The sequence below is a fragment of the Schistocerca nitens genome, chromosome 3, assembly GCF_023898315.1.
Source record: "Schistocerca nitens isolate TAMUIC-IGC-003100 chromosome 3, iqSchNite1.1, whole genome shotgun sequence".
Lineage (NCBI taxonomy): Eukaryota > Metazoa > Arthropoda > Insecta > Orthoptera > Acrididae > Schistocerca > Schistocerca nitens.
This window is the reverse complement of record NC_064616.1, coordinates 204,143,122-205,296,554: the sequence shown is the minus strand read 5'-3', so window position 1 is coordinate 205,296,554 and position 1,153,433 is coordinate 204,143,122. Positions and strand designations below refer to the sequence as shown.

Here is a 1,153,433-nt window from a genome sequence, read left to right as displayed (position 1 = left end):
TTCTTTCCCATTAGCACCATATATGGTGTCAGATGCTTCTGATTCAGCAATGTGAGAAGTAGTTATATGGTGACATGATTGAGTTAGTTTTGCTTCATCCATTTCTGTTGTGAAATCCACATCACGATGATCATCTTCATCCATTACAACAGATCCAACCATGCCATCCATATCCCTTTCAAGTTCCAGTGCTGATGGCACTAGGGTCTCTGATGCTTCACTCGATACTTCTATACTTGCCAAGTGACCGGAACTTTCAGAATCTAAAGACTTCATTGATTCCCTAGAACTAAGAGAACTAACTGCAGTATGGTATTCATGTGATGTGGCTGCAGAACGAGCAGAATATTCTGCTGATGTAAGAGCTGACTCATATTCAGAGGATCCAGTTGTTCCACTGCCAACACCAGCAATTAAAACTTCAACATCTGAGGAACAAGGTCTACTGTAGGTGCGACCACTTTCAGAAGTCTGCTCAAAAGACTGATAATGGCTCTCTCCTGAACTTGACCAAGCTTCAAAATCTGCTCCAGATCTCCTGTCTGCACGCAAAGTGACTCCTGTCACACACTCTGCAGGGTCTGATGACTCGTGTTGATGACGGCGCATTACTACTGGCGTTTCTACATCAGACTGTTCAGTTGAATAATCCCGTTCTTTACTGAAAGGTACTTCTGTTGGCGATTTTGTAGGTTCATCTTGTGTTGAAGAATGTTCCAGTTTTTCACTGTAACTAAATTCTGTCTGATCATGTGTAACCTGTTTTGACAACTCCGGCTGCACCTCAGCAGAATGTTCTGCCTGTATTGCCTCTGTTGTTCCACTTTCAGAGACATCTATGCCAGTTTTCAGTTCACTTTCACATGCCTCACTCTTATCTGAATGTAAATTAAACTCCACTGATGGCTTCTGTAATTCACTCACAGTAGCTTCTGGTTTACTAGTTTTTCTTGTCATATCAGGGTCTTCTGATCTACTCTCTTTGTCTGTATCACTTTCCATATCAGTTTGGAAAGATTGTGAGCTTGAAGTAGCTTCAAATACATATTCTTGAATCAAGTGTGAGGTAGACTGTTCTTCTGTAGTAACAGTTTTGGACTTAGCCTCACTGAGTGATTCAATGTGTTCTTCGAGCTTATGGTCCTTTTCCTTCCTTAAAACTGACATTTTTGCAAACATTTCTTCATCTCTGTCTCTTATTAAAACACCATCAGTTTCTTCTTCTCTCTGGCTGCTAGTATCAACTCTGTCCTTTGACACCTTATCTGTTTTTTCTGATTCCTTAACAGTTTTACTAGAAAATAAGTCTTTTTTTGATTTCAGCTCAGTCTCCTTGGTCTCACTTGTTAATTTCTGAGCCTCCTCATCTGAAAAGCTTGCAGAAATCTTTTTCCCTACTAATAAATGAGAATCATCCTTTTTGTAAATGGAAATGTCTTCTATTGTGGATTCCACAGTTCTGGTGTCTCTGATGTCTGAGGTTTCAGTTAGAGTTTTTTCCTGTTTTTCTGTACCATCCTTTGCAATAGTTGTTTCTTGTTTCTGTATTTTCTCAGCATCAGATTTTAAATCATATGATTCAGTTAATGCTATGTCAGTAGCTTGCATTTTCAGACTGCCATCTTCTTTTGCTTCCATATAATCAACTGAGGCACTAACTTGTTCAGAGTAGGATTCTTCAATTTGTTCATCAAATTTGTTTTCAAAGGTTAGCATTTTAAACTCAAATTCTGATGGTGATTTCTTCTTTTGCATCAAATCTTCTTTCTTCTTGTGCTCTTCAATCAACTCTTCTTGTGCCGCCTCCAAGGACTCACGCACTTCTGCTAATGTTTTTTCCACCGCTTCTGCAGCTTCCAGTTTAGCTAAATCGATAGAAGGCTCAAAGCTGTCATCCAGTGCCCCATCACAACTAGTGCTATCATGTGGAATTTCTTCTTTTGAAACTGTTGTATACTTGCCTAACTGACCTTCAACTGGTGATAAATCAGTATCAACTCCACTGCTTCGTAGATCTTCATCTGTAATTTCTATGCTTGACGTTGTGTCTGTCCTAGAGAACTTTTTTATTTGTTCTCTGTGTTTCCTGGCAAGAACAGATTCCACTAGCTGAACTTCCCTCGGCTCAAGCTGTTCTTTACCAGACAGATGTCGCAAGTACTCAGTAACTTGTGTCTCGGCAATTTCAGGAGGAGGGACTGGAGGTGATGTACTAGCCTCGCTTCGAAAACATAAATCATCACGTTTTGAAACTTCTTCTTCAATGCTATAAATAACTTCTTCTGCTAAAATTCTTGCCTGCTCTTTTGTGATTAGGCGAGGAGCACCATCTCCAATGTGCGTATGTTCTTCTGAATGTGTGGATGCTACTGGGATTTGTTTGATGACAGACATTTCTTGGGTCACTTCCTCTTGGATTATTTGTGGTTCTTCTTGCACTGGAACTTCCCACACTGTGTCATGTATGTGCTCTTCAGGCTGGTACAGTGGATGTTCTTCACCTCGTGCCTCTTCTGGTGTAACATCAGATTCTGATGCTGTGTCCTCACTTTCCCCTGGACTATCACTATCAGTTCTTTGCTTTCCTGAGTAAGTTACTCTAATTAAAGGTATTGGTTCTTCTTCAATGACAGTGGAGCTCTTATACTCATCCTGGGCTGATATCTTTCCTTCCTGAACTTCTAGTTCCTTAATTTCCTCTTCAATATCTTTTTCTGTTTCTTCTGTTTCACTTTTATCAACATGTACTTCTAAGGAATCTGATGGTTTTGAAATAGATTCCGTTTTATACTGCAGAACTTCATCTATTTTAAAACCTTGGTCTATATCAGAATCAGGAATAAGCTCAGACTGTTCCTTCTGACCAGATGTCAAATCTCCCATACCAATAGGAGCTTCAGGAGAGTAAATTTCCTGGAAAATTTCTGATGGCACTGTAGTCATTTCCTGATGTGTTTCAACAAATTCAGTCTCGAATTTCTGTGAAGTGATATGGCTAGCCTTTACTGACTGTGTTTCTTTACATGTATCTTTACTTTCAAAGACACTTCGTATGTCTTTTACACCCTTTTTATAACTGGTTGTATCAGTTTCTTCTGTAATCCATGGAGCATCTGTGTCTTCTGTATCCTTGAGTGCACTCAAATCCACATAATCAACTGTTTTGCCATCAAGCGATTTCACTGTAGCTTCTGCATGTGAAACTTCTGATTTTATATCAGGCATGAAGGACTTTTCAGCAAATGCTTCATGATCAGTATGCTTTTCACTTACATCGGGTGAATGGTGTATCGATTTATGTTCAGGCGAAGATTCCTCCTCTGGCTGTTTCATTAACTGCTCTACAACCATTTCTTTCTTTATATGAGCTTCAAAATACCTTTTTTTAGCCTGTACACTACTGCTGCGATCAAATGGGGTAATGTCTGTCATTGGTAGTGAGACTGACCTCTCGTATATTGATTTTCGAACGGGCAATATTCTGGTGCTGACTTCTGAAAGAGGCCCTATTTCAGCAGTGGCATGCGGTATCCTCTCAAAAACTTTGTCTTCAGAGATGCTGTGTCTCTGTTTTGAAATTTTACTCTCAATAAGCTTTGTTTGTGGCTCATGTTCAATATCAGTAGCTTTATAATCATTTTCTGAAGCATCTGGCTTCATTACACTTTCTTCCTCACCACCATCAACTTCTGGAATGACAGAGGAAATGTCAGTAGTAGGTTGACTAACAACAGTATCTATAACTTCTTTTTCTGAACCTTCCCTGTCTGCACTATCTAAAGAAGTGAAATGTAAGTGCTTGCTCTCCAGTGCTGTTTGATACATTTGTACTGTAGGATCACTTAAAGTTGTTTCTGAATCACATTTGGATTTGGATTTCGCACATGTCTCCAGCATAGCTGCATTTGGAGCACTCTGTGGTGGTAGCATTATTGAGCGAGGCTTTGGAATAGGCAATGGCCCACTATCTTGTTTAGCATCTTGTGTACTAGAGGATTTTGTATGACCAGTTGTCATCTGTTCCCAAAACTTCTTCCTTTCTGAGTAACTCTGCACATCTTCTATGACTTGATCTGGTTGTTTTTCACTGACTGGTTGTTCTGAAACACTTGTGACAGGAAGACTGCTTGACAATAAATTGGTAATGGGAATTGTGGGTACATCTTGGACAGAAGCAGGAGTAAGTCTTGGGCTTGGTTCTGGATGCATTATTAACAAGCTCTCCACTGCTTGCTGATGGTCCACTGTCTGTTTTAGCAGTCTGCTGCTTTCTAGAAGAGATTTCAAGAAGGTTAGTAGAAAGAATATGTACCAACCACTTTCTAACTTACAAATGTTTAAGTAAGTTTTGTTATGACAGGAATTATACAAACACTACATATATAAAAACCACATTCTTGCTTACATATAAATCAAAGAGATAAAGGTGTTAATATTACATTTACTTAATATCTTACTTACACACAGTATCATAGAATATTGCACAAAATATTCTTAATTTTTGTCTATGTACAGTAAACTGATGGAACTAGCACAACAGGAGGAGCGTCACGTACAAGAGTTTGTAAGCAATTAAATTACAACATTATAAATTACAGTATAAGTCATAATTTCTGCATCCTACATGCTACATGCATCCATTTTTCATTGTTCCTAAGGAGAACAGCTAGAATAACACATGATATTGGCAGTGTATAATATATCACAGGACACGTAAAAGAGTATTTGAAGGTAATACCCTCATGCTCCACTAATTTCAGGAAATTTAAATTAAATATTTAAAAATTAAGATTTTGCTAGAATAATCTGTGTTAATTCTGTAGTCTGAAATATGTAGGAATAAAGGAAACTATGGATGTAAATGATACACTCACTACAAAAGTCAGTGAAATGAACACTTAAAAAGCAATTTATTATTCTTTATTTTTTCAGAGAACTTGTGACAGGTATATATAGGTCAGGTCTGAGCAGTTAAAGAGAGAAAAGTTACTGAAATAGCCCTTGTCTCATTGACTTGTAATGATATGGAGACACCACAGAAATGTGAACTGATCATCTGAAAACTGCACAGTTCTCATAGGAAAAATAAATACCAATGAAGGTGAGATTAGTAAGCACAAATAGAAAGATTTATGTGTGGTGCAAATGACCATGTTTAATTTACATACAAAGAGCCAAAGAGGGAGATGGAGAGAGAGAGAGAGAGAGAGAGAGAGAGAGAGAGAGAGAGAGAGAGAGAGAGAGATGGATGGAGGGAGGGAGTGAGACATGAAGTGTGGTGGGGGGGCATTCAGTGGATAAATAATTATTTAATATCGCGAAGACAATGGAAATGATATTCTAGGCTTCAGAGAGGAATTATTGCTGAATAATATAAGATATTAACTTACATAATAATAATTACTTTTTGAAATCAGGGACCTTCAATTTTGTACCTACAGTTATTCTGCTAACTGACCCAAAGATGCTACACAGAATCTGTGGTGACTAGTTTATGTGTCATGTGACTCACAATGCACAAACTGAACATTTGTAATGTGTTCGAAAAACCTTTTTGAGTTTCCCTTTCTACCAGTATCGGTTCCAACATGATTAGTATGAATAGCTGATTTTTGAAGTCAGGAACATATTTCAGACTCACACTCCACAATGATGAACTGACTTTTTATTTCAGACATCAAAACCAGTTCTTTCTGTTTTAGATTATGAGAAGCACAAGACTTTATGCAGAAATGATTAAACAAGAAATACAACAAACTGGAATTCCGTGTTTAAGAGCTGAGGAAATACGAGGTAAGTCAGAACATCATATTGCAGTATACCATAAAGCAGTTAAATAAAGTATATAATTGAAGCGATGTTTAATAGAAAATAATATCAATATAAACAGTCCACAAATTTGAATAAATAAATTGTGATATAGTGCAAGAAATTAGATGCTGATGCTTGTATAAACAAATTATTATCAAACAATGGAAAATCCAGGATAGACTAATGACAGTATTATGAAAAGTATAGAGTGCCATGTCCGATATATCTTCCCACCACCACCTACTCCAGTCCGGTCACAAGCATCACCTATCCCATCAGAGGCAGTGCTATCTCTGAAACCAGTCTTGTGATCCACTAGCTAAGCTGCAACCACTGTGCTGTGTTCTTTATGGGTATGACAACCAACAAGCTGCCTGCCTGAGTGGCCACCGGCAAACTGTTGCCAAGAAATAGCTGGACCATCCAGTTGCTGAGCATGCTGCCTAACACAGTGTTCTTCATTTTAATGACTGCTTCACAGCCTTTGTCATCTGGATCCTTCATACCAACACCAGCTTTTCTGAACTGGGCAGGTGAGAACTCTCCCTGGAGTATATCCTACATTCCTATAACCCTCCTGCCCTCATCCTTCATTAGCCATTGTTCTACATCCACCTATCCCCTTCCCTGTTCCCACTCCAGCACTACATAGCCCTCTATTTCACAAACACACCCACAGTCTTTTTACTTCTCTACTTTTCCACTGCCCTCCCCCCCCCCCCCCCCCCCCCTGCACATAGCTGCCCTACCCTCTCACCATCTCATTCCTGTGAATTCTCCCACAAGGAGCACTTTACTGTCCCCCACTCCAACTCTGCTATCCCTCATCCTCCCCGCTCCAGCCTCCTGCTTACCTTCACCACCTAGAATGCTCCTCCCACCATGCACCGCGGCTGGCAGTCTGGCATCAGAAGCCAGAGACAGTGGTCATGTGTCTGATTGAGGTTCGTTTGTGTGTGTGTGTGTGTGTGTGTGTGTTTTTGTCCAATTCTGGTGAAGGTCTTTTTGGCTGAAAGCTTACTTGTTTGACAGTCTTTTTGTTGTGCATATCTGCAACTCAGCATCACCACTATATGGTGAGTAGCAATCTACCTTTTTCATAATTTGTCAAATTATTATCAAATGAAACCTATATCTTCACAGGAACTTCACATGATGTTCAGTTCAAATGACATTTAGTATTTCTCATAGAAAGTAGCACACGTAACAATTAAAGCCAAAGTAGATGACTGCCCACGAAACAGTGAAAATTAGTTGGCACATGGTATGTATTTTGTAACAGCAGGGTTCTGAATGTGCATCACACATTCAAAGCATTTGTTATTGTTTTTTGCCATTTCACTCTTTTACCATAGCGTATAATGCTTCACTGATACTGAGGTTATTAGAGACCTAAGCTCTTGCTCTATTTGGTTGAGAGCATGGGAAGTAACTGGCTATGGCAATATCTGGAAAGACTGATTTACATACACTGTACAAAAACAATACAAAATGCTTCAGTGACGATTTGAACCTGAGTTCTTTGAAACACAATATTAGTGTTTTGTCACTGCACTATCTTGTGTAGTTCATTCCATAACTACATTTTTCAGTGAATATGAAGCCCACAAGATACATGTACATCTCCAACATATATCTGACTCCCACCATCTTTACCAGAAATCAGGAGATAACAGTTTCACACTTGACCAACTTGTGTTATCTTCCTATTCCTCATTACTTTTTTCCTTATTTACCTTAGTACCTGCCCAATTTGAGCAACAAAGTACAAAGATATTAATCCATTTAACTTGCTTATTGTTCACATTGATATGAATCAGTTAATTCATCACCTTGTCTCCTCCTGTGAAGAAGGCACATTAATTAAAAATGTGTAATATGTTAGCAATCTATAACTGAAATTATTAATGTCAATAAATGAAAAAGAAATAAGAGTTTTTAAACAAGAGTTACTTGGTGTAATATTAAGGCAACTGATTTCAATATTACATGCTAACAGATCACTCTGTCTTCAGTTAGCAATGCAGCAAATGACAGTGAGAGAATAAATGGAATGGAGTCAAAAGAATGATGCCTTATATCTAATATGTGTTGTATTGCAGCTACAGTGCACAGTGTTGTGTGAAACTAGTACTAAAATAACTGCTAAAGAGTTTAGAGAGACATTCAGTTTCTTACAGACTAAATTGTTGGCTGGCCTGGAAATTGTATTCTGGTGGTGAGTGAAACATTCCATTCATTATAAACAAAGTTTGTCACACTTAATGTAATAGTTAAACTGGAGAAATGGTAATAGTTAAACTGGGCAAATGGATTTAAACTGGGGAATATATGTACATGCAAATTTCATTCATTCTGGGATACGCTTTTCCCCATATGGATATCAAAATATGTTTCCACCACAACGTTCTTTCTATGGACTTGTAACACACCAAGGAATTCAAGGCAGCTACACTTTCTCCTCTTGGTGAAGTGTTCAGAAGCCTGCATAATAAAGTAGATTGGGACAAAAGAATGCCTAAAAGCCCACCTAACTTTGGTGTGATATCAGGCCTATTTCAGGATGAGTTGCTCAAGGTATTTTACCCCATAACAGAGAAATCACATGAAATACAGACTTGGTTGGAAGATTCAGTCCAATTGTACTATAGGAGATGATTCACAGCCAATAAATTTTAAGACAAAGAATGCCATCTCAGATTTATTTGATGTCTCCACAACCAATCTTCAAGTCATTTTCATCTTTCCAACAGTGGCCCTACAATTCAAAAAGCTTTAGTTGGTATGAATTATTTTTTGTTGTTGTAAGTAGGACAATATTTCCATTCATTATGATTGTCATGTATATTAAACACCTGAACTGAAAGCTGCAAGGAGCTCAAAATCAGGAAGTTTGTTTTGGGACAGTATTAGGTAATACAAAAAGTATAAGGTGGCAAATGATCACGGGAAAAGAGGAACACCGCACAATAAAAACTACTTCTTTTATTGAGAGCTTAATTTGCTGTTTGCAAATGAAACTAATTAAATGCCATGCACATGACATTTACTCCAATTTTCAAATTACCTTCAGGTGAGACATTACAAAATAATGGTCTTATAACAATATAGTGTCATTCTTCTAAATATGCATATAATTAGTTCCATTTGACAAATATCCATGAGTTTACATGTACAAGGGTGTGCTGAAAAGTAGTGCCCTGATTTTTTTTTATTTTGTTCCCAATATTGGTTGAGGTATTACAAGTCATGCATATTACTTGGTTGACTTTCAAACTTCACTGACACAAGTTGCAACCCTCTGTCACAAGAGGGCTCCGAACTGTAGCACGTAACATCACAAAGTGTAATGTAATTATGCCAGTTTATGAGAAACAGTGCGCTGTAATCAAATTTCTAATCTCAGAAAACTTTGTCCACAAATGGAGCAACCTCTCCTTCAGCATGACAATGTGAGACCACACATGAGCACTGTGACATCTGCAACAATCCAATGCCTTGGTCCACTGTCACTGATCATCCTCCGAATAGTCCCAACTTCATCTAATCCAATTTTCATCTGTTTTCAAAACTTAACAAACACCTTTGAGGACTTCACTTGGATAGTTATGAAGCAGTGCAAGCAGAGGTGAGGTTGTGGCACTGTCAATGAAGTTAAACGTTCTAAAGTGGTCTCTCATTGAGAGAAATGTGTTCGTTGCCAGAATGACTATATTGAGAAATAAGTATGTAGATGTGAAGAATAAAGATTTAGAATGTTAATACATTTGTATTATTTTAAAGGTTTTAATGGTTTTCACATGAAAAATCTGGAGCTATACTCTTCAGCACGCCCTCATATATGTAATGTAAGCTTCATTGTAAATAGCAGGTGACTGCTATAGTTTTGATGATCTTGTTTCATGCTGCTGTGTTGATGAAGTTATAATTTACAAATTTCTAATACCATTTCTCATAAATACATTAATGAACTTGTCATTTTTGGTAATTTGTATCCCTGTAAAAGGCATGTGATATGGTGCATAATTTCAAAATTGAATTATTTCAGATATTTATATCAGTGATGCCATATTGGTTGGCCTGTGTTGCTGTAACACTATTGGGATATTGCTTCACTTTGTTAGTGGAGACAAACTTATTTGTGAAAGAGTTAACAGACCACAGTAAAATTAGGAAAAGAGCATAAATGTGTTGATATCAAAGACAAAAGAAGTAAATTTAGGAAACAATAATGACCAATATGCTAACGGATGCTCCAGATGGAGTTATTTTATGCCATATGTAGCTATTAGAGATCTTACTGAAGCTAAACTATCTGACTGAAAGTATCCCGACTATGGGTGTGTGCATCGTTTGCGATTATGATGACTTGAACTCTGCTGGGAACACTTTAAATGAGATGTCTGAATGTCTATGGAGGAAGGGTAGCCACTTCTTCCTCAAGAATTGAAACAATAAAAGATAGTGATGTTGGATGCTGGGGTCTGGAGTGAAGATGATGTTCTAACTCAACCCAAAAGTGTTCCATTGAATTCAGATCACAACTATGGTCAGGTCACTGCATTTCAAGGATGTTACTGTCCACAGACCATTGCCTCACAGATGCTGCTTTAGGACAAGATGCATTGTCATAATGATACAATCATCTTTTCTGAACTGTTCCTCTACTGTACACAGCACACAATGCTGTACAATGTGTACATATCCTTCCATATTTAGCATGTTCTTCAGTAGAATATGGGGGACATGCCCTAAACAGTGGAACACCTCATATCATAACACCGCCCCTTCAGTGCTTCACAGTGGATACATATGATGGCAGGTAACGTTCTCCATACACTGACCATATGCAAACCCTTCTATCAGATTGCCACAGGGTATAGCATGATTTATCATTCCAAATCACTTATTTCTAATCACCCACTGTCCAGAAGTGTTGCTGTTTACACCATTTCAAGCATCACTTAGCACTGACAACAGCAACTTGTGGCTTATGAGGAGCTACTCAAATATTCTACCACCATTCTTCTTAATTCCTGTGCACATTAATTGTGCTAGCTGGACTGCTGATAGTAGTCTGAAACTCAAGAGTAGTTACTTCTGATGATTTCATATGATTGTTTACTATCATCCTCCGCAATCCTCAGTGGTCCCTGTTGATCAGTACATGAGGTCTGCTTGGCCTTGATTTACCTGTGATTGTTCCTTCATGTTTCCACTTCACAATAACGTCACCAACAATCAACTTGGACAATTTTAGAAGGGCTGAAATGTCCATGATGGATCTGTTACTCAGTTGACATCCAATAGCTAGTCCACATTCAAAGTCACTAAGCTCTACTAATTGAGACCTGCTGTTACTGGTTCTCTACTGACAACAATTGCCTCTCCGCTTCTTTTGATACTGGCAGGTGTGCCTCTCATGACATCTGGTAGTCAATTTTGTATTACATAGGGGTTTCTCGGTACATTTGATCGTACATTTGATCAGATTGTGTGCATAGCAGATAAAAGTGGCTTCACTGAAGAATACGCTGAGAAATTTCTAGAGTGGTTCAAGAAAATCACACAAAGCCTAAGTTCTGATGTACATTCCTAGATTTACATCCGGCTTCTCTTCTGTATTAGAAAAAGGTTTTAGTGATGTGTCACAGTTCTCACTGAAGTTGCAGCTGCAACAATAAATGAAATGATGAAAATCTAATAACCAAAGAATACAGCAGAAATAAAAGAAAGATAGTGAAAGGAAAAGCCAATAAATAGGTAAGATGACAAAGTGATATAGGAAGCAATGAAAATTACTGAATAATGGAGAAGACTATGGAGGCCAAAAAGAAAAGAAAATGACAGAAAATATATTGAAAGTACACCAAGTCTCACTAAGTACCACGGAATGCAGGGAGGATGAACAAAATTTGAACACAAGCAAAGTTTCACTGATCAAGAAATAAAAAATGATCAAATGTCATTAATGTGATCGAGCCTCAAGTGGAAAGAGTGCAGAGATACGAGCTCTAAGTAACATAATACTGGAAAGCTGAGAGAGCTATACAAATAAAGCAAACATGTAACATTTGTGTTCTGTATTTGTTTTGCAGCATGCACATCCTTCCCATCTGGGATCACCAATCATTATTTATTTAGAAGCTAATACATCGTAATCAGGACAGACGCAATTAAGATCAATGATATTCTGTAGTGCAGCATCTGATACCGGTCTCCATACGAGGTAGATGCAGGCTCTACAGAGTACATAAAAAATAACATGAAAGTTCAATAACAATCTGTTCTACTACTTAAGACACTCGGCAATGTACTTAAGACACTCAGAAATGCATATTTTTTGTCTCAGTTGCTTTCTTTCTGACGGTTTCCCTACGTTCATATATAAACACCTTCTTCCTGACAAGAAATATAGTTAATAATAACACAATGTCTGTAAACTATGTAGCTCTATTTGCATACATTTTACACTGCAATTGTCTTATCAATGATTAAATTTCATCTGATGAGTGGGAGGCTGGCTTGGAGAGAGGCAGCTGGTGTGCTGGCTAGGAATGCAGGAGGGTGGGATAGTAGGTGCATGGGCAAGGCATGTGATGCACAGTTCTTGGAGCTGGTGGGGAGAGACACATGCTGAAGGTGACATCTGGACTTGAATTTTGGAAGGGGTGACAGGATAGAGGAAAGAGAAACTGTGGGTGGAGTGTGTGGGGACAGTGGGTTACCAGAGATTGAGGCCAGGATGATTATCGGAGTGCAGGCTGTGTTGCAAGGATAACTCCCATCATCATAGTTCAGAAGAGCTCGTGGTGGAGGGACGGATCCTGATGGCCCTGGTTGTGAAGCGACCACTGAAATCAAGCATGTTAAGCTCAGCTGCATGTTGTGCCACTGGATGATCAACTTTGTTATTGGTCCGGTTTGGCAGTGGTCATTCATCCTAGCGGACAGCTGAGTGGTAGTAATGCGAACAGTAAAATCAGGGCAGTGTTTGCAGCAGAGCTGGTATATGACATGGCTGCGTTCACAGGACACCCAGCCTCTGATGGAGTACTGTATGCCTGTGACAGCACTGGAGCAGGAAGTGATGGGTGTGTGGATAGGGCAGGTCTTGCACATTCGTCTTTCACAGGGTTATTTCCTGCGGCAAGGGGTTGGATATGCTTCAGTTTTTCTAGTTCCATGTAATATTGGGTGATAAGGGGGGCACTCCTTTGTAGCTGATTGTTGGGGTGGTGGTGTGTGTCATGGGGGTGGTGTGAGATTTGGGGCTGTGTGAAAATATGGCACAGAAAATCTCTTTGCGAACTAGGTTTGGAGGGTAGTGCCTGTCTGTGAAGATCTTCATGAAACCTTCAGCATACTGGACAATGGAGTTCTCGTCACTGCAGATACACCATCAATGCTTAGTCAGCCTGTGTGGGCAGGATATTTTGGTGTCAAATGGATGGTAGCTGTCAAAATGCTGGTGCTGTTGGTGGTTAGTGGGTTTAATGCGGACAGATGTGTGGATGGAGCCATCAGAGAGGTGGAGATCAACATCCAGAAAGATGGCACGGTGAGTTGAGGAGGACAAGGTGAAAGAAGGTGGGAGACAAGGTGTTGAGGTTGTGAAGGTATGAGGATAGAGTGTCTTCTCCAGCCCAGTTCATTATGATGTCATCAATTAACCTGAACCAGACTGGGGCATGGAATTTAGGAGGCTAGGAACGTTTCCTCTAGAAGACCCATAAATAGGTTGGCATAGGAGAATACCATTCAGTTGCCCATAGCTGTTTGTTTGCATACCTTAGCTTCAAAGGAAAATTAATTGTGTATCAGGATATAGTTGGTAAGGTGTATAAGGAATGGGGTGGTGTACTTGGAGTCTGAAGGATGATTGGAGAGGTATGGTTTGACTGCAGTAAGGCCACGGGTATGAAGGATGTTGGTATATAGGGGGAGGGGGGCAGGGGGGAGGGGTGGCGGCAGCATCAACAGATTAACAGTGACAAGTAGGGATCCAGGAGGTAATGCGGTGGGGATGGTGAAGAGTTACTGAAGGAAATGGTTAGTGTCTTTGATTTGAGAGGCTAGGTTTCAGGCAATTGGTTGGAGGTGTTGGTTATACAAGAGTGGAAATTCTTCCGTGGGAGCACAATAACCAACTACAATGGGGCATCCAGAGTTGTTGGGTTTGTGGATGTTGGGGAGTAGGTAGAAAGTGGATATGCAGGGTGTGGTTGGGGTTATGAGGGAGATGGACTTGGGGGAGAGGTTCTGGGAAAAGCCTATGGCTTTCAGTAGGTACTGGAGGTTATGTTGAACTTCCAGGTGGGATGATTATAGAAGAGCTTGTAGGTGGGGGAGTCAGAGAGTTGGCAGAGGCCTTCTGTCAGGTAGTGTCTGTGGCTCATCACAACACTGATGGAGTCATTGTCTGCAGGAAGGTTGATCAGGGCAGGATATGTTTTAAGACTGTGCACAGCTGTCCTTTGTTCTGCTGAAAGGTTAGCGTTCTTCGGAAGGACTTGGGGAAGATGGTGATGCCACTTTGGAGGTAAGGAATTTCTGGAAGGTGACCAGGGGTTGGTTAGATGGGAGGGGGGGGGGGGGGGGGGGAAGTATCAATATCAGATGGTGGTATGAACCAAGAGAGGCAAAGTTCAGCGTTGGGATTAGGTTGGCTTTGGTGGCAGGGATTGGTGGCAAAGAAGTGTTTCCATTGCACGAACTGGGAGAAGCAGAGTAGGTCTTTGACAAGTCCAACATGGTTAAACTTGGGTGTGGAGCTGAAGATGAGGCTTTGGACAGAACTGAAACTTATCTCGGCTTGAGGTTTTCGGACGCAAGGTTAACAAGAGTGTTTTGGGTTTGTTTGGGTTCTGGATTTTGTAGAGTGTTGGGAGGGAGATTTGGAAGATGTAAATTGAAAAGGTCAGGTAGGCAGGATCTGGATGCTGTGAGGGTTTGAGGAAGTGGTTCACTGTGAGTGAGATGGAACTGATGGATAGTTGTGCCCTGAGGTGGGAGTGAAATGTCAACAGGATGGGCAGTTTATAGATGTGATGTCAAGAATGCTCTTCCAGGTGTTGGTGCGCAAGGGTTTCAATTTTGGAGATGTGGTGTACGTAGTAACGATTTCACAGCAGCAGGATCTTGCAGAGGGAGCAGATGTTGTTCAAGGATGCCTGTGACAAGAAGAAGTGTTTCTGTAGTGCAGGGCAAGTGTTTTTGCAGTGCAGGGTATGAGGGACAGGGACTAGCAGAATCTGAAAAGGTGAAGGCTGTTCTGAAAGGAGGGGTGAGATCCAGAGAAGGGAATTTTTTATGGTTAGACATTTGGCAGGGGAGGAGGGGGCAGAAGAATTCCATGGCTTAGGCTGCATTTAAGGAACAGTATATGGGAATGGGTTTTAGTGAGGGAAAGGGATACTTTTCTGAAGTGGTGCAGATAGATGGAGCATGGGTCAATTGGGGTATGGATTGTGTTTTGAACATGGGACATGGAAAGCTGAAAGCTAGGTGGTTATATGGGGAAGTGAATAAAAGAGTGTGTGCTCAGAAAGCAAAAAGGAAGGAGGAAATTGTGCTGAAGACAATAAAATAGTTTTGTGACTTGAGGATATTTGATCATGCATAAGTTATTGTCAAATTTGAGAAAGAGAAAGGAAAGATGTAAAATTGTGACGGGAGCAATGTGTGGGGAGGTGTGGGTGGATTCAGAGGTGAAATGTAATAGTTAGAAGGCATTATAAGTGTGACCTGGTGGCCTGATGGTAGGTAGAACAGCATGCAAAGCAGTTGTAACAGCTGTGTCCAATGTTATAGGGTGTAACAAAATTGATGTGCAACCATGTTGGTCAGAACTGGCAAAACATGTGCACAATCAAGGCTAGACGGAAATTGTAGGAAAAGATGCAGATGGAAAATACAAGGAGAGAAAAAGTGACGTACATTAAGAGACAATAACAAAGGATGGATGACCAATCGAGCTGGTGTCATGCAGGAGCACAGACGTGTGTGTGTGTGTGTGGGTGGGTGTGTGGGTGGGTGGGTGAGTGGATGGGTCGATGTCTGTCTCTAGCTCATAAAAAGATTACTCCAAAACCCAGCAAATTTTCTTTCTTTTTGTGTGTGTTTGTCAACAACTCAATACTTCTGCTTTTCAGTGAGTGGTCTCCTTTAATCTAAAAATATTTACATTCTATAGGAAATAAGAGACATTTTTAAGCATTTCTTTGAAGTTCCCTCTTTCCTGATGAGGCAACTGTTTGTTGTGAAAGCTTGAATTTTGTGTGTATGTTTGTGTTCGTTTGTGTGTCTGTCGACCTGCCAGCACTTTCATTTGGTAAGTCACATGATCTTTGTTTTATATATATATATATATATATATATATATATATATATATATATATATATATATATAAAATTTAAGTGTGCTTGCCTTAATGTAAGTGTTATTTTTCTGTTATATAAACTGAAACAAAGTAAAAAGTGCACATTTCTCCTTGAACCAATTAATCAATAGAAGCCTCACCTTACACATAAAAAATAATAGCATTCTGTCATCTAATTTATATTTCATTTATTTTAACTGTTATAGTTTTATGAAACTGATTGACCATTTGCAACATGTTAAAGTGAGAATTATATCCAACAAAATTAGATTTTGGTTTCTCTGGGACAACTGTAGTGGAGAAAAGAACAGGGTGAGTATGGCATGAGGCAGCAAGAGAACATTTCCCTAGGTATAGTTCCAATGTGTAATGTTTAAAGCATACCAGTCTTCTTTTTTTTATTTTTTTATTAAAAAAAGGGGGTAGTTATTCCATGAAAACATAAGCAAAGAGCTAAGATGGAACTATATTTTCGAACATTTAAACTTCAGTTAATGAATAAGTGAGTCTCATATACACATATAGAGCATCAGGACAATAGCAAGAATTCTTGAAATAAATTTAGAGAAAAACAGCATACAAAATGAAGACGTCAGTTATGGGAGAAGTGTAGGCTAACAGTTACAGGAAAAATTGAAATGGAAGTAACCTGGCTAAGAACATAAAATATAATGTTAGGTGTGACCATTGAAAAATAATGACAGCTACTGAAAACACAAATTTAGGTTTTATGAAGCTCCTGTGTTGCCACAATCAGCCACGGTTTAACTCAAGTGTCAAATGGCAGAACACAGAACCAAAGGGACTCCTTCAGATGCTGGTAGGATCACTTATCAGGGGTGTTCCACATTGTACAGGGTTATTCGTAAGTACCTCTGTGGTTTTGGGGTGATAATTACAATATGTATAAAAATGACTCATATTGATGGACAGAGCATCTCACTGAGTTTCAAATCATTATACGCACTGCGATGTAGTTGCAGACCACACTACTAAGGAGTGGGCATGTGAAGACACTAGCCAAATCTTGGGATCCTTATTGCCACACAGAATTAGTTTGTGCCTGCAGATAGGCAACCCCATGAACAGATTTTGAAAGCAGGCTGTTGTTGTCATATCATGCCGGACAGATGCAGCAACATTTTCAGTGAAGTTCATGCCTGTATTGATGTTTTCACATCACATACAGTGCCTGTACTGAGCTCCGTAATGTCAGTTAAAAACTTGGAAAGATACTCTTTCCACTGATATGTATCTGTTTTCTGTACATCTTGTAGTTTTTGCACCTTCATCTTCTGAAACCCTGGAGGTATTTACAAATAACCCTGTACTATAAGGAGACATAGTTACTTTTAAAGGCCTAAATTCGAATAGGGAGGGTAAACACAAATCATTAGCTCTATTAGCAGAAACCATAACAGGGCCTACAATTACACAAAAACAAGTTTCTGCAACTATTATTATCAGAAGAGAAATCTTGTTTTAGACAAGTTTCAGAATCGAGACAACATACAAACAAGCAAAAGAAATCCATGAGAATCCCAAGTTCACCAAGAATGGAGAGAAAGGTGAAATTACCTTACTTCATTGCGTCGGGGCGGTGGTGGGGAAAGGGGGGGGGGGGGGAGTGAAAAAGATGTTTATTCGTTTAGAAAAACCTCAATATCTAGAAGCAAATTAATGTAATTTGTCTGTCTCAGACAAAAAAACCACTGGAATGAAAAGTCTAAATGTACATCATTACATACATTGAGTTCTAGTGTTGATAAAGAAACAGTCACTACATTAATTAAAAGCAGGAATATGGTCAACAGTATACAAATAAGTAGAGCCTGAATAAACCCTGGTGTCTGTTCTCTCGGACATGTATTCACACAGTCTCATTACATAACTTACTGGCATGTAGAGTATATAACCAATTAAAGACAATGGTGAATGCAGAAATGGCTGATTATGAAAAATTAATTGCAGACTTGAAAGAAAGCTTGAAAAACATTAAATGAAAGTGAAATTAAAACAATACCAGCTTTGAATTTAACATATTTTCAATAAATTTGTTTTAATTTTGGAGAACAAGTTTCTAGAAAATATAATTAAATATAACACTAGGAAATCATTAACGAAATCTTGAATCAACGAAAGTATAAAAATACCATCAGAACCAGCATCTACATAATAATGAATAAAATGAGCAACAACTCATAGTATTTACAAATTAAAAACAAAATTCTAAAATACAGTATAAAGGAAATTTGTAAAAATAGTTTCTAAACTTATGCAGATCTTGTATGAAATTACAATTTCAGGTTACAGCATCACTATGGAATATTGTTAAAAGAGAGAAAGGGAAAGAAGCTGTAGGATATGACACTATTTCTCTTAAAGAGAATGGGGACATTATTGAAGGTAGTTCATGCACAGCAAATAGTTTTAATAATTACCTTTTGGAGATAGATGAGGAAATTGGTACAAACAGTTCAACAGAGACAGCAAAACACAGAATGATGGAGAGAAAAATCAGAGAAATTAAAGAATCTTTTACATTCCCTACCAGAAAAGGAACATTATCCCTCAACAGCTAAAGTTCACAGGGATTGCTAACATTTACAACAGGTCACCATATCATTGTTGGCTTATAATATATAATGTCTATAGTCACATGTGTAGCACACAATTAATTTTGGGTAATCATGTGCACTTATAAAAAAATGTGATTTTCAGTCTTAGCTCTAAAGATGATTCCACAGATATCAGTAGTTATTAGCTAGTCACTATGTTTCTATGATTTTCTATGATTTTTGAGAGAAAGCAGTGTACTCAGGAGTTGTTATCCACTTGTGCCATAATGGGACCTAAGCTCAACACAAATGGTCTATTCTACTGAAACAGGATTCACACTATAAACTGTTTAAATGGTAAAATATCAACTTTTGTGATATTCTTAAATTTATACAAGGCATGTAATTGTGTCTCCCATAACTTACAAAGAGATAAGTTATACTTTTATGGTGTACACGGTTAAACACATGCCAGGTATAGGTCTTAAGAAACAGGATGCAAAAAATTACATTAGACTGTTCAGAAAATTCACAGAGCAATGCTGTATCATTGGCCTGGGTAAAGATTATAACAGTCAGTTCATACAGTTCAATGTAAGTTCAATGACTATTCTTGTTTTACATCAATCATCTACCACCATATTTGAACCAGGAAGCAGAATTAGTTCCTTTCATATATGGAACAAGTATTGCTGTAAAGTTAAGCAAAGAGGCATCAACAGAAAGAAAACAGAAACTTTCATTTTTTGTCAGAGTTCTTCCCCCTTCACCCTTGCATACATGGAATTATGGAATTACTTTAAACTTTGAAGGGGAAAAAAATCTTCAATTATTGCTGTGTATCACACATATCTGACCATTACTGCAATCAAATCATTTACATGATATATCTCAACAATAAAAGAAATTACTGGATGGAGCAATACATAAAAAAAGGGAAAAGATAGTATGAATGCTGTTTTCTATTATGTGTTTCAGTGCTCCACACATCAATCTGGTTCACTTGTGCAGTTACATGTTCTATCTTGTTTTAAATTGTTTCAGAAATTTTCTAATAAATGATATACTTATAGAAAAAACTATACTTTTGATATTGCATCTCTTTGTGAGAAGTAATTATCCTATGCAATCCACTAACAATAAATATTTAAAAGATGGGTAAATATGTTATTCAAATAATCTAATTCCTGCAAGAAAACCACTTCTGCACGCATAAAAAATCTGAAAATAAAGGTGCAAATAAACCAACAGCCTAAGGAAATTCTAAAATGGTTGTAGTGTTGGAGAATGAGCAAAACCAATGGTGAAGTGACTGAATAAAAATCATGGGGTGATACATACACAGATATAGAAAAATGTGACCTTTATGACAAAAAAATATGAGAAGAAAGAAATTTATGGAGAAACTTTGGGGACAGCTAGTAGAGCAGTACCACTGATGGTATTATTTGCAGTAGTACTAGCTGTAGTATCGGGAGAAACTGTTGGATTGTTTTTGCTATGTGCAGTAATGTAAATTAAATGAATTCAGTTCCAGTAACATATTGCAAAAAACCACTTAAATCAGGTAATCACTTTTATGTTGATAATGATATTAGTCATGAATTTTATTTAATGGTAATACTGACCCTAACAGTGTCACTCATGAAACACTTCAACACACAAGATCATTGACAATGGGTATGCAAAACATAAGAAAAGTAGTTATCTTTTCATTCTAAGGAATGCAAAGAGGACATTTGGACCTTTTTTCAATCCTTTTACTGTAGAGAGCTAGAAGAAATTGGACTATCAACTGAAAAAATACAGTGAGGCAGAAGTAAGAATTCAATCAAACAGATAATTTGCTAGTGAAATAGGGAGACAAATACCACTAACACTTGAACAAAACTAAAATATGAGAAAAATCTAAACACAGCAAAATTACTAAAAATAATAACAAAAAACATCATTGTTATAACACACTTGTGGATAATAACATCTGTTACCATGGCAATATGTCATTTCAAAGTGCCTTTCAGTTACGTTTAGTTCTCAAGATTTTGAGCTAGCTGAAAAAATGGGTTTTGTGATTCATTGCAGTGCTTTGTACCCTCATACACAAGAAGATATTTTCTCTGAGATTGCTAATGCCAACGCTTTCTAATTCTGTGAAAGTAATTCAAATTTTCCATTTTATACTCCCAGTCCCTTGGGCTGAAAAATAAATAATTTTAGCTACCGTATTTACTCGAATCTAAGCCGCACCTGAAAAATGAGACTCGAAATAAAGGGAAAAAAAAATCTCCTGAATCTAAGCCGCACCTGAAATTTGTGACTCGAAATTAAAGGGGAGAGAGAAGTTTTAGGCCGCACCTCCAAATCGAAACAAAGTTGGTCCATTGTAATATGAGACACAATTTAGGTCGAATGTATGACGATACAACCACAGTAGTTTGGCTCAAGTCGTAAGCTTAGCAGTTAAGCTTTACCAGGTAGCCATTGCTACACACCAGGCACTCCGTCCGTATTTATACGGGTACTCTTCCTTTTTCACGTGCTTCGTCTCGTTTGAATCGATTGCTTGTTTTGCTTTGATCTGATAAGTGCCATTTTCTTTGTTATAGGTGTTTACGTCACTCTAAGCTGAAAATGCATTACTGTACTGTGTCATGCATTGTTTGTCGCATTCTGATAGTGTGTGTTTACGGCCTATCGCCGCTCGCGGCATGGCTTGCTTTTGTGTGTGCTGCCGCCGCTTACAATTTAAAAAAAAGAAGAGAGGAATCGTCTTGTTAGTGAAACAATGGCAAGAGACTGTTATTTGTTGTTACTTACACTACTGCTTTCTTTGATAATGATCAACAAGAACCAAATAATAGACTGCGTATGATAGAACATGTTCTGAACAAGAGTTAGGCGAAAATTTTTCTGCGTTTGAAAATCTTTGCGGCCGCTTCTTTAGTACATCAAATTCTGCACAGAAATTTGAGTCATCTTAGATTTAAAAATCTAGTCAGTTGCCGTGCTTCATTTCTGACTGTATCACTATTAGGCATAAGAATAATACAAATATAAACATGACACGATACGTATATTCTTCCGCGTTTGCTGTTGTCTCACTCTAGTTTCGTAGTTTATTAGGCAGACAGGATTTAAATGAGATAGCAGCAAACACGAAAGAATACAGGGCAAAATGTTTATATTTGTATTATTCTTATGGTGAAGAGAATACTGCATGTGATTCACATTTCATCAGGTTCCTATTAGCAACCATCTCTTCTCACAGGTAGGAAAAAATTCAAAACGTAGAGTTGGCCATATTGGCAAACATCCCAAACAGTCTTGCCGGTCGGATTTTCGTAGTACATTGAAATTCTGCTACATTCGAAGATGAACAATACGGAATTTGTATTTACTTCATTGGATAATGTATGAAAATGCAGTGGTAGAAACTCGGGGCGAAGAAAAAAAGCTCGTCTTCCACCTTTTTTTTTGTTAAAATTTATTAACTGACGCAGAGGTTTTGGCGCCAGTATTATTTGTGCCTACAAAGCATGCCTGTGTAGCGCTACATATATTCGACGCCAGAAGTTAGTTGTGGCGGCACCTACTAACATTTTTCAGAACTTCCGCTTGCTTTACACTCGATTCTAAGCCGCAGGCAGTTTTTTGGATTACAAAAACCGGAAAAAAAGTGCGGCTTAGATACGAGTAAATACGGTAAGTTTACAATTATTAGTGTACTGAGACTTAAGACAAAGTGAGAGTGATGATGCTAATATATTTAGCATATCTTTAACTTACCATAAAACTACAAAAATACAAAAAGCTTGAAGAGTAATTTACGGAATATGCCAGGCTGCAGATATCCAGACATAGAAATAAATAATCAGCAAGTTGAAAAATGCATGTTAGAAATCTTGGAGCATAAGGACTTATGGGGAAGCTTCCATGCTTACAACTTAAACAGCACTGATGAACTATATATAAATTTCCAACAATGACACAAAAATCCATGTATACACTTGTACAAAATTGTCGGCCTTGTATGTACATATTTGACTAAAGAAAGCTGTTTTAATTATGTTACTTAGCATCTTATCATTTCAAATGGGTTTATCATTTCAAATGGGTACTGAAAATGAAGAAAAAATGTAAACTGCTCTGCTAACACATCTTCAGTTCCTCCCTCTCAGTGAAATACTTTCCTGTAACACGTGAACTTTTTTAAAAATAGACTGATATGGCCACCTTTCTCTAGGTCTGTGCTAAGTCTGCCACTACCTGGCCTAGGTTTCTAGGTTGACAATACTTCCCTCTGCCTTGTATGCAGGAAGTCTCTAGCTGGGACAGTGTTTATCTGGAAGTATGCACAGACGCTTTAGTGTCCCTGCCATCAGACGTCACAATGGAGGCAGACAAGCTGGGGTGGGTAGCACAGCAGGATAGTGCAAAAACCTCCCATGAAAAGTGCACATGACACATGGTATGGGCACAGGGCATACCCACTGGCAGAGGTGTTTACCCACAGGCAGCAGTGGAATGGGCGGGCCAATACTTACGCAGAGTTCAATCACAGCTGATCTCACCGAGCATACAGTGCCGTATGTTGTGCAGACTGACAAGCCATTAGGTGTCTGCAGCAGCCACGTGCTGAGTTCATCCCGTGCTCATCTTTACTTGGGTTTGGATTCTCTGCTTCACAAAAATTGACTCACATGGCTGGTTTGTTTCCTTCTCAGGGGGTTCTGCTCCCTGACTGTTATCGAGCCACTGTTGCCCTGTTAAGTATCCGTGACTACCATGCAGTGAAGTGGCATTGTCACACATGTGAAGATACTGAAGAGAACAAGTAAGAAAAATGGTAATGGAGCAAGCAGACGGCACAGTGCTGGTCAAAGATGGAAGCACAGCTGTGAGATGAAAGTTGGGCCTGTTTGTGTGTGGTTACTGTATGGTCATACAGCAGTGTTTGTGCACTGGCTTACATGAGCAGACTTGAGCTACTGGAACCTGTTATAGTGTGTCAAGGCTTCTGGTAGGTCAGAAATGCATGTGTTGTATATGTGGTTAGGTGTGTTAGCGAGCATTTTCTCCTGAACTGGTACTTTAATCTGCTTCTTGCTAAATTGGCATTTTCTGACAGCGATCCATGAATAGTACATTGCTAGACTGTGCTTGAACTGAGCACATTTGTCTGCCAACAGAGCATTATGTTGCTGTACACAGTACAGATTTCATTCTGTTGGTGCGTGATTAAGCGGACCCTTGCTTGGCTAGATATTTGGTACATTGTGATTAATGTGTTGTATGACTGGACATGGGCAATATATTTAGAACATGACTGTTAAGAGAATAAGAAAAGGTTGTTGCCTCTTTCTAACACTGAACTATTGCAGGTTAGTCTGGGGTATTTCCTTGCATCTGTATATGCTAAGGAGAAGTGATGTTCAAATACCAAGATACACATTATGGGAGAACGCAATGGCTGATGGCCATGGACACACATACGAAGCTACAGTTATATTGATCATTATAGTTCATATAAATTTAGATTTTGCTGAAGCTGCTTTCACCAATCTGCTGTTATTTTATTTATTAATTTATTTATTTTTTAATGGTGTTCCTTAATCATGTTTCTTTAAATTTATATAAATTGTAATGTATTAACTGATTGTCATTTCAGTGGAGTTGGTTATGGTATCTTTTAAAAATTTCATTTTTAAACTCAATATGAACTGGAAGTGTATTATTTCAATTTGTTTGCGGTTCTTTTATTATGGTACTCAATTGATTTAAATTTTGTTGGATTTCAGTTTTATTTACAATTCACTGCTGTGCTACATACAGTTATTTGGGCAGGTTTTTTCTTAAAATAAATCTGTATATTCTGCTCAAGTGGTCAATAAATGTATGTATGTGTTGTACTTTTAACCAGAACTCATTTAATCAGTTCCACCCTTTAATCCTGCATGTAAAATTTGGTAGCACGGGGTGGTTGATTAATTGTATTAGGGCAAAAATTTCTTGTTGGATTAAGGCAGTTTTCTGTTTACTTATGCTATTGATATTTTCCAGAATGCCAGCCTTTCTGAGGCAAAGAGATTTAATTTATGAATGAGGTAATGATGGAATCTAGAGCCTAAAGGGACTGTCCGTAAACTGATTGAACAACTACAACAGAATAATTATGCATCGATGGAGCAACAAATTACTGAGCCAAATGAGATAAGTTTGGCAGCTGCCACAACTTGTGCTGCATTTGAAGAAATGTTAAGAGGTCATGCAAAATGAGGAGTGTTGTACTCTTGGTCAGATACAGAGGTTGCAGGCCCATTTTAACCACCTTGTGGATGGAATGAATGACACAGTGGGTGTTGACAAGAACCAGGAACAGTGTTTAGAAATATGCAGTAGCTATTAATGAATGATTGCAGACCTGTAATAGAAAACTGAGTAACCTTGGTAGTGAATTTAAATCAGAGAGACTGCAATAGGGAGGCAAGGTGAACAATCTATGATACCTTGCTTGCTAGGTTGCAGAACCTGTCACAGGATTTTTGAATGAATGTTCTAATTTAGCTTTGAATTCAGTTACCATGTAGTCAAATTTTTGTATTTTATGGTGGAATTTCAAAACAGAGTATGCATCAAGGAAATGAGTGATTAGATGCCTTGAGATTTACTGTTGTAATGGTGAAAGATAATTTGCATGTAGAAGTATTGCAAACAACACAGAAAAATAATACATGGAGACAATTACTGGCTAGGATTTGCAGATTATTTCTGCACAGAGCTCTACAAGAGTTAATCTATTGTCAGTATAGTAGGGAACAGGGGATTCAGGAATCATTAATAAATTATGCATAGCAAGTTAAAAGAAGTGTTGTGGCCTTGTAATTGATGTATACTGAAGAACATGTAGTAAGTCATATTTATGGGGGGGGGGGGGGGGGCAGACAGAGAGTGATATTTTGTCAGGTCTTTTAAGACATTGGCTCAGTTAGATGACATAGTAAAGTAAATACTGGCAATGGAATATGTGGATTCATGCAGGCATAACTATGCCATGAGAAGAAGGGCTTGAAAGAGTAAAGATTTGGATGGGCAAAATATTTGTAGAAAGGCACACCAATCAAACAGTAATTCAATATGGCATATGGGAAGGGGGGCATCTAAGGTAATGTGTTGGAATGGTGGTAAGCCGGGACATGTAAGGAGGAAATGTATGTGGAACAAAAGTGAAGAGTTATGACAGTAACACCAAGGTAGGGTAGGTCAATCAGTGCCCTCAAGGATAACAGAAGGTGACATTTACCAGTTGTTTGCACGGTATAGAGTAATGGACCAATCTGCATATTGCTGGATTTAGACAGCATGATCTTCACTGTTGATATAGACAATTTTTGGAGCATCACGGAATCTGTAGGTGGGAAAGTTTGGTAGCAGATAAGTGGTAATATTCGACAGCAGTTAAATCAAGTTGTGAAAGGGTGTTTATGAATCAAGGTCTTGCTTGGTGAGTTTTCTAGCAAGGTTGGCTTGAAGGTCATAAAAAATTTGGCCATGAAGTGTATTTTGGGAGGGAATTTTATAGCCAATGTGAGTCAAATTCCTGTTTGGTCTGGACAACAATTTTATTTTAAGTCACAGATGTAGTTTCAGTTTTGCCAGCATGTGCAACAGGGGATTATGATGGTGGCCTGTGACAAACCGACACCCCTGGGATAACAAGGCCGTCCAGCAGTGTTAGTGACGCCACACTAAGCGGCCCATAGCCGACGCAGCAGTCCACGGACACCTCCGTACAGACGCGCCTGATGCTAACGATTTTCTGTTCGTCATACAGAAAGGAGCGAACTATAATTCGAACCAAAGACCAAATTATATATATTCTTGTAAACAGCATAAAGGTTCATAACGAAATACCGATTATATATACGGGCAGGAATAGGTTCTAGAACTCCTCTGAAAAGTGTTTATCTTCAGTACCAGAATGAACATCAGATTGTCAGGTTTTCTAAATAGAAAAGCACTTTGTTAGTAACAGACAGCAATAATGAGACTTGCAGTTGGTGATTTCTACGTGGAAAAGCTGTAGAGAGATTGAAAATGGTAAGTAAAGAGAGCCTCAGCCTTTTGCTCACATTCTTACATGTAATGCACTTGGTTGTTTTTCATTTCCTTACCTTTCATAACATTTTTAATATTGTTTCAAGAAGTGTATCTTCAATAGCAGAGTGAACTTCAAATTGTCAGGCTTTCCTTAAAGGAAAGAGCAGTCCCTTAGTATCACAGTGCAAGACAGAATCTTGTGTTCAGTGATGTCTATGTTAAAAGGAGAATATTTGATATCTATCTTTTGTTTCCATTCTTTATTACTGGGGATACACTTGTAAAAATTCTTGAAAAATGCTGTCACCATGAACATATGAGTAAATTCACAATAGTCATGTGTTTTATGAGATAAAGCGAACTCTTGTTACCTTATTGTAAACGAAAGTTGTGAGGGTTTTGCTATGTATGACAGTGTTTAAGATAATTTACTTTCAGTGTACTAGCTTGAAAATGTTAAGTCCTGCTGTCAGTTGGCATTTGTCACCACCTGTATGCGAGTTTTAAAGCTAAATAGTGTTCTGACAATTATAAAATAGTGGCAAAGTTCCTCAATCGATTAAACTTATTCCTGCCCGTATATGTAATCGGTATTTCGTTATGAACCTTTATGCTGTTTACAAGAATATATATAATTTGGTCTTTGGTTCGAATTATAGTTCGCTCCTTTCTGTATGACGGACAGAAGATCGTTAGCATCAGGCGCGTCTGTACGGAGGTGTCCGTGGACTGCTGCGTCGGCTATGGGCCGCTTGGTGTGACGTCACGAACACTGCTGGACGGCCTCGTTATTCCGGGGGTGTCAGACAAACCCTGTAAGGAAGCAGCTAGTGTGTGAAAGTCATATTCATTAGATGACCAGCTAGCTAATTTACGTCAGTTTCTGAAAAAATAAAAAAATAAGATTAAAGCTGCATGTACCGAATTCCCAGATGCCTTGTCTGAGGAAATGGGCGTGACCAGAGTGCTAGGACAGTGTATCTATTTTCACCATGGCCTGCACGATCGTGTAGGTTCAATATTAAATTTGTCCTGGCTTAATTACATCACTTTTCTGCATCAACCCAGACTGCAATGATTGTGTGAGTTCCTGGCTTCCATTGGCAACTCTTTTGTTTCATGTTGTGACTACCATAGTGTAACAAATCAGTTCAAACTTCCACAAGAAGACAAAGTCATGCGTCACCCAGATAAATACACCATGTTTTCCTACAGTTCATTAGTTTAAGGCAATTCCTGCATTATTTTACTGGGAATGTATCATTTAATGTACTTATGGTGTCTAAACACATGCATTAAGAGCCAGCTGGATTTTATACATGTAACTTCTTGAACAAACTATCACTGTATGAATTATTTCAGTATTTTTACCTGATTCTACAAGTCACAATGTATGGAAATTGGTATGTATTAGATGAGGGCTTCCAAGCATGTGGCCTGCAGACCACTAAGGGGTCCACCGGCTTTTTCTAGGGTGTCAATGGCCACCTTTGGCAAAAACTTGTAAAAGAATGAGTAAAATTATTAATTTAAAAATGTAAAATGCAAATTCATCAATATCGTATTTTTGTTTGTTTGAACAATACATGTATGTATACATCAGGCCACGTTCACAAGCAGTGGCTGCGGTTCCCAAGTGAGGACCCATATGTAGTTTAGTGCTAGTGGATGTGACCTCCCAGGTCAACTGTATCTGCAACACCCCAGATGACACATGTGCACAGCTCATGGCACTCGATGTGCAGAAATCTTATGTGCATGATATTCTGAAATGGTGCAAGCTTTGTCAACCAACCAGAGCACTCACTGGCACATATGCAGTCTGAAACATCATTCAATGTTAAACCTCCTTTGTGAGTGCACTACCTGCTCCATCATTTACTTTTTGTCCAGTTTATTACTTTCAACACGGATCGATGGCTGAAGCCTTGATCACTAAAGAAGTGAGCAGTTTCTCCATTTCCTTCATAGCAAGGAAAGCCCCCAGATGAAATTAATGAGGAGGGACAATGGCCAAAGGAAGAACAATCACGTGAAACACCACACTGGATATATTATGCAAAAACTCTCTGAACTTAGATCAAGAATTTATGTCACCACTGAGCAAGTTACACCTGTAATGCTACAGCAAGTTTGGGAAGAAATTGACTTCCAATGTGATGTGTGCAGGACAACCAACAGAAGCAACATACAACATCTTTAGTTTAAGGTAAAATAGCTTGATGTGTTTCCCTACAAAATAACACTAGACCCAGTTGTAAAGTTGTGAAAGTCCATTTTGAAACAACCCTTAGATGAATGTAGTGATGTTGTGGAGTTAGCAAGTTTATTGGCTTTTGTCCTTTATGAATATTTGCAATGTTTCAAGGAGAAACTCTTATTGTGCAAACCACCAGGTGCTGAAATATTTTGTTTGTTGGATGATTTTGTAAACATCAATGAAATTTTATGGTCTATCTACATTGATGTGTGGATAGATGGTGCAAAAGCTATGACTGGTCCAACGGTTGGAACAATAACTAAAATAAAAGAGAGCTCAAAGGACTGCAGCAGTAGCCATTGTGCTGTCCACTGACATGCTTCAGCTACAAAAAAAAAATGCCTGCTTCATTCAAGAAAGTTTTAAATGAATCTCTCCAAATTATTAATATAATAGAGGGAAACATTCCACAAGGGAAAAATATATCTAAAAACAAAGATGATGTGACTTACCGAACGAAAGCGCTGGCAAGTCGATAGACACACAAACAAACACAAACACACACACAAAATTCAAGCTTTCGCAGACTCCTTACCCTCTCCCCTAAAACCCACATCCTTTCGTCTTTCCCTCTCCTTCCCTCTTTCCTGATGAGGCAACAGTTTGTTGCGAAAGCTTGAATTTTGTGTGTGTGTTTGTGTTTGTTTGTGTGTCTATCGACCTGCCAGCGCTTTCGTTCGGTAAGTCACATCATCTTTGTTTTTAGATATATTTCTCCAAATTATTAATTACACAACCCCATGGCCATTGAAGTCAAGACATTTTACGATAATGTGTGAAGATATGGGAAGCTTTCATTATTATCTGCTTCTCCATACAGAAATGAGGTGGCTCTCACATGGGAATACACTCTCTCAATTATATGAATTACATTTAGAAGTCCTAGCTTTACTTTTAAACTATAATACAAAATTAGCAGACCTTATTAATGATGAAAGTTGGCAGTGTATACTTACTTATTTGGCAGATATTTTCTCAGAAACGAATGAAATGAATATTTCACTGCAAGGGAAAAGTATAACAATGGTCACTGCCAATGACAAAGTTCAGGTGTTCAAGACGAAAATCAATTTTTGGGCAGATAATGTTGAGACAGGGAGATCAAGTGTTTTCCTCTTTTCAACAATTTTCTGAAAGACAACACACAGGAGCTTGGGAACAATTTTTTTCATGAAATCCTCAAACATCTACAAAGCTTGACATAATCGTTGGAGCATTATTTCCCAACAGCTCAAGATGAGAAGCTGAAAGAATACAAATGGGTGGCCAACCCATTCACTGTATGCAAAAAGCTGACATTCTGTCATTGAATGAATATGAGTTCTTGATAGAAATGGCCACAGACTCAACCTTGAAATGTACTTTTGGTAGTGTGTTTATACTTTTGGATCTCTTTCGAAAAACATTCTACTCCCTTGTTGATAGAGCAAAACATGTCCTTACTTCCATTTGCCACAACATACATACATGAATCTAGATTATTCATCTATGCCACCAACAAAACTAAGTACTAAAGCTGTTCAGTGTTTTCTATCAATTACCTAATATTTAACTGAATTCTCTTGGTATTGATATTTTTGTTCCAAAATTAAAATGATATCCAACCAACATTACATTTCTTTGCAATATATTCTGCTTCACTCAATCAGAGATATGGCCTGCCTAGTTTGCTGAACAATGGAAGTAAATCCAACAGTAAGTATCTGAATAAAGTGAGAATTTAGACAAATGGGAACATCATTAGTTTTAATTTGTTTCCCTTCACTGTTAAACCAAAGACTATTGATCTGTCATGGGGACTGTGGAAAAATGGAAGTTTCATTAAGAATTTTTCAAATCCAAAGGGTTTTGTGCTGAATTTTAACAGCTATGTGCAAGTGACTGGCAAGGGGTCCACTGTGGATTTTTGCTAGAAGAACGGGTCCACCAGCTAAAAAGCTTGAGAAGTCCTGTACTAGATAAGGGGTTAAGTAATTTTCTCTCATGGCAGAAAGGGTATATAATTAACTGAAGAGGTTCCAGCCAAGAAGCCATCCTATAGATTATCACCACTGAGAATGAAACTATTAAGAGAACTTTTGGAAAGTGTAATTCAACCATAATTAGCACTGAGAATGAAAGTATTAAGAGAACATTTGGAAAGGATGTTAGAACTAAGTGTAATCCAACCATCTAAATCTCCATATACTGCTTCAATTATTTTGGTAACTAAATCGAAACGTGAACACCACCTGGTAGCGGAATCCATGAATTAAATAAAAAGGTAGTATTGAGATCAGTGCCAATGCCAGATATGTATTCATGTTTAAGGTGGATTCAGGGAGCACAGAAGTTCACGATGTCAGATCTTAATCAAGCATATAACCAGTTACACCAGGAGAAAGGCTCAAAACCAGTTATAGCAGCATGAAGGTCTGAAACTTATTTGAGTTTAATTGTATCCCTCTTGGAATGGCAACAGTTGATGCTGTCCTCATGCAGCTCAGAGATGCCATGTTCTCTAATATAAAATTTAAGTATGTTCACTATTACCTCCCCTCCCCCCCTCCCCCCAAGAACCATGAACCTTGCCATTGGTGGGAAGGCTTGTGTGCCTCAGCGATACAGACAGCCATACCATGGGTGTAACCACAACAGAGGGGTATGTGTTATGAGGTCAGACAAACATATGGTTCCTGAAGAGGGGCGTCAGCCTTTTCAGTAGTTGCTGGGGCAACAGTCTGGATGACTGCAAATGACTGAAAGCATAGCAAAACAATAACCATAATTTTTCCCAAGGAAATACAGCTTACTGTATGGTTAAATGATGATGGAATCCTCTTGTGTAAAATATTCTGGATGTAAAATAGTCCCCCAATCAGATCTCCAGGTGGGGACATCTCAAGAGGATTTCACCACAAGAAACAAAACTAGTATTCTGCATACAGGAGCATGGAATGTTAGAACCATTAATAGGACAGGTAGTTTAGAAAATTTAAAAAGGGAAATGGACAGGTTAAAGTTAGATACAGTGGGAATTATTGAAGTTCAGTAGCAGGAGGAATAAGACTTCTGGTGAGGTGAATACGGGGTTGTAAATAGAAAATCGAATAGGGGTAATACAGGAGTAGGTTTAATAATGAATAAGAAAATAGGGATGCACATAAATTACTATAGACAGCAAAGTGAATGGATTATTCTAGCCAAGCCAGACATGGAGCCCACACCCATCACAGAATTACAAGTTTATATGTCAATTAGCTCCAAAGGTGATGAAGAGATTGAAGAAATGTATGATGAAATCAAAGAAATTATTCAGATAGTTAAGGGAGACAAAAATTTAATAGTGATGAGAGACTGGAATTCGATGGTAGCAAAAGGAAGATAAGGAAGTATAGCAGTTGAATGAGGACTGGGAGGAGCAGCCTGGTAGAATTTTGCACAGAGCATGATTTAATCATCACTAACACTTTGTTTAAGAATCATGAAAGAAGGTTGTACATGTGGAAGAGACCTGGAGGCACCTGAAGGTTTCAGACCAATTATATAATCGTAAGGCAGAGCTTTTGGAACAAGATTTTAAATTGTAAGACATTTCCAAGGGAAATTGTAGATTAAAACTGAAGAAATTGCAAAAAAGTAGGAAATTAAGGAGATGGGACCTGGATAAGTAGAAAGAATCAGAGGTTGTTGATTTCAGGGGGAGCATTGGGCAATGCAAGAGCAAGGGAAAGGAATACAGTGGAACACAAACGAGTAGCTTTGAAAGACAAAATAATGAAGACCACTGAGGATCAAAGAGGTGAAAAGTCAAGGCCTAGTAGAAATCCTTGGACAACACAGGGGATATTGAATTTAATTGAAAGAAGAAAATATAAAAATGCAGTAAATAAAACAGGCAAAAGGAAACATAAGTGTCTAAAAAATGAGATTTACAGGAAGTGCAAAATGGTGAAGAAGGAATGGCTAGAGGATAAATGTAAGGATTCAGAAGTATATATCACTAGGGGAAACATAGCTCCACCTACAGGAAAATTAAAGAGACCATTGGAGAAAAGAGAAGAAGCTTTAGGAATATCAAGAGCTCAGATAAAAAACCAGTACTACACAAAGAAGGAAAAGCTGAAAAGTTGAAGGAGTATATAAAGCATGGGAGATGTACTTGAGTGCGATATTTTAGATATGGAAGAGGACATAGGTGAAGATGAGATGGGAGATATGATAATGTGAGAAGAGTTTGATAGAGCACTGAAAGACCTAAGACAAAATAAGGCCCCAGTAGTTGACAACATTCCATCAGAACTACTGATAGCCTTGGGAGAACCAGCCATGACAAAACTCTTCCATCTGATGCGCAAGATATATGAGACAGGCAAATACTCTCAGACTTCAGGAAGAATATAGCAATTCCAATTTCAAAGAAAGCAGGTGCTGCCAGGTGTGTGCATTAGTGAACTATCAGTTTAGTAAGTTATGGCTGCAAAATACTAACACGAATTCTTAAAAAAGACTGGAAAAACTGGTAGAAGCTGACATCTGGATTACAGAGAAATGCAGGAACATGCAAAGCTATACTGATGCTATGACATCTGTTAGAAGAGAGCTTAATGAAAGGCAAACCTATGTTTATAACATTTGCAGACTTAGAGAAAGCTTTTGACAGCAGAGATAAAATACCGGTAGCGAAAGGCTATTTACAACTCGTACAGAAACCAGACAGCAGTTATAAGAGTTGATGGCATGAAAGGAAAGCAACGGTTGAGAGGAGACAGGGTTGTAGCCCATCCCTGATATCATTCGGTCTGTATATTGAGAAAGCCAATATACCAAAGGAAACCAAATAAAAATGTGGAGTAGGAATTAAAGTCCAGGGAAAATAAATAAAAACTTTGAGGTTTGCTGATGACTTTGTAATTCTGTCAGAGACAGCAAAAAGACTTGGAAGAACAGCTGAATGGAATGGACAGTGTATTGAAAGGAGGATATAAGATGAACATCGACATTAGCAAAACAAGGATAATGGAACATAGTCAAATTAAACCAGGTGATGTGAAGGTAATTAGATTAGGAAATGAGGCCCTTAAACTAGTATATCAGTTTTGCTAGTTGGGCAGCAAAATAATTGATGATGCACAAAGTAGAGAAGATATAAACTGTAGACTGGTAAAGGCAAGAAAAGTGTTTCTGAAGAAGAGAAATTTGTTAATAATGAATATATATTTAAGTGTCAGGAAGTTTCTTCTGAAATGATTTGTATGGAGTGTAGCTATGTATGGAAGTGAAACATTGGATGATGAATAGTTTGGGCAAGAAGAGAAGAGAAGCTTTTGAAATGTGTTGTTACAGAAGATTGCTGAAGATTAGGTGGATAAGATCATGTAACTAATGAGAAGGTAATGAATAGAAATGGGAAGAAAATAAGTTTGTGGCACAGACCATCTAGAAGAAAGGATCTGTTGATAGGACACATTATAAGACATCAAGGGATCACCAATTTCATACTGGAGGGTAGTGTAGGGGTAAAAATCATAGAGGGAGTCAAAGGGATGAATATAGTAAGCAGATTAAGAAGGATATAGGTTGCAGCAGTTATTTGGAGATGGAGAGGCTTGCACAGGATAGACTAGCATGGACAGCTGCTTCAAACCAGTCTTCAGACTGAATACCACAACAAGAACAACAACCATTATCTTAACGGTCTTGGGTACAGTAGCTCAGTCCAAGAACATAGCATATGCAGGAGGTTTTTGAGTGATTAAGAAAAGCAGGGCTGACAGTCAATCCACAAGAAGTTATTTTTGCCTGTTCTATTAAGTTTCTTAGTGCACATAGTTTCATGTCAAGGAATGTATAGAGATTCAGAGAGAGTGGAAGCTATTAATCAATACCCAACTGCAGAATGTCAAGCAAGTTGCCAGATTTGTCAGCATGGAAATTTTTTTTACTAAGTTCATTATTGGTTTTGCAGAGAAGGCACTGCTGTTTAACAAGTTACACTGAAAGGGATGTAAATTTCTATGGAGGCCTTCACAGGAAGCCACAGTTTTGGCATTAAAGCAAGCACAGTGTCAGCCCTAGTATTAGAACTACCAGACTTCAATGTGAAATTCATTCTTTAGATGGACGTATCAGCTCTAGAGATAGGAGCAGTTCTGTTGCAAGAGCAAGATGGGAATAAGAAGACAGTTGCCTAAATGTCAAGGAGATTAAACAAACTAGAAAAAAAGTATTCTATTTATGAATTGGAAACTCTGGCACTTTTGTTTGGCATTGCGAAGTTTCGATACTATCTCAAACATTGGAAGTTCATCCTGGAAACTGACATAACAACACCTTATTATTCTAAGGCAATGCATTAATAGAAACCTTTAATTTGGCCCTGACAGCCTATCACAGCAATGACCAAAGTGTATGGGACTGCTAGCTCCCTTGGTTAATTATGGTGTCCAACACATCACATCATGGAAACCATCAGTTCACACCCAAGAGTCTGCTCCTGGTCTACTGTATAGAAACTCCACCATGCAACTTATATAAAGTCTACTGATGTTGCCTGAGAAGAGAGATGCTCATCAGGTGATTGCACAATGGAAGTTGGCTAAGAGAATATTCAGGAAGTTCATAAGAAGGAAGCCATGAGCTGCACTGGGGTGAGAAAAGTCATGCGATAGCGTTATGCATGTGCTGTTTGACAGGACATGGACAATAGATGCAGCATATGTCTGTTTAGAGAATAACAAAATTTGTTGTCTCTTTCTAATAATGAACTGTTTCAAGTTGATGGTCTGATGTTCAAGTACAAAGATATGTGTTATGGGAGAATGCAATGGCTGAGAGTGATGGGTTACACTAAGGATGCTACACTTGTTTTAATCATTATAGTTTACATACAGTCAGATTTTGATGAAGTTGCTTTCACCAACTTGTTTTGTCCATGGTGTTTCTTAATCGTGTTCATTTAAATTGTGGTTAATGTGAGTCTTCATTAAATAATTGACTGTCATTACAATGGATTTGGTTATAGTATCTTTTAAATACTTCATTTTTAAACTCAATATGAATTGGAAGTGGCTTGCTTCAACTTGTTTATGTTATTTTATTATGGTACTATATTCATTTACATTTTATTTGCTGTGCTACATTACAGTTGTTTTGATGGGTTGTCTGTTAAAATAAATCTGTAGTTTCTGCCCCAGTGGTCAATAAATGTATGTATTGTACTTTTAACCTGAACTCATTCAACCGATTCCAACCTTTAATCCTAAAGGCCCTACTGCACCTAATAGTACCAGAGATGCTTTAGCTTTATAGCAACAGACAGGTATATCGGAATGTATTTCACAATTTCAGTTTTTTTGTTAACTATTCTGCATATAACTTTTTAGTTTTTCTAATAATTTCAATACTCTTCATGGGAAATGTGTTGGTATTCATTTGACAAGTTTTGCAGGTTACTAAATGAGTGAATACCATCTATTATGTCAAATGCAAGAACACCTGAACATATAATTTATATATTAAATCACTGTTCTGTGTACGTAAAACATAAAAATGATTTATTTGTGCTCAAATTAATGCAAAGGGAAAGCAAATGAACAATATTTGTTGATATGCAGTATGTAAGAATAACTCTTGTTCCTTTACAAGAAGTCAGTGTTGAATTGATACAGAACAGAATATTATTCTACAGCAGTTCTAGGCACTGTTTACAAGCAATACTGACACTGTTTAGAATTCATGAAACCCAATAGCATGATGCATAGTGAAACACTATGGTATTCCAAACAACAATAAGATTGTGGAGAACTTTAGTTTTTAAAAGAAGAGTGTTTGTTTCATGGAATAAAAAATAAAAGCTAGCTAACTACTACATCTCTAATAAATAAACAAAATCAGTTAAACTTGGAAATGTTATCCTAAATTTTACAGCTAGAAAAGTAGAAGAGAGAGATAAAAAAGAAGAAAATGTGTTGTCTGAGGAAACTTTGATAACATTCAATTCCTTGTTCAAATTTTGTACACCTAAGTAAGCCATTCAAGTACATTTATTTCATCATCAACATCCACTAAACATGACACCTTCGTGAGGCCACTATTCTTTTCTGTCGCTTCAAAAGTGTATGTTATGGTGCAATTATATCTTTTGATGATGCTTTGCAGAAGGGATATTTTGGGTTTGTGTCTTGATTTCCTTTGAATATATATTGTATGAAACCATTATCCCAAATTAGATGTACATCAATCTAGGTTTTCTTTTTCATATGGTGTCAGTCAACAGCAGCTGCATATTAATTTCTTTCAGTTCTGGATGCTTGTGAGACTCTTTATTTTGTCCACAACTGTACTGCATCTAATTTTTCCTTTTTCCACAACCACAGCTTAAAACATTCCAAATTTGATAAATTTCTACAATTTTTGTATGTTGGTTATTAGATTTATTTTATTTTTGATGAGTTGTTTGATTGTTGTAATTCTTCTTTTAATACCCATCAGACTTCTGTTAACATTCAGTTACTGTACTAATCAAGCAAGATAATTTATTAACTTGCTTCAGAATAAAACATATTCTGTCTTTCTTTTATTCTCATCTCTGCTGTCAATACATCTATCTTGTTTTTGCCCTTTGCTTATGGGTGTCCACAAGGTCAGTCAAAATTATTTACACACATATCTAGTGATTTTCTGAATCTTCTAATATTTCTCATCAAATCTAATGGAAATTGCTTGTTAACTATCCGTTTTTATTGATTTCACATTGTTTATCATGGTTTCAATTGCACTTTCTATGAAAAACATATAGGGTCAAAGAGAGAACAACCTTATCTGACACCTCTTGTTGCCTTATTTTAACTATGATAATATTGATTTCTGTATTCTATCTTTTGTATAAACCAATCCCTCCAGTCTATTCCTATTTCTGTCAATGATCGAAGCTGTTTGTTGCAGCCCCCTCTACCAAAGCCTTTTCCAGCTGAATGCTGAATGAATATTACATATATATTATTTGTTCATTTTGACTCCTCCTTCTGAAATAAGCTGCAGTTATATTGGAGCTTTTCTTGTTTGATTTCTTTCCTAAATCGAAATTGGTCTTCATAAATTTTGCTTTTAACATTTCTTTAAGAATTTTTAGTAGAACTGCTGAAGCATGGGATAATAATTTTAAGAATTTAAAGTATTTTATTTCTTAAGCTAGATTAGTAGTAGCTTTACTATTTATAAATTCTACCAGTAACATTCTGAAGATGATGCAAACACACAAAACTTTCTACAGTTGTTAAGTTACATTTTCTCCAACATTTTTTAATAACTGATGTAGGATATTATCTGTTTCAACTGTTTTCTTATTATCCAAACTGTTTAAAGAGTTGGTGAACTCTGATCTGATAATTGGTAGTACTACAAATTCTTCTGACACTTATGTAATCTGAAGCTTATCTAACACCTTCTCATCAATTAGTTCCTCAATACATTCCCTATATTTGATATTACTTTTTCAGATTCAAAGCTAATGCTCTATTTCTTGCCCCTTATTATACTGTAACAAAGTCTACATAATTGTTAAAATTTATTTAACAAGGTTCTCCATTGGTGCTTGATAAAACACAACAATAATATCAAAAAGGGAACACTTTCCACATTTTCTGTAACTGTTAGTGATAATCAAACACATTCCTAACACATTTAACCTCAAAACCTTAAAATTCACTTCACAATGGAGGTGGGAAGCTTTTCTATAAATTTCTCAGAACTAAATATAGATATTAGCACAAAAATACTATTTTAGCATTTACAGAAAAAAAACAGTTCTTGATACTGTATTCCTTGCAAGCTCCCAATACCCACAAACTCATCAACATACACCTTGACATTCCATTGTGTGCCATCTTATTTCATTTCCACTGTCCTATGTGCTTTTAATTCAAATTACAGACAAACCGACTTATTACTCTCTGACTTAGTTGATAAATCTGATGAAAAAGGGAAACACATAAAATTATAGTACTTCTTTATGCTGGTACCAATATGAACTCATCAGCAATTGCAAAAACAGCTGCACTGTACCATATGTTGGCCAGATTTCAGATGGGCTTGCGAAAAGTTAAATTCACGCTATTACAGACTTCTGTTTTACAATGACAACATCACTAAATTGTATTCAATAGTAAAGATGCAATGAAATCTTAGACACAGTGTGGTGTGCATAAAATCAACTGTGAGCACAGTGGAAGTATGTAAAGTCAGATTCAGCCTTTGTGGAACATTTTTTAACAGAGACCACCCATACTTTGTACACTGTGTCATTTTACATATTGTCAAGAAAAGCAGAAAGATTATACTATTGAAATACTTGAAATCAAGAAACATATGACACAGAATGAGTTTTCTTTCTCCATTCTGCTAAATTGAGTTTCAGTTACATGAATGTTAGAGTAGTAAAATCAACTTCATGACTCATCTTTTATTAAATATAAAGATTTCAAGACAGTGTACAAAAATGTGACAGCTTTCTTTGCAAACATTCCGTATCTCATCATTTTATATATCTTGCCTAATAATTGTGTAAGCCATACAACATTCTTATCTGCTGTTGTGACATTCATTTGTCATCTTCTGATAGCTTAAGGTATCAAAAACTGGTTTGTTACCAAATACATAATAGTTGCAAAACATGGAAAGCATTTCATTTTTTGATACTGTAGTGATTTCATTTTAAGTATGTTTGTTTCTGCCAGGTCTTCTTCTTTCTTCCTAGTGATTTGTCTCATTTGCTTTTTTTTAATGTTATGTGGCTGTGTATTTTTATGCACTCTTAAATACAATTTTTTTCCTAATACTAAAGGAGGGAAACTATGAGAGCAATAGTTCCAATATTATGGTTACAGATGCTAAGGGTGGAAGATTTGCTTTTAACAGATTGGAGCATGATTTAAAGGTTCATATACTGTCAAAAGTTGGTTTTTGAATCTTCAGGATCTTCGGTATCAGAAACATGCATGCAACAGGGAATTATACACCCAAAAGACAACAAGAAATTATACACTCAAAAAACTTTATCAATATAATGATATCAGTATAAATAAACAAACCATTTAAGCAAAGAAAATTTAGAGCAAATGTATGACTTCCAACTTTATATTACATGGGTGATAATGAACACTAGGAGATAGTTTATAATGTTGAAATGCTGCTGTGCCAACATGTGATTACTAGTTTGTTATAAACATAAAATATACTCTGTTTTATCCACAAATAAATTACCTACTAGTATAAATTATTGTAAGGATAACATTTAAACTATATTTCTAAAACCATTATGTATTACTTTAAAACATGTAACCAATTTTTAAGTGTTTCTACCCTCCTTTATTAGCTCATAAAATTACAAGAGCAGTTTGTAAACAATGTTAAAAAGCATCTGATCAGTTTATGTAAGACATTTCAATGCTAAAATAAAATCAGCAATTTTTTCTTATGACAGAAGAAATGGACAAATATGTTTTATGAATACTGAACATATGGGAAATTTAAATGACAAGTTTATAGGTGGTATCACACATTATAATAGATGAAAGTCTTTAATGCAAAGTAGTCAAAAGCGAAAAGCTTCTGTAAATGCCATTGTTAATATTGTGCAGAGAGACTATTAAAATATTAAAAGTAATGATGGGAGTTTTCCACAGGCCACAGAAAAAATTGCTATATGGGACTATATTTTTATATTTATCAATCATACTGGCTCTCCATTTATAAATGAATTAAAATATGATGTTTGTCTCACCTGCTGGTTTATCTTGCTCTTGCTTTTTTCCCTGAGATACATCCCTTTTGTCTGAAACAGAATGAAAAGTCATATTAATTATCTTTTTAAATGAAAATATAAAATTAGCACAATAAATATGTTTTGTAAAAATTACAGTATTTACAATTTACATTTCAAATACAATTATATTTTTGTTAACACTGAATTTACAAAAGACCACAGTTTAAACATTCAAGCCATAACTAACTGTGTGTATAGCAATAATACTATAAAATAATGAAACAAGGAAGTATACCAATAGTCTTTATGGAGAATTTCACTTATAAATAACAAGGGAATTTACACCTATGATAAAGTATATCGAACAAGTGTGTGGCCTGCAGTATCAAGTGAATGTAGTGTGCTCTCTTTTCTCTCTTCATATATATATATATATATATATATATATATATATATATATATATATATATATATATATATATATATATATATATATATATATATATATGTGTGTGTGTGTGTGTTTGAATGCTGAATTAGAGTGCTCAACATTTTGTGGCTAGTCTTTTTTTAAAATGTTGATGTGAAGTTCAATTCCCTTACATCTAATGCACATGTAATAATTTTAATTGTTTTGTTTAATTGTTTCAGTTACAGTAACATTGTGATAGTTGAAATTTACACCATTTGATCACAAGCTTAGATTAACAATATGAAACAAATTTATGTTGTGTGGCAGTGAGTAATTTTTCTTGTCTCGCAAAACAAGTAATTTACTGATCTATAGACATTAGGAATGTGTAACATGCCCCTGCCAGTAAGTCTCTGCAGGAGCTGCTAATAAGTTATTACATTTGATTCCTACAGAAGATTGCATCAAATGTTCCTACATTCCTAACTTAAACCACTTAGTGATTGTGGAATGTATCTAACAGAGTTCTTGAATGTTTTGCAATTGTTTGTTATAATTTATCTTTAGAGTGTTATTCCATAGTTTTAAGTGACATTTTCAAAGCACTTCTTTTGCACCCTAATAATTTTATCTGTTTCCTTCTTACGAAACTGAGAGATTTTCCAATTACAGCATGTTTCCCTGTTATACCAGTTATTCCAAGCTTTCTATTTTGTCCAAGTTTTTACTTATTTAAAGAAATATTCAAAATTTAGATTTGAAAATTTGACCCTACTAAATTGTTTATGACTGACACATAATTAGAAAACACTCAATTTCTTCCTTGTAAAAAAATGTTGTATTCCCTGAAAAATGTACAGTCAAAAAGTTATCCGTATCACAAATTATTGAACTTGAGAAAATTGATAACTTAAAGCATCAACTGATCAAAATTACAGAGTTGTAGTATTGCAGCGCTGGTTTTCTGTTTCCAAAAATGTATACTTTTATGATAATAACATGTTAGTTAATGAGATATTTCAATTAGAAAATTTTAGTTTCCAGAAAATTCTTGGCAGGCTTTGTGAAAATCCAAGGTTAAAAGTGCACATCCAAAATTTTGCTTGTAAAATAAAAAAACCTGTTTATCATGATGTTTTGAGGATATTTGACCAATTGTTAATCAAAATTGTTTTGCTCCCTAATGTATGTATGTATGTCTACTTTTCACCATTGGTATCAACCATGCCAAGGTCTGAAGTCAGCACTGTGTGCAGTCAGTAGTAAAAACTCAGTCCATGCTGAGCTACCTTAGTATATAGTTACTTCTATTAGGCAGCTGTTCAGCATTGACAATATAGCATTGGTACTTGTTAAATTTTGTCATACTCCTCAAAGTCTTTGGGGTTTTCTGATCTGTTGTGTTATAAGTATGAAGTTTACTACACAAAATCTGACCACCAACAAATTGGGGCATTGGTAATAAATATGCATAAAAGTGAACATCTACTTTGATGGTGTCTCATAAAGTTATTTAAAAATTTCTCATAGCACCTAGCAGCCAACAACTGAACTTTAGAAGAAGAGGAGGACTTAATAGGTGTCCATCTATTCTGACAGGTCAGTAAACTTCCAAGTTGACTGGATACCATATAGACTTTCTTCTGTTATATTTCCCCGACAACAGATAACACAATGTTAGCTCTGTCAACTGCAAAAAGTCAGAAGTTGCAACTAATACTGTATGCCAGGTCAAGAGTAGTTTTATTATATCTCCATGAGGAACATCTGCAGTTGCTTCTATGCCTCAAGATGACTTTTCTTCTGAGATAACGGGCTTTATACTCATTTTAAAATCAACACACCACCCATAATTTAGGCTATAACTCTAATAAAAATGTGTTACCTGTATGTGGTACAGCATCAGGAGCAGTTTGACAGCCAAGGAAACTTCAAATACGTGCGGTTCCCACAACTTGTGTCTTTTAAAATATCACAAGTGAGGACCAAGAAATGGGTCTCATACAACCAGTTTTTGGAGTAAATTGTAATTGTCATGAAGAAGGAAAGTTATCATATAAATCAACTATTTCCATAACTATATAGAAGATAGAGCTCTTCAAGGACTTATCTTGCCCAATAAATTTAATAAAAATATGAAATGACTGCAGAAAATTTATTCAAAAATGGTACAGTACATTTTACCTGTGGATTTATTTTCTTAGCCTATGTCACAAAAACTGCCAAATCAGAGTGTTTTAATAATTAAGCAGTACTATCATAAAAGAAATACAGTAGCAGAAGAATGGGTAGCTCTGAGGGATGAAGTAGTGAAGGCAGCAGAGGATCAAGTAGGTAGAAAGACGAGGGCTAATAGAAATCCTTGGGTAACAGAAGAAATATTGAATTTAATTGATGAAAGGAGAAAATATAAAAATGCAGTAAATGAAGCAGGCAAAAAGGAATACAAACGTCTCAAAAATGAAATCGACAGGAAGTGCAAAATGGCTAAGCAGGGATGGCTAGAGGACAAATGTAAGGATGTAGAGGCTTGTCTCACTAGGGGTAAGATAGATACTGCCTACAGGAAAATTAAAGAGACCTTTGGAGAGAAGAGAACCACTTGTATGAATATCAAGAGCTCAGATGGCAACCCAGTTCTAAGCAAAGAAGGGAAGGCAGAAAGGTGGAATGAGTATATAGAGGGTTTATACAAGGGCAAAGTACTTGAGGACAATATTATGGAAATGGAAGAGGATGTAGATGAAGACGAAATGGGAGATAAGATACTGCGTGATGAGATTGACAGAGCACTGAAAGACCTGAGTTGAGACAAGGCCCTGGGAGTAGACAACATTCCATTAGAACTACTGATGGCCTTGGGAGAGCCAGTCATGACAAAACTCTACCATCTGGTGAGCAAGATGTATGAGACAGGCGAAATACCCTCAGACTTCAAGAAGAATGTAATAATTCCAATCCCAAAGAAAGCAGGTGTTCACAGATGTGAAAATTACCGAACTAGCAGTTTAATAAGTCACAGCTGCAAAATACTAATGCAAATTCTTTACAGATGAATGGAAAAACTGGTAGAAGCGGACCTCGGGGAAGATCAGTTTGGATTCCGTAGAAATGTTGGAACACGTGAGGCAATGCTAACCTTACGACTTATCTTAGAAGAAAGATTAAGAAAAGGCAAAACTACATTTCTAGCATTTGTAGACTTAGAGAAAGCTTTTGACAATGTTAACTGGAATACTCTCTTTCAAATTCTGAAGGTGGCAGGGGTAAAATACAGGGAGCGAAAGGATATTTACAATTTGTACAGAAACCAGATGGCAGTTATAAGAGTCGAGGGGCATGAAAGGGAAGCAGTGGTTGGGAAAGGAGTGAGACAGGGTTGTAGCCTCTCCCCGATGTTATTCAATCCATATATTGAGCAAGCAGTAAAGCAAACAAAAGAAAAATTTGGAGTAGGCATTAAAATTCATGGAGAAGAAGTAAAAACTTTGAGGTTCACCGATGACATTGTAATTCTGTCAGAGACAGCAAAGGACTTGGAAGAGCAGTTGAACGGAATGGACAGTGTCTTGAATGGAGGATATAAGATGAACATCAACAAAAGCAAAACGAGGATAATGGAATGTAGTCAAATTAAATCGGGTGATGCTGAGGGAATTAGATTAGGAAATGAGACATTTAAAGTAGTAAAGGAGTTTTGCTATTTAGGGAGTAAAATAACTGATGATGGTCGAAGTAGAGAGGATATAAAATGTAGATTGGCAATGGCAAGGAAATCGTTTCTGAAGAAGAGAAATTTGTTAACATCGAGTATAGATTTAAGTGTCAGGAAGTCGTTTCTGAAAGTATTTGTATGGAGTGTAGCCATGTATGGAAGTGAAACATGGACGATAACTAGTGTGGACAAGAAGAGAATAGAAGCTTTCGAAATGTGGTGCTACAGAAGAATGGTGAAGATAAGGTGGGTAGATCACGTAACTAATGAGGAGGTATTGAATAGGATTGGGGAGAAGAGAAGTTTGCAGCACAACTTGACTAGAAGAAGGGATCGGTTGGTAGGACATGTTTTGAGGCATCAAGGGATCACAAATTTAGCATTGAAGGGCAGCGTGGAGGGTAAAAATCATAGAGGGAGACCAAGAGATGAATACACTAAGCAGATTCAGAAGGATGTAGGTTGCAGTAGGTACTGGGAGATGAAGAAGCTTGCACAGGATAGAGTAGCATGGAGAGCTGCATCAAACCAGTCTCAGGACTGAAGACCACAACAACAACAATCATAATTTAGTGTAATGGGTAACAGTTAAGCTGAAAACAGGAAGTTAGGAGGGTTGAAGATGTTACACTGAACAGAAATTAAGAATATATTGGCTTTAAAATCATTTCAGTCTGTTTCAGTAATCAGAAAAAACACATCTATTTTTGGCATAATCAGAGTTGAAGGATACAGCATATTACATAAGGAGTACTGCACAGAACAAGAGAACCATGGGAAAAAAAACAAGATATGTGAGAAGACTTAGAATGAAGCAATGTGTTGGACGAGACCGAGGGTCATAACTGGGGATGGAGAATGAGGTAGGTAGTATAATCCAATACTCCTTCTCTTCATGGATTAGGCTTTAAGTGTGTTCCATCTACACAAATTATATGCCCATCTCTTCTGATGACTTCTCATATAACTTTTACCTGAAATGTTATAACCTAATGCTGAAGCATTGTGCTGTCCATCTTCTGCACATGTTCTTATGAGATATTGTGGAATTTACTCATCTATGTTACTTGATTCTACTTTCAACTAATGTAGCATCTCTTTATTTGTTGTGTGGTCGGTTCTTGAGCAGTAGCCAATTCATCTCAGAAACTTCAATTCTAGACATTGTAGACTACGTAAAGTACTTTTTGTACATATCCTGTATTATTTTTCATGAAATTTTTTTATAACATATTATTCTTGTTCCCTGTTTGGTCTTAGTTTATAATGTTTTATAAATGATATATATGATAGATCCCCAGTTATGACTCTTGGTCTCATACAACACATTGCTTCATTCTAAGTCTTCTCACATATCTTGTTTTTTTTCCCATGGTTCTCTTGTTCTGTGCAGTACTCCTTATGTAATATGCTGTATCCTTCAACTCTGATTATGCCAAAAATAGATGTGTTTTTTCTGATTACTGAAACAGACTGAAATGATTTTAAAGCCAATATATTCTTAATTTCTGTTCAGTGTAACATGTTCAACAATTGTAACTTCCAGTTTTCAGCTTAACTGTTACCCATGACACTAAATTATGATAGTACTGCTTAATTATTAAAACACATATCTCATCAAAGGCAGGGCTACCTATGAAACCAGTCATGTGATCTATAAGCTAAGCTGCAACCACTGTGATGCATTCTACGTGGGCATGACAACCAAGAAGCTGTCTGTACACATGAATGGCCACCAAAAAACTGTGGCCAAGAAACAGCTAGACCATCCTGTTACTGAACACACTGCCGAACACAACATCCTTCATTTCAATTACTGCTTCATAGCCAGTGCCATCTCGATCCTTCCCACCAACACCAACTTTCCTGAACTGCACAGGTGGGAACTCTCCCTGCAATATATCTATGACCCCATAACCATCCTGACCTAAACCTTTGTTAGTCATTGTCCTTACCCATCAGTCCTTCCCTGTTCCCATTCCAGCACTACACAGCCATCTATTCCATCTAAGCACACACAGTCTCTTTATTTCTCTAGTTTTCCAATACCTCAACTCACCCCGCACCATCCGTCTGACCACCCAACTGCAGCTAGCTGTCCTACCCTCTCTCCACCTCATCCCTGTATGCTCCCACAAGCAGCACTTTACCGTCCCCCACCCTTACCCTGTTATCTCTCTACCTGCTTGCCCCAGCCCCCTCCTTACCCTCACCAACCGGTTGCCTCTCCCATCAAGTGCTGCTGCTCGCACTGTGGCCGCAGCAGCTAAAGACTGTGATCATGCGTGTGTGAAATGAGTTTGTGTGTGTGTGTGTGTGTGTGTGTGTGTGTGTGTGTGTGTGTGTCTATTTCTGACAAAGGCCTTGTTGGCCAAAGGCTCACTTTCCGTCAGTCTTTTTGCTGTGCCTATAAATGACAGCATAATCTACAGACAAACTAAGAGGATGCTCAGATCGACCCCTAAATCATTTATATAAATTAATAATAGCAGAGTGCCTGTAACAGTTTCTTGGGGAACCTCCGATATCACTTGTTTCACTAGATGACTTTCTGCCAATTACTACAAACATTGACCCTTCTGAGAGGAAACCACAAATCCCATCACACAACTGAGATGATACTCCAAAAGCACTGCTTGTAAGGAAAAGTGTCAAAAGCCTTTCAGAAATCCAGAAATATGGAGCAATTTGAGATCCTCTCTCAACAACACTTATTACTTTGTATGAATATAGAGGCAGTTGTGTTTCACAAGAATGATATTTTCTGAATCCATGCCTTCTTATGTGTCAATATATCACTTTTTTCAAGGTATTTCACAGTTTTGAAATACAGTATATGTTTCAAAATCCTACTGTAAATCGATGTCACTACTGGAGGAAAAAAATATCAGTAAAGACGTTGCCATCAGTGACCAAGGTGATGCTTAGTATTTTTTGGGATGGACATGATGTTATGCTACCATATTATGCTTGAAAGGGGCAAACCATCATAGGAGTATACTACTATAATATCTTGATGAGGTTACTTGTGACAGAAAAGTCAGAGAGTCATAGAAAACTGTCCAATGGGGTATTTTTGCTCCACAATAATACCCTAGTATCTTCTGGGCAAGACACACTACGCCTCACCTCCACTCCGCCCAATTCTCCTGACATGGCACATAGTAACTAGTTCTTTTTCTTTTCTTGGATGAAGAAATCATTGTATGGTAGGCATTTCCAGAATGACAATGATGTGATTGTTGAGGTGGAACATTTTCTCAGTAGCCAAAGGTCTCCATCAAGTCATCCACAATTCAGAAGTATATATCACATTGAAGGGTGAATATGTAGAGCTGTACTGACACCATCACCAAGTTTCATGGTCATTTATTTTTTCATGGTGATAGTTAAAACTTTATGTTTACTCCTCATATGAAATAAAAGTTTTGTGTAATTACTACTGTTTCTGAAAGTCATATCAATAAAAGTACAGCTATTTTCAAAAAAAAAAAAAAAAAATGGTTCAAATGGCTCTGAGCACTATGGGACTTAACATCTGTGGTCATCAGTCCCCTAGAACTTAGAACTACTTAAACCTAACTAACCTAAGGACATCACACACATCCATGCCTGAGGCAGGATTCGAACCTGCGACTGTAGCAGTCGCGCGGTTCCCGGACTGCACGCCTAGAATCGCTAGACCACCGCGGCCGGCGAGCTAGTTTCATGCGGCAACAGCCTTGCTGCAGTGGATACACCGGTTCCCGTGAGATCACCGAATTTAAGCACTGTTGGGTATGGCCGGCACTTGGATGGGTGATCATCTGGGCTGCAATGCACTGTTCCCAATTTTCAGGGTGCACTCAGCCTTGTGATGTCAATTGAGGAGCTACTTGACCGAACAGTGGCTCCGGTCAAAGAAAACCATCATAACGACTGGGAGAGTGGTGTACTGACCACACGCCCCTCCTATCTGCATCCTCAACTGAGGATGACATGGTGGTTGGATGGTCCTGGTGGTCCACTTGTGGCCTGAAGACGGAGTGCTTTATTTTTTATGGGGAAGAAACAAATCCAGTGGAGGTGGGCATTACAAAACAATACTCTGCAATATCACCTTTCGTATATCTATAGGTGGCTAATCTTTTGATACTGAGGGCAATGAAGACCTAAAGATTACTGCAAACATAGTACTGGGATTTTGGGAAAATATACAATAAGAAAATAGATATCTCCAAAACAAATGTAATGGCTTCTGAAAGAAGATATAATTAAGCTGTAAATTAATAATGGAAATAACATCACAGAAAGATGTATTTATATATTTAGGGGATAATATCACCATGACTGGATACAACAAAGGATAATGATATCCCAATATAATGGTCTTCACCTTACGAAAAGACTTATAGAATCATATGTGTGAAATATGTAGAAGATCAGACTCCATGGTAGTATTTCTACAGTTTCAATGAAAATGCTACAGGAATGTGCGGGGTGGTGAAATGTCCGAAAACTCTTCTAATGTCTAATGGAAATGATGCACATACTAGAACCATTAAATATTCACTGTGAAATGTCTTTATTGTGATTTATTTAGTGACTACTGTGCAGCTTTTCCATGATGCCCTCAAAAAGACTAAAAAAGCTGGTTGAACAATTCAGTATTGAATTTCCTCTGACTGTCTGCTCTTTGTAGGAGATATGTGTAACAAAATGTGTCCCAGTATTATCTAAGTATTTGTGGCTTGTCACCTATCTTTCTTACAGTTAGCTTCAGGATATAATGCCTCCTTCACCTAATAAACTAGTATCCAAATGTTAAGCATAAACTGGGAAAAGGGAAACTGGAAACAAAAAATGAACAACCACTCTAAATAACAATCAAACCAAAAGGAAAAGAGTATTTTCTCCATTAGCTAGGCACGTGAGTCAATGATAACTTTCAAAACAGTGTATTAGTTCCATAATGTTTTAGTTACGTTTGCATTTCCATAATGAGCAGCTTGTAGTCTCTTTGTGACATTTCCAATGTAATGTGACAAATACACTATCTAGTTGTTCACAATGGATCCTTAGACTCCTTGAAATAGCCAGATATGGACAGCAGTCTTAGCAGTGTCACGCACCAGAGAGTGTACTTTAAGTGGAGAGTATGAAGTATCTGTAGAAGGCCATTAAAAAGTCAGCTAATCATTCCACAATAGGAAAAATATGTCATATTAACTGCATCGTGGAATCCCATGACGTTTGCGTCCTGACAAACCATATGTTAACCAGCTTATCCATGTGATAAACATCAAGCAGAGTGTGTCCTGCCGTGTGCCTCCTACAAGAGAGCAAGCTGCAACACACTTGTGTCCTGCTGGTGGCCACTCTTCAGGCACTGTTTGCCACAACAGGCACAAGTGCCTGCAAGCCAAACACTGATTTGCACTCATCTCGCAATTCTGGACAACAACAGCAACAGGCTGATTGTTTGTCCATGGAGTCTCTGGTAGCTGCCCCAAGTGATGCAGTCCACTGGCAGCAGAGTGCATTTTCACAACCACAGCATTGGGATCGTGAGCACTATTTTCCTACGGCATGTCACATGCTTGCCAGCAGCTTGTGCTGTATCCTTGCACTGCAACAGTATTTAAACTGGTGCTCAACCGTGGATTGGGAGTTTGGTCTCAGCTATGAGCTGCATCCACAGCCTATCAATCAGTGTTTTGCTACGAAATCACTGTCAGACAGTCACCACGCAATATTTATCTTTATCGAGCAATGCAGTGTTAAGCTTCTAATCCCTACCGAGCTTAGGGCTGTGACTTTACTTCATTAGACATCGACTATATGCCAGGTACTAATTGTGGTAGTAATGCCTGAACATTCTGAGTGAATCTGGACTTAAACTTTTTGATAACTCAGTTTGGCCTTCAGCCACTTAACAATTACTTGTCTTCTATTATTGGGTCTCAAAGTTACATCTTCTGTACCTTGGCCATCATCAGTTATTTTGCTGCTCAAATAGTAAAACTCATCTGTTACTTTTGGTGTCCTATTTCTTAACCTAATTCCTTCAGCATTAATTGATTTAATCTGACTACATTCCATTACCCTTATTTTACTTTTGTTGATGTTCATTCTATAATCACTTTTCAGGGCCCTATCCATTCTGTTCAACTGCTCTTCCAAGTCCTTTGCCATCTCTGACATAATTGCAATGCCCTCTCATTGAACTTCAATTCCCATTTCAAATTTATCTTTGGCTTCCTTCATGGCTTTCTCAATTTACAGATTGAATGACATTGGGGAAAGGCTACAACTCTGTCTCACGCCCTTCTCAACCACTGCTTCCCTTTCGTGTCTTTCAACTCTTACAACTGCATTCTCGGTTCTGTACAAGTTGTAAATAAACTTACGCTTCTGGTATTTTATACCTGCTCAATTCAGAATTTCAAAGAGTGTATTCCAGTCAACACTGCAACAGCTTTCTCTGCTTCTACAAAGCTATAAATATAGGTCTCACATTGTTCACCCTACCTTCTAGGATATGACGTAGGGTCAATATTGCCTTCCATATTCCTTCATTTCTAAGGAACCCAAATTGACCTTCCCCAAGGTCATCTTCTATCAATTTCTCCATTCTTTGGTAAGTGGTTGTGCCAATATTCTGCAATCATGACTTATTAAACTAAAGGTTTGGCAGTATCCACACCTGTCAGCACCTGCCTTCTTTGTAATTGGAATTATTACCTTCTCCCTGAAGTATGAGAGTATTTCTGATGTCTCATACATCATGCACACCATCTGCAATAGTTTTGTCACGGCTGGCTCTCCCACGGATGTCAACAGTAATGAGTGAACGTCACCTACTCCTGTCGCCTCATTACCATGTAGGTCTTTCAGTCAAATTTTCCTCACAGTATCATATCTCCCATCTCACCTCCATCTACTTTCTCTTTTCTTTCTACAATATTTTCCTCAAGTTTGGTTCCCTTATATAGAACCTCTATATATTCCTTCCACATTTCAGCTTTCTCCTTCTTCGCTTCCTATTGGCGTCCAGCCTAAGCACTTGATATTCGTACAGCAGTTGCTTCAACTTTCGTCAAAGGTCTCTTTAATTCTCCTGTAGGTACATCTATCTTTCCCCTAGTTATGCATGTTTCTACAGTCTTGTATTTGTGCTCTAGCCATTTCTACTTAGCCACTTTGCATTTCCTGTTAATCTCATTTTTAGATATTGTATTCCCTTTCGTATGTTTTATTTCTATTACTCCTGTTCTTTTACCTATTTCCCTCTGTTGCCTTCCTTATTTCATCCCTCAAAGTTACCCATTCATCTTCTACTGTATTGCTGCTTGCAACAGTGACTCAGTGACTGTGCAGGATGCTGCCCAGACACTGCAATCAGCTCCGATTGTGGTATTCCTGCCACATGTCTTCACCATACGGAGGGCCAGCACAACATCAACAGTCCCTGTGCTGAGCTCTTCACCAGCTCACTGTAGGTGAAAGAGCCCTCAACCCCACCTGTTACAAAGGTTCCCCCCATGGACGTGGATTCAGCTCCAAAAGGGCTGCCAGTACCAGCATCAGTGCAGTCAGCTTCCGTAGTTCCCTCACTACATCTATGCCCTCTGGGTTTTACCACCACCATCTGGGAGCAACACTCCACCCTGGAACTGAGCACAGGCTTTTCCTCAACCAATGCCTGCTGCCACCTCACTGCCTCCCCAACATCAGCCTGGCCCATTGTGCCAATTCCAGGGGAGAAGGGACCTCGTAATCCTACCGGATGTATTGACGGAAGATGTGGAGCTGTTGACACGAGTCATTATGCCTAAGTCCAGCGATGGAGCTGTCAGTGAGAAAAACACGGCATCTCTGGCCGAGCGAATGTGCGAGACCAGCTAGCTGGCCAATTTGAGTACGAGCATCCGTCAGCTTACTCTCATTCTTTGTGGGTCAACCAACACAAGTGTTCCAATCTTAACCTATACTTCTCTAAATAACAAAGCAATATTTATGGTCTCTGCCAGATAATGAATTGGACTGCTTTTTCTGTCAGTCAAGTCAACAACGCTTGTATGTGAGATAGTGAGGATGAAGTTACAACCATGAACCAGTGTACTTATTCAGCTGAGTGAACTAATTAGTGTTGGCACTATTGTCGCCTTGTGCAACTATCCAGCAACTAGTGCATGTCAATTTAATTTAGAGGCATAGTGAATTAGTGGTGCAAATTCTTTTAATTTTCTTGTGGCTCAGGAAAATTATTTCATTTTATTCTGAACTTATTGATCTTTTGTTTCATGTTTCAGTGTACTTAAGCAAGTGTAATAAATAACTGTTGCCATAGAAGAACAAGTCACAAAACAAAGCACATGGAAGTGACCCTTCCTTATCTGTGATCTGGAAACAACACAAGAAGAGTCTTTGCTGTGTACTTGACATACAAGTATTTCTTTATTTGCCTTAAAAACTCTGAGGACATGCAGAAGTTTCTGGGTACATAATGATTTATAATTATCTAAATAGGAATCCACATACAGAGATGTATTCTGACCATGTTATAGTAACTCACATGTAAAACAATGTGTCTCTTTTTGCCACATCAGTTGGGTAAATGCATGATAAATAATTATTATCACTTTGTCAATTACTACCTTTATAACAATCCAACTAATGCAATAACAATGATCAATGTTAACTGATCTTGTAGAAGTGAAGTGGGATTTGAATCATCAGTGGAATAACGGCACTGAGTGTATTATGTGATTTATTTGTTAACATGTAAAAATATATGCCATTTTAATAACATTTGATCCTAAGTACTGTATAATCTGTATGCCGCTTGGACTTTTCACTTTGTTTTGTTTTGCTGTTAATCTGAAAATGTTGTGTAAACTGGGTACATTTGCCTTACTTGTATACTGCAATAGCTATACACAAAAATACTGCAATTCATCCAGCTTCACATCATAGAAAATAGATTATGAAGTTCTGCTGAAGATGAAATTCCTCAAAATACAGAAGGAAGTAAGGATGATTAGAGGCTCCGTAAACTTTTCCGGCATAGTAATTGATGATATTCATATCAGGTCTCTTGCTGGAACGTAACAGCATCTTGCCACAATATTTTGGCAGTCCACCTGGCCACCATCTTCTGATGAGTTAGCTGTCACACTAACTTACCAGAACTGAAATCAAACCATATTGGTGACTCCCTTATACACTGCCTGTAGGTCCACCATGCGTGCGCAAACGTAACTGCCCTCTACTACCACAAAGCATGACAGTGCATCATTTGTAAAAACTCACAAAAACAATAAATTGATATCAAAGCCTGTTGACGACTGAAACAAAGACTATTGTTTTTTAATGTCAAACAAAACAGGGTCCAAATATTACTTAAAGAATAACCCTTATCTCTTAAACTTCCTGGCAGATTAAAACTGTGTGCCAGACCAAGACTCGAACTCGGGACCTTTGCCTTTCACAGACAAGTGCTCTACCAACTGAGCTACACCACCACGACTCACGACCCGCCCTCACAGCTTCAATTCTGCCAGTATCTCGTCTCCTACCTTCCAAACTTCACAGAAGCTCTTCTGCGAACCTTGCAGAACTAACATTCCTGGAAGAAAGGACTCGAACACTCAAGTGCCCGCGAAAGACAAAGGTCCTGAGTTCGAGTCTCAGTCCGGCACACAGTTTTAATCTGCCCGTAAGTTTCATATCAGCATACACTCCACTGCAGAGTGAAATCTCATTCTCGAAACATCCTCCAGGCTGTGGCTAAGCCGTGTCTCCACAATATCCTTTCTTCCAGGAGTGCTAGTTCTGCAAGATTTGCAGGAGAGCTTCTGTGAAGTTTGGAAGGTAGGAGACGAGATACTGGCAGAATTGAAGCTGTGAGGGTGGGTTGTGAGTAGTGCATGGGTAGCTCAGTTGGTAGAGAACTTGCCCATGAAAGGCAAAGGTCCCGAGTTCGAGTCTCGGTCTGGCACACAGTTTTAATCTGCCAAGAAGTTTCATATCAGTGCACACTCTGCTGCAGAGTGAATATCTCATTCTGGAACCCTTATCTCTGTTTATAATATTGACTGATAGCTAGATTTCAATAGTTTCTTTCATTCCACAGTCCCAATAACGCAATGCAGGGGCAACCACTTGTGTCTCATCATACAACATTTTATGTCCTTCAGTAAGACAATGTTCCACAACTGCGGATTTTTCTGGCTGAAATAAATGCATGTGGTGATAATGCTCCACACATCAATCCTGGACTGTACGAATCATTTATCTAATATAGGCTTTCCCATAATAGCAGGGAATTTTGTAGGCAAGGCTTCCTCAAACCCAAATCATCCTTCACAGAGCCAAACAGTGCTCTAGTCTCTGATGGCACATGGAATACATTCATCCATAACACGTGAGTGTTACAGAGATGTTTCGGGAACTCAAATGGGAATCTCTTGAGGAAAGGCGGTCTTCTTTTCAGGAAACACTATTGTAGCCCTGATTGTTCAGTTTTCAAAAATGCATACTTTCTCTGAAACAATTTGCTAGTTTGTTAATTATTCCAGTTAAGATATTTGATTTTCTAGCAATTTTAGTGAACTTTGGGAATCCTCTTTCACATCAAACTGTTCTGCAATAAAATAGTAATGATTATTTTGCCATTTTCTAATTATACAGCTATTAGCTAAACAAACTTACAGCTCTGCCTATTGTAGCTTTTTCTCTTTTAATTTTGCTACCTTTATGTTCACAAATAAAATGTAATAATCCACTATTTTCTCAGTTTATAGTTTGCTGTACTATGCACGTCTATAAATAGGCATTGCACACAAAGCTATACCATTCAGTGCTCGGGAATGAAAATGTAACCATTACGTAAGAGAGGAGCCCGACAAAGTAGAAGTACATCGCACAACTGATGGAAACGGAGGTGTTCAAGTTAATGCTTGTAAGAAATCATAGCCATCCAGTTTGAGCAGGTGGCTAGTAACCAACTGTGAGACAAATATTAATTACTATCAGTCTCCAACTTTACATCGGGATCAGTGAAAGAAACAGTACACAAGAAAAGAAAATAACAATATAGTATATTTTAAACTTAACAACTTAAAATTTCATTCTACAACCACAATCTATGTATTTTACACAGATACTAGTTTCTTCACATTAGATATTAAATACTGCATTTATGGACATAAATTCAAGAGTAATCGATATAAACAATTATAGATTCTCATATGGGTAATTAGGTTTTGCTATAGTCAACACTCAGAATCACGAGTACAAGAAATCTTTGCATTCCAATATCTTCCACTGAGGTCATATAAACCACTAAAAAATTTTACTTCATCGGCATACTGCGAAACATTTTTTGGAATAGGGAATGAAAGAAAAATAATTACTGTGGAATAAAAACAAAATAATAACTAAAATGAAGGCAGTCTGTTTGAAAGTGTACATCTTTGCACCTATTGCTAGGTAATGTTCAGCACTGTGGACCCTGTTCACCAAGCTATTTACAAGATGAGCGAGATGTTGCTGCTCGAGCTGGTCCCACCCGAAATGATGACAGCCCTCTTGCAATCACACAGTGTGTAAGAAGAGCTTTTGTGAGTTGCAACTGGACCCAAACATGCTCATTTCATATTAATAAAATTATTTAATTGAACAGACAAAAAATCTACTCACCTAGCAGTGGCAGAATACACACATAAAACAGTGTTGTAATTGGCAAGCTTTTGGAGCCAGTCGCTCCTTCTTCAAGCAGAAGGTTTGAAGGGGAAGGAAGAAAGGTGAAGGAAAAGGACTGGAGAGGTCTAGGAAAAGGGGTAGATTTTGGGAAAGTCGCTCAGAACATTGGGTCAGGCGATACTTGCCGTACAGGATGACAAGGAAAGACTGATTGTTGGGGACTCCATTGGATGAGATTTGAAAACATGAGAGCTTAAAGGTGGTAGACAGGGTAATATGCAAGGCAGAGATTACTACCAAAATATCGGGCATGGGTTAATAAGAGTGAGAAGCTAAGTGCATTGTGCATAACAGAGGTGGGAGGAGACGGTGAAAAATAGATGGGAAAGACAATGAAATATGTAGAAAACTAAAACGGAGTGAAGCAAAGAGTAGTTACAGTGAAGAAAAGCTGAGACAGAAGAACTTTACATAAATTAAGGCCAGCACCCACGAAAATTTCAGACACAATGGATCTCATTTTAGGGCATGATTTTAGGATTCATGGCCCTGGCGAGGTAGCTGATTTACACATTCCAGACCAGGAGAATACTGAGTCACCAATGGTGTGCTCTGAAACTGTTTTGAGGAGGGATCAGTAGTACCACAATTGGATGTAATGGCTCAGTAAATCTGCTTTTTAACTAGGCCGGTGTCGTAATTATGTGCAGTGAAGGCTGAGGTGAGAATGGTGATGTATTGCTGTAAAGAGTCTGCATCTGAACAAATATGCTTGCCTCAGATGCCAAGGCTGTATGGGAGAGAACATTTGACATGGAAAGAATGGCAACTGTCAAAATGTAAGTATTGTTGTTTGTTGGTAGGTTTAATGTGGACAGAAGTGTGTAGCTTGCCTCTGGTGAGGACGAGATCAATATCGAAGAAAGTGGCATGGGATTCAGAATGGGACCATGTGAAATTTAATTGGGAGAAGGTATTCAGAGAGTCCATGAATTTTAGCAGGTGAGTCTCACCATGAGTCCATATGGTAAAGATGTCATCGATGTATTTAAACCAAACCAGGGGCTGAAGACTTATGGATCCCAGGAAAGCCCCTTCCAAGCGACCCATGAAAAGTTTGGTGTAGGAAGGAGCCATCCTGGTTCCCATGGCCATACCCCTGTTCTGTTTGTATGTCGCCGCTCAAAGGTGAAGTAGCTGTTGGTAAGTATAAAGTTGATTAAAGTGAGTAGGAAAGATGACACAGGTTTCAAACCAGGTGGGAGCTGACTGAGGAAATGTTCAGCAGGAGACAGACCATGTACGTGGGGGATGTTGGTATAGAGGGATGTGGTATCAATGGTGACAGGCAAGGTGTGTGGTGGGATTGGAACTGGCACGGATTTTAGCCGATCTAGGAAATGTTTGGAATCTTTATTGTAGGAGGGGGAGTTTATGTACTATGAGTTGCAGGTGTTGATCAACTAAGGCAGATATATGTTTGTTGGGTTCTTTAAAGCCAGCAACTATAGGACGGCCAGGATGATTGGGTTTGTGGATCTTAGGAAGACGGTAAAAGGTGAGGGTGCTTGGTTTGGGTGGGGTGAGAAGTTCTGTGGATTGCGATGTTAGTCTTTGTGAGGGGCCTGAGGTTTTAAGGAGGGACTGCAGGTCAGTTTGAATCACAGGGATGGGATCTTGATGGCAGACACTGTATGTAGAGATATCAGACAGCTGACATAGACCTCCACTAACATACTCCTTTTGGTTAAGTACTGCAGTGGTAGATCCTCCGTCTGCTGGGAGGATAATGATGGAGTCATCAGCTGTTTGGGAATGTAGAGCCTGGAGTTCTGCAGAGGACAGGCACCAACCCTTTCGTGGGTCGATTGGAAGGGGCTTTCCTGGGATCCATAAGTCTTCAGCCCCTGATTTGGTTTAGACACATTGATGACATCTTTACCATATGGAATCACAGTGAGGCTGACGTGCTAAAGTTCCTGGAATCTCTGAATACCTTCTCCTGATTAAATTTCACATTGTCCTATTCTGAATCCTATGCCACATTCCTCGATGTTGATCTTGTTGACACCGGAGGCCAGCTACACACTTCGGTCCCCATTAAACCTACCAACAAACAATGGTACATACATTTTTACAGTTGTCAACCTTTCCATGTCAAATGTTCCCTCCCATACAGCCTTGGCATCTGAGGCAAACGTATTTGTTCGGATGCAGACTCTTTACAGCAATACACCGCCACTCTCACCTCAGCCTTCACTGCACATAATTACCCCACCAGCCTAGTTAAAAAGCAGATTCAATCTTGGTACTGCTGATGCCTCCACATAATAGCTTTGGAGTGCACCATTGGTGAACTCAGTATTATCCTGGTCTGGAATGTGTAAATCAGCTACTTCGACGGGCCATGACTTCCTAAAACCATGCCCTGAAATGAGATCCATTCTGTCTGAAATTTTGCCCACCACACCTAGAATAGCTTTCCATCGCCCTCCCAATCTCCACAATATTCTTGTCAGACCCTATGCTCCTTCTGCACCCATCTCCCTACTTATGGCTTCTACCCTGTGACCATTCTCGCTGCAAGACTTGCCCTATGCACCCTCCTACCACCACCTATAACAGCCCTGTAACTGGCAAAACATATACTATCAAAGGGAGAGCCACCTGCAAAATGACAGATTTCATTTACCAGCTATTATCTGAACACTGTTCAGCATTCTACAATGGCATGACTATCACCGAATTATCAATTAGGATGAATGGGCATAGGCAGAAGGTATATACTGTCAAACTGCAACATCCTGTTGCAGAGCATGCTCTACAACATGACAATTGTGACCTCAGCACCTGTTTCACCACACACGCCATCTGGATTGTTCACCCAGATACCAGTTTCTCAGAACTCCACAGGTGGGAACTAGCACTATAACATGTCCTTGGTTCTCACCACCCACCTGGCCTTAATTTACGTTAATTTCTTCCATCTCAGCTTTTCTTCACTGTAACTACTTTTTGATTCACTCTGTCTTATTTTTCTATGTCTTTCATTGTCTTTCCCATCTATTTTTCACTGCCCCCTCCCACCTGTGTTACGTACAATGCACTTACTTTCTCACCCTTATTAACTCGTGCACGATGTTTAAGTAGTAATTTCTGTCTTGCATATTACCCTGGCTTCCACCTTTAAGCTCTCAGGTTTTCAAATCTCGTCTAATGCAGTCCCCAAAAATTAGTCTTTCCTTCTCATCCTGTACGGTAAGATTGCCAATCACAACAGTCTTTTATGTGTGTTTTCTGCCGCCACTTGGTGAGTAGATTTTTTGTCTAGCCAATTACATAATTTCATCAGTAGTTGATTGTTTTCATTTCATATTGAGCCATTCCATTTGGCTCTGGAAAAAAGGTAATTCTGGTGTGGTAACGTATGAAATGATCCATTGTCAAAACACTTTTACAGAACTAGGCAACAGGTTGGAGGTTCCTGTCCCCAATACTGCACAGATGCCACATTACCAATAGGGTGACGAGGATGATTTGATAGATGATAGTAACCCAAAGCACAACCAGTCCACATCCCTGCCATACCTGTTGGGCTGCACCCCTGAGACATGCATCAGTATACAGTCTTCTCCAGGGTCTTCTTTGATGACTGTTGGACATGGTGCAAATGATACACTAGTCAATGAAGAGAATTTGTTTATTTTGTGAGGTCAGAATAATATTGAGAAAGAGGTTTGTGCTAAAAAAATGCTGCAAAACATTTTTGAGCTGTTTGTGTAATAGAAAGAGAAAACTATTTACAAATTTTTGCTCTCAGCAGTTTTATGGATTAAAATTCTGGGTGTCTTCTCACCTACCTTCTTCACACCTGAAAGTGTTTGCACTGCCATTCATAATGGATAGTGATCAGTTGATACTGCAAATATGGTCATGTACTATGTGAGTCAACAGGGCACTACCAACTGCCTCCAGAAAAGGAAGCACGCAGTTCTGTCTCATTCTCCTCAGAACTTCTACAAGTCACAGTTTGTAGGTAATGGTTGTCAACTGGTGTCACTGTTCCCAGGTGATCGTTGGGAGGCAGTTTGAAAAAAAAAATGTCTCATAGTAGCAGTTGACTGTTTGAATATCATTGCCTTAGCATCTGCTAATTCATGAGACAACTTCCTGATAGCCCTTCTTATCATAAAACGGTCTAAGCTCAAACTAACTCTTTCAGCCACACTGATAGTGTGAATGAGATGCTTTGTGTCATTCAGGATATGCTCTACTGAACTACATCAGTATCCAAGTTTGCTTTTACCTCCCTTTCACACAAGGCTGTATTTAGTGATTTTGTGTGGTTGAAAGAGTATTGAAAAAGAGATTTATCATTTCTTAAAAAAAAAGCAATTTATTTGACTCATGAGGATTGTTTGTATAATATAAAGAGAAAACCACTGACACATTTTTTGTTCTTGGCAGCTACATGGTATAAAATTCTAAAAGTAATATTCACGTAAAAGAAATAAATAGCTACCACATAAAACATAAGGAATACATTTAAAGATAACTTAAAGGAAAATTTCTGAAATCACTTTATCTCATACGAGAAATCATCCACGTGTGTACTAACACTTTACACAGTAAAATGATTTATTGCAGAAAGTGTATAGAGAAAATACACTGACAGAAAAAAAAAAAATCACAGCACTAAGAAGGAGCTCCACGACATAAACAAAAGTTGGTAGGTGTGTTTTTACTTCTGAAAGTGTCTATTCAAATTTCATACTACTCGCATAAGAGTGGCACTAGTAGCGCCTCTATAAGGGTGCAAGATTGGGTTTGCTTTAAACACATTTTGTAATGATCACGAGTATTAATTACCTACGAGATCGTACGGGTGAGTTGATGTTCATCAAGAATGCCTTTAAGGCAGAAAAGATGCCATTATCGACACCCCACAGAGTTTGAATGAGGTCGTGCAATAGGGCTACGAGAAGGTGGATGTTCCTTCTGCAATATTTCAGAAAGACTTGGAAGGAATGTACCCACTGTACACAGTCACTGGCAGCAGTGGTCACGAGAATGTACAAATGCAAGAAGACTTGTTTCCAGATGACCAAGTGGCACTACTGGCAAGGAAGACGATCGTGTTCATCATATGGTTCTGGCACATCGTACTGCATATGCAGCAGCTATGTGAGCAGCTGTTGCCACCACAGAGACACAACAAACTGTTACAAATTGGTTACTGCAAGGACAGCTCTGAGCAAGACTCCCTGTACCGTGCATTCCACTGACCCCAAACCACTGCCATTTGCAGCTTCAGTGATGACAAGCGAGAGCACATTGGAGGGCAGGCTGGAGGCCTGTTGTGTATTCTGATGAAAGCTGGTTCTGCCTCAGTGCCTGTGATGCTTGTGTGTCATATAGGAGGAAGCCAGTTGAGGGCATACCACCAACCTGTCCATAAGCTTGACACACTGGACCAACTTCTGAAGCTATGGTCTGGGATGTGATTTTGTATGATAGCAGGAGCACTCTCACAGTTATCCCGTGCACACTGACTGCAAATTTGTATGTCGATCTGGTGATTCGACCTGTTGTGCTGCCATTCGTGAACAACAATTCAGGGGGTATTTTACAGTAGGATAATGCTCACCCACATACTGCTGTTATAACTCAACACGCTCTACAGAGTGTCGAGATATTGTCTTGCCCTGCTCAGTCACCAGATCTGTCTCAAACTGAGCACATATGGGACATCATTGGACAACAACTCCAGCATCGTCTACAAACAGTATAACCATTCCTGTACTGACTGACCTAGTGCAACAGGCACGCAACTCCATCCTGAAAAATGACATTTGGCACCTGTACAACACAATGCACACACATTTGCGGTCTTGCATTCGACGTCCTGGTGGTTACACTGTTTATTAATGTACCAGCATTTCACATTTACAATGGTTTTTCTTTCACTTACATTAACCTGTGATCTTGGAATGTTAATTATTTAAAATGTTACCTAGACAAATCTATTCCTGAAATTTCATTACTCTACATTAATTATTTTCTGGCATTGTAATTTTTTTCGATCAGTGTATTCAAACTTGGTGACTCTACACAATAATCGAGGATTCGTGTGTTGCAGTATATACAGATTTTTTTGAGTCATCAGTCTTCTGACTAGTTTGGTGAGACCCGCCATCATCTCTTCCATGTGAAACTTTTTATTTGAGAGTATCAGTGGCAAGCTACAGCCTCAATTTATTCTCTGGCTGTATTCCAATCTCTGTCTTCCTCTACAGGTTTTACTCTCTACAGTTCTCTCTAGTACCATGGAAGATACTCCCTGATGTCTTAACAGATGTCCTAACATCATGTCCCTAGTTCTTGTCAGTATTTTCCACATATTCCTTTCCGTCAATTATGCAGATAACCTCCTCATTCCTTACCTTATCAGTCCACCTGATTTTCAATATTCTCCTGTAGCACCACATCTCAAATGCTTAGATTCTCTTCTATGCCGGTTTCCCGACACTCCATGTTTCACTGTCTACAATGTGCTCCAAACGTACATTCTCAGAAATTTCTTCCTCAAATTAAGGCCTATGTTTGATACTTGTAGATTCTCTTGTCCAGTGTTAGTCTGTTTATTATATCCTCTTTGCTCCATCCATCATGGGTTATTTTGCTCCCTAGTTAGCAAAAGTCCTTAACTTCATCTACTTCATGATCTCAAATTCTGATGTTAAGTTTCTCACTGTTCTCATTTCTGCCACTTCTCATTACTCTCTTCTTTCCTCAGTTTACTCTCAATCAGTATTCTGCACTCATTAGACTGTTAGTTCCATTCAACAGATTCTGTAATAATTCTTCTTCACTTTCACTGAGGATAGCAATATCATCAGTGAAACTTGTCGCTGACATCCATTCACCTTGAACTTTAATCCAACTCTCAAACCTTTCCTGTGTTTCCATCATTGCGTCTTCGATGTATAGATTGAATAGTTGGGGTGAAAGACTCCATTCCTATCTTGTACTCTTTTTAATCTGAGCACTTCATTCTTGGTTGTCCTGTTTTATTTTTCCCTCTTGGTACTTGTACATATTGTATATTATTCATCTTCCCTTATAGCTTACCCTTTTTTTCTCAGAATTTTGAACATCTTGCATCATTTGACACTGTCAAACGGTTTTTAAAGGTCAACAAATCCTATGGATGTGTCTTGATTTTTCTTCAGTCATGCTTCCATTATCAACAGCAATGTCAGAATTGCCTTTTCGTACCTTTACCTTTCCTAAAGCCAAACTGATCATCATCTACCAGATCCTCAATTTTTTTTCAATTCTTCTCATCATCAACTTGAATACTTGAATGCATCAACAGTTAAGGTGATTGTACATTAATTTTCACAGTTGTCGGATCTTGCTATCTTTGCAATTGTGGGATGATGTTTTTATGGAAGTGTGTAGCCAGTCTCTTAGATTCTGCACACCCACGTGAATAGTTGCTTCGATGCCACTTCCCCCTACAATTTTAGAAATTCTGATGAAATGTTGTCTATCCCTTCTACCTTATTTGATATTAAGTTGTACAAAGCTGATTGTAACACTGGATCCCCTGTCTATTTCCTGTCAACTCCTGTTTATTCTTCTGTCACATCATCAGATCAGACAAGTCTCCCCCCCCCCCCCTCCCTCACAGGGCTTTTAGTGGTCTCTTTCCAAGTATCTGCTCTCTCCTCTGCCTTTAATAGTGGAATTTCCATTGCACTCGTAATGTTATCATCCTCATTTTTAATTTCATCTGAGGTTGTTTTGACTTTTCTGTATCCTGAGTCAGTCCTTCTGACAATCATTTCTTTTTTTTATTTCTTCATAATTTTCATGCAGCCATTTCACCTTAGTTTCCCCAGACTTTGTATTTATTTCAGTCCTAAGCAACGTGTAATTTCTGTATTCCTGAATTTCCCTGAACATTTTTGTGCTTCCATCTTTCATCAATCAGCTGAAGTATTTCTTCCGTTACTCATGGTTGGTTGGTTGGTTGGTTTGAGGATGAAAGGGACCAAACTGCAGAGGTCATCGGTCCCTTGTTTCATAAACACATAGAGCACAGCGAAACCATCCATTAGTCATTCGAAGCACAAGATAAAAATTCCAGGGGAAGAAAATCCCCAAGGTCAATAATAAAGAAACATGGAAGACGGAGCACAGCAACAAAAACAACATAGAGAAGAAAGGCAGAAAGAGTTAAAACTGTACAGCAGAGGACTGTGGCTGGCTGATCACGAAAATAATAGGATGAACCAGCCACTCTGCAACACGGTAAAACCTCCAGCCTAAAAGATTAGAGTGGAGTCGAATTACAACACAAAACAAAGTAAAAGATACAGCACAAAAGAGGGTGACGCAATAAAATTAGAGGGACCTATAAAAGCCACTTGCTTGAATAAAACTTAAAACACGCTCTGCCATAGAGACATTGTCACCTAAAAGAGACGATAAATCACCCAGGAGATTTAAAGTTCGCCTGAGGGCGGTTAAAAGAGGACATTCCAACAATATATGGGCCACCGTCATGGTTTCACCACAGTGACAATGAGGGGGGGGGGGGGGGGTCCTCTCTACGCAGCAGATGACCATGCGTCAGCCAAGAGTGACCAATGCGGAGCCTACAGAGAATAACAGAATCCCTGCGAGAGCCCCGCATGGAGGAACCCCACACGGTTTACTCATGGTTTTTTTTTGCAGTTGCTTTCCTTGTAGGTACTTGTGTTTTCCTTTCCAAACTCCGTAAATGCCCCTTTTAGAGATGCCAATTCCTCTTCAACTGAATTGCCTACTGAGCTATTCATTATCACAGTATCCACATCCTCAGAGAACTTCAAGCGTATATTACCACTGTTTTATTATGGGTAAGGAGGTATAAGTTTACTGTTACTCAACAAGCAGTGTTATACAAATTCTACAATTATGTACACATTCTCATCTCTCTCTCTCTCTCTCTCTCTCTCTCTCTCTGTGTGTGTGTGTGTGTGTGTGTGTGTGTGTGTGTGTGTGTGTGTGTGTGTGTGCGTGTGTGTGTATGCGTGTGTGTTCTTTTCAAGAGGGAGTAATGTATTAACCTCATTTTAGCCAAATTAAATATAACTTTGTCCGGTCTTTAGTTTGAGACAGAAAACTGTATTTTTAATGTAGATAACACAAAATTCACATAGTCCTGTAGATTTCCAGAAATGAATGATAGAGATGGCTTTGCAAGAAAATTCCCTCAACTTGAGAAAGCACAACTGTTGGTTTAACTGGTTAATTTAACTCATTTGTGGTCTTCAAAAGTGAAGAAATACAACTGCAGTGAAGCACAAAAGAAATAAAACAATTTTCTTTATTTACTATACCTAGATAGGAGCAACTACCTTGAAATTAATAACATAAACTTTTATCATATTTATGTTAACACCATCAAAGTTTGTGTTTGTACTTGATTCTGTTCTATGGTCTACAGAACTTTGATGAATATACAAGGGTTGGAACTTAAATAGTGGCAACTATTTCTTCACAACCAATACAAGAGTTACATGTATGCCCCTGTTACTCTCCATAAAACTAGTCACCAGCGTTGTGTAAAACCAGTTGCCAGCAATGTGGAAGACGTAGTATACTGTCAGCATAGCCTGTTCTGTTGCTGGTGCAAATCGAGCAGTCTCTGGAACAGTTCTGAAGCAAATGCCATGAAATGGTTCCTTCATCTTTGGAATAAAATCAAAGTCACAAGGACTTAAGTCTGGGGAGTATGGTGGATGGTACAGTACTTCCCAGTCCCATCGACCGAACAGAGCACAGCCACAGCTTGCACTGTACGCGGCCATGCATTGTTGTGCGAAGTAATGGGTGGGTTGTGCAGAAAGTGTCGCTGCTTCTTTCATAAAGCCGGTCGCAGGTGATGCTCCAAGAACTAACAGTAATACTGTGCATTGACAGCCCACTGTGGAGTAACGTAATGCATTAGGATAACACCATCACAGTTGTACACACAAGAATCACCATAACTTTAGACCGTTCCATTCACACCATCAACAGAACAGGCTTTGCTAACAGTATGCTACGCCTTCCACATCACTGGCAACGGGTTCTACACAACACTGGTGACTACTTTGAAGGACAGTAACAGGTGCAAACATGTAAATCTTTTGTATCAGTTGTAAATAAATAGTTGCCACTATTTAAGTTCCAACCCTCATATTTTCAGTAAATGTAATATTTTTTTGCCATGGCTTATGACTGTAATGAACGAGAAACATAAAACCTGATGCCAACATCTAGCCTAAAACTGACCACTGCCATATTCCACAAAGATAGTTTGCAGCAACAAGCTTCAGTATTCCAAAATGTTTCTTTCAAGCATCTAAAGTACAATTTCAATTTTTAAACTCAAAAAATCCTTGTAAATAAATTATTTTTCCTTGCTATAACAAGAAGTTCAATGTCATATGCCTGAGAAGGTTTCTTGCTTGAGAAATTTATCTTTTACACAAATCAAATAGTTTGTTACTGACCACAATATACATTCTGTTAAAAAAAATTAACATAGTATAACGTACCACAACAGACTGGCAAACTACGTGCATACCATTAAAATGATATTTCAAAAAATATTTAATTTAATAATTAGAGACATATCCACCAATTTATGGCAATGTTTAAAAATTCAACAATGAGAAAAAATATAGTTTAAGATCTATAATTTATTTTTAATTATCACAAGCATGAGCATTGTATTTTTATTACAGTCTAGAGCAATAAAATCCAAATAACACAGCTGATGCAATGAAGATACTACTACAAGGAAAGTACAGGGAAAAAATAGAAGCATGCAAAGCAGTGTTGTGTTAGCAGTTGAGCAGTAATTTATTATTAATACTACAATAAGGAAATTAGTCACTTAAATGCAGGAAACGCTTGCATCACAAGCAGCACTAACAGCTTAAATACAAGATACACTGACAACACTACTACACATTCCACTTAAAAATCACAAAACCCATAAAAACAACTGAACATCTCACTTTTTTTTATACATGATGGTGAAGATGATTACTGATCTGGTATCAAGTATACATTAATAGACCATTTTCAGTTCTGGTTTGATCTTGAAGTTACGTATGATTGGAAGATAATGGTAGTATATTAATTAATGACCCATGCAGAAATACAAGATGTAAGATGGGGTATGTTTCTTTTGGATCTTCATCTGTAGATGGCTTTGATCTACACTTTCACCGGCACTTTACTAAACTCCCAACACCACACAGAAATAGCTTTATTATCTAGAAATGTAAGCAGCTGAACATAGTATGACTAACAAGAGAATTTTCCACCACAACCTTTTTGCAGCATACACTTCCACCAATTACAAATGAAAGGAACTTCTTATACCTGCACATAATTCCACACATTTCAATTCTGATGAAAGTAAACATGTGTAGCTGTCCCTCCTCTTCAGACTCATATTCGGCACATGAGAAGCATCTTCAACACACTGAAGTAATTTGGACGATTTTTCATGTGTGGTTGATCCTCTAATGTATGAAGTTTCTGGAACAGTTCTTATTGATGGATCATAATGACTATTAGAAATAATAAAATCTTCATCAGAAATCATCTTATTATTACAGAACAATGTATCTGATGTAACTGTGGAAACATCAGTTTTTGTAAGATGCTGCTGCCCCTTCTTCTTCTTGTCTATGCCTGAATGATTTGATGCAGGCTTAGGGTGCTTCAGTTGAAACAGATCATGAGCCCCATTTCTATTTTTACTATTCTGGTGAAGGGCAATGTCAGATATAGTGGAAAATATTTTGAATGCCGGAGAATCTTGAATCCGTGAAGGGTCGAGACGACACGGGCTTATGCTTCGATCTTTAAGACAAACTATGCGGACAGCAGGTTTAGAAGCAATGTTTTCTTTTGTGTTTGGAGGATATTTTTTAACGGAATTTTCCTTTGTTAAGAGCTCTCTCACATTTTCAGTTTTTATTTCCCCTCCTATTTGTGAAGATCTATGCTCACATATCAAACCATCTTCAGATGTACTTCTTGTTGACCTGTTGATCTGTACTGTTGTTCCAGTAGTCAAATTTAAATTTATGTGGGAGTCTTTCCTTGCAGACAAAATATTTTCAAACTTTGAAATCAGTTTAGAAACACTTCCAAATCTGCCACGAGCATATAATGGTGTAAAAGGTGTGTCACTGGAATTCCTTCCTCTTGTTGAGAGGCATGTAAAACTCTCTGAGAGAGTCCTCTTTTCAACACATTTTTTAGGGTTCCTTTTCCTAGAAATAGCTTCAGAATCTGTGGACTTCAAAAACTGTGTCAAATTTAAATTGAATGTAGCATTACTTACATCAGAATTTGCTATTGGTATTGTGTGTGTGCTCTTTTCTTCTGACATTACTTCTGCTGTTGCGAGGTAATCAACATAGTGCATTGTCCATGATTGCATGTATAACTTCAAGGCTGCCATAGTTAATACAGTTTGATATCCTTTAAGAGTCTTCCTTAAGGTAATAGCAAAGCAAACATCATCAGACAAACTACAAACATTGATTTTAGCAGACATAGCGTGTACAGCCTGATTAGCAGCATGAGAGGTATTAAAGGAACAAGAAATTGCAAAATTTTCAGTTCCACTATGATCTGTTTCCTTACGACAAAAACAGCTGAAAGCAGCCATTTTCTCATGATCTAAACATGTATTATACAAGCTTCTGTGAGACAAATATATACTACGCACAGAATGGGTAAATATTTTAAGGCGGTAATAAGGTGGTTTGATTTTCTTAATGTGAAGTAACGATACAGGGTATCTATCAGTTACAGCTAAGTAATCCATTTCTACAGATGATGTATTGTTCAAATGTAGGGCTGATGACAATTCTACATTTCGCATACCTTCAGCTTCTTCGCAGATATTCCAATCTGTCTGGTTGGGTACAGGCAGTGTAGAGTTCTCATTTTGCCACACCACTGTAAGTTCACCATGGAGTTTACCAACACAAACACAAACAGAATCATTCTCTAAACAATCTGTTCTTTTTGATGACACACATACACAAACATTTCTTTCTCCATCTAGTATGGTAACTTTATCTTCTGGATGTTCTGATCTATGGTACTCCTCCTCAGAAAATCCAAAATCTTCAACATCTGTTTGGGATTCTCGTAAATCAAATGAACCCTTAACATGTACAGCTTCTTGAGGAGCTTCTAAATCAAATTTTCGTGTGTGTTTATCATGAACAACAGAAGATGTCTGATCATCTAAATAACGGTGCATTTCCATTGGAGTCATAGTTTCAGCCCTCGAATATGAAGCTTCTTCATCTGCTGAAGCTACAACATCTTCAGTATCTGTGTGAGCACTATGGAATATATCTGAAGTAGGGGACATCATGCGAATCACAGGAATAACGGTGTCAGCTGAAGTAGAAATTTGCTCTCTTACTTCATGTGAAAATGGTCCATCACCTTCCTTTAATGTCACGGTTTGTAAACCATAGTCTCTCATTATATCTGGAGTGACAGACAAAGGTCGGTCATGAGTCATCACCTGGATCACTGTTCCATCTACTTCTCCATCTGACACTTCAATATCTTCAACATCTGTCTTTGTATCCAGTGTACTCATATCTGAAGGATAGGATTCTTGTATCATCTGTTGCGAGTTGGCAGTCAACAAGTCATCTTTGTCACTTAAAACAATTTCTTCTGTATCAGTTTCTGCACAGAAGTCAGAACCCATTGTACTATGTGACAGGAGATGTGACTTAGACTTTATGGCAACTGATTTTGTTCTTGCCTTTTTGTGTTTATTCAATGTGGACTCATCAGTTAGGAAGACTTCTTCAGTTTCTGTTAGTATTTCTGTATCTGTTGCATCTGCATGAAGTGTATTTATTTCCTTTTCTGCTTGAATTACATCTGAGGATCCTATAAAACAACCACCTGTGTACATCTGATCAGTGGCTCCCTCATTCTCATTAACAGTAGACTTAAATTCTTTATCAGTTTTCAAACAATAATCACATTTTAAATCGTGTACAGGGATTGGTGGAATTGAAAACTGTTTGTGATGTGGTTTCCCAAGATCAGTCGATTCAGAAACACTGATATATTTCATTTCACAATCTGTTTCTGAATCTGTTGCTATGGGAGCCACAACATTGAAGCTTTCATCTGATGCAGATGAAATGGTATCTTTCCTGCACAGATGGAGAGCTGTTTCACTGCTGCATCCTACACAGTCCAGCCCCTCTGCTAAATGTATTGCTTCTTCAGAGATAATTGTTGCTTTCTCTTGGCTATCATCATCACTTGCAACAATTACAGGCAGGTGCTCACCTGCAATGTCAAGGAACTTGATACCCACTACTTCATCACAGTCCTTCTGAACATGAGTATCTCCATCACTACCTTCACAATCATCTTCTTCTGTGCTACTTCCTTTGTCAGGAGACTGTTTCAGATTTTTTAATTTTCTCATTTTATGGTTATTGCCAGTATCAGGATCTTTATTAGAGCAGTAATCATCAAGTGTCCCTAGAAAATCTAAATATTGTTCTTTTTTAGGTATCTTTGCTATGACATGATGAGTTTCTGTAACAGATTCATAAGCGTTTGCCAGACTAAAGTGCTGGAATGAGACACATTCTTTGTCATCACACAAGATGCTATTATCTTCTGAATGTACTTCACATTCTTCACTGTCAGTTGCAGTTTCCTGGATGATTTTTATATCTGGAAATGGCCTCCCCTCCCTTGTTTTAAGATTTCCTTTCAACTTCTCACTTTTGAAGCTATTTTCTGTTTCAGTGAAGCAGTCTTCCTCTAGTAACTGCGTGTTTAACATGTAATGAACTGGTGCATTACTTGGTGCAACTCTCTTCTCAGTTCCTTCATAATCAGAAATTTCTATGTCTTCAACATCTGTTAGAAGACCAGTTTGGTGTTTCACACCGGGGGATTTCAGTCGGCGTCTTCGTAACTGATTGCTTTTTCCGTCTTTTGTAGCCACATCTGTGTCTGAGTCAGATGATAAAACTTCACCCTCACCAGCTATGTTCAGCGCTAATGGGAGAAAACTGCTCCCTAAATGTGTTTTAGAAGATGATTTTTGTTTTTGCTTTGAATACTGGTGCATTTTAGACAATGATTTTCCTTTCCGTAATTTGACTGATGCTTTTATGGGATATTCTGGCAGATTCTGTGGCTCAGGAGTTACTGCAGGTGATGTTGCAAGATCTGAGAGATGCTTAACTGTGTCTGAAATTTCTATAGAATCCCCTTCACTTATCAGTTGTGTCAGTGCACATGAACTTGCAAATTCTTCAGATTTGTCAGAAAGGATGTCATCATCAGATAACTGAACTTCTTCAAAATCAGTCAAGCCATTTTTTATCTGCTCATCTGATGTAGAGGCAGCAAATGTTAGTGCACTGTCTGACAATTTTTCAGTTACTCTGATACATTTCATACGAAGATCTTGATTGTCTCCAGCATATTTAACTAATTCTTCAATTGTTCCTTCAATTTCTAAAAACCGATCTATACTGGAAGCATAATTTTGATCTACAGATCCTCCAACATCCTCATCTGATATTTCAACTGATTCATCTTCTGTTACAGCAAGAATTTCATCACTATTTTTAGTAGTTAGAGACCTGTATTCTGCTGTGACAGGGAATTTAAAATCCTCTGTCTCACTTAATATGTCTTCCACATCTGTCAGATTCTCTGAAACTAATGAAGACTTATTCTCTTCTGTGTTCTGTAAACCATCACAGGAAGTCCTTAAATCACTATCAGATGTTACTGCAATAACTGGAAGTTTTTTCAGATCAGACTCCATACTGGAGCTTGTTGACAAAACTACAGTGTCAGAGTAATGTAATGAGTTACAAGAGCTAAATTGTTGTCCAATGTTGTAATCTTGCAGTGTGGAAATTGGAAAATCTTCTATATCATCGGTTTCAGTTTTGAGAGGAATATTATCCACTGGTATCAAGTCTTGATCTTCATCTGTGGCTGATTCCTCCTCAATCACAGCTAGTAAATTTGAAGACTCTAAAATAGCATAGTCAACGTCAGAACCAGATGTGGACAGAGTACAGATTTCATCATCATTTTCATCATGAAAGTCTTTTTCCTCTACTTCATATTCTGCTTTCTCTTGTTCTCTTTCTTCTTCACTAGCTGCTTGGTTGTTATTATTCAAATAAGCATATCTGACAAACTGTAATTCTTCATTTGAGTCAGTTGTTGTTTTATGCAGAGGAGAAGTGAAGCCTTGTTTCACAGCTATATCTTGATAACCAGCTGCAGGAACTTCCCTTTCCAAACGTCCCTTGGGATCCTGAATCTGGGAATCAATACCACAGTTTAAATACCTTGAAGAAACTTGGTTACTAGTACATGAAGATGAATCTCCTTGAAATATGCTATTTAAGGGTATGCTTTCTGTATGAAAAGCTAGGTCTGTGTGTTTGATAAAATCCTTAGAATTCTCCCCTTCAAATGACTTACCTTCATTATTATACCCTTTCACTACAAGAATATTTTCTACTGAATATTTAAGGAATTCAGTCTTATCCCATAAATCTGATATTTTAGGTAAAAGAGATTGCAAATTCAAGTCACAATCTGACACAGTATTAATGCGAAGCTCCTTTAACATTTCTTCTATTTCAGAAGCCATGCTCTGAATGAATGCAGCAACTGATGGCATCAGAATATTAGTGCTGGAGTAGGCGTGGAATGTGGGTACAAATATTTTACCTGGAGAGGAGAGGGATGCAGCTTCCGATGGTTCTTCCTCAGCAACATAGTGAAACTTGTGTTTCACTCTGGGAGGGGTTACAGCTCGAACATCCAGGATTGGGGAGAGCTGCTCCTCTGATATCTGTGAACGAGACTGAGAGACTGAAGGCTCTGCACGTCTCTTCACAGGGGATATTGTAGCACTGGAAGTGGTTTCATGTGGAAACAGACTCTCTGGCTTGTGGATGATACCAGAATCTTCATCTTTAGGGACTGTACACAATTCAGGTTCAAGATCTGACAAACGAATTCTCTGTCCTGCACCATCATGAATCATGTCAAGAGATCGGCGTGTTGGTTTAGGAGAAGCTGGTGAGCCGTGGAGGTCGTGATCAGAAGAAGACAGAGGAAGTGCAACAGAATCAGACAAGGAAGAGTCTGTAGTGTCTATCACTGACAGTTCTGCTTCAATGCTGCCTGTTTCATGAGATCCACGAACACTTGAAATAGCTGCAACACGACGTAGTGCCTCAGACGCCGTCGGCTGTCGATATATAACTTCAATAGACCCTGTTGTGTCAATGGTTCTTGTAAACACTTCAGATGTAAGAAGCTGTGTCACACGTGATGCACGGCCAGGGCTTGAAGGCACTGAAGGTGGACTTCGAGCAATTCGAACTGGTGATGCAGATGGTGACTGGCTTGGTTTGTCTGCAGTAAAGCGTTCCACTACTGACTGAACTGAGAGAGAGGGTTCTGGACTGGTTGATGATAACACACTTTGATGATCTTTAATGGATATACTTTCATCATATTCAGATGTTTGGTCAGAGCTATAACCTGTCTTGACAAATGAAGCTTTTGCATCTGGTACTGTCTTTTCTAGTGAGAAGTTACCAGTATCTCTTTTGTGTATGGCATGCCTGCCCTTTTGGTCAGTTTCTCTTTGTTGTTCGTATGTTTTCTGAACTTGAGAAGGTAATTTCTTTGACTTACCACCAACATTCCCAGCTTTTGATGTACTTTTTGAAGAATCTGTATCTATTGACTTTTTGCCTCTTCCAGCTGTTGTGTGCATCTCCACCTTTTTAGAAGCAGCCTGATGAAGTACTGATGAAGACATGCCTTCACGTCCAATAGATGGTTTCTTTTTATCAGAAACTACTTTTCTTGAGGTTGACACTCCAACTTGGTTTCCTTCATGATCTGATTTTTCTGCACTTGTTCTTTGTTTTGTACTCACTGTTCTGGTATCAGATATCTCATCTTTAACAGAAATCTTCATTGGTGATGATTTTGGAATAGCCCCTTTAGAATCTGTCACAATCGAAGTTTTTCTCTGTGAACTTTTTGGAGAGGATGCAGTAACTTCTTCCCTCTCTGCACTTCTCCTTCTAAATGAAGTTTCTCTGCTCAGACTGCTGAATCTATCAGTGGATGGGTGACCAACTTTCAAATCCCTTGACAGAGTGGATGCCATATAGCCATACACTCTATTATCATATTTTGATGATGGTTTGCTACTGCCCTCATCTAATTTTGTATCACTATCCTTACCCTTTCTAGAGATGTGCTCACGAGGCTGTTTCTTTGCAGTAAGTGTTCTCGTATCTGTTCCAGTATCACTTTCTTTAAATGGTTTGGCTCCATCCCACCTGTCATCAACTCTTTTCCTGCCAACGTATTTCTGTGTACTGGTATCTGGAAGAGAAATACCTTCTTTTGAATGTTTTGGGGTACTAGTTTTTCTTGTCATAGGTTTATGTGGGTCTGTGCCAAGCTCTTTCAACTGCTTGATCCCATCATATAATGAACTTTTTTCTTGATCTTTCCGTTTGACTTTTTGTTTTAAACCTGTATGATCAATATCATATTTTGAAGGCCTTCTACTGTGTGCATTTTCAGAATGTTTACCAGCAGCTTCCTCAGCAGCCTTCACTGAAGTTTTACTAGAAGACTGGGGAGCTTCAAGAACTACTGATTCACTAACAACAATATCGTCACAAATGCATATTGACTGTTTCCCATGAGACTCAATATTTACATATGACACACCAGAAGCAGTTTCAAGAAAAACTCCTGTTTTAGCCATTTCAGCCTTAATTTCTTCCTCACTGACAGTAACTTCCAGGAGATCATCCTTCATAACAATATCTTCTGAGCTGACATCAAATTTCAATTCTGGTTCTGGAGAAATAGAATGAACTGATTTTGTTTCGTCAAGAAGAGTTGTGGCTTCAACTATTCCCATGGCAGACACGGTTGGTGTTTCATCATAAGAGTGTGTTAACCCTTCTGATATTTCTTCAGAATGGTCATGGAAATGTTCAGCATCTGGTGATAACAGAAATTGTTTGTCTGGCATCGCTGTACCATGTACAGCAATCGTTTCATCATCAACTGCCATTTCTACATGATCTCTCTCATAGCCTTGTTCTGAAGTTGCAGAAGCTGTAATGTCTGTGGAAACACTGATGCTGTCATAAGATCTGTCTGCAGAGTCTACAAAATCAGAGGGTAACACAACAGATTTTGACAGAATTCTGTGTGAATCATCATAGCTTGTAGAAATTTCTTTTTTGAATGAAACATCATATTCAAGGCTTCCTATATCTGCTCTTGGAAGTTTTTCAGTTGTGGGTCTTATCAATCCAGGATAAGCAGAAGTTACAAAAGACATCGTTTGAGGTGGGAAGTGGGAATCAATATCCGGCGCAAGAGCAGACTGCTCTTCTGTTCCTGTTCCATTCGTTTCTTCCACATCATACTCCATACCACTGTAATCACCATGAAGTCCTACATCTTTTGCTACTGCTTCAGCTGGCAAAAGTTCCTCCTGGATGGAAACCAGTTCTGAAATTTCACTGGATTCTTTTGAATCTGGTAATGACAAAACAGTGTCTTTGCCTTCAGGGGTTGGTGTAAGATCTGGTTTCATCTCACGAACTTCTTCCTTTATTTTTCTTGTGGCTTCTTTCACACTGTGAATAATTTCCTGTACACTTTTCTTGTCAATTATTTCATGGGAGTGACCAGTGCTTTTCCCTCCTTCAACAGATGATGTTACAGCAGTGACATCAATTAATGATGACAGCATTAGCTTCTGAACTGAGGGCTTTTTAAGCGTTACATATTGAGACGGATATTTTATTTCACCACTTGTCATAGACTCAGCTGCTTTGTCGAACTCCTTGTCTGTCACAGCTAAATCTTTTTCAGTCTGATGTAAGGAGCTTTCTACACTAACTTCAGAATCATGAAGTATTAACTCAATGGTTTCTTTGGAAACTACTGCTGCATGACACAACAGGGCTCTATCCTGTCTTTCTTCCTCTTCTACAAATGATGTTTCCACTGTACTAAGTTCCTTAGGGAATATATCTGATGCCCTTTTGTCTAATGCCTTTGCTACATCTGTTACAGAAATCTTGGTTGAAACCACCCTGTAATCCTCTTCAACTGGTGGCTCTTCACGTTTCTCCTTCTCTTCCACAAATGCTCTAGTTGTACTACTTACTTCCAAAACTGGGGAAACAGTTAACTCTTCAAATATATCTTGCTCCTCTATCACAGTTGCCTCTTTAGTGATGGCTGCCAGTGATTCTTCCTCTTTACACATTTCCTGTATGGAAACTTCTGCCTCTCGCCCATCAGATTTATCACATGCAGGAAGATCTGTTAGTGGAGAAATTACATCCTTTTCGAAGACATCTTGAGCTTCACTTGTAACCAGCTCTGAGACAGTCTCACTCCTGGTTCTTGCCACTGGTGTTGTCACAGCTCTGTCAGCTGACTCAATAGACACCTCAGATTTAACCTCCTCAATAACAGCTTCCTCATCTAATGATTCTACCCTACTTCCATCAACATCCAATACCTGATCTAGAACTACATCTCTCACTGTGGAAATAACTTCATCTACAGTGATTTCCTGCAACTCTTTTACAGATGACACTATGGTAATTTCTTGCTCTTCCTCAACAACTGGTACTTTTACCACAGATGGTGCTTTTGTCTCATCCTCCTTGGCAGATATATCCCTAATAGGTGACACACCTGGTTCTTCTGTTATTTCTGGCATCTCTGTAACTTCTGCTTCAACAGAGAGATCGAGCATCTCTTCTACACCAGGTCCTACATCAACTGATGACACCGGCACTGTTTCACGCACATCCAGTTGCTCACTTACAGTAATTTCTTCAGTTGGAGAAACAATGTCTTTATCGGTTCTATCTAGAACATCTAATGGAGCAAATCTTACAGAGACTTCAGATTCAGTTATCAATGCAGGTGACACTACCTTCATCACTGTTTCTCTGATCTCTTCTTCAACTACCTGCTCTCTGACCATATCTATTACTACAGGTGCCACTATGTCTTTTACCATGGTGTCTTGTACATCTGACACAGGTGGTTCAACAGAAACGGCTGGTTCATAATCCTTAAGGGATAACAGCTCTGCTAAAGGTGCCATGTTCAAAGTCTCCTCATCTACCTTTGCACTATCAGGAACTGCCTTTTCTTGTGGTATAATGTGCTCTTCAGTGATTTCTTCCAAATCTGTGACCTGAGTTTCAATTGAGACCATGGGCCCCTCCTTCAACGCAGATCGTTCTGATACTGTTTCATCCAAAGAAACTTCCTCCTCGATATGCTCCTCTGTTACATCAACTTCTCTTACTATTGAAACAGCTTCCTCTTTTACAATGTCATGTACAACAGTTAATTCTTGCTCAACTGTGACCTCATATGCACCCTCAACAATAGTTATCTCCTTTGTGTCCAATTCCTTGTCTCTACCAGGTGCCATATCCAATGTTGTGTCTGCTGATATTACTTCAAGTGGGGATTTTACCTCACTTGCCGCTATTGCGGGCACAGCTATGTCAGCTACCTCAATGGACACTTCAGATTTAACCTCCTCAATAACACCTTGCACATCTAATGATTCTACCCTACTTCCAACCTCATCCAATATCTGATCTAGAACTACACCTCTCACTGTGGAAATAACTTCTTCTACAGTAATTTCCTGCAACTCTTTTACAGATGACACTATGGTAATTTCTTGCTCTTCCTCAACAACTGGTACTTTTACCACAGGTGGTGCTTTTGTCTCGTCCTCCTTGGCAGATATATCCATAATAGGTGACACAGCTGGCTCTTCTGTTGTTTCCAGCATCCCTCTTACCTCTGGTTCAATAGAGAGATCGAGCTTCTCTTCTACACCAGGCACTGTTTCACACACATCCAGTTGCTCACTTACAATAATTTCTTCAGTTGGAGAAACAAAGTCTTTACCGGTTCTATCTGGGACATCTAATGGAGCTAACCTTACAGAGATTTCAGGCACAGTTTTCAGTGCAGGTGACATTACCTCCATCACTGTTTTTCTGATCTCTTCTTCAACTACCTGCTCTCTGACCATATCTATTACTACATGTGCCACTATGTCTTTTACCATTGTGTCTTGTACATCTGACACAGGTGATTCTTCAGACATGTCTGCCTCATGGTCCTTAAGGGGTAATGGCTCTGCTGAAGGTGACATTTTCAAGGTCTCCTCATCTATCTTTGCACTATCAGGAGCTGCCTTTTCTTGTGGTATGCGTTCTTCAGTGACTTCTTCCAATTCTGTGACAGGAGCTTTGAGTGAGACAATGGGCTCCTCCTTTAAGGCAGATAGTTCTTCTACTGTCCCTTCCAATGTGACTTCTTCAGCCTGAAGCTCCCGTGTTACATCTATCTCTTTTACTATGGAAACAACTTCCTCCTTTTTAACGTCCTGCACAAACTCCCGTGTTACATCTACCTCTTTTACTATGGAAACAACTTCCTCCTTTTTAATGTCCTGCACAACTGTAAATGCTTGCTCAATAGGGATCTCATATGCACCCTCCACAATAGTTTCCTGCTTTGTGTCTAATTCTTTGTCTCTATCAGCTGCCAAATCCAATGTTGTGTCGACAGATATCACTTCAAGTGGGGATTTTACCTCACCTGCCACTATTGCTGGTACAGCTCTGTCAGCTACCTCAATAGACACTTCAGATTTGTCTTTCTCAATAACAGCTTCCTCATCTAATGATTCAACCCTACTTCCATCCTTATCCAATATCTGATCTAGAACTACATCTCTCACTGTGGAAATAACTTCATCTACAGTGATTTCCTGCAACTCTTTTACAGATGACACTACGGTAATTTCTTGCTCTGCCTCAACAACTGGTACTTTTACCACAGATGGTGCTTTTGTCACATCCTCCTTGGGAGATATATCCCTAATAGGTGACACACCTGGTTCTTCTGTTATTTCTGACATCTCTGTTACCTCTGGTTCAATAGAGAGATCGAGCTTCTCTTCTACACCAGGTCCTACATTAACTGATGACACCACCACTGTTTCACGCACATCCAGTTGCTCACATACAGTAATTTCTTCAGTTGGAGAAACAATGTCTTTATAGGTTCTATCTGGAACATCTAATGGAGCTAATCTTACAGAAATTTCAGGCTCAGTTATCAATGGAGGTGACACTACCTCCATCACTGTTTTTCTGACCTCTTCTTCAACTACCTGCTCTCTGACCATATCTATTACTGCAGGTGCCACTGTGTCTTTTACCATTGTGTCTTGTACATCTGACACAGGTGATTCTACAGACATGTCTGCCTCATGGTCCTTAAGGGGTAATGGCTCTGCTGAAGGTGACATTTTCAAGGTCACCTCATCTATCTTGGCACTATCAGGAGCTGCCTTTTCTTGAGGTACAATGTGTTCTTCAGTGACCTCTTCCAATTCTGTGACAGGAGTTTTGAGTGAGACCATGGGCTCCTCTTCTAAGGCAGATAGTTCTTCTACTGTCTCTTCCAATGTGACTTCTTCCTCCTCAAGCTCCCGTGTTAAGTCTACCTCTTTTACTATGGAAACAACTTCCTCCTTTTTAATGTCCAGCACAACTGTAAATGCTTGCTCAATAGGGACCTCATATGCACCCTCCACAATAGTTTCCTCCTTTGTGTCTAATTCTTTGTCTCTATCAGCTGCCATATCCAGTGTTGTGTCGACTGATATTACTTCAAGCGGGGATTTTACCTCACTTGCCACTATTGCTGGCACAGCTCTGTCAGGTACCTCAATAGACACTTCAGATTTGTCTTCCTCAATAACAGCTTCCTCATCTAATGATTCTACCCTTCTTCCATCCTCATCCAATATCTGATCTAGAACTACATCTCTCACTGTGGAAATAACTTCATCTACAGTGATTTCCTGCAACTCTTTTACAGATGACACTACGGTAATTTCTTGCTCTGCCTCAACAACTGGTACCTTTACCACAGATGGTGCTTTAGTCTCATCCTCCTTGGGAGATATATCCCTAATAGGTGACACACCTGGTTCTTCTGTTATTTCTGGGATCTCTGTTACCTCTGGTTCAATAGAGAGATCGAGCTTCTCTTCTACACCAGGTCCTACATTAACTGATGACACCGCCACTGTTTCACGCACATCCAGTTGCTCACATACAGTAATTTCTTCAGTTGGAGAAACAATGTCTTTATCGGTTCTATCTGGTACATGTAATGGAGCTAATCTTACAGAAATTTCAGGCTCAGTTATCAATGGAGGTGACACTACCTCCATCACTGTTTTTCTGATCTCTTCTTCAACTACCTGCTCTCTGAACATATCTATTACCACAGGTGCCACCATGTCTTTTACCATTGTGTCTTGTACATCTGACACAGGTGATTCTTCAGACATGTCTGCCTCATGGTCCTTAAGGGGTAATGGCTCTGATGAAGGTGGCATTTTCAAGATCTCCTCATCTATCTTTGCACTATCAGGAGCTGCCTTTTCTTGTGGTATGCGTTCTTCAGTGACTTCTTCCAATTCTGTGACAGGAGCTTTGAGTGAGACAATGGGCTCCTCCTCTAAGGCAGATACTTCTTCTACTGTCCCTCCCAATGTGACTTCTTCAGCCTGAAGCTCCCGTGTTACATCTATCTCTTTTACTATGGAAACAACTTCCTCATTTTTAACGTCCTGCACAAACTCCCGTGTTACATCTACCTCTTTTACTATGGAAACAACTTCCTCCTTTTTAATGTCCTGCACAACTGTAAATGCTTGCTCAATAGGGATCTCATATGCACCCTCCACAATAGTTTCCTGCTTTGTGTCTAATTCTTTGTCTCTATCAGCTGCCAAATCCAATGTTGTGTCGACAAATATTACTTCAAGTGGGGATTTTACCTCACTTGCCACTATTGCTGGTACAGCTGTGTCAGCTACCTCAATAGACACTTCAGATTTGTCTTTCTCAATAACAGCTTCCTCATCTAATGATTCTACCCTACTTCCATCCTTATCCAATATCTGATCTAGAACTACATCTCTCACTGTGGAAATAACTTCATCTACAGTGATTTCCGGCAACTGTTTTACAGATGACACTACGGTAATTTCTTGCTCTGCCTCAACAACTGGTACTTTTCCCACAGATGGTGCTTTTGTCACATCCTCCTTGGGAGATATATCCCTAATAGGTGACACACCTGGTTCTTCGGTTATTTCTGGCATCTCTGTTACCTCTGGTTCAATAGAGAGATCGAGCTTCTCTTCTACACCAGGTCCTACATCAACTGATGACACCGCCACTGTTTCACGCACATCCAGTTGCTCACATACAGTAATTTCTTCAGTTGGAGAAACAATGTCTTTATCGGTTCTATCTGGAACATCTAATGGAGCTAATCTTACAGAAATTTCAGGCTCAGTTATCAATGGAGGTGACACTACCTCCATCACTGTTTTTCTGACCTCTTCTTCAACTACCTGCTCTCTGACCATATCTATTACTACAGGTGCCACTGTGTCTTTTACCATTGTGTCTTGTACATCTGACACAGGTGATTCTACAGACATGTCTGCCTCATGGTCCTTAAGGGGTAATGGCTCTGCTGAAGGTGACATTTTCAAGGTCTCCTCATCTATCTTTGCACTATCAGGAGCTGCCTTTTCTTGAGGTACAATGTGTTCTTCAGTGACCTCATCCAATTCTGTGACAGGAGTTTTGAGTGAGACCATGGGCTCCTCCTCTAAGGCAGATAGTTCTTCTACTGTCTCTTCCAATGTGACTTCTTCCTCCTCAAGCTCCCGTGTCACGTCTACCTCTTTTACTATGGAAACAACTTCCTCCTTTTTAATGTCCTGCACAACTGTAAATGCTTGCTCAATAGGGACCTCATATGCACCCTCCACAATAGTTTCCTGCTTTGTGTCTAATTCTTTGTCTCTATCAGCTGCCATATCCAATGTTGTGTCGACTGATATTACTTCAAGCGGGGATTTTACCTCACTTGCCACTATTGCTGGCACAGCTCTGTCAGGTACCTCAATAGACACTTCAGATTTGTCTTCCTCAATAACAGCTTCCTCATCTAATGATTCTACCCTTCTTCCATCCTCATCGAATATCTGATCTAGAACTACATCTCTCACTGTGGAAATAACTTCATCTACAGTGATTTCCTGCAACTCTTTTACAGATGACACCACGGTAATTTCTTGCTCTGCCTCAACAACTGGTACTTTTACCACAGATGGTGCTTTAGTCTCATCCTCCTTGGGAGATATATCCCTAATAGGTGACACACCTGGTTCTTCAGTTATTTCTGGCATCTCTGTTACCTCTGGTTCAATAGAGAGATCGAGCTTCTCTTCTACACCAAGTCCTACGTCAACTGATGACACCGCCACTGTTTCACGCACATCCAGTTGCTCACATACAGTAATTTCTTCAGTTGGAGAGACAATGTCTTTATCGGTTCTATCTGGTACATCTAGTGGAGCTAATCTTACAGAAATTTCAGGCTCAGTTATCAATGGAGGTGACACTACCTCCATCACTGTTTTTCTGATGTCTTCTTCAACTACCTGCTCTCTGACCATATCTATCACTACAGGTGCCACTATGTCTTTTACCATTGTGTCTTGTACATCTGACACAGGTGATTCTACAGACATGTCTGCCTCATGGTCCTTAAGGGGTAATGGCTCTGCTGAAGGTGACATTTTCAAGGTCTCCTCATCTATCTTTGCACTATCAAGAGTTGCCTTATCTTGTGGTACAATGTGTTCTTCAGTGACTGCTTCCAATTCTGGGACAGGAGTTTTGATTGAGACAATGGGCTCCGTCTCTAAGGCAGATAGTTCTTCTACTGTCCCTTCCAATGTGACTTCTTCCTCCTCAAGCTCCCGTGTTACATCTATCTCTTTTACTATGGAAACAACTTCCTCCTTTTTAATGTCCTGCACAAACTCCCGTGTTACATCTACATCTTTTACTATGGAAACAACTTCCTCCTTTTTAATGTCCTGCACAACTGTAAATGCTTGCTCAATAGGGACCTCATATGCACCCTCCACAATAGTTTCCTGCTTTGTGTCTGATTCTTTGTCTCTATCAGCTGCCAAATCCAATGTGGTGTCGACAGATATTGCTTCAAGTGGGGATTTTACCTCACTTGCCACTATTGCTGGTACAGCTATGTCAGCTACCTCAATAGACACCTCAGATTTGTCTTCCTCGATAACAGCTTCCTCATCTAATGATTCTACCCTACTTCCATCCTCATCCAATATCTGATCTAGAACTACATCTCTCACAGTGGAAATAACTTCTTCTACAGTGATTTCCTGCGACTCTTTTACAGATGACACTCTGGTAATTTCTTGCTCTTCCTCAACAAATGGAACTTTTCCCAAAGAAGGTGCTTTTGTCACATCCTCCTTGGGAGATGTATCCCTAATAGGTGACACACCTGGTTCTTCTGTTATTTCTGGCATCTCTGTTACCTCTGGTTCAATAGAGAGATCGAGCTTCTCTTCTACACCAGATCCTACATCAACTGATGACACCGGCATTGTTTCACGCACATCCAGTTGCTCACTTACAGTAATTTCTTCAGCTGGAGAAACAATGTCTTTATCGGTTCTATCTGGTACATGTAATGGAGCTAATCTTACAGAAATTTCAGGCTCAGTTATCAATGGAGGTGACACTACCTCCATCACTGTTTTTCTGATCTCTTCTTCAACTACCTGCTCTCTGAACATATCTATTACCACAGGTGCCACCATGTCTTTACCCATTGTGTCTTGTACATCTGACACAGGTGATTCTACAGACATGTCTGCCTCATGGTCCTTAAGGGGTAATGGCTCTGCTGAAGGTGACATTTTCAAGGTCTCCTCATCTATCTTTGCACTACAGGGAGCTGCCTTTTCTTGTGGTACAATGTGTTCTTCAGTGACCTCTTCCAATTCTGTGACAGGAGTTTTGAGTGAGACCATGGGCTCCTCCTCTAAGGCAGATAGTTTTTCTACTGTCTCTTCCAATGTGACTTCTTCCTCCTCAAGCTCCCATGTTACGTCTACCGCTTTTACTATGGAAACAACTTCTTCCTTTTTAATGTCCTGCACAACTGTAAATGCTTGCTCAATAGGGACCTCATATGCACCCTCCACAATAGTTTCCTCCTTTGTGTCTAATTCTTTGTCTCTATCAGCTGCCATATCCAATGTTGTGTCGACTGATATTACTTCAAGCGGGGATTTTACCTCACTTGCCACTATTGCTGGCACAGCTCTGTCAGGTACCTCAATAGACACTTCAGATTTGTCTTTCTCAATAACAGCTTCCTCATCTAATGATTCTACCCTTCTTCCATCCTCATCCAATATCTGATCTAGAACTACATCTCTCACTGTGGAAATAACTTCATCTACAGTGATTTCCTGCAACTCTTTTACAGATGACACTAAGGTAATTTCTTGCTCTGCCTCAACAACTGGTACTTTTACGACAGATGGTGCTTTAGTCTCATCCTCCTTGGGAGATATATCCCTAATAGGTGACACACCTGGTTCTTCAGTTATTTCTGGCATTTCTGTTCCCTCTGGTTCAATAGAGAGAGCGAGCTTCTCTTCTACACCAAGTCCTACGTCAACTGATACCACCGCCACTGTTTCACGCACATCCAGTTGCTCACTTACAGTAATTTCTTCAGTTGGAGAGACAATGTCTTTATCGATTCTATCTGGTACATCTAATGGAGCTAATCTTACAGAAATTTCAGGCTCAGTTATCAATGGAGGTGACACTACCTCCATCACTGTTTTTCTGATGTCTTCTTCAACTACCTGCTCTCTGAACATATCTATTACTACAGGTGCCACTATGTCTTTTACCATTGTGTCTTGTACATCTGACACAGGTGATTCTACAGACATGTCTGCCTCATGGTCCTTAAGGGGTAATGGCTCTGCTGAAGGTGACATTTTCAAGGTCTCCTCATCTATCTTTGCACTATCAGGAGCTGCCTTTTCTTGTGGTACAATGTGTTCTTCAGTGACCTCTTCCAATTCTGTGACAGGAGTTTTGAGTGAGACCATGGGCTCCTCCTCTAAGGCAGATAGTTTTTCTACTGTCTCTTCCAATGTGACTTCTTCCTCCTCAAGCTCCTGTGTTACGTCTACCGCTTTTACTATGGAAACAACTTCCTCCTTTTTAATGTCCTGCACAACTGTAAATGCTTGCTCAATAGGGACCTCATATGCACCCTCCACAATAGTTTCCTCCTTTGTGTCTAATTCTTTGTCTCTATCAGCTGCCATATCCAGTGTTGTGTCGACTGATATTACTTCAAGCGGGGATTTTACCTCACTTGCCACTATTGCTGGCACAGCTCTGTCAGCTACCTCAATAGACACTTCAGATTTGTCTTCCTCAATAACAGCTTCCTCATCTAATGATTCTACCCTTCTTCCATCCTCATCCAATATCTGATCTAGAACTACATCTCTCACTGTGGAAATAACTTCATCTACAGTGATTTCCTGCAACTGTTTTACAGATGACACCACGGTAATTTCTTGCTCTGCCTCAAGAACTGGTACTTTTACGACAGATGGTGCTTTAGTCTCATCCTCCTTGGGAGATATATCCCTAATAGGTGACACACCTGGTTCTTCAGTTATTTCTGGCATTTCTGTTCCCTCTGGTTCAATAGAGAGAGCGAGCTTCGCTTCTACACCAAGTCCTACGTCAACTGATACCACCGCCACTGTTTCACGCACATCCAGTTGCTCACTTACAGTAATTTCTTCAGTTGGAGAGACAATGTCTTTATCGATTCTATCTGGTACATCTAATGGAGCTAATCTTACAGAAATTTCAGGCTCAGTTATCAATGGAGGTGACACTACCTCCATCACTGTTTTTCTGATCTCTTCTTCAACTACCTGCTCTCTGAACATATCTATTACTACAGGTGCCACTATGTCTTTTACCATTGTGTCTTGTACATCTGACACAGGTGATTCTACAGACATGTCTGCCTCATGGTCCTTAAGGGGTAATGGCTCTGCTGAAGGTGACATTTTCAAGGTCTCCTCATCTATCTTTGCACTATCAGGAGCTGCCTTTTCTTGTGGTACAATGTGTTCTTCAGTGACCTCTTCCAATTCTGTGACAGGAGTTTTGAGTGAGACCATGGGCTCCTCCTCTAAGGCAGATAGTTTTTCTACTGTCTCTTCCAATGTGACTTCTTCCTCCTCAAGCTCCCGTGTTACGTCTACCGCTTTTACTATGGAAACAACTTCCTCCTTTTTAATGTCCTGCACAACTGTAAATGCTTGCTCAATAGGGACCTCATATGCACCCTCCACAATAGTTTCCTCCTTTGTGTCTAATTCTTTGTCTCTATCAGCTGCCATATCCAGTGTTGTGTCGACTGATATTACTTCAAGCGGGGATTTTACCTCACTTGCCACTATTGCTGGCACAGCTCTGTCAGCTACCTCAATAGACACTTCAGATTTGTCTTCCTCAATAACAGCTTCCTCATCTAATGATTCTACCCTTCTTCCATCCTCATCCAATATCTGATCTAGAACTACATCTCTCACTGTGGAAATAACTTCATCTACAGTGATTTCCTGCAACTCTTTTACAGATGACACCACGGTAATTTCTTGCTCTGCCTCAACAACTGGTACTTTTACCACAGATGGTGCTTTAGTCTCATCCTCCTTGGGAGATATATCCCTAATAGGTGACACACCTGGTTCTTCAGTTATTTCTGGCATCTCTGTTACCTCTGGTTCAATAGAGAGATCGAGCTTCTCTTCTACACCAAGTCCTACGTCAACTGATGACACCGCCACTGTTTCACGCACATCCAGTTGCTCACTTACAGTAATTTCTTCAGTTGGAGAGACAATGTCTTTATCGGTTCTATCTGGTACATCTTGTGGAGCTAATCTTACAGAAATTTCAGGCTCAGTTATCAATGGAGGTGACACTACCTCCAACACTGTTTTTCTGATGTCTTCTTCAACTACTTGCTCTCTGACCATATCTATCACTACAGGTGCCACTATGTCTTTTACCATTGTGTCTTGTACATCTGACACAGGTGATTCTACAGACATGTCTGCCTCATGGTCCTTAAGGGGTAATGGCTCTGCTGAAGGTGACATTTTCAAGGTCTCCTCATCTATCTTTGCACTATCAGGAGCTGCCTTTTCTTGTGGTACAATGTGTTCTTCAGTGACCTCTTCCAATTCTGTGACAGGAGTTTTGAGTGAGACCATGGGCTCCTCCTCTAAGGCAGATAGTTTTTCTACTGTCTCTTCCAATGTGACTTCTTCCTCCTCAAGCTCCCGTGTTACGTCTACCGCTTTTACTATGGAAACAACTTCCTCCTTTTTAATGTCCTGCACAACTGTAAATGCTTGCTCAATAGGGACCTCATATGCACCCTCCACAATAGTTTCCTCCTTTGTGTCTAATTCTTTGTCTCTATCAGCTGCCATATCCAGTGTTGTGTCGACTGATATTACTTCAAGCGGGGATTTTACCTCACTTGCCACTATTGCTGGCACAGCTCTGTCAGCTACCTCAATAGACACTTCAGATTTGTCTTCCTCAATAACAGCTTCCTCATCTAATGATTCTACCCTTCTTCCATCCTCATCCAATATCTGATCTAGAACTACATCTCTCACTGTGGAAATAACTTCATCTACAGTGATTTCCTGCAACTCTTTTACAGATGACACTAAGGTAATTTCTTGCTCTGCCTCAACAACTGGTACTTTTACGACAGATGGTGCTTTAGTCTCATCCTCCTTGGGAGATATATCCCTAATAGGTGACACACCTGGTTCTTCAGTTATTTCTGGCATTTCTGTTCCCTCTGGTTCAATAGAGAGAGCGAGCTTCTCTTCTACACCAAGTCCTACGTCAACTGATACCACCGCCACTGTTTCACGCACATCCAGTTGCTCACTTACAGTAATTTCTTCAGTTGGAGAGACAATGTCTTTATCGATTCTATCTGGTACATCTAATGGAGCTAATCTTACAGAAATTTCAGGCTCAGTTATCAATGGAGGTGACACTACCTCCATCACTGTTTTTCTGACCTCTTCTTCAACTACCTGCTCTCTGAACATATCTATTACTACAGGTGCCACTACGTCTTTTACCATTGTGTCTTGTACATCTGACACAGGTGATTCTACAGACATGTCTGCCTCATGGTCCTTAAAGGGTAATGGCTCTGCTGAAGGTGACATTTTCAAGGTCTCCTCATCTATCTTTGCACTATTAGGAGCTGCCTTTTCTTGTGGTACAATGTGTTCTTCAGTGACCTCTTCCAATTCTGTGACAGGAGTTTTGAGTGAGACCATGGGCTCCTCCTCTAAGGCAGATAGTTTTTCTACTGTCTCTTCCAATGTGACTTCTTCCTCCTCAAGCTCCCGTGTTACGTCTACCGCTTTTACTATGGAAACAACTTCCTCCTTTTTAATGTCCTGCACAACTGTAAATGCTTGCTCAATAGGGACCTCATATGCACCCTCCACAATAGTTTCCTCCTTTGTGTCTAATTCTTTGTCTCTATCAGCTGCCATATCCAGTGTTGTGTCGACTGATATTACTTCAAGCGGGGATTTTACCTCACTTGCCACTATTGCTGGCACAGCTCTGTCAGCTACCTCAATAGACACTTCAGATTTGTCTTCCTCAATAACAGCTTCCTCATCTAATGATTCTACCCTTCTTCCATCCTCATCCAATATCTGATCTAGAACTACATCTCTCACTGTGGAAATAACTTCATCTACAGTGATTTCCTGCAACTCTTTTACAGATGACACCACGGTAATTTCTTGCTCTGCCTCAACAACTGGTACTTTTACCACAGATGGTGCTTTAGTCTCATCCTCCTTGGGAGATATATCCCTAATAGGTGACACACCTGGTTCTTCAGTTATTTCTGGCATCTCTGTTACCTCTGGTTCAATAGAGAGATCGAGCTTCTCTTCTACACCAAGTCCTACGTCAACTGATGACACCGCCACTGTTTCACGCACATCCAGTTGCTCACTTACAGTAATTTCTTCAGTTGGAGAGACAATGTCTTTATCGGTTCTATCTGGTACATCTTGTGGAGCTAATCTTACAGAAATTTCAGGCTCAGTTATCAATGGAGGTGACACTACCTCCATCACTGTTTTTCTGATGTCTTCTTCAACTACCTGCTCTCTGAACATATCTATCACTACAGGTGCCACTATGTCTTTTACCATTGTGTCTTGTACATCTGACACAGGTGATTCTACAGACATGTCTGCCTCATGGTCCTTAAGGGGTAATGGCTCTGCTGAAGGTGACATTTTCAAGGTCTCCTCATCTATCTTTGCACTATCAGGAGCTGCCTTTTCTTGTGGTACAATGTGTTCTTCAGTGACCTCTTCCAATTCTGTGACAGGAGTTTTGAGTGAGACCATGGGCTCCTCCTCTAAGGCAGATAGTTTTTCTACTGTCTCTTCCAATGTGACTTCTTCCTCCTCAAGCTCCCGTGTTACGTCTACCGCTTTTACTATGGAAACAACTTCCTCCTTTTTAATGTCCTGCACAACTGTAAATGCTTGCTCAATAGGGACCTCATATGCACCCTCCACAATAGTTTCCTCCTTTGTGTCTAATTCTTTGTCTCTATCAGCTGCCATATCCAGTGTTGTGTCGACTGATATTACTTCAAGCGGGGATTTTACCTCACTTGCCACTATTGCTGGTACAGCTCTGTCAGCTACCTCAATAGACACTTCAGATTTGTCTTCCTCAATAACAGCTTCCTCATCTAATGATTCTACCCTTCTTCCATCCTCATCCAATATCTGATCTAGAACTACATCTCTCACTGTGGAAATAACTTCATCTACAGTGATTTCCTGCAACTCTTTTACAGATGACACCACGGTAATTTCTTGCTCTGCCTCAACAACTGGTACTTTTACCACAGATGGTGCTTTAGTCTCATCCTCCTTGGGAGATATATCCCTAATAGGTGACACACCTGGTTCTTCAGTTATTTCTGGCATCTCTGTTACCTCTGGTTCAATAGAGAGATCGAGCTTCTCTTCTACACCAAGTCCTACGTCAACTGATGACACCGCCACTGTTTCACGCACATCCAGTTGCTCACTTACAGTAATTTCTTCAGTTGGAGAGACAATGTCTTTATCGGTTCTATCTGGTACATCTTGTGGAGCTAATCTTACAGAAATTTCAGGCTCAGTTATCAATGGAGGTGACACTACCTCCATCACTGTTTTTCTGATGTCTTCTTCAACTACCTGCTCTCTGACCATATCTATCACTACAGGTGCCACTATGTCTTTTACCATTGTGTCTTGTACATCTGACACAGGTGATTCTACAGACATGTCTGCCTCATGGTCCTTAAGGGGTAATGGCTCTGCTGAAGGTGACATTTTCAAGGTCTCCTCATCTATCTTTGCACTATCAAGAGTTGCCTTATCTTGTGGTACAATGTGTTCTTCAGTGACTTCTTCCAATTCTGGGACAGGAGTTTTGATTGAGACAATGGGCTCCGCCTCTAAGGCAGATAGTTCTTCTACTGTCCCTTCCAATGTGACTTCTTCCTCCTCAAGCTCCCGTGTTACATCTATCTCTTTTACTATGGAAACAACTTCCTCCTTTTTAATGTCCTGCACAAACTCCCGTGTTACATCTACCTCTTTTATTATGGAAACAACTTCCTCCTTTTTAATGTCCTGCACAACTGTAAATGCTTGCTCAATAGGGACCTCATATGCACCCTCCACAATAGTTTCCTGCTTTGTGTCTGATTCTTTGTCTCTATCAGCTGCCAAATCCAATGTGGTGTCGACAGATATTGCTTCAAGTGGGGATTTTACCTCACTTGCCACTATTGCTGGTACAGCTATGTCAGCTACCTCAATAGACACCTCAGATTTGTCTTCCTCGATAACAGCTTCCTCATCTAATGCTTCTACCCTACTTCCATCCTCATCCAATATCTGATCTAGAACTACATCTCTCACAGTGGAAATAACTTCTTCTACAGTGATTTCCTGCGACTCTTTTACAGATGACACTCTGGTAATTTCTTGCTCTTCCTCAACAAATGGAACTTTTCCCACAGAAGGTGCTTTTGTCACATCCTCCTTGGGAGATGTATCCCTAATAGGTGACACACCTGGTTCTTCTGTTATTTCTGGCATCTCTGTTACCTCTGGTTCAATAGAGAGATCGAGCTTCTCTTCTACACCAGATCCTACATCAACTGATGACACCGGCATTGTTTCACGCACATCCAGTTGCTCACTTACAGTAATTTCTTCAGCTGGAGAAACAATGTCTTTATCGGTTCTATCTGGTACATGTAATGGAGCTAATCTTACAGAAATTTCAGGCTCAGTTATCAATGGAGGTGACACTACCTCCATCACTGTTTTTCTGATCTCTTCTTCAACTACCTGCTCTCTGAACATATCTATTACCACAGGTGCCACCATGTCTTTTACCATTGTGTCTTGTACATCTGACACAGGTGATTCTTCAGGCATGTCTGCCTCATAGTCCTTACGGGGTAATGGCTCTGCTGAAGGTGACATTTTCAAGGTCTCCTCATCTATCTTTGCACTATCAGGAGCTGCCTTTTCTTGAGGTACAAGGTGTTCTTCAGTGACCTCATCCAGTTCTGTGACAGGAGTTTTGAGTGAGACTATGGGCTCCTCCTCTAAGGCAGATAGTTCTTCTACTGTCTCTTCCAATGTGACTTCTTCCTCCTCAAGCTCCCGTGTTACGTCTACCTCTTTTACTATGGAAACAACTTCCTCCTTTTTAATGTCCTGCACAACTGTAAATGCTTGCTCAATAGGGACCTCATATGCACCCTCCACAATAGTTTCCTCCTTTATGTCTAATTTTTTGTCTCTATCAGCTGCCATACCCAGTGTTGTGTCGACTGATATTACTTCAAGAGGGGATTTTACCTCACTTGCCACTATTGCTGGCACAGCTCTGTCAGGTACCTCAATAGACACTTCAGATTTATCTTCCTCAATAACAGCTTCCTCATCTAATGATTCTACCCTTCTTCCATCCTCATCCAATATCTGATCTAGAACTACATCTCTCACTGTGGAAATAACTTCATCTACAGTGATTTCCTGCAACTCTTTTACAGATGACACTACGGTAATTTCTTGCTCTGCCTCAACAACTGGTACTTTTACGACAGATGGTGCTTTAGTCTCATCCTCCTTGGGAGATATATCCCTAATAGGTGACACACCTGGTTCTTCAGTTATTTCTGGCATTTCTGTTCCCTCTGGTTCAATAGAGAGAGCGAGCTTCTCTTCTACACCAAGTCCTACGTCAACTGATACCACCGCCACTGTTTCACGCACATCCAGTTGCTCACTTACAGTAATTTCTTCAGTTGGAGAGACAATGTCTTTATCGATTCTATCTGGTACATCTAATGGAGCTAATCTTACAGAAATTTCAGGCTCAGTTATCAATGGAGGTGACACTACCTCCATCACTGTTTTTCTGATCTCTTCTTCAACTACCTGCTCTCTGACCATATCTATTACTACAGGTGCCACTATGTCTTTTACCATTGTGTCTTGTACATCTGACACAGGTGATTCTACAGACATGTCTGCCTCATGGTCCTTAAGGGGTAATGGCTCTGCTGAAGGTGACATTTTCAAGGTCTCCTCATCTATCTTTGCACTATCAGGAGCTGCCTTTTCTTGTGGTACAATGTGTTCTTCAGTGACTTCTTCCAATTCTGTGACAGGAGTTTTGATTGAGACAATGGGCTCCTCCTCTAAGGCAGATAGTTCTTCTACTGTCCCTTCCAATGTGACTTCTTCCTCCTCAAGCTCCTGTGTTACATCTATCTCTTTTACTATGGAAACAACTGCCTCCTTTTTAATGTCCTGCACAAGCTCCCGTGTTACATCTACATCTTTTACTATGGAAACAATTTCCTCCTTTTTAATGTCCTGCACAACAGTAAATGCTTGCTCAATAGGGACCTCATATGCACCCTCCACAATAGTTTCCTGCTTTGTGTCTGATTCTTTGTCTCTGTCAGCTGCCAAATCCAATGTTGTGTCGACTGATATTACTTCAAGTGGGGATTTTACCTCACTTGCCACTATTGCTGGTACAGCTCTGTCAGCTACCTCAATAGACACCTCAGATTTGTCTTTCTCAATAACAGCTTCCTCATCTAATGATTCTACCCTTCTTCCATCCTCATCCAATATCTGATCTAGAACTACATCTCTCACTGTGGAAATAACTTCATCTACAGTGATTTCCTGCAACTCTTTTACAGATGACACTATGGTAATTTCTTGCTCTTTCTCAAGAACTGGTACTTTTACCACAGATCGTGCTTTAGTCTCATTCTCCTTGGGAGATATATCCCTAATGAGTGACACACCTGGTTCTTCAGTTATTTCTGGCATGTCTGTTACCTCTGGTTCAATAGAGAGATCGAGCTTCTCTTCTAAAGCAGGACCTACATCAACTGATGACACCGCCAATGTTTCACGCACATCCAGTTGCTCACATACAGTAATTTCTTCAGTTGGAGAAACAATGTCTTTATCGGTTCTATCTGGTACGTCTAATGGAGCTAATCTTACAGAAATTTCAGGCTCAGTTATCAATGGTGGTGACAATACCTCCATCACTGTTTTTCTGATCTCTTCTTCAACTACCTGCTCTCTGAACATATCTATTACTACAGGTGCCACTATGTCTTTTACCATTGTGTCTTGTACATCTGACACAGGTGATTCTACAGACATGTCTGCCTCATGGTCCTTAAGGGGTAATGGCTCTGCTGAAGGTGACATTTTCAAGGTCTCCTCATCTATCTTTGCACTATCAGGAGCTGCCTTTTCTTGTGGTACAATGTGTCCTTCAGTGACTTCTTCCAATTCTGTGACAGGAGTTTTGAGTGAGACCATGGGCTCCTCCTCTAAGGCAGATAGTTGTTCTACTGTCTCATCCAATGCGACTTCTTCCTCCTCAAGCTCCCGTGTTACATCTACCACTTTTACTATGGAAACAATTTGCTCCTTTTTAATGTCCTGCACAAGTGTATATGCTTGCTCAATAGGGACCACATATGCACCCTCCACAATAGTTTCCTCCTTTGTGTCTAATTCTTTGTCTCTATCAGCTGCCATATCCAATGTTGTGTCGACTGATATTACTTCAAGTGGTGATTTTACCTCACTTGCCAATATTGCTGGCACAGCTCTGTCAGCTACCTCAATAGACACTTCAGATTTGTCTTCCTCAATAACTGCTTCCTCATCTAATGATTCTACCCTACTTCCATCTTCATCCAATATCTGATCTAGAACTACATCTCTCACTGTGGAAATAACTTCTTCTACAGTGATTTCCTGCAACTCTTTTACAGATGACACTATGGTAATTTCTTGCTCTTCCTCAAGAACTGGTACTTTTCCCACAGATGGTGCTTTAGTCTCATCCTCCTTGGGAGATATGTCCCTAATAAGTGACACACCTGGTTCTTCAGTTATTTCTGGCATGTCTGTTACCTCTGGTTCAATAGAGAGATCGAGCTTCTCTTCTACACCAGGTCCTATATCAACTGATGACACCGCCACTGTTTCACGCACTTCCAGTTGCTCACATACAGTAATTTCTTCAGTTGGAGAAACAATGTCTTTATCGGTTCTATCTGGTACATCTAATGGAGCTAATCTTACAGAAATTTCAGGCTCAGTTATCAATGGAGGTGACACTACCTCCATCACTGTTTTTCTGATCTCTTCTTCAACTACCTGCTCTCTGACCATATCTATTACTACAGGTGCCACTATGTCTTTTACCATTGTGTCTTGTACATCTGACACAGGTGATTCTACAGACATGTCTGCCTCATGGTCCTTAAGGGGTAATGGCTCTGTTGAAGGTGACATTTTCAAGGTCTCCTCATCTATCTTTGCACTATCAGGAGCTGCCTTTTCTTGTGGTACAATGTGTTCTTCAGTGACTTCTTCCAATTCTGTGACAGGAGTTTTGATTGAGACAATGGGCTCCTCCTCTAAGGCAGATAGTTCTTCTACTGTCTCTTCCAATGTGACTTCTTCCTCCTCAAGCTCCTGTGTTACATCTATCTCTTTTACTATGGAAACAACTTCCTCCTTTTTAATGTCCTGCACAAGCTCCCGTGTTACATCTACATCTTTTACTATGGAAACAATTTCCTCCTTTTTAATGTCCTGCACAACAGTAAATGCTTGCTCAATAGGGACCTCATATGCACCCTCCACAATAGTTTCCTGCTTTGTGTCTGATTCTTTGTCTCTGTCAGCTGCCAAATCCAATGTTGTGTCGACTGATATTACTTCAAGTGGGGATTTTACCTCACTTGCCACTATTGCTGGTACAGCTCTGTCAGCTACCTCAATAGACACCTCAGATTTGTCTTTCTCAATAACAGCTTCCTCATCTAATGATTCTACCCTTCTTCCATCCTCATCCAATATCTGATCTAGAACTACATCTCTCACTGTGGAAATAACTTCATCTACAGTGATTTCCTGCAACTCTTTTACAGATGACACTATGGTAATTTCTTGCTCTTTCTCAAGAACTGGTACTTTTACCACAGATCGTGCTTTAGTCTCATTCTCCTTGGGAGATATATCCCTAATGAGTGACACACCTGGTTCTTCAGTTATTTCTGGCATCTCTGTTACCTCTGGTTCAATAGAGAGATCGAGCTTCTCTTCTAAAGCAGGACCTACATCAACTGATGACACCGCCAATGTTTCACGCACATCCAGTTGCTCACATACAGTAATTTCTTCAGTTGGAGAAACAATGTCTTTATCGGTTCTATCTGGTACGTCTAATGGAGCTAATCTTACAGAAATTTCAGGCTCAGTTATCAATGGTGGTGACAATACCTCCATCACTGTTTTTCTGATCTCTTCTTCAACTACCTGCTCTCTGAACATATCTATTACTACAGGTGCCACTATGTCTTTTACCATTGTGTCTTGTACATCTGACACAGGTGATTCTACAGACATGTCTGCCTCATGGTCCTTAAGGGGTAATGGCTCTGCTGAAGGTGACATTTTCAAGGTCTCCTCATCTATCTTTGCACTATCAGGAGCTGCCTTTTCTTGTGGTACAATGTGTCCTTCAGTGACTTCTTCCAATTCTGTGACAGGAGTTTTGAGTGAGACTATGGGCTCCTCCTCTAAGGCAGATAGTTCTTCTACTGTCTCTTCCAATGTGACTTCTTCCTCCTCAAGCTCCCGTGTTACGTCTACCTCTTTTACTATGGAAACAACTTCCTCCTTTTTAATGTCCTGCACAACTGTAAATGCTTGCTCAATAGGGACCTCATATGCACCCTCCACAATAGTTTCCTGCTTTGTGTCTGATTCTTTGTCTCTGTCAGCTGCCAAATCCAATGTTGTGTCGACTGATATTACTTCAAGTGGGGATTTTACCTCACTTGCCACTATTGCTGGTACAGCTCTGTCAGCTACCTCAATAGACACCTCAGATTTGTCTTTCTCAATAACAGCTTCCTCATCTAATGATTCTACCCTTCTTCCATCCTCATCCAATATCTGATCTAGAACTACATCTCTCACTGTGGAAATAACTTCATCTACAGTGATTTCCTGCAACTCTTTCACAGATGACACTAAGGTAATTTCTTGCTCTGCCTCAACAACTGGTACTTTTACGACAGATGGTGCTTTAGTCTCATCCTCCTTGGGAGATATATCCCTAATAGGTGACACACCTGGTTCTTCAGTTATTTCTGGCATTTCTGTTCCCTCTGGTTCAATAGAGAGAGCGAGCTTCTCTTCTACACCAAGTCCTACGTCAACTGATACCACCGCCACTGTTTCACGCACATCCAGTTGCTCACTTACAGTAATTTCTTCAGTTGGAGAGACAATGTCTTTATCGATTCTATCTGGTACATCTAGTGGAGCTAATCTTACAGAAATTTCAGGCTCAGTTATCAATGGAGGTGACACTACCTCCATCACTGTTTTTCTGATGTCTTCTTCAACTACCTGCTCTCTGAACATATCTATTACTACAGGTGCCACTATGTCTTTTACCATTGTGTCTTGTACATCTGACACAGGTGATTCTACAGACATGTCTGCCTCATGGTCCTTAAAGGGTAATGGCTCTGCTGAAGGTGACATTTTCAAGGTCTCCTCATCTATCTTTGCACTATCAGGAGCTGCCTTTACTTGTGGTACAATGTGTTCTTCAGTGACCTCTTCCAATTCTGTGACAGGAGTTTTGAGTGAGACCATGGGCTCCTCCTCTAAGGCAGATAGTTTTTCTACTGTCTCTTCCAATGTGACTTCTTCCTCCTCAAGCTCCCGTGTTACGTCTACCGCTTTTACTATGGAAACAACTTCCTCCTTTTTAATGTCCTGCACAACTGTAAATGCTTGCTCAATAGGGACCTCATATGCACCCTCCACAATAGTTTCCTGCTTTGTGTCTAATTCTTTGTCTCTATCAGCTGCCATATCCAGTGTTGTGTCGACTGATATTACTTCAAGCGGGGATTTTACCTCACTTGCCACTATTGCTGGCACAGCTCTGTCAGCTACCTCAATAGACACTTCAGATTTGTCTTCCTCAATAACAGCTTCCTCATCTAATGATTCTACCCTTCTTCCATCCTCATCCAATATCTGATCTAGAACTACATCTCTCACTGTGGAAATAACTTCATCTACAGTGATTTCCTGCAACTCTTTTACAGATGACACCACGGTAATTTCTTGCTCTGCCTCAACAACTGGTACTTTTACCACAGATGGTGCTTTAGTCTCATCCTCCTTGGGAGATATATCCCTAATAGGTGACACACCTGGTTCTTCAGTTATTTCTGGCATCTCTGTTACCTCTGGTTCAATAGAGAGATCGAGCTTCTCTTCTACACCAAGTCCTACGTCAACTGATGACACCGCCACTGTTTCACGCACATCCAGTTGCTCACTTACAGTAATTTCTTCAGTTGGAGAGACAATGTCTTTATCGGTTCTATCTGGTACATCTTGTGGAGCTAATCTTACAGAAATTTCAGGCTCAGTTATCAATGGAGGTGACACTACCTCCATCACTGTTTTTCTGATGTCTTCTTCAACTACCTGCTCTCTGACCATATCTATCACTACAGGTGCCACTATGTCTTTTACCATTGTGTCTTGTACATCTGACACAGGTGATTCTACAGACATGTCTGCCTCATGGTCCTTAAGGGGTAATGGCTCTGCTGAAGGTGACATTTTCAAGGTCTCCTCATCTATCTTTGCACTATCAAGAGTTGCCTTATCTTGTGGTACAATGTGTTCTTCAGTGACTTCTTCCAATTCTGGGACAGGAGTTTTGATTGAGACAATGGGCTCCGCCTCTAAGGCAGATAGTTCTTCTACTGTCCCTTCCAATGTGACTTCTTCCTCCTCAAGCTCCCGTGTTACATCTATCTCTTTTACTATGGAAACAACTTCCTCCTTTTTAATGTCCTGCACAAACTCCCGTGTTACATCTACCTCTTTTATTATGGAAACAACTTCCTCCTTTTTAATGTCCTGCACAACTGTAAATGCTTGCTCAATAGGGACCTCATATGCACCCTCCACAATAGTTTCCTGCTTTGTGTCTGATTCTTTGTCTCTATCAGCTGCCAAATCCAACGTGGTGTCGACAGATATTGCTTCAAGTGGGGATTTTACCTCACTTGCCACTATTGCTGGTACAGCTATGTCAGCTACCTCAATAGACACCTCAGATTTGTCTTCCTCGATAACAGCTTCCTCATCTAATGCTTCTACCCTACTTCCATCCTCATCCAATATCTGATCTAGAACTACATCTCTCACAGTGGAAATAACTTCTTCTACAGTGATTTCCTGCGACTCTTTTACAGATGACACTCTGGTAATTTCTTGCTCTTCCTCAACAAATGGAACTTTTCCCACAGAAGGTGCTTTTGTCACATCCTCCTTGGGAGATGTATCCCTAATAGGTGACACACCTGGTTCTTCTGTTATTTCTGGCATCTCTGTTACCTCTGGTTCAATAGAGAGATCGAGCTTCTCTTCTACACCAGATCCTACATCAACTGATGACACCGGCATTGTTTCACGCACATCCAGTTGCTCACTTACAGTAATTTCTTCAGCTGGAGAAACAATGTCTTTATCGGTTCTATCTGGTACATGTAATGGAGCTAATCTTACAGAAATTTCAGGCTCAGTTATCAATGGAGGTGACACTACCTCCATCACTGTTTTTCTGATCTCTTCTTCAACTACCTGCTCTCTGAACATATCTATTACCACAGGTGCCACCATGTCTTTTACCATTGTGTCTTGTACATCTGACACAGGTGATTCTTCAGGCATGTCTGCCTCATAGTCCTTACGGGGTAATGGCTCTGCTGAAGGTGACATTTTCAAGGTCTCCTCATCTATCTTTGCACTATCAGGAGCTGCCTTTTCTTGAGGTACAAGGTGTTCTTCAGTGACCTCATCCAGTTCTGTGACAGGAGTTTTGAGTGAGACTATGGGCTCCTCCTCTAAGGCAGATAGTTTTTCTACTGTCTCTTCCAATGTGACTTCTTCCTCCTCAAGCTCCCGTGTTACGTCTACCTCTTTTACTATGGAAACAACTTCCTCCTTTTTAATGTCCTGCACAACTGTAAATGCTTGCTCAATAGGGACCTCATATGCACCCTCCACAATAGTTTCCTCCTTTATGTCTAATTTTTTGTCTCTATCAGCTGCCATACCCAGTGTTGTGTCGACTGATATTACTTCAAGAGGGGATTTTACCTCACTTGCCACTATTGCTGGCACAGCTCTGTCAGGTACCTCAATAGACACTTCAGATTTATCTTCCTCAATAACAGCTTCCTCATCTAATGATTCTACCCTTCTTCCATCCTCATCCAATATCTGATCTAGAACTACATCTCTCACTGTGGAAATAACTTCATCTACAGTGATTTCCTGCAACTCTTTTACAGATGACACTACGGTAATTTCTTGCTCTGCCTCAACAACTGGTACTTTTACGACAGATGGTGCTTTAGTCTCATCCTCCTTGGGAGATATATCCCTAATAGGTGACACACCTGGTTCTTCAGTTATTTCTGGCATTTCTGTTCCCTCTGGTTCAATAGAGAGAGCGAGCTTCTCTTCTACACCAAGTCCTACGTCAACTGATACCACCGCCACTGTTTCACGCACATCCAGTTGCTCACTTACAGTAATTTCTTCAGTTGGAGAGACAATGTCTTTATCGATTCTATCTGGTACATCTAATGGAGCTAATCTTACAGAAATTTCAGGCTCAGTTATCAATGGAGGTGACACTACCTCCATCACTGTTTTTCTGATCTCTTCTTCAACTACCTGCTCTCTGACCATATCTATTACTACAGGTGCCACTATGTCTTTTACCATTGTGTCTTGTACATCTGACACAGGTGATTCTACAGACATGTCTGCCTCATGGTCCTTAAGGGGTAATGGCTCTGCTGAAGGTGACATTTTCAAGGTCTCCTCATCTATCTTTGCACTATCAGGAGCTGCCTTTTCTTGTGGTACAATGTGTTCTTCAGTGACTTCTTCCAATTCTGTGACAGGAGTTTTGATTGAGACAATGGGCTCCTCCTCTAAGGCAGATAGTTCTTCTACTGTCCCTTCCAATGTGACTTCTTCCTCCTCAAGCTCCTGTGTTACATCTATCTCTTTTACTATGGAAACAACTGCCTCCTTTTTAATGTCCTGCACAAGCTCCCGTGTTACATCTACATCTTTTACTATGGAAACAATTTCCTCCTTTTTAATGTCCTGCACAACAGTAAATGCTTGCTCAATAGGGACCTCATATGCACCCTCCACAATAGTTTCCTGCTTTGTGTCTGATTCTTTGTCTCTGTCAGCTGCCAAATCCAATGTTGTGTCGACTGATATTACTTCAAGTGGGGATTTTACCTCACTTGCCACTATTGCTGGTACAGCTCTGTCAGCTACCTCAATAGACACCTCAGATTTGTCTTTCTCAATAACAGCTTCCTCATCTAATGATTCTACCCTTCTTCCATCCTCATCCAATATCTGATCTAGAACTACATCTCTCACTGTGGAAATAACTTCATCTACAGTGATTTCCTGCAACTCTTTTACAGATGACACTATGGTAATTTCTTGCTCTTTCTCAAGAACTGGTACTTTTACCACAGATCGTGCTTTAGTCTCATTCTCCTTGGGAGATATATCCCTAATGAGTGACACACCTGGTTCTTCAGTTATTTCTGGCATGTGTGTTACCTCTGGTTCAATAGAGAGATCGAGCTTCTCTTCTAAAGCAGGACCTACATCAACTGATGACACCGCCAATGTTTCACGCACATCCAGTTGCTCACATACAGTAATTTCTTCAGTTGGAGAAACAATGTCTTTATCGGTTCTATCTGGTACGTCTAATGGAGCTAATCTTACAGAAATTTCAGGCTCAGTTATCAATGGTGGTGACAATACCTCCATCACTGTTTTTCTGATCTCTTCTTCAACTACCTGCTCTCTGAACATATCTATTACTACAGGTGCCACTATGTCTTTTACCATTGTGTCTTGTACATCTGACACAGGTGATTCTACAGACATGTCTGCCTCATGGTCCTTAAGGGGTAATGGCTCTGCTGAAGGTGACATTTTCAAGGTCTCCTCATCTATCTTTGCACTATCAGGAGCTGCCTTTTCTTGTGGTACAATGTGTCCTTCAGTGACTTCTTCCAATTCTGTGACAGGAGTTTTGAGTGAGACCATGGGCTCCTCCTCTAAGGCAGATAGTTGTTCTACTGTCTCATCCAATGCGACTTCTTCCTCCTCAAGCTCCCGTGTTACATCTACCACTTTTACTATGGAAACAATTTGCTCCTTTTTAATGTCCTGCACAAGTGTATATGCTTGCTCAATAGGGACCACATATGCACCCTCCACAATAGTTTCCTCCTTTGTGTCTAATTCTTTGTCTCTATCAGCTGCCATATCCAATGTTGTGTCGACTGATATTACTTCAAGTGGTGATTTTACCTCACTTGCCAATATTGCTGGCACAGCTCTGTCAGCTACCTCAATAGACACTTCAGATTTGTCTTCCTCAATAACTGCTTCCTCATCTAATGATTCTACCCTACTTCCATCTTCATCCAATATCTGATCTAGAACTACATCTCTCACTGTGGAAATAACTTCTTCTACAGTGATTTCCTGCAACTCTTTTACAGATGACACTATGGTAATTTCTTGCTCTTCCTCAAGAACTGGTACTTTTCCCACAGATGGTGCTTTAGTCTCATCCTCCTTGGGAGATATGTCCCTAATAAGTGACACACCTGGTTCTTCAGTTATTTCTGGCATGTCTGTTACCTCTGGTTCAATAGAGAGATCGAGATTCTCTTCTACACCAGGTCCTATATCAACTGATGACACCGCCACTGTTTCACGCACTTCCAGTTGCTCACATACAGTAATTTCTTCAGTTGGAGAAACAATGTCTTTATCGGTTCTATCTGGTACATCTAATGGAGCTAATCTTACAGAAATTTCAGGCTCAGTTATCAATGGAGGTGACACTACCTCCATCACTGTTTTTCTGATCTCTTCTTCAACTACCTGCTCTCTGACCATATCTATTACTACAGGTGCCACTATGTCTTTTACCATTGTGTCTTGTACATCTGACACAGGTGATTCTACAGACATGTCTGCCTCATGGTCCTTAAGGGGTAATGGCTCTGTTGAAGGTGACATTTTCAAGGTCTCCTCATCTATCTTTGCACTATCAGGAGCTGCCTTTTCTTGTGGTACAATGTGTTCTTCAGTGACTTCTTCCAATTCTGTGACAGGAGTTTTGATTGAGACAATGGGCTCCTCCTCTAAGGCAGATAGTTCTTCTACTGTCTCTTCCAATGTGACTTCTTCCTCCTCAAGCTCCTGTGTTACATCTATCTCTTTTACTATGGAAACAACTTCCTCCTTTTTAATGTCCTGCACAAGCTCCCGTGTTACATCTACATCTTTTACTATGGAAACAATTTCCTCCTTTTTAATGTCCTGCACAACAGTAAATGCTTGCTCAATAGGGACCTCATATGCACCCTCCACAATAGTTTCCTGCTTTGTGTCTGATTCTTTGTCTCTGTCAGCTGCCAAATCCAATGTTGTGTCGACTGATATTACTTCAAGTGGGGATTTTACCTCACTTGCCACTATTGCTGGTACAGCTCTGTCAGCTACCTCAATAGACACCTCAGATTTGTCTTTCTCAATAACAGCTTCCTCATCTAATGATTCTACCCTTCTTCCATCCTCATCCAATATCTGATCTAGAACTACATCTCTCACTGTGGAAATAACTTCATCTACAGTGATTTCCTGCAACTCTTTTACAGATGACACTATGGTAATTTCTTGCTCTTTCTCAAGAACTGGTACTTTTACCACAGATCGTGCTTTAGTCTCATTCTCCTTGGGAGATATATCCCTAATGAGTGACACACCTGGTTCTTCAGTTATTTCTGGCATCTCTGTTACCTCTGGTTCAATAGAGAGATCGAGCTTCTCTTCTAAAGCAGGACCTACATCAACTGATGACACCGCCAATGTTTCACGCACATCCAGTTGCTCACATACAGTAATTTCTTCAGTTGGAGAAACAATGTCTTTATCGGTTCTATCTGGTACGTCTAATGGAGCTAATCTTACAGAAATTTCAGGCTCAGTTATCAATGGTGGTGACAATACCTCCATCACTGTTTTTCTGATCTCTTCTTCAACTACCTGCTCTCTGAACATATATATTACTACAGGTGCCACTATGTCTTTTACCATTGTGTCTTGTACATCTGACACAGGTGATTCTACAGACATGTCTGCCTCATGGTCCTTAAGGGGTAATGGCTCTGCTGAAGGTGACATTTTCAAGGTCTCCTCATCTATCTTTGCACTATCAGGAGCTGCCTTTTCTTGTGGTACAATGTGTCCTTCAGTGACTTCTTCCAATTCTGTGACAGGAGTTTTGAGTGAGACCATGGGCTCCTCCTCTAAGGCAGATAGTTCTTCTACTGTCTCTTCCAATGTGACTTCTTCCTCCTCAAGCTCCCGTGTTACGTCTACCTCTTTTACTATGGAAACAACTTCCTCATTTTTAATGTCCTGCACAACTGTAAATGCTTGCTCAATAGGGACCTCATATGCACCCTCCACAATAGTTTCCTCCTTTGTGTCTAATTCTTTGTCTCTATCAGCTGCCACATCCAATGTTGTGTCGACTGATATTACTTCAAGTGGGGATTTTACCTCACTTGCCACTATTGCTGGTACAGCTCTGTCAGCTACCTCAATGGACACTTCAGATTTGTCTTTCTCAATAACAGCTTCCTCATCTAATGATTCTACCCTTCTTCCATCCTCATCCAATATCTGATCTAGAACTACATCTCTCACTGTGGAAATAACTTCTTCTACAGTGATTTCCTGCAACTCTTTTACAGATGACACTCTGGTAATTTCTTGCTCTTCCTCAACAACTGGTACTTTTACCACAGATGGTGCTTTAGTCTCATCCTCCTTGGGAGATATATCCCTAATAGGTGACACACCTGGCTCTTCAGTTATTTCTGGAATGTCTGTTACCTCTGGTTCAATAGAGAGATCGAGCTTCTCTTCTACACCAAGTCCTACGTCAACTGATGACACCGGCACTGTTTCACGCACTTCCAGTTGCTCACATACAGTAATTTCTTCAGTTGGAGAAACAATGTCTTTATGGGTTCTATCTGGTACGTCTAATGGAGCTAATCTTACAGAAATTTCAGGCTCAGTTATCAATGGAGGTGACACTACCTCCATCACTGTTTTTCTGATCTCTTCTTCAACTACCTGCTCTCTGACCATATCTATTACTACAGGTGCCACTATGTCTTTTACCATTGTGTCTTGTACATCTGACACAGGTGATTCTACAGACATGTCTGCCTCATGGTCCTTAAGGGGTAATGGCTCTGCTGAAGGTGACATTTTCAAGGTCTCCTCATCTATCTTTGCACTATCAGGAGCTGCCTTTCCTTGTCGTACAATGTGTTCTTCAGTGACTTCTTCCAATTCTGGGACAGGAGTTTTGATTGAGACAATGGGCTCCTCCTCTAGGGCAGATAGTTCTTCTACTGTCTCTTCCAATGCGACTTCTTCCTCCTCAAGCTCCCGTGTTACATCTATCTCTTTTACTATGGAAACAACTTCCTCCTTTTTAATGTCCTGCACAAGCTCCCGTGTTACATCTACCTCTTTTACTATGGAAACAATTTCCTCCTTTTTAATGTCCTGCACAACTGTAAATGCTTGCTCAATAGGGACCTCATATGCACCCTCCACAATAGTTTCCTGCTTTGTGTCTGATTCTTTGTCTCTATCAGCTGCCAAATCCAATGTTGTGTCGACAGATATTACTTCAAGTGGGGATTTTACCTCAGTTGCCACTATTGCTGGTACAGCTCTGTCAGCTACCTCAATAGACACCTCAGATTTGTCTTCCTCAATAACAGCTTCCTCATCTAATGATTCTACCCTACTTCCATCCTCACCCATTATCTGATCTAGAACTACATCTCTCACTGTGGAAATAACTTCTTCTACAGTGATTTCCTGCGACTCTTTTACAGATGACACTCTGGTAATTTCTTCCTCTTCCGCAACAAATGGAACTTTTCCCACAGAAGGTGCTTTTGTCACATCCTCCTTGGGAGATGTATCCCTAATAGGTGACACACCTGGTTCTTCTGTTATTTCTGTCATGTCTGTTACCTCTGGTTCAATGGAGAGATCGAGCTTCTCTTCTAAAGCAGGACCTACATCAACTGATGACACCGGCACTGTTTCACGCACATCCAGTTGCTCACTTACAGTAATTTCTTCAGTTGGAGAAACAATACCTTTATCGAATCTATCTGTAACATCTAATGGAGCTATTCTTACAGAAATTTCAGGCTCAGTTGTCAATGCAGGTGACACTACCTTCACCACAGTTCTTCTGATCTCTTCGTCAACTGCCTGCTCTCTGAACATATCTATTACCACAGGTGCCACTATGTCTTTTGCCATTGTGTCTTGTACATCTGACACAGGTGATTCTACAGACATGTCTGCCTCATGGTCCTTAAGGGGTAATGGCTCTGCTGAAGGTGACATTTTGAAGGTCTCCTCATCTATCTTTGCACTATCAGGAGCTGCCTTTTCTTGTGGTACAATGTGTTCTTCAGTGACCTCTTCCAATTCTGTGACAGGAGATTTGAGTGAGACAATGGGCTCCTCCTTTAAGGCAGATAGTTCTTGTACTGTCTCTTCGAATGTGACTTCGTCCTCGTCAAACACCCGTGTTACATCTATCTCTTTTACTATGGAAGCAACTTCCTCCTTTATAATGTCCTGCACAAGCTCCCGTGTTACTTCTACCTCTTTTAGTATGGAAACAACTTCCTCCTTTTTAATGTCCTGCACAACTGTAAATGCTTGCTCAATAGGGACCTCATATGCACCCTCCACAATAGTTTCCTCCTTTGTGTCTAATTCTTTGTCTCTATCTGCTGCCATATCCAGTGTTGTGTCCACTAATATTACTTCAAGTGGGGATTTTACCTCACTTGCCACTTTTGCTGGGACAGCTCTTTCAGCTACCTCAATAGACACCTCAGATTTGCCTTCCTCAATAACAGCTTCCTCATCTAATGATTCTACCCGACTTCCATCCTCATCCAATATCTGATCTAGAACTACATCTCTCACTGTGGAAATAACTTCTTCTACAGTGATTTCCTGCGACTCTTTTACAGATGACACTCTAGTAATTTCTTGCTCTTCCTCAACAACTGGAACTTTTACCACAGAAGGTGCTTTTGTCACATCCTCCTTGGAAGATGTATCCCTAATAGGTGACACACCTGGTTCTTCTGTTATTTCTGCCATCTGTGTTACCTCTGGTTGAATAGAGAGATCGAGCTTCTCTTCTACACCAGGTCCTACATCAACTGATGAAACTGCCACTGTTTCACGCACATCCAGTTGTTCACATACAGCAATTTCTTCAGTTGGAGAAACAATGTCTTTATCGGTTCTATGTGGAACATCTAATGTAGCTAATCTTACAGAAATTTCAGGCTCAGTTATCAATGGAGGTGACACTACCTCCATCACTGTTTTTCTGACCTCTTCTTCAACTACCTGCTCTCTGACCATATCTATTACTACAGGTGCCACTGTGTCTTTTACCATTGTGTCTTGTACATCTGACACAGGTGATTCTACAGACATGTCTGCCTCATGGTCCTTAAGGGGTAATGGCTCTGCTGAAGGTGACATTTTCAAGGTCTCCTCATCTATCTTTGCACTATCAGGAGCTGCCTTTTCTTGAGGTACAATGTGTTCTTCAGTGACCTCATCCAATTCTGTGACAGGAGTTTTGAGTGAGACCATGGGCTCCTCCTCTAAGGCAGATAGTTCTTCTACTGTCTCTTCCAATGTGACTTCTTCCTCCTCAAGCTCCCGTGTCACGTCTACCTCTTTTACTATGGAAACAACTTCCTCCTTTTTAATGTCCTGCACAACTGTAAATGCTTGCTCAATAGGGACCTCATATGCACCCTCCACAATAGTTTCCTGCTTTGTGTCTAATTCTTTGTCTCTATCAGCTGCCATATCCAGTGTTGTATCGACTGGTATTACTTCAAGTGGGGATTTTACCTCACTTGCCACTTTTGCTGGGACAGCTCTTTCAGCTACCTCAATAGACACTTCAGATTTGTCTTTCTCAATAACAGCTTCCTCATCTAATGATTCTACCCTTCTTCCATCCTCATCCAATATCTGATCTAGAACTACATCTCTCACTGTGGAAATAACTTCTTCTACAGTGATTTCCTGCAACTCTTTTACAGATGACACTATGGTAATTTCTTGCTCTTCCTCAACAACTGGTACTTTTACCACAGAAGGTGCTTTTGTCACATCCTCCTTGGGAGATATATCCCTAATAGGTGACACACCTGGTTCTTCGGTTATTTCTGACATCTCTGTTACCTCTGGTTCAATAGAGAGATCGAGCTTCTCTTCTACACCAGGTCCTACATCAACTGATGACACCGCCTCTGTTTCACGCACATCCAGTTGCTCACTTACAGTAATTTCTAGAGGTCGAGAAACAATGTCTTTATGGGTTCTATCTGGAACATCTAATGGAGCTAATCTAACAGAGATTTCAGTTTCAGTTATCAATGCAGGTGACACTACCTCCATCACTGTTTTTCTGATCTCTTCTTCAACTACCTGCTCTCTGACCATATCTATTACTACAGGTGCCACTATGTCTTTTACCATTGTGTCTTGTACATCTGACACAGGTGATTCTACAGACATGTCTGCCTCATGGTCCTTAAGGGGTAATGGCTCTGCTGAAGGTGACATTTTCAAGGCCTTCTCATCTATCTTTGCACTATCTGGAGCTGCTTTTTCTTGTGGTACAATGCTTTCTTCAGTGACCTCTTCCAATTCTGTGACAGGAGTTTTGAGTGAGACCATGGGCTCCTCCTCTAAGGCAGATAGTTGTTCTACTGTCTCATCCAATGCGACTTCTTCCTCCTCAAGCTCCCGTGTTACATCTACCACTTTTACTATGGAAACAATTTGCTCCTTTTTAATGTCCTGCACAAGTGTATATGCTTGCTCAATAGGGACCACATATGCACCCTCCACAATAGTTTCCTCCTTTGTGTCTAATTCTTTGTCTCTATCAGCTGCCATATCCAATGTTGTGTCGACTGGTATTACTTCAAGTGGTGATTTTACCTCACTTGCCAATATTGCTGGCACAGCTCTGTCAGCTACCTCAATAGACACTTCAGATTTGTCTTCCTCAATAACTGCTTCCTCATCTAATGATTCTACCCTACTTCCATCTTCATCCAATATCTGATCTAGAACTACATCTCTCACTGTGGAAATAACTTCTTCTACAGTGATTTCCTGCAACTCTTTTACAGATGACACTATGGTAATTTCTTGCTCTTCCTCAAGAACTGGTACTTTTCCCACAGATGGTGCTTTAGTCTCATCCTCCTTGGGAGATATGTCCCTAATAAGTGACACACCTGGTTCTTCAGTTATTTCTGGCATGTCTGTTACCTCTGGTTCAATAGAGAGATCGAGCTTCTCTTCTACACCAGGTCCTATATCAACTGATGACACCGCCACTGTTTCACGCACTTCCAGTTGCTCACATACAGTAATTTCTTCAGTTGGAGAAACAATGTCTTTATCGGTTCTATCTGGTACATCTAATGGAGCTAATCTTACAGAAATTTCAGGCTCAGTTATCAATGGAGGTGACACTACCTCCATCACTGTTTTTCTGATCTCTTCTTCAACTACCTGCTCTCTGACCATATCTATTACTACAGGTGCCACTATGTCTTTTACCATTGTGTCTTGTACATCTGACACAGGTGATTCTACAGACATGTCTGCCTCATGGTCCTTAAGGGGTAATGGCTCTGTTGAAGGTGACATTTTCAAGGTCTCCTCATCTATCTTTGCACTATCAGGAGCTGCCTTTTCTTGTGGTACAATGTGTTCTTCAGTGACTTCTTCCAATTCTGGGACAGGAGTTTTGATTGAGACAATGGGCTCCTCCTCTAAGGCAGATAGTTCTTCTACTGTCTCTTCCAATGCGACTTCTTCCTCCTCAAGCTCCCGTGTTACATCTATCTCTTTTACTATGGAAACAACTTCCTCCTTTTTAATGTCCTGCACAAGCTCCCGTGTTACATCTACCTCTTTTACTATGGAAACAATTTCCTCCTTTTTAATGTCCTGCACAACTGTAAATGCTTGCTCAATAGGGACCTCATATGCACCCTCCACAATAGCTTCCTGCTTTGTGTCTGATTCTTTGTCTCTATCAGCTGCCAAATCCAATGTTGTGTCGACAGATATTACTTCAAGTGGGGATTTTACCTCAGTTGCCACTATTGCTGGTACAGCTCTGTCAGCTACCTCAATAGACACCTCAGATTTGTCTTCCTCAATAACAGCTTCCTCATCTAATGATTCTACCCTACTTCCATCCTCACCCATTATCTGATCTAGAACTACATCTCTCACTGTGGAAATAACTTCTTCTACAGTGATTTCCTGCGACTCTTTTACAGATGACACTCTGGTAATTTCTTCCTCTTCCGCAACAAATGGAACTTTTCCCACAGAAGGTGCTTTTGTCACATCCTCCTTGGGAGATGTATCCCTAATAGGTGACACACCTGGTTCTTCTGTTATTTCTGTCATGTCTGTTACCTCTGGTTCAATGGAGAGATCGAGCTTCTCTTCTACACCAGATCCTACATCAACTGATGACACCGGCACTGTTTCACGCACATCCAGTTGCTCACTTACAGTAATTTCTTCAGTTGGAGAAACAATACCTTTATCGAATCTATCTGTAACATCTAATGGAGCTATTCTTACAGAAATTTCAGGCTCAGTTGTCAATGCAGGTGACACTACCTTTACCACAGTTCTTCTGATCTCTTCGTCAACTGCCTGCTCTCTGAACATATCTATTTCCACAGGTGCCACTATGTCTTTTACCATTGTGTCTTGTACATCTGACACAGGTGATTCTACAGACATGTCTGCCTCATGGTCCTTAAGGGGTAATGGCTCTGCTGAAGGTGACATTTTCAAGGTCTCCTCATCTATCTTTGCACTATCAGGAGCTGCCTTTTCTTGTCGTACAATGTGTTCTTCAGTGACCTCTTCCAATTCTGTGACAGGAGATTTGAGTGAGACAATGGGCTCCTCCTTTAAGGCAGATAGTTCTTGTACTGTCTCTTCGAATGTGACTTCGTCCTCGTCAAACACCCGTGTTACATCTATCTCTTTTACTATGGAAGCAACTTCCTCCTTTATAATGTCCTGCACAAGCTCCCGTGTTACTTCTACCTCTTTTAGTATGGAAACAACTTCCTCCTTTTTAATGTCCTGCACAACTGTAAATGCTTGCTCAATAGGGACCTCATATGCACCCTCCACAATAGTTTCCTGCTTTGTGTCTAATTCTTTGTCTCTATCTGCTGCCATATCCAGTGTTGTGTCCACTAATATTACTTCAAGTGGGGATTTTACCTCACTTGCCACTTTTGCTGGGACAGCTCTTTCAGCTACCTCAATAGACACCTCAGATTTGCCTTCCTCAATAACAGCTTCCTCATCTAATGATTCTACCCGACTTCCATCCTCATCCAATATCTGATCTAGAACTACATCTCTCACTGTGGAAATAACTTTTTCTACAGTGATTTCCTGCGACTCTTTTACAGATGACACTCTGGTAATTTCTTGCTCTTCCTCAACAACTGGTACTTTTACCACAGAAGGTGCTTTTGTCACATCCTCCTTGGGAGATATATCCCTAATAGGTGACACACCTGGTTCTTCGGTTATTTCTGGCATCTCTGTTACCTCTGGTTCAATAGAGAGATCGAGCTTCTCTTCTACACCAGGTCCTACATCAACTGATGACACCGCCTCTGTTTCACGCACATCCAGTTGCTCACTTACAGTAATTTCTAGAGGTCGAGAAACAATGTCTTTATGGGTTCTATCTGGAACATCTAATGGAGCTAATCTAACAGAGATTTCAGTTTCAGTTATCAATGCAGGTGACACTACCTCCATCACTGTTTTTCTGATCTCTTCTTCAACTACCTGCTCTCTGACCATATCTATTACTACAGGTGCCACTATGTCTTTTACCATTGTGTCTTGTACATCTGACACAGGTGATTCTACAGACATGTCTGCCTCATGGTCCTTAAGGGGTAATGGCTCTGCTGAAGGTGACATTTTCAAGGCCTCCTCATCTATCTTTGCACTATCTGGAGCTGCTTTTTCTTGTGGTACAATGTGTTCTTCAGTGATCTCTTCCAATTCTGTGACATGAGTTTTGAGTGAGACAATGGGCTCCTCCTTTAAGGCAGATAGTTCTTCTACTTTCTCTTCCAATGTGACTTCTTCCTCCTCAAGCTCCCGTGTTACATCTACCTCTTTTACTATGGAAACAACTTCCCCCTTTTTAATGTCCTGCACAACTGTAAACGCATGGTCAATAGGGACCTCATATGCACCCTCCACAATAGTTTCCTCCTTTGTGTCTAATTCTTTATCTCTATCAGCTGCCATATCCAATATTGTGTCAACTGATATTACTTCAAGTGGGGATTTTACCTCACTTGCCACTATTGCTGGCACAGCTCTGTCAGCTACCTCAATAGACACCTCAGATTTGTCTTCCTCAATAACTGCTTCCTCATCTAATGATTCTACCCTACTTCCATCTTCATCCAATATCTGATCTAGAACTACATCTCTCACTGTGGAAATAACTTCATCTACAGTGATTTCCTGCAACTCTTTTACAGATGACACTATGGTAATTTCTTGCTCTTCCTCGACAACTGGAACTTTTACCACAGAAGGTGCTTTTGTCACATCCTCCTTGGCAGATACATCCCTAATAGGTGACACACCTGGTTCTTCAGTTATTTCTGGCATCTCTGTTACCTCTGGTTCAATAGAGAGATCGAGCTTCTCTTCCACACCAGGTCCAACATCAACTGATGGCACCGCCACTGTTTCACACACATCCAGTTGCTCACTTACAGAAATTTCTTCAGTTGGAGAAACAATATCTTTATGGGTTCTATCTGGAACATCTAATGGAGCTAATCTTACATAGTTTTCAGGCTCAGTTAGCAGCACAGGTGACACTACGTCCATCACTATTTCTCTGAACTCTTCTTTAATTACCTGCTCTCTGATCATATCTATTACTACAGGTACCACTATGTCTTTTACCATTGTGTCTTGTACATCTGACGCAGGTGATTCTAGAGACATGTCTGCCTCATGGTCCTTAAGGGTTAATGGCTCTGCTGAAGGTGACATTTTCAAGGTCTCATCATCTACCTTTGCACTATCGGGAACTGGCTTTTCTTGTTTTATAATGCGTTCTGGAGTGATTTCTTGCAAATCTGTCACCCGAGTTTCAATTGAGACCACGGGCTTCTCCTTCAATGCAGATTGCTCTGATTCTGTTTCCCCTAAAGTATCTTCCTCCTTGGCATGGTCTTCTGTTACGTCAACTTCTCTTACTATGGAAACCGCCTCCTCTTCTAGATTGTCATGTAAAACAGTTAATTCTTGGGTTGGAGAAACAATGTCTTTTTCGGTGATATCTGGTACATCAAATGCAGCTGATCTCTCAGAGACTTCTTGCTCACTTTTGAATTCAGGTGACTCTACCTCCATCAGTGTTTTCCTGACGTCTTCTTTTACTAACTGATCTTTGACCATATCTATTACAGGTGTCACTATGTCTTTTACCATGCTGTCTTGAACTTCTGACACAGGTGATTCTACAGAAACCCCTGCCTCAAGTTCCTTAAGGTGTACCTTCTCTGCTGGAGGCAGCATTTTTATGGCCTCCTCATCTATCTTTGCACTATCAGCCACTTGTTCCTGTGGTACAATATATTCTTCAGTGGTTTCATCAAACTCTGTGATCCTAGATTCAATTGAGGCTGAGAGCTTCTCCTTTAAGGCAGACGGCGCTGTTTCTTTTTCCTCTAATGTCACTTCTTCCTCCTGATGCTCCCCTGTTGAATAAACTTCTCTTCCTATGGAAAACACTTTCTCTTCTACAGTATCTTCCACAACAGTTATTGCTTGCTCAATAGAGATGTCATATGAACCCTCTGCGACAGGTTTCTCCTTTGTGTCCAATTCTTCATCTCTAGCAGCTGCCTCTTCCAATGTTGTGTCTGCTAATATTACTGTAAGTGGGGATTTTAGCACACTTTCCTTGACTGCTGGCTCGCTACCTTCATCCTCGTCCAATTTCTGCTCAAAAACTACTTCTCTCACAGGGACAATAACTTCATGTACAGTTATTTTCTGCAACTCTTTTGCAGATGACACTGTGGTAACTTCCTGGTCATCCTCAAAAACAGGAATCTTTATCAGTGCTGGTGCTTTTGTAACATCCTCATCGGTAGATGTATCTGCAAGAAGAGATACAACAGGTTTTTCTAATATTTCTGGCATATCTGTTACCTCAGGTTCAACAGACAGATCAAGCTTATCATCCAAAACAGGTGCTACCTCAACTGATGGTTTTATTATTGTTTCACACACATCCTGTCTCTCAATTACAGTCATTTCTGTAGTTGGAGTACCAACATCTTTTTCGGTGATATATAGCACGTCAAAGGCAGCTAAGCTTACAGAGACTGCAGGTTCTATTTTCAATTCAGGTGATTCTTCCTTTGTCACTGTTTCTTTGACTTCTTCTCCAACTAACTGCATTTTGACAATTTCTGTAGGTGGTGACACTCTGTCTTTTACAGTAATGTCTTGTATATCAGACACAGGTGATTCAACAGAGACCCCTGGCTTGTGCTCCTTAAGGGGTACCTGCTCAACTGAAGGTTCCATTTTCATGTCCTCATCTAATTCTGAACTGCCAGGAACTACTCGCTCTTGTCGTACAATATGTTCTTTAGTGATTTCTTCCAACTCTGTGACTTGAGATTGAATTGAGGCCATGGGCTCTTCCTTTAAGACAGGTGACACTTTTTTTGTCACTGTTTCTCTGACTTCTTCTTCTACTGTCTGCTCTTTCTCTGTATCTATAATAGGTGCCACAAGTTCTTTTACCAAGCTATCTTGCATATCTGACACTTGTGACTCAACAGATGCCCCGAGCTGATGCCTCTTAAGGGATACCTGCTCTAATGAAGGTGCCATTTCCACATCCTCCTCATCTGTCTTTGCAGTATCACGAGCTGCTTTCTCTTGTGGGACATGTTCTTCAATGGTTTCTTCCAACTCTGTCGCATGAGATTCAATTGAGACCATGGTTTCATCCTGTAAGGCAGAAGGCTCTTCTCCTTTGTCCTCTGAAGTCACGTCCTCCTCATGCACCTGTGTTACGTCCACTGCTCGTACTATGGAAACTGTTTCCTTTTGAATAATATCTTGCACATCTGTTTTTACCAGCTGAATAGATACCTCATGTGCCCTCTCTACAACAGGTTTCTCCTTTGTGTCCAATTCTTCATCTCTGCCTGCTGTGTCAACAAATTTTTTGTCTACTGGTCTTACTCCAATTGGGGATTTTAACTCATTTTCCATGATTGCTGGGACAGCTTCGTGAGTTATATCAGTAGACACCCTAGATTTATCCTCCTGGAGAAAAGCTTCCCCCTGTAATAGTTCTACTGTACTTTTATGCTCATCTGATTTCTCCCCCACAACAACCTCTCTGAATGGAGAAATAACTTCGCATACAGTGATTTCCTGCAACTCTTTTAGAGACGACACTACGGTGACTTCCTGTTCTGCTACGACTGCTGGTACTTTTCTATCTGCTGGTGCTTGTGTCACTCCTTCCTCAGCATATGCATCCTTAAGTGAAGAAACATCCTCTTTTACTACTGACATAATGAAAACTTCTGGCTCTCTCTCCAAAACTCGTTCCTTCCCTTGTGATGGTTTGACTAATACTTCAAGCTCATCTCCAAAACCTAAAATTGTTTCCTTGTATGGTTCTCCTATCTTTACCTTCTTGTCTAATTTAGCTGACTCAATAGAAATCATAATCTCATCTTCCAAAATTGGTGCCTCTTTCTTTGCTGGTGCTACTTTTATATCTGCCTGATGTGCTGTCTCCATTATAGTATCCTGTTTGAATGTTTCAATTATGGCCTGAGACTTACCCATTAAATCAGGTTCCTTCTCTTTTGTTGTGTCCAGAATAATTTCTTGCTTCTGATCTTTTTCTCCTACTGAAACCTCTCTGAGTGCACCAACAACCTTTTCTTTGGTGATTTCCTCAATTTCTAGTACACTTGTATCAATGGAAACCCCTGGTTCTGTTTCCAACACTGTCTCCTCATGTGACAACTTTCTTGCAACAACTTTTCTAATAGGGGAAACCAATTTCTCATAAGTTTCTTGCACAATGTCAACATCTTTGAGTGGAGAGACATGCTCTTTTTCAAAGGCTTCTTGCACCTCTGATAAAGCTAACTCTGTAGAAACCAGATGCTTCCTCTCTGGAACCAGTGCCTTCTCCTTTGTTGGTACTGTGGTCACTACTTTGTCATCAGGCCCCTTTTCCACTTCTAACTCAGTGTCTATTAATATTTCATGCACTGTGATAGATTTCTTACACTCATGTGGTGGTGGTTCTTTTTCTACTGGTTGTTGTATTAACTCTCCTACTCTTTCACTTAGATCATGGACCTCATTCACCTCAGCAGACGTTTCAGCTTCAACAATATCAATATCTTTTGCACTGTGAATTGTTGTTGTTTCCTGTATTCCATTAAGTTTTGATTTTTCTTCTACAATGTGAATTACTTCTGCAATCTTCTGAAGAACCTGTTTTTCTGCTTGGACAACCTGAGTTAACTTTTCTTCTACCATTGATGGCTTGTCTTCATATGAAATAATTGCCTTCTTGGCCTCATCTTTCATCACATCGAGGCCCTTATGGTCACTCAGTTTCATATGTTCTGGCTTGGTTGCCTTAGCTATGCGTTTTTCTATTTTTTCTATGACTTCAGAAATGTGGGGATAGCTTTCTTCAGCTGTCACCTCTTTAATTGTAGAAGCCTCATGGTCTTGGAGTTCATGGCTTTTCATAAGTTCACTTTTTGTTATTTCAACACCAAGGCCACTGATTTCACAAGTGTAGTCACTCAAAGACTTTTTCCTCTCTTTCTTGTCTAAATTATCATATATTAATTGAGATTTCTTTTCTATAATACCCATTTTGTTATCTTCATCATGAATATAAGGCAATCTTTTATCTAATTCTTCCTCCATAGATGACTGACTGAATATTTTCTGGAGTTCTTTAATTTTTGGACCAATATGTTTAGTGGAAAGAGATTTAGCAATTTTTTCATCAGTAAGAGAAACTGAAGTTAACTGTTCAGATTTATCACTATAAGAAACAGGTTTTTGAGTAAATTCATCGTACTCAGCCACTGATTTATCATGCCTAATACGTGTCTTTTCTTCTTTTAGTTTTGTAAATGTTTGAAAATCATCTCGAACTTTTATTTTCTCTTTTTGTACTGCTATTTCTACTCTCTCAGCTGGTCTCTGAAGATGAGCACCTTCCTCAAGAAACTTTATCATTGCTCTAACATCACCTGAATCTCGACGGGTTCTTACAATTTCACCTTCTGAAACTACATGTTTTCCCATACACTTCAAAGCATCACTAGGAAATGCTGCAGCTTCCTTCACTGGCTGCAACACTTCTTCGGAGTAAACCGGGCTGACACTAGCATCTTTTGTGTCCACCTTGTCTGTTAGTACACTAGCTTCTGATGTGTCAATCTGGAATGGGGACAAAGCTACTGATGTTGACTCTCCTTTGAAATAAACAGGGCTACTTGCTGTATCACAGTATTGTGAAAGAACAGCTTCATCTTCCATAAACAATTCTGTGCTTGGAACTCCTATGGCTATTTCATCAGCCTGAATAGGGCTTAAACCTGCATCTGTAAGCTCCGCTTCTTCTGCTCCTACATCTACAGCTGTGTCTGACAAAACTCCTCTCTCGTCAGTATAAAGATCTCCACGAGGAGGATGTGCAGAGCTTGTAATTGTATCTGTTGTTGTGCCCCTAGTCAGACTTATACCAGTATCTGTAATATGGTGAGATGCACTATCTTCTGTTGTAGGACTCTCAAATGCAGGTGAGCCTGTAGCTTCTACTGACTCATACCGATACACACTTTTCTTACCACTGAATATAACAGTGTCTTCACGTTTTTTCTCTTTATTTATGTCAGTAAAAGATGGTACATTTGTGTCTGCTACTGATGGCGGAGGAATGATATAAACTTCATGAGGAGTAGCAACTGTTTCACTAGTGACACCTGTATCATGTTCAGGAACAAGCTCCACTTTTCCACCAGTACCTGCCGTTGCTGTCATACCAACATCAACCCTTTCTGATGTTTCTTTCCCACTGGCTTCTCGTCTTGTAGTTGTTACACTGATATGAGACTGAGATCGTATAGAAATTTCAACATCGCGTGCCCCGTACAAAGTAAGACGACTTTCTGCACTTGCACTAGCTTCCCTTGTTCTTACCTCTTTTCTCCCAATGACTAACTCAAGTGTAGGTGGGGGGAAAGTTGACTTGCCGCCTGATGAATGACTTGGAGGAAGTTCGCTTGGATGTGGATTTGGGCTTATCATAATTTTGCCCTCAAGTGGACTAGTGCCACGATCAATATGTTTACCATCTTCTGTTGTGCTCTGTATGCCTTGACTTTCTGTTGGTTTCTCATACTGCTTCTTAATTCCCCTTACATTAATGCCTCTTTGGGCACCTTCCTCACGCCTTTTATCACTTCCCATGCTTTCTTGATTTGACAAGTCACTCTGTGTGTCTTCTCCACCTGTCTGGGAACTTCTGATATTTTCTTCTTCACCAACTTTGTCAGATGACTTCAAAACATTTTTGTCACTTAGTTTTCCAACTCCAACACCACCAGATAATCTTTCTACAGGTCTGAATGTTATTCGTCTACTTGTAGTCTCTAAAAAGAGTTTTTCTTGTGGTTTGCCACTAAAATCATCTTGCCTTTTCAAATTTTCTTGCTTCTTGGAGTCTTTTGAGCCTTTCTCTTCCTCTGGCGATTTTATACTTTTGATGTTTAGGTTTGCTGGTCGACCCCTATCAAACTCATGAGGCCGTTGTTTCAAAATGTGCTCAGCACTGTGATAGTCATATCTTTTCTCAAATCTAGAATCTTGTACTGGTTCAAATTCCTCTAACCTTTCTGCTTCATCCCCAAGTTCTGAGTCTTCACCTGAAGCTAATCCTCCCACTACTAGGTTTTCAGCTCTTGACTGAGCTGCCTTCTCCAAGACTTGCCTAACTGCTTTATATTCTGATGATACGTCTTTCTGCATAAATTTTTTTGAGGATTTTTCCCTGCTATCATCAATAGGTGGAGGCGTCTCCAAAAGAAACTGCTCTTGGAAGCCCTCTGTATCAAGAGAGTCATCGTCATCTTGAGGAGAAGTGGAAGCAACTGGGGTATGTCCGAGAAGGCATGAAATAAACAGGATAAACACAAATTAATGTGTTAGGCAAGAACAAAGAGAAACTGGTCTGTGGTGAAAGTAATTTTAATGATTTCAGAGTCTTATATATTAAGGACGCCAGAGGCCAGGACTTCTAGTGCCTAAACTGCTATTCTTCAGAAACATGGACAAGGGAATGATAAGCAAAAAATTAAAATATATAGTTTCCTCTCCCACTAAGGCAGTTATCATCCTAATAAATCTTTATACCCATCACATACCACTTAACTTCATCTAAGCATATTGTTTACTGTACATAAACTCTAAATACAGATAATGAAGCCAACACCATGAAAACAGGAATGAATACTGTAAGACAAGTGCATGAAAAATCAATGGAAGAAAAAACTGTAAACTGGATTTGAGTAATATGAATATTCATGGTGTTAACTTTCATGATATTCTTTCTTATATATAATTACTAACCTCCCCAGTCGATGATCTCCATCAGTCGATAGTTGATTCCTGAAATACAAACAGCCCAATCCACAGCTTTCTAGTAAATACTGACCAATTAACTGCAGTTGTATTATGGAGTGATCTATACTGAAATGATGTAAAGAAAAAGAACACAACTGCATAAATGAAGTATGTGTATTATGAATGTTTGTGAAGACAGCAATAGAGAGAGAGGGAGGAAGGCTTTTAATTACCTATTTGGATGAGCAGTTTTGTAATTGGGTATTTTAATACCTTAAACTGTCATAAAATTTAGACATCCCAACTAAAATTTAAATACATATTTTTAATGGGCCTCACTAATATCTTCAAGCATATGTTGTCTCTATACACCTTATTAATGATATTGCAATCATAGGTCACTCGTAGCATTTTTTTCTTTCATTTATTTTTAGTTTTATCTTAAGATATGCTTTCTGTGTCAAAATACCAAATTGTTCAATACTTTGGATGCCATATTATACTGTTTGTTTCCAAATAACTAGATGGGAAATAAGCCCACAATCATTCTCCAAGGGCAATGTCCATAAAGATTCTCTGGAAAACAATTGAATGGGGAGGATCTGACAAAGGTGGCTCAATGTTGGACCTTTTCAGTCTTACCCTTCTACAGGTATGAGAGAATTAGACATGTAGTACAGTCAGTCAAAACAGTGAGAACAGAATACTGCATCTGAGTTACTGTAACTGTAAAAGCATGCTTACATGAACTTTAGGTTAAAAAATAAAAGTTTAAAAGCCAAAACAGCAGACAGTTAATGTATCTTCTGAATTTTCTGCTCATGCCCTCTCTACTCCTGTATATAAGTGCTTGCTATTTTGCTTTGTCAGTTGACTCCATGAAAAACAAATACTGCTGTGGCTTGGGCGTATTTGTACCATATAGAAAACATCAAACATCATGCCCCTACACACAGTATACAAATATTACTGCTCATAACATGCCCAATAAAAGGAGGTGTTACTGCCACATGATTTCAGTATTTAGGTTCAGATCAATTGTTAAAAGAGGTCATAATCACACAAGTTATTATGGTTATTTAATTTTTGGGAGAACACTTGACATAAAATGACTAGGAATCAGTTACTGAGAATATGAATCAAATAAATTCTGTCAATACTCTGGGAAAGATTTTTTTCTTTTTCTACAAACCAGATACATGAAAACATGTGGCATTCACCCTTTCTCTCTGAGCACATTCAGTTGATACACAATCGCCATGCGGTGTATGTAACACAAATATTAGGTTTGGATAAAAAGGAACAGACAAAAGAGTGGCACATAAAATGAGGAAATAAATACAAATAATCACTGCCTGTAACATATAACATGAAGTAGCAATACAATACACTGTACATGAAACAATATGTGTCATTTACATCTCACTCATTCCATCACAATGTCTGCTCAGGTAACTGTGTAGACCCTATGGCTGATATGAATATATGAAGCAACATACATAAAATGTGGAAGATGCGACACTGACAGTAGAGCATGTGGTTATTTTCTAACAATTTTTAAATTACATTGGAAAATCAATCAAATGAACATATGTTAAATTCACCCTTTTTACTTGGTAATGACTATTTACTTTCTGCACAAAGAGTAAAACTATGAAACTAATCCATAAGGCAGAGGCAAATGGTGAGCTTGTTTGCGATGCTAAGAGGAGCACTGTGTTGCACTAATGCTCAGACATTTAAAGCAAAGAACATCTTATGTTCCAATAATTTCTGCTTTCAGAATGCCAAGATATATTTCAGGATCCAACAAATGTGTGAACAAGCAAAATGGCACATTGGTTAAGACACTAAACACACATTTTGAACGAATGGGCATTACATTCATGTCTAGCCATCCTAATCTAACTTTCTCACGGCTTCCCAAAACTGAATTAGATGAATGTCAAGGAAATTGGTTCAAAAAGGCTATGGCTGATTTTCTGCAACATCCTTATCAAATTGGAGTTTGTGGGTGATTGACAATGACCTCTTAATTGATGGGATTTTAAACATTATTTTCCTGCCTTCTTCCCTACCACAAGTGTCAAGGTTCTTGCAGCCTTCAGTAATACATACTTATTTTCTGTTTCCAGAACATATAATAGCTTCAAACTTAACCAATTTAGACAATTATAATTGCATATGGTCAAAATTCATCACAGATGCAATATTATTATTATTTAGAAAAACAGTTACATTCACCCTCTGTGCTGTTCTGTGGACAGGAAAATGGACAATGTCATGTGGAGCTATTTACTTTTTGAGAGCTGACACTCATATTTCATGTTATCCCCACCTTTCAGCAGAACCATAAAAGTTTTTACCTGTGCATTCTGTAAGTAGTGAGGTTCAAAATGCATGCTTTCATTCCTTTGCAGAGATTACATTAGAAACATATGGCATAAGTATTCTCTAGGAGGTATCTTGACATCTTAACTGTTGGGGACATTATATTACATAAAAGTAGAACATAAATTACACAACAGGGGCCTGTTTGAATGAATTTTTTTGACAAAGTATTCTCTATCTGTCACTACTCATAATTCATTGTGCAGCCACTCTATTATGGACACACCATTTATGCCGCCCCTAGTTTTATCATGATTCAAACAAGATAATGACATGTGTTCATTGCAGAGTCACAAGATGAATATAGCAAAATTCACTGATTGTGATTCATACATAGTTATACGAGTATGGTCACATCAATCAAGAACATGGTTCAATGAAAAATAAGGCAAAAGATTACAGAAAGGTGAAAAAAAAAGAAAAGAAAGAAAGAACTGAAGGAGGGAGAGTAATTCTAAGAATCTGGTGAAGTGGGCCAAACAATATAGTTACACTGGAACTTTACAACAAATTTAAATCCATTATAATTTGGATCAGATACTTCACAGTTTGTGTTTTAATCTTAAGATGCAGCTTCATTGAGTTTATTCTTCTCTTCTCCTACATAACTTCTAGATGAGACAAAGAATCCACTCCTCTTTGTCATTTTGTGCTTTTGTAACACATATCCAATTTTAAATTGTAAGATATTTCCAGGGTCAGATGGGGACTCTGGCCACAAATGATTGGTTATGAGAAATTGGAACATAGGTAGCAAATTAAGGAGAAGGGACCTGGATAACTTGAAAGAACCAGAGGTTGCTGAGAGTTTCAGAAGAAGCATTAGGCAATGGTTAACTAGAGCGGGCAAAATGAATACAGTAGAAGATGAATGGGTAGCTTTAAGAGTGAAATAGTGTTGACAGCAGAGGATCAAATAGGTAAAAAGAAAAAGCCTAGTAGAAATCCTTGGATAATACAAGAGATACTGAATTTAATTGATCAAAGAAGAAAATACAGAAATGCAGCAAATGAAGCAGGCAAATGGGAACACAAATGTTTAAAAATGGGACTAACAATGAGTGCAAAATGGCTAGAGGACAAGCATATTTCACTAGGGGAAAGATAGATAGTGCCTACAGGAAAATTAATGAGACCTTTGGGGAAAGGAGAACCACCATTATGAATATCAAGTGCTCAGAAGGAAAACAAGTCCTATGCAATGAAGAGAAAGGTTTAAGATGGAAGGAGTATATAGAGGGTTTTTACATGAGAAATAAACGTGAATGCAATATTATAAAAAAAAGTGAACACAGGTGAAGATGAGATGGGAGATGAATTGAGAAGAATTTGACAGAGCTCTGAAAGATCTAAGTCAAAACAAGATCCCAGGAGTAAATGATATTCTGTCAGGACTACTGATTGCCTTTGGAGAGCCAGCATGACAAAATTCTTCCATCTGGTGTGCAAGATGTATGACATAGGCAAAATACCCTCAGACTTTGAGAAGAATATAATAATTCCAATCGCAAAGAAAGCAATTGCTGAAATGTGTGAAAATTACTGAACTATCAGTTTAATGAGTCATGGCTGCAAAATACTAACATGAATTCTTTACAGAAGGATGGACAAAATGATAGAAGGCAACCTCAGGAAAAATCAGTTTGGATTTTGGAGAAATGTTGGAACACGTGAGGCAATACTGACCCTATGACTTATCTTCGAAGACAGATTAAGGGAAGGCAAACCTGCATTTCTAGCATTTATAGACTTAGAGAAAGCTTTTGACAATGTTGACTGGAGTACTCTCTTTCAAATTCTGAAGGTGACAGGGGTCAAATACAGAGAGCAAAAGGCTATCTACTGTGCAGATACCAGATGGCAGTTATAAGAGTTGAGGGGCATGAAAGGGAAGCAGTAGTTGGGAAGGGAGTGAGACAGGTTTGTAGCCTCTCCCTGATGTTATTCAATTTGTATATTGAGCAAGCAGTAAAGGAAACAAAAGAAAAATTGGGAGTAGGTATTAAAATCCATGGAGAAGAAATAAAAACTTTGTGGTTTACCTGTTACACTGTAACTCTGTTAGAGACAGCAAAGGACTTGGAAGAGCAGTTGTATGGAATGGACATTGTCTTGAAAGGAGGATATAATATGAATATCAACAAAAGCAAACAAGTAATGGAATGTAGTACATTAAATCAGGTGATGCTAAGGGAATTAGATTAGGCAACAAGACACTTACAGTAGCAGATGAGTTTTGCTATTTGGGCAGCACAATAACTGATGATGGCTGAAGTAGAGAGGGTATGGAATGCAGATTGGCAATGGCAGAAAAAGGATTTTTGAAGAAGAGAAATTTGTTAACATTAAGTATAGATTTAAGTGTTGGGATGTCTTTTTTTGAAATAATTTTTAGTGTATCCATGAATGGAAGGGAAACATGGATAATAAACTGTTCAGACAAGAAGGTAACAGAAGCTTTCAAAATGCGGTGCTAGAGAAGAATGTTGAAGATTAGATGGGTAGATCACGTAACCAATAAGGAGGTCCTGAATAGGATTGGGGAGACAAGAAATTTGTAGCACAGTTTGAACAAAGGAGGTGATTAGTGGATTGTGAGCATCAATTTAGTATTGGAGGAAAGTGTGGGGGATAAAATTGTAGAGAGAGAACAAGATGTGAATACAATAAGCAGATACAGAAGCATATATGTTGCTGTAGTTTTTCAGAGATGAAGAGACTTACACACTACAGAGTAGCATGCAGAGCTGTATCAAACCAGTCTTTGGACTGAAGACCACAACAACATCCCAATTCCATTTAAACATGTAATTTGTAGATTATTCTCTTCTGTCTACATATAGTTGCTGATATTTATTTTTTTAGTTGCTGATATTTGTTTTTTTTTTTTTTTAATTTGTTCTCCTAACTGAAGATGATTTGGTATTACTACATGGGTGACTTCTCAACATAATCAAATACACTATGTGATCAAAAGTATCTGGACACCACCAAATACATATGTTTTTCATATTAGGTGCATTGCACTGCCACCTACTGCTAGGTACTCCATATCAGTGACCTCAGTAGTCATTAGAGATCGTGAGAGAGCAGAATGGGGTGCTCCGCAGAACTCACGGACTTCGAACATAGTCAGGTGATTGGGTGTCACTTCTGTCATACGTCTGCACATGAGATTTCCACACTTCTAAACATCCCAAGGTCCACTATTTCTGATGTGATAGTGAAGTGGAAACATGAAGGGGCACGTACAGCACAAAAGCGTACAGGTCGACCTTGTCTGTTGACTGACAGAGACCGTCAACAGTTGAAGAGGGTCGTAATGTGTAATAGGCAGACATCTATCCAGACCATCACACAGGAATTCCAAACTGCATCACGATCCACTGCAAGTACTATGACAGTTAGGTAGGAGGTGAGAAAACTTGGATTTCATGGTGGAGTGGCATGTGGAGTGATGAATCATGGTACACAATGTGGCGATTCGATGGCAGGGTGTGGGTATGGCAAATGCCCAGTGAATGTCATCTGCCAGCATGTGTAGTGCCAACAGTAAAATTTGGAGGCGGTGGTGTTACAGTGTGGTCATGTTTTTCTTGGAGGGGACTTGCACCCCTTGATGTTTTGCATGGCACTATCACAGAACCTTCTTGCTTCCTACTGTTGAAGAGCAATTCGTGGATGGTGACTGCATCTTTCAACACGATCAAGCACCTGTTCATAATGTAAGGTCTGTGCCAGAGTGGTCACACGACAATTACATCCCTGTAATGGACAGGCCTGCACAGAGTCCTGACCTGAATCCTATAGAACACCTCTGGGATATTTTGGAACGCCGACTTCATGCCAGGCGTCACCGACTGACATCAGTACCTCTCCTCAATGCAGTACTCCGTGAAGAATGGGCTACCATACCCCAAGAAACCTTCCAGCACCTGATTGAACATATGCTTGCGAGAGTGGAAGCTGTCATCAAGGCTAAGGGTGGGCCAACACCACACTGAATTCCAGCATTACCAATGGAGGGTGCCAAGAACTTGTAAGTCATTTTCAGCCAGGTGTCCGGATACTTTTGATCACATAGTGTACTTGTGGGTACCCCTCTACCACAAATGGTTGATAACTTAATGTCTGTCCAAGAATAATGTTGAGCTGGAAGTTATTTTTAAGATCTTGTTTATGTTTACTTTAAACAGCATTGTTTATGTTTAGTTTAAACTCCAAGTTCAGATATGAAAGGCTGCATTTTTCATTTGGGAATGAAATTATTTAAGCAAATTATTACAGTCTGAGGTTTTTAATTAAACTTGTAATTCAAACCTCAGCAGATACTAAATATTTAAAGTGTGAGACTGGAGTAGAGTATTTAAAAAACATTAAATAACAAACCAACATAAAGTATGATCTTTAAATAGTTAAAAATGTAAACATGAATTAAAAATTTATGGAAAGGTCTTACTCTACAATCTAAGCAGAAAATTCCAGGTATGTTCATCAGCAAAAGATCCAAGATATTACCTTCACAAGTTGACTCTGTAAGTAATGGGCAAAGTTAGTTTTTTGATCCGAAATTCAGAACAATAATATCTCTACTAACCCATGTAGTCTCTCAGTCTACAACTGTTAAGATAAAGCCTCCATCAGCACTTGAGTATGATCAGAAAATTTACCATACTACATTATCAAAGCTTTCCCTGAAGTATTCAGTCACTGTAGTTCCAAAGATAAGAGGTTTATAGCACCATCCAATTGCTGTATTTGGCCAAACCTCTGAGATTACACGTTAGCAAGTTATTTCATATTAAGAATTTGTAATGATCACTGATAGATGTGCCCAAGGATTACAATACTGGATTTGCATTCAGAAGTTGGGTGATTCAAATCCCTGTCTGACTATCCAGTTTTTATTTTTGTGACATTTCCCTCAACTGTTTACAGAAAATGCTGGGATTCTTTCTTTGAAAAGGACACAGACAATTTCCTTCCCTATCCTTTTCCAATTCAAGAATATCATTGAAACACTTATACCAGGTGGAATTTAAAGTTTTTCAGCTATTCACTTTTGGTTTCAGCTGGATTTCTGTTCCTAGTACTTATGTGGAGATTAATGGCAATAATAAGTGAAACTAACAATGGGAATTTTTCATTGAAGCTTCTAAATTGATTAACCGCAGTGTAACACATCCTTCTGACATGTAAGAGCAAGTATTCCCTTTTGTAATGAATGCAACAGATCTATTCCCATCTCTGTATACAAGTAACTGTCAATGGGGCCTACAGTGGAGTTTTTCTAATCTTAAAAAGTAACATGTGCACACCACAATTCTACAAAATCTGAGCAGCTATGTGCACACCACAATTCTACAAAATATGAGCAGCTACTTTTTGTGTGGGGCACATGCTAAAGGTGGGCAAACTCATTCATTGATTTCATTTCTACTTAATCAAAAAAAAAAAAAAGTTCAAATGTGTGTGAAATCTTATGGGACTTAACTGCTAAGGTCATCAATCCCTAAGCTTACACACTACTTAACCTAAATTATCCTAAGGACAAGCACACACACCCATGCCCAAGGGAGGACTCGAACCTCCCCCGGGACCAGCCGCACAGTCCATGACTGCAGCGCCTTAGACTGCTCGGCTAATCCCGCGTGGCAATCCCCATTACTTTAATGCTGTGTGGGTTTTACAAATCTCAAAATGGAAAACTAGAAGTACTGTATCCAATAAGAAGAGTGTGCCCAGGATCCAGGATCCGAGTTTTAGGGGTGGGATTGGGATCACAGGGGGAAAAATGTATGTCATGCTGAATAATTTCTTCAGTTAAATTCATTTAATTTAATCTTTATATTTTATTTTTTAGGAACTCATAGACCATATCTGTACATACTTGAACATTGCCATTGATAAATATTATTTGTGCAAGCTAAGGTGGAAATTATGGCACTTTGCTTCCAAAAACACAGACTAGCATGCTGAAAAGCAAGTTCCAGTGAACTGAGACTTCTACAGCTATATCTATACACATACTCTGCAAGTCACCGTAGGGTGGATGGCACAGGGTACCCTGTCCCACTACTAGTCATTTTCTTTCCTGTTCCACTAGCAAACAAAGGGAAAAATGACTACCTATATGCCTGACAGAAGTCCTAATTTTTCCTATCTTCATGGTCTTTATGCAAAATGTATGTTGGTGGCAGCAGAATCGTTCTGCAGTCATCTTCAAAAGCCAGTGCTCTCAATTTTCTCAGTAGTGTTCCTCCAAAGGAATGTTGCCTTCCCTCCAAGGATTTCCATTTCAGTTCATGGAGCATCTCCATAATACTTGCATGTTGTTCGAACCTAATGGTAATAAATGAAGTAGCCTGTCTCTGAACTGCTTCAGTGTCTTCCTTTAATCTGACCTGATACGGATCCCAAACACTCAAGCAGTACTCAAGAATGGGCTGTCTTAATGTTCTATATGTGATCTCCTTTACAGATAAACCACGCTTTCCTAAAATTCTTCCAGTAAAGCTAAGTGAAACATCTGCCTTCTCTACAGCATTCCTTACATTCACATGCTGTTTCATACCATTTTGTAATGTTATGCATAGATATTTATTCAGAATACCTGTGTCAAGGAGCACACTATTAATGGTGCAGTCGAACATTACATATTTGTTTTTCCCACTCATCTGCATTAACCTACATTTTTCTACATTTAGTGCTAGCTGCCATTCATGCCACCAACTAGAAATTTTGTCTAGGTCCTCTTGTATCCTCCTACAGTCACTCAACAACAACACCTTCAATAACCCATAGCATCATCAGCAAATAATCACAAATTGCTTCTCACCCTGTCTGCCAGATAATTTATATGTATAGAAAATAACAGCAGTCCTGTAACACTTCCTGATGATGACTTTGTCTCTGATGGACACCCACCATCAAGGACAATGTACTAGGTTCTGCTACTCAACAAGTCTTTGAGCCACTCACATATCTGGGAACCTATTTCATATGCTCATACCTTTGTTAACAGTCTGCAGTGGTGCACCATGCAAATGCATTTCATAAATCTGGGAATATAGAATCTGCCAGTTGCCCATCATCCATAGTTCATATGATATTTATTTATTTATTTATTTATTCTTTGCCCATGGACTCCAGCTGAAAATCCAGCTGAGAGTATTGGGTGTGTCATACAATAGCCTATTAACATCAAATTTGATTTCATTATATATAAATGAAACAAATAATTAAACAGAAATAGTCCATAATCATACAAAGGTTTTACATGTTTCACATTATATGTACACACAAATCCAAACAACATACAGAAATGATAATTTTTAAAGGTACATTTCAGTAATGATATATTTCAACACCATCTTAGTATTCACTCAAACTGTATATACATTTCTCTGTGAGATATAGTTTCAAATGATTTTTAAAGCATTTGAGATCTGTTTCTTTTTTAATGATTTTGGGGAGTTTATTAAAAAACCTTTTGCCTGCTTCTTCTGGGGCAGTCATAGACAGTTTTAGATTTCTGTTTATCATGTAGTAATTTTCATTTCCTCTTGTACCGTGTTTGTGTACATCTTTATTTAGGAGGTGTTCATCACTTGACCTTACCACCATTATGCTTTGGTATATGTACAGTGATTATACTGTCATAATATTATAGTGTACAAAAGCTTGCCTACAGGTCTGTCTTGGTGGTATTTTTGCAATGCATCTCACTGCCCTTTTCTGAATTGTGAATATTCTTTTTAGGTAGCCAGCTTGTGCATTTCCCCATATATGAACTGAATAAGACAAATGTGGGAAGACAAGTCCATAATACATTGATCTGAGGACTTTATAATCCACAGTCTTAGCTGTTTTATGCATGATGAAGATCGGTTTGTTTATCTTTTTACACAGTGCCTCTATGTGCTCCCCCCATGCCAAATGTTTGTCTATTATAGTACCTAGAAAATTTGTGCTGGTTACTTCTTTAATAGTCTTTCCATTTATATTAACATTTATATTATAATTTTCACTATGCTTGGTCTGAAATACTACATTCATTGTTTTAGACTGATTCATAAACAGGTTGTTTTGTGATAATATTTATTTGCATTTTCAATAGTCAGGAGTGCTTCCTTCTCAAGCTACTCCTTTGTGTCAGCTGTGCAAATGATTGTTGTGTCATCAGTATACATTATAAGTTTCTGATTTATATAGCTAGGGAAGTCATTTACGTAGAGTATAAATAGTATTGGCCCAAGCACAGACCCTTGCGGCACACCATGTTGATGTGAGAAGAGGGTAAGCTGAGTTTTGCACAAGTGATGCTTTCTAAAGCCATGCTGATTCACAGACAGAAGCTTTTCCATCTCAAGGAAATTTATTATATAAGAACTGAGAATATGTTCAAGAATCTGCAGGCAAACTGATGTTAAGGATGTTGTTCTGTAATTTTGTAGATATGTTCTTTTACCCTTCTTAAATACAGGAGTCATCTGCTCTTTTTTCCAAGTACTTGGAGCTTCACATTTGGTGAGAGAGTCATGATAAATGCAAACTAAATACAGGGCTAATGCCATAGAGTACTCTTGGTAAAATCCAACTGGGATTTCATACAGACCTGGCAACTCACTTGCTTTCATCTCTTTCAGTTGTTTCTATATTCCAGAAATGCTTATTACTATGTCCTCCATGTGCCACGGTCAAATGACAGTATGTTTGTACAGTTCACCCATGTGAATAGCTACTTAAATGCAAAATTTAATACTTCGGCTTTCTTTTGCTATCTGTTACTGCCACACCAAATGGACTGACCCATTTAGCAATTTTACATAGGACCAGAATTTTCTTGGGCTCTCAGCAAGATGATGGTGATAGTTGTGTGCTTCACGCATAAATTTTTTACAGATGCACAAATTTCTATTAACTTTTGTCTGTCATCATTTACATGTTCTCTTTTGAACAAAGAGTGCAACAGCCTTTCCTTTCTCAGCATTTTCTGAATTTTGTTGTTAAACAACAGTGGGTCTTTTCTGTCCTCAATCCACTTACTTGACACATACTTCTCCAAAACATGGTTTACAATCAATTAAAACTTTCTCATAATTCCTCTATGCCCATCATACTGGAAGTAAATGATGATACATACGTGTACATAAAAAAGTTATAAATTACTAGTCATGGATGTTGAATGGCATACACAAATAACAAGAAGTCATGACTTCGAGAATGGTTTAAAGCTGAACAAGAATGTGTGAACTCAATGAACAAAAGAAACTAAAACTTGGTACTGAAAGAAGAATAGTGGAGCATGGAATGAGGGACCTCTTGAAAAATAATGAGACAGAGGTGGGAATGAGGAATGGCAGAACTGGAATGCGGAATGAATGACAACCAGAAAAAAAGAACAAGATCAACCGAGTGAGACAGAGGTGAGAAATACGATCTGGATCAAGGAATGAGTGACTGCCTGAAAAAGAACAAGACTAAATGAATGAGACCAAGGCAGGAGCGAGACCGAATGAATGAGACATAGGTGTGAATCAAGCCACCTGGATGGAAAGATGAATGACCATTACTTACAAGTTGTTCCCAGTCCTTCTGTTCAATTTAGTGAACCATTCCTCTTAACCCTTTACTTTGCAAATGAACCACCTCTAGCTAAGGCTTTTCCTATTAGAAGTGTCACTACAATTCTCCATCTGTAAGAGAAGTAAAAAATTATGCATCCATTGTTGTTGCATAATCATCTGAGCCACTGATGGAAATCTTCACATCTGACTGCAAACCAAAGGTGTTTGATTGGTTTTGGAAAGGTACTCCAAATTGCAAACTGTAGTTACACCATTTCTGTGAAACTAAACACAGACTAGCACATCAAAAAGCAAGTTCCAGTACCACCACTTCAGTCTCCTGTCTAATGGAGCAAGGTAAGGCATACTGGAAGATGTGGCTACATCAGGTGCACAGCCTTTGCCCCAAGTAGCTCAAGATTGCTACAGCCCATAATAACAGCCTAAAGTGTATCAAAACTGTACAACAGTCAGTGGATAAATTCCTTTCTCAGTGCTCTCTGAACAAATCCTAAATGGTTTTGTTGTTAGAGGATTTTAGTGAAAAGTCATTCCTTTGTTAGACACAGAATCACATGAAATGCAGGTGACAGTGGAACAAGATTCTGAATGTTTAAGAGGGCATGATGAGATGACAACTGTTTATTCCAGATGGCAGCTGAGCTGAATCCAGTTTTCACGAACTGCCCAGTGCAATTTCATTTTTGATGGACACCTACAAAACGTGAGACTGTTGATTAATTTAACACTTTCTGCTCAGTACTTAATAAAATTCAAGTGAGCACTGTCACTACAGGGTGTTCATTGAGTGAATCTTGTAGGTGCTAAAGAACTTAAATCTGTTGACATTAAATCACAAGAAGTAGTACAAGACTGACATGTCAAGATCCTGTACAGTTTCCCATCTACCACTAATGCTAGGGGATACAGATGTGCATAATCACAGTGGCTTCTTGTCTATGTTGAAGGAATAAATGAAACGTTTGATTTACATTTGTGACAGGAAATAATTATGTCATGTATTACAGGAGTCATCTATTTGTTGTGTGCCATGTACTGATCCTATTCAGTGCCCTATTTGAGACATCTTTTATAGACTGTTAGGTAAGGTTAGTAGATTGCATATCACTATGTCAGACAAAATAAAATTTACCTTTGACCCAAATCAACACATTCCTGTGCCAAAAAAGTATTTTCCACATGGGAGTTAAACTTTATAACAAACTTCTCAAAAATACAGGGTGTTACAAAAAGGTACGGCCAAACTTTCAGGAAACATTCCTCACACACAAATAAAGAAAAGATGTTATGTGGACATGTGTCCGGAAACGCTTAATTCCCATGTTAGAGCTCATTTTAGTTTCGTCCACCTATGCTCAATGGAGCACGTTATCATGATTTCTTACGGGATACTCTACAGGTGCTGCTAGAACATGTGCCTTTACAAGTACGACACAACATGTGGTTCATGCACGATGGAGCTCCTGCACATTTCAGTCGAACTGTTCGTACGCTTCTCAACAACAAATTCGGTGACCGATGGATTGGTAGAGGCTGACCAATTCCATGGCCTCCGCGCTCTCCTGACCTCAACCCTCTTGACTTTCATTTATGGGGGCATTTGAAAGCTCTTGTCTACGCAACCCCGGTACCAAATGTAGAGATTCGTCGTGCTCGTATTGTGGACGGCTGTGATACAATACGCCATTCTCCAGGGCTGCATCAGCACATCAGGGATTCCATGCGACGGAGGGTGGATGCATGTATCCTCGCTAACAGAGGACATTTTGAACATTTCCTGTAACAAAGTGTTTGAAGTCACGCTGGTACATTCTGTTGCTATGTGTTTCCATTCCATGATTAATGTGATTTGAAGAGAAGTATTAAAATGAGCTCTAACATGGAAAGTAAGCGTTTCCGGACCCATGTCCACATAACATATTTTCTTTCTTTGTGTGTGAGGAATGTTTCCTGAAAGTTTGGCCATACCTTTTTGTAACACCCTGTATAAAAGCAAATATTTAGTTCAAAACCTTTGGGTAACCCTTAAAGTCATATTTGTAATCTTCATCAAATCTACATAGATACTCCGCAAGAGACCATCATAGATCAAGGGAAAAATGACTCGTCTATATACCTTACATATGCTGGCATTCAGCTTCAAATGCTTGTTCTCTAAATTTTCTCAATACTGTTTCTTGAAAAGAAAGTCACCTTGTCACCTTCCCTTAAGGGATTCCCATTTGAGTTCCCAAAGCATCTCCATAACACTTACGTGTTGTTTGAACCTACCGGTAACAAATCTACCAGCTCACCTCTGAATTGCTTCGAAATCTCCCTTTAATTTGATCTGGCACAGATCCCAAACACTTGAGCAGTACTCAAGAACAGGTTGCACATGTGTCCTCCATGTGGTCTCCTTTACAGGTGAATCACTCTTTCGTAAAATTATCCCAATAAACTGAACCATTTACCTTCCCTACAACAGTTCTCACATACTTGTTGCATCTCACATCACTTTGCAACATTACGCCCAGATATTTAAATGACTTACTGTGTCAAGCAGGACTCTAGTAATACTGTATCTGATCATTACAGGTTTGATATTCCTAGTCATCCACATTTTTCCACATTTAGGGTTATCTGTAATTCATCACACCAACTGGAAATTTTGTCTAAGTCATCTTGTATCTTCCAACAGTCACTCAACTTTGACACATTACCATACACCATGGCATCATCGGCAAACAACTGCAGATTGCTGTCCATCTTGTCCGCCAAATCATTTACGTATATAGAGAACAACAGCAGTCCTATCACACTTTCATGGGGCAATCCTGACGATACCCTTGTCTCTGATGAACATTCACCATTGAGGACAACATACTGGGTTCTATTATTAAAGAAGTATTTGAGCCATTCAGATATCTGTGAACTTATTCCATATGCTCGTACCTTCATTAACAGCCTGCAATGAGGCCTGTAACAAATGTTATAGAAGAATGTAAGGATTGATACTATTAATTCAGTAACTCAGGGGGGATTCCAGTTAGCTTCACCTTCTTTCCCTACTGAGGCTGTTATCTACATCAACCACAAAGCCTTTTTGGTGGATGAGGCATTCCTCAATCCTAATCGAGACATAGAATGCAAACATTTTCAACTAAAAGGTGTAACCACATTGTATGAACTGCCTCTTCAACACCTTGAGAACAATGTTAGCACTAAAAAAACTATAGAGCAGCCTATATGATACGTTCCTCCAGTTTATATAGTGGTCTCAAAAACAGTAGAAATCTTACAGGAATTGACATTGTATAGTTGCGCACATTGTGCTTCTATGTATTTTTATATATTAGTTTCACAAATCTAGACTTTAACTGTTACATAAATGATTCAATGGAGGACTAATGTCAAGCACAGAGAGCTTTAATAGTTTATTAGATACCCAATCAGACATATTTGAGTCATTGCATTTCAGTGCATTGGCAATTAATTCGGTTTTCTTGTTGTTCACACACAAACCACTCATATGGGAAACCTGTAACAATGTTGTATTGCTGATGTTCTCAATGCAAAAGTAAAAAAAAAAAAAATCTTTGGTGGAGATACGTACTAAACTCACACTGACAATATCTAGGGACTTACTCAAGGTACAGAACAGATAATGTAGGGGTTATCTTTAAGGTGTCTGCTAAGTAGTGAGAGATAAACTACAGTAACTCTTGGAACAAGGAAGTTTCTTTGTAAGTTTCAGAACACTATCCTCAATGAGTCAGAAATCCTTCCCTTTAGCAACATGTTCCAAATTTTCTTGGTTGCAGAATGTACTGCACCGATTGACAGCCTGCTAGAGTGCTATGAGCCTTAGAAAATGTAGGTCCCAGCTCTCAAACAGAGGAAGAATATTTCCACAATCCAACATTAGTTAAACAATAGTCCCAACCCCATCTGTCTCCCATCTGGCAGTTACAGTAATTACAGAAAAACACTGCACTACAATTAGGGCAATGGGACCACAAATGTTTGGAAATACCACCAACCCCAGTACAGCAATCTGGCTTCCTAATATATATGAAAAATCATCTTCCTGGTTTCTCACACATTTACTGAACTTGGAAATCTTTTTAATTATTGGCCAGTCAACTGAGCACAATGTAGGGAGACAGGTATGTGCATGTGTGTGTGTGTGTGTGTGTGTGTGTGTGTGTGTGTGTGTGTGTGTGTGTGTGTGTTTGTGTGCACGTTTCTCCTACAGCTAGAAAAAGGACGTGCATTTCAAAAGCTAATCAAGCTCTGTACCTTTTGTTTGTGTGCCTTTTGATGACACAGTGCTTCTGACTTTCGGTTCTGTCTTTATTTCTAAATAGTTCGTAATTTTCAGCCATTAATGGAAACTGTTTTTGTAAGTTGAAAGCTGTAATCCTCTCTTTAATTACTGTGTGGCTATAACCACTGTCGCCTGCAAGTGTCTGGTTTGTAATGTACCTGATTATGACTGCAGTGTGGCAGTCTTTACTACATCATGGCACATGCCTTCTGCAGGTAGTGTGAGCACATTGTGACATGTATATTATCAGAGTGCAATTTTTCTGTTTGTGGTGGCACTCAAGAGTCCTTAATCTTGCCATAGCTTTCAAAATGCTGTCAATAGGCTGCTCAGCATGCAGGTTGTACCACAGAGCAAACTTTTTTTTCCCTATGGTGTGCCTTTTGTTTGGCAAGTGATCTGCTGGTGAAAATGACCACTTAAATCCAGGCCATTACCTACTTTACCAAGCAGAATTTGGGAGGAAATGAGAACAAAAAAACTGATCAGTGGCAGTAAATGACAGCATAGCAGTAGTGTGATCAACAGATAAGACCAAACAAAATTCAACTGTAGGAGACATTAAACAAATCAGCTCCTAGCAACAAAGTTCCACACATTTGCATCTATGGGACAACTTTGCAGCTCACACTTAAGTGCCTGGCAGAGGGTTCATCAAATCACTTTCACACTATTCCCCTACCATTCCACTCTCGAACAGCACACAGGCTAAACAAATGCTTAAATATTTCCTTGTGAGCTCTGTCTTACCTTATTTTATTATGATTATCTCGTTTCCCTGTGTGTCATCAAAATATTTTCCCATTTGCAGGAGAAAGCTGGTAACTGAAATTTTGGGAAAAGATCTCTACACAATGAAAAACACCTTTGTTTTAATGATTACCACCGCAAGTCACATATCATATCTGTGACACTCTGTCCCCTGTTTCACAATAGTACAAAACAAGCTGACCTTCTTTGAACTAGTTTAATGTCCTCCAGCAATCCTATCTGACAAGGATCTCATACTATACAGCATTATTCTAGCACAGGATGGGCAAACATAGGGCACGCAGTCAGTGGATTTGTTGCATCTTCTAAGTGTTCTGCCAATAAAATGCAGTCTTTGGATCACTTTACCCACATTGCATCATACAGATATCATGTCGAAATCATTTTAAACTTGGTTTTGATCTTCTGATGATTGAACTGGGCAGTAAATGACAGCATCATCTGGAAGTAATCTAAGATGGCTGTTCAGATAGTCTCCCAACTCATTTATATAGATTAGGAGCAGCAGAGGGCCTGCAACACTTCCTTGGAGAATGCCAGATATCATTTCAGTTTTATTCGATGACTTTCCATCAGTTACTACAAACTGTTTCTTTTCTGACAGAAAATCACAAATCCATTCGCACAACTGAGATGATAGTCAATGGGCACACAATTTGGTTAGAAGATATTGGTGAGCAATGGTATCAAAAGCCTTCAGAAAAAGCTAGAAATACACAGATGATTTGAGACACCTTGTCAACAGCACTCATTTCTCCATGAGGATAAACAGCTAGTTGTGTTATACACCAGCAATATTTTCTGAATCAGTGCTGAGTATGCTGAGTATGTGTCAGCAGATAACTTTATTTGAGGTAATTCATAACATTCTAACACAGTATATATTGCAAAATCCGGCTGCAAATGGATGTCACTGATATGGGTCTGTAATTGCAGGGATAACTGCTACATTCTTTCTTGTGTATTGGTGTGACTTGCACAACTTCCTAGTCTTTAGGCATGGAACTTTGGTCAAGCAAGCAGCTGTACATAACTGCTAAATATGGAACTATTACATCAGCAACTCTGAAAGGAACTTAACTCGTATTAAATCTGGACTGCAAGCTGTTTTTTAATTGCTTTGCTACACTGAGGATATCTACCTGTAAGTTACTCAAATTGACTGCTGTTCTTGGAATATTTACTTGATCCTGTTAGTTGAAGGAATTTTGGAAAACTGAATTCAGTAACTCTGCTTTTGTGGCACTGTCATCAGTCACACTGCCATCACTATTGCTCCATGAAGGTATTGAGTGTGTCTTGCTGCTGGTGTACTCTAAATATGATGAAGATTTCTATGGATTCTCTGCCAGATTTTGAGACTGACTCTCATTAAGGAAAATATTATGATACTGTTTCCTTGAAGTCAAGGCATATCCAGTGTACATATACACAGTTAGTTCAAAAGGTATGGAGACTATCTCTCAGCAAGGTGTCAAGTGAATTTTTATCTGCATCTGTAAATAGGTATATTCTACATTTATTTTTGGTGGGTCTGAAAGTTATTGGACTTGTTGTCACTAATCCCTGTAGCAATTGTGATGCTTTCTATTTGCTCAGGATTTGTTAAAAGATCAAGTATGTTCCTGAACTAATTGCTCAAAATAATTCTCGGAGAAAGCTTTTAGTACAGATTTGAAGTTTTATGCCTACCACTAGCACTGAACATGAATTTTTGCCACCATGACATAGATTGAAATCACTGAATGAGAGGGTAGATGATACTCAAATGTTTTCTTTGAATCTTTCAGCAACTGTATAATCTAATTCAGGGGTTCTGTAAAAGGAACCAATTATTACTTTATGTTGGTTGTCAAGTATAGCCTTTAACCATACTAACTCACAGGAATTACCTATTTCAGTTTCACTACAAGGTAAACTGCTTCTAACAGCAATAAACCTCCGTCACCAACTTTATTTAGTCTACCCTTTCTGAATACCATTAGGTCCTCTGCAAAGATTTTGGCTGAACTTATCTCTGACTTTAACCAGATTTCAGTACCTATAACAATTTGAGCCATAGTGCTTTCTATTGGTGCTTGGAGCTTTGGTTCTTTCCCAACACAGCTACAACAATTTGCAACTATAATATCTATGGTTCCTTGATCTACCATTGTCCTGTGTTTGATTTGCACCATTTGAGACAATAAATAAATAAATAAATAAATAAATAAATAAATAAAAAATAAAAATAAAAAATAAATAAATAAATAAATAAATAAAAAAGAATTACCATGACCATCCAGTCAATACAGTCCCTGCTGATACCCAACTGGACACCTCCTGTGTGTAATGGACTCCTAATCTACTAAGCAGAATGTGATACCCCAGCAGCACCCTATGGTGCAAGTCCAAGAATCTGCAGCCCACATAGTCACAGAACCGCATGATCTCTAAATTCAGACCCTCCACTTGTCTCTGCATCAAAGGTCCATAGTCTATCCTGTCAATGATGCCACAGATATTAAGCTCTCCCTTCTTCTTACAAGCAATATCGGCAGTCTTTACCTATTCAGACTTCACATATTATTCATTCATTGCTTTACTCTATTTGATAATATGTTTACCCTGCACTTCCCCTCTATTCCTTCTAGTCACTGGCTGATGTTATCTATAGATGGAAACCCAACCTAACACAAAAATAACTGATTTACTGACCACTTGGTTACAAAAACTGACTTTATTGATATGGATATTAAAGTGAAAAAAAAGTCTAAATACGGATTCAAATTTCTCATTAGGAAAGAAGGGTCAAAAAGAATTTTTTAAAAACTGATCCCCACCATCACCATAGCCAGCCAGCTCACACCTATTTGGTATTCTCATTGTAATCAATATCAAAAACACACAATTATATAATAATAATAATCATGAAAATCACTGCAGATTATTACAATAATACGGAGATGCTGCAATTCACCATTAAATCTAAAACTAGAAAAAGATTTAAAGTGCATCTGCACAGTACCATTTTCAGAATAACACCAAAAAATGTTCACAACTTTTAATTTTTAAATGTAATGTGGAAAGTTGTCAAGCTTTCTTTACAAAATTGGGTCGTTAAGTATCACTTTAATTTAGTTTCTTTGAAGAAAATGTTGTAATAACACTACTTTTCTGGGTATTGGCTGCTTTCTGTACCTTGTCTATGTCTTTAATTTGCTTCACTTCTTGTTCCCTAGCTTTCAAAGCTCTGTCCAACATTGCTTGGCTGACACTAAATTCCACCAAGTTCTTTTTATTTATTTCTTCTTTTAAGTACTTGTTTGCATCATACAGATATCTGTCAGCATTCAATATTCTCTCCTTTTATTCCTCTTTCATTGTCTTCACTGGCTATTCACCATATTCAACATTTATTTTTCCTTTCTGGAACTTACTGTCCAGACTTCCTTGACACTTTATCCTGTTCTTGTTTCCTCAATTTTCCCTCAGTCACTCTGTTCTCATCTTCACATTACTGCTTGTATCCGGTATGAGCTGTCGATGCAAATTAAAGAAGTTCCTGAGTGATAATCGCAAAGTGAACCTTAGCCTCAGACCCATTCACCACAGCATCTCTTGCTGTCAAATGAGGATCCATTGTTATTTCACACATATTTGTGGCATCTTCAACCAAGATGTTCCCCAACCATGAGAATCCCCTTTCTACATCTGTTTTTCAGATGGAAGATTAAGCGCAGCCTTCAGAATTTTCTTAACAGTAGGGTTTCTCCTCTCTCTAGTGGTATATGTCTTCTTTTTTTTTTTTTTTTTTTTTTTTTTTTTTTAAAAAAAAAAAGAAAAGAGAGAAGAAGTCAATAGTTTTTATTCATCATTCAGTGTATGTTCACTGTACTCAACTGGGAGAACTGAAACTAATTTCACTAAGTTTTTGTATGATCCTTCTTTCATCCTCTTTGCAGGATTTAAACATCGAAGATACCATGGCACAGGTTCATCCAAAGAAGACTTTCCTGAAATATGTATGCATGCAGACTCATTGCTTATGTGGAAATATAGCATCATTCTTGAGTTCTTAGCTCCTTGAAATATTCACTTTCCCTAGTGTCAAACACTATGTTTTTCAATGGCACGTAATACTTATCACAAAATACGTCCACACTAAATGGAGTGTCACTAAAACAAAATTGATTCATGAGGGTTCTGATGAAGTTTGTGAGCTCACTGTAGATCAGATGTACAACAGGATCTCTCTTCCAAAAGAAACCAGTGAATCTTGAACATGTATGAACACTTGCACAAGCAAACATAATTTCTGCTTTGATAGTTTTGTCTTTTCATAGTTCAACAATATTCCTGTATTCAAAATAATTCATCAACTTACTTTTGTGCTGGAAATGAACCAAAGAAGGTATTTTTTAACAGTGAACCATTGTTCTAAAAGTCTCTCTCCAGCTGGTTCTAATGTCAGCCATTTAGAGGATACATGTTTCATAAATCAGTGACCCGGAAGTTTCATACCTGATAGTATTTTTTCAAAATCTTCCCAACAAGATGTTTGGCCATAAAAAGATTATAGAGAAACAAGATTATGTCCAAAGCATTTTCACCAAAGTTTTGTTATCCTTTTTGGAATGCATCATGGATGATGTGTACAGTACACTTCTGAAAGCAACAGTAGGTAGAGGGTGAGATTTTGTAGTTGAAATCAAAAAATCAAAACCACAACTGAGACACAGACTGAAACACTAATGGGCAGTGCAGACACATCCACTATCATGTTTATAACCTTTCAGCAGTTAACATATTTCTTACTTTTTGGAAACTGTAATTACAATACATTTAATCATACTTGGACAATTTTATAACACACTTATTGTGACAAATTATTCAATATTTTTGTCTGAATTTGTTAACGTTGGATTATTTTACAATTTTGAACTCTCTGATATAAAAACGTGACCTTTTTATACGATTTATACATCTTTTTCTTTTGTAAAATTTCTGACTTATCTCGAGTTTATCTAATGTTTTGTTGTTTTCAATGACTTCATATCATTTACATAGCATTCCCCATACAGAAATTGGAAATTGGTGGTAAGGTACTATGGGACCAAACTGATGAGGCCATTGGTCCCTAGGCCTACACACTATGTAACGTAACTTAAACTAACTTACGCTAAGGACAACACACACACCCATGCCCGAGGGAGGACTCGAACCTCCGACAGGGGGAGCCGCGCGAACCGTGACAAGGTGCCCTAGACCATATGGCTACCCTGCATGGCCCCCATACAGAGGTCAAGAATCGCTCTCTGGTACCCAAAGTTGTTAACAAAGTTATAACTCAGAGCATTTTCAATGACATTTTCTAATTTTTCAACCCATCTGTCACATAAAACATTACTTTACCAGCCACAAACTGTTTTTTTCTCATATCACATAAATATTTTTTAAAAACCATAATATAAAACTGACTTCACAGACCAAAATTGAAAAACACAGACTAAAAATGATTAATCTCAAAAATACTGAATTTTACTTTCCATTAAAAACCCCTGCAACATTTGAACATTCTTCATTACTTCCTTTCCTTTGGTGTCTTTGTTAACGTTGCCTTTCCATTTATTTTGGGGCCTACCTCAGTTTTCTTGCCATTTAATGCTTTCCTGAATGTATATACCAGTAATGTTTCATTTTTCCTCAGTTGTGAGTACCACTATATCAACAGTTTTATTTTAATATTCACAGTTTTTTTAATTCCAAGGTTTTCTATAAGACCAAAAAATTATCATTGAAAAGTTACCATTGAATGCTGCTGGATTGCCTATTTTTATTTTTTACCTTACAGTCAATGTTTTGTATTTAAGAACTTAATAGTTGTAGAGAATAACCTAATTTTGAAGCTTTTTGTAGGTCTTCTGCCATATTAGTAGCTGATTGTGATGTCTAAAAATTAATTTATGAGCTATTGCAATCAAACAGGATTCTTTCCAGGTAGCGACATTAATTTTGAATTTTACGTCATCAGCTATTAAGAATTGGATTTTACAATCTTTCAGAAAGGAGACCATCTATTAGAGTCCCCCTCCCCTAATACATTTGCAATCCTACTTTTAGACTGAAGTATTCACTTATGAAGGCAACATGATTTGCATAAGAAGGCAGCTTGTGAGTTTGGAATTTGCTATCAAATATATTTCTACATTAAAGCACATTGAAAAAATATCTCCTTGTCTGAGACCAGCTTCCATCTTGAACAGACTAATTTTGGATATTGTTTGTTCTAACTACACTATGAGTAGATGAAGCAGTTTTGTAGCAGCTGATATTTCCCTTCTTGTGTAACTGCAAATTGCAGAGAGAAGCAAAGACGTAAACTGACACATTTTGCAATTTTTATTCAATACTAACCCAACATTCATTTTAGAAAGAAGGTTATCATTGTACAAAAATGTGCAGTAATAATAATGTATGGTGAACGCTCACAACCTCCTTTTATGAGTAGTACTAACTCCCAATCATCTTATAACACAAAACCGTTTAAGTAGCTAGAAGTTTTTATTACTGATTCACAATACATGTACTTTCTCATGAAATTTATTGTAACTACTCTGTTACATTTCTAAAAGAAGAATTATGTCCACAATTACTTCACTAGACAGAAAAGTGACCTTAATTTCCCTTAATTGAAATGGGTATAAGTTCAGAAGGGGTGGACGATTTCTTTGATCACACATATAATTACACAATGTGTATGAGAGATAATAAAGATAAATTCAAAAGCAAGCGATCAAGTTATCACCAACAAAGTGATGCTATGAACAGAATGAAAACGGGGCCTTAGGTTTTAATCAAGCTACTTGCTTGAAAGCTTGTATGATTAAGTGAACAATATTGTTGGTTCTGAGTCAAGTGGAAGGACAGAACCAGAGACTTCAAAGGTTCTTTGACAAGCCAGACTGCAACTTCCTGGACTTGTGCCATAGGTTTGGTAACCGTGGGGTTCCACTAAGTGGGTCAGGTGTGTATTACACATCATCAGAGGCTGCCATCCAGGTAGCTGAATGTGTGTGGTGTGCACCCAATGGTTCTTTAGATTAGGTGACTCTCCATCCAATCCAGATAACAACAGCTGGAGGAAACCCAGAAGTATCAGTGTAAGATCAAAAGAAATGCCTCCCACAGGTGAGAGTATTAAAATCTTAATGGTAAACTGCTGAAGCATTCAAAACAAAGTTCCAGAGTTGCTCATGAAAAGCACCAAAGCTCAGATAATACTAAGAACAGAAAGCTGGTTGAAATCTGAAATCGATAGCAGTGACACTTTTGAGAAACATTTTAGCATATATCAAAAGGACAGGAAAATGGAGGTCATGTATTTGTCACAGCAGACAAGAAACTCAAATCCACTGAGATACAAATTTACGCTGCATGTGAGATTGTTTGGGTAAGACTCAGTATCAAGGGTGGGTATAAAATGATAACTGTACCCTTCTATCGCCCACCAGACTCATCTCCTGATGTAACTGGAAACTTTAGGGAAAATTTCATTCAGTTCACTTGTACATAAGTTCCCCAATCATATTGTAATCACTGGTGGAGACTTTAATCATCCAGTAATTAATAGGGATAATTACAGTTTTGTTAGTAGCAGGCATGTAAGACACCCAGTGAAACATTACTAAATGCCTTCTCTCAAAACTACCTCGAACAGGTATGTATCCAGTACAACAGTGCATAATGGGAGGGACCCTCTGTAGTATACAGACACACTACAGAAACTTCAATAAAAACAGAGATTACTGCATAATAGGTGTAAAGCAAAGTGTAGGACTACAGAGAGTTGCTGAATGAAACATGTTTGGCTGTCAAGAGACAAATGCATGATGCCTTGATGACTACTGTAGCAGAATATTGTCAAATGATATTTCACAAAACACAAATAAAATCTGGTCATACACGAGGGCTGTTAGTGGCACCAAAATTAGCGTACAGTCCCTGGCAAATGAAACACTGAAATTGTGGGTAGCAAAACATCTGCAATGCTTAACTCAATTTTCAAATGTTCCTTTGCAAAGCAAAACTCAAAAGAATTGCCCCAATTTAATTCTTGTACCTCTGAAAATATGAATGAAATAAGTAATAGTGTCAGTGGTGTTGTAAAACAGCTAAAATTGCTAAAACTGAACAAAGCTCCAGAGCCCAATGGGATCATTATCAGGTTCTGTACTGAATTGTCAGCTGAGTTAGCCCCTCTTCTAATTAAAACCTATTGTAGATCCCTCGAAGAAAAAACCATGCTCAGTTCTTGGAAAAAAGGTCTGGTCATACCCCTCTACAAGAAGGGTGGTAGAAGTGGTCTACAAAGACATCAATTTGTTGCAGAATCTTAAACATATTCTGAGCTCAAACATAATGAGGTATCTTGAACAGAATGATGTCCTCAATGCTAACCAACATGGATTCTGGAAACATCGATCATGTGAAAACCAACTCGCACTTTTCTCACATGACACACTGAAAGCTTTGGATCAAAGCAGTCAGAAAGATGCAGTATTTCTTGATTTCCAAAAAGCGTTTGACTCAGAACAACACCTACACTTACTGTCTAAAGTATAATCATATGGTGTAACAAGTGAAATTGGTGACCGGATTCAGGACTTTTTGGTAGGGAGGTTGCAGCCTGTTATTTTGGATGGAGAGTCATCGTCAGATGTGTAAGTAGGACTGATGACCTCAGATGTTAAGTCCCATAGGGCTCAGAGCCATCTGAACAAGATGCGGAAGTAACTTTTTGTGTGCCCCAGGGAAGTGTTTTTTGGCCCTTGTTGTTCATATCTTATATTAATGACCTAGCAGGCAATATTAATAGTAACCTCAAACTTTTTTCAGATGATGCAGTTATCTATAATGAAGTACTATTTAAAGAAGCTGCATACATATTCAGTCATATCTTGATAGGATTTCAGCTTGGTGTAAAACTGGCAACTTGCTTTAAATACTGGTGAAATTCAATTAGTCTAAAAAGAAGATTGTTTACAAATCCTTGAGTGATCAGTTCTAGAGTATTGGTCAAGTGTGTGGGGTCCATACCAATGAGAACTAGCAGGGGATATTGAACATATACAGAGAAGGGCAGCATGAATGGTCACAGATTTGTCTGATCTGTGAGAGAGCGTCACAGAGATACTGAAGGAACTGAACCTGCAGACTCTTGAAGATAGACACAAATTATCCCAAGAAAGAATAATATGGGATGCTCACCCATGATCATCTTGTAGATATCTGTTTAAGGAGTTGGACATTCTGACTACTGCTTCACAGTACATTTATTCTCTCATGAAGTTTGCTGCAAATAATCTGCTACAGTTCAGAAGGAACAATGAGGTACATAATTACAATACTAGAAGAAAAAATGACATTCATTACTCAACATTAAGGTTCTCTTCAGCACAGAAAGGGGTGCACAACACAGCAACAAAAATTTTTGACCACTTACCCAGTGATATAAAATGCCTAACAGAGAGCAAGGTAAAATTTGAAAATAAGTTGAAGAAGTTTCGCCTTGACAGCTCCTTCCATTCTGTAGAAGAATTGATATGTTTGTAATGTGTAAAAGGTGATGGGTAGGAATTGCTAACTTGATCTGTATATCTTGTTTCCATTTTTGAGGAAATTATATGGTGATGTACAAATAGATGTACATATTAATTTGCAATATGAATGTAAAAAATGACTCGTTCCACATCATGAGGATTTATCGTGCAAAATGATCCATGGAACATGAAAGTAACTAACTAACTAACTAACTAATGCTAGAATAAGTGATGCGAGCTGATCAGGATCAGAAGAGCCCACTGTAATTTCTATAAGCTGTCTGTCTCCACAGACTTATAATGTTGAAGTATTTAGCACTAGCACTGAAAGTAATGCACCATGTAACAAATGTAACATCATGCTTCAGGACAAAAATCTCTACTTCAATGAATTCAACCAACATGTGACCTAAGCACAGAATAAGTGCCACTGATTTATATACTTGATGATAGAACAATTAATTTTTTTATTTTTACATAAGTAAGGGTTTCTTAAACCAAAATTCCTGTGGATTGTTTATATTTATGCCAGTGAGGTCTCTGAAGATGACGAAACAATCACTAAAATAGCTACAATGCAGTTTTCTGTCAATTGTGCAACTGCTTAGTAATTTAGACTTGAAAAATTTAGTGCAATAACGTAATGCTAATTGTTCTCTTAAAAATGATCCTTGAAGATTCAAGCAAAGTATGGGTACTGATGGAAAAAATTAAGGGAATTGGGGTTTAATATCTCATTGATGAAGAGGTTACTAAAGAAGAGCAAACCTTGGATGGGAAACAATAAAGAAGGATATAGACAGTGACCTTATCAAAGGAAATATCCCAAAATTTTCCTTAAGGAGTTTCAAGAAATTATGGAAAACCTGGATCTGAATGAATGGATGGGGATTTGAACCACCATTCTTTGAAATCTGAGTCTAGTGACTCACTCAGTAGTAATTATGTCCTTCAATGGTGTGATTTTGTAGATACTGCTTGTTCTCTTTTCACAATCATAGCAAAAATTCTGAAAACACACACGTTTATTGTATTAGTCTGCAGCATGATTATAAGCACTCGGTGAGAGATTGTGATTGCCAGAAAAGCAATAGCATTCCCACATACTCTATGCAAATTACAGAAGGTTGGATAGATAGTAGTGGTTGAGATGCTACAGAAATCAATATTCACTCTAGAAGTGCTAAGTAAGTCCAAGATAGCCATGCTTTATAACATGCTCTGAAGATAGTGCACGTTTCTCCACCACATCCATACATTTCATTACCAAATCATTTAACTTGGAGCTGTGGAATTTTTGTATTAGTTCTACAACTTCACTTTTGCCCTTTTGCAACAATGGGAGTAGCAGCAAGTAGTCGGGCAGGTGGTACGTCATAGGTGTCATACAAAGAGCTTAGGCATTTGTACACATAATACTATCAAAATATTAGTTGATTTGTCATTGCATCATATAGTTATTCTCGAATGAATATGTCAACTTACGAGCCCAATTTTCGCCATTTGCAGGAAGTTTTAATTTTCTACTTTAACATGACAAAAGTGTGTGGCTGAGGCTCATGAAGTGCTGAGTAAGATCTATGGTAAGACACCTATCAGTGAAAGAACATGAAAAAGAATGATTCCAACACTTCAAGAATGGTGATTTCGATGTCAAAGACGGGCATGGCAGTGGAAGGAGGTTTTCAAAGCTACTGAAACTGACAGAAACAGTCACAGATGGTGATTAATAAAAACAAATGATGCATTTGAGCTGAGCACTGAAAGAAAAAAGATCACAATACAGAGATAGATACGATTTCGCAGCATGACAACACTTCACTCGATGTCACAAAACCCATCACAACATACTTGGAACTCTGGAAATGAGAAATTATTCCCCTACCATATTCTCTGCACAATGCACCCTCTGACTACCACCTTTCCCAATCAGTGGCACACGTCCTGGCTGATCAGCATATGAACAAGTGCAAAACTGGATGGATTCAAGGATCTCCTCAAAAGATGTGCAGTTCTTCCACCGGTGAGATTCGTATATGGCCCGAAAGATGGGAGAAAGTAGTGGCCAGTAATGGCAAATACTTTGGATCATAAATGTTTTGTACATTTTTCACAATAAAGCCTCATACTTTGAAAAAATGGTGGAAAAAAATTTGTAGGCCTAACAGATGGTTGAAGATTCCCTACAATTCAGAAAACAAAGTCAATATTGCCTGCCATCCTGCTCTATGTAATGTAATAGCCCACCTCTGCATCTAAAAACAGCAGTTGTTGAAGTGAAGTATGTATTCAGTTTACATTGATACAAAATCAGCACTGCAATAATGCACTCACTGCTGGGTCTTGGGGCTGCCAAGCCAAAGCTCTGTTAATAGTGGCAAAGATCCCTGACTGATATTTTGTATAGCTTAATAAATGCTGTGTATATTATGAAGTTTACACAGAAATTCTACTTCAGTTATCTTTAGAGATTTAATGATCAATTCCTTAATGCATTCGTATAACATGAAAGAGTGCTACATTAGAAAACTTTATAATTTGCAGAAGAATATTTTTTGACACTTGTGGCTTATCATACTTTTTTTAAGTTTTATTTATTCACATGGAACACTTGCACTCCTTTGTTGAAGTTGTCATCCTTAAAACGTGAACAAGAGAAACAAAGCTAGGGCTTAGGCAGATAGTGTATATATAAAAATATTACGATTTTCGGAAGCACACCAATCAATTTGCTTTATCCTATATGTACCATAATGCTCTGTTATTTCATACACACAGTTTTCTTAATTTACCCAACAAGAGCACAAGACTTGGTAAACTCAACCTTCTCAATATACTGCCCTATGTGTGTCCAGAATTCATAATAATTTTTAAGGCTGATTTACTGTACTCCAGATGATTGTATACTTCCATTAGAGCCTCAGTTGCCATTACACTTCATAAACCACATTTGTCCATTGATTTGGTAAACTATTGCATAAAGCCAATGTTCACATGTACTGGTAGTGGATAAAAACATGGAAACACCACGAGAAATGCATGCCCGAACATAAATGTAGGTGCTAGCTGAGCCTGCAAGTTCCACTGTTATATGTGACCATGAACTGTACCTGTGCAATGTCCTTAATTGTTGAAAGTGAAAGTCATGGTTAGAACAGTATTCCATCCAACTGTGAATTATGTCAGAGCTCAGTGCAGTAGAATGTGTGAGAATTGTTTGTGTTCGTGTGTTGGATGCTTCCATAGTCAAGGTAGCCAAAGTATTTGATGCTTTAAGAGACACTGTATTGAAGATTTATAACCCATACAGTGAAAGAGGAAAAACATCATCTGCTAAGTCAATGCAGATGGAAGTGTTTGTTGAGTGATCATGTAAGATGTCATCAAAGAGGATAGTGATGAAAAATATGAAGATCACAGCTGCAGAATTCACTGCAGAACTGAATGTTGAACGCAATAAGCAGCAAATTACAGGGCATGCTGTAATTCTGAAACCATTCATCAGTGATGCTAATGCCCTTTACAGAAAAATGTGGTGCCAAAGCCATAAAATCTGGGCCATGGAGCCATGGAAGAAAGCTGTTTCGTCTGATGATCTTGTTTCACAGTGTTTCCCACTGCTGGCCAAGTATATGTCCCAACAGTGAAACATGGCACAGATTTCATGACAATATGGGCAGCCAGATAATGGTATTCCATTAACAGCTACTCCCAGACAGAGAGCTGCTATGTTATTGTAATATTGTGGTCTCTATCATGAAGACTGGAAGTTTACACATACTCTAGGTGTGCCTGTGCTTAGCTTCCAGCTGTTCATATTAATAAACACTGCAAAATATAACAATAATGGAAATTCCAGGATGGAAGAATACATAAAATAAGGGAAAGGAACTGCTACACACAGCAGTCTGCAGTACATAAGGGGTTGCCTTTCCCTTATTTCATGAATTAAACACTACTACAACAAATTTACTAGTAAATCAGTGTGTGATGAGTGAAAAGTTCGTTATTTGTGGTAGTGATTCAACACAGAAGAAATTTATTAATGGCATCAGGCCCAAAGTCTTACAGAAATCTTGTAAACAGGTATGAAAATTTAAAGTAACTGATCAATTTTACAAAACACTAGGGATAGGTTCTTTTATTAGGTGGCAACACAGGGGTGGAAAAAGGAGGTAAATATGGAAGATCAGACAAATATAGTCCCATGGCTTGAAATGATATTTTGAAGGAAAATAATGGAAGAAAGAAAGATGGAAATAAAGAGAGAAAAAAAGAAATCAAATGAAATAATTGTAAGAACTGGAGAACACTGTCTTCAAATACCATACTCATTATACCACATGATGCTGATCCATTCATAGTTTTATAAGAGGATAAAAATTTCAATTAAATTCAAGTCAGTCCAAGGAGAAATAACACGAATATTTTGTACCACCACTTACAGCCCTGATAATAGCATCACCAAGCTGAAGAAGAGAGTACATGAGTTTCTTTTGGTAGGGAATATTTAGCTGAAGACACTCATTGATGATTAGATCCCCTAGAGCTACCAAATTGTGGGGATGTTGACTGCTATGTTTCACTGTCTGTTCCAAATAGTCCCACACATACTATGGGATTAAGACAGGGGGATTTAAGATGCCAGTCAAGCTGCAATAGGTTGCCTGAGTGTTTGTCAAATATGGAATGTATGTGTGCAATCCTGAGAACACAGCTGTTGTCATCTTGGAAGATTGGAGTGTCCACAGTGTACTCATCATAAAGATGTGGAAGAAGAGCAACACTCAGTCACTGAGAATGTTGACATTAACATCCTGGCTCTTGCTAGTGGTAATCTGCACATATGGGCTCAAGTCCTGGTATGAAAAACGCCACAGAACCACCTTCAACCTGAAATACACCCTCCACTGTGGGTTAAATACCTCATTGGATCAACAGAGCACCCAATACCTTACATCATTTGCAAGAAACAAAAGAATGACTTGGAAAATTGCCCTGCAATGGCCTTGCCACAGTGGTAACACTGGTTTCTGTCAGATCGCCAAAGTTAAGCACTGTCGGGCTGGGCTAGCAGACCATCCGGTCTGCTGAGCGCCGTTGGAAAGCGGGATGCACTCAATCCTTGTGAGGCAAACTGAGGAGGTACTTGATTGAGAAGTAGCAGATCCGGTCTCATAAACTGATGTATGGCTAGGACAGCTGACCACATGCTCCTCCATATCAGCATTCAGTGATGCCTGTGACACCTATGGGCTGAGGACGACACAGCGGCCGGTAGGTACCATTGGGCCTCTGAGGTCTGTTTGAGCGGAGTTTAGTTTTTTAAACTGCACAGCATCACACTGTCCAGTTTCTGTGCTGTTCAGTCCATTGAAAATATGAAGGAATAGCTTTTCATATGAGATACCTGCCTCCAAATGTCTATTCCACACAGTTCCCTTAGCAATACTCACTGAGAAACTGGTTCATATGGACCCGCATTCACTGACAATTGCATTTTCTGTCTGGTTTATAACCTGTTGTCATTGACAAGGTGTCACACTCATCTCCAGTCCCTGTCAGTTAGATTCTTTTTATGGCCACTGTTCTTATGTTGTGTTATATGGCTGTACGTGATATACTATTCCTTGCTGACACATTGGATAGTCCACATTGGTACACCAACAAATTGGGCAACTTCATTTGAGATGTCACAAGCATGTCCAAACATGATAGCTTCTTTCTGCCATTCTGTCATGTGGACACATCTTACTGCACTGATTTGATAAAATTGACTTCCATGTACACACCACTTTTTTTATTTTTTGGCGCTGGAGAGTCATACTACCACCTGGTATCAGTTCTATATCATCTACAGCACTTCAAAGCAATCTGTGTGCTCTTTTGAGGGGGTGACTAATATACTGCAGAAGAAGGGGCAACACACAGACACCGAAAATGTCAACAAAAACAGCCCAGTTTGTGTTCACGGTAACCTGAACGTATGGGCTAGAACATGGTATGGCAAGATTACTTTACGTGTCCCACTCATAAAAACTTATGTAATAAATGTTTGATGCAGTTTCTCTTTATAGGCTCATTTGCTTTAGCATTTGAACCTCATCACTTCGCAAGAAGTAAGGAACAACACCCACACTGTTTTCATCTCATAGATCAAAATATTGTTTCACATGAAGCACAAGTATAGTGAAAAGTTTTATACAATTTATATACTACAGTGTTCTTTGAAATGGACAGAACATTATTTCTTTAAAAAATCCTGTAGAGAGGCACTGTTTTGAAACAGAAAGCATGTAAGCTTATGAAAATATGAGATTTCAATATAAAACCCTATAGATGTGTTTTACAGGTATTTTGCTATTAACACGTGATGTCACTGCAAGCAAGCAGAACAAATATGAAGTATCTGAGAGCAGATGGGAATGCTACTTCTGCTACAAATGAATGTCTCCCTAATTCTGTTGTTAAATAGATGCACATGCGTGTTAAAAAAACCAGAGATAGATCCCCATTCTAATGTTCCATTTTTAAAAGTACGTCCTCACCCTACTGTTAATGGTTTTCACTTAACTTATAGGCAACCCAAACAAAGATAATAATGAAAAAAGCTAATGGCAAATGACAAATCGATGCAAAGTATCCTACAAGGGACAGGCAACCACACACCTGTAGCAGATCGATGTGTGGAGCACAGAAACATGCAACAGAAAAAAGCATTTACACTAGTTTTTTTCTAGCAATAGCACACACATTTACACACATAACCACACAGACACCCAATCACACCCCTCTGTGGCCACAGTCCTGCCAAATGCTAGTGCTCGAAAGCTACTGTAAATGCTGTGTTCCGTTACCAGTGTCTATGATCCACGCATTGATCTGCTATAGGTAAGTGGCTGCTTTTCCCATATTTTGCATACTGCTCCATCCAGAAATTTCCATTATTGTTAAAACAATCAATTCAATAATTAAAATCACAAAAATATAGGCATTCTGGCAAGAACATACTTCCAGGAGACACAAGTCTCTGTTCTGATGATAGAAACACTTATAACAGAATACTGTACTGCTAGCTTTTGGAACAATAAGTTCTGTCCTCATTGAGTGAAGAGAAATTAGTTAGATGAAAGAACATGAGGAAGTACAGCAGGTAGTTTAGACTGTGAACATATTTATTTCCCCCTGTAATACAAAATAACAGTGACAAAGCTGAAAGAAAAAGCATTAAAAAGAGTAGGTGATCAAAATTAGTACATTAGTAATCACTCTGCTAGCTACAGTTTTCAGACAACAGAAGAGACAGAGTGAAAAGAGCAGATGCATAAGAAGAGGAAGAGAAAAAAAATGAGAGAATAGTGCACTTACAGAATAGAAGGGTTACACAGGAAGGCAAGTTTCCATCACAGGAGTCCAGGGAATCCAGTGCTGGGAGGAGGAACAAATGGTATTCAGGCCTCTGAGTATGCTCACAAATTAGGCTCTGGACCTGACAGATTCTGTGTGTCCATTCAACCATTCTGGTAGCCTGGTAGTATTCATCCCTATACAGAAAGCATGATTAGGCGCAGAAAAAGAGATTTGAGTGCCTTCTATAACACACAGGCTTTTACGATTTTCCCATTTAATTTCCCTGAGTTCAATGAATTCTGTGAACTTAACATCCAGTAGCCTAAATCTCACGTGCTGTTCCTATTTGGTGTTTGTTAGAATTCTATCTAACTCTCCCCCTCCCCAATTCAATTTCTACCTAAATATCCAACCTCCCACCTTCTCTTTCCCATTTTTAATTGGACTATTTTCTTCTTTTTTATTTTCTCTTTCTCTTTTAATACACATTTATTTTTTTCACTTCATCCATTCTGTTATATCTGAAATAAAGCTGACACAGGACTTATTAATATACTATCTTTGACATCTTACTCTGTCTCATGCAATTTCGCTTATTTTTTTCACTTCACCCATTCTGTTATATCTGAAATGAAGCTGACACAGGACTTATTAATATACTGTCTTTGACATCTTATTCTGTCTCATGTCTTTTTATTCTGTCTCATGTCTTTTCGCTTATCTTTGCCTCCATTCCTCCTCACAACAGGTGGGACCTCTCATCCTAGTGTCTGAGCAATCGGGCCCTCTTTCCAAACTACCCTAACAACTCTCTCTCTCCTTCCCAAAGAAAGAATGTATGATTCATGAAGGTAATAATATGATTTCTTACTTTAACTATTTCTGCTGTCTGTATTAACTGCAGTTGGTGAAGACAAGATGTGGCTAATCTTACTACTTCTTTGTAATTTTTAAAAATTCCTCAGATGTTTTTTTACAAAGAACATTTTTTAATTCAGAATTAGTTTCTGAATGCCAGTTTTACAGTATTTCAAACAAATTTCATAATTATTTAATTGGATGGATAAAATATCTCCTCACCAAGTGCCGGCAGAACACACACACAAAAGAGGATTGTAATTAGGCAAGCTTTCAGAGCCAGTGGCTCCTTCTTCAGGCAGGAGAGTTGAAGGGGAAGAAAGAGGGGTAAAGGAAAAGGACTGGAGAAGTCTAGGAAAAGGGGTAGATTTTGGGAAAGTCATTCAAAACTACAGGTCAGAGGGGACTTACTGTGCGGGATGAGAAGGAAAGACTGATTGTCGGAGACTGCATCAGACGAGATTTGAAAATATGAGAGATTAAAGTTGGAAGAAAGGGTAATATGCAAGACAGAGATTACTGCTTAAACATCATGTGTGAGTTAATAAGAGTTAAAAGCTATGTGCATGGTGTGTAACAGAGGTGAGAGGGGGCAGTGAAAAATAGATTGATAAGAAAATGGAAGATGTAGAAAACTAAAACAGAGTGAAGAAAAGAGTAGTTACAGTGAAGAAATGCTGAGATGGAAGTTATTAACATAAATTAATGCCAGGTGGGTGGCGCGACCTAAGGACATATTGTAGTGCTACTTCCCACCGGGCGGAGTTCTAAGAAACTGGTGTCCAGGGGAAGAATCCATTAGGTGTGTGTGGTGAAGCAGGCACCAAGTCACGATTGTCATATTGTAGAGCATGCTCTGCAACAGGATATTGTGTGTTGCCAGCACACCCGCTGCCTATGCCAATTTCATCCAAATTGATAATTTGGTGGTAGTCGTACCGATGCAAAAGGCCGAACATTTGCCTTGAATGCCAAGGCTGTATGGGAGGGAACATTTTACATGGAAAAGATGGCATCTGTCAAAATGTAAGTACTGTTGTTTGTTGGTAGGTTTGATGTGGACAGATGTGTGTAGATGGCCTTCGGTAAGGTTGAGATCAACATCAAGGAAAGTGGCATAGGATTCAGACTGGGACCGTGTAAAATTTAATTGGGAGAGGTATTCAGAGATTCCAGGAATATTCACAAGTCAGACTCACCATGAGTCCATATGGTAAATATGTCATCAATATATCTAAAACAAACCAGGGACTGAAGACTTATGGAGCCCAGGAAAGCCCCCCCCCCAAGCGACCCATGAAAAGGTTAGCATAGGAAGGAAACATCCTGCTTCCCATGGCCGTACCCCTGATCTGTCTGTAAGTCTGCCTCTTAAAGGTGAAGTAGTTGTTGGTAAGTAGTTGATTAAGGTGAGTAGGAAGGATGTCTTAGGTTTGGAATCAGGCGGGCGCTGAATGAGGAAATGTTCAGCAGCAGACAGACCATGTACATGGGGCATATTGGTATAGAGGGAGGTGGCATCAATGGTGACAAGAAAGGTGTGTGGTGGGAAAGGGACGGGCACAGATTTCATAAAATCTATGAAATGGCTGTTGTCTCTGATATAGGAGGGGAGTCTTTTAACTATGGGTTGCAGGTGATTATCAACTAAGGCAGCTCCTACAATTCATAGTACAAAGGCCCCCCTGCTATATCAAAGATACCAACCATTTCCTAGATCTCTGTCGGTCCAATATGGCCAGGGGACATCTGCTGATATGTATTTCTTGATTCAAAAAACTTTACCATCAGCCATATATTTGAGATATTTTATTTTTTATAACAAATGCTACCGGTTTTGGCGACTCAATATTGCCATCTTCAGGCCCCATACGTTTTTTTCGTATTAACAAACTTATCATATGGTGTCATAAAACTGGAACCGTAAATCTGAACCGTTATGCAACTGATTCATATGAGAGGGTGTGGACGCAGACTATTTACAGCAATACACTACCATTTTCACCTCAGCCTTCACTGCACATAATTACCCCAACAGCCTAGTTCAAAAGCAGATTTCACAAGCCATCACATTCAAAAAAACAACTTTGAAGCACACCACTGGTGACTAGAATGTATTAATCAGCTACTTTGAAAGGGCCATGACTTCCTAAAATCATTCCCTGAATTGAGATCCATTCTGTCTGAAATCTCGTCCACCACACGAGAATAGCTTTTGTCGCCCTCCCAATCTCTGCAATATTCTTGTCAGACTCTATGCGCCTCCTTCACCCATCTCCCTACCCTATGGCTCCTATCCCTGTGACCATCCCTGCTGCAAGACTAGCCCTATTCACCCTCCTACCACCACCTACAGCAGCCCTGTAACTGGCAAAACATATACTATCAAAGGGAGAGCTACCTGGGAAACGACACGTCATATACCAGCTGTTATGCAAACACTGTTTGGCATTTTATATCGGCGTGACTACCACCAAATTATCAATTAGGATGAATGGGCACAGGCATAGGGTGTATACTGGCAACACACAATATCATGTTGCAGAGCATGCTCTACAACATAACAATCATGACCTCAGTGCCTGCTTCACCACACACGCCATCTGGATTCTTCCCTCAGACACCAGTTTCTTAGAACTCCACAGGTGGGAAGTAGCATTACAACATGTCCTTGGTTCTCGCCACCCGCCTGGCCTTAATTTATGTTAATTTCTTCCATCTCAGCATTTCTTCACTGTAACTACTCTTTTCTTCACTCCGTTTTAGTTTTCTACACCTTTCATTGTCTTACCTGTCTATTTTTCACTACCCCCTTCCCACCTCTGTTATGCACAATGCACTTAGCTTTTCACTCTAATTAACTCATGCATGATGTTTAAGCAGTAATCTCTGTTTTGCATATTACCCTTTCTTCCACCTTTAAGCTCTCTGGTTTTCAAACCTCATCCCCTCCTTATGCCGTGCAGTAAGTCTCCCCTGACCTGCAGTTTTGGTGACTGTCCCAAAATTTACCCCTTTTCCTAGACCTCTCTAGTCCTTTTCCTTCACCCCTCTTCCTTCCCCTTCAACCCTTCTGCCTGAAGAAGGAGCCAGGGGTTCCAAAAGCTTGCCTAATTACAAACCTCTTTTATGTGTATGTTCTGCGTCGTTTGATGAGTAATTTTTTATTTATACAATTAAATTATTTTGTCAAAAATTGATTGTTTTCATGTTATATTTCATAATTATACAACTTTGAGTGATGCGAATTGGAAATATCCTGTGACTCTTACCGACAAATTTTAGAAAGAGATACAGTGGGTGTAAGACTCTGTGCCTCCCCCATTCTCCTTATAAGGGTGTGCCTTTAGTATCTACATTCTGCATGAACTCTCCTTGCACCCCAATTCCCATCACTTTCCTATCTCCCTCCATAAGTTCCTCTATCCTTTCTGAAGAAGGAACTTCTTTTTCCAAAATCTACAGGCACTGTGCTCTTTTTAAGTTTCTCCCAGAAACAGTTGGGGTTCTGCCTTCTGAAGATAAGAAATGCCCAGCTGTAATGTCCATCTGTGACTTTAATAGAGAGTGATTGCAACAGTCAAGCAAAATATGACAGAAATTGATGTCTCACGAAACTGTTTTAAAATGCTATAGTAATAATCAGTGGTGGTTATTAATGAGTGCATGGTGCACTCTCTATAAAGGATTTTATAGCCTTTTTTTACAGTTCATACATTAAGGCTATAGCTGAAACAGATCATATAGTAATATTAATTTTATAACTTGAAATGTGGTAATGTGGCACAGATGCACTTGCCCTGAAGTCATTCCTAACATCAATACTATTCTTTTCTTTTCCTTATCTCATCTACATACAATAGTTGTCTAAAATTTCAAATTTTTTAACAGTTTTATTTTTCTGATTATTATTTTATTTAAGAAATCTACTCACCAAGCAGTGGCAGGAGAACATACATATAAAAAAAGTTTTGAATATGCAAGTTTTCGGAGGCAGTGGTTCCTTCTTCTGGCAGAAGGGTTAACGGTGGCAAGTCATAAAATAAAAAATGTAGAGAACTAAAAGGAAGTGAATAAAGGAATAGTTACTGAGAAGAAATGTTGAGACCAAAAAAATTAATAAATATTGTGGCCGGGTAGGTGACGAGAACAAAGTACATGTTGTAATGCCAGTTTTCACCTATGAAGATCTGAGACACTAGAGTCTGTGGGAGAATTCCAATTTACAGTTGAGGTTGAACAAGCGCCGAGCTCACAACTGTCCTGATGTAGAGTATGCTATGCTACAGGATGCTGTGTGTTACCATTATACATCCTCCGCCTATGCAAATTCATCCTAACTGATAACTTGGTGGTTGTCATGCCTATGTTAAAGACAGCACAGTTTTTACATACCAGCTGATACATGAAGTGTCATTTCACGAGTGGTTCTCGCTTTGACAGTATATATTTTGCCAGTAGGTGGTGGTAGCTGGGTGCATATAGCAAATGATCAAAGGGTTAGAAGCCACAGGGCAGAGAAATGGGACATGCTGTGAGATAAGGATATTGTGAAGATTGGGAGGGTGATGAAAAATTATTCTAGGTATAGTGGACAAAGTGTCAGACAGAAGGGACCTCATTTCATGGCATGATTTTAGAAAGTCATGGGCTTGGTGAAGAAGCTGATTAACACATTCAAGACCAGGGTAATACTGAGTGACAAGAGATATACTCTTAAGTTGTTTTCTGGAATACCAGGATTGAATGTCATGGTCCAGTAAATTTGCTTTTGAACTGGGCTGGTGGGGTAATTACATCCAATGAAGGCTGAGGTGAGAATGGTGGTGTATTTCTGTAAAGAGTTTGCATCCAACAAATACATTTGCCTTGAATGCCAAGGCTGTATTTGGGGGAATGTTTGACATAGAAAGGATAGCAACTGACAGAATATAAGTAATGTTGCTTGTTAGTATGTTTAATGTGAACAGAAGCATGTAGCTGACTCTCGGTGAGGATGAGATCAACATCAAGGGAAGTGGCATGGCATTCATGTGAAATTTAATTTGGAGAATATATTTAGAGACGCCAATAATTTTAAAAGGCCAGTCTCACCATGAATCCATATGGCAAAAAGTCATCAATGTATCTAAACCAAACTAGGGTCTGAATACTTATGGATCCCAGGAAATACCCCTCCAAATGACCCATGAAGAGGTTGCCACAGAAAAAAGGCATCCTGGTTCCCATAGTTGTGCCCCTGATCTGTTTATACGTCTGTTGCTCAAAGGTAAAGTAATTGCTGCTGAGTACAAAGTTGATTAAGGTCAGCAGGAAGAATGTCACAGATTTGGAATCAGGTGGGCACTGACTGAGGAAATGTTCAGCAGCAGACAGACCATGAACGTGAGGGACGTTGGTGCAGACGTGGGTGGCATCAATGGTGACAAGCAAGATGTGTGGTGGGAATGGGATGGACACAGATTTCAGATAATCTAGGAAGTGGTTTGTGTCTTTAATATAGGAGGGAAGCCTTTGTACTATGGTTGAATGTTCACATGCTACTGTTGTGAGCATCTATGGATTGCTACCGTCGTGAGGATCTATGGAAAGAGGTAGGGTCGTGATACTACCACTAGGTGCAAAATGATTGTATGTCCACAGCTATTCATGTAATGAGGAGTTTGAAGGCTTGTCTTCTCAGTAATGTTGGATAGATGGTGAACTGTGGCATCTCTGCTGAACGAGAACAATGCTGGTGCACACGCATGTGTTTCCAAGCACACCATTCATCGTAATTTGCTGCATATGGAGTTTCGCAGCACACCACCCCTATCTGTTCACATGTTGACCCAACAACATCATCAATTGTGTTCACAGTGGGCATGGGACCATCAAGATTTGACTGTCAATCAATGGAAATCTGCTAGCTCTTTGGGTGAATCACATTTTTGCTACACTAGATTGATGGTTGTCTCCACAAACACCGTCATTGAAGTGAACAGTGGCTTGAAATGTGCAGCATGCCATGGATACAGGCTGGTGAGAGCAGGACTATGCTATGGTAAACATTTACCTGCACTTGCATGGGACCTGTGGTAGTAATCGAAGACACAATGACAGCTGCGAACCACTAACATTCCTTCATGCTTGAAGTCTTTCCCAATATGATGTCATCTTTCAGCAGTATAACTGTTCATGTCTCAAAGCCAGAACCAAGCTACAGTGGTTTGAGGGGCATAATACTGAACTCATGTTGACATCTTGGTGAGCAAATTTGCCTTGTGTAAATCCTATGGAACCCATCTGGGTCACTATCAGACACCATCATCATGTACGCAAATCAGAGGCCCTTCATTTATGCGAATTACATGACCTCTGCATAAACATCTAATGCCACATACCTCCACAAACCTACCAACAAACTGTTGGATCCCTGGCATGCAGAAGCAGTGATGTATTTCATTCCAAAGCTGGACAAACAAGCTGTTAAGCAGGTGGACTTAATGTTTTGGTTCATCAGTGTACGTTCGGCGGGTGCTTTGAAGCCAGCAACTATGTGATGGCCAGGGTGATTGGGTTTATCTATCTTTGGAAGAAGGTAAAAAACATGGGGTTCATGGTTTTGGTGGGATATGAAGTTCCATGGATTAAGGTGTTAGTCCTTGTAAGGGGCCTGAGGTTTTAAGGGGGCAACTGTAGGTCAGTTTGCACCACAGGGATGGGATCTCGATGGCAGATGTTATGTAAACACTGTTTGGCCTTTTACATTGGCACGACTACCAGCAAGTTATCAGCAGGAAGAATGGGCATAGGCAGAGGGTGCATACTGGTAACACACAATATCCTGTTACAGAGCACGCTCTACAACATGACAGTTGTGACCTCGGTGCCCGTTCCATCACATGTGACATCTGGATTCTTCTCCCAGACTCCAGTATCTCAGAACTCCACAGGTGGGAATGGGCATTACAACATGTCCTCAGTTCCCACCAACCACCTGGCCTTTATTCGAGTTAATTTTAATGAAATTATAAGCAACTAGTTCCATAAAAGAAACTTAATTTCTTTAGCAGTTTTGGTAACTTAGTGTCCTTTTTCAGGATGTTATACTTCTCATACTGTTTGTGAGTGTCAACAATAAGATGCATACAGCAAATGCCATGGCCATGTAGTTCATAGTGTATGTACAAAATTAGTATAAAGAAGTGAAACAACAAGTGCAGACATCATGACAGAAAGGAGCTAATAAGCTTCAGTCTCAGCATTTCTTCTCCATAACTATTCCTTTCTTCAGTCACTTTTAGTTATTTATACCTTTTATTTTCTGACAAGTCTATTTTTTCCCACTCCCTACCTCTATTATCTCATGCACAATGTACTGTGAGTAACCTCTGTCTTGCGTATTACCCTATCTTCCACCTTTAAGCTCTCATTAAATGTATCTGCAACTGCAAATAATGACAACCATCAGTTGTACAGTGGAAAGACAACAATGAAAATATGTGCTGGACTGGGATTCAAGCCCAGATTTCCCACTATATTTTCATTGTTGTCATTCTATTGTACTGCTGATGGTGTCATTATTCGCAATTGCAAATACATTTAATGCATTTCATAGCGGCTGTAGTTGCTGCAGTGCCTGTTCCTTTGGACATGCATGCATGTACAAAGGAACTTTGCATCATCATCAGAATAACACAGGCACTGCAGTATCGTATTTAAGCACTCAATCTTTTCTTCTCATCCCATCCAGTGAGTCTCCTCCGACCCGCGGTTCTAGGCAAGTTTTCGAAACACACCCCATTTCCTAAGCTTCACCAGTCCTTTTAATTCCCCCTTCTTCCTTTCTCTTCAATGCTTCTGCCAGAAGGAGGAGCCAGTGACTCCAAAAGCTTGCACATTTGAATAACTGTATACGGGTTGTGCTGCTGCTTGGTAAGTAGATTTTTTTAAAATATGTCCAATCACATTGTAAGTTACAGACCTGGTATTTTTGATGGATTCTGACTAGATTAAACCACCATTTCAGTGCAACTGCTGAAATAATTGACTCTCAAAAGTATTTTATGTATCTACAGGGTCAATTAGACTGCAGAATATTTCCAAACATCATTTACTATATAATCAATCGAGGCCAAAAGAGGATTTCAAATGAGATTTGTAGGGCAGTAGCTTCACAAACTATACAAAAATTGCCAAAATGTTTTGTCAATAAAGTGTAAAAAAAGATATAACAACAAATCATGATAAGGTTACCTTTCATTATGAACATAGGAGTCTTTATTGACTTGTCAAAAGCTTTTGACATGGTGGGCCATAAAATTCTGCTATCAAAGCTAGAAAGATATGGTATTCGAGGTCTGTCCAACAAGTGGATGAGTTCCTTCCTGACAAATCGTATGCAGGCAGTGTGCGTCAAGCACACAAATATTGAACTAAAAACTGTATCTAATCACTTATCTGACTATAAACAAATAAAATGTGGTGTACCCCAAGGATCCGTATTGGGACCCCTTCTGTTTCTTCTGTACATAAATGATCTAAGCTTAAATATTGATGCACACAAATCAATCATATTTGCAGATGACACCACGATTCTACTAAAAGGAGACAACGATGAACAGTTACAGCAGACAGTAAACACGGTCACGAAACAACTTAGCAGCTGGGCACAGAGTAATCAGCTTGTAATAAACAGTAAGAAAACCGTTGCTCTAAAATTCCACAATGTTCCTAATAAGGACATGTTTATCCCATCAGTCTCTATCAATGACGAACCAGTTGGTAACAGTACTGAAACCAAATTCTTAGGACTTTGGCTGCAGAGTAACATCAGATGGAATAAGCATATTGATTATCTCAATGCAGAACTGAGCAAAACATGTTATCTTCTTTGTTCATTAAAATCATGCTGTAGTGAGAAAACAGTATTGAATGCATATCATGCATACTTTGATTCTCGTCTTAGATATGGGGTCACCTTCTGGGGAAACCCTAAAATAGCTAATAGCACTTTTAAACTACAAAAAAGGGCCATTAGAATTTTGTTTGGGTGCAAGCCTAGAGACTCTTGTAAACCCCTGTTTAAGAAATCTGGTATTCCCCCATTACCGTGTGTATACATTATGGAAACCCTTTTGTTCTTTAAATTAAATGTAATAGGCAAGGACCAGAGACTACATAAAAACTGTGATATACATGAGCACTTTACCAGACAAAACAGAAACTTACATATGACTCAAATCAGCACAGCACTGTGCCAAAAAGGTACTTTTCACATGGGAGTTAAGCTTTATAACAAACTTCCTGAAAACATAAAAGCTATCACTGAGGTCAATACATTTGGAAAATCTCTAAAGTCATATTTACAGCATCACTGCTTTTACTCCATTGAAGAATATTTAAATTTATGAAATGTGCTATATAAATACTTACGTGTAAAGTGTATTATTGTAAGCTTAAATATGTATGTCTTGAAATTACTTTCAGCCTGTATATTTATAACTTGACTTGTCCAATGTCTTACACATAAGCTGCTATGTAGACAACAGGACCAATAAAATACAATCTACAACATGGGTGCACTTAATGACTGTGATATGACTTTCAAATGATAGAGCACAGCAATCAGTCATCCTTTTCTTGCAGGTTTTATTCACCAGATCTAGATTTCGGCTTGTGCCTAGCCATCATCAATGCACCATTTCATAGTATCAATGCATGTTTTAGTACGTCAGTCCCCTGTTGTTCAGGCTTCTGTCACAGTTCTTTCAATACTACTGTATAATGACAGTATGTATTAGTACAGTGTAATTAATCTAGCAATTGAAATAAAAATCCCTGACAACACACTTAATAAGGACAGCAGCCTACAGCTCAATGCAGAATGGATCCAGCAATCACAAGGTTGAAGTGGGTAATCTGAACACAGAGTCAATGTATGCCCATATATATGGAGATACCATTGACACCAGTGACATCAAAGCCTGCAGCTATATTATATAAGATAACACTGTAGCCCATCAGCAGTTTAGTTAATGATGGCTGGGGAGTACTGTCAGAAGCTTGTGGCATTTTCCTCAACTGATGTGGCTGGAAGCCTGAGAACATTTTATTCAGTTTTCTGCCACAAGACTGCATTCTTATGTCATAAACGGTTAGTGGTTACATGTCCATTTGAAGTTTCATCTTACAGTGAACTTATTTTGGATTCCCCTACATAGTTACTGAGAAGCTTTAGTTCACATGTCCTCACTAACAATAAAATAAGATCCCTACAACTGGGCAGAAAATGTATTTTATTATTTAGTTAAACAATGGAAACTCCAAGCTGGAATAACAACAATATTAGGAACGTAAAGATGACCTGTTGAACTGAAGATAGGCACAATGAAAAGATTGTTACACATTACAGCTTTTGGCCAAAGCCTTCTTCAGCAAAGAATACACACACACACACACACACACACACACACACACACATTCACACAAGCAAGCACACCTCATGCATACAAGACTGCTACTGCTACCGGAGCTGTCAGCGGTTGCAGTCAAGTGTGCATGAGGTGTGCTTGCTTGTGTGAATATATTTTTTGCTGAAGAAGGCTTTGGCCAAAAGCTATAATGTGTAATAGTCTTTTTTTGTGTGTCATCTGCAACTCAATGGGTCATCGTTATGGTGAGCAGCAATCTATCCTTTACCTAGTATTGTTATTATTTAGTTATATGCATACAGTTGCAAGAGGTGAGGCATTTTTAGCTAGGATACCTCACTAAGACAAAATGATTTAGAAGAGGTCAAGATAACTAAGTACCACACACAAACATAGTTTGTGATGTGAATAGCACTATGTTGAATGGGCATGTTTGATGGTGGTCAGGGGAACATTGTTACTTGCCATAGGTATGTACATGAGATACTCCAATCACATATTTTACTTTTGCAGTCTATACAGACTCCCTCTTTGTTAATGGTATCCCCCCTGCACATTAAAATGGTCTACTGGATAACTTTTGATAATGTGATATTTACTGCACTGAAGTGCAGACATGTCTTTGGATCGTAATTGTATAGTGCATGTCAGGGCTGCATTGGAGAGGAGGAGAGCAGTCTGTCTAATGCTGTCAAAGACTTTTTGATGCCTCTACATAGTTTTTTCTCAGTAATGGCAACACAGCCTTTGAAGCACTTCATTGAGAAGATGCCACAGTACTTGCAGGAATTTGCAGCAGATAATCATCTAATAACACTTTTGCTTTTGCAGAAGAGATTTTTGGAGTTTAGTTACTTTTTAAAAAGTGCATTTTCAAATTTATAACTCTTTACTACATCTGTATTCTTGACACCGTTGTATGCCAAATGTGTTGTGGTTAAGTTTTACTTTGTTCATACCATTCTAACATTTTAATTTCAAAACAATATTTCATTTCTTCATTATGCAAACTTTTGGATATTAATTTACTTAGAGTTGCTGAGTGAAATGGTAATGATTTTAGATTTTTCTTCTGAAGTTTGGGTGGAAAGCTTAAATGAAGAAATCATCATCTCTTACAGAAAGGGTAAGAAAAATGAGTAATTTGTCAGATGTAACTGTCCAAGATAAGGTAGTGTTAACTAATAACAGTACAGAAGTTTTGGATCACAATTTCAAAGTTTTCCTTCCTAACAATTACCCTACCCAAAGTCAAATACAGTTTCTCAGAATACCTGTAGCGCTGCAGGATATACGTCATCTTAGTATTTCTTTGAGGTGTCGGATATCTCTTAATAATTAAAGTTGCAATTTTAAAAATATGTCAATAATCCCATCATGTATTCACACACACACACACACACACACACACACACACACACACACACACACACACACCTTTTCTGTGTGTTTATCTGTTGCTCAACACCTAATCAGTGAATTCTGTATGTGTGTGTGTGTGTGTGTGTGATGTAAGTTTGCGATTGGTATGGTTTCAGAAAAGCATTGCAGAGTGGCCCACATTATTTTACTGGATCAAAACATTTTTCTTGCACTCAGTGTGTCTCTTGATCTTTCAAAGCTACTCAACAAAGCAGTTTTTTTTTTTTACATGGTTTCTGGAATCTGAGGACACTCATGTCTATATGAGCTCTAAGAGCTTTTCATTTTTAGGTGAATGCCTTTTGTACATATTTTAACTTGTGAAAAAAGAACGATTTGCATTAGACAATTCTGAAGAAGAAGGTAGGGATCTAGTGGGCTTCAGTGCCTATTGCAGGTAAGTAGTCATTAAACTTAATGATTGGTTTACTGGAATGTTGTTGTGTTTTAATCTTGGACAAAAGATTTCAATGCCTTTGTAGCTTGCAGCAAGTGTTGTTTGCAAACCACTCCTAAGTGACTATACTGAAATTTGAAATCTTCTTCACAGTGAAGAAAACATCCTATCTTCTCTTCTTGAGAGAATAAGATTTTTGAACAGCAACAGACACATCCTAATTGTTTAACATCTGTTTCTAATTTTGTAGCTTGGTTAGAATGTGATGATATTGATGTGAGATTTCATGTTTGGGAAAATGTTTCCACCCAGCAAGGTGTACTTTAAGGTATTTACCTGAGCCACAAAACATAGTGTGCAGACTGATTCTCTATCCAGTAAAGTGGTATCCACAAAGAATAAGGCTTTCATGATTACTGTTAACTGCAGATGGATATAGATCTAATGATTCCTTTAAATAGTGGTATGACACACACCAGCCTTTGTTCATGAATTTCCAAACTGCAGCAACATTTTCTTGAGCCTACTGTCAGCCCTCAAGAAAATCATGTTCTGTGCTCATAATCATAACAAGGGATGTCATCTGGAAACTCAAGTTACTACTCAGAACTGAAATGGAAATAATTCTCAGTATCCAGAATGAGATTTTCGCTCTGTAGCGGAGTGTGCGCTGATATGAAACTACCTGGCAGATTAAAACTGTGTGCCTGACCGAGACTCAAACTCGGGACCTTTGCCTTTCGCGGGCAAGTGCTCTACCAACTGAGCTACCGAAGCACGACTCACGCCCGGTACTCACAGCTTTACTTCTGCCAGTATCTCGTCTCCTACCTTCCAAGTTTGGAAGGTAGGAGACGAGATACTGGCAGAAGTAAAGCTGTGAGTACCGGGCGTGAGTCGTGCTTCGGTAGCTCAGTTGGTAGAGCACTTGCCCGCGAAAGGCAAAGGTCCCGAGTTCGAGTCTCGGTCGGGCACACAGTTTTAATCGGCCAGGAAGTTTTAATTCTCAGTATATTTTGTAAAATAATTTAATTACCATATTTCTTTCCTCTACAGTTAGGGCACCATGCATGACTTTCATCAGTGAAACTATACATGAAATATTCACAGTTCCAGAGCAGTCTTCCATTACTACTATACTATCAAGATAAGGAAGCTGTCCCCAAGTTTACTGTGTTTAAATTCACAAATGTCTCACAGAAGCTGACCTGTCAATTATGAAATAAAATATATGGTAATAACTGGAAGTCAGTGTAAACTGTTCAAATGACAGCCACTTTTTTCCTGCAGCTCACATACTTTTCAAGTGGGATGGATTAGTATGATCACAACAGGCCGCAAGAGAAAAATATGAGGAATATAATACTGAAATAAACAAACAAGTTTAAGTGTATATGCATAAGGACCTGTGTCAGTTTTCTCAACTTGTAAGACAAGAGTCATTCATACAGGAACTGTTTCTGTCCTGAACAATGATGCAAATTTCTGGTCCAACCCCAAGTAATTTACTTGTGAACCACATCTGATAGGATGTTGCCAATGAGGTAAGGCTCATCACAAATTGCATTGAGTAGCTGCCAAGCCTACCTGTAGATCAAAGAAGAAAGAGCACAATGCTTTGAGGAAAGACAAAGATCTAATTTTGTTCTTGACTGATAAGAGAAATGTCACCATTGCTCTTAACACTTCAAACTGTCATTGCTATTAGGGGGCAACATGTTAAGAGCTTTACACCTTGATATTACTCTATCATTTAACTGGAGAATGATGGGGGTTACTGAAGAATTAGCCTATTTGATGATATGGTACAGAATATAAGTGCCCCAGCTTCTAGACCTCCAGGTCAGACAGTTAGTCTTTTCTCCATAAATGGGATATTAGATTGAGCTCTTGCTGATGCAAACAACAATGAAAGTTGCCACATTGTGTGATTACTTGGCAACTTTGTATTATGCAAGCCAATGAATAACGATTTACACATCAGTATGCAGAGCTTTCATCACCCAGCCCTGAAGAGAGTTGTTGTAAACAAGTTGATTCACAGAGCTACAACAAATTATGAGAATCATGTACTGGATTCCAATATTAAACATTTGAAGTGCTTTATGAAAGAAAAGCTATTGTGAACAAGGTATTAAGCATATGATCTCTAATAAACAAAACCACAAAGGTATTAAACGATTACAAGATGGTTCACCCACTGCTCCTTTTTCTCTACCTAGCTATTTCTAGCAAGTTAGATAAGATGCTGGAGAGAGAAGGTGCTGGATGTGTTTTCAGACCACCTAGGAAGAGAAAGGAGATGCTGTTCCTCATAGTCTAGGGACGAAAGTGCATAGAATCTATACTATTCCTTGGGAGTGCAGCAACAACTTTATTGGCAAGCCCATATACGAGTATATAGTTTCAGAACATTGTGTAAAACATTAGTGGCATATTACAATTTGAAACTGGACTAATTCAGCTTTTGTTGAGTGCAAATTGACAAAGAGAATTCAGTTGTTGCTAAGTGCAACTTGACGAAGAAGATTTATTGAAACAAAATTTTTGTGTTGAGCATCAGCCTAGTGTGGTTCCATCATCAAAAAGGCATTTGAGTTCAGAATATGTACACAGAAACATCTTTAACAGAGACAGTCGCTACATTCTCAGTCATGAATATGGCCCATCAACACCAATTTGTTTCTTTCCATTGAGGGCTTTGTGCCAATTCCTTGAGTAATGCATGATATCATGGTAATGTAAGTCAACCAAACATAAACTAACTACTGATTATGAAAGGCCACCACAGTGGCTACTATGACAGTCATTTGCTCTTACATATGAAAATAGAGGCATTAATCAAAAGCTGAAATTCTTACTCAAAACTGTTTCAGAGAAAAGACTGGGAATATTTTATCCATACAGCAAAATTGCTTGGTGCTCTTCTGTTTTGTGATGAGTGACACTGATAAATGAACAGCTAGAGAAAATGTGGAGGTCAGGAATGTTTTTGAGGTGGAAGTTCCAATTTAATGGAGTTTTTAAAAGTTTTTACATGATAATAACTCATTTAGTAATGTGTAACTGTTACTCCATTTAAAGATACTTGCGAATTTTTGGTCTATAAATGATAAGTGTATTTTCACATGTTAATATATTTGTCCCAAAAATAATAAAATTGATATGAAAATGATTGACACTCATTTATGATTGGAGAAATTTAACAATGCTTCAAATAGTTCCAACTAGTCTAAGAAAAAAGAACTAAACTATTCATTGAGGGGTAATGGTTATACAATTTGTAAGGAGGAAAGATAAACTGATTGTCAAACAATAAAGTGAAAACATTAATATCTACAAGAGTAACCATTTGTAAAAGACACACAACTGTTCTTTGGTTATGGTTTCAGGTCCTATCAATAGCCAGGGCATTATAATGACTGAGTTTTGTAATAGCTGTGGTAGTATGGAAGAGACTTTATAAAACAATCAAGGCTTATCTAAGCAAAGTATTTCACTCAAAAACAAAGAGTGTCCTGTGTGACAGAGTAAGAACTTGATATCAAGAGTCTAGAAGATTCCTAACAAATGTGCAACAGAATTTGCAATCCTGGTATATAAAGGCATGAAAGAGCCTAAATTCAGTTACTGGATAACTTAGCTGCATGGCAAAGGAGTGTCCAGCATAATCAACTGTGTGTTGGATAAGGTTTTATATGCATATCTATGTGTTTTCACTACTAAATGGGAGATTTTATTCTCTGAGTGACTTTGAAATGTGTCATAGAATAGGTATCAGGAACAAAATTTCTCAGGATATATGTTGACACACAACTAAAGTGGAATGAGCATATTACTGCTCTCAGGAAGATAATAGCTTCAGCATGCTATGCACTTAGAATAATAAATTCAGTGTTTCATACCTGGTGCACTAGAGCAATATCTTTTTGTACACATTCATTCTATAATTAGTAACTGCATAACTTTCTGGGGAACAAATAAGCACAATACAAAAACAGTTTTTAAGCTACAAAAAAGGGTTGTACAAATTGCAACAAAAAGTAGCAAGAACATTCACTACATTGATTTGTTTAAATCTGTGGAAATCTTGACTGTTCCAAGTGAATATATTTTGTGAACAGAGATCCACATAAAGGTATCAATCAGTACCCAATGAAAAGGTCTTTACATGAACATGGCACCAGATCCAGCCACTACTTCCATCTCAGTCAGAAAAACAAAACAAAAACCCAAAATAGTGTGTTATATTGGAATTAAATTAAACAATAAACTTTCACAAGTGATGAAAGACAAAAGTAAAAGTACGCCTTTGGGAATACTCTAAAAGTTATCTACAAGAAAAATGTTTTTATATTGTCAATGATTACCTTGACTGATACATAAATTTTATGGACAATTATGTTAAGAGCTAATGGAGCTCTGATTAAGAGGCATTTTACAACATGTTCAATAGGATAGTGAAATATGATGTTCAAACACATAACATAGTAAAGCAAACAATGTATGTATCTCTTTGTATCTGTACTTGTATACATGTGTGTATTTGTGTCTGTATTGTAAATACTTATGTGCCGACAACATTCATACAATTTATATTGTCTGAGAATGGATAAATAAATAAATAAATAAATAAGTAAATGTTCCACCAGATGTTTGACTATAGAATTAAAGAGTTTAGGGCCAGTAACAGTAGATTCAAGCTTTTAATTATTCTGTACAATAAATGCTTCGCCACATATTTTGGTTACATAACTGAGTTGAGATTGGGCCAGTGACAATAGATTCAGGCTTTGAATTAACCGCCAGCTTGTAAGGCTCAGATGGTTACACACACACACACACACACACACACACACACACACACACAAGTTGGATTGAGTCGCACCCCACAAGATATTGTCATAATCTGTTAGAGAGTTTCACCTTCATATCATTATCAGTAAGACATGAAAACAGCCTGTAACCTGAATCAAAGTGAACAGACCAAGACATAAATGCCAATTCCTACAGCTATGAGACTAGAATTTTATTAATGCAGAACTACATCCAGAAGATGCCTCGCAAAATGTGAGCAAAAATGTAAAGTAGGAAGAACTGGGGATTGCAACTCAACTTTGGGTACATGGAGTGAATCTTTTGATTCATCAGAATAACTACTGTGTGAAGTCACACAGGAAGATGAAAACAAAATCAGATATGTAAATATATTTCTCAACATGACAGTAGAGTACAACAACATTAATTGCTGAATGCATAGTGATGATACCTTATGGCTATGGAACAAGAACTGAAAAATAATTATTCCAAAAGAAAATGGAAAGAAAGGTTTGCTGTGCATTACTCTGAGTGACAGTAACCAACAGAAACTCACAAAAAATAATTACACGACATATCAGAATTATATTTCAGCAGAATTATCTTTTGTCATCATCCACTTGTCTGAAAGACTGAATTAGCTAATATCATTTCCACTGATGCCAATCAACTGAATCTAACACCTCATATTGGTTCAGTGGAATTCATCAACAACAATCCAACAAGTCCCATAACAGATAATGTGAACAGGGCTGGGTGTATAGTAGATAGTCCATCAACAATAACAAGAGGGCAAAGTTGACACATGATGAATGTACACATATAACCTACAGCAAATGTAAGATGAAAATGAAACTCTACACTTAATTGTCTAGAATTGATTTTTATGTGAAGCTGAACAACTGGCACAAGGAATACACAAGCATGGAAATTATTCACTGTACATTCTAGGAATTACTGAGGAGATAAGCACCTGGAATGACAAGGTCTAACTAAAAGAATATGTAATTAATAAACAGGTGGTAAGGACTCCAACAAATGTGGAGTCATGCCACTACTAAATGAGGAGATTAAGCTAGTTATAATTAGCTGGAAGGCTGCAATACTCAACCAGGTAATAATCAATGCATGATAGAAGTTATAGCTGCTCAAACTTACATACTAACAAAACAGGAAAAAATTCAGATAATATGCATTCTGTGATCTGTGAACAATAAAATATGGTAATCTATAATGGTACCTGTGCACAAAGATCTCAACAGCAATTACTTGCAGAACATAATTAGACAGTATAAGTTTTTAGTGAAGGATATCAGTTTTTAATATTAATCGCCATAAATTGGTTTTACATAAAAATATTAACTTTGAATGCAAGAACACAAGAACACAAAAAAAAGGAAACCATGGCAGTCTCCAAGCAACACACTTGTGATTGAGAATGACTTTATTTGTGAAAGTCAGAATGCCACTCATTCTTACTAGACACAGATGCCTACTACTTAACAGACTTTTTTCAGGCCACTACCTTACACACCATGTTGATCAGTGCACTTATAGTGATCCCTGACCACAGTGAATTAGTTATGGAACTATATACAAAAAGAGATAAAAATAATCAACTGTTACACAGCATTCTAATTATGTATTCACAAAAAAATAAATAAACATTAAATGCTTTGAGACAGCAGTGTTTGCAGTAAAGTGGCAGCCTGGACTGGAGGAAATGGCAGTGACTAATGCATTGACAGAGATTTTTTCGAACCATCAAAGCCCAATTTGACTACATCTATCCACAGAAGAGCAAAAAATGTCCTGCAAGCATGTCACAACACAGCCACAGTGTGGAAGGAAAAAAATTAAAATGCACAGTACTGCTATTACATGATCACTACAAAACAGCAACAGATCCCAGTGTAAAGGAAGTGTTCTACAGCAGATATTTACAAGCAAAAAGACATTACAGAAAGAATGTGGAAGAAGCTGAAATGAAATGCAATGATAGGTTCATTGAAGGAGTTCACAACCCACACAAGGCAACCTGGGACCTGATCAATGAACATAGAAAGAAAACCACTTCTGCCTTAAGCTTGTGTAATCCAGATGACTTTAATAATTATTTTATTGACATTGTGGAAAACACTGTAAGTACAGTCCCAGACCTCAATATAGACCCTGCAGTTGCTGCAATAAATGACAAAAGATGCGTCATGATGAACTTGAGGGAATTGCAAAAAAAAAAAAAAAAATGGAATAATAAAAATTGTAAAATCTATAAACGTTCTGATAGTCAGGATATATACAGGATGTCTAATAATGTCCTCAAGATAATTATGAATGATGTTGCTGAACCATTCACTATGGTAATTAATAAGTGTTTCACTGCTGCTATATTTCCTGACCCTGAAATTTGCATGAACAGTGGCAGTTCATAAAAAGGGTGACAGAGTCATTGTAGCGAGCTTCAGACCAATCTCAATCATTCTAGTCTTCACTAAAGTGACTGCATTGACAGACCAAATATCAAATTACTTTGAAATTAATGAACTTTTCACAGATGTGCAACATGGTTTCTAAAAAGGTAAAATCACAACAACAGCAGCACTAGATTTGGTTACTAGGATAAAGCAGAGTTTTCAGAAAAAAGAATCTGTAGCACTGACACTTTGTGACCTTAGACGGCATTTGACGGAATTCCTAGTAAGATACCACTATACAAGCTCAGTAAATATGGAGTTGGAGGCATTGTTCCAGCAACCATCAAATTTTACTTTGATAACAGAAGCCAGATTTTATCAGTTCAAGGAGCACTATCATGTAAATTGAAGTTGGAATATGGTGTGCCACAGGGTTTGGTAATGACTCCCTCCCATTCATATTATTTGCAAATGATTTAAGCTCTCATGGACAGTACTTGCAATTCATAGGTGACACAAGTCTGTACTTGAAAGGCATTGATGCCAGCAAGGCTCAAGAAGAAGTAGATGCTTTGTTTGATTCTACAAAGGAATGGTTCATAATAAACAAAATAAAAATAAGTGAAGAAAAAAATGGGAAGTAGCCTCAGTGATAAGGTGCAGGAACTGTGAAGCTTCTGGGGCTCATGGTGGATAGTAAACTCATTTGGCAAGAATACAATGTGCATGTGTGTGACAAACTGTCATGAGTCATATACCTTCTGAGGAAACAGAACCTTTTGATAACTGATTCGTATCTGCTGATGGTATATTATTCACTGTTCCACAGCCATATCAGCTATGGTCCAGTACTATGGGATCACTCTACAGGATGCAAGAAAATTCTGTTACTACTACTACTACTACTACTACTACTACTCACACACAGACACACACACACACACACACACACACACACACACACACACACAAAACAATAGGGATAACAGCATCCAGTAGGAAACTGGACCATTGAAAACCTATCTTCACAAGTCTTGGAGTGATGACAATTTTCAGTCAATATATCTTTACCTGTCTCTTTTATGTGAAAGAAAATCATTAAAAATTCACCAACAGGAGTGACATCCACAATTATAACACATCCAACAAGAAAAAGCTGTTGACACTCTATGACATGGGACAGATTTTCAACAGTAGATATTAAAATGTTCTACCATCTAAATACAAAAATGCAGTCCTCTGAACTTGTTGAAATTTTGAGGAAAGGTGTCACAAAATCTACACCAAAGGCCAGTGTAGAGTTTAAATGAGTTCTTCAATAGTGAAACAGCAAACTAGACTCCCTAAACAGCGCAGTGCCATGTGAAATGAAGTGAATATATACTTCTTAAAAAGTTCTCGCCATATATGTCATTAAGTGTTATGATGCACTTAGGCAAATTTGTTCTGTATTATTGTGCATACTTATGCTTGTGTAATTTTAACGTGATACCACTGATACAGTCTATCCAGTGTTGACTAGCAAAGGATGTAGTTATGATAATAAACAGTAATGGTAATATATTGGTGACATTATTTTCAGTGGGTGATAATGGAAACTTAATGAAGCTGATGATATTCCAGAGCATGAAACTAAAAGTAGTCATTACTATAAAGGTAAAAATATAGTTTTTGAAAAGAAATATTGTGATAACCACTTCAGTGGCACATGAATATTCAGAAACTTAGTAAAGCACTTAAATGCTTTACAAAACCTCAATTCTTGGAGTCTTCTATTGAAACCACTTTACAAATTAAGACACACGAAAAGACAAGATTCAAAATATATCTTGGCAGTTGTAACTGAACACTCAATACAACTAGTCTGAACGTTTCATCACAGTACTGATAACTGTTATCCAAAGCAAAATTGTCAGCAGCTATATTTTCTTCATCTTTTGTCTTAGGCTTGAATTCTATTGACCTAGTAAATTTAATTTTTTTTCATTGATGCTATAACTATCTAGATTTTTTTTATTCGCATTTAATCTACCCTGTAAATAAAAAGGTGTTGTTTAAGTTTCTTACATATTTTGTAATCATTAATTAACTTTTCACTTGGCTGTACAATTGTTCTATTTTCATCTTCTTACATATCTCTTGCTTAACAGAGTTGATGTTTGAGGGTCACAACTAATGCCAGAACAAGAAGTATGCCCACTGCAAGGCAATATAGAATAGGCTATATCAAAGGGAAATACATTTCAGAAGAAGGAGTTGATTATAAGAATACAACAATGATGTAATTGACAATGGAGAGAACTAAAATACTCAGTTTCATGTTTAACATAAAAATATCGCACAGCGAAAAGAATTGTGGGATAATACAAATTGCTTAGCATAAAATTGGGCTCACTGTTTGCTTTTTCTAGTATTTAAGCAAGCGTCATGTTTGTAATCCCATATACAAACTGAAAGCATATTTCCCCTTCCCCAGGCAGCCATATTTAAATGATGTGAATCTTGCACTGACAATCAGGGTTTTGATATATGTGGAAATGTATCTTTTAAAATATCACCTTTTGGTATTTTTAATGTCTGTGTATGACAGGGTGAGTGATTTGAGGAAACTGAGAGTGAATTTATATAAATGGCATTTTTTTTAGATATTTAACTACATTTGTTTAATTATATTTTATTATGAAAACTGATGACAAAATAACCATGTGGGCTAGTAAAAAGCTAGCATATGTAGCCATTAATCAGTACACTGACAATATATGGTGAAAGAAAAACTGTATACTATGATGTTTCTTGTTTACAAAAAGTAACAGCTGCCTTTACAACAGTTGAATAGATCTGTTAACACTGAAGTGAACACTGATTCTTCAGAGTACAATAAATATTTTGTCATGAATGTAAGAAAGACTTAAAGATTTTACTTAGATCTACTTACAGCAGTATTCAGCCTTTAAATTCAAAATGATGAAAATCTGCAACAGAATACAAACACACCAGCTGTGCCTGCACTTTACAAACCACATCACTCATGTAGTAACTGTAACACACCACTAAGTAATCTACAAATATATCTCATCATCCCATTGTGTGAACACTAAAAAATCCCTTGATCAATTCTTTGTTCCCCTCTTTCTCAAAAACCTAGGAAGTCACCCATGAAAGTGATTAAAATAAACTGTTTTTCAGGATAGTACTCTCAGTTCAGCTTGCCTACTTTAGTTCAATACAATGTTTGATACAAATATACAAACAAAAGATTTGTGTTACTGTTTCACTGAGACCTTCTGTGCTACTACAGACCAGGCCGAAAAATGGCTCGCCTACTAATGAGGTTACTGGGATGCCACAGGAGAAGACTTTAAAATGCTTGGGAGGGATAAACATATGTATGGCTTTACAAATGGTGGCAGGAGGAGGGAAAACAGTAAAACATCCTGCAATGTGTAAACATTAAAGCATTTCCATATGGTAATAACATTGCTCATAATTGCTACATGTATTTGTTAGTAACTTAAATAATTCCTAACAACTCAAAGCACGAAGGAGCAGCGGTTAACCCTTTTATTGTTACACTGATATAGAAAGAGGAATGTGATGACACCTGTCACTGAAGTTATCTGTGATGTGCTCATGTAAATGTATTAACATAGTGTATTAATTATGTTTAGATAGTTACTAGTGCCAGAGAGAAGGCCTCCTTTATGTTGAATTAATCATTTGCATAGAAAGTATTAAGGGGTAAAGGAAACAAATTTTCAACATAGTAAATGATGAAAAATGTAGTAGTAAATTGAGCTTGAGGAACAAGTATAGTAAAGGATTCTGAGAAAAGAAAAATTAAACTCTTTGTCTGATTAGATTATTAGAGGATTGAAACTTATATTAATATGCAGTGACTGTATGCAGCAACACTGATGTTGAATAAAGAGTTTACAAAATTAGCAGACCACTGTTTTAGCAATTGGGGAGCAGGGAGAATTATATGTTGTCATTTTGGTGAAAAATAACAAGTTCATATGGATAAAATGTTTTTAAGCGGCTTTTGACATTGCATAACAATTTTGCACTAAAATTTATTATTTGTGGAAAATTTTAACACAAAAAGAGACTTTTAACTATCATAGGCAAAGAGGCACCATGGACGGCTAGCTTCATACCTATATTTTTTGAACCTAACCTATTAATCATGAATAAAGACTCCATTTTCACAATATCTTATTACAAATACCATTTTATTTGTTTTAAAAGCACTTGTTAACTGGATAACTTGTATACAGCATTGGCACAGATAATAATAGTGACCTGCTACCAGACACACAAGTTGACTTTTCTGAACGAATATACTTTCTGAAATGACAAACACATTTGTCATTGTTACCATGAATTGTGATTTACCTATTGCTTCTATGGCCTAACATGCTTACATAAAGTACAAAGTGCAATTAAAATTTCAAAATGCAGTTAGAGGTTATTGTGGCCTTAGTGTCACATCAGGTAAGAAGCAAACACTACATTCTAACCTATACATTTCACATTTATTTACTTCTTTGTATTTTATATATTTGTATTTCTCATTAAACTTCTCTTCAACAGCAGATAAATGTAAATAGTATGGTCAAAAGTTATAAATTACAAGCATTTGATGACAGTCAAATATTGACATGAACAGCAAATTGCATTTCTTTACTTCTTTTATTTCGTATTTGGTATTTGTATTTTCTCATTAAGTATTAACTTTTGTCAGCAACAGAGTGGTGTTAATACAACTGTCACAAACAATAAATGAGAAGTTTATGATTCCGTGCACAAGAACATTCGAAACGGTCAGTGAGAAGCTCCTCTCCAAAAGGATGGCTGCAGCTGAAACACCTGTTCAGCGAGAAAGGTGCATTCCCACAGATACCCTTATCACAACAACTATACTTATTCCAAATACGGTCATTATTTAAAACTATAAATGTGCAAAAGTTTCACATGACTTCCCTGGTTATTTATATTAATTTTCCTGTAAAAACTATGCATGGCAATGGAACCTTCAGAAACAACAGAATTTCATGTATGAATACAACCAATTAAGGCAATATTTACTATGCACAAAGGAATTCTCTGGAATGAATGATCAACTAATAGTAGTGAGCATTTGATAAGCTCACATCGAAGTGAAGGCTAGGTAAAAAATACAGCTATTTATGACTTTGCTACATGATAACCTTGCAGTGTCATGTAAAGATAGACAGAAGTATGTAAATGATCTCGTTTTTAAAAGTTTACCGCCCTCCAGCTATTAAAAAATTTGCTTTGTATGATATGTGTGGAATGAACACTTGTGAATAATCAATTCACTTGAATTAAATAAATCAGTATATGCAAATACAGAACATATTTATTTAAACTGTCAAAGAAATTGACTAAATGATAAATGACAACAACATGTATCAGAAATTTTAATAATCACCTCCTAACTGTAACAGGAAACACTGCAGTACCTAGCTCAAAGCAGGAAGCATCATTATAAAGACAGCTGTTGAATGAATATTCTCTCTGTTTGAGTTTACATAATGTTCTCTTGTAGAAGTCGACAAAATGATTAATCCCCTAAAAAGTGAAAACTACAATGAGATTTGGAACATTTACAAAGAACTGAACACCAAATTCTTCTTGTATCACCATTTTATACTATTTTTAGATGCCTATGAAGGTATGAAGACAAGTGGTACTATTTATTGGTTTCCTTATGAACATTTTTTAATATGCTTTGGAGATGATGATAATTGGATGTGATCAAAAAAATAAACCACACTTTGGATTAGTAAAAAAGCAACAACTGGTATGTGCATGATCCATTTAAGCACGTTATTGCATGAATCACAATATACTCTTGAACAAACTAAACTTTAGATCTTAAAGGTACTACTGGTAATTACTTCACTTCTCATTTAACAGGATAGATGGCAGGTATAATCAGTATTCATATATACACACAATAATATGGACCTCAGAAACTCAGTTACTTCTACTACATTTTAATTAGGAAGAATGCATTTGGTCGAAAGGCAAGTTGGTGAAGTTGAGAAATGAAATAAAATCAAATGGGATACAGAAGTGTTATTGCAAGTTCAGAGTAAAACTCAGATAGAATAAAAATCATGACATGTCTTAGAACAGAGGAACAGGGGAAAAATACAAGTGTAACTTTTTTCTAAACAAAGTTAATAAATAAATAAATAAAAATCAACATTATTGATACTTTAAAAACAAACAAAAGATATTCCCTCTAAATTAATGACATCTAAGCACCAAGATCTTCAAATACTGATAAGCCAGTAGAACACTGATACAAAACATTACAGTATCTGTTAAGTGACAGCAAAACCCACAACAAAGTGATAATCAGATAATTTAATGAGGATTCTCAATGGAGAAACATCAGATATTATAATAGAAATGGCAGAGGGCATAATAATAGTATAATTTACTGAGATGGACATGTTTGTCCTAGACACATTGTTACAGAAGAAAAGAAAAAAAAATTGAGCTTGCAAGGACCAGGTAGAATCAAAAATGAAAATGATTATATTTGATATAAAGAAAGAGAAAAAAGGAATTCCAACATGATGTGAGGGTCCTACACCATTACTGTATGGCTAGTGATCACTGACTCATAAGATACAGAGGGAAAATATATACTAAGCTATAAAGAGACAGGCATTGGGAACCGAAAGCTATTCGAGAGCTAGGAGGCATACCAGATTAAACTAAGCAAAATGTCCAGCATGTTAGAAAGTGAAGGTTAAACAGGCACAGATGAAAGGCACAATTACTTAATGAAGATACATATGCCAAAAGCAAAGGCTGTTACTGGTATGACGAGAGGAAAAGGAAATACTCTCTCAAATTGCACAATGCAGCTATCGAAGATACAGTAAGAATTTCAAGCAAAAAATAACAGGAAGGTTATAGAACACACTGAATTAATCATAAATATTCAGAAATGTCTTTGGGAGAATGTGAGAAAGTACAATTAATTATGATCAGGGGAACAATGAAATCAATAACAGCATGAAGTAAAAAAAAAGGTTCTGTTCGGCAGGCACCACATTTCGCAAGTTATGTCAGGTGGCACAATGAATAAGAGCAGACAGAAAATTGTACAAGAATTCCAAGACTTCTGTAAGTGTTTGTAAAGTTTAAGAAGTGAATCAGAAAGGAAGATACTCAATAATGAAAATAATAACATTCCAGAAATAGTGTGAGATGAAGTGGTAAAACAAATTCATTGTAAAATGATGGGTCAGGCACTAGAGGATAGTGATCTTTCACTAAAAATGGTCAAAGCAAGTGCTAAAAAAATACAAAAGGACTTACGAAAATTATTTACAGAATGTTCAAAGAGTAAGACTATTCTCCAAAACTGAAATAAAGCTGTAATTATTCAGTTTCACAAGAAAACAGACAGACAAGACATAAAAATTAGAGACCAATTACAATCATATCACAAATGTGCAAGATATTCATTAAAATTACCAATCATTACATAGGAAAAAATGATGGATTTTAATTAGGCAAGGTATGAAGTTGTCTTTAGAGGCACTACCACAATGGATCATTTGGATGTCAAGAATGACTTTACGGAATGTAGTAATGCATATGAATTACCACACTGTGTGGTATGACTGGCTTAAGGTTGCACATGGTCCAAGGACTGATAAATGAGTGGGCTCCCATTCAGCAATATGCAGTCAAATTTTTGCATGTAATATGTGAAGGTAGTGTTTAAAAATTACTTAACTAATTTAATCACTAATAGGTGCTATGCACCATGATTTTTGAACCATTATCTGATAAAGGTAATCAAAAGTGCGCAAGACACTAAAGCTACATGTACAACTGACTCTTGCAAAATCACTGTTTATGATAAAATGTTTGGACCAATAGCCATACATACACTGAACCTCATGTGCAGCAGACAGGTAGAAGCAATACATCTCGACTTCCTTAAAGCATTTGACTCGGTACTAGCCCGCTTGTTATCGAAAGTACAATCATGTGGGATACTGAGCAAAATTTGTGACTATATCCACAATTTCTTGGTAGGAATGATGCAGCATATTTTCTTGGATGGAGAGTCACTGTCAGATGTAGAAGTAACTTCAGGCATGAATGTTTTACAATTATAGTGTTACGTACATTATTAATAGTAACTTAAAATTTTATGCAGATGATACTGTTATCTATAATGAAGTGCTGTCAGGAAAAGCTGCACAAATATTCTGTCAGATCCTGATAATGATTCAAAGTATTGAAAAGATTGTCAAACTGCTCTGAATGTTCAGGAAAGTAAAGCTGCGCTCTTTAAAAAGTGAAACAATCTAGTAGCCTGTTACTATAATGTCAATTGGTCACAACTGTAGTCAGTCAGCTTATACAAATACCAGGATGTAACAATTTGTAGCCTATGAAAGTGAGCAATCACATTGGTTAATTTTTAGGTACAGCAGAAGGCAGACTTTGGTTAACTTTGAAAGATACAAGGAAAATGCATACACTATACAAAGGAGAGTGCTCACAAAACACTTGTGGGGCCTATACTACAACACTGCTCAAGTGTGTGGGGCTTGTACGAAATAGGACTAATGGGGAATGGAATATTGAAAGTATATAAAGCAGGTCAGCATGAATGGTCTTGGGTTTGTTGGACCCATGGAAAAGTATCACAGAGCTGCTGAATAACCTGAACTGGGAGACATCTGAAAGTAGATGCAAACACCCCATGAAAGCCTACTTACATAGTTTCAAGAATCACCTTTCAGTGATAAATCTAGAAATATTCAACAAGCAGCTGCATACTGCTCTCACAGGAATTGTGAAGACAAGATTAGTTTAATTACAGTGCACACAGAGGCATTTAAGCAATCATTCTTCACACATTGCATATTCTAATGAAATAGGACAAAGCCTTAATAAGTGACATAATGGGAAATATCCTCTGCCATGCAGTGCAGAGTATAGATGCATCAGTTATTGGGCCATTTCTGAACTGTCTTTGTTAGGTTGTTCACGTTTTACTGATTATCACTAGTGCACACACATACATGAACAGTGAATGGAAGAACTTAATAGAGTAAGCTTCAAGGTAGATCTGAAAACTGATTATACTAAGCCTAGAATGATGCATAACCCAAATACAAAAAAGTAGATAGTAAAATTACTGACAAGTCACAGAACAAGTTGTTGAGTTGTTCTATTTGGGATAGTTGAGAACAACTGGATGGACTGCATAATAAATAAACAGGAGACTAAAGGAGGCCTGTGGTACTTTTGAAACTTAAACACTGTTTCAGAACAATGCTTGTGATGTGTCTAATAAGGAGAGTTTACAAGCTGTGTATTTTACCAGCTACCACTCATGGAAGTGAGACTGCAGCCTTAAATGTGAAAATCATTCAAAAAGTGAAGGTTGCTTGCTTGACAACCAGTGGAGCAATGCATGTTGGAAATTACTACAAGAGAGACAAAAACAAATAAATTGTTGCCAAGTCTCTTGTGAAGATGTAATTATAACCACAATGAAAATCAAATGGAGGTGCACAAGATACATATCCAGACAAATGGATTTACATGCAGCAAGGAAGTTCTTCATTGGATTCTAAGAAATAAGGAAAAGGTAAGAAAAGACTGACTTGACAGATGGTGGACAGATGCAGTTGTTGTGGTCTTCAGGCTGAAGACTAGCTTACTGAAGCTCTCCATGCTATTCTATCCTGTTCAAGTATATTCATCCCTGCACAACTACCAGTTGGAATCTTCTGTGATCTGTCTAAAGTATTCGACTGTGTAGAACACAAAATTCTATGTACAAAGGCTGAGAACTATGGATTAAATGGTAAAGTAAGGATGTGGCTCAAGTCATATCTAGACAACAGAAGGCTGAAGGCAGTATTGAATAATTCTGCAATGGCACCTGCCTGCTCTGACTGGGGCACAGTAAAATGTAGAGTGCTACAGGGCTTGGTGCTTGGTCCCTTACTGTTCCATGCTGAATGACACAAAAAGCACACTTCACCTTGTTTGCTGATGACACAACCATTACGGTTGACAAAACACTCAACTGCAGTCTAGAGAAGACTGCAACCACTGTATTCAAAGAAGCTCTAGATTGGTTCACTTCAAATGGTCTGTCACTCAATGTTAACAAAACTCAGTTCATTCAGTTTCAAACAGCAAATAAAAAGAAACACGAAAATATTGAAATAAAATGTGGTGACAAGGAAATATTGACAGCTGAGTCTTCCAGATTCGTGCGATTACACGTAAACAACAATCTAAACTGCTCAGTTCACATCAATGACCTATGTAAGAGATTGAATTCAGCAGCATTTGCCATTTGCTCAATTTCATATATTTGTGATTTGTAAACAATTAAAACTGCATACCTAGGATATTTCCATTCACTCATGGCATATGGCATCATATTTTGGGGTAACCAGTCACGAGCAAACGAAGTCTTTATTGTACAGAAAAGAGTTATCAGAATTATGGCTAGAGTGCATCCCAGATGCTCTTGCAGAAACTTATTCAAAAAGCTCAAGCCCCTCACCATGCCATCTCAGTACATTTTTTCACTAACGTGCTTTCTGAGCAATAATCATACAATTTACAAAACAAACAGTGAATATCATGATAATGATACAAAAGTAAACATGATCTTCACAAATATATAAAAAATCTCAGCTTGGTTCAGAAAGCAATACACTATGCAAGCATAAAATTATACAATAAACTTCCATTTCATGTTATATCAGTCATTGGGGACACGACTAAATTCAAAAAACAACTGACACTTTATAATTTCAGTGGTCCTTTCTATTCTTTACAGGAATGTTTGGCATGTGTAACAATTAGTACAATCTGTTTTATTTTAAGTGTTCCTATAAGAACTGACTATGTAGCACTGGCATATCAACTGGTGACAGGACGCTTTTTATATGTATTAGAATGCAGGACTTATAATTTGTTTGTGTAATCATTATTACTACTATAATCAGTATTATTGTTTAAACACTTTGAACCTCATCTATCTGTTTATATATGATTTAGTTTGTAAGCCTCATGACCATTTATATATGGTTATTACTATAATAATCTGACACGTTCTACATGGTAGTGATATAGTTACATCAAGAATCTAAGGAACATGAAAATAGATAAATAAAAATAAAATAACTGCAACCTGTATAAATTTAAACCTGCTTACTGTAATAATGCCTCGGTCTACCTCTATAATTTTGACCCCTCACAATTCCCTGCATTACAAAACTGATGATGATTCCTTGATGCCTCAGGATGTAATCTATCAATCAATCTCTTCTTTTAGTCAGGTTGTGCCATAAATGTATTTTCCTCAATTCAATTCAGTCTCTCCTCCATTAGTTACCCAACAGACCCATCTAATCTTTAGCATTCTTCTGTAACAGCACATTTAAAAAACTTCTCTTCTCTTACTGCTTGAAATGTTTATTTTCCATTATTTCAATTCCATAAAAGGCTACATGTCACACAAATAACTCCCAAAAAGACTGTGTAACACTTTTATTTATATTAGATGTTAACAAATTCCCCATTTTTAGAAATACTATTCTAGCTATTGTCAACCTTGATATTATGTTCTCTCTACTTCCATCACGATCAGTTATTTTACTGCCCAAATAGCTAAACTCATCTCCTACTTTTAGTTTCTCATTTCCTAGTCCAGTTGCCTGTACATCTCCTCATTTATTTAATTTTTTTCCACTACTTTCATTTTACTTTTGTTGATGTTCATCTTATGACCACTTTACAAGACACTAAAGCACAGACTGAGTAAAAAGGGGGATGTGCTACACCCCTATCTTAGTTCTTTCTGAACCACTGCATCTCTCTCATTTCCTTCAGCTCTTACAACTCCAGTCTGATTTCTGTACACATTTTGAATAACCTCTTATTTCCGATATTTTACCACTGCTACTTTCTGAATTTCAAAGAGCGTATTCCGGTCAACATTATCAAAAGCTTTATCTAAATCTCCAAATGCTATAAACATACATGTTCCTTTCTTCATTATAAGATAAGTTGCATGGATAGTACTGTTTCACATGTACCTACATTTCTCCCAGAGCCAAACTGATATTCTCCAATGTTGGCCTCATCCAGTTTTTCCAATCTTCTGTAAATAATTAATATCCGTATTTTGCAACAATGGATTATTAAGCTGACAGTTCAGTAATTTTTGGAATTGGAATTCTTCTTAAGGTCTGAGGGTACATCAACTGTCTCAAATATCTAGCACACTATATGGAATAGTTCTGTCACAGTTGGCTCTGCAAAGGATCTCAATAATTCTGAGGAAATGTTGTCTACTCCAGGCACCTCATGTCGACTAAGTTGCTACACTGTTCTCTTAAATTTTTCACACTCTTTCACATAACCCAATTCATCTTCATTTACTTCCACTTCCTTTTCTATAATATTGCCTTCAAGTTCATTTTTCTTCTATATATTTCTTACACTTTACAGCTTCTACAGTCTCATCTGCACTTACTTCCTCTTCCTTTTCTAAAAATCTGTCTTCAGTGCCATTTCCCTTGTACAGTGCTTCTATACATTCCTTTCATTTTTCAGGTTTCACTTCTTTGCTTTTTAATGGTTTGCAATCTGAGCTCTTGGTATTCATACAGCTGCTCCTTTTTTCTCCAGAAGAGTCTTTTCCTACAGGCAGCATCTATCTTTTCCCTAACAATTAATGTTTCTGCAGTCCTTACAGTAGTCCTCTAGCTACAGCTGCTGATCTATTTAGCACTTTCTGTCAATCTCATTTTTTAATATGTTTGTGTTCCATCTTGCCAGAAGCATTTGTTGCATTTTTATATTTTTTCCCTTTCATCAATTAAATTCAATATATAACGTGTTAGCAAAGGATTTTTTGCCTATTTGACACTCTGCTGCCTTTGCTATTCATCTCTCAGAGTTACTCATTTGTCTGTATTGTGCTTGGTGAGTATAATTAAGCTCTCAAAATGCTGTAGAAATAACACCACTGGTTAGAATGACATCAGATTGCAATGGAATATTATCGGAGAAAGGGGAAAACATATGGCAGAAGAAAAAATAGTGTGAAAATTGATCATAGATGGCGCTGTATGTGTCAGGATATGAAAATGAAAACACCTGCCATGTGCACGACCCACTAAAGTTGGTATAAACATACCAGATACCCGGCTTTTCCTCCTTTCATGTCTGGGACGTTCGCCATCACTGTCTCAATGCTGTATCGAGCTCTGCTTGTAGAGCTGCATTACTAGAATGATGACTGTGCACATGTTGCTCTGAAGAAATTCTGGACTCTGAAGGGTTTGAAAGAAGGCGTTGATCCGATGGCTGCCGTGGGTCTGGAGAAAATGATTCAGAAATTCAAAAAGATGGGTTCTTGTGGTGTGAAACCAGGTAGAGGGAGCAAACGAATTGATTTGATGTCAGTGGAAGCAGTGGTGAGACGAGTGGTGATGTGCAAACGTGTAGTGCATGGAAAATTGCCTAAACATTTGAAATACCCATGAGCATGGTGCGCAAAATCCTATGAAACATACTCCTTTGCTATCTATTCAAAATTGTCCATGTGCACCAGTTGCTTCCTGTTAACCTGCCAGCAAGTGAGACCTTTGCTTTAGAATTTTTTGCTCACATGGAAGTGGACAATGATTGGCCATGGAATATTTTGTGGACAGACGAAGCCCACTTCCACCTGAAGGGATATGTCAATACACAGAATTGTCGAATATAGGTAATGGAAAATCCACACGCAAATCAACCAGTACCACTTCATCCTGAACAGGAAAGCTGTGTGAAGTGGGTTTATGGCATCATTTATCATAGGGCCATATTTTTTCAAAGAGACAGGTGCTTCGGTTCCTGTTACCTGTACTGTCACTGGTAAGTGCTATGAGTGCCTTCTGAACAACCAAGTCATCCCAACTCTCCAACAGCGGGGATGTGCAGATGGGATCATTTTTATGCAAGATGGCGCACCTCTGCACATTGCAAATCCTGTTAAGCAGCTGCTGAAGCACCATTTCAGAAATGCTAGAATTATCAGCCGCCATTTCCTTACAGCCTGGGCATGCCGATCACCTGACCTTAATATTTGTGACTTCTGGCTGTGGGGCTATCTGAAAGATGTTGTGTTCAGTGCTCCCACTGCAAACTTAGCTGAACTGAAGGCACGCATCGCACAACAAATTCTGAACATGACCCTGGAAACGCTTCGATCAGTTGTGGAACATGCTGTTTCTCGATTTCAACTTGTTGCAGAAAACAAGAATAGCATATTGAACATGTTTTGTGCCAGTCACATGGAAATTAATAATCTGATTTGATTTTGATTCATGCTTTTTATGTGGGTTTTGGTCTCAGGTCTATTAAAAACCAATGGGATTGATGCTTTTTATGTAGTTTTTGGTCTCAGGGCAATTAAAAACCGATGTGATTGATGCTTTTTATGCAGTTTTTAGTGTCAGATTTTTCCCATCTGATGTGATATAACCTTGCCGCGTGGATGGGCTTATGTAACTAATAATATCACACCATACACACATCCACACTGAATAGTACAGTTTGTTTAACGTCAAACATACACCTTAGGCATTGTTATACGATTAATTTGTCATTTGTAGTTGACCACTATTAAACTATGATGCCTACAGCACCATCTATTGCTACTTTTTGTAACTATTTATTTTTCTACTGCCGTACATTTTCCCCCTTCTCCAATAACTTTAATTATAATCACCCTGTATTTCTTTCCCCAGTTTCAGTCAATCATTGCCTAATCTTCCATTAGAAACTTTCAACAACATCTTATTCTTTCAATTTATTCAAATGCCATCTCCTTAATTTCCTACCTTTCTGCAGTTTCTTCAGTTTTAAGCTGTCGCTTGTAACTAATACATTATTGTCAGAGTATATATATCTGCCACAGGAAATGTTTTGCAGTTTAAAATCTAGTTTCAAAAACCTTACAGTGTATCCAGACCTCTTCTGCATATACAAATTTAATTCAGGATTCTTAGACCAAGTGTTTGCAATGATTAAATTATGCTCTATGTAAAATGCTACCATGTGGGTTCCTCTTTCAATAGTTTCCCAACCATCCTCGTTCTCCTACTATTTTTATGAGTGGTGTTCAATAAGTAATGTAACACTTTTTTCTTGGCCAATTTCAGTTGAAAAAATGCAAAATTTGTTGTGGGACATTGTGGAATATCCTGCTTCAGCACCTATAGTTTCAAGAAGTTCTGATAGGGGCAGGACTGAACGTGGCCTTCAAAATGGTAGTAAGTAACGGAGGTGCATTCTAAAGAGAGAGCTGCCATTGAGTTTGTTTTGGCAGAAAACCAGAGTATCACAGATATTCATAGTTGGTTGCAGAATGTCTACAGAGACCTGGTGATGAAAAAAAACATGTTGAGTCATTGGCACTTGCCATCATCGCAGTGAGGTTGTATAAACCTGTTCAATCTCTCACATTCTGGCTGTCCCACACAGCTGTGACTTCTGCAGTGTTGGAATGCACAGACTCTCTCATTTGAGGTGATCAACAGATGTAAATGAACTTCTCCTTCTCTATGACAATATAAGGCTGCACACAAGACTACACACCTGAGAGGAGCTCACAAAAGTTCACTAGACTGCTCTTCCTCATCCAACCTACAGCCCAGATCTCACACCTTCCAACTTCCATATGTTTGGCCCAATGCAGGATGCACTCTGTGGGAAGTAGTATGTGGATGATGGGAAGTTTATTGATGAAGCAAGACATTGTCTGCAGCACAGACCAGTAGAGTTGTGCTGTGCAGGCATACAGGGCCTCCCATTAGGGTGGTGTAAGGCTGTCTCATTGAGTGAAGATTATGTTGAAAAATAGGGTTTCGTAACCAAAAGAGTCGGGAATAATATGGCATATTGGATTCCTGAGTTAAAACTAACCTTCTTTCAGAAAAAGTGTTGCATTACTTACTGAGCGCCCCTCATACTTCTCTTCTATACTTCTCTTTCTTTTCCTACAATCAAATACCAGGTCCTCATAACAATTAAACTCTCATTTTTGTTTAACTATCTGAATAGCTTCTTTTATATTATCATACATTGTTTCAATCTCTTCACCATTTGTGGATTTTGTAGGCATATAAATTTGTTCTAGCATAGTGGGTTGACTTTGTGTGTTAACTTTGCTATGATAATGTTGTCACTATGCTGGTCATAGCATCTTACTTGCATTCCTATTTTCTTATTCACTTTTACACGTGCTTCTGTATTACCCCTATTTGATTTTGTATTAATAACTCTGTACACACAATACCATAAAAGCTGTTTTCCCTGCTACTGCACTTAACTAATTCCCACTATATCTGGCATGTAATGGTTCTGCTATATTTGGACACAACTTTTTTTTTAAAGAAGTTATCAAATATCGTGCAATGTTGGCAGTGAGTTCAAAGATGGATGCCGTCCAGTCTTTTATGCTGCACACAAAGAAATATTGCAGTTAGTGTCACTAAAATCAAAAAAAGAAGTCTTTTGTGAGTGGAAAGTCCACAGCTCGTGGTCATGCGGTAGCATTCTCGCTTCCCACGCCCGGGTTCCTGGGTTCGATTCCCGGCGGGGTCAAGGATTTTCTCTGCCTCGTGATGACTGGGTGTTGTGTGATGTCCTTAGGTTAGTTAGGTTTAAGTAGTTCTAAGTTCTAGGAGACTGATGACCGTAGCTGTTAAGTCCCATAGTGCTCAGAGCCATGTGAGTGGAAAATCTATGAAGCATATTCCAACTGAGATACCTTTCTTATATCATGTAAAGTCTTACACTATTAAATTTTCAACTAAATAACAGTGTAATGATTTATTATAGACAAAGATAATATTTTCATATTTTTTCTACAATTCTGAACTGTGCAAGATTTTAAAATATTAGCATAACAAATCAGGGTAAAGGACCACCAATGAGAGCATTTCTAGGTTGGTAGAGCAGAGTGGCGGAAGAGACACCCGAGTGGATCCTTTGTGACAAAAGCAGTCATAAGGTTGCCAGACGTGAAAGGTCACCACTGTGTGTAGGCAGGAAATGAGATGGCAGTAGCAGCCAGTTGGAAGTCTAATTCATTAGTTATTTAACCTCTTAACCAACGAAGTTCAGTTCCCATTGCTCTGTCTGCAATCAAATGATTTTGCTGACATACCAATCGAAATGTGGTTTTGCTTGATATATTGACGAACTGAGACATAAAACTGTGGGCAGTTTACACTCTCAAATACAAAGTAAAACATGTATTACAGAATATAATACATAAAATATGTGAAATATAACTTCATACTTCTAACAGACAATTCTTGAAACAATTAGCCATACAGATAGGGTCACAGTCAATGTAATCTCAAACAGAATTTTGAAACAACAGCAGCATTCACAATTATAAAATGAAAAGGAAAATATGGTCAGCATTTTTTTACCTTATTTTGGCATTAACATGTAGAAATTATGGTAACATAAAGCTATCTGTCAGTACTGTGAGTGAATTTTAAGTTCCTGACAGACAAAAGCTAATAATTTTAGAAATAAATTGCAATCATTTCTTTTAAAGAAACCCTTTAAACTTCAGAACACTTTAAGTACTACATTCCAGCCCCCTCCCTGTCCAAGGTGTAAGAACTAAGTGTGGCCTCATGCACACTTTCACAACAAGCACTCACCTCATACATCTACATCTGTTCTGCATGCCACATTACCTTGTGAGACCCAGGGTATTTCTAGTACCACAATTTTTTGCCCCTTCCCCTTTCCACTCAAGAAAGGCCCATGGGAAGAATTATTGTCAGTAAAGCTCCATATGAACTCTAATTTCTCTGATTTTCTCATTGTGGACGTTTCAAGAAACATATGTGGGAGGAACTAATGATGTCCAACTCTTCTCGGAATAAACACCCTTGAAATTCCAACAGTAAACCTCTCTGTGATACACAATGCATCTCTTGTGGCATCTGCCTGCGGAGTTCGTTGAACATCTGCATAATGCCCTTGCATCAAGTAAGCAATCCTGTGACGAAACATGTTACTTTTTGTTGGATCTTCTAACCTCTTCTGTTAATCTGAATTGGTGAGGGTCCCAGACTGATGAAGGACACATCAGAATTGGTGAACAATTGTTTTGTAAATCACTTCTTTTGTGGATGAATTACATTTCCTTAAGATTCTCCCAATGAACCTCTGCCTGGCATCTACCTTTTCTACTATTTTTAAACAAAGTAATGACCAGCTGACTGACATGAGACAGTATCACTGAGTTTCCATACTTGCAGTCTTACATTCATATTCGAAGTGGACCGGAAGCAATTCTCTCTCTCCCTGACACACACACACACACACACACACACACACACACACACACACATATGCGTGCGCATGCACACACCTTCAGAAACCGAGAATTGTAAACCTGCTGTCTGCTGTTCATAACTTCTGTGTTTAAAGTGAGTGAACATCTGCAATACCATTTGTTATTTTCATTGCAACCAGGTCACCCCTTTGCCACAATAATTAATAAATATAATCCTAAATTAAGTAAATTTATATACAATTCACAAGTCAGCATGTGTCACGAAGTGGGACAATGAATTATTTCTGCAAAGGGAGGGGCACAGTCCACATATCATTACTTTTTTAAATACAGTTTAAATCACTTTTCTTAATACCTGTTTTGTCTTAGGTTAATCATCTTCAGAAATATTAAATGTTACTGTATCAGTCAGTGTGGCACAAGACATCTGATTGTATCATACATTAAGTCATTCTGCTAAGTACTTTATGTAATTATACAGCCAGATATCAGACACTCGTCTGATTGACAAAATGATATATATGACGACTGAAGATGACTAACAAAAATAAAAACTGGAACTGTTAGTGCCGGAAGTAAGTGATTTGGACTACATTTATGTAAAATACTTTGTAACATCCAATTCCTAAAGTTCTTCCAGGCATGATGTCTAAACTTACTAGCATTCAACAAAATAATAAGTATCTGTGCATAATAACAAAAGAACATGCAGGTGACCAACTATCTGTTGCTAGCAATGTGCATTTTTTTGTACAGTGTATCAATGTAGAAGCATACACAATGGCTTCTATAACTTTTAGTCAAATAGAAAAGTAAAAATATGATGGTGAGGAGAAGCCTAATACATAGGACAATATATGCAACAGCACTCACTCTGTTGACAGAAACAATGAATGAAAAAAATTAGCACACAATATTTTCTTAGAACAACCTTATAAGAGGCAACTTTGTAAAGGGGTAACACTTTTCATGTGTAGGAACTGTGTCAACAATGTGGATTCTGTACTTGCATATTTGTTTTAAATAAAATATACCATGTAACACTGTTTCTCACCAATGCACATTGCATTATATCTAAGTAGTTTACTTGTGAATCCGCACAAGTGTGTAGCTGCTCACATTGTAAGTCACGACTTTGATCATCCTATTTAGTACTAATCCACACACAGCTGAACTTTACAGTCCATGTAATATCCTAATAAAATGCTCCAGTAGTTTTATTTACTGCATGGACGTTCGCAGTCTATGGTAATGAACACTGCAAGGTGGCACTGAATAAAGAAACATTTGAAAGTCAATATGTGCCATCTGTAGTGTCATGAAGTAACAATGCGTTGCTCAACAAAAACAGCCTTTGCCTTTCAGATTGAAACTGAAGATTCTCCTGTCTGAAATGTCACTTTGCTTTTATTACCTCCACTAGTGGTATTTATAGACATTTGTCACAGTTGTCCATTTGTCTCCCGAATCTATTTTAAAGGGTTGTAAATACAATATGCTCATTGTACATATTGTTACTGAAAATGAAAATTGGCTTTGTTATTCATCTCTTTAGACAAAATTTCACATTGTGTTCCAATAACAGTTGGTATACATGATCCTGAGCACAATCTTCCCTATGAGAAATTATGGTGAATATATGTTGAGAGTGTTGGACATAATTTTTGCCTTGAAATATTACTACTGATTCTGAGAACTACTGTACAACAACATTCTCACAAGACTTCAATCATATCAAAAAAATGATAATCATCTCTTCCAGCAGGGGAGGCAAAGTGGTTTATGGGCATTCAATGTTGAGGTTATCAGAAATTAGAAATCTAGTTACTACATAAAGTTATTATTGCTGTTATATTTCTGTCAAACAAAAATGTACAAAATTTTGACCATTATTGTGTAGTTTCCGTGTTCAATGGAAAATATAATTCACTTTCTGTGGTGTGCATTTCTTCCATCCAGAAATTCTATGCACAATACATTATTCCTATTTGGTTGTTCTCCTTGAATTGCAGTATACACTGTTGAGCCAAAACATTATAACCACGAATCTGAATGTCAAATGAACGCATTGTCAGCAGGTGACTCAGTGAGAAAAGTATACAGGGTGATTTTTTCCATGGTTTACAAACTCTAGGGGTTAATCGATGAGTGGATACCAATCAAAAAAGGTCTAAGGAACTTATGTCTGGAAATGCATGGTTTCCATGCTAGAGACCATTTATTCAATCATACATTGTTACAGAGACTGCAGTCTAATACACGCTGTACCATACAGCCACAGTTACATACATGTTGAAAATGGTTTCCACGTGCCTCAACTCATGCATGTATACACCATTGCATGTTCTGTCTCACATGTTCACATCGGTTATGCTGCATCTGAACAGTGCCAAAGGCAGCATGCTGCTCCAGTGTCCCCACATCTGGAATGGGCTCTGCATACATGATACTTTTGAGATGACCCCACAACCAGAAATCAAACAGTTTGAAATATCGTGAATGAGCAGGCCATGCAACTGGAATACCTCGTCTGATCCATCGACCAGGAAAGACATGATTGAGATGCATCTCGACGTTAACAGTAAAATGGGCTGAAGCACCATCATGTATCAGCCACATAACACTTTGAACCATCAATGGCACTTCTTCCAGCAGGGGAGGCAAAGTCACCCACAAGCAATGCCAGTAGTTTCAGCCTATTAGACAATGTAGAAGCAAGACTGGTTCCAAAATACGGTCATCAATTATCTCATCCGACACATTCTGGCTGCACCAATGATGATGATTTGCTGTCACCGTACCATTGGGGTTCTGCATACGCTCGTACAGATGACTGTTATGAAAGTTGAAAATACCACTCCACGTAAATGTGGCCTCATCTGTGAATAGAATGGATGACACAAATCCCAGAATCGTGGTTGCCTGGTGAAGAAACCAGTGACAAAACTGTTCCTGATGCAGAAAGTCTGTTGCAAGTAAGCCCTGCACATGCTGTAAGTGATAAGGGTAGTAACAACTGTCATGGAGAATGTTCCACACAGTCGTCTGGCTTACCCTATACTGGTGAGCCAACTGCCTGGTACTGACACCGTGGTCACCTTCCACAGTGTTAATCACATTTTCCGCCAAGTCTGGTGTCGAAACATTTCGGGTACGTCCTTCACGATTTCCTGCTTCCTGTTGCAAATATTGAATGCCACGGTTGTTGTCGGCAGGGATAGGTCTCCCGATACAACCTTGCCGCCCACTGTCATTTGCCTTTCTGTAAGTAAACACCATGTCGGCAAGCTCTCGATTCAAATACGGAACCATTGTGTACGACGCTGCATCACATCCACTGTAAGGTGAATCAATAAGAGAAGTGAATCAGACACAACATTACCAATTACTATGGGACAAGAGGGCAATAGAACATGACATATAAAGAACAGTACCACCCTCTAGAAGGAAGGAGACAGCAGTCTCTGTAACAAAGTATGACTGAATAAATGATCTCAAGCACGAAAACCGTGCATTTCTGGACATAATTTCATTAGAACTTTTTTGTTCTGTATCCTCTCATCGATCAATCCTGAGTTTGTACACGGTGGGAAAAATCACCCTGTATAAGCAGAGAAGAGATGAATGGGGTATCATTCTAGCAATGACACAGGTCCCAAAAGGGAAAACCCACTGGCATAGGCAACTTTGGCACAAAACAGATTGTTACGGCCCAGCACCTGCGAATGAGCATCTCGGAAACAGCAAAGCTGCTCGGCTGTTCATGTGCTACCATTATGAGCATCTACAGAAAGTAATTGAAGTATGGTGAAGCCTTAACTGGGCAACAAAGTGTTGGATTTCCATGCCGTATCAAGTAATGTCAAGGTTGTAGGCTTGTTCTGTGAAGCGAGATAGGTGGTGATCTGTGCATATCAGATGACAGAGTATGATGCTGGTAAAAATAAAAGTGCTTCAGACTACACCATACAGTGCACATTATCGAACATGCGACTTCACAACATATGACCCCTACCTGTTCCCACGTTGACCCAACAACACGATCAATTACGATTTCAGTAAGCAGGGAGTCATTGAGATTGGACCGTGGATCAATGGAAAAGTGTTGTCTGATCAGATGTATCATGTTCTTGTTAAAACAGAATGATGGTCATGTCCGGATATGCCCTCATCCAGGAAAATGGTGCATCATGCCACGGATGCAGGCCAGCAGAGTCAGTATTATGCTATGGGAGGCAATCCCTTGGCTTCTGTGGGACCCGTGGCAACAATCAAGGGCAGTGTGACAGCTGTGGAATACATGAAAGTTATTGCAAACCACTTGTATCCCCTCATGCTTGATGTGTTCCCCAATGATGATGGCATCTTCCAGTGGGATAACTGTTAATATCACAAGGCCAGGATCATGTTGCAGTGATTTTAGGATCATGATAGTGAACTCAGGTTGATGGCTTGGGAATCAAATTTACCTGATCTGAACTTGAAGGAGCACATCTGGGATGCTTTTGGATGCTAGCTCCTTGTCCACAAGCCACCAGTATATATTTTATTGAAACTGAATGATGTGTGCATAGACATCAAGTGCCACATACTTCTGGAAACCTAATAAGGACTTGTTGAATCCTTGCAATGCAGAATTGCTGCCATATTGCATTTCAAAGGTGGACAAACATACTATTCAGTAGGTGCTCATAATGTCTCGGCCCATCAGTGTATATTTCTATACGTGCACACTCCGTCCGAACAGGCCTCGGAAGGCCCGACGGTACCGACTGGCTGTCGTGTCATCCTCTCGGCCCGGGGGCATTACTGGATGAGGATACAGAGGGGCGTGTGGTCAGCACACCACTCTCCCGGCCATTGTCAGTTTTCGTAACCAGAGCTGCTACTTCTCAGTCGAGTGGTGAAAATCACTCCTACCACCTACAGTCAGCTATAATTTCACACCAACTCTTTGGTTGTCAGTGTCTATGCACATCTTTCTATTATGTATCAGGCATAGAATGTGTTGATCCACATGTCACTTTGTTTTGTTATTTATTAATTTCAGATTCTAAAGTTTGTTTCCACTTCATCTACCTTGGTCACATAATATCATTTCAAATTCTTCTCCCTCACAGTGCCACACATTAAGAGTTTACATCCCATAATAAGTCCACCCTGTTACAGTTATTAATTGTGGGTCGGATTACACTCCGTGACATGATATTTCGTTGTAACAGCTAAACAGAAAATCGACGACATTAGTGGGGTTAACAATGAGATCGTTACTGAAACACTTTTGAAGCAGTTCTGTCTCAAACTTGATGCAAAGTTACATTGTGTATACAAATATTAATTAATTTGTTGGTTTAAGATATCAGCAGACCACTTCCATAACCAGATAGTTATCTTCACTGTCGTTGGTGTGGAAGAACCCTAGTTCAATACCCAGTACCCACTCAGATTTTTTTCTGCGATATGGAGACCTGGTATGAGGTTCACTCAGTCCTCGTGTGGCTGAATCAGTAACTGCTCAAATAAAGAAGCAGTGGCATCATCAGGATTCATCTACTGGCAATGGCTGAAGGGTTTGGTGACATGCTGATGCACGTCCCACAATCACACATAACTCCTCATACTGCCTTGTAGGCGGCAGTCAGCCAGTCGAGACAGGCCTAACACCTATTCCACAAGTGGCATTTAACTTGTTAACTAACTATTAATATCTCTAAGCTGTACTTGACATGCTATAACAGCATAATCAGTGCAATAATATTGTTTTCCTGTATGTGCAAGTCATGGCACCATCTTAGAACAAAAGGAAAAAGGTAATGCGCTTTCAAATCGAAACTGAAGAATTTCCTCACGGGTCACACCTTCTATTCTGTCGAGGAGTTCCTTGAAAAATTAAGCTGATTCTTGTTGTATTGTTGAGTGTTTATACTTAAACTTATGGACTGACTTTTTTGTTCATATATATATATATTTTTTTATCTGTTATTATTTTTATGTTGTAACTTCATGTACTGACAAGTTCCATGACCTTGGAGATTTTCTCCTCAAATTGGTCCTACGGAACTTGATGTGTAAATAAAAATAAAACTTCCACCAACACAATCTGAATGCATCTATGGGCATAATGACTCTGACCCTCCCATAACTGGAACCACTTATATCAAGACAGTTTTCTTCAGACAGAGTAAAATTATTCTAATAAAGTTGGAAAAGAACATTCTTCATGTATTTGTACATGTATTTTATGAGATTATGTCTTCCAAAATATCACCATATCTTTATGGAATATTTTAAGGACTTATGCTTTAACATGGTTCATGCATGACAAACCTATTTTTATAAGGATGTTAAGGTCTTTTTGTTTTTAATGCTTTTAACACATAGCATGTGACCATTAAATGCTTTCACTGTCCACACAAAATGTACATATCTGAAAGTTACATCTGTTATGGAGGTAAAGAGTGATCACATGCTTCAGTTTCATTTTTCCTTTTCATGGTTTTTACTCGTTACATTACAATGAAATCCAAATAAAATTGCAACTGAATTCACTACTTTCCCTGCATATTATGAATTTTAGGCTCTTTAGAATTGAATGGTCCTCAATTTCAATGGTAACAACACCATTAATTTTCCACTGATCGTACGCACTTTCCATGTGCATTTAAGACCGTCTGTCAATCTAATATACTCGAGAGAGAAGGAGAATTTTTAAATCTCCTGTTGCTGTAATTATATAAACTGCAAAGTAATGTACTTAATTAACTCTAGAATGTGAGATCCCCAAGTCACATCACAATTTATGGCTACGAAGTCTTTTGTGATGGAGTCCTCAGTAAACCTGTCCCATTAAATTCAAATAAAATCCCAAGCCTTCAACTACTGCCTCCATCATCAATATCAGGATCTATATCTGACATAGCCCCTGATGACAATAATGGAGGTAGTCATCAAAAACTTGGGACTTTATCCGAATTTTATGCAACAAGTTTACCAGTTAGTGATTTATTTGCAATCTGTGTCATTGTGATACTCTTCTTGGGTTTTTATTCTGATCTTTGAGTCAAGTTGACACAATATTTTGACAACCTGCCTGCCCATCATCTTCAGATGAGCTGCTGATGTTGCTGAGTCTCATCAAACTAATACTCCCCTATGTGAGCCAACAGAAAGTGCTCAGCGCATATGCCAAGTGCTGCCCTACCATAAAAATACCAGCCGTGATGCCAGTGGTGAAAGCAAACTAAAACAAGGTAATGACTAACTGTCATAATCTTCTGCAGATTGAGAACATTCTGTTTTAATGCAGGTCAGCATAAGGTTGCACGATTTGCTTATGGGATAGCCTTTGTCCCTATTAATAAGATTATCAGTCTAATTTCAACAGATTATTTGGGAAACAATCACAGTAATGAGAAGTAACAGCAACCACCTGTATCTCATTATGCTTCATTGTGCGTCCCTTGGCTAAGCAATGGTCTTCCACTGCAGAGTTGTCATAACTCTGTATGAAAACCATGTTCCACGCACCTGTCCTCCACAGTACAAATAGTCTGACCAATGTATGCCTTAAAACAGTGACATGATATCTTATAAACACCAGACTTCCTTAGGTCAAGACCATCTTAAACAGAACTCAAAAGGGCATTTATATTAGCAGGCAGACAAAACACAGTCTTGATCTTAAAATTTCTCAGAATTCTCCCTATTTTAGCTGATACACTTCCCGAATTTTGTAGAAAAGCAAGTGATGTAGACTCATTTTTCTGTACTTTTGGTGACAGTTCACACTCCGATACCCCATTTATGTTTGAAGTGGGGGTAGCACTACCACTACATTGCTTGGCATATGCACTGAGTACTCTAAACAGCACCCCAGCTCAAGAGTAGAATCAGTCTGATGGGACTCAGTAACAGCAGCTCCTCACCTGAGGATGATCCAGTTAGTGCACTGAAATACTGTCAATTTGACTTGAAGATCCAGCTACGAACTCAAAGAGTATAACAAGTTATTCTACTGGAAAGCTAACAAAGCCCATCCAAGCCAGTGTTCTTTTTGTCAACAAGAAGTACACAACTGTACATACAGAGTCTTATCAAAATACAACAGCAGTCAATTTGCCTTGAACCATCTGTTTGACATTTTCAAATATTTCATTAGCTGCCTTTATAGTGAGATGATTCATATTATCTATCACCTACAAAAATGGCAAAATCTGTATTTTCTGACAATTAAAATGAATGATCAGATACATATATTAGAAACAACAAGGCACACAATAGATAACTTTGTGGTACACCATCTCTCATTCCTTCAAATTTCAAGTGCCTATTGATGTGTGATGGATATGTAACTCATACACAACTGCTTTCTTTTATTCAGAAAAGACAGAAATCATTTAACTTTTACATCATATTATATGGTTCACACAATAAAAGGCCTTCAATTAGTCACAATTTTTTCCAATTTGTGATTATTTATTCTAATATAACATCTGTCAACCTGTTCAATTGACAGTCATTTCTGAAATCTATACTGTGTTCTACTGATATTTCTTCTGTACTAAGAGTTTATAAATTCTACTGTACATGACTTCAAAAAGTTTAGGAGAAGATGACAGTAATGAGATGAGTCAACAATTCTTCACTAACGTTTTATCTCCTTTTCCTGAACTGGGGCACAGAACAGCAGAACAGTACACCCCCCCCCCTCTCCCACACACACACAAGAAGCTGAGATGAACAACATCTGATTATCTTACTACTGATTTCACCAGAATCCAAACAGTATATCATTTTCAATACTGTTGATCATACTGTGAATTTCATTTGGTAGTGTATGAGAAAACTGAATTTTACCAACTTTGTTTTGGATCATTTTTCTTAAAAAGACTGTTCAAAACCAGAAAACAATTATTAAAAGTATCTGCAGTCTAGTGCTATCTTCGATCAGCTCATTATTACCTTCACAAAAATTCCCTCATAAATAGTGATTTCACTAACACATTAGCTAGCCTATTAATAATATATTTACCGTCTTCTGTTAAACAGTAATAAAATTTTTCAGGAATACAAATATCATCTGTTGTACTCACAGTTTTTATCATCTGATGCACCAACAGATGATATATGACTAATATATTCCTCCTGCAGTTCTTTTATTACTGCATTATAAATAAAACTATCTATACAACTCCCCAAATGAACCGCCAACCTTGCTCTGGTAGGGTGGCTTGTGCACCTCAACCACACAGATAGCTGTAGGTAGGTGTAACCACAAAGGAGGGAAATCTGTGAAGAGGCCAGACAGAGAGGTGGTTCCTGAAGGTGCGCAGCAGCCTTCTCAATAGCTGCACGGGCAACAGCCTAGATGATTTATTGTCCTCATAACATCAGCCAACATGGCCTTACTGTGATGGTAACGCAAATGGCTGAAAGCAAAAGGGAAACTACAGCCCCTATTTTCCTGAGGGCACACAGCTCTACTGTACCGTTACATGATGATGGCTTCCTCTTGGGTAAAATATTCTGGAAATAAAATAGTCCCCTACTTGGAATTCTTGGCAGGGAATACTCAGGAGGATCTCATCATCAAGAAAAACAAAACTGGCATCCTACAGGTCGGAGTATGTAATTTTTGATCCCTTGTTGAGTAGGTAGGTTAGATAATTTAAAAATGGAGATTGACAGGCTGAAGTTAGATAGAGTGGAAATTGGCAAAGTGTGGTGGCAGGAAGAACACGTCTTCTGTTCAGATCAGTACAGGGTTATGAATATAAAATCATGTAAGGATAATGCAGCATTATGTCTAATAATGAATAATAAAAGTGGGTAAGTTAATATGAACAACATAGTGAATGCATCATAGCCGAGACAGAAACGTGGCCAACACCCATCACAATTTAGTACAAGTTATACACCATCTAGCACAGCAGATACTTAAGATATTGAAAAAATGTATGATGAGATAAAATAAATTATTCAGATAGTTCAGGGAGAGAAAAATGTAATTACGATGGGGACTGGAATTCAATGGTGCAGGATGTATAAGCAGACAGGGAGGAAAAATATACACACACCAAAAAAAGTTTTGCATCACACCAGTTCCCAGAACTCCAGAAGATAGACATTGACTGTTGATACTGTATCACAGACACAGTCCCTTTGTTCAGAGATGTCACTAAGCCCACCCAAAGATGTAAACGACCATGCACGAGCAGCACCTATTAGATGGAGGGAGTCCGACAGCCGATCAGTTTCAGCCGTTCCACCACCGAAGGAGGTACACAGCTCGTGTTGTCTGTAGTTCGGCCATGCCTAGATGATCAATACTGCAGTTCATCACATCTGCATTGTTACTTTGTGCCAGAAAGGCCTCTCAACAAGGGAAGTGTCCAGGTGTCTCAGAGTGAACCAAAGCGATGTTGTTCGGACTTGGAGGAGATACAGAGAGACAGGAACTGTCGATGACATGCCTCGCTCGTGTCGGTGACATGCCTCGCCATGTTGAATAATGCTTTTCATGCAGCCACAGGATGTCATGTTATGCCTCAAACTGTGCATAATAGGCTGCATGATGCGCAACTTCACTCCCAATGTCCACGGTGAGGTGCATCTTTGCAACGACAACACCGTGCAGCGTGGTACAGATTGGGCCAACAACATGCCGAATGGACTGCTCAGGATTGGCATCATGTTCCCACATATGCCTTCAACCAGACGATTATTGGAGACGTGTTTGGTGGCAACCTGGTCAGGCTGAACGCCTTAGACACACTGTCTGGTGAGTGCAGAGAGGTATACGTTCCCTGCTCTTTTGGGGTGGGATTATGTGGGGCCGACGTACACCACTGGTGGTCATGGAAGGCACCGTAACGGCTACACAATACGTGGATGCCATCCTCTGACCAATAGTGGAACCATATCGGCAGCATTTTGGCAAGGCATTCGTCTTCGTGGATGACAATTCGCACCCCACTCATGCAAATCTTGTGAATGGCCTCCTTCTGGATAATGACATTGCATGTTCTCCAGACATGAACCCCATCGAACATGCCTGCAATAGGTAATGGACGACGTGACCCACCAACAACTCTGAGGGATCTATGCCAAATCGCCATTGAGGAGTGGGTCAATCTGGACCAACACTGCCTTGATGAAATTGTGGCTATTATGCAATGACGAATACAGGCATGCATCAATGCAAGAGGACACACTGCTGGGTATTAGAGGTACTGGTGTGTACAGCAGTCTGGACCACACCCTCTGAAGGTCTCACTGTATGGTGGTACAACATGCAATGTGTGGTTTTCATGAGCAATAAAAAGAGTGTAAATGACGTTTATGTTGATCTCTATTCCAATTTTCTGTACAGGTTCATGAACTCTCGGAAACGAGGCAATGCAAATCTTTTTTGGATGTGTGAATTTTTCCTCACGTGAAAATACACTTTTTTCCACTTGAAAAAATTTTTTTTCCTTGCATATCTTTTGAATGGTAGCGGTGTTTTATACCGGCATACAACTTCCCAGCACTTAGGAAATGGAAAAAAGCCCTGCATATTTTCATATTACAAATGTATATATACAAATTCCACCAATTACAGCGTGGTAACTTTGGAACCACTGAAATCCAGATTGTGATGTGCTACTGTCAATCAATCATAGGTTACATTACTAGATTTACCAGCCAATGACAGCTGATATTCAGAGCCTAATACTTGTGACGTAGTCAGCCAATACCGACATCACTGAAACTTCCTGGCAGATTAAAACTGTGTGCCCGACCGAGACTCGAACTCGGGACCTTTGCCTTTCGCGGGCAAGTGCTCTACCAACTGAGCTACCGAAGCACGACTCACGCCCGGTCCTCACAGCTTTACTTCTGCCAGTATCTCGTCTCCTACCTTCCAAACTTTACAGAAGCTCTCCTGCGAACCTGCAGAACTAGCACTCCTGAAAGAAAGGATATTGTGGAGACATGGCTTAGCCACAGCCTGGGGGATGTTTCCAGAATGAGATTTTCACTCTGCAGCGGAGTGTGTGCTGATATGAAACTTCCTGGCAGATTAAAACTGTGTGCCCAACAGGGACTCGAACTCGGGACCTTTGCCTTTCGCGGGCAAGTGCTCTACCAACTGAGCTACCGAAGCACGACTCACGCCCGGTCCTCACAGCTGTGAGTTTTAATCTGCCAGGAAGTTTCATATCAGCGCATACTCCGCTGCAGAGTGAAAATCTCATTCTGGAAACATCCCCCAGGCTGTGGCTAAGGCATGTCTCCACAATATCCTTTCTTTCAGGAGTGCTAGTTCTGCAGGTTCGCAGGAGAGCTTCTGTAAAGTTTGGAAGGTAGGAGACGAGATACTGGCAGAAGTAAAGCTGTGAGGACCGGGCGTGAGTCGTGCTTCGGTAGCTCAGTTGGTAGAGCACTTGCCCGCAAAAGGCAAAGGTCCCGAGTTCGAGTCTCGGTCGGGCACACAGTTTTAGTCTGCCAGGAAGTTTCATATCAGCGCACACTCCGCTGCAGAGTGAAAATCTCATTCTGGACCGACATCACTGTTAGGTACCGGTAGTGTGAAGAGAAATAGGAAAAGCTAATGGTTTAAATTAATATTCATTCAGTATGGCTACATGACAAGCTAAGCTTTCACCTATAATTCTGACTGTCAAAATTTTTTTGCTGTTTTCTGCTAGGCTGTGATTAGCCAGTATCTTAAGGTACAAGCTTAAATTGCAGCAGCTGAATATTTCTGACAAGCACAATTATAAATTTCACCCCTGTGCGCCGAACATTTTGTGGGTTATCTGACTGAATAAATCATCTGTCAATCACTTTGGCTTTTCCTGTCGATCACTTTGGCTTTTCAATAGAAGAGTCAATTATGTGTGCAATTGCTCTGGCATTCACTTCAAACTTTTTGCACGAGATAAAAATAATTAAGACAATAATTATTGGGCTGTCTGAGGCTCCCCGACCCCATGTAATAGCTGCTTGATAGGTTCTTGTGTGTTGTGTCAGGTAGTATTTGCTAAATCACATAATATTTCTTTGAGGCAGCTGCTCATCATTTCCAGGTGCAACTGCGGTTAGCTATTATGGCTCATATAAACTGATGAGCCACAACAGCTAGGCACAGTCGTACGGAAAAGCTGACGAGTAGCAGTCTCACAGAAATATTTTGCAGTTTGGATGATACCATCTGACACAATGCCTGAGATCTTATCAAGCACAGTAATTATTACTATAGTGTTTATTTAGAAGATATAGCTGCACTCACTGAAAATCTTTCACATGATGAAATACACAGATCACTCAAAACAAGGTAACAACTCTGTGGGAAAAGCTTTCTTTGGAAATTGAAGAGGCATGCAAAGATACTACTTTTTCACACAGTCATCAAACAGTTTCCTGATCATTGGCACTGGTTCTGAATTGTCAACTGACCAGGTGCTTCTTTAACATTCCAAATGGATAAAAATCATTTAGTGTCTGACCTGGGCAGTACAGAGAATAAACTGACACAATTAGTCAGAAACTCTGGTCAAAATCACACATAACTGAGGCTGTAGACCCTCAGGTATCGTTATGCAACAACATGACCCCTTTTGAAAGCAATCCCAATTGTTTCCTGCAAATTACCTTTTGCAAAAAATTCCAGTGTGGACAATAACTAGCAGTATTCAGTCTCCCCATAGGTGATGAAATCGACTAACAGTACACCCTGCATACCCCAAAGGACTATGGCCATAGCTTTCTTTACAAATAGCACAGTTTTGAACCTATCTTAGGTTCCAAATGATGCACCCATATTTTGTTTACCATGATGTTACGGTGCAAGAATGGAGCATTCTCTGACTGATACCATATTAAGTGCTGAAAAGACAATGTTATTCATTCAGCTTCATGCTGGTCAGTAAGAACACATCTTTTGGTGATCCATTGTGTGGTGCATGATGTCCACTACACTGCCAATATAGATGTTGAGTTCATGTGCACTCTGCCTCACAAAAATGTGACAATCAGCTTCAATTGGCCCTCTGACACAGCACTTCTTGTCATCTATGGTGGAATTTGTTCTGTCATTCTGATCTCTGCACGTCCCGTACACCTACTCTGTCCTCATCAAATCACTTGTACCAAAATCCCAAATTTATTTCATAAAGATCCACTAGTTGGCTATGAACTGCAACTGGTGACACTTTTTTTAAATGCAAGAACATTTGTACATTTTGCACATCAGTTACCAACCGTGTATCAGTAAATACACAGCTCAAAATTTTATTTCGAAGATCAGTGAGAAAGTTATCTTCACCTACCAATGGCATTAGAAATCTTTGATATCTCTTCTATATAGACATGTAATTTAATTTGCATAAGGTACCCATGCAAACTCTTGTTTCTTTACTTATTGAACCACAATCGTAACTGCAAACCCATCCAACCTGCAAACCCATCCATTTACACACCTATATATATATATATATATATATATATATATATATATATATATATATATATACTCTGAAAACCACTATGAGGTGTACAGTAGAGGGTACATCCCACTGTACCAGTTATTGGGGCTTCTTCCCATTTCAGTCGCATGTGAACTACAGGAGGAATGATTTTTTTAATGTCTCTGTGCATGCAGAATTATTCTAGTCATATTCTCATGATCTCTATGTGAGCGATACATAGGGGATTGCAGTATATTCCTAGAGCTGTCATTTGAAGCCGGTTCCTTAAAATTTGTTAACAGACTTTCTTGAGATAGTTTACGTTTATCTTCAAGAGTCTGGCAGTTCAGTTCCTTCACGTAAACCTGTGACCTTTCATGCTGCCTTTCTCTCTATACATTCAATATTTCCTTTTAGTCATATCTGGCACAGGTCCCACACACTTGAACAATTTTCTAGAACTGAATTCACAAGTGATTTTAAGCAGTCTCCTTTGTAGACTGATTGCATTTCCCCAGTACTCTATCAATAAACCAAAGTCTACCACCTGTTTTACACAAAGTAAGCCTACATGACCATTCCATTTCATATCCCTTCAAGTGTTACACTCAGGTATTTGTATGAGTGGGCTGATTCCAACAGTGATTCACTGATATTATAGTCATAGGATACTACATTTTTTCATTTCTTGAAGTGCACAGTTTTACATTTCTGAACAGCTAAAGCAAGTTGCCAATCTTTGCACCACTTTGAAAAGTTATCAAGATCTGGCTGAATATTTATGCAGCTCCTTTCAGACAGTACTTCATCGTAGATAACTGCATCATATGCAAAAAGTCTGGTGTTACTATTAATATTGTCTGTAAAGTAATTAATATACAGTATGAACAGCAAGGGACCCAACACACTTCCCTGGGGCACACTTGAAGTTACTACTACGTCTGATGATGGCTCTCCATCCAAGATAACAGGCTGCATCCTCCCTACCGAAAAGTCCTCAATCCAGTCACAAATTTCACTTGATACTCCATATGATTATACTTTAGAAAGTAAGTGTAGGTGTAGTACTGAGTCAAATGCTTTTTGGAAAACAAGAAATACTGCATCTACCTGACTGTCATGTGAGAAAAGTGAGAGATGGGTTTCACATGATCCATGTTTTCAGAATCCATGCTCGTGAGCATTGAGGAGGTCATTCTGTTAAAGATACCTCCTCATTACGTTTGAGCTCAGAATATGTTTAAGATTCTGCAACAAACTGATGTCAAGTGTATTGGACGGTAGTTTTATGGACCAATTCTACGAGGGTTGCCCAGAAAGTAATGCACAGCATTTTTTTTCTCAGCCAAAAACAATGCTACGAATGTGAAACATTACATATGTATTATTTGAAGTTTCCTGAGTGAGAGCACCCAGTTTCAGTCACTTATGACAGATAGCGCAGCTGCAGGACAGTTTCAAAATGGCTTCTGTAGGTGATGTACATTACAAGCAACGTTCCATCATTGAATTTCTCACTGCAATGAGAAAAACTGTGGGGATTATTCACAAACACTTGTGCAAAGTCTATGGAGCATCTGCTGTAGACAGAAGTACAGTTAGTCACTGGGCACAGAGGGTGACGTCATCAGAAGACGGTTCGGCGGGGCTCCACGATTTGCAGCAGTTGGGAAGACCATCCACGTCTGTCACACCTGACATGTTGTAGTGAGCTGATGTCATTCATGAGGACAAACACATTAGACTCGGCAGTTGGTGCTGCATCTGTCAATCAGCAAAGGAAGTTCACACAGTGAAGCTCTGGCTCCACCACCAGGACAAGGATTGGTACTGAAAGGGCAGCTCGTTTTGTATTATCACGTAATAGGTGAGAGAGTGTGGCAGATATGATACACGAGTTGGGATGGAAGTCATTAAAGAAAAGAAGCTATTTACGAAATTTCAGTCACCAACTTTCTCTTGCGAATGCGAAAATATATAATGTTGAGCCCAACCTACATAGGTAGGAATGATCATCAAAATAAAATAAGAAAAATCAGAGCTCGAACAGAAAGGTTTAGGTGTTCGTTTTTCCTGTGCGCTGTTCAGGAGTGGAATGGTAGAGAGATAGTATGATTGTGGTTTGATGAACCCTCTGCCAAGCACTTAAATGTGAATTGCAGAGTAATCATGTAGATGTAGATGTAGACGTATCCTTGTTTCGTGGAAGGCCACAGAATGGAATGGAAAAATAGGGTGTGTAGATGAAACACTATTCTTTCGTGTGTGTAATTATCATTGTGTTCAATAAAGAACTGTTGAAGAAAAAAATGTGGTGCATTACTTTCTGGGCAACCCTCGTACCACCCTTCTTGTAGGTGGGTGTGACCTGTGCTTTTTTCCAAGGACTGGGCATGGTTTTTTGTTCGAGGGATCTACAATAGGTTGTAGTTAGAAGAGGGGCTAACTCAGCTGCCAATTTAGTATAGGTTCCATTGGGCCCTGGAGCTTTGTTCAGTTTTAATGATTTCAGCTGTTCCTCAACACCACTGTTGCTAATACATACTTCATTCATCGCTTCAGTGGTACAATGATGAAATTGGGGCAGTTCTCCTGCGTTTTACTTTGTAAAGGAACATTTGAAAATGGAGTTAAGCATTTCAGCTTTTGCTTTGCTACCATCAAAATCAGTTCCTATTTCATTTACTAGGGACTGTACACTAACTTTGGTGCCATTAACAGCCTTTATATAAGACCACAATGTCTTTGGGTTTTGTCGAAGACCATTTGACAATATTCTGCTACAGTAGTCATTGAAGGTATCATGCATTGCTCTCTTGACAGCCAAACACGTTTCATTCTGCATCTCTCTATCTAATGCCCTACCCTTCACTTTACTCCTATTATGCAGTAATCTCTGTTTCTGTAGAAGTTTCTTTGGAGTGATTGTATGCCATGGAGGGTCCCTCCCATTACGAACTGTTCTACAGGGTACATATATATCCAATGCATGAGCAACTATTCTTTTAAACTTGAGCCATAGTTCCTCTACATGCTTCAGCCTTATGCTGAAAGTTTCAAGTTCCTCACTGAGATATGACACTACTGATTTTTTATCTAGTGTACTGAACATATACGTCTTTTTGCTTGTTTTAGTTGTCCTTTGTACTTTCGTTATCATTGTTGCCACAAACTTGTCATGATCACTGATATCAGTTTTGATGTGGACACTCCCAAAGAGGTCAGGTCTATTTATTGCCATTAGATCCAATATATTCTTATAAGGTGTGGGGTTCATAACTATCTGTTCTAGGTAGTTTTCAGAGAAGGCATTTAGTAATATTTCACAACATGTCTTAACACACCCATCACTAACAAAACTGTAATTTTCCCTATTAAGTGTTGGATGATTAAAGTCTCCACCCATGATTACAGTATGATTGGGGAAATTATATACAAGTGAGCTGAGTGAGATTTTTGTAAAGTTTTTGGTTACATCAGGAGATGAGTCTGGTGGGCGACAGAAGTATCTAATTATCATTTTATGCCCACCCCTGATACTGTGTGCCAGCCAGAGTGGCCGAGCGGTTCCAGGCGCTACAATCTGGACCCGCACGACCGCTACGGTCACAGGTTCGAATCCTGCCTCGGGCATGGATGTGTGTGATGTCCTTAGGTTAGTTAGGTTTAAGTAGTTCTAAGTTCTAGAGGACTGATGACCTCAAAAGTTAAGTCCCATAGTGCTCAGAGCCATTTGAACCAACCAGATACTGTGTCTTGCTGAAAAAATCTCACATGCAGCTTCAATTTCTGTCTCAGTGGATTTGAGTTTCTTGTCTGCAAGCATATTTACATTTAAAAGGATATAAAACTTGTCACCAAATATAAATGTTCAATACACTTACGCACTTAGGTGCATATGATAATTCTTAGGCTATTGTAGCCACACATCATACAATAAAATAAAATAAACATTTTACAGCACTTATTTAGAATGATCACATTACCACAAAAACTTTATACAGAAGTCAGATTGTACACAGTATTCATCTCATTTTTTGGGTCTATGGAATGAAAACTGAATCTAATCTAATTCACATTATGTGATATTATTCATAATGTACACACATCAATCAGTTCTGCTGAGAAATTCATCAGTGCAGTAGGAGTTGCCCACCAATAAATCCTTTAGACTCTTCTCACACTGAACTTTATTCTTAGTTAAACTTTTTGTAGGTGCTGGCATGTTATTGAAAATAAGCATGGGACAATAGTGGACACCTTTCTGAACCAAAGAAAGTGACTTTAAATCTTTTTGAAAGTTATTCTTATTTCTATTATTGATTCCATGAAATGATGTGTTGGTTAAAAATATCTTTTTAGTGACAAATTTCATCATGGAATAAATATATTGGGAAGCAGTAGATATTACACCCACTTGATCTGTCAGTGTCATTTTCACAAATAAATGGGTAGCCCTATGTTAAGATTTCTTAGTGACTTATAGCAGGGTATTAAGTTTCAATACACACAGTTTCTGGCAACACAGTTTGACAGACAAGAAAACCTCAGCATTATCTCCTCCCCCCCCCCCCCCCCCCTCCGCACACACACACACACACACACACACACACACACACACACACACACACACACACACACACACACACAAAGCCTGCATTGGATGGTTGTCCAGCAACCACAAACAGCAAACAGACTACTCACAGCAAAAACTTTTACAAATATTTGCATTATGGAAACCGTTTCTATCCTGTAATCTTGTATGAAAGTATTTAGCTCAAAAACGAAAATACTATTTAATGTACTTTCCTCCACGGCCAACGAAAGCATATATCACTCACCTGCAAGAAAAGTGACATAATTTAAAAAATAGTTTTGTGTTTTATTCCACTAATAGCTCTGACTTTGTTGCATCTTGCTACAGTATAAGTGTCATGAGTGGAGTTATTTGGAAAACTGCTAGACTGGGTGATGTGTTACTTCACCGCCACAGAAAATATCAATTGTTGGAATAAGAACAGTGGCACTTCACAGTTGTGCTGGGAACAGGTGCAACGTGTTGCATGAATCAAGAATATTGTCATTTTTAGTTATGACAGTAGTCCTGCTTGCATTCTGACAGTTTTCGTGGTCTATGCATCACATCTTGAATTAGGACACTTTACTTGTTTGTGAGGTAAGCATTTCATTGTGCCATTTAAATTAAGAACATCAAATTTTGAGTATGTTTGAAGAATGTAACCTTGAAATATGTTGTTATTGCCATAAGTATGAGTACCACAATTTTAATAATATTATTAGGTATTTACCATTACTGTTTGAAATTAATTAAAATAATAGTTACATATTTTTTTGTTTTTATACACTCTGAAAATGATTTGCTCATCTAGTGGGAAGATGATGGTGCAGATAGCCACATCAGGAATGCCAGCCAAGTCAAGTATCACGGAATCTACAGTTTCTGATGAAGATCGTGAAACTACAGGGGTACAAGCTGAAGGTAGTGACCAAAAGGCTGTGACTGGAAATTTATCTTTCTATTGTAATGAAGTTCATGCTTCAAGTGATATAAGACTCATTTTGAGAAAGTGCAGCCCCTCATTGCTAATTGTGGGACCTCTTTGAAAAGAAATCATGTTTCCTTCATTAAAATGTGTAATAAAGACAGTGATAGTTTAATATCACCTGTCCATGACTCGAACTGTGATCCAGAGTATGAAGTTTCCTCAGAGAGTGAAGCTTCAGATACAGAAGACTTTCTGGCAATTTGACGACAGCCCCTTTACTGTGGTTCATATATCACAAGTATCTGATGTCCAGCCTAAGTCTTCAGATATGGTGGAGACTAGTTTTTCTTCACTACCCCCACCTTCTCAATGGAGTGATCAAGAAAATACATCAACAAAAATATAATCATCCCCAACAAACCACGGCAAGAAAGACCTCTAAAAAAAATCTGCTTGGATTAAAGGAACTTCAAAACGCCAATGCAACTCAGGCAATGAATATGTCTATTCCTCGAGACTAAAAAAGTGTTTTCTGAAGGAAAATTACTTCCAGCTTGTATGTCAAAGTGAAGGCTCATGTGCATTGCTAAGTTCACTGAGGAAGAACGAAAAGTAATTTTTGATACTTGGCGTTAGTGAATTGGAGAAACAACATTCTTTCCTAGCTGAAAATGTTCAGCCAGTGCTTCCCAAATATATCTACAATAACTCAAATAAGTACTGTCTAGTGAACTATGCATTTTGTCTTTACAATAAAGATTCCAAGGTACATGTCTACGAACAGTTTTTTTGAAGCACGGTGGATACTATTGACAGGCCCATCCGTACAGCTCTCAGCAAAAATGTCAATGGTTTTGCAGGCAGTGAAAGGAGGGGAAAATGTGACCATCACTGACAAATCGACCCATTAAATAAAAACACAGTGATACAACACATAGATTCAAGACCGAGAGTGTTGAGTCATTACACGCAAGCTGAGACCAATTGTACCTTTATTCTAGAGCATGAAAATTTGGCAGATCTCCATTGAGACTATGTAAAACTGCTGTAAAGAAGGGTCAATCAACCGGCAAATTAATGACGTACGGTATTAAAGAATTTTTAATAACGAATACAGTATTTCATTTTTCATACCAAAAAAAGGCTTCGGTAATCTGTGTGAAGTGTACAAAATGCACCAGACGATGCAGAACTGAAAGCTAAGTTTCAGGAACATGAACAAGAGCCAAGCCAGAGATAACGATAAATGTAAAACTAATAACAAAGTCATTATGGCTACCTTTGACCTTCAGGCCATAATGCCGTGTCCTACAGGTGAAAGCTCTGTGTTTTACTACAAGTCAAAAAATTAATTGTTGTAACTTGACAAGTTTGTCAGCTAGGAAGGAATACTGTCGAATGTCACTTTTGGAGTGAATGTCAGGGCAGCATGGTTCAAATGAGATAGGTATTGTTTGTCCACGATAAGTTGACGATTGGCGCGGTGGCTGTCCTGGTCACTGGAGAGTAGGGAGGGCGGGGGTGTAGCGTCGGCTTCTTGTAGTAGGTCTGGCGCGTTTTGTGTTCGAAACGAAATTGTAGGCGACACTCGCGGAAATACTGCCCGCGTAAGTGACGGATTGGAAATCACCTAATTTCTTGATATATTCATGGTCGTGAGTTTTAACTACAGCATATATACACTCCTAGAAATTGAAATAAGAACACCGTGAATTCATTGTCCCAGGAAGGGGAAACTTTATTGACACATTCCTGGGGTCAGATACATCACATGATCACACTGACAGAACCACAGGCACATAGACACAGGCAACAGAGCATGCACAATGTCGGCACTAGTACAGTGTATATCCACCTTTCGCAGCAATGCAGGCTGCTATTCTCCCATGGAGACGATCGTAGAGATGCTGGATGTAGTCCTGTGGAACGGCTTGCCATGCCATTTCCACCTGCCGCCTCAGTTGGACAAGCGTTCGTGATGGACGTGCAGACCGCGTGAGACGACGCTTCATCCAGTCCCAAACATGCTCAATGGGGGACAGATCCGGAGATCTTGCTGGCCAGGGTAGTTGACTTACACCTTCTAGAGCACGTTGGGTGGCACGGGATACATGCGGACGTGCATTGTCCTGTTGGAACAGCAAGTTCCCTTGCCGGTCTAGGAATGGTAGAACGATGGGTTCGATGACGGTTTGGATGTACCGTGCACTATTCAGTGTCCCCTCGACGATCACCAGTGGTGTACGGCCAGTGTAGGAGATCGCTCCCCACACCATGATGCCGGGTGTTGGCCCTGTGTGCCTCGGTCGTATGCAGTCCTGATTGTGGCGCTCACCTACACGGCGCCAAACACGCATACGACCATCATTGGCACCAAGGCAGAAGCGACTCTCATCGCTGAAGACGACACGTCTCCATTCGTCCCTCCATTCACGCCTGTCGCGACACCACTGGAGGCGGGCTGCACGATGTTGGGGCGTGAGCGGAAGACGGCCTAACGGTGTGCGGGACCGTAGCCCAGCTTCATGGAGACGGTTGCGAATGGTCCTCGCCGATACCCCAGGAGCAACAGTGTCCCTAATTTGCTGGGAAGTGGCGGTGCGGTCCCCTACGGCACTGCGTAGGATCCTACGGTCTTGGCGTGCATCCGTGCGTCGCTGCGGTCCGGTCCCAGGTCGACGGGCACGTGCACCTTCCGCCGACCACTGGCGACAACATCGATGTACTGTGGAGACCTGACGCCCCACGTGTTGAGCAATTCGGCGGTACGTCCACCCGGCCTCCCGCATGCCCACTATACGCCCTCGCTCAAAGTCCGTCAGCTGCACATACAGTTTACGTCCACGCTGTCGCGGCATGCTACCAGTGTTAAAGACTGCGATGGAGCTCCGTATGCCACGGCAAACTGGCTGACAGTGACGGCGGCGGTGCACAAATGCTGCGCAGCTAGCGCCATTCGACGGCCAACACCGCGGTTCCTGGTGTGTCCGCTGTGCCGTGCGTGTGATCATTGCTTGTACAGCCCTCTCGCAGTGTCCGGAGCAAGTATGGTGGGTCTGAGACACCGGTGTCAATGTGTTCTTTTTTCCATTTCCAGGAGTGTATTAATTATTTATCGAAAATAACGAAAAATGAAAGCAGATGAATGAACAACTTATTTTAACCACAATGTACACTATCACGGCTGGTTTGTTTTCCTTTATTTTAGATGAAATGAAATATCGTGTGACGAGTGCCTCCCGTCAGGTAGACCGTTGGCCTGGTGCAAGTCTTTCGATGTGACGCCACTTCAGCGACTTGCGCGTCGATGGGGATGAAATGATGATGATTAGGACAACACGACACCCAGTCCCTGAACGGAGAAAATCTCCGACCCAGCCGGGCATCGAACCCGGGCCCTTTGGATTGACAGGCTGTCGCGCTGCCCACTTTTTTTGGTTCGATATAGTTCGTTGCGTTTGGTCTAGGAGGACGTCACAAGACATGGGTTCAAGTTGATCGTTGATTCCTTGACTCCGTTTTTTTTTATTACAGAGAGCACACAGCCCTCTGACCGAACACGCTGAGCTACCGTGCCGGTTCCACTCAGCTACCGGGGGCGGACCTTTATTTTAGATAACAGTTCAGCTTTCCTTATTGCGTCGTTCAGGTTTATTTGCCTCTCTCGAGCCACCGTAATCCTGAAATTATATTTATCAGTCATTCTGTCGAACTTACTATTGCGATATGGCGCATTATCCATACTATCACAGAATTTGGTGGAGTATTAGGAACCACAATATCTGCAACCTCTCTCTCCCCCCTTCCGTCGACATCGGCGAAACAGTTTCTTGCATGAAACTTCCTGACAAATGAAAACTGTGTGCCAGACCGGGTCCCCATGTCAGAGTCCCGGCCCGGCACAAAATTTTAATTTTTCAAGAAGTTTCAAATCAGCGCGCACTCCACTGCAGGGTGAAAATTTGTTCTAGTTTCTTGCATCTTGCTGCAAGTACTTAACGAATTTGTAATTTCGTGGAAGTTTTTCTCAAACTTATAGAAGTCGTTTGTGTTCAGCAACGGTGCGAAAATTTCAGAATCGAAAAGGAGAATGTGCCAAAGACAGACGGGCTGAAACGAATGTGCCTTGCAACCCCGAAGAACATATAATCGACACCATCAGTCAAACAAATGCGAAATAAGTTTCCAATCAATTTGATTTACCAGAAGGGAAAGTAGAATGACACGACAAATGTCTTTAAATTTTTTCTGATTTTTTAAAAATGGTACTGTAAACATAAATGCATTACATCTGTGATAAAAGTAGTAAACACTGCTTGCAAAAATTGCATTTTTGTTTCCTGTTATCGAATATTTGATTATGCAATAGAAAAGAGATGTTCGAAATTTGCATACGATATCCTCAAGTTTTTAATCGAAGTTAAGTTGTCTGATTTTAGTTAACTGAATAGTATTTCTTGGTAACATCAGTATGTACTCTAACATTTTTTCTACTTTTTGTGTCATTCCACGATTTTTATTCATTAATAGTGATGCAAAACGTTGGCGACAGTTATGTTTTTAAGAATAACTGCATTTCTGTAACAAGAAGTTGCAGCAAGTGCCTGAAATAAACTTGCCCCAGTGACCTGAAGAAGTAAACTTGAGTAAGTTTTTGTTCCGATGTAAACACCTCAGCAAGTGCTTAGGGAAGTTACTTGCTAGTGGACGCACGCCATTCGTAATACTTCGCATCTGGGCACAGCTTGACGTCGGCAGCGCTGAGAGACAAATAAGTATCTTTCAAGCAGCGACATCGTCAAGTTATCTTGGCCAGACAGTATTTGCCTGTGGATGTAATCTGCAAAAACTTCCGCCACTTGTTAATGAAGAAAATTTGCAGTTAACTTTTTACTATAATAACTGCCGCAGACAAAATAAAAGACAATACGTTATTTCATTATTCATACATGCTCTCAAACCACTAAAAAATAAACAAAATAACTCTAAAATTCTTGATCTGTGGACACACAGAAAGAAGGTGATGTCGCTCATTCAGTCACAGAAAAAACAAATTAAAAAAGTAAAGATAACTGACCCAATTTACAATCTGCAACAATATGTGACACTAATTAGAACCGCACAGAAGAAGGGGAATCCTTTCGCCGTGAATGAGTTAGTTCATTCTGATTTTTTGGATCTATAACGACTGAGTGGCGAAATAGGTTGTGCTGTGCTTCTAATAGATTATGAAGGTAATGCTCTTGAGATTATCAGAATCAAAATTTGATATTTATTAAATAAAAAGCTTCTTGATCCAGCTTTAAGCACTGTTATGAACAGTCTGATTTTTCTAAAGTTGAAATAAGAGAGAGCTCTCTTTACATAAAGCATATTCGAGGCCATTTCCTTTGAGTGAACAGAACAAACAATATTGTTCGTCCTTAATTGTTTCCAAGCATATTCCGCAAACTTATGCAACTTTTTTCTGTGAACTTGTAACATTCACAACATAGAGAGATACAAATTTGTTTTAAACAATGGCCCAATCTGTGAAAGTTCTTTATAATTCAGAGTAATTAATTCATTTTTAATACAAAAAGGACTGACAATATAATTCTATTTTTTGTTGTATTAAGTAAGGTTTTCATTTTGTAATAACGCAGTTAATAGTATCATGTACTACTACATAGATATTGTAACATTGAATTCTGTAAAATAACTTGCCTCATTCTATTTCCAATTGTTGCCAACAATTCCGTTATATATTTAAGAGAACATGACTCATTTGCAGGACAATAACTTCTGTACATACATATGTTGTACTAGTATTTTTGCTGAAATTTGACTGTAAGATTAAAAATTCTTTGTAATGTGATTAAACACATAAAAGATTTGGTAAATGATCATTTTTTCTTACATTTAAATTCTTAGAAACGCTGCTTCGCATTTGAATTTGTCTTTGTACATGTTATCATAAAGTTTCAAATATTGTGAATGAGCGAAATTCACATTGTTGTATGTAGCTACTACTTTGAGGGAGAACTGGAATTTGATAAACTGCGCAACAAGAAAAATATCATAATTCCAAATGGGGTTACATAATGCAGTTGGAGGGGGTGGGACGATCAAATTCACACGTCTCTTCTAAGTCATGGTGTTTAAAGGTTTTACGCTTTTATGTACGCTTTTACAGCTACATACAGAGTTAAACGACATGGCCTTATGCCGCAGCAAATAAATAAATAAAATTTAAGATTCTGAGTTGTGTCACTTTTCTTTTGGATGAGCAATATTATATAAATTAATATCTGATTTATCATAGAGTAAAAGTCATGTAGTTCAAAGATTTTAGTCAAGTGCAACAACATAAAATTGTTACGATTCTTTAAAAATGGTTCAAATGGCTCTGAGCACTATGGGACTTAACATCTGTGGTCATCAGTCCCCTAGAACTTAGAACTACTGAAACCTAACTAACTTAAGGACATCACACACATCCAAGCCCGAGGCAGGATTCGAACCTGCGACCGTAGCAGTCGCGCGGTTCCCGACTGAGCGCCTAGAACCGCGAGACCACCGCGGCCGGCTACGATTCTTTCCTTTTTAAAAATAACTACAGTGCGGTTCCAAAACGAATAATTGCTACTTCATGTCACAAATGTACGTGGCAGTGTTTGAAACTGGAAAGCAATAGTGAAATCGTATTTCTCACTTGAATGGAATTTTATAGCATTTTTCTAAATCTCATCGATAATCGCTAGTAACTAGTTTAATGGATTCTTACCTGACCGTGTTACAGCTCTTAAGACTCGCACTGTCCAACTGACACGGCTTGCACGCCAGTGTGCACTTGATATATGATCTTGTTAGTGAAACCCTACAAAGCATTGTATACTGCCTTGACGGGTTTCCGCTTTGTGCTTCCACGCGCTTACATTTCTTCAGTCCTGTAGAATGTCTTCTATGGACGTCCCCCCATTTGCTAATGCTTGTCATGAGCTCTTCAATAAATAAGAAACGTAATTTGTCTATGTTTCGAATTTTCATTGTGAGGCAGTGTGCACACAGTAAAGTATTACCTTTATTTACTTTGTTTTTAAAAAAAAAGCATTCCGCGATTCACAGGAACATTGTCATAGCCCGCAGTTTTTCTTGGTCTCTAAATCTGTTTTATTCTATGCACTCTAAAGGGCGACAGATAACATGTTATCGCGTGCAGTTAAAAGTTTTGTGGCTTGTTATATCTATAAGAGCTTCTCGGGTTTTGACCGCCAGGAAATTGCAATAAATGTCGAAAAAGTCACCGTTACGGTGCCCATTTTACTCTGTTTTATGCACTTAGTGACACAAATACACAACTTAGGCTACAATATGTAGTTCTGTCAGTATTTATCGTTGCAGAAATAAAACAAAACTAGTCCTATTTCCCTGGTTATGACGAACGTTTTCGAGAGGGAAGGGGGTTTCCCTTGATTGTAATGCAAGTCAATTCGCAGCAGGTTTCGAGATGAATATCCCTTCGTCCCATATTCTAACTTCATCGATCTCTTAGCTTCACTAGAAAATGGGAAGGCAGAGCAGCCTCCCCAATTACACATTTGAGGAACTCTAAAACTGTTCAGAAGATACATAACCTAAACCACGAAGTAATTAATGAGGGTACGGTAACTGCACATTGAGCCCTATGTATGTGTTCCTGTACACATAGTAAACCACAAAAAATTTGCACCCCTTTTATTTTGTAAACGGTTCAAGGTATCGAAACGAGGTTTTCAGCAAAAGATGATCGGCAGACGGGCATAAAATTTCGTTGTGTCGGCAGTACTTTAGTTGCGCGGGAACGAATGGTAACGCCATTCCCAGAAACATTCATCCGATAGCATGCTAAATAAATTTTATCGCAATCAACAATCAGGAATGTACGACAGTGAGTCGAAAATCAGTGTTACTCGTATGTTCGAGGTGATCTCTTTCCGATGGCGAGGGAGGAGCCACAATCCTTTTTTTAATTGAAAAAGGTGAGTTCTCATGAATGTTTTATTCCAATTAAAGCACTGTGGATGGGAAATATTGCTTTTAACTTATGCATCAATCAAGATACTATAGCAAGGATCTATTTTAAACGGAACAGTGTAAAAGTACTTTTTTAACGGCATTCGAAGGCTCTTGAAAGCATGAGTTCAGTTGTATACCAGTAACACTTGTTAACGTTGGAACTGAATTTTTTCTCAAAAAAGTCTATGAAACGGGCTCAAAGGGCAAGGAAGCCAGAAACAGCTTTTACAGTGTGAATCTTAAAGTCAGGATCAGCCGTTGTATTAAGGCTTTCAGCTCTTTACGTGTTTCAACAAACACTTTTTACTTAAACATGAGCATCCTCACACGCGTGAAATTGGTTTACTAGGCACATTCTGATAGCTGTAAGCTAGAAATTAGCATACAGTCCCATTTACAACTATCGAAGCTGACCCATGAAGTAATGAAGAAATATATTTTCGTAATAACAGCAGGTGATTTAAATACAGATACGTTGAAAGACAATGGCAACACTAGAAGTTTTCATGACATCATGCATGAGGACATATAACCTCTAGTTCCATGTAAAAAAAATCCAACAAGATACACTGAAACGTCAAGTACATTAATAAATCAAGTTCTCTCAAATTTCCCTACAGACAGGTTAAAAGTTCAGGTTGTGAATACTGTTATGCTGACCATTCTGAACAAACAACTGAACGTGAGTTGATATAAAAAGTGCGGACAACATAATGGTTGAATTTAGACGAAATAAAACTTGGAAATTCCAGTAGGCTAAAAATTTTGCATGCCTGTATTCATCATGGTATACTATCCACAAGTACATCAAGGTACTGTTGGTCCAGGTTTTCCCACTCCTCAACGGCGATTCGGCATGGATCCCTCAGAATTGTTGGTGGGTCATGTTGTCCATAAAGAGCCCTTTTCAATCAATCCCAGGCATTTTCATTGGGTTCATGTCTAGAGAACATGCTGGCCATTCTAGTCGAGTGATGTCGTTATCTTGAAGGAATTCATTCACAAGTTGTGCACGATGAGGTCACAAATTGTCATCCATGAAGACGAATGCCTCACCAATATGCTACCGATATGGTTGCACTATTGGTCGGAGGATGGCATTCACTTATTGTACAGCTGTTACAGCACCTTCCATGACCACTAGCGGCATATGTCGGCCCCATGTATTGCCACCCCAAAACAGCAGGGATTGAAGACACTCGCTGGACAGTGTGTCTAACGCATTCAGCCAGACCAGGTTGCCTCCAATGAAGTCTCTGGCGATTTTCTGGTTGAAGGCATATGTGACCCTCATCGGTGAAGAGAACATGATACCATTCGGCATGTTGTTGGCCCCATCTGTACTGTGCTGCATGGTGTCATGGTAGCAAAGATGGACCTCACAGTGGACATTGGGAGTGAAGTTGCACATCATGCAGTCTATTGCACACAGTTTGAGTTATAACACAGCGCCCTGTGGCTGCAAGATAAGCATTATTCAACCTGGTGGCATTGCTGTCAGGGTTCCTCCGAGCCATAGTCTGTAGGTAGCGGTCATCCACTGCAGTAATAGCCCTTAGGTGGCCTGAGTGAGGCATGTCATCGACAGTTCCTGTCCCTCTGTATCTCCTCCAAGTCTGAACAACATCACTTTGGTTCACTCTGAGATGCCTGGACACTTCCTTCGTTGAGAGGCCTTCCTGGCACAAAGTAACAATGCGGATGCGAGGAACCACGGTATTGACCATCTAGGCATGGTTGAGCTACAGACAACATGAGCTGTGCACCTCCTTCCTGGTGGAATGACTGGAACTGATTGGCTGTCAGACCCCCTCCATCTAATAGGCGTTGCTCATGCATGGTTGTTTACATCTTTGGGTGGGTTTAGTGACATCTCTGAACAGTCAAAGGGACTGTGTCTGTGATATAATATTCACAGTCAACATCTGTCTTCAGGAGTTCTGGGAATTGGGGTGATGCAAAACTTTTTTTGATGTGTGTATTAATTTCTATTGTCCTTTACAATAAGTAAACACTGACAACCACTTGTTTGAGGCATCTTCTGTACTCTCCAAAATAATGGCGGGCGTGTACCCAACAAGACAAAACTCATCATACACTTCCTGCATATCAATTGTTTCAGTTTACACTAGAACAGCGGAAGTGGTCAAAATGACCCCTGTCATACTTTTTTCCTTCATTGTCATATATAATTTATTTACTTTGTTAATGAAATCATATGACTTTTTCTAATTTTCTCCTCTGTACGATGATGTGTCAGGATTTACAAAATATTTATATTTTCTTCAACATTTTATTCAGTATAGGCCTATCTAGAATGGCAGAAGGGCTTAATTTTACCCCATTGTAATTTATCTTCTGAATATATGTAAATTATCCAACACTGAAACAGTGACAGTCAACAGTCTTGCAACACAGTTGCCAACTCGCTACATGTAAATTCCAATTTACCACAGTTTATATTGTGTCATTCATGCAATTGTCTTTGTCCGCAAAACACGCTTTCAAACATGTATCATCAGCATGGACTTACTGATAAGAAGTGTTACATCTCTTAGAGAATTTAGAAGTTGAAACAGAAACTGCCTTCACTGATGAAGACGATGATTATATGCACCAGAGACAAGTGATGATGAAGGCACTGTGAATGAGGAGCGATTAGTGGTAGAGGATTCATATGACGATCTACATCAGTCATCACCTCTTTTATCAGAGCAGGCAAAGTTGGAAGGTCTAGAGAGATCATTTACAGGGATGGAACTGTGTAGGAGAGTCCTAATTTTTCATCGTCTGGAAGGTGGTCAGCTTTGAACGTTCTGAAGGAGAGAGGAGGCTCCACTGCTTGCACTTGCCAATGAGTAGGTGATTCTGTCACCAGTGTCTTCCATCTTATTTTTGATGAAGCAGTGTTATGTCTGATGAAGAAATACACAGAATCAAATGCTCAAAAAGTACTAAAAACAATGACTGGACTGTGTCCCTTGAGGTACTGAAGAAACTGATCCAGTGTCTTCCATCTTATTTTTGATGAAGCAGTGTTATGTCTGATGAAGAAATACACAGAATCAAATGCTCAAAAAGTACTAAAAACAATGACTGGACTGTGTCCCTTGAGGTACTGAAGAAACTGATAGGCATTATGTATGCTCGGGGTGTCATTTGTATAAAAGGTATGTCTGCGGATGATCTCTGGTCACATTCTTGGGAGCCTATTTTTATCAAGGACTTTATGCCAAGGAACAGATTTCAGGAGCTTCTCCAATTCCTCCATTTTGATGAAAAATCAACCTGAGCTGAACACCTGAGAGCCAAAAACTTTGCTCTTGTATCTTAAATTTGATGACAGTTCATTAAAACAGAATTCTTTCTTACCGCCCTTCTGTCTGAATATTTGTCCAACTTTTAATCTGACACTACTTCATTATAGATAACTGAATTGTTTGCAAAGTCCTCAGGTTACTATATTATTTTCAATCAGGTCATTAATAAACAATATGAACAGCAATGGTCTCAACACATTTCCTTGGGACAAGCCTGAAAGTGCTACTGCTTCCTCCCTACCATGATATACTCAAGCAAGTCAAATTTTTCTTGATGTCCCATGTGATCATACTGTCAGCTATAAGTGTAGCTGTGGTACTGAGTCAAATGCTTTTCAGAAGTCAAGAAATACTGCATCTACAAGACTACCTTGACCCATGGTTTACAGGGTGTCATGTCATGACCAATGTTTTCTGGAATCACTGCTTGTTGGCATGGAAGAGTTATTCCAGGTAACTCATTATGTTTGAGGTCAGAATATGTTTTACAACAGATGGGTGTCAAAGATATTGGGTGGTAGTTTTGCAAATCACTTCAGCTACCCTTCTTGTAGATGGGTTTAGCCTGTGCTTTCTTCTAACTATTGGACACAGTTTTTTTGTTTGAGGAATTATTATTAAAGAGGGGCTAACTCAGCTGCAAATTGTTTATAGAACTGGATAGGGATTGAATGGGGTCCTGAAGCCTTGTTCAGTTTTAACAATTTTAGGTATTTCTCAACATCACTGATGCAAATAACTATGTCACTCATTTTTCAGTGGTATGCAAATTATATTGATGCACTATTCCTGGATTTTCCTTTGTAACGGAACATTTGGAAATAGAGTTAAGCATTTCTGCTTTTACTTTGTTTCCCTCAATTTCAGTTCCTGCCTCCTATGCGAGTGAATGGACACTAAGTTTGCAACTTCAACTATTTTTCAATGACACTTATCCCAATAAACTGATACAGTATTTCTGTATCTCCTTTATTAAAGAAACACTTGAAAATGGAATTGAGGAATTCTGCTTATTCTTTGCTACCCCTAGTTTCAATTTCTGTGTAATCCTCGGGTGTATAGATACTGACTTTGGTGTCACTAACAGCCTCTACATACTACCATAATTTCCTTTGGTTTGTGAGAGGTTTTTGAATAAGATGCCATTAAAGGCTTCAGGCATTTCCTTCTTTATAGATATCATGAACGTTTGTGGTAGGTACTTGTGTAGTCAGTGCTTGGTCAACTATTTTCCTAAACTTCAGTCACAGCTCCTCTACATGCTCCTAAGCTAAATGTTTCAAATTCCTTATTGAGATATGGCATTACTACCCCTTTATCTAGTTTGTTGAACATATAAATCTTTCTACTTATTGTAACTGCTCTTTTACTTTCATATTATTGTTACTACCAACAGTCTCATGGTGTCTGCAACAGTCTCATAGTGACTGATACCAGTTTCAATGTGGACATCGTCAAAGAGGCCAGGTCTCCTTGTTGCCATTAGATCCATTCTATGAGGACATGCTGAAAATTACTGTCTCTGAATTTTTTATGTGAAAACTCTTAAAGTTTTTTAAATGAAACAGATGTCATTAACATTCTACATCTTTATTCAAATCCTTTTATATATCTGAAGACAACATTGTTGTTGCATGAAACATAGTGTATGAAACAATGCATAATAGGCCATTAGGAGGACGTCTAAATTGACACAGCTTTTTAATTTTCTCATCAGGCACACCACTTCGGATAGTTTATTGTGAACCTTTTCTGTCCGGGTATTCCAGCCTAACTTATTGTCTACATGGATGCTTAACAATTTCACTGACCTTTTCTTGAGGTTGTACAGTTCAGTATCAAGATTCTTGAGGGAGAAAGGTATATGTTCCATTTTGTTATGATTTAGCTTTAATCTATTATCCTTGAACCACTGAGTTGACTCTTTCATCAAGAGGTCATTCATTTGTACCAAGACCAGTTTGAAAGTGGTTTCATCTGCATACACCACTGTTTTACACGGCACAAGACTAGGCAAGTCATTTACATATATCACAAACAGTAAAGGTCCCCATACAGATCCCTGTAGAATTCCATACCTTACATTTAGAATATCAGATTTTTTCCTGGATTTATGATCAGGACTTGTTTTCTGTTAGTTAAATATGATCTCAGAACTTCTAGTTCGTAGTCTTTTATTCCACAATGTTCTATTTTTTTAATTAAGAGATTGATTCCACAAATAAAGGATTATACTTCTTATAGCACACACAACGACATTTAAGCAATCATATGAGGTTCTGGAAGGTACTGACAGGGATGTGGAGCCATGGTGACTCTAATGCCATGGCCAGCTGCACTAGGTTTCTTAGCAGAGGATCCGTGGCACAAACATCCAAATTCGGATGGTCCCACAGTTTCTTGATTGGGTTTAAATCTGGAGAATTTGGTGGCCAGGGGAGTACGGTAAACTCATCCTCACACTCTTTGAACCGTGCAAGAATACTGTGAGCTGTGTGAGATGCTGCATTGTTTTGCTGGTAGATGCCATTGTGCCAAGAAAAACAAACTGCACGTAGGGGTGGACATGGTGCCCAACAATAGATGCATAGTTATCTTGATATGTTGTGCATTCCAGAATGATGAGACCACACAGGAAATGCCATAAAAATGTTCCCCAAACATAACAATCCGTCCTGATTGCAGGGTGTTTGCTGTCAGATGTTTCACACCGTACACTCTGATAGCCACCTGTCCGATGGAGCACAAAATGTGATTCGTATGAAAAGGTCACCTTTTGCCACTAAGTGGACATTCTGTTGTTGTACTGGCATGTAAATTCTAGCGTTTGTCACCAATGAACAGCAATCAGGATGGGTCAATGAACAAGGCACCTGCTGCAGAGGCCTATACACAGCAACTTACGCTGAACAGTTGCTGAGGTGACAATGTTGGGAGCCCCTCAGTTCATCTGGGTGGTCAGTTGCTCAACAGTTGCACGTCTGTTCATCCATACACATCTCCACAGCTGCTGCTCATCCCTGTCATCTATGGCATGTGGTGCACCACACTTGCCTCAGTGCCGGTTTTGGTTAGTGCCAATTTGCCATGCACAGTATATTATAACCACGGTGGCATGTGAACATTTTAAAACTCAGCCATTTTGGAAATGCTTCCACCCGTGGCCTGAAACCCAATGATTGTGCCCTTTTGGACATCAAATAAATTGTTCCGTTTCCTCATTACAACGGCGACTGCACTGTTTTCTGCTTCCCAGTGACATGCTTTATATATCCTGCACTACTAGCACTGTCTCCTCCCATCTCTGAGTGGTTATTGCAAGTTGACATTGGACATAAGTGGTGATCATGTTGATATGACTGGACCATGTATTAGGAACTTATCATAATTACCACTTTTGCTTGGAGCTGTATGGCAAAAGGTGTTGGTAGACAAAGTTTTTGAGATTCAAGTGAATGGTATGAGAACATGTTTCAGCAAAAAAATAACCAATGACAACAAACGGTGTTCAACAGCTTTGATAGAAAGGCACTAGATGACACAGTCCATCTAGCAAGCCATGAGCAGCACTGTCTAGCTCCATGGGCTCATGGATTGGCATGAGATTTGAATTATGAGTATTCACTATGTGCCATAATGCAACCTTTACAATGAGAAAGTAGTCCAGTCATGAAGTAATGGAAGTTCACAGTATATTCAAAATGACCTGCCCTTGCCCTTCCTTTTTTTCTCTAATTTCTCAATAAATAGTCCTTGGTTTTAAAAGTTGCAAACTCTTTTTTATATGCATAAGCATGATTTCTCAACAATAATCAACATTTTTTTCATATGATTACATAACAACAATAGATTAAAATAATCGGTTAGAGCATTATATCGATAGTAGAGTCAGCAGGGAAGATCCCTGCCAGTTGCACAATACATGGCAAGGCTACTTCACATGTCTTCTTCAACCAATAGTTTAGTTCGGGTACCACCTCAGAGTTGTTACAACTCTATAGATGTCTACTGTTTTTGCCAGAGCTGTTTGTGCTTTGTAGCTGGAAGATGGCAATAACACTGTCAGCCGTCACATACCATCTTTTAATGACTCTACTATAGTCAGATATACAGGTTGGTTATAGTTAAACTATCACTACTTGAGCCACTGTTGATGAAAAACTGTTTAATGTATGGGTACCCAACTTTATAGGAATAATGTTCAGACTGTGCGTTGTGGGATTTGCGTTGTTAATAGTGTTAGTGTCATTACTTGCCATTAAGCACTGGTGTTAGTACAGCAACATAGGGTTGAAACACAAGCATCAGAGTGCATTACAGTTGCAGTCAATGTGGGTCAGAACAAGGTGACTAGGGCTTTACCCATAAAGCCATTTTATTAAAACAAAAGCAATGGCACTGCTGGACTAATATGGACAAGTCGTCTTTCTGCAATGGGGTTGAAAAACCTGATTTGGAAGTTTGAATTGACTGGTGATTTGAGAATTAATCCTGGGAGAGCCCAATGGCCAATTGTGCCACAAATTGTTGAAAAAGTTACTGTTGGCACGGCTCAGAATGCTGGATGCAGTGTGTGAGTTTTGAGCAGTGCACAAGCTGTGTAACAACAGCTGAACATTCTATGGTCCAGCATTCAAAAAGTGCTGCAAACAATTGTGAAATGGTATCTCTGGTGCAGTTACAGGCTGTTGTGGATGTAGAGAGTCATCACATTGCACAATTTTTTTAACCTGGAATGTAAACATTGTACACAATTAGCAAATGTGAGTTTCTCATTTGGAAATTAAAATTTGTGTATTTCAGTGGTTTGTTCAGTATTGATCTTCTGCATATCTTTACAAATGTTTCCACAAATTTTTGTTGTGCTGTGATCACTTACTTTGGTGTGGGATGTCTAAAGCAGCAAAAGTTTAATTACAAGCACCCTGTATTTTAACAGATACATTTTCTTGTAGAGAAAAAAAAACAGTATGTTATGCTGAACCTTTAATCATCCATAGAAAAGCAAGTGTTAGCCAATGTGCCTCAGAATAGTTCTATAGGAAAACTGTTAATCACATGTCCTATTGCCAAGGAAAGTAGGGATGGTTGAAACAATATCACATACAGTTTCTGAAAGAAAGCTGCCGGAGATTTATAATACTGTAGCTTAATGAGGAAACTGATGGCTGAACTTTACTGTTAGCATTGCTACACAAGCAGTGTGTGACAAATTTCAGCTAAGAAAGATAGTTGCCTGGAGAAATTATACAGAGCTCATATTCTTCTTCAACTTGTTGGTCCATGATTTTGTCAGGAATTCAGGGTCTAATGGTAGAAATCTATGAAGTGACAACTCCACAGAATGGGAAAAAATGTGGATGTAATTTTGAACACTGTGACTCTGGTTAACTAAAATAACATATAATGACTAACTCGTGAAAGCTGGCACAGCAGAAAACGTAAGATGTTTTTATCACATAGCATAGGAATACAGGAGATAATTTTTTATGTCATAGCAGAACAAATGTGATTGTGCTTAACAGTATAACAGAAACAGTCAGTGCAGATCACAACAATTTAATTATTAATTCTGGTACCTGGATTCAGTCTAAGCGAGCATCTTCATACCAGAATCTCCTTGATGACATATTATCAAAATTAATAAATAAATAACTGTTGCAATCTGTATTGACTGTATGTGTTATAAATGATGTTAATACGAAATTAACTTAACGCAGCACTTTTGAAACTGATGACGAAGACGAAATACTATTGAAGGTATGGATCCATTATAACTCTTCACATTTTATGTCTGTGGTGTGATATGAAACAAAATATGTGTGTATTCAAAACTGAGCCTTCTAAATATATTTTTGGGATATCTGCCCCAGTAAATTATGCAATTAAACAGTTACAACTTGATCTAGGCATTATGTATAGAGATATGATCTTGAATAATCAGGATGTATCAGTATTTGAGAAAATGAGTCAAACGGCTCAGTCTATCATTTGAATGTTGTGAATTTCCAATATTTCTGTGAAGGATTTGGCTTAGTAAATTGTTGCACAACCTGTATTTGTAAGTGATCAGACCAGAGAACATGTATGCTGATCTTCTGGCATGTCATCCTCTGCCATATGGCTTCATTAAGATATTGTATGGAGTGGATAGGGTCAGCATAATTTGGCCTCACGAGTCAGATTGTGCCCCATTCCAGATCTCTCAAAGAAAAATTCCTGGCGGTATCTGGCGTTGAACCTGAGTCCTACAATAGTGGTCAGATATGCTGATCCTTCAGCTACAAAGGCAAAGTCAACGTGTGCCACATTACAGTGAATAGGTGCACCATCACTTGCCATTAGTTCAGAGTAATGGAAGATACAAAATTAATATTGAGAATTTTAGTATGTGTGCTTTATCTTTGGTGAGTACTATGGGAAATCTGAACAATGTGAAAAGGAAGGAGTTGTAACAAATATGCTAATTATTTGATGAAGAGGACAGTTCTTTATTTGCTTGCATATTGATGGTTCTGTGACGAAGAAGATCATATTACATTATTATGATATGTGTACGGCATAATTCTCACAATACTATATCTGTGAGTGGAATGAGCAGCTGATAGCAGTGATACTAAAGTAACTGTCTTCTGTCCTGAACATTATAGTACCTTGCAAGCTTTAGATTGTGAAGTTCTCCAAAGTGACATTTCATGAGAATACTGTACAGTGCACATAGTTTATTTTTTATTTTACAGCAGACTTTATATTGAAATGAATGTGTTTACAGATTAAAACTTTGTGCCAGAACACTATTGAAGGACTAAACCTTTGCCTTTCCCATGTTACACGTTATAATGTCCAGACTAGGTTAAATTCTATGACTAATTTTAATTCTCCTCTCCAATGTTACTAGTAAGGTTTTTGATGGACATGTTCAGTTGCAACTACTTATCTCGTACCAGTAGTCTGCAAGTCCTTATTCATCAAATTTATTTGTGAATACTCTTGGTTACCTAGTAATACTAGTCATGAGTTATTAGAATGCTTGCAGAATAACTGCACAGTAGTAAAACTTCTACATTTTGGAACCTTTGTTATAGTTTAGCATGACACCACCAACAAGCTTTCATAAGATATCTGTGAATACCGTTTAAAAGGTGAAATGTCAGAGGGCCACAAATAAATTGAAACTGAATTATAGTTCTGCATGCTATATCCATTTGAAACTGCTTACTGCACTGAAGCCTTGGTCTCCCACTATGGTTTTTTCCTCCACACTTCCCTCCATTATGAAATTAAGCATTCCTTGAAGCCTCAAGTGTGTTTCCTGTTTTAGTTAAGCTGTATCGTAAATTTCTTTTTTCCCCAATTCTATTCACTACCTCTTATAATGGGACATCCTCCTCTAGCATTACTTTTCGTCAACAGTAGTTGTCGATATCAGTATTATTTTTTGAATTTGGAACATGTCAGTATTATTTCAGTTTCTTTTCTGAAAACTTTCATATAATTTTATACACAGTATGTTATATTTCAAGCTAAATTTGATGAAAATGATTTACTTTATAAAATGTTTTAGTCCTGATGTTATAATCAATAAGTACTAGTTCTGAATGTACAGTTAAAATTATTTTTTTAGAAACATTTGGAATTACAAACATGAAATAGAAACCAAAATTAATAATGTAACAGAAACTAGTAGAAATTCATTTGTTAAGAAAAATTGTAGACCCTTTGGAATATAGTTACTTCCACAGAGCGTGAGAGTCGTAAGCATGCCTCTGATGTGACTGGACATAATTTTGTGTTTTATGAGAACAATGTAATTTCGGCTTTCTTAAAGTGAAAAATGAAATTACTGTATGCTATACTAAAATGTGAGGAAATATAATTACATAAAAACAAAAATTCTTCAACAACAACCTTCAAATTAATTTAGATCAATCCAACCATGAGGACTTAAATGTGACATTTTCAGCTTCAAGAATCAGATCCCTAGACAAGAACTGGAGCCAACTCTACATGAAAAGCTGTGTAAACTAGAAAATTTATTAGAATCTTCACTCTTCTCAAATCTTCATAAAAGAATTTAATGTGGACAAAATGTGGAATTAGGAAGGACGGGTTAGATTAAACTCTTCATTAGTTATTCAATGTACTCATCCTATCTTCAGCATTCTTCTGTAACATCACATTTCAAGAGTTTTCATTCTCTTCTTGTCTGCACTGTTTTTATATCACCTGACTCATTTGCATATAAAACTACACTCCAGACAAATATGTTCAGGAAAGGCTTCCTAACATTTAAATTTATATTCTATGTTAACAATTTTCTCATTTTCAGATAAGCTTTTCTTGCCATTGCAAGTCTGCACTTTATATCCTCTCTACTTCTGCCACCTTCAGTTATTGTATTACCCAAATAGTAAACCTTGCCCAACATAATTCCCTCAGCATCATGTGATTTGATTTGGCTACCCCCCCCCCACTACCCTTTTATTTTTTGCTGAATTTTATCTCATATTTTGTTTCTCAAGACACTATCCATTCCATTCAACAGATCTTCTAAGTCCTCGGTCATCTCTGACAGAATTATTATGTCAATTGCAGATCTTAAAGCTTCTATTTCTTCTGCCTGTACATTAATTCCCTTTCAAAATTTCTCATTGGTTTCCTTTGTTAGCTGCTCATTGTACAGACTGAATAACATGGAGAACACACTACAACCTTGGGTCACTCCATTCAATGTTACTTCTTCTCTTTCATGCCCGATGCCTCTATGATCGCAGTCTGGTACCTGTACAACTTTTTGGTCACTATATTTTATTCCTCCAACATTTTGAATTTCAGAGAGGTATTCCAGTCAATATTGTCAAAAGCTTTATGTGAATCTACAAATGCTTTAGCTGTAGGTTTGCATTTTTTAAATATATTTTCTAAGATAAGTTGCAGGATCACTACTGCTTCACATATTCCCACATTTATCTATAAACATGGCTTCTACCAGTCTTTTGATTCTTCTGGAAATAATTCACATTGGCATTTTGCAACAACGATTTATTGAATTTATTTCACTAATGTAATGTTTCCTGGCACTTTCAAAAAACAATTCATATTAAAAAAGGCTCAATTTGATGAGATATTTAATGCTGTGCATGAACTGAACTGTATATTTTCGTATAACATATACAAGTATAATTACAAAATAAAACATGAAAAATGGCACTTAAGTTTACAGATGTGTAAGTCAACATGGAATCTGCTCGGTTTGCTTCTGTCAACTGAGCACAGCAAAGGATACTTGAAGTCACACAAAAATCACTATCATCATTTATGACTGACTGAAGAATTAAACTCTTTGAGTACCATGTCCATAATAGGCCCGTAAAATTACAGGTGTGGCATTCTTCCCAATTTTATATTACAAGCATGGCACTAAAATTGTTAAATAGTGCTAAATAAGTAGCATGATTGCTTTTTAGTGGCCAGCCAGGGTGGCTGAGCAGTTCTAGGCGCTACAGTCTGGAACCACGCAACCGCTATGGTCGCAGGTTCAAATCCTGCTTCGGGCATGGATGTGTGTGATGTCCTTAGGTTAGTTAGGTTTAAGTAGTTCTAAGTTCTAGGGGGCTGATGACCTCAGAAGTTAAGTCCCATAGTGCTCAGAGCCATTTGAACCATTTTTTTTGCTTTTTAGTGAATCACAAACTAATCATCACCTTTCAGTCTAACATAGACCTCAGCTAAGCTACAGATCAGTGTTTGAAGATGGCTTCACTATTGTGGGAAAAGGAATCTTTGGTGATAAAACCACTAAGTTAAAAAAAAAAAAAAATGTGAGAGACAACCTCTTCAAGGAAAAGTGAAGGAAAAATTGAAATATGATGGACTGCAGGCTTAGGTTCTTCTTTCAAATGTAAGGTGATAATGATGACCTTTATTAATGCTGACATGGCAAACGGAGTGTCATGTATACTGCGGAATAGCAGGTCTCGGTAGTGTTTATATTCTAACAGAATACAAATCCCTTCAAAATTTAGTGGAAAAGCAACTTTGCATGAAATGTGGAATTATCAAATGCCTCCAGTTGTGCAGAAAGCAAATTACCTGTCATGTTCAAATATGTAAAATGTTGGCAATTAGTGATGTGATGTCTTGGAAGAGAAATTTGATATTTTGAAAAACTCTGTTGCATAGTTACTTGATTAGATTTGTTGGGTTCAACATATTTTTTTCTTTTTCTTTGATGTAAAATAACTGTGGCATATAATGTCAATGAATATAATATAAATAAATGTAGTGAGTGATGTCAATGAACTATAATATAACTGATAGGCATATTATAATTTTTAACGTTACACTGTATAACGATGAAACAAGACAGAGAAAGGAACGTGATACTTGAAAAATCAGCTCCCAAAAAATAATGACAAAATTGTCAAAAAATAACACCAACACTAGCAAATGATAACACTGAAATTGGCAAAAAATAACAGAATAAATATTTTTCCCTTCTGTAAGTTTGACTAACAGTTGCACACACTGGAACAACAATCTCAAAATGCATTCCACATCCCCTGATTCACAAAATTCCTAGTCAAAGACCGTGAAACCAAGCGAGAGAATTACCATACTTTGTTACTGGAATATTCACATTCACAGCTTGCACACTTTCTTCTTTCTGGAAGATGTTTGCATATCCTCCAAACCAAAAATTGTTTGGCATCTATATACACACATTAAATCACCCAACTAATGGTAAACAAACAGAAATAATATAGAACATCATTGTACTATGTGTGAGAGGACCTAGTTTAAAATTAAAGCTAGTGTCATAAACAATGGTGTACGTGATCGAAGGAGCTCCTATCATAATTGGTCTCTGTATGAATTACTGGTTACAACAGGATCTAGACATTATGCCTCATGACTCAGGTGCAAAGCATCAACTACAAATGAAAATAAACATTCAGTGTCCACTGCAGTATGAGGACAAGTTAACATTTGAAATATCACCAATAAATGACAGTGCATATTTGCACCCTCCTCCACCATGAAATTACTGCTAATTTACAAAGGCTCAAACTACTTACTATACACTGTCACAAATGGCCACAATAATTCTGCATATTTAAGCTGAGGGTACCTTAATAACACATAAATTATTGACTTGTTATTTCAGTTGAGAAATTTGTTGTATTTCACCTTACGTTTGATATTCATCACATTTGATTCAACTGCTGTCTTTGTCATCTTCTTACATATAGTGATTAAGCATCTGCTTGTTCTGTCTCCACAAATTTCATGTCCATTGTTTCCTTGGTCAATGTATGTCTCTACTCTCTTTGGGGTCGTAGTTCAGGATTGTCTTCAGTATAAATATAGTTTATTTGTTTCGCTTTAATTGTAGCCAGTCTCTCATATGCTTAGTAACTATTGTGCATCATGTTATTTTAAAAATAAGTTCGTCTTTAAAACTGAGAATTTAATTTTTATCGGTTCAGATGGTGATTAATTGTGCCTGTGTTACTTTAGCTCAGATAATTTTCTACAGACTCATCACAATTTAGATAATTATTTGGTCATAATTTTAAGCAAATTAGGTTTAAATGCAATGAATGCTGTTGGATCATGAAGTAGATACAGTTTAGCTTGTTGGAAAATGAGCTGACACATACAAAATTAGTGTATTATAATAAGTCATGATCAGTCTCATTCTTGAGGGTAAAGATGCCAAGAAAAGTAATATTTGTCATGTCTTTCAGCATTAATTTGTCTGATCATATTTTAATGTTGAGAGTTGCGTTTTAACTATGTTCTACAATGCACTCCATACTATCATTTTCCACAAATTTTTCTATATTTTTGAATATCATATGTTAAATAACCCAAGTGAACAGTATCTGAAGAAAAGTGTGCCCCACAAAAATTACAGTTTAAGCCTTGTAACTGCACTAATATATACTGCTACTGTAGCACAAATGTGATGTGACCCAGAAGAAGAAAATGCAACAAAGATGATGCAGCAATATGAACCATTTTTATATACATGGTTGTTTTAATTAAACTTTTGCTATTTAGAGGGTCCCCATGAAAAACAAGTGATCATAGCACAATGCAGATCAGTGGAAACATTTGTAAGAATATGTGGAAGAGAAACAATGTATAAACCTTTGAAAAAAAACACATTTTAATTTCCACATGAGATGTAATATTTGTTAATTGCATTCATGTTTACCTTCCAGCTTACAAACATTGCTCAATGTGATGACTATCTGCATCCATGACAGTTAGAAGCACACCAGAAATATCATGTCACAATTGTTTGTAGCATTTTTTGAATGGTGGACCATGGAATGTCATGACACAACACTTGTACTGCTCATAGATCACACATTTTGTCCAGTATTTTCAGCTATGCCAAGAGTAACTTCTTGGAACAGTTTATGGTGCAATTCACTGCTGGCCTCTCTCAATCAGATCCAAACCATCAATTAATTCAAACTTCCAAATCATGTTCTTGAACTCTGGTACAGGAAGAGGACCTCTCCATATCCCTTTAACGTGTTGATTCTTGCAGCAGCATTGATGCTGTTGTTGATAAAACAGCTTTGCGAATGAAGTCCTGCTCAACTTTTCCAGACTCAAGTTGACTATCTGTATTGCACATGATGCTTGTATTTCAATCATACATCACAGTACCAGTACTGGCATCTAATGGCAAGTGATGGCATTACCCCTACTAGCAATGCAAATCCAGCAGTGGACAGTCTGAACATTATTCCTATAAAGTTGGGTACCCATATGATAAATAGTTTTTCATCTATACTGGCTCAAGTAGCAAACGTTTGATTATAAACACCCTGTATTTTACAAAGCCATTCAGTAGTGAAGCCCAGCCATTAATCAGAGATAGGCACAGAGAGGCACTTAAACAAAAAATAATAATTGTGATAGACATTGATAGTTAACTGCAAATGTATCTTCAGAGACTTATAGAGGAAGGATATGTGCTTCCAAAAGCAATGACAGTGGTTACAGACTAAAGTGTGCAATGTAAGATGAACAGTTAGCATTTGAGTCCTCTATACTGGATAAAACATGGAAAAGTAGAAGACTGAACCATACAATGTCTTTCACTATGTGTAATAAAGATATTAACAATGACGTCAAACAAGATATGACTGTTCATGCTCCATGTATTCACAGATAATTGAGATCTGTCTTTATTCTCTAGAAACTCTGTAAGGCTTACATTTTCGATGTTTATATACAAGACAGTGCCATAAGTGTTGAACTCCATTGTGTATCATTCTGATAACTTTTCTGTCCACTAGTCACTCTAATATGTATTGTAGGTTTATGAATCAATGAGTTTATTTCCTCTGTTTATATTGTCATTAAATGATAGACAATATATTTATTAATACTTATTTACTTACAAATAATGGATTTTCTGTAATAACTGAGTAATTGATAAACTTTTTGAACAGCTGATACAAAATATTTGTATGAAAAAAAAAAAAAAAAAAAAAAAGAAAAAAAAAAAAACCAGTGATGAAACCCACTATCTGAAAGCCAATTGCTAGTGTCAGCTCCATCAAGGTTCATAGTGACACATGTGATTGTTACTTTAAAAGTAGGTAGATGATAACTTCATAGTGGGTACTCATCAGGTTATAGATGATTTTATTTGTTTTGAAATTTCAATGAAACAAAATGTTGTGCAGAAAGTACAGCATAAAACATATATAGTGTGAATTTAGTGTTTCAGTGTTGTGCAAACTCACTCAATTCACACACTTCATCTCCTCTAGCATTCCACAAATTTCACACATTTTTCTCTGAATGGCAACATGCTGTGGTACTATTTATATATGTTATAATGATGTTGGCTCCTGAAGAGACATGTTTTAGAGACTTTCCTCCACACTACAATATTACCAAAATATAAACAGTCTAAATGGCTATGGAAATTTAGGAAAAATACTGAAAACTACAAAAAACGAAAAAGCAGGAACTACTTGTGCATCATCCTACCTTGTGCAGGAGGCTGATGTTCAGCTGTTAACAGTGGACCTTCCTGCCATATCGCTGTTCCTGGAAACACACACACACACATTAGTTATAAAATTTTAATGTTGGAACCAATATGAAAGTTATGAAAAGTCAGAAGATTATGTTTTATGCACTGGTGGTGGTGGTTAGTGTTTAACGTCCCGTCGACAATGAGGTCATTAGAGACGGAGCGCAAGCTCGGGTTAGGGAAGGATTGGGAAGGAAATCGGCCGTGCCCTTTCAAAGGAACCATCCCGGCATTTGCCTGAAACGATTTAGGGAAATCACGGAAAACCTAAATCAGGATGGCCGGAGACGGGATTGAACCGTCGTCCTCCCGAATGCGAGTCCAGTGTGCTAACCACTGCGCCACCTCGCTCGGTTTTTATGCACTCTTCAGCAGTTTGTTTAGGGGAAAACTATCACTGGATTTATTGGCAGAAGCACTAATACCTTCATCCATGTCACTTTTTCTTATTTATTGATGCACATAATATAATACAAAACCATCTTCTCAGTTTGCGATTTCTTCTTGTTCAAAATCTACCACGTTTAGTAAAATACCTTACAGCCTTACCCTAAAGACAAATGCCCTTTAAGTGAGTGAGTGTTTAGTGAATGAAAGAGCTGCTTATGAACTTCAATGAGGTTGCAGCTACTAAAATTACAACAGGACTGATAATCCCATGTCATCATATCTTTGGTGTATTATCAAATTAGAAAAAAAAAAACATATATCTTTTGATATATGTTTTGAATAGGTGTCTTTTGCATTAACTATAATATTTTGTTCTCTATGGAGTTCTTGTTCCTGGAAATCTGCTAACTTTGGCATCTGTTAATGATTCCTGAAGAGCTTTTCCATTTTAAACTGTATAAATGCCACTGACATTCCAATTTATCCACACATCTGTTAACAAACAGTTCTCAAGGATCAGTTTTTAACTGTAAGGCTACATCATTTTGTAGATGTACACAGGAATAAATTAAATAAATTTTTGTAACTATCACATTAATAAGGAACAATCATGTATAAATTTTTTTATGTTAGTTTGCCAAAGATTTTGGAAGCACATAATTAACTTAAGACAAAATATATATTTACTTCAAATCATTTTTTATTAATACTCTGAAGATTGAAAGAGCTTATACTGCTTAATATGTTTTGAATTATGTGCTGTCGTTGGACACTCAACTAAACTGAAGCAGTACATCATGTTTTCTGTGACTTCTTTCTTTTGTCAGCTTTATTCTTCTTTGCTTTTAGTGTCCTACTGGAATGCACTTACTGAAATCAGAACACTTGCTCCATATCAAAGTATCAATTAGGCTCCGTGTAAATATTACCTCCGTGTAGCAGCTAAGCTACATGGTAGCTCACATATTTTTTATTATATATATCACCTTCTACATCTATGAATGCTTACAACAATCAAAATCTTTGAAAACAATAACTGAATTCTCCGCTGGTGCTTTATAGAATATGCAGAAAATTACAAAAAGGAAATACTTACATAATATTTTCAAACATATTTGATAAGTGCTTCTTTTTTTACTAATATCTTCTACACCTATAACACATATTTCAGTCTTTGTTTCATATTATAATTTTAACTCCCATGATGTGTCTGTTGAACAGTTCCAAGGATTCTGTGAGCCTCAATGACCGCTGTACTATTCCTCTTGATCATACTCCTTAAGAAAGACTCTTTTGAGCTTGTTCTTTATATACTTGATCTAAAATGTCTTCAGTTAGCTTCTTCAGTTAATATTTAATATCATTATGAAGCATCATGTTTCAGATCTTCCAGCCTCTTCTCATTATTTATTTTTGTATAATGTTGCGCTCTGAAGTCAGTTTTCCTCTGTCTTGACATTGTGTTTATGCAAACTGCTTTCCTCCATGTTGACCTTGTGTTTGTATCTTCAATATTCACTTATCTTGTCGACTTCACTCTGTGTATTATAGAAATTGTTGAATCTGTTCCATTAACTACACATAGAAAACAATGTAATGTAATCGCCCCTTATATATTCATAGCTTTGGTTGGTAGTCATCTTCTTCATGTCTTTCACAGCACCTTGTTTATATCCGACTCAAATTCTTTGTTAAACAATCTTTAATTCTGAACTGATCAACTGTACACAAATTAATTACAGCAGAGTGACACTGTAAAAAAATTTAGTAATGTAAAGTTTCTTTACACTTTGTCCTTATCCGAAATCATTTCTCAATGCTTTTCCAACAGACAATCTGTAAATTAGATGTCTGAATTTGTAATAGCTTCTGAATAAGTACTTCACATCATTATTTTACACTTTCATTATATTTACCTGCTGTATATAAATCCTGTTACTTCTTATTTGTCTCTGTACTAGATTACTTTTCTCTCAAGATTACAGACATTTATTCCTTTCTTCAAAGATATGTATAGAGTGCAAACATATTGATTGCTCTCACACAGCCTTTCTGTAACTGCATGTTAATATTAGACTTCTTTCGTTAGTGTCTTCGTAATTCCTAAACCTTGCTTTCTAGCTTTGCTTAGTGTCTTCATAATTCCTAATTCTACCTGATATCTGTCCAAAGTACTGCAAAGAATAATCAGTTTCTCTATTGGTTTTAAACATTTTTCTGTCATTGATAGTAAGCCATCTCAAACTGAATTTGTGAAATCTGTTTCACATGCTACACATTGTCCTTTTCACATTTCAAGAATGTACTTTCTCAGAATTATTTATTGTGTAGCATGTACTTCACAAATTACTGCAGAAAGAATTAATTGCCTTCTGATTCCTAAAACTTCCAGGTTACAATATTTGCAAAAGTGTCACATCATTTCTTGTGGTTTGCATCATTAATGATGTTTTATGATGTGGTTCATACAAAATGTTCCTGTGTCTTGCATACATTTCCACAACTACACTTTCAAACATTTTATGTTTTGAAAGTTATTTCATAAAACTAATAGTCATGTTGCCTGAATATTCAATATTTTATACTTTCCCATTCTCTTGAAAATTTCAGCTTCTTACATACACATGTGTATACATATTTTATTTTTCCTAACATTTCCTAACTTAGTTCTGAAAGGCTGGGATGTGGTTTTCTAAAGTTATCCAGTGATGCCAGTATTTGCTTTTGAGAATTATGTTTTACTATTATAGTCTATGGTATGATATTTCAGTTTGAGAAGTAGTTTAACCCACAGCCTATCACTAAGAAGGAAATGAATATGGAATTAAAATGAATACACACTGTGGAGTTACAATTTCTGTTGTATCCTGCTGTCCTAGAACACTGATCATCAAAGATGTGTCTCCTTAACAGCCAGTTTCCCAAAGCAATGACCACAGGGTGTACTAAACCTCTAACTGTTCCACTTTCTTCATATTAACATACCGCTGCCACAAATTCTACTCTTGAAGATGAGTTTAGCATTTTGTTGGAAGAAGAGGATACCAGACCTTATAAACAATGATCACTATGGAAATGTTGCTGCACGATGAGGAAACTTGTGTATACCATCGCTGTTGGGCATATTAATTGAAAACTTTATGAGATGATCTATACATCTTCCCATATCACTCATAATCCATAATATTAGACATCTTCTTTTGAAGACATTTGCACTATCTCAATCGCTTCAAAAGGTATGTAATATGATGGCAGTCACATGACTGGAGAACTCCTTCGGCAACCTCAATGCTTGTTCATCACCTTGAAATTTGGAGCCCTATTTTCTGAGAAGTTCTTAATAATCACTTGTTCTTAAAATCAGTCGATGACAGAAGAGAATGCACTACCACTGTACATTTTAGTCACAATGCCATTGCATCTTATGATACATGCACTTCAACCCATGTTGTATAACAATGAGACTGATTTTTAAATTAATTTATCCTCTGTCCTCTCAGATTTGAATAATTAAATTCCAATAAAACTGACTTATACTGTGCTCTTCAGCTTGTATATAAAAGTCATTATCATGCCAGTTTTGTTCATACAATATTAAGTTATTATCTTGAAGTGTGTTACATGAACTGTTAATAATTTCATATGGAAAGGGCAATAATTAATTAAATCATTCACATATAACTGTTAGCAACTGATGTAGCAGTGTCCTCATTACAGACCTTTAAGCAAGTGAAAATTTAAGTTTCCAGTATCATATAATGAAAGACCATACTTGAAAAACGTTGCTAATGTCTTCTGAGTCTGCTTGTAATAATAAATTGGTTCATTTAGAGATAGCGTCAATAGCTGAATTTAAAAGAAGTGATGAGTAGCTCTATTGTGTCTTCTTGGTTACTTTGTACAACACTACTTTACACAACATGTGAAATTATTTTTGTTTTGGTTTTTATTCAACTCTGTATGCTTTTTGCATAGGATTATTTCCATTTTACGAACACTGCAGACAATGATAGTTTAGTCAAGATTTTCTTCTCCGTGAAGTAGTAAAAATAGTTGGTTCAAATATGAGTAACAAGTTTATGAATAATGATTATACATTTGTATGGAGCCACAGTCATACAAAAAGTTTTAGTCTTACTTCTGTCCTTTTTCTGTAGGTATTCCTTTAGTAAATATAATAACATTTCTATAACCTAATGGTAACACATTGTATCAAAATTTTCATCTCCAAAATTTCTTGGCTGTTTTATCATTGATACTGCACTTACACATGTAATTTAAAGGAATAGATACTTCATTTCAAATTATTTTCTGTGATAAAATGATACTTTCAGCTAAACATAAGTCCAGCTTACAGTTGGTGCACCATGTTATCAATGTTATCACACAGAGCAGACAACATGTATCTGCTGGGGATCTGGGGTATTTAAGCAACTGAAAGTGCTAATATTCATATACTATTTGATGCTTATAGAGATGTCGAAAACACAAAGGAGGCACAGAATGAGCTTTAATAATTTTTACACAACAGCCATCCTGATGTGAGTGCTGAAACTTTACTTTCTATTTGGATAGTCATCTAGTGCAGAAACATCACTACTGTAATGAATAAATTATTTTATGTGTTGATACAACAGCATGTCTGAAATTATGGTAGTGGTTACAACATTGTCTGTCTTCATGGCGAGGCAGCCACTGTGTTTGATTGTAAGCAAGAAGACTCCATTTTGATTCTCAAGAATGTTAATGTACAGTAGTGAGTCTATCCCACTTTTATTGGTCACACACAAACTTAATTGCATGCATATGAAAAGCCAAAAATCACTTTTTATCTTGACAGTAGCTTTTAAGATATTGTGTGTGAAATGAATCTACAAACATTAGACAACCATACTGGAAGTCACAGGGCAGACCATTTCATTAAGACAGGTCATTATGTTTAAACTTTCATCATGTTCTGGTTTCATATTGTGGCTATTGAGTGGTAGTTTTATGGATCTGTGTTACACCTCTTCTTAAGATGAGTTTCCCCCTACTCTTCAAATCAACTGGTGCAGTTACAAATTCAGCAGGGGACTTGATAGGAATTCCAAGGACTTTATAGCATTTTAGTGACTTCAGCTCTTTTTCAGCACTGATATTTATATAATTAATATATCTTTGCAATCATACAATAACTGAAGTGGGTTTGTAGTGGAACACGTTTGGAAGTTGTCTCTTTCCAATTACAAGCAATAAAAATTGCCATACTGTCTTCATTCTTTTTGTAAGACACAGAGTGAATACTTATCCTTAATGCTTATGTAGTCACTCCTTTCTTTGTTCTTTTATGGTGTTAAAAAATAGGAAAACAAGTTATAATATCATTAAACAGTCTTTTTAATGAGCTGATCTAGAGTGGTTTTGAAACCATGGTACTGAGTTTAAGTTGAATATATAGCTCCAGGAACACAGCTAGCTATATAATTCAAACACTAATATTTCATCTTCTTATTTCATATGTCTCCTTACTCATGTTTATTCATGTAAAACACAACCAATTTTCATTTTATTTTATTCTAGATGTGTTCCACATCAACAAGGACTTTCTTAATATATGTTCATGGTAAAAACAATGCTTCTTTCCTAAACTCATATACAGCTGATTAAGTATCAATAAAGCATTTTACAGATTCAAAATGTTTTCTGGGATTTTGTTGGAGCAAGGATTTGAAGTCCAAACCCAAAAATTATTAACAACTCATAACAAATTTTTATGTTCCGAGTTTCACCACTTCCCCAAAGAAATATTAAGATGTTTTGCACTAAGATGAACCTATAACATAAGTGAAATGAACCACCAGCATTGAGTGAGAAACAATGCATATAGTGTAGGTGTTCTGTGAGGACAAATCTTCACTTGAGCAGTTTCAAGAGTCAACAATATTTCTTATATCTTCTTCCACTTAAACTTCAACTGATTGGATGCATATTACGTCTCAGATTGCGAAACTCACCTGTTTGCTCCTTGAACTCAGCTGGACTTGGGGGCGGGGTTTTCGAAACTTTTGGTGACAGGATTTCTGAAAAAATGTGTGCAAGTTGTGAGACTCAGTAGCATTAGTGGCACTTGTTCCAAGCACAAGTCTACTAAATTTCAAATGTTGGTAAAATATTCTGCACATAACATTAGTGGATTAGGTGAATTACATTAGAGGCTTTTGAACTGCCACTACAAGGAAGTGAACACACAGTAAGGTAGTTATTGTAGTCATTGCATAATAACAGCTCCTAGAGAATTAAAAAAAAAAAAAAATATTCACGAGAATGTGTGCTGAGATGAACTTAGCATTTAAAATAATCAAAAGTAATTTACACCATATAAAAACAAGAATGAACAGAATAAAAATAATGATAATGTCAAAAACTTTATTTTAAAATACAATTGTTGTTTTAATATTAGTAACAATTCTCAAACAGCTGGAAATCACTCATTATAATTTAACTAAATGTTATAGATAACACAGTGTTTTAGTACAAAGGAAATGGAAAACTCATAAGAAACAATAATCATTGATATTCATGTAATATGGAGATGACAACAAAAACATTACCTGTGCATACACAGATAAGGAAACTTGCTATATTCATATGGGGTAGAGTACAAAGGCAAAAATGAAGTGATTGATTGCAATAACTCAGCAACATAGGGCCAGTTACTGTATTATTTGCTTAAATAAAGCATTAATTTGTTCAGGATATGAATTACCATATAAAGAATGGGATGTCCTACAAGGTGAGACTGTGTGATGAGCTTTAGAAGCTATAAAAAATAGTTATGATTCGAATTTATACTTTACTGACCATTTAATAATTTGTTTTCTAACAGGCATAATGATGTGGTAGAAAATAAATATTTGGTATCTATTTCAGTCTCTGTCCATCATGATGGAGAAAATTTGGTTGTTTTAGTGTACAAAAGTCATGTTGCTATGTTCTACGGCTAATAGTAGTACATGATAAGAAATGCATACTCAAAGTCTGTCTCAGAGTATGTGAGAAAAATAAAATTTTATGACTTAGGAAACTGAAAACACAACAATTATGTGAACATTCCTGTTAAATAACAATGAAAAAGTTATCAATAGCAAAGTTATAACACCATAAATATCATTAAAAGCTCCAATCTGCGCATGATATGACATGGATTACACGAATTCAGGGAAGTGATGCAACACACAGTTTCCTCAGTCATAGATATTCACTCAAACATAAATTACATCACTACTGTCCTAATGCATGAATTTAAGTTGAATTCAGTTAGGTAGACACTTTCATGTTTACAGAGCTAACAGGTCATTTAAAATGTCCCATCATCTCTTCTATTTGCATATGTCTATATTTCAATCATTTCCATTTCCTGTGATATTTTGTGTCAGAAATTGCTCAGATTTGGCTTTGGGACCCACTGTATTATATTTTTGGTCATAAGGCAGTCAGAAAATTTCCATTAGTGTAGTTCTGTAGCTTTGCAAGAAGCACTAGAGGTTATCATGGATATGGTTTATAATTTTTTTAGTATAGGATCACACTTTGTACTGAGTTTCAAAAAGTAATTACTGATAGCTGCAACTTAAGATTTCAGGAAAATTATCACTAGCTTGTGAATTTGAGAATTCTGATGAAAATGGGAGAAGATAAAGGAAAAAGAAAGAAACTGAGGAGCTACCTAGTATACATGTAAATCTTTTCACCACACTTTTCAAAGAAATTTTCTCATTCGACTTTGTCATTTTGGTTTCATCACTACACAAAACTTTCAATATGAGCTAACTAATTTCTTCCCTTGCAATAATGTATATAGTTATGCCTATATCAGTATTTTTCCAATACCCAATTATCAGTGTTCATCTAGGTCTAAGAATTTCATTTAATAAAATGCTGACAAAAGTTTTTGTAGTGAAACAAATATTGGTAAGCGTTGAAAAATCTGTAACTAATTCTGCACTTACTAAATAACAAATTTAACCATGCATGAGAGTACGTAAATGAAAAGAAATCACACTTATTGAGAAGTTATGTATTACTGTTACAATCATTACAACATTAATTCAAATGGACAAAGTAGATGGTAATGCATGCATTTCACCGGTCCCATATATCTAGGGTATAAAGCTGCCATACCTTGAAGCAAGCTTGACCTCAGCTGTCAGTACTAACCTTTCATATCAAGGAGACTGACATTGCAGTGATAGTCTGTTGACACAGGAGAAGTTCTGATAAAATTCTCTTGAACTTCAGGTCATGTCAAGTGGTTTAAAACCCATGAGCATTTGGCTGAGTATTCATTAGCCATTGTCAAGTGGTGACAGTCTTTTTGTTTCTGCAGCTATAGCAGCAATCAAAAGACAATTTGCTTGACAATGGCTGAGGAGTACTTGGCTGAGAGCTTGTGGGTTTTAAACCACTTGACATGGCTGGAAGCCTGAGAGAACATTATCCGTACCTCTGTCCCGAAACCATGCACTGGTATACACAAGATGTTCTTCCAGACATTTCCTATCCAGCACAGGATAAAGGTTTGTGTTGACTGTGGATATAAGTCAACATAATGCAGGCAGCTTGTAAACAAATGTAGTGTGTGTAGGTATTGAAAGCCAGCCCAGTTTGTTGTCTCCTGGAGGTAATATATGATGGCCAAGGGTGTTGTCATTGTGAAATCAGATTTACCAAAGCATTATCAAACAGACATGAAATAAAAGCCACTGATTACTGCTGCAGTATTACTCAAAATTGCTGATAGAATCTGTCCACTCCTCTTAATGCTCTTTTGCTCAGGCATGATGGTAATCTATAACGACACTGAACTTGAATTTTTCACTGAAAATTATGCTGGATACTCATGAGCACTTTATGCATCCCCAGTTATTGTGCTCTTCTTGACAGGCACAGTAACACTGTGGTGAGACTTAATTTATCATGACTGTTGTTAATGTTTCCTCAAAATTAGGCAACTCTGACACTACTGTGGCATTCTATCTGGATACTAACATTTTTTTATCATTGTATGTAAAATTCTGTACAAATAGCAAAGATAGCAGTACCAAAGATTTTCATTCATGGATCAAAACCCACTAATAGTGCTTCAAATAGAGAATACTTTCATGATGATATGAACAGGCAATCCAGAAATAACGAGGCAGAGCTTTCTCCGGGGAATGCTGGTTTCAAATTTAGACCAGGTCATTCCAGTTATCCACAGTTTCCTTAAATCATGTAAGACTCCTTGGAAATTAGCTGTGAGAGGATGTATGGCATATGCTAGTAGATGGTGGCTATAATTAAACATTTTTACATTGCTGGTATTTCAACACAGAGGTTCCATTCTTTGGTAATTAAACTTTTGAGGGTTCCCATGAAAAACAACTGACTGTAGGGCAATGAGTAATGAAACTTTGTGGAGACATTTGTAAGGACCTGCAGAAGAGAAATACTGAATAAACCATTGAAAGACACGCATTTTATTGTTCACATGAGAGGGTAATATTTTTTTAATTGCATACCATGTTTACATTCCAGCTTACAAACATTGGTCAATGTAATGACCATATGTATCCATGACAGCCTGGGACCAATCTAGAGATATCATTTCACAACTGCTTGCAGCAAGTTTTGAATGGTGGACCACGGAATGTTCAGCCGTCACGACACAGCTCATGCATTGATTGAAGATCGCACATTACATCCACTATTCTCAGCCATGGCAACAGTAAGTTCTTCAGTACTTTGTGGCACAGTTCTGCCATTGGCCTCTCTCGTGATCAGTTTCCGAATCTCCAGTTGATTCAGATTTCTGAAACATGTTCTTCAACCCTGATGTGGAAAGAGAATCTTTCCATATTCCTTTAATGTGTTAATACAAACAGCAGCAGCACTACTGCTGTAGTTTTGATAAAACAGCTTTACAAGTAAATCCCTGCTCACATTGTCCAGGCCCATGTTGACTGTCTGCAACTGTATTTCACACTGATGCTTGTGTTTAAATGCTATGTTGCTATACCAGTACCAGTGCCGAACAGCAACTCATGGCACTGACACTACTAACAATGCAAATCCTGCAGCTCAGTCTGAACATCAAACCTATAACGTTGGGTGTCCATGTAGTAAATAGTTTTCCATCTACACTGACTCAAGTAGTGAAAGTTTAAGTACAACCATCTAGTATATAGTGCAAACACATCTATGTTAAACCAGATAAGTTGAAGTATTTTCCAATATTTGTATCAGTTTTTCAAATGGGGCTAGTTACTGGTACACAAAAAGTCTTGGTTGAAGTACTATGTGGAACATATTAACGCAGAACTTGGGGAATCACTTAGAAGAGAGTACTATTAACTGATAGATGTGATTGATACACCTTCCTTTAGTCCTTTGCACCACAAAGAGGCTACCAGCAGTTCTTCCTGCTAGTAGTACACAATCTGTCCAAAGCAGTGTCCACAGAATCCCAGAGATTTTCAATTATCTAAACAGGCCTTTCTAGGGGACATGGTTATAGCAGCAGCTATAGGAGTGCAAAACACTGAAGGTTGAACAACAGCATAAATAAGAAACAACATTTGTTTAGTATATTCCACAAAGAATTATTATAAAAAGATGAAATGATAATATGAACACTGGAAAATAAAAGAGCAAGTGGAATGCCAACAGCCTTGTTATGCTTATCAGAATACTGCTGGAAGTCACTGAAACTGGACAGATACTTCTAGATATTATACAGAAACAATAAGAGAAAATGTGGAGTGGCTGTATACAGAAAAATTAGAGCTGAGTTCCAGTTTCACAAAGTAATGAATACTGCATTGAAAATGTTTTTAATGTTGTGCTACAATGGTTGTTAGTATCAATAATTTAACATACCACAATTTTAGATTATGTTGTTAGAGAAATGTTACTAAAGGTATGTACTCTTGGTAGACTTAACTGGAGACTTGTTGTTTGTGAATATTTAATTTTTGATTTTCTGCCAGACAGTAGTAGCTGAGGATGCATGCAGGTTTTCTTTATATCTAACTTTGATTTATTTTTGATGGTTATCTTCCCTTTGAGGCTTGAAAGTGATGATGACATCTGGTTTGAGTAAGACTGAACTATTGTACTGGTACCTTCAGTGATTTGGATGGAAAAAGTGGGTTAATCAACATGCTGGTCAAATGTTAATAAAGAAAAATACAACCAGAATTAAACAAAAATTATATTATATAACAGAAAAATAACCCACGATTCAGTCCCAATGTTGACATACAACTTGAAGAAGAATTCTGGGGTGAAAGCTCATAACACTGACAGCATATGTTAGGTTATACAATATTTGTACCACCATTTTTCTTACATTAAAGGCATAGTGGTAAAATACTGAACATAGTAACTGCAAAGGCCTGGCTATTCCAACATGAAGGTATGTTCCATGTACCACTTATTGTATGGGAGATCATAGTCCCACCTATGGCCAAGAGAGGTGAGAAATTGCTCTGCTTTATGTGGTTAATCTGTAGTGGTCTTTCCATCACATGCCAGTACTACATGTTTCTGACTTTATGTTCATAACTGGTAAGTACATACTATCATGTGTCAACATTCCTACAATAGATATGGCACACCAGGTTACAAAGCATAAAAATTTTTCTATATTGTCTATACAGTTTAATTGTGTGTAAATCCATCCTCTTATACTTTACACATGTAGGCATTGTAAATGATTTTCTGTTTCATAAGGAATGAAAGTTGAAAGAATGTTGGTAATGAACTTTCAGGGGAAAATATACAGGATCTTGTGAGGAATACACTGGTTCATTTAAAATTAGTTAACAAACTGGAATCGGATGACATCAGAGGAATGTTTACCAATATGTTACAACCACAGCTACCAGTCATATTCCAGTTACACAAATTGATGACAGAGAGGCCAAGACTGATAAGATTTGCAGTCATAGTTAAATTATTCTAACATGCACTTTCCCCAAAGGATTAGTTTTGGAGCCTTGTTTTTCATATTATGTACAGAATGGTTCTGTGCTGATGATAGAAACGTTCAGGATCATGGAGAAGAGACTCTGGTCCAGAAATGACAGAGCTGAAAATTATAAGAGAAAATCGTTCTGATACCTCTTCTACTGCAAGCTCTTTGTTCAAATGTTCAAATGTGTGTGAAATCTTAAGGGACTTAACTGCTAAGGTCATCAGTCCCTAAGCTTACACACTACTTAACCTAAATTACCCTAAGGACAACACACACACCCATGCCCGAGGGAGGACTCGAACCTCTGCCGGGACCAGCCGCACAGTCCATGACTGCAGCGCCTTAGACCGCTCGGCTAATCCCTCGCGGCTGCAAGCTCTTTACTTTTCATATTTTGGGAGGAGATAGTGTGGACCAAAACACAGAAAAAAGTCCAGTAAACATACACACTAAAGCACATACCTTAAGAGCTATGAGCAACTGTTCGTCTTTGGCACTGTGAAAAACATTTCTTCTACTGGACGCTCGTTCATAGCTCTTAAGGGATGCATTTTAGAGCCCATTTTTATTAGACATTTTTTTATTGTTTTTGGTCCATACTACCTCCTCTGAAAACATGGAAAGCAAAGAGCTTGCAGTAGAAGAGGTCCATAGTCAAAGGTATCAGACGAATTTTCACTTATAACTTTTGACTTGGTCGTTTATGGACCAGGGTCCCTTACCTCAAATTGATACATTTACCATTCACCATCATTCCTGAAATTTGTAACATCATCAGAGAATTACCCTGTATAAACAATTTATCCTTACTCCATGAAAGTAAGGTATTCAATTATGAAGATAATAAAATAGTTGTTGGCTGGCACATAATGAGTATGAACTATACCTAACTCTCTCAGTGCTTTATTTGTCATGAGTAATTAACTTGAAAATAATGACATAAGCTGAACCATTTGCAAGACATGTTTTCTGTACTTTCATCTGAACTACCAACTTGAAAGAGTGCAATGGGATGTCATATCTGGAGAATATAGAGACATAAAATTGAATTGAACAGCAGTGTTTCTTGGTGTAATATAAGAAAACAACCTCTCCTGGGAACATCATGTTTACCTTTTATGCCAAAAAATAATAAAATCAGTTTGTGTATTGAAGACAGTGTTACAAAATCTGAATTATGAGCAAATGGTTGTGATGCATTTTGCACCAGTGGATCGGTCTCACATATGTAACTGCAGTGTGAGATGGACTGTAGCCAAGCATATTAAGAAAGTGGTTGTTCTATAAAACAGGCAGTAAGGATTCTGTGGAATCTCACTTATAATAAGTCATGTAATGTGAGACTCGAGTGTTGAAAAAAAAAATCACATTGGTGTCACTATATATTATATATCTATAAAACTGCACAGTTACTTTTGAAATACAAGTACTACAATAATCTAAACAACGGTATCTGTACTTAAAATACAAGGAGAAATTGTGACATCAGCTGGCACATAATAAAGTTTGCAGACAACAGCTCCCATAACATGGATATAAAATTGTATAAAAACATTTGAGGTACTTCAAACAATTTAAAGGAAACAACCTTCAAATGGAAATAGAGTTCTTTAGTACATTTATATTATCAAAGTGTTTCTTTTGGGAGAGTAGATTATTTTCACATTAGTACCACATAATTTAAAGGTAAATGACATATCACCGGTGTTCAGAGATAACCTCATATTTTGACATTTAACACCAAATTATGTTTCTGCATCACATGTTTTAAAACCTTGTATCTCATCTACTCATGTAAGCAAGTGTTCCTACACTGTTGGTTTGGTGGCAAGAAAACCTCAAATGCTGTGTATATCTTATGCATTTCAGTGAAACTTGACAAGCAGAATTCATTAGTGAAACTTCCTGGCAGATTAAAACTGTGTGCCAGACCGAGACTGGAACTCGGGACCTTTGCCTTTCACGTGCAAGTACTCTACCATCTGAGCTATCCAAGCACGACTCACAACCCGTCCTCACAGCTTTACTTCCGCCAGTACCTTGTCTCCTACCTTTCAAACTTCACAGAAGTTCTCCTGCGAACCTTGCAAGACTGGCACTTCTGGAAGAAAGGATACTGCGAGGACATGGCTCAGCCACAACCTGTGGGATGTTTCCAGAATGGAATTGTCGCTCTGCAGCGGAGTGTGTGCTGATATGAAACTACCTGGCAGATTAAAACTAGAATTCACTAGTTTCATCTACTTAAGGTGAGATTTTAACACCAACTGTTAACTATTATTACTGTTTTAATCATTAAACATATTAAGTTATTAAATTTCTGTGTTCTACAAAAATGCAACATAATGTTAAACAACATGACTTCTAGGCTTCATTAGCAACAAATACCTTGGTATGCTGTTTTTGTTTCAGATTTATGAGGGTTTATAAATATGATAATGTAGTTGTGTGTGTGTTTGTTCGTTCTGTAGTACACTGGTGAGCAACACTTAAGGACAAAAGTAACTGTTGCATGATATGCAACTGCGAAGTAACATGGCTTGATGAAACTTGGACCACACAGTATTGCACAGGAAGTAACTTAAACAAATATGCAATGTGGCAGACAGAAATGACACATTTATTCATGGACAATAATTACACTGAAGTGACTGTGATTTATGATGGGCCCCATACATTAAAAAAGTCAGGACATGGTTCTTAAAGGGAATATCATCACCATAGATGGAAATACATGCTCTGCAATCGAAATACATGCTCTGCGAGCGAAATACATACTCTGCAATGTGCACACAGTTCTGGAGTTCTCATGGTAGGGTGAGCCATTCCTACACCATCGCACTTGACAATTGGTGGATGGTCATTGGTGTTGGTGGATGGTCATTGGTGCACGTGGATGTGCTGCAATATGTCTGCCCAATGCATCCCTCAATTTGAATCAGGGGAATGGGCAGGTCAGTCATTTTTCCAATATCCTCTTGCTCTAAGAGCTCCTCTTCCAGTGCAGTTCGAAGGCAGGTGCGCATTGTCATCCATAAAAATTAAGTCAGGGCCGAATGCACCCCTGAAGAGACACACCTGGGGAAGGAGTACTGTGTCACAGTGAGTGTATCGTGTTCAAGGATTCAGAGGTCAGTATGCCAATGTAACATTATACCCTCCCGCCCTGTAATACCTTAACCACCAAAACAATCACGTTCGGCAATGTTCCTCGGAGCATTATGTACCCTCATATGGTAAGAGGTGGGAACATGTAAAGCACTGTCATTTCAGTCAACCACATGGAGGAGGAATGGAATGCCCCACAAAAAGAACTCCTTACTAACCCTGTGACCAGTATGGAAGTATGAGCAGGCACTGCCATCTGTGGTGATCACACAGCCTTTAAGATCCATGTCCCGCCTTTTTTTAATGTCCAGGGGACCAACATAAATCATGGTGACTTCAGTATAATTATTGTCTTAGAATAAACATTTCATTTCTTTCTTCACGTTGTGTATTTCTTTAACTGTTACCCTCTGTACTGTACTACTGTACCGTACCTCACCAGGTCTATTTGTGTATGGTCTATGTTTCATTGAGCTGTATTACTTGGCTGTGACACAGCCTACAAAAGTTATTTTTATGCTTCAGGTTTTGCACACCATTGTAGTTAGCTCTGATGAAATACATTGTCCAAAAGGATAACCTAATTTCCATTCTTGTTTATGTGCCTATTGACCTCTCAATTACTGAATTATATGCTGAGTTGTTACCTTACCCCTCCCATTACTTACATCAATTTCAGTTATGAGATAAGTGTTTTTGGCGACCAAAAATATTTTATTCGTCATACCAAATTTATTTGATGGGGACCATATAATTATATTGCAACAGGAACTAAAGAACCAGTGTTATGCTACAACAGAATGAAATTCCAGAAGCAGAGAAGGACTCAGTGAGGATGAATTTACCACAACAGTTCACAATTATCTCTTTTCCCAAGCATCAACATAAATTAAAATAATAATTTTCAGTGGCAGATACATCTATCAAAACAGGAATGCCATACTTCCCAATGACCTTCTATTTGCCTATATCCTGATAAGTGTACCAATAAATTTTTATTATTTTGTTTTTATTTTTACAGAAAGGCCACACAATGCTCTAATACAACATGAGGCAATCAACCTTTGAGTAGAAACTTTGCAGTTGACAGTTTTTTTCACCTTCATAATACTACAAAGTATGTCCAACAGTGAAAATAAACACAAAGCTTTATGTGCCAACACTGCTATGATACACTTATTCCAACAGGTTTATTGCATTGTCAGCTCAGAAGTCTGTTATGTCTGGATGAAAATCTGGTGATTCAAGAGGTACAGGCATACAAGCACTAAAATATTGCCTTGTGGTAGCACAAAAGTGAAAATTTTGTGCCATTTGTTTGACTTTGAGGAACTTCTGTGAAGGGTAGAGAAAGTAAATACAGGTGAATATGTGCTAGCTTTTGACATTCACAGACTGAAGAAACAAATTTCAACACATAAATTCTTTGGAATTGATGTCTATTTTTCTAAACGAGATTCACCAATATTGTGATGATCTCGCACATGAATTTTGACTTCAGTATTCAGTAGCTGTGTAGCTTTTGGAGAACCAGGACTTCCATGTTGCTTGAAAAATTGTAGTGTAGATTACACACCATGATTTTAAACAAGGTAAACTTCAGATAGAAATATCAACAATGTAAGAAAAGATAGATTGTTACTTAGCATAGAGATGACACGTTAAGTTGCAGACAGGTGCAATTAAAAGACACTTACACATAAGCTTTTGGCCACAGCCTTTGTCAGAAAGAATGAAACACACACCATTCATTCACACTCATTCACACAAGCAAGCACATCTCACGCACACATGACTGCCGACTCCAGCACCTCGGGCCAGAATGCAACTATCACGTGGGATGGAAGCAGCAATCTGGAGACGGTAGAGAAGGGAAGTGATAGCAGTGTACGGATGGGGGGGGGGGGGGGGGAGAAGTGCTATCTGGTGGATTGTGCAGGGACTAGAATGCCAAGAGGCACTGTGTGGCAGAAGGTTGTGGGGCTGAGAGGCGAGGATAACAGAACGAAAAAGGAAAGGAGTAGCTAAAGATGGGTGCATGCAGCGGTAGAAGGCGGCAAGCAAAGAGGGTGGGAGACAAGACTGGGGAGGAGGTGATAGGACAGAGGGGTTGGAAACTGTTGGGTGGTGAGTGTGGGGACAGAATGTTAGGACAGGTTGAGGCCAGGATAATTACAGGAGCAGAGAATGTATTGTGATGATAACACCCATCTGTGCAGTTCAGAAAAGATGGTGGTGGTATGGACGATCCAAATGGCTTGGGTAATGAAGCAACCATTGATATCAAGCATGTAATATTCAGCTGCATGTTGTGCCACAGCATGGTCTACTTTGCTTTTGGCCACAGTTTGGCAATGGCCTTTCATCCTGGTGGAGAGCTGGTTGGTAGTAATACAGTACCAGTATAAGAAACTGTGCAATGATTGCAGCAGAGGTGGTAAATGGCTTGGCTGCCTTCACAGGAGGCCCGGCCCCTGATGGGGCTGGATAAACCAGTGACAGGACTGGAATAGGAAACGCAGGGTGGGTGGGTTTGGCAGGTCTTGTGTCTCAGCCATCCACAGGGATGTGATCCTTACGGCAAGGGGTTGGGATTTCTGAGTAACACAGGGATGGACTAGGATGTTGTCGAGGTTGTGTGGGTGCTGAAACTCCACTTGAGGTGTAGTGGGGAGGATGTCCCTCATTTCAGGGCATGATGATAGGTAATCAAAGCACTGGTGAAGGATGTATTTCAGTTGCTCCAGTCCTGGGTGATACTGAGTGATGAAGGGGGCACTCCTTTGTGGCTGGCTTTTGGGGTTGGTGGGGGGATTTGAGGTGTGAGGGGAAATGGCATGGGAGATCTGTTTGTGAACTAGGTCTGGGGGATAGTGCCAGTCTGTGAAGGCCCTGGTGAGACCCTCAGCATACTGGGCAAGGGAGTTCTTGTTACTGCAGATACATCATCCCCAAGTTTCCAGGCTGTATGAGAGGGATTTTTTGATATGAAAGGGATGACATCTGTTGAAATGCAGATAATGTTGATGATTGGTGGATTTAATGTGGACAGAGGTGCAGATGGTGCCATCAGATAGGAGAAGAGCAACATCTAGGAAGGTGGCATGCTGGGTTGAGGTAGACAATGTGAAGTGGATGGGGGAGAAGGTGTTGAGATTAGTGAGGGAATGAAGATAAGGTTTATTGGTCCTGAGTCCAGATCATAAAGATATCATCAATGAACCTGTACCAGACTAGTGGTTTGGCATTGTGGGAGGCTAGGAAGGGGGTGCCATGTGGGTGTCCATGACTGTGCTGCAGGTTTGTTTTATACCTTCCCTTCAAAGAAGAATTATGTTCAGGTGCATGCAGCCCAAACTACTTCTGCTTTGAAGGAAAGGTATACAAACAAATCTGCAGCACAGCCATGGGCAACCACTTGGCAACCTCCTATGCCAAACTTTTTATGGGCCATCCAGAGGAGACCTTCCTAGCCTCCCAAAACCCCACACCCTAAGCCTGGTTCAGGTTCATTGATGCTATCATTATGATCTGGACTCAGGGCCAACCTTATCTTCATTCCTTCACATCTTCAACACCTTCTCTTCCATCTACTTCACACTGGTCCTCCTCAACCCAGAGTGTCACCTTCGTAGACGTTGATATCCTCCTGTCTGGTGGCTCCGTCCACACCTCTGTCTACATAAAACCCACCAACCACCAAAAGTACCTGCATTTTGACAGCTTTCATCCCTTTCAAATCAAAAAATCCCTCCCATGCAGCCTGGACACCCTGGGATGATGATCTGTCATGACAAGAACTCCCTTGCCCAGGATGCCAAGGGTCTTGCCGTGGCCTTCACAGACAGGCACTATTCCCCAGACCTAGGCTGCAAACAGATCTCTCATGCTGTTTGTTTCCCCTCACATCCCCAATTCTCCCACCAACCCCAAGAATCATCCACAAAGGAGTGCCCCCTTCATACCCAGTACCACCCCAGACTGGAACAAGTAAGCCACATCCTTTGTGAGGCCTTTGATTACCTATCGCCATGCCCCGATATGGGGAACATCCTACCCAACATCCTTCCCACCCCTCCTAAAGTGGTGTTCCATCACTCACCCAACCTCCACAATATCCTAGCCCACCCCTATGCCAATCCCAATACCAACCCCTTGCCACATGGCTCATATCCATGGGGAAGACCCAGGTGCAAGACCTGCCCAATACACCCACCCAACACTTCGTATTCCAGTCCTGTCACAGAGTATCTTACCCCATCTGGGACGGCGCCACCTGTTAAAGCAGCCTTGTCATTAGCAGCTCTGCTGCATTCATTGGGCAGCATTGTATATTGTTATGACCACCAACCAGCTGTCCACCAGGATGAAAGGCCACCACTAAACTGTGACCAAGAGCAAAGTAGGTCACCCTGTGGCACAACACTGAGCTGAACATAACATGCTTGTTTCCAATGGCTGCTTCACGACCCAAGCCATTTGGATCTTCCATCCACCATCAGCTTTTCTGAACTGCACAGGTGGGAGTTATCCTTATAACACATTCTCTGGTCGTGTAATTATCCCGGCCTCAACTTACAGTAACATACTGTCCCCACACCGTCCACCCAACAGCTGGCACCCCCTCTGTCCTATCACCTACTCCCCATTCTTGTCTGCAACCCTCTGCCAATGTAGTCACCCATCCTTCCCTGCCCCTTTCCTTTTTCTCTCTGTTTTCCCCACCTCCCTGCCCCAAAATCTCCTGACACTGCACCTGTTGGCATTCTGGTCCCTGCACACTCCGCCAGACAGTTCTCCTTTCTCCCTCCACCCATACACACTGCTATCACTTTCCCTTTCCCATCTCCTCGAGATTGCTGCTTCCACCCCACGTGACAGCTGCATTCTGGGCCGAAGTGCTGGAGTTGGTGGTCATGTGTGTGTGAGGTGTGCTTGCTTGTGTAATGAATTGTGTGTGTTTCTTTTTTTCTGACAGACTGAGGCCTAAAGCTTATGTGAAAGTGTCTTTTGGTAATTGTAAGTAGCAATCTATATTTTTCCTACATTATTGATAATTCATGATTTTAGTTTCATAAACCAAAGTAATAGTAATTACACTCCTGGAAATTGAAATAAGAACACCGTGAATTCATTGTCCCAGGAAGGGGCAACTTTATTGACACGTTCCTGGGGTCAGATACATCACATGATCACACTGACAGAACCACAGGCACATAGACACAGGCAACAGAGCATGCACAATGTCGGCACTAGTGCAGTGTATATCCACCTTTCGCAGCAATGCAGGCTGCTATTCTCCCATGGAGACGATCGTAGAGATGCTGGATGTAGTCCTGTGGAACGGCTTGCCATGCCATTTCCACCTGGCGCCTCAGTTGGACCAGCGTTCGTGCCGGACGTGCAGACCGCGTGAGACGACGCTTCATCCAGTCCCAAACATGCTCAATGGGGGACAGATCCGGAGATCTTGCTGGCCAGGGTAGTTGACTTACACCTTCTAGAGCACGTTGGGTGGCACGGGATACATGCGGACGTGCATTGTCCTGTTGGAACAGCAAGTTCCCTTGCCGGTCTAGGAATGGTAGAACGATGGGTTCGATGACGGTTTGGATGTACCGTGCACTATTCAGTGTCCCCTCGACGATCACCAGTGGTGTACGGCCAGTGTAGGAGATCGCTCCCCACACCATGATGCCGGGTGTTGGCCCTGTGTGCCTCGGTCGTATGCAGTCCTGATTGTGGCGCTCACCTGCACGGCGCCAAACACGCATACGACCATCATTGGCACCAAGGCAGAAGCGACTCTCATCGCTGAAGACGACACGTCTCCATTCGTCCCTCCATTCACGCCTGTCGCGACACCACTGGAGGCGGGCTGCACGATGTTGGGGCGTGAGTGGAAGACGGCCTAACGGTGTGCAGGACCGTAGCCCAGCTTCATGGAGACGGTTGCGAATGGTCCTCGCCGATACCCCAGGAGCAACAGTGTCCCTAATTTGCTGGGAAGTGGCGGTGCGGTCCCCTACGGCACTGCGTAGGATCCTACGGTCTTGGCGTGCATCCGTGCGTCGCTGCGGTCCGGTCCCAGGTCGACGGGCACGTGCACCTTCCGCCGACCACTGGCGACAACATCGATGTACTGTGGAGACCTCACGCCCCACGTGTTGAGCAATTCGGCGGTACGTCCACCCGGCCTCCCGCATGCCCACTATACGCCCTCGCTCAAAGTCCGTCAACTGCACATACGGTTCACGTCCACGCTGTCGCGGCGTGCTACCAGTGTTAAAGACTGCGATGGAGCTCCGTATGCCACGGCAAACTGGCTGACACTGACGGCGGCGGTGCACAAATGCTGCGCAGCTAGCGCCATTCGACGGCCAACACCGCGGTTCCTGGTGTGTCCGCTGTGCCGTGCGTGTGATCATTGCTTGTACAGCCCTCTCGCAGTGTCCGGAGCAAGTATGGTGGGTCTGACACACCGGTGTCAATGTGTTCTTTTTTCCATTTCCAGGAGTGTATATTGTTATTCAACTGTAACTATTTATCCTTTTCATCACTGTATAATTCTTGAATAAACAAATGTTTATGAAAGACCTAAATATATCTTTGTGGCACAATAAATACCATTTATGCATAAAATAGACAAGGGTAAATTTCAACTGAAGCAAAAACAAAACATAGGTAATGCAACTTACTGAAGTATCGCAACATAGATATAGAGGATAATTTGTAAATATGCTCTAAAAATATGACATGTACTAACAATATGCTTTGTTTTATTAAAATAAATGAGTGAGTAAATATATCAACAAAAACCTTCAAGAATAAAGCTGAATTGCGCTGGTGCATTATCATTATATGTGACAAATATGAAGTACTAAAAACAATGAGGTGAATGAAATTGAATTTACAGGCAACAGCTGTCAAAAAATGATCACACACTGATTTATTGGCCACTAAATTTAATGACTGGATTTCCAACGTGGCAGCAAACAGTGGACCAAATACTCATGCATTATATTTCATGCACTAGACATTGTACTCAGTATCAACAGAAATTAATTTAGAAGAACACCAGCATACAGAGATTATAGAAAGTGACATTTATTGTTTTTATGTTTGTGTTTGTAGCAGAGTATTACTGCTTTGTATTCAATGGAAACTCCCTGCCCCCCGTGGTCTGTCACATAATCAGTGGATGCAGCAAGACATATTTAATGATAAACTTAAATGTGAAGTAACTGCAGACATATTAAAAAACAGAGATATGAAAATCACCTCTAGAAACAGAACTACTTTATTCCTATCAATCTTTTCAAAATTTGTTGAAGAAAGTGATCTACACTAAATACTGACTCATATCATCTACATCAACATGGTTACTCTGCAATTCACACTTAAGTGCCTGGCAGAGGGTTCATCGAAACATTTTCATACTACTTCTCTACCATTCCACACTTGAATGGCGCGTGGGAAAAAGGAACACCTAAATCTTTCCGTTTGAGCTCTGATTTCTCTTATTTTATTATGATGATCATTCCTCCCTACGTAGGTGGGTGTCAACAAAATATTTTTGCATTCGGAAGAGAAAGTTGGTGATTGAATTTCGTAAATAGATCTCGCTGCAAAGAAAACCACCTTTGTTTCAGTGACTGCCACTCCAACTCGCTGCCCTTCTTTGCACTTTTTCAATGTCCTCCGTCAATCCTACCTGGTAAGGATCCCACACCATGCAGCAAAATTCCAGCAGAGGATGGACAGGTGTAATGTAGGCTGTCTCTTTAGTGGCTTTGTCGCATCTTCTAAGTGTTCTGCCAACAAAGGGCAGTCTTTGTTTTGCCTTCCCCACAATATTATCTATGTGGTCTTTCCAATTTAAGTTGCTCATAATTGTAATTCCTAGGTATTTAGTCGAATCACAGCCCTCATATTTGTGCAATTTATCCTATATCCAAAGTTTATCAGATTTCCTTTAGTACCCATGTCTTTGTTTTGTGCCAATTGCCACTTTTCACACCATACAGAAGTTCTCTCTAGATCATTTTGTTATTGGAATTGATCGTATGATAATTTTACTAGATGGTAAATTACAGCATCATCTGCAAACAATCTAAGGGGGCTGCTCAGATTATCACCTATGTAAATCAGGAACAGCAGAGGGCCTAGGACACTACCGTGCGGAACGCCAGATATCACTTCTGTTCTACTCAATAATTTACCATCTATCACTATGTACTGTGACCTCTTTGAGAGAAAATCACAAATCCAGTCACACATCTGAGACAATACTCATTATGCATGCAATTTGATTAATAGTCGCTTGTGAGGAACGGTATCAAGAGCCTTCTGGAAATCTAGGAATATGGAATCGATCTGAGATCCCTTGTTGACAGCACTCATTAGGTCATGGGAATAGAGAGCTAGCTGTGTTGCACTAGAACAATATTTTCTGAATCTGTGTTGGTTATGTATCAATAAGTCATTTTCTTCAAGGTGATTCATAATCTTCAAGTATAGTATATGCTCCAAAATCCTACTGCAAATTGAGGTCAGTGATATGGGTCTGTAATTCAATGGGTTACTCCTATTTCCTTTCTTGAATATTGGTGTGACCTGTGCTACTTTCCAATCTTTAGGAACAGACCTTTCATCAAGTGAGCGGTTGTATATGATTGCTAAGAAAGGTGCTATTGTGTCTGCATACTCTGAAAGGTACCTGATTGGTATACCATCTGGACTGGAAGACTTGCCTTTCTTAAATGATTTGAGTTGTTTTGCAGCACCTAAGATATCTACTTTTATGTCACTTATGCTAACAGCTGTTCTGGTTTTGAATTCTGGAATATTTACTTCATCTTCTTTCGTGAAAGAATTACGGAAAACTGTCCGGTTTCAAATTCTGGGATATTTACTTCATCTTCTTTCTTGAAGGAATTACAGAAAACTGTGTTTAATAACTCTGCTTTAGTGGCACCATCATCGGTAACATTTCCATTGCTATCGTGCAGTGACGGTATTGACTGTATTTTGCCACTGGTTTAATTTATATACGACCAGAATCTCTTTGGGTTTTCTACCATATTTTGAGACAATATTTCATTGTGGAAACTATTAAAAGCATCTCGCATTGACATTCGCACTAAATTTCGAGCTTCTCTATGATCAGAACTTGATTACTGCTGTTCCTTTGATGATCTCACAAATAATGCTCTGGCAGACAGAGGAAGAAGAAAAAGTATTCTTGTGATATACAGAATGAGTCTGCAGGGCCTTTTACTGTGTGCACCATAAAACTGTAATTGAGAGACTGAAATGCTGTGGCATCATTGGTACCTTTCTTGAATCGATGGAATCTTACCTTTACACCAGAAAGCAGAGAGCCTCATTGACAAACCACACCAAATGAATAAAACAAAAATCAGAAATGAGGAACATAAAATAAGGAGGATATGAGCATAACATTGAGTCATAGGAGCAATGACATACATGGCATAAAAAAAACCATAAAGTAAGTTATAATCCACCTAGTATATCTACAGATATGACTTATTCCTACATCAAAATCACAAGTGTCACTAATGTATCCAATGCATAATGCTTTCATTTCAGATACTTGAAAATGGCCTACGGCCAAAATTGTACAATCATACTTGAAATAAAAAGAATGGTAGCTGATGGCATCATGAAATCTTTCAAAAAATAGAATACGGAGTTCCACAAAATCTGGTACACTGCAGTTTTTTACTTACTGTATTTAACTGAGCATTAGAAGACCCAGAATGTAAGATGACCCTCTGTTTTTTAAGAGGATCCTTGAGAAAAATTTATTTTGTAACATATTCTGACTAATCAAAATTACATACTTTTATTGATGTAAGGTACATATGCCAAAAAAGTTTCCATTACACGTGTTCTAAACTTATACCATTTATTGGTAGTCCACATTTTGATAATACAAGGAGAAATAAAATGAACAAAAGAAATTATTTAAATTAATTTTTATCTTCAGTGCCTCTTTCGTTTAGCCTGTCATCTGTTCAAGTGGCTCTGAGCACTATGGGACTTAACTGCTATGGTCATCAGTCCCCTAGAACTAAGAACTACTTAAACCTAACTAACCTAAGGACATCACACAACACCCAGCCATCACGAGGCAGAGAAAATCCCTGACCCCGCCGGGAATCGAACCCGGGAACCCGGGCGTGGGAAGCGAGAACGCTACCGCACGACCACGAGATGCGGGCTGTCATCTGTGGTACTACTATTTTTAATTAGCATCATCATCATCATCCTCACAGGGAAGCTGTGAAAACACAAATATTTGGCTGTTCTTCCAAATATGACGTGGTTTTTTTTTTTCTTCTTTTTAACACACAGCTATACTGACGTGAGAATGTTACAATACCTTTTGCTATAAAATCATATTGCACGCCCACTGCTGCCTCATTGGCTGTGGCACATGCCCTTTTGTTTATGTTGTATCTCACGGTGAGCTTCAACAACATTACTGCACAAAACACATAAGTCTGTCACTGGCCCCAGTCTAGACTTTTAGTGTCTTTCGATTCCGAGAACAAATGGATTCAGGCAAACTGCAGTTTAAAAATGAATGGCAGATGTTCACAAAAAGCCCAATTAAGCAATATACATTTCCATGGTTGACAGAAAATGAAATTTGCTGCCTCTCACCATTCACCTCCACACACTCATTATAGTTCTCGGCTAAGCTCATGTCACTGTTTTCCCTCCATGCCTTCCACTGCATTGTACTGGAGCAACAGTGAAACACAGATGTCTATATCTTCTAGGGTGCAGTTCAAATGTAACAACAGCAACTAATACATAAATAATCAATTGCAATGGCAATTCTGTCCAATCCTCGAACTTTTGCTCATCCCGCGATCTAGTGCTGTCTGTTGGTACTATCTCCACAAAAGTCTTCCAATATAATCTATTCTTGCGCTAACAATTGCAGTCAGCTTACTGTGATTTGTTTCATTTGTTAAACATTTAATTCTGGATTAATTTTATTTCTCATTTCATCTGAATGTTATCATATTGTTCTAAATCTGATTAAAAGCTGTTAATGTTTTGCCCCAGTATCTTAATAGGTGAACAACCGAATTTTGATTAGTTTTCCATGACCAAATTAAATACTGACTAGGATTCAGAATCAGTAATTGCTTTACAGGGACAAGACTTTTGTCTTTGAATGTTACCTTTACTTAAAGAGCAGCATAAATATATGTCATCCATACATCTATAAGAACTATTGAAAACCTATCCAAATACAATAGAAGTTTGTGAGTTGATAGAATTTAATTCTGTTTCCTCCTGTGTTTCACAAAATTGCCAATTTTTTTAAAACAGAGCATTAGACTGTTGTTGTGCTTAGTTCATAGTTTGTCATGTATCCATCCATTGCACCAGTGCCATGAGTCAAATGTCACGTGACTGACAGAACAGGATTGATACTGTATCGAGCGCTTCTGCATATTGGGAAATCTTGAGACTTGAGCCTATTTGAACAAACGTATTGTTTGCTATTCTCTACTCTTCGGAACTCTTCAAAATAAATTTGTACGAAACTTCAATAGCCAAAGCTTCCCCTGTAAATGGAAGATGAAAACACTGCAAAAACATTTACCTCAGCAACAATAGTTTAATCTGCAAATATAAGATGACGCAGTATTTTTTGAATGATGAGTTTGGGAAAAAAACCTCGTCTTATAATCAAGATAAATATGGTACGCAAGTAATCTTCCTATGAGCTTAAAGGAATGTTCAATAACTGAAATGTTTGGTGATGACAGAAGCATTCAATGCAAAGGCCAAACTCAATCATACCAGATGCAGTCAGATGATAACTGAACAAGCCACAATGGTTTCACAGTAAACAGACGAACATTTAAAGCAAAATAGATCATATTATTTAATCTGAAACACATAACAACCTGATGGTACTACAAGTAGAAATTAATGACCAAATACTAAAGAAAATACTACATACAAAATTCCTTTGTATCAAACTTAGGGTGGCATGCTAAAATTTAAACAGTATATGAATAAGCTAATGATAACACTCAAACTGGCAGATTTTTCACTTAAAAATATATCTGATTGTGTTACCAAGTGAAGTGCACAGAAATTTCTCAGAAATAATATGAAAAACTGTGTAGGTTAATGAAATTCTTGGACAAAACACAACTGTTATTGATAGCTTCAACAAATGTCAACCTATGACTAACGCTTCTATTAAATTCTAAAAAAAGCTTTACACATATTGGATAAAAAAGAAAACATTACTGGTATTTTGTTAGACTTAAGTGGCCTGTCAACTTTTTGGACTGTAAATTACAGTTTGAAAATATTAAAATGTGTGGAATTAGAGGCACTGCACCAGAACAGTTCTTTTGATGCATGACAAATGAAGAGTGTAAAGTAGAAATAAAACCTGAGGTAAATGAAACTACCAGAACATATGTCTGAGAAGTAAAAATGTACTACAAATTGTGCTGTAGAAATTCACAATAGTCCCCCACATAAAATAAAAGTTTTTCTTTCATTATAACTGATTAGTGAAACTGTTGTGACTCGCCGATCATTTAAAGTGCCGCCGCGCAATTACGCACGTCCTCTACGTGCGGCGCTGTCTGCCTGCCAGCCATGCAGCAGCGGCGCCACCTAAGCGGCCAGCCGAGCAGCGGCCGCTAGACTGAGACTCAGTGCTTATCTGAACGGTAACGTGTACACATGTTAACTTACTCTGTGACATATATGTGTTGTAGTGTCGTTCCTAAATATACTTGTTAAACTAGAAGTTCTAACAATTGGCGACGAGGTAGTGGATTTTTCCTTTTCACCGTTGACTCACAGGGTTCCATGGCTACTGTCGAGCAACTCTTGCAAAATCTCCTTGAACAGCAAACGCTTCTAACGGCGGCGATTCGCGATTTCGTCGCGGCGTCAAATGCGGGCCGGTTCTCGTCGTTGGCTGTACCTCCTTTTCCTCCTTACGACGAGACTGCAGAAGACTGGTCGGATTATGAAAATCGTCTTCGACAGCACTTCTTGGCATTTTATGTCTCGGACGAACAAGCATGTAAGTCTCTGTTCCTTTCCTGGATTTCGCCTCAAATGTATCGGTTGTTGTCGCAATTGGCCCCTTTGAAGGATCCTGCGTCTTTGTCCTTTGCTGAAATGTTCCCTTCTGTCGGTCTATTTTCAAAAGCAAACGCATGTGGTAGCCTCTCGTGTTGCCTTTTATCGTTGTCACAAACAACCCAATCAATCTTATCGCGCTTGGGCTGCTGAACTTCACGGCCTCAGTCGAAAGTGTCACTTTGTTACTGATGTTCACAAAGAATCCTATGCCGATTCCATGGTATGGGATGCTATTATCCGGTCGGCGCCCGACAAAGAAGTTCGGCAACGTGCCCTTCAGTTGGCGAATCCGACTTTAGATGAAGTTCTCTCCATTGCGCAGTCTTTTGAAATTTCTCGCGCCGCTGGGGCACAAATAGAAGCGTGGGGTGACGTCGGGGAAATACAACCTCTGTGCGCTGTTGACGACGCGCGCAGCGCGTCCCCGCCGGCCGACGTGGCCGCAGTGCGCTCCCACGCGCAGCCTCGGCCAAGCCGTAAACAAACCCCTAAGAAACTGCAGCAAAATCCCCGGCAACTTCCTTCATGTCCAAGGTGTTTTACGAAACATTCACGCGAGGATTGTCCACAACGTTGGGCTGTGTGTCACAATTGCAAAAAGAAAGGTCACGTGTCTTCCGTTTGTAAATCCGACCGCATAAATGACGTCCATGAACATGACGCTGATTCTGATTCTGTGTTGTCTGTCAATTGCACTTCTTCCCTTTCCGGGAAGTTATTCCTCACTGTCCAAATCCTTGGTCGAGATGTTCGCATGCAAGTGGATACCGGTTCTGCCGCCACTATAATTAATTCTCAGACGTATCTTCAGCTGGGTTCTCCACTCCTGTCCCCTGTCACTCGGCAATTACGGACGTACAATAAACAGAAGATTTCTCTCTTGGGACAGTTTAATGCTGAGGTATCTTACAAATCCGTCGTTCGCACTGTTCCCATATTTGTGGTCGACCAGGGCAACGCAGAAAATCTTTTTGGTTTCGATGCCTTCCGCGTTTTTGGGTTCTCCATAGATGACTCTGTCAATATTGTCTCTGACGCTATTCCTTATGCTAAACTGGATTCTTTGTCGATGACCTTTTCGTCCATTTTTTCTCCTGGGTTAGGCCGTGCACACGACTTTGAAGCTCATATCACGCTCAAACCCACTGCTCGGCCTAAGTTTTTTCGGGCTCGGCCCATTCCTGTGGCCCTTCGTAATCGGGTCAAACAGGAGTTGGATCGTCTCACTACTTCAGGGGTCTTGCTTCCTGTCACTTCCAGTGAGTGGTCCTCTCCTGTCGTTGTAGTTGCCAAACCCAATGGTGCTATTCGTCTCTGTGGCGATTTCAAAGCCACGGTAAATGCTCAATGCCTCATCGACACTTACCCTATGCCCCGTCCTGAAGAACTGTTCACTAAACTCGCTGGAGGGCAGTATTTTTCTAAAATTGACCTGTCAGAAGCTTATCATCAACTTCCTCTCGACGCTGCTTCCCGGCAGTTTCTGGTCCTTAACACGCCTTTCGGCCTCTATCAATACCAACGCCTGCCATTCGGGGTTGCTAGCGCCCCTGCTCTCTTTCAGCGATTCTTGGAACAATTATTGCTCCCTGTCCCTGGGTGTATCAATTACATGGACAACATTGTTGTCACGGGCTCCACCACTGACGAACATCTTCAAAATCTCCACACACTTTTTACTGTCTTACAGACTGCAGGTCTTAAGTGTAACCTTCAGAAATCACAATTTTTTCAGGCATCTATCACGTACTTGGGGTTTCAACTCTCTCGGGATGGTATTCGTCCGCTTCAACAAACTGTCGCTGCGATCGATGCCCTTCCTCGCCCTACGTCTGTTAAGGAACTGCAGGCCTTCTTGGGGAAAATAGCATACTATCACAAGTTTTTACCGTCTGCAGCGTCGGTGGCTCAGCCATTGCATCGCCTGTTGCATAAAAACGTGCCTTTTCACTGGTCCGCGTCATGTGACGCGGCTTTCCAGAAATTGAAGACTATGCTGATACAGGCCCCGTGCCTAGCTACTTATCGACCTGGCCAACATCTTGTCCTTGCAACAGACGCCTCTCAATACGGGGTTGGGGCAGTCCTTGCGCACCGTTTTTCTGACGGTTCGGAACAACCCATTGCTTATGCCTCCAAAACGCTCACGGATGCCCAACAAAAGTATTCTCAGATTGAGAAAGAAGCTTTGGCCATCATTTATGCTCTTCATAAGTTTGGTGTTTTTCTCTATGGCACAAAATTTCATCTTGTTACGGATCATAAACCACTTGTTTCCTTGTTTCACCCATCAACGTCACTTCCCGACAAGGCTGCACACTGCCTCCAGCGTTGGGCTCTTTACTTGTCCCGTTTCAACTATGAGATTCATTTCCGGCCAACGGCTCAACATGCGAATGCTGATGCTTTGTCTCGCCTCCACATGGGCCCTGATCAGGCATTCGATAGGGACGAACTTTTGTGTTTCCACCTGGATGTTGCCGAGCAGCGGGTTGTGGACGGGTTCCCCATCACTGGGGACAGGCTGGTGGCTGCTACGGGTTCTGACCCTACCCTCTCCCGGGTTTTACGCTGTATTCAGACGGGTTGGCCTGATCGCCCATCCGCTAAGACTTCTGATCCGTTGCGGAGCTACTACCCTTTGCGCTACCGCCTCACGGCTAGGGATGGTGTTATCCTCCTCTCCACTGACAATGTTTCGCCGCGTGTTGTGGTCCCCGCGTCTTTGCGTGCTTCGGTCTTGCGCCTCCTTCACCAGGGGCACTGGGGTGTGTCGCGCACCAAATCTCTGGCGCGCCGTCATGTGTACTGGCCTGGCATCGACTCTGAAATCGTACACATGGTCGCTGCCTGCGGCCCTTGTGCGTCACAGGCCGCTGCCCTGAAGTCATCTTTGTCACCGTGGCCTTCACCTGAGAAGCCCTGGGAGCGCATTCATGCTGATTTTGCGGGACCCTTTTTAGGTACTTATTGGCTCCTCGTAATTGACGCCTACTCTAACTTTCCTTTCATTGTCCGTTGCATGTCACCTACCACCGCGGCAACCACCAGTGCTCTCGCCCGCATTTTTTCTTTGGAAGGCCTCCCCTCTACTCTTGTTACTGATAATGGTCCGCAATTTGCCTCTTCTGACTTTGCGGATTTTTGTGCTCGTCACGGTGTTACGCATGTCACGGCCCCGCCGTTCCATCCACAATCCAACGGTGAGGCTGAACGACTGGTCCGCACGTTTAAGGCTCAAATGCGGAAACTTCTGACTTCTTCTGCTGCTGATGAGGCGCTTCTCCAGTTCCTGGCGTCTTACCGTTTCACCCCCATGGGCGATCACAGCCCGGCTGAGCTCTTACATGGCCGACAGCCCCGCACTCTACTTCATCTTCTGCGGCCTCCCACCTCCCGGCCGCGGGTGCCGTCACTTGGCCGGTTCACCGCCGACGACCTCGTCTGGGTACGGGGATATGGCAGGCGGCCAAAATGGAGCCCGGGCCGCATCTTAAGACACCGTGGCAGACACCTGTATGAAATCCAGACGGACACAGGTGTTGCAGTGCGTCATTCGGACCAGCTTCGGCCTCGGGTGCCAACAACACCTGTTCCGAATGCCGCCACACCACCCTTGACTCTCCCTGATGCTCGGGATCTTGGCACATCTCCATACTCACAATGCCGCCCTCTACCCGTCATCGCGATGCCAGCACCAGAACGGATGCCACCAGACGACGTGCCCATGCGGGAACCGGAGGACCAACCAGTGTCAGAGTACATCTGCTCGCCTCCTCCTCCAACAGACGCTGACGCATCGCCCATGTCTCCTGTCATATCAACTGGACTTGTCGCAACGGGCAGATTGGTGCGTGGGGCCCCAGCAGATTCGACCCCTACGTCTCCTGTCATCTCGACCCGTTATCATCGGGGACACTTCCGTCCGTACGGGAAGCCTCCTCCTCGAGACTTTACGTCGAGTCACACAACGCCTATGGACGTCAGCCATCTCCAGGACACATCCATCAAGACCAGTGCAACAATTTCAAAGGGGGGAAAAGTGTTGTGACTCACCGATCATTTAAAGTGCCGCCGCGCAATTACGCACGTCCTCTACGTGCGGCGCTGTCTGCCTGCCAGCCATGCAGCAGCGGCGCCACCTAAGCGGCCAGCCAAGCAGCGGCCGCTAGACTGAGACTCAGTGCTTATCTGAACGCTAACGTGTACACATGTTAACTTACTCTGTGACATATATGTGTTGTAGTGTCGTTCCTAAATATACTTGTTAAACTAGAAGTTCTAACAGAAACACTAAGCACTTCTTATTGGATCACTACTTCTTCTCAGTGTGAAAATTTTTACAGCAATAAAAATTAAAGAAATCTGAAAAAAGAAAATGCAAGAACTGCTATCACAAGGTATCTAGTATGTAGAAGAAAAAAATCATTATTTATTTCATTCATTGACATATGTGGTTCAAATATTTATGCTTTAAGTTACTTGAATTATGTGTGTGTGAGTTTGTGTGAGATTGATCTGCTATTGCTTTCTGCCACCCTTTGAAGTGATTTATCCAGCCAATTATAGAAGAATCTACAGTATAACAAAATTTGGAAGCAGCTGTGGAAGTGAGACTGTTGCATTCCCAGTTCAAAAAAGAATGCAGAAATGTTAACAGGCAAAAGTTAGTAGAAATTCATGCAGCTATAACAATATTGATGCAGAAAGCACACAACAGCTTCCACCATCATATCTTAGTGAAAGATCCTGTCAAGAACCTGAGAAAATTCTGGTTGTATGTAAAATGAGATAGTGGGTCAAAGGCATCTACCAAGTCACTCATCAAATGTTTTGGTGTGGCAGTAGAAGACCCTAAAAGGAAAGCTTAAGTTTTAAATTTCACATTTAAAAATTGTCCACAAAGGATGATAGTATGGAAATACCTTCATTAGACTGCTGCACCACCAGACCCCTACATGAAGGACATAGAAATAGTCATTCCTGGTGTTGAGCAGCAACTGAAGGAGTTCAAAACTAATAAGTCACCTTGTCTACATGGAATCCCAATTTGGTTTTACAGAGAGTAGTCTTCAGCATTGGAACATTACTTAAATTGCATTTATCACAACTCTTCCATCCACGAGAAAGTACCAAGCAACTGGAAAAAAACTGCAGGGAACTCCTTCACATTAGAAGTGTAAAAGACACGACCCACGAAACTACAGACCTTTATCCTTAACGCTGCTTTACTGCAGAATTCATGAGAATATTCTCAGTTCAAATAAAATAAATTTTCTTGAGACAGAAAAGCTACTGTACACAAATTGGTAGGGACTTAGAAAGCATCACCTGTGCAGTGCTCAGCTTGTAATTTGCTCGCACAATACCCTGCGAACCATGCAACAGGCAGATTCCATATTCTTACATGTCTGGAAAATGTTTGATAGAATGCACCACTGCAGACTGTTGATGAAGATCTGAGCATATGGAATACAATTCCTGATATGTGAATGAGTTGAAGACTTCTTAAGTAATAGAACCCTGTACATTGTCGTGGATGACAAATGATCGGTAGTGCATCAGGGAAGTGTGACGTGTTCAGGAGAGCCATGCACAACTATGCAGAATCTCGACGACCCCATATGACTATCACCTGAGAGAACAGACATTGTTTATAGTCTGTGGAGGAGTATGTAGCCACGTCACATACCTCAAGTATGGAAATGTGCTCATTTGCGACAAGGCAAATACCTCCACAGGCAGTGTGATTATGTCTGGAGCACCACAGACGGTTAACACAGTTCTAACTTTCCATGATAAATAGAGCAGCTGGCTGATGTGGAACACCCAATGAGAACACTGGCCACAGAAATGGCATCACATCATCTTTTCAGATGGGTCCCTGTTCTGTGTACAGTATTATACTTAATGTATCTGTGTGAGGAGGCGCTGAGGGAAGAGACATTGTCAGATGCATTTATCATTCTCACGTGGGTCCGGTACCTGGTATGATTAAGGGGTGCCACTGGGTACATGCTACAATCATTCCTGGTTTGCAGAGCCAATAATTGAGACAATAGGCACCATATTTCTGAGGTATTAAGGCTGATGACTGTGTCCTATCTTCAAGGTCCGTACAAAGTTACCTTCTGGCAAGATAATGCAAGACTACATTTTGTCCGTGGTGTCATGATCTATCTCAGTGCAGAGGGTGTTTCATAGTCCCCCTCATAAGTATGTTTTCGTGCTCTCTCACCTATTGAAAACATCTAGACATGAGTTGCTGAGAGACTGGCACACCACCTCCAGGTTGCTACTATGATTGATAAAATCTGTCATAGACCTGAAGGAGCATGGAGTGATGTATCCACATCTCTCAGTGGAGCTCAGTTCAAATTAGTGCCCAGCCAGTTTAGGGTCATTGTCACTGTCTTAGGTGACAGCTCTGTGTACAAACTTTCACACACTGTACGCAGCCAACACACCCACTTACTTAATCGTGTATTCTTCCTGCTATACTGTATACTCAAAAGAAGTAAAATTTATTTATTTTCTATTCTTTCTGATGTTGCAGTTTTAATGGTTAGCAGTGCATATGTTTTGTTTTCATTTAAACAGACCCACTACTGAGCACTGCTGAGAAGATTGACACCAGTGTAATCTAACTGTGGTCAGCAGAACTCTTTTACAGGACAGAAGTGACATGGAACAATGGCTGTTGTGGTGTATACACATGGGCTAATAGATGATTTTCCCCACCTGTTTAATTTTGCATTGCCTGACTCATCATTAAGAAATTAGTTTTTATTTATGGTTATATTAAACAGCCATCAAACTATGTATGATATTAAGTTCTATCTTTGTTGATCTGTAAACATAAGCTGCAGATAGCAAAATCATCTCTGTTTTGTTATAAATTGTCTAGCTCAAGTCTCTACTACTGTATTAGTTTGTTTAGCAATGAAATAACTTAAATATTATTATGTTCAATGAAATATTATGAAGGAGAGGCAGAGAAATGAATTTTTTGAAGTGAAGTTCTCAATCTTGTTTACGTGCCTTTTGATGACTCAGCTCCTCAACTATTCAGTGTGTTGTACTTCTTACATTATTTATAATGCTCAAAGGACTTTTCATTAACATAAAGCTCAAAAGTTCTTTGTTTAACTGTAGACGGATATTTAGTTACATAACAAATGAATGCAACTGGTTGGATGAAATTGCTGCTGTTGTATGTTAAGAACCTAGAAATGTGTTATGATAATTGCTTATCCTCAAAGGTGGATTCTGTTAAACGTGCATTATGATTTTATTGTTATATAGGGAGATATAATTTTGTATATATTGTATTCTACAAAATATACACTATTTCATGTCATTTGCTTTTTTTCATTCTCCCCATTGCAAATAGTCATTTACTGAAACTTTATTAATAGTGTTTAAGAAAGTATTTGGCATAAGTAATACTGATATATTGGAGAGTAAAATGCTGTTGCCCGGTTGGATGGATCTGAAAGTGCTGGTGCAAGAATGAAGTTTGCTACAGTGAGAATTCCATTTATCTTGAGGAGTGACTGGGGAAGGAGATTTTTTTGTGTGTGTCCAATAATGACATTCTGATTACATGGTTCTGACACAAGTGGTTTTATGTTATGACATAGTTAGTTATGGTTCTTTACACGTAACTAAAGTGGAGGAAGTGGTCATGAGATTTGTAGAAACCGAAATTCCCATTGTTGCAATAATAGTAGAGGACTCATTCACAGATGTGGGATTGAAAATAGAGCATCTGCATGCTTTCTTGTAATTCATAGTAGTGGTTGCCTTGTAATATGTGATGCAGGAGGAGCAACCAATTTCAGCTTGAATGTACATGGTGAAGCTTTGTGCACAGAAAATTATTTTCTCTTAAACCACTACACCAATATCTTTGAAAACTTTTCTCTCATAAAATACACTTCAGATAGTGTTTTCATCATTTTATTATTCTGCTGTAGTATCCACTTCATGGATTGTTTCAGGTCTGAATGTCAGTATCAGAAATACTCACAGTATTTTGGATACAGATCTGTTGACCACAGGTATTGTAGTGGCCAAATTGTTTATTTTAAATCTTTTTGTTATGTGCAGTAATACTATTGTCACTTGTGTCATGCACAGACATTCTGATGAGTTTAGAATTTATTGATTTTACAAAAAAGTGTACATAAATATCCATTATTAGAGACTTGAAAAATGCTACTACTCAATAGGAGAATTAATGAATGATGGGATGATTATTTTCTGTAAGTTAGTTGATTCAGGATTCAATTCTTGGTTTCTCCTAGGGTTTTCTGTCACTTATTCCTTCTTTCAATTTGGTAAATATTTGTTAATGTAAAAATGCCAAGGTCTTCCATGGTTTGGAGCCCAAGTTAAGCAGTGTGCTCCATTATAACTGACTGAATAAGTCAGTTCAAAGATTGGAGAAAGGCAAGAGTGTACCACCCCAAATATAACCATGCCTAGTAAAATATTTTGTTGTTAAAGACAAACTTCAGATTGAGGAAAGCTCAGTTTTTTTATGAATTTTGTTGATACATTAGAGGTTAATGATGTTTTTACAAATACAAAGCTAATTAGGCTTATTGTTAGCAGCCTTTTCTCAAGTGTCCCAGTGAAAGAACACATTGGCACCATTTGTCTTAAAGGCTGACAGTAGTTCAGATCTTTGAAGAAATTTCTCCAGCTGTTATAAAAGACTGTTCATCAAAGACACTCACTGGACATTCTGCATTTGTCATTAAATAGACTGTTGCCACAGTTTGGAAACTATGGAACAAAGACTGGTGTGTATCATACAACCAGATAAAGTTATCCTTGGAATTTTATGCATCTGCAGTTCGCACTGCTCTACACAGTGAAGTGTGGAAGTTTTGTTCTCGACAGATAGGCTAATGGGATACCATTTCTCATTTTTTAAACAACCTAAGCTGATAAAATTTAGCTTCATCTTTATGATCAGCCAAGTCACAAAAGAGAAATGAGTATTTTAAAATGGTAACATAACCTTTACAATCTTAAAATCCTGTTTGGCAAGAAGAGACCACTGAAATGTCAGTGCTCAAACAGATATTACTCAGCTCTAATAAATCAGTCACAGGGAAGTGGTAAACAGAAGAGTAAGTGCCTCAACTTGCAGAGGCACTTCTGACAATACAGTCAAAATTCAGATCCAAGAGTATGTTTGTGATGATAAAGTTATAAACACTGTGTTAAAAAAATCTTTATTGCCTGTTTAATTGCAGTATGTTCAAATGTTCTTGAGCACTCTCTCTGCTGCACATGAGTTTTTGAACTCACAAAGAACATTTTCAGCTGTCAGTAAAGACTTAGTAAAAATGATCTAATGACTCTGAAGAGATGTGCAATTGTTAGCCATAATCATTTTGAAAAATATATTTGGTGTTACTGAAAATTTGCCTCCTACTCTTCTTAGTGATAGACTGATAACCTAAAACTCAGAATGTGAGGCAGTACGTAAATAATAAATATGAAAAAGTTTAATTATTGTAATTTATCACCAGTCCAGTCAACTATAATGAGAAAGTGAAGGATAAATATTTCAAGTGTACCATCTACATACATGGAAGAAAGTTACAGAAAGCATCATGCTACATAAAATCCAAACGAGTATCTCAGTGATGTGCTACCCATTACATTGTTTCTAGGAAAGTTTGAACTACCACTTCTGCTTACCAACAAATGGCTACCAAGGCAGAAGCGATATGTTAAGCTACTGCAACTGGTCATAGTAATAGCACAAAGAACTCCTTTGATACAGCACTGCAAATAGAAGATATGTCTTCTTAAAGTTTTTATAAATTCAAAGTTTCTTCTGAACTCAATATCATCAATGGAACTTATGGGATCTATTTAAAGAGAACTGTTTCCACTTTTATATACTGAATGTTATTTCTAATTTATATATAATGTCATAAATTGTCTTAGAATAGTGTGAAAAATGTTTAAGCTTATTTGTGTCAGTAGGATGGATTTATGTCTACAGACTTGGAAGTTAGCTTCATCTTCCTGAATGGGACAGTATAACTGACAGGTGTGAAACAGCATACTGCCAACCATAAAAACACTGTGACTTGTTTTTGCAGTAAAATATGGTGAGACCTACAATTAATAAAGTAAATGGAACTGTCACAATTTAATCAACAAATACAAATGGGAACCTAAAATTATTCTCCAACTATATGTATAATATTCATAAGAAGATACCTAGATCGAGACGGTGTATTGTGCACAGTGGTAAGTTCTGAAGACTGTTTCCAAATAAATATTCATATTTCCGCCAATACTCAATTGCCTGTATCCAAGGGTGCTCATACCTGTGAGCAAAGGGTCACCCCCCCACCCCCCTCCCCTGCTTTCAGGGAAAAGAAAAAATAAAGTGTTTTCAGGTGTTTTTCACTCAAAGCTTATGTTTGAATGCCTCTGACATGAGGTGGAGACAAACAGAAAGACCTATTTGACAAATGTGTGTATCATGTTGGGGCAGTGATGGGGCGAGGGACATTTGTATGTGTGAATCGACAACCATAGCACTGCCCGTCAATCGTTGAACAGCAACAGGGCAATCCCATGGCCAATTGGAGTGTGTGATGCCAAGTTTCCATAGTTTAAGAATGGTGCATTGTCAACCTACACAACATTAGTAATTTTGGTTCCTACTGGCATCAGCTATCCAGGGTTAAAATTTTGTGACAATTTTTCTCCACCCTATATATGTATTATTTTCCACATCTTCCCCTAAGCATCTGGGCCAATTTCAACCAAACTTAGTATACATATCACTTATGGCCTGAAAAGAATTGCTGTGGGGTTAAGCACCACCTATTTATCAAAGAATGGTGGTGAGGGTGAAAAAGCAGTGTAGCCCATGATGCGTGAAATACCCATACTTTAGTCATCCAGTACTGGAGAATGAGAACAGTTAGTGACTTGCAACAAACTTTACACATAATTTTAAACCTTTACAAAACTTTTTCTGGATGGCAATGCCCACAAATCAATGAAAGGAAAAATGTTCAATGCTTATCATATTTTCACTGTTCATGCGGTAAATCAGCTGCATGAAGCATGGTGTTTTAATTTGTTACTTCTTTATTCCTAACTGTAATTGTGAAAAATTTTGCAGACAGTATTCAAATATACCTCTGAATGTACCATCAAAATTGTATCAGTGTAAAACCCAGAGTTCAGGAGATATATACCACAAACACTGAGATGTGTGAAAAACTGCCTCATCATGCATGGTGTTTAAATTTTGCAGACAGTATCCACATACACTGCTAAATATACTTTAAAAATATATTATTGTATGACACATAGTTCAGGGGATCTGAGATCATAAACACTAAGATACATGAAAATCTGCTGCATCATGCATGATGTTTTAATTTATTACTTCTTTATGATAAGCTACTTGACAATGATACTGCAGGGCAAAATTTTCTGGAGATACAGGTGAAATATGTGTGAAATATTTTAAATACATGTGAAAGATGTCTGAGGTGTGCGCATGTGGATAAAAATGTGACTAGAAATCTCATTCTAAACCCATGGAACAATTTCAACCAAATTTGGTACCCGTATTAATTACAATCTGGAAAGAAATACTATGGGGGTAAGAGCCATCAGCATCCTATTGGGATGGGGCTTATAATGTGGAGAGAGAAGAGGTGAGGAGGAGTGGACAAATAGAGAGGCGGAAGGAGGAAGTGGACACAGATAGAAGGGGCAAGAATAGATAGACACGGAGGGGGGAGGGGGAAATGGAGGGAGAGGGGGAGAGGAACAGATGGACAGAAAAAGGAGAGAGGAGAAATGAACAGACACAGAGGGAGGGGGAAATGGACAGAGAAAGGGAAGAGGAGATGGCCAGTGGGGGGATTGAAAGGGAGAGAGGATGTTCATATGTGTGTGAAATCTTATGGGACTTAACTAGGGAGAGAGGGAACAAAGAGATTGTAGACAAAGCAGATGGAGGAAATGAACAAAGAGAGGGGGAGGAGGAGACGGAATTAGAGGGGGAGGAGGAGGTGGACAGATGGGGAAGGACCAGATGGACAGAGAGAGGAGGAGAAGCAGGTGTACAGAGGGATAGGTACAAGGAGATGGACAGAGAGAAGGGCAGGAGGAGACAGACAGAGAGGGGGGAAGTTGGAAGAGGTGAACAGAGAGGGGAAAGGAGGAGATGGACTAATAGAAAATTGGAATAAGTACATACCCAGGCAACACTGGGTACTCAGCTAGTTTCATTCTATTTAAGCCATGTCAGTCAGTAGTATACTGGTAGCACAGCATAAATGATACATTATTTTCCTATATTTAATAGTGATAGTTAGATAGAAGCAGAGATAAGACAAAACACTGCACATAAATGCTAGATAAAATTATAAATGTAGTCAATAATGATACTTTTTTTAATACCGGGACAGAGTTTGGGTCACTATAGCTAATGCCCTATATCCTTGACATTAGAACAATAAACATATGACGTACTGTGTAGTATGATGCCTGATAACCATCTGAGTTCATTTCTTTATAATGAGCTTGTGCAAACACAACATGAAAATCCAGCCAAAAAAGTATGATCTCATTGGCCAAATAAATGATTGTAATAAATATTTATTTACAGTAATTTCAGCTTTTGTTTTTAGAGTTTTCTGACATAATAATGCAGCAGGTTCTAGATATTAACAAGAGATGTCAGTCCACATAAGTAAGGTCTCATAAAAGTCTTACCAAACCAAAATTATTTTCAGTGTGAGCCTTCACAATTGTTAAAAGATATTAGGGTCTACTCTGTTATTTTGTGCAAGTACATATTGAAAATATTCTTGAACATCTTTTAGCATAAATGTAAATGAGACCAAGCTTCTATATTAACAACACAGAAAAGAGTTTTTGGGCTCATATTAATTAAAAAGGGCAGCTTCACAATTAATTTAATGTGCCATAAAACCAGTTCTTTTCATGCAACAGAACTATACCTTTTGGCAATTATTACACTACATGTGGCAGAAGAACATGTGACAGTGACAGCCAAAGTGCACTTAGGCAAACTGTCAGTGCTAGATATTTCTTAGACCTTCTTCTAATAAAGGAAATAAAAAGAAAATTGGAAGCAGAAAAAGTTATGATACCATGCTTAGAAATGTAACATTGTTAATACATTGAGACAAAAAATTCTTACCTTCTCCAGTTGGAATCACCTTGTAGGAATCATCCAGTCTGACCAGCCCTTCACTAACACCCTGAAAAAGTTCGGAATCTCGTCTCTGATCCTCTTTTAGTGTAACTTTAATAGGAACGGCTTCCTCTGGCAACTGTTCAGGAGAGGACACTTGCTTCTGTGACATTTCATCTTCCATTGTGCTATCCTCAAAAGTGGAGGTTGACAGCCGTGACGTGTCATCTTCAGTTTTTGATGGAGGTATAGGTGAATCACTTTCAGTAATTACTGATGTGTGCCTCTTCATTGCCTCTTCATCTGATATAACTATTGGCTGTCTTTCATACTGCCGATCACGCTTATCTTGAGCAAATATTTCTTTCAGCTGAGCAACTGTTCGTCTTTCTTCTTCAACAACTTTTTCTTCACCAATATACTTCCTTTCTTCTGATTCATCAACATCATCTCTCTCCTTCAGAGGCCAGTCCTTTAGTATTACATCTGTTTTTTGTATTTGAAAGTCTAAAAACAAGTAAATGAATGGCATCAGAATAAATTACTTCATGTTAACAGTGTAAGTAATAGTTTCTCCATAATGCATAGCAATTTACTCACTTCTGCTACAGTAAAATACATTTTCTTTCTGACAATGGTCCTAATAAAAAATCAAGTAATATATAAAATATGTAAGATATTCATTGTTACCAAAAGAAAGAATGGCAAAAGTTAAGTGCTCCATTTAAAATGACTTAAAAAATAAGAAATATATGTTTGCCTGAGACTAATCTGCTGTAATACTGGTATGTAATATCTACTTTTAGAATCACAGTACATAGATGTATACTAGTTAGTTACTTTCATGTTCCATGGTTCATTTTGCACAACATATTATAATAATGTGGACTGAGTCATTTTACATCCATGTTGCAAAGTAATTTGTACATATTGTTACATTCTGAACATTTAAAGGTTTTTTTAAAGGGAAAAAGATATAAAGATGGTGTGAGTTGGTAATCCTACCCACCATCTTTTACTCATTACAGTAATAGAAATTCTCCTACAGAATAGAAAGAGTTCTCCAGGAGAAACTTTCTCTGTCTGTTTTCAAATTTTACTTTGCTTTCTGTTAGACATTTCATATCAATGGGTAAATTATCAAATCTAGTTAATGCGGCATTGTGCACCTCTTTTTACACTGAAGACAACTTTAATGTGGAATAATGGATGTTGTTTTTCCTTCTGGTATTGTAATTATGTACATCAGTGTTCCTTTTGAACTGTAATGGATTATTTACAACAAACTTCATGAGGGAATAATTATACTGTGAAGCAGTAGTCAGTATGCCGAACTCCTTGAACAGATTTGTCCAAGATGATCACGGGCAAGCACCAAATATTATTCCTACAGCACATTTTTGCACAATGGAGGCTTTCTTTCTTAAAGATGAGTTACCTCAACACATTATTCCATATGACATTACTGAATGAAAATATGCAAAATATATCAGCTTACTGATTTTTCTCTTCCCAAGATTTGCTTTGATTCTAAGTGTAAGTGTGGCTGAACTAACTTGTTTTAGGAGTTCCAAAATGTGCTTATTCCAATTTAAATTCCTATTAGTATGGATACCTATGAATTTCAATGTTTCCACTCTATTGTTATTTGCTTGCCATGTGTTACACTTATCATTGGTGTAGTACCCCTAGATGTGCAGAACTGAATATGTTGTTTCTTTTTAAAATTGAGGGTGAGACTATTTGCAGAAAACGAGTCAATGATACTTTTAAGAGCTATGTTTACCATGTCTTCTGTTTCTGTATGTATGCGTGGATTAATTCTGCTTGTTGTATATTAGATAGAAGATCATTTACTTATGTGAAGAACTATAGTGGACCTAAGACTGTGCCTTGGGGAATCCCATACATCATACTTTATTTCTCTCCAGTCAGAATTATGTTCCCAGACTATATTGGTTGAATTACTGAGAACAACTTCCTGCATTCTTTGGTTAGATATGAGAGCATCCATTGGTTGGCTATAGTATCAATCCTATAAAACTTCAATTTATCTAGGACAATATTGTAACTCACACAGTCAAATGCCATAGATAGTTTGCAGAAAATACCAACCGGCACTACTGTGTTTGCAGAAAATATCAACCGGCACTATAGTATTATTTATTGCTTGTAAAATCTGGTGACGGAACATGTAAATGGCATTCTGAAACCCAAATTGTGATTTACTGGGGATATTATTGTTGCTAAGGTGAATTACTATCCTAGAATACATCACCTTATCAAAAAGTTTGGAAAATGATGTCAGCAGTGAAACAGGTCAGTAGCTATTGACACCTCTTTTATCACCATTCTTAAAGAAGAGTTTAACAATGACATATTCAGTCTCTCTGGAAAAATTCCTTGAGTCTGTGATGCATTACATGTTTCAGATAAGACTGGGTTTATTAAATGGGAACAAATCTTCAGTACTCTATTGGAAACACCATGAAACCCAGATGAGCTTTGATTTCTGAGAGACTATAATTTTCTTACTTTCATATGGAGAAGTTGGTGGTACATTCATATGATTGAATTTTATGAGTTACTTTTTCAACATACTGCTGTGATTTTTCTCTTGACTTGTTTGTCCCTGTGCTTTCTACTATATTTGAGAAGTGATTATTAAATACATTTACTTCCTGTGACTCATCTTTCCAATCCTTCGATTGAGTTCAATAGCGATGTAATCCTGTTCCATGGCTGGTTGACCTGTCTCTCATTTCACTACATTCCATATAGCCTTAAGTCTGTTGTCGGAATTATTCTGACATTATGTGCATATTCCTTGATTTTTAATAACCTTTCTTAGTAATTTTGAGTAGCTTTTGCAGTGAGCAGCTACTGCAGGATCCCTACTCATTCTTGGCAAAAGATACATTTCCCTTTTCCTTTCACAAGATACTTTAAGCCCTCTAGTCATCCATCGGCTTTTACATCACTGTTTAGTATCCTTTCTGATTAGCTTACTCTGAAAGTTGTCTTCAAATAGTAATAAGACTTTCTCATGGAGTATATTAAATTTGATGTTAGCATTTGGTTTATTATAAAGTTCATCCCAAGTCATCCCCTGTATACTGTGCTTAAAAACATTTGTCGTGGAGTCACTCATTATTCTCACTGATCTCCACTAAACAGCACACATACCTAAAGGCAATATGGTATTTATCCTAATTAACTGTGCATCGTGATCAGAGAGGGCATTTGTTACTGGATAAACAGTTATTTTCCTACTTTAAGCTTTACAAAAGAAAACATGATCACTTAGGGTCTTAATGTCTTTATCCACCTGTGCTGGAAAGTTAATGGCTGAAATTATATTTTAGAATCCAAATAAGATTTCTAGATCATTTTTCCTATTAGAATCCTTAAGAAAATTAATGCTGAAGTCATCACAGACTACTAACTGCTTGCTGCTGCCTGACAGTTTACTTCATTCTGTTTGTATAGGTTTCTAATGTAATATAACACAACACCAGATGATTGGGAAGTCCTACAACTAAATACTGTGACACCAGCTATTCAGGAATGAGTACCAACCGGTGTTCTGTGCGTGAAATACAATATACAAGTGTAGTACCATGTGCCATTCCACAAAACACTGCACCTGTTTAATAGAAATACTGAATGCACTCAGTCTCATATTTAAAACATTTTCTTTTTACTTTTATCTATTGATGCTCTCATTCCAGTTTTTCCTTGCCTTCTTCCTATCCTGTCAGTAATCACTGTGGTGCCTCTAAATTATCAGATTCCCAAATATGATGTGATTATGATATTTCACACTTGATTTCCTACTTGTCAAGAACTGATCAATACATTATGATATTGACATTTGTGAATCACTTGCAATGACATTTGTGAATCACTTGCAATGTCATGCCAGTAATAATGGTCATAGTGACATTTATTCAGCTTATAACTCTTCTGTTTTCTTTATTATTAATAACTAGCAAATATAACTGGTAAATTTCTGTAGTAATCTCAAAAAGTAAAAAAAATAAATACGCTGTAGCATGATTTGTTCCCAGTAAACTACTTAATGGCTTCCTATACCCTTTTCTCTGTGAGGTATTGCATATTATACTCAATAAATTGTTTTTAATGCAAGAATTCTATAGACACTGGTATCCTGGTCTTACAGTGAAATTCAGTATCTGTAATTTGCAATAAACTAAAGCAGTTGTGTGTTCAACTGGCACACTGCAGGTGTGCAAGTGTGTGTGTGTTTTTTTCTTTTTTTCCTTGTGTGTATACATTTATACTCTAGCTGGTCAAAGGTTTTCTTCCAAAAGCTACTCAAGTCTTCATTCTCTTTTGTCTGTGCCCATCAATGACTCAATACTTCTGCCATTTGGCCAGTGGTCTCCTTTACGCCTAAATTATTTACATTCTTCCAGAATATTTCCTACCATATTTTAAATGAAAATAAGACTTTCTTACCTTCATGTGATTTCTTCTTCTCTGCTTGCACAAGCTCTTCAACAGATTCTGATTCCTAAAATGGGGTATACATCATTACAGGCAAAACTCATAAAAGCTAGAGAAAAACAAATATAAAGTGGAAATTAAAAAGTCTAGTGTACCAGAATTACTTGTATTTATTCCATTATTCAATAGCTGTTTACTGATTTAAATAAGATCTCAAACTCTCGAATAGGTAAGAGAAAATTATTGGATTATAACTAATTTGAGCATTATTTTCAGAACATGATGTGCTACTCATTTACCTCTACTGGCAATAAGTCCTTAATATTGTTATACAACTTTTTTATGGTACAAGTAAAATATTTAAGTTATTAACTGCAAATAGCTTTGTTTTGGATCATGAAACATGGATTTAAAATTCAGATATTAATGGGGCACAATACGTATGAGTGTTTCAGCAACTGAGAAAATAGTGCTGGGCTCAGTTAATACATAAATATATTGCTCACAAAAGGTATCATGACTGTATACAGTTTGGACAGCAGAGTACATAAAGCATACAAAAAATATGGCACCTGTAACAAGATATGTGCTACATGTGAACCAGGTATTATTCATGAGAATTAGAGAAGCTACTTTTGATGTTTCTATATACAAAAGATGTCCACGATACTGATGGACTTATCACAATTGCAGCTCAGAACACTTAATTCATTATTAGTGGGCAGGAGATCAGCAATAGTACTTCTGAGCATAAGTCAAGAATGAGTCACAAGTAATAAATCAGGTGTCAAGAATCCTATTTTCATTGGCAACAACAGTATCATTTCACACAAATTGCATTTATGGAAAAATATAGATTGTGCAATTCCTTATTAAAAAATAAAGACTTATGTGATCCAGACTTTCTTGTAACTGTGATTTGTTTCAAATGTGGATGGTCTCCTACCTCTACTACAGAAGAATTCCTGGATCAAGTAATGGAAATATCACAGTTAAACGATAATGGCCAACTGTGGCCGTCAATGTTGTGTTCATTAGACTGCGGACAAGATTATTACAGATGCTTATCATATAGCAGAAATAATATTGCAAATGGAGACAGAATAAGACCTGTGTCAATAATGAAATTAACACTTTGAAAACAAAAAGTATGCATCATAACAGAATTTATAGTGAATAATGCTACAGGGGATGTCTAATTTGGGGCCCAAAACCTGTTGCATGCGTAATAGATACTGGTGGGTGAGTTTTCATGGACCACTGCATAAAACAACTTCTTCAGCCTTGGTATAGAGGTGTGGTCTACTTCTCTGCATTATTCTTGCAGAATCATAAAATGGCCTCAGGGCCAGTTTAAGGACCAAGCTACATAAGCTGTCACTTGGGGCACCAAGCTGAGAGGAGCACCAGTGGCACCTACAGCTGTAAGGTTTCTATACAGGATGTATCACAATTAGAGGTGGTCAGTTGGAGCACCAAGCTGAGCGGGTGCCAAGTGCAAGATTTATATACAGTATGTATCACAATTAGTGATGACAATTGACATGAAGAAAATGTGTGAGTGGAAAGGGGGGGTGGGGGGGTGGGATGGAGTACCAAATCATAAGTCACTTGGATGGAAGAATCTTCTCAAACCAGCAAGGAATGGTTTGTATATTTATGAAGGATGTTAGTATTTTCAAATCTCTTCCAGCTTAGCAAATGTCTTTTGCAAACAAGTCCGATTACAGTGACCCATGATGACTTTTTTTTTATATTTATACTAAACGCATCATGCATGATATCATACCTATTGTTTGTAAAAATTATTACTTCTTCACGTGAACAGCATTTCCACTCATCAATAAATAAAATAAATGTGCAGTGGGCTGTGTACCACAGTATGAATTCACTGCCTTTAAATTTATCACATTATTTCAATCTAGTGGAGTGTCCAAGGGGAATACAAAATAAAGTTCTCTGTGAGAATGTTATGTATTAAAGCACATTTAGGATGTGTTTCCATTGTCTCAATTACATGATTTCAGACACAGTCATTGATGCAGTTATGAAAAATATCTTGAGAAAATTACTCTGACAATGGTAGGCAATCATAACTGAAACTTGTTGGAAACAGTGAATGTAATGATATACAGAAGTATAATATTATATTTTTAAGCAATTTATTAGTCAACCCACACATACTGGACACTAAATCTTGGGACGCTATGCATGTATGTGTGTGTATGCTATAGAACTGCAGATACGCTTATGTGGATGTTCTAAAGAAAACAGATGAGATACCGTAACATACAGTAAATTTATTTAGAAACTTACAATAAATAAGTTCTGAAATACCTTCATTAAATCTTGCTCATCATATGCTGTAATGTCCACTGCAGTTTCTCGATGTAATGATGCATTTCTTGATGGTCCTAACTCTTCTTTCAAGAGGTCAAATCCTGATTGGTCTTGCCGAACTTTCTCAACAGCTTCATCCATCTCATCAACATTGAAAATGCACTGTTGAATGATATCATCACGGCCAATTTTCCTCAGTGCTTTCTCCAGTGTGTTAGCTTTAATGGAATAAAAATTAATTTGAATGTTTTTAATAATGTTACACATCTGAGCCAAGTTTTAAACAAAAATGTGATGTTCTGATAAAAAAATTACCACAATTTTTCACTTTTAATGTTATCACTCACCTGTTGCTTTATTTCCTGATTGTTGTACCCAGAGTCTCAACATTGCCATTGCTTGTTGTGCTACACTACTGGGAAATTCTGTTTTTATTATATTTACATCAGATGTAGAAACTCCAAGTTCATTGGCCAGAATCACCCAATCTTCCGCCAGCAAGTTACTAATATCTGATAAACGTAAATTCATGTGTCGGAAAGCATTAATTCGACCTGTAGGGTCCAGAAACAATATTTATTTGGTACATCATTTTCAGTATTCTGAAGTAAGTTTAATTAATGTTAATTAAAGTTTAATTAAATTTTGCAACAAATGTAAACTTAAATAGAGAAGAGAAAGATAAATACCAAAACCACCATCACGGAGGAAGCTGTATTTCTTCTGTAAGGAAACAAGATCTGGTTCTGACAGTCCGGATTCAGGTAATATCGTTTCAGGGAGTACGATATTTAATATGCAGACTGGCTGCTGGGGTGGTTCACCTTTTGCAACCTAAACAGGTGAAACATATGGATTATCAGGTAATGTATTAAGCAGACATCCAATATTCTTTCTACGTGTCATGTTTATACCTTCGGCTCTCTCATGAAAAGTATGCGACCAACTGTATCAGCATGTGGGTCCTTGACACGTACAGTAAATGGAAGACGATTCTCTCTAAATGCTCTGAATCCGAGTTGTAACTGGTCACCTGACTTTGTAACAGGAACCAAGTTCCCTGCAAATTCAATGTACTGTGGTTTTCCTTCGAGCACCTGTGGAACAAAAATAAGAAAGTAAACCTTTGTAATTGAGGCACTGTCTAAGAAAATGCATAGTAAGTATGACTAAATGAACAATAACATTTTTGGGTGAATTCATTATAAAAGGTAAAGGTGGTAAAGTTCCTCATTCTACCCCTATACTGACCAAATGCGCTTCACTGACTGCTGTGTCATCCTCTGCCAGTGGCATCATTGGATGCAGTATGGAGGGGGGTGTGATCAGCACAGTATGGAGGGGGATGTGATCAGCACACCACTCTCTTGGTTGTTGTCAGCTTTCCCGATTTTGGAACTGCTACTAATCAGCTGAGCAGCTCCTCAGTTGGCCTCACAAGGCCGAGTGCACTTCCTACCAGACCTTCCACTCTGGCAGTACTGGGAATCGAACCCGGATCCTCCACATGGCAGTCACCTGTGCTGATCACCCAGCTATGGAGGTGAACTAAGTATTACAAAGGTAAGTCTTAAAGAAACTTACCTCAACATCTCTACTCTTTGCAACTTCAGTAAAATGCTCCTGATGCTCTAATGTTTTGTCTTCTTTATCATCAGTCATGCAAAACACCCTAAGTCTGGCTTCGAGAACATCGACACGTTTTGCGAAAACAACAAATCTGTAAGAATTCAAAGAAATATATCAGTGATACCAGCATTACTCATTTAAATGTGTGAGTCATTCACATTGCTCTTCAAAAATAAATATTATTTTGAATGGCATTTCAAACAATATCATAATATCAGACATAGTTTGTAACAATGAATTGTCTACAAAATATTTCTGGAATTAAAGCTGAAGTAGACTTCAGCTCTGAATACTTAATTCATGAGTACCCAATGTTAACACCAGTATCTGTAAAAAGTGTTCACAGCCAGCCCATTTTACTGAAGGAAATAAATTGTTTTTGTCTGATAACTGTAGTAAGGCACAACTGAAGAACTTTGGCACATAGTATATAATGTCAGATAGTGACGTTTATTTATTTTGTCTGAATAAGTTTTTTGTTCTACTACTATAAAATTACACACGCCAAGCACATATTATACATAAATTTTCATGAGGTCACTATGCTTTCACAGGACAAACCTTTTTAATTTTCAGAATAAATATTAAAGTATTAGAGTACTTCTATCACGAAATCATGAGGAAAATTAAAAATGAGTAAATTAATAAATGTAAAGCTAAACAGAAGACTGAAGTATACTAAATCTTTTCATAACTTATATCTGAAACATTACAAAATGTGTTCCTGAAAATAGATGTCAATATTCATTTAGTTGATGTGGCAGAGTTGAAGTTCAAGATTTTACATCAAATGAACATGTAAGAGATAGGGAATAAATAATGTGGGCAGTAATCATGTTCACAAATAACAGTGTGACTAATTTCTGATACCACAACAGGAAAAATTTATATACAGTCACTCACATAAATTTGTTTCAAAACAGGATGTTGAAATTTTGTCACTATACATTCCCAGGTACAATGTGTACATTATTATCTTTGTACATTGCTAAGATAAATACTTTTCTTTTTAAGGTGTACATGTGATTGAACAGAAACTCAGTTCAAGAATGAGAGGGGAAAGAATGATAGGAGGAATAGCTAGACTGTTGAGGTTATCACATTTTAGTTTTTGGAAAATTAGTCAAAATTCAACTGTTAATAGAGCTTCCTGAAATGAAATTAAAGATCTCAGATCTAAATAATATTGCTCTATAAATATTTTAGTGTTTTTGACTAATGAGGCTCATGAGATTCTACTGTATCGCCATCTCTCTTAACTTCGAAATGTGACTCCATCTTCTCACTCATTTCTTCTGTTGTTGTTATTATTATTATTATTATTATTATTATTATCAGTGATATCAGGTCATATTATTATTATTATTATTATTATTATTATTATTATTACTATTATCAGTGATATCAGGTTACAAGTCATTCTCTCTTTTCCTGATACTGAAGATTGAGTAACATCTATAAATTGTCTTACATTGTACTGAGTTTAAAGATTTTAAACCTACGTACTATTGAACATGCTCAAGTGTCACACAACATTTCATTCTCCAAATAACTGTTCAATAGTTCATGATAATTTGAACTAGGTTACTCAATCATGTAATGTTTCCCACAAATTCGAACAAGTATATATGCACTTTCCCTACTGCAGCATATCGAAGGATGACATTCTATCTCTTTACAGTGAGCTGGAGGAGGAAGTACGTTATCTTCACCTTAGTTGTCTTATACACATATCAGAGTAACTAAAACTTTTTCTTATTATCTTTGTATCACAAAGTCTTGATATTCTAAGGATTATTAATAATTACAAAAGCTCGAATGTCTTTCATCTATATCTGAGTTGCACTAGGATTTTATGCAATTGACCAAATTTAATATTTTATTATGAAGAACATGCATTATGTCATAAAGCATCTAAAACACGAATTTGAGCATAAGAAGAACATTGAGTTTTCCAGAATAGTTCTTTGTACATTAAATTACCTAAACAATGTCACCCACTGAGCCCTAAACATAAGATTACAAAGGATCTATGACACCACTAACAGATTGCTGAATATGAAATGCGTGGCATTTTCTCTCCTTTACTCTTGGTCTCATGAAAATATTTTCCATCAGCAACATAAATGCATGGCACAGTCTCTCCATTATTGTTGGTCAAATGGTTGTGAAGAAAATATTTTCCACCAGCAGGATAGGAACTGGCTTTGCCTGAATTTCATAAAACTATTGTGAATTAGAACTGTGGGCTGCAGGGGCGATGTTTAATTCAAAAGCTAGTTGAGGTAGTGCACTGCATTTGGTTTCAGTGGCAATGTTGTAAGGGAAATAGCAAATCTTATATGGGTGACCTATTGTGAAAAGTGTATAACATTAATGATGATGACTTTTTTGTCCAATGAAACTGTTATCCAGCCTTTTCAGTACAGTAGAACTACTTTAATATATTAAGAGGTTTAAAAAATGCATTTTTTGCTGCAATACATTCATATAGTTATTTGCATTAGGGCAATGGCACAATTATTGTAGTGACTGACACACTATATAAAAACAGAATACTTCATGCACTTACTTGGCCATAAAAGGAACGTGAATTGCTTCCTTGTACAGCTCTGTTGCCATTTTTGTGGCTTCACCGATATTTCTACAATCCATCAGCCAAAATCTTGCAGATACTGTTGTTGTGAAAGACACACAGTCATTGACAAATGTGAGTGGTGTTGACCCAGTTACATCCTCCCACTGGGCTCGTGTTGTCCCTCCTAAAGAAAACTTAATGTTCAGTATTTAGTCTTCTTAAGTTCCACATAACATCTACCAGTAATATGAATTCACAAGGACAAAGTATATTTTGGGATTAACTGTATCTGTCTCTTATCTTTAAACTGTAGAACACATGAGAAGTAAAACGGACTCTGAATTTTCTTTCAATGAACTAATATATTTATTGGAAAAAATTCAGTTTCACCATCTTCTTGCAAATATTATGACTATTTGGTCATGAACTTCTTCAGATAGGTACATGTGTTCATCACGTATGTATATGGGGAGCAAAAATTAGACTATTTCTGCATCACTGATACAGAATGTTTCAATATTCAATGCTGATTGTGAGCTCTGTCAGTATTAAGATTCAATTACATTTAAATGCCAAAGAGTTCTTTACATTTTATTGTATTTTTGTACAAATATTGAGAATTTCCCTTCAGTTTTTCTAACAAGGACTAGGAAATTTTTCAAATGATCATATTACATCATGATGTAGAAAACAGGATAATGGCAGTGCATTTTTGTAAAAACAACCATTATGTATTATTCACATGTGTGATCTACCATGCAGAATTGGAAGAGCCTATCAATTACTTTTCATTTTACCTGTGACAACTACACAAAAATTATTCTTTTGTCAAAATGAATGTAAAAAATGTTCTTATGGCAAAGAGTAGTGACGTCCTTCATGGCATGCTGAAGAACACAATGACATTAATGAGTGATTACACATAGTGTAATAAAATATTCACAGAGTAAGGCAAGCAAATGAGGAATATGTAAGGCTAATGTGCAGATGAAAAGGAATATGTGGAGTATCCTAACATGAAAATAGTCATATGACAAAAAGCAAAATACTGTTTTGTACTCTTTTACAGACCACAATGCAGGATTCTATGTTTTAATGACTACAAAAAAACTGGGAAAAATCATCATTAGGCATTTATACATTCAAAATTAATAGATAATAGCCAAACAAAGGAAGCTCAACTTTGAATTGCTCAAAGCAATTGTGAAACAGGACACATCATTCATGCTGTGTTTACTCATGTAAAAACAATGAGACCTATTATTTAAATAATTTCAGTAAAAGTTAAGTAAAGGTATTAAAAGCTGAATATTATTTGTTAAACTGGTAATTTTGTGAAATAAGTAGGTTCTGCCATTGCTATGAAACCATTACTATGTTCCCAAATGAAAAGAATTTGGACTGAATAAATAAAACTATTTTTTTAAATGGTAGGACTGATTATGTAGCAGAAAAGCATATTTTAAGTTAATAAAATCAGACTTAATTGTAATAACTACTGGGTCATTATTTGTGATGTGTAACCAAATTGTGCAGTATACAGACACATCTGTGAGAATAAAAAAAGTTGAGGAAATGACGTGAACTCTGAAGATGACCACTAGCTGGTTTAAAATAGTTAGAGCATTGTGAAATGCTCATGTTAATATGTCGTAAAAAATAAAAGGCGTTAGATAACTTCATTCAAAACAGCACAGGGTGAAGTACCAGTAGGTTTATATAAAAAAATAAATAATGAATGAGCTATATTGATGTAAATGTATCATTGCTATGTTTGCAGAGAGCGTATGTAATACATGCAATTCTATGAATGTAAAAATATAGCCATTCATGAAAAAATGTGATTATTTTTGGGATTTCATTGTTGCAGGAAGATAATCTGCTTTCATATCTACATACATAGTGAAGCAACTTGTTGTATTGTATTACTGAAGTATGACGGCAAACAAATGATATCATCTGGTCTCCTTAACACATTAATTATATCTGCTGTGGGAAAGACAAAGCTACTCAGAGTTTAGTACAGTGGTGCATACTTCAGAATGGCTCATGTGTAGAAATAAAATTTTGAGCTCAGTCAATATATACTTCAGATTTAATTAATATTTTGTTATAGTTTGTTGCACTGATGATAATACCTATTGTTGCGAATTATGAGTTCTGACATATTTGGGCTTTTGTGATTTGTAAATTAGTCTTCTCCAAAACTGTGCATGAGAGATATGGTTAACAATGGGGTAAAGATGACATGTGACAAATTTAGTTTTTTAAATGAATATGCTATTTATTTCATATGTTTATTAGAGAGGTCACATTTGGATAAATAAATATTTCTTTACAAACATAATGACATCTGCAACACACAAAAGGAATTATCACTTCTAAAAACCATGAATTTAAAGAACCTAGTTTTTTCCTTGTTTTACTCATGCCTACTATATGTCTTTGCTACGACATTTCAATGAAGAAGTTCTTAAAACTTTCACATGTTTTGTAAGGTCATTCGTAGGGTATTAATTTATGTGTAAAGTATGTGCTGTTTAGTTGCTGTCTTTGCTGCTATTGTGATTGTTCTTAGTTTTTGTATTTCTATCTACAGGAGCATATAAATACATAATTTTCTCAATAAATTAAGTTTTGTAGATGTGTGGTAGTTCAATCTGGAACTACATAAAAAAACTCTCAAAGTTACAACTAAAGTAATCAACTAAAGTAATAAAACCTACAAACACAGAAAATCACATCATTAGAGGCGGCAAACACCTTTGTCTCTCTATCTAGGGTTGAAGTTAATTAGGCTAAAGTGCATTGAGAAAGGAATCACATCCATCCTTCAATAACTTCAGATAATGTCAATGCAATGATTAGTGACTTTGCCAATAGAGGTCAGCTCCCATTTATCTGAGAATAAATTAATATTAAGTATTCATAAAATGTTAACTGATTTTCTGTTACTTGTGATAAAATGAGGTATTTATTTCTAAGATTATATGTATCTTCTAACATATCAGATGAGTAACTTTCACCATACTAAGCTATCAGCCTATTTGCATACAACTGTATAATTATTACATATGCTTTCCCATCTAATTTTATACAAATGCAATAACAAATTATTCCCATAAGTTTCATCCACATTGATTTCAAGAATAATTTGGCATTTCACCCCTTCTATACAGCTACATAACACTGTAGTTACAACAATGAGACTATCTGACACATAATTGATTTTTTATTAACAATCAAATGTTTGCTTGCTGTATAGTTTAACTATTGCAAAATATTTGAAAAATGACTTTCTCAGCAGTGCTGCTCATTCTGTGGATCTATATGACAACATTAAGGGATGGTGTGATAGATGTTTTTTAATCCTTGTCTTGCATACTCTTCTAAGGGCTTTAACAAAAAGTACAAAGTTCCCTGTGGAATCTAGAATAAAGCATATACAGACATACCCACCCACCCACCTTCCCATAGATGCACGTGTGTGAGCACGGGCATGTGTGCCCACAAACACAAACACACACACACACACACACACACAGTTGTCATTGAATATTATTGTTACACTACAAGCAGCTTTGTTACAAAAAATTCATCATACTCATCTAGTGATGAGCGTAAATAGCACATGAAAATTAAAAAAAGCCCGGACTCAAGAGTCTGCAAATTTAGTTACCTTATATTTTCAGCTATAAATAATAATAATAATAATATTCTAGTCTTAATTTAACTCCTAGTTTGAAGTTCTGTTGGAGTAATCTCAGTATGAAAAAGTCTGAAAATGTAAAAACTAGCCTCGAATGGTAAGTTCAATATTTCAAAGGAATGTCCCATGTCTCTCTTTTTTTAGCCATAAACTTGATTATAGCACAAACTAGTACAGTTCATAACAGACTACAAAATATAAAAATCATTTGTCTTCATGTTCTCAATACCAAAGAGAAGAGTAATTTTCTTCAACACCAAATTTGGTTTGGTATAAATCACCCTAGAATTTTTGATACTTTATTAAAATTTTTCCATTGGGTGAATAATCTAAAATGGCTATACAGCTAAAGCACCATTAGAAAGATTCATTTTAAATTGACATTGTCATGGCCCACACAAGAAAGTACAGAAAAGAAGCCACTTTGAGTCTGTATAATGCTAATATGAACTGAACTCATATCAGAATATTGTGAAGAAAGACAAAACTTTGAAATCCCTGCACAATGACATAAAATAAACTACACAATACAAATTACTGGAAGATGAGAAATTAGCCAATATGATGAAATAATATAGGTACACTATATAAAGTGACAAATGTGAGTTACTAATAGCAAACTTGGTAATGACATGATAATAAAATGTTGAAAATATTGCTAATTAAAATAAAAATAAGATTTGTAATATAGGCCCATCTGGAATGTACCATTGCCTAACATGAGAGTGAGCAGTGAACTCAGGGTATCCAAAATTGAATGGAAAACTTGCAGGCATAGATTTCTAAGGCCATGAATGCAATAAATTAACAAAAATTGTGTTACAGATATTCTAAATTATGGATGGTGTTGACCAAGGATGAAGAAGTTAGACAACTAGGATATCCAAATTTGTTTTTGATTTTAGTCATAAGTTGAGTATCTCTTCCTACATATCTGACATAACTTATGACATCATCCAAACAATTATCACCAACATTTTCATCGAACTGTCAAATCTTGGAAGTTGCTTCAGGTAGCTAGTTAAAGCTTTTAGCAAAAGCAATAGTGTCGTGTCATTCAAGCTCAGAAGTTAGATTTTGAAAATGATAAGACAGATACAACAACTTAAAGGAACTACACTGTAGAAGAATATTTGAATCTGTTATTGCTATGTGGAACTTTTTAACATATTTAATTATTGCCAAAGTCCTGTTCATATTATCCCTTTCAAAGCAGTTACCGTAACAATCACATAGCTTCTATAAATGTCTAACACAAGAAACTGAGTATTTAAACACATCTTAAAACTCAGTACATAGGCAACTACATCATATTTGCATTGGACTTGAATAACGGCAATTTCTATCATAGAGATTCTCAACAACCTTTTCCACATCAATGGAAAACTTCTGAAACCTACATTTTCACCTACAGCCTAACACATGTTAAAAAAGATTGGATTTTCAAAAACTCTTCAGTGTCAAATATATTTATAATGACAATCAGCTTCCTGAAATAACCAGTATGTTCCTATATAAATGCAACGTTGGTAAACATGTGAAAACCCTATAGTGGCATAAAATGCCTTGATGTTTCAGTTTTAGTCATCCAAAGTGGTCTCTATTTGATGTGCAACTGTTGAATTCTGCTTGTTTAGAAAGTAGAATCTCTTTCCATTCTCTTGATGCTTCTTAACATTTTAACTCTATTTGATACAGGTATTTTGTGACATCTTTTGTATAATATTTTGCATTAACAATACTGAAACATGTCACATGTTGCTTTGATAATGTGTTTTATTAAGGATTTTCACTACCAGTTCTTATAACTGTAACATTACTTAAAAGGTTTGCACTTGATGTGTCTTTTGTTCACAAACCACTGTACACTTTTTTCTGGGATAACGTAGTAATAGGTAGTACATCATGTTTATCTAAGTGAAGGAATGTTGTGTTGTGTATTCTACCATGTGTGACTTCTGTTTGGTGTGTTTTCAGACTTTTTCTGCTTGTGGGGCTTTACTGATTTGGTTAGGGGCAACCAAATTACCATTAACTTAGACAAGTGTGGGAAACTGACGACGAAAAATATCCAGTTTAAGCCAAGTACAGAAATTAATCTGGTATGTGGAGTTCATCCATCAGTCTCACCTACCTGTCTTCAAAGCTAACACGATGCACATTATGTTATATGAGCATATCATTTATTATTATCTGAAATATCAAAGGATATTTATATCCTGCAATTTTTGCACACAGAGTTCTCTTCCATTTCTTAGAAAAACACCTATTCCTTGACCAACTGTTTCCTACTCATCTTAACCAACACTTTTTCCATGGAACAATTATTTACTTATTCATCTTAATTAAGCATTGTCTGCCTTGGTATTAAGCATACAAGTTCTGAACACTGTCCATTAACCTTTTTTTTATTATTATTTATCCATGTTTTACTTCAGATGGATCAAGCAAGTATAAATTCACACAGATATGAAAAATGACCTAAAAGTACATGTCACCTAATCAAACAAAATCCAAGGTTTTTAGGCAGAATGTGCAATTCTAGTCCAAGGCTACCTCACCTTCCTTTCTCTATAACTCAGAAAAATACTTTTAGTCAGAAGACAATGGCAATTGCCTTTAAAAAATATTGTGCATCAGATGTTGCACATAACCACCGATCATTATAAACAGCACAACCATTGTCAGTTCCACAGAAAGATCTATAGTAGTTATTTTCACATTTTTCTTCAGCCAACAAGAATTATTTCATGTAAAAGATGCTGAATGTGAAAGCAGAAACACTTGGTAATAAAATTTAGTACCGTAGTTGAAAAATATTGAAACTTATATTTTCTTTTTAATGAGCAACATACATCATCATGATAAAGAAGAGAAATATTTGACAACTGTCTGGCAATATTATGACATAAGGATCTTCAAAAAATACCAATAACAACTGTAACACTCCATGTTTCCACCTACTCTCTGTCTCTCTGTGTCTCTTTCTCATGCATGCGCACACACAAACACACACACACACACACACACACACACACACACACACACACACACACACACACACACACTCACACCCCCCCCTCAAACTGAAATGTGTGTGTGTGTGTGTGTGTGTGTGTGTGTGTGTGTGTGTGTGTGTGTGTCAAATACAGTTCACACATGGCTGATTGTCCGTATTTGCTACATTTTCCTCTGTTTTATCTGCTCTGTTTATTAAATTGCTCCATAATCAGCTTTTGTACAAAAAACAGAGAGGTGGAAGAAATTTTAGGCTTTGATACCTCATCAGTTATGATCTCATTACAGACAGAAGTTCTTGTTTTCTGTTCATATAGTTGTCTGCATTTATTTAAGATAATTTAGTTTTCAGTATTCACCAGTGTCAAATAGCCCGCACAGCCATGTAAGCCAATATAATTAACTTGTGCACTGCAACATTGTGATAGGGATGAATCTGTGAAGGATGTAAGTCCTTGGTTCTTCACCCAATGTATTCACCAGTTTGTACAGCTTCATATAAAGATCTACAATTTTGCATTGGGATCTAGCACAAGATGTAAGGTAGCATTCTGTTCACACAGACCACCTACAGCTAAGGTGAAAGCCATGTTAAGGATATAGTAAAACAGCAGCATATACAAAAAGTACATCAAAAAGCTAATAAAAGGCATAATAACATCAAATACTATTGGGTTTCGAAACTGTAGTTGCTTTATTATGTTCTATTCAGTTTCTATCAGTGCATCCCATTCATGTTTTGAGACAATCAACAGTAATATTTGAAAGCCACTGTATATTACTGTTATGTATTCTCTGTACATAGTTGCATGGTTTCAGAGTTCTTTGCAATTATAAACTTTTAAATAGTTCACACATTTTGTACAGGTGATACAACAGTAAACCAAGGACATCTGAAAAACTGAACAAACTTGTTATGCTGCATGCTTGGGGTCCATTAATGGTTGCAAAATGCCTTTTTATTATAATATGAAATCATCTGTAGTATTTATTCCTAGAAAAAGGTGAAGCAGTAATTATGACACTGCTTTTCTAAATAGATGAATGATGTGAGGACATATTACGCACCACTATCAGTAATCGATTCCCTGAACACTGATGAAAAAAAAAGTGTGATGATCATTTCAATGGGTTTTATATACAAATATATATATATTTTTAAAAAAACCTTGTTTTGTGTGGCTGGTAAATCTGGAGAGTAATATAAACATGCACAGCATCTCATTAACAACCAAGACTGTTTGGTTTAAGATAAAAAAGCAACAAAAATCATGTCATTCATGTATCACAACTCTGATAACACACTATTTACAATAAAACATATTATACAACAAACCTTCAATAATATCTGTTGTGAGAAATATTCTCATGGCATAAAGAAACAGTGTATTGAGTAGTTTCCTGTCTATGTAACAAAAATGACTAATGCCTCTCTTTTTTTCAAAAACAAATATATTTTCTTAGCATAATCTGAGAGACTGTTATTTACAACAACTAAAGAAATAATGGCAACATAAGTGTTCAGTTGCATGGACAGCATGTGTAGTCAGATGAAGTAAGAACAGTACTTTGGTCTAATCTGCTGACCAGAAAAGAATATACATGATTTGATAACTGCAGCTGAAGGAAGATATTCAGCTGAACTAGCACCCCTGGGAGAAAAGAAACTGTAGAGAATCTGACTTAATCGCCACTTAATGGTTGTTACTGAGATTATATATTTTAATATGAGATTATATGTTAAAACTGTGCACCAGACTGAGAATAAAATCATTGGCATTGTACTATAGTTGTGCAAACCTCATGGACCATTTGTTCCCTTCTTACATCCCAAGTTCCACAAAGAGTCTTTTGCTATGCTGCTGCACTAGTACATCCTGGAGAATGTATGGGTTCTCAGTTTGAGAGTCTTGCCTGGCAAACAATTTTAACTTACTGTAAAAAATATTAATCACAATTTATACTCTGCATTGAATACAACATGTTGTCTCAATAAGAACAACAACTGTCATAAAGTCAAACACTCCATTATTTCCAAAAATGGGAAATATCCATTTGGAATAACAACAGTACGAATTAGGACAGAGAGCTACTCACCCCACAGAGGAGACAGTGAGTGGCAGACAGACACATTTATATACTTTTAAAGGTTTGGGTTGGTCCATGAGGCCTGCATGAATAGCACAATAGGTAACACACTCTCAGTAAAATTCAGGGGTTCTGGGTTTGAGCCACACTCTGGCTCATCCACCAGAGAACTATAACAAGCTACAAGCTGCAAAAATTTTAATAGCATGTACTCTATACAGTATAAGTAGTGTCTATCTCACAAACATTTCATTGTCTATATGTCAAATGAACTTTCAAGCCAGGGAACCCAGTAGTTTCTGTCATTCATTGAAGAAGGCAGGGAAATTCCTTGCCGTGGGTGGCTCAGCACTGTCATGGCAAAAAAATTGGCATATGCAGTTACCTGAAGCAAGAACAGTACTCTGGGCTCTAAGGTTTTATTGTGTACCCTTTACTGTTTGAATTGTCCTCAGTTTGTAGGACTGAAGATCAGATGTTTTATTTATTGATAACCCAGTCCAGTGCACTTGACTTTTTTCTTGTACACCACTTGACTGTTCAGGTAGCCAAACAGCAGACATCACACTGGAACTGAATACATGTGTGACTATTAATACCATACAGGTTCAAGCACGACTCATCCAAAAACTTTACCTTTTGCTACTCAACAAATCAGTAATGTGAATGTGCTGAATACAGCCTGATGTATCTGCAGTTTTAGGACAACAGAAGCCTATGCATTCATGAAATTATCTTCAGTTCAACCTACAGCAGAATGCTTCAGATTGTCAGTGGAGACTGATAGATATATGTTGCAGTCCTCTAACACTGAGCCAACACTGAGGTCAGGCTGTTGTTTCCAAACCTACAAGATGGCAGTCATTCACTGCTGTGGTAGTACTACATGGTCAATTACTTGCTTGTCAGTAAGCAAGGCACTCTTCTCCTAATTGCTTCCAAACATTTGTTTCTTACATCATTTCCTGCATGAGCCTAGTGTCATAATATGACAAACACATTTCCCAAAGGTCAGTCATTATGCCTCATTGCAATGCCAATATTCTGTGTTGGCTAACCATATTGACATTTCCTTTCATGTTTCCACTTCAATAAATGCTGGAATCTGAATCATTCTACACATATTTCAAGTTTGGATTCATTCAAGCAATTATTTTTGGGTGTTCTCATTTTCACAGCTTGTAGAGTTTTTCTGTAATTAAGAGGAATATTGTTGCAAATATCTAAAGGCAGATACAGAAAGCCTGCTACACAGAGGAAGAGAAATGATTAAATGCAGGACATTAAACTAAACTGCTGAAAGTAAACGTTAGTATAGTGGATTCATCATAGACCACATCAAACCAGCTAGAAGACTGATGGGGAAAAAAACAAAACTAAAAAAAATAATGGGGTACAGTGTGAACTGTGGAAGTCTTAGTAGGCAACTATTGCATATCTACTCATGCTGGCATTTTCTTCTTTGCCTGCAGTGCTGGTTGGCTGCTTAAGACAGGTCTATATAATGAACATGCTATAAGAATGGGCTCATGCATAAAGAACAAAAATTTTTGTTCTTTATGAATGGGTTCATTCTTATTATGTGACGTCATAGCAAGTCTGTAGCAAAAGTGCTAGCTCTGTAGATATGGACAAGAGAAACAGCAGCAGACAGGGGTTGTATAGCAAGCCATAAGTTGATCGCGTTGCAGCTCAATCAGTAAGAACATTGCTCATGAAAAGTGAAAATCCAGGTCTTGATCCCTGTAATGTTCAAGTTCTAATATGTCAGGAAGTTTCTTTACTGTTGTTCTTTATTTGTTGATGCGCTAAGTCCTGTTAACAAAAGGGCAATGAGAGTAGAGGCATGGATTCTATCAGAAGAATAACAGCATATAGAAACAATGACTTTGCTAAAGAAACCATCCACACATGCACTGTAAAGGGCTTAAGAAAACCATGAAAAAATTTATCAGAGTGGATAAACTATGACATAATAATTGTTCCTACTAAATATAATGCTGGAGTTTTAATTGCAATGGTAAAAATTATTAAAAAATAGACTCTCATTTTCATAATAATAAGTTATAGATGAAATATATATAGTAACTGATGCAACAGGCCACAATCCATGTTTAAGACACAGTGCCGAGTCATGATAAAATGCTACATCCTTATATGTAATCTAATTATGTGTACACACATAGTTAGTCTCTTTCATACAGAAAGATGTGACAGGTTTGTTGAGAGATATAGTAACCGGTGTGCAAAACTTATGGACAAAAGTAACTTTTACATGCTGTGTCACTGACGAGTAATATAATTCACTGAAACTTGAACTATACATAGAAAGAACTGCTACAATGTAGTACAGAAGGTAGCTACAAGAACTGCACAATGAGATGAATAGAAATGAGACTTTTATTCAAGGAAAATAATTACACTGATATATGATAATGGACGTCATTCTTCATACAGTATGTGATCACAATGGATGGCAATATATGCTCTGCAATGTGCTCCAAAACTGACCACTGGGTTGGTAAGAAGTTCCTGGGACAGAGAATTCCTTCCCTCCACAGGCACAGTTGACAGTTGCTGGATGGTTGTTGGATATTGTGGGCATGTTGCAATATATTTCCCCAATGCATCCTGCACATGATCAATGGAATTTAAATCAGGGGAATGGGTAGGTCAGTCCATTTGCCACACATTTTCTCATTCCAAGACCTCCTCCATCTGCACTGTTCAATGTGGTCATGCACTGTCATCTATAAAAATGAGGTCAGGGCTGAATGCACCCCTGAAAAGTACATATGGGGAAGGAATATGGTGTCACAATAATGTTAACCAATGAGTATACTGTGTTCAAAGATTTGGAGGTTGGTACACCCATGCAACATTATGCCTCCCACAGCAGAACACCGAGATCACCAACGATCATATTCGGCAATGTTTTTGGGTGCTTTCTATGTTCTCATCTCTCACCATATGATGGTATATCCAGAATCACTATGCAGAGTGAGTCTGCTCTCATCCAAGAACAGCACATGATTTTACTCCTTACTGGTTCAGCCTCTACGCAGTTTGCACCAGACAAATCTTTGAACATGGTGGTCAGTGTTATTTTGACTCTTTACTTCTTCCCCATGCACATGTTTTCAGGGGTGTACTTGGCCCTGAAACCATAATTATGGATGACAATGCACAACTGCATTGAACAGGGCAGGTTGAGGAGCACTTGGAATGAAAGGATATTCAGCAAGTGGACTGGCCTACTTGTTCCTCAACTTAAATTCCAAAAAGCATGCGTGGTAGGCATTGAGGAAATGTATTGCAGCTTGTTCACATGCAGCAACGGCCACCCAGCGATCAGTGTATTTAATGGCAGCAAAGCCAATAGTCATGGAGGATATTTGTTTTCAAGGAGATAGTTTAAATGATGAGAAGCAGTGATAAAAACTGGTCTATAGAAACACAGTGAGGGAAGTGATTTTTGCTCTAAATTCGGCAAACAAGCTGTAGCCAATAGACTGGCTCACAAGCACAGAGATCATTTCAGAAGCATCACAGTAACCAGCCACAATTGGGTGTCTAGGATTATCAGGCTCATGAGTCTTAGAAAGCACATAAACTGGCAGGTAGGGAATAATTACGTTGGTGTGTGTTACAGTTGAACTCCTTGTCAGTGTCCAGATCATTTATTATTAGAGGTCATGTTCACAAGAACAAGACTGATGAATCACCTATGACTTTCTCACAATAATCATCTTCACTTTTACCTTAAGGAATTTAGGAAACCATGGGAAACTTTAGTGTGAATAACAGAGAGAGATTTTAACCGAACTTCTCTACAATGTAAGTCCATTACAATAATCATTGCTCCACCTTACAGGCTGCAAAGGTAGCAGTGAGGAGCTTTATCAGTTATGGTGAATCATTTTGTCATGGGCCTTTGGATTTGAGCTGAGAATTGGTCTCTCCTCTCTATAATTATCTGCTTTAATTTTGCTCATTTTCAATCTTTGAGATTACTTTGTTTCAGTATCTATACAGTTAACTATATTACCATCAAACAGATTCAAATGTTACCAAGATATGGAGAATGAAAAATGTAAAATCTATGTAATTATAGTAAAATCCATTTTTACAGTTATGAACTTCTAGTTCCATTTGTATGATATAACAAAGCAATGTATTTGTATTGAAATGATTTATATGAACTTCTGAGGTAATTTTGCCTATGATGCTGTGACGACAGAACAAAACAATACAGAAAAAGATAACATGTGCATTGACTTCAAATGTATCATTGAACACTGAAAGAATGTGACACTTATTAAATCATGAAATAGGAAAATAATATTTTCTAGTGATACGGGTGCACTACAATAGTACTGTATTTTAAGTTTCAGTGGTGTGACCAATAACTGAGAAAGTTGAATTTGATTTTCTCAACAAAAATAATTATGGCAACATACCACATTTTCAAAGATAATTTTTATTTTAGCATTAGGCATTTATGATGACAATGAGTTGTCCTAATAAATAGGATCACAGGAAGATAAATGTTACTTAAGAACATGTAGGAACACCACAAGGTAGCAAACTCTCTGCCGATCAACTGCATCACCATGAAGGGGATCTTTGATTGTGGAGGACAGTTCACTCAATGCCTACTAATCTGTGCAATGTGTCTTGTATGAGCTCTGCAAGAGAAACAGATTGTGTTAACTTCCTGCACAGCGTTGTATTCAATTCTCACCATTATCTCATTCTGGGGTGAAATTCTACAAACATATTACCTTCTCAGAAAAAAATTAAAAGAATATTGCACTATACAACCTTTCCACTACATTTTCCAGTGTTCAAGAAACTATACTGCTTAGAAAAATTGTTCTCTAATGCCTAAGAAATATTATCTTTGCAAGGCACTCCATAATCTTGGATTAACTGACTCTTCACTTGAAAATAAAATCCTCTAGCAAGTTATGTGGCCAACAACTGGTCCTTGGGTGTGAATAGCTAGTTATAGTTGGCAATTCCTATAACATAGCTTAAACCTATCACCAAAATGCATCTGGCATAATAATTAAGACATTTTTGAAATGATATATGTTCCAGCATGGTCATAGCATCAAAGACAGAAAATTCACCAATGAGCATGACTTTGTGAGACATATTTATATTAAGAATAAACAAATTGTTAATGATGTTTATGTGATAAAGATAAATTGTTATATGAGCATGGAGAATACCCATGTGAACAGGGATGAATGAAGAGATGTTGTGATTCTATTATTTTGTGTTGTCATCGTACAAGGTAAGATGGATGAATAATACTGTCCATTACGTGGTGCTATTGAGTAGCTATTTTTTCTTCTTTTATTATACTTTACAACAATCACTGCAGTTTACTATTAGACCTATAAGTTTCTGCAGTGATTTAAGGCCATCTTTTGGGCTTCCATTGAAATCATGTTTCTGCTAGCAAAAATTCTTAAAGTTGCCCATTCTTTCCCAGCCTTGTTCTCATTACTAGTGTGGACAGGGACGGAAGTTTTTATCTCTAGATATATACTAATCTTAAACAGTAACTTCTACCCATCAGAATTTTGTTTGATCCATATTAGTTAATGGTTACACTGTAAATTTTCCTTTTTAAACTTCCAGCATAGTAATTGTAGAAATAAAAGAGTCACATCTGACAATGGAAATGGAAATAATCACAGAAAAGTGAAGTAATAATGCACATTTACTATGGCATTATACTGAAATTACTTGTCAAAAATACTACAACGAAAAACTTTTGACTAATTTGCTAAGAATATTGAAAAACCCTGCAGCTTTCAGGTAGAGAGCAATAATTATAATAACATCAAATACATTGTCAACTATTGTAGACAACATAAAACACGTAAATATATTTTATTCATTATCATCTGTTAACAATTATTTGCTGTTATGTATATGGCAAATTCTTTGTTACTTGAGGTAGGATCCTACACTTCAGGACTGTGTTAGTTAAATAACAATACTATCATGCATGTTTCAAGAAAATGTATTAAGCAAGTGGCCTATAGCATAGACATATGTTTTCAAAAGTATTGTAGTATGGACATTTATAAACATATTTTATGTACAATTTGGTGCTTTGTCTTTCCACAAGAGTGAATCCTATCCATTAATTTGTAATATAAAAATTCGTCAAGGTATAGCAAATGCAACGGGCAATGATTGATCAGCAAACTGAAAACATGTACCAAAAAGAAAGCTGAAGTATTAAGAGCTAGTAAGATGTACATACACATATGGCAGTGCAAACAAATTCTTTAGCAGCAGATTAATCTGGGAAGCAGCAATGGTTTCAGAAAAGACCCTTTCCGGGCAACTACATAAGGTTTCTCAACAAAGTATTATTTCTAGACAAGAATTTTTCCTTTAAAGACTATTTCCTTCACTTAAAATATTATTACCAAACTCAGCCAAGTTGTTAACACTGGTGACAATATGGCATTATTGTTGCTAAATGTATCTCTACAACTATAGAGACAGTTTCTGGAAAAGGGAAATGGGTCACTTTCTTCCAACAGGAAGAGTACTCTGGCATCATAGATGCATCTCAGTGTTCAGAATGGCAATCTGAATGAAAGCTGTGTTTGGCAAAACCTTTATTCTTTGAGCTTTTGAGTTAAAGCTCTTCAAGGCAACAGTGAAAAATTGATGAAAGCAGTAAATAAAGTTTCGTTTGTTGAAAGGGTAGGTCCCAACATGAATCTCATAGAACTCCATCACAGAAATTCAAAAGTATAATAGTTAACTACTTCTGATAACATACATTAAAATTTCAGTGGCTGTTGTACATGCTGATTGTCACCAATGGAAACAAAGATGAAAACATGGGCCTCCCCTTCCACCTTCAGATTTACTGCTTTACATAAATTTGGTTTGGTTTCCTATGAAATCACAGTAATTTTGTACATGATTTTGAGCTTCCTTTGGGCCACAGACTATGTAACATGTACACTTTGGACCTCGGGTGCACAAGACGGAGATAAAAATTTTGCCTTAAATATACACAACAATTTGAGATGGATCTAAGAATAAGGTGAGGTGTCTCAGTTTTCCCTCTGCTTTACACAGCTCAAAATTAATTATATAAATTACTTTCAACTGAAATCAAGTGCTGAAAATCTAAACCACTATGAAGTAGACAGTGCCAAAAATTATGTACTTCAGTCAACAACATATTTTGTCAGCAGCATTAACAACTCCAAGAACTAGCAGACAAAAATAATATGTCTATAAAATGAATCAAGTGACTGAGACGTGTTGTTGATTTTTGAATAATTTGTGATTTTGTGAAAATGAAAAAAAAGACAGAAATGAAAATCAAAATTGTAAGAAACTAGAGAGAGTTGCCCATTACCTTTAAGTGATCTTTTCCGAAACACCCCTGCCATAGCGTGCAGCAATGCATCAAAGTGAGGGAGCGTATTAGTCACAACATAACTTCCAGGGGTCAGCAACCAAGGTTGATACAAACACTCAGCATACACTATAATATCATGTTTTTGAAGTCCAGCTTGGAGGAAGAATATAAATGCAAATCCTGCATGTCTTACACTCTGACAATGTTAACAAGAAATCTGTTTTGTAAGATATACTTGGAAATATAGTTAAGCTATTGATTTATTGCGTCTAAAATGGAAAGAGCTAACACTTAATCTATCCATACTTGTAATATGAAATTATCTTCCACTCATTGTTAACTGTTTTATGTACAACAGTGTATATTACAGCTGTTCATTTAGTCTTTTCACTTTTATCACTTGCAAACAAGTTAGAAGAGTAATCATGAAATTACATATTTTATGGGTTTAGATTTCTAACCAGTTATATTCTATTTCAGTTTCTTTTAATATATTAAATGTAATGCCTCATCAAGTCAAATTGATCCTGGAAGTAATGGAAAACGCTAACACGCCACTTCACACATCCTGCTGACCTGTCTGCATATCCTACAGCTTACAATATGAAATGAAGGTTATGACAATGGAAAAGATCACTTCTTGTATTGCTCTTACAATGACCTTTCCTTGACAAAATTTTGGTAACAGAATGAATGATTAAAATAAAATATCTCAACATTGGAAGACATATTTGCAACAAGGTGCTAAAGATGACACAATGGAAGTGTGATAAGAAAAGTTAATGTCCACTGAACAACCTTAAGCACAATAAGACTATAGCAACCAGAATTGTTGGTGATGAAATAAACTGTTAAACAAGCAGCACAAAAGTGGATGCATTAAATATTAACAATGCCTTAAAACAAAATTCACAATTATTATCTGAGAAAGGAACTGAAGGAGACCAACTTACCAACATCAGATGACAGAAATGATGTACACATTTGTATAAGAATGTGAGAAAATGATCTAAATTACACACAGTTTTTTTCAAAAGATTACTATCAAAATTTGTGTCACAGCAGTAGTTACTCACTGCCTGAAATACACAGTAAGGTTCCCATAAATTCTCCTGACAATCCATACATGGTGTCTTCCTTAAATAATGAACTGCAGAGGTTTCAGTAAAGTTATCTGACACTACAAAACAATTTTCATGATGTTCATAGCACATATCAAACTGTTTGTTAAACAAGATTTTAATGATGTTTTTGAATCTTATCCAGACATCTCACCATTAAAAACTGAGTACAATACATTTTATCTGTTGTATGCATCTTTTTGCATTGTAATCTCTCTGTCAGTATACCTTTAAATGTAGGTGTAAAACTTTATATGGTTTTAGTCATAAAACATATTTTTGTTGAAAAAAATTAAGACCTGCGCAAGAACTATGTTTAATTTTATTTTCCACTACATAACATTATGATGACACAAAAACATTTTCTATTATTCAGTATAGTGCAATTACAAATAATTTCACTAGATGAGCCTGTTTTAAAATTTTGCCATACAGTAGAAGATACAGCATTAATCTAGTTTTGATCTCTGTGTATTCATTTCAAAGATGTTATTACTTGCATACATTTAGAGGAAGAAATAGTTTGGAAGCAAAACAAATTATGCAGAAACTTTCCTTTCTTGATATTATTACAAGATATAATTAGCAAAATTATATAGCTCATTTTTATGGACTGTTTTAAATAACCAAAATGTTTCATATCGTATGGTCTAGCTTTTTACAGTGAAACTATTTTTCTGTTACATGTGATAAAATATCTTTGTGAATTCAGGTTAGTAGAAAAGACTGAATTATATTGCATAATCTACATCACTGTGAGTTTCTTTTCAGATTAATAAGATGTTTGAATACTGTTAGCAGGATAATACCAAAGTATTAATTCATTGTGGCTTTATGTGTCAAAGAAAATAATAGTTACATAAAATGATATAAGGCACAAGCAGAATGCTGCATTGTATGATGAAGATAGTGGTGGTTGGATATTAGAAGTAACACTACTGGAAGGCCAAAAGAATCACTATGCTAAATAAACCACAGTAAGGCTAGCTAAGTTATTATATTCACTGTAGGTGAAATCAGTCCTCTGTCTAAAAATTCTGAAGTCTTTTATTCCTGGTATATAAGCAATGGTGCCAATCTTAACTAACAACTGTAAGCAGCAGATGCATATTCAGCAGTTCAGGTGTGAGGAGGCAGTGTTAGGTAGTGGACGTGTGACTGTGGTGTGTCAACACTGTTGTGTCACAAATTGCAATGGAGCACTATCTCTAAATCAAGTTTTCAAGACATTCTTCAAAAGGTATTGAATAAAAGGGAAGTGTGCACAAAGTTTACTTGGTGACAGAGTGCAGAAATTCACATGAAGAGTCAATGATTTGACAACATAACCAACATTTAAGCCAACGTGGTGCACGAGTTGAACAACATCCCAAAGGACTTTTCTGACAGTTTCACACAGTTTAATGAACAATTTATGCATTGCATTCAGGTAGGAGGAGACTGTGAAGAGCACACAAGGCATTAATTTATTAATCCAGTCTTGAAACTTATTGGACTAACAAGGTACTTGATTGATGAATCTAAGATGAAAATGGAAGCCTTACATATTATTAAATCTCAAAACAAAATAATTAACAGTTATGAGTGAAGACATGTGAATGACTGAAGAGAAAGAAACAGCCTTAACAAGAGTAAGAGAAATGACATTTGTCTCAGACATTTTCATAATTTAACACAATGTTTTATTTTAATACCATACACTAGTACTGTAAAACAGCAAATCCAAAAACTGAACAGAAGGCCATCACCTAACACACCACGAATCCATTACATTATTTCAGATAAGATTGGTTACTGCACAGGATACTCCAGGAGTATGTTTCATTATTTACATGATTACTAAGATGGGATATCCAGAGTTTTTCTTGTGTATTATTTCTTTTGATATAACCTAGTGTTAAAGAGTTTTGCTTAAAGGAAACTTGGTGCCAAGTAAAATCCTACATAACATAATTCAAAATAGTATGACAAATATTATTAAATGATGCAAATTGATTTATGTCAGAATTTTCCTCACCAATAAATGGAAAATAAAGACATATTGAAATTTTTAGGAAGAATACTCATACATTAGAAAGAATTCTCATACACTAGAAACTATTTCTCACACACCATATTTACAAGTCTAATGAAATTACTTCATACAAAAAACACTGCTTGTCTTTGATAAGTAGAGTCGCATTAACATAAATCTTAAAATGAAAAAAAATATTTTTGCAATGAACACAGATTTTAAAAGATCAAAAAAGATATAAATACTCAAATGCGACCTTACAACATCACATGGTTTGAGGTAAGTTCTCTTGAAGGAAATGTGTTAGGCTTCATATAGCTCTCCAACAGTAATGAAAATCCATCTGTACACTTTTGTTGCATCCTAAACATGTTTGCATTAACTGCAAACAATTGAAACTGTTGAACAAAGCAGTTTTCTTGTGCCCTTTCATCTGATATTACTATAACACAGTGCTTCATTAAATGCACGATGAAATGATTAGGAATGTGTCCAACATCCTAAAGATATAAATGATTGTACCAGATTCATATCCAGTTTTTTCATCTCAGAGAAATTAGTGAGTGACAATTAACTGGAATTAATAAGAACATGTCTGATATATTGCATGGGTATAGAATTTAAGCAGCTGAGTTCCCAAACAAGTTGCCATATTAAATATATTTCTTACAACATCACATGGCTCAAGGTAAGTTCTCTTGAAGCAAATGTGTTAGGTTTCATACAGCTCCCAACAGTAATGAAAATCCATATGAACAGGCCTCAGAAGGCCTAATGATACCCACCAACTGCCATATCATCCTCAGCCAATAAGCATCACTGGATGTGGATATGGAGGGGCATGTGGTCAGCACACTCTCTTGGTCATCAGTTTTCATGACCAGACTCCAACAGCAATATGTTACTGAAGTAGTTTGGCCTTCACAAATTGCAATTTCTATGGTAGACCAACATTACAGCTGACTAAATTAAATAGCAAATAGAAAACAAAAAAAGAAGTGCACAACACGCATCATTTTAAACAAAGGCAAAGTGATACCTAGCCAGTGAGAATATCCAAATTATAATACCTGCCCATTCTAACCATGTACTCACACATATTCACAAGATCAGCAGTGCAAATTTGGAAATAAAGAAGTTTCTAAAGATACTTTGATTGAATTGTTAGCTCACTATGGTGCTATCCAATGAACCCTAAATGAACGTGAGATACTCGGATAGTTAAAGAGGAAGATTGGCATTCAATATCCTGTTGAGACATGGTCATAAGAGATGACTGGGGAAGGAAGTCATCCATGTCCTTTTCAAATGAACTGCCGCAGTATTTGCTGTGCTGGAAACATAAATTTGGACACCCTGCTGGGGATTTACATTCCTACCCTCCCACATGTGCGGTGTCTTACCACTGTCACCTTACTCCTTTTAAAATATTCCATTTCACCATAATTCATAATATTCGGATACAACCTGACATCTTACAGTTTTTTCTAAATGTTATTAATGTAGGGTCATTACTAGAGACCGGATTATATGCATCATAAAAACCTAAAAATATGCATGAAAAATGCTTAAAATGCATGAAAAGTGTCAAAATATGCAAGATCAAATAATAAGAAACATCATAGTTACTGAATGCCACATATCTCAAAGTCAAGTCAAACCTGTGCATATCAATTGTGAGGAAGAGTTCTGGCCATGCAAAAAATCAGTACATTTAGAATGCTGATATCATTTTCTAAATTCTTTCTGGTAGAGGTTAGGAAGGGGGCCTTTCTGGGATTATTTTCTAAAAATTTGCAAAATGAGGAAGCATATTGTGCTTCAAGACAAGCGCCTTCTTTGCTATTGTTGTTGGTAATAAGTGGATACGATGCCAGTGAGTCAGTGAAACAATCAATATGTACAGGACGAACTTCAAGATACATCACACGCAGAGGGGAATGCTCAAAAACTCCATAATATTTTATTTAGAAAAACAACAAAGAACCATGAATTTATTTGAACAGCATTAACTTTTAATTTATACTATTGGACCAAAGCATAATTTACAATTTGTTTTACATTTTTCTCCCATTGTAGATATAAACAACCAAGTACTGTTCCAAATGTTTGGTAGTAATATTGTGTCTTTGATCACTCAAAACATTTTTATAAGCAGAAAAGAGGGTGCTATGTTAGCACTTACTGTTTCTGGTAAAAGTTCACCCATCTCATTAATGAAATTATAATTTGCCACAAGGGTTCAAAGCCTGGGATATTCTTCAAAATATTTTCAAACTTTTCTTTAAGTTTTCTTGGGAATACCTCTGGCAATGAGGAGTTCACTAGAATAATTTTATTCATTAATGGAATAAATTCATTCAACACCAAACCTCGAGTGTCAAGCTTTTTAATACTTGCAGGTATATGGAAAAATGAGTGGTAATCACAGCAATCTTTTTTAACACCAGAATCATTAAAAGCTTCCTTGCACTGGCAAACTTGTAAAGCCTCTGCACTATCAAAGTCATTTACTACCCCTCTAATGGCCTCTAAATGTTCATTGTATGAGTAAAACAACACAGCTTCAACCCACATACCCCAACGAGTTACCACTGGTTTGGGAGGTAAAGGCACATTTGGTAGTCTTTCTTTGTAGTTTTTGATGTGAGCATAAGCCTTTAGAAACACTTTCATTGGGATGAAATCAGTTTATTTGCATTCACAAATGGGGAACATACTTCTTCAGCAAGGTGATGTACTCTATGAGCAAAGCATATCACATGAATCAAATTGGGATAAAATGCTCGGATGGCTTTTCCTTTGTTTGATCATATAGGGAGTGGCAACTGAAATAAACACAAACACCCTTTCATCTAAGGAAGAGTCTGGAAATATTTTTCCAATAACCCTCATTCCCAAATCTGGTGGTTGTAGAATGATTTACTTTTTTAAGTTCTTTGCAGGGCATTAAATAGGAAGAAGGCTCTTCTTTTAAAGCACCAACAATTAAATTTGCAATGTAATGGCCACAAGTGTATGTAGTTTTGTGAACAGAAATCCAGATAGTGCTGTCCTTGAGTTCACAGCGTATTTCTTCCTGAACATTTATATACATTGTCGGTATGTAATTTTTACGGAACGTTGATTCACCTGGTATATTTTGATTTAAGAAATATTTGCACAGGAAGACTTTGGGGATAGGTTTTATAAGTTTGTGAAGAGGAATATTGCTTGCAATGCATGCTGCTTCACATAGATCCATGTTAAACCAACTTTTTTTGGTTACCTTTGGACAAGTCTGTGCTACTACAACTTGCTGTTGTCAGAAGTTGTTGTCATGGTACTTTCTTCTGCATTCCTGCGATATGAAGACTTTTCTTGACATGCTAGTCTATTTGACACTGTTTTTTGCACAAAACGTTTTCTTGCAAACTCGACAATATAAAAACAAGTCCATCATATGTAAATGTTCCAGTATAGTAACAACATTTCCCTTTTCAGGCGGCAAGATGCACAATATGTTACACACTACCTGCTGTAAACACGTTCAACTGTGTACAAGTAAATAGAAAGCTAAACTGAAACAATGGACGTGAGACTAAAAGCTTGCGTAGTTTAATTTAGTTGTTGCTGACGCGTACGGTATGACAGTGGAGGGGATTAACCAGGGGCATGAGTGCAGGAACATTGACTCTGTCTGCCTGTTCCTTTGCCTCTGTAATGATTTCACTAGGCAGTGGCCTCTCGGTTAGCAATTGCACAGAAGTTCTAGGTCACGGTGAATCTGTGGCGCGTCAAAACCAGATCGAGCTAGAGACTGGCTGTCTAAATTTTTAAAATATCATACACATAGAGCGAAGATATGCATTGTCACTAGTTTTTAGTTAAAATATGCAATAACTGGTGAAAAGGAGCCAAATGTGCAAATGCATATGCAACATGAAAATGCATATAATCTGGTCTCTAGTCATTACTGTTGTTTTGGCAACTGCTCTTTGTATGATATTCGAATTTTTCCTAACTAGAAATCCATATACAATAAATTAAACCAAAAGACTAGGAACAAGGCATGTAATGAAATCCTATGAAGAAAACACCAGAGAAGTAGCCAAAATTGTTTGCAGTTTAGTATGTATGTCAACCGGGGACCTAGAAACGATGGAGAGGCTCCGTCCCAGCCACAGTGGTCCCCAACCCCATGAGCACTACTGCAGTCTACTTCACCCCTCTGAAGCCCCACACTGAACCCAGGGTTATTGTGCGGTTCGCCTCCCGGTGGACAAGGGAAGGTGTAGTGCTGCTTGTGGGAGCCTTCAGAGACATGGTGGGAGGGGGGGCATGAAAGAAGGAGAGTGGGAAAGGAGAGAAGTAAAGGAGTGTTCCCCTTAATGGGTTAAGCTTAGTTTGTAGATCACATGAAAGGTTTCATAAAAAAAAATTGTAAATTTGTGGTAAGATCTTATGGGACCAAACTGCTTAGGTCATCAGTCCCTAGGCTTACACCATTACTTAAACTAACTTACGCTATGGACAACACACACATCCATGCCTGCGGAAGGACTCGAAACTCTGACGGGGGGAGCCATGCGGACTGTGACAAGACGCATCAGACTGCGCGGCTACCCCGCACAGCACTCGTTTCATAGGTAGCCCTTCCTTTGATGTGATAGGTGATACCTGTGAGGCCAAGGGACAAGAATGGGGTAGGAGCAGGGGTTGGGAGCTCAGTGGCCAGAGACAGTGGTCACGTGTCTGTGTGAGTTGTGCTTGTGTGAATATGTGCGTGTTTTCTACTTCAGAAGATCTTTTTGCTGAAAGGTTAAATGTAGAGCAGTATTTACACTGTACCTATCTGCAACTGAATGTCTCCTTTATACGGTGAGCAACAATCTATTGTTTTCATAATATTGTCATTATTCCTGCCTGGATTTTCCATTGTTTGATTTTACCATGTACACATGTAAATAGGATTAATTCAGTTGTATAATAAATAATGAATGAAAGTAAATTGGCATTCTTGGCATGAATGAACTAATTGTGAGATAAAGTTAGATAATTCATAAAAGGCATCAGAAACAATTATAAAAATAAATACCCTTATATCTCTATAATCAAAGTCACAAAACTAAATGCGAATGAGGCAAACAAAATCTCACAACAAAAAAATGCTACTGTATTTGATTCAGTCAAAGGCATAAAATTTAATTCAGGCTGAAATAATGAGTGAGTCTAGAAATAAAAGTAACTGATGCAAATAAGTCTATGAGTAACTTTCATTCCATGGTTTCACTAAAATTCTCAACCTTACAATCTCATTTCATGAGGAATCAGTTATCCCTAAATATGATGTTTCTTAAAACTTCCCTTGTCTATTTAGAGGTTCTTTCAATTCAGAAATATTGAAGTCAATTATGTGAATAGACTTCTACTTCCAACAAATCACATTCCAGCCCAGAAACTTCACTGATTAAGTTCTAATGATGCAGACAGTATTTTAAAAGAGTAGGTGAAAAACTGATTCTTCCATAAATCATAGTAGCAACATCAAAAAATGTTACCTTAGTGTATGAATGAAAGAACGGGCACTGTCATAAACCAATGGAGCACCACTGTTCGAAAAGGACCAAACAATAACAGTTTTTCATGGAACAAAACAGTTTATTCTCTACAAACTATCAGACCTTCAACATTTCACAGCCAATAGTGTACAGCAAGATAGTTCCAGCTGACAATCAAAATAAACCATCTTACACTACAGAACTACACATTACACATCTTCTAGCTACACTGCCTATTAAAATTCACCAAAATCAACAGATACAACAATGAAATAATCTACACTCAAATAATAAATAAACTCAGCAGGCAATTGCATACACTGGAGTAATAATAAACTTCTTCTCCCCTATGAGGGTTCATTAATTCCACAGTCTCTTTGTCTTGACAATGAAATGGAACGCAAATGGGCATCTCATACATCAAGAAGTTCTATAATGTAAGGCACAAAGGAACATATACAATAGGTTAATGACAATAAGGAGCCTTATCTGAACTCTCTTGATGAAGAAGAATCAAAGACATACCTGCAACCATCTCTATTACAGAAAAAACTATAGGCTGTCTACTGACTCTTAAGATGCAAATGGTTTAATTTAAATCATGTAACTACCAGAATGGAATACTTCCCCACTTAGTTATTCTTTTCATCAGTTCTGTGGCACAAAGTACTGATCATCTGACTAGTACAAAATACAGACATGCTGCACCAACTGACAGAAGTAAGGAACTAATCATTTATTACTATATACTATGCAAGTCTCCTTTACTTCAAAATAAAATATTGCTTATTTAGTATGCTGGTTTGTGAAACAACAATATCTGTACTTGCACTGAAGTTGACTTGTTTGTAAGTGAATGGTGAATAATACAGTTAAACAGTAGACAGTTTACTGAGTTTTTGAAACAACTGAGTTTTTCTCTACTTATATCCAGTGATAAGTATACAGAATATATATAGGACAACATATGTATCTGTGAGTGTTCACAGTTAGGTTTGGAAAAATGACCTCAGTGTAGTTGTATCAACAATGTTAACTCAATACCAAGAAATATCAGAATGAGTAAATACATTTATATTTGCAGTAATAAGGGAGAAAACAGTCATGACATAGATTTGAAACAAGAGCTAGAAACATTTAGTCGTAGTATGGTTTATGAATGAAGGAAAGTAAACTAGAACCCAGATCAGATAAATAGTTGAACAACACAAGGAAAATATCACCTAGTGAGGAAGTTAAGATCTCTATGACTCCTTGACAGTGTTGAGAAGCTTCAAAGGAAATAATGACTGCTTCACAATAGTAATTAAACCAGAGCTACAGACAGAGAGACTTTACTTAAAATTCCCTTATGAGTCAAAAGGACACTGCCTGAAACCTTCAGTCATTACTGTAGCATATTCATAGTGGGAATACATAATGCACCCAGGAAAAATTATGAACATAATCACTTTGGTGGTCCAGATGTTATGGTGTGGGGAGGCATAATGTTGTGTGGTCGTACTGACCTTCAAATCCTTGTGCACAGTGCTCTCACCGGCCAACATTATAGTGATGCTGTACTCCTTCCCCATGTGCATCTTTTTAGGGATGTATTCATGCCTGGCTTCATTTTTACACATGACAATGTGTGGCAGCATTGAACTGGGCAGGTACAGGAACTCTTGAAACAAGGGGATATTCAGTGAAATTCCTAGCCTGCCCACTCCACCACATAAACCCCATTGAGCATGTGTGGGATGCATTGAGGAGATATATTGTGGCATGTCCATATGCACCGCCAACCATCCAGCAATTGTCAGCCATGCTGGTTGAAGAACAGAATGCCATAAGAACTCCTTACCAACATTGTTGTCAGCATAAGAGCACATTGCAGAGTGTGCATTGCTGTCCATGGTGATACATGCACTATTAAGAACCATGTTCCACCTTCTGTAATGCCCAGGTGACCACTACAAATCATGGTGCCTTCAGTGAATTATTGTATTTTAATAGGAATGTCATTGCAGTTCATCTCACTGTGTATTTCTTTCATTTACCTACTGTACTATACTGTAGTAGTTCTTTCTACGAAAGGTCCAAGTTTCATTGAGCTATGTCACTTTGCAGTGGCACGTCATGCATAAGTTACTTTTGCCCTTAAGTTTTGCACACCAACGTGTGTGTACTAATACAAGTCACTAGCTTCTAGTCATGTCTTTAAAAAATTAAAACTAAATATTAAAAAATGTTTGGGAGCCAATGTGATGTGGCCCTCTGGTAATTTTTTTTATTTTTTTTTTTTTTTTATAATGACCTTTAGCTCATTGCATCGTGCCACTTTGGAACCATTCCTGACATTCCATATTCTTCTCAAATGTCTAACTATCACTAACTGTTACAGTGTTAAAGCAACTGTTTATAAGTATAGCACTCCATCTTTAGGCCACAAGTGGCCCATCAGGACCATCCAACCGCAGTGATATCCTCAGTTGAGGATGCGAATAGGAGGGGTGTGCTGCCTCTACTATCTAGTCAAGTAGCTCCTCAATTGACATCATGAGGCTGAGTGCACCCCGAAAAATGGCAGCAGTGCATGGTGTCCTGGATGGTCACCCATCCAAGTGCCAGCCACACCCGACAGTGCTTAACTGCGGTGATCTGACGGGAACCAGTGTATCCACTGCGGTAAAGCCATTGTCCAGTTTATAAATATACAAACACATTTAAAGTTATTCAGTATCCTCTCCCCACATCATTTTTTCTTACAGTCATCCTATATTTATCACATCAAATGTTACATTATGTTTGAAGAGAGATAATGCATTTTTTGGTGAAAATGTAGCAATATGCCAAGAAAGCAATTATGTTTAAATACAAGCACTGATAGCAACCTTGTTCATATTTAAATTGCTGAAACTCTTAAGTAAAAGACATTGAGAGCAAATGTAAAGGTGATTAATGCAACATCACAATGAGTGACATCGTCTTGAGCTACTATGAGCAGTCTTTCACTATTATTCAGGAACATAAATCTAGTTTAGAAACATCATCATTTATAATGAGGTATTCAGATATAAGGCATGGTTCTGAGCAAGATATCGGCATATGATGCTTGAAATTTTGATGAACTATAGTTAGAAGTATAAGAGGACATTATTTGTAAGTAAACTTACCATAACTTTTTAGGTCCAATGCAGGACATAATTCTGATAGTACATAAAGTCTGAACAGTGTACTGAAACACTGAACTTTATTTATTCAGCTGTGTTTTTCACCAAGCATCACTTTTTGGGAAGTTACTGTGTGTTTTAATTAAATCATAAAATTGAAAAGTGTACCCCTTTCTATAGATGAAATGTTCCCCATAATTGAAAAAACACTCTCAACTGGAGCAGATGTCCCAGGCAAAGACATTACAAACTCAATCATTTTAGAAATATTGCAACATGAAATTTCAGTCTTTTGAAACGCCTTAAAAATTCTCTCCAATTATCTTCAACAGTATCTGGTACTTTTCCAGAACTTGAGCCATAACCCACACTTTGGTTCAACAATGTAGGTCCAAAAATAGATCATCAGTATTTACGGAACCTTTTATAACTTCGCTCTTTTCTAAACTCATGCAATTTCAATTTGTACATTTACTCATTTAAACTTACTAACTTTATCAAAACTGGTTCTCCACAACTCTAAATATTGAAAACTAAAATTATAAAAAAATTTCTATGCTGGAGAAGAATTTTTGTTCCTGTATATTAGTATTTTCTTTTTGAGTTCATAGCAATTCTTTGACAGAAGGTAGAATAAATTTGTGGTTCTTTCTTTCCTGTAGTTAACAAATTAATTCAGAATATGTCTGACATGATTCTTTTGAAATAAATACAGTCTCAACTGCAGGGGGAAACAATACTTTTATTGGCACATTTTGCCCTTCTGGGTCGTCATCAGAAAATTTTAATATACTGCAAAATTTTCTGATGATGGTCCAGAAAAGTGAAACACACCAATAAAAGTACTGTTTCTCCTCTAACCAAGTCTGTATTTCTTTCAAAATATTACATATGGTTAATGTACCAGACATGCCAAGGAGTGGGAAAACTGCACATGAAATAATTCTATTGCTGTGATCGAATTAGCTTCCAATTTCAGACACATATTTGTAAATAAGTATAGAGTTCCACAGAAATTTCAAAAACAGTCCACTCTCTAAATTTTCAAAAAATCAAATAATAATTTTGGACATTTTTGGCAAGTTAAGAAGAATGATTTTAGGCCATTGTAAAAGGAGACAATTGTTTCTGTTGCAAGTAACAAACTATATGAAACCTTGTGCTGTTATGAGAGAATAGTTATCTGTACTCTGTTTCAGCAAATTCACATAACTCTAAAATGTCATTACTCACACTGTATATATCTTCAAATGTTTAAAATCGAACAATGGAAATCCAGGATGAAACAATGACAATATTATGAAAACAATAGTTTGCTACTCACCATATAGTGGAAATGTTGAGTCGCTGACAGGCACAACAAAAAGACTGCTAAACAAGTAAGCTTTCAGCCAGATGGCCAGAGAGCCTTCTTCTGAATTAGACAATACACACACACACACACACACACACACACACAATTATTTAGGAAAAAATTTAGATGACTCACCAAGAAGCAGAAATGCTGCATTTTCGATAGGCACACAAACGAAAGGTATGCAGGGCGCTACCTTTTAGAATGTACTTCCTTCTTCTAGCTGTAGGAAAAACATGCACACAAACATACACACACTCACTCACATGCAAACGCCTGTGCTCAGTCGACTGCCAGCTCTTTGCTTGTCCATAGTGAGTGTATTGGGGTGAGGTGAGAGTGTGGGGTAGGGTGGGGTGAGGGATAGAGAGTGGTGGGAGGCAGGGAGGGGGTTCAGGGGAAGTATCTAGCGGCTCAACTCATGGGAGAGTGGGGAGCCATCTGTAGGCTAGCTAGCTAACTAGCTAGCTAGCTCTCTCTCTCTCTCTCTCTCTCTCTCTCTCTCACACACACACACACACATGCACACGAACACTATTGGGTGTGGTGGTGGGGGGGGGGGGGGGTGAGTTACCTTAGGTTTAGGACAGGAAGGTTATGGGAGTGAAGGATGTGCTGTAAGGATAGCTTCCATTGGTGCAGCTCAGAAAAACTGGTGGTGGTGGGGAGGACCCATATGGCACAGATTGTGTAGCAGCCACTGAAATCTGGCATGTTGTGCCCTGCTGCATGTTGTGCCACTAGGTGGCATCTTGTTTTTAGCAACAGTTTAGTGGTGGCCATTCATTCTAGTTGACAGCTGTTTGGTTGTCATACAAATGTAAAACACTGTAGATCAGATCTGGTATATAACATAGGTGCTCTCATAGATGGCCCAGCCTCTGCTGGAGTAGAATAAGTCTGTGACAGGACTGGAGTAGGTGGTCCTGGTGGGTGGATCAGACAAGTCTGGCATCTGGGTCTTCCATAGGGGTATGATGCCTGTGGCAGGGGATTGGGGGTGGGAGTGGCACAGAGATGGATTAGGACATTGTGGAGGTTGGGTGGGTGGTGGAACACCACTTTGGGAGGGGCTGGAAATATCTTGGGTAGGCTATCTCTCATTTCAGGGTACGATGATATATAATCAAAGCGCTGATGAAACATGTGGTGCAGTCATTCCAGTCTTGGGACGCTCTGGGTGGCGAGGAGGGGTGCTTCTTTCTGGTTGGTTCTTGGAATGGATATGAGGGTCAGGGTTGTGTGTGAGCGTATGGCATGGGAAATCTGTTTGTGAATTAAGTCTGGAGAGTACTGCTGTCTGTGAAGGCCTTTGTGCGGCCCTCAGCATACTGGATGAGGGAGTTCTCATCACTGTAGATGCGTCTACCATAGGTGGCCAGGCTGTATGGGAGGGACTTTTTGGTTGGGAGGGGTGGCAGCTGTCAAAGTGGCTTTGATGTGGGCCGAAGTGTGGATGGAGCCATCTGAGAGGAGGAAATTGACATCTAGGGAGACGCCATGATGAGTGGAGGAGGACCAGGTAAAGTGGATGGGAGAGAAGGTGTTGAAGTTGTGGAGGAATGAGGATAAGGTGTTTGGCCATGGAGCCAGATTACAAAGATGTTATCAATAAACCTAAATCAGACCAGGAGTTTGGAGTTCTGGGAAGCTAGGAACGTTTCCTCTAGGTGTCCCATGGAGAGGCTGGCATAAGAGAGGGACACATGGATGCCCATGGCTGTGCCACAAATTTGTTTGTGAGTAGTCTCCTTTATTCCTAAGTAATATGTAATTTTCAACCAGAATTTTGAACATATTATTTTCTTCAAGTTTATGCTTTTTCACACACTTCAAAAAGTAATCGAACACAGTTTGTTATCTTCAATGGACAGTGTTCATCAGAGACAAAGGTATCCTCAGCAGCATCCCAAGAAGTGTGACAGGACTGCTCTTATTCTCTATACATTTTCATGACCTGATGGACAGAGTGAGCAGCAATCTGTGGCTGTTTGCTGGTGATGCTGTGGTGTATGGCAAAATATTGTCATTGAGTGACTGTAGGAGGATATAAGATGATTTGGACAAAATTTCTAGTTTATGTGATGAGTGGCAGCTTACTCTAAATGCAGAGAAAGATGTCAATGCAGATAAACAATCCCATGATGTTTCAATACAGCAACAGTAGTGGGCAGCTTAACACAGTCATGTTGATTAAATATTTAGGCATAACACTGCTGAGCAATATGAAATGGAATGAGCATTTAAGGATCGTAGTAGGGAAGGTAAATGGCCAACTTCAGTTTATTGGGACAATTTTAAGGAAGTGTAGCTCATCTATAAAGAAAACAGCTTAGAGAACACTAGTGCAGCCCATTCTTGAGTACTGTCTGCGTGCTTGGGATCACCACCAGGCTGTATTGAAGGAAAACTCCAAACCAATTCAAAGCCATACTGCTAGATTTGTTACCAGTAGGTCTGATCAGCACTCACATATTATGGTGACACTTCATAAACTCAAATGGAAATCCCTGGAGGAAAGACAACATTCTTTTTGTGAGGCACTAAGAAAATTTAGAGAATTGGCATTTGAGGCTGACTACAGAACAATTCTATTGCTACTAACATATTTTTGCAGAAGTACCTCACAGATAAGGTAAGAGAAATTAGGGGTTGTATGGAGGCATACAGACAGTCGTTTTCCCACACTCCACTTGCAAGTGGAACAGGAAAGAAAATCAGTAGGAATGGTACAAGGTACCCTCCATCATGCATCATAATATGTCTTGCAGAATATGTATGTAGATGTAGAGGTAGAAAGAATGTACGAGTCAATATTTGGACAGTTTCACCTGACACTTAGTCGTAATTTAAAAGTTTAACTTGAATTCCCTCCTCCAGATCAAAATACCTTACAACATGCAGAATAAGTTTTACTTCACTTTGGTTTGCTCTATCCATCAGTAATGAAACACAACTGTTTTCCAAAGAGTGCAACACATTACCAATTATAAATGGTGAAATATGTCTAGAAGATGAAAAGTTGGATCATATAAATTTTTAACCAGTTTAGATGTGTAGTCTGATGTTTTGAAACTGAGTTCCTGTGTAGCATTGTGGTATGAAAACGTAGCTCTTTAGCAGCACACACAAAATCATTGTTATTCCCCTCTTTGGTTTAAAAAATCTTATAGTTGGTGATGCACTAGCATTAATAGTACTCATATGTTTATGTATTTTCTTGTGCTCATTCACCCTTACCATTATGTGCATCACAAAATTCTTCCATACATAGTGTGCAATAAACATGTTCATTGTTACTGCCATTACACAACTTCAAAAATTTGTCTTCTTGTTTCAGGTTAACATTAAACACACACTTTCTACAGCCCATCGCAAAACAATGAGAAAAAAAAGAGATAAAATTATCAAAAACTTGTAAACAAGTTACTAAGCAAGGTGGCACAGTGGTGAGCACAATGGACCCACATTAGTGAGAATGAAGGATCAAATCCACATCCAACCACCCTGATTTAGGTTTCCCATCATTTCCCTAAATTACAAATTGCTCAAGGCAAATTCCAGGATGGCTCCCCCTTTTTTTTTTTTTTTTTTTTTTTTGCTCCATGTCTAATGACCTTGTTATCAATGGGATATTAAACCTTAATCTTCCTTTGTTCCTTTGTCTAGATATGAGTTACTTCCCCCACAAAAACAATACAAACACATTGCCCTGTTACGTTAAAGTGCCTCAGCAAAATTTTGTTGTTGTGGATTAATGAAAGCAAGATACAAGTTATTGAAAGTTGGATGGATAAGAATACTAATTCCTATGTACAGAGTCTGGGAGAGGTATAGAGAAAGGAAAGCAAAATTGCACTATTTAGTCACTTAAATCACTGAAGATCATAAAAACAAGTGAATAAAGAAAATGTACCAATAAGTAAATACAACAGACAAAGATTACTTTTTAGTATAAAAATATACTCATTATCAAATATAGATTGGGTAATTCATACTCAAAGCACTACATAGCTTATAAATGAAATTAAGTTTGTTCTAATTGATAAAATGTTATTTGCTAGTGAGAACACATTTTATGGTAATCAAGAATTGCCCATTTTGTAATAATGGGAACTATACATCAATAGAGGCATATAAACAAAATGAATATAGGCTATTATACTCATATACAAGAAGTCTCAAGCTATGGATAGGTACTTGATGTTTAAAAAAATGTTATTGAGATTTTAGTTGTTTTCTAAATTAAAACATTTAGAAAAAGATTCAGTATGCAGTAACGATTCAATGCTAGAATGAAAGAAGAAAGATGTCACTTTAGTTGCATGCGAACTTATAAACAGGTTTTCAATCTGCACCTTGAAAGGACCTGTATCAACTTTTGCATGATGTGTCACTGCCAAGTAACAAAACTCAATGAAATTTAGGTCATACATAGTAACAATAGGTACAGTACAGTATGGTCCAGGAGATAACTGAAAGCAATATACAAGGAGGCAAACAGATATGACAAAGACAATAATTACACTGAAATCACCATGATTTATGATGGCCCCTAGGCATTATAAATGGTGGAATATTGTTTGCTAGTGAATGATCACCACGGATGGCAACGCGTCCATTCCAATTTTCTTCCATGCTTTCCATAAGGTTGGTAAGGAGTTCTTGTGGTCGGGGAACATTTTCTCCAACAGCATGCTTGAAAACTACTGAATGGTCATTGGTGTAAGTGGATGTGTTGCAATACATCTTGCCCAACACATCCCACATAGATTGAATGCACCCCTGAAAAGACACACATGGGGAGGAGCACAGCATCAGAAAAATGCTGGCTAGTGAGCATACCATGTTCAAAGATTTGGAGGTCAGTATGACCGTGCAACATTATGCCTCCAAACACCGTAACACCTGGACCATTAAAATGATCATTTGCAACAATGTTTCTGTGTGTATTGTGTGTTTGCACCTCTCACTATATGAGGGCATGCCCAGTATTGTTGAATATGATTGTTTTGGTGGTCCAAATGTTGGTTTGGGGAGGCATAATCTTGCATGGGCATACTGATGTCCAAATCCTTGAACTTAGGTAGACTCACTGTTCAGCATTATTGTGACACTGTACCACTCCTCATGTGAACATGTTGCAGAGTACACATTGCCATCCTTGATGATCACACACCTTGTTAAGAACCATGTTCTATGATTTATAGCATCCAGGGGCCCATCGTGTATTATGGTGACTTCTGTGAAATTGTTGATTTGAAGAAAAGTGTCATTTCTGTTTGTCTCATTGTATATTTGTTTCACTGCCTTCTGTACTATACTGTAGCAGTTCTTTCATGTTGGTCCAGGTTTCATCAAGATATGTTACTTGGCAGCCACACAACATGAAAAAGTTACTTTCATCCTTTACTTTTGCAGACTAGTGGATGGATAAGATTTTGGAACAACAAGAAAGTGAAAGAAGGCATCAAATGTCTACCTCCCACTTCCAAGCTTGCAGAACACTCAACAAATACAACATAAAAAATATAATCCACACAACACACAGTATTAAGAAGACTGTGGGCTCCATCAAAGACCCACTAAATTTAAAGACACTTGTTATGTATAGAATTAAGTGTGAATGTGGTTGCCAGTACATCTGGTGTATCTGGTAGTACTATATTTGTCTTGATCAGGCAAGATATACACAACATTGATTAGTACACATGCTCAACTTTCAATAGACACAGTACTATGTCTGTAGGTTCTGGACCTCTGTGATCAAAGAGGCTGCAGAAATAATGATAAATGAAGGTTTTGTCAACCAAAATTGCAGTTTCCATCAACCTTACACATGAAATGCTGTATTATTAGTACGAAGACACTGACACTGATGTGGAGCAACCAGAAGACAGTAGGATCTGACAGCTCCTCAACTCAATATCTTATTTCTCACCATGAGATTCCCAACACAATGAAACTCCCTTCTATGAGTACAAAACTGGACCACCTGACAAGCGGAGTTCAGAGACTATAACTACATGTTTGTGAGAGAGCCAAAGCATTTGTCTTGAATATTTTGTATAGAAAATGTGTTGAAAGATTCCTTTAAGATGATACTGTTACTTTGGTGATCACCTGAGAAGATCTTTTCGCTGTATAAACCATGTTACATAACTGCACCAACTTACATGAATGAATCTTATGTGTAAACACAACTATTTCCTAGTGCACTTGCAGGTTTTGTTGTTTATTTGTTGGTTTATAACTTAATAAGGGTATCAGCGTCTATAGAATTACTCATATTGCATTCAAAGATGGACAACTTCTCTACTGAAAGATAAACAAGATGCTTATTTGCAAAAACATTATATTCAATTCATAGCCAATTCCACAAATGCTAATGGCATGAAGTGCTTGATATGCATGAGGTATTAACTTAAAAACACTATGGAAGTGAACTAAAAAGAAATGAAAGATTTTACATATGAAGTAAACGCTCTCATTTCTGACTTCTGACAATCAGCCACCCCCCTCACCCCACCCCACACACACCAAAAAGTAGTCAGGAGAGCACTATAGCAGTATCAGATTATAAGTTCCTTGGCTTCTACAAACAATTTTTTAATAATCTGGAAATTAACAAGAAACTGTATCCAATTATGGGTCTAATGATTACATAAGAATTGTTGTAGTGTAATATGTAGCCTATCTAATAATAGGCACAATCTTATACTGAAAATTTACTTCAGGATAATTTACTTCCATCAGCATACAAAGTAAAAGATATCTTCTCAGACTTAAGTTATGTGACTTGCTTATGGAAAATTCTCTGTCTCTAATGACATCATCAGCAATGGAATGTTAAACTCTAATCCTCCTTGCAAAATTTCTCTGTCTTACTATGTTCATATCAACCATATGATATGCAGTACAGAAATGCCTCTTGAATATGTAACAGAAGACATCAACACAGTGTGTAAGACAGCTTTTATTGTAGTGTCACACGTTGCTTAAAATATAGTAACAGAAATTTTATGTTTTGAGTTAATATTCCAACTGATGTATATTTATATTTTACTTTCTGCAACTGAATCACAAGAAAATTACACATTTGTACTTTTTGTTTTTTCTTCTACACTCCTGGAAATGGAAAAAAGAACACATTGACACCGGTGTGTCAGACCCACCATATTTGCTCCGGACACTGCGAGAGGGCTGTACAAGCTATGATCACACGCACGGCACAGCGGACACACCAGGAACCGCGGTGTTGGCCGTCGAATGGCGCTAGCTGCGCAGCATTTGTGCACCGCCGCCGTCAGTGTCAGCCAGTTTGCCGTGGCATACGGAGCTCCATCGCAGTCTTTAACACTGGTAGCATGCCGCGACAGCGTGGACGTGAACCGTATGTGCAGTTGACGGACTTTGAGCGAGGGCGTATAGTGGGCATGCGGGAGGCCGGGTGGACGTACCGCCGAATTGCTCAACACGTGGGGCGTGAGGTCTCCACAGTACATCGATGTTGTCGCCAGTGGTCGGCGGAAGGTGCACGTGCCCGTCGACCTGGGACCGGACCGCAGCGACGCACGGATGCACGCCAAGACCGTAGGATCCTACGCAGTGCCGTAGGGGACCGCACCGCCACTTCCCAGCAAATTAGGGACACTGTTGCTCCTGGGGTATCGGCGAGGACCATTCGCAACCGTCTCCATGAAGCGGGGCTACGGTCCCGCACACCGTTAGGCCGTCTTCCGCTCACGCCCCAACATCGTGCAGCCCGCCTCCAGTGGTGTCGCGACAGGCGTGAATAGAGGGACGAATGGAGACGTGTCGTCTTCAGCGATGAGAGTCGCTTCTGCCTTGGTGCCAATGATGGTCGTATGTGTGTTTGGCGCCGTGCAGGTGAGCGCCACAATCAGGACTGCATACAACCGAGGCACACAGGGCCAACACCCGGCATCATGGTGTGGGGAGCGATCTCCTACACTGGCCGTACACCACTGGTGATCGTCGAGGGGACACTGAATAGTGCACGGTACATCCAAACCGTCATCGAACCCATCGTTCTACCATTCCTAGACCGGCAAGGGAACTTGCTGTTCCAACAGGACAATGCACGTCCGCATGTATCCCGTGCCACCCAACGTGCTCTAGAAGGTGTAAGTCAACTACCCTGGCCAGCAAGATCTCCGGATCTGTCCCCCATTGAGCATGTTTGGGACTGGATGAAGCGTCGTCTCACGCGGTCTGCACGTCCAGCACGAACGCTGGTCCAACTGAGGCGTCAGGTGGAAATGGCATGGCAAGCCGTTCCACAGGACTACATCCAGCATCTCTACGATCGTCTCCATGGGAGAATAGCAGCCTGCATTGCTGCGAAAGGTGGATATACACTGTACTAGTGCCGACATTGTGCATGCTCTGTTGCCTGTGTCTATGTGCCTGTGGTTCTGTCAGTGTGATCATGTGATGTATCTGACCCCAGGAATGTGTCAATAAAGTTTACCCTTCCTGGGACAATGAATTCACGGTGTTCTTATTTCAATTTCCAGGAGTGTATATTGGTACATCAAAAATAACTGTTTTCTTCTGGTTGTGGTCTCTGTTTTAAAACTTTCATGGTCAAGGCAACACATATTTCCCACTAAAGTAATATGCAGTGGGTACTGTTGGGACATTTATGACCCATACGTGTTTAGTGCTCTCTTCTACTGGGAACCTGGTGAAAATAGTGTTTATAGTGGCAAAGTGCATGAGATTCACGAAAATCAAATCAAATCACCATCTACTCCATTCCCAGTATGTCTGAAATGAGTAACTGTGTTTCATTATACACACTGATTTGAAACATGACTACATTACTAAGTACTTCTGCTGGCTTGTATATCATTTGTAGTTAGTGGGATGTATATGCCCCAGTAAACATCAAAGAATGTAAAAAATGATGTTGGTATGGAATATGTCAAAGGCATCTTTGAATTTTGTGTTGAAAATGAGTCTGAAATATTTCATATTTTGAATAGTCATGGGAGTAAATGTGTTTTGGTACTGATTTATTATATTCCTTCCATGGTGACCACCTCAATAAAGTGTCCCTGTGTACAAAACTTTAAAAAACATGGACTTGGGACAAATGCATTCCACCTCACTCATTTTCAAAATCAATCAACTTATATTTTTTATGAGTGAAAGCGTAATGTTGATCATGACAGAAGGGAATTTTTGATCATTTATGTTTGAAATAAATGTAAAATGATTTTTAACCACAAGAAGGATAATATAGCGTAACATAACAACTTCACTATTTATTCTATTTTTAATGTTATAATTTATGTGTTCTATCATAGAACAGTGGAAACAACTTACAGCTGCTGTTGCCTGTCATTCAGACTTGGCTATCTCACAACAATGCTTTGATGGCCTTTTTAGGAATTCCTGATGTCTTTAAATGGGGTGGCCACTATCTCTAGTATTTCAAGAAAATTACTTCTAGTGAAAGAATGTATTCTCTTCCTAAGCTCACATCATTATCTCATCCATATCTGTGTAATCATTTTGCAGCATTGCTTCTGATATATTTTTCATACACCGAATTTATACAGTAGTTTTATTGATACTATTATGGTGGTTCAAAATTACATCTGGACTGTAACAAATGTATTAACAGGGCTACTGAATTAATTTAAAAATTTGCTCAGAGTTTGGAATGTGTGTAACTACTGCAGGGAAAATATAGTAATAGGGTTATATCTATTCAAAACAAAAGAATGTCTTGTTATAGACAGTCTTCCCTCAAACTATCATTAAAATTACGCAGCACACAACGCTTAATATATTTTTCAAACACAGAAGATTTACATTTTAGAGTATTAATGTACAAAATTTAAATCATAATTAATTGCACTGCTAGTATTAACAAAAATTATAGTGTCAAAGGGCCATAGATATATTTTCCAAAAGATAGTCAAAGCTATCATAATTTTAGAGGAAATGTTTTAATCACTATAATTAAAAGTGAGTTCTCTTTTTAGGCTGTACACAGGAAAAGCGAGTAGCAGTAACCAACTCACTCAGCTAAAATGTACACTGAACCACAACCTTAGGTGTTTCAACATGCTGATGTTTTCTTTTTTTAATAAATCTGATGCCGTGATTGACACATAATTTTGAAATAATAATCAGAAAACTGTTCTACAGCAGTATGTACACAACTAGCTGTTACTGACATTATTTTGCTGGTGTTATATTAATCAAGAATGTCATTTGCTTTAGAACATGTATACTGAGGTTACCTATAAATTAACACCTTATCAGACACATAAAAAAAGGCTGATGCTCTGACTGGTGCCGCCTGTGGGTTTATGGAGATTAAACATGTAAAGTTAGGAGTCTTCTATTCACCCACATCTCCCTCCTCCTGGATGGAATCACTGTATCCCCTCTCTCTGCATCTAGATTAAAGTCTATGTGCAAGTGTGGGAAAGTTTTGTAAATGTATGCGTAGCATGTATATGAGGTGGGTCATGGGTACCAGCCTGGTGTTTACCTATTGGGCTATGGGAAACTACCTGAAAATCACATACTGGCTGGCTAGCACACCAGCCCTCATCCTCAGTGTGTAGGGCAGATTTTAACTGTTTAACCGGGGCCGGCATGCCTCTCTGTCCTGGAAGGCGTGCTCTAATTCACAAGGCTGTCTAGTCATCTTCTGAGAAAAATTGCTGTTCCCCAATACATGACTTCTGCTTACTAAATGTTATGCTTCATGTTTAAGCCAGTATTTAGTTATGTAAGTAATTCAGGATGGAGTTTTATTTTAATATGAATATTATGCTTCACGGTAGTAAAATGGATTTTGTGTTCTAAACTATACAGATTATTTTCTGAAAAAATGGAAAATAAGGTACGGTTTTCAATTTCTTTCAGAAGCTCTAAGGATTTTTTCCTGCCTTACACTTAAGAACAACTTCTTATGTTGTTTTTGACTAGTATTCAAAACCATATATTGATTCTATACAAAGATGAAAGAATTCAGTGTGAATAATACTTTTGTATTTTTATAATGTGGCTGTATATTTTCTCATACAAAATAAACTTGATTTTTGCTATTAACCACCATCACTATTAAATACACTCTAAGTACAAAAAGGAAAAAGAAACAATGCACTATAAAGAAATTATCCAAATGGGACAGAAATTGGTACATGATGTACATGAACAGGCAAACAAATGATTATAATTTCAGAAAAACTGGATGATATTTTCAAGAGAAAAAGCTTCACAAATTGAGCTAATTAATAATGCATTGACCCACCTCTGACCCTTATGCAAGGAGCTGTTTGGCTTGGCATTGATTGATAAAGTTGCTGGATGTCCTTTTGAGGGATTCATGGCAAATTCTGTCCAATTGGCATGTTAGGCCATCAATACCCCAAGATGGTAGGGGCACCTCCCCACAGTGCTCCAATGGTTCTCAGTTGGGGACAAATCTGGTGGCCTTGCTGACCGAGGTAGAGTTTGGCAGGCACAAAGACAAACAGTATAAAATCTCCCTGTGTGTGGGCAGGCATTATCTTGCTGTAATATAAGCTCAGGATGGCTTGCCATGAAGGGCAACAAAATGGAATGTTGAATATTGTCAGTATATCATTGTGCTGTAAGGGTGCTCTGGATAACAACCAAAGGGGTCCTGCTATGAAAAGAAATGGCACCCAGATCATAATAATTGGTTGTCAGGCCGTATGGTGGGTGCAGTCAGGGTGATATCTCCCTGATGTATGGGGCATCTCCAGACATGTCTTTCGCTTGGAATCTCATTGACTGGAATAGAATTGTTGTAAGTGATGAGTCCCACTTAAAACTGAGCACATCTGACCAGTGAAGATACTTCTGGAGATGCCCTGGACAGCAGTGGGAAACCAACCTGACTGCCATCCACCACATGGCCCGACAACCAGAAGTGATAGTCAAGGGCGCCATATGTTTTCATAGCACAACCCCTTTGATTGTCATATGTGGCACCCCTACAGCTTAGTGGTACACTGATGATATTCTACACTCCATTTTGTTGCGCTTCATGGAAAATGATCCTGGACTTATATTTCAGCAAGATAAAGCCACCTCACCTGCACACAACAAGAGTTTCTTCAAGCTTGCCAATCACTACTTTGGTCAGGAAGGTTACTAGGATCACTCCCCAACTGGAAATATTTGGAGCATTATGGACAGGGGCCTTCAACCATCTCAGAATTTTGATGATTTAATGTACCAGTTGGATAGAATTTGACATCACTCAGGTGGACATCCAACAACACTGTCAATCAATACCAAGCCAAATAATGGTTGCATAAGGGTCACAGGAGAAATACATGTTACTGACTTGCTCAACTTGTGATGCTTTTTCTTTTGAATAAATCATCCAGATTTTCTGAAATTTTGGTTGTTTGTTTGTCTGTATATGTACATCACATCTATCAATTTCTGTCTCATTTGGATAATTCCCTCGTGGTGCGTCACTTTTTTTCTTAGGTTGTGTTAGACGTGCAGGTGCATGAGTGAAGGCTTTTTGAGCTGTTGACTTTGCAAATTATACTTACTAATTAATATGTAAGAATAAATACTGTAATAACTTATCATCCTTGCACTATAAAATTATTCAAAATGGATCTAACACATTGTTTCCAAGGAATAGAGCCTGTACATTATGTCCTGAGCACCCTGTACAATAACTGCCAGTCAGTTTCTGATCTGACCATATGTTTGAGTTTCTTCTTAATTTTTCCACATTATTTCTCATTCCTTATATGGGGATTTCATAACAATGGGGCTGGGGAGATCCTTTGTTAAATTTAATCTAGTACTAATAAAATGAAGTGAACTTTCAGTAACCACAATGTCAAGTGTGTCAACCCAGTAGCATAGACTACAGCTGCTGCATTTCTTCTTCCAGTGCCATACTGTAAAATCTTAGTACTTGTCATCTGAACATTTCTTCTCACATGTCTTACTACCTTCTGAACCACTTTCTGTTACATCCAGTTACTTTCATTTCCAGATTTAGCTGTCAGTCCTTACATTACTTTTCCTTAGCTGCCTTGTGGTATACTTCAAAATGGTTCAAATGGCTCTGAGCACTATGGGACTCAACTGCTGTGGTTATCAGTCCCCTAGAACTTAGAACTACTTAAACCTAACTAACCTAAGGACATCACACACATCCATGCCCAAGGCAGGATTCGAACCTGCGACCGTAGCAGTCGCACGGTTCCGGACTGCGCGCCTAGAACCGCGAGACCACCGCGGCCGGCCGTGGTATACTTCATTTGTTTCTTACTACATTTTGACATGAAATACATTCACTGAAGGAAAACCATATCTATTCAATTCAAACAGATGCTTCAGTAAGACAGGAAACACTAAAAATTATCATACATTTTCTACCTGTATCAGTAAATTCTTTTTTGGTTTAGCTTTGTTTCAGTTAAGGAAAATTTTACTGTCACAGAGACAAACTAAGGATTATATAAGTGTGGCAGCTGGCAATACCTTTTCTCTTCTTCCAGTCATATATGAAATACATCACTGTTTTCATATAAATTGCTTTCCTGTCAAGGTTTATGGAGAGACACATGATCCATAGAAGAGTGGCACAGTTAGTTATCAAAAGGTTTAGCTGCAGCACTGTGCACTTCTTTTTGTACTAAAGACAAACTTAATTGTGGAGAATGAATGCCATTTTTACTTCTAGTATTGTAATTATGTACATAATTGTTCCTTTTGAACTGCAGTGGATTATTTACAAAAACTTCATGAGGGAATAAATATGTTGTGAAGCAGTAGTCAGAATACCCAACTCATTAAATACGTGTCTACAAGAAGATCATGGGTGAGCACCAGATATTATTCTTACAGCACGTTTCCAAGCAATGAAGATTTTGATTCTTACAGATGAGTTACCCCACAATATTATTTCATATGACATTATTAAATAAAAATGTGTAAAATATGTTAACTTACAGATTTGTCTCTCTCCAAGATGTGGTATGATCCTAAATGCAAATGTGGCTGAATTAAGCTGTTTTAGGAGTAGCAAAAAGTACCTTTTCCAGTTTAAATTCTCATCAATATGGACACCTAAGAATTTTAATGTTACCACACTATTTATTTTTTCTTCACAAAGTGTTACACTTATATAATAAAAATTAAAGTGCAATATTGATTGCATATACACTTTTATTTAAGATTAAGACTGCCTTTTGATTTTTATTAAATAGTGTTTAAAGACCACTGATATTTTCCAGTAACGATTACGAAAATAATGTTAAACTTATCAGTGGAGTAGTACCCCTCCTGTGGGTGAGACCTTTCACGGAAAACCAGTCTATGATTGATTTAAGAAAATTATTTACCATTTCTTCTGCTGGGGTATATATGCTTGTATTAGTTACAATACTGGTATCATCTGCAAAAAGAACTAATTCTGCTTGTAGAAAAAGACAGATTGCTACTTACCATAAAGAAGACATGGCACAATTAAAAGATACATACATAAAGATTTCGGCCATAATCTTCATCAGTAAAGGAGAGACACACACTATTCATAAACACAAGCTAGTACATCTCATGAGCAAAAAAGGAGAGGAGTGGGGATAGATGGGCAGATGCATTGACAGTGGCAAATAAACAGAGTGGGAGATGAGAATGGGGAGTAGATGATAGGACAGAGGGGGTGTAAAATGTTGGGTGGAGGGTGTGGGGGCAGTATACTACTGTAGGTTGAGGCTGAAATAATTATGGGAGTGGAAGTGTGTTGTAAGGACAACACTCATCTGTGCAGTTCAGGAAAGCTGGTGGTGGAGGGAAGATCCAGATGGCTGCAGTAGTGAAGCAGCCATTGAAATCAAGTGTGTTCATCAGCATGTTGTACCAGAGGACGGTTTATAGTCGCCACAGTTTGGTGACGGCCATACATCCTGGTGGACAGCTGGCTGGTAGTCATATCAATATAACAAGCTGTGCAATGATTGCAATACAGCTGGTAAATGACATGGCTGCTTTCACTGGTGGCCCAGCCGCTGATGGGATGGGATAAACCTGTGACAGGACTGGCATAGGAAGTGCTGGGAGTGTCGATTGGGCATGTTTTGCACCTCGGTCTTGCACAGGCATATGATCATTGTGGCAAGGGGTTGGAATTGGTAGAGGCATAGGGATGGACTAAGATGTTGTGGAGGTTAGGTGGGCAATGGAACACCACTTTCGGAGGGGTGGGAAGTATCTTGGGTAGGATGTCCCTCATTTCAGGGCACGATGATAGGAGATAAAAGTCCTGGTGAAGGATGTTGTTGTTGTTCCAGGCTGGGGTGGTACTGGGTGATGACGGGGACACTCCTTTGTGGCAGGTTCTTGGGGATGGTGAGAGGATTGGGGGTGTGAGGGGAGATGGCATGGGAGATCTATTTAATACTAAGTCTAGGGGATAGTGCCTCTCTGTGAAGGCCTTGGTGAGACCCTCAGCATACTGAGCAGGGGTTTTTTGTCAGTGTAGATATGCCATGCCTGGGTGGGCAGGGTGTGTAAGAGGGATTTTTTAGTGTGAAAGGGATGATGGCTGTCAAAATGCAGGTACTGTTGTGGTTAGTGGGTTTAAGGCAGACAGAGATGGGGACGGAGCCATCAGACAGGAGGAGAGCAACGTCTAGGAACGTGGCACATTCAGTTGAGGAGGACCATGTGAAGTGAATGGAGAGAAGGTGTTGAGGATGTGAAGGAACAAAGATAGGGTGTCTTGGCTCTGACTCCAGATCATAAAAATAGCATCAATGAACCTGAACCAGTCTAGGGGTTTGGTGTTTTGGGAGGCTAGGGTGGCGTTCTATAGATCGCCCATAAAAAGGTTGGCTTAGGAGTGTGCCATGAGGACCTCTGTCCACATTAAACCCACCAGCCACCAACTCTACTGCATTTCGGCAGCTGTCATCCCTTTCCCACAAAAAAAAATCCCTCCCATACAGCCTGGCCACTCAGCGACAGCATATCTGCAGTTACAAAAACTCCCAAGCTCAGTATGCTGAGAGTCTCACAAAAGCCTTCACAGACAGGCAGTATCCCCCAGACCAGTTGTGCAAACAGATCTTCTGTGCCATTTCTCCTCACTCCACCAATCCTTCCTCCACCCCAAAGAACCAGCCCTTCATCATCGAGTACCACCATGGACTGTAACAACAATTTCCTATCATCGTGCCCTGAAATGAGGGACATCCTACCCAAGATACTTCCCACCCCTCCTAAAGTGGTGTTTCATTGCCCACCCAACCTGCACAACATCCTAGCCCATCCCTATTCCACTCCCAATCCCAACCCTTGGTGGAATTACCAGGTGCAAAACCTGCCAAATCCACCCAGCTAGCACTTCCTACTCCAGTCCTGTCACAGGTGTATCCTACCCCATCAGGGCCTGGGCCACTTGCCAAAGCAGCCATGTCATTTACCAACTCTGCTGCAATCACTGCACAGCTTTTTATATTGGTATCACTAATAACCAGCTGTCCCCGATGAAGAATGACCACTGCGAAACTGTGGTGAAGACCACCCTGTGGCACAACATGCAGCTGAACATAACATACTTGATTTCTATAGCTGTTTCACTAGCAAAGCCACCTGGATCCTTCCCTCCAAGCACCAGCTTTCCTGAACTGTGCAGATGGGAGTTATCCTCAATTCACATTCTCCGCTCCAGAAAATATCCTGGTCTCAACCTACTGTAACATACTGCCCCCATACCCTCTACCCAACAGCCTACACCCCCTCCTCCACCTCTGTCCTATCATCTCCTCCCCATTCTCATCTCCCAACCTGTTTATTTACCATCTTCTGCCAATGCATCTGTCTTTAGCTGTTCCTCTTTTTTTTTTTTTTTTTTTTTTTTTTTTTTTTTTTTTTTTTTTTTTTTTTTTTTGCCCCACCTCCCTGCCCGACAACCTCGTAATGCTGCTCCTGTTGTCATTCTAGGCCCTGCACATTCCACCGGACAGCATTTGTCTCTCTCCCCACCTGTACATTATTATCCCCCCCCCCCCCCCCTCCACTGTTATGCTGCTTGCATCCCACATGATAGTTACATTCTGGGCTGAGATGCGGGAGTTGGCAGTCATGTGTGCATGAAATGTGCTTCCTTGTCTGTGTCAATGGTGTGTGTCTCTCTTTTAGTGGTGAGGGCTGGTTTTATGTAAGTTTCTTTTAATTGTGCCTGTCTGCTGCTTAATGTGTCTTTCTTATGGCAAGTAGTGATCTGTCTTTTCCTACATCGCTGATATTCTTACCTGGAGTTCCCATTTCTTAATTCTGGTTGTTGTATATTAGATGGGAGTTTGTTTATATACACTCCTGGAAATGGAAAAAAGAACACATTGACACCGGTGTGTCAGACCCACCATACTTGCTCCGGACACTGCGAGAGGGCTGTACAAGCAATGATCACACGCACGGCACAGCGGACACACCAGGACCCGCGGTGTTGGCCGTCGAATGGCGCTAGCTGCACAGCATTTGTGCACCGCCGCCGTCAGTGTCAGCCAGTTTGCCATGGCATACGGAGCTCCATCGCAGTCTTTAACACTGGTAGCATGCCGCGACAGCGTGGACGTGAACCGTATGTGTAGTTGACGGACTTTGAGCGAGGGCGTATAGTGGGCATGCGGGAGGCCGGGTGGACGTACCGCCGAATTGCTCAACACGTGGGGTGTGAGGTCTCCACAGTAAATCGATGTTGTCGCCAGTGGTCGGCGGAAGGTGCACGTGCCCGTCGACCTGGGACCGGACCGCAGCGACGCACGGATGCACGCCAAGACCGTAGGATCCTACGCAGTGCCGTAGGGGACTGCACCGCCACTTTCCAGCAAATTAGGGACACTGTTGCTCCTGGGGTATCGGCGAGGACCATTCGCAACCGTCTCCATGAAGCTGGGCTACGGTCCCGCACACCGTTAGGCCGTCCTCCGCTCATGCCCCAACATCGTGCAGCCCGCCTCCAGTGGTGTCGCGACAGGCGTGAATGGAGGGACGAATGGAGACGTGTCGTCTTCAGCGATGAGAGTCGCTTCTGCCTTGGTGCCAATGATGGTCGTATGCGTGTTTGGCGCCGTGCAGGTGAGCGTCACAATCAGGACTGCATACGACCGAGGCACACAGGGCCAACACCCGGCATCATGGTGCGGGGAGCGATCTCCTACACTGGCCGTACACCACTGGTGATCGTCGAGGGGACACTGAATAGTGCACGGTACATCCAAACCGTCATCGAACTCATCGTTCTACCATTCCTAGACCGGCAAGGGAACTTGCTGTTCCAACAGGACAGTGCACGTCCGCATGTATCCCGTGCCACCCAACGTGCTCTAGAAGGTGTAAGTCAACTACCCTGGCAAGCAAGATCTCCGGATCTGTCCCCCATTGAGCATGTTTGGGACTGGATGAAGCGTCGTCTCACGCGGTCTGCACGTCCAGCACGAACGCTGGTCCAACTGAGGTGCCAGGTGGAAATGGCATGGCAAGCCGTTCCACAGGACTACATCCAGCATCTCTACGACCGTCTCCATGGGAGAATAGCAGCCTGCATTGCTGCGAAAGGTGGATATACACTGTACTAGTGCCGACATTGTGCATGCTCTGTTGCCTGTGTCTATGTGCCTGTGGTTCTGTCAGTGTGATCATGTGATGTATCTGACCCCAGGAATGTGTCAATAAAGTTTCCCCTTCCTGGGACAATGAATTCACGGTGTTCTTATTTCAATTTCCAGGAGTGTATATGAGGAACAATAGTAGACCTAAGACTGAGCCTTGGGGAACCCCATATGTGATTTCTCCCCCATCAGTCAGAATAATGCCCCCAGACTGCATTGGTTGAATTACTAAGTACAAGTTTCTGCATTCTTTTGTTTAGCTCTCATGTTATTCGTTGGTTGACTATACCCTAAACCCATAAAACTTCAGTTTATATAGCAGACTACTGTTAGGAGAGTGCTGTGATTCACATAGCCAAATGCCTTAGATCATCCACAGAAAACACCAAACAGTTCTATTTTAATATTTTATGCTTATAAAATCTGGTGAGTGAACATGTAAATGGCATACTCAATTGGTCAACTGTTTTGAAGTCCAAACTGTGATTTACTGAGTATATTACTGCTGTGCAGATGGCATACTACTGAAAAATATATCATGTTCTCAAAAGTTTTGAAAAATGGGCTCTTTAGTGGAACAGATTGCTATTTATTAATATCTCTGCTATCACCTTTCTTATAGACTGGTTTGACAATGCCATATTTCAATCACTCTGGAAAAATTTTCTGAGTTAGTAATGCATTATATATTTCAAACAAGATAGAGCTTATTGTATGGGGACAAATCTTTAGTACTTTATTAACACAATCAAAACAAGATGAGTTTTTATTTTTGAGAGAATATATAATTTTCTTAATTTCTAAATGAATTGCTTTATCAATGTACTGTTGTGATTTTTCTCTTGAACTGTTTGTCCCCAAACTTTCTACTATATTTAAAAAATAATTCTTAAAAATATTTATTACCTGAGACTCATAGCCTTTCCATTGAGTTCAATAGTGATATTATTCTGTTTTGTGGTTGTTTGTCCCATCTGTCATTTCAATACCGCCCATATACCCTTAAATTTATTGTTTGAATTACTGATTTCCAACATTATGTGCATGTTCCTTGATTTTTTAACAACTTTCCTCAGTAATTTTGATTAGTTTTTGTAGCATGCAACTACTGCAGAATCTCTGCTTGTTCCTGTCATCAGATATATTTCCCTTTCCTTTCACAAGATACTTTAATCTTTCTAGTGATCCATAGCTTTTTACACTGCTGTTTAATGTCCTTTATGATTAGCTTTTGTGGAAAGCTGTTTTAAAATAATGATCTCAATGTATCATGCAATAGGTCAAATTTTATGTCATATTCGGTTCATTATAAATTTCATACCAGATCATCTCTTGTAAACTATTCTTAGAAACATTTGTCCTGGAGTCATTAATTATTCTAAACTGATTTCCACTTAAGAGTATCCATACTGTAAGGCACTGTCTTATCCATCCTAACTAATTGTGCATCACTATCAGAGAGAGCATTTGTTACTTGGTAAACTGTTATTTTCTTGCTTTGAGCTTCACCAAAGGAGACATTATCAGTTATGGTCATATTGTCTTTATCTACCAGTGTTGGAAAGTTAATTACTGAGATCAAATTGTAAGGCACCCAGATCATTTTTCCTATGAGAATCTTTTAGAAAATCTACATTGAAATCCTCATACACTATTAACTGCTTGCTGCTGTCTATTAGACAGCATAGTAGGAAATCTAGATTTCTCATAAACAGTTAAAAAAAACTATATACAGTTACAATTAAAAGCGAAATACTTTTCAGAATTAATTGACAAGCACTCATTTGTATGTGCTGATCAATACAAAATCTACTCATCTCAATGTCTTTAAACTTGTGTTCTGTCTTAAGGGGCTCCGGAAAGGCTCAAAATCATGAAAAGTTCAATTTTTACTTTTTTGTGTTTTCTGAATCTGCAGACTATTACCTTTTAATAGATATATAATTTATTCAATTCCGAAGACTACAACTATTTTTAAATTTTTTTTGAAATGTGTTCTACATGGGCATGACCCACTGTGGCGCTGTTAAACTGCTGTCAAATGGTGTTATTATTAACGTCCGTGTTCATCAGGTACATTTTAGTGATGTGAGATAAAGTATGTGTTGTGGCTAACCTGTGATGGTTCAATATATATCGCTGGTGTGATTGTCGATTGTTTCATGTTTATTTACTCTGTCGTTATCTCGAAAATATTCGTAATTAATTCTGTTTCTTGAGTCTCTGTTTTGCTGAAGTATAATAATGAGTAAAAGTAAAGTTATTAGAAATCCTCTGAAGGCTTTTAAGAAAAGAAGAAATGTTGGAAAGCCAAAGGTATGTGTTATTACTGTAAACAATAAAGGCGATGAAAATCCCCAACATAGCTTGTGTCCCAAAGAAGAAGACAGTTGGTGTAAATATAACAAAGGATTGCTAACTGGTGAAGTGTACACTCATAAGCATAGTCTGCCTCATGCAATAATGGAGGTGATAAAACCTATTTTCAGAGACTTAGCAGCACCTGAACTGTTGAAAAAGTGTATTCACGGAAAAACTCAAAACCCCAATGAAAGTTTAAATAGTGTTATATGGTCGAGAATCCCCAAGACTGTATTTGTTGGAATAGAAACACTTCACTTTGGTGTGTATGATGCTGTTGCGACTTTCAATGATGGCAACATTGTAAGGTGCGAGGTATTTAGAAATATGGGAATGAAGATAGATTATAACATGGTACGAGCGATGCTTGCTTTAGACAAGGAACACCTTCGGGCTGCAGACAGGGCTGTAAAGAGTCTAGAAATACAAGCAAGAGTAAACAGGAGGAGGAACAAGAGGAAGCTGGAGGAGGAGTTTGCAGAGGATGAAGATAATCCATCCTATGGACCTGGAATGCACTAAAAAGTTAATCCAATCTTTGTCGCTCGATTCCCAAAACTTTTATTTTCTCATACTAATTACATGTTTTCTAAGGATCTTCCAAACATATTTGTTTCAAACTTTCAGCAAATGTTACACAGTACCTTCTGCATAATTTAACACAGCCTTTTTCCAAAAAACTATATATTTTTGAATATATAAATAAAAAATTGCAAAAAATGTTGTGAATTTTCATTACAATTGAAAAAAAACATCTTTAATAACTGAACTAAAATTTTGTAAAATCCCTGTGTTAAGTTGTAGCCCATATTCCAATAAATAATCTGTAAAAAGTTCAACTTCCTACCTCAAATACTTTGTGAGGAAAGATGTAATTTATAAGCGTTATTTTAACATTGCAAGTATAGGGCGTTCCAGAGCCCCTTAATATAAGTAACAACTTCTACTAATCCCATGCTAGTTCTGCATGTGTAAGCTTTATATGTAACTTACCTAAAATTTGCAATTTAGTGAGCACAAGAACATAACAGAGCTGTTCCTGCAAGTTCAGTGGCAGACACTACAAGAGGGGTGTTGGTCATAATGAAAAATCAAACTCACAAGGATGCTTACAGAAAGTCATTTTTCTTGCACACTGCTAAGGAAAGGAGGTGAGGGGAATGGGATGGTAGTTAGTGTTACATCAAGTGTTCACCACCACACTAACGTGTATTACACAGTATATGTAGATTTATAAGGCAAAATTGTTTTCAGTAAAGTTTAAAAATTGTGCATAAAAATGAAAAATTATAATGTATACTGTGCGTATAATACATTTAAGAATAGCCCATGGTGATTTTTAATTATTAGAAAAAAAACTTTGAAGTAATCTGATGGAATCTCTGTGGCAATATCAGGTCAAAATAACTAAACAAATAAAGATATGTGTTGTCACCATATGAGTGGTTTCATTCAAACCAATTAGCACTTAAATTTGTATGTTGCAGTCAAGTTTAGATCAGACAAAGCTATAAAGTGGACAATGGTAAAACAAATTGGCATAGATTGCTTGAGCAAATTATTACTTCTTGCAAAAGACACATTGTATGAGTACACTATGCATACCTAAAAATAAGTTAGGAATACCCATGCAGTGTCTAAGTACAGCTTTTACAGTATGATGCCAAATTCTTGTATTTCTATCATTTGCGTTGTGATGATGCAATCTCAGTGAAGACTTGAAGCAAGTAAAATTTGACAACATATGACACACCAGTAAATTACATGATAAACATTCTTCTCCAGTGATTTGCATTTAATTTCTTCTCAATTGTAACTGTGTGTAGTGTGCATAACACTTAATGAAACAATTCAAGTCTTCCACTGCATCAATTCAGCTGCCACAAGAAACTGACTATCATCCTTCAATGATGCATTCTAATAAAAAGGATAGTACAAGAGGCTGGCAAGGATGGCATCAATAGCTTTAAATTTAAGAAATATATGTGTACTAATCTGTTTGTAATTATATAATGTAGCAATGTATCTAGCTATTAGCAATGTCTTTAAATTTTACAGTCTATCTAAAAAAGAGAAAATGACGGTATGGATGCTAACATATTATTTTTACCCTGTGTTAAGACTTTTGCTCCCAGTTGCCTACCACTGTAGATGACATGTAGAGGTGAGATTTTGAGAGAGTCTGTTTCACAGTGTGTTCCAGCTACACTTCACACCAACAAAGAAAGTTGTGCATGGGCTTACTAGTGTGTTAAGAACTCCAGAAAATCTTGGCACTATTGCTAATTGATTTAGGGGTAATAACTGTTGAATATTACATGCTGCAAGCTGTTTCAACATGAATCCTATCACACCCAATGAAAACTTTCGAACTGAAAGAATGAGGAAAACTGTATCACTAACAGTTTATACTGTTTTCTTCGTATGTTTTTACAGCTCTTTATAATTGAATTGTGAACAGTTATGATACATCACAGAAAAGAAATCAGATGATACTGTTTTCTAACAGAAATAAAATCATATTTGATTCCATGATAATGAATGCTGAAAGACAGATAAAGATAATGATTTTTATGGCTGCAAAGTCACAAACATCCAGAAAGAATCAACAAACATTAAATAAATGACTGTAACAGCTCCAGGGTTGTAAATAATCATATGTCTCCTCCTCGTGACATGATTTAGGACATCTTTGAAACATATTATACCAAATAGAGCTAACTATGAAAATTAGCAGAGAAATCCAAAACTTGAAACAGAAGTGGGCTTTCTTCAATAACATGTAGATATGACAGTTATAATTGGACTATTCTGCTTATACTTGCGATAAAAAGTGTATAGGGTGAAATCCAAATTTTAATTAACTACAAATTCCTGAAGAAAAGCAGATATATGTCAAATAAAATTACATATTGCAGTTTTTATTTCTTAGGAGGTAAGTCATCATTGATTATATTTTTGGTAGTGGCAGGTGCTGTGGGAAAGGAGGAGGTGGAGGTGAATATATTAAACCAGTTAAGGAAAGGAGGTTTCCTTTGATTTAATTACATATACCTTAAATGCACTAGAGAAACTACTTAAAATGCAACTATGGAATATTTTTCAAGAATATCAATGAGTCATACAGCAAAAAGAGTTTGTCAGTCATACGTGTATGAATGCAGAAGATCTATAACACTCTAAAATGGCCCTATTGGTGTTAAAAATGTCTTTTGAAGAATTAAATTCTGTAAGAGATTTAACTGGACTGAAGAGCACAGGTGCATTCAATGATAAACTGTTATGAGTATCACAGGTGGAATGCTGCTTCTTAATAGCCATCAGGACATCTCACCACAATCTGACTGGGCAATGTTCATTTCACTTCAGTGAAATTCTTGGATATTTGCAACTGCTACTATGGAGAACAAGGGCATTAGGTTTTTCACAGTTAATTAATCCAATGAGGTACATTATGCATACACTGAGAAATTAAAATGTAATCAAATTCAAGATGTATGCTACAAAGTTGGGAAGTCAAACTCTGTTCTCTACAATCAATGACAGAGTAAAATTTTCCCAGTCAATACATGTGTCAGATAATGTGTGAAACTGTGAACTACCATGTCCTCTGAAGACTGAAGGCTGGTCAGCATAAAACAAATCATTGTACCAAAAGCTTAAGTGAAACACAAAGTTAAAATATTTTATAACACATGAGTGTCCGTTACAATAACTAGTTTGCAGTGCGGTCAATTGATTTCCGTTACATAGCTTCTAAGCAAAATGACACTGGAATATTACACTTTCTTAAATGTATGAGTGTGAAGATTATACAATAATTATCACTATTTCCTCACCCACTAACTTCTCAAATAAATTTTGGATTGGCATAGAGGGATGGCTTTTGACAGTTGCATGCAAAAATGAACCTTCTGATCATCTTTAAAAATAAAAGTTAGGGACAATAATTTTCATATTACTATTAAGCCTTTAAATAAACATAAGAGTTATGAAAACTGTGGGATTTCATCAGAATCCAATACTATTGATGCTAAGGAAACCAACAAGAACTGTAATAGTTATGGACCACTCATGACATCAGATAACTAAGATGGCACTGAGAAACAGACCTGCAGTAGCTACCAAAAACAACTAACGATGAGAACCAAAGTACAGAAATACAGTGACTCTGAATTAGACATACCAGCATAACAGTAAGTTACTGAGGGAGAAACAATGGAACATTATTGATGTAGAGGAATTTTTTATCCTATGATTCATAGCTCCTCACTTTTGAGACTCAACACTGGTGGATTTTATTTTCTGTATTAATTATTTCTGTGCTTACATAAATAAAACATTATAGTTTGACACAGTGTTATATAGCTCAGTGTGTGTGTGAGAGTGCTGAATCAATGTCTATTGTTACACTCCACAGTTATATAAGGGGCAGTCAAATGAAAATGAGACAGATGAAACAAAGTAAGCAAACTGTTTGACATATTATGTAAAGGATAGATTACTACTCACCATAGAGCAGAGATGTTGAGTCACAGATATGCACAACAAAAGGAATGTCAAACAGTTAAGCTTTTGGCCAAAAAGGCCTTCTTCCAAATTAGACAAAACACACACACACACACACACACACACACACACACACTTACGTAAATGCAACTCACAGACGCATGACCACTTCCTGGCTATCGAGGCCAGAGACAGTGGTCATGTGTGTGTGTGTGTGTGTGTGTGTGTGTGTGTGTGTGTGTGTGTGTGTGTGCGGTGCCTAATACAGAAGACGGCCTTTTGACCAAAAGCTTACTTGTTTCACAATCTTTTTGTTGTGCCTATCTGCAACTCAACATCTCTGTTATATGGTGAGTAGCAATCTATCCTTTTCGTAATATTGTCATTATTCCATCCTGGATTTTCCATTGTTTAAGTAAACTGTTTATTATTTTAAAAGTAATCACCATAACTGTTAATACATTTATATCACTGTAAGACAAAATGGTCAATAATGTCATCGAAGATGTTTGCCATTACCTCCAGAACCAAGGTTGTACCCAGCCATACATCTCTCAACCAAAGAATATCGACAGGCACCTATGTCTTCCTTCAGGACTCCAAAAATGTGGAAATCACATGGGGAGTGATCAGGACTGCAAGATGATTGTTAAGGGCTTCCCAGCAAAACTTCTGCAGTGGAGTCGAAACAAATGTTGCAACATGTGGATGAACATTATCATGCAATGCTATCTGTCAACATTCCTGGGTGCCTGGATATGATAGCATGCATCAGTGTTTGCAATGCCCAAGTACCATTGTGCATTAATTGTGGCACCGTGCTCCAGACTGTCAATGAGTTGTGGGCCTTTTAGTCAAAGACTGGCATGCCTCTTGTTTCTATTACACTGCAGATGTTCACTGGGAAACTCTTACATGTCTTTCATACAGTCCCAATCACTCCCCATATAATTTAAATATTTTTGGAGTCTTGAAGGAAGACATTTGTGGCTGTTGATTTGCTTCAAACAAAGAGGTGCATGCCTGGGTACAATCATAGTAGTGTTGGTAACCACAAACATATTTTCCATGAAGGCATTGTCCATCTTGTCTCACAATGGGATAAATGTGTTAAAAGTTATGACATTCATTTTTGAAATAATATACAGTTTACTTACCTTTCTCCATTTGTCTCATTAGCATTTGATTGTCCCTTACATATGCTCATTTCAAAAAAGGTACGTGTTTATTCAAACTGTCTAAAATGTGTTTCCATTAAAGTAAGAAAGAAATGTATACATAAGGTTAAATTCTGTGAGGTGTGATGCTTTCTTCAGAGGACATTATTTTTCATGGGAGGTGACCAACACAGTCTTCGTGGTACAAATTTTATCTTAAATATGCATGAAACTTTTCAGTTGAATATGAAGGATTTCACAATAACAGCAAAGGTTACAACTTCAGCTGTTGTGTAGGTAATATTTACCTATAACAGAATTATAAACTGGAGTATTTTAGGTAGCTCCAGCAGCAATGGCTACTTAATAGTCATGGTAGTAATAGTGTGTTAAGTATTCAATGTCAAATTTCTCACTAAGCAGTCTCACTACTGAGCACCCTTACGTCAGCTGGAATGCCACCAAACATTGTAGTTATATTTGCTAGAGAAATTAATTTCTAAGATGTAGTCATCTGCACGAAATGTCATCTCATTAAAAATTATGACATGTTTGTCTTCACAATGAACAGCATTAGGATAAATGAAGTATGATTGTAAAATTCTCTGTATGGTGACTATCTGAAGCAAAAGAGTTTTCTTTCTGTATCTTCCATTCTACATTGTAGTAAGGTGCATTACACACATGTAAAGATACTAAAAGGCAAGAAATAGGTCCACATACATGAAGTTATATGGTTCATCATCATTCAGTCTGGAGCATAGTCTCCCTTATAAAATTCCTCCATGATCCCCTATTCAGTGTTAACATTGGTGCCTCTTCTGATGTTAAGCCTATCACTTCAAAATCATTCTTAACTGAATCCAGGTACCTTCTCCTTGGTCTACCCCGACTCCTCCTACCCTCTACTGCTGAACCCATGAGTCTCTTGGGTAATCTCCCATGCATGTAACATGACCCCACCATCTATGCCTGTTCGCCCTGACAGCTACATCTATAGAGTTCATTCCCAGTTTTTCTTTGATTTCCTCATTGTGGACACCCTCCTGCCATTGTTCCCATTTACTACTACCTGCATTCATCCTAGCTACTTTCATATCTGTAACCTCAACCTTATTGATAAGGTAACCTGAATCCACCCAGCTTTTGCTCCCATACAACAAAGTTGGTCGAAAGATTGAATGGTGCACAGACAACTTAATTTTGGTACTGACTTCCTTCCTGCAGAAGGGAGTTGATTGTAGCTGAGCACTCACTGCATTAGCTTCGCTACACCTCGCTTCCAGTTCTTTCACTATGTTGCCATCCTGTGAGAATATGCATCCTAAGTACTTGAAACCGTCCACCTGTTCTATGGTTATGTTGCTCAAATAACTCTTCAACATATGCATCAGAAGAAAATGCTTAAAACTTTTTATGCAGGAATAAGTTATTATTTTTAAAAATTTGACATCACATACCTCAAAAAGTCCACATTGCTGTGACTTACAGTTAGTTACTAATGAGAGGGAGAGAGAAGAGAGACAGCCTGTATGTGCGTGTGTGTGTGTGTGTGAGAGAGAGAGAGAGAGAGAGAGAGAGAGAGAGAGAGAGAGAGAGAGAGAGAGAGTGTGAGAGTGAGAGAATGAGGATCACCTGAAGGGATAACAATTTTGACTGATTCCCAACTGACTACTTTCGGCAAATGAGCCACACAGGTGAATATATTTAAATTAGCTGAATATAACTATAATTCTGCTTTCTTGAGGCATGCACTTCCCACTGTTACAAAGAGTAGGGTACTTTAAATGAATATTGACATACAGAAGAAAAATATCAAATGTGTGCACTGGGAATAGTGATACAGAATTCATACAATTCGTAATTTGCAATATATTGTGCAAGAAATGAACAATTTACTAGCAATATATTTCTGCAGCACTAAGGTGGTCTCGAATACTTCTTTGAATTTTAAAATAGCTTTGGAGTAATGCAAGTTTTATGAAAATAAAAGTTAGGTACTTTTTATATTGATAGCTTGTAGCAATGGCCACCTGCTCAGTTTGCTAAATTTTCTGTGCTTGTCAAAGAGAACTGAAGGGAAAACCCTTATTAAAATCCCTTGTATTGCACAAAGCTCAGCTAACCACACAGTATTTATTATTTGCAGCCATACATGAGGGCAACTGTTCACTGTATTGATATTTGATACAAGTGGTTGTACAGCTTTCAACAGCTCTTGCCACAATTTAACGCAGTTTCCATATTTATTTCACAGCAACTTACATATACTGCATGTGGTGTCACAAAAACCCTGCATTCTTCAATACTTTGTCAAAGGAAAAACATTTTGCTCGCATATTTCAACTATTTCCATCCACTTAACTATAACTTCACAACACATTTTGACTGATTAATTTTCAAATGAGCCATAACTATTTTGGTTCCATAGTACAACTGCTCTATATATTTCTGCTTTTACTGGTCATTAGATAAATATATATGGATTTTATATATCCCAGTCTCCAAATAATATTTAATTACAAATAGTTTTCTGTCAAACTGCTGCACATAAACATAGCACTTCTTCTAGTGCATGTGTCAAAGCTGTCCCATTGTTTTAAGATTTAGCAAATGCATAACAGAATACTAAAAGATAAAGTAGTTCCCACAAGGATATAAAGAAAATTTCATTCCTACATCATCATTTACTTGACATGTAATGTTGTTTTCCTGCACCTAGCCTATCATATCCATTTAGATGCAGGTTTTTGAGTGCTACTCATTTGAAAGTTATACAACTTTTACTTTCTCTTTTTCCCTCTTTGTTTCTGAAGAAAGATATGTGTTGTGATATGATATGCACCACAATTATAAGAAAGAGATGTACATGTGTGTACTTCCTGGCAAACAACAGTGAAAGTTGACACAAAAAATAACCAATACACATAGATTACAGAAGTTTAAAAATGATCTGACCCTATCAGTTACTTCCCATATTAGTTCATTTACATTAATATAGTCAACTGAGCAATTAATAATTAATAATGTAACAAGTATCTGAAACTAATAAAGTATTACATTTGAGAATTTTACCTGTAATACTACACAGGAGTCTCAGAGTTGGTGCATCTCCTGAATACTGGTTGATCATGCCCTTGTTTGCTGCTTGTGGAACAGGGATTGTCAGGGTAATCGGTTTATGAAACTTTCTCCTTCGAGGTTCTACTGTTACTATTGGTGATACAGCAACCCTATTGCCTAGAAGCTTCGCTGTGAGTTCAGCTGCAATTGGCTGTGCCTATAAATCCAAAAAAATTGACAAATAAATAATGAACAGAATCTTAGATCACAATCCTCTAAAATATTTTGGTTTAAATAGGTGCATATCTAGAATAAACACAAAATGACTCCAGACCTTGGACAATCTACAACACTTGACTAACTGTTGAGGTGCTGAACATTCATCACAGGGATTATAATTCTGTCAAATCATTCTCATGGATATCCATTGCAAATTATGCTAGATTATTAGATAAACTACTTAAAGATAAATAAGCATTTTACTAACAAAATTTTCATCTTTTTCACACAATATGCTGACTACAAATTGTTTACTTTTTTCCTACAACATTTAACTTTTTTTCAAAATACGCTTATGGCCAAAACATTATGACCACTACCCACTGCAAGGTTGAATGCCTCCTGGTGGTGTTGTGGGTACGTGATGCAGTAAGAAAAGAATGTAAGCAGAAGAGAGATTAAAAGGCTGTAATGATAGTGAAGATATGGGTCGCAAATAAGGGAATCCACTGACATAAGCTGGTTTGACAAATGGCACATTGTCATGGCCCTGCAGCTGGAAATGAAGCTGGTCACCTCTTTGTTTACTTCTGTCATGAGCACCTATGGAAATTGGTTGAAGGATGGTGTATGGTATTAGACAACCATGTCTCATCACAAAACATAGAGGTCAGAGGATCCCCCACTGTGTAATGCAGGATAGGTGGTGATCTGTGGCGGATCTGATTACAGATCTAGTGGAGGCACAAGTGTTTCAGAACACACCATTCAAACGCCATTGTTGAGCACGGAGCTCCATATCACATGATCTTACGTGTTCCTGTGTGGACCCAATGACATCATCAGTTATGTTTGCAGTGGGAACAGCATCACTGAGTTTTCACCATGGATTAATAGAAATGTGTTGTCTGTTAAATGAATAGCATTTCTTGTTTGACCAGGTTGATGGTTGGGTCCATACACATCACTGTCCAGATGAATGGCTGCACGAAACATACACTGTGGCATAGATGCAGGCCAGTGAGGGCAGAATTATGCAATAGGGTGCATTGAATTGGACTTCCATGGGATCTGTGGTGGTAATCGAAGGCATTATGACAGCAATGAACTATGTGAACATTATTGTGGACCACGTGCATCTCTTCATGCCTGAAGTCTTCCCCTAGGGCAATGACATGTTCCAGCAGGATAGCTGTCTGTGTTGCAACACCAGAATCGTGCTACAGTGGTTTGAGGGGCATTACAGTGAACTCACATTGATGTCTTGGCCAGCAAATGTGCCTGATCTGTACCCACTTGAGCACATATGGGTGCCAGCTGCTTGCCCGTAAACCACCATCTCAGAATTTGCTTGACTTGTGCATAGACGCATAGACATATGATGCCATATACTCCTGGAATCCTGCCAAGGACTTGTAGGATCCATGCCAAGCAAAATCTCTGTTGTACTATGTTTGAAAAGTGGAACAACATGCTATTAAACAGGTGGTCATAATGTTGTGGCTCAGCAGTTTATCAATTCATAGTTTTTAACTGAAGCACACAATTCATTCCCAAATCAAGAAGCAAACTGTAAAAATGTGGAGGAAGTATGTGCCTGTGAAGGTTTGTACATTTAAGCATATTGTCACTCATCTGGTGTCACCAGAAAGTGTTAAGCAAACTTATGGCAAGTTCTGTCCTTTAACTTATAACCCTTTACACAAATTAACAATCTTTAATGATCTCCCTATCAGCACTCATGAAACATCATGGCTGAAGCATGCAATTCATGTGTCAACAGTGTGAAGGGAAAAACAGTCTATGTTAAGTATCTTAAAGCAATATAATCTACATTACACTTTTTGGATTTAGTAACATGATAAATGCTCTGCAATGAAATATAGAAATCTGTTAGTAGTATACCTATCCTCATGTACAGTTTAAAATTACAATTTCTGCTGTTACATATAAGGATGAGACATGAAATGCAACAAGATTACAGCTACGATACATATGTAAGTTTAGAAAAATAACAGAATAACTTAACCTATATATTCATGGTAAAATATTTTTAAAATACTTTAAAACTCCATAAATACACCTAATTCTTTCACAATCAACTACACCATAGACTGTCCATATAAAACTTCTAATTATTATGATCCATTACACATAAAAATAAAATTTAGTAATGACTGATCACAACTACCACATTGAAGCCAAAAAATGGAGCACAGGATTCATTCAGATGGCTCAGTTGTTACTATTGCCAACTTAACACAAAAATTTGTGCGTAATTCCCTATTAAACACACAACTTTACTCTGAAAATTCACTCAAAAGTTGCTGTGATCTTAAAAATCTGAAGTAACTAACAATACTGGTAAATAAGCAATTGTTATTGCTGTGTTGTTCTTATACATTGGTCATGTGCTGAACAATGCATTCCTTTATCAATTATGTGATTTTATATAATGAAATGAGACTTTCTGTTAAAACACAAATATTAGTAACTGTCAACGCTACAAACCAGAATTCTGCACTGTTAGTTTATTGTTATTCAATGGCCGTATACTGCACAATGCATTAACTTGTCAATTGTGAGATAATGCAAACTGAACTCAAGTTTTTAAATTGCAGCCCCAATCTACTTTAGTTTTTTATTCTAGTAATTTGTGCTAAATAGCATCATTCTTTGCATGTTATTTCCATTTCCTAAACAAAATTACAGTGGTTTATTGTCATTGAAAAACTGTGTAAGAAAAATGCAATGTACTTAAAGTGGAGAATAGTTAACATTTTGCTGATTTAGATTCCACAAAATATGTGCTCCAACTTCTAAAAGTGCTGTCTTGATGTTAAATAGTTTTTATCAAGATTTAAGTTACATTTATGCTTGAGGTCACTGACACACCACCAGTAGATTTATTAATGAATTTCAGGTGAGAACTCTCCTTAAAGGAGGCTAGCCTGGACTCCCAGAAGCAAATTTATCTGTACTGAATGATATGAAACTGATTAAGTTTTACCAGAGTTAATGAGATAATATTTATGATGGTTAGTTCCATCTATGCAGACAATGTAGTCACCAAGCAAGGCAACACATAGGGGAAAGAAGAATGAAGGCCATGATGTTGTGGTTCTAAACAAGAAACTTTACAAATTAGCAAAACTAGACCTCACTTATGCTCTACATCCCTTTGATTTTATGTCCACTAATATTCCATTTTATTCTATTCATTTGCTGTATGAAATATAATACTTCTAATGTTTTAATAACTGAGAAAGTTTAAATCAGCTGTAGAATATACCCCAAACTCAGATGCACATTTTAAAAACCAGTGTATAGTACTGCAAAGACCCAACCAGAAGGAAACAGAATACTGCCTGTGGTATAAATGATAATGCTGTAACTTATTTTTAAGTAAAGTGATGAAGCACAATTTGACTGGTTCTTCATCTGCATAATGAGCTTTTTGGCAAAATATTATAAAAAGGTTAGATTGCTATCCACCATAAAGACGACACATTGAGTTGCAGACAGGCACAATGAAAAGAGTGTTACACATTGAGCTTTCAACCAAAGCCTTCTTCAAAAAAGGAAAACTCACACATATTCATGCAAACAGGAACCCCACATGCACACATGACTGCTGTGGCTGGCTACTGGGGCATGAAGTGTTCTGCTTGGTGATTGTGTGTGCATTTTCTTTTCTCAAGAATACTTTGGCCAAAAGGTCAATGTGTAACAACCTTTTCATTGTGCCTGTCCACATCCCAATATGTCATTTTTACAGTGAGTAGCATTCTATCCTTTTTCTAATATTGTTGATATTCCAACCTGGACTTTCCATTGTTTGATTTTGTTTGTGACAAAATACTCATTTGTCAATGGCACGCAATGTCTAATTTTGGTTTGAAACTGTAAATTACTGTAACCAATAGTATTTATTGTTCTTTCCACTTGATATTTTGGAGGATTATACCTCGAGCATGAGACTGGTTTATTACAGTTAAAACAGGCATAGTTACTGCCAGACAGTACCACAAAGATTTTGCCTATATACAATTGTAATCCATCTGCCTCATGATGGAGGTATAATCCTCTGATATACATAGTAGCAAGACCAATAAATGTGACTACTTCCAGTAAGTTATATTTTCAAATTGATATTCATAATAGTCACTGTCACATCTGACCTAAAATGTTCACATTGAAAGAGATTTCATTTGCAGCACATTTACTGATGATTAGACCCAAGAGGCAGTTACCAAAAGTGTGGAAATCATTAACATGAATGAAATAGTATGTAAATGTTGAGAAAATGAATGTGGGACGAAGTTATAAAAGGAATATCTTTAAACTGAAATATGTATAGTCAAATGTGATGTATAATAGGTGAGAAAGTGGTAGATTAATTAGTTGTCATTTATGTTATAATACTTCTCATAAATGCTCTGTACCTAAAGTTTTATGGGGATTTTCAACATTAAACACCATGTTTCCTCATCTGAAAATGTATTGCTCCTAGAACATTCCCAGTGATGTCATTTCATCACATATTGTTAGTCATTCTTCCCAATTCATTTTACAGTGTTTTCTTGTTAGTTAGTTTTATTTATAGACTTAGGACTCAGAAAATTGAGGCAACCATCAATATCATCCAGTTACTTCATATGAATTATTATGTGTTACCTAACTAAACTGTGATCAGTTTGACTGTTTTTCTTCATCTACTAGTGAAGTACAACCACTTTCTGGCTGATTTATTGAGATCTCTTGATTGCTATCCATTCAGTTTATTTTAGGGGTGATATTGTACCATATCTCAGAATATGTATGTAATGGAAAATATATGTGAAACAGACATTTAGTACTTTCACTAATAAAGTTTTATTACTACATAGGATTTTTGCTTATTTCTGATCCTGTGAAGCAGTTCCTTTGTATGAACTTGCAAACAAGACATAAAAGAATGGGAATATCTCTCTTGACAGAAGTTTTATCCTTGTCTTTCTTTATTGTATTATTCCATATTCCATATTGACACTGTGCCACATTGTGGACTGTTAAAGAAGGTACAAGCATACAGAATAGGTTCCCAGATATGTTAGTGGCTCAAAAATTTCTTAATTATTAAAACCCAGTATGTCTTTCTTCATGGCGAGTGTTTATAAGAGACTAGTTTATCATCAGGAGTGCTCCAGAGAAGTGTGATAGGATTAGTCTTATTCCATATACAGGATGCCCAAGGAGGAATAGTCAGTATTCAGTGCTATGACAAGAATAATCATTCAAAGCAAAAAGGTCTAGTAAGTGTGGGCTCTAAACTGTACAACTTAAGAGCTATGAGCATTTATTCACCATTGATACTGTGAAACAAATCTCTTCTACTGCAAGCTCTTTGCTTTCCATATTTTGGGAGGAGCTAATATGGACCAAAACTAGAAAAACATTTGTCTAGTGAATATGGGCTCTAAAATGCATGTGTTAAGAGTTATGAGCACTTTTTTTCAGTAGATAAGATGTGTTTCACAGTAGCGAAGATGAACAATTGCTCATAGCACTTAAGGTATGCATTTTAGGACCCATGTTTACTGGACATTTTTTCTTGTTTTGGTTCTCCTCTCAAAATAAAGAAAGCAAAGGGCTTTCAGCACAAGACATTTGTTTCACAGTATCGAAGATGAAGAAGTACTCATAGCTCTTAAGGTACTGGTAAGCATTTTAGAGCCCATGTATACCAAACATTTTTGCTTGAATCATCATTCCTTTCATATCCCTGAATGTTGACCACTGCTCCTAGGACATCCTATACACATAAATGGTCTGAAGGATGGGGCGAGCAGGAATCTGCAGCTGTTTACTGGTGATGCTGTGGTGTATGGTAAGGTGTCATCATCGAGTGACTCTAGCAGGATACAAGATGACTTAAACAGGATTTCTAGTTGTTGGCAGTGTGATATAAATGTAAATAAATTTAAATGAATGAAGATGAGTTCTTGAGAGTATGGAAACCCCACCAGGTTGGATTAAAGAAGACATCGAAGCAATTCAGAGGAGGGCTGCTAGATTTGTTACTTATAGGTTTGGTCGACATGTAATATTATGGAGATGCTTCATGAACTCAAGTGAGAATCCCTGGAGGGAAGATGAAATTCTTTTCATGAAACACTACTGAGAAAATTTAGGGAACTGGCATGTCAAGTTGACTACAGAATGATTCTACTGCCGCCAACGTACATTTTGTGTAAGGACCATGAAGATAAGAAAAATTGGGGCTCATATTGAGGCATATAGACACACATTGTTCCCTCCCTCTATTGGCTAGTGGAACAGGAAAGAAAATGACTAGTAACAGTGCAAGGTACCCTTCACCATGCACCATATGGTGGTTTACTGAGTATGTATGTAGATGTGGATTTGCAGCTATTTTTATAAACTGATACTAGTAGATATCAAAAATTCGTCAGTTAGCTTTATGAACACAGTTCATTTATGTTGTTTCACAATAAATAACTGTACTCTCATTCTCAATGTGCCAATGAAGCAGTCCATTTGAGATGCAAACACCTGGTCACATCTAAATTTGTCTTCAGCTTTACTGAAAGGTCAAGATTTGTTTTCTGTTTCTCTCCTAATATAATCCAATTTCTCCATATTTTCCATATAACCATTATGTAAAAAGTAGCTATGGAAATTAAGGAAGAAGAAGATGTAGACAATGAACAATGATGCAGACAATGAATTGTCATGATATGATTTTAGTACTCTGTAAACAATATATGTGAATTTTGTGCCTGTTATTAACACATAGGTTTCATAATACAAGGCAAACCAGCCTCTTTTGCAACTACTAATTGCAAATAATACCTTCACTTAATACTATTTTAAAGACAGTTTCTCAGATTCCTTCACTAACAATCTACATTTGGTTTTCCAATATCCGTTTTTAATAGCATGTGTACCAAAAGCAACAAAATCATTTCAACAAAGAATACCTATTGCTAACCACCACACCATGGAATTAAAACTACAAAAATTATTTCTCAGCAGCACAAATTGTCAAATGCCATAACAGATCTTATCATCCTGCTTGCATCAACACACCAAGATCAGTACTGAAAATCACAAACAGTTCTCCTGTAAATCGAGTAAAAAAACTAATTCAGAAGCACTAGCCCTAAACTGGGGCTTCATTCAGGCATCAATGACATATTAGAACATAAAACAATATTCTGTCTCCTTTCAAATATAAAGATTTCCTCTAGGCATCAAAAGAACAGAATGATTTTAAGCTGGCTAGGGTGGCCGAGTGGTGATGTCCTTAGGTTAGTTAGGTTTAAGTAGTTCTAAGTTTTAGGGGACTGATGACCTCAGAAGTTAAGTCCCATAGTGCTCAGAGTCATCTGAACCATTTGAACTGATTTTAAGGTAATTCTCAAGTAATTCTGCAGACAACTTTACTACAGAATTTTGTCTTATTTTTCAGAACTGTTAAGTGATACCCATTGAATATGGTATTCAGAAATTTTATAATTAGTACATTTCATTTGATTTGAAGACTGCACATCATGGAGCATATACTAAAGCCTATAAAAATGAGATTTTTGAACATCAACCAAATGTTTTCAAGTCTAGCATCAAAAATTTTTAGGAATACAAAGAATTCACCAGAAACAGATTTATGGTGACATAACCTATCAACCTACTACTTTCTTTCTGATTGTGTTTATTTAGTTTCTTGTACCAGGACCACATTAATGGTGGTTCCATTCAGAGTCGACACACATGAATGTCAAAGCCAAGAATTAAAATTTGTGAAGCAACTAAAAGTATATCCAATTTTTGTAATTAGAAGGGACAACATTGCATTACATGAAGATAAAGGAGATAATAGTTTATCTGTCTGATTATATATAGTAGCAAGTAGGTGACAGAAAGATCTGACTGAATATTATCAAAGTCTACATTTGGAAATATTGACATCTCTAAATTGATCCCATTATCAATGTACGTAATTACCTCAATAGGGCCCACAAAGTTGTTGAACCTGAACAAAAGAAACTATAACTGAAACAAATGTGAAGATTGCACAAAGCAAAAAATTGACAGGAACAGAAGAAGATATGAATGATGACAGATGTATTTTAGAAAAGAAGTAACACAGAACTCTTTAATATATGAGAAAAGAGTGCCAAAACAATATTCTGCACTTTAATAAATTATCAGTGAAGATTATTATTATTAAAGGGAAAGACTGCACTGTTATATAAATGTGATTAATGGTAGTATAGCTTCAAGCTCAAAGTATTGTGTCACACAATACTGATGAAGTGATAAAAAAATAATGCAGCAGGGATCAAAACAATTTTTCAACATAAAAGTATGTTTTATATTATTTTATTTGATTATTTTGAACCTTTCAAAGGAGAAAGAATGCTTTTTCTGTGGGTATTAGAGAGAGTGAGTGACACAAACATGACAGTTTAAATGTCCGTTCTTAAAGAGGAGTAGTAATAAATAAAGAATTATTGTGACCCATAGATTCTGTAAAATACGACAATATAGTCTTCAAAGGAAGAAGTGAAAGGTTCAACTGAAGAAGTAAAAGGTCTGACTGTGTTCATCAGACAGATTACTAGTGAATAGTGTCCTTTTTTTTTAATTCTTTGGAAAGGGAAATGGGTATCCTGCAGTTAGTGATAAGTTTAATAAATATTCTGATTTATTAACTAAATTTTGTGCGTCATTAATTGATAAATGTGTGCCATATAGAACAGAATTGTCAAACAGGGCTTGGATACAGAATATTTTTACTTAGAAAGAATCTCACAGTTTTCTTCCCTTTCTTTCTCTCTTTTAGTAACTGTTCTGGTGTGTTAACTAAATTTCATTTTTCAGTAATAGATAAATGTATGGCAATGGAACAGAATTGTTAAACAGGGTTTGGATACAGAATACTTTTACTTAGAAAGAAACTCACAGTTTTCCTCTCTCTCAATTTTGCATTTCAGTAATAGAAATATGTATGTTATCTGGAACAGTACTGTTAAACAGATCTTGGATACAGAATACTTATACTTAGGAAGAAACTCACACTTTTAATCATAATGAAGTGAGAAACTGTTGTGAAGTAATATGTTGGAATAAACTGATTTTCTGTGAATGAACGAAGCTAGCAATGTATCTGAAAGCATTACAAACTCCTAATACAGCAAAATCAGTTCATCAGTGGTATGAAAACAATTAAGTGAAATGTCAGGAGGAGAACTGATCTTTACAAATCTGTAATTAACAGATTAATAGACACCACAGAAATTTGAACAATGACAAAAACCTAAAAGAAGAGAAACAAGAATCTCTGCCTGGAACTTACTTGTGTTTCTAATCGTTCTTTATGTTTGCAGTACATGGATATGTACAACATGTTATATAGTTCAAATAAAACATAAACATAAAATGCTCCATATATCATTGGCTGACAAAAATAATGATTCTGCAAGCAGGAAAATCTATAAATCAGGGTACCTTTGTCATGCAATTAAATCAAAGGTTACCCATTTTTTGGGCAAATAGTCACTATAATAAGAATAAATTTGCAAGATAATCATCTAAGGATAAATAACAGAGAAGAGATAAGGGACTTGATGAGTTTACCATATGAGGAGAATCATCAGTATGCAGTTCTGTCAATCACCCATAAGCAGTTCAAACACTCATTCAGGAAAAGTGAGGATCATTGTCTCATTTCCTTATTTAAACTGAGCCATTTCTAAAGTTAAAACAGAATACCTGAGAAACATTACCATGACATATGATGACAATTATGAGATTTTGATGATGATGATGATGATGTACGTGTACATACAATAAATGTTTGAATCAAAGAATGTAACTGATAAGTAAAATATCAGTGAATACACATTAATTCCTATTTGTTTTCATACTCACAGATATTGATAATGAGATGTGACTATAATGATTCAACTAGTTGCAGATGTTGTCTAGTATGCAGTACAAACAGAAAAAAAAAATTAGTGCTACCTCCCAACAGCAGCGAAAAAGTGAAACTATATTGTAAGTAGCCAATAAGCATTATAATCTGATTTGTGTATTACGTATATGACATGTAGAAAAATATAGGAAGATATATAACTTATTTGTGCACCAGAATAGTGTACTATACAATTCAACTGATTGAAATTACAGAGCAGTTATTGGAAGTGGCAGCATGTAAAAACAAAGAACGAATCTTCACATCTCATGTAAAGTGCATAAAACAGTCATGGATTGTTAAACTTCAGTGTTAATCTACACAAAGGAAAACTCAATAATGATGTGAAGAGATGTTAAATGAACTGTCATGATTCTTCTTATGTAAGTGTCTTGTTAGAAGCAAGAGACATTATTTTGTGATCACTTGTATGGTAATCACAGGAAGTAAAAATACACATTTGAAACAAACTGGTCAGTAAAGATATAACACAGCACAATTGAGCACAAAACGAATAGAATGTGACTTAATGTGGTTTATGAAAATTAAATTCTGCTCAATCAGGGGACAAAATGCATATCCAAAAGTATGAGAGAAAACAAATCTCATTTAACACAGGTAACAGTTATGGAAATTTTGTAACATATAGATACCATGGTAATATTTCCATCTAGTTTATACATCTACTGAGCAGTGTTGAGATATTTAGAATGATCAAATATTGCCATACTGACAACTTTCCTCAGTTTTTTGTGTCTGTCTTTTTTTCCCCTGACTTAAAAAATTAAAGCTGTTGTCAGTCTGAAGGTTTGTTGGAAGAGGTGTCATATCGTTTCTATCCTCCTACTTTGTAACTGACTTTCTCAGTCAATTATAGGTGGTCTACAGTTTAATGTGAAGTCTGAACAATGGTCCAACTTGACAGTTTTCACATAAACAGATCACTGACTGAGGTGAAACAACTATTAGGTGGTTAAACCCCAGTCTTTGGGTTTGTAATCTCACAATTACCCACTTAGCTATAACGTCACACTTTCAGTATAGGCATTGAAATGTAATCCTTTGGACTTACCAAATCCAACTAAAACCAACATATATGTGTAAAGAGACTGTTTTAGTGGCAACAGAATATTCATGTAGCAGTGGTGTGTTGATAAAGGTGAACCTTTATAAGAACAATACATCAGCAGCTAAACACAGCAGACAAGGAAAAGAATGAATAAAAAATGCAAGCAATTAATCAGTACACCAATGGTATTCTGATAAGAGTATACTGAAATAGCTGTATTAATACACTGTTTGGATGCACAGAATTATGCACTGAAAGAATATCTAGCTACTGCCTAATGAAAATTTTGTATAACCTACAAATTTAATTAAACATACAGAGATTACTTGGGTATTCTGAATAAGCATTTATGTAAGAAAACTGATGTTCTTAAAATGCTATAAAGGCATTAATAACACTCCAGATACCACACTTAAACCTCAGCAGTTATTCAGAAAACAAAAGGTAAATATTTTGGATGTCTGGAAGTATGTAGTTAATACTATCGTCCCACAAGACCATAGCAACAGATATGGAAGAAATTAATGACAGAATTCACAATCAAGATAATGATTTCACACTCAAGATAATGATTGCACAGTGTTTATGAGTATAATGGATGAGTAGATTAAAAAAATAAGCATGATGACAGTGAAATATTTTATTATTATGTTTGTTAAAGGTATGTACGACTTTCGAACTGGAAAAGGGAGGGTGGGGATTCTGCAATGAGAACATTACCAGAAGGTCTGATTTATATTTTTTTTATAGTTTTATGTTCATGAAATTTCTATTCAGGTAGGATAACACTGCAGAATCTATATCCTACACAGCTTGATCTTGCAAAGATTGTGAAGAAATGAAAAGTCACATTAATTGCCATTAGTCACATATGAGAAACTCATTAAGGCATTTGAAAGAAATAAGTTTGGTCATCAAGTGAGTATTTTGGTAACAGTGTTCTCACTTGTGTATCTGTCAAACACATTATCAGATCTGTTATTCTCTTCAGTTTGAAAACTGCAACCACTTTATATCCCATTATACACATATGTAATGGGGTTCAGCATGACTTATGTAAGCATGATTAGGCCATAGCTTCTCCTTATCAGCCTATAATCCAGATTAATGAATACTGAAAGTTTAAGAAAACTGGAAACTGCTGACAATTAAAAACCATTACAGACTCATCATTTATTAGTATTAGGTAGACATGTAGATAAAAAACTGTTACACATACAGGAAATTTATGAGAAAAAAAGTCACTACATACTTTAATCACTTCTTTTGGAAAAAATGACCAAGCAACAATATGCTAAACATAGATTTTGATTACTTTGCATCTGGATTAGAATAACAAACTGATTGACAGAGAGGTGTTTGTAAGATAACTTCATTAGGAAGGACCAACTGAAGAGTGCTTTTCATCACACTTTCTGTTCTTTTTACTGATGTGATATTGCTTTATTACCTCATCTGTCAGTTACCATAATCTTTTGAGATAACACTTATGGTCAGCATAATAACTGTTATGATTTGTTTTTGTGTACTGTCTTTCTTGAGGAGTATGCTCATTTTATGCACCAGAGTGTAATTAGGTAGAAAAAGATGTGTACAGAAAAATGCTGTAGCTAGTGAAATCATGCAAAGTGAACATTGTGAATCTGTTCAATATTTAAGCACTCAGCTATTGGTGCCAGAATCATACTGTAGGCAACATGCTCAGGTGTGCTTGACTGTCAATAACTTTTCTGTATTGATTGTGGTATGGATTTTGATGTGACTGATTCATTTACTCAGGGTTATATTGCATAAATACAATTTTTTTCTGAATTTTGCAGATTTGAAGGTAGCAGTTGAAGGCTTTCAGAGATATTTGGTTAAGTAGAAATTTACATCAACTTCAGTCTGCAACCAGCAGTAACTGTTCATCAGTCACAGCTTGTCTGTATAGTAGATGGTGACAAATTGTTCATATTGCTGCTTTTATCTGAAAATAGTTACATGACTGGAGAGAAAATGAATTTCATTATTCAAAATAACAATAACATTAACTGAATGAGTTACATATGATGTATATTAGGACACATTCGTAACAGAAGTTTTGCCCAAAGTATTTTGTATAATGAACCATAGGAATAATTTAGAAGTGGCTCATGGGGACACTTAGATAGAAGATCAAAATGATAAATGTAAACACAATTTAATTTTCAATATATGCTTGGAAGGCATTGTAATATTGTTTTTACACTTCTGTTGTTTTCAAATGAAATGAGATGTGCTTGTGGCTAGGACCTTCTATCGTGTAGAATGGTCATCTGATGCAAATCTCTTTAATTTATGGATGTTTGGCATGCCAATAAGGATGAAATAGTGATGAAAACAACACAAACCCATTCCCCAAGTGGAGAAAATCTGTGATCCAGCCATATACTAAATCTGGGCCACTCGCATAACATTCTGCCATGCAGAACACTCAGCTATGTATGTACACTGTTGTTTTCAAGAAGTAAATACTTCAGTATATTAAAACGAGAGAAATATGAATAAAGGGAGTCACACAGAGTTAACTGCTTATGTACACACATAAACAAAATATGGAAATATGTTTAAATATTAAATAGGGAAAATAAAAAATGAAGAATTCACGAAAGTGAGAATTGCAGTTGCCAAGTCAATGCAGAACAAATGGACTCAATGAATATGACTGTTAGCAAATAAAACTAGAAAATTATTTCTATTTTAATAAGCTCTTTGATAGTAGAATATTGTACTACTTTCAGTATTTGCTTCTTAAGAAGTACATAAAAAATACTTCAGGATAGATTCTATATCTGAAAAGATAATGTGTAACATACTGTTGAACTACTAATATGAAAATACTTCAATAACAATGAATATTTTCAATATCTGTTCTTCAGGCTTTATCCAAGAAGCAGGAATGATAAGATCATGGAGTTTCATTGCAATAAATAATCCAACAAAACTTTTTCTTGCAATTTTTGTGTAAAGGCAGGGCCAATAAAGTAAGTTACAATATTGTGACTCAACTAAAGTCTGTGAAATCTTAAAGATATCACAAAATAGTTGCAATATTGTGAAAAGGATAGACTGATATTCACCTTTAATATGACATGCTGGGTGCAGACAGCCACAATGAAAAGACTGTAACACACTGAGCTTTCTAATGAAGCCTTCTTTAAAAAGAAAATACACACACATTCACACATGCCAGCACATCTCATGCACACATTCTGGCCAGAATGGCCAGAGATATTGGTCATGTCTCATCTTTACGGTGAGTGTCAACCTACCCTTTTCGTGGTATTGTTGATATTCCAACCTGGACTTTCCACTGTTTCAGAAAACAGTTGCTTAATATAGTAACTAGCATACGAAATTTGCTGAAACTGAACCATGCAAAATACCACAAAAATAGATTTTAGTAATGGTAAAATGTGTGTTTAGGAAAAAAATCTCTGTTTTTTACCCTGTAGTTGGTTATGTATGATAATTTGATAAAATTTTAGTAACTAATCCATGAAGCTCTACAATAAATGAAGTGAAGTTGATGGTTCCCAGCAACACAGCAAGTTAAACTTCGTTATAAAGGAAATCTATAAAACATGAAAATGAAATTTAAAATTTTTATTTGACAGTAAAACTGTTTAATTCAGAAAAAAGAGAAAATTTATTTAATTATTATGTGAATGATTAAAAGAATGTTATCTTTTGTCTGTGACTGCAAGTGATGTGGTAATAAGCATTTATTTCCCAGTTTTGTGTGTAATATGAATTGTGCAACAGAAATGAGTAAAAATATTTTGAGGTACTTGCCATGTCCATAAGATAAATTATGAAAGAGAAAGGAAATGCAGGAAAAAACAGCACAAAAGCAGGGTTCGAAATAACACTGCAAATTCACAACAGAAACAGCCACCAAAATAAATTACAAGCAAAACTGGTAGTGTGAGTAAAGGTAATATGATGCATCTTTTCCCAGAAAGTACAGTAATAAAAACTGTTTTAATTAGCATGAGTGGCCTCATGACAGTCAAGGAAAAACATCTGAATGTATAATTGCCCCCAATTGCAAACTGTTCAAACCCTGGTACTTCCTTAATGGACATTACTTTCAATAACCAGCACCTAAATTAGTGTAAGTTGATTGGTACAATGAAAATGCCAGTGACACACTGGTAGACAGTGCATCACAAATACCACTAAGAAGCTGACATTGTATGGTGATATCTCACATAGTGCTCATTACATGCTGTACTGAATAATAGAAGCTTCTATCACTATCTAACCTGTAGGCCACGCATCCAGTCACTATCCATTTCTCTCTCCGCCCAATAAGATTAGTTAAACTGAAGAAGCCTCAGAAGGATCCACAGTAAACAACAATTTGCCATATTTCGAACCATGCTTCAGTGCATACTAAGGGTCACAATCTACTTTAAATCGAAACCCAACACAAGTAGTTTAACTAATTTTATTGGGCATGTTTCTAATTTCAATACAATTTGAGTATTTTATTGCGAGAGCAGTGCCGCATGTTAGTAATATATTGCTGAACAGTACTATGGGATATAAAACATATGTTTCCATTTGGTCTCAAATGTTTTACAGTTTTAACTACGTTCTAACTCCATATATACATTTGATTAAATTAAGTATTCTATGTGTGACATCAGCACAACATTACAGCAAAGTATAATATTAAATCAGTTAACATATGACTAACATTTGATTGAAATTTGAATTTAATTATCAGAATTATTTTTTAAATTTTCATTATGTTTGTCATCTTTACTCAATGCTCGTTTACAGTTCTATGCACTTGGAACATTAGCAGCAAAATCTATCATTAATAAACATATGTATATAAAAAGAAGGGATTGTACTATGAGTGGAAGAACAAGTTCATCACTTATTCAAAATCCCATATGCCATACTGTAGTGCTTATACAATTTTAGCTATTTTTATTCCCACACTAACTCAAATCATTGTTTGTCATTTGCTGTTTCTGGACTAAACAAAGTTTGTTACCAATCTTATAATTTAAATAATATATTTTACTGTCAGTCGTCAAAAAATGCAGCAAATTTGACAGCTGTGGATAATAGTTATTATACAATTTTTGGAACTAACTGGAAAATAAAACTAAATTCAGGAAGTTAGTATTACCCAAGCCAGTGATCAGTGTCTGAAAGAACTTTAAGTACAGAGTACAATGCTTGGAAAGAGTTAATAGTGACAAGCTAAGTATGTCAGATAAAGAAATGTGTTTACACTAGTCTGTGCTGAAATGGTCATCATCTGGGTTCCATTAAATGGAACTACTTCGAAAGAAGAAAAATTAACATATGTACTTACTGACTGCATCCACACACTAAATATCACAGTCACAAATTTATAAAATGCAATTTATGGCCAAATCAGTCAGATAATGGCAAATGAAAGTAACATATGACTTCATTGAAGCAAGAAATGTCTGAAGTTTAAGGATCTGATAGTTCCTCTTTTCTCTCATTTGGGTGAATTTACATACTTTACATTATAATTGTAAATCATAAAATGATGACAACAGCAGAAACAATAAAAACACATCTCTTTAAAAACCATGTCATTCATAAGCAAATATTCTGGAGAACATAGATGATTAGATGCTTTCATCCATTTAAATATCATTACACCTTCTATGGACAATTACAAATTGTTTAATGGTAATTTTAAAGTTTATCATTGCAATAACTAAAGAACAAATTCATGGTTCCAAAACTATATCTGAAATTCATTCTGGAAATACTCCAAGCTGTTGTACAGTGTGGTAAACAGACCTCAAGATTTTCTCAAATCGTGATTGCATTATGCAACTATTTTGGTTGTTGCAATGATATACTTAAATCTACCAGATACACTTCCAACATCAATGAGTCTAACGTCACTTAATATCTTTGTTATTACATTCTGCAACATTTCTCAAACTTTATCCTTGTGTTAATGAAATTACAGAAAGCTGTAAGTAAAAAAGTCTTGTTAAAAATGTCAGAAAATATGTGATTTGAGGTGTCCAATTGTTTTTAAAAGTACCTAGAAAACATGCCTTCAGGAACATAGCAGCCATGTCCATTGAAGGTTAGATCAAATTGTAATCTTATTATTTTACATCATTAAGGAACACACATTGGCATGTAGCATGAAATGCAACTGGTTTACTTTTGTTTTATTGCTGGAATATCAAACAAGTTATAAGCTCATAATACATTTGTAATCTGCATGAAGCTTGTTTGTTTGTAACAAAATACAATTTCAGAGCAATGATAAGTTTAGTAGGAAATCATTACCTACAGTGCTTAGCAAAAACTTTTGATAATTTCTGTAACATTTCTGACAGTATAAAATTTGCTTTTTAGCCTTTCAATCTCAGTGAATTTTAGTTGGTGGAACATTAACATTTCTGCATAGAAGTTTTGGTGTTGTTTCACAGTTGACATACTGATATCTCATTCACAGGCCTGAAAATACTGAGAATAAGGACATAAACTTCAGTGGGAGGTTTAACAATAGGTATAGGTTTTACAGGAACTATTGTTAATTTTATAAAATTTCTTTGGAGAAAAACTAACTTCGCAGAATCTTTAGCACATTGCTGTTAGTCATATTAAGATGTGCTCAAAAATAAATCACTTACTGTATAGTGAATGTTTTGAAATGTAGGTTCAATGAAACAATATGATGTAACATTATAAGAAATGGAAAAACCACAACCTTGACAAATTTGGTTCTATACAAGATTTTTTTCAAATAGAATTACTTCTTCATGCTTTCATAAATATAATGTTTTGATGCATCAGAAATGTTACAGTTTGCTCATACAGAGCTGATTAAGAATAAAAGATTCATATTAAATACTAATGAAGAATAACTTACTTTTAATTGTACTCTCAGTGGAAGTTCAGCCCTACAAATCTGGGCTACCAGGTAGCAGCCATTAGATATATCTATTGTTGGCTATAACATAGAACTTGTGTTACCAGTATCCATTTGAATCAATAATGAGCAAAACAATAACTGAGTGATAATTAATTTCACATGTGAGCAGCCAGAGATAGTTGTCACGTGTGTGAGGTGTGCTTGCTTGTGCAAATGCATGTGTGTTTCTCTTTTCTGATGAAAGCTTTGACTGAAAGATTAATGTATAACAGTTGTTTTGTTGTGCCTGTCTGCAACTCAACAAGTAATCTTTATGGCAAGTAGCAATCTATCCTTTCCATAATTGCATATATGATATGAGATACACATTGCACCCAAATGAAATAATTACATAAAGAAAATACTTAATTATGTGAGTCGACTATGGAGTGGGCGGGGGAGGGGGGGGGGGGAGGGAAGAGAAAAGAAAGAGGGAGAGAGGAATGATGCTCTTCATGCTGTGAAACATCAAAAAATTAAAAACCAGTCAAACTGCCACATGCTCCACTGAAGAGACCAGCTGTTGAAGTAATGTGTCTTGTGGTATACTCTGCTAAGACAAGAAATTAATTGCTGTTGGTACTAGGACTGGAGAACTTTGAATTAACGAAATTTGATAAACAAAAGGAGAAGAAAGGTAAAAAACACACAGAAAATATTTATCTAAATCACATGGCAGTTGAAAGAATGGAAATGAAGTGCCACAGGAAGCTCTGGAAGCACAGAAAAATCTATACCGCATAACATGTTGAACCACAATAATTTACAAAGAATGAAAAATAACACAAAAAATAGAAGAACCAGAGAGAGAGAGAGAGAGATATAGAGATAGTGACAGGGAATAGGAGGAGATGTCAGCCCATGGTAATCACAGGATCACAAAATGTTGTAAGGTCAATCCCATTTTCAAAAGTCAATAAGTCATGGCAAACTTCAGATACTGTTCCATCTCTAACAATGTCGTATGACTAAAATGTTGGAGGTTAGTAAATGCTGAGAAGGTATTAGCAAAGCATGCCTTGAGTCTCAGTGGTGGATGTCTAAAGTGAATGAAAGACAAAGTTTATACACAAACTGAGTACATGTGCAAAATTACAGATCAATATCCTAAATACTGGTTTCCTGCATAATTCTTGAACATATTCTGAGGTAAAATATAATAAATTTCCCTGAGACTGAAAAGTTTATTTCCATAAATCAGCACTCGCATGAAACTCAGCTTGCCCTTTTCTCACATGATATACTGTGACCTATTGGTGAAGGGCAACAGACAGATTCCACATTTCTAGATTTCCAAAAAGCTTTTGACACAGTGCCCCATTGCAGGCTGTTAATGAAGGTTCAAGCATATGGAATAGGTTCTGAGATATGTGAGTAGCTCAAACACTTCCTAATTAATAGAACACAGTATGTTGTCCTCAATGGCAATTGTTGGTCAGAGACAAGGGTAGTGTCAAGAGTGCCTGAGGGAAATTGGATAGGACTGCTATTATTTTATATATATATATATATATATATATATATATATATATATATATATATATATATATATATATATATATATATATATAATCTAAAAAGAAAGATGATGAGACTTACCAAACAAAAGCGCTGGCAGGTCGATAGACACACAAACAAACACAAATATACACACAAAATTCAAGCTTTCGCAACAAACTGTTGCCTCATCAGGAGAGAGGGAAGGAGAGGGAAAGACGAAAGGATGTGGGTTTTAAGGGAGAGGGTAAGGAGTCATTCCAATCCCGGGAGCGGAAAGACTTACCTTAGGGGGAAAAAAGGACAGGTATACACTCGCACACACACACATATCCATCCACACATACAGACACAAGCAGACATATTTAAAGTCTTTAAATATGTCTGCTTGTGTCTGTATGTGTGGATGGATATGTGTGTGTGTGCGAGTGTATACCTGTCCTTTTTTCCCCCTAAGGTAAGTCTTTCCGCTCCCGGGATTGGAATGACTCCTTACCCTCTCCCTTAAAACCCACATCCTTTCGTCTTTCCCTCTCCTTCCCTCTCTCCTGATGAGGCAACAGTTTGTTGCGAAAGCTTGAATTTTGTGTGTATATTTGTGTTTGTTTGTGTGTCTATCGACCTGCCAGCGCTTTTGTTTGGTAAGTCTCATCATCTTTCTTTTTAGATATAATTTTTCCACGTGGAATGTTTCCCTCTGTTATATATATATAATCTGGCAGACAGGGTGGGCAGCAATTTGCAGCTGTTTACTGATGATGCTGTGGTGTATGGGAAGGTGTCAAAGTTGAGTGATTTATCGAGGATACAAGATGACTTACAGAAATGTCTAGTTGTTGTGATGAACGGCAGCTACCTCTAAATGGATATACATAAAAATTAATGCTGATGAGTAGGAAAAACAAACCCATTATGTTTGGATACAGCATTACTAGTGTCCTACTTGACACAGTCATATTATCATGTGAGGATTGTGGTGGGGAAGGTGAATGATCGACTTCAATCTATTGGGAGAATTTTAGGAAAGTATGATTCATCTGTGAAGGAGACTGCATATAGGAAGCTAATGGGAACTATTCTTGAATACTGCTCTTGTGTTTGGGGGTCCGCACCAGGTCGGACTAAAGAACAACACTGATGAAATTTGGAGGTGGGCTGCTTAATTTGTTGCCAGTAGGTTTGAACAACATGCAAGTAGTACGGAGATGTTTGGGGGATTCAAATGGGAATCCTTGGAGAGAAGGTGATGTTCTTTTCGAAGAACACTGTTGAGAAAATTTAGAGAACTGGCAGTTGAAGCTGACTGCAGAATGTTGCTACTAGACCAGCATAAATATTGCGTAAGAACTGCAAAGATAAGATATGGGAAATTAGGGTTCATATGGAGGCACATATACAGCCATTTTTCCCTTGCTTTGTTTCTAAGTGGTGGAACAAGAAAGGCAGTTACTAGTAGTGGTACAGGGAATCCTCTGCCATGCACTGTAAAGTGGCTTGCAGTGTATGTATGTAGATGTAGACACAGATTTATAAGGTATCTTCTGTGTCTGTTGCTTCAGTGTGAACCAGTATATGTTGTGAGAACAGATCACTGTCAGTCACAGTGATTTTACAGCAGTTATTGGTAGTTAATTCCAGAGCTTATCTTTTATTGCCAGGATGCTTCAAACATCTCATGATTCTACCATTGTCACATATTTTAATTTACTTTACTGGCACACAGTGAATTAATACAGTAATTATTTTATCGTTCTGTGTTGGGATGTATTAGAGATGCCAGGAAAGCTACTGTAAATTTCTCTTATATTTCATCAGTTCTGATAAAAAAGAACAGTGACTGAATGCCAAAAAGAACTGTGGACAATCATGATAAAACCTTCTTTCAAAAACATAAACAGCAGAAGAGAGCATAGTGACCAAGCAAAGTTTCTTTTTTCTACTTAGCAATTATAAGTCCTGAGTGCAGTCATCCTTATACTTCCATATTTGATACATAAAATACATATGAAGTTATTACCATACTCTTAGCACTTTTTATGAAGGGCAATACTGAAACAAAACAGAAATGTTTGAAAACATAAATACTGTAATTTAGAATATATGGAACAAAATAGGTTGAATGTGATGACTGATCAAAAGTCCTCTGCAGTTGCAGGTGACAATTAGAGACCTTTTACTGTTAAAAAAGTAAAATGCTCTGTACATTTTTAAACAGCATTATTAGCTCAGCTTGATGTCCATTAATTTAGAATTTCTCATTGCTTTCTTTTTTAAAAAAATTAAGCGGTGTGAAATCCTTGACTACAAGAAAATCTCTGTCAATATGTATGAACTGGAAAATGAAGGTATAGCTGTCTAGAAAGGTGAGATACAAGAACATATCACAGATACTTCACCAACAACAATTAATGATTTTCTAATGGCTACTACCTTGATTCTTTCTATACATCATAATTTTAATTAGGTTATACTCACAGAACAATAATGCTAATTGTTTAACTATAAATCACATCGCACTCTTACTTTTGTACTATGTTAATCTGAAACCAATTCACTGCAGTGTTCAGCATCAACAACAAAGGAAACACTCTTTCAGAGCATCATCAGGTACCTCTACTTTAACCTACAACTATCTCACAAATTCTTTGTATTAAATTTATCTCAAATGTGAACTATACTGGTAAAACCAACAATGTTATCACCAATACATCTTAAAGGCCATAAAGTGAAAATAAATACTCATTCACAAATATTTGCTGCTAAAATATCTCCTCATCAAGCCAAAAATGTATTGTGGATAGCAAAGTATCTTGTGGTACTGACATGGAGAATCATCATATTAAGGGAAAGGTTCTTAGTCAAATTCATTTTGCTGGTATTTTGCAGTAACAATTCAAATTAATATTTATTAAAGTTAAAATGATCACTTTCAGTACCATTGAACTTCAAACTGATTTTTTAATCAGTTAACACAGAAAAGAAAAATAGTATTCACAATTTGAGTTTCTCATTTTAGTAGGAATACTTTCCAGAAACCTCTTAAGAATGTAAAGACCTGAACAAGAATGGATATTTAGTTGTTATGAATTACCATATTTTTGGATATTAACAAGTTAGTCAGAGCATATTTAACCTGCACCTAAACTAAAAGTTTATCAGAATTATCTACGAACAGCAACAAAACCATGGAAAATGAGGAAAGAGAATTATCCATGCCTCTACACCGTAATCATCCTTTTAACATAGACTTTAAATGATTTAATATGTTAATGACCGCTAAGAACATCATCTGAAGCATAATCTTAGAATAGTCTTACTCCACCTGATTTTTTTGTAAGTAGTCATTTTATGGTTTTATAGTAACAGAGTAAAGGTCTTCTAGACATTTCACAGTTTAAATAATGGTTTAAATAATGGCATGATATATGGGGAAGAAAGTAATTTCTCATTACAATGACAATATAGTTACATGATACTTCTGTGACTAGTCAAATATAACAAACCTCTACTGAACACCTTATCAGTCTGTGACTATGTAATTGATAGAACATCCAGGATAGAATATGATTATGTATATGACATCATTCCTCAAAAGAACTGAAGAGACATTCCATACCAAACAGGCACATATAATGGATGATAACTTCCTAAGCTTTCAGTAATGTCCTCCTTCAAAACTGACAACCAAGCACATACACACACACACACACACATACACACACACACACACACACACACACACACACTTCTCTGTGTGATTATCTATCCACACAAATCTACATGTTCCATATGGGTATGGTTTTCCTTAAGTCCCTTCCTTGTATTTCTTCCTCATTTCATATCCCTGTCACCCATCCAAATCAGTATAACTAAACACCAGCCAGGCTGCAGTGAACAGAGAAAGGCAATTTTGTCTCAGGATTATTTAGTCAGCATGAGAGGTCACAGAGGTGCTCAACAAACTCCATAGGCAGATGATACAAGAGAGGTATTGTAGGTCATGGAAAATTTTACTGTTTAAATTAGACTTGCAAAATAATCATAATGAAAAAGTTACAGCTCAGGTGGAAGTTTACTGTCAATAATTTTTCCCACAAGCCCTTCATGAATGGGAAAGGAAAAGGGGTTGGGGTTTTGGGGGAGAGATACAGCTAGCTGCATCAAAATTATCCTCTCCCACACACCATACGGTGGCGTGCAGTGTACAAACACGGATGTCTGAAAAGCGGTCACCTTCCAGTGCTGACGGGGGTGGGTTGTGGGGGGGGGGGGGGGGGCAGGGAGGGAGGGGTGGGGGAGGGAGAGAGAGAGAGAGAGAGAGAGAGACCAGTCTGCATTTTTTCTTCATTTTAGAATGGAGAGGAAAGGAAATTTAAATAAAAACACTTACAGGTGAAAAAAGTGCGATTTTCATTCTGCTTTATACTACTCTTTTTTCAGGTTACTGTCAATAATTTTTCCCACAAGCCGTTCATGAATGGGAAAGGAAAAGGGGTTGGGGTTTTGGGGGAGAGATACAGCTAGCTGCATCAAAATTATCCTCTCCCACACACCATAAGGTGGCTTGCAGTGTACAAACACGGATGTCTGAAAAGCGGTCAGCTTCCAGTGCTGAGGGGGGTGGGTTGGGGGGGGACAGGGAGGGAGGGAGGGAGGGACCTCTTCAGCCAAATTTTAATTTTTGGTTCAACTTCGCTGACATACACAAAAAAATTCTGACTCTTTACCATGTTAGCTGAGTTAGTCCCTCTTCTCATATAGAATATCAGGTGAACTTTTTGGTAGGAGGACACATCATGTTATCTTGAATGGAGAGTCATCATCAGGTGTAGAAGTATCTTCGGATGTGCCCCAGGGAAGTGTGTTGGGACCCTTGCTGTTCACGTTGTATATTAATGACCTTGCAGACAATATTAATAGTAAAATCAGGCTTTTTGCAGATCATGCACTTATCTGTAATGAAGTACAGCCTGAGAGAAAATATTCAGTCAGATCTTGATAAGACTTCAACGTGATGCAGAGACTGGCAACTTGCTCTCAATGTTCATCCTATGACTATAATATCTGTGAGTCACTGTTGGAATTTGCCAACTCATACCAGTACCTAGGTGTAACACTTTGTCGTCATATGAAATGGAATGATCACACAGGTTGAGTGGTGGGTAAAGCAGGTAGTTGACTTCGGTTTATTGGTAGAATATTGGGGAAGTGCAATCAGTCTACAAAATAGATTGTTTACAAATCACTCATGCAAGCCATCTTAGAATATATCTCAAGTGTGTGGGACCTGCACCAGACAGAACTGACTGGAGAAACTGAACTTATACAGAGAAGGGCAGCACAAATGGTCACAGGTTTGTTTAACCTGTGGGAGAGTCTCACAGATATACTGAAGGAACTGAAACAGCAGACTCTAGAAGACAGATGTAAATTATCCTGAGAAAGTCTATTGAGAAAATTTATAGAACTGGCTTCAAACAATTTCTCTAGGGATATACTACAACCCCCTATGTATTGCTCACACAGGGATCATGAGAATAAGATAATAATTACTGTATGCACAGATGCATTCAAACAATCATTCTTCCCATGCTCCAGACGTGAAAGAAACAGGGAGAAACCCTAATAACTGGTACAATGGAATGTACTCTCTGCCATGCACCTCACAGTGGTTTACAAAGTATAGATGTAGATGTAGAAGTAACACATCCCTTATTTCTGAAAAAAAAATTTTACTGCTCTGATGTTCATAATTAACTTTTTGAAGATGTTTGCTATAATATCCCATTCCTTGGCTGTACTGCTGTCAAGCTATTCATCGAAATACTCTACAAAATAACCGTGAACAACTTCATTTGGTATTTTTCTATTTAAACACAGCAAAATCAAACACATGGTATTATAAGAAGAAATACCTTACTTTGTAGATCATTCGACCTTAGTCAGATGTAAAAATCTTTACCCACTTAGCTAATGATGTGAAGAGTCTTATTTATAATAAACACTTTAGTCAAACACAAAAATATAATTGTGTTTGCTTGATGGCACTAACACTGCATTGAGTATTTTATCAATGTGAACAGGAAGCAGTCTAAGTAAAAGAAGTTAATTAAGAGTAATATAAATGTCAATTAAGTAAATGATCAGTCTGTATCCATATTTCTTATTGAAAATGACATAGTATTTTAAACTAATCAACATCTTAGCTATTGCATTGAGAGATTGCATTTATGCTCCACAAAACATGCAAATACACTAACAGATTAAAACATTTTTCATGCTATCTTTTTACTTCACTGATCTGACAACAAGTATCTGAAACATGTCTAACACACATTAACCTCAGATCCAAAATCTGTAGCATTAGATGAGTAATTTATTTGTTATGTCCTTGTCACTTTAAGAACACAGGGCAGTGATCTGATTTCATTAAACAGTGCACCGATGTACCTTCAGTTTAGAGCTTTAAAATAAGGTAGTATTGTACATTTTTCCTGATATTAAGCTTCTTTCATCTGAATATTCTTTGCCTAATGAAATATAGGTATGAAACAGTAGTGTCTATGTTATTAAGAAGTGTAATGCAATATTTCTTCATACACGCATTCTTGTCTGAAGGAACAGGAACTGCAGCGACTACAGCCATCAAGAAATAAAGGAAATGTATTCGCTATTGAGAATATGAACAACATGCATGCCTTCATGTCTGAAGGTGCATTGCATCATACTTCTTAATAACACAGGCATTGTTATTTCATATTTATTTGCCAATAACAGACCTTCCACTCTCAATAAATATGTCCTGGACAGGAATGTGTATAATGTACAAGTGCAGCTTGTGACTCATGGATGATGAACACAGAAGTTTGAATCTGACCCCAATTCACAGAAAACTGAAATGGTTAAGGGGACAACTCATATAAAGTGGGAAATTTGGGTTCAAGTCCTAGACTGACACAAAATTTTCATTGTCATCACTCTAATAAATATGCAGTCAATGGTGGTTCATATTCATAACTGCAAATATATTTCCAGTATGAAAATAGGTCTCAAATGTGTAGGCATATCTTTAAAAGTAATGGCTGCTTCAACTAGTGTCACAGGCCTGTATGACTCTTATTTTAGATTGACCATCACTCTTTGAAAATCACACAGTATGACTAAATATTCTTAAATTGAATTAAATACTACATGCATCAGCAATATATTCACAAAATGATTACCTACTGAGATAAAGCCATCCTTCTATGGCTGCCAACAAATAAGCACAATTGCAGGTCACATTTATAAATCGTTTTGTACAGCCGTCAGTGTTTATAAAAACTGAACTTTCTATTTTTTTCTGTGGCATGTTCACAGCCTGTCAAAAGCTATGAAAATGTATCCTCTTTGTATTTTTGAAATTGATGAAACACAATGAAACCATCCATAAATTACTGGAAATACCAGTGTTTCAAATTTCAATGACAGCAAACCAACCAAAACTGGATAACAAAGGAATCTCTTGTGAATTGTAAAATGTCAGACATTAACCTGATGGCTCAGAATTTTTAAATTCCAAATGCTTATCAAACATTGTATCATATCAAAGTCCCCAAATGTTTATAATACTGTGTTAATGAGCACAATTCATTTACAGTACCAGACTCACAAAATTCATCCCATTTCTAGGCTGCTTTCTGGTAATGGAAATCAAGGCATGCATTGAAACATCAGTATTAACAAGGAACACTTTCCAGATGTCACATATTTTCAGAAGAACAACTGTATTTCCTAGCAAACATTTGACAGTGTCTCATTAAACAGTCAATATTGTTGCAGGCTGCACTTCAATAAGAACTTGACATGCAATCTGTCTGAAAAGGTTTCCTGTGAACTATGAAAAAACATTTTTTTTACTGTAATGGCCATTGCTTCTTTCAGATCTTATAATACAAAAAATCTTCTTTCTGGTAGTTTTGAGAAACCAGACGTGTGAGGCAAACAGCATTACCAGACAACAAGACTGGAAAATTTTACATTTAAAAAAATCAAGAATAGTCAATCTTGAGACATGTAGCTGTGAATGTGAGATGGATCAATTTGTAGCAGTAACATTATGCAAAATTATCCATGCAATGGTGGCACAGTCCATTTCAAGTTTCACATCAAAGATAATGAAAATATTATAACGAATTAAATGTGTTAGTGTAATTCTTATCTGTTTATGATATAGTGATGTGATGAGGCATAACATTTGTACTATGTGGTCTTATGACCTTCTCCTAAATTTGCAATATGCTTGCAAACACTTTTCAACTATGGTGACCTGAAAAAAGTAAAGAAAAAGGAAGTTACTGATGTCATTTGTAGCAGAAGCCACATTCACTCTAGAGAAATTGCTTCCTGTGTAAGTATCACGACATCAAGTGGAAAAAAAGGTTGAGTAAATTTCTGTCTCAACATAGTAGCTTACTTATTCTTGTTTGACAGCCCAAAACAAAAATGTAGCCTTATCATAATCTTCCAGTAAACAGAGATGCAAAAAAAAAAAAAAAAAAACAAGGAATCTTGTCCACCATTTTAAATATCCTTATGAATTTCTTATCAAAACAGTGTTGTAACAGGTGAAGACAAGTACTGAATAACATATTAGTTTAGACACTTGACATTAATAATTTCCTTTCACATCATAATACAAAGTATGATTTTCCCAAATATTTTAACTGAATATTGTTCTCATTCTGTATTATAATTATCATCCTCCAGCTTGTTGGCAGATTCCCAGATTTAGGTCTCCTTTTTATCCTTCATAATCACAAAAACTCAACTTTACAAGTTTACAGAACTACCACATTTTTAATCATGGATTCATGTAAGCTAATTAACCAACTGTAGAAGATGTAGTTAATCAGGAACGTATTAGTGAGTTGTTAATGGATGCAATATTGTTTTACTTCTCCACATATTGTATTACTTCCATTAACTTTTAGATGATGAACTTAGTAGACACACTATTCAGCTCTGACTTAGTCATATGTTACATTTAACATACAATATTCATGCGACCGATGGAAAAGTTTACGAAATAGTAAAAGGAGTTATATGCTAGCCACTCATCATTCATAAATTGATGATAAACAATATATTGCTGTTTAACCTTGCTTCTGTCATAACAAGTAAATGAGAAACATGTATAAGTCAATATTTATAACAACAAGATCTATATATGGTATCTTAAATTAGGAAGTGTTGATTGCAACTATTATTTTCTCTCTCTGATAACGAATTTATTATAACCCACAGGTACTGCTTGTCATTAAAGTCGGTATGAAAATATAACAAAACATAGGCAAATATCTCCATCATTCAGTGTACAGAGAACCATTTTTTTTTGTGTAGAAATTCACTTCTGTTAGAAGTATATCACCTGTAAAAGTGTATGAGCTTTGAAATCAGCTTATATTGAACTTCAATAAGGCCTAACTATTTATGGAAGGTTCTACATATTTTCCAAATGCAGAGAAAAGTAAATGTGTTAGCCTAGATAAACATTTTGTGTAACTGTACACTGAAAACAAACACCCTACACCCATGTGAAATATTGACCAGTTCATAGTTACATGAAATATTTCAACTGTTTCTCTTTCATGAATCAGTTGGGAAAGCAGTGTGATTTCTCTTTCATGAATCTGTTGCGACGAGGAGTGTAATTTATACTCAGAGCCATTTTGGGCTATTCCAGTTTTCCCAGCTAATAAGTGCTTTTTAGCCCCAATGTGACAAACTGAGACAAGCATCAGTACAAGATTTGCATTTTATAAATATAAAGATGACGGAACTTAACAAATAATGGAAAGTCCATGTCAGAATTCCACCAACATTATGAAAAGGAGACACAGTGACATTCACACATGTAAGCAGACTTCACACCTCTCTCTCTCTCTCTCTCTCTCTCTCTCTCTCTCTCTCTCTCTCACACACACACACACACACACACGACTGCTGTCTCTGGCTGCCCTGATCAGAATGCAACTGTGTTGAACAGAAGCAGCAATCCAGAGTGGAGAAGGGAAGGGGGAGGGGTAACAGGGTACAGGTGACAGGAGAGAAATGAGTGCTGGCTCGTAGAGCATGCAGGGACTAGGTGGTGACAAGACAAGGCTGCCAGATGCTCCTTCAGGAGGCTGTGGAGGAAGGAGAGGGTGGTGAGGACAGAGAGCAGAAAAGAAGAGGAGCAGAGGATGGATAAAGTCAGTGGGTGTGTAGGCAGAGAAGAGTGCACAATAAGGATGACGAGACACGAATTGGGAGAAGCTGGTAGGACACAGAAGTCAAAAACTGTTGGGTGGACAGCAGGGAGACAGTAGGTTAGCATAAGTGGAGAGCAGGATGATTTCAGGAGCAGAGAATATGTTGCAAGAGTAACTTCCATCTATGCAGTTCAGAAAAGTTGGTTGTGGAGGGGAGGATTCAGAAGGCCCAAGTTGAATTGAAATCAGGCATATAATGTTCAGCTGCATTTTTTGCCACTCTGCTCTTGACCATGGTTTGGCTGTAGCCATTCATCTTGATGAACAGCTGATAGGTAGTCATACCAATATAAAAAGCTGTGCAATGATTGCAACAGTGCTGGTATATGACATGGCTGCTTTCAAAGATGGCCCAATCTCTGAAGGGGTAGGATAAGCCAGTGACAGGACTGGACTAGGATGTGCTAGGTGGGTGGATTGGGTAGGCTTTGCACCTGGGTCTTCCATAGGTATATGATCACTGTGGCAAGGGGTTGGTATTGGGAATGGCATGGGGATGGACTAGGATACTGTGGAGGTTGGGTGGGTGATGGAACATCACTTTAGGTGGGGTGGAAAGGATCAAGCGTAGGATGTCTATCATTAAGGGGCATGATGATAGATAATAAGAGCCCTGTTACTGGCTTATCTTGACCCGTCAGAAGCTGGGTGACCTGTCAAAGCAGTCATGTTATATACCAACTCTGCTGCATCACTGCACAGTTTTTTATATTGCCATGACTACCAATCAACCATCCACCAGGATGAATGGCTACTACCAAACTGGAGCCAAGAGCAAAGTGGACCACCCAGTGGCACAACATGCAGTTGAAAATAAGAAGCTCAATTTCAATGGCTGCTTCACAGCTCTGACTATCTGGATGCTCCCCTCCACCACTAGCTTTCCTGAAGTGAGCAAATGGGAACTATCGTTACAACACATTCTTCACTCCCAAGATCATCTCAGCCTCAACCTACAGCACCTCTTTCTCCCCACATGTTCCATCCAGCAGTTTCTGCCCCTCTCTGTCCTAGCACCTCTTACCAATTCATGTTCACAAATGTTCATTGTGCACTGCTCTCTGCCAATGCACCCACTAGTCTTTTCCACTTCTCTGCTCCTCTCCTTTTCTGTTCTGCATCCTCCCTTCCTTCCTCACAGCCTCTCGATGCTGCATCTGTCAGCCTCGTGTTGTCACCATCTAGCATCTGCACGTTCCGTCAGGCTGTACCCCACCCATACCCCTACTATCACTCCTCACCCCCCCCCCCCCCTCCCACGCCTAACTGTTGCTTGAATTCTACACAGTTCCATTCTGGCCAGAGTATCTGGAGATAGTGGTCACATGTGCATGAGGTGTGCTTGCTTGTGGGAATGTGTGTGCATTTCTTTTCTGATGAAGGCTTTCGTCAAAACTCAATGTGTAACAGTCTTTTCATTGTTCCTGTCTCTAACTGAAAATGTTATGTTTATGGTGAGTAGTAATCAAGACTTTTCATAAGATGATGGAACTATAAGAGATGCAGAAGATGGGAATTTCCACATATATAATGCATTACTGAAATAAGTAAATGGTACAAGAATGTACTTCTTTTGAAGAAAATGTATAGGCTTCAAGATATACTACCCATTTTCAAGTAACACTACATCACTTTATAGTATTTTGAGATTTTACTGTTGTTGAATAAACATCCCAGATACACCAGGAATGCATGCCACACCACAATCTCATTAAATAGCACTGGATATGAGCAAAGAGCACATGCATATTTTGCCGTATGTGAGTCAATATAGGCAATGTGGACTTAAGGCTGGAACATGTTTATCTTTTTCTATTCACAACTCACAGTACTAATCTCATTATTCAACAATGAAAACTCCAGGTTGGAATATTAACAATAGTAGGAAAAGAATGGATTGCTACTTACCATAAAATAACCCTTTGAGTCACAGACAGGCACAACAAAAAAACTGTTACACATTATAGCTTTCAGCCAAAGCTTTCTTGACCAAAGAAAACACACACACACACACACACACACACACACACACACACACAAACACAAACAAGCACACCTCACGCACACATGACTACTACCGGCAGCTCTGACCGAAACCATGATTCCACTCAAAGCTGCCATTGGTAATGGTCCAATGTGTACGAGGTGTGCTTGATTGTGTGAATGTATGTGTGTTTTCTTTGCTGAAGAAAGCTTTGGCCAAAAGCTATAACATCTAAGAGTCTTTTTGTTGTGCCTATCTGCAACACAAGAGGTCATTTTTATATGAGTAGCAATCTATTCTTTTCATAATATTATTAAGTGCATTATTAGTTATTGTCTTGAGAAATTCTTATGAAACAATGGAGTTAGAGCTATTAAGCATCTTCCATCATTGGGTCTTTTGAACAACTATTGCATCTTTGACAATGATAATATGAAAACTCATACTCTCTTTAAAGACACATATAAAGTGAAATGGAAATTTGGTTGTACCACATTCGATCTCTATTTCAGGCAATAGATTGCAAAATATCTTTTGAAATTGCAGGTCAGATATTTTTGTAATATGTTGAATCCAAGGAGCATACCTTTACATTTCTCTGTACATTTTGGCAGAGAAGCCAATATGATAATTGTGTTATAACATTTCTTCAATTTTGGAACAATGTTCCTAGTATGAATACATAAAATATATCTAGAAATCATAGATGTGTAAATTAAATCCAACAGATTCTATGTATTTTTATAGCACTGGTACCAATGTTATCATGACTGAAATACATGCATCAGAAAACAACAAAGAGTAATGAAAAGTCTGAATATATTTTTAAACTACTCATAATTCACTGCATGGTTGAACTTGAAATAACACTATGGGTTATGGGTTAATAAGTAAATCTTTAGTGATACAGCATTTCATTAAGTAAAGCAATCATTAATCTGAAGATTGTTTTGAACACCATAGTGCTTTACTAGCCATAGTGCTGTTGGGGCTCATATGCTGTTGTCTTCCTCTGACCTTTGAACTGATCACCTGGTTACAGTTTAACATGGATTCCAAACCACAGTACAACTTGGCAGTTTTCACACTGACAAATGTTGTCAGAGGTGAAAGAAATGATAAGTGATGGATCAAAATCCTAGGACTGACCAGTGATTGAACCCAAGACTTGTGGATTTGTAGTATCACACTTTGCCACTGAGGATTTCTGCACATAATTACCAACATGAATGAAAAAGTCGTCAGTGATCTGTGATGTCATGAGCACTTACAGAAAAATTTTCTGACAAAAATAGCTCAAAATATTGTTCGAATGGTGTAATCTCAATTTCAATAGGATTTGCATTAGTATATTTTATCTTGAATTAATGCAACAATGGGTGAAACAATATCAAACAGAGCTGAATTTTAGATACACATCACCAATTTTTTTCTTCCAAACAAGGGGTTAACTGAATCAATAGCCACAATAAGTCACAGAGGTATTACATTAACCCTGTGAGAAAAAAATTAAAATAAATAAAATACAAGAGAATGAAAATGTAAAAACAAAATTAGATGAATAAATAATTACTGGTACAAGAATATCTGTCAGCGTAACCATACATAAATGTTGCATGTGTGATAAGGTTCATAGAAATAAATATTGAAATAACTTCTAGCCATCTTGACTAAACTTTTATTACTTCCAAAATCGCCTTATGTGTTTTGATATTCCATCATTTTCAGGAGCAAATGTTATTTCATAATGTGAAACATAGAAAATTGCCAAATACATACACTCTACCTTAACACCAATCTTAACCAAGAGGCAAGTGCACTTGACTCTATTTTCTAGCTAAGAGGCAAGTGCATTTACTGCTGTTGCCTATCTATCACATTATGACACAGTATTTGCTCTGAAAATGACAGAATGTCGAAATGCATGGGGTGATTTTGGAAATAATAAATTATATGGTCAAAACACCTGCAAGTTATTAAAGTGTATCCAATAGCCACTTCATCTCATAGCATTTTTGTGCAGATTGTAGCAAATGAATATATGCAACATACTAGTAGATGAATTAACATTAGATATACTCTTTAGCATCTGTATTTGAATGAGACACTTTTTTTATCAGGGTTATGTTATTCCTTAGTGCCACACAAAAATCACTCCCACACATAAACTGAAGAAAGTTTATTTCAGTAAGATCTATAACAATTACTTGTTATTATTTCTATATAAATTATTTGGGAAAAGAAAAATAGAGTGAAACACAAAATTCAACAACAGTTAATTTAAATCAAATCTGAGATAATCCTCCCATATCCCACCTATTATTGTGTGTTTCATATTGTTTACCACTCTCTTATGAAAGCTAGAACTCCATTTTCTTCACTTCATCTATTTGCTGCCAAGCATATCAAAGTTCATATTTCATAAAAGTTTTTATTCCCTAACAGATTGTATGAAATAGTACAGGTAAGATTAGAGTAATGATTCTATAATGGTGTGAATATTGGCACTTCAATGTGGATTTCTATGTAATGTTAGTGTAATGTATGCTATGTTCATTCCTGAAACTTATTTTTCATTTCGACAATGACACATAGCTCATTTCAAGATGGAAATCATTACATGAGGAGAAACTGTCAAAATAATTATCTTCGCATACAGGTACTGAACAAACAAGTAGTTCACTCTTTGTATAGATGTAAATCTAACCATCTATATAACAAACGTTACATTATGTTTACAATGCATTTTATATTTCCTGTTTCATCATTGTGCTCACAATCGAAGCTACTTTTGCAAATACACTTCTCGGGTTTGTTGGTAGGTAATATTGTATAAATGGCACAATATTTCATTGATGCAACCGCTTGACATCTTCAGATGGTAGTAGTTATTGCTGTCACTTCTGCGAAGTGCATCTGATGATAACCGCGCAGTGGCATTGAAATTTATCAGGCCGGGAGTACGCAATATACGTACGCAGGAAGATGCTCATAGTTGGAGGAAAGTGGTGTTCCTAGTGCCCCCTCATAGGCGCTGCAGAAAGGCCTTCCATGTCCGTGCTGTGGACAATGACTGTGCTGCCAGACACTCCTGTTTCAAAAGCTGAATTTAATCTCAGAAGTGCATTGTGATGAGTCACGAATCAGAAGTTCTTGTTTTCCCTGTTTTGATTTAATGGTGACCGGTACTGCATTCCAGCAAGAATGGTATTCCAGCAGAATGGCTATTCCCATTTACAGATATGCCACACATACCTTTCTAAGTAAATTCACAGCAGGGATGTAGATGAAGCTGCAAAGACACCCATTGCAACGGCATTTTTCCCCTATTTTGGCGGCACATCTTCAAGAATAGAAATAATCCTCAAAAGCCATACATCAAGTGTGTATTCTGACCACCAGAAAAAAAATTGAGGAATTTATTGTGCTCAGTCAAAGATGACCTTGACCTTAGGAAACATGGTGTGTATAAGATCCCATGCCAATGTGGAAAATCTTATACTGGGTAGACATGCCAAACCATGCAAGAACATTGCATCAAACATCATCATCATACATGCCTGGGGCAACATGATAAATCAGCGGTACCAGAGCAGTGCCTAAACATAGGGCATCGTATGTTTTACAAAAAGACTGAAATTTTATCCCCAGCATCACCTTTCTGAGACTATGTTGTTAAGGAGGCCATACATATCCATACAGCAAACAATCTTATCAACAGGAATGCAAGTTTTCATTTAAGCACTGCCTGGAATCCAGCAAATGTTTCCCATTAAATCAAAACAGGGAAAAAGAGGACTTCTGATTCATGATTCAAGCCAATGCACTACTGAGATTTAATTAAACTTTTAACAACAGGAGCATCTGGCTGCACAGTCACTGCCCACAGTACACACAAGGAAGGCTTTTCTGCATCTCCTATCACAGAGCTCCAGGAATTCCACTTTCCTCCAAATGTGAGCATCTTCCTGCGCACACATATTGCCTGCTCCCAACCTGATAAATTTTGACAGCTATGAGATTATCATCAATTGCACCTTGCAGCAGTGACAGCAGCAACTACCACCACCTGAAGGTGTCAAGCAGTTAATCAATGAAATACTGTGTGATTTACACAATACAACCCAGCAGCAAACCAAAGAAATATGCTTGCAACAGATCCATCAGGAAAGCCTGAAAAGTCCAAACTACTTTTCATTAACTTAAGGAATAGCAACAGACAGAAGTCAACAAAACTGCCATGGAATTTATATGTTTTGTTAAATATTATACAGCCTGTAAATTACAAAATATATCTTGCTACAGAAAGTAGACACCTATGGTTACACCCTTGACTTCTGTCCATGCTGCTGTATACTGTTTAACAACTTGAAATTGCCAAAGTATACTGAAAACATTATAGAAAGTTGAGAAGATCATTTGCTAATTGGATTATATACACAAATAATATGATTGGCAATAGCGTCTGAATATGTAAAATCAGAATATTATTTTCACCACCTTTCTGATTTTCATAGCTTTTTTAATTTGGCATCAACAGCAGGATCATTACAGATGGAGCCATAGAACACATGTAAGAAGGATCTGGGAGGGAATTTGCTATCTTAGATCATGAGGACTACTGTTTATATTTACTTACTGTAAAGAAAAATTTCTTTAAATAATAATATGAAAATATGCATAAGCAGCAGGAAAAAGAAAAATATGGAAGTGCATGACGTGCATTTACTACTTAGCCAAATGTCTGAAAGGACCTTGAATGGTACTGAATGATTTAGTGATCTTTTGTACAATTTTGGAGAAGAATCAAATATTTTTACAATAGCATTAGGTATCATATAAATCTAACTACTCAGTAAGAGTTCTAAACATTGCTTCTGTAAGTGTTCTCCACGGTCTGTGAATACCAGCAAATAATTTCCATGTCAATAAGATGGTGGAACTAAGTACAATATAAATCACACAATTTAATCATACATTATATGAGCTAAAGATTACAACAGTACTCTATATTGAGACTGTACATATTCATAGCAAAAAGAAAAATGATAAATCATTTAACTGTAATTTCTTCAACAAAAACAACTTTGCGAGTCACAAAACTTTTCTACCATACCAATGAGAAACGTTTTTTCTTTGGAATGTGATTAACAGTTATTTTTCTTAACATGGCAGCACTGGTACCTTTTCGAGGCTTGAACAAGTTTACCTGAAGTCCAACTTTGATCTTCTTTGTAAGTGCTCCTTGTGGAAATACAGCTTGCACCTGTGGTACAACAGAAGAGGAAACCATTCCACCTTCAGGTCCAATTGCATGAACTTCTTGCCTTATTCGAGACACCACAGCGAAGTACTGAGGAAAATCATTTGTCAGTATTCTAGTTGTTCGTCCAGAACTTGGATCTTCCAGAGCATTTAATTCTGTAACAATAATTATCAGATTTATAAAGAAAGGTAAAAGATGTCATTTGCAATGTGTGTGTGTGTGTGTGTGTGTGTGTGTGTGTGTGTGTGTGTGTGTGTGTGATTCACATACAAATGATATGCTGGATAATTTTTTCTACACATTTACTGCCCTGATATCTTGTCTGTGAAGCAGATGGCCCTTCCTGAATAGCAGTTGATGTAAACTATTTGTTGAAATAGTTGAATTACAGATAAATTCGCAAAGAAGGACCAGACTTAGCAAACAGTCTTCAATACTAGACCGTGTATCAATATTGACTGAAAAAAATGCTATATACTTGTTCAAAATCTAGGCCTGTCAGATCATCTCTGTCAATTTTTTAAAACAGATATTTACATAGAGAAGCCTGTTAAGTTGAATGTATACCAAACACATAAACCTTCATGAATTTGCAGCCCAACTGCAATACCAAATGTCAGGCACTGTTGGGCTTGACTAGTGCTGGGATGGGTCATCATCCAAGTTTTTCAAGTGCTGTTGACATGTTGGGTGCATTCAGTCTTTGTGAAGCCAGTTGAGAAGCTACATGATTGAGAAACAGTGGCACCAGTCACGAAAACAGATAATGGCCAGGAGAATGGTGTACAGACCACATGCCCTCCGTATTGGCATCTGGTGATGCCTAATGGCTGAGGATGACATGGCAGCCAGTCAGTACCATTGGGCCATCAAGGCCTGTATGGATGGTGTTTGTTTGTTTGTTTTTTCACTGCATCATTACTAATGCTTTCTTAATTACTGTTAACCAACAGCTTTATTTAATTATTTCAGTTTATGTTCTCATATACATATAAGTGAATAATTAAGTATATAATTATATTTGGATGAGGTAAATGTGCAGTTCATGTGCCAATTACAGTCCTATGTACTTGTGAAGCATACTGTACAATTTTTATAAATAAACTCTAACTTATATGGGCATGTGGGTCCTCTTTTCATAAAATCAATGAAAAATGACTTTTTTAGTATTTTTCCTGACCTAATTGCAGGCTGTAAATAAAATTAAACCTAGAACTTTGTGAAGTGAGAAGGAAAAAGAAAAGAAAAAAAAATCATAGCTGGAAGGGACACAGAAAAAAGCAACAAAACATTCTAATCTGTGGAAATGCATAATTGTAAATCATATTTTTGGAGTGAATAATCTGCCATTGCACTCTTCAATGCAGTTATCATATATTTATATAGTCACCACTGTTGTAGACATGGACATGTTGTAAGAAAAATAACCGTTATAATTACTCTGTTAGGTTCTTCTTCTCCATATTAAATGAAATATTTTAACTGTCTGATATTGGATATATCACAAAAAGTGGACTTGATATGGGTTTTCCAGGAGACAGTATTACTATAACTGTGATATGAAATAATTTGTGTGTTTTTGATGAAAAAATCTGTTACTTTAATAGGTTCTCACAACTTTCACAAAATTCTTGTTGTTTATTTCATGTTATCCTCAGCCCATTGACTTCCTATCATTACATATCATTCTAATTTGTCTCTTCTGCAGTTCAGAATATTTCCATTTTTTTTGTTGAACTTTAAAAGAAAATGCTTCAGTTCTTAGAATCTTGTAATAGTTGCTTGTTAGATTTTTTTCATTTGCACTATTTAGCTATTCACCATTATTTACATGCAAAAATTTCCTTTTTTGCACTGGTATAACACAAATATTTTAAATTCTTTGAAGATAATCCTTACTGCGCTTTCAGACAGTGCACATGCGAGTGTAAATCTCAAATAATTTTAAATGATATTCTGATTTATAACCAACTGTGAGGGTACAAGTAGTAATAGAGTGAGACACCTGCCATCCAGGCATGAAAAAAGTTTTCAGATTAGCTGTAAAAACATTTTTCTTTTTAGAAGAAAGGCATTTTTTTTTATCAAAGCCATGTTTTAGATGGATGCAAAGTGCATTGAATTTTTACAGTAAATAAATTCCATCCCTAAAGAGCAATTTTGGAAGATGTGAAACTAAACACAGCTGCCCCCCAGTCTCTTCACTGGACTGAAAAGTTTGTCCTAATAAAGATCTCTTATCACATTCACCAACTTTAGAATAAACATTTCAAAACAAAGAATTTTATGTCAGCATGGTCTATCAAATTATCCGCATGAACAATACACACTTCAAAAAGTAGCTGAGACAAACCTTTCTGCAGTTCAAGATGATGTTTGACTTACAGGGTGTGGACAAAATTATGGAAACACAAAAAATACAGCACATTACCATGCCTAGTATGGTGTAGGAAAACTGTTGTCATTCAAAACAGCTTACAGTCATCTTGGAGTGGATAAATACAGGTTCTGTATGGTTTTCAAGTAAATCTTATTCCATTCATCCTGCCAAACTGTGACAAGTCCTGTTAATGATAATGTAAGTGGATAGGGCTCACACACATTGTTCTCTAACATAGACCACAAAAGCTCAGTAATAATGAGATTTGGTGACTATAGTGGCTGGGAGAGATGTGACAATTTATCCTCATGCTCACAAAATCAGTCCTGGATGATGCGAGCTGTGTGAACCAGGACCCTATTGGTGTGGAACATAGGATCACCACATTTTACCACAAGATGAACCTGATCAGCCAAAACAATCACATAATCATTGGCATTAATGTGGCCTTGCAAAGTAACCATGGGGCCTACGGAGCACCATGATATGGCTACCCACATCATCACTGATCCCTCCTCTTTGTTTCACTCTTGGGATGTAAACTTGGACACTGGAAACAGTATGCAACAAGCCTCATCTGTGCTTTCTTTCATTACTCCACAGTTTAGGTTTTATGACCTTGGCATCATGTGTTCCTGTTATGGGCATTTGCATCACTGATGAATCATTTACAAATTCAAGCTCACCCTGAATTTCCCTGCTTATGGACTTCCCTTCATCATGTTTTGGTGCTAAGAGTGCTTTTGAGTATAATATTGAGTTATGCAGTGACTTTTGCAACTCTTGTCTTCTTATTTTTTGTCACAATCATTTTCTATAACCATCTGTCACAGTCACTCAACAAACACTTTTGTCCACATTGTGACTTACCAGATGATGCTTTCCCACTTTTCCTGTATGTTGTACAAATTTTTGATATGGTGCCGCTTGAAACAACATACACTTTGGCTTCCTTAGTTATGGAAGCACCTGTCATATAGGTAGCATCAGTTTGCACACTTTCGAATTCACTTAGCTAGATAGCGGAGGGTCTTTGCCACCTGTCCAACACACCTACCTACTACGCAATGTTCTGTATTAGCATCTGGACTCTATAGTTTTCAGTCAGTAGAAATAAGAAAAACGGAGGGTTACAACTTCATCAGTCTTGTTGGCAACAATCTTTATTAGCAGACAATACTCTCTGCAGCAGCATATTTTTTTCCAGTTGCTCTCTTGAAGGATGGAAGAAGGGAACAGAATATTTAGCCTGTTGGACCTAAGGTTCCATCTACTTTGATTTGGTTGTCACTCTATTTCCTGTTATCATGGGAGGAGGGAGGCCGAGATCTTATTTCTATACCGCATAATCAGAAATTAATTTTGGGTGACTTATGGGAACATTCACCTTACAGCCAAGAAATACCTCCAGAACCTTGGGTAGGTCTGATTTCCATAAAATTGGCCCTTCCATCGACACCCTGTTGTAGTGACAAACAGTCACACCCCGAATATGCTGAAGGCCTTCACAGACAAAAGCTCAACTCCCTGCCATGTAGAGAAATAGAACTCCCCACATATTCTCCACACACATCTAATACTCCTCTCACACATGCTGACCAGCCTGTGATCCTTGATCCTTTTGTCACTTGGTATCACAAAGGACATCTACTACTAAATTAGATTCTTCACCAATAGTTTACCTACCTCTAGGTATGCCCAGTGATGAGAAATATCTTCCATATAATAATAAATCAGTATTAGGTAAGCTATGCACAATGTTCCTGAGCGTGAAGGAAGAACTAAAATAAAGAAATAATAAGCAGGTGTGATGTCTTGAGGCCTAATATCTTTTATATTTGGTTATCATATCTTACAGTATATTGCTGGCAGCAGATCTGACAATTTCTACTAAGATATGATGTTCGGTTAGTCATTTTTAAAGATGATGGACAATAATTTTCGATAGAGACAGATGTGAGAGGAAAATAAATACTTAACTTTGAATGAGAAAACAACAATTATGAATCGAAAACAAAAAGTATGAAAGGGCCAATTTTAGATAACTTCAAACTCTCCAGCAACCAGAAATATGAAACAGGAACTGTGGAAAATCATACATAAATAAAGAAAACTGACTATTACTTCATAAAACAAGAGTACTCAGATAATTAGGTCTCACTTTATGTATTGTATAAAATTACAACATGTATGTATAAAAAAAATCTCGTCACCAAGCTGCAACATGAGAAAACACATAAGAGATGTGGAAATGCACAAGCTTCCTAAGCCAGTGACTCCTTCTTCAGACAGGAGGAAAGGAAGGGGAATGAGGAAAAGGGACTGGAGAGGATTAGGAAATGGAAAGAGTTACAGAAAAGTCATTCAGAACGGCATGTTAGAAGAGGCTTACTGGATGTGATGTGAAAGAAAGACTGATTCTTGGTACCTGCACCTGATGAAATTTCAGAACTTGAGAACTTAAAGTGGGAGATTGGGTGATAAAGTAGGGAGAGATTACTGAAAAAAAGTATTGAAAGAGTCAATAAGAGTGGAAAGCTAAATGCATTATACATGGTAGATGGAGGAGGTGAGATGGGCAAGGGTAGAGGGATAGGCAGATCAAAAAATCGAAAAGGAATAGTTTACATTAATTTCTGTGGTTTTAGGTCTCTTTTCACTAACTATTACTTTAATTTGCTGTATTTTATTTTTCTGTATTTTTTATTTTCTGGTCTGTCTATTTCTCCTGCCCCCCCCTCCAGCCCCACCCACCTGCATACCATGTATAATTCACTTAGCTTTCCACTCTTATTGACTCATTCATAACATTTTTTAGCAACCTCTTGCTTGGTTATTACACTATCTTCCACCTTTAAGTCTCACGTTTTCAAATCTCGTGCGATATAGGTAAGAACAATCAGTCCTTTCTTCTCATCTCTCATCTGGAGTTTTGCGTGACTTTTCCAGAACTCGTTTATTTTCTAAATCTCTTTTCCTTTTCCCTCAGTGCTCTTCCTTTCCGTTCAATACTTATGCCAGAAGAAGGAGACACTGGCTCCGAATGCTTGTGCTTTTCCACCTCTTTCATGTGCTGCTTGGTGAGTAACTCGTTTATCTATCCTTATATTTTCAAACATTGATTATTTTCATTAAATGAATTGTTAAATTCAATATCTGTCTAACATATTGGCCATCAAACATGTCTGCAATATGGATGATTGGTAATTTGTCTATCGACATTGTGCGATGACCATTGTTGATAATTTGTGTACCTATATCATAATTACATTGAGGAATATTCAGCAGAATTCAGCTTTATCAAGCTACAACATTTAGCAGCACTGATTGGCATGTGATGGGGCTTCACATCATATTGAATTCTGAAGTCAGAAATCATCTACAGTTTTGTATCACTATAAATTGTTCATTGTCATGTACCTAACTAGTGTCATAAAATTCATTTCTGTGGTATGCATCCTACATGGTATTAAAAATTTCAGAAGTTTAGTTAATAATGTACAGCCAATGAAAATGTTCAAATTGAGTTAGTCTATATAAATGATAAAAAAAAGAGAACATTTTAGAAGATTTAACAGCTTGAGTTGCTCTGACAACCAGTTAATTTCTCAGCAGTCCCATATATAAGTACTACCTACCTTCTCCTTCAAAACTCTCATTGATGGCTTCATGAATAGCCTCATCACTGGCATCTGTAGTGTGTTCTCTCCATGTCTCACCATTATCTGAGCGAAGTATGACTATTTCACGTTCCACTCCTCTCAAAGAACCAAAATGTGGTACCTCAATAATCACTGGTCTGAAATAAATTAATTTTTGCACACATAAAGTGGTAACATTTTAATTCTGTCAGTATAAATTGAGATACTTAAACCCATTACTAAGAAAATAGCTATTACAAGTTTTGTAAATACGAGGTCATTACAAAAGTCATGGCAACCATTTTTATTTCAAAAATGCTAGCAAATTAAAAAATTCTGAAATGTACAAATGGAACGTTAGTTCATTTGTAAACATTACATGTAAGAAAATGGATGAACACACACACTGCCATAAAGATCTAGCACGAGAAAAGGACAAAGCCAATTCTGACATTTCAAAGATGCTTTACTGTCAGTTACAACAGTTCATAAAACTACAGGGCAGTACCATGGACCTGTTACATCTTAGAGTCCCTCAAAATAGTCTCCCAGTGACTCCATTACACTCTGCCAACACTGCAGAAGACTCCAAATACCTGTGGCCTCACCCTGAGTGAATCATCTGATCTCATACGTCACTGCTGAGGCAATGTCTTCACATATTCAAAAGCATGTGCCTTGCAATGGCTCTTTCAGTTTTGGTATGAGGTTATAATCACAAGGAGCCAAAGGCCTTGCCGCAGTGGTAACAGCAATTCCTGGCAGATCACTGAAATTAAGTGCTGTCAGGCTAGGCTAACACTTGGATGGGTGGCCATCGAGTGTGCCGAGCACTGTTGGCAAGTGGGGTGCACTCAGTCCTTGTCAGGCAAACTGAGAAGCTACTTCACTAACAAGTGGCAGCTCCAGTCTCGTAAACTGACATACGGCCCGGAGAGTGGAATGCTGACCACATGCCCCTCCGTATCTGCATCCAATGGCGGCCTGTGGGCTGAGGATGAGACAGTGACTGGTTGGTACCATTGGGCCTTCGTAGTCTGTTTGGGCAGAGTTTAGTTTAGTTTATAATCACAAGGCGAAAAGTCTGGTGAGTATGGTACTTGCTCCAGTACTTCACATCCCCATTACAAGAGCTGATTCTGTACACATGCTGTTGTATGGGCTATCATGTTGTACTGAAGAATTAATGCATCATGTAGATTTTTCAGGATATTTCTCCCAAGTAATCCATCACAGGTGTCACTGCAGGAAAGTACAACAGTAATATAGTGCATTAACAGTTTGTGGGATGAAATGGCACAAAATCACTCCTCTAATGTCGTTGACTGTGTTTGCCATTGACTTGACAGGAGAGGGATTGCAATGAAATTTGTGCTTAAGTGGTGAACCTGGATGACACCATTCCATGGACTGGTGTTTCAGATCTGGCTCATAGGCCCTGGCCCAAAATTCATATTTGGTGATGATTCTCACAAGGACGTTGTCTCCGTCTTCTTCAAAACTTGCTATATGCACATGACAAGTTTCTTAACATATCCACTTTCCCACTCCACTTAGTGCATGAAGAACTCATTTTGCAGCAAATTTACACATGTGTAGCTCTTTCTGTTAAATCCTGTAGATTATTGTCCTCTCCGTACCAGTATGGCACTGTAATTCCTGCAGCACTCATCTTCTGTTGTTCTCCAAACATTGGGCAGTCTTGGCATGAGCACAGTCCATACGTATTCTGACAAGCTACCTAGATTGATGCATGTCAGCTGTTGCAGCTCTGCCATGCCTGAATGCATCTACCTATGGAGTAGTCATTTGGTGCAGTAGACCAGCATTACCTACTGCTTCAACAAGCTCCTTGCGGCATTTTTGCTCATTCCCTCCATGGTGAACTGCAATCTTTATGTAAGAGTGCTCTTTAAGTCAGGTAACATCCATTCTGAATGCCTGCTTTACTCACACTGTAGACTCTCTTCACACTTTATTCTCCTGGAAAAGACTACCATCTACCATCACATCACATGACTGTGGATTCTTAGGAAGATTTCTGATGCCATGGAATGCATGTAGTTTGCAGTGTACTATTGTGTGCTGTTGCAACTGACAGTAAAACACATTTCCAATGACAAATTTTTTTATCATCATCCTTGTGCTATATCATTATGGCAGTGTGTGTGTTCATCTATCACCCTAAATGTAAAGTTCACATATGAATTAACCTTACATTTGCATATTTCAGAATTTTTTAATTTGGTGCCATTTTCAAGACAAAAAATAGTTGCTATAACTTTTGTAATGACCCTCACATTTATATAATTTACATAGGAAACAAAAAAAAAATTCTCGTATGTATACGAACTCACAAAAACTACACGAGTTTTTTTCTGTTATGGATATTCTGTCATAATTTCAGAAACATGTCAAAATACTTAAACATCTGTAATCAATATGTTTAATTTCTATTTGGTCCAGATCAGATAGCAAACCTCTGAGCATAATTTTGCATGTTTTACTATCTTCTATACATGTTTCTTTCACACTCACAATAGTTATGGTCAAAAATCCAGTTTATACATATAATCAAATGGTATACTTTTATTTACCAATTTACCAATAAAAACTACATATATTTATAACAATGTGAATCTCTTTAATTATTAAAAAAGCAGTAAAGTAAGAATGTGTATAGTACAACCTAGTACACATAAATTAAGTAACACATATACATTTAGCATGTACAGTATGTATGTATTGAATCAATGCTTAAAAAAGCCTTAATTTTGATCTGTCTAAGAAACCTACCAGCTTACGAGTAGGAATGTCGTGGATATTTTTCAGGACAACTATCTGATGCTGTTCACTTTCATTCTGAGCTTCAAACCATCGCAACACAGTATCTAAACATGTAAATGCTTCTGAAGCAGCTGGTATATTTTCATCTTCATTTTCTGGACCACTAGTAGTTGAGATGCTGGAAGTTGCAGCTTTTTCGGTGATGAGGTTTTATTACACTATTCTACATAATTTGGTTCCCTGGATCTCCACCATTACACTCATGAATTCTTGAATGTCTTCATCACCTCATACAGGGAAATTGAGTTCTTTTAGCATATTGTGCACTTTGGACATATAATTCCATTCATCATTTTCAATTAGATTTTTAGAACTTTCCATGATACCCAAAATTTTATTCAGGATTTTTTCAAATTCTGTTCCTGTACATTGCCCCGTGTTGCTCTTATTCAAATCCTTATTTTTCTGATTTTTAACAGACTCTCCTCTCCTTCCTCTTGTCTTTCTAACAATAACATATGTAACAGTTCTTTCCTGTAATACTGTCTGAAAGTCAGAATAACACCTTCATCCATGAGCTGTAATAAGGTGTTATTAACCAGCTCTTTCTCTCTTCAATATTTGATGACCCTCCAAAATTTTCTTTAAATTTAATTGCCTTTTGACATAGAATGGGACTAGAGCTTGTTATCTTTTTTTGTGTAAACCACTTGTAAACGGCATCATCTAGATTCTTGTTCATAACATCTTTTCACTGAGACTTGTCAATCCATCAATAGAATCAAGCTTAAATATAGAATTATTGATGCTCTTTTTTGTCTATTATTGTGAACTTACCTACCTTGTACTTATTACACAACTTGGTTGTAGGTCAACATTTCTCTAACCTTTTGTTAATCTCATATTCATCTCTCACAGAAAGGTCAACACATTTACATTTAGGCATTTTATATTGGAAGTTTACTTTACACGAAAAAGCTGACACAAGTGATCATAGCAGAGTGCAAAGTTTGCTATTGGTGGCAGCTTGGCATTGGTGTGGGGGGAGATGGATGGTAGGCAAGACCATAGTGGAGAGAGGGTGGCATGTGGAAGTGAGTAACAGTGTGGTTAAGTGGTCATTCAGTTGACTGACATTCTGATAATTGATGCACTATTGCATGGATGAGCAATAGTTTTGGCTTGGGGGCCACATTATGGAAGCAGAGGCTGGCAGAGGGCCACACCTATTAAAAGGATTGCATGCATTGGTTAATTTTGTATTTTCAAAAAGTATAAAGTGTCACATAAAAATTCTGACGGTTTTGGCAGGCTGCACAAAAACCATTAGTGAGCTGCATGTAGCCCGTATGCCACTATTTGCCTGCATCTACTCTACTGCAAATGTAAGAAGAGAAAAAAGATGAAAAATATGATATGGACAATTGAGTGGTACATCATAATTATGTTGAAAATAGAATTCCTGACATAAAATGGATTAAAACTTTATGAAACAATTGTAAGTTTACCAGTGACAAAAAGATGAAAAATATGATACAGACATTTGTAGTTTACACTGTTCTTAAGAGGTACATTACAATCATGTTTAAATTAGATTTCCTGGTGTAAAATTAGTTTAAGCTAATTCTAACACAATTTTAAGTTTACCAGTGACATTAATTTTGTCTCACAAATTAATTAACTGTATAAAAGGAGTTCTCTGTTACATACTCTTTGAGAATTTGCTTGAAATTGGGCTATTGTTTTTGAAGACATTTAATATGTGGTGGCAGAGCACTGAACAGTGCAAAATGCTGCAGCAATAAACTTCTTTTTGAACAAGATGAAGATTTTCAGTTCAATGTGCAGACTGCTTTTGTGAGGTGGTGCTAAGGATCCCTATATTTTGAAACAAGAGTGCCTTTGATGCACACTACTCATTATTCTGATGACTTTTTTTGTGCAGTGGAAATGCTTTTTGGGAGAGGTTGGTTCCGCTAGAATATAATAGCATACAACAGTAATGAATTAAAGTAACCAAGATAGGAAGACTTAAAGGTATCTGTTTCACCAACTGAAGCAATAACCCATAGTACAAATGGTGCTGAGTGGAGTCTCTTAAAGGATGAAGAATGTGAATTGACGAACTGCATTTGTTGTCTATATGTCCACCCATGAATTTTGTGTCCTCAACTTCCTCTTTAGCTTGGTTTGTGCACTTTATGTTAATATCTTCAAGGTTTCTTAGTGGTCTATGGAACCTCATATGATTGGTATTGTTCACAGTTTATTCAAGATTGTTTTCTAATAATTTGTCAATGAGAATTGTAGCACCATATCTTTGATAAGGATAAAGTAGGAGGTCATCAATGAAAATAATTAAAAATGGTGGCATGTATACAGGTTGTAGAAAATTGCTCCTTAATCTTCAAACTTTTAGCATCAGTGAAGTGTCATTTGTGTGGTGAAAAGCTGAAAATCAGTGTTAGAACATAGAACATGTCCAAAAAACATATATGGTATCATTCAATCTGTTTTGCAAAAGTAAATCTCAATAACATATTTTTGTGTGACTGTTATCATTAGTGTAATGCTCGAGAAGTCACCATAGAGATGTACAATGCTGAACATGAACGAAATGGGGAAAATGAAGCATGCAGAGACTCAAAAGCAGCTAGAAAGTTTATTAAAATATTAGAGAAAATGATTTAACTTCTTACTGATCCTGCGGAAACACCAGTATTTAGGCCAAAACATTGTACACTGCCAACAGGACAAAAAATGAGGTAGGCCTAAATATCAATTCTGATAGCCATGACATGGTCTTCCAGAAATTGACAACCATCATGATTTAAAAGCCTGCAGTTATGTACAACCAGCTGCTCCAATGCAGGAATAAATAAATAAATAAATAAAATGGAAATCATAAAATTATATTAATTAGAGGTGCCAACAATGTATACAAAAATGAGTTAGTGAAATCTATGCACAACTTAAAGAACATACTGGAAAATACTATGAAGTAGAATATGATTGTCTGGTATCCATATAGACATGATCTCATCCCAATTTCATGTGTAAACATCAAAATTAGGGTAGCCCATTCACAGTTTTAGAAAATTTGCAAAATGTATCCAAATACAAGCTTTTTCTTGTAGAGATTTTCTTAAGAGAGACTGGTATGTGTCTGAACAAAAAGAGCAAGAAATTTTTCCATGGGAAAATCAATGAAATGTTGTACAGAGTCAACAAACATAATGACAACATGCCATTATCCACAACTATGCCATTCTTCCAAGCATAAATACTCAGTAAATATACCTGCCATGGTAGGAACACAAAAAGAAGAGCCAGATATTGTATGTGAAGAGGACCATTTTGTGATGAACGGCTAATCTCCATTAGCTTTAAAACAAACAGCTTGAGAAATTTTTTCCCTGAAAGTAGTAAAAGCATCAGGAACAGTTACAGAAACATCAACAAAAGGAGCAGCAGCTCCATCAACAGAAGAGCCAGCTCTGATACCAGCAGCAGTAGCAGCAGAACCATTTGTAACAGTAGCAGATCCAACTCCAGCATTAGCAGAACCAGCACTGCCAACTAAAAGACTTTCAGAGAGCAGACAGAAACCAATGTCTCCAAACAATCTAAACAATTTTTTAGAGGAAACCAGAAAGAGGAGGAGGAAGTCAACAAGATAAACAGAGACATGACCATATCTAAGGTAAGTTATTCATCAGAAGAAATTAATAAAAGCAATAGCAATAGTAAACAACACGAAATCAGCTTTCCATATTTAAATACAATGTGTCACAATATTCAATCCTTAACAAACAAGTTACAAGACCTTTAAGTAATATTAGGATCTGACCTAAATGTTGATGTAATCTGCATAGCTGAACACTGGCAAGGGAAACAGCAAATGGATACTGCAAATATTCCTCTTTTCCTCCAAGGCAATTAATTCTGCAGATCTTTTTACAAACATGTAAAGCAGAATTTAAAGCATACAGCAATCCAAACTCTTCCTGATTTGATAAAGGAAAATGATCTTGAAATAACAACCATTGAACTTTCTGACTTCAACCTAGTGATTGTCACTGTATACGTCAGAGCCAACTAAAAACAGGATCATATGTGGTGACTTCAACACTGATTTTTTGAAACCATAAAATCACAGAGACAAGATACCATGCATGACAAAGAGTATCAACCTAATCCTCACTGCAAATATATCAACAAGAATCTTTTCAACAAATGTTCATTCAAGAAACCTACTACCCATATAACAGTAAAGTAATAAATATGGACTAGAGTGATCATGAGGCTCTGTTGGTAATACTGGAGCTATTTTCAGCAAAAAGAACAACTATAAAAATAAGTAAGTGAGTGTAGGGACTTCAGTGACAGTAACATTACACACTTCCACTACTTACTAAGCTGAGACACAGGAGATGAAGTGAACAAAGAGATGGATACAAATAAAATGTTCAATAACTTTCATGGTACATATAAGTTTTATTTTGACATAAACTTTCCTACATCTACACTTATACTCTACCAACTCCTGTGAGGTGCATGGCAGAGGGTACATCCTATTGTACCAGTTATTAGGGTTTCTTCCTGCTCCATTCAGGTATGGAGTGCGCAAGAATGATTGTTTGAATACCTCTGTATGTGTGGTAATTAGTCTAACCTTATCCTCATGATTATTATGTGAGCAATACATAGGGAATTGTAGAAGATCCCTAGATGGTTCCTGAAACTTTGTTAACAGACTTTCTCAGGATAGTTTCGGTCTGTTTTCAAGAGTCTTCTCATTCAGTTTCTTCAGTATCTCCATGACACTCTCCCATTGATGAAACAAACCTGTGACTATTCATGTTGCCCTTCTCTGTGTACATTCTATATCCCATGTCAGTCCCATTCGGTATGGGTCCCACACACTTGAGCAATATTCTAGAACTGGTCAAACGAGTGATTTGCAAGCAATCACTTTTGTAGACTGATTGCAATTCCCCAGTAATCTACCAATAAACTGAAGTCTACCACCTGCTTTACCCATGACATCCTATGTGATCATTCCATTTCATCTTCCTATAAAGTGCTACACCCAGGTATTTGTATGAGTTGGCTGATGCCAATAGTGACGCACTGATATTATGATCATAGGATACTGCATTGTTTCATTTTGTGAAGCATAAAGTTTCACTTTTCTGAACAACACTTTGAAGTCTTATCAAGATCTGACTGAATATTTATGCAGCTTCCTTCAGACAGTGCTTAATTATAGAAGCAAAAAGTCTGAGGTTACTATTAATATAGTCTGCAAGGTCATTAACATACAAAATGAAGAGCAAGGGTCCCAACACACTTCCCTGGGGCATACCTGTAGTTACTTCTACATCTGATGATGGCTCCCCATCCAAGATAACATGCTGCATCCTCCCTACCAACATGTCTTCAATCTATTCACGAATTTCACTTGATACTCCATATGGTCATACTTTTGACAATAAGTGCAGGTGTGGTACTGAGTCAAATGCTTTTGTGAAATCACAAAATACTGCATCTAACTTAGTACCTTGATCCAAAGCTTTCAGTATGTCAAGTGAGTATAGTGTGAGTTGGGTTTCACATGATCAGTGTTTTCAGAATCCAGGCTGGCTGGCGTTAAGGTGGTATTCTCTTCAAGATACCTCATTATGTTCGAGGTCAGAACATGTTCTAAGATTCTACAACAAACTGATGTCAAGAGTATTGGAAGGTAGTTTTGTGGATCACTTCTACTCCCCTGCTTGTAGACAGGTGTGACTTGCACTTTTTTCCAAGAACTGGACACGGTTTTTTGTTCGAGGGATCTACAGCAGATTTTAGTTTGGAGAGGGGCTAACTCAGTTGCAAATTCAGTGTGCAATCTGATAGGGATTCTATCACGCCCTGGAGCTTTGTTCAGTTTAAACAATTTCAGTTGTTTCCCAACACCACTGACATTAATACTTATTTCATTCATCTTTTCAGTGGTACAAGGATTAAATTGGGGCAATTCTCATAGGTTTTCCTTTGTAAAGGAACATTTGAAACTGGAGTTAAGGATTTCAGCTTTTGCTTTGCTATCCTCAATTTCAGTTCCTGTCTCATCCACTAGGAACTGGACACTAACTTTGGTGCCGCTAACAGACCTTACATATGACCAGAAGTTTTTGGATTTTGTGAAATATCATTTGTCAGTATTCTGCTACAGTTGTCACTGAAGGCACCACACATTGCTCTCTTGGTAGCCAAAGGCATTTCATTTAGCATCTCTCTATCTATAGCCATATGCTTTGTTTTACACCTATTATGCAGTAATCTCTGTTTTCTTAGAAGTTTCTTAACAGTGCCTGTATACCATGGACATTTCCTCCCATTACAAACTGTTCTACTGGGAATGTATCTATATATTGCATGGTCAACTATTCTTTTAAACTTGAGCCATAGCTTGTAAGGTAACTCTTATTTACAATAATAGTGCACTTGAATTTATTTCCAGTTTTGCTAATTCACATACGTGAAGTGAATGTATCAGAGCTGCACGATGTATGGAGTAAGGAACGAATGGTAAGTTCACACACTGGCTAGCAGAGGTGGTTGGCCATCTGGCTCTTTCAGAGCAAGTGGGATGAGGTGCCGATGTGGAAATAACTTGTGACATCAGCAAAGAGATATCTAGGGAACATACATTCATTCTGGCATGAATCAAGTAATTATTAATAAACATTTGCTAACAAAAGTTGGCTTTTGCCAGTCAGACGTTAGGAGTAGTCTACGGGTCATAAATCCTAGCTTTCAGTAATGCCAGGAAAAGTTGATATTAATAAATAAATGAATAACTTTGACATAGTCAAAGATGTATGATCTTATACAAACTATACCAATTGTATACTCAAGTTAGAAACTGCCTGACATAGTCAGCAGAAGTCAGTAGGATGCCTTTTGATCTAGTCGTGCAGTAGACCATGCCTCTTACCATTAATATTTAGCTTATAATCAGTCTGTACATGTTCATTTTATGGTATTTCTTAAATAAAAACACCATAATGGCAACCGGTGTAAAATTTTATTTGCATGAGAGGGAGGGGGAGGGAGTTCTTCCTATTTCATTAACTAAAACATAGACAGTAGTGCTGCTGCGGCTCTGCAAGGGGACATAAAACTATGACAGCATCTCCACATAACAGGTAGGAAGAATACTGAGGTGGCTCACTAAGTCAGTTCAAGAATGGTCTGGCTTAATAATATTGTATGCCCCTTATATGACCATCTACAGACTCACCAGCTATACTGAGACACTTCTGGAGGTTTATTACGAATAGGGGCTTCTCGCAAGTTCCTCTACGTGCTCCTGCCCTGTGCTGAAAGTTGCAAATTCCTCACTGAGAGATGACACTACTGATTTTTTTTATCTAGTTTACTGAACGTATATGTCTTCCTGCTTCTTTTAGTTGTACTTTGTACTTTAGTAATCATTGTTGCCACAACCACATTATGGCCACTGATATCAGTTTTGATTTGGACATCATCAAAGAGGTCAGGTCTACTTGTTGTCATTAGATCCAATATATTTCCATCATGAGTGGGGTTCCTCACAGGATACCTTATCACACCCGTCACTAACAAAACTGTAATTTTCTCAGTTGATTGTTGGATGATTAAAATATCCACCAATGATTACACTCTAGAACTTATGTACACGTGAACTGAGGTTTTCTCTAAAGGTTTTGGTTACATCAGGAGATGGGTCTGGTGGATGATAGAAGGATACAGTTATCATTTTATGCCGACCCATAATACTGAGTCTTGCCCAAACAACCTCACATGTAGCTCCAATTGCCATCTTAGTGGATTTAAATACACCACCTCCACATCCATTTACCACTTTCCTATCCTTTCAATATACACTTAAATTTTCCCCAAAAATCACACTACTATAAATTACAGATTCCAATCAGCTTTCTGTAACTATGATTATTTGAGATTCACAGTATTTCATGAACACTTCAAACTCTGGCACTTTATTGCAAATGTTTCAGCAGTTTACCATTAGAATTTTAATACTTTCACCTGTGGGAGGCATTTCATTAGATCTTACACTGATACTCTCAGGTTTCCTACAGCTATCATTGTCTGGATTGGATGGAGAGTCGGCTAATCTAAAAAACTCTTGTGTACACCCCAAACACTGTCAGCTACCTGAGTAGCAGCCTCTGATGTGTAGTGCATACCTGACCCATTTTGGTGGACCCTACAGTTCTCAACCCTATGGCACAACTCCAGAAAGTCACATTATAGATTGTCGCAGAACCTTCAAAGTCTCTGGTTTAGTATTTCCACTTGACTGAGAACCAAAGGGCCATGATCAGTTCAGGGGAAAATGCTGTAGATTGTGAGCTTCATTGAAACTACATGCACAAGCCTGGTCTTCTCAACCTTCTCTGCCAGTCACTGGAATGACTCAAGTATGACCTTGAAGCCGAGATGACAGACATCATCTGTTACAATGTGCACCACAATCTGCAGTTGGTTGCACCCTGTTCCTTCAATGGCTGCTGGAATAGTCTCTTCAACATGTAGAATGAGGCCACCAAGCAGACACACTGAGTGCACCTGATCTCCTTTCTTGTTCCTTGCTGCCATTTCCCTAAGGGGTACCATTATTCACCATACATTTGAACTGCCTATGATTAATAGACCCCTACTCTTATGTGTTTGCCCCCTCTTGACACGGGACAAAAAAGGGGTTACCAAAACATATGAAGTGAGTGCTTTTGGCTAAGTTTAAGTGAAAAACGGCACTTCAAACTTGTTGGTTAGTGGAATCAATACAACACCCTGAGTCCCCCCTGGTCCTGCTCACCCCGTACAGGACGCTAGATCTATCACTGACATGCCACTAACAGTCAAGTGGATGAGTGACAGATCGCTGCTTTCTGCAGAGGAGACAGGATGCACAGGGGAGGATAGTACTTGGGGTACCTCTGGTACCAGTATCACAGGTTCATGACACTTGGGAACTCTTCCAAGGCACCAATTTGCAGCAGCTGCCATTGTTTGACAGTAGCCAGGGTGATTTCCAGCTGCTTACTATTGTCAACTAAGTCATCTTGTGTTCGAGAACAGCATTCACAGTGTGGCCACCTTTTGGTTGGTGCAATGTGTTACAAGGTAATGAACAAATAACTTTATGTTAAGCCCACTAGTACCTTTTAATCTGTTGATTTAAAAACTTCCTAATTCCCAATAAGAATTGAAGCAAATATGCAAAACAAGATTTCTATTAAGGCAATACAGAAACCTGCTGTAAAAATTACTAGTTTCCTAAAATGTTTTGAGATTAATTATAGTTGTTATCAAGCTCAAACAGGGTTAATATAAGATAAACACAGATAATATACAGGGCTACTCTTCTTTAAGGAAAAAACAGATGCAACATAATATGTTAGTAACAATATCTGGTACAGTATCTAAATCACAAACGCCAATTTATTGCAAATTTCTCATAGATTATGCAAAGGACAATGGTGATTCTGAAAATTCTCAAAAACACATGTTTATTTGCAGTGATTTACAATAAAATTCAGGCATGATGCATTCTTTAGTGGAACTGTGAACCACAAATGCTGATTTGCTATTAATTAAGTTATATATCCAAAATACTTGTAAGTTATGGATTTAGTTTCTTAAGCGTCCAAAAATTCTCAAAAATAAGCTATTTCTCACGTAATTTTACAATGAAATTAGAAAAAGGCTGTTTTAATAGAGGACAGGGCTACTGTTCTCAAACATTTTAAAAGAGCACAATTAAATTTATGCCTATAATTGATAATAGCAGTATGAGTTTATCACAGCACTTGCAAATGTTCAAAATTTCTCAATACATCACAATACAAAAGAGTAATTAAATATTAAGCACAAGCAACACAAGCAGTAAAATCTAGAACTTCAAAGCGACACACAAATCTACATGTGGTCTCGGACAAACGAAAATTTAAGAATTGTAGATCAAAACAATCTGGGGATAAGTGCTGGGTTAAAGCTAGCATAAAAATCTTCAGTCTGATGAAAAAATTCTTACACTCATTCGAAATATACAACAATGATTAATTTCTGTGTTGCCTTTAGTTATAAATGTGTTCATATGTATGTATTGACCAACTGTATTGTCTATAGAACTCATTTGTGGGATATCAATTATACATGTAGTAAATGTTACTTAGGCTGAGTGTGATATCATGGTTAATTTCTCTGTTGTCCTTACATGAAAAATTTGTAATGTTATCTCTGCATCATATTTTGACTTGTCCTATATCCAAACAAGATGTCACAGGACCAAATAAAAAAAATAAAATAAAATAGCAGTGGACCTCAAACAGAGCCTTGGGGCACACTGCAATTGAGCTATAATATTCTGCCTTTTTTAAAAGCTTTCAGGAGATCACAAAAGGTTCCTATCAGAGCCTTTTTTTTTTTTTTTTGTTAATGGCTTCCAAAACTTAGTTTTATAGCTGACAAGATCTTATTAGTAAAAAAAGTGGAAACAATTTATTTAGAATATATGATGCTTATAGCTATAAAGAAGTACAAGAGTTTTTGGTAGTATAGATATTAAACCAGTTCTGTTTTAAACAATGTTGAAGGTTATTTCTGTTCCCGTGTTAAATAACAGAAACCAAGTGAATGAATTCCTCATTCTGATTCCTCATGAAATCATTGTATACTACTAGGAAATCTGGCATCTTGTGACAAGTAGGGTACAATTTATGTTTTTAGGCTGTTTTTTATGGATCCTTGATAATATTAAGAAGATATCATCAAATCTGCCAGATTCAAAATGTCATTTAAGGAAATAAGTGTGGGCCTATGCAGCCACATTCTGGTTTCTGTTTAAAGACTTCTAGCAGTTACAGTAGCATGTATAGTATACATTATTTGCACAGTTTACATAATACGGCCAGTTTCTAAAAGATTCTTCATTCTGTCATTACATAGTGAGAAAGCCATGGAATAACTGTTTAAGTGTGAGGAATTCAATAACTGTGTTGTAGTAATCAACTTATCCTTATATTTATATTTCTGTTTCTTGGTGCTATCTCTTGTCAGTGATTTTCTGGTTGTGCTGATGAACAGACGTTTTGTAAGTATAGTTAGAAAACAAATCAACTGTTACTTGTCAAAATGGCTGCAGAAATATTTAGTTTTCACAACAACAAAACAAACTAACAAAAACACAAACACACACACATCAGATTATTTTATAGGAAGTTTTCTGCACTAACATTGGTGTTTTCCCTATTTAAATTGCTTACAGATTCAATTAATACATTAGTAGGCAGCTTATAAAAATTATGTCAATATTTTTGATAGGACACACTGGCAAACTATAGACAAAAAGCCAAAAATTCCATAAACTGAACTAATATGTCCTATCAATCATCTGGAGTTCACTATCCATTTTTTCATCAGCACCTTAATTCATTAGCACGTCAGATTTACATATTTGTTATCTGTATACATAATTTCATTAAATTAGTGTTTTTACTGTGTGACTGTAACAAATAAAATGTAGATCTGTCCGCTCACCCTAAAAATTTTGCACCAACTGGACCCAGCTCTAGAATTCGACTTGCCAGTGCCTCTCCTTCCATTAAAGGTGGTGGATGTGTCAATTTGTCCCTCTTCAAATAGCGGCAAGTGACACGTGTTGGCATTGCTGCCCGCCGTGGTGGAACAATGACTCTCACACCACTGTGGCGGCAACCACGCATTGCTCCTCCCCTTGCATCCACAAGGAAACTTACCAGGAAACTGCAACATTGCAAAAAATTATTTTTTTCAGCTCCTGAGATCTTAAAAATATGGGTTTATTTTCATAAAATAGACTAAATGGTTTTCTGACTGTCTGAGGTTAATAAGAGTATGTCCTCAGGTGTGGTTAAATGATAGAGTTTGAAAGTGATAAAGAATGGAAGGAAGATTAGGATTTAACATAATGATGAGATTATGAGATATGTTGGGATATAAAAAGTATCACCATAGATGATTTTTTTTAAAACTTAAAGGCAACTTCATTAAAAGTAATTATACATGTCTGTCCTGTACAGTAATGGTTGTAAAGTAAATCCTATTATCATACGTACTTATAATCAAGTTCAACTATAATCATTGTCAATTACTATAGTTTTTCCCATCTTAAGCATAAGACCATTTAAAAGTGTGCTTTACCAGTCTTGTTTTGTTTTCATTTACAAACATCTTCAGTGATCATTCTGTCAATATGGTGTATACAATATGTACCTACATTTTGCTATTCATGATTAAAAATGGTTGGGCAGAAAGTTTACTTATGGTTAATAAAGAAAACAACTGTTTTTAATTTATAAATAAAAATGAAGAAACATATTAAGTGTACTGATTTCATGAACAGGTCTTCAATTTCAGTCTATCAGTTCAACCTTTTCCCTTCTTTTGCCACAGGTTCCTATCATTCAGTAGTAATGAGAGAGGAAGCAAAGCACACAGGAAAAACAATGACAAATTCAGACAATGAGAATGAAAGATCCTCCAATCCAACCATCAGGAACTGATTATGTTAGTGGCAATGTTGATTGTAATGGTGACAACACATGTGACTGAAATACTGAGAAAAATTGACAATTAAACTCTATAAACTCTCAAAACATCCTCATTTAAATGTCAGAATTTATGTTTATTTTGAAATCTCAACATCAACCCATTTTATAATCAATAGCAATCATCAAAACAGCCTAAAACAAAGATAAACAGAAGTAATTGGTACTACAATATTAAAGAGATATTTTTGTGATGAGAATCCAAGAACAGGTAGTGAAAAATTTTACCAAATTTCTAGATAAAGATTGTGTACCACATTAATATTTGGTCACATGTATCCACAGAAATTTAATTCCACACACGTTTGTGTTCTCCTTAATATTCATACATTATAATATTGAAGGAGATGTTTTACACAAGGCCTGCATCATATCAAAGTGAATTTTTGCCATGATTGTGGATACATTCATTGTCCCTGACTGTCATAACAATATTTCAGTGGCAAATGTGGCTTGAATTCCTTGCAGATAGGATGACTGTAAGTAAACTAGTAGGACAGTATGTAACAATACAGCCATAAAATCTATTTGCATCACAGGATGACCTTCATATGCTCAAAGGTAATGACCCTCTTTTTCACTGCACTGAACTGGTCTTGTTCCCCTCAGTACATGCAGTACCATTCATTGAGTTTTACTGCTTCCACAGATGCTCTGAACATTAGTCTACACTCCCCAATAGTCACTCTTCACTCCAGCTCATTCTGTGTTGTCTGATATCCACTGAGCTTCAATAAAAGTTTACTCTAAAGGCATAACTGTAAATGGAACATTTCTAAATAAATATTTCAAATGATTTAACACATTTTCATGTGCAGACGCTTATGTACATGTGTGTTGGCTTATCATACTTCATAAGCAATATACAAGGGTTGGAACTTAAATAGTGGCAACTATTTATTCACAACCGATACAAAAGAGTTACATGCTATCACCTGTTACTGTCCTTCAAAGTAGTCACCAGCATTGTATAGAACCCATTGCCAGCAATGTGGAAGGCATAGTATACTGTTAGCAGAGCCTCTTCTGTTGATGGTGCATATGGAACGGTCTAAGGTTATGGTGATTCTTGTGTACGACTGTGATGGTGTTATCATAACGCCTTACATTCCTCCACGGCAGACCATCAATGCACAGTATTACTTATCATTTTCAAAGCATCACCTGTGACCAGCTTTGCAAAAGAAGCAGCAACTCTTTCTGCACAACCAACCCATCATTTTGCATGACAATGCGCGGGCGCATACAGCGCAAGCTGTGGCTGCTCTGTTTGGTCGATGGCAGTGGGAAGTACTCCCCAGACTTAGGGTCATTGTGACTTTGATTTGATTCCGAAGATGAAGGAACCATTTCATGGTATTCGCTTCAGAACTGTTCCAGTGATTCAACAGGCAGTAGACCACTCCATTCACACCATCAACATAACAGGCTCTGCTAATGGTATACTATGCCTTCCATATCATTGGCAATGGGTTCTGCACAACTTTGGTGATTACTTTGAAGGACAGTAACAGGGGCAAACATGTAACTCTTTTGTATCAGTTGTGAATAAATAGTTGCCGCTATTTAAGTTCCAACCCTCGTATTTATGGTGTAACAGAAGGAAATGTATTATGAAAGATAAGTGCATTTTTGTGCGTAAAGTAAGGAATTGATTAACCATTATATACAAGTGCAGGTAGAAAAAAAGAGTAAGATTGTATTATGGAGAGTCAAGAGTTAATGCAGTGTGCAGAAAAAGTTCATGATAGATATGGCACTCTATTTAAGTATTTCTTGAGAAATTCCACACCCCAAAAGTTCTTTTTATGACGTCAGCAACAACTGATAATGAAGATGGTTCTACTGGAATTTAAAATACAGATCTAATCAGTTTTAAAAAATGACTTGTACTATTAAATTAAAATGGAAATCTTGTTTATGTAATTTTAGTCAGTGTAATTTATACTGTCTACATATAAGTTGAAAGATAAACAGATTGGACAGTTTATACAAGCATAAATAAGAAAAAGAAGATATAAATATCAGTCTCAAATATCAGTTAAACAGAAATATAACAAAAATGCATACACTACTTCAGCAGTGTTATTAAGGAAATCATTGTTGGTAGAGAACTGACAATGACTAATGACTGATGAATGCAGAATTCAACTGTTTCCCAACTATTTGCATTTATCTTCATCCATGCATTACATTTTGTAGTAAGTAAGACAACAAAAAATAAGTCAAAAATGAGATAAAACTTACTTCTTCCAATGTAGCTTCCTGTGTTAGACATAGAAGAAACAATTTGTATGAGATTACATTAGTCAATTACTGTTCTTCCAAACCAACACATAACTGATTATTAAAGGCACATACAATCTGTCTTTGAAACTACCAAAAAATGTGCATTTTTTGTAGTTGCAAGGACAGACTTTATGCACCTTCAATAATTGTAAAGCATTAACAGACACTATGGGCACACAAATGAAGAAGAATTTACACAGTAGATTGTGTTTGAAGCAAAGAAGTACAACATCAGTTCCTTTCTTTCATATTCCATATTACTCTGAGTACCACCTATTTCCTACTGTGTGTGATTATCAATGAATATGCAAACTCAGCATGGTATATAATATAATCTTGCAACTCAGTTTTTGAGGTTCAAGAAAATAGCTAATTACATTCATCAGAGGTGTTAACAAGCCTTAACAATCAGGATATAAAATCACCTTCAACAGTGTAAACATGACATTGCAAAAAACATCAATACCATGTACAAATAAATGTGAAAGGAGGAATGGTAGAAGTTTGCACTTGGCAAATCAAATTACATTATAGCTTCAAATCATGGTAATACTAAATAAAATTTCAATTTACACTGAAAAGGATAATAAAATAAATACCATATGTATTGTTTTGGTATAATGTGCCAGACAGTGTTGGAAGCATGGACAAATGAGAAAGTTACGTAAAGACCAAGAGAGGGGAAAGATCAAGCTGTATTCAATAATGTGAGTGTATGCCGCATGTTTTCAGATCTTGAATCCTTCCAATAGTCAGCTTTCATTTCTTGTTCGCCTGACATGAGAATATGTGTTATTTATTTTATTATTTTTAATTGGGATCCATGGAAACATGTGAGCCTAGGCTATTTGGTCATGGAAGAAGTCAATTACCAAAAAGCTCATTAGAAAATCTATAAACACATCAATTAAAATAACATGAAAAAGATTGTGAGAGCAAATATGGATAAGCAGCTGTACAGAACTGAACAGGTGTACAGAACAGAAATGGTGTGTCACAGTAAAACCTTTCAACTTAGATTTGAAGATTTAGTGTTAATCACTTTTTTTTCAATTCTGCAGGAAACCTATGAAATCATCTGAAGTCTTCCTTGACCCAGGATTCTGGGTCACTTTTGGATAACACTGCCCATTTCCTAAACCTCACCAGTCCTTTTCCTTCATCCTTCTTCCTTTCCCTCCCGCCCTCCTGCCAGAAGCAGGAACCCTGACTGCAAAAGCTCGTATATTTTCAAATCTTTTATACATTTTTTCTCCTGTTGCCACTTGGTAACTGTAAGAATAGGTACTTAATTTTAATTTGCCTACTATTTTTCCAGTACTATATATTACTATATCTTTATTTTGGCCTGCCCATCAGTTACGGATAAAATTATATTATGAGCACATCTACCTAATAGCTTTCCCATCATTTTGGTGATTCTAAATATAGTGGTATCCTCATGTTCAAAACTGATTGTACAATTTGTGTTGTATGATAAAGATGGATCAATAAAAAACCAGTCAAAAATATGTGTACTGATGTGTAACTACCATAGCATGGAGAGCTGTATTTCAGAATGAAAGCCCCAAAAATAACAGCTTATGTTGTACAGCTACACATAGCAACATTATACAAATTATGGTACATGTAATTACTGTTATAGTATGTTTGTACACACATAAGTTGCATTTTATTGATGTAATATGTTGAAGTCTTTGAGAACAGAATACCTGAAGAGCATATTTTAAGATTTTAGCATGATATTTTATGTGGCAGGGTTGTAACATTTTGGCCATATTTTGGTATATTTGTTTTAAGTGTAGTATGCTACACCACTTTCTGTAGATATTGGATAGAAATGCAGAGGATGGATAGAAAAAGGGAATAAACCTGTGTTTTTTTATATATATATATATATATATATATATATATATATATATATATATATATATATATATATATATATATATATATATATATATATATAATGACATAGTGTATCAGAAAAAGATTACAACCATTGCTGGATATTATGGTACCTAACTTTGAAAATATACTCTGGACATTGAAATAGCAATGAGGTGAAGTACCCTAAGGTAGAAAGTTGCCTGTTTATGTGCTGTTGGCCACTGAGAGTTATCAACGTACTATTTGTTCCCATTTAGATTTTAAAACAACATACCAGTGCACTGATATCAATGTTAATCAGTGAGACATTTATGGTTTTGTTACCCACATCAATGGTGCAGTTAATATTTTGGTGTTAAGTGTTTACACAATTAAAACACATATTAATTTTTGTCATAGTGCCTGTCCACATAAACAGTACATTGTCTACATACGTGAACCTTGAGTGCCATTCTGTACATTTTATTATTTATAAAGATAATATAATTATTTTTTACAGCTATTAATGCATATAGGAAAATGACCTTTCATGTGCTTCAAATTTGATGCTTCTTCTGCATATGTGTGAAGTTTCAAACAATTCTACAGATGGCACAGGCATAGCGTGATATCAAAATGGCGTCTACACAAGACACTTGTTATGAGCAATTGTTGATTGTCAGCTAGAGCGTCAGTGAGAGAGGACCTGTGTTCCTGCTGCAGATAAAGGTGAGTTCTCCATCTGTTTGTGAATTATATTTATGAGTACTGTGAGTTCACATGGCTTCTCATAAGAAGTGACTTATTTTAAATTTCATCAGAGTTCTTTAGTTTCAACTCCTATATTTTGTGAATGTTTGTTTATTTATCAGGCACAGTCCCACACATTATTAACTGTGGTAGCACACAGAACTGCTGTTTGCATCATGCCAGGCATTTGTTTTTGTGTTTCAAGAGCCACTTGTAGTAGTTATATCCCCCATCAAGTGACAGCTCTCCTAGCATCAGTCCATTAAAGTACTGTGAACTGACACAGTTTCTCATTTTATCAGTGTTCCATAGCTTCAAAACCTATATTTCATGCATGTCTGTGTATTTATCAGGCTGTTTTTAGTAAGTATAGCAACTGTGACTGCTGTGTTCAGATGTGAACTGAGTTGATGAGACTTCACTCACAGTTCCAGACATCATTGGCTTTGGTCATGCAGCTAAAGGCTGTTACCAATGGACATCATTGTGGGTGAATGGATGCTGCGATTGGAAGGACATCCAGCATGACCCATGTGTTCCCCAATCGGCCGACCATTGTGGCCACTCTTGGTACTGCTTGCACTAAAGTTGATTCCTCACCTGTGGTTGAGTGGGAGGTCATTCCAAGGTTTCACTAGCAGTGAAAATTTTGAGAGGCTGATGGCAGGGATTCCCCAGTTCATCTGACAAACAGGTTTTAGGTACTATCTGTGGCTGGCAAAGTGCATGAGCAAGTTACTCACACTGTTCCAGAAGAATCCCCCCAGCCTGCAAGAACCAGGAATTCACAGAAGGTGGTAGTTGGGAACTCCAATGTTAAGCAGATAATGGTGCCCCTTAGGGATATGTTTGCAAAGGAGGGGATGGAATCCAATGTGAACTCTCTGTGCATACTGGGAGGAATCATTTCAAATGTGGAATGGATGCTTCTGGGTGCCATGAATAGCACAGGCTGCAGGCAACTGCAGGTGGTGGCTCATGCTGATACTAACAATGTGTGCCGCTTTCAATTGGAAGAAATTCTCTCTGGTTCCAAGCAGATAGCTGAAGTAGTGAAGACTGTTAGTCTTGCTTGTGAGGTGAAGGCAGAGCTCACTATCTGTAGTATCATCAACAGAACCGACTGTGGTCCTTTGGTACATAACTGAGTGGAGGGTCTGAATCAGAGGCTCAGTTCTGTGACCATGTAGGTTGCCAATGCCTCAATTTGCATGATTGTGTGGTGTGTTTCCACGTTCTTTCAAATAGGTCAGGAGATCACCACATGCAAGAAGCAGCTAGAGAGGTGGCAAAGGGACTGGGTGACTTTTTAGATTAGAAGTTCTTGGGAACATGCAGAAAGTGCTTGAGTTTCAAAGGGTGCAGGTCAAACACAGTAAGAGGGTGGACTTAGGAATAATCAATATTCTAGTTGTAAACTATCATAGCTGTGTTGCAAAAGAACTAGAGTTACAAGAGCTAATAGAAATAAGTTCAGCTGAAATTTTTACAAAGAACCTAATGATGTTCAGAAAGAATATATTAAACACAGTTGATGGTGGAGGGTTTATTGCTGCCAGAAGTAGTCTACCTTATAGTGGAATTGAAACAGATAGTTCCTGTGAGTTAGTGTGGGTAGAGGTTATACTTCAATAATTGGTACCTTTTATTAACCCTCCTACTCAAATGATACAGTTTCTGAACAACTCAAAGAAAACTTGAGTGTTCATTCAGTTGGGTACCACACTCATACAATTATAGTTGGTGGTGACTACAATCTACCCCTGATATTTCAGCAAAAATATATGTTTAAAGTCAGTGGTAAGCATATAATGTTGTCCAAAATCATACTGAATGCCCTTTTTTTCTGAGGAGGCAAAATACATATTCCAGAATTTGAATCAGGAATAACTGTCAATATGAGTAACTTAGAAGTAAATATCCTTGGTGCCGTGAAGCAGCTTAAAACACTTAAGAAAGGCAAGGCTCATGGTCCAGACTGTACATTAGTCAGGTTTCTTTCACAGTATGCTGATACAACAGCTCCATAATCAGCAATCATATACAACCACTTGCTCAGAGAAAGATCTATACTCAGAGACTAGAAAGTTACACAAGTCACAGCAATAACCAAGACTGGAAATAGGAGTAATCCACAGAATTATAGATCCATATCACTAACATCAATTTGAGGTGGGATTCTGGAATGTAAACTGTGCTCGAACATTATGAATCACCTCACAGAAAATGATTTATTGGCAATAGCCAACACAGATTCAGAAAATATTGTTCTTGTGAAACACAACTAGCTCTTCATTCTCACAAAGTAATGAGTGCTATTGACAGAGGGTATCAAATTGACACCATTACTCAGAAGCGACTTCTAATCAAATTGCATGCCTATGGAGTCATCTCAGTTGTATGACTGAATTCACAATATCCTGTCAAAAAGGTCACAGTTCATAACAGCCGAAAGAAAGTCATTGAGTAAAACAGAACTAATATCTGACCTTACTGAAGGAAGTGTTATAGGCCCTCTGTAGTTCCTGATCTATGTAAACAATTTATGAGACAATCTATGTAGCCCTTTTAGATTGTTTGCAGATAATGCTGTCATTTACTGCCATGGAATGTCATCAGCTGATCAAACCAAATTGCAAAATGATTTAGAAAAGATATTTGTATGATGGAAAAAGTGGCAGTTGACTCTAAATCATCGAAAGGGTGAAGTCATCCACATGTGCATTGAAAAGAACCCACTAAATTTCAGTTATAAAATAAATAACACAAATCTTAGGGCCATAAAATAAACTAAATACTTCGGTCTTTCAATTATGAATAACTTAAATTGGAATGAACACACAGATATGTTGTGGGGAAAGCAAAACCAAAGACTGCAATTTATTGGCAGAACACTTAGAAAATATAACAGGTTTACTAAAGAGATTGATTACAATATGCTTGTCTGCCCTCTTCTGGAGTACTACTGTGTGGTATGGAATCAGCATCAGATAGAACTGATGGAGGACACAGAAAAAATTCAGAGAACGGCAGCTCATTTTGCCTTATCATGAAATAGGGGAGAGAGTGCCTTGGATATGATACACAAATTGGGGTGGCATTCATTAAAACAAAGGTGTTCTTAGCTGTGGCAGGACCTTCTTGTGAAATCCCATTCACCAGTTTCCTCCTCAGAGTGTGAAAATATTTTGTTGCTGCCCACCTACAGAGGGAGAAATGATCATCATAATAAAGTAAAAGAAATCAGAGCTCACACGGAAAGATTTAAGTTTTTGTTTTCCCCACACACAGTTTGAGAGTGTAACAGCAGAGAAGTAGCTTAAAGGTGGTTTGATGAACACACTGCCAGGCACTTAATTGTGAATTGCAGGGCAATCATTTTGATGTAGTTGAGAGGAAAAACAGTTGTACGCAGTGTATGCCAATCTACATCTACATATACATATATACACTGCTAGCCACCAAGCGGTGTGTGGCAGAGGGCACAATTCATGCCAAAGTCATATTTCCTGCCCTCTGTTCCACTGGCAGATCGTGCAAGGGAGAAACGACTGTCTGAATGCCTCGGTAAGAGCTCTTATTTCCCTTATCTTTGAATGGTGATCATTGTACGATTTGATAGTTGGTGGTAATAACATATGCAGTTGATAGAGGAGTACTGTTGGGCAGTGGATGAAACAAGTAAAAGTGTCAGGAAGTGTAGAAACTCCATGGTTTGCCACAATGGTGACGTCCTGCCACAGCCACTGCTCCCAAGATGGTGAAGTGTGTGGATGCCATTATTCACGCAGCCTGGCACATCATATCTCTTAAATGTGCTCTACAGGTAATGGTGAGCATTGGAAGTGCATGTGCAGTGAATGAGACTATTGGTATTCAAAGGTGTGCTCAAAATGGTTTCCATGAATGCTCACAACAGATCACAAGATTCAAAGAAAGGCCATTTCATTTGAACTTTTAAATCAGTTTGAGGGCAATAGAGAGGCCTTTCTGTCACAGATTGTTACAAATGACCAAATATGGGCCCATCACTCTGAGCTGGAAACAAGAAGACAGTCACTGTAGAGGCACCACCTGCTATCACCAAACAAGAAGAAATTCAATGCAGCTCCATCTGCTGGCAGAGTCATTATCACAGTGTTCTGGGATAGGGGTGGTGTCTTTCTCATGGATGGTAAAAGGGTCAAATTTTAATTTGAAGGCACACTGAATACTCTGAACAAACTCAAAAACCATTTCTAGTGTGTTCAGTCTAACAAGAATCCAAAAGAAATTATGCTCCAAAATAACAATGCACTCTCACACACAAGTCTAAGACTCTAGGAACAGCTAACAATTTGGTCTGGACATCAATTCACCATTCTATAGCCCAGATCTAGCACACACTGACTTCCATGTGTTTGGGTCAATTAAGGATTCTTTATGTGGGATACACTTTCCAGATAATGATAGTGTAACTCATGCACTCAAAATACGGCTACAAGCATAGAGCAAGGTGCCATTCCCGTCTTTTATGGTATTATTGAATATGTAATAACTCTCTATTTTAACTTTTTGTAATAACCTTCTAACATGAGTCTTCAAACAGGCACTTGATTATTTTAAACTGTTTATGCATGAAACAGGACATCTACTAGACAAGAAATGATAATGATGATTGAGGTAAAATAAGGTCAGCAATCTTATAGATTTTTCAACATATGGGTATTTGGATGCTTTTGTAATATTTTGCTGGTATGAGTGCATGTATGCACTACTACCAGGTTTATTGTCCATTCTCCTTATACATTTTACTTGACTGTTCAAAGAAAATGCCCATACATAATATGAAACTTTGGCATGGTATTCCCCTTACACAGTCTGCTTGACGTAAAGAAGGCACTTCAAGTTGCAGACAGACACAGTTAAAAGACACTCACATATAGCTTTCAGCCACAGCTTCCATCAGTGAAACAGAGACACACGTACTATTCACACACACATACAAGCACACCTCATACATACACAACCACCAACTCCAGCATCTCGGGCTGGAATGCAATATCATGCGGGATGCAAGCAGCAATCTGGAGAGGGTGGGGAAGGGGAACTGGTAGTAGTGTACAAGTGGGGAGAGAGACGAATGCTGTCTGGTGGAGTGTGCAGGGACTAGAATATCAACAGGTGCAGTGTCAGGAGGTTGTGGGCCAGGGTGGAGGGTGCGGGGACAGTAGGTTACTGTAGGTCAAGGCCAGGATAATTACAGGAGCAGAGAATGTTTTGGAAGGCTAACTCCCATCTGCACAGTTCAGAAAAGCTGGTGCTGGAGGGAAGGATCCACATGGCTTGCGTAGTGAAGCAGCCATTGAAATCAAGTGTATTACGTTCAGCTGCATGGTGTGCCACGGGGCAGCCTACTTTGCTCTTGGCCACAGCTTGGCACTGTTCATTCATTGTGTGTAGATAGCTGGTTGGTAGTCACACCAATATAAAAAGCTGTGCAACGATTGCAACAGAGGTGGTAAATGACATGGCTGTCTTCACAGGTGGCACGGCCCCTGATGGAGTAGGATAAACAAGTGACAGGACTGGACTAGGAAATGCTGGGTCTGTGGATTGGGCAGGTTTTGCACATGGGCCTTCCACAGGGATATGATCCTTGTGTCAAGGGGTTGATATTCCTACCTGGAGTGTTTAACATTCTACTTGACTGTTTGAAGGATCTGTCTCACATATAATGTGACTTTGGGATGGTACTGGCAATGGAAGTCCAGTTATAAGAGGACTAACATTAGTGGTCTTTAAGTTTTTGAAGAGAAATTTTTATCTTTGCTGACAGGTCTGATATACATGGAATTCCATGTTTCCATGGAACAGAACTACTATTTCCAGAAATTGAAACAACATTGGGCAGACATGCACAACTTTTACTTCCTTTCTTCATCTTGAGCTCCTTCATAGGTGTTGTTGAGTGATGGTGCAACACCTGTACAGTTTTCCTTTTTAAATAACCATTAATTTGGAAAACTACTTGTAATTCTGTGGTAACCACCCCTCCCACACCCTCTCCCCTCTGGTCCTGTCTGACAATGTGTGAACTCTAGAGATTAGGATGTCAGTGTGAAATGATTTCTTGCAGACAGTCTTTACCACCGTTCTTTTAATCAACATGCTGAGTCAAGGTAGCTGGTAGCTTTGGCCATTGTTCACGGCATATGACCATTGTTAACTCTGCAAAATTACAAAAATTATATCTTATTTATAGAATTAGCATTCTTCTTTTAATAGCCATAAACTCCAGATTTTATGATTTATTAACACACTTTAAAATTAATGCTTTCTTTAAGAAAACACAGTTTCTCATTGATTCTTTTATATTCTTCAACATTTCAGCAGTCCTGTTCTGTAATCTGTCTGGAGAATACCATTTACATGAAATTCACTGTATTATTTGGAAATAAATTGCTGTCTTACTATTATGAAAATGTTAATGCATTTCTAGTAAAATTGTATGCAGGATTTGTTGCTTATCAAAAACAGATAAGAGAGAAAACAGTCAGTCAAGAATAATGGAAACTTGACAGTCAAGAAATTTTTTCTGATCTTTAGAAACAGAATTCTGGTAAAAATGTGATTGTGGCTTACCCAACATGAACGGGATGCCTATTAATATCCACATTGTCTGGTGCATAATTTGTTACAAATGGAGTGTATGTTTCTTTGGCATGTTGTGGGCTGATAGTATCATCAACTGCTGTTGGTGGAGCTGAAGAGAGAAGTACAAATTGTGTTAACTGATGTGTAATGTCATTTACACAGATCAAAACAACTACATATCTACAAACATACCCATACATTCTCTATTGGAATCGATTCTTTCATCCCTTGTAACATCAATTGGCAGTGAATCATCTCCAAGGCTTTTCATTTCATCTACTGTCAGGTATCTGTAAGGCTGATCACTGAGCATTGTATCTTCACCTAAAAATAATTAAAAAAAAAATTGTTGAGTTAGGTATAGTACAACAACATAAAACAAAAATTCTTGAGCAGTAATTTCTGGGGTTTAAAAAGTGACAGAAGAAATGTATTACACAATCATTTAAAGTAATCACTATCAATCAGTTTGTATAGCTACAATTACGGTATTATATTGCTGAACGATGATCATAACACTGTTATATGAGTGCAGTTGCCACAGCTAGAGAAATTTCAATCTTCTTATCATATTTTTGCCTGTATTGCATGTGGTTGTTACAGGGGGTGATCAAAAAGTTTCTTTTTGAATGCCGTTCAGTCAAGAATCAGTATGCCAATCAGGAAAAAGTGCCACAAGCATTGAAGCAATCATCCCACCGATCCACCATATCGAAGATACCTGTTTGGTAAAACCCCGTGTCCAGCTGGTTTAAGAAGATCGTAAGTATGTACTGCACATCCTCGTCTGAAAGGACCTGTCCATCATTCAAGGCCTGCTTTAAGGGATAGAAGGTGTGATAATCACCCAGGGAGAGATCAGGAGTACAGAGTGGGTGCTCATGTATCTCCCACCAAGTTGGTGTAACTTCCACTTTACGACATTTGCTATATGGGGACATGCATTACCACAAAGCAGCAGCACTCCTGATCACAGGTTTCAACATATGTGTTGCCTCATCTTCACTCTCTGAAGATCATCTTCCAGTGTCTGTCCTTTGGCAGTTGAGAAAAGAATAACAGCACATCGGTCCTATTTGGATGCATTTGGAAATAACAACGTCATCACAATTCACATTTCTGCATTTACTGCACACATGTCAGAAAGACATGAATGCCACACTAATACCTTACCTACATGTAACTGCTTATATACTCACATTAGAGTCACACTATGTTGCATATACACTGCAGCAATGCTCTGAGATGGAAAATTCTTGATCGTCCCTTAAATTGAGATGAAGGTGTACACACCAATGCATACATTGCAACCCTGAGAAACTATCAGAAAGGGTGGGATATTCAAACCTCGAAACAATTACATTAAATACTCTATGAGTAATTCAGGGAAAATACTAGATGTGATTTATCGGTTGCTTTTATTAAATGAAGGTGTCATATAAGGCAATAGATGTCCAGAGAGAGCTGATATGTGTTGTTGTATCAATGAGGACTCTTGGAAGAATTGTAAAGAGCTGAGTAGAAATGTGTGATAAGGAAAATATATAGTATCCACTCTAGAATCTTTTGTAGACAGCTCTTCAAACATTTGGGAATACTGCCTACAACAGATTAAGCCTCTTTTGAAATTTGTTGCCACAATAAACTGCAGTTCAAACATTCACTGAATCACAGTATTGCATAAAAAGAAGTGAAGTAGTCAGCTACAAAAAAATCTTTGATCACAAATGCAGTGATGTGACAAGATCTAATATGTGTGTGTGTGTGTGTGTGTGTGTTTGTGTGTGTGCTCTGAAACAGGCTGGAAGCAATAATTAGCTGTAGCAGTCAACATTTTACTAGTGTGCCCATATGCTAACCAACTGATGGAATCCTGATTTTTCTCACACTGTTGTTTAAAATATCAAAACTTTCCAACTCAGATTTCACAATGCCATTCCATGGAATATTTAAAGTTGGAAATGTAAGTAGCAAAATTGTGCCCATGTCACATTAAAACTGAAAGCAATGATAATGATAGATGATTGGGCAAACTGTTATCATGTATGGTACAACCAACCTTATAAACTAAAAATGTCATGTGACTACGGCCTCCCGTTGGGTAGACCATTTGCTGGGTGCAAGTCTTTTGATTTCACACCACTTCGATGACTTGCACATCGATGGGGATGAAATGATGATGATTAAGACAACACAACACCCAGTCCCTGAGTGGAGAAGATCTTCTCCCAGCTGGGAATCAAACCCGGGCCCTTAGGATTGACATTCTGTTGTGCTGACTGCTCAGCTACTGGGGGCAGACACCATATCAACTGTGTTTTATGATCTGTGCTTCTGATGTGTCAAAGCGTATACACTTCTGCCAGATGATACTGCCAAAGCTAGATTGATTCTATGTTGCAGTATTTCTGTACATTTTGTTTTACTTGACAGAGCATTTTGGCAAATTTTAATCAACACAGTCAAACTCATTTGTTTTAAATTATTTATTCTACTGTAGGTCCAAAGGACAACCAGTTTCTTTACACTTTTTCTCAAAGAGTAACTAATATGTATTGCAGCCCCCAAGAAAAGTTCACAGAAGAAATAATTATTTCCAGATTAAGACAATACAATATAAAATTGTTCAACCATTGGATGTCCAATTTTGATGATGCAGATCTTTCAATACATCATAAATAATGTACTATAGGCTATTCCATAGTTCAGATAAGTTGGCTTTTTACACTTTTTTGCTCAGTAGAGCATGGTTTCTTGTATACTTTGCAGCACAAGTGTGTCCACCACACATTGCATCCAATTATACCCTGTTAACTACCATAGTAGAAACTTATAATTCTGTAAATGTCCCCAAATTGGATCACGAAGGCTGATTAGTCTCCATAGAAGGCTGTTATGAAATACTGTGATGCATGTGTCCCCTGTATGGGCTGATACACAAGCATGATGGAAAATCTGCAGTGAACTGGAATATATGCAGTATTAATCATTTCAGACAAAGTACTGAGTGAATTCTGAAGAGTGCATTAGATGCAACTGATATGACTGCAATAAATCTCTCAGAAGCACAACTTCCATGACTAGTTTGGCCAAATGATGCTGAAGAGCTTATGTTATTCATACATGTTCTCAGATTATATAAGAATAATCATTAAATGAATAGTGGCAGACACTGACATTAAATATATTATTGAGACAATACAGAGTGGATTTTCCATGAAATGGACAGGTCTTTCCTCTTCTAGATCAAATCAGTCGTAAGATTTTATCAAGAACAGGGTTACTCAGGGTGCTGGTATAACATCACTGATTAACAAAAAAATCCAGCCAAACATTCTTAATGGTGGGTTTTGAACAAAAGCTCCATTACCTACACTTTACTAAGTATGAAGCCTACCACTGTTTTGACAATGACACAAGTGTAACAATGTACCAACAGTGAAGCACTAAATAAAGGAAGTTTATCTTAAAGAGTGTATTGTAGCTATCTCAGTATTTGATAAACATGCCTGAATCACTTGACACATGTGCCACCAAGAGACAATGATATCAGTAGAATGTTAGGTACATGACATATCAAAGACAAGTGTAATAGCAATGGATATTTCAGCACTACATTGTTCAATTGTTTAACAGCAGCCAGTTCATTAATGTTAAATTTTATTTATAACTGCATTAATGCTCATTGAGGCCTCTTACAGTGAAAGGAGAAGAGAGGGCCAATGGATAAGTGAGCATTTGAGCATTTTAAATAAGCATTCTGAATTATAAAAGCTTGAATCTGTAATTTATTACAATTGGTTAAATATCTTTCTCTCTTTCATGGATGCTGTATAAAAAGCACAAAGTTGTTATAAAAAAGCATAGAGCTGTTACACAGAAAAGAAAGAATGATGTGGTGAGGAGAAAAGCTGTAAACATGATTTTCTTGATGAGCAAGCTTTGTACTCCGATATGTTTTTATCTTTAACCAGTCTCATAAATCACACGGTATGCTCCATTGGTATGCAACTTTAATTCCACAGTGTAATGTCCAGAGAATGTGAATAGTGTTCTCAATAGACTATGGGTCAATCATTACATTTTGTGATAGGTAAAAATCAGTTTTTAAGTTAAGCAAATATGAGAATGAAGTAAATTGAGGTGCACATACTCTACACAAGTCTTTATAACGTAAATGGATAGATAAAAAATATATTCACCAAGCAATGGCAGGGGAACATGTGCACAAAAGGGTTTAACTTTTACAAGCTTTTGGAGCCAGCGGCTCCTTATTCTGGCAGAAGAGTTGAAGAGGAAGAAAGAGGGGTGAAGGAAAATGACTAGAGAGACCTAGGAAAAGGGGTACAGTTCAGAAAAGTCATCCAGAAGCCTGGGTCAGGGGAGACTTACCGGACAGAATGAGAAAGAAAGACAAAAGGGGTACAATTCTGAAAAGTCACCCCGAACCCCTGGTCAGGGCAGACGAACCGGGCGGGATGAGAAGGAAAGACCAATTGTTTTCTTTCCTTCTCATCCTGTCTGCTAAGTCTCCCCTGCCCCACTGTTATGGGTGACCTTTTGGAACTGCGCCCCTTTCCATAAGCCACTCTAGTCCTTTTCCTTCACCCCTCTTCCTTCTCCACCAACTCTTCTGCCAGAAGAAGGAGCCACTGGCTCCGAAAGCTTGTAAAAGTTAAACCCTTTTGTCTGTGTCTGTTCCCCTGTGGCCACCTGGTGGGTAGATTTCTTATCTATCCATTTACATTAAATTGCCAATAATTTATTAGTTTCATTTATCAACACAGGCATTTGATGGAGTCATTACTAATAAAGAAGACAACTGTTTCAGAAAATATTTTAAGAACAATGGATTGTTATCCATAGTAACAACAAAACTTTTATGAGAAACTTGTGAAAGGAAAATAATGTTGTCATTAAAAAAAGTCAATGATATTATGCCAGATATGTAGCCAGTATAGGACAAGCAAAGTTAACTCTCATAACACTGCTTCACACTGATCACTTATAAAAGTTACTTTTGCACATGTACTATTAAGTAATTATGATTCTGTAGCAGTTTAATATACCGGAGCTAAAAATATAAAGTACTACATTATATAAAAGACCTAATATATTTATTCAGTACTGTTTATGCAAAAATTCTCTAAAATACACCAGAACAGCTTTACATTACTATACCTTAATACAATAATATTTCAGTGACCACAAACAAGACAATTTTTTTTTTTTTTGGGACGAGGAGTGGGGGAGGTCAGTGGGCAATAAAGGGGGGGGGGGGGGGGTTGGTCAGGAGGGGTTGTAAAGCCACTATGGGTTCATTATGAAAGATGTATGTGAACATATCAAGTCAATACCTCTTGCAAATGGCAACAAAAGATCAATAACTCTGTGACATATCTTTATTAGTTAATTTTAAGTAGCACATCATGTACTGTCTTACTTTTTGTGGAGGAATAGTCACAATAAATAATTGCATAAATATCCTAAAACTATCAAATATATCAAGAATTACATATTAGGAAGGTGATTAATTTCTCACTTAATACTCATTAAATTTTAAAAAGAGCTCTCCTAGCTATGGGACACAATCACTTGCAATTAATAAACAGTATATCAAATCTGGGCATTATTCTACATCAATCTACCTTACTTGAGCAATGTTTGTTTGTGTCTGTCTGTTCCCACCTTCATGAGGATACTTGTTTATTATATGGTGATAAAAATGAACATAGCTTACAAGAGACTACTTGGAAAGAGCACACTAATTATTTTGTAAAGCAGCAAACTTTACTTGGAAAATTCCTGAAATGGGAAAATAGAAGACAGAGAATACAAAGAAATTCTGTAATTTCAAAATTCATTTGAAGTTAATATTATTTGTAAAAGGTTAAGGCTGAGATGACTAATACTTAGGACATGCAGTTATGATTTTGAGCATTCTGACATCAATCCTGATGGAGAGCTGTATTTTAATGTTTTTTGGGAAGCTCCCAACACAGTTGAAGCTATGCTACCCAAAATTTGATTTCTGAAAAACACAAATGCTGCATGATGCACAATGATAATCTAATTACTAATACGGTATTACAATGATAGAGCTTGTTGCATGAAAGAAGTCTTTTTCAACAACTAAAGGCTAACAACTGTTATAAAAGGCCAATAGGAACAAAGTTTTTTGAAAAATCTGGGATATATAGTTAGTTGTATGTCAATAGTGTTCATTGAATTTTATGCTATATTTAAGTTTGAACATCAGAATAGTATTTTGAAACATTCTGGTAAAATATTCCCTATCAACATACTGCCCAACAAGAACAGTTGTGCTAGAAAATAAGAAAAGGACCTAAGTTTCTTTTATTATGTTTGTGGGTAAGTGAGAAAAACCTAAACCAACCTGAAGATTACTTCAAAGATTTAAGTGCTTTCACAAACAAAAGTAGTGGAAATTACAATCAGAAAACAGCATGTCTTTGCTAACCATCTTCCTGAGCTCTAGCCCTTGTATCAAATTCTTACTAACAAAAAGCTTGCACCACAAAATCCAGTTCATAATGTATGTAGCTACCTGTATTACACTCACAGTTCAGGGTTTTTTCATTCAGAAAAAATGAATAATGCGTAGTGACATACTCTTAACCTAGTGAATGTTAACTTCTGTAAGTATTTAAAAAGCCAAAGAAGAAATGGATGAATGCTGAGGAGGAAAATTACGTTATTGAAAACAAGGGAAAAACCTTGTAGAAATGATGGACATAACGAAAGGAGGAACAAACAAATAGCCAGTTGAATAACAACAGAAATAACAAAGAAAACGTGCTCTCTTCTGAAGGCAAACAGTTGGCCTGCCTGATGCTCCCTCAGCAAAGGAGACTGTAGTGCAGTAGCTCTAGAAGTTCACATTCTACAAAAGCACCATAACTTCTCTTGAATCTGATGAGTTGGAAACTCACTGAAACATTGCTTCATGATAATACTGTCACTTGGCTGACAACCCGAGAAGGTTAAATCAGTGAAATTCATTTAGAAAACTTCAGTTGTCATACAGTTCACATCTGCAAGGAGAAAATACACTGAAGCACCAAAGAAACTGGTATACACATGTGTATTCAAATACAGAAATATCTAAACATACAGAATATGGCACTGTCGTCAGCAACACCTATATAAGACAATAATTGTCTGGTGCAGTTGTTAGATCGGTAACTGCTGCTGCAATGGCAAGTTATCAAGATTTAAATGAATTTGAACATGGTGTTATAGTTGGCACACAAATGATGGGACACTCCATCTCTGAGGTAGTGATGAGGTGGGAATTTTCCCATATGACCATTTCATGAATGTACCATGAATATCCAGAATCCGGTAAAACATCAAATCTCTGACAAAGTTGTGGCCAGAAAAAGATCCTGCAAGAATGGAATGGACAACAACTGAAGGGAATAATTTAGTGAGACAGAAGTGCAACCCTTCCACAAATTGCTGCAGATTTCAGTGCTGGGCCATCAACAAGTGTCAGTATGTAAACCATTCAATGAAACATCATCAATATGGGCTTTTGGAGCTGAAGGCCCACTTGTGTACCCTCAATGACTTCATGACACAAAGCTGTACACCTAGCCTGGACCCATCAACACTGACATTGGACTTTTGATGACTGGAAAAATATTGCCTGGTCAGACGAGTCTTGTTTCAAATTTCATCAAGTGGATTGACATGTACAGGTATGGAGACAACCTCATGAATCCATGGACCCTACATGACAGCAGGGGATTGTTCAAGCTAGTGGAGGCTCTGTAATGGTGTGGGGTGTGTGCAGTTGAAGTGATATGGGACCCCTGATACATCTAGAATGACTCTGACAGATGACATGTATGTAAGCATCCTGTCTGATCACCTGCATCCATTCATGTCTATTGTGCATTCTGACAGACTTGAACAACTCCAGCAGGACAATGTGACACCCCAAACATCCAGAATTGCTACAAAGCAGCTACAGAAACACTCTTCTGATTTTAAACACTTCCGCACGCCACCAGACTCCCCAGATATGAACAGTATTGAGCATATCTGGGATGCCTTGTAACATGCTGTTCAGAAGAGATCTCCCCCTCATACTCTTACAGATTTATGGACTGCCCTGCAGGATTAATGGTGTCAATTCCCTCCAGCACTACTTCAGACATTAGTCGAACCCATACCACATCTTGCTGCAGCACTTCTGCGTGCTCGCATGGACCCTATACGATATTAGGCAAGTGTATCAATTTCTTTGGCTCTTCAGTGTAAAATGTAAGTTCAGGATACTGAAAAAATAATTAATCAAGAAAGCAAGATTGCTCAGCAGACTCACTTTCTTACAGTTATGTTGAAGTAGCATCACTCTACCACAGTTTGCTCAGTGTCATAATACAGTTAGGCCATATTGTGGGAGCAACTATAGAGTAGAAGGCAAGAGCTTGACAAAAATGCACAAACCCTGCTCACTTGCCATCTGCCCCTGTTCTCCAGTCTTTCAGCCAAGACTCAGGAGTGGGTGTGTGGAAACACTGCAGCTAGGAAACTCTACAACCAAAAATCTACTGTGAAACACTTTGACAAGGTGCATTGACTATCTCACACTGACAGAACAGTGAGACTCACAATTCAAGAACAATGGTAAATTTGATGGTGAAGAAACTGGATGAGACAACAACACCCATGCTGCCACAAGGCCTCAACATTGCATGAGTTCAGAGAATGTTATGTAAACATGAGATTACCAGCAGTGTCAAGCAAGCTGTTCCTAAACTTCAACCTGAAGTTTAGAAAGAGGTAAGAAAAGGAAGACCTGCAGAGTTTTCTACATAGCTAATATGCCAAGGAGTAACATCTCCATAGAAAAACTCAAACATTCCTATCTTTTGAGAGGGAAAACATGTAATTGTCCTAGCAACAGATAAATATAATGCAACAGTACAGGTACAGTCAGATACACACAATAGTAACATTCAGACAGCTTAACAGTAGTGTGGGTTACAATAATGCATCAAAAATTCCAAACTGAAGTACAATGGTGGCAAAGTGGTCTGTCTAAATGGTTCATGAATTTCTTTGACTCAGCTCCATCCATGGTGACATTCTGAAAATATGAATCCATAGCTGTGATTCAAATTGGCAGACTGGACAACTGAATGAAGCATACCATCAGAATGCTTAAATTTTGTGGCACCATGTGTCATAATTTAGCAGGCTACCTTACAGTGCTTTTGTCCAAAGACTCATCTAAGACACATTTAAGAAAACTGATTTCATGCTACTTAGTATTTCACCAATGTATTTGAGCTGTAAGTAAAGCACCAGTGCAAAATTCACTGCTGCATCTGTCAAAGGAGACAGAAATGTACTGAGACTCTTCTAAAAACAATTTTACTATTTACTTTACAACTGTAAGTAAATAACATCGCCGAAGACTCTTCTTCACGATAAGGTCTATGAATCATAATTAATCACTCAATTAATTAAAAATTCTGCTTGTAAGCAACCATCTCATATAAATTAGATGTATCATTTTGCCATTACATTTTTTGATCACTTGTAAAAGTGGAGCCATGTACCAATAATAATTGAGTATATGTTCCTCCATGACTTCTGTACAGGATGGCAGCCAGTCAACGAATATTTTAGAGAATTGGTTTAAGAAATTTATTTCAAAGGCTGAGTGGAATCTTTACAAGTTTTCTCCCAGAGTAATTCACAGCACGCCTACGTGACACACGTCGCTTGCCTTTCAAAACCGAGGCAGTTCTGTCCAGTTAAAGCTGCTGACAGGAGACACCCTGAACCCTCTGCTGAAACTGCTAGCAAATTCACGCCATTGATTTTAGCCAATAGCGTGCGCGGGATACCGATCACATGTGTGGACGCTGGAGCGTCCTGCGGAGCAGAACATACTTGCTTCACTCTCTTGTAATCCAGACCTCAAGTAGAACAGACATCTTTTTGGAAGGCAGAGCCTCCGGCTCTACCTTTCGCAACTGGCCACCACCGTAAGTTAACATGAACCACAACCCCTTCCATTGCCCATTTTAATTAATTATTCGACCTCCTAGAGTGGCCTAAACCTGCTAACTTCCGAACCTAGGCATGCCCTTTGTACTCCGTATATTGAAATATATCCTGTTCATTGTACTTAATTTCCAGTTTTGTCATTTAACAACAGCCCTGGATGCCCACTATCAAATCCTGACCGCTCGACCTCCTGCACACTGCTGCCATAAGGCATATTTAACAGCCTTCTTCCCCCTTCCCTGCCAAGCTATACATTAACATCGATTGCAGAAGTCCCTTGTAAACTTCCCCTAACTTTACAATGGGTGTCAGGAGTGGGATGTAACAATTATAACCCCCCTTCCTGGCATGTTAGCGTCTGTATAACTTTACACTACAAATAGCAATTAACACTTACAGTGAAACAATACTGCAGATGTGAATATCCTCAAATGTTATGCCACAAAAAGCGTTCTTCACTATAGTAATCTGCATAATTTTCATTACCCAAATATGATTTCCTTATACATAAACAGAATTGAAAAGACTGAAATATACTGTTTTTGCTCACTGTGACACACATATAATGATACTGAATTACATGTCTTCCAAGTATGGTGGCATAATCTAGAGGAAAATTTTTAAAACTACTTCATAGAATCTGTTTACCTGATCCATGGAATATCATTCCCAATATGGGAGGCAATCAAATGAAAGACAGGACAACAAGCCAAAGAACATTACTGCTGAATTAAGTGAAAAGGCCTTAAATAATCAAACACAAGTAATAGATATGTTTAGTAAACATTTCTTAAATGTAGTAGAAAATATAGAGACAAAAAGTTCAAGAGAAAAATCACAGCAGTATGTTGAAAAAAGAACTATCATAAACTTAAATCACATGAATGTATCATCAACTTCTCCCTCTGAAATTAAGAAAACTGTATATTGTGTCAAAAATAAAAACTCCAACAGATTGCTAAAGATTTGTTTTGATATAATAAGCCTGGTCTTATCTGAAATATGCACTACATCACTTACTCAAGGCATTTTTCCAGAAAGGCTGAAATATGCCATTGTTAAACCTCTCTATAAGAAAGTTGATATGAGATACGTCAATAATTAGCAGTCCGTTTCACTACTGAGATAATTCTTCAAAAATTTTGGAAATCTGATGCATTCTAGAAGAGTATCCCACCAGAACAACAATACTATCCTCAGTAAATGACAGTCTGGATTTCAGAAGAGTTGCTCAACTGAGAATGTCATTCCCATGTTCACTCAACCATATTTTACAAGTATTAAATAACAAAATATCACTGGTTGGCATTTTGTGCAACCTATCTAAGCCATTGTACTGTGTGAAACACAGTATATAAACTGAAGTTCTGCGGAACTGACAGTATAAACAACCAATGGATAATGTCATACACAACCAAAAGAGTGCAGAAAGTTGTACTTAGTAATTAAACCAATGTAATAGGGGGAAATTATTCTGACTTGGAAGAAATTATGCATGGGATTCCCTATGGCTCAATCTTGCATCAGCTATTGTTCCTCAAGTATGTAAATGATATTCTGTCTAATATACAATGAGTAGAATGAGTACTTTTTGCAGATGACACTAATGTTATAATCATTCCTAGCATTCATACAGCAGCAGAAGTAATGGTAAACAATGTTCTTAGAAGTATCATTGACTGGTTTTGTGCAAGTGGACTCTCTCTCAGTTTCAAAAAGACATCTTCAGCTCTCACATCTAGAGGTAGTACAACAATAAAATGTGTAACACATGGTGTGGAAATAATAATTAGGGTGGAAACATCAAAATGTTTACATGTCCATATTGATGAAAATTTAAACTGGAAAAAGTACATTTTGGAACTCCTAGAACAACATAGTCCAGGCAAATTTGCATTTAGAAACATTGAAAACCTTGAGGTGAGATGAATCAGAAAGTTTACATATTCTTCATATTTTCATTCAGTAATGTCATATAGATTATTAATGTTCTGGGGTAACTCATCTTTCAGAGAGAAAGTATTCATTGCTCAAAAATGTACTGAAAGAACAACATGTGTGTTCACCCATGTTAATCTTGAAGACATCTGTGTAAGGAGTTACAAATTTTGACTACAGCTTCACAGTATATTTATTCCTTCATGGGTCTTGCTGTAAATATCCACTACAGTTTGAAAGGAACAATGATGTACATAATTACACTATGAGAAGATGAAATGATATTCATTACTTCAAATTAAGGTTGTCTCTAGTGAAAATGGCGTACACAATGCTGCAACAACAATTTTTGATCACTTGCTCATTGATATAAAATGTCTGACAGACAACAAAATAAGATTTGAAACAAACTGTAACACCTTCTATTCAATAGAAGAATGTCTATTGTTGTAAAGGGTAAAAGGTGGTGGGTAGGAATTACTAACTTACATCTATATATTAAAAGAAAGGAAAAGTTGTCAGCATGTAGCCATATGTACAAATTAATTTGTTATTTGCATTTAAAATGACTTATTCCACATCATTGAAATTTGTAATGCAAATGATCCACGGAATGTAAGACTCGGTAACTAATTATATTTTGAGGAATTTAATATAATAATTTCCTAACATGACACTACCCTGAACTGTGAGTATGGCCTCTTAAATGACTGTTACTTGTTCACAATGAAGAGATTCAGATTTTCTCATGTTCCATTCCATATCAATCTAACATAAGAGCCTATAAATGCCATTCCAACATGAGCAACATAGTCAATATATACACTCCTGGAAATGGAAAAAAGAACACATTGACACCGGTGTGTCAGACCCACCATACTTGCTCCGGACACTGCAAGAGGGCTGTACAAGCAATGATCACACTCACGGCACAGCGGACACACCAGGAACCGCGGTGTTGGCCGTCGAATGGCGCTTGCTGCGCAGCATTTGTGCACCGCCGCCGTCAGTGTCAGCCAGTTTGCCGTGGCATACGGAGCTCCATCGCAGTCTTTAACACTGGTAGCATGCCGTGACAGCGTGGACGTGAACCGTATGTGCAGTTGACGGACTTTGAGCGAGGGCGTATAGTGGGCATGCGGGAGGCCGGGTGGATGTACCGCCGAATTGCTCAACACGTGGGGTGTGAGGTCTCCACAGTACATCGATGTTGTCGCCAGTGGTCGGCGGAAGGTGCACGTGCCCGTCGACCTGGGACCGGACCGCAGCGACGCACGGATGCACGCCAAGACCGTAGGATCCTACGCAGTGCCGTAGGGGACCGCACCGCCACTTCCCAGCAAATTAGGGACACTGTTGCTCCTGGGGTATCGGCGAGGACCATTCGCAACTGTCTCCATGAAGCTGGCCTACGGTCCCGCACACCGTTAGGCCGTCTTCCGCTCACGCCCCAACATCGTGCAGCCCGCCTCCAGTGGTGTCGCGACAGGCGTGAATGGAGGGACAAATGGAGACGTATCGTCTTCAGCGATGAGAGTCGCTTCTGCCTTGGTGCCAATGATGGTCGTATGCGTGTTTGGCGCCGTGCAGGTGAGCGCCACAATCAGGACTGCATACGACCGAGGCACACAGGGCCAACACCCGGCATCATGGTGTGGGGAGCGATCTCCTACACTGGCCGTACACCACTGGTGATCGTCGAGGGGACACTGAATAGTGCACGGTACATCCAAACCGTCATCGAACCCATCGTTCTACCATTCCTAGAACGGCAAGGGAACTTGCTGTTCCAACAGGACAATGCACGTCCGCATGTATCCCGTGCCACCCAACGTGCTCTAGAAGGTGTAAGTCAACTACCCTGGCCAGCAAGATCTCCGGATCTGTCCCCCATTGAGCATGTTTGGGACTGGATGAAGCGTCATCTCACGCGGTCTGCACATCCAGCACGAACGCTGGTCCAACTGAGGCGCCAGGTGGAAATGGCATGGCAAGCCGTTCCACAGGACTACATCCAGCATCTCTACGATCGTCTCCATGGGAGAATAGCAGCCTGCATTGCTGCGAAAGGTGGATATACACTGTACTAGTGCCGACATTGTGCATGCTCTGTTGCCTGTGTCTATGTGCCTGTGGTTCTGTCAGTGTGATCATGTGATGTATCTGACCCCAGGAATGTGTCAATAAAGTTTCCCCTTCCTGGGACAATGAAATAACGGTGTTCTTATTTCAATTTCCAGGAGTGTATATGGTCCCTAAAGAAAATTTCTGGACAAATAGTACAGATCTGTGAAATTTTTCAGGAGAAAAACTTGTGCCATAGTCATACAAGTAAATAAATAAAGTGCAGAGCACTCAGTTCATTGGTATTTTCTGAAGATATCATGAGCTGTAATTTGAGCTTCTTACTTGTCACAAAATCAACTGAAAGATGTGTTTGATGCAATCCTCTGACACAGTCAAGCAATCTGCTTTCATTTTTGTTAACAGAGTTCAACATTAGTCATTGTTGGGGAAGAATAATACAACATTTTCTGAATGATTATAAGCCCATTTGGTAAATGAAAGGTGAAGAAGACTGATTTCCTGGCTTACTGCCAAGAAGGTGTAGACATAGTGAGCATAATGTGCTTTTGTAGCATCTTATAACGTCAATAATGCATTATAGAAAGTGTAAAACTACAACCTTTACAAATCTTCTGAGGTAGCACAAGTTGAGAGAGCCCAAAAGTCATAGCATCTACTGCTGTGTACTAAGGCTAGAATCCGTTTTCAAATTGGGAACACCATGAATAATGGGAGAATCTATTGACTGTCTTTAGCTCCCATCCACTCGGCCCCTTTTTCCATCCACTATCCTTCAATATGATTGTTTCTCTCTTCAAAGACCTGCTGATTCTTCACTCTTCATAGATCAGTGTATTGTTGAAATGGCAAAAGAACATCAAAAGTTGCAGAATTTTTCATAACTGCTCAAGTATTTCCCCACAGTCTATTACTGAAAGTAAGGTGATCAATAGCTTTGATTGGTTTCAAGGTATATTTACACAGCTACACATTTTAAATGGAAGTTACCTACTCATAAAGAATACTGTCAAAGGCATAAAATTGTGATACTAAGAGGAAGCCTAAATTGACAAATCTAAAGATCATAGTTTGAAGAGGGAAAACTATATCTATAGCTCTTTCACTAGTGAATTTTGGACACAGAAGTAACTAACAAGCTATTGCTGCTATGTGTAGATGTCATGTAGCAAATTCAATCATTCTGCAGTTCCTCTTATATGGAAGATGTTGGTGATTAAATTAGGCCATGCTATCTACAAAAACAAATGTTTAAAAAATGTTGAATATGGCTTATTATAGTGCATCGTGAGGCAAAATTATGAAAAATGACAAAAAAGTAGCAAATAATTGTGTAAAATGCAAGCTTTAGTATCTCAGACAAATGATTTGGCTACACTTGCACAGAATAGCTTTGTTTATACATTTAACCACAGTTGGACTTTGTAGCAAACACAAATTAAATTACATATTCATTTTGTTGCCAAAGCAAGTCGTCTTGTTATGCCAAAATACTGCAAAGAAAGTTTAATAGAAGTAATGATTTATTACAAACTGGCAAGGAAATTATTGCAAAAGTATTTTGAAAATTGCAAAAATTAGCCCATTTACTGGACTATAACATTTATGAAAGTAATATCCTAGCATTATAAGCGGACATAGAAACATACACTGCAATAAAAACAAAAAGTGTGTACATGCATATGAAATGCCATCCCAGTTTATGAAGTTCATGGAAGCAATCAAAAGTCACACTGGATCTCCACAATGCATATATTTCTTTCATACACTTCTACTAGCCCACTGACCAAGAGAAACCCTATGAATCTCTGATAAAAGTTTCCCAGTGAAGTGAATGGGAGAAAAGAAACTTACGCGTCAGCAGTGCTTGCCCCTCATAATATGGCAAGTAGACATGTTGAGCATGTGTGGGTTTCCCATACACACCAGCATCCAATACTTCATCACCTTTAATTAAATTAACCCGACATCACAATGTCTTACTCCTGAATGAATTCTATTAAAATGATATGCTTATATTTTTAAATATTTAAATTTCATAGAACTTATATTTCTTCATAGCTTTTATGTATGAATAAAACTTACAATAATATGCTTGGGGGACCCTCTGTCATACAGCCAAATAAAGAAAGCCTAACAATGATATGGTCATAATGAAATATAGAATTTTAAACTGGATTTTAGCATTCACAAATAATGTCTTACATACAATAATTTACAACTGTTTTATACAACAAGTTTCAGCAATAAGGTATAATCCCTAAGAAACATGAAGCTTCATATCATGTTAAAAATAACAGTAGCCTTACTCAAGAACATACACAAATACTGAAATTTGTATGTTAATTACCCTGAAACATATAAGAAAAAGTACTGAAATAAAATGAAAATAGAAAAAGCAAGACAAAGCTGGAACTTAAGAATGCCATTATTTTAAGCCTGAAACAAATAAAATCCATGATCCACTTTAGATGAAAGTAAAAATCTATATTTCTGGAGTATTTTATGTAGGGGGTCCCACTGTAAGATGTTGCAAGTGAACTCAACAACATAGTGAAGTAAGAAATTTGTTAACTATATACATATTGGGTAAACCACATGGTCTAAGTTACAGAGCACCAAAATTCATTACTGCTGCAATGTATAACACTTTAATATTGACCATATAATGAACATATAGTCACTGTAAACCTTGAAGGACACAATGAAAAGCACAAGATGTATGTTGTTCTGATTCATGTGGTGAAACAAATTGATATGATGAAGATTTGTTTTCAATGTACCCCATTCATAATAATCCATTGCATTCCAAGGAGACATTCACATGTACCACATGTGCAGCTTATCTGATTATGCATGTGGTATGCATAAGTGAACAAATGATTTACATAAAGTGTGGTGGAATTCCATCAGGCACGTGTAGCACATGCTTGCGTGTAGTAGGAAGTCATCATGCAGCAACATAAATAAGAAATAAAGACCTTATTTTTTGCCAGAAGCAGCATTTCAATTGATCAACATTGATATTATGTTATGCAGTATACGCAATACTAAGGTTAACTCTGGTCAGTGTCTAGGGAGTTTCAGTATTGATAAATTGGCAGCGTCATCCATATAAGCATACGCTGAAGGAGTGTTTTTATGACTGATCTGTAGAGCTTCGTGTTTTGTGAACAAAACTGCATGGTGTATTCAGGTGACCTTTTTGTTTATTTGTAGCTATAAACATCCCTCCCAACACTTGATTAATATTTCCAGAGAATCTAAGGAGCATTATAATAAAATAAGTTTCTACAGGTGTGTGTCTTTTTGAAGAGAGGGTTACTCACATTGGTATTTACTTGCTGCCAAATGTACAAGGACATTCAATAAGTAATGCAACAGTTTTATTGGCCAATTTCAGCTGAAAAAAATGCAGAATTTGTTGTGGGACATCATGGAATATTCTGACTTCACAAACTATAGTTTCATGATAGGTGGTGGTGCTATGCACAGCCTTCAAAATGTCGTCTGTAATGGAAGTGCATTCCAAGGTAGTCAATAGATGACAATCAAACACCTTGCTGCACAACTGGACATCTCTGTTGGTAGTGCTGAAACACTCATCCACCAGCTGTGGTTCTCAAAGGTGTGTGTGCCTGCTGGCTTCCTCTGTGCCTAACAGAAAACCATAAAAGCAATGATGGACGATCTGTGTGGAATTGCTTCTGTGTTACAAGCCTGATTGTACAATTTTTTGTCATACATCATCACAGCCAATGGAACATGGGTTCATCACTTTGAACCAGAAACAAAACACCAATCCATGGAGTGGCACAACACAACCCTTCCTCCAAAGCAAAAGTTCAAAGCTGTAAACTCAAGTGGTAATGTCATGGTGCCAGTATTCTGCACCTCTCAAGGGGTTACTCTGTTTATGTCCTCCCTCATGGAGCAAAGATCAACTCTGAAATGTATTTTGCTTTCCCCAGGAAACTGAAGAAATGACTTCACTGTGTTCAGCACTAAAAACTGTAAACAAACTTCTCCTTCTCTATGACAATGCAAGGCCCCACACAAGGCTGTGCACCTGAGAGGAGCCCACAAAACTTTGTTGGATTGTTCTTCCTCATCCACCCTATGCCGTGGATCTCACACCTTCCAACTTTCATCTGTTTGGGCTGCTGAAAATGCACCCCATGGAGTGTTGTTCACGGATGATGTGGAGGTTATTGATGCAACAAGGCACAGGCTCTGATGTCGACCAGTAGAGTGGTACCACATGGGCATATAGGCCCTCACAGTAAGATGACATAAGGCCATTGCATTGAATGGAGATTATGTTGAAAAATAGGGTTTTGTAGCCGAAAGAGTGGGGAATAATGTGGAGTATCGGAGTCCTGAATAAAACCAACCTGCTTTCACAAAAAAGTGTTACATACTTATTAAACAGCTTGGTGTTATTGGATCTACTCAGTTACACTCATATAAAATAATTCAATAAATACAAATATGTTCCATAAACATAACATCCATCATCCAAAGCAAGCTACAGGTACAAATGTACACTCTGCATTTAAAAAAACTATTCAGGAGCCAAGCACATCATCAATTCATCATTTTCATTTAAAATATATTAGATGTTTGTTAATCACAAACATAGTTTTATATATAACTGAAAAGTATTTGAACTGAAAAGAGATAGTTGTAGTAAGAGTGAATAAATAAAAAGCAGTATTTTAGTAAAAAATGTGTACTTAAAAAAATAGTATGTTTTGCTACAATTGTCATTCTTTATGAAGGGAATGTTTTATCAAATTAAAGGCAATACTATGGGAAATGTCAGTAAATGGATCCTGTAGTACATATATTTTCTTTGTATCTCACTGATATGAAGTAAGTATGAATTGGTGAAGTAGTTTTAGTGAAAACATTTCATTCTAGTATGCTGCAGGGTGTAAAAGTGATTCTTGCAAGGAAACAATAAAGAAGTGGAGTGAAAGGAGTAGTTAAAATCAGGCTGTCTGTGTGTGTGTGTGTGTGTGTTTTAATAATATTTTAATGTAAGCATAGTCCAGTTACATATGTAATATGCTTATGTATTCTTCTTTGCATCTTGACATGTCTAATACCATTTGACAACATTATTTAAGAACAAAAACTATATTAGGCCTACATCATACTATTCCCTCACTGTGTGGATGTGGCTAATGTGTTTAATAACTCCCAAAACTAGAGAGTATATTCATAGAATGCAGGATCTTATGGATAGTAATTGCATAATTGCTGATATATCATCAGAGGCTATAAAGAACTCAGAAAGCAGTTACAGTCTTGAACAAGCCTAGGAAGCTGGTGGCTTGCTGAGCTTATTTGAGACTGTAACCGCAATCTGAGTTTGTTAAGGCCTCTGATTATGTCTGCAGCATTGGGAGATGAAACATCAGACATGGAATTAAGCCTTGGACTATGGCCTTATGCCCATAAAAGCAATAACAGCAATTATGGAGGCTACATTATTTTTAACAGTACACTGCAGCTTATGTCCTAGCAGTCTTTATGTAGTTTGTTTCATCACCTTTCACCTTTCAGGCATGAAACTGGAATAATATGTCTTATTCCAGTATTTTTGCTTACAATTCTACAGCCATCTTCAAAGTGAGTCACTGGCAGAATTTAAACTACTTGACACAATACTGTGGAGTCAATGTTTGAGTGGTACAGATAGCATTGTTTGCAACAAGAATGTTAGTAACAGACAAAATTTTATGTGTCTATGAGTGAAACAAAGCAAGTACAGAATCAGAAAATCCATGATGCTTACAATTTATGTGGTTTATCATTAAAATGTATGGCATATGTTTGGAATGCCAGTCCGTGAAGCTTCAGAATAATAATTCCTTGGGGAGTCCATACACGAAATGTGTGGTTTCCATGATTTGTTGAGCAGGAAGCCCCAATCTTGGATGAGCAGGCTGTTTGCTTATTGTATTCCCACAGCTTCTTTGACCACTAAATTGCAATAGGACGAAGCTGTGGGCAGTATCTTGACTTTCCTGTAATCTATGGAGTGGCCAGTGGCAATGCAATGGTCAGCCACTGCTGATTTGTTGGGCTGTAGAAGGTGAGCATGTCACGAGTGTTCAATGTACCATTCTTGTACAGTACATATTGTTTGTCCTATGTACCCTTTACTAATTTAACAAGGAATTTCATATACACTGAGGTGTCAACAGTCATGAGACAGCGTTATGTACACTGACAGACGGCAGTAGTATCATGTACACAGGGTTTAAAACAACAAAAGGTGGAGCTGTCATTTGTACTCAGGTGATTCATGTTAACAGGTTTCCTATGTGATTATGGCCAGAAGACAGGAATTAATAGACTCTGAACATGGATTGGTAATTGGAGCTAGATGCATGGGACATTCCATTTCAGAAATCATAAGGGAATAAAATATTCCAAAGATAAACACTGTCGAGAGTGTGCCAAGAATGCCTCTCACCATGTACAACACATTGGCTAATGGCCTTTACTTAATGGACAAGAGCAGCAGCATTTGCATAGAGTTGTCAGTGCTAACAGACAAGCAACACTGCATGAAACAGCTGCAGAAATCAGTGTGGTACATACAACAAACATATCCGTTAGTGCAGTGTAGCAAAATCTGGTGTTAATGGGCTATGGCAGCAGACACCCAATGTGAATACCTTTGCTAACAGCAAAACATGACTTACAGCACCTCTTCTGGGCTTATGACCATATCGCTTGGACCATAGATGACAGGAAAACTAAAGCCCAGTCAGATGAGTCTTGATTTCGGTTGGTGCACGTCCCTTGAAGCAATGGATCCAAGTTGTTAACAAAACACTGTGCAAGCAGGTGGTGCTCCATAACGGTGTGGGCTGTGTTTACATGGAAGGGACTGGGTCCTGGTTATGTTCAGCTACTTGGAGAGCATTTGGAGCCATGAATGGCTTATGTTCCCAAACAATGAGGGAATTTTTATGGACGACAATGTGCCACATCAGCAGGCCACAATTGTTCGTGATTGGTTTGAAGAGCATTCTGGACAATTCAAGAGAATGATTTGGCCACCCAAATTGCCAAACATGAATCCCATCAAACATTTATGGGACATAATCAAGAGGTCAGTTCATGCACAAAATGCTACACCAGCAACACCTTCACAATTATGGATGGCTATAAAGGCAGCATGGCTGAGTATTTCTGCAGGGGACTAACAACAACTTGTTGAGTCCATGCCATGTTGAGTTGCTGCACAATGCCGAGCAAAAGGAGCTCCACCACAATATTGGGAGGTAGCCCATGACTTTTCTCATCTGAGTGTATACCTGCCTTTCATAAATGCAGAATATCTTGTACATATCCTAGATAGGTTACCATCTTGCCTGGTGGAAAGAAGATCACATCCACTTAATGCCTCTTCATCATTCTGGCAATTTTTGAAGAAAAATTTCTCACACATGGTAGAAAAGTGATAGACTTTATTATATCTTTATCTCTTCCTCTTCCTTTGGTTGATAAGAAATTATCACTTAATTTGATGTTTTGACTTTGTCTTTTTACTGACTATATTCCAAGGGTACCAGTTCACTCTGTGTTCAGTAAATTCTGCCAGAGACTTACCTTGAACATGACTGCAAAGTTAGTAGCTGAAATGGTGTAAGAAAAAATAATACTATCCTAGATAAAGGACTGAAAGATTATGGAAACTTCAAGAAACAAACTTTATGTACATTATTTTATTGCTGGTAATAAATGGTGAGCTCAAAGTGCATTGTGCTGGTTAGTTTATTAAATATCCTTTTTTGACTGATTACAGACTAAATGTTTTGCACCACTATGTGTACATTAGTAACCATCAAAATAGGATGTTCAACAAACTAACTTTTTGATGTAGACATAGGCGTGCAAACTCATTCACTCTACAATACTGAGTCCGCTCTTTATTAAGGATTAGAATTATGACACAGTGTTGTCTGCATTTTATAAATCATTCTATCATGTTCAGTGTTTTTGATTTCTGACATAAATGTATTCATGTCAAAATTTTTTACGTTAACAAATTTATTTCAACAATGTCTTAAAGAACATTGACAAAAGCACTATAAAAACATATGCATACAGCTGTCTGATCTCTGTGACTGAGTCACAATAGGTACAGAAGAAACAAAGATATGCTTTCAGGATGATATATTAATTGTGAATGAGAAAATAACAGTTGGGATGGACTCCAGACATATAACTAACAAACTAGGAAGCAACCTAAAAGTAGAAGTTGGGCGGTGTTAGGTAGAGCAAACCCTCCATACTAAATTTTAGGTGTATAGCGAGATGAAAATTTAAAGAGTGAGAAACATACAAACAGGTTAAACAAAAAATTAAGTCAGTATTTTTATAATCTTAGCATCCTTAAAAATTCCTGTAGTGTTGATGCAGGGGTATGTTTGTACTTTGCACTCATACATTGCACATTAAGATATGGCATCATATTTTGGGGGAATGCCAATCTGTTGAAACACAAATTTATGCTTCAAAAGGGAGCAATAAGAATGTTTAAAAGGGTGACATACACAGAATCATGTAAAAATTATTTCAAGGAACTAAAAATCATGAACCTACCATGTATCCATATTTACAAAAGTATATGTTTTCTGAGGGCACACCAGGAACATTCTGTGTTAAAAAGTCAAGTCCATGAATACATAATGAGAAATAGAGATGATCTTCAGAGAAATTAACACAAAAGCCATGTATCAAAATAGTGCTCTTTATCAGCCTAATATCCTGTTTAATTAAGAGTATATATCGCAACTCCACATACTCAAAAAAAAGAGTTCAAAAAATGCCAGTTGCCAAGAATTTTTATAGTGTCAAGGAATACTTAAATCATCAGCATTCAGAATAGAGCAGCTTACTTCCCTCATCATAGTGACCTGAGGTGCTGACATGAAAAATAAATTGTATTCATTTATTATTCTAGTTTAGTATCTTATGATTGTTGATATGTGTATGGTTTCATTTTATATGTAAGTATTGTTTATTATTATTTATGTGTATCCAATGCATATAGTGGCACGTTAGTTAGCAACAAATGGTTTTCATCAAACTATTTCTACTACAATTTTGATAACAGTGATATATGAGTATGTATAAAATGCTGTAATGGTGACTGTTAGGCCACATGGAGCATTATCAAGTGTCATACCAGAAGCAACAGTAGTGTCTATCATTACTTCAATAAATATACTGAAAGCATCTTTATTAGCCTGTATTCATAGACTAGTTACTATCTTGTCTTGATATGTTAAGCTTTTAACTCTATCAAGTGTAATATGCACAAAGTATATCAGTCAGTTAGTCACATATTTAAATAACAGGTACTGGTAACTGGCCAATGCAGGCACAACGATATATTCATAATTTGGAAATATTAAGTACACTGACCCTCTTTGAACATTGCTTTGCATTATCTCCCAATGTCAATTAATAAATCATCAAAGGCAATAGCCATTCTTCCTCAGTTGCTACTTCAGTTATATAGATAAGAAAAATTTCAGATTTTGAAACGAATATCTGTTTTATTTCTAATCCTGCTTGTTTCAGCTGTTCATGGTTAAAAACAAACTAAACATTCAGTTGTAAAAAATGGAACTTTTTATCTACATGATAAACATAATGGAACCATTTTTTATCATTGCACATACATCCAGGTGGAGGGTCCCAGCTTCAAAATTCATGACTAAGCCAAAATTGTGATAAAATTTCACAAATGCCTCACAGTAAATAGTTTAAAATTGAAGTAGAACATAATAATCAACTGATTAAGACATTATGCAGCCCAAATTAATTCTTGAATTTTTTATAGGCGAGTAAAATATTTGTCTTGCTTTGTATATCTCTGGATCTGGCATTACATGGTGTAATATTCTGAAGGAGTACTACAGTCACTAATGCAGTATTGATAATATAGAAATATGTAGTCACTGTGACCTGGACTGTAAGTAATCACACATTCCTCATGAGCCTCTTCAAGCCATTTATGACGTTCACACTAATGTCTCAGTAAGTACGCTCCATAATAAAGTTCACAGTAAGCAACAGAAATATTTTCTTTTTGGTTATCAAGTCCATAACCAAACACATATTACAAAAATAAGGACTGTATGACTCTCACAAAAAAGCAGTGTTGGTTATACACTCTCAAATAAATGCTTACATGAAACTGTCCCTTACTTAAAATAACACATTACTTACTTCATATAATTCAAAATGAAAATCATGGAATTCTTAATGAATTATGTTTCTTGTAAACTAATTGATTTCATCATGTCCTGAAATGAGGAATGTCCTACCCACTATCTTTCACACCCCACACCCCTCCCACAGTGATATTCCACCACTCACTGAACCTACACAATATCCTCACCTAGCCCTACACAAACCCTGCTCCCATCCCCTTGCCTAATGGTTCATATCCCTGTAATAGACCTAGATGCAAGACCTGTCCCATACATCTCCCACCACCACCAACTCAAGTCCAGCCACAAGCATCACCTATCCCATCAAAGGCAGGGCTGCCTGTGAAACCATCACCAGCTGCAATGACTGTGCTGTATTATATGTGGACATGACAACTAACAAGCTATCTATACACATGAATGGCCATCAACAAACTGTGCAAAAGAAAGAGCTGGACCACCCTGTTGCTGAGCATGCTGCCCAACGCAATGTTCTTCATTTCAATGACTGCTTCACAGCCAGTTCCATTTAGATCTTTTCTGCAAATGTTAGCTTTTCTGAATTGCACAGGTAAGATCTCTCCCTACAATGTGTCCTACATTCCTGTAGCTCTCCTAGCATCAACCTTCATTAATGATTGTCCTTACCTATCTAGCCCATTTCCTGTTCCCATTCCAGCACTACACAGCCCTCCATCCCACCAATTCACTCTCAGTCTTTTCACTTCTCTCCTTTTATGTTACCCTCTCCCCCCCCCCCCTCTCCCTCTGTCTAGCCCCCTGACTGCACATAGCTGCCCTACTCTCTCTCCACCTTGTCTCTGTATGCTCCCACAAGCAGCAGTTTATCCCCCCACCCCCCCACCCCCCCATCACTACCCTGCTATGCCGCTCCCTCCCCACCCCAGCCTCCTCCTTAGCACACTACCTTGTTGCCTCTCCTATCATGCACTGCTGCTCACACTCTGTCTCAGTAGCCAGAGACTGTGACCATGTGTGTATGAGTTGCATTTGTGTGTGTGTGTGTGTGTGTGTGTGTGTGTGTGTGTGTGTGTTTTCTACTTCCAATGAAGACCTTGCTGGTCAAAAGCTCACTTTCTGATAGTCTTTTTGTTGTGTGTATCTGCAACTTAACATCTTTCACTATATCTTTCAAATGATAGAGCACAGCAATCAGCCATCCTTTTCTTGCAGGTTTTATTCACCAAATCTAGATTTTGACTAGTGCCTAGCCATTATCAATGCACCATTTCATAGAATCAATGCATGTTCTAATACATCAGTCCCCTGTTGTTCGGGCTTCTGTCACAGTCATTTCAACACTACTGTTTAATTTCACATTTTCTGAAGCACAATAAGGAGACAACACCCTAACCATGAGAAACAATCCCATACTGTAAGAGTGTCTCCTCTATACTTCACTTTTCACACTGCACATGATGTGCAGTAGGGCTGAAAGAAGTGTGACTTAAGTGCGAACAACAGGGGACTGATGTATTAGATTGTGCATTGATTCTATGAAATGGTGCATTGGTAATGGTTAGGCACTAGCCGAAATCTAGATTTGCTGAATAAAACCTGCAAGAAAAGGACATCTGATTGCTGTGCTCTATCATTTGAAAGTCATATCACAGTCGCTGAGTGCACTCATGTTCCTAATGGAAGGTAACCTTTCACTATACAGTAAGCAGCAACTATCATTCTCATACTATTGTTAATTCCATCCTGGATTTTCCATTGTTACTGAGTTTGTAAGGTGCTTCCAAATCATAAAGGATATACATAGTGAACACTATCAGATCAAAACTATTTGGACAGTTCTCTATGTAATACAGAATTGACCACTAGATGGCACAAGAGGTGCATCCACTAGTATAAAAGAAAATGTTATCAGAAGAGAATTAGTAACAGCTGAATGGGTAGGTAAGGAGAGCTCAGTGACTTCAAATGTGCAATAGTCAATGGATGTCATCTGAGCAACAGGGATATTTCAACCTTTCTAAAGCTGCCCAAGACTACAGCTGGTGATGTGACTGTGACACGGAAAATGAAGGAACAATAAGACCAGGCATACCTCACATACTGACAGACAGGAACTGTTGAATGCTGTGGAGGGTGGTTGTAAAAAATTGCATGGAACCAGTAGAAGTAATCACTCATTATTTCCAAAGTGCTACCAGAAATCCATTTAGAATAATGACTGTAAACAGGGAGTTAAGAAGAATGGGTTAAAATGATTGAGAAGCCCCTCGTAAGCCACACATTTCTATACTCAGTGGTAAGTGATGCTTGAAGTGGTGTAAAGAGCTACACTGCTGGACTGTGGATGACTGGAAGTGAGTGACTTGGAGAGATGAATCACTCTATACCCTGTGGTAATCAGATGACAGAGTTTGTGTTTGGTGAATGCCTGGAGAACATTACTTGCCATCACCTCAGCGCACAAAGTGAAGTATGGAGGAGATTGTGTAACAGTAGAGGGTTGTTTCTCATGGTTAGGGTGTAGTCCCCTTATTGTGCTTAAGGAAATGTTGGAATTTGGATGAATATGAACACATTTTATAGCACTGTGTTCTGTGTCAATATGGGAGCAGTTTGGAGATGATGATTGTTTGTATCAGCATGACAATACATCCTGTCACAAAGTAGCATCTGTGAGGCAATGGTTTGTAGATAACAGCATTTTTGAAACGGACTGGCCTGGCCATAGACCCAACCTGAACTCAATGGAACATCTCTGAGATAAGATAGAATGTTGACTTCACTTCAGATCCTAGCATCCAACATCACTACTTTCTCTGGTTTTGGTTCTTGAGGACAAATGAGCTTCCATTCCTCCACAGTCATTCAGAAACCTCACTGAAAGTGTACGCATCAAAGTTCAAGCCATAATAAAGGCAATAGGTAGACACATGCCATATTAATGTCTACTAATATTTGTCTGAATACTTCCAATCAAATAGTGTATATTCGAAAGCCGTATAAAGATCAAGACCATCGAACAGTAGCACTTGAGACAAATAAAAATATGGATCACAGTCAGAGTTTCTATAAAGACAATTTTCAAAAAGTTAATCCTTTGGGAAACTATGCTGCTGGAAAAGAATCACACCACCAAGAAGGAGTTGTCAGACACAAATGAAAGTTGATAGGCATCTGAAAGATAATGTCTATTTAAATTTTGCATCACTTACATAAGTGTGGCACTAATAGTGCAATTATGAGGATGTAAATCAGGTTTACATTAAAAACAGGCTGCACCAGTAATGAGCATTAGTTATTTTCGGACTGGACATGATGGGTTGATGTTAGTCAAGAATGCCTTTAAGGTGACAAACATGCCATTATCAACACCTTACCAAGTTTCAACAAGGTCACGTAATAGGGCTACAGGACACTGGATGTTTCAGAAAGACTCAGCAGGAATGTAGCCATTGAACATGACTGTTGGCAGCAGTGGTCATGAGAATGTACAGTTGCAAGAAGACCAGGCTCCAGATGTCCATGTGGCACTACCAAGAGGGAAGATCGTCGTGTTCAATATTTGGCTCTGGTATGTCATACTACATCTGAAGCAGCAATTTGAGCTGCAGTTGACACCACAGTGACACAATGAACTGTTAGAAATTGGTTACTTCACAGACAAATCTGAGCAAGATGACCTGTAGAGTGTGGTCCACTGACCCCAAACCACCACCATTTACAACTTCAGTGGTGTCAAGCGAGAGCTCATTGGAGGGTGGGATGGATGTCTGTTGTGTTTTTATGATGAAAGCTGGTTCTGCCTTAGTGCCAGTGATGTTTGTGTGTTGGTTAGGAGGTGGCCATTTGAGGTCCTGCAACTAACCTGCCTATGTGCTAGACACAATGGACCTATACCTGGAGTTATGGTCTGGAGTGCAAATTCATATGACATCAGGAGCACTCTCACCGCTATCCTATGCAACTCAACTGCAAATTTGTACACCAATCTGGTGATTTGACCTGTTGTGCTGCAATCCATGAACAGCATTCCATGGAGTATTATCCAACAGGACAACACTAACCTACATACCACTGTTGTAACCCAACATGCTCTACAGAGTTGCTACATGTTGCCTTGCCCTGCTCAATCACCAGATCTATCTCCAGTCGAGTACATATGGGACATCATTGGACTATGACTACAGTGTCATCCACAAACAACATTAACTGTCCCTCTATTGACTGACAAAACGCGTGGAACACCATCCCACAAACTGACTGTACAACAGAATGCATGCACATTTGCATGCTTGTATTCAACATTCTGGCAGATACACTGGTTATTAATGTATCAGTATTCCACATTTGCAATGGCTTATCTTGCACTTACATAAACCTCTAAGCTTGCAATGTTAATCACTCAAATATGCTACCTAGACAAATCTATGGTCAAAATGTGATTACTGTACATTAATTACTTTTTGGTACTGCAATTTTTATTCCATCAGAGTATGTAAAGTTTTTAAAGTTCCTGAGGATGGTGAATGTAGAGAAAATACAAACCATGTGAGCTGATAGCCTATTAACAATGAAAGACAATCAAATAGTTTATTAAAAGTAAGTTGAAAGTGGTGAATATGGAATGAAACACTTTAACTTTAATATAAGACATTTCTATTGAAGCTGCTTTTGAAAGAAGCGAAAACTATATTTTTAAAAAATTAGAACATCAATGAATTCTATTTAAGACAATTTCAAAGTACCTCCTTCATCCTCAGAGTCAGACATGAATGTTTCTTGCATTGTTTCTGGAGCAACAACTCGATATTTCTCTTCAGTCAGCATGGCTGTAGCATTAGTAGGTATCACAGTCTCAGTCACAACTTTTAAGCTCTCCACAACGCTGATATATCCAAGCTTCTGTGCAATGGAAAGAGCTGTCTGCCCTTGCTGTGTAGTATGACAGACCAATTTAATTCACTGATGACTAATATTTTTTACATGTTTTAACTATATATGACTCATTTATAATTACTAACTAAGTATTGATGTTAGTAACTCCAAAATAATCAAAATGCAAAACCCTGAAGCTTCACTTAATAACTTCACATCACATGAACTGAATGTCCACTGCAAATAATTTCCAAAAGTGGAAAAAACCCAGCCAGAAACTTCTGAAATGTTACAAATAATTAACCTGTGTCTATCAAATATCTTGATAACTGAAATATTTCACATTTAAAACTATCCACACTGAATTATTACTTGATAATGATATAGAACTATACATATAATTTTAGAAGTAATAAATTGCTTTCTAAAGAAGTTACTTCCAATTATACCCATGCTCAGTTATCAAAGCTGGGTGAAACATGATGTTGTTGGGAAAGGACATATGTGGTGACAGTGAGTATGTATTACAGATTGAGATGTACACTTGTCTTAATTTCAACTTACACTAGTGAGGATGTTTGGAGGTGCCTTATGATCCAGTAATATATTTACAATTGGGGCATGACCCTGTTGTGCAGCTTGGTGCAATGGTGTGTAACCAATACTGGTCACAGCTGCCACATTTGCTTTGTGCTGTAGAAGAAAGCGAACCATGTTGCTTTGTCCAAAGTGGCTCGCTACATGAAGTGGTGTATATCCTGCCTGTAGAAATATGCAGGGAAGTCAGGTATTTTCAGTAATTAACTGATATAATATTATGTTGCATAACAAATATGTACATACATAAACATTACTTCATAAAGATATTTTCCAAGGTATTTCAAAAAGAAAGGAAAGAAAATGAAACAAAAAGCTATTTACTATGTACTAAATTACAAGGTGGAATAACGTATGAGTTTATATAACTTCATTTTTCACTGTAGAATTATGTGCATCAGTGGTATGCATGCTTTCATTCTTTGAGCTATTCGTCATTAATTGTGCAGATGATTAGATACAAATTCTATGTAGGACAGATCATAGGCAATATGTAAGGCAACACAGAAGGTATATAGCCTTACCGCAAAGAAAATTGTTTTAAGAATGTTCAGTCACTAGTAAATGGCTGTCTGCAGGAACAATAAGAACTTTCATTAAGAATTACAGTGTCCAGAGTAAATAGAAGAATACTGGTATACTTTTGAAATTATGGACAGATCATAAACCAACTTAATTTGAAACACTTATTTATAATACAAAAGGAAATGGTCAGCTATTCAGGAAATAAGTGAGAGATAAGGTTACAAATGAATCACCATAATCTAAAACACAATTAAACAAATTTCATGGTAACATATCAGTACAGTACCTTAAAACAAAAATCATTGTCAGTTAACTATAAAGCACAGTAACTGAAATATAATGTTAAATAACAATTATAATTCATTTAATAACATGCAAATAAGACAGATTGTTGACAAATGTGGGTTAAAAAAAAGGGAAATATGAACAGAAATTCAAATGACAAACTTTGTATGAACACAGTGAAAAATAATATAAATGACCAATTAAAATGCAAAGAAACTAAGCCAGGAAGGTCAGTACTCAGTGTCAAGACTATAAGAAATGGAGCACTGGTTGTGTTGGGGAAGGGTGCAAGAAGGAAATGGTCATAGCACCTTTAAAAAAGTATCCCAGCATTTTGAAGAAGTACTTTACAGAAACCATAGGAAATCCTAAACCAGGTCAGATGAATGGAAATCTCAACCTCACTCCTCCCAAATAATACGATCAAGTCTTAAACACTGCAGCACCTGGTAACATCAAATGAAGTAGAGACACATTCCAAGTGGTGCTTTGCATCTCATTCAGGATGGCTGGCATAGTGGGAGTGGTTTAATATCTACTTTTTGTTTTATTACAAACATATGTTGAAGGAAAGAAATCGATTGTAATTTGGATTATTCTAAGAGAAAATGTTGCACATGAAAGATGTTTATATTGGAACTGAAATGGAAATGTTAACTAATGAAGTATGTGAAGAATTGTCATAGGTTCTCTTAAGATATAAAAGTTTATAGGTTTTATCAGCAACAGATGACACTCAATAAAAATGACATCAGCAGCAGCAACAAGAACAGGTAACACACTGACTGTTATTAGGGAAGTCAGCTGCAGCAATGGACACCAAATGAATCAACAATTCATTGCAGAATCATGCATAAGAAACGGGCAAAACTATATTGTAGCAGAACCAATGTCAACATTACAATATGATACACTTGTAACATGAGAGATGAAACAGTGAAGGTGGCAGAGGATCAAATAGGTAAAAAGATGAGGTCTATTAGAAATCCTTAGGTAATACAAGAGATACTGAATTTAATTGATGAAAGGAGACAATATAAAAATGCAGTAAATGAAGCAGGCAAAAGGAAATACAAATGACTAAAAAATTAAATGACAGGAAGTGCAAAATGGCTCAGCAGGAATGGTTAGAGGAAAAATGTAACAATTTAAAAGCATATATCACCAGGGCAAAGATAGATACAGCACACACGAAAATTAAAGAGACTTTTGGAGAAAAGAGAACCACATGTATGAATATCATGAGCTCAGATGGAAAACCAGTCCTAAGCAAAGAAAGGAAAGCAGAAAGGTGGAAGGAGTATACAGAGGGTCTACACAAGGTAGATGTACTTTAGGGCAATATTATGGAAATGAAAGAGGACATGGTTGAAGATGAGATGGGAGATACAATACTGTGTGATGAATCTGACAGAGCACTGAAAGACCTAAGTCAAAATGAGGTAACAGGAGTAGACAACATTCAGTTAGAACTGATAATCTTGGGAGAGCCAGCCCGGACAAAACTCTTCCATCTGGTGTGCAAGATGTATGAGACAGGTGAAATACCCTCAGACTTCAAGAAGAACATAATAGTTCCAGTTCCAAAGAAAGCAGTTGCTGACCAGTGTGAAAAGTACCGAATGATCAGATTAATTAGTCATAGTTTCAAAATACTAACACAAATTATTTACAGAAGAATGGAAGAACTGGTAGAAGCTGACCTCGGGGAAGATGGGTTTGGTCTCCAGAGGTATGTAGGAACATGCTAGGCAATACTGACCTTACAATTTCTCATAGAAGATAGGTTAACAAAAGGCAAACCTACTTTTATAGCATTTGTAGCCTTAGGGAAAGCTTTTGACAATGCTGACTGGAATAATCTCTTTCACATTCTAAATTTGGCAGGGGTAAAACACAGAAAGCAAAGGGTTATTTACAATTTGTACAGAAACCAGATGGCAGTTATAAGAGTTGAGAGGAATTACAGGGAAGCAGTGGTTGAGGCGAGAGTCAGACAGGGTTACAGCCAACCCAAATTTTATTCAACCTGTGTATTGATTAAGCACTAAAGGAAACAAAAGAAAAATTTGGAGTAGGAATTACAGTCTAGGGAAAAGAAATAAAAACTTTGAGGTTTTCTGACATTGTAATTCTGTCAGAGACAAAAAATGACCTGGAAGAATAGTTGAATGGAATAGACAGTGTCTTCAGAGGAGGATATAACAAGGATGTCAACAAAAGCAAAATGAGGATAATGGGATGTAGCTGAATTAAATCAGATGATGCCGAGGAAATAAGATTCAGAAATCAGACACTTAAAGTAGTAGCTGAATTTCACTATTTGACCAGCAAAATAACTGATGATGGTTGAAGTAGAGAGTAGACTGTCAATGGCAAGAAAATCATTTCTGAAGAAGAGAAATTTGTTAGCATTAAATATAGATTTAAGTGTCAGGAAGTCTTTTCTGAAAGTATCTGTATGGAGTGTGACCATGTATGGAAGTGTAACATGAATAATAAACAAGAAGAGAATAGAAGCATTTGAAATGTGGTGCTACAGGAGAATGGTGAAAATTAGATGGGTAGATCATGTACCTAATGAGGATATACTGACTAGAATTGGGGAGGAAAAAAATTGTGGCACAAACTGATTAGAAGAAGGGACTGGTTAGTAGGACACATTCCAAGGCATCAGGGGATCACCAATTTAGTACTGGAGGGAAGCATGGGGTGTAAAAATCATAGAGAGAGAACAAGAGATGAATACAGTAACTAGATTCAGAAGATGCAGTTTGCAGTAGTTATTTGGAGATGAAGAGGCTTGGACAGGATAGAGTAGCCTGGAGAACTGCATCAAACCAGTTTTTGACTTAAGAATACAACAACAACAGAAACAAAACTACCTACAGAAAAAATAGCAACTAGTTATCCTCTAAACAGGTGGGTAATCAGTTTACCATTTTATCTGTATGATGTTCTAATACCAGACAACATCTGAGACTTATGAAGCCCTATTGGGAAAAGCACGCAGCCATAATTGAGGAAAACCATGATTTTTGGTATCCAAATGTAGGAAAAAAAGTTAATATGGTTGTAAATGATTGCTGTATAAATAACATGTAAAAAAGTGAGTATTTATTAAGTGGGTAAGAAGAGACATATACAGGGTGAGTCACCTAACATTACCGCTGGATATATTTTGTAAACCACATCAAATACTGACGAATCGATTCCACAGACCGAACGTGAGGAGAGGGGCTAGTGTAATTGGTTAATACAAACCATAAAAAAATGCACGGAAGTATGTTTTTTAACACAAACCTACGTTTTTTTAAATGGAACCCCGTTAGTTTTGTTAGTGCATCTGAACATATAAACAAATACGTAATCAGTGCCATTCGTTGCATTGTAAAATGTTAATTACATCCGGAGATATTGTAACCTAAAGTTGACGCTTGAGTACAACTCCTCCGCTGTTCGATCATGTGTATCGGAGAGCACCGAATTACGTAGGAATCCAAAGGGAACGGTGATGGACCTTAGGTACAGAAGAGACTGGAACAGCACATTACGTCAACATGCTAACACCTTTTTATTGGTCTTTTTCACTGACGCACATGTACATTACCATGAGGGGTGAGGTACACGTACACACGTGGTTTCCGTTTTCAATTACGGAGTGGAATAGAGTGTGTCCCGACATGTCAGGCCAATAGATGTTCAATGTGGTGGCCATCATTTGCTGCACACAATTGCAATCTCTGGCGTAATGAATGTCGTACACGCCGCAGTATATCTGGTGTAATGTCGCCGCAGGCTGCCACAATACGTTGTTTCATATCCTCTGGGGTTGTAGGCACATCACGGTACACATTCTCCTTTAACGTACCCCACAGAAAAAAGTCCAGAGGTGTAAGATCAGGAGAACGGGCTGACCAATTTATGCGTCCTCCACATCCTATGAAACGCCCGTCGAACATCCTGTCAAGGGTCAGCCTAGTGTTAATTGCGGAATATACACCATCATGCTGATACCACATACGTCGATGCGTTTCCAGTGGGACATTTTTGAGCAACGTTGGCAGATCATTCTGTAGAAACGCGATGTATGTTGCAGCTGTTTGGGCCCCTGCAATGAAGTGAGGACCATTGAGGTGGTCGCCAATGATTCCGCACCATACATTTACAGTCCACGGTCGCTGTCGCTATACCTGTCTGAGCCAGCGAGGATTGTCCACGGACCAGTAATGCATGTTCCGTAGATTCACTGCCCTGTGGTTTGTGAAACCCACTTCATTGGTAAACAGGCAGAACTGCAAAGCATTCTCTGTTAATGCCCATTGACAGAATTGCACTCGATGATTAATGTCATCAGCATGTAATTGCTGATGTAGCGACACATGAAATGGGTGAAAGCAGTGACGATGCAGTATGCACATGACACTACTTTGACTCAGTCCACCAGCTCTCGCAATGTCCCGTGTACTCATGTGTGGATTCATGGCAACAGCAGCTAACACACCAACTGCACCAGCTTCTCCTGTGACAGGCCTGTTACGGACCCGTTTGCGTGCTACGACCATACCTGTTGCATACAGTTGGCAGTAGATGTTTTGCAATGTGTGGCACGTTGGATGCTCTCTGTCCGGGTACCATTCTGCATACACCCTGTAGGCTTCAGCTGCATTTCGTCGACACTCGCCATAGATGAGTATCATCTCCGCCTTTTCAGAGTTCGAATACACCATGGTCACAGTTCCTACAACACTACACTATCACAGACGTCTGGTAACACAGTGTACTACAGTTGGTCTGCGTGCGGAGACGAATGCAGAATAACAATAGCAGCAAGCGCTACATGCGGACACTGCGACAGCTAGACCAAACCACAACAGTGCACTACAGCCACACTCGTAAACACGGTCGTCATTGTAAACATGTCCCTGCAGATACTGCTCACCAACCGTGGCCCGTGTTTGTTACAAAACGCAACTGAACATCGGAGGTTTCAAGCGTCAACTTTAGGTTACAATATCTCCAGATGTAATTAACATTTTACAATGCAACAAACGGCACTGATTACGTATTTGTTTATATGTTCAGATGTGCTAACAAAACTAACGTGGTTCCATTTTAAAAAAAAACGTAGGTTTGTGTTAAAAAACATATTTCCGTGCATTTTTTTATGGTTTGTATTAAACAATTACACTAGCCCCTCTCCTCACGTTCAATCTGTGGAATCGGTTCGTCAGTATTTGATGTGATTTACGAAATATATCCAGCAGTAACGACACTGAGACTATGTAACACTTTTAATTGCAATATCTGAACTGCTAGCATTCTCGTTTCATACAAATTTGTTTATTTTTATAGAATACTTGTAGACAGCTAGCACCAATTGCAGGTTTTTTAATTATCATGGAATAATTGAATTTCACAAGTGATAATCTTACCTTTGTTGTTGTGTCAACTTCTGCTCCATTCTTTAACAGAATCGCTGCAACATTTACCCTGTCTTCCTGTGCACACAAGTGTAGTGGCGCCAGACCATTCTGAAATATAAGATAGCAGTGTTTTCAATATTATCTGTAAGATAGCAGAAATAGTATAGTAAGGAAGTGATTACAAGTTATCAGTTTTCTTTTATAAATTACAGCCATGAGATGGAATTAGTGGTCAGTACTTTCTTACAGGGGTGAAATAATTAGGACAGCCAATAGATACACGCAGAAGTACATGACACCAGACTTGTTAATTCCTACCTTGGGGAGGAGAAAGGGATAAGTTGGGGAAGGAAAAGAGAAGGGCAAGGCACTGAGACCTCAGAATGAGGACAAGAGCAAACAGAGATGAAAGCAGAGGCATCATAGAGTGTAGTGGATCAAAGATAGTAAATTGGTAGGCACTGTGCCATCTTCAGTCCAGAGATAATTAGAGGAGAGAGGGAGAAGTAAAGATGGGTTAAATGAAGAAAAATGAAAAGTATAAAGAGAACTAGGTGGAAAAAGGGATAATAAGATAAATAAATAAGGGACAGAGAGGGAGAGGAGAGAGGAGAATAAGCACAAAAAAAGATGATAACAATGAAAAAAGAGAGAGGGAACATGTCAACAGAGGTTAACTCTTCTAGGGTGTCAGGACACAAGGGTATCTTGGAGGGTGAGCTCCTGTCTCTGAAGTTTGTGGAAACTAGTATCACGTGGGAGGATCCAAATAACAGACTCTGTGGTCCTTAAGTCACATAACCACATGCCAGGTTTCCCTGAGGCAGACAGGTCTCGTATCCATTTGTGCACTTGGCCAGTTTAATGGCAGTCTTCCATATATAAAACGTGGTGTGGCAGACATGAGATGGTGGATAAATGTCTTGTGTGACTTCTTCAGTTTGTCTTTCTCTGATATTGTAGGATTTACTGGAGGAGAGGCCCCTCTAGTGAGTGGCTGCTTGTGGCAGGTGTTACGGTGGATATGATTGTAAATATAGGAACTTCGGGATAGGGATAAGGGTTCAGGACTTCCAAAACCCTACCATATCAAAGGCACGTCAACTTTCAAAACCACACATGCCATTTATCAACTAACTTGAGTGTGCTGCATGGCGTTTTATACAGGAATTAACCCCACTGATCTGCTTGAGTACACAAATGGGTTCAGAAATGTGTGCATCAGGGACTGGGATTACCCTGTTGCTGAAGATGTTCCTCAGTGAGTGCCTGTGACAAAATATAGGCTATTCACAGTCTGCCTGGAGATGGTGCCTCATCGGATATGTGCTCATGTCCCAACATCCTCTTGGAGTTAACCTCTGTAAATACATTCCCCTTCTCCTTTTTTCATTATTATAATATTTTCTCTCTTATTTATTTATTTTCTTATCCCTTTTCTCTCCTAGTGCTTAATTACACTATTCAATTCTCTTCCTCTGATCGTCTTTGCTTCTCACTCCATCCTCATAATTAATGGACTGAAGCTGGCTCATTGTTGGCCAGTGTCTCATCTCTAACCTCCTACACTCTACAGTCCCTCTTCATTTTTGTCTCCCCTTATCCTCATGACAGGTGGGGCCCTCTCACATTGGGTTCTGACTGATGTGCATTCGCTTTTTAACCTTTTTGATCCACCCCTTTCTCCTTCTTGAGGAAGGAACAGATTCTAAAAGATGAGACAGTATCATGTACTTTCATACATAGCTATTGGCAATACTAAATATTTGACATTTGGAACATAAGTACTAAACATCGGTTGTTTCTTATAATTTTTATAGTTTTCTTGAGTGAATTTTTGTTTTGATGAAACTACTTTGGTTTTTTTTTAAACTGGTATTTTACATGAAGTACCAAACGCATCACATATTATAATAATGTTATAAGGATAAAAGCTTAAATACTAATATAGTGAGTGTACCTTTGCCTTGTGGTTGGTATCAGCCTGATGTTCTATTAGCAGGGTGGACATGTCTGTATGCCCCTCCTGTGAGCTCAGATGCAAAGGAGTGAATCCAGCTTTTGATTCTGCATTTGCTTTTGCACCATACTCAAGCAAAGTGGTAGCAATATCCATCTGCAATAACAGACACAAAATTTAAAGTCTCTACTACACTGATTCCATTTTCATATTTTTTAAAATGCTATTGGAAGTGCTATGAATCAAATATTAGTATTTTTAATTCATTTCAGACCAAACACAAGCATAGCTCTGGACTCAACTTTGTGTCAAAAAGATCTTGCCCAAGTATAGGTTTGGTCAAAATTTTCTCAAAGTGCAAGCCATCTATCACTCGAAAACTGGACATCTCAGTACCTGTCATCTGTCTGGTGCTGCCTTGTGTAGTCAATTTCTAAAATTATTTTGAAAGAAACGTTAGCAAATGTAACACCTGCTATCATGAACGGCTAAACCAATACAATCACATTGACGTAATTTTGTACATTTGCACTCATTAGAGTTCACAGTTTCTGCTACAAATACATCGTGTTTGTTGAGTGAGTAAGAAATTTTGGACGTTCAAGAAGAAGAAATTGCTCAGTAGCTCATCTCACACTTGTCTCTGGAAGGATAATTAGCAATTACTCATTAATTCACCTTGCACTATTTTTTAAATTTAATTATACTTTCCACTATCATCTTTTAAAAATTTGTAATCTATCAAAGAACTAAAATAGATATGAAAAATAAATCTTGAAGTTTGGTATTTTTTAATATGTATTACTTTTGAAGATACATCATTTACATATGTGCCAGTAACACTGTATATAACAGCATAAATGACCCGTTTCCAAAGCCCAATATTCTTCCCCATAGGGTTAAGGACAGAGGTGAATGATGAAGACCGGTTTTATCAGCTCCTGAAACCTATGTACTTGGTTTGCATGCAAGTTAATCACTGCTGAAAAGTGAGCATATCAATATGTTATTAAGTAATGTTTTCTTATTTGTTGGTTTTGCTCCTAAAAATATATTTGGATTGTTCCACATTTCTGAGTAAATGTAAAAAAATGTTAAGGAAAGATCTCTCTTAATGATTAATAACATTATTAAGAATTTTTAGAGTGTGAAAATTAAACAGTTAGTAATTTTGATGGTGTTAGAAGATTGCAAATATAACACTAGTAAATAAAATATTATCAAAGGTAACTGGAACAGTCTGTGCATAACATATTCATTCACTGTCTACCATAATTGTCAATATCTGCTGTGTATATTATCACTTTGCATATAAGTTTTCTAGACTGATTAAAAACAGACATCAAATGAAGCCCTGGTACTGTTCTGAATGCATTTGAAGACATTACCAAAAAAGTGAAACAGCAGGCCAACAAAAACAGCAGCCTTGTAAATGTTTGTTTCATGGAGTTCTCTTAACTGATCTAGGGTCAACTATTAAAAATACTCCTCACATCTCACAAATATGAGACTAAGTCAACAATCTGTATGAACTTCTCACAAAATAATTTACAGTGTAATGAACATCTACTAGCATTCATAATCTGGATGTATTTCTCATTGGTCCAAGGGTTATATTACAGAACAAAATGAAAAGAGAAAATCTATAATTTTTTAATAAGAAAACAATATCATCAAATAATGAAGAGATGAGTGGGTGAATTACAATCAAATGGCCCAGAACAAAGCAACCACAGTACTGGAACATTGAATTAGAAAATTTTTCTTCTAGTAATATGCCAAAGAAGTGACTCCTCAGAGAGGATATTTGAAATAGATGAAGACGGATAATGATAAAACCATAGATAATATGATGCAGGCATGAAACTAGCTAAACTTCAATGAAATACAGTGGCCAACAGCCAAAATATTAAGAAATGCCTGAAGATCATTCAGTATGAAGCAATTATAATCAGTTTATTTATTTTACTTTATTCATTCCTTTATCCATCTGTAGACATTAAATATAATATGTCTCCAGCCCAAATGTACATACAAATTTTATGTGAAATCATTACAAGGAAATAGAACATACAAATTTATATGTAAAATTATTTGTGCTGAATAATAGAAAGAGATACAATGAATAGTAATACGAATTCAGATCGAAAAGGCTAAAAACTTTTACAAAGCATTTAAGACTGAGCTACAGATATGTCAGTCTCCAAGTTTATGCTTCAGGAAAGGAAATGGAGAACCAGCATTGAACAACACAGAAAACTGTGAACTGTCAGCTAACTATTTTAAAAAACTGCTCATCTCTGAAGAACCAAAGGAAGTCAGACCTTACTATAATCTGAAATCCATGTTGTACCATCTTCACCCTCTAGTTTCAAAGAAACATAAGGGATTATCGGCAAATTAAAAAGTCATATAGTATCTGAAAAACTGGCATATTGGTGGGAATGTGAAAAGAGCACGTGAAAACCTAAAAAAGATACAGAAGAAATACAGGAATAATGGAAAAGCAAACTGATAACATATAGGAGAATATCAGGGAGGTTTCTAAAAGGGAAGATTGTATGTGGAACAAATCTTCAATTTCAGATCAATAATACTGCACTACACAATGTCATCACCTTTGTGGATTCAAAAAAAGAAAGAAAGAAAGAAAAATTTGTAATTCTATCAATAGAGCAATGCTGTTCTATACACTAAAAGACTTTGTATTAGATAATAAAGTACTGAATTTGATTAAACACTCTCTCATGAACATGAAATGAAAAGATAAATTACAAGATCAAATTTGGGGAATGTTTGAAATCAAAACAGGAGTCTGACAGTGGGAAGGACTTTCCCTTGTACTCTTTAATAGTGTTTTGGAAAAAATCATGAGAGAATAGGGAAGTATATCACAAAAAGCTGGAATAAATCTGCAGATAAAACTAAGAACAAAACACAAAGGAAACAAAATTAACAGTGTGGCCTCTGTGGATGAGCTTGTACCTCTACCAAAGATATGGAACCAGCCAACACACAAATAAACCTCCTTGGAAGAGTATTGGAGAAAGCAAGGCCACAAATCTTGGCATTCAGGACAAAATACATGACAAATATGGGGGTTCTCTGAATTATTTAAAAAGATTTTTGGAAAATTAACTACGTTCAAAATTTTAAGTACCCATGATAAATAATTAAAATGAATGGAATGACCAGAAAAGCAAACAACACTAGATACCAGAAGATGTAGATGAAATATCAACTCTCTGCGGTCATCATCAATAAAAAAATCATTCTCCTTTAATGTGAAAATTAGAAACAATGAAACAGTTGTAAAGCATATGTGCTCTATGCAGCATAGTGCACTGCCATGATTAAAGCCAAAGATGGATAAGTAGTATTTATCACTACAATAACAGTTCTGTTCTTGTTTCTGCCAGAGCCTTGAAAACAAATGTATATCAAAAGTTTAACGTATTTGTAAAACAGTGAATTGAGGTATAATGAATGTTAAATAATAAGTTCATGTCATAAGTTTAATGTCAAGGCACACAGTTACATTGCAAAATTACATCAGCAAGAGCAAAAGAAAGGAAATCACAAAAGAATCTAGTTGTAAAAACTTCCTTCAAATTCCATTTATGCTGTCAAATGTTTGAAATGCCAACTGCCTATTGCAATAAATATTCTAGTCATTGGTGGAAGGTCTTCTGTGCAGACTGAAGAAATTCTTTCAATGTCATTCCACATTCTGCAATGGTGTAAAGTTTTGAATCATCTTGGTTAGTTGGAACTTGTATGTAGACTTCATTTTTGATATTACCACAGAGACAAATGTCCAGTAACCCCAAAACATGTGAATGTGCAGCCCAACTGACAACACCTCTGTGTCTTATATGGCAACTAGGAAAGGACTGGGTGAGTGCTTTCCTAGCTGCAAGCATCTAGAGAACTGGGCACCCATCATGTTGGTACCATATACATGTAAGTTCTTCAAGTGGTACCTCCTCTAGGCAAGCCAGTAGCACTTTGTTATGAAACTATATCTTTTATGGTTTCTTCAAGAAAGTAAGGACCAATCACTGTCTGCAGCAATCCTACACCAAATTTTCACACTCCAATGTTTCTGACTTTCAACCTGCTTCAGCCAACAAATTTTCTGTTGTGGCCCAATAATGCATACTTCTTACATTCAGCTTTCCAAGCTTTGTAAGGATAGCTTCATATGAAAAATAATTATCTGAAGAAAGAATCTATTATTGTGACAGTAGCACACAAAATTTGAAAAATGCTAGCTAACTTGTTTCAGAGGCATTCATAATTACATTGGAGCTAGCATGTGATTTATGAGCACCACAGCCATAAAACCTATTTCGCTCACTCCAGTTGTTGGAGGTTTGCTCTTTAACCTATACTCCAGTGCCCCTAAAATAATAATTGTTTTGCACATGTGCTGAACTGTCACTCCTGGTTGATACCATTTGTCAGGATACTTTTATGCATACAGCTCAACTGTTCTTTTCACATTCCTTCGACATTCTCCATAAAACAGTAATATATCTAGTTTCTTTTGGTTTGTGAAAGACATTTATTTCCTTCAAACTAATTGGCATTCAGCTACATGCAAACAACACAGACAGAATGAAAGCTACATTTCCTCTGAACCCCTTTTATACCAGTCTTGTGGTGTTGCAACACTCTGTCTCCAGCTTCTGCAACATATTTCCTGATTTGGTATGGAATCATGAACTCCCACATATGACAGCTATTAGTTGCATGTTCAAAACAGATAAATTCTAATTTCTAAATATTATTATTCCTCCAAAATTAGGAAAATGATTTTAATTGAATTCATATCTTTTAGAACTACAGTACTGGCAGCAGAAATTACTATATTTTTATATGAAAAAGTGAAGTTAACAGCAATATCTCTATAATCAATACAGATATGAAAATATACTATAAGTTCTTTAGTGAAGACTTTCTCATAATTCGTCTGAGTGAAAGCAGGATTATGATATCTTAAATGATTTCAGATATATTTGAGCTGAATAACTTAGCTGAAGCATCCTGAACAACAGGAATTTAAGAATAACTTAGTCATAATAGCAACAATGGTGACAGAATTAAATTAGTCACTACTCCCCCATCTGCTTCTATTACAGGAGAGAAACTTCAGGCAAAGTACTAATATAGCTATCTATTTTGAGCATTTTATACCTGATTCTTCCTTGCTGCTATATGAAGAGGTGTGTGGCCATTCTTAGCTGTGGCATGTGGAGAGGCTCCCTTGTCGAGCAACAAGAGGGCAACATTTTGATGGTCATAGTGACTAGCCACATGCAAAGGTGTAACACCATTCTAAGAACAATAAAAACATTAGACACTAATGTATGTATTAGTGATACAATTTAACATTTCAGATTCACTTTTTTAAATAAAATAATGGAACTTCTTGCTACAGCAGAATTTGTTTCAGTCCAACCCCACTTGAGAACACAATTAACATTACAAATTTGATAAACAAGCACAAAATATTTATATTTAAAGGTAGCTTGAAATGACCATCTTATTCCAGTTACAGCTTTAGATATTAAGAATGTACAATAATTATACTGAAAGAAAAGGGAAAAGATACTACATTCTATGAAAGTGAATTCTCTTTCACTAGTATAATAAATAAAACTAAAAAGCTAAAAATAGCACATGCTTTAATCTCACTATAATCTCAATGGCTGTAAAATAGAAAAACAGCAGAGAAAGTGTTTTATCAAAAGTAAACTTTTGAATATCTTTAACTGGCTTCTCTGTCAGTGTTTGTCAGAACATGTCAATAATAACAAAAATAAAGTGAATACTTTCTTGATGTTCTCCTAATATCACTTATCCTCACTTACTTACAAACTGATTTTCTTCTTCTTGGAACATCATGAGAAGACAATTGAATGTCACAAATATAGATCAAATAATGTGCACTTACTGAGATTGTAATAACGCAGATATAGGGTTCTTAACTTGTGATGAGTTGTATTTAAAATCAATGAACAAATTACTTACATTTAAAAATAAATAATACAGTTTAATTTAATATTCTAATCTGTTTCTCTAACAAAAGCCTAAATTAGACCCATGTTAAGGGAGGAGGAAAAGGATCTGATTTAGAAATGCACTAGTGTTCTACATCAGATGTCTATTGATTTCAAGTATTTCCAGTACTGTCATCTTTCTACTTTTGTTAATAGTGTGTAGAATATTATAATGTATATGTATGAATTGATTTTCTGTTAAAATATGTTCCACAAAGATCAGATATGTCTTAGGCTACTAGAATACTAGATACATTTGAGACCAATGAACACAGATATAACCTTCACAGAACTAGTTGTATTATTGTACACTAACAGTTGATAGGATGTAGAGGAAGATGAAATGGGAGATATGATACTGTGTGAAGACTCTGACAGAGGACTGAAAGACCTAAGCCGAAAGAAGGCCCTGGGAGTAGACAACATTCCATTAGAACTACTGATAGCCTTGGGAGAGCCAACCCTGACAAAACTTTACCATCTGGTGAGCACGACGTGTGAGACAGGCGAAATACCCTCAGACTTCAAGAAGAATATAATAATTCCAATCCCAAAGAAAGCAGGTGCTGACAGATGTGAAAATTACCAAACTATCAGTTTAATAAGCCACGGCTGCAAAATACTAACACGAATCCTTTACAGATGAATGAAAAAACTGGTAGAAGCGGACCTCAGGGGAGATCAGTTTGGATTCCATAGAAATGTTGGAACACATGAGGCAATACTGACCCTACGGCTTATCTTAGAAAATAGATTAAGGAAAGGCAAACCTATGTTTCTAGCATTTGTAGACTTAGAGAAAGCTTTTGATAATGTTGACTGGAATACCCTCTTCCAAATTCTGAAGGTGGCAGGGGTAAAATACAGGGAGTGAAAGGCTATTTATAATTTGTACAGAAACCAGATGGCAGTTATAAGAGTCAAGGGGAATGAAAGGGAAGCAGTGGTCGAGAAGGGAGTGAGACAGGGTTGTAGCCTCTCCCTGGTGTTATTCAATCTGTATATTGAGCAAGCAGTAAAGGAAACAAAAGGAAAATTCAGAGTAAGAATTAAAATCCATGGAGAAGAAATAAAAACTTTGAGGTTCACCAATGACATTGTAATTCTGTCAGAGACAGCAAAGGACCTGGAAGAGCAGCTGAACAGAATGGAACGTGTCTTGAAAGGAGAATATAAGATGAACATCAAAAAAAGCAAAATGAGGATAATGGAATGTAGTCGAATTAAATCAGGTGATGCTGAGGGTATTAGATTAGGAAATGAGACGCTTAAAGTAGTAAATGAGTTTCGCTATTTGTGGAGAAAAATAACTGATGATGGTCGAAGTAGAGAGGATATAAAATGTAGACTGGCAATGGCAAGGAAAATGTTTCTGAAGAAGAGAAATTTTTTAACATTGAGTACATATTTAAGTGTCAGGAAGTCGTTACTGAAAGTATTTGTATGGAGTGTGGCCATGTATGGAAGTGAAACGTGGACAATAAATAGTTTGGACAAGAAGAGAATAGGAGCTTTCGAAATGTGGTGCTACAGAATAATGCTGAAGATTAGATGGGTAGATCACATAACTAATGAGGAGGTACTGAATAGTATTAGGGAGAAGAAAAATTTGTGGCACACCTTGACTAGAAGAAGGGATCAGTTGGTAGGACATGTTCTGAGGCATCAAGGGATCACCAATTTAGTATTGGAGGGCAGCGTGGAGGGTAAAAATCAAAGAGGGAGATGAAGAGATGAATACACTAAGCAGATTCAGAAGGATGTAAGTTGCAGTAGGTACTGGGAGATGAAGCTTGCACAGGATAGAGTAGCATGGAGAGCTGCATCAAACCGGTCTCTGGACTGAAGACCACAACAACAACAACAACAGTTGATAATTCTAAATAGTAATTTATTATACAGTGAAATACAAAGTTTTAGATGGATAAGGTGATTATAATTTTTACAGTTTACAAGATAAGGATCCATAATAGTCAATATGGCAAAAAAAGAGTCATTTGAGTTTTATTTAGTGTGAAGAAAAGCAATAAACATGCTGGAAACCCCTATCAGTACATGCTTCAGTCTATTGTATATATATATCTTTGTGTGCAAATACTTGAGGTGCAATATTGACTGGAAAGGATGAGGAGATTAGTGCCAACTGTATATTGCTCTTATTACTTCATGAAGATCACAAGCTGTCAGAGAACACAACTAGAAAAAATGGCTATAAATCAACAATAAATCCCTGTAATAAGTCACAAAGATGAAATATTTAAGGGTAAACATTCAAAGACATTCAAGATGGAATTAAAATGTAAATGTAGTTGTGCAGAAGCTAGATGTCATGACGTGATTCATTGGAAGAATTCTGTGGTAGTGTTACTAATCCACAAAGCAAGCTAATTACAAAGCCATATCTAACATCTACATGAGGATTATTTCTAAGTTTGGAACAGTCACCAAGATGGGTTAATGTAAGATATAGTGAAACTTCATAGAAAAGCAGTGAGATTCTTGTTTAATCAGACTTAAAATCTGACACAAAAAGCAACAGAATGTAGGAGGAAACATACATGCATCAAAAAAGTTTTCCATCACCTTGATTTTCAGAGTTCTGAAAACTGTACAGAAAATTGGAATAGAGATCAACATAAACATCATTTCCACCCTTTTTATTAGTCTTGAAAACTACACATTGCATGTTGTACCATCATACAGCAAGACCTTCAGAGGTGGTGGTCCAGACTGCTATACACACCAGTACCTCTAATACCCAGTAGCATGTCCTCTTTCATTGATGCATGCCTGTATTCGTTGTAGCATATTATCCACAAGTTCATCAAGGCACTGTTGGTCCAGACTGTTCCACTCCTCAACGGTGATTTGGCATAGATCCCTCAGAGTGGTTGGTGGGTCAAATCATCCATAAACAGCCTTTTTCAATCTATTCCCAGCAAGTTTGATAGGGTTCACGTTTGGAGAACATACTGGCGAATCTGGTCGAGCGACGTCATTATCCTGAAGGAAGTCATTCACAAGATGTGCATGATGGGGGTGCAAATATTTGTCCATTAAGACGAATGTCTCGCCAAAATGCTGCCAATATGGTTGCACTATCAGTCAGAGGATGGCATTCATGCATCGTACAGCCATTACGGTGCCTTCCATGTCCACCAGCGATGTGCGTCAGCCCCACATGATGCCACCCCAAAATAGCAGGGAGCCTCCACCTTGTTGCACTCACTGGACAGTGTGTCTAAGGTATTCAGTTTGACCAGGTTACCTCCAAACACATCTCAGACGATTCTCTGGTTGAAGGAATATGCAACACCCATTTGTAAAGAAAATGTGATGCCAATCCTGAGCAGTCCAGTCAGCATGTTGTTGGGCCCATCTGTACCACGCTGCATGGTGTTGTGGTTGCAAAGATGGACCTCGCCATGGATGTCAGGAATGAAGTTGTGCTTCATGCAGCTTATTGCGCACAGCTTGAGTCATAACAAGACTTCTTGTGGCTGCACAAAAAGCATTACTCAACATGGTGGCATTGCTGTCAGGGATCCTCCGAGCCATAATCCGTAGGTAGTGGTCATACACTGCAGTAGTAGTCCTTGGGTGGCTGAACGAGGCGTGTCATTGACAGTTCCTGTCTCTCTATGTTTCCTCCATGTCCGAACAACATTGCTTTGGTTCACTCTGAGATGCCTGGACACTTCCCTTGTTGAGAGCCCTTCCTGGCACAAAGTAACAATGCTGACATGATCGAACTGCATTTTGACGATCTAGGCATGGTTGAACTATAGACAATATGAGCCGTGTACCTCCTTCTTGGTGGAATGAATGGAACTGATCGGCTGTCGGACCCCCTACATCTAATAGGGACTGCTCATACATGGTTGTGTAGATCTTTGGGCAGGTTTAGTGACATCTCCAAACAGTCAAAGGAACTGTGTCTGTGATACAATATCAGCAGTCAAAATCTATCTTCAGGAGTTCTGGGAACGATGGTGATGCAAAACATTTTTTGATGTGTGTAGATGTTTTGCATCTTGGAGACTTATTCTAAAAACAAAGCAAGCTATGATTAGGAGCAGGAATATGGACACTCATTCTTCCTATGCATTATCTAAGAGCAGAAGAGGTAGTGTGTGTGAGGGAAAGGGTGGGGGGGGGGGGGGGGGGGAGAGGGGTAGAGAAAAGATATTGGCATGTTATACATAATCTATCACACACTACATTGTGCCATGCACAGACTGGATGTAGATATAAATGAAGTGTGAGTCTAGCAGGTACCATATGTGAACGAACCTTTGATGATATTCTCTCGTAATATCAAATTACTTAATCAAACACACAAAACTTTTTCTATCATTTTGGATCATTTGTATCAAAAGTATCAGCATTTTAGATCATAATGTTTGAACTTAGTATACTGACTCACAAAAAGTACCATTAGTGAAATTAAATATATTTACTTGAAGTCAAGAAATTAACTTATCATTTTTATTTAACTCATTGTTTCTATTATGGCTCATGTTGGATAAGTGAATCAAAGTGGAGAACTGGTACCAAATTAGTTATATGAAACAACCATCTTGTACCTATCATGTAAGATGCAAGTCAAACAGATGACCAGCAACAAAGTAAGGAGACTCAATATTTCTGAACCTGGCAAGTATGAGAATAATAATGGCAACTATTATTCACATATAACTTATTACTCTGTCATGGTGGTATTCTGCAAAATACTTCATGTCAGAGTCAAAGACAATACAGGTACAAGTAAAAGAGAAGACGAGGGCATATTTATGCCAAACAGAGATTTTCAGTAATATGTGTACCATAAGTTATAAGGTGATCGAAGATTCAGCAGTGGATTGGATGTTAAGAACATGTATAACTAAGTTCAATGAGAACTACTTGCACATATCCTGAATGAATGGAAAATCAATGACAATTCTGTTCCATAGATTAAGCACTCTTTCACTAACTAAGAGAAGTTAATGGGTAAAATCTTGGAAAAATCTTATACTAAATATGTTATCAAACAGAGCAAAAACATTTCCACTCTAGTTTAGAAGAAATTAAAGACATGAGGAAGATGTTGAGCTTAAAAGAAAGACATGAAGATCAGTGTAAAATTGGACATTGACCCAGATTTTTTCATGTTGATTATCTGGAACTTGCAGAGGTGTATGACATGTCTGGTAACAGCATGAATTCTGCAATCATGAAGATCACCAGGCAGAAATAAATTAATCAATAAAAACAGTAATGATGTGGTCCTGAAAATAAACCTCAAGAATTCTAAATAAATTATGGGCAGATTTGAAGGATCAATTAACTGAGATATTTAGGTGAAATGACACCAAAGAGTAGCCTGGACAGGACATTATTAATAACAGTGTTTATGAATTGGGCTAGGTGCATCACATGATGAAGAGTGTCTGTAATAAAATTCTGTACATGTGTTCCTATCTCAAGGCACATTTGTCAGACCTACAGTGTCATGTGCTTTGGAGACACTGTTTACAGAGAATGGCAACACAAATGGTCTCAGATTTGTTTGATCCATGGGAAAGTTTCACAGAGATGCTGAAGAAACTAAACTGGCATACTCTTGAAGACAGACGCAAACTATCCCAAGAAACCCTACTGAAAAAGTTTCAAGAACCAGCTTTAACTGATGGCTCTTGGAATACCCCTTACATATTGCTCAAATGCAGATTGTGAGACAAGATTAGATTAATACAGATTAGATTAATACAGCATGCACAGAGGCATTTAAACAATCATTCTTCCTGTGCTCCACACATGAATGGAGTGGGAAGAAACTCATAACTGGTACAACATACAGGGTGATTCACAAAGACATGCAATTATTTTAATATGTTATCCTAAAAGTAAAACTAAAGAAAAAAGTTCATATAAATATAGGTCCGCAAATATTCAGTTATGGAGTTACAGCTAATAAAAGATTTTGCCTGCAATTTAGCAGCTCTGGCAATACAAAGCCATCACAAAACTGTATGAGGTTAAAGTAAAGAGTGAGTTCCATTTATTTTGTTGTTATTGGTCTAGTGAATCTAATAAAACATGTTCCAGACGGGTATCTGAAGTAGTTTTCCAGAACATCCAGAGAAGCAAGGATTATTATACAAGTAAATTTGTTTACTTTCTATTAAGAATGTAGAAATGTTTATGTCATTGTTGGCAACTGTTAGTGAGTTGTGTCAGTCATTTCTTAATCTTGAAAAGAGTTAGTTTTCTGTATTGTTCAGTGAATTGTCTGGAACTTAAAAAGCAAATTGGGTGAAGTAGTAAATAAATTAAAAATTTTATGAAATTAGTTCTTTGGTTCTCTGGATATTCTGGAAAACTACTGCAGATAGACGTCTGGGACATGTTTTATTAGATTCACAAAATAAATGGAAATCATGCTTTACATTAACCCCATACAGTTTTGTGATGGCTTAATATTATCGAAGTTGCTAAATTTCACACAAAATCTTTTATTAGCTGTAACTTTGTAACTAAACATTTGTGGACCTACATTTATATGAACTTTTTTCTTTAGTTTTACTTGTAGAATAACATATTAAAATATTTGCATATCTTCAGTAATCACCCTATATACAGCTAAGTCTGCAATAATAAGTTTATTTCAACAATGTGTGTCATCTTGAAGAAAACTGATGAGATATAGGCAAATTCAGACATATGGTTAAAGAAAACCTACAAGATTTTGTTAAAGTGTGATTAGAAGAAGAAAAGAAATACTCAAATGACTCCTGTCAGAAGAGAAAAATAGAAACTACTCACTGACAATTACACTATGCAAATATCAAACAAATAAAAGAGGATCACATACAAATTGAAAAAAGTGTAAGAAGTGAATTAATTGTCTAAAATAGTTCTTGATAAAGAGAAAACAAATACATCCTGTTCACCCTTCACTCAACTTAGGCAGTGTTTGTGAACAGAACTAGATACAGCTTTATTAAAGCAATTCAACATGATTCTGCTCATAGAAATTTATTTTATTTTATTTACTTTGTTTTTTATTTTATGTTTTTGCTCATATCAGTTTTGGGAATTTATGGATGAACTAAATTACGCAGTAGCAAATGGATTGAAATTGCTGTACATTCAATAAAGAGACCAGTATTTCATTCCTCTATAATCAGTCGATTACAAAACATCACAAGTGATATAGTATTGACACAGATCTACAAAAGGTCATTCAAACCACAAACAAAAGAAACTTACCTTTCCCTGCGCATCGACAGGGGCATCACGCTGAAGTAAAAGCTTTGCAACTTTCATGTTCCCATATTTTGCAGCGAGATGAAGTGGTGTGAAGCCTTTCTTTGTTGTAGCTGTGAGAGATGCTCCATGTTCCAATAAAACAGATGCGACCTGTACCAATTGAAAACAAGAATGGAAGTCACAGAAAGCTGTTAAAAGTGCATCAGTGATTTCAGACACAAATTTTAAGAAGAATGTAATACAAAAGTATTACAATCCCTCTGTCATAAGATGGTCATAGCATAAGTTGCATTTATTTACAATTCCAAATAATATGCATTAATTACCAAAGTGTTCCACATGTCTAAACATTGAAGAAAATGTTTGAGGTTGTGAATTAAACCTAGGAATACGTTACTAAAGAGAAGCTTCTATCATTCTTTTTTCAGCTGCTATTTATTTGGAAACTTCAAATGAATATTAACTATGTACTGTTAGAACTGATATTCATTTTTCTGCAGTTATTGTCACCTGTGATACTGTTATGAATTTGCAATCCCAGAGTCTAGATATTCAAGCACTTTAGGCAGTGATTGATGAATATAATTTTAATTTATCTCTGAATTTCTAAAAATTATGAGGCAGAATTATGTACCTTTAGCAGCAAACATAAATAATACACCCAAATGACACAACACTATGCTAGCTTTCAGAACTATTAATTCCTTCACTGAGGAAAAGAGAGGGATGGTTTGGTAAATCTTTCAAAGAAAAGGTAGGTCAATTAGTTGGGCCCAAGAGCAGGGAACATAGACTGGGAGCTAAGTAACTTGGCCTTCCCTTTTTAACCTGCCCTGAACCATCCTCCTCTTCTTCCCAACGATGGAAAGATCTGAAAGCTAAGATAGTGTTGTGTACTTTCACTTTTATGTGTATTAGTCAGTACCAATATTTATTTTACCACCTGGATATAAGTACTGATAAACAATTCTGTCTCACAGTTCAACAATTTTTATTGATAGAATTTGCTTCAGATAAAAATTTGTTTGTGTTCTTCAGCTTTCAAAACCCTATGTTGTATTCTTTTGTCTATACATGTCACTTTTTTGTAAATACACTCCTGGAAATTGAAATAAGAACACCGTGAATTCATTGTCCCAGGAAGGGGAAACTTTATTGACACATTCCTGGGGTCAGATACATCACATGATCACACTGACAGAACCACAGGCACATAGACACAGGCAACAGAGCATGCACAATGTCGGCACTAGTACAGTGTATATCCACCTTTCGCAGCAATGCAGGCTGCTATTCTCCCATGGAGACGATCGTAGAGATGCTGGATGTAGTCCTGTGGAACGGCTTGCCATGCCATTTCCACCTGGCGCCTCAGTTGGACCAGCGTTCGTGCTGGACGTGCAGACCGCATGAGACAACGCTTCATCCAGTCCCAAACATGCTCAATGGGGGACAGATCCGGAGATCTTGCTGGCCAGGGTAGTTGACTTACACCTTCTAGAGCACGTCGGGTGGCACGGGATACATGCGGACGTGCATTGTCCTGTTGGAACAGCAAGTTCCCTTGCCAGACTAGGAATGGTAGAGCGATGGGTTCGATGACGGTTTGGATGTACCGTGCACTATTCTGTGTCCCCTCGACGATCACCAGTGGTGTACGGCCAGTGTAGGAGATCGCTCCCCACACCATGATGCCGGGTGTTGGCCCTGTGTGCCTCGGTCGTATGCAGTCCTGATTGTGGCGCTCACCTGCACGGCGCCAAACACACATACGACCATCATTGGCACCAAGGCAGAAGCGACTCTCATCACTGAAGACGACACGTCTCCATTCGTCCCTCCATTCACGCCTGTCGCGACACCACTGGAGGCGGGCTGCACGATGTTGGGGCGTGAGCGGAAGACGGCCTAACGGTGTGCGGGACCGTAGCCCAGCTTCATGGAGACGGTTGCGAATGGTCCTCGCCGATACCCCAGGAGCAACAGTGTCCCTAATTTGCTGGGAAGTGGCGGTGCGGTCCCCTACGGCACTGCATAGGATCCTACGGTCTTGGCGTGCATCCGTGCGTCGCTGCGGTCCGGTCCCAGGTCGATGGGCACATGCACCTTCCGCCGACCACTGGCGACAACATCGATGTACTGTGGAGACCTCACGCCCCACGTGTTGAGCAATTCGGCGGTACGCCCACCCGGCCTCCCGCATGCCCACTATACGCCCTCGCTCAAAGTCCGTCAACTGCACATACGGTTCACGTCCACGCTGTCGCGGCATGCTACCAGTGTTAAAGACTGCGATGGAGCTCCGTATGCCACGGCAAACTGGCTGACACTGACGGCGGCGGTGCACAAATGCTGCGCAGCTAGCGCCATTCGACGGCCAACACCGCGGTTCCTGGTGCCGTGCGTGTGATCATTGCTTGTACAGCCCTCTCGCAGTGTCCGGAGCAAGTATGGTGGGTCTGACACACCGGTGTCAATGTGTTCTTTTTTCCATTTCCAGGAGTGTAATTTTATAAATTTGTATGTGCAGTCTCTCAACATCAATTCAAAATATATTGTCTGTGGATGGATAGAGAAATGAATTTAAGAAACTGGATTTAACACCAGTGGTTTGTATCTCACAACAACTTGTTGAATAGTCTCATTTGAGAATAAAGATCACTATTCTCAATCTCACATTAGGACTTAAACACATGAAGTGGCTTTACATCTCCACAGTTACTTCCAAACATAAAGGACTACTTATTATTAATGAAAACCACTATAAATTAATAAATGAAATGGAATGTAAACTTTCATCTGCACACTTTTGAGAAACACACTCAACACCTACTAACCATTATAGGATTTACTCAAATGAATGGGAACTTCAATAACTTTTTTGGGATTGATGTTGGACTAGTACTGGAAAGTTACAAGAAAGTCCAAAACTAAGTTCCTGGGTCAGACTGTAATCTAACTGAAAACAAAAGGTGCATAGTAAAATGGTGTCATGTCCAGCTGACACCCACACAGGTGATGGATTTCCCAATGGTCCATTCAATTGGCTCATCAGTGTTTTGTTTCAGTTTTAGTTTGTCTTCCCTTTGCACACTGAGGAATTCAGCAAACAAATTTTCGAGTGTTAAAGAAGAGCAGAAGGAAGGTTAGTCATTGTGTCAACATGATTTATATGGAGTATAAGCTGAGCTTCTGAAGGGTAGGAAAGTGGTCATGGGTATTTGTGTGGGGAGAGGAGAGGGTAAATTAAATAGTCTTTTGAGGAACGATTGTAGGCTTTGACTGAAGCAATTTAAGTAAACACAGGAAACCTACATCAGAAAGTTGGGATGGTCAGACAGTAATTTTAATCCAGCTGCTCCTGAATATAGGGCCAGTGTCTCAACCACAACATTGCCACAGTTAGGGTCTGATCATTCACATACATTTAAGCAAACTGTTGATCAGTACCGTTTAATTGTGTGCTATGAAGTTTTGTAAAACCATGAACCAATCTGTTTGACAGGAACCAACTACTGTATAACCCTCTCACTTGTATGTCTTATCTGGCTGTTGATCACTTAGATGAAAAATATCGTCAGCCAAAATGAAAATCTTGAAGGACGACATATCAGATATCACACATTATGAGCCTGGTTGGATTTTTGACATACAGTCAAGTCAAGCAAAGCCTTATTAAAGTCCAACTGACAGACTGTTAAGAAGTTATTGTACGAAAACTCTGTGTGTGTGTGTGTGTGTGTGTGTGTGTGTGTGTGTGTGTGTGTGTGTCCATGTAGAGGGTTTGGGGTGGGGAAGGATCAAGAAAGGGATCTACCAGTAACTAGGTGGAATTGTGACATAATTGGCCCATTACAACTCAAAGCTTAATGTGTCATTAAAAGAAAATTTAAGAAATTACAGCAAGTTTAAAAACAGGACAAAGAAAGCTTCAAATTATATAAATCTAGTCACCTACCATCATTACAGTTTAGGATGGTTCATGAGAAAATGTGTAATTTTGTGATGTAGTGTGGAGCTGTTTTAAAAAGATGCCACAAGTGGTGGCAGGACATTACTCTTCCATGTGGTGCAGTAGACGTGCAATATAGGAGAATTTATTGGCACTTCATGTAACAGTTGTGATCAAAAACCAACCAACTGGCATATCATATAGTAGAAACATGGACTTACATCCAAAGAGTGAGACTTGCTTGTGTAAACAACAAAGAATGTGTCCAGTAGTTGTTAGAACAGAATAGTACATCATACTATAACTGAAAATATGCATTAGAATGTATAATTCTGATGTCTCTTTGGAAATTCAGTCTATTAATCATCTGGAATGCCAAATCATTGTGGTTTTATTAAGCTTGATGGTGTCTTCTCAAAACTATGTCTGGTAAATACTCATATCTATTCCACCAGCATATTCACAGCACATCTAGTGCAATTTTGATATACTAGTATCTAATAAAATGAGGATATGTATAAATGGTGTCTTGAGGAGTCTTAGGCAGTGGAAATGAAATGTTTTGATGTTCATGGGAAAAGAGGGAGCAGGTAGGTGGGAGGGAGACAGACTTAAACCAGTTTGAACTTCACATTTATTTAAAACTATACCAATTTCAGTGCAGGAAAATCAAGCATTTACTCCAACATACAAATTGTGGGTGTAGTTAGTTTTGTACTGCTTAGTCTTCTCAGCACTTAAGTGATGTATTTGTACTGAAACAATGACCTGATGAGTGAACATCACTGACAATCACCATTCACAGGAGATGGAGTGCACCATTCAAATTAACTAGCAATATTAATTATCAGTGGATGAGGTAGGGCAAGTCACAGCATTGAAAACAAAATTGTGATTGATGAATGTTTTTAGCCAAATATTTTGATGTTTGAGATATGTGGCAGTATGGAATTGCAGTGAACCGATTTAAAAATGGACATGTATGTATGCTTTAAACTGGATACAGGTAAATGTGGTTCCTACTTGAAACTGCTTTTATTTATTGTAATCTTTACAGGAGCTGGGGTACAATGACATTTTATGCTATATCATACATTTTATAAGCAGCTAAACATATTATTTTATAAAAATTATCATTTCCAGCTATATATGAGCTGCATACAAACATTTTCTCTGTAGCTGTGTGAACACAATCCTGGGCTATTTGTGTTAAGTGGTACTTGCAACTTAAAATTTGCATGCATTTCTTTTTAACACTCTGACTTATGATCAAAAATTCAATTATTGTGGAGACAGCATTGTCAATGGGGGAACAGACTGTTTATTTTAGAATACTTGTAAGTTACTGAACATGAATATAACTAACTACTGAAGTGCATGTTCTATATGCAGTAATCTTGAAATGCCAAGTGACAATCATGGAATCAATACTTGAAATAAGAATAGTCTTCACAAGGATTTAAAGTCACTTAGTCTTGTACAAAAAGGTGTGCATTATTCAGGAACACACATTTTCAATAACTTGCCAGCAGCCATAAAAAGCTTAACAACCAATGAAATTCAGTTTAAGAGAAGCCTAAAGGATTTATTGGTGGCCAACTGCTTCTACTCCATTGATGAATTTCTTAGTAAAACCAACTGATTTGTATATAAGTACAACATAACTTCTGCACAATTTCAGTGCAGTAATGTGTTCATTGAAAATTTGTGTGTGTGTGTGTGTGTGTGTGTGTGTGTGTGTGTGTGTGTGTGTTAGTATAATCTAACTTCTGCACCATTTCAGTGCAGTAATGTGTTCATTGTAAATAAGTATTACAGTAGTTGTATTACCTTATAAATAAATAAAAAACTTTTTTATTTTAAATTCAGTGCATTAGTATTTGTAAAATGACTTAGTGTTCATTAAAAAATGACGATCATTCCACTTGGGACCTGTGGAATGGTACATTAGCTTATTTGTTTTAGTTGTAAATATTTGTCATGTATTGTTGTTTTTCTGACATGTTCCACATCCTGGAGGACCTCCTCACTACGGATCAATTGGAATGAAAGTAAATCTAATCTGATCTCATCTAGAACTTTTTATGTAATTTTGTGTCTAAGGAATATGATGTCTGTGCATTACACTACGTCACATAAAATTTAGCTCTACTGTGTAATCATGACCTACAACTGAATCTGAAGAGTAACAAGAAATCATGTTTAATCAGGTTAGTATGTTTTCTATTCTAATCATATTTCTGTATTATATGTGACAAAATGGGGAATAATATCATTAAACTTTAAATATAGAGAAGATGAGATGATGACATTATAGAATATCTTAAAATATGCATAGTAAACAAAGCTTATAAACTGTACTATCTGTGGAACCTTGTTCAAAGAGCTTTGAATTTTCAACAATTTATCATTTATGAATGCAAATTTTAGGTCTATTAACCCACTTATAGCATGGTAGAGGTGGTGATAGGGTTGCTTTGTAGACAATGTAGTTTCATAGAAGAATTGAAAATCTGCTCAACTAAGTAATATCTTTAAAAAAAATCATATCAACACAAGCCCACAAATTAAAGATACATTCATTGAAAAGTCTACCTGTTAAAACTGTGGTATACAGTATCTGTTTTCAAAATTACACTTTCACTACACTCTAAAACACACATAAGTGGTTGAGGGTACTTTGAATACCACAACCATTTCCTCCCTTTCCCACTCCATTTACTAATGGTGTTTGGGATGAAAAACTCTCAGTACCTGGTCTCAATATGAGTCCAAACTTCACCTTCCAATCTATCCTAGACCTTGGGTAATGCTACAGATCAGTCTGTCATCACAACCTATGTTCCAAAAGCTAATACAGGTTTAAAGAAATATTGCAGTGTTCACCTTCTTTCTGTTTGTGTTCATATGAACTCATGTGCCACATCAATGTTGCATTACAGGAGAAAAATGAAATCCTAGTCTTCTGCAGAATTTTAGGTCACATTTTTCAGTACAATTTGCCAGAAAGTGTCCAATACTATAAACAGAAGCCACAAAGTCCTACAAGAAGTTGAAAAAACCAAAACAAAATCATAAGATATGTTACACTTACATATTTATAAGTTTCATTTCCTTTAACATATTTCCCTTTTCATTAATATAATTGCCCTAATGCTAAGCCAGTTGTTCAAAACACTCTTGGGACCATTTATTATAAACAGCCTCCAATTGCTGTGTCACATCTTCATCAGAATTTGTTAAACATCATCCTTTCAATTTTAATTTTAGCTATGAAGAGAATAGAAACTGACCAGTGCATGGTTGGATAATTATGGCAGATGACTGATGCAGTAATATTATAAAATGTGAACTTTCTGACCCAGGAACATCACACTTATTAAAATAATCTGGATATTATGCCATGGTTGAAGAATTTTCACTAGAATTTCAGTTACATTTTGTGCTGAACACACTGTAGAATGAGACTCCCTTCTGGCACACATTTATAGAGAATATCTCAAATAGCAAATAGTCCTGCATGAAAGGAAATGAGCAAAGATCACTTCTGTTCACAAAAAGGGTAAAGTATTGGATGTAAGAAATTACAGGCCAATACCACAGATGATAATCAGTTGCAGGATCCTAGAGCATAGTCTAAGCACAAAAATTATAATGAAATCTTCTCTAAAAAATTTGGCATGGATTCAGCAAAAATCAATTACATGCAACACTGCTATCTGTTACATATGTTATATCATGCAAACAGTAGACAATGGTAAACAAGTAGATCCTATTTTCCCAGGTAATCAAAAGGTACTTTACATGCTACCACACTGTACAATTGTACAGTTGTACAGAGCATATTCACAGATATATGGTAGACTCAATGAATATTTAACTAATAGCAACCAGTACATTATACTAAACTGTGAACATACAACAGGACTGAAAGTACATTGGTTGTGCTCCACAGCAGGGTTCTAGGACTTCCAATGTTCTCAATATATGTATATAACTTGTCAGATAAGATAAGCTGCACCTATAGATTGTCTGCTGTCATCTACAGTAAATTATCACCATGTAAGGAAATTTGAAAAGATTTTGATAAAATTTCCACTCGATATATGATAGCTCTCTTTAAATGTACATAAATATGAGATAATGCCTCACCAAATGTACAGAACAAGATAATATCTGGTTACAAGGTTAGTCGTGAATGTCTTCTGCAGATCAAATTATAAATATGAAGACTGGGATTGAAAAAATGTCCTGTGTAAAATCTGACATTTTTCAGGAAAACTGTAATGGGATGGAGCAGAGTTTGTAGCCAAGAACAGCACACCAAGAAATGGAGATCAGCTGCCACTGGCTGTCATCCTGCTTGATCAGCATCTCTTGGCAGCAGTGAGATGCCTCTGTGACTTGTTCCAGGTGCAAATGTCCCAGTGCCAGCTTTGAAGAAGCCACTCCTGCCTGACCAACTTCCACATTCTGATGCTCACTGATGATTGACACACTTGCCTGGGACATCACCTCTGTTACAGATTGTTCAGCGTAACATATGAACACAATTACTACTGTAAAGTCAGTAAGTGGCAGCTACATTTTATACCACATGGACCAGCCACAGTTACAGAACAGCTGGGCAGCAATGTGGAAATGGAAATGAGTGTTTGGCATCATTGGCCAGGAGGCCCCTTATTGGGCAGGTCCGGTCACCTTTGTGCAGGTCTTATTACATTTGATGCCACATTGGGTGACCTGTGTGCTGGGTGGGGATGAAATGATAATGAAGACAACACAACACCCAGTTCCTGAATAGAGAAAATCCTCAACCCAGCCAGGAATCGAACGTGGGCCCGTAGGATGGCTATCTGTCACGCTGACCACTCAGCTATCGGGATGGACGGCAACAATGTGACACACAGCTCGGTCATTCAGGCTCTGAATCACAATCCTTTGTCTGAGGCTCTGCCTCTGCCCCTGCCAGAGAGGGAATTCCGTTTCCTACAACACTTGGTGTGGTGTAGTCTAATGCATTCACCATGGAGCAGCTATGCTGGGCCAGCACAACAGGGCTGGGAAGTGTGAGCCATCTCTTGAGGTGAGGCATCTGTTCAGCACTATTATCTTCATACTGTGCCAGATATCAGCAGTCTTGGTACCACTGAACAATGTATTTATTTTACTTGCCATTGATGCTACTAGCTTCAAAATCCAATGATTGTAGTCAAACAGCAATAAAGAAGTTCTTGTATTTATGAACTGTCTTCTCCTGTTGTGCCTGCATACATATTCAGCAGACAACTGCCACCCATATCCAGCCATAATGCTACACCCATTATAATAGGTGTTAGAAGAAATACTGAAGGTGAAGATGGTCAAGCAGAAGACAGCAGCTAGTGACATGGTACTGCACCGGGGTCATTTAGTTTGTTTGGGGGCTATATGGTTGTTTCTATATCCTTTATTCTTCCTTTCCATTTTGTTTTGCAGTATGGATAAACAAGTTTTGGCTCAAGATGTGATTCAGCATCTGATAGATCAAGTAACTTAGTATCAGACAAAATTAAGATGACTAAGGGAGGAAAAGAGGGAACAGTCATATCATAGTGCACCTATCCTGCTTTGTTGGTCACTCCATTTTCTGGGAAATCATGGGAAGATTTCTTTGTGTTTCTTGATAATTTAAATACAACCACTAGGTTGGGAAATTGGACCTCAGGGAAAAATTGGTAGATGGATATAAAAGGGAAATAAATTGAGATACTAACATGAGCTGCTTAATGGGATATTTCAGAAACACAGGCAATCAGTAAAGATATTTGTGAAGTACATGTGCAAAAATTAATATCAGTGTATATTAGCTTACTGAGGATGATAATGTGAATATAGGTATATAACAGGAAGCTGAGCAGAGAGCACTTGATGCATTTTTATGGGTTTTATGGCCAGAAATCACACACAGAATTCATATGCAATGCCCAAAGTCTCTGAATGAGGCAATAGAAATCATGGTAGCACTGATGGAGATTGATGTGGTCACCAAACCACAAGTAAATAAGGAAATATTTAATACAGATACCAAATGTCTTAGATGAGGTCATAGAGGTCAAATAGCAGGGAACAACAGTGTCAGGCATATAAACATTTTTGATATTCTAACTGCAATTGCAAGAACAGAAGTTCACAGAGACAAGGAAAGTGGTCACAGGGTGGACCTCATACACCACCATTAAATCATGCAGAGGATGGTATGTCCACAGTACAACACTCCCAGTAAGGGCTAGAAAACCATTAGTGTCGCAGGAGATGCCCGAGACATTGTGAGGGCCGCCTAAACTGGGTACCATGGTCCTTAACCTCGACTTATGGGATATCGTACCAAAAGGTAGTTGAAAATTAATCTGTGCTCGTGTAGGAACTGGTCCGCTATTGATGAGACTTTGTATGAGAATGAAGACTTAGGTAAACTACAATATTTGGCATGGTGTAGGTTATCCTATGTATGAGAAATTGGTGGAAGAAGAGTTGTGCTTTTCAGTACTGATAACTTTAGTCCTTGTGAAATAAAGCTATCATGTTGTAACTTGATAAGAATTATTCAACTACTGAGAAAGAAAACGTAATGTTAGCGACAGCCCCGGACGGTGCACAAGGCCCGCTCATTCACCCCACTCCACACCAATCCATATCCTAAGCTCCGCCCATGGTCTGCCGCATGTTCCAACATCAAAGTTGTTCGTATCACAGATATGCCAATCATAACAGGGGAGAAAATCAGAAGTTAGTACGAAATAGTTTTCCCGGTACCATTGTGAAAAGAATTAGAAATATGTACATTGAATATGCGAGTTGAAAAATCATCAATGAGAAAGAAAAATAAAAATGGTATCCACACTGTCTTTTTTATTTCATGAGCTTCCATCTGCAGTATATCAAAAAATATGATATTTGTTAACTGCAGTGAGCGCAAATTTCCATCACCTCGCGTAGTGTAAGAAACTCTGTTGGGAAATATTAATTGATAGTATCGCCAAGGATGCTGTCCATTATCTTGATTGTCTAAAGTCAATGTTGTGCATAAACAAGGCAAAGTTGATGTCTTGGTTTGTTTCTGATACCTCATAAAAGTTACAGAATATAAGAGTGAGATAAGGTAGAAATGCGTAATGCAAGCAGTCAGGTATTTATACAAGTGACATTCTTCATTGTGAAACTCGGAAAACACAAACACGGAGAAACACTTTGAACAAGCAAATGCCATATGGGGACTGCCAAATATCATATTGATGCACTCTTGGTTGGTGTGGCAGGGGGGGGGGGTGGGGGGGGGTAGGTGCAGAGGGGGGTAAATAGGTGGGGAGGGGGGTAAATAGGTGTGGAGGGGGTAAATGGGCGGGGCTTGTGCAAATGTCCGGGGCTGTCGCTAACGTTTCCTAGAAAGATATCCTAGCATATGGAGTAACCTATTTCTGATGTTATTTATATAGATGACATTTTCGAGTAATAACCAAACATGTGACCCTCAAATAGTTACCAGGACTTAAAGATCCAACTAGTAGATTAACTAGAAGGGAGTTATGTTTTAGTGAATTTGATTTTGATATAATACACTGTCCAAATAGATTGCACACAAATGCTGTGGTATTGATAGTGTCTTCACTGACTGCACATGACACATCTCTTGGGGGACATATTCAAATTGGCCTCTGTCAGATGCTGCTATAGAGGGCTCACCACACACTGCCAGGTGGCGCTAAACACATCAAAGAAGGACAACAAATTTGCACGCATGAGTTCCACCTCAGATTATCTCCAGATTTCATCAGACTACTCTCAGATAGTGCCAAGTGTACAAACAACAGTACAGCAAGATCTTACAAAGCTAGTTAGACTACACAAACCCAGTGCAACAGTATTACTACTCCAACTGCTAGTGACTATTGAAAACCAATACTAGTGGAACACAGAGAGAGACTGCAGACACACTACAGGATACAAAGTTATGTATGCTTTATACAGATTACATTGTAAAGAAATACATGTTGTTTTAATCATTCTATAGTGTTTGATGTGTTCTAATGTGTTCATCATGATGGACACAAAAACACAGCTGGTATAAGTCACAAAATACGCACCAAGGAATTGTGTAGTAGGGATGCATAGGAACCGAAGAAAATGCAATGCAATGACCTAGATAACCTGCAGTTTACCAGACAGCCACAATTCAGCATGGAAGATGGAGTGCTGTACAGGAAGATGGGATGTGAGCTAAACATAACAGTGCCAGCAAAATTACAGAATGAAGTGCTGAGGCAGGCCCATGATTAATTCTAGCTAGGCACACTGGTCACACAGCAACAGAATACAGAGTAGCACAATGTTACTGGAAGATAGCATATAGACAAGACATCAATCATTATATCAAGATTTGTTTCCCAATGTCCACAAAGGATGGAACTCAGTCACCAAAAGATTATGTTACAAAGGTTACCACAGGCTGATTAACCATTTCAGATGATTGGTGCGGATGTTCTCAGACCATTTGCTCAAACACCATGAAGAAACCATTATTTACTAACAACAATCAATCATTTTTCACATATTGTTTCCATGACAGCCATACCTGACTAGCACACAGTATCGTTGGAACATGTGATGGTCAATCATTGTGGACCAAAGTTCACACTGGAAACAGTAATAACAGACCAAGGAATGAATTTTTTGTCTGATTTAATAAAGTAGTTATGACAGGTATTGTGCATTAAGAAACTTAGGACCAGTGTATTGCACCCACATAGAAATGGTCAAACAGAAAGATTCCATCAAATTATAGCGAAAATGTTAAATTACTACATTAACTCTCAGCACAATGACTGGAATGCCTTACTTCCACATGTCATAGGAACAGAGAATTCAAAAAGAGCAAAGCAGTATCCCCTTACAAGGCTGAAAAAGCCAGAAGATGTCTTCTCCTTTTGACCTTTTTAAGTAGAAGGGAGTGGCTAGATTCTGGAAGTCCAATCTTGAAAACTGTTTTCGATACAGCCAATGCAGAGGACCAAGATAAGATAAATAAGGCTTTAAAACAAGTACAGGCAGATGTAGAAGGCAGCCTGGGAACAGTAGACCTAGTTACTATGCTGCTCACCAGCAAGGAAAAGGATACAGCAAACAATACCAGACAGCTATGCATCTTGGCTGCAATGCTAATGTCCCATGTCCAGGCATTAGCAGACATCACTAATCATGCTTTGGGCATATTTAAGGACTATTTGGATAACATAGATACCTAGTTAATGGCTGCAAGGCTATACAGCACCCTCACTGACAGCATAACTGATGCACATACAAAAATCACCGAACTACATTGATACCTGTTTCATGCTGTTCATAGTCATTTCACACCGATACTACAACCTCCATCTTAGTTATTGGAAGGCTTACATAAGGTTCTAGCAGAGTCACCTGCTCCACTAGAGTTGCTAACACCAGTAGGGAAAAAGATTTTATTGCTATTTCATCATATGGCCAATGTCATGAGAACTGAAAATTCAAATACAAATACTATTAACTTGCAGAGACTGCAGATCGAAGTGTTATGCCCTCCACACTTACCCAGCAGCCTGGGACATTTTGAAAACAATTGTACATCTGAAAGTACACAAAGTACTAATGGTCACCCCAAACAAAGAGAACCACAAACTGCTTTTGACTCAGAAATAACTATGCTGCTGAAGTGGGCCAATCAGCATCTGCCCTACATAATGGTTACACCATGTCCATATGTTGTGCAAGTTCACCTTGTTCCATTCCCAGAAATCTGGAACAGAATGTCCTGAAGAGATAACAACAGACAAAACAGAATTCTTGCAAAGAGTAGGTCTGCATTCATTATACTCTGTGTTAAACTAAATGATTATTATTTTTACTTGTTATGAGTTAGGAAATTACAATGGCACACACTGATAGAATTACAGAGTCATGGGCTATTGATCCACACACCCAATGCAATATTTCTGGAGCAACTTTTCAATTATCCACCACATCACTGGAACCACCAACCTAAATACCACCCACATATTAATATACCTACCTGACATACCTTTAGACATCCTACCAGCTGAAAACCTGACTTACCTGAATAATACTTCAGATCCAACCCTACTCTCCTCCCTAGACCAGATGTTAGCCACACAAAATGGCCAAGTATCAATGTAGCAACTTTTAGTCCATGTAAAATGGTATCATAAGAATATCAACACAAACTCATAACTAGAGCAACCTTGACTTCAGCTACCTATATGGTTTTAGCTATGGTAGGTATTGATCACTAACATTTTAAGCAGAAAGTTGCCCACATTACATCCCCAACAGCCTTTAACCTCTGCATTTAAATCAGTAATGGCAGCACCAACCAGAAACAGAACTAATTGCACACAAAAACTCTATGTGTGAGCCAAGAGCTTGCAAGGTTGAACAGATGTGTAAATAGTGAAAAGCACCAACCAACTATCACAGTGAGTGAAGTAGGGGACATGAAGTGCAAATACTCTTAAATAAATCAGTGCTTCTGCTGCAGCCAGTTTTCAATGGATATCCAGAGACCAAATTTTTCTTAGGAGAAAGGAATTGTAATAGGATGGGCAGTAGTAGAGCTTGGACGAAGAACATAGCAACAAGAAACAGACATTGTCCACTGCCAGTTTTTACCTTGCTTGATCAGCACACCTTAACAGAAGCAAGATGCTTTTGTAAGACTGTTCTAAGTTTTAATGCACTGGGGACTGCTATCGAGAAGTAACTCCTGCTTGACTGACTCCCATATGCCAACACCTGCTGCCGATTACAACAGCCACTGCAGACATTGCCTCTGCTCCAGATCGTTCAGCATGACATACGGAACACACTATCATGAAGTCAGCTAACAGAAGGTTTATTTAAACTCCAGCTAGAAAAGCAATCATTGTCAAACAGTTGGGCAGCAGTGGGATGTGCAGCCTATGTTGTTCAGTACCATATCAACAACACTGCCATCTCTACCAGTACCAAAGTCCAGGCCGCCAGCTGAGCATCTGGGTCTTTGGGCACTCTGCCATCTTCTTGGGACTACATTGTTGGGGTCTAGTCATTCCCACCCCTGCTGAGGTGTCAATGAGAGACTTCAACGTATTCACTGCAGAGCAGCTATGCCAGGCTGGTATGATATGGGCCAGGAAATGCAAGTCTTGTCTTCACGCAACAGCCACAGTGAAGGGGCCTGCTCAGCATTATTGCCTTCATATCATGCTAGAGGTCAGAACTATGGGTGTCACTGAACAATGTATTTGCTTCACTCACCACCAATACTGGTAGCTTCAAAGTCCAATAACCACAACTTCCTAGCATATTAAAACTGTCTGCCAGACTGGGACACGAACTTCAGAATTTGGCCTTTCATGGCCAATTGCTTTACCAACTAAGCTAGTATGACTTATGACATGTCCTTGTAGCTCTACTTCTACCAATATATCATCTCCTATCTTACAAAGTTGAGAGAATTTCTCCTGCGATACTTGTGAGACTAGCACTCCTGGAAGAAAGGATATTGTGGAAGCTGGCTTAATCATAAAATGGGTGATTGTTTCCAGAATGAATTTTCACTCTGCAAGTGGAGTGTGCACAGTACTCAAATCTGGGACCCGTGGGCAAGTACAGAAATGCAAGACTACTGTTTTAACCAATAGAACTGGAGTTGACAAAAACCACTTCTCATATATGTTAAAATTTGTACCTCTAGGGGGAAGCACAGCTGGGCACAAATGCTATGCCTCATTGACTTAACACATGGTTTGACATACAGATCAAAACTAAGGACATGCAACAGAGTACTGAGAACATAATAGCACTGAAAATGCATTTAGGTTGAAAGTGGCATTTAGAATGTTTTCTTTGTTGTATTTAGAGGTAATACTAAAAAGAGATACAAAATGGGTCCAGTACTAGATATGGCTCATGGAAGACTTGTGGTGGAAGGATGCTGGAAAACAGCTGTGCACCTGCAAAGGAAACTGCAAACAAGGAACTAGTATGACCAGTTCTAGAGTATCATCTCAGTGCTTGTAGTCTTTATTAAGTAGGTGTGACAGCAGTCATGGAAAAAATTGAGAGATCAACTGCTAGGATCATAAAAGGCCAGTATAGCTGATATAGAATTGTAAGAGAGATGTTCTGGAAATTGAAATACGAAGAATGGCAATGTAGTTCTCACAAAATCCTGTTGGCTTAATTTAGAGAACCAGTATTCATGGAAGCTGCGTGATCATTCTACTGCTGACATTACATACACTGTACAGTAGCTTGAAGATTCTATATGGAGAAGTTGTCATCTTCACCTGCCAATGAAGTGACATTGCTTACCCTCAAAACAATAGCTGCCCTCTTCTCAGAGGATATAATTATTACATTAATGTGGAAGAAAAGTCAGTGCATCAATTTTGCATTTTACCTTTCTTCACATTTATTATTATTATTATTATTATTATTTTCGATTATTCCATTTTGAGAGAGCGATTGAACTTGAGTAGTCATGAGTTGATGTTCTTTCTTCATTCTTCCCAAATTCTCTTCATATATTCACTGTGTTCTGTCTTGCATTCTTCTGACCATCTTTTTTCCGTTCTGTTCTTTGTATGTTCTTGTTTAAGTATGTGTTTCTTCACATTTATTTCAAACAATTTTGATCTCTCTTAGAATATAATTTCTAGGGAGATGAGAAAATGGCGTAGTCTCTGTTTAAAAGGAAGTTTATTTTGCTTTGTTGATAATATATCTTTAGCGTAGTATTTCTCCTTATATGTATTTCATAGGTACTTTCTGTGGCAAACACAAGAAACAAAAATTAGTGAAATCGAATATGTCTATCAAAATTGTATACCATGTCAGGACTCTTCGAAAGTTTCAAAACAGTACCTACTCCACTATAGAAGAGTAGATCCATTCTGCAAAGAGCTGCTTTGCTGTGGCTAAGCTGTTTCTTGTACAGATTTTACAATAGCTAACAATAGGGAAAAATTGTGGAAGCAGTGGAAGACATCTATAAATGTTTGTAAAGTTGAAGAGTTGAATCAGAAACACAGAAAATACTGAAAATAATGACACTCCAGAAGTAATGTCAGAAGATATGCTTACAGCCATATGAAGTGTAAAGAAAGCAAAGATTCATGAAGAGGGTGGTGTTGGAAAATACATCATTAAAACTACAGAAAAATAATGCATATGAAACTTACAAAATTATCCATAGGATCTCTGTAGAGGACGAGAATGCCCCAAAACTAGTACAATGCTGTAGCAGTTCTGCTTGATGGAAATGCAACATACAAGATACAAGAAACTATAAACCTGTCAATTATTTTACACTGAGTTTCTTCCATTTTCATCACACCTGTATCAACACAAACACACCACAACCCAGCATTGCCAAGATGCATGACAGATACACATTCAATGTATTATACCAGGGTAGCAAGATGGAGTCCATCCCAATACATAAGGTCATTCTACAAAACCTATGGCATGACTAGCTAGTTTAAGGTTCAAATTAATTACTATAAACTTTGCTTACATTTATAATCCACACAATACGTAAACATTCAAAGTACTTTTGTCAACTACAGCTGGCTACTCTACTTGTAAATGGAGCACAAAAATCCCAATTGGTCAACTACCTACAAAAAAAGGGTTTCACTTCTCTAACCCTGCCATTTGATGCATAGATAAAATTTAAGAACAAAAAAGACTGCCATGAAAGTGTAGCTTTATGGTTATAAGAATACTGTGTCTTTTGATAATGTCCACCACTGAAGTCCTCTGTTGTGAACATGTGTGTTCATTAATGTTTGACCCTATGGCATTTCATCAAGGTGGGTATTATTTCAGGCTATGTGGTGATTATGGCCTTATTCACCCTCATGTGTCAGTCTCTGTCACTGCTGAACCAGCACACTGGTCGTGCTGACTTTACAGCAGACTCTTAATGCAAGTTTGCAGAGATCATGTTATTAAATATTAAAATCAAACAAGAAACTGTCATTTTTCTCCTTAGAAATTAGACTGACTATAAAGTCTCAACTTAGTATTCATAATGACTTTACTCACACATTTTCAATATCTTTCTGTTCAGGTGTTTGAGAGAGAGTTTCTTACCTTTCTAACAACTTCAAGGTAATATAAACAAAAATCTTGAATATGATTTTGCCAAAGTTTTAAATAAAATACCTCATAATTTTAATAGCTGATCCAGGTGTGTGTATAAGTATCCGGTTCTTAGATTTGAGTATAATTTAAGCCACTAACTACTATTTCTGCTTTAGCAGTCTATGTGTTTTTCAGGAGTAACAAACCTAGTATACCCTTCTTATGTTTGACAATGGAAAACAATGTTTTAGTTCCACAATAACTCACTGGAGCAACTCTTTGACATTTGCAGGTGGTTGCAACCACCTGAACATTTCAAATAGTTGCTTTGATATGAGATACTGTGGGACTTACACAATGTTGTCTGATAGTAACTGCAACAGATTGGCTGAGAAAGCCTAAAAAGTCACAAACATGTCACTGGTTGCCATCTAAGCAAGCTCTCTGAAATACATTCTGTTCCAAATCAGAGTTCTCATCCTTATTAACAATTGTTTTAAATATTCTGTTACACACCTAGTATTGCTTCAAGAGGATTGTGATTTATTTGCGTTTATTCAAACCAAGAAAGACATTCATATTTTCTCATTCTGTGTCTCATGGTAAAATATACAACTCTATATTGCTCAATGAATGTAGACTTGACCAATAAGGATATATTCTCTAACGTTAGTGTGCACATTTATAACAGATTTTGTGACAACAAACCACATTATTCTTGTAGTGAAGCCATAAAATATGAAATGTTCCAACATTAGTTGAGCTTCATAGTCAAGAAATCCATAATTATCATCAGCATGGGTGTAATAAGGTATGTTTTGTGCAACTATCCTGCTGACATATTCTGGGGAAAAATTCTGTAATTCATAAGCTGCACTTTCAGTCCATGTATCTATGACATTGTCTTCATCAACTCCCATGGCAACTGCTATACTAGAGGATGAGTATTTAAATATGAATGCTAGAGAGATGGATAACTCATTGATAGCATATTTAGAAGGAATAACATTCTCAATAGTTCCCTTCAGCCACAAAGAGAAAATGATAAGTATGAAACTAAAATGTTGTGAGTCAAAGGGTTACCATGGACACTTCCCATGTCTGTTTATTTGCTTTTTACCGCATAAAAAGTGTCTAGTGAGCTTCAATGAGTAGCTTGTGATGTGTAATACATATATTACACATATAGTGGAGATGCTGAGTCGCAGGTAGGCACAACATTCCATCCTTCCAGATATGGGAAGTGTCCACGGTAACCTCTTGACATACAGCAATTTAGTTTCTCTTAAAAAATTAATATTAAATGAGTTTAACACACTTCCACTTTTCTACAGTGGCAATTCATTCTTAGTATTTCAAAATTTTGAAAAAGCGGCTTCATATATGCTTTGGAAATGAATTAGGGCAAAATGTAATAAATTTCACGACATGTATATAAAAGGTGGAAAACATGGGAATAGAACATTTGTCTTCCACACCAACTGTAATTCTTCATTGTTTCAAACAAATCTGTTGCAAGATACAAGATGATATTTCCAGAATGCATCAGGAAGAATATGCCAACAACTGAAAAATCATTAAATATTGTGTTGAAGTATTATTGTATGACTATTGTACTAAATGTTCATTTCACTGGTCCACGTGAAAATATATTAGAAACATAGATTATATTGCTGCTACGCTATCGCTGAAGAAGCATGGAGTTTGTTATTCTGAACTGATTTGTGTATAAAATTTTGCTTTTGCAATACTACTAGACTAACCTTTGTAGTATTAATAGATTAGTTTATATGTATGTGCTTCATTACATGCTTACTATGTCTTTTTGTACAATCAATGTCACATGCCATAAAAAGATTAAAATTCTGCACTACTTGACTAACAGAAAGCGATGTAGTCTTATGAATGCCCTTGTTAATGCAATGATCAATGCACATGCTTAAAAATGTTTTAGCAGCAAATGAAAATAATGCATAAGAAATAAAGGAAAGTGAGAAACTTTGAAATTTATAAAATAGTTTATTGTTGAAACATTAACAGTCCAACAAAATATAACAATATTCAAAAATATTATATATAAAGCATAATTTGCTGTAATTGCAACAGTGAGATTTGTATGAAAGATATCAAAATAGTTTATACCTCACAATGAAACCATCTGCAATTTAAATTTGGTGACAATTTATTTGAAAAAATGAATAAATAAATAAATTTAAGAAATCCTATTATATGCTCTACACTGAAAGCATGCATGACCTATCTACACAGAGAATGGAATATTGTCTCCATCAAGATGTCTCTTTCTATCAACATATCACAAATATTGTGTAAGTATTCATTTTTTCTGCAAGGCTACAAGACAATCTGCCAGGCTTCCCCACCATTCATCTGTCAATCATACCAACAAGAGGTTTATATTTAAATTTTGTATACAAAAAATTTCAAGACTTATTACAAGACTTTTGCTGATGCTGTCAATTACAATGAACTAATTTATTTCCTTGTCTCCTTTTCAAGTAGATTTAGAACAATTTTAAGAGATAAACAAAACAGAGAAAGTGCATGCAATGAGGTAAGCAAACACAGCTTCTCTTATTGACTATTTAGTTGTACTCTGTGACACACTAAAATTGCTCTTCACCATTTAAATTTCTAATAATATAGAATCATCATTCATCCACATTTCAGCAACTGGCATAGCTCACAATCTTAATGTTTCATTTTAAATGCATATGGTATCATATCAACAGTGCAAGGCACAAAACCAAGCATAAGATGGTGAAAAGAAATTTACTACTACCGGTAGTAATTTTCTGCTGTGGTTGAATCACAGCTGCTAAATCATGGATCATACAGAAGATAATGATATCTTAATCTTAAAAAAAAAATCTTTACAAGAATGAGAGGTAGTATAATGTGTTGATGTTGTATTTACATTTTTCTATGTTGCATGTTTCAATCTTTTATTACATTTTAGTTTTTTCATTCATAAATTTCATTCAAATGCAAAAATGCCATATACCTTTCAACAGAGACAGAGAATAATGTCGAGAAAAGATGTAAACACTCAACTCTCATTATTTTGATGACAATAAAATAAAAATGATCATAGAAAAAAGCTCAGAACCTTACATGTTGAATGTTGAATCCAACATATGATACTGAGAGACTTTGTAACTTTCCTCAAGAAAGAAAAAAAATTAACATATCACTAAGTACATGTAAAAAATTCCTGATTCACATTTCAGATAATACCTGCCAACTATGTCAGAAAACCACATGTATCTATTGTTGCTAGACATACTGAAATAGTATTTACACAGCATACAACTACAAAAAATCTCTAATAATTTCAGTATGGTTTTGCCCTATTTATGATGCATATGGAGATAAGTACAGCCAAATCATTTCACAAATAAATGTCACATCCAAGAACTGTTCACTTTTATAATCTGCTACATGTGAAAGAAATGCATGCATGCAAGAAACTACTTGAAAAGCACAACATTGTTTCATTACAAACATTTATAATGCAATTTTATTCTTTCTACAGTGTTTAGACCAATTAAGTTTTTTAAGCCACATTTAAGTGGTTGAGTGGAATCATAAACATTAATAAGCTAACATAGATATTTGAAAGTATTCACATGCACTTTCCTCTGTGTCTACATTCCACAATTTACAACAGAGATGATGATACAGAATAAAAATGAATTTCAAATAAAAAGTGTGTCTTTTAATGAACAGGGCAGTGAGTACAATAAATACAACACAGTTTCAACTTAAATGATTGTAATCCACATAAATACTAGATGTGTATGAGCTCAAGAAGTAACGTCAGTAAATGTATAGGAGATCATTAAATGGTGCACTAATTGTGTTATTGCCCATAAAATAATTGAGAACATTATAAGATTTTCCTAAAATTTTCATACGTAAGCAGATATGTGAACAATAAGAGCACAAACATACAGATATATGACATCAACAGCACTTAATACTAAGTATTACTTTGTAAGTCTCTCTTTTAACTTCTGAGTGATATTTATGTTATATAAGCATTCATTATTGCATGGATAATCATGACAGTGGAAACAAAATCAGATTTCATTCAAAAGATGTTTCCAGGATATATTACTAGAGGAGGAAATGAAGTCCGAATATCATACCGTAAAATGGGTGAACTGAAAAAATGCAGTAAACTGAAACGAAACTTCCAAAAATTTCCACACTATTGTGCTGGAAGAAAAATGGGAATATAATTCAAAGATTTGTTTGTCTCGTTTGGTAGTGAACCAATGTAAGAGGGAAATTATGAATTTCAAAGGTGGCAACACTATCAGTTGATGTTTGTTCACTTTATGACCAATATTGGATGTTAGGCTGAATTTGTTTTCTTCAAACTGTATCTGTAAGTAAAATTCTAAATCATGTTGTTTTAATTTAAATACATGGTAAGCAAATATGCAAGCAACCAAAAGTTCAGTTTTAAAGTACACTTTAATCTGACGTGTATTGTGGCTAATTGAAAATATAGGGTCACATTTTCATAATTTGTGGGATGGATAGAAAGAGTAATAATCATCAGTGTTTCTGAAGAAGAAGACCAAGAATTTCATGGAAATGAAGAACAACCTAGGAGATTACACTGTGATTAAAGTATATGGAAAAAGTAAGCAATAATTTAGACTGTATGCATGTAAAATTTGTTATTTAAAAGGCAAAGGTTCTGTTGATGTTTATTTGTAGAAACAAGGCCAAATATAGATATTTATTTTAAAAGATGAGGAGTAATTTTTTCGTAAATGAGACATTCTTCGAACACACTTCATTACATCTGGAGGTATGACTTGTAGATTAAAAGACATCATCTTTAAGCATGATGTCAGTGATTTAATGTATTAATTCTGCATTCAGTATTAACAAACAAATCAAGTTCATCAGTTTAAATGTTACAATAAATTAGAGATATAACAATCATTTTTAATGAACAGAATAAAAAACCACAATTCATGCAATATTGCAAATTTTTGTATTGAATAAAACTTATTTTCAGCCAGAGAACTTTTGTTTCTTATTGTCCTAGATCCAAAACAGATTTTGACATGTCCCTATTCCCCACAACAGCCAATAAATAGGATAAATAAGAAGTGAACTAATGCAAGAAGGAAATTATGAATTTCAAATTTGGCAACACTGAGATGATGATTGTTCACTCTATAACAAACATTGGGTATGATGCTGAATTTTTTTTACTTCAAACTGTATCTGTAAGCACAAATCTATTTATTTTATTTTTTACTTAAGTACATGATAAGCAAATATGCAATTCTGTTTCATTAACTAAAAGTTCAGTTTTAAAGTAGACTTTAATCTGACTTGTGTAGTGGCTAATTGAAAATGTTACTTTTCACCCCCCCCCCCTCTGGCAGAGGTGAATAGAAACATTAAGTTTTTATTTTTTTATATTATAACAGCATGAGCTAGGTCCATAATCATCTAATTACAAGTTTAAAGCTAGGCACAAGAACTACAATCCAATTTAATCTTGGTTTTCAAATTTCATTTTAAAATTATCATTTTTTTCTTTTAAAATTGAACACTGTTTCTATTCACCCCCATTTACGGTACCAGTACTGCAGTTTCCAAAATTCTAAGATGAAGAAGCAAAAAATATAGGCATATACTTACTACTGTTAAAGAGCCATGTCAAGAACAAGAAAAGATCTTAGGATTTTCTTTTTTTCTTACTAATATATATCAGACCTGTCTCAGTATATACGAAGAAATAAATGGTCATTGTCTTAAAATGGCTACTACTGAATCATACTTGGCTTACACATGGTTATTATGTTATAAGGATTCTGTGGTGTGCATCTCTAGAATTAATTAATACAGAAATAAGCAATTAATTGTAATGACACTTTAAACTGAATGCAGAGTTCATGAAAATTTTAGTAACAAGAGAACAGTTGACAAAAAAATGTGAAAAACAAATAATGTTTATTTTTTGAAACAGGCAGTTTTATTTTCTGAAGAATTGAAGATTAGGGTTTAATGACTGGTCAGTTCTGAGGTTATTAAGCAAGGAGCACAAGTTCATATAAGACTAGATTGAGACAGGAAACTGTCTAACATTTTCAAAGGAACCATTGGCATACCAACTAGTTAGGCAAATCACAAAAAACCTATATTTTGATGTGGATTACAAACTTGTTATATTTACATGTGGGTCCACTGCTGTGACTAGTGCTCCACCTCACTTGGTCGATCAGGGCAAAAAGTTAACAAACACAAAGTGGAATGGTTAATAGAAGGGGAACAATCATTTAGGGAATGGATCATCACAAAGAAACCTTAGTCGAAAGACAGACATAAATGTAACAATATTTTAGTGATTAGATATCTTTTGTTCTGCATTCATTTTTATTAATCCTCTGTCATCTCAATGTATACTTAATTAAGTACCTAGTTCATTATTGCAATCATGCTTATTGTCACTATTCATCTTTTGAAGTTTACATTCTTCTGTCTGTGTTACCCTAAGGACAACAAATCTCTGACAAATATTGGGAAAAGCTTTGTAATCTCCCTTTCTAATTGCTGACAGAATTGGCTATGAAACATGAAGCAAACAGAGTAGCTATATAATGCAAATATCAGAACAATCAAATGAGAAAATGGTGATTTCTTTTACTTTTTCATGTACAGTTTTTTAATTGTGCCCTGTTAAACTATGTGAACATCTTTGTGTCATTATGAACGGTGTTATTAAAACAAGCTTTATGGGAAGTATGTTTCGCTACCAGTAGTTTAATAGTTGGTATGTAGTCAATGTCATGACCTTTGGTATTAGCTTAACCATTCATTTTTAACCCACAGAAGGCCTGCTAAAGTAGTAAAGTAGTAAGCGATGGTGGTCCACATTGATGCACCAGTATAATTGCTGTGTTCATAGTGATTAGGTCCCAGAGAATGGACATGACAAATAATTCACATATGGTTGGGTCTTGGGTATGCTCTTGCAAGAAACTTATTCTTCTACAGAAGTGATAGTTTCTCTTCTGATATCAAAGAGTCATGCAACAGGTTATATTCCCTGCTCCCCTTACAAGGCTATGACGAATGAGCATAGCAAAAAAGAGGCAATGAAGTTACAAAGTTTCTCAAATATATGCATATCCTAACTGTTTTATTCATATTTACAGAATACTGTTGACATTTTCTATCATGCACTCTAGGAAAGGGTTTGAAATATTTTCTTTTTAGTGGAAAAAGGAAGACATAATTTTATATTTACAGGAGTTACTCTCATAATAAATATGACTTAGACCTACATACGTGACAGTGCTTCAGCGCTGGTCCCCCTACCCCAAACACACACTGTACGATAAATAAATAGTAAGATATTACTGATAAAAATCGAAGTACTGCAAATTACAAAATGATTTGAAAATACTTATCATAAATATATTCCGTATTTCCATAGGGTGCAATGATGGTGTGAAGCATATTTTACACATGAGCTTGTTCCTTTATATCTGCTTCATCTGGGCAATAGAAGATTTTGTGATCTGAGATTTTGTTTTTAAATTATTGCATAAGGTTGTCTCATGTATAGCAGGCAGTACTCTGCCAATGGTAAACACTGTCTAATTTTAAGTAATACACATGATAAGTAGCAATTAAAAGTTAGATTGTATTGTGGATAATTTAATCAACAGTCATGTGAAATTCTGAGTTCTTGTTTGGTGTTCGCCAATGGTGACTGAAATACAATCATCGAAATTCTTCAGGTAATATGGGTGAAATACAGGAACCGAAAGTTTCCTACGACTTGTACAGAAAGCAGACAGCAGTTATAAGCGTTGAACATGAAAGGGAAGCAGTAGCTAAAATGGGACTGAGAAATGTTTGTAGCTTAACCTTGATGTTAGTCACTCTGTACACTGAACAAGCAGTAAAGGGAATCAAAGAGAAATCTGGAATTGCGTGAGCTGTGTTTACATGGAATCGAATAGGTCTTCTGGTTATGTATGGCTTTTTGGAGACCATCTGCAGCCAATCATGGACTTCATTTTCCCAAACATTGATAGAAGCAATTAAAAGTTAGATCATAGTGTGGATAAGTTAATTAACAGTCAAGTGAATTCTGAGTTCTTGTTTGTCATAAAAATAACTATATAGGCATGGTAAAAGAGACAAGAGAATTTCTGAACAGGAGGCAGAGATTTGTGCTTGTCAGTTTGAGTTGGATTCTGTAAAACCTGAATGTGATAGGTTAGAGGAGGAAAAAGATCATGAGGATTGGATAGAGGCAACAAGTAATGGGTGAAAGCAGAACATCTCTGTAACTTCATCTACATCTGTGCTTGCAGTATCTAATATGTCTTATTTGTTACCTGAAGTACAAGGGGAAAATCCTCATCCAGCTATAGGTCACAGAGTGCAGCAGACTTCTCGCAAAGAAATTAAGCATAGGTCACTACTGAAAGAGCATAGGAAGAAAAGAGTCTTGCTGCTAGGCAGTAGTCATGCGAGGGATGTAGCAAGACAGTACAGGAAAAATTAAGGGCAGGGTACCAGATCACAAGTATTGTGAAGCCAAGTACCAGCCTTAGTTAGGTGACAGAGGACATAGGGGATTTGTGTAAATAATTAGACAAAAGGGATCAGGTTATCATAGGATGTGGAGCACAGATCTACCTGGCTGGACAGAAATTACAGCATTAGGGGTGATGAATGAAATAGGAACAACAGCTACACACACAATGAAAATATTTTGAACCCTTTCAGAGGTTGCAAAACAGCCACCTGACAGGCCCTGGGAAAACAGTGCCGTCAGCCCTGTCAACACAGAGGTGAGCCGACTGCTAATGACTGAAATGAAATTGTACATGAGTGCAGTACCTGTTGCTACAATTGAGAGATGAGACTATACTAGACATGGCTTACACCTCAATATGAGAGGGAAAGATGGGTTGGCTAAGCTTCTTGTAAATAATGTATGGAAGGCCACTATCACAAAGAGCAAGATCCCTATTGTTACTGGAGTCAGAGAGGCACCTTTTTCAGATTAGAATCAGGAGTCAGACCCCCTGTTATGACAAATGGTAAAGTAACAGGAGAGACCCACAAAATGCTTAAGAGTGCACAAAAAAGCAAGGTTAGCTTATTTCATCACAATATTAAAGGACTGAGTAATAAGGTAGAAGAGCTTCTTGCCTGTTTAGAAAATTTAGAGAGCCCTGAAAATATGGACATCCTGTGCCTGTCAGAGAACCACATAACTACAGGGTTACGGAAGTTAAATATTGAAGATTACACTCTTGCATCTTTCTCAGACAGAAGTAATATGGGAAAATGAGAAGCTGTTACATATATTAAGACAGAATACAACTTCAAAAACATTGAGACAAGTAGATTTTGTAACGCTCAGCACAAAGAAGTTTGTGCTTGTGAATGAGTCATTCAAATAGTTCACTTTTTGTTGTAACTGTATGCTGATTCCACTGGGATATTTCGAACTTTTTATGAGGAAATTGGTTTCCTTACTATGCTATATGTTGCACAGCAGCAAGCAGTTACTACTCTGTAGTGATTTCAACATAAAATTTCTAAAGGATTCTTACAGGAGAAATGAACTGGAAACCTTATACATATCCTAGAGTTTAATCTCACAAGTGAAAGACACGATGTTGAGGTCACAGATTTACTTCAAACTTTGTTGACCTTTAGTAGGCCAATAAAACAAAATAACTTGCAAGTAGTAAGGTGCACTTCTGGCCATTCCGAAAAAAATCATAAGAGAAGTTTTATGCGTCTATTAAGTAACTGATGTATTTCTGTGAAGGCAGTGACTGTAGGAAGTCATTGTGGCCAAGTGGTTGGTGTTTGCGCTAAGCAAGAGGATCATGAATGAGGCTATGATTTGAATCTCACTAATACTTACTTTGTTTTGCTTTCATCAGTGATCCCAATATTTAATTTATATGACATTTGAGAGGTAATATGGTGAAAAAAAGACCCATGTGCATTTTAATGAAGTTGTCATAAATTTCGTATGTTATTTGACTATCTACTATTTGTAATTAAATTTTCAATGAGGAGGGAAGGTCTGAAAGCCTAAGTCAAACCTCGATAAATAATGATGTGAATGGTGTTATTCATAATAAGTAATATAGTAAGTCACAATGTGCCAAACCACAAGAGTAATGTACAATCACTCATCAGACGTGCTCTTGACATGCTGCAGCATGATATTTGTTGGACAGACAGGGGAAAAATAAATTGAAAAATGGTTCAAATGGCTCTGAGCACTATGGGACTAAACATCTATGGTCATCAGTCCCCTAGAACTTAGAACTACTTAAACCTAACTAACCTAAGGACAGCACACAACACCCAGCCATCAAGAGGCAGAGAAAATCCCTGACCCCGCCGGGAATCGAACCCGGGAACCCGGGCGTGGGAAGCGAGAACGCTACCGCACGACCACGAGATGCGGGCAATAAATTGAAACTTCGTGCAAATACTTCTTAAATAGAAGTGGTTTTATTTATTATATTACCTCTAAAATGTTATATAAATTAAATAATATGTCCAGTGATGAAAAAAACCACATTAATAATTTAGTTTGAGGGGGAGTGGAATTGGCACCTCATACAAATTCGTCTCACGAAGTTCAAACACTAATCACTTTACCACCATGATTTCTAACATTTCTGACATCTATGCAGAGATGCGTAGGCACCTTTTTTTGATGAAGCTCAAAGCACAAAAGTAACTGTAAACCAAGTAACAAATTCACTCTCTAATAATGATGCATGGTTAGTTAGGATATATAAGATAGTGCCTCACAATACCAATACTCCTCACAGAGTAATTAATGACTGCAGAACAAATGGGTTTGCGAACAGATAACAAGAGATGACCTAGGATTAAACTAATAGTGAACCAAATGCTGATATAAATTTTCATCCATTCCATGGTATAAATTTATCATTAATTGAAAATAACTTTCCAATACAGTGATCAGAAGGGACCTTAAACCATGGATCACAATAGGGATTAAATTATCTTTCAAGATGAAACTCAATCTGCAGGCAAATAGAGATTCTGCAGTAGTTGCGTACAGCAAAAAATACTCAAAATTACTAAGAAAAGTTATTAAAAAACTAGGGACATGCATGTTATGTCAGAAATCAGTAATTCTGACAACGAACTTAGGACTATATGGAATGTAGTGAGCCCAGAGACAGAACCGCTAGCCAAAGAACAGGATAACATCATGAAAGGGCACATAATAAGTCAGCAGGTAGTAAGTAGATTCAATAATGATTTCTTAAATAGACTAGAAAATATACGGACAAAGAGTTCAGAGAAAAATCACAGAAGTATGTTGAAAAAGTAACTCTCATAGAATTTAATCATGTGATTATATCACTAGCTTCTCCATTTGAAATTTAAAAAATATATATATTCTCTCAAAAATAAAAGCTCATCTGGATGTGATGGTGTTTCAAAGAGAGTACTATGGATTTGTTCAAATGTAATAAGCCCTGTCTTATCTGAAATATGTAATGCCTCAGCAAACTGAAGGGATTTCTCAAGAGAGATCGATACATGTCATTGTTAAACCCCAAAATATAAAGAAAGGTGATGGAGAGATGTCTGTAACTACTAACCCATTTCAGTCCTGACATTATTTTCCAAAATTTTTGAGAAGCTGATTTGATCTAGAACAGTAACAATAATATCCTCAGTAAATCACAATATCTATTTCAGAAGGGTTGCTCAAGTGAGATTACCATTTACACGTTCACTCACCAAATTTTACAAGCATAAAATAACATAACAGCACCGGTTGTATTTCCTGTGACCATCAAAGGCATTCGAATGTGTGTATCACAATATTTTCCTAGATAAACTGAGGCTTTGTGGAACTCACGGTATAGCCAACCAAGAAAAATGTTATATTTAATCAGCAGAATGCAGGAAGTTGTACTTACTAATTCAACCAATGTAATCAGGGAAGATTCTTCTGACTTGAGAGAAATCACATATGGGTTTCCCCAAGACTCAACATTAGGCCTGACCATTGTTCCTCACATATAATATACAAGAAGCAAAGGTATTCTTTTTGTAGTTGACACTAGTATTGTAATCGATCCAAGGGCATATACCACCAGGAAAATGGTAAAAAATGTTCTTAAAAGTGTCATTGACTGATTTTCTGTATAAGATCTCACTCTCAATTTTAAAAAGACACAACATGTCACTTCTGTGCATCCAGAGGTATTAGGCCACTGATAGATGTAACACAGGGTGAGGAAATAATAAATAGGTGGAAAGTTTAAAATCTTTAGGTGTCAATATTGATCAGAATTTAAATTGGAAAAATCTCATTTTAGCACTCCTAAAACAGCTTAGTTCACCTACATTTGTAATTAGAATCATTGCAAATTTTGGGGAGAAACAAATCACTAAACTAATATTTTTGCATGTTTTCATTCAATAATGTCATGAAAGAATAATGTTCTGGGGTAATTCATGTTTAAGACAGAAAGTCTTCATTGCTCAGAAACATGCTGTAAGAATGATATGTGGTGTTCAATAATGATCATTGTGTAGACACCTGTTTAAGAACTTTGACAACTCCTTTACATATATTTATTGGCACAGTAAATGTGTAGTAAATAATCCACTGCAGTTCAAAAGGAACAATGCTGTTCATAATTACAGTATGAGAAGAAAAGCTGACCACCTTTACTCTGCATTAAGCTTACCTTTAGCACAAAATAGTGTGTACAATGCTGCAACTAAAATTTTTGAACACTTGCCCAGTGATACAAAATTCTGACCAACAGTAAAGTAAAATTTGAAAACAAACTGAAAAAGTTGCTCTTCTTCCTATTCCATAGAAGAATTTCCATTATTGTAGTGTGTAAAATGTGGAGGGTAGGACCTGCTAACTAACATGATTAGTATGTAGATACATTTAAAAATTAATTTGAGGTGTGAATATAAAATGACTGGTTCCACATGATTCTGATTTATTGTGCAAATCATCAGTTGAACATGAAAACTAACTAACAAACAGCTTCCCAGTAAATACTGGAAGTTACACAAAATAAAGACAACATTACATATTTCAGCAAGTAGTGGTAGGTGCCTCAAACATACACATTGTCAAGAGTAGTTACTGTTAAAAATTAACACTAACTACAAAAATCATTGCAGTTACTGACTAAAGCACAGATATTTACCATTACAGTGCATGTTCAAAAACAAATACTTCACTACGTTGGGAACACTCAGGGATATTTTTGGCAGAAATGTTAGAATCCTGGCTTCAGTCTCCCAGTGTTTGGTGGACGAGTATTTTTTACAGTTACCACTTTGTATTACATATCCTGACTTTCTTCCAGATGCATTCATAAAGGGATAGTTGGTGTGAAAGACAAACATTTTGTTTTCCAAATATGGAAGGTTGAAGAAGTCAACTGTATACCTAAAGCTCATGCATCACTGCTGCAGTATAACATTTCACCGCTTTCTCTGAGTAGAGAGAACAACGGAAGCTATATAAAGTACTCCTGCCTCTTATACCAAAATCGTTCCATGAGATAAAGGGTGTCTATACGATCCATGATGCGGCGGCCCACCAGGTACTTTACCTCTTCCTGGCCTTCCTTTCCAGCTATGTGCAGAGCTGTATACATGTCCTTTGTAGTAGAGTCAACTGCTGCTCCATGCTGCAGTAATAACATCACAATATCCACATTTCCAAGTCGAGATGCAATATGGAGAGGTGTCTGTTGCTCCTGCACAACAAATATTTTCATTCAAAGCAATAAATAAATTAAATGGCACAACAAGAACTTAATTCTTCTGACTAAATCATTCACATACTTCTATAATGATCTCCTCTTTGCAAAAAGGTGCACAAATATCCAAGCCTATCTTGATATGATTTCAAAGAAGTGCAAAGATTGGTAACTTGATTTAAATATTCAGAAATGTACAATTCATCACTTCATAATATTCAGAAATGTTGTACACTGTGACTACAATATCAGTGAGTTACAACTAGGATCAGTCAATTCAGACAAATATATGGGTTTAACAATGTGACGGAACATAAAATGTAATGAACACATAAACTCAACTGTAGGAGAAGCAGGTGGAAATCTCTGGTTCATTGGTAGGGCACTGGGAAAACACAGTCAGTCTCCAAAGGAAATTTCTTACAAAACACACTTGTCCACTGTGCTAGAATACTGTACAAGTGTGTGCGCACATAACAAATATGACTAATAGGGGATGTTGTACCTTTATACCTTCAAACAAGAAGATAACCATGAATAGCCACAGGTTGGTCTGATTCATGGAAATGCATAATAGAAATCCTGAAGAAATTGAGCTGACAGACACTTCAGGGCAGACATCAGTTATCCCACACAAGCCTACTTACAGAGGTTTCAAGAATCAGTATTAAGTGACAAATCTAGGATCATACCACAGCCCCCTGTATATTGCACCCATAGGGACCGTGAAAACAAGATTAGACTAATTAAAGTACACACAGAGAGACTTTTAAACAGTCGTTCCCATGTTCCATATGCAAATCGGTCAGGTAGAGAACCCAATACATGATACAAGGGGTAGTAACCTCAGCCATGCACCACCTCACAGCTATTTGCAAAGTATGGATGTGGATGTAAAGCCATAACTATCTAACTGTATATCAGATTTATCCCTCCATTCTTCTTCTACCCATCCTATCTGTTCTCCCCCCCCCCCCCCCTCTCTCTCTATCTCTCTCTCTCTCTCTCTCTCTCTCCCTCTCTCTCTCTCTCTCTCTCACCCCACTCACTTCAAAAACACACACACACACACACACACACACACACACACACACACACAGAGAGAGAGAGAGAGAGAGAGAGAGAGATAAATGGGGTTGTCAAAAATATGGAAACACCAAAAACGCAACACATTACCGATCCTAATTTTGTGTAGGAAATTTGATGGCATACAAAACAGCTTCCAGTCATCTCAAAACTACTGGTATTGTATGTGCGTTAAAGGAACCTTACACCATTTTTCCTGCAAACAGTACAAAGTTCAGGTACTGATGATTCAGGTGGATGTTAATCACACATCCTTTTGCCAAAAGTAGACCAAAAGGGCACAATAATATTTAGATATGGTGACTGTGATGGTCAGGGAAGATGAAAAAATTCATCCTCAGGTTCACAAAGTCAGTCCTGGACAATGTGAGCTGTGTGAACCAGGCCCTGTCATCTTGGAACACAGCACCACAATTGGGGAACAAACATTGTACCATGGGATGGGATGGACCAGATCAGCCAAAATAGTCACATAATCATTGGCAGTAATGTGACATAGCAGAGTACACCAAAATTTGGCCTCCCAAATCATTGCCGAACACTCCCCCCCCCCCCTTTCTCTCTCTCTCTCTCTCTCTCTCTCCCTCTGTGTGTGTGTGTGTGTGTGTGTGTGTTTTGAAGTGAGTGGAGAGAGAGACAGAGAGACAGAGAGAGAGAGAGAGAGAGAGAGAGAGAGAGAGAGAGAGAGAGAGTGTGAGAGAGGGTGGGGGGGGGGGGGGGGGGAGGAGAACAGATAGGATGGGTAGGAGAAGAATGGAGGGATAAATCTGATATACAGTTAGTTAGATAGTTATGGCTTTACATCCACATCCATACTTTGCAAACAGCTGAGAGGTGGTGCATGGCTGAGGTTACTACCCCTTATACCATGTATTAGGTTCTCTACCTGACCCATTTGCATATGGAGCATGGGAACGACTGTTTAAAAGTCTCTCTGTGTGTACTTTAATTAGTCTAATCTTGTTTTCACGGTCCCTATGGGTGCAATATACAGGGGGCTGTGGTATGATCCTAGAGTGGTTCTGCAATTCCAGCTATCCCTGCAATTCCCTGCTTACAGAGCTCCCACCATGTTGTTCTGGCTAAGCCAACTCTCTGCAATACTCTTTCTTCCAGGAGTGACTGTCCAGCAAGATATGCAGGAGAACTTCTGTGCAAGGTAGGGAGAGGTATTGGTGGAAGCAAAGCTGTGAGGAGAAGTGAGTTGTCCCTGGATAGCTCAGCTGGTAGAGCATTTACCTGCAAAAGGCAAAGGTTTCGTGTTCAAGTTCCAACCTGACAAACAGTTTTTCTCTACCAAGAGGTTTCAAATCAGCAAAAACTCCACTGCAAAATAAAAATCAATTCTATAAAAAAGAAAAAAATGTTGTTCTACAGTCCAATTAAAATTATTTGATAGTTGACACTTCAAATATTGGAACTGGTTTCCTGCTATCAGAGCACTCAGTGCTGAACTACCAAACTGCCTCAACAACTGGCCATTTCACTTCCAATTTCTCGTTCCAGGATTCTTTCTTGATGTTTTTGTAGCCAGAATCATGGATCTGTCACTTTTATTTCATATTTCATCACACATGATAACTACACCAAAAAACACCCACACACACGTAATAAAGCTAATGAAATGCACATGTTTCGTACGCAGCACTAACCAAAGATCTCTGGATATTTCCATACAATATGCAATTCACCAGTTATCATAATCACAGAGACTGGCTTACATTAGATAAGCTTTGTATGGCATTGCATGAAGCTGAATTATTTAAGGCTGCAATTATTCATTGCGACTGCTTCACCGAAGTTTTAAGTATAACAACTGCACACGTAGCATATTAGCCTGATGTGTAGAAGATTGTATGTTTGAAGCTCATCAACTGCAGTGGATTTTTTTTAAACAAAAGAGTTTGATTATTATTTTTAGTCAGTTAATGGTTTAAATGTAATTTTCTTGTTTTGTAATTCTTTGCAGCATCATTTTCCATAATAGAATTAACTTTTTTTACACTTTTTTTACTTTTCTTACAATCTTTTTTCTAATTTGGAATCTGCCTGTGTTGCCCATAATCAACAACTATGTGCCAACGAGGACTGCCAATTAGCTGGTAATATGGCAGTTCGTGTAGGCAATGCATGGAAAGCTTCAGGTAACCAATGATGGTAAAAAAAACACAGTTTTCTTTGTGTGATGAAATTGAATTTTTTCAGTCTTGAGTTTGCTCATAAAGGTTAGCTTTAATGGCCTTGAACAAAGCAATCATAATTTTACTTCTGCCACAGACTGTTGACTGACATTTTCTTGGCTATATTTCACATCACAAGTTTGTGGTTAGCTTAGGACATGAGCTTAATTAATGCATTGTATGTCACAGTTCATTCATCAGTCACTTTAAATCACCAATTGACAGGGCATCTCATATTTCTGACGTACCTCACAGCAGCCACTTCCGACATTGCTTCACGTTACACAATAACAGCATTTGTGAAGTGTTCCACCATGTTGGTGTGTCACCTGTAACCAAGTGGTAGCCAGGAGCTGATGTGGTAACAATGTAACAGCAAGTGACAAATGTCAACTGTCAAGTAATTTTAATCAGACTGTAGTTGACCTGTGAATCACTACCAAGATATGCTCCAATTTTATTTACAAAAATGTGGAGGTGGAGCTACTGTCTCCACTTCAAGTAAGTAACTGAAATTTTTTTTAAAAATGTGATGCTCATAGCCACACACTCACACAATGCAAACAATGATGATAGTATGGCCATTCTTATTCCCTGTGCTAATTTAGCTCAAGTTAAAGTTAAAGGGACACACTATATCAAGTACAGTATTACAACAAAGGGAGCTGTATGAAACAGGTGAGATTGTAGGAGGAAGATTGAGGAATTTCAAGTAAAAATAGGAGTAAGTGTTACATAAGCAACAAGAAGAAGAAGAAGAAGAAGAAGAAGTAGAAAGAGGAGGAGGAGGAGAGAGAGAAAGAAAGAGCCTAATTCAAGTAATATTCTGTATGCTAAAAAGAGGTGTCTTAAAAAATGTGCATATTGCTAAAATATGTAGAATTTTCACTTGGCTGAATAGTAGTTTAAGTTGAGAGGACATTGAATAAGTTTCAACAGCACATTTTGAACTCGGCTGATGATCAACTACCTCAAACAGTGAAAAACTGCAAACACTAAAACCTTTTTAGCTCAACAGCATATATCTTCAGATACATTGCAATCACAAATAAATTTGTTAATCATTTTGATTTTCCCTGTGAGCTTTACAGATTTTCTCAATGTAAAAGAATCCATAGAAGTGTAACTAATATACTGAGGACCATAACTATTTGTCTTCTGAATGTTTTATAAAATCTAAACCTACTACAGTTAGTAAAATGTACTTGTACTAAAGGAATTTATACTCACTCTTGCCCGGGCATCGACTTGTGCTCCATTCCTTAAAAGAATACGGATGATATCTGTCTGATTGGCTCTTGCTGCCAGATGCAAGGGTGTCTCCCCACGAACTGTTGGAACATCAGGATTTGCATCATGTTGCAAGAGATAGATCACAATGTTCATGCAACCCATGAAGCTTGCTACATGAAGTGGTGTTAGTCCTGACTGTAAACATAAAAAAAAACACCATGGTAATTTTTTAAAGGGAGTTTTTAACACTCAGTAACTAACTAACCAAGAAATTAACACATAATTTTAAATGAAAGTAATGAACATATACATAATAGTTTTGAGCTAATAAGTGCTTGTTCATAACTGTATACCTATGATTGCACACCTAACTGCCATTATGTTTACTTTTTATCATAACATATATCTCAAATTTCTTTTCATATTGTTTGCTAAAAAGAGCTTCAAGTACTTTCATCATCAAAACATCATGTATAACATGATGTTAACAGTGGATTGTTGGAGATGGGATGCTATTTTAGATTAGAAATAGACAAGAAGGAAATTGCCACTTCTGGCATATGATATGATACTGAAATTTCCCTAGGATGATTTAAAAAACATGAAAAACTGTATAGCAAAAGCTGGAAAGATGTTAAAACCAAGAACAGAAGGCATCAGTTTTTTGTTGCTTTGCTTTTTGAATTATGTGTATCATCATTCAATTGGAATGCTAATTGGTACTGAGATCGATATGGGCTTACACAAAATAGCTTTTTGACAACAGTTTTTTTTTCTATTATGCCTTAAGCAAAATACAGAAGTACAACAGCCCTCCATCCGCCACCACTCCTCCAACTGAAACTGAGACCTATGCCACTGAGGAACATTCAAACAACAAAAATGTTGTGACTTAGCTGAGATTTGTGACTGAGGCATTTGTAACATCCTCATACCAAAGTTAAAATATCATGGAATGGTAGTAACAGTAGATTCAAGATTTTTGTCCTGTGCCCGCAGCTCGTGGTCGTGCGGTGGCGTTCTTGCTTCCCACACCCGGGTTCCCGGGTTCGATTCCCGGCGGGGTCAGGGATTTTCCTTGCCTCGTGATGGCTGGGTGTTGTGTGCTGTCCTTAGGTTTAAGTAGTTCTAAGTTCTAGGGGACTGATGACCATAGATGTTAAGTCCCATAGTGCTCAGAGCCAAATTTTGTCCTGTCTATATGCTATAGAACAGTATGAATCAATTCCATGTCCATCAGATAGCAACGGACACTCTGACATGATGTAAACCAGGATTCTATTTTGAATAGTTCAGTACTTCTAATACACATAAATTATCTTCCAACAGCATTGTCAAAAGATGTCAATTTTGCTATTTATGCAGATGATAGAATGGTGCTTCTAGAAATAAATAAAAAAACAGTGGCAGTCCCCTTACATAAAAGGCAGTTAATCTATTTGAAAGCATCAGCTCATGGTGCTAGAACAATGAATTATTATTATTATTATTATTTCTTTCCCTTCTCAGACCTTAGGTCTGGTTCGAAATGAAAGTGACGCGGACCTTGATCAAGCGTGACTTCCTTTTAACTGTACGGTATATGTTACATTGCGTTTAGGAACTTTCGGGTAATTGAACATGTATCAATAATTACGGATTTCTGTAGTTGTATGTATATGTTTGGATGTAGCTGTATTGCGTTGATGTACTGGTGGATATTGTGTGGTATGACTCCTGTAGTTGATAGTATAATTGGTATAATGTCAACTTTATCCTGATGCCACATGTCCTTGACTTCCTCAGCCAATTGGATGTATTTTTCAATTTTTTCTCCTGTTTTCTTTTGTATATTTGTTGTATTGGGTATGGATATTTCGATTAGTTGTGTTAATTTCTTCTTTTTATTGGTGAGTAGCCCCAGTAGCTGAGTGGTCAGCGTGTCGGATTGCCGACCTCTGGGCCCGGGTTCGATTCCCGGCTGGGTCGGAGATTTTCTCCGCTCAGGGACTGGGTGTTGTGTTGTGTTCATCATCATTTCATCTCCATCCGGCGTGCAGGTCGCCCACTGTGGCGCCGACTGTAATAAGACCTGCGGTATGGCGGCCGGACCTGCCCCGCGAGGGGCCTCCCGGCCAATGACGCCAAACGCTCATCATCATCATCATTGGTGAGTATGATGTCAGGTTTGTTATGTGGCGTTGTTTTATCTGTTATAATGGTTCTGTTCCAGTATAATTTGTATTCATCATTCTCCTGTACATTTTGTGGTGCATACTTGTATGTGGGAACGTGTTGTTTTATAAGTTTATGTTGTAAGGCAAGCTGTTGATGAATTATTTTTGCAACATTGTCATGTCTTCTGGGGTATTCTGTATTTGCTAGTATTGTACATCCGCTTGTGATGTGATCTATTGTTTCTATTTGTTGTTTGCAAAGTCTGCATTTATGTGTTGTGGTATTGGGATCTTTAATAATATGCTTGCTGTAATACCTGGTGTTTATTGTTTGATCCTGTATTGCAATCATGAATCCTTCCGTCTCAGTGTATATATTGCCTTTTCTTAGCCATGTGTTGGATGCGTCTTGATCGATGTGTGGCTGCGTTAGATGATACGGGTGCTTGCCATGTAGTGTTTTCTTTTTCCAATTTACTTTCTTCATATCTGTTGATGTTATGTGATCTAAAGGGTTGTAGAAGTGGTTATGAAACTGCAGTGGTGTAGCAGATGTATTTATATGAGTGATTGCTTTGTGTATTTTGCTGATTTCTGCTTGTTCTATAAAGAATTTTCTTAAATTGTCTACCTGTCCATAATGTAGGTTTTTTATGTCGATAAATCCCCTTCCTCCTTCCTTTCTGCTTAATGTGAATCTTTCTGTTGCTGAATGTGCGTGATGTATTCTATATTTGTGGCATTGTGATCGTGTAAGTGTATTGAGTGCTTCTAGGTCTGTGTTACTCCATTTCACTACTCCGAATGAGTAGGTCAATATTGGTATAGCATAGGTATTTATAGTTTTTGTCTTGTTTATTGCTGTCAATTCTGTTTTCAGTATTTTTGTTAGTCTTTGTCTATATTTTTCTTTTAGTTCTTCTTTAATATTTGTATTATCTATTCCTATTTTTTGTCTGTATCCTAGATATTTATTCCATCGCTTCTATGCAGTCACTGTGGTTATCCAATATGTAATCTTCTTGTTTAGTGTGTTTTCCCTTGACACTGCTATTTTTCTTACATTTGTCTGTTCCAAAAGCCATATTTATATCATTGCTGAATACTTCTGTTATCTTTAGTAATTGGTTGAGTTGTTGATTTGTTGCTGCCAGTAGTTTTAGATCATCCATGTATAGCAAGATATTATTATTATTTCTTTACTTTCTCAGACGTTAAGTCTGGTTAAAAATGGAAAGTGACCCGGACCTTGATCAAGCGTCACTTCCAATTAACTGTACGGTATGTGTTACATTGCATTTAGGAACTTTCGGGTAACTGAACATGTATCAATAATTATGGATTTCTGTAGTTGTATATATATGTTTGGATGTATCTGTATTGCATTGATGTACTGGTGGATATTGTGTGGTATGACTCCTGTAGTTTATAGTATAATTGGTATGATGTCAACTTTATCCTGATGCCACATGTCTTTGACTTCCTCAGCCAGTTGGATGTATTTTTAAATTTTTTCTCCTGTTTTCTTTTGTATATTTGTTGTATTGGGTATGGATATTTCAATTAGTTGTGTTAATTTCTTCTTTTTATTGGTGAGTGTGATGTCAGGTTTGTTATGTGGCGTTGTTTTATCTGTTATAATGGTTCTGTTCCAGTATAATTTGTATTCATCATTCTCCGGTACATTTTGTGGTGCATACTTGTATGTAGGAACGTGTTGTTTTAAAAGTTTATGTTGTAAGGCAAGCTGTTGATGTATTATTTTTGCGACATTGTCATGTCTTCTGGGGTATTCTGTATTTGCTAGTATTGTACATCCGCTTATTATTATTATTATTATTATTATTTTGTTATTATTCTTAAAAGATGTGGTTCACATAATTCAAACACCAGAAGCTATGCAATGAACTATGAATTACAATGGTTAGATAGTGTTTAGTTTTTGAGACAGCAGATAGATCACAACATAAATTCAAAAACCTGCACCTTATAATTAACGGTGTGCATTAGTTCAGGTAGATTTATAGTACCCATTAGCACAGCTATAAGTGTTGTAAAAATAAAGAACTCAGTTTATTCCACAAAATTCCATTCACTGATCAATTACAGAATCAGTTTTGGGGAATCCAGCTTAAAGGAACATGTTTTATAAGAATTATATCTAGTGTTACTTTGAGAACTTCCTTCACAGATGTCTTTAATAAATTAAAATTAAACTTGGTGTTTTGGCAACTGTTTAAGAATACATATATTCATTAACACCTTTCTTATTATCAATATTCCTCCACTCTTAAAACCATAATTCAACGTGTTGTTATAATACTAAGGCTGAAAACAACTTTTACAAAGACTTCAAGGGCTTAACATTTGTACAGATAGGAATGAGACATAAAAGGGCATGTCTAATGAGTCTCCTGTCAGAGAATATTGCAAATTTTGTGGGAAATATAATGATGTTTAAGAGAGAACTGAAGTGCACTCTGTCAGGCAACACGTTCTAATCCACTGATGAATATTATTGTAGGAACTCTTAAAATTAGCATATTGTACATGGTGTCGATAATTAAAGTTTCGAAACACTGTAGAAAGAGAACCACTTCTCAGAATGAATTTAAACAGTATTTTACTGACACAGGGAGAACTGTCATGCAGGGGGGGGGGGGGGGGGATGTGTTAATAGATGGCACTGTAAGTGTATTAATGTAAATGGGTCAGCTACAAATGACAGATGAATCACAATATGATGGCTATGGTTTGAGCTGCACATTCACCATCTGTACTGTTCAGTGTGCATGACTGCACAGATCTGGCAGTCAACAGTAGCGGCAATGTTAGTCAGGTAAGCCCATCCACCACAGAAAGATAATACCACATTGGATGGGAAAAATCAGTTTGTAAGTGTCCTGTGGCTGAAAACAGCATAAAAAGCAAGATAGCATTGGTTTCCAAATGTTGTGAAAGTGGCGCAAAACATGCTCATTATGCTGTCTACAGTTTCCTGGGACACGTTGAACTTGAGAAACGGCATATTTCACAACAGATCAAAGTGTCTCAGAGGTAATGTTCAGAATGTGTTGCACAATGAGTGCCTTCAGTTAAACTATGTTCAAATGTGGAGCACTGGACACAACATATTTCAGATAACTCCACAGCCAGAAGTCACACATATTAAGATCAGGTTACCTGGATGGCCAGGCTGTAGGCAATGATGGCTGATAATTCTAGCATTTCTGAAATGTCTCTGCAACAGCCTCTTCACTGGCTGTGCAATGTGTAAAGGAGTGTCATTTTTGCATAAAAATGATTCTACCCACACATCCACACTGTTGAAGAGTTGGAATTAGGCTAGTGCACAAAAGACTCTCATAGAGTTTATCAGTGATGGTACAGGTAACAGAACCAAAGGGCTCATCTTCTCAAAAAAATACAGCTCTATGATAAATGATGCAATCGACCAGCACCACATAGTCACCTTTAAATAATGAAGTCGAACCAGTTGATGTGTATGTGAATTTTCCATTGCCCCCATTTTGCAATTCTGGATATTGACATATCCTTGGAGATGTTCATAATGTTCACAGAATGTTACATTGTCATTCATTGTCCACTTCAATATGAGCAATGAATTCCAGAGTGAACATTTGTCTTGCTGGAAGGTCATCAGGAAGCAACTCCTGAACATGGATGATTTTATATGGATAGTAGTGAAGGATGTTTCATAGGATTTCATGCACTATGCTCACAGGCATGTCCAACATTCAGGTCCTTCCCTGTCCTGCAATGTTGCGGTCACATCTTTGAGAGACATCAGATCATCTGCTTTGCTCCCTCTGCCACACTGCAATTCAAAGGAACCTGTCATTTGTAATTTTTTAATCATTTTCTCCAGACCCTCTCCAGACACTTTCATACACTTGACTGTCATGAAATTCTGCGGGGCTGCTGGAGGACAGTCAACATTCCTGTAAAAGAGGTTTACCAGCAGCATGTGATCCTTCACAGAGACAGTCATGCTGGGCATCTCAGATGCAAATTGAGGAACAGCTATGTGCTGTGCACTTTTTGCTATGCATATTTTGACATTTTGACACTTACAGCACTATCTATTGATCAAATTTTCGTTAATATTTTTCCCATGGTTTTTCCCATCACTTCAGTAATATGCTGTTGAAGTCTGACATCATTCTGAGCAGGTATTCTCTTTCTACAGTGTTTTGAAACTCGAACTTTAATTATGGACACCCTGCATATAATTAATATTGGCACAGTAGTTACAGGTAAGTCATTGTATTGTATTGCATTTAAAGGAGATGGATATTCTTGGCTTTCTCCCACATCCTTAGTATCCTCTGTAGTATTCACAGAATATGAAATATGATTCGCCCACTGGAAGAAAAAAAAAAAAAAAACTTCACTGAGTACAATATGTGCTGATCCAGTACTACTCATGTAAACCCGATCATTACTGCTTGTGAGTTTTTCTTTGCTGCTTCAGTCTCTGTACTCTACCTTATTACCAATAAAAGGTAAATTTGAACAACTTGCAAAAATATATGTGATCCTTACACATCCTTGAAAGTCTGCAACCACAAGCATCTGTGGTAAAATTGGTGGTTCTCACAAATCCCCCCTTACCTAAACTTAACATTAAAGACAAGGGATGTATCAGGTTTGTCAAACCTTTTTTGTCAACTGTTCCTGTCAATCAATATAGAGAAAATACAATTAGCATCTTAAAAATCTCTTTATACAAGCTTTATATCAACAACTAAGCAAAATATGTTCATAAATGAAAGTTTCAAACTGGTGCAATACACACTATTGAAAAATCTAATGTTCACATAAGATAAATATTTCATGTCTTGTGTAACTGCTTTTGCATTACTCTGTCACCGAATATTATGCTTACAAGGAAAAATATATAATTCAAAACCTTTCTCAATGATCATCACCAACTTCTGAATATCAAATGAACACATCATAGGCTATTTCACCATTACTATAAAAACTTGTAGCACATACAGGAGAAAGAAGGATGACAAACAGAACATAAATTAATACAACAAACTGTATTTTCATACTTTAAACAAAATAGTATCTTCATCTGTGGTTCTTACCTCATACTTTCAATTATCAGTTGGAGTTAGGTTACTTTGCTATTTATCAGTGTTCTCTGTACATGTGTAATTAATAAAATTAAGAATTTCAATTCATAATTATCTGAAACGTGAAAACACAAGGACAGAAAACTACAATTTTTAACAGTTTCAATAAATGCTACTCAAATAATTTTATATCTTTTTTTTATTCACCATGAAACTTTCATTTATGGTGGTCCCACATAGTCTGAAATTGGATCTCCATCTCTTTGTATTCTATGAAAATAAGTTACGAGTTACTATCTATGTTCATTACATTTCATCTGCAGATGAAATATTAATTGTGAATGAAAATGAATTTCCAAAAAGTGTTGAAAATACTTTTTGTAAAGCTTGCATCCTGGTTCCATCAAAATGGACAGAACTAAAAGCATTACCTAGGTTTCTTAATGAGTTCGAACTAAATCACTGAAACTGTGTGACATCAAAACAGCTTGCAATGATCAGGAAATGACAGAAGCTAAACAAATGAAGTTTTTAGGCCTAAATACTGACTAAAATGTACATGAGAAGGTGCACAAAGACTATTTAAAAAATAAATTTGCACTGCAAATTTTGTCCAAGAACATGGACATCAGTATTACAGTGCATCACAGTTACTTTGAGTCAGTTATACATTATGAGTCCATCTTCCCGAGAATTCAACAAACCTTGCAAAGCTATAACCAAAAGGCAATTATTAATAACATGTGTGTTGCCAAATGAAGGGTGTTCCTTCATTCACTGTTAAAAAATTTGAAAATATTAACCATTTCTTCCCTGTGCATTTAAGAGCTCTTCTTTTTCTTGCACAAAAATTGATGTAAGTCTAAAACTTTCTACTTCCAGCTCAATTATAGCATTTGTCACAAAAAAATTTAACCTTTCATTCAATGTTCAAACTGTATGCCCAGATACCAGAATGTATGGGATTGAAAAATTATGATAATCTAAAAGGTAGAATATATGGAACATTGAAGTTGGTTCACTGACAAGATTGATCTTTACTTTTGTAGTTGAAAAGCACTATAGTTTTATTAAATAATTCATGCATGATGCAGACAGAGTGTGAATAACAAAACTGTATATTTTGCTGCAGACTGAGAATGCAGCAGGTGACACATTACTGTGTCACTGTATCACAGTAATGTGTGGAAAACAGCATGAAACTCCTGTATTCCTCTAATTTAAAGAAATGTTCATTTTAAATCTTGACATGCTCCCTGTGTAATAAAACAAATTATTTGAAAATTGTACATTATGAGATGAATAAAGCAAATTTAACAATTCTGTTTTATTCTTGGTCATAAAATAGTCTTCACGAGTAATATGGCAATTGAGCTTTAAGGAAACAGCTTAGGATTTTTTCATGCCTTTGACACCTCAAAGTCATCTTTACGACCTCTGCTTCAGCCTACATCACGTACACAGTTGCTTACAACCACTGTTACTATTTTTACTGTCACTAATTCCCAAATATCATTGGGAACATACACACAGAAAGGGATTGGAGAAAGAGGAAGCTCACATTGTACCAACATGATATATAACATACAGAGACAAACAGGTACACAAGCTACAAAATATAATGTTTGTTGAGGACAGGGATGAGGAATCATGCTACATGTGAAATGATAACATGCTGTTTATAGCATGAACAATTTATATTATGAACAAGCCCAGGGAATGAGTACCAGGATAAAATGATGAAATAACAGCATCATTCTTAGCCTGTCCTCTCTCCCACCCAATTCTCACTTTTTTCATCTATTTACATTTCCTCAATCTTATTTCATCCCCAGTCACCCACCCCATCATCACTTTTGGTCTGTTAATAAGGTTTAACTCCACAAATAATTTGAATTTTAGAGTTTATCCTTATAAATTCAATATAAGACAGTCACCAGAGCAACAAAAATTACTGAGAGAGAGAGAGAGAGAGAGAGAGAGAGAGAGAGAGAGAGAGGGAGGGAGGGAGAGAGAGAGAGGGAGAGGGAGGGAGGGGGACAGAGAGAGGGAGAGAGAGAGAGGGAGAGAGAGAGAGAGAGAGAGAGAGAGAGAGAGAGAGGGAGAGAGAGAGAGGGAGAAATATTTAAGCAGTTTGTGCAATGAAATACAATTTTGATTATCGGTTCCTCATAATTGTAATAAGAGAAGAGAAGGAGTTTGATAAAGGGAAAGGATTTCTGGTAATGGTACAGGAGCTAATTTAAAGCAAAACTGATTTTATAACCTTTCTATGCCTTTACCATATTTACCCAATTATAAGATGACTTTTTCCCATATTTGTCATTCAAAAATAGGTAAATGGTTTTACACCATTTAACAGATTAATATAGGGGTCCTTTCAGATTTACAGATGAAGCTATTAGGGTTTCATACACATTTATTTTGAAAAATTCCGATGTGTAGAGGTTAACAAATAATACCTTCATTCAAATAGGCTTGAAATTTCCCAGCACACAGAAGCACTCAATAAAGTATCAATACTGTTCAATCAATCACATGACATTTGACTTGCAGCACTAGTGCAACAGATGGATACGTGAGGAACTATGAACTAGGCACTACAACAATCTAATGTTGTATTTTAAAAATTGACAATTTTGTGAAATACAGGAGAAAGTAGCATTAAATTGGCTGTGGACAAATTGTTCATGCTCATATGGTGGGTGCTTCCATATCCAAAAGAGCAGAAATTTTCAATGTTTCAAGACACACTGTATCGAAGATCTTTGCCACATATAAGAAAAGGGGAAAAACATCATCCACCATGTCACAATGTGGATGAATAGCATTAAAGCTATCAACTCATAAATGTTTGTCGTATTTGAATAGGTTTTCAATAGGAGTTCTCATACATGTATGGATACCGTATACATACATTTATGCTGATTTTTAAGTGAAGGTAACAATGAAAGGTGAAGTCCTTGTACTTCAAAAACCATTACATGATTCTGAATCAAAGTCAGTGTTTTATTTGAATATGAGAAACTAATAATTTACAAAGTGCCTTGCAAATGAAAATTTGGTAGCTCATCATATATCAGAATACCCAAGAAAAAAATTACCAGCTTTTAATCCGCTTTAGAACAAGATGGTGACATTCAGATGAAATGAGAAAGAAAATTAATCCAGAACTGAATGCCTAACAAATGAAACAAATCGCATTAAATTGATTGCAACTGTTACCACAACAATACATTACAGCAGAAAGACCCATTGTGGAGTGAATGCCAACAGACAGCATTAGATTTCAGGATGAGCGAAGGTTCGAGCATTGGAATGAATCATGATTGTGATCATTTATTTATGTATTAGTTGCTGTTGTTTCATGTAACCTGCACCCTAGAAGATACAGCCATCTCTGTTTCACTGCTGCTCAAGCAAAGCACTATGGAAGGTTTGGTGAGAGAAAGGTGACATGAGCTTAGCTGAGAACTATAACCAATGTGGGGAGAGGATTGGTGAGCGGGCAACAAATTTTGTCTTGCTGCCAACCATGGGAACCATACTGCATACTTTGGCTTTTTATGGACATCTAACACATTTGACTGCAATTTGCCTGAATCAGTTTGTACCAGGAATTGAATTGACTTTACAATTGGCCAAGTACTCAACAACAGTATACATTTCTGCAGGAGATGCTAAAAGTCTAGACTGCGGCCAGTGGTGTACTTACGTGTTTTGTGTAGAAATGTTAGCAAAGTTTACCATGAGGCAAGGTGGACAAGATAGGGGGTGTATCAGCTGCTGAATCTACACAGTCTTTGAGTAAGTATCAGGCAGACAATATGTTTTTGTAACAAAAAATATTGTAACATTCTCATGTCAGTACAGATGTGAAATCCGCTGTGTGTTAAAAAACATAAAAAAAATTAAAAAAGAAAAAGAAAATTGCAACATATCTGGGAGAAACAGCCAAATATTTTTGAGAAGATATAAGTTCCACAGCTGTCCTGTTAGGATGATGATGATGATCAAATATAGTTAACATAAACATTTTTTTGTTTTTTATTTCTCCTTGTATTATCAAAATTTAGACGTCCAATAAATGACATAAATTTAATGTAGGTGTAATATCAACTCTTTAGGCAGCTACCTTAGGTCAATAGAAGTTTGTAATTTTGATTAGTATGTAAAAATATTAATTTTTCTCATGAACCTTCTTAAAAAAGGGGTGTTGTCTTATATTCAGGGTTGTCTTATACTTGAGTAAATATGGTATATACAAAAACAATTTAATATATCTAGTAACAAACCTCAGTTGTTGCTTCAATGGATGCACCATGTTTCAGGAGCAGCTCAACCACCTTTATGCGATTTTTCTTGCAAGCAATGTGGAGAGGAGTGAATCCATTGAGTGCTCTGGCATTTGGGTCAGCTTTGCGATCCAATAGTAGCTTAGCTACTCTCACGTGACCACAGTGAGCTGCAACATGCAGGGCAGTAAGGTAGTCTACAGTCACTTCATCAACTGGTGCACGATGGTACAAGAGAATTCTTGCTGCATCAACATGGTCTCCTTGTGATGCCATGTGCAAAGGTGCCAGGCCGTTCTGAAAAGTTAGTAATGTTGAGAATGTATTATTGTTATAAAAATATATTATTTTTGTCCTTAATGTCAAGTATCCATATACAGCATACCTTGGTCTTTGAACTTATTGGTGCCCCTCGCTCTAGCATCATGTCAACTACCTGTTCATGGCCTGAACGGGCAGCACAGTGCAGTGGTGTCAGTCCATCTCGTGTTTTTGATTCAATGTTAGCACCTTTCCCCAAAAGTAAGGATACCATATTGGTCTTGCCCCATTTGGCCGCTACATGAAGTGGTGTTATGTTGTGCTGCAAATATTATTAGCATTTATTTAAATGAGATATACACTTTCAGAGTACCTGAATCATCAAATTTACAAAATGGTAGCAGAGATATGAACAAATAAATTTTGACAAAAATGCTTGATCATCCTGATATACCATCTCTCCATCAACCCAGTGGGTTTTTGTATTATCATTAAGTATATCTACCTCTCTTCTGTTACAGGGACACAGGGAGGAAACTTTGGCATTTTGTACCTCTTGCTTGTGGGCATCTTTTTGCTTCCTGACATCATATATCAGATTTTTTAATATTTCACTTAGCTTCCTTTTCTGATTTGAACATAGTTTCATTTTTAATGACAATATACTAACACAACAGACTGAAATGAGCTTTTCCCAGTAACTTATCCACATGTTGGCTTCATGTTACACACCAAATTTCCTTTTTCAATATATAACTGTCAACATGACACTTTTATCAGTCTGATAAATCACAAATCTACATTCATATCTGTATTTCACAAGCCACAGTATGGTATTTTGCACAGAGACACAGCACACTGAATCATTTCACCCTCTGTGCCATTCACAGGTGGTGAATGGGAAGACTGTCATTACCCCTGTCTGAAACTTCCTGGCAGATTAAAACTATGTGCCGGACCGAGACTCGAACTTGGGACCTTTGCCTTTCATGGGCAAGTGCTCTAGACACAATTCGGCAAACAGCAGTACTGCCGAAATTAAAGCTGTGAGGACGGGTCGTGAGTCGTGCTTGGGTAGCTCAGTTGGCAGAGCACTTGCCCGCGAAAGGCAAAGGTCCAGAGCTCGAGTCTCGGTCTGGCACACAGTTTTAATCTGCCAGGAAGTTTCATATCAGTGCACACTCCGCTGCAGAGTGAAAATCTCATTCTCATTACCCGTGTCCATTTCTCTAATTTTGCCTTCATGGCCATAACACAAAAGTTTGATAAAGTTACATGTTTTTTGCCTAACAAAGTGCCTTTCTTGCAATGTCTTCCACTGAAATTTGATGAGCCTTTCTACAACGCTCCTAAGTTGACCAAAGAATCTTGAGACAAATCATGTGACTATATTTTGCATGTTCTCTATAAATAACTTGGTAAGCACCTCAGACTGACAAAGAGTACTCAACTAATGGTTTTGTAAATTATCACATTTCTGGAAGAATTAAATTTAATGAAACCCCATCAGGTCCACTGGCCTGGCTCTATTGCCTTCTTCACTTGTCTTTCAGTTTCATGCTCATTTATTTCTATATGCACCATTTCCTTCTCATGTGTTTGAAGATTAGAAGTAGGAACAGTGTTGTGATATTCAGTGAAAGAATTTTGAAAGACAGAATTTAATATTTAATCTTCAGTTTATCATCTCACATTTTACTGTCATCATTATCATTAATCATCTGGACAGATAACTTTGACTGACATTAAAATTACTTACGGATTTGACAATAGATAAGTATATGTGTGGAAGGAAGAAATTGCAGATGTTGAACTACTGACTTGGCTGTGGCTCCAGCTAGCAACAAGCATCACAGTTTTTGTCAAACAATTAAGATATTTTTTTATTTGGGAGTAATAGACACAACTCGACAAACAGCATAAGCATTGAGTCATCAACAGGCACACACAAAAAAGAATAAAGCTTTGCTAGCTTTTGGAAGAAATCCTTTGACACTATCATATGCACACAAACACCTGCACACCCACTTTATAGGTGCACACAGTGAGTGAGTGAGTGAATGAGTGTGAGTGTGAGTGTGTGTTCTACGTTGTCAAAGGATTTATTCCGTAACTAGTTGCCTCCAACTAGTATCTCATGGTCTGGGTATTTATGCACTACTGACCAAAGACTTTCTTTGAATGACTCAAGAACTGTGGTATCAAAATTGGTTGGCCAGTAAAAACATCCAACAATTAACCTGGTTTCTGCTAGACCTGTTGTACTTGACCAGATCACTCCACTGTTACAAAGCTTCAACCTCAATAGACACAATATTTTTGTCAGCTGCAATGAACACTCCCCCTCCTATGGTCTCTTATCTGTCTTTTTTATATGCATTCTGACATTGCACCACGACTCACTAAATATCTCTGAGCTTTCCACATTGGGTTGCAGCCAGCTCTTGGTCCCGAGAATAATTTGCTTGCAAGAACTTTCCTGAAGGACAGTAAATTCAGGAACTTTGTTGTGAATACTTTGACAATTTACTGATAAAATTTTGACAGTCGAAGTTTCTTTACTCTCAACGTGTTCTGACTTCCCTTGCTGCATATCAACTGGTGAGTGCTCATAAGTGTACCTCAAACTACCGCCTAGCCTGAAAGGCTACCTCATGTGCATTCCATGAGTACTCGCTACCCAAGTACCTGCTTCCTTTGTGTACTGCACCCCTGACCTGTCAAGGGGTGTCCTACAAATTCCCAACTAATAATGCAGGTGCCTTCTCAATAAAGGTAGTAGGACAGATATTATAATTACCAACCAGTCTTTCTGCTTACCTCCTTCTCAAAGCTACTAGAAAAGTATATGTATGCAAGAACAGTAGCACATCTATACCAAAATGAGGTACCTAGTCCCAGTTAGGATTTTAGATGGGTTTCTCCACAGAACATGCGATGTTTCAATTCATGAATTGGACTATACAGAATTTATGTGAGAAAATGCTGCTAACTGGTATTTTCTGCAACTTGTAAAGTGCATCTGATTGTGTAGTTTATAGAGTTCTTCTAAAGAAGTGAAATGCTCACTTGCGGTGATACGGTATCTGAGATCTTGTCAGTGACTGGTTTCTCCCTAACTACATGAACGCACATGTCACATTCAGAAACCCACATAGTCTGAACAATAAAACAGCATCTTCAGAATAGTGAATAATCAGTAGAAATATACTGCAGGGATTGCTATTGGATCAACTCTTGTTCTTTTTGTATCCAAGAGGTTCTCTGCAAATGGATTGCCACTGAACTTAGATAAGATACAACACACACACATTTCAATTCTGAATCAGGCCAGACCAAACTATCAGAAATAATACATGTCGGAAAATCAATAACTGAAACAGAGTATTCTAAATTCTTTGATGTTTATATTTAGAAGAACCTGAACTGGAAGTCAGATGCTGCACACTTTAAACATCTGTGCTTTGTAGCTTCCAGCCACACTTACAGTCAAATGATGTCTGGCAGTAAATATCTAATACTCCTAACAGGCCAGAAGCAGCTTTTTATTACTAGGGCTTTAATATATCTCTGCCTCAGATATAACAATTCACAACCACAACAGTGTGGCAAGTCACCAATGAGAATTTAAATTACTTAGCATCTAAGAAGTTGCACTGTTTTTATCAGCTGTAGCATGCGTTTGTAAGACCATAGGAAATAATAATAATAATAATTACTTGCGGGAAAGGTATTTACTCATAGAAATGAAATGTGTAGCATGTCATACATAATTTCAAACTAATACTTTCATTAAATACTAACCTTGGCAGAGTAATTAACATCAGCACCTCTACTGAGAAGAAGATTTGCTATATTTTCATTTCCATAGTGAGCTGCAATATGGAGAGGAGTGAATCCACTCTTTGAGGTCACATCTGGATTATGATCATTCTGTAAAATAAGAAAGGTTTTGTGGAATTAAATGGATGCAATAAAGGGTAGAGGAAGCTTAATTTATGGCTCCTCAGGAGGAAGATTAATACAGAAAAGCATTTCCATTCTCTTCTCAATGTGATCAGGTAAAAACTTTTCATTAGGACAACACTAAAGCATGTAAGTATCACAATTTAAAATAAGTTATGAGTCTTACATGCTTATGCACCACCCTGTTTCCAACTTTTGCAACTAAAGTACTACAATATCATGCGCACTTTGAAATTTTCTCATCTACTACCAGTGTGGTCTTATATGTTTTTAACATAATTATAGGCATTATTTCTCTTTATTGATGAAGATAGATACTTTATCTGTGCTGTCATCTGAAGAGTGAGGTTCCAAAGCAAGGTTGGTACCTTGCAACACAACCACAAGAAACGATAGTCACTGTAAGCTGCATCAAGTAATGAGACACACCAGTGTAGCCATAACCGTAAATTTTTTGCTACACTGCCATATCCTCTTATCTACTTACAGCCAAGCACAGGACCACTCTGCACAGTTTTCAATCATTGACTAAGATGACAGCATCATCATCTAGTAGGCCAGCAGTAATGTCATAGGTAGAACTAAAAGTAACAGTTATTGCTAAATGTACTCTGGTGGAGACACCTGTATTTTGTCTGTATCTAGTGACATTACAGTGTTCAGAGACTGTTGTAAATACTCATGACATTGATTGTAAAAAGTTGTGTAAATATTCTTATCTACGTTATAATAAATAGCTACCTAATATTTTATGTGTTATAGTATCCACTCAGTCTTCTCCTGGAGTAAACCAAAGAACCCACCATCGTACTAGGGACTGTGTTTTCAACTGGTACAAAATTATCATCACTTGTACTGTTTATGCACATTAGTTTCAACTACGACTTGCAACAAAGCCTTCTGCACACCAATTTAGTTACACAGCTTTTGCTGTAAGCATTAAGTGACTGTTAAATGTGATGAGATATAAACTGCATGTCACACATGAACATTATGTATGTGCCAGTATATCTGTGCTCTAAAAATTGTTAACTGCTACTACACTTAACTTATAAGGAAATTCTGAAGATCATGTTTTCAGGCATGTATTTACTTGTAGTTTGGTTACCCTGACTAAGTAATGGCACCAGCCGCATTCTCCAAATAAATGGTTGGTGACGCCCTCATCAAAATTAATCAAATCACTAGTGTCCTTGAATTTCAAGTAAATTCACTTTTTCTTAGTCTCCTATATATTTGACTGTAAATTGCCAAAAGGCCTAATTTTCCAATTTTCTTTTCAACACCTAATAGATGTTACAGCAGAAAGTAACTAAACTGAGGTTTCACTCTGGTAGTAGTAATACCATATGCATATGCATACTGGAAGTTTGATGTTCTGGCTAGGAATGTACACTCCTGGAAATGGAAAAAAGAACACATTGACACCGGTGTGTCAGACCCACCATACTTGCTCCGGACACTGCGAGAGGGCTGTACAAGCAATGATCACACGCACGGCACGGCGGACACACCAGGAACCGCGGTGTTGGCCGTCGAATGGCGCTAGCTGCGCAGCATTTGTGCACCGCCGCTGTCAGTGTCAGCCAGTTTGCCGTGGCATACGGAGCTCCATCGCAGTCTTTAACACTGGTAGCATGCTGCGACAGCGTGGACGTGAACCGTATGTGCAGTTGACGGACTTTGAGCGAGGGCGTATAGTGGGCATGCGGGAGGCCGGGTGGACGTACCGCCGAATTGCTCAACACGTGGGGCGTGAGGTCTCCACAGTACATCGATGTTGTCGCCAGTGGTCGGCGGAAGGTGCACGTGCCTGTCGACCTGGGACCGGACCACAGCGACGCACGGATGCACGCCAAGACCGTAGGATCCTACGCAGTGCCGTAGGGGACCGCACCGCCACTTCCCAGCAAATTAGGGACACTGTTGCTCCTGGGGTATCGGCGAGGACCATTCGCAACCGTCTCCATGAAGCTGGGCTACGGTCCCGCACACCGTTAGGCCGTCTTCCGCTCACGCCCCAACATCGTGCAGCCCGCCTCCAGTGGTGTTGCGACAGGCGTGAATGGAGGGACAAATGGAGACTTGTCGTCTTCAGCGATGAGAGTCGCTTCTGCCTTGGTGCCAATGATGGTCGTATGCGTGTTTGGCGCCGTGCAGGTGAGCGCCACAATCAGGACTGCATACGACCGAGGCACACAGGGCCAACACCCGGCATCATGGTGTGGGGAGCAATCTCCTACACTGGCCGTACACCACTGGTGATCGTCGAGGGGACACTGAATAGTGCACGGTACATCCAAACCGTCATCGAACCCATCGTTCTACCATTCCTAGACCGGCAAGGGAACTTGCTGTTCCAACAGGACAATGCACGTCCGCATGTATCCCGTGCCACCCAACGTGCTCTAGAAGGTGTAAGTCAACTACCCTGGCCAGCAAGATCTCCGGATCTGTCCCCCATTGAGCATGTTTGGGACTGGATGAAGCGTCGTCTCACGCAGTCTGCACGTCCAGCACGAACGCTGGCCCAACTGAGGCGCCAGGTGGAAATGGCATGGCAAGCCGTTCCACAGGACTACATCCAGCATCTCTACGATCGTCTCCATGGGAGAATAGCAGCCTGCATTGCTGCGACAGGTGGGTATACACTGTACTAGTGCCGACATTGTGCATGCTCTGTTGCCTGTGTCTATGTGCCTGTGGTTCTGTCAGTGTGATCATGTGATGTATCTGACCCCAGGAATGTGTCAATAAAGTTTCCCCTTCCTGGGACAATGAATTCACGGTGTTCTTATTTCAATTTCCAGGAGTGTATATCATCTGTATTAAATTGTGAGTGATCGTTAGTGGCTTCAGATGTTTATAATGGTGAGCAGAATGATGTGCAACAGCAGATATTTTCAAACAAATTTCTGAAGTTTAGAGAATAAGAGTACGGATGAATCTGTAAATTGCACGGACGGGGGCAGGGGCAATGACCAATTAAGGATTAAGATAATGTGTTTATCTGAGATGAAATATATTTAATGATGCTTTTCAGTTCCGAGATGAGACGGATGCAGGCTTTTCAACACTGCGTTGGAGCATGAACTGGTACAACACCAGAAACTACTGGAGTTGCACATTTTAGGTATGACTATGACAGAGGTGAGACAACTTGCTTTTCAAATAGCTGAGAAAAGCAAAGACGAAACTTAGTTTAGGGAAAGAAATATCATACAAAAAAGACCTTTTGGTGATGACAGTAATGCTTCCAAAGATTGCCACTGTTTGTACTGCTTGCAACAATACTTGTATTCAAAACTCAGAGAAAACTGGTTGAGATGTCAGCAGTGTAATTTGTGGGCACACATTAAATGTGCTGGAGTACGTCACAGAACAAAAGAATTTATTTGTGATGTCTGCAAGTAGGTAGGATTGGTGAGAATTGTTTTTCCAAAAATGAAACTAATTTTGTTGTTTCATTGATTAACATTCATAATTCCACTTTCAGTCTACACTTTTAATATGATTGCACTGAGAAACCTTAATTGATACTATTTAAGAATTGTTTCTCGAATAGACTTATTTGTTAAGCACAAATCTATTAAATATATTAAAAATACCTAATGATTATCTGAATTTCTTACTTTTTCTTACTACTATGTTATTTTACCATAACATTGGTTTAAAATGACATACGGTGTAGTTTTTACAAGAATGTAATATTAATTTTGAAAACAGTGCACCAAGATAGTGAAACCTACATGTGAATGAAGCATGGTGCTGACACATAATGTTTTATTGAGCAAGAATGATCTAAACACAAAATGGTGTGTCATTTTAGCTGCACTTCCCCTACATCTTTAGCACATACATGTATAAGTGTGTTTATTATTGAATTGGAACTTACTTTCATGAAGGCCAATATATATGAGCCACTCAAAAAGTATGTGCTTCTGTGTGCATATATTTTCAAATAATAGAAATGCTCTTTCACTATCTATTACTGATGCACCTCCTTCCAAACAATTTGGTTTGTAAAACAAACAATTCGTTACAAATTAATATTATGAATGACACATTATTACAGTCTTCAGTTAGGATGCATAGTTAACAGTGGTTTATTATTTATCTTTTGGCAGGCAGAAAAGCCTCATTGACTCACATGACTTCATTGTAATGCTATCAGCTTCTCCTCTCACAGATAATACATATCTGAGGGTACACAAGAAGCCTCATAATTCTGAGTTTATTACTGTTTTATGTAATCTGCTCAAGCTGTTATGAACTTGCCACTGACAAATATAAATAACAGAAAAATATTAGCAACAATTTAAAAGAAATGATCAATAAATAGCAGAAATCAGTGACAAACTCCATTATGCAAATGATTTGACCTTCATCAGGTTTGACATGAACATTCATTAATTTTAATATAATTGTGTATCTGTGGAAAGGGCATTATTGTAGATAAAGCAACAGAATATAATGACAGAGAATTTTGTTCTTACATCTTTGTGTTATCAAAGAACCAATTCAATTGTCAATAAAGCTTGCAAATTTGCAATCTTTGGTTGTGAATATTCTTGTTAAAGTCACCATTCCATCAGCAAAATATTATCAATTTTTCATGTACCAGTGAATGGAGTTTTTAAAATTTCATCCATTCTCCAGGTACAAATATATTTTTTGTCATGTTCAAGACTAAATGATGGTTCATATAAACAAATCCATGTAGCATGATACATTAATACTGTGTCAATAACTAATTCCTTGATCCACTATGTTGCGGTGTTGTGAATGGGATACATGCCCCTGTCCTATGCAAATGGAGCATATACCTTTATATGGATGTGTTTAACCTCTTTACAATTATATAATGATGATACTGTTGTGATAACTTTGCATGGATGACATTTGTCAATGTTTTTCATTCAATGAATATTCTTGTACTAGGATATTTCTGCTGGTGAAATAATGTACCTTCAAACTGTATAAAAACTAGTATTCTGCTGTGTGAGTCATTGAGCCTAGATTTTAGCAGTCTAATATATTTCCATCATGACTGGGCTTCTGAACTACATGTTCCAAATAACTTTCAGAGGCAGCATTTAGTATTGTTTCACAGGGTGCTTTGTTATTTTCACCACTTAAAAAACAACAGTCATTCAACTGAGAGGAAGATGACTGATGTCTCCCCTAATTATGACACTGTGATAAGGGAACATATGTGTAATACTGAGCAACTGTACTCCAAGCTGTCTTGGACACAACTTCCTTAACAGGATGTATCATGACCAATCACCTGAATGTTTTGACCAATCTGTTTATGAAAATGTGGAACAAGCAGATGCCCTGCACTATACTCATTAACTGATTGATTTATTTTCAACAAGATTTTATAGTTGAAAAAATAGTGGTATTTTGTTAATCAAACCAAAGAAATTTTGACAGCAACAATATGCTTCACCACAGATTAAAATTTCTTGTCTCTAACAACTCCTCCTATATAATATATGTGATCTGGGTGTAAGTAATCAAGTACATATGTACATAAAAAGTCAGGAACATGTCACATCTATAACTATAATAAATAACTTCTTTACTGCATTAAAGAGCTAATATTTTGTGGCACTATCTTTTTGTTGACTCCCTAAGCTGCATACCACTGAAATATGTGTGCTTTCAGACGCCTTTTGTGGGTGATTGAGTTTTTTGTAAGGTAATATCAGTATGTTCTAACTCCATCCAAACAGGCCTTGGAAGTCCCAATGGTATCGATCAGCTGCCATGTCATCCGCAGCCCACAGGCATCACTAGATGCGGATATGGTGGGGCATGTGGTCAGCACATCGCTCTCCTGGCCATATCTCAGTTTACGAGACTGGAGCCGCTGCTTCTCAATCAAGTAGCTTCTCAGTTTGCCTCACAAGGGCTGAGTGTAACCCGCTTGCCAACAGCGTTCGGCAGACCGGATGGTCACCCATCCAAGTGCTAGCCCAGCCCGACAGTGCTCAACTTTGGTGACCTGATGGGAACGGTGTTACTACTGTGGCAAGGCTGTTGGCAGTCATGTTCTGCATTACTTAATTTTTATACTAAAGTTTAGAATAAGAATTCAGTAAGAAACTGCGTAACACAGCAGTAAAAAATTACCTGCTGCACCTCCATACCAACATACAACATTCTAATGACATACAAGCTGCAAACATACGTTACATGTCCATTTCAAAAGTAATGACAACAAATATGTCTCTTACCTGTCACACACCATAGCATTATTGTAAGATGCTATAGGAAAGTGACAGACATACATACATATGTGAGGTTCTTAAATGAAGTCACATTCCTCTAATTTCCTGAACAGCAAAAGCTGTACAATAGGTTACTGCTTCAAAGTTTATTTAAGAATTTGAAATATTAGTTGTCAATTATTCAGGAAGAAACTTAAAAGTGGTGGGTGCATAGTTGCTTTGGTGATCATGGTCAAGCTGACATTACCTATATGGAGAGGTGAAATAAGTTTTACTAGTAAAAAAGCTACTCTTGCCTTAAAACTGTTTTTAAGGTTTATAATTTGAGTTTCTCTACTATACACCACCATCAGGTGTGATGCATACTAATTGTGCACTTTTACTTTGCCCCTCTGCGATCAGTGGAAGTCACCTGACTTTGTGCCATTCTGGAATGTTTACAGTTGCTGCCAATGTTAACTATATAAAAGTATTGTGTGCCATAACCTTAGGCATCCATTGTTAATATAGTTATGTGTTCTCACAGGTAGTAATCGTTAAAATCAACAGTGTAGGGAAAGATAGATTGCTACTTACTGTAAAGATGACATGTTAAGTTGCAGACAGACACAATTAAAAGACACTTACATATAATATTTCGACCACAGCTTTCATCAGAAAAAGAGAGAGACACACACCATTCATTCACACAATCAAGCACACCTCACACAAACATGACTGCCAACTCCAGCAGCTTGGAGCAGAATACAACTATCATGTGGAATGGAAGCAGCAATCCGGAGGGGGTGGGAAAAGGAAGGGATAGCAGTGTATGGGTGGGGGGAGAGAGAAGTGCTGTCTGATGCAGTATGCATGGACGAGAATGCCAACAGGCACAGCATCAGGTTTTTGTGGGGCAGGGAGGTGGCAAAAATGGAGCAAAAAAAGGAGAGGCATGGAGAAAGATGGGTTGGTGCATGGGCAGAGGGCAGTAAACAAAGAGGGTGGGGGACGAGAGGTGGTGGGACAGAGAGGGTGGAAACATTAGGTAGAGGGTGTGGGGACAGTATGTTTTGTAGGTTGAGACCAGGATAATTATGGGAGTGAAGACTGTGTTGTAAGGATAACTCCTATCCGTGCAGTTCAGAAAAGCTGATGGTGGAGGAGAGAAGCCAGATGGCTCGGGCAGTGAAGCAGCAATTGAAATCAAGCATTTTATGTTCAGCTGCATGTTATGCCACAGGGTGGTCTGTTTTCCTCTTGACCACAGTTTGGCAGTGTCTGTTCATCCTGGTGGACAGCTGGTTGGTAGTCATACCAATAGAAAAAGCTGTGCAATGATTGCAGCAGAGTTGGTAAATGACATGGCTGCTTTCACAAGTGGCCCGGCTCCTGATGGAGTAGTATAAACTTATGACATGACTTGAATAGGATGAACTGGGTGGGTGGATTGGGCAGGTCTTGCCCCTGGGTCTTCCACAGGGATATGACCTTTGTGGCATGGGTTTGGGATTGGGAGTGGCATAGGGATGGACTAGGAAGTTGTGGAGGTTGGTTGGTTGATGGAACACTGTTTAAGGAGGGATGGGAAGGACCTTGAGTAGGATGTCCTTCGTCTCAGGGCATTATGATAGGTAATGAAAGCCATGGTGAAGGACGTGGTTGGTTGTTCCATTCTGGGTTGGTACTGAGTGATTAAGTGGGCACTCCTTTGTGCCTGCCTCTTGGGGGTAGTGGGAGGATTGGGGATGTGAGGAGAATTGGTACAGGAGATTTGGTCATGAACTAGGTCTGGGGGACAGTGCCTGTCTGTGAAGGCCTTGGTGATACTGTCAACATAATGAGCAAGGGAGTTATTATCATTGCAAATATATCATGCCTGGCTGGCTGTGCAGTATGGGAGGGATTTTTTGGTGTAAAAGGGACGACAGTTGTTTAAACACAGACACAGTCAGTGGATGATGGGTTTAATGTGTATAAAGGTCTTAATGGAGCCATAAGAGAAGAGGTCAATATTTAGGAACGTGGCATTCTGGGTTGAGGAGGACCAGGTAGAGCAGATGGGAGGGAAGCAGTTGGGGTTGCGAAGGAATGAATATGGGGTGTCTTGGCCCTGAATCCAAATCATGAATATATTGTCAATGAACCTGAAAGAGACTAGAGCTCTGACGTTTGGGTTGCTAGAAAGGCATCCTCTTGAAGACCCCTTCAGCAGATTGGCACAGGAGGGTGCCGTGGCTGTGCCACAGATTTGTTTGCACACCTTCCCTTCAAAGGAGAGATAGTTGTGGGTTAGGATAAAATTAGTGAGTTGTCACTGTGATAGTCACTGTGATCCATGGTAAAACCTTTGTCTGACTATATGATGATTAGGTCAGGATTTGTTATGAGGTTGTGTATGGCTATTCTTTCTTCTGCTTAAAGGTTGGTATTCTGAGGAAGGGACCTGAGGAAGGATGGTGAGGCTAAATTGGACGTAAGGAATTTCTGGAAGGTGACCAGCAGATGGCTAGGTTGGAGGGCAGAGGATCATGGTTGGACAGTGGTATGAACTAGGAGAGGCAGGACCCAATATTGGAATTAGGTTGGCATTTGTTGGGGGATTGGCAGCAAAGAAGTGTTCCATTGCAGGGATCAGGAGAAGGAGAGTAGGTGTTTGCCAAGTCCAGCATGGCTAAATTTGAGTGTAGGGCTAAAGGTGAGGCCTTTGGATAGGACTGAAACTTCCATGGACCAGAGGATTTTGGCAAAAAGGTTAACAACAGTGTTAGAAGAATGTTTTGGCTCTGGATTTTGTGGAGTGTTGGTAGGAGTTTTGGGGGATATGGCAAGATGAAAAGGTTGGATAGGTTAGGTTTAGATGCTGTGGGAGGAGGACAAGGAGGAACATTATGGGTAGGATAGGTGTTGGAAACTGGTGTCCTGAGATGGCAGTGGGAGGTCAGCAGGTTCAATTACTTATTGAGATGATGTCTGGAATGCTCCACAGGGGGCCTAATTACCTATCATCATGGACTGAAATGAGGGACATCCTGCCGGAGATCCTTCCCACCCCTCCTGAAGTGGTGTTGCATCAACCACTCAGCCTCCACAACATCCTTGTCCACCTCTACATCACTCCTAATCTCATCCCCCTTGCCACAATGATCATATCACTGTGGAAGACTCAGGTGCAAGCCTAGCCCAATCCACCTTTCCAGAACTCCCTATTCCAGACCTGGCATAGGCTTATCCTATCGCATCAGGGACCAGGCTACCTGTGAAAACAGCCATGTCATTTACCAACTCTGCTGCAATCATTGCACTGCTTTTTATATTGGTATGAGTGTCAATGAGCTGTTCATCATGATGAACAGCCACCACGAAACTGTGGCCAAGAGCAAAGTAGATCACCCTGTGGCACAATATGCTGCTGAACACAAATGCTTGATTTCAATGGCTGCTTCACTGCCTGAACCATCTGAGTCCTCCCTTCCATCACCAACTTTTCTGAACTGTGCACATGAATGTTATCCTTACAACACAGTGTCTGCTCCCATAATTATCTCAGCCTCAACCTACAAAACATACTGCCCCACACCCTCCACCGAACAGTTCCCACCCTCTCTGTCCTATCACCTCCTCCCCACTCTTGTCCCCTACCCTCTGTTTGCAACACACTGTCAACTCACCTACCCATCTTTCACCATTCTGCTACTTTTTGCTTCATTTTCCCCACCTCGCTGCCCCGCAACAACCTGATGTTGTACCTGTTGTCATTCCAATCTCTGCACACTCTGCCAGACAGTGCTCCTTTCTCCCCCCACCCATACAGTGCTATCCCTTCCCCTTCACCACCCCCTCAAGACTGCCGATTCCATCTCTTGCGATAGTTCCATTCTGGCCAGAGATGCCAGAGTTTGGTGGTTATGTGTGTGTGAGGTGTGCTTGGTTGTGTTAATGAATTGTGTGCATTTCTCTTTTTTTTATGACAAAGGCTGTGGCCAAAAGCTTAGGTGTAAGTGCCTTTTAATTGTGCCTGTCTGCAACTTAATGTGTCACCTTTTCAGTAAGTAGCAATCTGTTTCTTCCTACATTGATGATATCCTACTTGGAGTTTCCACTGTGTGATTGTTAATGTGATTTACAGAAGAGAAGGAAGAGGGCTATACCTAGTCCTTGTAGCGAGGTGTGATCAACTTTCATGTTACCTCTGTGACTCATTAACCTATTACACATCCACTCCTTTTATAACCTGTAAGTTGGCTGGTCTGGGAAAAGGAGGTGGGGCGTGTCTTAGCAGCCAATGTGCTATGAGCTGATCGCAAGCTTCCCCTCCAGCATCACCTTGTCAGGGGCAAGTGAAAGTGTGCGATCCATACTGACCATTTATTTAAGAATTTTTGTCTGTTAGTCTATGACTTTCTTGTTGCATTGAATAAATATCTTTGAACAAAAGAATATTTATATTTACATGATTTTTTTATGCATTTCTGTAACGGCTCCATTTCTGTCACTGTCTTCTAAGGAAACTTCATTAAACGTCTCATCACTCAATTTCCTCATGTTGTCACTTCACAAAACACTTTGTCTAATTTATACCAATTTCTGCATTAGAGTTTTCTATCTTCTATTTGTGCTGCACTCTGTCATACAGGTTAATGTATCATCCACTTCCAAAGTCCAATGTTTTTCTCATTTACTGCACTATTTGATATTGTTCTTCCCTTCACTTCTACTTTTCAATTACATTAATGAGTCAAAATATAATGATGGTTGAAGGATGAAGTAACCACAAGCACATGGGGGATGTACAGGCAAAACCACAAGTAGACAACAAATGTTGAACTTTCATGTCTCATAAGAAAACATGGGAGTTGGAGGGTTGACCATTCTGTTAAGATGGATAAGGAGCAATCTGTGACAGATCTGATGTCAGTGTGCAATGCAGGTGCAGTCAAAAGTGTTTCCAAGCCTGCTGTTTAGTGCACATTGTTGAACATTATGTTCCACAACAGGTGACCACCACAAGTTCCCATGTAGACCAGATGATAAAGTCGATTATGATTCCAGTGGGTACAGAATCATTGAGATTGGAGTGGTGATCAATGGAAACTTGTTGCTTGGTCAGATGTATCACATTTCTTGTTACACTAGGTTGATGTTCACATATGGATAAACCATTGTCCAGGCAAATGGCTGCTTGAAGCTGGCGCCATGCCATGGACACACACTGGTGGTGGCACTATTATGGTATGAGGGACTGTCATCTGGGCTTCCACAGTACTTGCGATAGTAATCTAATGCACCATGACAGTTGTGGTCTACACGCACATTTTTGTGGACGCCACCTGCATCCCTTCATGCTTGATGCCTTCACCGAGGGTGATGGCATCTTCCAGCAGGATAATTATCCATATCACACAGCCAGACTTTTAGTGGTTGGAGGAGTGTGGTGGTGAACTCACACTGATGTCTTGTCCACTGAATTTGCCCAATCTGAACCTGAATGAACACATCTGGGATGCTAGTGAGCTCACTTTCATGCCTGCAAGTGACCAGTCCATAATTTATGGGAATTATATGACATGTGCACAATTATCTGGGCCCACATGCCTCTGAAAATCTACCAAAGACTTGCTGAAACCATGCCATGCAAAACTACTGCTGTATTGTGTTCCATAGATGCACAAACATACTATTAAGGAAGAGGTATAATGTTTTGGATCATCAGTATATTTTACTTAATTATCCATAGCTTTACTTGGTTAAAAGTATTTTCCTTTCTTTCATGTAAAAAATAAATTATTTTTCTTTAGTTCATACTCTGCCAATAAATGCAGTTATAATCAAACAAAATTTCACAGTAAGTCATTTACAGCACATTTATAATGGAACTAAATCATTAGATGCATAAATAAACTTAATTGGGCAAAGTTAACTCACCTGTAGCAACAAGGCTGCTGCTTTGCAGTCATCCTTTTTGGCAGCAATGTGCAAAGCAGGCAGACGCACTTTGCCTCTTGTGTCATTTTCAAGTAATACTGCAACAACCTTGTCGTGACCCTGTTGCATTGCCACAGCCAGTGGTGTGAACCCATCCTGTACAAAATTTTATAATTTCAGTGTAACTTACATGCAACGAAGTTCTGTCTATGAATGGAAGATTAGCTGCTTAGCTGATGACTTTTGTGTTGTATACCATTTTTCTTATAACTGCAAATAGTAAAGGTGACTGTATAATCAAATTATTCAGTGACTAATATTTGAGATAACACAACAATTAGGACAAAAATGCATACAAAACATGAAAAGCAAGCAGCTAATATGCCGGAAGATTAGGAAGAACCCAAAATAATGATTTTAGTTTGGGGACAGGAGAAATAGAATAGATGGAAATGAAAAGATGCCTGAATAAAATATATGCCTCAAGTTACTACATTTTACAACTCTATTTATATGTTTCAATTAGCACTAAATTTCTCTGGAAGGACATCCATTAATTACTCTTCTAAGAAAAGTGTTTGCATATTTCATGGTTTCCACCTTACTCTGATTTTCTGTTACTTCTAATTCCATGACTACCCCATTGTCTCAGAGCAAACAAGTGACTTTTAACACATATAGGAACACTGCACATTTGCATATGCTGTATGAGAAATTTACATGATGAAAACGAGAAGCTCTTTTGAGCTGCCTCTTACATCTACATAACAATGACATAGTATGTGCCGTGTCCTGCTACTAGTGCCGTGTCCTGCTACTAGTGCTAGTAATGTTGCTGTTTGGGTGTACCTAAATCAACCACTAGAGGCTGCCTGCAGGAAACGTGTGCATGGAAAGGTCTCTGTCACATCGTCTACCAGCAACTCGTGCCTTTATATACGCAAAGCAGCGCCGAGTCACTCTCACTATGTGCTTTTAATTTGTACTGCTTACATCAGTTATTTTGTGTATCGCTTATGTTGTGGCTTCTGGATGATTCTCTTGTATTATTACATGTCATGAGAGACTTATTTACATTATTATTCAGAGATTTCTGAATAAAGCCGTATCTGCATTACTCTGATCGGTTTCAAAATACTTGGTTACTACATGACTGGTGATGAGTTTGGAACGGTTTCCTCACATGCAGTCTTTAAATGTGGTTTCATCAGGTTCAGTCACTATGGATGCCATGCTACCAGCCTGACTTAACAGCTAACTTTGGCAGTGACCACTTTGTTGGCTTCCATTGATAGACAGGGTACTGTTCCACTAGTCTATCCACTCACTTTCTGTCCATATGATGATTCAGTCAAGGATTGGGAAGGTTACGAAAAAATACTCAGACAGTATTTTTTTGCTTTTGGCGTGACAGACTCTAATTTGTGCAAAGTGTTATTCCTCTCATGGATTCCACCTACAGTGTATCAATTACTGTGTTAGCTTGCCCATTTACAAGAATTGACAGCTCTTACTTTTGAACACATGTGCAGTTTATTGTCCAATTATCATCGTAAATGAATGCATGTCATAGTGAAGCAAACTGAATTCAACTAATGCTGCAAGAAACTAAGTCAGTCACACAGGGCCTGGGCAACTGAACTTCATGGCCTTAGCCATAAGTGTCAGTTCGTTATTGATGCCCATAATGATTCTTTTGCAGACACTATGGTGCATGACAATTATCTGTTTAGCTCCGTACAAGGAAGTGTGCCAGAAGGATTTATTCTGTGAAAAACCCCTGTTGGCTGAAGTTTTGTGACGAACACAGTCTTTTGAAGTTTCTTGGACAGCGGGTGACCAAATTGAAGTGTGGGGTGATGTGGCAGTAGTGTCACAAGATATGCCCACTAGGACAACAGACAGCTTGCACGAGGAAGCAGCGGTAAACATGGGGACCCAGTGCTGAGTAGATCAAGGCCAGCCAAAGCAGTCGTGACCACCACAGCACTAGCGTCAGTGTTCTCTGATTCGATCCTGTCCTTTCTGTTTTGCCCAGCTAGAAAGTTCGCCATACTCTAAGCACTGGGCTACTAGTAACGCTTGCCAGAAGAAAGGTCCGTCACATCTGCGTGTCGTTTGCCGACGGTTGCTCAGAACATGGACATGGATGTAAACTGTGTAACTCCAATGCTTTTGACTTCTCCCAAACTGCCTATCGGTTTCATAGAGATCTTACACAAATACCGAGTTCGAGCAGCAGTCCGTACAATGGTGTCATTCCAGTTCAGCCACATGCAAATGATTTCGTACAGCTTTGTTGAAGTACATGTCTTTACACTGCCATTCCCAAAATACAGGCAATTTAAAACTCATTTAGCATGTATTTGACAAGTTACCTGATTTTTTGTTTGGTGTCCACCATTTCTTCTCATGTCTAGAGCCAGTTTGTTTCTCGGTGATGTAAAGATAAACTGTTTGATCTCCCAAATGGTGAAACTTTTTTGGGCATTTGCAAAAAGTGTTTTGTGCTACCAGAAGTGGACGGTATGAAAATATGAGTACAGAAATTATTCGAATCACAAATAAATTTTTTATTTTCTTGTGTACCGTGTGTTTCGACTGTGAGCCTCAAACGTTTTTCAAGTAAAATCAATTGTTCACAATCACATTTATGGACTTGTAATAATATCGTGAGCGTCCGTTACTGTCGATTGGCACTGTTGTTATTAGCAGTGGGTGCTTCAGTGTGTTAGTGCATAACTTGACCCCTCCGACATCCCTGAAGGATTTGCTTCAGGAGGGAATCCGTACAACACTACTGGTATATGTGGATTAATTGATGAACCAGCAGAGTTTTCAATCTGACAATTTCTAATTTTCGATATCATTACAACTACAGCTATAATTCGTTTCTGTGTGATATTTATGAATAACTTCACACCACGAATTGTTCATAGCCAGTTTCTAACAATGCAAAGCATTATGGAATTACGATATTACCTCTGTCGCCAAACTCTGGTTGGCGCCATTAGCGAGCAGATACCGGACGACGTTGTCGTGATTTTCTTGAGCTGCCATGTAGAGCGGAGTGAATCCATTCTGCGACTGCACATTGACTGCAGCACCATTTGTTACAAGCAGTTTTACAACTTCCTCTTGACCAGCTGGAATCAGTAATTTTTCAGGATTAAATTTGTGTGGGTCAACAGTTTTGTAAACATTACTGGATTCTACATTGAGCAGAAAACGGTCATATTATTTAATCATATGGGTTAACAGTGCAATACCATATACAATTAGAAACGTGGCACTAAGTACACATCTTTAACATCTCGAAATCCTTGTCAGATTTTTAGTGTTAATAATTAAGGTTATATGTTGAAGTCGAGAGATATGCATTCATAAACGAGAATACAATTTTTTCAGAAATTGGTGTATACTTAGTTTCTGAACCAGAACACTCACGAAATCGATTGTCAGTGGTGTCATTTTTTTTTGTGGCGACTGTCTGCTCCCAATACAGCTAGTTTTCCTAACTTAAGTAATACGGATGGATGACTTTGCTTAGGTGGGACGACTTCCTCATAAAGCAACACACGGCACTCGCCAGTCTGCTGCAACGTCTAGTGGCCCGCTAACAACGCCGCTCATTCGTCGGCGGCGCGCTCGCTGCAGTATAACAATCCTTACAGTAGTCTTTGACAGTAGCCTTCATACGTTGCTGTTGTGGTCTTGAGTCCAAAGACTGGTTTGCTGCAGCTCTCCATGCTACTTTATCTTGTGCAAGCCTCTTCATCTCCGGGTAACTATTCAATCTAAATTTCTGAATCTGCTTACTGTATTCATCTCTTGGTTTTCTTCTACGATTATTTCCCCCCCCCCCCCCCCCTCATGCTTCCCTCCGGTGCCAAATTGGTGATCCCTTGATGTCATACCAACCGATACCTTCTTCTAGTCAGGCTGTGCCACAAATTTGCTTGCTTCCGATTCTATTCAGTACCTCTTCATTAGTTACCCATGTAATCTTCGGCATTATTCTGTACCCTCAGATTTCAAAAGCTTCTAGTCTCTTGTTTAAACTATTTATCATCCATGTTTCACTTCCATACATGGAATACACCCCATAAAAATACTTCCAGAAAAGACTTCCTGACACTTAGATGTATATGCTTGATATTAACAAATTTCTCTTCTTCAGAAACGCATTTCTCGCCATTACCGGTCTAAATTTTATATCCTGTCTACTTCTGCCGTCATCAGTTATTTTGCTGCCCAAATAGCAGCCGGCCGCGGTGGCCGTGCGGTTCTAGGCGCTCCAGTCCGGAGCCGCGCTGCTGCTACGGTCGCAGGTTCGAATCCTGCCTCGGGCATGGATGTGTGTGATGTCCTTAGGTTAGTTAGGTTTAATTAGTTCTAAGTCCTAGGGGACTGATGACCACAGCAGTTGAGTCCCATAGTGCTCAGAGCCATTTGAACCCAAATAGCAAAATTCATCAACTACTTTAAGTGACACGTTTCCTAATCTGATTCCTCAGAATCACCTGATTTAATTCGACTACATTTCTTTAGTCTTGTTTTGCTTTTGTTGCTGTTCATCTTATATCCTCCTTTCAAGAGCCTGTCCATTCTGTTCAACTCCTCTTCCAAGTCCTTTGATGTCTCAGAGAATTACTAAGTCATCGGTAAACCTGAAAGTTTTTATTTCTTCTCACTGGATTTTAATTCTACTCAATTTTTTTTTCCTTTACTGCTTGCTCGCTTTACAGACTGAATAATAACGGCGATAGGCTACAACCCTGTCTCACTCTCTTCTCAATCACTGCTTCCCTTTCATGCCCTTCAACTCTTATAACTGCCGTCTGGTTAAAGTACAAGCTGTATATAGCCTTTCGCTCCATGTATTTTACCCCTGCTACCCTCAGAATTTCAAAGAGAGTATTTCAGTCAACATTGTCAAAAGCTTTCCCTAAGTCTACAAATACTATAAACGTAGGTTTGCCTTTCGTTAACCTAACTTCTATGACACGTCATAAGGTCAGTAATGCCTCACGTGTTCCTACATCCTATGCTGCCTCACTATTTCATCTCTCAAAGCTACCCATTCTTCTTCTACTACATTCCTTTCCCCTGATATTGTCAATCGTTCCCTAACGCTCCCTGTGAAACACTGAACAATCACTGGCTTTTTCAGTTCATCCAGGTCCTACCTCTTTAATTTCTTAACTTTTTGCAATTTCATCAGTTTCAATCTACCGTTCACAACCAATAAATTGTGACCAGAATGAGATTTTCACTCTTCAGCGGAGTGTGTGCTGATATGAAACTTGCTGGCAGATTAAAACTGTGTGCCGGACCGAGACTCGGACTCGGGACCTTTGCCTTTCGCGGGCAAACCGAGCGAGGTGGCGCAGTGGCTAGCACACTGGACTCCCATTCGGGATGACGACGTTCAATCCCGCGTCCGGCCGTCCTGATTTAGGTTTTCCGTGATTTCCCTAAATTACTCCAGGCAAATGCCGGGATGGTTCCTTAGAAAGGGCACAGCCGACATCCTTCCCCATCCTTCCCTAATCCGATGACCTCGTTGTTTGGTCTCTTCCCCCAAAACAATCCAATCCTTTCGCGGGCAAGTGCTCTACCATCTGAGCTACCCAAGCACGACTCACGCCCCGTCCTCACAGCTTTACTTCTGGTTCGCAGGAGAGCTTCTGTAAGTTTGGAAGGCATGAGACGAGGTACTGGCAGAAGTAAAGCTGTGAGGACGGTGCGTGAGTCGTGCTTGGGTAGCTCAGATCACGCCGGCACGGTAGCTCAGTGTGTTCGGTCAGAGGGTTAGCTGCTCTCTGTAAAAAAAAACTGAGTTAATCGATCAACAACAAACTTAAATGGATGTCTTACGACGTCCGCCCCGAGCAGATACAACGAACGAAAAAAAAAAAAGAAAAAAATGGTAGAGCACTTAACCGCGAAAGGCAAAGGTCCCGAGTTCGATTCTCGATCCGGCACACAGTTTTAATCTGCCAGGAAGTTTCATATCAGCGTACACTCCGCTGCAGAGTGAAAATCTCATTCTGAAAAACAAAATATATTTAAACTTTTTTCCGGTTTCTTTAACGAATATTACTTCACAGTGTTCAACGATCTCTAATCTTTTTTAGCTCTTCGCTACTGCTCTCCAGTGTGACTGTTTCCCCACACTACAAAAATGTGATCTATGTTACTGTATTTCAAACCATATTGGTACGCCCCAATCAAACGTGCGCGTGAAAATCTGGTGCAAAATAATAATTTTCACAAACTACCTTATTTTTATGTGAAGCACTGTTACTTCGCCTTTCCCCTATCCTGTTCCAGGTGGTGGCAAGAACGTCTATTGAGACTCCGTACCTGATCGTTTCTCTCCAGTTTTACCTTCGTGCCTTTTTCGCGTACGAAGTATATGTTAATTTTCTCTTCTAGGATACTTGCTCTTACAATAAATCACACCGTCATACACAACGTCTCGCTTGTAACGCCTGCCAATGGGGTTGGAGGAGCACCTAATTGGCCCGTGATGAAGCACGCAGGTTTTTTCTGAGATTCCACAATTAAGTACACTACTGGCCATTAAAACTGCTACACCAAAAGGAATGCAGATGATAAACGGGTATTCATTCGACAAATATATTATACTAGAACTGACGTGTGATTACATTTTCGCGCAATTTGGGTGCATAGATCCTGAGAAATCAGTACCCACAACAACCACCTCTGGCCGTAATAATGGCCTTGATACGCCTGGGCATTGAGTCAAACAGAGCTTGGATGGCGTGTACGGGTACAGCTGCCCATGCAGCTTCAACACGATATCACAGTTCATCAAGAGTAGTGACTGGCGTATTGTGACGAGCCAGTTGCTCGGCCGCCATTGACCAGACGTTTTCAATTGGTGAGAGATCTGGAGAGTGTGCTGGCTAGGGCAGCAGCCGAACATTTTCTGTATCCAGAAAGGCCCGTACAGGACCTGCAACATGCGATCGTGCATTATCCTGCTGAAATGTAGGATTTTGCAGGGATCGAATGAAGGGTAGAGCCACGGGTTGTAACACATCTGAAACGAAACGTCCACTGTTCAAAGTGCCGTCAATGCGAACAAGAGGTGACCGAGACGTGTAACCAATGGCACCTCATACCATCACGCCTTGTGATGCGCCAGTATGGCAATGGTGAATACACGCTTCCAATGTGCGTTCGCCGCGATGTCGCCAAACACGGATGCAACCATCATAGTGCTGCAAACAGAACCTGGATTCATCCGAAAAATTTATCATTTGCCATTCGTGCACCCAGGTTCGTCGTTGAGTACACCATCGCAGGCGCTCCTGTCTGTGATGCAGCGTCAAGGGTAACCGCAGCCATGGTCTCCGAGCTGATAGTCCATGCTGCTGCAAACGTCGTCGAACTGTTCGTGCAGATGGTTGTTGTCTTGAAAACGTCCCCATCTGTTGACTCAGGAATCGAGACGTTGCTGCACGAACCGTTACAGCCATGCGGATAAGATGCCTGTCATCTCGACTGCTAGTGATACGAGGCCGTTGTGATCCAGCATGGCGTTCCGTATTACCCTCCTGAACATACCGATTCCATATTCTGCTAACAGTCATTAGATCTCTATAGTATAAACCGCAATCGCGATAGGCTACAATCCGACCTTTATAAAGTCGGAAACATGATGGTACGCATTTCTCCGCCTTACACGAGGCATCACAACAACGTTACACCAGGCAACGCCGGTCAACTGCTGTTTGTGTATGAGTAATCGGTTGGAAACTTGCCTCATGTCAGCACGTTGTAGGTGTCGCCACCGACGCCAACCTTGTGTGAATGCTCTGAAAAGCGAATCATTTGCATATCACAGCATCTTCTTCGTGTCGGATAAATTTCGCGTCTGTAGCACGTCATCTTCGTGGTGTAGCAACTTTAATGGCCAGTAGTGTATATGAAGACAAGTCGTCCACCTGCTCCCATGCGAGCCCCGCCGCAGCCGCAACTACGTCCGTTGACGCGAGATTGCCTGTAAATACTGTGTACTAGTCAGTCTCTCACTAATCACCGAAGCATTTAGTATGCACCACTAGTCAGGAGAATTTTGACCTTGCCTGTATAACTTCTTTTCATTCGGATTGCTCCCTAGACTGTTTGTATACGCTTAAGACGACTTTGCTACGCTCTGGACTTGTTTATGGTTATCCTTTCCCTTCGTGAACTCCGCCTTCATCGAGATCAGGCCGCCGGTCCTTGTGGCCGTGCGGTTCTAGGCGCTTCAGTCTGGAACCGCGAGGCCGCTACGGTCGCAGGTTCGAATCCTGCCTCGGGCATGGATGTGTGTGATGTCCTTAGGTTAGTTAGGTTTAAGTAGTTCTAAGTTCTAGGGGACTGATGACCACAGATGTTAAGTCCCATAGTGCTCAGAGTCATTTGAACCATTTTTGACATCAGGCCGTAGTCTGCATCGGCCAGGCCGCATCCGGACAGTGTCAAAGGCAGCATGAATACGCTGCTCCAGTTTCCAGATTTGGAATGGGCTCTGCATGCACGATACTTTTGTAATGGCCCCATAACCAGAAATCGCACGGGTTTGAATGGTTCAAATAGCTGTGAGCACTATGGGACTTAACTGCTGTGCACGGGTTGGAATCTGGTGAACAAGCAGCCAGGTCCACCTCATCAGATCCATCGACCAGGAAAGACACGATAGAGCTGCATCCGGACGGCAACGGTGAAGTGGGCTAGAGCACCATTATGTAGCAGCCACATAACCCCTCGAATCATCAATGGCGCTTCTTCCAGCAGGGGAGGCAAAGCCACCCGCAAGAAATGCCGACAGTTCCGGCCTGTTAGGCGACACGGAAGTAAGGTTGGTCGCAAAATTCGGTCCCCAATCATCCCGGCTCACACATTCCGGCTGCACTGATGCTGATGATTCGCTGTCATGGAGGTTCTGCATACTATCCCACAGATGACTTATGAAAGTTGAAGATACTCCACGTAAAGGTGGCCTCATGTGTGAACAGGATGGGTGATACAAATCCCAGAGTCGTGGTTTCCTGGTGAAGAAATCCGTGATAAAACTGCTCCCGATGTGGAAAGTCTGTCGCTAGTAAGCCTTGCGCACGCTATAAGTGACAAGGGTAGTTGTCATGGAGAATGTTCCAAACGGTCGTATGGCTTACCCTGTACTGGCGGGCCAACTGCCTGGCACTGACACGGCGGTCGCCTTCCATAGTGTTAATAACATTTTCTTCCAAGCCTGGTGTCCGAACGTTTCGGGCACGTCCATCATGATTTTCTGCTTCCTGAAACGACCCTGTCCCAGACAAATGGCGAAACACTGTTGCAAACATTGAATGCTGTGGCTATTGTCGGCGGGGATAGGCCTCCTTACACAACCTTGCTGCCCGCCGCCCGTTGCCATTTGCCATTCCATAAATGAACACCATACCGGCAAGCTCTCGATTCGAATTCAGAACCATTGTGTATAACACTGTACCACAGCCACTACAACGTGAGTCAGCAAGAGAATTGAATCGGACACAAGGTTACCAAATACTGTGGGAGGAACAGTACCACCCTCTAGGAGAAAACCATGCATGCTTTAACTGTGGCTGCATTGTGCAGTCTCTGCAACAAAGTGTGATTGAATAAATGGCCTCTAGCATGGAAACCATGCATTTCCGGACAAACGTACATCAGGTCTTTCTTGACCCGTATTCTCTCATCAATCAATCCCTAGATTTTGTACACGGCGGAAAAAATTACCCTGTATAATTGTATGACACATAATTCAACAAATATGTAGTGATAGACAGTGAGATGCGTGAAAAACTAGCTTTTGATTAAAAGCGGAGCGCAAGTTACCTAAACTATTCTCATCCAGTGTTTGGTAATTAGAGCACTTAGCGATTTCCAACACACTTTAAACATAATTTCAAACCTTTTCTAAACTTTACATCGCTTACATGCTTAAAGCCAAATATTAAACACAGTAACTCATCTGTAAAGTAATCACAAGTTTTAAGCTGTTTTATATTAGCGAGTTCGATTATTTAAGGAAATGGGGGTTCACTGGTATACTCTGGACCACGATGAACACATACAACATTCAACAACAATTTCTGTTATTTTATGATCCCCTCAAGGTTTTTACCGCCGGTGGGTCGTTAACTGACATTTCATTATAACAAATCATACCAAGAGTGACGTGTTTGTGATGAATCTACGATGCGCCGTTGCCTTTAAACAGCATACTGTCATAACACTTGTGCTATAAAACAAAAAGAACAAAATGCGACGAAATCCAATATGGCATCTCCCATATTGTTCATACGTCGAGTGCTATAGGCTGTGGTGGGCTCATCGAGTGACATTTTTACGCCACTTCACGGTAAGCTTCTAGTGATACTAGCTTCTCCCAATAGGCGGGGGACAGTTATTGTTGCCCTCAATAATACAGCGTATGACATAATTAAATCGCTGAAGACTAAGGACTCTCATGGATATGATGGAGTGCCTTGAAGAATATTAAAGTACTGTGATGCACATGTTAGCTCTGTACTTAGCCATATTAATAAGTTTTCCTTTAAGAATGGTCAGTTTCCTGAACGATGGAAGTACTCCGTAGTGAAGATGCTTCATAAAAAGGGAAAAAGGGCTAATGTAGACAATTTTAGACCTATTTCTATGCCATCAGTGTTTGATAAAGTTACTGAAAAGGCTGCGTATGTAAGGATAATCAATAAAATGTTCAAATGTGTTTGAAATGTTATGGGACTTAACTGCTAAGGTCGTCAGTCCTTAAGCTTACACACTACTTAACCTAAATTATCCTAAGAACAAACACACACACCCATGTCCGAGGGAGGAATCGAACCTCCACCGGGACCAGCCGCACAGTCCATGACTGCAGCGCCTCAGACCGCTCGGCTAAGGATAATCGATCATTTTATATCACATAATTTGCTATCAAATGTACAATTCGGCTGCAGAAGTGGTTTAACAACTGAATATGCTATATTCTCTTTTCTCTGTGAGGTACTGGATGGATTAAACAAAAGTTTTCGGAAGCTAGGCATATTTTTTGATTTAACTAAGGCGTTTGATTGTGTTGATCACAAAACATTGCTTCAGATGTTGGGCCACTATAGAATACGGGGAGTAGCTCACAACTAGTCCACCTCTTACTTTAACAACAAATGGGAAAAGGTCATTGTTCACAACGTTGATAATGGCTGTGATGTAGGGTCTGAGTGGGGCACTGTCAAATGGGGGGTGCCTCAGGGATCAGTGTTGGGGCCACTCCTGTTCCATATTTATATAAATGATATGCCACTAATATTACAGATAATTGTAAAATTTTTCTGTTTGCCGATGACACTAGCTTCGTAGTGAACGATATTGTGTGAGACATTGGCTGTGTTTAAATAGTGCAGTTCATGACATAAGTTCATGGCTTGTAGAAAATAAACTAATGCTAAATTACAGTAAGACACAGTTTCTAACACACAGTTCAACAAAACCCGACGTTTTAATTTCATAGAATGGGCACATGATTAGTGAAATGGAACAGTTAAAATTTCTAGGTGTTCAGATACATAATAAACTGTAGTGGAAAGCCCACGTTCAGGATCTTGTTCAAAGACTCCCATTTTCACTATTCGAACGTTAACTGAAGTAAATGATCGTTCGACACGAAAATTAGTCTACTTTGCTTATTTTCATTCGCTTATGTCGTATGGCATTATATTTTGGGGTAATTCTTCCCATTCTCGAAGGATATTTTTGGCTCAGAAATGGGCAGATCGCGCAATAAATGGTGTAAGTTCACGAACCTCTTGTCGACCCCTGTTCACAAGTCTGGGTATACTGACACTGGCCTCTCAATATATACAGGATGAGTCCTAAATATTGCCAACAAGAATAACTCAGAGTATGATAGGAGCTGAAAAGTTCGTGGGACAAAAGTTGCATGGGACAACTGGGACAATAAAATGACGTCGGTTTTTTGTTGCTAGGTGGGATCGCTTCATGATGACGATAAATAATAATAATAATAACGTCGTGCGGCGTGGGCCTCCAGTCGGGTATACCGTTCGCCTGGTGCAAGTCTTTCCAGATGACCCTGATTTGTCATACTATGGAATGACGTGTACACTGTGGTAGTCGTCGCTCAAGATGTCAAAGACAGCGCTAAGTGAAACCTAATGTGCAAAGAGGAGGACTTTGTTCCAATGTGTCACAGATGTCCTTTTCTCAGGGGGGGGGGGGAGGAGAAGGATCCGTGATTTTTGCTACTCTTGGACCTTGAAAGACACAGTACAGAGTCCACAAGTAATTATTTTTAAAATTAATCTTCTTTACACCTACTGATTTGTAAACATATTTAAGGTTTGATCATACTGGTATTAAACATCGGTCTCTTGACATCATAGTCCTGAATTCAAATATAAAATCATAATATGTTTCTTCATGCTTTCTCAGAAGTGTAGACAAGATTTGTATAGGTGAACATTATCTCAATTGCCTCACTAAAGGAATTTCATATGATTTTGTATACGATGTATTATATTTCAGGCTAAAATGTATAAAAAGAAATGAATTTATTTCAATCGATATGTATTAACGCTGTATGTTCAATTAAAATTACTCTTCTTTTGGAAACATTTGAAATTACGAAATAACTGGGATACTTAAAATTCATATTATTAATTCCACAATATACTGCTAATTATTAAGTTTATTTCTGGATTCATTTACAAAATAATGATATAGCTTGGTGAAGGTTCTTCTTTTGTCAAGAAATTTGTAAACTCTTGTTTTGTGAACTCTCTGGAATATGTTTAGTACCACAGAATGAGTTAGAAGTGGTGGCCATGCCTCTGATGGAATCGGATGTGTTTTTGTGTTTGGCAATAACAATGTAAATTTCTGTTTTATGTAAATGGATATTGTAAAGACAATGTGACATAGAAGAATGGGATAAAATAAAAAAGTCATAGAAACAGAAATAACACAATAGACTTACTTAATATTTATAGCATCATCTGAAACCTACAAAGTTAAGAAATTTCAGCCTCAAGGATCTACCCCTAGACGTGACAAACTGCAGCCAACCACGAGAAAATGAAGATAAGTAAAAAAGTTATTTGTATATCTTACGCCTCTCGGAGCTTTTGAAAAGAATTAATCTTTAAAAAGGGACTGAAAATAGACTGGTGGTGTGCGGGAGTGTACGATTACACCATCTAGTAACCTTGAGACAGAGTTCTCAGCAGATGGTTGGTTACAGTTTCTGGGTTAAACTGAACCAGAAATTGTGAAATGGAATGCGGTTTTCGGAAGGTAAAAATGTACAAGAGTACGATGAAAAGTTTCCGTCCAGGTAGCGAACACCTCTCTTTCTACGAGAAAAATGAACTAATTTTTCGGTGTCAACGTACTTTTCCGTTGATTAAATCCCACCTTTGAAGAATAAATCTTGAAAGTCAGCAAAATATCCACTTACAGCCGCCATAATCTCTTCGTTCGAATTAAAAGTTTTCCAAACACTAATGTCGTCAGTTGCGAGATAAGGCGAAAGTTAGAAAAATTCAAATGGCTCTGAGCACTATGGGACTTAACTTCTGAGGTCATCAGTCCCCCAGAACTTAGAACTACTTAAACCTAACCAACCTAACTAACCTAAGGACATCACACACACCCATGCCCGAGGCAGGATGCGAACCTGTGACCGTAGCGGTCGCGCGGTTCCAGACTGTAGCGCCTAGAACCGCTCGGCCACACCGGCCGGCGGGAAGTTAGAGATTGCATCTAGTGAACAGGGTCTCTACTCCACAATTCGAGCCAAGCGTGAATCCTTGGAAAAAACTAGGAAATTTGTGGTAAGTTCCTATGGGACCGAACTGCCGAGGTCATCGGTCAATAGGCTTACACACTACTTTAACTAACTTACGCTAAGGACGTGCCTGAGGGAGGACACCAACCTCCGACGGGATGAGCCGCGCGAACCGTGACAAGGGGCCCTAGACCGCGAGGCACGTGAATCCTTAGCTCAGTTCTTCGGTGAGAGGTGGTGGGGGAACGAAGGGGAGGCGGCCGCAGTTTCCGCTCCCCCTCACATATAAGCTGTTATCATCCTCAATTTTAAAGTGCCAGGGTCGCCTAAAACTTAACCCTCTACCCGCAAGATGAATTGGGAGGACGTTAACAACACGGACGGGTGAAATCCCACTCGGGTAGTACGTACTACGGAGCGGGCGACCCCTCGAATACAGTGAGTGTGACGGGCTAGAAGGATACACTAGTTGGGGATAAGATCTCACCAACACTGCGGTTGCGCACTAACGTAAACAGGGCGGGCAGGTGGTTTCCTACCTCACCTTGTGGGCAGTGGATTAATAATAACAATAATTACGAGAAATGTTTTGATACGATAATAAAAAATTATTTACATTAGTGCTTAGAAAATGCAAGAAATTGCAACTCAGAGGACTATATACAATACTGGCCATTAAAATTGCTACACTAAGAAGAAATGCAGATGATAAACGGGTATTCATTCGACAAATATATTATACTAGAACTGACGTGTGATTACATTTTCACGCAATTTGGGTGCATAGATCCTGAGAAATCAGTACCCAGAACAACCACCTCTGGCCGTAATAATGGCCTTGATACGCCTGGGCATTGAGTCAAGCAGAGCTTAGATGGCGTGTACAGGTACAGCTGCCCATGCAGCTTCAACACGATACCACAGTTCATCAAGAGTAGTGACTGGCGTATTGTGACGAGCCAGTTGCTCGGCCACCATTGACCACACGTTTTCAATTGGTGAGAGATCTGGAGAATGTGATGGTCAGGGCAGCAGTCGAACATTTTCTGTATCCAGAAAGGTCCGTACAGGACCTGCAACATACGGTTGTGCATTATCCTGCTGAAATGTAGGGTTTCGCAGGGATCGAATGAAGGATAGAGCCACGGGTCGTAACACATCTGAAATGTAACGTCCACTGTTCAAAGTGCCGTCAATGCGAACAAGAGCTGACCGAGACGTGTAACCAATGGCACCCCATACCATCACGCCGGGTGATACGCCAGTATGACGAATACACGCTTCCAATGTGCGTTCACTGCGATGTCGCCAAACACGGATGCGAACATCATGATGCTGTAAACAGAACCTGGATTCATCCGAAAAAATGACGTTTTGCCATTCGTGCACCCAGGTTCGTCATTGAGTACACCAACGCAGGCGCACCTGTCTGTGATGCAGCGTCAAGGGTAACCACAGCCATGGTCTCCGACCTGATAGTCCATGCTGCTGCAAACGTCATCGAACTGTTGGTGCAGATGGTTGTTGTCTTGCAAACGTCTCCATCTGTTGACTCGAGGATCGAGACGTGGCTGCACGATCCGTTACAGCCATGCGGATAAGACGCCTGTCATCTCGACTGCTAGTGATGCGAGACCGTTGGGATCCAGCACGGCGTTCCGTATTACCCTCCTGAACCCACCGATTCCATATTCTGCTAAAAGTCATTGGATCTCGACCAACGCGAGCAGCAATGTCGCGATACGATAAACCGCAATCGCGATACGCTACAATCCGACCTTTATCAAAGTCGGAAACGTGATGGTACGCATTTCTCCTCCTTACACGAGGCATCACAACAACGTTACACCAGGCAACGCCGGTCAACTGCTGTTTGTGTATGAGATATCGGTTGGAAACTTTTCTGATGTCAGCACGTTGTAGGCGTCGCCACCGGCGCCAACCTTGTGGGAATGCCCTGAAAAGCTAATCATTTGCATATCACAGCATCTTCTTCCTGTCGGTTAAATTTCGCGTCTTCATGGTATAGCAATTTTCATGGCCAGTAGTGTGTAATAGTTTGCGCTTGGCGAGCGAGAGGATATGAAAATCTCGAGTGTAGTGTCTGGGGTTCAGATATAACACTGCGGTTTGTATAAAACGACATTGGTAGAGGCAGCTGAGTCAGCCTGTATATTAGTTCCCTAATTTTATCAGCCACTTTCAGGGGCTGAAGTAGCATGATACTTAATTGACAAGGAATTCTTAAGGAAAAAAGAAAAAAAAACCGCAAGATTCAGACAACATTCCAAGCGCGAAAAATATATATAATGATGGATAACAATGAGAATTCGTGTGTGTGTGTGTGTGTGTGTGTGTGTGTGTGTGTGTGTGTGTGTGTGTGTGTGCACGCGCGCGCGCCTCAATTGCGTGGTTATGATCGTTGTTTCGCTTTAAATCACACTGGATGGATTCCTTTTGTATTTGACAGCCGCAGCTGATTCCAGTGACTGAAACCGAGAGGTTAGCACACTGGATTCGCATATAGGAGGACGATGGTGCAAATCCCCGTCCGACCATCTTGATTTAGGGTTTCCATGATTTCCCTAAATGGCCCCAAGCAAATGCCGGGATCGTTCCTTTCAAAGGGCATGAGCGGTTTCCTTCTCCATCCGTGAAACTTCCCGAGTTTGTGCTCCATCTCTAATGACCTCGATGTCGACGCGACGTTACGCAGTACTGTTCTTTCCTTCCTTCTTCCAGTGACGGAAGGAAGGAACGAAGAAAGGCTTAACGTCCCGGCGACCACCAGATCATTAGTGATGGAGCACGAGCTGCAATTGGAGACAGATGGAGGAAATCGGCTGCATCCTTTTCAAAGCAACCATCCTTGCACTTTACTCGAGTAGTTTAAGCAAAAATGGAGGACTTGCTTCTCCGTCGTCGCTACTGCGAGTCCAGTACCTTACCAATGCGGCCACTAGCTGTGTACAGTCACTAAAAGGAGATGGTTTAGCCGAACAAGATTAAGTCTTCCGTCTACTTACGCGCATTGGCTTACAGTTAGTTATTTTTAGGCTCATATTCTATTTTGTACCACGCAATGATAATACGCAAGTCTTCCTGAAATGTGTTGTAATTTTCTAACGATTGGACCTCCCTGTACATTAATTTGTCAATAGCGAGAGAGCTACTGCCGTTAACTACCGTGCCATTAATTCATATAGTGAATATTCAGTCCTATTATACTTCGCGAGGCATGACTAACGTTTCTTTTGGAATACGGTGATTGTCCTCATTGACAATGAGAGGTAATGCGTTCTTTTTACAAGCGAGCTCTCATTACATTGGAAAACCCGCAGCGATATTCTATAATTACACGTTTCCTTTACCAGGCGAAAGTGTTGAGCTGTACGGTAAGTTATCCGGAATTCGAGAAAAAACCTCACCAAGCTAGATTCTGTTTTCTATAGGACTATGACTCTCGTGGGGAACGAACATGTTCCATAATTATTACACCAAATCGATATCAGTGTTTTACGTATATAATTTTGAACATATGTATTTCTAACCATACTTACCAATTGTAGAAAGCTAATTTAATAGAGGGAAATGCAATGGTGAAACGCTGGACAGGTATTCAGTAGCAGCTTGACCAAATCCACACAAATGAAGACTTTATGTCAAGTCCAATATCAAACAACTTTTCTGTCAACAAGGTGTTAATCCTTAAAACTAACGACAATTGCAAAACAGTGTTACGGGAGCAAACTTCGATACAGTATTTTACAGGTTAATTATGAGACAGAGTTAGGAACCTTAAATTGCAAGACATTTCCAGGGGCGCATGTAAACACTGACCATAATTAATTTATTATGTTATTAACTGAAGATTAAAGTGGAAGTAATTGCAATAAACTTAGAAATGTAAGGAGAACATACAATAAAAGTCTATCTGCACACATTGTGATCAGCAACTAAGCTGTGTGCACTGTACGTCTGTCTGTAGTGATAGTCCTTCATGAGTTACACAGGAAGTGTTTTAATGACTAACGTTTTTGCATAACTAAGTACTGTTCATTCCACGCTCCTTCAATTTTCGGGCGTATAAAAATTTCCTCTTTCAATGGTACCCTAAATTTTCTGGAGAAGTTTCAAGGATCACATTCTCCATTTCTTTTTCACAACTTCCAAAGCTGAGCGTTAAATAAAGAAAAAAGAGCGATTCTGTGCTACTTTCTTCTCTGCCGAATCACTAGAATGCTACATACAGTCAATTTTGAAGATACGTCATAAAATTACACTACTGTTTCTTGTAAATAGTAAATTCAAACACTGCTGCACACCAGGTCACCACAACATTTTGAAACGTATAAATGGCAATCCTCCCACCCTAAAGAATGCCCGAAGAATGCACTGGGTTAGTTAACCGACAGATAAGGCGATATTAAGATAGCCTGTCACGGATAAACTAATAGGTGGTAACCACTCTTCGCTGTGGCTGGAGGAACATTTACGTTAATACACCGTACCGTGCGGTTTTGAAATTCAGAGTAGAAGGAGAATATTCAGAAAGGCAGACTTTATTATCGATAATGAAAGTGATACAGACGGAAGGAATAACTAAATCGAAAGAGTGCTTGAAGTGGAGGTACAAATATGCTGGCAACAAAAGGAGGGCACGGGCTCCTCGAAGAACGCGTTATAGAACAAAACGGCCATATTAATTGCGCGTGACATTAAAATAAAAAGCATGGACGACAGAGAGGAAGAAATTAGACTGTGTTACTTGAGTAATAGCATACTGACAGGATTGACGATATAGTAAATTCAGTTTGGATGAGATAATGTGTTACAAGAAACCTACAGTCTAACAAGGGGACCCTCCATACTGTAAATCACGGATTTTGATGTGCTTCAAATATGTTTTAGAGGCACTTACCCTGAGTACTTCAAAATCAATTTTCTCAAAAATCAAGGCCCGTCGCTAAAAACACCGGATAGCCAGTTAATCAGGGTAAGTGCCTCTACAATATATTTGAAAATCCGTGATTTACAGTATGGAGGGTCCCCTTGTGTCTTGTGCACAATCCGAACTTCCGGTGCTTAACAGTGAATTATCTCTTATGTCTATTAAGAAAATTAGTCTTACAAATTCATTTCCGAGTGCTGGAGGAGGTTTCCTACATTCCAGAAACGACTGACATCCTATGGGGAGAGGGCATGAGACGTACTAGCCTTGCGACTGCAATCACTGGGCAGAGCCTCTGAAATAATTATTCCCGTTGGAGATCAAACGAAACTACATTTACCAAACCGTGCACTACTGGCCATTAAAATTGCTACATCACGAAGATGGCGTGCTACAGACGCGAAATTTAACCGACAGGAAGAAGATGCAGTGATATGCAAATGATTAACTTTACAGAGCATTCACACAAGGTTGGCGCTGGTCGCGACACCTACAACGTGCTGACATGAGGAAAGTTTCCAATAGATTTCTCATACACAAACAGCAGTTGACCGGCGTTGCCTGGTGAAACGTTGTTGCGATGCCTCGTGTATGGAGGAGAAATGCGTACCATCACGTTTCCGACTTTGATAAAGGTCTGATTGTAGCCTGTCACGATTGCGGTTTATCGTATCGCGACATTGCTGCTCGCGTTGGTCGAGATCCAATGACTGTTAGTAGAATATGGAATCGTTGGGTTCAGGAGGGTAACACGGAACGCCGTGCTGGATCCACGGCCTCGTATCACTAGCAGTCGAGATTACAGGCATCTTATCCGCATGGCTGTAACGGATAGTGCAGCCACGTCTCGATACCTGAGTCAACAGATGGGGACGTTTGCAAGACAACAACCATCTGCACCAACAGTTCGATGACGTTTGCAGCAGCATGGACTATCAGCTCGGAGACCATGGCTGCAGTTACCCTCGACGCTTCATCACAGACAGGATCGCCTCCGATGGTGCACTCAACGACAAACCTGGGTGCACGAATGGCAAAACGTCACTTTTTCGGATGAATCCAGCTTCTGTTTACAGCATCATGATGTTCGCATCCGTGTTTGGCGACATCGCAGTGAACGCACATTGGAAGCGTGTATTCGTCATACTGGCGTATCACCCGGCGTGATGGTATGGGGTGCCATTGGTTACACGTCTCGGTCAGCTCTTGTTCGCATTGACGGCACTTTGAACAGTGGACGTTACATTTCAGATGTGTTACGACCGGTGGCTCTACCCTTCATTCGATCCCTGCGAAACCCTACATTTCAGCAGGATAATGCACGACTGCATGTTGCAGGTCCTGTACGGGCCTTTCTGGATACAGAAAATGTTCGACTGCTGCCCTGGCCAGCACATTCTCCAGATCTCTCACGAATTGAAAACGTCTGGTCAATGGTGGCCGAGCAACTAGCTCGTCACAATACGCCAGTCACTACTCTTGATGAACTGTGGTATCGTGTTGAAGCTGCATGGGCAGCTGTACCTGTACACGCCATCCAAGCTGTGTTTGACTCCATGCCCAGGCGTATCAAGGCCGTTATTACGGCCAGAGGTGGTTGTTCTGGGCACTGATTTCTCAGGATGTATGCACCCAAATTGCGCGATAATGTAATCACATGTTAATTCTAGTCTAACATATTTGTCCAATGAATACCCGTTTATCATCTGCATTTCTTCTTGGTGTAGCAATTTTAATGTGCAGTAGTGTATTATCGCGAGTAGTAGCGAGCGAACAGTTGTCGAGGGGAGTCGGGAGTGGTCGGACGCAGCGTGCGGTGGAGAAAAGCCGCGTGACATGAGAGGGCAGGCTACGGTCATCGTTCTAGTAGCGCCGGAGGAGTCTTGGGTATTAATTGAGGATTTTTTGGTAATTTGCCTTTTTGCCGCACGTAGTCTTGGATTTCTTGCGCACAGGAGGGATTTTGTCACATTTGTGTAAACATACATTGAGAGTAATAATTGAATCTTTGTTGTGGACAGAAACGTGTTTATTGAGAATAGACATTGTGGAATAATTAAAGCTCTGTGTAAAGTTTGTCAGTGTTTGAAGAATATATTGCAAATATAATAGACTTCATTCGTTTCTTTCATTTTTTTTTACACCGTTTATGGCTAGTTGACCAAACCCGTCCTGATTATTCAATTTCTATTTATAAAAAATATGGCAGTAGTTGTTGCAATTAGTCCATGCATTGCACTTTGCATGCATCGCAATATTGCTCTTGAAATATTTTAACATGTTGCTGATCACGCAGCTGCGGCGGCAAAACGAGGTAAATAGTTTGTTGCGTACAGGAGCATTGCAGAACAGTTATAGGAGACGTTAGAGATTTTTTTTAACTCGCAGTCAGATAACAGAGAACTGATTTTTTTATAATTCGTACGAGCAATAATAAACTTCTGGTCCTTTTCTTTTTGTTTTCTACTCAATCAGAATTCCATTATTGCGAGAGACGCAACGTCACACACACATGTTTCCGTAAGTATTTTAAAACAATTACGGCCCTTTTCAGTATAACATTGAGAAATGTTCGTTTTTCAAGCCGGTTCAATAATACTTTGTAACTACGATACTTCTGCGTTACCCTTTCGCTTCTCCTATGCATTCCATGAGTTACTACTTGACTAGTCTCAAAAACACACTCCGTAAAGCATAATTTTCGTAACAGAGAGCTGTGTAACGTTTTAAAAACTGTTAGGTCTGGATACAGGACAGAACGGTTGCTCTCTGACGAACAGCAGTCTTTTTTACTACTTGGTCTATTAATGCAACACTGGATTGAGAACTACACACAAGTTTACCAAATTCGCCAATAAATCCTGTATGGAAACGGTTGGTCTGTTGTAAAATTCGAAGGATTGCTTCACATGTGCAGGTTCAATGCTTAAAAGCTATGATGCAAAACTAAACATTACCCATTTAGATCCGTTGTTTAGTTTTCCGGTTCAAATGGCTCTGAGCACTATGGGACTTAACATCTCTGGTCATCAGTCCCCTAGAACTTAGAACTACTTAAACCTAACTAACCTAAGGGCATCACCCAACACCCAGTCATCACGAGGCAAATAGTTTTCCGGAACTTTTGCAAATTTAATAAGTCCAAGATTTGGTGAACAGATGGTGGAGATATCACTTTTCCCCCAGAAAACGGCCTTCGGCCTGATATAGCATAACGTGGTGTATATTATGTAAACACGGCAGATGACCATTTCCTTTCCGAAACTTTTGAATTCTCTGAAACTCGCTCAAGTTTTATTTTATTTCTCCCCTCTTCTATAACAGCTCTGAAAATGTTTAGAGGCTGCACAGTGTCAACGAGTGCAAGTTGTCACGTTCGTCTCTGACAACAGTCACAGATCTACTACGAGTGTATGGAGCATGCGACAAGCGAGATTAGAAATTAACGTCCCAGCGATGGCCACGTCTTTAGAGACGCAGCAAATCCTCGGAAAGGGCAAATAGGCAGAGGAAATCGGCCGTGCCCTTTCTACAGAATTCGCCTTATCAGTGTAGTGAACTTACACGAAATCTGTAATTGATTGCACGTTTATTCATTACTGAACACCTGCGACAGTAAGCACGAGCGCGACCCTGAACGTTAGTACCAGTTTAGGATTTATTTTTTACGCGCCAAGAGTAAATTTCCTAGTAAAGTGGTGTAAAAGCAGCCACTAAGGCTGCTGGCAACAGTAGCGGTAACACATTTCCTGAGTGGGTCGAGATAAAAAACTCAAATCATTCCGTATGAAAACAGCAGTTTTCTCAAGTTAAATGAAACTGAGCAGATAGTAAAATAATCGGTACCTCCAAATCATTACTGTGAGCGAGTGAACTAGGCGATAGGGATTTGAGTTTTTTTTCCTTTTGCGGAATGATTGACTCTAGAATTGTGTCATTTCAGACGAACCAGTCATAACTTCGTTTATTATCGAAGTAATAGGACCATTAACTGTAGTGGGAGGACCGCATTTCACTAGGTCAGTAGGAATGCCTATGACGCGTGATTCCCTACCGTTAACACTCTTCGCTTTATTAGTCCGATGGCCGAGGCCAAAGCAATCCAACTTCAGGTCGATATAAAAAGATAAAAGCAACAAACGGGGTGTTACAGCAGCTTCTCCTGAACGTGAGTCGAGTGGACTAACCACTGGGTCATTTGGTTCTGTTATTCTATCCCGTGTCGCAACAGCATACAGACCAGATACAAAAACTTGTTCTGCTAAACATAATGCTGATAGAAAAATAAAATTTACCGATAGCGCTGGAGGAGTTGGAGAGCACTGATAAAGACTGTGGCCTCTGAAAGTTATTACAAAACGTACTGGTCTATCGAGAGGACGCAGGGTCCTCGGAACTGCACTACTGGCCATTAAAATTGCTACCCAACCAAGATGACGTGCTACAGACGCGAAATTTAACCGACAGGAAGAAGATGCTGTGATATGCTAATGATTAGCTTTTCAGAGCATTCATACAAGGTTGGCGCCGGTGGCGAAGCCTACAACGTGCTAACATGAGGAAAGTTTCCAACCGATTTCTCATACACAAACAGCAGTTGACCGGCGTTGCCTGGTGAAACGTTGTTGTGATGCCTCGTGTAAGGAAGAGCAATGCGTACCATCACGTTTCCGACTTTGATAAAGGTCGGATTGTAGCCTATCGCGATTGCGGTTTATCGTATCGCGACATTGCTGCTCGCGTTGGTCGAGATCCAATGACTGTTAGCAGAATATGGAATCGGTGGGTTCAGGAGGGTAATACGGAACGCCGTGCTGGATCCCAACGGCCTCTTATCACTAGCAGTCGAGATGACAGGCATCTTATCCGCATGGCTGTAACGGATCGTGCAGCCACGTCTCCATCCCGGAGTCAACAGATGGGGACGTTTGCAAGACAACAGCCATCTGCACGAACAGTTCGACGACGTTTGCAGCAGCATGGACTATCAGCTCGGAGACCATGGCTGCGGTTACCCTTGATGCTGCATCACAGACAGGAGCGCCTGCGATTGTGTACTCAACGACGAACCTGGGTGCACGAATGGCAAAACGTCATTTTTTCGGATGAATCCAGATTCTGTTTACAGCATCATGATGTTCGCATCCGTGTTTGGCGACATCGCAGTGAACGCACATTCGAAGCGTGTATTCGTCATCGCCATACTGGCGTATCACCCGGCGTGATGGTATGGGGTGCCATTGCTTACGCGTCTCGGTCACCTCTTGTTCGCATTGACGGCACTTTGAATAGTGGACGTTACATTTCAGATGTGTTACGAGACGTGCCTCTACCCTTCATTCGATCCCTGCGGAACCCTACATTTCAGCAGGATAATGCACGACCGCATGTTGCAGGTCCTGTACGGGCCTTTCTGGATACAGAAAATGTTCGACTGCTGCCCTGGCCAGCACATTCTCCAGATCTCTCACCAATTGAAAACGTGTGGTCAATGGTGGTCGAGCAACTGGCTCGCCACAATACGCAAATCACTACTCTTGATGTACTGTGGTATCGTGTTGAAGCTGCATGGGCAGCTGTTCCCGTACAAGCCATTCAAGCTCTGTTTGACAATGCCCAGGCGTATGAAGGCCGTTATTATGGCCAGAGGTGGTTGTTGTGGGTACTGATTTCTGAGGATCTATGCACCCAAATTGCGTGAAAATGTAACCAAATGTCATTTCTAGTATAATATATTTGTCCAATGAATACTCGTTTATTATCTGCATTTCTTCTTGGAGTAGCAATTTTAATGTCTAGTAGTGTACAAATGCAGAATGCCACGGCAGAGTCGATAGTGTAAACTTCTTATAAATCGAGTTGATGCCTAAAAGGGATGTCAGCTGTGACAAGAGCACAATATGAGAACTGACATGTGATGTCGTCCGAAAGTTTTACTATTCCCTACTTCACGACGCACAGACCTGTAGCGGGTAGCAAGGAAAGCGTACAATGGAGACTGCGGTATGTATTGGAGCGTGGTTTTCAGCAAGGCCTTTGATCACTTTGATACACTGATGACCACCTGCTGCAATATAGCATGGATTCCAGAAGTCCTGTGTAGCTTTCCGGAGGTACGCTAGAGGCAGAGGCTCACTAAATACGTATTGTCTTTTCGGATACACTAGGGACTTGAAGTCAAAACTAACGTGAGACGTGTTCGTTACTTCGTGAAATAAGCCAGTGGTGTCTGACGTGTAGCAAAGACGAGATAATATGACTTGAGCACGTTACCGTCTACCTGAGAGCTTTACAATAGGAGAGCTTTTTACTTACCAAGTGAAGCAATGTGCAGCGCAGTATTGCCCTTCTTGGTTGCGGCGTCAACTGAAGCACCTCGTTTCAGAAGTTCAGTGACGACAGCGACGTGTCCGTCTTTGGAGGCCAAGTGTAGGGCGTTGAGACCGTTCTGAAACAAATCATTACGATTATTGATTCTTTGTGTTATTAAGTACGAAGCTACTGAGATGCAATTTTTATATGAAGCACAATTTAAGTTAGCTGAGACACTATCCGGTTCATACCACAGGAGATGAAAAATTTAGTTAATGCTATTTTCCATTTCTGGTTTACACCCAAAAAAATTTTTATTTCTCAGTGTTTATTATCTCAACCCTTTCACTGCGCATTTAGTCTGAGCAGGTGGCTTGCATGTGCGGCTCGTGGTCGTGCGGTAGCGTTCTCGCTTCCCACGCCCGGGTTCCCGGGTTCGATTCCCGGCGGGGTCAGGGATTTTCTCTGCCTCGTGATAACTGGGTGTTGTGTGATGTCCTTAGGTTAGTTAGGTTTAAGTAGTTGTAAGTTCTAGGGGACTGATGACCATAGATGTTAAGTCCCATAGTGCTCAGAGCCATTTGAACCATTTGAACATCCAGAAACGCTATCACACAACACAAAAACCTTTACGCCAAATTTATGGCATCTGAATGGAATGCACTGCCTGAAAAAGACATGAACTTTTTAAAGGACTCAACTTTCGTCAGTGCGCAAAGTTTCAAAGGGATGGAAGGCATCTGGATACGCTTTTCTCAAATGATCCACAATTCTTCTAATTTTCCAGTTTTGTCATCTCCAGGGTCTTCATTGTATCAAAAAGTGTAACATTCTTAGTAACAGAAGGTACATTTCCCTTGGCATGATTTGCACAAACACTGGGGTAGACATTAACGGATCGTTTATCCAGTAACTGTTTTCATTGTTTCTCACTTGAGCAATCAGAAAATTAACGACAAGGAAACAGTAAATTTCATCAGTGTTTGTGGTTTACAACGTCCCAGTCTTGATTTTCACTGGCGTCGTTTTACAAAGGTGCTCGTAATATAAATTACATTGCTCAGCTATGCAGTTCACGATTTCTTGGTTAAGAAAACTTGGAAGCAGGCATGTACAGTAGATGAACCATCTAAATTGATGCTTTTGCGACCGGAATGACTTGTTATCGAAATTAAACACTTTGGGATCCAAATCAGAGTTTTTGTGTCTTTCAGCAGATTGTTCAGGCATATGTCCAGGCTCTTCTTCGGAATCGCAGGAAGAAGCGATGGTAACAAAAAATCGATCTGCATTTACTGGTTCAATGTATGCTGGTTCGCTCATATTTTAAAAAACTGTTGTGACGGATTCACCTACAGGCTCATCGGCATCGCTATTTGTCCAACCGTAATCAGCTACATTAGGCATGAAGAAGTCTTCGTCGTCAGTTTGATGTAGAAGCCTCAGTAAACGGACGGCAACGTTGTGTCATTTTATTCGATAACACGGAAAGCGCAGCACAGAAATTGGGTAATGTTACGATACAAGTGGCTTCTAAAGAGAATTCAGCATTCAATAAGTCGTTCGGGTAATTCCCAGTATTCCAAGAATTAGAGCCGGTACTTGTGCAACAAATCATCTCCGACTTATGTTTGACGTATCTGTACGATTGTAGTACGGAACTACCGTAAATATTTTTCGTACGAAGTCGTATACATACGTCTGGAGCACAGAAACGATATGCGTATATATACGTCCGGAGCAGTGGAGTGGTTAATAAACAATCAGACGTAACTTCATATGTTACCTATCGTATGCGACATACCTTAACTAATCCTGGATTATGAACATTTTTCTAATAACATCAATACAGAAATTCATTACGTCCGATTGGATGCGTAAAGTAACAACATGTTGGTCAAGACAGTACCATGGAACATGGCTCCTCTGTACGTAGTCCACTTCCGAATGGCATCTCACGCACCAACTGTTGTGTGATTAGATGTAGACAGGCGCCAACGCTAACAATATTGTACTATAGGGTACAGTCACACGGTCGTGTCTGAAACCTGTGGTTGTTACATAAGGCACCATAAACTGTAGACTACCTCAGTGATATTGCTCATCATTTCATAGCTGATGGCTGCTGAACTTTCCAGCAAAACAAGTTTCTATGTGTGGTGTGCGTACTGTAAGACCTTCGGTACACACACCATCAGATTATTTGACTTGTCACTCTAACAAAGTAGGCGAGTGCAGCTATATGTCTCGTGGTCTTATGGTGGCGCGTTTATCTTCTGCCGTTAGGTCAGACGATAGAAATGCCACTTGCACGCTTGGAGTAGCAGATTGACGGTGACCAACTTTAAACAGAACTTGATTAATTTTCACACACATTTATTAAAATAATAAAAAGCATAGACATTACGTAAATTGATTCTGGATGCTGTTTACAATTGACAATATGAAGTTCCTTTGGTCTTATACTCACATATCTCTGATACTTGACAAAGTGTCTATTCATTTATCTTCATGGCTATGTACAGAAATATGGTAATCTTATTAGGTGCAGACTGAAACCTGACTATAGACTGGTGCAGACAATTGCAGACTGACTAATCGGAGGTCTGTACACTCGTTATAATACCTCGCGCGTTCAGGTATCACTGCGCGAGTGTGATCTGCGAGGAGAAAAGGTTCTACGTTAGCAGCAATCTCATTGGCTGCGTTACATATTAATACGCGCATCGGCGGAAGCAGAATTTGGTCCGTCTCTAAGGCAGTGCCATCTCGTAGTGCGGAGACGGGCGAGCGCTGCGCCTGCGCTGTTGTGCTTAGCGGGGCGCGCTTTAGTGGGAAAGTTGTGTACGCGTTGACTACGCAGAACTACGTAGACAACACTATGCCACGTATCGGAAAAATGTGATATGGTGATTTGAAGACTGTATTTATGAATTAGATTTAAAAGATTTCACAATTTTCCGGATGTTAAGTGTTATACGTCAAATTCCTCAAAATTTACCGCACAGTCTAAATAAATTGCACTACCTGTGTGTGAACGTGGGTGGTATCAGTCTCCGCCCACATGCTAAAAACTTGCAGAACAAATGCTATGAAAACCTGCATCCGTTTCCGATGCGGACGGTGGAAAGTGGAATAACACGTACAATCAACTGCTTGAACCTAATGTTCTGGCTGATCAGTATGTGTTGAAATTAATAACGACCAGAGCTTTCACACACACACACACACACACACACACACACACACACACACACACACGAGAGAGAGAGAGAGAGAGAGAGAGAGAGAGAGAGAGAGAGAACAGCGTGTTAAACAGCACATTTCAAATGCTTCGTAGCTGCAGTCCAAATAAAAGAGCCAACAATGCCTTTTAAAGTCCTTTTTTAGCAATACCTACACCCATGCTCATAAATAATGCTGATACGTGGTGAAACAATGCTCTGGTGGGCGGTTTGCGGGTTTAAATCGCCTCGGGGTATAACAATGCGGTGCATTTGATCTGCGGTCGTCGCACGATGGCGCTGGCAGCAGTCCATTTACACAGAGGTGTGTTGGTGCATGTCAGAGTACGGTGCAGATTCCAGCAGACAGGAAACGTGTCCAGGCGCTTAAGTACGGGACGTCCACTGTGTACAACACCATAAGAAGACTGATATCTCACCATCAGTGTCCGCAGACGGCCAGCTAGCCTTCGTCGGGACCTTACCGCAGCCACTGGAACAGTTGTCTGCAGACACACAGTCTACAGACGACTGAACAGACTTGGTTTATTCGCCCGGAGACCTGCACGGTGCATTCCACTGACCCCTGGTCACAGGAGAACTCGTAAGGCCTGGTGTCAAGAACACAGTACATGGTCATTGGAACAGTGGTCCCAGGTTATGTTCATGGACGAGTCCAGGTGTAGTCTGAACAGTGATTGTCGCCAGGTTTTCATCTGGCGTGAACCAGGAACCAGATATCAACCCCTTAATGTCCTTGAAAGGGACCTGTATGGAGGTCGTGGTTTGATGGTGTGGGGTGGGATTGTAATTGGTGCACGTACACCCCTGCATGTCTTTGACAGAGGAACTGTAACAGGTCAGGTGTATCGGGACGTCATTTTGCACCAGTATGTCCGCCTTTTCAGGTTTTTTTTTTTTTGTTTTGGTTTTAGGGCGCAAAACTGCTATGGTCATTAGCGCCCGGTCCGTGACTTAGGAAACAGTAAAAAACGAAAATGGAAACCAGCAGCAATGGGAACGAAAGTCATAAAATTGGAGAAACTAAAAGCAGAAGGAAGGCTTAAAAATCCACTACAGAAAGGGGTTGGTTGTCCCCAAAAAAGGCTTCAAATGACTGACGTCATCTCACTGGCACTAATAAACTCGAGAACGCGATCAGCCGAGCGCATGTCATCTGCTAAAATGGACGATATATCAGGCGACATCTGTAGACGGGCGCGTAACGGAGTAAAATAGGGACACTCAATTAAAAGGTGTCTTACCGTCCACAGCTGAGAGCAGTGGGGACAGAGTGGGGGAGGATCGCCGCTCAAAAGATGTCGATGGCTAAAAAGACAGTGCCCTATCCGGAGTCTAGTTAAAATTACCTCCTCCCGACAACGCGGCCGGAAGGAAGAGGTCCAAGCACAGGGAAGAGCTTTCACGTCCCGCAATTTATTATGGGGAAGTGTCGACTAATGTGCGTGCCATAAAAGAACAACACGACGACATAAAACGCTCCGTAGATCGGCGAAGGGAATCGATTGAATAGCTGGCCGAAGAAGAGAGACTGCAGCCTTGCCACTATATCGGCCGCCTCATTTCCACAGATACCAACGTGTCCTGGGAGCCAGAGGAACGCCACCGAGACGCCCCCCAGGTGGAGCAAGCGCAGACAATCCTGAATCCGGTGGACCAGAGGGTGGACAGGGTAGAGCGCTTGGAGACTGAGGAGAGAGCTGAGAGAATCTGAGCAGATAACGTATTGTATCCGCTGATGGCGGCGGATGTATTGGACAGCCTGGAGAACAGCGTAAAGCTCCGCAGTATAAACCGAACACTGGTCGGGAAGCCGAAATCTATTTGGGGTGTCGCCAACAATATAGGCACTCCCTACACCTAACGATGTTTTCGAGCAACCAGTGTAAATAAATGTGGCTTCCTTCATTTGTGCACATAGAGCAGTAAATGCCCGACGATAAACAAGTGAAGGGGTACCATCCTTGGGAAATCGACAAAGGTCACGGAGCAGGCAGACCCGGGGACGGAGCCAAGGCGGTGCTGTACCCCAAGTTGTCAAGAAGGTTTTAGGAAAGCGGAAGGAAAGAGAATGGAGCAGTTGACGGAAGCGGACTCCTGGTGGTAGTAGGGAGGAAGGGTGGCCTGTATACCCTACATCCAAGGAGGCGTCGAAAAAAATGTCATGGGCCGGATTAGCAGGCATGGAAGACAAATGGCTAGCATAACGACACAGACGGACTGCTCGCCGATTGGACATCGGAGGTTCAGCAGTCTCAGCATAAAGGCTTCCCACAGCGCTGGTGTAAAAAGCTCCAGACACTAAACGTAATCCACGGTGGTGGATAGTGTCGAGACGCCGAAGAATAGACGGCCGAGCAGAGGAGTAGACTATGCTTCCATATTCCAATTTCGATCGCACTAAGGCGCGATAGAGGCGGTGAAGGACCACTCGGTCCGCTCGCCAGGAGGTACCATTCAGGACACGGAGGGTGTTGAGAGATCGCAGACAGCGAGCCGAAAGATAGGAAACGTGGGAGGACCAGCACAGTTTGCTGTCAAACATAAGACCCAAGAATTTAGCGACATCTGAAAACGGAAGTTTGACAGGTCCTAGATGTAAGGAGGGTGGAAGAAACTCCTTACGTCGCCAAAAATTGACACAAACGGTCTTACTGGGAGAAAAACGGAAGCCGGTTTCGATGCTCCAAGAGTGGAGGCGATCGACACATCCTTGAAGACGTCGTTCAAGAAGGCTGGTCCGTTGAGAGCTGTAGTAGATCGCAAAATCGTCCACAAAGAGGGAGCCCGAGACATCAGGATTGATGGCAATGGCAAACAGTACAACACTCAGCACGGAGCCCTGGGGTACCCCGTTTTCTTGGGAGAAGGTACGGGAGAGAGTAGTGTTCACCCGCACCCTAAAGGTGCGCTCTGCCATAAATTCGCGAAGAAAAAGGGGCAGCCGACCTCGAAAGCCTCAAGAGAAAACAGTGTGCGGAGGATGCCTGTCCTACAACAGGTATCGTATGATCTCTCCAGATCAAAAAATATTGCTACCGTTTGGCGTTTCCGGAGGGAATTGTTCATGATATAAGTGGAGAGAGCAACAAGATGGTCAACTGCAGAACGATGCTTTCGGAATCCGCATTGGGCAGGTGTTAAAAGACTGCGGGATTCCAGCCACCAAGCTAAACGGTAATTCACCATACGCTCCAAAACCTTACATACACTACTCGTGAGAGAAATGGGGCGATAGCTAGAGGGGAGATGTTTGTCCTTTCCAAGATTCGGAACAGGAACGACGATAGCTTCCTGCCATCGTCTGGGAAATGTACTGTCGGTCCAAATTCGATTATAAAGGCGAAGGAGGTAACGCAGACTATGGGTTGATAAATGCAGCAACATTTGGATGTGGATACCATCTGGTCCTGGGGCGGAGGAGCGAGAAGAAGAGAGTGCATGTTGGAGTTCCCGCATGGAGAAAACAGTATTATAGCTTTCGCGATTTTGAGAGAACAAAGCAAGAGGTCGCACTTCCGCTGCACGTTTCTTCGGGAGAAACGCTGGCGGGTAATTTGAAGATCTCGAAATCCCAACAAAGTGTTGACCCAATGAGTTAGAAATTGCGACTGGGTCCACTAACGTATCACGCGCGACAGTGAGCCCAAAGACCGGGGAGAAACTAGGCGCGCCTGAGAACCGTCGAAGCCGACTCCAAACTTCCGAGCAGGGAGTGAAGGTGTTAAATGAGCTAATAAAGAATTTCCAGCTTGCCTTCTTGCTATCGCGGATGACGCGACGGCATCGCGCACGGAACTGCTTATAGCGGATACAGTTGGCCAAAGTAGGATGGTGGCGGAAACGCGAAGAGCACGTCGCCGCTCACGTATTGCGTCACGGCATGCCTCGTTCCACCAAGGAACTGGGGGGCGCCGGGGCAATTCGGAGGTGCGTGGTATTGAATGTTCCGCAGCTGTAAGAATAACGTCTGTAATATGTGTGACCTCATCGTCGACGCTAGGAAAGTGACGGTCATCGAATGTCGCTAGAGACGAAAAAAGTGTCCAATCGGCTTGGGCAAACTTCCAGCGTCGCGGGCGCATATATGGCAGTTGAGGCTGCAGTCTAAGGACACATGGAAAGTGGTCACTCGAGTGTGTATCATCAAGGGCGAACCATTCGAAGCGCCGAGCTAGCGGAACAGTACCGACCGCAAGGTCCAAATGAGATAAATTTGTCGTGGAGGCAGACAAAAATGTAGGGACCCCAGTGTTGAGGCAAACTAGATCCGCTTGGTGGAAGACGTCTAGCAATAGTGTGCCACGTGGACAAGGATGTGGAGATCCCCAAAGCGGGTGGTGGGCATTGAAGTCGCCAACCAGCAAATAGGGGGGTGGAAGCTGACCAAGAAGATGAAGGAGATCAGCTCGTGCCATTGGTGTGGACGATGGAATGTATACAGTACAAAGAGAAGTTATATCCAGAAAGGGAAAGACGGACAGCGACAGCTTGGAAGGAAGTGTTTAAGGGGATTGGGTGATAATGGAGAGTATCATGGAGAAGAATTATGAGTCCTCCATGGGCTGGAGTGCCTTCAACAGAGGGGAGTTCATATCGAACGGACTGAAAATGAGGGAGAACAAAGCGGTCATGGGGATGCAGCTTTGTTTCCTGAAGACAGAAGATGACCGGCGAGTAGGATCGTAAGAGGATCGACAATTCATCCCGATTGGCTCGAATGCCGCGGATATTCCAGTGGATAATGGACATAGGGTGAACAGTAAATGGAGGGATGTCACCAAGGTTGCCGTCAAGTCAACGACTGCTCAGAGCTTGCGACCGACAGCATGGAATGGCATTCAGCCGAAGGCAGAAGATCCTGATCCATAGGTTGTTCAGGAGCAGCTCCTGCCACCAGCGATCGGCCGGTTGATCGGCCGCCAGCAGTGCGCCTCGGCGACACAGAAGACGGCCGAGGGCGATTTCCGCCAGGTGGTGCTGTAGATGAGACACGCCTTGGCGGAGGAGGAGATGAACTGGGTTTCTTATTAGCCTTCTTGGAAACATGATGTTTAGATGAAGGAGGAACCAATGGTTGTGAAGTTGGGGTACGTAAAAAATCTTCATGAGTATGCTCTTTTTTCGAAGTCTTGGTGTCTGACTTTTGGGCTCGAGATTTAGCAGAACCCGATGAAGGGTGAGCCGTAGAGTGAGCAGGCGAAATTGGTGAGGTTGAACGGGCGATCTTTGCGCTGGCCGATCTGACGACCGTGGCACTAAAGGTGAGGTCGCAAGACTGCGTGGCCACCTCCTTTGTTGGCTGAGGAGAAGCAAGGACAGTGCTGTATTTTCCTGTCTGAGGCACGGTGGGCTGTCGACTGGCGAATAATTTTCGAGCAGCAAAGGTCGACACCTTTTCCTTCACTCTTATTTCCTGGATGAGCTTTTCGTCTTTAAAAATGGGGCAATCTCAAGAGGAAGCAGCGTGGTCACCCATACAGTTGATGCAACGAGGGAATGGAGGTGGACAAGCACCCTCATGGGCATCCTTGCCACACGTAACACATTTGGCCGGATTGGAACAGGACTTGCTGGTGTGATTGAACCGCTGACATCGATAGCAACGCATAGGGTTTGGGACGTAAGGGCAAACGGAAATTATCTCATAGCCTGCTTTGATTTTCGATGGGAGTTGAACTTTGTCAAATGTCAAGAAGACAGTGCGGGTTGGAATGATGTTCGTGTCAACCCTTCTCATAACCCTATGAACAGCCGTTACGCCCTGGTCAGACAGGTAGTGCTGAATTTCTTCGTCAGACAATCCGTCGAGGGAGCGTGTATAAACGACTCCACGTGAGGAATTTAAAGTGCGGTGCACTTCAACCTGGACAGGGAAGGTGTGGAGCAGTGAAGTACACAGCAATTTTTGTGCCTGGAGGGCACTGACTGTTTCTAACAAGGTGCCATTCCGTAATCTGGAACAAGACTTTACAGGACCTGCAATTGCGTCGACACCTTTCTGAATAATGAAAGGGTTGACTGTGGAGAAGTCGTGACCTTCGTCAGACCGAGAAACAACAAGGAACTGTGGCAATGGTGGAAGAACTGTCTGTGGCTGAGACTCAGTGAACTTACGCTTGTGAGCAGACATAGTGGAACATGAGGAAACCATTGCGGAAGAATCCCCCACGATTACCGGCGTCTCCGATGGCGCACTCCTCCCTTGTGGGGGCACTTAGGACACTCCCGCCTTAGGTGATTGTTCACACCTCAGGTCACACCTCCCGACAAACGGACGGAGGGACCAATCGGCACTTTCGGAAGGTATCAGCTCGGGTAATCACCCCTCCCTGGGCCTGGCCGTTACCAGTGGGTACATACGTGTCCTACCTGTCTACCCGGGGCGGGGAATTACGCGTTACCCCGTCACCGGCTACGCACGAAAATGCGTGGGTCGGCCTTCAGACACGCACAGGGAGGAAGAAAGAGAAAGGGAAAGGGAAAAACAAAGAAAGGGAAAGGAAAGAATCGAGGTCTCAAACGCCGCAGCGGAGAAAAGGCTAAAGAGAAGAGGTAAGGAAAAGAGAAGGCCAAAGGAAGGATGAAGACATACAAGCAGAGAAGGCTAAGAATGCGTTACATTTACGAGCGTCTCTCCCCGGACGTAGGCACAAACCATACTCCCAGAGGGGGAGAAAGGGAAGGAAAGAGCCAGAGGTGAGGGGAGGGGGGCGGGGCGAAGATAGGGGAGAGGGAAGGATGCGGAAAAGGAAGGTATGCAGCCCGGAAAGGAAGGAGGGCCACATTAGCTCGGGGTCCCGTGCTCGCTACGCACGTATCCACAAAAGAGTTGTGGACCCCCCTGGGGGGTTTTTTCAGGGCTGCAGTGGGTCCCACCTTCCTCCTGATGGATGATAACGCACGGCCCCACCGAGCTGCCATCGTGGAGGAGTCCCTTGAAACAGAAGATATCAGGCGAATGGAGTGACCTGCCTGTTCTCCAGACCTAAACCCCATCGAGCACGTCTGGTATGCTCTCGGTCGGCGTATCGCTGCGTGTCTTCACATCCCTAGGACACTTCAAGAGCTCCGACAACCACTGGTACAAGAATGGGAGGCTATACCCCAGCAGCTGCTCGACCTCCTGATCCATAGTATGCGGCCTGTGTACGTGTGCATGGTGATCATATCCCATATTGATGTCGAGTTACATGCGCAGTAAACAGTGGCGTTTTGTAGCACATGTGTTTCGGGACTGTTTTTTCATCTTATCACCAATACTGTGGACTTACAGATCTGTGTTGTGTGTGTTCCCTATGTGCCTGTGCTATTAGCGCCAGTTTTGTGTAGTGCCACGTTGTGTGGCACCACATTCTGTAGTTATCCTTAATTTAAGAGCATGAGTGTACTAATACATTCGTATAGAGATGCTGAATCGATACGAAAATTCAACATATTTTTAAATTTTATTAACTAGCTGCCTATGCGGCGTTGCTGGGTATGTATTTATTCAAATCTTCTCCTCCACCCCCCCTCCCCCCTGTCTCAGTCCGCCTCACCTTTCATCTCCTCTCTGTCCATCTTCTGTTCCTCCCTCTCTCTGTCCATCTCTTCCTCTCTCCTTTCTCTGTCTCTTCTCCTCCTCCCTATCTGTGTCCATCTCCTCCTTCCCCCTCCCTGTATGTCAATCTTATATTCCCTCTCATCCCTCCACGTTATCACGCTCACGTATTTCACATATATTTAACATATTTCACGCGTATTTGTACACATGTCTCCAGCGAATTTCGCCCTGCAGTTTCATTTTCACTCAGCTTAATGTTTAGGATGTCGTATGTCCTGAACTATGTGCTGTACAATCACATAATTTTGCAGGTACATCTATCCACTGGCATTTGTGGCAACTGTCTGCGAAATGTGCTGTGAATAGAATTAGTAGTAAAGAAGTAACAAACTTAATGGCATGCATGATGCAGCAATTCATCATGCATCTCAGACCGCAGCTCGTGGTCTAGTGGCTAGCGTTACTGACTCTGGATCACAGGGTCCCGGGGGCGATTCCCGGCCGGGTTGGGGATTTTCCTCTGCACCGGGACTAGGTGTTTGTGTTATTAGCATCATTCGCGACATTGGCTAAGATTGGACTGTGTAAAAATTGGGACTTCATACGAGCGCTGATAACCACGCAGCTGAACGCCCCATAAATCAATCATCATCATCATCATCACGCATCTCAGTGTTTATGATATATCTCCTGAACCATGTATTGTAAAATGATTCGTTTCTCTAGGTACATTCAGCGGCACGTGTCTTAAAAGTAGCAAAAAAGAAATGAATTAAAACGTCATACACGATGTAACATTTTTTCACGGATCTCAGTATTTGACGTCAAATATCCCGAACTATGTATCGTACAATGAGATATTTTCGTAAGCACCTTCAGTGACATACATGGATGTGGTGCGAACAGAGTTAATAGCAAAAAAGTAATGAATGCGGCAGTTTTTCACGCATTTCAGTATTTATGACGTCATATCTGGAACTATATGTCGTACACTGACAATTTTTCTGGTAAATTCAGTGGTATCTAGGAATCCTGTCCGCAAACTGTGTCACGAGTACCATTAGTAATAAAGACGTAATAAATTAAACATTATGCTTCATGCGTCAGTTTTACTGCACGCACAGCGAAAATAAAGTAAGCGATAAACTTTTGTCCTCTCATCATTTTGTGGGAGCCGTCGACGAATAAAGTTCCGTAATGGTCTGAAATTATGTCTAAAGTGTGTTGCTAGTCATTAAATGCTCTCATTCTCAGATTCTGGATGACTGAAGTAATGGGAATTCGCGAGCTGTGGGTTATACTGCTTTTCTGCCACCCCCCCCCCCCCCTATCCATCCCACCCTTCTTTGATAGGTAGATGGTTCTTAGACTTACAGAGATCCTTTCCTGACAGTAAGAGAAATGTGTACCAAGTCTGAATCGGTCCTGTGATTTAGAACGAGATGTAGTACATATCTCCATCCATAGGTATATACACACATACATACGTGTTTATAATACGAGGGCCGTTCAGAAAGTAACCTCCGGTTGATTTAAAAAAATACACCAAGTTAAATAAAAATATTTTAATATATACATCTTACAACTACATCTTTGCACTATTTTTCTACATAGTCCCCATAGCGATTGAGGCACTTATCGTATCTCTTCACAAGCTTTGAAATTCCTTCTGCATAAAAATCACCCGCTTGTGCCTGGAGCCAGCCTGTGACCGCATCTTTGAGCTCTTCGTCGTCATCAAACCGCTGTGACCCGAGCCATTTCTTCAAATGCATGAAGAGGTGATAATCACTTGGCGCCAGGTCTGGGCTGTAAGGTGGATGGTTGATAACGTCCCACTTGAAGGACTCAAAAGGGCCGTTGTTCTGCGAGCAGAGTGAGGACGGGCGTTATCGTGCAAAAAAACGATACCGGAAGTCAGCATACCACGGCGTTCGTTCTGTATAGCCCGTCGTAACTTTTTTATTGTTTCACAGTACACGTCATGATTAATGGTCGTACCACGTTCCATGAATTCAACCAACAACACCCCTTTGGCATCCCAAAACACCGTTGCCATCAGTTTTCTGGCAGAAAAATCTTGCGAGGCTTTTCTTGGTTTGGTAGGCGAATTTGAATGTGCCCACATCTTTGATTGTTCTTTTGTCTCAGGGTTCACGTACTTAATCCAGGTTTCGTCACCGGTTACGATTCTGTTTAACAATGGTTCTCCTTCGTCCTCATAACGTGACAGAAAGTCTAATGCAGAGGCCATTCTTTGAGTTTTGTGGTGGTCGGTAAGAACTTTGGGCACCCATCGTGCACAGAACTTACGGTAACCCAATCTTGCTGTCACTATCTCGTACAAGAGAGTCTTAGAAATCTGTGGAAAACCAGTAGACAACTCCGACATTGAGAAACGTCGATTTTCACGAACTTTTGCATCAACTGTCTGAACGAGTTCGTCAGTCACCAATGATGGTCTACCACTCCTCTCTTCATCATGAACGTTTTCTCGTCCACTTTTAAATAAACGTACCCATTCACGGACAACTCCTTCACTCATAACTCTTGGTCCGTACACGGCACAAAGCTCACGATGAATAGCTGCTGCAGAATATCCTTTGGCTGTAAAAAACCTTATGACAGCACGCACTTCACATTTGGCGGGGTTTTCTATTGCAGCACACATTTCAAACTGCCACAAAAACTAAACTAGCACAGGTACGACGTTCACTCGACCATGGCTTGATGCCGACTGACCTGTTGAGTGCGTGAACGCACAGATGGCGTCGCTACACCCCCCACAACCCGCACTGTGACCAATCGCAGGTTACTTTCTGAACCGCCCTCGTATTTATGGATTTTAGTCATACTTCATTATCAGTAGTTAGTTAGTTAGTTGGTTGCGTGTTCTGTTGATCAATCCCACGGTACGGTAGCCGTTATGATGTGGAACATGTCAAGTGCACAAGAAATGCACATACGAAACAAATTTTTTTAAAATATATATATATTACAATACAGAGTTGAGGATTAATATTTCTGTTATTTACCCCATTCCCTTAAATGGCACAAAATGCATATTCTATATTTATAGATTTATTTATTTATATTCATGAATTCATCTATGGTATAGGAGGAGTTGTCAAGGAGATATAATTTCAATTTATTTCTGAAGCTATTACTGCTGTCTGTCAGACACCTTATTTCATCTGGTAATTTGTCGATAATTTTTATAGTAGCATATTTTACTTCTTTCTGTACGAAAGATAGGTTGAGCAAAGGATAGTGTAAGTCTTTCTTCTTTCTGGAATTATAATCATGAATGTCACTGTTTTTAAACTGTTACATGTTGTTGAGAACAAATTTCATTAGTGAGTGAGTAGATGTATTGTGAGGCTGTTTTAAGAATTCCCAATCTTTTAAAAAGATGCCTACAAGATGTGCGACTATGAACCCCACACATTATTCTAACCACTTTCTTTTGAGCAGTGAATACTTTGTGTCTAAATATTGAGTTACCCCAAAATATTATTCCGTATGACATCAGAGAGTGAAAGTATGCAAAGTATGTTAGCTTACTAATTTCTATATCCTCAAAATTGGCAATTATTCTGATCGCAAAAGTTGCTGAACCTAGTCGCTTTAGGGGATCCAAAATATGAATTTTCCAATTAAGATTCACATCTATATATACACCCAAAAACTTAGTATGCTCTACTCTGTCTACTGACTTCTGTTGATGTGTTATATTTATTGAAGGAACTCTACTTTTTCCAGCAGAAAATTGGATGTACTGTATTTTTTCAAAGTTTAGAGCAAGCCCATTTGCAGAAAACCAATTAATGACTTTTCCAAAGACCTTATTTGAATCATTTTCAATTGGACTTTCTTTTACTGGATTAATAATGATGCTATTATCATCAGCAGACAGTTTCAGTTCAGCTTCCTGTTTCAGATAGGAAGGGAAGTCGTTCACATATATCAAGAACAGAAGGGGACCCATGACTGAACCCTGTGGAACACCTAATGTAATTTTACCCAGTTAGATGAAGTGGCAAACTTATTTAAATCACTTGACCCATTTTCGTAGATGACGTTTTACTTGGTGGTCGTCCTTTGCAACCCTATCCAACGGTATAGAGAGACATATTGTTTCGCTTTAACGGGTTCAAAAATTACGGTATATTAAAGGGTTCAAAAATGGCTCTGAGCACTATGGGACTTAACATCTGAGGTCATCAGTCACCTATAACTTAGAACTACTTAAACCTAACGAACCTAAAGACACACACACAACCATGCCCGAGGCAGGATTCGAACCTGCGACCGTAGCGTCGCGCGGTCCCAAACTGAAGCGCCTAGAACCGCTCGGCCACACCGGCCGGCTGCTTTAACGGGACCTTCGCGCTTTGCTCATGGTGTCCACAAGGGATGGGACCCTAAGAACGAGAAACACGATGTCCGCAGCTCGTGGTCGTGCGGTAGCGTTCTCGCTTTCCGCGCCAGGGTTCCCGGGTTCGATTCCCGGCGGGGTCAGGGATTTTCTCTGCCTCGTGATGACTGGGTGTGGTGTGATGTCCATAGGTTAGTTAGGTTAAAGTAATTCTAAGTTCTAGGGGACTGATGATCATAGATGTTAAGTCCCATAGTGCTCAGAGCCATTTTTAGAAACACGATGCAATCGCGATTAACCCTTTAACTGGGGGCGACGTTTACATTCGTTCACCATTTGCGTATCTATTCCTAAGTACTTACATACGCAACATACGTTGAGCCAGCAGGTGGTTCTAACGTCGAATATACAAGGAGTTATACAATTCCTATTACAGAGTTCTAAGGACTTCATACTTATGGGAAATTCATGTCCGGAAGTGTACCGTTTGGTTACAAAATAAGTTTGAATCTGGTTTAATATTCAAACCTCCCGCTTCACAGTACGCACACGAACTGAGAAGAATGGCGCCGTTGTCAATCCCTGTTGTAATTATGGCATCAAATACAATTTTCGTCCAACTGAAACGACGGCTGCGAGAAACTGGTACGTTAGTAACTACGAGCGTTGGTTATGGTGCTCCACGGACGCGCCGCACTCTTTGAAGATGACGTTCAACGTCACTTGGGAGAGAACCCGACGAGCAGTACTCGAAACACTGGCAAGGTCAGAGCTCACTGCCCGCGCTGTTTGCGGCAAATTTCAAACTGATGCGATCCTCAAACTTATATTTTATCCAAACGGTACAGTTCCTTATCAAAAGTGAGGCCCCTTTCGCAAACCCTAGAAGCCTGCAAGAAGAACTATGAACGTCTCTGTATACGTGTCGAAGTATTCTTCGTAAATGCTTGCGACATGGTTACATGTCGTTGTTTACAGGGCTACAAGAATTTGTAGCACTATTAGTGGTTTCTCTAATTGACTTAGAGAAGTCAGAAAACGGTTTCGCAGCGACATTTTGTCGGCCTCTTGGATTGTTCTGAACTGTGCTCATTGGCTTCTAACATGTGCAAGCGAGTGTTTTTCTGCAAGTAACTAGAAAGTATTCTTATGGGAAGTAATAATGAGAGTGAGTTCTCTTTTTCTTTGTCCGAAGCTGGGGACGCTGTGCCTCTTACATACACTACTGGCCATTAAAATTGCTACACCACGAAGGTGACGTGCTACAAACGCGAAATTTAACCGACAGGAAGAAGATGCTGTCATATGCAAATGATTAGCTTTCCAAAGCATTCACACAAGGTTGGCACCGGTGGCGACACCTATAACGTGCTAACATGAGGAAAGTTTCTAACCGATTTCTCATACACAAACAGCAACTCACCAGCGTTGCCTGGTGAAACGTTGTTGTGATGCCTCGTGTGAGGAGGAGAAATGCGTACAATCACGTTTCCGACTTCGATAAAGGTCGGATTGTAGCCTATCGCGATTGCGGTTTATCCTATCGAGATCTAATGACTGTTAGCAGAATATGGAATCGGTATGTTCAGGAGGGTAATACGGAACGCCATGCTGGATCACAACGGCCTCGTATCACTAGCAGTCGAGATGACAGGCATCTTATCCGCATGGCTGTAACGGATCGTGCAGCCACGTCTCCATCCCGGAGTCAACAGATGGGGACGTTTGAAAGACAACAGCCATCTGCACGAACAGTTCGACGACGTTTGCAGCAGCATGGACTATCAGCTTGGAGACCATGGCTGCGGTTACCCTTGATGCTGCATCACAGGAGCGCCTGAGATGGTGCACTCAACGACGAACCTGGGTGCACGAATGGCAAAACGTCATTTTTTCGGATGCATCCAGGTTCTGTGTACAGCATCATGATGGTCGCATCCGTGTTTGGCGTCAACGCGGTGAACGCACATTAGAAACGTGTATTCGCCATCGCCATACTGGCGTATCACCCGGCGTGATGGTATGGGTTGCCATTGGTTACACGTCTCCGTCACCTCTTGTTCGCATTGACGACACTTTGAACAGTGGACGTTTCATTTCAGATGTGTTACGACCCGTGGCTCTACCCTCCATTAGATCCCTGCGAAACCCTAAATTTCAGCAGGATAATGCACGACCGCATGTTGCAGGTCCTGTACGGGCCTTTCTGGATACTGAAAGTGTTCGACTGCTGCCCTGGCCAGCACATTATCCAGATCTCGCACCAACTGAAAACGTCTGGTCAATGGTGGCCGAGCAACTGGCTCGTCACAATACGCCATTCACTACTCTTGATGAACTGTGGTATCGTGTTGAAGTTGCATGGGCAGCTGTACTTGTACACTCCATCCCAGCTCTGTTTGACTCAATGCCCAGGCGTATCAAGGCCGTTATTACGGCCAGAGTTGGTTGTTCTGGGCACTGATTTCTCAGGATGTATGCACCCAAATTGCGTGAAAATGTAATCACATGTCAGTTCTAGTATAATATATTTGTCCAATGAAAACCCGTTTATCATCTGCATTTCTTCTTGGTGTAGCAGTTTTAATGAACAGTAGTGTAATTTTTGCCCTTCGACATCTGAGTGGCGGGAAAATCGCTTCCAGAAGTACGCCGACAGCAGTGATGACGATGATGGCGTGGCCCTAGTGAAGAAAGGCATTCCTGAGGACAACCTTCCAGCGATCTACGAAAGGGCTGAATTACAGTGGTTCAAATGGTTCAAATGGCTCTGAGCACTATGGGACTTAACATCTATGGTCATCAGTCCCATAGAACTTAGAACTACTTAAACCTAACTAACCTAAGGACATCACACAACACCCAGCCATCACGAGGCAGAGAAAATCCCTGACCCCGCCGGGAATCGAACCCGGGAACCCGGGCGTGGGAAGCGAGAACGCTACCGCACGACCACGAGATGCGGGCCTGAATTACAGTGACTCTTACTCTTGTCCCCTACGGTTTTCTAGACCTATTTACATAATCTGGAAAGTATATGGAGGGGGTACTTAGCACGTAACACATGTTAGCGCGCGAGAGCTTAAATGCCTCTGTGTGCCTACTTGCATGATACATATCGGGTTCCACAATATCTCTAGATACTGGTTCTTGAAATTTTGAAAGTAGACTTTCGCGGGATAATTTGCGTCTATGTCTGAGAGTCTGTCAACATTAATGTGCCGCTTTCCCGTCAGTCAAACAAACCTGTGACTATTCGTTCCAGCCCTGTTTATATAAGTACAATATTCCCTATTAGTGGGCTCCACACACTTGAGCGATATTGTAAGGTGAGACGCAGTAGTGATTTTTAAACTTTTTGCCAGTGATCCCGATTCTGCACCCGCCTTATCTGCAACTGAGCCTATGTGATCTTTCGATGTCATTTCCCCAAAAATTGTTACATCCAGATATTTCTATGAGGTGATTGATTGTAATTGTGGATAACTGATGCTGTAGTCAAGGACACTATGTTTTTCCGTTTTGTGAAGTACGAGGGTTGTTTAAGTAAGGGCCGTTTTTATTTTTAAAAAAGATACAAATACTTTTGTAAAAAAACTTATTTTCTGATTCTACACACTTTTACCTATTTTTCTACATAGTTGCCTTGTTTATTTAAGCACTTGTCATACCGTAGAACTAAGTTTTTAATTCCCTCTTCAAAGAATTTGGCCGCCTGCTCCGACAGCCAAGAGTTCACGGCCGCTTTCACTTCATCCTCGTCATTGAAGCGCTGCCCGCCAAGATGGTGTTTCAGGTACCGGAAAAGGCGAAAATCGCTAGGAGCAAGGTCGGGGCTGTGTGGTGCATGGTCCAAAACTTCCCAGCCAAAAGAATCATTCAAATCCCGAGTCTTTTGAGAGGTGTGAGGCCTAGCGTTATCGTGCAGGAGCCAAACTCCTTTTGTCAGCATGCCGCGCCTTTTGTTTGAATTGCTCTGCGGAGCTTCTTTAGAGTTGCACAATAGGCATCTGAGTTGAGTGTCGTTCCTCGTGGCATAAAGTCCACTAGCAAAACACCGCGCCGGTCCCAGAACACAGTTGCCATAATCTTGCGCTTTGACAGCGTCTGTTTGGCTTTGACCTTGACGGGTGAGGCTGTGTGTCGCCATTCCATCGATTGTCGCTTGCTTTCGGGAGTGATATGGGATACCCATGTTTCATCTCCAGTGACAATTTGACTCAACATGTCATCCCCTTCTTCCTCGTAACGAATCAAAAAGTCCAATGAAGTGGCAAATCTCTTCCCTTTGTGGTCCTCTGTGAGGAGTCTGGGTACCCACCGAGAACACAGTCTCTTAAAGTTTAGGTTTTCAGACACAATTTTGTACAAAACCGATCTTGAAACTTGTGGAAATTCCAAGGAAAGAGTGGAAATTGTGAATCGTCTGTCCTCACGAATCTTTGTTTCGACTGCAGCCACCAAATCATCAGTGATCACAGAGGGCCGGCCTGACCGTCCCTCGTCATGCACGTTTTGACGGCCGTCTTTAAACTCTCTAACACATTGACGCACTTTACCTTCACTCATTACATTCAAGCCATAAACTTCTGTTAACTGACGATGAATTTCTGCAGCTGATAGGCTTCTCGCGGTCAAAAAACGCATCACTGACCGTATCTCACACGCGGCGGGCGATTCAATAATCGTAAACATTATAAAGTAGCACAGCGATGCGTACACGTCAGCTACAGAGCTGCAACTTGCATCAGTGTGAACGGGAAGGATGCCAGCAAGTGGCGCGGTGGCTTGTTGCGGCGTCCGCGCAAACTACGGGACTATAAGCGCGAACGGCCCTTACTTAAAAAACAACCCTCGTACATAATTTAACATTCCTGTACATTTAAAGCAAGATGAAAATCTTTACACTATTCTGAAATCTTATCAACATTTTGAGACATTATTCGTGGAAGAATTTGTCTCAGTTATTATAGATTAGCTGCAAAAGTGACTAGCCCTGTGCGTTGTTGGTACGTTCAAAAATGTTCAAATGTGTGTGAAATCTTATGGGACTTAACTGCTAAGTTCATCAGTCCATAAGCTTATACACTACGTAAGCTAAATTATCGTAAGGACAAACACACACACCCATGCCCGAGGGAGGACTCGAACCTCCGCCGGGACTAGCCGCACAGTCCATGACTGCAGAGCCTGAGACCGCTCGGCTAATCCCGCGCGGCTGTTGATACTCATAGCAAACGAAAGCTGACTGGGAAACTGCAATCGCTTTAAACCGAAGGGCATATTTAAATCACTGGGTATCTCGGGAGGCAAGGAATGAATACGTCTTCACCTGCAGCATATACCAACGATAACGGTGGCCTCTATTAGGTTCGACACTGGGTTCTTCACGGAGAGCCTTTTTCTGTTGGATATGTAACAACGGCAACTAATCAGTAAATAAGAGTTTACAATCACGTTTCTGTCGAATTCTCGAACTTTCACTCATCCTACGACCTAGTGACTTCTGATGGTACTATCTCCAAGGCGGGTATTGCCACAAATTTTTTCTCGCGATAGGAGCAAGTCAGTTTACCACGATATATTTTCTTTGTTAGGCACGTAATTGTTCATTCTCTTTGTTCTGTCATCTGAATGTAGAAACTTGAAACACATCGGCCAAGAACACTGAAGTAAATGGGTCAAGAACTTTTCGAAATGTTTGGTTAACAACGTTTCTCATATTTTATATACAGGGAGTTACAAAAAGGTACGGCCAAACTTTCAGGAAACATTCCTCACACACAAAGAAAGAAAATATGTTATGTGGACATGTGTCCAGAAACGCTTACTTTCCATGTTAGAGCTCATTTTATTACTTCTCTTCAAATCACATTAATCATGGAATGGAAACACACAGCAACAGAACGTACCAGTGTGACTTCAAACACTTTGTAACAGGAAATGCTCAAAATGTCCTCCGTTAGCGAGGATACATGCATCCACCCTCCGTCGCATGGAATCCCTGATGCGCTGATGCAGCCCTGGAGAATAGCGTATTGTATCACAGCCGTCCACAATACGAGCACGACGAATCTCTACATTTGGTACCGGGGTTGCGTAGACAAGAGCTTTCAAATGCCCCCATAAATGAAAGTCAAGAGGGTTGAGATCAGGAGATCGTGGAGGCCATGGAATTGGTCCGCCTCTACCAATCCATCGGTCACCGAATCTGTTGTTGAAAGCGTAGGAACACTTCGACTGAAATGTGCAGGAGCTCCATCGTGCATGAACCACATGTTGTGTCGTACTTGTAAAGGCACATGTTCTAACAGCACAGGTAGAGTATCCCGTATGAAATCATGATAACGTGCTCCATTGAGCGTAGGTGGAAGAACATGGGGCCCAATAAAGACATGAGCAATGAGTCGCATGTCAACACAAGCACCGAAGTCAACATTACCTTCCTTGAAATGGGCCAACTGGCGTTGAATCGAGGAAGTACAGTACATACTGACGAAACTAAAATGAGCTCTAACATGGAAATTAAGCGTTTCCGGACACATGTCCACGTAACATCTTTTCTTTATTTGTGTGTGAGGAATGTTTCCTGAAAGTTTGGCCGTACCTTTTTGTAACACCCTGTATATAGCCTCTGTCCGCCCACATGTTCATTATGGAATCGTGTAGAAATCTGAAGTCAATTTTTAGAGAACTGAAGTAAACTTTTAGAGATTTTTCATAACAAACCTTCCCTTTTTGTATTATATACTCATATATTTCAACTCAGATTACGAAATCGTACGTACACAGTGATCTTCCTCTTATCGTGAAGATAAAGTGTGCAAAATTTCATCAAGAGCGGAATAAAACTGTAGATTTGTATGAACTACAAACTAACAAAGAAACGAAAACACAGACACTTTTCTATCTCTATGCAGATGAGACTAAGAGGTACTACAACGACACCTATAAAGATACATGTGTAGCAGATGCATATTGCTCCCAGCAATAATTCTTCTCAAGACAAGAATTTAAAAACTAGATATTCTGAAACTGATCAAACGGTACTCTCCTGAAGACTCAACTATTTCCTTAAATAATGCCTCATGAGGAACACAAAAGACAAAAAAATCGCTACACGAAGGGGGTGGTGTGCGACAAACGAAAGTTGGTAGGAGTGTTTCTACATCTGAAAGTTGTTGTCTATTCTAATTCCGTAGTACGCACCCGAGTGGCGCTACTAGCGCGACTGTGAGGATGCAAATCAGGTTTACTTTAAATACGCGCTGTAACGGTCGTGCACCGTCCAATCCCATCTCGACCGGTTCACCGCTTGGTGTAACCAGTGGTTGCTCAAGGTCAATCCTTCCAAGACCCAAGCGATCATTGTAGGCAAAACCACCCCTTCCTTCCGTCTCCTCGACTTCTATCTCAGCATTTATGGCCGTCCTATCGCCCTCACCCCGACCCTTAAGTACCTTGGCGTCACCCTTGATCGTCGCTTCTCCTGGACCCCCATCTCCGGACAATCCAAGCCAAGGCACGCTCCCTAATCCGTCTCCTCATGCTCCTTTCTGGTCGCACATGGGGTCTGGACCCCTCCAACATCCTCCACACCCATAAATCCCTTATCCGCCCTATCCTCTGCTATGCTCATCCCGCCTGGATCTCCGCCCCTCCTACATTTTACAAATCCCTTCAAATCCTAGAACGCCATGCGCTCCGCCTCAGCTATCGCATCCGTCTCCCCTCCCCCACGCGGATCCTCTATGACCTTATTCCATTCCCGCACCTACTTCTTTTCCTCTAACAGATACGAATCCTCTACAACACCTGCAAACTTGAACCACCTCACCCGCTGGTCTCTCCCATCCTCTCCTACCCCCATCTGCTGCCATGCCTGCATTCCCACGTCCCACCTGCTCTCTGTCTCTCCACTCTCCATACCCTCGCCCAAGGTGGCTTCCACCAACTCCCCCTCCCTGATGATGCCCTCATCCCCTCCATCTACCCCTCCTACCAGCTATGATCCTCCTCTACCGCTCCCTGTGTTTTCTCCCGAGGGCACCCTCTCTCCCTTCTCTCCCTCCCTCCCTCCCTCCTCCCCTGGGATCCCCCAACCCCCAACCCCCTACCTTCTTTCCTCCCCCTCCCATCGCCTCTGCCACTGGCATCTACACACTCCCCTCCCCATCCTCCCCCCTTTTTTCCCCTTTCGGCACGTACCCGGACTCGCACACGTATAGTGAACTTTCGCGCCGGAGATCATCGCCTAGCGTTTGTGTGTGCCTTTGTGTTCGTGTTCGTGTTCGTGTTCCAGTGTTACTCGTTTGTGCTCCAACGTTCGCGTGTGCCATCTGTCATCTCTGTGCGTGTCCACGTGTCTGAACATTTTTATTTTGGACTCTGCGCCCGTGAACGGCTCCGTATGTTTCAATTTTGTATGTCTACGTTTGTATATCCACCCTGTCTGTTCTGCGATTGTCTTCTTTTGTATCATTATTTTTATCTGTGGCCGAAGAGCGGCGTCAGGTGCCGCTGCTGTCCTACCTGTATCAGGTGTGAAATTAACAACAAAGAAAAAAAAAGTCGTGCACCTTAGTTCCCTTTGACACTGGACATTGTGAATTAATGTTAGTAAAAAACACCTTTAAGTCGGCAATGACGCCATTATCAACACCTCGCTGAGCTTGAACGAGGTCGTGTAATAGGACTATGAGAAGCTGGATGTTCCTTCTGCGATATTGGAGGAAGACTTGGCAGGAATGTAGTCACTGCATATGATTGCTGGCAGCGGTGGTCACTGAAATGTACAGTCCCAAACAAAGTCGCACTACCGACAGGGAAGACACCTGTTCGGAGTATGGCTCTGGCGCGTTGTACTGCATGTGCAGCAGCAAAATATGCAGCAGTTGGCACCACAGTGACCAAACGAACGTGCTATCCACTGACCTCAAACCATCGCCGTTTTCGACTTCAGTGGTGTACGGCGAGAGCTCATTGGAGGGCCAGGTGGAGGTCTGTTGTGTTTTTTGATGAAAGCTGGTTCTGCCTCGGCGTCAGTGATGGCCGTGTGGTGGTTAAAGGGGGCCATTTGAAGGCCTGCAACCAACCTCTCTGCGTGCTAGACACCTACACCTGGAGTCATGATCTAGGGTGCGATTTCATATGACAGTAGTAGTAGTCTTGTGGTTATCCCGCACGCCATAACTGCAATATTGTACATCGATCTGGTAATTCGACCTGTTGTGCCGCCACATGAACAGCATTCCAAAGGGTGTTTTCCAACAGGATAACGCTCACAGACATACCAATGTTATAATTCTACATGCTCTACAGAGTGTCGACACGTCGTCTTGGCTTGCTCGATCACCAGATCTGTCTCCAATAGAGCACATTTGAGACGTCATGGGACGACAATTCCAGCATCATCCACAAACAGCATTAACAGTCCCTGTATTGACCGACCTAGTGCAACTAGAGAGCCTGTATAGGGTGAGAGTGGCCTAGTGGAGTACACACTCACCGAATCAAAAGCACAAAACAATATGGCGAAATCATTCGTTAAATGCCTTTCTTTACAGCTATAATATACACATAGTAGCCTACTACGTACAGCACAGGAAAATTTGATACAGTGGCTGTAAAATTATTCATTACTTGCATTTATCCCCTTTAAAGTTAGTTTACTAGACATATTGCAATGAAAGTAACGTAAATAAAAAAAATAGTGTATAGCATTTGTTTTGTATCGGAAGTGCATAACGCTAAAGATTTAACGTACCTGTATTACGTCAGATGAATGAAAGTAGTAAGCAGTTGTTTACTTGTGACATGCAAAAAGTGTGAGACGTATTAGTACTTCTTGTCACGTCTTGACGAACTTTTTGCATGTCACAAGTGAACAACTGCTTACGACTTTCTTTCTGAATACCTCTCGTAGATAACAAACGAAAAAGATTACAAAAATCACGTAATGTTAAATGTAGGCTGCTGTAATAACGACCAAATATAACAAGAAAACTACCCTATCCTTTTACCCCACAGTAAGTAAGCCTGTTAAAAACTGTCTTCAAGAGTACCTACAATTATTTACTACGAATAATGTTAAAAATGGCTCTGAGCACTATGGGACTTAACATCTTAGGTCATCAGTCCCCTAGAACTTAGAACTAGTTAAACCTAACTAACCTAAGGACATCACACACATCCATGCCCGAGGCAGGATTCGAACCTGCGACCGTAGCAGTCGCGCGGTTCCGGACTGCGCGCCTAGAACCGCGAGACCACCGCGGCCGGCGAATAATGTTACAGAAACCACGACAACTGCGGAAAACGTGCTTACAACTTGCCTGCGTCAACAGTCAGACAATAATACTGAAACCAAAATAATGCCTAGTGTTCTGATTCGGAACGAAATAAAGTTTGACGCTATAAAGTCGAATGAGCACGGCACAACAATTACAGGAACTTTCCGTTTCCAGCAAGGACTGTCAGATATTGGCTTCAGAAAAGCTTGTGATGCTACCAGTATGCACGAACTTCATCATGAAACGCTTCATTATTTCAACTCTTATTTAAGATCGCAAACGCTAATTACGTACTAAAAACGATATACAACTAAATCGAACACGCGTGCACAACGCATAACAAGTCTCTCAATAATTCAAATACCTTTTAATCGTTTCCAGAAGTCCTCTGAACTTCAACTCAAAAGCACGGCGAACATAGGAAGCGCGAGAGACGTTTGGCAGAAAAATGGCGCCAAAGCTAATCAACCAATCACGGGCAACTCCACGTATGGCCACTCTCTCTGTATACAGGCTCTCTAAGTGCAACATGCATGGAACTCCATCTGACAACCGGTACCTGCAAAACACAATGCTTGCACGTTTGGGTGCTTGCATTCAACACTCTGGCGGTTACACCGGTTATTAATGTACCAGCTGTTCACATTTGCAACAACTTACGTCGCGCTTGCATTGATCTGTGATCTTGCAATGTTTACCACTTAAATCAGTTACCTAGACAAATGTACTCCCGAAATTTTATTATTCTACATCAATTATTTTTTTGTGTTTGAAATTTTTCCCTCAATATATTTACTGTTACTCCAGGCAGTACATTTTTTCCAATATTAGTGTTGCTCCTCAAGGTCACAGGCTGTACAATTGTTTCGTACCTGAAAGGAAAGTTTATAGCAGCCCTCATTACATTTCAGAAAGTTTCCACCGCCTCTTGTTAGTCAAGGGACTCTTGGCTTTCAAATAGTGCATTTTATGTGAAACAAGTCGTTCGAGCATAAAAATTGTTCTATGTTGTGAAACGCGGTTAATACTGGATTTTTTTATTGTATAGTGGTGCAAAGTGTGACACAGTTGTCAGTGAAAACTATTTGGGAAAGAGGGACAATGTTGTGACAACATTTCTGGGTCCTTAGTTTCTAAGCTGACGTTTCGAAGTTCACTGTTACACAACTCAATATTCCACTCACAGATTGTAAGACCAAATTAAATAGGTACAGTTCACATCAGAACGATAAGTATACCATAAATTGAAAGGAAATTGCAAAGAGAAGAGATGAAATTTAGCTCAACATATATTATGATGGTTTTGAGGTGCCCTGTCAAAACAGACGTACGTATGTTGGCCGTATACAACCGATATTTCATCGTCTAGGAGAACTGACCGCCAATCTTCGGAAGAGTTTTCACCAAAATTTGTTTCGCATTACGATGAACTATAGGTGCAATGGAAAAATGCGACATGCTACTTAGCTGAATGGAATGTGTTGCAAAATAATGAAACAACCTATTTTCCGTACATTAGAGATACGTGTGCTAAACTCTGACGTTAATTGCTAGGTTTATACCATAAATAATTTTTCAGTTACCCAAATTAAGCTCGGTCGCATTTGTGAGGTTTTAGAGAAAGACCGATAAGAACTGAAATCATCAGCAACGTCTCTCTTTAAAGTCAGTACCGCCATTAGACTTGTTTATTTGCAGTGTTACATTTACACTTACACGATCATGATTTCGGCTTCAAAGTGCCATTATCAAGTGTTTTAAGTATTTACAATGCCTAAGGTGTCATACCCTCGTAGTGTATAACACTTAAAACACTTGATAATGGCACTTTGAAGCCGAAATCATGAACGTGTAAGTGTAAATGTCAATGTAACACTGCAAATAAACAACAATCTAATGATTTTAAACAAATATATTATGACTGTGGCCCCCCATTGTGAAAAAATTATCAGCAACGTCGTCGTCTAAACGAGTAAAATCCATGATGGCTCCGAGAAGGCACCTTCCCAGCGTTGTTGAACCTTCAGCAAAACAAAACTCTCCTGTAAGTAGATGCATATATGCCTCAAGAATAAAATTCGAAAGGAATCGCGCTACTGCTGTAAACAATATGATATTGGACAGTGTGTTGTTCATTGTTTCGAATTATATCTCACACAAAAAGCTTTCTGAAATGTGCTTCTTTGTAAATATATTTTGATAATTCTCAATGGTAAAAAAATTGAAGTTTACTTCATTGAAAAAAACTAGTGTGTGATAATACACTACTGGCCATGAAAATTGCTACACCATGAAGATGACGCGCTTCAGACGCGAAATTTAACCGACACGAAGAAGATGCTGTGATATGCAAATGATTAGCTTTTTAGAGCATTCACACAAGATTGGCGCCGGTGGCGACACCTACAACGTGCTGACATGAAGAAAATTTGCAACCGATTTCACATACACAAACAGCAGTTGACCGGGGTTGCTGGTGAAACGTTGTTGTGATGCCTCGTTTAAGGAGGAGAAATGCGTACCATCACGTTTCCGACTTTGATAAAGGTCGGATTTGAGCCTATCGCGATTGCGGTTTATCGTATCGCGACATTGCTGCTCGCGTTGGTCGAGATCCAATGACTTTTGGCAGAATATGGAATCGGTGGGTTCAGGAGGGTAACACGGAGCGCCGTGCTGGATCCACGGCCTCGTATCACTAGCAGTCGAGATGACAGGCATCTTATCCGCATGGCTGTAACGTGCAGCCACGTCTCGACCCATGAGTCAACAGATGGGGACGTTTACAAGACAACAACCATCTGCACGAACAATTCGACGACGTTTGCAGCAGCATGGACTATCAGCTCGGAGACCATGGCTGCGGTTACCCTTGACGCTGCATCACAGACAGGAGCGCCTGCGATGGTGTATTCAACGACAAACCTGGGTGCACGAATGGCAAAACGTCATTTTTCCGGATGAATCGAGGTTCTGTTTATAGCATCATGATGGTCGCATCCGTGTTTGGCGACATCACGGTGAACGCACATTGGAATCTTGTATTCGTCATCGCCATACTGGCGTATCACCCAGCGTGATGGTATGGCGTGCCATTGGTTACACGTCTCGGTGACCTCTTGTTCGCATTGACGGCAGTTTGAACAGTGGACGTTACGTTTCAGATGTGTTACGACTCGTGGCTCTACCCTTCATTCGATCCCTGCGAAACCCTACATTTTTTAACAGGATAATGCACGGCCGCGTGTTGCAGGTCCTGTACGGGCCTTTCTGGATACAGAAAATGTTCGACTGCTGCCCTGGCCAGCACGTTCTCCAGATCTCTCACCAATTGAAAACTCTTGGCAGGATTACGGAGGTATGTGGTACCATACGTCTACGCGCAGTTTATGTAATTAACGGCTGTGGGTGCGGAGCTGACGCTCGATAGCGTTTCAGACGTAGTCCATCAGGTTCATATCAGTCGACTTTGGTGGCGAAGACATCAACGTGAGTTCATTATCATGCTCGTCAAACAGCAGTAGCGGGATCCTGGCCTAGTGACAACGACAGTTGTCCCGTTACAAAATGCCATTGCCGTCTGGGGAGCGCGATGGGGTGCAGGACATCTGAAATAATGTGTACATAGTCCACAGTAGTGGGAATGTGTATGTTCTACCTCATAGGGCCCATTGTTCCCTTTGGTAAACAAACCATCCAAATACGACAGACTAATTTGATGACCCTTATGTAACATAGCACTGACTTGGGCTCTTTGTTCTGTTTATTTTGCATTTAATTAATAGCTCATAACTGTCATTTTTACTAACGTAACTTATGATGCAAGATGGCTGCCAAGCTGTGCACTTGGACTTAAGTTTATCCAGTTAGACAAATCCCTATTGTCTAATGTGATAACTGTCATCGTAATGATCATAAATTATGTTTAATCGTAATTAGCATAATTCATATGATCAAAAAATGGCGGCCTCCCCTCTCCCAGTCATGTATCTACATCTACGTGATTACTCTGCTATTCACAATAAAGTGCCTGGCAGAGGGTTCGATGAACCACCTTCAAGCTGTCTCTCTACCGTTCCACTCTCGAACGGCACGCGGGAAAAACGAGCACTTAAATTTTTCTGTGCGAGCTCCGATTTCTCTTATTTTATCGTGCTGATCATTTCTCCCTATCTAGGTGGGTGCCAACAGAATTTTTTTCGCAATCGGAGGAGAAAACTGGTGACTGAAATTTCATGAGAAGATCCCGTCGCAACGAAAAACGTCTTTGTTTTAATGATTGCCACTCCAATACACGTATCATGTCTGTGACACTATCTCCCTTATTTCGCGATAATACAAAACGAGCTGCCCTTCTTTGTACTTTTTCGATGTCATCCGTCATTCCCACCTGATGCGTATCCGACACCGCATAGCAATACTGCAGAATAGGGCGGACAGGTATAACCTATACCCATACGATTTCACACGAACTGTATTTCAATTTCGCTAGAAGGCAAACTACCTCTGACAGCAATAAATACTCTACCACCAACTGTATTTAATCTATCATTTCTGAACACTGTTAGATCGTTCGAAAAAATTTCGGCTGAACTTATTTCAGGCTTTAGCCAGCTCTCTGTACCTACAACTATTTGAGCTTCAGTGGCTTCTATTAGGGCTTGGAGCTCTGGTTCTTTCCCAACACAGCTACGACAATTTACAACTACAATACCAATAGTTTCTACAACTACCTTACTGTGTTTTACCTGCCCACTTTTAGACGGACGTCTCTCGTGTACACAGAGTCCTGAGATGACACTCGACATTCGTGATCTGTATTTCAGTCGAGCAAGAACATCGTGAAGTGTCAGCAGCAGCAAATTCAGGTGATATTTGCAATTTCGTTTTTTCGCAATTTCCAGCACAGTATCGCACTCACTGGTATCCCCTGCTTGCACAATGCATTTTACAATTCTGACGAAAAAAATGGTTCAAATGGCTCTGAGCACTATGGGACTTAACTTCTCAGGTTATTAGTCCCCTAGAACTTAGAACTACTTAAACCTAACTAACCTAAGGACATCACACACATCCATGCCCGAGGCAGGATTCGAACCTGCGACCGTAGCAGTCGCACGGTTCCGGACTGCGCGCCTAGAACCGCGAGACCACCGCGGCCGGCCAATTCTGACGATTTTTTCCCACTTTTCAAGAATACACACATAAATAAGGGACTTTTAATGATTCACAATTACCACCACCGTGCACACCCTGCAAACACACCAGTGTATAATGCTGATTAAACTTAAAGGGTAATTCGTTACAGTTTTACCGATTTTTCCCATTTGGTAAGAAGCCAAGTAAGTAAGAGGCTGTCAATATTTAACCACCACCATAACTCTGGAGGCACACCAGCGAATGGCGCTACTGACATTTTTGGGGCAATTCGTTACAAAAAAAAATGGCTCTGAGCACTATGGGACTTAACATCTGAGGTCATCAGTCCCCTAGAACTTGGAACTACTTAAACCTAACTAACCTAAGGACATCACACACATCCATGCCCGAGGCAGGATTCGAACCAGCGGCCGCGCGGTTCCAGACTGACGCGCCTAGAACCGCTCGGCCACTCCGGCCGGCGGCAATTCGTTACAATTTTGAAGATTTTTTTCCAGTATTTCACCAGCACCCACCTTTCAATAAGATACACATACAAATATGGGACTGTGAATGTAAAAAAAAAAAAATTACAACAATGTGATAATTTATCAAATCACATGGTTATTCCACATTAAAGTATTTCCACAACTGAACAACAAATACGCTCCTCCTGTGTGCCAAGACTTAAAGGAAATTATCCATTCAATACTAGTGCGTTAAAACAATTATGTCACAAACAGATTCTTCTGAGAGATGGGAATCTTTCTACAGAAAGTATACACGTCACTAATACCGCACACTCATACCACTACCACTGCCCGCCCGGCTAGCCGCGCGGTCTAACGCGTTGCTTCCCGAGCAGAAAGGCGTGCCGGTCCCTGGCGCGAATCGGCCCGGCGGGTTAGTGTCGAGGACCGGTGTGCTGACCAGCCTGTGGATGGTTTGTAAGGCGGTTTTCCATCTACCTTGGCGAATGCAGACTGGTTCCCCTTATTCCGCCTCAGTTACACAATGTTGGCGGCTGCTGCGCGAACACTGTCTCCGCATACGCGTAAACCATACTTACTCTACCACGCAAACATTTGGAACGTTCCAGGGGGGGGGGGGGGGTCCACCGTGGGCTGAACCGCACAATAACCCTGGGTTTGGTGTAGGGCGGCGGTGAGGTTGGTGGACTGCTGTGGTCTGTTGTGGGGTTGTGAACCACTGAGGACTACGGAGGGACAAAGCCCGTCCGTCGTTTCTAGGTCCCCGGTTTAATACACAATACACGCATACACCACTACCACTGGGATAAGGATAGGAGAAATATGCAATTTATTTAAAAGCAAGCAAAAAATAGGCTCCATATTCTGCCTAGTGCATTCCTATCACACTGCAGAATACGCTGTTTTAAAGGAGTCACTCCTGTGTTCACTGCACCAATCGTTCACGAGTGTTTGTGTTGGTATCGTGGCGGCCGCCAACACGCTCTTGTTATGAGACATCATCTCGGCCGAGGGCCACCATCGCAGCTCCACATGAAATAACATTAGCAATGCCCCCATCTCCAGCTTCCCGCATACACAGAGCTGCAGTGGGCGTACAGACAGAGGCTCACTGTCTGACCTGCCGACATTTGGCACCGATGGCGACGCGTCGGCTAATGTATGGACGTTAAAACAAACACACACACACACACACACACACACACACACACACACACACACAGAGAGAGAGAGAGAGAGAGAGAGAGAGAGAGAACGCTTACTAATCCTCTGAGATCCTTCTGTACATACCGCGTGATCAAAAAGTCAGTATAAATTTGAAAACTTGATTACTCACGGAATAATGTAGATAAAGAGGTACAAATTGACACACATGCTTGGAATGACATGGGGTTTTATTACAACCAAAAAAAAAACAAAAGTTCACAAAATGTCCGACAGATGGCGCTTCATCTGATCAGAGTAGCAATAATTAGCATAACAAAGTAAGACGAAGCAAATATGATGTTCTTTACAGGAAATGCTCAATATGTCCACCATCATTCCTCAACAATAGCTGTAGTCGAGGAATAATGTTGTGAACAGCAGTGTAAAGCATGTCCGGAGTTATGGTGACGCATTGGCGTCGGATGTTGTCTTTCAGCATCCCTAGAGATGTCGGTCGATCACAATACACTTGCGACTTCAGGTAACCCCAAAGCCAATAATCGCACGGAGTGAGGTCTGGGGACCTGGGAGGCCAAGCATGACAAAAGTAGCGGCTGAGCATACGATCACCACCAAACGACGCGCGCAAGAGATCTTTCACGCATCTAGCATTTTTTTTTTGTTCTAATAAAACCCCATGTCATTCCAAGCACGTGTGTCAATTTTTACCTCTCTATCTACATTATTCCGTGGTTTATTAAGTTTTCAAATTTATACTGACTTTTTGATCACCCGGTATTGCGATTAAACGAGTAATGATGGCTTCGACCACTTTCTTGTGTTATTCTCTTGAAAAATCATCTTTTTCTCAACACAATGTGCAGTATGTACACTATCAACCTATTCTTCTCTGTCACTCACAAAGTATATAGCACTTCATTTACTTTGCAGTAACTTAACAGAGGATTTTATAATAATTTTCGAAGTAACGTAATTATATTCCACAATTGAGCATTTGGAAGAAAATGCTGTGTGTTGGTGGTGTTTCACATTTTCTTCCACAAATCATGGAAACCTTGGAAAGCTTTATCTATTCACGGCACATTGTCGGTGGAACGGCGACCAGAACAGTACTGAACAAGTACATGTTTGCCTCTACATGTCGCAGTTTATATATTTTGCCCAGTGGCTATTAATTTCGGCACACAGTACCGTCATCAGGGCATCCACTGGCACGCAGTCGTCATACTTGCTTCCCAAGTAGGTACTTGACACACGTACTTGGGAGCCAAGTGGGACGACTGTATGCCAGGGGATGGCCTGAGGATGATATTACGACTAGGCAAGACAAACACAAACATATAATTTTGCTTATTTAGCTCGATGCTACAAACCCCTTGCTGCTTCAGGCCATTTGTGCAGCATCATTTATTATACAATCATAATTTAATGGACTTTTAATATAAAACAAATATATCAGAACCTGCCAGTTCACGTGGCTGGTAAATTGCTCCGTTACATGTCCTTTTTATCTTTTCTCTCGTTCATTTCAGCGCACTTCTTATATTTCTTCGCCAGGGGAATATAACTCGCATAAAAAATACATGATTTTCAAAGATATTGTTTAATGCAAAGCTTTCACTGTACTCCACAAAAACATGTGCACAACAGCGCAACTGTGTGGCCGCATGGTTTGAGGCGCCATGTCACGGATTGCGTGGCCCCTCCCGCCGGAGGTTCGAGCCCTACCTCGGGCATGGGTGTGTGTTTTGTTCTTAGCATAAGTTAGTTTATTTAGTGCGTAAGTCTAGGGACTGATGACCTCATCAGTTTGGTCCGAAAAACTGTTCAAATGTGTGTGAAATCGTATGGGACTTAACTGCTAAGGTCATCAGTCCCTAATCTTACACACTACTTAACCTAAATTATCCTAAGGACAAACGCACGCACCCATGCCTGAGGGAGGACTCGAATATCCGCCGGGACCAGCCGCACAGTCCATGACTGCAGCGCCTGAGACCGCTTCGCTAATACCGCGCGGCCAGTTTGGTCCCTTAGGAATGAATTCACACACACACACACACACACACACACACACACACACACACGGCGCAAGATATGTTGACAGTATGTTTTGTATGTCTTATTTGGAAACGAACATTTTCTATTCACTCACAGTACTTGTTGCTTACAACAGTAACATCCAGTTAGCCCGCCCGGTTAGCCGATCGATCTAAAGCACGGTTTTCCGGAGTGGGAAGAAGCGCCTGGTCCCCGGCACGAATCCGCCCGGCGGACTTGTGTCGAGGTCCGGTGAGCCGGCCAGTCTGTGGATGGTTTTTAGGCGGTTTTCCATCTGCCTCGACGAATGCGGGCTGGTTCCCCTTATTCCGCCTCAGCTACACTATGTCGGCGATTGCTGCGCAAACAAGTTCTCCACGTACGCGTACACCACCATTACTCTACCATGCAAACATAGGGGTTACACTCGTCTGGTGTGAGACGTTCCCTGGGAAGTCCACAGGGGGCCGAACCGCACAATAACCCTTGGTTCGTTGTGGGGGGGCGGAGGGGTGAAGTGGACTGCGGTAGTCGTCGTGGGGTTATGGACCACTGCGGCTGCGGCGGGGACGGAGCCTCTCCGTCGTTTCTAGGTCCCCGGTTAACATACAACACCCTGTTTCCTCTTCTCCCTCAAGCTTGCCAAATTTCCTCTTCTCCATCAAGCTTGCATTCAGTACTGCTTCGTTCTATGACGGACTTGTGTTCTTTATATCGGAAATGCTGTACATTAACAGCGATACAGAGCGGTATGGATAGGTTTCCAGATGCAAGTTGTGTTTGGGTTCACTGAATGCAAATAGAATAGCTGCACAACGAAGCTATACTGAGCTGTTACCGCAACGACAGCAACATCACAGTATTTATCCATCTGCACATTTGTGCCTATGAGAAATTGGATCCTTCCTTGCCAGAACAGAAGATACTGTGAGGTATGCTAAAACACCAGATATGGAAGAGCATCTATTACACACTACTGGTGACAATCATGCCACGAGTAGTTGGTGAGTTGCATGAACTCTGAACACAAGCCAAACATCTGTTTTCGTAATCTTACACAAGCAACATTTGCACCCGTATCAAACAAGAGAACGCGGAGTCGTTGCAGCCATTGGACTTCTCGTGTTAAGTGGAGTTTTCAAATTGGTTTCTTCAGCAATATACACAATACCACAATTATTCTGCTTTCGTGTTATTTACAGATGAGGCCATGTTTTTTACAAGATATGGCATGTTAATCAGAACGAATAGCCATCTAGGGGATAACAAATGCCATATGCACCCTTCCAATACAATTTCGTTGTGAATATATTCGTTGTGAATATAAGACTTCTGCATGACAGCAAAGACCCGCTCTCTCTCTCTCTCTCTGTCTCTCTCTCTCTCTCTCTCTCTCTCTCTCTCTCTCTCTATCTATCTATCTATCTATCTAGACTTCAGCAATTCAGTAACTTATAGGCATTCAAACAGATCAGTGGTGAAGGCTGAAAATTTGTGCTGGACCAAGACTCGAACCTGGATGACCTGCTTTTCCAGAACAGTTGCCTTAACGATCTCGGTCATCCGAACATGCTTCCCATCCAACTCAAATTCTCAACCTGTCAAGTGCAAGTAGCGCCCCCTTCCATTAGCCCCACTGCTTGTAGCATTCGCTAAGTCCTGCAGGATATATATACATGTATATACAGGGTGTTACAAAAAGGTACGGCCAAACTTTCAGGGAACATTCCCCACACACTAAGAAAGAAAATATGTTATGTGGACATGTGTCCGGAAACGCTTACTTTCCATGTTAGAGCTCATTTTATTACTTCTTTTCAAATCACATTAATCATGGAATGGAAACACACAGCAACAGAACGTACCAGCGTGACTTCAAACACTTTGTAACAGGAAATGCTCAAAATGTCCTCCGTTAGCGAGGATACATGCATCCACCCTCCGTCGCATGGAATCCCTGATGCGCTGATGCAGCCTTGGAGAATGGCGTATTGTATCACAGCCGTCCACAATAGGAGCACGAAGAGTCCCTACATTTGGTACCGGGGATGCGTAGACAAGAGCTTTCAAATGCCCCCATAAATGATAGTCAAGAGGGTTGAGGTCAGGAGAGCGTGGAGGCCATGGAATTGGTCCGCCTCTACCAATCCATCGGTCACCGAATCTGTTGTTGAGAAGCGTACGAACACTTCGACTGAAATTTGCAGGAGCTCCATTGTGCAGGAACCACATGTGTCGTACTTGTAAAGGCACATGTTCTAGCAGCACATGTAGAGTATCCCGTAAGAAATCATGATAACGTGCTCCATTGAGCGTAGGTGGACGAAACTAAAATGAGCTCTAACATGGAACTTGAGCGTTTCCGGACACATGTCCACATAACATCTTTTCTTTATTTGTGTGTGAGGAATGTTTCCTGAAAGTCTGGCCGTACCTTTTTGTAACACCCTGTGTATATATAATGTCTGTTCTGTTGGATATGTCCAACAAAAGAGACACTACATATCAATATATGAATGAGTATATCTTAAACTGCAAATATGTAGACAGTGTTCTCATTAAGTCAGAACACCGCGCGCGCGCTTGTGTGTGTGTGTGTGTGTGTGTGTGTGTGTGTCTCCATGGGAATAGATTTGACTTAACACGGCTTAATACCATACTCTTTAGGCGGAAATATGTGCATCAGGGTATTTTTTTTATAGGACAACCTAGTCTCATATCTCTCTATGCATGTCTCTCTCATGTCTGAATATCATGTAAACTAGTGTGTATTGCCATATGCCAGAACAAGCTGTAGGATATCTGCTAAAGACAGACTGCACACGCTTGCCATTGTATGCATACTCCCAGTCGCTGCCCCAGTGGTGCCGCATGTTAACTTGAGGCTGATTTTCGCTTTTGTTTTTACTAGAGAACGACATATCCAAGGGTGAATATCATTATGACTGAGACACAGATTGTATTTGGACCACCTGCATTGATAATTCCTAGTACCCAGTAATTTTCAAGTTTAGGTCCCACTTCCTAATTCCTTGAAGAACAGTGACAGCAATAAAGTCATTCTGGCTCATTTCCTGTGTAATGAAAGAAGTGTAACAAGCTTCAGATATTGCATATGTCCATTCATATTCAGTCATGATATCCGTTTTCCTTCCTTTTCCCGATTAATGCGGAAGTACAGTCGCAAGGCAGGAAACTATGTCCTGAAATAAACTTTTGCTACACTTGCAACGTAGCAAATGATAACGAGTTGTAAGTCCCATAGTGCTCAGAGCCGTATTACGAGTTGTCATCTTGCATTGAAAGCGTAGTTTGCCGTTAAGGAGAGCAGATTTTGGTTCTCACGCTGGCACAACTGACGCTGGCTACTGGGCCGAGCGAGCAGTGTACTTGCCTTACGCTGCTTTCAATACATTACACATACTCTCTATCAATCTGGAGAAGTACTTTTAAATATTAATCGATCTTTCTCATACTTAGTATACCAAATTCTATGGATAATACAACCATACTGTTAAAATTTCAAACTCCAATACTTTCGGAGATATAAATTTTTACCTAAAACACATTGACCGCGTTGGTACTGTGAAACTGAGTTAGGGACTGTAATGTATTCATCTACAGTATGAACTGCAACCACAACCAAGAGGATAGGTTCATATAATCAAATTTTCTGGAATTTTCGTTAGTTTAATTACCACAGATTTAAGACGTAATTAAAAGTACTTTGGAAAATTATTATTCAATCGTGTTTTGGTTCTGTGAGTGTTTTGGAGACACAGAGTTAATGGAGGACATATGTAAAGGAATAATGTGATATTTTATTAAAACTATGTAAATTTATGCATGAGAACGTTACTGTGCAAGAGGGAAATTTGTGATGTGTGTCCGAGTGAGCTTGATTTTGTAAAAGGTAGACAGAAGGCGCGTTGATTATTAAATTTAGCCGGCCGATGTGGCCGAGCGGTTCTAGGCGCTTCAGTTTGGAACCGCGCGACCGCTACGGTCGCAGGTTCGAATCTTGCCTCGGGCTTGGCTGTGTGTGATGTCCTTAGGTTAGTTAGGTTTAAGTAGTCCTAAGTTCTAGGGGACTGATGACCTCAGATGTTAAGTCCTATAGTGCTCAGAGCCATTTGAACCATATTAAATTTGTTTGTAACAATATTATGAAAAGGAAAATTGCTACTCACTAGATAGAGGAGATGCTGAGTCGCAGATAGGCACAACAGACTCTCACAATTGAAGCTTTCGGCCATTAAGGCCTTCGTCAACAATAGATGACACACACACACACGCGCGCGCGCGCGCGCGCGCGCGCGCGCGCGACTGCAGTCTCAGGCAACTGAAACCACACTGAACAGTCTTTACAAGAGGCCTGCTGAACGACTGCCAGTGACCGTTTCGAACGTTCAGAGTATCGTGTCGGACTAAATGTCTTCTGGCTGCTTTAGGGTGTGAACTCGTATTAGAGACAGTAAGAAACATTGCGTAACTGAAATCGGGATATTAAATACGGACTTGATAGCCATTTTCCGTGCTTTAAAGACAATAAATGAAGTTAAAGGAAATTTTTGACATTTTTTTTTCCGAACGAGTCATGCGAGAATCTCAACACTCTATAGCTTAGCTTTCAGCTACTGCCCATGGACTGGAGTTGTGGCCATTGCGCGGTAGGCATTTAGTCGCATTTTCGTCCACGCTGCTTTTGTCAGCTAAACCAGTATCTACCATCTGCGTGAAGGGACAGATAACCTGAAACCTATTCAGCTAGGTGGACTGATTGTTTAAAGGATAGTGCGAGACCAACCCGCACCGCCGCACACTATTGAAATGGCTCTGAGCACTATGGGACTTAACATCTGAGGTCATCAGTCCCCTAGAACTTAGAACTACTTAAACCTAACTAACCTAAGGACGTCACACACATCCATGCCCGAGGCATGGCGACCGTAGCAGTCGCGCGGTTCCGGACTGAAGCGCCTACAACCGCTCGACCACAGCGGCCGGCCGCGCACTATTGTAAAATATCCTGTACATGGTAGTTGTACAAAAGTGTCATTGTCATTATGTTGTTTTGCTCACATCAACGGCCAGAGCAAACAAGTTATTCTAGTGTACAATTTATATGTTACAAAGATATAGAACCTTCTTGCACTTATCACATCTGATGTAGTTTTTCAGCCACGTCTTACAACCTGCTAAATGTACGATGTTCCACTGTTCCTCCTATTTTTCTTGACATTCTGCTTCCAGTATGATCGATTTATTCTCCTTTCTATGCTTTTATTCAACGAGTAAAACTTACATCAGTCACAATCGCCGTTTCTTCCAGGATGATCATCTCCACAACTCTTATAAAGAGAAAAAAAAGCCAGCCATTGCTATGGTAGCATGTCTCATGTGATATGCAACTATATTCCAGTGAAAACTCGATACTGCCAATAATGTGATATACAGCGCATTATATATTCAACACCTCTCGTCGCTTAGGCCGGATAAAACAAAACTTATGAGACTATTTCCAACAGCGAACGATATGCAAGAATGTCCGGTATTCCGATGTAGTTAAGAAACTTTGGAAATTTCTGACTAGTGATTGGTTCAAAAATAAAGTTGTATACTTCTGCACTGCTGGACAAAGGTATTAGCAACACCATGAAAATAATCCGAAAGGAATGAAACAGTTATTTAACATGACTACTGGGATCCACGAGGGCGTGCTTAAACGTGAAACCTACCATTTTACGTGAAATTTTTTAAAGCATTTTAAATAAAACAAACGTTAGTAACATTCTACATCTTTATTCTTCATGTTTACATATTTATTTATCAACTTAGTCACCCTGGTGACGAATACATTTCTCCAAACGAGAGATCAATTTGTCGACACCTCCTCTGTAGAATGTTTGAAAAAAATGGTTCAAATGGCTCTAAGGACTATGGGACTTAACATCTGAGGTCATCAGTCCCTTAGGCTTAGAACTACGTAAACCTAACTAACCTAAGGACATCACACACATCCATGCCCGAGGCAGGATTCGAACCTGCGACCGTAGCAGCTGCGTGGTTCCGGACTGAAGCGCCTAGAACCGCTCGGCCACCGCGGCCGGCTAGAATGTTTACCTTTGCTGCCGGAGTCACAACCTCACCTCTGCTTGCACCACTTCGTAATTATCAAAGAAGTCAACGAGGATGTTCTTTAAGTTTTGATAACAGATGAAAATCTGGTGGGACCACGTCGGGACCTTATGGAGGATGATCGATGACAGTGAACCCAAGGCGCCGGGTTGTTGAACATGTCGCAGCGCTCGTGTGTGGTTTGGCATTGTCATGCTGAACTAGAGGGTGATCTATGTGCGGACGAACTCTTCAATTTCGAAACTCGATTACGCACACTTAAGTAATAGAACCCAGTACGTTGTCCCCGATGGTGAGTGTTCATCAGAGGTGAGGGTATCAACTGGAGTGCCCCAGGGAAGTGTGGTAGGTCCGGTGTTTTCTATCTTCATAAATGATCTTTTGGATAAGGTGGATAGCAATGTGCGGCCGTTTGCTGATGATGCTGTGGTGTACGGGAAGGTGTCGTCGATGAGTGACTGTAGGAGGATACAAGATGACTTAGACAGGATTTGTGATTGGTGTAAAGAATGGCAGCTAACTCCGAATATAGACAAATGTAAATTAATGCAGATGAATAGAATCCTGTAATGTTTGAATACTCCATTAGTAGTGTAGCGCTTGACACAGTCACGTCGATTAAATATTTGGGCGTAACACTGCAGAGCGATATGAAGTGGGACAAGCATATAATGGCAGTTGTGGGGAAGGCGGATAGTCGTCTTCGGTTCGTTGGTAGAGTTTTGGGAAGATGTGGTTCATCTGTAAAGGAGACCGCTTATAAAACACTAATACGACCTATTCTTGAGTACTGCTCGAGCGTTTGGGATCCGTATCAGGTCGGATTGAGGGAGGACATAGAAGCAATTCAGAGGCGAGCTGATAGATTTGTTACTGGTAAGTTTGATCATCACGCGAGTGTTACGGAAATGCATCAGGAACTCGGGTGGGAGTCTCTAGAGGAAAGGAGGCGTTCTTTTCGTGAATCGCTACTGAGGAAATTTAGAGAACCAGCATTTGAGGCTGACTGCAGTACAATTTTACTGCCGCCAACTTACATTTCGCGGAAAGTCCACAAAGATAAGAGAAGAGATATTAGGGCTCGTACAGAGGCATTTGGCAGTCATTTTTGCCTCGTTCTGTTTGGGAGTGGAACAGGGAAAGACGATGCTAGTTGTGGTACGAGGTACCCTCCGCCACGCACCGTATGGTGGATTGCGGAGTATGTATGTAGATTGTAGATGTAGACACACTATTTCTCACGCACTGACGTAGTTACGTTACACAACACCATGTTGCACTACGATTCGGAGCTCTCTAGCGTAAGAGAGCAGCAAACATGCAGACACGAAGAAGACATATGTAAAATATTAATAAAGTTTGTTTTATTTAAAAAGCTTTGCATCACCCCGGTTCCCAGAACTCCGGAAGATAGACGTTGACTGTGGATATTGTCTCACGAACACAGTCCCTTTGACTGTTTAGAGATGTCACTAAACCCGCCCAAAGATGTAAACAACCATGCATGAGCAGGCATACATTATCAGGAAAACTGTATGCCTTTCTTCATTTACTTGCCAATAGTTATAAATATGTTTGTTCTAGTAATTAAATTTAATTAAAAATAGTAAATAGCCAAGCAACATGGAATGCACTAAAACTTCGTGCAAATACACGTGGTCTTCTAAAATTATATTACCTGTCAAATGTCATAAATTAAATCATACGACCAGTTATGAAAAAAATACAGACTAAAAATTGAGTTTGAGCGGCAGTCGAACCGTCGCTTCGCGTTAGATAGCACTCCGTCTTCAGGCCACAAGTGGCCCATCGGGACCATCCGACCGCCGTGTCAACCTCAGAGGAGGATGCGGATAGCAGCGGCGTGTGGTCAGCACACCGCTCTCCCGGTCGTTACGATGGTTTTCTTTGACCGGAGCCGCTACCATTCGGTCGAGTAGCTCCTCAGTTGGCATCACGAGGCTGAGTGCACCCCGAAAAATGGCAACAGCACATGGCGGCTGGATGGTCACCCATTCCAAGTGCCGGCCACGCCCGATAGCGCTTAACTTGGGTGATCTCACGGGAACCGGTGTGTCCACTGCGGCAAGGCCGTTGCCTTCGCGTTAGATAGCTCGACCGGTAACTACTTGGCCAGAATGAAATCTAAAGCCTGGCCCCTACGTACAGACACATCAGTTACAAATTCAAATGGCTCTGAGCACTATGGGACTTAACATCTGAGGTCATCAGTCCCCTAGAACTTAGAACTACTTAAACCTAACTAACCTAAGGCCATCACACACACCCATGCCCGAGGCAGGATTCGAACCTGCGACCGTAGCGCTCGCGCGGTTCCAGACTGAAGCGCCTAGAACCGCTCGGCCACGCAGGCCGGCTACATCAGTTACATAATAGACGCTTAAAACTTCTCTTGCGATTTTCACGGAATTGCCCGAGTAGTGCATCTTACTACTAGCATACTATGTTGTTTTAATGTCCTACTAAAGGAGTACAAATTTTTAAGTAAATCTTTGACCCAACGTCGTGGCCTCCCCTTGCAAGTAGTATCGTGCCCCCGTGTCACGTATGCCATACGTTTCCGTGTTGTTCCACCACAATTTTCAAAATGTCTCCGTTTCATTTTTTCCCTTACCTCTGTATAAACTCTTAATTCACGCTCACGAGTGTAGCTAACCGACTGCCTCAATATGGGTGAACAGTAAATGATTTGGCATACAGTGTGAGTGGTACGCTAGAGCAGCAGAACCGGCAGGCATACTTTCTCTAAATTGACCCACCGAAGTTTCGCTTGAACAACGGCGCCTTTCTTCTACAGATACTCATTTAAGTGCCGCGCGGGTTGGCCACGTGGTCTTTGGCACCTTGTCACGGTTCGCGCGGTTCACCCCACCGGAGGTTCGAGTCCTCCCTCGGGTATGTGTGTGTGCGTGTGTGTGTGTGTGTGTGTGTGTGTGTGTGTGTGTGTGTGTGTGTGTTGTCCTTAGTATAAGTTAGTTTACGTCAAATTAAGTAGTATGTAAGTCTAGGGACCGATGACCTCAGCAATTTGCTCCCATAGGAACTTACCACAAATTTCAATTTCAAATTTTCTCATTTAAGTTCCTTGTGATACTACTGAATGGACTATACGTCCTGTGACGATCCTAGCAGTGCATCCCTGATCTGTGACACCTTTTAGAACTGATAAGAACACCAGATACTGGACGAAAGAGCAACTCATTGGGAGAACGTTGCTAAAACAATTACGCAAAGTAGAATGCAGGGAACCTAATGGAGAAAAAAACTATATGACGTTTCATATGTCCTTAAGAAGGTTAATCTGTGAAGCCCAAAATAATTTCCGCAGTCAGATTTTGTCGAAAAGCTTTTCAGAAAAATGTACGGTAATACTGGTAAGTCGACCGGAGTGGCCGGGCGGTTCTAGGCGCTACAGTCCGGGACCGCGCGACCGCTACGGTCGCAGGTTCGAATCCTGCCTCGGGCATGGATGTGTGTGACGTCCTTAGGTTAGTTAGGTTTAAGAAGCTCTAAGTTCTAGGGGACTGATGACCTCAGCAGTGAAGTCCCATAGTGCTCAGAGCCATTTGAACCAATACTGGTAATATGTAAATACTAAGTGTTTGTGCAAGAGTGAAGACAGGAAACAAAACAGTCACCTGTACACCAAAGAAAACTTCGATCTTCAATATACTGATTACGTTCTTTATTCGTATTAACATAGACGCTCAGGAGTGGGCTGAAAGTCGGTAAGGTTCTGGCAGTATTGAGTTTTCACTGGAATATAGTTGCATATCACATGAGACATGCTACCATAGCAATGGCTGTCTTTTTTTCTCTTTATAAGTTGAGCTCTTTGTAGTTGTGGAGATGATCATCCTGGAAGAACGTTTTATATCGATGAAAACGGCGATTGTGGCTGATGTAAGTTTTACTCGTTGAATGAAAGCATAGAAAGGAGAATAAATCTCTCATACTGGAAGCAGAATGTCAAGAAAAATAAGAGGAACAGTGGAACATCGCACGTTTCGCAGGTTGTAAACACGTGCCTAAAAAACTACTTCATATGTGATACGTGCAAGAACGTTGTATATCTTTATAACCTATAAATTGTACACTAGAATAATTTGTTTGCTCTGGCCGTTGGTATGTGCAAAACAACAAAATGGCAATGGTACTTTATCCCTCCAGAAGCAGCCATTGTTATTAGGAAGCCCTGAACATCATAGCTCTCGGAATTTCCTGTAATATGCGAGACACATTGCATTATTCATCAGTGATTTTTATGGTGTGAAGCTTCGAACTGTACGAAGCAGTCAGCTTGTCCGTGTGTAACATTAGTTTGACCCAAAACAAGCAAGATAGTTGAAAGCGACGTTTTGTACACCTGTGTGACATTCGCAGCATTCCAGCATCTACCGTAACCTGGTCGTTTCCTGGATATATGGCACAATATGCGTTGGTAGACTGAAGATGAATGATGCTGATACTAAACAGCTACCTCAAGGATATTGTACAAATTCTTTTCATTCCGTTTGCTTCGATATACCCATGGCACTACATTCCATCGGGGCACGACCTGTCGCCGACTGTACAGAGGCGGTTGTTGCTCTGATCTCTCAGCCTCCCCCCAATGAACAGTGGGCTCATATCGAAACAGCCTGTCTAATACACACGTCAAAAAAAAGTTCTGCGTCACCTCGGTTCCGAAAGTTCCGGAACCCGTACAGAAAATTGGAATAGAGATCAACATAAACATCATTTCTGCCCTTTTTATTGCTCACGAAAACCACACATTGCATGTTGCACCACCATACTGCGCAACTGCCGTCCATGAAGACGAATGCCTCGCCAGTATGCTGCCGATATGGTTGCACTATCGGTCCGAGGAAGGCATTCATGTATCCTGCAGCCGTTTCGGCGCCTTCCATGACCACTAGCGGCGTACGTCGGCCTCACATAATACCACCCCAAAACACCAGGGAACATGCTGCACTTGCTGCACCGTGTGTCTAAGGCGTTCAGCCTGACCGGGTTGCCTCCAAATACGTTTCCGACGATTGTATGGTTGAAGGCATATGCGACACTCTTCGCTGAAGAGATCGTGATGCCAATCCTGAGCGGTCCATTCGGCATGTTGTTGGCCGCACCTGTACCGCCCTGCACGGTGACGTGGTTGCGAAGATGGAGCTCGCCATGGACGTCGGGAGTGAAGTTGCGCATCACGCAGCCTATTGCGCGCAGTTTGAGTCTTAACACGACATCCTGTGGCTGCACGAAAAGCATTATTCAACATGGTGGCGTTGAGTCAGGGTTCCTCCGAGCCAAAATCCGTAGGTAGCAGTCATCGAATGCAGTAGTAACCCTTGGGCGGCCTGAGCGGGGCATGTCATCGACAGTTCCTGTCTCTCTGTATCTCCTCCATGTCCTTAGAACATCGCTTTGGTTCGCTCCGAGACGCCTAGACACTTCCCTTGTTGAGAGCCCTTCCTGTCACAAAGTAACAAGGTGGACGCGATTGAACCGCGGTATTGACCGTCTTGGCATGTTTGAACTACAGACAACACGAGCCGTGTACCTCCTTCCTGGTGGAATGACTGGAACTGATCGGCTGTCAGACCCCCTGCGTTTAGCAGGCGCTGCTCATGCATGGTTGTTTACGTCTTTGGGCGGGTTTAGTGACATCTCTGAACAGTCAAAGGAAATGTGTCTGTGATACAATATCCACAGTCAACGTCTTATCTTCAGGAGTTCTGGGAACCGGGGTGATGCCAAACTTGTTTTTAAATTATAGAACAAGCTCGTTCCAGTCGTGACTCCTATTAGTTAATAAATATTAAACAGCAGTTTTACCTTACAGTATAATGCCACGGAATGCGCGCTCTACAAGGAGTAATAAAAACAGCGTGCTTTCATTTGCGAATGAACAGCATATAGCAATTTGCACTGTAAGCGAGACTTCGATAGGTTCACTGACTGGCGTCACCAAACCCGGTTTTCACGTTGTGGGTGGTGATAAAGATGGCGGGTTCGGAGGAACAGAGCTTTTAATTAAACATGAGATCCCATATAAAATTTTAAATTGAAACCTTACACGTGTGGAATTTCGATACGGTGGTGCCTCCATGCTCCCAGATACTGGAAATGTTGACATAATTTCTGTATACAGTGCGCCACATAATGATGTAAATAAAGGCCATCGGTGTACTCTTGTCAATCCCAGTACTACCGTAAAATTAATAATGGGGGACTTCAGTGCATATCATCTTGCATGGGACCCTGGTCGAGAAATTAGATTCCGGGCATTAAACACAGATATCATTGACGAAATTAACTTAATGAAATGATGCTTAGTGACACGAGATCAAGAATAATCAGCCATACAAACTAACAGAGCAGTGCTGCCTACCTATGTTTTGTGTTCCGATCCATGGCTACAACTTTTACATGGGATGTGGCGGAAGATTTACTACGCTCGAACCATTTATCGATCATCTCCGACGTCTTCCAGAAAGTCCTGACAGATCACTTATTTGTAACAGCTGGAACATATGCAAGACAGACTGGAGCCAATATAAAATGACTATAGGATCCCTAATTAAAAGATTGAAAGTTCAAGGAAACCCAGTGGCGGATTACATCAAGTTTACAAAAAGTATTGAACAAGCAGCGAAGATGACGATTCCACACAAAAACCGTGTGTTCCAAGAGAGTTGGTGGGATGAAGAAAGTACGTGCAACAACGTAAGAATGCACTGAAATTTTATAGGGAGCCGTCAAATGAACGACACCGACAATAACTCAGACATCACGGTGGGGACAAGTCCGCTGACAGCTCCATATAATGAGGCCAAGCGACTGTTTATTAGTCAAACTCTTGACTCCAACAGCGTAATCACCCAACTACTGTATTGCTGCACAGCAAATTCAATTCTGGGGTGCGCATATAATTTTTTACAGTTATTACTTGGCGTAGACGGCAGAGAATCAGATCCTGTTCATACTGCGTGTCACAACCAGTATGTAGCGCAAGCAAGGAGTGCATTCTTGCGGAAGGTAGGGCGCCGCTCGAGATACATTTCCACATCCAGTCGAGCGGTAATTAATAAGCGGTAACGGCGTTGTAAGACGTCAGCTAAACTGTCATTCTGTAAGCCTTGCACTATGGAGCCGTAACATGTAGCCTCCGAGGTCACCCGCTCCACGGCGTCGTAGCACTGAAGTGTGAGGGAGGGGGAACTGACAATAACTCAGACATCACGGTGGGGACAAGTCCGCTGACAGCTCTAGATAATGAGGCCAAGCGACTGTAGACATTATCTCGTCCAGCTTAAATACCACCGTTTCCGAAGCCGCAATCTCAGCGTCTGGCCATTCCATCCACCTCTCTGATTCCGAAGGAATAAGAGTTTCGCTAGTTACACGGTAACATGAGTAGCGAATCGTGATGTGCTACCTACTCCCTGCCTCCCGAGACCACAGCCAGCCGGCTTTAGTGTGGAGCTGCTGCAGGCTGATGCGGCTGTTTGGCCACCGCCGTGTTTGAAGAAGATATGGACGAGCTTGGGCCGTCCCCTGATGAAGGGCTGTACCAAATGACTGCAAACTATCGCCTAAAACCTGTTGCGCGAGTTACCTAAGTACGGCTTCCCTTGCTGTACGTAGTGTTGGTGACAGATCTTGATCTTCCGATTTCATGACACCTGCCGGCTGCGACACACTGGGCACCCACTTAAGCTTCTCCCTCTTCGAGAGCGCCGAGGCGGGCCACACTGTCTGTAGTTGCCGGTGAGCCACGGTAGGCTTGTGTCCACCGACTCCTGCCCTGGCCACCTGCACAGCACTGCTTCAGGGCCTCGACTCGCACTACGGCTGCCACTGACGAAGCGCAGTGTTCGCATTCTGTGTCATACGTGAGTCTGCGAATCGGGGCGCCTTCCGCCATGCCACACAAGACAATACGTGCTGTAAGTTACTTGTAATAAACTAAGGTCCAGACAACACTGTTTCACTGACGCCTTCAGAGCGTATAGCCAACCACACCAGCTCCCAAGCTCGCCTCCTGCAACAGTAGCATCACCACCACACCTGTTCAGCTTCCACGCGTACTAAAAACGCTGCCCCGAAGGGTGACTGATGCAATACTTCAAACTACACTACTGGCCATTAAAATTGCTACACCACGAAGATGACGCGCTACAGACGCAAAATTTAACCGACAGGAAGAAGATGCTGTGATATGCAAATGATTCGTTTTTCAGAGAATTAACACAAGGTTGGCGCTGGTGGCGACATCTACAACGTGCTGACATGAGGAAAGTTTCCAACCGATTTCTCATACACAAACAGCAGTTGACCGGCGTTGCCTAGTGAAACGTTGTTGTGATGCCTCGTGTAAGGAGGAGAAATGCGTACCATCACGTATCTGACTTTGATAAAGGTCGGATTGTAGCCTATCGCGATTGCGGTTTATCGTATCGCGACACTGCTGCTCGCGTTGGTCGAGATCCAATGACTGTTAGCAGAATATGGAATCGGTGGGTTCAGGAGGGTAATACGGAACGCCGTGCTGGATCCCAACGGCCTCGTATCACTAGCAGTCGAGATGACAGGCATCTTATCCGCATGGCTGTCACGGTTCGTGCAGCCTGAGTGAACAGATGGGGACGTTTGCAAGACCACAACCATCTGCACGAACAGTTCGACGACAGTTGCAGCAGCATGAACTATCAGCTCGGAGACCGTGGCTGCGGTTACCCTTGACGCTGCATCACAGACAGGAGCGCCTGGCATGATGCTATGGGGTGCCATTGGTTACACGTCTTTGTCACCTCTTGTTCGCATTGATGGCACTTTGAACAGTGGACGTTACATTTTAGATGTGTTACGAGCCGCGGCTCCACCCTTCATTCGATCCGTGCGAAACCCTACATTTCAGCAGGATAATGCACGACCGCATGTTGCAGGTCCTGTACGGGCCTTTCTGGATACAGAAAATGTTCGACTGCTGCCCTGGCCAGCACAGTCTCCAGGTCTCTCACCAATTGAAAACGTCTGGTCAATGGTGGCCGAGCAACTGGCTCGTCACAATACGCCAGTCACTACTCTTAATGAGCTGTGGTACCGTGTTGAAGTTGCATGGGCAGCTGTACCTGTACACGCTATCCAAGCTCTGTTCGACTCAATGCCCTGGCGTATCATGGCCGTTATTACGGCCAGAGGTGGTCACCCCCTAGGTGAATACCGGGCTGGTCCCCTCGCTCCACCTCAGTTACACGGCTCGCAGACATCTGAACACTTTCGCATTCTTGCATGGATTACACTAATCGCAGACAGTTGGGGTACACTAATTTTTCCCTGGGGGAAGGGGTGGCGGCAGGACGGGCATCCCGCCACCCCTTCTAATGAAATTGCCACATCCGATTAACCATGCCGACCCAGCGTATCCGCGGGAAAAACGGCACAAGCCAAAGAAAGAAAGAAAGAAATTGTATCACAGACATAGTCCCTTTGACTGTTCAGAGATGTCATTAAACCCGCCCAAATATGTAAACACCCGGCACGAGCAGCGCCTATTCCACGGAGGGGGTCCGACAGCCGATCAGTTCCAGTCATTCCACCAGGAAGGAGGTATACGGCTCGTGTTGTCTGTAGTTCAACCATATCTAAACGGTCAACAGCGCGGTTAAATCGCGTCCGCATTGTTACTTTGTGCCAGGAAGGGCTCTCAACAAGGGAAGTGTCCAGGCATCTCGGAGTGAACCAAAGCAATGTTGTTCGGACATGGAGAAGATACAGAAGGACAGGAACTGTCTATGACATGGTTAAAATGGTTCAACCGATGAGTGTCGCATATGCTTTCAATCAGACAATCGTCGGAGACGTGCTTGGAGGCAGCCCGGTCAGGCTGAACGCCTTAGACATACTGTCCAGCGAGTGCAGCAAGTTGGAGGTTCCCTGCTGTTTTGGGGTGGCATTATGTGGGGCAGACGTACGCCGTTGGTGATCATGTAAGGCGCCGTAACGGCTGTACGATACGTGAATGCCATCCTCCGACCGATAGTGCAACCATATCGGCAGCATATTGGCGAGGCATTCGTCTTCGTGGACGACAATTCGCACCCCCATTGTGCACATCTTGTGAATGACTTCCTTCAGGATAACGAGATCGCTCGACTTGGGTGGCCAGCATGTTCTCCAGACATGAACCCTATCGAACATGCCTGGGATAGATTGAAAAGGGCTGTTATGGACGACGTGACTCACCAACCACTCTGAGGGATCTACGCCGAATATACGTTGAGGAATGGGGCAACCTGAATCAACAGTGCCTTGATAAACTTGTGGATAGTACACCACGACGAATACAGGCATGCATCAATGCATGAGGATATGCTACTGGGTATTAGAGGTACCGGTGTGTACAGCAGTGTGGACCACCAACTATGAAGATCTCTCTATATGGTGGCATAACATGCAATGTGTACCACGGAAAGGACGGAAATGATGTTTATGTTGATCTCTAGTCCAATTTTCTGTACGGGTTTCGGAACTCTCGGAACCGAGGTGATGCAAAACTTTTTATGATGTGTGCATATTTGAGTGTTATGGGACCATTGCTTTTCACAGTATATATAAATGACCTAGTAGATAGTGTCGGAAGTTCCATGCGGCTTTTCGCGGATGATGCTGCAGTATACAGAGAAGTTGCAGCATTAGAAAATTGTAGCGAAATGCAGGAAGATCTGCAGCGGATAGGCACTTGGTGCAGGGAGTGGCAACTGTCCCTTAACATAGACAAATGTAATGTGTTGCGAATACATAGAAAGAAGGATCCTTTATTGTATGATTATATGAGAGCGGAACAAACACTGGTAGCAGTTACTTCTGTAAAATATCTGGGAGTAAGCGTGCGGAACGATTTGTAGTGGAATGATCATATAAAATTAATTGTTGGTAAGGCGGGTACCAGGTTGAGATTCATTGGGAGAGTGCTTAGAAAATGTAGTCCATCAACAAAGGAGGTGGCTTACAAAACACTCGTTCGACCTATACTTGAGTATTGCTCATCAGTGTGGGATACGTACCAGATCGGGTTGACGGAGGAGATAAGATCCAAAGAAGAGCGGCGCGTTTCATCACAGGGTTATTTGGTAACCGTGATAGCGTTACGGAGATGTTTAATAAACTCAAGTGGCAGACTATGCAAGAGAGACGCTCTGCATCGCGGTGTAGCTTGCTCGCCAGGTTTAGAGGGGGTGCTTTTCTGGATGAGGTATCGAATATATTGCTTCCCCCTACTTATACCTCCCGAGGAGATCACGAATGTAAAATTAGAGAGATTAGAGCGCGCCCGGAGGCTTTCAGACAGTCGTTCTTCCCGCGAACCATACGCGACTGGAACAGAAAAGGGAGGTAATGACAGTGGCACGTAAAGTGCCCTCCGCCACACACCGTTGGGTGGCTTGCGGAGTATAAATGTAGATGTATATGTTGACATAGAGGAATTATACTGAACGGCTTAGGATTTTACTACAACGCATCAAACCAAAAGTTTCCTCCGAAATTATTTTATTGTGGACGACAAAGGAAAATGAATTGCGCACGAATAAGCACAAACATCCATTATTTATGATGGCTCGATTTCACAACAGGCACTGTTGGCAGACACATCCATGAAATACCTGGGAGGGATTGAAAGTGTAACGACCACATAAAACTAATCGCAGATAAGGAAGATGGTTTCATGAATTGCATGAGTACTCAAGAAGTACAGTCCGCCCACGAAAGAGGAGCCCCCATTCGACCAACACTTGAATATTGCTCTTCAGATCGGAATGACAGAGGAAAAACACAAGATCCAAAAAAGAGCAGCGCGTTTTTACGTAGGCCACGAAAGTAAAACTATAGAGTTTCGAGTTCACATGGAGGCTTACTAATAATAGTTCTTCCCGCGGTCCATCCGCGAGTAGAACAGGAAAGGGAGAAGTAACAGTTGTACACAACATACCCTCCGCCACGCCATTAGTTGGCTTACGGATTATATCTGTAGCTGCAGATGTTGGCTGAAAGTGGTGTTTATTTTTGATGCTCTACATGTGTTATTAATTATTACGTATATACATAATGGGTGGGCAACAAGAAGGCCACAGGCGGGATCCAGCCCGCTATTGGTTTCAATCTAGGGATGGCGGTTATAGCTGAAATAATCGGTTTTCGTTTATATCGTTCTTTTTTCAAAGCCCTGTTATTTCGTGTAATAAAGACTGAAAAATTTTGACCGCCTCAGTTTCAAGATACATAGAATCAAAATATTAAATTAAATAGGCAAATAAAACTTAGTTTGTCCATCATTCGCCACTTTTCTCGAGAAGTTATAAGTGGATGAATACTACAAAAAATCGCCAGAATTCTCCTATTGATTCTAATTTATTTTTTGAATCTCTAGTCAAAAATCATGTTGAAATCAGTAATCGAATTACTATTGGGACATTACGAATTGTCAGTTTTAAAGGATGAAAACTGGGATTGAAGAACTCTATTTTTCGTGATAATGTGTACGTTTCCAAGGCCTATGTGGACACTGATAACCTCAGTGTTGAGCGCCCGTAACCTCCTTTCGGGTAGCTGGAACCGTCCGATTCCACCCGCCTGCTTTGACATATGACGTCATTAACCTAGCGGAAACACCTATTTCCAGTGCACGCAAAGTGGCAACGATGTCGTCACTACACACACATGCCATCCAAGGCGAACAAAAATAAAAACGACACAAGAACGTTCTCACTACAACAATAAAATAAAGCTAACGGGACAACCGTGGGAAATAGGGGGTGGGAAGGGGAAGGAAGCTAACTATACAACAATACAAAACACCGCATCATCTCAAAACAAATGCCGTAAATATATTCTAAATTTACCACACAACTCTACAGCCATAAGGCCAACAAGGATCGAATATTTCCCTCTACCTACACAGCTGAAGCGAAGCCCAGGCTACCAAAAACTCCGAAAAGTGAAATCGGCCATTTCCCTTAGCCTATGCTCAAACGCAGCTCTCGATATCCACCGCAAACGACAAACAAAAAAAAAAAAAACAAAAAACAAAAAAATCGCTAACACAAACTTCACACATGCATGTAACTCACAAAACACCACCGAAACCCAAACCCCAACAATTCGAAAACCAATAAACTTCATATTCACTAGATCAATTATACCACAATCATAATATCTCTTTCCAAGCATTTCTGCTGGTTAATCGAATGTGGCCGGTTAATTTTAAGGGTTGGCCAGATGCCCTTCCTGTCGCCATCCCGTACCCCCCAGGAAGGAATTAATGTATCCCAAATGTCTGTGTCTAGTGTAATACATGGAAGAGTGTGAATGTGTTCACACGTCTACGAGCCGAGTAACTGAGGCGGAATGTTGCGTCCAGCGCGGTATTCACCTAGGGGGATGTGGAAATCCGCCTAAAAACCACATCCAGGCTGGCCGACACACCAGCCCTCGTCGTTGATCCGCCGTGCGGATTCGATCCGGTGCCGGCACGCCTACCCGAGTCCTCATTCAAATACTTCAAATGGCTATAAACACTATGGGAATTAACATCTGAGGTCATCAGTCCCCTATACTTAGAACTACTTAAACCTAACTAACCTAAGGACATCACACAGATCCATGTCCGAGGCAGGATTCGAACATGTGACTGTAGCAGCAGCGCGGTTCTAGACTGAAGCGCCTAGAACCGCTCGACCACAGCGGCCGGCCCGAGTCCAGGAAGTGGCGCGTTAGAGCTCTCGGCTACCCTGGCGGGTCTATACCACAATCATAATACTATATGTAAAACAGACAACACATGAGAGTTACTATAGAATAAAACCAAAACAAAAGTTACTTAGCGACAAGCCTCCGACAAAATCATCTACGTCGGCCACACACACACACACACACACACAACGTAAACAAAAGAGGGAGATGCATAACAACTCACTGAAAACAAAGCAAACACTTCCAAATACAAGTTACAGACTCAAATAAACTCAAGTTACCACAGTGATAACCAATACTCAAATGAACCGCCGGCCGCGGTGGCAGCGGTTCTAGGAGCTTCAGTCCGAAACCGCACCGCTGCTACGGTCGCAGGTTCGAATCCTGCCTCGGGCATGGATGTGTGTGATGTCCTTAGGTTCGTTAGGTTTAAGTAGTTCTAAGTTCTAGGGGACTGATGACGACGGTTGTTAAGTCCCATAGTGCTTAGAGCCATTTGAACCATTCAAATGAATTCAGTATCACAAGATAAACTCAACACGTCAACTTCCATCGCCAGAGGGTGCCATCAAATACAACACGACATCTGCAAACACGAGCCAACTCAAAATCACCGCGTCACAGTGATGTCACACGTCACAACACATTGCGTCACGTGTCAAAGCAGACGGATCGAATCAGACGCTTCCTATGACACCTCCTTTTCATGTTATGTGTACACATCCAGAAGATCAGCAGCTTTCTACTTTTACTGTATCCATGAATGAACTGTTAATTTTGAAGTTTTGTCCCTATATTACACTACTGACCATTAAAATTGCTACACCACGAAGAAGACGTGCTACACACGCGAAATTTAACAGAAAGGAAGAAGATGCTGTGATATGCAAATGATTAGCTTTTCAGAGCATTCACACAAGGTTGGTGCCGGTACGACACCCACAACGTGCTGACATGAGGAAAGTTTCCAACCGATTTCTCATACACAAACAGCAATAGACCGGCGTTGCCTTGTGAAACGTTGTTGCGATGCCTCGTGTAAGGAGGAGAATTGCGTACCATCACGTTTCCGACTTTGATAAAGGTCGGATTGTAGCTTATCGCGATTGCGGTTTATCGTATCGCGACATAGCTGCTCGCGTTCGTCGAGATCCAATGACTTTTAGCAGAATATGGAATCGGTGGGTTCAGGAGGGTAATACGGAACGCCGTGCTGGATCCCAACGGCCTCGTATCACTAGCAGTCGAGATGACAGGCATCTTATCCGCATGGCTGTAACGGATCGTGCAGCCACGTCTCGATCTCTGGGTCAACAGATGGGGACGTTTGCAAGACAACAACCATCTGCAGAGCCGTTTGCAGCAGCATGGACTATCAGCCCTGAGACCATGGCTGCGGTTAACCTTGACGCTGCATCAGACAGGAGCGCCTGCGATGGTGTACTCAACGACGAACCTGGGTGCACGAATGGAGAAACGTCATTTTTTCTGATGAATCCAGGTTCTGTTTACAGCATCATGATGATCGCATCCTTGTTTGGCGACACCTCGGTGAACGCACATTGGAAGCGTGTATTCGTCATCGCCATACTAGCGTATCACCCGGCGTGATGGTATGGGGTGCCATTGGTTACACGTCTCGGTCACCTCTTGTTCGCATTGACGGCACTTTGAACAGTGGACGTTACATTTCAGATGTATTACGACCCGTGGCTCTACCCTTCATTCGATCCCTGGGAAACCCTACATATCAGCAGGATAATACACGACCGCATGTTGCAGATCCTGTACGGGCCTTTCTGGATACACAACATGTTCGACTGCTCCCCTGCCAGCACATTCTCCAGATCTCTCACCAATTGAAAACGTCTGGTCAATGGTGGCCGAACAACTGGCTCGTCACAATACGCCAGTCACTACTGGGCAGCTGTACCTGTACACGCCATCCAAGCTCTGTTTGACTCACTGCCCAGGCGTATCAAGACCGTTATTGCAGCCAGGTGTGTTTGTTCTGGGTACTGATTTCTCAGGATCTATGCACCCAAATTGCGTGAAAATGTAATCACACGTCAGTTCTAGTATAATATATTTGTCGAATGAATACCCGTTTATCATCTGCATTTCTTCTTGGTGTAGCAATTTTAATGACCAGTAGTGTATATCACAAGTTTGTCGTGGCTTCTTCCGTTTTTAATCTTTTAAAGCAAATGGAGCATTGTACTTTTTGTCCACCGCACTTCGTTAAATACTTCCAGACTATGGATGGTGCCATTCTGTAATACAACTGGTGTCCGACGATGACAGTGCGAAACTGCCGCAAGAGGTTTGATGAAAAAGTAACGGGAAATTTTTAATTTTGCGGGCTTTATAAATCATTTTTTGAAATCGCCAAATGGAAACTGCCTGAAGAGCCAAGACCGGTTCTACAAGTCCGATCACATCTGAAGGTTCTTCTCAGTGTTTTATTCGATTACAGTAGTGTATCATGAGTTCCTGCCTTAGGGTTTTACGGTCAATAAGGAATATTACCTGGAAGTCATGCGCTGTCTGCGTGAAGTAATCCGAAGAAAACGACCTGAATTGTGACGAAACAATTCGTGGAAATAGCATCACAATAGTGCTTCCGTTCACACTCAATGCTTGTTCGCGACCTTTTTGGCAAAAAACAGAGCCGTTATGTTGCCTCAGCCACCGTATCCGTCGGAAATGGACACGTGTGATTTCCTTTTACTCCCAAGGCTGAAGAGAAGTATGAAAGGACATTGTTTTGGCACCATCGATGGTATAAAAATAGTATCGCTGTAGGAGCTGACCCCTATGACGAAAACTGTCTTCCAGAAATGATTCCAAGATTCCAAGATTGGAAAAAGCGCTGGCACAATTGTATTACATATGAGGAGGATTACTTGGAAGGGTACAAAGTTGATGTTGGCGAGTAAACAACGATTTTTTTTAAGAAAAACAAAGTTTCCCGTTAATTTTCGATCACATTTCGTATAGACCAGATAGGACACATTGCATGTGCATGTATACAATCTAATAATAGCTACACCACATGATAATAGGTACATTATTGTCTCGGCAATGCTGTACCAATTTTTATGCCATGTGTTTGTTACTCGTTTCTGTCGGTATTATTAAAAGAGCACTGATCGCTTTTCCCATTACCCATAATTTAAATGCATGGCTAACTGATATTTCGGTTTTTTAACTAGTTATTAGCGAAAAATAAAAACACCTGTTATAACCGAAACCAAAGAAATGCGAAAAGCATCTGTTGTTCAGAACTGACACCAGTATCGGTTTTAGCCCATCGGTTTTTACCATCCGTATTTTAATCCGTCCCGTTAAAGAAATTCTTGGAGAGAATCGTATCGTACTCCACTCGGGACGCATTTTCGGCTATTTCCGCCTACGCTCGGCTCGCCTTAGGAATGCGGCTCATGACACGGCCAGTGCAAGTTAATTTATTTAGCATCACAGCGTACGCCGATGCAATTGCTCATCAAAAGTATTTTTTGACAAATATGTAAAAAATGTTTGCCACTAGTGTTTGTGGATATTAACACACTAAATTTCAAACCATCGAATGATGTGCCTGTTGCCAAATACCACAAAGTTACTCCTAATTGCTTATTCGACCGGGATTACCTGTTTTATTTGCTACATTTTGTTTTTCTGTTCTTTCTCGTATTAACATCAAGAAATAATTCCTGTCCCTTGTGGACATGTTAGAACCCCGCAGCTGTTGAAACTGAAGGTAATTTATAATGTCTTAGCTGCATCAAGACTTGCTTTTTATAGGCGCTAATTTTTCCACGATGACATTTCAAAATGGCTGGCAACCAATCCCCACATTTTACATTTACTTAAGTATTGTGAACATTGTTTCTTTACTAATGCCGTTGCAGAATTCTGCAACAGAAATTTTACGCTTCGAAGTTAAGAAACAATGTTCACAATACGAAAATGAATGTAAACATCTTAAGATGTGGCGAACATGAAGTGGCGGAAAAGGGGTGTCCCATTCATATCGGTGCATTATCCCATAAACATTAACGTCATGGACGATGTAGTTTTGACTTTATGCGCTAGGAGCGCTGCTGTAGCATCACGTGACGAGGTGAAAAATTACTGTGTTATATGCGACTGAAATGAACTTAAATCAGAAATTACGGAGATGCAAATACACAAATGATCGTAATTACAAAACTGCACATGATATCCGACGTCGAGAATTGTCTACGGCGTGAATCCCACGTGTGCTGCAATCTGAGCCTCTAAACATCGTGGAAAGCAATAAAAATGGTCCAGGCTGTATTTCTGCAGAATTTCCATTCATACGGTTTTTTTAGGACTTCACAAAGCATCAAGGGTGGGTGCCTGAGAGTTGTGAAGAACAAGATACCGATCAACCATAAACGAGACCTGTTCCTTGGGCGAGAATCAGGCGAACATGGGATATCAAGGAAGGAGTGGTCCCATTATTCTTTGACGTAAGCGTATTCAAGGTGAATCAACTAAAACTTGCACCGCAATTATTATGGAAATGGAAAGTATTATTGATGTGCGGTTTCCACATAACGGATTGATAGTCAGCGGCTCGTATTGTTAGCCGGTCAACAGATTGTAATAATATTTAGAAAGTGTATTTTTTGTGCAGCGGCTCGTATTGTTAGCCGGTCAACAGATTGTAATAATATTTAGAAAGTGTATTTTTTGTGCAAACATACACGTTTTTAAATGGAACAATGCCTATTGACAGTAACAAATCAAAAGTTGTGTAAATTAGAATGTCAGTGGTGTCTGTTGTAGGATTCTAGGGCGAGTAATTTTGGAGGTATCTTATTTTGAATAGTTTCGACACCGACACTTGTTTGTGCCATTCAGCCTGCGTGGTTACTAGGTACAATGCTCAAATGATTCAAATGGCTCTGAGCACTATGGGACTTAACAGCTGAGGCCATCAGTCCCCTAGACTTAGAAGTACTTAAACCTAACTAACCTAATTACATCGCACACATTCATGCCCGAGGCAGGATTCGAACCTGCGACCGTAGCAGCAGCGCGGTTCCGGAATGAAGCGCCTAGAACCGCTCGGCCACAACGGCCGGCGGTACGATGTTGCTATGCTTACTTACTGTGTGCTTGTGTGTTTCTTGAGTGCACTGCGACTTGCTAGTCCAAACAGTAGGCCGCGAGTGGACGATAGATTTAGCCAGTGCAGAAAACGGTGAAGTGCTCATGGTGTTTGGACAGTGTAGGAAAAATGCAATCCATATTTGTGCAGTGTACGTGGCAAGATATCCCAATAAACGTCAACCATCTCGGCATTTATCAACCTCTTTAACCAGTTAAGTTAAAAGTAGAAGTGAAACACCTAGACAACGTTATAGAAGGAAAAAAGTGACGACAGAGAAGGGGGACATTAATGTTTTGCTGCTGTTCCAGTTGTTCCGCACGTTAGCGCCCGCGCAGTCGCACGAGGAAGTGGAATGAGATAGGCAAATGTCTTAAGCATTCTGCAGCGACATAGGTTTCATCCTTATCACATCTCTCTCAATCAAGAGCTGCATGGAAACGATTATCAGAATTGTGTTATCTTCTGTACATGGGCATTAAGACAGGATACTCCAGATATATCATGTATCTCGTTTCGTAATAAAGCCACTGTTACCAATCGTGGCCAGGTAAACTACTGAAACATGCACTATTGGTCTGTTGACAATACCCATTGGCTCCGTCAGGTGTAAAGTCAGCGTCCATTTAGTATAAACGTGTGGTGTGGGATAGTGAACGATCATCTCATAGGCCCATTTTTTTTTATAGATGGAAGACTGAACGCGTCCTGACTTTCCAAGGATGCTAGAAGTCCTTTTCAGACTAGGAGGAACCTGTGGTACAAACATGCTGCCCAGCCCATAAAGCACGAAGTATCAGAGCATGTCTTCACGAATTGTTTCCAAATCGTTGCGTTGGGTGCAGAGGACCTGCCTTGGCTGGCCCCCGCTACGGTCGCAGGTTCGAATCCTGCCTCGGGCATGGATGTGTGTGATGTCCTTAGGTTAGTTAGGTTTAATTAGTTCTAAGTTCTAGGCGACTGATGACCACAGATGTTAAGTCGCATAGTGCTCAGAGCCATTTGGCTGGCCCGTTCCCAGGATTAGGCGCCTACAGAGATTTTCTGTGGGGAAAGATGAAACACAAGGCTTTACCAACTACACCCGATGATATGCACTGACTTATTGCTGCGGCCTGCTCCGACATCTCCGCTGAAATGCTAGCACGTATGCAGCAGTCGTTCCATACCGGACTGGAAGCGTGTATTTACGCTGCCGGTGGTCATTTTGGACACAACTTGAGATGATCAGTTGTCTTCTTACTGGCCAGAATCGGCAAACTATGTACGAACTTGTGTTGTTCTTTATGTTCTTTCGTGTGTGCTACCACAGGTATTGTACAAGTGTCAGTGTGGGAACTTTCCAAAATACGATATCTCTAAATGACTCCCTAGAATCCTGCAAAAAAGTCCACTGACATTCTAATTTACCCTACTTTTAGTTTGTTAATGTCAATAGGCACTGTTTCATTTAAAACAGTGTATGTTTCCACAAAAATACACTTTCTAAGTATTATTACAATCTGTGTATCGGCTGACAATGCGAGCCCATGACTAATCCAGTCTGAACACCGCACGTCAATACCACTTTCCATTCCCGTAATATTTGCGGTGCACGGTTTAGGTTATTCACCCTATCTATTACTCACCACATGTATCTGGGCATTATTCTGTTATAACATGGCTTGTGGAGATGATGTATGGCGGAGCAATGCATCGGGTTCTAAGACCTGCCAGATACAGCGGTTAATGATCGGACTGCTACCTAGTTTAGGTAGCAAATCATTGAACGCGGAGTTTTCTACTATGCTGCTCGACAATCCAGGCTGCCAGATTGCTATCATCCCTATTGCTCCCATCACGCACGCATACATCACTGCACGTGAAATTGGCGTGGGACTCGTCCGAATGCACTACCATGAGCCATACAGCACGTCATTGCTCCCATTCACGCGTCTATACCAAACTGAAACGTTTGTGGATCCTGGCAATGGAAGCTAATAAAATGGCATACGTGTCAGCAACAGCTGCTCAAATTCAGAACTGTTACAGTGTTCCTGGCTCGAGACAAGATTGTGGACAAAGCTGTACTGGCCGTTACGTTCCTGCGACAAGAACGTTGTTCCTTCCTGTAGTTACGCCGCCTGCTTGTAACATCTGTCTCCACACTCCACAGTATGACTGTCGTAGCAGTGTGTCTGTACGAGTCGGAATGCTATCGTCCCGCCCCCCCCCCTCCCTCCCCCTTGCGAACATTGCGCCATTTGACGTCTATCAAGCATATTGTTGAAATTTGCATGCACAATTCTACTTCGTTTGGCCGTTCTTCACTAGATGAGCTTGCTTGGTGTAACACTGTACTCTTAGATCGCGCAAGGAAATCTGCTGCTTGGACTGCTCTCTGCAATTTTAATCATTCATTGCTGGTTCTCTGTCCCACATTACGACACTAGTGTTCTACGGAGTCGCATAAAATGAGTTATGTGACCGTGGATCGTGTGTTAATTGATTTAATAGCTGAAGCTTGTGACGCTACTGTCACATATCGATGTGCGACATTAATTTACTTTCTTCCACTATTTTGTAGTTCATTAAGTGAGAATACTGGAGCTGTGTGATCGGAAAGGCGACCTTGCACACTCCACGGTGGGATAGTGTATCGCCAGAAACGTCTCTGTGGCCTCTTATCCCGACAGAAGGCGATCTGTGAATGTTATTAGGTGAAGACCGCCTCCTCTGGGCGCACAGGCAGTCGGTTAGCGACCCGCAAAAACGTTCAAAAATGGTTCAAATGGCTCTGAGCACTATGAGACTTAACATCTATGGTCGTCAGTCCCCTAGAACTTAGAACTACTTAAACCTAACTAACCTAAGGACATCACACAACACCCAGCCATCACGAGGCAGAGAAAATCCCTGACCCCGCCGGGAATCGAACCCGGGCGTGGGAAGCGAGAACGCTACCGCACAAAAACGTTCAAATGTGTGTGAAATCTTATGGTACTTAACTGCTAAGGTCATCAGTCCCTAAGCTTACAACACTACTTAACCTAAATTATCCTAAGGACAAACACACACACCCATGCCCGAGGGGGGGGGGGGGGGGGGCTCGAACCTCCGCCGGGACCAGAAGCACAGTCCATTACGGTAGCGCCTTAGACCGCTCGGCTAATCCTAGCGACCCGCTCTGTGGCTTTTGAAAGCCGGGCTGGCTGGCCCCAGAACCCCTGTGGTCTGCGAACACCGTGGCCGACCTACAGTTCCCAGAGAATAACTGAGCATAACATTTTTGATTTTCTGTGTAAACAGCAAAGGGCGAGACACTACCGCACCATATGACCGGCGTGGGAGAGTCAGTTGCGACTGCACTAAAATTTTGTCACTAATAGAATGTGTCACTCTATACAGCGTTTTTGGCGCTTAAGTTCATGGTATTGCTTCAGCCCAGTACCAACTTCGTGTTTAAAAATGTGCATCTCGTATGAAAAAGAAGGGAAGTGATGTGAGCTTTCTCCTGTTTTTCACGAATCTAGCAACAATTCTCACCCGTCACATTGGCAACAGCATAGCGTTATCCTCACCATGCAGACTTTTTCGAAATGGTAATTCAGGAATAGCAAAGAAGTTCGGCAATTGGCGGCCGGCGACCGTCTGGAGAGGGAATTTCGAGGAATCGCGTCCCAGCGGCCATCTGGCGCTCTGTGGCACACTTCGCTGTTCTTGAGAAAATTTAAGTTCGCCGTCTGCGGTAGCGCGATTCGTATTTTGAGCAGCTCGCTTACTTGTGTGTTGCCGATTTGATTTATTGTAAACTGTAATTTTGTGTTCTTTATCTTTGAATTCGCGAGTTCCAAAGACAAGCATTTTGGTGCTTGATTCTCCATTCAGTCTTCGAAGGAAATTGGAGGAGGAGGAGGAGGAGGAGGAGGAGGAGATTAGTGTTTAACGTCCCGTCGACAACGAGGTCATTAGAGACGGAGCGCAAGCTCGGGTGAGGGAAGGATGGGGAAGGAAATCGGCCGTGCCTTTTCAAAGGAACCATCCCGGCATTTGCCTGAAGCGATTTAGGGAAATCACGGAAAACCTAAATCAGGATGGCCGGAGACGGGATTGAACCGTCGTCCTCCCGAATGCGAGTGAAGGAAATTGTAGTACCTCCCACAACTTTACGTCGTTCTTCGTCAATTTAACAGAATATTCAGATAACTTTGCATTCTGTAAATTTCTTGTTAATTTCACGAAAAAAAAAGGTTCAAATGGCTCTGAGCACTATGGGACTTAACATCTGAGGTCATCAGTCCCCTAGAACTTAGAACTACTTAAACCTAACTAACCTAAGGACATCACATACATACATCCATGCCCGAGGCGGGATTCGAACCTGCGACCGTAGCGATCGCGCGGTTCCAGACTGAAGCACCTAGAACCGCTCGGCCTCACCGTCCGGCTTCATGAAACATTAAGAGCAAATAAGCTCTTGTTATTTGTAGATTTGACTTAAATTTCAAGATCCATCAACTTATCCTACAAATTTTCCTGGTTAGGCGACCCATAACCTGTTATATACCAAATGGTTAATTTCACTGTGTCGACATTGTCCTCGTGCACAGTGGCCAAGTACAAGGATAATTTAATTTCCTTTTTTCTGAAAGCTACAAGCATTGCACTCGCTCGTCTTGTATCAGTTTGGAATTTGGTTTTGCTTATTGCACTGTAACAGCAATGAGCATTGCACTCTTGCATTACTACAATTCGGTTTTATTCACTAGGCAGAGTTGAGTCCAGTTCCCCCAGGATTGTAAGTTGATCGCGGTGTGGAATTAACTCACAAAATAGCCACCAGGCTAGGAACTTTCATGACCATGACCCAGGATCTTACTTTTGGTTTCTTTGAGTTTCCTGGAGTTAGCAAAACACAGTGAAACACCTCTTATGGTGCAAAAAGTTGTAGCGGCCATTTTGTCCCGTTTTACATTGATGTACGCTTGATGCAACACTGCAGATATGGAGGCGTTGCACCTATAAACTTTTTGTTGTGTGTTGATGTTTTGTTTGTGCCTGTATCTTGGAGGATTTTATTGCAATGTTCGCACTGCATGTGAAGAATTTGTATTTTTATGTGAAGGTTTTCTTGTGTGTAGGTTTGTTGATCTTAAATTTTGTGGGGTACATTTTAATTCCAGCTCCTCCATACATGGACATGCCTAGTCGAGCGCGATGTAGAAAAACAAGGAAAGTTTTTTGCTAGGACGATTCGATAGAATCACAAAGCCGCATCGGAAGTTTCTGTGTGAGACGCGTCAGTAGCGGATGGGTTGCCTGAAACCCTGGAAACCGTACCGCCAAGTCAACAGAACGAAACTTACAAGATTTGCAGAACAATATCGACAGAGCAGTTCAAAATCTGCAAACACAGATTATAGTCCATTTTGGGTAAAGCAGATGGTATAAAAAACTGAGGCAGATTGAGAAAAGGGGAAACAGACAGGAAAAAGGCAGAGGGAAGAGACAGAAAATCCGAAACGCGTAGGAAACAAGAGGAGGAAAGAGATAGAAAAGCGGGGGAAGACAGGAAACAAGCAGAGGCAAACAGAGAAAAAGCTGAAGCGGACAGAACACGATTTAGGGAAGAGATGGCAGCGTTACGAGGGGAATTCAAAAAAATGGTTCAAATGGCTCTGAGCACTATGGGACTCAACTGCTGTGGTCATCAGTCCCCTAGAAATTAGAACTACTTAAACCTAACTAACCTAAGGACATCACACACAGCCATGCCCGAGGCAGGATTCGAACCTGCGACCGTAGCAGTCGCACGGTGAGGGGAATTCGATGGTCATATTAAAGCGGTAGACAAAAAAGTGATTAATGTTTCATAGCCAGTCGAAAGAAACCTGTCCAGGCTGGTACAGTCCGAGACAAATCTGAAGAAAGCCGAGGAGATGAACAAGCCGCTTTCTGAAAGAGTGGAGGCTCTGGAGGAACGTGTGGAATGTGTGCCAAGTCCCAACACAGATCCTGTCACAAGCCTTGCTTCGAATTGTGGCCTACGCAGCGTAATCAGGATGTTGACGAGAATGAGTTGAGGTCTACTACGGAATCTTTAAGGGACAGAGAGAGAATGTACAGGGGATAGGGAAAATAAGTGAACAGTGGTAGCGATGGGATGGTTGTGTTTGACGGTCAACAACGCAGGTAAGGCACGTGTCGCGCTGGACTGTGTGTGTTCAACACGAACTAGGCATCAGGGCAGGTCGTGCACATTTCCCATTTGCATTCAGAGGCAAGGTCGACGTGCAATGAAAGATCTAACAGAGTTTCAAAGAGGGCTGGTTGTGGGGGCCCGATTAGCCGGAGCATCAGTAACCAAGACAGCCAACTTACTAAATGTTTCAAGGGCAACTGTTCCAACAGTCATGGCAGCCTACACGAAACATGGAAAGATATTATGGTGTGAACGTAATAGTGGGCGCCAATCAAAACTAAATGACAGAGATCGCCGTACGCTAACACGAGTTGTGTCAAAAGAACACAAAACTACGGCGGCTAAAGTGACTGCAGAGCTCAACAGCCATCTTCGAGACCCCGTATCTTTCGACACTGTCTGCCGAGAACTCCATAAAGCAAATATCTATTGCTATACCGAAACCATTAGTGACGACAGTCAACGCAAAGAAGCGTCAAACATGTTGTCAGGAGCATAAATCTTGGCGGCTGATCAGTGGAAACACGTCATATGGTCCGACGCGTCAACGTTTTCGTTATTTCCAACATCGGACCGGGTTTACGTCGGGAGAACGCCAAAAGAAGCCCACAATCCTGACTGCTGGATTCCAGCGGTTAAGCAAGGAGGTGGAGGTGTGATGGTGTGGGCAGCAATATCAAGGTATTCTGCTGGTCCCACGTCATTTGCTACGACCTAGCAAGGCGCCATATTCAGTTACATGAATGTATTCTGACAGATAATATTGTGTATCATGTACCGTCAAGAGCGACGTTCATCATTAATGGATTAAAGTTAAGTATCAAACTAATTATGTCCGCTTTCTGAATTCTAATTCCTTGTCATGTTCCAGACCTCACGTCAGTATAGTTCTTCCCTCCTCACGTCAGCCTGCGTGAGCTAAAACGCGTGCATTTCGGTCTTCACTAGTAACACGGTGTTGGCTCTTCTGCCAACACAACAAGGTGCCCCCCATGATTCAAATGTTTCCCAACAATGACGCCATATTTCAGGACGACAATACACCCATTCACAGTCAGTATGAGGGGTATGCAACTGAACTGCAGCGTCTTCCCTGGCCAGCACAGTCCCTTCACTTGAACGTGATCGAACCCTTGTGGGCGGTATTGGAGCGCAGACTCCGAAGTGGATTTCCGCCTCCCTCGCAACTACAGAGGTTAGAAGAGGTTCTGAACGAAGAGTGGCATAACATGCCACTGGAGACTACATAGTTGTTATATGCCGGTATTCCAAGAAGAATCGCAGCTGTATTACGGGCAAATGGGGGTCCAACCCTTATTAATAGACCATTACCAAGCAAGTACAGGTGTATGCCCGTCCGGCTAGCCGTGCGGTCTAGCGCTGCTTTCCGAGCGGGAAGGCGTGCCGGTCCCCGGCACGAATCCGCCCGGAGGACTAGTGTCGAGGTCCAGTGTTCCGGCCAGCCTGTGGATGGTTTTTAAGGCGGTTTTCCATCTACCTCGGCGAATGAGGGCTGGTTCTCCTTATTCCGCCTCAGTTACACTATGTCGGTGATTGCTGCGCAAATACTGTCTCCACGTACGCGTACAACATAATTACTCTACCACGCAAACATTCGGGTTACACTCGTCTGGTATGAGACATTGCAGGGTGGGTCCACTGGGGGCCAAACCGCACAATAACCGTTGATTCGTTGTGGGGCGGCGGTGAGGTGGGTGGACTTTTGTGGCTGTTGTGGGGTTGTGAACCAATGAGGGCTATGGCGGGCGACCGCTACGGTCGCAGGTTCGAATCCTGCCTCGGGCATGGATGTGTGTGATGTCCTTAGGTTAGTTAGGTTTAAGTAGTTCTAAGTTCAAAAAATGGTTCAAATGGCTCTGAGCACTATGGGACTCAACTGCTGTGGTCATAAGTCCCCTAGAACTTAGAACTACTTAAACCTAACTAACCTAAGGACAGCACACAACACCCAGCCATCACGAGGCAGAGAAAATCCCTGACCCCGCCGGGAATCGAACCCGGGAACCCGGGAAGCGAGAACGCTACCGCACGACCACGAGATGCGGGCTAGTTCTAAGTTCTGGGGGACTTATGACCACAGCAGTTGAGTCCCATAGTGCTCAGAGCCATTTGAACCAGCTATGGCGGGACGACGCCTCTCCATCGTTTCCATGTCCCCGGTGCAGTACACAATATACACACCCAGGTACAGGTGTTCACATTATTTTGCCTGTCCCCTGTATCCTAGTATGCTTAGCACAGTTGATGTTGGAAGAGAGAGAAGTTGCTGGGTTCGAAGGAAATGAATAAAGGTGCAACACTGAAGGATAAAATTTAAGTATAATTTCAATCTTCTTGGCTGATTGAAACTGTTTGCCGGTCCGAGACTCTAACTCGGGACTCAGCACACATTCTGCTGCAGTGAAATCTCATTCTGAAAGTATAATATATTTCACAATAGTTCAACCATATTCAGAGGGGTATCTTACAGTGGCTTTATATTTTTACAAACCTATGACTACACCAGAGCACTGTATATGTCGGTCCTTTTCAGCAACAGCCGTTCCTGAGTTCTACATTTCAATATCAGAGACTAGCGCTCTGCAACTCATTCCGACAATACGTCATCAAATATTTTAACCACAAAGGGAGACATGTCTGAGGCAGTACTTGCTCCTTACAATGTTCCGAGCCATAGAAACTATCGAATCGTACTCATTCACAATAAAAGACAAGTGCGAGACAGTGCCTGTTTCTCTATAGGTTCTGACACACACACCAAATATCAACTATTACTCGTTGCTACTACTAGAGACAAACTCTACAATGTTTCTTCTTTCCTAACAAAAAAAAAAAAAAAAAAAATGGTTCAAATGGCTCTGAGCACTATGGGACTTAACATCTATGGTCATCAGTCCCCTAGAACTTAGAACTACTTAAACCTAACCAACCTAAGGACATAACACACATCGATGACCGAGGCAGGATTCGAACCTGCGACCGTAGCGGTCACGCGGTTCCAGACTGAAGCGCCTAGAACCGCACGGCCACACCGGCCGGCTCTTTTCTAACACGCAGATAGCTCAAGTTAATGACTGTTGCTGGATGCTTATGGGTACAGACCTCTCACAGTTTTGACTGTAGTAGCATCAAAGAGTCGATCTATAGTGACTGCTCCCGACGACTCAGCTGTTGTACTGCTTCCAACTGCTTCCTGGTAATGACTCCTCCTGAGTCATAGAACTGACAGACTGCTTTGACCCAGTGCTCTAGTCGCTTACACTGATAAACCAAAATTATAACCAGTGCCCACCGCGACTTTGGATGCCGCTTGGTCGCTTTGCGCGCACCTGACTCGGCAACAAAAGAATGTGAGCGGAGCAGACACGGACAGGGGACCACGCTAGCGATGATACGGGTTCAAATGGGGAAATCCATTGAGATAAGCGACTTTGACAGAGGGACGATTATTATTACGCAGAGCCTGTGAACGAGTATCTCGAAAACGGTGAAGCTGGTCGAATGTTCACGCGCTACTGTCGTCAGCATCTACGAAAAGAGGAAGAAGGGCAGTGAAACCATCACGAGGTGCTAAATGATTGGACGTCCGCGACTCTTCACCGAACGTGGTATTCGGAGGCTTCTCTGCTCTGTAAAGTAGGATAGATGGAGATCTGTGACATCATTGCCAAACCACAATGCTGATGCATGCACAGGTGTTACGGAGCATACCGTCCTTCGTACATTGTTGAACGTGAAGCACCGCAGCAGACCACCCCTACGTGTTCCCATTTCAACCAAACGACATCATCAATTAAAATTCCAGTGGGCAATGGATCATCTGGATTCCACCGTCGATCAACGGAAACGTATCTGCTCTTCGGGTGTCACATTTCTGGAACACTAGGTTGATGGTCGTCTCCACAAACGCCGTCATCGAGGTGAACGGTGGCTCGAAACATGCAGCGCGTCACGGACGCAGGCTGGTGGCAGCAGTATTGTGCTATGGGATACATTCTACTGCGCTTGTATGGGACCTTTGGTAGGAATCTAAGAGACGCTGACAGCTGTGAACCACCTGCATCCTTTTACGAAATTAGAATTATATATTAATACCTTCAGCTGCTGATGGGCGTTGATATATGTCAGCGGGGACAGGTGGAAATGTGCGCCCCGACCGGGACTCGAACCTGGGATATCCTGCTTACAGGGCAGACGCTCTATCCATCTGAGCCAACGAGGGCACAGGATAGTGCGACTGCAGGGACTATCTCCCGCACGCCTCCCGCGAGACACACATTCTCACCTTGTATGTCCACACACTACATTCACAGTGTCCCACCCCAACACTCTCATTACTCATGGAAGACATTCCTAACAAGTCCCATAAGAGTTCGGGAAATATGTGGGCATCCTCACAAGAGAAGACGGTCATGGCCGGTATCGCCAGAGCTATATGTTCGTAGTAAAGTAGTAATAAATTACTGATCTGTGAACGGCATATCCTGTGCCGAACGTTGTTAGTGTTCCTCTTGTGACTGCAAGTTTCCCTTTGTGCATCTTGTAATTCCTGTATTGAAGTGGTTTTGTCTGTAAAACGCGTCTCTTGTATTGCGAGGAGTTTGATGGGAAATTTTTCAAGAATGTCCATAGTCTTAGACAACATCCTAGATTTCAAGTCAGTATCAGAAACAATCTGGACAATAACCTTCATATCAGGAAACAAAAGATACACAATCATCAATGCACATGCACCGGCAACCATTCACAACAGAAATAAACCACAAGAAGTCGAAGATTTTTTAGAAGACACGGAAGAAATAACGCATAAAATACCAAAACGACATGTTAATTTTGTTTTAGGAGACGTCAGTGCACAACTAGGCAAGGGGAAAAAAGTACAAGCAAATCGCAAGACCATACACAGCACAAAATCGCATCAGCGAGAATGGGGCACATCTCGTACTTTACTGTCAAAATTTTAACTTACCAATTACATTAACATAATTTCAAAACGAAAACTTACAATATGTGAAACGCCCAAAAACATATGGGGAGAATTTCAAATCGATCATGTAACTATAATACGCAAAAATGCAAGAGAAATCCTGAATGTGAGGACACGCAAGGGATTCTTCGAGTCCGACCATCACATGCAACGAGTAAAAATTAGGCCAATACCAAGAAAGAGAAAGATAACACAGATACAAATGTTATAAAACAAGAGCCAGAAAACTTACAGACAAACAAAGATAAAATTATTGAAGGAATTAATCGAAGTTCAACAGAAAACTGGACAGACATCGCGAAGACAATTCGGAATGCATTGCTTTGGGGTTAGTCTCCTAGGAAACTAAAACATACACTACTGGCCATTAAAATTGCTCTACACCACGAAGATGACGTGCTACACACGCGAAATTTAACTGACAGGAAGAAGATGCTGTGATATTCAAATGATTAGCTTTTCAGAGCATTCACACGAGGTGGGCGCCAGTGGCGACACCTACAACGTGCGGACATGAGGAAAGTTTCCAACCGATTTCTCATACACAAACAGCAGTTGACCGGCGTTGCCTGGTGAAACGTTGTTGTGATGCCTCGTGTAAGGAGGAGCAATGCGTACCATCACGTTTCCGACTTTGATAAAGGTCGGATTGTAGCCTATCGTTATTGCGGTTTATCGTATCGCGACATTGCTGCTCGCGTTGGTCGAGATCCAATGACTGTTAGCAGAATATGGAATCGGTGGGTTCAGGAGGGTAATACGGAATGCCGTGCTGGATCCCAACGGCCTCGTATCACTAGCAGTCCAGATGACAGATAAACAAAGATAAAATTATTGAAGGAATTAATCAAAGTTCAACAGAAGATGGCTGTAACGGGTTGTGGAGCCACGTCCCGATCCCTGAGACAGCAGATGGGGACGTTTGCAATACAACAACCATCTGCACGAACAGCTCGAAGATGTTTGCAGCAGCATGGACTATCAGCTCGGAGATCATGACTGTGGTTACCCTTGACGCTGCATCTCAGACAGGAGCGCCTGCGATGGTGTACTCAACGACGAACCTGGGAGCACGAATGGAAAAACGTCATTTTTTTGGATGAATCCAGGTTCTGTTTACAGCATTATGATGGTCGCATCCATGTTTTGCGACATCGCGGTGAACGCACATTCGAAGCGTGTATTCGTCATCGCCATACTGGCGTATCACCCGGCGTGATGGTATGGGGTGTCATTGGTAACACGTCTCGCTCACCTCTTGTTCGCATTGACGGCACTTTGTACAGTGGATGTTATATTTCAGATCTGTTACGACCCGTGGTTCTACACTTCATTCGGTCCTTGCGAAACCATACATTTCAGCAGGATAATGCACGACCGCGTGTTGCAGGTCCTGTACGGGCCTTTCTGGATACAGAAAATGTTCGACTGCTGCCCTGGTCAGCACATTCTCCAGGTCTCTCACCAATTGAAAACGTCTGGTCAATGGTGGCCAAACAACTGGCTCGTCACAATACGCCAGTCACTACTCTTGATGAACTGTGGTATCGTGTTGAAGCTGCATGGGCAGCTGTACCTGTAGACGCCATCCAAGCTCTGTTTGACTCAATGCCCAGGCGTATCAAGGCCGTTATTACGGCCAGAGGTGGTTGTTCTGGGTACTGATTTCTCAGGACCTATGCACCCAAATTGCGTGAAAATGTAATCACATGTCAGTTCTAGTATAATATATTTGTCCAATGAATATCCGTTATCATCTGGAATTTTTTTTGGTGTAGCAATTTTAATGGCCAGTAGTGTATATAAGTCATTAACATTGCGTTATCATGGGTTAATGTAGATGCGAGATAAGCCATTGAAAATGTAAAATGCTGGTACACTAATAACCGGTGTAACCGCCGGAATGTTGAATGTAAACGTGCAAACTGTGTTTTACAGGTACACGGTTGTCAGTTTGTAATACGGAGTTCCATGCATGTTGCACTAGGTAGGTCAATACAGGAACAGTTAGTGCTGTTTGAGGATGATGCTGGAATTTTCGTCCGATGATGTTCCAAAAGTTCTCTATTGGAGACAGATCTGGTGATCAAGCAGGCCAAGGCGACGTGTCGACACTGTGTAGAGCATGCTGGGTTTTAATGTTGGTATGTTGGCGAGTGTTAGCCTGTTGGGAAACCCCCCATGGAGTGCTGTTCATGAATGGCGGTACAACAGCTCGCATCACCTGAGTGATGTCCAATTTTGCAGCAAGGGCGCGCGGGATAACCACGGGAGTGCTGCTGCAGTCATATGAAATCGCACCCCAGTCCAGGGATAGATGGTGGTAAGTTCCTGTGGGACCAAACTGCTGAGGTCATCGGTCCCTAGGCTTACACACTGCTTAATCTAACTTAAACTAACTTACGCTAAGGACAACACAAACACCCATGCCCCAGGGAAGACATACTTCAGCCAGGGGGCAGCTGCGCGAATTGTGGCGAGGCGCCTCAGACGACCGCGGCTACCCTGCGCCAGGGGTCCTATTCTGTATCGTTCATACCGATCGGTGCAGTAGGTAGGCCTCGGTAGTGACGTCATTTTCGGTTTTTTATCCGATGTTACTATTCTGTAAGCTTTTGAGACCTGTTACCGACCGGTCCTCCGGACAATTTTTTGACAACTGTACTGAGAAGTTTTTGGATTTCGTTATTGCCCTCTCGTTCGGTTCAGTGTGATTTATTTACACCCTAATTTGTTATTTTAAACATATTGAGCGGTTTTAGCTTCGGATTTAGTGATTGTGTTACTGAAGAATCACCAGGACACGTCTAGGTGGAAAGTGAGTTAATTATAGACTGTTTTCCTTTATTAGAAATATTGTTTGTATTGTTGTTATTGTGAATGATTATAACATAAAAAAGCAGTTTCGCTCAATATTCTCACAAATACCTGTAATTTATGTGTGATTACGACTTTAAAAAAATCATTTTATTTTGAATGGTCGGCTCTGCTTACGTATATCACATGAGTGTTAGTCGAAATTACTATGGACTTCGGGTACTTTTTACCGCAAATCGTTTACTTATTAACTATCGAAACGCGTTTAAAACTTTTAAGTTACAATGCAATGGAATTTTGTGAAGCCAGATAGAGGAAACCTTCCAAAATTTCATGCATTTACGTCTTACGCCCGCATCATTGAGCAACGAAGTCACCGTGTATCTCTCTCCAAGCGAATTATATGGAATAAAGAGCTAAAGGTATATGAATTGTAGTAGCATAATGGGTAACGCAACGAACTAGCGTGTCGAAGGTCATAGTTTCGCATACTGCCGCGTGTCAAAATATTTTTTTCCTCTTCGTGTTTGTAACAGTCTGAGACTTCGTTAATCTTCAGAGTTAAGCATTTTCTGATATATTCGTTGTTAAACGTAAGAGCGCGCTTTCTCAGTAATGAGTATCTTCGATTTCGTGACTTACATATGCTTAAGAAATAAAAGATGAAATTGTTGTGCATGAAACAACTGACAGTGACATTTATACTTTTTCTTGTCACAAATAATTCACCATTTTTTCTGAATACGAAGCGATTTCCAAGTGTGTGGTCAGACAAGAATCTAAGAACACAAATTACGTCAAATGAAACTAGTAGCAATCGTCTTTGTACTTTAGCTTGTCACAAGTAATTATCTGCGATCGAATCCCTAACAACAGTAGATAGAGATGAAACATTCCCGCCACAATATTTTCAGACTATACCACCATATATGAAAAATTTTGATTCATCGGATGCAAGTTATAAACTACAACAAACTTTTATTTTCGCACTCATCATACGCTCTCGAAAAGGCGTTTTTTTTTTAAATTTTGTTTTTATGAACCAAATCGGTGATATATCATATAGGGGAGTAGACTACTTCAACATTTCGATCTCTAGGAGCGAGTTACAAGCACATTCTGTGCATGTTCTTATTCTTTGACACTCTCTTAAACAATTTTTCGGGTTCATGGAAATGTGTTCCGTCTATGCAACCAATTGAAGGCAGTGTGTTTATTACCATATGCGTTTCGCTTCTTTTATTTGTGAAGCAACTTCATGAATGAAAGAAGCGAAACGCGTATGGCAATAAACAATTTGCCTTCAATTAGTTGCGTAGACAGAAGGTACCTCTATGAATTTTGAAGCAACTAAGGAACGACGGAAAACAGAAAAAATTACGATTTTTTGGGGTGTTTCTATACATCTACATCTACATGGATACTCTGCAAATCACATTTAAGTGCCTAGCAGAGGATTCATCGAACCACCTTCACAATTCTCTGTTATTCCAATCTCTTATAGTGCGCGGGAAGAATGAACACCTATATCTTTCCGTACGAGCTCTGATTTCCCTTATTTTATCTTGGTGATCGTTCCTCCCACACTTTTCGGTACTGTGAAGAATAGCGTGCCTGTGTCGCCTGCTAGCCCCTTCGGGTTAATGCAACTGTGGCGCAGTAGTGCGCATGCGCGGATCTGAGGCAGCTTGCTTTTGACTGGTTGGCGCGAGGAGAACTGACAACAGCGTTTCAGTTCGCTAGGAGCGTTCGGCATCGCTTCCGAAATGCTTACAGAATAATGTAGGAGCTCTCCTGCGGAAACAAGACCGTTCGGTGCGCTCGCTTATCGAACCGATCGGCAAAATGGCGGAAAGATACAGAATAGGGCCCCAGGTGTAGGTCTAGCGTGTCTAGCACACACACTGGTTGGATTCAGGCCCTCAAATGGCCTCCTTTTCACCAACACACGGCCACCACTGACACCGAGACAGAACCAGTTTTCATCAGAAAACACAACAGACCGCCACACTCCCCTCCAATGAGCTCTCGCTTCAGACCACTGAAGTCTGAAACGGCGGAGGTTTGGGGTCAGTGGAAATAGCACTATAGCGTTTCTGGCTCAGAGCTGTCCTTGAAGTATCCGATTTGCAACAGTTCGTTGTGTCACTGTGGTGTCAACTGCTGCTCATATTGCTGCTGAAGATGCATTACAACACGCCAGAGCCATACGCCGAACACGATGGTCTTCCCTGTCGGTAGTGCGATATGGCCGTCCAGAGCCCGGTCTACTTGGGACCGCACATCCCTGTGACCACCACTGCCAGCTGTCATGTGCAGTGGTTACATTCGTGCCAAGTCTCTCTGCAATATCGCAGAAGGAACATCTGGCTTCTCGTAGTCCTATTACCCGACCTCGTTCAGACTCAATGCGGTGTTCATGATGGTGTCTTTGACGTCTTAAAGGCATTTTACCAGTGCCACTCTTGTGCAGCTATCCCGAAATTTTATAGGCATCATCTGTCAAATTTAGAAATATGCCTACCAACTTTCGTTTGTGTTGCACAAATCCTGATAAACAAAGTAAGTGCCTATGGAATATCAGACCAGCTGTGTGGCTGGATTGAAGAGTTTTTAGCAAACAGAACACAGCATGTTGTTATCAATGGAGAGACGTCTACAGACGTTAAAGTAACCTCTGGCGTGCCACAAGGGAGTGTTATGGGACCATTGCTTTTCACAATATATATAAATGACCTAGTAGATAGTGTCGGAAGTTCCATGCGGCTTTTCGCGGATGATGCTGTAGTATACAGAGAAGTTGCAGCATTAGAAAATTGTAGCGAAATGCAGGAAGATCTGCAGCGGATAGGCACTTGGTGCAGGGAGTGGCAACTGTCCCTTAACATAGACAAATGTAATGTATTGCGAATACATAGAAAGAAGGATCCTTTACTGTATTATTATATGAGAGCGGAACAAACACTGGTAGCAGTTACTTCTGTAAAATATCTGGGAGTATGCGTGCGGAACGATTTGAAGTGGAATGATCATATAAAAGTAATTGTTGGTAAGGCGGGTACCAGGTTGAGATTCATTGGGAGAGTGCTTAGAAAATGTAGTCCATCAACAAAGGATGTGGCTTACAAAACACTCGTTCGACCTATACTTGAGTATTGCTCATCAGTGTGGGATCCGTACCAGATCGGGTTGACGGAGGAGATAGAGAAGATCCAAAGAAGAGAGGCGCGTTTCGTTACAGGGTTATTTGGTAAGCGTGATAGCGTTACGGAGATGTTTAGCACACTCAAGTGGCAGACTCTGCAAGAGAGGCGCTCTGCATCGCGGTGTAGCTTGCTGTCCATGTTCCGAGAGGGTGCGTTTCTGGATGAGGTATCGAATATATTGCTTCCCTCTACTTATACCTCCCGAGGAGATCACGAATGTGAAATTAGAGGGATTAGAGCGCGCACGGAGGCTTTCAGACAGTCGTTCTTCCCGCGAACCATACGCGACTGGAACGGGAAAGGGAGGTAATGACAATGGCACGTAAAGTGCCCTCCGCCCCACACCGTTGGGTGGCTTGCGGAGTATAAATGTAGATGTAGATGTAGATCCTTCTAGGTGTTGCGATTTTTTCTCTGTCAATGTCAGTTTTGAGTATCAAGTATTTTGGTTTTATATCGGCGCATAATGCTTTATTCGTTGCAGATGTGACAAATCCCACGTTTTACATTTTATTAGTTAAATTCATTTGATGCAGAGTTAGATATTTTAAGAATCTCGTCCAATACCAACCCCTCACTAGTGGAAATTTAAAAGAAAAGAGTGAAGACAACTAGTACAACACAGCTTGCCTACAATAACATAAAAATTGATTTAATAAAATCTAATAATCTCCTTCATACTTCATTCTGGCGCCTAGTAAGGACTCTATTAATAATTTCACCTATACTTACATCCAAAGAAACGAACTTCATAATTTTACATCCAATGTGGAGCCACACATCAACTTTTAATGCCGGTGGTTTTCATATCGATGCACTTTCGTCAATGCGTACTAATCGTTTCCTAGTGGCAACTTCGGGGACAATAAAATGGATTGCCGATCTTTTTAAGCGTATGTGGAACTCATTTGAAGCTCATGTATAAGCAGATTGACAAATTTGTGCAGCTGTGGACTTGAAAGATGCGTCAGCAAATCGGTAAACTCAAACTGAAGAAAATAAAATAAGCATAATTCATTTATAAAATGAGAACAATTAAACCAGCCATGCGAGAATAAAAGACAACTAAATAGTGAGGCCTTCATTGCACAGAAATGCTTCTTTTAAAAATTCAGTTTTTTCCTGTTATACCAGGAAACACCTCCCTTGCTTCTTACTTTGGACTGGAAAGAATCATGTTATATCTCGGCCAATATTTGGGGGCGTCACAGATGTTTCTCCTCTTCGTATGTACGCCTGTCTCTTTTGTGATATTTACCATTCGTCCTAAAGCAAACATTTGTTAAACTAGATGTAAAACGGCCAGACCTCGGAACTATGCTATGAATTGTCATTGTGACGTTATACTGATTTATAACTCAAGGGCCTCATCAGATGATTAGTACATCGGCTTCAATGCAAGAAATCTTGTTTCTTTGATGCCAATCCAGTGTTCTGCGTTATAACGTCACAAACTCGTCACGTTATGCGTAAAAGTTTGCGTCAATAGCTCCTGTGAATACGATTTAAGGGTTGACCTACGTGAAAGGGAACACACAGCCACACGACTGTCACGGCATCCGCCTAGGCCGACAGGCCAGACGTGAAAAAAACACACTACTGGCCATTAAAATTGCTACACCAAGAAGAAATGCAGATGATAAACGGGTATTCATTCGACAAATATATTATACTACAACTGACATGTGATTACATTTTCACGCAATTTCGGTGCATTGATCGTGAGAAATCAGTATGCAGAACAACCAACCCTGGCCGGAATAACGGCCTTGATACGCCTGCACATTGAGTCAAACAGAGCTCGGATGGCGAGTTCAGGTACAGCTGCCCATGCAGCTTCAACACGATACCACAGCTCATCAAGAGTAGTGACTGGCGTATTGTGACTAGCCAGTTGCTCGGCCACCATTGACCAGACGTTTTCAATTGGTGAGAGATCTGGAGAATGTGCTGGCCAGGGCCGCAGTCGAACATTTTCCGTACCCAGAAAGGCCCGTACAGGACCTGCAACATGCGGTCGTGTATTATCCTGCTGAAATGTAGGGTTCCGCAGGGATCGAATGAAGGGTAGAGGCACGTGTCGTAACACATCTGAAATGTAACGTCCACTATTCAAAGTGCCGTCAATGCGAACAAGAGGTGACCGAGACGTGTAACCAATGGCACCCCATACCATCACGCCGGGTGATACGCCAGTATGGCGATGACGAATACACGCTTCGAATGTGCGTTCACCACGATGTCGCCAAACACGGATGAGAACATCATGATGCTGTAAACAGAACCTGGATTCATCCGAAAAAATTACGTTTTGCCATTCGTGCACCCAGGTTCGTCGTTGAGTACACCATCGCAGGCGCTCCTGTCTGTGATGCAGCGTCAAGGGTAACCGCAGCCATTGTCTTCGAGCTGATAGTCCATGCTGCTGGAAACGTCGTCGAACTGTTCGTGCAGATGGTTGCAAACGTCCCCATCAGTTGACTCAGGGATCGAGACGTGGTTGACGATCAGTTACAGCCATGCGGATAAGATGCCTGTCATCTCGACTGCTAGTGATACGAGGCCGTTGGGATCTAGCACGGCGATTCCATATTCTGCTAACAGTCATTGGATCTCGACCATCGCGAGCAGCAACGTCGCTATACGATAAACCGCAATCGCGATAGGCTACAATCCGACCTTTATCAAAGTCGGAAACGTGATGGTACGCATTTCTCCTCCTTACACGAAGCAACAACTTTTCACCAGGCAACGCCGGTCGACTGCTTTTTGTGTATAAGAAATCGGTTGGAAACTTTCCTCGTGTCAGCACGTTGTAGGTGTCGCCACCGGCGCCAACCTTGTGTGAACGCCCTGAAAAGCTAATCATTTGCATATCACAGCATCTTCTTCGTGTCGGCTAAATTTCGCGTCTGTAGCACGTCATCTTCGTGGTGTAGCAATTTTAATGGCCAGTAGTGTATCTTCCCCAGACCACCTAGTTACAAAATGATCCTATCTTTCAAGAGAGAGAGAAAGGAATTAGCGAGCATGGTGATATTACGGGGACGGTGGTCGAGAAAGCAAAAATTTTATCAAGAAAGCTTTGAAAGAATATTTGGTAGAACTGATACACAGTAACTAACAACCTACAAACGAGCGCGTTCAAGAAGTAATGCAACACTTTTTCTTGTCGGCCAGTTCCTGTTGAAAAAATGCGGAATTTGTTGTGGGACATCGTGAAACATTCCCGCGTCAGCCACTATAGTTTCATGAAGTCCTGACAGGTGGGAAGCGCTAAATGCAGCCTTCAAAATGGCGTCTGTAACAGACGTGCGTTTCAATCAGGGAGTTGTCACTGAGTTTCTTTTGGTGGAAAACCAGAGCATCGCAGATATTCAAAGGCGCTTGGAGAATGTCTAAGGAGACCTGCCAGTGAACAAAAGCACGGCGAGTCGTTTGGCGCGGTGTGTCACCATCGAAACTTCACTGAATTGTTCTTCCTCATCCACCCTACAGCCCGGGATCTCGCACCTTTCCACTTCCATGTGTCTGGCCTAATGAAGGATGCACTTCGTGGGAAGCAGTGCGTGAATGGTGGGGAGATTATTGATGCAGCACGATGTTGGCTGAGACGTCGACCAGTAGAGTGGTACGATGCGTCCATACAGACCCCCCCCCCCCCCCCCCCCAGTAAGGTGGTGTAAGGCCATCGCACTGAACGGAAATTATGTTGAAAAAATAGATTTTTGTAGCCGAAAGAGTGGGGAATAATGTGGTGTATTGGAATTCTGACTAAAACCAACCTGTTTCAGAAAACTAATGTGTTGCATTACTTATCTACATCTATATCTACACAGGTACTTCGCAAACCACTGTACGATGCGTGTCTAAGCACTTATTGAACGCCTTTCTCTGCAGGAGAGACGCTCAGTAGCTCGGTCCGAGCTTTTGTTGAAGTTCCGAGAACATACCTTCACCGAGGAGTCAAGCAGTATATTGCTCCATCCTACGTACATCACGCGAAGAGACCATGAGGATAAAATCAGAGAGATTAGAGCCCACACAGAAGTATACCGACAATCCTTCTTTCCACGAACAATAAGAGACTGGAATAGAAGGGAGAACCGATAGAGGTACTCAAGGTACCCTCCGCCACAAACCGTCAGGTGGCTTGCGGAGTATGGATGTGGAAGTAGAATGACAAACTATGAAAATTATTTTAAATCTGACCAAAACGGAACAAATTTGGTTAAAGCTAAAAGGCATCATAAACTGCTCTCCAGATAAATACGTACCAAGTATAAAAGACGGCAACGACTGATCTCGGTTTAATGGTACCATTTGACGAGGGTTGCGAAAACTGACTACTGCATTCATGCTATAAAGCAGAATGTTGGGATACTGGCACAAAGACTTAAATAGTAATTCGTGGGTCAGTAAAAACGGCTATGAGGAAAATCTGTTCTCCACAGCAAGTTCCAGGCGAAATTTCTGGATATAAGTAAAGTCAGTAAACAGGTCCTGACCTACCATACAGTTTCGTGTGAACAGACGTATCGAAACTGAAGAAAACAGTGAGACACCGGAAATATTTTCAGAGATGAGAACCCTGCCTTGCCAATGTCTGAGCGTCGCGCAGGCTAGCCAAGCAAACAAAGCATCAAGACCTGATGGGATTACTATGCTATAACAATAAATACGCAGCAGAACTAGCCTTTTTCCTGACTCAGCTGCCGGCCGCGGTGGTCTAGCGGTTCTAGGCGCTCAGTCCGGAACCGCGCGACTGCTACGGTCGCAGGTTCGAATCCTGCCTCGGGCATGGGTGTGTGTGATGTCCTTAGGTTAGTTAGGTTTAAGTAGTTCTGAGTTCTAGGGGACTGATGACCACAGATGTTAAGTCCCATAGTGCTCAGAGCCATTTGAACCATTTTTGAACCTGACTCAGCTTTACTGAGAATCTCTCACCCATCGAACAGTCCCACCTGACTGGAAAAGAGTGTAAGTCACTCCTGTTTGCCGGCCGAAGTGGCCCAGCGGTTCTACGCGCTTCGCTCTGGAAGCGCGCGACCTCTACGGTCGCAGGTTCGAATCCTGCCTCGGGCATGGATGTGTGTGTCGTCCTTAGGTTAGTTAGCTTTAAGCAGATCTAAGTTCTAGGTGACTGATGACCTCAGATATTAAGTCCAATAGTGCACAGAGCCATTTGAACCACTCCTGTTTACATAAAAGATAAGGAACGACTACACAGAATTACAATCCAATATTGATACCGTTCGTCTGTTGTAGAGTTTCTGATCATATTTTAAGATATAGTTGGACGTTCCTTAAAGAAACCACTCGCGTGAAACACGGTTCGCTTCATCCAGAAACGATCTGCTCTAAAAAGTATATGCTGGTGTAATGTTAGACACCGTCCTCTTCTATTTAGGCGTTTCACACTGCAACACGTTCAATAATAAACAAGGTACGATCATGTGAATCATCTTTACGGATATGTGATTGGCTAGAAGAACCCATGGCGTTTTACTAGACGGCAACTGTTCAAGAGAAACAAAAGAAAGGTCTCTGTGCCACAACCATGCGTAATAGGGCAAGTTGTTTCAATATGCATAAACACTTCATCACAAAATCAGATTTTTCGTTGTCTATACGAAACTATCGTCCTTGGCCGATAGTAATAAAATGCAAATAGAAATGGACAGAACTTTTACTCGGTGTAGTAAATGGAAGTTTTCTTTAACTGTCGTTAAATCCAAGATAATGACCATAATAAAGCGAAACAACCCGGTAACAACATTAGTAGTGAACATCTGGAGCCCATAAAATCAGGATAATTACAAGAAGCTATGCGAACGTGTGAAATCAGTCGCAGAGACTTGGATATGATGGAAAGCTTCTGGGTATGGGAGGTGCATCTTTAAAGGAAATCGAGTGCAAGACGCTAGAGATTAGCTCCAGGGTTTGGAATCGTTATGAAGCAGGCATAAGAGCAGATGAACGAATTCAGTGATGTGCTGATAGAATCGTATTAGATCTTAATAGCCCATACGAAAGTGTAACAGACGAACCCAGGAACATAAACGCTACCTTTGGAAGAAAGTTAACGCTCGTAACTACGGAGGCTTCCGCACTTGGGGTCAAAAAATGGCTCTGAGCACTATGGGACTTAACATCTATGGTCATCAGTCCGCTAGAACTCAGAACTACTTAAACCTAACTAACCCAAGGACATCACACAACACCCAGTCATCACGAGGCAGAGAAAATCCCTGACCCTGCCGGGAATCGAACCCGGGAACCCTGGCGCGGGAAGCGAGAACGCTACCGCACGACCACGAGCTGCGGACACTTGGGGTCAAGACGATTAAAATTCCTCTGGCTGATGTATAAAATATAAAGTACGTTAAAACATAGAAACTATGAAAAGGTAACGTTATTCTCACGAAACCTTGTTCGGTAAATTTAGAGAACTGGCAGCAGAGGGCAATTCTGCTGTCTCCATTGTGAGAGATATTTTGGCGTATACAAAGGAGCACAGCCCGTCAGTTTTTGTCCTCGCCCAAAAACTCAGATAATTTGTAAGTCAAAAGATGGAAGGAACATTGGTAGTAAGCGTCCCGTTAACAACGAGGTCATAAGAGACGGTCTAAAAGACAAGTATCCGTTCGGTAATGGAGAGAAGTGTGGAGGGCAAAAAATTGTAGAGGGAGACTCAAGTCTCATTGCAATAAAATGCTCAATTGCACATAGTTTGCAACAACTGTGCGGAGGGTAAACTAGCGCGGAGAGCTGCATCAAAGCAGTCTTCGGGCTGAAGACTGCAACAATAACATTGTACGAAGAATCCTCCGTGCAGTGATTTGCCGAGAGTTTATGTAGGTACTCGTTGACGGTTTCTAATCATCTCTCGAAGTAAAACAAATTTTATATTTTCACTGTAGCCACGCTATTATAGCTTGCACGAAAAGTACTATGTGATTTGCATGTAGCGCTGTTGTTGATGCCTAATACGCAGCATGTTGTCCCAGCTGGGAGATCACTGTCATTGCCACACGTCGGTCTTACGTTAAGCACATTTTGGAGGTTTTTCTTTGTATTTTTTTTTTTTTTTTTTTTTTTTTGGTTGGCTTGATACAGCTCCTGTCGCTTGCCACCTATTCAAGATAAGGGTTGGTCTCACATCGTAGCCTTATGTAGTCACATCTAGGCCGACCACATTCCTTCATTTACAATTTTTAGCAACGTCTCATGTCACAATATGTGCCCAGCAGTTCCCTGTGTTCGAATTATTATGCTCTTCGTTTGGTCTTTTCTCTTATTGGCTCGCTGCAGGATTTCTTCGTTCTTAACTTGATCGATCCATGTGATCTTGAACAGTCTCCTGTAACAACATTTCAGAGACTTCAAAACGTTTCGTTTCCATCTTCCTCATCGTATACGTTTCTCACTGCATGCTATGCCCCAAAAATATTCTTTTCGTGAGTATTCTTCTGATCTCGAGGTTCATATTTGTAGATGATTCCAGCGACTCCTGTGCATAAAAAGCTATTTTGTCTTGTGTAATCGTTGCTATTACGTCTCCCCTAACCTTCCTTCTTGATCAGTTCTGCTTCCGAGACAACGTCATTCGTTCACCTCTGCCCAAATTTAACATTCAGTCATCAAGAAAGTCCACCTGCTGCGCACATAATTACGAGTTTTATTGGTCATTAAAGCCATCGGCTAGTGTACGTTCCATTTCATTAGCACTCGATTCAGTTCGTGGTCGCTTTCGTGTGTGAAAATTAATCAAGTTCTGATTAAAGTTGGTTACCGTCAATCTGCTACTCTAAGCGTGCAAGTGGCATTTCTATCGTCTGATGAATTTCTGCTCGTGGTAAGTCCCATATTAATATACTCTTTTACTTCCCTCACTGGCTCTTCAATCCTACAAGAAATCCTAAATTACACCTTTCTTGGTTTTGGATTTATGCATCATTCAGTCAGCGTTAATTAATCCTACCTGCATCGCGTTAGGAGAATGGATATCCTTCAATCCTGTAGTTGATACCACACTGCCTACTGATGTAAAACATTTACTGATCTACTAAGGAGACTCCCTACACTACCCTTGTCCGTCCTCTTTTTAGAATACTGCTGCGCGGTGTGGGATCCTTACCAGATAGGACTGACGGAGTACATCGAAAAAAGTTTAAAGAAAGGCAGCACATTCTGTATTATCGCGAAATACGGGAGAGAGAGTGTCACAGAAATGATACAGGATTTGGGCTGGACATGATTAAAAGAAAGGCGTTTTTCGTTGCGACGGAATCTTCTCACGAAATTCCAATCACCATCTTTCTCCTCCGATTGCGAAAATATTTTGTTGACACCGACCTACATGGGGAGGAACGATCACAACGATTAAATAAGGGAAATCAGAGCTCGTACAGAAAGATATAGATGTTCAATCTTTTCGTGCGCTATACGAGATTGGAATAATAGAGAAATGTGAAGGTGGTTCGATGAACCCTCTGCCAGGCACTTAAATGTGATTTGCTGAGTATTCATGTAGATGTAGACTGTATTCCATATTAGCAAAACCTTCTCTGAATCTGTGAGTGCAATGTATGTTCCTTTATTTCTCCTTATTCTGCTCTGCATTATTAACGGCAAAGTTAAAATTGCTCCTACCTTGCTTCTGAAACAAAACTGAATCTCTCTTAATCTACTTTAAATTTTCGTTTCTTTTCTTCGATAAAGCACTCGACTGAGTATTTTTGAAGCATGTGATATTAGACTGATTATGAGGTAATGTTCACACCTATTCTCGGTTGTTTTCGTCGAAAGTGTAATAATTATAATATTCTCAAAATCTAATGAAATATATCCCACTTACGTAAACTTCACCCGTGAGCTTGAATGGTTGTTGCTCTCCCCTTTGGCTTGATGGCCGCATAAGTTCCGCTTGTATTTCATCAATAGCTAGGCAATTGTTCCTTATGAATTTATGCAAAACTTTAAGAAATTGAGAAACGCCTTTTTAATTTCCCTTATTATCTTCTTGTGTCGTGTTCTCATTTTCAACTGACCGACCTCGTGTGGAAAACCAACGGAGTGACATCACAAGATGTGTCTTAAATGCAGCACAAAAAGTACTACAAACGATTACCACAAACAAGAGGCAGCCATGGATAACAGATGAGGTACTGTAAATACTGGCATCCACTGCATAGCGGTTCTCTTCTTGTAACGAGATATCGAACGGAAGTAGAGAAATGTGGTACACAGTGTACGGAAGAGGGACACAGTGTATAAGGACATTCTCAGGGCCAACCGGCGACAATATCTTTCATTGCGCACTACCCAGTTGTTGTGTATATAGTTCCGCGTAGTCAGCACGTACACAACTTTCCCACTAGAGCGCGCCCCGCTAAGCACAACAGCGCAGGCGCAGCGCTCGTCCGTCTCCGCACTACGAGATGGCGCTGCCTTAGAGACGGACCAAATTCTGCTTCCGCCGATCCGCGTATTAATATGTAACGCAGCCAATGAGATTGCTGCTAACGTAGAACCTTTTCTCCTCGCGGATCACACTCGCGCAGTGATACCTGAACGCGCGAGGTATTATAACGAGTGTACAGACCTCCGATTAGTCAGTCTGCATTTGTCTGCACCAGTCTATAGTCAGGTTTCAGTCTGCACCTAATAAGATTACCATATTTCTGTACATAGCCATGAAGATAAATGAATAGACACTTTGTCAAGTATCAGAGATATGTGAGAATAAGACCAAAGGAACTTCATATTGTCAATTGTAAACAGCATCCAGAATCAATTTACGTAATGTCTATGCTTTTTATTATTTTAATAAATGTGTGTGAAAATTAATCAAGTTCTGTTTAAAGTTGGTCACCGTCAATCTGCTACTCTAAGCGTGCAAGTGGCATTTCTATCGTCTGACCTAACGGCAAAAGATAAACACGCCACGATAAGACCACGAGACATAGTGCTGACACTCGCCTAATCTGATGGTGTGTGTACCGAAGGTCTTACAGTACGCACGCCACACCAATACATCATTTAATTTCCAAGTATTATAGTAATTACGACCAATAGAAATTCTACAACTACATCTATACTCCCTCTTCTTATGATAGCCAACAACTACAGGCAAGCACCCGTCAAGATAATTTTACAAGATGTATTTACAAAGAAATAACATGATGTCAGACTCTTCCAGGAATGTAAGATCCCTGAATATTTTAACAGCAAACCTCGTCATAAAGGACAAAATCCCTCTTGCTGCGTTTGGCACTGAATCTGGATGAACATTTCCTTGACACTCTCGCACTTACTAGACGAAACCGTAATGAAACAAATTGCTCATCTTTTGTGTTTTTCTATCTCATTTGTTAATCCTATTTGGTAAGAATCGGTCGAACAAAGAATCTGTAAGCTTCTTTTTCTGTGAATGAATTACGTTTACTCAGGATCTCGGTATGATATCAGCCATTCCCACAACTAGTTTAGGCTGTCAGTTCTTTAAATCGCGCCGGCCGAAGTGGCCGTGCGGTTAAAGGCGCTGCAGTCTGGAACCGCAGGACCGCTACGGTCGCAGGTTCGAATCCTGCCTCGGGCATGGATGTTTGTGATGTCCTTAGGTTAGTTAGGTTTAACTAGTTCTAAGTTCTAGGGGACTAATGACCTCAGCAGTTGAGTCCCATAGTGCTCAGAGCCATTTGAACCATCTTTAAATCGCTCCGAACAGATACCCCTCGATCTTTCTCCATTGCAACTATTTTCAAGTGATTGGTTGCTAATACTGAGATAATAAATTAGTGCGTCCTTCTACATATTTATGCGCAATGCACTAAATTTGTTTATTTCGTGCGTCAGGTGCCAACCCCTGCACAAAATGTCGATCCTCTGCAGTTTTCCTGCCTTTCTGATGCCGTGTCTTCCTAATTACAATATTAACATCCGCGAACATCTTCACGAAGCCTTCATTTTTTTAAAGTGAGGTGGCTTTTGGCCTCCGATATTATCCACAAGCTCATTTACATACACAACATTTTGAACAGCTTCTTGACAACAGTTTTCACATCCATCGTTGCCGCCCGTTAAGAACGATAGGTTGAACTGTCTTGGTAGAAGTCCTGCATCCAGCAGAAAAACTCTTCCAGTATTCCGCAACATCGTATTTTGTACATTAGGAGAGAATGCTGAAATGTATAGAAAGTCAAGGAGCATAGCTTCAGTCTGTATTTTCATATCTACTGACTTCGCGATCTCACGATGGACTGAGCGAGCAGTCTTACACACCTATTCGTTACGATGTTGTGACGTGGCACTATAAAATGCGAAAGAATAAAGTATTTTAACAGAATACTTTAATTAAAATCACAAAGCAAACCCAAAAAGAGTGTATTTCAAGTTTTTACATAAAAGGTAGTATTTTTACCAAAAATCTAGGAGGCTGTAGCTACACTATGTGATCGAAAGTATCCGAACACCCCTGAAAACATACGTTTTTCATATTACATGCATTGTGCTGCCACCTACTGCCAGGTACCCTTATTAGCGACCTCAGTAGTCATTAGACGTCGTGAGAGAGCAGAACGGTGCGCTCCGCGGAACTTGCGGACTTCGAACGTGGTCAGGTGATTAGGTATCACTTGTGTCATACGTCTGTACGCGAGACTTCCACACTCCTAAACATCCCTAGGTCCACTGTTTCCGATGTGATAATGAAGTGGAAAAGTGAAGGGACCCGTACAGCACAAAAGCGTACAGGCCCACGTCGTCTGTTGGCTGACGGAGACCGCCAACAGTTGAAGAAGGTCGTAATGTGTAATAGGCAGACATCTATCCAGACCATCACACAGGAATTCCAAACTGCATTAGGATCCACTGCAAGTACTCTGACAGTTAGGCGGGAGTTGAGAAAATTTGGATTTCATGGTCGAGCGGCTGCTCATAAGCCACACATCACGTCGGTAAATGCCAAACGACCATTTGCGTGATGTAAGGAGCGTAAACATTGGACGACTGAACAGTGTAAAAACACTGTGTGGACTAACGAATCACTGTACACAATGTGGCGATCCGATGGCAGGGTGTGGGTATGGCGAATGCCCGGTGAACGTCATCTGCCAGCGTGTGTAGTGCCAACAGTAAAATTCGGAGGCGGTGGTGTTGTTGTGTGGTCGTGTTTTTCATGGAGGGGGCTTGCACCCCTTGTTGTTTTGCGTGACTATCACATTACAGGCCTACATTGATGTTTTAAGCACCTTCTTGGTTCAAATGGCTCTGAGCACTATGGGACTCAACTGCTGAGGTCATTAGTCCCCTAGAACTTAGAACTAGTTAAACCTAACTAACCTAAGGACATCACACACATCCATGCCCGAGGCAGGATTCGAACCTGCGACCGTAGCGGTGTCGCGGTTCCAGACTGCAGCGCCAGAACCGCGCGGCCACTTCGGCCGGCCACCTTCTTGCTTACCACTGTTGAAGAGCTATTCGGGGATGGCGACTGCATCTTTCAAGACGATCGAGCACTTGTTCATAATGCACGGCCTGTGGCGGAGTGGTTACACGACACTGGGTTGCACAGAGTCCTGACCTGAATCCTACCAAAGACCTTTGGGAAGTTTTGGAACGCCGACTTCGTGCCAGGCTTCACCGACCGACATCGATACCTCTCCTCAGTGCAGCACTTCGTGAAGAATGGGCTGCCATTAGCCAAGAAACCTTACAGCACCTGATTGCACGTGTGCCTGAGAGAGTGGAAACTTATCAAGGCTAAGGGTAGGCCAAAACCATATTGAATTCCAGCATTACCGATGAAGGTTCCACGAACTTTTAAATACTTTTGATCACATAGTGTATGTTTTATTTACATACATATGACCAGGGGTGGAGAAATAGAACAACAAAATCCCTTTGTATTTCATTTGTCCTAATCCGCCCCGGACAGACTGCCAGATCCTGCATGAACGTACAAAGCAATCAATCATATCGCCACCGACAAAGAATTGCGACTGGAGTACCGTTGGCCACCTAAGATTTAGTGCCATTCCACTGAAAACTAAAAGTACGTGTATTTCCTTCCCCTCCATTTTTCACAGCTAATGGCTCTCATGGAATGATTTCGGTTACAGCAGTCTGTGGGGAAGTACACATTCATATCTAATACAGTGTGTCTGAACGAAAGATATGGAAGTGTAAGAAAACATCCCGCAAATACACTACTGACCATTATAATTGCTACACCACGAAGATGACGTGCTACAGAGTCGAAATTTAACCGACAGCAAGAAGATGCTGTCATATGCAAATCATTAGCTTTTCAGAGCATTCACACAAGGTTGGCGCCGGTGGCGACACCTATAACGTGCTGACATGAGCTAAGTTTCCAACAGATTTCTCATACACAAACAACAGTTGACCGGCGTTGCCTGGTGAAACATTGTTGTGATGCCTCGTGTAAGGAGGAGAAATGAGTACAATCACGTTTCCGACTTTGATAAAGGTCGGATTGTAGCCTATCGCGATTGCGGTTTATCGTATCGCGACATTGCTGCTCGCGTTGGTCGAGACCCAATATTGTTACCGGAAAATGCAATCGGTGGGTTCAGGAAGGTAATACGGAATGCCGTGCTGGATCCCAACGGCCTCGTATCACTAGCAGTCGAGATGAAAGGCATCTTATCCGCATGGCTGTAACGGATCCTGCAGCCATGTCTCGATCCCTGAGTCAACAGATGGGGACGTCTGCAAGACAACAACAATCTGCACGAACCGGTGAACGACACTTGCAGCAACATGGACTATCAGCTCCGAGACCATGGCTGCGGATACCCTTGACGCTGCATCACAGACAGGAGCGCCTGCGATGGTGTACTCAACGACGAACCTGGGTGCACGAATGGTAAAACTTAATTTTTTCGGATGAATCCAGGTTCTGTTTACAGCATCATGATGGTTCAAATGGCTCTGAGTACTATGGGACTTAACTGCTGTGGTCATCAGTCCCCTAGAACGTATAACTACTTAAACCTAGCTAACCTAAGGACATCACACACTACAATGCCCGAGGCAGGATTCGAACCTGTGACCGCAGCGGTCGCCCGGTTCCAGACTGTAGCACCTAGAACCGCTCGGCCACACCCGGCCGCCCATGATGGTCGCATCCGTGTTTGACGACATCGCGGTGGATGCACATCGGAAGCGTATATTCGTCATCGCCATACTTGCGTATCACCCGGCGTGATGGTATGGGGTGCCATTGGTTACACGTCTCGGCCACCTCTTGTTCCCACTGACGGCACTTTGAACAGTGGACGTTACGTTTCAGATGTGTTACGACCTGTGGCTCTACCCTTCATTCGATCCCTGCAGAACCATACATTTCAGCAGGATAATGCACGACCGCGTGTTGCAGGTCCTGTACGGGCCTTTCTGTATACAGAAAATGTTCGACTGCTGCACTGGCCAGCACATTCTCCAGGTCTCTCACCAATTTGAAACGTCTGGTCAATGGTGGCCGAGCAACTGGCTCGTCACAATACGCCAGTCACTACTATTGATGAACTGTGTTATTGTGTTGAAGCTGCATGGGCAGTTGTACCTGTGCGAGCCATCCAAACTCTGTTTGACTTAATGCCCAGGCGTATCTATGCACTCAAATTGCGTGGAAATGTAATCACATGTCACTTCTAGTATAATATATTTGTCCAATGAGTACCCGTTTATCAGCTGCATTTCTTTTTGGTGTAGCAATTTTAATGGCCAGTACTGTATCTAAGCGTAACTTTGCAGGTGACATGAAATCGAACGGGCATGTGAAAATTGTGGCAGGGAAAGCGATTGGTCGACTGATTGATCGGGAGAATTTTGGAATGGTGTGGTCCATCTGTAAAAGAGACCGCATATAGGACGCTAGTGTGACGTATTCTCGACTACCGCTCGAATACTTGGGGTCCTCACCACGTCAGATTAAAGGAAAATATCGAAGCAACTATTGAGGCGACTTGCTAGTTTTGTTACCGCTAAGTTCGACCAACACGCAAGTATTATGGAGATGCTTCGGGAATCCAAATGAGAATCCCTGATAGGAAGGGGAAGTTCTTTTCGAGGAACACTACTGAGAAAATTCAGGGAACTCTCAACATACATTTCGCATAAGGATCATGAAGATAAGGTATGGGAAATTAGGGCTTGTACGCTGGCATATAAACTCTCTTTCTTCCCTCGTTCTGTTTGCAGGTGGAACAGGAAAGGAAATGACTATTAGTGGTACAGGATACCCTCCGCCACGCTCCGTACGGTGGCATCAGGAGTATGCATGTGGATGTAGAATTGTTCAGACTGTTGCGAATTTTCGTTTCGTTGCGGCCACACTAAGTATGGTGTCTACGTGTTCTACCACAGTTACGAAGGCGAATACTGCCCTGCACACCTGGTTTACAGTTAATATCGGACTATGCACCTAATTTAAGTCTCTAATAAAAAAGGAATCTGCCTCATTTGTCTACTGGAACCAATTTGTGTGACTTCAACACGGTAGGTCTCCATGCAAAGGAAATAAAATAAAATGAGGGAACCGGTATAACAGTCATAAGAAGAAAGCCAATCAAATATAATCAAAGTCGGTAATCCCGAAGACAAGGGAAATTAGGAGTAAGTCTTTTAAGATTTTTATTGTAGCAACGGAACTGGTTTGTAGATAATCGTATACGAACGTTCTTATGTGAAGAAATTCACAAGCTGCTTGCGCCATCTTCACCGACAGGTGAATTTCCTGCTCATCACAGGAATTCGTGCTATTTAGTCATTAACGCTCAAAAGTTAATAAATGTAAACAAATAAAACATTTAGTAAAATGTTTTATCCCTGAGAAGCAATCATAAAACATGTGGAAATATTAAAAACGTTGTAATATATAACAACGTTGTAATGTGTGTTGAGCAGCAACCTGAGGGAAAGGAATATCTAAAAGCTCATCAGCCCCGGATCTACGATATTTCCGAACCGGGGCAAAAACTTGATAGTGCCACCCCCCGTCCCAGCCCCCTCCACCGCCCCCATATTTGAGATACGACTATAAAAATTTAAGAAAGTCAGTTTTTCAAAAGATGTTCGTTTTGTAGCGCACACCTTTCAGAAGAGTTTGATATATAAAACGCATATGTTCGAGAAAATTTAAGACATGTTATTTGGTTTTAGGTGTGTGCCAAAGTGCAGTGCCACGCCTCTTTACACAGCGTTCTTCAATCGCACATCACTGTATTTTCTCTGTGGAATTCAAACGTGTATATTTTTCTGTGGAAGCCATCAAACCTATGTTCAGGAGAGTGGAAATTAAAATGTTCTGTGGTGCTTCTCCTGCTCCCAGTAGGCCGGTCTGACATCCTATACCCCTTAAAAAAGCTCACATTTAATACTGGGTGAGATTATTTGTGACCAGAAGCATAAGAACTTTTCAGAAAATTTGCACTCTTTGTTGCCTATTTGCTAATAACTTTCTGTTTTGTATGACACAAAATTAAATATAGGAAACATAAAAGCAATAAAGACAAGAGACAAGCAAGATAGTATTCATTTCTTCAACCGTTAAGTCCCAGCGTTTTCTTCTCTGTAATCTTGCTGCAGCTTTACGTGGCGTGCTTTTTCTTTCTGCGAAAGAATCTATTACCACACCAAAGTTCGTCAAATGTTTTGCTACATGAAAAATTAAAATGTTGTTTATGACTGAAAAAGCTGTTAATACTAATAATACCCAAGACTGGTATGGTTTCCCGATTTGATTACGTCTATTTTGTCATATCTGTTACATAAAACGAAATAGGCCTTTCTAATATTACAGCAGTTGCAACACACGCAAAACAAGCGAGACTGTTTTGGCACAAATGGTCATCTTTATCTGCCTTATTTACGTAGGTAACACGACAGAATATAATTCACGAACTACCAATATCAAATGCCTATTAGGCCTACTACAAGCAAAATGTTTTATGTTAGGAAATAATTTCACATTTCATTAATATGCTCCAGTTTCTAAAGCATGAGACCGAAAAGTAGTAGTAGCAGGAAATTTTTATATAAATTTAGAATCGTCATATTCTTCCATATTGTTTGTGTGATATCCCCGTTTCGTCTCCTTCCTCGTTCTAACAAATAATCTTGTCATCACTAATACTGTAACTATTCCCACCATTGTCAAAACTTATTCTCCGGTTAACTTCACTAACCCCACCAGAAACACCGCTTCAGTTATCCCGCTTTTATTCTCCATTAGGCGTTATTACCTGGTCGGACAACGCGTTTGAACTTCAGCGGCTACTAGCCGGGGACTGTACAAATGGCACTTGATAGTATAGCGCTCAGGCAAAAATTTTCTGTCAAAATTTCATTTTCCTGGATGCACCAAGAAGATAATATGTAACCTTTCTTACCTGTTATTCCTGTTAGTCGAATATTTCCACTCTGGCAGTCTGGATCTATTAATTTCGTTAATAATTATAACAACGCTTATCATTGGCACACACAGTCAACCACATAAACAAACAGCTGTTGGCATTTAACCGTTCGGGTTTATTCGGCTCAGCTCGTATAGCGCCGTCTCCTTTTGGCCGCGGGGAAGTTTTTTATTTCTAGATGCGACGAGGATCCCCCTGGCGGAGGCAGCACGTACACTATGCACGCATTCAAAAATAAACTTATGACTCGTTGAGAAATCAACTTAGAATGTGTTAAAAATGTTCAAAAACCACAGGGATGAGTTTCAAAATCATATGAAGAATCGATGGACCAACGTGCGCTGAATGCTAGGCGCTTGGTGAAACAAGGCTTTTTTTCTTCAAGAATATGAATATTGCGACCGGGGCGAATACCCCGGATTGACCCCCACCCCCTTCCTTAAATCTGGTGGCCTGAAACTCATTCCGAACACTTGAGACAGGTGGTTTGCTGTTCTACAAAATTTTATGAGAGTCAACACAGAGTGTCAGCGTGCAAAATGGAGGGCAAATGACTACTAGCCAAATTATGTGGCGTACAGATGTTCGCACCGACAGACTCGGTTGCGTATTGGTGCTACCTTCACGTTTTTCCCACGGTCACCCGGATCGAACCAGCATATTACTGCACTAGACGAAGTCTGGCAGAGATGTATACAGTTACGTACTCATTGGTCTCAGAGTGTGCACCACTGTGTTAACTACCATTGCCATTCATTAATCATTCAGTAATGTGTAGCCAGCACGACAGTAATAATCAGTGGATGCCTTACAACGATCCACCATTTTACGTCGTTAGACCAGTCACACCAAAGAAGTATTTGTTAGCGCCACTGTCTTTGAGCGCGCCAGGATGATAGGAGTCTTCGTCATCCTGGCCATCCCACACGTGCTACGTCTCAAGTAGCTTGAAAAGCTTATTCGAAAAAATCTTGCACGCTTGGTACACCGCAGCTTGTAAGTAATTCAAAAATGGTTCAAATGGCTCTGAGCACTATGGGACTTAACATCTATGGTCATCAGTCCCCTAGAACTTAGAACTACTTAAACCTAACTAACCTAAGGACAGCACACAACACCCAGCCATCACGAGGCAGAGAAAATCCCTGACCCCGCCGGGAATCGAACCCGGGAACCCGGGCGTGGTGTAAGTAATTGTTAGAAGACACCATGACCTGCGTGTCAAATATTCCAGAAGGCACTCTCTTCAATAGTGCATCTATTGCGCCATTCTCGGTTATGCTACTTGGCTTGACAGCAAACGATATTCATTTTTTTTTTTTGCAAAATGTGGCTACAGTCTCAAAAAGCCAATACCAGCAGATAATTACCATAATTGGCAGAAGGTTTCAGCAATTAATCCTCACATGATTGATAAGAAATTTCCTCTGCAGATTTCAGAATATTAATGTGTGTCCAGTTTACGAAGTTTTTTCCTTCTGAAAACACTGAGTCTGACGAGCCTCGCCATACAGACGGCTGCCTCCATATTAGATCCGAGGCAATCAGCTTGTGTCAAGTATTACATTTTCTATCGATATATTTCATACTATTGGCACGGTTCGTAGGATCCGCCTGGGTAGCTGAGAGCGCTAACGCGTTGCTTCCTGGACTCGGGTAGGCGCGCCGGCCCCGGATCGAATCCGCACAGTGGATTAACGACGAGAGCCGGTGTGCCGGCCAGCCTGGATGTGGCTTTTAGGCGGTTTTCCACATCCCCCTAGGTGAATACCGGGCTGGTCCCCACGTTCCGCCTCAGTTACACGACTCGCATACATTTGAAACACGTTCGCACTATTTCACGATTTACACTAGACGCAGACAGTTGGGGTACACTGATTCCGTCCCGGAAGGGAGGGGGAGGGGGAGGGGGAGGGGGGCGGCGGCAGGAAGAAACTCAACTTGCCAAATCCGTTGTAAACAGGCCGATCCTGCGATCGCTGCGGGACTAAGGCGTAAGCGAAAGAAAGAAACTGGCACGGTTCGTAAGAGGAGCCACTCTAAGCTACCGACTTGTTCTGTACGTATAGTCTAAATTGAATATCCAGAACCATCTGCTGTGTATACCAGTGCGATTACAGAAATATTACCTGCAATAAAAAGAACCTTTGCTTTGAACGCACGAAGACGGGAGTAATCGATAGTACTCAGGAGGAAATTTGCAGTGAATGTTCTGTAACTGTGGGGAGAAACAGCAAAATGAATGGAAATAAACAGTATTTGGTATTACATTCTTGATATACATCAGGAAAAAGAAAGATACGTTACTTTCCATACACGCAATGAGCATTTAACATTTGGATCTTTCCAATGCTTATACATTTTACTTCAACCGAAAATTAATGTTTATGTTGTTGCTATTAGCAGTGAAACTCCGCAAATTTTTCCCATTAATGTCTATTGTGTTTCTGCTTTGTTTCCACATGACAAGACGACTACGGCCCTGTTTCTAGGTATTCGCAAAATTTATTTTTCAGCTTTCCATTTCGTGTCAATGAGCGTGGCATCCGTTCCGCAGCCATGTTATTTCGTCTATCGTATGGTCTTCTTTCCCATTTCCGTTTCAGAGACTTTGAATAAATTAATTCGCGTTTCTTCTGACGACCGACAAATTGTAGCACTACGTAAGTTTGTTTCTGAAAAAATAAGACCCAAGATTTTCTTACACAAAACATGTAACTGATCGCAAAAAAGCGTTCAAGACATTAAGCGTGCAAAAAGCTGCTCCAGTAGCTCGCTATTCTAATGAAAACTGGCTTGTCATTCTTGACACTACATGGCGGATCCACTGTTTGAAGATTCTGCCCGCTTTGTTAGTGGCATACTAAGGCAAATATTACGCCACAAGAAACAAAAGAGTACCCATCGAGCTATAATATGTATTCGATGTGGTTACAAAAATTTTGTATGTCATGTGACGCAAACATGGAAAGTGAGAACTAACGCAAGGCACAAGCTATTGTAATCATTATTCTTAAAATCTGACTGGTGGTCTTTGACAAGCTAGTGTTTTTTTCTATTCACTTCATCAATGATTACTCAGTATGCGATTTCATTTATGGAAAACGGGCAGAAATATCAAACGCTGTCATCTGTGTAGGAGAATCGCAAAATCGATTTCATTCTACACAATATATTTAACAGTAATCATTGTAAGCATGCTGTGCAAAGGAATTGAAATCTGCATATCATATCGAGAAATGATCGTGCAGAAAAAGTAAGTGCTTTGTAAACTTAAAGATGAGGCTTTTGCCAAAGCAGTATAGGTTCCTGTGTGGCACCTTAACTTCATTACAGAGTGGCTTGGAGTTTCAAAGGAGTTGTCCACATATCCCCATTTACGTTTACTATCGATATCATCAATGATTCTAGGCGAAAGCTGTTTTAATATCTCAAAACAACACCGAATTCCTGCCCACTTTCTTGTCCGTCTCAGACAGCTTTGTCTCCTTTAAAGACGTGACAGCACTCGCTAATAGAACAAAATGAGAGAGAAAGATACCATTCGATAAAGGACTGCTCGGGTTAATGAATTGAACTTTATGCACGAGTTTCACTTCAACTTTCTGGTACGGTGAGAATGCAGTTTGAAATTACATTTTAAGGCCCTTCCACAGCTCCGAAGTATCAACCGAAGATGAAAAACTCAACTGGCACAATAAAGCCGCTGCGGCACTGTGAAAAGCGTTTTTATTCTTTCTGCAAATGAAATGTTCTTTCACATCCGTGAAATATAGCATGAGCAAGTCACTGTGACTTTCTGTCGTCTTTTTTTGTGTTTGACTTAACGTTATAACCGTCACATTACGCCAGTCACAGGTTACAAAATCACGTGAGCGATCCTCTGTATTTTATATATTGTATCTTAATACATTAGTCAAAAGACAGGCGACACTCATAACAGTTTATTTAAGAGATTCTATAGGGTACGACATCATTTTATAGTCTGACAGCAATTAATCTTCTGGGAACGCTTTCCACTGAGTTCCGACACAGTGAGGGCGGCACTGGTTTTCATTCTGAAGACTGTAGCTAGGTTTTTATGCGAATCTACCCTGTTATAAACCGACATTCTAGTCCATCTCAAAGTCATTCCATAAGCTTTACTGAATAATGCAGGCCGCTAAATACTAAACATCCACACATAATCAATTATATCACCTCAAACGAATGGCAGTGTCGCCACAACAAGCTTAGATGAACCCATCCAGGTTCTCGTAGTGTCATCTGAGCGCTAGTAGCAGACGTACCGTTACTCACAAGGGAACCTCCCCATTACACCCCCCTCAGATATAGATATAAGTTGGCACTCTGGATAGGCCTTGAAAAACTGAACACAGATCAATCGAGAAAACAGGAACAAGTTATGTGGAACTATGAAAAAATAAGCAAAATATACAAACTGAGTAGTCCATGCGCAAGATAGGCGACATCAAGTCTAAAATAATGAGGAGCGCCGTGGTCCCGTGGTTAGCGTGAGCAGCTGCGGATCGATAGATCCTCGGTTCAATTCTTACCTCCGCTGAAAATTTTAATTTCTTTATTTTCGCAAAGTTATGATCTGTCCGTTCGTTCATTAACGTCTCTGTTCACTGTAATAAGTTTAGTGTCTGTGTTTTGCGACCGCACCGGTAAACCGTGCGATTAGTAGACGAAAGGACGTGCCTCTCCAGTGGGAACCGAAAACATTTGATCGCAAGGTCATAGGTCAACCGATTCCTCGACAGGGAAACGCGTCTGATATATTCTATACGACACTGGTGACGGCATGTGCGTCACATGACAGGAATATGTTGTCGACCCACCTAACTTGTACACTTGGCGAATGGGTAAAAAGATTCTACTACCTTACCCGATTTCGGTTTTCTTGTGGATGTGATAATCACTCCAAAAAAGTGATGAAAACATAAGAGTTTGTCACATAAACTGAAAAAAAAATTAAACTTTACGCTGGAGGGAAGACTTGAACCAAGCACCTCTCGCTCCGCAGCTGCTCACGCTAACCACGGGACCACAGCGCTCATGAGCTAAGATCAGCCTTGATGTTGCCTATCTTGCACATGGACTACTCAGTTTGTATATTTTGCTTATTTTTTCGTAGTTCCACACAACTTCTTCCTGTTTTCTCGATTGATCTGTGTTCAGTTTTTCAAGGCCTATCCACTGTGCCAACGTATAACTAAATCTGAGGGGGGGGTGCGACGGGGAGGTTCCCTTGTCAGACCACTGACAGAGTTTCTTCCAAATTAAGCGACGACATGCGTTCGTTCTTGTAGGCAGAATAGGAAACTTGAATCCGATCGGCTATCGACTGGTCAGTTTATAACTGACCGTGCCTTACGCTTGATGAATCGGCAGTTCCTATCAGTTAACTTCATGGGTCTACCGGGACAAAGAAGTGGCTCAGTGCTTTCTGACGCTTCCATTTCTTAGTCGTTGCAAACAGTGGACTTGGACACATGGGATTGGTGTAAAGTGTATCGGACAAGGTGCCTGTATTTGTCGTCCCCTACAACCACGCTCCATTCCATCTCACTTCATTCACTTTGTTAATTCACTGTGCCATAAAGCACGTACCTGAAGTATTTCGATTATGCCCCCACTAATACTACAGAAGTGAAAAGACTGCTCCTGTTTCTAAGAAAATAAATCTCATTGAGCAGTAGCTTGCGACTGATTGTCGATCTTGAACTGCATCCTTAAACTGTGGCAAGTACCACAAAATCAATCAACGCAGAAGCAGCGACGGATCAAGTTACTTGAGACTGTAATGGTACTTGAATTACGTAACCATTACGGCACCTCACCTCAACCTCTCGATACTACTGTGTTTCTGTAAAATAGTTAACATATTTCTATGACAACATTCAGATTTGATTTCATTAATGTAGAGGTACTTCAATACATCGATATGTTTATATTGCAATGATATTATTCTTATGTGTATTCCTTCTTTTGTCGCTATGATCTTTGACGTACTTGTAACTCTGAAATTTTGGGCGCGTAAGCGGTTATTAGAGAGTCAACTCTTGGTCGTCATGTTGAAAAGAGGCAAATTGTAGTCAGTTTGTGAAATGTGAACTTTAACAGTGAGGAAGATATTTTCAAGTATGTTTTATGTTGTGAAGTGATGTTGCAACAAAAGTAATAAAAAAGAAGTGTAACTTAAATTCGGAGTGCTGATTACTTTTTTACATCACCATTGTCCTAACTTGCAAAAGTTTAATCATCAAGAATGGTTTATGAAACACATCTATAAAACTTTTGAATATCGCAGAATAACACCTAGGCCTCTTTGCATCCGAGCTTGGAATCATCACTACCTAGATTTTCGACGATTGAGCAATGAGTTCACAACGAGACCAGCGTGGGAAACACAAAAAATTGAGTGCCTAGTTTATCCATTATTTCAAGAAATGACTTTATTAACTGTGCTCTAATGACACCTGCCACATATTATAACTTTGTTGTTGCCCGAAAATGCTATATTTAGCAGCGTGAGCAACACTACAATCATAATTAATTTTTGACCTTTGTTGTGGTAGGGTTGTTAGAAGACGTTATACCCATCTCAGTCAGAAAACAAAATTGCGCAGTACCTGCGCAGCCTCTACGACAATTACACGCAGAAAGAGATTAATAACATTAAATCCATCCGCAATCATAAAGGATTCGAGCAGCGAATGGAACGAATGCCGACCTAGGTGAAATCAAATGGGTCTAGCTTTGCAGGTGACCACCACTAACTGAATATATCTGGCGAGTACGCACATCACACATCTGAAGCATCTGTCTCTTTCCTTTCGTGATAGATTTCGTATGAGGCATTTTTCGGCGGAGCGCAGGAACACCTATGTAATACACCGATCGTCCGCTAACAATGTGTTGGTCATCGCTGAAGAATCTTGTCGCAGTTTAGGGCACAGCTCAAGGTCGGAAAACAGTTGCGCGGTGACCAATTGTTCCGTAATAATGTGATCAGTCTCGAGCCCTTTGAGAAAACGTAGTATACTCTCGGAAACTTAGCGTAACATTATACATAGCGTCCAGTACGTGTCTAGACACGTCTTTATTTGAGTAATGGTGAAAACGCATCTAGCCATCTTGTAGAATTCCGTAGTCTTTCAAAACAACCAGTAATCAGGCGGATTAGCAGGGTTGTATACATTGAATACAGTGTATTTGAGGGAAGTTTGTGTGGGGAGGGAGGGGGGGGGGGGGTAACAATTGTAGAGGGAGACCAAGAATTGAAAACAGTAAGCAGGTTTAGAAAGATGTAGAGTACAATAGTTATTCCAAGATGAAGAAGCTTGCACAGGATAGAGTAGGGTGAAGAGCTGCATCAAGCCAGTCTTCGGACTGATGTTCACAACATACACTGACGAAGTGAAATTTAGGGCAATTTATCGGTTTCTGACATTTATTACGTGCTGTTCCTTTTATACTATATACAGGGTGATTCACGAAGATATGCAAATATTTTAATATGTTGGTCTACAAGTAAAACTAAAGAAAAGAGTTCGTATGAATATAGGTCCGCAAATGTGTAGTTACGGAGTTACGGTCAATAAAAGATTTTGCCCGAAATTTAGCAACTTCGCTAATATGTAGCCATCGCAAAACTGTATGAGATTAAGGAAGGCAAGATTTACATTTATGTTGTTATTATTGGTCTGGTGAATCTAGTAAAACATGTCCCAGACCTGTATCTGCAGTGGTTTTCCTGACCATCCAGAGAAGCAAAGATTATTATACAAGTAATTTTTTTTACTTTCCATTAAGAATGTAGAAACCTTTATGTCATTAAAATAATAAATGAAAAGCACCAGTTTGCTTTTGTTCTACAGTATTACTTTTATTGTAAACCGGTTTTAGGCTTACAAGGCCATCTTCAGACATTTACTGAGTATATGTCATTGTTGGCAACCGTTAGGGAGTTGTTTCAGTCGTTTCCTAACCAACGTGTATGTACACTGTACAACTTCCTTAAAAATGAGCTTTGTTTTTTCCGGTTTATCATGCATTCACGTGTGCTATGGTATTATTAAAAGCAGATTATGTGGCAAATTCATACATTTTCAGTGAACTTCATTTCCATCATTTTTCCAAAATTAAATTCTCCACAACTTCTGTTGAAAACTTCGTGCAATTGTCTGGAATTTAAAAAACAAATTGGGCCAAGTAGTTAATAAATTTAAATTTTTACGAAATTACTTCTTTGCTTCTCTTGATGTTCTGGAAAACGTCAGGGACATGTTTTATTAAATTCACCAAACAAATAACAACAAAATAAATGGAAATCGTGCTTTACTTTAACCTCGTACAATTTTGTGATGGCTTCATATTAGCAAAGTTGCTAAATTTCAGGCAAAATCTTTTATTAGCCGTAACTCTGTAACGAAACATTTTTGGGTCTATGTTTATATGTACTTTTTCTGTAGTTTTACTTCTAGACTAATATATTAAAATATTTACATATCTTCGTTAATCACACTGTTTAGGTTGATTAAGACGATGGGTATGTCCTCAGTAAACCATTTCCTTAAAATAGCTCCGTAAAGAAATAAAACTAGTTTATTCGAGTCTGAAAAAGTGCAGGCATTCAAAATATCTGGCTTGGTACGCTCATGTTGATATTCGCCTGTGATCAAGAGGAGACTCGCAGTTTGTGATCGGGTCCGGACACAGGGCGCATACCAAAAAAGCAACAGAAAGCTGTAACCATTGAGAATTTATGCTGTAGAAATTAAAGACACTGAGATGTGAAGTACTCACCGAGTTTGAGGTATTGATGTCGATGTTGTTTTTGAGATGTTCGAGGACTTTTTCGAGGTTACCGGCGCGAGCCGCCCTCAGGAAGGCAGTATTGCCATCCGACTGCAATAAAGAAAGAAAAATGTTTAATTCACTCCCATAATATGGAGGACACCGAAAAAATGTTATTTTAAAAAGTGGAAGCATAGCATGCACCTTGTGTTACATACTCCTGAAAGAAAACTCGTAAATTGCAACTTATCTCAGCTCCTCTTACACTTAATCAGCACTATTTCTGATCTTTAAAGTTGACATTCGTGAATATAGTACGGCTGCAGTGCATAAGACGATCATTATTTCATTATTTATTAAGTAAGCGGTTTTTATTTTACACAACTCAATGAAATTGTGACGTTTCATCAGTGAATTGCAGAGATGATTTGTTCCGCCGAGAGTTAAAAAACAGCGGTTCGTGATATCTGGGGTGCACTTATGAGGACGGTTTAATGAGGTGACCCTATACAGTTGTCAGGAATTTGAAGAACCGTGTATATGCCATTAGCTGTATACGATTACTCTTTATTTTCTACGGTTTCGGTCGTAGAGAGACTCTTCGCATGAAGAAAAGAAGCTGTACATTAGATGGATATGCGATTCAACTTTCCATTGGATAAGCTGAAAACTATTAGCGTCATAAATTGTATACAGAACCATATATAATAAGCCATGATTTAGATATCAGCACGAAGCTGACTTTACTATGATTAAACAGAACGATCATTAATTCACAGGGTGGTTAATTATTATTTAATTACATTATTATATTTAATTACGTTATTTAATTATAAACTTTCGCCACTTTAGCCAATGTAGACACAAAACCATCTACCGGACGGGTTCCCAACTTTTACGACAATGCGCTGCAGGATTTGCGTTGTTGGTAGTGTGATGACTTGCCGTTAGGCGCCGTTACCGGTACAGCGGCATCAGTTAGCAATAGCATTACAGTTGCAGTTAAGAGATGGGCAAACTGAAACACGTAGCTGTTTCGAAACAAATGAAACAGTACAATGTAATGTTTCGATACGCTGTTTCGAAACAGTGAAACAGTTTGTGTTTTGTAATCTAATAAACCTACACATTTTATCATCTTTAATGTCTACTGTATTAGTATGGCCATATAAACATAAATGAGGTGCGAGAGCGCTAATCATATCGCAGAAAGTATGAAACTATAACTTAGGCGTCTTGGCAGTTTCGTATTTCCTGAAGCAAATGCGCTACTTTCGTGTCGTGTGACTTTCATACTTTCCAATTGTCTGTGGACAGCCATAGCTGAAGACAGAAGAACCACCACGAACGGAACTGGAGGTGGGAGCACACTGCAGAAACAACGGATATGCTACTGGGATTCCCACATTCCGTTAGTATGGGTAATATACCCATCTTGCTAATCTCCATGCACACAAAGTGAATCATTGTGGACAATAGGCACAGTGACTACAGGCTCACAAATAATGCCAATAAATAACAAAATATAACGGAAAAAATTTTGTCTTTCAAGGTGTTTCGAACCGTTACTAAAAATTCACCATGCTTTCCAGCCCTTCCCGTTCACCATTACACTATCAGTGATATGCCAAACAGATTGCTTCCAATTATACCTACATCAAATTTATGTATATGTCTAATAACTGTCACTCTACGCCTTTTTTTATTCAAAATGTTGTAGTCTTACTTGCGTTTCTTAATATGATTACTGTACATGACCAGAGAAACGTATGTTATAAAAAAAGTGTAATTTAACTGAATGATTTTCACATATTTATTATTTTGAATGTGAATAGTATGCGTTGTTTTATTGTTTGGTTAGTGTTTACAAAGCAGATGTTACGCCATTTCGGAACAGGACAGTCAGTTAGAAACGAAGCTTTATTTTCGGATATCCTAAGCTTCATGCTATTGCTTGTCAAAAAGATTTCGACACTCTTGAAAGTGTTTCACGAAGCGGTATGTTGTGTTTCAGTACCTGTGCCGAGTCCGAATCTCGTCCGACACAGAGCGGAATGAAACATCACTGTTTCGATACAATTAGTCCGTTCCAAGCACAGGTGGACTGAAACAGCCTTATTTTGAAACAACGACACAGCTTCTGTGTCTGGCTCGAGATCGAATCTGGTTATCCGAGACATGGGCGGAATGAAACACCACTTTTTCGAAACAGTGAACCACAGCCGTTCCGAAACACTGAAACAGTTCCACGTATCGATACACTGTATCGAAGCATAGAAACAGAGGTCAAGTCTAGTTGCAGTCAGTCAAATGGGTCTGGAAAAGGTGAGCAAGGCTTTACTTATCAAGCTGTTTTATCAATACAACACTAACAGTGCTGTTGTTATTTGCGAGCATCGACACCTTGATGGAATAAGGAGAGGTCCTCTTTCCGCACAGGGACTGAAGAACACGATTCGGAAGTTTGAATTGACTATTTGGGCAGTTGCCCCAAAAATTGTTGAAGTTGCTGTTGCCGTGGCTGAGAATGCTGGCCGATCTTCAAGCAGTGCAGGAACTGCGTCACCTCAGCCGAACGTTCCATGGTCCACCGTTCGAAAAGTACAGCGAACAATTGTGAAATGGTATCCCTAGTGTGGTTACAGGTTGTTGTGGTTGCAGATGATCGTCAAACTGAGCAAAGTATGTAACCCGGAAAGTACACATGGAACGCAATTAACAACTATTACCCTCTCACATATAAATTGTGTTCCTTTTCAATGGTCTATTCAGTATTTCTCTTCCGCATGTTTCCACAATATTTCATTGTCCTGCGGTCACTCGTTTTTCACGAAGGTCTTCTCAAGCAGCGAAAGTTTAAATGTAACCACCCTGTACTAATAAGAAACTAAAGCGATGCCGAAACTTAGTACACTCGAGCGAGGGAAGAGTTATTGTAAGGCGACTGGCGCTGTGGAGGAGTAAAAAAGGTAAGCAGGTTTGTGGGTTAACGTCCCATCTACGACAGTGTCATTGAAAACGAAACACAGAGCAGCTAAATATCCGAATCTGAAATAAGATTCCTGATGCAGGAATGTAGAATTAATTTTTTTAATAAGTACCTATCTAAGTATGTTCGATACATTGCATCCTTTTCTTAAGAAAATAATATTTGTGGGAATATCAGTAGCTTAAGGTGCTTTCTTTACTTAAGACCCATGGAATAATGACAATGACCAATCCACCGCATGCTGATACAATACAGCGTGTCTCAGATCTTTTGGGTCAAACTAAAACAGGTGATACTAGGGATTAGCCGAGCGGTCTCAGGCGCTGCAGTCACGGACTGTGCGGCTGGTCCCAGCGGAGGTTCGAGTCCTCCCTCGGGCATGGATGTGTGTGTGTGTATGTCCTTAGGATAATTTAGGTTAAGTAGTGTGTAAACTTAGGGACTGCTGACCTTAGCAGTTAAGTCCCATAAGATTTCACACACATTTTAATTTTTTTTTTTTTAATACTAGGTCCACAGCTGATTATATTAAGACAGGGAACCAACGGTCGGAAATGCATATTTATTGTGTAATGGACATACACAGCTTATACCGCATAACAACAACATAGTTCATAGTAACTGCTCAAAGTGACGACAGTCAGTCTCAATGCACGCATGGCAACGGCGCATGAATTTCTGCGACACTTTCTCAAAGATTCCTGGTGTCTATTGTACCAAGAGAAAGGCACCTTGAACTCTAGCGTGCAGGACTTCATCTGTTTCTAGGGAAGGGGGGGGAGGGGGTTGATAGAGCAGTGTCTTAACGTAACCCCTGAGGAAAAAGGCTATAGGTGTGAGATTCGGCGATTGCGCTGGCCATGGGATAGGACCTCCCCTTCCAATAAAACGATTAGGGTAAGTGTTGTTCAGGCGCTCGTAGACATTAACATCGAAGTGAGCTGATCCACTGTCGTGTTGAAACCACGCCCTTTCATGGACAACTGTGGCACCACATCTCGCAGTAATACCAAGTAACATGAACCAGTCCAATTGGGAGGTAGCAAACAACGTCCTATTACGTCATCTTGGACACTGTATCCGCATACGTTGACAGAGAATAGTTACTGGTAGCCACCGATGTGGGTGGTGTGGGGACTGTCCTCAATCAACACATGGCTTTTGCGGCTGTTGGAAACACCATCCCTGAACAATACAAACTTTATGAAGTTTGGGACTACAGGACTGCGCTGACTGAACTGAACGCGGGGCTCAAAATTCGTTAGTCTCAGTGCTTGCGATGTTCTCTGACAGAGGTGTAATACCCCTTCCCCCAGTACTCTCCACACTGCATCCTACGACCTGTGCGTTTCACGAGAAAGTTGACGGGTGCTTATTGCTGGCCGGTCGGCCACACGATCCAACACTATCTCCTCAAAGTCTGATGTTCGGACATGTCTTTGGCGACAACCATGACCTGATCCCTACAGGGTGAATGACTATCTCCCGTAAGTTGGTATCCACGGAGATACCTGCTGTAGTATACAGAGAAGTTGCAGCATTAGAAAATTGTAGCGAAATGCAGGAAGATCTGCAGCGGATAGGCACTTGGTGCAGGGAGTGGCAACTGTCCCTTAACATAGACAAATGTAATGTATTGCAAATACACAGAAAGAAGGATCCTTTATTGTATGATTATATGATAGCGGAACAAACACTGGTAGCAGTTACTTCTGTAAAATATCTGGGAGTATGCGTGCGGAACGATTTGAAGTGGAATGATCATATAAAATTAATTGTTGGTAAGGCGGGTACCAGGTTCAGATTCATTGGGAGAGTGCTTAGAAAATGTAGTCCATCAACAAAGGAGGTGGCTTACAAAACACTCGTTCGACCTATACTTGAGTATTGCTCATCAGTGTGGGATCCGTACCAGATCGGGTTGACGGAGGAGATAGAGAAGATCCAAAGAAGAGCGGCGCGTTTCGTCACAGGGTTACTTGGTAACCGTGATAGCGTTACGGAGATGTTTAATACACTCAAGTGGCAGACTCTGCAAGAGAGGCGCTCTGCATCGCGGTGTAGCTTGCTCGCCAGGTTTCGAGAGGGTGCGTTTCTGGATGAGGTATCGAATATATTGCTTCCCCCTACTGCATACCTCCCGAGGAGATCACGAATGTAAAATTAGAGAGATTAGAGCGCGCACGGAGGCTTTCAGACAGTCGTTCTTCCCGCGAACCATACGCGACTGGAACATGAAAGGGAGGTAATGACAGTGGCACGTAGGGTGCCCTCCGGCACACACCGTTGGGTGGCTTGCGGAGTATAAATGTAGATGTAGATGTAGATAAACTGCCTCCAATTAGGATGATTCCTGTTGTAAAAGCATTCGCTGTACACTCGAGCGGCTTTAAATGTACTACATCCTGCCGCATTGTAAATTAAATAGATGTCTGCCAACTCTCCTGACGTTCCATCTTTGACTACAGGCCATGCATTGTACACAGTAACACACCTTACCATGGACAACTGACGCCAAGGGGTAGTGGAGTGCGTGTGGCACAGATTAATGCGCCGGTGCGATGCATGCGGTCGTCACATGACACACGTGCTATGAACAAGTTGTATGCAGTATGATTGGTGGTCAGGGGTGTACGCTGTTTTTCACCCGTTGCCTGTTCCAGTGTACAACAGACAATCGCGATCTTTGCGAGACTGCAGCAGAACTGCATGCGCCATTACAATTCATGCATTGTGACAGGCGATCGTAGCTTTGAACAATTAATATGAGCTACGTTGTTGTTATACGATGTACGCTGTGTTATGTCCATAACACAATAAATATGCATTTCTGGCCATTGGTTCCGTATTTCAATATCATCGGTTATGGACCCACTGTCACCTGAATTTGACCCAAAAGGTTTGAGACAGCGTATGTAGTATGTGTTGAAGTAGATCGGTCGAGAAGGGGAATCTACACATCAAGGTTTGAATCGCTAGACAATATTACACAGGAGAATGAGATTATCACATTCATCATCTACATACAGGGTGGACCATTGATAGTGACCGGGTCAAATATCTCACGAAATAAGCACCAAACGAAAAAACTACAAAGTACGAAACTCGTCTAGCTTGAATGCGGAAACCAGATGGCGCTGTGGTTGGCCCGCTAGATGGCGCTGCAATAGGTCAAACGGTAATCAACTGCGTTTTTTTTAAATAGGAACCCCCATTTTTTATTACATATTCGTGTAGCACGTAAAGAAATGTGAATGTTTTAGTTGGACCACTTTTTTCCGCTTTGTGATAGATGGCGCTGTAATAGTAACAAACGTATAAGTACGTGGTATCATGTAACATTCCGCCAGCGCGGACGGTATTTGCTTCGTGATACACTACCCGTGTTAAAATGGACCGCGAAAGGCAAAGCTCCTGAGTTCGAGTCTCGGTCCGGCACACAGTTTTAATCTGCCAGGAAGTTTCATGTGAGCCATATGTTTGTGACTATTACAACGCCATGTATCACAAAACGAAAAAAGTGGTCCAACTAAAACATTCATATTTCTTTACGTATAACACGAATATGTAATAAAAATGGGGTTCCTATTAAAAAAAACGCAGTTGACATCCGTTTGACCTATGGCAGCGCCATCTAGCGGGCCAACCATAGCACCATCTGGTTTTCCCCTTCAAGCTAGACAAGTTTTGTTCTTTATAGTTTTTTCGTTTGACACTTATTTCGTGAGATATTTGGCCCGGTCACGATCAATGGACCACCCTGTATATGAAGGACTGTACATAGGATCCTTAGGGTGTTTCGAGATGTGTTTGGGAGGATATAATCGGTCGAAAAGGTGTTTTGGAAACCGTTTATTCCGTGTATGACGAATCGTATTTCTTTAAGATTCTGTCAAGGGACCACAGCAAGGTATCTGCTTCTCGTACAAGTTATATTATGTAATCATTCTACATTAAGATATTCTATGCGTGTTACTCATTCCAATAGCTTACTACAGATAGCGTTCTTAGTGCATTTCGCTACAGCTTTCTAACGTTGCAACCCTCCTGTAGCATTGTCTTCTTCTACATCCAATCACATACTCTACAAGCCAATGTGCAGCGCAGGGAGGAGACTCATCTATTTTCTTTTCTATTCTATTCAGACAAACTGACAGAGGGAAAATGATAGTCTACATGCCTTTGCACATGCTCTAATCCCTCATGATCGCTATGCTGGGTATACGATAGTAGTGAACTTGTTTTATGGAATCATTCAACTTTAGATTGCTTCGGATGGTTACTTCTAAATATTTTACGATTCTAAATACGTATGATCAAAGCTAGCAGATATTGGGAAAGAATACCAGGACCACAATCAAAATAAAAGGTATCTGAAAAATCACACACCACTAATCCAACATTAGTAATAAAACGACTCGAGGGAAGAGGACTTATTACACATCAGCAGCTTTTCAGTGTATATTCTTAGGTAGAGAACTAGAGTTTCTAGCACTTTCGGAAACTAATGGATGCTTACCAGTTTGCACCACACTTCAAGGACATATTATAAATATCGCTAGGTAATACGAAGAATGCAAAGCACAAATTCTGTGTAATATCTGTGTCAGAGTTTCGGGGAGAGCATAAGGGAACAATTGACAGGAATGGGGGAAAGAAATACAGTAGAAGAAGAATGGGTAGCTTTGAGGGATGAAGTAGTGAAGGCAGCAGAGGATCAAGTAGGTAAAAAGACGAGGGCTAGTAGAAATCCTTGGGTGACAGAAGAAATATTGAATTTAATTGATGAAAGGAGAAAATATAAAAATGCAGTAAATGAAGCAGGCAAAAAGGAATACAAACGTCTCAAAAATGAGATCGACAGGAAGTGCAAAATGGCGAAGCAGGGATGGCTAGAGGACAAATGTAAGGATGTAGAGGCTTATCTCACTAGGGGTAAGATAGATACTGCCAACAGGAAAATTAAAGAGACCTTTGGAGAAAAGAGAGCCACTTGTATGAATATCAAGAGCTCAGATGGAAACCCAGTTCTAAGCAAAGAAGGGAAAGGAGAAAGATGGAAGGAGTATATAGAGGGTTTATTACAAGGGCAATGTAATTGAGGACAATATTATGGAAATGGAAGAGGATGTAGATGAAGATGAAATGGGAGATACGATACTGCGTGAAGAGTTTGACAGAGCACTGAAAGACCTGAGTCGAAACAAGGCCCCGGGAGTAGACAACATTCCATTAGAACTACTGACGGCCTTGGGAGAGCAAGTCCTGACAAAACTCTACCATTTGGTGAGCAAGGTTTATGAAACAGGCGAAATACCACCAGACTTCAAGAAGAATATAATAATTCCAATCCCAAAGAAAGCAGGTGTTGACAGATGTGAAAATTACCGAACTATCAGTTTAATAAGTCACAGCTGCAAAATACTAACGCGAATTCTTTACAGACGAATCGAAAAACTGGTAGAAGCCGACCTCGGGGAAGATCAGTTTGGTTTCCGTAGAAATGTTGGAACACGTGAGGCAATACTGACCTTACGACTTATCTTAGAAGCTAGATTAAGGAAGGGCAAACCTACGTTTTTAGCATTTGTAGATTTAGAGAAAGCTTTTGACAATGTTGACTGGTATATTCTCTTTCAAATTTTGAAGGTGGCAGGGGTAAAATACAGGGAGCGAAAGGCTATTTAGAATTTGTGCAGAAACCAGATGGCAGTTATAAGAGTCGAGGGACATGAAAGGGAAGCAGTGGTTGGGAAGGGAGTGAGACAGGGTTGTAGTCTCTCCCCGATGTTATTCAATCTGTCTATTGAGCAAGCAGTGAAGGAAACAAAAGAAAAATTCGGAGTAGGTATTAAAATCCATGGAGAAGAAATAAAAACTGAGGTTCGCCGTTGACATTGTAATTCTGTCAGAGACAGCAAAGGACTTGGAAGAGCAGTTGAACGGAATGGATAGTGTCTTGAAAGGAGGATACAAGATGAACACCAACAAAAGCAAAACGAAGATAATGGAATGTGGTCGAATTAAGTCGAGTGATGCTGAGGAAATTAGATTAGGAAATGAGACACTTAAAGTAGGAAAGGAGTTTTGCTATTTGGGGAGCAAAATAACTGATGATGATCGAAGTAGAGAGGATATAAAATGTAGATTGGCAATGGCAAGGAAAGCGTTTCTGAAGAAGAGAAATTTGTTAACATCGAGTATAGATTTAAGTGTCAGGAAGTCATTTCTGAAAGTATTTGTATGGAGTGTAGCCAGGTATGGAAGTGAAACATGGACGATAAATAGTTTGGACAAGAAGAGAATAGAAGCTTTCGAAATGTGGTGCTACAGAAGAATGCTGAAGATTAGACGGGTAGATCACATAACTAATGAGGAGGTATTGAACAGGATTGGGGAGAAGAGAAGTTTGTGGCACAACTTGACCAGAAGAAGGGATCGGTTGGTAGGACATGTTCTGAGGCATCAAGGGATCACCAATTTAGTATTGGAGGGCAGCGTGGAGGGTAAAAATCGTAGAGGGAGACCAAGAGATGAATACACTAAGCAGATTCAGAAGGATGTAGGTTGCAGCAGGTACTGGGAGATGAAGAAGCTTGCACAGGATAGAATAGCATGGAGAGCTGCATCAAACCAGTCTCAGGACTGAAGACTACAACAACAACGACAACATCTGTATCAACTGTGTTAACAATCTCCTCTTATTTTGTAGGTATATTATTAAGCCTACAGATAGACAGAATAATTGGAGACGAATTCTGCCTTATAGAAGACACCGTTTCATAGTTTTGGTTTACCCAGCCTTGTTTTGGCACTTTGTGTGCTATCTTTAGTGAAAGTTGTTATTTTCTTTCTGAAAAATTATTGTTGCATGTTAACCTATTGTGTAGGTCGTAAGAAATTTTGGCTCAAAAGTATTTACAAATTTTGCAAAAGGAGCAATTATTAAATGTCAAATATTTTACATATAGTCTGCATACAGTATAAAGTTAAGGCTCTATCACTTAGTTTATGTTTTATACGTGGTTCATTTACGATGTGTTTAAAGAGTATTGTTTTGTACTAAATTTGGAAATTATGCGAATATTATATACATTCGTTTAGATGTCTTACACGAGACTATTAAATATATATGCTGGAAGCTGTAAATGAACCATACACTCTACTACTTGTCATCTGCAAACAACTAAATGCTGCTTTTTTAATTTTTCTGTTTATTGTTCATTTCAGACTGGGATTCGCTACACATCGAGTTATTTAGCATGTTACTTACGGTTTTTTAAGTCATGGTGATTTTTTCCCTGGCTTGTGTCCTGTTAACATGCTTATTCTTTTGCTGTTGTCGTTACACACGCATTCTGTATAATTTGTCAGCCAAACACAGAGTTTTTGTCGCCATTTCATGTATTGTGTCTCTGTGGTATTCATATGTTTCGTTTCCGTTTTGTATTGGGTGAGGCACGAGAATTGTGTTGTTGGCGTTTGAGATGTTTAGCTTGTGTGTGTGTGTGTGCAATTTTTTGGGGGGTGGGGGACGGTTATTTATATACTTTCTCTATTGTCGCGAAAAGGGTTTTATTGCACAGTGATGTGTATTTGTTTAGTATTTTCTTTCCTTGGAATATGATTTTCGGAATTGATAATTTTTTGTATTGTCAATTTATGGGCTAGGCTGTTACTGGAGTTAAGAATTTTTAAATGAGTTTCGATGATTGTTGTCTGGTGATTCTGTGTCATTAAGTGTTTAGAAAATGTTGAGTGGGAGCTATTACTTTACAGTGCTCTCATATGTTGTGTATCACATTCGAAACTTTCTGCACGTTAGCCCCATGTATTCAGACTGACAGAAATTGCAGGTTAAGTCCGTCAGAGGAGAGTGCGAAAGCGAAATCTGAATCGAAATGATATATCCTTAGTGCGAAAGGCGGTGGTTGTAACAAAGTTAGGGAGAGATTTTCATCAGTGACTGGCATGGGTGTTGGCTAGGTGTATTGTGGCAAACGCTCTGTTCTCCTGCCTTACAGATCCGCCACCACGCATCTGAAGTCCCATGTCTGCAAATTACGATGAAGTATAATTTCTGAAGCATTAGCAGTTTCAGTAAAATCTACAATAATTAAAAACGTGCATAGAAATGTGTGCGAGAGACTTTCGTCCGTATACATTAACAATAGGTGTAGGACTTTGCGTTTTACATCAGGAGTTTGTAAACGTCGGTTCAGAAATTGGAGATGTAGATGTTTCCAACATTTTTCCTCATCTTAGGATAGTAGTAGTAGTACGAAACACTGAAAACGTGCCGATGAAATACGAGCGAGTATGATGTCCAGCATTATTCAGGACATGGGCGTGAATGCATGTTCATGTGCAGCGGATATATGGACCGACAGATATTGTAAAATGTGTTACCTGTCTAGTACTGTGGACTTTGATTGTCAAGTTACGGCACTGCGAAAAATGGCTTTGGTGACAAATCACTTTTCTGAGAAGAAAAAAAAAACTATAGGGAATTTATTAAGAACTATATCGAGGAAACATTATTCAAATTGTTAGGAATAAATCACCAGCATTTTAATAAGACTTCATTTGTCTTGGCGAAAAAAATGGTTCAAATGGCTCTGAGCACTATGGGACTCAACTGCTGTCTTGGCGAAAGCACTAATGTATGCAAGGCACTGCAATCCTTTCAACATTATGCATGCACCACACATGTTTTGAATGCAGTCCTGAAATTATGTTAGATGACGATTAGTTAATAAATGGAGTGAGAGTAATTTATTCCAAGACGTATGCTGCTAAAGTTGTGACCCTTTCATGAAGAAAGCCTGGTGACCTGAATTCGATATAGAGAAGTTTGACGCAAGAAACGTTGAGTAAGTGTGACAGCTTGTGTAGAATGCTACAGTATGCATTAAGGCACTACGACAAAGTCGTGGAACTGCTTCCAGAGAGAGGTGTCTCTCAAAGACTTACTGATTACAACACTGCAAAAGAATTCTTGACATTTTTAGAGCCGTTCGACCAGAGATGCAACAGGAATGCCGGAGAAGTTTCCAACAGTGCAATTTGTTTTGTTATGGGTGGAAAAACTGAAAAGTGATTGTAATATAAGACGCAAAGATACAGAAGTGCATACTTACTGTAGACATGCTGCGTGTCCAGCAAAAGAAAACTGCGCCTAATTGCAAAACGCCACTTTCAGTGTCACCGGTATTTTGGCAGTACACTACGATGGTCGTATTATCATCTATCAACTGTGAGTACTAGTGTACTGAATCATCGCTGTCTCCATCTCGCATATGGGAAAGTCGAAATTCCGGCGTTGCACAGAATAGTAACAATTCTGTGGTCGCCCTTCCGATTATTTGAACTGATATTTGTTTGTGACAGAGATGAGACGTAAAGTACTGTGCGTCAGATGTGTGATGATGTATCAGGTTCTGATAAGCCAGAACAACAAAAATCAGTGCGGTATGGAAGCGAACTTGATGCGAAACAAGTAGATACGATGCTACTTGTTTTAAGACAAAAAGGAAAGTACTATGTCCAATCAATAACGGCACAGGCTTATAAAAGTTCCATTACAAACAGTGCGACACAAATTTGCAATAGTTCTCCACATAAGATAAACACTATTTTATCTTTCCCACATTTTAGTAAAACCCTAAAGTCCTTCTTACTTATCACAGTTCCTACCCAGTAGCAGAATTTAAAACATGTAAATTACGAAACTCAAAAGCAAAAAGAACAAAATATCTCTATACAAGTAGCGCAACCTGTCCAGCAGATTAAACCACTCGAACAAACTCACTCCCATAAAAAAAAGAAAGAAAAAGTGAACTTATATTTACATAACATCAAATGATGTGGTATATGCTTACATTACACTAATAATAAAGCATCAGAACCTGTTATATACGCGAATGTTAGGAAAAAAATATTTCGGCGTTGCGAGACGCGAATCCACAACGGGTTTTCGAGCGATTCTCAAGTTGCTGGTGCTCAGAAACGACAAATATACATATAGGCTTGAACTGAATGCCAATATGGCGCCTCACAGCTCAATGCTGGAGATGGCGTGCATGTGACGTTGGTGGCGTTGTGCCATCTGATTGGTCAACGCTCACACGCACGCGCATAATATCTGACATGCTGCACGTTGAGAAAGACTCCCGAAAGTGCTATTCCACGCTGTGACGTCAGGAACTCGGCACGCTCAACGCTCAACGTTTGGATGCACGGTCCGTGTGCCGCCGGCTTTACGCCAACAGGGAATAATTTGGAGACAATTTTGTTCTTGCTAGATTTCTAATTTGTTAGGTGGTCAAGTTCACATATGTACATTTGAATCAATAAAGCAGATGGTGTTATAAAAAGCAGCAACGTTATTTTTCATTATGAGACCGACAAAAGTTGGTAGATACATAGTTTTCCTGTGAAATTCCAGATTGTTTCCAAAATTTCGTTTTGCATAAAGCAAGCTGTTGTCTCTTTGGATTACAATGATGTCACGATCAGAAACTGCCAGGAGTACACGTCTACAGCGTAAACAAACCGATCTGAGTGTAGTTCCATCAGCTGGTGGGAGCCAAAAGCGACGCTAGCGTGCAGACACAGTGTGCTGCGGCAACAGCAGCGCGGCGAGCGAGCCAGGTCGGGTGCCCCCCCCCCCCCCCCCCATCGGCGCGTAGTTCGACAACAGCCCGCTTCGAGCGTTTGCACTGCGGGAAGCCATGACGGAGCGCGGCGCGCTCGAGCAACACCGACTCAAAGGAAGACCTCGGCGCTTGTTGGTGACGTCACGTCAGCTAGGCACGGCGAACGCCAGGTCTGTTGCAGGCAGAAACGCCTGGGCGTGCTTATCACTATAAATCTCTTATTTTTGGACAAAATGTTTGGTACTGTTTTGGCTTCTGCAGTTTTATTAAGATGAAAGATTTTCTTACTATCGTAAAGCTACAAATGAAGATCATAGTTCTGTATTACTGAATCCTGTCGAAACAAACGTAGATCAATATGAGAAGATGCTTTGCCCCATTTCAAGCTTCGGAAATTTTACATTCAAGTAACCATATTTACTTGATCCGTTTTGTTATTGAAACTTACCCCAACCCCCTTACAATGAACTCGTTTCTTTTATTTATTTATTTATTTTCGTTTGACATCGTCACTGGAAATATGAACTAATTTACATGTGTAAATGTCCAACTGTTGCCAGTCATTAAATTACAGTCGTTTTCAACGAAAGGAATTCTAAACAGGAAACAAAATAGCTTCATACATCGAAAATACTGCTGAGCTTAAACTTTTTTAAACATGCACATTAGAAAAGATAAATATTCCCCTCTTGCAACTGAAAGGAGAAACTTTATAAGATAAAAAAATTTATTTGATAAAACAAAGTGCACCTCACCCCATAGTCAACCAAGATACCTAAAGAAGAGCACCAATACGTTCACAGTTTCTTGTAAAAGCAACCCAGCACAAACTTGACTTCCTCAGATTTACAAATAAGGTAAAGAAGCACGAATTCTGTTGCTGCTGGACCATGAAGTTGTTTTTGTATGTCAATCCTTACAACAGGTGGAAATTTAAGTTCAGGAGTACACTATTTATTAAGAAGTGTAATGAATTGCACAATTAATTGATTGCAGAAATGTCTCAGAACAATGTGTGTTGGTCAACTGCCGCCAATAGTTTCACATTTTCCTGTGTCAGGGAGGGAGACACTACCATTATGAGTATGCCTCCAACAGACCTGGCGTTCGGCGTGCCTAGCTGACGTGACGTCACGAATAAGCGTCGAGGCCTTCCTTTGAGTCGGTGTTGGCTCGAGCGAGCGAAACCCACAGTTTGCATACCGCTAGTGAGAATATACACTGAAGAGTCAAAGAAACTGGTACACCTAGGTAACATCGTGTAGGGCCCCCGCGAGCACGTAAAAGCGCCTGCCGCAATACTACGTGGGATGGACTCGACTAACGTCCGAAGTAGTGCTGGAGGGAACTGACATGATCTTGCAGGGCTGTCCATAAATCCCTAAGTGTATGACGGGGTGGAGACCTCTTTTGAACAGCACGTTGCAAGGCATCTCAGATATGCTCAATACTGTTCGTATCTGGGGAGTTTGGTGGCCAGCGGAAGTGTCTAAACTCAGAGGAGAGTTCCTGGAGCCACTCTGTAGCAATTCTGGACGTGTGGGGTGTCGCATTGTCCTGCTGGAATTGCCCAAGTCCGTAGGAATGCACAATGGACATGAATGGATGCAGGTGATCAGCGAGGATGCTTACGTACGTGTCACCTGTCAGAGTCGTATCTAGAAGTATCAGACGGCCGCGGTGGCCGAGCGGTTCTAGGCGCTTCAGTCTGGAACCACGTGGCTGCTGCGGTCGCAGGTTCGAATCCTGCCTCGGGCATGGATGTGTGTGATGTCCTTAGGTTAGTTAGATTTAAGTAGTTCTAAGATCCAGGCCGGCCGGCGTGGCCGAGCGGTTCTAGGCACTTCAGCCTGGAGCGGCGCGACTGCTACGGTCGCAGGTTCGAATCCTGCCTCGGGCATGGATGTTTGTGATGTCCTTCGGTTAATTATGTTTAAGTAGTTCTAAGTTCCAGGGGACTGATGACCTCCGATGTTAAGTCCTATAGTGCTCGGAACCATTTGAACCATTTTTTAGAAGTATCAGGAATCCCATATCACACCAACTACACACGCTCCACGCCAATACAGAGCCTCCACCAGTTTCAACAGTCCCCTGCTGACATGCAGGGTTCATGGATTCATTAGGTTTTCTCTACGTCCATCCGCTCGATACATTTTGAAACGAGACTCGTCCGACCAGGCAACATGTTTCCAATCATCAACAGTCCAATGTCGGTGGTGACGGGCCCACGCGAGGCGTAAAGCTTTGTATCGTGCTGTCATCAAGGGTACAGGGGTGGGCCTTCGGCTCCGAAAGCCCATAACGATGATGTTTCGTTGAATGGTTCGCCGCTGACAGTTGTTGATGGCTCAGCATTGAAATCTGCAGAAATTTGCGGAAGTGTTGCACTTCTGTCACGCTGAACGATTCTCTTCAGTCGTCTTTGGTCCCGTTTTTTCAGGATATTTTTTCGGCTCCAGCGGTGTCGGAGATTTGATGTTTTGTTCCCGGTACACTTGTGAAGTGGTCGTACGGGAAAATCCCTACTTCATCGCTACCTCGGAGATGCTGTGTCCCATCGCTCGTGCGCCGACTGTAACACCATGTTCAAACTCACTCAAATCGTGATAATCTGCCATTTTAGCAGCAGTAACCGATCTCACAACTGCGCCAGACATTTGTTGTCTGAGATACTGTAGGTGCTGCCGACCGCAGCGCCGTATTCTGCCTGTTCTACGAGTACATGTCCCTGTATTTGAATACGCATGCCTATACCAGTTCCTTTGGCCCTTCAGTGTATTACCGTCGCAAGTAAATGTGACGAAAAGTGAGAGCGAGGGGAGATGTCGCATAGTCCTCTTACGGAAATAAAAAACAACAAATAAACAGATGTGAACTTTGTTACAACAAAGGATTTAACGAGTCATAACTTCCAAAACGAAACGCAAGTGTCATGACCTCGTATTTTAGGTAAAAACCTATTTTGTTCCTCATTAAATAAAGGCAATAAAAGTTGTACATACATGAATTACGCCAGTTTATGATCGAAACCACTAGTTTTATAACACCTAAAAATACCTAATTTCAGGTTAGTACCCGACTGTACCTAAATTTTAAAAATCAAATTAAATAAAATTTTTCATGACTAACATTCTCTCGTGCTCTTCCCATCTAAGAATTACGCAAATATTTTATCGAAAATTGTAATTTTATAGTACCTAAAATACCTAATTTCAAGTTAGAACCTGACTGTACCTAATTTTTAAAAATCCTGAAAATACCTAATTTCATGTTTGAACCTGACTGTATCTAATTTTTAAACATCCAGTCAAATAAAATTTGTATGACTAAAACTACTCTTCTGTTCTTCCCGGCTATTTAGAAAACAGCAACTGAATGATAACTGCTTTGTTTGCATGTGTGAACGCCAATAGCGAGTCAGACGACGACAGCATACGCTATACTGTTCCAGCCCGCCCTGCTCAGCAGAGCGTTGTGCTGTGAACCGTCAAATGGGGCGGCAGGGCCCGGCGTAGCCTTGTGATCTGCCTCCGGCGCCTTCCTGCCCTGTGGGGACAGCCTGTTTTAAAATACCTGCACTGTCTTCATTCAGCCGGTCAGCGTGCTGCTTGGGTGTGGTGAAATATTTTACAGCGAAAGTGTATTTGTGGCAAGTCAAAGATGCCGAAAGTAGCCAGCTCCAAATCATCTCAGATTCGTCAGTGTTTACAAGAATTTCCTGGTTTCTCTGCAGACGGAAGAGTTATTCGCTGCAGTGTGTGCAACAAAGACGTAAGTAAAACGTTAACCTTTTGTCTGCTGTGCCCACTCACAGAACAGTGATGCCACAGCTTTTCTCGAGTTAACTTTGATCAGACACATGCGAATTCAAAAATATTGTTTCTAAACCCATAAATTAGGTTAATTTTGCTAAATAGATCTCGTACGTAAATTACTCCACAAAGCGTTTCTCATTTCTTTTTGTTTTTAGGTACGTTCTGAACAGTGGTCGCATTTAACTCAGCATTTTGCAGGGATTAAACACCAGGCCAATTTAAAAAGTAAATCGAACATCAAACAAACGTTTGTAACTAAACCAAACGCAACAAACAAAAACGAATTTCATTTTGACCTGTGCAGAGCTTTTGCTGTCGCAAACAGAACATTCAATGCAGTTGAAAATAGCCAGTTCAAAAGTTTTCTAGAGAAATACTGTTACCTCAGCATTCCATCAGAATCCACACAGAGAAAGAACTATTTAGATACTATATATGAAAATACATTGAGCAGGACAAGCGAAGATATAGGCGATTCATACATGTGGATCTCTGTCGATGAGACAACTGATCGGCAAGGTTGATATGAAGCTAATTTGATTGTTGGAAAGTTAAATCCTGACACTCGCTCCGTACGTCATCTGATCTGCAGCAAGGAGCTTAAAAAAAAAAAAAAAAAAAAAAAAAAAAAAAAAACCAGCAAACAATTGCTCACTTTGTTAATAAAGCCCCCAAATTTCTTTTCCCCAACAGTCTACATGAAAGTAAAGTACTTGTAATCTACACTGATGCAGCCGCATACATGATTGCTGCTGTTAAATTGTTGAAAGTATTTTACCCAGCCTTGCTCCATATCACATGCCTTGCCCATGCCATGAATTGTGTAGCTGAGACGATATGTCTCGGATTTCCACATGTAAATAAGCTAGTTTCAACGAACAAAAAGGTTTTTATTAAAGCACCTACAAGAATCCTGTTATTTCGAGAGGAATTTCCGAACGTACCACTTCCACCAGCACCCATACTTACTCGTTCCACCACCAGAAACCATACTTATTCGCTGGGGAAGGCTAGAGGCCGTGGAATATTACAGCGAGCGTTTGGAAGACATTAAGAACATTGCTCTTAAATTACGGGAGAAGGCAGTGAGCATTACTTCAGCTAAAGATCTAAAGGACCCAACAATTTCCAAAGACATTGTATTCATAAAATCTCATTATGCATTTTTGGTCCCTATTATTAAAGATCTGGAGTGCTCAGGGAAACCAGTCTACACGCAACTGTGATCCATAGTAGAGGTGACAGAAAAAAATCAACTTGGTCCCAGGTTCTATTGGTATGAAACTTAGTGAGAAACTAATGACAGGGTGCTATTAACAGACAAGAAATGCAATTTCTCAACGAAAAATCTGGAGAAAATGTTAGTTATTTACTGTGACTAATTATATACATGGACAATAATATATTGCGGATTTTTGTCAATCTATTTATCTTTCTAGACAGTAAAATCTCAGATTTTGATCACCTATTTTATGATTATTATAACCTATTTTTGTAAGTGATAGAACCTATTGTAGGTACCTAATTTAAGATTTTTTTGAACCTAAGAGTCCGAGGACTAGTCATGATATATGATACTTGTGTAGAACAAATAGGTGATACGAACCTCTGGAGGTCTCTTCCTTGTACCTCGCTGTTGCAAACGGACGTTATATCACGAAATGGACATAAATTTGAATACAGCGAGCAAACACGTCATCGACCGGCCGGACAACTCAATTTTGTGAAAAAAAAAGGACACGAAGGAGATTCTCCTTCACAATTAAATGCTGTGTCTACATAACCTGGACGGCGTTGCTATTCAAATGCACTCGTTATTGTACATCTTGAGCTTGGACCGTTCACTGTTTCTATTTTGCTTCTTTTTCCACAGTTCAATACACCTTTTCCCTGTTTTCATGCTTTATCTATGTTCAGTTCTTTTACGCGATATCTACTAGGCCATCTTACCACTAAATCTGAGGGGGGTGCGATGTCTGCTGAATTGTTGTGTGTTGTGTTGTATCTGTGTTTGCTTGTGTGTGTGCGTGTGTGTGTGTTTCATGATTGCGTGTTACCTGTTTTTGTATTATGTTGTTTATTTTATCCACTGTTTTTTTACCATACCCTTTCTCCTGTGCAATCTGCTTTATTGTATTTAGTTTTTCTGTGTTTTCATGTTTGTTCATAGGTTCTCTGTTCAGTCTGTGTAGTGAGTTTCTGAAACGGTCTTCTTTATGGGTTACGGGGTGATTGGGTTGGTTGTGAATGATTGTGTTGGTGATTGTGGGTTTCCTATACATTGTTAATTCATGTTTGTTGTTTCTCTAGTCTATTGTGAAGACTAAGAAACTGAGCCTGTCATCTTTTTGTGTTTGGCTCAAATGGTTCAAATGGCTCTGAGCACTATGGGACTTAACATCTGAGGTCATCAGCCCCCTAGAACTTAGAACTACTTAAACCTAACTAACCTAAGGACATCACACACATCCATGAACGAGGCAGGATTCGAACCTGCGACCGTGACGGTCGCGCGGTTTCAGACTGAAGCGCATAGAACTGCTCGGTCACACCGGCCGCCTCTTTTTGTGTTACATGGTGAACTGTACTTGCGCATGGATAGTGTTACGTCATGGTGAAGTTCTTTTATATGAGTGTGTGATTCATCTAGTAGGCAACTTATGTCGTCCACATGGTGGTCCGAATATTTTATTTTGCACTGCTTCGATTTAACAATTTTATCAGACGTTTGAATTCCTGTGTGATTCATGAATATGTGAGCTAGGAGGCTACTGACTGGGGATCCGTGAGCTAGTCCTTCATGTTGAGAGTACAACTTGTTGTTTAATGTGAAGCAGTTTTGTTCTGTGATGGGCTTTAGTATGGCTGACATTTCTCTCTCTCTCTCTCTCTCTCTCTCTCACACACACACACACACACACACACACACACACACACACACACACACACACACACACACGTTAAATATCTCATACGTCAACAAAACTAATTTGCGTGACACACACCCCGAACAAACACGAACCGAAAGAAAAGAACACCACAGAAATAAAAACACGTGAATCAGCGGCAGAAACTCTGTGCTTGACAGACAAATTATACAAAATGAGTGTGTAATAACAGCAAAATAAAAAAGCATGTTAACAAGACACAAGCAAGGGAAAAAACCGCAATATCAAAAACCGTAAGTAACACGCTATACAATGCGATGTATAGCGAGTCACAATCTGAAATAAACAATAAACAGAAAAATAAATAACGTTTCGTTGTTCGCAGATGACAAGCTGTAGAATGTGTGGTTTATTTTAGCTACCAGAATACATATTTAATGGCGCCATGTAGGGTGTATTAACGAATGTGTATGTTACAACATCAACGTAATTTCCAAATATAGTACAAAAGAAAAATATTTCAACATATCGTAAAACAACCACGTATAATGCATAAACTTAGTGACATATATCTTAACTTCGCACAGTATGCAGTCTATATGTAAAATATTTGACAGTTAATAATCGCTCCTTTAGCAAATGTAAATACTTTTGAGGAAAATATCATAACCTACACAATACGTAACATGTAACAATTTTTCAGAAGGAAAAATCAACAAGAATTCCACTGAAGATAGCACATACTGTATAGTACTGGAACATGTCTGGGTAAAAACAACACTGTAAAACGGTTTCTTGCATAAGGCAGAGTTTCTTAGCAAGCCTGGAAATAAGAACCACAACATCTAATAGCCGATAAGACAAAAAATGATTCAAATGGCTCTGAGCACTATGGGACTTAACATCGGAGGTCATCAGTCCCCTAGAACTTAGAAGTACTTAAACCTAACTAACCTAAGGACATCACACACATCCATGCCCGAGGCAGGATTCGAACCTGCGGCCGCAGCGGCCGCACGGTTCCATACTGTAGCGCCTAGAATCGCTCGGCCACCCCGGCCGGCACACCACCTAATCTCTTGATACAATTGCCTATCATCTCTTGCTTGTGTAAAAAGCTGAGAGGCAAACAAATAGGACAAATCCAGAAGCACAAACAGACATGGCAACCGGACACCTTACTCTTAACATCACTGTGGAACAACCACAACAACGAAATATTGACAAGGGACCAAATTTTATATGAAATCAGGTTGGAAAAATAAATTAAACATTTAGAGATCAATCGCAAATCATTTCTTCTTTTAGTATCACGTTTTGAAATCACCCACATACAATTTAAAAACGGCAAATACGTGTCATTGTAGATCTCTTTTAGGCGCTTCATTTGATCATTCGACGTCGCAGAGGGGAGTGTCCACCACCGGATAACATCGTAATCCTAGTCCTAGTGCGATACAACACCCAACTAGAACCCTGCAATTTCGTCGAAAAGCTGATCAACGACGTAATTTTATGAAGAGAATCAAAAAAAGGGAATGAAAAGTCCACAAACCACAAAAAATTAAACGTCAGTTTCCCCAGAATCAACACTATTTACTGTTACTTTAACATGACCAATATCATCATAGCAAACGCAAGGGATGCAGGACGTTGTGATTAACTTCGATAGTATACCAGATTCTCGAGACAGGCGTTTGGGATACTTAGAGATTGGCGTGGAAATACTACAAGAACTCCGTTTCCATGCGCACACTTCGAGTGACCTGAGTATTTCCTGAAACAATATCTTACAAGAGGAACTCGCCAGAGGTCGAGCTCTGACGAACACGAAACTTGGCTCATTGGAAGAAAGTGAAAATAAAGGAACACCTACATTGTCTTAGGTGCAAACACTTCCCGAGAAAATGTTTTTTCTTTTATTGTCGCGAAGTTACGTGAAATCAATGATAGGAATGTTTTTATGCCGTCGAGTATATAATGGAATTGTTTACAAAAGAAATAAGCACTTAAAGTCTTATTAAAAACAAATTTTATCATCGAAAATCTTATATAATTAACAATAACTGGAAATGAAAAATATAAATTCATAGTCTTTCAGTTTTTGCTTTGATTGCTACTTTTATACTTCAGGAGAACCATTGAATTCTCAGGGTGACATCTACCATAAAAATGTCCAAAGCGTAAAAATTCGAAGAATCACAGCAGGTGCATACGTCACAGTCACATGTGAATGCCATTAGCAACAGGAACCTCGTAAATGTTGCTGAATACTTCCTGATCTGGCGATAATTTCGCCGCAAACCTAGGATATCAAGGCACTTTCTCGAAAGCTTGATGCTGCAATCGATTGTAGACCCGGGAGTATATTTTACAAGTTTCTACTTGAGATTTCCGTTTGTTGTGAGATGAGAATAGGCAAATTCTGTAATGGGCGAACGTAACTCGCCACCTGTCAGTAAAGGTATGCGTCATAGGTTCGGCAGAAGGGAACATACTTTGGCGGAATTACTTTTAATGGCGTCGATATTCCGATTTAATTGACAACCAGGCCATCGTATAAGGAGGGATAGCTTTGCCCACTTCACTAGTGAAAATACAGAAATGGCTCCATTTTTACATTAGGTCGCAAAAATTTGTCCAGAACTGGTGATAGATATATTTGTTTCAGTTGGTCGACAACTATTATTGTAACTTTCTCACCAAAAAACGATAACGTTCTCTTACTAGCGATGTGATACAGTCTGTTTGATCCGTACATATAACGGAATCAGAGCTGAAATCAAGAATTACAGTCGATATTCATAGTTGAAACGATCTTGCTGTTTTCAGTAATTAATAAAATGTACGTTTGGTGTTTGTGCTGATGTATTTGGTGACATAGCACTGCCGAATGTGTGTTTCCTCTTGAAAGAATTGCAGGAAGGGTTTGAGGCTTTGAAATCAAAACTAACCGAGAACGGAGCTGCTGCAGCTATTGCCCACTGCCGTAAAGCCCGTGCAGTAACCACATGTCCATTGTCTCAAGCTTTCGTAAAACGATCATTTCATGTTTATCTCGAGTCGATCTTGCTCTGGTCATTCGGCTCCTTCAACGTGACATATGTCTTGTACATGTCAACTTTCACGTTTGTACGAACACTGCCCAGTATGGATTAACACTTCCCTGGAAAATGTTACCAATAGTTTTTGTTTGTCTCCAAGAAGTCAGCGGCAAACATGGTCTTCAGGTCCAACAGGACTTAAACCAATTACTGGAACGGCAACATAATGACTTGTGAACACAACAGCCAAGAAATCCAAAGAGCTCACAAAAGTAACTGTGGTAATGCGCCTTCGCACGTTGCCGGTGGTGCTTCGAATTTTTATACCTTTGAGATTTTTATGGTAGGTATAACCCTGGGGAATACATTGGTTTTCTTGAAGTATAAAAGTAAAATTCAAAGCAAAAAATTAAATACCAGAATTAAAGATTAAAATGTTTTTTTCTTTTGTAAACAATTATATTGTTTTTTCGATGCCACAAAAATCTTGATGTCATCGATGTTGCCTACTTTCACGAAAAAAAAAAAAAAAACAAAAAAAAACTGTGGGATAGGATTTGAACATGAGCTGCGAAAATGTGAAATGTACTTTTAGCTACAGTATTGGTTCAAAACAGTCTTGGTTGCATTTTTTTTTCCAACGACGCGTTTCGCCTTATTTAGGCATCTTGAGGTTATCTAAATAGAAAACAGAGAACAAATACATCTATTTAAGAATCGCGATCGCGTTGTGCAGACTTGGATAACCTATAAGCATGTATAAACAGATCACCTATTGAAAGAGCAAATACCTTAATTTGGTATTTCTTAAGAATCCTTTAGTCAGTGTAGCCAACGGGCATCGTCGAATATACCAGGCCAACATCGCCTTCGTTAAACTCAGTAAAAACTAGAAATACAAAATAGTAAAATCATTACCTTTTCTAGATGGACGCGAGAGGAACCAAGATCTGCATAACGCGTTCCCGTTCACAGGAGTGAGTAACAGTAAGATGGGGGCTCAGGTAGTAAGCATAATGCGCCACAGCGTCGTGTGCCAATACTGAAGCCATGATGGTCGAAGTAGAGAGGATATAAAATGTAGACTGGCAATGGCAAGGAAAGCGTTTCTGAAGAAGAGAAATTTGTTAACATCGAGTATAGATTCAAGTGTCAGGAAGTCATTTCTGAAAGTATTTGTATGGAGTGTAGCCATGTATCGAAGTGAAACATGGACGGTAAATAGTTTGGACAAGAAGAGAATAGAAGCTTTCGAAATGTGGTGCTACAGAAGAATGCTGAAGATTAGATGGGTAGATCACATAACTAATGAGGAGGTACTGAATAGGATTGGGGAGAAGAGGAGTTTGTGGCACAACTTGACCAGAAGAAGGGATCGGTTGGTAGGACATGTTCTGAGGCATCAAGGGATCACCAATTTAGTATAAGAGGGCAGCGTGGAGGGTAAAAATCGTAGGGGGAGACCAAGAGATGAATACACTAAGCAGATTCAGAGGGATGTAGGTTGCAGTAGGTACTGGGAGATGAGGAAGCTTGCACAGGATAGAGTAGCATGGAGAGCTGCAGCAAACCAGTCTCAGGACTGAAGACAACAACAACAACAACAACAATGGACTGGAAGAATTTCTACTTTCAGCTACTACGCTACCGACTCGGTTGGAATAAAGTCACTTGAGTGAACTAATGTAGTGGCATTAATTAAAACTTACACCTATTTTTTGGAAACTATTGAGGTTGGTACCTAATACAAAATATGTATTCATTTATTTTCACCATTCTTTCACCAAGCAAAGTTTCTACAGTGCCAGAGAGTAACCTGGCGCGTTTCTCTTCCTAGTTGCGCTTTTCGAAAGGAGAATTGTGGGGTGCTAGTTGGGCGTTATGTGGAGATTGGAAGCGGTACATGTTTCCGTTTCAGTAGAACGAATTTGGAACTTATGTGAAGGTAATCCCAAGGTGAAGGGTGTTGATCTGCACCCCGACTATAAATTTTTCCAATAATGGTAATGCGTCATTTCGTGATATCACATGCTGCGTCGCATCGCACCGGGACTGTGATGACAGTACTTTCGGAAGAAATGATTTAGGTTCGATCTCGTAATGTTTAATTCATTTCATCAAACAATTTCATATAAAATTCGTTGCCTTACCAATGTTCCACTTTTTCCAGTTATCCCACTGTGCTGCGTTGATGTGTGCAGGATCAATGTTGAAAGCGTTAGTAAGCCCATCCAGTAACCTCGAAGATGAAATGAAAGTACCAGCCTGCCGGAGTGGCCGAGCGGTTCTAGGCGCTACAGTCTGGAACCGCGCGACCGCTACCGTCGCAGGTTCGAATCCTGCCTTGGGCGTGGATGTGTGTGATATCCTTAGGTTAGTTAGGTTTAAGTAGTTCTAAGTTCTAGGGGACTGATGACCTCAGCAGTTAAGTCCCATAGTGCTCAGAGCCATTTGAAAGTACCACCTGAGCCAGTTTCGACTGCAAGTACCATAACATTTAACAAAGCAGCCTGTTTTAAAATTACACTTCGATAATTCGCATAAGAATGTTGTGATAGCCAAGAAGTGTCGTTAGTGTGAAACAACCGAGAAATAAACTACGAAAAAAATGCGCCAACTGCGAGTTACTGCAAAAGAATTCTTTTCGTCCCTTTGATTTTTATAGAAGGATTGAAAGGTTTTGGTTATTGTTGCAGTCATTACTGTCGACAGCTTTTGTTCCTTGTTTCACATTCTGAACTGCTTCTCCTTTCACGTTATCAGAAGCTGGAACGGAACTTGCACTGAATCGATTTACATGTTTAATTATCTTCACGGCTTTAGAGTCCTCTTTTACGCTCATTGTTAAATACTGTCTTACACGGTTGCTTTTCTGATTTGAAGTTGCATATTATTATCTATCTATGAATCTTTTGTGGATGTTCTAGTTTTGTAATCGATGTTATATTGGCTTTTCATTTGTGTTTGTTATGTGTTGGAGGTGGTGGCTGTGAAAGCATTCATAAGGAAATCTGTTTTACAATACATTGTATTAAAATTAATATTATTTACTCATAATGTTAATAGCATCTGATGACGCTAAAAAGTGAATTGCATCTGCCGAACGAGTTTTTCAGTTCGCAGTTTGCTTAAGACAGACAAATAAAAAGGACTGCGACAGCTACTGAAGAACAGAACCGCCCAAATAATTTCTCCTGCTCTTTATTTATGATGTCCGAGTTTCAGTCGGAGCATCTGGATACTGTTCCTAACTACGCTTTAGACACAAATGACAGTTACAGAAATGCGAATTAAAACTCATTGGCCTACATTTCAGGTATTTGAGCTCCTAGTCAAAGCGGCGACAGCTGGGGTCGCTGCGGCTTCGAAGCACAAACTTCCTCTGTGCTTGAACGCTCAAGAAATACTTGAGATGAGAAAACGTAATCTGTTTGTCACTAGTTTAATGGAGAAATCGCAACGCTGTAGAATACGTTTGGCAATTACGTGACCATCGATGTACTTCCTGAAGTAGTTCAGAATTTGACCGTAGTCTTATTTCGTCAAATGGTCCAGAATTATCTAGGTAAATGCAATCGATATTATTTTGTCATTTAGATGAAATATTTTGAGTGAGTCTCACCGAAGGGATGACGTAAAGATAACAACGTTTCGTTTTTGAGTCCAGGAGTCTCAGTGCAGTAGAAACTGCAGCTTAAATCTACATTTATATCTACGTGATTTCTCTGCAACTCACAATTAAGTGCCAAGCAGAGGGTCAATTGAACCACTTTCAAGACATTTCTCTACCGTTCCATTCTAGTACGGCGAGCGGGAAGTATGAGTACTTAAATCTTTCCTTGCGAGCTCTGGTTTGTCTTATTTTATCACGATGATGATTTCTCCCTATGTAGGTGGGCGCCAACAGAATATTTTCGCACGCGAAGGAGAAATTTGGTGACAAATTTCACGAGAAGATCCTGCCACAACGAAAAATGCATTTGTTTTGTTGATTGCCATTCCAATTCACGTCTGTAGCACTCTCTGGCCCTTTCCTGATAATACAAAACGAGCTCCCCTTTTTGAACTTTTTCGATGTCCTCCGTCAGGCGAATGTGATGCGAATCCCACACCTCACAGCAATACTCCAGAAGAGGGCAGACAAAGACGATGTAAGTACTCTCTTTAGTAGACATGTTGCACTTTGTAAGTGTTTGCCAATAAGTCAAAGTCTCATTTTATTACCCCACAAAATTATCTATATGATGGTTCCATTTTAAGCAATTCGTAATTGTAATACCTAAGTATTTAGTTGAATTTTCAGCCTTTATATTTGTTTATCGTGTAACCAAAATATGGAGATTTCTTTAAGTACTGATGTGGATGACTTCACACTTTTCATTATTTAGAGTCAACCGTCACTTTTCGCACTATATAGATGTCTTGTCCAAATCATTTTACAATTTGTTTTGATCATTTGATGACTTTACAAAACGCTAAATGACAGCGTCATCTGCAAAGAATCTAAGAGGGCAACTCAGATTGTCTCCGATGTCGTTTATGTAGATCAGGTACAGCATTGGGCCTATAACACTTCCTTGGGGAGCGACAGATATTACTTTTGTTTACATGGATGGCTTCGTCAATTACTACGAACTTCACATTTCTGACAGGAACACACGAATCCAGTCGCACGACTGAGTCGATACTCCACAGGTACGCTGATTATAAGTCTCTTTTGAGGAACGGTGTCAAACGCCTTCTGGAAATCTAAGAATATGGATTCAATTTGACATCCCCTATCGATTGCACTCACTACTTCGTGAGAATAAAGAGCTAGTTGTGTTGCTCAACGACGATATTTTCTGAATTCGTGCCGACTATTTGTCAACACATAGTATTCTTCGATGTGATTCATAATATTCGAATACAGTATATGTTCCAGAATCCTACTGCATATCAACGTTAGTGATATGAGTCTGTAATTCAGCGTATTACTCCTGTTTTCTTCCTCGGGTGTTGGTGTGACTTGTGCAAGCTTCCAGTCTTCAGGTACGGATATTTCGACGAGCGAGTGACTGTATATGATTGGTAAGTATGGAGCTAATTTACTGTAAAAAGAACCTAACTGGTATACAATCTGGACTGGTGGCCTTGCCTTTATTAAATGATTTGATCTGCCTTGGCTACACCAAGGATATCTACTTCTCACTTACTCATGTTGGCAGTTGTTCTAGATTAGATTTCTGGAACATTTCCTTCGTCTTCTTTGGTGAAGAAGCTAGTAGAACTGTGTTTAGTATATCTGCTTTAGTGGCACCGACATCTCCGACATCACCCTGATATCGTGCAGTGAAGGCATGACTGCATCTTGCCGCTGGTGTACTTTACATATGACCAGAATCTGTTTGGGTCTTCTTCCAGACTTCGAGACAGAGTTTCGTCGTGGAAACTGTTAAAGGCACGTCGCATTGAAGTTCACGCTAAATTTCCCGCCAGCCTTGGGGATTTTGAGTTCTTTGAATTTGGCATGATTTTTTCGTTGCTTCTGCAACAGTGTTCTGACCCGTTTTGTGTACCATAGGGGATCAGTACCATCTCTTATTAATTTATTTGGTATATATCTCTCAACTGCGTTCTATACTAATTCTTTGAATTTAATCCACACCTGGTCTACGCTTACACAATCAGGCTGGAAGGAGTGGGAACTGTCTCTTGGGAAGACGTCAAGCGAATTTTTATCTGCCTTTTTAAACAGACGTATTTTGCTTTAATTTTTCATGGGTTCGAATGTTACAGTCTTCCTGAACTAATAGTACGAAATAATTTTCTGAGAAAGCATTCAGTACGATTTCTGATAACGTTTTACGCCTTCCATCGACTTTAAATATGTATTTTGACAACATATCAAGGGTATAATTTCTAAGACTTTCCCGGCGATTTGTTGTCATCTCGTAGAATCTGGTGTACTGCCGGTGGTCCGCGTCTACCCAACACGATATGGGACGAGGTCAGCTCGTCAACCAGTCTCAGGGAACACTTGATGAAGACGCCGAGTTACGACGTCGAAATTTCGTGTTGGGAAGACGCGGACCACCGGCAGTACACCCGATTCTACGAGATGACATATCAAGGGTCGACTGAAGTCACAAGCAACTATAATTGTTTGAGTGGAGTACCTATTTGAAATAACTCAAGTTTACTTTGAAGTGTTCAGTAACTGTATCATCATCAGCGTCAGGTTAACGGAAAAAGAACCAATTATTAATTTATTCCAGTTGTCAAGTGTAGCCCCCACCCATACTAACTCAAAGGAACAATGTACTTCAATTTCACTACAAGATAGTCAGCTTCCAACAGAAAAACACGTCAGTACCAACTGTATTTAATCCATCCTTTTTGAACACTGTCAGATCCTTCGTAAAAATTTCGACTCAACTTATCTCCGATTTTAACCAGTTGGATGGTTCAAATAGTTCAAATGGCTCAGAGCACTATGCGACTTAACTTCTGAGGTCATCAGTCGCCTAGAACTTAGAACTAATTAAACCTAACTAACCTAAGGACATCACACACATCCATGCCCGAGGCAGGATTCGAACCTGCGACCGTAGCGGTCGCTCGGCTCCAGACTCTAGCGCCTAGAACCGCACGACCACTGCGGCCGGCTAACCAGTTGGAGTACCTGTAACGATTTGTGCGTCAGTGCTTTCTGTTATCGCCTGGAACTATGGTTCTTTCCCAATAGAGCTCCGACAATTTACTGCTACAATATCTATGGTTTCTACGTCAATCCTTATCCTGTGTTTGACCGGCACCCTTCGAAACTGAAACCCTTTCTGATCTTCCGTGAGACCCTCTAACCTAAAACCCCGCGCAATTGCCTGTGTCAGTGTAACCGTTTCCTGTGTGTAGTGGACCCCTGACCTGTTAAGTCGAGGAAATCTCCATGTTACGTTGCGAATTCTCCATGTTAGCTATCGCTGGGATAACAAGTGCGCAATGTCTACTACAGTTGGATGCTAGATTTATGGTAAATTGTTCGCCCTTCGAGAGGAAGACTGCGTTGGTTTTCTGTCCTAATCTTGCGGAGATGACATTTTTATCTCTTCTGTGACAGAACCACTAGCAAGCAGATCGACAGTCAGTGAAGAATTCTTGTGACTTCTTCGCTCCCGTAAGTTCTGTCGTTATCTTGATTCTATAAGAGAAAAACTTGCAGAGTTTCACACTTGTTAATGCCTGCTGATTCTGCTTCTGTCAATTGTATTGACTTAATTGTGGCATTGAATGATTTGTTAACTGGATTTCGTTATGTATCTACCCATGTTGCTACATTTGCACACTTTCGTGTTAGTCCTTCCTCTAACGCTACTTCAGTATGACTATAAATTGATCGTAGACTTAGACCATTTCGAAACCGAAAGTATCTTGCTAATTTTTCACAGTCTGAGTCACTTTATTTTAGTAAAAAATACTTTTTCGAAATGTTTTCATGATAAGTTACAACTGAGGCACTGAGAACCGTATGGGCTTAAAGCACATCATCACAATGTGAATTTGTGGCATGTATACGTGCTTCTGACATCTGTTGATCTTATGGTGAGTCAGGTTTATCTGTGCTGTAGGCCCACATTCTATGTAATAACATTTATGAAAAGCTATCTCACCGACATCTCTAATATTCACTTTAGTTTGGGCTTGATTGACTGTGTGCTTTAAGCCCTTACCGTTCTCAGCGCCTGAATTCATTTGCATTGGCACAGTGCACACAAAAAAGAGTTTTTTCAATAGTTTATTGAACACAGTGGATGAACATAGGAGATAATTTAATCAACAGCAATTAATTTCCCACGTTATCTAAAGCAGACTGATTATGCTCTGACAGTTTTTCTAGTTGACGCCTGTGGATAATATGTTGGTACGATTTCGTTTCGTTGTATGTTACGCAGCATAAAAAAGAGTAAAGCTGTGCAGTTCATCATAATGATGAATCGAGGGGTCTCGTGAATTCTGTCCCTAACTGTGGTTACAGACAATGGCACAAACATTCCAATTTCTAAGATATATCATCAATTGCTTTCCTTAAAGCATATTTAGTAGTTCAGAGAGATCTTTTCTGGTCCTGTTTACATGAGAAGTATGTGGCTGTATCGTTTTCTTACGTCTGTAAAACATCTGTGTTGTAATAACTGTATCTCTATCCTAAAATGAAAATAAACGTTTTTAATAATAATAATAATAATAATAATAATAATAATAATAATAATACATAGCCAAGCACACTAACGCGGCACTTCCAGGATTCGGGGAGATGAGCCTGCTGGAAATCGGATCCGTCTCTTTGGTTAACGTCGTGGGATGGAGAGCAAGCCACCCTGAATGCGGTTTTAGGTGGTTTTTCACATCGAGGTAGGTAAATGCTGTGATTGTATTAACACAGCAATGAAAACAAGTTGTGTACTAAGTATTTTGAAAGCTCTTCGATGTTTACAGATGGTAGCTAACACTCTTAAATATTTTTTTCAATAATGCTATAATCTTCAAATTTGAAAATTTCTGGAACAAGGGGACCGTACAAAATTCCCCTCACCGATTAAATTCATATTGACAGGGTGTATAGGGCACGATTAGGAGTGACATATGTAAACAAGTAGCTGCAATTCTCAACCGTTTTCGAGAAAATCGAGTCTGAAAATCTTAGGCGTGCCCATATACTTCGTATGGTGAGTAATGCTCGGAGTCAGCAGCCGAGCGAATAACCGCTTCGCGTCATCAGCTCGAGCTCTCTGGATCGAATCTCGCTGTCGCTTCTTTTTTTATTCCCACATAATCCAACAAGAAATTTATTAACAGTGAAAATTATCGCTATTTAATTACTCGTTTGTTATTTTATAATCTTTATCCTGAAAAATGAACGAACTATTTTTTCGTAACGAAACTGGAAATATCAATGGGTACGTGAGAACGTACAACAAAATCGGTATAGCCATTTTATTTATATTATTATAGTGATCGCAGAAATAAAGAAAACATTTATTGCGACATACAGCACATGTAATGAACGCCGAATTTTTGCTAGTGCATCGTTCTCTCAGTGTTCCTATTGCAAAACAAACTTGGTTTACGTTAGTAAACGGTTCTCTGTTGTAATGGGAAATACTTCAAAAATTTTAGAGAAAAATTAGATTTGTCAGGGTAAACATTATGAAAATAAATGATTCATTACATGTTGATGGCCGGCCGCGGTGGTCTAGCGGTTCTAGGCGCTCAATCAGGAACCGCGCGACTGCTACGGTCGCAGGTTCGAATCCAGCCTCGGTCATGGATGTATGTGATGTCCTTAGGTTAGGTAGGTTCAAGTAGTTCTAAGTTCTAAGGGACTTATGACCACAGATGTTGAGTCCCATAGTGCTCAGAGCCATTTGAACCATTTGAACATGTTGATTTACAGAGTCGTAATAAATAAGTTGTTAGAATTATGTGGGAATGAAAAAAATGGCCCCGTGGCGATTTTCCGAATCAAAAGCTCGCATTTATCAAACTAAGCGCTTACTCACACGGCTGCGGACTGTTTTCTATTAAAATTTTCAAACTAGATTTTCTGGAAAACAGGTGGGAGTTGCTACTTCATGTTTACATGTGTTGAAGTCCTAGTCGCACCGTAGTTGCCCTGCCAATACGAATGAAGTCGAGGAGAGGAAGTTCGTACGGCCCTCTTGTAAGTTCCACTAGTTTGTTATTCTTAATAATGCATGTATTAGTGTTGCACACAATGCGAAAAATATAAGGTATTCATCGAGTGTATGACGAGTTATTTTGAGCAGCCATTTTCAGCTAAAAAAACACAGCTGACGAGAAAACCACCGGCTCGACCTGCTGTCACATATCCTGGCACTCGCTCTAATGTCACTAGTTTAGCAGCAAAACATACACCTATTGAATTCCTTGTCTGTCTCACACAGCTTAGCAGATCAGAGACAGCAGACAAAGGAATGCAGTTGCCGATGTTGTGCTGTTTGCATTCAGAATAAAAACAAAAAGAAAAACCCCACCATGCTCTCTAACTCAGTTCAGTTACTTCAAAAATTAAAATCCGGAGACAACAGCTCTAAATTTCGAAGAACAGTCTCCAGTGGGTGACTGATATTAGTCACTGAGGTATATTTCCAGATAAATGAAGTTAACTAGCATGGTAACATTGTTTTCTTTTGGATACTTTTTATTCGTTCGGATTACACTGACTATTTCCATCTTACTTTCACAGATTAAGTCACAAACCCATGTTGTTGTTGGTCTATTAGACACCTACTCGATATTGACGAATTTTCCTATAGTGAGGGTGAAATGAAATTAATATCTCCAATCCACAGTGCATTATTTAAATTTTTATTATGTACCAAGTTTACTAGTTGCTTGCCCCTGCATTATTAATAAGTGGTGTGATAGCGTGTTAAAAACAATAGAGGCCGGCCGGTGTGGCCGTGCGGTTCTAGGCGCTTCAGTCTGGATCCGAGTGACCGCTACGGTCGCAGGTTCGAATCCTGCATCGGGCATGGATGTGTGTGATGTCCTTAGGTTAGTTAGGTTTAAGTAGTTCCAAGTTCTAGGGGGCTTATGACCACAGATGTTAAGTCCCATAGTGCTCAGAGCCATTTTTTGAAAAACAATAGCGTTTTCTGTAAACACCAACAATCTATGAACATCGCCCAATGCAATTTACATTTCTTACTTTTTAGACCGATTTTCTCCGACTTTTCAAAATTGTCAACCAAAGGCACACATGAAAATGAACAACCACCACACTGCCTTATTTAAACTACTGTGTACTAAGGCTAAAACGTACTTGTTCGTACGCTATTAATGAGCGACATCGCAACAACTCAAAAAACAATTGCATTTTCTGTAAGCATTCACAACATATGATTGGCTCCCATTGTAATTTGCATTTGTTACATTGTTTTCTCCTACTTTTCAAGATGGTCAATTGAAGACACGCCTAAAAAATCGGACTCACCAATTAGAACACTGCAACAAATATGTAGCACGTGTACGAGAAACTTGTCCCTGCATTATTAATGAGTAACACCACGTGTGGCCTTAGACGGACCAATCAGGCTGGACTGAGCGCTCTGCCAGCAGTCGCGATATGGAGGGGCATGTGATCAGCACACCACTTTCCCAGTCTTTGTCGGGTTTCTTGACTTTGGAGGCGAAACTAATGGGTCGAGTAGCTGCCCAGTTGAACTCATAAGGCTCAGTGCACCACGTATCCGTCCTCCCACCGAGTAAGAATCCCTGCCAAACTGGGAAGCGAGCCCAAACGCCCCGCACGACAGTCTACCGCGCTGAGCAGTATGCAAAGGCAGCAGACAATGAGTAACGTCATCGTATGTATCAGAGAAAAACGTATTTTCTGTAAGCGCTTCCATTTATAAACACCTGGCATCGCTATTTACATTATTTTGACCTATTTTCCCCACAGTATTCCAAAGACCCATATAAATACGATACTGAACAATTAGTGCACTGCAACAAAAATACTTACCAAGTCACATGCACCTACACTACTAGCGATTAAAATTGCTACACCACGAAGATGACGTGCTACAGACGCGAAATTTAACCGAAAGGAAGAAGATGCTGTGATATGCAAATGATTAGCTTTTCAGAGCATTCACAAAAGGTTGGCTCCGGTGGCGACACCTACAACGTGCTGACATGAGGAAAGTTTCCAATCGATTTCTCATACGCAAACAGCAGTTGACTAGCGTTGCCTGGTGAAACGTTGTTCTGATGTCTCGTGTAAGGAGGAGAAATGCGCACCATCACGTTTCCGACTTTGATAAAGGTCGGATTGTAGCCTATCGCCATTGCGGTTTATTGTATCGCGACATTGCTGCTCGCGTTGGTCGAGATCCTATGACTGTTATCAGAATTGGAATCGGTGGGTTCAAGAGGGTAATACAGAACGCCGTGCTCGATCCCAACGGCTTCGTATCACTAGCGGTCGAGATGACAGGCATCTTATCCGCATGGCTGTAACGGATCGTGCAGCCACATCTAGATTCCTGAGTCAACAGATAGGGACGTTTGCAAGACAACAACCATCTGCACGAACAGTTGGATGACGTTTGCAGCAGCATGGGCTATCAGCTCGAAGACCATGGCTGCGGTTACCCTTGACGTTGCATCACAGACAGGAGCGCCTGCGATGGTGTACTCATCGACGAACCTGGGTGCACGAATGGCAAAACGTCATTTTTTCGGATGAATCCAGGTTCTGTTTACAGCATCATGATGGTCGCACCCGTGTTTGGCGGCGTGGCGGTGAACGCACATTGGAAGCGTGTGTTCGTCATCGCCATACTGGCGTATCACCTGGCGTGATGGTATGGGGTGCCATTGGTTACACGTCTGTCACCTCTGGTTCGTATTGACGGCACTTTGAACACTGGACGTTACATTTCAGATGTGTTACGACACGTGGCTCTACCCTTCATTCGATCCCTGCGAAACCGTACATTTCAGCAGGATAATGCACGCCCGCATGTTGCTGATCCTGTACGGGCCTTTCTGGATATAGAAAATGTTCGACTGCTGCCCTGACCAGCATATTCGCCATATCTCTCACCAATTGGAAAGTCTGGTCAATGGTGGCCGAGCAAGTGGCTCGTCACAATACGCCAGTCACTACTCTTGATGAACTGTGGTATCGTTTTGAAGCTGCATGGGCAGTTGTACCTGTACATGCCATCCAAGGTCTGTTTGACACAATGCCCAGGCGTATCAAGACCGTTATTACGATCAGAGGTGGTTGTTCTGGATACTGATTACTCAGGATCTATGCACCCAAATTTCGTGAAAATGTAATCACATGTCAGCTCTAGTATATTTGTCCAATGAGTACCCGTTTATCATCTGCATTTCTTCTTGGTGTAGCAATTCTAATGGCCAGTATTGTACGTATATTACCTACCAGCGGCATACCACTGCCAGTACCGCCCCTGCCCTGGGGAAGTACTAGCACGCGCTACCACTCGCAGCCCTCTTGGCTCGCTCCTGCCACTTTGTACCACAACCACGAGGTAACTCTGATTTCTTGCTGAATGGTGAGCGAGTTCCCTAACAGTCTTGGCCGTAAAATGTCATAACAAATGGTCAGGATGCCAGCAACGCCTACGTTTGCGAATAACACTAGTCCGCTGGTGAAAGCACAGTTGTTCGATAACACAGACACCTATAGATGAATTTTACGCACTCAGCAGAGGAGAATGAAAGCTATATTAAATGCACTAATTTTTTTACTACATACCTCTAATTCGCGATAATCTTTCCAGAAATGAAGTGTTATTAACATTCCAATACTAGCAAAGTACATCTGTACAGTAAAAGTTTTTTACTGAACTCGACTGTACTAAAAACCTTTTGGGGCAAGGATAACGACAATTACGAGTTATAAGGGGAGATCAAAGAGTTTGTCTGAGAGCGTTACTGCAGCGCGTATGCGATGTAGCGCGAATCGGATGCGATTATACAAAGTGATTCAGTCGCCCCTCCTGATCCGTTTTATGCAACCCGCATTACGTCTGTATCAGGAACGGTATCCATACAGGCGACAGCCACGTAATCGATATCAATTCTCTGAGTTCTGGGCGACTGTTATCAAACGGAATGAGACTGCAAAAAAATAAAAGTGAGGATTGACCATGAGTAATACGGTGTTTTTTACCAAGATATATCTTAATTCTGTCAGACTTATCCAAGTATCTCCAAAATTTTCTTTGTGTACTTAGCGGTACAGTCATCCAGGTTTTGGATGTCTATGTAACTTTATTCCGTTTATAGTACTTCATCTTTCATAATGGTTCAGAAACGTTGCCTTGTAAAGTAAACAACGAAATTAACAGGAGATATCAAAATGGAAAGCGTGGAAGTAACAACTTTCCAGTATTTAACCCAATGAAAAGATTAATATAAGACTCGCCGCATTAATGTGCTGAAGTAGTTTCATAAACAAAATTTGTGCAATAGGTCTCAGGTATCTTCGTATACTTTAGCAGTTATTCTGCGACATTTTAATAGTGTGCTTCACATCTCCAGAGGAAACTGGCCAACAACATTGTTCTGTCATACGGGGTAGCATAAAATGACATCGGGAGGGGCAGCTGATCATCCTATATATTAACCTTTCCATTTTGTTATTTAGTGGGAAGTTGTTACTTCCATACTTCCCATTTTGATACCTCCTGTTAATTTCGTTGTTTCCAATGGTGAAACACTTTATAAGGCAACGTTCTGAACCATTTACGAAAGATGTACTATAAACGGAATAAACTTTGACAGACATCCAAAGCCTGTAGGACAACACCGCTAATTACACAAATAAATATTGGAGACACTTGGATAAGTATGGCAGAATTAAGGTACATCTTGCTCAAATATACTGTGTAGCTCATGGCCAATCCTCAACTGGATTTTTTACAGTATGATTTCGTTTGCTAACGGTGCACCAAAGCTCTGAGAGCGAACTGACATCGATTATGTGGCTGTCGTCTGTGTGTATACCGTTCCTGATACGGAAGTAATGCGGGTTGCATAAAACGGGTCGGCACGGATAGCTGAATCACGCTGTATAAGCACCGACATTAAGACAAAGGATTAATGAGACATTCATTTCTTTCCGACCTGAGTGCGGTTAATGCGAAATTGTGACCAATGGCGATGTTCTTATCAAATGCACGCAAACAGGAACAAAGTGCCGTTATTCTTTTCTTGGCTGTCAAGGGAGAAACGCTGGTAGACAAACACCAGAGTATGAAGACTATGCGTGTCGAAAACCATCGTTATGGAATGGTTCGTCAAGTTCCATGTCGGATGCTGCTGCTTCATGATTGTGCATGTCCCGATGTCGCAAATGTCATAGCGCAAAAGTTACACCAACTAACGTGGGAGACACTCGAGCACTCGTCCTATCTACATCTACATCCATACGCCACAAGCCACCTGACGGTGTGTGGCGGAGGGTACCTTGAGTACCTCTATCGGTTCTCCCTTCTATTCCAGTCTCGTAATGTTCGTGGAAAGAAGGACTGTCGGTATACTTCTGTGTGGGCTCTAATCTCTCTGATTTTATCCTCATGGTCTCTTCGCGAGATATACGTAGGAGGGAGCAATATACTGCTTGACTCCTCGGTGAAGGTATGTTCTCGAAACTTCAACAAAAGCCCGTACCGAGCTACTGAGCGTCTCTCCTGCAGACTCTTCCACTGGAATTTATGTATCATCTCCGTAACGCTTTCGCGATTACTAAATGATCCTGTAACGAAGCGCGATGCTCCCCGTTGGATCTTCTCTACCTCTTCTATCAACCCTATCTGGTACGGATCCCACACTGGTGAGCAGTATTCAAGCGTTGGGCGAACAAGTGTACTGTAACCTACTTCCTTTGTTTTCTTATTGCATTTCCTTAGGATTCTTCCAAAGAATCTGTCTGGCATCTGCTTTACCGACGATTAATTTTTTATGGTCATTCCATTTTAAATCACTCCTAATGCCTACTCCCAGATAATTTATTGAATTAACTGCTTCCAGTTGCTGACCTGCTATATTGTAGCTGAATGATAAGGGATCTTTCTTTCTATGTATTCGCAGCACATTACACTTGTCTACATTGAGATTCAATTGTCATTCCCTGCAGCATGCGTCAATTCGTTGCAGATTTCGCTGCATTTCAGTACAATTTTCCATTGTTACAACTTCTCGATATACTACAGCATCATCCAAAAAAAAGCTCCAGTGAACTTCCAATGTTATCCACGAGGTCATTTATAGCAACGGTCCTACGACACTCCCCTGCGGCACACCTGAAATCACTCTTACTTCGGAGGACTTCTCTCCATTGAGAATGACATGCTGCGTTCTGTTATCTAGGAACTCTTCAATCCAATCACACAATTGGTCTGATAGTCCATATGCTCTAACTTTGTCCATTAAACGACTGTGGGGAACTGCATCGAACGCCTTGCGGAAGTCAAGAAACACGGCATCTACCTGTGAACCCGTGTCTATGGCCCTCTGAATCTCGTGGACGAATAGCGCGAGCTGGGTTTCACACGACCGTCTTTTTCGAAACCCATGCTGATTCCTACAGAGTAGATTTCTAGTCTCCAGAAAAGTCATTATACTCCAACATAATACGTGTTCCAAAATTCTACAACTGATAGACGTTGGAGATATAGGTCTATAGTTTTTCACATCTGTTTGACCTGTGCTCTTTTCTAATCCTTTGGAACGCTACGCTCTTCTAGAGACCTACGGTACACCGCTGCAAAAAGGGGCCAAGTTTCTTCGCGTACTCTGTGTAAAATCGAACTGGTATCCCATCAGGTCCTATAGTCCTAATATACCCGCCAGGTTAGCCGAGAGTGCTAATGCGCTGCTTTCATGGACTCGGGTAGGCGCGCCAGCCCTGGATAGAATCCGCCCGGCGGATTAACGACGAGGGCCGGTGGGCCGGCCAGCCTGGATGTGGTTTTTAGGCTGTTTTCCACGTCCCGCTAGGTGGATACCGGGCTGGTTCCCACGTCCCGCCTCAGTTACAGGCCTCGCAGACATGTGAACCCCGCCGGCACTGTAACTCAGCGTGTTCGGTCAAATGTTAGCTGCCCTCTGTAATAAAAAAACTGAGTTAATGGATCAACGACCAACTGAAACGGGTGCCTTGCGACGTCCGCCCTCAGCAGATACAACAAACAAAAATGAACTAAATGAGATTTAAAAAAATCACTCCCCATACCATTATGCCGTCAGTCACTTAAAAAAAACCTTGAAGACTCCACGATTCCTGTCAGATGACGATGTGCAACGGGCAGTAACAGACATCTTAACACAGCAGGACACTGTGTTTAACAGAATGGGTATCTTCAACCAGGTGCATCGGTAGGATGATTGCTCAACATCAGTTTTACCTGCTCAGCATACCGATTCTGGACTGTACAGCCTTCAGACAGAGATCGCTCCTTATATAATGAGCTGTTTTCTTAGTGACAGGCTAACCACAATGATGGAATCATGAAATCTGCGTTTTGTTTTCACATACAGTGGTAAACTGTGTTTCCTATATCACATCTCATTATTAATGGGAGTTTCAGCCTTTTGCATGCAACACAAAGACTGACCTGAGAATTCTCTGGACAGCTACAGCTTTTTTCCCAGATGATATTAGCGTCTATATTTTACAGTGTGTGGTGGAGGGTACATCTTACAACTAACCCATTTCCTTGCGCCAGTTACATGAAAAGAATGATTGTCGGCATAGAACCATGATCTGTGTCATGGTCACACAGCAGGATGTGTGTGGGAGAAACTGTCTGTAACATACTCCTTCCAATTTTTGTAGGAGTAAACTTCTGTGACACACAACCCCTGTAATGCAGTGCCGTCACAGAGAGAAAATTTGGAGGCGTTTGAGTAATATTTATATCGTAGCCAGACAGGTGTACTGCATCCTTTGCAAAACCCGAATCTACAACATTTCCAACGATTCTGATCCCGCACAGGAATTATTAACTCACTTGGAAAGTGTTCCAGTGGCTGCTTAGAGAAGCAAACCGCCACATAACACATGTTTGTATATAGCAGTTTCACCGACATCACAATTCTTACATACACCATCCCATGTGTGGAATGTATATATGCATATATGCAATATATGTTTCTCCAGGTTTAATAGAATATTTACATTAATTACATAGTTAACGACTACAGGCGATAGGCAAAATAATGTGAACACCTATACTTACTTGGGAATGTTTTATTTATAAGGGGTTGACCCCCATTTGCTTGTAATACAGCTGCGATACTTCTTGGAATACTGGCATATAATGATTGTATAGTCTCCAGTGGGATGTTGTGCCACTCTTCGATCAGAACCTCTCCTAAGGTCAGAAGTGGCGAGGAAGGTGGAAATCTGCTCTGGAGTTCAAATGGTTCAAATGGCTCTGAGCTCTATGGGACTCAACTGCTGAGGTTATTAGTCCCCTAGAACTTAGAACTAGTTAAACCTAACTAACCTAAGGACATCACAAACATCCATGCCCGAGGCAGGAGTCGAACCTGCGACCGTAGCGGTCTTGCGATTCCAGACTGCAGCGCCTTTAACCGCACGGCCACTTCGGCCGGCTGCTCTGGAGTCTGCGCTCCAATACCACCCACAAGGTTTCGATGTTGTTCGCGTCTGGGGACTGTGCTGACCAGGGAAGACGTTGCACTTCAGTTGCATACTTCTCATACCACGATTGTACAGTCCTGGCTCTGAATGGGTGCATTATCATCCTGAAGTATTGCATCATTGTTGGGGAACAACATTTGAATCGTGGGGTGCACTTTATCACCTAAAATGTTCACATAATCGTTGGGTGTAACACGGTCTTTGAGAGTAATGATGGGACCAGCAGAATTCCTTGATATGGCTGCCCACACCATCACACTTCCACCTCCATGCTTAACCGTTGGAATCAAGATGGATAGTTTCTTTTGGCGCTCTCCAGCCGTAAACCCGGCCCGATGTTTGAAATAACGAAAACGTTGACTGGTCGGACTATATGACATGTTACCACTGATCAGCCGTCCAGGATTTACGCTCATGACACCATGCTTTACGCTTCTTTGCGTTGGTTGTCGTCACTAATGGATTCGGTATAGGAGCTTGTCCATGAATATTCGCTGTATGGAGTTCTCGGCCGACAGTGTCGGGATCTCGAAGATTGATATTGAGCTCTGCAATCACTTAAGCCGCCGTAGTTTTGTGTTCTTTTGACAATTCGCGTTAGCGTACGATGATATTTGTCATTTAGTTTTGACTTGCGCTCACTGTTACATTTACACGATGATGTCATTCCATGTTTTGTGTAGGCTGTCGTGGCTGTTGAAACAGTTGCTCTTGAAACATTCAATAAGTTGGCTTTCTGGGTCACTTATACGCCAGCTAATCGGGCCCCCACAATCTGCCCTCTTTGGAACTCTGTTAGGTCTTTCACTGCACGTCGACCCCGGCCTCTGAATGCAAATACGAAGTGTGCACTACTCGTAAACAACCTGCACTCATGCTTAGTCCGTACCGAACTCTCCGTCCAGAGCGACACGTGCCTTACCTGTATTGTTGACTGCCAAACACAACCATCCCATTACTACCACTGTCCACATTATTTTGCCTATCCTCTGCATAGGCAAACAGAATTCCAGACAAATTGCAGAATGATAGTTTCCCACATACTCGAAATATTTAATAGTGGATGGCTTACGTTTGTTCGACACATTTTGGCATTATTTATCTCAATACAGACATCTGATGCTTGGTATATCACCTTAACAAGGTCCTGGACTGAGAAAAAATGTTTCCCCAGCTGTAATACTATACCTGTCTAGTCTTTGCTGGAATCTGTATTAACAAAGACCCTCTGCTCTACACGTGTCCCTCGTGTATTTAGCAGAATAGCCTACAAGTTGTGTTATGTACAGCTGTCAATCCCTTTTTTTATACGCACAGCTGTCAGTCCCCTTTTTTAAGTAGAATAATGTCTGTAATTTTTCCTCCTGCCATTACTATTAAAGAAATAATTTAAAAGCCAAGATCGCTTAAACACTGTTTACTTGATGACCGGTTTCAACATACTAAACGTGCCATCATCGGATCTGAGTGAAGCTTAACATGTATAAATCATTTGGATACAACGATACATGAGGCAGACCAGCTGATATAAAATCATTGTCGCAGAAATAAAAATTAAAAAACAACTGCTCTCTTGGTTATTCTATTTCATCAGATATATAAAACCGAAGCCAGAAGATAAAACTATTTGACACATGACCGCAGCTCGGCTAACAACAGTCTGAATCACACACTGTCTTGCACAGAAGAAAACGACCTCTGCTCACTGTGTTTGAGGTACACCGATCAGCAGGAACACCATCAATGGACACTCGAACCCTAGATGACGGTTATGTGGACCGCTGAGTGGTGCGCATCAGGAAGAAATAACGACGCATCGTATGCAAAAAAATGTTCTAAGTGAAAAGTTAATGATAGTGAAGGCAACACCTGACCCATCTACAACTGGACACCTAACCGCCCATCCTAAGTGGACAAGGTCAACTTTATTTTTTCAAAAGGGAATCTCTCCCCCCCCCCCCCCTCCATCCCATTTTGTTGCATACTCGGATTGTACGCCAAAACAAACAGACGGCTTACTCAATTCGTTGTTTTCCATTCGTGGTAGATGACTCCGTAATCAACAAATATCAAGTGCAATTAAGAACAGTCGCATTTGATTCTACATTTTATTTACGAAGTAAAATGTTCCAATGATTGATACTGATGTTCGAACGTAGCTTGAGTGTTGCAGATGTGATTGTACGGCACAAATAATGTAGCTAGACATCGACATTTCTGGCAATAAGCTACTTGTATGGTACCGTAGTTCCATGTTCCCTACGAGATTGACTATGGTGAATTCCCAAAGCAAGTAAAATGTGCATGAAGTGATAGTAACAGGTGCACCTATAATGGATGCTCACCGAAATCAGGCATCACACAGGTGACAGACAAGTGGACACACCAGGTTGGTCGAGAGCGGTAATGCGCTGCTTCCTGGACTCTGGTAGGTGCGCCGGCCCCGGATCGAATCCGCCCGGCGTATTAACGAAGAGGACCGGTGTGCCGCCCAGCCTGGATATGGTTTTTCGACGGTTTTCCACATCCTCCTATGTGAATACTGGGCTGGTCCCCACATCCCGCCTCAGTTACACGACTCGCAGACATCTCAACACGTTCACACTAGTCCATGGATTACACTAGACAAAGACAGCTGGGGTACACTAATGCTGTCCTGGGGGGTACGGGGTGGCGGCAGGGAGGCCGTCCGGCCACCCCTTAACATTAAACTTGCCAAATCCGATCCTGAACATTGCCGACCCTGCGAAAGCGCGGGATAAAGGCACAAGCAACAGAATGGTGAGAGGCAAGAGGCTCAACGAAATCGAGCACCCCAATGGTGAGAGATACAGCGTCTCACCGATATTAAGCATATCGATGGGAACAAAACTATTACGGCCACGTTGTTGTTCCTGGACCACGCTAAAAGTAGTTTCTAACCACACACTGAAACGGCTAACCATATTGTACTGTACAATCAAATTTTCAACACTAAAGTACTAAACCAAATAGTCGCTCTACTAAAATTGTTTGCACCAAAGAATTTTGCCATACGAATTACTGAGAACTTTCAGGACACAGAAATTAGTAATTCAACGTACTTTGCATATTGTCACTCATTCAGACAATATTTTGGTGTAGCTATTCACTTATTTAAAATATATTTATTTCGGGGAAACAAAATGATAGTGCCGTTTTTAGGAATATGTTTTTCTTAAAAATATGTTGGTGGAAATATTCCTTTGCTTAACACAATCATTTCTCATTTAGTTTTTATGACTCAAACATATTTCAGAGCAGTTAAGTTACCCTCGGAGTGCGTTCTTTATTTAATGATATGAAATTGGTTTTCGAAAATAATTAGTAAGCCTAAAACAGATAGACATATTCTGACTTTAATAATCACATTATTAAATAAAGATGGCGCAACATTTCTGGGATATAAAAACAAAAGTAAAAATGGTGGTGTTTTGCAACCATACGTTTTTATCAAGGAATCATGGAACCGGTAAAACGATTACTTACCTCCTGATGGATGTAACTTCTAGATGCAATCCATTAAACACGTATCTGACTAAACTAAATGACTCCTTAATATTTAATGGTTCGATGCGATGTCTGTTTACTGGTTTCTAATCTTATTGTTGTTGTAATATGGAATATTGGCATATACTTCGAGTATAAAGTGTGACAAAACCGAGCATTTGTGTTTCAGTCACGGGGGTATTCATGAAATTTGGCTAATACCGAACGTGGGCTTATATCCGACGACCGCAGGCATAGTCGCAACAACTGCGCTCGTGTTGGAATTTCGTTAATGCATAAGAACATGCTTGTGACTGGCATATGGTTCACATCTGATGTTCGTGCCTTTTGTCATAGCTGTCAACGTACATTATGTATCATAAATCGAATCAATACATTACTTGCCATCAAAATTGCTACACCACGAAGATGACATGGTACAGAAGCGAAATTTAACCGACAGGAAGAAGATGCTCTGATATACAAATGATTATCTTTCAGAACAGTCGCCCGGCGTGGCCGTGCGGTTATAGGCGCTTCAGTCTGGAACCGCGCGACCGCTACGGCCGCAGGTTCGAATCCTGCCTCGGGCATGGATGTGTGTGATGTCCTTAGGTTAGTTAGGTTTAAGTAGTTCTAGCGGACTGATGATCATAGATGTTAAGTCCCATAGTGCTCAGAGCCATTTGAACCTTTTTTTTTGTTTTTTTTTTGTTTTTTTCTCCCAGAGCATTCACACAAGGTTGGCGCCGGTGGCGACACCTACAACATGCTGACATGAGGAAAGTTTCCAACCGATTTTTTGTTCACAAAACAGCAATTGACGGTCGTCGCCTGATGAAACGTTGTTGTGATGCCTCCTGTAAGGAGGAGAAATGCGTACCATCACGTTTCCGACTTTGATAAAGGTCCGATTGTAACCTATCGCGATTGCGGTTTATCGTATCGCGACATTGCTGCTCGCGTTGGTCAAGATCCAATGACTGTTAGCGGAATATGGAATCGGTGGGTTCAGGAGGGTAATACGGAACGCCGTGCTGGATCCCAACGGCCTCCCAATCACTAGCAGTCGAGATGACAGGCATCTTATCCGCATGGCTGTAACGGATCGTGCAGCCACGTATCGATCCCTGAGTCAGCAGATGGAGACGTTTGCAAGACAACAACCATCTGCACGAACAGTTCGACGACGTTTGCAGCAGCATAGACTATCAGCTCGGAGACCACGGCTGCGGTTACCCTTGACGCTGCATCACAGACAGGAGCTACTGCGATGGTGTGCTCAACGACGAACCTGGGTACACGAATGGCAAAACGTTATTTTTTGGGATGAATCCAGGTTCTGTTTACAGCATTATGAGGGTCACATCCGTGTTTGGCGACATCGCGGTGAACGCACATTGGAAGCGTGTATTCGTCATCGCCATACTGGCGTATCACCCGGTGTGATGGTATGAGGTGCCTTTGGTTACACGTCTCAGTCACCTCTTGTTCGCATTGACGGCATTTTGAACAGTGGACGTTAAATTTCAGATGTGTTACGACCCGTGGGTCTACCCTTCATGCGATCCCTGCGAAACCGTACATTTCAGTAGGACAATGCACGACCGCATGTTGCACGTTCTGTAAAGGGCCTTTGTGGATACAGAAAATGTTCGACTGCTGCCCTGGCCAGCACATTCTCCAGATCTCTCACCAATTGAAAACTTCTGATCAATGGTGGCCGAGCAACTGGCTCGTCACAATACACCAGTCACTACTCTTGGTGAACTGTGGTATCGTTTTGAAGCTGCATGGGCAGCTGTACCTGTACACGCCATCCGAGCTCTGTTTGACTCAATGCCCAGGCGTATCAAGGCCGTTCTTACGGCCAGATGTGGTTGTTCTGGGTACTGATTTCTCAGGATCTATGCACCGAAATTGCGTGAAAATGTAATAACATGTCAGTTCTAGTATAATATATTTGTCCAATGAATACCCGTTTATCATCTACATTTCTTCTTGGTGTAGCAATTGTAATGGACACTAGTGTAATACCTAGAATTTTACGCATCTAAATGCACTGATGGATAAAATCGTGACAAAAAATAATTAATGTAGAGTAATGAAATTTCGGGAATACATTAGTCCTAGTAACACATGTAAGTGATTAACATTGCAAGATCAAGGTTAATATAAGCGTGCGATAAGCCATTGCAAATGTGAAATGTTGGCACATTAATAGCCGGTATAATCACCAGAGTCTCGAATGCAACCATGCAAACGTGCAAGCATTGTGTGGTACAGGTGCCGGATGTCAGTTTGCGGGATGGAGTTCGCGCCTGTTGCACTTCGTTGGTCAATACAGGGACGGTTAATGCTGTTTGTGGATGACGCTGCAGTTGCCTTGCGATGATGCCCCAGATGTGCTCAATTGGAGACATATCTGGTGATTGAGCAGGCCGAGGTGACATGTCGAGGCACAGCACGTTGTGTGGGCGAGCGTTATCCTTTAGGGAAACACTCATCGGAATGATGTTCATGTTTTACCTCTGTAAAATATCTGGGAGTATGCGTGCGGAACGATTTGAAGTGGAATGATCATATAAAATTAATTGTTGGTAAGGCGGGTACCAGGTTGAGATTCATTGGGAGAGTGCTTAGAAAATGTAGTCGATCAACAAAGGAGGTGGCTTACAAAACACTCGTTCGACCTATACTTGAGTATTGCTCATCAGTGTGGGATCCGTACCAGATCGGGTTGACGGAGGAGATAGAGAAGATCCAAAGAAGAGCGGCGCGTTTCGTCACAGGGTTATTTGGTAAGCGTGATAGCGTTACGGAGATGTTTAATAAACTCAAGTGGCAGACTCTGCAAGAGAGGCGCTCTGCATCGCGGTGTAGCTTGCTCGCCAGGTTTCGAGAGGGTGCGTTTCTGGATGAGGTATCGAGTATATTGCTTCCCCCTACTTATACCTCCCGAGGAGATCACGAATGTAAAATTAGAGAGATTAGAGCGCGCACGGAGGCTTTCAGACAGTCGTTCTTCCCGCGAACCATACGCGACTGGAACAGGAAAGGGAGGTAATGACAGTGGCACGTAAAGTGCCCTCCGCCACACACCGTTGGGTGGCTTGCGGAGTATAAATGTAGATGTAGATGAATGGCAGGACAACAGGTCGAATTACGAGATCTACGTACAGTTTTGCAGTCAGAGCGTGCGGGATAACCACGAGAGTGCTGCTGCTGTCATATGAAAAGGCATCCCAGGCCGTAACTCCAGGTGTAGGTCCAGTGCGTCCAGCATGCAGACAAGTTGGTCGCAGGCCCTCAACTGGCCTTTTAACCAACACACGACCATTACTAGCACGGAGACAGAACCAACTTTCATTTGACCACAGAACAGGCCTCCAATTTGCCCTCTAATGAGCTCTCGCTTGACATCACTGAAGTGGCAAACGGCGGTGGGTTGGGGTCAGTGGAGAGCACGCTACAGGTCGTCTGGCTAGGAGCAGTCCTTGAAGTAACACATTTGGAACAGTTTGTTGTATCACTATGGTGCCAACTGTTGCTCAAATTTCTGCTGCAGATGCAGCACGATGCGCCAGAGCCATGCGCCGAACACCATGGTCTTCCCTCTCTATAGGCCACGGTTTTCGAGTTATCTAGCGTCCAACCGATACGATCTTGAACCCAGGAATGGCGCTGCGGGCGATGTCGTGCTATTAGCAAAGTCACTTGCGTTGATTGTCTGCTCCCATAGCCTATTAACGCCAAATGTAGTCACACTATCGTGACGGATAGATGGGTTGTACGTCTCACTTTGATTTGGTACACTCTTGACACTGTAGATCTTGGAATATCTAAATGGTTCAAATGGCTCTGAGCACTATGGGACTTAACATCTATGGTCATGAGTCCCCCAGAACTTAGAACTACTTAAACCTAACTAACCTAAGGACATCACACAACACCCAGTCATCACGAGGCAGAGAAAATCCCTGACCCCGCCGGGAATCGAACCCGGGAACCCGGGCGTGGGAAGCGAGAACGCTACCGCACGACCACGAGCTGCGGACTTGGAATATCGAACTTCCTAACGATTTTCGGAATGGAATGTCTCATGCACCTAGCTCCAACTACCATTCCTCTTATATAGTGGTGAGTGCATTCAATTTACAATGGATTTAATGGAATATTTTATGGTTTATAGATCTTTATCGAGACAAAGTACTTTCGGATTCATACATATGTAGCTTCTTTTTTCCTGTTTCACGGGGCAGAAATTGTTTTCAAATGGTACTGAGCGCTATGGGACTTAACATCTGAGGTCATCAGTCGCCTAGACTTAGAACTACTTAAACCATACTCTAACGAGAACGACACATATGTTATACATAAGTGACATATTAAACCTGGAGTAATTTTTTCTCAATCCAGGACGTTGTTCTCCACAATACCATCAAAAATAGAAATTATCGAATTGGGATTGGTTCCTAAAAACGATGTCATTCCACAAGTGTTGCCGGCCGGGGTGGCCGACCGGTTATAGGCGCTACAGTCTGGAACCGCGTGACCGCTACGGTCGCAGGTTCGAATCTTGCCTCGGGCATGGATGTGTGTGATGTCCTTACGTTAGTTAGGTTTAAGTAGTTCTAAGTGACTGGTGACCTCACCAGTTAAGTCCCATAGTGCTCAGAGCCATTTTAACCATTTTGAGCCCTCTCAATAGTGTCACGTTGGCATCTGTAGTTGGGGTTGGGTTGTTTGGGGGAGGAGACAAGACAGCGAGGTCATCGGTCTCATCGGATTAGGGAAGGAAGTCGGCCGTGCCCTTTCAAAGAAACCATCCAGGAATTTGCCTGGAGCGATTTAGGGAAATCACGGAAAACCTAAATCAGGATGGCCGGACGCGGGATTGAACCGTCGTCCTTCCGAATGCGAGTCCAGTGTGCTAGCCACTGCGCCACCTCGCTCGGTGTATCTGGAGCCCAGTCTTCTTGCGACCGTACATTCTCGTGACCACCGCTGCCAGCGATTATGTAAAGTGGCTACATTCCTGCCAAGTCTTTCTTTAATATCGCAGAAGGAACATCCAGCTTCTCGTAGCCCTATTACACGACCTCGTTCAAACTCATTGAGGCGTCTTTGTCGCCATAAGGTGTGATGTATGTAAAATTGGTCAAAAATCTTGAATTCTTTCGCCACCAGACAGTTCTGTAATATGTTAGAAATATTGTCTCTAATTTTCAGAATTAAATCCCTGCTATAAAAGAAGTAAAATCCATCTTGTTTCAACCAATGAACAGTGCTACGTCCCCTTTTCCACACGACTCCGTCCTTGTTTGCAATATTTTATTATTTCCGACCATCAGAAAAGAAGTCTGTAGAGTATAGAAGGCTGTGAGCCCATTTACGATGTGATTAAATACAATTTATTAAAGAAGTACACCAATGGTGGAACGAAACCCAACGGAAGCTTGATGTTGTTGCGGTCTTCAGTCCTGAGACTGGTTTGATGCAGCTCTCCATGCTACTCTATCCTGTGCAAGCTGCTTCATCTCCCAGTACGTACTGCAGCCTACATCGTTCTGAATCTGCTTAGTGTATTCATCTCTTGGTCTCCCTCTACGATTTTTACCCTCCACGCTGCCCTCGAATACTAAATTTGTGATCCCTTGATGCCTCAGAACATGTCCTACCAACCGATCCCTGTTACTCCTGCCACCGAACTTTGCTAATTCCCACTATATCTAACTTTAACCTATCCATTTCCCTTTTTAAATTTTCTAACCTACTTGCCCAATTAAGGGATCTGACATTCCACGCTCCGATCCGTAGAACGCGAGTATTCTTTCTCCTGATAACGACGTCCTCTTGAGTAGTCCCCGCCCGGAGATCTGAATGGGGGGCTATTTTACCTCCGGAATATTTTACCCAAGATGACGCCATCATTTACCATACAGTAAAGCTGCATGCCCTCGGGAAAAATTACGGCTGCAGTTTCCCCTTCCTTTCAGCCGTTCGCAGTACCAGCACAGAAAGGTCGTTTTGGTTAGTGTTACAAGGCCAGATCAGTCAATCATCCAGACTGTTGCCCCTGCAACTACTGAAAAGGCTGTTGCCCCTCTTCAGGAACCACACGTTTGTCTGGCCTCTCAACAGATACCACTCCGTCGTGGTTGTACCTACGGTACGGCTATCTGTACCGCTGAGGCACGCAAGCCTCCTCACCAACGGCAAGGTCTATGGTTCATGAGGGGGGAGGTGGGAGGGGGGGACGGAAGCTTAAATAACCTCATTTAGAAGAGACTCTCGAAGACAATATTTTTCTCATCTGCTATTACTAAAATTCTCTCATATTTTGCTTGTCTGGTGTTCAGTGGTAGTAACACTGGAAGAACCAGGACCCCTATGAGGCTATCATTTTATGCAGGTTGCTTCACTGAAAATCTACGGAAGAAGACTGATGATGTGTGTACTGCTAGTTCTCAAATGACAGTGAAGGATATAGCCGGAAGGTCACGCCAGTAGGAGCAGACTACAACAAAAGTTACATGAACACCAAAAATTTATTGTTATGAGCAACGTTTAGCTACTTATGTCTGGAATAAATGATAAAATCTTTATTTTGCAAATCCCGCAACTTTCAGTTTTCAGTGAATGAGGAACATTTTCTGCTTAAACATTGCAGATAAACAGGTGAATTTTGCTGCAGACTTTGAACATACAGTAACATCTTCCTGTGCTACAAAATCTTTTAAATTGCATTACTGTCGAATTTATGTAAATTTTTGAGAAATAATGACAATTTAAAAAGATGTTGCGAGATTTGTAACACTGATAATCAAATTTGTGTACCAACCTTTTATTATCTAGTTATTAAGAATACCCTGGCACATTTTTAAATTCACAAGTAAAGTAATATTTGAAAAAATGTACCTCATGTGATAGTATACGTTCTGAAAGAATCCGGCTACCTTCTGATTGAATTTCGCTGCTCTTCGGTTAGCATGTGGGAGTAACAGACAAGGCAGCACAGGTCCAAAGGAAAGCAACGCGTTTCAAAACGAGTGCGTTTAGTAACAGGAAAAACAACACGGAAGTGAGAGACACGACACTAACTGCATTACGGGTCACGGACGTATGTAAGAGGCAACACCACTGTAGAATTTTCAACAAATCCTTCTTTGTTGGCATAAAATATGCTTTGAATATTCTAGAATATGATGGAAAAAGTCTAATACCCGGAAAAAATCTTATATGAAATACCGAGCTCCTCCTTTGGCACCTTGGATGATCCGAAAAGGCCCACTGCCCCAACTCTAAATTCTCTGTAGTGTCTGGGTACAGTTACCAATTCAAAACAAATCCGTTAGTGTGGCGTCAGAAAGCCTCATTACGTGTACGAAAAGGACAATGCTTTCGCTTCGAATCTTGATTTTTGTGTGCAGTATTGACTCTGGATAGTTTAGTTGTGATTTTATGCACTACTGGCCATTAACATTATTACAACACGAACATGACGTGCTACAGACGCGAAATTTAACCGACAGGAAGAAGATGCTGTGATATGCAAATGATTAGCTTTTCAGAGCATTCACACAAGGTTGGCGCCGGTGGCGACACCTACAACGTGCAGACATGAGGAAAGTTTCCAACCGATTTCTCGTACACAAACAGCAGTTGACCGGCGTTGCCTGGTGAAACGTTGTTGTGATGCCTCGTGTAAGGAGGAGATATGCGTACCATCACGTTTCTGACTTTGATAAAGGTCGGATTGTAGCCTATCGCGATTGCGGTTTATCGTATCGCGACATTGCTGCTCGCGTTGGTCGAGATCCAATGACTGTTAGCAGAATATGGAATCGGTGCGTTCTGGAGGGTAATACGGAACGCCGTGCTGGATCCCAACGGCCTCGCATAGCTAGCAGTCGAGACGACAGGCATCTTATCCGCATGGCTGTAACGGATCGTGCAGCCACGTCTCGATCCCTGAGTCAACAGATGGTAATGGTAATCTGGTTTATTTACTTGAAATACACCCTAACAGGAGATGACACTTAGTATAAATTGCAAAACAAAGGTATAGTTGACTTGATACACTACTATCGCGCAAAATCAGCACAAGATAATTTAGAATTGTTATTATAGTTAGTATTATCGGTCTACATTATGAAATCCAAAATAAGTAAATAAGCCACTGTTTGTCTCAATGTTCCTGGTTAAGTTCAAAACCTCTCTGAAGTGTCTCAAGGAATGAGAGACTGCAACGCCGTTGACTGAGATACGTCATTCGGATGGAGACGTTTAATTCAGCCACCGTTGGATGGTCTTCGACAGGAATTTAGCAACACCTGGTAGCGGGTTTCACCGACTCTCTTCCCGTGAAATGAAATGTCATGTGGCTATGGCCTCCCATCGGGACACCCATAACAAGAACGTGAGACTACACAAGGAATCATAATCACCTAAGCGAAACCGAAACACTCTTCACTACTAATCATCTCTCGGAAGAATGTAACGGCATATCACTTACACTAGAACTTCGTCTAGCTCGAAAAAGACAGTGGAACATTCCCAAAGCTTTCCCCAAAGTTCATTTTCTGAATATGGAGCCGACGTCTGCAACAAATCATCGCCAGTAAAAGTACTTAGACGGTAGCAAATTAAAATAATGGTGCGCATCAACTGTATGAGTTACATACACTACTGGCCATTAAAATTGCTACACCAAGAAGAAATGCAGATGATAAACGGGTATTTATTGGACATATATATTATACTAGAACTGAGATGAGATTACATTTCCACGAAATTTGGGTGCATAGATCCTGAGAAATCAGTACCCAGAACAAACACCTCTGGCCGTAATAACGGCCTTGATACGCCTGGTCATTGAGTCAAACAGAACTTGGATGGCGTGTACAGGTATCAGCTGCCCATACAGTTCATCAAGAGTAGCGACTGGCGTATTGTGACGAGCCAATTGCTCGGCCATCATTGACCAGACGTTTTCAATTGGTGAGAGATCTGGAGAATGTGCTGCCCAGGGCAACAGCCGAACATTTTCTGTATCCAGAAAGGCCCGTACAGGACCTGCAACATGCGGGCGTGCATTATCCTGCTGAAATGTACGGTTTCGCAGGGATCGAATGAAGGGTAGAGCCACGGGTCATAACACATCTGAAATGTAACTTCCACTGTTAAAAGTGACGTCAATGCGAACAAGAGGTGACACACGTGTAACCAAAGGGACCTCATACCATCACGCCGGGTGATACGCCAGTATGGCGATGACGAATACACGCTTCCAATGTGCGTTCACCGCGATATCGCCACACACGGATGCGACAATCATGATGCTGTAAACAGAACCTGGATTCATCCGAAAAAATGACGTTTTGCCATTCCTGCACCGAGGTTCGTCGTTGAGTACACCATCGCAGGCTGTCCTGCCTAAGATGCAGCATCAAGGGTAACCGCAGCCATGGTCTCCAAGCTGATAGTCCATGCTGCTGCAAACGTCAAAAAATGGCTCTGAGCACTATGGGACTCAACCGCTGAGGTCATTAGTCCCCTAGAACTTAGAACTAGTTAAACCTAACTAACCTAAGGACATCACAAACATCCATGCCCGAGGCAGGATTCGAACCTGCGACCGTAGCGGTCTTGCGGTTCCAGACTGCAGCGCCTTTAACCGCACGGCCACTTCGGCCGGCCTGCAAACGTCGTCGAACTGTTCGTGCAGATGGTTGTTGTCTAGCAAAAGTCCCCATCTGTTGACTCAGGGATCGAGACGTGGCTGCACGATCCGTTACAGCTATGCGGATAAGATGCCTGTCATCTCGACTGCTAGTGATACGAGGCCGTTGGGATCCAGCACGGCGTTCCGCATTACCCTTCTGAACCCACCGATTCCATATTCTGCTAACAGTCATTGGATCTCAACCAACGCGAGCAGTAATGTCGCGATACGATGAACCGCAATCATGTTAGGCTACAATCCGACCTTTATCACAGTCGGAAACGTGATGGTACGCATTTCTCCTCCTTACACGAGGCATCACAACAAGTTTTCACCAGGCAACGCCGGTCAACTGCTGTTTGTGTATGAGAAATGGGTTGGAAACTTTCCTCATGTCAGGACGTTGTAGGTGTAGCCACCGGCGCCGACCTTGTGTGAATGCTCTGAAAAGCTAATGATTTGCATATCACAGCATCTTCTTCCTGTCGGTTAAATTTCGCGTCTGTAGCACGTCATCTTCGTGTTATAGCTGTTGACGAGACGTTAACACAAATAAGCTGTATTGTGGATTGTTGCAAGGACATGAGCCTGATGATCGTGGTAGTACAACGCAACTGATAATTGATAAAATTCACCATCATGATAACTTGTCCAGTTGCTACTCGTACACTTATATTAATGGTAACTGCAAAATCTCATATTATGTACACTAAACTAAACTCCGCCCGAACAGGCCATGAAGGTCCAACGGTTCGACCGGCCGCCGTGTCATCCTCAGCCCACAGGCGTCACTCGATGCGGATATGGAGAGATATGTCAGTTTACAAGACCGGAACCACTACTTCTCAATCAAGTAGCTTCTCAGTTTGCCTCACAAGGGCTGAGTGCGTACCGCTTGCTAAAAGCGCTGGGCAGACCGGATAGTCACCCATGCAAGTGCTAGCCCAGCCCGACAGCGCTTAACTTCGGTGAGCTGACGGGAACCGGTGTTACCACTGCGGCAAGGTAGTTCGCATATTATGTACATTACAGAACTGTACATGATTTCAAACCTAGAGAATCCAGTGTGGCGTGGAGCAATATGAGCCTTTAAATATACTGGCTTGAAATAAAAGAGGGCCTAAATACATTCCTGAGAAATCAATTTCTATTTCTTTTGTATGAGTGTCCATAAAGCATCAACTGTGGTAAGTGGGGTTCATGGCAAAGAAGACGCTGATCAACCACAACAAGCAAGCGTGCAAGCCGTGGGAGCATTGTTACTTGTTGACTTGTACATACCTCTTGACACGTGGCTGGGCATTGTTCTAATGAAACTTTTCATTAAATTGCCTTAAAAATGACAAGTATCTCGGGCTAAGAAACGTCCCTGCTGTAGCGAATGTTGCTCATATTGGCCTCAACATGTAGGAGTGGATATGACGTATTCAACGACTTCTTAAACCGTTATTATTGAAATTTGTCCAAGATGTCACGTAAAAATGCAGAACAGAATATAGCAGTCATAGTGATAGTGGTCTGGAACCGAGCGACCGCTACGGTCGCAGGTTCGAATCCTGCCTCGGGCATGGATGTGTGTGATGTCGTTAGGTTAGTTAGGTTAAACTAGTTCTAAGTTCTAGGCGACTAATGACCTCAGAAGTTGAGTCGCATAGTGCTCAGAGCCATAGTGATAGTGTCTAAGGACAAGTGGCGGTGTATCTCGTTCATAACCGCTGAATTTTGCCATTCATCATGCCAGTGATGATGCTGACGTGCCTACTGCAGTCTGGTGCCTTTCTGAATTAAAAACGATGATGTGGTATTTGTGCTATCGCCCCTACCCGCACAGTCCGACGATCGACGCAGACAGGTCCAGTGCTCCAACACTATAGACGATGCTGTAAGGCCCCTGATCATGTTACCAAGTATGACCCCGTTCTACCAACTGGCTTCACACATCACTATCGTGGCAGCACAGACAACAAGACAAAATGTAACGGTATGACAAACTCATTTCTATAGCAATAGAACTCACTTGTTTCTATAGCAATAGAACTTACTTGTTGATAGTTCGCTCCTTGAAGTCAATAGATATTACCGAAATTTTCTTTCATGTTTACACAAAGGCACTCCAGTAGCTGAATTAGAGGTAACACCGACCTTCCGAGTCACGCAAGAAAAGACGCTGTTGCGGCTGCCAGCAAAGCGTACTTTCACAATTTGACTGATTTCACTTACTGCTGGTACACGGTTCTCTGTTTCCTGTAAGCTTGGGTGTTTACAGCTTTCATAGAAGTAATTTTTTTATTCTGTGTTGAGCCAAGCTTAAACCATTCGTTTCCATTCTCGCTGATAATGGTCTAAAAAGGGTTCAAATGGCTCTGAGCACTATCGGACTCAACTGCTGTGGTCATAAGTCCCCTAGAACTTAGAACTACTTAAACCTAACTAACCTAAGGACATCACACACATCCATGCCCGAGGCAGGATTCGAACCTGCGACCGTAGCGGTCTTGCGGTTCCAGACTGCAGCGCCTTTAACCGCACGGCCACTTCGGCCGGCGATAATGGTCTATGCTCTTATTACAATATAGAATGTTTTGGGAAAAAATAAGATGCTTGGTTACGCTGTATTTTAACATTTTAACGAAGAACACTCCGTACATGTTTGAAATACAGTTTGCTACATAGTTCTCGCTATAGACACATCAACACAGCAGGCAGAAATGATCCATCACTTGTTGAACGTCATTAGATGTCAAGACAAGCCGACCGACTTTCAGGTTTTAATAACAGAACCTTAAGTAATAGCCGTTTATGCATGTACGAGATACGTAGTGAGAGGGAATAATTAAAAATTCTCCTGAAACCTAGTCAAATAGATTAACGTACAGATGGCAGCAGATGTATACTTAGAGTGGCGAAGCAGCACTTATGACATCTGCGAACACAAGAAACTTTCGAATATTAAGGAGTTTTTACAATGCTGAAACACTCATTTTCAATCCGATAACACCTACGTGCGTCATAGAGGTTACCACAAAAGATATATCAGATATATCTTATTCAGACTGAAGCTAAATAAGCCCGTGCTCTTGTAAAATGTTGCTCACTGTCTAAAAGCTATACTGGTTATTGGCTCTTAACTCACACATCAAACTATAATTTACGAAAGAAGCATAGTTGTGAAATAAGCCTTAAACGTGTGCCTTTAGAACCAATGTCTTCCACGGACTGGATGCATTGGCGGTACTGAAGGGAAGAAAGTGTACATTGCAAAGCAGAAGGAGTAGACATTGAGAAAGTTGCTGGGCTGGAGACGAGCGCTATAGTAAGTGTCGTCGATCCTGAACGGTGCTCACCTTGGAACAGCACAGCCACATGGAGCCTCGTAGTACTGCCTACCTACACTAGGCCAAGCAAACACACACTATTCTACCACCGCCACAGGGACCTGTAAGCAATTAGATCACTTTCCTTGGAACAGAGCAACCACCAGGTGCTGTGATACTAAGGCTAACTAGCAAACTACATTTTCTACAGTGGTGTGAAAGGAACACGGAGGGTGATCGTGTTAAATCGCCTTTATGTATGCTCAGTTCCGTCTGCAAACAAGAAACATTGCTGCCTCTAGAAGGCTAGGTAATTCAGGTATACGTGCACTTTTATAACTGGACTAGTGTGAGACACCAAGTGCGCTAGGAAATTCTCTTTCCATCTAAACAATGAGACTAAATTCCACTTATTTAAAAGTCGTGTGTTACTTTATGAGTTGAACACCAGTTACAATCGGCAGTCAGTATTACGTAATTCTGTACAACGCCTCTAACTGCTGTCGCTGTACAGCAGACTACTGTCCTATATTTCAACAACGAAAGGTGCTGCAATTTTTTCGAATGGACACTGACATTGCTCAAAGACACGCGTGTAACACACGAAAGTAATCACTGCTTTTAACACGTCACTACTCTTCCTTACACGGCCTTCGTAGCAGATAAAAGTATTCGAGGTAGATTTTTGAACGGTATTTGCCGTTTATGAGCAAAACCTGGGACTCGCACATACGTCCGTGTTGCGAGCAAGAATCACAAACCACTGAGAAATTCCGCGATGTAACCGGCACAAGTTACGCCCACAAATCGGAGCCGCCCGAACACATTTACGGCGAAGACGTTATTCACAGCATTTTACGACAGCAGTGTTCATTCCGCCACGGAAGTCGGCACGCGTCACACTTGTGCTTCGACGCAACCACGTCGCCAGTCGCAGAAGAAACTGCTCAGCGGCGCTGCACTGGCGATGTGCAGCCCATAGCGGCAGCCAATGGGCGCTCCCTGTGCGTCGGGTAATGGAAGGCACGGGCTGAGAGCCATGTTTACCTGCGCAACCTGCATCGCGCTAAGCGAAAGGCACCCGTCCTCGACCTAAGGCATTCGTTAGGCAAACTGGTGGCTGCTCGGCACCACTCGTATTGATTGCGCGAAGGTCAGGCCGACGCCTCCCCTTCCAACCGCCCCTCTGCCGCCTCCCCTCCCCCACCCCTACTCCCGTCCGCCAGCGACGCCATCCTCGCAAGCGTCGCCGTAACATCTCCACCGAAAAGCTGAGCCGTCAGTTACTCACCCTCACCGCTCTGGGCACTTCATATCACACTGGTTCACAGTCATTCAGATGTAGATGGCGAGTCCATTTCGGATTTTTTAAATTTTTTTTTACTATTGAGATAGTCTAAAAACTGCTAATTGCGGATGTTACCTAGACGTTTTTGACTTTCTACATCTACAGCCACACACATACTCTACAAACCACTGTCAAGCTGTTTTTAGCGTTGTAACACAAGTTTAGGTTTCTTGGCGTTCGAATCGTGGATGGAGCGTTGGATTAGTGTAATGTTGCCTTCGCGGTCCCCACTGGAGCGATATTTACGGGGCTCAACAATAAATACTTCTAGATTCTTTACTTAATACTCGTTGTTGAAACTTTGTAAGTAGGCTTCCGCGCTACAAATGGCGTCTTTCTCGAGTGTTATTTTATATTTTCAGCATTTCCGTGAAGTTCTCAAACAAAGCTGCAAACCATTCGCGCCGCTCTTCTTTGTATACCCTGTGTGTCCTATTTGGTATGGGTCCCACACGCTTGACCAGTGTTTTAAGATGGAACGCACAAATAGGCAGTCTCCTTTGCAGAATGATTACATTTTCCCAATATTCTGCCAATGAACACAAGGATGTCACCTGCCTTATTACGTTTGAGCCTGTATTGTAATTCCACTTCATATCCCTACAACCAAAGAGTTGACTCATTTCAGTAGTGACTCATTGATATTTTTGTCATCGCCGGCTGGAGTAGCCGAGCGGTTCTAGGCGCTACAGTCTGGAGCTGCGCGACCGCTACGGTCGCAGGTTCGAATCCTGCCTCGAGCATGGATGTGTGTGATGTCCTTAGGTTAGTTAGATTTAAGTAGTTCTAAGTTCAAGGGGACTGATGACCTCAGAAGTTAAGTCCCATAATGCTCAGAGCCATTTTGTAATCGCATAGTATCTGTCTGCGTTTCGTGAAGTTCACAATATTAAATGTACATACATTTAAGGCAAGTTGCCAATCTTTGCACCACTTTGAAATCTTACCGAGAGTTGAGTGGATATTTGTGTAGTTTCTTTTTCCAGAAAGTTCTTCAGTACAGATATCTCTATTATACGTAGAATGTATGAGGTTATAATTAATAGGCCGGCTTTTTTGGCTGAGCGGTTCTAGGCGCTTCAGTCTGGAACCACGCGACCGGTGCGGTCACATGTTCGAATCCTGCCTCGGGCATGGATGTGTGTGATGTCCTTAGGTTAGTTAGGTTTAAGTAGTTCTAAGTTCAAGGGGACTGATGACCTTAGATGTTAAGTCCCATAGAGCTAAGAGCCATGTGAACTATAATTAATATTGTCTTCTATGACAGTAACGTAAAACCTCAACTGCATGAGACCCAACACACTTCGTTAGGTTACTTCTACTTTTTTCGGTGACTCTTCATCAAAGATAATATGCTGTGTCCTCTTTACCAGAAAACCGTCATTTCAGTCACACATTTTGTTTCATACCTCATATGATCTTACTGTTGCCAATTATTAACATTCGCTGTGTTATCGAGTCAAACCTAGAGGACAGCAGGCTGAGACCAAATTAGCCCTCGTATGTCATCTGATAAAAGCTTTCGCCGGCCTGTTGTTGATTTTCAATGTGGTAATAGTCTTACGGGACTCCCTATGGAATCTCTCTCATTATCAGACACTGAATAAGAACAGAATGGAAAATTTAAGATCCTTTTAAGAAAGGCTACTTTTTCACGCATCTGAATGACTGAGGTCATGTCTCCTGAACTGTGTGTCGTACAAGGATAACCATTTTTCAGGTACATTCAATGGTATATGAGGATACAGTCTGCAGAGTGTTTTAAGAATAGTTAGTAGTGAAGAAGAAATAAATTAAAACGTGATGCTTCTTCCAGATGTTTACTGACTGAACAGAAAAAAAGTCGTAAGCGATACACTTTTTTGCTTTCATTATACTGTAGGGAGTGCCAGCAAGTTTGAAATTGTGTGTAAAATTTGTTGGAAGTCGTTAAGTGCTCTCATTCTCATATACAGGATGAAGAGAGTGCATAATTTGTGCACCGTGAGTTAAGATGCCTCAGAGTTTCTAACTTCAACATTTGACTTATTTTTTTAAATTTTTAACGTAAGATTACACCTCTTAATGAAAAGATTATGACAGCATTTTAAAAAATTTTATCCTGTCAATAATTATACGAAATACTAAAAATCAAAATTTTGTCGCCGCTGGAAACAGTTAGACAAGGTACAGCACTTTAACCGTTTAGTAATATATATGAAGAATTTCATGATTCACACGATCAAAAGACTTTGATAGATCTCAAAATATCCAATGGGTGATGTTCAATGCATTTAATATTTGATCAGTGAATATATATATATATATATATATATATATATATATATATATATATATATATATATATATATATATAGCATTTTATGTTGGAAAGCCTTTCTGAAAACCAAATTGACATTTTGATAGTACTTCATTTTTACAAATATGTGATGGTACTCTTGAATACATTACTTTTAAAAGAATTTTGCATAAAGCTGTCAGAAGTGATACTGGGCGGTACTTGTTAGCATCACACCTATCCCCTTTTTTATGCAATGGTTTAGCAATATCGTATTTCAGTCTACCTGGAAAAATGCCCTGTTTCAGTGAGCTACTACATATGTGGCTGAGAATCCTACTTATTTGTTGGGGACAAGCTTTTATCTTTTGGAAATGCTATCGTTTCCATGTGAGCTTTTACTTTTAAGTGAATTTATTATTTTCCTAATTTCAGTAGGTGAGGTGGACTGAATTTCAATTTTATCAAATTGCATAGATACTGCCTTTTCCATATATTGCCTTGCATTTTCTAATGAATAGCTGGATCGTACTTTCTCTACAACACTTAACAAATGATTATTAAAAATGTTTTCTACTTCTGACTTGTTAACAAACTTTTCATTAAGTTTGATAGAAACTGTTTCCCTTTTAACAATATTCTAAATTGTTTTAATCTTATTATCAGATGTGCTAATCTCAGACATAATGCACATACTTCTGGACTTTTTAATAACTTTTCTTAATACAGTGCAACAGTTTTTATAATGTTTCACTGTTTCGGGATCACTATTCCTACTAACTATAAGATACATTTCCCTTTTCTGTTTACAAGATATTTGTATCCCTTTAGTAAGCCATGGCTTTTTACATGGTTTCTTACAAATATAATTCACTGTTTTCTTAGAGAAAATGTTTTCAAATATACTCACAAAGGCATCATGAAATAGGTTAAATTTTAAATTAGCATCATGTTCCCTGTACACCTCATCCCAGTCTAACTGTTGCAAGATTTCCCTAAAATTTTGAACTGTTAAATCGTTAACTGAATGCACTATTTTGGAGGACTGTTTTGCATTACTGTATGGAGCTATATCATATACTGTAACGAGCTGTGCATCATGATCAGACAGATTATTCTTAACAGGAAAAGTTGTTATTTGATTTAATTTGTCTTGGTATATGAAAACAATATATATCAGTGTGCTGCTTTCCTGTACCACCCGAGTAGGAAAATCAATAACTGATGTCCAATTGCAAGAACCTCAAGGTCAAGCTTTCTATCGGACTCTTTCAGAAAATCTACATTGAAATCCCCAAAACAATAATTTGCTTTCCTCTGTCCGACAGATAGCACAACAAAGTATCCAAGTTTTTCAAAAATAGTTGCAAATTTCCCAGTGGGGACCTATACACGTATACAATTATGAAAGTGCCATTATTTAGTTGAGGCTCACAGACACATACTTTGCTCTACGCAAAATTTTTTAGTTTCCACATTTTTTACATTATGATAGATTTTAACATATATGGCAACTCCTCTCTCCATAGTGTCTCTACTCACATGTGCTGAAATCTTATATCCACCTACATTTGCCATTTCCATACATGTGACTATATGATGTTCAGACAGGCATAGTACATCTATTCCACCTTCAGTTTCAAATCTTCTAAACAAACAATAAGCTCGTCTACTTTTTTTAAACACCTGATATTCTGATGCAATATACTACCATTATTTTTCACTGTGATTTTATGTGAATCTTGTGACATACTAACATTATTTTTCACTGTAGTGTTATGAGAATCTTGTGATATTTTAATGTCTCTAGTACCTGCCAGTCTGAACTTCTCATTAAGCTTGTTGGATGATTGTACACTGATCTTAGCCTAAAAAAGTACTCCCATGAGTTTCAGTGACCCTCCCCCCCCCCCCCAGCCAGTTTACCCTTCCCTTTCCTATTGAGATGCAGGCCATGTCTTGTGAAGTCTCACCTACCAATACCATCAACAGGAAACAAACCTGTGCCTGACAAAGAAGCCGACCGAAGCAGCTGATCTAGTTCCATATTGACCTTCCTGACAGAGCTGTTCAATAGGGGGCCGATAAAACCGGATGAAAGCAGCAACCAAGCCAACATCTGTATGGTTCGTTGCAGATGCTATTTTTACCAGGTCACACTCAATATTGTAGCCCTGATCACTATCAATACTGTTTCCGGCTCCACCTACTACCACAACATGATCCTGCTTTGCAAAACTCTTGCACAGTGATCCTACATCCACTATCACTTGGCTAAGACATGCACTGGGCTTGAAAATACTTGTGACCTGGTACCTGTCACCTAATTTTTCCTGTAAGATCTGGCCCACTCCTCTTCCATGGCTACTACCTAACAACAGAACTTTCCTCCTACTTTCTACTTTTTTTGCAACAGTTGGTTTCCTAATGAAAGTCTGTTGAGTGCTGACTACACTTACATCTACTTGAGTCTCTTCCTTAGTTGACTGAGGTAGCAAAGCAAAACTGTTGTTTGTGCCAATGATGAAACTATCAGATACTATTCTATTTCTGTGGCCCCTGTTCCTTGCTACCACTTCCCACCCGTCTTCACCCTTCTCCCCCCTTAACCACATCAGTTCCTCCTTGGCACTATCCGGTTCACCGTGAAGGGCTCTAATCTTCCCTTCCTGTTCACTATTTTCCTATCCCTTGAACATAATCTGCAATACCATGGAAGAGACCCATTTAGTTCCCCGATTCCCATGCCACTACATTCACCCCAATCTAGCCATTTGTCACACCAGCTGCACTGAACCCCAGGACTAACTTTCCAACGGCAGCTCAAACACTTCTCGCTCAGAGTCTTTTACAATATTTTTACAAAATTTATCTACGCAATAACAGTAATAATCTATTAACTACAGATAAAAGAGTCACTAAAGTTATGTGGAGCACTAATATACGTGTATACTATTAATATAGTAACGTAATGCAGTTTAACGTTGAAAATCAAAACTTGTATACCCGAAAAATTAGGCCTAAGATTGTGTATGCGCTGTACGTACTTCACGCGTTTTGAAAGGAAATAATAGATAGAACTTACAACCTTTAATTCCCAGAGTAGATGCAGCACTACTAATACACTCCTGGAAATGGAAAAAAGAACACATTGACACCGGTGTGTCAGACCCACCATACTTGCTCCGGACACTGCGAGAGGGCTGTACAAGCAATGATCACACGCACGGCACAGCGGACACACCAGGAACCGCGGTGTTGGCCGTCGAATGGCGCTAGCTGCGCAGCATTTGTGCACCGCCGCCGTCAGTGTCAGCCAGTTTGCCGTGGCATACGGAGCTCCATCGCAGTCTTTAACACTGGTAGCATGCCGCGACAGCGTGGACGTGAACCGTATGTGCAGTTGACGGACTTTGAGCGAGGGCGTATAGTGGGCATGCGGGAGGCCGGGTGGACGTACCGCCGAATTGCTCAACACGTGGGGCGTGAGGTCTCCACAGTACATCGATGTTGTCGCCAGTGGTCGGTGGAAGGTGCACGTGCCCGTCGACCTGGGACCGGACCGCAGCGACGCACGGATGCACGCCAAGACCGTAGGATCCTACGCAGTGCCGTAGGGGACCGCACCGCCACTTCCCAGCAAATTAGGGACACTGTTGCTCCTGGGGTATCGGCGAGGACCATTCGCAACCGTCTCCATGAAGCTGGGCTACGGTCCCGCACACCGTTAGGCCGTCTTCCGCTCACGCCCCAACATCGTGCAGCCCGCCTCCAGTGGTGTCGCGACAGGCGTGAATGGAGGGACGAATGGAGACGTGTCGTCTTCAGCGATGAGAGTCGCTTCTGCCTTGGTGCCAATGATGGTCGTATGCGTGTTTGGCGCCGTGCAGGTGAGCGCCACAATCAGGACTGCATACGACCGAGGCACACAGGGCCAACACCCTGCATCATGGTGTGGGGAGCGATCTCCTAAACTGGCCGTACACCACTGGTGATCGTCGAGGGGACACTGAATAGTGCACGGTACATCCAAACCGTCATCGAACCCATCGTTCTACCATTCCTAGACCGGCAAGGGAACTTGCTGTTCCAACAGGACAATGCACGTCCGCATGTATCCCGTGCCACACAACGTGCTCTAGAAGGTGTAAGTCAACTACCCTGGCCAGCAAGATCTCCGGATCTGTCCCCCATTGAGCATGCCCGAGGCAGGATTCGAACCTGCGACCGTAGCAGTCCCGCGGTTCCGGACTGCAGCGCCTAGAACCGCACGGCCACCGCGGCCGGCTGTCTTTCTTTCACAACTGCCATTTTGCGTTCGCTAATCAACCATGTTTTGAACGGGCTATATTGTACTGTTTCAGTACTACCAACACATTTGAATTTTTCGATTTTCTCTACCACAGCTACTTGATAAAGCACTCAAAAACGGAGTACTACATTCCCCCGAGTTATCCAGTAGTGATATTTCTCTGTGGATAAATGGCTGGTAAGCGAACAAACTGAGAATGTTGCTTCAAATATCTTAACTGCATGTTAAGAACCTTAGGTGTACGTTCATTTACGCCTCTGGTGGAAGTCAGAGAGAATGTTAAAAATGTAATTTATCTACCAAAGAAATGGCTTACAGAACACTAGTAAGGCCAATTTTTGAGTATTCATAATCAGTCTGAAAGCAGCGCATCACCGTCACCTTTACTGTTAAAATTCCGAGGGCTTACGTTTCAGGAAGACTCCGGCAACATGTTACTTTCTCTCACGTATGTCTCGCCAAATGACTAGGACGGGAAAATTTGGGAGATTAAAGCTGATAGAGAGTCTTACTGACAATCGTTGTTGCCATTTGCCATTCGCGAGTGGAACAGGGAAGGGGTACGAAATGTACCCTCCGCCGCACGCTGTCAGGTGGCCTGCAGAGTACACATGTAGGGTTCTATTGTAGGAAAGAGCAGTTTCCCCACAACCCTGCCAATGAATCGTAGCCTGTCATTTGAATCACCTACACGTGAGACTTTGAGATCATTCCAGTTCATGTCTTACGTACTGAAAAGCATTTTCTTTCTAATGGCTACTCATTAATCCGCTGTACAAAAGTTGTTACAGTCGCGTTTCGTGAAGATCGCGACCCGCCTTCAACTCAAAGAGTTGCTGTGAGTGTTTCTACCACACTGAAACGTTACTATCTAACTGGATTTCACTATATTTTTTCCTCGCAGGTACGTTAATCGTTTTCGGAAAGTCTGAGATTGCAACTAATAGTGTACGTCATTCATACGCAGGTGTCTCAGGTGGAATGGTCAGTATTCAGCAATATGACAGGAACGATCATTCGACGCAAAAGGAGTGTAATAGACATGGGCTCTAAAATGCATACCATTGGAGCTATGAGCACTTCTTAAATATCGTGAAATAAATCTCTTCTGGTTTCCATATTTTGAGAGGTGGTAGTATGGATCAAAACAAGAATAAAGGTCCAGTAAACGTGGGCGCGAAAGTGCATACCTTAACGGCTGTGAGCACTTTTTCAGTAGATGAGATGTGTTTTACAGTAGAGAAAATGAACAAGTGCTTATGGCTCTTGAGCTATGCGCTTTAGAGCCCATGTCTATTAGGCAATTTTTTCTTGTTTTGGTTGATGCCATCTCTCGCGAAAATATGGAAAGCTACGATCTTGCAGTAGAACAGATTTGTTTCACAATACTGAAGCTGCAGAGATGCACAGAGCTCTTAAGGTATGTAGTTTAGAGCCCCTGTTTACTACAACTTTTTTGCTTTGAATCATCATTCTCCTAGTATTCCTGCATATTCAGCATTCCTCCTGGGACACCCTGTGTACTATGATAGAATCACACTTCCACTTACATGAATAGCGTGTTGTGTCCTGCACGTAAAGAAACATTCGACCCAATCGTCAATCTTATCACATATACCATAGGAACGTATTTTATTAGAGGGCGTCTCTCTGGTACTAAATCAAAATGTTTTGGAAAGCCACTATCCATGACGTTGAGAATAACATTTGTGAGGAGTGTGAGTTGAGTTTATTCGGAACAGATATGAGGCATATTATGGTCAATAGTGGAACTAATTCGCTTCTAAATTAACATCGAGCGAGGTGGCGCAGTGGTTAGCACACTGGGCTCGCATTCGGGAGGACGACGGTTCAATCCCGTCTCCAGCCATCCTGATTGAGGTTTTCCGTGATTTCCCTACATCGCTTCAGGCAAATGCCGGGATGGTTCCTTTGAAAGGGCACAGCCGATTTCCTTCCCCATCCTTCCCCCTCACGAGCTTGCGCTCCGTCTGTAATGACCTCGTTGTCGACGGGACGTTAATCACTAATCTCCTCCTCCTCCTCCCCTAAATTAACCGTAGAATTTGAAGGGAACTTCAACGGAAACGGAGATCTCATGGATTTCTAGCGATGTAAACTGTATTTTAAAACCACCGGTACTAATACCAGCGTCACTCGTCTTTGTAGCGGAATGGCCACTGAATAATGTCAACAAAACGTTACTTTTCTTTATGAGGGGACATCTGTTTAGTATCATTGCCACAGATACTAGAACAACGCCGCGCCAACACAAGGTTGGCAGCCCGTCGTCTGCCGAGCACAGCGCACTAGCGGGCTGTGCAGCTCGACGGAACTGGAGAGTGCCTCGTTCACTTCTTAGCTAGATTTCAACCTAGGCAGACGCACTTTCATAATCGGCCTTCAGCCAGTTCTGTAATGTTTGCACTGATTCTCTGAGGAGGGCCCATCAGGCTTAGTCCCTGAGAATATGTTGTATTAGTTCATAGTATTCCATGTTACGAGATTGTCAGTTCATAGCCGCAGCTGCAGTCCTACAAACTACTGAAGATAAGTAATTTCATTGTACTATGTGTTTCTTGAATAATAATCCTTTTCTCTAACAGTGTGCCGTACCTCATATTATTGCAACCTGGACTCCTTCAGCTCCTATCAACTCGGCCTGCTACTTATTTGCATTTAGTAACGAGCTGAAAACACGCTCGCGTTTTGTGCCTCTAAACAGTGAGACACAATCTGAATACTCAATAGGTGTTGGTACGGCAAACACACCGGATAATCACTCACTGGCCAGCGGATACCTAACTGGGGGCGTGCCAACAGCTACGTTTCACACGTTCTCTCATATAGATGCACACGTTTTCTACAGGACTAACGCCACCTGATTTACGGGGTAGTCGAGGTACCTGTGTGTTTGTCAAAACAGAAACTTATGCTGTTCTCATCTAACATACTCATCATGAAGATGCAACACTTAGTCGCCGAGACCGTTCAAATTAACCATCTGGTTTACGTTCATTGAAACCTGACTGACGGGGTTCAAGTCACAGCACAAAAAACACTTTCACTATATCAGGGAACCTTCATTGCCGGCCGCGGTGGTCTCGCGGTTCTAGGCGCTCAGTCCGGAACCGGGCGACTGCTACGGTCGCAGGTTCGAATCCTGCCTCGGGCATGGATGTGTGTGATGTCCTTAGGTTAGTTAGGTTTACGTAGTTCTAAGTTCTAGGGGACTGATTACCATAGATGTTAAGTCCCATAGTGCTCAGAGCCATTTGAACCATTTGATTGTACACAGTCGGTTCTTCGCGAATAGTTTTCCGCAGTCTTCTGTTCTCTAAGCTGCGACTAGCCTACTATGTTTTCTAAGTTTATGAACACGAATTACACTGGAATTAAGTCCATGGATTAAGTAAAATTTCTTCGTACCCCATTCTTGGTCTTACAAGGGGAGGCCACGACGTTTGGAACGCGGATTTACTGCAAACTTCGTACACTCTTAGTACTCCATGAGGACAACAAAATGTGTAAGCAGTAGCGCGTACTTCTCAAGCGTTACTGAGAAAATCGCAAGATGATTTCGGTCGTCAAATATAAATCTGTGCGTGGCGATTTTTACCATGAAGCGGCTGCAGCCGAGTGGTGCCGGCACTGTAGCTCAGCGTGTTCGGTCAGAGCGGTAGCTACCCTTTCTAATTAAAAGTACTGAGCGAATAGATCAACGAACGAAGTGAACGGGTGTCATCGACTTCCGCCCCGAACAAATTCAGCGAACAATATAGAACAATTTTTTTTTTTTTAAACTCGTTGGCTTTAGAGCCGCTGGATCGAGTTCCGTTCGTCAGTTTTTTTATTTTCAACACAGTCATTTTCTTTACTATTTATATCACAGTTGATTTAATGGGAGAAATACGTGTAATCGGATGAACTTTTATTAAATTTACAATGTTATTTGGCAGTCTACTAATTTTTATTATCACAAATATTATAATATTCATAACTATCGACTAGTAAACGACCAAACGCATAAAGTGATACTGAAAATGTATGCTTGTTTTTGTCTTCAAAACTGTTCATATTTAATCGAAAGAGAACGAGAAATTGCTTCTCAGAAGACGCTATTAAAATACAATCGATACTGCATAACCAATTATCACCGCCGATTTTTAAGGAAGTACTGCGTGATGCATGGTTTCTTCCAAACTATCGTCTGAAAGAGAGGTTTTTGGAAATGTTAACGAGGTTTGTTTTTCCACGGAAAACGTCAAAAGACCTTGTGTATGCGGAAACATAGCATTTATTCAATGCAGCTGGTGCCGTTTAACTTTGTGTGTTCCATGTTTTTAAGAAAAAAAAAACATCCTGCAACTTGCACTCTTAATGTCGAAAGCGACGATTAGTTTTACATCTTTCGAAAGCCGTCTGTGCCGGTCAAAACTTGGAGGTAACAAGTCGTTTCGGGCTCCTTCCAGGTATTAGGGATTTCTCAAATCACGGACATACATACATTTTCAGTATCACTTTACTCGTTTGGTCGTTTACTAGTCGATAGTTATGAATATTACATTATTTGTGACAGTAAAAATTAGTAGACTGCCAAATAACATTGTAAATTTAATAAAAGTTCATCCGATTACACGTATTATCCCCATTATATCAATTGTAATAGAAATAGTAGAGAAAATGACTGTGTTGAAAATAAAAAAAACTGACGAACGGAACTCGATCCAGCGATCCAACGGCTTGAACGCCAACTACTTGAAGAAAAAAAAAATAAAATAAAAAACGCAACAACAACAACAACACACATTTGGTTCTATATTGTTCGTTGCATTTGTTCAGGGCGGACGTCCGATGACACCCGTTCAGTTTGTTCGTTGATCTACTCGCTCAGATTTTTTATTAGATAGCGTAGCTACCTTGCCACCAGCACTCCACTGCAGCCGCTTCTTGGTAAAACTGGGCATGCACAGATATAAATTTGACGACCGAAATTATCTTGCGATTTTCTCAATAACGCTTGAGAAGTACGCGCTACTGCTTACACATTTTGTTGTCCTCATGGAGTACTACGAGTGTACGAAGTATGCAGTAAATCCGCGTTCCAAACGTCGTGGCCTCCTCTTGTTAGTGGTGTGTGTGTGTGTGTGTGTGTGTGTGTGTGTAAAAGCGTAGGCGCACGCATGTGTCTGCCGGTTAGGGTGGTGGGGGTAGGGGGCAGGGCAGGGATGGTGTTTGGGGTATTGAATTTACATTAAGCGACTAGAAGACAGTAGATATTCAGCTCAGGGCTGTATTTAGACAGTACATTTTTTGTATCTGAGTGCCTGTAAATACAACACTAGATTCTAGTTGCATCAGTCCCTTAGCCAGAGCAGTTTTGACGGGCTGAAGATAAGCAACGTCCACCGAACGCAGGTTTGCGTGTAACGCGAAGGGAACAGCGCAGTCAGGCGAGAACATGCGCATGTGAACTGGCGTCCGGGTTACTATCGATTGTATGCCCGCGTTGCCACGAGAGATTTTACGAAGCCGTAAAACAGTCCCACGTGCGACTATTATAGCAATGCCGCACTGCAGATGATCGCACGGTTCGTTGTTAACAGTCTGCGTGATAGTTATCAACAGGTTAGCCTTATAAGATATTGCTGTTCTTTAATTAGTGAACGTTTTATGTCGCTGCATCAATATTGATCGGAAAAACAAGTGGTCGCAAAATCAAAGAGGACGATTCCACCCGTGGGATTTTAACTTACTGGCGGTAGTTTCACGCAAATAATCAACAAATTCTGTTCTCGAGTACGTAATCCTTCTATTAGAAAATGTAGCTTCAGGTACAGATGAATGCAAAGGTGCTTGCCGAGGCTTCAAAATACTTTCGAGAGAACTTGCAGCGTACAGACGTCGCATTCGTTTACAAACTGACTACACAGCTTTCGGAAGAGTACAAATTTCTGTTAAAAGGAAACGAAAGACCACCAGTAAGCTTGCTTTTCATTCGTACCAATTTCAGCTTCTTAATTCTCGCAATCAGGCGCAAACTCTATTACGTACCAAATCACGTATTATATTTTGAAAGTGAAATTCTCATGATTTGACACACTTCCTTAGTTATATGTGTATATATCGATTATGATGTTTTATTGTAAATGACATATGAAAATACTGCCCACTTACTGTCAGTTTTTTGGTACTTAGGGCAGACAACAATTTCTCTACTTACTCTAGGAAACAGCTGAATAAATCGATAAAGTGAGCGTAAATGAGGACATATTTAAAAAACCGTACGATACAGTCTTGGATAATGTCAGGTGGAATAAATTAATGCCGGCCGCGGTGGTCTAGCGGTTCTAGGCGCGCAGTCCGGAACCGCGCGACTGCTACGGTCGCAGGTTCGAATCCTGCCTCGGGCATGGCTGTGTGTGATGTCCTTAGGTTAGTTCGGTTTAAGTAGTTCTAAGTTCTAGGGGACTAATGACCACAGTAGTTAAGTCCCATGGTGCTCAGAGCCATTTGAATAAATTAATAATATTAAGTAATAATATTAAGTAATAATATTAAGTATCTCGTGATGAATCCGTGCCGAATTAAAAACTGTCTTTAGCTTTTAGTTGTCCCATTATGGGGACTGCCAACGTATTACCCTGGAATTTTATATACAAGAGGCAGTCAAATGAAGAAGAGACTCAAGGAAAGAGTAAGTAAACTGTTTATTATATCAGAAGTAATCGCCATTACTGTTAATACATTTATCCCACTGTGAGACAAGATAGTCAATACCTTCATGGAAAATTGATTGCGGTTGCCTACGGAATCAAGATTATACTCAGGTGTCTACTTCTGCGTGCGAAGCAAATTGACGACCCCGAATGTTTTTCTTCGGGGCTCCAAAAATTTGAAAATCGCGTGGGGAGGGATCGGGACTGTATGGAGAAATGGAGAACGTGTAAGGGCTTCCCAGCGGAGCTTCTGCAGCGTAGTGAAAACAACAGCCGCGCTAGCTCCGGGAAAGTCACGAAGACCTTTTTCTTTGACAACAGGAGGCCGGTGCTCAGTCCCGATCTCTCCCTATGCGATTTTCATGTTTTTGGAGCCGTAAACGAAGGTATTTGAGGCTGTCTATTTCCTTCAGACGATGAGGTGCACGCCTGGGTATAATCGTGATTCCGTAGGCAACCGCAAACATTTTTCCATGAAGCCATTGACAGTCTTGTCTCACAATGGGATAAGTTATGGCTATTACTTCTGAAATAATAAACAGTTTAGTTACTTTTTTTCCATCTGTTTCGTGTCCATTTGCCTGCCCCTGATAGTATAAAACAGATTTGGGCTAGAACTAAAGCAATGAATTTAAAAATTTATAATAAAAGACTTACATTATGTTTTGCTTCATTATAGGCGGCAGAAGGAGTCTGTACGACGTGAAGTGAGCAAAACAACTGCACTAACCCGCAAGGCTGGCTACGCAAGGTAAGAGGGGAGTAAGAATGTCACTCGTTTATATCAGCCTATCAGTCGTTTGGACGGTATCCCATCTTCTGCAGATTCTGCATCTACTCCATTCACAAACACGAGAAAATAATTTGCATTTGGTAAGGCCGGCCGGAGTGGCCGAGCGGTTCTACGCGGTACAGTCTGGAACTGCGCGACCACTACGGTCGCAGATTCGAATCCTGCCTCGGGCATGGATGTGTGTGATGTACTTAGGTTCGTTAGGTTTAAGTAGTTCTAAGTTCTAGGGGACTGATGACCTCAGAAAATAAGTCCCATAGTGCTGAGTGCCATTTGAGCCATTTGGTAAAAGTTATGCCTTCGTCAAGCAGGAGAACAGAAATATACTCGTTGCGAAGTCTAAGTCTAAAAGATATTTACTTTTGCGTACAGTAAGGTATCTTTATTGCATCGACTGTAATACAGGGGGCGTTCAATAAGTAATGCAACACATTTTTTTTTGAAAGCAGATCCTTTTTATTCAGGATTCCAATACACCATATTATTACCCATTCTTTTGTCTAAAAAATTCATTTTTCAACATAATCTCCGTTCAATGCCACGGCCTTACGCCACCTAACTGTTACGGCCTGTATGCCTGAATGGTAGAACTCTAGCCCGAATCTCGTGCGTGCGGTAGCGTTCTCGCTTCCCACGCCCGGGTTCCCGGGTTCGATTCCCGGCGGGGTCAGGGATTTTCTCTGCCTCGTGATGGCTGGGTGTTGTGTGCTGTCCTTAGGTTAGTTAGGTTTAAGTAGTTCTAAGTTCTAGGGGACTGATGACCACAGCAGTTGAGTCCCATAGTGCTCAGAGCCATTTTTTTGGTAGAACTCTACTAGTCGACGTCGCAACCAACATCTTCCGGCCTCAGTAGTCTCCCCACCATCCATGTACTGCTTCCCACGAAGTGCATCCTTCATTGGGCCAGACAAACGAAAGTTTGCAAGTGCGAGGTCCGGACTGCAGGGTGGATCCTAGCCTTTGAGAACTCCAACTGGTGGACGAGTGTGTCAGCACTACCAACACAGACGTGCACTTGTACAGCGAGGTGTTTGATTGTGCTTCGTCGATCACCTCGATTGAGAGTATCCGCACGTTCAAAATTGCACGAGTTACAGATGAATGCGGCCGGACAGCACGCAAGATATGGGACAGATTTGCGCCAGTTTTTTGTGATAATGACAGAAGCTTCGCCCCCGAGTCAGCGTGCTTTTGTTCACTGCCAGGTCTCCACAAAGACATTCTGCAGGCGCCTATGAATATCTGCGGTACTCTGGTTTCCCGCCAAAAGGAACTCAATGACAGCTCTCCGCTTGGAACGCGTCACCGTTACAGACGCCATTTTGAAGGCTACGTACAGCAGCACCACCTATCTGAACTTCATGAAACCATCGGGGGTGAAACGGGAATATTCCACGATTTCCACAACAAATTCCGCATTTTTCAAACTAAACTGGCAGAGAATATAAAGTGTTGCACTACTTATTGAACGACCATCGCAGATTATTATTTCTAAGGCAAAAATACATTGCTACCACACGTCGCTGGCACAGTTCTTTAAGCTTTCTGTGCGGTCTATTTCCGAATGAAGTATTATAAATGTCTTAAGAACATTTAAGCCGCGTTCGCTGCAAGAATGACGCAAACGATGTAAACCCTGTAGTTTGACGCACGGAATGTCGTTTCCCATCAGGTTAAACGAAAAGATAAGCAGTAGCAGATCATTTATATGTGCTACTAATCTTTCGTTCTAAGTAGATGATTCTCTTCATATAACTGGTCAAAAAAAGCGTGCCATCCAAAGTCATATAGGTTGTTGTTTAGTCCTCTTAGTAGTGTAGCTATTACAGATTGCTCTTTAAACAAGAACACGAAACGATGTTTTCACGTTTCCAATAACATGACCTTTGCGTGACGCATCCGAAGTCTGCGAAACTGACAAATGTGTTACACGGAAGTTCAGATGTCAATGAATTCAAAGACAAGTTAGTCGATTGGAAGTTCGCCACCTAAGTTCTTTTAAATTCACTTAATAAGAAAGAGATATTTCACTAGTTGGCTGTATGTTTCTCGTGAATCCAGTACTCCGACACAAACGGTGAATGATAAATGAACCAGCCTACGTGTACGCCTCAGAAAGAATTTCGTACTCAAGTAAGAAATGTCGACCTGCTTCCTTGTTTCCATTTCTTTTAGTTGGAATTTCAAATGACAACTTGTGTAAGTCACAAAATTACATCTCTCCAACTCTCTCAATGCTTTAGAACCACTAAACAAAATTCACTTAGGCGGAAAAAGTGTTTCGATGGAATTCGCACCTAAATTACAGACGTGATTCTTTGTTTGGTTTTTAGAGTTACTTTGTGTTTCAGTTACGCTTGCTCTTGGCGGCCTAGAAAGTTAAATTACATCCGCACTGTTCATATACCGAGGTTGAGTACAATGCTACAGTGGTTAATATTGTTTGTCTATAGACGTTGAACGTTTGTGATTAGTAGAAACAGCGTAAAAGATGTGCAGTAATCCGAAGACGGTGGGCAGAAAACATTCCTTTACTGTTTAGAATACATCTTACCTACAAAACATCTGCCGATGAAGGTGGACGAGTAACACAACTGCCGAGTTCGCTGTATGAAATTCAAGCGCGTCCTTAGCACTGGAAACGTTCATATTAATTTTATGTCGCACGGTTATGTGTGAATATGACAGTAAACTGGGCTTTGACAAAGTTTACTCAAAATTTTTCGTTCAAGTGTTTTATATCTGCAACATAGGGTGGTAGTATCGAAGCAGGTCGTCTGTAGCAGTATGTTTGATATAGAATCCAGGTTCGCCGGCCGAAGTGGCCGAGCGGTTCTAGGCGCTTCAATATGGAACCGCGCGACCGCTGCGGTCGCAGGTTCGAATCCTGCCTCTGGCATGGATGTGTGTGATGTCCTTAGGTTAGTTAGGTTTAAGTAGTTCTAAGTTCTAGGGGACTGATGACCTCAGAAGTTAAGTCCCATAGTGCTCAGAGCCATAGAATCCAAGTTCAGGCAATAAGAGGCAGCAACTTTCTGGAAGAAGATAGGACGTGAAATCAAGAGTGCCGCTTCACTAACTCAACGAGGATACCTCCAGCACGGGACGTGCCACTTGCTGTATTCGTAAATGTGATATATAATCACAGCGTAAGCAAAAGAGAGCTCAGGAGGTCTACAGATTGAGTGCTGAATTTTCAAAAGAACGTGATATATCTTGATATTTCTAAATCCATTAAACAGAATATATAGAAAGCTCTAGATCCCTATATTTGAGTGGATACGCTAACAACGCTGCTTCCAATTACTATAAAGGGTGACAGTCTGGGTGCAAAACGACTCAAGGATATCCATCTCATATGGTTTAGTTATGTACATACGCTACAGATGGAGCACTAACGCACACAGCACCATTATTTATTGAAGGAACTTTCAGACAGCGAACCGAAGAAATGATTAGTTTTAGCAGAGATCGATGTAAGTAGACAATTTTCTCTTGTTGACAGTAAAAATACACTACTGGTCATTAAAATTGCTACACTAAGAACAAATGCTGACGATACACTGGTATTCATTGGACAAATTATACTATAACTGACATGTGATTACATTTTCACGTAATTTGGGTTCATAGACCCTGAGAAATCAGTATCCAGAACAACGACCTCTGGCCATGATAACGGCCTTGATACGCCTGGGCATTGAGTCAAACAGACCTTGGATGGCGTGTACAGGTACAGCTGCCCATGCAGCTTCAACACGATACCACAGTTCATCAAGAGTAGTGACTGGCGTAATGTGACGAGCCAGTTGCTCGGTCACCATTGACCAGACGTTTTAAATTGGTAAGAGATCTCCAGAATGTGCTGGCCAGGGTAGCAGGCGAACATTTCCTGTATCCAGAAAGGCCCGTTCAGGACCTTGAACATGCGGTCGTGCATTATCCTGCTGCAATGTAGGGTTTCGCAGGGATCGAATGAAGGGTAGAGCCACGGGTCGTAACACATCTCAAATGTAACGCCCACTGTCAAAGTGTCGTCAATGCGAACAAGAGGTGGCCGAGATGTGTAACCAATGGCACCCCATACCATCACGCCGGGTGATACGCCAGTATGGTGATGACGAATACACGTTTCCAATGTGCGTTCACCGCGATGTCGTCACACACGGATGCGACCATCATGATGCTGTAAACAGAACCTGGATTCACCCGAAAAAATGACGTTTTGCCATTCGTGCACCCAGGTTCGTCGTTGAGTACACCATCGCAGGCGCTCCTGTCTGTGATGCAGCGTCAAGGGTAACTGCAGCCACGGTCTCCGAGCTGATAGTCCATGCTGCTGCAAACGTCGTCGAGCTGTTCGTGCAGATGGTTGTTGTCTTGCAAACGTCTCCATGTGTTGACTCAGGGATCGAGACGTGGCTGCACGATCCGTTACAGCCATGCGGATAAGATGCCTTGCATCTCGATAGGCTACAATCCAACCTTTATCAAAGTCGGAAACGTGATGGTACGCATTTCTCCTCCTTACATAAGGCATCACAACAACGTTTCATCAGGCAACGACCGTCAATTGCTGTTTGTGAATAAAAAATCGGTTGGAAACTTTCCTCATGTCAGCAAAATGGTTCAAATGGCTCTGAGCACTATGGGACTTAACATCTATGGTCATCAGTCCCCTAGAACTTAGAACTACTTAAACCTAACTAACCTAAGGACATCACACACATCCGTGCCCGAGGCAGGTTTCGAACCTGCGACCGTTGCAGTCGCGCGGTTCCGGACTGAGCGCCTAGAACCGCTAGACCACCGCGGCCGGCTCATGTCAGCACGTTGTAGGTGTCGCCACCGGCGCCAACCTTGTGTGAATGCTCTGAAAAGCTAATCATTTGCATATCACAGCATCTTCTTCCTGTCGGTTAAATTTCGCGTTTGTAGCACATCTTCGTGGTGTAGCAATTTTAATGGCCAGTAGTGTATTTTAAGGATGAGTCCTCAAGGCAATGAGTACGAAAGGTATCAAAAGATATTTTCGGGAACTTAAATGACGACATGGTATGCCTACAGGAATAACAGCTCTCGAAATTTCTTTATTTTAATCGTGGTGAAATTACATAACATGTCTCTATGCATACGCGTACACAATTCGTTATTGTTCAAGTTGAACGGTCGTGCAGGTTACTCAGCAATGGAAAATTGTTGGCGCATCAGTCTCTTTCACTTCATTGGAAATATACTATAAGAGAGACAGAGGTTGATCCAACTGTATGAAGATACCAGCACATAGCTATTGTCTTTTGCATTGCAGAGTGTACCAAATGTTGCTCGTATAACTTCTTAGGTCTTAGGTGACAAACCCAATTGTTAAGTTAATTTGAGTCATTATTGGTAAGTATCTTCTGTCGCCAGGAGCGTAAGTGAGGCCTCGCAGTCGACGTACAGTTTGCATTGTGCTTGGTCGTTTGCCTGCTGGCAGCGGCACGTGGCACGCACCCCTCGGGCGTAAGGGTGTGCGAGGGAGGACGTTGCCATGGCTACCGACAACATCTATTGATCTCCCCGGTGGGTTCCGTAACCAGTGGCGGCTCAACGGCTCTCTCCCACACCTCGCTGACGCGCAGTTCTCACAATGCGTATCACAATCCTACGTAACGTCCGTGTCGTGACGTAAAGTCACGTAAATGTTTCAGTGGAAATGCATTTGAACTTTGGAAAGTAAACAGTAAACTCTGCATTCTGCCAAGTGTGTTTTTAGAAACGTACACTACTGGCCAGTAAAATTGCTACACCAAGGATAAATGCAGATGATAAACGGGTATTCATTGGACAAATACACCAGTCACTACTCTTGATGAACTGTGGTATCGTGTTGAAGTTGCATGGGCAGCTGTACCTGTACACGCCATCCAAGCTCTGTTTGACTCAATGCCCAGGCGTATCAAGGCCGTTATTACGGCCAGAGGTGGTTGTTCTGGGTACTGATTTCTCAGGCTCTATGCACCCAAATTGCGTGAAAATGTAATCACATGTCAGTTATAGTATAATATATTTGTCCAATGAATATCCGTTTATCATCTGCATTTCTTCTTGGTGTAGCAATTTTAATGGTCAGTAGTGCAATACGTATACGATTTGGGGACAGGCACAGATCTGCCGCCTCTGGCAAACGGTGATTCTAACCCGGCTGGGCATCGATTGCAGCTGACCTTGGATGACTCATCATTCCATGATGATTCAACTCTATGCTACGGTTCATCAACCGTAGTGACCAGCGAGTTGGGACGTGCCAGTCTCTAGCCAACACACCACCAAATCTTTTCAGTGGTTGAGAGATCTGGTGAAGGTGCCGGCCATGTTAACAATCGAAGACACTTTGTATCCAGACGGGTCAGGACAACACGGGTCTTGCGTTACCTTATTTGGAGGCCACGTCACGGAGACCTTAAAGACAGGGCACAGTGATCGACCTGAACACGTCACATGCAATGACTGTGACGACGGGAGGCGAGCTTGTTGCGTACCCCATACAATGACGTCAGACACTGTGACCCTGTAACGAGGTAATCTGGCAACCTTCGTCCGCCTCGAAGCATCCAGTGCGGATTTACCCATCCTGATGCTGTAGCAGAACCGTGACAACGTGATGGCACTCTTGTATCCAGTCTTCTCGTCGAGCGCAAACCCTGCCTGCACGACTCTCTTCTGCTGCAACATAATTCTCTTACTGCAAACAACCCTGCTTCCTTATTCAAGGTAAGTGACGAGGCTGTACGACGCCGTACAGCTGTGAGAGCTACATGTCTGTGCTCTCTGGTGCTAGCTTTTATGGTCTTTATGCCGCTGAGGATGGTCCTCCTCAACCAATCGATTCCATATTGGCATGACAGTCGTGGGAGTCTGCAGCTCGTGGTCTTGCGGTAGCGTTCTCACTTCCCGTGCACGGGGTCCCGGGGGTCGGGGATTTCCTCTGCCTCGTGATGACTGGGTGTTGTGTGTTCTTCATCATGTCATCATCGTTGACTCGCAAGTCGCCGATGTGGCGTCAACTAAAAAGGACTTGCAATACGGCGGCCGAACTTCCCCGCATGGGGCCTCTTGGCCAACAATGCCACACAATCATTTAATTTTTTTTTTTCACTCGTGGGAACCTGAGCAAGGCGAGCAGCAGTCTTGCGGGACGACTAATCCTGTCGCTCCACAGGGCACGGTCTTGCAGTTGTCCAGTCACGCCATGTACGGGTAGGTGTTGCTCCTACCTACGCGAGGCACAATAAAAATGTCTCACAAACAAGATTCACATGCAGTTTCTCAACGAGAATTTCTCTGCGTAATTTCTCTTTACGTGCTAAATGTAAACTGCGTTACTCCTACCTACTTCTGCGGTTGCCACAAAATGTTAATCATTTAGTACACGCTAATTTGACGTTTGGTACAGAAAAAAAATAGGCTCTGAGCACTATGGGACTAAAATACTGAGGTCATCAGTCCCCTAGAACTTAGAACTACTTAAATCTAACTAACCTATGGACAACTCACACATCCATGTCCGAGGCTGGATTCTAACTTGCGACCGTAGCGGTCACGCGGTTCCAGACTGTAGCGCCTAGAACCGCTCGGCCACTCCGGCCGGCCGGTTTGGTACAAGCATCACAATTTGGTCTCCTTTCTGGATCGACACACGCAGTTTCAGACCGGTAACTGTCGTCCGAGAGAGTTGGGCATGTTTTGTTAGGGACACACAATTTCGTGCGAAATCTGTGTGAACTAACTGGGGATGAAAAAAGTTAAAAAAAAACAGCTAAAATGCAGCAGAAATTTATCTACGCAGTTATGTGCATTAATATGGTGTCGATACAAAGAATCTGCAACAAATACAGAAGTAGTATTCTAAATGAGAAATAGGAATATTGTTGGTGGAACGTTTGCTTTTGGACTATGAACAGAAAGCCTCTCTATCTCTCTTATAACGCCAGCCAGTGGAACTGGATGAGTATCTGAGTGACAGCTTACTGCCAGGAAATAAGTATGTCTTCTGCTCCTAGAATGATTACCCGAATACTTAACTGGCAAGATCTACCAGAATGTCTCAATTTGAACCACACATCTCTGGAACAGGCTACTCTATAATCTAAATGGGATACAAAACCAAAATAAATTCACCGTGTATTCTACGCTTGTAACGTCCCAAGGTTGATACCCTATAATCTTTGCTGCGTCCATCGATAACCGTTTTTTCAACTGAAATTGCCGATACTGTTTTGTGTAAATTCAGTTTTTGCATGGGAGCTTGTATCATTTTATATTCAGTTATTAGCATTTCTTCGTCCTATTTGAAGTTTATTTGAGCATTTTTTGTGGTATCACGTGTCAATACCACCCTACCGGCGTTTAGCAGTTGGCAACAGAATAGCAAGTTTCTGTTTGACGCCGCTAGCGGTCGCGCGGGATCTGGAGGACCCAGTAGTGTGTACCCATGAGTCATGCCTCGAGCAGCTCTGGACTATAAGAGCCCTCTGCCGCCGCTCACCCCACTTGTACTTGGAGTCTCTTTACTATGACACCATCATTCGTGCTCGGTACAGCGAGCCTCTTCCTAGTTGCCATTGTATAAGATGGATTCTAATGATTACTACATTATTTGTAATGAGTCTTTGTATGCTTGGAGAAATGAAAGTTAAGTAAATCTTCTGTTTGTTGTGTTAACTTTTACGATAACCATTTCTGCTCGTTTCCTGATTTCCTACCTGACAGTTCAAAAAATGTTCAAATGTGTGTGAAATCTTATGGGACTTAACTGCTAACGTCATCAGTCCCTAAGCTTACACACTACTTAACGTAAATTATCCTAAGGACAAACACGCACACCCATGCCCGAGGGGACCAACCGCACAGTCCAGGACGACAGTTGCCACACCATTCTGTACCCCACTTTTCCTTGTCATTTTGTATGAAATCGTACACAATATTTAGTATATCCCCAGAAGACATAATTACGGTAACTCTCAAAAGGTTAGTCATCCAGCGATTCTTAAGTTCATTTAAAACACAAATGGTGAAAATAATAATTACAAATGTTAATGCAAATCATTGTTTGTTGTTGTTGTGGTCTTCAGTCCTGAGACTGGTTTGATGCAGCTCTCCATGCTACTCTATCCTGTGCAAGCTTCTTCACCTCCCAGTACCTACTGCAACCTACATCCTTCTGAATCTGCTTAGTGTATTCATCTCTTGGTCTCCCTCTACGATTTTTACCCTCCACGCTGCCCTCCAATGCTAAATTTGTGATCCCTTGATGCCTCAAAACATGTCCTACCAACCGATCCCTTCTTCTAGTCAAGTTGTGCCACAAACTTCTCTTCTCCCCAATCCTATTCAGTACCTCCTCATTAGTTACGTGATCTACCCACCTTATCTTCAGCATTCTTCTGTAGCGCCACATTTCGAAAGCTTCTATTCTCTTCTTGTCCAAACTGGTTATCGTCCATGTTTCACTTCCATACATGGCTACACTCCATACAAATACTTTCAGAAACGACTTCCTGACACTTAAATCTATACTCAATGTTAACAAATTTCTCTTCTTCAGAAACTATTTCCTTGCCATTGCCAGTCTACATTTTATATCCTCTCTACGTCGACCATCATCAGTTATTTTGCTCCCCAAATAGCAAAACTAATTTCCTACTTTAAGTGTCTCATTTCCTAATCTAATTTCCTCAGCATCACTCGACTCAATTCGACTACATTCCATTATCCTCGTTTTGCTTTTGTTGATTTTCATCTTATATCCTCCTTTCAAGACACTGTCCATTCCGTTCAACTGCTCTTCCAAGTCCTTTGCTGTCTCTGACAGAATTACAATGTCATCGGCGAACCTCAAAGTTTTTACTTCTTCTCCATGAATTTTAATACCTACTCCGAATTTTTCTTTTGTTTCCTTTACTGCTTGCTCAATATACAGATTGAATAACATCGGGGAGAGGCTACAACCCTGTCTCACTCCTTTCCCAACCACTGCTTCCCTTTCATGCCCCTCGACTCTTATAACTGCCATCTGGTTTCTGTACAAATTGTAAATAGTCTTTCGCTCCCTGTATTTTACCCCAGCCACCTTCAGAATTTGAAAGAGAGTATTCCAGTTAACGTTGTCAAAAGCTTTCTCTAAGTCTACAAATACTAGAAACGTAGGTTTGCCTTTTCTTAATTTTTCTTCTAAGATAAGTCGTAAGGTTAGTATTGCCTCACGTGTTCCAACATTTCTACGGAATCCAAACTGATCTTCCCCGAGGTCCGCTTCTACCAGTTTTTCCATTTGTCTGTAAAGAATTCGCATTAGTATTTTGCAGCTGTGACTTATTAAACTGATAGTTCGGTAATTTTCACATCTGTGAACACCTGCTTTCTTTGGGATTGGAATTATTATATTCTTCTTGAAGTCTGTGGGTATTTCGCCTGTCTCATACATCTTGCTCACCAGATGGTAGAGTTTTGTCATAACTGGCTCTCCCAAGGCCATCAGTAGTTCTAATGGAATGTTGTCTACTCCCGGGGCCTTGTTTCGACTCAGGTCTTTCAGTGCTCTGTCAAACTCTTCACGCAGTATCGTATCTCCCATTTCATCTTCATCTACATCCTCTTCCATTTCCATAATATTGTCCTCAAGTACATCGCTGAGTATAGACCCTCTTTATACTCCTTCCATCTTTCTTTCCCTTCTTTGCTTAGAACTGGGTTTCCATCAAAGCTCTTGATATTCATACAAGTGGTTCTCTTTTCTCCAAAGGTCTCTTTAATTTTTCTGTAGGCAGTATCTATCTTACCCCTAGTGAGAAAAGCCTCTACATCCTTACATTTGTCCTCTAGCCATCCCTGCTTAGCCATTTTGCACTTCCTGTCGATCTCATTTTTGAGACGTTTGTATTCCTTTTTGCCTGCTTCATTTACTGCATTTTTATATTTTCTCCTTTCATCAATTAAATTCAATATTTCTTCTGTTACCCAAGGATTTCTATTAGCCCTCGTCTTTTTACCTACTTGATCCTCTGCTGCCTTCACTACTTCATCCCTCAGAGCTACCCATTCTTCTTCTACTGTATTTCTTTCCCCCATTCCTGTCAATTGTTCCCTTATGCTCTCCCTGAAACTCTCTACAACCTCTGGTTCTTTCAGTTTATCCAGGTCCCATCTCCTTAAATTCCCACCTTTTTGCAGTCTCTTCAGTTTCAATCTGCAGTTCATAACCAATAGATTGTGGTCAGAATCCACATCTGCCCCTGGAAATGTCTTACAATTTAAAACCTGGTTCCTAAATCTCTGTCTTACCATTATATAATCTATCTGATACCTCTTAGTATCTCCAGGATTCTTCCAGGTATACAACCTTCTTTTATGATTCTTGAACCAGGTGTTAGCTATGATTAAGTTATGCTCTGTGCAAAATTCTACAAGGCGGCTTACTCTTTCATTTCTTCCCCCCAATCCATATTCACCTACTATGTTTCCTTCTCTCCCTTTTCCTACTGACGAATTCCAGTCATCCATGACTATTAAATTTTCGTCTCCCTTCACTACCTGAATAATTTCTTTTATCTCTTCATACATTTCATCAATTTCTTCATCATCTGCAGAGCTAGTTGGCATATAAACTTGTACTACTGTAGTAGGCATGGGCTTTGTGTCTATCTTGGCCACAATAATGCGTTCACTATGCTGCTTGTAGTAGCTAACCCGCACTCCTATTTTTTTATTCATTATTAAACCTACTCCTGCATTACCCCTATTTGATTTTGTATTTATAACCCTGTAATCACCTGTCCAAAAGTCTTGTTCCTCCTGCCACCGAACTTCACTAATTCCCACTATATCTAACTTTAACCTATCCATGTCCCTTTTTAAATTTTCTAACCTACCTGCCCGATTAAGGGATCTGACATTCCACGCTCCGATCCGTAGAACGCCAGTTTTCTTTCTCCTGATAACGACGTCCTCTTGAGTAGTCCCCGTCCGGAGATCCGAATGGGGGACTATTTTACCTCCGGAATATTTTACCCAAGAGGACGCCATCATCATTTAATCATACAGTAAAGCTGCATGTCCTCGGGAAAAATTACGGCTGTAGTTTCCCCTTGCTTTCAGCCGTTCGCAGTACCAGCACAGCAAGGCCTTTTGGTTAATGTTACAAGGCCAGATCAGTCAATCATCCAGACTGTTGCCCCTGCAACTACTGAAAAGGCTGCTGCCCCTCTTCAGGAACCAAATGTCTGTCTGGCCTCTCAACAGATACCCCTCCGTTGTGGTTGCACCTACGGTACGGCCATCTATATCGCTGAGGCACGCAAGCCTCCCCACCAACGGCAAGGTCCATGGTTCATGCAAATCATATTCAGCAATATTGCATGAACTTTTACCTTTTGGTGTAACAACAAATTATTAAAACAACTTACATTTTAATATCAATGTAATACCTTCGATAGTTGTCTTTGACACAATACTGTCTGCCGCGCGGGGTAGCCGCGTGGTCGTAGGCGCCTTGTCACGGTTCGCGCGGCTTCCCCGTCGGAGGTTCGAGTACTCCCTCGGGCATGGTTGTGTGTGTTGTCCTTAGCGTAAGTTAGTTTAAATTTGATTTAGTAGTGTGTAAGCCTAGGGACCGATGACCTCAGCAGTTTGCTCCCATTGGAACGTACCTCAAATTTCCATTATTGTCTTTAGTAATATATTGGCACCAAGTCTGGCAGAGAGAGTTGTTTTGATTGCGTTGGCAATATAATGGACTTGTTACGAGCAATGTTTGTTGTTTTTTAACCATTTGAAGGCAAGTTTGTATGAAAATTCATGTGCAAAGGCTTAATGGATGTTGCAGTGAAGTTTGTAATAAAAAATGTGGAGTTCTAAGAAAAGTTTTTCAATCATTTCGTAGCAAGCCCGGACTGGAGCAACTGAATGGAATTTATCCGCCTCTGGACACTGACTCCGCAAGAAGATAAGTTGAAATTATCATTATTTCTGTTTCCTACTACCGCTACTGTTATACGAAGGTAAGTCAATTATTATCCGCAAAGTAGTTATAAAATTTTATTGTAATCAAACAGGAAATTTACAAGAACATCATTTTCCGTCATAGTCTCCTTGCGTTTCAACACACTTGGTCCAACGTTGTACAAGCTTCCTGATGCCCTCATAAAAGAAGGTTCGCGGTTGAGCTGCGAGCCAGGAATGCACCGCTTCTTTCACTGCCTCGTCCGAGGCAAATCGACGGCCCATGAATGCTTGTTTGAGTGGACCAAACAAGTGATAGTCAGAAGGGGCAAGATCGGGACTATATGGATGATGAAAAATGGTTCAAATGGCTCTGAGCACTATGGGACGCAACTGCTGTGGTCATAAGTCCCCTAGAACTTAGAACTACTTAAACCTAACTAACCTAAGGACAGCACACAACACCCAACCATCACGAGGCAGAGAAAATCCCTGACCCCGCCGGGAATCGAACCCGGGAACCCGGGCGTGGGAAGCGAGAACGTATATGGATGATGATCCAGTACTTCAAATTTGAGTTTCTGGAGCGTTTCAGCAGTGTGGGCAGCAGTATGCGGACGGGCATTGTCGTGCAACAACACAACACTTTTTGACAGCAATCCTCGGTGTTTGCTTCGAATTTCAGGCTTTAGCCTGGCAGTAAACATCTCACTGTAACGTACACTTTATTGCTGTGCCCCTTTCTACATAATGTTCCAGTACTGGACTTTGTGCGCCCCAAAAAACCGTAAGCATGAGTGTTCCTGCGGACGGTTGGGTCTTTAACTTTTTCTTGCACAGCGAATTTGGATTTCTCCATTCCATACTATGCTGTTTACTCTCCGGCTCGTAATGATGGATCCATGTTTCGTCACCAGTAATGATCTTGTCTAAGAAGTTGTCCTCTTCGTTACCACAGCGATCCAAATGTTTTTGCAGATGTCCAAGCGCGTTTGTTTATACAACTATGTGAGTTTTTTTGGAACCCATCTTGCACAAACTTTATGAGACCAAAGTCTGTTGTGGAATATTTCTTAGGCAGAACCGTGACTAATTTGCACACGATGTGCCACTTCGTCAATAGTTAATCGCCTGTCTAAGAAAATCATCTCACGTGAACGCTCAATTGTTTCTTCATTGGTGGCGGCAAACTGTCGTCCGGCTCCTTCATCGTGCGTAACACTTGTGCGACCATTTCGGAATTTTTCAATCCATTCGTACATACTCCGTTGTGGCAAAACACTGTTCCCGTACCGTACAGAAAGTCTTCGATGAATTTCAGCCCCTGATACGCCTTCCGACCACAAAAACGGATCACTGAACGTTGCTCTTCTTTGGTGCAAATAGACAGCCGAGATGATTAACAGCACGGCAGTGATAACGAAACTAATCTAGCAGCTTGAAAATTGCAAAGATATAAGCATGCGTCATCAACGTAAAACGAAAGTACTACCAAAATAAACAAAAATATAACTAAACTGCCGATAATAATTGACTTACCATTGTAAGAAATGTGGTGTACATATACTACGCAATACTGAAAGCACATCTACGCAGTTCATTATTAATTGTTGCACAATAGCGGTCGGGGATTAGACTGTCATTGTGTAGCTTCCTTTTCGGAGTAACTAAGTAGTCTCCACCCTGTCCAACAGCGTCACTGAATTCCTGTAAAATCCTCAACGACTGTCTGCTCTCCACCCTTCCTCTTTCCTGTCTCTTTGAACTTTTCTTTTTTGGTCTTCCAATTCTATTCTCGTTCTTATTTATCTTTTCTCCTGCTGACTTCTTCCTCAATAACTTTTCCTGTTTCTCTCACAAATAGAGCGAGGGAAAAGTGACTGCTTGCACCCTGATGTGTCTGTACCAGCCGTAAAATTCTTTACTTTGCCCTTAGGATAGGTACGCGAAATGAAATTTACAGCCAGTACAATGGTTTGCGAACGTGAACAAATGGTAGTTTTGTGAACTTCCTCAATAGCGTTTCACCAGAAGTTCGTCCTCTTCCCTCACCTGATTACTACGTAATTTCACGGAGAATATCTATAACAATCTCTTACTCCGGAACCGGCGAAAAATATCTAGCAGTAGATCTCTGAATTGCTTCCATGTCCTCTTTTAATCCGACCTGGTGGAGAGTTCAAAAACTGGAGAAGTATTAGAATCTGACGCACAAGAATCTCATATTAAAGATGTGCTACAGCTTGTCTTGTTCCACTTCATGTCGTTTAGTAGCGTTACGTGCAGATATTTTAATTTAAATAACTGCGTCTACCCAGCAGCATACCATTAACATTACAAGAACGTTTCTCCTACCCATCCGCATGAGCTTATACACTACTGGCCATTAAAATTGCTACACCAAGAAGAAATGCAGAAGATAAACGGGTATTCATTGGACAAATATATTATACTAGAACTGACATGTGATTACATTTTCACGCAATTTGGGTGCATAGAGCCCGAGAAATCATTACCCAGAACAACCACCTCTGGCCGTAATAACTGCCTTGATACGCCTGGGCATTCAGTCAAACAGAGCTTGGATGCCGTGTAAAAGTACAAATGCCCATGCAGCTTAAACACGGTACCACAGTTCATCAAGAGTAGTGACTGGCGTACTGTGACGAGCCAGTTCCTCGGCCACCATTGACCAGACGTTTTCAGTTGGTGCGAGATCTGGAGAATGTGCTGGTCAGGGCAGCAGTCGAACATTTTCTGTATCCAGAAAGGCCCGTACATGACCTGCAAGATGTGGTCGTGCATTATCCTGCTGCAATGTAGGGTTTCGCAGGGATCGAATGAAGGGTAGAACCACGGGTCGTAACACATCTGAAATGTAACGTCCACTGTTCAGAGTGCCGTCAATGCGAACAAGAGGTGGCCGAGACGTGTAACCAATGGCACCCCATACAATCACGCCGGGTGATACGCCAGTATGGCGACGACGAATACACGCTTCCAATGTGCGTTCACTGCGATGTCGCCAAATACGGATGCGACCATCATGATGCTGTAAACAGAATCTGGATTCACCCGAAAAAATGACGTTTTGCCATTAGTGCACCCAGGTTCGTCGTTGAGTACACCATCGCAGGCGCTCCTGTCTGTGATGCAGCGTCAAGGGTAACCGCAGCCATGGTCTCCAAGCTGATAGTCCGTGCTGCTGCAAACGTCGTCGAACTATTCGTGCAGATGGTTGTTGTCTTGCAAACGTCCCCATCTGTTGACTCGAGGATCGAGACGTGGCTGCACGATCCGTTACAGCCATGCGGTTAAGATGCCTGTCATCTCGACTGCTAGTGATACGAGGCCGTTGGGATCCAGCACGGCATTTCGCATTACCCTCCTAAACCCACCGATTCCATATTCTGCTAACAGTCATTGGATCTCGACCAGCCGCGCGGAATTAGCCGAGCGGACTAGGGCGCTGCAGTCATGGCCTGTGCGGCTGGTCCCGGCGGAGGTTCGAGTCTTCCCTCGGGCATGGGTGTGCGTGTTTGACCTTAGGCTAATTAAGTTTAAGTAGTGTGTAAGCTTAGGGACTGATGACCTTAGTAATTCAGTCCCATAAGATTTCACACACATTTGAACATTTTGGATCTCGACCAACGCGAGCAGCTATGTCGCGATACGATAAATCGCAACCGCGATAGGCTATAAGCCGACCTTTATCAAAGTCGGAAAACTGATGGTACGCATTTCTCCTCCTTACACGAGGCACCACAACAACGTTTCACCAGGCAACGCCGGTCAACTGCTGTTTGTGTATGAGAAATGAGTTGGAAACTTTCCTCATGTCAGCAGGTTGTAGGTGTCGCCACCGGCGCCAACCTTGTGTGAATGCTCTGAAAAGCTAATCATTTCCATATTACTGCATCTTCTTTCTGTCGGTTAAACTTCGCGTCTGTAGCACGTCATCTTCGTGGTGTAGCAATTTTAATCGCCAGTAGTGTATGTATGACAAACATCTTTTAATTATATTACGAAATCTTGAATACTTTTTAAAAAAAATTACTGGATGTGTCAAGAATCAAGACTCCTTGTAAACACGACCGTGGTTCGATTCGCGATCAAACAATTTTGATCTCAGTTTCTAACGTGTTTGCTAAATAGTTTATATAGAACACTAAGATAAAAAGGTTCTACAATCATTAGCTGCAATATTTTTAACTTAATTCCGAATAATATACACTATTTATATGGCTTCATCCTCCTTAGTAATTAATAATTTACCCAGTTTTTGGTTGTTTCCTAGCCGCGCAATGCTACCCTTCTAAACACAGTGTATGCTTTTTACATTAGTTCATCTGCTCTTACAAACTACAGGACACTGATTAACTGTATGAGTGCAAAATAAGTTTTAAAACTTCCCTCTTTGCAGATTCGCGAGTTGCTGAGTTTTTTTTCTGCTTTTGTTGTTTTTTTCCATTCATTTTATACGCAGATAATTTCAGTCGGTTTTTCACACTGGTTCTAACCGGTTATATACCTGGACATTATCAAAGTGGAAAATTATTTAAAAGTGCAAGTAAATCAAATGCGTCAACACTAATGCCTTGTTGAAGAAAGGTAAGCACGCAACCGTCGTATGTATACAAAAAATAACGTTCTATTGTTGAAATAGTTACCGTGATGCCGTGTGCCATACGTCTAAGGGCTTTTTAAATATCACGACCTATGGTTCCTGCGCCGTGCACTGACAATACATGTTATTTTCACTGTTCTCAATGCACTTTACAGAAACTAATTATGTTAGTTTCTTTGAGATGAGCTAGTTGTCGGTAGGTGAGGAAAATCGATAGCTAGAAACTAAAAGCCATACCGTGGCTGGCAGGAGGAAGTCCTGCAATGCGAGCGGTTTGTTTTTTAGATACACTCGCCAACTTATATCGGTCTTTCTTATCGCTTTTGGCCGATCTTTCTGGATGCCTCGCAAATGGTTATAGCCTATTATGGCAACACGTGTAATCACATTGCTACCTCTGCCTTAGTTTAGCCTGTATCCTATCTCTGAAAAGACTGTCAGTTGTAGCTCGTCTTGTAAATGTTGTTCATCGTTCGATGATGTTGGTAGTCTAGCATGTGTTCTCTCTTACGCAAAAGAATTCTAGCACCGATGGTTTGCACGCGACAGTATGTGCACCACCGCTGCGATAACAACGCATTCAACTTCCGTGAAAACTGCTTTTCTTTTTTGCCTTATGCAGCTATACTAGTGATTCACACCAGTTTATACTAAACCAGAAACGATTATCGTATCATGAAAGAAAGTAACCAGAATAATCCCATTTTAGAAGAATTTATTGTTGATAGTATTAATTGTTGTTTAAATTTTCCTTTGTTTTGCTGTCTTTGCGCCGAAGTAATTGTGATTGTGGTTAGCGTTCAACTATTTCAATCTGATGGTATGTAGATATTTCGATGCGCAAATATTTACTCTCGTATTAGACACGAAGGAAACATTTGTTAAAATGTCTGATCAGTGACTGATGTACAGTGTCATCAGCAAGCATGGTGCAGAGTCCCTCGTAGCATTATTTGCCACGCCCATACACCCAGCTCGTGCGGAAAGATTTCTGTCGGCGTGTCTTCAAAGGCACTCTTCAAGTCACTTATCTGGCTCCTGTCAAACTCATGCGAAATTTAAGATGCTGCGGCAGAACGTTTTTACAGCTTATACGTGATACTGATCCCCTTACTTTTTCGCCACCATCATTACCGAGAGGATCCTTTTCTCTCTCCCGACGACTCCTGTTTATCTTCTCTGGAGAACAGAGTAACATTCATGGTGAATACGCTCTCCGTCTAACTTATCTAAATTCCTTTAACCTCTGTTCTCGTAATCAGCTTAATATGGATCACAAGAATAGGTCGCACAAGAGTTCCGGAAAGTGATTCCAAATTCTTTACCATTTACCACATTATGTGGAAATGTTGTCTCTATCATTTTGTACTTCTTTGCGTTATAGCCTCACCGAACAAAAACAAGTATTTGAGTGCCATACTGCAGTTAATACACTCCTGGAAATTGAAATAAGAACACCGTGAATTCATTGTCCCAGGAAGGGGAAACTTTATTGACACATTCCTGGGGTCAGATACATCACATGATCACACTGACAGAACCACAGGCACATAGACACAGGCAACAGAGCATGCACAATGTCGGCACTAGTACAGTGTATATCCACCTTTCGCAGCAATGCAGGCTGCTGTTCTCCCATGGAGACGATCGTAGAGATGCTGGATGTAGTCCTGTGGAACGGCTTGCCATGCCATTTCCACCTGGCGCCTCAGTTGGACCAGCGTTCGTGCTGGACGTGCAGACCGCGTGAGACGCCGCTTCATCCAGTCCCAAACATGCTCAATGGGGGACAGATCCGGAGATCTTGCTGGCCAGGGTAGTTGACTTACACCTTCTAGAGCACGTTGGGTGGCACGGGATACATGCGGACGTGCATTGTCCTGTTGGAACAGCAAGTTCCCTTGCCGGTCTAGGAATGGTAGAACGATGGGTTCGATGACGGTTTGGATGTACCGTGCACTATTCAGTGTCCCATCGACGATCACCAATGGTGTACGGCCAGTGTAGGAGATCGCTCCCCACACCATGATGCCGGGTGTTGGCCCTGTGTGCCTCGGTCGTATGCAGTCCTGATTGTGGCGCTCACCTGCATGGTGCCAAACACGCATACGACCATCATTGGCACCAAGGCAGAAGCGACTCTCATCGCTGAAGATGACACATCTCCATTCGTCCCTCCATTCAGCCTGTCGCGACACCACTGGAGGCGGGCTGCATGATGTTGGGGCGTGAGCGGAAGACGGCCTAACGGTGTGCGGGACCGTAGCCCAGCTTCATGGAGACGGTTGCGAATGGTCCTCGCTGATACCCCAGGAGCAACAGTGTCCCTAATTTGCTGGGAAGTGGCGGTGCGGTCCCCTACGGCACTGCGTAGGATCCTACGGTCTTGGCGTGCATCCGTGCGTCGCTGCGGTCCGGTCCCAGGTCGACGGGCACGTGCACCTTCCGCCGACCACTGGCGACAACATCGATGTACTGTGGAGACCTCACGCCCCACGTGTTGAGCAATTCGGCGGTACGTCCACCCGGCCTCCCGCATGCCCACTATACGCCCTCGCTCAAAGTCCGTCAACTGCACATACGGTTCACGTCCACGCTGTCGCGGCATGCTACCAGTGTTAAAGACTGCGATGGAGCTCCGTATGCGACGGCAAACTGGCTGACACTGACGGCGGCGGTGCACGAATGCTGCGCAGCTAGCGCCATTCGACGGCCAACACCGCGGTTCCTGGTGTGTCCGCTGTGCCGTGCGTGTGATCATTGCTTGTACAGCCCTCTCGCAGTGTCCGGAGCAAGTATGGTGGGTCTGACACACCGGTGTCAATGTGTTCTTTTTTCCATTTCCAGGAGTGTACAAAGTTCAGGCGACTGCAGAAGCCTGAGAACAGTTGGCTCGGAATGTATCTGGGTGGGTTAGCGCTCAAATACACTCCTGGAAATGGAAAAAAGAACACATTGACACCGGTGTGTCAGACCCACCATACTTGCTCCGGACACTGCGAGAGGGCTGTACAAGCAATGATCACACGCACGGCACAGCGGACACACCAGGAACCGCGGTGTTGGCCGTCGAATGGCGCTAGCTGCGCAGCATTTGTGCACCGCCGCCGTCAGTGTCAGCCAGTTTGCCGTGGCATACGGAGCTCCATCGCAGTCTTTAACACTGGTAGCATGCCGCGACAGCGTGGACGTGAACCGTATGTGCAGTTGACGGACTTTGAGCGAGGGCGTATAGTGGGCATGCGGGAGGCCGGGTGGACGTACCGCCGAATTGCTCAACACGTGGGGCGTGAGGTCTCCACAGTACATCGATGTTGTCGCCAGTGGTCGGCGGAAGGTGCACGTGCCCGTCGACCTGGGACCGGACCGCAGCGACGCACGGATGCACGCCAAGACCGTAGGATCCTACGCAGTGCCGTAGGGGACCGCACCGCCACTTCCCAGCAAATTAGGGACACTGTTGCTCCTGGGGTATCGGCGAGGACCATTCGCAACCGTCTCCATGAAGCTGGGCTACGGTCCCGCACACCGTTAGGCCGTCTTCCGCTCATTCCCCAACATCGTGCAGCCCGCCTCCAGTGGTGTCGCGACAGGCGTGAATGGAGGGACGAATGGAGACGTGTCGTCTTCAGCGATGAGAGTCGCTTCTGCCTTGGTGCCAATGATGGTCGTATGCGTGTTTGGCGCCGTGCAGGTGAGCGCCACAATCAGGACTGCATACGACCGAGGCACACAGGGCCAACACCCGGCATCATGGTGTGGGGAGCGATCTCCTACACTGGCCGTACACCACTGGTGATCGTCGAGGGGACACTGAATAGTGCACGGTACATCCAAACCGTCATCGAACCCATCGTTCTACCATTCCTAGACCGGCAAGGGAACTTGCTGTTCCAACAGGACAATGCACGTCCGCATATATCCCGTGCCACCCAACGTGCTCTAGAAGGTGGAAGTCAACTACCCTGGCCAGCAAGATCTCCGGATCTGTCCCCCATTGAGCATGTTTGGGACTGGATGAAGCGGCGTCTCACGCGGTCTGCACGTCCAGCACGAACGCTGGTCCAACTGAGGCGCCAGGTGGAAATGGCATGGCAAGCCGTTCCACAGGACTACATCCAGCATCTCTACGATCGTCTCCATGGGAGAATAGCAGCCTGCATTGCTGCGAAAGGTGGATATACACTGTACTAGTGCCGACATTGTGCATGCTCTGTTGCCTGTGTCTATGTGCCTGTGGTTCTGTCAGTGTGATCATGTAATGTATCTGACCCCAGGAATGTGTCAATAAAGTTTCCCCTTCCTGGGACAATGAATTCACGGTGTTCTTATTTCAATTTCCAGGAGTGTATTTTGAGAACGGACCGTGAAATTAAGATTAAAAAGATTGGAGCTGGCAGGGAGACTTAGCAGCAATCATTCTTATCGCGCACCACCCACGACTGGAACAGGATAAGATAGTGCTACACAAACTACCAGAAGGAGGAGGAGGCACAGCGCAACGCCGATGTGACCAGGCGCAAAAACAGCAGCTGTAATAAAGGTCGCCCTTTGAAAGAAAACGGTAGATTTCGCTGTGGTAACGAAACACTGAAGGAAGGACCTCATCTGTAGTCCCCACCTGACCTTTATCATAACGAAATTTGTCAAGTGAACGCATAACGTGAACTTCGGAGTAGACTTACCCATAAGAGTCTCGATCACCACCGCTGAGAAAGTAGAGCGAAGGCACGGCAACAATGAACTCTGATAATTTTGAAACATGTTTCTGATCGTACATACTGCTTATGTATCACTGGCCTAAGACATGCGTTCATAGTAGACTTCAGTGATGATACCCGAATACTGGAGTCGCTACAAGGTAGAGAGGAGACAGAGAGATGGTCTGGGACTATTTTAATTGGGAATTGTTGAGATGACATATGCTTTGATTCGGAACGATAACGCAGAGCTGCTACACAGTCGGACTGTCGGGGCAACATTATCAGTCCTTTCTTCTGAGGTGACAGTTCCGTGCCCACCGTGCGATAAGTGTCATTGAGCTGATACAGATAATAGTTGAATTTGAATTCAGCTGACATCTGGAACAGGATACTATTCGTTAGTGGTAGTATCCGTGCAATGTTGGCGATTTACTGCGACAAGAGGTTTGCGAACTGATACCTCCTATGTTTAGAATGTTGTCTGGCCACTGCCATAACAATACCAGGTATTGTAGAGGCTCGTCGATGTACCGAACTCTATGACCAATGTGATAAATTTATTCTCGAGTGGGAGTACATACCCGTACACACTTGTTTCAGCTTACACCGTGCGTCCAGAAAGTTCAGAGACTGCTTTTACTCCTTGCTTATAAACGGCGCCTGAGAAGTATCTACAGAGGTAGCTTGAACTAACAACTGTAAAAAAAAAATAATAATTGCATTCTACTAGTCAGTTGTGAGCAGGCAGTAGTGGACGTACGGCTGTAGTGTGTCATCGCTGATGTCTCACAAAACGCAATGGAGCTACGTCTATAAATCAAATGTTCGACACATTCTAAATAATGATTTGAAAGAGAAAAGATTGAAAAAGTTTGTTTCGCAGACCTCGACTCCCGATATACGCGCGCGCGCACGCACACAAAATATATAACTCAAGGACGTCTGCCGCGACTTGATTGAAATGCAGAGAGCGGAAAATTCTTTTCTGGAAAATACATCAAACATCACAGCTGACGAGACTTATCAGTACGAACCTACAACAAAACTACAAAGTGCAGAAATCACATGGAGGGTCAACGCTTTCACGACATAACCAGTATTCAAGTCAACGTGACTCGCAAATAGAACATCCCAAAGAAAATCTAGTTTCATATGGTTCTATGAGCATCTGCGCGTTGTATTCAAGCGCTGGAAGACAATGTAGAACACCTGATGCGTTAAAAGCACCATATTAACTTTTTTCTGCTTTTTTTTATTTATCCATTCTCGAAATTTTTTGGACTGACCGTATACCCATTCCGTCACAGCTGCCTAGGAAGACCACAGTTTACACTTAATGGTAACCTATTACCTCACGAGTGGCACTAAAATAGGTTCACAAACTAAAAGATATAGTCAAGAATATGAGGCTATGAAATGTTAGAAAAAGAGTGAGAGACAGAAATAACCTTTTAATTGTTTTGCGTCTAAATAATAACGTAAAGTTCGAGTCATTTCTCTATTGCCGAAATGTACAGATTAAGTTGGGACGCTTATTTCAGATTATTCGTCAAATGCAGCTAATAACTGCGAAGACAATTCGCACTTACAAATGCTACATGAGCACCAAAACAAGATGAAGTGCTGAAAGATTAGTCGGACTAAAGCAGAAAAGAACGCAGAATGATGTAGAATTCGCTTCTCGGTAGAGTTTCTTTTCCATATACAGAGCTAACATACGTAGATTATACAGAAGGATATCTCATGATCATTTAGCTATACTAGTTACTTATGTTCGCGACGTTCAAATGATTACTCTACCGCTCATATCAAGAATTTAACTGCACTCTTATCTTTAGTATGCATGTTCTTAATGTGAAACAACTGCAACTTGATTTCTTTGTTGTACTCTATGGAAAACATCTAGGAGTAGTTCGTATAAAGTGGGATTCTCTAAAAGAAAGGACGTAAACGTACCGGCTATGCTGTTTATTTGGCCTACAGAAGCAAACTAGGCAATGCAGAAGAAAACAAGATTTATGACAAAGCGACACAATCTCTGTACTTTATCAAGTTAAATTTATTCATTTTAATACAGCCGCAGTCGACGTCAGAGTAATTCTCTCTCAGAAAATTGTAGTAATAATCCTCTATCCGAGAAATATGGTGTAATTAGCTATATTTTTAGTTTTCCCAAAATACCAGTCGCTGAAAGATAGTGTTGTCATTTAAAATGCAACGCACTGGCATATTATATATAGCTCTTCAGTTTTGTATACATGTTTTCACCGACCTTGGTTGTAAGGCTTGTCAAAGGATTTATCTAAAAAATCATTATTTCCCACAGTAGCTGTAAGTTACTTCTTTATTGAAACATTACCTCAAGCATTAAGAACGAAATGCTGCAAATATGATCATCTGTATCGAAATCACAGTTATATATTTGCCGTATCAAAATTATAAAATATAGGAAAGCAACAGAGCTTCACACGAGGGGGAGTGTGTGTTGTCCTTAGTGTAAGTTACAGGGTGTCCAGAAAAGGACTCCCTGATTTCAAAATTAAATATCTCGAGAACAAAGATCGATAGAGGAATGCAGTAAACGGTATGTTTATTGTGAAAGCTGTAAGAAGTTTATACAGCAGTTTGAAATAACAGTTACAAAAGTTGCTAACAGATGGCGCTGTAATCGCCATACGTAAAGCCTAGTATAAATAGTGATCCGAAGCCCAGAGCGATCAGTTCCACTATTGAAAGGTGAAAGGAGGTTAGCGTACCGAAGGAAGAGATTAAAACCATGTACTCCTTTGAACAACGCGTTTTTCTGGTGCTAGAGTACCACAGGTTAGAAGAGAGTACTACGGCAACAAGGCGAAGTTTTCAAGCACAATTTAATGTTCCAAAAGGTTCTCAGTATTTTCTGCGTGCTGGAACGCTTCAAACCAGTCTCAGATGCAGAGGCATTATTGGCCCTTTTTTCATTCGAGAAACGGTCACTGGTGCACGTTACGTTGCAATTTTTGAACAATTTGTCGCCACGCAGCAAGCGTTAGAAGATCGACCAGGTACTGAATGGTTTATGCAAGATGGAGCCCGACCACATCGGACCGAACAAGTGTTTCGCTTTCTTGAGGAATACTTCGGGAATCGAGTCATTGCTTTGGAATATCCCAAATTTACTGGTGCAGGCATGGATTGGCCTCCATATTCGCCGGATTTGACTCCCTGTGACTTTTTTTGTGGGGCACAGTGAAAGACATGGTCTACCCGAAGCATCCCGCCACGCTGGACGAGCTTGAATCGGCGATCTCTGTGGCATATGAATCCATTTCGGTTGAGACACTGCGAAATGTGATGGCGAATTTTATTCTTCGTTTGCGCCACCTCTGTAGTGCCAATGGTGAACATTTTGAAAACATTGTGATGTGATTGTTTGCAAAGATTGTTTTCATACGATTATTTCACTTATGTATGCTGATATGAGCTGTACAGCGTACAGCGCCATCTGTTAGCAGCTTTTGTAACTATTATTTCAAACTACTGTATAAACGTCTTACAGCTTTCACAATAAACATACCGTTTACTGCATTCCTCTATCGATCTTTGTTTTCGAGATATTTAATTTTGAAATCAGGGAGTCCTTTTCTGGACACCCTGTAGTTTAAGTTGGATTAAGTAGTGTGTAAGAATAGGGACCGATGACCTCAGCAGTTTGGTCCCATAGAACTTACCACAAATTTCCATTTTTCACACGAGGCACGTATCAAAAACAAATTCCGTTTCCGTACCAAACCGATAATTTTCATTTTGCCTTCATATTTCGGTCATCGACGAAAGAGCTATTTCGTTGTGTAAAGGACGGTCGACACATTTTGTCTATCGATTACGGGTTCAGGTTTTCAACTCATGTGATATGCATGGGTTTTGTGAAGCCCGTAACTGCTAAACACTACATAACCTTCTGCCACAAAACTGGTGGGACCGATTACCTCTAAGTTTGGTCCCCTCCCCCAAATCAACCAGCCACAAAACTGGTAACAACTAGAAAGTGATACTCAAGCTTCCGTCATTAATGAGGGAATATAAATTTGGCGGTAAAATTTACTAATTGCCGTGGCTGTGGATGCAACTGAATTGAAATAATACGTGGCATCGCTCATGGAAACATCGAGGCCTAGACGTCGCTTACAAAGACGGCCCGCTTTGCTGCATAGGTACACTACCGGCAACATCTCACAGGGTTCATGCATAAATCTTTCTTCTTTCTTTCCTTTGCTTGTGCCGTTGTCCAGCGGTTTCGGAGCGTCGGCGTGGTTGGGGACGGATTTGGCGAGGTTAATTTAAGGAATGGCCGGATGCCCTTCCTGTCGCCACCACGCAACCCCCCCCCCCCCCCCCCCCCCCCCGCGGGGATGGAATGAGTGTACCCCAGCTGTCTGCGTCTAGTGTAATTCATGGGACAGTGCGAACGTGTTCAGTTCAGATGTCTGCGAGTCGTGTAACTGAGGCGGGACGTGGGGACCAGCCCAGTATTCACCTAGTGGGATATGGAAAACCGCCTAAAAACCACATGCAGGCTATCCGGCACACTGGCCTTCGTCGGTAATCCGCCCGGCGGATTCGATCCGGGGCCGGCACGCCTGCCCGAGTCCAGGTAGCCGCGCATTAGCGCTCTCGGGTAACCTGGAGGATTCACACATAAATCCGGACTAAATTTCCATGATATATCTTTTAAACTTGTGGCATCGTCTCCTCTGCACCCAGCGCTGCCACGACTATTTTCTGGTGACACGATGAACACACTTAACATTCTGGCCGAAGAAAATCAAAGAAGATAATATCTTTAATAGCAAATTCAATATAAATTGTGACAAATTAACTGTGAACTAATGTTTACATGGTCGTTCCAGAAGTAATATGTTAACAGACGTAACGAAATAGCACAGGCTGCGATACAGCATCGAAATATTTTGCAGTTCTGATAAATAATGTGATACATATTGCCAAATTTCGAAAATATTACGCACTCAAACAATACATGTTTTTGGTACGATACTGAATTCTGACGTAGATCAAGTTAGGGAAAGTAGAGAGTGTGAAATGTGTGCTTAAAAGATGAGCATATGATAATTAGTGGCAACTATCATAATATGTACTACTTATATCTTGTTGAAATTTATTGCATTTGATTAATTGATGATACATTCGCTTGGATTCTGTACTTTTATATGGACAGCAAATGAAGTGTGGTCTTTGATACAACAAAAGAACCCATCACTATTATTACTCTTGACAGCATGTCTTATACAAAAATAACAGCCCACTTTCATGTGTTTTTGCTAGTCTCGATGATGTGTTGTTCCGAATAAATGCTGCTAAGATATATCACATATTAATCAATCCTATTAGTTTCAACCCTTTGTGGTTATTTCAGATTTCTTTCAGTCAATTATACAGGGTGTTCGGAAATCTCTTTACAAACTTCTAGGACTTGTAGAGGGGAGTGAGTACACAATATTTTGATTAGGAGCAAATTTCCAGCGACGGTTTCAGGTCAGATGTGTACTGCGTCCACGTCTGCTGAGGGAAAGAGAAAAGTCTCGGACTTGCTTGTCATGATATGTAATAGGGTAGGCAGAATGACGTGTACTACGTAAGACGGTCATCTGGTGTCACTTAACGTCTACCCTCCAAAGTTCAGTTTACGTGGCTCCTGTAGAGACGGAGGAAAATCTGCTGGCACGAGTTCTGGCCGCTGCACTAGAAACTGAAGAGACAGCAGATGTGATGGAGAGTGTGCACCAGAACATGTTTCGTAGGTACAATATCTGTAACAATATTGATGGTCGCCACATCGAGCCGCTGTGGTAATGCATCAGCACTGTTCCGTACGTTTAGTTTGCTGAGCTGTTCTTTGTTTTGGACTAATGTAAACACGTAATCCTTCAGTGATAATGCAAACAAATGTGCATAAGTGATGAATGGATGTCTCTTATGACTCCTTTCGAATATTTATCTAATAATTGTACTGAGTCGCGCCTAATTCAATTCCTCAAGCAGAAGTGGATGAGTCAAACATCTGAACTGAAACCGTCGTAGAACGGAAATGGTGAGTTTCCGGACATAGGTCCTATTCAAAATATGTACTCACTCCCGTCTACAAGCCTTGAAGTTTATAATGGGAGTTTCAGAACTCCCTGTATTTCACACATTACTGAGTGTCATTAGGATATCAGAGCGGATTCGGAAACCATATTCCGGTGAAACCTGATATACCGCCCACGCTTCTCGGGCAATTGTGTGACATACAAATGTAGGCAACCCGTCCACTGTCGCGGTTCCACAGCCAAATTCAAGGGCACCTTCCCCATCTCTAGACCAATAGGATGTCTTAAATCAAGTACCACCCTCCCCCACCTTCTTCCCCCTTCATTACTGTCTCTGTTGTGTGAGTTTCGCCATACGATGTCTGCACACTGTAGTGAAGAGTCATAAGAGTCATGAAGCGCTAGGAGCAGAGATCACCAATCGCTTCCGGACAGAATAAAACGAAAAATAAAACCAGCACATTCTAAAGTTAGTACTAGTCCATCGATATCTCTCTCTTATTACTATTCGGTTATTAATAGCTTATGTGTTTTTAGTTACGAGTTTTCTTTTTCCGGCAGCAAAACGGGCCCCTGGTGCAAGCTGAATAGTCGGAAAAGAACACTCAAATGTACGAAATTGTATTGCCTGCAGCGCTATAGCAGCAGCAGCATCCCAGAGTCGGCTTACCAGATTTATAGGTATAAGCAGCAGATACCTGTAATACTGGATCAGGAAACGCAGCCAGCAGCAGCGGCAGACCGAAGGGCTATCTGATATAGCACAAAAACTGTTCCCAGACACTGAGTTCTTGTTATCTCTATCATGAATATCGCTCGTCAGACTGCTGCCATGGCATGCCTGGCCTGTTAAAGTGATTTTATTCTTTATAACGTACTATTTAAATACGAGTGGTAATAAATCTTTGGTTGAAGATTTCTCCTCAGGTAATGGGTTCAACGTAGTAGTAATGCCTGAAAATCCCCAATATACACTGAAGTGTCGGACCTCCTTTTGCCCGGCAGGTAACTCGACGCGGCATGGACTCAACAAGTCTTTGGAATTCCCCTGTAGTCCGCAGCTCGTGGTCGTGCGGTAGCGTTCTCGCTTCCCGCGCCCGGGTTCCCGGGTGTTGTGTGATGTCCTTAGGTTAGTTAGGTTTAAGTAGTTCTAAGTTCTAGGGAACTGATGACCATAGCTGTTAAGTCCCATAGTGCTCAGAGCCAATTCCCCTGTAGAAATAAGGAGCCATTCTGCCTCTATAGCCGTCCATAATTGCGAAAGTGTTGTCGGTGCAGGGTTTTGTGCACGAACAGACCTCTCGATGGGATTCATGCCGGGCGATCTGGATGGACAGACCATTCTTTTGATCTGTCCAGAATGTTCTTCAAATTAATTGCGAACTATTGTGGCCAGTGACATGGCACATTCTCGTCTATTAAAATTCCATCGTTGTTTGGCAGCATGAAGTCCTTGAAAGGGTAAGAATTGTCTCCAAGAATACGAACATATTCATTTCCAGTCAACTGGCAGTTCAGTTGGACCAGAGTTCCCAATCTAGTCCACGTAAACAAAGCCCACACCATTATGGAGCCGCCACCAGCTTGCACAGTGCCTTGTTGACAACTTGGGGCCATGGATTCGTGGGGTCTGTGCCACACTCTAGCCATGCCATCAGCTCTTACCAAATGAAGTCACGACTCATTCAACTAGGCCACGGTTTTCCAGCCGTCTAGGCTCCTACCGATATGGTCACGAGCCGAGGAGAGGTGCTGCAGGCCATGTCGTGCTGTTAGCAGAGACACTCACATCCGTCGTCTGCTGCCATAGTCCGATTTCTGCGCTTATTTCACGCAGCGTTGCTTGTCTGTTAGCACAGACAACTCTGTCCAAACACCGCTGCTCTCGGTCGGTAAGTGAAGGCTGTCTGCCTCTGTTGTCCGTGGTGAGAGATAAAGTCTCGGCACACTCTCGACACCATGGACTTCGAATTACTGAATTCCCTAATGATTTCCAAAACTGAATGTCCCATGTGTCGAGCTCCAACTACCATTCCGCGTTCGATGTTTATTAATTCCCGTTGTGTGGCCATAATCCAGTTGCTTACATTTTCACATGAATCATGTGAGTACAAATGCCAGCTGCACGAATGCTCTACCTTTTTCTGCCTTGTGTACGCAATACTACCGCCATCTTTATATGTGTGTATTAGAGATGGGCAAACTTTTTCATCCTTGGGAACTACGAGGGTAATCCCAAAAGTAAGGTCTCCTATTTTTTATGAGTACATAGATTTCTAGAATGGTTTACATCAGTTTACAGCTTGAACATCTAGCTATTTTTCGACATAATCACCATTTCTGTCGATGCATTTTTGTAGACGCTGTGGCAGTTTTTGTATCCCCATGTCATACCAACTCGCCGCCATGCTGTTCAGAAAGTTATGAACTTCTTCTTTCACCTCGTCGTCGGAGCTGAATCGCTGGGACCACAATTAACGCTGACAGGTACTCAAACGGGCAATTCAGAACCGGAGAAGAGGAATGTTGAGCAAGGGCGTACACATTCTCCATGACAACGCTCGCCCACACATCCCTCGGCAAACCGTTGCTCTCCTGCAACAGTTCAATGGAACATAATCACCCACCCACCATGTAGTCGTGACTTGGGGCCCAGTGACTATCACCTGTTCCCTAAATTAAAAGAACATTTGGCCGGAAAGCGATTCAGCTCCGACGACGAGATGAAAGAAGAGGCTCGTAACTTTCTGAACAGCATGGCGGTGAGCTGGTGTGACATGGGCATACAAAAACTGCCACAGCGTCTACAAAAATGCATCGGCAGAAATGGTGATTATGTCGAAAATTAGCTAAATGTTCAAGCCGTAAACTGATGTAAACCATTCTAGAAATAAACAGGTCTATGTACTTATAAAAAATATGAGACCTTACTTTTGGGATTACCCTCGTAGTTCACAAGTGATCGCTCGTTTTTGGGAACCGTTCATTTTTACTCGTTCACGGTTCATTTGTGCTTGGTACATAGTTCTTATGAAAAACTGAAAATTAGTAGCATAGGTGACTGAAGATGGATGGTGCCAAGAAGGGGCACTTGCCTCCCCCCTGGAGCACAGAGTTTTTATTAATAACAGAAGTCTCACACACTTGTAGAAGTAATTTCCGTAATTCTGCAAAACCTGTCGTTATCCAACTGTTGCGTTATGTGGCTGATCACAGTGAAATAACATAAGGTGGCGCACGAAAAACTGGCCAAGAGTACAGACTGCTCGCCCATCAGCGCACGATTTGTTGACCGCAACGAGCAGAATAGATTAACATGTAATAATTAGGCTGTCAAGAAATAACAAATAAGCTTATGCAAACAACTACTTCGAAACAATAGATGACGATTGGTGGGCGACAATGAGTTGTGTAGTACTCGGGGACGATTTTTCGTGCGCCTCCCTATACCAATGAAATAATATTGTAGATGTTATCACATTCTCTTTACAAAATGTGACGCCAGACACTCGATTATGGAGCGCGGGCTTCATTCGGTTGTAAGTCGGTCTGCCTTCCATAACAACGAATATGCCCTTTTACCTTTGATCAAAAAATGACGGAAAATGGCCACTCGTGTATGTTGTACCGACTTCCTTTGCATGTGGAATAACAAAAAAATCTTGAGTTTTTACAACTATTTCTTTTGCTGTTAATCGAAATAGTAAAGTAAGCTGATATGCAATTTTGTTTCCTGAAAAAATGTTTGTATTACATACCACGTAATTATTATATAATTTACGTGATTATAAAATACCTTTTAATTACCGATCGTGGACGCTGAATAGAATACGAAAAGAACCAGAAAGTTCAAAGTTCAGAAAAGGTTTGCAACAGATCTAGACTGGGCGTGCGCAGCGAACGAAATGAACAACAACTCTATACTGAAATAACTATGAGAAGTCGGCAGATGAACTGTGACGAGCGGCCACGCGAAGGAGGACGAGTCCGGACGAGCGAGACAGACGGGAACGGGACCGAAGCTGGAACGAGACCGGCCGACGTGCCGTTCCGGGAACGAGACCGACCGTTTCCCGTTCCTGGGAACTGTAAGTAGAAAGCCGCGACCGAGACAGACGGGACCGAGGTTGGAATGAGAGCGGCCGACGTGCCGTTGCGTGAACGAGACCGGCCATTTCCCGTTCCCGGGAACTATAAGTAGGAAGCCGCGACCGAAGTGAAATATGAAAGACAGTTCCTTAGAATTCGTTCCTCGCTCGTTCCGTTTATCTTGGTGATCCATTCCTTTGGACCTGTTAGTTCGCAAACGACTCATCTCTCTATACCATGACTTATCACCTCAGTATAGTGGTATGAATGGAAATGCTTTCGCATTAGGAATGACTTGTATTATGTCAGAATTTATCAGATATATCTGTATTGTTCAATTTTCAAACACCTCTTGTGTTACCAAATTACAAGGCAGTATGTACTGGCGACTACGCGAGGACAGGAGTGTTAGTGTGGTGAGAATGAGTGACCCGGGTGGTGTGAGTATATGTATGGATTTTTGGGAACTATATGATACGCGCTTATAGGTCTTCTCCATCACAACAGCTCAGAGGACGTTTCTGCAAAGATTTTCGATGACTGTTGTGCTTATATACGCAGTTTGTATTGTTCATTGTCACTACCTGGAATCGCTAAAGAATATATTGCTAAATACTATTATATACAAAGTCTTCAATCTGAAGTGCATTATTTAAACCTTTGCTAAGTACCAAGTCTACGAGGCCCTCGTCCCTGCATTATTAATCTGTGATGTCATAGTAAGTTAAAAATGGCGTAAGCGCCCCAGTGTAAGGGCACCTCATTGATATTTTGTTATATTTTCTGCGTGATTTTCTCTCAGTATTCCATAAATACTAGACTTCAATTGTTTAAAAGCTACCACAGTGTCATTTTTCACAAATACACCAATACCCCACATTAAACAATTATCGAAGTTCGATATTTTAACAAATACACCGATCTCCTATGTTAAGCAGTTAGCACAGTGAGATAGTTTAACTGATATACCCATATCCCACATTTGAACAATTAACACACCGCAAAAAATACGTTATTGCTACGTCCAAGTCTATGAGGAACATATCACTGCATTATTAATGGATAAAAAAACAGTCATTATAATACCGCCTTAACAGACAGGTATTTTACATTACAAAACACGCTAAATTTCAGTGTAAAAAATTTCCCTCACTTGTGCTGTAATTGCAACCACTGGCACTGGATAGTTAAAAAATGTTACAAAATGTAAATAACAATGGGAGGTGGTAATATGCTGGCATACTTATGCTATTTTTAACACAGTATGAAGTCACACATTAATAATCCAGGGACAATTGCTTGTAGACTTAGTATGTACACAAACGGGCAATTCAGAACCAGAGAAGAGGAATGTTGAGCAAGGGCGTACACATTCTCCATGACAACGCTCGCCCACACATCCCTCGGCAAACCGTTGCTCTCCTGCAACAGTTCAGTGGAACATAATCACCCACCCACCATATAGTCGTGACTTGGGTCCCAGTTCAGTGCACTGCAGATTGGAGACATTCACTTTTTTTATAATTTCAGCTAGCATTATAGTGTGCACATTATATATACAGGGTGAGTCACCTAACGTTACCGCTGGATATATTTCGTAAACCACGTCAAATACTGACGAACCGATTCCACAGACCGAACGTGAGGAGATGGGCTAGTGTAATGGTTTAATACAAACCATAGAAAAATGCACGGAAGTATGTTTTTTAACACAAACCTACGTTTTTTTAAATGGAGCCACGTTAGTTTCGTTAGCAGATATGAACATATAAAAAAACACGTAATCAGTGCCGTTTGTTGCATTGTAAAATGTTAATTACATCCGGAGATATTGCAACCTAAAGTGGACGCTTGAGTACCACACCTGCGCTGTTCGATCGTGTGTATCGGAGAGCACTGCAACATACATCGCATTTCTACAGAATGATCTGCCAACGTTGCTCGAAAATGTCCCACTGGAAACGCGTCGACGTATGTGGTATCAGCATGATGGTGCACCTGCACATTCCGCAATTAACACTAGGCTGACCCTTGACAGGATGTTCGACGGGCGTTTCATAGTACGTGGAGGACGCATAAATTGGCCAGCCCGTTCTCCTGATCTTACACCTCTGGACTTCTTTCTGTGGGGTACGTTAAAGGAGAATGTGTACCGTGATGTGCCTACAACCCCAGAGGATATGAAACAACGTATTGTGGCAGCCTGCGGCGACATTACACCAGATGTACTGCGGCATGTACGACATTCATTACGCCAGAGATTGCAATTGTGTGCAGCAAATGATGGCCACTACATTGAACATCTATTGGCCTGACATGTTGGGACGCACTCTATTCCACTCCGTAATTGAAAACGGAAACCACGTGTGTACGTGTACCTCACCCCTCATGGTAATGTACATGTGCGTCAGTGAAAAAGACCAATAAAAAGGTGTTAGCATGTTGACGTAATGTGCTGTTCCAGTCTCTTCTGTACCTAAGGTCCATCACCGTTCCCTTTGGATTCCTACGTAATTCGGTGCTCTCCGATACACATGATCGAACAGCGGAGGAGTGGTACTCAAGCGTCAACTTTAGGTTACAATATCTCCGGATGTAATTAACATTTTACAATGCAACAAATGGCACTGATTACGTATTTGTTTATATGTTCAGATCTGCCAACAAAACTAACGTGTCAGCGTCAAGGGTAACCGCAGCCTTGGCCTCCGAGCTGACAGTCCATTCTGCTGCAAACGTCAAAAAATGGTTCAAATGGCTCTGAGCACTATGGGACTCAACATCTTAGGTCATAAGTCCCCTAGAACTTAGAACTACTTAAACCTAACTAACCTAAGGACACCACACACATCCATGCCCGAGGCAGGATTCGAACCTGCGACCGTAGCAGTCCCGCGGTTCCGGACTGCAGCGCCAGAACCGCTAGACCACCGCGGCCGGCATGCTGCTGCTGCAAACGTCGTCGAACTGTTCGTGCAGATGGTTGTTGTCATGCAAACGTCCCCATCTGTTGACTCGAGGATCGAGACGTGGCTGCACGATCCGTTACAGCCATGCGCAGAAGATGCCTGTCATCTCGACTGCTGGTGATACGAGGCCGTTGGGATCCAGCACGGCGTTCTGTATTACCCTCCTGAACACACCGATTCCATATTCTGCTAACAGTCGTTGGATCTCGACCAACGCGAACAGCAAAGTCGCGAACGATAAATCGCAATCGCGATAGGCTACAATCCGACCTTTATCAAAGTCGGAAACGTGATGATACGCGTTTCTCCTCCTTACACGAGGCATCACAACAACGTTTCAGCAGGCAACGCCGGTCAACTGCTGTTTGTGTATGAGAAATAGGTTGGGAACTTTCCTCATGTCAGCACGTTGTAGGTGTCGCCACCGGCGCCAACCTTGTGTGAACGCTCTGAAAAGCTAATCATTTGCATATCACAGCATCCTCATCCTGTCGGTTAAATTTCGCGTCTGTAGCATGTCTTTTTCGTGGTGTAGCAATTTTAATGACTAGTAGTGTATTATCTCCCAGAGGATTTACGGTTATCCACGGATTATGAGAATTTTCTAATGAAGAAAAATTCTGTTCTCCGGATTCCAGGAGCGCCAAGAGCCCACTCTTGCCCATCTTCCCTTACGGATGCATATCAGTCGACTGTAATGGACGATCTATTACATATCAGTCAATAATTTCTGGGTAGTGAAGCATCTGAAGCCAAACGATCAACACAGCGATCTCTCAGGCACTAATGTAGCTTTACGTAATTAAGGAGTACGCTAGATGTGTTTCCATGAGGAATCAATAATTCATACGGAATCGAGTTATTGATTCATGCGTTCCTCCTGGCGGAACTGCTGTGCCTTTCAATCCGGAAACCAAAATATGAGGCGTGCTTTTTTTTAAGTATGTACCATTTTGAAATTAAAAAAAGACGTGCTAAGATATCTCAATTTTACTTTTACATGAAAGCCTGTACCTTAATCTACTTTTCTACATAATTTCCGTCAATATTGAGGCACTTGTAATAACGTTGTACGAGTTTTTTAATACCATCCTCATAGAAATCTGCCGCCTGACGGCATCACCACTGTTTTGACTTCGTCATCGTCTTGAAGACGCTGACCGCCCAGGTGTTTCTTCAAGTGCAGGAACGAATGGTAGTCACTGGGTGCAAGATCGGGGCTGTACGGAGGATGATCTAGAGTTTCCCATCGAAAAGATGTGACTAGATCTTTGGTCTGATTCGCCACATGCGGACGGGCGTTGTCTTGCAGCAAAACTATGCCCTTGCTCAACTTCCATGGACTGTTGCATTGATTCTGGTTTGACGTAGGCCACCCATATTTCATCGCTCGTACAATTTGGCTTAAGAAATCAACGTCGTCGTGGTGCTGCTCAAGGAAAGTCAACGTACTGTCTAAACGTTTGGTTTTGTGCACATCCGTCAACATTTTCGGTACCCAACGTGCGCACAATTTTCGGTAATTCAAGTGCTCGGTCACAATACCATACAAAACACTACAAGAAACATTAGGAAAGTCATCGCGCAAGGAGGAAATCGTATAGCGTCTGTTTTCTCTCACCTTATTGTCCACTTCCCGCACCAAACTTTCATTAACGACCCAAGGACGCCCACTCCGTTGTTCATCATGCACATTTGGGCGGTCATCCTTAAATGCTCTCACCCACATTCTAACCATTCCATCACTCATAATATTTTCTCCGTAAACTGCACAGATCTCACGATGTATATCGATCGCTTTTAGGCTTTTAGCACTAAGAAATCTTATAACAGCCCGTACTTCACAGTCGTTGGGACTCACGATTATCGGAGGCATCTTAAACACTTAGTACACAATGTAAACAAGGAAAAATCAGACTGTAATAGCGTCAGTGCGTAGATTAAGGTACAGGCTTTCATGTAAAAATAAAATTATTGAGATATTTTAGCACGTCTGTTTTTCATTTCAAAACGGTATTTACTTAAAAAAACACGCCTCGAACTATGCTGGTACAATTCACTTGCTCCTTTACAAGGTATAAGACATTGCATTGCAGACAAAAATGGCTCTGAGCACTATGGGACTTAACATCTATGGTCATCAGTCCCCTAGGACTTAGAACTACTTAAACCTAACTAACCTAAGGACATCACACAACACCCAGTCATTACGAGGCAGAGAAGCATTACAGACAGCTGCCATTTAGTTTGTAAGTAGGCTGTTTAGGTTTTTATGTTAGTAACGCCACGTTGCGCTCTGCATGGAAATCACTGGCTGTGCTGTGTGCAGTCGTAGCGTTGCGCAGTTGGAGGTGAGCCGCCAGCAGTGGTGGATGTGGGGAGAGAGATGGCGGAGTTTTGAGAGAAGATGATCTGGACGTGTGTCCATCATAGTAAATTTGTAAGACTGGATGTCATGAACTGATTATATATATAGGGTGAGTCACCTAACGTTACCGCTGGATATATTTCGTAAACCACATCAAATACTGACGAACCGATTCCACAGACCGAACGTGAGGAGTGGGGCTTGTGTAATTGTTTAATACAAACCATACAAAAATGCACGGAAGTATGTTTTTTAATACAAACCTACGTTTTTTTAAATGGAACCACGTTAGTTTTGTTAGCACATCTGAACATATAAACAAATACGTAATCAGTGCCGTTTGTTGCACTGTAAAATGTTAATTACATCCGGAGATATTGTAACCTGTCCGCAGCTCGTGGTCGTGCGGTAGCGTTCTCGCTTCCCGCGCCCGGGTTCCCGGGTTCGATTCCCGGCGGGGTCAGGGATTTTCTCTGCCTCGTGATGACTGGGTGTTGTGTGATGTCCTTAGGTTAGTTAGGTTTAAGTAGTTCTAAGTTCTAGGGTACTGATGACCATAGATGTTAAGTCCCATAGTGCTCAGAGCCATTTGAACCATTTTTTTATTGTAACCTAAAGTTGACGCTTGAAACCTCCGACGTCCAGTTGCGTGTTGCAACAAACACGGGCCATGGTCGGCGAGCAGCATCTGCAGGGACATGTTTACGATGACGACCGCGTTTACGAGTGTGGCTGTAGCGCACTGTTGTGGTTTGGTCTAGCTGTCGCAGTGTCCGCATGTAGCGCTTGCTGCTATTGTTATTCTGCATTCGTCTCCGCACGCAGGCCAACTGTAGTACACCGTGTTACCAGACGTCTGTGATAGTGTAGTGTTGTAGGAACTGTAACCATGGTGTATTCTAACTCTGAAAAGGCGGAGATGATACTCATCTATGGCGAGTGCCGACGAAATGCAGCTGAAGCCTGCAGGGTGTATGCAGGACGGTACCCGGACAGAGAGCATCCAACGTGCCGCACATTGAAAAACATCTAGCACGCAAACGGGTCCGTAACAGGCCCGTCACAGGAGAAGCGGGTGCAGTAGTTGTGTTAGCTGCTGTTGCCATGAACCCACACATGAGTACACGGGACATTGCGAGAGCTGGTGGACTGAGTCAAAGTAGTGTCATGCGCATACTGCATCGTCACCGCTTTCACCCGTTTCATGTGTCGCTACATCAGCAATTACATGGTGATGACTTTAATCATCGAGTGCAATTCTGTCAATGGGCATTAACAGAGAATGCCTTGCAGTTCTACCTGTTTACCGATGAAGCGGGTTTCACAAACCACGGGGCAGTGAATCTACGGAACATGCATTACTGGTCCGTGGACAATCCTCGCTGGCTCAGACAGGTAGAGCGACAGCGACCGTGGACTGTAAATGTATGGTGCGGAATCATTGGCGACCACCTCATTGGTCCTCACTTCATTGCAGGGGCCCAAACAGCTGCAACATACATCGCGTTTCTACAGAATGATCTGCCAACGTTGCTCGAAAATGTCCCACTGGAAACGCGTCGACGTATGTGGTATCAGCATGATGGTGCACCTGCACATTCCGCAATTAACACTAAGCTGACCCTTGACAGGATGTTCGACGGGCGTTTCATAGGACGTGGAGGACGCATAAATTGGCCAGCCCGTTCTCCTGATCTTACACCTCTGGACTTCTTTCTGTGGGGTACGTTAAAGGAGAATGTGTACCGTGATGTGCCTACAACCCCAGAGGATATGAAACAACGTATTGTGGCAGCCTGCGGCGACATTACACCAGATGTACTGCGGCGTGTACGACATTCATTACGCCAGAGATTGCAATTGTGTGCAGCAAATGATGGCCACCACATTGAACATCTATTGGCCTGACATGTCGGGACACACTATTCCACTCCGTAATTGAAAACGGAAACCACGTGTGTACGTGTACCTCACCCCTCATGGTAATGTACATGTGCGTCAGTGAAAAAGACCAATAAAAAGGTGTTAGCATGTGAACGTAATGTGCTGTTCCAGTCTCTTCTGTACCTAAGGTCCATCACCGTTCCCTTTGCATCCCTACGTAATTCGGTGCTCTCCGATACACACGATCGAACAGCGGAGGAGTGGTACTCAATCGTCAACTTTAGGTTACAATATCTCCGGATGTAATTAACATTTTACAATGCAACAAACGGCACTGATTACGTATTTGTTTATATGTTCAGATGTGCTAACGAAACTAACGGGGTTCCATTTAAAAAAACGTAGTGTTAAAAAACATACTTCCGTGCATTTTTTATGGTTTGTATTAACCAATTACACTAGCCCCTCTCCTCACGTTCGGTCTGTGGAATCGATTCGTCAGTATTTGATGTGGTTTACGAAATATATACAGCGGTAATGTTAGGTGACTCACCCTGTATAATGATTTTTGAACACTATTAAGGTAAATACATTGATTGTTCTCTATCAAAATCTTTCATTTGCTAAGTATGCCTATCAGTAGTTAGTGCCTTCAGTAGTTAGAATCAAATGGTTCAAATGGCTCTGAGCACAATGGGACTTAACTTCTGAGGTCATCAGTCCCCTAGAACTTACAACTACTTAAACCTAACTAACCTAAGGACATCACACACATCCATGCGCGAGGCAGGATTCGAACCTACGACCGTAGCGGTCGCGCGGTTCCAGACTGTAGGGCCTAGAACCGCTCGGCCACCCTGGTCGGCTAGTTAGAATCTTTTATTTAACTGTCAGTGTTGGCGCTCGCTGTATTGCAGTAGTTCGAGTAACAAAGGTTTTTGTGAGGTAAGTGACTCATGAAAGGTATAGGTTATTGTTAGTCGGAGCCATTCTTTTGTAGAGAAAGTCAGATTGCGTTGGGCTAAAAATATTGTGTGTCAGTTTAGTGTTGATCAGAATAAGTAAAGAACGAAATGTCTCAGTACGTTCAGTTCTCCTCAGCTGTTTGAAAATCAAATAACGTAAGGGGTTTATCAGCACAATAATTCATAAATTTTTCTAATGGGAGGTTTCAAGTTCATAACATTCTGGTATCTATACCGATTACCGATTTAGGTGAAAGTTACTCCACATTGACGAAATACGAATCGATTTCAGTCCAATGTGTGTCGCGTTCTTCCCTCGGTCCTGGAACATGGAAATAGGTCTTATGCAGTACACAGCACGGCGAGTGTGCCAATGCAGTGGGACCCACGAGAATTAGCGCGGCAACCTACACATTATGTGAATGCGTGAGAACTTTTGTTCTGAACATGCTCGATAGAACGGACACCAAACATTCGTGTAACTGATACGTCCCAATGGGCTACTAATCGACATCCATCAGTGCAGATGCACATTTACGTTCGGCCTCGAGAGGAAATCTAAAATTAAGCAAGCACACAGGACACGGACGGGGACTGGGGCTGAGTGGTGGGGCTAAGTAGGAGTCAGCCGAGGAGGATGCCGGGATATTGCCAGCATTCGAGATTAACACTGTATCCTGGTGGCACAGTGGTTAAAGCAACTGCATATAAGCAGGAGATCCCCGGTTCGAGACCCCGTCGTGGCACAGATTTTCTCTTGCCACCGCTGATTCTGTACGAAGCCTCGGTGCAGTCAATGTAGTCAGTTCCTTTCCTTTCCTTCCCCCCCCCCCCCGCCACTTTTAGTTTACATATTACACATTATGGCCATTTGCGATCTACATCTACATCTACATCCATACTCCGCAAGCCACCTGACTGTATGTGGCGGAGGGTACCTTGAGTACCTCTATTGGTTTCCCTTCTATTTCAGTCTCGTATTGTTCGTGGAAAGAAAGATTGTCGGTATGCCTCTGTGTGGGCTCTAATCTCTCTGATTTTATCCTCATGGTCTCTTCGCGAGATATACGTAGGAGGGAGCAATATACTGCTTGAGTCCTCGGTGAAGGTATGTTCTCGAAACTTCAACAAAAGCCCGTACCGAACTACTGAGCGTCTCTCCTGCAGAGTCTTCCACTGTAGTTTATCATCTCGGTAACGCTTTCGCGATTACTAAATGATCCTGTAACGAAACGCGCTGCTCTCCGTTGGATCTTCTCTATCTCTTCTATCAACCCTATCTGGTACGGATCCCACACTGGTGAGCAATATTCAAGCAGTGGGCGAACAAGTGTACTGTAACCTACTTCCTTTGTTTTCGGATTGCATTTCCTTAGGATTCTTCCAATAAATCTCAAGTCTGGCATCTGCTTTACCGACGATCAACTTTATATGATCATTCCATTTTAAATCACTGCTAATGCCTACTCCCAGATAATATATGGAATTAACTGCTTCCAGTTGCTGACCTGCTATATTGTAGCTAAATGTTAAGGGATCTTTCATTCTATGTATTCGCAGCACATTACACTTGTCTACATTGAGATTCAATTGCCATTCCCTGCACCACGCGTCAATTCGCTGCAGATCCTCCTGCATTTCAGTACAATTTTCCATTGTTACAACCTCTCGATATGCCACAACATCATCCGGAAAAAGCTTCAGTGAACTTCCGATATTATCCACTAGGTCATGTATGTACAGGGTGTTTCAAAAATGACCGGTATATTTGAAACGGCAATAAAAACTAAACGAGCAGCGATAGAAATACATCGTTTGTTGCAATATGCTTGGGACAACAGTACATTTTCAGGCAGACAAAATTTCGAAATTACAGTAGTTACAATTTTCAACAACAGATGGCGCTGCGGTCTGGGAAACTCTATAGTACGATATTTTCCACATATCCACCATGCGTAGCAATAATATGGCGTAGTCTCTGAATGAAATTACCCGAAACCTTTGACAACGCGTCTGGCGGAATGGCTTCACATGCAGATGAGATGTACTGCTTCAGCTGTTCAATTGTTTCTGGATTCTGGCGGTACAGCTGGTCTTTCAAGTGTCCCCACAGAAAGAAGTCACAGGGGTTCATGTCTGGCGAATAGGGAGGCCAATCCACGCCGCCTCCTGTATGTTTCGGATAGCCCAAAGCAATCACACGATCATCGAAATATTCATTCAGGAAATTAAAGACGTCGGCCGTGCGATGTGGCCGGGCACCATCTTGCATAAACCACGAGGTGTTCGCAGTGTCGTCTAAGGCAGTTTTTACCGCCACAAATTCACGAAGAATGTCCAGATAGCGTGATGCAGCAATCGTTTCGGATCTGAAAAATGGGCCAATGATTCCTTTGGAAGAAATGGCGGCCCAGACCAGTACTTTTTGAGGATGCAGGGACGATGGGACTGCAACATGGGGCTTTTCGGTTCCCCATATGCGCCAGTTCTGTTTATTGACGAAGCCGTCCAGGTAAAAATAAGCTTCGTCAGTAAATCAAATGCTGCCCACATGCATATCGCCGTCATCAATCCTGTGCACTATATCGTTAGCGAATGTCTCTCGTGCAGCAATGGTAGCGGCGCTGAGGGGTTGCCGCGTTTGAATTTTGTATGGATAGAGGTGTAAACTCTGGCCCATGAGACGATACGTGGACGTTGGCGTCATTTGGACCGCAGCTGCAACACGGCGAACGGAAACCCGAGGCCGCTGTCGGATCACCTGCTGCACTAGCTGCGCGTTGCCCTCTGTGGTTGCCGTACGCGGTCGCCCTACCTTTCCAGCACGTTCATCCGTCACGTTCCCAGTCCGTTGAAATTTTTCAAACAGATCCTTTATTGTATCGCTTTTCGGTCCTTTGGTTACATTAAACCTCCGTTGAAAACGTCGTTTTGTTGCAACAACACTGTGTTCTAGGCGGTGGAATTCCAACACCAGAAAAATCCTCTGTTCTAAGGAATAAACCATGTTGTCTACAGCACACTTGCACGTTGTGAACAGCACACGCTTACAGCAGAAAGACGACGTACAGAATGGCGCACCCACAGACTGCGTTGTCTTCTATATCTTTCACATCACTTGCAGCGCCATCTGTTGTTGCAAATTGTAACTACTGTAATTTCGAAAGTTTGTCCGCCTGAAAATGTACTGTTGTCCCAAGCATATTGCAACAAACGGTGTATTTCTATCGCTGCTCGTTTAGTTTTTATTGCCGTTTCAAATATACCGGTCATTTTTTAAACACCCTGTATATTGTGAATAGCAACGGTCCAACGACACTCCCCTGGGGCACACCTGAAATCACTCTTTCTTCAGAAGACTTCTCTGATAGTCCATATGCTCTTACTTTGTTCATTAAACGACTGTGGGGAACTGTATCGAACGCCTTGCGGGTCAAGAAACACGGCATCTACCTGGGAACCCGTGTCTATGGCCCTCTGAGTCGTGGACGAATAGCGCGAGTTGGGTTTCACACGATCGTTTTTCTCGAAACCCATGCCGATTCCTACAGTCAGGCAAACGAGGTGGCCAGCACATCAACAAGAGTCCGCTGTCAGGCTTTTCTAGTCCCTGTAGCCCAATTCCGGCCTTGTGACACAGACAGCTACCCTGCTGGAAGATGTCATGGCGTCGAGGGAGACATGAAGCACGACGCAATGCAGATGGTCCGGAGTAATATTCACGTACACTTCAGCGTCGATTACTAGCACAGGTCCCACGGAAGCCTAGGTTAATGGCCACGACAACGTAATACTGCCCCCACCGGTCTGAATACATGGTGCGCCTGGACGATGGCGTATCAGAACACGGCCATCGACCTGATGTAACAAGAAACCTGACGAGGGGACCTTCTGGGAGGTGCATTGCGTTATGAGCTCCAACTTCGCCTGCTTATAGTGTGGATAGGCACCTATCACACTCAAATTGTAGGTGCATATGCGGCCTAGTTTTTGAAACATTGCCTGTTAAATTTTCGGCAGCTCTTTATGTACAGAAAAGTTTCACTATTGTGGCAAGTGAGCTAGTAGCCGAGTGACAAGGGAGCGAGACTCCCGTCCAGGCGACCCTGCTTCGAGACCCGTCTGTGCTACTTTTGTTTCCTTTTTTTCAAATGCCTTTTTTAATTTATAATTAATCATCAAAATTCCGCAAGGAATTGATTAAAAAGAATTACAAGCCTCTACAAATCAAAATTACACATTGAATGTCAAATTTTGTCAAAATTTGTTAACTCCTGCCGTTCTTCATTGTTAGGTGGAGCCCACAAAAGACCTCCTTGGTCTTCCACAAAATGTTCAATATTGTCAAAATTGCACTGAGTGGCAACTCGTGAACAACTTTCACTTTTTGCTCCATTTTAAAGGATAAGCGTCTGCACACTTCAAAGCCAAGCTTTCAACTGACGAGAAACGTTTATTCGGCAGTTATAACCGTCACTACTCACGTACACAGACAGTAGAGTCCCTTTATTCGTGGAACGGCAGGTACAAATAGGGGAACGCCAACGGTAACAGACCATAAGCAGGATTTAGGCGCGACGACGCGTCAGCGATCTTACAGGTATAAAATTTTGTAGTACCCTGTCCCAACATTTGTATGACGGGTTTATGACTATTTTCGAAGAAATATTTTAACAACGTCTCTCAATTTTCAGGTAAATAGGCAAATTTATGTTTGCCAACGTTTTGATTACGGTTAATTTCCTGTTAAAATAAAAATAAACGCAAAAGATTGAAACAAAATGTGACATTCAATTTGTAATTTTGATTTATAGAGGTTTGTAATTCTTTTTAATCAATTCCTTGCAAAATTTTCAAGAGTAATTATAATTTAAAACAAGCATTTGAAAAAACAAAAAGAAAACGAAAGTAGTATAGAAGGTCTCGCTCGTTTGCCACTTTGCTACCTGCTCACTTGCCACAATAGTTAAACATTTCTGTATATAAAGAGCTGCCGAAACTAACAGGCAATATTTCAAAAACGAGGTCGCATTGGCACCTACAATTTTAGGGTGTGATAGGTGCCTACCAAAACTATAAGCAGGCGAAGTGGGAGCTCATAACTCGATGCACCTCCCAGAAGGTCCACTCGTGAGCCATCTGGCCAAGCGACACATTTAAATTGATCAACGGTCCAATCTCGATGATCTGGTGCCCACTAAAATCGAAACTGACGACGTCGTTGGGTTAACATTGTAACACGCTGTGGAGTCTTACGTTTATGTGCCTGCAGCAGCATTGTAATGTGTCGTCAGATCACCGCCTATAGAGTTTTACAGAGCATCGCGCCTGCTCGTGGTTTCAGCATCCTTCGACAGCTTTCCACAGATGCTCACGACAGTAACACGCTAACAGCCAGCCGGTTCCAAGACGCTCGTTCCCTGCAGCCAGGCAGTAACAATCTGCCCATTGTCAAAGTCGCTTCTGTTAGTGGATTGCCAGATTGCGGCCCGTATCGTCGTTTGAATGATTCCCCATTTCCCCATTTGCCCTTGCGCCGCTTATACAGCGTGTTTCACAATTCATTTTAGACACTTCTGGAGGTTTCAGAGCGGTCTTATTAGATCAAGATTTACATTCGAACCCACGTCCGGAAACGTTATCCAACGACGTAACAGAGCGTCAAAGTTATAGGCGCCGGCTCCTGTAAATACAGGGTGAAAAGTATTTAAACCGACAACCTCTAGGAGGTTGTAGGGGACATCAAAATAAATATTTTTCCCTAATGTCATTTTTTCCTATAAGGAGTATTTAAACCGGTAGAGGAAGATTTCTCTGGCGGCAAATTACACTCCTGGAAATTGAAATAAGAACACCGTGAATTCATTGTCCCAGGAAGGGGAAACTTTATTGACACATTCCTGGGGTCAGATACATCACATGATCACACTGACAGAACCACAGGCACATAGACACAGGCAACAGAGCATGCACAATGACGGCACTAGTACAGTGTATATCCACCTTTCGCAGCAATGCAGGCTGCTATTCTCCCATGGAGACGATCGTAGAGATGCTGGATGTAGTCCTGTGGAACGGCTTGCCATGCCATTTCCACCTGGCGCCTCAGTTGGACCAGCGTTCGTGCTGGACGTGCAGACCGCGTGAGACGACGCTTCATCCAGTCCCAAACATGCTCAATGGGGGACAGATCCGGAGATCTTGCTGGCCAGGGTAGTTGACTTACACCTTCTAGAGCACGTTGGGTGGCACGGGATACATGCGGACGTGCATTGTCCTGTTGGAACAGCAAGTTCCCTTGCCGGTCTAGGAATGGTAGAACGATGGGTTCGATGACGGTTTGGATGTACCGTGCACTATTCAGTGTCCCCTCGACGATCACCAGTGGTGTACGGCCAGTGTAGGAGATCGCTCCCCACACCATGATGCCGGGTGTTGGCCCTGTGTGCCTCGGTCGTATGCAGTCCTGATTGTGGCGCTCACCTGCACGGCGCCAAACACGCATACGACCATCATTGGCACCAAGGCAGAAGCGACTCTCATCGCTGAAGACGACACGTCTCCATTCGTCCCTCCATTCACGCCTGTCGCGACACCACTGGAGGCGGGCTGCACGATGTTGGGGCGTGAGCGGAAGACGGCCTAACGGTGTGCGGGACCGTAGCCCAGCTTCATGGAGACGGTTGCGAATGGTCCTCGCCGATACCCCAGGAGCAACAGTGTCCCTAATTTGCTGGGAAGTGGCGGTGCGGTCCCCTACGGCACTGCGTAGGATCCTACGGTCTTGGCGTGCATCCGTGCGTCGCTGCGGTCCGGTCCCAGGTCGACGGGCACGTGCACCTTCCGCCGACCACTGGCGACAACATCGATGTACTGTGGAGACCTCACGCCCCACGTGTTGAGCAATTCGGCGGTACGTCCACCCGGCCTCCCGCATGCCCACTATACGCCCTCGCTCAAAGTCCGTCAACTGCACATACGGTTCACGTCCACGCTGTCGCGGCATGCTACCAGTGTTAAAGACTGCGATGGAGCTCCGTATGCCACGGCAAACTGGCTGACACTGACGGCGGCGGTGCACAAATGCTGCGCAGCTAGCGCCATTCGACGGCCAACACCGCGGTTCCTGGTGTGTCCGCTGTGCCGTGCGTGTGATCATTGCTTGTACAGCCCTCTCGCAGTGTCCGGAGCAAGTATGGTGGGTCTGACACACCGGTGTCAATGTGTTCTTTTTTCCATTTCCAGGAGTGTAATTAAACCAACAAACACTTTTCCATTTTTTATGACCAAGAGACAACACATTAACACAATCCAATTTCAATTACAGTATATTTTCAAAAATGCCTCCATTGACACGTAAACGGTTACACCGTCGGATCATGTTCTGTCTGATACGGGCAAAAACCCCAAGAGTATCCTGAATTGTTCCTGCTGCTGCTACTATCCGGGCAACCAGATCCTCTTCTGATGCAACAGGACTTGCATAAACAAGTCCAGAGGGGACATATCTGGGGATCGAGCAGGCCATGGTACAGGACCACCTCTGCCAATCCACGTTTCTGGGAACCGTTGGTCCAGGAATCGACGCACACGACGACTGAAATGTGCCAGCGACCCGTCATGTTGGGACCACATGCGTTGTCTTCCAGCAATTATGGCAATGCTCTGGCGAGAAAATTGTAATAGTGACTGCCATTTAATGGCCTAGGGAGCAGATACAGCCCAGAAACAGTCTCCAACAACACCGACCCACACATTAACGAAGAACCGCACTTTATGAGCGCTACTGCCGGCCGGTGTGGCCGTGCGGTTCTAGGCGCTTCAGTCTGGAACCGCGTGACCGCTACGGTCGCAGGTTCGAATCCTGCCTCGGGCCTGGATGTGTGTGATGTCCTTAGGTTAGTTAGGTTTAAGTAGTTCTAAGTTCTAGGGGACTGATGACCTCAGATGGTAAGTCCAATAGTGCTCAGAGCCATTTGATGAGCGCTACTAACTGTGGCATGTAGGTTACCCTTACTCCAAACATGCGAATTGTGCATGTTGAAGACTCCATTACGCCCGAACGTTGCTTCATCGGTAAACACAGAGGATGGAAATGTAGGATGCATTTCACACTGTTCCAGGTACCACTGCGAAAATTGTGCTCTGGGTGGATAATCAACTGGTTCCAGGTTGTGGACACGGTGTAAGTGAAATGGACATAACAATTGCTCTCGAAGGACTGTTCTGACATTCGTCTGATTCGTCCCCATGTTACGTGCAATTGCACGAGTGCTGACTGAAGGGTCCCGCTCCACATGCTGCAAGACAGCTTCTTCAAATTGCAGCGTTCTTACCGTGCGTCGGCGTTCCTGTCTAGGTAGTCTGCTAGATGGCTCGGTCTCACGCAGACGTTGGTACACAGCAGCAAAGGTCGTACGGTGTGGGATACGGCGATTAGGATATTGTTGTTGATAAACCCGCTGTGCAGCTCGTCCGTTGTGGTGAGCTACGTAGTACACACCAACCATATCAGTGTACTCACTCCAGATGTATCGCTCCTTTAGTAAACAGAGACAATGCACTACTAAACTGGTGGACAGCAGTTGCCTACAACCGAAGAGCGTAATACGCTCTCTAACAACTGAATGTTGTAATATTGGCTTTAACAACTGAAGAGTGTAATACGGGCTCCACCAGTTTAAATAATCCTAATAGGAAAATATGACATTAGGGGAAAATATTTGTTTTGATGTCCCCTACAACCTCCCAGAGTTTGTCAAAAAAAAAAAAATGGTTCAAATGGCTCTGAGCACTATGGGACTCAACTGCTGTGGTCATAAGTCCCCTAGAACTTAGAACTACTTAAACCTAACTAACGTAAGGACAGCACACAACACCCAGCCATCACGAGGCAGAGAAAATCTCTGACCCCGCCGGGAATCGAACCCAGAGTTTGTCGGTTTAAATACTTTTCACCCTGTATATGTGTACACAGCGCGATTCCGTGATGACTTCACAAACTTTCTAGCATCATAGATAAGGACAAATGTATCAATTTGAGGTAAGGGTTGTTGTACCTGAAACGAACGAGTCGAAACTTATAAGCGAAAACCGTTCTGGTACTTCTGACAGTAGAATACATACCCTGGTATTGTTGTTGGCAAGATTATAGAGAAGCAACTTCCAGAGGTGGTAGGATGGACCAAAACAAGAAAAAATGTACCGTAAAGACGGGCTCTAAAATCCATACCTTACGAGCTATGAGCACTTGTTCAGTAGAGGACGTGTCTTTCACAGTAGCGAAGATGAACAAGTGCTCATAGCTCCTCAGGTATGCATTTTAGAGCCCATTTTTACTGGACACCTTCTCTTGCTTTGGTCCATACTACCTACCAACCGTAAAAGTTGCCTACCCTATAAGCGTAGCAACAACACTACCAGTACATGTATTCCACGGTGAGACGTATCAGAACGGTTTTCGCTTGTATCTTGATTCTTTCGTTCCAGTGCAGGGACCCTTACCTCAAATTGATAGATTTATCCTTCTCCATCAGCCTAGAAAGTTTGTAACATCATCACGGAATTATCCTGTATATACATACATTTACAGGGGCCGGAGCCTATAACTTGGACGCTCTATAGTGTCGTTGGATGACGTTTCTCGACAAGGGTTCCTACGTAAAACTTGATTTACTAAGTCCTCTACACAACCTCCAGAGGTGTGTAACATTAATTGTGTAACATCTTGTATATTTTCACCGCAACGCCACGTCGGTTTAAAACTCGCCGTAGGCAGTGGTGAATGCTTTTACTCATCGGTGCACGTGAAGTGCAACTATCCACGAGCACACCAATGCGTTGAGTGATGTTTGATAGTGAAGATAATACTCTAAACACTATTTCAGTATATTATAGCACTGTAACGCAACGTGTACTGAGAACTGTATAAATCCATTTCACTTCAAAAATGACTAAGCTCAATGGCCTGATTCATCGTCTCAGTTGAGTACCATCCAGTTACAGAATATTTTTCACTCGAGCGTTCACCTAGATGTCTGTGGAACGGCGGTTATAGACGAAGTTCTACTGGGCAGACATTTCGGGTTTAGAGTCAAAATTATGCAACAGTATTTATCGTATTTGGCACCAGACATCAGACTGATCATAAAGATATGCTCGACGGTTCTTGCCTAAATACATACTTAGCTCATAAATTTTCCCCAGTTTATCGGTGATATGTTGCACGCGGCGCTGCCTGAGAGTTCAGTTACGACTGCTGCATACGGTATAATCGACTTTGTGTTCCGGGGACTTTCACTCTGAGCAAGCACATCTGAAACAAGCAGAACACGTGTTTATCATGACCACTCATTAATGTACGCGCCCTGCTGTACGAGAATACACGACCACTGACAGAATTAGAGCCTGTTATCAGCGTTCCTAAACAATCACAAGGAAAAATGAAAGACTGACGTGTAATGTCACTTAGAAAACGGCATTATTAGAGATGAACAAGTACAGTTTGGGGAAGGCTACGTAAGGAAATGGAACGTGTATCTTTCAAAGGAACCCTGTCGGTATTTGCTCACGGAAATCTAAATCTCAATCAATGTAAGACTGAATCGAAAAGTGATATCCACTGTTGGAGAAAACCATAAATTCGGACGTTATTACGTGCATACATTTCAAGTGCTTATTCAAATAAAGTAGATAAGGGGACAGTTATATGTTTAGTACGACTCAATTACACCATTATTTTTCTCAAACTGTATTTGATTTCACAAAAATCTACAATAAATCAATTGGGGAACCATTCTTGTAGGCATCAGCGATACTTCAGAAAAATCGAAGAGTGCTATCAAGGGAAAACTTGTACACGGCTCATGAAAAAAATGAAGACCGGTGTTAAGGTGCACACTTAACGGAGTTTTACAGAGATGTAACTCAACGGTAAAATTCTAATCCTGTGTTCGCTTACATCGAAAACTGAAACATTATCCAAACATAGGTATTTACTTAGATAGTTCAAATGGCTCTAAGCAGTATGGGACTTTACTTCTGAGGTCATCAGTACCATAGAAGTAAGAACTACTTAAATCTAACTAACCTAAGGACATCACACACATCCATGCCCAAGGCAGGATTCGAACCTCCGACCGTAGCAGCTTGTGCGGCTCCGGACTGAAGTGCCTAGAACAGCTCGGCCAAATCGGCTGGCACGTAGTTAGTTATCTGTGTGGTGAATGCTGACATATTACTAGGGCACTCATTACCAGACATTAGTATGTGCAGAAGGCTGCCATGTACACTACTGCCCATTGAAATTACTACGCCAAGAAGCAATACAGATGATAAACGGGTATTCATTGGACAAATATATTATACTAGAACTGACATGTGATTACATTTTCACGTAATTTGGGTGCATAGATCCTGAGAAATCAGTACCCAGAACAACCACCTCTGGCCGTAATAACGGCCTTGATACGCCTGGGCATTGAGTCAAACAGAGCTTGGTTGGCGTCCACAGGTACAGCTGAACATACAGCTTCAACACGATACCACAGTTCATCAAGAGTAGTGATTGGCGTAGTGTGACGAGCCAGTTGCTCGGCCACCATTGACCAGACGTTTTCAGTTGGTGAGAGATCTGGAAGAAGTGCTGGCCAGGGCAGCAGTCGAACATTTTCTATATCCAGAAAGAACCGTACAGGACCTGCGAGATGCGGTCGTGCATTATCCTGCTGAAATTTAGGGTTTCGCAGGGATCGAATGAACGGTAGAGCCTCGGGTCGTAACACATCTGAAATGTAACGTCCACTGTTTAAAGTGTAACCAATGGCACTCCATACCATCACGCCAGGTGATACGCCAGTATGGCGATTAAGAATTCCCGCTTCCAATGTGCGTTCACCGCTATGTCGCCAAAAACGGATGTGACCATTATGATGCTGTAAACAGAACTTGGGTTCATCCGAAAAAATGACGTTTTGCCATTCGTGCACGCAGGTTCGTCGTTGAGTACACCATCGCAGGCGCTCCTGTCTGTGATGCAGCGTCAAGGGTAACCGCAGCCATGGTCTCCGAGCTGATAGTCCATGCTGCTGCAAACGTCGTCAATCTGTTCGTGCAGATGGATGTAGTCTTGCAAACGTCCCCATCTGTTGACTCAGGGATCGAGACATGGCTGCACGATCCGTTACAGCCATGCGATCCAGCACGGCGTTCCGTATTACCCTCTTGAACCCACCGATTCCATATTCTGCTAACAGTCATTGGATCTCGACCAACGCGAGCAGCAATGTCGCGATACTATAAACCGCAATCGCGATAGGCTACAATCCGACCTTGATCAAAGTCGGAAACGTGATGGTACGCATTTCTCCTCCTTACATGAGGCATCACGCAACGTTTCACCAGGCAACGCCGGTCAACTGCTGTTTGTGTATGAGAAATCGGTTGGAATCTTTCCTCATGTCAGCACGATGTAGGTGTCGCCACCGGCGCCAACCTTGTGTGAATGCTCTGAAAAGCTAATCATTTGCATATCACAGCATCTTCTTCCTGTCGGTTAAATTTCGCGTCTGTAGCACGTCATCTTCGTGGTGCAGCAATTTTAATGGCCAGTAGTGTATGTACGCATGCTCTGCATCTCCTCCTAAACCACAGAACAGATTTCAAGTAGTCTCGGTACACGACTGGAAAGCATCGTTGTAAGGATAAGAACCACTTATCTATCAAAGGGGTAGTGTTGCAGGTGAAAAAACAGTGTAGCTCACGACATGCGAATACCCACACTTTAGTCATCCAGTATTTGAGAATGTGAGCACTTAGTAATTTGCAACAAATTTTATATGTAAATTCTACTTTTACGAATGTTCTCTTTCCGGCAACCCCCACAAAATGATGAAAGGACAAATGTTTGTCGCATACTACATTTTCGCTTTTCCGTTTTGCAGACGGCATTCACATACACCACTCAATGCACCAGCAAAATTATATCACTATACGACACATAGTTCAGGAGATATGACGTCATAAACAGTGAGATGCATGAAAAACTGCGGCATCATATATGACATTTCAATTTATTACTTCTTTACTACTAACTCTTATTCGCTTGCACCGAGCGAGGTGGCGCAATGGTTAGCACACTGCACTCGCGTTCGGGACGACGTCGATTCAAACCCGCGTCCGGCCATCCTGATGCAGCTTTTCCGTGATTTCCCTAAATCGCTTCAGGTAAATGCCGGGATGGTTCCTGTGAAAGGGCACAGAACTAATTCCTCCTTTGATCTGATGGGACCGATGACCTCGCTGTTTGCTCCCCTGCCCCGAAACAACCAACCAACCTATTCGTTTGGTACTAACTCTATTCGCAACACGTTTCGTAAACTCTAGCCAGATATATCACTGAATGTACCTGCAAAATTATATCATTGCACAGCGCGTACTTCAGAAGATACGTCATAAACATTGAACTGCATGAAAATGAAATGGCAGGGTGAAATTCGCTATAGCTACAGATAAAATATGTGTACAAATAGGTGTGAAATATGTTAAATGTATGTGAAATTTATCTGACATTTGGGTATGCAGGCAAAGCCATATGTAAATAGCTCTTCTTAAACCCACTGAACGATTTGAACCAAATTTGATACACATATTAGTTACGACCTGGAAAGAAATACTGTGAGCGGGAGGTGCTGGAGGGTAAGGAGCACCAGCCTTGTATTGGGATGATAACGAGGAGACAGAAGGGAGGCGGAAGAGATGGACAAACAGGTGGGGGGGGGGGAGGGGGGGGTAAGGAGGAGATGGACAGAGAAAGGAAAGAGGAGGAGATGGATAGAAACAGGGGCAGTGAAAGGGGGATGGATCATATGAACAAAGAGAGGGGAGGAGGGAAACAGACAGAAGAAGGGAAAAGGAGGAGATGCACAGAGAAAGAAAATAAGATGAGATGAATGGGGAAAGGGGGACAAGGAGATGGACAGAGAGGGGGGGGGGGGCAGGAGGAGATGGACTAATAGAAGACTGGAATAAATACATACCCTGGCAATGTCAAGTACCCAGATAGTAAATCAATAAAGGCGGAAAAATACAAATACCTAAATTATCTTCTATTGCGACTTGTAACAGACGTCGCAGTGCACTATAATACCGTACTTTTAATCAGCAATGTCTTGTCTTACGGTGTTGTCAATAAGAAAATAAATAAAAATAAATGAATCAATCGAAAGGAGTGCTTGGATGCTCGTGACACAAAGGTGGCCACCCTCTTCCGTGACCCCTCTAGGGTTTTGCTGCCATTCACATATGTAACAACTGAAAAGAATTTTTAAGCGTACGGAAGAAACTGATTACATTAGACACGTTAATACTCAGATGTTCACTAAACTGATACAGGGAGAACAAGACTGTGACATAGTGCTCTTCGTATTATATGAAATTCTTCTGAGGATGAGCCGCGCGGGTTAGCCGTACGGTCCGAGGCGCCTTGCCACGGTTCGCGCTGCTTCCCCCGTCGCAGGTTAGAGTCCTCCCTCGGGCATGAGTATGTGTGTTGTCCTTAGCATAAGTTAGATTAAGTAGTGTGTAAGCCTAGGGACCAATGACCTCAGCAGTTTGGTCCCATAGGAACTTGCCACAAATTAATTAATTCTACTGAGGATGAAATGCCTGATTACCAACCACTGTACGTATCTTACGTGGCTGTACAGGAAGAATCTTTCTGTTAGGTTTAAAGTGTGATTGGGTTCGGTACTGCCGCTGGAATCTACGCCATTCTTGGGTCACGTGTCACGAAAAAAACATTTCGTTCAACTCTCCCACACAGTGAGCAATTTCATGACAAAAATCACAATTTTATTTTACCGCAGTTCAGTGTCGCCTGGCGAATGTAGAAACCCCAAAAGGAAGAAATTATTTACTCGAAGAAACACAGCACACTGACACTTCATGTGGAGCTCTAGTTATGCCAATAGGTCTTTTGGGATTTCACCTGTCTTCGATACGAGTAATAAAATTAAATTTCCCTCTTTATAACATATAGTTTCCATTAAATTAATATTGTGGTAATAATTCATTTGTAGTTATATAGTGGCCGTTGGCAAAATCTGTTAAAGGTGGACTACTTCATAGACACCCGAGTTATTTCCTGTATGCCGTCTGTCTTAATCGTTTCCTAATCAATACTTTTTCATCATTTGCTTAAATCAAAAAGTAACTACGACAGCTTTTAACTGCACTCGCTATTGAATATTTTCACGGAACATTTTATTACATAATACATATGACAAAGCATAACAACTGACCCATCAAGAAATATGGTTTTTGTTATTGCACTATTTCACGTGACATAAAAGTGGACGTCGTAACGTAATTAAAATAAAAATACTGGGAACTCGGAACGCTCAGCGAAACGTTTTCATCCACGCTGTATTAGCGCACAATTCGTAAATTACAAAGTAGTATCTCTTACATTACAATAACCTTACTTTGAGACAGGCATTGACACGCTCAGTTATTTACTAAGATGGCGTGAATTTCAATAAATGCATCGGTTAAATAGTGTTTGAAAAAGTCACGCTGTAAATTTAATTTTCTTGCCGTTCCGACGTTCAAAGAGCCTCTGAACCATCTAAATTAAACTAATACTTCGAGTCTCTTAAGCTGAGACTGTGGGCCCTATTAAAGACTGCAATGGTTATTCCAATAATGCAGTACAGTTGGTAGCACTGCATACATTCTCTTCAGTTGTAATGTGCGGGAGAAAATGATATGCGGGAAAGTTTAACTGTTACATAACGCAGTGGAAATAGTGCAAACTCATTTACGATCATCTGTAACATAGAAAATTTAAGAACGTAATATACGAAATACCGACACAGTAATGTACTTCCTGAGAAACAGTACTTGCTAAACTATGACTAATGCTTATCATGGAAATTGTCACAAATAATGCGGAAACTGTAAGAATGCATGTACAGGCAGTGACATTACCAATCTCAAAACAATTTTTTTTTATTTAGCGGAAATCAAACTGAAAATGATGTGATTCACAAAAAATTGCCATACTATCGTCCGAAACGATGCACTGCTGTCTTCCGCATACGTAAGAATCTTAAAGCGTATTCAATTACAGTCTTGTCAAACTGCATTACCAGTAAGGCGCTTCATTCCCCTATAAATAGACACAGACGACTGCAAGACTAAAAGAGAACTAAGAAGCAAATTTTTATGCGGAGTACAGTTTGAGTACTGCAGGATCCAATAAGAATTTACGCGCATTTATTAGGTTCACGGCATATTCAAAAGCACCACTTGATTCTAACGTAGACCAACAATAACCGGTATTCCTCTTTAAAAGTCAATTCATATTTTCCGGAGAGAATGACAGTTCTAAAATCCAGGAATAAAATTGCGTGAATATAGGAAATGGCAAGTAATTACCTGGGGAGCGGCGTCGGTGACCATGGCGAAGTGTTGTTCCTTCCTGTCTTATGCCCTGCACTCAGCCCTCCTGGTGCGAGAGTGCTGCTGCAGCCCCACCGTGCGCCAGGCGGGCCCGCTGCTGCCAACCTTCCCACACCCGCGGCCCCTACCCCTACCCCTACCTCCGCACCCGGAACTTAGTAGTAAGCGTCAAGTCTCATTAACAAGAGAGTGTATGCTCCAAGAACTATACTATAATGATGGTTATCATACTTTCAGTGGGAAAAAATCTTGCATTATGTTTTACGCCACACTTTAGATACCTACCGCTTCTTATCCTTGCCGCTGATCGTAAGCGTATTATCATCTTCATACTTCCGTCAAACCTTTCCTGTTCAGAGGAGACGGTATTCTACAGAAATTTTCAGCTTGTGCCCATTATTTCATTTCAATAAAGGTTCAGACAATTCTTAATTTTTTTTTTTTTTTTTTTTTTTAGTATTACTGCTTTTTGATGGAATGACGAGAGTGGACTTCATTGGGGTCTACGGGGAACTAGCTTCTGTGCACCAGTTTTATCTATGCAGACATATACTTAAGATGACTCTTATTTTCCTCTAAATGGTTGCAAATCTGCTTTTTACGATAAATCGACCATTTACACTTTTAAATTTCGTTGGAGAGTGCTACTACTGACTTACCACTGGTCATCTGTGCATTTAGAACCAAGTATTAGGACACATAACTGTCGGCCGGAGTGGCCGAGCGGTTCTAGGCGCTACGACCTGGAACCGCGCGACAGCTGCGGTCGCAGGTTCGAATTCTGCCTCGGGCATGGATGTGTGTGATGTCCTTAGGTTAGTTAGGTTTAAGTAGCTCTAACTTCTAGGGGACTGATGCCCTTAGAAGTTAAGTCCCATAGTGCTCAGAGCCATTTGAACCATTTGACACATAATTTGTTATCTATGCTAGAAAATAGTCGTCTAACAATTCTGTGTTCTTTTGATAAAGTTTTGAAGTTACGAAATGGGAATGGACGATACGCGACTGTATATATAGTTTTTCTTGACTGCGCACCAAACTGATTTCAAGTATGTACGTAAATGTAATCGTGAGCCAAGATTACGGAATATGGATATGATCAGTCGGTTAGCATAAGAATAATTGTGGTTGAATGCGCACCAAAAGTTAGTTCTGGTTATATAAATAAATGAAATTAAGTAAAGAAGATAAGAGCATAGGATTATGGTTAAGATTCGAACGTTAGTTTAACGATAAATATTTTTGATTCTCAACTAAAACTTAATTTAGGTTCTATAAATATATTTAATAAGGTAAAAAACCTAGAAGCTGTCTGATAAATGAATCCGAACAAGGAACAAACCTCGGTTGGATTACACTAGGGGCACAGATACAAAGGACGAAATTTTCTCCTATACATGCAAACGATTTATCAGTGCTACTCGCTGTCTGTATTATATACTCATAATGCATAATCGGGTACGAGCCATTCCCCAAGAATGTCAGTTCACTGAAACCTTGGAAGCGTTCAGCTTTCAAAGGTATCACCCAAACGGATACAGTGTGGCAATAACAAATTAATTTTGTTAGCAAATTTAGACATTCTATATTTTTCCTAATCATACATTTAGGAAGAAACTTAATTTCAATGGCACTGTTACCTCAAGAAACAGTTTTCATATCTTATCTGCTATAACGAAATTCTTGTCGGAAATAAACTGGTTTAGAAGTTTCCAAAACAAAACATTATGTATTTCTATTGATAGATCAGAGCAGCACAAAACCAAGTAAGTTAAGTCAAGCCAGCGAACCGTAATTCGATCGTCGCTTTTTCGTACCTTGCAAGCGTTTGTGACATCTGCTTTCGTTACACCATCTAGCAGCCGGCCATTCACAGTGTAGTTTTACTCTCGCAATATCACTTTGCTTACGATTAGATTAAGAAATTTATTGTTCTTAGAGAAAATGCCATTTTTCTATTTACATGGAAGATGACAACTGCCTTGCTCAGATCACCAGCCGCAGAAACTCATATTCGTAGAGCTGAAAAAAAAAAATCCACCTGCCATTTATTCTTGCGGCATATGCGTCTCTAGAAAGAATTGTTGCTAGATGAAATTACGCTGCTTGTGTATAATTCTGAGACGGACCTGTGACATCTGAACATATCCATGTGTTAATAGGGAAAATTAGCGAGAATATCTTCCCAGAAAACTCACATACATATTTCTACATTTTGTCTTTCTATAATACGAGCAGCGGATCACTCAAGAACATGTTGTTGTTGTGGTCTTCAAACCTGAAACTTGTTTGATGCAGCTCTCCATGCTACTCTATCCTGAGCGAGCTGCTTCATCTCCCAGTACGTATTGCAGCCTACATCCTTCTGAATCTGCTTAGTGTATTCTTCTCTTGGTCTCCCTCTACGATTTTTACCCTCCACGCTGCCCTCCAATACTAAATTGGTGATCCCTTGATGCCTCAGAACATGTCCTACCAACCGATCCCTTCTTCTAGTCAAGTTGTGCCACAAACTCCTCTTCTCCCCAATTCTATTCAATACCTCCTCATTAGTTATGTGATCTACCCATCTAATCTTCAGCATTCTTCTGTAGCACCACATTCCGAAAGCTTCTATTCTCTTCTTTCCGAACTATCTTGCTGCAAATTTAATTCTGCATCTACATGCATACTTCGCAAGCCACCGTACAGTTCATGACGGAGGATAGCACTGTTAGTCATTTCCTTTCGTGTTCCAGTCGCAAATAAAGCGAGGAAAACAATACTGTTTATAAGCCTTCTTACGACTCCTAATTTTTCTCATCTTATCTTCGTGGTCCTTTCACCAAGTGTATGCTGGCGGCAGTAGAATCCATATGCAGTCGGCCTCAAATGCCGGTTCTCTAAATTTCCGCAATAGTGGCTCGCAAAAAGAGAGTCGTCTTCCCTCCAGAGATTCCCATTTGAGTTCAGGAAACTTCGCCACAATACTTACGTGCTGATCGAACCTACCAGTAATAAATCTAGCAGCACGCCTCTTAACTGCTTCGATGTCTCCCTTTAACACGACCTGGTGGGGATCCCAAATTCTCTAGCGGTACTCAAAAATAGGTTGCACTAGCGTTCTATTCGCAGTCTCCCTCATAAATGAGCTACACTTTGCCAAAATTCTCTCAATAAAACGACGTCGAGCATTCTCCTTCCCTACTACCAAGCTGACGTGATCATTACACTTCATATCGCTTGGCACAAAACATTTCGCTTTCTGGTGCACAAGAGCCCAAAATTCTTCTGATGCAGAAATGATTAATTGGTTTTAGGAGAATTCTTGTATACCTCACAAAACACTTCGCGTTTCCAAAATCTCTACGACGCAGTGTGTTTTTCACGTTGCATTTGCAGAGTGTGTGTAAGTACAGGGTGATGAAACAGTCAGTATAAATTTGAAAACTTAATAAACCACGGAATAATGCAGATAGAAAGGTAAAAATTGACACACGTGCTTGGAATGACATGGGGTTTTATTAGAAGAAAAAAAACAAAGTTCACAAAATGTCCGACAGATTGCGCGTGTAAGATGTCTTGCGCTCGTCGTTTGGTGGAGATCGTGTGCTCAGCTGCCACTTTCGTCATGCTTGGCCTCCCAGGTCCCCAGACCTCAGTCCGTGCGATTATTGGCTTTGGGGTTACCTGAAGTCGCAAGTGTATCGTGATCGCCCGACATCTCTAGGGATGCTGAAAGACAACATCCGACGCCAATGCCTCACCATAACTCCGGACATGCTTTACAGTGCTGTTCACAACATTATTCCTCGACTACAGCTATTGTTGAGGAATGATGGTGGACATATTGAGCATTTCCTGTAAAGAACATCATCTTTGCTTTGTCTTACTTCGTTATGCTAATTATTGCTATTCTGATCAGATGAAGCGCCATCTGTCGGACATTTTTTGAACTTTTGTATTTCTTTTGGTTCTAATAAAACCCCATGTCATTCCAAACACGTGTGTCAATTTGTGGCTCTCTATCTACATTATTCCGTGATTTATTCAGTTTTCAGATTTATACTGACTTTTTGATCACCCGGTATATGTCGAGAACCTTCCTACCGCTCTTAGGCAAGCTCAATTTTCTTTCTGTATGACTTTCTCTCTTTTGATCTAAACGTCTGGATACAACGAAACAATGTCGCAGATGAACTGGTAGCCTTGCGATGTCGATTGTTTTTGGTCTGTTCTGATGGGTCTCTTGGCTGCTATCGGTTAGGAAAAAAAAAAAGGCTTTATCGGTTAGAAAAAAAAAATGGCACTACTGGAATTGCAGAAACGCTTGGCTTACGAACATAATACTGGCACAGTTGTACGAACAGTGTTGATTAATAAAAAATCCTCAGTTTGTAAGTATAGTCAAAGTAAGGATAAATATTTTACTTCCAAGAACGTGGCAATATTATTGCCCGGTGAGTCCCTCATCTACATCTACATGATTACTCTGCAATTCACATTTAAAAGTGCTTGGCAGAGGGTTCATCGAACCACAATCATACTATCTCTCTACCGTTCCACTCCCGAACAGCGCGCGGGAAAAACGAACACCTAAGCCTTTCTGTTCGAGCACTGATTTCTCTTATTTTATTATGATGATCATTCCTACCTACGTAGGTTGGGCTCAACAAAATATTTTCGCATTTGGAAGAGAAAGTTGGTGACTGAAATTTCGTAAATAGATCTCGCCGCAGTGTTAAAAAAATGAAGGGAAACATGTCAAACATGACAGTTCTATAGATGGAATGAAGCTACGAAACACTGACTGCGATGTTCGTAATGAAAAATTGTAAAAACTGTTTGGAAGCTAAGTTGCACGTACTGTATATACGAATCAACTGTCGTGGGGTATTATACACGATTTGAAACAAAAATAGTAAGAAAATTTGGCTACATAAGGAGCTTTACAACGCCAGTGTAGACCAACGCTCCCCAGACGTGGAACTGTAATACGCGCTGCGCCGGGGCTCGATGCGTGCGGCTATTGTTCGCGAGCGGCGACACGTACGCAAGTACAGCCAATCGTCGTGGATGAATGGTACGGCGGCGGCTGCGGAAGTTGGCCAGCCTGGATAGTGCTGCAGCGCTGCTCACAGACGCCGTGTGACGCAGTACAGCGGCGATCAATAGAGCAACCTGCACTCCGCGCCAGCCCCTCCCAGACACCCCGCCAAGCCGCGCTGACTCATACGCCCCATGACCTACTGCCTGCCCACTGCACTACGACAAAATTCCTATTTTTGTCCGGATTTTCGTCTGGCTTATCCAGTCTAAGTAAACAATGCTCTGCTCAGTACCTCCAGGACACCGACGAAAATCGGCACGTATCGTTATGTAGCGCTGCGAAAAACACCATTTTCTACAACAGCATACAACGGAAACTTAGAAGATGAAAATAGCGCACATATCCACTGCTGGATTCGAACTCACGACCAGTCCATTATTGCGTAAATCACTGAACAGTCCTAAAGGCTAAGAGCGTTGGCTGGTCAGCCCTCTCACTTACCGCTATTGTGCGACGAAAGGAAAGGCGTACATTTCGTCTTTATTTGCCATTGGCCATATACACAGCGAAATAGGACTGAACTCTTGGACACCATTACAGACACACATAGTCACTGATATCCTTAAATAAAAAACACAAATACAATAATTGCAAACATTTAACTACATTTTTTGAATCAAAAAGCTGTTATATTACAAAATGTTCTAAATTAAATTCCGTCCATAAAAATGAGTCACCGAACGGGATGACGCTGGACTCGCTTCGGAAGATCGGCTGTTCGGCCACCCTGATTTTTTCACGATTTTCCTAAACGATTAAGGGAAATGCTGGAACGGTTTTTTTTAAAGGCGCGGTCGATTTCCCTCCCAAGGCATAGCTAGAGCTGTTTTTCCAATAACCTCGTGCTCAACGCGACGTTGAAGTGTAATTCAGCAAAAGTGCCATGTGCTCGTCACGTCCACTCACGTGTCATCAAAAAATGGTTCAAATGGCTCTGAGCACTATGGGACTTAACTTCTGCGGTCATCAGTCCCCTAGAACTTAGAACTACTTAAACCTAACTATCCCAAGGATAGCACACGCATCCATGCCCGAGGCAGGATTCGAACCTGCGACCGTAGTGGTCACGCGGTTCCAGACTGTAGCGCCTAGAACCGCTCGGCCACCCCGGCCGGCCATGTGTCATCCCGAGAGAGAAAGTGAACATAATAATTGTGCCCATGAAAGGGTGCGCTGGGTTGTTTCTGTTACACAACCTAAGAATATAGTTTATTGTTAGCAAACTGAATCAGTTAGTCAACTGACTTTGCACAATCGAATGCTTTGGCTAAAACAGGTTTCCAATAACAATGTTTTCTACTCTGTTCCCAACAGCATGGGTGATAAATGCACCTGTTATGCAGAATCTGATATGTAAAAAAAGTTAAACGTTGCTAGCTCCAGCGTTGCTTGCTGATCGTGAGCGGCCACTAGGATAGGCACGTGAAGCTTGGCGGACCCTTTGTCACTGTTCGAGGGGTGCAGCCCTCCCTTTCATGTCATGCTCAACCGGAACAATGCTGACACAACGTACCTTTACACTGCGCACCCATCCACACCATACAAACACACACACCTGCTACTTCAATGATCTAGAACAATGGTAACAAACCTGAGCGGTAAAATACAAATGGTTTTCGTTATTGTCTAGTCGTTACTATAAATTGTTAAAATAACCTGTATCCTTACTATTTTTCTAGACTCTAAAATTTATTAGATCAGCATCGTCATGAACAGCTACATCTACATCTACATCTACATCCATACCCCGCAAGCCACCTGACGGTGTGTGGCAGAGGGTACCTTGAGTACCTCTATCGGTTCTCCCTTCCATTCCAGTCTCGTATTGTTCGTGGAAAGAAAGATTGCCGGTATGCCTCTGTGTGGGCTCTAATCTCCCTGATTTTATCCTCATGGTCTCTTCGCGAGATATACGTAGGAGAGGTAGCAATATACTGCTTGACTCGTCGGTGAAGGTATGTTCTCGAAACTTCAACAAAAGCCCGTACCGAGCTACTGAGTGTCTCTCCCGCAGAGTCTTCCACTGGAGATTATCTATCATCTCTGTAACGCTTTCGCGATTACTAAATGATCCTGTAACGAAGCGCGCTGCTCTCCGCTGGATCTTCTCTACCTCTTCTATCAACCCTATCTGGTACGGATCCCACCCTGGTGAGCAATATTCAAGCAGTGGGCGAACAAGTGTACTGTAACCTACTTCCTTTGTTTTCGGATTGCATTTCCTTAGGATTCTTCCAATAGATCTCAAGTCTGGCATCTGCTTTACCGACGATCAACTTTATATGATCATTCCATTTTAAATCACTGCTAATGCGTACTCCCAGATAATTTATGGAATTAACTGCTTCCAGTTGCTGACCTGCTATATTGTAGCTAAATGATAAGGGATCTTTCTTTCTATGTATTCGCAGCACATTACACTTGTCTACATTGAGATTCAATTGTCATTCCCTGCACCATGCGTCAATTCGTTGCAGATTTCGCTGCATTTCAGTACAATTTTCCATTGTTACAACTTCTCGATATACTACAGCATCATCCGAAAAAAAGCGTCAGTGAATTTCCAATGTTATCCACGAGGTCATTTATATATATTGTGAATAGCAACGGCCCTACGACACTACCCTATGGCTCACCTGAAATCACACGATCGTCTTTTTCGAAACCCATGCTGATTCCTACAGAGTAGGTTTCTAGTCTCCAGAAAAGTCATTATACTGTAACATAATACGTGTTCCAAAATTCTACAACTGATCGACGTTAGAGATATAGGTCTATAGTTCTGTACATCTGTTCGACGTCCTGTCTTGAAAACGTGGATGACCTGTGCCCTTTCCCAATCTTTTGGAAGGCTACGCTCTTCTAGAGGCCTACGGTACACCGCTGCAAGAAGGGGAGCAAGTTCCTTCTCGTACTCTGTGTAAAATCGAACTGGTATCCCATCAGGTCCAGCAGCCTTTCCTCTTTTGAGCGATTTTAATTGTTTTTCTATCCCTCTGTCATCTATTTCGATATCTACCATTTTGTCCTCTGCGCGACAAGCTAGAGAAGGAACTACAGTGCAGTCTTCCTCTGTGAAACAGCTTTGGAAAAAGACATATAGTATTTCGGCCTTTAGTCTGTCATCCTCTGTTTCAGTACCATTTTGGTCACAGAATGTCTGGACATTTTGTTGGTAGAAATTGCAAGACACACACTGCCTGACAAAAGCAGTGAAACATCCAGGAAGGGTGGTGGAAACGAAATGAAACTTCACGGGACGAGAGGTTATGTGATGTTATTTCAGTGACCACAAAATCGTGTCAAATATACAAAGGAATTTTCAGTATGAGCCCACTTATGTGTATGACACATAGCGCCTCTTCTGGTCTGGTTCAAAAATGGTTCAAATGGTTCTGAGCACTATGGGACTTAACTTTTTTGGTCATCAGTCCCCTAGAACTTAGAACTACTTAAACCTAACTAACCTAAGGACATCACACACATCCATGCCCGAGGCAGGATTCGAACCTGCTACCGGAGCGGTCGCGCGGTACCAGACTGTAGAGCCTAGAACGGCTCGGCCACTCCGGCCGTCCTTCTTGTCTGGATGCATACACTGATTCAGTTGGGAAGGATGTCATGAAGTCGTTGTATCCTCTCCAGTGGCATGTTGGCACACAACTGGTCTCTTATATCCCGGATACTGGCAGCGGAATAGAGTTAACGTCCGATCTGGTCGCACACGCTCTACTGGGGACAGATCTGGAGATATTGCTGGCCACGGGAGTACATCAAAATCGTGCTGGCAGTTCACAGAGACACGTGCCGTGTGTGGACGAGCATTGTACTACTGAAAATTGTCACCATGGTACTGTCACATGAGGGATAACACATGAGGATGCACTATATCTGTGTGTACCGTTGTGCTGTCACAGTTCCCCGAGTCGCAACCAACCCTGCCTCAAGTCATGCCCGCCGGCCTCTGTGACCGAGCGTTTGTAGGCGCTTCAGTAAGTCATGAACCGCGCGACTTCTGCGGTCGCAGGTTCGAATCCTGCCTCGGGCATGGATGTGTGTGATGTCCATAGGTTGGTGAGGTGTAAGTAGTTCTAAGCTCTAGGGGACTGATGAAAAGCAAGGTAAGCACTCCGTCTTCAGGCCACAAGTGGTCCATCGGGACCATCCGACCGCCGTGTCATCCTCAGATGAGTTTGCGGATAGGAGGCACGCGTGGTCAGCACACCGCTCTCCCGGTCGTTATGATGGTTTTTTGTGACCGGAGCCGCTACTATTCGGTCGAGTAGCTCCTCAATTGGCATCACGAGGATGAGCGCACCCCGAAAAATGGCAACAGCGCATGGCGGCCCGGATGGTCACCCATCCAAGTGCTAGCCAGGCCGGACAGCGCTTAAGGAAAGTCCACTGAACCTGACGGGATACCAATTCGATTCTACACACAGTACGCGAAAGAACTTGCCCCCTTCTAACAGCCGTGTACCGCAAGTCTCTAGAGGAACGGAAGGTTCCAAATGACTGGAAAAGAGCACAGGTAGTCCCAGTTTTCAAGAAGGGTCGTCGAGCAGATGCACAAAACATCAATCTGTTGTAGAATTTTAGAACATGTTTTTTGCTAGCGTATCATGTCATTTCTGGAAACTCAGAATATACTCTGTAGAAATCAACATGGATTCCGGAAACAGCGATCATGTCAGACCCAACTCGCTTTATTTGTTCATGAGACCCAGAAAATATTAGATACAGGCTCCCAGGTAGAAGCCATTTTCCTTGACTTCCGGAAGGCGTTCGATACAGTTCTGCACTGTCGACTGATGATAGAGCCTACGGAATATTAGACCAGCTGTGAGGCTGGATTGAAGAGTTTTTAGCAAACAGAACACAGCACGTTGTTCTCAATGGAGAGACGTCTACAGACGTTAAAGTAACCTCCGGCGTGCCACAGGGGAGTGTTATGGGACCATTGCTTTTCACAATATATATAAATGACCTAGTAGATAGTGTCGGAAGTTCCATGCGGCTTTTTGCGGATGATGCTGTAGTATACAGAGAAGTTGCAGCATTAGAAAATTGCAGCAAAATGCAGGAAGATCTGCAGCGGATAGGCACTTGGTGCAGGGAGTGGCAACTTACCCATAACATAGACAAATGTAATGTATTGCGAATGCATAGAAAGGAGGATCCTTTATTGTATAATTACATGATAGCGGAACAAACACTGGTAGCAGTTACTTCTGTAAAATATCTGGGAGTATGCGTACGGAACGATTTGAATGATCATATAAAATTAATTGTTGGTAAGGTGGGTGCCAGGTTTAGATTCATTGGGAGAGTCCTTAGAAAATGTAGTCCATCAACAAAGGAGGTGGCTTACAAAACACTCGTTCGACCTATACGTGAGTATTGCTCATCAGTGTGGAATCCGTACCAGGTGGGGTTGACGGAGGAGATAGAGAAGATCCAAAGAAGAGCGGCGCGTTTCGTCAGAGGGTTATTTGGTAAGCGTGATAGCGTTTCGGAGATGTTTAGCAAACTCAAATGGCTGACTCGGCAAGAGAGGCACTCTGCATCGAGGTGTAGCTTGCTGTCCAGGTTTCGGGAGGGTGCGTTTCTGGATGAGGTATCGAATATATTGCTTCCCCCTACTTATATCTCCCGAGGAGATCACGAATGTAAAATTAGAGAGATTCGAGCGTGCACGGAGGCTTTCCGGCAGTCGTTCTTCCCGCGAACCATACGCGACTGGAACAGGAAAGGGAGGTAATGACAGTGGGACGTAAAGTGCCCTCCGCCACACACCGTTGGGTGGCTTGCGGAGTATAAATGTAGATGTAGATGTAGAACTTAAGTGATCTGACGGGTACCGGTGTATCCATTGCGGCAAGGCCGTTGCAGGGGACTGATGACCTCAGATATTAAGTCCCATAGTGCTCAGAGCCATTTGAAGTCATGCCCGATGGCCCCCCACACCTTGAGGTCAGGAGTAATGTCGCTATGCCTCTCCCAGTCACCGGAAGAATGGAACCTTTAAACAGGTCGCCGCCATACTCACCCAAAATGGCCATCTAGGGTACAAGAGAATCTCGATTCGTCTCTGAACAAAATGCGACGGCATTAATCAGCATTCCATGCTTCCCGGTGATGTCGTGTTAGCGGCAGCCAACTCAAACGATGTTAATTCCGTCGCCTGGCTGCTGCTAGCCTCCTACCAATGGTGCGGAATGACATAATGTTGCACCGAGTCTATTACTTGTTCTCGGGTGGCATGCACATATGTGACGAGATTACGATGTGCTTGGTGCACAGTACGGCGATCACACCTCGTGGGGCTGAGTCGAGGTCGACCGAAATGTTGGCGACAAGGATGCCTGTCCTCAAATCCCATCCGGTTCAACATCGGACCATTGTCATATCCAAATACCCCACAATCTAGATATTGCACGATGCAACCAGCCGGCCAAATGGAGACTCAAAATAAGTCCCCTTTCAAATTCTGTCAGTTGCTGATGACATTGTCTCACACGAAACTTCCTGGCAGCTCAAAACTGTGTGCCGGACCGAGACTGGAACTCGGGATCTTTGCCTTTCGGGGTCAAGTGCTCTGCCAACTGAGCTGCCCAAGCACGACTCGCGCCCCGTCCTCACAGCTTTACTTCAGCCAGTACCTCGTCTCCTACCTTCCAAACTTTACAGAAGCTCTCCTGCGAACCTTGCAGAACTAGCACTCCTGAAAGAAAGGATATTGCGGAGACATGGCTTAGCCCCAGGCTGGGGGATGTTTGCAGAATGAGACGCACACTCCGCTGAAAATCTCATTCTGGATTGCCTCACACGACTATTCGGCGTCTCCGTGTCCTTCATTGTTATCAGTCAACATCTGTTAACGCCACTTTATACTCTACGAAGATCGTAACAACACTAAAGACGAACAATATGAATGCACTCCGTCGGCTACTGTAGCTGTCAGACAGAATTTACATATCCGCAGATGGTGTGTACGTGAACGGAATTACCTTGACGTCCGACTATATGTTCTGGGTGCTTCAGTTTTCTGTCAGGCAAAGTAGATCTTTTGTAGACTTTTCCGTTTATTGTAGTCTTTCGCTCTACATGCCCACATTCCTTTAGGTGACTGTCTCCTTCTTTTCTCATATCCAGGAATGCAGCAAAGAACGCGCTGCTTTACCCACCATCTTGTCGCCTACCTCCATCTTCCATCCACCTCCATTTCATTACAGTCATAATTAAATTTTCCACTCCAATCTGTTGCCTGATTCATTTATTTGTTTTACTCTCCGACCTAGAACTCTGATCGTTTTCAGTGATATCCATAAACCGCTCCAGGGAAATGCCGGGATGGTTCCTTTGAAAGGGCACGCCCGATTTTCTTCCACACCCTTGACACAATCCGAGCTTGTGCTAGGTCTCTATTGACCTCGATGTCGACGGGACGTTAAACCCAATCTTCCTGCCTTCCTTCTTCCTCATACGTGCTACAAGTTTGTATGTGATTCCGGTGACGTAACAACAGACATCGATTATTTTTCTCTATTTACACACGTTACATTATATTTATTTATGTTCTCAGTCAGCTGGCCATCTTCATGCAGGGTGCTAATTGTCTGCAAGTCCCTCTGCATTTCGTAACAAGTCACCTCCGTGTAAACGAGTCACCTCCGTGTATACAAACGCATCACCTGCGAGCAGCCAGACACCATTCAGCAGCGGATCTACCACACTTTCGCCAAATATTACACTACTGGCCATTAAAATTGCTACACCAAGAAGAAATGCAGATGATAAACGGGTATTCATTGGACAAATATATTATACTACATCTGACATGTGATTACATTTTCACGCAATTTGGGTGCATAGATCCTGAGAAATCAGTACCCAGAACAACCACCTCTGGCCGTAATAACGGCCTTGATACGCATGGGCATTGAGTCAAACAGACCTTGGATGGCGTCTACAGGTACAGATGATCATGCAGCTTCAACACGATACCACAGTTCATCAAGAGTAGTGACTGGCGTATTGTGACGAGCCAGTTGCTCGGCCACCATTGACCAGACGTTTTCTGTTGGTGAGAGATCTGGAGAATGTGCTGGCCAGGGCAGCAGATGAACATTTTCTGTATCCAGAAAGGCCCGTACAGGACCTGCAACATGCGGCCGTGCATTATCCTGCCGAAATGTAGGGTTTTGTAGGGATCGATTGAATGGTAGAGCCACGGGTCGTAACACATCTGAAATGTAACGTCCACTGTTAAAAGTGCCGTCAATGGGAACAAGAGGTGACCGAGACGTGTAACCAATGGCACCCCATACCATCACGCCGGGTGATACGCCAGTATGGCGATGACGAATACACGCTTCCAATGTGCGTTCAGCGCGATGTCGCCAAACATGGGTGCGACCATCATGATGCTGTAAACAGAACCTGGATTCATCCGAAAAAATGACGTTTTGCCATTCGTGCACCAAGGTTCGTCGTTGAGTACACCATCGCAGGGGCTCCTGTCTGTGATGCAGCTTCAAGCGTAACAGCAGCCATGGTCTCCGAGCTGATAGTCCATGCTGCTGCAAACGACGTCGAACTGTTCTTGCAGTTGGTTGTTGTCTTGCAAACGTCCACATCTGTTGACTCAGGGATCGAGACGTGGCTGCACGATCCGTTACAGCAATGCGGATAAGATGCCTGTCATCTCGGCTGCTAGTGATACGAGACCGTTGGGATCCTGCACGGCGTTCCGTATTACCCTCCTGAACCCCCCGATACCATATTCTGCTAACAGTCTTTAGATCTCGACCAACGCGAGCAGCAATGTCGCTATACGATAAACCGCAATCGCGATAGGCTACAATCCGACCTTTATCAAAGTCGAAAACGTGATGGTTCGCATTTCTCCTCTTTACACGAGGCATCGCAACAACGTCTCACCGGGTAACGCCGGTCAACTGCTGTTTGTGTATGAGAAATCGGTTGGAAACTTTCCTCATGTCAGCACGTTGTAGGCGTCGCACAGGCGCCAACCTTTTTTGTGAATGCTCTAAAAAGCTAATCATTTGCGTATCACAGCATCTTCTTCCTGTCGGTTCAATTTCGCGTCTGTAGCACGTCATCGTCGTGGTGTAGCAATTTTAATGGCCGGTAGTGTATCTTGCTTCTGACGATGCCTCCCAATTGCGAACTGCATATGTGTTGTGTCTGTTAGCAAGTCTCCTGACGAAGCTTTCACCATTGTATTACAAATACGATTTATTTCGAAACGTCACATGGTAAGTGGATATTAGCTCGTTCCACTTAATGGTAGGAAGTAAAAGATTCATTAAAATTGAAATTAGGTTACATGAATGTCGATTTTGTCGAATAACACAGCTTGTGAGTGGAGAAGTGGACACATAATCTACGTTTATGTGTGTTGTGACTAATTTGCATACACCTGTGAAATGTTGCGCAGGCAATGCGGACACAGGTAAAAACAGCGCTGAGTTTTGTTATCTTCATAAATAATTCGTATGAATGATAGAATTACGCGGCAGCGCTAATTACGAAAGGGGAGACGAATACCATATTGCACCCCGACGTGGAACGAACTGGGAAAGAATAAACTTAACTTTCTGTATACACTTTCCTGAGATGAATAAGAGACTGACTACAGTAAAACGTTCTGGCTTAGCTTTCACTACTAATAGTGTAAATTTCCTGCTAGGCTAAACTGTGTGCTGGACCGAGACTCGAACTCGGGACCTTTGGCGTTCGCGGACAAGTGCTCTAGCGACTTTTTTTTTTATAAGTGTACTTTTTCAATATCACTTCTATCAGAACATTAATCGTACGCCTTTTTTGTTTTTCTTTCGTTTTTCTTCATTTGTTTAGACCACATAGGACGTCATACATGCGAAAAATAATGATGTGCAATTAGCATCAATAACAAACAAAACGTAAATTGAATTAAAAACCCTCCTGGCAGAACAAACGAAATGGCATTCGCGCCACACCAGCTCGTGGGTAGACGCAGTCAGAATCCCAAGGCAATCAGGCGTGTTCCGGGCATGCCTTCGAGAAGAATATTCCATTTTGCCGGTACATTGGACCGAGTCTTGGTTAATTATTTATTTATTTAGCGTATGGCATCTACAGAGTAAAACTGCACACATACTATAAATTAATATAATAAACAATTATTATTAAATGATTGATTGCAAACAACAATATGAGAAAGATTAGGGAGACAGCCACTGCAGCTACTACAAAGTCTACATCTAAGCAGGTCACCCACTGCACAGCACGTGGAGTAGCATTCATGATATCCCTCCATTCTCCTTCAGACCATCCTCTCATCACTGATTTTGATCCTTCGATACCGGTGGAAGGAATGCAAATGCCCAGAAGAACTAGGTGCAGACTTAATCGTGTGAGGACTAGCCACTGCAAGTGTAAGGTCATTCTCCACAAATGGAAACTCACTGATGACCCGCGATGTGACTGTGGTGCAGAAGAACAAACAATCCCTCACCTGACCGAGTCTTGGTATTACATAATCACACTGAAATCATCTTCTCATACCCGGGACACCTCAGCTGCAGGGGGGATCGAAGAAGGCACTACACAAAAAGTTGGCATAGTATTGACGGTATGGAAGATAATGCTTGAGAAATGTAAAGTGATCTTGCAGGAAGGTCCAACAATCAAGAACACTCTTATCGCCTTCATGGAACAAATACGAGATCGAGAGGTCTTTTATCCAGTACACCGCGTTGGTCTTCGTACGTGGGAAATAGGTCTCATCTAGAAACAGAAGTATCTTCGGTGTAATGGCATCGCGAGCCGTACGTAGAAGAAAGGCAAGCATTTTCTGAATCAGCTGCCACAGCTGTGCAGAAGATCCACCCGTCAGTCGATGTTCATCTCGCAACCTTCGGCTTTCGCGGGCAAGTGTTCTTGCGAGTGAGCTACCCAAGCACGACTCAGCGACCCTCCTCAGAGTTTTACTTACCCCAGTATCTCGTCTCCTGCCTTCCCAACCTCACAGAAGTTCTCCTGCGAAAGGTAAAGGTCCCGAGTTCGAGTCTCGCTCCGGCAAACAGTTTTAATATCCCTGGCAGTTTCATATCAGTGCACACTCCGTTGCAGAATAAAAATTTCATTCTCAGTAGTGTAAGATGTTTTTCAGAAACGTCACTTCACAAAAAAATATTTTTCTTTACGTCCTGTGCCCAATGGACAGAGCCGGCCAGTGCGGCCTAGCGGTTCTAGGCGCTACAGTGTGGAACCGCGCGACCGCTACGGTCGCAGGTTCGAATCCTGCCTCGGGCATGGATGTATGTGATGTCCTTAGGTTAGTTAGGTTTAAGTCGTTCTAAGTTATAGGGGACTGATGACCTCAGAAGTTAAGTCCCATAGTGCTCAGAGCCAATGGACAGAATGTATGAATAACAGCGATTTTATTTCACGTAGGCAATAGATTCTGCAGTACTCTATCCTGAAACATACAACATTGTTCCCGTGTTTAGGTCGCAGGTTCAGTTGGCACGTGTACTAAATAAGATAGAAGCGATGACGTGACGCCGAGCAGGACGTATACCCTGTGAATCCCCAGCCGTGACATTTCACTAAAGGTTGTGCGTGCCTTCCAGTCGAAGGTCACGGAGGTAATTTAGTAAGTACCACCGTAGCTTCTCATTCCTCTCCAGGTCCTTTTAAGCAATTATTCGTCGACGAACGATGCGTAGTTCACTGTCTAGTCTGTAATTACTTAAACTCGGACACTTTTTTTTGTAGGCTAGGAAGGGAAAATAGAGGAGACGAAGATATTTAGCGAAATAATGGCAACAAGCTCTACGGAAAATAGCTTCTCTATGGTATGTTTATAATGGCCGTCTGTACACTGAAATGGGTGTTTCTAATTCTAGTTATGGAAGTTAGGTTGCTATACAGTAGCCGGCCATTCAGTTGGCCAATTTGACTGAGGCAACCTGTAAGTCGTCTTAAAACCTCGCATGTGCTTGGCTGAGCCAATTGTACTGATAAACTGAAATGCATGTCCGAAAGAACAGATACCATGTCCGAAAGAACAGATACCATCTTGCAGCTCTCGAAAAATGAAATTACAGTGTAATCCAGACCTTTAGTTGCTTACAGGCATTGATATTTCATATCAGCGCACACACCGATGCAGAGTGGAAATTTCATTCAGGAAGCATATAATACGCTTCATATTTCCATGAATCTTACCTGTCTGTTGATAAACATTACAACATTAAGGGACCGAAGGGGAGAGATCAGGATTCTAAGGCGGATGCTCGAGTGTTTGCCACTTGAGATGGCATAACTTCTATGTTAAGTCCTTTGCGATATGGGGACGTGCGTTATCATGAACATGTACAACGGTGGTTGTCGACAGATATGCTGCCCCACACACATTCTTCATTCTCCGATGGATGTCTACCAATGTTTGTCTTTCGGCAGCTAAGAAAAAAATAACAGCACGTTGGTCCCGTTTGAACGCATTTGGTAATAATGTCGCTATAGTACTCGTTTTCACATTTACCACACGCACGTCGGAAAGACACAAGTGCCACACTAATCCCGTTCTTAAATGTTAATGCTTAAATACCCGCACCGGAGTCGCGCTACGTTGCATATGCACTACAGCAACGACCTCAAACGGAAACTTTTTGATCGCCCCTCATACTACCAACATTTATGCGAGAAGGTTTTACCAGGATTATTATGCACCACATATTTACGGACAGTTCGTTAAATGATAAAATATTGCCTACATAGTTCAAATGGTTCAAATGGCTCTGAGCACTATGGGACTTAACTTCTAAGGTCATCAGTCCCCTAGAACTTAGAACTACTTAAACCTAACTAACCTACGGACATCACACACATCCATGCCCGAGGCAGGATTCGAACCTGCGAACGTAGCGGTCGCGCGGTTCCTGACTGTAGCGCCTTTAACCGCTTGGCCACCACGGCCGGCGCCTACATAGTTACGTTAATAATTATTACTCTGGGTCCGTCTGATCACAACTGAATAGAAAGATTTTTTCGTACCATCCGCGTTTCAACCTTTGTTATTTGCAAGGCAGCTTCTGTGGTAAATTTCGTAGATGGCGCTCTACGCGTGTTCTTTCACCGGTTAATAGCTATTCTTTTTTTGCTTACTGCCATACCACATTTCGGTTGCACAGCACTAGGAAATGAACACACCTTTACTTGATTTTTACTCAGTTACACAGACGTGGAGCACTCCTAAAGTATAGAACAACCACGAACCAACATCACAAGTGGAGGAAGTGTGTCCTTGCCCACTATATTTACCGCAACAGATTGAGGGAAAGGACCCCCCCCCCCCTCCCTTCTGAGTCCACACCGTTCGTCGGTTCCCCCCGCCTTTCGTTTTTCCTCTCCTCCCCCCTTTTTTTCCCCCTCATCTGTCCAGGTCCCCCCCCCCCCCCCCCAATCAGCTCTTGCCTGTGGTGTGTCATCTTCGTGCCGACTTTCCAGTGCAGTGTTTTCCAGTGATTGTTAAGTGTTGTGCGTCTTTTACGAAGTGTTGCGAACGAACATCATACTGCCGCAGGGTGTGATTTTTTACATATCTCTTGCGAACAGAATCCATACTGTCGCCGTGTTTTTTAATTGTCTGTCTACTATTTTCCCTGTCTGCTTCCTGTGTATTTTATTATCAACGCCCACCATTTGTTTCATGTTTTAACTTTCCACAATTTTCCGCCGTTTTACATTTTACGTCACCGTTTTTTCGCCTGCTTTTATTGTTTCTTATCTTGTTATGTTATAAAAATTCTGTAGGCTGAAGAGTGGCGTACTATGCTGCTGTCAGCCCGCCCCCTTCGGGGGAATCGAAATCCAAAAAAGGAAAAAAAAAAAAAGAAAAGTGAGGGAAAGGGCGCTGTCTGTTAGTAATTCACAGAGATTCATATTTCAGTTAGTGTTTTTACAGTATTTTTTAAAAAGATAAAGAATGGAAATGCAGCCCATGGGGCTAAATTCAGAAAAAAACCTCTTCCAGAACATTGCAGCACCCTTCTAACAAACGTGACAATAGTTTCTTGCAAAAGTGCTAACTTGATATTAGTGTTCATTTATAACTGAAAGCAACAGTCGTGTAATCGGAGAGCACTCTGAAATCATGGGAAACCGGTATTTTGTAACCACTTAAAAACTAAATTAAGTCCGAGCTGGTGCTCTGCACCGGACTTACATTCTGGAGGTTGGGGTTCAAATTTTCGACCGGTCGTCCATATTAAGGTTTTCAATGGTTTTCTAAATTATTTAATGCAAATGACGGAAAGGTCACTTTGAAAGGAACATCACGGATTTTCTTCCTGATACGAGCTTGTATTGCATCCCTAATGGCCCTATTGGGACGGGTGTTCATCCCTATCACTGTGGGGTAAAACTGCGACTTTCCTTCTGTTACAATTTGAATCTTTTTGTTTGTTGAAGAACATAAACCTTCGATTCGGGTTTCTCATTTTGTGTTCCCGTAACAGTCTCTTCACCATTCCCCTACTTACATCATTTTACTGGCCGCTGGTGTACGCGGTCGAATCTAGTTACTGTGTGTGGTAAACGAAAATGTATCTTTCATATCCTCCGAATGCAACTACTTACTGATAAAAAAAGGTTGCAGGGAAAGTAGAGTCCTGAATTTTCTGTAGTAGTTGAGATTTGAGCCCATGTGTTGTTGAAACATAATGACAGGTGCTGACAGTGGCTAGCCTCGGTTGTCTTTTTTCTCTTTTCTTTCATTTCAACTGGCGAAATTTTTCCAGCATTGATACTTCAACTGCAGTTAAGTTGCTATGGCGTTGTTGCTGTGTACAAACGCCACGAGACGTTTGTTTCTCGCTTCCCACGCCCGGGTTCCCGGGTTCGATTCCCGGCGGGGTCAGGGATTTTCTCTGCCTCGTGATGGCTGGGTGTTGTGTGCTGTCCTTAGGTTAGTTAGGTTTAAGTAGTTCTAAGTTCTAGGGGACTTATGACCACAGCAGTTGAGTCCCATAGTGCTCAGAGCCATTTGAACCATTAGAGCCAGACGTTTGCCACTTATACTGCATAACAACTGCGACAGGCGGTAAGGCCGAGTTGCACATCTAGCTGCTGTTAGGAGTAAGCAGCGAAATACGTGACGCACATCGTGAAAGCCGTGTGATCAAATACATGTGCAACTCTCCGGAATGGGGTTTATCGGGATATTTCATTTTTAAAACAATCAAATTTTTTAATAATCATACAACTAAGTGTTTTAAAAACTATCTCCTTTAGGTAATTCTAACGAAGGTGATTGAAAACATACGATATTAATCGAGGACAGTACGGGAATTTTAGATCAAGGATGATAAAGGAAATCAACTTTTGGCTATTGTAGCGCAAGAACGTTCCATGCTTGTAAAGGAAATTGGAGATAATTTCTGACTTATGCAAGGCACAGAATTTTTATTTTTCATTTAACCAGAAAGTTTTTAGCATTTTATGTGCTACCTTCAATGATGCTTCTTTTTCACTCATGTATCTCATACGCTGTCACTTAAAAAGGCCACGTTTGATGCGCAGCTAACGCTATGACAGGTCATCAGCATGAACATACACTACTGGCCATTGAAACTGTTAAACCAAGAAGATGACGTGCTACAGACGCGAAATTTAACCGACAGGAAGAAGATGCTGTGATATGCAAATGATTAGCTTTTCAGAGCATTCACACAAGGTTGGCGCCGGTGGTGACACCTACAACGTGCTGACATGAGGAAAGTTTCCAATCGATTTCTCATACACAAACAGCAGTTGACCAGCGTTGCCTGGTGAAACGTTGTTCTGATGCCTCGTGTAAGGAGGATTGTAGCCTATCGCGATTGCGGATTATCGTATCGCGACATGATGCTCGCGTCGGACGAGATCCAATGACTGATAGCAGAATATGGAATCGGTGGGTTCAGGAGGGTAATACGGAACGCCGTGCTGGATTGCAACGGCCTCGCATCACTAGCAGTCGAGATGACAGGCATCTTATCCGCATGGCTGTAACGGATCGAGCAGCCACGTCTCGATCCCTGAGTCAACAAATAGGGACGTTTGCAAGACAACAACCATCTGCACGAACAGTTCGACGACGTTTGCAGCAGCACGGACTATCAGATCGGAGACCGTGGCTGCGGTTACCCTTGACGCTGCATCACAGACAGGAGCGCCTACGATGGTGTACTCAACGACGAACATGGGTGCACGAATGGCGAAACGTAATTTTTTTGGATGAATCCAGGTTCTATTTACAGCATCGTGATGGTCGCATCCGTGTTTGGCGACATCGCAGTGAACGCACATTGGAAGCGTGTCTTCGTCATCGGCATACTGGCGTATCACCCGGCGTGATGGTATGGGGTGCCGTTGGTTACACGTCTCGGTCACCTCTTGTTCGCATTGACGGCACTTTGAACAGTGGACGTTACATTTGAGATGTGTTACGACCCGTGGCTCTACCGTTCATTCGATTCCTGCGAAACCCTACATTTCAGCAGGATAATGCATGACCGCATGTTGCAGGTACTGTGCGGGCTTTTCTGGATACAGAAAATGTTTGACTGCTGTCCTGGCCAGCACATTCTCCAGATCTCTCACCAACTGAAAACGTGTGGTCAATGGTGGCCGAGCAACTGGCTCGTCACAATACGCCAGTTACTACTCTTGATGAACTGTGGTATCGTGTTGAAGCTGCATGGGCAGCTGTACCTGTAGAGGCCATCCAAGGTCTGTTTGGCTCAATGCCCAGGCGTATCAAGGCCGTTATTACGGCCAGAGGTGGTTGTTCTGGGTACTGATTTCTCAAGATCTATGCACCCAAATTGCGTGAAAATGTAATCACATGTCAGTTGTAGTATAATATATTTGTCGAATGAATACCCGTTTATCATCTGCATTTCTTCTTGGTGTAGCAATTTTAATGGCCAGTAGTGTTATTCACACTGGCAGAGATTGAACATTTCTTTTATTACAAGTTCCCTCTGTAGTCATGTGCTTCTGATTTTTGTTAGGCCCAGTGGAGAGAGTAGAAGACAACAAGACATACTCTGGCACTTGTCAGTGGTTTCTACTGGAGGAGCCTGGGCACTGATTAACACATTAAAATGGTATGAAGAAGGAGCGGGATTCAAATCCCCTTCCTACTACGCTCGCTTAAGATCTGCACGATTTTTACAGATAACTTGCTGCGAATACTTGTACAGTGTCCGTGTGCGATTGTGATCCATTTCCAGTATCCTTGCAGTCGATTACCGTTTATCGTAATCATTTTTCTCATATCCCGAAACGAAAACTGTCCAAAAGTGAGAGAATTGGCTGAAAAAGTGGTTACATAAGGAATCATATCGGTACGAAAGAGTTGTTAGACGGAAAGAAATCTCCTATCGTGGGTAGATTTCGTGAAACTCTTCTGTGACACTTTCAGTTTGTGAGACCTGAATTACCGAATCAACTGTTGATTAATTGCACTCCTCTTTGAATTTCACACGCAACAGACATTAACCCAATTTTTTATTTTCATTTATTTATTGTGTAGAGTTCCGATCCGGGGGTCGTTACACCCAGCTACATAACAGGTCATATACCTGTTAGAACATGACCATAATGGGGCAAAACATTTGCCACAGACGCAATGAAAACCCCATAACATGGAAAGATACAAATGAGTATAGAATATGGATTACGACGACCATAGCTTTGTAGGCGCCTTTTCTCGGCAGGAACAGGTCGCCATGTTTTATCTGGACTGACACGGGGGCTCGCTAGTCGGTGAGGAAGTGGCGCTATTTTTGATCGTGCTCTGCACAATAAAACGCGCGATGACGCAATAGGGGATTCCGAGCGACGGAAATATACATCCTGAAGAGGAGCGCTTCAAGGGAGAGTCTCTTTTCACTCGGGAAAGGGGTCAACTTTGATCAGAATGGCACCTAGCAATAAACGGCCACAACTCTACTAGCTGTCGAGGCCAATGTTTGCTAAGTGCACAGGGGTATGTTCTTAACGGGACAATATGTGGAGATGATCAGTAAGCCTTCATTAGTGTCTGTGACGTATAACAGGAATTGGAAGTTATCCTATGTACATGAAAACAAGAAGAAATGTACGATGTGTGTTAGCCATGAAGAAACGCCTAAGTTTAAAGAATGCATTATAGGCATTAAGCGGTTTAAAAAAGTCAAAAGAAAGTATTTTTGACAACACGTTCATCAGCACCGGTTTGCTGTTCTTTGATGGAGGGAATAAGATGCAAATAATTACTCTGGGTAAGTTATGAAGATCACGATAACATAGCGACTGTCACCAGCAATTGAAGAGAGGACATTATGAATGTGAAGCAGTTGGGGAGGTACGGTGTTTGCTCTCTAATATTCTGGAAAAAAGTCGTAATTGGTTCAAATGGCTCTGAGCACTATGGGACTCAACTGCTGAGGTCATAAGTCCCCTAGAACTTAGAACTACTTAAACCTAACTAACCTAAGGACAACAACACACACATCCATGCCCGAGGCAGGATTCGAACCTGCGACCGTAGCGGTCGCGCGGTTCCAGACTGTAGCGCCAGAACCGCTCGGCCACCAGCGGCCGGCAAAGTCGTAATTGTAATGACCTTGAAATGAGTCTGATGACCCCCTTTCATATTTCATTCCATTATCATGTCGAGCTAGCTTCTTAAAATGTCTCACAGAGACTGTTTTGATGTCTGATTAAGTAGTAGGAAAAAGAATAAGTTTGAATCATCCTTTTATTTCATGTTGATCTCACCGACCTCTACTTTGCTCAACTACCCTCGAATAATTACTGCTGCGGCGTCAGTGGAAGACGGGCTAGAGGTTTGCGTATCCATAGTCCCACTGCTAATAGCCTGCTCGAAACAGCTCATGTTGACGCATCTGGACTCTCAAACCCTCTTGCCTGTGCTGTGGTAGCTCTACGATTAACACTGCTGCCGTTACAACACGACGATCCTGCGGACAGTCTGTGCTGCGGAGATGGTTCAAATGGCTCTGAGCACTATGGGACTTAACTTCTGAGGTCATCAGTCCCCTAGAACTTAGAACTACTTAAACCTAACTAACCTAAGGACATCACACACATCCATGCCCGAGGCAGGATTCGAACCTGCGACCGTAGCGGTCGCGCGGTTCCCGACTGAAGCGCCTAGAACCGCTCGGCCACCCCGGCCGGCTTGCTGCGGAGACATCGAGAAACTTCTCTATGGATGTGAGAATGTTGACATGACCACTGATACCAGCATCGTCGCACAACTGAAGCAGCACATCCAACTTGTGTGGATATTCCCCGAAAGGACCATCCCGCCAGACGGAAGGCCACTAGTTGGCTCCTTTCAGTCAGTGGCTGTAGGAAGCACGAGTGAGCCTCCGTGACATGGTTGCCCACTTGCTTCACACACTTGCACTACACTGAGCCTTTTCGCTGTGAGCATTCCGTATTAAAGGGTAGACACAGATGACGCTCTGATAGCTATGCCACTACGATATCTGTTGGCGACGATGTTGAAACCATTCTCAGCACATCTACTATCTCCCAGGTAGCCTATGTCATCATCGGATCAGAATCGAGATACTCTTTCCAAGTGGAGTGATTCTTTCCAGCAGTGTATTTGAAGGTACCTTTAGAGGGCTCGGAATTGTAGTGTGTAACTTGGCGGTGTGTAACGTAACTATGACGGTGCATGAGAAACAGCGTACTGTAGTCGAGTTTCGTATACGAAGACTTTGTCCATACATGGAGAAGCGTCTTCATCATGACAATGCAGGACCACACACGAGCACTGCGACATTTGCAACAATCTGACACCTCTGGTTCACTGTCATCGATCATCCTCCATACAGTCCAGACTTGGCCCCATTCCAATTTCGCCAGTCGTGGTGACCGAACGGTTCTAGGCGCTTCAGTCTGGAACCGCACGACCGCTACGGTCGCAGGTTCGAATCCTGCCTCGGGCGTGGACGTGTGTGATGTCCTTAGGTTAGTTAGGTTTAACTAGTTAGTTATAGGGGATTGATGACCTCAGATGTTGAGTCCCATAGTGCTCAGAGCCATCCCATTCCAATTTCATCTGTTTCCAAATATTAAAGGACACCTGCGAGGACTTCACTTTGATAGTGACGAAGTGGTGCAAGCAGAGGCGAGGTTATGGCACCATGAACAAAATCAGACATTCTACAGTGACGGTATCAACCAACTGGTCTCTCGTTGGGAGAATTGTTTTCATCTCCAGGTTGATTACGTTGAGAAATATAGCTGTAGACATGCGGAATAAATACGTAGAATGATTATAAGGTTTGATAGCTTTAAGAGTTTTTACATGAAAAATTCTGAGTGAGAAGCTTTCGCTACTTGGAGAAAAATACTACCGACAATGGCGTGGATAATATACACTACTAGCAATTAAAATTGCTGCACCAAGAAGAAATGCAGATGATAAACGGGTATTCATTGGACAAATACAGGGCTATAACAAATGATTGAAGCGATTTCATAAATTCACTGTAGCTCCATTCATTGACATATGGTCACGACACACTACAGATACGTAGAAAAACTCATAAAGTTTTGTTCGGCTCAAGCCGCACTTCAGGTTTCTGCCGCCAGAGCGCTCGAGAGCGCAGTGAGACAAAATGGCGACAGGAGCCGAGAAAGCGTATGTCGAGCTTGAAATGCAGTCACATCAGTCAGTCATAACAGTGCAACGACACTTCAGGACGAAGTTCAACAAAGATCCACCAACTGCTAACTCCATTCGGCGATGGTATGCGCAGTTTAAAGCTTCTGGATGCCTCTCTAAGAGGAAATCAACGGGTCGGCCAGCAGTGAACGAAGAAATGGTTGAACGCGTGCGGGCAAGTTTCACGCGTAGCCCGCGGAAGTCGACGAATAAAGCAAGCAGGGAACTAAACGTACCACAGCCGACGGTTTGGAAAATCTTACGGAAAAGGCTAAAGCAGAAGCCTTAACGTTTACAATTGCTACAAGCCCTGACACCCGATGACAAAGTCAACCGCCTTGAATTTTCGGCGCGGTTGCAACAGCTCATGGAAGAGGATGCGTTCAGTGCGAAACTTGTTTTCAGTGATGAAGCAACATTTTTTCTTAATGGTGAAGTGAACAGACACAATGTGCGAATCTGGGCGGTAGAGAATCCTCACGCATTCGTGCAGCAAATTCGCAATTCACCAAAAGTTAACGTGTTTTGTGCAATCTCACGGTTTAAAGTTTACGGCCCCTTTTTCTTCTGCGAAAAAAACGTTACAGGACACGTGTATCTGGACATGCTGGAAAATTGGCTCATGCCACAACTGGAGACCGACAGCGCCGACTTCATCTTTAAACAGGATGGTGCTCCTCTGCACTTCCATCATGATGTTCGGCATTTCTTAAACAGGAGGCTGGAAAACCGATGGATCGGTCGTGGTGGAGATCATGATCAGCAATTCATGTCGTGGCCTCCACACTCTCCCGACTTAACCCCATGCGATTTCTTTCTGTGGGGTTATGTGAAAGATTCAGTGTTTAAACCTCCTCTACCAAGAAACGTGCCAGAACTGCGAGCTCGCATCAACGATGGGGACATGCTGCGCCGAGTGTGGGAGGAACTTGATTATCGGCTTGATGTCTGCCGAATCACTAAAGGGGCACATATCGAACATTTGTGAATGCCTAAAAAAACTTTTTGAGTTTTTGTATGTGTGTGCAAAGCATTGTGAAAATATCTCAAATAATAAAGTTATTGTAGAGCTGTGAAATCGCTTCAATCATTTGTAATAACCCTGTATATTATACTAGAATTGACATGTGATTACATTATCACGCAATTTGGGTGCATTGATCCTGAGAAATCAGTACCCAGAACAACCACCTCTGGCCGTAATAACGGCCTTGATACGCCTGGGCATTTAGTCAAAGAGAGCTTGCATGGCGTGTACAGGTACAGCTGCCCATGCAGTTTCAACACGATACCACAGTTCATCAAGAGTAGTGACTGGCGTATTGTGACGAGCCAGTTGCTCGGCCACCATTGACCAGACGTTTTCAATTGGTGAAAGATCTGGAGAATGTGCTGGCCAGGGCAGCAGTCCAACATTTTCTGTATCCAGAAAAGCCCGCACAGGACCTGCAACATGCGGTCATGCATTATCCTGCTGAAATGTAGGGTTTTGAAGGGATCGAATGAAGGGTAGAGCTACGGGTCATAACACATCTCAAATGTAACGTCCACTGTTCAGAGTGCCGTCAGTGCGAACAAGAGGTGACCGATACCTGTAACCAATGGCACCCCGTACCATCACGCTGGGTGATACGTCAGTATCGCGATGACGAATACACGCTTCTAATGTGCGTTCACCGCGATGTCGCCAAACACGGATGCGACCACCACGATGCTGTAAACAGAACCTAGTTTCATCCGATTTGTCATTCGTGCACCCAGGTTCGTCGTTGAGTACACCATCCCAGGCGCTTCTGTCTGTGATGCAGCGTCAAGGGTAACCGCAGCCACTGTCTCCGAGCTAATAGTCCATGCTGCTGCAAACGTCGTCGAACTGTTCGTGCAGATGGTTGTTGTCTTGCAAACGTCCCCATCTGTTGGCTCAGGGATCGGGAAGTGGCTGCACGATCCGTTACAGCCATGTGGATAAGATGCCTGTCATCTCGACTGTTAGTGATAAGAGGCCGTTGGGATCCAGCACGGCGTTCCGTATTACCCTCCTGAACCCACCGATTCTATATTCTGCTAACAGTCATTGGATCTCGACCAACGCGAGCTGCAATGTCGCGATACGATAAACCGCAATCGCGATAGGCTACAATCCGACCTTTATCAAAGTCTGAAACGTGATGGTACGCATTTCTCCTCCTTACACGAGGCATCACAACAACGTTTTACCAGGCAACGCCGGTCAACTGCTGTTTGTGTATGAGAAATCGGTTGGAAACTTTCCTCATGTCAGCACGTTGTAGGTGTCGCTACTGGCGCCAACCTTGTGTGAATGCTCTGAAAAGCTAATCATTTGCATATCACAGCATCTTCTTCCTGTCGGTTAAATTTCGCGTCTGTAGCACGTCATCTTCGTGGTATAGCAATTTTAATGGCCAGTAGTGTAAAATGAAGTGACAGAAGTTGTGGGATAGCCGTAAGCACATATAGAGATGGCGGTAGAATCAATTACACAAGGTATAAAAGGGTAGTACATTGGCGAAGCTGTCATTTTTACTCAGGAGACTGATGTGGAAAGGTTGATGACGTGATCAGGGCCGCACGGTGGGAATTGAGAGACTTTGAACGCGAAAGGGTAGTTGGAGCTAGACGCATGGGACTTTCCATTTCGAAAATCATAAGGGAATTCAGTATTCAGTAATTCACAATGTCAAGAGTGTGCTGAGATTACCAAGTTTCAGGCGTCACCTTTCACCACAGACAACGCATTGGCCGACGGCGTTCACTTAACGACCGAGAGCAGCGGCGTTTGTGTATAGTCTCCATGGACCGAGTTGTCAACAAGGCACTGTGCAAGCTGGTGGCAACTCCGTAATCCCGTGGACTGTGTTTACATGGAGTAGACTGGGCCCTCTGGTCCCACTGAAGCAACCATTGACTGGATACGGTTGTGTTCGGCTACAAGAAGACCATTTCCAGCCATTCATGGACTTTATGTTCCCAAACAACAATGTGTAATGTCACCGGTCCACAATTGTTCGCAACTGGTTTAAATAACGTTCTGGGCAATTCGAGAGACTGATTTGGCCACATGAATCCTATCGAACATTCATGGGATATAATCGAGAGATCAGTTCGTGCACAAAATCCTACACTGGCAACACTTTCGCAATTATGGACTGCTATAGAAGCAGCATGGCTCACTATTTCTGCAGGGGACTTTCAACGACTTGTTGAGTCCATGCACTACGCCAGACATGATATTAGGAGGTATCCCATGACGTACGTCAACACAGAGAGTTATGTGCGATCACATGGGTCGACGTGTATTTATAGATGGTTTGTACGTTCAACGAAAACAAGATAAGATTACCGTCTTCTTTGTACTAGGAATTTCTCGAGGAAAATACCGCGTTTCCACATACACATTAAAAATACTTTATTGAGTGGTAGGCTTGTAACAGTCCAGTATTACTTACTTGTTTTAAACCTTTCGTGGTTAAAATTTATTTTACATGTATTTGAAAAATTAATAAGTCAGGATCTGTCTTTCTCTAGGATCAAGTAATACACATTCATTAGTCTATCTTGTAGCGAAATGAAAGTAGACAGTTCCCGTGAATTCGTATGGGCAGAGGTTATACTTGACAACTGGAAAAAATTAATAATTGATTCCTTTTACTGATCTGCCGACTGACATGATACCGTTCCTGAACAGTCCAAAGAAGACTTGAGACCCGTGTGAAGTAGGTGCCCTACTCGTACAATTATACTCGGTGCTGACTTCAATGTATCTTCGATATGTTGCCGAAATTACATGTTTAAAGTCGGTGGTAGTCATAAAACATCGTCCTAAATAATACTAAATGATTCCTCAAAAAATTATTTTGAATAATTGGTTCAGGAGCCCACTCTAAGTGCAAAAGATGGCGAAAACGTGCTAGACCTTTCAGCAAGAAATAACCCCGAGCAAAATTGGGAGCACTGCGATGGATATAAGGATTAGTGGTCAAAAGGTCGTTGTAGTGAGACTGAATACCGAAACACCCAAACACACCAAAATTCTAGGCAAATAAATTTATTCAAAACTGCAGATAATAGCTCGATTGACGCATTCCTAAGAGACAGTCTGTATTCCTTCGGAACTAACTATGAAATACGCTTTCATCTGATATGGCTTCAATTCAAAGAAATAGTATCGATAGCAATGGAGATATTTATACCAAATAAATTAATAATAGACGGAACTGATTCCCCCATAGTACACAAAACAGGTCAGAATATTGTTGCAGAGGCAACGATAAAAACATGTCAAATTTAAAAGAACGTAAAATCCCCGAGATTGGCGAAATTTAGATGCATTAATCAACCAAAAAACGGACTGGTCCTAATAACTATAATTATTAGTCCGCAAATGACGTACATACTGATGTAATGTTGTTCAGACACCGTCCTCAGTCACCAGTAGAAATCCTAAACTTATATCCGTTACACTCCGTGTAATGAAATCTGATGGGAACTTGTATCCCAATGCAAAAACTAAAATCGTGACTTGGCTGCTGGGGCAGTATGATTATTATGCGATTTCAAAAGGAGATCTGTCATTGTTAGATTTCAACCAGTTCTTAAAGGTCGAGGACTTTCGTTTAAAATCTAAATACAAAGAGTAGATACATAACTATCTGACAAACTCACTGCATTCTCCACGAGAGAACGTTTTGCTATTCAAGATCGGATCAGTTTTATTTGAGAGTCATACTTGTGTGTCTGTTATGTCGATGTTCACCTAAACACAAAAATGAATGTATAAAGACTTTTCTGTTTCATCCCGTAGAGGAAAGCTATGAGGACAGTGTCATAACAAAAGTAATCTACAGACACTATGACACCGCGGACTTGAGCATTCAGTCGAAAGGCGCTATAAAAATTCAGTCAACGAGATGTTTCGGTCGCGAGACTTTAAACTACGCACGGCTTACCGCTACACCACGGGCATAGTCGACGCACTGAAGATCTAACAGAAGGAACTGTAATTCTCTGTGACGGACATAACAATCATAAGAGTGCGTTAGTGCTCTCCGTGTTGTTTCCAGGCGTGGCAGTTATATAAGAGACGGCACCAATTTCCGATGTTAAGTTGGGTTGGGTTGTTTGGGGGAAGAGACCAAACAGCGAGGTCATCGGTCTCATCGGAATAGGGAAGGATGTCGGCCGTGCCCTTTCAAAGGAACCATCCCGGCATTTGCCTGGAGAGATTTAGGGAAATAACGGAAAACCTAAATCAGGATGGCCGGACGCGGGATTGAACCGTCGTCCTCCCGAATGCGAGTCCAGTGCCGATGTCAAATGATCACCATGAAGGACAAGGAGATGCTGTGTACTCTTGTGAGACAACGTTATAAACGCCTGTAGAGTGTGAATAGGATCTCACTGTGAGGCTGGTCGAATCGTGTAATATCCTGATCTGTAGGGCATTCTGATGCGTCAGCGACGGCATGGGAACGTGAGGGCTGGCATATACGTCGTCAATGGTCCACTCGACCACGTCTGACAAACACAAAGGAGGGTTGCAGTATTGCGCACCAAGAATATCGTAACCTCTTCACATATTCACCTGCCATCTGAGAACAGGTAATGGATTGCCAGAAAGATGCTGTGTCATTCTGCACCATTGGTCGGAGAACAGCAGCGGCCAGACTAGAGAACTGTCGTACCACGTATAACCAGCCAATGCGACTGCAACACAAACGGCTGCTTTACGAGTAGGACCATGACCGGGAACCGTGGACAGCAGATTAATGGCGTCGCATTGAGTTTAGCAGTGAATCGAGGTTCTGCACCACCCCGGATAGCCTCGTCGTTGAATACTGCGGCGATCTGAGGAACCTCCCCAATCTTGCAATATTTTGCAAGACACAGCTGTGTTACTACTGGCGTCTTGCTGTCGACAGTCTTCCGGTATGACTTCATATCACAGCTGGTAGTGACTGAGGGAAATCTGACAATAGGCCGGTAAGTCACAGGCATCCTGCGTCATCTTATGTAGCAATATCGTTGTGCCCTTGTTCAACAGTACAGCGATCGTCTACACGTGGCACCTGCAAATACAGACTATCTGCGCAATACCCTACTGGCCATTAAAATTGCTACACCATGAAGAAATGAAGATGATAAACGGGTATTCATTCGACAAATGTATTATACTACAACTGACATGTGATTACATTTTCACGCAATTTGGGTGCATAGATCATGAGAAATCAGTACCCAGAACAACCACCTCTGGCTGTAATAACAGCCATGATACGCCTGGGCATTGAGTCAAACAGAGCTTGGATGGCGTGTACAGGAACAGCTGCCCATGCAGCTTCAACACGATACCACAGTTCATCAAGAGTAGTGACTGGCGTATTGTGACGAGCCATTTGCTCGGCCACCATTGACCAAACGTTTCCAATTGGTGAGAGATCTGGAGGATGTGCTGGCCAGGGCAGCAGTCGAACATTTTCTGTATCCAGAAAGGCCCGTACAGGACCTGCAACATGCGGTCGTGCATTATCCTGCTGAAATGTAGGATTTCGCAGGGATCGAATGGAGGGTAGAGCCACGGGTCGTAACACGTCTGAAATGTAACGTCCACTGTTAAAAGTGCCGTCAATTCGAACAGGAGGTGACCGAGACGTGTAGCCAATGGCACCCCATACCATCACGCAGGGGTATACGCCAGTATGTCGATGACGAATTCCCGCTTCCAATGTGCGTTCACCGCGATGTCGCCAAACACGGATGCGACCATCATGATGCTGTAAACAGAGCCTGCATTCATCCGAAATAATGACGATTTGCCATTCCTGCACCCAGGTTCGTCGTTCAGTACACTATCGCAGGCGCTCGTGTCTGTGATGCAGCGTCAAGGGTAACCGCAGCCATGGTCTCCGACCTGATAGTCCATGCTGCTGCAAACGTCGTCTAACTGTTCGTGTAGATGGTTGTTGTCTTGCAAACGTCCCCATCTGTTGACTCAGGGATCGAGACGTGGCTGCACGATCTGTTACAGACATGCGGATAAGATGCCTGTCATCTCGACTGCTAGTGATACGAGGCCGTTGGGATCCAGCACGGCGTTCCGTATTACCCTCGTGAAACCACCGATTCCATATTCTGCTAACAGTCATTGGATCTCGACCAACGCGAGCAGCAATGCCGCGATACGATAAATCGCAATCGCGGTAGGCTACAATCCGATCTTTATCAAAGTAGGAAACGTGATGGTACGCATTTCTCCTCCTTACAGGAGGCATCACAACAACGTTTCACCAGGCAACGCCGCTCAACTGCTGTTTCTGTATGAGAAATCGGTTAGAAACTTTGTTCATGTCAGCACGTAGTAGGTTCACCACCGGCGCCAATCTTGTGTGAATGCTCTGAAAAGCTAATCATTTGCATATCACAGCATCTTCTTCCCGTCGGTTAAATTTCGCGTCTGTTGCACATCATCCTCGTCGTGTAGCAATTTTAATGGCCAGTAGTGTAGTTAGGTATTTCCGTGACCAGCAAGACTCCCTGAATTGTTCCCGATAGAACGTGTGAGTCAGTGCACACGTCAAGGCCAGAGCGTGTGTAATTATCTATTGATAAGGGGGCTCGTACCACCATGTTCTCTGTTAATTTGACTCGATTTTGAAAATCAATCAAATAACATGACACACACTTTCTGAAACCATGAAGTTTGTTTCCGCCTTCCCTTTTGTATACTCCACTATTTTGGCCAGCTAGTAAATGTTTCTTTACGCCATACTTACAGTTAATTGACCGTGCTGTTCTACAAATACGAAAAAGTTTTTCGGAGACGGATACCACTCACAAAATTTTGTTGACTACTTAAATACTTCAGGAAGCATGTATAAACTTCATCTTCCGGCTATAATGGCAACACAAAAACATTTGACAACAGTACACATATACTATGTGATCAAAAGTATCCGGACACCCCCAAAAACGTACGTTTTTCATATTATGTGCCTTGTGCTGCCACCTACTTCCAGGTATCCCGTATCAGCGGCCTAAGAAGTCAGTAGACATCGTGAGAGAGCAGAATAGGGCGCTCCGCGGAACTCACGGACTTCGAACGTGGTCAGGTGATTGGGTGTCACTTGTGCCATACGTCTGTACGCGGGAATTTCCACACTCCTAAACATGCCTAGATCCACTGTTTCCGATGTAACAGTGAATTGGAAACGTGAAGGGACACGTACAGCACAAAAGCGTACAGGCCGACCTCGTCTGTTGACTGACAGAGGCCGCCGACAGTTGAAGAGGGCCATAATGTGTAATAGGCACACATCTAGCCAGACCATCACACAGGAATTCCAAATTGCATCAGGATCTACTGCAAGTACCGTGACAGATAGGCGGGAGGTGAGAAAACTTCGATTTCATGGTCGAGCGGCTGCTCATAAGCTGCACGTCACGCCAGTAAATGCCAAACGACGGCTCGCTTGGTGTAGGGAGTGTAAACATTGGACGATTGAACAGTGGGAAAACGTTGTGAGGAGTGACGAATCACGATATACAATGTGGCGATCCGATGGCACGGTGAGGGTATGGCGTATGCCCGGTGAACGTCATCTGCCAGCGTGTATAGTACCAACAGTAAAATTCGGAGGCAGTGGTGTTATGGTGTGATCGTGTTTTTCATGGAGAGTGCTTGCACCCCTTGCTGGTTTGCGTGGCACTATCACAGTACAGGCCTATATTGATGTTTTAAGCACCTTCTCGCTTCCCACAGTCGAAGAGCAATTCGGGGATGGCGACTGCATCTTTCAACACGATCGAGCACCTGGTCATACTGCACGGCGGAATGGTTACATGACAATAACATCCCTGTAATGGACTGGGCTGCACAGAGTCCTGACCTGAATCCTATATAACACCTTTGGGATGTTTTGGAACGCCGACTTCGTGCCAGGCCTCACCGACCGACATCGATACCTCTCCTCAGGGCAGGACTCCGTGAAGAATGGGCTGCCATTCCCCAAGAAATCTACCAGCACCCGATTGAATGTATGCCTGCGAGAGTGGAAGGTGTCATCAAGGCTAAGGGTGGGCTAATAATGCACGGTAACTGGCATCTGAACTTGCAGCATCCGCTGGACGTGTTGTATCGAGGCGAAACGGTGTACAAAAGAGTTCAGCGGAGTGGCCTTTATCTGGTGTATGTATACCTCTGATGCGTCTTCACAGAAGAGAACGTCTAGAGACGTCAACGAGCCAGCTGGAAGGTTGAACAGTAGACCAAATCGAGGAGGATATCCAATAGTGTGGGCAAGGATTACATTGACTACTCGAACAGCTCTTCGGGAAATTGCACAGGTGAATGCGCAAGGTTTAACTGGTGTCAGTTCCACGACAAGATCTTGAGAACTCATGTGCGGTTGTTGCGAGACACTGTGGGCGCAGACTTAGTACTGATGGAGGATAATGTTCGACCTCATAGAGCACGTGTTGTCGATGTTTTCTTGGAAACAGAAGAGATTGCACGCACGGCATGGCTTGCTCGCTCTTCCGATTTGAATCCAATAGAACATAGAGCATGTCGGGAATGCACTTGGGAGACGGGTTGCGTGACGTCAACATCCACCCGCCACTCTCCAAAACTTGCGGGCAGCTCTGCAAGAAGAATGAGCCTTATTGCCTCAACGTGAGACTGACGATATCATTCGTAGCATTCCCTGACGTTGTCAGGCCCGTATTGCTGCCAGAGGTGGTCACACTCCATACTGGGCACATTAACCGGTTGTCGGAATGTGTGTGCAAATGCGTTAAGCCCATGCAGCTTCAACACGATACCACAGTTCATCAAGAGTAGTAACTGGCGTATTGTGACGAGCCAGTTGTTCGGCCACCGATCAGACGTTTTCATTTGGTGAGAGATCTGGAGAATGTGCTGGCGAGGGCAGCAGTCGAACATTTTCTATATCCAGAAAGGCACGTACACGACCTGCAACATGCCGTCGTGCATTATCCTGCTGAAATGTAGGGTTTCGCAGGGATCGAATGGAGGGTAGAGCCACGGGTCGAAACACATCTGAAATGTAACGCCCCCCGTTCAAAGTGCCGTCAATGCCAGCAAGAGGTGACCGAGACGTGTAATCAATGGCACCCCATACCACCAAGCCGGGTGATAAGCCAGTATGGTGATGACGAATACACGGTTCCAATGTGTGTTCACCGCGATGACGCCAAACACGGATGCGGCCATCATGATGCTGTAAACAGAACCTGCATTCATCCGAAAAAATGACGTTTTCCCATTCGTGCACCCAGGTTCGTCGTTGAGTACACCATCGCAGGCGCTCGTGTCTGTGATGCAGCGTCAAGGGTAACCGCAGCCATGGTCTCCGAGCTTCTAGTCCATGCTGCTGCAATCGTCGTCGAACTGTTCGTGCAGATGGTTGTTATCTTGCAAACGACCCCATCTGTTGACTCAGGGATCGAGACGTGGCTGCACGATCCCTTACAGCCATGCGGATAAGGTGCCTGCCCCCTCGACTGCTAGTGATACGAGGCCGTTGGGATCCAGCACGGCATTCCGTATTACCCTCCTGAATCCACCGATTCCATATTCTGCTAACAGTCATTGGATCTCGTCCGACGCGAGCATCAATGTCGCGATACGATAATCCGCAATCGCGATAGGCTACAATCCGACCTTTATCAAAGTCGGAAATGTGATGGTACGCATTTCTCCTCCTTTCACGAGGCATCACAACACCGCTTCACCAGGCAACGCCGGTCAACTGCTGTTTGTGTATGAGAAATCGGTTGGAAACTTTCCTCATGTCAGCACGTTGTAGGTGTCGCCACCGGGCACCAACCTTGTGTGAATGCTCTGGAAAGCTAATCATTTGCATATCACAGCATCTTCTTCCTGTCGGTTAAACTTCGCGTCTGTAGCACGTCATCTTGGTAGTGTAGCAGTTTTAATGGCCAGTAGTGTAAACGCAACCTTGCAAAAATTCCATTTGTTGCTGTGTATATGCAAGGTCATGCTGAAAGTTGGTTTTCTTGATGATCACTGACAACGCTATGATTCGGCTGCAGTGTCGAGCAATTTACCTGGAATATTCGCCTTTTACATGTAGTTGTTACTTGTAAACGGATGACGGCCGAAATTTTTACATGTAAACTGAATCGTAACGTCAAACCCTTGAGAGGTTAAGCCAACGATTTGTTTCATAAATGCGTGACATGGCAGACCAGTTGGCATTCAACGTCAAACTTTAAGGTTCATGGGAATGAAGTAATGAGTGGATTACTGTTCTACAGGTGAATGCGAATGTATATGTTAGACATAAGACTGTTCGCACACAGAAGCAGGAAAAGAACCCAATGTAGAGTCATTAAGGTCATCAGATATGGTAAACTAGCTCAACTGGAGAACGAATGGAGAAGATAGATCCGTTTTTTTCTCTCAGATCGATAAGCGTGCCAGTCCCACCATACCGGAATGTGACAGAGAATCTAAATAAATATGGTCATACTACATTTAAGCCTGACTACTCTCGAATACGGCTCCGGGTCTCATCCACTGTGCCATCTCTGTCATCGCTGTGATTTGAGAGAAGAGCCATTTAACTATGACAACACACGCACTTCCACGATGACAAGGAATTGAAACTGTCAATATCTGGCAATGGATGCCTCCATCTTTAATATTCAGCTTTTTACATCAAGTTCATTTGTTATATTAAACTTCTGAACTTTGGGATGCTGTCGAATTGTGCTGCTCCCCTATGTTCGCCTTAATTCGTCTATCAAGTCGCAACACCTCCGTCTTTGCCACACTTCAGTACCACCTAAATTCTCATGCACATTGATTATTTCACTGCAACCTCCGTATATAACCTTCGAAGTAACTGCAATAATTTTATATACCTTCCATAATTCTGGGATCTGAGTGTCATATTGGTTGACTTATTTTAAAGCAAAAACGTATTTTTTGTTACCAACGCGGAAACACTGTTTCTTTCTTGTTAGTATACCAAATTATTCCTCTAGCTTGTAGCTTCGTTACTAACAAATTTTATACAATTTACTTCTGAGCACATAAATCTTGTACTGACAGTCATATGGTGCCATGCATGTGTTTGCTCAACACACTGCAGAGAAAACATTTTCCAGTACATTTATCAATTGGAAAAAGTTTCGTGCTGTAATTGTAAAATGTTTCCAGTAGACTCGAGGCAATAATTCTTAGATTGCCACCTTTTGCCCCTCATAATTACGATTTACATCGACGTGAGGTATGTCTCTTTTAATGCTGTTTTTTTCTAATAATATTCGAGGAGGATAATATTTACAACATGCTTTCACACAGTGGGGCAGAGTTAGTACAAGCTGTACTAGACAACCCTGCGAAAATGTGTGATTGAGCCATCTGAACATGAGTGACAGTTCGTTTCAAACCAGTTACGACTTTTAAATAAAAAACAGCAAAAAAGGAAAGAGACTGACTGCGGCAGTCACACTCATACCTAGAATTGTATTCCAAAGTTACAGAGTTCAGTTTAAATTGATATTCAATCAAATTAATCAACCAGTTACTGTCAAAGAGTCTTCACATATAAATAGTTGGTATCTAAAGAGTCCCTCTGTGTTCCATTACATATGAGATCAATTGACGGAGACGTCTGACTCGTTGTAACACAGAAAAGCATTTACAGCGAAAGACACGAACGTCGATTCGAACCCTGTATGGCAGTGTGGTGGATGGCGTCTCAAACTAACCGTTGTAGCGTAAAATGAGAGAACTGCAAACATTAAATTATACTTCTACTGAGGTTATACAGTGAAAATTTCTAACACTCTCATGTCATTCTGGTATATCACAAACAATACGTGCATTCTCGTCACTTTAATCCAAAAGCGCTACAAAAATGAAGCTCTACTAAATAGAAGCATCAACAAGAACATCAGGGGGTATCATTCTGTTATTATGCATTGAAAAACAACTCCCTCAATCTTTATTTCGTATTCGAGGCTATGGTAAGAGTGAACAAGTGAGCTAGACGGAGGGAAATATTCGCGCTGTAGACGCAGAGCACTAGCTGCTCTGTCCTCGAATGCAACATCGTTCAGTGTTTCGAAAGCCACAGTACGATGTGTTGCGGTAGACATCAGGTGTGTGATGCTGCGTTACATGTAGCGCGGATGGAGGCCTCGAGCTACGCAATAGATGAATCTATTACCGTAATCTTTATTCGTGTCAACAATCGTTGTATTCCCCAACTCACAGCCAAGCTAGAAATCTCCACAACCAAGATAGTGTAAGGGGGAACAATCACACTCTAACCCTAATTCCTAAAGCAAATTTCCCGGGTTCGATTCCCGGCGGGGTCAGGGATTTTCTCTGCCTCGTGATGACTGGGTGTTGTGTGATGTCCTTAGGTTAGTTAGGTTTAAGTAGTTCTACGTTCTAGGGGACTGATGACCATAGCTGTTAAGTCCCATAGTGCTCAGAGCCATTTGAACCATTTGAACCTAAAGCAAAGGTTTCGAATTTCAGGATTTTTCTTCATTTGGTTCCAAACGGCGTTCGTACATTATCATTCATAGCGATGTATGGAGTAGCTCTGAAATGTTCGTGCGCTGATTAAACAGTGCTATGACGAACCCTTCAGCTTTCCTTTCAACAACTTCGCCCATATTCCTTCAAGTTTGGTCTGTATTTCAGACGGATGAACTGTATCAGAGAATGTGGTAAAGAAAGTAGCTAAAGGCCCTCTTTCGTAGATAAGGTACTCATAATTCTTGCGAGTATTTTCGTTTCTCCACTAGCTTCACGTAGAAAAACTGCAGTGCTTCGTTAAAAAAAAAATACTTGGAAAAACTTTTGTCACGTGAAACGGTAAGGTGTGGAGGAAGAAAAGAATGAAGAAGTAGGGAAAGATAAACGCAATTCGGAGCTGTACGACATACGATGAGAAATGCGTTGTAGATTTGTCGTTGTCACGAAGAGTAGCAAAAGCTCGCCTGCCGGCGTCCTGGTACTTTTTGCTAACGGTCTGTGAGCGTGCGGCGAAACATGGACGATGAAGTCCTGAAGCACGCCCGCTACGATATTTCCGGATGTTGGCATAACCTCTATTTTCGTCCTCCTGGCGAAGACACATGTTTGCAATCTGGGTCATTGCTAGCCATCCGTTCTGGAGTTATGGTGCTCCGAAGTCTAAACTGCAGAGTTTGTGAAAGTTCCCGTTTAACAATCCACTGTACAGAACAGTACGGAGCGATCCCCCTCCGCTTCGATCCGAAGGAAATCGTGAAACCATTTACACGAATCTAAATACGTAGGCATTTGTGGCCGTTGTCACTCTCGTTAAAATTCTTCTAGGTATATTGCTGCGTCATCTTATACAGAGTAATTTGTGGGTGTTCGAACGCATTGCGTTTGTAAGTGCGTGCAATATATTGAAGTTCCCCCTCCCTGGGGAATACCACGCAACACTGCTGAAAGGTCGCTTATTTGAATAATTTTAGCATTTTAAGTACTACAGAAGAGTGCTTCACAGTACACCCAGAACGATTTTAATGACAGCTACACGGATGTCTTTCTGTATGGGCTCAGATAAATTACGCTACGAAGTCAAGAATTTAGGGATGAACTGTGTTGGATAACTGAGTAGCTATGAAATGAAATGAAATGATCGTACGGCATTGTTGGTCGGGAGACCCCATGATGGGTGTTCGGCCGCCGGAATTGCAAGTCCTTTTTAGCTGACGCCACTTCGGCGACTGGCGAGTCAATGATGATGAAAGACACACAACACCCAGTCATCTCGAGGCAGAGAAAATCCCTGACCCCGCCGGAAATCGAGCCCGGGACCCCGTGCGCGGGAAGCGAGATCGCTACCGCAAGACCACGAGCTGCGGACTGAGTAGATATAAACGAGTGCAACGATACCGTTAGAACTCTGTCAAATAAAGACCGTTTGTATAAGAAAAAGCGTTCGCACAGCAATCTCCACTGAAAAATTTCGAGGTAATGACAGTAACAGCTGTCGCTATACTGGACGCTAATTTAGATTTTTGAAAAAGTTTCACAAGCGTAAATTACTCTACGATGGAAATGACATTCCTATGGTTAGTATGCATGATGCGGCGAGCTTACCCCCAGGCTGGACAGCGACGGGAACTTCTTCTTGAACATCGGAGCGTCTTCGACGTCGCGTGCGCGGGCGTTCGTTGCCACCTTGGCCGCAGAAGAGCAGGAGCAACAGGAATGAGAGATCAAGTACACACGTTAGAGCTGCACTCGATGAATTGCATTACGGGGAGAGGAGGAGCAGAGAGTGTGCACGTCCCAGCGGTCGGCGCTCGGCGGCAAGCGGTAGGCGCGCGAGGCCTCCTAGCTCCCCCCTCCACTGCTTCCAGCGCAACCGACGTCGCAAAAATACACGCGTAGCCGCCCTCACCCCAAACAACTTTACTGCTTCCGTCTCGTCAATCGCTCGCACTTCTGTCGCTCACCGGACTCTACAAAAGCAGTCCCAGTCCTATTACCTACGAGCATTTCTTTCGTAAAATGTTCGAATGGAGACGACCTCGCGGTTCCCTTTAGTGCGCCTTTTACGCGAGTGACTTTCTCGTCTCAATCGACTACTTGTGACAAGTGAGTCTACCGCAGTGGCCTTGGCGTATTTTACTCCTACCACGATTCGCCTGTCACCTGTGATTGTTTCTCTTTACACACGCGGTGCCAACATGGCACATTTTTAAATGGTGTCGTATACGCCATCGACTGTACCATTTATAATAATTTCCAAAACCGCGATTCCGAAATTTAAGGCTAAGGTGTTGAAAACACTGTAGTTGTCAATTTTAGTTACATAAATAAAAAGCATATGACCTTACATGACTCGTGTCAGCATTCGTCACATACGCCACCCAAATCCAGAATTTACTACGCTGTTTTACAGTGCAGTGAAGATGACATCGAAGGCGGGGAGTGTTCCGTATTAATACACTACTGCCCATTAAAACTGCTACACCAAGAAGAAATGCAGATGATAAACGGGCATTCATTGGACAAATATATTATACTAGAACTGACATGTGATTACATTTTTACGCAATTTGGGTGCATAGTTCCTGGGAAATCAGTACCCAGAATAACCACCTCTGGCCATAATAACTGCCTTGATACGCCTGGGCATTGAGTCAAACACAGTTTGGCGTATACAGGTACAGCTGCCCATGCAGCTTCAACACGATACCACAGTTCATCGAGAGTAGTGACTGGCGTATTGTGACGAGCCAGTTGCTCGGCCACCATTAACCAGACATTTTCAATTGGTGAGACATCTAGAAAATATGCTGGCCAGGGCAGCAGTCGAACATATTCTGTATCCAGAAAGGCCCGTACAGGACCTGCAATATGCGGTCGTGCATTATCCTGCTGAAATGTAGGGTTTCGCAGGGATCGAATGAAGGGTAGAGCCACGGGTCGTAACACATCTGAAATGTAACGTCCACTGTCCAAAGTGCCGTCAATGCGAACAAGAGGTGACCGAGACGTGTAACCAATGGCACCCCATACCATCACGCCAGGTGATACGCCAGTACGGCGACGACGAATACACGCTTCCAATGTGCTTTCACTGCGATGTCGCCAAACACGGATGCGACCATCAAATGGTTCAAATGGCTCTGAGAACTATGGGCTTAACATCTGTGGTCATCAGTCCCCTAGAACTTAGAACTACTTAAACCTAACTAACCTAAGGGCATCACACACATCCATGCCCGAGGCAGGATTCGAACCTGCGACCGTAGTAGTCGCGCGGTTCCGGACTGAGCGCCTGAACCGCTAGACCACCGCGGCCGGCGATGCGACCATCATGATGCTGTAAACAGAACCTGGATTCGTCCGAAAAAATGACGTTTTGCCATTCGTGCTCCCAGGCGCTCCTGTCTGTGATGCAGCGTCATGGGTAACCGCAGCCATGGTCTCCGAGCTGATAGTCCATGCTGCTGCAATCGTCGTCTAACTGTTCGTGCAGATGGTTGTTCTCTTGCAGACGTCCCCATCTATTGACTCAGGGATTGAGACGGGGCTGCACGATTCGTTACATGGCGCTGCTGTCATGGACTGTGCGGCTGGTCCCGGCGGAGGTTCGAGTCCTCCCTCGGGCATGGGTGTGTGTGTGTTTGTCCTTAGGATAATTTAGGTTAAGTAGTGTGTAAGCTTAGGGACTGATGACCTTAGCAGTTAAGACCCCTAAGATTTCACTCACATTTTGAACAATGTCACTCAAAAACAAAAAAATTGTTCAAATGGCTCTGAGCACTATGGGACTTAACTTCTGAGGTCATCAGTCCCCTAGAACTTAGAACACCTTAAATCTAACTAACCTAAGGACATCACACACATCCATGCCCGAAGCAGGATTCGAACCTGCGACCGCAGCGGTCTCGCGGTTCCAGACTGTAGCACCTAGAACCACTCGGCCACTTCGGCCGGCTCACTCAAAAACAAATCCAGCGTTTTGCATTACCAAAAATCAACACCTGCATCCCTACGAGAATCTGCACAGGGCGCCAACTGCGACAGTATTTTATCGTATATCACATTAAACACTTAACGTTATGTTTGTATGTATATGTTCACTACACTGCATTATGCTATTGTTGCTTCCGTCAGTTGATAAATAGCGAAGCGAAGGATTGCTAACGTTCTGAGATTATATTCTTTTATAAACTCGACCAGAATTCGATTTTAGATTACGTAGGTGTTCTTTCACGTACCACAATAGTAGTGGAAGGACTGTCTAATAAACAACACGCTAAATCCGATACCAAACATGTCACACGAAATTAATAGTCTTTCATCTGTGCTGATTATGTCATTAATGGAGCATTAAACGTCTGTCCTATTTCACAACTGAAGAAACTCTATCATAATGATGCACCATGGGCGGGAAGAGAGATAAGATCGGAGAATGCAGCATGTAATAAACAAGCCTAGCAAAAGTCTCCCTTTAGGGGCTTCTACACTCTACGCACTGTCATGGAATTATATCTCATGTCTTTTAGTTAAAATTAAATAGATTCAGTAAAACTCTATCTATGAGTTGCTTTCAGATCGTGCGTTTCCTCTAAAATGCATCACAAATCATGTCTTCGAAAGAATATTAATTGTAAAAAATACTTAGTTGCCTAAATTATTATTGGTTTCTCCGTCTTAAGCTTACTGAAATTAATTAAACAGAATTTTACACCCGACACGTTTCGCTTTTATTTGCTAAGCATCTTCTGTGGTCATTCTGCAAATTTTATACATATGTTTGTGCATTTTTGGTTGTTTTAGATTAAAAACAGCATTTTGTTTACCAAGTTCGTGTGCAGTTTACTTACGGTTTTTCTGCCTCTTGTTTACATTTTCTCCAAACTATTGCTTCTCCTCTCTTTGTTGTCAGAGTTTGATGTCGAAAGAAACTTTGTTACACATACACACTTGTCCGTTTTCGCCTTTCTGCATTTTTTCTTACACTTCAGTTAACTTTTGGAAATAGAACTGAAGTTACGTGTGTGTTCTATTTCCGAAAGTGAGGTGAAGTGTAAATAACGCAAACTCGCGTAAGAAGCAGTGCAAAAAGGCGATGATTGCCAAGTGTATATGTGTAACGAAGTTTCTTTCGACATCAGACTCTGATAACAACGAGAGATGAAGCAATGGTTTAGTGAATATGTAAACAAGAGGCAGAAATACCGTAAGTGAATCGCACACCAACTTTATAAACAAAATGCTGTTTTTAATCTAAAGCAACCAAAAATGTACAAACATATGTATCCAGTTTGCAGAATGACCACAGAAGATGCTTTGTAAATAAAAGCGAAACAATTCCGGCGTAAAATTCTCTAGAATTAATTGCAGGAAGCTGAACACGAAGAAATCCATAATAACTGATTTTAGCAGCTACTGTGGAAGATAGCCATGCAAACAAACATATAATATTTATTTGCACTTGCACACCCGTAGAGGAATAACTGCTACAGTATTCAACTGTCGCAGCGGGTCAGAAATAATGCCCGAGCCGCCTGCTAACTACAACAGCACAAGTAACACTCATTCATTAACTTGTTTGTTGAATCATAACCAATAAATAATTCGTTAATTTACTCCTTAAAATTTGAAGATGCCTATCCTTTTTCTTTACAAGTGACGAAGCATGTATCAGCGGAACAGCAAATTTTGTTTTATTACACATTAATTTCCGAAGTCAAGAGTTTTCAACGTAGTTTAAATAGTGCTACGTAAGGCTTTCGAAAGAACCAATTGATCGGCAGAAGTTTCTTGGAACACAGAAGAATAATCGAAAGCTATGAGAAGAGCTCAGGTCTGTCGGTTGAATGCGAGGGACACCGTTAGCTACCCGACTCCGAAATGTCATCCGGAATCGCGCGATACCACTCGGCACTGTAAGCACGTATCAGCAGCGGTCGTCTTTATATCGCGTGCGTGCACGTTGGGTGAGGCATAGCATGCAACACAAGTTCTCGTACCGGGAGTGACTGTCGCGGGCTGTGAGCTGGCACGGCGGAGACTGGACACAGTACACACACGGCAACACGCCGCCACGCCGCTAAAATTAAAACGCCCGACTCTGGGCCAGCGGACAATTTTAGCCACTGGCTGATTGAACAAATGGGGCGGCCAGAACTCGCGCCTCGCTCCCTCATCACCAGCGACCTTACAAAAGTTTGCAATTAATTCGTTTATTGCGGAAGCCGCATGACCGCAATTACAATGCGCACTAGCACGAGGAGGTGGGTGTCTGTTGCTAGTACACTTTCTCTCAACTCATCCGTTAGAACTCTTGTATTTCCAGGGACTGAGTATCGATATACACTACTAGCCATTAAAATTGCTACACCACGAAGAAGACATGCTACAGACGCGAAATGTAACCGACAGAAGAAGATGCTGTGATATGCAAATGATTAGCTTTTCACACAAAGTTGGCGCCGGTGGCGACACCTACAACGAGCTCACATGAGGAAAGTTTCCAACCGATACACAAACAGCAGCTGACCGGCGTTGACAGGTGAAACATTGTTGTGATGCCTCGTGTAAGGAGGAGAAATGCGTACCATCACGTTTCCCACTTTGATAAAGCTCGGGTTGCAGCCTATCGCGATTGCGGTTTATCGTATCGCGGCATTGCTGCTCGCGTTGGTCGCGATCCAATGACTGTTAGCAGAAAATGGAATCGGTGGGTTCAGATGGGTAATACGGAACGCCGTGCTGGATCCCAACGGCCTCGTATCACTAGCAGTCGAGATGACACGCATCTTATCCGCATGGCTGTAACAGATCGTGCAGCCACGTCTCGATCCCTGAGTCAACAGATGGGGACGTTTGCAAGACAACAACCATCTGCACGAACAGTTCGACGACGTTTGCAGCAGCACGGACTATCAGCTCGGAGACCATGGCTGCGGTTACCCTTGACGCTGCATCACAGAGAGGAGCGCCTGCGATGGTGTACTCAACGACGAATCTGCGTGCACGAATGGCAAAACGTCACTTTTCGGATAAATCCAGGTTCTGTTTACAGCATCATGATGGTCGCACCCGTGTTTGGCGGCGTGGCGGTGAACGCACATTTGAAGCGTGTATTCGTCATACAGTCGTATCACCGGGCGTGATGGTGTGGGATGCCATTGGTTACACGTCTCGGTCACCTCTTGTTCGCATTGACGGCACTTTGAACATTGGACTTTACATTTCAGATGTGTTACGACCCGCGGCTCTACCCTTCATTCGATCCCTGCGAAAGCCTACATTTCAGCAGGATTATGCACGACCGCATCTCGCAGGTCCTGTACGGGCCTTTCTGGATACAGAAAATGTTCGACCGCTGCCCTGGCCAGCACATTCTCCAGATCTCTCACCAACTGAAAACGTCTGGTCAATGGTGGCCGAGCAACTGGCTCATCACAATATGTCACTACTCTTGATGAACTGTGGTATCGTGTTGAAGCTGCATGGGCAGCTGTACCTGTACACGCCATCCAAGCTCTGTTTGACTCAATGCCCAGGCGTATCAAGGCCGTTATTACGGCCAGAGGTGGTTGTTGTGGGTACTGATTTCTCATGATCTATGCACCCAAATTGCGTGAAAATGTAATCACATGTCAGTTGTAGTATAATATATATGTCGAATGAATACCCGTTTATCATCTGCATTTCTTCTTGGTGTAGCAATTTTAATGGACAGTAGTGTATATCGTCTCATTATCAGTAAACTAGTCAATAAACTAAAAATTGTACAAGTACATGTTTTAGCGCCATAATTGTTTGGTGCTGGGATTACACTTAGTTCCTGTATTCAAGAAGCTACACAAATTGAATAAGCTAAAACCATTACATAGCACATGAAGCCTTAGCACAGGTCTGTGAAGTGTGATGAGACGCTTCCTGCTGTAAGGAATCACGACACAGCGTGCAGAAGTGTCACAGAGACTAGAATCAGTGACGAAAGGACTGTGTGCGAGTTTTGAACCCTAATATTACTTCCATGTTTTGTTGCGTCGGCGTCGTGGAACAGCTTTACAAGGATAGTGCACACATTTAGTTGCTCTATGCTCTAACCATCGTAGAGCTGTTCGGAAGGAACATTAGACTTTAACACCTTGTAGCTGACGAGGTCATTCGGGACACAGCACAAGCTGGGACTAGGGAAGGGCATGGGCGTGTTTTTTCGTAGGACATTCGTATGTCTTAACCGAGTTAGACAAATCACAATAAACCCAGATCTGGAGCGGCAAACGGTGATTGGAATCGGCGGTCCTCCGTCTTACGACCGCTCAGTAACACTTCGGAAACCAGCATTTTGTGTATCACCATCACAGAGCAGATACTCGTACAACAGAGGTGTAAGAAAGAAACGTACCACTGAGACCCCTTAGAATTTACAACTGCTTTTACACTTGCTCTCAGCAGTCCACCACCTCGTCTGTGGTGAAGGGGACGTAGTTGACCAATTGTTGTTGTTGTGGTCTTCAGTCCAGAGACTGGTTTGATGCAGCTCTCCATTCTACTCTATCCTGTGCGAGCTTCTTCATCTCCCAGTACCTACTGCAACCTACATCCTTCTGAATCTGTTTAGCGTATTCATCTATTGGTCTCCGTCTACGATTTTTACCCTCCACGCTGCCCTCCAATACCAAATTGGTGATCCCTTGATGCCTCAGAATATGCCCTACCGACCAATCCATTCTTCTAGTCAAGTTGTGCCACAAACTTCTCTTCTCCCCAACTCTATTCAATACCTCCTCATAGTTATGTGATCTATCCACATACTCTTCAGCATTCTTCTGTAGCACCACATTTCGAAAGCTTCTATTCTCTTCTTGTCCAAACTATTTATCGTCCACGTTTCACTTCCATACATGGCTACACTCCATACGAATACTTTCAGAAACGACTTCCTGACACTTAAATTTATACTCGATGTTAACAAATTTCTCTTCTTCAGAAACGCTTTCCTTCCCATTGCTAGTCTACATTTTACACTCTCTGTACTTCGACCATCATGAGTTATTTTTCTCCCCAAATAGCAAAACTCATTTACTACTTTAAGCGTCTCATTTCCTAATCTAATTCCCTCATCATCACCCTATTTAATTCGACTACATTCCATTATCCTCGTTTTGCTTTTGTTGATGAGTTGACCAACAGCATTTTAAAACTTTTCTAGTTCATAAGTGGACGGTTTGCAGCAATAACGGCACTCGATAATTCTCCGTGTAAGCATTAATTTCTAGAGAGTCATATTTAAGTTCATTGCGTAGAATGCATAAAGACGAAAGTAAATTTGTTTCTTCCTTTTGGATCGTACGCTCTCGTAAGCCTTTAAGTTGCACACAACTTTCCTGTTGCGGTTCTCACGGGCTGGCTAAGGAAACACGTGCCGCTATTCTTTGTATTATCTCTATTTCTTTCGTTAATACAAGATACTTAGGGGTTTAGACTCACGAACAATACTCAAAACAGAACATTTACGGAAAGATTTGGAATGTCTGCTTTCTAGCAGTTCACAATGATCCACGCCGATAGCTGTCCTCTTTCCAGGTTTCCATGAATAACTTGCAGTCTGATCCCAAGTAAACCACACAAGCGATGAAACTTCCTGGCAGATTAAAACTGTGTGGCGGACCGAAACTCAAACTCGGGACGTTTGCCTTTCGCGGGCTAGTGCTCTACCAACTGAGCTACCCAAGCGGTACCTGAAGTTTGGAAGGTACTGGCAGAAGTAAAGCTCTGAGGACGGAGCGTGTGTCGTGCTCGGGTAGCTCAGTTGGTAGAGCACTTGCCCGCGAAAGGCAACGGTCCCGAGTTCGAGTCTCGGTCCGGCACACAGATCCAATCTACCAGGAATTTTCATATCAGCGCACACTCCGCTGCAGAGTGAAAATCTCATTCTCACACAGGTGATAGTCACGACCAGACTTCTAATGAAACGTTTCCGGAGCGTACGGATATTTATGGTCACCTAGTGTCTTCTACTTACCTAGTAACACTGTTGAGACTATTAGTGTATGCCACCACGTATTATGCTGAAGGTATCTTATGCGAGAGAGGAAATGAGTATTTATCTTCGGTGTCTCTACAAATTAAATTTTATATAACTGCTGTTCAGCATTAGTCGAACACCGTAGGCCCCAGAACTTGGGTAGTTTACTGCGCGATAGTACAAGTGACTCGACTAAGATGACCATTCTGAGAACGGAGCACAGATATTGCACCTCGCTGTGCGGATCAGCTTTGCGTGGGAAGTGATGGATCGTCTTTCACAGCGCGCCACCCGATCCGCTGGTCAGTGGAACCCGGTACTATAATATGCCGAGCGCTGGCCGTGACGTAACTCGAGGGTCAGATGTATCGTCCTCGATGTAGGCCTACGTAGCGATAGTCCTTCACTCTCCAGAGCTGTCTGGAGCAACATGTCTCTAACGAGGCCACAGTGAAAATCAAAAATGTTTCTTTTGCAACAGTTTGCTACACCTTCCGACTACCTCTCTACATTTTCAACGCTCCGTCTTAAACATCCGTCGTAGCGTTGTACCAACTTTCCAATACCCTCTTCATAGAAGACAGCCGCATGTGCTTTCCACCACTTCGCTAAATTGATCTGCAGTTCGTTGTCTGTGCCAAAATGTTATCTCCATAGACAGTGGTTCATGGGAGCAGAGATGAACATCAGAGAAAGCCAAGCCCAGGCTCTATGGAGGGTGATCAAACGCTCCATATCGGAAACGCTGCAGGGGCTTCTACATCTACATCTAGATTTATACTCCGCAAGCCACCCAACGGTGTGTGGCGGAGGGCACTTTAGTGCCACTGCATTACCTCCCTTTCCTGTTCCAGTCGCGTATGGTTTGCGGGAAGAACGACTGCCGGAAAGCCTCCGTGCGCGCTCGAATCTCTCTAATTTTACATTCGTGATCTCCTCGGGAGGTATAAGTATGGGGAAGCAATGTATTCGATACCTCATCCAGAAACGCACCCTCCAGAAACCTGGACAGCAAGCTACACCGCGATGCAGAGCGCCTCTCTTGCAGAGTCTGCCACTTGAGTTTGCTAAACATTTCCGTAACGCTATCACGCTTACCAAATAACGCTGTGACGAAACGCGCCGCTCTTCTTTGGATCTTCTCTATCTCCTCTGTCAACCCCACCTGGTACGGATCCCACACTGATGAGCAATACCCAAGTATAGGTCGAACGAGTGTTTTGTTAGCCACCTCCTTTGTTGATGGACTACATTTTCTAAGAACTCTCCCAATGAATCTCAACCTGGCACCCGCCTTACCAACAATTAATTTTATATGATCATTCAAATCGTTCCGTATGCATACTCCCAGATAATTTACACAAGTAACTGCTACCGGTGTTTGTTCCGCTATCATATAATCATACAATAAAGGATCCTTCTTTCTGTGTATTCGCAATACATTACATTTGTCTATGTTAGGGGTCAGTTGCGACTCCCTGCACCAAGTGCCTATCCGCTGCAGATTTTCCTGCATTTCGCTACAATTTTCTAATGCTGCAACTTCTCTGTATACTACAACATCATCCGCGAAAAGCCGTATGGAACTTCCGACACTATCTACTAGGTCATTTATATATATTGTGAAAAGCAATGGTCCCATAACACTCCCCTGTGGCACGCCAGAGGTTACTTTAACGTCTTCCTCATTGCCCTTACAGTGTGCGCCTGAGAATTGTCAGGAAGAAGGATGTGCATGACAGGCATGTTATGTGGGTTTGCATGAAATCAAATGGTTCAAATGGCTCTGAGCACTATGGGACTCAACTGCTGAGGTTATTAGTCCCCTAGAACTTAGAACTAGTTAAACCTAACTAACCTAAGGACATCACAAACATCCATGCCCGAGGCAGGATTCGAACCTGCGACCGTAGCGGTCTTGCGGTTCCAGACTGCAGCGCCTTTAACCGCACGGCCACTTCGGCCGGCTTGCATGAAATCAGGCGAAACCTCGCAGAGGGGACCCATAGTTGGCAGAAGACACCACTGTTCAAGATATCTTTACCTACTCACTGTGTGCTCAGAGCTGAAAAGAGCGCCGTGACGCGATCGACAGCCATACTAGAAATACTGCCCAACACATCTGTGCAAAGCATCATGGGATTTTCAATGCCGTTTCCATTTCACAACCTATCGGACCTTACTTTCCGAATAGCCCTCGTGGACACAACGGCATTTCGGCAATTATTTTCATGTCTCCCCAATCACAAACGAATGCGACCAACAATGACGTCCCAATAATAGCCCATAGTTGCACGGCTCTTCAGCTGGATATTTAGGCACTAGTTCGATCATACCTAAAAGGTATTCGATTTGGATTATACCTGACTGCCTAAATGGTCCAACATTTATTGAAACTGTTTAAATATTCGTAAAATCGAACGCGAGCGATTTTAGAATGCAAAAAATATTACATATGGATGTATGGCAACATTTCATTACTTGTCTTCTGCTAACAGCGGCTTTTGGCACGTTCTAGCACGTCAAATAATGGAAGGGAAACGGCTGTTTATGAAATGTAAGTATCACTAAATGGTTCAAATGGCTCTGAGCACTATGGGACTTAACATCTGTGGTCATCAGTCCCCTAGAACTTAGAACTACTTAAACCTAACTAACCTAAGGACATCACAAACATCCATGCCCAAGGCAAGATTCGAACCTGCGACCGTAGCGGTCACGCGTTTCCAGACTGAAGCGTGTAGAACCGCACGGCCACACCGGCCGGTCTAAGTATCACTATTAATGTTTGCCAGCACCATAGGTGTATGGGAATAACTAAGCGCGGATAACGGCCGAAACTATTGAGTTTCTAAACGAGAAAAACGGAGTGTCCCCGACTGCAACTGTTGGTGGCATAATGACAGTGTAGGTATAGGACAATCGATATGCAGAAAAGCGTTTCTCTTTAACCAGTAAACTCCCGATTCTTAAAATAATTAACTCAGAATAATAAAACCACTTCAAAAGTCTGGTTATTTTACAAATGAGATAATGTATTAAATATTTGCCTTTACGCATGTGAGCGAGGAAAAGTTTAGGTAAGGTTTGAAATTATGCTTAAAGTTTGTTGGTAGTCGCTAAATGCTCTCATTATGAAACACTGGATGAATGAAATCCGCCACTTACGCTGTCTCGACACAAACACACAGTTTCAATAATTACGCGAAACATTGAAAATTGAAATTTTGTTGGCCCTGCGTTGTAACTAGTGCAGAGATACACGTTCCGTGATAACGGTTTAGTAATATGCAAAATCATTATAATTAAACTTTCCCTACTTGAGAGGGCCCCCATGGAAAAAGAGTGATCGTAGGGCAGTGAACTGTTATAGAAACATTTTTAAGGACTTGGGGAAGAGAAATAAACCATTGAAAGAAACATATTTTAATTTTCACATGAGAGGGTAACATTTCTTAAATGCATACCACGTTTACGTTCCAGGTTACAAACGTTGCAGATGTGTTTAAAATAGCTGTAAGATTTCAGCACGTCTAAGGAAGTGAACTGATGTTCCACAATCCTCGTTCTTAATTAAAACTGAGATCAACACAACATGACAAGCAGTACGCTGGTGCGCTGGCTTTTCGTGGCTGAAGATAGCTTCCTTAAATGGTGAGAATATGAAGTACAAAAAAAAATACCTGCTACCCGACGCCTAATAAAAAACTCATAGCGGTAACAGCAAGTACTAGCAGTATTTCTTGATAATGGGAGAAGTGCATTTAGGTAGCTCTGGTAAGCAGGCTCATTGGCATCGTGCAACACACACTTTATACTTCAGTGCGCTTTCTTTTCTGTAAAGGTAACGTAAGCAGTGCCCAGGAACCTTTACACCACTCATTCTAGCACAACAGACCAGAGCGAGAGATAAGTGGTGGCCGGCCGTGGTGACCGAGCGGTTCTAGGCGCTCAGTCCGGAACCGCGCGACTGCTACGGTCGCAGGTTAGAATCCTGCCTCGGGCATGGATGTGTGTGATGTCCTTAGGTTAGTTAGGTCTAAGTAGTTCTGAGTTCTAGGGGACTGATGACCACAGCTGTTAAGTCCCATAGTGCTCAGAGCCATTTGAACCATTTGAAGATAAGTGGTATTCTACGTTGTCAACTACATTGCTGCGACGCTACGCATTTGTTCGCTAAGGGCGACAGCGGACCGATTCAGAACAACAGAGCTCTGAACTGTGGCCGTCAAACTTCTTTACTGAAGGCACCTCGGGCCGCGTTTGTAACGACCTTGTTATTAACTGGTAACCTATATATATTAGTTTGTTACAAGTTCCCAATAGATTAGCTACAGTAAGATTGCAATATATTGGCCCCTGGCCCCCAAGTACTGATCGTTAAAAGTCGGCACCATTCGAAACTCTTAGTGACAACTGTTTTCTGTTTCAGTTTGCTGCCACACTCAGCGACCCAAAGTTGTTACACTGTGATTGCCTGACGAAATGTTGTCGTGTTATATGTGTGAGTAGATGATTATTTGATTAATAACACATTCATACCGGCACTGCTGAACGTTTTTCTCGCCGTTGGACGGTGTGGTATTCATACTTTACTTCATTTGGCGGCGCTGCTTTTCGTGTCTCTCGTCATGGGGCAGAGGTCGTAAGCAAACGCCCGAGGCTACTATTTTCATACTCTGGGAGGCAATAGGGCTGCACGAACTGTCGCTCAATCTCATTTGTCGTTCGCGGAGAATCGTGTTAGGGGCGGAACAGGTATATACAGCGTGGACCATTGATCGTGACCGGGCCAAATATCTCACGAAATAAGCGTCAAACGAGAAAACTACAGAGAACGAAACTTGTCTAGCTTGATGGGGGAAACCAGATGGCGCTATGGTTGGCCACTTAGATGGCGCTGCCATAGGTAAAACGGATATCAACTGCGTTTTTTTTAATAGGAACCCCCATTTTTTATTACATATTCGTGTAGTATGTAAAGAAATGTGAATGTTTTAGTTGGACCACTTTTTTTCTTTGTGCTAGATGGCGCTGTAATAGTCACAAACATATGGCTCACAATTTTAGACCAACAGTTGGTAACAGGTACGTTTTTTAAATTAAAATACAGAACTTAGGTACGTTTGAACATTTTATTTCGGTTGTTCCAATGTGATACATGTACCTTTGTGAACTTATCATTTCTGAGAACGCATGCTGTTACAGCGTGATTACCTGTAAATACCACATTAATGCAATAAATGCTCAAAATGATGTCCGTCAACCTCAATGCATTTGGCAATACGTGTAGCGACATTCCTCTCAATAGCGAGTACGCGAGATATGTGCCGGATGTCCATCATATAGGAAGTACATCGTCATTCTGTCATGGAGTGAAACATCTTGTAGTAACATCGGTAGAACATTACGTACGAAATCTGCATACATTGCACCATTTAGATTTCCATCGATAAAATGGGGGCCAATTATCCTTCCTCCCATAACGCCGCACCATACATTGACCGGCTAAGTTCGCTGATGTTCCATTTTTCGCAGTCATCGTAGATTTTCCGTTGCCCAATAGTGCATATTATGCAGGTTTACGTTACCGCTGTTGGTGAATGACGCTTCGTCGCTAAATAGAACGCGAGCAAAAAGTCGGTCATCGTCCCGTAATTTCTCTTGTGCTCAGTGGCAGAACTGTACACGACGTTCAAAGTTGTCGCCATGAAATTCCTGGTGCATAGAAATATGGTACGGGTGCAATCGATGTTGATGTAGCATTCTCAACACCGACGTTTTTGAGATTCCCGATTCTCGCGCAATTTGTCTGCTACTGGTGTGCGGATTAGCCGCGACAGCAGCTAAAACACCTACTTGGGCATCATCATTTGTTGCAGATCGTGGTTGACGTTTCTCATGTGGCTGAACACTTCCTGTTTCCTTAAATAACGTAACTATCCGGCAAACGGTTCGCACACTTGGATGAAGTCGTCCCGGATACCGAGCAGCATACATAGCTCACGCCCGTTGGGAATTTTGATCACGACCGCCCTACATCAACACGATATCGACCTTTTCCGCAGTTGGTAAACGTTCCATTTTAACACGGGTAATGTATCACGAAGCAAATACCGTCCGCACTGGCGGAATGTTACGTGATACCACGTACTTATACGTTTGTGTCTATACAGTGCCATCTATCACAAATCGAAAAAAGTGGTCCAACTAAAACATTCGTATTTCTTTACGTACTACACGAAGATGTAATTAAAAATGGGGGTTCCTATTTAAAAAAAACGCAGTTGATATCCGTTTGACGTATGGCAGCGCCATCTAGCGGGCCAACCACAGCGCCATTTGGTTTCCCCTTTCAAGCTAGACGAGTTTTGTTCTTTGTAGTTTTTTCGTTGATGCCTATTTCGTGAGATATTTGGCCCCGTCACTATCAATGTACCACCCTATAGACTAAAAACTGACTTACGCCACTTTTAAAGTAAACGGTCCAACATGAATCTGTACTTTACTGCGTGAGTGATAAAAGCATTAGTGCGAAGAGTTGCCAAAGAAAAAGGAATGGGCTGTTACTTGTTGAGTTTTATTCACACTGAATCACCATATGACTTTCTTTGTCCTCCACCAGGCTCCTCTTCAATAGTAAACATATATGCTGTTACAACTTTGTGTTGGAAGCTATGCAAAACTCGTGACGTTTGTTCATCCTAATGATCAGCTGCGTCAAATAAAAAAGTTCGTGAATTTGTTAATATCGCAGTATGGAGAATACCCCCGTTCGCAACGCTAGTGCTGACTGTTTACGTAATATGAATGAATCCACTGTTTGGCACATTTTTATGTGTAACGATGTAATTTATATTACTATTTGACAACATAGGCGAATTCGTGGATTTCAGTATTTGACGCCACCGATTTTATGTTGCTTAGTGTGATGTAAATGTTTTCTGAACATGATGACAGTTCTCGGACAGGAACTAGTTGTCTAGTGAAGAGTAATTATCAGCAGGTCTTGGCGGTAAAGCATCACGTTGTTGAAAACGCCGCGAGTGTTGAATTTATGTGCGATAACACGTTAACTATATTGTTCGTAGGGACCTAATCGCTAACCTTTTGCCGTTCATATTACTCCTGTTACTACCAGACCTTAAGTGCTTGCAGGAATTACTGATTTGTTTCACCACATGCAATACAGTCTTTCCATGCTCGACTCAGTGAAACAGTCATTGAGCACCTAACGATACTCATGGAATACGGTATACCTGTTTTGAGCTTATTCGAAAACTTTTTCTTAAAATGCAGTTTGATCTATGAAATTCTGGCAACGTAACGAAACTAGTTATTCTCCTCTTGTGATATTTTGGTCGCGAATCGTCGAGCCATCTTTCAGAATGAACCATAGGACATACTGCAACTGTGGTTTTCTTATATTGATCGTTAGCAGAATGTATTTTCATTCTGCAGCGGAGTGTGCACTGTTTTAATCTTCTTGGCAGAGGATGGATCGTATAAGTCTCTTATAGTTGTACAAGATGCTGGGAGGACGTAACTCCTATGTACGGTCTGTCAGCTGGTTTACTTATTTTTATTACGGTATGTTGATAATTTTTATTTTCGGACCGTCTACTTATATGTACAAACAAAAATATGTAGATACTCCTGACCACTGAAGATGCCTTGCAAACAAAAATATCTAGATATTCCAGGCCACTGAAGATGCCATGAAAAAAATAAAGGCGAACCGTTGATGGCATGAAAATCGTGTTCAATACAGTTATAATCAGACAGTCCAAAATTAAAAATTATCAACGTACCCTAATATTACGTGCAGATGAGAACGACAGGACTACAAAAGTTGAAGATATTAGTAAATTCTGTCTATTGAGATCAGGGAATGTTGGAGGCTGTAGTACAGGCTCTGCTTGACTTAATGCATCTAGGACCGTATTGGTGCGTTTGACATCATCACACATCGGCAGCAAGATGTGCCATTTCCCATGTTGTATTACAACAGCCTTAATTTAATTTCATATTCATCGTTACAGATAGGTATAGTGTTTGAAGATGACCGCCTCTACAATACGCATCCACGAGTCGATGATGTTATTACTGTTTGGAATTCATACCATAGCAGCTAAAGAGGACGTGGCACACATACAAAAAAGCCTCCCCCCCCCATCAAACCATCTCACTCTGCAACGACAAATCCATCTGCCCTTGAGGTGATCGTTACACCAGATGTAGAAGTATGAAAGCCGGAATTTGGTTGCAATACTTACATGTCTGTTGTTTGAAACTGATAATCAATATTTAATTCAAATTAATGTCCATTGCTTTTTATACCTCCCCCCCCCCCCCCCTCTCCGACAGGTTATCACTACCACGCCAAAAAAAAAACAGTTCTTTTGAAGCGAACCAGTCAGCAAGCCATTTTCATACGAATTGAAGCGTTTTTCAGCGAGAGCGTGTACCAGTGATGCAAATAGATGATAATAGGACGAATCCAAGTCTGGAGAATGAGCCGCGTGCCCTAGTATTTAACAAGTGAACGCCTCGATCGTTTCCCTGACCCGTTTTGCTGTGTGTGATGGGGCGTTATCATGGTGCAATATGACGTTGTGTCGCCTTTTTACATATTCCGCTCGGTTTTCACGTAATGCTCGATTTAAATCGATCATCTGCTGTTTGCAGCGATCAGTGTCAATGGTTTCACCAGGCTTTAGCAGCTCATAATAGATGACACCCTTCTGATCCCAGCAAAGACAGAGCATTGCCTTCTTTCCAAAGCGATTTGGTCTTGCAGTGGATGTCGATGGTTTGCCTGGATTCACCCATGATTTACGACGCTTAGGACTCTCAAAGTATATCCATTTTTCATCACCTGTTACCATTTGATGGAGAAATGACTTTCTTTTGTATTTGGCGAGCAGCATTTAACAAATGGCCCTTCGATTTTCTTATTATCTCTCATGCAGTTCATGTGGAACCCATTTTCTCACATCCTGCACCTTTCCCACAGCTTTCAGCCGAAGAGAAATGGCTGTTTTTCGTCACATTCAATTGTTCCGCGAGTTCCTGTTGAATTTCAGTATCATCTTTATCCAATAAGGCCTGCAATTCGTTGTCCTCGAACTTTTTCGGTGGATACCCACGCTCGTCGTTTCTCACGTCAAAATCAACATTTTGAATTTTTTGAACCACTCGAAGCACTGTGTTCTCCCAAGAGCGTGTTCACCGAAAGCATGGACAAGCATTCGATGCGATTCTGCAGCAAATTTCTTCAAGTGATAAGAGAAAACCAATGCTGTCCGCAAATCGTAGTTCGTAGGCATACAACACGGCATGTTTATGGGTTTGAAACAGATACCGATCTATGGAACTTGGGTTACTGTGTGTCAGGCGTTACAGGAAGCAGATGGCGCTGCAGACGCGGCCTCACGGGCCCTACACTGACGGCTTGCACCATCTCTAGGGAAATTCCGGTTTCATACTTCTACTCCTGGTATACGAATACATGTTACGTCTGTGTTAAAATTTGTACATCAGTAGATGGTAGGTATGAGTCGCGCACGCCCTTGAGTTGTCAGTAATGGAAGACTACCATTACAGCTTTCACTCTCTCACATCCTGTGCCAGTTAATCGTCTGTCCCTGAGGCAGATGGACAATTTTTTCGCAGTTCACGGCCGAAATCACTAGCTTCAATTAAAATTAAGCTCATCTTAAAATATTACTGTTCTGTAAGTACTTCTGTTTGTTTCTGAGCAGGAAAACACACTCTCGCGAAGCTCTTAACGTTACATGACATACACTATGTGATCAAAAGTATCCGGACACCTGGCTGAAAATGACTTACAAGTTCGTGGCGCCCTCCATCGGCATTGCTGGAATTCAGTATGGTATTGGCCCACCATTGGCCTTGATGACAACTTCCACTCTTGCAGGCATACGTTCAATCAGGTGCTGGAAGGTTTCTTGCGGAATGGCAGCCCATTCTTCACGGAGTGCTGCACTGAGGAGAGGTATCGATGTATGTCGGTGAGGCCAGCACGAAGTCGGCGTTTCAAAACATCCCAAAGGTGTTCTATAGGATTCAGGTCAAGACTCCGTGAAGCCCAGTCCATTACAGGGATGTTATTGTCGTGTAACCACTCCGCCACAGGCCGTGTATTATGAACAGGTGCTCGATCGTGTTGAAAGATGCAATCGCCATCCCCGAATTGCTCAACAGTGGGAAGCAAGAAGGTGCTTAAAACATCAATGTAGGCCTGTTCTGTGATAGTGTCACGCAAAACAACGAGGGGTGCAAGCCCCCTCCATGAAAAACACGACCACACCATAACACCACCACCTCCGAATTTTACAGTTGGCACTACACACGATGGCAGACGACGTTCACCAGGCATTCATCATACCCACACACTGCCATCGGATCGCCACATTGTGTACCGTGATTCGTCACTCCACACAACGTTTTTCCACTGTTGAGTAGTCCAATGTTTACACTCCTTACAGCAAGCGTGAGCTCGTTTTGCATTTACCGGCGTGATGCGTGGCTTATGAGCAGTCGCTCGACCATGAAATCCAAGTTGTCCCACCTCCTGCCTAACTGTCATAGTACTTGCAGTGGATACTGATGCAGTTTGGAATTCCTGTGTGATGGGTTGGACAGATGTCTGCCTATTACACATTACGACCTTCTTCAACTGTCGGCGGTCTCTGTCACTCAACAGACGGGGTCGGCCTGTACTCTTTTGTGCTCTACGTGTCCCTTCACGTTTCCACTTCACTATCACATAGGAAACAGTGGACCTAGGGATGTTTAGGAATGTGGAAATCTCGTGTACAGCCGTATGACACAAGTGACACCTGATCACCTGACCACGTTCGAAACCCATGAGGTCCGCGGAGCGCCCCATTCTGCCTTCTCAGGATGTCTAATGACTACTGAGGTCGCTGATACGGAGTACCTAGCAGTAGGTGGCAGCACATTGCACCTAATATGAAAAACGTATGTTTTTGGAGGTGTCCGGATACTTTTGATCACATAGTGTATTTTGGATCCGGCTGTTACATTCTAAATGCATACTTTTATAAGATATGGCTGAGGGCGGCACGAATACATAACTCGGGTCGCAGTTTGACAAGCACTGCTCTAGAAGAAGCAAAAAATAGTAGTCACATAGATGCAATATCTTGAGTCTCGAAAAACATTTGAGTCAGTATCACACCAATACTTATTAACTAAAACATAACGATAGGATATACAAAACGAAACTGACGAATGTAATGAGAATTTGGGGTTAGGGACGACGCAGCATGTGATCTTGGACAGACTGTCGTCGACAGGTGTGGAAGTAATTTCACGTGTGGCCGTGGAAACTCTGTCGGATCTTCATGTTGTATATTAACTACCTGCAGACAATTGTGAAGGTAACCTCAGACTTTCGCAGATTATGCAGTTATCTATAGTGAAGCACAACCTGTGAAAACTGCACAAATGTTCAGCCATATCTCGATTGAATTTCAAAGCGGTGCAAAGTTGGCGGGCATTACCAGTGTCATTGGAGGGGGGAGGGGGGGGGGGGAGTGGAGGCTGTGCAAAAAATTCTTTATTTCTTGTCGAATTATATTAACAACATACTTTAACATGCTTTTTTAAGGAGGTATCGATGTGTTCGCAGGGTCCACGGCCCAAAACCTAAAAACAGTTTTTAGCACACTCTTAGCAATATCAATGCACTTTCAGTAACGTGTACTACCGAATTTACGACCGCAACAAAAAATTTAAGAAATGCAACATACTTTTGAAAGAGATATTGGCGTGTAAGTAAGGCCCTGAACCTGGAAATACTGAATGCAACATTCATTGTGGAAAGTGACATCTATTGTGACTTAAAAGTTTTGGGTTAATTTTCACAACACGCAAGAACGTTGTGTCCCATGATTACAATACCAATCAGTGACAACTGGAGTCAGTCAGTTCGTACAAGTACCTGGTTTTAAAAATATACAGGTATATGAAATGGAACGACACATAAACTAAGATGCGGATGAAGGTGAATCATTGGTAGGAACTTGAGAATGTAGTCACGCTACATAGGGAGTTCCGTTACAAATCAGTTGTGCAGTTCATCCTAGAATATTGCTCTAGTGTGTGGGATCCATATCAGAGAGGTCTAACAGGGGGTACTGAACGTACACCAAGGGGCAGAGCGAGCCGTTAGTGTGAGCCACGAGAAAAGCTGAAGCGTCAACTTACAGGCGCTTCAAGATAGACGCCAAACATTACGCGAAAGCCTACATACAAAGTTTCAAGAAACAGTATTAAGTAAGGAATCCAGGAATACACTACGACATCCTACGTATAGACCATGAAGACAAGATTAGGCTACTTAATGCGCTTACACAGCCATTGCTCTCGCTCTCCATGCACAAATGGAAGCAAAGAAGCCTAGAACATGTTATATAGCAAATGCGCTCTACCATAGTGCTTTTTGTAGTTCAGAGATTTACAAATAGTGACCACACCTAGGAAACTAATCGTCAAATAAATTCTTTTCCTTGACACTAACAACTAATCAAGATTTGTGACAGACTGTAGCTAATGGAAGTCTCTTTTTAAAATCCATTTTAATAAATAATAAAGGGAGTAGTGCAAGCAAAGCCATTTGTCGATACTTGCCATTCAAAGCGAATATTTCGAATTGCGTCACAAAATTTTTATTCCTTACAGAATTCTCGCTAACATCTAGTCTTCCACGTTACTGAACTATATATTTTACATTACCGAGTAAGGCATGAAATAGACACCATAAGTCCTGTATTTATTTGGTTGTGAAGCTTTTCAGGAGAAGTTATAACGATTTATTGGTCTGGCAATGATTTTGGCGCTGTCGAGCAGTCTAGGTGGATGTGTACCTTTACAGAATACTGCCGAAATACCGCCGTAAATCTTTTGTGTGGTAATTCCACGTAAGGCTCTTATCGAGCTGCAAGAAGCGACCGGCCTGCGGATTCCCAGCAAAAGCCATTAAAACAATGCGATAAATCCAGTAATATGGTCACATGTTAAGTTCTGTATGCAAACAGTGTAGTGCACGTGGCATTAAAGTTGGAAAGTCTTTGCTAAAGATTAACCTTTGAGTACCACGTTCGAGGAATAGCTTCTGCTGCAAATTTTTTATTGCCGTCGGATACGACTTTCGCGATAGTTCTGACTTTATTTTCTGCTTTCAGTTTCAACGTAATGTTATCGGAATACAAGTAATTTTTTGTAACTGTTTACTACGTTCATTTCGCAACTGAGACACCGTGTGTTTACTTAAATCAAAATTAATTTCTGATCGTTAAACGAAAAATATTATATCTATATTCACATTAATAACATAAACAGATTTACTTTGTATTTACTGTTGAAGTACGCTTATGGATATTAATCGTTTGAGATACAGTAAGTTTTACCACTTCTCAAAATTTAGTTCTTGGGTCACGGCACTTTTATAAACTTACCGAATCAGTATTGTCAAACCTGAAAGTTTTAGAATCTTGCCCCCTTTTGGTAATATTTTTCTGGACGCCTATATGCACAGATGTTCAAGTGATTAAAAATTTGCATATTTTCCACTTCCATGCATAACGCTGCTTTGGCATAGTTTCACTAACGAATGGAAATGTCAACCGAACATCAACTTGCTTTAAAATTTTCGTGATATTTGGTCTGCACCTTTAAGTACTAAGTTTTCGGTGCCTGACTCCTTGAATGTGGCTGTTATGGGAAAGAATACGAACTGTGTTCAGGTGTTTAGAGCATCCTATAGGCAGATTGTAATCGCTTTGTTTACAGATCGCCCAAGCCTGGTCGACCCTGTTGCCTCTTACAAAAATATCGTGCGCGCCCGTCTCTGCATGTAATCGATGGGCGCTTGACGAGGCTTCATGAGCTGCCATCTAGCTGTGTTACGCTGAAGATCTCGGGACTATTCACAGCACGATCGTTGATAATTCGCTCACCAGAAGGCGCTACGATAGCTAGCCGGCAATTTTTTTTGGCGCAAATATACAAATTACGATGAACAATAATGGTAAATATTTTGATCTAGAGGAAGTATTAGCAAGCGGAAAGATTTTGATGGACAATGAATTTTTTTTTTCTACAGTACTGCTACCAAAAAAAGCTTTTTTTACACTGAAAAGTTTTCATAATTTCCTTCGCGTTCTACTATCAGCCAAAATACAAACGCCGACATACTCCTGTTACAAAAATCTAGAACATAAAATCCTGCGTATCTTACAAACCGCAAGTGTATTCATTTAAACATATATAGTAATTAAAATAACTGAATTACTGATCCGTCGTTTCGAAATCGTCGTACTCAGTTGAATATATACCACATTTTCAATAACAAAGAGATCGTAACAGCTAATTTGTTATCATATCAGGAAAGGAACAGCTAGCTTGACGGCAATGCACCAAAGGCAACGTGACTGCTGAAGGTTAGATACATTGTACTTGGTGCATATCTTAACTTAGTTGTCATTCTCAAGAATCTCACATGAAATAAGCTTACTGTTCAGGGTATACGGTAGTCTAGAAGCTCATGAATATTTGGCCGGCGTATAATGATTCGAGTTCTGTTTACATATACGCTTCTTAAATTAGAATTACGGTTCAACATAACACAAAAATTACTATTTTAGTAAACGTTTTTGTTAGAAAAATAACAAGGGAACAACACTAACATCGGGAATTATATTGTTTTACTGGTTTTTAGCACCGTGCGCTACAGATATGTCAATTTGTCAGTGGCAAAACCATTGCTCAGATTTAACGGCAGCTCGTAAGATAAGCATCAGTGTCGTTATTTAAGTATGCAGCTCTGCACTTTTCACAAAGGCTTCCTGAATGTTAGCATTGCGAAATAATCGGATATTAAAAAGCAGTTCTAATGTTGGCTGTTCAAAGTTATAAGCGTACTTTTTCAAGCAAAATATAAGTTAACTGTTATGCACACAAAACAAAATAAACAAACAAATTCCAGTGTTTCAAACCTTCATTATGGTCCGAGACACTAGCAAATCACGTGGAACTGGACACGTTACGAGAAAAGCGAAAACTACAGCAGGAGTAAGTGATTCCAAAGAAGCAGTAGACCGGTACTTACGATGTTGGGGCTCAGCGTGTCACTCATGTTGGCGCTGTGAGACTGGCAGCTCACAACTCTGAAATTTCAGAGCCGTTTTTCTTCCGGCCGGAATCTAGAGAGTCTTTATTCGTCATGGTTGTCACTGCTCCTGAGTAACAGGCATAACTGCACGACACTGAACACGGTATCTGAAAATGAAGCAAAGAAAACGAAACTCTTTTAAAAGATCTTTACGTCTAACTTCAAAATATGCAGCCTAGATGTTAGCTAAAATATGTTGAACTACGCTGAAAATGCCGTAGAATCACTCATGACATTGCTGAATACAAAAACGTCAAAATATATAATTTATAAAAAAATATTGTGAAGGTCAGAAAATATTTTCGCGGCTGCCGTGAGGTTAACAATGAAAAATATTTTAGAATTTCGTACTTAACATGTAACAACTATAAACGAGTAACTGAAACAGAGGCAAGCGCCTAGCAGTAAATGGTGAACGCTACTTTACCGAAAACGACTCTGCAATGCAGAGCCCCTGCCGCGGGTGCTGGCTTTATAAGGCGCAGCCACGCCCTCCAGCTATTTCATTGGTTGGACGTACTCCCCTCCCGGCGCCACTGCGGGATCAATTCACCTTGGAACAAGGTCACCGTTCCAAGGGACGAACCGCTCTTTTTATTGTTGTTATTTTGTCAACTGCATCATTTCAGCGATGTGCCAAAAGAGTGCACTATCTTTTAACTTAGTCATCCTGGCGCACCCCTCGCGTCGTATCTGCCGCTTACTACGCTCGCAGTTGAACAGGCTTAATGATTTTGGCGCTTCATTCTGAAAAATAATTTTCTCCGTGCAGTCTCTTCAGAAGATAGAATTTGAAGCTGTTTAATCGCACTAATTCGTAATGCTAACGTAAATGGTACCGGAAAAATTTTTCCTTTTTACGAAATGAACTATGCTCTTCTGCTCTTTAGTCTACGCCCTTACATACGACCACAAAATCAGAAATTGTCTCTCTTTTAGATAAAAAGGCAACGCATTTATTTTACATAAACGACACTGACTTACATTTTTCTTTCCGCGGTGAAACGTGAAAATAAACATCTACGTCTCTGCTAAGGAAGCTACGATTACTAGTAATGTGGCCGAAGAGATGAGGTTTTATTACTTTTTCTTTTTTTTTTACGGGTTGCTGAAAACGAAACTTGTTGACTTGTTATTAAGAGGGGCACCTCATCAAATAATACTTGATCTAGTTATGCTAGTGCAACTGCAGAAGCTGAAAATTTTTTTTTTTAGCCGAATTAGGTAATAAAAATTCTGTTTGAGGTTCCGCGGAACATGATGTAGCTCTCTAAATGTACTTAAATGCGCCCAACGTTCCACAATGCGTACAACAGCAGAAGTCGTAAAACGAATTTAGAACGGCTTTACAGATACAGATTACTGACAACGATACATAGTAATTAAGCGTTATCCGATTAGCCGAGCATATAAAATAGAAATCCTTCTAACAATCCTGTCAAGACAAGTTAAACTTGGGTTCTGGAATTATTCCTCTTGTTTCTGGAATTAAGAAAAAATTACGCATCATTTTATAGTTAGCACAGTCATTCGCAGGAATAATATTGCATTTTGCCGCCATAGATGGTAGTATATTGTACACTAGTTACAAAATCTATACACTAATAACAATAATTCAGTTTTTATAACACACAGGAGAACGTAGGCAGTTACAGTCGAATATACCGGACGATACTGATTCCGTTCTTATATATATATATGCCGGCCGCGGTGGTCTAGCGGTTCTAGGCACTCAGTCCGGAACCGAGCGACTGCTACGGTCGCAGGTTCGAATCCTGCCTCGGGCATGGATGTGTGTGATGTCCTTAGGTTAGTTAGGTTTAAGTAGTTCTAAGTTCTAGGGGACTGATGACCCTAGATGTTAAGTCCCATAGTGCTCAGAGCCATATATATATATATGAGAAAAGGTGCGAGAGAACCTTTTTCTCGACGTTGTGAAGAGTTCAGAAACAACTGAAGCATTACCTCCTAATACTGTATTTGGTCACTGAGAACGGCCCACACTGATTCCTATATGGAATATTCAATTTCAAATCGGACGAAAAATGTTAAAATTGATCTTATATTTTTTTAAAAATCATTAAAAATTTTTGCATGTGTCAGTTACTGTAAAAGAAAACAACTTTCATAAAGTACCTCTTAAATATATACTGGTTCTCGAGTTAAAATTCGGTAAAGTTTGCGTTCTTTTCAGAACGTGAAAATTTGTCTTCCATGTAACTCAAGAATCTTATAGCAGATTTCAGTGAACTACTATTCATTTTGAACCTGAATGAAGTTGTTGATGGAGGTCTATAATATAAGAATAATTAATACAATTTTTAAATACTTTTTATTCATGTATTAAGCATAACCACAATTTTCGTTAACTTACATAGGCTTGAAACACTTTTTATTACACAGTGATTTCCATTTTAAGTTCTATGGAGCCCCTTGTCTAAAACGTGGAAACAATAATTTCATAATAAATATTTGAGCTCACGCTGTACTTAGGTTGCGACGGACTTCCGTGGAACATCGTAGAAGGCGATCGACAACGGCCTCGCCGTTGTCACGGGTGTTGCCGCTGTTTCTGTCCACCTCTTATTTTTTCAACAGCTCTCCATTGAAGATACCATAAGAATTTGACTAATATTGTTTTTAAATATAATGCTGAACAATTTGGCATAATTTTTGTTGCATTTAAAATTGTGTTTGTTCAGAAAAAACACGAAACACGATTAAAGTTACATTTAAGTCGAAACAAGGCCCCGGGAGTAGACGTCATTCCATTAGAGCTACTGAAAGCCTTGGGAGAGCCAGCCCTGACAAAACTCTACCATCTAGTGAGCAACATGTATGAGACAGGGGATATACCCTCAGACTTCAAGAAGAATATAATAATTCCAATCCCAAAGAAAGCAGGCGTTGACAGATGTGAACATTGCCGAATTATCAGTTTAATAAGCCACGGCTGCAAAATACTAACTCGAATTCTTTACAGACGAATGGAAAAACTGGTAGAAGCCGACCTCGGGGAAGATCAGTTTGGTTTCCGTAGAAATGTCGGAACACGTGAGGCAATACTGACCTTACGACTTATCTTAGAAGAAAGATTAAGGAAAGGCAAACCTACGTTTTTAGCTTTTGACAATGTTGACTGGAATACTCTCTTTCAAATTCTGAAGGTGGCAGGGGTAAAATACAGAGAGCGAAAGGCTATTTACAATTTGTACAGAAACCAGATAGCAGTTATAAGAGTCGAGGGACATGAAAGGGAAGCAGTGGTTGGGAAGGGAGTGAGACAGGGTTGTAGCCTCTCCCCGATGTTATTCAATCTATATATTGAGCAAGCACTAAATTAAACAAAAGAAAAATTTGGAGTAGGAATTAAAATCCATGGAGAAGAAATAAAAACTTTGAGGTTCGCCGATGACATTGTAATTCTGTCAGAGAGAGCAAAGGACCTGGAAGAGCAGTTGAACGGAATAGACAGTGTCTTGAAAGGAGGATATAAGATGAACATCAACAAAAGCAAAACGAGGATAATGGAATGTAATTGAATTAAATCGAGTGATGCTGCGGGAATTAGATTAGGGAATGAGACGCTTAAAGTAGTAAATGAGTTTTGCTATTTGTGGAGCAAAATATCTGATGATGGTCGAAGTAGAGAGGATATAAAATGTAGACTGGCAATGGCAAGGAAAGCGTTTCTGAAGAAGAGAAACTTGTTAACATCGAGTATAGATTTAAATGTCAGGAAGTCGTTTCTGAAAGTATTCGTATGGAGTGTAGCCATGTATGGAAGTGAAACGTGGACGATAAATAGTTTGGACAACAAGAGGATAGAAGCTTTCGAAATGTGGTGCTACAGAAGAATGCTGAAGATAAGGTGGGTAGATCACGTAACTGATGAGGAGGTATTGAATAGAGTTGGGGAGAAGAGGAGTTTGTGGCACAACTTGACTAGAAGAAGGGATCGGTTGGTAGGACATGTTCTGAGGCATCAAGGGATCACCAGTTTAGTATTGGAGGGCAGCGAGGAGGGTAAAAATCGTAGAGGGAGACCAAGAGATGAATATACTAAGCAGATTCAGAAGGACGTAGGTTGCAGTAGGTACTGGGAGAGTAGCAGGGAGAGCTGCATCAAACCAGTCTCTGGACTGAAGACCACAACAACACAAATCTAAGTTCTAAAAGTGGTGCACGAATACCATCTCAAACTCCACAACCTTATCCTCTTTTCGAATTTAATTTGAGAATTTTACTTTTAATAGTTTCTGATTATGAGTCTCATAATCGAGTGATTTTATTAAAGTCCGGTAACTGTGATCCTTTAAAAACCAGGAAGCACTTGTTTATAACAGCTGCGAGTTTACAAAAATTATCAAAAATGGCTCTGAGCACTATGGGACTTAACACCTGTGGTCATTAGTCCCATAGAACTTAGAACTACGTAAACCTAACTAACCTAAGGACATCACATACAACCATGTCCGAGGCAGGATTCGAACCTGCGACCGTAGCGGTGGCGCGGCTCCGGACTGAGCACCTAGAACCGCTAGACCACCGCGGCCGGCAAAAACTATCAACTTAACATCTATTTTAGATGACACAAAATTGAATCCGCACAAGAAATGCAAAGTTTTCTGCTATCTGAAGTGAAAAGGAACAGTTGACATGGGTGGCATGAATTTTATGGGATAACTGAGGAGTATTTTCCACCCATCGTCGCTGGAATAGCTGCACTCAGTCTTTCAAGCTAAAACATGGCTCCTGCGATTCAAGTTCGGCGAGCATGCAGGGTGCGACTTCAGTTTCGGAAATGTTCCACCGGTTGTGTAGAGTGGGGCTGCATTGTACGGCAGAACAGTGTGTCTGTTCCCCTTGAGGTAGTAAAATAAAATTTGGAAAGCTGCGTACACATGTAAGTCTGCTGTGTGCCTCAGCCAGCAGCTGGCCTGGAAGAACGTTCTCTGCTCTGTCCGATAGTTCGAATCCTAATCCATTGGTGTGAAATTATAGCTAGGGGCAATCGCTGAGGCAAATCAACTTCTAATTCCATAAAATCGTATACGTGAGAGATTATATCACCATCAATGGAGATCAGCATCGAAAAATGACGAATCATAGATTCCCAATAATTGAATGAAACGAATCTCCAGCATGCTGAAGGTGAAATAGAACCGCAACTTTTCCATTACTGAAATAAATGGTTGCAATTCTGTTGTAAGTTCCACTAAGCAGTATCGTTTATTTATTGGCGGTGACTAGTTCCGGACACTGTGTCCATACTCAGATCATCCGTCTTCGTATACAATTGGAATACATTCAAGTAAGCATGTTTGGAACAGCCACGAACGACAATCCAAAAGGCAATGCAGACAGTTTAACATAAAACGGGGAACCTACAGTGTTTGTTAAACTATCTGCACGGGTTGTCTGCCGTGGCTGTTCCAAACACGTATACTTAACTGTATTTCAATCACCTATGAAGACGGTTGGTTTGAGAATGGACACAATGTCCGGAACTAGTCACCACCAATAAATAAAGGATACTACTAAATGCAACTTACGACGGAATTTCAGCTACACTACTGGCCATTAAAATTGCTACACCAAGAAGAAATGCAGATGATAAACGGGTATTCATTGGACAAATATATTATACTAGAACTGACATGCGATTACATTTTCACGAAATTTGGGTACATAGATCCTGAGAAATCAGTACCCAGAACAACCACCTCTGACCGTAATAACGGCCTTGATACGCCTGGGCATTGAGTCAAACACAGCTTGGATGGCATGTACAGGTTCAGCTGCCCATGCAGCTTCAACACGATACCACAGTTCATCAAGAGTAGTGACTGGCGTATTGTGACGAGCCAGTTGCTCGGCCACCATTGACCAGACGTTTTCAGTTGGTGAGAGATCTGGAGAATGTGCTGGCCAGGGCAGCAGTCGAACATTTTCTGTATCCAGAAAGGCCCGTACAGGAACTGCAACCTGCGGGGTCGAAACACATCTGAAATGTAACGTTCACTGTTCAAAGTGCTGTCAATGTGAACAAGAGGTGACCGAGACATGTAACCAATGGCACCTCATACCATCACGACGGGTGATACGCCAGTATGGCGATGACGAATACACGTTTCCAGTGTGCGTTTACCGCGTTGTCGCCAAACACGGATGCGACCATCATGATGCTGTAAACAGAACCTGGATTCATCCGAAAAAATGACGTTTTTCCATTCGTGCATCCAGGTTCGTCCTTGAGTACACCATCGCAGACGCTCTTGTCTGTGATGCAGCATCAAGAGCTCCGAGCTGATAGTCCATGCTGCTGGAAACGTCGTCGAACTGTTCGTGCAGATGGTTGTTGTGTTGCGAAGGTCCCCATCTGTTGACTCAGGGATCGAGACGTGGCTGCACGATCCGTTACAGCCATGCGGATAAGATGCCTGTCATCTCGACTGCTAGTGATACGAGGCCGCCGGGATCCAGCACGGCGTTCTGTATTACCCTCCTGAACCCACCGTTTCCATATTCTGCTAACAGTCATTGGATCTCGAACAACGCGAGCAGCAATGTCGCGATACGATAAACCGCAATAGCTATAGGCTACAATCCGAGCTTTATCAAAGTCGGAAACATGATGGTACGCATTTCTCCTCCATACACGAGGCATCACAACAACGTTTCACCAGGCAACGCCGGTCAACTGCTGTTTGTGTATGAGAAATCAGTTGGAAACTTTCCTCATGTCAGCACGTTGTAGGTGTCGCCACCGGCGCCAACCTTGTGTCAATGCTCTGAAAAGCTAATCATTTGCATATCACAGCATCTTCTACCTGTCGGTTAAATTTCGCGTCTGTAGCACGTCATCTTCGTGGTGTAGCAATTTTAATGGCCAGTAGTGTATTACAGAAACGATTAGTAAATCAAATAGCAACCCCTGGAGGGACGGCGACGTTCTTTTCGGGGAATACTATTGGGAAAATTTAGAGAACCGGCATTTGAAGCTGACTGCTGAACGATTCTACTGCCGCCAACACACATTTGGCTTAACGACCATGAAGATACGAGAAATTAGGGCTCATACGAAGGAATATAGATAGTCGTTTTTCCCTCGCTCTGTTTGCGAATGGAACAGGAGAGGAAATGACCACTAGTGGTACAGGGTACTCTCCGCTACGCACCGTACGATGGATTGCGTAGTATGTATGTAGATGTAGATGTGTACGGACTTATACCGATGCAGGCGGGGCATGTGGTGCATTGGATTCAAACAAGGGATCCAGTCTACATCCAACCATTGAGATTTACGTTTTCCGTGGTTTCCGTAATTCGACAAAGCTGAATGCCTGAACAGATTCTTTGAAAGGGTCACGGTCCTCTCCCCAACTTTATACATTCCGAGCATGTGTTTCGTCTCCCATAATCTCGTCTTCGATTGGACATTAACCGAAATCTTCCGTCCTTCGAACGGTAGGTAATGACTTCCATTTCTATTCATTTCATTTTCTCATGACAGCTACCACGACAGTAGTTCTGAGCGGGTTTCACAACCTTTTTTCAATGTAGATTCTGTTATGGAATGTAGCCACATTTTCACGGCAATAGCAACTCATAAATACATCAACCATGTCACGGCTGTTTTTTGGTCTGCTCTGAAACGAGAAAGAAGCTTAATGAACGTAACAAATTTTCTAAACTTTACATTCAGGAAATCGGATATCAGTCTCGTGTGGAGTACCGATTAATTATACTAGTTTAAAGTAATGAAATATTTAAAATCAATGATCGATTACTGCTGAGACATGATTGTATTCTCTCTCAGTAATGTAGACTTGCTCTGTGTCTCGGGAATCCAGGAGGGTTGCCCACTATCCAGAATTTGGGATGACTGACATAAGATTGTGGTTTGCTTGGGAAAGGATGCTTAAGAATATTGGACTGGTTCTTTTTAAATGAACAATCCAGGCATTTAACTTTAGTGTTTTAGGGAAACCACGAAAAACTAAACTAAAAAAATGATTCAAATGGCTCTCAGCACTATGGGACTTAACATCTGAGGTCATCAGTCCCCTAGAACTTAGAAGTACTTAAACCTAACTAACCTAAGAACATCACACACCTCCATGCCCGAGGCAGGATTCGAACCTGCGACCGTAACGGTCGCGCGGTTCCACACTGTAGCGCCTAGAACCGCTCGACCACAGTGGCCGGCTCTGTCCATTGGGCAGGACGTAAAGAAAAATGTTTTTTGTGAAGTGACGTTTCTGAAAAACATCTTACACTGCTCAGAATGGAATTTTGACTCTGCAGCGGAGTGTGTACTGATATGAAACTGCCAGGGAGATTAAAACTGTTTGCCGGAGCGAGACTCGAACTCGGGACCTTTATCTTTCGCAGGAGAACTTCTGTGAGGTAGGAGACGAGATACTGGGGAAGTAATACTCCGGCCGGCAACTAAACTAAACTCCTCCCAAACAGGCCATGAAGGCTCAACGGTACCGACCGGCTGCCGTGTCATCCTCAGGCAAAGGCGTCACCGGATGCGGATACGGAGGGGCATGTGGTCAGTACACCGTTCTCCCGGCCGTATATCAGTTTCCGAGACTGGAGCCGCTACTTATCAATCAAGTAGCTCCTCAGTTTGCCTCACAAGGGCTGACTGCACCCCGCTTGTCAACCGCTCTCGGCAGACCGGATGATCACCCATCCAAGTGCTAGCCCAGCACGAAACAGCTTAACTTCGGTGATCTGACGGGAACCGGTGTTACCACTGTTACGTTTAGGGAAACCACGGAAAACTAAAATGTGGGTGCTCGGACGGGATAGCGTATCCAAGTGCTCCTGGATACTAGTCCAGTTTTTTAACCCTTGTGCCACTAACTCGTAATTTGGGGGTCGAGGAAGTCACGATTAATATTAGCTATGCTATATTTTGTGGCCACACACTCTTGCTACGAGCATTTCGCTCTGTTGTAAAAGGGAAAAGAAAATATCAAACAGCAATAAATCAGAATTTGTCGAGAACTGAAGGATTTGTATCAAACAAGACGGCGCAATGGTTATGACAGTTGATTAGCTTTAGGGAGGAGTAGAAGTCAAACCTTCAGTTAAGCATCCTAATTTGGATTTTCGGGGCTTTGCTGATGTTATTTAAGACAAATATTAGGTTTGGCGTTTTAGCCATTCCATGGATCCCTCTCCCTTGTGGAAGTTATCTGCTCCGCCAAGTCTCACGCGCTAGGTGGCTCAGTGGTAGAAGCAGGGATAATGGCTGCCCAGACCGTCCGGTGGCCCACATTTAGATTTCCCGTCGTTTCCCTTCGTCGCTTAAGGTAGATGTCCGAATGGGCGATTTTCTTCCCCAATCCGTGCTTGTGCCTTGTCTCTAGTGAGCTCTAGCTGTCGAAGGAAGTCAAACCTAAGCATTTATTCCTTCGTGTTCCAAGCAATTCCTCACTTTAAGCCACTCGTGTTGCCGGGTTCGTCATCAGTTTGACTCCGAATGTTTCCATGGATATCCATAGGACTTACTGAAATAACGTGCTGAAATAGCTTTTATGTTCTCGACGTGACATGTCAAGTCAATAACTGTGTCCTGTCGATGCCTTGGACAAGCTTTGTGCAATATAGCGCTGGTTTTGTGATGTTCGAGATAATTATTTTATTTTTTAATGTTTTAAAATTTGTCTCTGGTTTCTGGGAATAGCATCGACACATAGGTATTCAAATATATGCAATATTTTCAGACGAATTCGTCACAAACATTGCATTTACTAATCTCAGTTCATTTCCTTATGTTACATTTGTATTCTACACTGCTCGTCGTTAATACTCTTAGGTCAGGAAGCACAGAAAATTGTATGTAGAGGGTAGACAGCGTACATGCTGCGGGGTAGTGCCTGGTGAGTGGTGGCGTGCACACATCAAGCCATTTCATAGGCTAACAGATCAAGAGGAAGCTCTGGCCAACGTTACAGTGAAACTCCATCTGTACTGAAAGCAGTCCGCTAAATTTAGACTGCACCATATACCGCACAAATCTGATGGCTTTCAATTAAACTAAATCCTTAGGGATTACAATTACGAATAAGGTAAAGTGCAACCGTCATGAAGATAATGTCGTAAGGAAAGCGCACCAAAATCTGCGTTTTATTGGCAGAACACTTAGGAGATGCAAAATGTCTTCTAAAGAGACTGTCTTCACTATGTATTTCCATCCTCTTCTTGAGTACTGCCGCCCGGTATGGGACCGCATCAGACAGGACTGATGGAGGACTTCGAAAACGAAGTACGGCAGTTCGTTTTGTATTATAGCGAAATAGGGTAGAGTGTGTCACGTATGTCATGCAGGAGTTGGGGGTGGCAGTCATCAAACCATATGCATTTCTCAGTGTGGCAGGGTCTTTTTACGAAATTTCAATCACAGCTCTCTCTTCCAAAGGTGAAAATATTTTTTTGGCCATCAGAAGCACACGAAGAAATGATCTTCGTAATAAAATTAGGGGAACCAGAGCTCGCACGCAAAGATTTAAGTGTTCGTTTTCCCGCGAGCTGTCAGAGATTGGAACTGTAGAGAAATAGTCAGAAGGCAATTGAATGAACCCTCTAACAGGCACTCATTTGTGAATTGCAGATTACTCGTGTAGATAGGTATCTAGGTAGGACAATCCAGCACGTGCAACTTACAATCTTGACTTAAATTGTTGGAAAAGACCTTCACGGCGATGTCCGGGATAAGCCCCAAACAGCGGACAGATATGTTACCAAATAACCTGCTATGTTAATCACAAATGATGGTGTTGTGTATCCGATGGTCCGTCATATCTTCACGCCTGGTGCTGAGTTCCCGACCAACGCGAGCACCAATATCGTGGGATGATGACCGCAGTCTCGAGAGCCCACGATGCGGGCGCAGTAGAATTCCCACACGTGCTCTACACATCAGGATCTTCTTAAAAGCAGTCAACATTCAAATGAGATTTCTCAATGGGAATCTTTCCTGATATAGTTCCAACAGAATGTACGAGGGCGTGCTGAAAAGCAATGTCTCCGAATTTTCTATGTGAAAATTCTTAAGGCTTTTCAAGGGGAGTAGGACGTCAAACGGCAGAATAGGGGCAGGAGAGGCACCACAGGGCTATACGTTTACAAATAAATTCATAAAACTTTGTCAGCATGACCAGGAAGGATTCAGGATTCACACTCATAGCAGTGGACGTTCAAAAACATAACAAAATAAATTTTTTTAACATGTGAAATTTCATCATTTTTTTCACTTACTATTGGCAGCATTTGTTGCTATAGGTACACTCTTCTTCATAAGTAAGAGAGATTCTTCGATGAATTTTGAACAGCACGCAAACCATACTTAAGGGTGTATGAAACTCTAGAATTTATTTAATTTATGAAAAACTGAATGAGGTGTTACATTTTAAACTTCATGTATAGAAAAAACTCAAATTTTATAGTTAATTATCTCAATTTTACCACAGTTTTTAATAGATTTGGAAAATTCTAGATTTTCATACATCTGTAAGTATGGTTTGTATGCTGTGCAAAATTCATCGAAGAATCTGTCTTACTTATGAATAAAAGTGTACCTATAGCAACAAATGCAGCCAATAGTAAGTGAAAAAAATGATGAAATTTCACATGTTAAAAAAATTTATTTTGTTACGTTTTTGAACTTCCACTGCTATGAGTATGAATCCTTTCTGGTCATGCTGGCAGAGTTTTATGAATTTATTTGTGAAAGTATAGACAGTGGAACTTAAAATGTCCTGTGGTGCCTCTCCTGCTCCAAGTCCGCCCGTTTGACGTCCTACCCCCCTTAAATGAGACAAACGTTACTAACGTTCTACATCTTTATCCTTCGTGTCTCCCTACTTGCAACCATTTTCCGGGGTTCTTAAATTGTAGCTCGTAACATGGCGGTGTCTAACGTAACTACGTCGGTTCGTGAGAAATAGCGTGTTGTAATCAGATTGATGAGAGCACACATTTAAACAGTTTTTCCAAACATGGAGCACCCTTCCTTCAGCATGACAACGCCAGATAGTACACGAGAGCTGCGACACCTGTAAAAATGCGACGCCTCGATTTCACTGTCATCGACCATCCTCCATACAGTCCCGACTTGGCCCCATCCGATTTTCATCTGTTTCCAGTACTTAAAGAACACCTTCGAGAACTTTACATTGATGGTGATGAAGCAATGCAAGCACACGTGAGGTCAACAAAGTCAAACATTCCGCAGTGACGCTAACAAACCAACTGGTCCCTCGTTGGGAGAAATGTGTTCGTCGTAAGGATGACTATGTTGAGAAATCAACATGTAGACATGATGAATAAATATGCAGAATGGTAATAAAGTTAGTTTTATTTAAAAACCTTTAAGAGCTTTTATATAGAAAATTCGGAGGCATTAGTTTTCAGCATGGCTTCGTAGTACTTACATTATTTTTTGAGAGTAAAATTTGAAATAACTTTTGTTAGTTTATTAACCGTTTATAGTAGCATAACTTAGGTAACGTAGGTGTATAGTTTTTTTAGCACTTGTAAAAATTTAAAGGGAGGTAGGACGTCAAACGGCCCGACTTCGAGGAGAGGCACCACAGGACATTTTAATTTGCACTGTCTATACTTTTACAAATAAATTCATAAAACTTTGTCAGCATGACCAGGAAGGATTCAGGATTCACACTCATAGCAGTGGAAGTTCAAAAACACGAAAAAATAATATTTTTTAAATGTGAAATTTCATGATTTTTTTTCACTTACTGTTGGCTGCATTTGTTGCTATAGGAAAACTTTTCTTCATAAGTACGAGAGATTCTTCGATTAATTTTGCACAGATTACAAACCATACTTACAGGTGTATGAAACTCTAGAATTTATTTAATCTATGGAAAAATGAATGGGCTGTTACGTTTTAAACTTCGTGGTAAGAGAAAACTCGAATTTTATAGTTAATTATATCAATTTTTACCATAGTTTTTAACAGATTTGGGAAATTCTGGAGTTTGATATACCTGTAAGTATGGTTTGTATGCTGTGCAAAATTCATCGAAGAATCTCTCTTACTTATGAAGAAAAGTGTACCTACAGCAACAAATGCATCCAATACCAAGTGAAAAAATGATGAAATTTCACATGTAAAAAAAATTGTTTTTTTTTATGTTTTTGAACTTCCTCTGCTATGAGTGTGACTCCTGAATCCTTCCTCGTCACGCTAACAAAGTTTTATGAATTTATTTGTAAATGTATAGACAGTGTAAATTAAAACGTCCTGTGGTGCCTCTCCTGCTCCGAGTCGGCCCGTTTCACTTCCTATCCCCTTTAAAATGAGTGAAAAGTGTAGACTCTGTCGTAGTTTCTTGGGTATGGGGTTAAAGTGTGAGAATTGTGGAAAGAATTTTCATTGGGGGGAATGCGGTGCGGAGGCCTGTGGGCCTTTTATGGAGACCCTCCCCTGCAGGATATGTAGCAGAAATAAGCTAACAGAGGAGCATAACATCTCTGCCACTCAGGTGGAAAATGGCCAAAGAAAGTGTGGCAAGGACTGCAGAGGAAAGAACAAAGCATGAATGACCTAGAAGGAACTGAAAGTCCGGGAAGCGACGGATACCAGAAGACTGCAAGAAGGAGAATGGCATGATCGGAAGAAGTGGAAAACGGGAAAGGAGAAGCGGCGACATCCGTAGGGTACTCAAAAGATGATGACGACGTAAGAAATATTATTTTATTATGTATATAAGCCCACCCGGTTGGCCGTGCGGTCTGACGCACGGCTTTCCGGGCACGAATACCCCCGGCGGATTTGTGTCGAGGTGCGGTGAACTGGCCAGTCTGTAGGTGGTTTTTAGGCTGTTTTCCATCTGCCTCGGAGAATGCGGGCTGGTTCCCCTTGTTCCGCCTCAGCTACACTATGTGGGCGATTGCTGCGCAAACAAGTTCTCCACGTACGCGTACACCACCATTACGCTACCACGCAAACATAGGGGTTTCACTCGTCTGGTGTGAGACGTTCCCTGGGGTGTCCACTGGGGACCGAACCGCACAATAACCCTGGGTTCGGTGTGGGGCGGCGGAGGGGTGAAGTGGACTGCGGTAGCCATCGTGGGGTTGTGAACCACTGCGGCTGCGGCGGGGACGGAGCCTCTCCGTCGTCTATTGGTTCCCGGTTAACATACAATACATACAATACAATTATGTATATATTTACATACACTGCCAATCACAGTAGTTTAAAAGATACAGCCTCTCTTATTTGCAATATTTCACATATAACTGTGTTTCGCATGTCTTAAATTCACCTTGTAATGCGTTCAAACCAACAGGAGCAAGAAAATACTTAGGTGTTCCGTATGCAAATTCTGCCTGTATGGATTTGATGCTTATGAGGGCAATAGTAGCATACTTTTGTACTGCATGAATACACGAATTTATACACGGTTCTAACATACACGTATGTACACTATGCTCACGCAAACAACTTACAAAATCAGAGAATAGTCGCCGGAGAGTGAGCCTGTCTGATGCAGTAAATAATGTACTGTATAGGTCGCGCAATTTCACAACACTTGAAAGACACAGATAAATACAAGAGACACCAAACGTTAACTTTAGTGTTGCGTCTCCGTACATATCAATGATGGACATTTTCCTGCCAAAAATATGGATGTCGATAGGAGTATAAAATGGGTCGTACTCTTTCGTTATCTTACTATTGATGTTCTCCTTCACGCTGTACAGATAGTCCCACTCTATCCATGTATACTGTACTTTAGCCTTTGCAAGCCTCTTCATCTCTGAATAACTACTGCATCCTGCTTACTGTATTCATGTGTTCGCATCTCTCTACAGTTTTTACCCACCACACGTCTTTCTATTACCAAACTGAGGGTTGGCTCAGAGCACTATGGGACTCAACTGCTGTGGTCATAAGTCCCCTAGAACTTAGAACTACTTAAACCTAACTAACCTAAGGACAGCACACAACACCCAGCCATCACGAGGCAGAGAAAATCCCTGACCCCGCCGGGAATCGAACCCGGGAACCCGGGCGTGGCAAGCGAGAACGCTACCGCACGACCACGAGATGCGGGCAAAAACTGAGGATTCCTTGAGGCTCCATGATGTGTCCTGTTAACCTATCGCTTCATTTAGTCAAGTAGTACCATTAATTCCTTTATGCCCAGTTCCATTCACTACCTCATAATTAGTTATTTGACCTAACTACACTACTGGCCATTAAAATTGCTACACCAAGAAAAAATGCATATGATTAACGGGTATTCATTGTACAAATATATTATACTAGAACTGACATGTGATTACATTTTCACGCAATTTGGGTGCATAGATCCTGAGAAATCAGTACACAGAACAACCACTTCTGTCCGTAATAACATTGATACGCCTGGGTATTGAGTCAAACAGAGCTTGGATGGCGTGTACAGCTACAGCTGCCCATGCAGCTTCAACGCGATGCCACAGTTCATCAAGAGTAGTGACTGGCGTATTGTGACGAGCCAGTGGCTCGGCCACCATTGACCAGACGTTTTCAATTGGTGAGAGATCTGGAGAATGTGCTGGCCAGGGCAGCAGTCGAACATTTCCTGTATCCAGAAAGGCCCGTACAGGACCTGCAGCATGCCGTCGTGCATTATCCTGCTGAAATGTAGGGTTTTGCAGGGATCGAATGAAGGGTAGAGCCACGGGTCGTAACACATCTGAAATGTAACGTCCACTGTTCAAAGTGCCATCAATGCGAACAAGAGGTGACCGAGACGTGTAACCAAAGGCACCCCACACCATCACGCCGGGTGATACGCCAGTATGGCGATGACGAATACACGCTTCCAATGTGCGTTCACCACGATGTCGCCAAACACGGAAGCGACCATCATGATGCTGTACACAGAACCTGGATGCATCCGAAAAAATGACATTTTGCCATTTGTGCATTCAGGTTTGTCGTTGAGTACACTATCGCAGGCGCTCCTGTCTATGACGCAGCGTCAAGGGTAACCGCAATCATGGTCTCCGAGCTGATAGTCCATGCTGCTGCAAACGTCGTCGAACTGTTCTTGCAGATGGTTGTTGTCTTGCAAACGTCCCCATCTGTTGACTCATCGATCGAGACGTGGCTGCACGATCCGTTACTGCCATGCGCATTAGATGCCTGTCATCTCGACTGCTAGTGATACGAGGCCGTTGGGATCCAGCACGGCGTTCCGTATTACCCTCCTGAACCCACCGTTTCCATATTCTGCTAACAGTCATTGGATCTCAAACAACGCGAGCAGCGATGTCGCGATACGATAAACCGCAATCGCGATAGGCTACAATCAGACCTTTATCAAAGTCGGAAACGTGATGATACGCATTTCTCCTCCTTTCACGAGACATCACAACAACGTTTCACCAGGCAACGCCGGTCAACTACTGTTTGTGTATGAGAAATCTGTTGGAAACTTTCCTCATGTCAGCACGTTGTAGGTATCGACACCGGCGCCAACCTTGTGTGAATGCTATGAAAAGCTAATCATTTGCATAACACAGCATCGTCTACCTGTCGGTTAAATTTCGCGTCTGCAGCACGTCATCTTCGTGGTGTAGCAATTTTAATGGCGAATAGTGTATCTAATCTTCAGCATTATTCTGTAGTACTGTATTTCAAAAATTTCTATTTCTTCGTGTCTGAACTACTTTTCGTCCACGTTTCACTTCCGTACAAGGCTTTTATCCAGACAAACACCTTCAGAACGGGCTTCTTAACATTTAAATTTTTATTAGATGTTAAGAAATACCTCTTTTTCAGTAATGCTGTTCTGCATTTTATAACCGTGTGCATTTTGTAACCGTAATCAGATATTTTGCTACCCAAACAGCAAAAGTCGTTTACTGACCTAATCCCCTCGACATCATCCGAATAATGTAATAAGAAGTAAATACATACTATCGCAGAAATTACAGTAGTACTGGCCTGGAGAGGACGCGTATACTCTGACTGTGGGTTTTGGTTTGCCTCAGCTATTGAACTAATGCCGTGTAGCTGGCGTTATTGAGCGCCGTAAACCGCAGCCAAGCACGTGCGTGCTGCAGGCAAGTTCCGTGGCTGCGCTATCTGCACGGCGAGTAGAATGAGAATACCTCGGGCTCTGTAGTTAGTGCCACTGCTAAATTATCGATAGCGCAGTTTTAGTGTTGGCGCCAGAAAACCAACTGCGGGCGAAATGTCAAGTAGGTTGATGTGTTCAGGGATGCAGCTACGACTCTTAGATACGTTTAAGTTGTCAGTGCATTGCTTTCAAACGAATAAAATTAAAAATAAAAGACTTTAAGGGTTTGGTACAGGTTTATTTATAACATTATAGTTATGACGATGCTTGGGTAGAGCATTAACACATTCCTTGGGCGTAATATACCGTATTACCACTGCATGCAAAATACATGCAATATTGCAACACAATACCGTATTGCTCTCAGCAAGGCATACTCGCGAGCCAGAGGTCAGTGCTAATGAACTATGGAGTCATTTCGAAATCAGCTTCAGAAATACGCTAAATGCATCCCTTATTTTATTTCTTGACATCAGATACAGTCTTAATAGAACTCTGAGTACAGTCACACCACATTCCTTTTTCTAAAAATTTGCTTTACATCCCTAACACATTGTAATCATTTATTTGTACCATCATTGGTCTAGTGTGGCATGAGTTGCATCATTTTTTGACGATACTTTCGTATTGTTGTACTCTGTTTCTCCAATGTAGCTGAAGTGTGTTAAATGAGCTCCTATGGAAACAGATTTACAATCCTCTCTTCTCTCCTCTCTCTCTCTCTCTCTCTCTCTCTCTCTCTCTCTCTCTCTCTCTCCGTTGTTGGTAATATTTACATTGTAGTGACGCGAAAAAACAAAATCAGCCAGTCTTTCTCTGCTATCTAACGACATACTGCGTCTTCCCATCTTTCTGTCTAATCGCCTGATCGTTCCTCATGCGCCTGTTCTGTCACACCTATTTTTCAATTGTACACTATACTTTCTCCTTATTTCTTATAGAGCCACATTGTAAATGGCCGAAAAACTATCTTGTTTCTGGTTCCTCAGATTCCATACACAGATGTCTCTCTCTCTACAATTAACTATAATTTCCATGTGTTCGTGCGATGTCCCGCAATTTCCTGTGTTATTTGCACGTTTGTGACTGATGTTTCTTCTGTGAAAACAAGTAAGGGAGAGGGCGAAAACAGCAACAATATATGAAACTTCCTGGCAGATTAAATCTGTGTGCCAGACCGAGACTCTAACTCGGGACCTTTGCCTTTCGCGGGCAAGTGCTCTACCATCTGAGCTACCCAAGCACGACTCACGCCCTCTCCTCACAGCTTTACTTCCGCCAGTACCTCGTCTCCTACTTTCCAAACTTCACAGAAGCTCTCCTGCGAACCTTGCAGAACTAGCACTCCTGGAAGAAAGTATATTGCGGAGACGTGGCTTAGCCACAGCCTGGGGGATGTTTCCAGAATGAGATTTTCCCTCTGCAGCGGAGTGTGCACTGATATGAAACTTCCTGGCAGATTAAAACTGTGTGCCGATGGTAGAGCACTTGTCCGCGAAAGGCAAAGGTCCCGAGTTCGAGTCTCGGTTCGGCACACAGTTTTAATCTGACAGGAAGTTTCATATCAGCGCACACTCCGATGCAGTGTGAAAATCTCATTCTAGTAACAATATATAACATACTCCTATCGAATGAAATCAAATGAAGGGCACAGCCGAGCTGGACTTTCGCATCGGACGGACGGTGTCGTATTCGCTGATATTACGCTGACATCCACATCATTGACGCACAGTGTGCGGAATGTGATACTACCGACGTTACCCCTCCTATCTTACCATTTTAATAGGGCAATGATTTTTATTGCGCCGTCAGAATGAGAAACGGCTACGTCAGCGTACAGTTTACGTGGATGCTTTCTCAGATATGCAGTTTTATGAATATTTTCACCACTAGCATTTCAAATTTTTCCTCAATTACTCTCTTTTCCCATAAAACGAAACTACTTTGTATTCCACCTAATCCTTGCTCGATATTTTCTTTGACGAAAGTTGGTTGTATTTGATTCATCTCCTAATTTTTTTTTAACTTTAGGCATATTTAAGGTGTAAAGCTAACAGTTGGAAGTAATATGTTCCATTAAATTGGGGTTTAATTATTCGCTATATGCCATCCTAAGCGTACTGAAAATTGTGGACGATTTTCTGCAGATGGGTTTCGATTTGTTAGTCAAAATACGAAGTGCGTTCAATAAGTAATGCAACACATTTTTTCTGGAAGCATCTACATCTACATCTGTACTCCGCACGCCACCTGACGGTGTGTGACGGAGGGTACCTTGAGTACCTCTATCGGTTCTCCCTTTTTTTCAGTCTCGTATTGTTCGTGGATAGAAAGATTGTCGGTATGCCTCTGTGTGGGCTCTAATCTCTCTGATTTTATCCTCATGGTCTCTTCGCGAGATATACGTAGGAGGGAGCAATATACTGCTTGACTCCTCGGTGAAAGTATGTTCTCGGAACTTCAACAAAAGCCCGTACCGAACTACTGAGCGTCTCTCTTGCAGAGTCTTCCACTGCAGTTTATCTATCATCTCCGTAACGCTTTCGCGATTACTAAATGATCCTGTAACGAAGTGCGCTGCTCTCCGTTGGATCTTCTCTATCTCTTCTATCAACCCTATCTGGTACGGATCCCACACTGCTGAGCAGTATTCAAGCAGTGGGTGAACAAGCGTACTGTAACCTACTTCCTTTGTTTTCAGATTGCATTTCCTTAGGATTCTTCCACTGAATCTCAGTCTGGCATCTGCTTTACCGACGATCAACTTTATATGATCATTCCATTTTAAATCACTCCTAATGCGTACTCCCAGATAATTTATGGAACTAACCGCTTCCAGTAGCTGACCTGCTATTTTGTAGCTAAATGATAAGGGATCTATCTTTCTATGTATTCGCAGCACACTACACTTGTCTACATTGAGATTCAATTGCCATTCCCTGCACCATGCGTCAATTCGCTGCAGATCCTCCTGCATTTCAGTACAATTTTCCATTGTTACAACCTCTCGATACACCACAGCATCATCTGCAAAAAGCCTCAGTGAACTTCCGATGTCATCCACCAAGTCATTTATGTATATTGTGAATAGCAACAGTCCTATGACACTCCCCTGCGGCACACCTGAAATCACTCTTACTTCGGAAGACTTCTCTCCATTGAGAATGACATGCTGCGTTCTGTTATCTAGGAACTCTTCAGTCCAATCACACAATTGGTCTGAAAGTCGATATGCTCTTACTTTGTTCACTAAACGATTGTGGGGAACTGTTTCAAACGCCTTGCGGAATTCAAGAAGCACAGCATCTACCTGGGAACCCGTGTCTGTGGCCCTCTGAATCTCGTGGATGAATAGCGCGAGCTGGGTTTCACACGATCGTATTTTTCGAAACCCATGCTAATTCCTACAGAGTAGATTTCTAGTCTCCAGAAAAGTCATTATACTCGAACATAATACGTGTTCCAAAATTATACAACTGATCGACGTTAGAGATATAGGTCTATAGTTCTGCACATCTGTTCGACGTCCCTTCTTGAAAACGGGGATGACCTGTGCCCTTTTCCAATCTTTTGGAACGCTACGCTCTTCTAGAGACCAACGGTACACAGCTGCAAGAAGGGGGGCAAGTTCCTTCGCGTACTCTGTGTAAAATCGAACTGGTATCCCATCAGGTCCAGCGGCCTTTCCTCTTTTTAGCGATTTTAATTGTTTTTCTATCCCTGTGTCGTCTATTTCGATATCTAAAATTTTGTCATCTGTGCGATAATCTAGAGAAGGAACTATGCAGTCTTCCTCTGTGAAACAGCTTTGGGAAAAGACATTTAATATTTCGGCCTTTAGTCTGTCATCCTCTGTTTCAGTACCATTTTGTTCACAGAGTATCTGGACATTTTGTTTTGATCCACCTATCGCTTTGACAAACGACCAAAATTTCTTAGGATTTTCTGCCAAGTCAGTACATAGAACTTTACTTTCGAATTCATTGAACGCCTCTCGCATAGCACTCCTCACACTACATTTCGCTTCGTGTAATTTTTGTTTGTCTGCAAGGCTTTGGCTATGTTTATGTTTGCTGTGAAGTTCCCTTTGCTTCCGTAGCACGTTGTTTTCATTCGGGATTCCAATACATACTAGGTCCACCCCGATTGCTGAGTGGTCAGCGCGGCGGTCTAAGGGGCTCGCTCGGGTTCGATTCCCGGCTGGGTCAGAGATTTTCTCCGCTCAGAGACTGCGTGTTGTGTTGTCCTCGTCATCATTTCATCATCTTCAGTGGAAGGCAACGGTAAACCACGGTTGGAATTACTTCCCTAGACGCTCATGCGGTGGACCTCTCTGACGAGGCTTCCCCCATGACAAGATCTGCCGTAAGGCGGAAAAAAACACAATATTAGTCCACACTCTTTTGGCTACAAAATTCCGTTTTTCAACATGGCCTTACGCCACCTTAGTTGGAGGATCTGTATGCCCACATAATACCACTCTACTGGGAGACGCTGCAGCAAAAACCTCCCTATCATCCACGTACCGTTTTCCTGCTTTCCGCGGAATCGATCCTTCATTGGACCAAACAGGTGGAAGTAGGAAGGTGTGACATCCGGGCTGGAGGGTGAATGACGAAGAACAGTCCAATGAAGTTTTGTGAGTTCCTCTCGGGTGCGCAAACTTACGTGAGTCCTTGGTTATCTTGGAGATGGAGAAGTTTGTTTGCATTATAGTGGCGACGAACACGCTGAAGTCGTTTCTTCAATTTCCTGAGGGTAGCATAATACACTTCAGAGCTAATCGTTGCACCATGCGGGAGGACATCAAACGGAATAACCTCTTCAGAGCTCCGCCACTCTGGATTCGGCGACGTGTCCTTTTGGCTTGACAGGCGCTGAAAATCTCAGCATCACCTCAGTCGTTGGCATTTAGTTCAGTGATCCAACCTGCCTTCGAACGACTATTCAGGAATCGGCCCCAGGCGACCCAGCCATTTGAATACGTGCTACGGCCTGCCTCAAGGATCTGGATCTCTCGGGCATGAAAATACACACCCAGGGACGGAACGCACTGCCGCCTTGGTGTCTTCGGAGGCCCAAAGTGATTTTAAGCTTGACGCAGTACCTGAAAAATTGTTCTCCAGGTATGGTTTTTACAACTTTGTTTTCGTCTATTTTAAGTATGTACCATCGTTTTATCGCTATTTATACAGATGGATTCCAGCAGGGGAATGCTCTCAGTTGTTCTGTGGTTTTCCCTGATAGGGGTTTTAAAGTGCGTCTTCCAGAACAATTTACAAATTATGATGCGGAGTTATATGGCATTCTAATGGCACTGGAAAGGGTTCACAGACATCACCGTACGAGTTTTCTCGTCTGTTCCGACTCTCTTAGCGCTTCACCAAATGTATCCGGTAGACCCGCTGATTCAGCTCATCCATGGCTGCTTACAGCGGCTCCAACGCCGTGGCAAGGAGGTGATATTTTGCTGGGCACGCGGCCACGTTGGCATACAGGGTAACGACATGGCTGATAAAGCTGGAAAGGAAGCATGTTGGGATGGTGCTGTCCATCAATGTCCCGTCCCGTTGCACGCCATTATCTCATTTTCTGACAGATGCATCATGCGTCAGTGGGAGACTGAATGGTTGCAGTGTCGGACAACAAGCTGCGGTCACTCAAACCGACCACAAAAGCTTGGCGGATTTCGTGACAGCCTCGCCGCTGGAAGGAGGTTTTGTCTACCAGGCTGCGCATCAGGCGTAGCCCTTTCATACATACACTCCTGGAAATGGAAAAAAGAACACATTGACACCGGTGTGTCAGACCCACCATACTTGCTCCGGACACTGCGAGAGGGCTGTACAAGCAATGATCACACGCACGGCACAGCGGACACACCAGGAACCGCGGTGCTGGCCGTCGAATGGCGCTAGCTGCGCAGTATTTGTGCACCGCCGCCGTCAGTGTCAGCCAGTTTGCCGTGGCATACGGAGCTCCATCGCAGTCTTTAACACTGGTAGCATGCCGCGACAGCGTGGACGTGAACCGTATGTGCAGTTGACGGACTTTGAGCGAGGGCGTATAGTGGGCATGCGGGAGGCCGGGTGGACGTACCGCCGAACTGCTCAACACGTGGGGCGTGAGGTCTCCACAGTACATCGATGTTGTCGCCAGTGGTCGGCGGAAGGTGCACGTGCCCGTCGACCTGGGACCGGACCGCAGCGACGCACGGATGCACGCCAAGACCGTAGGATCCTACGCAGTGCCGTAGGGGACCGCACCGCCACTTCCCAGCAAATTAGGGACACTGTTGCTCCTGGGGTATCGGCGAGGACCATTCGCAACCGTCTCCATGAAGCTGGGCTACGGTCCCGCACACCGTTAGGCCGTCTTCCGCTCACGCCCCAACATCGTGCAGCCCGCCTCCAGTGGTGTCGCGACAGGCGTGAATGGAGGGACAAATGGAGACGTGTCGTCTTCAGCGATGAGAGTCGCTTCTGCCTTTGTGCCAATGATGGTCGTATGCGTGTTTGGCGCCGTGCAGGTGAGCGCCAAAATCAGGACTGCATACGACCGAGGCACACAGGGCCAACACCCGGCATCATGGTGTGGGGAGCGATCTCCTACACTGGCCGTACACCACTGGTGATCGTCGAGGGGACACTGAATAGTGCACGGTACATCCAAACCGTCATCGAACCCATCGTTCTACCATTCCTAGACTGGCAAGGGAACTTGCTGTTCCAACAGGACAATGCACGTCCGCATGTATCCCGTGCCATCCAACGTGCTCTAGAGGGTGTAAGTCAACTACCCTGGCCAGCAAGATCTCCGGATCTGTCCCCCATTGAGCATGTTTGGGACTGGATGAAGCGCCGTCTCACGCGGTCTGCACGTCCAGCACGAACGCTGGTGCAACTGAGGCGCCAGGTGGAAATGGCATGGCAAGCCGTTCCACAGGACTACATCCAGCATCTCTACGATCGTCTCCATGGGAGAATAGCAGCCTGCATTGCTGCGAAAGGTGGATATACACTGTACTAGTGCCGACATTGTGCATGCTCTGTTGCCTGTGTCTATGTGCCTGTGGTTCTGTCAGTGTGATCATGTGATGTATCTGACCCCAGGAATGTGTCAATAAAGTTTCCCCTTCCTGGGACAATGAATTCACGGTGTTCTTATTTCAATTTCCAGGAGTGTAGCTTGCTCCTCCGGGGGAGGATCCACCTTTCTGTGAAGTTTGTGGCGTGCCGCTTGCAGTTCAGCATATTGTGGCTACTTGTGTCCTGTATGACCGCTACGGTCGCAGGTTCGAATCCTGCCTCGGGCATGGATGTGTGTGATGTCCTTAGGTTAGTTAGATTCTAGGGGACTTATGACCTTAGAAGTTAAGTCCCATAGTGCTCAGAGCCATTTGAACCACTTTTGTGTCCTGTATACTGATAATAGGGCAGTCCTTGGTCTCGCTGGAGATCTGCACACCGTCCTCGCAGATACCGATACCAGTGTTAACACAGTGGTGAAATTTTGTGAACTGTCAGGCCTCATCCCTAAACTGATGGGGAAGGGCGGCAGACTTTAGTACATATTTACTAAGATGGTATCTGTTCTTTTGGACAGCTCGTTAGAATGAAATTACAATGAAATGAACACCCTTAGCTGCTTACAGGCGTTGACGTACGTCAACGGGGACAGATGAAAATGTGTGCCCCGACCGGGACTCGAACCCAGGATCTCCTGCTTACATGGCAGACGCTCTATCCATCTGAGCCACCGAGGACACAGAGGATAGCGCGACTGCAGGGATTTATCTCTGGCACGCCTCCCGCGAAACGCACATTCTCAATGTATTGTCCCGCACTACTTTCATAGTGCCCCCGCCCATTATACTCATTACTCGCGGCGCGTTGCCGATTCCCGTAAGAGTTCGGGCACTGTATGTGAATTCGCACAGAAGAAGAAGATGGTCAAGTGGCCGGTGAGCCTGGACTATATATTTACTAAGATGGTATCTGTTGTTTCGGAAACGTCGGCAACGCGCCGCGAGTAATGAGTACAGGGTTATTACAAATGATTGGAGCGATTTCACAGCTCTACAATAACTTTATTATTTGAGATATTTTCACAATGCTTTGCACACACTTACAAAAACTCAAAAAGTTTTTTTAGGCATTCACAAATGTTCGATATGTGCCCCTTTAGTGATTCGGCAGACATCAAGCCGATAATCAAGTTCCTCCCACACTCGGCGCAGCATGTCCCCATCAATGAGTTCGAAAGCATCGTTGATGCGAGCTCGCAGTTCTGGCACGTTTCTTGGTAGAGGAGGTTTAAAGACTGAATCTTTCACATAACCCCACAGAAAGAAATCGCATGGGGTTAAGTCGAGAGAGTGTGGAGGCCACGACATTAATTGCTGATCATGATCTCCACCACGACCGATCCATCTGTTTTCCAATCTCCTGTTTAAGAAATGCCGAACATCATGATGGAAGTGCGGTGGAGCACCATCCTGTTGAAAGATGAAGTCGGCGCTGTCGGTCTCCAGTTGTGGCATGAGCCAATTTTCTAGCATGTCCAGATACACGTGTCCTGTAACGTTTTTTTCGCAGAAGAAAAAGGGGCCGTAAACTTTAAACCGTGAGATTGCACAAAACACGTTAACTTTTGGTGAATTGCGAATTTGCTGCACGAATGCGTGAGGATTCTCTACCGCCCAGATTCGCACATTGTGTCTGTTCACTTCACCATTAAGAAAAAATGTTGCTTCACCACTGAAAACAAGTTTTGCACTGAACGCATCCTCTTCCATGAGCTGTTGCAACCGCGCCGAAAATTCAAAGCGTTTGACTTTGTCATCGGGTGTCAGGGCTTGTAGCAATTGTAAATGGTAAGGCTTCTGCTTTAGCCTTTTCCGTAAGATTTTCCAAACCGTCGGCTGTGGTACGTTTAGCTCCCTGCTTTCTTTATTCGTCGACATCCGCAGGCTAGGCGTGGAACTTGCCCGCACGCGTTCAACCATTTCTTCGCTCACTGCAGGCCGACCCGTTGATTTCCCCTTACAGAGGCATCCAGAAGCTTTAAACCGCGCATACTATCGCTGAATGGAGTTAGCAGTTGGTGGATCTTTGTTGAACTTCGTCCTGAAGTGTCGTTGCACTGTTATGACTGACTGATGTGAGTGCATTTCAAGCGCGACATACGCTTTCTCGGCTCCTGTCGCCATTTTGTCTCACTGCGCTCTCGAGCGCTCTGGCGGCAGAAACCTGAAGTGCGGCTTGAGCCGAACAAAACTTCATGAGTTTTTCTACGTATCTGTAGTGTGTCGTGACCATATGTCAATGGATGGAGCTACAGTGAATTTATGAAATCGCTTCAATCATTTGTAATAGCCCTGTATAATGGGCAGGGGCACTATGAATGTAGTGCGGGACAATACACTGAGAATGTGGGTTTCGCGGGAGGCGTGCCAGAGATAAATCCCTGCAGGCGCGCTATCCTCTGTGTCCTCGGTGGCTCAGATGGATGCCGGCACGGTAGCTCAGCGTGTTCGGTCAGAGTGTTAGCTGCCCTCTGTAATAAAAAAACTGAGTTACTCGATCAACAACGATCGTAAACGGATGTCTTACGACGTCCGCCCCGAGCAGATGCTACGAACCAAAGCGAACAAAATGAGATTAAAAAAAGAAAAAAAAAGTGGATAGAGCGTCTGCCATGTAAGCAGGAGATCCCGGGTTCGAGTCTCGGTCGGGAAACACATTTTCATCTGTCCCCGTTGACGTATGTCAACGCCTGTAAGCAGCTAAGGGTGTTCGTTTCATTGTAATTTCAGACTTTAGTACGTTATAAACTGCTCTGCATGTGGGGACAGACTTCGTTCCCACTCATGAGATTTCCTGTTGATTTTTCGTCAGGGTGCTGATGACCGTGATGTCGAGCGCCCCCTCAACCCAACTCATCATCATCACCCCTTCAGAGCCGCAGAAAACCGTCGTCCATGACGTTAACGGCTGAGGGTGTGTAACTTTTTTCGTAGGAGAGGTGGTGTGACGCCACTTCACAATTTGCCCTTTCGTGTCCGGTTTGGACTGATGAAACCACGTTTCATCACCTGTGACGATGTTCGACCAAAATTATCACGATGGTCTTCTGTTAGACGGCCAAGAACCCAGTGGGTACACACCTTTGAGTACCCCAACTGCTGGATGAGTGGGTCAGCTAGTGTTGCCATCTTAGTGGATTTTCCACTAAAACTCCTTTTAGTGGCGAAATATTGTTTCTAGTGGCTGGTGGATTTTATAGCGGTTTAGTAGAATTCAGTCTTAGTTACTGAAAATGCGACCTCTCAACCACTAAGCTATTTATATGTTGAAAGGTGGCTACACTGAGTCACAGCGCCAGAGATTGCGCCAAAGATTATTATTCCGCTGCCTCCACTGGGCGCAGTAGTAGTTCAGAGGATGTCGAGAGCTGTCGTTGTTCTGTTGGGCGAGAGAGTAGACGATCTGAGTGTTGACTGAAACGTTGTACTGTTCGGTTGGTGTAATGTATAGATGGAAGAAGATGCAATTGTCAGAATATATTTGAGAAAGGAGATGGGCTTTTGATTTATGATGCTGGTGTAATGAAATATTTTCGTCAATATTTAATGAGGTAAAAGGGTATTACAGTTTTCTTTAATAACAATCCTTCTTGCTCACAGGTACAGTCAACAAAGCATCTGGCTCGTGTTCATTTATTAGACTTGTAATTCTGGTTTCTATGAGCAATTATAGTATTTCTGGTTTTTCAATTAGTTCATTGTAAATGGTGTTTAAAATATTTTGTCGTATTGAGAAAGAACCGAGCCAGATGCATGTACGTTGAGTCACACTACCACACACAGAACAGTTACACTTGTCATTTGTTGTTTCGTAGCTTTTATAGTTGAAGGGGACTTAATTAATCAATTGTGTTAATGGAAATTCCTTGTCATTCTTTATTTTTATTTTATGCAGTCAGATTGCGTGCTAATACTAGTCAGGGCCAACCGGTTACGAGACTTCGTAACCGGTCACACAGCTAGTAAAATTGTTGCATTTATTCACTAATATTACTTTTTTTTAATTAAGCCCCCTTGCAATGTTTCTAAATATGTTATTTCTACTTTATTTGATTTCAGGTCTATTTAACTTTTACTGCGAAGACAACAACGATGCATTACAATGTGACATCAAACGAACCATCAGACTCGATAGACTACATGCGGGGATTCCCTGTAGAATGAACAGTATTTAGTGGCACCTAGTTATAGTTCATTTCACGGGCGAAATGGGTGCTCGCTTAATCATTGTCGCTTCGAATAACCATTGAGCGCTTGTTGGCTCACGCAGGGTGCGTCACGTCAGATGCGCAGAAAAAGTAACTCGACTGTCGTCGTTCGTGGTGTTCACTATACAATTGTAATTCTCAGTGCACGGTATTATTTCACGACTTCATACGTGTATAACTATGCCGAAAAAGTTTCGGGATTCTTGGCTTCAAGTCCCACATTTAAAAGACTGGCTGCAAGTTACTGAAAGTATTACGGGTCAGATAGCAAAGTGCAAATTTTGTGGTATAGTTTTAAGGAGTCACTATAGAGATTTGAAGTCTCATGGGATTTCATAGCAGAATCTACAAAATGAAAAGGTAAGCAACCTTTGTTTTAATTGATTAGTCTTTCATTGGTCGGTTTTACTTCTTTGACGACTCTTTGACTAAGTAAATTGTTGCAGGTTGTAACTATGCAGCCTAAAATGGCTTTTAAGTCATGGCCCATTCGGAATAAAAAAAAAGGAAGAAGAAAGACTTGCATTATTCACAGCCATGCATACTAGCATGTCTATCATTTGGAACAGGTAATTAATCACAGTCATGAAAAAGATATCGAAAAAGTTCAGCTGCACCGAACTAAGCGCACCTCAGTTATAAAAAACGTGTTAACACCGCATTTCACTGACGTTTTAAAACAAGATTGTAAAGATCAACAATTTAGTTTATTAATTGATGAATCTACTGATATTGCTGTACATTAATACTTGGGATTGATTGTAGTTTATTGAAGTAAATTACACAAAAAATAGTATCTAAATACCTTGACGAACTGCAAAAGTGTAATGCTGAAGCTATTGTCTCATGTATAAAGAAGATACTTTAACCATTCGATTTGCGACTTGAAAATTTTGTGGACATTGGTACAGATAATGCCTCTGTCATGTTTGGAGTAAATAACGGAGTATTTACGAAACTGAAAGAAGAGGCAAAACATCTGATTTTAGTACGTTGCTTGTGCCATTCCTTGCAGCTGGCTGTTTCAGCTGTTGCAAAAGAATTTTTACCGAGAAATTTGGAGTTTTTAATTAATGAGACATATGATTGGTTTAGTTGCTCCTCTTCCAGACACTCTCTTTACAAGGAGCTATACAGAACCATCAACGATGGACATAAACCGTTAAAAATAGTTCAAGCGTGCCAGACAAGGCGGTTACCGATAGAACCCGCTGTATCAAGAAAATGTACGCAATGGTCAGAGCTAAAAACACATTTTTCCGTAGCTGAAGTGCGCGAAAGGTGTCACATGACAGAATTATTGCACGCTATGTATGCGAGCGAGATTAATTACGTATACAGGGTGAAAATTATTTAAAAAATGGTTCAAATGGCTCTGAGCACTATGGGACTCAACTGCTGAGGTCATAAGTCCCCTAGAACTTAGAACTACTTAAACCTAACTACCCTAAGGACAACACACACATCCATGCCCGAGGCAGGATTCGAACCTGCGACCGTAGCGGTCGCGCGGTTCCAGACTGTAGCGCCAGAACCGCTCGGCCACCAGCGGCCGGCAAAATTATTTAAACCGACAAACTCTGGGAGGCTGTAGGGGACATCAAAACAAATATTTTTTCCCTATTGTCATTTTTTCCTGTGAGGTGTATTTAAACCGGTAGAGGAAGATTTCTCTGGCGGCAAATTAATTAAACCAACAAACACTTTTCAATTTTTTTATGACAAAGAGACAACATATTAACACAACCCAATTTCAATTACAGTAGAGTTTCAAAATGCCTCTATTGACACGTAAACAAAGGTTACACCGTCGGATCATGTTCTGTCTGACATGGACAAAAACCCCAGGAGTGTCCTGAATTGTTCATGCTGCTGCTACTATCCGGGCAACCAGATCCTCTTCTGATGCAACAGGAGTTGCGTAAACAAGGTTGCTCTTCTCTCCCCACACAAAAATGTCCAGAGGAGACTTATCTGGGGATCGAGCAGGTCATGGTACAGGACCACCTCTGCCAATCCACGTTTCTGGGAACCGTCGGTCCAGGAATCGACGCACACGACGACTGAAATGTGCCGGCGCCCCGTCACGTTGGAACCACATGCGTTGTCGTGTAGGGAGCGGGACGTCTGGACGTCTTCCAGCAATTCTGGCAGTGCTCTGGCGAGAAAATTGTAATAGGGCCTGTCATTTAATGGCCTAGGTAGCAGATACGGCTCAATTAAACAGTCCCCAACGACACCGACCCACACATTAACGAAGAACTTGATGAGCGCTAGTAACTGTGGCATATGGGTTATCCTCACTCCAAACATGCGAATTGTGCATGTTGAAGACTCCATCACGCCCGAACGTTGCTTCATCGTTAAACAACATAGAGGATGGAAATGTAGGATACATTTCAAACTGTTCCAGGTACCACTGCGAAAACTGTGCTCTGGGTGGATAATTAACTGCTTCTAGGTTGTGGACACGGTGCAAGTGAAATGGACGTATCAATTGCTCTCGAAGGACTGTTCTTACATTCGTCTGATTCGTCCCCATGTTACGTGTAATTGCACGAGTGCTGAGTGAAGGATCCCGCTCCACATGCTGCAAGACAGCTTCCTCAAACTGCAACGTTCTTACCGTGCGAAGGCGTTAGTGTCCAGGTAATCTGCTAAATGTCCCGGTCTCACGCAGACGTTAGTACACAGCAGTAAAGGTCGTATGATGCGGGATACGGCGATTAGGATATTGTTGTTGATAAACCCGCTGTGCAGCTCGTCCCTTGTGGTGCGCTACGTAGTACGCACCAACCATATCAGTGTACTCACTCCAGGTGTATCGCTCCATTAGTAAACAGAGACAATGGTGGACAGCAGTAGCCTACAACTGAAGAGCGTAATATGCCCTCTAACAACTGAAGATCGTAATATGGCCTCTAACAACTGAAGAGCGTAATACAGGCTCCACCGGTTTAAATAATAGAAAAAAATGACATTAGGGAAAAGTATTTGTTTTGATGTCCCCTACAACTTCCCAGAGTTTGTCGGTTTAAATACTTTTCACCCTGTATATTTCATTTGTATATCCAATATTAATTGAAATAGAGTCAATAAAATGTTTGAGTCGAAAGATACAGATCACACCAAACTCTTTGATAAGTTGACCAACCTGATAGATACGCTTGTCAGCAAAATTACTTTACCTGCAAATAAAGTTAATATTTTTACTCAAAATATTCGTGATTTCTTCTATCGAAGATGCTATCTGGGATTCCACTTTCAAAAGCAGTTGCTTGAAATGAGAGAAAAAGGATTATCACGGGAAAACGAAGAAATGTTGCGTAATCGGTGTATAACATTTTTAGGAAATCTGATGGAAGAAATAAAAAAAACAAGTTACCAGAAAATTTGACACCGATGAAAAAAACTTTCAGATTAAGTATTGAACAAGCACTTAATCACAACAAAGAAAATCTAATTGATATAATGGCTCAGTTCAATAAAAGTGTACAATTTATAGCAAGAGTGGCTGATCAGTGGCGAAAAATTCATTTGTTGAACTGGAACGAGACCGAAGACACAAAAAATTTTGAAATGAAGTATTGTATTTCAAAGATGCTCAAAGGGAATCCAAATTGGAGGAATTAGCGACATCTGCGATTACTCTCCTAATACTGCCTCAATCCAATGCCGATGTTGAGAGACTTTTTAGCAGTATGAATATAATAAAAAACAATCAGAGGAATAGAATGGAGTTACATCTTCTAACTACTTTATTAAGAATGGGCTGTGGTTTGATGTCGGGAGGAACTGCAACGAATATGAAATTCAGATAAACGTTGTAAAGCAAATCGGTACCAAGGAACCGTATTAATCTGAAACCGACAATGATGTTGTTGCATACAAAAATAGTTCATCTGAAAAAGACGAACTCATTTAAATGATTAGCTGTTGTTACAGAACTTTTTGCATGTTCCTGACCTTGACTTGCTGATTTATTTATTGTATGTTCATTTAATGATTGTGAATATTTTATTACTTAATAATAATGCAGATGATAAACGGGTATTCATTGGACAAATATATTATACTATAACTGACAAGTGATTACATTTTCACGCAATTTGGGTGCATAGATCCTGAGAAATCAGTACCCAGAACAACCACCTTTGGCCGTAATAACGGCCTTGATACATCTGGGCATTGAGTCAAACAGAGTTTTCAGTTGGTGAGAGATCTGGAGAATGTCCTGACAGGGCAGAAGTCGAACATTTTCTGTATCCAGAAAGGCCCGTACAGGACCTGCAACATGCGGTCATGCATTATCCTGCTGAAATGTAGGGTTTCGCAGGGATCGAATGAAGGGTAGAGCCATGTATCGTAACACATCTGAAATGTAACGTCCACTGATCAAAGTGCCGTCAGTGCGAACAAGAGGTGACCGAGACGTGTAACCAATGGCACCCCATACTATCACGCCGGGTGATACGCCAGTACAGCGATGACGAATACACGCTTCTAATGTGCGTTCACCGTGATGTCGCCAAACACGGATGCAACCATCATGATGCTGTAAACAGAACCTGGATTCATCCGAAAAATGACGTTTTCCCATTCGTGTACCCAGGTTCGTCGTCGAGTACACCATCGCAGGCCATCCTGTCTGTGATGCAGCGTCAAGGGTAACCACAGCCGTGGTCCCCGAGCTGATAGTCCATGCTGCTCCAAACGTCGTCGAACTGCTCGTGCGGATTGTTGTTGTCCTGCAAACGTCCCCATCTCTTGACTCAGGGATCGAGACGTGGCTGCATGATCCGTTACAGCCATACATATAAGATGCCTGTTATCTCGACTGATAGTGATACGAGGCCGTTGCGATCCAGCCGGCGTTCCGTATTACTCTCCTGAACCCACAGATTCCATATTCTGTTAACAGTCATTGGATGTCGACCAACGCGAACAGTCCTGGATCAGCTGCCATCGCCGCCAGATTTGACACCACCCGACTTCTGGTTGTTCCCGAAATTGATGTTAGCAATGGAAGGACACCTTTCGACGCACTTAAGGACACCCAAGTAAGTTGTAATGCATTACTAAATGCAATAAAAAATGACCATAGTGGCTATTTCAGTACACTTTTAAAGCGATTTCATTTGTGTATCAATTCATTGAAAGACTACTTTAAATAAATACAGTTATTTTGTGAACATAATTCACAACTTTCCTTTTTCGTAGCCACAGGTCTAACGGAAATAAGATACACCGTGCCTAGCGCGGACGCGGGAATATCCAGGACACGTCTCACTGACTGGAGATTATTTTCAGCTGTTAGAAGCCTATATTTTTTTGATCTGAATTTGGTGCTTTGGTGCTTTGACATTTCATTATTAATGAGAAAAACTTTATAGAACACACAACCTACGAAATTACGCTATGGAAATTTATGTTTACTACCCAGTGTTGTATTTTTCAGTCGTCCGTTGCTTTTGCATTGTTTTTTGGGTAGGACCAACATTGAGAATGCACTGTTTCTACACAGATTGAAAAAACATGGCAACACCAAAAAAATAGTTAATCGAAAGTAATGAAATTACCGGAATGCATTTGTCTGGGTAACATATTTAAGTTATTAAGATCACAGGTTAATGTAAGCCGTTGAAGAGGTGAACCATTGGTACATTAACAGGCGGTGTAACTGCCAGAATGTTGAATGAAAGAATGGAAACATGCATGAATTTTGGGACGGAGTTCCATGCCTGTTATAATTGGTCGGTCAATACAAGGACGATTAATGTTAATTCCGGATGACGCTGTAGTTCTTATCCGATGATGTCCCGTATGTGCTCAGCTGGAGACAGATCTGGTGATCGAGAAGACCAAGGCAACATGTCGGCCCACTGTAGAGCGTGTTGGGTTACAACAATGGTATGTGGGCGAGCGTTATCCTGTTGGAAAACACCCCATAGAATGCTGCTCTTGCGGGCCGGAGTGGCCGAGCGGTTCTAGGCGCTTCAGTCTGGAACCGCGCGACCGTACGGTCGCAGGTTCGAATCCTGCCTCGGGAATGGAAGTATGTGATGTCCTTAGGTTAGTTAGGTTTACGTAGTTCTAAGTTCTAGGGGACTGATGACCCCAGATTTTAAGTCCCATAGTGCTCGGAGCCATTTGAACAATTTTTTTATGTATGTGAAGTTCCATAACATCTAGGAGACCTACTTCTTTGACAGAGGGAGCCGATGTAAGTCTCTGGGCTACACTCCTGTCACCGCAGGAGGAACATTCAGGTTCTCGTAGCCTCGTCCAAACTCAGTGAGGTGCTGATAAAGGTATCTTTGTCGCTTTAAAAGCGTTCTTGACTATCGTCAAGTCACCACGTCCACTCTCTCAAAGGTAACTAACGCTCACAACCGTTACAGGTTGTATATAAAGCAAACCTGATTTGCGGCTGGCCCGTAATTTGAATGTACGCTACTGCCCATTAAAATTGCTACACCACGAAGACGACGTGCTACAGACGCGAAATTTAACCGACAGGAAGAAGATGCTGTGATATGCAAATGATTAGTTTTTCAGAGCATTTACACAAGGTTGGCGCCGGTGGTGATACCTTCAACGTGCTGATACGAGGAGAATTTCCAACCCATTTCTCATACACAAACAGCAGCTGACCGGCGTTGTTGTGATACCTCATGTGAGGAGGAGAAATGCGTACCATCGCGATTGCGGTTTACCGTATCGCGACATTGCTGCTCGCGTTGGTCGAGATCCAATGACTGTTAGAAGAATATGGAATCGGTGGGTTCAGGAGGGTAATACGGAACGCTGTGCTGGATCCCAACGGCCTCGTATCACTAGCAGTCGAGATGACAGGCATCTTATCTGCACGTCTCGATCCCTGAGTCAACAGATGGGGACGTTTGCAAGACAACAGCCATTTGCACGAACAATTCGACGACGTTTGCAGCAGCATGGACTATCAGTTCAGAGACCGTGGCTGCGGTTACCCTTGACGCAGCATTCCAGGCACGACCGCCTACGATGGTGTACTCAACGACGAACCTGGGTGCACGAATGGCAAAACGTCATTTTTTCGGATGAATCCAGATCCTGCTTATAGCATCATGATGGTCGCATTCGTGTTTGGCGACATCGCGGTGAACGCACATTGGAAGCGTGTATTCGTCATCGCCATACTGGAGAATCACCCGGCGTGATGGTGTGGGGTGCCATTGGTTACACGTCTCGGTCACCTCTTGTTCCCATTGACGTCACTTTGAACAGTGGACGTTACATTTCGGATGTGTTACGACCCGTGGCTCTAACCTTCATTCGATCCTTGCGAAACCCTATATTTCTGCAGGATAATGTACGACCGTATGTTGCAGGTCCTGTACGGGCCTTTCTGGATACAGAAAATGTTCGACTGCTGCCCTGGCCAACACATTCTCCAGATCTCTCACTAATTGAAAACGTCTGGTAAATTGTGGCCGAGCAACTGGCTCGTCACAATACGCCAGTCACTACTCTTGATGAACTGTGGTATCGTGTTTAAGCTGCATGGGCAGCTGTACCTGTACACGCCATCCAAGCTCTGTTTGACTCAATACCCAGATGTATCAAGGCCGTTATTACTGCCAGAGGTGGTTGTTGTGGGTACTGATTTCTCAGGAACTATGCACCCAAATTGCGTGGAAAGTTAATCACATGTCAATTCTAGTATAATATATTTGTCCAAAGAGTACCCGTTTATCATCTGCATTTCTTCTTGGTGTAGCAATTTTAATGGCCAGTAGTGTACATCATCTTTCAGATGTAGAAAGACGCCTGCAAACTTTCGCTTGTGTCCCACCACTTCTTCGTGGTGCTGTGATTCATCTTCCGTCAGTTTATGCCCACTGCTTAGTTTCGTGAATTTATGTGTGCGTTTGGCGGGGAGTGGGGGAGAGTGAGGGTGCTGTCGTAATGGGTGTAATGAATTAATTGAAGGTAAGAAGGTAGAACTGAAGGTGGAGTAGTACTTTCGTAGTGGCAGTGAGAGAGCGGGCGAGGAAGGGGGAGGAAGTTGTATCAAGGAGAAAATTCATGCGTCAAAAATTTTTTTGCATCACCCCAGTTTCCAGAACTCCTGAATATAAACGTTGACTGTGGATATTGTATGACAGACACAGTCCCTTCAACTGTTCAGAGGTGTCATTAAACCCGCCCAAAGATGTAAACAACCATGCATGAGCAGCGCCTATTAGACGGAGGGGCTCCGACAGCCGATCAGTTCCAGTAATTCCACCAGGAAGGAGGTACACGGCTCGTGTTGTCTGTAGTTCAACCGTGCCTAGACGCTCAATAGCGCGGTTCGTCGCGTCCGCATTGTTACTTTGCGCCAGAAAGCGCTCTTAACAAGGGAACTGTCCAGGGGTCTCGAAGTGAACCAAAGCCATGTTGTTCAGACGCGGAGATACAGAGGGATAGGAACTGTCGATGACATGCCTTGTTCAGTTCGCCCAAGGGCTACTACTGCGGTGGATGACCGCTACCTACGGATTATGACTCGGAGGAAGCCTGACAGCAACGCCACTATGTTGAACAATGATTTTCGTGCATCCACAGGACGTCGTGTTACGACTCAAACTGTGCGCAATAGGCTGCGTGATGTCCGATGTCCATGGCGAGGTCCATCTTTGCAACCACGACACCATGCAGCGCAGTACAGATGGGCCCAATAACATGCCGAATGGACCGCTCAGTACTGGCATCACGTTTTCTTCACCGATGAGTGTCGCATATGCCTTCAACCAGACAATCGTCGGAGACGTGTTTGCACCAACTCGGTCTGGCTGAAAGCTTAGACACACTGTCCAGCGAGTGCAGCAAGTTGGAGGTTTCCTGCTGTTTTGGGGTGGCAGTATGTGGGGTCGTCGTACGCCGCTGGTGGTCATGGAAGGCGCCGTAACGGCTGTACGATACGTGAATGCCATACTCCGATCGATGGCGCAACCATATCGGCAACATACTGGCAAGGGATTCGTCTTAATCGACGACAATTCTCGCACATCTTGTGAATGACTTCCTTCAGGATAACGACATCGCTTGACTAGAGTGGCTAGCATAATTTCTAGACGTGAACCCCATCGAACATGCCTGGGATAGATTGAAAAGGTCTGTTTATGAACGACGTGACCCACCAACCACTTTGAGGGATCTACGCCGAATCGCCGTTGATGAGTGGGACAATCTGGACCCACAGTGCCTTGCTGAACTTGTGGATAGTATGCCACGACGAATACAGGCATGCATCAGTGCAAGAGGAAGTTCTAGTGGTATTAGAGGTACCGGTGTGTACAGCAATCTGGACCACCACCTCTGAATGTCTTGCTATATGGTGGTACAACATGCAATGTGTGGTTTTCATGAGCAGTAACAAGGGCGGAAATGATATTTATGTTGAACTCTATTCCAATTTTCTGTACAGGTTGTGGGACTTTCGGAACTGAAGTGATGCAAAACTTTTTTTGATGTGTATAGACGGATGTAATGGTTAAATTTAAGATTATTGCAGATATCCTATTAACTCAGAAACGGATGATTGTTCAAACATGCATACGTAGTAGTTCATTTCATTCAGCTGAATAACTTCTGTTAAGTATGATTCATCCACCCGAAATATTCTCTGCATATTTTAATGGTGGAATTGTATGTATCAAAAGTTTTACTTCTGTCGTTAATTTCATTTCCCAGTTACCTTAAATATCCGTTACTCTATGGATCATAAAAATACAGACCCAAAAGATTATGACCACTCGCCACTGTGAGACTGACTGCCACCTGGTAGCAGTGCAGGTACGTGACGCGCTAAGGACAGGAGATAAGCAAAGCATACATAAATAGGTAATCTCTCCCTCTCCCGGATTATGAACTCCCCGCCTCAACATATACTCATCCTGCCAACACTGAATCCAGCCCACCCTATCCCCCCCACACCCCAAGGGATTCCTCCTCGTCCTCACTCCATGCCATACTTCTTCCTTTTCCCCTTCTCTGTCGCTCTCTAGCCCATTTCCTTTTCACATTTATGGATCCCAATAGCAACTACCCTCTCTCCCTGTTCCCCACAGCCTCCTCGATATCATCACCACCTCCTACCAGGTCTCAGTTCTCATCACCACCACTCTCCTCTCTCCTTCCATACCCATATTTACTTTTATCCGCAGTGTACCATCCCAGGGCAGGTCTTTTCCCAGTTTTAGTGAAAGTGTACAGTGCTCCATTTGTAATGGTCATTGTCTCTTCTCCCGTGTTCAGTGTCTTTCGAGAGATTTTTTCAAGTGTTTAGTGTCCTTCAAGCCTTCTTCCAGTGTATTCAGTTGTGCTGTCTGTTCACATAGGGCGAGGGGGAATGAAATAACAATCAAGGGAGAAAAAGGAGCTGGCCGTTGTGGCCGAGCGGTTCTAGGCAATTCAGTCCGGAACCGCTCTGCTGCTACGGTCGCAGGTTCGAATCCTGCCTCGGGCATGGATGTGTGTGCTGTCCTTAGGTTAGTTACGTTTAAGTCGTTCTTAGTCTAGGGGACTATGACCTCGGATGTTAAGTCCCATAGTGCTCAGAACCATTTGAACCATTTTTTGAAAAAAAGGAATGAGGAATCCACTCAGGTTGGAGCCGTGATAGCTGTCACATCGCGCGCTCTCGGTGCTAATCAACTTGTCGTTGAGCACTTTCTCTCGGTGTATTCGCTGAGAATGCGGAAAAGTAGGGCGCATTAGTGCTCTATAGCGTAGGGATTTTTCAAGTGCAGGGCCTCTACCGCGGGAGGTGCCGAACGCGTGTTGTAGCCAAAGGACATGGCAGGCATCAGGCCAGAAGACGCGAAAAGGTTGCATCGGTCGTGTGTGTGGCGCCAGCTGTGCCGCCACCTCGTTTGATGTACATCAGCGAGTTACCACCGCAAGACTAACTCATTCGAGACATCTCGTATCGAGCCGCCCTTCGTCGGGAGGCGAGGAATACGAGTCGTACACGGTATCGCCGCAGCGAATCTGACGACGACGATGCCCTGCCAGGAGAACGATGTGGGTCGTCAGACGAGAACTCGACGTCGCCAGAGGTCTCTGACAACACTCAGGAAAACACTCAGGAAAATCCTCTCGATCAAGGAACGGCGGACGACGGCGATTTCATAGGCGTGACCGGGAAGTCGAGCAAACGTCACCGCTCCACGACGTCTGAACCAATGACGACATCTGCTCGAGGCAGCAAGAACTTCAAACAGGACGAGTCACCATATACTGTGCCTAGTCAGAATACCTTCTCAACACACACTGCTGCAGAGGACATGGACGTCCAATGCATGACGGCCAATTGAAGCCCTTCACGCAATCTGCGACGAACAAACCTCCGCTATCGGTGATATACCATACCTGGAATTACACTACTGGCCATTAAAATTGCTACACCAAGAAGAAATGCAGATGATAAACGGGTATTCATTGGACAAATATATTGTGCTAGAACTGACATGTGATTACATTTTCACGCAATTTGGGTGCATAGATCCTGAGAAATCAGTACCCAGAACAACCACCTCTTGCCGCAATAACGGCCATGATACAGCTGGGCATTTAGTCAAACACAGATTGGATGGCGTGTACAGGTACAGCTGCCCATGCAGCTTAAACACGATACCACATGTCATCAAGAGTAGTGACTGGCGTATTGTGACGAGCCAGTTGCTCGGCCACCATTGACCAGACGTTTTCAATTGGTGATAGATCTGCAGAATGTGCTGGCCGGGGCAACAGTCGAACATTTTCTGTATCCAGAAAGGCCCGTACAAGACCTGCAACATGCGATCGTGCATTATTCTGCTGAAATGTAGGGTTTCGCAGGGATCGAATGAAGGGTAGAGCCACGGGTCGTAACAAATGTAACGTCCACTGTTCAAAGTGCCGTCAATGCGAACAAGAGGTGACCGAGACGTGTAACCAATGGCACCCCATACCATCACGCCGCGTGATACGCCAGTATGGCTTTGACGAATATATGCTTCCAATGTGCGTTCCCCGCGATGTCGCCAAACACGGATGCGACCATCATGATGCTGTAAAGAGAACCTGTATTCATCGGAAAAAATGACGTTTTGCCATTCGTGCACTCAGGTTTGTCGTTGAGTACACCATCGCAGGCGCTCCTGTCTGTGATGCAGCGTCAAGGGTAACCCGGCCATGGTCTCCGAGCTGATAGTCCGTGCTGCTGCAAACGTCGTCGAACTGTTCGTGCAGATGGTTGTTGTCTTGCAAACGTCCCCATCTGTTGACTCTGGGATCGAGACGTGGCTGCACAATCCATTACATCCCTGCAGATAAGATGCCTGTCATCTCGACTGCTAGTGATACGAGACCGTTAGGATCCAGCACGGCGTTCCATATTACCCTCCTGAACCCACCGATTCCATATTCTGCTAACAGTCATTGGATCTCGACCAACGCGAGCAGCAATGTCGCGATACGATAAACCGCAGTCTCGATAGGCTACAATCCGACCTTTATCAAAGTCGGAAACGTGATGGTACGCATTTCTCCTCCTTACACGAGGCATCACAACAACGTTTCACCAGGCAACGCCGGTCAACTGCTGTTTGTGTATGAGAAATCGGTTGGGAACTCTCCTCATGTCAGCACGTTGTAGGTTTCGCCACCGGCGGCAACCTTGTGTGAATGCTCTGAAAAGCTAATCATTTGCATATCACAGCATCGTCTTCCTGTCGGTTAAATTTCGCGTCTGTAGCACGTCATCTTCGTGATATAGCAATTTTAATGGCCAGTAGTGTACTTACAACTGAATGCCTAGTTCAAAGGCACCGCTGATGATGCCCTTCGGACGATTTACGTGTAGTACCACTTATGTACTATTTTGACTCGTCTGATTACAGGATGACAAATGCCTTACTGGGGTAACATAATTTGCGCTACTTTATGCATTAGCTTCCGGAGAGAAGATACTTAAAAGTGATCCTCAAAGGATTGCCGGAAGCGATACCTGTGGAGGAGCTGCGCCATGAACTAACTACAAAGTGCTTACAAGTCACCAACATTCATCAATATCGCAAGTGTGACCTATCAACGAAGAAGCTACTACCGATATTTACTTTTGTTGTCTTCATGCCGAAGTGCAAAAAATCAGACACCATGAGCGCTACTTAATGGACACTCGTGTCGGTGTAGAAAGTTATGAGGCAAAATATAGGCCACCCCAATGTAAAAATTGTCTGCGCTTTCACCATGTGACAGAGTACTGCAACCTGCCGCCACGCTGCGTCACCTGCACGCTGCACTGTGCAGTGCATGCTACTGACGACGGAGAAGGCCACCCAGCCCTTTGTGGGGCCACATGACACCTCGAGAATTGGAGAGGCGGCCCGGAGTGCCAAAAGGCGTTTAAACCCTTCGCCAAACTGGCTTCTGGGTTCGCTGCCTCACGCTCACAACGTGTTCCCCATTCACAAGAGTTTCTTCAGCTTCCAACTTCACCGACGACCCTGGACGCCCAGCGTAGAAGTCAATAGGCATGGCTACAGACACTTTGGTCCTCTGCTAACGCCACTGCGAAACACCCTACAGCAACTTCAGGTGGGGGCAATGGGTCCTCTTTTGCGAATCGGTCAATCAAATTACGCCTCTTTCGGCCTCCATCATCACACAGGACACAATTGCGAAACTCAAAGTGACCGTCTCGAAGATCGAGATGGCATCAGACGCTATGGGAAAACTCGTGGCCCTACTGGAGAGCATTGTGTCAATTTTTGCTTAAATGTCGCATCGTCGTGTTCGAACTAGAGGATTCGTCGTTGCAGTATGAAATGCAAACGGCATTAAAACGAGAATGCAAAGACTAACACCTTCCTTGCCACCCACGCTGTCGATATACTCCTCATTAGCGAAATCCACCTCAAGGAAGGTGAAAATTAACATATACGGAACATCGTGTCCTTTTGGATAATCAGACCATTTCAGAGGAGCGGCAGAACAACACTCTGCCAGTAGCTATAGCACCAAATGGAAGACCTACCCCAAGCAATGTCAGACAACAAACTCGGAAAATATCACATTTATCGTGGCTTAGCTTTGCCTGGGCAATGACTCTGATGCGACGATTTGGTTTGTCTTCTCTATATTTCTGAGAGATCCTTCATTGTGGTTGACCTCATTGAGGTGCACCCCCAGTCGAACTCTCGCGCAACCAACAGAAAGGGCCATCTCCTCTTGGACTATGCAGATGGCCTTGGCTTTGACATCCATCCCCGCATGGGCCCAATATACATACCTTTCAAACAGCCCCATCTGCAAGATGTTCTCGACGTGGTTGTCAGTTGGAATGTACTTGCCATGCCCGACTTCGTCAGTATCAACAATATGACTTCTGTCACCCCACCAGATCACCCTCTGGAGAATTGGCGTCCCACACCCAGAGCGGACTAGAAAAACAGTCGACTGGAATCCTACCACATCACCTAACCAACACAGTTCGACCGACACTCACCATATGGACTGAGGAGGACATTATCTTGGCAGTGGACTATTTGACTTCCAAATTTCAGGCGGCGATCAAGCGATCCACAACTATTGTGTTCTTCCCTGATCAGCTCACTGACGCTCTTCTACCAATACTGCAGGAGTTACGGACATCAAAAAAATTGGTACAAGCACAGTTAGCAGCCTTATCACAACCAATGGGATACACACTAGATGTACAGGTTGCATAGGGAACTTCACACAAGGCTCCTCGAATGTGTGACAAATGTGAAGGCAACATGGAGTCCTTCCACCTGCAACAGAAACAGGAACGGAAGCTGATGCAGGTCATTTGCACGCCCTGGAAACCACAATCGGTCTTGGTGTCAGAACGTGGTTTACTTTAGGAATCCTTCCAGATAGCAAAGGTGTTCATGTACGACTATGAGCTGCAGAAACATCCTCTCACAACTGGACTTCACCGTGAAGGAAAGTCTTAAGTAATTCAAGATGCTTCAGTATCTTGAGGACTACCAACAACGCCCACCCATTAGCGCCCTGCCCCTTGTAACGTCTTCAGCGGTCAAGAAGATTCTCGCTAATCGCAAAGGGACTTCCACACCCAGCATCGATGCCAAACGAAATGAGCACCTGAAGTGAATGCTGTGAAAGATATAGGTTCTCCTGACGAGAATCGTAAATAAATGTCTCAAGCTTCTTCCTTCCTCAACGGAAGAACGCAGCAATGGTGACCAATCCAAAGATACAAAAGGCTCTCCATGTCCCTGACAACTATAGGTCTAGAAGTTTGATTAGAACAATGAGAATGACACTGGAACAGGTCACCCTCACCAGGATGCAGCAACCTTTGTTGGCAGGTGGGACTATAAGGCTGGAGCAGCTTGGCTTTTAGAAGAGACTCTTCTTTGAACTGCAGCTCCTACGGCTAACTGAGCACATCACAGGTAACTTCAACTTGTTGCAGTCCACAGTGGCCATATTTTTTGGAGTAGGAAAAGACATACGACAGGGTGTGGTCAGAGAAGCCAATACAGAAGATGGCTACCCAGGCTACCATCCCTTACTGCTATGTTCGCCTAATGGATAGTTTTCTGCAAGAAAGTTCCATCATCACCATCGATGGGGCAAGAACGAGCCAAAAAGCATTACCAGTCAGTATCCCCCAAGGGTCGGTTCTTTCACCTGTATTGTTCATCATAGACATGAATGACCTGCTCTTGGAGGCTGGTGTGTCCTTAGCCCAATTCGCCAACAATATGGCCTTTTGCATTAGTGGCCACCAACACTTTGCAAATATTGCCTGGCTCCAGAGGCAACTGAGGCGAAGCGTCACATGGTGCAGGTCAAAGAAAGTCATGTTAAATGCAGTTAATGCCACAACAGTGTACTCTTCTAAGAAGAGGCTACAACAGGATCGGCTAGAAGTCACAGCCATATGATCCCTTGGTCGTTCCACATTCTCTACCTGAGAGTTACATTTTTTGTAGGCACGCAGCACTAAAATGGCAAACAAGACTCCAAGTAGTGCAAGTGCTCGCCCCCTTCTCTTCAGTGACCAACTCGCACTACACATGAAACTTCGACTGTACAGATCCATTGTTTTCCCAGCAGTCTTATACAACAGTACCATTTGAGGCATCATGTCAGCCACACAGCTCAATCGTGTCCAGGTCGTGCAAAATAAGATCCTAAGCTTGATCCTTCAGGTCCTCCGTGGGAGCGGATATGGGACTTCCGTGTGGCCACCAAATCTGACACCACGAGCTCCTGCAGATCGCTGATGTTGCCTTTGTACATCCGTGACCAGGCTACTGTTGTAGGGTACCATTTAGTCTTTTAGCGCCAGAAGATTAGCATTGACCCAACTGTCTTCCTTGGGTCTTCGAAGTCCAATTCATGCGTCACCTAGAAGGGTTGACTAAGGGCCCATGAGGCCCACACACTCCTGTTCCTTTCAAGAGTGTATTCTGATTTCAAATAAAGAAATGCAGCAATCCTTACCTGTGTCACCCACCTATGACAAATCGCATTGGTGATGGGCTTGTTATACTAGAAAGCAAAAAAAAAGGGGGGGGGGAATCATTGTAGTCGTTATACTTGACAAAGGGCAGCTTGTTATGGCCTGGTGACTGGGAATGACCATCACACATACTGAAATTTGTCGGCTGTTCGTGTGCTGTTGTGCGCATCGACAAGAAGTGATTGAAGGATGATGAAACCATGAGTAGCCGAAAGGAGGTGGACGTCCACGCCTCTCACAGAAACTGGAGCTTGGAGGTTGCCCACTCATAAAGCAGAATAGGAGATGATCTGTAGCATATCTGACGACAGATTATAATCATGAAGCAGGCTCAAGTGTTGGGAGCTGTGGTATGCATAGACATGTGGTTCCACATTGCTTTGCCAACTTATCTACGACTTTTCCAATCCAAGCCGTGCAGAAGTACAGCTGTATTGCGTTCTGAAGATAGAACAACATCCTGTTAAGCAGTTAGTCATGATGTTTTGGCTCATTAATGTACTTTCTTTTGACAAATACTGCCAACACAGCAGTGCAGCTACCATTTCATTGTTTACACAAAGATCTGTAAATATTGCAGATGGTGTACATGAGTCGTGGATGAAGTGGGCTACTGTTGCAGGATGCATTGCTCCCGGATTTCTCCATTACCGCTAAAGGAAGGGATGGCCAAGGAACTAGATCTAGAGCCATACCCTCTCACAAGTGCCGTAGCAATCAGCATGGCTGGCAGGCTTCCCCATCACCAAGCCATGCTGTCTGAGTGTGAGGACGGGTAAGAGGGGAAAATTGCAAATTCGTCTCATTTCTATGGTAACTCAGTCGCACTGCATACGACTTGGTTCTACATTTCACATTTATCAACAACATAAATAAAAACAAACCAAATTTCAGTATTATTTAATTATTTTTGGCGCACTGAAGACATAACATAATTTTATCTGGTATAAATTAACGGCATATGGAGAGACGCATATAATTTAACATAATTTTGCACTTAGGTTGCCATATAATTGTGTCTTATTTAATTTCATAATCGAAGAAACGTCTTTCACACACAGATGTTGGTCGCCATAGTGTAGCACTTTTGCAGTCACATTATGAAACTGTGAAAATTCTACCTGATGAACGCAATGTAGACGTCCTCGACAATTTTACCATGAAATCAGTAGGAAGTTATTTCTCACCTTGCAATATCTTACCATTAAGTGCAGTTAAGTCCACTTAAAATGCGGAGTGTGCAATCCATTCAGAATGTTTTAATCTTCTTTCCTGCAATCCTGTTTCCTTCATAAATTAACACTGTTGAGTTTTAAATTGTTTCAGGAGTGCCCCTCAGTTTAACCAACGTACTTTGCAGTATTGTATAAAGTCTCCACACTCTTCGTTCACTTATATCGAAAACTGTTGCAGATGACAGTGAAATTACACATGAGACTTCAAACATTTACTACACATAGACCAATTTCTTCTTGTGTTCCACAGCTACAAATTCAGCACGAAATATTTCTTAATGTGCATAACAATGAATCCTGTCTTTCGATCTTTGTAATTTTTTGCTATTTCATTCTCAATTAAATCTTTAAATTCTTTCTGCATGGCACTGTAATGCGCTTATGCAACTACATAATATATATTGAGAATTCCCATCCCTCTGTTCTTTCATTCCCATACATTTTAAAGGCTTTTAATAATAGATCGCTAGATTGCCTCTTTCTGTGCAAACAGCCACTGGATCTGTCAATGTCCTTTATACCACAAATAGCTTAAGGTAAACAGCGCTGACACAGCAGTTCTGCTAAACTGAAGAGAGTTGTGCCCACACAAAAATTCCGAACTGCAATACTCAATGAAATGTTGTGCAGCTCTGGTTGGTGCTAACAAGGACCAAGCAAAGCCGAGACAGGCTGGGCATTGGCCTGCATGTGGCTTGCACACCTGGCATGCGTGAAGTTTGGCACACCGTGGCCAGCCCTACCTAAAGACCACCTCATGCAGCATTGCCAGGTATCCGTCTACTCTTTCCCTCATTCCTGTCACGTCAATAACTCCACCCATCCCTCACCCCTACACCAAACCGAAGTAATGACTCGTCCTAGGAGCGCAAAGCTTCTGGCTTCCAGTCCTGCCATATTTCCTTCTTAAATTTAATTTGATTACTACCAGTTTTGACACACTTCACGTGTGTGTGTTTGTTTATAAGACTCATAAGCACAACTCAAGATGGTGTCGTTTTATTTACAGTGCGAGTAAGGACAGAGAAATTTGGCTATTGCAATAATCCCAACACTTCTGTGTCAGTGTCATGAGGATCTGGTAGTAGTGGGAGACATCCACAACATCACCACTTCCATACAGATAGCCCATCCCATAAACAACTGCAGGGTTTTCACTAAACAGTAGCAGCATCTTTCACTTAATTTTTAAAAAGTTGAAGTGAAGGGATTGGGATTAAAATAACAGTGAAGAGGCACGCGTTTTTCTGCTATCAGTAAACAATTTAGAAAGCGCTTCTTCCCCACATACCATTGTGTAGTGCAAGCAGTTAATGCATTTTGTATACTCATGAGCGAATGATCAACGTAGCACCTGTCACCTTCTTCACGGAGTGCTGCACTGAGGAGAGGTATCGATGACGGTCGGTGAGACATGGCACGAAGTTGGCGTTCCAAAACACCCCAAACGTGTTCCATAGGATTCAGGTCAGGCCTCTGTGCAGGCCAGTCCACTACAGGGATGTTATTGTCGTGTAACCACTCCGCCACAGGCCGTGTATTAGGAACAGGTGCTCGATCGTGTTGAAAGATGCAATTGCCATCCCTGAATTGCTCTTCAACAGTGGGAAGCAAGAAGGTGCTTAAAACATCAAATTAGGCCTGTACCGTGATATTGCCACGCGAAACAACAAGGCGTGCCTCTCCATGAAAAACACGACCACATCATAACATCACCGCCACCGAATTTTACTCTTGGCGCTATACACGCTGGCAGATGCCAATCACCGGAACTCACCATACCCACACCCTGACATCGGATCGCCACATTGTGTACTGTGATTCGTCACTCCACACAACGTTTTTCCACTGTCCAATCGTCCATTGTTTACACTCATTACACCAAGCGAGGCGTCGTTTGGCATTTACCGGTGTTATGTGTGGCTTACGAGCAGCCACTCAACCATGAAATCCAAGTTTTCTCACCTCCCGCATAACTGACATAGTATTTGCAGTGGATCCTGATGCAGTTTGGAATTCCTTTGTGATCGTCTGGAGAGGTGTCTGCCTATTACACATTACGTCGCTCAGTCAAAAGACGAGGTCGGCCTGTACACTTTTGTGCTGTACGTGTCCCTTCACGTTTCCACTTCACTATCACATCGGAAACAATGGACCTAGGGATGGTTAGCAGTGTGGAAATCTCGCGTACAGACGTATGACACAAGTGACACCCAATCACCTGACCACATTAGAAGTCCGTGAGTTCCGCGGAGCACCCCGTTCTGCTCTCTCAAGATGTCTAATGACTATTGAGGTCGCTGGTATGGAGTACCTGGCAGTAGGTGGCAGCACAATGCACCTAATATGAAAAACGTATGTTTTTGGGGGTGTCCGGATACTTTTGATCACATAGTGTATGTCTAAGTCGGCGTGGCGACTATGTACAGAAGTAGCTGGAAGGCGTAGCTAACGTTTGCCTATAAAACAGTTTTGATTTTCACTGTGGTTTCCATTTCGCGACCGATCTTTCCTTACTTTGCGAGTAGCCCTCATACTTTGAGATGTAATGTAAAGAGCATAGGCAAAACTTAGTACAGAAAACAGGTGACAGAATTAGAAATGAGTCAGTTATAATATAAGAAGTAGTGAGGTCTGAACACACCTCATGGGGAAAGTCGTTTTTCCGTATTTACTTTAGTCTCCACCAAGATTCCTCCGTTTGTGGATTTCGTCTGCAGCGCTCCTTTATCGCCATATTTTCCCAGGTGATTGTCTTACTCTCGAGCTACCATATTCTACGTGTTGTGGGCGCCGTTTTACAGAAGCAAATGGTCGGACTTAGTATCGAGAGTTGGTCGCTCGCAGGAATGATGCCCGTACACATCGGCCAATGCTGCAGCTTGTGCCTAGAATGTCGCGTATACACATGTCGCGTGCTTTATCTCACGCAGAACGAGAGGATAGGCAGCGCTCACCAGTCCCCGCCTTCAGAAACCGAGGTTCGCCTTGCCTGTATCCAGCAAACCAATGCTTAATAGCCTGACATGCACGCAATTTAGACAGACCTGGAAGCATCTGTGGCTTTATCGAAAATACCGTGGATGCAGCTGGCATTATTCTCCACTAGCAGCCGACATGGGCAGCACTGGAAGGGTTGAATTATTCGTGATGGATTTGTTACTCAAATGGTATGTAATAACTAGTCCTCGTTTAAGGTCACTGAGCTCTCTCGGCCAATCCATCCTCCTGTTACTGCTTTCCTACTGACAGCATAGTACTCCCTGCCTTCTTTTGCACTGGCGGGTACCCCTATCGTGACGTCAAGTGGTCAATTCCGCGCAGCATACTGGTGTTTACATACATTTGATCATGGTGTCTAACAGGTTTGATTCGTAGTCATTCTGTCATTAAAACAGTGATACAAAGCAACAACAATAACTATGAAGTGATAAAGGCAGAGGAGTTATATATACACTCCTGGAAATGGAAAAAGAACACATTGACACCGGTGTGTCAGACCCACCATACTTGCTCCGGACACTGCGAGAGGGCTGTACAAACAATGATCACACGCACGGCACAGCGGACACACCAGGAACCGCGGTGTTGGCCGTCGAATGGCGCTAGCTGCGCAGCATTTGTGCACCGCCGCCGTCAGTGTCAGCCAGTTTGCCGTGGCATACGGAGCTCCATCGCAGTCTTTAACACTGGTAGCATGCCGCGACAGCGTGGACGTGAACTGTATGTGCAGTTGACGGACTTTGAGCGAGGGCGTATAGTGGGCATGCGGGAGGCCGGGTGGACGTACCGCCGAATTGCTCATCACGTGGGGCGTGAGGTCTCCACAGTACATCGATGTTGTCGCCAATGGTCGGCGGAAGGTGCACGTGCCCGTCGACCTGGGACCGGACCGCAGCGACGCACGGATGCACGCCAAGACCGTAGGATCCTACGCAGTGCCGTAGGGGACCGCACCGCCACTTCCCAGCAAATTAGGGACACTGTTGCTCCTGGGGTATCGGCGAGGACCATTCGCAACCGTCTCCATGAAGCTGGGCTACGGTCCCGCACACCGTTAGGCCGTCTTCCGCTCACGCCCCAACATCGTGCAGCCCGCCTCCAGTGGTGTCGCGACAGGCGTGAATGGAGGGACGAATGGAGACGTGTCGTCTTCAGCGATGAGAGTCGCTTCTGCCTTGGTGCCAATGATGGTCGTATGCGTGTTTGGCGCCGTGCAGGTGAGCGCCACAATCAGGACTGCATACGACCGAGGCACACAGGGCCAACACCCGGCATCATGGTGTGGGGAGCGATCTCCTACACTGGCCGTACGCCACTGGTGATCGTCGAGGGGACACTGAATAGTGCACGGTACATCCAAACCGTCATCGAACCCATCGTTCTACCATTCCTAGACCGGCAAGGGAACGTGCTGTTCCAACAGGACAATGCACGTCCGCATGTATCCCGTGCCACCCAACGTGCTCTAGAAGGTGTAAGTCAACTACCCTGGCCAGCAAGATCTCCGGATCTGTCCCCCATTGAGCATGTTTGGGACTGGATAAAGCGTCGTCTCACGCGGTCTGCACGTCCAGCACGAACGCTGGTCCAACTGAGGCGCCAGGTGGAAATGGCATGGCAAGCCGTTCCACAGGACTACATCCAGCATCTCTACGATCGTCTCCATGGGAGAATAGCAGCCTGCGTTGCTGCGAAAGGTGGATATACACTGTACTAGTGCCGACATTGTGCATGCTCTGTTGCCTGTGTCTATGTGCCTGTGGTTCTGTCAGTGTGATCATGTGATGTATCTGACCCCAGGAATGTGTCAATAAAGTTTCCCCTTCCTGGGACAATGAATTCACGGTGTTCTTATTTCAATTTCCAGGAGTATATATATATATATATATATATATAGTGTGTGTGTGTGTGAGAGAGAGAGAGAGAGTGAGAAAGACTAGGGGCTTTAGAGCCACCGCCGTAAAACTCACAAGAATGTCTTTGTGAATATCTATCCCTGTTCTATACATATGTTGTTGAAAAATTATACCTACACAATTTTTACCTAAAAATAGTAGATGATGAGCTGTTGGGTGCCCATGGCAGCAACTCATCACCAGCTGCAGACCCCTTTGAGCTGATAGAGGAGTCCAATCCCACCTAGACTCAAGTGGGGGAGTCAGACTGTGGCGGAATTTTTTTATAGTGACAATTCGTACATGTCTCTCACTACGAATGCAAGTTTCTTTTTTTTAAAATTTTGCTTTTACGATACTTATCTGCCTTTTTTTAAGGAGTGTTAGATGATTAGTGGACTTTGGAATTGGTGCCCAGAAACTCGTAACGAGTGGCTGATCCTGTACCCAGTCCACCACGAGCTGTGGAACCACACCCTAGCTCCTCACCCAGAGGGGGTTTATTATTAATATATCTCTGATAGGTTGGGGTTGTTTGGGGGAGGAGACCAGACAGCGAGGTCATCGGTCTCATCGGATTAGGGAAGGACGGGGAAGGAAGTCTGCCGTGCCCTTTCAAAGGAACCATCCCAAAATGGCTCTGAGCACTATGGGACTCAACTGCTAAGGTCATTAGTCCCCTAGAACTTAGAACTAGTTAAACCTAACTAACCTAAGGACATCACAAACATCCATGCCCGAGGCAGGATTCGAACCTGCGACCGTAGCGGTCTTGCGGTTCCAGACTGCAGCGCCTTTAACCGCACGGCCACTTCGGCCGGCTGAACCATCCCAGCATTTGCCTGGAGCGATTTATGGAAACCACGGTAAACCTAAATCAGGATGGCCGGACGCGGGATTGAACCGTCATAGCCGGCCGATGTGGCCGTGCGGTTCTAGGCGCTACAGTCTGGAGCCGAGCGACCGCTACGGTCGCAGGTTCCAATCCTGCCTCGGGCGTGGATGTGTGTGATGTCCTTAGGTTAGTTAGGTTTAATTAGTTCTAAGTTCTAGGCGACTAATGACCTCAGAAATTAAGTCGTATAGTGCTCAGAGCCATTTGAACCATTTTTTTTGAACCGTCATCCTTCCGAATACGAGTCCAGTGTGCTAGCCACTGCGCCACCTCGCTCGGTCCTCAGCATGTCCTAACAATCAGGTGCACCAGATATGCCATACCACAGAATTAGCATTTACAATGATTTAGGTCGTACTTGAATATGGATCTCAGATACTCATGTCGAGAATTCGGCCTGTTATCATCATCTCTTCTTATTTCTAAATGCATGAGAATGTGTTTGTGGAACTTCTATGATAACTTTTCCTAAAACAATAAAGCCGTAGTGGCATCGTCGCAGAAAATACACATCGTAGCATCGTCGTACATATTTGAAATGTGATGTAAGCTAGGCCACAGTTCTGGCGGAGCCATACTGTCTCTATCGGTACTGGTCACACAACATATGTTCGTCCCATAAGCTTTTCAGATATCGCTACTGCAAATCTACACATATTGGTCAAGTATAAAAATTGTACACTATGAAATAAGTGAAGAGTACAAAAAGTAAAATCCATAGAGGACTTGCCAAATGTATAAGTTACTACAGTGATAAAGTTTAATAAATAAAAATACGAACAAAGTTATATTTAAAGTTATTAAAAGGAAATGGTTAAGTGATAATAGAAGATTTTGAGACGCTCTTGTGGTCATTTTAGATAAAAATACACTCCTGGAAATTGAAATAAGAACACCGTGAATTCATTGTCCCAGGAAGGGGAAACTTTATTGACACATTCCTGGGGTCAGATACATCACATGATCACACTGACAGAACCACAGGCACATAGACACAGGCAACAGAGCATGCACAATGTCGGCACTAGTACAGTGTATATCCACCTTTCGCAGCAACGCAGGCTGCTATTCTCCCATGGAGACGATCGTAGAGATGCTGGATGTAGTCCTGTGGAACGGCTTGCCATGCCATTTCCACCTGGCGCCTCAGTTGGACCAGCGTTCGTGCTGGACGTGCAGACCGCGTGAGAAGACGCTTCATCCAGTCCCAAACATGCTCAATGGGGGACAGATCCGGAGATCTTGCTGGCCAGGGTAGTTGACTTACACCTTCTAGAGCACGTTGGGTGGCACGGGATACATGCGGACGTGCATTGTCCTGTTGGAACAGCAAGTTCCCTTGCCGGTCTAGGAATGGTAGAACGATGGGTTCGATGACGGTTTGGATGTACCGTGCACTATTCAGTGTCCCCTCGACGATCACCAGTGGTGTACGGCCAGTGTAGGAGATCGCTCCCCACACCATGATGCCGGGTGTTGGCCCTGTGTGCCTCGGTCGTATGCAGTCCTGATTGTGGCGCTCACCTGCACGGCGCCAAACACGCATACGACCATCATTGGTACCAAGGCAGAAGCGACTCTCATCGCTGAAGACGACACGTCTCCATTCGTCCCTCCATTCACGCCTGTCGCGACACCACTGGAGGCGGGCTGCACGATGTTGGGGCGTGAGCGGAAGACGGCCTAACGGTGTGCGGGACCGTAGCCCAGCTTCATGGAGACGGTTGTGAATGGTCCTCGCCGATACCCCAGGAGCAACAGTGTCCCTAATTTGCTGGGAAGTGGCGGTGCGGTCCCCTACGGCACTGCGTAGGATCCTACGGTCTTGGCGTGCATCCGTGCGTCGCTGCGGTCCGGTCCCAGGTCGACGGGCACGTGCACCTTCCGCCGACCACTGGCGACAACATCGATGTACTGTGGAGACCTCACGCCCCACGTGTTGAGCAATTCGGCGGTACGTCCACCCGGCCTCCCGCATGCCCACTATACGCCCTCGCTCAAAGTCCGTCAACTGCACATACGGTTCACGTCCACGCTGTCGCGGCATGCTACCAGTGTTAAAGACTGCGATGGAGCTCCGTATGCCACGGCAAACTGGCTGACACTGACGGCGGCGGTGCACAAATGCTGCGCAGCTAGCGCCATTCGACGGCCAACACCGCGGTTCCTGGTGTGTCCGCTGTGCCGTGCGTGTGATCATTGCTTGTACAGCCCTCTCGCAGTGTCCGGAGCAAGTATGGTGGGTCTGACACACCAGTGTCAATGTGTTCTTTTTTCCATTTCCAGGAGTGTAGTAACATGTCCAAGAATGAGCTTATGGGGCTAATTAAATAACATCAAGTTGATAGAATAACTAAGGAAAGAAGGGAAAAGGATGAAAACAAAAGACTAAAGTAAGTAATCGGAGACATCTGTTGGCGCAACGAGCTTATGGTGCCAACATGTGTTGTGGCTACTATAGTGCAGTTATGACCGGTAGCGATAGAGACAGTAAGGCTCTGCTAGAACTGTGGCCTAGCCTACATCACATTTTCAATACGTAAGAAGATGCTATCCTGATTTTGTGTATATGTTGTGACGATGCCACTATGGCTTTATTATTTTAGGATAAGTTATGAAACAGGTATGCCTCGTCATATTTTAAGCACATGTTATCATATCCATGAAAGTAATGATCTTTCATTATGTCATATTTTATTGTTCTAAGACGTACTTTGTTCACTAGTTGTATTTCATTTCCCATGTTTTGCTGTAGATATAAAGATGGTCATTGCTGACTAAAGCCGGTAGTCAAAGACCGAAAGTTTTGTGATCATTGGCGGAATTAAAAGAAATTCATTCTACACTTCCTAGGTCAATGTTTTAATACGCGGCCATGTCTCAACTTATGAAAACGACAGAGATTTTTGGACGACTACTACCACCGTCAGCCAGGATCCAACATTCTGCCGTTACCTTACGACCATGGAGAGGGGTGAGTTGAACTTCAGATGCAGCGGTTCTGATCCCTCACCTGCCCTTTCTTCATGTGGGAGCTGGATTCGGCACTGTGTGAGTCTCGTAATCCAGTACATTATGCTTCGGACAATAGCCACTGTCAGCCATCCATTGCCATGGGTAAAAGTATCGTTGATGTCGATGCTGAAGTTCAGTTTACATCCACAAAATACAGCTGGTCCATCTAGAAGGGCGTGTGCGGCGACAGATTTAATTGTATTCTTCTTCTTGTCGGCGGCAGAAGTTGTCATTTCGACGTCTTCTATAGTTTTGTATGGTGGACGGGAAACATTCCCAGCTCGTGGAGGGAGGCAATTTTGATACCTCTCCTTGAACCAGGAAAGGACCGAAAGTGTCCCAGTAGTTACCAGAGCGTCGCCTAAATGTGCTGTGTAGGAATGACGTTGGAGCGAATGGTCAACTGACCTCTGGTCTAGATGTTAGATAACAAGCAGTCCCTTAGTCGTTTTTACTGTGAAATCAGGCGATATCATCAGACCACTGTCGACAACCTGAATCTGCTGCAGACGGGTATCCAGCAGGTTTTCCTACGAAAACAGCATTCTGCGGGGATGTGTTTGACATCAGTAGGGCGTACGACACAACTTGATGGCAAAATATTCTCAGTAAGCGTCACAAGTTGTGTTTTAGTGGCATCTCGCGACGTTCATTCGGTCCTTCTTATCAAAACGCTTTTTTAGGTACCATGCTGATGGGCTGAGAGGTAGTTTTTCCACAAGGGAGTATTTTAAGCATCACTCTCTCTGCCATAGCCATGATCAATGTAACATTTACGGTAAGGAGATCTGTACCAAGCGGTCTAAGGCGCTGCAGTCATGGACTGTGCGGCTGATCCCGGAGGAGGTTCGAGTCCTCCTTCGGGCATGGGTGTGTGTGTGTTTGTCCTTAGGATAATTTAGGTTGAGTAGAGTGTAAGCTTAGGGACTGATGACCTTAGCAGTTAAGTCCCATAAGATTTGACACACATTTGAACACTTTTGAGATCTGTACAGTGCCCCTTATTTGTGGAAGATATTGCCGTTATCTGTTCCTCATCCAACATTGTCACAGCGACTTGTCTATCACAGACTCAGTGAAGTAGTTGGAGGTGTGGGTTGCAAAGACAGGTATTACATTTTCTGCTGATAAATATATGTGTGTATTAAATTTAATCATTATCGTCGTATTTTTAATTTACCTGACTTGCATATGAGGAACACTATTCTATATTTTAGAGTGTCTGGAGGTTTCCGCACCGCATTTTTAATTCAAAATTGTGGTGGTTACAACACCGAAAGAACCTGAAGGCTAGGACCACGAAGGCAAAGCAGAGAGCCACTAACATACAGGGACATTCAGTATCGATGTGCTCATATATTATTTTTGAGTATATCCTTATCATAAATCAAAGCAGCTAATTACATCATCAATGTGTATGTTGACGTAATCAATGTAATGTTTGCAGTTCGCACAAGATATAATGTGGTTCCATATGGAATGGATGTTAACTTCGCCCTCAAGCTATACTATACGTGGACCTTCAACATCTTTTACTGTCTCTTCGATTGTACTCGATACAGAGCAGCCTAATATTGAAATGTGGCTCCGTATGCAGACTGACAAATTGATTTGCACATTAGAAATCATGCAAGATGGTACATAATGTTACTGCATGTATAAGTGTCAACAACGAGAAAATTCGAGAAATTAGATCTAATACAGAGGCTCACCGACCATCATTCAGCCCTCGTCTTTCGCGAGTGGAGCAGGGAATGGGTATCACATACTTGTACCAGATGTACCCTCTGTTCCAAACCGTCACGTGGCTTGCGGCGTATGATGTAGCATAATGGGGTGGGACCTTTTGACGGAAAAAACTGTTCTGTCATTTATTACTTTTTTTAGATCTTTAAACTGTTATACAACTGACGTAATTCACTCTTCTGTAGTAGATAAGTTTTTATTGGTGCTTGCAGACCCGTATCAACGATATTTCCGGATGGGGGCAAAAACTTGATAGTGACGACCCCACTCTTTCTCGAGCGTTTGAGATGGGCCGTCAAAAATTTTAAATAACCGATTTTTCAAAAACATGTTTCTTTTGTAGAGCAGATCTGTCTGAAGAATTTGATATATAAATCATACATGTTCGATGAAATGTAAGACATGTTATTTAGTCTTAAGTGTGCAAAAATGCATTGCCACGCCTCTTCACACAGCATTATTCTACCGCACGCCACTGTATTCCGTTCTGTAGAATTTAGATTTGTATATTTTTTAATGGCACGTCACCGTATTTCGGTCTGTAGAATTCAAACGTGTATATTTTGTAATGGAAGCCATCAGACCTATATTCAGGACAGTGGAAATTAAAATGTCCTTTGGTGCGTCTCCTGCTTCCAGTCGGTCTGTTTGACATCCTACCCCCCCTTACAAAAAACCCTGAATTAATAGAGGGTGAGATTTTTTGTGACCGGGAGAATAAGAAGTCTTCAGAAAATTTGCACTCTTTATTGCCTATTACCTAATAACTTTGTCTTTTGTGTGACATAAAAGTACATATAGGAACCACAAAACCAGTAAAGACAAGAGACAAGCAAGACCGTACACATTTCTTCAATCCTTAGGTCCCATCATTTTTATTCTCTAATCTTGCAACAGCTTTACACGGCGTGGTTTCCTATTTGCCAAAGAATCTAGAATTACTTCATCAAAGTTTTTTGATACATGAAAAGTCAGGATGTCATCGTCCAATACTGAAAAAGCTGTTAATACGAATAGTACCAATGACTGGTTTGGTTTCTCGTTTTGGTTAAGTCTATTTTGTTACTATCTGCTAGATAAAACGAAACAGACCTTTCTAATATTGCAGCAGTTGTAACACATACCAAATAAGCGAGATTGTTTTGACAAAAACGGTCATTTTTATCGACCTCATTTACATAAATAACACGACAGAATATAATTCACGAAGTACCATTGTCAAATACCTATTAGGCCTACCACAGGCAAAAAGTTTTATGTCAGTAAAAAGTTTCACATTTCATTCATACGCTCCAGTTTTTGAAGTATGAGATCGAAAAGTAGTAATAGTACGAAATTTTTGTATAAATTTGGAATCTTCATATTCCTCCATTCTAACAAACAAACTTGTCAACTCTAATTCTGTAACCATTCCTACCATTGTCAAAACATTCTCTGGTTAATTTCTCTAGCCCTACCAGAATCACCGGTTCAGTTATCCCGCGTTTATTCTCCCGTTAGGCGTTATTACGTGTTCGTAAAAAGTGTTTTCCGCGCTGTGCCGTGAGCAGAACTTAAGCGGCTGCTAACCGGGGACTCGCTGCGGTCGCAGGTTCGAATCCTGCCTCGGGCATGGATGTGTGTGACGTCCTTAGGTTAGTTAGGTTTAAGTGGTTGTAAGATGAATGATAAGCGTTGTTATAATTATTAGTGAAATCCTTAGATTCAGACTACCAGAGTGGAGCTAAACGACTAACAGGAATAACAGGTATCATTCACACAACTAATCAACCACGTAAACAAACAGCGACTGGCATTCACCCGTTCGGATTGATTCGGCTCAGCTCGTATAGCCCCGCCCCCTTTTGTCTGAAGAAAGTTTTTATTTCTATGTGCAACGGGGATTGCCCTGGCAGAGACATCATGTACACTATGCATGCATTAAAAAATCAGCTTATGATTCAGAAATCTATATACACTGTGTCCAAAAATCTTGAAAAACCAACAGAGATGTTTTTCAAAATCATATGAATAATCGATAGAGCAACGTGCACTGGATGCTAGGCGCTTTCTTTTTTTTCTTCGAGAATATGAAATTGGCACCCCCTAAAACTGGCGCCCAGGGCAGGTACCCCGGTTTGTTCCCATCCCCCACCCCCAACCCTTCCCCCCTCCCCGGATCTGGGTGCTTGATAACTACACCTTAGTTGAATTTGCCCAATAGCACAAAAAATAGTAGATAAATTTAGAGCATACAACGGACAATGTTTTCTTTCACGATATCTTAAAGTGCCGTAGCCATGTGTCTTGGGGAGTCGACAGGACGCGTCTGCTCCAGTTTTATAGGGCATTCATGAGCATCTAGACTATGGATGCACAATGGGTGCGAGATATTCTCACGTACAGATTATAATGCTGGTCACCTCGAAGGGATCAGTCTGGCAACAGGTGCCTAAAGGACTAGCCCAGTACCCTGTCTGCTGAGGCAGGGGACTGTCACTCGCTATCCGGCGGCCGGCGACAGCTCCTCAGGGTGCCACAGGCGTCTAAGTTCCTCGCTGCTCCCAGTTCACCAAATCCCAACTCTTGTTCGCCCAGCTATAGATTACCTCTCTTCCAGTCTTACAAGGGAACCTCCCCATCGCACCCCCCTCAGATTTAGTTATAAGTTGGCACAGTGGATAGGCCTTGAAAAACTGAACACGGATCAATCGAGAAAACAGGAAGAAGTTGTGTGGAACTATGAAAAAAATAAGCAAAATATACAAACTTAGTAGTACATGCGCATGATATGCAACATCAAGGATAGACTGAGCTCAGGAGCGCCATGGTCCCGTGGTTAGCGTGAGCAACTGCGGAAGCAGACGTCCTTGGTTCAAGTCTTCCCTCCAGTGAAAAGTTTAATTTCTTTATTTTCGCAAAGTTAAGATCTGTCCGTTCATTCATTGACCTCTTTGTTCACTGTAATAAGTTTAGTCTCTGTGTTTTGCGACCGCAACGCAAAACCGTGCGATTAGTAGACGAAAGGACGTGCCTCTCCAATGGGAACCGAAAACATTTCATCGCAAGGACATAGGTCAACCGACTCTTCCATAGGAAAACACGTATGATATATTCTATACGACACTGGTGACGGCATGTGCGACCCACCTAACTTGTACACCTGGCGAATGGGTAAAAAGATTCTTCTACCTTGCCCGATTTAGGTTTTCTTGTGGATATTATAGTCACTCCCAAAAAAGTGATCAAAACATAAAGAGTTTGTCACATAAACTGAAAATAAAAAATTAAACTTTTCTCCCAAGGAAGGACTTGAACCGAGGACCTCTCATTCCGCAGCTGCTCACGCTAATCACGGGACCACGGCGCTCCTCAGCTCGGATTGTCCTAGATGTTGTATATGTTGCGCATGGACTACTCAGTTTGTATATTTTGCTTATTTTTTCATAGTTCCACACAACTTCTTCCTGTTTTCTCGATTGATCTGTATTCAGTTTTTCAAGGCCTATCCACTGTGCCAACTTATAACTAAATCTGAGGAGGGTGCGATGGGGAGGTTCCCTCGTTAGAAGAGTAACCAGGCCGTTGGAGATCCGTGTAGAGCGTATGCGAGTCACTTGGTGTGGCACAAGTGCCAACCCAGTTTTCTCCGAGTGCCACGCAGGTTACTGCAGAGGCCCACAGTAATTTTATATTTAGTGCGGAACAGGAGATGCTGCACTCGTGCTTCTGAACTTGACCGAAAATGTTAATTTTCAGTTTATTTTTTATTTATTAGTAGAACTCATGGACAATAAGTTCTCAAAGTTTCAACGATAAACTTGCATCCGAAATGCGTGAAACGTAATTAAATATTTGACGCAACCTTCCTGCGAAGCGCACTTTTTGGAAGAAAACTTCAAACCAACTCGGTGAACAATGATTCCGTAGAGTACTGTCAAGTAAACGCGCACGGGATACATCTAGGAGACTGTGTGATATACAGGGTGGTCCATTGATCATGACCGGACCAATTATCTCACGAAATAAGCGTCAAACGAAAAGACTACAAAGTACGAAACTTGTCTAGCTTGAAGAGGGAAACCAAATAGCGCTATGGTTGGCCCGCTAGATGGCGCTGCCATAGGTCAAAAGGATATCAACTACGTTTTTTTCTAAATAGGAACTTCCATTTTTATTACATATTCGTGTAGTACGTAAAGAAATTGAATGTTTTAGTTGGACCACTTTTTTCACTTTTTGATAGATGGCGCTGTAATAGTCACAAACATAGGCCTCACAATTTTAGACGAACAGTTGGTAACAGGTAGGTTTTTTAAATTAAAATACAGAACGTAGGTACGTTTGAACGTGTTATTTCGGTTGTTCCAATGTGATACATGTACCTTTGTGAACTTATCATTTCTGAGAACGCATGCTGTTACTGTGTGATTGCCTGTAAATGCCACATTAATGCAATAAGTGCTCAAAATGATGTCCGTCATCCTCAGTGCATTTGGCAATACGTGTAACGACATTCCTCTCAACAGCGAGTAGTTCGCCTACCGTAATGTTAACACATGCATTGACAATGCGCTGACACATGTTGTGAGGCGTTGTCGGTGGATAACAATAGCAAATATCCTTCAACTTTCCCAACAGAAAGAAATCCAGGGACGTCACATCCGGTGAACGTGCGGACCATGGTATGGTGCTTCGACGACCAATCCATCTGTCATGAAATATGCTATTCAATACCGCTTCAACCGCACGCGAGCTATGTGCCGGACATCCATCATGTTGGAAGTACATCGCCATTGTGTCATGAAGTGAAACATCTTGTAGTAACATCATTAGAACATTACGTAGGAAATCAGCATACATTGCACCATTTAGATTGCCATCGATAAAATGGGGGCCAGTTATCCTTCCTCCCGTAATGCCGCTCTCTGCCTCGTGATGACTGGGTGTTGTGTGCTGTCCTTAGGTTAGTTAGGTTTAAGTAGTTCTAAGTTCTAGGGGACTGATAACCATGGATGTTAAGTCCCATAGTGCTCAGAGCCATTTGAACCATTTGAACCGTAATGCCGCACCATACATTAACCCGCCAAGGTCGCTGATGTTCCACTTGTCGCAGCCATCGTGGATTTTCCGTTGCCCAGTAGTGCATATTATGCCGGTTTACGTTACCGCTGTTGGCGAATGACGCTTCGTCGCTAAATAGAACGCGTGCAAAAAATCTGTCATCGTCCCGTAATTTCTCTTGTGCCTAGTGGCAGAATTGTAACGACGTTCAAAGTCGTCGCCATGCAATTGGCTCTGAGCACTACGCGACTTAACTTCTGAGGTCTTCAGTCGACTAGAACTTACAACTAATTAAACCTAACTAACCTAAGGACATCACACACATCCATGCCCGAGGCAGGATTCGAACCTGCGACCGTAGCGGTCACGCGGTTCCAGTCTGAAGCCCCTAGAACCGCACGGACACAACGGCCGGCTGCCATGCAATTCCTGGTTCATAGAAATATGGTACGGGTGCAATCGATTTTGATGTAGCATTCTCAACACCGACGTTTTTGAGATTCCCGATTCTCGCGCAATTTGTCTGCTACTGATGTGCGGATTAGCCGCGACAGCAGCTAAAACACCTACTTGGGCATCATCATTTGTTGCAGGTCGTGTTTGACGTTTCACATGTGGCTGAATACTTCCTGTTTCCTTAAATAACGTAACTATCCGGCGAACGGTCAGCACACTTGGATGATGTCGTCCAGGATACCGAGCATCATACATAGCACACGCCCGTTGGGCATTTTGAGCACAATAGCCATACATCAACACGATATCGACCTTTTCCGCAATTGGTAAACGGTCCATTTTAACACGGGTAATGTACCACGAAGCAAATACCGTCCGCACTGGCGGAATGATACGTGATACCACGTACTTATACGTTTGTGACTATTACAGTGTCATCTATCACAAAGCTAAAAAAGTGGTCCAACTAAAACATTCATATTTCTTTACATATTACACGAATATGTAATGAAAATGGGGGTTCCTATTTAAAAAAACCATAGCGCCATGTGGTTTCCCCCTTCAAGCTAGACGAGTTTCGTTCTTTGCAGTTTTTTCGTTTGATGCCTATTTCGTGAGATATTTGGCCCGGTCACTATGAATGGACCGCCCTGTATACTCTTTGGCTTTATAGATCGTCTCTCACTTCTAAAAAAGTGTGTCATGGCAAAACCCAGAATCCATATGAGTCTCTAAATTCACTCATATGCCCTAAGACCACATATTCATCTGCTGCATTGCAACTTATGACGCAGTTCTTATGTTTAATAATGGGAAAGCAGGGAGGATGAAGGTATTAGAGATAATGGGCTTGAAAATAAAAATTTCACTCTACACATATTCAGAAAAATAAAAAATATATGTACTGCGCCTCCCGGCGGCTGAAAAGTCATTTCAAGACCTGGTAACGATAAGAAGCTAGAAAAACAAGAAACTAGAAGAGAACCCTTGAAGGTAAACTGGACCATGATCAAAGTTCTGGGGCCTTCTGAAGAGATGACATAAGAAAAAAACGCTAGGTTGAAATTTAAATTTCATTTCCTGAAAATTCTGTTTTTTAAATTTATGTACCTTTTTCTTATAGTCTACGAAGGCTAAAATCATGACATTTTCTATAAACGCAATAAAAGTTGTCTCAATAGTAACTGTTGAAATTCTGAGTGTAAGCTGAGATATGGGGCAAAGTGCTTGATATCTTGCATTAATTCTGTATTATATTTACAGAACTGTAAATTGAAAATTATTAAAATTCATCTATTTCAAATATTCCAAAAACCTCATGATAGAAGCTTTCTGTATGCAAAGGTATTAAACAGAGAAAATTGTGTAGAAATCTCTGAAATAGTTTCTGAGAAAAAGTTACATATATTCTTTTTAAAAATAAAATTTTGAAATTAGATTAAAATTCTGAAAATATATAATCCCAGGAACTTAAGAGTAAATGGGTTAGTTTCATTTAAAGCATTGTACAAAATTTCAATGCGGTGTCTTTAAAATTGTGGATTTTGTGCATCTTTTAACTAGTATGTTTTTCATGAACATCTCTCCTTACTATAATATTTTATGACATACCAAATGAGCACCACAACTGTATAGCTATTATTCACGTTTGGGTCTAAACAGATATACTCCGTTGGTTGCTGGGGCTTCATTGCCTTCTACGCGGAAGGATACGCTATCGCGTGAGCACTGGAGCAGCTGACATGTGTTGCGATTTCGAATGCTATCACCTTGATTTTGAGGAAGAGAGCCATGTGCCAATGGACAGGAGAGTGGCTGGAAGTGGCTGACAATAAGCTGCGTCTCGAAAAGTCAACAACTTGGCCATGACGAACCTCATTTCAGCAACACAGAAGGGCTGAGGTATTTCTCACTCATCTTCGCAAAAGTCACAGCTGTCTGACACATGGCTTCATCCGACGGGAGGACCATCGTCGTGTATGTGGTGCTCGCAACGTACACATCACGGCACGCCAGATTTTAGTAGACTGTGTTTTACATTCATACAAGAGCGCATCAGCTCATTTGCCGACATATTTGCCTTTTATTTTAACTGACAATCAAACGAATGTACACTAAAATTGCTACACCAAGAAGAAATGCAGATGATAATATATTATATTAGAACTGTCATGTGATTACATTTTCACGCAGCTTGGCTGCATAGATCCTGAGAAATCAGTACCCAGAACAACCACCTCTGGCCGTAATAACAGCCTTGATACGCCTAGGCATTGAGTCAAACAGAGCTTGGATGGCGTGTACAGGTACAGCTGCCCATGCAGCTTCAACACGATACCATAGTTCATCAAGAGTAGTGACTGGCGTATTGAGACGAGCTAGTTGCTCGGCCACCATTGACCAGACGTTTTCAGTTGGTGAGAGATCTGGAGAATGTGCTGGCCAGGGCAGCAGTCGAACATTTTCTGTATCCAGAAAGGCCCGTACAGTACCTGCAACATGCGGTCGTGCATTATCCTGCTGAAATGTAGGGTTTCGCAGGGATCGAATGAAGGGTAGAGCCACGGGTCGTAACACATCTGAAATGTAACGTCCACTTTTGAAAGTGCCGTCAATTCGAACAAGAGGTGACCTGCTAGTGATATGAGGCCGTTGGGATCCAGCACGGCGTTCCGTATTACTCTCCTGAACCCACCGATTCCATATTCTGCTAACAGTCATTGGATCTCAACCAATATGAGCAGCAATGACGCGACACGATAAACCACAATCGCAATAGGCTACAATTATCAAAGTCGGAAACGTGATGGTACGCATTTCTCCTCCGTACACGAGGCATCACAACAACGTTTCACCAGGCAACGCCGGTAACTGCTGTTTGTGTATGAGAAATCGGTTGGAAACTTTTCTCATGTCAGCATGTTGTAGGTGTTGCCACCAGCGCCAACCTTGTGTGAATGCTCTGAAAAGCTAATCATTTGCATATCACAGCATCTTCTTCCTGTCGGTTATATTTCGCGTCTGTAGCACGTCATCTTCGTGGTGTAGACATTTTTATGGCCAGTAGTGTAGATTTACTGGTGTAACTATGTCGAGGCGGGTAGCACAACATAACGTCTCTTGCGTTCGCACTTAGCAGTCATGCTCTACCTGCGAATGAAATAAATGATAGCCACGCGACAACAGTGAGAGAATGTGCTTTTACATTATACAGCTATAACGGCTAGTAGCGAGTGATGCTGTAGAGACTCGAGAAACAAGGAAGAATCTTGAACGGAAACTAAATATTTATGGGACTGAAACGTTTCATTGCAAAACCATACGCGTAGCTTTCCTTTCTGTAATATTCTAGCTGTTTGCCTCGGTCTTGTATAAGACAATCACTGTACAGTGAAATGTGTCATCTTTTCGCTGTCGTGAGGTAGTTACGTACAAGAACTTGCTACAAAAGAGTAAAAGTCCCTGCATCGAGAGAAGTGACAAGGTAGCGCAGTAGAACTGTGCTTCGAAGTGCTTAATGTGAATTTTCCGACTAATCATAGCTATTTCTGTTTGTTGTAGACTCACGCAACCCCCAAATATGGGGAAGTTCGCCAGAATTCATGCTCTTAATTCCTGAAATTACATCTTGAAAGCGTACTGTCTATTCAGTTTTGCCATAGCACAAGCGAACATCGCCGTTAACAGATATATACAGTATTGGGTGTAAACTGTTCGGTTAAGGCTTAGTTGGAAGAGAAGCAGGCGAACGAAAGATTTAAAAATGAAAATCAAAACTAGCTGTCAGAGAGAGTGTTTTTCATTCGTTGTGTGATGAAGGATTCCTTACGTAGGTACGAACCGCTACATCTCTGTTAAGATTAATAAGAGAAGAATAACCTGATATTTCCATCAATTCATGTACAAACAATAACCAGAGCAACATATTTAACTCTCATAATGTTACGTATTTGAAAATTCCGGAGCTTATGAAAGGTATAGAAATGCAAATATTTCAGTGAATGTGAAGATCAGTAAATTCATATGCTGTAATAATCCAGATGTACGGAAAGAATTACGATCAGCAGACATAAAATGGAAGGTCTGGGACTTTTAACTTTACACATTTTCGAAACAAAATACAACTGTAGTGTAATTATGTGCATCGTCAATAAGAATTAAAGGAAACCGCAATACTTTGTCTTGTGTTCTGCATTGAATCGATTATATATTTCCTTGTACCTGTGGGGCATAGCGTGCTACATTTATCGTAAATTTAGACTTTGCGGAATGCTACGGCATGCCGTACCATACTTGTCCCGCAGCCAATAAACGAAGCGCTCGTTGCCATGGCAACGGGTAGATTCTCGGGTGCAGTGATGACGTCACCTATCCGCAGTATTACGTAACAGTGTGTCCGAGTGCTACTGTGGCAGTTCAATGAAGGGGCACATGCTTAATGTTAATGAAAGCACTGTTGTGTAAGCATTTCTAGATCACTGAAAGGTTTTTCCACGTCCTCCAAAGAAATGAACAAGAATAATAACACAACTATTCGACGTTGTGTTTATTTGAGAAAAGAAACTGATCTTGTTACTTTCATATGACAGATTAGGTACGTGCTAAAAGCTATGTGGTTGCGGATGTAACGTGCATTTAAGGCATATTCGTGCCAGTTTCATCATCTTTATATTTAACGTAATTCGAAATTATATTAATCCTCACAGGCTCTTTTTGTTGTTTTAGTCGCCATAAGAAACAGTAAATAAAAGATCAATCTGTATACGCTGACAAGAGGGTGTCTTAACTTCCACAGTCACAGTTATACAACACGCACAGTGAAAAATTATGAAGGCAAACAAATTTGGCTGTAATTACCGAGAATTTATTTTGAATATTGCTACTCTCGTTATACAAAACGGAACAAAGTGTTGATACTTAAATACACGAAGGAAGATTTTTTCTTGTGTATTCCGATAATGTTTACACAACGAGAGTTTTTATCGCAGTTATAGTCCTATTTAGAAAGCTTGCAATTAGCAATGTCGAAAAAAAGAGTGTTTGTACTCGAAAACAGTCGCCAGGAAAGTGTTTCAGAATATTTCCGTTGATTAATGTTATTTTGAGTGAACCATTGCAACTTTGTATTTCAGTGCTCTCGCCTATACTTAAAAATGTGATACTGAACAGTTTCTTTCTTTCGGTCTTGCTAAATTCAAAATCAGATTTCAAGGATATGTAAACTACTACAGTAGCTGTATGAAAAAGTCTCCTCTTTTTCCGTCTCAATCACCTTACATGTCATGATGGTGGGAATGTTGCCATGCACGAATTTTCACATATAGTAACTGTGCAGCTAATAACCTCTCGCCTCACAATGATAAGCAGACGGCACATAAAGTACTGATATTTTATACTAACGACTGATTCATTACTAAAAAGCGGTGATATTCTGTTTCACAATTTGGCACACAATGACACGTCATATGAAGAGTTAATCTCAGGTAACCATTCTTCTGCTGTCTACACTGCAGCACAAAGAATCAAAACCATCAAAGAATAATCAGGGTGCTATAAAATTTATGCTGCATGTGGCTAATAGTGATACAGATAACGCAATATGATACTAATACCACTAGAGTCCTATTGATAACAAGGCGTTTCGTGCGCTACTACTAGATACATCGGTGCAATGTGTGGAACGAGTGAGACTTTTGAGGCGTTCCTGTGATTTTTGCAACCAGGCCATTTTTGGGTGAGCTTCTACTGATTTTTGCTAGACATTTGTAGGTCTTCTTACGCTGCAATCTTACTGCGCACGTTTCTAAACAGAGATTGCTAGGCAAAAGGCAGACCAGTGAAAAGCTCGATACATTAGGATCTGTAAGAAGGTCTGTAAAGCACGACAGTGTATTGTTCCGGTGGGTATTAAAAGAAATGCACCATTTTGTTCTCTGAAACTTCCCAGTCATTTTAACTGCTGTTGGGAATATCTGCTGTTCATAATAGGTTAGAGTAGCGTTTCCTAACCTATGTTCCGCAGAGTCCTGGCGTTTGTTGGAGACCACACAGAGTTCTCTCGAACTTATGGGCCTTTCTTATGACATTCAAGAAAGTCACTTGAAATAATAATAAAAATTATCACTCCTACAAAACTAAAAAGCAAATAATGTTATGTTATTTTGCCGAAAATTGACATTATGAGTCCGTGGCTGTGTACAAAATACAGGTTGACTCTTACAGAGAAGACAACAGCAACCACCCACTTTTTACAATGCTGTCTATTTACGAGGGCTATTCACAAAGTACATTACGTTTTGGAATTAAAAATAAATAAAGTATTGGAAATTTTTGTATTATATACAGATGAAAGCCACACTTAAATACTACTTTTCTACATAGTTGCCATTTAAATTATGGCACTTATCGTAGCGACGGACGAGCTTAGAAATTCCTTCGTCGTGAAATTCGGCCGACTGCGCCTTCAACCACGTGGTTAATCAGTAACCCGGTCGAAATACGATTTTTGTGGATTTCCTGGGAAGAGGCACTACAATAAACTCTCAAAGGTATTGCCAAACTCTGCACAACCTCAGAAGAGCAATACAAAACAAGCGCAGGGGAAAGTTGGGCTCAAAAGATCTTTGCTGATTCACGACAACGCCCGGGCCCACACGGCAAATGCCACTCGTGAAGTTCTCGAATCTTTGAAGTGGGAGTTGTTTCCTCATCCGCCGTACAGACCCGACCTGGCACCGAGCGACTTCCACTTATTCCCAGCAATGAAGAAGTGGTTGGCTATGCAGCGTTTTGATGACGACGCACAGCTTCAAGAAGAGGTAACCACGTGGTTGAAGGCGCAGGCGGCCGAATTTTACGACGAAGGAATTTCCAAGCTCGTCCATCGCTACGATAAGTGCCTTAATTTAAATGGCAACTATGTACAAAAGTAGTATTGAAGTGTGGCTTTCATCTGTAAATAAAAAAAATTCCAATACTTTATTTATTTTTAATTCCAAAATGTAATGTACTTTGTGGATAGCCCTCGTATTTAAATAGCGCCATTAACGGTTTCGAACTGAAAGGTTCATCTTCTGACGGCTAGTTCACGTAACGTAACATAACGTGAACTAGTCGTCTCAAGACGAACCCTTCCGTTCGAAACCGGTAGCGGCGCTATTTAAATAAATAGACAGCACTGTAAAAAGTGACTAGTTGCTGTTGTCTTCTCTGTAAGAGTCAACCTGTGTAAATAATGTTATACACTATCTGATGAGAAACATCCTATACCGGGTGTCCTAGTTATCTTGACCACCCTAAATAACTGTTCGTCCAGATGCAAATTACAAAATGTTTCAGGCAAATGTTCTTTAGCCGTCAGGGGGACATCAATCAGCATGATTGCCTTCGTTGAGCTTTGTTTTTTACAAAAATAAGAACAGTGGTATGACTTTTTTAAATGGCACCCTCTATTTTTAACGATAATTAATTTCCTCTCCTAAAGACCTATTCAAAAATGTATCACAGTATACCATTGACTGAAACACAACGCTGTTAATTACATAACACAACATTGACGTTGACGCTCCCAGCGCTTAGTGCAGGTACTCGGGGTGATGGAACACATCCACGTGCTGACGTCGACAGAGGACAAATGTAAACATAAGCAGAATTCACACCCGTCATTCCGTCAACCATTGTCAGTTGAAGATCTTGTGTGAGTAGAATGTACACCAACGAAGAGAAGGTAGAAATGCTACTCATCTATGGGGAATGTAAGTTAGCGGAACAGTAGTTGCAATACTGTTTTCTTATATACGGGTACATTTAGTACAGTAGTTTAGTCCTTTTAAATACTGTTGTGTAGAGTAGGTACACAGTAAAGGCTGTCCTTCCTACAAACTCCATAGACATAACGTTTCTTTTATTGCTGTTGTTGAAGGTAGGCGAAATGCTACGCAGGCAGGGGAACTGTACAAATAGCGATATCCTGACAAGAACCCATCTTCCCGACGGATGTTTTCTCGTTTTGTTGCGACGCTTCAGGAAACGGGAAGTTTCAGCCCACAACAACGCAATCGTCCTAGCTCTCGCACAGACGAATCTGCCGAAGTTACTGTTGTCGCTTCCGTTGCTATGAATCCACATGTGAGCACACGACAGCTTGAACACGAGATTGGCATTCCTAAAACCAGTGTACATCGTATTCTTACACGTCACCATCCTTACCATGTACACCTACATCAAGAATTGCATGGGAATGATTTACAGAATCGTGTACAGTTCTGTCAGTGGGCACAGCAGCAAATCCTCGCCAACCCGAACTTCTTCTCCAATGTTCTATATACCGATGAACGTTCCTTCTCAAGCAAAGGACAGGTAAATGCAAGGAACATGAATTATTGGTCTAGCGACAACCCACGATGGCTTAGACTGGTGGAACATCAGCGTCAATGGAGAGTTAACGTCTGGTTTGGTATGCTTGGTACTACAATTATTGGCCCTTATTTCATCAATGGTAGTCTAAACGGCACAGTTTATGCCAACTTCCTCAGACGAATGTTTCTCCTTTTCTGGATGAAGTGCCGCTAAGAACCAGATTGCTTATGTGGTATCAAAAACGGTTCAAATGGCTCTGAGCACTATGGGACTTAACTTCTGAGGTCATCAGTCCCCTAGAACTTAGAATTACTTAAACCTAATTAACCTAAGGACATAACACATAGCCATGCCCGAGGCAGGATTCGAACCTCCGACCGTAGCAGTCGCGCGGTTCCAGACTGTAGTATGCGGTATCAATGCGATGGATGTCCAGCACATAATGCCTTGCTTGCACGTCGTGTTCTAAACCGAAGGTATCCTGCCAGATGGATTGTTAGAGGAGAAACAGTTACTTGGCCTGCTAGATCTCCTGATTTAAACCGTTTGGACTTTTTTCTTTGGGGATGCATTAAAGACGGTGTCTGTCGCGATATTCCAACAGCTCCAGAGGACTTGCAGGAATGTATCGTGCTTTCTTGTAATTCTCTTCAGCACACAACACTGCAAGCAGTAAATAATTCTTTCATTCGACTAGTGCACCAGTGTATCGGTGTCCAGGGTCACCGCTCTGAGCACCTTTGAATGTTCTACTCCTGTGCAATGGTACAGAAGAGTCAAAGCCAATTTTATGTTATGTTTTTACTTGGTTTTCATTTGTTTTCTGACAACTCCAGCAAGTGGAAGAGTTTGTGATCGCGGGCTCAAAGTCAGTGTTGTGTCATGTAATTAATAACGTTGTGTTTCAGTGAATGGTACACTCTTATACATTTTTGAATAGGTCTTTAGGATAGGAAATGAAATACCGAAAAAAATACAGGGTGCCTTTTAAAAAAGTCATACCGCTGTTCATATCTTTGTAAAAATAGAAAGCTACAACGAAGGCAATCATACTTATTGATGTCCCCCTGACGGCTAAAGAACATTTGCTTGAAATATTTTGTAATTTGCATATGGACAAACAGTTATTTAGGGTGGTCAAGATAAATGGGACACCCTGTATAGTGCGGAATTGGCCGTTAGACGTGACGAGAGGTGGATCTTCCAATGTATGAGTGTATTCAGTAGAGAATTGGAAAAAGCAGAATGGATCGGTCAGTACTTCGTTGGTGGCCTAGTCACTGAGTAGGGTATCCGTCAGGAACAACTACCCATTGCAAAAAGCTGCCCAAGTCGCCTGTTGCTGATGTGACAGTGAAGTGGAAACGGGAAGTAAAAACCACAACTAAATCAAAATCAGGTACACATCATGTACTGACGGAGAAATTTAATTGTGGAGGGTCGTTGTACAAAACCGAACGAAATCACCGGAAGGGATCACTCTTGAGGTCAAAATTGCTACCTGTAGTCCATCTAGCATAGGGGCAGCCAAGAATTCAGCTCGTGAACCATGCCCAGCTACGAGTGTCGTAGAGATCAGCATCGTGCTCATGGCGGACACTAAAAATTCGTCCAAGTTCTGCCTTGGCAGCTCCTGGAAACCGAATCGCATGTGTCAATGACCGGGAGGCTGCCAGTTAGGGGGAAATGCTGAGCGAGTTGCGGCAAACACGGAAACTACCACAGCATGGGGAAACGACCGTGTGCCCAAGTCTGCAAGCGAAGCTTAATGACATCACAGAAGCCGACAGGTTCCTTCATATTAGTGACAAAGAAGAGTTTCGTAATGAGAGCCAGGTACGACGCAACAATAAGTGTTCAGGTTCCGGATCGGCAGAAAAGATCCTCTGAAAGGCCAAGTTGCGGAAGTCTGAAGTACCTAGGAGAGCGGACAGCGAAGGAAAACCAGGGCTTACGAAGTCATAGCCACGCGAATCGCTTCAGAGAGCCCTAGAAGCAGCAATATTAATACCCCACTTTTCTCAACAAATATCTGATTGCTGAGTGCTGATTGCGGACTGCACAGGGCATAGTCGGAACCCTTGTGTCAGTTGTGAGGGGAGGCTATGGAGATCGACCCTCAGCACGCCTCGCTGTCTTGAGTCGTCTGTGGATTGTGTACCACGAGATCCTCATTAGGACCGAAACAGTAGGTGAAATGGCTAACGATCAAATATAGCGCTGTAGGAAGCAGAACAGTGTGAGGTTCTTTGGAGAAAAATTCAATGGACTATCGCAGAAAACTGGCGCATGTGTGGAATCCTTCTCCAACAGGATAAGGAGACCGAATTCGTCAACGTATTGTAACGTAGTACGAGTTGTCATCTTAAATGGAAAGCTTAGCTTGCTGTGGGCCTGGGAGGAGTGCAGATTTTGGTTCTCACGGTGACACAGCTGACGCTGGCTACTGAGCGAAGCGAGTCGAATACTTTCTTACGGTGCGTGCAGTATGTTACACACACTCTCTATGAATCTGAGAAGTACTATTAAATACTAATCGATCCTTTTCATAATTAGTGCATCAAATTCTATGGATGACACAACCGTACTGTTAAAACTTCAAATCAATAACTTCGATGTTTTTGAAGTTATAAATTTTTACGCAAAACACATTATGACTGTGCTGGCATTGTGAATCAGAGTTAGGGACTATAAGTTATTCGTCTATAATATCAATTGGAACTACAACCAATACGATAGGTTCGTATAATCTAATTTTCTGGAATTTTCTTTACCACAGATTCGTGACGTAATTAAAAGTACCGGGTGATCAAAAAGTTAGTATAAATTTGAAAACTTAATAAACCACGGAATAATGTATATAGAGAGGTAAAAATTGACACACATGCTTGGAATGACATGGGGTTTTATTAGAACAAAAAAAAAAAAAACCAACATCCGACGCCAATGCCTCACCATAACTCCGGACATGCTTTACAGTGCTGTTCACAACATTATTCCTCGACTACAGCTATTATTGAGGAATGATGGTGGACATATTGAGCATTTCCCGTAAAAAACATAATATTTTCTTTGTCTTACTTTGTTATGGTAATTATTGCTATTCTGATCAGATGAAGCGCCATCTCTCGGACATTTTTTGAACTTTTGTATTTTTTTGGTTCTAATAAAAACCCATGACATTCCAAGCATGTGTGTCAATTTCTGCCTTTCTATCTACATTATTCCGTGATTTATTCAGTTTTCAAATTTATACTGACTTTTTGGTCACCTGGTACATTAGAAAATTATTGCTTAGTCGTGTTTTCATTGTGTGAGTGTCTTGGAGAGACCGAGTGAGTGAATGGAGGACGTACGTACAGTGAAAATGTGCTATTTTACTTGAAACTGTGTAAATTTAAGCGCGAGGAAGCTGTTATGCAGTTGGAAAATTTGTGACCTATGTTAGTGAGGCTAATTTTGTAAAACGCTTCCTGAAGCGGGGTTCTGTATTAAATTTATTGATAATTTATTTTATGCAAGGGAAACGCAATTTGTTTTCATTGAATTATATTTATTTCTAGTCTGAATTACTTGTGGTAATGTGATTGACTGACATAACAAATACCACGAGTATAGAAGTGCTCGATATGATCTGATGGCTACTTAACATACTAGCCAATAGGAATTCAGCATTTCCCGCTCGTTTAAGTAGGGCTTTTGCGCCGCAGATGTGTCAGTTGAGATAGTCGCTCGAGAGCCGTCTGCTGGAAAACACTTTCGTTAAACCGTGCTGATCAATTTTGTAGCAAAATGAAGTAATTCGCTCGTTAATCGGTGTTCGTGTCGTTGACGAAAAGCGGCGACAGTGTTGAGTATTTTGTGAAAATTTGAGCTTTGTGAGTGATTTAATTCAGAAGATATTCGCGTGGCGTCTTTCATGCAGATAACGAGATATTACGGCGAGCACTTCTTCACTAGAAGCCTAATGAACGACTGGATGTGTTAACTCGCAAGTGGTTGTGTGTCAGTGGCTGTTTAGAACGTTCAAAATGTCGAGTCGGAGTAAATATCGTCTGGCTGCTTTCGAGTGTGAACTTGTAACAGAGATAATCATTAACTTTTGCATAATTGATCTCGGTATATTAAATACGGACTAGATAGCCATTTTCTGCGTTTTAAAGACTATAAACCAATTTAAAGAAAATTTTTAGACATTTTTTCAAACGTGTCATGCAAGAATCCCGATCGCTCGATAGTTTAACAAACTTTCGGCTTCTACTTATGGACTGGACTTACGAGGCCTTTGCGTGGTAGTTATTAAGTCGAATTTTCGTCCACGCTGCTTTTGTCGGTTAAACCAGTATGTACCATCACAGAGTGAAGGGGCAGACAACCTGAAACCTATCCAGGTCGGTAGACCCGTAATTTCGGTCCCGAAAGAGTCACCAGATAGTACCAAAAAATACAGATTTTGCTATGAGTACCAATACCACAAGCCAAAAATTATCACCAATGCATATCTGGTACCAACCATAACAGAGCCTTGCGACAGCTTGGGTCGGTATAACTATTTCTCCACAATGGATTTAATGAGCGGATATCATAAAATAAAGGCAGAGCCCTAGGATAGACCAAAGACAGCTTTTTTCCGTTCTGCGGCTTTATTTCCAATATTGCCATATGCCACTGGAGCTCAAGAACGCACCCGCCACCTTTCAAAGATTGTTGGATGGTATACTTAAGCAACTAAAATCAAAACAATGTTTAATCTATGTGTACGGCATAGTGGTGTTTTCAAAGGACATGTGGAGGAGGTATAAAAATAGTTCAAATGGCTCGGAGCACTATGGGACTAAACTTCCAAGGTCATCAGTCCCCTAGAACTTAGAACTACGTAAACCTAATTAACCTAATGACATCACACACACCCATGCCCGAGGCAGGATTCGCACCTGCGACCGTAGCGCTCGCGCGGCTCCAGACTGAAGCGCCTAGAACCGCTCGGCCACATCGGCGGGCGGGTGATCTTAACGGCTGTCTAATTCTGTTTTAATGTCCACTGGAAGCATCTAAACCACCTGAAATGCTTTGGACATTTTCGTCCCATTTAATAAAATGTAAGCAAGAAATAAACACATATTGACAATAATTGGCCATTTCTCACGTTACATAGTAATGGTTGCAGTTCCATACCAAAAAACGAGTACAGTTGCTCAAGAGTTAGTAAATAATTCGTTGCTCACATTTGATATTTTGGACACTTTAATTACAGACTAAAGTATATGTAAAGTATCTGTGCCCTTAGGCCATATCGATAAACAACATTTGAGATTTTTGTTTGCCTATGCTGCGCTTCGTTTGTTCCTATACAGATGATTAGAAAGTCATCCTGTATCGAGGGTTCGGCAAAATGTTGCTTTAATATATGGGGTTATAGTTTTGTCTGGGTAATTTCGCCCTCTCAGGGGAGGGGGCATAGTGATAAGCCGGCCGCGGTGGCCGTGCGGTTCTAGGCGCTGCAGTCCGGGACTGCGGGACTGCTGCGGTCGCAGGTTCGAATCCTGCCTCGGGCATGGATGTGTGCGATGTCCTTAGGTTAGTTAGGTTTAAGTAGTTCTAAGTTCTAGGGGACTGATGACCTAAGATGTTAAGTCCCATTGTGCTCGGAGCCATTTGAACCATTTGAACCACAGTGATAAATGTTCCTTTCTCTCAGCTCTCATAGCATAATGGGTACAGGTACAGACCAAAGATGTAATAATAATTTCAGAGTAAAGAGATGGCTACGCTGTAATCTCATTGGAAGACCTATATATATGCCAAAGCGAAAGTGTTAAGATCTGTCCAAGTAGTATGATACAGACCGGCATACAGGCATATGCGATCAAGTTACTCCTGGGAAAAGCCGAAGCAAATGAATGTTAAAGCGAAATGTGAATGCTGTATCCACATTAGAGAGAATAGATACACACTGAGGCTAGTCAGTTTTGTCACTAGGAGTAGTCATAGCAAACTTTCACAAACATGGATAATGAACCGGTACGAAAGAATGGAATTACGGGATAGCGGAATAATAACAAACAGTACAACTTGTAACTTAGCAGGCACAACATTTCGGCTACCAACTAAGATTACAAGTATGATGACACTGGGAACAATGTACACTACTGGCCCTTAAAATTGCTACACCAAGAAGAAATGCAAATGATAAACGGGTATTCATTGGACAAATATATTATATTAGAACTGACATGTGATTACATTTTCACGAAATTTTGGTGCATAGATCCTGAGAAATTAGTACCCAGAACAACCACCTCTGGCCGTAATAACGGCCTTGATACGCCTGGGCATTGAGTCAAACAGAGCTTGGATGGCGTGTACAGGTACAGCTGCCCATGCAGCTTCAACACGATACCACAGTTCATCAAGAGTAGTGACTGGCGTATTTGTCCAATGAATACCCGTTTATCATCTGCATTTATCCTTGGTGTAGCAATTTTAATGGCCAGTAGTGTACATGTCTAAAAACGCACTTGGCAGAATACAGAGTTTACTGTTTACTTTCCAAAGTTCAAATGCATTTCCTCTGAAACATTTACGTGTCTGTACGTGTATTGTGACAAGCCAGCTGCCCGGCCACCATTGACCAGAGATCTGGAGAATGTGCTGGCCATGGCAGCAGTCGAACATTTTTTGAATCTAGAAAGGTCCCTACAGGACCTGCAACATGCGGTCGTGCATTATCCTGCTGAAATATAGGGTTTCAGAGGGATCGAATGAAGGGTAGAGCCACGGGTCGTAAAACATCTGAAATGTAACGTCCATTGTTCAAAGTGCCGTCAATGCGAACAAGAGGTGACCGAGACGTGTAACCAATGGCGCCCAATACCTTCATGCCGGGTGATACGCTAGTATGGCGATGACGAATACACGCTTCCAATGTGCGTTCACCGCGATGTCACCAAACACGGAGGAACCTGGATTCATCCGAAAAAATGACGTTTTGCCATCCGTGCACCCAGGTTCGTCGTTGAGTACACCATCGCAGGCGCTCCTGTCTGTGGTGCAGCGTGAAGGGTAACTGCAGCCATGGTCTCCGAGCTGATAGTCCATGCTGCTGCAAACGTCGTCTAACTGTTCGTGCAGATGGTTTTTGTCTTGCAATGTTCCCATCTCCTGACTCAGGGATCGAGACGTGGCTGCACGATCCGTTACAACCATGCGGATAAGACGCCTGTCATCTCGACTGCTAGTGATACGAGGCCGTTGGGATCCAGCACGGCGTTCCGTATTACCCCACTGAACCCACCGCTTCCATATTCTACTAACAGTCATTGTATCTCGACCAACGCGAGCAGCAATGTCGCGATACGATAAACCGCAATCGCGATAGGTTTACAATCCGACCTTCATCAAAGTCGGAAACGTGATGGTACACATTTCTCCTCCTTACACGAGGTATCACAACAAAGTTTCACCAGGCAACACCGGTGAACTGCTGTTTGTGGATGAGAAATCGGTTGGAAACTTTCCTCGTGTGAGCACGTTGTAGGTGTGGCCACCGGCGCCAACCTTATGTGAATGCTCTGAAAAGCTAATCATTTGCATATCACGTTATCTTCTTCCTGTCGGTTAAATTTCGCGCCTGTAGTACGTCATCTTCGTGGTGTAGCAATTTTAATGGCCAGTAGTGTATGTTGTTGAGCCATACCTTGTCGATAGGTTGCGTTAGGTCTTCCACATACCATCTTTGCCTCTACTGGAGGGCATACTGTTTTGATGTAAGCAACTGGCAGTGTGAGGGGTGAGTCTCACGGCGGCAGGCTGTGGAGCAGGAAGGACGTTTCAGGCATGGCATGTTGTGATTTGAGCTGTGTAAATACTCAGCCACACGACTGGACTTCGATATCCCACTTGGTGTCGCATGTCCGACAATCAGTTTTCATCCTGGTTTCTTCTGACGACACGAGGTGGCAGAACCTATTCCTACTGTTGACGTCCGTGGCTGTGACCTTGGTTAAGAGGGAAGCCTGCCGTTTTAGAATTATGGTGAGGTACTTTACTTCTGTTGAGAGAATTTGGGGAGAGTGTGAGGTTCGCAAAATGTTGTTTTATATTGTTTTTCCCAGTGTGTCGCCATCTGCTAATGCTCCTTACCCGCCATCACGGCTATTAGAACTATAAAAATACTGGCTCGATCTTCCTGCTTCATCTACATGTACATTTATACTCCGCAAGCCACCCAACGGTGTGTGGCGGAGGGCACTTAACGTGCCTCTGTCATTACCTCCCTTTCCTGTTCCAGTCGCGTATGGTTCGCGGGAAGAACGACTGCCGGAAAGCCTCCGTGCGCGCTCTGATCTCTCTGATTCGTGATCTCCTCAGGAGGTATAAGTAGGGGGAAGCAATATATTCGATACCTCATCCAGAAACGCGCCCTCCCTAAACCTGGACAGCAAGCTACAACGCGATGCAGAGCGCCTCTCCTGCAGAGTCTGCCACTTGAGTTTGCTAAACATCTCCGTAACGCTATCACGCTTACCAAATAACCCTATGACGAAACGCGCCGCTCTTCTTTGGATCTTCTCTATCTCCTCCGTCAACCCGACCTGGTACGGATCCCACACTGATGAGCAATACTCAAGTATAGGTCGAACGAGTGTTTTGTAAGCCACCTCCCTTGTTGATGGACTACATTTTCTAAGGACTCTCCCAATGAATCTCAACCTGGCACCCGCCTTACCAACAATTAATTTTATATTATCATTCCACTTCAAATCGTTCCGTACGCATACTCCCAGATATTTTACAGAAGTAACTGTTACCAGTGTTTGTTCCGCTATCATATAATCATAAAATAAAGGATCCTTCTTTCTATGTATTCGCAATACATTACATTTGTCTATGTTAAGGGTCAGTTGCCACTCCCTGCACCAAGTGCCTATCCGCTGCAGATCTTCCTGCATTTCGCTGCAATTTTCTAATGCTGCAATTTCTCTGTATACTACAGCATCATCCGCGAAAAGCCGCATGGAATTTCCGACACAATCTTCAAGGTCATTGATATATATTGTGAAAAGCGAAGGTCCCATAACACTTCCCTGTGGCATGCCAGAGGTTACTTTAACGTCTGTAGACGTCTCTCCATTGAGAACAACATGCTGTGTTCTGTTTGCTAAAAACTCTTCAATCTAGCCACACAGCTGGTCTGATATTCCGTAGGCTCTTACTTTGTTTATCAGACGACAGTACAGAACTGTATCTAACGCCTTCCGGAAGTCAAGGAAAATGGCATCTACCTGGGAGCCTGCATCTAATATTTTCTGGGTCTCGTGAACAAATAAAGCGAGCTGGGTCTCACACGATCGCTGTTTCCGGAATCCATGTTGATTCTTACGGAGTAGATTCTGGGTTTCCAGAAATGACATGATACGCGAGCAAAAAACATGTTCTAAAATTCTACAACAGATTGATGTCAGAGATATCGGCCTATAGTTTTGTGCATCTACTTGACGACCCTTCTTGAAAACTGTCACTAGCTGTGCTCTTTTCCAATCATTTGGAACCTTCCGTTCCTCTAGAGACTTGCGGTACACGGCTGTTAGACGGGGGGCTTGCTTAATGCTCTCGTGACTAAAGTATTTACAGAAGTTGTGGACTTTCTATCAGCTCTTTATTGGGCTAAGAAAGCACACATAAAATCATAGCTTGATTCTTTGAAAGTCGGAGATTACCCTGTAACAATAAAAAAATTAGTGGGATCTATTGTTCCCAAAGAACTCTGGAGCGACTCCAACTGAGAATGTGAAGAAAATTGTTTATTTATATATACAGAAAACACCTTAATTATTACATGTTTTCATGTATTACGTTCTGTCTGAGTTCACTAAGGGGGTAAATGTAAATGTCGTGTGACTAGTGCCTCCCGTCGGGTAGACCGTTCGCCAGGTGCGAGTCTTTCGATTTGACGCCACTTCGGCGAGTTGCGCGTTGATGGGGTTGAAATGATGATGATTAGGACAACACAACACCCAATTCCTGAGCGGGGAATATCTTCGACCCAGCCGGGAATCGAAGCTGGGCCCTAAGGACTGACATTCTGTCGCGCTGACCACTCAGCTACCGGGGGCGGACACTAAGGTGGTGTGCCATGGAACATAGAGAGGCATCGTGCTACACAAAGCCACACGATAGCTGTTACACGTTACTTCTGTTATCTTTTCTTTGTTCTCCATGCTACATTAGATGCATATTCTGTTTGTGGCACCTTTTGTGGGCAAATGAGACCCACCTTTCTGCAGACGAACTCAGTATGGGAGTCCAGACACGCCTCCTTTCGGTGTTTGGAAATGCGCAGGTCTTCCTCCTCATTTACATCTTGAGAAGCGACAGATGAGCTGCCTTGCCAGGTGTAACCGAAAAGTTAGTTGACTTGCTTCTGTCTTTTGACCCTTATGTATAATGTAGAGATTGACAACTGTCAAATCTACCCAAAATAAAAACAGTCTGTGCTACCACTTCAGTCAACGATGACCTACAGCGTACCGTTCTCGCAGCTGATCAAATCACTCAACTCCTCCCATTATTTTATTGTGGTCTGCCACAGCCAAATGGCAGAATACTCCACTTCTGATACCATATTTATTTCTTCTTAAAACAGTTGTGTTTTTGGGATTGTGATAATTTGATAGTATACACACAGGTTTACTATACTGCCACATAACTGCTGCAACGCATGACCTGACAGCAAATTCAAAGTCTCCTCTGCTATGTTTTGACTTTCTTTCAGCATGTCTGGCAGATCCTTCCTCTTTGAGCGAACAGTACCAGTACCATAAAGTGCATGAGACTTAAGCTCTTCCATTATTCGGAATTTTGTAAATTAATTATCAACTGCCACCATCCTTTTACTTACAACCATTGAACTTCTTGGGGGTAAGCACAGCGTCTTCATCCAATGAGAATCTTTGTCTTTTTTTCCAGTGCAGATATCTAAGTTCATAATGTACCCAGTATTTGCATATACTAAGCTCTACAATTTATACCCACGCTTGGCTGGTTTCATGGTCATATATTGTTATAGTGGTCAACGTCCTTTGAATGACACCATCCATTCGTCAGCTGCAAAACAGAAAGAGATTTGTATACTTCACACAACTTCTTTGACAGAGCACTGATGACAGGTCGGTGTGCAGCTTCTCATATTCCTGTTGACCCTTCTTTACATTCCTGTTGTCCCTTTTTTACACAAATGTTGTTGTCATTGCAGTGGAGATTCTCAACTATTTTTTGTATCGATGCTTTGTCATCACTGACAACACAGCAGGCACACCAAGAATAGGGTCGCTACCCCAATAATTTCCAAGTTGTGGAAGTTGGTGTCTATCCATCAAAATAAGCATTTCCAAAAAAGTTTTTAGTTCAAGAATGGTTATGTCCTGCCAGTTGTAAGTTACTTTTACTTGTTTGCTTCCCTTACTTCACTACACATATGTTCTGTTTTGCGTATAAGTTTGTTTGGCTGCAAATGTGTAAATATAGACTAGAAATATATTATTTTATTATTAGACTTTAAGAAATTAGCAAGAATTTCTGGGCTTTCTGCTAATTTCACTGGAAGATTTTCGGAATAGGAAACATGCTCACTCCTTGTATTAGCACTGGGCGAAGATGTTAAGGGGGGATGTAACGGAAAGTGTAAACATTTATTTAAAAATCATTACAGCCATATTTATTAACGTAAAAATCTAAAATGTTGCATGTGTAAAGTAAAAGAGCTGTGTTTTAACGGAAAAATACAATAAAATATGCAGGATTAACATTTTGCCAGAAATTTGAAATTAATTTTTTTATTGTCTTTTTTATAAAAAGCCATAACTCAAACTGTAATCATACAATTAATCTGAAAATTTTGTTGTAGTGTCCAGAGAAGGTTACAAGACCACTGAAACACAGTTATTAATTTATGGTACAATTTGTTTCATTAACACAGTTTTTAATTTTGCACATCCAAAATTAACTTTTGTTCTACATACAATCATCTAAAAATCAGAAAATAATTGCAGGATCTCGTATTTTTTCGTTCCAGGGAGACAACAACATGTTACGAACAGTTCCTGAAAATTTCATAGCATTAGCGAATATAATTTTTGAGAAACGGCTTCTAATAACGTAAAAAATGTCAAACAGAGAAACTCTGGTTCAAAGATTTTCTTCTCATACTTCTACATGTAATAATCTTACCTTAGTTTTAAAATCCTCCATACTGATACACCTCATCCTCCAGGTTTCTCTTGTCTCCTCTTCGAATCTGCCTGGCCAGTATTTGCTGGTAAGACACTGATCTGTTAGTTTTCTTGACCCTGCTCTCGTCGATCGTGTAAAATGCTTTTGTTGTAAACACACCAGGATCTATACCAGCTCTCTTCAGTACTTCAATTCTGCCATTATTTCCGTTACTGTAACATAAAACTGTATCACAGACACCTATTTTGAGTACTTCAGGTCCACAGACTGTCCTTTTTGAGCATCTAATCCAAATTAAATCATTGAGGCTTTCATTTGCATTTTGTGTCTTTTCGTGAAGACACTTTCTGAATAAATCAGGGTTTGCAAGAAACCTGAATGTGGACTTAATTGCACTCATAACGATTTCTGGTAATGAGTGTTTATGTGAATACGTCTCATTTCTGTTGTTGAAATTACACCAATCGTCTTTCGGATACAGATTGTGCACTGGTGTTTGGTCAGTGGACAGTTGTGGAAAAAAATTGCCCACACAGCACTCCTCATTGCCTGTAAATTATGTGAGTTTTCTCTGATAGTTCTCCCATAAAATAACAGAAGAGAATCAATTTCTTCCAGAGTAAGCCTGCCTTTTCCTCCTAGTGGTTTTCGATCCTCAAGTGCTTCACCTTTCTTCTCTTTCAGCAAGCGACGAAGCCTACCACCAAGCCTCTTTTGGATGGGGCCAACACATTCGAACTTTTTAATTGTTGTATTGTACGAATTTTATCTGTTGCAGCTTTGAACGAAGAGGATTTCCCATCACCAAGGTAATTAGTATATCTAACACCATACTGGTCCTCAGATCTGGAGAACATCCTCACAACTGCAGCAGCCTCCATGCTCCCACTTGAGCCACTATAATTTTTAGAGCATGCTACTGCATGCTTTTCTTGCCACAGTTTCTCAATGTCTTCATTGCTGGACATTTTCCTTGTTCCACACTGATGGCAGTATTTAGACATAATTTCCACATCTGAAACTTTAACTGAGTCAATACCAAAAACAGATGCAACTCTATACAGAAATGTGTGACTCCTTTTCATCCAGGTCCCATCTACAGACACACACAGGTCAGTAACATTTGTAGGAGATTCACTGTCACGAATATCTACCCCATGATCTATTTATTTTTGGTTTATTTCCACGAATTCCTCCACCGATTTCTTCATAGAAACTTTGGCAGTACCACATACAGCATCAGACATTTCTTTATTTATTAATAAATGAAAACCACCAGTTTGCTTTTGTTCTATTTTTTTTATTTATATTTTCAAACTTTGCACAAGATGGAGGCATGTTCAAAAAAACCACACAATAAGTTACCTCCTTCCCTGCCCTTTCCAAGGCTTCTCAGAGCATTGCTTTCATAGTTACCAGTGTCAGTTTTTTGGAGGAGGGAAATGAAAATTCATAGCCACACGAATTACTAATTAATTTAAAATCACAAGCTATCCCCACTCTTTTTTCTTCAACAACAATCATGCATTCCGTATTTTTACAGCTAACAAATGAACATGAAAACTTTGTAGCCTGGCAGAGAAGCTCTAAATCAATAAGTCTGAATCCAGTGGAATCTATATCAACATCATTCACGCACCTGTACAATTCTCCTGTCCCAAGTTTCGATGCTGAAACTGATAGCTTATGTTCTTCATTTCGAGCTGCTTCCTCTTTTTTGTTGGTAAACCGATTACCATGAAACCTACGTTTCCTAAACACAGTTTTTCCACCACCCATTATGCATAAATCTTGACTTCCACATAAAGGTTTGCGAATTCAGCCTTCCAGCTACTAATATGTGTTAGTATTGTCAAAACGTAAATAAACCACATGCAAGGAAGTTTTCAGGCAAAGATATAGGCGTCAGCCAGAGATATAGATCTCAGCCAAAGATATCGAAAGAAAATAGCCTTCACACTGACAAAAATTCCGCTGAAGCAAGCAATTTCCCAAACGTCGGGAAAGGTGGGAGTGGTCGCCAGTGCAGAGTTAATCAGTTTAACAATTTAAAGGCCTTTCTAAAGCTGCTATCACGATAAAGATCACACTCAGCATAGATTAAACTGTGTAGATCAAGAAAATGATATTTTTGAAAAATCGTTTTTTTTTGACCAAAATCCCTTACATCCCCCCTTGAAGTAGTTCTTATTTGAGTCAGATACACTGGCGTGACAAAGAAACATTTTTCCATTCAAAATATCCACAGGTGTGCTGCCGGTCTATAGTGTCCAACGGGCACAATATTTCGGCGATCATACATGTCGCCATCATCAGGTGAACTGACGGACTGAGCTCCTGTGAACGTGCCGGCACGGAGATCCGTACGCTAAGGCTGCTCAGAGGGAACTGGGTTCGGTCACGGCGGCGGCAGATTTAAATACCCTCCGTCCGCGGCGCGCTCCCTCCGCCGTCCGCGCCCCGCGCCATGGTCGCGCGGTGGAACAGATTGCGACGGCGTCTGAGATGACGTCGGTGTGATGGCTCTGTCCGCCGTGGTCGTCACAACTATACGTTTGCTCGATTTACTCTTGATTAACCCAATCGCTGGTTCCCAAGCCTTGCTAAGATTATAGCCACAGTCACGGTTTATGAGGTCGTCACTGGTGCGAATTTCGATGGCCTCTCTAACAACGCTGTCCCAGTATCTCGACGTCTGTACCAGAATCCTCGTGCGGTCACACTCCATAGCGTGATTTTCCGACAAACAATGTTCAGCGACCGCCGACTTGCTCGGATACATCAGTCGAGTGTGCCTCTGGTGTTCACGGCATCGATCCTCGACGGTACGCATCGTCTGACCAATATACGACTTGCCACATTGACACGGAATCTGGTACACGCCGGCCTTCCTCAAACCGAGGTCATATTTGGCGCTCCCCAACAGTGCACGAGTTTTATTTGGACGACAAAACACAGTTCCGACCCGGTGTTTCTTCAGAATGCGGGCGATTTTCCCCGAGAGTGTGCCTGTGTATGGAATAAATGCAGTGCCTACCTCCTCCCTCGTGACTTCATCCATCTCAACAGGTTGTGCTGCAGTGGTTGGACGGAGAGCACGTTGAATCTGCCACTCTGAGTACCCATTTTTTCGAAATACAGTTCTCAGATGTTCCAATTCCTGGGGTAGACTCTCTGCGTCAGAGATAGTGCGCGCCCTATGTACTAGAGTTTTAAGTACCCCATTCCTCTGTGAAGGGTGGTGGCAATTGTCTGCGTGCAAATACAAATCAGTGTGCGTTGTCTTCCGATACAACCCATGACCTAGGGTGCCGTCAGCCCTTCTCTTGACCAGGACGTCAAGGAAAGGTAATTTACCCTCCGTTTCAGTCTCCATAGTGAATTTGATGTTGGGGTGTATGGAGTTTAGATGTGTAAGGAAGTCAAGGAGTTTATCCATACCATATGGCCAGATGACGAAAGTGTCGTCCACGTAACGGAAAAAGCAAGTAGGTTTCCATACAGATGACGACAGGGCTTCCTCCTCGAAGTTCTCCATGTACAAATTCGCTACCACCGGTGAGAGTGGGCTACCCATGGCGACTCCCTCCGTTTGTTCGTAGTATTCTCCATTAAAAAGAAAATACGTGGAAGTCAAGACATGCCTAAAAAGTTCAGTGGTCTTCTCGTCAAACTTCTGACTAATCAATTCTAGTGACTCTCGCAGGGGTACCCTCGTAAACAAGGAAACGACGTCAAAACTCACCATGATATCTGACTCATCCAACCTGAAGCTATCAAGGCGTTTAACAAAATCCACGGAATTACGGATGTGATGAGGGCATTTACCCACATAAGGACTTAATATTCCCGTCAAGTATTTGGCCAACAAATATGTAGGTGCCCTGATGTTGCTGACAATGGGGCGTAATGGTACCCCCTCTTCGTGAACCTTCGGGAGTCCATATAGTCTAGGCGGTACCGGCCCTTGGGGTAACAATTTCTTAGCGTCACCCTCCGGTAAATCTGCGTCCTTGAGAAGCGCCCTCGTCCTGTTCTCCACCTTCTTTGTAGGGTCAACGCTGATCTTCCGGTAGGAATCGTCATTTAGCAGGCTCTGCATCTTATCAGTGTAGTCCTTATGGGAGACAACAACTGTAGCATTGCCTTTGTCAGCCGGTAAGACAACAATTTCAGAGCGCTCCCTCAGATCACGAATGGCCGCCCTCTCTTTACTGCTGATATTTGACTTCATCGGCTTGGATTTCGTCAACGCACGACAAGTTTCACGACGTATTTCCTCGGCTGATTCTGGCGGAAGTCGAGCTGCAACCTGTTCAACAGCACTAACAATTTCTGCGACCAGAGTGAACTTGGGGGTGGGAGCGAATTTGAGACCTTTCTGCAAAACCGAGACCGCATCATCACTCAACACTATGCCACTCAAATTGATGACAGTCTTGCACGGAACCTGCAGAGATGGTTTGTCAAGGAGACGTGAGAACTTAGCTGTTTGACGTCCCGTAGCCTTCTTATGGGCGGAATCAGCTGACACCCAGGTGACACCATCAATCCAATCCCAGGAACAAGAAGTGAACTTACTAGCCAGTTGCAAATGTAGTTTGACTAATTCCTGTGAGATAAACTCAAGGCTCCGGCGGGTGAATTGCACTCTCTCACGTACCAACGCGAGGCTGGCTCGTTTCTTGATTCTCTTAGCTGCTGCGGAATCGATGTGATGCATAACCTTAGCAAAATTTGGAACAACATTCTCGGAACGACATCTCTTTAGAAAGGCAAGAATACTTAGCAAACGACATCTGTTGGGGAGCGCCAAAGATGACCTCGGTTTGAGGAAGGCCGGCGTGTAACAGATTCCGTGTCAATGTGGCAAGTCGTATATTGGTCAGACGATGCGTACCGTCGAGGATCGATGCCGTGAACACCAGAGGCACACTCGACTGATGTATCCGAGCAAGTCGGTGGTCGCTGAACATTGTTTGTCCGAAAATCACGCCATGGAGTATGACCGCACGAGGATTCTGGTACAGACGTCGAGATACTGGGACAGCGTTGTTAGAGAGGCCATCGAAATTCGCACCAATGACGACCTCATAAACCGTGACTGTGGCTATAATCTTAGCAAGGCTTGGGAACCAGCGATTGGGTTAATCAAGAGTAAATCGAGCAAACGTATATTTGTGACGACCACGGCGGACAGAGCCATCACACCGACGTCATGTCAGACGCCGTCGCAATCTGTTCCACCGCGCGACCATGGCGCGGGGCGCGGACGGCGGAGGGAGCGCTCCGCGGACGGAGGGTATTTAAATAGGCCGCCGCCGTGACCGAACCAGAGCGAGCGGAGCAGCCGAGCAGAGCGGTAGTCTGCAGCAGCGTCAGCGGCAGCCATCGAGATCTTGAGACCGCGCCAAAGCAGCCGCGCAGGCCAGCCAGCGGTGAAAGAAGGCCTTACGGTTCCGAGTTCATCGCCTGCAGAGTCTCACCACCACCAGCATTACCGCTTGCGGTGGTGGAAGAAGATGCAGAAGTATTGTCGTGACAGTGTCGCCTACGGCACTGCTCAAAAGAAGCAAAATTGTCGTCAGCTACCGTAACTGGTAGTCAGCAACACCCAGTGTCGTACGACAGATCAGATCTGCCCCCCCCCCCCCCCCCCTTAAATAGGGAGTTTTCAGAGCCAGGGCCCGCGGCAACGCCCGGATACCCGCGCACGCGTATATAGGGCTGTGGGAGCGTGGATACCTTCAGGCGAAGTGGAAGCCAATACGGCGGAAACAAGCAAGGTGCCAATTAAGCGTGAAAACAGCACTCCTCTGTACGACCACACTACTGTGAAAACAACAATGGACAACCGGCAGAACCATGGCCAACCGCCCCCCTCACCAGCACCGCCCCGTGACAACGGCGACTCACCAGAATCGCCGGACGGAAGTTACAGACTACACTCCCCTTACAGTGCGAACTCGTCGGGACGAAGCAGCCCCAACAGTTACTCTGAACCCCTCAGCAACTTCCACGTCACCACGTATGTCATTACGCGGCTTCCAGCGGAATGCACACAACCAGAACTAGCTTCCCTCATACGCAGGTTTCTCAGATAGGAGATCAAAGACAATATTAAACACCTTACCGTAACCAGGGACCACAGAACCAAGGGCAATAAGGCCTTCCTAGACATTAAAATGAAGACTATAGAGACTGAAATACGCCGAAAGATACGCGAGTCAGCCTACCCTGAGGCAGAAGTGCGACCACAAAAACCCCGCGACGGAAGGGATACAGTCAGACGCAAGCCAGAACCATCCCTAAGTGTCGTCCTCAAAAAAATCCCGGTAAACACCAAAGATGACTCAGTCATCCAGCAACTCCGCGATCAGGGTTTGAAGGTGAAGACGGCCTGGAGAATCACATCCAAGGCAAACAACGCCCCAACCGAAAAATACAGTGTCATTACGCACGACCCGCAAACAGTGGACAAAATGCTGGCGGAAGGCGTGATTATACGTAGATTACAAAAGAAGAGCCGCAGAACCGCCACATGACCCCCCTCCACAAGCGGCACAGTGCGGGAAGTGCCTCACATTCAGCTACACAACAGCCAAGTGCACTGAATAGGTGAAGTGCGCGCGATGCGCAGGCGCCCACAGCCTCTCCCAGTGCAAACAAATGGAAAAACAACAGTGCTCCAACTGCGGCGGGGAACACTCAGCACTGTCCTACAAGTGCCCCCAGCGCCCAAAACAAGCCTCCAGCAGTGAAACCACGGCCCCCATCAAAACAATTGATGGCCCAGCGCCCCTCCCAGCAGAAGAAATCTTTCCAGAAGAGGTAGTACTTAAGGACGACCTCATCAGACTCCTCACAACGGTCTTGCTGGATTTATTCCAAGACCGCCGTGAGGAAGTAAAAAGATCTATAGACAGAGCATCCAGACAAATCCTCCAGAAGGGCATGTACGCCACACAAGCGAGAAAGTCACTCCACGTAACAATAACAGACCGCTGGGACCCAGAACTGCAAACACAGTGGCACCCACAACACGACCACACGCCACGACCCCGCTCCCCCTCTCCCACCCTCCCGCAAGACCCACGACACCACAATCAGCACGAAACACAAACACACACAAGGAAGTAGGAAAGTACACCCCACCCATCCGCCCACCTTACCTCCCCCCCTTAACATGGACGAAGCTAGAGAAGTAAACCACCTGAACCTTCTTTTCGCAAACACGAAAGGAATAAAAACCAAACGCCCCATACTAATGCACATGCTCCACCAAGAAAACATACGCGTCGCTGCTTTCGCCGAAACATGGCTCAAAGACGGAGCCAAATGCGATCTCCCAAAATATACACTCCTGGAAATTGAAATAAGAACACCGTGAATTCATTATCCCAGGAAGGGGAAACTTTATTGACACATTCCTGGGGTCAGATACATCACATGATCACACTGACAGAACCACAGGCACATAGACACAGGCAACAGAGCATGCACAATGTCGGCACTAGTACAGTGTATATCCACCTTTCGCAGCAATGCAGGCTGCTATTCTCCCATGGAGACGATCGTAAAGATGCTGGATGTAGTCCTGTGGAACGGCTTGCCATGCCATTTCCACCTGGCACCTCAGTTGGACCAGCGTTCGTGCTGGGCGTGCAGACCGCGTGAGACGCCGCTTCATCCAGTCCCAAACATGCTCAATGGGGGACAGATCCGGAGATCTTGCTGGCCAGGGTAGTTGACTTACACCTTCTAGAGCACGTTGGGTGGCACGGGATACATGCGGACGTGCATTGTCCTGTTGGAACAGCAAGTTCCCTTGCCGGTCTAGGAATGGTAGAACGATGGGTTCGATGACGGTTTGGATGTACCGTGCACTATTCGGTGTCCCCTCGACGATCACCAGTGGTGTACGGCCAGTGTAGGAGATCGCTCCCCGCACCATGATGCCGGGTGTTGGCCCTGTGTGCCTCGGTCGTATGCAGTCCTGATTGTGGCGCTCACCTGCACGGCGCCAAACACGCATACGACCATCATTGGCACCAAGGCAGAAGCGACTCTCATCGCTGAAGACGACACGTCTCCATTCGTCCCTCCATTCACGCCTGTCGCGACACCACTGGAGGCGGGCTGCACGATGTTGGGGCGTGAGCGGAAGACGGCCTAACGGTGTGCGGGACCGTAGCCCAGCTTCGTGGAGACGGTTGCGAATGGTCCTCGCCGATACCCCAGGAGCAACAGTGTCCCTAATTTGCTGGGAAGTGGCGGTGCGGTCCCCTACGGCACTGCGTAGGATCCTACGGTCTTGGCGTGCATCCGTGCGTCGCTGCGGTCCGGTCCCAGGTCGACGGGCACGTGCACCTTCCGCCGACCACTGGCGACAACATCGATGTACTGTGGTGACCTCACGCCCCACGTGTTGAGCAATTCGGCGGTACGTCCACCCGGCCTCCCGCATGCCCACTATACGCCCTCGCTCAAAGTCCGTCAACTGCACATACGGTTCACGTCCACGCTATCGCGGCATGCTACCAGTGTTAAAGACTGCGATGGAGCTCCGTATGCCACGGCAAACTGGCTGACACTGACGGCGGCGGTGCACAAATGCTGCGCAGCTAGCGCCATTCGACGGCCAACACCGCGGTTCCTGGTGTGTCCGCTGTGCCGTGCGTGTGATCATTGTTTGTACAGCCCTCTCGCAGTGTCCGGAGCAAGTATGGTGGGTCTGACACACCGGTGTCAATGTGTTCTTTTTTCCATTTCCAGGAGTGTAATACATACAGGAAAGACAGGCAGCACGGCAGAGGAAGGGTGGCTATCTACGTCAGCAACACAATTGCGGCAAAAGAGGTCACCCTCCCTGCTGCCTTTGACAACACGGAAGCCATCGCGGTCGAGATAAAAGACAACAACAGGCGATCACTCAAAATAGCGTGCATGTATAACCCCCCAGGGACTGCGCTACAAGTCCAGTTCATTCGGTACTTTACTTCACTTCCTCGATCTATCCTAGTAGGAGACTTTAATGCCAGACACCACAGGCTTGGCGACAGAGCAGACAACGGAAACGGACGCAGACTATTTGACCTCCTGACCACAGACCCGAGCCTCCGACTCCCACTAAATGAACCTACCTTCATAGGACACCAAGGTATCGCAGCCCCAGACCACATCCTACACAGCTCCGACTTACACAATTCACTCCACCTACCCCGAATCGGAGACTCCATTACCGGCGACCACCTCCCCATCCTCTTCTCCACATCCGCCAACCTCCCCCCTCCACCCCATCCCCACAGAAGAATAATAAGCCTGTACAATAGAGCAGACTGGGAAAAATATCAGGACACTATCAACCATGAGCTATCAATTCCTATAACAATCACTGACGAAGACGACTTACATCTGGTCACCAACAAACTGGAAACGGCTATCACCAAAGCGAGCCAGGAAGCAATCCCCACCAAAGTAGTAGAAAATTGGAAACCCTTCATCCCAGAAGCAGCACTAGAACTAATACGACAGAAGAAACGACTACAGCGACAGATGAGACGAGACGACAATCCAGACCTAAAAAGACAATGGAACAGAATAAACGCCAGAATCAAAAGACTAATATCGCAACACAGACAACGACAATGGGACGACACATGCAGCAAACTGGACTACAGGAAGGGGGGCAAGTTCTGGAATAGTTTCAAAACACTCACAGGGCAACGCCAGACACACGCCAACACTCTGATAGTAAACAATGAACCTTCAACAGACCCCCTCGAGCAGGCAACAGCCTTTAAAGAAACACTACAAGACGTATACTCATTCCCGAACGACAACAGATTTGATGACATATTCAGACGACATGTAGACATGCAACTAGGAACCCTGATAAACGCCCCAACAACTGAAACCGAAGAACAGCAGGCCCTCACCAAAGACATCACAGACGTAGAAATAGAAAACGCAATCTTCTCAGGACGCAACTCCGCCCCCGGACAGAATGAAATCAGACGTATTCACCTACAAAAAGCCCCCCTCCACGTCATAATCCCCATCCTATCCCTTATCTTTAATTACTGCCTACACAATGAGACAATACCTACAAACTGGACGACAAGCAAGACTATCATGATACCTAAACCCGACAAACCTAGGACAGACCCAAAATCGTACAGACCGATATCCCTACTGGACGTGATAGGGAAAACATACGAACGAATAATAACGGACCGCATAAGGACTTACGTCGAGACGAAAAACCTACTCCCCCTTACACAAGCAGGATTCAGACACAACCACTCGACCAATGACCCCCTCCTTAAAGTGACAGACAGCATCACCAAAGGGTTCAACCAGGGACGCTGCACACTCGCAGTGTTCCTGGACATAGAACGGGCCTTCGACAAACTATGGCACCAGGGCCTGCTGTTCAAACTAATCAGCATCGGCATCCCAACCAAAGTAGTCAGAATTATCCAATCCTATATCACCAACCGGACCTGCAGGGTGCACGTTGCCAATCAGGTGTCAGAAGCCTTTACCCCACAAGCTGGCGTCCCCCAAGGTGGCATCTTGTCCCCACTGCTGTACACACTTTACACTGATGACACACCTACCGTAACGACTCCCCGCGAAGAAATGGGCCTATATGCAGACGACACGGCTTACTGGTGTACGGAACTACGCACAACGACACTGCAACGAAAAACGACCACATACCTCCACCGCCTAGAAACCTGGATGGAAAAATGGAGGATAAGACCTAACCCAACAAAGACACAGACAGTCCTCTTCAGACACAGACACTTAACAAAAAAGAAACAACAGAACGAACACGACATCCGATTAACCCTCTGGAATAGCCCCCTACAACTAAACGACACAGCTAGATACCTCGGAGTATACCTAGACAAACATCTCAACTGGAAAACCCACCTGACGCACCTCCTTAACAAAACCCGACTCAGACAAAACCTAATACGACAAGTGCAAGGACGCTTCCATGGCTGCAACACCCAAACGGCAATACATACCTACAAAACTTTCATTCGTCCAGTACTAGAGTATGCTGCAGCCCCCCTGGGAGGCATACATGCACCGATTGCCAAAAGACTGTTCAGCACAGAACGCAGACTAATACGAAGTATCGCAAGGCTACCGTAAACACCAAGCAATGAAGTATATGAGACAACCAGAGTGGAGCCACTACAAACCAGGTTAGCCAAAATGAGAGCCAGATACGGAAATCATATCCTAAACAAAAGACCGGACATGGAGGAAATAATCAAGTCAACCACAGAACAAAAAGGAAACCCAAATTCGAATACACTACACCCTCCCACACAATCGCCCACAACACAGCGAAGACGTACCCCGATCTCGCCCCAATCCTATCACCACTAACAACAAACACCACCATCCCCCCACACCTAGACGAAAGGACTCAAGAATAAAACACAAACCAAGCACACAAGAACATGGCCCACAAAGAACCACCAAAACACACCTAACCCAACTCCCTCAACTCAAACTCCCTCGCCAACCCAACTCCCTCTACTCCCCCTCCCTCGCTCTGTACACTAAATAAGAAATGTAAAACAAATGCATATGTATAGTAGAATAAGTAGCTACCCATTTCATAAGATATCTGTAATTATAAACTATTAAAAACAAAGAACAAATGCATTGTAAAATAAACCGAAGAACAACGAAACTGTAATGTAATATCAACAAAAATAGTTAAATTATCACTGAAATTGTAAAATAAAATTGTAATTGTCAAAATCTAGTTGAAATTGTTAAAACAAAACTAAAACTGCTAAAATATCATTGAAATTGTTAAAATCCCATTGTAAATGTTAAAATATCTAAAGATCTTTGTAATTGTTTATGACCAAAAGGAAACTTGCACTACGTAGCAAAGGAAATGTATAAATTGATTAAAAATAAAACTGTATAAACCCATGGCTAAAAAGGGCAAATAGCAAGCCCTAAAACAGCCCGCTCTGTCCCCTCAGGGCAGAGAATGAAAAGTGGAAAAAAAAAAAAGTGACCGAACCCAGTTCCCTCTAAGCAGCCGTAGCGTACGGATCTCCGTGCCGGCACGTTCACAGGAGCTCAGTCCGTCAGTTCACCTGATGATGGCGACCTGTATGATCGCCAAAATATTGTGCCCGTTGGACACTATAGACCGGCAGCACACCCGTGGATATTTTTATTATCAAATACGCCGGGAGAAACTCAAGAATCACATCATACACCTTTACGGGGAGGAGATGTATCGCAGCATGAAGAAATTTGAAAACTTGCGCCACCGTAGATGTCGTTTGCTAAGTACTCTTGCCTTTCTAAAGAGATGTCGTTCCGAGAATGTTGTTCCAAATTTTGCTAAGGTTATGCATCACATCGATTCCGCAGCAGCTAAGAGAATCAAGAAACGAGCCAGCCTCGCGTTGGTACGTGAGAGAGTGCAATTCACCCGCCGGAGCCTTGAGTTTATCTCGCAGAAATTAGTCAAACTACATTTGCAACTGGCTAGTAAGTTCACTTCTTGTTCCTGGGATTGGATTGATGGTGTCACCTGGGTGTCAGCTGATTCCGCCCATAAGAAGGCTACGGGACGTCAAACAGCTAAGTTCTCACGTCTCCTTGACAAACCATCTCTGCAGGTTCCGTGCAAGACTGTCATCAATTTGAGTGGCATAGTGTTGAGTGATGATGCGGTCTCGGTTTTGCAGAAAGGTCTCAAATTCGCTCCCACCCCCAAGTTCACTCTGGTCGCAGAAATTGTTAGTGCTGTTGAACAGGTTGCAGCTCGACTTCCGCCAGAATCAGCCGAGGAAATACGTCGTGAAACTTGTCGTGCGTTGACGAAATCCAAGCCGATGAAGTCAAATATCAGCAGTAAAGAGAGGGCGGCCATTCGTGATCTGAGGGAGCGCTCTGAAATTGTTGTCTTACCGGCTGACAAAGGCAATGCTACAGTTGTTGTCTCCCATAAGGACTACACTGATAAGATGCAGAGCCTGCTAAATGACGATTCCTACCGGAAGATCAGCGTTGACCCTACAAAGAAGGTGGAGAACAGGACGAGGGCGCTTCTCAAGGACGCAGATTTACCGGAGGGTGACGCTAAGAAATTGTTACCCCAAGGGCCGGTACCGCCTAGACTATATGGACTCCCGAAGGTTCACGAAGAGGGGGTACCATTACGCCCCATTGTCAGCAACATCAGGGCACCTACATATTTGTTGGCCAAATACTTGACGGGAATATTAAGTCCTTATGTGGGTAAATGCCCTCATCACATCCGTAATTCCGTGGATTTTGTTAAACGCCTTGATAGCTTCAGGTTGGATGAGTCAGATATCATGGTGAGTTTTGACGTCGTTTCCTTGTTTACGAGGGTACCCCTGCGAGAGTCACTAGAATTGATTAGTCAGAAGTTTGACGAGAAGACCACTGAACTTTTTAGGCATGTCTTGACTTCCACGTATTTTCTTTTTAATGGAGAATACTACGAACAAACGGAGGGAGTCGCCATGGGTAGCCCACTCTCACCGGTGGTAGCGAATTTGTACATGGAGAACTTCGAGGAGGAAGCCCTGTCGTCATCTGTATGGAAACCTACTTGCTTTTTCCGTTACGTGGACGACACTTTCGTCATCTGGCCACATGGTATGGATAAACTCCTTGACTTCCTTACACATCTAAACTCCATACACCCCAACATCAAATTCACTATGGAGACTGAAACGGAGGGTAAATTACCTTTCCTTGACGTCCTGGTCAAGAGACGGAGAATACTACGAACAAACGGAGGGAGTCACCATGGGTAGCCCACTCTCTCCGGTGGTAGCGAATTTGTACATGGAGAACTTCGAGGAGGAAGCCCTGTCGTCATCTGTATGGAAACCTACTTGCTTTTTCCGTTACGTGGACGACACTTTCGTCATCTGGCCATATGGTATGGATAAACTCCTTGACTTCCTTACACATCTAAACTCCATACACCCCAACATCAAATTCACTATGGAGACTGAAACGGAGGGTAAATTACCTTTCCTTGACGTCCTGGTCAAGAGAAGGGCTGACGGCACCCTAGGTCATGGGTTGTATCGGAAGACAACGCACACTGATTTGTATTTGCACGCAGACAGCTGCCACCACCCTTCACAGAGGAATGGGGTACTTAAAACTCTAGTACATAGGGCGCGCACTATCTCTGACGCAGAGAGTCTACCCCAGGAATTGGAACATCTGAGAACTGTATTTCGAAAAAATGGGTACTCAGAGTGGCAGATTCAACGTGCTCTCCGCCCAACCACTGCAGCACAACCTGTTGAGATGGATGAAGTCACGAGGGAGGAGGTAGGCACTGCATTTATTCCATACACAGGCACACTCTCGGGGAAAATCGCCCGCATTCTGTAGAAACACCGGGTCGGAACTGTGTTTTGTCCTCCAAATCAAACTCGTGCACTGTTGGGGAGCGCCAAATATGACCTCGGTTTGAGGAAGGCCGGCGTGTACCAGATTCCGTGTCAATGTGGCAAGTCGTATATTGGTCAGACGATGCGTACCGTCGAGGATCGATGCCGTGAACACCAGAGGCACACTCGACTGATGTATCCGAGCAAGTCGGCGGTCGCTGAACATTGTTTGTCGGAAAATCACGCTATGGAGTGTGACCGCACGAGGATTCTGGTACAGACGTCGAGATACTGGGACAGCGTTGTTAGAGAGGCCATCGAAATTCGCACCAGTGACGACCTCATAAACCGTGACTGTGGCTATAATCTTAGCAAGGCTTGGGAACCAGCGATTGGGTTAATCAAGAGTAAATCGAGCAAACGTATAGTTGTGACGACCACGGCGGACAGAGCCATCACACCAACGTCATCTCAGACGCCGTCGCAATCTGTCCACCACGCGACCATGGCGCGGGGCGCGGACGGCGGAGGGAGCGCGCCGCGGACGGAGGGTATTTAAATCTGCCGCCGCCGTGACCGAATCCGCCAGTTTGCGACGTGCTCCGGCCAAGAGGCGACGACGCAGGAGAAGGAGACGGAAACATCCTGCAACCGCGGCGAGCAACGGAGGGGCAGCAGCGAGAGGAGGAGGCAACGCCGCGCGAACAACGGCGGCACCCGGAGGAGATTCGACGACGGCCACCGCTCACGTGCGGCCGCCCTCACCCACCGCCTGTGGCAAGGGCGGAGGAGGGGGGCGGCGGCGCGACGCAGCGAGTGGGAAGACGGCGGCGACAGCTGGTCCCGACATCGAGTCGGCCCTCCAGGAGGCGGAAACACGATTCCGCATGGTCCTCCATGCAGAAATGGAGGCCGCGTGCCTCACCCTCCGTGAATCCCTCCGCCGCGACACCACCAAGGAGACGCGGGCGCAACAGACGGAGGAGCTGCATAAAAACGACCAGGCCACACAGACGGCCTGGCCTAAGAAGATGACGATCGGTCGAGCCACACAGGTCTCGTTACAAGGCAAGGAAGCAACGGCAGAAAAAAAGGACACAGGCATCCAAACCAAGGAATTTGTAAACCACCGGCACTGCCTTGTCGACAACGAGATCCTGGACATCACCAACCCGGACTTGGCCGACCGCGAACTAAATGAACACCAAACGAGCTACCTGAAAAGCAGGGAGCACGTAAGAAGAAATGTGCAAACACGAGAGGAGCATCACAGAAGGGAGCAAGAGATGGAGCGCGACAGAAGACGCGAAGCCGCCCTTGCCCGCCGTGAACGCCAGCGCCAACGCTGGTAACACGGAAAACAAAGAGAAGTCAAACCATAACAAGCAGTTCTGGCCGGGTTTTGCAGGTTTTCCTTGGCCGCTAAGGTGAATACCGGAACTGTCCCCAACAAAGTCCTGCAAATAAATTCCCAATTGGGAGAAATGCCCCCCCCCCCTTCCCTGCACCCCATCAAAATAGAAATATACAGAGCCAAAACAGAATAACTAGAACCCCATGGCTGAAAAGAGCCCATCCTATGCTCTATAACAGCCCGCCCTTCTCCATCTGAGAAGGGAATGAAAAGTACAAAAAAAAAAAAAAAAAAAAAAAAAGACCGAATCCAGTTCCCTCTGAGCAGCCTTAGCGTACGGATCTCCGTGCCGGCACGTTCACAGGAGCTCAGTCCGTCAGTTCACCTGATGATGGCGACATGTATGATCGCCGAAATATTGTGCCCGTTGGACATTATAGACCGGCAGCACACCCGTGGATATTTTGATTATCAAATACGCCGGAAGAAACTCAAGAATCACAACATTTTTCCAGTTTCACGTGCTTCTATAGTCAAATAGAAGTCGTTATTACACTTGGTAAAATAATGTTATCACTAATTTCGTTCGAAATCTGTGAAGTATTCGGTGAATGGATGTCTTCATCAGAATCAGAGTTCGCATCGAAATGTGAATCCTCTATATCGTCTGGTTAGGCGTGCAGAATTCTTAGAATCTTTTCTGGTGTCAGTAGAGACATTCTACACAATGACAAATACAATAAACACGATGCCAATTTCACAGCTACACAACTTGCACCTCACACACATTGCAGTGGGATAAATGGTGCCAACTAACTTGTTGTTGTTGTGGTCTTCAGTCCTGAGACTGGTTTGATGCAGCTCCCAATGCTACTCTATCCTGTGCAAGCTTCTTCATCTCCCAGTACCTACTGCAACCTACATCCTTCTGAATCTGCTTAGTGTATTCATCTCTTGCTCTCCCTCTACGATTTTTACCCTCCACGCTGCCCTCCAATACTAAATTGGTGATCCGTTGATGCCTCAGAACATGTCCTACCAACCGATCCCTTCTTCTAGTCAAGTTGTGCCACAAACTTCTCTTCTCCCCAATCTCGCAATATTTATGTGATTTTCAGTTAAAGTTGCCAAATACAGACTTATACAGTCCCTTGTCAATACAAGAGCAGAAAAATATAATACAAGTCACTCCACACACAAAAGGAATGCACAGAATACAAAAGAAGCTCTCGTGGTGAAAATAATGCCCGATTTCACACAGAAACTGAGCCTCTGCATTGACTGACTAGAGATGTAAACGTAGAACAGCTTATGTGCGCCACTTGACATAATAAGACATAGGTAGCACACTACAGCAGAGATGGCAGCACAAGCTCGAAGTTAGGACACTGATTACCACTGAACTTATAAATACACTACTGGCCATTAAAATTGCTCCACCACGAAGATGACGTGTTACAGACGCGAAATTTAACCGACAGGAAGAAGATGCTGTGATATGCAAATAATTAGCTTTTCAGAGCATTCACACAAGGTTGGCGCCGGTGGCGACACCAACAACGTGCTGACATGAGGAAAGTTACCAACCGATTTCTCATACACAAACAGCAGTTGACCGCCGTTGCCTCGTGAAACGTTGTTGTGAAGCCTCGTGTAAGGAGGAGAAATGCGTACCATCACGTTTCCGACTTTGGTAAAGGTCGGATTGTAGCCTATCGCGATTGCGGTTCATCGTAGCGCGACATTGCTGCTCGCGTTGGTCGAGATCCAATGACTGTTAGCAGAATATGGAATTGGTGGGTTCAGGAGGGTAATAAGGAACGCCGTGCTGGATACCAACGGCCTCGTATCACTCGCAGTCGAGATGACAGGTATCTTATCTCCATGGCTGTAACGGATCGTGCAGCCACGTCTAGATCCCTGAATCAACAGATAGGGAGGTTTGAAAGACAACAACCATCTGCACGAACAGTTCGACGGCGTTTGCAGCAGCATGGACTATCAGCTCGGAGACCATGGCTGCGGTTACCCTTGACGCTGCATGACAGACAGGAGCGCCTGCGATGGTTTACTCAACGACGAACGTGGGTGCACGAATGGCAAAACGTCATTTTTTCGGATGAATCCAGGTTCTGTTTACAGCATCATGATGGTCGCATCCGTGTTTGGCGACATCGTGGTGAACGCAGATTGGAAGCGTGTATTTGTCATCGCCATACTGGCGTATCACCCAGCGTGATGGTATGGGGTGCCATTGGTTACACGTCTCGGTCACCTCTTGTTCGCACTGACGGCACTTTGAACAGTGGACGTTACATTTCAGATGTGTTACGACCTTCATTCGATCCCTGCGAAGTCCTACATTTGAGCAGGATAATGCACGACCACATGTTGCACGTCCTGTACGGGCGTTTCTGGATAATGAAAATGTTCGACTGCTGCCCTGGCCACACATTCTACAGATCTCTCACCAGTTGAAAACGTCTGGTCAATGGTGGCCGAGCAACTGGCTCGTCACAATACGGTAGTCACTACTCTTGATGAATTGTGGTATCGTGTTGAAACTGCATGGGCAGCTGTACCTGTTCACGCCATCCAAGCTCTGTTTGACTCAATGCCCAGGCGTATCATGGCCGTTATTATGGCCAGAGGTAGTTGTTCTGGGTACTGATTTCTCAGGATCTATGCACCCAAATTGCGTGAAAATGTAATCACATGTGAGTTCTAGTATAATATATTTCTCCAATGAATACCCATTTATCATCTGCATTTCTTCTTGGTGTAGCAATTTTAATGGCCAGTAGTGTAAAAACCAAAAAAACTGGGAACTATAGTTCCCAGTGGTCACGAAAGGGTTAAGCTCCATTAGTGGCTACACTGAGTGCTGGTTCAAGAGGCGTGCACGTGTTTGTGCCAACTGCTTATTATACCAGGGTAAATTTGTGATTTTCTGTAATTAAGACATAGTGTGTTCTTACCTTCCTACACATGATACATATGTGGACTCCAGTGACACCTGTGGGACGAGGATGACGCGGCCTGTTCGGACGGAGTTAATTTTTTTATGTGGACTTTGGTTTAAGTTACTTGATTTATTGCTGTGAATGGCTTCCATGCTTGCTAGTTAACTTGTCAATTTGGGGAGAAAAGCATTTGTACCAAATTCTTGGTATTTAAGGTACTGTGTGGTAATGTAATCGAAGCTCGTTTGCCAGCCGTGTGTATCCATTCAAATCTAGTTGATTTACCGTCTCGTGTGGCGCCACTGCTACCGTTGTGCCGTTGGGCGTTGTTTTGAAACTGACTTATGGTTGGAGAGCGAATCTTCTTATCTTCTTGTTGAGATCTTGGTGTGTGTTCAGTAATAAGGCCCTGATTTTTTTCTTGTTATTAATACTAGAGGACTTGGTTTCTGCCCCTTTATTAATATGTGAGTGTGTAACTACGCTCATAGTCATATTGTGTTCAGTTCTGTGATTGATGGGTTAAAGATAATTTGTGATTTGATTATTAGTTGAATTTAAAGATTCTTTTTCTTGCCAGGCAATACTAGAAGTTACTAGCGCCATGCACAGAATTGTCTCGATTATGCGGGAGATGTCTATAACTGATTCACGCTGAGTAACTACCTGGGTTTAGCTGGTTGGACTCTGAGATCGCGGGAAGCACTGCTTCTTGATTAACAGTACTCTTGTGGTCCAACAACAAAAATTGCTTGACGCAACATTCCACCAGTCTTTGTCTTTATTTTAAAAATTATTTATTTTTTCAAATGTGTGTGTGTGTGTGTGTGCTTTTGGAAAACTGAATATAGATTTTAAGGGCATTGTTTCAGTAAGTTTTCATTTCTTTGGTCAGTAGTGTTGTGGAACATTCTGTGATACCAAGGAATTGTAAATCAGCAAACAAGCTATCAGAAAATAACATAAGGAGAATCGTTAAATCGTTTGTTACACAAATTCTTCTTGTTCTGGATGTCGTTTTGAAACACAGATACTATATTAAATTTTTGCATCGTTCTTCAGTCACTTCCGCTTGTAGTAAAAAATTATTTTGTGTCCTATTAATTAGATGGTGTTTCATTATAGAAATTGAAACTTGGTGATTAGTTATTAATTCTCAAGGAACTGCAAAAATTTTCTTTGCCTATATGATGTAGGTTGTTGAAAGTATTTGCTTCTATAACTGTGATAGGTAAGTGCAAAACTCATTTGTTGTCTTTGAACATAGAAATTTTTCATAACCATATACAACATTTAAGGTTTCCTATGTTTTAACAGTATAATGTGAGGCACTGAGACAGTGTATTAAGGTGTTACTTAAATGAAAAGTAACCACTGCAGCACATGTTCGGGGATGTGCTCATTTACGAAATTTTATGACTTTTGAGACTGGTTGTTGTTGTCCTTAACATGTCTTTTTAACTAAGTGTTGAAAGTTTACAACTAAATATTTCTTAACTGGTTTGACTGTTCCTTAAGCACACGTAGTTCACTAAATATTTTGGTCACGAATGATATTCAACCCTTACTTGGGGCAGCGGTAAAATACAGGGTGTGAAAGGCTATTTACAATCTGTACAGAAACCAGATGGCAGTTATAAGAGTCGAGGGGCATGAAAGGGAAGCAGTGGTTGGTAAGGGAGTGAGACAGGATTGTAGCCTCTCCCCAATGTTATTCAATCTGTATACTGAGCAAGTAGTATAGGAAACAAAAGAAAAATTGGGAGTTGGTATTAGATTAGATTAGATTAGATTTACTTTCATTTCAACTGATCCGTAGTGAGGAGGTCCTCCAGGATGTGGAACATGTCAGAAAAACAACAATACATGACAAATATTTACAACTAAAACAAATAAGCTAATGTACCATTCCACAGGTCCCAAGTGGAATGATCGTCATTTTTTAATGAACACTAAGAGTCATTTTACAAATACTAATGCACTGAATTTAAAATAAAAAAGTTTTTTATTTATTTATAAGGTAATACAACTACTGTAATACTTATTTACAATGAACACATTACTGCACTGAAATGGTGCAGAAGTTAGATTATACTAACACACACACACACACACACAGACAGACAGACACACAAATTTTCAATGAACACATTACTGCACTGAAATTGTGCAGAAGTTATGTTGTACTTATATACAAATCAGTTGGTTTTACTAAGAAATTCATCAATGGAGTAGAAGGAGTTGGCCACCAATAAATCCTTTAGGCTTCTCTTAAACTGAATTTCATTGGTTGTTAAGCTTTTTGTGGCTGCTGGCAAGTTATTGAAAATGTGTGTTCCTGAATAATGCACACCTTTTTGTACAAGACTAAGTGACTTTAAATCCTTGTAAAGATTATTCTTATTTCTAGTATTGATTCCATGAATTGAGCTGTTGGTTTGAAAAAGTGATATATTTTAATGACAAATTTCATTAAGGAATAAATATATTGGGATGCAGTAGTTAGTATCCCTAGTTCCCTAAACAGGCTTCTGCAGGATGTTCTTGAGTTCACACCACATATAACTCTCACTGCACGTTTTTGTGCCTGGAAAACTTTAGCTTGGCTTGATGTATTACCCCAAAAAATAATCCCATATGAGATTATGGGATGAAAGTAAGCATAGTATGCCAGCTTTTTCATTTTTATATCCCCTATGTCTGACAAAATTAGCATTGCAAACAGAGATTTGTTAAGACGCCTCAGCAGTTCTCTGGTGTGCTCCTCCCAGTTGAATTTATTATCAAGCTGTAATCCCAAGAATTTAACACTGTCCACTTCTTCTATCTTCTTGTCATCGTATGTTAGACATATCTCTTGGGACACCCCTTACAAATTCTGAACTGCATGTAGTGTGTTTTTTCAAAGTTTAGTGACAAAGAATTGGCTAGGAACCAGTGATTAATGTCCACAAATATTTTATTGGCTGATCTTTCTAAGACTACACTTGATTTGCTATTTATTGCAATGTTTGTATCATCGGCAAACAAAACAAACTTGGCATCTGGTAATGTTACTGATGAAAAGTCATTGATATACACAAGAAAAAGTAAGGGCCCCAAAATGGAACCTTGTGGGACCCCACATGTAATTAGTTCCCAGTTGGATGATGCCTGATAGCTTGATACATGTCTCTTTCCTAATAACACCCTTTGTTTCCTGCCAGAGATGTAAGATTTGAACCATTTTGCAGCATTTCCTGTTATACTGTAATATTCAAGTTTACTTAATAGGATATTGTGATTTACACAGTCAAATGCCTTTGACAGATCACAAAATATACCAGTTGCCTGCAATTTTTTGTCTAATGAATTAAGCACATTTTCACTGTAAGTGTAGATAGCCTTCTCAATATCAGAACCTTTTAGAAATCCAAACTGTGACTTTGACAGTATGTTATTTGAGATAAGATGGTTATAAAGGCGACTGTACATTACTTTTTCGAAAATTTTAGAGAATGCTGGCAACAGTGAAATTGGACGGAAATTTGATGCTATTTCTTTATCTCCCTTCTTAAACAGTGGCTTAACTTCAGCATATTTCAGCCATTCAGGAAATATTCCACTAATAAACGACTGGTTACACAGATAGCTTAATATGTTACTTAGCTCAGAATCACGTTCTTTAATTAACTTTGTTGATATTCCATCATACCCACTAGATGTTTTAGATTTTAAAGATTTTATGATGGACATTATTTCTGTTGGGGTAGTGAGGGTCAAATTCATATTATGGAAGTTACTTGAAATGTCTGGTCTAAGGTAATCCACAGCAGCATCTACCGAACCTGACAACCCCATCTTTTCAGTAACAGTTATAAAATGTTGGTTAAAAAGTTCTGCAACACTATACATATCTGTCACCAATGTATCATTTACTCTTAATGCTATTTGTTCCTCTTCATCTCTGGTTCTACCGGTCTCCTCCTTCACTATATCCCATATTGTCTTTATTTTGTTATCTGATATGACTATCTTTTCCTTGTAATATATTTGCTTTGACATACGTATTACAGTCTTTAATATTTTGCAGTATTTCTTATAATGTGCTATAGCATCAACATTGGAAATGTTTCGGATTGACAGATACTGTTTTCTTTTTGTTTTACAAGATACCCCTATTCCTCGAGTAATCCATGGCTTCTTTGTAGACTTTGCTCTAACCTTGGTAAGCACTTTATTAGCAAAAATGTTATATTTTTCATTCATGCCATGAGCACTGTAAACATCAGTCCAGTGAATGTCTCTGAGGAGTGTCCTAAAATAATCAATTTTTGGCTTACTGATTACCCTCTTGAGCTCAGATTTAACAGATTTTATATCCTGTTCAGTATTAACATTTAACAGAAGGAACTGCATGTCATGGTCTGAGAGGCCATTGACTATTGGTTTTGTAATACAGTATAATTTTGTTCATTGGACTTTTCTATAAAGATATTATCATTGGCTGTTTGTGAGCAAGTGGCTATCCTAGTGGGGAACTTTACAGTGGGAATTAAGTTGAATGATAGTGTTACTAACTCAAATAAGTTCTTATTGGGAGAGTCTTTAAGGAAATCTACATTGAAATCACCAGCAACCACTATTTCTTTGTTTTTGGTTGTTAAATGGTCCAGTACAGCTTCAAGGTGGTTGACAAACAGATTAAAGTTACCTGCAGGTGCTCGATATACACTTAATATTATGAAGGATTTTTTGTGAAATTCTAATTCTGTTGCACATGCTTCCATATGCTGTTCTAGGCAAAATTTATGAATGTCTATGTTCTTAAATTTATGACAGTTCCTGATGAATGTGGCAACTCCTCCTTTCTCCATTTCTGATCTACAAAAGTGAGATGCTAACCTAAACCCTGTAACACTTAAAAGTTCTATACCAGTGGTCACATGATGTTCAGAGAGGCAGATTATGTCAGCTGGGTTTGAAGACTCTAATTCATCTATGCAGGTAGTTAATTCATTAATTTTATTTCTCAGTCCTCGAATATTTTGATGCAATAAAGATAGCTGACATTTCTCACTGACTGAGTTAAAATTGGGTGGAGTTAAAATATCTGCTGACAGTTGAAAATTCTTAACCAATGGCTGTTTATGCTGATGTATTAAGCTGGAATTATGTTTTTTGATTTCTTTCTCAAACTGAAGGTTTGTCTCAGTTCTAACGTCTCTTAAAATTTGCTTTCTTTCTTTCCTCACTACCCTAAAAAAGGGTCTTTTCTGAACCCTATAACCACTGGTATTTTATCACTCATGATAGTGCCTCCCCCTTTTAAGTTTCCTGCTATTTTCCCAGCCAGTTTACCCTTCCCCTTCCTGTTGAGGTGAAGGCCATGCCTAGTATAATCCCACCTACTGAGAGAATCAACATGAACCACACCAATGTGTGACCCCGCACCCGACATGAGCAGCCATTCCAGCTCCAAATTAACTCTTTTGACAGAAGAGTTCAAATGAGGTCGGTCATGGCGCCCAAGAACAGATACAAACTCAACACTAGTAAGCTTCGATGCTGATGCAATCTTTGCCAGGTCACACTCTATACTGTACCCAGGATCTCTGTCAATACTGTTACCTGCCCCACCCACTATAACCACGGTGTCTTCCTTAGTGAAATCTTTGCAAAGTGATCCTAAATCCTCTGTCACCTGCTCCAGACCAGCACTAGGTTTAAAAAAAAAAATGGTGACCTGGTATTCTGATCCTAGTTCACCCTGCAAAAGTTGGCCAACACCTCATCCATGGGAACTACCTAACAACAACACTTTCTTTCTCTTTACTGATTTCCCTACATTCTTACTTTTCAATTTGCTGCTGAAAGTTTGTTGTGCCCTGTCTACACCTGCAACTGCTTGAGGCTCACCAGCTTCTAACTGAAGCAACAGGTCAAATCTATTTTCCACATTCACCATAAAGCTGTCAGACAAAGTTCTAGGCCTGTTCCTCCTGTTGCCTGTTGCCACTTCCCACCTCTCTTTACCCTTCTCCCTCCTTAACCTGTCAAGATCTCCCCTGGCCTTGTCTAACTCAGCCTGAAGGGCGGCAATTTTCCCCTCCTGTTCTAATATCTTCCTATCTCTACTACAAATCCTACAAAACCACTGATGAGTCTCATTTACTTCCCCTATTCCCACGCCACTGCAGTCACCCACATGGAAAAAACTACAGCACCCATAAAAAAAATGGCTCTGAGCACTATGGGACTCAACTGCTGAGGTCATTAGTCCCCTAGAACTTAGAACTAGTTAAACCTAACTAACCTAAGGACATCACAAACATCCATGCCCGAGGCAGGATTCGAACCTGCGACCGTAGCGGTCTTGCGGTTCCAGGCTGCAGCGCCTTTAACCGCACGGCCACTGCGGCCGGCCAGCACCCATCACACCAAAGCCCCAACCTAACAATTCTACGGCAAGTCAAGCACTTTTCACTCATGATAAACGTAATAGTTTATTAAGAATAAGTCAGTTAAATTACAGATAAACACGAAAATATGGTTACACAAATTTGGCCTATACGCAACTGTGTGTAAACAAAAACAAAAGTGCAAAGTTTCTGAAACAACAACTTAAACTTTACGCTACATTCCGGAAATGCTAGTTAAATAATGAAGAGGTACGCTAAGTTAAATTGCTGGAGAGAGCAAGGAACAACTAAACGAAATTCTATAGATTTGCTTCAGCAGAACGTAAACAGAAAATACGACTGTGCGGTCTTTTCGCGTTTTCTGCTATATTACGTAAAGAAAAATGAAACCTTTAATGGTAGACTTAAACGGCACACTAATACACTTATTTACCACGTAATCAGTACTAATCTATATGTTTTATAATATAAAATGACTTATCTTTACGAGAATACCAAAACTCGCGCTAGTCGCCTGGCTGCAGGGCTGCCAACTGGAGAAGAAATAAAAACTTTGAGGTTCGCCGATGACATTGTAATTCTGTCAGAGACAGCAAAGGACTTGGAAGACCAGTTGAACGGAATGGACAATGTCTTGAGATTATGATATAAGATGAACATCAACAATAGCAAAACGAGGATAATGGAATGTTGTCGAATTAAGACGGGTGATCCTGAGGGAAATAGATTAGGAAATGAGAGACTTAAAGTAGTAAAGGAGTTTTGCTATTTGGGGAGCAAAATAACTGATGATGGTCGAAGTAGAGAGGATATAAAATGTAGACTGGCAATGACAAGGAAAGCGTTTCTGAAGAAGAGGAATTTGTTAACATCGAGTATAGATTTAAGTGTCAGGAAGTCGTTTCTGAAAGTATTTGTATGGAGTGCAGCCATGTATGGAAGTGAAACGTGGACGATAAATAGTTTGGACAAGAAGAGAACATAAGCATTCGAAATGTGGTGCTACAGAAGAATGCTGAAGATTAGATCGGTAGATCACATAACTAATGAGGAGGTATTGAATAAGATTGGGGAGAAAAGGAGTTTGGGGCACAAGTTGACTAGAAGAAGGGATCGGTTGGTAGAACATGTTCTGAGGCATCAAGGGATCACAAATTTAGTATTGGAGGGCAGCGAGGAGGGTAAAAATCGTAGAGGGAGACCAAGAGATGAATATACTAAGCAGATTCAGAAGGACGTAGGTTGCAGTAGGTACTGGGAGATGAATAAACTTGCACAGGATAGAGAAGCATGGAGAGCTGCATCAAACCAGTCTCAGGACTGAAGAACACTACAGCAACAACAACAACAACAACTTGGGGCTAATCCTCTCCCTCCTAGACAACCGCACACACTAGCTGTGTACCGTTTTGGCAGCAGAAAGTGATTACGATTCACGGACCTCTGGGTTATGGATCTAGCAGCTTCCACAAAATTACCCTCCTGCTCCACCGCCTCAGCGATACCTAGGGAGCACTCTTCTGCTTCTTGCTCCTCAAACATGTGACTTACAAGGGAACCTCCCCATCGCACCCCCCTCAGATTTACTTATAAGTTGGCACAGTGGATAGGCCTTGAAAAACTGAACACAGATCAATCGAGAAAACAGGAAGAAGTTATGTACAACTATGAAAAAAAGGCAAAATATACAAACTGAGTAGTCCATGCGCAAGATAGGCAACATTAAGGAAACTTGAGTTCAGGAGCACCGTGGTCCCGTGGTTAGCGTGAACAGCTACGGAACGAGAGGTCCTTGGTTCAAGTCTTTCCTCGTGTGAGAATATTACTTTCTTTATTTTCGCAAAGTTATGATCTGTCCGTTCGTTCATTGACGTCTCTGTTCGCTGTAAGAAGTTTAGTGTATGTATTTTGCGACCGCACCGCAAAACCGTGCGATTAGTAGACGAAAGGACGTGCCTCTCCAATGGGAACCGAAAACATTTGATCTCAAGGTCATAGGTCAACCGATTCCTCCAAAGGAAAACACGTCTGATATATTATATACGACACTGGTGACGGCATGTGCGTCACATGACAGGAATATGTTGTCGCCCACCTAACTTGGCGAATGGGTAAAAAGATTCTTCTACCTTGCCCGATTTAGGTTTTCTTGTTTAGGTGTAGCGTCCCCATACTACGGCGCAGTTACTTCGCATCGGAGGGACGGATAGCAGTTGTCTGAAAATAAAAAATTAAAATTTTCACACGAGGAAAAACTTGAACAAAGGACCTCTCGTTCGATGGCTGTTCACGCTAACCACGGGACCACGGTGCTGCTGAGCTCACGCTTCCTTAATGTTGCCTATCTTGCACATGGACTACTCAGGTTCTATATTTTGCTTTTTTTTTCATAGTTGCACATAACTTCTTCCTGTTTTCTCGATTGATCTGTGATCTGTTTTTCAAGGCCTATCCACTGTACCAACTTATAACTAAATCTGAGGGGGGTGCGATGGGGAGGTTCCCTTGTTAGGACGTCAGCTACAACGTTATCACACCCTTTTACATGTTGAACCGAGAAGTGTAATTCATGACTGCCCATCGCACAATGCGTGCAGTTTGAAAAGGATGTGCCAGAACCCAACTGAGAGCCTGATCATCGGTCTCTAGCGTTAACTCTCGATATTCCAAATAACATTTAAACCTTTCGAGGGCGAAAAGAACAACAAGCGCTTCCAATTATTAAGTAGAATATTTTCCCTCAGATTCCAAAAAACATCAGGAAGCCTAGGCCAATGATCTTCGCTCACCTTCTTGCTCCTGAAGAACAACGGCAGCCGCTTCAGAGAACGAGGCGTCCATCTGAATGACGAAGGTGAAGTTAAAATCACTTATAGCCAAAACGGAAGCGTTATTTAAGCAACATTAAGGGAGTAAGAAGCAGCTTGCTAACTGTTCGTCCACAGAAAGGGCTCTCCTTTCTTGCGCATAGGATTCAGATGAGCCACTAATTCGGCGGAGCTGGGCAACGAATTTTCGGAAATAGTTGGTCATCCCGATGAACTGCGCCACGCCTTTTTTAGTTTTAGAATGAAAAAAAGCTATAGATATCTCTGCTGATCCACTGAGGACGTGGGACAATGGCTGGTCAAATATTTAACATCCGTGCAAATTGAGAAGTTATTTTGTTTTAGCTACCAGTTTTACGAATGCAGTATGAGTTTCAGTCATGTCTTTGAAGGAAGCACTCGAGGTACGAATTCAAATTAAGAAAAAGATATCCCAAAGATGCCTATATCGATTATTTTTAGATGTACTATCATAGCTCAATGGCAGTAGGCCACCTATTTCTTTATAAGACTATTCATAAAATCCGGGAATCTCTCCCCTGGACTACACTGTATTGAGATGTTAGGAGGTTGGTTGCTCAGTGTCAGCACTGCCGAATGCCCAGACGGGATCCTGATGGGCGAATGAAGCTACTTTCTATCTACTCGAGCCGAGACGGCAATGGAACGCCTCTTAATCGATTACGTCAGTCCTTTGCCTCGTATTAAGGGACGGTTTCGACATATTTTTTTAGCCGTTGATGAGTTTGCTGTGTATAGCTGGTTGTTGCGTAGTAAAGATGTCACGGCTGCGCAGAGTATTAGCCATTTGAGTCGAATTTTTGCTTTGTTTGATTCCTCCAGAGTTCTGCTTAGTGAAAATGCTCCAGCAATTACTTCTGTGAATTACGTAACTTTTGTTTTAAATCCGGGGTTAAATACACTACTGGCCATTAAAATTGCTACACCAAGAAGAAATGCAGATGATAAACGGGTATTCATTGGACAAATATATTATACTACAACTGACATGTGATTACATTTTCACGCAATTTGGGTGCATAGATCCTGAGAAATCAGTACCCAGAACAACCACCTCTGGCGGTAATAACGGCCTAGAAACGCCTGGGGACTGCGTCAAACAGAGCTTGGATGACGTGTACAGGTACAGCTGCCCATGCAGTTTCAACACGATACCACAGTTCATCAAGAGTAGTAACTGGCTTATTGTGACGAGCCAGTTGCTCGGCAACCATTGAGCAGACGTTTTCAGTTGGTGAGAGATCTGGAGAATGTGCTGGCCAGGGCAACAGTCTAACATTTTCTGTATCCAGAAAGGCCCGTACAGGACTTGCAACATGCGGTCGTGCATAACTCTGCTGAAATGTAGGGTTTCGCAGGGATCGAATTAAGGGTAGAGCCACGGGTCGTAACGCATCTGAAATGTAACGTCCACTGTTGAAAGTGCCGTCAATGCGAACAAGAGGTGACCGAAACGTGCAACCAATGGCACCCCATACCATCACGCTGGGTGATATGCCAGTATGGCGATGACGAATACACGCTTTCCAATGTGCGTTCACCACGATGTTGCCAAACACGGATGCGACCATCATGATGCTGTAAAGAGAACCTGGATTCATCCGAAAAAATGACGTTTTGCCATTCGTGCACCCAAGTTAGTCGTTGAATACACCATTGCCGGCGCTTCTGTCTGTGATGCAGCGTCAAGGGTAACCGTAGCCATGGTCTCCGAGCTGATAGTCCATGCTGCTGGAAACGTCGTCTAACTGTTCGTGCAGATGGTTGTTGTCTTGATAACGTCCCCATCTGTTGACTCAAGGATCGAGACGTGGCTGCACGATCCGTTACAGCCATGTGGATAAGATGCCTGACATCTCGACTGCTAGTTATACGAGTCCGTTGGGATCCTGCACGGCGTTCCGTATTACCCTCCTGAACCCACCGATTCCATATTTTGCTAACAGTCGTTGGATCTAGACCAACGCGAGCAGCAATGTCGCGATACGATAAACCGCAATCGCGATAGGCTACAATCCGACGTTTATCAAAGTCGGAAACGTGATGGTACGCTTTTCTCCTCCTTACACGAGGCATCACAACAACGTTTCACCAGGCAATGCCGGTCAACTGCTGTTTGTGTATGAGAAATCGGTTGGAAACTTTCGTCATGTCAGCACGTTGTATGTGTCGCCACCGGCGCCAATCTTGTGTGAATGCCCTGAAAAGCTAATCATTTGCATATCACAGCATCTTCTTCCTGTCGAGTTAAATTTCAGCAGGATAAAGCACGACGGCATGTTGCAGGTCCTGTATGGGCCTTTCTGGATCCGAAAAATGTTCGACTGCTGCCCTGGCCAGAACATTCTCCAGATCTCTCCCCAATTGAAAACGTCTGGTCAATGGTGGCCGAGCAACTGGCTCGTCACAATACGCCAGTCACTACTCTTGATGAACTGTGGTATCGTGTTGAAGCTGCATGGGCAGCTGTACCTGTACACGCCATCCAAGCTCTGTTTGACTCAATGCCCAGGCGTATCGAGCCCGTTGTTACGGCCAGAGGTGATTGTTCTGGGTGCTGATTTCTCAGGATCTATGCACCCAAATTGGGTGAAAATGTTATCTCATGTCAGTTCTAGTATAATATATTTGTCCAATGAATACCCGTTTATCATCTGCATTTCTTCTTGGTGTAGCAATTTTAATGGCCAGTAGTGTATATCCTGCAGTACCATTGGGAACTAACGAGTAATAAATAGTATAAGTTGCACTCTTTTTTACACCGAAGTATAGTATGCGTCAGTGACGTGGATGATGACAAGAATACGTGAACTGAGGACCTTTACTGCAAGCAAACTGTCAATGCATCTGCAGTATGTGAGAAAGTGAAATATTTACAGGGAAAGGATAGAGAAGCAGTGGAAGCTATGTTACTGCAGCTCACAGATTTGTTTAATGCGTATGGTCCATTATCAGAAACGCCACTCACACAACACAGAATACCAGCAGAGAATGATGTTCCTGTGTACAAGAACCCATACCGAGCTGTGTAGCATATGCAACCGATAATGGACGAATTTATCGACCAGCAGCTAGCTGACGGTATTACTGTGTATAGTGATACTCCTGAGGCGGCACCTGTAATTTCGGTCCCGGAAGAGTCACCAGACAGTGCCAAAAAATACAGATTTTGCTATGAGTACCAATACCACAACGCAAAAATTATCACCAATGCATATCTGATACCAAACATAAGAGAGCCTTGCGACAGCTTGGTTCGGTGTAACTACTTCGCCGGCCGCTGTGACCGAGCGGTTCTAGGCTCTACGGTAGCAGGTTCGAATCCTGCCTCGGGCATGGATGTGTGTGATGTCCTTAGGTTACTTAGGTTTAAGTAGTTCTAAGTTCTAGGGGACTGGTAACCTCCGATGTTAAGTCCCATAGTGCTCAGAGCCATTTAAACCATTTTTTTGTAACTACTTTTCCACAATGGATTTAATGAGCGAATATCATAAAATAGAGGCACAGCCCTAGGACTGACCAAAGACAGCTTTTTTCCGTTCTGGGGCGTCATTTCCAATATTGTCAAATGCCGTTGGAACTCAAAAATCCATCAGCCACCATTCAGGTATTAGATGGTGTACTTAGGAGATTGAAGTCAAAACAAAGTTTGATCTATATGGATAACATATAGTTTTTTCGGAGGACCCGGAAAAGCATATACGATGGTTGAAGTAAATTTCCAAAAGACTGAGAAGAGCATGACTAACGCGAAGTATCGATAAATGTCATTTTGTATCAACGAAAGTAAATGGTCTTGGGAATATAATTTGTAAGGACGGTATGAGAGCTGATCAATGCTTGGCCTCAGCAGTTCACAATTTTTCGCCACTAAAGACAATCAAACTGTTGCAGAGTCTCATCAGTCTCTGCAATTATTATCTTCGATTTGTAAAAGACTTTGCCGAAATTGCAGGATATTTGAACAGTTTAGAACGGAAAGGAACAAAATTGGAATGGTCTACCGAATTTCCGATGGCGTTCGATACTTTAAAGCGAACACTGGCATCGGATCCTGTTTTGATATTCCACGATTTTGAAAAAAGTTTACTCTGTTTTGTGACGCATGAATTATGGCTCTGGGGGTTGTTCTAGGGCAGAACATACACTGAAGCGTTAAAGAATCTGGTACAGGCATGCGTATTCAAACACAGAGATAAGCCAGAATACGGCGCTGCGGTCGCAACGTCTATACAAGACAACAAGTGTCTGGCGTTGTTGTTAGATCGGTTTCTGCTGCTACGATGGCATGTTATTAAGATTTGAGTGAGTCTGAACGTGGTGTTACAGTCGTCTCACGAGCGATAGGACACCGCATCTCCGATATACCGATGAAGTGGTGGTTTTCCCGTACAACTATTTCACGAGTGTTCCGTGAATATCAGGAATCCAGTAAAACATTACATCTCCGACATCGCTGCGGCTGCAGAAAGATTCCGCAAGAACGGGACCAAAAACGTCTGAAGAGAATCGTTCAACGTGACAGAAGTGCAACCCTTCCGTAAATGGCTGCAGTTTTCAATGCTGGGCCATCAACAAGTGTCAGTGTGCGAATCATTCAGCGAAACATCATCGATATGGGCTTTCGGAGCCGGAGGCCCACTCGTATATCATTAATGACTGCACGACAGAAAGCTTTAAGCCTCGCCTGGGCCTGTCAACACTGACACTGGACTGTTGATGACTGGAAACATGTTGCCTGATCGGACGAGTCCAGTTTCAAATTGTATCGAGCGGATGGACGTGTATGGGTAGGGAGACAAACTCATGAATGCATGGACCCTGCACCTCAGCAGTGGACTGTTCAAGTTGGTGGAGGCTGTATAATGGTGTGGGGCGTGTGCAGGTGGAGTGATATGGGACCCCTGATACGTCTAGATACGACTCTGACAGGTAACACGTACGTAAGCATCCTGTCTGATCACCTGGATCCATCCATGTCCATTGTGCATTCCGAATTTCTTCATAAAGGAACAAGTAGCAAAAGGTAAACAGCACAGACACCACCATTCTGACGAACTGAAGAGAGTCGTGCCGATCGCAAAATGCTACACCGCTGTAGTGGATGCAACGTCGCGCAGTACCAAGAATTTCCGGGAAGGAATGAGCAAAACCGAGACAGGCGGATCCTTGGCCGGCACGCGGCCCGCGCACTCTGCCCGTGTGAAGGTTTGCATCCCCGTGGCCCGCCCTGACCTAGCACAAAGACGATGCGTCGTGGGCTAAAAGAATGGGGTACAATGGTCGGGCAGACGCTTGAGGTTGTATGAGAACCCACGCAATAGACAGCGGATGACTAAACGAGTGATTTCGACTGATGAGTCGAACTCGCTTAAGAAAATGCTAAATGCGTAAGGATATGTAAACACTGTACAACGTTCTGTACTGCATACATCAGAGGAACAGTGTGGCAATCTGATGGAAGGGTTTGGGTTTGCCAAATACCTGGAGAAAATTACCTGCCATCATGTGTAGTAAGTGTAACCTACCGCGTGTAACAAGGCGAAAATCCCCATTAATGTATGAGTACAAAATAAATGATCAGTCTTTGGAAGCGGTAACACCAGTCAAGTATCTGGGTGTGACTATTCGAAACGATCTCAAATGGAATGATCAGATTACACAAGTAACGGGTAAGGCGAACTCTTGATTGCCGTTTATTGGTAGAATCCTGAAGCGATGCAGTCCTTCAACAAAGGAAACAGCTTACAATACGTTAGTTCGTCCAGTCTTAGAGAATTGTTCTTCTGTGTGGGACCCTTACCAGTTGGGTCTGATTCACGATATTGAAAAGGTTCAAAGAAGAGCTGCAAAATTCGTGACTGGTACATTTAGCCATCGCGACAGCGTTACAAATCTCATAGAAAATTTGAAGTGGGACACACTTGCAGACAGACGACGCGCTAAACAGAAGGGGCTGCTCACTAAATTCCGAAATCCGATCTTCACCGAGGATGTAGAGCATATATTATTACCACCAACTTTCCAATCGGGTAATGATCATCATTCAAAGATAAGGGAAATAAGAGCTCGCACTGAGGCGTTCAGACAGTCGTTTTTCCCTCGCGCGATACGCGAGTGGAACAGAGGGGGGGATATGACTTTCACGCGACTTGTGCCCTCCGCCACACACCGCTTGGTGGCTAGTGGAGTATATATGTACATATGTAGATGTAAATGTGTAGTAGTAACAGAACGGAGGAGGTGGTGTTACGGATGGCTGCGTTCTTCGTGATTAGGGTGTGGTTCCGTTATTGCGCTTAAGAAAATGCTAAATGCGTAAGGATACGTAAACACTGTACAACTTTCTGTACTGCATACATCAGAGGAACAGTTCGGAGAAGGTAATTTATTTCTATCAACATGATCGTGCACCCTGTCGTAAAGCAGCATCTTTGTGGCGGTGTTCTTAGCTAATAACATTCCTGAAATGGATTCGGCACTTGAGGAAGATTGGGCTGCCATTCCTCTAGAGATATTCAGACACTTCCCTGAAAGTGTCCCCAGGAGAGTGCAAGCAATCATAAAGGTGAAAAGTGGACATACTCCATATTAATTTCCACTAATAGGTGTCCCGATACTTTTGATCACATAGTGTATCACTCAGAGGCCAGACAGAAAAATCGACAATGAGGCATAACTGTAGCAGGCCATCCAAACTACCAGCACAGCGCACCGATATCCCTAGCAGACCGAATCACTCTGTCGTCTATTGTTAGAAAGATGAGAAATCTCGAGTTTTATTCCTAGCTTGAAAAATTTCGTACACCATCCAAAAATGAAAAATGTACATAATACCCTCCCCCTACTCCACCTGTCCGACTCCTTTAACGGAAAGGATTGTTTGTAGAGATTTTTTTTAAACTACCCCTACCAGTCACAAACTTTGTCAACTATTGTATTACTTATTTACACTACTGGCCACTAAAATTGCTACACCAGGAAGAAAAGCAGATGATAAACGCGTATTCATTGCAGAAATATATTATACTGGAACTGACATGTGATTACATTTTCAAGCAATTTTGGTTCATAGATCCTGAGAAATCAGTATCCTGAACAACCACCTCTGGCCGTAATAACGGCCTTGATACGCCTGGGCATTGAGTCAAACAGAGCTTGGATGGCCCATGCAGTTTCAACACGATACCACAGTTGATCAAGAGTAGTGACTGGCGTATTGGGATGAGCCAGTTGCTCGGCCACCATTGACCAGACTTTTTCAATTGGTGAGAGACCTGGAGAATGTGCTGGCCAGGGCAGCAGTCGAGCATTTTCTGTATCCAGAAAGGCCCGTACAGGACCTGCAACATGCGGTCGTGCATTATTCTGCTGAAATATAGGGTTTCGCAGGGCTCGAATGAAGGGTAGAGCCACGGGTCGTAACACATCTGAAATGTAACGTCCACTGTTGAAAGTGCCGTCAATGGGAACAAGAGGTGACCGAGACGTGTAACCAATGGCACCCCATACCATCACGCCGCGTTATACGCCAGTATGGCGATGACGAATACACGCTTCCAATGTGCGCTCATCGCGATGTCGCCAAACACGGATGCGACCATCATGATGCTGTAAACAGAACCCGGATTCTTTCGAAGAAATGAAATTTTTTCACTCGTGCACCCAGGTTCGTCGTTGAGTACACCATCGCTGGCGCTCCTGTCTGTGATGCAGCGTCAAGGGTAACCGCAGCCACGGTCTCCGAGCTGATAGTCCACGCTGCTGGAAACGTCGTCGAACTGTTCGTGCAGATGGTTGTTGCCCTTCAAACGTCTCCATCTGTTGACTCAGGGATCGAGTCGTGGCTGCACGATCCGCTACAGCCATGCGGATAAGATGCCTGTCATCTCGACTGCTAGTGATACGAGGCCGTTGGTATCCAGCACGGCGTTCCGTATTACCCTCTTGAACTTACCGAAACCATATTCTGCTAACAGTCATTGGATCTCGACCAACGCGAGCAGCAATGTCGCGATACGATAAACCGCAATCGCGATGGCTACAATCCGACCTTTATCAAAGTCGGAAACGTGATGGTACGCATTTCTCCTCCTCACACGAGGCATCACAACAACGTTTCACCAGGCAACGCCGGTCAACTGCTGTTTGTGTATGAGAAATCGGTTGGAAACTTTCGTCATGTCAGCACGTTGTTGGTGTCGCCACCGGCGCCAACCTTATGTGAATGCTCTGAAAAGCTAATCATTTGCATATCACAGCATCTTCCTCCTGTCGGTTTAATTTCGCGTCTGTAGCACGTCATCTTCTTGGTGTAACAGTTTCAATGGCCAGTAGTGTATGTTCATGCTGATGACCTGTCATAGCGTTAGCTGCGCATGAAACGTGGCCTTTTTAAGTGACAGCGTATGAGATACATGAGTGAAAAAGAAGCACGTCATCTTCGTGGTGTAGCAATTTTAATGGCCAGTAGTGTATTTAGCGAAATGTTTCGAGGGAATACGTTACCTTCAGGCTAAATGGCTTTACAAAAACTGCTTTACAACAAGGTCATACTGATATTTCATAGTCTTTTCGTAAGTGCTGTGGTCATCCTGTGGGTGAAGAGAAAACTTAGTAAGAGGCGATGTCACTTTGGTAGCTGGACTGATGTTTGCACGAAAATGTTTTGAATGGCCTGCTACAGTTCGTGCATACATCAGTCCAGCTTCCCAAGTGACATCGCCTCTTACTAAGTTTTCTCTTCTTCCACAGGATGACCACAGCATTTACGAAAAGACTATGTAACATCAGTATGACCTTATTGTGAAGTTTTTTTTAATGTCATTTAGCCTGAAGATGAGGTATTCCCTCGAAGCATGTCGATAAATAAATAAGTAATACAATAGTTGACAAAGTTTGTGACTGGTAGCGGTACTTAAAAAAATCTTTACATATTTCTTGAGGCAGTCACGGTCGAAAAATAGTCAAAATGGCTTTAAAAGGTTTGTTTGAGTTTTACATTCCGCTGTTAACAAATATTATCAATGTATGTAACAACTGGAAATTTTATTTAGCGCAAAAAGGTAGCTGCTACTGTAATTTTCATCCTAAAATTATTTTTCATATATCTTGCAGGATGGAGAGACATGCTTGGGGAATTCGCATCATGCCAAAGCGACACTAATAAATGGAAGATTAATTGTTTTTGAGTGCCAGTGGCGGTAGGTGCACATTCTAACCGAAGCTGCCAACGCATCTGACAGGTGATTCCGTCTAGTGAAAGTTTTGCGTACTTCTAAAGTGACATCTTGTTCGCGCCTTTGTAACGTCACACAGGCTAGAATTTACCGCCATTGTTTGGATTACAGCTAGATACAGAGGTCATCTTATTTCTGAAAATTATGTGTTTGTTCTACAGTATCTGTGACGTGACGTGAATCACATTTTGACGTAATAAACTATCCATATATAGTGATAAGTTCAGTTCTGAAAACTATGTGTTTGCTCTCTAGTACCTGCGACATGACATAAATCACATTTTGATGTAATACACTAGTTGTACCTCCAAGTGACTTGCTCTGTGATTTCTGATACAACACTCGTATTTTACTGTTGCATGCATAAACAAATGGTTCAAATGGCTCTGAGCAGTATGGGACTTAACATCTGAGGTCATCAGTCCCCTAAACCTAACTAACCTAAGGACATCAGACTGCAGACGTGTGTGCATGTTGCGTTTGCGTGAGTGTGTGTGTGCATGTGTGTATGTGTGTTTATTGCTGACAAAGGCCTTAATGGCCGAAAGCCATAATTGTGTCAATCTTTTTGTTGTGCCTATCGCGACTCAGCATCTCTGCTATATGGTGAGTAGCAACTTTCCTTCTCTAATATTGTTATGTTCCATCCTGGATTTTTCCATTGTTTGAATGCTTTGTGCCAACGTTATGAAACACCCCAAAATATATTACCTGTTGACATCAAACTAGCATAGAAGTGGAAAGCAACATTCTTATGAGACACAGCGGGAACTTTATTCGCACAAGGTACTGTGTACAGGGGCTCTCAAATTGATTACGTGTTTACAGAGTTCCAAAAAGGCTTTTGATATTGTTCCTCATAAGCGGCTTCCAAACACATTGCTTTGTGCCACTGAATTCATGATTCCCTGCCTGAAAGATCACAGGACATCATCTGGTGAAGTTAAAGTGATGAGCGTCATTCTGCAAGTAAAGTAATGTAGACCTTCTGGTATTTCTAACATTTGTAAACTATTTAGCAGACAACGATAACATTTCTCTTAGACTTGTGGCAGGTTATGCTGTAGTCTAGTAAACTCCACAGAAGAGCAAAGCGAATTGGTAAATGATGTTGCAGATATATCTTCACGGTGCAAAAAGTGACATCTGACCCTAAATGATGAAATGTGTAAGGTTCTTCACATGAATATCGAAACGATTCCTTTAAAATTCTCTTGCACGATAAATGAGTCACAGTTAAAGGTTGTTGACTCAACTAAATATATAAGAGCTACAACTTAAACTGGAAACGTATTATGGAAAATTTTGTTTGGAAGGAAACGCAAAGACTGCGTTTTATTAGCAGAATACGTAGAATATATAACAAATCAATTAAAGTGACCACCTACAGCACACTTTGCCGTCCTCTTCCTGAATATTCCTGCATGGTATGGGATTCCTACGAGGTAGGACTGATGGAAGACATCGAAGATGTTTAAAGAAGGGCAGTTATCACGAAATATGGGAGATTGTGTCACGGATATGGTAGATGAGTAGGATGGAAATCATTGAAACGTATGCGTTTTACATTGCGGTGAGGTGTTTTCACGAAATTCCAATCCCCAATTTCCTCCGCTGAATGCCACGATATTTTGTTTACCCCGATATTCGTATGAGATATGGTCATTGTTATAAGAGACATGAGTGCTTTCACGGTAAGGTTTAGTTGTTCATTATTTCCTCGAGCTTTTTGTGAGTGGAACGGTAGAGAAATATTGTGACAATTGTTCAAAGAACCCCCTGCCAAGCACTTAATTGTGACTTGCAGAGTATACTTATAAATGTGGATGTGGATGTCAAGGGAGAGATAGCAGGAAGGAGGGATGGATCTAGGAATGGAAAGGACTGCAGCCGGCCGAAATGGCCGAGCGGTTCTAGGCGCTACAGTCTGGAACCGCGCGACCGCTACGGTCAGAGGTTCGAATCCTGCCTCGGGCATGGATGTGTGTGATGTACTTAGGTTAGTTAGGTTTAAGTAGTTCTTAGTTCTAGGGGACTGATTACCTCAGCAATTAAGTCCCATAGTGCTGAGAGCCATTTGAACCAAAGGAGTGTAGAAATGCACAATAAAAGAGTGTAAAGCTTGCAAAGCATTCCTTACTTAGACCTATGCCACTGTTTCTTTTATCTTAGGACAGAGAGAAAAGGAAGGAACGTTTTCAGGACTTAGTATGGATCATAGGTAAGAGGATATAAAAGAATACTATTCCATTGGTTTTGAGTGGAATGGTAGAGTACAGAAAAGAAATCAGAAAATAAACGAAAACGTATAGTTTCAATGGAAATCATTAGATTTGTTTATAACGTTTTGGGAGAATGGAGTAGATATGCAACTGAGGTTACAATGTGACAGAGGCGAGAAGGAGACTGAAGGAGAAATTTACAATGAATAAAGACGAAATCGTTTGCATGATTTTTGGTGTGTATTAATTGATGGAGGGGAAAAGAGAGATGTATTTGAAATAATACAATACTTTTAAAACATCCATCTAAACTGCTTACTTTCTAAGTATCTAGACAGGGCATACATGAAATAAAAATAGAATATTTAACATACTGTGTTTTTTAAAAAAACTCACTTCAATGAAAAATGCAACTGAATGGGAAACTAACTCAAATTTTAGTTTATCTGTTGCCAAGTGATCTTCCTCTGGCTCTCGATGAGGAAAATGAAGAAAAAGACGACATAACAAAACGTTTCAAGGACTCTAATATTTAGCCCAGAAACCCACATTAAATTGTACTTCTACCACGCGTCTTTTACCACGCGTGTGGGCATAGTCTTTGTAAGCCGTCAGACGTAACGTCCTGTAGAGGCAACTATCTCCCAGGCTTCACGAACGCAGTCCGAAAGAGTCAGCTGTAGTTGGTTGCCAGCCGGAGTGACCGAGCGGTTCTAGGCGCTACAGTCTGGAACCGCTACGGTCGCAGGTTAGAATCCTGCCTCGGGCATGGATGTGTGTGATGTTCTAGGGGACTGATGACCTCAGAAGTTAAGTCCCATAGTGCTCAGAGCCATTTCAACCATTTTTTTGTAGTTGGTTGGTTTCGTGGCCAGTTCTCTGTTAACGTACCGGCGACCTCAGCCCACACATTTTCCATAGAGTTCATGTCAGCATCCCGTGGCAGTCCATGACATTAACGTCAATTGTGTAAAGCTGCTGCTGAACGAATGCAGACATGTGAACGGGAGAAAAGTCCTCTTGCAATGTGAAGTCCACTTCTCTGTAGAGCATTCGCACTGACGGGAGCATCACATTTTCCATTATATGGGCGTACTGCTCGGTGTCGAATGCTCCTTCCGTCCTGTGAAGAAATCCTGCTCCTCTCGCAGAAATCGCTCCCCAGCAGGAAACTGATAGCCGCCCACTTCTTCTCGTCACGGTTATACTGGGTGGTCCATTGATCGTGACCGGGCCAAATATCTCACGAAATAAGCGTCAAACGAAAAAACTAGAAAGAACGAAACTTGTCTAGCTTGAAGCGGGAGCCGGGATGGCCGAGCGGTTCTAGGCGCTACAATCTGGAACCGCGCGACCGCTACGGGCTCAGGTTCGAATCCTGCCTCGGGCATGGTTGTGTGTGATGTCCTTAGGTTAGTTAGGTTTAAGTAGTTCTAAGTATAGGGGAATGATGACCTCAGAGGTTAAGTCCCATAGAGCTCAAAGCCATTTGAACCTCTCAACTGCCTTACGCCATTTTGGAACCAGCGCCATTTTTTGAAGGGGAAAACCAGATTTCGCTATGGTTGGTCCGGTAGATGGCGCTGCTACAGGTCAAACGGATATCAACTGCGTTTTTTTTAAACAGGAACCCCCGTTTTTTTATTAATTAGTCGTGTAGTGCGTAAAGAAATATGAATGTTTTAGTTGGATCACATTTTCCGCTTTGTGATAAATGGCGCTGTAATAGTGACTGTTGTGGCGTAACAAGACAGCCACGCCACTCGGAAGTAGCCGAAAGGCACGCGTTAACTCACGCAGGCTAGTAGATAGGTCTGAAACAGGATACGTAATGAATGCTATAAAGAAAAGTACGTAGCTCCTGGAATACTTAACTTTAATCCATCCTTGTGGTACATCGCTCTTGACGATACAAGTGGGACTCTTTAGATACAAGCTATGTAATGCTAATGGCGCCTTGCTAGGTCGTAGCCATTGACTTAGCTGAAGGCTATTCTAACTATCGGCTCTGCAAATGAGCGAGGCTTCGTCAGTGTGCATCGCTAGCTACGTCGTCCGTACAACTGGGGCGAGTGCTAGTAAGTCTCTCGAGACGTGCCGTGTGGTGGCGCTCGGTCTGCGATCACTGACAGTGGCGACACGCGGGTCCGACATGTACTAATGGACCGCGGCCGATTTAAAGCTACCACTTAGCAAGTGTGGTGTCTGGCGGTGACACCACAGTGACAAACATATGGCTCACTATTTTAGACGAACAGTTGGTAACAGGTACGTTTTTTAAATTGAAATACAGAACGTAGGTACGTTTGAACATTTTATTTCGGTTGTTCCAATGTGATACATGTACCATTGTGAAGTTATCATTTCAGAGAACGCATGCTGTTACAGCGGAATTACCTGTAAATACCACATTAATGCAATAAATGCTCAAAATGATGTCCGCCAACCTCAGTGCATTTGGCAATACGTGTAACGACATTCCTCTCAACAGCGAGTAGTTCGCCTTCCGTAATGTTCGCACATGCATTGACAATGCGCTGACGCACGTTGTCAGGCGTTGTCGGAGGCTCACGATAGCAAATATCCTTCAACTTTCCCTACAGAAAGAAATCCGGGGACGTGCGGGCCATGGTATGGTGCTTCGACGACCAATCCACCTGTCATGAAATATGCTGTTCAATACCGCTGCAACAGCACGGGAGCTATGTGCCGGACATCCATCATGTCGTAAGTACATCGCCATTCCGTCATGCAGTGATACGTCTTGTAGTAACATCGGTAGAACATTACGTAGGACATCGGCATACATTGAACCATTTAGATTGCCATCGATAAAATGGGGGCCAATTATTCTTCCTCCCATAATGCCGCACCATACATTAACCCGCCAAGGTCGCCGATGTTCGACTTGTCGCAGCCATCGTGGACTTTCCGTTGCCCAATAGTGCATATTATGCCGGTTTACGTTACCGCTGTTGGTGAATGACGCTTCGTCGCTAAATAGAACGCATGCAAAAAATCTGTCATTGTCCCATAACTTCTCTTGTGCCCAGTGGCAGAACTGTACACGACGTTCAAAGTCGTCGACATGCAATTCCTGGTGCATAGAAATATGGTAAGGGTGCAATCGATGTTGATGTAGCATTCTCAACACCGCCGTTTTTGAGATTCCCGATTCTCGCGCAATTTGTCTGCTACTGATATGCGGATTAACCGCGACAGCAGATAGTACACCTACTTGGACATCATCATTTGTTACAGGTCGTGGTTAACGTTTCACTTGTGGCTGAACACTTTCTGTTTCCTTAAATAACGTAACTATCCGGCGAACGGTCCGGACACTTGGATGATGTCGTCCAGGATACCGAGCAACATACATAGCACTCGCCCGTAGGGCATTTTGATCACAATAGCCATACATCAACACGATATTTACTTGTTCCGCAATTGGTAAACGGTCCATTTTAACACGGGTAATGTATCACGAAGCAAATAGCGTCCACACTGGCGGAATGTTACGTTATACCACGTACTTATACGTTTGTGACTATTACAGCGCCATCTGTCACAAAGCGAAAAAAGTGGTTCAACTAAAACATTGATATATCCTTACGTACTACAAAAATATGTAATAAAAATGGGGGTTCCTATTTTAAAAAACACTGTTGATATTCGTTTGACCTATGGCACGGCCATCTAGCTTGCCAACCATAGCGCCATCTTGTTTGCCCCTTCAAGCTAGACGAGTTTCGTTCTTTGTAGTTTTTTCGTTTAATGCTTATGTCGTGAGATATTTGGCCCGGTCACTATCAATACCTACCAAGATAACTAACCGCATTGTAAAAGTAAACAGTTTCGGTGGGAACATTGTCAAACAATTATGTATACGTAGTGTACTATTCACATATTGACCACTTACTCTGAAACAATAAGTGCTCCACGACGGATATTACGTTTTGCTGAGCACTTCATTTACATCGCAGTGATACATTATTACTCTGTAATTCACAGCGAAGAATTTCGTAAAGGGTTCACAGAATCTCTTCAATTTTTCGACCGTTCCAGTCATGTACGAAACTCGAGAAAAACGAGCACCAAACTCTTTATGTGCGCATTCTAGTTGAGGATCGATTTTTCAAAACTCGATGTATGAAAAAAATTGAAAATTGAGTTAGATTTGATAATGGTATAACGTTGACCTTTTACATCAACCCTTGAACCAAGTTTTAAATAAAGTCAACTACTGCTGTGTGTGTGAACACTCTAAATCACAAGGATATGAATCACACGATATATGCATTCTTACAGTTACAGCAGAAGTCGGCCAATGCAATAAGATTACTCTCTGATGTCTCGGCAGCTTTTCCGCAGCAAGTAGTTAGCAATAATGGAGTATACTGGTTGTATTAAGCGATGTTACTCATTGTTGTAACAATATTTACTGGCGGAAATAGTGTTGCAACCAGACTTCGTTGTCGTCGGAACACCCGTAGCTTACTCCTAGACAAGTATTCACTTGAAGTACATCTGTACATCTACAAAGAAGTATTTCAAGGGGAAGCAGAATGGATGATGATTCTTGTGATTCTGAGATGGCATACACGTCAAAGAATGTTCCGATTGGAGAAAACCTGATTCAAGAACAGCTTACATCGATCTGAAACGGTTTTCCTTCATGCTGGGTGCTGAGACTTGCCAGGCCGGTGGGGAAAAGATCAACCGACTACATGACTACAGACACCAGGTTCATCGCTAATGCGTCGTCAAGGATCATCGTAGAATTCATAGTGGGATGGAGGACTCTCCGGTGGCAGCTCGCGACCAAACCCTCACCTCGAGCATCACCAGCGCCTGCCAGCTGGCAACCCGCCACGCCATCACCTGCAAGTGCACGCTGTGCTAGTCGTTAGCGAGAATCCAACATGCAGCAGAATGAAGTATCAGCTGATACTGGTGCGAGAGAACAATGTAGTGTAAACACAGTGAATAAATGTTTGAACTTTAATAATGCTTTAATAGCGTCGAGGCGCTTCACATGTTCCCTCCAGCCGGCCTGACCTCACACAGGGATACCACTGCTCGACATCCCTGCCAACTAGTGCCAGAGGTCAGCACTTCGACGCCGTCATCAGAGAATTAGTATTGGAAGTGTTCAACTACAGATATTAGAATTTGGACGCTGTGGTCTCCACAGCGTTCACACGTCGCTGCAGTAACCTCAACGTGGTAAGCAAAATGACATTTTTTTCTTTCTATAGTTAGGCGTGCTCATTGGAGTGCTATGTCCAATGCATTTTTGTGTAAAACCTATGGAACCTATTGATTTATCAGAGTTCAAAGTGAATTTGAAAGAAACACATTTTGTACTACACTACAGGCCATTAAAATTGCTACACCAAGAAGAAATGCAGATGATAAACGGGTATTCATTGGACAAATATTTTATACTACAACTGATATGTGATTCCATTTTCACGAAATTTGGATGCATAGATCCTGAGAACAACCACCTCTGGCCGTAATAACGGCCTTGATACACCTGGGCATTGAGTCAAACAGAGCTTGGATGGCGTGTAACCGCAGCCATGGTCTCCGAGCTGATAGTTCATGCTGCTGCAAACTTCGTCGAACTGTTCGTGCAGATGGTTGTTGTCTTGCAAACGTCCCCATCTGTTGACTCAGGGATCGAGTCGTGGCTGCACGATTCGTTACAGCCGTGCGGATAAGATGCCTATCATCTCGAAGGCTAGTGATACGAGGCCGTTGGGATCCAGCACGGCGTTCCGTATTACCCTGCTGAACCCACCGATTCCACATTCTGCTAACAGTCATTGGATCTCGACCAACGCGAGCAGCAATGTCGCGATACGATAAACCGCAATCGCGATAGGCTACAATCCGACCTTTATCAAAGTCGGAATCGTGATGGTACGCTTTTCTCCTCCTTACACGAGGCATTACAACAACGTTTCACCAGGCAACGCCGGTCAAATGCTGTTTGTGTATGAGAAATCGGTTAGAAACTTTCCTCATGGCCGGCCGGTGTGGCCGTGCGGTTCTAGGCGCTTCAGTCTGGATCCGCGTGACCGCTACGGTCGCAGGTTTGAATCCTGCCTCGGGCATGGATGTGTGTGATGTCCTTAGGTTAGTTAGGTTTAAGTGGTTCTAAGTTCTAGGGGATTGATGACCACAGATGTAAGTCCCATAGTGCTCAGAGCCATTTTTTTTCCCTCATGTCAGCACGTTGTACATGTCGGCACCGGCGCCAACCTTGTGTGAATGCTCTGAAAAGCTAATCATTTGCATATCACAGCGTCTTCTTCCTTTCTGTTAAATTTCGCGTCTGTAGCACGTCATATTGCCGGTGTAGCAATTTTAATGGCCAGTAGTGTGTTTGTAATTTAGTGGTCATGGTGAACCATGCACTAAGTTGTGCCCACTAACTTGTTCTCCTTGAGTATGGAGTATTGCTGGACGATGATGTTTCAGAAAAGTTTGCTGAGCCTAGTGTCACACATTGTAATTCGTGTTCTTCCTGTGGGGTATATGTTGCTCTGTTCGAAGCAAATATTTTCATTACAAATATAAGATAGCGGTAAATTATACAAAAATACTAGGGGCAAGGTCAGCTGATAATAGCGATAGTATAACCGCTCTGACGGAGCAAGTGTCGCAATTTTTAGAGGTGTACGCTCGACAGAAGTTACACCATGATGATTTGGTGGCACAGTGAGAATCTTTTCCGGCTGCGCAAGAGGCACAGTCAGGTTCGAGTGAGTTTCAGTCGCCAGTAGCAATGTCTCACTTTTGAGTAAATTCTTGAGTATCTAACCTAATCACACCTTTCTCCAGCAACATGATAGAGAACGTAACGGTATTCATTAATGATGTATTGGCTACAGACAGAATTAGTAGTTGGTCAGGTTAAACTACGCTAAGGATGGCCAATTTACACCTTATGGGTAAAACCAAAACAACGTGATGTATCACGAAAGGCTGAGCAAGTCAAGTACATTTTAACAATTAGGGGAAGATTTACATCTGCGATATCGTAAACAAAATAGTGCAGGGAGTTTTAGAGAAAAGTTGAGTGGGTTGATACAGCAGGCAAATAGGTCTGTAGAGACTTTTTCAGGCAAAATCCGTAAAGTAAATGTGCAAACATATCAGTTGACAAGAAATCCAGAAGCTCATCACGTCATACTCAGGGACGGAGAAAGCAGAGATCTAGATGTTTTTTGTGAGGAATTCCCGTGGCCTTTTCGCAAAGAGTACGAATGGAAAATCCAGAGGATATCGCTGCAGCACCGAGTATTGCCATGTACTGGCAGGAGATAAGTATTTCCACAAGAGTACGCAATTATATGCGAATTTTTGCTTCTGAACAGGGTTGTTACCTTTGGAGGAAAGAAGGTCATGCAACAAACCAAAATGTTACAGATGTGGGCTTATTGACCACAAGGCAAACGATTGTGGGAATAGGAGGCAGGGTAACGGGAATAAGCAACGGAAAATTTTAAGCATAGATGGGGGTGTTTCATCAGTCGAAGAACATTCTCAGTGAATCAGAGTATTGCAGAAACTAATGCAGAGACAGATTGCTGCTTGACAGACTTTGTAAATGATAAAGAATGTAAATTTCTAGTCTTTACTGGTGCACATGTATCTGCGATTAGTCGAGATCACGTGGATATGAGGAGACTACGGATTTCTCGGTATAAACGACAGAAACAAACAAACACCGTCTGAAGAGGCCTTCAAGGTCCAACAGTACCGACCAGCCGCTGCGTCACCGTCAGCCCTTAGGCGTCACCGAAATCGGATACGGAGGGTCATGCAGTCAGCACACCGCTCTCCCGGGCATTTTCAGTTTACGCGACTGGTTCCGCTACTTCTCAATCAAGTAACTCCTCATTTGGCTAAAAATGGTTCAAAAGGCTCTGAGCACTATGGGACTCAACTGCTGTGGTCATTAGTCCCCTAGAACTTATAACTACTTAAACCTAACTAACCTAAGGACATCACACACATCCATGCCCGTGGCAGGATTCGAACCTGCGACCGTAGCAGTCGCACGGTTCCGGACTGCGCGCCTAGAACCGCGAGACCACCGCGGCCGGCTCCTCATTTGGCCTCACAAGGGCTGAGTGCACTTCGCTTGCTAACAGCACTCAGTAGACGTGGACGGCGACCCATCCAACTGCTAGCCAAGCCCGACGGCGCTTAACATCGGTGACCCCATGGGAACTGGAGTTACCACTGTGGGAAGGCCGTTCTCTACCAAGTATACAGGGTGAGTCACCTAACATTACCGCTGGATATATTTCGTAAACCACATCAAAAACTGACGAACCGATTCCACAGACCGAACGTGAGGAGAGGGCTAGTGTAATTGGTTAATGCAAACCATAAAAAAATGCACGGAAGTATGTTTTTTAACACAAACCTACGTTTTTGTAAACGGAACCCCGTTAGTTTTGTTAACACATCTGAAAATATAAACAAATACGTAATCAGTGCCGTTTGTTGCCTTGTAAAATGTTAATTACATCCGGAGATATTGTAACCTAAAGTTGACACTTGAGTACCACTCCTCCGCTGTTTGATCGTGTGTATCGGAGAGCACCGAATTACGTAGGGATCCAAAGGGAACGGTGATGGACCTTAGGTACAGAAGAGACTGGAACAGCACATTACGTCCACATGCTAACACCTTTTTATTGGTCTTTTTCACTGACGCACATGTACATTACCATGAGGGGTGAGGTACACGTACACACGTGGTTTCCGTTTTCAATTACGGAGTGGAATAGAGTGTGTCCCGACATGTCAGGCCAATAGATGTTCAATGTGGTGGCCATCATTTGCTGCACACAATTGCAATCTCTGGCGTAATGAATGTCGTACACGCCGCAGTACATCTGGTGTAATGTCGCCGCAGGCTGCCACAATACGTTGTTTCACATTCTCTAGGGTTGTAGGCACATCACGGTACACATTCTCCTTTAACGTACCCCACAGAAAGAAGTCCAGAGGTGTAAGATCAGGAGAACGGGCTAGCCAATTTATGCGTCCTCCACGTCATGGTAATGTACATGTGCGTCAGTGAAAAAGACCAATAAAAAGGTGTTAGAATGTGGACGTAATGTGCTGTTCCAGTCTCTTCTGTACCTAAGGTCCATCAACGTTCCCTTTGGATCCCTACGTAATTCGGTGCTCTCCGATACACACGGTCGAACAGCGGAGGAGTGGTACTCAAGCGTCAGCTTTAGGTTACAATATCTCCGGATATAATTAACATTTTACAATGCAACAAACGGCACTGATTACGTATTTGTTTATATGTTCAGATGTGCTAACAAAACTAACGGGGTTCGGTTTAAAAAACGTAGGTTTGTGTTAAAAAACATACTTCCGTGCATTTTTGTATGGTTTGTATTAAACAATTACACTAGCCCCTCTCCTCACGTTCGGTCTGTGGAATCCGTTCGTCAGTATTTGATGTGGTTTACGAAATATATCCAGCGGTAACGTTAGGTGACTCACCCTGTATAGAGTGGGAAATAATGATTTGTTATCTCTGTGGACAACACATCTAGTTTTTAGGATTGGAAATTTAGTGATTCGTGAACATACCTAAGTGTTGCCAAGTGTGGGACAAGGGCATTGTGCGATTCTCGGACTTGACTTCCTGTGTAGCCATTATGCAAAAATTAAGCTTGCACAGCGCGCAGTTGAACTCGGCAGGAACTTGTTTCCGATGAGTCAAACAGCTATAAATGTTTCAGTGTTGCACGGTACACCGTCTGCTAAGGTGTCGCCAACTGAACTGCATAGCCATACAATATAGATAACTACGCATGACAAAGTACGTACTGTTACGTGGAAGTTGGTTTGGGTATCTATAGAAGACTATGAGTCGCACAGAGATTAAGTGTGCAGAATACTGAAGCATTACAACTACATCTGCACAGATACTCCACAATCCACCGTATGTTGTGTGGTGGAGGGTGTCCCGTGCCACTGCTAGTCATTTCCTTTCCGGTTCCACTCGCAAATAGAATGAGGGATAAATGACTGCGTATATGCCTTCTCCAATTTCTCGTATCTTATCATCATGGTCCTTATGCACAATGTATGCTGTTCTAGGCGCTTCAGTCTGGAACCGCGTGACCGCTACGGTCGCAGGTTCGAATCCTGCCTCGGGCATGGATGTGTGTGATGTCCTTAGGTTAGTTAGCTTTAAGTAGTTCTAAGTTGTAGGGGACTGATGACCACAGATGTTAAGTCCCATAGTGCTCAGAGCCATTTGAACGATTTGAACAATGTATGCTGCAGACAGTAGAATCGGTCTGCAGTCAACTTCAAATGCCGGTTCTCTAAATCTTCTCAACAGTGTTCCTCGAAAAAATATCGCCTTCCCTTCAGTGATTCCCATTTGAGTTCCCGAATCATGTCCATAACACTTGCGTGTTGTTCGAACCTACCAGTAACAAATCTAACAGCCCGCCTCTGAATTGCTTTAAGCTGACTAAGTACGGATCCCAAACAATCGAGCAGTACTCAAGAATAGGTGGCACTAGCGTCCTATATGCGGTCTCCTTTACAGATGACCCGACCATTTGCCTCCTCTACCACAATCCTCACATGCTCGTTCCGTTTCATATTGCTTTGCAAAGTAGCGCCCAGATATTTAAACGACGTGACTGTGTTGATCAACCAGGTCAGTAGTAAGGCTGTATCCGAATATTACGGATTTGTTTTACCCATTCATCCGCATTAACTTACATTTTTCTAGGTTTAGAGCTAACTGCCATTCATCAAACCAACTAGAAATTTTGCCCAAGTCCTCTTGTATCCTCCTACGGTCACTTAACTTCGATATCTTACCGTACACCACAGCATCATCAGCAAACAACCGCAAACTGCTACCTATCCTCTCCGCCAAATCATTTATGCCTCCAGCATAAGGAAGAAAGGCCACTGATCTATGTTCCTCTTCATGCACCTCCAGAGATGGTCCAAACTCCGTAGCCCGACGAATCTGCTTATCAGAGTATCCATTTTCCTTAAAAACAGCCATCAAATGCGCAAGTGCTTGGGTTCCGTCTAAATTCAATGTCAATGGCACCCTATCTGCTGCTGCGTGTAGTTGGTGGTGTGACCCGCCCCACCGTCCAGGAGAGCTGCCACACTTGAATGAATCTCATTAGCGATACCTATTTATAAGTGGCTGTGCGCTTCTTTTTGCCATAAGCGGCGCTTCGATCCACGTACTCATAACATACTAGGTTGGCCAGTGGGCCCCTTCTGCCTGTGATTTGCGACATGCAAAACTGGTACATGAACTCTTTCAGCAATTTGACGGCTCTGTGGCCTCTATTCTACTTCGCAACTGTTGGTATGCGTAACTCACTGCAATCCGGCCTGCACCTGGTTGTAGCTTGTGCTCAGAGCATTGCACAAAACTAACTTTCCCTATCCTATACGGTAGTGCCGCTACAGTTGGAACAGAGAAATTTCTGGGATAACCAGTCACTTAATTCATAAAGTACTCGAAATGGCGTAAACCTGTCGAAGTTTCAGCAGCTGTTGCTTCAAAAAATCTAAGCCAAGGCGAAGTTGCACAGATGGACACTGGACTCCCCAGGCGCCATGTGCATGGATGCGCCTGACAGGTCCTCGGCTAAAAGAGTAAGCAACAGTCGGCATTCCCCCTGCCACTCATGTTGGTAGCTGGCAACTTTTGCTCGCAGAGGAAGCATACAGTCCGTGTAACTAAATGGTAAGCTTTACTTTGCGACCTGCAGTTTTGTGGTAGAAACCTCCATTTCACGATTCGTGTGTTCGTTTTCACCACCTCGGAAGCAACCATGTACGTTTTCATTCAGTTACAACGCACGTAGCAAAGTCGCCCGTGCTTAAGACGAAAATATCCGGTTTGCAGCACGAGAGATCAGCCTCAGGATTTTATCAATGTGATGTCGGTAATCTTTGTCATACTGCACGTATCAGAGTGGTCACACCGTGTTTCTAGTTACAGCTCTTTACCTGAATTAGTTAAAAAAATGTTCAAATGTGTGTCAAATCTTATGGGACTTAACTGCTAAGGTCATCAGTCCCTAAGCTTACACACTACTTAACCTAAATTATTCTAAGGACAAACACACAAACCCATACCCGAGGGAGGATTCGAACCTCTGCCGGGAACAGCCGCACGGTCCATGACTGCAGCACCTAGACCGCTCGGCTAATCCCGCGCGGCCCTGAATTAGTGACTCGAAGCCAGGTGTTTGTCTTTATTAAGCTGTATAAAAGCTCCCTCTACAGACACGAATTGTTACCATTATATTTGTTCGTATTTTGGTCTTTTCATGTATTTGTGGCTTGGTTCACAGCAAGCTTGCAGATGGCCTGTGTAGTCTAAAATTGTGGAATTGCTAGTTACTTTCCATCTGTATCGAGACTCTCTCATTTCTACGTGTTTTCGAGAATCGAGAATATGGTTGCTTCTCTTTTAGCTGTCTGTTACTGGTATATAGACCCCACCAGTTCTCTTAACTGAGCAATTAATCTCAACACAATAGAAATCCATACAGTACGACAAGAAAAATCCGACGCCATTCCTGTCCAGATAGCAGCAAACAGGAAAATTTTCGAACATGTGTAGTGGGATAAGGGTGATTCTGGCAAAGTTTTAATTTGTTCAAGATGGCAGACCATCCCTTAGCCTCCCCTTGCCCCCTCATGTAGAAGTGACAATGTTGAACTTTTCATATAAAATAAATTAACTAATTAATTAAAATGATCAATTATACACCCTCCTGCTCCCTCCCACCTGTACACCTCCCCTCCCCCACCTGGAAAAATGGCGGGAAATGCTCAGCCTGTGCTTAGCTGTCGGCCTGGAATATCTCACGACATTAAATTGTAATGTGCCATTTATATTGCAGAGGATACAATAGTATATTGTTTAGTTACAAAATTCAATTTGCTGGGATTGGATCTCGTTTTTTGGAGGGCATACTCACCATTTTCTGCTGTTTACTTAACTTTGGAAGTTGCAAGTGTTGTAAAACATTTCGAAAAGCCTATCGACCACTCAAAAACTAATTAAATACGCAAATAGATCTTTTTCCGACCCTCTGTGCAAAAATGGTTCAAATGGCTCTGAGCACTATGCGACTTAACTTCTGAGGTCATCAGTCGCCTAGAACTTAGAACTAATTAAACCTAGCTAACCTAAGGACATCAGACACATCCATGACCGAGGCAGGATTCGAACCTGCGACCGTAGCGGTCGCTCGGCTCCAGACTGTAGCGCCTAGAACCGCACGGCCACTCCGGCCGGCCCCTCTGTGCAATACCACCGCGAAATTGGCTTCGACATCAGCATAAACCCACTCCCCACATAATTACACTGCTACAGATCGCTGTCTTAGCACTAAATATAGTCAGTCCAGACATATCTGGAAAAGCAGAGGTCTTTTTGACGGTGAATCATACATATCGCGAAAGACACTAGTTAAAAACATCGTCACAGATAACAATAATCATGGAAAACCACGGTAAATTGAACTGACACTACTTTGCACTGATTATACTCGTAAAAATTTACCGTGAATCACACGTATCGTTACAACCTTTATCACGGATAAAAATAATCACAGGAAACTGAACTGACACCACTTTCCACCCATCACGTGTGTAGAAATTGGTGGGAAATGATACATAATGTGAAAAAACACTGTGTCGCTCAGCACTGCGAGCATATTCATGCGCCGCAGCAGCCAGCAGCCTTCAGGGTCGTGAGAGCCACCCTGGCAGCGCCTACTGCCTAGCTGTAAGCGGTGGCTGGCTGGGAACTGCCAGTGTTTTGTTCGTGCAGCACGTTGTGGCCTGGAGCAAGGACCTGCGGGTAATCGACTCGCTTTGTCTTCGATCCTGTAACGCCTCTGGGGGTCCTGGAGCTGCCTGCACATGCACTGGTCTATCCGCGTACCTAATTGCTTCTGGGACCTCCATCCCCAAATGTGTTTGAGCAGGCAGACCTGTAGCGGCAGCTCAAAGGCCTACCTCGAACGTCTGACAAAGAACAGTGCATTTTCTGTCGTCACACACAGGCAGGTGCTTTTAGGCATTCCTTAGCCTATCCTGTTGTTGTTGGAAGGACAGTGACCACTTGCACACTGAAAACATGCTTACAAAGGCACGAAGTGGTTCCTGCAAGGATGGTGCATTTCCTGTCTGCACACACGCACACACCCACACTCGCAAGCCCTTGCTTCAAAGGAATTTAGAATAGTTTTATGGCAAACACCAGGGCGCTGACCTCGGCTTTGATGTAGCCATCAATCAGTTTTCCAAGATGGACTGGTAAATAAATGTCATGTGACTAGGGTCTCCCGTCGGGTAGACCATCTGTCGGGTGCAAGTCTTTCGATTTGACGCCACTTCGGCGACTTGCGCGTCGATGGGGATGAAATGATGATGATGATTAGGACAACACAACACCCAGTCCCTGAGTGGAGAAAATCTCTGACCCAGCCGGTAATCGAACCCGGGCCCTTACGATTAACAATCGGTTGCGCTGACCACTCAGCTACCGGGGGTGGACAGATGGACTGGTGATGCTGACAAAGACATTCCTGAAACATTGACCTTGTGAACAACACTTGTCGCCAAGGATTTTGTGCCAGCATTGATGTAGCCAACAACAGATTTTTTTCCAGGAGGACTGGTGGATGCCGATAAACACATTCCTGGAGGAAGAAGAACTGGTTCCTGTTTCACCTACCTTCTGTGGGACAACAACACCTAACATGTCTGAACCTGCCAACCTTTGTTTTTCCCCTGTATAAGCATCCCTATCACCTTATGCGAAATTAGTGGTTGAAACTTGAGTCTAAATAAACCCTACCCTCTCCACAGTCTTCGTCATTCTGCTCTAGTCTGTGATTATGTTCAGCTGTCATTATTGTTAGTGCATCCACCTGCTTCTTTTATTGAGTAGTTGATAGTGATTCTAAAACCATGAAGTGATCAGCATCAAGAGAGACACCAGGTTAGTAGCATGATGCTACAGTTAAATTAAGAGGTGACTGAGGATGCATTTGAGGAGTGTGAGAGGTGGCATGCCTTTACGATGCACACAGTGACTTGCCCCCTCTCATATTTATATCTTACTCTGAGTAATTCGAATTGGGGACGTATAGCCGAGTATGGTCATTACAAGGCTGGTACTGAGAACTCAGGAGATATTAATATTTTCCTCTCTAATTGTATGTGGTGAAAAGTTTCTATTCCTTCACATGCGGACTTCCCACGCAGCGTCTCTCGTCACCAGGGTGGTCTGGTGACAGGCAGGTTCTGCTGATCTTGAAAGGGTTATGCCGATGAGTGTGAGGGAGCCGAGTCGATGCTGTCCAGACGCTGACATTGTCATAAGAGCGGGGCCTGAAGGAGAGGCTGGGGTTAGAGATTCCGTTACTTCGCAGAAACTTAGTGAAAACACTTTCTGACGTGCTATGAGCGAGACGTGGGAATGACTTGTGTCCCCAGGCAGTCTTGGCGGGCAAATTCCCGCGTTTTCTGCAAAATCATAACTGTGATTGGCTTGCTCAGGGGAAAGCTCCGTGACGTAGCAAAATCGGCACAGAAATTGGCGCCAAGTCTCTCCATTGGTGGAACAGTAGTGCTTCAGCAATAGAGTGGAATTTTCCGCCGGTTTTCGAGTTGCTGATAGGCACGTTTAACTACGGCCAATGTCGTGGGGGTAGTAATGTTCTGTGTTTGGCTTGTACGGGAGCTCTTGATAGAGTGGGTCTCGCCTTTCGGTCGGAGTAGGTTACAAGACTGAGCTCTCGCTGCTCTGGATAGCCTGCCTTCCGTTGGCTGTCTAAGATACTTTCATTTAATTGTAGCTGTTTGACGAAGTTGCTGAAGTTTCGACTTCAACGTAACTTTCCGAGTACAATTGGCAATTGAGCGTTCTGCGTACGAGCGGCCTATGTTGTCCGTCTTGAGCAGTTTTGGCACGGTTGAATGTATTGGAGTTACTGTGTGACTTTGCTTGTTAAAATCAATCGCTGTACCGTCAGTGATTCTGTGGCGAGCCTTCTTCGCCTCCCTCAGAGGCGTATTTGTATTGCTAGGAAGTCTTTATTCTTTAACAACCAGACCAGGACGATTTGTTTCGGGCTGTGCTCGCGACATTACCATCACCACGACGGGACGTCGAAGCAACCAGCCTTCGCCTCCGGCATGCCAGATCGTGTCCTGGCAGTTAAGAAGACAGCTTGGTAGTGTATGTCCGCAGCACCGACAGTTTAGGGAATTTTGCTACGTGATAATCAGAGGTCAGCAGAGCGCGCCTGTTCCCATCTTTTCTAACGTGGTTCTGTCTTGGGTGTTCATTGTCTGAGTTCTCACTACTGTAGCAGTAATTAATGTTGGGTTGCCTGGGTGTTTCTCTTGAGAATGTTGGGTTGCCTGGGTGTTTCTCTTGAGATTTGTGCTGCAAGGAATTGGCTCCACATACCACTTGGTCATAAATGTTACAAGCTAGTTTATGGACAATTTCACCTTCACAGCATTTATTTGAGCATCCGATTTGACATACTGTAAATGTTTCATGTGTTTTGTTTATTATTTTGAGTTAAGTCATAATAAATCCAATTGTTATTTTGGACAGAACTTTCATTCTGTAAGTCGGTAGAGCAACCCTTTCATTTCTCACTACGTTAATGAAACTTTTCTTTATCAAATTAATTTCTATCAAATTCAATTATCGCAGGTGCCTAACTCTTTTCTACTCCACTTGCAGGGTCGATTACAGTCAGTTCGCGTTTCTTCTTAATCCATGTGCAACAGCAAAAGTCGTAGTTAGAAAAGGGGGGGGGGGCTTAGAGCGTCATTTCCATATCAAGATTCTAGAAGAATTTAGTTTTAAATACACTGCTAGCCCCGGCACCTCGCAAGTTCAACACATTTTATCGTATGTAGAAGGCTGCGGTAGGGCACAGAGACACTCGGTTCTGTGAAAGAGTGCCTTTCTGTTCTGCAGGCAGAGCTCCTCCAAATCATGACTGATCTTTGGTATGCAGTCATTAAGTGCAGCACTGTGTTGTGAACTCACACTTCCCCACAAACAGGATTGTGGTGTCTAGGACATGAAAATTGTATATATTTTGTAGAAAAATGGCTTGTTTTCATGAAGAACCTCAGTCACGAACTGGTTTCATGATTCTACATTCACTGCTAGACAGACCAAGTTTTCTGAGATAGAAGTTAGAGTCTCAGATAAAGGACTCGGCCGAGTACTATACTTTCAGATGATAAATGAGGTCCAGCTGTATCAAGCTTGCTAACATTATAGCTGATAAGAAGGCACGTATTAATTTCCAAAATAAAAAAGAGAACTACTGTTTTGCATGATAAGCCCAGATTTTTGAGGAAAGTTATATGAAAAATTCGCGGAGCACCTTTTGATATAGCAGAGACGTTGACATCCGTAGGTTTTATAACTTTGACAGTATGGAGATAGCAGTTAAAATCCAGGGCATCCTTGAATTTGAGACACAGGATATATCAGTTCATGTTTATAATCTGAAGGAGAACAAGCTACATAAAGGTGGTAAAGCTACAAACAAAGTTGTCAGACCCCTTCATTTCTCCGAATTTTCCAGTCAGTGTAAGCTGCACGTAAGCATTCTGTTGTTCTGCAAATGAGACACTTGTTGCTACATATGGATCAGGGATATCTCACGACTCATTTCCTCCCAACTGAATAAGCACATCTACACTACTGGCCATTAAAATTGCTACACCAAGAAGAAATGCAGATGATAAACGGGTGTTCATTGGACAAATATATTATCCTAGAACTGACATGTGATTACATTTTCACGCAATTTGGGTGCATAGATCCTGAAAAGTCGGTACCCAGAACAACCACCTCTGGCCGTAATAACGGATTTGATACGCCTGGGCATTGAGTCAAACAGAACTTGGATGGTGTGTACACGTACAGCTGCCCATGCAGCTTCAACAAGATACCACAGGTCATCAAGGGTAGTGACTGGCGTATTGTGACTAACCAGTTGCTCGGCCACCATTGATCAGACGTTTTCAATTGGTGAGAGATCTGGAGAATGTGCTGGCCAGGGCAGCAGTCGAACATTTTCTATATCCAGAGTGGCCCGTACAGGACCTGCAACATGCGGTCGTGCATTATCCTGCTGAAATGTACGGTTGCGCAGGGATCGAATTAAGGGTAGAGCCACGGGTCGTAACACATCTGAAATGTAACGTCCACTGTTCAAAGAGCGGGCAATACGAACAAGAAGTGACCGAGACGTGTACCCATTGGCAACCCATACCATCACGCCGGGTAACACGTCAGTATGGCGATGACGAATACATGCTTCCAATGTGCGTTCACCGCGATGTCGCCAATCACGGATCCGACCATCATGATGCTGTAAACAGAACCTGGATTCATCCGAGAAAATGACGTTTTGCGACTCGTGCTCCCAGGTTCGTCGTTGAGTACACCATCGCAGGCGCTCCTGTCTGTTACGCAGCGTCAAGGGTAACCGCAGCCATGGTCTCCGAGCTGATAGTCCATGCTGCTGGAACCGTCGTCGAACTGTTCGTGTAGATGGTTGTTGTCTTGCAAACGTCCCCATCTGTTGACTCAGGGATCGAGACGTGCCTGCACGATCCGTTACAGCCATGCGGATAAGATGCCTGTCATCTCGACTGCTACTGATATGTGGCCGTTGGGAGCCAGCACGGCATTCCGTATTACCCTCCTGAACCCACCGATTCAATATTCTGCTAACAGTCATTGGATCTCGACCAGGCCGGCCGTTGTGGCCGAGCGGTTCTAGGCGCTTCAGTCTGGAACCGCGGGACCGCTACGGTCGCAGGTTCGAATCCTGCCTCGGGCATGGATGTGTGTGATGTCCTTAGGTTAGGTGGGTTTAAGTAGTTCTAAGTTCTAGGGGACTGTGGACCTCAGATGTTAAGTCCCATAGTGCTCAGAGCCATTTGATCTCGAACAACGCGAGCAGCAATGTCGCGATACGATAAACCGCAATCGCGATAGGCTACAATCCGACCTTTATCAAAGTCGGAAATGTGATGGTACGCATTTCTCCTCCTTCCACGAGGCATCACAAGAACTTTTCACCAGGCAACGCCGGTCAACTGCTGTTTGTGTATGAGAAATCGTTTGAAAACTTTCCTCATCTCAGCTCGTTGAACGTGTCGCCACCGGCGACAACGTTGTGTAAATGCTCTGAAAATCTAATCATTTGCATATCACAGCATCTTCTTCCTGTCGGTTAAATTTAGCGTCTGTAGCACGTCATCTTCGTGGTGTATCAGTTTTAATGAGCAGTAGTGTATAAAAAGCATAGTTGGTTAAGGTGTTTCATTGCCTTTTTCGCAAGAGGATTATAGGCCGAATGTGTCCAGAAACAGGTATGGGTTGTAATGCTCACTGAGGATAACAAAATCCTAAAGTTTAAGAACGACCACGATGAGAGTGTTGCCCTTTTGTTGTGTGTGTTGGCTTTGTGTGCCTCCTTGCTCCTGTGAGGTATTGTGACGGTTACCCTGCAGCCTCATATTCCACCTTCTCAGAAAAATACGTTCGAAATGTGGGAGTTTAACAGGCTGTATGTTGACATTATTAGAGTTTTAAGCTGTCATAAATCACTGAGCTGGAAAATCTTTCATGGGAGGGTGATAAGCTTTTCAGCAACAACATTCCTATGACGGAGTAAAAGGAGAAGGGTGATACGTACCGGATGAGTTTCATATTTGCGGGCAGCCATTAGACTGGTAAGTGGAAACTCCTTGTAGGCACCATTTTCATCTAACAGCAAAGTTCCATGGTGCCACCCATTAAACATTGAACCTGAAGTATAAATTACCTAGTACATACCCGAGTTTTTCCACAGGTTGAACGCATATGACGCTCACTTTCTTGTTAAGTACTTGCGTGATTTCAGTATGGAGAATGAATAGGTCAGTGTCCTGCGTGACAGCGTTGAGAAATGTATTTCATTCTGCAAAAGAATTGCGCCAACAATTATATTCCTCTTCCTGGACTCGTTACATTTTGTGCAGGCACCACTCCAGAAACCTGTTGAAACTCTGCATCAGTGGATATGTACATCACTCAAGGTGCATATTATGATGACATAGAGTTTCAACTTGTGACAAGGAAGGGGGTTTTCCCATGCAAGCGTCTAGATTGTATAGTAAAACTCGACAAAACAATACTAACCAACATGTCTGCATTCACTAGTAATCTTATTAGGCTGTACCGTATCGGATGCAGAGTATGAACCTGCTGTGAATGTTTAGCAAGAGTTTAACTTCTCCACTTTAGGTGAGTATGCGAAACTTTATATGGCCAGAGATGTGCATTTACTTACTGATATTTTCGAGATTATACAGCATCTTGGTTGTCTTGTGACGCAATGATTAAGAAAACAAAAGTCGACATTGAGCTATTGACTGATGTTGACAAGATTCTATTCTTTGAGTGCGGCCCCTGTGGGGACTTTACCAATGTATCCATAGGCACGCTAAGGCATATAACCCATCGATGGACGAGAGGTTCAACGCATCCATTTATTCGAGCTACAGCATGTACTTGGATATAAATAACTTCTACACGTATGCCACGAAACAAATGCTGCCCACTGGCGAGTTTCGATGGCTGTTTGAAGACGTATGGAAAGGATTAGGTGGAAATACCCATAGTGGGGTGGTTGAATCTGGTGTAGGGTATAATGTGGAGGCAGACCTCAAATACCCTATAAGTTTTCATGATGTGCACAGCGATTTGCTGCTTTGTGCTGAGCAACTAGTTACGCGAGGGGATTTCATGGCCAAACCGATGTCAAAGTTGGGGAACAAGTAGAGATACGACATGCATTACAGAAACCTCCAGCAGTGTCTCAACTTAGGGATGGAGCTGGTTAGAACCACCCATGCTAGCTTCTTCAAGTATTCACCCTTGTTGAAGAATTATGTTGATTTAAAAACCGAGAAGATGGTTTCTGATGATTTTGAAAAAGATTTTTTAAAATTAATGACTAACGCAGTTTTCGACCGGACAATTGAAAATTTGGGAAAACACTGCGAAATTCATATGACAACACAAAGGGATGGGCGTTGGAGCGTAAGGAAATGTGTCGCCAGAACAAATTTTAAGTTGGTCACTAACTTCAACTTTGTTGCTGTGAAGGCTGCAGTGTTGTTGATGAAACCTATGTACGTGGGGGTGTGCATATTAGACTTGCCCAAAGTCCACATGTACCAAGTCCATAATGAGTTTGCGAAAATATATTTCGCTGAATCAAATTACTTTATGTGGATAGAGACAGTTCATCAATTGGGTGAAGTGCTGCGATTCGTGCGAATTAGTAACGTGCAACCCCAATGCATTTAACATGTATTAAAAAAAAATGGTTCAAATGGCTCTGAGCACTATGGGACTTAACATCCATGGTCATCAGTCCCCTAGAACTTAGAACTACTTAGACCTAACTAACCTAAGGACAGCACACAACACCCAGCCATCACGAGGCAGAGAAAATCCCTGACCCCGCTGGGAATCGAACCCGGGAACCCGGGCGTGGGAAGCGAGAACGCTACCGCACGACCACGAGATGCGGGCTGACATGTATTCCTACAGGTCCAATAATCGTTATGGTATTGCACCACAGAACAAAAAGGATATTGATTTTATAAAAGACAAGGCGAAAGGGATGCCAATTGTGGAGTTTGTGGGTCTTAGATCCAAAACGTTAGCGTGTCTCACATTGCCACCCAGAGGCTGGCAAATGGTGCAGATTGTGCGGCATCAAGTTCCCTCATGACTGAAGATTACTTGTACTGCTGTACAGCAGTGTACATGGTGTTCCACCGCAGCTGCAGCATATGGTACAGCATACTAGTATTCAATCGTGCTGGCACGATGTGTACATTGTGCTGCACTCTAAAATCGGTCTGTCGCTCAAAATGATAAGTGGATCACTTGTGAGAACTGGATCGAAAGGTGCCCATACTCGCGCTATTCACTTGGTGAGAGTGGTGTGAGTGAGAGAGAGGAAGAGTGTGTGTGAATAGTGGTTGTCTGTGGGATGGTGAGATCCGTTTATCGCAGTGTAAATACCTTTTAGTGTAAATATACAGGGGGTACAAAAAAGTGTCGAATACTTTGAGAGGCAGTAGTACTCATCGAAACAAGAAAAATAAATCCAATAAACATGGATCCAGAAATAAAAAATTACGAAAATAAACATGTGTTTATGTTAGGGCTGTGTGACACTTGGGTGTGGACATTAGCACAGTTGTTGCATTGGCGCTCCAGCAAATGTGTTGGCACGATATTATGCTGTCTTACTCACTGTACTCCACCTACTATTTGGTGGTATCCACTCAGTTGTGTGGTTCAAGTCGCATTATAGGCTACGTTGGGTTTCGTCATGTTTGTGTGCCTTATTGAACAATACCGTCAAACCTGGGTATGTATCATGATGTTTTACCTTCTTCCAATCACGGATTCACGTATGTCATTAATGTTATTTCGCTGTCTGTACATAGAAATGGTGTATTACATTTACATTTTCTCTCTTCCACCACTTGTCAGTAATGGAAGCCTGCTCTCGAGAAGTGAAATGGTGGATATGATAAACTGCTATGGCTTAGCAAAAGGACTACCATGGGAGACTGTTGGCATGGGAGCCTAAACATCCATTTAGTGTGAGCTGCATAAATGCAAGGGCTGGGTGATGACATACACTCCTGGAAATGGAAAAAAGAACACATTGACACCGGTGTGTCAGACCCACCATACTTGCTCCGGACACTGCGAGAGGGCTGTACAAGCAATGATCACACGCACGGCACAGCGGACACACCAGGAACCGCGGTGTTGGCCGTCGAATGGCGCTAGGTGCGCAGCATTTGTGCACCGCCGCCGTCAGTGTCAGCCAGTTTGCCGTGGCATACGGAGCTCCATCGCAGTCTTTAACACTGGTAGCATGCCGCGACAGCGTGGACGTGAACCGTATGTGCAGTTGACGGACTTTGAGCGAGGGCGTATAGTGGGCATGCGGGAGGCTGGGTGGACGTACCGCCGAATTGCTCAACACGTGGGGCGTGAGGTCTCCACAGTACATCGATGTTGTCGCCAGTGGTCGGCGGAAGGTGCACGTGCCCGTCGACCTGGGACCGGACCGCAGCGACGCACGGATGCACGCCAAGACCGTAGGATCCTACGCAGTGCCGTAGGGGACCGCACCGCCACTTCCCAGCAAATTAGGGACACTGTTGCTCCTGGGGTATCGGCGAGGACCATTCGCAACCGTCTCCATGAAGCTGGGCTACGGTCCCGCACACCGTTAGGCCGTCTTCCGCTCACGCCCCAACATCGTGCAGCCCGCCTCCAGTGGTGTCGCGACAGGCGTGAATGGAGGGACGAATGGAGACGTGTCGTCTTCAGCGATGAGAGTCGCTTCTGCCTTGGTGCCAATGATGGTCGTATGCGTGTTTGGCGCCGTGCAGGTGAGCGCCACAATCAGGACTGCATACGACCGAGGCACACAGGGCCAACACCCGGCATCATGGTGTGGGGAGCGATCTCCTACACTGGCCGTACACCACTGGTGATCGTCGAGGGGACACTGAATAGTGCACGGTACATCCAAACCGTCATCGAACCCATCGTTCTACCATTCCTAGACCGGCAAGGGAACTTGCTGTTCCAACAGGACAATGCACGTCCGCATGTATCCCGTGCCACCCAACGTGCTCTAGAAGGTGTAAGTCAACTACCCTGGCCAGCAAGATCTCCGGATCTGTCCCCCATTGAGCATGTTTGTGACTGGATGAAGCGTCGTCTCACGCGGTCTGCACGTCCAGCACGAACGCTGGTCCAACTGAGGCGCCAGGTGGAAATGGCATGGCAAGCCGTTCCACAGGACTACATCCAGCATCTCTACGATCGTCTCCATGGGAGAATAGCAGCCTGAATTGCTGCGAAAGGTGGATATACACTGTACTAGTGCCGACATTGTGCATGCTCTGTTGCCTGTGTCTATGTGCCTGTGGTTCTATCAGTGTGATCATGTGATGTATCTGACCCCAGGAATGTGTCAATAAAGATTCCCCTTCCTGGGACAATGAATTCACGGTGTTCTTATTTCAATTTCCAGGAGTGTATGTTCAAATGTGTGTTAATTCCTAAGGGACCAAACTGCTGAGGTCATCGGTCCCTAGATCTACATACTACTTAAACTAACTTATGCTAAGAACAACACACACACCTATGCTCGAGGGAGGACTTGCACCTCCTGCGAGAGGGGCCGCGCAATCCGTGAAATGGGCGCCTCAAACAGCGCGGCAACTATGCGCGGCAGGAGCAATGGCTTTGAATGCATTACGTCATGAAGCTGCTGCCTGTCTCCGACACGTCTGCTCATCTTAACATCACCTGCCCCTCTCCAGGCAATTACAGTAAGGCATTAAAATGAAACAACCAAGCACAATTCCAAGATGATGCACCTGACTCAATTGTGCTGATTGGAAAATTAAAAAGAAAATAATAAAAATAAAAAATAAAGAAGCCACCTTCCTTTCCCCCTTCCCCTTTTCACCCAAACACTGTTTTCCAGCGTATCGACAAGTTCCGGCACGAAGATGAAGAACACAAGAGCAGAGAAGGCTGTGAGACGACGTCAGCCAACAGCCCGCTGACTAGGACCGCACCACGACAGGAGCGGCCTCTACAACAAGAGATTACAAGCGCCGCTCTTGCGAACCTCGACCACACATTACTAGACCGGCACTAGGAGAGCACTACGACAGCAGTTATTAGTGATCAATATCCATTGCTTGTATGGACATCGTACACTAATGACCATTAAAATTACTACACCAAGAAGAAATGCAGATGATAAACGGGTATTCATTGGACAAATATATTATACTAGAACTGACATGTGATTACATTTTCACGTAATTTGCGTGCATAGATCCTGAGAAATCAGTACCCAGAACAACCACCTATGGCCGTAACAACGCCCTTGAATCGCCTCGGCATTGAGCCAAACACAGCTTGGATGGCGTGTACAGGTACAGCTGCCCATGCAGCTTCAACACGATACCACAGTTGATCAAGAGTAGTGACTGGCGTATTGTGACGAGCCAGTTGCTTGGACACCATTGACTAGACGTTTTCAATTGGTGAGAGATCTGGAGAATGTGCTGGCCAGGGCAGCAGTCGAACATTTTCTGTATCCAGAATGGCCCGTACAGGACCTGCAACATGCGGTCGTGCATTATCCTGCCGAAATGTAGGGTTTCGCAGGGATCGAATGAAGGATAGAGCCACGGGTCGTAACACATCTGAAATGTAACGTCCGCTGTTCAAAGTGCCGTCAATGCGAACAAGATGTCAGCGATGACGAATACATGCTTCCAAGCTAATCATTTGCATATGACAGCATCTTCTTCCTGTCGGTTAAATTTCGCGTCTGTAGCACGTCATCTTCGTGGTGTAGCAATTTTAATGGCCAGTAGTGTAAATACGTAACGAAAATCGTCAGATTTTACTATTTTACTTTCCACATACAGAAATAACCGCCAGAGTACTGCCTAAAACGTGACTGTGAACTCTAAAGTAATTAAACTCATGTGTAAATACACTGAGGTAACAAAAGTGATGGTATACATCTATATCTACAGCTACATCTACATCTACATTTATACCCCGCAAGCCACTCAACGGTGTGTGGCGGAGGGCACTTTACGTGCCACTGTCATTATCTCCCTTACCTGATCCAGTCGCGTATGTTTCGCGGGAAGAACGACTGTCTGAAAGCCTCCGTGCGCGCTCTAATCTCTCTAATTTTACATTCGTGATCTCCTCAGGAGGTATAAGTAGAGGGAAGCAATATATTCGATACCTCATCCAGAGACGCACCCTCTCTAAATTGGACAGCAAGTTACACCGCGATCCAGAGCGCCTCTCTTGCAGAGTCTGCTACTTGAGTTTGCTATACATCTCCGTAACGCTATCACGCTTACCAAATAACCCTGTGATGATACGCGCCGCTCTTCTCTGGATCTTCTCTATCTCCTCTGTCAACCCGACCTGGTACGGATCCCACACTGATGAGCAATACTCAAGTATAGGTCTAACAAGTGTTTGCTAACCCACCTCCTTTGTTGAAGGACTACATTTTCTAAGTACATTCCAATGAATCTCAACCTGGCACCCGCCTTATCAACAATTAATTTTATATGATCATCCCACTTCAAATCGTTCCGTACGCATACTCCCAGATATTTTACAGAATAACTGCTACCAGCGTTTGTTCCGCTATCATATAATCATACAATAAAGGATCCTCCTTTCTATGTATTCGCAATACATTACATTTGTCTATGTTAAGGGACAGTTGCCACTCCCTGCACCAAGTGCCTATCCGCTGCAGATCTTCCTGCATTTCGCTGCAATTTTCTAATGCTGCAACTTCTCTGTATACTACAGCATCATCCGCTAAAAGCCGCATGGAACTTACAATCCCATCTACTAGGTCAATGGTACGCTCACCGCTCGTCACACATTTCTCTCTCTCACTGCCCCACCGTCCGTCTATAACCTGCCTCTAACCACAGAGCCAACTAGAAGAAGACCGAAGTGCCACCCGATGGCGCGACAGGAGACGGCTTGTGCCAGTAAGCAAAGGTATAACATATAAGAAAAACCAGCGGACACAGCTCACTCAGTTTGCCCAAAGGCTGTATATCGTGTCGGGCATCCTTTTGCCCGGTGCAATACAGCAGCTCGACGTTGCATGGACTGAGAAAGTCGTTGTAAGTGCCCTGCAGAAATGTCGATCCAGAGTGTCTCTATATCCGTCCGTAATAGCGAAAGTGTTGCCGCTGCAGGTTCATGTGTACGAACTGGCCTCTCGATTATGTCAAATAAATGATCGATGGAATTCATGTCGGTCGATATGGATGGCCAAATCATTTGCTCGAATTTTCCAGAATGCTCTTCAAAGACATCGCGAACAGATATGGCCTTGTGACATAGCGGATTGTCATCCATATACGTTCCATTGTTTTTTGGGAACATGAAGTCCATGAATGGCTGAAAATGGTCCCCAAGCAGCCAAACATAATGATTTGCAGTGAATGATTGGTTCAAATTGGCTAGAGCACGTAGTCCATTCCATATAAACACAGCACACACCTTTATGAAGCCACAACCAGCTTGAACAGTGCCTTGTTGACAACTTCTGTCCATGCTTCGTGGAGTCTACACCACACTCGAACCCTACCATAAGCTCTCACCAGCTGAAATCTTGACTTAACTGACCAATCCATGGTTTTCCAGTCGTCTGTGTACCGACTGATATGGTCCTGAGCCCAGTAGAGGGACTACAGCCGATGTTGTGCTGTTATCAAAGGTACTCGCTTTGATCGTATGCTGTCAGAGCCTATTAACGCGAAATTTCGCAGCATTGTCTTAACTGATACGTCCCACATTGATAGCTGCGGGTATTTTACGCACCAGTGATCTCGGACGTTAAGTGAAGGCCACCAGACACTGTGTCGTTCGTGGTGAGAGGTAACCCGTTCCATCTGGTGCTCTCGGAACAGTGTGGATCCCGGAATATTGAATTTCCTAGCAATTTCTGAAATGGAACGTTCCATGCGCCTAGCTCCAACTACTATTCCACTTTCGAAGTCTGTTAATTCCCTTCATACTGCCATAATCACGTCGGAAACTGCTACAAGTGAATCACTTGAGTATAAATGACAACTTCACCCATGCAGTGTCCTTTTATACCCTGTATGCGCGATATACAGCCATCTGTTTATACCCTAATCACGCAAAACATAATGAACTCCTGCCTAATAGCCAGTATCTCCACATTTGGCACGAATAACAGCAGCGATGCATCGTGCAATGGAAGCAGTGAGGCCTTAGTAGGTACTGGAGGGAGCTGGCGCCACATATGAACGCACAAGTCACCTAATTCCCGTAAATTCAAGAGTGGGGGACGATGGACCATGAGCTCTGACACCACGTTCAAACACATCCCTGATGTGTTCGACTGGGTTCAGATCTGGCTAGTATGGGAGCCAGCAAATGAATTGGAACTCGACACTGTGTTCTTCAGACCACTCCATCACACTCCTGGCCTTGTGACACCGCGCATTATCTTGTTGAAAAATTCTACTATTGTCAGTAAACATGTTCGTCATAAAGGGATGCACATGCTTGCAACCAGTCTACGATAGTCCTTGGCCATCGTGGTGCCTTGCATGAGCTCAAGTGGTTCTACTGATGCTCACTTGAATGTTCTCCAGAGCAGAACGGAGCCGCCGCCAGTTTGTCTCCATCCCGCAGTACAGTTGTCAAGGTGCTGTTTCCCTAGAAGACGAGGGATTCGCGACCTCCAATCGGCATGGTGAAGAAGGTATCGGAATTCATCAGACCATGCAACACTCTGCCATAGCGCCTGCGTCCAGCGCCAATCGTCAAGTGCCCATTTCAGCTGTAGTTGTCGATGTCGTCGGCTACGAAAGCCAACCATTAGAAGTGTCCAGTGCACTATGTGTTCAGACACACTTGTACTCTGCCAGCATTAAAGGCTGATGTTAGTTGTACCACATTTAGCAATCTGTCCTGTTTTACCAGTCTGCCCAGCCTCTGATGTGTGACATCTGTGATGAGGTGTGGTCACCCAAACCCATGAAGTCTGGATGTGGTTTCACCTTGGTTTCGCCACATGTTGAAAACACTCACCATTGCACTCCTTGAACACCCGAGAAGTCGTACTGTTTCTGAAATGCTCGTTCCGAGTCTCCAGGTCATCACGATCTGCCCTTGGTCAAACTCAGATAGATTGTGTGCTTTCCCAATAATACAGACGGACGGCAGGACACCATACGCGTGTCTGACTAGCAGTCTTTCTCACCCCATGTTAGTGCTATCCCCTGCATGTGTTTATATCGATAGTAGGTCGGTGGTCATAATTTTATATCTGATCAGTATATGGCTTACCGCTATCATACCACTTTTCTCACCTCGGTGTAGTTAAAAATAGCAGTATAAAGTATCAGTTGACATTAGACGCTAAGCAGAAAGGTTTAATGTCGTAAAACTAACCCAACCACGCTTATAACTGTAGAAATACATGTTATCTGAAGCAGTACATAAAGCACCCAAATAATAGGCAGTCTGGTTTACTGCAAGTATGCAATTGATTAGATCTGCTCTTGGTGTAAGTCACAATATGACCTCAAATTAAATATGTCCACATCTAATTTGTACTGAAGCCCCATTTTGGGAAGAACAAAGGTAATGCATCACGTTATATACTAGAAATAGATAATCGATGATATTGATTGACAGTTATAGCTTTCATTACAAATGATTCAGGTCTACTGGCTATTATGTACAGTAACAACTTCCGACGACGGATGCAGTACTTACGAATCGCGTCTTTGGTGTCAGGGCTTCTTAACGTTTATATGCTATATTTCCTATGACTAAGTGTTAAGTAACACCAACAGCTGCCACAATTATGTGATGTGAAAACACGCTCACAAACATGCAATACATAACTAAAAGACAAACAGACTGAGCAAATATTGTATTAGGAAGAAAGGAAGAACGTTTCTTGACGATTTTATTGCGCTGTAACAAGTAAGCTGGATATTTTTACGTAATACAAACGAGAACTAATCTTTTGTTTGGATACATATCACAATCAAAGGCAATGATACAGTTGAAATAACTCCAAAGAAGATGGGGCAAACAAGACAGAGTCGATATCTCTAAAGTATAAGCTTGCCCTAATTTAGTTTTCATGGATGACAATGCACGATCACATCGAACTGTGCAGATGGAGGAGCTCAAACGAGAGGGAATTTGGCTAGTGATATCTGCCCCACGTTCACATGCGCCAATGACCTTTCTTTCTTTTCATTCTTTTGCTTGTGCCTTGTTCCCACAATGATGCAGGGTCATCATGGTTAATCGGATTGGGCAAGGTTAATTTAAGGGATGGCTGAATGCCCTTCCTGCCACCATCCCGAACCCCCTGGGACGGAATTAGTGTACCCCAACTTTCTGTGTCTAGTGTAATCCATGGAATACTGCGAATGTGTGCAGATGTCTGCGAGCTGTGTAACTGAGGCGGGACGTGTGGACCAGCCCGGTATTCACTTAGTGGGATGTGGGAAACCGCCGAAAAGCCACATCCAGACTGGCCGGCACACTGGCCTCCGTCGTTAAGCCGCCGGGCGTATTCGACCTGGGGCCGGTGCGCCTACCGGAGTCCAGGAAGCAGCTCATTAGCGCTATCAGCTAACCTGACGGGTCCCTACACGTGCGCCAATGACCATCCAGCGGTTTTCAGTCGTTCTCGTGGAGGAATGGAATGCCCTGCCACAAGAACTCCTTACCAACCGGCCGGCCGCGGTGGTCTAGCGGTTCTAGGCGCTCAGTCCGGAGCCGCGCGACTGCTACGGTCGCAGGTTCGAATCCTGCCTCGGGCATGGATGTGTGTGATGTCCTGAGGTTAGTTAGGTTTAAGTAGTTCTAAGTTCTAGGGGACTTATGACCTCAGCAGTTGAGTCCCATAGTGCTCCGAGCCATTTGAACCATTTGAACATTACCAACCTTGTGGACAACATGGGAACACGTTGCAGAGCATGCACTGCCATCCGTGGTGATCAGACACCTTGTTAAGGAACACGTTACGCCTTTTGTAACGACTAGGTGACCATCATACACTGAAGAGCCAAAGAAACTGGTACACCTGCCTAATATCATGTAGGGCCCCCACCAGCACGTAAAAGTGGCGCAACATGCCATGGCGTGGACTCGAATAATGTCTGAAGCAGTGCTGGAGGACCCCATGAATCCTGCAGCGCTGTCCATAAATCCGTAAGAGTAAGAGGGGGTGGAGATTTCTTCTGAACAGCACGTTGCAAGGCATCCCAGATATGTTCAATAATGTTCGTGTCTGGGGAGTCTGGTGGCCAGCGGCAGTGTTTATGTTGAATGTTCGTTGTCACTATCTTTTCTGTCGTCTCGTTGTCTCTGTAGAGCTGTACCATGGGAACCAAGGAGAGGATGTTGGTTGGTGGCCGGCATCCTCGTTCTCAAACACAAACTTCACGCAGATATTAACTAGGTTCTTTATTCACAAGAATTAGAAATCTACTTAACTTGTGGTACAAGCTCTTCTGTTAGTTCACGTTAGCCTCCCTGCTCGTCAAGTACAAAGTTCAGTATGTTCACTATTCTGGATCTGAGCTAGAGGATGTGACTGCGGCTCCATCTTGGTGACATGCTGGAACTCACATGCGTACAGACTCGAACTAACTCGAATTAACTGAACTAACTGGCCCTCCAGTCCACGGCGGTGATAATAAATACTGGCGGCCGAGAGGGCGTTGGCGGCGTGTTCCCAGTGAGTATGTCGTTGGCCTCGATCGATCTTCTTGTAAACTCTATGTCGTATGCTGTGCTGGCACCAGGTCACGCCAGCGCATTCCACTCCCCTGTAATGCTGCACATTTGTCGTGTAGTGAGGCTGCAGACGACAGCGGGGAAGGAAGCAGGACACTGGATGTCACAATTGGCCAGGAGCCGTGACTGTGGAGGACGTTGTACTCCTGACCGTACCCTGGCATCTGGCTTGACAGAAACAGCCTCTGGTGAACGGCTGCCAGGGCACACATCCAGGCCTGAGGGCGTGTGCTGTGGCGATGACGGTGACGGCGATGGCGATGTTGGGTCCAGGTCCATGGGATTGGCGAGGCAGGGACGGTGGGGGCGAGGGTGCATCGTCCATCCGCTCCTCCTGGGGTGCACTGGTGGCACCAGTGGGCAGCTGCAAAGGCCGTGTGGTCCCATGAAGACTTGAATCTGGGGAAGAAAAGCAGCAGAATCACAGGGCAAATGACATACACTAATTTGGTCGTGTTGGCGGCGCTGCTAACAATCGGGACCTGCAATTAAATACATGTAAGAGCCAATGCGTTTCTGGATAATGTCTCTTTCCCAGCGCCCACGGTTGCCATAGACCCTGAAAGGAACAACATCGCGCTGCGCAAAGCAATGCTTGCGGACGATTGGTGGAGCCAGATGCTGTGGTGGGTGGAGCTAGTGTAGCAGCATGCGATGGCGGCGGCCACGCAGAAATCCAACCAATGATGGTCCGTCTCGTGGGTGGGATCGATAGGAGGCAAGAAAGGGTTGCAGCGCCTATTCCCGTGTGTGGGTGGTGCGAAGCTTGGCCATCTGTTGCTTGAAATTGCGTACGGAGCATTCTGCTTCTCCGTTAGACTGCAGGTGAAAATGAGCACTTGTTAGGTGACCAATGTCATTGTGTTCACAAAACTGTTCAAAATCAATTGAACTGAACTGTGGTCCGTTGTCCGACGCAAGTACTTCTGGCAAACTTTCGATGGAAAATATGGGGGACAACGCTTGAATGGTGCTACGTGACGTGGTACAATTCACAGGCATTTACTGCAACAAAATCTTAAGGTCTGGGTCTGCTTCAGTGTAATATCCTGTTTTTCTGTAGTTCAAGGAAAAAGTGTCTAGCAATTCAGAATCCTGGGTATCGATTTGGCAACAAGATGCAGCAAATGCTTCAAAATCAGAGTCTGGGCCAATAGGAAGGCGAGATCGGGCGTCTGCATTGCCATGCTTTGCCGTAGATCTGTACACAGTTTCACACTGATACTGCGAAAGCAACAGTTTAAACTCAGAAGAATGTTCCTGGAGCTACTCTGTAGCAGTTCTGGACGTGTGGGGTGTCGCATTGTCCTGCTGGAATTTCCCAATTCCGTCGGAATGCAGAATGAACATGAGTGGATGCATGTGATCAGACAGGATGCTTACGTATGTGTCACCTTTCAGAGTCGTATCTAGACATACCTGGGGTCCCATATCACTCCAGCGGCACACGCCCCACACTATTACAAAACCTCCACCAGCTTGAACAGTCTCCCGCTCACATGCAGGGTCTATGGATTCATGAGGTTGTCTCCATTCCCGTACACGTCAATTCGCTCGATACAATCTGAAACGAGACTTGTCCGACCACACAACATGTTTCCAGTCATTAACAGTCCAATGTCGGTGTTGACGGGCCCAGGCGAGGCGTAAAACTTTGTGTCGTGCAGTCATCAAGGGTACACAAGTGGGCCTTCAGCTCCGAAAGCCCATATCGATGTTTCGTTGAATGGTTCGCACGCTGACATTTGTTGATGGCCCAGCATTGAAATCTGCAGCAACTTATGGAAGGGTTGAACTTCTGTCACGTTGAACGATTCTCTTCCGTCGTTGTTGGTCCCGTTCTTGCAGGATCTTTTTCTGGCCGCAGCGATGACAGAGATTTGATGTTTTACCAGATTCTGTGTTCCATCACACGTGCGCCGATTACAACACCACGTTCAAACTCACTTAAAATTTGATAATTTCCTATTGTAGCAGCAATAACTGATCTAACAACTGCGTCAGACACTTGTTGTCTTATATAGCCGTTGCCGACAGCAGTGCCGTACTCTGACTGTTTACATTTCTCCGTATTTGATTTTGAATAGGATGCCTATACCAATTACTTTGGCGCTTCAGTGTAATTTGACGTTTGTTAGGAAATGCAACATATAAGACACAACTACACTTGCCATTTAATTTCACCTAACGATTTTGCTCAAATTTAGTCCACCTACGGCTCACCATACGTGAAGTGCATATAACAGCTTTATGTGCCGCTTGAGAAAATATTACCATTGGGCGAAAATGCATTGCATGCAAACTGTCGGTTATACAGAGAATATACTTACTGAAAAGTTATCAACTGTGTATTTCGCTATTGCAGCGATTAATCTTTCATGAAATGTTATGTTGAAGTATAACATGACCTAAAAACATTAACTTGCCAGAAACAAACTTAGAATCGAGTCTAGTGTTACAACCACCCTAAGATCTTAAGGTACAGGTTCAAGGTATTCAAAACAGTTAAAAGCTGAAAATTCATTTACTGCCTAATTAGAACTTTGGATTGCATGCAGCTCAGAATTTCACTAGAAATTGTCAGTCAGTTGTCTATGTACACTACTGGCCATTAAAATTGCTACACCACGAAAACGTGCTACAGGCGCGAAATTTAACCGACAGGAAGAAGATGCTGTAATATGCAAACGATTAGCTTTTCAGAACATTCACACAAGGTTGGCGCAGGTGGCGATACCTACAACGTGCTGACATGGGGGTTTACAACCGATTTCTCACACAAACAGCAGTTGACCGGCATTGCCTGGTGAAACGTTGTTGTCATGCCTCGTGTAAGGAGGAGAAATGCATACCAACACGTTTCCGACTTTGATAAAGGTCGGATTGTAGCCTATCGCGATTGCGTTTTATCGTATCGCGACATTGCTGCTCGCCTTGGTCGAGATCCAATGACGGTTAGCAGAACGTGGAATCGCTGGGTTCAGAATGGCAATATGGAACGCCGTGCTGGATCCAAACGGCCTTGTATCACTAGCAGTTGAGATGACAGGCATCTTATTCGTATGGCTGTAATGGATCGTGCAGCCACGTCTCGATCCCTGAGTCAACAGATGGGGACGTTTGCAAGTCAACAACCATCTGCACGAACAGTTGGACGACGTTTGCAGCAGCATGGACTATCAGCTCGGACACGATGGCTGCGGTTACCGTTCACGCTGCATCACAGGCAGGAGCGCCTGCGATGGTGTACTCAACGACGAACCTGGGTGCACGAATGGCAAAATGTCATATTTTCGGATGAATCCAGGTTCTGTTTACAGCATCATGATGGTCGCATCCGTGTTTGGCGACATCGCGGTGAACGCACATTGGAATCATGTATTCGCCATCGCCATACTGGCGTATCACCCGTCGTGATGGTATGGGGTGTCATTGGTTACACGTCTCAGTCACCTCTTGTTCGCATTGACGGCACTTTGCACAGTGGACGTTACATTTTGACCTGTGTTACGACCCGTGGCTCTACCCTTCATTCGATCCCTGGGAAACCCTACATTTCAGCAGAATACTGCACGACCGCATGTTGCAGGCCCTGTACGGGCCTTTCTGGATACAGAAAATGTTCGGCTGCTGCCTGGCCAGCACATTCTCCATATCTCTCACCAATTGAAAACGTCTGAAACGTGTGGTAAATGGTCGCCGAGCAACTAGCTCGTCAGCCGGCCGGAGTGACCGAGCGGTTCTAGGCGCTACAGTCCGGAACCGCGCGACCGCTACGGTCGCAGGTTCGAATCCTGCCTTGGGCATGGATGTGTGTGATGTCCTTAGGTTAGTTAGGTTTAAGTAGTTCTAAGTTCTAGGGGACTGATGACCACAGCAGTTATATCCCATAGTGCTCAGAGCCATTTGAACCATTTTTGAACTAGCTGCCGGCCGCGGTGGTCTAGTGCTTCTGGCGCTGCAGTCCGGAACCGCGGGACTGCTACGGTCGCAGGTTCGAATCCTGCCTCGGGCATGGGTGTGTGTGGTGTCCTTAGGTTAGTTAGGTTTAAGTAGTTCTAAGTTCTAGGGGACTTATGACCTAAGATGTTGAGTCCCATAGTGCTCAGAGCCATTTTTTTGAACTAGCTCGTCACACTACGCCAGTCACTACTCTTGATGAACTGTGGTATCGTGTTGAAGCTGCATGGGCAGCTGTACCTGTACACGCCATCCAAGCTCTGTTTGACTCAATGCCCACACGTATCAAGGCCGTTATTACGGCCCGAGGTGGTCGTTCTGGGTACCGATTTCTCAGGAGGTATTCACTCAAATTGTGTGAAAATGTAATCACATTTCAGATCTAGTATAATGTATTTGTCCAATGAATACCCGTTTATCATCTTCATTTGTCCTTGGTGTAGCAATTGTAATGGCCAGTAGTGTATTCATATTAGGCGCACCTAAAAACCACGGTGACACAGTATGTAAAATGTGTGTGTACTCGATGAATAATGTAAGGCTGTTATTGCTCTCATTAGACACAGATGACTCCAAGGTGGCCTAAAATTCACAGAAATCGATACTCAAAGTACTAAGAACAGCTGTGTATTACATGCTGCTGTTCCTAACGTTTACGAAAACTGTCCATCGCCTACACAAAGTACAAGCATTTATAATCTGAAGTTCGTTTCACGCCGCCTTTAATAGTCATCAGTGTACTGGTCGACAGAGAGACTGTATTAGTAGAAATGTTTACATATTACGTTTCCTTTGGCAAGCCGGGAAGTTCCCGCACATCCACATGCAATTCGCAAGAAGAAACTTTCAGGGAAGAGTCCCGGCGGCCGTGATTGGGGACGTTGACAGTGGTGTGCGGTGGCCGTGATGTGAAGCGGCGTGGCTGTGAGTCTGGGGGGGGGGGGGGTGCAGGTTAGGGAGCCGGGGGCGGCGTCGCGGTGGCGGCTGCCGCCGGCGCATTGCGGTAGACCTCCCACGTGACCCCAGCCTCGCGTGACTCATCCGCGTCGCGCTGCACCAACCCCCGGTGTTCCACCTCTCATAAATAAACCCAGCCTATTAGCAATCTCGGCTAGCTCAATGAAACAGCGGCGCCGCAGTTTCGTATCTTTTATAGCTTTAACGCTTTTGTCTACGTCTACATCCTCATACGTACGCCACAAGTCACTCTGTGGTGTGTGGCGGAGGGTACCTATTACCACCATCATTGAGTAAAAGAGTGTTCATTGCACAAAAGCGTGTAATCAGAATAATTGCTGGAGCTCATCCAAGATCATCCTGCAGACACTTGTTTAAAGAGCTAGAGATCTTCACTGTAGCCTCACAATATACAGGGTGTTACAAAAAGGTACCGTCAAACTTTCAGGAAACATTCCTCACACACAAAGAAAGAAACTGTGTTATGTGGACATGTGTCTGGAAACGCTTACTTTCCATGTTAGAGCTCATTTTATTACTTCTCTTCAAATCACATTAATCATGGAATGGAAACACACAGCAACAGAACGTACCAGCGTGACTTCAAACACTTTGTTACAGGAAATGTTCAAAATGTTCTCCGTTAGCGAGGATACGTGCATCCACCCTCCGTCGCATGGAATCCCTGATGCGCTGATGCAGCCCTGGAGAATGGCGTATTGTATCACAGCCGTCCACAATACGCGCACGAAGAGTCTCTACATTTGGTACCGGGGTTGCGCAGAGAAGAGCTTTCAAATGCCCCCATAAATGAAAGTCAGGAGGGTTGAGGTTAGGAGAGCGTGGAGGCCATGGAATTGGTCCGCCTCTACCAATCCATCGGTCACCGAATCTGTTGTTGAGAAGCGTACGAACACTTCGACTGAAATGTGCAGGAGCTCCATCGTGCATGAACCACATGTTGTGTCGTAAAGGCACATGTTCTACTAGAACAGGTAGAGTATCCCGTATGAAATCATGGCGGTGAAGCGAGGAAGTACAGTACATACTGACGAAACTAAAATGAGCTCTAACATGGAAATAAAGCGTTTCCGGACACATGGAAACATAACATCTTTTCTTTATTTGTGTGTGAGGAATGTTTCCTTAAAGTCTGGCTGTACCTTTATGTAACACCCTATATATATATATATATATATATATATATATATATATATATATATATATATATAAAATTTGTTATTAACAATCCAAACGAATTCAAAAGTAATAGCAGTGTACATGGCAACAACACTAGGAGAAAGGATGATCTTCACTACTCAAGGTTAAATCTAACTTTGGCTCAGAAGGGGGTAAATTATGCTGCTACAAAGGTCTTTGCCCACTTACCTAATAGCATCAAAAGTCTGACAGATAGCCATATAGCATTTAAAAGGAAATTAAAAGAATTTCTTAATGGCAACTCCTTCTACTCATGAGATGAATTTTTGGATATAATAAGTGGGTAATTTGCCCAAAACTCACCAAAAAAAATTAAGTGTCATGTAATAATTTCTGTAATGTAATATCTTGTATAGACACTTTTTATTAACCTGACACGTTCCACATCATTACGAAGTGTCGCATTCATGATCTATGAAACAAGTACTAATCTAATCTAACCTAAAAAAAAAAGCACTAGTCATTTCCGTTTCTGTTCCATTCGTGAACACAGCGAGGGAGAAACGACTGGCTCCGTACGAGCTGTAATTTCTCTTATCTTTGTGGTCCATACTCGAAATGTAAGCTGGCGGCAGAAAAACCGTTCTGAACTCAGCTACAAATTCCGGTCTTTACATTTTCGCAAAAGCAGCCCGCGAAAAGAACGTCGTCTTCCCTCCAGCCATTCACACTCGAGTTCACGAACCATCTCCGTAATACTCGCTTGTTCATCGAAGCTACCGGCAACAAATTTAACAGCCTGCCTCTTAATACGTCTTCCTTTAATCAGACCTGGTGGGAATCCAAAAACACAAGAGCAGTACTCGAAAAGCGGTGCACTAGTGTTCTATCCGAGATATCCTTTACAGGCCGGCCGAGGTGGCCGTGCGCTTCTAGGCCCTACAGTCCGGAACCGGGCGACTGCTACGTTCGCAGGTTCGAATCCTGCCTCGGGCATGGATGTACGTGATGTCCTTAGGTTAGTTACCTTTAGGTAGTTCTAAGTTCTAGGGGACTGATGACCTCAGATGTTAAATCCTATAGTGCTCGGGGCGATTTGAACCATTTTTATCCTTTACAGATGAAACACACGTTCCTAAAACCTTCCAACGAATCGAGGTCGACCATTCGCCTTCTATACTACCTTACCTACATGCTTGTTACGTTTCGTATTGCAGTGAAACGTTTTGCCTAGATATTTAATCGACGTCAGTGTGTCAAACACTACACTACTAAATCTGTATTCGAACATTACAGCATTGCTTTTCCTACTCATCCGCAATAACGTATATTTTCTTCATTTAGAAAATTTTTGTCCAACTCACTTTGTGTGCTCGTACTCTGCAACACCTTCCTGTACACCACAGCACCACCAGCAAACAGCCCCAGACTGCAGCTCACCTTCTAAATCTACGTCTACATCTATATTTATACTCCGCAAGCCATCCAAAGGTGTGTGGCGGAGGGCACTTTACGTGCCACTGTCACTACCTCCCTTTCCTGTTCCAATCGCGTATGGTTCGGGGGAAGAACGACTGCCGGAAAGCCTCTGTGCGTGCTCGAATCTATCTAATTTTACATTCGTGATCTCCTCAGGAGGTATAAGTAGGGGGAAGCAATATATTCGATACCTCATCCAGAAACGCACCCTCTCTAAACTTGGCGAGCAAGCTACACCGCGATGCAGAGCGCCTCTCTTACAGAGTCTGCCACTTGAGTTTGCTAAACATCTCCGTAACGCTATCACGGTTACCAAATAACCTTGTGACGAAACGCGCCGCTCTTCTTTGGATCTTCTCTATCTCTTCTCTCAACCCGACGCGGTACGGATCCCACACTGCTGAGCAATACTCAAGTATAGGTCGAACGAGTATTTTGCAAGCCATCTCCTTTGTTGATGGACTACATTTTCTGAGGACTCTCCCAATGAATCTTAACCTGGCACCCGCCTTATCAACAATTAATTTTATATGATCATTCCACTTCAAATCTTTCCGTACGCATACTCCCAGATATATTACAGAAGTAACTGCTACCAGTGTTTGTTCCGCTATCATATAATCATACAATAAACGATCCTCCTTTCTATGTATTCGAGATACATTACATTTGTCTATGTTAAGGGTCAGTTGCCACTCCCTGCACCAAGTGCCTATCCACTGCAGATCATCCTGCATTTCGCTGCAATTTTCTAATGCTGCAACTTCTCTGTATAGTACAGCATCATCCGCGAAAAGCCGCATGGAACTTCCGACACTATCTACTAGGTCATTTATACACCGGGTGATCAAAAAGTCAGTATAAATTTGAAAACTGAGTAAATCACGGAATAATGTAGATAGAGAGGTACAAATTGACACACATGCTTGGAATGACATGGGGTTTTATTAGAACAAAAAAAAAAGTTCAAAAAATGGCCGACAGATGGCGCTTCGTCTGATCAGAATAGCAATAATTAGCATAACAGAATAAGACAAAGCAAATATGATGTTCTTTACGGGAAATGCTCAATATGTCCACCATTATTCGTCAACAATAGCTGTAGTCGAGGAATAATGTTGTGAACAGCACTGTAAATCATGTCCGGAGTTATGGTGAGCCATTGGCGTAGGATGTTATCCCTCAGCATCCCTAGAGATGTCGATCGATCACCATACACTTGCGACTTCAGGTAACCGCAAAGCCAATAATCGCATGGACTGAGGTCTGGAGACCTGGGAGGCCAAGCATGACGAAAGTGGCGGCTGAGCACGCGATCATCACCAAACGACGCGCACAAGAGATCTTTCACGCGTCTAGCAATACTTGTTTTTTCTTTTGGGTGGAGGGGCGGTTCTAATAAAACCCCATGTCATTCCAAGCATGTGTGTCAATTTTTACCTCTCCATCTACATTATTCCGTGGTTTATAAAGTTTTCAAATTTATACTGACTTTTTGATCACCCGGTGTATTGTGAAAAGCAATGGTCCCATAACACTCCCCTGTGGCACGCCAGAGGTTACTACCTTACCTACGTGCTTGTTACGTTTCGTATTGCAGTGAAACGTTTTGCCTAGATATGTAATCGACGTCACAAAGTCAAACACTACACTAATAAATCTGTATTCGAACGTTACAGGATTGCTTTTCCTACTCATCCGCAATAACGCATATTTTCTTCATTTAGAAAATTTTTGTGTAAGTCACCTTGTATGCTCCTACTTTGCAACACCTTCCTGTACAACAGACCACCATCAGCAAACAGCCCCAGATTTTAGCTCCTCTTATCCCCAAAGAGACAAAGGGTGTCTATTCTTTAGGGTACGTTTATTTGCAGCTTCGCTGCTCGCATCGCCAGCACGGCCAGGCGATGATGAAACGAACTCATTGCGCCGACCGCGCCGTCGCTGCGCCCCAGGCGAGGATATCGAGCTGCTTGCCGTGTTCAGATCAGCGGCCGTCGCCAGCCGTCGTGAATCTAGAGCTGACATCGGCTGCTTCTAGCCTTGCCGCTACTCAGTGAATTACTCCTCCTTTAGGCGGTTTCTCGGCCATCGTACACACTTCTATACTCCGCAAACCACTGTGAAGCGCATAGCACTGATGCTTCATATTGTACCACATATTACCTTTTGTTTCCGATCTACATCTACATCCCTACTCCGCAAGCCACCTGACTTTGTGTGACGGAGGGTACCTTGAGTACCTCTATCGGTTCTCCCTTCTATTCCAGTCTCGTATTGTTCGTGGAAAGAAAGATTGTCGGTATGCCTCTGTGTGGGCTCTAATCCGTCGAATTTTATCCTCATGGCCTCTTCACGAGATATACGTAGGAGGGAGCAATATACTGCTTGACTCCTCGGTGAAGGTATGTTCTCGAAACTTCAACAAAAGCCCGTACCGAGCTATTGAGCGTCTCTCATGCAGAGTCTTTCACTGGAGTTTATCTATCATCTCAGTAACGCTTTCGCGATTACTAAATGATCCTGTAACGAAGCGCGCTGTTCTCCGTTGGATCTTCTCTATCTCTTCCATCAACGCTATCTGGTACGGATCCCACACTGGTGAGCAATATTCAAGCAGTCGGCGAACAAGTGTACTGTAACCTACTTCCTTTGTTTTCGGATTGCATTTCCTTAGGATTCTTCCAATGAATCTCAGTCTGGCATATGCTTTACCGACGATCAACTTTATATGATCATTCCATTTTAAATCACTCCTAATGCCTACTCCCAGATAATTTATGTAATTAACTGCTTCCAGTTGCTGACCTGCTATATCGTAACTAAATGATAAAGGATCTTTCTTTCTATGTATTCGCAGCACATTACAATTGTCTACATTGAGATTCAATTGCCATTCCATGCACCATGCGCAAATTCGTTGCAGATCCTCTTGCATTTCAGTACAATTTTCCATTGTTACAACCTCTCGACATACTGCAGCATCATCTGCAAAAAGCCTCAGTGAACTTCCGATGTTATTCACAAGGTCCTTTATGTATATTGTGAATAGCAACGGTCCTACGACACTCCCCTGTGGCACACCTGAAATCACTCTCACTTCGGAAGACCTCTCCATTGAGAATGACATGCTGCGTTCTGTTATCTAGGAACTCTTCAATCCAATCACACAATTGGTCTGATAGTCCATATGCTCTTTCTTTGTTCATTAAACGACTGTGGGGAACTGTATCGAAAGCCTTGCGGAAGTCAAGAAACACGGATCTACCTGGGAACCCGTGTCTATGGCCCTCTGAGTCTCGTGGACGAATAGCGCAAGCTGGGTTTCACACGATCGTCTTTTTCGAAACCCATGCTGATTCCTACAGAGTAGATTTCTAATCTCCAAAAAGTCATTGTACTCTAACATAATACGTGTTCCAAAATTCTACAACTGATCGACGTTAGAGATATAGGTCTATAGTTCTGCACATCTGTTCGACGTCCCTTCTTGAAAACGGGGATGACATGTGCCCTTCTCCAATCCTTTGGAACGCTACGCTCTTCTAGAGACCTACCGTACACCGCTGAAAGAAGGGGGGCAAGTTCCTTCGCGTACCCTGTGTAAAATCGAACTGGTATCCCATCAGGTCCAGCTGCCTTTCCTCTTTTGAGCGATTTTAGTTGTTCTTCTATCCCTCTGTCATCTATTTCGATATCTACCATTTTGTCATCTGTGCGCCAATCTAGAGAAGGGACTACAGTGCAGTCTTCTTCTGTGAAACAGTTTTGGAAAAAGACATTTAGTATTTCGGCCTTTAGTGTGTCATCCTCCGTTTCAGTACCATTTTGATCACAGAGTATCTGGACATTTTGTTTTGATCCACCTACCGCTTTGACATAAGACCAAAATTTCTTACGATTTTCTGCGAAGTCAGTGCATAGAACTTTACTTTCGAATTCATTGTACCCATCTCGCATAGCCCTCCTCATACTACATTTCGCTTCACGTAATTTTTGTTTGTCTGCAAGGCTTTGGCTATGTTTATGTTTGCTGAGAAGTTCCCTTTGCTTCCGCAGCAGTTTTCTAACTCGGTTGTTGTACCACAGTGGCTCTTTTCCATCTCTTACGATCTTTCTTGGCACATACTCATCTAATGCATCAATTCGCTTGTGAAGAGGGGGTGAGATGGTTGCTTAAAGGGTCCTACACAGGCATCAGTTTGTCGGCCGAAGGACCGACTGAGCAATTTTGTGGTAGCCTACACACTGCCCGACCGTCTGCACTTAGAGATTGCGGTGCGGCCTTTTTTTTTATTGCTAATGGGGAATTGTTGATCTTACATTGACAGGCTATGTTCGAAGAGATGCCGCTTTACACAGACACAAAAAATGGGATTTTCCTTGGCTGTTATAGAGGTAACAAGGCCAAAAAAGCAGAAATAGAGCAGCGGCCAAAGAAATGGCTAACGCAAAGGAAGAAATTCACCAACGCTCTGCTACTTAAGGAGCTGGAAGCCGAAGATTTTTGGAATTATTCAACAATGGAGGAAACATGCTTTTCGGAACTTTTCAACGTCGTCAAACGGTATTTGACGAAAAAGAATACAGTCATGAGTGAAGTTGTAAGCTGCAAGGAGACCGTGTTAGTTGCATTACGGCTTATATTTCTGACAGAAGTCAGGAGAACAACAAATTCGGTGCAGTTGTTTTGCGCCAGTCATTATCTAAAATGACTCCCGAAACATGAAATATGACGAATAATTCCCAGAGGAAATAAATCTTAGTGAAGCAAAACATATGAAACAAATGACGTTAGAGTAAACTTCATTTATTTATTTACATATGTACCATAAAACATGTCTTTTATGAGTTTAACAAACTCATTTAAAATAAGGGGAGAAGGACTACAAATGGTGTTGGCGCACATCATTTAATAAATCGAGCGACACGTGGATGAGAAATGAAGCATTTAGCAACTGTTAGAACTGTGAGAAAGTAGCACACTTTGCCTTCATAGCATAAAGCATCGTGATAGGTTCGATCTTCTTTAACACTTCTAAAAATGAAGGAAGTATCTTTTATGAATAAAACTCCATCGAATATCTATATTTCGGTTTTTAGGTTTTATTTCCGGTATGTTTCTGAAATGACATTTCGTCTCAATTACTGATTCCTCGGGTGAGACAGCTATGAGAAAGCTATTCCACCTGGTGTGCAAGATGTATATGAGCCAGCCGAAATATATTTATACTTAAAAAATGTTATAAATCGAATTCCAAACAAAGTAGGTACTGACCGGTGTGAATATTGATGTAATATCAGTTTCATAAGTCATAGTTGCAAAATAGCAACACGAATTACTTACAGAAGAATGGAAAACCTGGTAGAAGCCAACGTCGAGGAAGATTAGTTTGGATACCGAAACAACGGAGGAACACGTGAGGCAATGCTGATTCGACGACATGTCTTAGAAAAGAGTTGCCGGAAAGCCAGACGTGCGTTTACAGGTTTGGAGACAGCTTTCCACAATGTTGACTGGATTACCGCCTTTCTAGTTCTGGAGACAGCGGGTGAAAAACACAGGGAGCTAAAGGTTATATATATAGTCAGACGGCAGTTATAAGAGTAGAGGGGCAGGCAAGGAAAGCAGTGGTTTAGAATACAATGAGACAAGGTTTTAGCCTATCCACGATGTTATTCAATCTTTACATTGACCAAGCGTTAAAGAAGGAAACCGCAGAAAAAATTGGAGTAAGAGTTAAAGTTCAGGGAGAAGAAATTAGAACTCTGAATTTGGTGATGCTGGTGGAATTAGATTAAGAAACGAGACACATAAAGTAGTGGAAGAGTTTTGCTATTTGAGCAGCAAATAACTATCAGATGGCCGAAATAGAGAGGATATGAAATGTAGGCTGGCAATGGCAGAAAGTGCTCTACGGCACTGACCCCATACTTAGGCTGCATTTATGCAATCTTCCACTCAGCGAAAATTACCAAGCGTATAGAAAAATGCGCAGATGACTCATGTATATACGAAAGTAAAAGAACTGACCCTAGATACTTACAGAACAATATCCTTAACGTCGGTTTGCTGCACATTCTTGAACACATTCTGAGTTCAAATACAATAAATATCCTTGAGACAGATAAGATTTTGTCTACAGATTTACACAGATTTAGAAAGCTTCGCTCGTGTGAAACTCACCTTTCCTTTTATCACGTGATATCCTACAAACCATGGATAGAGGGCAGTAGGCAGATTCCATATTCCTAGATTTCCAGCAAGCGTTTAGCACACTATTGACGAAGGTCCTAGACACAGTTTAAATTCCCAGATATGTGAGTGGCTCGAAGACTTTTTAAGTAATGGAACCCATTACTTCGTCCTCGACGGTGAATGTTAATGAGAGGCAACGGTATCGTCAGGAGTGCGCCGGGGATGTGTGGTAGGATTTCTTTTGTTCTCTATAGACATACAATACTGACCATTAAAATTGCTACACCAAGAAGAAATGCAGATGATAAACGGGTATTCATTGGACAAATATATTGTATTAGAACTGACATCTCATTACATTTTCACACAGTTTAGGTGCACAGATCCTGAGAAAACAGTACCCAGAACAACCACCACTGTCCATAATACGTCTTGAGACGCCTGGGCATTGAGTCAAACAGAGCTTGGATGGCGTGTACAGGTACAGCTGCACATGCAGCTTCAACACGATACCACAGTTCATCAAGAGTAGTGACTGGCGTATTGTGACGAACCAGTTGCTCGGCCACCATTGACCAGACGTTTTTAATTGGTGAGAGATCTGGAGAATGTGCTGGCCAGGGCAGCATTCGAACATATTCTGTATCCAGAAACACCCGTATAGGACCTACAACATGCGGTCGTGCATTATCCTGCTGAAATGTAGGGTTTCGCAGGGATCGAATGAAGGGTAGAGCCACGGGTCGTAACACATCTGAAATGTAAAGTTCACTGTTCAAAGTGCCGTTAATGCGAACAAGAGGTGACCGAGACGTGTAACCAATGGCACCCCATACCATCACGAAGGGTGATACACCAGTATGGCGATGACGAATACACGCTTCCAGTGTGCGTTCACCACGATGTCGCCAAACACGGATGCGACCATCATGATGCTGTAAACAGAACCTGGATTCATCCGAAAAAATGACGTTTTGCCATTCGTGCACCCAGGTTCGTCGTTGAGTACACCATCGCAGGCGCTCCTGTCTGTGATGCAGCGTCAAGGGTAACAGCAGCCATTGTCTCCGAGCTGATAGTCCATGCTGCTGCAAACGTCGTCGAACTGTTCGTGCAGATGGTTGTTGTCTTTCAAACGTCCCTATCTGTTGACTCAGGGATCGAGACGTGGCTGCACGATCCGTTACAGCCATGCGGATAAGATGCCTGTCATCTCGACTACTAGTAATACGAGGTCGTTGGGATCCAGCACGGCGTTCCGTATTACCCTCCTGAACCCACCGATTCCATATTCTGCTAACAGTCATTGGATCTCGACCAACGCGAGCAGCAATGTCGCGATACGATAAACCGCAATCGCGATAGGCTACAATCCGACCTTTATCGAAGTCGGAAACGTGTTGGTACGCATTTCTCCTCCTTACACGGGGCATCACAATAACAGGCAACGCCGGTCAACTGCTTGTTTGTGTATGAGAAATCGGTTGGAAACTTTCCTCATGTCAGCACGTTGTAGGTGTCGCCACCGGCGCCAACCTTGTGTGAATGCTTTGAAAAGCTAATCATTTGCATATCACATCATTTTCTTTCTTTCGGTTAAATTTCGCGTCTGTAGCTCGTCATCTTCGTGGTGTACCAATTTTAATGGCCAATAGTACAATGACTTGACAGAGAGGGTGTGCAGCAGTTTACGACTGTTTGTTGATGACGCTGCAGTGTACGGGGAGGGTCGTCGTTGAGTGACTATACAAAATGACTTAGACAAAATTTCCAATTGGTGTAATGAATGAAAGCTGGATCTAAATGTAAAGCAATGTAAATTAATGCGGATGAGTGGGGAAAACAATCCTGTAACGTTCGAACAGAGCATTGCCAGTGTGCAGCTTCGCACCGTCACATCGATTAAATATCTAGGCGCAAAGTGCAATGAAATGAAATGAGCAGGTCGGATTCGTGGTAGGGAAGGCGAATGCTCGAGTCGTCGGAAAGTGTAACTCATCCATTAAGGAGACGTCGTATAGAAAGATAGTGCGAACCATTGTTGAGTACTGTCCGAACGTCGGGATCCCCAGCAGCTCGGAATGAAGGAAAACATGGAAACAATTCAGAGGCGTGTTACTAGGTTCGTTAGCGGTGGATTTGATCAGCATGCAAGTATTACGGAGGTGTTTTGCGAACTGAAATGGGAATCCCTAGAGGGAAGACAATGCTCTTTTCGCAAGATACCATTGCGGAAATTTTGAGAACCGGCATTTGAGATCGACTGCAGAACGAGCCTACTGACACCGACGTACATTTCGCGTAAGGACAATGAAGATAAGGTGCGAAAAATTAGGGCTTGTATGGAGGCTTTCAGGCAGTCGCTTCTCCCTCGCTCTGTTTGCGACTGGAACAGGAAAGAAAATGACTAGTAGCGGTACAAGGTACCCTCCGCCATGCATCGTAAGATGACTTGTGAGGTATGTATGTAAATGAAGTTGCAGATGTAACAGGACAGGAAATGTTGAAAGGCGGTGAAAGATGTGAGCAGAGCAGTGAATGTCGGACGGGAGGTTATGGACAATGGTTCGGAAGTTTTGTTCAACATAGGCAGAGGTTCGTTCAGTGAGAGCATTGTACACTGGAATGAAGGTAACTAATATTTGTGCCTGACCTGGACTCGAACCCGGATTTTCCGCGTATCGCGAACGGTGGCCTTGCCATCCGATTATTCGTACATGACTCACGGCCAGACCCAAACTTCCATATGTCGTGACCAGTGGGGTCACCTGTGGGGTTGGGTTTGTGGATTAGGTAAGAGGTAAGAGTTTGGAGGGTTGCTGATCTGAGGAGGGAGACGGATTCAGGTGTAAGGTTCAAAAGTTCGATGACATTCATGTCGGGCGATCTGGATGGCCAAATCGTTCCTACGATTTTTCCAGAATGTCCTTCAAACAAATCGCGAACACTTATGGCCGGATGACATGGCCCACTGTCATCAATAAACATTACATCGTTGTTTGGAAACATGAAGTTCATGAATGGCTGCAAATGGTTGGAAAATGGTTCAAAAAGCTCTGAGCTCTATGGGACTTAACTTCTGATGTCATCAGTCCCCTAGAACTTAGAACTACGTAAACCTAACTACCCTAAGGACATCACTCACATCCATGCCCGAGGCAGGAATCGAACCTGCGACCGTAGCGGTCGCGCGGTTACAGACTGTAGCGCCTACAACCGCTCGGCCACCCCGGCCGGCGGACTGCAATTGGTCTCCATGTAGCTGAACATATCCATTTAAAGTCAATGGTCGTTTCAGTTTGATCAGAGGACCCATCCCATTTCATGTAAATATAGTCCACACCATTAAGATGCCACTACAAGCTGACACCGTGCCTTGATGACAACTTGGGTCCATGGCTTCATGGTGTCTGTGCCACACTCAAACCATACCATAGGCTCTTACCAACTGAAATTTGGAGTCATCTGACCAGGCCATGGTTTTCCTGTCGTCTAGGATCCAACCGATATGGTCCCGAGCCCAGGAGAAACGCTATAGGCGATGTCGTGTTTTTAGCAGAGCAACTCGCGTTGGTCGTCTGCTGCAAAAGCCCTTAGCCAAATTTCGCCGCACTGTCCTAACGGATACGTTCGTCGTTCGTGCCACATTGATTTCTACGGTTACTTTACGCAGTGTTGCTTGTGTGTTAGGGCTGACAACTCTACACAAACGCCGCTGCTCTCGGTCGGTAAGTGAAGGCCGTTGGCGACTGCAGTGTCCGTGGTATAAGGTAATGCCTTAAATCTGGTATTCTCGGCACACTCTTGATACTGTGGATCTCGATATATTGAATTTCCAAACGATTTCCGAAACGGATGTTCTATGCGTCTAGCCCCAATCAACATTCCACGTTCAAAGTCTGTTAATGCCTGTCATGCGGTCATAAACACACTGGGAACTTTTTCACATAAGTCACCTGAATACAAACAACAGCTATGCCAATGCACTGCCCTTTTATACCTTGCGTACTCGGTACTACCGCCATCTGTATGCGTGCATATCGCTACCCCAAGACTTTGGTCACATTAGTGTAGTGCTTACGTTTAACAATAAGAGGTTGTGGATTTGTTATTTATTCTTTACTTGTACGTGAGCAGGATCTTGATTAGCCGGCCAGAGTGGCCGAGCGGTTCGAGGCGCTACAGTCCGGAACCACGCGACCTCTGCGGTAGCAGGTTCGAATCCTGCCCCGGCATGGATGTGTGTGATGTCCTTAGGTTAGTTAGGTTTAAGTAGTTCTAAGTTCTCAGCTTAGAAGTTAAGCCCCATAGTGCTCAGAGCCATTAGAACCATTTTTGATGTTGATTATTTTTTAAAATGTGTTTCTGGATACATTCTTTGTCCTTGAACATACTGCTGGTTCTTTAGTGACAATACTGAGTGTCGTTTCATGTTTCTGTCCTTGTGGTGTATACAGAGGTTTTGATAGCACAGTGGAAGATTATTCCCTTGTTTTCAGCTGTCTGGTTTGTGCATATTGCATTTGTGTTTGATTCAGTGCGACACTGTTAAGGAAATTTGGTTATTCCCTTGGTTCTCGTAACTTTTATTACTAAATGGAGAGGGCTATTGCAAACCAGAGGGAGACAAGGAGCATTGAATTAAGGTGGAGCTTGGGTAGGTGTGAGAAATATTAGCTGGGTGATACTCTGTTTTCTCTTGCTACTCAAGATTGTGAACATGTGACAGTTTTTGATTCAAATATAATGTCAGACAATCAGATGGAGAGCGTTGAGGTCAGTAAAGCCGATGTTGTGACTGAAAGGGCTAACTGTGTTGATGTGAGTAGAGACATATGTTATTCTGAAGTGGAATTACCAATTGAATCCACTAGGAGCTATGAAAATTTGTCATACAATTCATTCTTACCACTGCCAGCAATGTTCAAATGAATCAGCGGAGGATTATTTCAGCTCTTGAGATGACTTTTAATTAGGTCTTCATCAATATGTTAATAGCATCTAGGGGGGAAAAAATTGAGACCAATACCAAAGACCAACATGAGAAGTCAAGGTAGGAAAGCAGGACTAGTGTAAAACAACCTGAGAAGTTAGAATGAACGGAGTCTACTGTAGATACATGAAGTGAATGAGTGGAAGGTAATTTAAAGGAAAAACAAGCCACTGTGAACGCGTTAAAACTACAAATCCAAAATTTGAAACGTAAATTTGAATCCGTTAGGGAAATATTTCGGTTGGTGAGAATAAATCGTTGCAATGAAATTTACACGCTTTGAGAGAGGTTCATGAAAAAGATAAGACAGTAAGACAGTTGTCAGAGTGGTTGGATGCTGTTCCAAACCAAGAAGTTGTGAGTCAAACATGGGTACAGGCGCCCAATCACAAAACAAGAGCGGGCCCCGGTGGCCGAGAGGTTCTAGGCGCTTCAGTCTGGAACTGCGCTGCTGCTACGGTCGCAGTTTCGAATCCTGCCTCGGGCATGGATGTGTGTGATGTCCTTAGGTTAGTTAGGTTTAAGTAGTTCTAAGTTCTAGGGGACTGATGACCTACGATGTTAAGTCCCATAGTGCTCAGAGCCATTTGAACAAGACAAGAATGCTAAGTCTTGAGAAGGAAGCAGAATAATTTAAGTTCATTAGTCGAAAGGAGGTTTCACAGAACACAGAGCAAGGGTGGAAGGGTATTCAAATTGTTGCTGAACTCAGGATTTTGTAAATGGTTGCACGTTCAGAGACTGTGAATAGTTACAGCCCTCGGTCACTATCTTTAACGAATTAACCGGGTTTCAACACTGCTAGGAGTGTCTTCCTCAGAATTTAAATCAAAGAATGGTCTATAACATGGTCACAGAATTACGACTAAAAACGTATGATACAGAGTATAAGTACAGAATCATCGTGAAAGACTGGCAGTACTTATACGTCATTTATAAAATAACAAATATGCCAAAACGGCATTAGTCACAAAGATATTAAGTTAAAAAATTGTGATGGCGAGCCACTAAGGGCTGCTCGTTACTTGCGCGGTTACAGGTTGCAAACGGACTGAGGTGCCCGCTTTAACTAATGTGGCCAGGTGAACATGGCACTGCAACGAGCACGCCATCTAGTAGCCGTACATACAATTAGGCTGCTTCACAGTGAAATATAGGCACAAATGATCATAAATGAACAGTTTTTGGTATATAATGGAAAGCAATGTTTGTTTGATAGTAGCATACAACATAACATTTTGTCTATATCGACGCTTATAACAGTAAGATAAAACGTGAAAGCATTATTATGAAAATGTAGATCGGACTGAATGACAACTTGTAGAAAGCAACATTGACGTGAAATACAGTCAAGAAACATTTGATAATTAGAAAACATAGAACTACCTTAGAAGGAAAAGAACGTTTGGGCAACCTGTACAAGGAGACCCGAAGTCAGATATCGACTAACGGCTATACATCGTTGAAAAAATTTTTGTTACATAGCTGCAGCTGTTCGTTAAGGATGAGCCTATCCTTTCGAGCAAGATGTTTGAAAATCTCTAATTCTTCCAGAATATCTAGTCCACGCCCTTTCTTTTCGGTGTGCAAAATGTTGCTAACGCAGATGGCTTTAGGTGAATGACCTGTAATTAGAAGATGGTCGGCAAAAGACGAATTTTGGAGGGTAGTGCCATTTTTGTTTTTTCTTTATTGTGATTTCATTCCCCTGCCCCATATGGGATGGGGAGGGCTGTCAGCGGCACGATCCGCCGCTCTTCAGCCGAGTGACACGACAACTAAAACAAGAATAAAACGATACATGCATAAGGAGATAAAAAAGGGGAACATAAAACAGAGTAAGGGGAGAAAATGGAGGTAAAATATACACTGACGTGGAGACGTTCATGGGGGACAGTTAAAAAAGTCACCAGAAAGTTAAATAAAACACAGTTGGCGATTCTTAAAACACAGAGAAGACACTGAATGCGCATGCACAGGTTAAAAGTCGGCCACAGTATTAAAAACACTCCAGAACAACACACTTAAAACCCACTTGGAGCACACACGATGAAGAATAAAACTGCCAGGTGGGACCTGCCGAGGGAAAGGTCAGAGAGGATGGAAAAGGAGGGGAGAGCATGGGGCAGCTGGGGAAGTGGCGGGATGAAGAGAGGAGGGGCATCAGTGGGTTCACGAAGAGGCGGGAGACACGTGGGGTGGGAGAGGATGAGGGAAGACAGGGCAGGAGGGAGCACAGAGACACTGAAAGGAGGCACAAGAGATGGAGGGGGATTAGGAGGGGGAAGCCGCTCAGGAGGAGGGAGGGGGAAGAGAGGGAGCCCTGAGGAGGAGGCAGGAAGATGGGGTTGGTAGGAAGGGTAGATGTCAGGGCGAAGCTCATCATCTGGGAGGGGTAGACGGTGGAAGTTGTGTTGGGAAAGGAGATGGAGGGTGTGGAGATGGAGAGAGGGTGGGACACAACGGGAAAAGACGCGGTGGACAATATATAGTGTGCGGATGTGTTCAAGGAAAAGGAGAAGGTGGGGGAAGGGGATGAGGTCGTAGAGGATGCGCATAGGGGACGGAAGGCGGATGCAGAAGGCGAGGCGGAGGATATGGCGTTCGAGGATTTGGAGGGCTTTATAGAACTGGGGAGGGGCAGAAGTTCAAGCGACGCTGGCATAACAGAGGATGGGACGGATCAAGGATTTGTAGGTGTGAAGGATGGTGGAAGGATGCAGACCCCACGTCTGGCCGGACAGGAGTTTCAGGAGGCGGAGGCGGTTGTGAGCTTTGTTTTGGATGGTAAGGCGATGGGGAGTCCAGGTGAGGTGGCGGTCGAGTATGAGGCCAAGGTATTTGAGGGTAGGAGTGAGATGGATAGGACGGCCATAAATGGTGAGGTAGAAATCATGGAGGCGGAAGGAATGGGCGGTGCGGCCTATGTTGATCGCCTGGGTCTTGGAGGGATTAACATGGAGGAACCACTGGTTGCACCAAGCGGTGAATTGGTCAAGGTGAGTTTGGAGGGTACGTTGGGACCGTTGAAGGGTAGGATAAAGGGCTAGGAAGGCGGTGTCATCAGCGAACTGGAGAAGATGAACGGGAGGGGGAGGTTTGGGGATATCGGCAGTGTACAGGAGATAGAGGAGAGGGGAAAGGACAGAACCTTGGGGCACGCTGGCAGAGGGGTAGAAAGTATGGGAGTTGGAATTGTGGATAGTCACATAGGAGGTACGATGGTAGAGGAAGGAAGCAACGAGACGGACGAAGTTGATGGGGAGGGCATAGGTCTGAAGTTTGAAGAGGAGCCCGGGATGCCAGACACGGTCATAGGCATGCTGGAGATCAAGGGAAACAAAGATAGCGGAGCGACGGGAGTTAAGTTGGAGGGAAAGAAGATTGGTAAGGTTAAGGAACTGGTCATCGGCTGAGAAGGAAGGCCAGAAGCCACATTGGGTAAGAGGAAGGAGGCGGTGCTGGTTAAGGTGGCGGTGAATACGGCGAGAGAGGATGGCCTCGAAGACCTTACTGAACACGGAGGTGAGGCAGATTGGATGATAGGAAGAGGTATCAGAGGGAGGTTTGATAGGTTTAGGGAACAGCAGGACATGGGAAGTCTTCCACAGGTCGGGGTAATATCCAGTGGAGAGGAGGACATTGTACAGGGTAGCAAGGACAGACAGGAAGGATGGAGGGGATTCCTTGAGGTGACGGTAGGTGACGCCATCATGACCAGGGGCGGTGTTGCGTTTGGAGCGGGAGACGAGTGTGATGTCTTGTGTGGTGTGATGGGAGTGTTGATGTCTGAGGGGGTTAACCGATCCAAGTGCTGGAAGCTAGGGGCGAGTGGGGGGACGGAGGTCTCAGTGCGGTCAAGGATGGAGGGGAAGAGGGAGTAATCAAAATGGGGATCATCAGGAATGGAGAAGACCTCGGATAGGTGGGAAGCAAAATGGTTAGCCTTACTGAGGTTGTCAGGAAAGGGTCGATCGTCATGGAGGATGGGGTAATGCGGGGTGGGATGGCTACCAGTAAGGTGGCGGTAGGCCGACCAGTACTTGGAGGAGTTGACAAAGAGGGTGGAGTTGAGGCATGTGCATGTCTGGCGCCAGTCCCGGCGTTTCTTTGCTGTAAGGAGGTTCCGGATATGTCGCTGTAATTGCCGGTGGCGGGTGAGGGTATCCCGGTCACGAGTGCGGAGGAAGGAACGGTAGAGCCAGCGGGTTTCACGCAGAAGAAGGATGGCCTGTGGAGGAAGCGTAGGGCGGTGAGGGTGGATGAGTTTGATAGGGACATGAGCCTCCACAGCGTCAGTGATGGTCTTCTGAATGAAGGAAGAGGCATGGGTGATGTCATCAGGGTGGTGAAAGGTGAGGGGGTGGCTGTCGACCTGTAAGGCAATGGATTCCCGGTAGGCATCCCAATTGGCACGGTGGTAGTCATGGACAGACTTTGGAGGGGCTGCTGGGCGGGTGGCTGCAGGGGCGGGACGGGTAGAGGAGATGGTGAGAAGGACAGGGAGATGGTCACTGCCGACAGGATCGAGGACATCAACGGCGATGCGACCAAGGAGGTTGGGGGAAGCGAGGATAACATCAGGGGTGGAGTTACTTTCAGGACGGGTGTGCTGTGGGAGAGGAACAACGTCACCATGGAGGGTGGCAAGGAACTGATGCCACCGCCAAAGGGTGGCCGGGTCACGGCTGTGGATGTTAAGGTCAGCGGCGATCACATAGGTGGAGAAGGTACGGTCAACATGGGAAATGAAGTCAAAGGGGAGAGGAGCTGCGGGGCGGATATAGATGCGAATGTTGAGGTAGAGGAGACGATACTGTTGACGCGCCAGGAGGTTGGCGGTGAGAAGGGTGCGGGAAGGGGAGAGAGGGGCTTAAACGAGGGTGTCTAGGCGGGTGAAGGTAAAGTGGGCCTGGTGCCATTTTTTTTCGCAAGTGTTCTTTATATCTGGTAGTGAAGGCACGTCCAGTTTGTCCTATATAGTAAGAGGAGCAAGTATCGCTGACAATTTTGTGGACACCAGAATTTTCTAAAGGGGAACGAATAAAATGTAAATTATGACTGAATTTTTTTTCAAATTGTTATTAGTAGAAAAAGCAACGTTGCAATCGTATTCCTTTCGAAGAATGCGTTGGGTCTGATAAGAGATAGGCCCCATGAAAGCAATAGAGAAATATTTTTTTGAGTTAGGCTCGATAACAGGAGTGCCTAGCGTAGTAATTCTTTTAGCAGTTTTCTTTACAAGGACGTCATCTACTATGTTAGGTTTATACTCGTTGTTAACTGCTATTGTTTTAAGTAAATTTATTTCGTCGTTGAACTTTTCTTTAGAAAGTGGGATGGAAATGGCTCGGTGAACAGCAGATGAAAGAAAGCTTTTATGCGATTGTGGATGAGTAGAAGATGTAGGAACGATCTGGTCGGTATATGTTACTTTACGAAAAATATTGAAAGAAATTTTATTAGTTTCTATGGTAAGTGTCAAGTCAAGGAAGTTTAATTATATTATAATCATTTCTGCCTATATTTCAATGTGAAGTAGCCTAATTGTATCTACGGCTACTAGATGGCGCGCTCGTAGCAATGCCATGTTCACCTGGCCGCATTTGTTAACGCGGGCACCTCAGTCCGTTTGCAACCTGTAACCGCGTAAGTAACGAGCAGCCCTTAGTGGCTCTCCATCACAATTTTTTATCTTAATATCTTTATAACTAATGCCCTTTTTGCATATTTGTTATTTTATAAATGACATATAAGTACTGCCAGTCTTTCACGATGATTCTGTACTTATACTCTGTATCATACGTTTTTAGTCGTAATTCTGTGACCATGTTATAGACCATTCTTTGATTTAAATTCTGAGGAAGACACTCCTAGCAGTGTTGAAACCCGGTTAATTCGTTAAAAATAGTGTCCGAGGGCTGTTTTCTTTCAATTGTTGCTGAACTATTAATGCTGAGCAGATTTCAACTGGTATAGTGCCAATAGTTGGTGCTGACTCAAGAAAAGGCTAGATCGTTATTTAGGTTCAAACAAGGCTACTGGAGACAATTAGGAGAAGGAAACAGTTGGGTAAGGAATTATAAGGGAGGGTTTTTAAGACAAGAGAAAACAAGCAATGGTGTGTCCAGAAGTAACTGCTATGGCATAGGTCAGGTAATTTATTGTCATCTGCGTTTCCTCTCATCTGGTCTGGAGGTTGCTTTACCACTTCACTCCAGAAATATAGCACAGTTTTATATTTCGAACTTTTCTTTCTCACTGTTCACCATGTTGCTCCTTCTTCTTTGAGGTGCACTATTATTCCTTTGCCTCTAGTAATAGCTATTTGTTCGAAGGCTGTAATTTTCACGACGATAGTATTGTGAGTTTGTTATGTGTTTCCTCATGTTTGGTTTGTTTGTCCGCGTTTATATCTGTGTGTGTGTGTGAGTGTGTGTGTGTGTGAGTGAGAGAGAGAGAGAGAGAGAGAGAGAGAGAGAGAGATGAAGGAAATATAGTTCTTTCTTTACTTTTAATTTTTTGAGAGCGTGTGTGTGGTAGAGGGTTGGGGTGTTGGTAGTTTGAGTTCTGGAGTGTTGAATATGAATCTAATAGCTGTTAGAAAGTGGTTGAAAGCTTTGGAGTTTTGGTTTAAATGTTCTATGGAGGGTTTTATGGAGAAGTGAGTGAAAAAGGTTTTGGGTGGTATTATTATATTATTTATTGTTATTATTATTATTATTATTATTATTATGATAATAATCCTCTTTTGGAGCGTTGTTCTATTATTTTATCTGTTAGTGTAAACAGTGAATTGTTTGACGTGTGTTCTTGATCATTCAATTTCCTTTCTGCTTTGGTTTTCTGTATGTGGTAACTTTCTTGCTGGGTTAGGAGGTGTCTTTCATTGTTGAGTCTAATTACTTTCATGTCTTCTTCTATAGTGGTTTGTTTGTGGTTATGTTCCCTTAGGCGTTCTGCAAATGTTGAGTGGGTTGTTCCATACTTCCAGGCTCTCATGTGTTCTTCATATATGACATCAAATGTTCTGCCTGTTTGTCCTATGCATCTACTATAACAAGAGTTACAATGCAGTTAATATACAGGGTGAGTCACCTAACATTACCGCTGGATATATTTCGTAAACCACAACAAATACTGACGAATCGATTCCACAGACCGAACGTGAGGAGAGGGGCTAGTGTAATTGGTTAATACAAACCATAAAAAAATGCACGGAAGTATGTTTTTTAACACAAACCTACGTTTTTTAAAAGGAACCCCGTTAGTTTTTTTAGCACATCTGAACATATAAACAAATACGTAATCAGTGCCGTTTGTTGCATTGTAAAATGTTAATTACATCCGGAGATATTGTAACCTAAAGTTGACGCTTGAGTACCACTCCTCCACTGTTCGATCGTGTGTATCGGAGAGCACCGAATTACGTAGGGATCCAAAGGGAACGGTGATAGACCTTAGGTACAGAAGAGACTGGAACAGCACATTACGTCCACATGCTAACACATTTTTATTGGTCTTTTTCACTGACGCACATGTACATTATCATGAGGGGTGAGGTACACGTACACACGTGGTTTCCGTTTTCAATTACGCAGTGGAATAGATTGTGTCCCGACATGTCAGGCCAATAGATGTTCAATGTGATGGCCATCATTTGCTGCACACAATTGCAATCTCTGGCGTAATGAATGTCGTACACGCCGCAGTACATCTGGTGTAATGTCGCCGCAGGCTGCCACAATACGTTGTTTCATATCCTCTGGGGTTGTAGGCACATCACGGTACACATTCTCCTTTAACGTACCCCACAGAAAGAAGTCCAGAGGTGTAAGATCAGGAGAACGGGCTGGACAATTTATGCGTCCTCCACGTCCTATGAAACGCCCGTCGAACATCCTGTCAAGGGTCAGCCTAGTGTTAATTGCGGAATGTGCAGGTGCACCATCATGCTGATACCACATACGTCGACGCGTTTCCAGTGGGGCATTTTCGAGCAACGTTGGCAGATCATTCTGTAGAAACGCGATGTATGTTGCAGCTGTTTGGGCCCCTGCAATGAAGTGAGGACCAATGAGGTGGTCGCCAATGATTCCGCACCATACATTTACAGTCCACGGTCGCTGTCGCTCTACCTGTCTGAGCCAGCGAGGATTGCCCACGGACCAGTAATGCATGTTCCGTAGATTCACTGCCCCGTGGTTTGTGAAACCCTCTTCATCGGTAAACAGGTAGAACTGCAACGCATTCTCTGTTAATGCCCATTGACAGAATTGCACTCGATGATTAAAGTCATTGCTGATGTAGCGACACACGAAACGGGTGAAAGCGGTGACGATGCAGTATGCGCATGACACTACTTTGACTCAGTCCACCGGCTCTCGCAATGTCCCGTGTACTCATGTGTGGGTTCATGGCAACAGCAGCTAACACACCAACTGCACCCGCTTCGCCTGTGACGGGCATGCTACGGACCAGTTTGCGTGCTACGACCATACCTGTTGCATACAGTTGGCGGTAGATGTTTTGCAATGTGCGGCACGTTGGATGCTCTCTGTCCGGGTACCGTTCTGCATACACCCTGCAGGCTTCAGCTGCACTTCGTCGACACTCGCCATAGATGAGTATCATCTCCGCCTTTTCAGAGTTCGAATACACCATGGTCACAGTTCCTACAACACTACACTATCACAGACGTCTGGTAACACGGTGTACTACAGTTGGTCTGCGTGCGGAGACGAATGCAGAATAACAATAACAGCAAATGCTACATGCGGACACTGCGACAGCTAGACCAAACCACAACAGTGCACTACAGCCACACTCGTAAACACGGTCGTCATCGTAAACATGTCCCTGCAGATGCTGCTCGCCGACCGTGGCCCGTACGCAACTGAACGTCGGAGGTTTCAAGCGTCAACTTTAGGTTACAATATCTCCGGATGTAATTAACATTTTACAATGCAACAAACGGCACTGACTACGTATTTGTTTATATGTTCAGATGTGCTAACAAAACTAACGTGGTTCCATTTAAAAAAAACGTAGGTTTGTGTTAAAAAACATACTTCCGTGCATTTTTGTATGGTTTGTATTAAACAATTACACTAGCCCCTCTCCTCACGTTCGGTCTGTGGAATCTGTTCGTCAGTATTTGATGTGGTTTACGAAATATATCCAGCGGTAACGTTAGGTGAGTCACCCTGTATAACTGATTTCTAGTATATGTCTGTTTTTGTCTGTTTTGCGGTACTTTTGTAGAGAATTGTTTGTTGTGTATGCTCTGTTTATTCCCTGTCTTTTGGAAATGTTGGTGATTTTACGTGTGAGTTTGTGTTTGCATGTCATTGTATACCATCTTGCGTTTTCCTTCATATTTTTCTTAATATTCTGTGTTGTTGTTGTGGTACTTTGTGTTTGTGTTTGGATGGAACTGTTGACCATATTTTTGTTAATAAAATCCATTATTGAACTGGAAGTAATTTTGTTCAGTTATGAGTTTTATTAATGTGTTGTGGTGAAGAGGAAATGAGGTGGTGAATTTCCTTCCCAAGATTATAACTTCTGTATGAATTTTGTGGTTTACCAAGACTGAAACTTTGCAAAAATTTAAGCGTGTCATCAAATGCAACGCCCAGGAATGCTGACAGATGGCATGATTCTGTTACTCTCATAATACTCACCCACATTTTGCAAGAGATGTTTCGATTTGCTGTAGGAATTTCGATGGGAAGAAAGAAATTCGGGGCTGCTGATTTGCTTCGGACGAAGAAGTGTACGCCTTGGTATAATCGTGGTTCCCTAGGCAACTACAAACATTTTTTCATGAAGGCATTGATCCTTTTGCCTAACAGCTATGACGATTATTTTTGCAATAATAAACGGATTACTTTCTTTTTTTCCTCTCCCTCGTTTTCATTTGACTCTTCCTTTTACATACGTTCTTAAGTTTATTTGTAATCGCCTGCCTTTATTTTAAAGTTCTGTGATCTATTATTATTTTATTAATTGTATGGTTTTCAAGTAGAAATGTGACGACCAGTGAAGAGTACTTTGAGTCACTTGATGTAAAGTCCTCAGGTCTCCGTCAGATACTCGAAGTGGGCACTCCATTACCATGTGATCTATTGTTTGCTCCTCTGCTACGCAGCCGCAGTCAGTGGATGGATGGAAACCCCACTTCTTCATGGTGTAATCACATCTTCATTGGGCTGTTCTAATGCGGTCCAGCCTCCACGAGATTTGTCGTGGCTCTTCGAACCTCTCGATCTTCGTTTGCGTGGTTTCAGACTAATTGTTGGTGGATCTTGTAGGGCATCATACAAGAGAGAGTTATTATGAGAAGTAATCATTTTGGGCTAGTTTGTCTTGGCTACTTTTCTCCTTAGATTTTGCGGAGTAGTATTAGCTAAGGCAGACAGCCACTGACTGGGACTGGATTTAACAGTACCAATAATAATTCTCATGGTTTCATTAAGTAGCACATCAATCTTTGTTGTGTTAGCACTGTTTTCCCACACAGGAGCGCAAATTCTCCGTGGAGATTGGAGTCCGCACCCCAGTTGTTTCCAGCAATCTTGAGAAGTAGACTTACTCTTGAGTCAGGCTTCTTAGACAAACTGACGCACTGTTGTTTGAATGCCAAGAACCGATCCAGAGTGATTCCTAGATATATTGGGTTGTAGTTATGTAGTACTTCGATTTCACAGAAAATCACATGTGGCTCCCTTTTGGCTCTTTTATCAGTTACGTGGAATGCAGTAACCACAGTTTTATTTGGGTTAGGTTGAAATCTCCATTTACGTAAATAATCATTTAGTTTCGGTAGATGACTTGTTAGCACACTCTAACAGTGCATTAGATTTTTGGTCTGGAAGAATAATGCTAGATTATCTGTATACTGCACTTTCATGTGTCTCGCATATCATGGATGTACATGTTAAAAAGGAAGTGAGTGAGTACTGATCCCTGAGACAGGTCAGTATTTGTATTTATCCATGTGCTAACTTATCCTTTCAGGATCTGTTGACCGCGTTTGTTACCAGTCGGCACTGAACTCGCTCGTGTAATGTTGTATCAGCCATAAGCAGAGCTACAATTACTTTTGAACTATTGTTACAAGCAACGCCTATACAAGGAGGTCAAGACAGTTTGAAAAATTTGTCTGGATGTTGCAGAGTAGTTTGCGCTGATAAATAATTGTTAAGAAACAAAATTAAATACGTTGCGCCGTTTCAGGTTAATTAGCATTGAAGTTTACCAATCAGGCCGTTGCACGTGCAAATGCAAACGGCCCCTCACGTAAAATATTAGTGTTAGTTGTCCTCATAGCGCACGAGACTGGTCAGTGTTTTAGGAAACCAAACTAAAAACACGTTTGACGACACCGTCTCTGGCGGGCCTTTTGAATTTGCACACGCAATGCCCTGATTGCCCAACTTCGATGTTCATTAACCCAGAAACGGTGAAACATATAGAATTTATAGAATTTTCTTCTTAACAGTTATATCCGAGTACAGCCTACCCTGCAGCACCCTTACAAGTTTTCAGACTGTTTCTGATCACCCTGTATATAAAAACAAAGTGAATGGAACAGTTCGCATATTTTTCTCTACGTGGTCATACAGAACTGATGGTAAATCATCTGTCACAATCAGGAGAAAGCTGGCAGCTCGTCACTTTGCATAAACTGTGCATGTTTTACGTCACTGAATTTTCAGATTTACCGTTAGGAAGGCTAGGCTAACTGTCTGGGCTAAGCATGCCCAGTGCACGGAACTTGGCTACAAGTTCGGTTACTCATACATTATTCATGCCAATTTATATGTTTCTCACTGCTTAGCAGCCGGCAGTTGTGGCCGAGCGGTTCTAAGCGCTTCAGTCTGGAACCGCGCTGCTTCTACGGTCACAGGTTCGAATCCCGCCTCGGGCATGGATGTGTGTGACGTCCTTAGGTTAGTTAGGTTAAGTAGTTCTAAGTCTAGGGAACTGATGACCTCAGATGTTAAGTCCCATAGTGCTCAGAACCATCATTGCTTAGCATGTTCGTGCAATTCAGTCAACTACTTTCAGGGTGGATAGAATTAAACATTGCCTATTTGAGCCAGTGTATACGGATATCTACAAAAGAGCCAAAGAAAGTGGTACACCTGCCTGAAATCGTGTAGGGCCCCTGAGAGCACGCAGAGGTACTGTAACACGACGTGGCATGGACTCGACTAATGTATGAAGTAGTACTGGAGGGAACTGACATCATCAATCCTGCAGGACTGTCCATAAATCCGTAAGAGTATCAGGGGTGGAGATCTCTTCTGAACAGCAAGGCATCCCAGATATGCTCAGTAATGTTCATGTCTGGAGAGTTTGGTGGTCATCGGAAGTGTTTAAAGTCACAAGAGTGTTCCTGGAGCCGCTCTGTAGTAATTCTGGACGTATGGGGTGTCGCATTGTCCTGATGGAATGTCCAAGTCCGTCGGAATGTACAAAGGACATGAATGGATGCAGGTAATCAGACAGGACGCTTACTTACGTGTCACCTGTCAGATTCGTGTCAGGGGTACAATATCAGTCCACCAGAACACGCCCCACACCATTATAGAGCCTCCAGGGCTTGAACGGTTCTTTGCTGACATGCAGGGTCCATGTATTTATGAGGTTGTCTCCATACCAGTATCCGTATACGTGCATCCGCTCATACAATTTGAAACGAGACTCGTCCGACCACGCAAAATGTTTCCAGTCATCAACAGTCGAATGCCGGTGTTGAACCGCCCACGCGAGGCGTAAAGCTTTATGTCGTACAGTCATCAAGGGTACACGAGTGGGTCTTCGACCTCGAAAGCCCATGTCGATGATGTTTTGTTGAATGGTTCGCATCCTGACGCCCAGCATTGATATCTGCACTTCTGCTACGTTGAAGATTCTCTTCAGTCGTCGCTCGTCCCGTTCCTACAGGATCTTTTGCCGGCCCCAGCGATGTCGGAAATTTGATATTTACCGCATTCCTGATATTCACGGTACACTCGTGATATGGTCGTACGGGAAAAGCTCCACTTCATCGCTACCTCGGGGATGATGTGTCCCACTGCTCATGCGTTGACTATAACACCACGTTGAAACTCTCTTAAATCCTGATAACCTGGTATTGTAGCAGCAGTAACGGAGCTAACAGCTGCGCCAGACACTTGTATTATACAGGCTGGTCCATTGATGGTGACCGGACCAAATATCTCACGAAATACGAGTCAAACGAAAAAACTACAAAAACGAAACTTGTGTAGCTTGAAGGAGGAAACCAGATGGCGCTATAGTTGGCCAAATAGATGGCGCTGCCATAGGTCAAACGGATATCAACTGCGCTTTTTAAAATAGGAACCATAATTCTTTGTTACATATTCGTGTAATACGTAAAGAAATATGAATGTTTTAGTTGGACCACTTTTTTCGCTTTGTGATAGAGGGTGCTGTAATAGTCACAAACATACGGCTCAATTTCAGACGAACAGTTGGTAACAGGTAGGTTTTTTAAATTAAAATACAGAACGTAGGTACGTTTGATTATTTTATTTCGGTTGTTCCAATGTGATACATGTACCTTTGTGAACTTATCATTTCTGAGAAAGCATGCTGTTACAGGGTGATTACCTGTAAATACCACATTAATCCAATAAATGCTCAAAATGATGTCCGTCAGCCTCAATGCATTTGGCAATTCGTGTAACGACATTCCTTTCAACAGCGAGTAGTTCGCCTTCCGTAATGTTCGCACATGCTGACGCATGTTGTCAGGCGTTGTCGGTGGATCACGATAGCAAAATGGTTCAAATGGCTCTGAGCACTATGGGACTCAACATCTGAGGTCATCAGTCCCCTAGAACTTAGAACTACTTAAACCTAACTAACCTAAGGACATCACACACATCCATGCCCGAGGCAGGATTCGAACCTGCGACACTAGCGGTCGCGCGGTTCCAGACTGTAGCGCCTAGAACGCAAACTATAAAAGATAGAAACACATTGCGCACGTCTCTGAATAGATGACGGTTCTAAGTTTTGACACAGCTGAGCTGTTATTAATACGTAGTAGCATGGCGACTACACCATGAGAGAAATCATTTTTTTGTGTGTTGGAACTTGCGCGAAGTCGATCCATTGTTCAAGTGTAACGTGCATTCCACCGTCAGTTAAGCAAGAAGCTCCCCTTGCACAAGCAGATTTATGACTGGCATAAAAATTCTTGGAATCTAGTTGCATATGCAAAGGGAAGAGCATTGGCTGGCCACGCACGTCTAATGAAAATGTCAAGCAGATCCGAGATGTGTTCACAGGGAACCCTCGAAAGTCCACAAGGCGGGCAGGCTAGGAACTTCAATGTACTCAAACAACGGTGTGGTCTGTTCTGAAATGATGCCTGCATATGGAGCTTTACAAGTTGCAGTTACTGCAGCAGTTGCGTCGTGGCAATCACAACAGAAGGCGTGCATTTTGCATTTCATTTCCACAGCATATGGCAGAGAACGCTTCTTCTGAACGATTCAGCTCTTTGGACTAATCGATGTTTCATCTATGGGGTAAAGTAAAACGCTATAATGTCCCCCCTGCGGGTTCTGGGGTAAGAATAGGCCCGCGGTATTCCTGCCTGTCGTAAGAGGTGACTGTCGGGTTTGACCTCCATATCTGAAAATTTTTCCGAAGAGCGAGCCGATTGGCGAAGGGCGCCTTACTTGTTGCATTGTGTCCATCTTGCGTTGAGAACTTTCGCCAGCTTATTCGTCGTTGCATTGCAGTCCTGCCTGCTCTCCATCTCTTGGGCATGGATACGTTCCTGCGTGCACTTTCAGCCATGCAATGTGCAGTGCCACTTACTGCACTGACGGCGACCATGGACTACATGTCACCTAAAATCCAGCACGGTAGCCAGTCCGTTGTGGTGGGGCCGCCATGTACCCTGTTGGTTGTAGCCCCCTGACAACACAGTGATCGCTCTACTGATGCCTGCGCCGTTAACTCCCCACGTATGCCAAGGAGTAGATTCACATCTCCCTGGGGCATCAGGACTCCCGGCAATGGCCATCCTGCCAGGTGGCCCTTCCTATAGCTGGGTGGCGCCCGTGGGGAGGGCCATTGGTCGGAGTAGGTGGCATCAGGGCGGATGACACGCAATGAAGCGTGGCACATCTTCTCTTGCTGGTGGCCAGCCACCAGCAGTCTGTAAGCGTTCAAAGGCTCACTTTAAAGCTAACGTGTATGACCCCAAATCGTTCCCCTCCCTGGCCACACCATGGGAGCAACAAAAGGCTATAAATGATACCAAAAGGTATTCGCCCCGGTATCTCGTCTGTACCAGAGCTGACGGGGACTCCTTTGTGTCCGTGAAGCCTCAGTTCTTTGTAAAACATTTAGAGGACAATTTCGGGGAGGTGGAGGGCTTGTCCAAAATGCGGTCAGTGTCAGTCTTGATAAAAACATCATCCTCTGCCCAATCACAAGCTTTGCTCGCTTGTACGAAGCTGCGGGATGTTTCTGTTACTATTACACCACAAAAAAGCTTAAATATGGTCCAGGGCATTATTTTCCACAGAGATCTACTTCTAAAGTCCGATGACGAGCTGCGCGCCAACTTAGAGCGACGAGGTCTCCATTTCGTCTGGCGCGTCCACCAAGGGATCATCAAGTTGCCACTGGTGCCTTCATCTTGGCCTTCGAGGGTGACACATTACCTAAGAAGGTCTAGGTGATGGTCTACCATTGTGATGTCAAGCCATATATCCCTCCCCCGATGCGGTGGTTCAAGTGTTGGAAGTTCGGCCATATGTCTTCTCGCTGTGCTTCCAGCCTCATATGTCGCGATTGTGGTCGGCCATCCCATCCTGATACTCCATGTGCCCCGCCTCCGGTCTGTGTCAATTGCGGAGAGCACCATCCCCCTTGCTAGCTGGACTGTTAAGATCCTACAGATGGAACGGAAAATAATGCAGTACAAGACCCGGGATGGACTGACCTACACTGAGGCTAAGCAGAAATTTGAACGGCTTCATCCCGTGTGCATGATATCATCTTATGCCACCACTGTCACTTCTGCTCCAGTTCCGTCAGCTGCAGCACATACAGTCAGCTCTCAGAGCCAGAGGACCTCATCTGCCCCCTTGATAGTGGGGGGCACTCCAGTCCCTGTTGTTTCTGCTCCATCTACTTCAGGAGCAACACCCCCTCCCCCCAACCATCGGGGACATCAGTTCCCCCTTCCCAGCCAGAGAAGCGTAAGTCTTCTTTGGCTTCTCTCACTCGGAAGGGATCCCTCGGGTCACTCCCTTCCCAGGTTCCTACCAACAGCAAAGCAGACAAACACCAGTGGCTGAAGAAGCCACAGGTCGCTGGTCGTCGAGCTTCACGATCATCTTTGGTCCTGGAGACTGTCTCAAATAAGCCCTCTCAGCAACGGCAACCAAAGGAACAGCGAGAGAAAGCGACATTGAAGACCCGTAAGACCAAGGCACCTGCGGTGGCACCTACTCCACCGCTACCTACAACTCTGCGTCTGAGGATGAGGTGGAGATTCTTGCATCCACTGAGGACCTCGCTGTCGCCGGTCCCTCGGACGCAATGGATAGCACTTGCACAGGTGCTCAATCGGAGGCAGCAGGTGACCCAGTGGCGTAATCTGCCTCCCCAGTCCCTTCACGCCTTTCTCAGCCATGGACAATATCATCCTCCAGTGTAACTGCAGCGGTTTCTTCCACCATCTTGCTGAGCTCTGACAACTTATCAGCCTTCACCCTTTCTTTTGCATTGCTCTTCAGGAAACTTGGTTTCCAGCGATGCGAACCCCCGCCCTCCGTGGCTATCGGGGTTATTATAAGAACCGGGTAGCTTATGAAAGGGTATCTGGTGGCGTCTGCATCTATGTCCTTCACTCTCTTCACAGCGAGTCTGTCCCTCTACAAACATCTTTAGAGGCTGTCGCTGTTCGGGTGTGGACGCCACAGGCTATTACTGTCTGCAGTCTGTATCTTCCACCGGATGGTGATGTTCCACAGGATGTCCTGGCTGCGCTGATAGCCCAATTGCCGCCACCTTTCTTGTTACTGGGCGACTTCAACGCCCAAAACCCTCTGTGGGGTGGGTCAGTGGCAACAGGTTGAGGCGCCTCCGTTGAGAATGTATTGGCACAGCTCGACCTCTCCCTTTTAAACGATGGTGCCTTCACACATTTCAGTGTGGCACATAGCACGTACTCCGCCATCGACCTTTCGATCTGCAGCCCTAGCCTCTTACCATCTGTCCAATGGAGTGTGCATGACGACCTGTGTGGTAGTGACCACCTTCTGATCTTTCTGTCACTGTCACAACGTCACTCTTCTGGGAGCCCTAGCAGATGGGCTATGAATAAGGCTGACTGGGACTTGTTCTTCTCCATTGCCGCTATTGAGCCTCTTTATAATGACGCCATTGATGCGGTGGTTCACTCGGTCACCACCGGCATCGTTACTGCCGCAGAATCTGCCATTCCGCGTTCTTCTGGATCCCTTCGGCAGAGGACTGTGCCTTGGTGGTCGCCTGAGATTGCTGAGACGATGAAAGATCGCCGGCGGGCGCCCCAGCGTCACAAGCGACATCCCTCCATAGAACACCTCGTCGCCTTCAAACGGCTGCATGCGCGGGCCCACCGCCTTATCCGCCAACGCAAGCAGGAGTGCTGGGAACGGTATGTCTCTACCATTGGCCTCCATGTCTCTCCATCGCAGGTCTGGGTCAAGATTAGGTGCCCCTATGGCTATCGGACCCCTGTCAGCGTCCCTGCGCTCTCACTGAATGGAGCAGTTTGTCCTGACCCCGGCGTAATTGCAAACCGCTTGGCAGAGCATTTTGCTCTGAGTTCCGCTTCTGCAAATTACCCACTGGACTTCCGCTCCATTAAAGAGCGGATGGAATGTCAGAGCCTTTCATTTCGCACCCACCGTCCTGAATTCTACAATGTTCTATTCAGTGAGTGGGAATTTCACAGTGCCCTAGCCGCTTGCCCTGATACAGCTCCTGGGCCAGAACGCATCCACTGTCAGATGCTGAAACACCTCTCAGTGCGACGCCTCCTCGACCTTTACAATCGTCTCTGGGTCGAGGGTGAGTTTCCGTCGCAATGGCGGGAAATCATTGTTATTCCCGTTTTGAAACCTGGCAAGAACCCTTTGGAGGTGGACAGCTACCTCACCATTAGCCTCACCAACGTTCTTTGCAAGTTTCTTGAACGGATGGTGAGCCGGCGATTGAGTTGGGTTCAAATGGTTCAAATGGCTCTGAGCACTATGGGACTTAACATCTATGGTCATCAGTCCCCTAGAACTTAGAACTACTTAAACCTAACTAACCTAAGGACATCACACAACACCCAGTCATCACGAGGCAGAGAAAATCCCTGACCCCGCCGGGAATCGAACCCGGGAACCCGGGCGTGGGAAGCGAGAACGCTACCGCACGACCACGAGCTGCGGACGATTGAGTTGGGTACTCGAGTCTCGGGGCCTCCTGGCTCTGTCTCAGTGTGGGTTCCGTAAGGGCCGCTCTGCCGCCGACAATCTGGTGAGCCTGAAGTCAACCATCTGTACGGCCTTTACCCGCCGTCAGCACCTTATCGTTGTCTTTTTTGACATGCGGAAGGTGCACGATACGACATGGCGCCATCACATCCTCTCTACACTTCATGATTGGGATCTTCGGGGTCCGCTGCCGATTTTCATATGAAATTTTCTGTCTCATCGTACCTTCTGCGTGCAAGTCGCGGCCTCCCATAGTTCCTCCCAAGTTCAGGAGAACGGGGTACCGCAGGGGTCTGTTTTAAGTGTCTGCCTGTTTTTAATTGCAATTAACGGACTCGCTGCGGCGGTGGGAACGTCTGTCTCAGCTTCCTTATATACTGACGACTTCTGCCTTTACTATAGCTCCACTGGCATTGCAGCTGCTGAACGTCAGCTGCAGGGCGCTATCCGCAAGGCGCAGTCTTGGGCTGTTGCGCATGGCTTCCAGTTTTCAGCTGCCAAGACCTGCGTTATGCATTTCTGCTGGCGACGAACAGTTCACCCTGAGCCGCGGCTTTATCTTGCCAGCGAACTTCTAGCTGTGGTGGAGACACATCGTTTTTTGGGTGTGGTTTTTGATGCCCGGTTGACTTGGTTCCCACATAATCGGCAGCTTAAACAGATGTGTTGGCGGCATCTTCATGCTCTGCCACACCAGCTGGGGCGCCGACTGATCTACCCTCTTACGGCTCTACCAGGCGTTAATCCAGTCCCGTCTGGATTATGGGAGCCTGGCTTATGGTTCCGTATCTCCATCTGCATTGCGGGTGCTGGACCCAATCCTTCACAGCGGGATCCGACTTGCGCTTTCCAGACCAGCCCTATGGACAGCAGACTTGTGGAGGCAGGTGTCCCTCCACTGCGGTTACGGCGCCAACGTTTACTGGCCGCTTATGCTACGAATGTTTGTAGCTTGCCCGGGCATCCTAACTATCGTCTTCTGTTCCCACATTCGGTCGTCCCTCTCCCAGAACGTCGGCCCCGGTCGGGTTGTACGATCGCAGTCTGCGTCAGAGAGCTTCTCTCCGGACTTGGGGTTTTCCTTCTTCCACCTCCTTTCAGGGCCCCTCTGCGTACACCCCCGTGGTGTGTGCCTCGACCTTGCCTTCGGCTCGAACTGGCACAGGGCCCGAAGGACTCAGTCCCTCCGGAGGCCTACTGCCGCTGCTTTTTTTCCATCCTTGCCACGTATCAGGGCTCTGGCGTTGTATACATGGATGGTTCCATGGTTGCTGGTCGTGTCGGTTATGCTCTGACTCTAGGGGACCAGTACGAACAACATCCATTGCTGGCTGGCTGCAGCGTTTTCACTGCTGAGCTAGTCGACATCTTTCGTGCCCTAGAGTATATCCGCTCCTGCCCAGGTGAGTCCTTCGTTATCTGTAGCGACTGCCTGAGCAGTTTATGAGCTATCGACCAGTGTTTCCCTCGCTCTCGTCTGGTGATGGCTGTCCAGGACTGTCCAGGAGTCCGTCCATGCTCTTGCCCATTGCGGCTGCTCTGTGGCCTTTGTGTGGACGCCCGGCCATGTTGGGATACCCAGCAATGAACATGTCGACCGCCTGGCCAAACAGGCCACCAGTGAACCAACTCTGGAGGTAGGCCTCCCAGAGACTGATTTGTGGGCAGTCTTACGCCACAAAGTTTTTGAACTTTGGGACTCTGAATGGCGCGATCTGCCCACACCCACTAAACTCCATGCTATCAAGCAGACGACGACTGTGTGGCGGTCATCCATGCGAGCCACTCGCAGAGACTCAGTTGTCCTTTGTCGGCTCCGCATTGGCCACACCCGGCTGACGCATAGTTATTTACTGCGTCGTGAGGACCCGCCTCTTTGTCGCTGTGCGATGGCCTTGACGGTGGTCCACATTTTGTTGGCCTGTCCACTTTTAGCTGTGGTCAGGCACACATTTGCGCTACCTGATACGCTCCCTGCCATTTTAACAGATGACACTGCCATGCCAGGCTTAGTTTTGCGTTTTATTCGGGCAGGGGGCTTTTATCACTTAATCTAAGTGTTTGTCCTTTTTTGTGTTGAGTCTGGCCTTACGCCTACGGTTTTAGTTTTTAATGTGTCTCTCGGTGGTTGGCCTTTCCCTTTTTGTCTCTATGGTCGGCCAACCACTGTCACACTCTGTGTGATTTTATTTCCTTTTGTCTGGTGTCTGTCCAAGTCTTCCTTGTCCTGTGTCATCTGTCGTCTTTTCCATTGTTCGTTTTTTTTATTCTGTGTGTGTGTGTGTTTGAAAGTTTGGAACAAGGCACCGATGACTGTAGCAGCCTGGTCCCTTTAATCCCCCATACCAACCAACCGCTATTATGTAAGAATTTGGGAGTCACAAAATCCTGAAGTGGTCGTCGAACATGAAAGTGACTCATCGAAACTCAATGTCTTTCGTGCTGTTTCTCTTCACAAAGTTTATGGACCTTTCTTTTTTACGGAGGAAACTGACAGGAATATGATACCTGGACATGCTGAAAAATAGGTTGTTTCCTCAACTTCATGAAGATTCAAATGGTTCCACTGTGGCACGATGGCGTCCCGCTTCATTCTGACTCTGGCGTACTGCGTTATCTTAACACCACCATCCCACTGCGGTGGACTGGAAGAGGATATCAACAAGATCCTGTTAATTGCTTTTGAACTCCAAGGTCGCCAGACCTCACAGTTCGCGATTTTTTTCTGGGCGGGCGGTGGGGGTAGGGACAGTGGAGTACATTAAAGGCAGAGCCTTTGTCCCACCTATGGTAGTTGTTTATCAAGAGCTGGGAAATCGAATTGTTGAAGCTGTTAATTCAATAAACGGCGACCTGTTGATTCATGTGTGGAATGAAATGGACTACCGTTTCGATATTTCTCGAGCACCACAGTGTTCATAATGAGTTTATAGCATAGTGTCTATGCGAACACAAATCTTTGAAACTTCTGTCCATTGTTATGCCCAATGTGTTTATATCTTTCAAAGTTTGTCTGTAATAAACAACTGAAATCTGTTCTTTCTTTTTTAATCACCCTGTACGTATACCCACTATTAATATGTTGCGCACAGTAAGTTATTTCTGTTCTGATGTTGTCATATTTCTTTGAAGGTGCTGTCAGACTGCGTTATTATATGATTTCATGAGTTTAAATCTCGTACAGAAGAGGACATTTTATTCAGGGCATATTATAGTATTCATAATTGCATGCGATCCGTATTATAAAAAAAGAGCAGGAGGCTTACCGTGTGAGAACTGCTGGTGATAAAGATAAGTCATGTAATTATCCTGGTTGCGAGTGAATTCCCCCTCACCCCTCCGTACCGCTAAGTCATGAAGAACTGTTCTGTTAGAAGTAGAAACAATTATGCAAACGAAAGAGAAAAATTATTCGTGAAGCGAAACTTTCTGGCAGATTAAAACTGTGTGCCGGACCGACGGTCGAACTCGGGACCATTGCCTTTCGCGGGAAAGTGCTCTACCAGCTGAGCTACCCAAGCACGACTCACGCCCCGTCCTCACAGCTTTACATCTGACAGTATCTCGTCTCCTATCTTCCAAACTTTACAGAAGCTCTCCTGCGAACCTTGCAGGACAAGCACTCCTGAAAGAAAGGATATTGCGGAGACATGGCTTAGCCACAGCCTGGGTGATGTTTCCAGAATGAGATTTTCACTCTGCAGCGGAGTGTGCGCTAAAATGAAACTTCCTGGTAGATTAAAACTGTGTGCCGGACCGAGACTCGAACTCGGGACCATTGCCTTTCGCGAGCGAGTGCTCTACCGAGATATTGGCAGAAGTAATGCTGTGAGGACGGGCCGTGAGTCGTGCTTGGGTAGCTCAGATGGTAGAGCACTTGCCCGCGAAAGGCAATGGTCCCAAGTTCGTGTCCCGGTCGGGCATACAGTTTTAATCTGCAAGGAAGTTTAATATCAACGCACACTCCGCTGCAGAGTGAAAATCTCATTCTATTCGTGAAGCAATTGCAGGGACGTCACGCGGAAAATGGAAAATAGCTACAGCAATAGCTGTACGAATCACCGAACTAACGTCTCTCTCGGATACGAGCGCAGCGTCCTATTAATAGAGCAAGTCGTTTAGAGATTGATTTTTCTTGACTAATAATTTCTCTTTTTTGAAACAGACAATAATCACAATTCTACGTGGCTTCCAAAATTTAAGTACGATCATTAAATGAGAGCATTTTATGCTGTCGGTAGGGTAATATTTTACAACAAGACATTTGTCACACAATAGTATTCAAAGCAAGTACGAATTAATTAGAAAATCCCTGCATCTGAGCCGGCCGAAGTGGCCGTGCGGTTCTAGGCGCTGCAGTCTGGAACCGCGAGACCGCTACGGTCGCAGGTTCGAATCCTGCCTCGGGCATGGATGTGTGTGGTGTCCTTAGGTTAGGTAGTTTTAACTAGTTCTAAGTTCTAGGGGACTAATGACCTCAGAAGTTGAGTCCCATAGTGCTCAGAGCCATTTGAACCTGCATCTGAAGACACACAATAAGAAAACTAGCACAATCATAAATCACTTGCTCCGCAGCTAAGCTGCTAGTAGGAATCGTTGTCACAACTATTTGCAAAGAGACAGGGCGTCCATGAGGTCCGCATTTTGTGTCAGATAAGAAGACATCACTGCTTAGTCCAAGTGATGTGTGGAGTATTAGGAAGCGACCTGCAGGCTTACGTACATTGTATTTGTTCTACACAACTACCATATGTCATGACTCTTACATTCCGTTTTGGAAGTTTTAACTCTCGAATTCCTTTACTGTAACATAGTGCACATGCGTTTATTTGTTGTTTTCATTTCTGTTAGAGGTCTATGCGTCTTCTCGCCTGCTTTCACTATTCATCACATTTACTTGCGACGGTTCAAATGGTTCAAATGGCTCTGAGCACTATGGGACTCAACATCTTAGGTCATAAGTCCCCTAGAACTTAGAACTACTTAAACCTAATTAACCTAAGGACAGCACACACACCCATGCCCGAGGCAGGAGTCGAACCTGCGACCGTAGCAGTCCCGCGGTTCCGAACTGCAGCGCCAGAACCGCTAGACCACCGCGGCCGGCCTTGCGACGGTAATACACTCATGTTCAGAAAACACAGAATACTTTGACCGACTAAAGCAAGGACGTTCGTATTCGCAGGACATGTACATTAGTGTGTTCTACTGAAATGATTAGCATTTGAATAATGTCGGCCCGCGCCGGCCGGTGTGGGCGTGCGGTTAAAGGCGCTTCAGTCTGGAACCGCGTGACCGTTACGGTCGCAGGTTCGAATCCTGCCTCGGGCGTGGATGTGTGTGATGTCCTTAGGTTAGTTAGGTTTAATTAGTTCTAAGTTCTAGGCGACTGATGACCTCAGAAGTTAAGTCGCATAGTGCTCAGAGCCATTTGAACCAATGTCGGCCCGCGGGTTCCAGGTCAACATCGATATCGCGGCGCAACACCACCTCCCGTTAAAATGTCCCTGCTGCTCTCTTTATTCTATAAACCAGAGGTAATGGATCGGTGTAACTTGAGCAGTCGTGTAGGATGCCTCGCAGACGTATGCGCGAACCGTATCGTCATATCAGTAGGTTTGAAACAAGTCGCATTGTTGGCATGACAGAATGTGATGCTTCCATCCGCAAAATTCTTACTCGTGTGGGACGAAGTGTTTCGGCAGTGCGACGGGTGTATGCAGAATGCCACAGAACACGACGATAGTCCGCAGCTCGTGGTCGTGCTTAGCGTTCTCGCTTCCCGCGCCCGGGTTCCCGGGTTCGATTCCCGGCGGGGTCAGGGATTTTCTCTGCCTCGTGATGACTGGGTGTTGTGTGGTGTCCTTAGGTTAGTTAGGTTTAAGTAGTTCTAGGGGACTGATGACCATAGATGTTAAGTCCCATAGTGCTCAGAGCCATTTGAACCATTTGAACAAGACGAGATGGGTCATGTCGCGCCAGTGAGACAACTCCCCGAGAAGATCGACACGTCGTCCCAATGGCATTGCAGGACAGATCTGCGTCCTCCTTGGCTCTGGCGCAGCAGTGGAACAGTGTAACACTTTGTACTCTAACAGGGGAGACAGCCCGTCGCCGTTTGTTATGGCATGGGTTACGTCCGCCTATCTTTTACAAATGTGCAGAAACATGCTACATTTACATCTACATAGATACTCTGAAAAACACATTTAAGTGCCTGGCAGAGGGTTCATCGAACCACCTTCACAGTTCTCTATTATTCCAATCTCGTATAGCGCACGGAAAGAACGAACACCTATATCTTTCCAGACGAGCTCTGATTTCCCTTATTTTATCTTGGTGATCGTTCCGCTCTGTGTAGGTCGGTGCCAACAAAATATTTTCGCATTCGGAGGAGAAAGTTGGTGATTGGAATTTCATGAGAAGATTCCGTCGCAGCGAAAAACGCCTTTTTCTTAATGATTTCAGTGACACTCTCTCCCATACTCGCGGTAATACAAAACATGCTGCCCTTCTTCGAACTTTTTCGATGTCTCCGTCTTTCCTATATGGTAAGGATCCCACACCGTGCAGCAGTATTCTAAAAGGGGACGGACAAGCATAGTGTAGGCAGTCTCCTTAGTAGGTCTGTTACATTTTCTAAGTGTCCTGCCAATAAAACGCAGCCTTTGGTTAGCCTTCCCCACAACATTTTCTATGTGTTATTTCCAATTTAAGTTGTTCGTAATTATAATATCTAAGTATTTAGTTGAATTTACGGCTTTTATCGTGGAACCGAAGTTTAACAAGTTCCTTTTAGCACTCATGTGCATGACCTCACACTTTTCGTTATTTAGGGTCAACTGCCACTTTTCGCACCGTTCAGATTTTTTTTCTAAATCGTTTTGCAGTTTGTTTTGATCTTCTGATGACTTTTTTAGTCGATAAACGACAGCGTCATCTGCAAAAAACCGAAGACGGCTGCTCATATTGTCTCCCAAATCGTTTGTATAGATAAGGAACAGCAAAGGGCCTATAACACTACCTTGGGGAACGCCTGAAATCACTTCTGTTTTATTCGATGACTTTCCTTCAATTACTACGAACTGTGATTTCTCTGACAGGAAATCGCAAATCCAGCACATAACTGAGATGATATTCCACAAGCACGCAATTTTACTACGAGCCGCTTGTGTGGTACAGTGTCAAAAGCCTTCCGGAAATCCAGGAATACTGAATCGGTCTGAAATCCCATGTCAATAGCACTCAGCACTTCATATGAATAAAGAGCTAGTTGTGTTTCACAGGAACGATGTTTTCTAAACCCATGTTGACTGTGTGTCAATAGACCGTTTCCTCAGAGGTAATTCATAATGTTCGAACACAATATATGTTCTAAAATCCTGCTGCATATCGACGTTTACGATATGGGCCCGTACTTTAGTGGATTACTCCTACTACATTTCTTGAATAGTGGTGTTGCTAGACGGCAATGGTGTCTGAAACGATGTCACTGGGGACAGGAAGGGCATCAGATAGTGTTTACGGACAAATCGAGGTTCTGTTTGTTTGAAAATTATGGCCACGTTTGGTTCGCCACTGACAGAGGGAGCGGCATCCCAGTGACTCTATTCGCACAAGACGTACAGCGCCAATTCAAAGCCTTATGCTGTGGGGTGCTGTTGGGCACAACCACAAATCTCAGTCTGTGCATGTCCAGGGCACTGCGATCAGTGAATAGCATCCTGCGTCAAGTAGTCATATCCTTTCTGCACAAAATCCCAGACGCCATTTTTCAGCATGAAAATACATGACCAGATATTGCTGCACGAACACGTGCCTTCTCAGTGTCAGCCTTTTGCCCTAGCCCGCCAGATCACCAGACTTGTCACCAATCGAAAGTGTGTGGGGTACTGCGAAAGGTCAGGTGCAGTGTTGCGACCCATTGCCAACCATCACAGGCGAACTTTGGAACGAGGTGAATGCAGCATGGATGACTATACCACAGGACGCCATGCGCGCCATATATGCGTCGATAATATCACGCATGGAACAAGATATCAGCACCCATGGTGGATGTGCCTACTAAGCAACAGGACACATGCCGAACTGAGGTGACTGAGGTGCTAATCATTTCTGCACAAATACTAATGTATGTGTCCTGTGAATGTGTACGTCCTATCTCTATTCGTTCAAGGTGTTCAGTTTTTTGTGAACATGAGTGTGTATTCTTACCACATGACTCATATTATATAACCAATGTGTAGTATGACAACTGTCAAGACTACAGAAGGCGAATAGACACGCCAGTGACCTAAAGGAACGTTCATAATACTCTGAAAACATTTTTTTTCATGAGGGAGATTTGAACAAAGACGTACCCTTCTGCAGTCCATCATCGCGACCACACATCCACGACGCCATGATTCTAGTAATTCGCTTGACGTTGCACATGTTGAACTTCGACTGTTCACTGTTTCTATTTAGCTTGTTTTTCCACACTTCAGTATATCTTCTCCCTGTTCTCATGCTTGATTTGTGTTTTAATTTTGACGAGCTATCCACTGGCCCATTTGACCACAAAATCAGAGGGGGATGCGATTGGGGGTTTCCCTTGTCGGTAGCGCTGCATGCTTGGCGCTAGCAGTCAGCAGGGGCCAGGGCAGTGTTGTCGCTGTTCGAGTTCTGGTTATTCTCAGTGTTTTACTATCCTTGTTAACACATACCGATAAAACAAATATCGTAGGAGACTAATCTAGAATCACTCTTTCGAATGGCCATGTACAATTCTGCTTTGAAAATCATTTTGCTTGTAACAGGTAACAAACCGACGCTTTCTGTCGACGTTGGGGGGTCGCATGAAGGACGTGATGAGCTCTATCTGTTTGGGCTGACTCCAGCGACACAAAGCAAAAGCGCAATTGCAGATATGTGTTGGAACACCAGAGAAAACGCGGGTGACGACTCTTAGGAGAGACATTCTGTATACAAGGTGAATCGCCTAAAACTTGCAGCGCAAATACTTCTACATCTACATCTACATTTATACTCCGCAAGCCACCCAACGGTGTGTGGCGGAGGGCACTTTACGTGCCACTGTCATTACCTCCCTTTTCTGTTCCAGTCGCGTATGGTTCGCGGGAAGAACGACCGTCTGAAAGCCTCCGTGCGCGCTCGAATCTCTCTAATTTTACATTCGTGATCTCCTCGGGAGGTATAAATAGGGGGAAGCAATATATTCGATACCTCATCCAGAAACGCACCCTCTCTAAACTTGGCGAGCAAGCTACACCGCGATGCAGAGCGCCTCTCTTACAGAGTATGCCACTTGAGTTTGCTAAACATCTCCGTAACGCTATCATGGTTACCAAATAACCTTGTGACGAAACGCGCCGCTCTTCTTTGGATCTTCTCTATCTCTTCTGTCAACCCGACCTGGTACGGATCCCACAATGATGAGCAATACTCAAGTATAGGTCGAACGAGTGTTTTGTAAGCCACCTCCTTTGTTGATGGACTACATTTTCTGAGGACTCTCCCAATGAATCTCAACCTGGTACCCGCCTTACCAACAATTAATTTTATATGATCATTCCACTTCAAATCGTTCCGCACACATACTCCTAGATATTTTACAGAAGTAACTGCTACCAGTGTTTGTTCCGCTATCATATAATCATACAATAAAGGATCCTTCTTTCTATGTATTCGCAATACATTACATTTGTCTATGTTAAGGGTCAGTTGCCACTCCCTGCACCAAGTGCCTATCCGCTGCAGATCTTCCTGCATTTCGCTACAATTTTCTAATGCTGCAACTTCTCCGTATACTACAGCATCATCCGCGAAAAGCCGCATGGAACATCCGACACTATCTACTAGGTCATTTATATATATTGTGGAAAGCAATGGTCCCATAACACTGCCCTGTGGCACGACAGAGGCTACTTTAACGTCTGTAGACGTCTCTCCATTGATAACAACATGCTGTGTTCTGTTTGCTAAAAACTCTTCAATCCAGCCACACAGCTGGTCTGATATTCCGTTGGCTCTTACTTTGTTTATCAGGCGACAGTGCGGAACTGTATCGAACGCCTTCCGGAATTCATGGAAAATAGCATCTACCTGGGAGCTTGTATCTAATATTTTCTGGGTCTCAAGAACAAATAAAGCGAGTTGGGTCTCACACGATCGCTGTTTCCGGAATCCATGTTGATTCCTACGGAGTAGATTCTGGGTTTCCAAAAACGACATGATACTCGAGCAAAAAACATGTTCTAAAATTCTACAACAGATCGACGTCAGAGATATAGGTCTATAGTTTTGCGCATCTGCTCGACGACCCTTCTTGAAGACTGGGACTACCTGTGCTCTTTTCCAATCATTTGGAACCTTCCGTTCCTCTAGAGACTTGCGGTACACGGCTGTTTGAAGGGGGGCAAGTTCTTTCGCGTACTGTGTGTAGAATCGAATTGGTATCCCGTCAGGTCCAGTAGACTTTCCTCTGTTGAATGATTCCAGTTGCTTTTCTATTCCTTGGACACTTTCAGAAATGGAAAGTGCTACTAATGTGCGGTTTTACACAGAGTGCATTGGTAGTCAGGGGCTCGTTCTCTTAGCCAATAAACCGATAGTAATAATACTTAGAAAGTGTATTTTTGTACAAGCATACACTTTTTAAATGGAACAATGCCTATTGACATTAACAAACTAAGAGTAGGGTAAATTAGAATTTCAGTGGTTTTTGTTGCAGGATTGTGAAAGGTTTCCATACTGACACCTGTTTGTGCCATTCGACCTGCTTAGTTGCTGAGTACGACGTTGTTATGTTTACTTACAGTGTGCTTGTGTGTTCGTTGAGATAGTCAGTTAGTGTTTGACAATCCAAGCACTAGGTACTGAGTGGACGATGGACGTACCAGTGCAAAAAAATCCAAAATGGTCACGGCGAATGGAGAGTGTACAAAGAATGGCTTCTTTCTTGTATAGTGTATGCTGGAAGGTATCTCAATAGACGTCAACGAACTCGGCAATTATTTCTCAACGCCTAGACAACGTAAAAGAAGCAAACAAGTGACGACAGAACAGGAGGAAAGTAATGTTCTTTTTTCTGTTGCAGTTGTCCGAATGTTAGCTCCCACACAATCTCAAGAGGAAGTGGCATGATTCAGGCATGTTTCCTACGAATTCTGCATCGACATAGTTTCCATCCCTGTCACATCTTTCTCTATCAGGAGCTGCATGGAAACGATTATGAGAATCGTGTTAACTTTTGTACATGGGTATAAGACGGGATACTTCAGATGTATGATGTATCTTGTTTAGTACTGAAGCCACATTTGACAATAACGGTCATGTAAGCCGCCGAAACATGCACTATTGGTATGTTGACAACCCCATTGGCTTCCCCGGGTGGAACTTCAGCGTCCGTGGAGAGTAAATGTTTGGTGTGGGATAGTGAATCATCACCTCATAGATGGAATACTGAACACACACAAGTACAGCAGCCCCCTAACAGACCATCTTCTACGGTTGCTAGAGGACATTACACTGGAGACTAGAAGGAACATGTGGTACCAACAGGAAGGCTGTCCAGTCCGTAGTGCAGAAGTACTACACCATGTCTTCACATCTTCGCTGATATGCTAGCAAGTGTGCAGCAGTCGTTGCATACTAGACAGGAAGCATGTATTGCAGCTGTGGGCAGTCATTCTGAATACAATGTGTGATGGCCAGTTGTCTCATTACTGCTCAGGATCCACACATTTAGTTATGCACTTACGTTATTCTTTAGTGAATGCAACCACAGGTATTTTACAATTGTAGGTGTGGGTAGTTTTCAAAATACAATACCTCGCAAACGACTCACACTAGAATCCTGCAATAAAGTCTGCTGACATTCTGATTTACCCTTTTTTTAGTTTGTGGATGTCAATAGGCAATGTTATATTTACAAAGTGTATGATTGTACAAAAAATACACCTACTAAGTGTTATTGCAATCTGTTGATTGGCTAACAGTACAAGCTCCTGACCATCAATCTGTTATGTGAGAATGTGAGGTGCAATTTTTATGTGATACATCCAGTATACAGGGTGAGCATTAATAAAACCAACAAACTGTAGGAACGGATTTCTGGCTGGAAATGGAGGAAAAGGTCTTTTTAGGGCAGCCATGTCAGCTTGTTATCATAAATAAGACCCAAGAAACGAGACTGTGCTACAAAATCGAGGAGCTGGTTGCCTAAATAAATTTGTGAATCGGGATGTACTGTAGGTCGACTACAAAAATGCATAAGCCGCGTTTTGGAGGGAGAAAACTGGAAGCCATTGGCGGTGGCCCACGCCGAGGCCCATCGGATGGCGCCTTGGAGCTGGCGCTCAGTGGATGCGATCAAGTGGGAGCAGCACCAAGTACAAAAATCGTCTATATACAATGCCAGGGTAACCAGAGTCCCAACGGAGGTCAAAAGCCCATTGATCACAATGAGGAAGAGTGTGACACTCAGCACAGAACCCTGTGGAATACCATTCTCCTTAATCTGAGGGCACTGAGTGAAGTGCCAACTCGAACCTGGAATAGCCAGTGAGATAAAAACTCGTGGATAAAAATCGGAAAGGGACCACGAAAGCCCCAGTCATGGAGGGGAACTAAATTTTGATGGCGCCAAGCCATGTCATACGCTATTTGTAGAGCAAAGAAGACTGCGACAACGTGGCGGCAGTGAGTAAAAGCTTGTGGGATGGCTGATTCCAATCGGAGTAAAGGTCAGTTGGAAATCGCCCTGCCTGGATCCCACACTGATACGGGGACAAAAGGCCCCGGCAATGATGCATTTCCAGACACATGTTCATAAGATCGTTTCAAGTCGAAGCCACACGTCCCTCTACCTATGCGGTGCTTTCGGTGCTTACATTTTGGGCATACTTCGATGTTTCCAGCCGTTGTGGCCGAGAGGTTCTAGGCGTTTCGCTCCGGAACCGCGCTGCTGCTACGGTCGCAGGTTCGAATCCTGCCTCGGGCATCGATGTGTGTGATGTCCTTAGGTTATTTAGGTTTAAGTAGTTGTAAGTCTAAGGAACTGAGCCGCGAGGGATTAGCCGAGCGGTCTAGGGCGCTGCAGTCGTGGACTGTGTGGCTGGTCCCGGCGGAGGTTCGAGTCCTTCCTCGGGCATGGGTGTGTGTGTTTGTCCTTAGTATAATTCAGGTTAAGTAGTGTGTAAGCTTAGGGACTGATGACCTTAGCAGTTAAGTCCCATAAGATTTCACACACATTTGAACATTTCTAAGGAACTGATGACCTCAGATGTTAAGTCCCATAGTGCTTAGAGCCATTCGAACCATTCTTGATATCGATGTTGACCCGGAACCTGCGGCAGACATGATTCAAATGCTAATCATTTCTGCAGAACATACTAATGTACATGTCCTATGAATATGAACGTCCTATCTTTAGTCGTTCAGAGTGTTCTGTGTTTTCTGAACCTGAGTGTATTACCGGCACAAGTAAATCTGATGAATAATGAGAGCAGGCGAGATGCCGCATAGACCTCTCACACAAATGAAACAACAAATAAATGGATGTGAAGTATGTTACAATAAAGGAATTCAAGTGTTGAAACTTCCAAATTGGAATGTAAGAGTAATAACATATGGTATTTCAGTAGAAAAATTAGAATGTACGTACGTCTGGAGGTCGCGTCCTCATGCTCCACTCTCGCAAACGGAAGTTACACCACGACACAGATTTGAATTCAGCGAACAGACGCGGCAGCGACTGAACGGACAGTCCATAATTTTGTGGAAAATAAAAAAAAGACTCGGCTCTTCCCTCTTGCAGTCCAACACCATGACCACATAACCACGACACCGTGGCTATTTAAGTTCACACGATGTTGCACATCTTGAACTTAGACCGTTCACTGTTTCGATTTTTGCTTTTTTTTTTCGCAGTTCAGTACACCTTCTTCCATTGGACTATATTACTACTGAATCTGAGGGATGTGCGATGGGGAGTTTCCTTTGTGAGTCGCTGAGGGATTGCTGTTTATTCTTCGTGTTTAACTTTCCCTGTTAATACATATCGATAAAACGAGTCTCTGGTCGGAGTAATTTTGGAGCGTTCTAACGAATAGGCACGTAAATTTCCAATTTAGAAATAATTTTGTCTGTAATGGAAAGCAAATCGACTATTTCTCTTGGCACTGGGCACGCATGAAAGACGTGACGAGCAGTAATTGTTTGGGCTGGCTACAGCTACACAATGCAAGAACTAAATTGCAGATATCTGCCGAAACACCAGATAAAATGTGCCTGAAGACTCTTAGGAGAGACTCTCGGCGTATAGGGCGTCCCAGGACGATTGGTAAATATTCAGGGATATGACATGAACGATCATTCGAAGCAAAAAAAAGCTAGTAAACATGGATTCCAAGATGCATACCTGAAGAGCTATGAGCACTTCTTCATCTTCGATACAGTGAAACAAGTTTTTCTACAGCAAGTTCTTTTCCCATATTTGGGGAGGAGGTAGAAAGAAGTGCTCATAGTTCTTCAGGTATGCATTTCACAGTTCGTATTTTTGACTTTTTTGCTTCGAATGGTCGTTCCTGTCATATCCCTGAGTACTGGGACACCCTGTATACATAATGACCTACTGTTTTTACCTCAGAAGCCCCGCACCGCAGACTCAACCTAGTGGTCGGCATGTACGTAATGACCTTTTTTAAGGCACCTGTGGATACCACACTACAAAAGAGCGCAGAAGACGTTATTATCGCACTGATCTGTAAACTTCATAAAGACACTCTGCACACAAAGAGACTGCAAAGATGGCTGACAATTTATGTTTAGAATGCACTGTATTTTGTTACCTTTAGCCGGCCGAAGTGGCCGTGCGGTTAAAGGCGCTGCAGTCTGGAACCGCAAGATCGCTACGGTCGCAGGTTCGAATCCTGCCTCGGGCATGGATGTTTGTGATGTCCTTAGGTTAGTTAGGTTTAACTAGTTCTAAGTTCTAGGGGACTAATGACCTGAGCAGTTGAGTCCCATAGTGCTCAGAACCATTTGAACCATTTTTTTGTTACCTTAAAATTACGTATGCAGTCGCAGAAAGGAGTATTTCTTCGTACACAGATACCATAATTCCAAAGGGGAGTTTAGTTTCATCTTTCCCAAATGGCATACGTTTTGACAGAGAACTGACGACATCAGTCATCTACAATTAACATGGTAATACATTACGGAGCAATGAAACTGCTATATCCTCTGTTACAATAGGAAACATTCTAATATTGGTGTAGGACGGCAGAATGCAGTATTTCCGATTTCACCGCAGTAATCTCAAACCAAGCGTCTTTGGCGTCCTCAGAACTACACTAATGACCATTAAAATTGCTACACCACGAAGATGACGTGCTACAGACGCGAAATTTAACCGACAGGAAGAAGATGCTGTGATATGCAAATAATTAGCTTTTCAGAGCATTCACACAAGTTTGGCGCCGTTGGCGACACCTACATCGTGCTGACATGAGGAAAGTTTCCAACCGATTTCTCATTCACAAACAGCAGTTGACCGGCGTTGCCTGGTGAAACGTTGTTGTGATGCCTCGTGTAAGGAGGAGAAATATGTACAATCACGTTTCCAACTTTGATAAAGGTCGGATTGTAGCCTATCGCGATTGCGGTTTATCGTATCGCGACATTGCTGCTCGCGTTGGTCGAGATCCAATGACTGTTAGCAGAATATGGAATCGGTGCGTTCAGGAGGGTAATACGGAACGCCGTGCTGGATCCCAGCGGCCTCGTATAACTATCAGTCGTGATGACAGGCATCTTATCCGCATGGCTGTAACGAATCGTACAGCCACGTCTCGTTCCCTGAGTCAACAGATGGGGACGTTTGCAGGACAACAACCATCTGCACGAAAAGTTCGACGAAGTTTGCAGCAGCATGGACTATCAACTCGGAGACCATAACTGCGGTTACCCTTGACGCTGTATCACAGATAGGAGCGCCTGCGTCTGTGTACTCAACGACGAACCTGGGTGCACGAATGGCAAAACGTAATTTTTTCGGATGAATCCAGGTTCTGTTTACAGCATCATGATAGTCGCATCCGTGCTTGGCGACATCGCGGTGAACGCACAATGGAAGCGTGTATTCGTCATCGCCATTCTGGCGTATCACACGGCGTGATGGTATGGGGTGCCATTGATTACACGTCTCGGTCACCTCTTCTTCGCATTGACGGCACTTTGAACGGTGGACGCTACATTTCAGACGTGTTACGACCCGTGGCTCTAACCTTCATTCGATCCATGCGAAACGCAACATTTAATCAGGATAATGCACGACCGCATGTTGCAGGTCCTGTACGGGCCTTTCTGGATACAGAAAATGTTCGACCGCTGCCCTGGCCAGCACATTCTCCAGATCTCTCACCAATTGAAAACTTCTGGTCAATGGTGGCCGAGCAACTGGCTCGTCACAATACTCCAGTCACTACTGCTGATGAACTGTGGCATCGTGTTGAAGCTGCATGGGCAGCTGTAGCTGTACACGCCATCCAAGCTCTGTTTGACTCAATGCCCAGACGTATCAAGGCCGTTATTACGGCCAGAGGTGGTTCTTCTGGGTACTGATTTCTCAGGATCAATGCGCCTAAATTGCGTGAAAATGTAATCTCACGTCAGTTTTAATATAATATATTTGTCCAATGAATACACGTTTATCATCTGCATTTCTTCTTGGTGGAGCAATTTTAATAGCCAGTAGTGTATTTTCATTCGATAAGAGCGCTACTTTTGTGTCACTCGTACACGAGGAGATAAAGTTTTAAAGTAATAGAGGACTTAACTCTATCGAGCTTCGTTCAACATCTGCGGGAAGCTTACTTGAGTGGGTTACGTTTCGGCCTGGGACATTGTGTGGCAGCTAAAAACCTTACCGAGGCTTCCCCGTCGAAGGTTCGACTCCTCCATCGGGCATGGGTGTGTGTGTTGTCCTTAGCGTAAGTTAGCTTAAGTTAGATTATGTAGTGTGTAAGCCTAGGAACCGATGACCTCAGCAGTTTGGTCACCACAAAAAATCAATCACTGTTTACCGGCAACTGTCGCAGCACGCATCATTTCAAGTTGTGACTGGAATGCTACCGCAGCGATAGTCCTGTATGCACGAATGCCATCTACACAAGATTTCGCGAGACTGAAGTCGGAACGCGCACCTTTTTCTTTTTCTGTTCTGTCCAGGTTTTGAAGCTTGTTGGCCCATTGTGCGTCGGATGGAAGACGAGACGTAGAGTGCCAGCCAGACCGGATGTGGTCTCCCACGTCTGGTGAATACCGGGCTGGTACCAGTTCCACTATTCACAAACATTCAGAAAACATTCTCACTCTTCTACATGTGATAATACGAGACGCATGTCAGGAAAGATCATTTCCAACAAAAAATTCACACAGGCGTATGCCCTATTTCGAATGGTTTCCATGGTGGAAGACATGTAATTTAGATTTTTAATTTATTTTCTGTATTATTCAGTACATTGTCAGATTTAAATATGTACACATTTGTAGTAATTGGTAAACTTTTCAACATGCATTTTGCAAAGAATCATTTGAAAAATACGTATTTTCACCTCTGAGCATTATCTTACAAGCCGGCCGGTGTGGCCGAGTGGTTCTAGGCGCTTCAGTCTAGAACCGCGTGACCGCTAAGGTCGCAGGTTTGAATCCTGCCTCGGGCATGGATGTGTGTGCTGTCCTTAGGTTAGTTAGGTTTAAGTAGTTCTAAGTTCTAGGGGACTGATGACCTCAAATGTTAAGTCCCATAGTGCTCAGAGCCATTTGAACCATTATCTTACACGTCACTTTCCTACAGTGCGTTGTTTTCGTGCACAGGTTGTTCAACTACACGTGCAAAAGATAAATGGGAACTTCGAAGAATACATCTTCCATGCAATGTGCTAAAAATTCTAGCAAACTCCCTACGATCAGGAATTCGACGTGTGGGGAAGCGCCGACAGCATTCTTCGATGGCAGTAGGTGCACTACCATCGCAGAAGCTGGAAATATACACCGTATCGGTATTTTCTTCTTTAATGAAGATGTGTGGTATTTTAGACACCGGGTGTACAAACAAAGTTAAACGATGTTTCTCTGTAATACACTCTCAGTCCCTCGCACTACTTCACTCGCAGCACACCACTGACAACTGCGCGTTCAACGGGCTAATTTAATGACAGAAAGACATCAGCACCAATGAGATTAAAAGCAAAAAGGTTGGGCTAGAGTAAAACGTCATAGAGGCTGGGCAGTTAAGACACATACGTAGGAGCGAGCCAATAGTCCAAAAACAAACATACATTAAAAGTGTTCCATCTCGCAAACCATGCGGAATGGGGCATATGTCGATATACGAGGGGGAGTTGGTAATTAAGTTTCCCCTGCCGACTGTGGGCAGAGCTGTGTGATATGGGCGAAAGACGATACGGCAGGTGAAGGCGGACGTGCAACACACCGATACACCATTGGGTAGATGTCGACCGCGATCAAGCAGATGGCGCTGTGGCAGTTCCTGGGCAAAGCGGACGTCAGCCGCTCAGTCTTTTCCCGGAGCTATGGAGACTCGCGGTCAAAGGCGGAAGTGAGAGCTGTTATCCGCTATGAATGGGCACGTGGAGTATTAGGCACAGAAATTCATAATGGCCTTGTTGAGGTGTATGGGTCAGGTGTGATGTCGAGGCAAATGGTGCGGAGATGGTGCCTGCAATTCAGTGATGGACGTCAGCAACTGCAGGATATACCGAGACCTGGACGGACGCGCACGGCCACTACAGATGCAAATGCCAGGAAGGTGGATGACATGATTAAAGCGAACCGGCGTATCACCATCGATGGAGTAGCGGCAGATCTTGGAATCGGACATGAGCGAGCTCACAAGATCATCCACGACATTCTTCGATACAGGAAGGTGTCAGCACGATGGGTGCCCCGCCAAATGACCCCGACACAAATGGAACAACGTTAAACCTGGAGCAGTTCGTGCGTTGCCATGAATCTGGCAATGACCTTCTGTTTCGGATTGTGACGGGGCATGAAACGTGGGTCCACCATTACACGCCCGAATCGAAGGCCGCATCCGTGCAGTGGAAACATCCATCATCACCTGTCCGAAAGAAGTTCAAAAGTACTCTGTCTGCAGGTTAAGTGCTACTCAGTTTTCTAGGACGCCAAATGAGTTTTGCTGCTGGACTTTCTGGAGGATGCAACCATCAATGCTGCGCGGTACTGTGCAACTCTGTCGAAATTTGAAGAGGTGATTAGGAAAAAGCGGCCTGGCCTTCTCAGATCTGGCATTCTTCTGTTGGATGACAATGCAAGACAACACACGGCGACGGCAACGCATAACCATATTGCAACTCTTGGTTGTGAGCGCCTACACCACCCACCTTACAGTCCGGATCTCGCACCAAGTGACTTCCATCTGTTTGTGCTTTGAAGACTCTCGGCGGAAGGCGCTTTGGCAGCAATGCTAAAGTCAAACAAGCCGTTCGAAGCTTCTTCCGTATGCAACACCCTGAATTTTTCCTGGAAGGCTTTTTGAAGCTTATAAAGCGGTATGACAAATGTCACAATGTAATTGAAAATTAAGTAGAAAAATAAAGATATCTTATTTTTAATGTCTCATTCTCTTTTTTTCCTTTCACACACAACACCGAGCACAATCGACAGCGGAAACTTATTTTCCAACTCCCCCACGAAGTTCTTTTTTTTTCCTTAAATGAGCGTTCGTGTCATATTCCAGAATATTGACCATTTCTCCTGGTACGGCCTGTAGATCGTGGCAACCGAGTAGGAAACGTACTGGACAAATGTGATGGAAGTTTATACAACAGATTCCAATCGGAGCACGACTACAGTCTCCGACAAGGTAATTATTACACTTAACCTATGCTGCGATTGCTAATGAACATAACAATGCGAACCAACCGCCGGAAACGATCTCTAACAACCAGGCCACGAATAAGAAACTAAATACACAAATTTGTGAACCAGCTTCCTCCGACTTTCATCTCTTAGCTCACATGAACCGCTGGCTATTAGGACAGCATTTTTGCATAGATTGCGAGCTTCAGACCAGCGTTGGTTGATTTGGGGAGGGACCAAACAGCGAGGTAATCGGAGCCATCGGATTAGGGAAGGAAGTCCGCCGATACCTTTCAAAGGAACCATCCCGGCATTCCCTTGAAGCGATTTAGTTAAATCACGGGCCGGCCAGAGTGGCCGAGCGGTTCTAGGCGCTACAGTCTGGAACCGCGGGACTGCTACGGTCGCAGGTTCGAATCTTGCCTCGGGCATGGATGTGTGTGATGTCCTTAGGTTAGTTAGGTTTAAGTAGTTCTAAGTTCTAGGGGACTGATGACCCCAGCAGTTAAGTCCCATAGTGCTCAGAGCCATTTGAATCATTTTAAATCACGGAAAACGTAAATCAGGATGGCCGGACGCGGGATTGAACCGTTGTCCTGCCGAATGCAAGTCCAGTGTGCTAACCACTGCAGCACTTCGCTCAGTAAAGCGCAAGCGACTGCCTTCTATAACGAGGGCATTGGAAAGTTGGAACAACGCTACGAGAAAATTTATGTCAATGTCGGAGCAGCGACTATGTAGACAAGTAGCTGGGAGCTGTACCTAATGTTGCAAATAAAACAATTTTTGTTTTCATTATGGTTTCCATTTCGCGGCCGATGGAAGGTTGATAAAAAATAGCCTTCGTATTTACGCACCTTTCGGAAATAGCAGCAAGCTTAAAACGTCGGAAATCTTTAATACAACAACAGTTCCCTTATTTCGAAAACATCAGCAGCACCGACCCCTTACAGGAGACTTCAGTTGCGTCCTCAGACCAACGGACCAAACATTTACTTTCACAAAAATAATGTATTTAGAACATATAATTCAAGTATTACATTGAATGAGTACGTGGGAACTGAAACATGTTACAATGCCCCGATTCACCCATATAACCAACCACTCTGCTAGCATGTTAGACAAAATCTACATTTCAAGTAGTCTAAATGATCGAGTCCTACAAGCTGAAATCCGGCCAGTAATCGTTTCTGAGCATACCTCATATGTAGCCTTAATAAATATGGAGCAATGGAAGACGAACCGTGCAAAAGGAGAGGGGAAGTTTAATGTTGCACTCCTGCAAGATACGGAATACCGAGAGGCCTTATCTACGACCTGTGCAGAATGTGGAAACAAATTTGCTGTCAGTAACTCAGCAATAAAATGGTGGCTCAGATGTACAGAACCAAAAATACGGAGGGTGGTCACCACCTAAACGAGAGAAAAGAACCTCTGGTACAAGGAAACAACGAAATTATACTTCAGGTGCTTGAGGGAATTGCATCAAGAAGGAGTAAAGGTAACAGAAAATCACGCGAAAATTCTGGGGGTTAAAGGCAAATTAATCGCACTACAGAGAAAACGCCTAGCAGGACATAATTGTTAAGTAAGAGTGAAGGGCAACATGTGATCCATAGAGGAAAAGGTCCCATGAATCCAGGAAATATAACAATTGGGAACCTAAGACCAATTACTCTACCGAACACGGGTTATAAAATAATGGCGCGGATCCTTTACACAGGGTGGGAACGTTAATGGACACAATAACACGGCCGTTCCAAACAGGGCAAACTTAAGAAACTCTTGCATACCATAAACGAAATTAGAGACGTCATAGAAACTGCGGAATCCTGCAAAATCCAGTGCGCAAAGGCTTCATTATACCTTGAATAAACATTTGATAAAGTAAATCATTAGCAGGGCTACTACATACAGAAAGTCACTTAGAGTAGGCACATTCCACCTCAATTTATCAACTTCACAAAAAAATTGTTAAATAATGGTGTAAAACATTTTGGTTAACAGACAGCTAATTAAAGAAATCGAGATGAAAATCTCTGTGAGACAAGGTTGCCAGATGTCAATGGCAAAGAGACGGACATTGCAAGATTCATGGTAATGCACGTGCTGTTCCAGGCTGAACGCCATGCTTAGTTCCATGTGTGTCGGTGTCATTTAGCGGGGTACCCATCGTGCTGACACCTTCCTGTATCGAAGAATGTCGTGGATGACCTTCTGAGCTCGCTCATGTCCGATTCCAAGTTTTGCCGCTAATCCATCGATGGTGATACGCCGGTTCGCTTTAATCATGTCATCCACCTTCCTGGCATTTGCATCTGTAGAGGCCGTGCGCGTCCGTCTAGGTCTCGGTATATCCTGCAGTTGCTGACGTCCATCACTGAATTGCAGGCACCATCTCCGCACCATTTGCTTCGACATCACACCTGATCCATACACTTCAACAAGGCGGTTATGAATTTCTGTGCCTGATACTCCACGTGTCCATTCATAGTGGACAACAGCTCTCACTTCCGCCTTTGACCGCATCTCCAAAACACACCTTCTCTCCATAGCTCCAGGAAAAGACTGAGCGGCTGGCCTCCGCTTTGACCAGGCACTGCGACAGTGCCATCTGCTTGATCGCGGTCGACCTCTACCCAATGGTGTATCGTTGTGTTGCATGCAACTCTGCCCACAGTCAACACGGGAAACGTATTTTCCAACTCCGCCTCATATATGGACATATGCCATATTCCGAATGGTTAGCGAGATGAACACATTTAATGTATGTATGTTTTTGGGCTACTGGCTCGCTCCCACGTATGTGTCTTAACTGCCCAGCCTCTTTGACGTTTTACTCTAGCCCAGCCTTTTTGTTTTTAATTTCTTTGGTAATGATGTCTTTCTGCCATTAGATTAGCCCGTTGGACGCGCAGTTGTCAGCGGTGTGCTGCGAGTGAAGTAGTGCGAGGGACTGAGAGTGTATTACAGAGAAACATCGTTTAACTTTGTTTGTACACCCAGTGGCTGTCACACGTGTCCATTAAAGAAGAAAATGCCGATATGATATATATTTCCAGCTTCTACGATGGTAGTGCGCGTGTTGCCATCGATGAATACCGTCGGAGCTTCCCCACGCATCGGATTCCTGATCGTAAAGTGTTTGCTAGAATTTTTAGCACATTGCATGAAATATGCATTCTTCCAGGTTCCCATTTACCTTTTGAACGTGTAGTTGCTCAACCTGTGCAGGAAAAGCAACACACTGTAGGAAAGTGACGTGTAAGATAATGCTTCAAATACGTATTTTTGAAATAACTCTTTGCAAAATGCATGTTGAAAAGTTTACCAATTACTACAAATATGTACATATGTAAATCTGACAACGTCATGCTCGCCCTCTATACTGGATGTATCACATAAAAATTGCACCTCACATATTGATGTATGGTTTTCACATAATACATTGATAGTCAGGAACTTGTACTGTTAGCCAATCAACAGTTTGCAATAACACTTAGGAAGTGTATTTTTTGTACAGTCATACACTTTTCAAATATAACATTGCCTATTGACATCCACAAACTAAAAGTAGGTTAAATCAGAATGTCAGCAGTCTTTATTGGAGGATTCTAGTGTGAGTCGTTTGCGAGGTATTGTATTTTGAAAAACACCCACACCTACAATTGTAAAATACCTGTGGTTGCATTCACTAAAGAATAACGTAAGTGCATGAACTAGATGTGTGGATCCTGAGCAGTAATGAGACAACTGACCATCACACATTGTATTCAGAATGACTACCCACAGCTGCAATACATGCTTCCAGTCTAGTATGCAACGACTGCTGCACACTTGCTACCATATCAGCGAAGATGTGAAGACATGGTGTAGTACGTCAAGCACTACGGACTGGACAACCTTTATGTTGCTACCACATGTTCCTTCTAGTCTCCAGTGTAATGTCCTCTAGCAATCGTAGAAGATTGTCTGTTATGGGGCTGCGGTACTTGTGTGTGTTCAGTATTCCATCTATGAGCTGATGATTCACTATCCCACACCAAACATTTACTCTCCACGGACGCTGAAGTTCCACCCGGGGAACCCAATGGGGTTGTCAACATACCAATAGTGCATGTTTCGGCGGCTTACATGACCGTTATTGGCAAATGTGGCTTCAGTACTAAACAAGATACATCACACATCTGAAGTATCCCGTCTTATACCCATGTACAGAAGTTAACACGATTTTCATAATCGTTTCCATGCAGCTCCTGATAGAGAAAGATGTGACAGGGATGGAAACTATGTCGATGCAGAATTCGTAGGAAACATGCTTGAATCATGCCACTTCCTCTTGAGATTGTGTGGGAGCTAACATTCGGACAACTGCAACAGAAGAAAGAACATTAGTTTCCTCCTGTTCTGTCGTCACTTGTTTCCCTCTTTTACGTTGTCTAGGCGTTGAGAAATAATTGCCGAGTTCGTTGACGTCTATTGAGATACCTTCCGGCATACACTATACAAGAACGAAGCCATTCTTTCTACATCCTCCATTCGCCGTGACCATGTTGGATTTTTTTGCACTGCTACGTCCATCGTCCACTCAGTACCTAGTGCTTGGATTGTCAAACACTAACTGACTATCTCAACGAACACACAAGCACACTGTAAGTAAACATAACAACGTCGTACTCAGCAACTAAGCAGGTCGAATGGCACAAACAGGTGTCAGTATGGAAACCTTTCACAATCCTGCAACAAACACCACTGAAATTCTAATTTACCCTACTCTTAGTTTGTTAATGTGAATAGGCATTGTTCCATTTTAAAAAAGTGTATGTTTGCACATAAATACACTTTCTAAGTATTATTACTATCTGTTTGTTGGCTAAGAGAACGAGCCCCTAACTACCAATCCATTGTGTGAAAACCGCACATTAATAGCACTTTCCATTTCTGAAGTACAAGGGCTATCCACAAAGTACATTACGTTTTCGTTTGTGTTCGTTAGGGGCGGGGCTAGCGCGGCCATCTTGGTGTCATGGCATTCCGCCGCTCAGTCGGCATCCTGCCGTGCTAGGGAGAGGTTGGTGCTGTACTCCGTTGAGTTACTGTGACGGTTTGAAATGTCAGCGGTGATTGAAAATGCCGCGAAGTGTGAAGTGCGTGCTGTAATAAGGTTTCTGACTGCAAAAAACTGTACACCGATAGAAATCTATCGGCAGCTTTGTGAAGTGTATGGGGACAACATAATCACTGAAGGTGGAGTGCGTCAATGGGTCATAAAATTTAAAAATGGCCGAACTAACGTTCACGACGAAGAGCGAAGTGGAAGACCCAGCATAGTGACTGCCGAACTTGTCGAAAAAGTCGATGCCGCGGTCCGTGAAAACCGTAATTTCACAATAACGGAACTCTTTATGAGTTTTCCACAAATTTCACGAAGTTTGTTGCACGAAATCATTACCGAAAAGCTTGATTACCACAAGTTTTGTGCAAGATGGATACCAAAAATCTTGACAGAGATTCACAAAAATCAGCGAATGGCTGTAGCGTTAACGTTTTTGGACGCTTACGAGAAAGATGGCGACTCATTACTCGATCGCATCGTTACTGGTGACGAAACATGGGTTAAGCATGTGAACTGCTAGACAAAATTGCAGTCAATGCAGTGGGGGCACACAAATTCCCCCCAAAAACCCAAGAAATGCATGCAGACAATGTCGGAAAGGAAGGTGATGGCGACTGTCTTTTGGGATAGAAAAGGTGTGATTTTTGTGGATTTCCTGGAAAGAGGCACTACAATAAACTCTCAAAGGTATTGCCAAACTCTGCACAACCTCAGAAGAGCAATACAAAACAAGCGCAGGGGAAAGTTGGGCTCAAAAGATCTTTGCTGATTCACGACAACGCCCGGGCCCACACGGCAAATGCCACTCGTTAAGTTCTCGAATCTTTTAAGTGGGAGTTGTTTCCTCATCCGCCGTACAGTCCCGACCTGGCACCGAGCGACTTCCACTTATTCCCAGCAATGAAGAAGTGGTTGGCTATGCAGCGTTTTGATGACGACACACAGCTTCAAGAAGAGGTAACCACGTGGTTGAAGGCGCAGGCGGCCGAATTTTACGGCGAAGGAATTTCCCAGCTCGCCATCGCTACCCCCCCCCCCCCAAGTGCCTTAATTTAAATGGCAACTATGTAGAAAAGTAGTATTTAAGTGTGGCTTTCATATGTATATATTAAAAAAAATTCCAATACTTTATTTATTTTTAATTCCAAAACGTAATTTACTTTGTGGATAGCCCTCGTATTTGCTGTGCAAGTTTTAGGTGATTCACCTTGTATACAGAAGCTCTAAGAGTCGTCACCTGAGTTTTCTCTGGTGTTCCAGCAGATATCTGCAATTACGCTCCTACGATATTGTTTTATCGGTATGTGTTAACAAGGATAGTAAAACAGAGCTCGAGCAGCGACAACACTGCCCTGGCCCCTGCTGACTGCTAGCGCCAAGCATGCAGCGCTACCGACAAGGGAAACTCCCAGTCGCATCCCCCTCAGATTAAGTGGGCAAATGGGCCAGTGGATAGCTCGTCAAAATTAAGACACAAATCAAGCATGAGAACAGGGAGAATCTGTGCTGAAGAGTGGAAAAACAAGCTAAATAGAAACAGTGAACAGTCGAAGTTCAACATGTGCAACGTCAAGCGAATTACTAGAATCATGGCGTCGTGGATGTGTGGTCGCGGTGTTGGACTGCAGAAGGGTACGTCTGTGTTCAAATCTCCCTCATGAAAAAAAAATGCTTCCAAAGTATTATGAACGTTCCTTCAGGTCACTGACGTGTCTATTCTCCTTCTATAGTCTTGACAGTTGTCATTCTACACATTGGTTGCATAATATGAGTCATGTGGTAAGAATACACACTCATGTTCACAAAAAGCAGAACACCTCGAACGACTAGGGATAGGACGTTCACATTCACAGGATACGTACATTAGTATGTTGTGCAGAAATGATTAGCATTTCAGTCACCTCAGTTCGACATGTGTCCTGTTGCATACTAGGTACAGGATCCACCATGGGTGCTGATATCTTGTTCCATGCGTGATATTATCGACACATATATGGCGCGCATGGCGTCCTGTGGTATAGTCATCCATGCTGCATTCACCTCGTTCCAAATTTCACTTGTGGTGGTTGGCATTGTGTCGCAACACTGCACCTGTCCTTTCGCAGTACCCCACACACTTTCGATTGGAGACAAGTCTGGTGATCTGGCGGGCCAGGACAAAAGGCTGACATCCTGTGACACCAAGAAGGCACGTGTTCGTGCAGCAATATGTGGTCATGCATTGTCATGCTGAAAAATCGTGTCTGGGGTTTTGTGCAGAAAGGTTACGACTACTTGACGCAGGATGCCATACACTGATCGCAGTGCCCTGGACATGCACAGACTGAGATTTGTGGTTGTGCCCAACAGCACCCCACAGCATAAGGCTTTGAATTGGCGCTGTACGTCTTGTGCGAATAGAGTCACTGGGATGCCGCTCCCTGTGTGAGTGGCGAACCAAACGTGGCCATAATTTTCAAACAAACAGAACCTCGATTTGTCCGTAAACACTATCTGATGCCATTCCTGTCCCCAGTGACGTCGTATCATACACCATTCCCGTCTACCATGTTTCTGCACATTTGTAAAAGATAGGCGGACGTAACCCATGCCGAAACAAACGGCGATGGGCTGTCTCCCCTGTTAGAGTACAAAGTGTTACACTGTTGGACTGCTGCACCAGAGCCAAGGAGGACGCAGATCTGTCCTGCATTGCCATTGGGACGACGTGTCGATCTTCTCGGGGAGTGGTCTCAGTGGCGCGACATGACCCATATCGTCGTGTTCTGTGGCATTCTGCATACACCCGTCGCACTACCGCAACACTTCGTCCCACACTAGCAATAATTTCGCGGATGGAAGCGTCACATTCTCTCATGCCAACAATGCGACCCGTTTCAAACCTACTGATTTGACGGTACGGTTCGCGCATACGTCTGCGAGGTATCCTGCACGTGTGCTCAAGTTACACCGATCCGTTACCTCTGGTTTATAGAACAAAGAGAACCGCACGCAGAATTTACCGGTAGGTGGTGTTTCGCCGCGATATCTATTTTGACCTGGAACCCGCTGGCCGACATTATTCAAATGCTAATCATTTTAGCCGAACACACTAATGTACATGTCCTGTGAATATGAGCGTCCTAACTTTAGTCGGTCAAAGTATTCTTTGTTTTCTGAACACGAGTATATTACCGTCGCAAGTAAATGTGATGAATAGTAAGAGCAGGCGAGAAGACGCATAGACCTCTAACAGAAATGAAAACAACAAATGAACGCATGTGAACTATGTTACAATAGAGGAATTCAAGAGTTTAAACTTCCAAAACGGAATGTAAAAGTCATAAAATATGGTAGTTATATAGAACAAATAGAATGTACGTACGTCTGGAGGTCGCGTCCTCACACTTCACACATCACTTGGACTAAAGTATGATGTCTTCTTATCTGACACAAAATGCGGACCTTTGTAAAGTATAGACAGTTGAAATTAAAATGTCCTGTGGTGCCTCTCCTGCTCCAAGTCAGCCCGTTTCATGTCCTGCCTCCCCACTCCCCCCCCTTAAATCGTTAATGTCTTTTCTCTCGTCGTAAGCTAGTAAATATGATATTATTTCAGCCTTCTTGAGTGGTAATATCTCTGAACTTTACTTCGACACAATGCCAACCATTTTCTTTATGTACCTTTCTATATATGCGGATAAATCGTCTGCTTGAAGATCGAACTTTGCCTTTCAAATATGTTCCCACTAATAATTCTGGGATGAATGATACTCGGGGACTCGCTTTTATAGTTTAAAACAGATATTCTCTGTCTTTATTGCCTGTTCTTAATTCGTGTACAGTTACAACTCAGCATTTTTGTTAAGCGTTCTCTTTTTAACAAGAGGTGTTTCATCCTCGCAAACGCCGGCGTGATCCTGTAGATGACATCTACTCCGTATCTGTGATCTTCGCCGCATGCTGCGACTCTGCAGCCGGCTGTGCGTAGTAGCTCCCTGACATGACTGGAATCTGCTTTTCACGTACATCGGGCGACAAAATCTACATTTTAACACACACACACACGTAAGAAAACATTACAAAGTAATAAATAAACTCTCGATTCTTCCAAAAAACAGTCAACCGGTAGTAATGTGAGCTGATAACAAGAAATATTGCTCATTAAATTTGGCTCATTACAGAGCCTCCTAGGCTCAACTTATTATTCACCAATTAACAACCATGAAACTTATTTTACAACGTAAATCTTTTATACACTCCTGGAAATGGAAAAAAGAACACATTGACACCGGTGTGTCAGACCCACCATACTTGCTCCGGACACTGCGAGAGGGCTGTACAAGCAATGATCACACGCACGGCACAGCGGACACACCACGAACCGCGGTGTTGGCCGTCGAATGGCGCTAGCTGCGCAGCATTTGTGCACCGCCGCCGTCAGTGTCAGCCAGTTTGCCGTGGCATACGGAGCTCCATCGCAGTCTTTAACACTGGTAGCATGCCGCGACAGCGTGGACGTGAACCGTATGTGCAGTTGACGGACTTTGAGCGAGGGCGTATAGTGGGCATGCGGGAGGCCGGGTGGACGTACCGCCGAATTGCTCAACACGTGGGGCGTGAGGTCTCCACAGTACATCGATGTTGTCGCCAGTGGTCGGCGGAAGGTGCACGTGCCCGTCGACCTGGGACCGGACCGCAGCGACGCACGGATGCACGCCAAGACCGTAGGATCCTACGCAGTGCCGTAGGGGACCGCACCGCCACTTCCCAGCAAATTAGGGACACTGTTGCTCCTGGGGTATCGGCGAGGACCATTCGCAACCGTCTCCATGAAGCTGGGCTACGGTCCCGCACACCGTTAGGCCGTCTTCCGCTCACGCCCCAACATCGTGCAGCCCGCCTCCAGTGGTGTCGCGACAGGCGTGAATGGAGGGACGAATGGAGACGTGTCGTCTTCAGCGATGAGAGTCGCTTCTGCCTTGGTGCCAATGATGGTCGTATGCGTGTTTGGCGCCGCGCAGGTGAGCGCCACAATCAGGACTGCATACGACCGAGGCACACAGGGCCAACACCCGGTATCATGGTGTGGGGAGCGACCTCCTACACTGGCCGTACACCACTGGTGATCGTCGAGGGGACACTGAATAGTGCACGGTACATCCAAACCGTCATCGAACCCATCGTTCTACCATTCCTAGACCGGCAAGGGAACTTGCTGTTCCAACAGGACAATGCACGTCCGCATGTATCCCGTGCCACCCAACGTGCTCTAGAAGGTGTAAGTCAACTACCCTGGCCAGCAAGATCTCCGGATCTGTCCCCCATTGAGCATGTTTGGGACTGGATGAAGCGTCGTCTCACGCGGTCTGCACGTCCAGCACGAACGCTGGTCCAACTGAGGCGCCAGGTGGAAATGGCATGGCAAGCCGTTCCACAGGACTACATCCAGCATCTCTACGATCGTCTCCATGGGAGAATAGCAGCCTGCATTGCTGCGAAAGGTGGATATACACTGTACTAGTGCCGACATTGTGCATGCTCTGTTGCCTGTGTCTATGTGCCTGTGGTTCTGTCAGTGTGATCATGTGATGTATCTGACCCCAGGAATGTGTCAATAAAGTTTCCCCTTCCTGGGACAATGAATTCACGGTGTTCTTATTTCAATTTCCAGGAGTGTATATGAAGATACCATTGAAGACCGTGCACCTTCTCTGGAATAAACGATAATTAATTGAAACCCTCAGCTGCCGACAGGTGTTGTTGATATACCTCGGTGGGGACAGCTGGAAAGGTGTGCCCCGCCCGGGACTCGAACCCGGGATCTCTTGCTTCCATGGCAGACGCTCTATCCATCTGAGCCTCCGAGGACACAGATGAATAGCGCGACTGCAGAGACTTATCCCTGGCAAGCTTCCCGTGAGACCCACATTCCCAGCTGTCCACAATTCTACATATGTAATGTACCATTTTCAGCTGTCTCCATCGACATATATCAACAACACCTATCGGCAGCTGAGGGTTTCAATTAATTATCAGTTAAGTCTTTTACATGTCTTTTAGGGGATGTCTTGTAACATTTGCGTTATTCGTCCTTATTCTTTAGTTATAATTTTTAATCTCTAATACTCTGTTCAGTTGTTTGTTCATTATGGGAGGCATTGATAGGCTAACTTATTCTTATACACGGCAACGAGTAACCTTTCCTCATCGGCATTTGTTATGCTGGCCCAATACTTCAACAATGGTACAACATGTCTTTTAGATGACTGGATCTTAACTATGTCAAGGCTCAATAACCAAAACAAAACTAATAAAAGTGTTTCCTCTAACCGTATAAATTAATGCTCTTCTGCCTCTAACTGAAGCAATTATTCAGTTAACATTCGAACAGAAAGTTACCAATTTCCTCCCGTAGGACAGCGAAAAGAAATTCAATAAAATAATATATCAAACATAATTTTACACAACTAATCCTTAAATAACTACGTAGGGGCACAAAATTCATCGACGAGTCCTTTGCGTCATCGATACAAGCCTAGCCTGTAACGACAAACTCCCAGATAACTCCTTCTGATGAACTAGAGGCCTTTTCTTTTGTATTTCAAACTCTCTCGTCTTACGTTTTTTTTATATCAAGTCATCCTTAATATACACCGCTTCATCCTCAAGCACCAAACACTCTTACGTTTTTTATTCCATCTTCGTCTCTTTTTCCGTAACCATCGGCCATTCCTAGCATGCAATACACTTAAAGATAATGCATGTCTTACTTTATTGCAACCTATTTCATTATCGTCTAGGTACTCCGTCATTTGACGTTCAGATCTCTCTGGTGTACTGTAGTTAAGCTTCTTAACTCTATCTGCGACATTATCCTTTAATACTACAGTAAAAAATCCTCTAAGGTTGGTTTATTCTCTTCTATCTTGCTGTTCATTTCTAATTTTATATTACTTTTAGTATACCTTCTTATATCACTCACATGGTATTTGTCTAATATTTTGTTCTTTAAGAATCACTTTAGACAGGTGTGAGATCTCATTTGTCACATAAGACTCATCATATAAATAAAAGAATTTCTTGATAAGTCTATGGCTCTTCCTGATTTTTAAATGACATGTGACAAACACCCAATCTCCAACTTACCATCTTGCCATCCTAAACCTTTCTATTTAAAATGAAAGCGTTTAGCTCGCTTGGTAACTTGCACTGTCAGATATTTATTCACTATTCCCGTGATCTCCTCTCATCAAAATCCCTAGGGGAATATTCCACCCTGTTCAATATCTTGTTATTTAACCATCTACTATCCAACAAGGTGCCAACTACGTACTACTACCTAGCTTATGGTTTACGATCTCATTAAAACCTATGAACTGAGCCCTAAACCATTCATTATTACTTTCGATCTGATTGTTAACAACTTGCCTATGCAAACTTATCGACATTTCCTGAGATTCCTTCAGTTTCTCCAATTCCTCAGGAAGTGGCAATAGCGTTCCCTCCACCGACGATACTTCCTTATTAACAGCTTAATATTTGCAGTTTCTAATGGTAATTTCATTTCGCAGTTCTGCCTACCCATTTCTAAACTCCTTCTTTAAATCACGTTTAACTTCGTCTTTTTTATCATAAAGTTTTTGTGTATTAGCTTCAAACTTATCATTAGTCTCCTTCAGACTACCTTCTATCTTACCATTAGTCTCCTTCGTACTAACTTCTATCTTATCATTAGTCAACTTCAGACCGCTCTGTCTTTTGTTAGACCCCTACAGACTACCTTCTGTCTATTATTAGTCTCCTTCGCATTAACTTCGATCTTATCATTAAGCTGCTTTGTGCTAGCTAAAAGCAGCGTAAGCTTGTCATAGATTAGATCAACGGACATATTAACTACTAATTACTCATTGAAATTCAAAACCATTAATATTAATAACACTTCCTAATGTTTAAAAGTCACTTCTCGTCTTCAACAATCTGACCGGGTACTGCTCCTCCACTTAAAGTGACCATAGTATCCACTTCACTTAGCGATGCAAACTCCTTCAAAATAAACAATTAATATTCAACCAAATTATTTTTACACTACTGGCCATTAAAATTGCTGCACCAAGAAGAAATGCAGATGATAAACGGGTATTCATTGGACAAATATATTACACTAGAACTGACATCTGATTACATTTTCAAGCAATTTGGGTTCATAGATCCTGAGAAATCAGTACCCAGAACAACCACCTCTGGACGTAATAACGGCCTTGATACGCCTGGGTATTGAGTCAAACAGAGCTTGGATGGCGTGTACAGCTACAGCTGCCCATGCAGCTTCAACACGATACCACGGTTCATTAAGAGTAGTGACTGGCGTATTGTGACGAGCCAGTTGCACGGCCACCATTAACCAGACGTTTTCAATTGGTGAGAGATCTGGAGAATGTGCTGGCCAGGGCAGCAGTCGAACATTTTCTGTATCCAGAAGGGCCCGTACAGGACCTCCAACATGCGGTCGTGCATTATCCTGATGAAATGTAGAGTTTCGCAGGGATCGAATTAAGGGTAGAGCCACGGGTCGTAACACATGGGAAATGTAGCGTCCACTGTTCAAAGTGCCGACAATGCGAACAAGAGGTGACCGAGACGTGTAACCAATGGCACCCCATACCATCACGCCGGGTGATACGCCAGTATGGCGATGACGAATACCCGCTTCCAACGTCCGTTCACCGCGATGTCGCCAAACACGGATGCGACCATCATGATGCTGTAAACAGAACCTGGGTTCATCCGAAAAAATGACGTTTTGCCATTCGTGCACCCAGGTTCGTCGTTGAGTACACCATCGCAGGCGCTCTTGTCTGTGATGCAGCGGCAAGGGTAACCACAGTCACGGTCTCCGAGCTGATAGTCCATGCTGCTGCAAACTTCGTCCAACTGTTCGTGCAGATGGTTGTTGTCTTGCAAACGTCCCCATCTGTTGACTCAGGGATCAAGACGTGGCTGCACGATCCGTTACAGCCATGTGGATAAGACGCCTGTCATCTCGACTGCTAGTGATACGAGGCCGTTGGGATCAAGCACGGCGTTCCGTATTACCCTCCTGAACCCTGCTAATAGTCATTGGATCTCGACCAATGCGAGCAGTAATGTCGCGCTGCAATAAACCGCAATCGCGATACGCTACGATCCGACCTTTATCAAAGTCGGAAACGTGATGGTACGCATTTCTCCTCCTTACACGAGGCATCACAACAACGTTTCACCAGTCAACACCGGTCAACTGCTGTTTGTGTATGAGAAATCGGTTGGAAACTTTCCTCATGACAGAAGGTTTAGGTATCGCCACCTGCGCCAACCTTGTGTGAATGCTCTGAAAAGCTAATTATTTGCATATCACAGCATCTTCTTCCTGTCATCTCCGTGGTGTAGCAATTTTAATGGCCAGTAGTGTAATATTTATTTCTGTTACGGTCGAGCCTCCTTGTCGCAATTAGCGCGACACATCGCCATAGACCTTGTCGATACCGCTGGCTAAGACGCAGGCGGAGCCGACGCCGCTGCTGCCGTAGTTTATGCCGTAGCTCCACCCATAGGAGAAGCTGGGACCGCAGCTGCCGCCACAGCCGTCGGTTGTGCAGGAGCCATACCAGAAGGTGAAGCAAAAGTTGTAGGTGAAGCAGATGTCGCTGTTACGGTCGGCTGGTGCTGAACCCTCAGCTGACGTCTGAGGGTACATACCACGCTAATTCTCTCTTTCCAATAGGTCTTTCTTCTTACAGCCCCCACGTGATCTTGTAGAGGCCAGCTACTTTGTAGCTGTAATCTTTGCCACACGCCGCGATCGTGCAGTCTGGTGGTGGTGGTAAGTTCCTAAGGGACCAACCTGCTTAGGTCATCCTACGGTCGCAGGTTCGAATCCTGCCTCGGGCATGGATGTGTGTGATGTCCCTAGGTTAGTTAGGTTTAAATAGTTCTAAGTTCTAGGGCACTGATGACCACAGATGTTAAGTCCCATAGTGCTCAGAGCCATTCGTACCATTTTTTTTTTTTTTTTGCTTAGGTCATCGGTCGCTAGGCTTACACACCACTTAACCTAACTTAAACTAACGTACGCTAAGGACAACACACACACCCATGCCCGAGGGAGGACTCGAACCCCCGACGAGGGGAGCCGCGCGAACCGTTTAAGGTGCCTTAAACCTCGCGGCTAGACCGCGTGGCACCATGCAGTCTGCTGGGCGTAGTAAACTCGCTGAGTTGACTGGAATCTAATTTTCAAGTACATCAGACGACAAAATCTACAACTTTTTAACACACACACTTATAAGAAAACTTTACAAACTAATAAATAAAGTCTCGAGTCTTGGAAGAAACAGTCAATCGATTATGAGATGAGGCGATAATACCAGTTAATCCGCTTTAAATTTGGGGCATTACATGTGACAATGACCGACTGTTCGCCGTTGTCAATTTTTAGTTTCCCTGGACTACTCTCCATGGTCCGCTGACTCTCTACCCTTCCTCCATGCATGGCAAGGTGTTTCATGACAATCCTTAGCGTAGTCCTCACTTCATTTACGTTTGAAGCAAGTCATGTCTCTTACTTTGGTACTTGGTACACCACAATTACCAGGTACGAGACGTGTTTTTTAAGTAAGTACCCTTTTGAAATTAAAAAAAGACGTGCTAAGATATCTCAATAATTTTATTTTTACATGAAAGTCTGTACCTTAATCTACGCACTGACGTCATTACTGTCTGATTCTTCCTTGTTTACGTAGTGTACTGAGTGTTTAAGATGTCTCCGATAATCGTGAGTCCCACCGACTGTGAAGTACGGGCTGTTATAAGATTTCTTAGTGTTAAGGCCTAAAAGCGATCGATATTCATCGTGAGATCTGTGCAGTTTACAGAGAAAACATTATGGGTGATGGAATGGTAAGGAACTGGGTGAGAGCATTTAAAGATGGCCGCACAAATGTGCATGATCAACAACGGAGTGGGCGTCCTTCGGTTGTTAATGTATGTTTGGTGCAGGAAGTGGGGGTGAGAGAAAACTGACGCTTCACGATTTGCTCCTTGCTGGATGACTTTCCTAATGTTTCTCGTAGTGTTTTGTATGGCATTGTGACCGAGTACTTGAATTACCGAAAATTGTGCGCACGTTGGGTACCGAAAATGTTGACGGATGTGCACAAAACCAAACGTTTAGACAGTGCATTGACTTTCCTTGAGTGGTACCACAACGACGGTGATGATTTCTTAAGACAAATTGTTACGGGCGATGAAACATGGGTGGCGTACGTCATACCAGAATCAAAGCAACAGTCCATGGAAGTTGAGCAAGGGCATCGTTTTGCTGCAAGACAATGCCCGTCCGCATGTGGCGAATCAGACCAAAGATGTCATCACATCTTTTCGATGGGAAACTCTAGATCATCCTCCGTACAGCCCCGGTCTTGCGCCCAGTGACTACCATCTGTGCCGGCCGCGGTGCTCTAGCGGTTCTAGGCGCTCAGTCCGGAGCCGCGCGACTGTAACGGTCGCAGGTTCGAATCCTGCCTCAGGCATGGATGTGTGTGATGTCCTTAGGTTAGTTAGGTTTAAGTAGTTCTAAGTTCTAGGGGACTGATGACCACAGATGTTAAATCCCATAGCGCTCAGAGCCATTTGAGCCACTACCATCCGTTCCTGCACTTGTAGAAACACCTGGGCGATCAGCGTCTTCAAGACGATGACGAAGTCAAAACAGTGGTGATGCAGTGGTTAAAAAGTCAGGCGGCAGACTTCTATGAGAAGGGTATTCAGACACTGGTACAACGTTATGACAAGTGTCTCAATATTGACGGAAATTATGTAGCAAAGTAGATTAAGGTACAGGCTTTCATGTAAAAATAAAATTATTAAGAGATCTTAGCACGTTTTTTTTTAATTTCAAAACGGTACTTACTTAAAAAACGCGCCTCGTAAATTACACTGCGGGTCCGCAGCTCGTGGTCTCCCGGTAGCGTTCTCGCTTCCCGAGCACGGGGTCGCGGGTTCGATTCCCGGCGGGGTCAGGGATTTTCTCTGCCTCGTGATGACTGGGTGTTGTGTGTTGTCCTTAGGTTAGTTAGGTTTAAGTAGTTCTAAGTTCTAGGGGACTGATGACCATAGCTGTTAAGTCCCATAGTGCTCAGAGCCATTTTTTTGATTACACTGCAAGCATCTCCATCCCTGCACTAACCTGCACTGACCTCTCTACAATTTCCTTTTAACGTACTGGAATCTACTTCCATCACTTTTCTTGCCTGTGGCATGCATTCCGCGCCCTCGTGAACTGGTTTGTTACAAAATGGTTCAAATGGCTCTGAGCACTATGGGACTAAACTTCTAAGGTCATCAGTCCCCTAGAACTTAGAACTACTTAAACCTAACTAACCTAAGGACATCACACACATCCATGCCCGAGGCGGGATTCGAACCTGCGACCGTAGCGGCCGCGCAGTTCCAGACTGTAGCGCCTTTAACCGCTTGGCCACCACGGCCGGCCTGGTTTGTTACAACCACAACACATATTTGTGAACTGTTTTGCCGTCTTAGTGGGTATCCTTCCTTCCACCCTGTTTCTCCTAAATTTGCTTGCTATATGCCCCCACAAGCCACGTGTAAAGTATCTCAATTCTTTACCTTCGTTAGGCGACCCAACCAGTTCGTTCGCAGCCTCAGTCCTTGTCCGTGGGGCTATTCCACATTCTCTCAGTGACAGTAGTACATATTCTTCTTGAAGTGCTAACCCCACAGCTCCAGCTTACTCATTGTCGTCACCTCGACTTCTATTATTCGATTTCTATCGTTAATCAACCATTGTATGAAATATGCTCTTCCTAAAGAGTCTATCAGCTCTATGACACCTACCAGGTTCTCTCTACTCTTAACACTATTTACAACTTCCCGAAATCTCTCTGCATTTCATCAGTCTTATTTTCCCACAATCAGCCCTTGCCTCACTTGAAATATTCTACAAGAACAGTATGGTATTGTGCCATTCCAAAACAACACTTTACTTGTTCCCATGTACCCGTTCTCTCATGAACTTAGTCTCAATTTGACTTCGCTCGTAATTTTTGCTTAAACAGATTGAAACAAAATCTCAGGTGCCTCTGGCTTCATAAATTAAACCCGAAATGTATATTTTCAATAAATTCCCTTAGATCCCGCTTGATACTGAAAGATTACCGTCGAACTTCCTTGTCTAGCGACGCCAGATGAAAGTTGATGTCGTCAAGGCCTGAATGAAAATTGCGCAACGGATAACTGGGGAGGGGAGCTTGAGAGCGCTACCTAGAGAGCGTGCCCTTTCTGTACGATACTAGGCAAGGGGTTAGGGCTCACACGCTGATGTGTGGGTCTCTGCATTCTACATCTTTTATTTTAAACGAATTCCTTTAACTTGACTCTTATTTGATTTTTGGGGTATGTTAAAGATTGATGACAATTGATTACCTATTTATTTTAAACATTATCACTCGACTTTACAGCGATTGCTGCAATTGTTCCAGTTTACAGATATTACAGTTTTACAACTTATAGCTCGGGTATATTATATACTAATCTGCACGCACATTTCCACGGGGAATACGAAATTGCGTTGGCCAAATGTATACCACCACAGTCTCCCAATATTTTACATGGGACATCCACTATGTGAGGAGGATAACGGGCAAACTGGGGACCAGATACATTAACACAGGGGGTCAAATTTCCGAAATTAAACGAGAACATTCATTTCCTTACACAATCCGAAGCATTAGTGCAAATATTCAAATACCTCTCTTCCACGCGTGAACATTGAGACAGACGCACTGAGGGCATGTCTGCTCACTTACCCGTCTTCTGTAACACTCCTAGAATATGGCGGGCACCCGGAGGTCTTCCTGGGCCCCGGTGGAGGGGGTGGTCGAACCACTTGGCCGTGACCAACCTCTCCACCCCAGATCTTGTGACACTGGAACGTCTTTGACTTTTACCTGCCTGTGCTGTCTCTCTGATCCCCTAGCCAGGAGTAAGGTCGGCACTACTATACTACAGAACTACTTCCCAACAAATATTTGGCAACGCCTTACGGAAACGTGTGAGGAGAATTAGGAAAGTCCATGTGCAGATTCACATCCACGTACAAGAAATGCATAATACACGACACATATAAATATGTATTATGAAGCCTGACACATTTTTTTCCTCCCGTCCACATAGGTTCTGTTGCATCCGCGGCCGGCCGCGTCGTGCAATAAAATTGGCGGCGGAGCCGCCTCCGTTTGTATTTCCCGGTGCGAGCGAGCAACGAAACCTGCTGCTTATGGAGCGGAAACTACTGTACCGTTTCAACACTCTCAAAAGATTTCCCTAAAATGCAAAATGCCTCATTAGAATTTACGTTACCGTTTCCTGCGGAACTTAACTTCAATAGGGGGAGCCGTTTTTAACATCTTACAGTTAATAACTTAGAATTACAGTTACAACTAGTACAGGTCACTTCGGATGGATACTGCCTCATTGTGGTACTTCGAGACGACTCGTCTGTGCTGCGTCGACCCGCTACTCGCCCTGGCTGCTAGCGCTGCTACTGTGCCTGGGCCTCCGGCCTCAAACTCGTTGACCTCCGGCTTCTCAGGCACGCTCTTCTGCGTCCGGTCTGTAATGCGTCTGCCATAGCTCTGCTTGGGTGCGCCGAGCCTGTCGTTCGCCTCTGCTACTGTTGCCCAGTACCTGCTGGGACTCCGTCTCCAACTCTGCTTTCGTGGGGTAGAATTTCTGCTAGGCTGAAAGTTGGGAGTTGCCACAACTTTCTGAAATTTTCCAAAAATTTACAGGTAGCAACCTGAGTCAGTCGGTTACCTTCCAAATGCCTAAGTGAAAACCTTTTGTGTATCCCACTCCTGGCACCATAATTACTTCTTTCTGTCGCGTCCCAAGGTGAGTATTACCTGAGATTGGGCAACAGGGTTCGTGAGAATGGAATCGCTTTAGAACGTCGAGATGCGTCGTATTGACGTCACGATGTTACCAGCTTCGGTCCCAGTTTCTGTATCATTACTAGAGTGTAACGCCATAGTGTTAGAAACGAACACGATGGGAGAAATAGTAACGTGACAGAGAATTCTATAAGACAAAGATATTGATAAGAAATACTGCACTACATTACTAGATTATTTGACCTCACAGTTAAATTATGAGGCTTCCAATCAAGGATATTACATTTGTAGCACATATATAGAGAGATTCATGTTGCCTGCTGTAGAGTAGATCCCCCCCCCCCCCCCCCCCGACACACACACACAGACTCTACAGACTGACGTGTGGGTGTGTGTTAGCGAACGCCGATGATAGCTGGTACAACAGTACCCAGCATTTGCCGAGCAGATTGCTGCTGGTACCTAACATTAATGGCCGAGAGATCTCGCACTGCCGGCCGAAGTGGCCAAGCTACACTCTGGAACCGCGTGACCGCTACGGTCGCAGGTTCGAATCCTGCCTCGGGCATGGATGTGTGTGATGTCGTTAGGTTAGTTAGGTTTAAGTAGTTCTAAGTTCTAGGGGACTGATGACCACAGAAATTGAGTCCCATAGTGCTCAGAGCCATGATCTAGCACTCGCAGGAACAACTGCAAGCAGATCTCAAGTCCTAGGTGAAAATATCAGAGGATGGTACACACCTAGATTATGAGGAACTCCTCACCTGTATTCGCCGAACAATGCTGATACGGTATGGAACTCCACGAACGATCGTGGCCATCAGGTAGCGAATGGGGAAGGTACACATGTTTGTGTAACACTACGGCACACCAACTCCCCAGGCATGGTAGAGAAATTTGAACAGTGTATGTGCAATCACCTCCGCTCTACAAGCTGTCAGAAGATGGCTCTGAGTCGTCCAGGAAGAGGTGTCCCATCACAGCAAAAACCTGTCGTAACTTGCCAAAGGTTTTGCAGATGAACACAGCCAGCAATTTAAGCGCCAAGGAAATCCCTCCCCACAGCCCTCTCCTTCTGGAGCAGTCAGGAACATTCTCCTTCCTCCCTCACAGTTCATTGAATATAATACAATGAACTGTGAACAAAGCCCGACCAACAGGCATTACATGCATTGACCAAAAATGATTGTGCATTGATAATGGCTAGTTTCTAGCTGAAATCTAGATCTACCAATAAAAATTCCAAAGGACGACTGATAGCTGAAATCTATTATTTACAAATCTATAATTTTTATCTACATTACTTATATTACTATTACTTGCAGTTTGTCAAATTTTACAATCCTATTTTTCGTACATTTAAATTTTCTGTTGATTGCACTTTCCGGCTGCATCAGTTTTTGCAAATTTACTGCTTCCGACAAATATACAATGGAGTGTTTCTGTGGAGAGTGAAATCGTAATGGCGAGGATGATCTAAGGCGCTGTTAGCGTCGATACTGCGTTCGTCCAGGATCGACGGCAGCTCAATCTGCCACCCTGTGAGATTCTCCAATCATAGTCCACCGGCTGTAAAAATACTTGAAAAATTATTTGCTTATAAACAAGCTTTGTTTATACAGACACTGCCGTAAATTTCTCGTCAATAAGATAGTATGCTGTAGAAACATATTTTTCCCGGTCTCTCAGTGCGAAAGGGATGAGGTTATCGTCCGTTCGTGACACATGTTACCGCTGGGGGTCTGGTACACGCTACTGGGAGACACGTCTATTACCTACGGTTTCTAAAACCGTCAAAAGTGTCGCCTTTCCCAGAGATTTTTAATAATGCATTAACAATATTTGGGGAAAAATCTAGTGAGTGTAACTGTGATAATGCAAAGGAGACGCCTAATTGGTATAGGTGTCTAAGGGCTGTAATACGTCTTGCAGATGTATATTAGGTGGATAAAAAGGTAGAGTAGTAGTAATAGTAGCAGTAGTAGCTTTATTCATCCGTAGATCTCTTTTTACAAGGATATAGGACATGTCAAAGTATTTCAAAGTTTAGATCAGTTTAAAATAAGCTAATTCGTATACACATATATTCACAGACTTCTAGTTAGAGACAACCATTAGATTTACTCATGGTATACAATACTTTTCTTTCGAGATAACTTATTAAATAATGTAATGCCACAGTGTTCACTCATATCTCACTATCAGTCACTGCACACACTAAACACACATTGTTTCTTAACACTTCATTCACTACACACACACACACACACACACACACACACACACACACACACACTGGTGATCTCTGGCCATTTTCTGTACCACAACTTCCCATTTGCTATCCTGAAAAACTGAGTCAGCATTCCTCCATAATGCGTGAGATGTTGAGCTCAGAAAGAGGAAGAGGTGTTAGTATTGTGCTATGCGTAGCTTGGGGGTAAGTATTTCTAGAAAGGAAAAAAACATAAAGTGAAGGTGTTATGGGGAATGTTGGATGTTTTAGAATCATAATTATTATTTATTTGTATAACATTTTTTATCAAACCCCTACTCTGTTTTATTTAAGTAATCCTTCAATGTATAAAATGTATTGCATAACAGGTACTTTTTAGCTGCCTTTTTAAATAAGTGTATTTTTGCAATTCTTTAATCTCATTTCGTAATTTACTGTACAGATTTATTCCTTGGTAGAAAATGCTGTTTTGGGTTTTATGTTTATTTTTTCTTGGTAAATGTAAGTTGAGTCTATCTTTTGCTGCATGGTATGGACAGAGTTATTTGTGCAGTAACTGCCAATGTTATTTTTGTTGTGTACAACTGGCTGGTAAATGTATTCACATGGAGCAGTTAAAATCCCCAGTGTTTTGAACAGATCTTTACAATGAGCTCTACTAATATTTTTGGTTATTATTCTTACGGCTCCTTTTGGAGCTTGAAAATTGTGTTCATATTTTGTGCATTTGTTCCCCAAAAAAAGAATGCCATAGCTAAGAATTGAGTGTACTTATGAATAATATGTAACTAAAAGACACTGCGTGTTACAGACTGATGATAGGATTCTAAGGACATAACATGCTGATGACATTCTGTTTGCAAGTACCTTTGTGTGTTCACACCACTTCAACTGAGAATCAAGATTCATTCCTAGAAATTTTGCATTTGTTACAAGTCTTTATAGGTGCCATCTACATTTAATTTAACATTGTCATTTTTTCTCTTCAAACTGAAATTCATGGCATTAGTTTTCTTTATGTTCAATGTCACTTTATTGCTTATTGACCAATCATAAACTTCCTTGAGAGTATCATTTGCTTTCTCGGCAAGGAGTTCTCTTGTTTTCTAGGTGACTATGATATTGCTCTCATCAGCGAAGAAAATTTTTTCACCATGAGTAACACTATTGGGAAAGTCATTGATGTATATCAGGAACAGTATTGGTCCTAATATGCTACCTCGCGGAACCCGTATATTAATGTATTTTGATTCTGATAAGTGTTTTACTAAATGTTTAGATCTATTTGAAGTATGTTTTATCCGTTCTCTTTGTACTCTAATTGTTAGGTATGATCGAAACCAGTCGTTAGCTACCCCTCTTACTCCTAATGCTTCTAATTTATTTAATAGAATCTTGTGGTCGACTGTATCAAACGCGTTAGGAAGATCCAAAAATATGCCAGTAACACACTAATCTTTATCAAGAGCATCAAGTACAGCTTTTGTGAATTCTACTATGGCTGACTCCGTGTTTTTTGCCACTTAGGAAACCAAACTGTGATTCGCTTAAAAGATTATATTTATTGAGGTAATTCATTAATCTGTCTTTCATAATCGCTTTTATTATTTTTGAGAATTCTGACAGCAGGGAAATGGGCCGGTAATTTTCTATGTCTTCTGCATTACCTTCTTAAGCAAAGGTACAACTCTGGCCTGTTTTAACTGCTCTGGAAATGTCCCTGATGTGAAGGATTCATTTACTATATTTGTCAAGAGTCCGTGTATAATCCCAATGCATTGTTTCAGTACACACATTGATTCTTCATCTAAGCCTACTGACTTTTTATTTTCTGGTTTTTGAACAGTTTTATTGACTTAATTCTCTGTGGTAAGGAGTAACATCATCGTATTAAGTGAAACATTATTTACAGCCTATATGATCCATAGTGCTTCAATTTCTACTCGGATGTTGTTTTCTGTCCTCGAATAACCGGTGTCCTATGTTCACAACATACACGCAAAAGATGGCACATGAGGGAGGGAAGTGGTAAATGTGGTAACAACGTTCGGTACCACAGTTGTTAGGGGTTGCAGTTATCGACCGCGATCCGTATTAGTATCCGTATTAGTATCACGTTTCCGACTTTGATGAAGGTCGAAATGTAGCCTATCGCGATTGCGGTTTATCGTATCGCGACAGTGCTGCTCGCGTTGGTCGAGATCCAACGACTGTTAGCAGAATATGGAATCGGTGAGTTCAGGAGGGTAATACGGAACGCCGTGCTGGATCCCAACGGCCTCGTATAACTAGCAGTCGAGATGACAGGCATCCTATCCGCATGGCTGTAACAGATCGTGCAGCCTCGTCTCGATCCCCGAGTCAGTAGATGGGGACGTTTGCAAGACAACAACCATCTGCACGAACAGTTCGGCAACATTTGCAGCAGCATGGACTATCAGCTCGGAGACCATGGCTGCGGTTACCCTTGACGCTGAATCACAGACAGGAGCGCCTGCGATGGTGTACTCAACGACGAACCTGAGTGCACGAATGGCAAAACGTCATTTTTTTCGGATGAATCCAAGTTCTGTTTACAGCATCATGATGGTCGCATACGTGTTTGGCGACATCGCGGTGAACGCGCGTTGGAAGCGTGTATTCGTCATCGCCTTACTGGCGTATCACCCGGCGTGATGGTATGGGGTGCCATTGGTTACACGTCTCTGTCTCCCCTTGTTCGCATTGACGGCACTTTGAACAGTGGACGTTGCATTTCAGATGTGGTACGACCCGTGGCTCTACCCTTCATTCGATCCCTGCGAAACCCTACATTTCGGTAGGATAATGCACGACCGCATGTTGCAGGTCCTATACGGGCCTTTCTGGATACAGAAAATGTTCGACTGCTGCCCTGGCCAGCACATTCTCCAGATCTCTCACCAACCTTCTGGTGATAAACAGACCCGAGCTACTTGAAACAGTTAACGCAGAACAGGGAATCAGTGACCATAAAGCGGTTACTGCGTCGATGATTTCAGCCGTAAATAGAAATTTTAAAAAAGGTAGGAAGATTTTTCTGTTTAGCAAAAGTGACAAAAAGCAAATTTCAGAGTTTTGTTTTAAGTACAGATAGTGCTGAGGATCAGTGGACAAAGTTCAAAACCATCGTACAATATGCGTTAGATGAGTATGTGCCAAGCAAGATCGTAAGAGATGGAAAAGAGCCACCGTGGTACAACAACCGAGTTAGAGAACTGCTGCGGAAGCAAAGGGAAATTCACAGCAAACATAAACATAGCCAACGCCTTGCAGACAAACAAAAATTACGCGAACCGAAATACTAAGGAATTTTGGTCTTATGCCAAAGCGGTAGGTGGATCAAAACGAAATGTACAGATACTGTGTGACCAAAATGGTACTGAAGCAGAGGATGACAAGAATAAAGGCCGAAATACTAAATGTCTTTTTCCAAAGCTGTTTCACAGAGGAAGACTGCACTGTAGTTCCTTCTCTAGATTGTTGCACAGATGACAAAATTTTAGATATCGAAATAGACGACAGAGGAATAAAGAAACAATTAGAAACGCTCAAAAGAGGAAAGGCCGCTGGACCTGATGGGATACCAGTTCGATTTTCCACAGAGTGCGCGAAGGAACTTGCCCCCCTTCTTGCAGCGGTGTACGGTAGGTCTCTAGAAGAGCGTAGCGTACCAAAGGATTGGAAAAGGGCACAGGTCATCCCCGTTTTCAAGAAGGGACGTCGAACAGATGTGCAGAACTGTAGACCTATATCTCTAACGTCGATCAGTTGTAGAATTTTGGAATACGTATTATGTTCGAGTATAATGACTTTTCTGGAAACTAGAAATCTACTCTGTAGGAATCAGCATGGGTTTCGAGAAAGACGATCGTGTGAAACCCAGCTCGCGCTGTTCGTCCACGAGACTCAGAGGGCCATAGACACGGATTCCCAGGTAGATGCCGTGTTTCTTGACTTCCGCAAGGCGTTCAATACAGTTCCCCACAGTCGTTTAATGAACAAAGTAAGAGCATATGGACTATCAGACCAACTGTGTGATGGGATTGAAGAGATCCTAGATAACAGAACGCAGCATGTCATTCTCAATGGAGAGAAGTCTTCCGAAGTAAGAGTGATTTCACGTGTGCCGCAGGGGAGTGTCGTAGGACCGTTGCTATTCACAATATACATAAATGACCTTGTGGATGGCATCGGAAGTTCACTGAGGCTTTTTGAGGATGATGCTGTGGTATATCGAGAGGTTGTAACAATGGAAAATTGTACTGAAATGCAGGAGGATCTGCAGCGAATGGACGCATGGCGCAGGGAATGGCAATTGAATCTCAGTGTAGACAAGTGTAATGTGCTGCGAATACATAGAAAGAAATATCCCATATTATTTAGCTACAATATAGCAGGTCAGCAACTGGAAGCAGTTAATTCCATAAATTATCTGGGAGTACGCATTAGGAGTGATTTAAAATGGAATGATCATATAAAGTTGATCGTCGGTAAAGCAAATGCCAGACTCAGATTCATTGGAAGAATCCTAAGGAAATGCAATCCGAAATCAAAGGAAGTAGGTTACAGTACACTTGTTCGCCCACTGCTTGAATACTGCTCAGCAGTGTGGGATCCGTACCAGATAGGGTTGATAGAAGAGATAGAGAAGATCCAACGGAGAGCAGCGCGCTTCGTTACAGGATCATTTAGTAATCGCGAAAGCGTTACGGAGATGATAGATAAACTCCAGTGGAAGACTTTGCAGGAGAGAAGCGCAGTAGCTCGGTACGGGCTTTCGTTGAAGTTTCGAGAACATACCTTCACAGAGGAGTGGAGCAGTATATTGCTGCGTCATACGTATCTCTTGCGAAGAGACCATGAGGATAAAATCAGAGAGATTAGAGCCCACACAGAGGCATACCGACAATCCTACTTTCCGCGAACAATACGAGACTGGAATAGAAGGGAGAACCGATAGAGGTACTCAAGGTACCTCCCGCCACACACCGTCAGGTGGCTTGCGGAGTATGGATGTAGTTGTATATGTAGAATTGAAAACGTCTGGTCAATGGTGGCCGAGCAACTGGCTCGTCACAATACGCCAGCCACTACTCTTGATGAACTGTGGTATCGTGTTGAAGCTGCATGGGCAGCTGTACGTGTACACGCCATCCAAGCTCTGTTTGACTCAATGCCCAGGCGTATCAAGGCCGTTATTACGGCCAGAGGTGGTTGTTCTAGGTACTGATTTCCCAGGATGTATGCACCCAAATTGCGTGAAAATGTTATCACATGTCAGTTCTTTGTCCAATGAATACCCGTTTATCATCTGCATTTCTTCTTGGTGTAGCAATTTTAATGGCCATTAGTGTATTTTTAGCTGGATGTGTTCGTGTTGTGAAAGACTGCAGTTTTAATGGATTATTCAGCAATGGTAGGCTGTAATACGTCGATACTCTACTTAAAAAAACGACAGTCAGGACCTATAAAGGTTCATAAAAATGTGTTGAAGCAGCAATAGAGTCACTACTACGATGGTGATCAGCTACCTTGTAAAACACGTTGGCTGACCATAGCCCTTATCTTCTTCTTTGTAGGAAGGAGTGTGTGAGTGTCTTGTGATACTACGATCGTAATATAACACTAAATATGTTGTCACAACGATTTCTCTTTAATGAGTCCCATCACGATTGCAAACATGACCTAAGTTACTGCATATTTATGTTAGAATGTTTTTCTGCTAGTGCAATCGACTTCAGAAACTATCGCTGTGCAGCTCGACTCTGCAACTGTTACTCTCGGAAGTATTAGGCTCCTGATTTGTGTACCAGTTCACTATAATAGTCGACATATGGTTTTCTGCAATGGCCAGGTCACTAGTTAAACGCAATACATAATGATAAGGCTAACTGCCTATTAGTATTGCGCAAATCACCCCACAACAGCAAAAATTTAGTGAGCGGACAAGTCGAATGCAGTAAGAAGGGAAGTGAAATGTTTCACATAACATGGCTGTATAGATGAGATAGTGAATCGGTTCTGGTAGAAGGTCTTAGCGTGAATTACCATTCTTTGACAGGAGGGGAAACAAAGGATAGCTTCAGGGAGACGGCAAGTGTGTAAGAATCAGAGGAGGGCAAGAAATATAGGCTGGATAGACACTGATGGCGAACGTCCACGGATATCATTTCACGACGCAGATCGTGAGAACGGACGATCGTGGTCTGGTTTTCTCAGTAGTGTGAAGAAACTGTGTCACAAAAAAGTGTCTGAATTAGTACTGATCTGTCGTGGGTGCAAGTCAGTCTCTCACAATGATTAACCAGTAATGGAACAACAGTGACCACAAGTCTGAATGAATCTCTAAATAAATATACAATGAAATCCTTCATGTAGGTGTGAGTGAACTAACACTGTAATCTAAACTGCAAAAATGCATCGCCGCGCGGTATTAGCCGGGCGGTCTGAGGCGCTGCAGTCATGGACTGTGAGGCTGGTCCCGGCGGAGGTTCGAGTCCTCCCTCGGGCATGGGTGTGTGTGTTTGTCCTTAGGATAATTTAGGTTAAGTAGTGTGTAAGTTTAGTGACTGGTGACCTTAGAAGTTAAGTCCCATAAGATTTCACACACACTTGAACATTTTGAAAAATGCATCTTACGAAACACAAAATTTATATTAGGAAACTTCAGAAAACGTAAAGCTAAAGGTTACGACAATTTAGTAACATAATCATAATCATTGCATTAAGGTATGAGGCTTGAGAGCTGAGGGATGTGGCGTGTCTAGCTGGCGCAATTATCTGACAGTCATTTAAACTAGACAGACATTTTACAATAAGATCTATGGAGATGAAAGACAAGCATGCACCTGCTTCGTGAAAATTATCCCACCCAAACGCACTCCTCCTTCGCAGGCAGGTTAAAATGATTAAGAAACAAATTCGAAATGCACCTGAATTTCTGAATAAAAATAGAGAAATCGCTTCGAGGGAAAATTCCATAAAAATTCATCCCTTAATTCTACAACAATTTAATGCAGCTGCTTTCACACGAATGGTGAAATAAGCGTAATTCGACTCCAGGTTGATCGAAGAAAGAACAATTTTTTTTATTTAAGCGAACTGAAAAATTTGTGTTCTTGTGAGGCAGTACCTTTCATTATATGTGCTTAGTGGTTTATGAATTTGTGTTTCGGTCCTTTCTGCGACAAATACACTCTAAGAAAAAACCGACGCCTCACGAAGGAATCGTCCGAATCGGAGGAAGATTTGTGGTTGTGGTGTACATGTAGGGGCAACTAAATGCGTGCAGTTTCAGAAAAATTAGATGATTTATTCAAGAGAGAGGGCTTCAGAAACTGAACAAGTCAATAACTGGCTGGTCCACAAATGGTTCAAATGGCTCTGAGGACTATGGGACTTGACTTCTGAGGTCATCAGTCCCCTAGAACTTAGAAGAACTTAAACCTAACTAACCTAAGGACATCACACACATCCATGCCCGAGGCAGGATTCGAACCTGCGACCGTAGCGGTCGCGCGGTTCCAGACCGTAGCGCCTAGAACCGCTCGGCCACATCGGCCGGCGGCTGATCCACCTCTGGCGATTATGCACGCAGTTTATCGGCTTGGCATTGTTTGATAGAGTTGCTGGATGTTCTCCTGAGGAATATCGTGCAAAATTCTGTGTAACTGACATATTAGATCGTGAAACTCTTGAACTGGTTGGAGGGCTCTGTTTATAATGCACCCAACTCTCTCAGCTGCGGAGAGATCTGGTGACCTTTCTGGTCAAGATAGGGTTTGTCAAGTAGGTGGACAAACATTAGAAATTCTTGCCGTGTGTGGCTGCAATGTGAACCCAAGATTTCTTTCCATTAACAGAAACAAAACGGTGTGTAGAAGATCGTTGACGTACCTACGATTTGAAAAGTCCGTGCAAAAATAAAAACTACTTACGTGTTTGGGGTAAACCTTTTTTATTTTTCGACATAGTCTCCTTTTAGACTTATACACTTCGTCCAACGCTGTTTTAATTTGTTGATCCCTTCCGAATGATAGGAATGGTCCAAGTCTGCAAAATAGCTACTAGTTGCTCCAATCACCTCCTAGTTTGAATAAAATCTTTGTCCCGCCATCCATTTCTTCAAATTGGGGAACAAACAGTAGTCCGAGGGAGCCACGTCTGGAGAATAGTGGGGTTGTGAAACGAGTTGGAATCCTATTTCCATAAATTTTGCGACCACAACTGCTTATGTGTGTGCTGGTGCATTGTCGTGATGGAAAAGGACTTTTTTGCGGTCCAATCGCCGGCATTTTTCTTGCAGCTCGGTTTCCAAACGATCCAATAACGATGAATAATATGCATCTGTAAAAGTTTTACCCTTTTTCAGGTAGTCGATGAGGATTATTCCTTGCGAATCCCAAACGATAGTCACCATAACTTTTTTTTTTTATTCTCATTTTGGTCGCTTAGGTTCGTTGCATCTGCTCGGGGCGGACGTCGTAAGACATCCATTTATGTTCGTTGTTGATCGACTGACTCAGATTTTTTATTACAGAGGGCACGTAACCCTCTGACCGAACACACTGAGCTACCGAGCCGGCTACCTTTCCGGCCGAAGGAATGGTCTTCGTCTTTTTTTGGTGCCGATTCTCCCGTGGTAACCCATTGTTTAGATGTATCCATGTTTCATCTACAGTGACGAAACGGCACTTAAAGCCCACCGGCCGGTGTGGCCGAGCGGTTCTAGGCGCTTGAGTCGGGAACCGCGCGACCGCTACGGTCGCAGGTTCGAATGCTGCCTCGGGCGTGGATGTGTGTGATGTCCTTAGATTAGTTAGGTTTAAGTAGTTTTAAGTTCTAGGGGACTGATGACCACAGCAGTTTAGTCCCATAGTGCTCAGAGCCATTTGAACCATTTTTTTGCTCAGAGCCATTTGAACCATTTTTGAACTTAAACTCCTGCAGATTCTTTCTGAACAGCTGCAAACCATCCTTCCAACACTTCACACGATTCCGTTTTTGGTCAAGCGTGAGCAATCGTAGAACCCACCATGCCGATAGCTTTCTCATGTCCAAATGTTTATGCGAAATATTATGTACCCATTCATGCGAGATGCCCACAACACTAGCAATCTCATGCACTTTAATTATTCTGTCATTCATCATCATACCTTGGGTTTTATCAATGATTGCTGGAGTCGTAACCTCCACAGGGCGTCCAGAAAGTTCAGCATCACTTGTGCCCATATGGGCACTCCGAAAATTTTGAAACCACTTATAAACTGTTCCAATTGAAGGTGCAGAGTCACCGTAATGTTTATCAAGCTTCTCTTTAGTCTCCTGAGGCGTTTCGCCTTTCATAAAGTAATGCTTAATCACCACTCGAAATTCTTTTTCGTCCATTTTTTGACAATCACTCGACTTGCTTGATTCACACGAATGCCAAACACAAAGAAATAGACCAATATGGCTGAAAATTGGTTGTGTTCTTTCTAAAGATGCTGGCGACTAAACATGACCTCGATACGCGCCGGTGGTGCCATCTCTCGGACTTCGCAAGGACTTTTCAAACGCCCCTCGTATGTGCTGTAAAGGTTACGCGGATGACAGCCAAATGTGTCCGGCTATGAAAAGAAATAGCACCTCAGACCATCACTGCTGGTTGACGGGTCGTAAGATGTGTGAAAATCAGGTTGGTATCCCACTGCTGCCCGGGGCGTCTCTGAACACGTCTTCGGTCTGTAATCTCACTGAACGGATTAAGTAGAATTGTCTTCGGTGCTGGCGCCCGGTTCCAACTGAGCCTCGATAACCAGCAAAGACGTTTCAGCAGACCCTGTACCGGGGTGGTATACTAACTTGAGTATCTGCCACCATGTGACCGGACAACCAGGAGTGGTGGTCTGGGTTACCATTTCCTTTCATAGCAGGACTTCTTTGGCTGTCATCCTCGACACTCTTACGGCATAGCAGTACGTCGACCGTATAATAAGCCCTGTTTTGTTGTTCTTCATAACAAGCCATGCTGGGATTAAATTTCGGGAATATAATGCCCGCCCACACACGGCGAGACTTTCTACTGCTTGTCTTCGTCCTTGCAAGAGCCTACATTGGCCAGCACGGCCGCCGGATCTCTCCCGAAATGAGAACGTGTGGAGCATTATGAGCTGGGCCTTCCAATCATATTGGGATTTTGATCATTTAAAGAGCCAGTTGGACATGGCACAGTATCCCTCAAGAGGTTGGCTCTGAGCACTATGGAACTTAACATCTATGGTCATCTGTCCCCTAGAATTTAGAACTACTTAAACCTAACTGACCTAGGGACATCACACAACACCCAGTCATCACGAGGCAGAGACCTCAAGAGGTCATTCAACAACTTTATCAATCAATGCCAAGCCGAGTTACTGCTCGTATAAGGGGAAAGGGGAACTTACGCATTACTGACTTACTCAATTTGTGAAAATCTTTCTCGTGAATAAATCGTTCAAATTTTCTGAAATTGTTATAATTTCTTTGGAAAATTGGAAATTTGTGGTAAGGTGTCATGGGACCAAACTGCTGAGGTCATCGGTCCCTAAGCTTACGCACTACTTAATCTAAAATAAACTGACATACGCTAAGAACAACACACGCACCCAGGCCCGAGGGAGGACTCGAAACTCCTACGGGGGGAGCTGCGCGGACCGTGACAAGGTGCCTAGACCGCGGGGCTACCCCGCGCGGCTAATTTACTTGGCTGTACGTGTACGTCACATTTTCTGATTTCCATCCCATTCGGATATTTCCTTCGTGGTACATAGATTTTCTTTGTCTTAGAGTGTAGCATCCAAATTCTTTTCCACTACAGCAAGCGATACAACGATAGCAAGTAAGACTAATGTTCTGTAATAAACGAAATACACAACTGAAGAAAGTGTGCTGTAATAATTGATTTATTAATGAAATTACTACGGAGAAAATGACTATTTTTGAATAATTTTGCATAGTGCTGCATTTAATGATCTTCTGTACGATGGAACTGAAGAAAAGGATACACTGACAGGTTTTGAATCTTTATCAGCAGCATGGTAACCATGAAACTTGGCCGCTTCACTACGCTCGCGCGGTCGAAACATGAGTAACGTTACGTCTACAGATCATACATGTAACACTTCATCATCGATTATCTCGGAAACTAGGAAGCGTCGCATGAAAATTCGGTAGCCAGGTACCCAAGACAGGTCCCTCTGTAGCATACCTAAGCTCAAACATGTGAATTATGTGAAATAAATGTATTTGAAAAGCAAATACAAAATGCAAAATATATATTTTGATTTAGTGTTTGAATTACTTTTTCCAAAAAGCATTTTCTGTTATACTTGAAATACTTGTAATACACATATTTCGTGTTTTTCAAAACGAAAATGCTTCTCTGGATTTTTTAATTTCATACTCTGATCTTTTCATTCATTTAATGAGTCATTTGTTTGATGGTTCAAATGGTTCAAATGGCTCTGAGCACTATGGGACTTAAGATCTGAGATCATCAGTCCCCTAGAACTTAGAACAACTTAAACCTAACTAACCTAAGGACATCACACACATCCATGCCCGAGGCAGGATTCGAACCTGCAACCGTAGCGGTCGCGCGGTTCCAGACTGAAGCGCCTAGAACCGCTCGGCCACAATGGCCGGCTCATTTGTTTGAACATAAATAGTTCTGTGACGGATAAAGATGGCTCAATAATCGCTAGAGGTATACCTGTCAAGTGAATACAACCATGACCCTAATTAGTAGAAAAGGCAGCAAGACTTGGGTACGAATTATATGTTTACTGTTATTATTTCTTTATTGTAAAACGTACAAAAGTTATCTGATAGAGCCTAGTGATCTCGAAAGGAAGTGAAGGAAGGTGGGAGATCAGTATTACATTTTTGTATGGTTATGAGTTTACTCACAGGGAGAGAGATCATTCAATCTGACAGCAACAGCTATACCTCTATAAATACGGTCTACATCTATAGAGTACTTGAGAAACTGTTTTTTTCTTTTCGTCGGTAAGATTAGCATCGTTAGTTTTTGTCGACCATCGATACTTTCGATACCATTGTTGTACAAACGACGTTTATCCGACACTACTTGTACATTGTAAGCGCAGACAACGTTTTGACCATGGTGATTGTTTATTTCCTAAGTGATAACATGTCACCGATATTAGTTTAAGAAAATGGATCCTAAGGCTCTTACTGAAGGTACACAGAAGTTATCTGTCTCACTAAAATTTTTTTGCTGGAAAACATGTAATAAAAACGTGTTGTTGTTGTTGTCTTCAGTCCTGAGACTGGTTTGATGCAGCTCTCCATGCTACTCTATCCTGTGCAAGCTTCTTCATCTCCCAGTACCTACTGCAGCCTACATCCTTCTGAATCTACTTAGTATATTCATCTCTTGGTCTCCCTCTACGATTTTTACCCTCCATGCTGCCCTCCAATACTAAATTGGTGATCCCTTGATGCCTCAGAACATGTCCTACCAACCGATCCCTTCTTCTGGTCAAGTTGTGCCACAAACTCCTCTTCTCCCCAATTCCATTCAATACCTCCTCATTAGTTATGTGATCTACCCATCTAATCTTCAGCATTCTTCTGTAGCACCACATTTCGAAAGCTTCTATTCTCTTCTTGTCCAAACTATTTATCGTCCATGTTTCACTTCCATACATGGCTACACTCCATACAAATATTTTCAGAAACGACTTACGGCCAGATGTGGTTGTTCTGGGTACTGATTCCTCAGGATCTATGCACCCAAATTGCGTGAAAATGTAATCACATGTCAGTTCTAGTATAATATATTTGTCCATTGAATACCCGTTTATCATATGCATTTCTTCTTGGTGTAGCAATTTTAATGGCCAGTAGTGTAATAGAACTTGGAGTGCTTCTTCGTCTCTTCCGCCATTTTCAGCATCTCGCACGTGATCTGATATTCTCCTGGTGCCGTTACAGTTCTTGAATTTTGATTCTTGAAATATTCCCTGCGTAAAGAGTATTCCGTAAAGTTTCGAGATTACAGGCGTCGACTTCTTGCCAAAATGTTTCGGCTGACAACCGTTCCGCCCCCTTCAGGTGAATGTTTTACACTGGAGATTAATAGTTCACGTCGATAACTTTATACCAGAAATTGGCACGCAGATGCTACGCAAAGGCAGCCGCCGCATGATCGACCTCTGTCGAGTTTCGCTCTCACTTTTAATATTACTCCATCTATGGCGCACAGTCGCACGCGTAATTATCATGGCGGTTTGGAACTGCATAAGGCTTGGGACCCAGTGAATTTTTTAATATCTTCAGAAAGAGAGCGTTTTTTGATAATGACACATCTAACGACAGTTAATTTTATCAACTTGACATCTGAATTTTAACTCCGTGAGACCGCATTCCGGCAGGGAGCGCTGATGTAGTTATCACCGTTACGCATGCGCCTGCGCGTTATATGTAGACAGAGCAATATTCGAAGAGGACGCGAAACTCAAGAGAGCTCATTCATGTAGCGGCTGCCTTAGCGCACGCATCTCCGTGCCGTGATTCGTCATGCAGGCTTTTGAGTAACTGTAGAGCTTCCGGTGAATGTCCTCGACATAATGTTGTCTCTGTTTCAGTAACAAATTCTCCTCGGCAGTTCCGAATATTGTGGTGGTAAACTCGCCATTTGATTTACCGGAACGGTGGACTCTTGTTCACATTGACTTTGATAGGCTCCTCGATCAGTCTTGTGTTTTGCGTTTACTAATCTCTTCTGATCGCCTTCTTTTCGTTCTTGTTGAGGTCTCTGTTTTTCGGTGCGTTTCTCTGCCGGTGTTTCGCATGTCTTTTACTATTCTATTTCGAGGCTGATTCTTGGATGTTTCTGTTTTTTGTGTGCACTAATATTCCTTAGCGGTGGTAATTTCTTTAGTGCTTGCAATTTCTGTAGAGAGTTCTTTCAGTTAAATTCCTCTAAACTTTCCTATTGGTTGTTAAGAAAATTCCTCATCATATCTCCTCTGTGGTTTCGCTTTGAAAGTCCAAAGTTTTGCAGTGAAGGGATGGTTTTCTGTGGACTTAACTCCTATCTTTGTGTTAACATAGCGAAGTATTAAGGAAAATGTGGTAGTTCCTGATTTTTTTTCTGTTATTTCTTCATAGAACTTTTAGTCCTTGATCGGTTGAAGTGCAAATAAGTGCGTAGGCACAAATGATTTGAATACAAATCTTGGCGTTCAAGGATCATGCAGTTTACTCTATCTGAAATGGACGTGGTCTTGGTGATAAGGTATTACCTCCTGTTGTGAGTTAGCAGAGCTGCGCCACCAATATTTGAATTTACGTCTGAGTTATTCTGCGAGGACAATAGTCGCTTTATCTTTGAGCCTCGATTCACTGCTTATGAGCATGTCTCATTCGATGTTCTGCAGTTCATGTTCCAAACAGCTGAGGCGTTCTTTCTTTGTATTTATTTTGTAGTTTAATCTGATTAGTCGATATTTTGCCCCCATCCCCATCCTAAGCCGAAGACTCCATGTGGCAGGCTGACATTTCAGTGCGAGAGTCCGAGCTCTACTTGCCTGGGATGAGTTTGTTTTAAAGTTCGAGATTTTCGTTCCGGGGGTGCTTGGCCAATGTAGGTTGAGAAGAGGTGGACGGTTGTAAAAGAGTTACTAGAGACTTGGAGGGATAAGTGTTACAGGGGATGTTGCCCCCGGGATATGCAGATGTGGAAGAACAAGTGCTAGCATAGGGTAGGGTTGCCACTCCCTAAGCTGATCCTGCTCCCACTGGTTCGTGAGAGGGAACCATCTGCTGTCACAGTTCCATACTTCTCACATGAATTTTGTGATACCCTATAGGCACGTACATATAAAAACATCAGGGACTAAATTAAAAACGCTCTGCTCCTACTGTGAAGCGATTGTCTTAAGCTTATTGCAATTTGAAAAACTTTTCAACATAGGCGCTTTTCACACTTATTGACCAAGCATTAGAGGTGAAAATATTGCAATCATTATTCTACGTCGTAATTCCACTTTCTGTGGACTGAATGACAGGCTTAGCTTCTTGAAAACGGGGATGACCTGTGCCCTTTTCCAATCCTTTGGAACGCTACGCTCTTCTAGAGACCTACCGTACACCGCTGCAAGAATCGGACAAAGTCTCTCTGTGGATATTCACCTTTTGCAGTCAGTGCTGTGTTCTTATAAATTTTTTTGTGTTCCTACGTTTTAGGATACTGCCATTCTTAAGAAAACTGTTTCCAAAGTCTACAGTGATCAAAAGGTGCGTGATATGCTGATAATGTTTAGAGTATAACCCCTGGAACACTAAAAAAATGTGAATCTCGTCTGGTAAACGAGCTTTTTAATTTTCATAACGCTTCAGACAGGAAAACGCAAGTAACTGCGACAGTATTTGATTTATGATGTTTATTTTACTATCAGTACATCTGAGCATTATGAGTAACAACATTCTAGGCTCTAAACAAAGTTGCAGAAATAAGAGTAGGACGAATTGACATATATTTTGGCTATTCTACATTTACATCTACACCCATACTCCGCAAGCCACCTGACGGTGTGTGGCGGAGGGTTCCCTGAGTACCTCTATCGATTCTCCCTTCTATTCCAGTCTCGTATTATTCGTGGAAAGAAGGATTGTCGGTATGCTTCTGTGTGGGCTCTAATCTCTCTGATTTTATCCTCATGGCCTCTTCGCGAGATATGCGTACGAGGGAGCAATATACTGCTTGACTCCTCGGTGAAGGTATGTTCTCGATACTTTAACAAAAGCCCGTACCGAGCTACTGAGCGTCTCTCCTGCAGAGTCTTCCACTGGAGTTTATCTATCATCTCCGTAACTTTTTCGCGATTACTAAATGATCCTGTAACGAAGCGCGCTGCTCTCCATTGGATCTTCTCTATCTCTTCTATCAACCCTATCTGGTGCGGATCCCACACTGCTGAGCAGTATTCAAGCAGTGGGCGAACAAGCGTACTGTAACCTACTTCCTTTGTTTTCGGATTGCATTTCCTTAGGATTCTTCCAATGAATCTGAGTCTGGCATCTGCTTTACCGACGATCAACTTTATATGATCATTCCATTTTAAATCACACCTAATGCGTACTCCCAGATAATTTATGGAATTAACTGCTTGCAATTGCTGACCTGCTATTTTGTAGCTAAATGATAAGGGATCTTTCTTTCTATGTATTCGCAGCACATTACACTTGTCTACATTGAGACTCAATTGCCATTCCCTGCACCATGCGTCAATTCGCTGCAGATCCTCCTACATTTCAGTACAATTGTTCCATTGTTACAACCTCTCGATACACCACAGCATCATCTGCAAAAAGCCTCAGTGAACTTCCGATGTCATCCACCAGGTCATTTATGTATATTGTGAATAGCAACGGTCCTATAACACTCCCCTGCAGCACAACTGAAATCACTCTTTCTTCGGAAGACTTCTCTCCATTGAGAATGACATGCTGCGTTCTGTTATCTAGGAACTCCTCAATCCAATCACACAATTGGTCTGATAGTCCATATGCTCTTACTTTGTTCATTAAACGACTGTGGGGAACTGTATGGAACGCCTTGCGGAAGTCAAGAAACACGGCATCTACCTGGGAATCCGTGTCAATGGCCCTCTGAGTCTCGTGGACGAACAGCGCGAGCTGGGTTTCACACGACCGTCTTTTTAGAAACCCACGCTGATTCCTACAGAGTAGATTTCTAGCTTCCAGAAAAGTCATTATACTCGAACATAATACGTATTCCAATATTCTACAACTGATCGACGTTAGAGATATAGGTCTATAGTTCTGCACATCTGTTCGACGTCCCTTCTTGAAAACGGGGATGACCTGTGCGCTTTTCCAATCCTTTGGAACGCTACGCGCTTCTAGAGACCTACGGTACACCGCTGCAAGAAGGGGGGCAAGTTCCTTCGCGTACTATGTGTAAAATCGAACTGGTATCCCATCAGGTCCAGCGGCCTTTCGTCTTTTGAGCGATTTTAATTGTTTCTCTAGCCCTCTGTCGTCTATTTCGATATCTACCATTTTGTCATCTGTGCGACAATCTAGAAAAGGAACTACAGTGCAGTCTTCCTCTGTGAAACAGCTTTGGAAAAAGATATTTAGCATTTCGGCCTTTAGTCTTGTCATCCTCTGTTTCAGTACCATTTTGGTGACAGAGTGTCTGGACATTTTGTTTTGATCCACCTACCGCTTTGACATAAGACCAAAATTTCTTAGGATTTTCTGCCAAGTCAGTACATAGAACTTTACTTTCGAATTCATTGAACGGCTCTCGCATAGCCCTCCTCACACTACATTTCGCTTCGCGTAATTTTTGTTTGTCAGCAAGGCGTTGGCTATGTTTGTTTGCTGTGATGCTCCCTTCGCTTCCGTATTGGTTTTCTAACGCGGTTGTTGTACCACGGTGGCTCTTTTCCATCTCTTACGATCTTGCTTGGCACATACTCATCTAACGCATATTGTACGATGGTTTTGAACTTTGTCCACTGATCCTCAACACTCTCTGTACTTGAGACAAAACTTTTGTGTTGACCCGTCAGGTACTCTGAAATCTGTTTTCCGCCCATTGGCAGCCACGCCTTTATAATGTGAGGTGCAGTCACTTCGTAGCCCACTCAAGTAACTCATCAGGTGGTATTTTTCCTGCTAGTATATAACTCAATCTTGGTAACAATGTAGAGCATGTTTGGCAACCTTGTGACAGATGATTAACTTCGTGGTTAGTACAGAGTTATCTAGCTAAATTCACTTGATTTTTCGTTTCATTTCCGTTGAATAATAAGAGTGATTTTTAGTTAAGGTGTGACATAACGGTATCAATTCAGGATTCTGATTCCGCGAAAGTCGTTTCACACAGAAATCGCAACTAATCTCGTCTTTTACATTACGATTTATCAGCCCTAGCCACCACTGGAACAATGAGAGACAGACAAATGCAGCGATTCTACACTAGCTCTGATTTAATGTGGTCGCATTCAAGGTGAAAGCTGCTTTGGCTCGTGGTTACAGCCTTGCTACATTTTTAACGTTTCTGTGCCAAAGTTACAAGTAGTCAGATAGAAAATCAGTAAGGAAACCTTTAGAAAACTTCTCCATTAAAAGTTGTCTGACTGCTTCCACGCCGGCCGCGGTGGCCGAGCGGTTCAAGTCGCTACAATCTGAAACCGTGCGATCGCAACGGTCGATGGTTCGAATCCTGCCTCGGGCATAGATGTGTGTGATGTCCTTAGGTTAGTTAGGTTTAAGTAGTTCTAAGTTCTACGGCATGCTGCTGGCCATGTTTTTGTCTAGCAAGGAAGGTATTTCAACCATATGAGCCATATTTTGGTGAATCGCAAACATTAGGCACATTTCGAGTGGGTGAATCATTTCGTAAAGATCCCTGTTAAGGAAAGGACTTGTTTTTGAGCAATAAGGCCATAAATTCATGAGCCATATGTTCATTTTGCAGGCAAATGGCACTATTGTTCCCTAATGGAATGAAATCAGCAATATATTGTACAGTACATAACGGAAAAAAAACTATTTCAATACTAATGGGCACATTTATTTTCATCCATCAACATGCATGCTTACAAATGTGCATACATGCTCTAAATGTATATGATCCCACTTCTGGTCACCAATTGTAAAAGTATACAAGGTTTGGGAAAAGGGGGAGAGGCGGTTGTTACATATGCCTTGTGACAAGAGAGTGTAGGAGGTCGAGCGGTCAGGATTAGAGTGTGGGCATCCAGGGCGGCCGTTAAATGACAAAACAGGAAATTAGGTACAATAACGAGAACATATTTCCAGGTACGGTATACAAGGGGCGAGCCTAGGGTCGGAAGTTACCAGGTTTAGGCCAGTCTAGGAGGTCAAACAATTAATTGAAATGGGCAGCGCAAGGGGAACCGGTTCATGTTAACTTACGTTGGTGGCCGGTCGTGAAAAGCAGAGCCGACCGAGGTGACCGAGTGGTTCTAGGCGCTACAATTCGGAACCGCGCGACTGCTACGGTCGCTGGTTCGAATCCTGTCTCGGGCATGGATGTGTGTGATGTCCTTCGGTTAGTTAGGTTTAAGTAGTTCTAAGTTCTAGGGGACTGATGACCTCACATGTTAAGTCCCATAGTGCTTTCCAAGAAGACGTCTGTTCTGCTCGAAGTCTGGATTACAAGAGAGAGAAGCAACTGTGTTCTGCACCGCAGAACACTCCAGCGTCCACACACGTGATCGGTATCCCGCGCACGCTATTGGCTAAAACCAATAGCGTGAATTGGCTAGCAGTTTCAGCAGAGGGCTCAAGGCGTATCTTGTAAGTAGCTTTAACTGGACGGAACTCACTAGGTTTTGAAAGACAAGCGACTTGTGTCACGTAGGCACGGCGCAAGTTACTCGAGGTTTTGACTGGGCCTTTGAAATAACTGTTTTAAACCAGTTCCCTAAAATATTCCTTGACTTGCTGCCACCATGTACATTCCTTCCCCATTCCAGGGAAGTGGTGACAAGCATTGTTCACAAAACGGCTTCAGTCACTCCCCGGAAAGACGCTTTGCCCTAGCAGGGGCCTTAATACTATGGGAAGGATCTGTTACAATATTTCGCCGGCCGCTGGTGGCCGAGCGGTTCGGGCTGCGTACGATCGTGATATTTTATTTATACCAACAAACGCGAAAAGAGCCCATTTCTGTCCATTATCCGATAACTTGCGTCGAGTGTTCTTCCGATACTGGAATACTGTTTGGCCGGCCGCTGTATCCGAGTGGTTCTAGGCGCTTCTTAAAACATACGATGTTAAATTTATACCAGAAACGATCACAAAAGAGGAATAAACTATTTTGGTTTGTGTTAGGTTGAGCGAAAAATCTGCTATTATAACAAAATAATTCTATGGTAATCAAAAGATTTGGGTAAAAATAGCCTAATCAGCTTAATGCAGTCGTTAGCATCTGAATAGGGTAAGATCTCGGTAAAGTACATTTAAAATAGAGTGCTTACAGACGTAAAATTGTGCTATATCTTCCACATGTTAGTTATGGGTAATAGTTGCAAAAAGTTTCACAGGCTACAAAATATTCACACATTTCAGCAGAATGGAGGGTGCAGTTAGCAAGCTCAAAAGATGATGTTCCATAAATCATATGAAAAGCCTTAACCACATTAACTCATGTTAAAATGCAAGGTACAAAAGTTTTCTTGTAAAATACTAGAATTATGGATGAATTCAGGGGACAACAAAGGCTACACATCAAAACCCATAAATATCTAATACAAAAATACTACCGTCTCACTTTAAAATACCTTAAATTACTTCACATAGCAGTCATCCTTCAAAACATGGCATACTGGAATAGTCAGGAATACACAGAAAGCGAGTAAAATAGTGAAATATTACACCTACGTCAAAATTACTCAGTAGCTTCAATTGGAAACATTATAGCATAAAGTAACCAGAGCATCTGATGAGCTATCACTATCTCAACTTGGATACATCATTTAAAATGGCCAATACAGCCAAATGATAGTGAAAATCTCAGCAAAGCAAAAAGCAGAAATATACCTAGTCACAAAATTTCATATAAAAGAAGGGACAGAATGCAGTGAGTATATAATCAGATCATAAAAAACGAAAAGATTCACAGCTGGAATGTGGTTCGGTGCGGCAGAAGAGCACGCATTGTTTGTAAACAAAGTTTCAACTGCCGGGAGTAGAGCACATGGCTTGTCTGGCGGGGAAGTGTGACGTCGACAAACTATAATGGCGCTTCTCTCTAGTGGGTGATGGAGAGTATATTATCTGTGGCGCAACGCACGCCTTGCGGGAGGGGAAGGAGCGGGGAGGTAAGTGCAAGGAATTAGGAATGGTGAGAGGGGGGGGGAGGGGAGGTGGCGTGGGTTTGCTAAGGCGATCTTGAAGCAAACGTTTTTTGAAGCACAGCTGACGGCGTGTACGGGCGAGATTTAGTGGTTTTGTAAGTGATTTGCGGAATCGGAAGCATTAGTAATGGATGCTGTGGCTTAAGAGGAAAAGGGATTTGACTAATGAGAAAATTGTGTTGCGTTTAACACAGAGTTTTTTTCTGGATATAATCGTGGACAGCCGCCCGTGATCGCAACGCCAGGGTAGCCCGACATATTGGCCATTTATGCCGAGCAACCCACCCGCTACGAACCGGAAGGGTATAATCGGGAACACGTTCTGGGGGGAGGCAGTGTGTCTGAGTAGCATTGGCTTCCCACCAGGGTGCAGACGAATGTGAGTCTAATAGTGATGTGTCAATGACGTATAGATGAAGGAGATAGGTAGGCGATTAATTTATGAAAGCGAAAACTGAAAGAATAAATCGATCAGGTGGGCACTCTGCGGGCGCTAACCGCATCGTGAAAGGCACACGGCCCTGGAGGAGGGAGGTACAAAGTAATGGTTGAGGCTGGAAGAAATAGACGAGCGACTCAGAACAATGGTAGTAACCCAGGGTAACGCATGGTCGAGGGAGGAACTGTGCTCTGTCTCCATATGGCGATTACGTCTCATGGGGGTTAACTACTACAAAATCCATTAAGTCACAGGGTGAGCTACGAAGAAAGGGGGCGCGAACTATTGAAACGTTGTACGATAAAAACTGTTTTTCATTAGGGTGAAGTCTGTTGCTAACTGCCGGAACAGGTGGCCGAGCGGTTCTAGGCGCTAAAGTGTGGAACCGCGCGACCGCTACGGTCGCAGGTTCGAATCCTGCCTTGGGCGTGGATGTGTGTGATGTTCTTAGATTAGTTAGGTTTAAGTAGTTCTAAGTTCTAGGTGACTGATGACCTCAGATGTTAAGTCCCATAGTGCTCAGAGCCATTTTCTGTTGCTAACTAAGTTTTCAACAAGATATTCACAATATACATAAATGACCTTGTGGATGACACCGGAAGTTCACTGAGGCTTTTTGCGGATGATGCTGTGGTACATCGAGAGGTTGTAACAATGGAAAATTGTACTGAAATGCAGGAGGATCTGCAGCGAATTGACCCACGGTGCAGGGAATGGCAATTGAATCTCAATGTCGACAAGTATAATGTGCTGCCAATACATAGAAAGAAAGATCCTTTATCATTTAGCTACAAAATAGCAGGTCAGCAACTGGAGGCAGTTAATTCCATAAATTATCTGGGAGTACGCATTAGGAGTAATTTAAAATGGAATGATAATATAAAGTTGATCGTCGGTAAAGCAGATGCCAGACTGAGATTCATTGGAAGTATCCTAAGGAAATGAAATCCGAAAACAAAGGAAGTATGTTACAGTACGCTTGTTCGCCCACTGCTTGAATGCTCAGCAGTGTGGGATCCGCACCAGATAGGGTTGATAGAAGAGATAGAGAAGATCCAACGGAGAGCAGCGCGCTTCGTTACAGGATCATTTAGTAATCGCGAAAGCGTTACGGAGATGATAGATAAACTCCAGTGGAAGACTCTGCAGGAGAGACGCTCAGTAGCTCGGTACGGGCTTTTGTTAAAGTATCGAGAACATACCTTCACCGAGGAGTCAAGCAGTATATTGCTCCCTCGTACGCATATCTCGAGAAGAGGCCATGAGGATATAATCAGAGACATTAGAGCCCACACAGAGGCATACCGACAATCCTTCTTTCCACGAATAATACGAGACTGGAATAGAAGGGAGAACCGATAGAGGTACTCAAGGTACCCTCCAAATGGTTCAAATGGCTCTGAGCACTATGGGACTCAACTGCTGAGGTCATTAGTCCCCTAGAACTTAGAACAAGTTAAACCTAACTAACCTAAGGACATCACAAACATCCATGCCCGAGGCAGGATTCGAACCTGCGACCGTAGTGGTCTTGCGGTTCCAGACTGCAGCCCCTTGAACAGCACGGCCACTTCGGCCGGCTAAGGTACCCTCCGCCACACACCGTCAGGTGGCTTGCGGAGTATGGATGTAGATGTAGATAACGCGTTACTGCGCTTGGGAGATGACGTAGCGTCATGGGTGCTAATCATCAACAATCTAGTGCTTATTTTAGTGGGTGCTTCAATCATATCACGTCATGGGTGTATTTGTTTGAATAAACAAACGGGGGTCTCTCATTTAGCAAGGATTTCCACGAAAATGCATTTCGTAGTGGGCGTGTTAATGAAAAACTCGCAATCATTTTTCAATCTTAGGTAACTTGAAAGAAAACAGGAAATAAATGCTTCTAAACCGACAGTAGGCTTAGCTCATCTGCAAAGCAGTGGAACATTAGTTCCATAAGTTAGATGAAAATCCGAAGTATTACAATCTATTGAACAATAAAATACAAATAGAATAGACACCGCAAGGAGGGGCTCCACATTCTAGGTTTGACAACAAAACGAAACGTTCAACGAAGTATGCTTGTAAAGAGTGGCATTGTAGAAAAACTTTGGTAAGGTAAACTTGATGCAGTCTTTCGAAAGGCAAAACAAAATCATTGTCAATAAAGGAAATCTAAAAGTGAAATACAGTACAATACAAAAATTTTCCAACAAAGCTGAATATCATCAAATAATAATTAGTTATACAGTAGTTGGGAGATGTACCTTTAAACACTTAATACACTCCGTACATTTTCGCTAAAAACTTGCAATAAATGAGTTATAAATCAAATGAAAATTAGACTTAATTTATAAAAGAAAGACGAAGAAGAAGAGGGAGAGAAGTGATAGCGTTTGGGGGCGTGACTGGCTTATCACAAGGCGACAGCTGTGACAGTCCACGTGTTTGCGCCATGCGGTCTCTGCTTATAGAAAGCGTTCACTGGGAACTTAGGCCGCAATTTAGACGGCTAAAAAAAAAAAAAAAAAAAAAAAAAAGAATTGTCTCAACTGGAAACTCGCTGCATGGTAAAGTGAATCATGGTTAATGGTTCTGCGCTGACTTCTGGGATGGCAGCATAAAACGGACCGTTTAACATCACTTAAAACAACACACACAAGACCTTTTGCCTGCTCACCAATAACCTCAATAAATCAACCTCATACATCACTTCATATCAACAAAACTTCTCCGCCTTCTGGGGGATAACAGCTGGAAGTGGTGGTATCCCATCTTATAAACTTACAAGGGTAGCACAGATCAATTGTCTTCCAGAGCTTTGTGCATTGAGTTAACCAATCAAGGAACTACCACTTACGAAAAACAGAAGGCATGGGCAGAAAAAGAATAAACGGTCGGGAAAGTGAATGCAGAGGGACGATAAAGAAAAGGAGGAGGTAGAAAAAGTTCATCCCTTTCTGGCGTGTCACACAACGTCCTACACGACTGTGTATGCACTTGGGCCCTAAAGTCGCCTAGTACCAGTAGTAAACAATGGAATCACCAGGACCTTCAGAATGCAATAGTTTGTAGCAAGGCCTGAATACTGATTTCGCGTATGTGCCTGTTCTTGCAATAAAAACAAACTCGCATCAAGGTAAAAAGATTTAGTGCGCCAACGATTTCGCAAACCTTGTAGATGGGGTATGATGGCACGGGGCGTTACAGAGCCCTTAAAGCGGTCACGTCTGTGGAGCAAGGAGAAGGATCCTACTTTCATTATACGGTGGAGAAGTAATGCTTATAGGAAAGATGACAGAAAAAAGAGTTGATCATGACACGAAAGCAAAACGGAAGAAAATGCAATGAACACCTGGGAGACTCTGTGGCTGCCAAACACATTGTGCAAGCTGCACATCCCTGGAAATTAACTGAATGCTCCTAAAAAAGATATCTTAGCAACCTTCTCATCACACCAACTAGGCATGACATACCTTGATGAAAACAGAGTTTAAAACAAGGTAAAGAAATTTATGGCAGTACACATGTTTAATGGAAGTGTATTTTCTCTAAGTTCTGCTCTGACGTCTACATACAGGGACAGTAACATCCTCAGTGACGTCATCACTGACATCATCATCCATATACTCCAATCATAGCCTAGAATTGTAGCCAATATTAAAAAGTAACAGCAAATTACAGAAAAGTCCCAGCTGGGCTATGTTCAAACATATCCAATCGATCTTAATTATTGACAAACAAAAATAAAGAATCACATACCTCCAGTCACAGCTTAGTATTAAAATGAAGAAAACAATTACAGTGTAGTGCCAGTAAGCTGTACTCAAAGGTAACAGAATGATCAGAAACACTGATTACAAAAATACGTCAAATATTTCCTCTGCTCCCACCAGTCAAAGCCCAGTATTACTATTACAGTGTAGCTCCACCTGGGCTGTGCTCAATATTATCTGTAATATTTATCAAAATATACATAAAAGTATCTGAATTGACTAAACGACCGAAAATGTTGTCGACTATGTACGCATTACTGCCTTCCAAGAAATTGTTTATGGACTGGATCACCAGTTACATTAGTTAATTTCATTCAAACAAATGTGCCATTCGCCGTGGATACTGAAGGATTGTACAACATACTCTGTGAAGAAAATGAAAAACCAGTGTTTCTGTACAAGATTTAATTAATGAATTAGTAACATGTGGTTGTTGAACATAAGTTTACTTTAAATAGTATTTCACAAACCCTGAAATGTAAAGAACATGCACTATTTAAATGAAGTACCATAACGTTAATTTTCACATGCACACATCATTGCCAAATTAGTGCGTAAAAGATGATTGTCAACTCTATAGTAAGTACTCCAATGTATTTCCATTCCTAAATAGTTACAAACAGCAGTTGACCTTAGAAGTGAGGTCTCTAAGGAATCGATGCTGTACATCTAACATGACCAGACTTAAAAATGCAGGACATATGCGGTAACTAACACACTACGCTGAGTAGGCAACGCATACAAGTAAATTCACTATATATCACAAAATGCAGACAGACATATTGGGTTTATGCACACTCGCAAGACGACCAAAGTTGGTAACAGAGAGATGTGACATCTTGAAAGACAATGAAAGTGCCGATATCTCGAAAAGTAATAAAATTAATTATGATTTATTTGATTATATGTAAGATACCACTCATGTAAGCTCTTTGTACCCGAAAAAAGTATTTCCCCTTTTAAGTCCCAGTATAACTTAACAGACACTGCTTGCATGCTTATCATAATATGCAAGACCTCTACGGAAATTCGAGCAAAAATAAAGTTGCATTGTATATAAGATTTCGCACACCTTGGAATCACATTGAGGCACCATGTTAAATATTTCCACACTTTAATCTGCTGTACAACATATTAAAATATGCACAGCATTAAATTCATATACATAGATCACTTCTGCAGATCTACCCTACTGCCTGTATTTATACTATCCACGATCCAGTAACACCGAAAGTGTAGTGCCTAACAGGTAACGCAATACGCTCCAGAAAACAGCAATATAATAAGTACGGGGCAGTCAAATGGAAACGAGACAGATGGGGAAATGTAAGTAAACTGTTCATTATTTAAAAAACAATAGCCATAATTATTAACACATTTATCCCACTTTGGGGTAAGACGTTCATGGAAAATGTTTGTGGTCCCTACAGAGCCATTATTCTACCCAGGTGTGCACCTCTTTGTCCGAAGCAAATCGACGTCCACAAATGTTTTGTTTCACGGCTCCAAAAATTTGGAAGCCGTTTGGGGAGAGACTGGGTATATGTGGAGGATGTATAAGGACTCCCAGATAAACTTCAGCAGCATAGGCCAAACAACTTCGGCAACATGGAGGTGGAAATTATCCTGCAACTGACTGATGCCATCTGTCTATGTTCCTAGCCCTTTGGATTTGTTATTGAACTTCAGTTTCAACAGTGTCTACATGCCACTATGCATTAATTGTGGCGATGTCTCCCCATGAAATTTCAATATTTTTAAGTCCTGAAGAAGGACATGTGTGGCCGTCAATTTCCTTCGGAAAAAGAGGTGCACATCTGAGTACAAACATGGCTCTGTAGGCAACCACAACCAGAGTTACAATACTTATTTATGCCAAGTAACACCTAATGCCTAGCGGCTAGTTCCTAATGTGTGACTCTTACAGAAAGTCAAGTTTCCCTAACAGTTCTTCAATGAGTTTAGTCGACTACCAATCATGACTAATGACTGAGCAATTTCAAATGCCTAATGCATGATGCCTAACACCTAACACCTTTAATAGGGGTAATTTGATGCTCTTAGGTTGGAGGGGTACTTTGATAGAGTTGGTGGCAGCTTGATACATTTCTGGTGTAATATGATGCTACCACTATGTTATTTTCAACACATATCCATCAAATTGGCATCTGTGAAGCATGATTATTAAGTTTAATGTATGTTTTATGGGAAGGGTGAGTGAAAATAATGTAACACTACAAAAATATAATTATTTTGCGTTAATGCCCATTTACAAATGTCAGCATGATGGTGACTGAGCAGTGTGAGACTTATTTCTGCAAGCAGATCCTGGAGGGTTTTCACTATCTGAGAAATTACAATACTAATCAACTAAAGTTATTATAATGTTGTTGCCTGATTACAGTAAATATTATGGAGAGAGGAAATTTTCTGTGGTGTCTCAATCAGGAGATGATTATGAAGCAGATGTGGAAATACTGTACATGAATTTTTCATATTGTATACACATATAAGGTGTATCAGATAACCTCAAAAGTATATCATGTTACCTCTAACTGTATCAGATCACCCCAAAATGTATCAGATTACTCCAAAACATATCCAGTTGGCCCTAAAATGTATCAAATTGCTCCACTAGTTTATCAGATTACCCCAAAATGTTCTAAATGTACCCCAACTCTGTTAAATTATTCTTCGCACAAAGTGCATCAAATTACCCACGCAAAGGTGTGAGGTATAAGGCATTATGCTTTATGCATTAGGCATAGGGCATTTGTAATTGCTCAGATAGTGAAAACACTCCGGGATTAGTGATGGTTGGTTCTCGGCTAATGTCACTGATGAGCTGTCAGGAAAACTTGAGACCTTCTGTACACGTTAGGTTTTAGCCATTACATGTTATGTGTTCCTAAATGTCAGCTATTGGAGGGGAATATTATATTTCCTCTATAACCTATTATAGTGTCTTTTCCTGAAGGCATAATCTATTTTACGTTTGCCTTTAGGTATTACACGGTCTTACACAGTATTCTAACACAGATGGATATCAGTTATTGGAAGGGAAAAATGTATCGCTGTGTAATACATTGTAATGTTGCTTGGAGTAGTTATGCATTATGTATTAGCCATTAGGCTTTAGCCATTAGATGATACTAGATCGTAAACAGTATTGTATCAATGCAGGCTGCAGGTTAGGTCTGCAGCAGTGTTCTGGATGAATTTAACACTGCATGTATTTTAATAAATTATACAGACAGTTTAGGTGCAGAAATGTTTAATGTACTTGCAAGGGCATGTGAAACTTTCTCCGGTTATTAGATGCAGTGCATTTTTAGCTGTAAGATGGATCATCAGTAGTGCACATATGCAAAGAGTTTTTAAGAATTTTGATGAATTTAATGCGATACATCTACTGTCGTCTGCTAATGTTCAGAATGTAGCCATATGTACTTGTTAATTTGCAATGTGAATGTAAAATGACTTGTTCCACATCATTACAATATATCGTAGAAAATAATGCATGGAGCATGTAACTAATGGGTCAACTAGCTAACTAACCTATAATTAATTTAAGTAATAAAGATAATTTATATGTGAAAACGTTGAATCTGATGCATCATTATGTTTTCAAAGTGTGCAAAATCCTCCATACAATACAATTTTAGTTTGCTTAACTTTTCTTAGAAGCCTTGCAGTTATGATAAACATGCAAAGTGCACGTATTTCAGTAAAGTAGACAGACACTTTTGATCCGGAAATAATTAGTTTAAAAGTCCATAAAGCTTTAAAGTGTAGTAGCCTACATATAATACAATAAATGAAAAATAATTTTATTACTTTTCAAGGTATAAACTCTGTCATCGATATGTGGACATGTCGCATCTGTCTGATAACATCTTCGCTTGTCTCGTGATTTTGTATAAACAAAGCATGTCGTTATGCAATTCAAGTGATGTGTCACAATAAAACACGTTCTTTCCTCCTAAAATAAAGTGATAAAAGCACCTTCATGTTTCCATTATAATGCCTTTTAGCTGTGTTGTGTGCATTTTGGTATGACTTAAATTTATGAGAAGGTGGTGTTACTGAATAGTTCATTATGTAAAATACTGTCTATAAATCTTTTAGAGAGCCTTGACACCATAGGGCAAATTTCATCGAATGTTGTATGTAACATTCATTAAGCTTCAGTAAATATGTGTTATTTTTAATAATAGCAGTAATTGTCAATCAATATCATCGATTATATTTTCTAGTGTATAGAATGATGCATTATCTTTATCCCTCCTAAACTGGTGACTGAGAACATTATAAGTGTGGAAATATTAAATCTGAGGCTATGTAGACTTACATCAAGAATAGGTTTAATTAATTGCATTCAGATTATTAAGTTGTTTCTATGCTTGCCTCCTTAGGGTGATTTTTAGCTACCATTTATTTTCTGTAATTATAAAGTTGGTTGGGTTAGTTTTAAGACATCGAACCCATAGACCTAATTTCTAGGGTCAAGAATTATTTGTAACTACTGCATGTTATCAGTCTGGTCATGTTAGTTTTACACTGTCGATTCCTTACGCCTAACTTCTAATGATACCTACTATTACTGAATACTTAGGAATGGAAACAGCATTGGAGTATTTACTTTAGAGTAGACAATCATGTTTTAGGCCCTAATCTGACTAATATATGTGCATGTGAACATTTGCATTACCACATGTGATAGAACCGTGAAGAAGTATTACATTATATTTTGACATTTGAGAATTATCATAAATGTGGAAAATAATTAATTGAAGTCTCAGTTGTGACTTGAATCAACGTTTTTACCAGTTGAGACATCTGTTGGTGACAGTAAGCAACCTGTGGTGCAAAGGTCGAACTTCTAATGCCTTTACCAGGCAGCCGTTTGTTGGTGAACCTACTCTAAAACATCTCCTGTCACACCCAAATTGTAAACATGTCCACACACTACTAATTTAATGCCCCTTGCCAATTATCCTCATTACTCACAGCATTTCAACGCTTCCTGTAAGAGTTTGAGCCTGGTCTGTATCTCCACTGAAGAGATCATTGCTGGTCTCGCCTCAGTTATAGATATTTGGTGTCCAGCCTTTCGGGCATGCTCAAAAGAACCGACACAATTTTTATCCAGCAGCCACTATGAGTTAAGACACAAAGGGATTGTGGGCATTTGCTGTTAGTGGGCATTGATTTAAATCAATGGGGAAGTTGAAAATTTGTGCTTGACCAGGATTCGAACGCAGGTTTCCTGCTCATTGGGCAGGTGCACTAATACTGAGCCATTCTAACAAAGTGGTTATCGTGCTTGCACAGACTACACTAGCATGCCTCCTGTCAAACCCAAATTCTCGACTTATCCACACAAACTACCAATGGGGTGCCACTTGGTCATTTTCCTCATTAATCGCAGCGTTTTGCCGATTCCGATAAGAGTTTGAGTCTGGTGTACATCTGCACTGAAAAAATCACAGGCAATGTGCACCTTAATGAGATAAATGGCATGTCTGTTCTTTCGGACGTGTCCAAAAGCACAGAAACCACAAGCTCTTCTGTGCACAAGGACGGGAATATTGAGCTCTTCAGTGCATATGCACACCAGGCTTGAACTCTTGCAGAAATTGGCAAAATGTCGTTAGTAATGAAGGTAATGGGCAAGGGGCATTGCATTAATAATCTGTGGGCAGGTTGAGAATTTTCGTCTGACAGGAGGTGTGCTAGGGTAGTCTGTGCATGGCAATGAACAGTTTATCTGGATGGTGCAGTGCTCAGCGCATCTGCGTACTAAGCAGGACACCCAGGTTCAAATCTTGGCCTGGTACAAATTTTCAACTTTCCCCACGGGTTTAAATCAATGCTCACTTGCGACCAGTGTCTGTAATTCCTTCCTTTCTTAATTTATAGTGGCTTATGGATAAAAATGGAGACTGTTCTTTTGGAGAAGTCTGAAAGAACAGACCCCACATGTAATAAGGCGAGGACGACCACGATTTCTTCAGTGAAGATGCACACCAGGTTCTGACTCCCGCACGAATCGGCGAAATCCTGAGAGTAATGAGGATAATGGGCAACGGACACTACCTTAATGGTGTGTGGATAAGTTGAGAATTTGGGTCTGGTGGGAGGCATGTTAGGGCAGTCGGTGCAGATGCAATGACCTCTGTGTCCGGATGGCGCAGCGCACAGTGCATCTGCCTAGTGAGCATGACACACGGGTTCGAATGCCAATCCAGCTCAATTTTTCAACTTTCCCCATTGATTTAAGTCAATGACCACCCATTGCCAATACTTTTGTGACTCATCAGGAATTTCTTAATTACATTCTATAAGTAAACATTGGTCTTTAATTATTTATAGATAGTATGTAGCACACTCATTCTAATATTCCATAGCAAGTGGTATATAACTTTGAATGACATTTGGCGATATGACTGGCGAAACAGTCCACGAACAATTTTTTCGAAGCATACAAATTTCACAATATTTTAGGTATTTTGAGCAATTCAGACACTTTGACGTATAGTCTGATATATGTTTCAGATACTTCTGAGCACAGCTGAGATGGAGCTACACTGTAATAGCAGTGCCAGTTTCTGACTGGATGAGATCTGAGGGAGACGTGTCATGCATTTTTTATATAAATGATAAAGGTCATTTGGATAGTTGTGAATACAGCCCAGAGGGACTCAACTGTAATTGGCTCTTTAATTATAATACTACAGTCTGATCGAGGGAGAGGAGAGGGAAGTGTGTGACGTATTCTTTTTTTTTTGGGGGGGGGGGTGTGTCATTCTGATAGTTCTGATAGCTTAGAGGAAAGCTCATATGGAGCTACGTTGTAATCAGCATTTTTCTTTTGATATTACCCTCTGCTTGGAGTAGAGGACCGGTAGGTGCGTGATGTTTTTTATTTTAGTAAGTAATTTCGGTTTTTCGGATGCTTTTGGACACAGTCCAGTTTGGACTACACGGTGATTGGCTCCTTCATTTTCATAGCGACTACAATGCTACTCTCTGTTTCGAGTGGTGGGAGGAAGGTGGTACATTACGAAGAGTGTCTTTACGCAGTGCAATATAAGTAAAAAAAAATTACGACGCACCACGTAGTAATTATGCGAATGGGACGGAAATCGGTAGATGTGATGTACATGTACAGACAAATAACACATTACAATTTCAGAAAAAGTGGATGATTCATTCAAAAAGAGCTTCACAAAATCAGCAACTCAATAACGCGTTGGTCCACCCTTTACCGTTATCCAAACAGTTATTTGGCTTGACATTGATTGATAGAGTTGGTAGATGTCTTCCTGATGGATATTGTGTCAAATACTGTCCAATTTGGGCATTAGATCGTCAAAATCCCGAGCTGCTTGGAGGACCCAGCCCACAATACTCCTAACTTTTCAACTGGAGAACCATCTGGGGACTTCGATGGCTAGAATAGGGTTTATAAAGCATGGAGACAAGAAATAGAAACTCTCGCCATGTATTGGCAGGCATCATCTTGCTGATATGTAGGCCAAGGTTGGCTTGCCGTGAAGGGCAACAAATCGGGATTTAAAATATCGTTAATGTACCGTTGTGCTGTAATGGTGCTGCTGATGACATCCATAGTGGTCCTAGTGTGAAATGAAATGGTACCTCAGATCATCACTCCTGGTTGTTGAACTTTATGGTAGGCGACTTTCAGGTTGGCATGGTACCGGTGTCTGGGGTGTCTACAGACATGTTTTCGCTGTTCATTGGGCTCAGTTCGAAGTGGGACTCAGTACTGAAGACGATTCTGTTCCAGTCAGTGAGATTCCAGCCCAAATATATGTCTGGAGACGTCCCAGACGGCAGTGGGATACCAACCTGGCTCCCACTCGCCATACAATCTTACAACAATGACTGACGGTAGTGGGTGTCAGTACGGTTATCTTCCGCTTGTACCCTTACAGCATAGCGGTACGTCGACGATATTCTACGCACCCTTTTTTGTGCTTCATGGCAAGCCACTCTGGATTTACATTTCGACAAGATAATGCATGCCCTCAAACAGTGGGAGTTTCTACTGCATGTCTTCGTGCTTGCCAGACTCTACCTTGGCCAGCAAGGTCCCCAGATCGCTCCTCATTTGAGAAAGTTTGGAGCATTGTGGGCTGGATCATCCAACCAGTTCGGGATTTTGACACTGTAACTCACAAACTGGACAGAGTTTGCCACGATAACCATCAGGAGGGCATCGAACTCCATAAATCAAAGCCAAGCCAAATAAGTGGTTTCATAGGGGCAGTGGAAGATTAACACGTTATTGACTTCCTGGATTTGTGAAGCTCTTTCTCTTGAATAGATCTAGCAATTTTTCTGAAATTGTAATCACTTGTTTGTCTGTACACGTACGAGTGTTGGAACTTAAATAAGGGCAACTACTTATTCGCAACCGATACAAAAGAGTTACATCTTTGCACCTATTACTGTCCTTCAAAGTAGTCACCAGCGTTTTGTAGAACCCGTTGCCAGTGATGTGGAAGGCGTAGTATACCATTAGCAGAGCCTGATCTGTTGATGGTGCGAATGGAGCGGTCTAAAGTTATGGTGATTTCGTGTACGACTGTGATGGTGATATCTTAACGCATTACGTTCCTCGACAGCAAACCGTCAATGCACAGTATTACTTTTCGTTTTTGGAGCATCACCTGCGACTAACTTTGCAAAAGAAGCGGCGACACTTTCTGTGCTACCCACCCACCATTTTGCACGACAATGCGCGGGCGCACACAGCGCAAGCTGTGGCTGCTCTGTTCGGTCGATGGGACTGTAAAGTACTGTACCATCCACCATACTCACCGGACTTAAGTCCTTGTGACTTTCATTTGATTCCGAAGATGAAGGAATCACTTCATGGCATTCGCTGCAGAACTGTTCCAGAGATTCGACAGGCAGTAGACCGCTCCATTCGCACCATCAACACAACAGGCTCTGCTAACGGTATACTATGCCTTCCACATCGCTGGCAACTGGTTCTACACAACGCTGGTGACCACTTTGAAGGACAGTAACAGGTGCAAACATGTAACTCGTTTGTATCGGCTGTGAATGAATAGTTGCCACTATTTAAGTTCCAACCCTCGTATATCTACAGATTTCTTTCCCATTCAGATAATTCCTTCGTGGTTGGCCATTTCTTTTTGTCTTAAAGGGGATTACGTAAATATCATGGACTTCGTGTCATTTTGAAGTACCATTTTAATATTACCCTCTGATTCGTTGGAAAGAGGATGTGGAAGAGGTACAAATCACACTATCAGTCTGTACATAAATAATATAACTTGAAAAAATTGTTATGCCAGAAATAAAGAATAATTTTGACTTTCAAGCAAATAATGCATATCTTTGACTATAAAGTTGATATTTCACAATTTTCTGCTGCATTTGTGGCATATCGTTATGGTTTTTGTTTCCATCATGTAGGACTTTTTCATTGGTTGTTTCATTTTAATACTGCGCTATGGAAGATATTGGGGAGGGTAGAGTAAGGGAGATGATTTTTAATTTCCCATTAATACAGTTGAGTTAGTTTCGACATCCTGAGTGTCTGATTGGCTGTTTCATGTTTCACAGGGCAGTATGGTTGGTTGAGTATAAGCAGTATTGTGATGTGGCTGACTGGAGATATGGATACTGGAGAGGAGGAGGGCAGTATTTTTAATTTCCCACTAACACAGTCGGGCTACAGGAGCCATCTTGGTTTTTCATTGGTTGTTTCATTATTAATACTGTACTATCATTGTCTGGAGATAAGAAGAAAGGAGGCTACATGGGAGGGGGCGTGACTTACCACTGATAAGGATGATGATATCACTACGATATCACTTCTGGATGTATACATCCCCGATTGAAAGATGAAAATGGCCTGGAACATACGAGTACATAGCATTACTATTGACAACATACCCTTAATTTTAGACGTAAATTGTAAACTTCACTTTACTGGTTGCTCAAAAGTATCTGAACCCTCTGAATTTCTACATTTTTGCGCACATACATGTCCAAAACATTAATTCAGGTATTTAAATTTCATTATTTCAAAGAAATTTACACGGTGCTCTGAATTTCAGTTTTGTGCAACATATAACCAAAAATTACGTAAAGGATGTAGCATCCAATATTTAAAAGTGCTTTACATGGTGCTCAAATATCCGAACGTTCTGAATATCTTTTTGGTGGCACATTGATCCAAAATATTAAGTAAAGGGTATAACTTGTAGAATTTGAAAATACATTATAGGGTGCTGAAAAGTGCCTAAACCATCTGCTTCTGCCGGCCGGAGTGGCCGATCGGTTCTAGGCGCAGCAGTCTGGAGCCGCGCGACCGCTACGGTCGCAGGTTCGAATCCTACCTCGGGCATGGATGTGTGTGATGTCCTTAGGTTAGTTAGGTTTCGTAGTTCTAAGTTCTAGTGGACTGATGACCTTAGCAGTTAGGTCCCATAGTGCTCAGAGCCATTTTTGAACCATATGATTCTTTTTATTTTCGCCACAGCTAGCCAAAGAATTACGTAAGGGGTACAAATTATATTATTTCAGACTAAATTACAGAGTACTCAGAAGTGTCCAAACGCTCTGAATTCCTTTCCTGGGCCATTTTCAAAAATATTTATCCTAAAATTAAGTAAAGCGGCACTTGCATATGTACAGAATTATATTTCTGGTTTAAGACCCAGTGGAGCCTAAAATTAATTATTTTCCACATTTACCCTGCCGTCGAGTCTGACAAGGCAGGAAGACAGAGAGGCAGTGCTGAGTACAGACTCGCTGACTCAGCGTTTTGCTAGTTCTGCAAGCCTTTTGTTTGCTGACATGTAGGGCATTTGAATCTCTTAGCACAGCTTAATATGATATTCATGCTGTATTGCAAAATATACAAGGGCACTACTTTTGATATAAATTACAGCTTAAAGTGCACTTGTTGACGAGAGTAAACAATTTTATTCTCACGCCAAAATCACGTCTCTCGCTACCAATTCAAGACTCGAAATTTTACGCATATTACTGATGCTGATCTTACTTTTGGAAGTAACAGGCAGAAGTTGACTACAAAATTCTCACTGAATGGTTTTTTCAGTGATGTGTTAATGGATTAGTTTCTGATGCAACAGCATTAAAAGCAGATACTATGAAAGGCACATCTCTCTTCGCTGAAAAAGACCTCTTTTAGTAACTTTGTAGACATAACATATATGAAATCAAACTCAGAATCGTTTTCGAGGAAAAGATGAGCTGTAGAAATATAGGTCCGACTATATTAGACTTCAAAAATTTCAAAACGCTTGATATTGATTCAGTGTTAATAAATTGTAAATTAGAGACAGTATGAGATATGGATCAGATCGCTGAGTCTCGATATCTGAAATTTGTTCGAGATATATATAGAGAACGGCAGCAGCTCAGAGAGAGCTATAATGAATTACCAGAAGTGACTGAGATGACATTCACAATTTAATACTCTATGGACTATCTATTGCGCAAGGTAGATGATACCAGCAACCGTTTGCACCCTCTTTCGACCCATATTAACTCGTTTCCAGTTACTGTCACGATAGATTGATCGTAACGCCTGAACAGCTGCACAGACGGACAGTATGATCCGTGTTTGAGCAGCAGTTCTTTCTAAGTGACTGGCTATTTCGTAAGCCCAGTCCCTATCAAGATTATTCCCTGACCCTCCCACAGTGACTACCTGATCACCTTTAGTAAAAACATTACACAAGACTCCTAAATTATCTGTCATCTTATTGGCCCAGCACCTGGTTAAAAATACTGGTGACTTGGTACTCCTTACTTAATGTACCCTCCAACTGTGAGCCTACACTGTGCACGTGACTGCTAACTAGCAGCAGAATCCTCTTCCTAATTTTCCTATCTGACTTTGGCTTCCTAACAACTTTGGATATTACCTGCCTATTACCTGCATATTACCTGTCTCTGCATCTATTGGAAATCCTCTCCACGAGACTGACGGATCAAAAAATGGTTAAAACGGCTCTGAGCACTATGGGACTTAACATCTGAGGTCATCAGTTCCCTAGACTTAGAACTACTTAAACCCAACTAACCTAAATACATCACACACATCCATGCCCGAGGCAGGATTCGAACCTGCGACCGTAGCAGCAGCGCGGTTCCGGACTGAAGCTCCTAGAACTGTTCGGCCACAGCTGCCGGCACCGATAGATCGCAGAATCTATTATCAATATTCAAAATTAAAGTATCGGAATGTGTTCTCTTACTTCTGGCCTTGCTATCAACTGCCAGTTCGCACTACTCCATCATATCCCTCCGTAACTTTTCCAGCTCCTGTATAGCATTCTTCAACGCAGCCTAAAGGGCACATATTCGCACTTCCTGGTCAGTTATAATATATTCCTATTGCATGTCCTGCAGGTGCGGGAGAGGGCCTCCCTACATCGTGTACCAGCTTCTCCTTCGCATTGAACCTTGTAAAACAGTTGCTGCACGATTCACAACATACCCCACAATTCACTAACCTGGGAGAATCACCTTGTAAAACAGTTGCTGCACGAATAACAACATACCCCACAATTCACTAACCTGGGACAATCCACATGCTTTTTACTCAGGGCCACATTTACATCTACATCTACATTTATACTCCGCAAGCCACCCAACAGTGTGTGGCGGAGGGCACTTTACGTGTCACATTCATTACCTCCCTTTCCTGTTCCAGTCGCGTATGGTTCGCGGGAAGAATGACTGCCGGAAAGCCTCCGTGCCCGCTCGAATCTCTCATTCGTGGTCTCCTCGGGAGGTATAAGTGGAGGGAAGCAATATATTCGATACCTCATCCAGAAACGCACCCTCTCGAAACCTGGACAGCAAGCTACACCGCGATGCAGAGCGCCTCTCTTGCAGAGTCTTCCACTTGAGTTTACTAAACATCTCCGTAACGCTATCACGCTTACCAAATAACCCTGTGACGAAACACGCCGCTCTTCTTTGGATCTTCTGTATCTCCTTCGTCAAGCCGACGTGGTACGGATCCCTCACTGATGAGCAATACTCAAGTATAGGTAGAACGAGTGTTTTGTAAGCCACCTCCTTTATTGATAGACTACATTTTCTAAGGACTCTCCCAATGAATCTCAACCTGGCACTCGCCTTACCAACAATTAATTTTATATGATCATTCCACTTCAAATCGTTCCGTACGCATACTCCCAGATATTTTACAGAAGTAACTACTACCAGTGTTTGCTCCGCTAGCATACAATCATACAATAAAGGATCCTTCTTTCTATGTATTCGCAGTACAATACCTTTGTCTACATTAAGAGTCAGTTGCCAATCCCTGCACTAAGTGCCTATCCGCTGCAGATCTTCCTGCATTTCGCTGCAATTTTCTAATGCTGCAACTTCTCTGTATACTACAGCATCATCCGCGAAAAGCCGCATGGAACTTCCGACACTATCTACTAGGTCATTTATATATATTGTGAAAAGCAATGGTCCCATAATACTCCCCGGGGCACGCCAGAGGTTATTTTAACGTCTGCAGACTTCTCTCCATATAGAGCATCATGCTGTATTCTGTTTGCTAAAAATTCTTCAGTCCAGCCACACAGCTGGTCTGATATTCCGTAGGCTCTTACTTTGTTTACGATATCGTTAAACAAAGACATAGAAATAACCAGAAATTTCTCGCAAAAAACACTCTACAAACTGCCAGTAAACTATGTTATCAAACAAAACGAAAGCTTTGTAAGAGTACTAGTTGAGCACCTGGCGTTTCCCAGGTACGTATTTATTCCAAATTCTGTGAGTCCATCAACTCCTCCCCCATCTCTCTCTCCACCTCCTCCAACCCTCTCCCTGTGTCCATGTCTTCCTACGTCTCATTCTGTCTACCTACTCCTCATTCTTTCTCTGTCCATCTCTTCTTCCCCCTTCCCTGTGTCCATCTGCTCCTTCTCCCTCTATTCATCTGCTCCTTCCCCCTTTGTCCATCTCCGCCTCTCTCCTCTATCTCCTCCTTACCCCCTCTAGGTTCACTTCTTTTTCCCCCATCTCTTTGTCCATCTCCTCCTCTCCCTCTCTTTGCCACACTCCCGCCCCCCGCCCCCTTGCCCTATCTATGACCATTTACTCATTTCCTACATCTCTCTGCCCATGTCCTCTTCCCCCACCTTTCTGTGTCCATCACACGCCAATTTGCTGGTTCTTGCCCCCACTGTACTTCTTTCCAGAAAATAAGAAAACTTTATTGATCTCCATCTAGGGGTTTAGGAGAAGCTTTATATTTGTGGCTTTCCCTGTGTACGCTCATGTCATATATTTTTAACTTATTTTACACGTATTACACCTGTATTTCTAGCCCTGCAGTTTTGTTTTCACGCAGTTCAATGTCCATGACGTCATATCCCCTGAACTACAGCCGCGCGCTCTCAGGCGCCTGCCACGGTGCCACGGTGCCACGGTTGCCCCCCCCCCCCCCCCCCCACCCCACTCTTCGAAGGTTCGAGTCCTTCTTTCGTAAGTGAATACATCAGTCTAAAAGTAGGATTGCATATAAAGTAGGGGAGGGGGACTTTAATAGAGGGTCTCCTTTCTGGAAGATTGTAAAATCCAATTTTTAATAGCTCATGTCGTAAAATTCAAAATTAATGTCGCTACCTGGAAAGAATCCTGTTTGATTGCAATAGCTCTTAAATTAAATTTTAGACATCTCAATCAGCTACTAATATGGCAGAACACCTACAAAAAACTTCAAAATTAGGTTATTCTCTACAACTATTAAGTTCTTAAATACAAAACATTAACTGTAAGGTAAAAAATAGAAATAGGCAAACTGGCAGCATTCAAATGGGAACTTTTCAGTGACAATTTTTTGGTCATATAGAAAAACTTGGAATTAAAAAAAACTGTGAATATTAAAATAAAACTGTTAATATAGTGGTACTTACAACTGAGGAAAAATGAAACATTACTGGTATATACATTCAGGAAAGCAGTAAATGGCAAGAAAACTGAGGTAGGCCCCAAAATAAATGGAAAGACAACATTAACAAAGACACCAAAGGAAAAGAAGTAATGAAGAATGTTCAAATGATGTGTGGGTTTTTAATGGAAAGTAAAATTCAGTATTTTTGAGATTGATCAGTTTTATTCTGTGTTTTTCAATTTTGGTCTGTGAAGTCAGTTTTATATTATGGTTTTTAAAAAAGATTTATGTTATATGAAAAAAAACAGTTTGTGGCTGGTAAAGTAATGTTTTATGTAACAGATGGATTGAAAACTTAGAAAATGCCATTGAAAATGCTCTGAGTTATAACTTTGTTAACAACCCTGGGTACCAGAGAGTGATTCTTGACCTCTGTATGGGGGCGGCGCAGGGTAGCCATGTGGTCTGAGATGCCTTGTCACGGTTCTCGCGGCTCCCCCTGTCGGAGGTTCTAGTCCTCCCTCGGGCATGGGTGTGTGTGTTGTCCTTAGCGTAAGTTAGTTTAAGTTAGATTAAGTAGTGTGTAAGCCAAGGGACCAATGACCTTAGCAGTTTGCTCTCATAGGAAATTACCACAAGTTTCCAAATTTCCTGAAATACATGTCGTAAAATAATATATTTTTGCAAGTATATTCACTGATATATGTGAATACTGTCTGCAAAACGTGTTAAGTAATAAAGAACTGCCTAATGCGGCAATTTAGCTGCAAGAACAGTAAAAATGTAGTAACCAATAAACTAGTTTTCTTTCACCACTTTATGGGGGTTTCAACGAGAAAAAATCTTCTAAAAGTTTGAAATTACATCCAAAGTTGATTGCGAGTCACTAATAAGGAACATTTCCAGGTGTAAAGAAACGATTTTGATGATACTTAGCGTGTATGCAGAGGTGTTAAAATATTGCAATACATATTTCTTCACATCCGGCCAATTTCACTTTTAAGCAGTAAAAAACACCCCAAATTTTGGGATCTGGATATGTTTGAAACCATGAAATACAAAAAATACGTTTCATATAAAAGATGAAATGTAATTAACGTTCTTCCACCTGAACAACAAAATTTTATAATAATTTGAAATTTTGCCAGATACGCCACCACCTTTGATTAATTTTGCAAAATGAAAACTTTTGTTACAACATAAAGAGGCTTTCACGCCACATCCATTCATGTATAGCAAGGCCGGTTTCTGAAATGCCATTTCTGGAAAACAAGTTATACACAATACGCTGTCCCAGTGTTTTCTACATACCTAGTTAAAATAGCTAAACGTTCATTATTACTCTAATTGTTTGTTCCACTTACTTCTGTTTTGTTTTAAATGATTATTTTATGTTTGAATCGCACATTCTGCTTTATGTTTATTAGTTTACCGTTTCACGCGCGAGTATTCTGGTAACTGAAAATAGTAAGTAACTTGCTGCTGTAGAACCCAGTTTAAATGAATTTCAAGAAGCCAATTAACAGCAAATTCGATCAACGAAGGTTTATTTAACAAGCTTTTTTTGCAAAAATATACGACAGTTGAGTTGACTTTTTCTCTTGTTGTGGGTGCCTAAGAATGAGGGTGCTCTATTTTCTTGACCTCTAAGAGAAAACAAAAATAACTACACTATATGAGTACAATAGAATTTCTGGCGCTTGTTTAATTGAGAAACTATACGTACATACTGTCAAATGCTTGTCATCAAAAACAATACAATTACACAAATATTGTGGAACGATGTTGTACCCATTGAATTAGTGCCTCATATAACACAAGAAACGATAGTCTTAAGGAACGCCTTAATGTCCTTCAACACAGTAAGTTTGAATCAGAACACATATTTTAGTTTACAGCCATTCTTATCCATCGCACATTTTCTTCTGCAAGTGAACTGAAAAGGTCGTCAGTTGTTGTTTGTCGGACTGTTGGTCATAATGTTATGGCACTCTCTGACTACATCTAAATCAGACATTTCATGTCATCGAGACAGAAGTGGCAGCAGATGTCTCGAGAGCAGCAACTGCAGCTGCGGCCTCAGGACGGGGTGGCAGCGTTCCTCTTCAGAAGATGACACTAAAGCATTATCACTCTCTTCTGCATCATCAGCAGGACTGATGAGTGGTTCTGCAGCAGCAGAGATACTGTCGTTCGCCTACATCAATTATTCCATACTGATGGCACTAGAGGGTACCAACCGAGTGTAGGCCTGTAGAAGACCAGCATCCACATTATGAGTCAGTTCAAACTTTGGATCATCGGTTACCTCTTCAGTTTCAGTGCCTCAATCAGTTTCCGACCAGACCTTCTTAAAATAGCTGGTTATAGTGTCTGTTGTAACTTCATTCCAAGCAACTGATATTTTGCGGATAGCTTGGACACATTCCAATCTGGAACTGTCTCTGGTAGTTCGATTACACTGATGGCAGCCTTAACAAGTTGGCGTCTGTAATTACGTTTCATTGAGACGACTGCTCCTTGATCCAGTGCCAGCGGACAGCCCTTGGTGTTAGGTGGCAAGAAGACAACTTCTATGTTCAGAATTCCCGAGTCATCGAACTGGTGTGCCGAGTGGTGGTCCAGTCGTTTTCTGTAGAACCTTCAATAGCCAGCTACGGAAGAGATGTTGCGGCACGGAGTAGTAAGGGGTCGAAAATTTTATTACAACTTATTCACCTTGCTACAAGCAATGTGCGGTGACGCCAGAGGCCGAGACGGAACCAGGAAATAAGTGGTACGTCGCAAGTGGGTCAGGCCTCAGCACGTTACAACAGACAGAGGACGAGCTCACCAGAAAATAGTATGGGACAGAAAACCGACGGATACATGACATGCATATTCGTTGGTTCTTAAGAGATGTCGAAGTAAACTTTATCTATTTCATACAAACCAATATCAGAGAACCTATACAGCAGTTAAGAGCCTGTTAAGCGAATGTGGCAGAATAATAATGACACAAGCGGTCATTACGAACTAAGCACGGCGTCATAACATCAAGTTAAAGCGCTCCGTCTTCAGGCCACAAGTGGCCCACCGGGACCATCCGACCGACGTGTCACACTCAGCTGAGGATGCGGATAGGAGGGACGTGTGGTCAGCATACCGCACTCCCGGTTGTTATGATTGTTTTCTGTGACCGGAGCCGCTACTATTCGGCCGAGTAGCTCCTCAGTTGGCATCACGAGGCTGAGTGCACCCCGAAAAATGGCAACAGCGGTTGGCGGCCCATCCAAGTGCCGGCCACGCACGACAGCGCTTATCTTCGGTGATCTGACGGGAACCGGTGTATCCACTGTGGCAAGGCCGTTGCCTATAACATCAAGTTGGTTCCCTTCAGATACTCGAGCCCTCCAGCTCTCAAGGAGTTGATCATTGGGATCGTTGGCGTTTACAGTAATAGCACTTTATCCCATGATTACGATACTGTAGCGAATCTATGTCCAATGATGATGATGGTAATGATGTTTGGTTTGTCGGGCGCTCAACTGTCTGGTCATCATCTCCAGCACAAAGTCCCAATTTTTTCACAGTCCAATTTTAGCCACTGTCACGAATGACGAGGATGATAATGAAATGATGAGGAAAACACAAACAACAAACAACAACACAACGGGCAGAGAAAATCTTCAACCCGGTCGGGAATCGAACCCGGGATCCCGTGATCCGGAGATAGCAAAGCTGCGGACATCTATGTCCAAGATACTTCAAACAGTCTACGAAACAGCCGAAGATGTACCTGAAATGACCGCCTTCGCCTGATGAATTTCATACTGTTCGCGGCCTACGATTGCTGATGGAGAACCTGACTGCCTTCTGACAACACCACATAGCGGAGTGGTGACAGAGCCGAACTTCAGCGCGGAAACTGGCAGCAGGTCCTCGTAGGGTCCATGTTCCTGTTCAACACTTATGCGCCTCCTCATGCAGAAACTTACCTGGCCAGTGGGAAGGAGATACCAACCACAGGACTTCCGGCAACACCACAACGCGGATGGTTCATCAAAGGTCAACGTAGCATTCTGAGTTGGATCGAGCACGCTCCAACAGCTAGTACGACATCATTCGTGCTGGACTATGACAAAGCCGGCAGCGCGCCGTGGTACATGTCACTCACTCTTCACCCGGGTCTTCAGATAAGGAGCTAACTCGCCATCCGCCAGCGAGAATCCAACACGCAACTGACTGAGGTATCAACTACAGGCCAGTGTGGAACAAGACGACTGTAAACATCGTTAGCAAATAACTGAGCTTTGACAATGTTTTACTAGTGTCAGAGACGCTTCACAACCAAACTGCTATCCTGAATTCACGGGGAGGAGTCTCCACTCGACGTCCGCAGCTCGTGGTCGTGCGGTAGCGTTCTCGCTTCCCGGCCCCAGGTTCCCGGGTTCGATTACCGGCGGGGCCAGGGATTTTCTCTGCCTCGTGATGACTGGGTGTTGTGTGCTGTCCTTAGGTTAGTTAGGTTTAAGTAGTTCTAAGTTCTAGGGGACTGATGACCATAGATGTTAAGTCCCATAGTGCTCAGAGCCATTTGAACCATTTGAATCTCCACTCGACCCCTCTGTAGAGATATTTGGCCATCCAAGCTTTATTGTAGCTCTCGTATCAGCATGGTATAGGTTAACTGACATTTTGGGAACAAGGTGGATTTTTGTATTTTCCCATCAGTAATGGTTTGAGCATCTCACAACAATCTGAATTACAACACAAGTTAACTGTCAGTGTCTCATCGCTGCATTTCCTCCATGACATTTTTCGCCGTTGCTATGTAGTGTTTTTCCACCTATCAGGTTACAGAAAATGCCGGCTACATCCATACTGAACACATCTCTTGGGAGATACAGATGAGAAAGTTTGGACTGACATTTCCGTGCCCACTGATTGGCATCTTCCTCGTTTACCCTATATGACTCCCCACGGAAACTGTCAGCACTGATATTACGCCTATTCTGAAAACGACATAGCCCGCCCTGAGACCACACTAAACCAGAAATTTCAATTTTCTGAGCGATTTCACGAGCCTGTTCTTGATGGAATGAGGTCGACAGCGGAATTTCTTTGAGCGCACGTGTTGGAACCGTTAGAACAGCGAATCCTCCGATTCTTCATATTTGGCTGGCTTCATGTGGTTGCTATTGGCGTTAAATGGCTAGCTTGCGAGACTTGCCTTTGTTTTCTGTCTTGAATTTATTATTGATGAGAGAATGGACCTCGGGATCCGAAAGTGTTTTGCAGCCTGTGTTTTAGTCTTCTCTCCACTGTTGACCATATGTACAGTTTGTTGCTTAGACACACATCAAAAAAAGTTTTGCATCACCTCGGTTCCAAGAGTTCCGGAAATTGTACAGAAAATTGGAATAGAGATCAACATAAACATCATTTCCGCCCTGTTTATTGCTCAGGAAAACCACACAGTGCACGTTTTACCACGATACAGGGCCTTCAGAGGTGGTGGTCCAGATTGCTGTACACACCGGTACCTATAATACCCAGTAGCACGTCATCTTGTTTTTGTGCATGCCTGTATTCGTCGTGGCATACTATCTATCCACAAGTTCATCAAGGTAATGTTGGTCCAGATTGTCCCACTCCTCAACGGCGATTCGGCAAGAACACTGAGAGTGATTGGTGGGTCACGTCGTCCATAAACAGCCCTTTTCAATCAATCCCAGGCATGTTCGATAGGGTTCATGCCTGGAGAACATTCTGGCCATTCTTGTCGAGCGATGTCGTTATCCTGAAGGAAGTCATTCACAAGATGTGCACGATGGGGGCGCGAATTGTCGTCCATGAAGACGAATGCCTCGCCAATATACTGACGATGTGGTTGCACTGTCGGTCGAAGGATGGCATTCACGTATCGTACAGTCGTTACCAGCGGCGTACGTCGGCCCCACATAATGCCACACCAAAACAGCAGGGAACCTCCACCATCCTGCACTCGCTGGACAGTGTGTCTAAGGCGTTCAGTCTGACCGGGTTGCCTCCAAATACGTCTCCGACGATTGTCTGGTTGTAGGCATATGCGACACTCATCGGCTAAGACAACGTGATGTCAGTCCTCAGCGGTCCATTCGGCATGTTGTTGGGCCGGTCGGTACCGCGCAGCATGGCGTCGTGGTTGCAAAGATGGACCTCGGGAGTGAAGTTGCGCATCATGCAGCCTATTGCACACAGTATGAGTGTGGCTAAACGAAAAGCATTATTCAACATTGATGTCATGGTTCCTCCAAGCCATAATCTGTAGGTAACGGTCATCCGTTGCTCTAGTAGCCCTTGGGCGGCCTGAGCGAGGCATGTCATCGACAGTTCCTGTCTCTCTGTATCTCCTCCAAGCCCGAACAACATCGCTTTGGTTCACTCCGAGCCGGCCGCGGTGGTCTAGCGGTTCTAGGCGCTCACTCCGGAACCGCGCGACTGCTACGGTCGCAGGTTCGAATCCTGCCTCGGGCATGGATGTGTGTGATGTCCTTAGGTTAGTTAGGTTTAAGTAGTTCTGAGTTCTAGGGGACTGATGACCACAGATGTTAAGTCCCATAGTGCTCAGAGCCATTTGTTCACTCCGAGACGCCAGGACACTTCTCCTGTTGAGAGCCCTTACTGGCACAACGTAACAATGCGGACGCCATTGAACCACGGTATTGACCGTCTAGGCATGACTGGACTACAGACAACTCGAGCCCTGTACCTTCTTCTTGGTGGAATGACTGGAACTGATAGGCTGTCGGACCCCCTCCATCCAATATGCGCTGCTCATACATGGTTGTTGACATCTTTAGGCAGGTTTAGTGACATCTCTGAACGGTCAAACTGTGTCTGTGATAAAATATGCATAGTCAACGTCTATCTTCCAGAGTTCTGGGAACCGGGGTGATTCAAAACTTTTTTCATGTATGTATTTTAGCGGCAGAGTATTATGGAGTCGTTTCTGCTTTGGTGGAATCTTGCGAGTAATGAAGCGAAAGGAAAAAACAACACCCTCATTGTTCAGAAACAAACATGGATCTAGAGCTCTGGATTGTTGCATGTCGCGCACTGTGTGTGGTCTGCTGACAAACTGCCTCTTCCTCCACCCGCGTGTCTTACGCTGCGAAAGTGACACGTGAGCAACAAGCAGTCGATCGGACCATTCCAGTGAAATTAAAGTACATTATAGTGAAAAATTATGCAAAATACATAAAGGGAGACACCGCAGTGCACAGCACCACATATACACATACTTTTTCGGTTTAGACGGAGAATAATACATGGAATACATAATGTCGGAACCAAATCTTAGTTTGTTGAGCGAAATATGCAATATTCGAGTCAAGAGGTAGATTTTTCGACGGTAATCGGCAGGAACCAAACACCAAGTGCGGGTTAACCGAATTTCGATTAATTCGATTCAAAAATAGTGAGGGTTTTCTGTATGAGAATACAAAATCGTTACGATATAGATAACCCGTACAGAAATGGTTAAAATATACTTTATACCATCCACAAAAAGTGTACGAAATTTCTTCACACAGTACACACGATGGGCAATGCAATATGAAACAAAATTCTGCAGGATTCGCAAATTGTGGCAGTCGATCTTATAAATGTCGAGATTTGCACCAGGCACATTTAAGTACGGTACACTAGAAAACTTCGAAGAGAACTGGTTATTTACTTGTGACTGCAGCTTCATAATACTGTTTCTCAAGCGGAGATTGACTTCATACTCAATCAGCACAACTGGAACTGAAAATCTTATCACAAATTGCTTCCAACATAGGAAGTTATGCAGGTCCAACCGCGATACCTGTCCCGCCGAACGTTTTGGAATCACCAGCCGGCCGCTGGTGGCCGAGCGGTTCTGGCGCTACAGTCTGGAACCGCGCGACCGCTACGGTCGCAGGTTCGAATCCTGCCTCGGGCATGGATGTTTGTGTTGACCTTAGGTTAGTTAGGTTTAAGTAGTTCTAAGTTCTAGGGGACTTATGACCTCAGCAGTTGAGTCCCATAGTGCTCAGAACCATTTGAACCATTTTTTTGAGCAAATCACCAAGTTCTTTGTCCTAAGGTACGACGCTGAAATCGGTTCTTTTTCAATGGCCACGCCAAGATTTCTCCCGTACTGGGAAAGAAAACGTTTGTCAAACGTCAGTTTACCAGATTTCGATACCTTCACAAGAACATCTGGGGCTTCAAAAGGAGATTATCGAATTCTCTGTGCATACTCTTCATCTTTGAAAACTCTGAAAAGGGGTTAAACACTTTATCAGCTGGAGAGACTGTATTCTGAATCGTATGAGTGAAGTTTGAAAAATGTTCAAATGTGTGTGAAATCTTATGGGACTTAACTACTAAGGTCATCAGTCCCTAAGCTTACACACTACTTAACCTAAATTATCTTAAGGACAAACACAAACACCCATGCTCAAGGGATGACTCGAACCTCCACCGGGACCAGCCGCACAGTCCATGACTGCAGCGCCCTAGACCGCTCGGCTAATCCCGCGCGGCTATTGAAGTTTCCTTCGTGGTGCATCTCCTAGGCTCTCCTGAAGAGGACCTTGCAAACAGTTCAAAAATGGTTCAAATGGCTCTGAGCACTTTGTTACTTAAAATCTGAGGTCATCTGTCCGCTAGAACTATAGAAACCTATCCTAAGGACATAACACACACCCATGCCCGAGTCAGGATGCGACCGTAGCAGTCGCGCGGTTCCGGACTGAAGCGCCTAGAACTGCTCGGTCACAGCGGCCGGCTTCGCAAACAGTCAAACGGCGTGCGTACCGTCAGCAAATGCCCGGCACGAATCCGCCCGGCGGATTAGTGTCGAGGTCCGGTGTGCCGGCCAGTCTGTGGATGGTTTTTAAGGCGGTTTCCCACCTGCCTCGGAGAATGCGGGCTGGCTCCCTTATAGCAGCAATCGCCGACATAGTTTCACTATGTCGGCGATTGCTGCGCACACACTTTCTCCACACATACGCTTACACCATAATTACTCTACCACGCAAACGCACAGTAACCCTGGGTTCGGTGTGGGGCGGCGGTGGGGTGAGTGGACTGCTGTAGCCTGTTGTGGGGTTGTAAACCACTAACAAGGGAACCTCCCCATCGCACCCCCCTCAGATTTAGTTATAAGTTGGCACAGTGGATAGGCCTTGATAAACTGAACACAGATCAATTGAGAAAACAGGAAGAAGTTGTGTGGAACTGTGAAAAAATAAGCAAAATATACAAACTCAGTAGTCCATGGGCCACATAGGCAACATCATGGACAATGTGAGCTCCGGAGCGCCGTGGTCTCGTGGTAGCGTGAGCAGCTGCAGAACGAAAGGTCCTTGGTTCAAGTCTTCACTCCAGTGAGAATTTTACTTTCTTTATTTTTACATCGTTATTATCTGTCCGTTCGTTCATTGACGTCTCTGTTCACTGTAATAAGGTTAGTGTCTGTGTCTTGCGACCACATCGCAAAACCGTGCGATTAGTAGACGAAAGGACGTGCCTCTCTAATAGGAACCGAAAACATTTAATCGCAAGGTCATAGGTCAACCGATTCCTTCACAGGAAAACACACCTGATATATTCTATACGACACTGGTAACGGCATGTGCGTCACATGACAGGAATATGTTGTCGACCCACCTAACTTGTACACTTGGCGAATGGGTAAAAAGATTCTTCTACCTTGCCCGATTTAGGTTTTCTTGTGGATGTGATAATCAATCCCAAAAAAGTGATGAAAACACAATAGTTTGTCACATAAATTGAAAATAAAAAAGTTAAACTTTTCACTCGATGGAGGATTTGAACCAAGGGCCTCTCCTTCCGCAGCTGCTCACGTTACCACGAGACCACGGCGCTCCTGCGTTCTTAGAGTCCTTGATGTCGCCTATCTTCCCATGAACTACTCAGTTTGTATATTTTGCTTATTTTTTCACAGTCCCACACAACTTCTTCCTGTTTTCTCAATTGATCTGTGTTCAGTTTTTCAAGGCCTATCCACTGTGCCAACTTATAACTAAATCTGAGGGGGGTGCGATGGGGAGGTTCCCTTGTAAGGGCTACGGCGGGGACAAAGCCTCTCCGTCGTTTACAGGTCCGCAGTTATATACCATACAATATAAATACAATACCGTCAGCAAGTGTTTGTGTAGAGATGCGATACGTTCAAGTACGTACTGCTCGGCGCAGTAAGTGCCGTGAACACTCACTGACAATGAGACAAGTTCTACACGACACAACGACGGTGATTTCAGTATCTGCTTCGTATATGAGTACTTGTTTCTAAGGATTGGTATTTTAAGAATGCAAAAGGACTGCATCACGTGGTAATACGCTTTGTTACCACTGCTGTCGGCCGGCCCTGTTCGGCACTTCTCGCTAGCCTCAGGGGCCCTCTTCTGTATCGTTCATACCGATCAGTGTAGCAGTTTTGTCTCGGTAGTGACGTCATTTTCGGTTCTTTATCGAAATATCCTATTCAGTAATCTTCTGAGACCTGTTACCGAACGGTCCTGCCACCGATTTTACGACAATTGTACCGAGAGGTTTTGGACTGCGCTGTGGCCCTGTCGATCGGTGAACTATGGTTTATGTACACCTATAATTTGTTATTTTAAACATATTTAGCGGTTTTAGCTTTGGATTTAGTGATTATGTTACTAAAGAATCACCAGAGGACATATCTGGTTGGAAAGTGAGTTCATAATAGACTACTTTCCTGTGTTAGAAATATGGTTAGGTTAGGTTGTTATTGTGAATGATTACATAATAAAAACGTTTTCGGTCAATAGTCTCTCAAAATACGTGTTATTTGTATGCAATTAAGAGGTTGAAGATCATTAAATGTCAAGACATTGGCTCTGCTTACGTATATTACGTGAGTGTGAACTGACGGTACTAGTAACTTAGTGCACTTTTTCTCACAAATGGTTTAGTTAGCAATTATCGAAACGTGTTTACAACTCTGAAGTAACAATGGGAAGCAATTATGTGAAGCCTGATATTGGAAACCTTCCAAACTATCACCCATTTATGACTTACGCAGCACCGTTTGGCCACGAAGTCAGCCTAGGTTCCGCAGCACAATAGTAAAAGAATTGAGCACTAAGTATCCGTTGTTTGGCATGGCCAAGTGGTCTGCCGGCACGGTAGCTCAGCGTGTTTGGTCAGAGGGTTTAGCTACCCTCTGTAATAAAAGAAACTGAGTAAACGGATCAACGAACAACCTGAACGGGTGTCATGAGACGTCCGCCACGACCACATGCAACAAACAAAATAGAACAAAAAAGGAAAAGAAAAGAAAGCCGGCACGGTAACTCAGCGTGTTTGGTCAGAGGGTTAGCTGCCCTCTGTAATAAAAAAAACTGAGTTAATGGATCAACGACGAACTGCAACGGGTGTCTTGCGACGTCCACACCGAGCAGTTGAAACGAACGCAAACGAACAAAATGAGATTACAAAAGAAAAAAAAAGTGGTTAGCGCGCGGGAATGCCATACCAAAGGGCACTGGTTCGCACCCGAATGGGTGAAAATAAAAAAAAAAAATGGTTCAAATGGCTCTGAGCACTATGGGACTTAACTTCTGAGGTCATCAGTCACCTAGAACTTAGAATTACTTAAATCTAACTAACCTAAGGACATCACACACATCCATGCCTGAGGCAGGATTCGAACCTGCGACCGTAGCGGTCGCGAGGTTCCAGACTGTAGCGCCTAGAACCGCTCGGCCAACCCGGCCGGCAGTGAAAATATTTTTTTCCCCCCCTCTTCATATATGCAACACGTTCTGAGACATTGTCATTCGTGTAAGTTAAGATTTTTCTGCAATATTCGTTATTACTTACATGTAAGAGCGCACTTCCTCAGTAATGATTTCGGGATTTCTGTGTGTTTAAAAAACAAAATATGAAATTGCTGGAGATGAAATTGCTGTGAGTGGAACAGCCGACAGTGACCTTTATATTTCTTCTTGTGAGAAATAATTCACCATTTTTTCCGAATATGTAGCGATTTCCGAGCTGCAGTTAGACAGGAATCTAAGCGCACAACTTAAAATACTGGGAATGTAACTAGCACCAGTCATCTTCACAATCTTGCTTGTCACAAGTATTTATCTGCGATCGAAACCTCAACCACAGTAGACAAAGATGAAAGATCTCTGTCGTAATACGTTTAGACTGTAGCACCATATACGAAACACTTTCATTCATGAGATGCATGTTATAAACTTCGACGAACTGCAGGAGCTCTCGAAAATGCGTTTTTTTTTCAATTCTATTTTTAAGACCCAAATCGTTGACGTATCAAATAGGGAAATGGGCTACTTAATCATTCGGATCTCTAGCGGCGAGTTATAACCACATTCTGTTTATCTTCTTATTTTTTGCAACCATCAGAATCAATTTTTCGGGTGATTTTAATGATGTATTAGTAGAATGTGGTACTACACACTATTCCTAACTCATTTTCCGAAACGTAAAATCCAAAACACGATGTCAGTGTGAATGAGAATAAGATGACATAATGCGGCATTTACGACAAGCTGCAGAATACAGTCGAATACGCTATTGTTATTATGCATGCATGGAAACATGTGGTCAGAGAAACTGTAAATATTTTTATGCATTTCAGCTGAGAATCATGGAAATGGATATACTGCGCCTGATACTGTTAAGGAGGAGGCAAGGGCGATGAAGGCGGGCACGTCAGCTTAATGGAATGCGGCGTCATGCGTTATGACAACGTAAACGCAATTTTCGGTACTTGGAAGAATAGCGCGCCTGAGTAGTCTGCTAGCTGCTTTGTGTTTGTGGCGCTGTGCGTGCTGCAGTGCGCACGCGCGGATCTGCGGCCGCTTGCTTTTGACTGGCTTGTGCAACGCGAACCGACAACAGCGCTTCGATTCTCTAGTCCCGAACGGTATCGCTACCGAAATGCATACTGAATAATGCAGTCACTCTAATTCGAGTACTAGACCGTTCGGTGCTCTTGAGTACCGAAACTATCGGCACAATTTGCTTGGTCAGATGTCGTCATTTCTTGATACATAGTCGTCCATCGCGGTGCCATGAGGTCCCGGAAGGTACGGTAAAACTCAATCGGTAAGCAGTCAATGCCGGGCGATCTGTTGACAGAACCCTTGTCGATTGCGTTGTTGACTTCGTCTCGTGTGACCGCCACTGTCAAAGCATCCGCCTCTGTGTGGGGGAGGGCGCGCGCGACGTAATGCAAAATGGAGTCGTCTGCTGCAGTTTCAGCATCTTCTTCACTATACGTACGACGGTAGTGCTCGACGAATGCGTGGACGATGTCATTCTGAGTGGTCACCCGTGTGCCATGACGCGTGGTCAGAGTGCTGATGATCTGCCGACGACGCCGTCGTTCGTCGGACACTATATGACGCATGGATGGAATTTCTAAACCCGCGTGATCGTGGCGTCGCGTCCGTATCACCACTCATTGCAATTTCCGGCGTACCAGCGCAATCATCTTCGCCTTAGCTCTTTGCCGTTCCAACTGGTTGTCAGGGGTTGGCGGTTGGGCGTCCAGATCTCGGAGAATCGCGCAATAGAAGTCAACAGTGTTGCGATGCCAGTCGGCCATGTCCTTCCCTTATCTCATCAGTGTCCTTCGGATCGCCGGTTTGGCGCAGTCCAACCACCATGTCAATGTCGAGCGGTAGCGGGGAAGGCGTCGTTCGCAGGCTGTCCACGTTTCAGTGACTTGTTGGCGACATGCCAGGTCACACAGGTGAGAAGTATGCTGCGCCATACTGAATGCGGCGGAAGGAGGACCGTACAGATGTAAGCGCAATGGTCGGAAAAGGCTAGCGGCCCCGTATCGCAGCTCTAACAGTTTGTGAGGCATATCTCCTGTCTAGTCGGCTTGTGGAATGACTGGTAAGAAACGTATGGCGAGGGCGGTCGCCGTGTTGAACTTCCCAGGTATCGTGAAGCAGGAGGTCTCGCACCACTATATGTACTTCCTGACATGTGGTATAGTGGGGATTCTGATCTTTGGGATGCAAAACGCAGTTGAAATCACCTCCTAGTAGACAGTGGTCATAACGCCCTAAAAACAGGGGAGCGATTTCCTCGGAATAAAACTGGGCTCTTTCATGCCATCGGTCAATGCCTGAGGGAGCGTAGACATTAATGATGCGTGTCCCCATGGCAGTGAGTGCCATGCCCCGAGCTGATGGAAGGAAGGCGACGTCCGTCACAGAAATCCCGTGGCGGACGTAGATGGGCACTCTGCAGCTCATAGGATCACTCGCGGAGGTGTGGGCGATATAGCCATTGATATCCGGGAGACTGGCCAAGTGAATTTCCTACAGAAGGGCGAAATCAATATCCGAAGCTCAGAACATTTCCTGCATAAGGCGGATTTTCACCGTGGAACGGATGTTGTTGGTGTTTATGGTTGCTATCCGGTAGGCTTGGTGGCGGACTCGCTTCGGCGGTACATATACTAAAATTGGAAAGATACAGAGAAGATTAGCAAGGCCCCTGCGCAAGGATGACACGCAAAATCGTGAAGCGTTCCACATTTTGTCTTCCGAAGTAAGAGTGATTTCAGATGTGCCGCAGGGTAGTGTCATAGGACCGTTGCTATTCACAATATACATAAATGACCTTGTGGATGACATCGGAAGTTCACTGAGGCTTTTTGCAGATGATGCTGTGGTGTATCGAGAGGTTGTAACAATGGAAAATTGTACTGAAATGCAGGAGGATCTGCAGCGAATTGACACATGGTGCAGGGAATGGCAATTGAATCTCAATGTAGACAAGTGTAATGTGCTGCGAATACATAGGAAGATAGATCCCTTATCATTTAGCTACAAAATAGCAGGTCAGCAACTGGAAACAGTTAATTCCATAAATTATCTGGGAGTAGGCATTAGGAGTGATTTAAAATGGAATGATCATATAAAGTTGATCGTCGGTAAAGCAGATGCCAGACTGAGATTCATTGGAAGAATCCTAAGGAAATTCAATCCGAAAACAAAGGAAGTAGGTTACAGTACGCTTGTTCGCTCACTGCTTGAATACTGCTCAGCAGTGTGGGATCCGTACCAGATAGGGTTGATAGAAGAGATAGAGAAGATCCAAGGGAGAGCAGCGCGCTTCGTTACAGGATCATTTAGTAATCGCGAAAGTGTTACGGAGATGATAGATAAACTCCAGTGGAAGACCCTGCGGGAGAGACGCTCAGTAGCTCGGTACGGGCTTTTGTTAAAGTTTCGAGAACATACCTTCACCGATGATTCAAGCAGTATATTCCTCCCTCCTACGTATATCTCGCGAAGAGACCATGAGGATAAAATCAGAGAGATTAGAGCCCACACAGAAGCATACCGACAATCCTTGTTTCCACGAACGATACGAGACTGGAATAGAAGGGAGAACCGATAGAGGTACTCAGGGTACCCTCCGCCACACACCGTCAGGTGGCTTGCGGAGTATGGATGTAGATGTAGATGTAGACTGCAGGAGGCTGATCCACTCCGCCGTCCGCGCAAGGGCGTGGGCGTCGCAGCGGAATGTTATCCCGTTGGCCCGCAGGGGATTCTGGCGAGAGTATGCAGCACGGGGCAGGCACACCGGTGGATGTCTCTGCGCTCATAATGTCTTCCTCAGTAGTGGCGGTTTCTGGGGCCTCGTGCTGGTAGACGGTTGCGTCATCCTCGACTTGCAACGTCTCCTCTTGGCCGGAAACTGTGCGACTCCTTCACTTGCGACGCTTCGGAGAACGTTGTTTCCCTGTGTGACCCTCAGTGTCCGACGACAGAAGGAAGTCGCGTCGCTCTGGCAGGAAGGCCGCTGTAGGAACGATGAGCGAGTCGATGTCCATCGTGTTACCGAGCCAGGGTCAGCGTCCGGTTGCGTCGGCTTCGTCGGAGCGGCGTCGATGGTCGGCCGAGCAGGCGGGCCGTCCGAGGAGCTCTCCGTCGGTGTCTGGTCGGGCTCGTTGGTGGCGTTGTTGGTGGCACCCGGGCGACGTTGCAAACCGGTACGAGAGGGTAGAGCAGCGGCGTAGGTCACTGGTAGCACTGTAAGTTGCGACGTGTGTGGTTCTTCGGCAGCTGGAAGTTGCGTAATACGTCGTTATAGGCATTCGGATCTGAGGTGGCCTTCTTTGCCGCACCCAGAACAGGTCAGAGGCTGGCCGTCGTATATAATTATTGCACGACATCCGCCGATCTGTAAGTAGGACGGGACGCAATGAGTACGGATTACGCCATCGGTGTCTCAGAACATCGCCAGTATAATTTTTCATCACCGATGCTTATCAGCCGGCCGCTGTGGCCGAGCTGTTTGAGCCGTGTTTCGACTCGTGCTACACCTTGTGTTTGGATTGCATTGGTTTTCATTTTCTTCCCCTAACATGTTTGTTTGATATGTTATCTGTCATTAAGTGGCTGCTTGGTTGTCTTTTCCCTCTGCTATCGATATCTGCGTTTTTGCTTCCGGGAAAGTGCTATGAAGGAAGTGAGAGCTTTGACCGCTTGTAGCCTCGTGTGGTGGCGTGGAAGTAGGGGCGTTGCGCGCAGAGAGAGTGTGGTGGTCACGGGAGGGCAGTGTGGCTCTCCAGCGCGAAGCAGGCGTGGTCGGTTGTACCGGGTCGCCACGTGATGTATGTCGCTTGTGTGTAACGAGCGGGTCGAGTTGACGGAAGAGCTTCCCGCGTGTCGGTTGTATACAGAATCGCCCCAAGAGTAGTTGCTGTTCATTTCTCCTTGGTGGGACGTTAACAAGCTTTTTTAAATCCTCCGTTTCAACACCGGAGTTTAAAAGGAGACACCTGACATGAAGGAGCGGTAACTACCCGTCAACGTTGTGAGAAGACGTGAACTCCGGTGACAGAGCGTGTTGTCGCGTGACCGTGCCGTGTTGGGTACGCTGGCGACGCGTGCGCGGTCGGATGTGTGGATCCTTGCCATTGGAGGTCGTGTACTGCCTGTTCGAGCATAATTGCAAGTTAAGTTCGTGGAAGGTTTAATCATTAAGTAATAAGTTTGTGTAATCAGTGTCTCCTCTGCCTTGTGGCCTCCGGCGACCGGGTTTCTTGTCCCTGGCACCGGTGTAATTGAAAACAGTGATCTTTCCTCCTCCTCTCGTTACTGCCCGATGGGAGGTGTACTTTTGGGTAGTTTAATTGTTTCGCTATTCTGTCGAGGGTTATGAGTAAATTCATGCTTCTTGTTGGTTGATCGTGTGGTCGCTCATTCAGGACTGTGTGGTGTAATGTTTCCTTGCACGAGGTTAGCTCTAATTCTGTCAGGAAGTTAAGCCATCTTATAACAAGTTTTCGCTGGCTGAAAGTCGGTGCAGTGACCAGCCCGAGAGTGGCAATTGTGTTTACGGGTGTATTTAAATTGGTCAGTATTCTGTCTAGCCTGAGCATCCCTCAGTGGGTGATTTATGACCGCCTTACACGGGTCCGTCATATCTGTTATGTTCTAATGATATTCCAGGACACTTTTGTTTAATTTTTTTTTAATTACTCCAAGTTTGTAAATTCCTTTTATTGCCATTAATCGTGTGTTTGCTGAGACCTGTTTAATTTTTTTTAATGGCGGTGTTGGTAGCTTCACTACCTCACCGTGCCTTATTAACAAAGTTCTGTATTTACTTTAGTAGCCTGTTTACTAATGTTCTTTAAATTTTTTAAAAATTGTTGTATTGCTATAAATTACTTTGATTGGCGTTAGCGACGTATTTTAAAAGGTAGTTTATTGCCGTACTGCTAGCTTCTGTGTTTAAAAAAAAATTTAACTGTTATATTGCTATAAATTACTTGATTGCCGTTAGCGGCGTGTTTTGAAAGGTTGTTTATTGCCGTACTGCTAGCTTCTGTGTTTTTCTAAAAAATTTTTTTTTAAAATTGTTGTATTGCTATAAATTACCTGATTGCCATTAGCGGCGTGTGTCACGGTTCTAGGCGCTACAGTCTAGAACCGCGCGACCGCCACGGTCGCAGGTTCGAATCCTGCCTCGGGCATGGATGTGTGTGATGTCCTTAGGTTAGTTAGGCTTAAGTAGTTCTAAATCTAGGGGGCTGATGACCTCAGATGTTAAGTCCCATAGTTCTCAGAACCATTTGAACCATTTTTTAAAAATTGGTATAGGCATGCGTATGGAAATACAGAGATATGTAAACAGCCAGAATACGGTGATGCGGTCGGCAGCGCCTTTATAAGACAAGTGTCTTGCGCAGTTGGTAGATCGGTTTCTGCTGTTACAATGGCAGGTTATCAAGATTTAAGTGAGTTTCAACGTGGTGTTTCAGTCGGCTCACGAGCGATGGGACACAGCGTCTCCGAGGTAGCGATAAAGTGGGGATTTTCCCGTACGGCTTTTTCACGATTACCGTGAATATCAGGAATCCGGTAAAACACCAAATCCCCGACATCGCTGCGGCCGGGAAAAGATTCTGCAAGAAAGGGACCAACGACGACTGAAGAGAATCGTTCAACGTGACAGAAGTGCAACCCTTCCGAAAATTGTTACAGATTTCATTGCTGGGCCATCAACAAGTGTCAGCGTGCGAACTATTCAACGAAACATCATCGATATGGGCTTTCGGAGCCGAAGGCCCACTCGTGTACTCTTGATGACTGCACGACGGTGACACAAAGCTTTACGCCTCGCCTGGGCCCGTCAACACCGACATTGGGCTGTTGATGACTGGAAACATGTCGCCTGGTCGGACGAGTATCATTTTAAATTGTATCGAGTGGATGGGCGTGTACGAGTGTGGAGACAACCATATGAATCCATGGACCCTGCATGTCAGCAGGCAGGGGATTGTTCAAGATGTTGGAAGTTCTTTAATGGTGTGGGGCGTATTGAGTTGGGGTGATATGGGACCCCTGATACGTCTAGATACGACTCTGACTGGTGACACGTACGTAAGCATTCTGTCTAATCACCCGCATCCTTTCATGTCGATTGTGCACTTCGACGTACTTGAGCAATTCCAAAAGGACAATGCGACACCCCACGCGTCCAAAACTAGTACAGAGTGGCTCTAGGAACACTCTTCTGATTTTAAACACTTACGCTGGTCACCAGACTCTCCAGAAATGAACATTATTCAGCAAATCTCGGATGTTTTGCAATGTGCTGTTCAGAAGAGATCTCCACCCCCTCGAGCTCTTACTGATTTATGGACAGCCCTGCAGGATTTATTGTGTCATTTCTCTCCAGCACTACTTCAGACATTAGTCGAGTCCATGCCACGTCATGTTGCCGCACTTCTGCATGCCCGCGGGGGCCGTACACGATATTAGGCAGGTGTACCATTTTCTTTGGCTCTTTAGTGTACATGTCCATGACACCATCATTTTATGTCTCACTGAACTGTCGACGAATTCCAATCGCTGCTATACCACGCAACTGGGGAAAGCGAATGTTTGCATGCGGTTCTTGAAATGAAAACATTGCTGCCGCTACAGTTGTGTGTGATGTACAGTGCTACCATCTCTGTCACGTATTCGCGAGTGCACCCATATTTCAAAACAAACCTGCTGTTTCTACCTATTTTGCAGGGACAGCCTCAATTCTCATGGTTTTGTCCTAGGTCCCGAGGGCACATCTGTTTTTTCCGAATTTTTGGTAAGGACTCAGCTAATTCGTTTGTCTTACGTTGATGTACGAAACTGGCACTCAGTTTGATGTTTGCCATCCCGTGTCCGGTCACGCACTGTACCCGTGGCTCGTATCCCACTCACTCCCCACCCCCGCGCAGTTCTTGCATAGGCAGTCGGATATTTGGACGAGAGAATATACAGACGTGCGTGTGTTTGGAAAACTTACAACTGTATTACATTCAAATGTTTTCATTTGATAATTGCTTGTGGTGAGTACCTCAAAACTACACGTA

The 1,153,433-nt window shown here is 41.3% G+C and overlaps 1 protein-coding gene, 2 non-coding genes and 1 pseudogene across 3 annotated transcripts; 2 read left to right on the top strand and 2 right to left on the bottom strand.

Moving 5' to 3' along the window:
- Positions 1-205,800: 205,800 nt before the first annotated feature.
- Positions 205,801-205,875, top strand: Trnal-caa (transfer RNA leucine (anticodon CAA)). Its single transcript has one exon. It is a non-coding gene; the product is annotated as a tRNA-Leu (tRNA).
- Positions 205,876-238,722: 32,847 nt separating this feature from the next.
- On the bottom strand, positions 238,723-840,863 carry LOC126249149 (ankyrin-3-like). The gene is made up of 34 exons (XM_049950803.1): positions 840,830-840,863; positions 836,436-836,516; positions 664,711-664,812; positions 561,895-562,027; positions 539,759-539,922; positions 536,777-536,932; positions 524,472-524,600; positions 520,792-520,989; positions 520,407-520,703; positions 508,848-509,045; positions 504,202-504,348; positions 472,411-472,560; positions 464,291-464,431; positions 459,092-459,247; positions 457,141-457,239; positions 450,863-451,060; positions 450,169-450,355; positions 421,314-421,445; positions 421,110-421,230; positions 411,825-411,842; positions 408,529-408,753; positions 394,141-394,301; positions 388,066-388,277; positions 350,871-351,075; positions 291,688-291,877; positions 289,071-289,206; positions 288,401-288,583; positions 288,176-288,320; positions 287,834-288,040; positions 287,484-287,704; positions 285,159-285,213; positions 280,683-281,183; positions 245,175-245,240; positions 238,723-238,802 (listed from the first exon to the last, which is right to left on the bottom strand). Exons 2-34 carry the CDS (start codon positions 836,472-836,474, stop codon positions 238,723-238,725), a joined length of 5,352 nt encoding a protein of 1,783 aa, XP_049806760.1. The 5' UTR covers positions 836,475-836,516; positions 840,830-840,863.
- Positions 319,158-319,275, bottom strand: LOC126249845 (5S ribosomal RNA; annotated as a pseudogene).
- A 307,125-nt stretch (positions 840,864-1,147,988) lies between the features above and the next one.
- LOC126250459 (U6 spliceosomal RNA) lies at positions 1,147,989-1,148,095 on the top strand. The gene has a single exon (XR_007545694.1). It is a non-coding gene; the product is annotated as a U6 spliceosomal RNA (small nuclear RNA).
- The last annotated feature ends 5,338 nt before the right edge of the window (positions 1,148,096-1,153,433 follow it).

Excerpts from the sequence above, each read along its gene's own strand:
- LOC126249149 (XM_049950803.1), bottom strand. The coding sequence starts at position 836,474 with ATGTTCAAGAAGAAGTTCCCGTCGCTGTCCAGCCTGGGG. Across the intron at positions 664,813-836,435 it reads CGTCGCTGTCCAGCCTGGGG|TCGGATGGCAATACTGCCTT; the intron begins GTAAGCTCGCCG and ends TCTTTATTGCAG. Across the intron at positions 288,321-288,400 it reads TTTTCATGAGAGAGCCGAAG|GTTGCAAAAGGTGAACCACC; the intron begins GTATAAACATGA and ends TCACCTGTTTAG.